This window comes from Stenella coeruleoalba, assembly GCF_951394435.1.
Source record: "Stenella coeruleoalba genome assembly, chromosome: 7".
In the NCBI taxonomy this organism is placed as follows: Eukaryota; Metazoa; Chordata; class Mammalia; order Artiodactyla; family Delphinidae; genus Stenella; species Stenella coeruleoalba.
In genome coordinates this window covers 5,886,749-7,040,181 of record NC_137153.1, presented here as the reverse complement: position 1 = coordinate 7,040,181, position 1,153,433 = coordinate 5,886,749, and the positions used below count along the sequence as shown (strand labels likewise).

Here is a 1,153,433-nt window from a genome sequence, read left to right as displayed (position 1 = left end):
TACCAGGGGAGGAAAACTGAGACATATTTGAACACGTCTCCCGATCACATGGTTGATCATACTCTAGGTTCCACATGCATGTTTTAGCTGAAGGAAGAATACCTTAAACCTGGGTAGTTGAAACCCGTGGAATGGGTACCATGCAATATGACTTCAAAGGGTCTTCATTTGCTCACCGAACCTCTCCAATCCTAGCACTGCTGCGTTTATGCCCCTGTACACATGCTTGATTCTCTTTCGGAGACATAGCAATCCATAGGTTTTAAGATACTTACTAGTCAGGTACATTCTTAGGTGTTTAATATGCAGTGTTGAGTCCATTTCGTTGAGCAAGGAGTACCTCTTGTCTATTCCATATTTGGCTTAAGGAACTTTATCTGTGCTCATTTCAATCTCTGGTTTTATGCAGCAACCCAACTCACCTTTCCCCTTAAGCAAGCATAAGTTGGTTTTCTAAATTTGAGAACCTGTTCTGTTTTGGAATTCAGTTCCTGTGTAGCCAAGTTTACATTCCGTGTATTAGTGATATCTTATGATGTTTCTTTTTCTGTGTGACTTATTTCAGTTAGAATCATCGTACCTGAATCTACTCATTATGCTGCTACGGGCCTGATGACATAGATTTCATTGCTGAGTGATACTGCATTGTACGTAAGTACCACAAGTTCTTTATCCATTTTTCACTTTCTGCGATGTTGAACTTGTACTGTAAAAGAGGTTCTTGTAAACAGAGGCGTCCCAAACTTTGGGGTGGCTGTGTCTTTTTGATTTTAATTTCCCTAAGCTATAGGACCATAAGTGGCAGTGCCCTAGGCTCTGTTGCTTTGTTTTTTAGATGTTTCAGGAAACACCATACACTTCTCCCGAGTGTCTGTTGGCAATTTACATCCCGCCCATCAGCATAACAAGGCTCCCAGTTCTCCATGGCCTGTCCTGCCTTTCTGGATTTTACACTTTTTTCAGATGGCCCTTTTGACCGGGGGGAAGTGAGACTTCATTGTAGTGCAGATTTCCTTTGCAAGCTTGCTTGGTTGGCCAAAAAGGGCGTATGCGTTTTTTCCTGAATATATTCAGGAAAAAACGCATACGCCCTTTTTGGCCAAGTGCATCATTGTGGACGTTCTGCCTCTTTTCCTATGCTTTCAATGCAATTCCAGTCTACCTCCTGAAATCGGTTTCCTGCAATTCTGCCCCGCTTTCAAGTCCTCTTGGCAGCCTTACTTCAGTATATTTTTGGACGATAGCTGTCATTTATAACTCTGCAGGTTTGTGAATTACAGTGCCCCTGAGCTCCTTTCTTCAACTCGCTTTCTTTTGAGCTGGCCGCAACACCGCAGGATGGCTTCAGGCCCTAATCTGGTTCCGGCACGGCACGCTGAGCCTTTGGTTAATTCCTCTTCCTGGTGGGAAATGAGAGTTAAATTTGCCCGTCCAGACACCTCCAGCTAGCCTCTCATTGGTTCTCGCTATTCCTGTTCATCTTCCGCAGAAATTGCAAACTGGGCCAAATAGGAGGTTAAAGACACTGACTCTCCAAGTGGGGAGAGTGTTAGTAAAGCGTCTGGAATGTTGCACCCGAGTACCAGGGGAGGAAAACTGAGACATATTTGAACACGTCTCCCGTTCACATGGTTGATCATACTTGGGTTCCACATGCATGTTTTAGCTGAAGGAAGAATACCTAAAACCTGGGTAGTTGAAACCCGTGGAATGGGTACCATGCAATATGACTTCAAAGGGTCTTCATTTGCTCACCGAACCTCCCCAATCCTATCACTGCTGCGTTTATGCCCCTGTACACATGCTTGATTCTCTTTCGGAGACATAGCAATCCATAGGTTTTAAGATACTTACTAGTCAGGTACATTCTTAGGCGTTTAATATGCGGTGTTGAGTCCATTTCGTTGAGCAAGGAGTAGCTCTTGTCTATTCCATATTTGGCTTAAGGAACTTTATCTGTGCTCATTTCAATCTCTGGTTTTATGCAGCACCCCAACTCACCTTTCCCCTTAAGCAAGCATAAGTTGGTTTTCTAAATTTGAGACCCTGTTCTGTTCTGTAATTCAGTTCCTGTGTAGCCAAGTTTACATTCCGTGTATTACTGATATCTTATGATGTTTCTTTTTCTGTGTGACTTATTTCAGTTAGAATCATCATACCTGAATCCACTCATTGTGCTGCTAAGGGCCTGATGACACAGATTTCATTGCTGAGTGATATTGCTTTGTAAGTAAATACCACAACTTCTTTATCCATTTTTCACTTTCTGCGATGTTGAACTTGTACTGTAAACGAGGTTCTTGTAAACAGAGCCGTTCCAAACTTTGGGGTGGCTGTGTCTTTTTGATTTTAATTTCCCTAAGCTATAGGACCATAAGTGGAAGTGCCCTAGGTTCTGTTGCTTTGTTTTTTAGATGTTTCAGGAAACACCATACACTTCTCCCGAGTGTCTGTTGGCAATTTACATCCCGCCCATCAGCATAACAAGGCTCCCAGTTCTCCATGGCCTGTCCTGCCTTTCTGGATTTTACACTTTTTTCAGATGGCCCTTTTGACCGGGGGGAAGTGAGACTTCATTGTAGTGCAGACTTCCTTTGCAAGCTTGCTTGGTTGGCCAAACAGGGCGTATGCGTTTTTTCCTGAATATATTCAGGAAAAAACGCATACGCCCTTTTTGGCCAAGTGCATCATTTTGTACGTTCTGCCTCTATTCCTATGCTTTCAATGCAATTCCAGTCTACCTCTTGAAATCGGTTTCCTGCAATTCTGCCCCGCTTTCAAGTCCTCTTGGCAGCCTTACTTCAGTCTATTTTTGGACGATAGCTGTCATTTATAACTCTGCAGGTTTGTGAATTACAGTGCCCCTGAACTCCTTTCTTCAACTCGCTTTCTTGTGAGCTGGCCGCAACACCGCAGGATGGCTTCAGGCCCTAATCTGGTTCCGGCACGGCACGCTGAGCCTTTGGTTAATTCCTCTTCCTGGTGGGAAATGAGAGTTAAATTTGCCCGTCCAGACACCTCCAGCTAGCCTCTCATTGGTTCTCGCTATTCCTGTTCATCTTCCGCAGAAATTGCAAACTGGGCCAAACAGGAGGTTAAAGGGACTGACTCTCCAAGTGGGGAGAGTGTTAGTAAAGCATCTGGAATGTTGCACCCGAGTACCAGGGGAGGAAAACTGAGACATATTTGAACACGTCTCCCGTTCACATGGTTGATCATACTCTGGGTTCCACATGCATGTTTTAGCTGAAGGAAGAATACCTTAAACCTGGAGAGTTGAGACCCGTGGAATGGGTACCATGCAATATGACTTCAAAGGGTCTTCATTTGCTCACCGAACCTCTCCAATCCTATCACTGCTGCGTTTATGCCCCTGTACACACGCTTGATTCTCTTTTGGAGACATAGCAATCCATAGGTTTTAAGATACTTACTAGTCAGGTACATTCTTAGGGGTTTAATATGGGGTTTTGAGTCCATTTCGTTGAGCAAGGAGTAGCTCTTGTCTATTCCATATTTGGCTTAAGGAACTTTATCTGTGCTCATTTCAATCTCTGGTTTTATGCAGCACCCCAACTCACCTTTACCCTTAAGCAAGCATAAGTTGGTTTTCTAAATTTGAGACCCTGTTCTGTTTTGGAATGCAGTTCCTGTGTAGCCAAGTTTACATTCCGTGTATTAGTGATATCTTATGATGTTTCTTTTTCTGTGTGACTTATTTCAGATAGAATCATCGTACCTGAATCCACTCATTATGCTACTACGGGCCTGATGACATAGATTTCATTGCTGAGTGATACTGCATTGTACGTAAGTACCACAAGTTCTTTATCCATTTTTCACTTTCTGCGATGTTGAACTTGTACTGTAAAAGAGGTTCTTGTAAACAGAGGCGTCCCAAACTTTGGGGTGGCTGTGTCTTTTTGATTTTAATTTCCCTAAGCTATAGGACCATAAGTGGCAGTGCCCTAGGCTCTGTTGCTTTGTTTTTTAGATGTTTCAGGAAACACCATACACTTCTCCCGAGTGTCTGTTGGCAATTTACATCCCGCCCATCAGCATAACAAGGCTCCCAGTTCTCCATGGCCTGTCCTGCCTTTCTGGATTTTACACTTTTTTCAGATGGCCCTTTTGACCGGGGGGAAGTGAGACTTCATTGTAGTGCAGATTTCCTTTGCAAGCTTGCTTGGTTGGCCAAAAAGGGCGTATGCGTTTTTTCCTGAATATATTCAGGAAAAAACGCATACGCCCTTTTTGGCCAAGTGCATCATTGTGGACGTTCTGCCTCTTTTCCTATGCTTTCAATGCAATTCCAGTCTACCTCCTGAAATCGGTTTCCTGCAATTCTGCCCCGCTTTCAAGTCCTCTTGGCAGCCTTACTTCAGTCTATTTTTGGACGATAGCTGTCATTTATAACTCTGCAGGTTTGTGAATTACAGTGCCCCTGAGCTCCTTTCTTCAACTCGCTTTCTTTTGAGCTGGCCGCAACACCGCAGGATGGCTTCAGGCCCTAATCTGGTTCCGGCACGGCACGCTGAGCCTTTGGTTAATTCCTCTTCCTGGTGGGAAATGAGAGTTAAATTTGCCCGTCCAGACACCTCCAGCTAGCCTCTCATTGGTTCTCGCTATTCCTGTTCATCTTCCGCAGAAATTGCAAACTGGGCCAAATAGGAGGTTAAAGACACTGACTCTCCAAGTGGGGAGAGTGTTAGTAAAGCGTCTGGAATGTTGCACCCGAGTACCAGGGGAGGAAAACTGAGACATATTTGAACACGTCTCCCGTTCACATGGTTGATCATACTTGGGTTCCACATGCATGTTTTAGCTGAAGGAAGAATACCTAAAACCTGGGTAGTTGAAACCCGTGGAATGGGTACCATGCAATATGACTTCAAAGGGTCTTCATTTGCTCACCGAACCTCCCCAATCCTATCACTGCTGCGTTTATGCCCCTGTACACATGCTTGATTCTCTTTCGGAGACATAGCAATCCATAGGTTTTAAGATACTTACTAGTCAGGTACATTCTTAGGCGTTTAATATGCGGTGTTGAGTCCATTTCGTTGAGCAAGGAGTAGCTCTTGTCTATTCCATATTTGGCTTAAGGAACTTTATCTGTGCTCATTTCAATCTCTGGTTTTATGCAGCACCCCAACTCACCTTTCCCCTTAAGCAAGCATAAGTTGGTTTTCTAAATTTGAGACCCTGTTCTGTTCTGTAATTCAGTTCCTGTGTAGCCAAGTTTACATTCCGTGTATTACTGATATCTTATGATGTTTCTTTTTCTGTGTGACTTATTTCAGTTAGAATCATCATACCTGAATCCACTCATTGTGCTGCTAAGGGCCTGATGACACAGATTTCATTGCTGAGTGATATTGCTTTGTAAGTAAATACCACAACTTCTTTATCCATTTTTCACTTTCTGCGATGTTGAACTTGTACTGTAAACGAGGTTCTTGTAAACAGAGCCGTTCCAAACTTTGGGGTGGCTGTGTCTTTTTGATTTTAATTTCCCTAAGCTATAGGACCATAAGTGGAAGTGCCCTAGGTTCTGTTGCTTTGTTTTTTAGATGTTTCAGGAAACACCATACACTTCTCCCGAGTGTCTGTTGGCAATTTACATCCCGCCCATCAGCATAACAAGGCTCCCAGTTCTCCATGGCCTGTCCTGCCTTTCTGGATTTTACACTTTTTTCAGATGGCCCTTTTGACCGGGGGGAAGTGAGACTTCATTGTAGTGCAGACTTCCTTTGCAAGCTTGCTTGGTTGGCCAAACAGGGCGTATGCGTTTTTTCCTGAATATATTCAGGAAAAAACGCATACGCCCTTTTTGGCCAAGTGCATCATTTTGTACGTTCTGCCTCTATTCCTATGCTTTCAATGCAATTCCAGTCTACCTCTTGAAATCGGTTTCCTGCAATTCTGCCCCGCTTTCAAGTCCTCTTGGCAGCCTTACTTCAGTCTATTTTTGGACGATAGCTGTCATTTATAACTCTGCAGGTTTGTGAATTACAGTGCCCCTGAACTCCTTTCTTCAACTCGCTTTCTTGTGAGCTGGCCGCAACACCGCAGGATGGCTTCAGGCCCTAATCTGGTTCCGGCACGGCACGCTGAGCCTTTGGTTAATTCCTCTTCCTGGTGGGAAATGAGAGTTAAATTTGCCCGTCCAGACACCTCCAGCTAGTCTCTCATTGGTTCTCGCTATTCCTGTTCATCTTCCGCAGAAATTGCAAACTGGGCCAAACAGGAGGTTAAAGACACTGACTCTCCAAGTCGGGAGAGTGTTAGTAAAGCGTCTGGAATGTTGCACCCGAGTACCAGGGTACAAAAACTGAGACATATTTGAACACGTCTCCCGATCACATGGTTGATCATACTCTGGGTTCCACATGCATGTTTTAGCTGAAGGAAGAATACCTAAAACCTGGGTAGTTGAAACCTGTGGAATGGGTACCATGCAATATGACTTCAAAGGGTCTTCATTTGCTCACCGAACCTCTCCAATCCTATCACTGCTGCGTTTATGCCCCTGTACACATGCTTGATTCTCTTTCGGAGACATAGCAATCCATAGGTTTTAAGATACTTACTAGTCAGGTACATTCTTAGGCGTTTAATATGCGGTGTTGAGTCCATTTCGTTGAGCAAGGAGTAGCTCTTGTCTATTCCATATTTGACTTAAGGAACTTTATCTGTGCTCATTTCAATCTCTGGTTTTATGCAGCACCCCAACTCATCTTTACCCTTAAGCAAGAATAAGTTGGTTTTCTAAATTTGAGACCCTGTTCTGTTCTGTAATTCAGTTCCTGTGTAGCCAAGTTTACATTCCGTGTATTACTGATATCTTATGATGTTTCTTTTTCTGTGTGACTTACTTCAGTTAGAATCATCATACCTGAATCCACTCATTGTGCTGCTAAGGGCCTGATGACACAGATTTCATTGCTGAGTGATATTGCTTTGTAAGTAAATACCACAACTTCTTTATCCATTTTTCACTTTCTGCGATGTTGAACTTGTACTGTAAAAGAGGTTCTTGTAAACAGAGGCGTCCCAAACTTTGGGGTGGCTGTGTCTTTTTGATTTTAATTTCCCTAAGCTATAGGACCATAAGTGGCAGTGCCCTAGGCTCTGTTGCTTTGTTTTTTAGATGTTTCAGGAAACACCATACACTTCTCCCGAGTGTCTGTTGGCAATTTACATCCCGCCCATCAGCATAACAAGGCTCCCAGTTCTCCATGGCCTGTCCTGCCTTTCTGGATTTTACACTTTTTTCAGATGGCCCTTTTGACTGGGGGGAAGTGAGACTTCATTGTAGTGCAGATTTCCTTTGCAAGCTTGCTTGGTTGGCCAAAAAGGGCGTATGTGTTTTTTCCTGAATATATTCAGGAAAAAACGCATACGCCCTTTTTGGCCAAGTGCATCATTGTGGACGTTCTGCCTCTTTTCCTATGCTTTCAATGCAATTCCAGTCTACCTCCTGAAATCGGTTTCCTGCAATTCTGCCCCGCTTTCAAGTCCTCTTGGCAGCCTTACTTCAGTCTATTTTTGGACGATAGCTGTCATTTATAACTCTGCAGGTTTGTGAATTACAGTGCCCCTGAGCTCCTTTCTTCAACTCGCTTTCTTTTGAGCTGGCCGCAACACCGCAGGATGGCTTCAGGCCCTAATCTGGTTCCGGCACGGCACGCTGAGCCTTTGGTTAATTCCTCTTCCTGGTGGGAAATGAGAGTTAAATTTGCCCGTCCAGACACCTCCAGCTAGCCTCTCATTGGTTCTCGCTATTCCTGTTCATCTTCCGCAGAAATTGCAAACTGGGCCAAACAGGAGGTTAAAGGCGCTGACTCTCCAAGTGGGGAGAGTGTTAGTAAAGCGTCTGGAATGTTGCACCCGAGTACCAGGGGAGGAAAACTGAGACATATTTGAACACGTCTCCTGATCACATGGTTGATCATACTCTGGGTTCCACATGCATGTTTTACCTGAAGGAAGAATACCTAAAACCTGGGTAGTTGAAACCCGTGGAATGGGTACCATGCAATATGACTTCAAAGGGTCTTCATTTGCTCACCGAACCTCTCCAATCCTATCACTGCTGCGTTTATGCCCCTGTACACATGCTTGATTCTCTTTCGGAGACATAGCAATCCATAGGTTTTACAATACTTACTAGTCAGGTACATTCTTAGGCATTTAATATGCGGTGTTGAGTCCATTTCGTTGAGCAAGGAGTAGCTCTTGTCTATTCCATATTTGACTTAAGGAACTTTATCTGTGCTCATTTCAATCTCTGGTTTTATGCAGCACCCCAACTCACCTTTACCCTTAAGCAAGCATAAGTTGGTTTTCTAAATTTGAGACCCTGTTCTGTTCTGTAATTCAGTTCCTGTGTAGCCAAGTTTACATTCCATGTATTACTGATATCTTATGATGTTTCTTTTTCTGTGTGACTTATTTCAGTTAGAATCATCATACCTGAATCCACTCATTGTGATGCTAATGGCCTGATGACATAGATTTCATTGCTGAGTGATATTGCTTTGTAAGTAAATACCACAACATCTTTATCCATTTTTCACTTTCTGCGATGTTGAACTTGTACTGTAAACGAGGTTGTTGTAAACAGAGGCGTCCCAAACTTTGGGGTGGCTGTGTCTTTTTGATTTTAATTTCCCTAAGCTATAGGACCATAAGTGGCAGTGCCCTAGGCTCTGTTGCTTTGTTTTTTAGATGTTTCAGGAAACACCATACACTTCTCCCGAGTGTCTGTTGGCAATTTACATCCCGCCCATCAGCATAACAAGGCTCCCAGTTCTCCATGGCCTGTCCTGCCTTTCTGGATTTTACACTTTTTTCAGATGGCCCTTTTGACTGGGGGGAAGTGAGACTTCATTGTAGTGCAGATTTCCTTTGCAAGCTTGCTTGGTTGGCCAAAAAGGGCGTATGCGTTTTTTCCTGAATATATTCAGGAAAAAACGCATACGCCCTTTTTGGCCAAGTGCATCATTGTGGACGTTCTGCCTCTTTTCCTATGCTTTCAATGCAATTCCAGTCTACCTCCTGAAATCGGTTTCCTGCAATTCTGCCCCGCTTTCAAGTCCTCTGGGCAGCCTTACTTCAGTCTATTTTTGGACGATAGCTGTCATTTATAACTCTGCAGGTTTGTGAATTACAGTGCCCCTGCGCTCCTTTCTTCAACTCGGTTTCTTTTGAGCTGGCCGCAACACCGCAGGATGACTTCAGGCCCTAATCTGGTTCCGGTACGGCACGCTGAGCCTTTGGTTATTTCCTCTTCCTGTTGGGAAATGAGAGTTAAATTTGCCCGTCCAGACACCTCCAGCTAGCCTCTCATTGGTTCTCGCTATTCCTGTTCATCTTCCGCAGAAATTGCAAACTGGGCCAAACAGGAGGTTAAAGGCGCTGACTCTCCAAGTGGGGAGAGTGATAGTAAAGCGTCTGGAATGTTGCACCCGAGTACCAGGGGAGGAAAACTGAGACATATTTGAACACGTCTCCCGATCACATGGTTGATCATACTCTGGGTTCCACATGCATGTTTTAGCTGAAGGAAGAATACCTAAAACGTGGGTAGTTGAAACCCGTGGAATGGGTACCATGCAATATGACTTCAAAGGGTCTTCATTTGCTCACCGAACCTCTCCAATCCTATCACTGCTGTGTTTATGCCCCTTTACACATGCTTGATTCTCTTTCGGAGACATAGCAATCCATAGGTTTTAAGATACTTACTAGTCAGGTACATTCTTAGGCGTTTAATATGCGGTGTTGAGTCCATTTCGTTGAGCAAGGAGTAGCTCTTGTCTATTCCATATTTGGCTTAAGGAACTTTATCTGTGCTCATTTCAATCTCTGGTTTTATGCAGCAACCCAACTCACCTTTCCCCTTAAGCAAGCATAAGTTGGTTTTCTAAATTTGAGAACCTGTTCTGTTTTGGAATTCAGTTCCTGTGTAGCCAAGTTTACATTCCGTGTATTAGTGATATCTTATGATGTTTCTTTCTCTGTGTGACTTATTTCAGTTAGAATCATCGTACCTGAATCTACTCATTATGCTGCTACGGGCCTGATGACATAGATTTCATTGCTGAGTGATAATGCATTGTACGTAAGTACCACAAGTTCTTTATCCATTTTTCACTTTCTGCGATGTTGAACTTGTACTGTAAACGAGGTTCTTGTAAACAGAGCCGTTCCAAACTTTGGGGTGGCTGTGTCTTTTTGATTTTACTTTCCCTAAGCTATAGGACCATAATTGGAAGTGCCCTAGGCTCTGTTGCTTTGTTTTTTAGATGTTTCAGGAAACACCATACACTTCTCCCGAGTGGTTGTTGGCAATTTACATCCCGCCCATCAGCATAACAAGGCTCCCAGTTCTCCATGGCCTGTCCTGCCTTTCTGGATTTTACACTTTTTTCAGATGGCCCTTTTGACCGGGGGGAAGTGAGACTTCATTGTAGTGCAGATTTCCTTTGCAAGCTTGCTTGGTTGGCCAAAAAGGGCGTATGCGTTTTTTCCTGAATATATTCAGGAAAAAACGCATACGCCCTTTTTGGCCAAGTGCATCATTGTGGACGTTCTGCCTCTTTTCCTATGCTTTCAATGCAATTCCAGTCTACCTCCTGAAATCGGTTTCCTGCAATTCTGCCCCGCTTTCAAGTCCTCTTGGCAGCCTTACTTCAGTCTATTTTTGGACGATAGCTGTCATTTATAACTCTGCAGGTTTGTGAATTACAGTGCCCCTGAGCTCCTTTCTTCAACTCGCTTTCTTGTGAGCTGGCCGCAACACCGCAGGATGGCTTCAGGCCCTAATCTGGTTCCGGTACGGCACGCTGAGCCTTTGGTTATTTCCTCTTCCTGGTGGGAAATGAGAGTTAAATTTGCCCGTCCAGACACCTCCAGCTAGCCTCTCATTGGTTCTCGCTATTCCTGTTCATCTTCCGCAGAAATTGCAAACTGGGCCAAACAGGAGGTTAAAGGGACTGACTCTCCAAGTGGGGAGAGTGTTAGTAAAGCGTCTGGAATGTTGCACCTGAGTACCAGGGGAGGAAAACTGAGACATATTTTAACACGTCTCCCGATCACATGGTTGATCATACTCTAGGTTCCACATGCATGTTTTAGCTGAAGGAAGAATACCTTAAACATGGGTAGTTGAAACCTGTGGAATGGGTACCATGCAATATGACTTCAAAGGGTCTTCATTTGCTCACCGAACCTCTCCAATCCTAGCACTGCTGCGTTTATGCCCCTGTACACATGCTTGATTCTCTTTTGGAGACATAGCAATCCATAGGTTTTACGATACTTACTAGTCAGGTACATTCTTAGGCGTTTAATATGCGGTGTTGAGTCCATTTCGTTGAGCAAGGAGTAGCTCTTGTCTATTCCATATTTGACTTAAGGAACTTTATCTGTGCTCATTTCAATCTCTGGTTTTATGCAGCACCCCAACTCACCTTTACCCTTAAGCAAGAATAAGTTGGTTTTCTAAATTTGAGACCCTGTTCTGTTCTGTAATTCAGTTCCTGTGTAGCCAAGTTTACATTCCGTGTATTACTGATATCTTATGATGTTTCTTTTTCTGTGTGACTTATTTCAGTTAGAATCATCATACCTGAATCCACTCATTGTGCTGCTAAGGGCCTGATGACACAGATTTCATTGCTGAGTGATATTGCTTTGTAAGTAAATACCACAACTTCTTTATCCATTTTTCACTTTCTGCGATGTTGAACTTGTACTGTAAACGAGGTTCTTGTAAACAGAGCCGTTCCAAACTTTGGGGTGGCTGTGTCTTTTTGATTTTAATTTCCCTAAGCTATAGGACCATAAGTGGAAGTGCCCTAGGCTCTGTTGCTTTGTTTTTTAGATGTTTCAGGAAACACCATACACTTCTCCTGAGTGTCTGTTGGCAATTTACATCCCGCCCATCAGCATAACAAGGCTCCCAGTTCTCCATGGCCTGTCCTGCCTTTCTGGATTTTACACTTTTTTCAGATGGCCCTTTTGACCGGGGGGAAGTGAGACTTCATTGTAGTGCAGATTTCCTTTGCAAGCTTGCTTGGTTGGCCAAAAAGGGCGTATGCGTTTTTTCCTGATTATATTCAGGAAAAAACGCATACGCCCTTTTTGGCCAAGTGCATCATTGTGGACGTTCTGCCTCTTTTCCTATGCTTTCAATGCAATTCCAGTCTACCTCCTGAAATCGGTTTCCTGCAATTCTGCCCCGCTTTCAAGTCCTCTTGGCAGCCTTACTTCAGTCTATTTTTGGACGATAGCTGTCATTTATAACTCTGCAGGTTTGTGAATTACAGTGCCCCTGAGCTCCTTTCTTCAACTCGCTTTCTTGTGACCTGGCCGCAACACCGCAGGATGGCTTCAGGCCCTAATCTGGTTCCGGCCCGGCATGCTGAGCCTTTGGTTAATTCCTCTTCCTGGTGGGAAATGAGAGTTAAATTTGCCCGTCCAGACACCTCCAGCTAGCCTCTCATTGGTTCTCGCTATTCCTGTTCATCTTCCGCAGAAATTGCAAACTGGGCCAAACAGGAGGTTAAAGGGACTGACTCTCCAAGTGGGGAGAGTGTTAGTAAAGCGTCTGGAATGTTGCACCCGAGTACCAGGGGAGGAAAACTGAGACATATTTGAACACGTCTCCCGTTCACATGGTTGATCATACTCTAGGTTCCACATGCATGTTTTAGCTGAAGGAAGAATACCTTAAACCTGGGTAGTTGAAACCTGTGGAATGGGTACCATGCAATATGACTTCAAAGGGTCTTCATTTGCTCACCGAACCTCTCCAATCCTAGCACTGCTGCGTTTATGCCCCTGTACACATGCTTGATTCTCTTTTGGAGACATAGCAATCCATAGGTTTTACGATACTTACTAGTCAGGTACATTCTTAGGCGTTTAATATGCGGTGTTGAGTCCATTTCGTTGAGCAAGGAGTAGCTCTTGTCTATTCCATATTTGACTTAAGGAACTTTATCTGTGCTCATTTCAATCTCTGGTTTTATGCAGCACCCCAACTCACCTTTACCCTTAAGCAAGAATAAGTTGGTTTTCTAAATTTGAGACCCTGTTCTGTTCTGTAATTCAGTTCCTGTGTAGCCAAGTTTACATTCCGTGTATTACTGATATCTTATGATGTTTCTTTTTCTGTGTGACTTATTTCAGTTAGAATCATCATACCTGAATCCACTCATTGTGCTGCTAAGGGCCTGATGACACAGATTTCATTGCTGAGTGATATTGCTTTGTAAGTAAATACCACAACTTCTTTATCCATTTTTCACTTTCTGCGATGTTGAACTTGTACTGTAAACGAGGTTCTTGTAAACAGAGCCGTTCCAAACTTTGGGGTGGCTGTGTCTTTTTGATTTTAATTTCCCTAAGCTATAGGACCATAAGTGGAAGTGCCCTAGGCTCTGTTGCTTTGTTTTTTAGATGTTTCAGGAAACACCATACACTTCTCTCGAGTGGTTGTTGGCAATTTACATCCCGCCCATCAGCATAACAAGGCTCCCAGTTCTCCATGGCCTGTCCTGCCTTTCTGGATTTTACACTTTTTTCAGATGGCCCTTTTGACCGGGGGGAAGTGAGACTTCATTGTAGTGCAGATTTCCTTTGCAAGCTTGCTTGGTTGGCCAAAAAGGGCGTATGCGTTTTTTCCTGAATATATTCAGGAAAAAACGCATACGCCCTTTTTGGCCAAGTGCATCATTGTGGACGTTCTGCCTCTTTTCCTATGCTTTCAATGCAATTCCAGTCTACCTCCTGAAATCGGTTTCCTGCAATTCTGCCCCGCTTTCAAGTCCTCTGGGCAGCCTTACTTCAGTCTATTTTTGGACGATAGCTGTCATTTATAACTCTGCAGGTTTGTGAATTACAGTGCCCCTGAGCTCCTTTCTTCAACTCGCTTTCTTGTGAGCTGGCCGCAACACCGCAGGATGGCTTCAGGCCCTAATCTGGTTCCGGCACGGCACGCTGAGCCTTTGGTTAATTCCTCTACCTGGTGGGAAATGAGAGTTAAATTTGCCCGTCCAGACACCTCCAGCTAGTCTCTCATTGGTTCTCGCTATTCCTGTTCATCTTCCGCAGAAATTGCAAACTGGGCCAAACAGGAGGTTAAAGACACTGACTCTCCAAGTCGGGAGAGTGTTAGTAAAGCGTCTGGAATGTTGCACCCGAGTACCAGGGGAGGAAAACTGAGACATATTTGAACACATCTCCCGATCACATGGTTGATCATACTCTGGGTTCCACATGCATGTTTTAGCTGAAGGAAGAATACCTAAAACCTGGGTAGTTGAAACCCGTGGAATGGGTACCATGCAATATGACTTCAAAGGGTCTTCATTTGCTCACCGAACCTCTCCAATCCTATCACTGCTGCGTTTATGCCCCTGTACACATGCTTGATTCTCTTTCGGAGACATAGCAATCCATAGGTTTTAAGATACTTACTAGTCAGGTACATTCTTAGGCGTTTAATATGCGGTGTTGAGTCCATTTCGTTGAACAAGGAGTAGCTCTTGTCTATTCCATATTTGGCTTAAGGAACTTTATCTGTGCTCATTTCAATCTCTGGTTTTATGCAGCAACCCAACTCACCTTTCCCCTTAAGCAAGCATAAGTTGGTTTTCTAAATTTGAGAACCTGTTCTGTTTTGGAATTCAGTTCCTGTGTAGCCAAGTTTACATTCCGTGTATTAGTGATATCTTATGATGTTTCTTTTTCTGTGTGACTTATTTCAGTTAGAATCATCGTACCTGAATCTACTCATTATGCTGCTACGGGCCTGATGACATAGATTTCATTGCTGAGTGATACTGCATTGTACGTAAGTACCACAAGTTCTTTATCCATTTTTCACTTTCTGCGATGTTGAACTTGTACTGTAAACGAGGTTCTTGTAAACAGAGCCATTCCAAACTTTGGGGTGGCTGTGTCTTTTTGATTTTAATTTCCCTAAGCTATAGGACCATAAGTGGAAGTGCCCTAGGCTCTGTTGCTTTGTTTTTTAGATGTTTCAGGAAACACCATACACTTCTCCCGAGTGTCTGTTGGCAATTTACATCCCGCCCATCAGCATAACAAGGCTCCCAGTTCTCCATGGCCTGTCCTGCCTTTCTGGATTTTACACTTTTTTCAGATGGCCGTTTTGACCGGGGGGAAGTGAGACTTCATTGTAGTGCAGATTTCCTTTGCAAGCTTGCTTGGTTGGCCAAAAAGGGCGTATGCGTTTTTTCCTGATTATATTCAGGAAAAAACGCATACGCCCTTCTTGGCCAAGTGCATCATTGTGGACGTTCTGCCTCTTTTCCTATGCTTTCAATGCAATTCCAGTCTACCTCCTGAAATCGGTTTCCTGCAATTCTGCCCCGCTTTCAAGTCCTCTTGGCAGCCTTACTTCAGTCTATTTCTGGACGATAGCTGTCATTTATAACTCTGCAGGTTTGTGAATTACAGTGCCCCTGAGCTCCTTTCTTCAACTCGCTTTCTTGTGACCTGGCCGCAACACCGCAGGATGGCTTCAGGCCCTAATCTGGTTCCGGCCCGGCATGCTGAGCCTTTGGTTAATTCCTCTTCCTGGTGGAAAATGAGAGTTAAATTTGCCCGTCCAGACACCTCCAGCTAGCCTCTCATTGGTTCTCGCTATTCCTGTTCATCTTCCGCAGAAATTGCAAACTGGGCCAAACAGGAGGTTAAAGGGACTGACTCTCCAAGTGGGGAGAGTGTTAGTAAAGCGTCTGGAATGTTGCACCCGAGTACCAGGGGAGGAAAACTGAGACATATTTGAACACGTCTCCCGATCACATGGTTGATCATACTCTAGGTTCCACATGCATGTTTTAGCTGAAGGAAGAATACCTTAAACCTGGGTAGTTGAAACCCGTGGAATGGGTACCATGCAATATGACTTCAAAGGGTCTTCATTTGCTCACCGAACCTCTCCAATCCTAGCACTGCTGCGTTTATGCCCCTGTACACATGCTTGATTCTCTTTCGGAGACATAGCAATCCATAGGTTTTAAGATACTTACTAGTCAGGTACATTCTTAGGTGTTTAATATGCAGTGTTGAGTCCATTTCGTTGAGCAAGGAGTAGCTCTTGTCTATTCCATATTTGGCTTAAGGAACTTTATCTGTGCTCATTTCAATCTCTGGTTTTATGCAGCACCCCAACTCACCTTTACCCTTAAGCAAGCATAAGTTGTTTTTCTAAATTTGAGTCCCTGTTCTGTTCTGTAATTCAGTTCCTGTGTAGCCAAGTTTACATTCCGTGTATTACTGATATCTTATGATGTTTCTTTTTCTGTGTGACTTACTTCAGTTAGAATCATCATACCTGAATCCACTCATTGTGCTGCTAAGGGCCTGATGACACAGATTTCATTGCTGAGTGATATTGCTTTGTAAGTAAATACCACAACTTCTTTCTCCATTTTTCACTTTCTGTGATGTTGAACTTGTACTGTAAACGAGGTTCTTGTAAACAGAGCCGTTCCAAACTTTGGGGTGGCTGTGTCTTTTTGATTTTAATTTCCCTAAGCTATACGACCATAAGTGGAAGTGCCCTAGGTTCTGTTGCTTTGTTTTTTAGATGTTTCAGGAAACACCATACACTTCTCCCGAGTGTCTGTTGGCAATTTACATCCCGCCCATCAGCATAACAAGGCTCCCAGTTCTCCATGGCCTGTCCTGCCTTTCTGGATTTTACACTTTTTTCAGATGGCCCTTTTGACCGGGGGGAAGTGAGACTTCATTGTAGTGCAGATTTCCTTTGCAAGCTTGCTTGGTTGGCCAAAAAGGGCGTATGCGTTTTTTCCTGAATATATTCAGGAGAAAACGCATACGCCCTTTTTGGCCAAGTGCATCATTGTGGACGTTCTGCCTCTTTTCCTATGCTTTCAATGCAATTCCAGTCTACCTCCTGAAATCGGTTTCCTGCAATTCTGCCCCACTTTCAAGTCCTCTTGGCAGCCTTACTTCAGTATATTTTTGGACGATAGCTGTCATTTATAACTCTGCAGGTTTGTGAATTACAGTGCCCCTGAGCTCCTTTCTTCAACTCGCTTTCTTTTGAGCTGGCCGCAACACCGCAGGATGGCTTCAGGCCCTAATCTGGTTCCGGTACGGCACGCTGAGCCTTTGGTTATTTCCTCTTCCTGGTGGGAAATGAGAGTTAAATTTGCCCGTCCAGACACCTCCAGCTAGCCTCTCATTGGTTCTCGCTATTCCTGTTCATCTTCCGCAGAAATTGCAAACTGGGCCAAACAGGAGGTTAAAGGCGCTGACTCTCCAAGTGGGGAGAGTGTTAGTAAAGCGTCTGGAATGTTGCACCCGAGTACCAGGGGAGGAAAACTGAGACATATTTGAACACGTCTCCCGTTCACATGGTTGATCATACTTGGGTTCCACATGCATGTTTTAGCTGAAGGAAGAATACCTTAAACCTGGAGAGTTGAGACCCGTGAAATGGGTACCATGCAATATGACTTCAAAGGGTCTTCATTTGCTCACCGAACCTCTCCAATCCTATCACTGCTGCGTTTATGCCCCTGTACACATGCTTGATTCTCTTTCGGAGACATAGCAATCCATAGGTTTTAAGATACTTACTAGTCAGGTACATTCTTAGGCGTTTAATATGCGGTGTTGAGTCCATTTCGTTGAGCAAGGAGTAGCTCTTGTCTATTCCATATTTGACTTAAGGAACTTTATCTGTGCTCATTTCAATCTCTGGTTTTATGCAGCACCCCAACTCACCTTTACCCTTAAGCAAGCATAAGTTGGTTTTCTAAATTTGAGACCCTGTTCTGTTCTGTAATTCAGTTCCTGTGTAGCCAAGTTTACATTCCGTGTATTACTGATATCTTATGATGTTTCATTTTCTGTGTGACTTATTTCAGTTAGAATCATCATACCTGCATCCACTCATTGTGATGCTAAGGGCCTGATGACACAGATTTCATTGCTGAGTGATATTGCTTTGTAAGTAAATACCACAACTTCTTTATCCATTTTTCACTTTCTGCGATTTTGAACTTGTACTGTAAACGAGGTTCTTGTAAACAGAGGCGTCCCAAACTTTGGGGTGGCTGTGTCTTTTTGATTTTAATTTCCCTAAGCTATAGGACCATAAGTGGCAGTGCCCTAGGCTCTGTTGCTTTGTTTTTTAGATGTTTCAGGAAACACCATACACTTCTCCCGAGTGGTTGTTGGCAATTTACATCCCACCCATCAGCATAACAAGGCTCCCAGTTCTCCATGGCCTGTCCTGCCTTTCTGGATTTTACACTTTTTTCAGATGGCCCTTTTGACTGGGGGGAAGTGAGACTTCATTGTAGTGCAGATTTCCTTTGCAAGCTTGCTTGGTTGGCCAAAAAGGGCGTATGCGTTTTTTCCTGAATATATTCAGGAAAAAACGCATACGCCCTTTTTGGCCAAGTGCATCATTGTGGACGTTCTGCCTCTTTTCCTATGCTTTCAATGCAATTCCAGTCTACCTCCTGAAATCGGTTTCCTGCAATTCTGCCCCGCTTTCAAGTCCTCTTGGCAGCCTTACTTCAGTATATTTTTGGACGATAGCTGTCATTTATAACTCTGCAGGTTTGTGAATTACAGTGCCCCTGAGCTCCTTTCTTCAACTCGCTTTCTTTTGAGCTGGCCGCAACACCGCAGGATGGCTTCAGGCCCTAATCTGGTTCCGGTACGGCACGCTGAGCCTTTGGTTATTTCCTCTTCCTGGTGGGAAATGAGAGTTAAATTTGCCCGTCCAGACACCTCCAGCTAGCCTCTCATTGGTTCTCGCTATTCCTGTTCATCTTCCGCAGAAATTGCAAACTGGGCCAAACAGGAGGTTAAAGGCGCTGACTCTCCAAGTGGGGAGAGTGTTAGTAAAGCGTCTGGAATGTTGCACCCGAGTACCAGGGGAGGAAAACTGAGACATATTTGAACACGTCTCCCGTTCACATGGTTGATCATACTTGGGTTCCACATGCATGTTTTAGCTGAAGGAAGAATACCTAAAACCTGGAGAGTTGAGACCCGTGGAATGGGTACCATGCAATATGACTTCAAAGGGTCTTCATTTGCTCACCGAACCTCTCCAATCCTATCACTGCTGCGTTTATGCCCCTGTACACATGCTTGATTCTCTTTCGGAGACATAGCAATCCATAGGTTTTAAGATACTTACTAGTCAGGTACATTCTTAGGCGTTTAATATGCGGTGTTGAGTCCATTTCGTTGAGCAAGGAGTAGCTCTTGTCTATTCCATATTTGACTTAAGGAACTTTATCTGTGCTCATTTTAATCTCTGGTTTTATGCAGCACCCCAACTCACCTTTACCCTTAAGCAAGCATAAGTTGGTTTTCTAAATTAGAGACCCTGTTCTGTTCTGTAATTCAGTTCCTGTGTAGCCAAGTTTACATTCCGTGTATTACTGATATCTTATGATGTTTCATTTTCTGTGTGACTTATTTCAGTTAGAATCATCATACCTGCATCCACTCATTGTGATGCTAAGGGCCTGATGACACAGATTTCATTGCTGAGTGATATTGCTTTGTAAGTAAATACCACAACTTCTTTATCCATTTTTCACTTTCTGCGATGTTGAACTTGTACTGTAAACGAGGTTGTTGTAAACAGAGGCGTCCCAAACTTTGGGGTGGCTGTGTCTTTTTGATTTTAATTTCCCTAAGCTATAGGACCATAAGTGGAAGTGCCCTAGGCTCTGTTGCTTTGTTTTTTAGATGTTTCAGGAAACACCATACACTTCTCCCGAGTGTCTGTTGGCAATTTACATCCCGCCCATCAGCATAACAAGGCTCCCAGTTCTCCATGGCCTGTCCTGCCTTTCTGGATTTTACACTTTTTTCAGATGGCCCTTTTGACTGGGGGGAAGTGAGACTTCATTGTAGTGCAGATTTCCTTTGCAAGCTTGCTTGGTTGGCCAAAAAGGGCGTATGCGTTTTTTCCTGAATATATTCAGGAAAAAACGCATACGCCCTTTTTGGCCAAGTGCATCATTGTGGACGTTCTGCCTCTTTTCCTATGCTTTCAATGCAATTCCAGTCTACCTCCTGAAATCGGTTTCCTGCAATTCTGCCCCGCTTTCAAGTCCTCTTGGCAGCCTTACTTCAGTATATTTTTGGACGATAGCTGTCATTTATAACTCTGCAGGTTTGTGAATTACAGTGCCCCTGAGCTCCTTTCTTCAACTCGCTTTCTTGTGACCTGGCCGCAACACCGCAGGATGGCTTCAGGCCCTAATCTGATTCTGGCCTGGCACGCTGAGCCTTTGGTTAATTCCTCTTCCTGGTAGGAAATGAGAGTTACATTTGCCCGTCCAGACACCTCCAGCTAGTCTCCATTGGTTCTCGCTATTCCTGTTCATCTTCCGCAGAAATTGCAAACTGGGCCAAACAGGAGGTTAAAGGGACTGACTCTCCAAGTCGGGAGAGTGTTAGTAAAGCGTCTGGAATGTTGCACCCGAGTACCAGGGTACGAAAACTGAGACATATTTGAACACGTCTCCCGATCACATGGTTGATCATACTCTAGGTTCCACATGCATGTTTTAGATGAAGGAAGAATACCTTAAACCTAGGTAGTTGAAACACGTGGAATGGGTACCATGCAATATGAGTTCAAAGGGTCTTCATTTGCTCACCCAACCTCTCCAATCCTATCAGTGCTGCGTTTATGCCCCTGTACACATGCTTGATTCTCTTTTGGAGACATAGCAATCCATAGGTTTTAAGATACTTACAAGTCAGGTACATTCTTAGGCGTTTAATATGCGTTGTTGAGTCCATTTCGTTGAGCAAGGAGTAGCTCTTGTCTATTCCATATTTGGCTTAAGGAACTTTATCTGTGCTCATTTCAATCTCTGGTTTTATGCAGCACCCCAACTCACCTTTACCCTTAAGCAAGCATAAGTTGGTTTTCTAAATTTGAGTCCCTGTTCTGTTCTGTAATTCAGTTCCTGTGTAGCCAAGTTTACATTCCGTGTATTACTGATGTCTTATGATGTTTCTTTTTCTGTGTGACTTATTTCAGTTAGAATCATCATACCTGAATCCACTCATTGTGCTGCTAAGGGCCTGATGACACAGATTTCATTGCTGAGTGATATTGCTTTGTAAGTAAATACCACAACTTCTTTATCCATTTTTCACTTTCTGCGATGTTGAACTTGTACTGTAAACGAGGTTCTTGTAAACAGAGCCATTCCAAACTTTGGGGTGGCTGTGTCTTTTTGATTTTAATTTCCCTAAGCTATAGGACCATAAGTGGAAGTGCCCTAGGTTCTGTTGCTTTGTTTTTTAGATGTTTCAGGAAACACCATACACTTCTCCCGAGTGGTTGTTGGCAATTTACATCCCGCCCATCAGCATAACAAGGCTCCCAGTTCTCCATGGCCTGTCCTGCCTTTCTGGATTTTACACTTTTTTCAGATGGCCCTTTTGACCGGGGGGAAGTGAGACTTCATTGTAGTGCAGATTTCCTTTGCAAGTGCTTGGTTGGCCAAAAAGGACGTATGCGTTTTTTCCTGAATATATTCAGGAAAAAACGCATACGCCCTTTTTGGCCAAGTGCATCATTGTGGACGTTCTGCCTCTTTTCCTATGCTTTCAATGTAATTCCAGTCTACCTCCTGAAATCGGTTTCCTGCAATTCTGCCCCGCTTTCAAGTCCTCTTGGCAGCCTTACTTCAGTATATTTTTGGACAATAGCTGTCATTTATAACTCTGCAGGTTTGTGAATTACAGTGCCCCTGAGCTCCTTTCTTCAACTCGCTTTCTTGTGAGCTGGCCGCAACACTGCAGGATGTCTTCAGGCCTTAATCTGGTTCCGGTACGGCACGCTGAGCCTTTGGTTATTTCCTCTTCCTGGTGGGAAATGAGAGTTAAATTTGCCCGTCCAGACACCTCCAGCTAGCCTCTCATTGGTTCTCGCTATTCCTGTTCATCTTCCGCAGAAATTGCAAACTGGGCCAAACAGGAGGTTAAAGGGACTGACTCTCCAAGTGGGGAGAGTGTTAGTAAAGCGTCTGGAATGTTGCACCCGAGTACCAGGGGAGGAAAACTGAGACATATTTGAACACATCTCCCGATCACATGGTTGATCATACTCTAGGTTCCACATGCATGTTTTAGCTGAAGGAAGAATACCTTAAACCTGGGTAGTTGAAACCCGTGGAATGTGTACCATGCAATATGACTTCAAAGGGTCTTCATTTGCTCACCGAACCTCTCCAATCCTATCACTGCTGCATTTATGCCCCTGTACACATGCTTGATTCTCTTTCGGAGACATAGCAATCCATAGGTTTTAAGATACTTACTAGTCAGGTACATTCTTAGGCGTTTAATATGGGGTGTTGAGTCCATTTCGTTGAGCAAGGAGTAGCTCTTGTCTATTCCATATTTGGCTTAAGGAACTTTATCTGTGCTCATTTCAATCTCTGGTTTTATGCAGCACCCCAACTCACCTTTACCCTTAAGCAAGAATAAGTTGGTTTTCTAAATTTGAGACCCTGTTCTGTTCTGTAATTCAGTTCCTGTGTAGCCAAGTTTACATTCCGTGTATTACTGATATCTTATGATGTTTCTTTTTCTGTGTGACTTATTTCAGTTAGAATCATCATACCTGAATCCACTCATTGTGCTGCTAAGGGCCTGATGACACAGATTTCATTGCTGAGTGATATTGCTTTGTAAGTAAATACCACAACTTCTTTATCCATTTTTCACTTTCTGCGATGTTGAACTTGTACTGTAAACGAGGTTCTTGTAAACAGAGCCGTTCCAAACTTTGGGGTGGCTGTGTCTTTTTGATTTTAATTTCCCTAAGCTATAGGACCATAAGTGGAAGTGCCCTAGGTTCTGTTGCTTTGTTTTTTAGATGTTTCAGGAAACACCATACACTTCTCCCGAGTGGTTGTTGGCAATTTACATCCCGCCCATCAGCATAACAAGGCTCCCAGTTCTCCATGGCCTGTCCTGCCTTTCTGGATTTTACCCTTTTTTCAGATGGCCCTTTTGACCGGGGGGAAGTGAGACTTCATTGTAGTGCAGATTTCCTTTGCAAGCTTGCTTGGTTGGCCAAAAAGGGCGTATGCGTTTTTTCCTGAATATATTCAGGAAAAAACGCATACGCCCTTTTTGGCCAAGTGCATCATTGTGGACGTTCTGCCTCTTTTCCTATGCTTTCCATACAATTCCAGTCTACCTCCTGAAATCGGTTTCCTGCAATTCTGCCCCGCTTTCAAGTCCTCTTGGCAGCCTTACTTCAGTATATTTTTGGACGATAGCTGTCATTTATAACTCTGCAGGTTTGTGAATTACAGTGACCCTGAGCTCCTTTCTTCAACTTGCTTTCTTGTGAGCTGGCCGCAACACCGCAGGATGGCTTCAGGCCCTAATCTGGTTCCGGTACGTCACGCTGAGCCTTTGGATATTTCCTCTTCCTGGTGGGAAATGAGAGTTAAATTTGCCAGTCCAGACACCTCCAGCTAGCCTCTCATTGGTTCTCGCTATTCCTGTTCATCTTCCGCAGAAATTGCAAACTGGGCCAAACAGGAGGTTAAAGGCGCTGACTCTCCAAGTGGGGAGAGTGTTAGTAAAGCGTCTGGAATGTTGCACCCGAGTACCAGGGGAGGAAAACTGAGACATATTTGAACACGTCTCCCGTTCACATGGTTGATCATACTTGGGTTCCACATGCATGTTTTAGCTGAAGGAAGAATACCTTAAACCTGGAGAGTTAAGACCCGTGTAATGGGTACCATGCAATATGACTTCAAAGTGTCTTCATTTGCTCACCGAACCTCTCCAATCCTATCACTGCTGCGTTTATGCCCCTGTACACATGCTTGATTCTCTTTCGGAGACATAGCAATCCATAGGTTTTAAGATACTTACTAGTCAGGTACATTCTTAGGCGTTTAATATGCGGTGTTGAGTCCATTTCGTTGAACAAGGAGTAGCTCTTGTCTATTCCATATTTGACTTAAGGAACTTTATCTGTGCTCATTTCAATCTCTGGTTTTATGCAGCACCCCAACTCACCTTTACCCTTAAGCAAGCATAAGTTGGTTTTCTAAATTAGAGACCCTGTTCTGTTCTGTAATTCAGTTCCTGTGTAGCCAAGTTTACATTCCGTGTATTACTGATATCTTATGATGTTTCTTTTTCTGTGTGACTTATTTCAGTTAGAATCATCATACCTGAATCCACTCATTGTGCTGCTAAGGGCCTGATGACACAGATTTCATTGCTGAGTGATATTGCTTTGTAAGTAAATACCACAACTTCTTTCTCCATTTTTCACTTTCTGCGATGTTGAACTTGTACTGTAAACGAGGTTCTTGTAAACAGAGCCTTTCCAAACTTTGGGGTGGCTGTGTCTTTTTGATTTTAAATTCCCTAAGCTATAGGACCATAAGTGGAAGTGCCCTAGGCTCTGTTGCTTTGTTTTTTAGATGTTTCAGGAAACACCATACACTTCTCCCGAGTGGTTGTTGGTAATTTACATCCCGCCCATCAGCATAACAAGGCTCCCAGTTCTCCATGGCCTGTCCTGCCTTTCTGGATTTTACACTTTTTTCAGATGGCCCTTTTGACCAGGGGGAAGTGAGACTTCATTGTAGTGCAGATTTCCTTTGCAAGCTTGCTTGGTTGGCCAAAAAGGGCGTATGCGTTTTTTCCTGAATATATTCAGGAAAAAACGCATACGCCCTTTTTGGCCAAGTGCATCATTGTGGATGTTCTGCCTCTTTTCCTATGCTTTCCATACAATTCCAGTCTACCTCCTGAAATCGGTTTCCTGCAATTCTGCCCCGCTTTCAAGTCCTCTTGGCAGCCTTACTTCAGTATATTTTTGGACGATAGCTGTCATTTATAACTCTGCAGGTTTGTGAATTACAGTGCCCCTGAGCTCCTTTCTTCAACTTGCTTTCTTGTGAGCTGGCCGCAACACCGCAGGATGGCTTCAGGCCCTAATCTGGTTCCGGTACGGCACGCTGAGCCTTTGGTTATTTCCTCTTCCTGGTGGGAAATGAGAGTTAAATTTGCCCGTCCAGACACCTCCAGCTAGCCTCTCATTGGTTCTCGCTATTCCTGTTCATCTTCCGCAGAAATTGCAAACTGGGCCAAACAGGAGGTTAAAGGCGCTGACTCTCCAAGTGGGGAGAGTGTTAGTAAAGCGTCTGGAATGTTGCACCCGAGTACCAGGGGAGGAAAACTGAGACATATTTGAACACGTCTCCCGATCACATGGTTGATCATACTCTGGGTTCCACATGCATATTTTAGCTGAAGGAAGAATACCTTAAACCTGGGTAGTTGAAACCCGTGGAATGGGTACCATGCAATATGACTTCAAAGGGTCTTCATTTGCTCACCGAACCTCTCCAATCCTATCACTGCTTCGTTTATGCCCCTGTACACATGCTTGATTCTCTTTCGGAGACATAGCAATCCATAGGTTTTAAGATACTTACTAGTCAGGTACATTCTTAGGCGTTTAATATGGGGTGTTGAGTCCATTACATTGAGCAAGGAGTAGCTCTTGTCTATTCCATATTTGGCTTAAGGAACATTATCTGTGCTCATTTCAATCTCTGGTTTTATGCAGCACCCCAACTCACCTTTACCCTTAAGCAAGCATAAGTTGGTTTTCTAAATTTGAGACCCTGTTCTGTTCTGTAATTCAGTTCCTGTGTAGCCAAGTTTACATTCCGTGTATTACTGATATCTTATGATGTTTCTTTTTCTGTGTGACTTATTTCAGTTAGAATCATCATACCTGAATCCACTCATTGTGCTGCTAAGGGCCTGATGACACAGATTTCATTGCTGAGTGATATTGCTTTGTAAGTAAATACCACAACTTCTTTATCCATTTTTCACTTTCTGCGATGTTGAACTTGTACTGTAAACGAGGTTCTTGTAAACAGAGCCGTTCCAAACTTTGGGGTGGCTGTGTCTTTTTGATTTTAATTTCCCTAAGCTATAGGACCATAAGTGGAAGTGCCCTAGGTTCTGTTGCTTTGTTTTTTAGATGTTTCAGGAAACACCATACACTTCTCCCGAGTGGTTGTTGGCAATTTACATCCCGCCCATCAGCATAACAAGGCTCCCAGTTGTCCATGGCCTGTCCTGCCTTTCTGGATTTTACACTTTTTTCAGATGGCCCTTTTGACCGGGGGGAAGTGAGACTTCATTGTAGTGCAGATTTCCTTTGCAAGCTTGCTGGGTTGGCCAAAAAGGGCGTATGCGTTTTTTCCTGAATATATTCAGGAAAAAACGCATACGCCCTTTTTGGCCAAGTGCATCATTGTGGACGTTCTGCCTCTTTTCCTATGCTTTCAATGCAATTCCAGTCTACCTCCTGAAATCGGTTTCCTGCAATTCTGCCCCGCTTTCAAGTCCTCTTGGCAGCCTTACTTCAGTCTATTTTTGGACGATAGCTGTCATTTATAACTCTGCAGGTTTGTGAATTACAGTGCCCCTGTGCTCCTTTCTTCAACTCGCTTTCTTGTGACCTGGCCGCAACACCGCAGGATGGCTTCAGGCCCTAATCTGGTTCCGGCCCGGCATGCTGAGCCTTTGGTTAATTCCTCTTCCTGGTGGGAAATGAGAGTTAAATTTGCCCGTCCAGACACCTCCAGCTAGCCTCTCATTGGTTCTCGCTATTCCTGTTTATCTTCCGCAGAAATTGCAAACTGGGCCAAACAGGAGGTTAAAGGGACTGACTCTCCAAGTCGGGAGAGTGTTAGTAAAGCGTCTGGAATGTTGCACCCGAGTACCAGGGGAGGAAAACTGAGACATATTTGAACACGTCTCCCGTTCACATGGTTGATCATACTCTGGGTTCCACATGCATGTTTTAGCTGAAGGAAGAATACCTTAAACCTGGATAGTTGAGACCCGTGTAATGGGTACCATGCAATATAACTTCAAAGGGTCTTCATTTGCTCACCGAACCTCTCCAATCCTATCACTGCTGTGTTTATTCCCCTGTACACACGCTTGATTCTCTTTTGGAGACATAGCAATCCATAGGTTTTAAGATACTTACTAGTCAGGTACATTCTTAGGGCTTTAATATGGGGTTTTGAGTCCATTTCGTTGAGCAAGGAGTAGCTCTTGTCTATTCCATATTTGGCTTAAGGAACTTTATCTGTGCTCATTTCAATCTCTGGTTTTATGCAGCACCCCAACTCACCTTTCCCCTTAAGCAAGCATAAGTTGGTTTTCTAAATTTGAGACCCTGTTCTGTTCTGTAATTCAGTTCCTGTGTAGCCAAGTTTCCATTCCGTGTATTACTGATATCTTATGATGTTTCTTTTTCTGTGTGACTTATTTCAGTTAGAATCATCATACCTGAATCCACTCATTGTGATGCTAAGGGCCTGATGACATAGAATTCATTGCTGAGTGATATTGCTTTGTAAGTAAATACCACAACTTCTTTATCCATTTTTCACTTTCTGCGATGTTGAACTTGTACTGTAAACGAGGTTCTTGTAAACAGAGGCGTCCCAAACTTTTGGGTGGCTGTGTCTTTTTGATTTTAATTTCCCTAAGCTATAGGACCATAAGTGGCAGTGCCCTAGGCTCTGTTGCTTTGTTTTTTAGATGTTTCAGGAAACACCATACACTTCTCCCGAGTGTCTGTTGGCAATTTACATCCCGCCCATCAGCATAACAAGGCTCCCAGTTCTCCATGGCCTGTCCTGCCTTTCTGGATTTTACACTTTTTTCAGATGGCCCTTTTGACCGGGGGGGAAGTGAGACTTCATTTTAGTGCAGATTTCCTTTGCAAGCTTGCTTGGTTGGCCAAAAAGGGCGTATGTGTTTTTTCCTGAATATATTCAGGAAAAAACGCATACGCCCTTTTTGGCCAAGTGCATCATTGTGGACGTTCTGCCTCTTTTCCTATGCTTTCAATGCAATTCCAGTCTACCTCCTGAAATCGGTTTCCTGCAATTCTGCCCCGCTTTCAAGTCCTCTTGGCAGCCTTACTTCAGTCTATTTTTGGACGATAGCTGTCATTTATAACTCTGCAGGTTTGTGAATTACAGTGCCCCTGAGCTCCTTTCTTCAACTCGCTTTCTTGTGACCTGGCCGCAACACCGCAGGATGGCTTCAGGCCCTAATCTGGTTCCGGCACGGCACGCTGAGCCTTTGGTTATTTCCTCTTCCTGGTGGGAAATGAGAGTTAAATTTGCCCGTCCAGACACCTCCAGCTAGTCTCTCATTGGTTCTCGCTATTCCTGTTCATCTTCCGCAGAAATTGCAAACTGGGCCAAACAGGAGGTTAAAGGGACTGACTCTCCAAGTCGGGAGAGTGTTAGTAAAGCGTCTGGAATGTTGCACCCGAGTACCGGGGTACGAAAACTGAGACATATTTGAACACGTATCCCGATCACATGGTTGATCATACTCTAGGTTCCACATGCATGTTTTAACTGAAGGAAGAATACCTTAAACCTGGGTAGTTGAAACCCGTGGAATGGGTACCATGCAATATGACTTCAAAGGGTCTTCATTTGCTCACCGAACCTCTCCAATCCTATCACTGCTGCGTTTATGCCCCTGTACACATGCTTGATTCTCTTTCGGAGACATAGCAATCCATAGGTTTTAAGATACTTACTAGTCAGGTACATTCTTAGGCGTTTAATATGCGGTGTTGAGTCCATTTCGTTGAGCAAGGAGTAGCTCTTGTCTATTCCATATTTGACTTAAGGAACTTTATCTGTGCTCATTTCAATCTCTGGTTTTATGCAACACCCCAACTCACCTTTCCCCTTAAGCAAGCATAAGTTGGTTTTCTAAATTTGAGTCCCTGTTCTGTTCTGTAATTCAGTTCCTGTGTAGCCAAGTTTACATTCCGTGTATTACTGATATCTTATGATGTTTCTTTTTCTGTGTGACTTACTTCAGTTAGAATCATCATACCTGAATCCACTCATTGTGCTGCTACGGGCCTGATGACACAGATTTCATTGCTGAGTGATATTGCTTTGTAAGTAAATACCACAACTTCTTTATCCATTTTTCACTTTCTGCGATGTTGAACTTGTTCTGTAAACGAGGTTCTTGTAAACAGAGCCGTTCCAAACTTTGGGGTGGCTGTGTCTTTTTGATTTTAATTTCCCTAAGCTATAGGACCATAAGTGGAAGTGCCCTAGGTTCTGTTGCTTTGTTTTTTAGATGTTTCAGGAAACACCATACACTTCTCCCGAGTGGTTGTTGGCAATTTACATGCCGCCCATCAGCATAACAAGGCTCCCAGTTCTCCATGGCCTGTCCTGCCTTTCTGGATTTTACACTTTTTTCAGATGGCCCTTTTGACCGGGGGGAAGTGAGACTTCATTGTAGTGCAGATTTCCTTTGCAAGCTTGCTTGGTTGGCCAAAAAGGGCGTATGCGTTTTTTCCTGAATATATTCAGGAAAAAACGCATACGCCCTTTTTGGCCAAGTGCATCATTGTGGACGTTCTGCCTCTTTTCCTATGCTTTCAATGCAATTCCAGTCTACCTCCTGAAATCGGTTTCCTGCAATTCTGCCCCGCTTTCAAGTCCTCTTGGCAGCCTTACTTCAGTCTATTTTTGGACGATAGCTGTCATTTATAACTCTGCAGGTTTGTGAATTACAGTGCCCCTGAGCTCCTTTGTTCAATTCGCTTTCTTTTGAGCTGGCCGCAACACCGCAGGATGGCTTCAGGCCCTAATCTGGTTCCGGTACGGCACGCTGAGCCTTTGGTTATTTCCTCTTCCTGGTGGGAAATGAGAGTTAAATTTGCCCGTCCAGACACCTCCAGCTAGCCTCTCATTGGTTCTCGCTATTCCTGTTCATCTTCCGCAGAAATTGCAAACTGGGCCAAACAGGAGGTTAAAGGCGCTGACTCTCCAAGTGGGGAGAGTGTTAGTAAAGCGTCTGGAATGTTGCACCCGAGTACCAGGGGAGGAAAACTGAGACATATTTGAACACGTCTCCCGTTCACATGGTTGATCATACTTGGGTTCCACATGCATGTTTTAGCTGAAGGAAGAATACCTAAAACCTGGGTAGTTGAAACCCGTGGAATGGGTACCATGCAATATGACTTCAAAGGGTCTTCATTTGCTCACCGAACCTCTCCAATCCTATCACTGCTGCGTTTATGCCCCTGTACACATGCTTGATTCTCTTTTGGAGACATAGCAATCCATAGGTTTTAAGATACTTACTAGTCAGGTACATTCTTAGGCGTTTAATATGCGGTGTTGAGTCCATTTCGTTGAGCAAGGAGTAGCTCTTGTCTATTCCATATTTGGCTTAAGGAACTTTATCTGTGCTCATTTCAATCTCTGGTTTTATGCAGCACCCCAACTCTCCTTTACCCTTAAGCAAGAATAAGTTGGTTTTCTAAATTTGAGACCCTGTTCTGTTCTGTAATTCAGTTCCTGTGTAGCCAAGTTTACATTCCGTGTATTACTGATATCTTATGATGTTTCTTTTTCTGTGTGACTTATTTCAGTTAGAATCATCATACCTGAATCCACTCATTGTGCTGCTAAGGGCCTGATGACACAGATTTCATTGCTGAGTGATATTGCTTTGTAAGTAAATACCACAACTTCTTTATCCATTTTTCACTTTCTGTGATGTTGAACTTGTACTGTAAACGAGGTTCTTGTAAACAGAGCTTTTCCAAACTTTGGGGTGGCTGTGTCTTTTTGATTTTAAATTCCCTAAGCTATAGGACCATAAGTGGAAGTGCCCTAGGCTCTGTTGCTTTGTTTTTTAGATGTTTCAGGAAACACCATACACTTCTCCCAAGTGGTTGTTGGCAATTTACATCCCGCCCATCAGCATAACAAGGCTCCCAGTTCTCCATGGCCTGTCCTGCCTTTCTGGATTTTACACTTTTTTCAGATGGCCCTTTTGACCGGGGGGAAGTGAGATTTCATTGTAGTGCAGATTTCCTTTGCAAGCTTGCTGGGTTGGCCAAAAAGGGCGTATGCGTTTTTTCCTGAATATATTCAGGAAAAAACGCATACGCCCTTTTTGGCCAAGTGCATCATTGTGGACGTTCTGCCTCTTTTCCTATGCTTTCAATGCAATTCCAGTCTACCTCCTGAAATCGGTTTCCTGCAATTCTGCCCCGCTTTCAAGTCCTCTTGGCAGCCTTACTTCAGTCTATTTTTGGACGATAGCTGTCATTTATAACTCTGCAGGTTTGTGAATTACAGTGCCCCTGTGCTCCTTTCTTCAACTCGCTTTCTTGTGACCTGGCCGCAACACCGCAGGATGGCTTCAGGCCCTAATCTGGTTCCGGCCCGGCATGCTGAGCCTTTGGTTAATTCCTCTTCCTGGTGGGAAATGAGAGTTAAATTTGCCCGTCCAGACACCTCCAGCTAGCCTCTCATTGGTTCTCGCTATTCCTGTTTATCTTCCGCAGAAATTGCAAACTGGGCCAAACAGGAGGTTAAAGGGACTGACTCTCCAAGTGGGGAGAGTGTTAGTAAAGCGTCTGGAATGTTGCACCCGAGTACCAGGGGAGGAAAACTGAGACATATTTGAACACGTCTCCCGTTCACATGGTTGATCATACTCTGGGTTCCACATGCATGTTTCAGCTGAAGGAAGAATACCTTAAACCTGGATAGTTGAGACCCGTGTAATGGGTACCATGCAATATAACTTCAAAGGGTCTTCATTTGCTCACCGAACCTCTCCAATCCTATCACTGCTGTGTGTATTCCCCTGTACACACGCTTGATTCTCTTTTGGAGACATAGCAATCCATAGGTTTTAAGATACTTACTAGTCAGGTACATTCTTAGGCGTTTAATATGCGGTGTTGAGTCCATTTCGTTGAGCAAGGAGTAGCTCTTGTCTATTCCATATTTGGCTTAAGGAACTTTATCTGTGCTCATTTCAATCTCTGGTTTTATGCAGCACCCCAACTCACCTTTCCCCTTAAGCAAGCATAAGTTGGTTTTCTAAATTTGAGACCCTGTTCTGTTCTGTAATTCAGTTCCTGTGTAGCCAAGTTTACATTCCGTGTATTACTGATATCTTATGATATTTCTTTTTCTGTGTGACTTATTTCAGTTAGAATCATCATACCTGAATCCACTCATTGTGCTGCTCTGGGCCTGATGACACAGATTTCATTGCTGAGTGATATTGCTTTGTAAGTAAATACCACAACTTCTTTATCCATTTTTCACTTTCTGCGATGTTGAACTTGTACTGTAAACGAGGTTCTTGTAAACAGAGCCGTTCCAAACTTTGGGGTGGCTGTGTCTTTTTGATTTTAATTTCCCTAAGCTATAGGACCATAAGTGGAAGTGCCCTAGGTTCTGTTGCTTTGTTTTTTAGATGTTTCAGGAAACACCATACACTTCTCCCGAGTGGTTGTTGGCAATTTACATCCCGCCCATCAGCATAACAAGGCTCCCAGTTGTCCATGGCCTGTCCTGCCTTTCTGGATTTTACACTTTTTTCAGATGGCCCTTTTGACCGGGGGGAAGTGAGACTTCATTGTAGTGCAGATTTCCTTTGCAAGCTTGCTTGGTTGGCCAAAAAGGGCGTATGCGTTTTTTCCTGAATATATTCAGGAAAAAACGCATACGCCCTTTTTGGCCAAGTGCATCATTGTGGACGTTCTGCCTGTTTTCCTATGCTTTCAATGCAATTCCAGTCTACCTCCTGAAATCGGTTTCCTGCAATTCTGCCCTGCTTTCAAGTCCTCTTGGCAGCCTTACTTCAGTCTATTTTTGGACGATAGCTGTCATTTATAACTCTGCAGGTTTGTGAATTACAGTGCCCCTGAGCTCCTTTCTTCAACTCGCTTTCTTGTGACCTGGCCGCAACACCGCAGGATGGCTTCAGGCCCTAATCTGGTTCCGGCCCGGCACGCTGAGCCTTTGGTTATTTCCTCTTCCTGGTGGGAAATGAGAGTTAAATTTGTGTCCAGACACCTCCAGCTAGCCTCTCATTGGTTCTCGCTATTCCTGTTCATCTTCCGCAGAAATTGCAAACTGGGCCAAACAGGAGGTTAAAGGCGCTGACTCTCCAAGTGGGGAGAGTGTTAGTAAAGCGTCTGGAATGTTGCACCCGAGTACCAGGGGAGGAAAACTGAGACATATTTGAACACGTCTCCCGTTCACATGGTTGATCATACTTGGGTTCCACATGCATGTTTTAGCTGAAGGAAGAATACCTTAAAGCTGGAGAGTTGAGACCCGTGTAATGGGTACCATGCAATATGACTTCAAAGGGTCTTCATTTGCTCACCGAACCTCTCCAATCCTATCACTGCTGCGTTTATGCCCCTGTACACATGCTTGATTCTCTTTTGGAGACATAGCAATCCATAGGTTTTACGATACTTACTAGTCAGGTACATTCTTAGGCGTTTAATATGCGGTGTTGAGTCCATTTCGTTGAGCAAGGAGTAGCTCTTGTCTATTCCATATTTGGCTTAAGGAACTTTATCTGTGCTCATTTCAATCTCTGGTTTTATGCAGCACCCCAACTCACCTTTACCCTTAAGCAAGCATAAGTTGGTTTTCTAAATTTGAGACCCTGTTCTGTTCTGTAATTCAGTTCCTGTGTAGCCAAGTTTACATTCCGTGTATTACTGATATCTTATGATGTTTCTTTTTCTGTGTGACTTATTTCAGTTAGAATCATCATACCTGAATCCACTCATTGTGCTGCTAAGGGCCTGATGACACAGATTTCATTGCTGAGTGATATTGCTTTGTAAGTAAATACCACAACTTCTTTATCCATTTTTCACTTTCTGCGATGTTGAACTTGTACTGTAAACGAGGTTCTTGTAAACAGAGCCGTTCCAAACTTTGGGGTGGCTGTGTCTTTTTGATTTTAATTTCCCTAAGCTATAGGACCATAAGTGGAAGTGCCCTAGGTTCTGTTGCTTTGTTTTTTAGATGTTTCAGGAAACACCATACACTTCTCCCGAGTGGTTGTTGGCAATTTACATCCCGCCCATCAGCATAACAAGGCTCCCAGTTCTCCATGGCCTGTCCTGCCTTTCTGGATTTTACACTTTTTTCAGATGGCCCTTTTGACCGGGGGGAAGTGAGACTTCATTGTAGTGCAGATTTCCTTTGCAAGCTTGCTTGGTTGGCCAAAAAGGGCGTATGCGTTTTTTCCTGAATATATTCAGGAAAAAACGCATACGCCCTTTTTGGCCAAGTGCATCATTGTGGACGTTCTGCCTCTTTTCCTATGCTTTCAATGCAATTCCAGTCTACCTCCTGAAATCGGTTTCCTGCAATTCTGCCCCGCTTTCAAGTCCTCTTGGCAGCCTTACTTCAGTCTATTTTTGGACGATAGCTGTCATTTATAACTCTGCAGGTTTGTGAATTACAGTGCCCCTGAGCTCCTTTCTTCAACTCGCTTTCTTGTGACCTGGCCGCAACACCGCAGGATGGCTTCAGGCCCTAATCTGGTTCCGGACCGGCATGCTGAGCCTTTGGTTAATTCCTCTTCCTGGTGGGAAATGAGAGTTAAATTTGCCCGTCCAGACACCTCCAGCTAGCCTCTCATTGGTTCTCGCTATTCCTGTTCATCTTCCGCAGAAATTGCAAACTGGGCCAAACAGGAGGTTAAAGGGACTGACTCTCCAAGTGGGGAGAGTGTTAGTAAAGCGTCTGGAATGTTGCACCCGAGTACCAGGGGAGGAAAACTGAGACATATTTGAACACGTCTCCCGATCACATGGTTGATCATACTTGGGTTCCACATGCATGTTTTAGCTGAAGGAAGAATACCTTAAACCTGGAGAGTTGAGACCCGTGGAATGGGTACCATGCAATATGACTTCAAAGGGTCTTCATTTGCTCACCGAACCTCTCCAATCCTATCACTGCTGCGTTTATGCCCCTGTACACATGCTTGATTCTCTTTCGGAGACATAGCAATCCATAGGTTTTAAGATACTTACTAGTCAGGTACATTCTTAGGCGTTTAATATGGGGTGTTGAGTCCATTTCGTTGAGCAAGGAGTAGCTCTTGTCTATTCCATATTTGGCTTAAGGAACTTTATCTGTGCTCATTTCAATCTCTGGTTTTATGCAGCACCCCAACTCACCTTTACCCTTAAGCAAGAATAAGTTGGTTTTCTAAATTTGAGACCCTGTTCTGTTCTGTAATTCAGTTCCTGTGTAGGCAAGTTTACATTCCGTGTATTAGTGATATCTTATGATGTTTCTTTTTCTGTGTGACTTATTTCAGTTAGAATCATCATACCTGAATCCACTCATTGTGCTGCTAAGGGCCTGATGACACAGATTTCATTGCTGAGTGATATTGCTTTGTAAGTAAATACCACAACTTCTTTATCCATTTTTCACTTTCTGCGATGTTGAACTTGTACTGTAAACGAGGTTCTTGTAAACAGAGCCGTTCCAAACTTTGGGGTGGCTGTGTCTTTTTGATTTTAATTTCCCTAAGCTATAGGACCATAAGTGGAAGTGCCCTAGGCTCTGTTGCTTTGTTTTTTAGATGTTTCAGGAAACACCATACACTTCTCCCAAGTGTCTGTTGGCAATTTACATCCCGCCCATCAGCATAACAAGGCTCCCAGTTCTCCATGGCCTGTCCTGCCTTTCTGGATTTTACACTTTTTTCAGATGGCCCTTTTGACCGGGGGGAAGTGAGACTTCATTGTAGTGCAGATTTCCTTTGCAAGCTTGCTTGGTTGGCCAAAAAGGGCGTATGCGTTTTTTCCTGAATATATTCAGGAAAAAACGCATACGCCCTTTTTGGCCAAGTGCATCATTGTGGACGTTCTGCCTCTTTTCCTATGCTTTCAATGCAATTCCAGTCTACCTCCTGAAATCGGTTTCCTGCAATTCTGCCCCGCTTTCAAGTCCTCTTGGCAGCCTTACTTCAGTCTATTTTTGGACGATAGCTGTCATTTATAACTCTGCAGGTTTGTGAATTACAGTGCCCCTGAGCTCCTTTCTTCAACTCGCTTTCTTGTGAGCTGGCCGCAACACCGCAGGATGGCTTCAGGCCCTAATCTGGTTCCGGCCCGGCACGCTGAGCCTTTGGTTAATTCCTCTTCCTGGTGGGAAATGAGGGTTAAATTTGCCTGTCCAGACACCTCCAGCTAGCCTCTCATTGGTTTTCGCTATTCCTGTTCATCTTCCGCAGAAATTGCAAACTGGGCCAAACAGGAGGTTAAAGGGACTGACTCTCCAAGTGGGGAGGGTGTTAGGAAAGCGTCTGGAATGTTGCACCCGAGTACCAGGGGAGGAAAACTGAGACATATTTGAACACGTCTCCCGATCACATGGTTGATTATACTCTAGGTTCCACATGCATGTTTTAGCTGAAGGAAGAATACCTTAAACCTGGGTAGTTGAAACCCGTGGAATGGGTACCATGCAATATGACTTCAAAGGGTCTTCATTTGCTCACCGCACCTCTCCAATCCTATCACTGCTGCGTTTATGCCCCTGTACACATGCTTGATTCTCTTTTGGAGACATAGCAATCCATAGGTTTTAAGATACTTACTAGTCAGGTACATTCTTAGGCGTTTAATATGCGGTGTTGAGTCAATTTCGTTGAGCAAGGAGTAGCTCTTGTCTATTCCATATTTGGCTTAAGGAACTTTATCTGTGCTCATTTCAATCTCTGGTTTTATGCAGCACCCCAACTCACCTTTACCCTTAAGGAAGAATAAGTTGGTTTTCTAAATTTGAGACCCTGTTCTGTTCTGTAATTCAGTTCCTGTGTAGCCAAGTTTACATTCCGTGTATTACTGATATCTTATGATGTTTCTTTTTATGTGTGACTTATTTCAGTTAGAATCATCATACCTGAATCCACTCATTGTGCTGCTAAGGGCCTGATGACACAGATTTCATTGCTGAGTGATATTGCTTTGTAAGTAAATACCACAACTTCTTTATCCATTTTTCACTTTCTGCGATGTTGAACTTGTACTGTAAACGAGGTTCTTGTAAACAGAGCCGTTCCAAACTTTGGGGTGGCTGTGTCTTTTTGATTTTAATTTCCCTAAGCTATAGGACCATAAGTGGAAGTGCCCTAGGCTCTGTTGCTTTGTTTTTTAGATGTTTCAGGAAACACCATACACTTCTCCCAAGTGTCTGTTGGCAATTTACATCCCGCCCATCAGCATAACAAGGCTCCCAGTTCTCAATGGCCTGTTGCCTTTCTGGATTTTACACTTTTTTCAGATGGCCCTTTTGACCGGGGGGAAGTGAGACTTCATTGTAGTGCAGATTTCCTTTGCAAGCTTGCTTGGTTGGCCAAAAAGGGCGTATGCGTTTTTTCCTGAATATATTCAGGAGAAAACGCATACGCCCTTTTTGGCCAAGTGCATCATTGTGGACGTTCTGCCTCTTTTCCTATGCTTTCAATGCAATTCCAGTCTACCTCTTGAAATCGGTGTCCTGCAATTCTGCCCCGCTTTCAAGTCCTCTTGGCAGCCTTACTTCAGTCTATTTTTGGACGATAGCTGTCATTTATAACTCTGCAGGTTTGTGAATTACAGTGCCCCTGAGCTCCTTTCTTCAACTCGCTTTCTTGTGACCTGGCCGCAACACCGCAGGATGGCTTCAGTCCCTAATCTGGTTCCGGCCCGGCATGCTGAGCCTTTGGTTAATTCCTCTTCCTGGTGGGAAATGAGAGTTAAATTTGCCCGTCCAGACACCTCCAGCTAGCCTCTCATTGGTTCTCGCTATTCCTGTTCATCTTCCGCAGAAATTGCAAACTGGGCCAAACAGGAGGTTAAAGGGACTGACTCTCCAAGTGGGGAGAGTGTTAGTAAAGCGTCTGGAATGTTGCACCCGAGTACCAGGGGAGGAAAACTGAGACATATTTAAACACGTCTCCCGATCACATGGTTGATCATACTCTAGGTTCCACATGCATGTTTTAGCTGAAGGAAGAATACCTTAAAACTGGGTAGTTGAAACCCGTGGAATGGGTACCATGCAATATGACTTCAAAGGGTCTTCATTTGCTCACCGCACCTCTCCAATCCTATCACTGCTGCGTTTATGCCCCTGTACACATGCTTGATTCTCTTTCGGACACATAGCAATCCATAGGTTTTAAGATACTTACTAGTCAGGTACATTCTTAGGCGTTTAATATGGGGTGTTGAGTCCATTTCGTTGAGCAAGGAGTAGCTCTTGTCTATTCCATATTTGGCTTAAGGAACTTTATCTGTGCTCATTTCAATCTCTGGTTTTATGCAGCACCCCAACTCACCTTTACCCTTAAGCAAGAATAAGTTGGTTTTCTAAGTTTGAGACCCTGTTCTGTTCTGTAATTCAGTTCCTGTGTAGCCAAGTTTACATTCCGTGTATTACTGATATCTTATGATGTTTCTTTTTCTGTGTGACTTATTTCAGTTAGAATCATCGTACCTGAATCCACTCATTGTGCTGCTAAGGGCCTGATGACACAGATTTCATTGCTGAGTGATATTGCTTTGTAAGTAAATACCACAACTTCTTTATCCATTTTTCACTTTCTGCGATGTTGAACTTGTACTGTAAACGAGGTTCCTGTAAACAGAGCCGTTCCAAACTTTGGGGTGGCTGTGTCTTTTTGATTTTAATTTCCCTAAGCTATAGGACCATAAGTGGAAGTGCCCTAGGCTCTGTTGCTTTGTTTTTTAGATGTTTCAGGAAACACCATACACTTCTCCCAAGTGTCTGTTGGCAATTTACATCCCGCCCATCAGCATAACAAGGCTCCCAGTTCTCAATGGCCTGTTGCCTTTCTGGATTTTACACTTTTTACAGATGGCCCTTTTGGCCGGGGGGAAGTGAGACTTCATTGTAGTGCAGATTTCCTTTGCAAGCTTGCTTGGTTGGCCAAAAAGGGCGTATGCGGTTTTTCCTGAATATATTCAGGAAAAAACGCATACGCCCTTTTTGGCCAAGTGCATCATTGTGGACGTTCTGCCTCTTTTCCTATGCTTTCAATGCAATTCCAGTCTACCTCCTGAAATCGGTTTCCTGCAATTCTGCCCCGCTTTCAAGTCCTCTTGGCAGCCTTACTTCAGTCTATTTTTGGACGATAGCTGTCATTTATACCTCTGCAGGTTTGTGAATTACAGTGCCCCTGAGCTCCTTTCTTCAACTCGCTTTCTTGTGACCTGGCCGCAACACCGCAGGATGGCTTCAGGCCCTAATCTGGTTCCGGACCGGCATGCTGAGCCTTTGGTTAATTCCTCTTCCTGGTGGGAAATGAGAGTTAAATTTGCCCGTCCAGACACCTCCAGCTAGCCTCTCATTGGTTCTCGCTATTCCTGTTCATCTTCCGCAGAAATTGCAAACTGGGCCAAACAGGAGGTTAAAGGGACTGACTCTCCAAGTGGGGAGAGTGTTAGTAAAGCGTCTGGAATGTTGCACCCGAGTACCAGGGGAGGAAAACTGAGACATATTTGAACACGTCTCCCGATCACATGGTTGATCATACTCTAGGTTCCACATGCATGTTTTAGCTGAAGGAAGAATACCTTAAACCTGGAGAGTTGAGACCCGTGTAATGGGTACCATGCAATATGACTTCAAAGGGTCTTCATTTGCTCACCGAACCTCTCCAATCCTATCACTGCTGCGTTTATGCCCCTGTACACATGCTTGATTCTCTTTCGGAGACATAGCAATCCATAGATTTTAAGATACTTACTAGTCAGGTACATTCTTAGGCGTTTAATATGCGGTGTTGAGTCCATTTCGTTGAGCAAGGAGTAGCTCTTGTCTCTTCCATATTTGGCTTAAGGAACTTTATCTGTGCTCATTTCAATCTCTGGTTTTATGCAGCAACCCAACTCACCTTTCCCCTTAAGCAAGCATAAGTTGGTTTTCTAAATTTGAGAACCTGTTCTGTTTTGGAATTCAGTTCCTGTGTAGCCAAGTTTACATTCCGTGTATTAGTGATATCTTATGATGTTTCTTTTTCTGTGTGACTTATTTCAGTTAGAATCATCGTACCTGAATCTACTCATTATGCTGCTACGGGCCTGATGACATAGATTTCATTGCTGAGTGACACTGCATTGTACGTAAGTACCACAAGTTCTTTATCCATTTTTCACTTTCTGGGATGTTGAACTTGTACTGTAAACGAGGTTCTTGTAAACAGAGCCGTTCCAAACTTTGGGGTGGCTGTGTCTTTTTGATTTTAATTTCCGTAAGCTATAGGACCATAAGTGGAAGTGCCCTAGGCTCTGTTGCTTTGTTTTTTAGATGTTTCAGGAAACACCATACACTTCTCCCAAGTGTCTGTTGGCAATTTACATCCCGTCCATCAGCATAACAAGGCTCCCAGTTCTCAATGGCCTGTTGCCTTTCTGGATTTTACACTTTTTTCAGATGGCCCTTTTGACCGGGGGGAAGTGAGACTTCATTGTAGTGCAGATTTCCTTTGCAAGCTTGCTTGGTTGGCCAAAAAGGGCGTATGCGTTTTTTCCTGAATATATTCAGGAAAAAACGCATACGCCCTTTTTGGCCAAGTGCATCATTGTGGACGTTCTGCCTCTTTTCCTATGCTTTCAATGCAATTCCAGTCTACCTCCTGAAATCGGTTTCCTGCAATTCTGCCCCGCTTTCAAGTCCTCTTGGCAGCCTTACTTCAGTCTATTTTTGGACGATAGCTGTCATTTATAACTCTGCAGGTTTGTGAATTACAGTGCCCCTGAGCTCCTTTCTTCAACTCGCTTTCTTGTGACCTGGCCGCAACACCGCAGGATGGCTTCAGGCCCTAATCTGGTTCCGGCCCGGCACGCTGAGCCTTTGGTTAATTCCTCTTCCTGGTGTGAAATGAGAGTTAAATTTCCCGTCCAGACACCTCCAGCTAGTCTCTCATTGGTTCTCGCTATTCCTGTTCATCTTCCGCAGAAATTGCAAACTGGGCCAAACAGGAGGTTAAAGGGACTGACTCTCCAAGTGGGGAGAGTGTTAGTAAAGCGTCTGGAATGTTGCACCCGAGTACCAGGGTACGAAAACTGAGACATATTTGAACACGTCTCCCGATCACATGGTTGATCATACTCTAGGTTCCACATGCATGTTTTAGCTGAAGGAAGAATACCTTAAACCTGGGTAGTTGAAACCCGTGGAATGGGTACCATGCAATATGACTTCAAAGGGTCTTCATTTGCTCACCGAACCTCTCCAATCCTATCACTGCTGCGTTTATGCCCCTGTACACATGCTTGATTCTCTTTCGGAGACATAGCAATCCATAGGTTTTAAGATACTTACTAGTCAGGAACATTCTTAGGCGTTTAATATGGGGTGTTGAGTCCATTTCGTTGAGCAAGGAGTAGCTCTTGTCTATTCCATATTTGGCTTAAGGAACTTTATCTGTGCTCATTGCAATCTCTGGTTTTATGCAGCACCCCAACTCACCTTTACCCTTAAGCAAGCATAAGTTGTTTTTCTAAATTTGAGACCCTGTTCTGTTCTGTAATTCAGTTCCTGTGTAGCCAAGTTTACATTCCCTGTATTACAGATATCTTATGATGTTTCTTTTTCTGTGTGACTTATTTCAGTTAGAATCATCATACCTGAATCCACTCATTGTGCTGCTAAGGGCCTGATGACACAGATTTCATTGCTGAGTGATATTGCTTTGTAAGTAAATACCACAACTTCTTTATCCATTTTTCACTTTCTGCGATGTTGAACTTGTACTGTAAACGAGGTTCTTGTAAACAGAGCCGTTCCAAACTTTGGGGTGGCTGTGTCTTTTTGATTTTAATTTCCCTAAGCTATAGGACCATAAGTGGAAGTGCCCTAGGTTCTGTTGCTTTGTTTTTTAGATGTTTCAGGAAACACCATACACTTCTCCCGAGTGGTTGTTGGCAATTTACATCCCGCCCATCAGCATAACAAGGCTCCCAGTTCTCCATGGCCTGTCCTGCCTTTCTGGATTTTACACTTTTTTCAGATGGCCCTTTTGACCGGGGGGAAGTGAGACTTCATTGTAGTGCAGATTTCCTTTGCAAGCTTGCTTGGTTGGCCAAAAAGGGCGTATGCGTTTTTTCCTGAATATATTCAGGAAAAAACGCATACGCCCTTTTTGGCCAAGTGCGTCATTGTGGACGTTCTACCTCTTTTCCTATGCTTTCAATGCAATTCCAGTCTACCTCCTGAAATCGGTTTCCTGCAATTCTGCCCCGCTTTCAAGTCCTCTTGGCAGCCTTACTTCAGTATATTTTTGGACGATAGCTGTCATTTATAACTGCAGGTTTGTGAATTACAGTGCCCCTGAGCTCCTTTCTTCAACTCGGTTTCTTTTGAGCTGGCCGCAACACCGCAGGATGGCTTCAGGCCCTAATCTGTTTCCGGTACGGAACGCTGAGCCTTTGGTTATTTCCTCTTCCTGTTGCGAAATGAGAGTTAAATTTGCCCGTCCAGACACCTCCAGCTAGCCTCTCATTGGTTCTCGCTCTTCCTGTTTATCTTCCGCAGAAATTGCAAACTGTGCCAAACAGGAGGTTAAAGGCGCTGACTCTCCAAGTGGGGAGAGTGTTAGTAAAGCGTCTGGAATGTTGCACCCGAGTACCACGGGAGGAAAACTGAGACATATTTGAACACGTCTCCCGATCACATGGTTGATCATACTCTGGGTTCCACATGCATGTTTTAGCTGAAGGAAGAATACCTAAAACCTGGGTAGTTGAAACCCGTGGAATGGGTACCATGCAATATGACTTCAAAGGGTCTTCATTTGCTCACCGAACCTCTCCAATCCTATCACTGCTGCGTTTATGCCCCTGTACACATGCTTGATTCTCTTTCGGAGACATAGCAATCCATAGGTTTTAAGATACTTACTAGTCAGGTACATTCTTAGGCGTTTAATATGCGGTGTTGAGTCCATTTCGTTGAACAAGGAGTAGCTCTTGTCTATTCCATATTTGACTTAAGGAACTTTATCTGTGCTCATTTCAATCTCTGGTTTTATGCAGCACCCCAACTCACCTTTACCCTTAAGCAAGCATAAGTTGGTTTTCTAAATTTGAGACCCTGTTCTGTTCTGTAATTCATTTCCTGTGTAGTCAAGTTTACATTCCATGTATTACTGATATCTTATGATGTTTCTTTTTCTGTGTGACTTATTTCAGTTAGAATCATCATACCTGAATCCACTCATTGTGCTGCTAAGGGCGTGATGACACAGATTTCATTGCTGAGTGATATTGCTTTGTAAGTAAATACCACAACTTCTTTATCCATTTTTCACTTTCTCCGATGTTGAACTTGTACTGTAAACGAGGTTCTTGTAAACAGAGGCGTCCCAAACTTTGGGGTGGCTGTGTCTTTTTGATTTTAATTTCCCTAAGCTATAGGACCATAAGTGGAAGTGCCCTAGGTTCTGTTGCTTTGTTTTTTAGATGTTTCAGGAAACACCATACACTTCTCCCGAGTGGTTGTTGGCAATTTACATCCCGCCCATCAGCATAACAAGGCTCCCAGTTCTCCATGGCCTGTCCTGCCTTTCTGGATTTTACACTTTTTTCAGATGGCCCTTTTGACCGGGGGGAAGTGAGACTTCATTGTAGTGCAGATTTCCTTTGCAAGCTTGCTTGGTTGGCCAAAAAGTGCGTATGCGTTTTTTCCTGAATATATTCAGGAAAAAACGCATACGCCCTTTTTGGCCAAGTTCATCATTGTGGACGTTCTGCCTCTTTTCCTATGCTTTCAATGCAATTCCAGTCTACCTCCTGAAATCGGTTTCCTGCAATTCTGCCCCGCTTTCAAGTCCTCTTGGCAGCCTTACTTCAGTCTATTTTTGGACGATAGCTGTCATTTATAACTCTGCAGGTTTGTGAATTACAGTGCCCCTGAGCTCCTTTCTTCAACTCGCTTTCTTGTGACCTGGCCGCCACACCGCAGGATGGCTTCAGGCCCTAATCTGGTTCCGGTACGGCACGCTGAGCCTTTGGTTATTTCCTCTTCCTGGTGGGAAATGAGAGTTAAATTTGCCCGTCCAGACACCTCCAGCTAGCCTCTCATTGGTTCTCGCTATTCCTGTTCATCTTCCGCAGAAATTGCAAACTGGGCCAAACAGGAGGTTAAAGGCGCTGACTCTCCAAGTGGGGAGAGTGTTAGTAAAGCGTCTGGAATGTTGCACCGGAGTACCAGGGGAGGAAAACTGAGACATATTTGAACACGTCTCCCGTTCACATGGTTGATCATACTTGGGTTCCACATGCATGTTTTAGCTGAAGGAAGAATACCTTAAACCTGGAGAGTTGAGACCCGTGGAATGGGTACCATGCAATATGACTTCAAAGGGTCTTCATTTGCTCACCGAACCTCTCCAATCCTATCACTGCTGCGTTTATGCCCCTGTACACATGCTTGATTCTCTTTCGGAGACATAGCAATCCATAGGTTTTAAGATACTTACAAGTCAGGTACATTCTTAGGCGTTTAATATGCGGTGTTGAGTCCATTTCGTTGAGCAAGGAGTAGCTCTTGTCTATTCCATATTTGACTTAAGGAACTTTATCTGTGCTCATTTCAATCTCTGGTTTTATGCAGCACCCCAACTCACCTTTACCCTTAAGCAAGCATAAGTTGGTTTTCTAAATTTGAGACCCTGTTCTGTTCTGTAATTCAGTTCCTGTGTAGCCAAGTTTACATTCCGTGTATTACTGATATCTTATGATGTTTCTTTTTCTGTGTGACTTATTTCAGTTAGAATCATCATACCTGTATCCACTCATTGTGATGCTAAGGGCCTGATGACATAGATTTCATTGCTGAGTGATATTGCTTTGTAAGTAAATACCACAACTTCTTTATCCATTGTTCACTTTCTGCGATGTTGAACTTGTACTGTAAACGAGGTTCTTGTAAACAGAGGCGTCCCAAACTTTGGGGTGGCTGTGTCTTTTTGATTTTAATTTCCCTAAGCTATAGGACCATAAGTGGCAGTGCCCTAGGCTCTGTTGCTTTGTTTTTTAGATGTTTCAGGAAACACCATACACTTCTCCCGAGTGTCTGTTGGCAATTTACATCCCGCCCATCAGCATAACAAGGCTCCCAGTTCTCCATGGCCTGTCCTACCTTTCTGGATTTTACACTTTTTTCAGATGGCCCTTTTGACTGGGGGGAAGTGAGACTTCATTGTAGTGCAGATTTCCTTTGCAAGCTTGCTTGGTTGGCCAAAAAGTGCGTATGCGTTTTTTCCTAAATATATTCAGGAATAATCTGCCCGTCCAGACACCTCCAGCTAGCCTCTCATTGGTTCTCGCTATTCCTGTTCATCTTCCGCAGAAATTGCAAACTGGGCCAAACAGGAGGTTAAAGGCGCTGACTCTCCAAGTGGGGAGAGTGTTAGTAAAGCGTCTGGAATGTTGCACCCGAGTACCAGGGGAGGAAATCTGAGACATATTTGAACACGTCTCCCGTTCACATGGTTGATCATACTTGGGTTCCACATGCATGTTTTAGCTGAAGGAAGAATACCTTAAACCTGGAGAGTTGAGACCCGTGTAATGGGTACCATGCAATATGACTTCAAAGGGTCTTCATTTGCTCACCGAACCTCTCCAATCCTATCACTGCTGCGTTTATGCCCCTGTACACATGCTTGATTCTCTTTTGGAGACATAGCAATCCATAGGTTTTACGATACTTACTAGTCAGGTACATTCTTAGGCGTTTAATATGCGGTGTTGAGTCCATTTCGTTGAGCAAGGAGTAGCTCTTGTCTATTCCATATTTGACTTAAGGAACTTTATCTGTGCTCATTTCAATCTCTGGTTTTATGCAGCACCCCAACTCACCTTTACCCTTAAGCAAGCATAAGTTGGTTTTCTAAATTTGAGACCCTGTTCTGTTCTGTAATTCAGTTCCTGTGTAGCCAAGTTTACATTCCGTGTATTACTGATATCTTATGATGTTTTTTTTCTGTGTGACTTATTTCAGTTAGAATCATCATACCTGAATCCACTCATTGTGATGCTAAGGGCCTGATGACATAGATTTCATTGCTGAGTGATATTGCTTTGTAAGTAAATACCACAACTTCTTTATCCATTTTTCACTTTCTGCGATGTTGAACTTGTACTGTAAACGAGGTTCTTGTAAACAGAGGCGTCCCAAACTTTGGGGTGGCTGTGTCTTTTTGATTTTAATTTCCCTAAGCTATAGGACCATAAGTGGCAGTGCCCTAGGCTCTGTTGCTTTGTTTTTTAGATGTTTCAGGAAACACCATACACTTCTCCCAAGTGTCTGTTGGCAATTAACATCCCGCCCATCAGCATAACAAGGCTCCCAGTTCTCCATGGCCTGTCCTGCCTTTCTGGATTTTACACTTTTTTCAGATGGCCCTTTTGACCGGGGGGAAGTGAGACTTCATTGTAGTGCAGATTTCCTTTGCAAACTTGCTTGGTTGGCCAAAAAGGGCGTATGCGTTTTTTCCTGAATATATTCAGGAAAAAACGCATACGCCCTTTTTGGCCAAGTGCATCATTGTGGACGTTCTGCCTCTTTTCCTATGCTTTCAATGCAATTCCAGTCTACCTCCTGAAATCGGTTTCCTGCAATTCTGCCCCGCTTTCAAGTCCTCTTGGCAGCCTTACTTCAGTCTATTTTTGGACGATAGCTGTCATTTATAACTCTGCAGGTTTGTGAATTACAGTGCCCCTGAGCTCCTTTCTTCAACTCGCTTTCTTGTGACCTGGCCGCAACACCGCAGGATGGCTTCAGGCCCTAATCTGGTTCCGGCCCGGCATGCTGAGCCTTTGGTTAATTCCTCTTCCTGGTGGGAAATGAGAGTTAAATTTGCCCGTCCAGACACCTCCAGCTAGCCTCTCATTGGTTCTCACTATTCCTGTTCATCTTCCGCAGAAATTGCAAACTGGGCCAAACAGGAGGTTAAAGGGACTGACTCTCCAAGTGGGGAGAGTGTTAGTAAAGCGTCTGGAATGTTGCACCCGAGTACCAGGGGAGGAAAACTGAGACATATTTGAACACGTCTCCCGATCACATGGTTGATCATACTCTAGGTTCCACATGCATGTTTTAGCTGAAGGAAGAATACCTTAAACCTGGGTAGTTGAAACCCGTGTAATGGGTACCATGCAATATGACTTCAAAGGGTCTTCATTTGCTCACCGAACCTCTCCAATCCTATCACTGCTGCGTTTATGCCCCTGTACACATGCTTGATTCTCTTTTGGAGACATAGCAATCCATAGGTTTTAAGATACTTACTAGTCAGGTACATTCTTAGGCGTTTAATATGCGGTGTTGAGTCCATTTCGTTGAGCAAGGAGTAGCTCTTGTCTATTCCATATTTGGCTTAAGGAACTTTATCTGTGCTCATTCCAATCTCTGGTTTTATGCAGCACCCCAACTCACCTTTACCCTTAAGCAAGCATAAGTTTTTTTTCTAAATTTGAGACCCTGTTCTGTTCTGTAATTCAGTTCCTGTGTAGCCAAGTTTCCATTCCGTGTATTACTGATATCTTATGATGTTTCTTTTTCTGTGTGACTTATTTCAGTTAGAATCATCATACCTGAATCCACTCATTGTGCTGCTAAGGGCCGGATGACATAGATTTCATTGCTGAGTGATATTGCTTTGTAAGTGAATACCACAACTTCTTTATCCATTTTTCACTTTCTGCGATGTTGAACTTGTACTGTAAACGAGGTTCTTGTAAACAGAGCCGTTCCAAACTTTGGGGTGGCTGTGTCTTTTTGATTTTAATTTCCCTAAGCTATAAGACCATAAGTGGAAGTGCCCTAGGCTCTGTTGCTTTGTTTTTTAGATGTTTCAGGAAACACCATACACTTCTCCCAAGTGTCTGTTGGCAATTTACATCCCGCCCATCAGCATAACAAGGTTCCCAGTTCTCAATGGCCTGTTGCCTTTCTGGATTTTACACTTTTTTCAGATGGCCCTTTTGACCGGGCTGAAGTGAGACTTCATTGTAGTGCAGATTTCCTTTGCAAGCTTGCTTGGTTGGCCAAAAAGGGCGTATGCGTTTTTTCCTGAATATATTCAGGAAAAAACGCATACGCCCTTTTTGGCCAAGTGCATCATTGTGGACGTTCTGCCTGTTTTCCTATGCTTTCAATGCAATTCCAGTCTACCTCCTGAAATCGGTTTCCTGCAATTCTGCCCCGCTTTCAAGTCCTCTTGGCAGCCTTACTTCAGTCTATTTTTGGACGATAGCTGTCATTTATAACTCTGCAGGTTTGTGAATTACAGTGCCCCTGAGCTCCTTTCTTCAACTCGCTTTCTTGTGACCTGGCCGCAACACCGCAGGATGGCTTCAGGCCCTAATCTGGTTTCGGCCTGGCATGCTGAGCCTTTGGTTAATTCCTCTTCCTGGTGGGAAATGAGAGTTAAATTTGCCCGTCCAGACACCTCCAGCTAGCCTCTCATTGGTTCTCGCTATTCCTGTTCATCTTCCGCAGAAATTGCAAACTGGGCCAAACAGGAGGTTAAAGGCGCTGACTCTCCAAGTGGGGAGAGTGTTAGTAAAGCGTCTGGAATGTTGCACCCGAGTACCAGGGGAGGAAAACTGAGACATATTTGAACACGTCTCCCGTTCACATGGTTGATCATACTTGGGTTCCACATGCATGTTTTAGCTGAAGGAAGAATACCTTAAACCTGGAGAGTTGAGACCCGTGTAATGGGTAGCATGCAATATGACTTCAAAGGGTCTTCATTTGCTCACCGAACCTCTCCAATCCTATCACTGTTGCGTTTATGCCCCTGTACACATGCTTGATTCTCTTTTGGAGACATAGCAATCCATAGGTTTTACGATACTTACTAGTCAGGTACATTCTTAGGCGTTTAATATGCGGTGTTGAGTCCATTTCGTTGAGCAAGGAGTAGCTCTTGTCTATTTCATATTTGACTTAAGGAACTTTATCTGTGCTCATTTCAATCTCTGGTTTTATGCAGCACCCCAACTCACCTTTACCCTTAAGCAAGCATAAGTTGGTTTTCTAAATTTGAGACCCTGTTCTGTTCTGTAATTCAGTTCCTGTGTAGCCAAGTTTACATTCCGTGTATTACTGATATCTTATGATGTTTCTTTTTCTGTGTGACTTATTTCAGTTAGAATCATCATACCTGAATCCACTCATTGTGATGCAAAGGGCCTGATGACATAGATTTCATTGCTGAGTGATATTGCTTTGTAAGTAAATACCACAACTTCTTTATCCATTTTTCACTTTCTGCGATGTTGAACTTGTACTGTAAACGAGGTTCTTGTAAACAGAGGCGTCCCAAACTTTGGGGTGGCTGTGTCTTTTTGATTTTAATTTCCCTAAGCTATAGGACCATAAGTGGCAGTGCCCTAGGCTCTGTTGCTTTGTTTTTTAGATGTTTCAGGAAACACCATACACTTCTCCCGAGTGTCTGTTGGCAATTTACATCCCGCCCATCAGCATAACAAGGCTCCCAGTTCTCCATGGCCTGTCCTGCCTTTCTGGATTTTACACTTTTTTCAGATGGCCCTTTTGACCGGGGGGAAGTGAGACTTCATTGTAGTGCAGATTTCCTTTGCAAGCTTGCTTGGTTGGCCAAAAAGGGCGTATGCGTTTTTTCCTGAATATATTCAGGAAAAAACGCATACGCCCTTTTTGGCCAAGTGCATCATTGTGGACGTTCTGCCTCTTTTCCTATGCTTTCAATGCAATTCCAGTCTACCTTCTGAAATCGGTTTCCTGCAATTCTGCCCCGCTTTCAAGTCCTCTTGGCAGCCTTACTTCAGTCTATTTTTGGACGATAGCTGTCATTTATAACTCTGCAGGTTTGTGAATTACAGTGCCCCGAGCTCCTTTCTTCAACTCGCTTTCTTGTGACCTGGCCGCAACACCGCAGGATGGCTTCAGGCCCTAATCTGGTTCCGGCCCGGCATGCTGAGCCTTTGGTTAATTCCTCTTCCTGGTGGGAAATGAGAGTTAAATTTGCCCGTCCAGACACCTCCAGCTAGCCTCTCATTGGTTCTCGCTATTCCTGTTCATCTTCCGCAGAAATTGCAAACTGGGCCAAACAGGAGGTTAAAGGCGCTGACTCTCCAAGTGGGGAGAGTGTTAGTAAAGCGTCTGGAATGTTGCACCCGAGTACCAGGGGAGGAAAACTGAGACATATTTGAACACGTCTCCCATTCACATGGTTGATCATACTTGGGTTCCACATGCATGTTTTAGCTGAAGGAAGAATACCTTAAACCTGGAGAGTTGAGACCCGTGTAATGGGTACCATGCAATATGACTTCAAAGGGTCTTCATTTGCTCACCGAACCTCTCCAATCCTATCACTGCTGCGTTTATGCCCCTGTACACATGCTTGATTCTCTTTCGGAGACATAGCAATCCATAGGTTTTACGATACTTACTAGTCAGGTACATTCTTAGGCGTTTAATATGCGGTGTTGAGTCCATTTCGTTGAGCAAGGAGTAGCTCTTGTCTATTCTTTATTTGACTTAAGGAACTTTATCTGTGCTCATTTCAATCTCTGGTTTTATGCAGCACCCCAACTCACCTTTACCGTTAAGCAAGCATAAGTTGGTTTTCTAAATTTGAGACCCTGTTCTGTTCTGTAATTCAGTTCCTGTGTAGCCAAGTTTACATTCCGTGTATTACTGATATATTATGATGTTTCTTTTTCTGTGTGACTTATTTCAGTTAGAGTCATCATACCTGAATCCACTCATTGTGCTGCTAAGGGCCTGATGACATAGATTTCATTGCTGAGTGATATTGCTTTGTAAGTAAATACCACAACTTCTTTATCCATTTTTCACTTTCTGCGATGTTGAACTTGTACCGTAAACGAGGTTCTTGTAAACAGAGGCGTCCCAAACTTTGGGGTGGCTGTGTCTTTTTGATTTTAATTTCCCTAAGCTATAGGACCATAAGTGGCAGTGGCCTAGGCTCTGTTGCTTTGTTTTTTAGATGTTTCAGGAAACACCATACACTTCTCCCGAGTGTCTGTTGGCAATTTACATCCCGCCCATCAGCATAACAAGGCTCCCAGTTGTCCATGGCCTGTCCTGACTTTCTGGATTTTACACTTTTTTCAGATGGCCCTTTTGACCGGGGGGAAGTGAGACTTCATTGTAGTGCAGATTTTCTTTGCAAGCTTGCTTGGTTGGCCAAAAAGGGCGTATGCGTTTTTTCCTGAATATATTCAGGAAAAAACGCATACGCCCTTTTTGGCCAAGTGCATCATTGTGGACGTTCTGCCTCTTTTCCTATGCTTTCAATGCAATTCCAGTCTACCTCCTGAAATCAGTTTCCTGCAATTCTGCCCCGCTTTCAAGTCCTCTTGGCAGCCTTACTTCAGTCTATTTTTGGACGATAGCTGTCATTTATAACTCTGCAGGTTTGTGAATTACAGTGCCCCTGAGCTCCTTTCTTCAACTCGCTTTCTTGTGACCTGGCCGCAACACCGCAGGATGGCTTCAGGCCCTAATCTGGTTCCGGCCCGGCACGCTGAGCCTTTGGTTAATTCCTCTTCCTGGTGGGAAATGAGAGTTAAATTTGCCCGTCCAGACACCTCCAGCTAGCCTCTCATTGGTTCTCGCTATTCCTGTTCATCTTCCGCAGAAATTGCAAACTGGGCCAAACAGGAGGTTAAAGGGACTGACTCTCCAAGTGGGGAGAGTGTTAGTAAAGCGTCTGGAATGTTGCACCCGAGTACCAGGGGAGGAAAACTGAGACATATTTGAACACGTCTCCCGATCACATGGTTGATCATACTCTAGGTTCCACATGCATGTTTTAGCTGAAGGAAGAATACCTTAAACCTGGGTAGTTGAAACCCGTGGAATGGGTACCATGCAATATGACTTCAAAGGGTCTTCATTTGCTCACCGAACCTCTCCAATCCTATCACTGCTGCATTTATGCCCCTGTACACATGCTTGATTCTCTTTCGGAGACATAGCAATCCATAGGTTTTAAGATACTTACTAGTCAGGTACATTCTTAGGCGTTTAATATGGGGTGTTGAGTCCATTTCGTTGAGCAAGGAGTAGCTCTTGTCTATTCCATATTTGGCTTAAGGAACTTTATCTGTGCTCATTTCAATCTCTGGTTTTATGCAGCACCCCAACTCACCTTTACCCTTAAGCAAGAATAAGTTGGTTTTCTAAATTTGAGACCCTGTTCTGTTCTGTAATTCAGTTCCTGTGTAGCCAAGTTTCCATTCCGTGTATTACTGATATCTTATGATGTTTCTTTTTCTGTGTGACTTATTTCAGTTAGAATCATCATACCTGAATCCACTCATTGTGCTGCTAAGGGCCTGATGACACAGATTTCATTGCTGAGTGATATTGCTTTGTAAGTAAATACCACAACTTCTTTATCCATTTTTCACTTTCTGCGATGTTGAACTTGTACTGTAAACGAGGTTCTTGTAAACAGAGCCGTTCCAAACTTTGGTGTGGCTGTGTCTTTTTGATTTTAATTTCCCTAAGCTATAGGACCATAAGTGGAAGTGCCCTAGGTTCTGTTGCTTTGTTTTTTAGATGTTTCAGGAAACACCATACACTTCTCCCGAGTGGTTGTTGGCAATTTACATCCCGCCCATCAGCATAACAAGGCTCCCAGTTGTCCATGGCCTGTCCTGCCTTTCTGGATTTTACACTTTTTTCAGATGGCCCTTTTGACCGGGGGGAAGTGAGACTTCATTGTAGTGCAGATTTCCTTTGCAAGCTTGCTTGGTTGGCCAAAAAGGGCGTATGCGTTTTTTCCTGAATATATTCAGGAAAAAACGCATACGCCCTTTTTGGCCAAGTGCATCATTGTGGACGTTCTGCCTCTTTTCCTATGCTTTCAATGCAATTCCAGTCTACCTCCTGAAATCGGTTTCCTGCAATTCTGCCCCGCTTTCAAGTCCTCTTGGCAGCCTTACTTCAGTCTATTTTTGGACGATAGCTGTCATTTATAACTCTGCAGGTTTGTGAATTACAGTGCCCCTGAGCTCCTTTCTTCAACTTGCTTTCTTGTGACCTGGCCGCAACACCGCAGGATGGCTTCAGGCCCTAATCTGGTTCCGGCACGGCACGCTGAGCCTTTGGTTATTTCCTCTTCCTGGTGGGAAATGAGAGTTAAATTTGCCCGTCCAGACACCTTCAGCTAGCCTCTCATTGGTTCTCGCTATTCCTGTTCATCTTCCGCAGAAATTGCAAACTGGGCCAAACAGGAGGTTAAAGGCGCTGACTCTCCAAGTGGGGAGAGTGTTAGTAAAGCGTCTGGAATGTTGCACCCGAGTACCAGGGGAGGAAAACTGAGACATATTTGAACACGTCTCCCGTTCACATGGTTGATCATACTTGGGTTCCACATGCATGTTTTAGCTGAAGGAAGAATACCTTAAACCTGGAGAGTTGAGACCCGTGTAATGGGTACCATGCAATATGACTTCAAAGGGTCTTCATTTGCTCACCGAACCTCTCCAATCCTATCACTGCTGCGTTTATGCCCCTGTACACATGCTTGATTCTCTTTCGGAGACATAGCAATCCATAGATTTTAAGATACTTACTAGTCAGGTACATTCTTAGGCGTTTAATATGCGGTGTTGAGTCCATTTCGTTGAGCAAGGAGTAGCTCTTGTCTATTCCATATTTGACTTAAGGAACTTTATCTGTGCTCATTTCAATCTCTGGTTTTATGCAGCACCCCAACTCACCTTTACCCTTAAGCAAGCATAAGTTGGTTTTCAAAATTTGAGAACCTGTTCTGTTCTGTAATTCAGTTCCTGTGTAGCCAAGTTTACATTCTGTGTATTACTGATATCTTATGATGTTTCTTTTTCTGTGTGACTTATTTCAGTTAGAATCATCATACCTGAATCCACTCATTGTGATGCTAAGGGCCTGATGACATAGATTTCATTGTTGAGTGATATTGGTTTGTAAGTAAATACCACAAATTCTTTATCCATTTTTCACTTTCTGCGATGTTGAACTTGTACTGTAAACGAGGTTCTTGTAAACACAGGCGTCCCAAACTTTGGGGTGGCTGTGTCTTTTTGATTTTAATTTCCCTAAGCTATAGGACCATAAGTGGCATTGCCCTAGGCTCTGTTGCTTTGTTTTTTAGATGTTTCAGGAAACACCATACACTACTCCCGAGTGTCTGTTGGCAATTTACATCCCGCACATCAGCATAACAAGGCTCCCAGTTGTCCATGGCCTGTCCTGCCTTTCTGGATTTTACACTTTTTTCAGATGGCCCTTTTGACCGGGGGGAAGTGAGACTTCATTGTAGTGCAGATTTCCTTTGCAAGCTTGCTTGGTTGGCCAAAAAGGGCGTATGCGTTTTTTCCTGAATATATTCAGGAAAAAACGCATACGCCCTTTTTGGCCAAGTGCATCATTGTGGACGTTCTGCCTCTTTTCCTATGCTTTCAATGCAATTCCAGTCTACCTTCTGAAATTGGTTTCCTGCAATTCTGCCCCGCATTCAAGTCCTCTTGGCAACCTTACTTCAGTCTATTTTTGGACGATAGCTGTCATTTATAACTCTGCAGGTTTGTGAATTACAGTGCCCCTGAGCTCCTTTCTTCAACTCGATTTCTTGTGACCTGGCCGCAACACCGCAGGATGGCTTCAGGCCCTAATCTGATTCCGGCCCGGCACGCTGAGCCTTTGGTTAATTCCTCTTCCTGGTGGGAAATGAGAGTTAAATTTGCCCGTCCAGACACCTCCAGCTAGCCTCTCATTGGTTCTCGCTATTCCTGTTCATCTTCCGCAGAAATTGCAAACTGGGCCGAACAGGAGGTTAAAGGGACTGACTCTCCAAGTGGGGAGAGTGTTAGTAAAGCGTCTGGAATGTTGCACCCGAGTACCAGGGGAGGAAAACAGACATATTTGAACACGTCTCCTGATCACATGGTTGATCATACTCTAGGTTCCACATGCATGTTTTAGCTGAAGGAAGAATACCTTAAACCTGGGTAGTTGAAACCCGTGGAATGGGTACCATGCAATATGACTTCAAAGGGTCTTCATTTGCTCACCGAACCTCTCCAATCCTATCACTGCTGCGTTTATGCCCCTGTACACATGCTTGATTCTCTTTCGGAGACATAGCAATCCATAGGTTTTAAGATACTTACTAGTCAGGTACATTCTTAGGCGTTTAATATGGGGTGTTGAGTCCAGTTCGTTGAGCAAGGAGTAGCTCTTGTCTATTCCATATTTGGCTTAAGGAACTTTATCTGTGCTCATTTCAATCTCTGGTTTTATGCAGCACCCCAACTCACCTTTACCCTTAAGCAAGAATAAGTTGGTTTTCTAAATTTGAGACCCTGTTCTGTTCTGTAATTCAGTTCCTGTGTAGCGAAGTTTCCATTCCGTGTATTACTGATATCCTATGATGTTTCTTTTTCTGTGTGACTTATTTCAGTTAGAATCATCATACCTGAATCCACTCATTGTGCTGCTAAGGGCCTGATGACACAGATTTCATTGCTGAGTGATATTGCTTTGTAAGTAAATACCACAACTTCTTTATACATTTTTCACTTTCTGCGATGTTGAACTTGTACTGTAAACGAGGTTCTTGTAAACAGAGCCGTTCCAAACTTTGGGGTGGCTGTGTCTTTTTGATTTTAATTTCCCTAAGCTATAGGACCGTAAGTGGAAGTGCCCTAGGTTCTGTTGCTTTGTTTTTTAGATGTTTCAGGAAACACCATACACTTCTCCCGAGTGGTTGTTGGCAATTTACATCCCGCCCATCAGCATAACAAGGCTCCCAGTTCTCCATGGCCTGTCCTGCCTTTCTGGATTTTACACTTTTTTCAGATGGCCCTTTTGACCGGGGGGAAGTGAGACTTCATTGTAGTGCAGATTTCCTTTGCAAGCTTGCTTGGTTGGCCAAAAAGGGCGTATGCGTTTTTTCCTGAATATATTCAGGAAAAAACGCATACGCCCTTTTTGGCCAAGTGCATCATTGTGGACGTTCTGCCTCTTTTCCTATGCTTTCAATGCAATTCCAGTCTACCTCCTGAAATCGGTTTCCTGCAATTCTGCCCCGCTTTCAAGTCCTCTTGGCAGCCTTACTTCAGTCTATTTTTGGACGATAGCTGTCATTTATAACTCTGCAGGTTTGTGAATTACAGTGCCCCTGAGCTCCTTTCTTCAACTCGCTTTCTTGTGACCTGGCCGCAACACCGCAGGATGGCTTCAGGCCCTAATCTGGTTCCGGCCCGGCATGCTGAGCCTTTGGTTAATTCCTCTTCCTGGTGGAAAATGAGAGTTAAATTTGCCCGTCCAGACACCTCCAGCTAGCCTCTCATTGGTTCTCGCTATTCCTGTTCATCTTCCGCAGAAATTGCAAACTGGGCCAAACAGGAGGTTAAAGGGACTGACTCTCCAAGTGGGGAGAGTGTTAGTAAAGCGTCTGGAATGTTGCACCCGAGTACCAGGGGAGGAAAACTGAGACATATTTGAACACGTCTCCCGATCACATGGTTGATCATACTCTAGGTTCCACATGCATGTTTTAGCTGAAGGAAGAATACCTTAAACCTGGGTAGTTGAAACCCGTGGAATGGGTACCATGCAATATGACTTCAAAGGGTCTTCATTTGCTCACCGAACCTCTCCAATCCTATCACTGCTGCGTTTATGCCCCTGTACACATGCTTGATTCTCTTTCGGAGACATAGCAATCCATAGGTTTTAAGATACTTACTAGTCAGGTACATTCTTAGGCGTTTAATATGGGGTGTTGAGTCCATTTCGTTGAGCAAGGAGTAGCTCTTGTCTATTCCATATTTGGCTTAAGGAACTTTATCTGTGCTCATTTCAATCTCTGGTTTTATGCAGCACCCCAACTCACCTTTACCCTTAAGCAAGAATAAGTTGGTTTTCTAAATTTGAGACCCTGTTCTGTTCTGTAATTCAGTTCCTGTGTAGCCAAGTTTCCATTCCGTGTATTACTGATATCTTATGATGTTTCTTTTTCTGTGTGACTTATTTCAGTTAGAATCATCATACCTGAATCCACTCATTGTGCTGCTAAGGGCCTGATGACACAGATTTCATTGCTGAGTGATATTGCTTTGTAAGTAAATACCACAACTTCTTTATCCATTTTTCACTTTCTGCGATGTTGAACTTGTACTGTAAACGAGGTTCTTGTAAACAGAGCCGTTCCAAACTTTGGGGTGGCTGTGTCTTTTTGATTTTAATTTCCCTAAGCTATAGGACCATAAGTGGAAGTGCCCTAGGTTCTGTTGCTTTGTTTTTTAGATGTTTCAGGAAACACCATACACTTCTCCCGAGTGGTTGTTGGCAATTTACATCCCGCCCATCAGCATAACAAGGCTCCCAGTTCTCCATGGCCTGTCCTGCCTTTCTGGATTTTACACTTTTTTCAGATGGCCCTTTTGACGGGGGGAAGTGAGACTTCATTGTAGTGCAGATTTCCTTTGCAAGCTTGCTTGGTTGGCCAAAAAGGGCGTATGCGTTTTTTCCTGAATATATTCAGGAAAAAACGCATACGCCCTTTTTGGCCAAGTGCATCATTGTGGACGTTCTGCCTCTTTTCCTATGCTTTCAATGCAATTCCAGTCTACCTCCTGAAATCGGTTTCCTGCAATTCTGCCCCGCTTTCAAGTCCTCTTGGCAGCCTTACTTCAGTCTATTTTTGGACGATAGCTGTCATTTATAACTCTGCAGGTTTGTGAATTACAGTGCCCCTGAGCTCCTTTCTTCAACTTGCTTTCTTGTGACCTGGCCGCAACACCGCAGGATGGCTTCAGGCCCTAATCTGGTTCCGGCACGGCACGCTGAGCCTTTGGTTATTTCCTCTTCCTGGTGGGAAATGAGAGTTAAATTTGCCCGTCCAGACACCTTCAGCTAGCCTCTCATTGGTTCTCGCTATTCCTGTTCATCTTCCGCAGAAATTGCAAACTGGGCCAAACAGGAGGTTAAAGGCGCTGACTCTCCAAGTGGGGAGAGTGTTAGTAAAGCGTCTGGAATGTTGCACCCGAGTACCAGGGTATGAAAACTGAGACATATTTGAACACGTCTCCCGTTCACATGGTTGATCATACTTGGGTTCCACATGCATGTTTTAGCTGAAGGAAGAATACCTTAAACCTGGAGAGTTGAGACCCGTGTAATGGGTACCATGCAATATGACTTCAAAGGGTCTTCATTTGCTCACCGAACCTCTCCAATCCTATCACTGCTGCGTTTATGCCCCTGTACACATGCTTGATTCTCTTTTGGAGACATAGCAATCCATAGGTTTTAAGATACTTACTAGTCAGGTACATTCTTAGGCGTTTAATATGCGGTGTTGAGTCCATTTCGTTGAGCTAGGAGTAGCTCTTGTCTATTCCATATTTGGCTTAAGGAACTTTATCTGTGCTCATTTCAATCTCTGGTTTTATGCAGCACCCCAACTCACCTTTCCCCTTAAGCAAGCATAAGTTGGTTTTCTAAATTTGAGACCCTGTTCTGTTCTGTAATTCAGTTCCTGTGTAGCCAAGTTTCCATTCCGTGTATTACTGATATCTTATGATGTTTCTTTTTCTGTGTGACTTATTTCAGTTAGAATCATCATACCTGAATCCACTCATTGTGATGCTACGGGCCTGATGACATAGATTTCATTGCTGAGTGATATTGCTTTGTAAGTAAATACCACAACTTCTTTATCCATTTTTCACTTTCTGCGATGTTGAACTTGTACTGTAAACGAGGTTCTTGTAAACAGAGGCGTCCCAAACTTTGGGGTGGCTGTGTCTTTTTGATTTTAATTTCCCTAAGCTATAGGACCATAAGTGGCAGTGCCCTAGGCTCTGTTGCTTTGTTTTTTAGATGTTTCAGGAAACACCATACACTTCTCCCGAGTGGCTGTTGGCAATTTACATCCCGCCCATCAGCATAACAAGGCTCCCAGTTCTCCATGGCCTGTCCTGCCTTTCTGGATTTTACACTTTTTTCAGATGGCCCTTTTGACCGGGGGGAAGTGAGACTTCATTGTAGTGCAGATTTCCTTTGCAAGCTTGCTTGGTTGGCCAAAAAGGGCGTATGCGTTTTTTCCTGAATATATTCAGGAAAAAACGCATACGCCCTTTTTGGCCAAGTGCATCATTGTGGACGTTCTGCCTCTTTTCCTATGCTTTCAATGCAATTCCAGTCTACCTCCTGAAATCGGTTTCCTGCAATTCTGCCCCGCTTTCAAGTCCTCTTGGCAGCCTTACTTCAGTCTATTTTTGGACGATAGCTGTCATTTATAACTCTGCAGGTTTGTGAATTACAGTGCCCCTGAGCTCCTTTCTTCAACTCGCTTTCTTGTGACCTGGCCGCAACACCGCAGGATGGCTTCAGGCCCTAATCTGGTTCCGGCCCGGCACGCTGAGCCTTTGGTTAATTCCTCTTCCTGGTGGGAAATGAGAGTTAAATTTGCCCGTCCAGACACCTCCAGCTAGCCTCTCATTGGTTCTCGCTATTCCTGTTCATCTTCCGCAGAAATTGCAAACTGGGCCAAACAGGAGGTTAAAGGGACTGACTCTCCAAGTGGGGAGAGTGTTAGTAAAGCGTCTGGAATGTTGCACCCGAGTACCAGGGGAGGAAAACTGAGACATATTTGAACACATCTCCCGATCACATGGTTGATAATACTCTAGGTTCCACATGCATGTTTTAGCTGAAGGAAGAATACCTTAAACCTGGGTAGTTGAAACCCGTGGAATGGGTACTATGCAATATGACTTCAAAGGGTCTTCATTTGCTCACCGAACCTCTCCAATCTTATCACTGCTGCGTTTATGCCCCTGTACACATGCTTGATTCTCTTTCAGAGACATAGCAATCCATAGGTTTTAAGATACTTACTAGTCAGGTACATTCTTAGGCGTTTAATATGGGGTGTTGAGTCCGTTTCGTTGAGCAAGGAGTAGCTCTTGTCTATACCATATTTGGCTTAAGGAACTTTATCTGTGCTCATTTCAATCTCTGGTTTTATGCAGCATCCCAACTCACCTTTACCCTTAAGCAAGAATAAGTTGGTTTTCTAAATTTGAGACCCTGTTCTGTTCTGTAATTCAGTTCCTGTGTAGCCAAGTTTCCATTCCGTGTATTACTGATATCTTATGATGTTTCTTTTTCTGTGTGACTTATTTCAGTTAGAATCATCATACCTGAATCCACTCATTGTGATGCTAAGGGCCTGATGACATAGATTTCATTGCTGAGTGATATTGGTTTGTAAGTAAATACCACAAATTCTTTATCCATTTTTCACTTTCTGCGATGTTGAACTTGTACTGTAAACGAGGTTCTTGTAAACACAGGCGTCCCAAACTTTGGGGTGGCTGTGTCTTTTTGATTTTAATTTCCCTAAGCTATAGGACCATAAGTGGCATTGCCCTAGGCTCTGTTGCTTTGTTTTTTAGATGTTTCAGGAAACACCATACACTTCTCCCGAGTGTCTGTTGGCAATTTACATCCCGCCCGTCAGCATAACAAGGCTCCCAGATCTCCATGGCCTGTCCTGCATTTCTGGATTTTACACTTTTTTCAGATGGCCCTTTTGACCGGGGGGAAGAGAGACTTCATTGTAGTGCAGATTTCCTTTGCAAGCTTGCTTGGTTGGTCAAAAAGGGCGTATGCGTTTTTTCCTGAATATATTCAGGAAAAAACGCATACGCCCTTTTTGGCCAAGTGCATCATTCTGGACGTTCTGCCTCTTTTCCTATGCTTTCAATGCAATTCCAGTCTACCTCCTGAAATCGGATTCCTGCAATTCTGCCCCGCTTTCAAGTCCTCTTGGCAGCCTTACTTCAGTCAATTTTTGGACGATAGCTGTCATTTATAACTCTGCAGGTTTGTGAATTACAGTGCCCCTGAGCTCCTTTCTTCAACTCGCTTTCTTGTGACCTGGCCGCAACACCGCAGGATGGCTTCAGGCCCTAATCTGGTTCCGGCACGGCACGCTGAGCCTTTGGTTAATTCCTCTTCCTGGTGGGAAATGAGAGTTAAATTTGCCCGTCCAGACACCTCCAGCTAGCCTCTCATTGTTTCTCGCTATTCCTGTTCATCTTCCGCAGAAATTGCAAACTGGGCCAAACAGGAGGTTAAAGGGACTGACTCTCCAAGTGGGGAGAGTGTTAGTAAAGCGTCTGGAATGTTGCACCCGAGTACCAGGGGAGGAAAACTGAGACATATTTGAACATGTCTCCCGATCACATGGTTGATCATACTCTAGGTTCCACATGCATGTTTTAGCTGAAGGAAGAATACCTTAAACCTGGGTAGTTGAAACCCGTGGAATGGGTACCATGCAATATGACTTCAAAGGGTCTTCATTTGCTCACCGAACCTCTCCAATCCTATCACTGCTGCGTTTATGCCCCTGTACACATGCTTGATTCTCTTTCGGACACATAGCAATCCATAGGTTTTAAGATACTTACTAGTCAGGTACATTCTTAGGCGTTTAATATGGGGTGTTGAGTCCATTTCGTTGAGCAAGGAGTAGCTCTTGTCTATTCCATATTTGGCTTAAGGAACTTTATCTGTGCTCATTTCAATCTCTGGCTTTATGCAGCACCCCAACTCACCTTTACCCTTAAGCAAGAATAAGTTGGTTTTCTAAATTTGAGACCCTGTTCTGTTCTGTAATTCAGTTCCTGTGTAGCCAAGTTTCCATTCCGTGTATTACTGATATCCTATGATGTTTCTTTTTCTGTGTGACTTATTTCAGTTAGAATCATCATACCTGAATCCACTCATTGTGCTGCTAAGGGCCTGATGACACAGATTTGATTGCTGAGTGATATTGCTTTGTAAGTAAATACCACAACTTCTTTATACATTTTTCACTTTCTGCGATGTTGAACTTGTACTGTAAACGAGGTTCTTGTAAACAGAGCCGTTCCAAACTTTGGGGTGGCTGTGTCTTTTTGATTTTAATTTCCCTAAGCTATAGGACCATAAGTGGAAGTGCCCTAGGTTCTGTTGCTTTGTTTTTTAGATGTTTCAGGAAACACCATACACTTCTCCCGAGTGGTTGTTGGCAATTTACATCCCGCCCATCAGCATAACAAGGCTCCCAGTTCTCCATGGCCTGTCCTGCCTTTCTGGATTTTACACTTTTTTCAGATGGCCCTTTTGACCGGGGGGAAGTGAGACTTCATTGTAGTGCAGATTTCCTTTGCAAGCTTGCTTGGTTGGCCAAAAAGGGCGTATGCGTTTTTTCCTGAATATATTCAGGAAAAAACGCATACGCCCTTTTTGGCCAAGTGCATCATTGTGGACGTTCTGCCTCTTTTCCTATGCTTTCAATGCAATTCCAGTCTACCTCCTGAAATCGGTTTCCTGCAATTCTGCCCCGCTTTCAAGTCCTCTTGGCAGCCTTACTTCAGTCTATTTTTGGACGATAGCTGTCATTTATAACTCTGCAGGTTTGTGAATTGCAGTGCCCCTGAGCTCCTTTCTTCAACTTGCTTTCTTGTGACCTGGCCGCAACACCGCAGGATGGCTTCACGCCCTAATCTGGTTCCGGCACGGCACGCTGAGCCTTTGGTTATTTCCTCTTCCTGGTGGGAAATGAGAGTTAAATTTGCCCGTCCAGACACCTCCAGCTAGTCTCTCATTGGTTCTCGCTATTCCTGTTCATCTTCCGCAGAAATTGCAAACTGGGCCAAACAGGAGGTTAAAGGCGCTGACTCCCCAAGTGGGGAGAGTGTTAGTAAAGCGTCTGGAATGTTGCACCCGAGTACCAGGGGGGGAAAACTGAGACATATTTGAACACGTCTCCCGTTCACATGGTTGATCATACTTGGGTTCCACATGCATGTTTTAGCTGAAGGAAGAATACCTTAAACCTGGAGAGTTGAGACCCGTGTAATGGGTACCATGCAATATGACTTCAAAGGGTCTTCATTTGCTCACCGAACCTCTCCAATCCTATCACTGCTGCGTTTATGCCCCTGTACACATGCTTGATTCACTTTCGGAGACATAGCAATCCGTAGGTTTTAAGATACTTACTAGTCAGGTACATTCTTAGGCGTTTAATATGCGGTGTTGAGTCCATTTCGTTGAGCAAGGAGTAGCTCTTTTCTATTCCATATTTGACTTAAGGAACTTTATCTGTGGTCATTTCAATCTCTGGTTTTATGCAGCACCCCAACTCACCTTTACCCTTAAGCAAGCATAAGTTGGTTTTCTAAATTTGAGACCCTGTTCTGTTCTGTAATTCAGTTCCTGTGTAGCCAATTTTACATTCCATGTATTACTGATATCTTATGATGTTTCTTTTTCTGTGTGAATTACTTCAGTTAGAATCATCATACCTGAATCCACTCATTGTGCTGCTAAGGGCCTGATGACACAGATTTCATTGCTGAGTGATATTGCTTTGTAAGTAAATACCACAACTTCTTTATCCATTTTTCACTTTCTGCGATGTTGAACTTGTACTGTAGACGAGGTTCTTGTAAACAGAGCCGTTCCAAACTTTGGGGTGGCTGTGTCTTTTTGATTTTAATTTCCCTAAGCTATAGGACCATAAGTGGAAGTGCCCTAGGTTCTGTTGCTTTGTTTTTTAGATGTTTCAGGAAACACCATACACTTCTCCCAAGTGTCTGTTGGCAATTTACATCCCACCCATCAGCATAACAAGGCTCCCAGTTCTCCATGGCCTGTCCTGCCTTTCTGGATTTTACACTTTTTTCAGATGGCCCTTTTGACCGGGGGGAAGTGAGACTTCATTGTAGTGCAGATTTCCTTTGCAAGCTTGCTTGGTTGGCCAAAAAGGGCGTATGCGTTTTTTCCTGAATATATTCAGGAAAAAACGCATACGCCCTTTTTGGCCAAGTGCATCATTGTGGACATTCTGCCTCTTTTCCTATGCTTTCAATGCAATTCCAGTCTACCTCCTGAAATCGGTTTCCTGCAATTCTGCCCCGCTTTCAAGTCCTCTTGGCAGCCTTACTTCAGTTTATTTTTGGACGATAGCTGTCATTTATAACTCTGCAGGTTTGTGAATTACAGTGCCCCTGAGCTCCTTTCTTCAACTCGCTTTCTTGTGACCTGGCCGCAACACCGCAGGATGGCTTCAGGCCCTAATCTGGTTCCGGTACGGCACGCTGAGCCTTTGGTTATTTCCTCTTCCTGGTGGGAAATGAGAGTTAAATTTGCCCGTCCAGACACCTCCAGCTAGCCTCTCATTGGTTCTCGCTATTCCTGTTCATCTTCCGCAGAAATTGCAAACTGGGCCAAACAGGAGGTTAAAGGCACTGACTCTCCAAGTGGGGAGAGTGTTAGTAAAGCGTCTGGAATGTTGCACCCGAGTACCAGGGGAGGAAAACTGAGACATATTTGAACACGTCTCCCGTTCACATGGTTGATCATACTTGGGTTCCACATGCATGTTTTAGCTGAAGGAAGAATACCTTAAACCTGGAGAGTTGAGACCCGTGTAATGGGTACCATGCAATATGACTTCAAAGGGTCTTCATTTGCTCACCGAACCTCTCCAATCCTATCACTGCTGCGTTTATGCCCCTGTACACATGCTTGATTCTCTTTCGGAGACATAGCAATCCATAGGTTTTTAAGATACTTACTAGTCAGGTACATTCTTAGGCATTTAATATGCAGTGTTGAGTCCATTTCGTTGAGCAAGGAGTAGCTCTTGTATATTCCATATTTGGCTTAAGGAACTTTATCTGTGCTCATTTCAATCTCTGGTTTTATGCAGCACCCCAACTCACCTTTACCCTTAAGCAAGCATAAGTTGGTTTTCTAAATTTGAGACCCTGTCCTGTTCTGTAATTCAGTTCCTGTGTAGCCAAGTTTACATTCCGTGTATTACTGATATCTTATGATGTTTCTTTTTCTGTGTTCCTTACTTCTGTTAGAATCATCATACCTGAATCCACTCATTGTGCTTCTAAGGGCCTGATGACACAGATTTCATTGCTGAGTGATATTGCTTTGTAAGTAAATACCACAACTTCTTTATCCATTTTTCACTTTCTGCGATGTTGAACTTGTACTGTAAACGAGGTTCTTGTAAACAGAGCCGTTCCAAACTTTGGGGTGGCTGTGTCTTTTTGATTTTAATTTCCCTAAGCTATAGGACCATAAGTGGAAGTGCCCTAGGTTCTGTTGCTTTGTTTTTTAGATGTTTCAGGAAACACCATACAGTTTTCCCGAGTGGTTGTTGGCAATTTACATCCCGCCCATCAGCATAACAAGGCTCCCAGTTCTCCATGGCCTGTCCTGCCTTTCTGGATTTTACACTTTTTTCAGATGGCCCTTTTGACCGGGGGGAAGTGAGACTTCATTGTAGTGCAGATTTCCTTTGCAAGCTTGCTTGGTTGGCCAAAAAGGGCGTATGCGTTTTTTCCTGAATATATTCAGGAAAAAACGCATACGCCCTTTTTGGCCAAGTGCATCATTGTGGACGTTCTGCCTCTTTTCCTATGCTTTCAATGCAATTCCAGTCTACCTCCTGAAATCGGTTTCCTGCAATTCTGCCCCGCTTTCAAGTCCTCTTGGGAGCCTTACTTCAGTCTATTTTTGGACGATAGCTGTCATTTATAACTCTGCAGGTTTGTGAATTACAGTGCCCCTGAGCTCTTTGTTCAACTCGCTTTCTTTTGAGCTGGCCGCAACACCGCAGGATGGCTTCAGGCCCTAATCTGGTTCCGGTACGGCACGCTGAGCCTTTGGTTATTTCCTCTTCCTGGTGGGAAATGAGAGTTAAATTTGCCCGTCCAGACACCTCCAGCTAGCCTCTCATTGGTTCTCGCTATTCCTGTTCATCTTCCGCAGAAATTGCAAACTGGGCCAACAGGAGGTTAAAGGCGCTGACTCTCCAAGTGGGGAGAGTGTTAGTAAAGCGTCTGGAATGTTGCACCCGAGTACCAGGGGAGGAAAACTGAGACATATTTGAACACGTCTCCCGTTCACATGGTTGATCATACTTGGGTTCCACATGCATGTTTTAGCTGAAGGAAGAATACCTAAAACCTGCGTAGTTGAAACCCGCGGAATGGGTACCATGCAATATGACTTCAAAGGGTCTTCATTTGCTCACCGAACCTCTCCAATCCTATCACTGCTGCGTTTATGCCCCTGTACACATGCTTGATTCTCCTTCGGAGACATAGCAATCCATAGGTTTTAAGATACTTACTAGTCAGGTACATTCTTAGGCGTTTAATATGGGGTGTTGAGTCCATTTCGTTGAGCAAGGAGTAGCTCTTGTCTATTCCATATTTGGCTTAAGGAACTTTATCTGTGCTCATTTCAATCTCTGGTTTTATGCAGCACCGCAACTCACCTTTCCCCTTAAGCAAGCATAAGTTGGTTTTCTAAATTTGAGTCCCTGTTCTGTTCTGTAATTCAGTTCCTGTGTAGCCAAGTTTACATTCCGTGTATTACTGATATCTTATGATGTTTCTTTTTCTGTGTGACTTATTTCAGTTAGAATCATCATACCTGAATACACTCATTGTGATGCTAAGGGCCTGATGACATAGAATTCATTGCTGAGTGATATTGCTTTGTAAGTAAATACCACAACTTCTTTATCCATTTTTCACTTTCTGCGATGTTGAACTTGTACGGTAAACGAGGTTCTTGTAAACAGAGGCGTCCCAAACTTTGGGGTGGCTGTGTCTTTTTGATTTTAATTTCCCTAAGCTATAGGACCATAAGTGGCAGTGCCCTAGGCTCTGTTGCTTTGTTTTTTAGATGTTTCAGGAAACACCATACACTTCTCCCGAGTGTCTGTTGGCAATTTACATCCCGCCCATCCGCATAACAAGGCTCCCAGTTGTCCATGGCCTGTCCTGCCTTTCTGGATTTTACACTTTTTTCAGATGGCCCTTTTGACCGGGGGGAAGTGAGACTTCATTGTAGTGCAGATTTCCTTTGCAAGCTTGCTTGGTTGGTCAAAAAGGGCGTATGCGTTTTTTCCTGAATATATTCAGGAAAAAACGCATACGCCCTTTTTGGCCAAGTGCATCATTGTGGACGTTCTGCCTCTTTTCCTATGCTTTCAATGCAATTCCAGTCTACCTCCTGAAATCGGTTTCCTGCAATTCTGCCCCACTTTCAAGTCCTCTTGGCAGCCTTACTTCAGTTTATTTTTGGACGATAGCTGTCATTTATAACTCTGCAGGTTTGTGAATTACAGTGCCCCTGAGCTCCTTTCTTCAACTCGCTTTCTTGTGACCTGGCCGCAACACCGCAGGATGGCTTCAGGCCCTAATCTGGTTCCGGCACGGCACGCTGAGCCTTTGGTTATTTCCTCTTCCTGGTGGGAAATGAGAGTTAAATTTGCCCGTCCAGACACCTCCAGCTAGTCTCTCATTGGTTCTCGCTATTCCTGTTCATCTTCCGCAGAAATTGCAAACTGGGCCAAACAGGAGGTTAAAGGGACTGACTCTCCAAGTTGGGAGAGTGTTAGTAAAGCGTCTGGAATGTTGCACCCGATTACCAGGGTACGAAAACTGAGACATATTTGAACACGTCTCCCATTCACATGGTTGATCATACTTGGGTTCCACATGCATGTTTTAGCTGAAGGAAGAATACCTTAAACCTGGAGAGTTGAGACCCGTGTAATGGGTACCATGCAATATGACTTCAAAGGGTCTTCATTTGCTCACCGAACCTCTCCAATCCTATCACTGCTGCGTTTATGCCCCTGTACACATGCTTGATTCTCTTTTGGAGACATAGCAATCCATAGGTTTTAAGATACTTACTAGTCAGGTACATTCTTAGGCGTTTAATATGCGGTGTTGAGTCCATTTCGTTGAGCAAGGAGTAGCTCTTGTCTATTCCATATTTGACTTAAGGAACTTTATCAGTGCTCATTTCAATCTCTGGTTTTATGCAGCACCCCAACTCACCTTTACCCTTAAGCAAGCATAAGTTGGTTTTCTAAATTTGAGTCCCTGTTCTGTTCTGTAATTCAGTTCCTGTGTAGCCAAGTTTACATTCCGTTGTATTACTGATATCTTATGATGTTTCTTTTTCTGTGTGACTTATTTCAGTTAGAATCATCATACCTGAATCCACTCATTGTGCTGCTAAGGGCCTGATGACACAGATTTCATTGCTGAGTGATATTGCTTTGTAAGTAAATACCACAACTTCTTTATCCATTTTTCACTTTCTGCGATGTTGAACTTGTACTGTAAACGAGGTTCTTGTAAACAGAGCCGTTCCAAACTTTGGGGTGGCTGTGTCTTTTTGATTTTAATTTCCCTAAGCTATAGGACCATAAGTGGAAGTGCCCTAGGTTCTGTTGCTTTGTTTTTTACATGTTTCAGGAAACACCATACACTTCTCCCGAGTGGTTGTTGGCAATTTACATCCCGCCCATCACCATAACAAGGCTCCCAGTTCTCCATGGCCTGTCTTGTCTTTCTGGATTTTACACTTTTTTCAGATGGCCCTTTTGACCGGGGGGAAGTGAGACTTCATTGTAGTGCAGATTTCCTTTGCAAGCTTGCTTGGTTGGCCAAAAAGGGCGTATGCGTTTTTTCCTGAATATATTCAGGAAAAAACGCATACGCTCTTTTTGGCCAAGTGCATCATTGTGGACGTTCTGCCTCTTTTCCTATGCTTTCAATGCAATTCCAGTCTACCTCCTGAAATCGGTTTCCTGCAATGCTGCCCCGCTTTCAAGTCCTCCTGGCAGCCTTACTTCAGTATATTTTTGGACGATAGCTGTCATTTATAAGTCTGCAGGTTTGTGAATTACAGTGCCTCTGAGCTCCTTTCTTCAACTCGCTTTCTTGTGACCTGGCCGCAACACCGAAGGATGGCTTCAGGCCCTAATCTGGTTCTGGCACGACACGCTGAGCCTTTGGTTAATTCCTCTTCCTGGTGGGAAATGAGAGTTAAATTTGCCCGTCCAGACACCTACAGCTAGTCTCTCATTGGTTCTCGCTATTCCTGTTCATCTTCCGCAGAAATTGCAAACTGGGCCAAACAGGAGGTTAAAGGGACTGACTCTCCAAGTCGGGAGAGTGTTAGTAAAGCGTCTGGAATGTTGCACCCGAGTACCAGGGGAGGAAAACTGAGACATATTTGAACACGTCTCCCGATCACATGGTTGATCATACTCTAGGTTCCACATGCATGTTTTAGCTGAAGGAAGAATACCTTAAACCTGGAGAGTTGAGACCCGTGTAATGGGTACCATGCAATATGACTTCAAAGGGTCTTCATTTGCTCACCGAACCTCTCCAATCCTATCACTGCTGCGTTTATGCCCCTGTACACATGCTTGATTCTCTTTTGGAGACATAGCAATCCATAGGTTTTCCGATACTTACTAGTCAGGTACATTCTTAGGCGTTTAATATGCGGTGTTGAGTCCATTTCATTGAGCAAGGAGTAGCTCTTGTCTATTCCATATTTGACTTAAGGAACTTTATCTGTGCTCATTTCAATCTCTGGTTTTATGCAGCACCCCAACTCACCTTTACCCTTAAGCAAGCATAAGTTGGTTTTCTAAATTTGAGACACTGTTCTGTTCTGTAATTCAGTTCCTGTATAGCCAAGTTTACATTCCGTGTATTACTGATATCTTATGATGTTTCTTTTCTGTGTGTCTTATTTCAGTTAGAATCATCATACCTGAATCCACTCATTGTGCTGCTACGGGCCTGATGACACAGATTTCATTGCTGAGTGATATTGCTTTGTAAGTCAATACCACAACTTCTTTATCCATTTTTCACTTTCTGCGATGTTGAACTTGTACTGTAAACGAGGTTCTTGTAAACAGAGCCGTTCCAAACTTTGGGGTGGCTGTGTCTTTTTGATTTTAATTTCCCTAAGCTATAGGACCATAAGTGGAAGTGCCCTAGGCTCTGTTGCTTTGTTTTTTAGATGTTTCAGGAAACACCATACACTTCTCCCGAGTGGTTGTTGGCAATTTACATCCCGCCCATCAGCATAACAAGGCTCCCAGTTCTCCATGGCCTGTCCTGCCTTTCTGGATTTTACACTTTTTTCAGATGGCCCTTTTGACCGGGGGGAAGTGAGACTTCATTGTAGTGCAGATTTCCTTTGCAAGCTTGCTTGGTTGGCCAAAAAGGGCGTATGCGTTTTTTCCTGAATATATTCAGGAAAAAACGCATACGCCCTTTTTGGCCAAGTGCATCATTGTGGACGTTCTGCCTCTTTTCCTATGCTTTCAATGCAATTCCAGTCTACCTCCTGAAATCGGTTTCCTGCAATTCTGCCCCGCTTTCAAGTCCTCTTGGCAGCCTTACTTCAGTCTATTTTTGGACGATAGCTGTCATTTATAACTCTGCAGGTTTGTGAATTACAGTGCCCCTGAGCTCCTTTCTTCAACTCGCTTTCTTGTGAGCTGGCCGCAACACCGCAGGATGGCTTCAGGCCCTAATCTGGTTCCGGCACGGCACGCTGAGCCTTTGGTTATTTCCTCTTCCTGGTGGGAAATGAGAGTTAAATTTGCCCGTCCAGACACCTCCAGCTAGTCTCTCATTGGTTCTCGCTATTCCTGTTCATCTTCCGCAGAAATTGCAAACTGGGCCAAACAGGAGGTTAAAGGCGCTGACTCTCCAAGTGGGGAGAGTGTTAGTAAAGCGTCTGGAATGTTGCACCCGAGTACCAGGGGAGGAAAACTGAGACATATTTGAACACGTCTCCCGTTCACATGGTTGATCATACTCTGGGTTCCACATGCATGTTTTAGCTGAAGGAAGAATACCTTAAACCTGGAGAGTTGAGACCCGTGTAATGGGTACCATGCAATATGACTTCAAAGGGTCTTCATTTGCTCACCGAACCTCTCCAATCCTATCACTGCTGCGTTTATGCCCCTGTACACATGCTTGATTCTCTTTTGGAGACATAGCAATCCATAGGTTTTACGATACTTACTAGTCAGGTACATTCTTAGGCGTTTAATATGCGGTGTTGAGTCCATTTCGTTGAGCAAGGAGTAGCTCTTGTCTATTCCATATTTGACTTAAGGAACTTTATCTGTGCTCATTTCAATCTCTGGTTTTATGCAGCACCCCAACTCACCTTTACCCTTAAGCAAGCATAAGTTGGTTTTCTAAATTTGAGACCCTGTTCTGTTCTGTAATTCAGTTCCTGTGTAGCCAAGTTTACATTCCGTGTATTACTGATATCTTATGATGTTTCTTTTTCTGTGTGACTTATTTCAGTTAGAATCATCGTACCTGAATCCACTCATTATGCTGCTAAGGGCCTGATGACATAGATTTCATTGCTGAGTGATATTGCTTTGTAAGTAAATACCACAACTTCTTTATCCATTTTTCACTTTCTGCGATGTTGAACTTGTACTGTAAACGAGGTTCTTGTAAACAGAGGCGTCCCAAACTTTGGGGTGGCTGTGTCTTTTTGATTTTAATTTCCCTAAGCTATAGGACCATAAGTGGAAGTGCCCTAGGCTCTGTTGCTTTGTTTCTTAGGCGTTTCAGGAAACACCATACACTTCTCCCGAGTGTCTGTTGGCAATTTACATCCCGCCCATCAGCATAACAAGGCTCCCAGTTCTCCATGGCCTGTCCTGCCTTTCTGGATTTTACACTTTTTTCAGATGGCCCTTTTGACCGGCGGGAAGTGAGACTTCATTGTAGTGCAGATTTCCTTTGCAAGCTTGCTTGGTTGGCCAAAAAGGGCGTATGCGTTTTTTCCTGAATATATTCAGGAAAAAACGCATACGCCCTTTTTGGCCAAGTGCATCATTGTGGACGTTCTGCCTCTTTTCCTATGCTTTCAATGCAATTCCAGTCTACCTCCTGAAATCGGTTTCCTGCAATTCTGCCCCGCTTTCACGTCCTCTTGGCAGCGTTACTTCAGTATATTTTTGGACGATAGCTGTCATTTATAACTCTGCAGGTTTGTGAATTACAGTGCCCCTGAGCCCCTGTCTTCAACTCGCTTTCTTTTGAGCTGGCCGCAACACTGCAGGATGGCTTCAGGCCCTAATCTGGTTCCGGCACGGCATGCTGAGCCTTTGGTTAATTCCTCTTCCTGGTGGGAAATGAGAGTTAAATTTGCCCGTCCAGACACCTCCAGCTAGTCTCTCATTGGTTCTCGCTATTCCTGTTCATCTTCCGCAGAAATTGCAAACTGGGCCAAACAGGAGGTTAAAGGGATTGACTCTCCAAGTCGGGAGAGTGTTAGTAAAGCGTCTGGAATGTTGCACCCGAGTACCAGGGTACGAAAACTGAGACATATTTGAACACGTCTCCCGATCACATGGTTGATCATACTCTAGGTTCCACATGCATGTTTTAGCTGAAGGAAGAATACCTTAAACCTGGGTAGTTGAAACCCGTGGAATGGGTACCATGCAATATGACTTCAAAGGGTCTTCATTTGCTCACCGAACCTCTCCAATCCTATCACTGCTGCGTTTATGCCCCTGTACACACGCTTGATTCTCTTTCGGAGACATAGCAATCCATAGGTTTTAAGATACTTACTAGTCAGGTACATTCTTAGGCGTTTAATATGGGGTGTTGAGTCCATTTCGTTGAGAAAGGAGTAGCTCTTGTGTATTCCATATTTGGCTTAAGGAACTTTATCTGTGCTCATTTCAATCTCTGGTTTTATGCAGCACCGCAACTCACCTTTACCCTTAAGCAAGCATAAGTTGGTTTTCTAAATTTGAGACCCTGTTCTGTTCTGTAATTCAGTTCCTGTGTAGCCAAGTTTACATTCCGTGTATTACTGATATCTTATGATGTTTCTTTTTCTGTGTGACTTATTTCAGTTAGAATCATCATACCTGAATCCACTGATTGTGCTGCTAAGGGCCTGATGACATAGATTTCATTGCTGAGTGATATTGCTTTGTAAGTAAATACCACAACTTCTTTATCCATTTTTCACTTTCTGCGATGTTGAACTTGTACTATAAACGAGGTTCTTGTAAACAGAGGCGTCCCAAACATTGGGGCGGCTGTGTCTTTTTGATTTTAAATTCCCTGAGCTATAGGACCATAAGTGGAAGTGCCCTAGGCTCTGTTGCTTTGTTTTTTAGATGTTTCAGGAAACACCATACACTTCTCCCCAGTGTCTGTTGGCAATTTACATCCTGCTCATCAGCATAACAAGGCTCCCAGTTCTCCATGGCCTGTCCTGCATTTCTGGATTTTACACTTTTTTCAGATGGCCCTTTTGACCGGGGGGAAGTGAGACTTCATTGTAGTGCAGATTTCCTTTGCAAGTTTGCTTGGTTGGCCAAAAAGAGCGTATGCGTTTTTTCGTGAACATGTTCAGGAAAAAACGCATACCCCCTTTTTGGCCAAGTGCATCATTGTGGACGTTCTGCCTCTTTTCCTATGCTTTCAATGCAATTCCAGTCTACCTCCTGAAATCGGTTTCCTGCAATTCTGCCCCGCGTTCAAGTCCTCTTGGCAGCCTTACTTCAGTATATTTTTGGATAAAAGCTGTCATTTATAACTCTGCAGGTTTGTGAATTACAGTGCCCCTGAGCTCCTTTCTTCAACTCGCTTTCTTTTGGGCTGGCCGCAACACCGCAGGATGGCTTCAGGCCCTAATCTGCTTTTGGCACGGCACACTGAGCCTTTGGTTATTTCCTCTTCCTGGTGGGAATTGAGAGTTAAATTTGCCCGTCCAGACACCTCCAGCTAGTCTCTCATTGGTTCTCCCTATTCCTGTTCATCTTCCGCAGAAATTGCAAACTGGGCCAAACAGGAGGTTAAAGGGACTGACTCTCCATGTCGGGAGAGTGTTAGTAAAGCGTCTGGAATGTTGCACCCGAGTACCAGGGTACGAAAACTGAGACATATTTGAACACGTCTCCCGATCACATGGTTGATCATACTCTAGGTTCCACATGCATGTTTTAGCTGAAGGAAGAATACCTTAAACCTGGGTAGTTGAAACCCGTGGAATGGGTACCATGCAATATGACTTCAAAGGGTCTTCATTTGCTCACCGAACCTCTCCAATCCTATCACTGCTGCGTTTATGCCCCTGTACACATGCTTGATTCTCTTTCGGAGACATAGCAATGCATAGGTTTTAAGATACTTACTAGTCAGGTACATTCTTAGGCATTTAATATGCGGTGTTGAGTCCATTTCGTTGAGCAAGGAGTAGCTCTTGTCTATTCCATATTTGGCTTAAGGAACTTTATCTTTGCTCATTTCAATCTCTGGTTTTATGCAGCACCCCATCTCACCTTTCCCCTTAAACAAGCATAAGTTGCTTTTCTAACTTTGAGACCCTGTTCTGTTCTGTAATTCAGTTCCTGTGTAGCCAGGTTTGCATTCCATGTATTACTGATATCTTATGATGTTTCTTTTTCTGTGTGACTTATTTCAGTTAGAATCATCATACCTGAATCCACTCATTGTGCTGCTAAGGGCCTGATGACATAGATTTCATTGCTGAGTGATATTGCTTTGTAAGTAAATACCACAATTTCTTTATCCATTTTTCACTTTCTGCGATGTTGAACTTGTACTGTAAACGAGGTTCTTGTAAACAGAGGCGTCCCAAACTTTCGGGTGACTGTGTCTTTTTGATTTTAATTTCCCTAAGCTCTAGGACCATAAGTGGAAGTGCCCTAGGCTCTGTTGCTTTGTTTTTTAGACGTTTCAGGAAACACCATACACTTCTCCCGAGTGTCTGTTGGCAATTTACATCCCGCCCATCAGCATAACAAGGCTCCCAGTTCTCCATGGCCTGTCCTGCCTGTCTGGATTTTACACTTTTTTCAGATGGCCCTTTTGACCGGGGGGAAGTGAGACTTCATTGTAGTGCAGATTTCCTTTGCAAGCTTGCTTGGTTGGCCAAAAAGTGCGTATGCGTTTTTTCCTGAATATATTCAGGAAAAAACGCATACGCCCTTTTTGGCCAAGTGCATCATTGTGGACGTTCTGCCTCTTTTCCTATGCTTTCAATGCAATTCCAGTCTACCTCCTGAAATCGGTTTCCTGCAATTCTGCCCCGCTTTCAAGTCCTCTTGGCAGCCTTACTTCAGTATATTTTTGGACGATAGCTGTCATTTATAACTCTGCAGGTTTGTGAATTACAGTGCCCCTGAGCTCCTTTCTTCAACTCACTTTATTTTGAGCTGGCCGCAACACCGCAGAATGGCTTCAGGCCCTAATGTGGTTCCGTCACGGCACGCTGAGCCTTTGGTTATTTCCTCTTCCTGGTGGGAAATGAGAGTTAAATATGCCCGTCCAGACACCTCCAGCTAGTCTCTCATTGGTTCTCCCTATTCCTGTTCATCTTCCGCAGAAATTGCAAACTGGGCCAAACAGGAGGTTAAAGGCGCTGACTCTCCAAGTGGGGAGAGTGTTACTAAAGCGTCTGGAATGTTGCACCCGAGTACCAGGGGAGGAAAAGTGAGACATATTTGAACACGTATCCCGTTCACACGGTTGATCATACTCTGGGTTCCACATGCATGTTTTAGCTGAAGGAAGAATACCTTAAACCTGGAGATTTGAGACCCGTGGAATGGGTACCATGCAATATGACTTCAAAGGGTCTTCATTTGCTCAACGAACCACTCCAATCCTATCACTGCTGCTTTTTTGCCCCTGTACACACACTTGATTCTCTTTTGGAGACATAGCAATCCATAGGTTTTAAGATACTTACTAGTCAGGTACATTCTTAGGTGTTTAATATGGGGTGTTGAGTCCATTTCGTTGAGCAAGGAGTAGCTCTTGTCTATTCCATATTTGGCTTAAGGAACTTTATCTGTGCTCATTTCAATCTCTGGTTTTATGCAGCACCCCAACTCACCTTTCCCCTTAAGCAAGCATAAGTTGGTTTTCTAAATTTGAGATCCTGTTCTGTTTTGGAATTCAGTTCCTGTGTAGCCAAGTTTACATTCCGTGTATTAGTGATATCTTATGATGTTTCTTTTTCTGTGTGACTTATTTCAGTTAGAATCATCGTACCTGAATCCACTCATTATGCTGCTACGGGCCTGATGACATAGATTTCATTGCTGAGTGATACTGCATTGTACGTAAGTACCACAAGTTCTTTATCCATTTTTCACTTTCTGTGATATTGAACATGTACGGTAAATAAGGTTCTTGTAAACAGAGGCGTCCCAAACTTTGGGGTGGCTGTGTCTTTTTGATTTTAATTTCCCTAAGCTATAGGACCATAAGTGGAAGTGCCCTAGGCTCTGTTGCTTTGTTTTTTAGATGTTTCAGGAAACACCATACACTTCTCCCGAGTGTCTGTTGGCAATTTACATCCCGCCCATCAGCATAACAAGGCTCCCAGTTCTCCATGGCCTGTCCTGCCTTTCTGGATTTTACACTTTTTTCAGATGGCCCTTTTGACAGGGGGGAAGTGAGACTTCATTGTAGTGCAGATTTCCTTTGCAAGCTTGCTTGTTTGGCCAAAAAGGGCGTATGCGTTTTTTCCTGAATATATTCAGGAAAAAACGCATACGCCCTTTTTGGCCACCTGCATCATTGTAGACGTTCTGCCTCTTTTCCTATGCTTTCAATGCAATTCCAGTCTACCTCCTGAAATCGGTTTCCTGCAATTCTGCCCCGCTTTCAAGTCCTCTTGGCAGCCTTACTTCAGTCTATTTTTGGACGATAGCTGTCATTTATAACTCTGCAGGTTTGTGAATTACAGTGCCCCTGAGCTCCTTTCTTTAACTCCCTTTATTTTGAGCTGGCCGCAACACCGCAGAATGGCTTCAGGCCCTAATCTGGTTCCGTCACGGCACGCTGAGCCTTTGGTTATTTCCTCTTCCTGGTGGGAAATGAGAGTTAAATTTGCCCGTCCAGACACCTCCAGCTAGTCTCTCATTGGTTCTCGCTATTCCTGTTCATCTTCCACAGAAATTGCAAACTGGGCCAAACAGGAGGTTAAAGGCACTGACTCTCCAAGTGGGGAGAGTGTTAGTAAAGCGTCTGGAATGTTGCACCCGAGTACCAGGGGAGGAAAACTGAGACATATTTGAACACGTCTCCCGTTCACATGGTTGATCATACTCTGGGTTCCACATGCATGTTTTAGCTGAAGGAAGAATACCTTAAAGCTGGGTATTTGAAACCCGTGGAATGGGTACCATGCAATATGATTTCAAAGGGTCTTCATTTGCTCACTGAACCTCTCCAATCCTATCACTGCTGCGTTTATGCCCCTGTACACATGCTTGATTCTCTTTTGGAGACATAGCAATCCATAGGTTTTAAGATACTTACTAGTCAGATACATTCTTAGGCGTTTAATATGGGGTGTTGAGTCCATTTCGTTGAGCAAGGAGTAGCTCTTGTCTATTCCATATTTGGCTTAAGGAACTTTATCTGTGCTCATTTCAATCTCTGGTTTTATGCAGCACCCCAACTCACCTTTCCCCTTAAGCAAGCATAAGTTGGTGTTCTAAATTTGAGACCCTGTTCTGTTTTGGAATCCAGTTCCTGTGTAGCCAAGTTTACATTCCGTGTATTAGTGATATCTTATGATGTTTCTTTTTCTGTGTGACTTATTTCAGTTAGAATCATCGTACCTGAATCCACTCATTATGCTGCTACGGGCCTGATGACATAGATTTCATTGCTGAGTGATACTGCATTGTACGTAAGTACCACAAGTTCTTTATCCATTTTTCACTTTCTGTGATATTGAACTTGTACGGTAAACGAGGTTCTTGTAAACAGAGGCGTCCCAAACTTTGGGGTGGCTGTGTCTTTTTGATTTTAATTTCCCTAAGCTATAGGACCATAAGTGGAAGTGCCCTAGGCTCTGTTGCTTTGTTTTTTAGATGTTTCAGGAAACACCATACACTTCTCCCGAGTGTCTGTTGGCAATTTACATCCCGCCCATCAGCATAACAAGGCTCCCAGTTCTCCATGGCCTGTCCTGCCTTTCTGCATTTTACACTTTTTTCAGATGGCCCTTTTGACCGGGGGGAAGTGAGACTTCATTGTAGTGCAGATTTCCTTTGCAAGCTTGCTTGTTTGGCCAAAAAGGGCGTATGCGTTTTTTCCTGAATATATTCAGGAAAAAACGCATACGCCCTTTTTGGCCAAGTGCATCATTGTGGACGTTCTGCCTCTTTTCCTATGCTTTCAATGCAATTCCAGTCTACCTCCTGAAATCGGTTTCCTGCAATTCTGCCCCGCTTTCAAGTCCTCTTGGCAGCCTTACTTCAGTCTATTTTTGGACGATAGCTGTCATTTATAACTCTGCAGGTTTGTGAATTACAGTGCCCCTGAGCTCCTTTCTTCAACTCGCTTTGTTTTGAGCTGGACGCAACACCGCAGGATGGCTTCAGGCCCTAATCTGGTTCCGGCACGGCATGCTGAGCCTTTGGTTAATTCCTCTTCCTGGTGGGAAATGAGAGTTAAATTTGCCCGTCCAGACACCTCCAGCTAGTCTCTCATTGGTTCTCGCTATTCCTGTTCATCTTCCGCAGAAATTGCAAACTGGGCCAAACAGGAGGTTAAAGGGACTGACTCTCCAAGTCGGGAGAGTGTTAGTAAAGCGTCTGGAATGTTGCACCCGAGTACCAGGGGAGGAAAACTGAGACATATTTGAACACGTCTCCCGATCACATGGTTGATCATACTCTAGGTTCCACATGCATGTTTTAGCTGAAGGAAGAATACTTTAAACCTGGGTAGTTGAAACCCGTGGAATGGGTACCATGCAATATGACTTCAAAGGGTCTTCATTTGCTCACCGAACCTCTCCAATCCTATCACTGCTGCGTTTATGCCCCTGTACACATGCTTGATTCTCTTTCGGAGACATAGCAATCCATAGGTTTTAAGATACTTACTAGTCAGGTACATTCTTAGGCGTTTAATAGGCGGTGTTGAGTCCATTTCGTTGAGGAAGGAGTAGCTCTTGTCTATTCCATATTTGGCTTAAGGAACTTTATCTGTGCTCATTTCAATCTCTGGTTTTATGCAGCACCCCAACTCACCTTTCCCCTTAAGCAAGCATAAGTTGGTTTTCTAAGTTTGAGACCCTTTTCTGTTCTGTAATTCAGTTCCTGTGTAGCCAAGTTTACATTCCGTGTATTACTGATATCTTATGATGTTTCTATTTCTGTGTGACTTATCTCAGTTAGAATCATCATACCTGAATCCACTCATTGTGCTGCTAAGGGCCTGATGACATAGATTTCAGTGCTGAGTGATATTGCTTTGTAAGTAAATACCACAACTTCTTTATCCATTTCTCACTTTCTGCGATGTTGAACTTGCACTGTAAACGAGGTTCTTGTAAACAGAGGCGTCCCAAACTTTGGGGTGGCTGTGTCTTTTTTATTTTAATTTCCCTAAGCTATAGGACCATAAGTGGAAGTGCCCTTGGCTCTGTTGCTTTGTTTTTTAGATGTTTCAGGAAACACCATACACTTCTCCCGAGTGTCTGTTGGCAATTTACATCCCGCCCATCAGCATAACATGGCTCCCAGTTCTCCATGGCCTGTCCTGCCTTTCTGGATTTTACACTTTTTTCAGATGGCCGTTTAGACCGGGGGGAAGTGAGACTTCATTGTAGTGCAGATTTCCTTTGCAAGCTTGCTTGGTTGACCAAAAAGGGCGTATGCGTTTTTTCCTGAATATATTTAGGAAAAAAGGCATACGCCCTTTTTGGCCAAGTGCATCATTGTGGACGTTCTGCCTCTTTTCCTATGCTTTCAATGCAATTCCAGTCTACCTCCTGAAATCGATTTCCTGCAATTCTGCCCGCTTTCAAGTCCTCTTGGCAGCCTTACTTCAGTCTATTTTTGGACGATAGCTGTCATTTATAACTCTGCAGGTTTGTGAATTACAGTGCCCCTGAGCTCCTTTCTTCAACTCGCTTTCTTGTCACCTGGCCGCAACACCACAGGATGGCTTCAGGCCCTAATCTGGTTCCGGCACGGCACGCTGAGCCTTTGGTTATTTCCTCTTCCTGGTGGGAAATGAGAGTTAAATTTGCCCGTCCAGACACCTCCAGCTAGTCTCTCATTGGTTCTCCCTATTCCTGTTCATCTTCCGCAGAAATTGCAAACTGGGCCAAACAGGAGGTTAAAGGCGCTGACTCTCCAAGTGGGGAGAGTGTTAGTAAAGCGTCTGGAATGTTGCACGCGAGTACCAGGGGAGGAAAACTGAGACATATTTGAACACGTCTCCCGTTCACATGGTTGATCATACTCTGGGTTCCACATGCCTGATTTAGCTGAAGGAAGAATACCTTAAACCTACAGAGTTAAGACCCGTGTAGTGGTACCATGCAATATGACTTCAAAGGGTCTTCATTTGCTCACCGAACCTCTCCAATCCTATCACTGCTGCGTTTATGCCCCTGTACACACGCTTGATTCTCTTTTGGAGACATAGCAATCCATAGGTTTTAAGATAGTTACTAGTCAGATACATTCTTAGGCGTTTAATATGGGGTGTTGAGTCCATTTCGTTGAGCAAGGAGTAGCTCTTGTCTATTCCATATTTGGCTTAAGGAACTTTATCTGTGCTCATTTCAATCTCTGGTTTTATGCAGCACCCCAACTCACCTTGCCCCTTAAGCAAGCATAAGTTGGTTTTCTAAATTTGAGACCCTGTTCTGTTTTGGAATTCACTTCCTGTGTAGCCAAGTTTACATTCCGTGTATTAGTGATATCTTATGATGTTTCTTTTTCTGTGTGACTTATTTCAGTTAGAATCATCATACCTGAATCCACTCATTGTGCTGCTAAGGGCCTGATGACATAGATTTCATTGCTGAGTGATACTGCATTGTACGTAAGTACCATAAGTACTTTATCCATTTTTCACTTTCTGTGATATTGAACTTGTATGGTAAACGAGGTTCTTGTAAACAGAGGCGTCCCTAACTTTGGGGTAGCTCTGTCTTTTTGATTTTAATTTCCCTAAGCTATAGGACCATAAGTGGAAGTGCCCTAGGCTCTGTTGCTTTGGTTTTTAGATGTTTCAGGAAACACCATACACTTCTCCCGAGTGTCTGTTGGCAATTTACATCCCGCCCATCAGCATAACAAGGCTCCCAGTTCTCCATGGCCTGTCCTGCCTTTCTGGATTTTACACTTTTTTCAGATGGCCCTTTTGACCGGGGGGAAGTGAGACTTCATTGTAGTGCAGATTTCCTTTGCAAGCTTGCTTGGTTGGCCAAAAAGTGCGTATGCGTTTTTTCCTGAATATATTCAGGGAAAAACGCATACGCCCTTTTTGGCCAAGTGCATCATTGTGGACGTTCTGCCTCTTTTCCTATGCTTTCAATTCAATTCCAGTCTACCTTCTGAAATCGGTTTCCTGCAATTCTGCCCCGCTTTCAAGTCCTCTTGGCAGCCTTACTTCAGTATATTTTTGGACGATAGCTGTCATTTATAACTCTGCAGGTTTGTGAATTACAGTGCCCCTGAGCTCCTTTCTTAAACTCTCTTTCTTGTGAGCTGGCCGCAGCACCGCAGGATGGCTTCAGGCCCTAATCTGGTTCCGGCACAGCACGCTGAGCCTTTGGTTATTTCCTCTTCCTGGTGGGAAATGAGAGTTAAATTTGCCCGTCCAGACACCTCCAGCTAGTCTCTCATTGGTTCTCCCTATTCCTGTTCATCTTCCGCAGAAATTGCAAACTGGGCCAAACAGGTGGTTAAAGGCACTGACTCTCCAAGTGTGGAGAGTGTTAGTAAAGCGTCTGGAATGTTGCACCCGAGTACCAGGGGAGGAAAACTGAGACATATTTGAACACGTCTCCCGTTCACACGGTTGATCATACTCTGGGTTCCACATGCATGTTTTAGCTTCAGGAAGAATACCTTAAACCTGGAGAGTTGAGACCCGTTGAATGGGTACCACGCAATATGACTTCAAAGGGTCTTCATTTGCTCACCGAACCTCTCCAATCCTATCACTGCTGCGTTTATGCCCCTGTACACATGCTTGATTCTCTTTCGGAGACATAGCAATCCATAGGTTTTAAGATACTTACTAGTCAGGTACATTCTTAGGCGCTTAATATGCGGTGTTGAGTCCATTTCGTTGAGCAAGGAGTAGCTCTTGTCTATTCCATATTTGGCTTAAGGAACTTTATCTGTGCTCATTTCAATCTCTGGTTTTATGCAGCACCCCAACTCACCTTTCCCCTTAAGCAAGCATAAGTTGGTTTTCTAAATTTGAGACCCTGTTCTGTTCTGTAATTCAGTTCCTGTGTAGCCAAGTTTACATTCCGTGTATTACTGATACCTTATGATGTTTCTATTTCTGTGTGACTTATCTCAGTTAGAATCATCATACCTGAATCCACTCATTGTGCTGCTAAGGGCCTGATGACATAGATTTCATTGCTGAGTGATATTGCTTTGTAAGTAAATACCACAACTTCTTTATCCATTTTTCACTTTCTGCGATGTTGAACTTGCACTGTAAACGAGGTTCTTGTAAACAGAGGCGTCCCAAACTTTGGGGTGGCTGTGTCTTTTTTATTTTAATTTCCCTAAGCTATAGGACCATAAGTGGAAGTGCCCTTGGCTCTGTTGCTTTGTTTTTTAGATGTTTCAGGAAACACCATACACTTCTCCCGAGTGTCTGTTGGCAATTTACATCCCGCCCATCAGCATAACAAGGCTCCCAGTTCTCCATGGCCTGTCCTGCCTTTCTGGATTTTACACTTTTTTCAGATGGCCCTTTAGACCGGGGGGAAGTGAGACTTCATTGTAGTGCAGATTTCCTTTGCAAGCTTGCTTGGTTGGCCAAAAAGGGCGTATGCGTTTTTTCCTGAATATATTTAGGAAAAAAGGCATACGCCCTTTTTGGCCAAGTGCATCATTGTGGACGTTCTGCCTCTTTTCTTATGCTTTCAATGCAATTGCAGTCTACCTCCTGAAATCGATTTCCTGCAATTCTGCCCGCTTTCAAGTCCTCTTGGCAGCCTTACTTCAGTCTATTTTTGGACGATAGCTGTCATTTATAACTCTGCAGGTTTGTGAATTACAGTGCCCCTGAGCTCCTTTCTTCAACTCGCTTTCTTTTGAGCTGGACGCAACACCGCAGGATGGCTTCAGGCCCTACTCTGGTTCCGGCACGGCACGCTGAGCCTTTGGTTATTTCCTCTTCCTGGTGGGAAATGAGAGTTAAATTTGCCCGTCCAGACACCTCCAGCTAGTCTCTCATTGGTTCTCCCTATTCCTGTTCATCTTCCGCAGAAATTGCAAACTGGGCCAAGCAGGAGGTTAAAGGGACTGACTCTCCAAGTCGGCAGAGTGTTAGTAAAGCGTCTGGAATGTTGCACCCGAGTACCAGGGTACGAAAACTGAGACATATTTGAACACGTCTCCCGATCACATGGTTGATCGTAATCTAGGTTCCACATGCATGTTTTGGCTGAAGGAAGAATACCTTAAACCTGGAGAGTTGAGACCCGTGGAATGGGTACCATGCAATATGACTTCAAAGGGTCTTCATTTGCTCACCGAACCTCTCCAATCCTATCACTGCTGCGTTTATGCCCCTGTACACATGCTTGATTCTCTTTCGGAGACATAGCAATCCATAGGTTTTAAGATACTTACTAGTCAGGTACATTCTTAGGCGTTTAATATGCGGTGTTGAGTCCATTTCGTTGAGCAAGGAGTAGCTCTTGTCTATTCCATAGTTGGCTTAAGGAACTTTATCTGTGCTCATTTCAATCTCTGGTTTTATGCAGCACCCCAACCCACCTTTCCCCTTAAGCAAGCATAAGTTGGTTTTCTAAATTTGAGACCCTGTTCTGTTCTGTAATTCAGTTCCTGTGTAGCCAAGTTTACATTCCGTGTATTACTGATATCTTATGATGTTTCCTTTTCTGTGTGACTTATTTCAGTTAGAATCATCATACCTGAATCCAGTCATTGTGCTGCTAAGGGCCTGATGACCTAGATTTCATTGCTGAGTGATATTGCTTTGTAAGTAAATACCACAACTTCTTTATCCATTTTTCACATTCTGCGATGTTGAACTTGTACTGTAAACGAGGTTCTTGTAAACAGAGCCGTTCCAAACTTTGGGGTGGCTGTGTCTTTTTGATTTTACTTTCCTAAGCTATAGGACCATAAGTGGAAGTGCCCTAGGCTCTGTTGCTTTGTTTTATAGATGTTTCAGGAAACACCATACACTTCTCCCGAGTGTCTGTTGGCAATTTACATCCCGCCCATCAGCATAACAAGGCTCCCAGTTCTCCATGGCCTGTCCTGCCTTTCTGGATTTTACACTTTTTTCAGATGGCCCTTTTGACCGGGTGGAAGTTAGACTTCATTGTAGTGCAGATTTCCTTTGCAAGCTTGCTTGGTTGGCCAAAAAGGGCGTATGCGTTTTTTCCTGAATATATTCAGGAAAAAACGCATACGCCCTTTTTGGCCAAGTGCATCATTGTGGACGTTCTGCCTGTTTTCCTATGCTTTCAATGCAATTCCAGTCTACCTCCTGAAATCGGTTTCCTGCAATTCTGCCCCGCTTTCAAATCCTCTTGGCAGCCTTACTTCAGTATATTTTTGGACGATAGCTGTCATTTATAACTCTGCAGGTTTGTGAATTACAGTGCCCCGAGCTCCTTTCTTCAACTCGCTCTCTTTTGAGCTGGCCGCAACACCGCATGATGGCTTCAGGCCCTAATCTGGTTCCGGCACGGCACGCTGAGCCTTTGGTTATTTCCTCTTCCTGGTGGGAAATGAGAGTTAAATATGCCCGTCCAGACACCTCCAGCTAGTCTCTCATTGGTTCTCCCTATTCCTGTTCATCTTCCGCAGAAATTGCAAACTGGGCCAAACAGGAGGTTAAAGGCGCTGACTCTCCAAGTGGGGAGAGTGTTAGTAAAGCGTCTGGAATGTTGCACCCGAGTACCAGGGGAGGAAAACTGAGACATATTTGAACACGTCTCCCGTTCACACAGTTGATCATACTCCAGGTTCCACATGCATGTTTTAGCTGAAGGAAGAATACCTTAAACCTGGGTAGTTGAAACCCGTGGAATGGGTACCATGCAATATGACTTAAAAGGGTCTTCATTTGCTCACCAAACCTCACCAATCCTATCGGTGTTGCGTTTATGCCCCTGTACACATGCTTGATTCTCTTTCGGAGACATAGCAATCCATAGGTTTTAAGATACTTACTAGTCAGGTACATTCTTAGGCGTTTAATATGTGGTGTTGAGTTTATGTCGTTGAGCAAGGAGTAGCTCTTGTCTATTTGGCTTAAGGAACTTTATCTGTGCTCATTTCAATCTCTGGTTTTATGCAGCACCCCAACTCACCTTTCCCCTTAAGCAAGCATAAGTTGGTTTTCTAAATTTGAGACCCTGTTCTGTTTTCGAATTCAGTTCCTGTGTAGCCAAGTTTACATTCCGTGTATTACTGATATCTTATGATGTTTCTTTTTCTGTGTGACTTATTTCAGTTAGAATCATCGTACCTGAATCCACTCATTATGCTGCTACGGGCCTGATGACACAGATTTCATTGCTGAGTGATACTGCATTGTACGTAAGTACCACAAGTTCTTTATCCATTTTTCACTTTCTGTGATATTGAACTTGTACGGTAAACGAGGTTCTTGTAAACAGAGGCGTCCCAAACTTTGGGGTGGCTGTGTCTTTTTGATTTTAATTTCCCTAAGCTATAGGACCATAAGTGGAAGTGCCCTAGGCTCTGTTGCTTTGTTTCTTAGATGTTTCAGGAAACACCGTACACTTCTCACGAGTGTCTGTTGGCAATTTACATCCCACCCATCAGCATAACAAGGCTCCCAGTTCTCCATGGCCTGTCCTGCCTTTCTGGATTTTACACTTTTTTCAGATTGCCCTTTTGACCGGGGGGAAGTGAGACTTCATTGTAGTGCAGATTTCCTTTGCAAGCTTGCTTGGTTGGCCAAAAAGGGCGTATGCGTTTTTTCCTGAATATATTCAGGAAAAAACGCATACGCCCTTTTTGGCCAAGTGCATCATTGTGGACGTTCTGCCTCTTTTCCTATGCTTTCAATGCAATTCCAGTCTACCTCCTGAAATCGGTTTCCTGCAATTCTGCCCCGCTTTCAAGTCCTCTTGGCAGCCTTACTTCAGTCTATTTTTGGACGATAGCTGTCATTTATAACTCTGCAGGTTTGTGAATTACAGTGCCCCTGAGCTCCTTTCTTCAACTCGCTTTCTTGTGAGCTGGCCGCAACACCGCAGGATGGCTTCAGGCCCTAATCTGGTTCCGGCACGGCATGCTGAGCCTTTGGTTAACTCCTCTTCCTGGTGGGAAATGAGAGTTAAATTTGCCCGTCCAGACACCTCCAGCTAGTCTCTCATTGGTTCTCCCTATTCCTGTTCATCTTCCGCAGGAATTGCAAACTGGGCCAAACAGGAGGTTAAAGGCGCTGACTCTCCAAGTGGGGAGGGTGTTAGTAAAGCGTCTGGAATGTTGCACCCGAGTACCAGGGGAGGAAAACTGAGACATATTTTAACACGTCTCCCGTTCACACGGTTGATCATACTCTGGGTTCCACATGCATGTTTTAGCTGAAGGAAGAATACCTTAAACCTGGAGAGTTGAGACCCGTGTAATGGGTACCGTTTAATATGACTTCAAAGGGTCTTCATTTGCTCACCGAACCTCTCCAATCGTATCACTGCTGCGTTTATACCCCTGTACACATGCTTGATTCTCTTTCGGAGACATAGCAATCCATAGGTTTTAAGATACTTACTAGTCAGGTACATTCTTAGGCGTTTAATATGCGGTGTTGAGTCCACTTCGTTGAGCAAGGAGTAGCTCTTGTCTATTCCATATTTGGCTTAAGGAACTTTATCTGTGCTCATTTCAATCTCTGGTTTTATGCAGCACCCCAACTCACCTTTACCCTTAAGCAAGCATAAGTTGGTTTTCTAAATTTGAGACCCTCTTCTGTTCTGTAATTCAGTTCCTGTGTAGCCAAGTTTACATTCCGTGTATTACTGATATCTTATGATGTTTCTTTTTCTGTGTGACTTATTTCAGTTAGAATCATCATACCTGAATCCACTCATTGTGCTGCTAAGGGCCTGATGACATAGATTTCATTGCTGAGTGATATTGCTTTGCAAGTAAATACCACAACTTCTTTACCCATTTTTCACTTTCTGCGATGTTGAACTTGTACTGTAAACGAGGTTCTTGTAAACAGAGGCGTCCCAAACTTTGGGGTGGCTGTGTCTTTTTGATTTTAATTTCCCTAAGCTATAGGACCATAAGTGGAAGTGCCCTAGGCTCTGTTGTTTTGTTTTTTAGATGTTTCAGGAAACACCATACACTTCTCCCGAGTGTCTGTTGGAAATTTACATCCCGCCCATCAGCATAACAAGGCTCCCTGATCTCCATGGCCTGTCCTTGCATTCTGGATTTTACACTTTTTTCAGATGGCCCTTTTGACCGAGGGGAATTGAGACTTCATTGTAGTGCAGATTTCCTTTGCAAGCTTGCTTGGTTGGCCAAAAAGGGCGTATGCGTTTTTTCCTGAATATATTCAGGAAAAAACGCATACGCCCTTTTTGGCCAAGCGCATCATTGTGGACGTTCTGCCTCTTTTCCTATGCTTTCAATGCAATTCCAGTCTACCTCCTGAAATCAGTTTCCTGCAATTCTGCCCCGCTTACAAGTCCTCTTGGCAGCCTTACTTCAGTATATTTTTGGACGATAGCTGTCATTTATAACTCTGCAGGTTAGTGAATTACAGTGCCCCTGAGCTCCTTTCTTCAACTCGCTTTCTTTTGAGCTGGCCGCAACACCGCAGGATGGCTTCAGGCCCTAATCTGGTTCTGGCACGGCACGCTGAGCCTTTGGTTAATTCCTCTTCCTGGTGGGAAATGTGAGTTAAATTTGCCCGTCCACACACCTCCAGCTAGTCTCTCATTGGTTCTCGCTATTCCTGTTCATCTTCCACAGAAATTGCAAACTGGGCCAAACAGGAGGTTAAAGGGACTGACTCTCCAAGTGGGTAGAGTGTTAGTAAAGCGTCTGGAATGTTGCACCCGAGTACCAGGGTATGAAAACTGAGACATATTTGAACACGTCTCCCGATCACATGGTTGATCATACTCTAGGTTCCACATGCATGTTTTAGCTGAAGGAAGAATACCTTAAACCTGGAGAGTTGAGACCCGTGTAATGGGTACCATGCAATATGACTTCAAAGGGTCTTCATTTGCTCACCGAACCTCTCCAATCCTATCACTGCTGCGTTTATGCCCTTGTACACACGCTTGATTCTCTTTTGGAGACATAGCAATCCATAGGTTTTAAGATACTTACTAGTCAGGTACATTCTTAGGCGTTTAATATGTGGTGTTGAGTCCATTTCGTTGAGCAAGGAGTAGCTCTTGTCTATTCCATATTTGGCTTAAGGAACTTTATCTGTGCTCATTTCAATCTCTGGTTTTATGCAGCACCCCAACTCACCTTTCCCCTTAAGCAAGCATAAGTTGGTTTTCTAAATTTGAGACCCTGTTCTGTTTTGGAATTCAGTTCCTGTGTAGCCAAGTTTACATTCCGTGTATTAGTGATATCTTATGATGTTTCTTTTTCTGTGTGACTTATTTCAGTTAGAATCATCGTACCTGAATCCACTCATTATGCTGCTATGGGCCTGATGACATAGATTTCATTGCTGAGTGATACTGCATTGTACGTAAGTACCACAAGTTCTTTATCCATTTTTCACTTTCTGTGATATTGAACTTGTACGGTAAACGAGGTTCTTGTAAACAGAGGCGTCCCAAACTTTGGGGTGGCTGTGTCTTTTTGATTTTAATTTCCCTAAGCTATACGACGATAAGTGGAAGTGCCCTAGGCTCTGTTGCTTTGTTTTTTAGTTGTTTCAGGAAACACCATACACTTCTCCCCAGTGTCTGTTGGCAATTTACATCCCGCCCATCAGCATAACAAGGCTCCCAGTTCTCCATGGCCTGTCCTGCCTTTCTGGATTTTACACTTTTTTCAGATGGCCCTTTTGACCGGGGGGAAGTGAGACTTCATTGTAGTGCAGATTTCCTTTGCAAGCTTGCTTGGTTGGCCAAAAAGGGCGTATGCGTTTTTTCCTGAATATATTCAGGAAAAAACGCATACGCCCTTTTTGGCCAAGTGCATCATTGTGGACGTTCTGCCTCTTTTCCTATGCTTTCAATGCAATTCCAGTCTACCTCCTGAAATCGGTTTCCTGCAATTCTGCCCCGCTTTCAAGTCCTCTTGGCAGCCTTACTTCAGTATATTTTTGGACGATAGCTGTCATTTATAACTCTGCAGGTTTGTGAATTACAGTGCCCCTGAGCTCCTTTCTTCAACTCGCTTTCTTGTGAGCTGGCCGCAACACCGCAGGATGGCATCAGGCCCTACTCTGGTTCCGGCACGGCAAGCTGAGCCTTTGGTTAATTCCTCTTCCTGGGGGGAAATGGGAGTTAAATTTGCCCGTCCAGACACCTCCAGCTAGTCTCTCATTGGTTCTCGCTATTCCTGTTCATCTTCCGCAGAAATTGCAAACTGGGCCAAACAGGAGGTTAAAGGGACTGACTCTCCAAGTTGGGAGAGTGTTAGTAAAGCGTCTGGAATGTTGCAACCGAGTACCAGGGTACGAAAACTGAGACATATTTGAACACGTCTCCCGATCACATGGTTGATCATACTCTAGGTTCCACATGCATGTTTTAGCTGAAGGAAGACTACCTTAAACCTGGGTAGTTGAAACCCGTGGAATGGGTACCATGCAATATGACTTCAAAGGGTCTTCATTTGCTCACCGAACCTCTCCAATCCTATCACTGCTGCGTTTATGCCCCTGTACACACGCTTGATTCTCTTTTGGAGACATAGCAATCCATAGGTTTTAAGATACTTACTAGTCAGGTACATTCTTAGGCGTTTAATATGCGGTGGTGAGTCCATTTCGTTGAGCAAGGAGTAGCTCTTGTCTATTCCATATTTGGCTTAAGGAACTTTATCTGTGCTCATTTCAATCTCTGGTTTTATGCACCACCCGAACTCACCTTTCCCCTTAAGCAAGCATAAGTTGGTTTTCTAAATTTGAGACCCTGTTCTGTTTTGGAATTCAGTTCCTGTGTAGCCAAGTTTACATTCCGTGTATTAGTGATATCTTATGATGTTTCTTTTTCTGTGTGACTTATTTCAGTTAGAATCATCGTACCTGAATCCACTCATTATGCTGCTACGGGCCTGATGACATAGATTTCATTGCTGAGTGATACTGCATTGTACGTAAGTACCACAAGTTCTTTATCCATTTTTCACTTTCTGTGATATTGAACTTGTACGGTAAATGAGGTTCTTGTAAACAGAGGCGTCCCAAACTTTGGGGTGGCTGTGTCTTTTTGATTTTAATTTCCCTAAGCTATAGGACCATAAGTGGAATTGCCCTAGGCTCTGTTGCTTTGTTTTTTAGATGTTTCAGGAAAGGCCATACACTTCTCCCCAGTGTCTGTTGGCAACTTACATCCCGCCCATCAGCATAACAAGGCTCCCAGTTCTCCATGGCCTGTCCTGCCTTTGTGGATTTTACACTTTTTTCAGATGGCCCTTTTGACCGGGGGGAAGTGAGACTTCATTGTAGTGCAGATTTCCTTTGCAAGCTTGCTTGGTTGGCCAAAAAGGGCGTATGCGTTTTTTCCTGAATATATTCAGGAAAAAACGCATACGCCCTTTTTGGCCAAGTGCATCATTGTGGACGTTCTGCCTCTTTTCCTATGCTTTCAATGCAATTCCAGTCTACCTCCTGAAATCTGTTTCCTGCAATTCTTCCCCGCTTTCAAGTCCCCTTGGCAGCCTTACTTCAGTATATTTTTGGACGATAGCTGTCATTTATAACTCTGCAGGTTTGTGAATTACAGTGCCCCTGAGCTCCTTTCTTCAACTCGCTTTCTTGTGAGCTGGCCGCAACACCGCAGGATGGCTTCAGGCCCTAATCTGGTTCCGGCACGGCACGCTGAGCCTTTGGTTAAGTCCTCTTCCTGGTGGGAAATGAGAGTTAAATTTGCCCGTCCAGACACCTCCAGCTAGTCTCTCATTGGTTCTCGCTATTCCTGTTCATCTTCCGCAGAAATTGCAAACTGGGCCAAACAGGAGGTTAAAGGGACTGACTCTCCAAGTCGGGAGAGTGTTAGTAAAGCGTCTGGAATGTTGCACCCGAGTACCAGGGTATGAAAACTGAGACATATTTGAACACATCTCCCGATCACATGGTTGATCATACTCTAGGTTCCACATGCATGTATTAGCTGAAGGAAGAATACCTTAAACCTGGGTAGTTGAAACCCGTGGAATGGGTACCATGCAATATGACTTAAAAGGGTCTTCATTTGCTCACCGAACCTCTCCAATCCTATCACTGCTGCGTTTTTGTCCCTGTACACACGCTTGATTCTCTTTTGGAGACATAGCAATCCATAGGTTTTAAGATACTTACTAGTCAGGTACATTCTTAGGCGTTTAATATGGGGTGTTGAGTCCATTTCATTGAGCAAGGAGTAGCTCTTGTCTATTTCATATTTGGCTTAAGGAACTTTATCTGTGCTCATTTCAATCTCTGGTTTCATGCAGCACCCCAACTCACCTTTCCCCTTAAGCAAGCATAAGTTGGTTTTCTAAATTTGAGACCCTGTTCTGTTTTCGAATTCAGTTCCTGTGTAGCCAAGTTTACATTCCGTGTATTAGTGATATCTTATGATGTTTCTTTTTCTGTGTGACTTATTTCAGTTAGAATCATCGTACCTGAATCCACTCATTATGCTGCTAAGGGCCTGATGACCTAGATTTCATTGCTGAGTGATATTGCTTTGTAAGTAAATACCACAACTTCTTTATCCATTTTTCACATTCTGCGATGTTGAACTTGTACTGTAAACGAGGTTCTTGTAAACAGAGCCGTTCCAAACTTTGGGGTGGCTGTGTCTTTTTGATTTTACTTTCCTAAGCTATAGGACCATAAGTGGAAGTGCCCTAGGCTCTGTTGCTTTGTTTTATAGATGTTTCAGGAAACACCATACACTTCTCCCGAGTGTCTGTTGGCAATTTACATCCCGCCCATCAGCATAACAAGGCTCCCAGTTCTCCATGGCCTGTCCTGCCTTTCTGGATTTTACACTTTTTTCAGATGGCCCTTTTGACCGGGTGGAAGTTAGACTTCATTGTAGTGCAGATTTCCTTTGCAAGCTTGCTTGGTTGGCCAAAAAGGGCGTATGCGTTTTTTCCTGAATATATTCAGGAAAAAACGCATACGCCCTTTTTGGCCAAGTGCATCATTGTGGACGTTCTGCCTCTTTTCCTATGCTTTCAATGCAATTCCAGTCTACCTCCTGAAATCTGTTTCCTGCAATTCTTCCCCGCTTTCAAGTCCCCTTGGCAGCCTTACTTCAGTATATTTTTGGACGATAGCTGTCATTTATAAGTCTGCAGGTTTGTGAGTTACAGTGCCCCTGAGCTCCTTTCTTCAACTCGCTTTCTTGTGACCTGGCCGCAACACCGCAGGATGGCTTCAGGCCCTAATCTGGTTCCGGCACGGCACACTGAGCCTTTGGTTATTTCCTCTTCCCGGTGGGAAATGAAAGTTAAATTTGCCCGTCCAAACACCTCCAGCTAGTTTCTCATTGGTTCTCCCTATTCCTGTTCATCTTCCGCAGAAATTGTAAACTGGGCCAAACAGGAGGTTAAATACGCTGACTCTCCAAGTGGGGAGAGTGTTACTAAAGCGTCTGGAATGTTGCACCCAAGTACCAGGGGAGGAAAACTGAGACATATTTGAACACATCTCCCGTTCACACGGTTTATCATACTCTGGGTTCCACATGCATGTTTTAGCTGAAGGGAGAATACCTTAAACCTGGAGAGTTGAGACCCGTGTAATGGGTACCATGCAATATGACTTCAAAGGGTCTTCATTTGCTCACCGAACCTCTCCAATCCTATCAGTGCTGCGTTTATGCCCCTGTACACATGCTTGATTCTCTTTCAAAGACATAGCAATCCATAGGTTTTAAGATACTTACTAGTCAGGTACATTCTTAGGCGTTTAATATGGGGTGTTGAGTCCATTTCGTTGAGAAAGGAGTAGCTCTTGTCTATTCCATATTTGGCTTAAGGAACTTTATCTGTGCTCCTTTCAATCTCTGGTTTTATGCAGCACCCCAACTCTCCTTTCCCCTTAAGCAAGCATAAGTTGGTTTTCTAAATTTGAGACCCTGTTCTGTTTTCGAATTCAGTTCCTGTGTAGCCAAGTTTACATTCCGTGTATTACTGATATCTTATGATGTTTCTTTTTCTGTTTGACTTATTTCAGTTAGAATTATCATACCTGAATGCTCTCATTATGCTGCTATGGGCCTGATGACATAGATTTCATTGCTGAGTGATACTGCATTGTACGTAAGTACCACAAGTTCTTATCCATTTTTCACTTTCTGCGATATTGAACTTGTACGGTAAACGAGGTTCTTGTAAACAGAGGCGTCCCAAACTTCGGGGTGGCTGTGTCTTTTTGATTTTAATTTCCCTAAGCTATAGGACCATAAGTGGAAGTGCCCTAGGCTCTGTTGCTTTGTTTTTTAGATGTTTCAGGAAACACCATACACTTCTCCCGAGTGTCTGTTGGCAATTTACATCCCGCCCATCAGCATAACAAGGCTCCCAGTTCTCCATGGCCTGTCCTGCCTTTCTGGATTTTACACTTTTTTCAGATGGCCCTTTTGACCGGGGGGAAGTGAGACTTCATTGTAGTGAAGATTTCCTTTGCAAGTTTGCTTGGTTGGGCAAAAAGCGCGTATGCGTTTTTTCCTGAATATATTCAGGAAAAAACGCATACGCCCTTTTTGGCCAAGTGCATCATTGTGGATGTTCTGCCTCTTTTCCTATGCTTTCAATGCAATTCCAGTCTACCTCCTGAAATCGGTTTCCTGCAATTCTGCCCCGCTTTCAAGTCCTCTTGGCAGCCTTACTTCAGTATATTTTTGGACGATAGCTGTCATTTATAACTCTGCAGGTTTGTGAATTACAGTGCCCCTGAGCTCCTTTCTTCCACTCGCTTTCTTGTGACCTGGCCGCAACACCGCAGGATGGCTTCAGGCCCTAATCTGGTTCCGGCACGGCACGCTGAGCCTTTGGTTAATTCCTCTTCCTGTTGGGAAATGAGAGTTAAATTTGCCCATCCAGACACCTCCAGCTAGTCTCTCATTGGTTCTGCCTATTCCTGTTCATCTTCCGCAGAAATTGCAAACTGGGCCAAACAGGAGGTTAAAGGGACTGACTCTCCAAGTCGGGAGAGTGTTAGTAAAGCGTCTGGAATGTTGCACCCGAGTACCAGGGTACGAAAACTGAGACATATTTGAACATGTCTCCCGATCACATGGTTGATCATACTCTGGGTTCCACATGCATGTTTTAGCTGAAGGAAGAATAACTTAAACCTGGGTAGCTGAAACCCGTGGAATGGGTACCATGCAATATGACTTCAAAGGGTCTTCATTTGCTCACCGAACCTCTCCAATCCTATCACTGCTGCGATTATGCCCCTGTACACATGCTTGATTCTCTTTCGGAGACATAGCAATCCATAGGTTTTAAGATACTTACTAGTCAGGTACATTATTAGACGTTTAATATGCGGTGTTGAGTCCATTTCGTTGAGCAAGGAGTAGCTCTTGTCTATTCCATATTTGGCTTAAGGAACTTTATGTGTGCTCATTTCAATCTCTGGTTTTATGCAGCACCCCAACTCACCTTTACCCTTAAGCAAGCATAAGTTGGTTTTCTAAATTTGAGACCCTGTTCTGTTCTGTAATTCAGTTCCTGTGTAGCCAAGTTTACATTCCGTGTATTACTGATATCTTATGATGTTTCTTTTTCTGTGTGACTTATTTCAGTTAGAATCATCATACCTGAATCCACTCATTGTGCTGTTAAGGGCCTGATGACATAGATTTCATTGCTGAGTGATATTGCTTTGTAAGTAAATACCACAACTTCTTTAACCATTTTTCACTTTCTGCGATGTTGAACTTGTACGGTAAACGAGGTTCTTGTAAACAGAGCCATTCCAAACTTTGGGGTGGCTGTGTCTTTTTGATTTTAATTTCCCTAATCTATAGGATGATAAGTGGAAGTGCCCTAGGCTATGTTGCTTAGTTTTTTAGATGTTTCAGGAAACACCATACACTTCTCCGGGGTGTCTGTTGGCAATTTACATCCCGCCCATCAGCATAACAACGCTGCCAGTTCTCCATGGCCTGTCCTGCCTTTCTGGATTTTACACTTTTTTCAGATGGCCCTTTTGACCGGGGGGAAGTGAGACTTCATTGTAGTGCAGATTTCCTTTGCAAGCTTGCTTGGTTGGCCAAAAAGGGCGTATGCGTTTTTTCCTGAATATATTCAGGAAAAAACGCATACGCCCTTTTTGGCCAAGTGCATCATTGTGGACGTTCTGCCTCTTTTCCTATGCTTTCAATACAATTCCAGTCTACCTCCTGAAATCTGTTTCCTGCAATTCTTCCCCGCTTTCAAGTCCTCTTGGCAGCCTTACTTCAGTATATTTTTGGACGATAGCTGTCATTTATAACTCTGCAGGTTTGTGAATTACAGTGCCCCTGAGCTCCTTTCTTCAACTCGCTTTCTTGTGAGCTGGCCGCAACACCGCAGGATGGCTTCAGGCCCTAATCTGGTCCCGGCACGGCACGCTGAGCCTTTGGTTAATTCCTCTTCCTGGTGGGAAATGAGAGTTAAATTTGCCCGTCCAGACACCTCCAGCTAGTCTCTCATTGGTTCTCCCTATTCCTGTTCATCTTCCGCAGAAATTGCAAACTGGGCCAAACAGGAGGTTAAAGACGCTGACTCTCCAAGTGGGGAGAGTGTTAGTAAAGCGTCTGGAATGTTGCACCCGAGTACCAGGGTACGAAAACTGAGACATATTTGAACACGTCTCCCGAACACATGGTTGATCATACTCTAGGTTCCACATGCATGTTTTAGCTGAAGGAAGAATACCTTAAACCTGGGTTGTTGAAACCCGTGGAATGAGTATCATGCAATATGAATTCAAAGGGTCTTCATTTGCTCACCGAACCTCTCCAATCCTATCACTGCTGCGTTTATGCCCCTGTACACATGCTTGATTCTCTTTCAGAGACATAGCAAACCATAGGTTTTAAGATACTTACTAGTCAGGTACATTCTTAGGCGTTTAATATGGGGTGTTGAGTCCATTTCGTTGAGAAAGGAGTAGCTCTTGTGTATTCCATATTTGGCTTAAGGAACTTTATCTGTGCTCATTTCAATCTCTGGTTTTATGCAGCACCCCAACTCACCTTTACCCTTAAGCAAGCATAAGTTGGTTTTCTAAATTTGAGACCCTGTTCTGTTCTGTAATTCAGTTCCTGTGTAGCCAAGTTTACATTCCGTGTATTACTGATATCTTATGATGTTTCTTTTTCTGTGTGACTTATTTCAGTTAGAATCATCATACCTGAATCCACTCATTGTGCTGTTAAGGGCCTGATGACATAGATTTCATTGCTGAGTGATATTGCTTTGTAAGTAAATACCACAACTTCTTTATCCATTTTTCACTTTCTGCGATGTTGAACTTGTAAGGTAAACGAGGTTCTTGTAAACAGAGCCATTCCAAACTTTGGGGTGGCTGTGTCTTTTTGATTTTAATTTCCCTAATCTATAGGATGATAAGTGGAAGTGCCCTAGGCTATGTTGCTTAGTTTTTTAGATGTTTCAGGAAACACCATACACTTCTCCCGAGTGTCTGTTGGCAATTTACATCCCGCCCATCAGCATAACAAGGCTCCCAGTTCTCCATGGCCTGTCCTGCCTTTCTGGATTTTACACTTTTTTCAGATGGCCCTTTTGACCGGGGGGAAGTGAGACTTCATTGTAGTGCAGATTTCCTTTGCAAGCTTGCTTGGTTGGCCAAAAAGGGCGTATGCGTTTTTTCCTGAATATATTCAGGAAAAAACGCATACGCCCTTTTTGGCCAAGTGCATCATTGTGGACGTTCTGCCTCTTTTCCTATGCTTTCAATACAATTCCAGTCTACCTCCTGAAATCTGTTTCCTGCAATTCTTCCCCGCTTTCAAGTCCTCTTGGCAGCCTTACTTCAGTATATTTTTGGATGATAGCTGTCATTTATAACTCTGCAGGTTTGTGAATTACAGTGCCCCTGAGCTCCTTTCTTCAACTCGCTTTCTTGTGAGCTGGCCGCAACACCGCAGGATGGCTTCAGGCCCTAATCTGGTCCCGGCACGGCACGCTGAGCCTTTGGTTAATTCCTATTCCTGGTGGGTAATAAGAGTTAAATTTGCAGGTCCAGACACCTCCAGCTGGTCTCTCATTGGTTCTCGCTATTCCTGTTCATCTTCCGCAGAAATTGCAAACTGGGCCAAACAGGAGTTTAAAGGGACTGACTCTCCAAGTCGGGAGAGTGTTAGTAAAGCGTCTGGAATGTTGCACCCGAGTACCAGGTACGAAAACTGAGACATATTTGAGCACGTCTCCCGATCTCATGGTTGATCATACTCTAGGTTCCACATGCATGTTTTAGCTGAAGGAAGAATACCTTAAACCTGGGTAGTTGAAACCCGTGGAATGGGTACCATGCAATATGACTTCAAAGGGTCTTCATTTGCTCACCGAACCTCTCCAATCCTATCACTGCTGCGTTTATGTCCCTGTACACATGCTTGATTCCCTTTCGGAGACATAGCAATCCATAGGTTTTAAGATACTTACTAGTCAGGTACATTCTTAGGCGTTTAATATGCGGTGTTGAGTCCATTTCATTGAGCAAGGAGTAGCTCTTGTCTATTCCATATTTGGCTTAAGGAACTTTATCTGTGCTCATTTCAATCTCTGGTTTTATGCAGCACCCCAACTCACCTTTCCCCTTAAGCAAGCATAAGTTGGTTTTCTAAATTTGAGACCCTGTTCTGTTTTGGAATTCAGTTCCTGTGTAGCCAAGTTTACATTCCGTGTATTAGTGATATCTTATGATGTTTCTTTTTCTCTGTGACTTATTTCAGTTAGAATCATTGTACCTGAATCCACTCATTATGCTGCTACGGGCCTGATGACATAGATTTCATTGCTGAGTGATACTGCATTGTATGTAAGTACCACAAGTTCTTTATCCATTTTTCACTTTCTGTGATATTGAACTTGTACGGTAAATGAGGTTTTTGTAAACAGAGGCGTCCCAAAATTTGGGGTGGCTGTGTCTTTTTGATTTTAATTTCCCTAAGCTATAGGACCATAAGTGGAAGTGCCCTAGGCTCTGTTGCTTTGTTTCTTAGATGTTTCAGGAAACACCATACACTTCTCCCGAGTGTCTGTTGGCAATTTACATCCCGCCCATCAGCATAACAAGGCTCCCAGTTCTCCATGGCCTGTCCTGCCTTTCTGGATTTTACACTTTTTTCAGATGGCCCTTTTGACCGGGGGGAAGTGAGACTTCATTGTAGTGCAGATTTCCTTTGCAAGCTTGCTTGGTTGGCCAAAAAGCGCGTATGCGTTTTTTCCTGAATATATTCAGGAAAAAACGCATACGCCCTTTTTGGCCAAGTGCATCATTGTGGACGTTCTGCCTCTTTTCCTATGCTTTCAATGCAATTCCAGTCTACCTCCTGAAATCGGTTTCCTGCAATTCTGCCCCGCTTTCAAGTCCTCTTGGCAGCCTTACTTCAGTGTATTTTTGGACGATAGCTGTCATTTATAACTCTGGAGGTTTGTGAATTACAGTGTCCCTGAGCTCCTTTCTTCAACTCGCTTTCTTGTGACCTGGCCGCAACACCGCAGGATGGCTTCAGGCCCTAATCTGGTTCCGGAACGGCATGCTGAGCCTTTGGTTATTTCCTCTTCCTGGTGGGAAATGAGAGTTAAATTTGCCCGTCCAGACACCTCCAGCTAGTCTCTCATTGGTCTCCCTATTCCTGTTCATCTTCCGCAGAAATTGCAAACTGGGCCAAACAGGAGGTTACAGGCGCTGACTCTCCAAGTGGGGAGAGTGTTAGTAAAGCGTCTGGAATGTTGCACCCGAGTACCAGGGGAGGAAAACTGAGACATATTTGAACACGTTTCCCGTTCACACGGTTGATCATACTCTGGGTTCCACATGCATGTTTTAGCTGAAGGAAGAATACCTTAAACCTGGAGAGTTGAGACCCGTGGAATGGGTACCATGCAATATGACTTCAAAGGGTCTTCATTTGCTCACCGAACCTCTCCAATCCTATCACTGCTGCATTTGTGCCCCTGTACACAACTTGATTCTCTTTTGGAGACATAGCAATCCATAGGTTTTAAGATAATTACTAGTCAGGTACATTCTTAGGCGTTTAATATGGGGTGTTGAGTCCATTTCGTTGAGCAAGGAGTAGCTCTTGTCTATTCCATATTTGGCTTAAGGAACTTTATCTGTGCTTATTTGAATCTCTGGATTTATGCAGCACCCCAACTCACCTTTCCCCTTAAGCAAGCATAAGTTGGTTTTCTAAATTTGAGACCCTGTTCTGTTTTGGAATTCAGTTCCTGTGTAGCCATGTTTACATTCCGTGTATTAGTGATATCTTATGATGTTTCTTTTTCTGTGTGACTTATTTCAGTTAGAATCATCGTACCTGAATCCACTCATTATGCTGCTATGGGCCTGATGACATAGATTTCATTGCTGTGTGATACTGCATTGTACGTAAGTACCACAAGTTCTTTATCCATTTTTCACTTTCTGTGATACTGAACTTGTTCGGTAAACGAGGTTCTTGTAAACGAAGGCGTCCCAAATTTTGGGGTGGCTGTGCTTTTTGATTTTAATTTCCCTAAGCTATAGGACCATAAGTGGAAGTGCCCTAGGCTCTGTTGCTTTGTTTTTTAGATGTTTCAGGAAACACCATACACTTCTCCTGAGTGTCTGTTGGCAATTTACATCCCGCCCATCAGCATAACAAGTCTCCCAGTTCTCCATGGCCTGTCCTGCCTTTCTGGATTTTACACTTTTATCAGATGGCCCTTTTGACCGGGGGGAAGTGAGACTTCATTGTAGTGCAGATTTCCTTTGCAAGCTTGCTTGGTTGGCCAAAAAGAGCGTATGCGTTTTTTCCTGAATATATTCAGGAAAAAAACGCATACGCCCTTTTTGGCCAAGTGCATCATTGTGGACGTTCTGCCTCTTTTCCTATGCTTTCAATGCAATTCCAGTCTACCTCCTGAAATCGGTTTCCTGCAATTCTGCCCCGCTTTCAAGTCCTCTTGGCAGCCTTACTTCAGTATATTTTTGGACGATAGCTGTCATTTATAACTCTGCAGGTTTGTGAATTACAGTGTCCCTGAGCTCCTTTCTTCAACTCGCTTTCTTGTGAGCTGGCCGCAACACCGCAGGATGGCTTCAGGCCCTAATCTGGTTCCGGCATGGCACGCTGAGCCTTTGGTTATTTCCTCTTCCTAGTGGGAATTGAGAGTTAAATTTGCCCGTCCAGACACCTCCAGCTAGTCTCTCATTGGTTCTCCCTATTCCTGTTCATCTTCCGCAGAAATTGCAAACTGGGCCAAACAGGAGGTTAAAGGCGCTGACACTCCAAGTGGGGAGAGTGTTAATAAAGCATCTTGAATGTTGCACCCGAGTACCAGGGGAGGAAAACTGAGACATATTTGAACACGTCTTCCGTTCACACGGTTGATCATACTCTGGGTTCCACATGCATGTTTTAGCTGAAGGAAGAATACCTTAAACCTGGGTAGTTGAAACCCGTGGAATGGGTACCATGCAATATGACTTCAAAGGGTCTTCATTTGCTCACCGAACCTCTCCAATCCTATCAGTGTTGCGTTTATGCCCCTGTGCACACGCTTGATTCACTTTTGGAGAAATAGCAATCCGTAGGTTTTAAGATACTTACTAGTCAGGTACATTCTTAGGCTTCTAATATGCGGTGTTGAGTCCATTTCGTTGAGCAAGGAGTAGCTCTTGTCTATTCCATATTTGGCTTAAGGAACTTTATCTGTGCTCATTTCAATCTTTGGTTTTATGCAGCACCCCAACTCTCTTTTACCCTTAAGGAAGCAAAAGTTGGTTTTCTAAATTTGAGACCCTGTTCTGTTCTGTAATTCAGTTCCTCTGTAGCCAAGTTTACATTCCGTGTATTACTGATATCTTATGATGTTTCTTTTTCTGTGTGACTTATTTCAGTTAGAATCATCATACCTGAATCCACTCATTGTGCGGCTAAGGTCCTGATGACATAGATTTCATTGCTGAGTGATATTGCTTTGTAAGTAAATACCACAACTTCTTTATCCATTTTTCACTTTCTGCGATGTTGAACTTGTACTGTAAACGAGGTTCCTGTAAACAGAGCCGTTCCATACTTTGGGGTGGCTGTGTCTTTTTGATTTTAATTTCCCTAAGCTATAGGACCATAAGTGGAAGTGCCCTAGGCTCTGTTGCTTATTTTTTTAGATGTTTCAGGAAACACCATACACTTCTCCCGAGTGTCTGTTGGCAATTTACATCCCGCCCATCAGCATAACAAGGCTCCCAGATCTCCATGGCCTGTCCTGCCTTTCTGGATTTTACACTTTTTTCAGATGGCCCTTTTGACCGGGGGGAAGTGAGACTTCATTGTAGTGCAGATTTCCTTTGCAAGCTTGCTTGGTTGGCCAAAAAGGGCGTATGCGTTTTTTCCTGAATATATTCAGGAAAAAACGCATACGCCCTTTTTGAACAAGTGCATCATTGTGGACGTTCTGCCTCTTTTCCTATGCTTTCAATGCAATTCCAGTCTACCTCCTGAAATCAGTTTCCTGCAACTCTGCCCCGCTTTCAAGTCCTCTTGGCAGCCTTACTTCAGTATATTTTTGGACGATAGCTGTCATTTATAACTCTGCAGGTTTGTGAATTACAGTGCCCCTGAGCTCCTTTCTTCAACTCGCTTTCTTTTGAGCTGGCCACAACACCGCAGGATGGCTTCAGGCCCTAATCTGGTTCCGGCACGGCACGCTGAGCCTTTGGTTATTTCCTCTTCCTGGTGGGAAATGAGAGTTAAATTTGCCCGTCCAGACACCTCCAGCTAGTCTCTCATTGGTTCTCCCTATTCCTGTTCATCTTCCGCAGAAATTGCAAACTGGGCCAAACAGGAGGTTAAAGGCGCTGACTCTCCAAGTGGGGAGAGTGTTAGTAAAGCGTCTGGAATGTTGCACCCGAGTACCAGGGGAGGAAAACTGAGACATATTTGAACACGTCTTCCGTTCACACGGTTGATCATACTCTGGGTTCCACATGCATGTTTTAGCTGAAGGAAGAATACCTTAAACCTGGGTAGTTGAAACCCGTGGAATGGGTACCATGCAATATGACTTCAAAGGGTCTTCATTTGCTCACCGAACCTCTCCAATCCTATCACTGCTGCGTTTATGCCCCTCTACACACGCTTGATTCACTTTTGGAGAAATAGCAATCCGTAGGTTTTAAGATACTTACTAGTCAGGTACATTCTTAGGCTTCTAATATGCGGTGTTGAGTCCATTTCGTTGAGCAAGGAGTAGCTCTTGTCTATTCCATATTTGGCTTAAGGAACTTTATCTGTGCTCATTTCAATCTTTGGTTTTATGCAGCACCCCAACTCTCTTTTACCCTTAAGGAAGCAAAAGTTGGTTTTCTAAATTTGAGACCCTGTTCTGTTCTGTAATTCAGTTCCTCTGTAGCCAAGTTTACATTCCGTGTATTACTGATATCTTATGATGTTTCTTTTTCTGTGTGACTTATTTCAGTTAGAATCATCATACCTGAATCCACTCATTGTGCGGCTAAGGTCCTGATGACATAGATTTCATTGCTGAGTGATATTGCTTTGTAAGTAAATACCACAACTTCTTTATCCATTTTTCACTTTCTGCGATGTTGAACTTGTACTGTAAACGAGGTTCCTGTAAACAGAGCCGTTCCATACTTTGGGGTGGCTGTGTCTTTTTGATTTTAATTTCCCTAAGCTATAGGACCATAAGTGGAAGTGCCCTAGGCTCTGTTGCTTATTTTTTTAGATGTTTCAGGAAACACCATACACTTCTCCCGAGTGTCTGTTGGCAATTTACATCCCGCCCATCAGCATAACAAGGCTCCCAGATCTCCATGGCCTGTCCTGCCTTTCTGGATTTTACACTTTTTTCAGATGGCCCTTTTGACCGGGGGGAAGTGAGACTTCATTGTAGTGCAGATTTCCTTTGCAAGCATGCTTGGTTGGCCAAAAAGGGCGTATGCGTTTTTTCCTGAATATATTCAGGAAAAAACGCATACGCCCTTTTTGGCCAAGTGCATCATTGTGGACGTTCTGCCTCTTTTCCTATGCTTTCAATGCAATTCCAGTCTACCTCCTGAAATCAGTTTCCTGCAACTCTGCCCCGCTTTCAAGTCCTCTTGGCAGCCTTACTTCAGTATATTTTTGGACGATAGCTGTCATTTATAACTCTGCAGGTTTGTGAATTACAGTGCCCCTGAGCTCCTTTCTTCAACTCGCTTTCTTGTGAGCTGGCCGCAACACCACAGGATGGCTTCAGGCCCTAATCTGTTTCCGGCACGGCACACTGAGCCTTTGGTTAATTCCTCTTCCTGGTGGGAAATGAGAGTTAAATTTGCCCGTCCAGACACCTCCAGCTAGTCTCTCATTGGTTCTCGCTATTGCTGTTCATCTTCCGCAGAAATTGCAAACTGGGCCAAACAGGAGGTTAAGGGGACTGACTATCCAAGTCGGGAGAGTGTTAGTAAAGCGTCTGGAATGTTGCACCCGAGTACCAGCGTACGAAAACTGAGACATATTTGAACACGTCTCCCGATCACATGGTTGATCATACTCTAGGTTCCACATGCATGTTTTAGCTGAAGGAAGAATACCTTAAACCTGGATAGTTGAAACCCTTGGAATGGGTAGCATGCAATATGACTTCAAAGGGTCTTCATTTGCTCACCGAACCTCTCCAATCCTATCACTGCTGCGTTTATGCCCCTGTACACATGCTTGATTCTCTTTCGGAGACATAGCAATCCATAGGTTTTACGATACTTATTAGTCAGGTACATTCTTAGGCGTTTAATATGCGGTGTTGCGTCCATTTCGTTGAGCAAGGAGTAGCTGTTGTCTATTCCATATTTGGCTTAAGGAACTTTATCTGTGCTCATTTCAATCTCTGGTTTTATGCAGCACCCCAACTCACCTTTCCCCTTAAGCAAGCATAAGTTGGTTTTCTAAATTTGAGACCCTGTTCTGTTCTGAAATTCAGTTCCTGTGTAGCCAAGTTTACATTCTGTGTATTACTGATATCTTATGATGTTTCTTTTTCTGTGTGACTTATTTCAGTTAGAATCATCATACTTGAATCCACTCATTGTGCTGCTAAGGGCCTGATGACATAGATTTCATTGCTGAGAGATATTGCTTTGTAAGTAAATACCACAACTTCTTTATCCATTTTTCATTTTCTGCGATGTTGAACTTGTACTGTAAACGACGTTCTTGTAAACAGAGGCGTCCCAAACTTTGGGGTGGCTGTGTCTTTTTGATTTTAATTTCCCTAAGCTATAGGACCATAAGTGGCATTGCCCTAGGCTCTGTTGCTTTGTTTTTTAGATGTTTCAGGAAACACCATACACTTCTCCCGAGTGTCTGTTGGCAATTTACATCCCGCCCATCAGCATAACAAGGCTCCCAGTTCTCCATGGCCTGTCCTGCCTTTCTGGATTTTACACTTTTCTCAGATGGCCCTTTTAACAGGGGGGAAGTGAGACTTCATTGTAGTGCAGATTTCCTTTGTAAGCTTGCTTGGTTGGCCAAAAAGGGCGTATGCGTTTTTTCCTGAATATTCAGGAAAAAACACATACGCCCTTTTTGGCCAAGTGCATCATTGTGGACGTTCTGCCTCTTTTCCTATGCTTTCAGTGCAATTCCAGTCTAACTCCTGAAATCGGTTTCCTGCAATTCTGCCCCGCTTTGAAGTCCTCTAGGCAGCCTTACTTCAGTATATTTTTGGACGATAGCTGTCATTTATAACTCTGCAGGTTTGTGAATTACAGTGCCCCTGAGCTCCTTTCTTCAACACACTTTCTTGTCAGCTGGCCTAAACACCGCAGGATGGCTTCAGGCCCTAATCTGGTTCCGGCACGGCACGCTGAGCCTTTGGTTATTTCCTCTTCCTGGTGGGAAATGAGAGTTAAATTTGCCCGTCCAGACACCTCCAGCTAGTCTCTCATTGGTTCTCCCTATTCCTGTGCATCTTCCGCAGAAATTGCAAACTGGGCCAAACAGGAGGTTAAAGGCGCTGACTCTCCAAGTGGGGAGAGTGTTAGTAAAGCGTCTGGAATGTTGCACCCGAGTACCAGGGGAGGAAAACTGAGACATATTTGAACACGTCTCCCGTTCACACGGTTGATCATACTCTGGGTTCCACATGCATGTTTTAGCTGAAGGAAGAATACATTAAACCTGGAGAGTTGAGACCCGTGGAATGGGTACCATGCAATATGACTTCAAAGGGTCTTCATTTGCTCACCAAACCTCTCCAATCCTATCACTGCTGCATTTGTGCCCCTGTACACAACTTGATTCTCTTTTGGAGACATAGCAATCCATAGGTTTTAAGATACTTACTAGTCAGGTACATTCTTAGGCATTTAATATGGGGTGTTGAGTCCATTTCGTTGAGCAAGGAGTAGCTCTTGTCTATTCCATATTTGGCTTAAGGAACTTTATCTGTGCTCATTTCAATCTCTGGTTTCATGCAGCACCCCAACTCACCTTTCCCCTTAAGGAAGCATAAGTTGGTTTTCTAAATTTGAGAGCCTGTTCTGTTCTGTAATTCAGTTCCTCTGTAGCCAAGTTTACATTCCGTATATTACTGATATCTTATGATGTTTCTTTTTCTGTGTGACTTATTTCAGTTAGAATCATCATACCTGAATCCACTCATTGTGCTGCTAAGGTGCTGATGGCATAGATTTGATTGCTGAGTGATACTGCATTGTACGTAAGTACCACATGTTCTTTATCCATTTTTCACTTTCTGTGATACTGAACTTGTACGGTAAACGAGGTTCTTGTAAACAGAGGCGTCCCAAACTTTGAGGTGGCTGTGTCTTTTTTATTTTAATTTCCCTATGCTATAGGACCATAAGTGGAAGTGCCCTCTGCTCTGTTGCTTTGTTTTTTAGATGTTTCAGGAAACACCATACACTTCTCCCGAGTGTCTGTTGGCAATTTACATCCCGCCCATCAGCATAACAAGGCTCCCAGTTCTCCATGGCCTGTCCTGCCTTTCTGGATTTTACACTTTTTTCAGATGGCCCTTTTGACCGGGGAGAAGTGAGACTTCATTGTAGTGCAGATTTCCTTTGCAAGCTTGGTTGGTTGGCCAAAAAGGGCGTATGCGTTTTTTCCTGAATATATTCAGGAAAAAACGCATACGCCCTTTTTGGCCAAGTGCATCATTGTGGACGTTCTGCCTCTTTTCCTATGCTTTCAATGCAATTCCAGTCTACCTCCTGAAATCGGTTTCCTGCAATTCTGCCCCACTTTCAAGTCCTCTTGGCAGCCTTACTTCAGTATATTTTTGGACGATAGCTGTCATTTATAACTCTGCAGGTTTGTGAATTACAGTGCCCCTGAGCTCCTTTCTTCAACTCGCTTTCTTGTGAGCTGGCCGCAACACCGCAGGAAGGCTTCAGGCCCTAATCTGGTTCCGGCAGGGCACGCTGAGCCTTTGGTTATTTCCTCTTCCTGGTGGGAAATGAGAGTTAAATTTGCCCGTCCAGACACCTCCAGCTATTCTCTCATTGGTTCTCCCTATTCCTGTGCATCTTCCGCAAAAATTGCAAACTGGGCCAAACAGGAGGTTAAAGGCGCTGACTCTCCAAGTGGGGAGAGTGTTAGTAAAGCGTCTGGAATGTTGCACCCGTGTATCAGGGGAGGAAAACTGAGACATATTTGAACACATCTCCCGTTCACACGGTTGATCATACTCTGGGTTCCACATGCATGTTTTAGCTGAAGGAAGAATACCTTAAATCTGGAGAGTTGAGACCCGTGTAATGTGTACCATGCAATATGACTTCAAAGGGTCTTCATTTGCTCACCGAACCTCTCCATTCCTATCACTGCTGCGTTTATGCCCCTGTACACATGCTTGATTCTCTTTTGGAGACATAGCAATCCATAGGTTTTAAGATACTTACTAGTCAGGTACATTCTTAGGCGTTTAATATGGGGTGTAAAGTCCATTTCGTTGAGCAAGGAGTAGCTCTTGTCTATTCCATATTTGGCTTAAGGAACTTTATCTGTGCTCATTTCAATCTCTGGTTTTATGCAGCACCCCAACTCACCTTTCCCCTTAAGCAAGCATAAGTTGCTTTTCTAAATTTGAGACCCTTTTCTGTTTTGGAATTCAGTTCCTGTGTAGCCAAGTTTACATTCCGTGTATTACTGATATCTTATGATGTTTCTTTTTCTGTGTGACTTATTTCAGTTAGAATCATCGTACCTGAATCCACTCATTATGCTGCTACAGGCCTGATGACATAGATTTCTTTGCTGAGTGATACTGCATTGTACGTATGTACCACAAGTTCTTTATCCATTTTTCACTTTCTGTGATATTGAACTTGTACGGTAAACGAGGTTCTTGTAAACAGAGCAGTTCCATACTTTGGGGTGGCTGTGTCTTTTTGATTTTAATTTCCCTAAGCTATAGGACCATAAGTGGAAGTGCCCTAGGCTCTGTTGCTTATTTTTTTAGATGTTTCAGGAAACACCATACACTTCTCCCAAGTGTCTGTTGGCAATTTACATCCCGCCCATCAGCATAACAAGGCTCCCAGATCTCCATGGCCTGTCCTGCCTTTCTGGATTTTACACTTTTTTCAGATGGTCCCTTTGACAGGGGGGAAGTGAGACTTCATTGTAGTGCAGATTTCCTTTGCAAGCTTGCTTGGTTGGCCAAAAAGGGCGTATGCGTTTTTTCCTGAATATATTCAGGAAAAAACGCATACGCCCTTTTTGGCCAAGTGCATCATTGTGGACGTTCTGCCTCTTTTCCTATGCTTTCAATGCAATTCCAGTCTACCTCCTGAAATCGGTTTCCTGCAATTCTGCCCTGCTTTCAAGTCCTCTTGGCAGCCTTACTTCAGTATATTTTTGGACGATAGCTGTCATTTATAACTCTGCAGGTTTGTGAATTACAGTGCCCCTGAGCTCCTCTCTTCAACTCGCTTTCTTGTGAGCTGGCCGCAACACCGCAGGATGGCTTCAAGCCCTAATGTGCTTCCGGCATGGCACGCTGAGCCTTTAGTTAATTCCTCTTCCTGGTGGGAAATGAGAGTTAAATTTGCCCGTCCAGACACCTCCAGCTAGTCTCTCATTGGTTCTCCCTATTCCTGTTCATCTTCCGCAGAAGTTGCAAACTGGGCCAAACAGGAGGTTAAAGGCGCTGACTCTCTTAGTGGGGAGAATGTTAGTAAAGCGTCTGGAATGTTGCACCCTAGTACCAGGGGAGGAAAACTGAGACATATTTGAACACGTCTCCCGTTCACACGGTTGATCATACTCTGGGTTCCACATGCATGTTTTAGCTGAAGGAAGAATACCTTAAACCTGGGGAGTTGAGACCCGTGGAATGGGTACCATGCAATATGACTTCAAAGGGTCTTCATTTGCTCACCGAACCGCTCCAATCCTATCACTGCTGCGTTTATGCCCCTGTACACATGCTTGATTCTCTTTCGGAGACATAGCAATCCATAGGTTTTAAGATACTTACTAGTCAGGTACATTCTTAGGCGTTTAATATGGGGTGTTGAGGCCATTTCGTTGAGCAAGGAGTAGCTCTTGTCTATTCCATATTTGGCTTAAGGAACTTTATCTGTGCTCATTTCAATCTCTGGTTTTATGCAGCACCCCAACTCACCTTTCCCCTTAAGCAAGCATAAGTTGGTTTTCTAAATTTGAGACCCTGTTCTGTTCTGTAATTCAGTTCCTGTGTAGCCAGGTTTGCATTCCATGTATTACTGATATCTTATGATGTTTCTTTTTCTGTGTGACTTATTTCAGTTAGAATCATAATACCTGAATCCACTCATTGTGCTGCTAAGGGCTGATGACATAGATTTCTTTGCTGAGTGATATTGCTTTGTAAGTAAATACCACAACTTCTTTATCCATTTTTCACTTTCTGCGATGTTGAACTTGTACGGTAAACGAGGTTCTTGTAAACAGAGGCGTCCCAAACTTTGGGGTGGCTGTGTCTTTTTGATTTTAATTTCCCTAAGCTCTAGGACCATAAGTGGAAGTGCCCTAGGCTCTGTTGCTTTGTTTTTTAGATGTTTCAGGAAACACCATACACTTCACCCGAGTGTCTGTTGGCAATTTACATCCCGCCAATCAGCATAACAAGGCTCCCAGTTCTCCATGGCCTGTCCTGCCTGTCTGGATTTTACACTTTTTTCAGATGGCTCTTTTGACCGGGGGGAAGTGAGACTTCATTGTAGTGCAGATTTCCTTTGCAAGCTTGCTTGGTTGGCCAAAAAGGGCGTATGCGTTTTTTCCTGAATATATTCAGGAAAAAACGCATACGCCCTTTTTGGCCAAGTGCATCATTGTGGACGTTCTGCCTCTTTTCCTATGCTTTCAATGCAATTCCAGTCTACCTCCTGAAATCGGTTTCCTGCAATTCTGCCCCGCTTTCAAGTCCTCTTGGCAGCCTTACTTCAGTATATTTTTGGACGATAGCTGTCATTTATAACTCTGCAGGTTTGTGAATTACAGTGCCCCTGAGCTCCTTTCTTCAACTCGTTTTCTTTTGAGCTGGCCGCAACACCGCAGGATGGCTTCAGGCCCTAATCTGGTTCCGGCACGGCACGCTGAGCGTTTGGTTATTTCCTCTTCCTGGTGGGAAATGAGAGTTAAATTTGCCCGTCCAGACACCTCCAGCCAGTCTCTCATTGGTTCTCGCTATTCTTGTTCATCTTCCGCAGAAATTGCAAACTGGACCAAACAGGAGGTTAAAGGGACTGACTCTCCAAGTCGGGAGAGTGTTAGTAAAGCGTCTGGAATGTTGCACCCGAGTACCAGGGGAGGAAAACTGAGACATATTTGAACACGTCTCCCGATCACATGGTTGATCATACTCTAGGTTCCACATGCATGTTTTAGCTGAAGGAAGAATACCTTAAACCTGGGTAGTTGAAACCCGTGGAATGGGTACCATGCAATATGACTTCAAAGGGTCTTCATTTGCTCACCGAACCTCTCCAATCCTATCACTGCTGCGTTTATGCCCCTGTACACATGCTTGATTCTCTTTCGGAGACATAGCAATCCATAGGTTTTAAGATACTTACTAGTCAGGTACATTCTTAGGCGTTTAATATGCGGTGTTGAGTCCATTTCGTTGAGCAAGGAGTAGCTCTTGTCTATTCCATATTTGGCTTAAGGAACTTTATCTGTGATCATTTCAATCTCTGGTTTTATGCAGCACCCCAACTCACCTTTCCCCTTAAACAAGCATAAGTTGCTTTTCTAACTTTGAGACACTGTTCTGTTCTGTAATTCAGTTCCTGTGGAGCCAGGTTTGCATTCCATGTATTACTGATATCTTATGATGTTTCTTTTTCTGTGTGACTTATTTCAGTTAGAATCATCATACCTGAATCCACTCATTGTGCTGCTAAGGGCCTGATGACATAGATTTCATTGCTGAGTGATATTGCTTTGTAAGTAAATACCACAACTTCTTTATCCATTTTTCACTTTCTGCGATGTTGAACTTGTACTGTAAACGAGGTTCTTGTAAACAGAGGCGTCCCAAAATTTGGGGTGACTGTGTCTTTTTGATTTTAATTTCCCTAAGCTATAGGACCATAAGTGGAAGTGCCCTAGGCTCTGTTGCTTTGTTTTTTACATGTTTCAGGAAACACCATACACTTCTCCCGAGTGTCTGTTGGCGATTTACATCCCGCCCATCAGCATAACAAGGCTCCCAGTTCTCCATGGCCTGTCCTGCCTTTCTGGATTTTACACTTTTTTCAGATGGCCCTTTTGACCGGGGGGAAGTGAGACTTCATTGTACTGCAGATTCCTTTTGCAAGCTTGCTTGGTTGGCCAAAAAGGGCGTATGCGTTTTTTCCTGTATATATTCAGGAAAAAACGCATACGCCCTTTTTGGCCAAGTGCATCATTGTGGACGTTCTGCCTCTTTTCCTATGCTTTCAATGCAATTCCAGTCTACCTCCTGAAATCGGTTTCCTGCATTTCTGCCCCACTTTCAAGTCCTCTTGGCAGCCTTACTTCAGTATATTTTTGGACGATAGCTGTCATTTATAACTCTGCAGGATTGTGAATTACAGTGCCCCTGAGCTCCTTTCTTCAACTCGCTTTCTTTTGAGCTGGACGCAACACCGCAGGATGGCTTCAGGCCCTAATCTGGTTCCGGCACGGCATGCTGAGCCTTTGGTTAATTCCTCTTCCTGGTGGGAAATGAGAGTTAAATTTGCCCGTCCAGACACATCCAGCTAGTCTCTCATTGGTTCTCGCTATTCCTGTTCATCTTCCGCAGAAATTGCAAACTGGGCCAAACAGGAGGTTAAAGGGACTGACTCTCCAATTCGGGAGAGTGTTAGTAAAGCGCCTGGAATGTTGCACCCGAGTACCAGGGGAGGAAAACTGAGACATATTTGAACACGTCTCCCGATCACATGGTTGATCATACTCTAGGTTCCACATGCATGTTTTAGCTGAAGGAAGAATACTTTAAACCTGGGTAGTTGAAACCCGTGGAATGGGTACCATGCAATATGACTTCAAAGGGTCTTCATTTGCGCACCGAACCTCTCCAATCCTATCACTGCTGCGTTTATGCCCCTGTACACATGCTTGATTCTCTTTCGGAGACATAGCAATCCATAGGTTTTAAGATACTTACTAGTCAGGTACATTCTTAGGCGTTTAATATGCGGTGTTGAGTCCATTTCGTTGAGCAAGGAGTAGCTCTTGTCTATTCCATATTTGGCTTAAGGAACTTTATCTGTGCTCATTTCAATCTCTGGTTTTATGCAGCACCCCAACTCACCTTTCCCCTTAAGCAAGCATAAGTTGCTTTTCTAACTTTGAGACACTGTTCTGTTCTGTAATTCAGTTCCTGTGTAGCCAGGTTTGCATTCCGTGTATTAGTGATATCTTATGATGTTTCTTTTTCTGTGTGACTTATTTCAGTTAGAATCATCGTACCTGAATCCACTCATTATGCTGCTACGGGCCTGATGACATAGATTTCATTGCTGAGTGATACTGCATTGTACGTAAGTACCACAAGTTCTTTATCCATTTTTCACTTTATGCGATGTTGAATTTGTACGGTAAACGAGGTTCTTGTAAACAGAAGCGTCCCAAACTTTGGGGTGGCTGTGTCTTTTTCATTTTAATTTCCCTAAGCTATAGGACCATAAGTGGAAGTACCCTATGCTCTGTTGCTTTGTTTTTTAGATGTTTCAGGAAACACCATACACTTCTCCTGAGTGTGTGTTGGCAATTTACATCCCGCCCATCAGCATAACAATGCTCCCTGTTCTCCATGGCCTGTCCTGCCTTTCTGGATTTTACACTTTTTTCAGATGGCCCTTTTGACTGGGGGGAAGTGAGACTTCATTGTAGTGCAGATTTCCTTTGCAAGCTTGCTTGGTTGGCCAAAAAGGGCGTATGCGTTTTTTCCTGAATATATTCAGGAAAAAACGCATACGCCCTTTTTTGCCAAGTACAGCATTGTGGACGTTCTGCCTCTTTTCCTATGCTTTCAATGCAATTCCAGTCTACCTCCTGAAATCGTTTTCCTGCAATTCTGCCCCACTTTCAAGTCCTCTTGGCAGCCTTACTTCAGTATATTTTTGGACGATAGCTGTCATTTATAACTCTGCAGGTTTGTGAATTACAGTGCCCCTGAGCTCCTTTCTTCAACTCGTTTTCTTTTGAGCTGGCCGCAACACCACAGGATGGCTTCAGGCCCTAATCTGGTTCTGGCACGGCACGCTGAGCGTTTGGTTATTTCCTCTTCCTGGTGGGAAATGAGAGTTAAATTTGCCCGTCCAGACACCTCCAGCTAGTCTCTCATTGGTTCTCGCTATTCTTGTTCATCTTCCGCAGAAATTGCAAACTGGGCCAAACAGGAGGTTAAAGGGACTGACTCTCCAAGTCGGGAGAGTGTTAGTAAAGCATCTGGAATGTTGCACCCGAGTACCAGGGGAGGAAAACTGAGACATATTTGAACACGTCTCCCGATCACATGGTTGATCATACTCTAGGTTCCACATGCATGTTTTAGCTGAAGGAAGAATACCTTAAACCTGGGTAGTTGAAACCCGTGGAATGGGTACCATGCAATATGACTTCAAAGGGTCTTCATTTGCTCACCGAACCTCTCCAATCCTATCACTGCTGCGTTTATGCCCCTGTACACATGCTTGATTCTCTTTCGGAGACATAGCAATCCATAGATTTTAAGATACTTACTAGTCAGATACATTCTTAGGCGTTTAATATGGGGTGTTGAGTCCATTTCGTTGAGCAAGGAGTAGCTCTTGTCTATTCCATATTTGGCTTAAGGAACTTTATCTGTGCTCATTTCAATCTCTGGTTTTATGCAGCACCCCAACTCACCTTTCCCCTTAAACAAGCATAAGTTGCTTTTCTAACTTTGAGACACTGTTCTGTTCTGTAATTCAGTTCCTGTGGAGCCAGGTTTGCATTCCATGTATTACTGATATCTTATGATGTTTCTTTTTCTGTGTGACTTATTTCAGTTAGAATCATCATACCTGAATCCACTCATTGTGCTGCTAAGGGCCTGATGACATAGATTTCATTGCTGAGTGATATTGCTTTGTAAGTAAATACCACAACTTCTTTATCCATTTTTCACTTTCTGCGATGTTGAACTTGTACTGTAAACGAGGTTCTTGTAAACAGAGGCGTCCCAAAATTTGGGGTGACTGTGTCTTTTTGATTTTAATTTCCCTAAGCTATAGGACCATAAGTGGAAGTGCCCTAGGCTCTGTTGCTTTGTTTTTTACATGTTTCAGGAAACACCATACACTTCTCCCGAGTGTCTGTTGGCGATTTACATCCCGCCCATCAGCATAACAAGGCTCCCAGTTCTCCATGGCCTGTCCTGCCTTTCTGGATTTTACACTTTTTTCAGATGGCCCTTTTGACCGGGGGGAAGTGAGACTTCATTGTACTGCAGATTCCCTTTGCAAGCTTCCTTGGTTGGCCAAAAAGGGCGTATGCGTTTTTTCCTGAATATATTCAGGAAAAAACGCATACGCCCTTTTTGGCCAAGTACAGCATTGTGGACGTTCTGCCTCCTTTCCTATGCTTTCAATGCAATTCCAGTCTACCTCCTGAAATCGGTTTCCTGCAATTCTGCCCCGCTTTCAAGTCCTCTTGGCAGCCTTACTTCAGTATATTTTTGGACGATAGCTGTCATTTATAACTCTGCAGGTTTGTGAATTACAGTGCCCCTGAGCTCCTTTCTTCAACTCGTTTTCTTTTGAGCTGGCCGCAACACCACAGGATGGCTTCAGGCCCTAATCTGGTTCTGGCACGGCACGCTGAGCGTTTGGTTATTTCCTCTTCCTGGTGGGAAATGAGAGTTAAATTTGCCCGTCCAGACACCTCCAGCTAGTCTCTCATTGGTTCTCGCTATTCTTGTTCATCTTCCGCAGAAATTGCAAACTGGGCCAAACAGGAGGTTAAAGGGACTGACTCTCCAAGTCGGGAGAGTGTTAGTAAAGCATCTGGAATGTTGCACCCGAGTACCAGGGTATGAAAACTGAGACATATTTGAACACGTCTCCCGATCACATGGTTGATCATACTCTAGGTTCCACATGCATGTTTTAGCTGAAGGAAGAATACCTTAAACCTGGGTAGTTGAAACCCGTGGAATGGGTACCATGCAATATGACTTCAAAGGGTCTTCATTTGCTCACCGAACCTCTCCAATCCTATCACTGCTGCGTTTATGCCCCTGTACACATGCTTGATTCTCTTTCGGAGACATAGCAATCCATAGATTTTAAGATACTTACTAGTCAGATACATTCTTAGGCGTTTAATATGGGGTGTTGAGTCCATTTCGTTGAGCAAGGAGTAGCTCTTGTCTATTCCATATTTGGCTTAAGGAACTTTATCTGTGCTCATTTCAATCTCTGGTTTTATGCAGCACCCCAACTCACCTTTCCCCTTAAACAAGCATAAGTTGCTTTTCTAACTTTGAGACACTGTTCTGTTCTGTAATTCAGTTCCTGTGGAGCCAGGTTTGCATTCCATGTATTACTGATATCTTATGATGTTTCTTTTTCTGTGTGACTTATTTCAGTTAGAATCATCATACCTGAATCCACTCATTGTGCTGCTAAGGGCCTGATGACATAGATTTCATTGCTGAGTGATATTGCTTTGTAAGTAAATACCACAACTTCTTTATCCATTTTTCACTTTCTGCGATGTTGAACTTGTACTGTAAACGAGGTTCTTGTAAACAGAGGCGTCCCAAAATTTGGGGTGACTGTGTCTTTTTGATTTTAATTTCCCTAAGCTATAGGACCATAAGTGGAAGTGCCCTAGGCTCTGTTGCTTTGTTTTTTACATGTTTCAGGAAACACCATACACTTCTCCCGAGTGTCTGTTGGCGATTTACATCCCGCCCATCAGCATAACAAGGCTCCCAGTTCTCCATGGCCTGTCCTGCCTTTCTGGATTTTACACTTTTTTCAGATGGCCCTTTTGACCGGGGGGAAGTGAGACTTCATTGTACTGCAGATTCCTTTTGCAAGCTTGCTTGGTTGGCCAAAAAGGGCGTATGCGTTTTTTCCTGTATATATTCAGGAAAAAACGCATACGCCCTTTTTGGCCAAGTGCATCATTGTGGACGTTCTGCCTCTTTTCCTATGCTTTCAATGCAATTCCAGTCTACCTCCTGAAATCGGTTTCCTGCATTTCTGCCCCACTTTCAAGTCCTCTTGGCAGCCTTACTTCAGTATATTTTTGGACGATAGCTGTCATTTATAACTCTGCAGGATTGTGAATTACAGTGCCCCTGAGCTCCTTTCTTCAACTCGCTTTCTTTTGAGCTGGACGCAACACCGCAGGATGGCTTCAGGCCCTAATCTGGTTCCGGCACGGCATGCTGAGCCTTTGGTTAATTCCTCTTCCTGGTGGGAAATGAGAGTTAAATTTGCCCGTCCAGACACATCCAGCTAGTCTCTCATTGGTTCTCGCTATTCCTGTTCATCTTCCGCAGAAATTGCAAACTGGGCCAAACAGGAGGTTAAAGGGACTGACTCTCCAATTCGGGAGAGTGTTAGTAAAGCGCCTGGAATGTTGCACCCGAGTACCAGGGGAGGAAAACTGAGACATATTTGAACACGTCTCCCGATCACATGGTTGATCATACTCTAGGTTCCACATGCATGTTTTAGCTGAAGGAAGAATACTTTAAACCTGGGTAGTTGAAACCCGTGGAATGGGTACCATGCAATATGACTTCAAAGGGTCTTCATTTGCGCACCGAACCTCTCCAATCCTATCACTGCTGCGTTTATGCCCCTGTACACATGCTTGATTCTCTTTCGGAGACATAGCAATCCATAGGTTTTAAGATACTTACTAGTCAGGTACATTCTTAGGCGTTTAATATGCGGTGTTGAGTCCATTTCGTTGAGCAAGGAGTAGCTCTTGTCTATTCCATATTTGGCTTAAGGAACTTTATCTGTGCTCATTTCAATCTCTGGTTTTATGCAGCACCCCAACTCACCTTTCCCCTTAAGCAAGCATAAGTTGCTTTTCTAACTTTGAGACACTGTTCTGTTCTGTAATTCAGTTCCTGTGTAGCCAGGTTTGCATTCCATGTATTACTGATATCTTATGATGTTTCTTTTTCTGTGTGACTTATTTCAGTTAGAATCATCGTACCTGAATCCACTCATTATGCTGCTACGGGCCTGATGACATAGATTTCATTGCTGAGTGATACTGCATTGTACGTAAGTACCACAAGTTCTTTATCCATTTTTCACTTTCTGCGATGTTGAATTTGTATGGTAAACGAGGTTCTTGTAAACAGAAGCGTCCCAAACTTTGGGGTGGCTGTGTCTTTTTCATTTTAATTTCCCTAAGCTATAGGACCATAAGTGGAAGTACCCTATGCTCTGTTGCTTTGTTTTTTAGATGTTTCAGGAAACACCATACACTTCTCCTGAGTGTGTGTTGGCAATTTACATCCCGCCCATCAGCATAACAAGGCTCCCAGTTCTCCATGGCCTGTCCTGCCTTTCTGGATTTTACACTTTTTTCAGATGGCCCTTTTGACTGGGGGGAAGTGAGACTTCATTGTAGTGCAGATTTCCTTTGCAAGCTTGCTTGGTTGGCCAAAAAGGGCGTATGCGTTTTTTCCTGAATATATTCAGGAAAAAACGCATACGCCCTTTTTTGCCAAGTACAGCATTGTGGACGTTCTGCCTCTTTTCCTATGCTTTCAATGCAATTCCAGTCTACCTCCTGAAATCGTTTTCCTGCAATTCTGCCCCACTTTCAAGTCCTCTTGGCAGCCTTACTTCAGTATATTTTTGGACGATAGCTGTCATTTATAACTCTGCAGGTTTGTGAATTACAGTGCCCCTGAGCTCCTTTCTTCAACTCGTTTTCTTTTGAGCTGGCCGCAACACCACAGGATGGCTTCAGGCCCTAATCTGGTTCTGGCACGGCACGCTGAGCGTTTGGTTATTTCCTCTTCCTGGTGGGAAATGAGAGTTAAATTTGCCCGTCCAGACACCTCCAGCTAGTCTCTCATTGGTTCTCGCTATTCTTGTTCATCTTCCGCAGAAATTGCAAACTGGGCCAAACAGGAGGTTAAAGGGACTGACTCTCCAAGTCGGGAGAGTGTTAGTAAAGCATCTGGAATGTTGCACCCGAGTACCAGGGTATGAAAACTGAGACATATTTGAACACGTCTCCCGATCACATGGTTGATCATACTCTAGGTTCCACATGCATGTTTTAGCTGAAGGAAGAATACCTTAAACCTGGGTAGTTGAAACCCGTGGAATGGGTACCATGCAATATGACTTCAAAGGGTCTTCATTTGCTCACCGAACCTCTCCAATCCTATCACTGCTGCGTTTATGCCCCTGTACACATGCTTGATTCTCTTTCGGAGACATAGCAATCCATAGATTTTAAGATACTTACTAGTCAGATACATTCTTAGGCGTTTAATATGGGGTGTTGAGTCCATTTCGTTGAGCAAGGAGTAGCTCTTGTCTATTCCATATTTGGCTTAAGGAACTTTATCTGTGCTCATTTCGATCTCTGGTTTTATGCAGCACCCCAACTCACCTTTCCCCTTAAACAAGCATAAGTTGCTTTTCTAACTTTGAGACACTGTTCTGTTCTGTAATTCAGTTCCTGTGGAGCCAGGTTTGCATTCCATGTATTACTGATATCTTATGATGTTTCTTTTTCTGTGTGACTTATTTCAGTTAGAATCATCATACCTGAATCCACTCATTGTGCTGCTAAGGGCCTGATGACATAGATTTCATTGCTGAGTGATATTGCTTTGTAAGTAAATACCACAACTTCTTTATCCATTTTTCACTTTCTGCGATGTTGAACTTGTACTGTAAACGAGGTTCTTGTAAACAGAGGCGTCCCAAAATTTGGGGTGACTGTGTCTTTTTGATTTTAATTTCCCTAAGCTATAGGACCATAAGTGGAAGTGCCCTAGGCTCTGTTGCTTTGTTTTTTACATGTTTCAGGAAACACCATACACTTCTCCCGAGTGTCTGTTGGCGATTTACATCCCGCCCATCAGCATAACAAGGCTCCCAGTTCTCCATGGCCTGTCCTGCCTTTCTGGATTTTACACTTTTTTCAGATGGCCCTTTTGACCGGGGGGAAGTGAGACTTCATTGTACTGCAGATTCCTTTTGCAAGCTTGCTTGGTTGGCCAAAAAGGGCGTATGCGTTTTTTCCTGTATATATTCAGGAAAAAACGCATACGCCCTTTTTGGCCAAGTGCATCATTGTGGACGTTCTGCCTCTTTTCCTATGCTTTCAATGCAATTCCAGTCTACCTCCTGAAATCGGTTTCCTGCATTTCTGCCCCACTTTCAAGTCCTCTTGGCAGCCTTACTTCAGTATATTTTTGGACGATAGCTGTCATTTATAACTCTGCAGGATTGTGAATTACAGTGCCCCTGAGCTCCTTTCTTCAACTCGCTTTCTTTTGAGCTGGACGCAACACCGCAGGATGGCTTCAGGCCCTAATCTGGTTCCGGCACGGCATGCTGAGCCTTTGGTTAATTCCTCTTCCTGGTGGGAAATGAGAGTTAAATTTGCCCGTCCAGACACATCCAGCTAGTCTCTCATTGGTTCTCGCTATTCCTGTTCATCTTCCGCAGAAATAGCAAACTGGGCCAAACAGGAGGTTAAAGGGACTGACTCTCCAATTCGGGAGAGTGTTAGTAAAGCGCCTGGAATGTTGCACCCGAGTACCAGGGGAGGAAAACTGAGACATATTTGAACACGTCTCCCGATCACATGGTTGATCATACTCTAGGTTCCACATGCATGTTTTAGCTGAAGGAAGAATACTTTAAACCTGGGTAGTTGAAACCCGTGGAATGGGTACCATGCAATATGACTTCAAAGGGTCTTCATTTGCGCACCGAACCTCTCCAATCCTATCACTGCTGCGTTTATGCCCCTGTACACATGCTTGATTCTCTTTCGGAGACATAGCAATCCATAGGTTTTAAGATACTTACTAGTCAGGTACATTCTTAGGCGTTTAATATGCGGTGTTGAGTCCATTTCGTTGAGCAAGGAGTAGCTCTTGTCTATTCCATATTTGGCTTAAGGAACTTTATCTGTGCTCATTTCAATCTCTGGTTTTATGCAGCACCCCAACTCACCTTTCCCCTTAAGCAAGCATAAGTTGCTTTTCTAACTTTGAGACACTGTTCTGTTCTGTAATTCAGTTCCTGTGTAGCCAGGTTTGCATTCCGTGTATTAGTGATATCTTATGATGTTTCTTTTTCTGTGTGACTTATTTCAGTTAGAATCATCGTACCTGAATCCACTCATTATGCTGCTACGGGCCTGATGACATAGATTTCATTGCTGAGTGATACTGCATTGTACGTAAGTACCACAAGTTCTTTATCCATTTTTCACTTTCTGCGATGTTGAATTTGTACGGTAAACGAGGTTCTTGTAAACAGAAGCGTCCCAAACTTTGGGGTGGCTGTGTCTTTTTCATTTTAATTTCCCTAAGCTATAGGACCATAAGTGGAAGTACCCTATGCTCTGTTGCTTTGTTTTTTAGATGTTTCAGGAAACACCATACACTTCTCCTGAGTGTGTGTTGGCAATTTACATCCCGCCCATCAGCATAACAATGCTCCCTGTTCTCCATGGCCTGTCCTGCCTTTCTGGATTTTACACTTTTTTCAGATGGCCCTTTTGACTGGGGGGAAGTGAGACTTCATTGTAGTGCAGATTTCCTTTGCAAGCTTGCTTGGTTGGCCAAAAAGGGCGTATGCGTTTTTTCCTGAATATATTCAGGAAAAAACGCATACGCCCTTTTTTGCCAAGTACAGCATTGTGGACGTTCTGCCTCTTTTCCTATGCTTTCAATGCAATTCCAGTCTACCTCCTGAAATCGTTTTCCTGCAATTCTGCCCCACTTTCAAGTCCTCTTGGCAGCCTTACTTCAGTATATTTTTGGACGATAGCTGTCATTTATAACTCTGCAGGTTTGTGAATTACAGAGCCCCTGAGCTCCTTTCTTCAACTCGCTTTCTTTTGAGCTGACCTCAACACCGCAGGGTGGCTTCAGGCCCTAATCTGGTTCCGGCACGGCACGCTGAGCCTTTGGTTATTTGCTCTTCCTGGTGGGAAATGTGAGTTAAATTTGCCCGTCCAGACACCTCCAGCTAGTCTCTCATTGGTTCTCCCTATTCCTGTTCATCTTCCGCAGAAATTGCAAACTGGGCCAAACTGGAGGTTAAAGGCGCTGACTCTCCATGTGGGGAGAGTGTTAGTAAAGCGTCTGGAATGTTGCACCGAAGTACCAGGGGAGGAAAACTGAGACATATTTGAACACGTCTCCCGATCACATGGTTGATCATACTCTAGGTTCCACATGCATGTTTTAGCTGAAGGAAGAATACCTTAAACCTGGGTAGTTGAAACCCGTGGAATGGGTACCATGCAATATGACTTCAATGGGTCTTCATTTGCTCAGCGAACCTCTCCAATCCTATCACTGCTGCGTTTATGCCCCTGTACACATGCTTGATTCTCTTTCGGAGACATAGCAATCCATAGGTTTTAAGATACTTACTAGTCAGGTACATTTTAGGCGTTTAATATGCGGTGTTGAGTCCATTTCGTTGAGCAAGGAGTAGCTCTTGTCTATTCCATATTTGGCTTAAGGAACTTTATCTGTGCTCATTTCAATCTCTGGTTTTATGCAGCACCCCAACTCACCTTTCCCCTTAAGCAAGCATAAGTTGGTTTTCTAAATTTGAGACCCTGTTCTGTTCTGTAATTCAGTTACTGTGTAGCCAAGTTTAATTCCGTGTATTAGTGATATCTTATGATGTTTCTTTTTCTGTGTGACTTATTTCAGTTAGAATCATCGTACCTGAATCCACTCATTATGGTACTACGGGCCTGATGACATAGATTTCATTGCTGAGTGATACTGCATTGTACGTAAGTAACACAAGTTCTTTATCCATTTTTCACTTTCTGTGATATTGAACTTGTACAGTAAACGAGGTTCTTGTAAACAGAGGCGTCCCAAACTTTGGGGTGGCTGTGTCTTTTTGATTTTAATTTCCCTAAGCTATAGGACCATAAGTGGAAGTGCCCTAGGCTCTGTTGCTTTGTTTCTTAGATGTTTCAGGAAACACCATACACTTCTCCCGAGTGTCTGTTGGCAATTTACATCCCGCCCATCAGCATAACAAGGCTCCCAGTTCTCCATGGCCTGTCCTGCCTTTCATTATTTTACACTTTTTTCAGATGGCCCTTTTGACCGGGGGGAAGTGAGACTTCATTTTAGTGCCGATTTCCTTTGCAAGCTTGCTTGGTTGGCCAAAAAGGGCGTATGCGTTTTTTCCTGAGGAAAAAACGCATACGCCCTTTTTGGCCAAGTGCATCATTGTGGACGTTCTGCCTCTTTTCCTATGCTTTCAATGCAATTCCAGTCTACCTCCTGAAATCGGTTTCCTGCAATTCTGCCCCGCTTTCAAGTCCTCTTGGCAGCCTTACTTCAGTATATTTTTGGACGATAGCTGTCATTTATAACTCTGCAGGTTTGTGAATTACAGTGCCCCTGAGCTCCTTTCTTCAACTCGCTTTCTTTTGAGCTGGCCGCAACACCGCAGGATGGCTTCAGGCCCTAATCTGGTTCCGGCACGGCACGCTGAGCCTTTGGTTAATTGCTCTTCCTGGTGGGAAATGAGAGTTAAATTTGCCCGTCCAGACACCTCCAGCTAGTCTCTCATTGGTTCTCGCTATTCCTGTTCATCTTCCGCAGAAATTGCAAACTGGGCCAAACAGGAGGTTAAAGGCGCTGACTCTCCAAGTGGGGAGAGTGTTAGTAAAGCATCTGGAATGTTGCACCCGAGTACCAGGGTACGAAAACTGAGACATATTTGAACACGTCTCCCGATCACATGGTTGATCATACTCTAGGTTCCACATGCATGTTTTAGCTGAAGGAAGAATACCTTAAACCTGGAGTGTTGAGACCCGTGGAATGGGTACCATGCAATATGACTTCAAAGGGTCTTCATTTGCTCACCGAACCTCTCCAATCCTATCACTGCTGCGTTTATGCCCCTGTACACACGCTTGATTCTCTTTTGGAGACATAGCAATCCATAGGTTTTAAGATACTTACTAGTCAGGTACATTCTTAGGCGTTTAATATGGCGTGTTGAGTCCATTTCGTTGAGCAAGGAGTAGCTCTTGTCTATTCCATATTTGGCTTAAGGAACTTTATCTGTGCTCATTTCAATCTCTGGTTTTATGCAGCACCCCAACTCATCTTTCCCCTTAAGCAAGCATAAGTTGGTTTTCTAAATTTGAGACCCTGTTCTGTTTTGGAATTCAGTTCCTGTGTAGCCAAGTTTACATTCTGTGTATTACTGATATCTTATGATGTTTCTTTTTCTGTGTGACTTATTTCAGTTAGAATCATCGTACCTGAATCCACTCATTATGCTGCTACGGGCCTGATGACATAGATTTCATTGCTGAGTGATATTGCTTTGTAAGCAAATACCACAAGTTCTTTATCCATTTTTCACTTTCTGCGATGTTGAACTTGTACTGTAAACGAGGTTCTTGTAAACAGAGGTGTCCCAAGCTTTGGGGACGCTGTTTCTTTTTGATTTTAATTTCCCTAAGCTATAGGACCATAAGTGGAAGTGCCCTAGGCTCTGTTGTTTTGTTTTTTAGATGTTTCAGGAAACACCATACACTTCTCCCGAGTGGTTGTTGGCAATTTACATCCCGCCCATCAGCATAACAAGGCTCCCAGTTCTCCATGGCCTGTCCTGCTTTTCTGGATTTTACACTTTTTTCAGATGGCCCTTTTGACCGGGGGGAAGTGAGACTTCATTGTAGTGCAGATTTCCTTTGCAAGCTTGCTTGGTTGGCCAAAAAGGGCGTATGCGTTTTTTCCTGAATATATTCAGGAAAAAACGCATACGCCCTTTTTGGCCAAGTGCATCATTGTGGACGCTCTGCCTCTTTTCCTATGCTTTCAATGCAATTCCAGTCTACCTCCTGAAATCGGTTTCCTGCAATTCTGCCCCGCTTTCAAGTCCTCTTGGCAGCCTTACTTCAGTATATTTTTGGACGATAGCTGTCATTTATAACTCTGCAGGTTTGTGAATTACAGTGCCCCTGAGCTCCTTTCTTCAACTCGCTTTCTTGTGAGCTGGCCGCAACACCGCAGGATGGCTTCAGGCCCTAATCTGGTTCCGGCACGGCACGCTGAGCCTTTGGTTATTTCCTCTTCCTGGTGGGAAATGAGAGTTAAATTTGCCCGTCCAGACACCTCCAGCTAGTCTCTCATTGGTTCTCCCTATTCCTGTTCATCTTCCGCAGAAATTGCAAACTGGGCCAAACAGGAGGTTAAAGGCGCTGACTTTCCAAGTGGGAAGAGTGTTAGTAAAGCGTCTGGAATGTTGCACCCGAGTACAAGGGGAGGAAAAGTGAGACATATTTGAACACGTCTCCCGTTCACACGGTTGATCATACTCTGGGTTCCACATGCATGTTTTAGCTGAAGGAAGAATACCTTAAACCTGGAGAGTTGAGACCCGTGTAATGGGTACCATGCAATATGACTTCAAAGGGTCTTCATTTGCTCACCGAACCTCTCCAATCCTATCACTGCTGCATTTATGCCCGTGTACACACGCTTGATTCTCTTTTGGAGACATAGCAATCCATAGGTTTTAAGATACTTACTAGTCAGGTACATTCTTAGGCGTTTAATATGGGGTGTTGAGTCCATTTCGTTGAGCAAGGAGTAGCTCTTGTCTATTCCATATTTGGCTTAAGGAACTTTATCTGTGCTCATTTCAATCTCTGGTTTTATGCAGCACCCCAACTCACCTTCCCCCTTAAGCAAGCGTAAGTTGGTTTTCTAAACTTGAGACACTGTTCTGTTTTGTAATTCAGTTCATGTGTAGCCAAGTTCACATTCTGTGTATTAGTGATACCTTATGATGTTTCTTTTCTGTGTGACTTATTTCAGTTCGAATCATCATACCTGAATCCACTCATTATGCTGCTACTGGCCTGATGACATAGATTTCATTGCTGAGTGATATTGCATTGTACGTAAGTACCACAGGTTCTTTATCCATTTTTCACTTTCTGCGATATTGAACTTGTACCGTAAACGAGGTTCTTGTAAACAGAGCCGTCCCAAACTTTGGGGTGGCTGTGTCTTTTTGATTTTAATTTCCCTAAGCTATAGGACCATAAGTGGAAGTGCCCTAGGCTCTGTTGCTTTGTTTTTTAGATGTTTCAGGAAACACCATACACTTCTCCCAAGTGTCTGTTGGCAATTTACATCCCGCCCATCAGCATAACAAGGCTCCCAGTTCTCCATGGCCTGTCGTGCCTTTATGGATTTTACACTTTATTCTGATGGCCCTTTTGACCGGGGGGAAGTGAGACTTCATTGTAGTGCAGATTTCCTTTGCAAGCTTGCTTGGTTGGCCAAAAAGGGCGTATGCGTTTTTTCCTGAATATATTCAGGAAAAAACGCATATGCCCTTTTGGCAAAGTGCATCATTGTGGACGTTCTGCCTCTTTTCCTACGCTTTCAATGCAATTCCAGTCTACCTCCTGAAATCGGTATCCTGCAATTCTGCCCCGCATTCAAGTCCTCTTGGCAGCCTTACTTCAGTCTATTTTTGGACGATAGCTGTCATTTATAACTCTGCAGGTTTGTGAATTACAGAGACCCTGAGCTCCTTCCTTCAACTCGCTTTCTTTTGAGCTGGCCGCAACACTGCAGGATGGCTTCAGGCCCTAATCTGGTTCCGGCACGGCACGCTGAGCCTTTGGTTATTTCCTCTTCCTGGTGGGAAATGAGAGTTAAATTTGCCCGTCCAGACACCTCCAGCTAGTCTCTCATTGGTTCTCCCTATTGCTGTTCATCTTTCGCAGAAATTGCAAACTGGGCCAAACAGGAGGTTAAAGGCGCTGACTCTCCAAGTTGGGAGAGTGTTAGTAAAGGGTCTGGAATGTTGCACCCGAGTACCAGGGGAGGAAAACTGAGACATATTTGAACACGTCTCCCGTTCACATGGTTGATCATACTCTGGGTTCCACATGCATGTTTTAGCTGAAGGAAGAATACCTTAAACCTGGAGAGTTGAAACCCGTGGAATGGGTACCATGCAATATGACTTCAAAGGGTCTTCATTTGCTCACCGAACCTCTCCAATCCTATCACTGCTGCGTTTATGCCCCTGTACACACGCTTGATTCTCTTTCGGAGACATAGCAATCCATAGGTTTTAAGATACTTACTAGTCAGGTACATTCTTAGGCGTTTAATATGGGGTGTTGAGTCCATTTCGTTGAGCAAGGAGTAGCTCTTGTCTATTCCATATTTGGCTTAAGGAACTTTATCTGTGCTCATTTCAATCTCTGGTTTTATGCAGCACCCCAACTCACCTTCCCCCTTAAGCAAGCGTAAGTTGGTTTTCTAAACTTGAGACACTGTTCTGTTTTGTAATTCAGTTCATGTGTAGCCAAGTTCACATTCTGTGTATTAGTGATACCTTATGATGTTTCTTTTCTGTGTGACTTATTTCAGTTCGAATCATCATACCTGAATCCACTCATTATGCTGCTACGGGCCTGATGACATAGATTTCATTGCTGAGTGATATTGCATTGTACGTAAGTACCACAAGTTCTTTATCCATTTTTCACTTTCTGCGATATTGAACTTGTACCGTAAACGAGGTTCTTGTAAACAGAGCCGTCCCAAACTTTGGGGTGGCTGTGTCTTTTTGATTTTAATTTCCCTAAGCTATAGGACCATAAGTGGAAGTGCCCTAGGCTCTGTTGCTTTGTTTTTTAGATGTTTCAGGAAACACCATACACTTCTCCAGAGTGGCTGTTGGCAATTTACATCCCGCCCATCAGCATAAGAAGGCTCCCAGTTCTCCATGGCCTGTCGTGCCTTTATGGATTTTACACTTTTTTCAGATGGCCCTTTTGACCGGGGGGAAGTGAGACTTCATTGTAGTGCAGATTTCCTTTGCAAGCTTGCTTGGTTGGCCAAAAAGTGCGTATGCGTTTTTTCCTGAATATATTCAGGAAAAAACGCATACGCCCTTTTTGGCCAAGTGCATCATTGTCGAGTTTCTGACTCTCTTCATATGCTTTCAATGCAATTCCAGTCTACCTCCTGAAATCGGTTTCCTGCAATTCTGCCTTGCTTTCAATGCCTCTTCATAGCCTTACCTCAATATATTTTTTAAAAATAGTTGGCCTTTATAACTCTGCAGGTTTTTGAATTGCAGTGGCCCTTAGCTCCATTTTTTAGCTCTTATTTTTGTGGTCTTGCCCCATAACCACAGGATTCCTTGAAGCCCTATTTTTCTTCTGGGGCACCTTGCTGTGCCTTTGGTTAATTCTTCTTACTGATGTGATATTAGAGTGACATGTGCCCATTGAAACCGCTACAGCTAGTTTCTCACTGGTTCCCCCTATTCCCATTCATCCTCTGCACTAACTGCAGACTGTGCGATACCAGAACTTAAAGGCATTGACTCCATGTGGGGATGTTGTTAGTAAAGCGGCTGGAATGTCGATCCGGAGCCCCAGGAGAGGAAAAATGAGGTGCGTTTTAGAAACCTTTCCCGATCATATGGTATACCAGTCGCTGGGTTTCCCAAGCATGGTTTAGCTGTAGGAAGATTCCCTTCAACCTGGAGTGTTGGGACCCTTGGACTGAGTAGCATGAAGTATTGCATTAAACTTTCGGCAGTTGCTCACCAAAGCTCACCAATCCTGTCAGCCCCAAGTGTCCAGCCTTATGTCTTATCCAGCTGTGGGTTTATATGTGGTCAATCCAGGTTGCATCACAGCCCCTGAGCGAATTTTGTAAGAATTTTTCTCTCTTTCATTGTTTCAGCGTTTTGTTTTTAAAATTTATTTCTACAATGGGGTTTAGCTCCTTTTCACTGCTGTGTTTGTGCCGCTCTGCACACACTTGATTCCCTTATGGAGATATATCAATACATGGGTTTTAAGATTCTTATTCCTCAGATATATTTCTCTGCGGTGTATAGGGTGTGTTGAGGCCTGTTCATTGAGCAAGGTTTAGATCTTGTCTAATACCTATTTGGTTTATTGAACGGTATCTGTGCTAATTTCAAACTCTGGTTTTATGCATCACCCCACCTCTCCTTTCCCCTTAAGCTGACATAAGTGTGTTTTCTAAATGTGAGACACTGTTCTGTTCTGTAATTCATTTCTTGTGCAGCCATATTTACCCTCCCTCTATAAGTGATATCTTATGATATGTTTCTTTTTCTGTTTGACTTATTTCAAGTAGTATTATCGGACCTAAATCCACTCTTTATCCTTCTACTAGCCTTATTACATTGATTTCATGGTGAAGAGATATTCCATTGTACATAAGTACCACATCTTCTTTATCCATTGTTCTCTTTCCTGGGATATTTAAGGTGTACTGAAGTTGAGGTTCTTGTAAACAGAGTAGCCCTAAACTGTGGTGTGCTTGTGTCTTGTTGATTTTTAGACTTCCCTAGATATACTCCCATGATTGGAAGTGTCCTATGCTCTGTAGCTCTGTTTTTTAGATGATTTAGGAACCACCATACACTTCTCCAGAGTGGCTCTCGGCAGTTCACACACTGCCCATCAGCGTATAAAGGCTCCCTGTTCTCCATGGCCTGTCCTGCATTTCTGGTTTTTACAATTTTTTAGGATGGCCCTTTTGACCGGTGGGAAGTGAGACTTCTTTGTTGTGCACATTTGCATTGCTTGCTTGCTTCATTGCCCATAAAGTGCGTATGCGTTTCTTCCTGGATATAATCAGGAAAAAACGCATACGCCCTTTTGGGCCAACTGCATCATTGTCGAAATTCTGCCGCTTTTCATGTGCGTTAAAGACGAGTCCAATCTATCTCTTGAAATCTGTTTCTTGCAATTCTGTCTTGCATTCAGATCCTCTTCTTTGCCTTACCTCAACATATTTTTGGATGTTAGTTTTCATTTATAACTCTGCAGGTTTGTGAATTGCAGTGACCCTGAGCTCCATTGTTTAAGTTGCTCTTTTGTGAGCTGGCCTCAAACCCGCAGGATTGCTTCAGGCCCTATTTTGGCTCCGGCGAGGCAGGCTGAGCCTTCCTTTAATTCTTACTCTTAATGGGAAATTAGAGTGATATGTGCCCGTCCAAACCCCTACAACTCTTCTCTCATTGGTTCCCCCTCTTCCCGTTCATCCTCCTCACAATTTGCAAAATGTGTGAAACAGAAGTTTAAATGTGCTGATTCTCCAAGTGGGGAGATTCTAAGTAGCGTGGCTGGAATGGTGAGCAGGAGCACCAGGAGAGGATAAATGAGGTGCATTATAGACACATCTCCCGATCACATGGTGTACAGTCCTCTGGGTTTTCCATGCATGTTTTAGCTGTAGGAAGATCCCTTGAACCTGCAGATTTGGGACCCATTGAATAGGTACCAGGTAGTATTACTTTAAAGGGTGTGCATTTCCTCACCCAACCTCACATTTCTCTTAGCGCAAACAGTTTCCAGCCTTATGTCTCATCCTGCTGTGGGTCTAGATGTGTTCAATCCATGTTGCATCACCGTCCCTGAGGAAAAGTTGTAAGAGGTTTTCTCTGTCTCTCTGTCGTTTATTTTTTTCAATTTATTACTATATTGGTTACAGCTGATTTTCAAAGCTCTGTTTCTTGCTGCTGTACATCCACTTGATTCACGTACAGAGAGACATCAATAAATTCTTTTTCAGATTCTTACCAGTCGTATATATTCTTTTCCGGTGACTTGAGTGTGCTGAGTGCAGTTCTTTTAGCTACCGTGTAGGCCTTGTTGATTATCAGTTTGGTATTTGGAATGGTATCTTTGCTAATTTCAACCTCCTGGATGATGCCTCACCCCTCCCCACCTTTCCCGTTTAGCAGCCTTATGCGTGTTTTCTACATATTTGACTATGTTTTTGTTTTGTAATTTATTTCATGTGTAGCCATTTTGGATTCCACCTTTAAGTGATATCTTATGATATGTGTCTTTTTCTTTTTGAATTCTGTCACTTAGAATGATCATACGTAACTCCTCCGGAGTTGTTACAACTGGCCATATTTCATTGATTTCCAGGCTGAATAATATTCCACTCTACCTAAGTACCACATCTCTATCCATTTTTTCCCTCCAGAGACATTTAAGTTATATCCTAGTCGAGGATCTTTTAAACAGAGAGGGGGTAAACATTGGGGTGCCTGTGTCCTCTCGATTTTTGTTTTTCCCAAGATATACGCCCATGAGTGCAAGTGCCCTATGCTCTGTAGCTCATTTTTTAGATGCTTTAGTAAACACAATACACTTCTCCAGAATGGCCGTTGGCAATATACATTTCCACTATAAGTCTCACAGGGCTCCCTCTTCTCGTTGCCCTGTCCTGCATTTCTGTTGTTTACGCTTTATGAGGATGGCTCTTCTGACTGATGCGAAGTGATATCTTTTGTAGTATTGACTTCCAGTGCCCACCTGTTTGGTTGGCTAAAAAAGTGTATGCCCTTTTCTTGAATATATACAGAAAAGAACGCATACACCCTTTTTAGCCAACTGCAATGTTGGCAATGTTCAGCTCCTTTTCTTGTGCTTAATGGCGAGTCCTTTCTACCTCCTCAAATCCCCTTCCTGCCATTCTCCCTTGCTTACAAGTCCTTTTCTCTGACTTTCCTCAAGACATTTTTCAGTGATGGATATTTTCAACTCTGCAGTTTTGTGAATTTTACTGCCCCTGAGTTCCATTGTTCAACTTGTGTTTATGGGAACTGGCCACAAAGCAGCGGGATTTCCTCAAGCCCTATACTGTTTCCATGGGCAACCCTAGCCTTTGGTCAATTCGTCTTCCTGATTGGAAATTAGAGTGACATGTGCCTGTCTGAACACCTAGGACTTGTCTCTCATTGTTCCTCATCCTTCCGCTTCATCCTCTGGACAAATTCCAAACTGTACACAACAGGATGTTGACAGTGCTGACATCTCCAAGTGGGGAGACTGTTAGTAAAGACGCTGGAGGGGTGAACCCGAGCACCAGGAGATGAGGAGATGAGATGCCTTTTCCAAACTCTTCCCGATCAGATGGTATACCATCCTCTGGGTGTGACAGACATGTTTTAGCAGTAGGAAGAGTCCCATTCATGTAAGGAGAACACCAGGGCTTTTTCAAAATCAGTGTCTCCCCGAAACCCAAACTGGGGAATTTTTTAAGCTACAGCTACACATATGTTCATTAAGGGCCTTGGGAAGTAGGCAGAGTCCAAACTTTAGATGATTGAAGTCTTCAGGGTCAGAAGCACTCACCACCAGCTTCCCTTAGGCTACACTTTAACTGTCATTGATAGATGATGTCAATAAAAATATCTATTCTTTTTCAGATTATTTCCCCTTATAGGTTATTGCAAAATGTTGAGTGTAGTTCCCTGTGCTATACAGTAGTTCCTTGTTGATGATCTATTTTATACATAGCAGTGTGTATGTGTTCATTCCAAACTGTTAATTTATCCCTCCTCCCACCTTTCCCCTTTGGTAATAATAAATTATAAGATTTTATACTTCTCAGAAATGGGGGAGCTGAAAGAGAGGTATCATTTTCAATGGAAAAGCATTTAAAACAAGATTGAAGGTTTAACCAAGATTATTAGCTGTACATCCTTGGAAAGAAATCACTTCGTTTCTCTAATATTGACCTGACAAATAAGACTAACCTTTTCACTGAACTTGCTTATAAAAAGTGATGGAAATATCAAATGGAAGTGTTAAAAACATCTTATTTTACCCGAGCCTTATACACTGTTCTATGATAACTACAGTTTGGCTCACACATCTGTTCATTGAGGTTACAATAGTCTCAATTTCTGTTACTGATCCTCCAGAGTGGACCCCAACAAGTGTCCCCCTGCCCAGTGTCATTGGGGCCAACAGATCGAGACTGAGTTTGGTTCACAAGCAAAGGAAACTTTATATTTTGATCAGAGAATGGAGAGGTGAGAGCATGCACTACCCCGTGGGCTGTGGGCTGGGCTGCTGTGTAGAGATCCTGTCAGAGTCAGTGGGAGGGAGGGAGGCGGCGGAGCTCTCGAGGGCCGGGTTGGCTGTAGCTCAGGCTCTATATCGTGGAGTCTGCACTGGGCCCCAGGAGCTGAGGTGTCGACCCAGCCATTCTGCACTAGGAAATCTGGTCTGAAGTGCCGGGTGTGGAACCTCTGCATGCGGGACCCTAGGAGCACGTGAAATTAGACAAAGCACAAAGGATAAAAAAGGTTAGACTTGACTTTATTGCCCAGATTCTATTTTTATCTCCCAGGGATTTTTAATGGGCTTTGCTGGGGACAAACCCCTCCTCTGCCTTTTGTCCCGTTCCTCATTCTTGGAGTGCTGAGGGTGCAGACCCTTCTTCTGTAACTGCTGAGTGCTGAGTTGGGAGCACTCATACCCTGGGGCGAGGGTCAGAGCTTCTCCCCAGCAGCCTCCCGGTGACGTTGATTGTCCCCAGGACCCCTGCCTCCCTGCTCGTCCACCTGAGCACCAGCATTGGAAGTGTTATAGATTCTAATGACCTTTAAGGGTCCAGGAAAGAGATGTGCAGAGACGCTGTGGGGGCCGGTTTCACCCCGCCCCACATTTGTTCGGCCACCTTAGGCTGACCGTCTCTGCCAGCCTAGATGCTCTGACCAGTAGTCTGCGCTTTCTTCAGTTAGGCCCCTGAATTAACGTACAAACAGCACCAGGTGTCAGAGCCCTGCCCGCTCAACTCCCAGACAGTCCAGGGTCAGTGGTGACCAAGGACCATGATGGCTACTGAGTCAACAGCCTTTTGAAGTAAACAGGAGTCCAGCCGGTCTTATTGGCCACCATCATCACGGTGTCTGTAGGCTTTTCTATGGTGACAGTGTGGTATACTGTTCCCCCGCCAAGATTATTAGCTCCCCTCTGGGTGCAGTAAGTCCTGCAAGCAGTAGTCTACTCTTTTGGGACACACTCTTGTTGTTTTATGAGAGAAACTCCAGGTCAAGTGATGTTCACACGAGTCATCATGGTGCCCTGTTGCCCCCGGTTATCTCTCTGGATGTTGGAGTTGGAGGGCCTCCTCACTCGAGGTCGGTGTGCCCACGGAGCGAACCCTGCAACTTCAGGGCATGGTTGGTGGTTAGGATCACCACGTGGGGTCCTTTTCCCTTAGGAGGGAGGTGGCCTTTTGGGCTGCTGATTTCCAGGTTTTTAGATACCGCCAGTATCTTGGCCAGATGTGGCAGTGGGCCAAGCCCCTTAGTGACTGTAGTTTATCCTACCTGGATGGCATTCTTGCATTGTTCCATTTCAAGTGGTCCCAGTTTTTGCACTAATTCTCCAATGGCGATTCACCTTTCACCGGGAATGTAAAGGTCAAAGGGTTTAGCTAAATTAGGGAGTTCCAGGGCAAGGGTCTGAATTGACTGCTCTTTCCATTCTTGAAAGGCCACTTCTGGATTCTATTCAAAAGGATCATCATCTTTTCCTTTCAGTGTTTCATATAGAGGCCCAGCTAGTAGACTGTAGTTAGGGATCCAGAAGCAGCAAACCCTGGCCTCCCCAGGAACCCCTAAGCTGTCTTCTAGTTTTAGAAAGGGGTAAGGCTGAAAATGGTTTCTTCCCTTTCCTGGGATGGGCTTCTCTGACCTTCTGTGAGAATGAAGCCCAGGCAGGTCACCGCAGTCTGTGATATTTGAGCTTTTTCTTGGACAACTTCTATCCTTTATTGGCTTGGTAGTTCAGAGGCCTCCTTAGTAGGGCTGGTGATCAGAATGTCGTCTGCATATTGAAGGAGGGTTTCCTTTTCCAGAGGTAGAACTTTTAGGTCTTTAGCTAAGCTTTCCCCAAAGATGGTGTGGGAATTTTTGCACCCTTGGGGCCAGACGGCCCGGAAGTATTGTTTTAGTTGTATGTTGAGTCCTGCCACTCACAAGCCAAAATTTCTTGTGACTCTGGGACTAATGGAATACAAAAGAAGGCATCATTGAAGACTAATACAGAATACCATGTCCTGGTGGTTGGTAGAATGACCAGCAGGGTGTAGGAATTAGGAGCAACTGGAGGTATATCCTCGGTGGCTTCACTGACTGTCCTGACATCCTTTACCAGGTCCCCAGCAGCCCATGGGGCTCTCGTGGTCAGACCAATCCCAGAATATGGAGCTCACCTGGGCAGGTACCCCACCCCCACCCCAGCCCATGGGGCTCTCGTGGTCAGGCCCCTCCCAGGATACAGAGCTACCCTTGCAGGTACCGTGGCAGGGCTGGGCACACAGGAACCGTGCACATAGCCCTCATTGCAGAGCACCCCCAGCTCACCTGTCGCTCAGAGCTGACACAGAGCACCTCAGAGCAGGACTTGAACTAACAAACAGCAGCTGCGACAGGTCTGTGACCCTGGGCATCACTCCGTGAGGCCTCCCTCCACCTGGTCTTCCAGAGACTTCCACTGCACCCGGGGCACCAGGCCTCTGTCTCCAACCACCACCCACCCCTCCTCTCCCTGACTCCTGGGTTCCTCTCATTAGGAGAGGGTTTTCTTGAAGTTGTCTCCCACTCATGGGCCAGATAAAATGATTAGAAAACAAGCCAAAGCTGCAGGCCCTTGTCTATCCTGACTCTCAGGAGCCCACACCTGTTCCTTGGACCTGGCCAGTTTAGCAAGTTCCATTTTCTGCAACTGTGAGCCCCTGAGGGGTGATGATTGGCTGACCTGGGCAGCCTTACCGTGCCGGCCAGCCCTCCCCAGGTGTGCCTGGGTTGAGATCAATATAAATACCACTCCAGGCAGCAAGAGCCCCTGCAGCCGTGCCTGACGCCATTTTCTCTGCCCTGTCAGTAGTCTCGGGGCTGGGCTGGTGGGAGGGAGTGAGAGGCCACGGCTTTGTGGGTGGCCCAGTGTGAGTGGGGCTCTGCTGGACTTTCTGCAGCAGTTGCCAGGCTGCCACCTGCTAAAGAAGAGGATGTGTCACCCATACCTGCTGCTGGAATTTCTCCCTGGGCAGAGGTGAGGAAGGAAAAAAGCAGTGGGGGCAGGGACAGGACGGGTATCTCAGGCAGGGAAATGGAAATCTTCCAGAAGAGCACCCAGGGCCAGGACCATCCTGGCTGGCCTGCAGGCACCAAGTCAGCCGGCATGCTGTCACTCGTGTGGCTCTATGGCCCTTCCTCTAGGCTTTCAAGTCCTTGTATATATTCAGGTGTTTTACCTGGGACGGGTGGGAATAGTTCAGCAGCAACTGGCCTGGGGCTCAGCTCACGTTTACTCACAGATGCCTCGGCACGGTGCCCCAGCTTTGCAATGAGGACGCTTGTTGCGTGGGGGCTGCTGGCTGAATGGGAGACGATTCCCCACCACTGACCAACTTCAGAATTGTTTACAACTGGAGCAAGTGCCCTGATACGGTTTTCCTCTGTGGAACTGGTGGGTTCTGTGTTTTTTTTCTCTTTTTCGTTTTTGGTTCAAGGTAGATTTTATTCCTCTTTTTTGTATTTACAGATATAAGCATGGAAATAATTTATTCATATAAATACATGTATGTGCAGGGAATAATTGTTTTTTCTGTTTTATTTTTTAAATTTTACTTCTTTTTAATTTTGAATTTTATTTTATATTTTTATACAGCAGGTTCTTATTGGTTATCTATTTTATACATATAAATGTATACATGCCAATCCCAGTCTCTCAACTCCTTCCACCACCACCCCCCCAACAGCTTTCCCCCCTTGTTGTCCATACGTTTGTTGTCTACATCTGTTGCTCTATTTATGCCTTGCAAAATGGTTAATCTGTACAGTTTTTCTAGGTTCCACATATATGCATGAATATACAAGATTTGTTTTTCTCCTTCTGACTTACTTCACTCTGTATGACAGTCTCTAGATCCATCGACGTCTCTACAAATGACCCAATTTCATTCCTTTTCATGGCTTAGTAATATTCCATTTTATATATGTACCACAGCTTTATGCATTCGTCTGTCTGTGGGCATTTAGGTTGCTTCCATTACCTCGATATTGTAAATAGTGATGCAATGAACATTGCGGTGAATGACTCTTTTTGATTTATGGTTTTGTCTGGGTATATGTCCAGTACTGGGATTGCTGTATCATATGGTAATTCTATTGTTAGTTTCTTAAGAAATTCCATATTGTTCTCCATAATGACTGTATCAATTTATATTCCCAACAATAGTGGAAGAGGGTTCCTTTTCTCCACACACTTTCCAGCATTTTTTGTTTGTAGATTTTCAATGATGCCTATTCTACCAGGTGTGAGGTGATACCTCATTGTTGAATCCATTTCGTTGAGCAAGGGGTAGCTCTTGTCTATTACATATTTGGCTTATGGAACGGTATCTGTGCTAATTTCAAACTCTGCTTTTATGCAGCACCCCAACTCACCTTCCCCCTTAAGCAGGCATAAGTTGGTTTTCTAAACTTGAGACCCTGTTCTGTTTTGTAATTCAGTTCATGTGTAGCCAAGTTCACATTCCGTGTATTAGTGATACCTTACGATGTTTCTTTTTCTGTGTGACTTATTTCACTTAGAATCATCGTGCCTCAATCCACTCATTATGCTGGTACGGGCCTGGTGACATAGATTTCATTGCTGAGTGGTATTCTGTTGTACAGAAGTACCGCAACTTCTTTATCCATTATTTGCTCTCTGGGATATTTAACTTGTGCCGTAGAAGAGATTCCTGTAAAAAGAGCCGTCCCAAATTTTGGGGTTGCTGTGTCTTTTTGATATTAATTTCCCTAAGCTATAGGACCATAAGTGGAAGTGCCCTAGGCTCTGTTGCTTTGTTTTTTAGATGTTTCAGGAAACACCATACACTTCTCCCAAGTGTCTGTTGGCAATTTACATCCCGCCCATCAGCATAACAAGGCTCCCAGTTCTCCATGGCCTGTCCTGCCTTTCTGGATTTTACACTTTATTCTGATGGCCCTTTTGACCGGGGGGAAGTGAGACTTCATTGTAGTGCAGATTTCCTTTGCAAGCTTGCTTGGTTGGCCAAAAAGGGCGTATGCGTTTTTTCCTGAATATATTCAGGAAAAAACGCATATGCCCTTTTGGCAAAGTGCATCATTGTGGACGTTCTGCCTCTTTTCCTACGCTTTCAATGCAATTCCAGTCTACCTCCTGAAATCGGTATCCTGCAATTCTGCCCCGCTTTCAAGTCCTCTTGGCAGCCTTACTTCAGTCTATTTTTGGACGATAGCTGTCATTTATAACTCTGCAGGTTTGTGAATTACAGAGACCCTGAGCTCATTTCTTCAACTCGCTTTCTTTTGAGCTGGCCGCAACACCGCAGGATGGCTTCAGGCCCTAATCTGGTTCCGGCACGGCACGCTGAGCCTTTGGTTATTTCCTCTTCCTGGTGGGAAATGAGAGTTAAATTTGCCCGTCCAGACACCTCCAGCTAGTCTCTCATTGGTTCTCCCTATTCCTGTTCATCTTCCGCAGAAATTGCAAACTGGGCCAAACAGGAGGTTAAAGGCGCTGACTCTCCAAGTTGGGAGAGTGTTAGTAAAGGGTCTGGAATGTTGCACCCGAGTACCAGGGGAGGAAAACTGAGACATATTTGAACACGTCTCCCGTTCACACGGTTGATCATACTCTGGGTTCCACATGCATGTTTTAGCTGAAGGAAGAATACCTTAAACCTGGAGAGTTGAGACCCGTGGAATGGGTACCATGCAATATGACTTCAAAGGGTCTTCATTTGCTCACCGAACCTCTCCAATCCTATCACTGCTGCGTTTATGCCCCTGTACACACGCTTGATTCTCTTTCGGAGACATAGCAATCCATAGGTTTTAAGATACTTACTAGTCAGGTACATTCTTAGGCGTTTAATATGGGGTGTTGAGTCCATTTCGTTGAGTAAGGAGTAGCTCTTGTCTATTCCATATTTGGCTTAAGGAACTTTATCTGTGCTCATTTCAATCTCTGGTTTTATGCAGCACCCCAACTCACCTTCCCCCTTAAGCAAGCGTAAGTTGGTTTTCTAAACTTGAGACACTGTTCTGTTTTGTAATTCAGTTCATGTGTAGCCAAGTTCACATTCTGTGTATTAGTGATACCTTATGATGTTTCTTTTCTGTGTGACTTATTTCAGTTCGAATCATCATACCTGAATCCACTCATTATGCTGCTACGGGCCTGATGACATAGATTTCATTGCTGAGTGATATTGCATTGTACGTATGTACCACAAGTTCTTTATCCATTTTTCACTTTCTGTGATATTGAACTTGTACCGTAAACGAGGTTCTTGTAAACAGAGCCGTCCCAAACTTTGGGGTGGCTGTGTCTTTTTTATTTTAATTTCCCTAAGCTATAGGACCATAAGTGGAAGTGCCCTAGGCTCTGTTGCTTTGTTTTTTAGATGTTTCAGGAAACACCATACACTTCTCCAGAGTGGCTGTTGGCAATTTACATCCCGCCCATCAGCATAAGAAGGCTCCCAGTTCTCCATGGCCTGTCGTGCCTTTATGGATTTTACACTTTTTTCAGATGGCCCTTTTGACCGGGGGGAAGTGAGACTTCATTGTAGTGCAGATTTCCTTTGCAAGCTTGCTTGGTTGGCCAAAAAGTGTGTATGCGTTTTTTCCTGAATATATTCAGGAAAAAACGCATACGCCCTTTTTGGCCAAGTGCATCATTGTCGAGTTTCTGACTCGCTTCATATGCTTTCAATGCAATTCCAGTCTACCTCCTGAAATCGGTTTCCTGCAATTCTGCCTTGCTTTCAATGCCTCTTCATAGCCTTACCTCAATATATTTTTTAAAAATAGTTGGCCTTTATAACTCTGCAGGTTTTTGAATTGCAGTGGCCCTTAGCTCCATTTTTTAGCTCTTATTTTTGTGGTCTTGCCCCATAACCACAGGATTCCTTGAAGCCCTATTTTTCTTCTGGGGCACCTTGCTGTGCCTTTGGTTAATTCTTCTTACTGATGTGATATTAGAGTGACATGTGCCCATTGAAACCGCTACAGCTAGTTTCTCACTGGTTCCCCCTATTCCCATTCATCCTCTGCACTAACTGCAGACTGTGCGATACCAGAACTTAAAGGCATTGACTCCATGTGGGGATGTTGTTAGTAAAGCGGCTGGAATGTCGATCCGGAGCCCCAGGAGAGGAAAAATGAGGTGCGTTTTAGAAACCTTTCCCGATCATATGGTATACCAGTCGCTGGGTTTCCCAAGCATGGTTTAGCTGTAGGAAGATTCCCTTCAACCTGGAGTGTTGGGACCCTTGGACTGAGTAGCATGAAGTATTGCATTAAACTTTCGGCAGTTGCTCACCAAAGCTCACCAATCCTGTCAGCCCCAAGTGTCCAGCCTTATGTCTTATCCAGCTGTGGGTTTATATGTGGTCAATCCAGGTTGCATCACAGCCCCTGAGCGAATTTTGTAAGAATTTTTCTCTCTTTCATTGTTTCAGCGTTTTGTTTTTAAAATTTATTTCTATAATGGGGTTTAGCTCCTTTTCACTGCTGTGTTTGTGCCGCTCTGCACACACTTGATTCCCTTATGGAGATATATCAATACATGGGTTTTAAGATTCTTATTCCTCAGATATATTTCTCTGCGGTGTATAGGGTGTGTTGAGGCCTGTTCATTGAGCAAGGTGTAGATCTTGTCTAATACCTATTTGGTTTATTGAACGGTATCTGTGCTAATTTCAAACTCTGGTTTTATGCATCACCCCACCTCTCCTTTCCCCTTAAGCTGACATAAGTGTGTTTTCTAAATGTGAGACACTGTTCTGTTCTGTAATTCATTTCTTGTGCAGCCATATTTACCCTCCCTCTATAAGTGATATCTTATGATATGTTTCTTTTTCTGTTTGACTTATTTCAAGTAGTATTATCGGACCTAAATCCACTCTTTATCCTTCTACTAGCCTTATTACATTGATTTCATGGTGAAGAGATATTCCATTGTACATAAGTACCACATCTTCTTTATCCATTGTTCTCTTTCCTGGGATATTTAAGGTGTACTGAAGTTGAGGTTCTTGTAAACAGAGTAGCCCTAAACTGTGGTGTGCTTGTGTCTTGTTGATTTTTAGACTTCCCTAGATATACTCCCATGATTGGAAGTGTCCTATGCTCTGTAGCTCTGTTTTTTAGATGATTTAGGAACCACCATACACTTCTCCAGAGTGGCTCTCGGCAGTTCACACACTGCCCATCAGCGTATAAAGGCTCCCTGTTCTCCATGGCCTGTCCTGCATTTCTGGTTTTTACAATTTTTTAGGATGGCCCTTTTGACCGGTGGGAAGTGAGACTTCTTTGTTGTGCACATTTGCATTGCTTGCTTGCTTCGTTGCCCATAAAGTGCGTATGCGTTTTTTCCTGGATATAATCAGGAAAAAACGCATACGTCCTTTTGGGCCAACTGCATCATTGTCGAAATTCTGCCGCTTTTCATGTGCGTTAAAGACGAGTCCAATCTATCTCTTGAAATCTGTTTCTTGCAATTCTGTCTTGCATTCAGATCCTCTTCTTTGCCTTACCTCAACATATTTTTGGACGTTAGTTTTCATTTATAACTCTGCAGGTTTGTGAATTGCAGTGACCCTGAGCTCCATTGTTTAAGTTGCTCTTTTGTGAGCTGGCCTCAAACCCGCAGGATTGCTTCAGGCCCTATTTTGGCTCCGGCGAGGCAGGCTGAGCCTTTCTTTAATTCTTATTCTTAATGGGAAATTAGAGTGATATGTGCCCGTCCAAACCCCTACAACTCTTCTCTCATTGGTTCCCCCTCTTCCCGTTCATCCTCCTCACAATTTGCAAAATGTGTGAAACAGAAGTTTAAATGTGCTGATTCTCCAAGTGGGGAGATTCTAAGTAGCGTGGCTGGAATGGTGAACAGGAGCACCAGGAGAGGATAAATGAGGTGCATTTTAGACACATCTCCCGATCACATGGTGTACAGTCCTCTGGGTTTTCCATGCATGTTTTAGCTGTAGGAAGATCCCTTGAACCTGCAGATTTGGGACCCATTGAATGGGTACCAGGTAGTATTACTTTAAAGGGTGTGCATTTCCTCACCCAACCTCACATTTCTCTTAGCGCAAACAGTTTCCAGCCTTATGTCTCATCCTGCTGTGGGTCTAGATGTGTTCAATCCATGTTGCATCACCGTCTCTGAGGAAAAGTTGTAAGAGGTTTTCTCTGTCTCTCTGTCGTTTATTTTTTTCAATTTATTACTATATTGGTTACAGCTGATTTTCAAAGCTCTGTTTCTTGCTGCTGTACATCCACTTGATTCACGTACAGAGAGACATCAATAAATTCTTTTTCAGATTCTCACCAGTCGTATATATTCTTTTCCGGTGACTTGAGTGTGCTGAGTGCAGTTCTTTTAGCTACCGTGTAGGCCTTGTTGATTATCAGTTTGGTATTTGGAATGGTATCTTTGCTAATTTCAACCTCCTGGATGATGCCTCACCCCTCCCCACCTTTCCCGTTTAGCAGCCTTATGCGTGTTTTCTACATATTTGACTATGTTTTTGTTTTGTAATTTATTTCATGTGTAGCCATTTTGGATTCCACCTTTAAGTGATATCTTATGATATGTGTCTTTTTCTTTTTGAATTCTGTCACTTAGAATGATCATACGTAACTCCTCCGGAGTTGTTACAACTGGCCATATTTCATTGATTTCCAGGCTGAATAATATTCCACTCTACCTAAGTACCACATCTCTATCCATTTTTTCCCTCCAGAGACATTTAAGTTATATCCTAGTCGAGGATCTTTTAAACAGAGAGGGGGTAAACATTGGGGTGCCTGTGTCCTCTCGATTTTTGTTTTTCCCAAGATATACGCCCATGAGTGCAAGTGCCCTATGCTCTGTAGCTCATTTTTTAGATGCTTTAGTAAACACAATACACTTCTCCAGAATGGCCGTTGGCAATATACATTTCCACTATAAGTCTCACAGGGCTCCCTCTTCTCGTTGCCCTGTCCTGCGTTTCTGTTGTTTATGCTTTATGAGGATGGCTCTTCTGACTGATGCGAAGTGATATCTTTTGTAGTATTGACTTCCAGTGCCCACCTGTTTGGTTGGCTAAAAAAGTGTATGCCCTTTTCTTGAATATATACAGAAAAGAACGCATACACCCTTTTTGGCCAACTGCAATGTTGGCAATGTTGGCAATGTTCAGCTCCTTTTCTTGTGCTTAATGGCGAGTCCTTTCTACCTCCTCAAATCCCTTTCCTGCCATTCTCCCTTGCTTACAAGTCCTTTTCTCTGACTTTCCTCAAGACATTTTTCAGTGATGGATATTTTCAACTCTGCAGTTTTGTGAATTTTACTGCCCCTGAGTTCCATTGTTCAACTCGTGTTTATGGGAACTGGCCACAAAGCAGCGGGATTTCCTCAAGCCCTATACTGTTTCCATGGGCAACCCTAGCCTTTGGTCAATTCGTCTTCCTGATTGGAAATTAGAGTGACATGTGCCTGTCTGAACACCTAGGACTTGTCTCTCATTGTTCCTCATCCTTCCGCTTCATCCTCTGGACAAATTCCAAACTGTACGCAACAGGATGTTGACAGTGCTGACATCTCCAAGTGGGGAGACTGTTAGTAAAGACGCTGGAGGGGTGAACCCGAGCACCAGGAGATGAGGAGATGAGATGCCTTTTCCAAACTCTTCCCGATCAGACGGTATACCATCCTCTGGGTGTGACAGACATGTTTTAGCAGTAGGAAGAGTCCCATTCATGTAAGGAGAACACCAGGGCTTTTTCAAAATCAGTGTCTCCCCGAAACCCAAACTGGGGAATTTTTTAAGCTACAGCTACACATATGTTCATTAAGGGCCTTGGGAAGTAGGCAGAGTCCAAACTTTAGATGATTGAAGTCTTCAGGGTCAGAAGCACTCACCACCAGCTTCCCTTAGGCTACACTTTAACTGTCATTGATAGATGATGTCAATAAAAATATCTATTCTTTTTCAGATTATTTCCCCTTATAGGTTATTGCAAAATGTTGAGTGTAGTTCCCTGTGCTATACAGTAGTTCCTTGTTGATGATCTATTTTATACATAGCAGTGTGTATGTGTTCATTCCAAACTGTTAATTTATCCCTCCTCCCACCTTTCCCCTTTGGTAATAATAAATTATAAGATTTTATACTTCTCAGAAATGGGGGAGCTGAAAGAGAGGTATCATTTTCAATGGAAAAGCATTTAAAACAAGATTGAAGGTTTAACCAAGATTATTAGCTGTACATCCTTGGAAAGAAATCACTTCGTTTCTCTAATATTGACCTGACAAATAAGACAAACCTTTTCACTGAACTTGCTTATAAAAAGTGATGGAAATATCAAATGGAAGTGTTAAAAACATCTTATTTTACCCGAGCCTTATACACTGTTCTATGTTAACTACAGTTTGGCTCACACATCTGTTCATTGAGGTTACAATAGTCTCAATTTCTGTTACTGATCCTCCAGAGTGGACCCCAACAAGTGTCCCCCTGCCCAGTGTCATTGGGGCCAACAGATCGAGACTGAGTTTGGTTCACAAGCAAAGGAAACTTTATATTTTGATCAGAGAATGGAGAGGTGAGAGCATGCACTACCCCGTGGGCTGTGGGCTGGGCTGCTGTGTAGAGATCCTGTCAGAGTCAGTGGGAGGGAGGGAGGCGGCGGAGCTCTCGAGGGCCGGGTTGGCTGTAGCTCAGGCTCTATATCGTGGAGTCTGCACTGGGCCCCAGGAGCTGAGGTGTCGACCCAGCCATTCTGCACTAGGAAATCTGGTCTGAAGTGCTGGGTGTGGAACCTCTGCATGCGGGACCCTAGGAGCACGTGAAATTAGACAAAGCACAAAGGATAAAAAAGGTTAGACTTGACTTTATTGCCCAGATTCTATTTTTATCTCCCAGGGATTTTTAATGGGCTTTGCTGGGGACAAACCCCTCCTCTGCCTTTTGTCCCGTTCCTCATTCTTGGAGTGCTGAGGGTGCAGACCCTTCTTCTGTAACTGCTGAGTGCTGAGTTGGGAGCCCTCATACCCTGGGGCGAGGGTCAGAGCTTCTCCCCAGCAGCCTCCCGGTGACGTTGATTGTCCCCAGGACCCCTGCCTCCCTGCTCGTCCACCTGAGCACCAGCATTGGAAGTGTTATAGATTCTAATGACCTTTAAGGGTCCAGGAAAGAGATGTGCAGAGACGCTGTGGGGGCCGGTTTCACCCCGCCCCACATTTGTTCGGCCACCTTAGGCTGACCGTCTCTGCCAGCCTAGATGCTCTGACCAGTAGTCTGCGCTTTCTTCAATTAGGCCCCTGAATTAACGTACAAACAGCACCAGGTGTCAGAGCCCTGCCCGCTCAACTCCCAGACAGTCCAGGGTCAGTGGTGACCAAGGACCATGATGGCTACTGAGTCAACAGCCTTTTGAAGTAAACAGGAGTCCAGCCGGTCTTATTGGCCACCATCATCACGGTGTCTGTAGGCTTTTCTATGGTGACAGTGTGGTATACTGTTCCCCCGCCAAGATTATTAGCTCCCCTCTGGGTGCAGTAAGTCCTGCAAGCAGTAGTCTACTCTTTTGGGACACACTCTTGTTGTTTTATGAGAGAAACTCCAGGTCAAGTGATGTTCACACGAGTCGTCATGGTGCCCTGTTGCCCCCGGTTATCTCTCTGGATGTTGGAGTTGGAGGGCCTCCTCACTCGAGGTCGGTGTGCCCACGGAGCGAACCCTGCAACTTCAGGGCATGGTTGGTGGTTAGGATCACCACGTGGGGTCCTTTTCCCTTAGGAGGGAGGTGGCCTTTTGGGCTGCTGATTTCCAGGTTTTTAGATACCGCCAGTATCTTGGCCAGATGTGGCAGTGGGCCAAGCCCCTTAGTGACCGTAGTTTATCCTACCTGGATGGCATTCTTGCATTGTTCCATTTCAAGTGGTCCCAGTTTTTGCACTAATTCTCCAATGGCGATTCACCTTTCACCGGGAATGTAAAGGTCAAAGGGTTTAGCTAAATTAGGGAGTTCCAGGGCAAGGGTCTGAATTGACTGCTCTTTCCATTCTTGAAAGGCCACTTCTGGATTCTATTCAAAAGGATCATCATCTTTTCCTTTCAGTGTTTCATATAGAGGCCCAGCTAGTAGACTGTAGTTAGGGATCCAGAAGCAGCAAACCCTGGCCTCCCCAGGAACCCCTAAGCTGTCTTCTAGTTTTAGAAAGGGGTAAGGCTGAAAATGGTTTCTTCCCTTTCCTGGGATGGGCTTCTCTGACCTTCTGTGAGAATGAAGCCCAGGCAGGTCACCGCAGTCTGTGATATTTGAGCTTTTTCTTGGACAACTTCTATCCTTTATTGGCTTGGTAGTTCAGAGGCCTCCTTAGTAGGGCTGGTGATCAGAATGTCGTCTGCATATTGAAGGAGGGTTTCCTTTTCCAGAGGTAGAACTTTTAGGTCTTTAGCTAAGCTTTCCCCAAAGATGGTGTGGGAATTTTTGCACCCTTGGGGCCAGACGGCCCGGAAGTATTGTTTTAGTTGTATGTTGAGTCCTGCCACTCACAAGCCAAAATTTCTTGTGACTCTGGGACTAATGGAATACAAAAGAAGGCATCATTGAAGACTAATACAGAATACCATGTCCTGGTGGTTGGTAGAATGACCAGCAGGGTGTAGGAATTAGGAGCAACTGGAGGTATATCCTCGGTGGCTTCACTGACTGTCCTGACATCCTTTACCAGGTCCCCAGCAGCCCATGGGGCTCTCGTGGTCAGACCAATCCCAGAATATGGAGCTCACCTGGGCAGGTACCCCACCCCCACCCCAGCCCATGGGGCTCTCGTGGTCAGGCCCCTCCCAGGATACAGAGCTACCCTTGCAGGTACCGTGGCAGGGCTGGGCACACAGGAACCGTGCACATAGCCCTCATTGCAGAGCACCCCCAGCTCACCTGTCGCTCAGAGCTGACACAGAGCACCTCAGAGCAGGACTTGAACTAACAAACAGCAGCTGCGACAGGTCTGTGACCCTGGGCATCACTCCGTGAGGCCTCCCTCCACCTGGTCTTCCAGAGACTTCCACTGCACCCGGGGCACCAGGCCTCTGTCTCCAACCACCACCCACCCCTCCTCTCCCTGACTCCTGGGTTCCTCTCATTAGGAGAGGGTTTTCTTGAAGTTGTCTCCCACTCATGGGCCAGATAAAATGATTAGAAAACAAGCCAAAGCTGCAGCCCCTTGTCTATCCTGACTCTCAGGAGCCCACACCTGTTCCTTGGACCTGGCCGGTTCAGCAAGTTCCATATTCTGCAACTGTGAGCCCCTGAGGGGTGATGATTGGCTGACCTGGGCAGCCTTACCGTGCCGGCCAGCCCTCCCCAGGTGTGCCTGGGTTGAGATCAATATAAATACCACTCCAGGCAGCAAGAGCCCCTGCAGCCGTGCCTGACGCCATTTTCTCTGCCCTGTCAGCAGTCTCGGGGCTGGGCTGGTGGGAGGGAGTGAGAGGCCACGGCTTTGTGGGTGGCCCAGTGTGAGTGGGGCTCTGCTGGACTTTCTGCAGCAGTTGCCAGGCTGCCACCTGCTAAAGAAGAGGATGTGTCACCCATACCTGCTGCTGGAATTTCTCCCTGGGCAGAGGTGAGGAAGGAAAAAAGCAGTGGGGGCAGGGACAGGACGGGTATCTCAGGCAGGGAAATGGAAATCTTCCAGAAGAGCACCCAGGGCCAGGACCATCCTGGCTGGCCTGCAGGCACCAAGTCGGCCGGCATGCTGTCACTCGTGTGGCTCTATGGCCCTTCCTCTAGGCTTTCAAGTCCTTGTATATATTCAGGTGTTTTACCTGGGACGGGTGGGAATAGTTCAGCAGCAACTGGCCTGGGGCTCAGCTCACGTTTACTCACAGATGCCTCGGCACGGTGCCCCAGCTTTGCAATGAGGACGCTTGTTGCGTGGGGGCTGCTGGCTGAATGGGAGACGATTCCCCACCACTGACCAACTTCAGAATTGTTTACAACTGGAGCAAGTGCCCTGATACGGTTTTCCTCTGTGGAACTGGTGGGTTCTGTGTTTTTTTTCTCTTTTTCGTTTTTGGTTCAAGGTAGATTTTATTCCTCTTTTTTGTATTTACAGATATAAGCATGGAAATAATTTATTCATATAAATACATGTATGTGCAGGGAATAATTGTTTTTTCTGTTTTATTTTTTAAATTTTACTTCTTTTTAATTTTGAATTTTATTTTATATTTTTATACAACAGGTTCTTATTGGTTATCTATTTTATACATATAAATGTATACATGCCAATCCCAGTCTCTCAACTCCTCCCACCACCACCCCCCCAACAGCTTTCCCCCCTTGTTGTCCATACGTTTGTTGTCTACATCTGTTGCTCTATTTATGCCTTGCAAAATGGTTAATCTGTACAGTTTTTCTAGGTTCCACATATATGCATGAATATACAAGATTTGTTTTTCTCCTTCTGACTTACTTCACTCTGTATGACAGTCTCTAGATCCATCGACGTCTCTACAAATGACCCAATTTCATTCCTTTTCATGGCTTAGTAATATTCCATTTTATATATGCACCACAGCTTTATGCATTCGTCTGTCTGTGGGCATTTAGGTTGCTTCCATTACCTCGATATTGTAAATAGTGATGCAATGAACATTGCGGTGAATGACTCTTTTTGATTTATGGTTTTGTCTGGGTATATGTCCAGTACTGGGATTGCTGTATCATATGGTAATTCTATTGTTAGTTTCTTAAGAAATTCCATATTGTTCTCCATAATGACTGTATCAATTTATATTCCCAACAATAGTGGAAGAGGGTTCCTTTTCTCCACACCCTTTCCAGCATTTTTTGTTTGTAGATTTTCAATGATGCCTATTCTACCAGGTGTGAGGTGATACCTCATTGTTGAATCCATTTCGTTGAGCAAGGGGTAGCTCTTGTCTATTACATATTTGGCTTATGGAACGGTATCTGTGCTAATTTCAAACTCTGCTTTTATGCAGCACCCCAACTCACCTTCCCCCTTAAGCAGGCATAAGTTGGTTTTCTAAACTTGAGACCCTGTTCTGTTTTGTAATTCAGTTCATGTGTAGCCAAGTTCACATTCCGTGTATTAGTGATACCTTATGATGTTTCTTTTTCTGTGTGACTTATTTCACTTAGAATCATCGTGCCTCAATCCACTCATTATGCTGGTACGGGCCTGGTGACATAGATTTCATTGCTGAGTGGTATTCTGTTGTACAGAAGTACCGCAACTTCTTTATCCATTATTTGCTCTCTGGGATATTTAACTTGTGCCGGAGAAGAGATTCCTGTAAAAAGAGCCGTCCCAAATTTTGGGGTTGCTGTGTCTTTTTGATATTAATTTCCCTAAGCTATAGGACCATAAGTGGAAGTGCCCTAGGCTCTGTTGCTTTGTTTTTTAGATGTTTCAGGAAACACCATACACTTCTCCCAAGTGTCTGTTGGCAATTTACATCCCGCCCATCAGCATAACAAGGCTCCCAGTTCTCCATGGCCTGTCCTGCCTTTCTGGATTTTACACTTTATTCTGATGGCCCTATTGACCGGGGGGAAGTGAGACTTCATTGTAGTGCAGATTTCCTTTGCAAGCTTGCTTGGTTGGCCAAAAAGGGCGTATGCGTTTTTTCCTGAATATATTCAGGAAAAAACGCATATGCCCTTTTGGCAAAGTGCATCATTGTGGACGTTCTGCCTCTTTTCCTACGCTTTCAATGCAATTCCAGTCTACCTCCTGAAATCGGTATCCTGCAATTCTGCCCCGCTTTCAAGTCCTCTTGGCAGCCTTACTTCAGTCTATTTTTGGACGATAGCTGTCATTTATAACTCTGCAGGATTGTGAATTACAGTGCCCCTGAGCTCCTTTCTTCAACTCGCTTTCTTTTGAGCTGGCCGCAACACCACAGGATGGCTTCAGGCCCTAATCTGGTTCCGGCACGGCACGCTGAGCCTTTGGTTATTTCCTCTTCCTGGTGGGAAATGAGAGTTAAATTTGCCCGTCCAGACACCTCCAGCTAGTCTCTCATTGGTTCTCCCTATTCCTGTTCATCTTCCGCAGAAATTGCAAACTGGGCCAAACAGGAGGTTAAAGGCACTGACTCTCCAAGTTGGGAGAGTGTTAGTAAAGGGTCTGGAATGTTGCACCCGAGTACCAGGGGAGGAAAACTGAGACATATTTGAACACGTCTCCCGTTCACACGGTTAATCATACTCTGGGTTCCACATGCATGTTTTAGCTGAAGGAAGAATACCTTAAACCTGGAGAGTTGAGACCCGTGGAATGGGTACCATGCAATATGACTTCAAAGTGTCTTCATTTGCTCACCGAACCTCTCCAATCCTATCACTGCTGCGTTTATGCCCCTGTACACATGCTTGATTCTCTTTCGGAGACATAGCAATCCATAGGTTTTAAGATACTTACTAGTCAGGTACATTCTTAGGCGTTTAATATGGGGTGTTGAGTCCATTTCGTTGAGCAAGGAGTAGCTCTTGTCTATTCCATATTTGGCTTAAGGAACTTTATCTGTGCTCATTTCAATCTCTGGTTTTATGCAGCACCCCAACTCACCTTCCCCCTTAAGCAAGCGTAAGTTGGTTTTCTAAACTTGAGACACTGTTCTGTTTTGTAATTCAGTTCATGTGTAGCCAAGTTCACATTCTGTGTATTAGTGATACCTTATGATGTTTCTTTTCTGTGTGACTTATTTCAGTTCGAATCATCATACCTGAATCCACTCATTATGCTGCTACGGGCCTGATGACATAGATTTCATTGCTGAGTGATATTGCATTGTACGTAAGTACCACAAGTTCTTTATCCATTTTTCACTTTCTGTGATATTGAACTTGTACCGTAAATGAGGTTCTTGTAAACAGAGCCGTCCCAAACTTTGGGGTGGCTGTGTCTTTTTGATTTTAATTTCCCTAAGCTATAGGACCATAAGTGGAACTGCCCTAGGCTCTGTTGCTTTGTTTTTTAGATGTTTCAGGAAACACCATACACTTCTCCAGAGTGGCTGTTGGCAATTTACATCCCGCCCATCAGCATAAGAAGGCTCCCTGTTCTCCATGGCCTGTTGTGCCTTTATGGATTTTACACTTTTTTCAGATGGCCCTTTTGACCGGGTGGAAGTGAGACTTCATTGTAGTGCAGATTTCCTTTGCAAGCTTGCTTGGTTGGCCAAAAAGTGCGTATGCGTTTTTTCCTGAATATATTCAGGAAAAAACGCATACGCCCTTTTTGGCCAAGTGCATCATTGTCGAGTTTCTGACTCTCTTCATATGCTTTCAATGCAATTCCAGTCTACCTCCTGAAATCGGTTTCCTGCAATTCTGCCTTGCTTTCAATGCCTCTTCATAGCCTTACCTCAATATATTTTTTAAAAATAGTTGGCCTTTATAACTCTGCAGGTTTTTGAATTGCAGTGGCCCTTAGCTCCATTTTTTAGCTCTTATTTTTGTGGTCTTGCCCCATAACCACAGGATTCCTTGAAGCCCTATTTTTCTTCTGGGGCACCTTGCTGTGCCTTTGGTTAATTCTTCTTACTGATGTGATATTAGAGTGACATGTGCCCATTGAAACCGCTACAGCTAGTTTCTCACTGGTTCCCCCTATTCCCATTCATCCTCTGCACTAACTGCAGACTGTGCGATACCAGAACTTAAAGGCATTGACTCCATGTGGGGATGTTGTTAGTAAAGCGGCTGGAATGTCGATCCGGAGCCCCAGGAGAGGAAAAATGAGGTGCGTTTTAGAAACCTTTCCCGATCATATGGTATACCAGTCGCTGGGTTTCCCAAGCATGGTTTAGCTGTAGGAAGATTCCCTTCAACCTGGAGTGTTGGGACCCTTGGACTGAGTAGCATGAAGTATTGCATTAAACTTTCGGCAGTTGCTCACCAAAGCTCACCAATCCTGTCAGCCCCAAGTGTCCAGCCTTATGTCTTATCCAGCTGTGGGTTTATATGTGGTCAATCCAGGTTGCATCACAGCCCCTGAGCGAATTTTGTAAGAATTTTTCTCTCTTTCATTGTTTCAGCGTTTTGTTTTTAAAATTTATTTCTATAATGGGGTTTAGCTCCTTTTCACTGCTGTGTTTGTGCCGCTCTGCACACACTTGATTCCCTTATGGAGATATATCAATACATGGGTTTTAAGATTCTTATTCCTCAGATATATTTCTCTGCGGTGTATAGGGTGTGTTGAGGCCTGTTCATTGAGCAAGGTGTAGATCTTGTCTAATACCTATTTGGTTTATTGAACGGTATCTGTGCTAATTTCAAACTCTGGTTTTATGCATCACCCCACCTCTCCTTTCCCCTTAAGCTGACATAAGTGTGTTTTCTAAATGTGAGACACTGTTCTGTTCTGTAATTCATTTCTTGTGCAGCCATATTTACCCTCCCTCTATAAGTGATATCTTATGATATGTTTCTTTTTCTGTTTGACTTATTTCAAGTAGTATTATTGGACCTAAATCCACTCTTTATCCTTCTACTAGCCTTATTACATTGATTTCATGGTGAAGAGATATTCCATTGTACATAAGTACCACATCTTCTTTATCCATTGTTCTCTTTCCTGGGATATTTAAGGTGTACTGAAGTTGAGGTTCTTGTAAACAGAGTAGCCCTAAACTGTGGTGTGCTTGTGTCTTGTTGATTTTTAGACTTCCCTAGATATACTCCCATGATTGGAAGTGTCCTATGCTCTGTAGCTCTGTTTTTTAGATGATTTAGGAACCACCATACGCTTCTCCAGAGTGGCTCTCGGCAGTTCACACACTGCCCATCAGCGTATAAAGGCTCCCTGTTCTCCATGGCCTGTCCTGCATTTCTGGTTTTTACAATTTTTTAGGATGGCCCTTTTGACCGGTGGGAAGTGAGACTTCTTTGTTGTGCACATTTGCATTGCTTGCTTGCTTCGTTGCCCATAAAGTGCGTATGCGTTTCTTCCTGGATATAATCAGGAAAAAACGCATACGCCCTTTTGGGCCAACTGCATCATTGTCGAAATTCTGCCGCTTTTCATGTGCGTTAAAGACGAGTCCAATCTATCTCTTGAAATCTGTTTCTTGCAATTCTGTCTTGCATTCAGATCCTCTTCTTTGCCTTACCTCAACATATTTTTGGACGTTAGTTTTCATTTATAACTCTGCAGGTTTGTGAATTGCAGTGACCCTGAGCTCCATTGTTTAAGTTGCTCTTTTGTGAGCTGGCCTCAAACCCGCAGGATTGCTTCAGGCCCTATTTTGGCTCCGGCGAGGCAGGCTGAGCCTTCCTTTAATTCTTACTCTTAATGGGAAATTAGAGTGATATGTGCCCGTCCAAACCCCTACAACTCTTCTCTCATTGGTTCCCCCTCTTCCCGTTCATCCTCCTCACAATTTGCAAAATGTGTGAAACAGAAGTTTAAATGTGCTGATTCTCCAAGTGGGGAGATTCTAAGTAGCGTGGCTGGAATGGTGAACAGGAGCACCAGGAGAGGATAAATGAGGTGCATTTTAGACACATCTCCCGATCACATGGTGTACAGTCCTCTGGGTTTTCCATGCATGTTTTAGCTGTAGGAAGATCCCTTGAACCTGCAGATTTGGGACCCATTGAATGGGTACCAGGTAGTATTACTTTAAAGGGTGTGTATTTCCTCACCCAACCTCACATTTCTCTTAGCGCAAACAGTTTCCAGCCTTATGTCTCATCCTGCTGTGGGTCTAGATGTGTTCAATCCATGTTGCATCACCGTCCCTGAGGAAAAGTTGTAAGAGGTTTTCTCTGTCTCTCTGTCGTTTATTTTTTTCAATTTATTACTATATTGGTTACAGCTGATTTTCAAAGCTCTGTTTCTTGCTGCTGTACATCCACTTGATTCACGTACAGAGAGACATCAATAAATTCTTTTTCAGATTCTTACCAGTCGTATATATTCTTTTCCGGTGACTTGAGTGTGCTGAGTGCAGTTCTTTTAGCTACCGTGTAGGCCTTGTTGATTATCAGTTTGGTATTTGGAATGGTATCTTTGCTAATTTCAACCTCCTGGATGATGCCTCACCCCTCCCCACCTTTCCCGTTTAGCAGCCTTATGCGTGTTTTCTACATATTTGACTATGTTTTTGTTTTGTAATTTATTTCATGTGTAGCCATTTTGGATTCCACCTTTAAGTGATATCTTATGATATGTGTCTTTTTCTTTTTGAATTCTGTCACTTAGAATGATCATACGTAACTCCTCCGGAGTTGTTACAACTGGCCATATTTCATTGATTTCCAGGCTGAATAATATTCCACTCTACATAAGTACCACATCTCTATCCATTTTTTCCCTCCAGAGACATTTAAGTTATATCCTAGTCGAGGATCTTTTAAACAGAGAGGGGGTAAACATTGGGGTGCCTGTGTCCTCTCGATTTTTGTTTTTCCCAAGATATACGCCCATGAGTGCAAGTGCCCTATGCTCTGTAGCTCATTTTTTAGATGCTTTAGTAAACACAATACACTTCTCCAGAATGGCCGTTGGCAATATACATTTCCACTATAAGTCTCACAGGGCTCCCTCTTCTCGTTGCCCTGTCCTGCATTTCTGTTGTTTACGCTTTATGAGGATGGCTCTTCTGACTGATGCGAAGTGATATCTTTTGTAGTATTGACTTCCAGTGCCCACCTGTTTGGTTGGCTAAAAAAGTGTATGCCCTTTTCTTGAATATATACAGAAAAGAACGCATACACCCTTTTTGGCCAACTGCAATGTTGGCAATGTTCAGCTCCTTTTCTTGTGCTTAATGGCGAGTCCTTTCTACCTCCTCAAATCCCTTTCCTGCCATTCTCCCTTGCTTACAAGTCCTTTTCTCTGACTTTCCTCAAGACATTTTTCAGTGATGGATATTTTCAACTCTGCAGTTTTGTGAATTTTACTGCCCCTGAGTTCCATTGTTCAACTTGTGTTTATGGGAACTGGCCACAAAGCAGCGGGATTTCCTCAAGCCCTATACTGTTTCCATGGGCAACCCTAGCCTTTGGTCAATTCGTCTTCCTGATTGGAAATTAGAGTGACATGTGCCTGTCTGAACACCTAGGACTTGTCTCTCATTGTTCCTCATCCTTCCGCTTCATCCTCTGGACAAATTCCAAACTGTACGCAACAGGATGTTGACAGTGCTGACATCTCCAAGTGGGTAGACTGTTAGTAAAGACGCTGGAGGGGTGAACCTGAGCACCAGGAGATGAGGAGATAAGATGCCTTTTCCAAACTCTTCCCGATCAGATGGTATACCATCCTCTGGGTGTGACAGACATGTTTTAGCAGTAGGAAGAGTCCCATTCATGTAAGGAGAACACCAGGGCTTTTTCAAAATCAGTGTCTCCCCGAAACCCAAACTGGGGAAGTTTTTAAGCTACGGCTACACATATGTTCATTAAGGGCCTTGGGAAGTAGGCAGAGTCCAAACTTTAGATGATTGAAGTCTTCAGGGTCAGAAGCACTCACCACCAGCTTCCCTTAGGCTACACTTTAACTGTCATTGATAGATGATGTCAATAAAAATATCTATTCTTTTTCAGATTATTTCCCCTTATAGGTTATTGCAAAATGTTGAGTGTAGTTCCCTGTGCTATACAGTAGTTCCTTGTTGATGATCTATTTTATACATAGCAGTGTGTATGTGTTCATTCCAAACTGTTAATTTATCCCTCCTCCCACCTTTCCCCTTTGGTAATAATAAATTATAAGATTTTATACTTCTCAGAAATGGGGGAGCTGAAAGAGAGGTATCATTTTCAATGGAAAAGCATTTAAAACAAGATTGAAGGTTTAACCAAGATTATTAGCTGTACATCCTTGGAAAGAAATCACTTCGTTTCTCTAATATTGACCTGACAAATAAGACAAACCTTTTCACTGAACTTGCTTATAAAAAGTGATGGAAATATCAAATGGAAGTGTTAAAAACATCTTATTTTACCCGAGCCTTATACACTGTTCTATGTTAACTACAGTTTGGCTCACACATCTGTTCATTGAGGTTACAATAGTCTCAATTTCTGTTACTGATCCTCCAGAGTGGACCCCAACAAGTGTCCCCCTGCCCAGTGTCATTGGGGCCAACAGATCGAGACTGAGTTTGGTTCACAAGCAAAGGAAACTTTATATTTTGATCAGAGAATGGAGAGGTGAGAGCATGCACTACCCCGTGGGCTGTGGGCTGGGCTGCTGTGTAGAGATCCTGTCAGAGTCAGTGGGAGGGAGGGAGGCGGCGGAGCTCTCGAGGGCCGGGTTGGCTGTAGCTCAGGCTCTATATCGTGGAGTCTGCACTGGGCCCCAGGAGCTGAGGTGTCGACCCAGCCATTCTGCACTAGGAAATCTGGTCTGAAGTGCCGGGTGTGGAACCTCTGCATGCGGGACCCTAGGAGCACGTGAAATTAGACAAAGCACAAAGGATAAAAAAGGTTAGACTTGACTTTATTGCCCAGATTCTATTTTTATCTCCCAGGGATTTTTAATGGGCTTTGCTGGGGACAAACCCCTCCTCTGCCTTTTGTCCCGTTCCTCATTCTTGGAGTGCTGAGGGTGCAGACCCTTCTTCTGTAACTGCTGAGTGCTGAGTTGGGAGCCCTCATACCCTGGGGCGAGGGTCAGAGCTTCTCCCCAGCAGCCTCCCGGTGACGTTGATTGTCCCCAGGACCCCTGCCTCCCTGCTCGTCCACCTGAGCACCAGCATTGGAAGTGTTATAGATTCTAATGACCTTTAAGGGTCCAGGAAAGAGATGTGCAGAGACGCTGTGGGGGCCGGTTTCACCCCGCCCCACATTTGTTCGGCCACCTTAGGCTGACCGTCTCTGCCAGCCTAGATGCTCTGACCAGTAGTCTGCGCTTTCTTCAATTAGGCCCCTGAATTAACGTACAAACAGCACCAGGTGTCAGAGCCCTGCCCGCTCAACTCCCAGACAGTCCAGGGTCAGTGGTGACCAAGGACCATGATGGCTACTGAGTCAACAGCCTTTTGAAGTAAACAGGAGTCCAGCCGGTCTTATTGGCCACCATCATCACGGTGTCTGTAGGCTTTTCTATGGTGACAGTGTGGTATACTGTTCCCCCGCCAAGATTATTAGCTCCCCTCTGGGTGCAGTAAGTCCTGCAAGCAGTAGTCTACTCTTTTGGGACACACTCTTGTTGTTTTATGAGAGAAACTCCAGGTCAAGTGATGTTCACACGAGTCGTCATGGTGCCCTGTTGCCCCCGGTTATCTCTCTGGATGTTGGAGTTGGAGGGCCTCCTCACTCGAGGTCGGTGTGCCCACGGAGCGAACCCTGCAACTTCAGGGCATGGTTGGTGGTTAGGATCACCACGTGGGGTCCTTTTCCCTTAGGAGGGAGGTGGCCTTTTGGGCTGCTGATTTCCAGGTTTTTAGATACCGCCAGTATCTTGGCCAGATGTGGCAGTGGGCCAAGCCCCTTAGTGACCGTAGTTTATCCTACCTGGATGGCATTCTTGCATTGTTCCATTTCAAGTGGTCCCAGTTTTTGCACTAATTCTCCAATGGCGATTCACCTTTCACCGGGATTGTAAAGATCAAAGGGTTTAGCTAAATTAGGGAGTTCCAGGGCAAGGGTCTGAATTGACTGCTCTTTCCATTCTTGAAAGGCCACTTCTGGATTCTATTCAAAAGGATCATCATCTTTTCCTTTCAGTGTTTCATATAGAGGCCCAGCTAGTAGACTGTAGTTAGGGATCCAGAAGCAGCAAACCCTGGCCTCCCCAGGAACCCCTAAGCTGTCTTCTAGTTTTAGAAAGGGGTAAGGCTGAAAATGGTTTCTTCCCTTTCCTGGGATGGGCTTCTCTGACCTTCTGTGAGAATGAAGCCCAGGCAGGTCACCGCAGTCTGTGATATTTGAGCTTTTTCTTGGACAACTTCTATCCTTTATTGGCTTGGTAGTTCAGAGGCCTCCTTAGTAGGGCTGGTGATCAGAATGTCGTCTGCATATTGAAGGAGGGTTTCCTTTTCCAGAGGTAGAACTTTTAGGTCTTTAGCTAAGCTTTCCCCAAAGATGGTGTGGGAATTTTTGCACCCTTGGGGCCAGACGGCCCGGAAGTATTGTTTTAGTTGTATGTTGAGTCCTGCCACTCACAAGCCAAAATTTCTTGTGACTCTGGGACTAATGGAATACAAAAGAAGGCATCATTGAAGACTAATACAGAATACCATGTCCTGGTGGTTGGTAGAATGACCAGCAGGGTGTAGGAATTAGGAGCAACTGGAGGTATATCCTCGGTGGCTTCACTGACTGTCCTGACATCCTTTACCAGGTCCCCAGCAGCCCATGGGGCTCTCGTGGTCAGACCAATCCCAGAATATGGAGCTCACCTGGGCAGGTACCCCACCCCCACCCCAGCCCACGGGGCTCTCGTGGTCAGGCCCCTCCCAGGATACAGAGCTACCCTTGCAGGTACTGTGGCAGGGCTGGGCACACAGGAACCGTGCACATAGCCCTCATTGCAGAGCACCCCCAGCTCACCTGTCGCTCAGAGCTGACACAGAGCACCTCAGAGCAGGACTTGAACTAACAAACAGCAGCTGCGACAGGTCTGTGACCCTGGGCATCACTCCATGAGGCCTCCCTCCACCTGGTCTTCCAGAGACTTCCACTGCACCCGGGGCACCAGGCCTCTGTCTCCAACCACCACCCACCCCTCCTCTGCCTGACTCCTGGGTTCCTCTCATTAGGAGAGGGTTTTCTTGAAGTTGTCTCCCACTCATGGGCCAGATAAAATGATTAGAAAACAAGCCAAAGCTGCAGCCCCTTGTCTATCCTGACTCTCAGGAGCCCACACCTGTTCCTTGGACCTGGCCGGTTCAGCAAGTTCCATTTTCTGCAACTGTGAGCCCCTGAGGGGTGATGATTGGCTGACCTGGGCAGCCTTACCGTGCCGGCCAGCCCTCCCCAGGTGTGCCTGGGTTGAGATCAATATAAATACCACTCCAGGCAGCAAGAGCCCCTGCAGCCGTGCCTGACGCCATTTTCTCTGCCCTGTCAGCAGTCTCGGGGCTGGGCTGGTGGGAGGGAGTGAGAGGCCACGGCTTTGTGGGTGGCCCAGTGTGAGTGGGGCTCTGCTGGACTTTCTGCAGCAGTTGCCAGGCTGCCACCTGCTAAAGAAGAGGATGTGTCACCCATACCTGCTGCTGGAATTTCTCCCTGGGCAGAGGTGAGGAAGGAAAAAAGCAGTGGGGGCAGGGACAGGACGGGTATCTCAGGCAGGGAAATGGAAATCTTCCAGAAGAGCACCCAGGGCCAGGACCATCCTGGCTGGCCTGCAGGCACCAAGTCGGCCGGCATGCTGTCACTCGTGTGGCTCTATGGCCCTTCCTCTAGGCTTTCAAGTCCTTGTATATATTCAGGTGTTTTACCTGGGACGGGTGGGAATAGTTCAGCAGCAACTGGCCTGGGGCTCAGCTCACGTTTACTCACAGATGCCTCGGCACGGTGCCCCAGCTTTGCAATGAGGACGCTTGTTGCGTGGGGGCTGCTGGCTGAATGGGAGACGATTCCCCACCACTGACCAACTTCAGAATTGTTTACAACTGGAGCAAGTGCCCTGATACGGTTTTCCTCTGTGTAACTGGTGGGTTCTGTGTTTTTTTCTCTTTTTCGTTTTTGGTTCAAGGTAGATTTTATTCCTCTTTTTTGTATTTACAGATATAAGCATGGAAATAATTTATTCATATAAATACATGTATGTGCAGGGAATAATTGTTTTTTCTGTTTTATTTTTTAAATTTTACTTCTTTTTAATTTTGAATTTTATTTTATATTTTTATACAACAGGTTCTTATTGGTTATCTATTTTATACATATAAATGTATACATGCCAATCCCAGTCTCTCAACTCCTCCCACCACCACCCCCCAACAGCTTTCCCCCCTTGTTGTCCATACGTTTGTTGTCTACATCTGTTGCTGTATTTATGCCTTGCAAAATGGTTAATCTGTACAGTTTTTCTAGGTTCCACATATATGCATGAATATACAAGATTTGTTTTTCTCTTTCTGACTTACTTCACTCTGTATGACAGTCTCTAGATCCATCGACGTCTCTACAAATGACCCAATTTCATTCCTTTTCATGGCTTAGTAATATTCCATTTTATATATGTACCACAGCTTTATGCATTCGTCTGTCTGTGGGCATTTAGGTTGCTTCCATTACCTCGATATTGTAAATAGTGATGCAATGAACATTGCGGTGAATGACTCTTTTTGATTTATGGTTTTGTCTGGGTATATGTCCAGTACTGGGATTGCTGTATCATATGGTAATTCTATTGTTAGTTTCTTAAGAAATTCCATATTGTTCTCCATAATGACTGTATCAATTTATATTCCCAACAATAGTGGAAGAGGGTTCCTTTTCTCCACACCCTTTCCAGCATTTTTTGTTTGTAGATTTTCAATGATGCCTATTCTACCAGGTGTGAGGTGATACCTCATTGTTGAATCCATTTCGTTGAGCAAGGGGTAGCTCTTGTCTATTACATATTTGGCTTATGGAATGGTATCTGTGCTAATTTCAAACTCTGCTTTTATGCAGCACCCCAACTCACCTTCCCCCTTAAGCAGGCATAAGTTGGTTTTCTAAACTTGAGACCCTGTTCTGTTTTGTAATTCAGTTCATGTGTAGCCAAGTTCACATTCCGTGTATTAGTGATACCTTATGATGTTTCTTTTTCTGTGTGACTTATTTCACTTAGAATCATCGTGCCTCAATCCACTCATTATGCTGGTACGGGCCTGGTGACATAGATTTCATTGCTGAGTGGTATTCTGTTGTACAGAAGTACCGCAACTTCTTTATCCATTATTTGCTCTCTGGGATATTTAACTTGTGCCGTAGAAGAGATTCCTGTAAAAAGAGCCGTCCCAAATTTTGGGGTTGCTGTGTCTTTTTGATATTAATTTCCCTAAGCTATAGGACCATAAGTGGAAGTGCCCTAGGCTCTGTTGCTTTGTTTTTTAGATGTTTCAGGAAACACCATACACTTCTCCCGAGTGTCTGTTGGCAATTTACATCCCGCCCATCAGCATAACAAGGCTCCCAGTTCTCCATGGCCTGTCCTGCCTTTCTGGATTTTACACTTTTTTCAGATGGCCCTTTTGACCGGGGGGAAGTGAGACTTCATTGTAGTGCAGATTTCCTTTGCAAGCTTGCTTGGTTGGCCAAAAAGGGCGTATGCGTTTTTTCCTGAATATATTCAGGAAAAAACGCATACACCCTTTTTGGCCAAGTGCATCATTGTGGACGTTCTGCCTCTTTTCCTATGCTTTCAATGCAATTCCAGTCTACCTCCTGAAATCGGTTTCCTGCAATTCTGCCCCGCTTTCAAGTCCTCTTGGCAGCCTTACTTCAGTCTATTTTTGGACGATAGCTCTCATTTATAACTCTGCAGGTTTGTGAATTACAGTGCCCCTTAGCTCCTTTCTTCAACTCGCTTTCTTGTGAGCTGGCCGCAACACCGCAGGATGGCTTCAGGCCCTAATCTGGTTCTGGCACGGCATGCTGAGCCTTTGGTTATTTCCTCTTCCTGGTGGGAAATGAGAGTTAAATTTGCCCGTCCAGACACCTCCAGCTAGCCTCTCATTGGTTCTCGCTATTCCTGTTCATCTTCCGCAGAAATTGCAAACTGGGCCAAACAGGAGGTTAAAGGCACTGACTGTCCAAGTCGGGAGAGTGTTAGTAAAGCGTCTGGAATGTTGCACCCGAGTACCAGGGTATGAAAACTGAGACATATTTGAACACGTCTCCCGATCACACGGTTGATCATACTCTGGGTTCCACATGCATGTTTTAGATGAAGGAAGAATACCTTAAACCTGGAGAGTTGAGACCCGTGGAATGGGTACCATGCAATATGACTTCAAAGGGTCTTCATTTGCTCACCGAATCTCTCCAATCCTATCACTGCTGCGTTTATGACCCTTGTACACACGCTTGATTCTCTTTTGGAGACATAGCAATCCATAGGTTTTAAGATACTTACTAGTCAGGTATATTCTTAGGCGTTTAATATGGGGTGTGGAGTCCATTTCGTTGAGCAAGGAGTAGCTCTTGTCTATTCCATATTTGGCTTAAGGAACTTTATCTGTGCTCATTTCAGTCTCTGGTTTTATGCAGCACCCCAACTCACCTTTCCACTTAAGCAAGCATAAGTTGGTTTTCTAAATTCGAGACCCTGTTCTGTTTTGTAATTCAGTTCCTCTGTAGCCAAGTTTAAATTCCATGTATTAGTGATATTTTTTGATGTTTCTTTTTCTGTTAGACTTATTTCAGTTAGAATCACCATACCCGAATCCACTCATTTTGCTGCTACGGGCCTGGTGACATAGATTTCATTGCTGAGTGATATTGCTTTGTACATGAGTACCACAACTTCTTTATCCATTTTTCACTTTCTGTGATATTGAACTTGTACGGTAAACGAGGTTCTTGTATACAGAGGCGTCCCAAACTGTGGGGTGGCTGTGTCTTTTTGATTTTAATTTCCCTAAGCTATAGGACCATAAGTGGAAGTGCACTAGGCTCTGTTGCTTTGTTTTTTAGATGTTTCAGGAAACACCATACACTTCTCCCGAGTGTCTGTTGGCAATTTACATCCCGCCCATCAGCATAACAAGGCTCCCAGTTCTCCATGGCCTGTCCTGCCTTTCTGGATTTTACACTTTTTTCAGATGACCCTTTTGACCGGGGGGAAGTGAGACTTCATTGTAGTGCAGATTTCCATTGCAAGCTTGCTTGGTTGGCCAAAAAGTGCGTATGCGTTTTTTCCTGAATATATTCAGGAAAAAACGCATACGCACTTTCTGGCCAAGTGCATCACTGTGGACGTTCTGCCTCTTTACCTATGCTTGAAATGCAATTCCTGTCTACCTCCTGAAATCGGTTTCCTGCAATTCTGCCCCGCTTTCAAGTCCTCTTGGCAGCCTTACTTCAGTATATTTTTGGACGATAGCTGTCATTTATAACTCTGCAGGTTTGTGAATTACAGTGCCCCTGAGCTCCTTTCTTCAACTCGCTTTCTTGTGAGGTGGCCGCAACACCGCAGGATGTCTTCAGGCCCTAATGTGGTTCCGGCATGGCACGCTGAGCCTTTGGTTAATTCCTCTTCCTGGTGGGAAATGAGAGTTAAATTTGCCCATCCAGACACCTCCAGCTAGTCTTTCATTGGTTCTCGCTATTCCTGTTCATCTTCCACAGAAATTGCAAACTGGGCCAAACAGGTGGTTAAAGGGACTGACTCTCCAAGTGGGGAGAGTGTTAGTAAAGCGTCTGGAATGTTGCACCCGAGTACCAGGGGAGGAAAACTGAGACATATTTGAACACGTCTCCCGTTCACATGGTTGATCATACTCTGGGTTCCACATGCATGTTTTAGCGGAAGGAAGAATACCTTAAAGCTGGAGAGTTGAGACCCGTGTAATGGGTACCATGCAATATGACTTCAAAGGGTCTTCATTTGCTCACCGAACCTCTCCAATCCTATCACTGCTGCGTTTATGCCCCTGTACACATGCTTGATTCTCCTTCGGAGACATAGCAATCCATAGGTTTTAAGATACTTACTAGTCAGGTACATTCTTAGGCGTTTAATATGCGGTGTTGAGTCCATTTCGTTGAGCAAGGAGTAGCTCTTGTCTATTCCATATTTGGCTTAAGGAACTTTATCTGTGCTCATTTCAATCTCTGGTTTTATGCAGCACCCCAACTCACCTTTACCCTTAAGCAAGCATAAGTTGGTTTTCTAAATTTGAGACCCTGTTCTGTTCTGTAATTCAGTTCCTGTGTAGCCAAGTTTACATTCCGTGTATTACTGATATCTTATGATGTTTCTTTTTCTGTGTGACTTATTTCAGTTAGAATCATCATACCTGAATCCACTCATTGTGCTGCTAAGGGCCTGATGACACAGATTTCATTGCTGAGTGATATTGCTTTGTAAGTAAATACCACAACTTCTTTATCCATTTTTCACTTTCTGCGATGTTGAACTTGTACTGTAAACGAGGTTCTTGTAAACAGAGCTGTTCCAAACTTTGGGGTGGCTGTGTCTTTTTCATTTTAATTTCCCTAAGCTATAGGACCATAAGTGGAAGTGCCCTAGGCTCTGTTGCTTTGTTTTTTAGATGTTTCAGGAAACACCATACACTTCTCCTGAGTGTCTGTTGGCAATTTACATCCCGCCCATCAGCATAACAAGGCTCCCAGTTCTCCATGGCCTGTCCTGCCTTTCTGGATTTTACACTTTTTTCAGATGGCCCTTTTGACCGGGGGGAAGTGAGACTTCATTGTAGTGCAGATTTCCTTTGCAAGCTTGCTTGGTTGGCCAAAAATGGCGTATGCGTTTTTTCCTGAATATATTCAGGAAAAAACGCATACGCCCTTTTTGGCCAAGTGCATCATTGTGGACGTTCTGCCTCTTTTCCTATGCTTTCAATGCAATTCCAGTCTACCTCCTGAAATCGGTTTCCTGCAATTCTGCCCCGCTTTCAAGTCCTCTTGGCAGCCTTACTTCAGTCTATTTTTGGACGATAGCTGTCATTTATAACTCTGCAGGTTTGTGAATTACAGTGCCCCTGAGCTCCTTTCTTCAACTCACTTTCTTTTGAGCTGGCCGCAACACCGCAGGATGGCTTCAGGCCCTAATCTGGTTCCGGTACGGCACGCTGAGCCTTTGGTTATTTCCTCTTCCTGGTGGGAAATGAGAGTTAAATTTGCCCGTCCAGACACCTCCAGCTAGCCTCTCATTGGTTCTCGCTATTCCTGTTCATCTTCCGCAGAAATTGCAAACTGGGCCAAACAGGAGGTTAAAGGCGCTGACTCTCCAAGTGGGGAGAGTGTTAGTAAGGCGTCTGGAATGTTGCACCCGAGTACCAGGGGAGGAAAACTGAGACATATTTGAACACGTCTCCCGTTCACATGGTTGATCATACTTGGGTTCCACATGCATGTTTTAGCTGAAGGAAGAATACCTTAAATCTGGAGAGTTGAGACCCATGTAGTGGGAACCATGCAATATGACTTCAAAGGGTCTTCATTTGCTCACCGAACCTCTCCAATCCTATCACTGCTGCGTTTATGCCCCTGTACACATGCTTGATTCTCTTTCGGAGACATAGCAATCCATAGGTTTTACGATACTTACTAGTCAGGTACATTCTTAGGCGTTAAATATGCGGTGTTGAGTCCATTTCGTTGAGCAAGGAGTAGCTCTTGTCTATTCCATATTTGGCTTAAGGAACTTTATCTGTGCTCATTTCAATCTCTGGTTTTATGCAGCACCCCAACTCACCTTTACCCTTAAGCAAGCATAAGTTGGTTTTCTAAATTTGAGACCCTATTCTGTTCTGTAATTCAGTTCCTGTGTAGCCAAGTTTACATTCCGTGTATTACTGATATCTTATGATGTTTCTTTTTCTGTGTGACTTATTTCAGTTAGAATCATCATACCTGAATCCACTCATTGTGCTGCTAAGGGCCTGATGACACAGATTTCATTGCTGAGTGATATTGCTTTGTAAGTAAATACCACAACTTCTTTATCCATTTTTCACTTTCTGCGATGTTGAACTTGTACTGTAAACGAGGTTCTTGTAAACAGAGCCGTTCCAAACTTTGGGGTGGCTGTGTCTTTTTGATTTTAATTTCCTTAAGCTATAGGACCATAAGTGGAAGTGCCCTAGGTTCTGTTGCTTTGTTTTTTAGATGTTTCAGGAAACACCATACACTTCTCCCGAGTGGTTGTTGGCAATTTACATCCCGCCCATCAGCATAACAAGGCTCCCAGTTCTCCATGGCCTGTCCTGCCTTTCTGGATTTTACACTTTTTTCAGATGGCCCTTTTGACCGGGGGGAAGTGAGACTTCATTGTAGTGCAGATTTCCTTTGCAAGCTTGCTTGGTTGGCCAAAAGGGGCGTATGCGTTTTTTCCTGAATATATTCAGGAAAAAACGCATACGCCCTTTTTGGCCAAGTGCATCATTGTGGACGTTCTGCCTCTTTTCCTATGCTTTCAATGCAATTCCAGTCTACCTCCTGAAATCGGTATCCTGCAATTCTGCCCCGCTTTCAAGTCCTCTTGGCAGCCTTACTTCAGTCTATTTTCGGACGATAGCTGTCATTTATAACTCTGCAGGTTTGTGAATTACAGAGACCCTGAGCTCATTTCTTCAACTCGCTTTCTTTTGAGCTGGCCTCAACACCGCAGGATGGCTTCAGGCCCTAATCTGGTTCCGGCACGGCACGCTGAGCCTTTGGTTATTTCCTCTTCCTGGTGGGAAATGAGAGTTAAATTTGCCCGTCCAGACACCTCCAGCTAGTCTCTCATTGGTTCTCCCTATTCCTGTTCATCTTCCGCAGAAATTGCAAACTGGGCCAAACAGGAGGTTAAAGGCGCTGACTCTCCAAGTTGGGAGAGTGTTAGTAAAGGGTCTGGAATGTTGCACCCGAGTACCAGGGGAGGAAAACTGAGACATATTTGAACACGTCTCCCGTTCACACGGTTGATCATACTCTGGGTTCCACATGCATGTTTTAGCTGAAGGAAGAATACCTAAAACCTGGGTAGTTGAAACCCGTGGAATGGGTACCATGCAATATGACTTCAAAGGGTCTTCATTTGCTCACCGAACCTCTCCAATCCTATCACTGCTGCGTTTATGCCCCTGTACACATGCTTGATTCTCTTTCGGAGACATAGCAATCCATAGGTTTTAAGATACTTACTAGTCAGGTACATTCTTAGGCGTTTAATATGCGGTGTTGAGTCCATTTCGTTGAGCAAGGAGTAGCTCTTGTCTATTCCATATTTGGCTTAAGGAACTTTATCTGTGCTCATTTCAATCTCTGGTTTTATGCAGCACCCCAACTCACCTTTACCCTTAAGCAAGCATAAGTTGTTTTTCTAAATTTGAGACCCTGTTCTGTTCTGTAATTCAGTTCCTGTGTAGCCAAGTTTACATTCCGTGTATTACTGATATCTTATGATGTTTCTTTTTCTGTGTGACTTATTTCAGTTAGAATCATCATACCTGAATCCACTCATTGTGCTGCTAAGGGCCTGATGACACAGATTTCATTGCTGAGTGATATTGCTTTGTAAGTGAATACCACAACTTCTTTATCCATTTTTCACTTTCTGCGATGTTGAACTTGTACTGTAAACGAGGTTCTTGTAAACAGAGCCGTTCCAAACTTTGGGGTGGCTGTGTCTTTTTGAATTTAATTTCCCTAAGCTATAGGACCATAAGTGGCAGTGCCCTAGGCTCTGTTGCTTTGTTTTTTAGATGTTTCAGGAAACACCATACACTTCTCCCAAGTGTCTGTTGGCAATTTACATCCCGCCCATCAGCATAACAAGGCTCCCAGTTCTCCATGGCCTGTTGCCTTTCTGGATTTTACACTTTTTTCAGATGGCCCTTTTGACCGGGGGGAAGTGAGACTTCATTGTAGTGCAGATTTCCTTTGCAAGCTTGCTTGGTTGGCCAAAAAGGGCGTATGCGTTTTTTCCTGAATATATTCAGGAAAAAACGCATACGCCCTTTTTGGCCAAGTGCATCATTGTGGACGTTCTGCCTCTTTTCCTATGCTTTCAATGCAATTCCAGTCTACCTCCTGAAATCGGTTTCCTGCAATTCTGCCCCGCTTTCAAGTCCTCTTGGCAGCCTTACTTCAGTCTATTTTTGGACGATAGCTGTCCTTTATAACTCTGCAGGTTTGTGAATTACAGTGCCCCTGAGCTCCTTTCTTCAACTCGCTTTCTTGTGACCTGGCCGCAACACCACAGGATGGCTTCAGGCCCTAATCTGGTTCCGGCCCGGCATGCTGAGCCTTTGGTTAATTCCTCTTCCTGGTGGGAAATGAGAGTTAAATTTGCCCGTCCAGACACCTCCAGCTAGCCTCTCATTGGTTCTCGCTATTCCTGTTCATCTTCCGCAGAAATTGCAAACTGGGCCAAACAGGAGGTTAAAGGGACTGACTCTCCAAGTGGGGAGAGTGTTAGTAAAGCGTCTGGAATGTTGCACCCGAGTACTAGGGGAGGAAAACTGAGACATATTTGAACACGTCTCCCGTTCACATGGTTGATCATATTTGGGTTCCACATGCATGTTTTAGCTGAAGGAAGAATACCTTAAACCTGGAGAGTTAAGACCCGTGTAATGGGTACCATGCAATATGACTTCAAAGGGTCTTCATTTGCTCACCGAACCTCTCCAATCCTATCACTGCTGCGTTTATGCCCCTGTACACATGCTTGATTCTCTTTTGGAGACATAGCAATCCATAGGTTTTAAGATACTTACTAGTCAGGTACATTCTTAGGCGTTTAATATGCGGTTTTGAGTCCATTTCGTTGAGCAAGGAGTAGCTCTTGTCTATTCCATATTTGGCTTAAGGAACTTTATCTGTGCTCATTTCAATCTCTGGTTTTATGCAGCACCCCACCTCACCTTTACCCTTAAGCAAGCATAAGTTGGTTTTCTAAATTTGAGACCCTGTTCTGTTCTGTAATTCAGTTCCTGTGTAGCCAAGTTTACATTCCGTGTATTACTGATAACTTATGATGTTTCTTTTTCTGTGTGACTTACTTCAGTTAGAATCATCATACCTGAATCCACTCATTGTGCTGCTAAGGGCCTGATGACACAGATTTCATTGCTGAGTGATATTGCTTTGTAAGTAAATACCACAACTTCTTTATCCATTTTTCACTTTCTGCAATGTTGAACTTGTACTGTAAACGAGGTTCTTGTAAACAGAGCCGTTCCAAACTTTGGGGTGGCTGTGTCTTTTTTATTTTAATTTCCCTAAGCTATAGGACCATAAGTGGAAGTGCCCTAGGTTCTGTTGCTTTGTTTTTTAGATGTTTCAGGAAACACCATACACTTCTCCCGAGTGGTTGTTGGCAATTTACATCCCGCCCATCAGCATAACAAGGCTCCCAGTTCTCCATGGCCTGTCCTGCCTTTCTGGATTTTACACTTTTTTCAGATGGCCCTTTTGACTGGGGGGAAGTGAGACTTCATTGTAGTGCAGATTTCCTTTGCAAGCTTGCTTGGTTGGCCAAAAAGGGCGTATGCGTTTTTTCCTGAATATATTCAGGAAAAAACGCATACGCCCTTTTTGGCCAAGTGCATCATTGTGGACGTTCTGCCTCTTTTCCTATGCTTTCAATGCAATTCCAGTCTACCTCCTGAAATCGGTTTCCTGCAATTCTGCCCCGCTTTCAAGTCCTCTTGGCAGCCTTACTTCAGTCTATTTTTGGACGATAGCTGTCATTTATAACTCTGCAGGTTTGTGAATTACAGTGCCCCTGAGCTCCTTTCTTCAACTCGCTTTCTTTTGAGCTGGCCGCAACACCGCATGATGGCTTCAGGCCCTAATCTGGTTCCGGTACGGCACGCTGAGCCTTTGGTTATTTCCTCTTCCTGGTGGGAAATGAGAGTTAAATTTGCCCGTCCAGACACCTCCAGCTAGCCTCTCATTGGTTCTCGCTATTCCTGTTCATCTTCCGCAGAAATTGCAAACTGTGCCAAACAGGAGGTTAAAGGCGCTGACTCTCCAAGTGGGGAGAGTGTTAGTAAAGCGTCTGGAATGTTACACCCGAGTACCAGGGGAGGAAAACTGAGACATATTTGAACACGTCTCCCGATCACATGGTTGATCATACTCTGGGTTCCACATGCATGTTTTAGCTGAAGGAAGAATACCTAAAACCTGGGTAGTTGAAACCCGTGGAATGGGTACCATGCAATATGACTTCAAAGGGTCTTCATTTGCTCACCGAACCTCTCCAATCCTATCACTGCTGCGTTTATGCCCCTGTACACATGCTTGATTCTCTTTCGGAGACATAGCAATCCATAGGTTTTAAGATACTTACTAGTCAGGTACATTCTTAGGCGTTTAATATGCGGTGTTGAGTCCATTTCGTTGAGCAAGGAGTAGCTCTTGTCTATACCATATTTGGCTTAAGGAACTTTATCTGTGCTCATTTCAATCTCTGGTTTCTTGCAGCAACCCAACTCACCTTTCCCCTTAAGCAAGCATAAGTTGTTTTTCTAAATTTGAGACCCTGTTCTGTTTTTGAATTCAGTTCCTGTGTAGCCAAGTTTACATTCCGTGTATAACTGATATCTTATGATGTTTCTTTTTCTGTGTGACTTATTTCAGTTAGAATCATCGTACCTGAATCTACTCATTATGCTGCTACGGGCCTGATGACATAGATTTCATTGCTGAGTGATACTGCATTGTACGTAAGTACCACAAGTTCTTTATCCATTTTTCACTTTCTGCGATGTTGAACTTGTACTGTAAACGAGGTTCTTGTAAACAGAGCCGTTCCAAACTTTGGGGTGGCTGTGTCTTTTTTATTTTAATTTCCCTAAGCTATAGGACCATAAGTGGAAATGCCCTAGGTTCTGTTGCTTTGTTTTTTAGATGTTTCAGGAAACACCATACACTTCTCCCGAGTGGTTGTTGGCAATTTACATCCCGCCCATCAGCATAACAAGGCTCCCAGTTCTCCATGGCCTGTCCTGCCTTTCTGGATTTTACACTTTTTTCAGATGGCCCTTTTGACCGGGGGGATGTGAGACTTCATTGTAGTGCAGATTTCCTTTGCAAGCTTGCTTGGTTGGCCAAAAAGGGCGTATGCGTTTTTTCCTGAATATATTCAGGAAAAAACGCATACGCCCTTTTTGGCCAAGTGCATCATTGTGGACGTTCTGCCTCTTTTCCTATGCTTTCAATGCAATTCCAGTCTACCTCCTGAAATCGGTTTCCTGCAATTCTGCCCCGCTTTCAAGTCCTCTTGGCAGCCTTACTTCAGTTTATTTTTGGACGATAGCTGTCATTTATAACTCTGCAGGTTTGTGAATTACAGTGCCCCTGAGCTCCTTTCTTCAACTCGCTTTCTTGTGACCTGGCCGCAACACCGCAGGATGGCTTCAGGCCCTAATCTGGTTCCGGCACGGCACGCTGAGCCTTTGGTTATTTCCTTTTCCTGGTGGGAAATGAGAGTTAAATTTGCCCGTCCAGACACCTCCAGCTAGTCTCTCATTGGTTCTCGCTATTCCTGTTCATCTTCCGCAGAAATTGCAAACTGGGCCAAACAGGAGGTTAAAGGCGCTGACTCTCCAAGTGGGGAGAGTGTTAGTAAAGCGTCTGGAATGTTGCACCCGAGTACCAGGGGAGGAAAACTGAGACATATTTGAACACGTCTCCCGTTCACATGGTTGATCATACTTGGGTTCCACATGCATGTTTTAGCTGAAGGAAGAATACCTTAAACCTGGAGAGTTGAGACCCGTGTAATGGGTACCATGCAATATGACTTCAAAGGGTCTTCATTTGCTCACCGAACCTCTCCAATCCTATCACTGCTGCGTTTATGCCCCTGTACACATGCTTGATTCTCTTTCGGAGACATAGCAATCCATAGGTTTTAAGATACTTACTAGTCAGGTACATTCTTAGGCGTTTAATATGCGGTGTTGAGTCCATTTCGTTGAGCAAGGAGTAGCTCTTGTCTATTCCATATTTGACTTAAGGAACTTTATCTGTGCTCATTTCAATCTCTGGTTTTATGCAGCACCCCAACTCACCTTTACCCTTAAGCAAGCATAAGTTGTTTTTCTAAATTTGAGACCCTCTTCTGTTCTGTAATTCAGTTCCTGTGTAGCCAAGTTTACATTCCGTGTATTACTGATATCTTATGATGTTTCTTTTTCTGTGTGACTTACTTCAGTTAGAATCATCATACCTGAATCCACTCATTGTGCTGCTAAGGGCCTGATGACACAGATTTCATTGCTGAGTGATATTGCTTTGTAAGTAAATACCACAACTTCTTTATCCATTTTTCACTTTCTGTGATGTTGAACTTGTACTGTAAACGAGGTTCTTGTAAACAGAGGCGTCCCAAACTTTGGGGTGGCTGTGTCTTTTTTATTTTAATTTCCCTAAGCTATAGGACCATAAGTGGAAGTGCCCTAGGTTCTGTTGCTTTGTTCTTTAGATGTTTCAGGAAACACCATACACTGCTCCCGAGTGGTTGTTGGCAATTTACATCCCGCCCATCAGCATAACAAGGCTCCCAGTTCTCCATGGCCTGTCCTGCCTTTCTGGATTTTACACTTTTTTCAGATGCCCCTTTTCACCGGGGGGAAGTGAGACTTCATTGTAGTGCAGATTTCCTTTGCAAGCTTGCTTGGTTGGCCAAAAAGTGCGTATGCGTTTTTTCCTGAATATATTCAGGAAAAACGCATACGCCCTTTTTGGCCAAGTGCATCATTGTGGACGTTCTGCCTCTTTTCCTATGCTTTCAATGCAATTCCAGTCTACCTCCTGAAATCGGTTTCCTGCAATTCTGCCCCGCTTTCAAGTCCTCTTGGCAGCCTTACTTCAGTCTATTTTGGATGATAGCTGTCATTTATAACTCTGCAGGTTTGTGAATTACAGTGCCCCTGAGCTCCTTTCTTCAACTTGCTTTCTTGTGACCTGGCCGCAACACCGCAGGATGGCTTCAGGCCCTAATCTGGTTCCGGCACGGCACGCTGAGCCTTTGGTTATTTCCTTTTCCTGGTGGGAAATGAGAGTTAAATTTGCCCGTCCAGACACCTCCAGCTAGTCTCTCATTGGTTCTCGCTATTCCTGTTCATCTTCCGCAGAAATTGCAAACTGGGCCAAACAGGAGGTTAAAGGCGCTGACTCTCCAAGTGGGGAGAGTGTTAGTAAAGCGTCTGGAATGTTGCACCCGAGTACCAGGGGAGGAAAACTGAGACATATTTGAACACGTCTCCCGTTCACATGGTTGATCATACTTGGGTTCCACATGCATGTTTTAGCTGAAGGAAGAATACCTTAAACCTGGAGAGTTGAGACCCGTGTAATGGGTACCATGCAATATGACTTCAAAGGGTCTTCATTTGCTCACCGAACCTCTCCAATCCTATCACTGCTGCGTTTATGCCCCTGTACACATGCTTGATTCTCTTTCGGAGACATAGCAATCCATAGATTTTAAGATACTTACTAGTCAGGTACATTCTTAGGCGTTTAATATGCGGTGTTGAGTCCATTTCGTTGAGCAAGGAGTAGCTCTTGTCTATTCCATATTTGACTTAAGGAACTTTATCTGTGCTCATTTCAATCTCTGGTTTTATGCAGCACCCCAACTCACCTTTACCCTTAAGCAAGCATAAGTTGTTTTTCTAAATTTGAGACCCTGTTCTGTTCTGTAATTCAGTTCCTGTGTAGCCAAGTTTCCATTCCGTGTATTACTGATATCTTATGATGTTTCTTTTTCTGTGTGACTTACTTCAGTTAGAATCATCATACCTGAATCCACTCATTGTGCTGCTAAGGGCCTGATGACATAGATTTCATTGCTGAGTGATATTGCTTTGTAAGTAAATACCACAACTTCTTTACCCATTTTTCACTTTCTGCGATGTTGAACTTGTACTGTAAACGAGGTTCTTGTAAACAGAGGCGTCCCAAACTTTGGGGTGGCTGTGTCTTTTTGATTTTAATTTCCCTAAGCTATAGGACCATAAGTGGCAGTGCCCTAGGCTCTGTTGCTTTGTTTTTTAGATGTTTCAGGAAACACCATACACTTCTCCCGAGTGTCTGTTGGCAATTTACATCCCGCCCATCAGCATAACAAGGCTCCCAGTTCTCCATGGCCTGTCCTGCCTTTCTGGATTTTACACGTTTTTCAGATGGCCCTTTTGACCGGGGGGAAGTGAGACTTCATTGTAGTGCAGATTTCCTTTGCAAGCTTGCTTGGTTGGCCAAAAAGGGCGTATGCGTTTTTTCCTGAATATATTCAGGAAAAAACGCATACGCCCTTTTTGGCCAAGTGCATCATTGTGGACGTTCTGCCTCTTTTCCTATGCTTTCAATGCAATTCCAGTCTACCTCCTGAAATCGGTTTCCTGCAATTCTGCCCCGCTTTCAAGTCCTCTTGGCAGCCTTACTTCAGTATATTTTTGGACGATAGCTGTCATTTATAACTCTGCAGGTTTGTGAATTACAGTGCCCCTGAGCTCCTTTCTTCAACTCGCTTTCTTGTGACCTGGCCGCAACACCACAGGATGGCTTCAGGCCCTAATCTGGTTCCGGTACGGCACGCTGAGCCTTTGGTTATTTCCTCTTCCTGGTGGGAAATGAGAGTTAAATTTGCCCGTCCAGACACCTCCAGCTAGCCTCTCATTGGTTCTCGCTATTCCTGTTCATCTTCCGCAGAAATTGCAAACTGTGCCAAACAGGAGGTTAAAGGCGCTGACTCTCCAAGTGGGGAGAGTGTTAGTAAAGCGTCTGGAATGTTGCACCCGAGTACCAGGGGAGGAAAACTGAGACATATTTGAACACGTCTCCCGATCACATGGTTGATCATACTTGGGTTCCACATGCATGTTTTAGCTGAAGGAAGAATACCTAAAACCTGGGTAGTTGAAACCCGTGGAATGGGTACCATGCAATATGACTTCAAAGGGTCTTCATTTGCTCACCGAACCTCTCCAATCCTATCACTGCTGCGTTTATGCCCCTGTACACATGCTTGATTCTCTTTCGGAGACATAGCAATCCATAGGTTTTAAGATACTTACTAGTCAGGTACATTCTTAGGCGTTTAATATGCGGTGTTGAGTCCATTTCGTTGAGCAAGGAGTAGCTCTTGTCTATTCCATATTTGACTTAAGGAACTTTATCTGTGCTCATTTCAATCTCTGGTTTTATGCAGCAACCCAACTCACCTTTCCCCTTAAGCAAGCATAAGTTGGTTTTCTAAATTTGAGAACCTGTTCTGTTTTGGAATTCAGTTCCTCTGTAGCCAAGTTTACATTCCGTGTATTAGTGATATCTTATGATGTTTCTTTTTCTGTGTGACTTATTTCAGTTAGAATCATCGTACCTGAAACTACTCATTATGCTGCTACGGGCCTGATGACATAGATTTCATTGCTGAGTGACACTGCATTGTACGTAAGTACCACAAGTTCTTTATCCATTTTTCACTTTCTGCGATGTTGAACTTGTACTGTAAACGAGGTTCTTGTAAACAGAGCCATTCCAAACTTTGGGGTGGCTGTGTCTTTTTGATTTTAATTTTCCTAAACTATAGGACCATAAGTGGAAGTGCCCTAGGCTCTGTTGCTTTGTTTTTTAGATGTTTCAGGAAACACCATACACTTCTCCCAAGTGTCTGTTGGCAATTTACCTCCCGTCCATCAGCATAACAAGGCTCCCAGTTCTCCATGGCCTGTTGCCTTTCTGGATTTTACACTTTTTTCAGATGGCCCTATTGACCGGGGGGAAGTGAGACTTCATTGTAGTGCAGATTTCCTTTGCAAGCTTGCTTGGTTGGCCAAAAAGGGCGTATGCATTTTTTCCTTAATATATTCAGGAAAAAACGCATACGCCCTTTTTGGCCAAGTGCATCATTGTGGACGTTCTGCCTCTTTTCCTATGCTTTCAATGCAATTCCAGTCTACCTCCTGAAATCGGTTTCCTGCAATTCTGCCCCGCTTTCAAGTCCTCTTGGCAGCCTTACTTCAGTCTATTTTTGGACGATAGCTGTCATTTATAACTCTGCAGGTTTGTGAATTACAGTGCCCCTGAGCTCCTTTCTTCAACTCGCTTTCTTGTGACCTGGCCGCAACACCGCAGGATGGCTTCAGGCCCTAATCTGGTTCCGGCACGGCACGCTGAGCCTTTGGTTATTTCCTTTTCCTGGTGGGAAATGAGAGTTAAATTTGCCCGTCCAGACACCTCCAGCTAGTCTCTCATTGGTTCTCGCTATTCCTGTTCATCTTCCGCAGAAATTGCAAACTGGGCCAAACAGGAGGTTAAAGGCGCTGACTCTCCAAGTGGGGAGAGTGTTAGTAAAGCGTCTGGAATGTTGCACCCGAGTACCAGGGGAGGAAAACTGAGACATATTTGAACACGTCTCCCGTTCACATGGTTGATCATACTTGGGTTCCACATGCATGTTTTAGCTGAAGGAAGAATACCTTAAACCTGGAGAGTTGAGACCCGTGTAATGGGTACCATGCAATATGACTTCAAAGGGTCTTCATTTGCTCACCGAACCTCTCCAATCCTATCACTGCTGCGTTTATGCCCCTGTACACATGCTTGATTCTCTTTCGGAGACATAGCAATCCATAGATTTTAAGATACTTACTAGTCAGGTACATTCTTAGGCGTTTAATATGCGGTGTTGAGTCCATTTCGTTGAGCAAGGAGTAGCTCTTGTCTATTCCATATTTGACTTAAGGAACTTTATCTGTGCTCATTTCAATCTCTGGTTTTATGCAGCACCCCAACTCACCTTTACCCTTAAGCAAGCATAAGTTGTTTTTCTAAATTTGAGACCCTGTTCTGTTCTGTAATTCAGTTCCTGTGTAGCCAAGTTTCCATTCCGTGTATTACTGATATCTTATGATGTTTCTTTTTCTGTGTGACTTACTTCAGTTAGAATCATCATACCTGAATCCACTCATTGTGCTGCTAAGGGCCTGATGACATAGATTTCATTGCTGAGTGATATTGCTTTGTAAGTAAATACCACAACTTCTTTACCCATTTTTCACTTTCTGCGATGTTGAACTTGTACTGTAAACGAGGTTCTTGTAAACAGAGGCGTCCCAAACTTTGGGGTGGCTGTGTCTTTTTGATTTTAATTTCCCTAAGCTATAGGACCATAAGTGGCAGTGCCCTAGGCTCTGTTGCTTTGTTTTTTAGATGTTTCAGGAAACACCATACACTTCTCCCGAGTGTCTGTTGGCAATTTACATCCCGCCCATCAGCATAACAAGGCTCCCAGTTCTCCATGGCCTGTCCTGCCTTTCTGGATTTTACACGTTTTTCAGATGGCCCTTTTGACCGGGGGGAAGTGAGACTTCATTGTAGTGCAGATTTCCTTTGCAAGCTTGCTTGGTTGGCCAAAAAGGGCGTATGCGTTTTTTCCTGAATATATTCAGGAAAAAACGCATACACCCTTTTTGGCCAAGTGCATCATTGTGGACGTTCTGCCTCTTTTCCTATGCTTTCAATGCAATTCCAGTCTACCTCCTGAAATCGGTTTCCTGCAATTCTGCCCCGCTTTCAAGTCCTCTTGGCAGCCTTACTTCAGTATATTTTTGGACGATAGCTGTCATTTATAACTCTGCAGGTTTGTGAATTACAGTGCCCCTGAGCTCCTTTCTTCAACTCGCTTTCTTGTGACCTGGCCGCAACACCACAGGATGGCTTCAGGCCCTAATCTGGTTCCGGTACGGCACGCTGAGCCTTTGGTTATTTCCTCTTCCTGGTGGGAAATGAGAGTTAAATTTGCCCGTCCAGACACCTCCAGCTAGCCTCTCATTGGTTCTCGCTATTCCTGTTCATCTTCCGCAGAAATTGCAAACTGTGCCAAACAGGAGGTTAAAGGCGCTGACTCTCCAAGTGGGGAGAGTGTTAGTAAAGCGTCTGGAATGTTGCACCCGAGTACCAGGGGAGGAAAACTGAGACATATTTGAACACGTCTCCCGATCACATGGTTGATCATACTTGGGTTCCACATGCATGTTTTAGCTGAAGGAAGAATACCTAAAACCTGGGTAGTTGAAACCCGTGGAATGGGTACCATGCAATATGACTTCAAAGGGTCTTCATTTGCTCACCGAACCTCTCCAATCCTATCACTGCTGCGTTTATGCCCCTGTACACATGCTTGATTCTCTTTCGGAGACATAGCAATCCATAGGTTTTAAGATACTTACTAGTCAGGTACATTCTTAGGCGTTTAATATGCGGTGTTGAGTCCATTTCGTTGAGCAAGGAGTAGCTCTTGTCTATTCCATATTTGACTTAAGGAACTTTATCTGTGCTCATTTCAATCTCTGGTTTTATGCAGCAACCCAACTCACCTTTCCCCTTAAGCAAGCATAAGTTGGTTTTCTAAATTTGAGAACCTGTTCTGTTTTGGAATTCAGTTCCTCTGTAGCCAAGTTTACATTCCGTGTATTAGTGATATCTTATGATGTTTCTTTTTCTGTGTGACTTATTTCAGTTAGAATCATCGTACCTGAAACTACTCATTATGCTGCTACGGGCCTGATGACATAGATTTCATTGCTGAGTGACACTGCATTGTACGTAAGTACCACAAGTTCTTTATCCATTTTTCACTTTCTGCGATGTTGAACTTGTACTGTAAACGAGGTTCTTGTAAACAGAGCCATTCCAAACTTTGGGGTGGCTGTGTCTTTTTGATTTTAATTTTCCTAAACTATAGGACCATAAGTGGAAGTGCCCTAGGCTCTGTTGCTTTGTTTTTTAGATGTTTCAGGAAACACCATACACTTCTCCCAAGTGTCTGTTGGCAATTTACCTCCCGTCCATCAGCATAACAAGGCTCCCAGTTCTCCATGGCCTGTTGCCTTTCTGGATTTTACACTTTTTTCAGATGGCCCTATTGACCGGGGGGAAGTGAGACTTCATTGTAGTGCAGATTTCCTTTGCAAGCTTGCTTGGTTGGCCAAAAAGGGCGTATGCATTTTTTCCTTAATATATTCAGGAAAAAACGCATACGCCCTTTTTGGCCAAGTGCATCATTGTGGACGTTCTGCCTCTTTTCCTATGCTTTCAATGCAATTCCAGTCTACCTCCTGAAATCGGTTTCCTGCAATTCTGCCCCGCTTTCAAGTCCTCTTGGCAGCCTTACTTCAGTCTATTTTTGGACGATAGCTGTCATTTATAACTCTGCAGGTTTGTGAATTACAGTGCCCCTGAGCTCCTTTCTTCAACTCGCTTTCTTGTGACCTGGCCGCAACACCGCAGGATGGCTTCAGGCCCTAATCTGGTTCCGGCCCGGCACGCTGAGCCTTTGCTTAATTCCTCTTCCTGGTGGGAAATGAGAGTTAAATTTGCCCGTCCAGACACCTCCAGCTAGTCTCTCATTGGTTCTCGCTATTCCTGTTCATCTTCCGCAGAAATTGCAAACTGGGCCAAACAGGAGGTTAAAGGGACTGACTCTCCAAGTCGGGAGAGTGTTAGTAAAGCGTCTGGAATGTTGCACCCGAGTACCAGGGTACGAAAACTGAGACATATTTGAACACGTCTCCCGATCACATGGTTGATCATACTCTAGGTTCCACATGCATGTTTTAGCTGAAGGAAGAATACCTTAAACCTGGGTAGTTGAAACCCGTCGAATGGGTACCATGCAATATGACTTCAAAGGGTCTTCATTTGCTCACCGAACCTCTCCAATCCTATCACTGCTGCGTTTATGCCCCTGTACACATGCTTGATTCTCTTTCGGAGACATAGCAATCCATAGGTTTTAAGATACTTACTAGTCAGGAACATTCTTAGGCGTTTAATATGGGGTGTTGAGTCCATTTCGTTGAGCAAGGAGTAGCTCTTGTCTATTCCATATTTGGCTTAAGGAACTTTATCTGTGCTCATTGCAATCTCTGGTTTTATGCAGCACCCCAACTCACCTTTACCCTTAAGCAAGCATAAGTTGTTTTTCTAAATTTGAGACCCTGTTCTGTTCTGTAATTCAGTTCCTGTGTAGCCAAGTTTCCATTCCCTGTATTACTGATATCTTATGATGTTTCTTTTTCTGTGTGACTTATTTCAGTTAGAATCATCATACCTGAATCCACTCATTGTGCTGCTAAGGGCCTGATGACACAGATTTCATTGCTGAGTGATATTGCTTTGTAAGTAAATACCACAACTTCTTTATCCATTTTTCACTTTCTGCGATGTTGAACTTGTACTGTAAACGAGGTTCTTGTAAACAGAGCTGTTCCAAACTTTGGGGTGGCTGTGTCTTTTTGATTTTAATTTCCCTAAGCTATAGGACCATAAGTGGAAGTGCCCTAGGTTCTGTTGCTTTGTTTTTTAGATGTTTCAGGAAACACCATACACTTCTCCCGAGTGGTTGTTTGCAATTTACATCCCGCCCATCAGCATAACAAGGCTCCCAGTTCTCCATGGCCTTTCCTGCCTTTCTGGATTTTACACTTTTTTCAGATGGCCCTTTTGACCGGGGGGAAGTGAGACTTCATTGTAGTGCAGATTTCCTTTGCAAGCTTGCTTGGTTGGCCAAAAAGGGCGTATGCGTTTTTTCCTGAATATATTCAGGAAAAAACGCATACGCCCTTTTTGGCCAAGTGCATCATTGTGGACGTTCTGCCTCTTTTCCTATGCTTTCAATGCAATTCCAGTCTACCTCCTGAAATCGGTTTCCTGCAATTCTGCCCCGCTTTCAAGTCCTCTTGGCAGCCTTACTTCAGTCTATTTTTGGACGATAGCTGTCATTTATAACTGCAGGTTTGTGAATTACAGTGCCCCTGAGCTCCTTTCTTCAACTCGGTTTCTTTTGAGCTGGCCGCAACACCGCAGGATGGCTTCAGGCCCTAATCTGGTTCCAGTACGGAACGCTGAGCCTTTGGTTATTTCCTCTTCCTGTTGCGAAATGAGAGTTAAATTTGCCCGTCCAGACACCTCCAGCTAGCCTCTCATTGGTTCTCGCTATTCCTGTTCATCTTCCGCAGAAATTGCAAACTGGGCCAAACAGGAGGTTAAAGGCGCTGACTCTCCAAGTGGGGAGAGTGTTAGTAAAGCGTCTGGAATGTTGCACCCGAGTACCACGGGAGGAAAACTGAGACATATTTGAACACGTCTCCCGTTCACATGGTTGATCATTCTTGGGTTCCACATGCATGTTTTAGCTGAAGGAAGAATACCTTAAACCTGGAGAGTTGAGACCCGTGGAATGGGTACCATGCAATATGACTTCAAAGGGTCTTCATTTGCTCACCGAACCTCTCCAATCCTATCACTGCTGCGTTTATGCCCCTGTACACATGCTTGATTCTCTTTTGGAGACATAGCAATCCATAGGTTTTACAATACTTACTAGTCAGGTACATTCTTAGGCGTTTAATATGCGGTGTTGAGTCCATTTCATTGAGCAAGGAGTAGCTCTTGTCTATTCCATATTTGACTTAAGGAACTTTATCTGTGCTGATTTCAATCTCTGGTTTTATGCAGCACCCCAACTCACCTTTACCCTTAAGCAAGCATAAGTTGGTTTTCTAAATTTGAGACCCTGTTCTGTTCTGTAATTCAGTTCCTGTGTAGCGAAGTTTACATTCCGTGTATTACTGATATCTTATGATGTTTCTTTTTCTGTGTGACTTATTTCAGTTAGAATCATCATACCTGAATCCACTCATTGTGATGCTAAGGGTCTGATGACATAGATTTCATTGCTGAGTGATATTGCTTTGTAAGTAAATACCACAACTTCTTTATCCATTTTTCACTTTCTGCGATGTTGAACTTGTACTGTAAACGAGGTTCTTGTAAACAGAGGCGTCCCAAACTTTGGGGTGGCTGTGTCTTTTTGATTTTAATTTCCCTAAGCTATAGGACCATAAGCGGCAGTGCCCTAGGCTCTGTTGCTTTGTTTTTTAGATGTTTCAGGAAACACCATACACTTCTCCCGAGTGTCTGTTGGCAATTTACATCCCGCCCATCAGCATAACAAGGCTCCCAGTTCTCCATGGCCTGTCCTGCCTTTCCGGATTTTACACTTTTTTCAGATGGCCCTTTTGACCGGGGGGAAGTGAGACTTCATTGTAGTGCAGATTTCCTTTCCAAGCTTGCTTGGTTGGCCAAAAAGGGCGTATGCGTTTTTTCCTGAATATATTCAGGAATAATTTGCCCGTCCAGACACCTCCAGCTAGCCTCTCATTGGTTCTCGCTATTCCTGTTCATCTTCCGCAGAAATTGCAAACTGGGCCAAACAGGAGGTTAAAGGCGCTGACTCTCCAAGTGGGGAGAGTGTTAGTAAAGCGTCTGGAATGTTGCACCCGAGTACCAGGGGAGGAAAACTGAGACATATTTGAACACGTCTCCCGTTCACATGGTTGATCATACTTGGGTTCCACATGCATGTTTTAGCTGAAGGAAGAATACCTTAAACCTGGAGAGTTGAGACCCGTGTAATGGGTACCATGCAATATGACTTCAAAGGGTCTTCATTTGCTCACCGAACCTCTCCAATCCTATCACTGCTGCGTTTATGCCCCTGTACACATGCTTGATTCTCTTTTGGAGACATTGCAATCCATAGGTTTTACGATACTTACTAGTCAGGTACATTCTTAGGCGTTTAATATGCGGTGTTGAGTCCATTTCGTTGAGCAAGGAGTAGCTCTTGTCTATTCCATATTTGACTTAAGGAACTTTATCTGTGCTCATTTCAATCTCTGGTTTTATGCAGCACCCCAACTCACCTTTACCCTTAAGCAAGCATAAGTTGGTTTTCTAAATTTGAGACCCTGTTCTGTTCTGTAATTCAGTTCCTGTGTAGCCAAGTTTACATTCCGTGTATTACTGATATCTTATGATGTTTCTTTTTCTGTGTGACTTATTTCAGTTAGAATCATCATACCTGAATCCACTCATTGTGATGCTAAGGGCCTGATGACATAGATTTCATTGCTGAGTGATATTGCTTTGTAAGTGAATACCACAACTTCTTTATCCATTTTTCACTTTCTGCGATGTTGAACTTGTACTGAAAACGAGGTTCTTGTAAACAGAGCCGTCCCAAACTTTGGGGTGGCTGTGTCTTTTTGATTTTAATTTCCCTAAGCTATAGGACCATAAGTGGCAGTGCCCTAGGCTCTGTTGCTTTGTTTTTTAGATGTTTCAGGAAACACCATACACTTCTCCCGAGTGTCTGTTGGCAATTTACATCCCGCCCATCAGCATAACAAGGCTCCCAGTTCTCCATGGCCTGTCCTACCTTTCTGGATTTTACACTTTTTTCAGATGGCCCTATTGACCGGGGGGAAGTGAGACTTCATTGTAGTGCAGATTTCCTTTCCAAGCTTGCTTGGTTGGCCAAAAAGGGCGTATGCGTTTTTTCCTGAATATATTCAGGAATAATTTGCCCGTCCAGACACCTCCAGCTAGCCTCTCATTGGATCTCGCTATTCCTGTTCATCTTCCGCAGAAATTGCAAACTGGGCCAAACAGGAGGTTAAAGGCGCTGACTCTCCAAGTGGGGAGAGTGTTAGTAAAGCGTCTGGAATGTTGCACCCGAGTACCAGGGGAGGAAAACTGAGACATATTTGAACACGTCTCCCGTTCACATGGTTGATCATACTTGGGTTCCACATGCATGTTTTAGCTGAAGGAAGAATACCTTAAACCTGGAGAGTTGAGACCCGTGGAATGGGTACCATGCAATATGACTTCAAAGGATCTTCATTTGCTCACCGAACCTCTCCAATCCTATCACTGCTGCGTTTATGCCCCTGTACACATGCTTGATTCTCTTTTGGAGACATAGCAATCCATAGGTTTTATGATACTTACTAGTCAGGTACATTCTTAGGCGTTTAATATGCGGTGTTGAGTCCATTTCGTTGAGCAAGGAGTAGCTCTTGTCTATTCCATATTTGACTTAAGGAACTTTATCTGTGCTCATTTCAATCTCTGGTTTTATGCAGCACCCCAACTCACCTTTCCCCTTAAGCAAGCATAAGTTGGTTTTCTAAATTTGAGACCCTGTTCTGTTCTGTAAGTCAGTTCCTGTGTAGCCAAGTTTACATTCCGTGTATTACTGATATCTTATGATGTTTTTTTTCTGTGTGACTTATTTCAGTTAGAATCATCATACCTGAATCCACTCATTGTGATGCTAAGGGCCTGATGACATAGATTCCATTGCTGAGTGATATTGCTTTGTAAGTAAATACCACAACTTCTTTATCCATTTTTCACTTTCTGCGATGTTGAACTTGTACTGTAAACGAGGTTCTTGTAAACAGAGGCGTCCCAAACTTTGGGGTGGCTGTGTCTTTTTGATTTTAATTTCCCTAAGCTATAGGACCATAAGTGGCAGTGCCCTAGGCTCTGTTGCTTTGTTTTTTAGATGTTTCAGGAAACACCATACACTTCTCCCAAGTGTCTGTTGGCAATTTACATCCCGCCCATCAGCATAACAAGGCTCCCAGTTCTCCATGGCCTGTCCTGCCTTTCTGGATTTTACACTTTTTCCAGATGGCCCTTTTGACCAGGGGGAAGTGAGACTTCATTGTAGTGCAGATTTCCTTTGCAAGCTTGCTTGGTTGGCCAAAAAGGGCGTATGCGTTTTTTCCTGAATATATTCAGGAAAAAACGCATACGCCCTTTTTGGCCAAGTGCATCATTGTGGACGTTCTGCCTCTTTTCCTATGCTTTCAATGCAATTCCAGTCTACCTCCTGAAATCGGTTTCCTGCAATTCTGCCCCGCTTTCAAGTCCTCTTGGCAGCCTTACTTCAGTCTATTTTTGGACGATAGCTGTCATTTATAACTCTGCAGGTTTGTGAATTACAGTGCCCCTGAGCTCCTTTCTTCAACTCGCTTTCTTGTGACCTGGCCGCAACACCGCAGGATGGCTTCAGGCCCTAATCTGGTTCCGGCCCGGCATGCTGAGCCTTTGGTTAATTCCTCTTCCTGGTGGGAAATGAGAGTTAAATTTGCCCGTCCAGACACCTCCAGCTAGCCTCTCATTGGTTCTCACTATTCCTGTTCATCTTCCGCAGAAATTGCAAACTGGGCCAAACAGGAGGTTAAAGGGACTGACTCTCCAAGTGGGGAGAGTGTTAGTAAAGCGTCTGGAATGTTGCACCCGAGTACCAGGGGAGGAAAACTGAGACATATTTGAACACGTCTCCCGATCACATGGTTGATCATACTCTAGGTTCCACATGCATGTTTTAGCTGAAGGAAGAATACCTTAAAACTGGGTAGTTGAAACCCGTGGAATGGGTACCATGCAATATGACTTCAAAGGGTCTTCATTTGCTCACCGAACCTCTCCAATCCTATCACTGCTGTGTTTATGCCCCTGTACACATGCTTGATTCTCTTTTGGAGACATAGCAATCCATAGGTTTTAAGATACTTACAAGTCAGGTACATTCTTAGGCGTTTAATATGCGGTGTTGAGTCCATTTCGTTGAGCAAGGAGTAGCTCTTGTCTATTCCATATTTGGCTTAAGGAACTTTATCTGTGCTCATTCCAATCTCTGGTTTTATGCAGCACCCCAACTCACCTTTACCCTTAAGCAAGCATAAGTTGTTTTTCTAAATTTGAGACCCTGTTCTGTTCTGTAATTCAGTTCCTGTGTAGCCAAGTTTCCATTCCGTGTATTACTGATATCTTATGATGTTTCTTTTTCTGTGTGACTTATTTCAGTTAGAATCATCATACCTGAATCCACTCATTGTGCTGCTAAGGGCCTGATGACATAGATTTCATTGCTGAGTGATATTGCTTTGTAAGTGAATACCACAACTTCTTTATCCATTTTTCACTTTCTGCGATGTTGAACTTGTACTGTAAACGAGGTTCTTGTAAACAGAGGCGTCCCAAACTTTGGGGTGGCTGTGTCTTTTTGATTTTAATTTCCCTAAGCTATAGGACCATAAGTGGCAGTGCCCTAGGTTCTGTTGCTTTGTTTTTTAGATGTTTCAGGAAACACCATACACTTCTCCCGAGTGTCTGTTGGCAATTTACATCCCGCCCATCAGCATAACAAGGCTCCCAGTTCTCCATGGCCTGTCCTGCCTTTCTGGATTTTACACTTTTTTCAGATGGCCCTTTTGACCGGGGGGAAGTGAGACTTCATTGTAGTGCAGATTTCCTTTGCAAGCTTGCTTGGTTGGCCAAAAAGGGCGTATGCGTTTTTTCCTGAATATATTCAGGAAAAAACGCATACGCCCTTTTTGGCCAAGTGCATCATTGTGGACGTTCTGCCTCTTTTCCTATGCTTTCAATGCAATTCCAGTCTACCTCCTGAAATCGGTTTCCTGCAATTCTGCCCCGCTTTCAAGTCCTCTTGGCAGCCTTACTTCAGTCTATTTTTGGACGATAGCTGTCATTTATAACTCTGCAGGTTTGTGAATTACAGTGCCCCTGAGCTCCTTTCTTCAACTCGCTTTCCTGTGACCTGGCCGCAACACCGCAGGATGGCTTCAGGCCCTAATCTGGTTCCGGCCCGGCATGCTGAGCCTTTGGTTAATTCCTCTTCCTGGTGGGAAATGAGAGTTAAATTTGCCCGTCCAGACACCTCCAGCTAGCCTCTCATTGGTTCTCGCTATTCCTGTTCATCTTCCGCAGAAATTGCAAACTGGGCCAAACAGGAGATTAAAGGGACTGACTCTCCAAGTGGGGAGAGTGTTAGTAAAGCGTCTGGAATGTTGCACCCGAGTACCAGGGGAGGAAAACTGAGACATATTTGAACACATCTCCCGATCACATGGTTGATCATACTCTAGGTTCCACATGCATGTTTTAGCTGAAGGAAGAATACCTTAAACCTGGGTAGTTGAAACCCGTGGAATGGGTACCATGCAATATGACTTCAAAGGATCTTCATTTGCTCACCGAACCTCTCCAATCCTATCACTGCTGCGTTTATGCCCCTGTACACATGCTTGATTCTCTTTCGGAGACATAGCAATCCATAGGTTTTAAGATACTTACAAGTCAGGTACATTCTTAGGCGTTTACTATGCGGTGTTGAGTCCATTTCGTTGAGCAAGGAGTAGCTCTTGTCTATTCCATATTTGGCTTAAGGAACTTTATCTGTGCTCATTTCAATCTCTGGTTTTATGCAGCACCCCAACTCACCTTTCCCCTTAAGCAAGCATAAGTTGTTTTTCTAAATTTGAGACCCTGTTCTGTTCTGTAATTCAGTTCCTGTGTAGCCAAGTTTCCATTCCGTGTATTACTGATATCTTATGATATTTCCTTTTCTGTGTGACTTATTTCAGTTAGAATCATCATACCTGAATCCACTCATTGTGCTGCTAAGGGCCTGATGACATAGATTTCATTGCTGAGTGATATTGCTTTGTAAGTGAATACCACAACTTCTTTATCCATTTTTCACTTTCTGCATTGTTGAACTTGTACTGTAAACGAGGTTCTTGTAAACAGAGCCGTTCCAAACTTTGGGGTGGCTGTGTCTTTTTGATTTTAATTTCCCTAAGCTATAGGACCATAAGTGGAAGTGCCCTAGGCTCTGTTGCTTTGTTTTTTAGATGTTTCAGGAAACACCATACACTTCTCCCAAGTGTCTGTTGGCAATTTACATCCCACCCATCAGCATAACAAGGCTCCCAGTTCTCCATGGCCTGTTGCCTTTCTGGATTTTACACTTTTTTCAGATGGCCCTTTTGACCGGGGGGAAGTGAGACTTCATTGTAGTGCAGATTTCCTTTGCAAGCTTGCTTGGTTGGCCAAAAAGGGCGTATGCGTTTTTTCCTGAATATATTCAGGAAAAAACGCATACGCCCTTTTTGGCCAAGTGCATCATTGTGGACGTTCTGCCTCTTTTCCTATGCTTTCAATGCAATTCCAGTCTACCTCCTGAAATCGGTTTCCTGCAATTCTGCCCCGCTTTCAAGTCCTCTTGGCAGCCTTACTTCAGTCTATTTTTGGACGATAGCTGTCATTTATAACTCTGCAGGTTTGTGAATTACAGTGCCCCTGAGCTCCTTTCTTCAACTCGCTTTCTTGTGACCTGGCCGCAACACCGCAGGATGGCTTCAGGCCCTAATCTGGTTCCGGCCCGGCATGCTGAGCCTTTGGTTAATTCCTCTTCTTGGTGGGAAATGAGAGTTAAATTTGCCCGTCCAGACACCTCCAGCTAGCCTCTCATTGGTTCTCGCTATTCCTGTTCATCTTCCGCAGAAATTGCAAACTGGGCCAAACAGGAGGTTAAAGGCGCTGACTCTCCAAGTGGGGAGAGTGTTAGTAAAGCGTCTGGAATGTTGCACCCGAGTACCAGGGGAGGAAAACTGAGACATATTTGAACACGTCTCCCGTTCACATGGTTGATCATACTTGGGTTCCACATGCATGTTTTAGCTGAAGGAAGAATACCTTAAACCTGGAGAGTTGAGACCCGTGTAATTGGTACCATGCAATATGACTTCAAAGGGTCTTCATTTGCTCACCGAACCTCTCCATTCCTATCACTGCTGCGTTTATGCCCCTGTACACATGCTTGATTCTCTTTCGGAGACATAGCAATCCATAGGTTTTACGATACTTACTAGTCAGGTACATTCTTAGGCGTTTAATATGCGGTGTTGAGTCCATTTCGTTGAGCAAGGAGTAGCTCTTGTCTATTTCATATTTGACTTAAGGAACTTTATCTGTGCTCATTTCAATCTCTGGTTTTATGCAGCACCCCAACTCACCTTTACCCTTAAGCAAGCATAAGTTGGTTTTCTAAATTTGAGACCCTCTTCTGTTCTGTAATTCAGTTCCTGTGTAGCCAAGTTTACATTCCGTGTATTACTGATATCTTATGATGTTTCTTTTTCTGTGTGACTTACTTCTGTTAGAATCATCATACCTGAATCCACTCATTGTGCCTCTAAGGGCCTGATGACACAGATTTCATTGCTGAGTGATATTGCTTTGTAAGTAAATACCACAACTTCTTTATCCATTTTTCACTTTCTGCGATGTTGAACTTGTACTGTAAACGAGGTTCTTGTAAACAGAGCCGTTCCAAACTTTGGGGTGGCTGTGTCTTTTTGATTTTAATTTCCCTAAGCTATAGGACCATAAGTGGAAGTGCCCTAGGTTCTGTTGCTTTGTTTTTTAGATGTTTCAGGAAACACCATACACTTCTCCCGAGTGGTTGTTGGCAATTTACATCCCGCCCATCAGCATAACAAGGCTCCCAGTTCTCCATGGCCTGTCCTGCCTTTCTGGATTTTACACTTTTTTCAGATGGCCCTTTTGACCGGGGGGAAGTGAGACTTCATTGTAGTGCAGATTTCCTTTGCAAGCTTGCTTGGTTGGCCAAAAAGGGCGTATGCGTTTTTTCCTGAATATATTCAGGAAAAAACGCATACGCCCTTTTTGGCCAAGTGCATCATTGTGGACGTTCTGCCTCTTTTCCTATGCTTTCAATGCAATTCCAGTCTACCTCCTGAAATCGGTTTCCTGCAATTCTGCCCCGCTTTCAAGTCCTCTTGGCAGCCTTACTTCAGTCTATTTTTGGACGATAGCTGTCATTTATAACTCTGCAGGTTTGTGAATTACAGTGCCCCTGAGCTCCTTTCTTCAACTCGCTTTCTTGTGACCTGGCCGCAACACCGCAGGATGGCTTCAGGCCCTAATCTGGTTCCGGCACGGCATGCTGAGCCTTTTGTTATTTCCTCTTCCTGGTGGGAAATGAGAGTTAAATTTGCCCGTCCAGACACCTCCAGCTAGTCTCTCATTGGTTGTCGCTATTCCTGTTCATCTTCCACAGAAATTGCAAACTGGGCCAAACAGGAGGTTAAAGGGACTTACTCTCCAAGTCGGGAGAGTGTTAGTAAAGCGTCTGGAATGTTGCACCTGAGTACCAGGGGAGGAAAACTGAGACATATTTGAACACGTCTCCCGTTCACATGGTTGATCATACTTGGGTTCCACATGCATGTTTTCGCTGAAGGAAGAATACCTTAAACCTGTGTATTTGAAAGCCGTGGAATGGGTACCATGCAATATGACTTCAAAGGGTCTTCATTTGCTCACCGAACCTCTCCAATCCTATCACTGCTGCATTTATGCCCCTGTACACATGCTTGATTCTCTTTCAGAGACATAGCAATCCATAGGTTTTAAGATACTTACTAGTCAGGTACATTCTTAGGCGTTTAATATGGGGTGTTGAGTCCATTTCGTTGAGCAAGGAGTAGCTCTTGTCTATTCCATATTTGGCTTAAGGAACTTTATCTGTGCTCATTTCAATCTCTGGTTTTATGCAGCACCCCAACTCACCTTTACCCTTAAGCAAGCATAAGTTGGTTTTCTAAATTTGAGACCCTGTTCTGTTTTGGAATTCAGTTCCTGTGTAGCCAAGTTTACATTCCGTGTATTAGTGATATCTTATGATGTTTCTTTTTCTGTGTGACTTACTTCAGTTAGAATCATCATACCTGAATCCACTCATTGTGCTGCTACGGGCCTGATGACACAGATTTCATTGCTGAGTGATATTGCTTTGTAAGTAAATACCACAACTTCTTTATCCATTTTTCACTTTCTGCGATGTTGAACTTGTACGGTAAACGAGGTTCTTGTAAACAGAGGCGTCCCAAACTTTGGGGTGGCTGTGTCTTTTTGATTTTAATTTCCCTAAGCTATAGGACCATAAGTGGCAGTGCCCTAGGCTCTGTTGCTTTGTTTTTTAGATGTTTCAGGAAACACCATACACTTCTCCCGAGTGTCTGTTGGCAATTTACATCCCGCCCATCAGCATAACAAGGCTCCCAGTTCTCCATGGCCTGTCCTGCCTTTCTGCATTTTACACTTTTTTCAGATGGCCCTTTTGACCGGGGGGAAGTGAGACTTCATTGTAGTGCAGATTTCCTTTGCAAGCTTGCTTGGTTGGTCAAAAAGGGCGTATGCGTTTTTTCCTGAATATATTCAGGAAAAAACGCATACGCCCTTTTTGGCCAAGTGCATCATTGTGGACGTTCTGCCTCTTTTCCTATGCTTTCAATGCAATTCCAGTCTACCTCCTGAAATCGGTTTCCTGCAATTCTGCCCCGCTTTCAAGTCCTCTTGGCAGCCTTACTTCAGTCTATTTTTGGACGATAGCTGTCATTTATAACTCTGCAGGTTTGTGAATTACAGTGCCCCTGAGCTCCTTTCTTCAACTCACTTTCTTTTGAGCTGGCTGCAACACCGCATGATGGCTTCAGGCCCTAATCTGGTTCCGGTACGGCACGCTGAGCCTTTGGTTATTTCCTCTTCCTGGTGGGAAATGAGAGTTAAATTTGCCCGTCCAGACACCTCCAGCTAGTCTCTCATTGGTTCTCGCTATTCCTGTTCATCTTCCGCAGAAATTGCAAACTGGGCCAAACAGGAGGTTAAAGGGACTGACTCTCCAAGTGGGGAGAGTGTTAGTAAAGCGTCTGGAATGTTGCACCCGAGTATCAGGGTACGAAAACTGAGACATATTTGAACACGTCTCCCGATCACATGGTTGATCATACTCTAGGTTCCACATGCATGTTTTAGATGAAGGAAGAATACCTTAAACCTGGGTAGTTGAAACCCGTGGAATGGGTACCATGCAATATGACTTCAAAGGGTCTTCATTTGCTCACCGAACCTCTCCAATCCTATCACTGCTGCGTTTATGCCCCTGTACACACGCTTGATTGTCTTTTGGAGACATAGCAATCCATAGGTTTTAAGATACTTACTAGTCAGGTACATTCTTAGGCGTTTAATATGGGGTGTTGAGTCCATTTCGTTGAGCAAGGAGTAGCTCTTGTCTATTCCATATTTGGCTTAAGGAACTTTATCTGTGCTCATTTCAATCTCTGGTTTTATGCAGCACCCCAACTCACCTTTCCCCTTAAGCAAGCATAAGTTGGTTTTCTAAATTTGAGACCCTGTTCTGTTCTGTAATTCAGTTCCTGTGTAGCCAAGTTTACATTCCGTGTATTAGTGATATCTTATGATGTTTCTTTTTCTGTGTGACTTATTTCAGTTAGAATCATCATACCTGAATCCACTCATTGTGCTGCTAAGGGCCTGATGACACAGATTTCATTGCTGAGTGATACTGCATTGTACGTAAGTACCACAAGTTCTTTATCCATTTTTCACTTTCTGCGATGTTGAACTTGTACTGTAAACGAGGTTCTTGTAAACGGAGGCGTCCCAAACTTTGGGGTGGATGTGTCTTTTTGATTTTAATTTCCCTAAGCTATAGGACCATAAGTGGAAGTGCCCTAGGCTCTGTTGCTTTGTTTTTTAGATGTTTCAGGAAACACCATACACTTCTCCTGAGTGTCTGTTGGCAATTTACATCCCGCCCATCAGCATAACAAGGCTCCCAGTTCTCCATGGCCTGTCCTGCCTTTCTGGATTTTACACTTTTTTCAGATGGCCCTTTTGCCCGGGGGGAAGTGAGACTTCATTGTAGTGCAGATTTCCTTTGCAAGCTTGCTTGGTTGGCCAAAAAGGGCGTATGCGTTTTTTCCTGAATATATTCAGGAAAAAACGCATACGCCCTTTTTGGCCAAGTGCATCATTGTGGACGTTCTGCCTCTTTTCCTATGCTTTCAATGCAATTCCAGTCTACCTCCTGAAATCGGTTTCCTGCAATTCTGCCCCGCTTTCAAGTCCTCTTGGCAGCCTTACTTCAGTCTATTTTTGGACGATAGCTGTCATTTATAACTCTGCAGGTTTGTGAATTACAGTGCCCCTGAGCTCCTTTCTTCAACTCGCTTTCTTGTGACCTGGCCGCAACACCGCTGGATGGCTTCAGGCCCTAATCTGGTTCTGGCACGGCACGCTGAGCCTTTGGTTATTTCCTCCTCATGGTGGGAAATGAGAGTTAAATTTGCCCGTCCAGACACCTCCAGCTAGCCTCTCATTGGTTCTCACTATTCCTGTTCATCTTCCGCAGAAATTGCAAACTGTGCCAAACAGGAGGTTAAAGGTGCTGACTCTCCAAGTGGGGAGAGTGTTAGTAAAGCGTCTGGAATGTTGCACCCGAGTACCAGGGGAGGAAAACTGAGACATATTTGAACACGTCTCCCGATCACATGGTTGATCATACTCTGGGTTCCACATGCATGTTTTAGCTGAAGGAAGAATACCTAAAACCTGGGTAGTTGAAACCCGTGGAATGGGTACCATGCAATATGACTTCAAAGGGTCTTCATTTGCTCACCGAACCTCTCCAATCCTATCACTGCTGCGTTTATGCCCCTGTACACATGCTTGATTCTCTTTCGGAGACATAGCAATCTATAGGTTTTAAGATACTTACTAGTCAGGTACATTCTTAGGCGTTTAATATGCGGTGTTGAGTCCATTTCGTTGAGCAAGGAGTAGCTCTTGTCTATTCCATATTTGGCCTAAGGAACTTTATCTGTGCTCATTTCAATCTCTGGTTTTATGCAGCACCCCAACTCACCTTTACCCTTAAGCAAGCATAAGTTGGTTTTCTAAATTTGAGACCCTGTTCTGTTCTGTAATTCAGTTCCTGTGTAGCCAAGTTTACATTCCGTGTATTACTGATATCTTATGATGTTTCTTTTTCTGTGTGACTTATTTCAGTTAGAATCATCATACCTGAATCCACTCATTGTGCTGCTAAGGGCCTGATGACACAGATTTCATTGCTGAGTGATATTGCTTTGTAAGTAAATACCACAACTTCTTTATCCATTTTTCACTTTCTGCGATGTTGAACTTGTACTGTAAACGAGGTTCTTGTAAACAGAGCCGTTCCAAACTTTGGGGTGGCTGTGTCTTTTTGATTTTAATTTCCCTAAGCTATAGGACCATAAGTGGAAGTGCCCTAGGTTCTGTTGCTTTGTTTTTTAGATGTTTCAGGAAACACCATACACTTCTCCTGAGTGGTTGTTGGCAATTTACATCCCGCCCATCAGCATAACAAGGCTCCCAGTTCTCCATGGCCTGTCCTGCCTTTCTGGATTTTACACTTTTTTCAGATGGCCCTTTTGACCTGGGGGAAGTGAGACTTCATTGTAGTGCAGATTTCCTTTGCAAGCTTGCTTGGTTGGCCAAAAAGGGCGTATGCGTTTTTACATCCCGCCCATCAGCATAACAAGACTCCCAGTTCTCCATGGCCTGTCCTGCCTTTCTGGATTTTACACTTTTTTCAGATGGCCCTTTTGACCGGGGGGAAGTGAGACTTCATTGTAGTGCAGATTTCCTTTGCAAGCTTGCTTGGTTGGCCAAAAAGGGCGTATGCGTTTTTTCCTGAATATATTCAGGAAAAAATGCATACGCCCTTTTTGGCCAAGTGCATCATTGTGGACGTTCTGCCTCTTTTCCTATGCTTTCAATGCAATTCCAGTCTACCTCCTGAAATCGGTTTCCTGCAATTCTGCCCTGCTTTCAAGTCCTCTTGGCAGCCTTACTTCAGTATATTTTTGGACGATAGCTGTCATTTATAACTCTGCAGGTTTGTGAATTACAGTGCCCCTGAGCTCCTTTCTTCAACTTGCTTTCTTGTGACCTGGCAGCAACACCGCAGGATGGCTTCAGGCCCTAATCTGGTTCCGGCACGGCACGCTGAGCCTTTGGTTATTTTCTTTTCCTGGTGGGAAATGAGAGTTAAATTTGCCCGTCCAGACACCTTCAGCTAGTCTCTCATTGGTTCTCGCTATTCCTGTTCATCTTCCGCAGAAATTGCAAACTGGGCCAAACAGGAGGTTAAAGGCGCTGACTCTCCAAGTGGGGAGAGTGTTAGTAAAGCGTCTGGAATGTTGCACCCGAGTACCAGGGGAGGAAAACTGAGACATATTTGAACACGTCTCCCGTTCACATGGTTGATCATACTTGGGTTCCACATGCATGTTTTAGTTGAAGGAAGAATACCTTAAACCTGGAGAGTTAAGACCCGTGTAATGGGTACCATGCAATATGACTTCAAAGGGTCTTCATTTGCTCACCGAACCTCTCCAATCCTATCACTGCTGCGTTTATGCCCCTGTACACATGCTTGATTCTCTTTCGGAGACATAGCAATCCATAGGTTTTTAAGATACTTACTAGTCAGGTACATTCTTAGGCATTTAATATGCGGTGTTGAGTCCATTTCGTTGAGCAAGGAGTAGCTCTTGTCTATTCCATATTTGACTTAAGGAACTTTATCTGTGCTCATTTCAATCTCTGGTTTTATGCAGCACCCCAACTCACCTTTACCCTTAAGCAAGCATAAGTTGGTTTTCTACATTTGAGACCCTGTCCTGTTCTGTAATTCAGTTCCTCTGTAGCCAAGTTTACATTCCGTGTATTACTGATATCTTATGATGTTTCTTTTTCTGTGTGACTTACTTCTGTTAGAATCATCATACCTGAATCCACTCATTGTGCTTCTAAGGGCCTGATGACACAGATTTCATTGCTGAGTGATATTGCTTTGTAAGTAAATACCACAACTTCTTTATCCATTTTTCACTTTCTGCGATGTTGAACTTGTACTGTAAACGAGGTTCTTGTAAACAGAGCCGTTCCAAACTTTGGGGTGGCTGTGTCTTTTTGATTTTAATTTCCCTAAGCTATAGGACCATAAGTGGAAGTTCCCTAGGCTCTGTTGCTTTGTTTTTTAGATGTTTCAGGAAACACCATACACTTCTCCCGAGTGGTTGTTGGCAATTTACATCCCGCCCATCAGCATAACAAGGCTCCCAGTTCTCCATGGCCTGTCTTGTCTTTCTGGATTTTACACTTTTTTCAGATGGCCCTTTTGACCGGGGGGAAGTGAGACTTCATTGTAGTGCAGATTTCCTTTGCAAGCTTGCTTGGTTGGCCAAAAAGTGCGTATGCGTTTTTTCCTTAATATATTCAGGAAAAAACGCATACGCCCTTTTTGGCCAAGTGCATCATTGTGGACGTTCTGCCTCTTTTCCTATGCTTTCAATGCAATTCCAGTCTACCTCCTGAAATCGGTTTCCTGCAATTCTGCCCCGCTTTCAAGTCCTCTTGGCAGCCTTACTTCAGTCTATTTTTGGACGATAGCTGTCATTTATAACTCTGCAGGTTTGTGAATTACAGTGCCCCTGAGCTCCTTTCTTCAACTTGCTTTCTTGTGACCTGGCCGCAACACCGCAGGATGGCTTCAGGCCCTAATCTGGTTCCGGCCCGGCACGCTGAGCCTTTGGTTAATTCCTCTTCCTGGTGGGAAATGAGAGTTAAATTTGCCCGTCCAGACACCTCCAGCTAGCCTCTCTTTGGATCTCGCTATTCCTGTTCATCTTCCGCAGAAATTGCAAACTGGGCCAAACAGGAGGTTAAAGGGACTGACTCTCCAAGTGGGGAGAGTGTTAGTAAAGCGTCTGGAATGTTGCACCCGAGTACCAGGGGAGGAAAACTGAGACATATTTGAACACGTCTCCCGATCACATGGTTGATCATACTCTAGGTTCCACATGCATGTTTTAGTTGAAGGAAGAATACCTTAAACCTGGAGAGTTAAGACCCGTGTAATGGGTACCATGCAATATGACTTCAAAGGGTCTTCATTTGCTCACCGAACCTCTCCAATCCTATCACTGCTGCGTTTATGCCCCTGTACACATGCTTGATTCTCTTTCGGAGACATAGCAATCCATAGGTTTTTAAGATACTTACTAGTCAGGTACATTCTTAGGCTTTTAATATGCGGTGTTGAGTCCATTTCGTTGAGCAAGGAGTAGCTCTTGTCTATTCCATATTTGACTTAAGGAACTTTATCTGTGCTCATTTCAATCTCTGGTTTTATGCAGCACCCCAACTCACCTTTACCCTTAAGCAAGCATAAGTTGGTTTTCTAAATTTGAGACCCTGTCCTGTTCTGTAATTCAGTTCCTCTGTAGCCAAGTTTACATTCCGTGTATTACTGATATCTTATGATGTTTCTTTTTCTGTGTGACTTACTTCTGTTAGAATCATCATACCTGAATCCACTCATTGTGCTTCTAAGGGCCTGATGACACAGATTTCATTGCTGAGTGATATTGCTTTGTAAGTAAATACCACAACTTCTTTATCCATTTTTCACTTTCTGCGATGTTGAACTTGTACTGTAAACGAGGTTCTTGTAAACAGAGCCGTTCCAAACTTTGGGGTGGCTGTGTCTTTTTGATTTTAATTTCCCTAAGCTATAGGACCATAAGTGGAAGTGCCCTAGGTTCTGTTGCTTTGTTTTTTAGATGTTTCAGGAAACACCATACACTTCTCCCGAGTGGTTGTTGGCAATTTACATCCCGCCCATCAGCATAACAAGGCTCCCAGTTCTCCATGGCCTGTCCTGCCTTTCTGGATTTTACACTTTTTTCAGATGGCCCTTTTGACCGGGGGGAAGTGAGACTTCATTGTAGTGCAGATTTCCTTTGCAAGCTTGCTTGGTTGGCCAAAAAGGGCGTATGCGTTTTTTCCTGAATATATTCAGGAAAAAACGCATACGCCCTTTTTGGCCAAGTGCATCATTGTGGACGTTCTGCCTCTTTTCCTATGCTTTCAATGCAATTCCAGTCTACCTCCTGAAATCGGTTTCCTGCAATTCTGCCCCGCTTTCAAGTCCTCTTGGCAGCCTTACTTCAGTCTATTTTTGGACGATAGCTGTCATTTATAACTCTGCAGGTTTGTGAATTACAGTGCCCCTGAGCTCCTTTGTTCAACTCGCTTTCTATTGAGCTGGCCGCAACACCGCAGGATGGCTTCAGGCCCTAATCTGGTTCCGGTACGGCACGCTGATCCTTTGGTTATTTCCTCTTCCTGGTGGGAAATGAGAGTTAAATTTGCCCGTCCAGACACCTCCAGCTAGCCTCTCATTGGTTCTCGCTATTCCTGTTCATCTTCCGCAGAAATTGCAAACTGGGCCAAACAGGAGGTTAAAGGCGCTGACTCTCCAAGTGGGGAGAGTGTTAGTAAAGCGTCTGGAATGTTGCACCCGCGTACCAGGGGAGGAAAACTGAGACATATTTGAACACGTCTCCCGTTCACATGGTTGATCATACTTGGGTTCCACATGCATGTTTTAGCTGAAGGAAGAATACCTAAAACCTGCGTAGTTGAAACCCGTGGAATGGGTACCATGCAATATGACTTCAAAGGGTCTTCATTTGCTCACCGAACCTCTCCAATCCTATCACTGCTGCGTTTATGCCCCTGTACACATGCTTGATTCTCTTTCGGAGACATAGCAATCCATAGGTTTTAAGATACTTACTAGTCAGGTACATTCTTAGGCGTTTAATATGCGGTGTTGAGTCCATTTCGTTGAGCAAGGAGTAGCTCTTGTCTATTCCATATTTGGCTTAAGGAACTTTATCTGTGCTCATTTCAATCTCTGGTTTTATGCAGCACCCCAACTCACCTTTACCCTTAAGCAAGCATAAGTTGGTTTTCTAAATTTGAGACCCTGTTCTGTTTTGGAATTCAGTTCCTGTGTAGCCAAGTTTACATTCCGTGTATTAGTGATATCTTATGATGTTTCTTTTTCTGTGTGACTTACTTCAGTTAGAATCATCATACCTGAATCCACTCATTGTGCTGCTACGGGCCTGATGACACAGATTTCATTGCTGAGTGATATTGCTTTGTAAGTAAATACCACAACTTCTTTATCCATTTTTCACTTTCTGCGATGTTGAACTTGTACGGTAAACGAGGTTCTTGTAAACAGAGGCGTCCCAAACTTTGGGGTGGCTGTGTCTTTTTGATTTTAATTTCCCTAAGCTATAGGACCATAAGTGGCAGTGCCCTAGGCTCTGTTGCTTTGTTTTTTAGATGTTTCAGGAAACACCATACACTTCTCCCGAGTGTCTGTTGGCAATTTACATCCCGCCCATCAGCATAACAAGGCTCCCAGTTGTCCATGGCCTGTCCTGCCTTTCTGGATTTTACACTTTTTTCAGATGGCCCTTTTGACCGGGGGGAAGTGAGACTTCATTGTAGTGCAGATTTCCTTTGCAAGCTTGCTTGGTTGGTCAAAAAGGGCGTATGCGTTTTTTCCTGAATATATTCAGGAAAAAACGCATACGCCCTTTTTGGCCAAGTGCATCATTGTGGACGTTCTGCCTCTTTTCCTATGCTTTCAATGCAATTCCAGTCTACCTCCTGAAATCGGTTTCCTGCAATTCTGCCCCGCTTTCAAGTCCTCTTGGCAGCCTTACTTCAGTTTATTTTTGGACGATAGCTGTCATTTATAACTCTGCAGGTTTGTGAATTACAGTGCCCCTGAGCTCCTTTCTTCAACTCGCTTTCTTGTGACCTGGCCGCAACACCGCAGGATGGCTTCAGGCCCTAATCTGGTTCCGGCACGGCACGCTGAGCCTTTGGTTATTTCATCTTCCTGGTGGGAAATGAGAGTTAAATTTGCCCGTCCAGACACCTCCAGCTAGTCTCTCATTGGTTCTCGCTATTCCTGTTCATCTTCCGCAGAAATTGCAAACTGGGCCAAACAGGAGGTTAAAGGGACTGACTCTCCAAGTCGGGAGAGTGTTAGTAAAGCGTCTGGAATGTTGCACCCGAGTACCAGGGTACGAAAACTGAGACATATTTGAACACGTCTCCCGTTCACATGGTTGATCATACTTGGGTTCCACATGCATGTTTTAGCTGAAGGAAGAATACCTTAAACCTGGAGAGTTGAGACCCGTGTAATGGGTACCATGCAATATGACTTCAAAGGGTCTTCATTTGCTCACCGAACCTCTCCAATCCTATCACTGCTGCGTTTATGCCCCTGTACACATGCTTGATTCTCTTTCGGAGACATAGCAATCCATAGGTTTTAAGATACTTACTAGTCAGGTACATTCTTAGGCGTTTAATATGCGGTGTTGAGTCCATTTCGTTGAGCAAGGAGTAGCTCTTGTCTATTCCATATTTGACTTAAGGAACTTTATCTGTGCTCATTTCAATCTCTGGTTTTATGAAGCACCCCAACTCACCTTTACCCTTAAGCAAGCATAAGTTGGTTTTCTAAATTTGAGACCCTGTTCTGTTCTGTAATTCAGTTCCTGTATAGCCAAGGTTACATTCCGTGTATTACTGATATCTTATGATGTTTCTTTTCTGTGTGTCTTATTTCAGTTAGAATCATCATACCTGAATCCACTCATTGTGCTGCTACGGGCCTGATGACACAGATTTCATTGCTGAGTGATATTGCTTTGTAAGTAAATACCACAACTTCTTTATCCATTTTTCACTTTCTGCGATGTTGAACTTGTACTGTAAACGAGGTTCTTGTAAACAGAGCCGTTCGAAAGTTTGGGGTGGCTGTGTCTTTTTGATTTTAATTTCCCTAAGCTATAGGACCATAAGTGGCAGTGCCCTAGGCTCTGTTGCTTTGTTTTTTAGATGTTTCAGGAAACACCATACACTTCTCCCGAGTGTCTGTTGGCAATTTACATCCCGCCCATCAGCATAACAAGGCTCCCAGTTCTCCATGGCCTGTCCTGCCTTTCTGGATTTTACACTTTTTTCAGATGGCCCTTTTGACCGGGGGGAAGTGAGACTTCATTGTAGTGCAGATTTCCTTTGCAAGCTTGCTTGGTTGGCCAAAAAGGGCGTATGCGTTTTTTCCTGAATATATTCAGGAAAAAACGCATACGCCCTTTTTGGCCAAGTGCATCATTGTGGACGCTCTGCCTCTTTTCCTATGCTTTCAATGCAATTCCAGTCTACCTCCTGAAATCGGTTTCCTGCAATTCTGCCCCGCTTTCAAGTCCTCTTGGCAGCCTTACTTCAGTCTATTTTCGGACGATAGCTGTCATTTATAACTCTGCAGGTTTGTGAATTACAGTGCCCCTGAGCTCCTTTCTTCAACGCGCTTTCTTGTAAGCTGGCCGCAACACCGCAGGATGGCTTCAGGCCCTAATCTGGTTCCGGCACGGCACGCTGAGCCTTTGGTTATTTCCTATTCCTGGTGGGAAATGAGAGTTAAATTTGCCCGTCCAGACACCTCCAGCTAGTCTCTCATTGGTTCTCGCTATTCCTGTTCATCTTCCGCAGAAATTGCAAAGTGGGCCAAACAGGAGGTTAAAGGCGCTGACTCTCCAAGTGGAGAGAGTGTTAGTAAAGCGTCTGGAATGTTGCACCCGAGTACCAGGGGAGGAAAACTGAGACATATTTGAACACGTCTCCCGTTCACATGGTTGATCATACTTGGGTTTCACATGCATGTTTTAGCTGAAGGAAGAATACCTTAAACCTGGAGAGTTGAGACCCGTGTAATGGGTACCATGCAATATGACTTCAAAGGGTCTTCATTTGCTCACCAAACCTCTCCAATCCTATCACTGCTGCGTTTATGCCCCTGTACACATGCTTGATTCTCTTTTGGAGACATAGCAATCCATAGGTTTTACGATACTTACTAGTCAGGTACATTCTTAGGCGTTTAATATGCGGTGTTGAGTCCATTTCGTTGAGCAAGGAGTAGCTCTTGTCTATTCCATATTTGACTTAAGGAAGTTTATCTGTGCTCATTTCAATCTCTGATTTTATGCAGCACCCCAACTCACCTTTACCCTTAAGCAAGCATAAGTTGGTTTTCTAAATTTGAGACCCTGTTCTGTTCTGTAATTCAGTTCCTGTGTAGCCAAGTTTACATTCCGTGTATTACTGATATCTTATGATGTTTCTTTTTCTGTGTGACTTATTTCAGTTAGAATCATCATACCTGAATCCACTCATTGTGATGCTAAGGGCCTGATGACATAGATTTCATTGCTGAGTGATATTGCTTTGTAAGTAAATACCACAACTTCTTTATCCATTTTTCACTTTCTGGGATGTTGAACTTGTACTGTAAACGAGGTTCTTGTAAACAGAGCCGTTCCAAACTTTGGGGTGGCTGTGTCTTTTTGATTTTAATTTCCCTAAGCTATAGGACCATAAGTGGCAGTGCCCTAGGCTCTGTTGCTTTGTTTTTTAGATGTTTCAGGAAACACCATACACTTCTCCCGAGTGTCTGTTGGCAATTTACATCCCGCCCATCAGCATAACAAGGCTCCCAGTTGTCCATGGCCTGTCCTGCCTTTCTGGATTTTACACTTTTTTCAGATGGCCCTTTTGACCGGGGGGAAGTGAGACTTCATTGTAGTGCAGATTTCCTTTGCAAGCTTGCTTGGTTCGCCAAAAAGGGCGCATGCGTTTTTTCCTGAATATATTCAGGAAAAAACGCATGCGCCCGTTTTGGCCAAGTGCATCATTGTGGACGTTCTGCCTCTTTTCCTATGCTTTCAATGCAATTCCAGTCTACCTCCTGAAATCGGTTTCCTGCAATTCTGCCCCGCTTTCAAGTCCTCTTGGCAGCCTTACTTCAGTCTATTTTTGGACGATAGCTGTCATTTATAACTCTGCAGGTTTGTGAATTACAGTGCCCCTGAGCTCCTTTCTTCAACTCGCTTTCTTGTGACCTGGCCGCAACACCGCAGGATGGCTTCAGGCCCTAATCTGGTTCCGGCACGGCACGCTGAGCCTTTGGTTAATTCCTCTTCCTGGTGGGAAATGAGAGTTAAATTTGCCCGTCCAGACACCTCCAGCTAGTCTCCCATTGGTTCTCGCTATTCCTGTTCATCTTCCGCAGAAATTGCAAACTGGGCCAAACAGGAGGTTAAAGGCGCTGACTCTCCAAGTGGGGAGAGTGTTAGTAAAGCGTCTGGAATGTTGCACCTGAGTACCAGGGGAGGAAAACTGAGACATATTTGAACACGTCTCCCGTTCACATGGTTGATCATACTTGGGTTCCACATGCATGTTTTAGCTGAAGGAAGAATACCTTAAACCTGGAGAGTTGAGACCCGTGTAATGGGTACCATGCAATATGACTTCAAAGGGTCTTCATTTGCTCACCGAACCTCTCCAATCCTATCACTGCTGCGTTTATGCCCCTGTACACATGCTTGATTCTCTTTTGGAGACATAGCAATCCATAGGTTTTACGATACTTAATAGTCAGGTACATTCTTAGGCGTTTAATATGCGGTGTTGAGTCCCTTTCGTTGAGCAAGGAGTAGCTCTTGTCTATTCCATATTTGACTTAAGGAACTTTATCTGTGCTCATTTCAATCTCTGGTTTTATGCAGCACCCCAACTCACCTTTACCCTTAAGCAAGCATAAGTTGGTTTTCTAAATTTGAGACCCTGTTCTGTTCTGTAATTCAGTTCCTGTGTAGCCAAGTTTACATTCCGTGTATTACTGATATCTTATGATGTTTCTTTTTCTGTGTGACTTATTTCAGTTAGAATCATCATACCTGAATCCACTCATTGTGATGCTAAGGGCCTGATGACATAGATTTCATTGCTGAGTGATATTGCTTTGTAAGTAAATACCACAACTTCTTTATCCATTTTTCACTTTCTGGGATGTTGAACTTGTACTGTAAACGAGGTTCTTGTAAACAGAGCCGTTCCAAACTTTGGGGTGGCTGTGTCTTTTTGATTTTAATTTCCCTAAGCTATAGGACCATAAGTGGCAGTGCCCTAGGCTCTGTTGCTTTGCTTTTTAGATGTTTCAGGAAACACCATACACTTCTCCCGAGTGTCTGTTGGCAATTTACATCCCGCCCATCAGCATAACAAGGCTCCCAGTTGTCCATGGCCTGTCCTGCCTTTCTGGATTTTACACTTTTTTCAGATGGCCCTTTTGACCGGGGGGAAGTGAGACTTCATTGTAGTGCAGATTTCCTTTGCAAGCTTGCTTGGTTGGCCAAAAAGGGCGTATGCGTTTTTTCCTGAATATATTCAGGAAAAAACGCATACGCCCTTTTTGGCCAAGTGCATCATTGTGGACGCTCTGCCTCTTTTCCTATGCTTTCAATGCAATTCCAGTCTACCTCCTGAAATCGGTTTCCTGCAATTCTGCCCCGCTTTCAAGTCCTCTTGGCAGCCTTACTTCAGTCTATTTTTGGATGATAGCTGTCATTTATAACTCTGCAGGTTTGTGAATTACAGTGCCCCTGAGCTCCTTTCTTCAACTCGCTTTCTTGTGACCTGGCCGCAACACCGCAGGATGGATTCAGTCCGTAATCTGGTTCCGGCATGGCACGCTGAGCCTTTGGTTAATTCCTCTTCCTGGTGGGAAATGAGAGTTAAATTTGCCCGTCCAGACACCTCCAGCTAGTCTCTCATTGGTTCTCACTATTCCTGTTCATCTTCCACAGAAATTGCAAACTGGGCCAAACAGGAGGTTAAAGGGACTGACTCTCCAAGTCGGAAGAGTGTTAGTAAAGCGTCTGGAATGTTGCACCCGAGTACCAGGGGAGGAAAACTGAGACATATTTGAACACGTCTCCCGTTCACATGGTTGATCATACTCTGGGTTCCACATGCATATTTTAGCTGAAGGAAGAATACCTTAAACCTGGAGAGTTGAGACCCGTGGAATGGGTACCATGCAATATGACTTCAAAGGGTCTTCATTTGCTCACCGAACCTCTCCAATCCTATCACTGCTGCGTTTATGCCCCTGTACACACGCTTGATTCTCTTTTGCAGACATAGCAATCCATAGGTTTTAAGATACTTACTAGTCAGGTACATTCTTAGGCGTTTAATATGGGGTGTTGAGTCCATTTCGTTGAGCAAGGAGTAGCTCTTGTCTATTCCATATTTGGCTTAAGGAACTTTATCTGTGCTCATTTCAATCTCTGGTTTTATGTAGCACCCCAACTCACCTTTCCCCTTAAGCAAGCATAAGTTGGTTTTCTAAATTTGAGACCCTGTTCTGTTTTGGAATGCAGTTCCTGTGTAGCCAAGTTTACATTCCGTGTATTAGTGATATCTTATGATGTTTCTTTTTCTGTGTGACTTATTTCAGTTAGAATCATCGTACCTGAATCCACTCATTATGCTGCTATGGGCCTGATGACACAGATTTCATTGCTGAGTGATACTGCATTGTACGTAAGTATGACAAGTTCTTTATCCATTTTTCACTTTCTGCGATGTTGAACTTGTACTGTAAACGAGGTTCTTGTAAACAGAGCCGTTCCAAACTTTGGGGTGGCTGTGTCTTTTTGAATTTAATTTCCCTAAGCTATAGGACCATAAGTGGAAGTTCCCTAGGCTCTGTTGCTTTGTTTTTTAGATGTTTCAGGAAACACCATACACTTCTCCCGAGTGGTTGTTGGCAATTTACATCCCGCCCATCAGCATAACAAGGCTCCCAGTTCTCCATGGCCTGTCTTGTCTTTCTGGATTTTACACTTTTTTCAGATGGCCCTTTTGACCGGGGGGAAGTGAGACTTCATTGTAGTGCAGATTTCCTTTGCAAGCTTGCTTGGTTGGCCAAAAAGTGCGTATGCGTTTTTTCCTGAATATATTCAGGAAAAAACGCATACGCCCTTTTTGGCCAAGTGCATCATTGTGGACGTTCTGCCTCTTTTCCTATGCTTTCAATGCAATTCCAGTCTACCTCCTGAAATCGGTTTCCTGCAATTCTGCCCCGCTTTCAAGTCCTCTTGGCAGCCTTACTTCAGTCTATTTTTGGACGATAGCTCTCATTTATAACTCTGCAGGTTTGTGAATTACAGTGCCCCTGAGCTCCTTTCTTCAACTCGCTTTCTTGTGACCTGGCCGCAACACCGCAGGATGGCTTCAGGCCCTAATCTGGTTCCGGCCCGGCATGCTGAGCCTTTGGTTAATTCCTCTTCCTGGTGGGAAATGAGAGTTAAATTTGCCCGTCCAGACACCTCCATCTAGTCTCTCATTGGTTCTCGCTATTCCTGTTCATCTTCCGCAGAAATTGCAAACTGGGCCAAACAGGAGGTTAAAGGGACTGACTCTCCAAGTCGGGAGAGTGTTAGTAAAGCGTCTGGAATGTTGCACCCGAGTTCCAGGGGAGGAAAACTGAGACATATTTGAACACGTCTCCCGATCACATGGTTGATCATACTCTAGGTTCCACATGCATGTTTTAGCTGAAGGAAGAATACCTTAAACCTGGAGAGTTGAGACCTGTGTAATGCGTACCATGCAATATGACTTCAAAGGGTCTTCATTTGCTCACCGAACCTCTCCAATCCTATCACTGCTGCGTTTATGCCCCTGTACACATGCTTGATTCTCTTTTGGAGACATAGCAATCCATAGGTTTTCCGATACTTACTAGTCAGGTACATTCTTAAGCGTTTAATATGCGGTGTTGAGTCCATTTCGTTGAGCAAGGAGTAGCTCTTGTCTATTCCATATTTGACTTAAGGAACTTTATCTGTGCTCATTTCAATCTCTGGTTTTATGCAGCACCCCAACTCACCTTTACCCTGAAGCAAGCATAAGTTGGTTTTCTAAATTTGAGACCCTGTTCTGTTCTGTAATTCAGTTCCTGTGTAGCCAAGTTTACATTCCGTGTATTACTGATATCTTATGATGTTTCTTTTCTGTGTGACTTATTTCAGTTAGAATCGTCATACCTGAATCCACTCATTGTGCTGCTACGGGCCTGATGACACAGATTTCATTGCTGAGTGATATTGCTTTGTAAGTAAATACCACAACTTCTTTATCCATTTTTCACTTTCTGCGATGTTGAACTTGTACTGTAAACGAGGTTCTTGTAAACAGAGCCGTTCCAAACTTTGGGGTGGCTGTGTCTTTTTGATTTTAATTTCCCTAAGCTATAGGACCATAAGTGGCAGTGCCCTAGGCTCTGTTGCTTTGTTTTTTAGATGTTTCAGGAAACACCATACACTTCTCCCGAGTGTCTGTTGGCAATTTACATCCCGCCCATCAGCATAACAAGGCTCCCAGTTCTCCATGGCCTGTCCTGCCTTTCTGGATTTTACACTTTTTTCAGATGGCCCTTTTGACCGGGGGGAAGTGAGACTTCATTGTAGTGCAGATTTCCTTTGCAAGCTTGCTTGGTTGGCCAAAAAGGGCGTATGCGTTTTTTCCTGAATATATTCAGGAAAAAACGCATACGCCCTTTTTGGCCAAGTGCATCATTGTGGACGTTCTGCCTCTTTTCCTATGCTTTCAATGCAATTCCAGTCTACCTCCTGAAATCGGTTTCCTGCAATTCTGCCCCGCTTTCAAGTCCTCTTGGCAGCCTTACTTCAGTCTATTTTTGGACGATAGCTCTCATTTATAACTCTGCAGGTTTGTGAATTACAGTGCCCCTGAGCTCCTTTCTTCAACTCGCTTTCTTGTGACCTGGCCGCAACACCGCATGATGGCTTCAGGCCCTAAGCTGGTTCCGGCCCGGCATGCTGAGCCTTTGGTTAATTCCTCTTCCTGGTGGGAAATGAGAGTTAAATTTGCCCGTCCAGACACCTCCAGCTAGTCTCTCATTGGTTCTCGCTATTCCTGTTCATCTTCCGCAGAAATTGCAAACTGGGCCAAACAGGAGGTTAAAGGGACTGACTCTCCAAGTCGGGAGAGTGTTAGTAAAGCGTCTGGAATGTTGCACCCGAGTTCCAGGGGAGGAAAACTGAGACATATTTGAACACGTCTCCCGATCACATGGTTGATCATACTCTAGGTTCCACATGCATGTTTTAGCTGAAGGAAGAATACCTTAAACCTGGAGAGTTGAGACCCGTGTAATGCGTACCATGCAATATGACTTCAAAGGGTCTTCATTTGCTCACCGAACCTCTCCAATCCTATCACTGCTGCGTTTATGCCCCTGTACACATGCTTGATTCTCTTTTGGAGACATAGCAATCCATAGGTTTTCCGATACTTACTAGTCAGGTACATTCTTAGGCGTTTAATATGCGGTGTTGAGTCCATTTCGTTGAGCAAGGAGTAGCTCTTGTCTATTCCATATTTGACTTAAGGAACTTTATCTGTGCTCATTTCAATCTCTGGTTTTATGCAGCACCCCAACTCACCTTTACCCTGAAGCAAGCATAAGTTGGTTTTCTAAATTTGAGACCCTGTTCTGTTCTGTAATTCAGTTCCTGTGTAGCCAAGTTTACATTCCGTGTATTACTGATATCTTATGGTGTTTCTTTTTCTGTGTGACTTATTTCAGTTAGAATCATCATACCTGAATCCACTCATTGTGCTGCTAAGGGCCTGATGACACAGATTTCATTGCTGAGTGATATTGCTTTGTAAGTAAATACCACAACTTCTTTATCCATTTTTCACTTTCTGCGATGTTGAACTTGTACTGTAAACGAGGTTCTTGTAAACAGAGCTGTTCCAAACTTTGGGGTGGCTGTGTCTTTTTGATTTTAATTTCCCTAAGCTATAGGACCATAAGTGGAAGTGCCCTAGGCTCTGTTGCTTTGTTTTTTAGATGTTTCAGGAAACACCATACACTTCTCCCAAGTGTCTGTTGGCAATTTACATCCCGCCCATCAGCATAACAAGGCTCCCAGTTCTCCATGGCCTGTTGCCTTTCTGGATTTTACACTTTTTTCAGATGGCCCTTTTGGCCGGGGGGAAGTGAGACTTCATTGTAGTGCAGATTTCCTTTGCAAGCTTGCTTGGTTGGCCAAAAAGGGCGCATGCGTTTTTTCCTGAATATATTCAGGAAAAAACGCATACGCCCGTTTTGGCCAAGTGCATCATTGTGGACGTTCTGCCTCTTTTCCTATGCTTTCAATGCAATTCCAGTCTACCTCCTGAAATCGGTTTCCTGCAATTCTGCCCCGCTTTCAAGTCCTCTTGGCAGCCTTACTTCAGTCTATTTTTGGACGATAGCTGTCATTTATAACTCTGCAGGTTTGTGAATTACAGTGCCCCTGAGCTCCTTTCTTCAACTCGCTTTCTTGTGACCTGGCCGCAACACCGCAGGATGGCTTCAGGCCCTAATCTGGTTCCGGCACGGCACGCTGAGCCTTTGGTTAATTCCTCTTCCTGGTGGGAAATGAGAGTTAAATTTGCCCGTCCAGACACCTCCAGCTAGTCTCTCATTGGTTCTCGCTATTCCTGTTCATCTTCCGCAGAAATTGCAAACTGGGCCAAACAGGAGGTTAAAGGCGCTGACTCTCCAAGTGGGGAGAGTGTTAGTAAAGCGTCTGGAATGTTGCACCCGAGTACCAGGGGAGGAAAACTGAGACATATTTGAACACGTCTCCCGTTCACATGGTTGATCATACTTGGGTTCCACATGCATGTTTTAGCTGAAGGAAGAATACCTTAAACCTGGAGAGTTGAGACCCGTGTAATGGGTACCATGCAATATGACTTCAAAGGGTCTTCATTTGCTCACCGAACCTCTCCAATCCTATCACTGCTGCGTTTATGCCCCTGTACACATGCTTGATTCTCTTTTGGAGACATAGCAATCCATAGGTTTTCCGATACTTACTAGTCAGGTACATTCTTAAGCGTTTAATATGCGGTGTTGAGTCCATTTCGTTGAGCAAGGAGTAGCTCTTGTCTATTCCATATTTGACTTAAGGAACTTTATCTGTGCTCATTTCAATCTCTGGTCTTATGCAGCACCCAAACTCACCTTTACCCTTAAGCAAGCATAAGTTGGTTTTCTAAGTTTGTGTCCCTGTTCTGTTCTGTAATTCAGTTCCTGTGTAGCCAAGTTTACATTCCGTGTATTACTGATATCTTATGATGTTTCTTTTTCTGTGTGACTTACTTCAGTTAGAATCATCATACCTGAATCCACTCATTGTGCTGCTAGGGGCCTGATGACACAGATTTCATTGCTGAGTGATATTGCTTTGTAAGTAAATACCACAACTTCTTTATCCATTTTTCACTTTCTGCGATGTTGAACTTGTACTGTAAACGAGGTTCTTGTAAACAGAGCCGTTCGAAAGTTTGGGGTGGCTGTGTCTTTTTGATTTTAATTTCCCTAAGCTATAGGACCATAAGTGGAAGTGCCCTAGGTTCTGTTGCTTTGTTTTTTAGATGTTTCAGGAAACACCATACACTTCTCCCGAGTGGTTGTTGGCAATTTACATCCCGCCCATCAGCATAACAAGGCTCCCAGTTCTCCATGGCCTGTCCTGCCTTTCTGGATTTTACACTTTTTTCAGATGGCCCTTTTGACCGGGGGGAAGTGAGACTTCATTGTAGTGCAGATTTCCTTTGCAAGCTTGCTTGGTTGGCCAAAAAGGGCGTATGCGTTTTTTCCTGAATATATTCAGGAAAAAACGCATACGCCCTTTTTGGCCAAGTGCATCATTGTGGACGTTCTGCCTCTTTTCCTATGCTTTCAATGCAATTCCAGTCTACCTCCTGAAATCGGTTTCCTGCAATTCTGCCCCTCTTTCAAGTCCTCTTGGCAGCCTTGCTTCAGTATATTTTTGGACGATAGCTGTCATTTATAACTCTGCAGGTTTGTGAATTACAGTGCCCCTGAGCTCCTTTCTTCAACTCGCTTTCTTTTGAGCTGGCCGCAACACCGCAGGATGGCTTCAGGCCCTAATCTGGTTCCGGTACGGCACGCTGAGCCTTTGGTTATTTCCTCTTCCTGGTGGGAAATGAGAGTTAAATTTGCCCGTCCAGACACCTCCAGCTAGCCTCTCATTGGTTCTCGCTTTTCCTGTTCATCTTCCGCAGAAATTGCAAACTGGGCCAAACAGGAGATTAAAGGCGCTGACTCTCCAAGTGGGGAGAGTGTTAGTAAAGCGTCTGGAATGTTGCACCCGAGTACCAGGGGAGGAAAACTGAGACATATTTGAACACGTCTCCCGTTCACATGGTTGATCATACTTGGGTTCCACATGCATGTTTTAGCTGAAGGAAGAATACCTTAAACCTGGAGAGTTGAGACCCGTGTAATGGGTACCATGCAATATGACTTCAAAGGGTCTTCATTTGCTCACCGAACCTCTCCAATCCTATCACTGCTGCGTTTATGCCCCTGTACACACGCTTGATTCTCTTTTGGAGACATAGCAATCCATAAGTTTTAAGATACTTACTATTCAGGTACATTATTAGGCGTTTAATATGGGGTGTTGAGTCCATTTCGTTGAGCAAGGAGTAGCTCTTGTCTATTCCATATTTGGCTTAAGGAACTTTATCTGTGCTCATTTCAATCTCTGGTTTTATGCAGCACCCCAACTCACCTTTACCCTTAAGCAAGCATAAGTTGGTTTTCTAAATTTGAAACACTGTTCCGTTTTGGAATTCAGTTCCTGTGTAGCCAAGTTTACATTCCGTGTATTAGTGATATCTTATGATGTTTCTTTTTCTGTGTGACTTATTTCAGTTAGAATCATCATACCTGAATCCACTCATTGTGATGCTAAGGGCCTGATGACACAGATTTCATTGCTGAGTGATATTGCTTTGTAAGTAAATACCACAACTTCTTTATCCATCTTTCACTTTCTGCGATGTTGAACTTGTACTGTAAACGAGGTTCTTGTAAACAGATCCGTTCCAAACTTTGGGGTGGCTGTGTCTTTTTGATTTTAATTTCCCTAAGCTATAAGACCATAAGTGGAAGTGCCCTAGGTTCTGTTGCTTTGTTTTTTAGATGTTTCAGGAAACACCATACACTTCTCCCGAGTGGTTGTTGGCAATTTACATCCCGCCCATCATCATAACAAGGCTCCCAGTTCTCCATGGCCTGTCTTGTCTTTCTGGATTTTACACTTTTTTCAGATGGCCCTTTTGACCGGGGGGAAGTGAGACTTCATTTTAGTGCAGATTTCCTTTGCAAGCTTGCTTGGTTGGCCAAAAAGGGCGTATGCGTTTTTTCCTGAATATATTCAGGAAAAAACGCATACGCCCTTTTTGGCCAAGTGCATCATTGTGGACGTTCTGCCTCTTTTCCTATGCTTTCAATGCAATTCCAGTCTACCTCCTGAAATCGGTTTCCTGCAATTCTGCCCCGCTTTCAAGTCCTCTTGGCAGCCTTACTTCAGTCTACTTTTGGACGATAGCTGTCATTTATAACTCTGCAGGTTTGTGAAATACAGTGTCCCTGAGCTCCTTTCTTCAACTCGCTTTCTTGTGACCTGGCCGCAACACCGCAGGATGGCTTCAGGCCCTAATCTGGTTCTGGCACGGCACGCTGAGCCTTTGGTTAATTCCTCTTCCTGGTGGGAAATGAGAGTTAAATTTGCCCGTCCAGACACCTCCAGCTAGTCTCTCATTGGTTCTCGCTATTCCTGTTCATCTTCCGCAGAAATTGCAAACTGGGCCAAACAGGAGGTTAAAGGGACTGACTCTCCAAGTCGGGAGAGTGTTAGTAAAGCGTCTGGAATGTTGCACCCGAGTACCAGGGGAGGAAAACTGAGACATATTTAAACACGTCTCCCGATCACATGGTTGATCATACTCTAGGTTCCACATGCATGTTTTAGCTGAAGGAAGAATACCTTAAACCTGGAGAGTTGAGACCCGTGTAATGCGTACCATGCAATATGACTTCAAAGGGTCTTCATTTGCTCACCGAACCTCTCCAATCCTATCACTGCTGCGTTTATGCCCCTGTACACATGCTTGATTATCTTTTGGAGACATAGCAATCCATAGGTTTTCCGATACTTACTAGTAAGGTACATTCTTAGGCGTTTAATATGCGGTGTTGAGTCCATTTCGTTGAGCAAGGAGTAGCTCTTGTCTATTCCATATTTGACTTAAGGAACTTTATCTGTGCTCATTTCAATCTCTGGTTTTATGCAGCACCCCAACTCACCTTTACCCTTAAGCAAGCATAAGTTGGTTTTCTAAATTTGAGACCCTGTTCTGTTCTGTAATTCAGTTCCTGTGTAGCCAAGTTTACATTCCGTGTATTACTGATATCTTATGATGTTTCTTTTCTGTGTGACTTATTTCAGTTAGAATCATCATACCTGAATCCACTCATTGTGCTGCTACGGGCCTGATGACACAGATTTCATTGCTGAGTGATATTGCTTTGTAAGTAAATACCACAACTTCTTTATCCATTTTTCACTTTCTGCGATGTTGAACTTGTACTGTAAATGAGGTTCTTGTAAACAGAGCCATTCGAAAGTTTGGGGTGGCTGTGTCTTTTTGATTTTAATTTCCCTAAACTATAGGACCATAAGTGGCAGTGCCCTAGGCTCTGTTGCTTTGTTTTTTAGATGTTTCAGGAAACACCATACACTTCTCCCGAGTGTCTGTTGGCAATTTACATCCCGCCCATCAGCATAACAAGGCTCCCAGTTCTCCATGGCCTGTCCTGCCTTTCTGGATTTTACACTTTTTTCAGATGGCCCTTTTGACTGGGGGGAAGTGAGACTTCATTGTAGTGCACATTTCCTTTGCAAGCTTGCTTGGTTGGCCAAAAAGGGCGTATGCGTTTTTTCCTGAATATATTCAGGAAAAAACGCATACGCCCTTTTTGGCCAAGTGCATCATTGTGGACGTTCTGCCTCTTTTCCTATGCTTTCAATGCAATTCCAGTCTACCTCCTGAAATCGGTTTCCTGCAATTCTACCCCGCTTTGAAGTCCTCTTGGCAGCCTTACTTCAGTCTATTTTTGGACGATAGCTGTCATTTATAACTCTGCAGGTTTGTGAATTACAGTGCCCCTGAGCTCCTTTCTTCAACTCGCTTTCTTGTGACCTGGCCGCAAAACCGCAGGATGGCTTCAGGCCCTAATCTGGTTCCGGCACGGCACGCTGAGCCTTTGGTTAATTCCTCTTCCTGGTGGGAAATGAGAGTTAAATTTGCCCGTCCAGACACCTCCAGCTAGTCTCTCATTGGTTCTCGCTATTCTTGTTCATCTTCCGCAGAAATTGCAAACTGGGCCAAACAGGAGGTTAAAGGGACTGACTCTCCAAGTCGGAAGAGTGTTAGTAAAGCGTCTGGAATTTTGCACCCGAGTATCAGGGGAGGAAAACTGAGACATATTTGAACACGTCTCCCATTCACATGGTTGATCATACTCTGGGTTCCACATGCATGTTTTAGCTGAAGGAAGAATACCTTAAACCTGGAGAGTTGAGACCCGTGTAATGGGTACCATGCAATATGACTTCAAACGGTCTTCATTTGCTCACCGAACCTCTCCAATCCTATCACTGCTGCGTTTATGCCCCTGTACACACGCTTGATTCTCTTTTGGAGACATAGCAATCCATAGGTTTTAAGATACTTACTAGTCAGGTACATTCTTAGGCGTTTAATATGAGGTGTTGAGTCCATTTCGTTGAGCAAGGAGTAGCTCTTGTCTATTCCATATTTGGCTTAAGGAACTTTATCTGTGCTCATTTCAATCTCTGGTTTTATGCAGCACCCCAACTCACCTTTCCCCTTAAGCAAGCATAAGTTGGTTTTCTAAATTTGAGACCCTGTTCTGTTTTGGAATGCAGTTCCTGTGTAGCCAAGTTTACATTCCGTGTATTACTGATAACTTATGATGTTTCTTTTTCTGTGTGACTTATTTTAGTTAGAATCATCGTACCTGAATCCACTCATTATGCTGCTACGGGCCTGATGGCATAGATTTCATTGCTGAGTGATACTGCATTGTACGTAAGTACCACAAGTTCTTTATCCATTTTTCACTTTCTGTGATATTGAACTTGTATGGTAAACGAGGTTCTTGTAAATGGAGGCGTCCCAAACTTTGGGGTGGCTGTGTCTTTTTGATTTTAATTTCCCTAAGCTATAGGACCATAAGTGGAAGTGCCCTAGGCTCTGTTGCTTTGTTTTTTAGATGTTTCAGGAAACACCATACACTTCTCCCGAGTGTCTGTTGGCAATTTACATCCCGCCCATCAGCATAACAAGGCTCCCAGTTCTCCATGGCCTGTCCTGCCTTTCTGGATTTTACACTTTTTTCAGATGGCCCTTTTGACCGGGGGGAAGTGAGACTTCATTGTAGTGCAGATTTCCTTTGCAAGCTTGCTTGGTTGGCCAAAAAGGGCGTATGCGTTTTTTCCTGAATATATTCAGGAAAAAACGCATACGCCCTTTTTGGCCAAGTGCATCATTGTGGACGTTCTGCCTCTTTTCCTATGCTTTCAATGCAATTCCAGTCTACCTCCTGAAATCGGTTTCCTGCAATTCTGCCCCGCTTTCCAGTCCTCTTGGCAGCCTTACTTCAGTCTATTTTTGGACGATAGCTGTCATTTATAACTCTGCAGGTTTGTGAATTACAGTGCCCCTGAGCTCCTTTCTTCAACTCACTTTCTTGTGACCTGGCCGCAACACCGCAGGATGGCTTCAGGCCCTAATCTGGTTCCGGCACGGCACGCTGAGCCTTTGGTTAATTCCTCTTCCTGGTGGGAAATGAGAGTTAAATTTGCCCGTCCAGACACCTCCAGCTAGTCTCTCATTGGTTCTCGCTATTCCCGTTCATCTTCCGCAGAAATTGCAAACTGGGCCAAACAGGAGGTTAAAGGGACTGACTCTCCAAGTCGGAAGAGTGTTAGTAAAGCGTCTGGAATGTTGCACCCGAGTACCAGGGGAGGAAAACTGAGACATATTTGAACACGTCTCCCGTTCACATGGTTGATCATACTCTGGGTTCCACATGCATGTTTTAGCTGAAGGAAGAATACCTTAAACCTGGAGAGTTGAGACCCGTGGAATGGGTACCATGCAATATGACTTCAAAGGGTCTTCATTTGCTCACCGAACCTCTCCAATCCTATCACTGCTGCGTTTATGCCCCTGTACACACGCTTGATTCTCTTTTGGAGACATAGCAATCCATAGGTTTTAAGATACTTACTAGTCAGGTACATTCTTAGGCGTTTAATATGGGGTGTTGAGTCCATTTCGTTGAGCAAGGAGTAGCTCTTGTCTATTCCATATTTGGCTTAAGGAACTTTATCTGTGCTCATTTCAATCTCTGGTTTTATGCAGCACCCCAACTCACCTTTACCCTTAAGCAAGCATAAGTTGGTTTTCTAAATTTGAGACCCTGTTCTGTTTTGGAATGCAGTTCCTGTGTAGCCAAGTTTACATTCCGTGTATTACTGATATCTTATGATGTTTCTTTTTCTGTGTGACTTATTTCAGTTAGAATCATCGTACCTGAATCCACTCATTATGCTGCTACGGGCCTGATGACATAGATTTCATTGCTGGGTGATACTGCATTGTACGTAAGTACCACATGTTCTTTATCCATTTTTCACTTTCTGTGATATTGAACTTGTATGGTAAACGAGGTTCTTGTAAATGGAGGTGTCCCAAACTTTGGGGTGGCTGTGTCTTTTTGATTTTAATTTCCCTAAGCTATAGGACCATAAGTGGAAGTGCCCTAGGCTCTGTTGCTTTGTTTTTTAGATGTTTCAGGAAACACCATACACTTCTCCCGAGTGTCTGTTGGCAATTTACATCCCGCCCATCAGCATAACAAGGCTCCCAGTTCTCCATGGCCTGTCCTGCCTTTCTGAATTTTACACTTTTTTCAGATGGCCCTTTTGACTGGGGGAATTGAGACTTCATTGCAGTGCAGATTTCCTTTGCAAGCTTGCTTGGTTGGCCAAAAAGGGCGTATGCGTTTTTTCCTGAATATATTCAGGAAAAAACGCATACGCCCTTTTTGGCCAAGTGCATCATTGTGGACGTTCTGCCTCTTTTCCTATGCTTTCAATGCAATTCCAGTCTACCTCCTGAAATCGGTTTCCTGCAATTCTGCCCTGCTTTCAAGTCCTCTTGGCAGCCTTACTTCAGTCTATTTTTGGACGATAGCTGTCATTTATAACTCTGCAGGTTTGTGAATTACAGTGCCCCTGAGCTCCTTTCTTCAACTCGCTTTCTTTTGAGCTGGCCGCAACACCGCAGGATGGCTTCAGGCCCTAATCTGGTTCCGGCACGGCATGCTGAGCCTTTGGTTAATTCCTCTTCCTGGTGGGAAATGAGAGTTAAATTTGCCCGTCCAGACACCTCCAGCTAGTCTCTCATTGGTTCTCGCTATTCCTGTTCATCTTCCGCAGAAATTGCAAACTGTGCTAAACAGGAGGTTAAAGGGACTGACTCTCCAAGTCGGAAGAGTGTTAGTAAAGCGTCTGGAATGTTGCACCCGACTACCAGGGGAGGAAAACTGAGACATATTTGAACACGTCTCCCGTTCACATGGTTGATCATACTCTGGGTTCCACATGCATGTTTTAGCTGAAGGAAGAATACCTTAAACCTGGAGAGTTGAGACCCGTGGAATGGGTACCATGCAATATGACTTCAAAGGGTCTTCATTTGCTCACCGAACCTCTCCAATCTTATCACTGCTGCGTTTATGCCCCTGTACACACGCTTGATTCTCTTTTGGAGACATAGGAATCCATAGGTTTTAAGATACTTACTAGTCAGGTACATTCTTAGGCGTTTAATATGGGGTGTTGAGTCCATTTCGTTGAGCAAGGAGTAGCTCTTGTCTATTCCATATTTGGCTTAAGGAACGTTATCTGTGCTCATTTCAATCTCTGGTTTTATGCAGCACCCCAACTCACCTTTCCCCTTAAGCAAGCATAAGTTGGTTTTCTAAATTTGAGACCCTGTTCTGTTCTGTAATTCAGTTCCTGTGTAGCCAAGTTTACATTCCGTGTATTACTGATATCTTATGATGTTTCTTTTTCTGTGTGACTTATTTCAGTTAGAATCATCGTACCTGAATCCACTCATTATGCTGCTATGGGCCTGATGACATAGATTTCATTGCTGAGTGATACTGCATTGTACGTAAGTACCACAAGTTCTTTATCCATTTTTCACTTTCTGTGATATTGAACTTGTATGGTAAACGAGGTTCTTGTAAACGGAGGCGTCCCAAACATTGGGGTGGCTGTGTCTTTTTGATTTTAATTTCCCTAAGCTATAGGACCATAAGTGGAAGTGCCCTAGGCTCTGTTGCTTTGTTTTTTAGATGTTTCAGGAAACACCATACACTTCTCCCGAGTGGTTGTTGGCAATTTACATCCCGCCCATCAGCATAACAAGGCTCCCAGTTCTCCATGGCCTGTCCTGCCTTTCTGGATTTTACACTTTTTTCAGATGGCCCTTTTGCCCGGGGGGAAGTGAGACTTCATTGTAGTGCAGATTTCCTTTGCAAGCTTGCTTGGTTGGCCAAAAAGGGCGTATGCGTTTTTTCCTGAATATATTCAGGAAAAAACGCATACGCCCTTTTTGGCCAAGTGCATCATTGTGGACGTTCTGCCTCTTTTCCTATGCTTTCAATGCAATTCCAGTCTACCTCCTGAAATCGGTTTCCTGCAATTCTGCCCTGCTTTCAAGTCCTCTTGGCAGCCTTACTTCAGTCTATTTTTGGACGATAGCTGTCATTTATAACTCTGCAGGTTTGTGAATTACAGTGCCCCTGAGCTCCTTTCTTCAACTCGCTTTCTTTTGAGGTGGCCGCAACACCACAGGATGGCTTCAGGCCCTAATCTGGTTCCGGCACGGCACGCTGAGCCTTTGGTTATTTCCTCTTCCTGGTGGGAAATGAGAGTTAAATTTGCCCGTCCAGACACCTCCAGCTAGCCACTCATTGGTTCTCACTATTTCTGTTCATCTTAAGCAGAAATTGCAAACTGGGCCAAACAGGAGGTTAAAGGGACTGACTCTCCAAGTCGGGAGAGTGTTAGTAAAGCATCTGGAATGTTGCACCCGAGTACCAGGGTACGAAAATGGAGACATATTTGAACATGTCTCCCGATCACATGGTTGATCATACTCTAGGTTCCACATGCATGTTTTAGCTGAAGGAAGAATACCTTAAACCTGGGTAGTTGAAACCCGTGGAATGGGTACCATGCAATATGACTTCAAAGGGTCTTCATTTGCTCACCGAACCTCTCCAATCCTATTACTGCTGCGTTTATGCCCCTGTACACATGCTTGATTCTCTTTCGGAGACATAGCAATCCATAGGTTTTAAGATACTTACTAGTCAGGTACATTCTTAGGCGTTTAATATGCGGTGTTGAGTCCATTTCGTTGAGCAAGGAGTAGCTCTTGTCTATTCCATATTTGGCTTAAGGAACTTTATCTGTGCTCATTTCAATCTCTGGTTTTATGCAGCACCCCAACTCACCTTTACCCTTAAGCAAGCATAAGTTGGTTTTCTAAATTTGAGTCCCTGTTCTGTTCTGTAATTCAGTTCCTGTGTAGCCAAGTTTACATTCCGTGTATTACTGATATCTTATGATGTTTCTTTTTCTGTGTGACTTACTTCAGTTAGAATCATCATACCTGAATCCACTCATTGTGCTGCTAAGGGCCTGATGACACAGATTTCATTGCTGAGTGATATTGCTTTGTAAGTAAATACCACAACTTCTTTATCCATTTTTCACTTTCTGCGATGTTGAACTTGTACTGTAAACGAGGTTCTTGTAAACAGAGCCGTTCCAAACTTTGGGGTGGCTGTGTCTTTTTGATTTTAATTTCCCTAAGCTATAGGACCATAAGTGGAAGTGCCCTAGGTTCTGTTGCTTTGTTTTTTAGATGTTTCAGGAAACACCATACACTTCTCCCGAGTGGTTGTTGGCAATTTACATCCCGCCCATCAGCATAACAAGGCTCCCAGTTCTCCATGGCATGTCTTGTCTTTCTGGATTTTACACTTTTTTCAGATGGCCCTTTTGACCGGGGGGAAGTGAGACTTCATTGTAGTGCAGATTTCCTTTGCAAGCTTGCTTGGTTGGCCAAAAAGGGCGTATGCGTTTTTTCCTGAATATATTCAGGAAAAAACGCATATGCCCTTTTTGGCCAAGTGCATCATTGTGGACGTTCTGCCTCTTTTCCTATGCTTTCAATGCAATTCCAGTCTACCTCCTGAAATCGGTTTCCTGCAATTCTGCCCCGTTTTCAAGTCCTCTTGGCAGCCTTACTTCAGTCTATTTTTGGACGATAGCTGTCATTTATAACTCTGCAGGTTTGTGAATTACAGTGCCCCTGAGCTCCTTTCTTCAACTCGCTTTCTTGTGACCTGGCCGCAACACCGCAGGATGGCTTCAGGCCCTAATCTGGTTCCGGTACGGCACACTGAGCCTTTGGTTATTTCCTCTTCCGGGTGGGAAATGAGAGTTAAATTTGCCCGTCCAGACACCTCCAGCTAGCCTCTCATTGGTTCTCGCTATTCCTGTTCATCTTCCGCAGAAATTGCAAACTGGGCCAAACAGGAGGTTAAAGGCGCTGACTCTCCAAGTGGGGAGAGTGTTAGTAAAGCGTCTGGAATGTTGCACCCGAGTACCAGGGGAGGAAAACTGAGACATATTTGAACACGTCTCCCGTTCACATGGTTGATCATACTTGGGTTCCACATGCATGTTTTAGCTGAAGGAAGAATACCTTAAACCTGGAGAGTTGAGACCCGTGTAATGGGTACCATGCAATATGACTTCAAAGGGTCTTCATTTGCTCACCGAACCTCTCCAATCCTATCACTGCTGCGTTTATGCCCCTGTACACATGCTTGATTCTCTTTTGGAGACATAGCAATCCATAGGTTTTACGATACTTACTAGTCAGGTACATTCTTAGGCGTTTAATATGCGGTGGTGAGTCCATTTCGTTGAGCAAGGAGTAGCTCTTGTCTATTCCATATTTGACTTAAGGAACTTTATCTGTGCTCATTTCAATCTCTGGTTTTATGCAGCACCCCAACTCACCTTTACCCTTAAGCAAGCATAAGTTGGTTTTCTAAATTTGAGACCCTGTTCTGTTCTGTAATTCAGTTCCTGTGTAGCCAAGTTTACATTCCGTGTATTACTGATATCTTATGATGTTTCTTTTTCTGTGTGACTTATTTCAGTTAGAATCATCATACCTGAATCCACTCATTGTGCTGCTAAGGGCCTGATGACACAGATTTCATTGCTGAGTGATATTGCTTTGTAAGTAAATACCACAACTTCTTTATCCATTTTTCACTTTCTGCGATGTTGAACTTGTACTGTAAACGAGGTTCTTGTAAACAGAGCCGTTCCAAATTTTGGGGTGGCTGTGTCTTTTAGATTTTAATTTCCCTAAGCTATAGGACCATAAGTGGAAGTGCCCTAGGTTCTGTTGCTTTGTTTTTTAGATGTTTCAGGAAACACCATACACTTCTCCCGAGTGGTTGTTGGCAATTTACATCCCGCCCATCAGCATAACAAGGCTCCCAGTTCTCCATGGCCTGTCCTGCCTTTCCGGATTTTACACTTTTTTCAGATGGCCCTTTTGACCGGGGGGAAGTGAGACTTCATTGTAGTGCAGATTTCCTTTGCAAGCTTGCTTGGTTGGCCAAAAAGTGCATATGCGTTTTTTCCTGAATATATTCAGGAAAAAACGCATACGCCCTTTTTGGCCAAGTGCATCATTGTGGACGTTCTGCCTCTTTTCCTATGCTTGCAATGCAATTCCAGTCTACCTCCTGAAATCGGTTTCCTGCAATTCTGCCCCGCTTTCAAGTCCTCTTGGCAGCCTTACTTCAGTCTATTTTTGGACGATAGCTGTCATTTATAACTCTGCAGGTTTGTGAATTACAGTGCCCCTGAGCTCCTTTCTTCAACTCGATTTCTTTTGAGCTGGCCGCAACACCGCAGGATGGCTTCAGGCCCTAATCTGGTTCCGGCACGGCATGCTGAGCCTTTGGTTAATTCCTCTTCCTGGTGGGAAATGAGAGTTAAATTTGCCCGTCCAGACACCTCCAGCTAGTCTCTCATTGGTTCTCGCTATTCCTGTTCATCTTCCGCAGAAATTGCAAACTGTGCTAAACAGGAGGTTAAAGGGACTGACTCTCCAAGTCGGAAGAGTGTTAGTAAAGCGTCTGGAATGTTGCACCCGACTACCAGGGGAGGAAAACTGAGACATATTTGAACACGTCTCCCGTTCACATGGTTGATCATACTCTGGGTTCCACATGCATGTTTTAGCTGAAGGAAGAATACCTTAAACCTGGAGAGTTGAGACCCGTGGAATGGGTACCATGAAATATGACTTCAAAGGGTCTTCATTTGCTCACCGAACCTCTCCAATCTTATCACTGCTGCGTTTATGCCCCTGTACACACGCTTGATTCTCTTTTGGAGACATAGGAATCCATAGGTTTTAAGATACTTACTAGTCAGGTACATTCTTAGGCGTTTAATATGGGGTGTTGAGTCCATTTCGTTGAGCAAGGAGTAGCTCTTGTCTATTCCATATTTGGCTTAAGGAACGTTATCTGTGCTCATTTCAATCTCTGGTTTTATGCAGCACCCCAACTCACCTTTCCCCTTAAGCAAGCATAAGTTGGTTTTCTAAATTTGAGACCCTGTTCTGTTCTGTAATTCAGTTCCTGTGTAGCCAAGTTTACATTCCGTGTATTACTGATATCTTATGATGTTTCTTTTTCTGTGTGACTTATTTCAGTTAGAATCATCGTACCTGAATCCACTCATTATGCTGCTATGGGCCTGATGACATAGATTTCATTGCTGAGTGATACTGCATTGTACGTAAGTACCACAAGTTCTTTATCCATTTTTCACTTTCTGTGATATTGAACTTGTATGGTAAACGAGGTTCTTGTAAACGGAGGCGTCCCAAACATTGGGGTGGCTGTGTCTTTTTTATTTTAATTTCCCTAAGCTATAGGACCATAAGTGGAAGTGCCCTAGGCTCTGTTGCTTTGTTTTTTAGATGTTTCAGGAAACACCATACACTTCTCCCGAGTGGTTGTTGGCAATTTACATCCCGCCCATCAGCATAACAAGGCTCCCAGTTCTCCATGGCCTGTCCTGCCTTTCTGGATTTTACACTTTTTTCAGATGGCCCTTTTGCCCGGGGGGAAGTGAGACTTCATTGTAGTGCAGATTTCCTTTGCAAGCTTGCTTGGTTGGCCAAAAAGGGCGTATGCGTTTTTTCCTGAATATATTCAGGAAAAAACGCATACGCCCTTTTTGGCCAAGTGCATCATTGTGGACGTTCTGCCTCTTTTCCTATGCTTTCAATGCAATTCCAGTCTACCTCCTGAAATCGGTTTCCTGCAATTCTGCCCTGCTTTCAAGTCCTCTTGGCAGCCTTACTTCAGTCTATTTTTGGACGATAGCTGTCATTTATAACTCTGCAGGTTTGTGAATTACAGTGCCCCTGAGCTCCTTTCTTCAACTCGCTTTCTTTTGAGGTGGCCGCAACACCACAGGATGGCTTCAGGCCCTAATCTGGTTCCGGCACGGCACGCTGAGCCTTTGGTTATTTCCTCTTCCTGGTGGGAAATGAGAGTTAAATTTGCCCGTCCAGACACCTCCAGCTAGCCACTCATTGGTTCTCGCTATTTCTGTTCATCTTAAGCAGAAATTGCAAACTGGGCCAAACAGGAGGTTAAAGGGACTGACTCTCCAAGTCGGGAGAGTGTTAGTAAAGCGTCTGGAATGTTGCACCCGAGTACCAGGGTACGAAAATGGAGACATATTTGAACATGTCTCCCGATCACATGGTTGATCATACTCTAGGTTCCACATGCATGTTTTAGCTGAAGGAAGAATACCTTAAACCTGGGTAGTTGAAACCCGTGGAATGGGTACCATGCAATATGACTTCAAAGGGTCTTCATTTGCTCACCGAACCTCTCCAATCCTACTACTGCTGCGTTTATGCCCCTGTACACATGCTTGATTCTCTTTCGGAGACATAGCAATCCATAGGTTTTAAGATACTTACTAGTCAGGTACATTCTTAGGCGTTTAATATGCGGTGTTGAGTCCATTTCGTTGAGCAAGGAGTAGCTCTTGTCTATTCCATATTTGGCTTAAGGAACTTTATCTGTGCTCATTTCAATCTCTGGTTTTATGCAGCACCCCAACTCACCTTTACCCTTAAGCAAGCATAAGTTGGTTTTCTAAATTTGAGTCCCTGTTCTGTTCTGTAATTCAGTTCCTGTGTAGCCAAGTTTACATTCCGTGTATTACTGATATCTTATGATGTTTCTTTTTCTGTGTGACTTACTTCAGTTAGAATCATCATACCTGAATCCACTCATTGTGCTGCTAAGGGCCTGATGACACAGATTTCATTGCTGAGTGATATTGCTTTGTAAGTAAATACCACAACTTCTTTATCCATTTTTCACTTTCTGCGATGTTGAACTTGTACTGTAAACGAGGTTCTTGTAAACAGAGCCGTTCCAAACTTTGGGGTGGCTGTGTCTTTTTGATTTTAATTTCCCTAAGCTATAGGACCATAAGTGGAAGTGCCCTAGGTTCTGTTGCTTTGTTTTTTAGATGTTTCAGGAAACACCATACACTTCTCCCGAGTGGTTGTTGGCAATTTACATCCCGCCCATCAGCATAACAAGGCTCCCAGTTCTCCATGGCATGTCTTGTCTTTCTGGATTTTACACTTTTTTCAGATGGCCCTTTTGACCGGGGGGAAGTGAGACTTCATTGTAGTGCAGATTTCCTTTGCAAGCTTGCTTGGTTGGCCAAAAAGGGCGTATGCGTTTTTTCCTGAATATATTCAGGAAAAAACGCATATGCCCTTTTTGGCCAAGTGCATCATTGTGGACGTTCTGCCTCTTTTCCTATGCTTTCAATGCAATTCCAGTCTACCTCCTGAAATCGGTTTCCTGCAATTCTGCCCCGTTTTCAAGTCCTCTTGGCAGCCTTACTTCAGTCTATTTTTGGACGATAGCTGTCATTTATAACTCTGCAGGTTTGTGAATTACAGTGCCCCTGAGCTCCTTTCTTCAACTCGCTTTCTTGTGACCTGGCCGCAACACCGCAGGATGGCTTCAGGCCCTAATCTGGTTCCGGTACGGCACACTGAGCCTTTGGTTATTTCCTCTTCCGGGTGGGAAATGAGAGTTAAATTTGCCCGTCCAGACACCTCCAGCTAGCCTCTCATTGGTTCTCGCTATTCCTGTTCATCTTCCGCAGAAATTGCAAACTGGGCCAAACAGGAGGTTAAAGGCGCTGACTCTCCAAGTGGGGAGAGTGTTAGTAAAGCGTCTGGAATGTTGCACCCGAGTACCAGGGGAGGAAAACTGAGACATATTTGAACACGTCTCCCGTTCACATGGTTGATCATACTTGGGTTCCACATGCATGTTTTAGCTGAAGGAAGAATACCTTAAACCTGGAGAGTTGAGACCCGTGTAATGGGTACCATGCAATATGACTTCAAAGGGTCTTCATTTGCTCACCGAACCTCTCCAATCCTATCACTGCTGCGTTTATGCCCCTGTACACATGCTTGATTCTCTTTTGGAGACATAGCAATCCATAGGTTTTACGATACTTACTAGTCAGGTACATTCTTAGGCGTTTAATATGCGGTGTTGAGTCCATTTCGTTGAGCAAGGAGTAGCTCTTGTCTATTCCATATTTGACTTAAGGAACTTTATCTGTGCTCATTTCAATCTCTGGTTTTATGCAGCACCCCAACTCACCTTTACCCTTAAGCAAGCATAAGTTGGTTTTCTAAATTTGAGACCCTGTTCTGTTCTGTAATTCAGTTCCTGTGTAGCCAAGTTTACATTCCGTGTATTACTGATATCTTATGATGTTTCTTTTTCTGTGTGACTTATTTCAGTTAGAATCATCATACCTGAATCCACTCATTGTGCTGCTAAGGGCCTGATGACACAGATTTCATTGCTGAGTGATATTGCTTTGTAAGTAAATACCACAACTTCTTTATCCATTTTTCACTTTCTGCGATGTTGAACTTGTACTGTAAACGAGGTTCTTGTAAACAGAGCCGTTCCAAATTTTGGGGTGGCTGTGTCTTTTAGATTTTAATTTCCCTAAGCTATAGGACCATAAGTGGAAGTGCCCTAGGTTCTGTTGCTTTGTTTTTTAGATGTTTCAGGAAACACCATACACTTCTCCCGAGTGGTTGTTGGCAATTTACATCCCGCCCATCAGCATAACAAGGCTCCCAGTTCTCCATGGCCTGTCCTGCCTTTCTGGATTTTACACTTTTTTCAGATGGCCCTTTTGACCGGGGGGAAGTGAGACTTCATTGTAGTGCAGATTTCCTTTGCAAGCTTGCTTGGTTGGCCAAAAAGTGCGTATGCGTTTTTTCCTGAATATATTCAGGAAAAAACGCATACGCCCTTTTTGGCCAAGTGCATCATTGTGGACGTTCTGCCTCTTTTCCTATGCTTGCAATGCAATTCCAGTCTACCTCCTGAAATCGGTTTCCTGCAATTCTGCCCCGCTTTCAAGTCCTCTTGGCAGCCTTACTTCAGTCTATTTGTGGACGATAGCTGTCATTTATAACTCTGCAGGTTTGTGAATTACAGTGCCCCTGAGCTCCTTTCTTCAACTCGCTTTCTTGTGACCTGGCCGCAACACCGCAGGATGGCTTCAGGCCCTAATCTGGTTCCGGCCCGGCATGCTGAGCCTTTGGTTAATTCCTCTTCCTGGTGGGAAATGAGAGTTAAATTTGCCCGTTCAGACACCTCCAGCTAGCCTCCCATTGATTCTCGCTATTCCTGTTCATCTTCCGCAGAAATTGCAAACTGGGCCAAACAGGAGGTTAAAGGGACTGACTCTCCAAGTGGGGAGAGTGTTAGTAAAGCTTCTGGAATGTTGCACCCGAGTACCAGGGGAGGAAAACTGAGACATATTTGAACACGTCTCCCGATCACATGGTTGATCATACTTGGGTTCCACATGCATGTTTTAGCTGAAGGAAGAATACCTTAAACCTGGAGAGTTGAGACCCGTGGAATGGGTACCATGCAATATGACTTCAAAGGGTCTTCATTTGCTCACCGAACCTCTCCAATCCTATCACTGCTGCGTTTATGCCCCTGTACACATGCTTGATTCTCTTTTGGAGACATAGCAATCCATAGGTTTTACGATACTTACTAGTCAGGTACATTCTTAGGCGGTTAATATGCGGTGTTGAGTCCATTTCGTTGAGCAAGGAGTAGCTCTTGTCTATTCCATATTTGGCTTAAGGAACTTTATCTGTGCTCATTTCAATCTCTGGTTTTATGCAGCACCCCAACTCACCTTTACCCTTAAGCAAGCATAAGTTGGTTTTCTAAATTTGAGACCCTGTTCTGTTCTGTAATTCAGTTCCTGTGTAGCCAAGTTTACATTCCGTGTATTACTGATATCTTATGATGTTTCTTTTTCTGTGTGACTTATTTCAGTTAGAATCATCATACCTGAATCCACTCATTGTGCTGCTAAGGGCCTGATGACACAGATTTCATTGCTGAGTGATATTGCTTTGTAAGTAAATACCACAACTTCTTTATCCATTTTTCACTTTCTGCGATGTTGAACTTGTACTGTAAACGAGGTTCTTGTAAACAGAGGCGTCCCAAACTTTGGGGTGGCTGTGTCTTTTTGATTTTAATTTCCCTAAGCTATAGGACCATAAGTGGAAGTGCCCTAGGTTCTGTTGCTTTGTTTTTTAGATGTTTCAGGAAACACCATACACTTCTCCCGAGTGGTTGTTGGCAATTTACATCCCGCCCATCAGCATAACAAGGCTCCCAGTTCTCCATGGCCTGTCCTGCCTTTCTGGATTTTACACTTTTTTCAGATGGCCCTTTTGACCGGGGGGAAGTGAGACTTCATTGTAGTGCAGATTTCCTTTGCAAGCTTGCTTGGTTGGCCAAAAAGGGCGTATGCGTTTTTTCCTGAATATATTCAGGAAAAAACGCATACGCCCTTTTTGGCCAAGTGCATCATTGTGGACGTTCTGCCTCTTTTCCTATGCTTTCAATGCAATTCCAGTCTACCTCCTGAAATTGGTTTCCTGCAATTCTGACCCGCTTTCAAGTCCTCTTGGCAGCCTTACTTCAGTCTATTTTTGGACGATAGCTGTCATTTATAACTCTGCAGGTTTGTGAATTACAGTGCCCCTGAGCTCCTTTCTTCAACTTGCTTTCTTGTGACCTGGCCGCAACACCGCAGGATGGCTTCAGGCCCTAATCTGGTTCCGGTATGGCACGCTGAGCCTTTGGTTATTTCCTCTTCCTGGTGGGAAATGAGAGTTAAATTTGCCCGTCCAGACACTTCCAGCTAGTCTCTCATTGGTTCTCGCTATTCCTGTTCATCTTCCGCAGAAATTGCAAACTGGGCCAAACAGGAGGTTAAAGGCGCTGACTCTCCAAGTGGGGAGAGTGTTAGTAAAGCGTCTGGAATGTTGCACCCGAGTACCAGGGGAGGAAAACTGAGACATATTTGAACACGTCTCCCGTTCACATGGTTGATCATACTTGGGTTCCACATGCATGTTTTAGCTGAAGGAAGAATACCTTAAACCTGGAGAGTTGAGACCCGTGTAATGGGTACCATGCAATATGACTTCAAAGGGTCTTCATTTGCTCACCGAACCTCTCCAATCCTATCACTGCTCCGTTTATGCCCCTGTACACATGCTTGATTCTCTTTTGGAGACATAGCAATCCATAGGTTTTACGATACTTACTAGTCAGGTACATTCTTAGGCGTTTAATATGCGGTGTTGAGTCCATTTCGTTGAGCAAGGAGTAGCTCTTGTCTATTCCATATTTGACTTAAGAAACTTAATCTGTGCTCATTTCAATCTCTGGTTTTATGCAGCACCCCAACTCACCTTTACCCTTAAGCAAGCATAAGTTGGTTTTCTAAATTTGAGACCCTGTTCTGTTCTGTAATTCAGTTCCTGTGTAGCCAAGTTTACATTCCGTGTATTACTGATATCTTATGATGTTTCTTTTTCTGTGTGACTTACTTCAGTTAGAATCATCATACCTGAATCCACTCATTGTGATGCTAAGGGCCTGATGACATAGATTTCATTGCTGAGTGATATTGCTTTGTAAGTAAATACCACAACTTCTTTATCCATTTTTCACTTTCTGCGATGTTGAACTTGTACTCTAAACGAGGTTCTTGTAAACAGAGGCGTCCCAAACTTTGGGGTGGCTGTGTCTTTTTGATTTTAATTTCCCTAAGCTATAGGACCATAAGCGGCAGTGCCCTAGGCTCTGTTGCTTTGTTTTTTAGATGTTTCAGGAAACACCATACACTTCTCCCTAGTGTCTGTTGGCAATTTACATCCCGCCCATCAGCATAACAAGGCTCCCAGTTCTCCATGGCCTGTCCTGCCTTTCTGGATTTTACACTTTTTTCAGATGGCCCTTTTGACCGGGGGGAAGTGAGACTTCATTGTAGTGCAGATTTCCTTTGCAAGCTTGCTTGGTTGGCCAAAAAGGGCGTATGAGTTTTTTCCTGAATATATTCAGGAAAAAACGCATACGCCCTTTTTGGCCAAGTGCATCATTGTGGACGTTCTGCCTCTTTTCCTATGCTTTCAATGCAATTCCAGTCTACCTCCTGAAATCGGTTTCCTGCAATTCTGCCCCGCTTTCAAGTCCTCTTGGCAGCCTTACTTCAGTCTATTTTTGGACGATAGCTGTCATTTATAACTCTGCAGGTTTGTGAATTACAGTGCCCCTGAGCTCCTTTCTTCAACTCGCTTTCTTGTGACCTGGCCGCAACACCGCAGGATGGCTTCAGGCCCTAATCTGGTTCCGGCACAGCACGCTGAGCCTTTGGTTATTTCCTCTTCCTGGTGGGAAATGAGAGTTAAATTTGCCCGTCCAGACACCTCCAGCTAGTCTCTCATTGGTTCTCGCTATTCCTGTTCATCTTCCGCGGAAATTGCAAACTGGGCCAAACAGGAGGTTAAAGGCGCTGACTCTCCAAGTGGGGAGAGTGTTAGTAAAGCGTCTGGAATGTTGCACCCGAGTACCAGGGGAGGAAAACTGAGACATATTTGAACACGTCTTCCGTTCACATGGTTGATCATACTTGGGTTCCACATGCATGTTTTAGCTGAAGGAAGAATACCTTAAACCTGGAGAGTTAAGACCCGTGTAATGGGTACCATGCAATATGACTTCAAAGGGTCTTCATTTGCTCACCGAACCTCTCCAATCCTATCACTGCTGCGTTTATGCCCCTGTACACATGCTTGATTCTCTTTCGGAGACATAGCAATCCATAGGTTTTAAGATACTTACTAGTCAGGTACATTCTTAGGCGTTTAATATGCGGTGTTGAGTCCATTTCGTTGAGCAAGGAGTAGCTCTTGTCTATTCCATATTTGACTTAAGGAACTTTATCTGTGCTCATTTCAATCTCTGGTTTTATGCAGCACCCCAACTCACCTTTACCCTTAAGCAAGCATATGTTGGTTTTCTAAATTTGAGACCCTGTTCTGTTCTGTAATTCAGTTCCTGTGTAGCCAAGTTTACATTCCGTGTATTACTGATATCTTATGATGTTTCTTTTTCTGTGTGACTTACTTCAGTTAGAATCATCATACCTGAATCCACTCATTGTGCTGCTAAGGGCCTGATGACACAGATTTCATTGCTGAGTGATATTGCTTTGTAAGTAAATACCACAACTTCTTTATCCATTTTTCACTTTCTGCGATGTTGAACTTGTACTGTAAACGAGGTTCTTGTAAACAGAGCCGTTCCAAACTTTGGGGTGGCTGTGTCTTTCTGATTTTAATTTCCCTAAGCTATAGGACCATAAGTGGAAGTGCCCTAGGTTCTGTTGCTTTGTTTTTTAGATGTTTCAGGAAACAGCATACACTTCTCCCGAGTGGTTGTTGGCAATTTACATCCCGCCCATCAGCATAACAAGGCTCCCAGTTCTCCATGGCCTGTCCTGCCTTTCTGGATTTTACACTTTTTTCAGATGGCCCTTTTGACCGGGGGGAAGTGAGACTTCATTGTAGTGCAGATTTCCTTTGCAAGCTTGCTTGGTTGGCCAAAAAGGGCGTATGCGTTTTTTCCTGAATATATTCAGGAAAAAACGCATATGCCCTTTTTGGCCAAGTGCATCATTGTGGACGTTCTGCCTCTTTTCCTATGCTTTCAATGCAATTCCAGTCTACCTCCTGAAATCGGTTTCCTCCAATTCTGCCCCACTTTCAAGTCCTCTTGGCAGCCTTACTTCAGTCTATTTTTGGACGATAGTTGTCATTTATAACTCTGCAGGTTTGTGAATTACAGTGCCCATGAGCTCCTTTCTTCAACTCGCTTTCTTGTGACCTGGCCGCAACACCGCAGGATGGCTTCAGGCCCTAATCTGGTTCCGGCCCGGCACGCTGAGCCTTTGGTTAATTCCTCTTCCTGGTGGGAAATGAGAGTTAAATTTGCCCGTCCAGACACCTCCAGCTAGCCTCTCATTGGTTCTCGCTATTCCTGTTCATCTTCCGCAGAAATTGCAAACTGGGCCAAACAGGAGGTTAAAGGCGCTGACTCTCCAAGTGGGGAGAGTGTTAGTAAAGCGTCTGGAATGTTGCACCCGAGTACCAGGGGAGGAAAACTGAGACATATTTGAACACGTCTCCCGTTCACATGGTTGATCATACTTGGGTTCCACATGCATGTTTTAGCTGAAGGAAAAATACCTTAAACCTGGAGAGTTGAGACCCGTGGAATGGGTACCATGCAATATGACTTCAAAGGGTCTTCATTTGCTCACCGAACCTCTCCAATCCTATCACTGCTGCGTTTATGCCCCTGTACACATGCTTGATTCTCTTTCGGAGACATAGCAATCCATAGGTTTTACGATACTTACTAGTCAGGTACATTCTTAGGCGTTTAATATGCGGTGTTGAGTCCATTTCGTTGAGCAAGGAGTAGCTCTTGTCTATTCCATATTTGACTTAAGGAACTTTATCTGTGCTCATTTCAATCTCTGGTTTTATGCAGCACCCCAACTCACCTTTACCCTTAAGCAAGCATAAGTTGGTTTTCTAAATTTGAGACCCTGTTCTGTTCTGTAATTCAGTTCCTGTGTAGCCAAGTTTACATTCCGTGTATTACTGATATCTTATGATGTTTCTTTTTCTGTGTGACTTATTTCAGTTAGAATCATCATACCTGAATCCACTCATTGTGATGCTAAGGGCCTGATGACATAGACTTCATTGCTGAGTGATATTGCTTTGTAAGTAAATACCACAACTTCTTTATCCATTTTTCACTTTCTGCGATGTTGAACTTGTACTGTAAACGAGGTTCTTGTAAACAGAGGCGTCCCAAACTTTGGGGTGGCTGTGTCTTTTTGATTTTAATTTCCCTAAGCTATAGGACCATAAGTGGCAGTGCCCTAGGCTCTGTTGCTTTGTTTTTTAGATGTTTCAGGAAACACCATACACTTCTCCCGAGTGTCTGTTGGCAATTTACATCCCGCCCATCAGCATAACAAGGCTCCCAGTTCTCCATGGCCTGTCCTGCCTTTCTGGATTTTACACTTTTTTCAGATGGCCCTTTTGACCGGGGGGAAGTGAGACTTCATTGTAGTGCAGATTTCCTTTGCAAGCTTGCTTGGTTGGCCAAAAAGGGCGTATGCGTTTTTTCCTGAATATATTCAGGAAAAACCGCATATGCCCTTTTTGGCCAAGTGCATCATTGTGGACGTTCTGCCTCTTTTCCTATGCTTTCAATGCAATTCCAGTCTACCTCCTGAAATCGGTTTCCTGCAATTCTGCCCCGCTTTCAAGTCCTCTTGGCAGCCTTACTTCAGTCTATTTTTGGACGATAGCTGTCATTTATAACTCTGCAGGTTTGTGAATTACAGTGCCCCTGAGCTCCTTTCTTCAACTCGCTTTCTTGTGACCTGGCCGCAACACCGCAAGATGGCTTCAGGCCCTAATCTGGTTCCGGTCCGGCACGCTGAGCCTTTGGTTAATTCCTCTTCCTGGTGGGAAATGAGAGTTAAATTTGCCCGTCCAGACACCTCCAGCTAGCCTCTCATTGGTTCTCGCTATTCCTGTTCATCTTCCGCAGAAATTGCAAACTGGGCCAAACAGGAGGTTAAAGGGACTGACTCTCCACTTAGGGAGAGTGTTAGTAAAGCGTCTGGAATGTTGCACCCGAGTACCAGGGGAGGAAAACTGAGACATATTTGAACACGTCTCCCGATCACATGGTTGATCACACTCTAGGTTCCACATGCATGTTTTAGCTGAAGGAAGAATACCTTAAACCTGGGTAGTTGAAACCCGTGGAATGGGTACCATGCAATATGACTTCAAAGGGTCTTCATTTGCTCACCGAACCTCTCCAATCCTATCACTGCTGCGTTTATGCCCCTGTACACATGCTTGATTCTCTTTCGGAGACATAGCAATTCTTAGGTTTTAAGATACTTACAAGTCAGGTACATTCTTAGGCGTTTAATATGCGGTGTTGAGTCCATTTCATTGAGCAAGGAGTAGCTCTTGTCTATTCCATATTTGGCTTAAGGAACTTTATCTGTGCTCATTTCAATCTCTGGTTTTATGCAGCACCCCAACTCACCTTTACCCTTAAGCAAGCATAAGTTGTTTTTCTAAATTTGAGACCCTGTTCTGTTCTGTAATTCAGTTCCTGTGTAGCCAAGTTTCCATTCCGTGTATTACTGATATCTTATGATGTTTCTTTTTCTGTGTGACTTATTTCAGTTAGAATCATCATACCTGAATCCACTCATTGTGCTGCTAAGGGCCTGATGACATAGATTTCATTGCTGAATGATATTGCTTTGTAAGTGAATACCACAACTTCTTTATCCATTTTTCACTTTCTGCGATGTTGAACTTGTACTGTAAACGAGGTTCTTGTAAACAGAGCTGTTCCAAGCTTTGGGGTGGCTGTGTCTTTTTGATTTTAATTTCCCTAAGCTATAGGACCATAAGTGGAAGTGCCCTGGCTCTGTTGCTTTGTTTTTTAGATGTTTCAGGAAACAGCATACACTTCTCCCGAGTGGTTGTTGGCAATTTACATCCCGCCCATCAGCATAACAAGGCTCCCAGTTCTCCATGGCCTGTCCTGCCTTTCTGGATTTTACACTTTTTTCAGATGGCCCTTTTGACCGGGGGGAAGTGAGACTTCATTGTAGTGCAGATTTCCTTTGCAAGCTTGCTTGGTTGGCCAAAAAGGGCGTATGCGTTTTTTCCTGAATATATTCAGGAAAAAACGCATACGCCCTTTTTGGCCAAGTGCATCATTGTGGACGTTCTGCCTCTTTTCCTATGCTTTCAATGCAATTCCAGTCTACCTCCTGAAATCGGTTTCCTCCAATTCTGCCCCACTTTCAAGTCCTCTTGGCAGCCTTACTTCAGTCTATTTTTGGACGATAGTTGTCATTTATAACTCTGCAGGTTTGTGAATTACAGTGCCCCTGAGCTCCTTTCTTCAACTCGCTTTCTTGTGACCTGGCCGCAACACCGCAGGATGGCTTCAGGCCCTAATCTGGTTCCGGCCCGGCACGCTGAGCCTTTGGTTAATTCCTCTTCCTGGTGGGAAATGAGAGTTAAATTTGCCCGTCCAGACACCTCCAGCTAGCCTCTCATTGGTTCTCGCTATTCCTGTTCATCTTCCGCAGAAATTGCAAATTGGGCCAAACAGGAGGTTAAAGGCGCTGACTCTCCAAGTGGGGAGAGTGTTAGTAAAGCGTCTGGAATGTTGCACCCGAGTACCAGGGGAGGAAAACTGAGACATATTTGAACACGTCTCCCGTTCACATGGTTGATCATACTTGGGTTCCACATGCATGTTTTAGCTGAAGGAAGAATACCTTAAACCTGTGTACTTGAAACCCGTGGAATGGGTACCATGCAATATGACTTCAAAGGGTCTTCATTTGCTCACCGAACCTCTCCAATCCGATCACTGCTGCGTTTATGCCCCTGTACACATGCTTGATTCTCTTTTGGAGACATAGCAATCCATAGGTTTTAAGATACTTACAAGTCAGGTACATTCTTAGGCGTTTAATATGCGGTGTTGAGTCCATTTCGTTGAGCAAGGAGTAGCTCTTGTCTATTCCATATTTGACTTAAGGAACTTTATCTGTGCTCATTTCAATCTCTGGTTTTATGCAGAACCCCAACTCACCTTTACCCTTAAGCAAGCATAAGTTGTTTTTCTAAATTTGAGTCTCTGTTCTGTTCTGTAATTCAGTTCCTGTGTAGCCAAGTTTACATTCCATGTATTACTGATATCTTATGATGTTTCTTTTTCTGTGTGACTTACTTCAGTTAGAATCATCATACCTGAATCCACTCATTGTGCTGCTAAGTGCCTGATGACACAGATTTCATTGCTGAGTGATATTGCTTTGTAAGTAAATACCACAACTTCTTTATCCATTTTTCACTTTCTGCGATGTTGAACTTGTACTGTAAACGAGGTTCTTGTAAACAGAGGCGTCCCAAACTTTGGGGTGGCTGTGTCTTTTTGATTTTAATTTCCCTAAGCTATAGGACCATAAGTGGAAGTGCCCTAGGTTCTGTTGCTTTGTTTTTTAGATGTTTCAGGAAACACCATACACTTCTCCCGAGTGGTTGTTGGCAATTTACATCCCGCCCATCAGCATAACAAGGCTCCCAGTTCTCCATGGCCTGTCCTGCCTTTCTGGATTTTACACTTTTTTCAGATGGCCCTTTTGACCGGGGGGAAGTGAGACTTCATTGTAGTGCAGATTTCCTTTGCAAGCTTGCTTGGTTGGCCAAAAAGGGCGTATGCGTTTTTTCCTGAATATATTCAGGAAAAAACGCATACGCCCTTTTTGGCCAAGTGCATCATTGTGGACGTTCTGCCTCTTTTCCTATGCTTTCAATGCAATTCCAGTCTACCTCCTGAAATCGGTTTCCTGCAATTCTGCCCCGCTTTCAAGTCCTCTTGGCAGCCTTACTTCAGTCTATTTTTGGACGATAGCTGTCATTTATAACTCTGCAGGTTTGTGAATTACAGTGCCCCTGAGCTCCTTTCTTCAACTCGCTTTCTTGTGACCTGGCCGCAACACCGCAGGATGGATTCAGGCCCTAATCTGGTTCCGGTACGGCACGCTGAGCCTTTGGTTATTTCCTCTTCCTGGTGGGAAATGAGAGTTAAATTTGCCCGTCCAGACACCTCCAGCTAGCCTCTCATTGGTTCTCGCTATTCCTGTTCATCTTCCGCAGAAATTGCAAACTGGGCCAAACAGGAGGTTAAAGGCGCTGACTCTCCAAGTGGGGAGAGTGTTAGTAAAGCGTCTGGAATGTTGCACCCGAGTACCAGTGGAGGAAAACTGAGACATATTTGAACACGTCTCCCGTTCACATGGTTGATCATACTCTGAGTTCCACATGCATGTTTTAGCTGAAGGAAGAATACCTTAAACCTGGAGAGTTGAGACCCGTGGAATGGGTACCATGCAATATGACTTCAAAGGGTCTTCATTTGCTCACCGAACCTCTCCAATCCTATCACTGCTGCGTTTATGCCCCTGTACACACGCTTGATTCTCTTTTGGAGACATAGCAATCCATAGGTTTTAAGATACTTACTAGTCAGGTACATTCTTAGGCGTTTAATATGGGGTGTTGAGTCCATTTCGTTGAGCAAGGAGTAGCTCTGGTCTATTCTATATTTGGCTTAAGGAACTTTATCTGTGCTCATTTCAATCTCTGGTTTTATGCAGCACCCCAACTCACCTTTCCCCTTAAGCAAGCATAAGTTGGTTTTCTAAATTTGAGACCCTGTTCTGTTTTGGAATGCAGTTCCTGTGTAGCCAAGTTTACATTCCGTGTATTAGTGATATCTTATGATGTTTCTTTTTCTGTGTGACTTATTTCAGTTAGAATCATCGTACCTGAATCCACTCATTATGCTGCTACGGGCCTGATGACATAGATTTCATTGCTGAGTGATACTGCATTGTACGTAAGTACCACAAATTCTTTATCCATTTTTCACTTTCTGTGATATTGAACTTGTACGGTAAACGAGGTTCTTGTAAACGGAGGCGTCCCAAACTTTGGGGTGGCTGTGTCTTTTTGATTTTAATTTCCCTAAGCTATAGGACCATAAGTGGAAGTGCCCTAGGCTCTGTTGCTTTGTTTTTTAGATGTTTCAGGAAACACCATACACTTCTCCCGAGTGGTTGTTGGCAATTTACATCCCGCCCATCAGCATAACAAGGCTCCCAGTTCTCCATGGCCTGTCCTGCCTTTCTGGATTTTACACTTTTTTCAGATGGCCCTTTTGACCGGGGGGAAGTGAGACTTCATTGTAGTGCAGATTTCCTTTGCAAGCTTGCTTGGTTGGCCAAAAAGGGCGTATGCGTTTTTTCCTGAATATATTCAGGAAAAAACGCATACGCCCTTTTTGGCCAAGTGCATCATTGTGGACGTTCTGCCTCTTTTCCTATGCTTTCAATGCAATTCCAGTCTACCTCCTGAAATCGGTTTCCTGCAATTCTGCCCCGCTTTCAAGTCCTCTTGGCAGCCTTACTTCAGTCTATTTTTGGACGATAGCTGTCATTTATAACTCTGCAGGTTTGTGAATTACAGTGCCCCTGAGCTCCTTTCTTCAACTCGCTTTCTTGTGACCTGGCCGCAACACCGCAGGATGGCTTCAGGCCCTAATCTGGTTCCGGCCCGGCATGCTGAGCCTTTGGTTAATTCCTCTTCCTGGTGGGAAATGAGAGTTAAATTTGCCCGTCCAGACACCTCCAGCTAGTCTCTCATTGGTTCTCGCTATTTCTGTTCATCTTCCGCAGAAATTGCAAACTGGGCCAAACAGGAGGTTAAAGGGACTGACTCTCCAAGTGGGGAGAGTGTTAGTAAAGCGTCTGGAATGTTGCACCCGAGTACCAGGGGAGGAAAACTGAGACATATTTGAACACGTCTCCCGATCACATGGTTGATCGTACTCTGGGTTCCACATGCATGTTTTAGCTGAAGGAAGAATACCTAAAACCTGGGTAGTTGAAACCCGTGGAATGGGTACCATGCAATATGACTTCAAAGGGTCTTCATTTGCTCACCGAACCTCTCCAATCCTATCACTGCTGCGTTTATGCCCCTGTACACATGCTTGATTCTCTTTCGGAGACATAGCAATCCATAGGTTTTAAGATACTTACTAGTCAGGTACATTCTTAGGCGTTTAATATGCGGTGTTGAGTCCATTTCATTGAGCAAGGAGTAGCTCTTGTCTATTCCATATTTGGCTTAAGGAACTTTATCTGTGCTCATTTCAATCTCTGGTTTTATGCAGCAACCCAACTCACCTTTCCCCTTAAGCAAGCATAAGTTGGTTTTCTATTTTTGAGAACCTGTTCTGTTTTGGAATTCAGTTCCTGTGTAGCCAAGTTTACATTCCGTGTATTACTAATATCTTATGATGTTTCTTTTTCTGTGTGACTTATTTCAGTTAGAATCATCGTACCTGAATCTACTCATTATGCTGCTACGGGCCTGATGACATAGATTTCATTGCTGAGTGATACTGCATTGTACGTAAGTACCACAATTTCTTTATCCATTTTTCACTTTCTGCGATGTTGAACTTGTACTGTAAACGGGGTTCTTGTAAACAGAGCCGTTCCAAACTTTGGGGTGGCTGTGTCTTTTTGATTTTAATTTCCCTAAGCTATAGGACCATAAGTGGAAGTGCCCTAGGTTCTGTTGCTTTGTTTTTTAGATGTTTCAGGAAACACCATACACTTCTCCCGAGTGGTTGTTGGCAATTTACATCCCGCCCATCAGCATAACAAGGCTCCCAGTTCTCAATGGCCTGTTGCCTTTCTGGATTTTACACTTTTTTCAGATGGCCCTTTTGACCGAGGGGAAGTGAGACTTCATTGTAGTGCAGATTTCCTTTGCAAGCTTGCTTGGTTGGCCAAAAAGGGCGTATGCGTTTTTTCCTGAATATATTCAGGAAAAAACGCATACGCCCTTTTTGGCCAAGTGCATCATTGTGGACGTTCTGCCTCTTTTCCTATGCTTTCAATGCAATTCCAGTCTACCTCCTGAAATCGGTTTCCTGCAATTCTGCCCCGCTTTCAAGTCCTCTTGGCAGCCTTACTTCAGTCTATTTTTGGACGATAGCTGTCATTTATAACTCTGCAGGTTTGTGAATTACAGTGCCCCTGAGCTCCTTTCTTCAACTCACTTTCTTGTGACCTGGCCGCAACACCGCAGGATGGCTTCAGGCCCTAATCTGGTTCCGGCCCGGCATGCTGAGCCTTTGGTTAATTCCTCTTCCTGGTGGGAAATGAGAGTTAAATTTGCCCGTTCAGACACCTCCAGCTAGTCTCTCATTGGTTCTCGCTATTCCTGTTCATCTTCCGCAGAAATTGCAAACTGGGCCAAACAGGAGGTTAAAGGGACTGACTCTCCACTTAGGGAGAGTGTTAGTAAAGCATCTGGAATGTTGCACCCGAGTACCAGGGGAGGAAAACTGAGACATATTTGAACACGTCTCCCGTTCACATGGTTCATCATACACTGGGTTCCACATGCATGTTTTAGCTGAAGGAAGAATACCTTAAACCTGGAGAGTTGAGACCCGTGGAATGGGTACCATGCAATATGACTTCAAAGGGTCTTCATTTGCTCACCGAACCTCTCCAATCCTATCACTGCTGCGTTTATGCCCCTGTACACACGCTTGATTGTCTTTTGGAGACATAGCAATCCATAGGTTTTAAGATACTTACTAGTCAGGTACATTCTTAGGCGTTTAATATGGGGTGTTGAGTCCATTTCGTTGAGCAAGGAGTAGCTCTTGTCTATTCCATATTTGGCTTAAGGAACTTTATCTGTGCTCATTTCAATCTCTGGTTTTATGCAGCACCCCAACTCACCTTTCCCCTGAAGCAAGCATAAGTTGGTTTTCTAAATTTGAGACCCTGTTCTGTTTTGGAATGCAGTTCCTGTGTAGCCAAGTTTACATTCCGTGTATTAGTGATATCTTATGATGTTTCTTTTTCTGTGTGACTTATTTCAGTTAGAATCATCGTACCTGAATCCACTCATTATGCTGCTACGGGCCTGATGACATAGATTTCATTGCTGAGTGATACTGCATTGTACGTAAGTACCACAAGTTCTTTATCCATTTTTCACTTTTTGTGATATTGAACTTGTACGGTAAACGAGGTTCTTGTAAACGGAGGCGTCCCAAACTTTGGGGTGGCTGTGTCTTTTTGATTTTAATTTCCCTAAGCTATAGGGCCATAAGTGGAAGTGCCCTAGGCTCTGTTGCTTTGTTTTTTAGATGTTTCAGGAAACACCATACACTTCTCCCGAGTGGTTGTTGGCAATTTACATCCCGCCCATCAGCATAACAAGGCTCCCAGTTCTCCATGGCCTGTCCTGCCTTTCTGGATTTTACACTTTTTTCAGATGGCCCTTTTGACCGGGGGGAAGTGAGACTTCATTGTAGTGCAGATTTCCTTTGCAAGCTTGCTTGGTTGGCCAAAAAGGGCGTATGCGTTTTTTCCTGAATATATTCAGGAAAAAACGCATACGCACTTTTTGGCCAAGTGCATCATTGTGGACGTTCTGCCTCTTTTCCTATGCTTTCAATGCAATTCCAGTCTACCTCCTGAAATCGGTTTCCTGCAATTCTGCCCCGCTTTCAAGTCCTCTTGGCAGCCTTACTTCAGTCTATTTTTGGACGATAGCTGTCATTTATAACTCTGCAGGTTTGTGAATTACAGTGCCCCTGAGCTCCTTTCTTCAACTCGCTTTCTTGTGACCTGGCCGCAACACCGCAGGATGGCTTCAGGCCCTAATCTGGTTCCGGCCCGGCATGCTGAGCCTTTGGTTAATTCCTCTTCCTGGTGGGAAATGAGAGTTAAATTTGCCCGTCCAGACACCTCCAGCTAGCCTCTCATTGGTTCTCGCTATTCCTGTTCATCTTCCGCAGAAATTGCAAACTGGGCCAAACAGGAGGTTAAAGGGACTGACTCTCCAAGTGGGGAGAGTGTTAGTAAAGCATCTGGAATGTTGCACCCGAGTACCAGGGGAGGAAAACTGAGACATATTTGAACACGTCTCCCGATCACATGGTTGATCATACTCTGGGTTCCACATGCATGTTTTAGCTGAAGGAAGAATACCTAAAAACTGGGTAGTTGAAACCCGTGGAATGGGTACCATGCAATATGACTTCAAAGGGTCTTCATTTGCTCACCGAACCTCTCCAATCCTATCACTGCTGCGTTTATGCCCCTGTACACATGCTTGATTCTCTTTCAGAGACATAGCAATCCATAGGTTTTAAGATACTTACTAGTCAGGTACATTCTTAGGCGTTTAATATGCGGTGTTGAGTCCATTTCGTTGAGCAAGGAGTAGCTCTTGTCTATTCCATATTTGGCTTAAGGAACTTTATCTGTGCTCATTTCAATCTCTGGTTTTATGCAGCAACCCAACTCACCTTTCCCCTTATGCAAGCATAAGTTGGTTTTCTAAATTTGAGACCCTGTTCTGTTTTGGAATTCAGTTCCTGTGTAGCCAAGTTTACATTCCGTGTATTACTGATATCTTATTATGTTTCTTTTTCTGTGTGACTTATTTCAGTTAGAATCATCGTACCTGAATCTACTCATTATGCTGCTACGGGCCTGATGACATAGATTTCATTGCTGAGTGATACTGCATTGTACGTAAGTACCACAAGTTCTTTATCCATTTTTCACTTTCTGCGATGTTGAACTTGTACTGTAAACGGGGTTCTTGTAAACAGAGCAGTTCCAAACTTTCGGGTGGCTGTGTCTTTTTGATTTTAATTTCCCTAAGCTATAGGACCATAAGTGGAAGTGCCCTAGGCTCTGTTGCTTTGTTTTTTAGATGTTTCAGGAAACACCATACACTTCTCCCGAGTGTCTGTTGGCAATTTACATCCCGCCCATCAGCATAACAAGGCTCCCAGTTCTCAATGGCCTGTTGCCTTTCTGAATTTTACACTTTTTTCAGATGGCCCTTTTGACCGGGGGGAAGTGAGACTTCATTGTAGTGCAGATTTCCTTTGCAAGCTTGCTTGGTTGGCCAAAAAGGGCGTATGCGTTTTTTCCTGAATATATTCAGGAAAAAACGCATACGCCCTTTTTGGCCAAGTGCATCATTGTGGACGTTCTGCCTCTTTTCCGATGCTTTCAATGCAATTCCAGTCTACCTCCTGAAATCGGTTTCCTGCAATTCTGCCCCGCTTTCAAGTCCTCTTGGCAGCCTTACTTCAGTCTATTTTTGGACGATAGCTGTCATTTATAACTCTGCAGGTTTGTGAATTACAGTGCCCCTGAGCTCCTTTCTTCAACTCGCTTTCTTTTGAGCTGGCCGCAACACCGCAGGATGGCTTCAGGCCCTAATCTGGTTCCGGCCCGGCATGCTGAGCCTTTGGTTAATTCCTCTTCCTTGTGGGAAATGAGAGTTAAATTTGCCCGTTCAGACACCTCCAGCTAGTCTCTCATTGGTTCTCGCTATTACTGTTCATCTTCCGCAGAAATTGCAAACTGGGCCAAACAGGAGGTTAAAGGCGCTGACTCTCCAAGTCGGGAGAGTGTTAGTAAAGCGTCTGGAATGTTGCACCCGAGTACCAGGGTACGAAAACTGAGACATATTTGAACACGTCTCCCGATCACATGGTTGATCATACTCTAGGTTCCACATGCATGTTTTAGCTGAAGGAAGAATACCTTAAACCTGGGTAGTTGAAACCCGTGGAATGGGTACCATGCAATATGACTTCAAAGGGTCTTCATTTGCTCACCGAACCTCTCCAATCTTATCACTCCTGCGTTTATGCCCCTGTACACATGCTTGATTCTCTTTTGGAGACATAGCAATCCATAGGTTTTAAGATACTTACAAGTCAGGTACATTTTAGGCGTTTAATATGCAGTGTTGAGTCCATTTCGTTGAGCAAGGAGTAGCTCTTGTCTATTCCATATTTGGCTTAAGGAACTTTATCTGTGCTCATTTCAATCTCTGGTTTTATGCAGCACCCCAACTCACCTTTACCCTTAAGCAAGCATAAGTTGTTTTTCTAAATTTGAGTCCCTGTTCTGTTCTGTAATTCAGTTCCTGTGTAGCCAAGTTTACATTCCGTGTATTACTGATATCTTATGATGTTTCTTTTTCTGTGTGACTTACTTCAGTTAGAATCATCATACCTGAATCCACTCATTGTGCTGCTAAGGGCCTGATGACACAGATTTCATTGCTGAGTGATATTGCTTTGTAAGTAAATACCACAACTTCTTTATCCATTTTTCACTTTCTGCGATGTTGAACTTGTACTGTAAACGAGGTTCTTGTAAACAGAGCCGTTCCAAACTTTGGGGTGGCTGTGTCTTTTTGATTTTAATTTCCCTAAGCTATAGGACCATAAGTGGAAGTGCCCTAGGCTCTGTTGCTTTGTTTTTTAGATGTTTCAGGAAACACCATACACTTCTCCCGAGTGTCTGTTGGCAATTTACATCCCGCCCATCAGCATAACAAGGCTCCCAGTTCTCCATGGCCTGTCCTGCCTTTCTGGATTTTACACTTTTTTCAGATGGCCCTTTTGACCGGGGGGAAGTGAGACTTCATTGTAGTGCAGATTTCCTTTGCAAGCTTGCTTGGTTGGCCAAAAAGGGCGTATGCGTTTTTTCCTGAATATATTCAGGAAAAAACGCATACGCCCTTTTTGGCCAAGTGCATCATTGTGGACGTTCTGCCTCTTTTCCTATGCTTTCAATGCAATTCCAGTCTACCTTCTGAAATCGGTTTCCTGCAATTCTGCCCCGCTTTCAAGTCCTCTTGGCAGCCTTACTTCAGTCTATTTTTGGACGATAGCTGTCATTTATAACTCTGCAGGTTTGTGAATTACAGTGCCCCTGAGCTCCTTTCTTCAACTCTCTTTCTTGTGAGCTGGCCGCAACACCGCAGGATGGCTTCAGGCCCTTATCTGGTTCCGGCACGGCACGCTGAGCCTTTGGTTATTTCCTGTTCCCGGTGGGAAATGAGAGTTAAATTTGCCCGTCCAGACACCTCCAGCTAGTCTCTCATTGGTTCTCGCTATTCCTGTTCATCTTCCGCAGAAATTGCAAACTGGGCCAAACAGGAGGTTAAAGGCGCTGACTCTCCAAGTCGGGAGAGTGTTAGTAAAGCGTCTGGAATGTTGCACCCGAGTACCAGGGTACGAAAACTGAGACATATTTGAACACGTCTCCCGATCACATGGTTGATCATACTCTGGGTTCCACATGCATGTTTTAGCTGAAGGAAGAATACCTAAAAACTGGGTAGTTGAAACCCGTGGAATGGGTACCATGCAATATGACTTCAAAGGGTCTTCATTTGCTCACCGAACCTCTCCAATCCTATCACTGCTGCGTTTATGCCCCTGTACACATGCTTGATTCTCTTTCGGAGACATAGTAATCCATAGGTTTTAAGATACTTACTAGTCAGGTACATTCTTAGGCGTTTAATATGCGGTGTTGAGTCCATTTCGTTGAGCAAGGAGTAGCTCTTGTCTATTCCATATTTGACTTAAGGAACTTTATCTGTGCTCATTTCAATCTCTGGTTTTATGCAGCACCCCAACTCACCTTTACCCTTAAGCAAGCATAAGTTGGTTTTCTAAATTTGAGACCCTGTTCTGTTTTGGAATGCAGTTCCTGTGTAGCCAAGTTTACATTCCGTGTATTACTGATATCTTATGATGTTTCTTTTTCTGTGTGACTTATTTCAGTTAGAATCATCGTACCTGAATCCACTCATTATGCTGCTACGGGCCTGATGACATAGATTTAGTTGCTGAGTGATACTGCATTGTACGTAAGTACCACAAGTTCTTTATCCATTTTTCACTTTTTGTGATATTGAACTTGTACGGTAAACGAGGTTCTTGTAAACGGAGGCGTCCCAAACTTTGGGGTGGCTGTGTCTTTTTGATTTTAATTTCCCTAAGCTATAGGGCCATAAGTGGAAGTGCCCTAGGCTCTGTTGCTTTGTTTTTTAGATGTTTCAGGAAACACCATACACTTCTCCCGAGTGGTTGTTGGCAATTTACATCCCGCCCATCAGCATAACAAGGCTCCCAGTTCTCCATGGCGTGTCCTGCCTTTCTGGATTTTACACTTTTTTCAGATGGCCCTTTTGACCGGGGGGAAGTGAGACTTCATTGTAGTGCAGATTTCCTTTGCAAGCTTGCTTGGTTGGCCAAAAAGTGCGTATGCGTTTTTTCCTGAATATATTCAGGAAAAAACGCATACGCCCTTTTTGGCCAAGTGCATCATTGTGGACGTTCTGCCTCTTTTCCTATGCTTTCAATGCAATTCCAGTCTACCTCCTGAAATCGGTTTCCTGCAATTCTGCCCCGCTTTCAAGTCCTCTTGGCAGCCTTACTTCAGTCTATTTTTGGACGATAGCTGTCATTTATAACTCTGCAGGTTTGTGAATTACAGTGCCCCTGAGCTCCTTTCTTCAACTCGCTTTCTTGTGACCTGGCCGCAACACCGCAGGATGGCTTCAGGCCCTAATCTGGTTCCGGCCCGGCACGCTGAGCCTTTGGTTAATTCCTCTTCCTGGTGGGAAATGAGAGTTAAATTTGCCCGTCCAGACACCTCCAGCTAGCCTCTCATTGGTTCTCGCTATTCCTGTTCATCTTCCGCAGAAATTGCAAACTGGGCCAAACAGGAGGTTAAAGGGACTGACTCTCCAAGTGGGGAGAGTGTTAGTAAAGCGTCTGGAATGTTGCACCCGAGTACCAGGGGAGGAAAACTGAGACATATTTGAACACGTCTCCCGATCACATGGTTGATCATACTCTGGGTTCCACATGCATGTTTTAGCTGAAGGAAGAATACCTAAAAACTGGGTAGTTGAAACCCGTGGAATGGGTACCATGCAATATGACTTCAAAGGGTCTTCATTTGCTCACCGAACCTCTCCAATCCTATCACTGCTGCGTTTATGCCCCTGTACACATGCTTGATTCTCTTTCGGAGACATAGCAATCCATAGGTTTTAAGATACTTACTAGTCAGGTACATTCTTAGGCGTTTAATATGCGGTGTTGAGTCCATTTCGTTGAGCAAGGAGTAGCTCTTGTCTATTCCATATTTGGCTTAAGGAACTTTATCTGTGCTCATTTCAATCTCTGGTTTTATGCAGCAACCCAACTCACCTTTCCCCTTAAGCAAGCATAAGTTGGTTTTCTAAATTTGAGACACTGTTCTGTTTTGGAATGCAGTTCCTGTGTAGCCAAGTTTACATTCCGTGTATTAGTGATATCTTATGATGTTTCTTTTTCTGTGTGACTTATTTCAGTTAGAATCATCGTACCTGAATCTACTCATTATGCTGCTACGGGCCTGATGACATAGATTTCATTGCTGAGTGATACTGCATTGTACGTAAGTACCACAAGTTCTTTATCCATTTTTCACTTTCTGCGATGTTGAACTTGTACTGTAAACGGGGTTCTTGTAAACAGAGCCGTTCCAAACTTTGGGGTGGCTGTGTCTTTTTGATTTTAATTTCCCTAAGCTATAGGACCATAAGTGGAAGTGCCCTAGGCTCTGTTGCTTTGTTTTTTAGATGTTTCAGGAAACACCATACACTTCTCCCGAGTGTCTGTTGGCAATTTACATCCCGTCCATCAGCATAACAAGGCTCCCAGTTCTCAATGGCCTGTTGCCTTTCTGAATTTTACACTTTTTTCAGATGGCCCTTTTGACCGGGGGGAAGTGAGACTTCATTGTAGTGCAAATTTCCTTTGCAAGCTTGCTTGGTTGGCCAAAAAGGGCGTATGCGTTTTTTCCTGAATATATTCAGGAAAAAACGCATACGCCCTTTTTGGCCAAGTGCATCATTGTGGACGTTCTGCCTCTTTTCCGATGCTTTCAATGCAATTCCAGTCTACCTCCTGAAATTGGTTTCCTGCAATTCTGCCCCGCTTACAAGTCCTCTTGGCAGCCTTACTTCAGTCTATTTTTGGACGATAGCTGTCATTTATAACTCTGCAGGTTTGTGAATTACAGTGCCCCTGAGCTCCTTTCTTCAACTCGCTTTCTTTTGAGCTGGCCGCAACACCGCAGGATGGCTTCAGGCCCTAATCTGGTTCCGGCCCGGCATGCTGAGCCTTTGGTTAATTCCTCTTCCTGGTGGGAAATGAGAGTTAAATTTGCCCGTTCAGACACCTCCAGCTAGTCTCTCATTGGTTCTCGCTATTCCTGTTCATCTTCCGCAGAAATTGCAAACTGGGCCAAACAGGAGGTTAAAGGGACTGACTCTCCAAGTCGGGAGAGTGTTAGTAAAGCGTCTGGAATGTTGCACCCGAGTACCAGGGGAGGAAAACTGAGACATATTTGAACACGTCTCCCGTTCACATGGTTGATCATACTCTGGGTTCCACATGCATGTTTTAGCTGAAGGAAGAATACCTTAAACCTGGAGAGTTGAGACCCGTGGAATGGGTACCATGAAATATGACTTCAAAGGGTCTTCATTTGCTCACCGAACCTCTCCAATCCTATCACTGCTGCGTTTATGCCCCTGTACACACGCTTGATTCTCTTTTGGAGACATAGCAATCCATAGGTTTTAAGATACTTACTAGTCAGGTACATTCTTAGGCGTTTAATATGCGGTGTTGAGTCCATTTCATTGAGCAAGGAGTAGCTCTTGTCTATTCCATATTTGGCTTAAGGAACTTTATCTGTGCTCATTTCAATCTCTGGTTTTATGCAGCAACCCAACTCACCTTTCCCCTGAAGCAAGAATAAGTTGGTTTTCTAAATTTGAGACCCTGTTCTGTTCTGTAATTCAGTTCCTGTGTAGCCAAGTTTACATTCCGTGTATTACTGATATCTTATGATGTTTCTTTTTCTGTGTGACTTATTTCAGTTAGAATCATCATACCTGAATCCACTCATTGTGCTGCTAAGGGCCTGATGACACAGATTTCATTGCTGAGTGATATTGCTTTGTAAGTAAATACCACAACTTCTTTATCCATTTTTCACTTTCTGCGATGTTGAACTTGTACTGTAAACTAGGTTCTTGTAAACAGAGCCGTTCCAAACTTTGGGGTGGCTGTGTCTTTTTGATTTTAATTTCCGTAAGCTATAGGACTATAAGTGGAAGTGCCCTAGGTTCTGTTGCTTTGTTTTTTAGATGTTTCAGGATACACCATACACTTCTCCCGAGTGGTTGTTGGCAATTTACATCCCGCACTTCAGCATAACAAGGCTCCCAGTTCTCCATGGCCTGTCCTGCCTTTCTGGATTTTACACTTTTTTCAGATGGCCCTTTTGACCGGGGAGAAGTGAGACTTCATTGTAGTGCAGATTTCCTTTGCAAGCTTGCTTGGTTGGCCAAAAAGGGCGTATGCGTTTTTTCCTGAATATATTCAGGAAAAAACGCATACGCCCTTTTTGGCCAAGTGCATCATTGTGGACGTTCTGCCTCTTTTCCTATGCTTTCAATGCAATTCCAGTCTACCTCCTGAAATCGGTTTCCTGCAATACTGCCCCGCTTTCAAGTCCTCTTGGCAGCCTTACTTCAGTCTATTTTTGGACGATAGCTGTCATTTATAACTCTGCAGGTTTGTGAATTATAGTGCCCCTGAGCTCCTTTCTTCAACTCGGTTCCTTTTGAGGTGGCCGCAACACCGCAGGATGGCTTCAGGCCCTAATCTGGTTCCGGTACGGCACACTGAGCCTTTGGTTATTTCCTCTTCCTGTTGGGAAATGAGAGTTAAATTTGCCCGTCCAGACACCTCCAGCTAGCCTCTCATTGGTTCTCGCTATTCCTGTTCATCTTCCGCAGAAATTGCAAACTGGGCCAAACAGAAGGTTAAAGGCGCTGACTCTCCAAGTGGGGAGAGTGTTAGTAAAGCGTCTGGAATGTTGCACCCGAGTACCAGGGGAGGAAAACTGAGACATATTTGAACACGTCTCCCGTTCACATGGTTGATCATACTTGGGTTCCACATGCATGTTTTAGCTGAAGGAAGAATACCTAAAACCTGGGTAGTTGAAACCCGTGGAATGGGTACCATGCAATATGACTTCAAAGGGACTTCATTTGCTCACCGAACCTCTCCAATCCTATCACTGCTGCATTTATGCCCCTGTACACATGCTTGATTCTCTTTCGGAGACATAGCAATCCATAGGTTTTAAGATACTTACTAGTCAGGTACATTCTTAGGCGTTTAATATGGGGTGTTGAGTCCATTTCGTTGAGCAAGGAGTAGCTCTTGTCTATTCCATATTTGGCTTAAGGAACTTTATCTGTGCTCATTTCAATCTCTGGTTTTATGCAGCACCCCAACTCACCTTTACCCTTAAGCAAGCATAAGTTGGTTTTCTAAATTTGAGACCCTGTTCTGTTCTGTAATTCAGTTCCTGTGTAGCCAAGTTTACATTCCGTGTATTACTGATATCTTATGATGTTTCTCTTTCTGTGTGACTTACTTCAGTTAGAATCATCATACCTGAATCCACTCATTGTGCTGCTAAGGGCCTGATGACACAGATTTCATTGCTGAGTGATATTGCTTTGTAAGTAAATACCACAACTTCTTTATCCATTTTTCACTTTCTGCGATGTTGAACTTGTACTGTAAACGAGGTTCTTGTAAACAGAGCCGTTCCAAACTTTGGGGTGGCTGTGTCTTTTTGATTTTAATTTCCCTAAGCTATAGGATCATAAGTGGCAGTGCCCTAGGTTCTGTTGCTTTGTTTTTTAGATGTTTCAGGAAACACCATACACTTCTCCCGAGTGGTTGTTGGCAATTTACATCCCGCCCATCAGCATAACAAGGCTCCCAGTTCTCCATGGCCTGTCCTGCCTTTCTGGATTTTACACTTTTTTCAGATGGCCCTTTTGACCGGGGGGAAGTGAGACTTCATTGTAGTGCAGATTTCCTTTGCAAGCTTGCTTGGTTGGCCAAAAAGGGCATATGCGTTTTTTCCTGAATATATTCAGGAAAAAACGCATACACCTTTTTTGGCCAAGTGCATCATTCTGGACGTTCTGCCTCTTTTCCTATGCTTTCAATGTAATTCCAGTCTACCTCCTGAAATCGGTTTCCTGCAATTCTGCCCCGCTTTCAAGTCCTCTTGGCAGCCTTACTTCAGTATATTTTTGGACAATAGCTGTCATTTATAACTCTGCAGGTTTGTGAATTACAGTGCCCCTGAGCTCCTTTCTTCAACTCGCTTTCTTTTGAGCTGGCCGCAACACCGCAGGATGGCTTCAGGCCCTAATCTGGTTCCGGTACGGCACGCTGAGCCTTTGGTTATTTCCTCTTCCTGTTGGGAATTGAGAGTTAAATTTGCCCGTCCAGACACCTCCAGCTAGCCTCTCATTGGTTCTCGCTATTCCTGTTCATCTACCGCAGAAATTGCAAACTGGGCCAAACAGGAGGTTAAAGGCGCTGACTCTCCAAGTGGGGAGAGTGTTAGTAAAGCGTCTGGAATGTTGCACCCGAGTACCAGGGGAGGAAAACTGAGACATATTTGAACACGTCTCCCGTTCACATGGTTGATCATACTTGGGTTCCACATGCATGTTTTAGCTGAAGGAAGAATACCTTAAACCTGGAGAGTTGAGACCCATGTAATGGGTACCATGCAATATGACTTCAAAGGGTCTTCATTTGCTCACCGAACCTCTCCAATCCTATCACTGCTGCGTTTATGCCCCTGTACACATGCTTGATTCTCTTTCGGAGACATAGCAATCCATAGGTTTTAAGATACTTACTAGTCAGGTACATTCTTAGGCGTTTAATATGCGGTGTTGAGTCCATTTCGTTGAGCAAGGAGTAGCTCTTGTCTATTCCATATTTGACTTAAGGAACTTTATCTGTGCTCATTTCAATCTCTGGTTTTATGCAGCACCCCAACTCACCTTTACCCTTAAGCAAGCATAAGTTGGTTTTCTAAATTTGAGACCCTGTTCTGTTCTGTAATTCAGTTCCTGTGTAGCCAAGTTTACATTCCGTGTATTAATGATATCTTATGATGTTTCTTTTTCTGTGTGACTTATTTCTGTTAGAATCATCATACCTGAATCCACTCATTGTGATGCTAAGGGCCTGATGACATAGATTTCATTGCTGAGTGATATTGCTTTGTAAGTAAATACCACAACTTCTTTATCCATTTTTCACTTTCTGCGATGTTGAACTTGTACTGTAAACGAGGTTCTTGTAAACAGAGGCGTCCCAAACTTTGGGGTGGCTGTGTCTTTTTGATTTTAATTTCCCTAAGCTATAGGACCATAAGTGGCAGTGCCCTAGGCTCTGTTGCTTTGTTTTTTAGATGTTTCAGGAAACACCATACACTTCTCCTGAGTGTCTGTTGGCAATTTACATCCCGCCCATCAGCATAACAAGGCTCCCAGTTCTCCATGGCCTGTCCTGCCTTTCTGGATTTTACACTTTATTCAGATGGCCCTTTTCACCGGGGGGAAGTGAGACTTCATTGTAGTGCAGATTTCCTTTGCAAGCTTGCTTGGTTGGCCAAAAAGGGCGTATGCGTTTTTTCCTGAATATATTCAGGAAAAAACGCATACGCACTTTTTGGCCAAGTGCATCATTGTGGACGTTCTGCCTCTTTTCCTATGCTTTCAATGCAATTCCAGTCTACCTCCTGAAATCGGTTTCCTGCAATTCTGCCCCGCTTTCAAGTCCTCTTGGCAGCCTTACTTCAGTCTATTTTTGGACGATAGCTGTCATTTATAACTCTGCAGGTTTGTGAATTACAGTGCCCCTGAGCTCCTTTCTTCAACTCGCTTTCTTGTGACCTGGCCGCAACACCGCAGGATGGCTTCAGGCCCTAATCTGGTTCCGGCCCGGCATGCTGAGCCTTTGGTTAATTCCTCTTCCTGGTGGGAAATGAGAGTTAAATTTGCCCGTCCAGACACCTCCAGCTAGCCTCTCATTGGTTCTCGCTATTCCTGTTCATCTTCCGCAGAAATTGCAAACTGGGCCAAACAGGAGGTTAAAGGGACTGACTCTCCAAGTCGGGAGAGTGTTAGTAAAGCGTCTGGAATGTTGCACCCGAGTACCAGGGGAGGAAAACTGAGACATATTTGAACACGTCTCCCGATCACATGGTTGATCATACTCTGGGTTCCACATGCATATTTTAGCTGAAGGAAGAATACCTAAAACCTGGGTAGTTGAAACCCGTGGAATGGGTACCATGCAATATGACTTCAAAGGGTCTTCATTTGCTCACCGAACCTCTCCAATCCTATCACTGCTGCGTTTATGCCCCTGTTCACATGCTTGATTCTCTTTCGGAGACATAGCAATCCATAGGTTTTAAGATACTTACTAGTCAGGTACATTCTTAGGCGTTTAATATGCGGTGTTGAGTCCATTTCGTTGAGCAAGGAGTAGCTCTTGTCTATTCCATATTTGGCTTAAGGAACTTTATCTGTGCTCATTTCAATCTCTGGTTTTATGCAGCACCCCAACTCACCTTTACCCTTAAGCAAGCATAAGTTGGTTTTCTAAATTTGAGACCCTGTTCTGTTCTGTAATTCAGTTCCTGTGTAGCCAAGTTTACATTCCGTGTATTACTGATATCTTATGATGTTTCTCTTTCTGTGTGACTTACTTCAGTTAGAATCATCATACCTGAATCCACTCATTGTGCTGCTAAGGGCCTGATGACACAGATTTCATTGCTGAGTGATATTGCTTTGTAAGTAAATACCACAACTTCTTTATCCATTTTTCACTTTCTGCGATGTTGAACTTGTACTGTAAACGAGGTTCTTGTAAACAGAGCCGTTCCAAATTTTGGGGTGGCTGTGTCTTTTTGATTTTAATTTCCCTAAGCTATAGGACCATAAGTTGCAGTGCCCTAGGCTCTGTTGCTTTGTTTTTTAGATGTTTCAGGAAACACCATACACTTCTCCCGAGTGTCTGTTGGCAATTTACATCCCGCCCATCAGCATAACAAGGCTCCCAGTTCTCCATGGCCTGTCCTGCCTTTCTGGATTTTACACTTTTTTCAGATGGCCCTTTTGACCGGGGGGAATTGAGACTTCATTGTAGTGCAGATTTCCTTTGCAAGCTTGCTTGGTTGGCCAAAAAGGGCGTACGCGTTTTTTCCTGAATATATTCAGGAAAAAACGCATACGCCCTTTTTGGCCAAGTGCATCATTGTGGACGTTCTGCCTCTTTTCCTATGCTTTCAATGCAATTCCAGTCTACCTCCTGAAATCGGTTTCCTGCAATTCTGCCCCGCTTTCAAGTCCTCTTGGCAGCCTTACTTCAGTCTATTTTTGGACGATAGCTGTCATTTATAACTCTGCAGGTTTGTGAATTATAGTGCCCCTGAGCTCCTTTCTTCAACTCGGTTTCTTTTGAGGTGGCCGCAACACCGCAGGATGGCTTCAGGCCCTAATCTGGTTCCGGTACGGCACGCTGAGCCTTTGGTTATTTCCTCTTCCTGTTGGGAAATGAGAGTTAAATTTGCCCGTCCAGACACCTCCAGCTAGCCTCTCATTGGTTCTCGCTATTCCTGTTCATCTTCCGCAGAAATTGCAAACTGTGCCAAACAGGAGGTTAAAGGCGCTGACTCTCCAAGTGGGGAGAGTGTTAGTAAAGCGTCTGGAATGTTGCACCCGAGTACCAGGGGAGGAAAACTGAGACATATTTGAACACGTCTCCCGTTCACATGGTTGATCATACTTGGGTTCCACATGCATGTTTTAGCTGAAGGAAGAATACCTTAAACCTGGAGAGTTAAGACCCGTGTAATGGGTACCATGCAATATGACTTCAAAGGGTCTTCATTTGCTCACCGAACCTCTCCAATCCTATCACTGCTGCGTTTATGCCCCTGTTCACATGCTTGATTCTCTTTCGGAGACATAGCAATCCATAGGTTTTAAGATACTTACTAGTCAGGTACATTCTTAGGTGTTTAATATGCGGTGTTGAGTCCATTTCGTTGAGCAAGGAGTAGCTCTTGTCTATTCCATATTTGGCTTAAGGAACTTTATCTGTGCTCATTTCAATCTCTGGTTTTATGCAGCACCCCAACTCACCTTTACCCTTAAGCAAGAATAAGTTGGTTTTCTAAATTTGAGACCCTGTTCTGTTCTGTAATTCAGTTCCTGTGTAGCGAAGTTTACATTCCGTGTATTACTGATATCTTATGATGTTTCTTTTTCTGTGTGACTTATTTCAGTTAGAATCATCATACCTGAATCCACTCATTGTGCTGCTAAGGGCCTGATGACACAGATTTCATTGCTGAGTGATATTGCTTTGTAAGTAAATACCACAACTTCTTTATCCATTTTTCACTTTCTGCGATGTTGAACTTGTACTGTAAACGAGGTTCTTGTAAACAGAGCCGTCCCAAACTTTGGGGTGGCTGTGTCTTTTTTATTTTAATTTCCCTAAGCTATAGGACCATAAGTGGCAGTGCCCTAGGCTCTGTTGCTTTGTTTTTTAGATGTTTCAGGAAACACCATACACTTCTCCCGAGTGTCTGTTGGCAATTTACATCCCACCCATCAGCATAACAAGGCTCCCAGTTCTCCATGGCCTGTCCTGCCTTTCTGGATTTTACACTTTTTTCAGATGGCCCTTTTGACCGGGGGGAAGTGAGACTTCATTGTAGTGCAGATTTCCTTTGCAAGCTTGCTTGGTTGGCCAAAAAGGGCGTATGCGTTTTTTCCTGAATATATTCAGGAAAAAACGCATACACCCTTTTTGGCCAAGTGCATCATTGTGGACGTTCTGCCTCTTTTCCTATGCTTTCAATGCAATTCCAGTCTACCTCCTGAAATAGGTTTCCTGCAATTCTGCCCCGCTTTCAAGTCCTCTTGGCAGCCTTACTTCAGTCTATTTTTGGACGATAGCTGTCATTTATAACTCTGCAGGTTTGTGAATTATAGTGCCCCTGAGCTCCTTTCTTCAACTCGGTTTCTTTTGAGGTGGCCGCAACACCGCAGGATGCCTTCAGGCCCTAATCTGGTTCCGGTACGGCACGCTGAGCCTTTGGTTATTTCCTCTTCCTGTTGGGAAATGAGAGTTAAATTTGCCCGTCCAGACACCTCCAGCTAGCCTCTCATTGGTTCTCGCTATTCCTGTTCATCTTCCGCAGAAATTGCAAACTGGGCCAAACAGAAGGTTAAAGGCGCTGACTCTCCAAGTGGGGAGAGTGTTAGTAAAGCGTCTGGAATGTTGCACCCGAGTACCAGGGGAGGAAAACTGAGACATATTTGAACACGTCTCCCGTTCACATGGTGGATCATACTTGGGTTCCACATGCATGTTTTAGCTGAAGGAAGAATACCTAAAACCTGGGTAGTTGAAACCCGTGGAATGGGTACCATGCAATATGACTTCAAAGGGACTTCATTTGCTCACCGAACCTCTCCAATCCTATCACTGCTGCGTTTATGCCCCTGTACACATGCTTGATTCTCTTTCGGAGACATAGCAATCCATAGGTTTTAAGATACTTACTAGTCAGGTACATTCTTAGGCGTTTAATATGCGGTGTTGAGTCCATTTCGTTGAGCAAGGAGTAGCTCTTGTCTATTCCATATTTGGCTTAAGGAACTTTATCTGTGCTCATTTCAATCTCTGGTTTTATGCAGCACCCCAACTCACCTTTACCCTTAAGCAAGCATAAGTTGGTTTTCTAAATTTGAGACCCTGTTCTGTTCTGTAATTCAGTTCCTGTGTAGCCAAGTTTACATTCCGTGTATTACTGATATCTTATGATGTTTCTCTTTCTGTGTGACTTACTTCAGTTAGAATCATCATACCTGAATCCACTCATTGTGCTGCTAAGGGCCTGATGACACAGATTTCATTGCTGAGTGATATTGCTTTGTAAGTAAATACCACAACTTCTTTATCCATTTTTCACTTTCTGCGATGTTGAACTTGTACTGTAAACGAGGTTCTTGTAAACAGAGCCGTTCCAAATTTTGGGGTGGCTGTGACTTTTTGATTTTAATTTCCCTAAGCTATAGGACCATAAGTTGCAGTGCCCTAGGCTCTGTTGCTTTGTTTTTTAGATGTTTCAGGAAACACCATACACTTCTCCCGAGTGTCTGTTGGCAATTTACATCCCGCCCATCAGCATAACAAGGCTCCCAGTTCTCCATGGCCTGTCCTGCCTTTCTGGATTTTACACTTTTTTCAGATGGCCCTTTTGACCGGGGGGAAGTGAGACTTCATTGTAGTGCAGATTTCCTTTGCAAGCTTGCTTGGTTGGCCAAAAAGGGCGTATGCGTTTTTTCCTGAATATATTCAGGAAAAAACGCATACGCCCTTTTTGGCCAAGTGCATCATTGTGGACGTTCTGCCTCTTTTCCTATGCTTTCAATGCAATTCCAGTCTACCTCCTGAAATCGGTTTCCTGCAATTCTGCCCCGCTTTCAAGTCCTCTTGGCAGCCTTACTTCAGTCTATTTTTGGACGATAGCTGTCATTTATAACTCTGCAGGTTTGTGAATTATAGTGCCCCTGAGCTCCTTTCTTCAACTCGGTTTCTTTTGAGGTGGCCGCAACACCGCAGGATGGCTTCAGGCCCTAATCTGGTTCCGGTACGGCACACTGAGCCTTTGGTTATTTCCTCTTCCTGTTGGGAAATGAGAGTTAAATTTGCCCGTCCAGACACCTCCAGCTAGCCTCTCATTGGTTCTCGCTATTCCTGTTCATCTTCCGCAGAAATTGCAAACTGGGCCAAACAGGAGGTTAAAGGCGCTGACTCTCCAAGTGGGGAGAGTGTTAGTAAAGCGTCTGGAATGTTGCACCCGAGTACCAGGGGAGGAAAACTGAGACATATTTGAACACGTCTCCCGTTCACATGGTTGATCATACTTGGGTTCCACATGCATGTTTTAGCTGAAGGAAGAATACCTTAAACCTGGAGAGTTAAGACCCGTGTAATGGGTACCATGCAATATGACTTCAAAGGGTCTTCATTTGCTCACCGAACCTCTCCAATCCTATCACTGCTGCGTTTATGCCCCTGTTCACATGCTTGATTCTCTTTCGGAGACATAGCAATCCATAGGTTTTAAGATACTTACTAGTCAGGTACATTCTTAGGCGTTTAATATGCAGTGTTGAGTCCATTTCGTTGAGCAAGGAGTAGCTCTTGTCTATTCCATATTTGACTTAAGGAACTTTATCTGTGCTCATTTCAATCTCTGGTTTTATGCAGCACCCCAACTCACCTTTACCCTTAAGCAAGCATAAGTTGGTTTTCTAAATTTGAGACCCTGTTCTGTTCTGTAATTCAGTTCCTGTGTAGCCAAGTTTACATTCCGTGTATTACTGATATCTTATGATGTTTCTTTTTCTGTGTGACTTACTTCAGTTAGAATCATCATACCTGAATACACTCATTGTGCTGCTAAGGGCCTGATGACACAGATTTCATTGCTGAGTGATATTGCTTTGTAAGTAAATACCACAACTTCTTTATCCATTTTTCACTTTCTGCGATGTTGAACTTGTACTGTAAACGAGGTTCTTGTAAACAGAGCCGTCCCAAACTTTGGGGTGGCTGTGTCTTTTTTATTTTAATTTCCCTAAGCTATAGGACCATAAGTGGCAGTGCCCTAGGCTCTGTTGCTTTGTTTTTTAGATGTTTCAGGAAACACCATACACTTCTCCCGAGTGTCTGTTGGCAATTTACATCCCGCCCATCAGCATAACAAGGCTCCCAGTTCTCCATGGCCTGTCCTGCCTTTCTGGATTTTACACTTTTTTCAGATGGCCCTTTTGACCGGGGGGAAGTGAGACTTCATTGTAGTGCAGATTTCCTTTGCAAGCTTGCTTGGTTGGCCAAAAAGGGCGTATGCGTTTTTTCCTGAATATATTCAGGAAAAAACGCATACACCCTTTTTGGCCAAGTGCATCATTGTGGACGTTCTGCCTCTTTTCCTATGCTTTCAATGCAATTCCAGTCTACCTCCTGAAATCGGTTTCCTGCAATTCTGCCCCGCTTTCAAGTCCTCTTGGCAGCCTTACTTCAGTCTATTTTTGGACGATAGCTGTCATTTATAACTCTGCAGGTTTGTGAATTATAGTGCCCCTGAGCTCCTTTCTTCAACTCGGTTTCTTTTGAGGTGGCCGCAACACCGCAGGATGGCTTCAGGCCCTAATCTGGTTCCGGTACGGCACGCTGAGCCTTTGGTTATTTCCTCTTCCTGTTGGGAAATGAGAGTTAAATTTGCCCGTCCAGACACCTCCAGCTAGCCTCTCATTGGTTCTCGCTATTCCTGTTCATCTTCCGCAGAAATTGCAAACTGGGCCAAACAGAAGGTTAAAGGCGCTGACTCTCCAAGTGGGGAGAGTGTTAGTAAAGCGTCTGGAATGTTGCACCCGAGTACCAGGGGAGGAAAACTGAGACATATTTGAACACGTCTCCCGTTCACATGGTTGATCATACTTGGGTTCCACATGCATGTTTTAGCTGAAGGAAGAATACCTAAAACCTGGGTAGTTGAAACCCGTGGAATGGGTACCATGCAATATGACTTCAAAGGGACTTCATTTGCTCACCGAACCTCTCCAATCCTATCACTGCTGCGTTTATGCCCCTGTACACATGCTTGATTCTCTTTCGGAGACATAGCAATCCATAGGTTTTAAGATACTTACTAGTCAGGTACATTCTTAGGCGTTTAATATGCGGTGTTGAGTCCATTTCGTTGAGCAAGGAGTAGCTCTTGTCTATTCCATATTTGGCTTAAGGAACTTTATCTGTGCTCATTTCAATCTCTGGTTTTATGCAGCACCCCAACTCACCTTTACCCTTAAGCAAGCATAAGTTGGTTTTCTAAATTTGAGACCCTGTTCTGTTCTGTAATTCAGTTCCTGTGTAGCCAAGTTTACATTCCGTGTATTACTGATATCTTATGATGTTTCTCTTTCTGTGTGACTTACTTCAGTTAGAATCATCATACCTGAATCCACTCATTGTGCTGCTAAGGGCCTGATGACACAGATTTCATTGCTGAGTGATATTGCTTTGTAAGTAAATACCACAACTTCTTTATCCATTTTTCACTTTCTGCGATGTTGAACTTGTACTGTAAACGAGGTTCTTGTAAACAGAGCCGTTCCAAATTTTGGGGTGGCTGTGACTTTTTGATTTTAATTTCCCTAAGCTATAGGACCATAAGTTGCAGTGCCCTAGGCTCTGTTGCTTTGTTTTTTAGATGTTTCAGGAAACACCATACACTTCTCCCGAGTGTCTGTTGGCAATTTACATCCCGCCCATCAGCATAACAAGGCTCCCAGTTCTCCATGGCCTGTCCTGCCTTTCTGGATTTTACACTTTTTTCAGATGGCCCTTTTGACCGGGGGGAAGTGAGACTTCATTGTAGTGCAGATTTCCTTTGCAAGCTTGCTTGGTTGGCCAAAAAGGGCGTATGCGTTTTTTCCTGAATATATTCAGGAAAAAACGCATACGCCCTTTTTGGCCAAGTGCATCATTGTGGACGTTCTGCCTCTTTTCCTATGCTTTCAATGCAATTCCAGTCTACCTCCTGAAATCGGTTTCCTGCAATTCTGCCCCGCTTTCAAGTCCTCTTGGCAGCCTTACTTCAGTCTATTTTTGGACGATAGCTGTCATTTATAACTCTGCAGGTTTGTGAATTATAGTGCCCCTGAGCTCCTTTCTTCAACTCGGTTTCTTTTGAGGTGGCCGCAACACCGCAGGATGGCTTCAGGCCCTAATCTGGTTCCGGTACGGCACACTGAGCCTTTGGTTATTTCCTCTTCCTGGTGGGAAATGAGAGTTAAATTTGCCCGTCCAGACACCTCCAGCTAGCCTCTCATTGGTTCTCGCTATTCCTGTTCATCTTCCGCAGAAATTGGAAACTGGGCCAAACAGGAGGTTAAAGGGACTGACTCTCCAAGTCGGGAGAGTGTTAGTAAAGCATCTGGAATGTTGCACCCGAGTACCAGGGTACGAAAACTGAGACATATTTGAACACGTCTCACGATCACATGGTTGATCATACTTGGGTTCCACATGCATGTTTTAGCTGAAGGAAGAATACGTAAAACCTGGGTAGTTGAAACCCGTGGAATGGGTACCATGCAATATGACTTCAAAGGGTCTTCATTTGCTCACCGAACCTTTCCAATCGTATCACTGCTGCGTTTACGCCCCTGTACACATGCTTGATTCTCTTTCGGAGACATAGCAATCCATAGGTTTTAAGATACTTACTAGTCAGGTACATTCTTAGGTGTTTAATATGCGGTGTTGAGTCCATTTCGTTGAGCAAGGAGTAGCTCTTGTCTATTCCATATTTGGCTTAAGGAACTTTATCTGTGCTCATTTCAATCTCTGGTTTTATGCAGCACCCCAACTCACCTTTACCCTTAAGCAAGAATAAGTTGGTTTTCTAAATTTGAGACCCTGTTCTGTTCTGTAATTCAGTTCCTGTGTAGCCAAGTTTACATTCCGTGTATTACTGATATCTTATGATGTTTCTTTTTCTGTGTGACTTATTTCAGTTAGAATCATCATACCTGAATCCACTCATTGTGCTGCTAAGGGCCTGATGACACAGATTTCATTGCTGAGTGATATTGCTTTGTAAGTAAATACCACAACTTCTTTATCCATTTTTCACTTTCTGCGATGTTGAACTTGTACTGCAAATGAGGTTCTTGTAAACAGAGCCGTTCCAAACTTTGGGGTGGCTGTGTCTTTTTGATTTTAAATTCCCTAAGCTATAGGACCATAAGTGGAAGTGCCCTAGGCTCTGTTGCTTTGTTTTTTAGATGTTTCAGGAAACACCATACACTTCTCCGGAGTGGTTGTTGGCAATTTACATCCCGCCCATCAGCATAACAAGGCTCCCAGTTCTCCATGGCCTGTCCTGCCTTTCTGGATTTTACACTTTTTTCAGATGGCCCTTTTGACCGGGGGGAAGTGAGACTTCATTGTAGTGCAGATTTCCTTTGCAAGCTTGCTTGGTTGGCCAAAAAGGGCGTATGCGTTTTTTTCCTGAATATATTCAGGAAAAAACGCATACACCCTTTTCGGCCAAGTGCATCATTGTGGACGTTCTGCCTCTTTTCCTATGCTTTCAATGCAATTCCAGTCTACCTCCTGAAATCGGTTTCCTGCAATTCTGCCCCGCTTTCAAGTCCTCTTGGCAGCCTTACTTCAGTCTATTTTTGGACGATAGCTGTCATTTATAACTCTGCAGGTTTGTGAATTACAGTGCCCCTGAGCTCCTTTCTTCAACTCGGTTTCTTTTGAGGTGGCCACAACACCGCAGGATGGCTTCAGGCCCTAATCTGGTTCTGGCACGGCACGCTGAGCCTTTGGTTAATTCCTCTTCCTGGTGGGAAATGAGAGTTAAATTTGCCCGTCCAGACACCTCCAGCTAGTCTCTCATTGCTTCTCGCTATTCCTGTTCATCTTCCGTAGAAATTGCAAACTGGGCCAAACAGGAGGTTAAAGGGACTGACTCTCCAAGTCGGGAGAGTGTTAGTAAAGCGTCTGGAATGTTGCACCCGAGTACCAGGGTACGAAAACTGAGACATATTTGAACACGTCTCCCGATCACATGGTTGATCATACTCTGGGTTCCACATGCATGTTTTAGCTGAAGGAAGAATACCTTAAACCTGGGTAGTTGAAACCCGTGGAATGGGTACCATGCAATATGACTTCAAAGGGTCTTCATTTGCTCACGAACCTCTCCAGTCCTATCACTGCTGCGTTTATGCCCCTGTACACATGCTTGATTCTCTTTCGGAGACATAGCAATCCATAGGTTTTAAGATACTTACTAGTCAGGTACATTCTTAGGCGTTTAATATGCGGTGTTGAGTCCATTTCGTTGAGCAAGGAGTAGCTCTTGTCTATTCCATATTTGGCTTAAGGAACTTTATCTGTGCTCATTTCAATCTCTGGTTTTATGCAGCACCCCAACTCACCTTTACCCTTAAGCAAGCATAAGTTGGTTTTCTAAATTTGAGACCCTGTTCTGTTCTGTAATTCAGTTCCTGTGTAGCCAAGTTTACATTCCGTGTATTACTGATATCTTATGATGTTTCTTTTTCTGTGTGACTTATTTCAGTTAGAATCATCATACCTGAATCCACTCATTGTGCTGCTAAGGGCCTGATGACATAGATTTCATTGCTGAGTGATATTGCTTTGTAAGTAAATACCACAACTTCTTTATCCATTTTTCACTTTCTGCGATGTTGAACTTGTACTGTAAATGAGGTTCTTGTAAACAGAGCCGTCCCAAACTTTGGGGTGGCTGTGTCTTTTTGATTTTAATTTCCCTAAGCTATAGGACCATAAGTGGCAGTGCCCTATGCTCTGTTGCTTTGTTTTTTAGATTTTTCAGGAAACATCATACACTTCTCCCGAGTGTCTGTTGGCAATTTACATCCCGCCCATCAGCATAACAAGGCTCCCAGTTCTCCATGGCCTGTCCTGCCTTTCTGGATTTTACACTTTTTTCAGATGGCCCTTTTGACTGGGGTGAAGTGAGACTTCATTGTAGTGCAGATTTCCTTTGCAAGCTTGCTTGGTTGGCCAAAAAGGGCGTATGCGTTTTTTCCTGAATATATTCAGGAAAAAACGCATACGCCCTTTTTGGCCAAGTGCATCATTGTGGACGTTCTGCCTCTTTTCCTATGCTTTCAATGCAATTCCAGTCTACCTCCTGAAATCGGTTTCCTGCAATTCTGCCCCGCTTTCAAGTCCTCTTGGCAGCCTTACTTCAGTATATTTTTGGACGATAGCTGTCATTTATAACTCTGCACGTTTGTGAATTATAGTGCCCCTGAGCTCCTTTCTTCAACTCGGTTTCTTTTGAGGTGGCCGCAACACCGCAGGATGGCTTCAGGCCCTAATCTGGTTCCGGTACGGCACACTGAGCCTTTGGTTATTTCCTCTTCCTGTTGGGAAATGAGAGTTAAATTTGCCCGTCCAGACACCTCCAGCTAGCCTCTCATTGGTTCTCGCTATTCCTGTTCATCTTCCGCAGAAATTGCAAACTGGGCCAAACAGGAGTTTAAAGGGACTGACTCTCCAAGGGGGAAGAGTGTTAGTAAAGCGTCTGGAATGTTGCACCCGAGTACCAGGGGAGGAAAACTGAGACATATTTGAACACGTCTCCTGTTCACATGGTTGATCATACTCTGGGTTCCACATGCATATTTTAGCTGAAGGAAGAATACCTAAAACCTGGGTAGTTGAAACCCGTGGAATGGGTACCATGCAATATGACTTCAAAGGGTCTTCATTTGCTCACCGAACCTCTCCAATCCTATCACTGCTGCGTTTATGCCCCTGTACACATGCTTGATTCTCTTTCGGAGACATAGCAATCCATAGGTTTTAAGATACTTACTAGTCAGGTACATTCTTAGGCGTTTAATATGGGGTGTTGAGTCCATTTCGTTGAGCAAGGAGTAGCTCTTGTCTATTCCATATTTGGCTTAAGGAACTTTATCTGTGCTCATTTCAATCTCTTGTTTTATGCAGCACCCCAACTCACCTTTAACCTTAAGCAAGCATAAGTTGGTTTTCTAAATTTGAGACCCTGTTCTGTTCTGTAATTCAGTTCCTGTGTAGCCAAGTTTACATTCCGTGTATTACTGATATCTTATGATGTTTCTCTTTCTGTGTGACTTACTTCAGTTAGAATCATCATACCTGAATCCACTCATTGTGCTGCTAAGGGCCTGATGACACAGATTTCATTGCTGAGTGATATTGCTTTGTAAGTAAATACCACAACTTCTTTATCCATTTTTCACTTTCTGTGATGTTGAACTTGTACTGTAAACGAGGTTCTTGTAAACAGAGCCGTTCCAAATTTTGGAGTGGCTGTGTCTTTTTGATTTTAATTTCCCTAAGCTATAGGACCATAAGTTGCAGTGCCCTAGGCTCTGTTGCTTTGTTTTTTAGATGTTTCAGGAAACACCATACACTTCTCCCGAGTGTCTGTTGGCAATTTACATCCCGCCCATCAGCATAACAAGGCTCCCAGTTCTCCATGGCCTGTCCTGCCTTTCTGGATTTTACACTTTTTTCAGATGGCCCTTTTGACCGGGGAGAAGTGAGACTTCATTGTAGTGCAGATTTCCTTTGCAAGCTTGCTTGGTTGGCCAAAAAGGGCGTATGCGTTTTTTTCCTGAATATATTCAGGAAAAAACGCATACGCCCTTTTTGGCCAAGTGCATCATTGTGGACGTTCTGCCTCTTTTCCTATGCTTTCAATGCAATTCCAGTCTACCTCCTGAAATCGGTTTCCTGCAATTCTGCCCCGCTTTCAAGTCCTCTTGGCAGCCTTACTTCAGTATATTTTTGGACGATAGCTGTCATTTATAACTCTGCAGGTTTGTGAATTACAGTGCCCCTGAGCTCCTTTCTTCAACTCGCTTTATTTGAGCTGGCCGCAACACCGCAGGATGGCTTCAGGCCCTAATCTGGTTCCGGCACGGCACGCTGAGCCTTTGGTTAATTCCTCTTCCTGGTGGGAAATGAGAGTTAAATTTGCCCGTCCAGACACCTCCAGCTAGTCTCTCATTGCTTCTCGCTATTCCTGTTCATCTTCCGCAGAAATTGGAAACTGGGCCAAACAGGAGGTTAAAGGGACTGACTCTCCAAGTCGGGAGAGTGTTAGTAAAGCATCTGGAATGTTGCACCCGAGTACCAGGGTACGAAAACTGAGACATATTTGAACACGTCTCCCGATCACATGGTTGATCATACTCTGGGTTCCACATGCATGTTTTAGCTGAAGGAAGAATACGTAAAACCTGGGTAGTTGAAACCCGTGGAATGGGTACCATGCAATATGACTTCAAAGGGTCTTCATTTGCTCACCAAACCTTTCCAATCTTATCACTGCTGCGTTTACGCCCCTGTACACATGCTTGATTCTCTTTTGGAGACATAGCAATCCATAGGTTTTAAGATACTTACTAGTCAGGTACATTCTTAGGTGTTTAATATGCGGTGTTGAGTCCATTTCGTTGAGCAAGGAGTAGCTCTTGTCTATTCCATATTTGGCTTAAGGAACTTTATCTGTGCTCATTTCAATCTCTGGTTTTATGCAGCACCCCAACTCACCTTTACCCTTAAGCAAGAATAAGTTGGTTTTCTAAATTTGAGACCCTGTTCTGTTCTGTAATTCAGTTCCTGTGTAGCCAAGTTTACATTCCGTGTATTACTGATATCTTATGATGTTTCTTTTTCTGTGTGACTTATTTCAGTTAGAATCATCATACCTGAATCCACTCATTGTGCTGCTAAGGGCCTGATGACACAGATTTCATTGCTGAGTGATATTGCTTTGTAAGTAAATACCACAACTTCTTTATCCATTTTTCACTTTCTGCGATGTTGAACTTGTACTGTAAATGAGGTTCTTGTAAACAGAGCCGTTCCAAACTTTGGGGTGGCTGTGTCTTTTTGATTTTAAATTCCCTAAGCTATAGGACCATAAGTGGAAGTGCCCTAGGCTCTGTTGCTTTGTTTTTTAGATGTTTCAGGAAACACCATACACTTCTCCGGAGTGGTTGTTGGCAATTTACATCCCGCCCATCAGCATAACAAGGCTCCCAGTTCTCCATGGCCTGTCCTGCCTTTCTGGATTTTACACTTTTTTCAGATGGCCCTTTTGACCGGGGGGAAGTGAGACTTCATTGTAGTGCAGATTTCCTTTGCAAGCTTGCTTGGTTGGCCAAAAAGGGCGTATGCGTTTTTTTCCTGAATATATTCAGGAAAAAACGCATACACCCTTTTCGGCCAAGTGCATCATTGTGGACGTTCTGCCTCTTTTCCTATGCTTTCAATGCAATTCCAGTCTACCTCCTGAAATCGGTTTCCTGCAATTCTGCCCCGCTTTCAAGTCCTCTTGGCAGCCTTACTTCAGTCTATTTTTGGACGATAGCTGTCATTTATAACTCTGCAGGTTTGTGAATTACAGTGCCCCTGAGCTCCTTTCTTCAACTCGGTTTCTTTTGAGGTGGCCACAACACCGCAGGATGGCTTCAGGCCCTAATCTGGTTCTGGCACGGCACGCTGAGCCTTTGGTTAATTCCTCTTCCTGGTGGGAAATGAGAGTTAAATTTGCCCGTCCAGACACCTCCAGCTAGTCTCTCATTGCTTCTCGCTATTCCTGTTCATCTTCCGTAGAAATTGCAAACTGGGCCAAACAGGAGGTTAAAGGGACTGACTCTCCAAGTCGGGAGAGTGTTAGTAAAGCGTCTGGAATGTTGCACCCGAGTACCAGGGTACGAAAACTGAGACATATTTGAACACGTCTCCCGATCACATGGTTGATCATACTCTGGGTTCCACATGCATGTTTTAGCTGAAGGAAGAATACCTTAAACCTGGGTAGTTGAAACCCGTGGAATGGGTACCATGCAATATGACTTCAAAGGGTCTTCATTTGCTCACGAACCTCTCCAGTCCTATCACTGCTGCGTTTATGCCCCTGTACACATGCTTGATTCTCTTTCGGAGACATAGCAATCCATAGGTTTTAAGATACTTACTAGTCAGGTACATTCTTAGGCGTTTAATATGCGGTGTTGAGTCCATTTCGTTGAGCAAGGAGTAGCTCTTGTCTATTCCATATTTGGCTTAAGGAACTTTATCTGTGCTCATTTCAATCTCTGGTTTTATGCAGCACCCCAACTCACCTTTACCCTTAAGCAAGCATAAGTTGGTTTTCTAAATTTGAGACCCTGTTCTGTTCTGTAATTCAGTTCCTGTGTAGCCAAGTTTACATTCCGTGTATTACTGATATCTTATGATGTTTCTTTTTCTGTGTGACTTATTTCAGTTAGAATCATCATACCTGAATCCACTCATTGTGCTGCTAAGGGCCTGATGACATAGATTTCATTGCTGAGTGATATTGCTTTGTAAGTAAATACCACAACTTCTTTATCCATTTTTCACTTTCTGCGATGTTGAACTTGTACTGTAAACGAGGTTCTTGTAAACAGAGCCGTCCCAAACTTTGGGGTGGCTGTGTCTTTTTGATTTTAATTTCCCTAAGCTATAGGACCATAAGTGGCAGTGCCCTATGCTCTGTTGCTTTGTTTTTTAGATTTTTCAGGAAACACCATACACTTCTCCCGAGTGTCTGTTGGCAATTTACATCCCGCCCATCAGCATAACAAGGCTCCCAGTTCTCCATGGCCTGTCCTGCCTTTCTGGATTTTACACTTTTTTCAGATGGCCCTTTTGACTGGGGTGAAGTGAGACTTCATTGTAGTGCAGATTTCCTTTGCAAGCTTGCTTGGTTGGCCAAAAAGGGCGTATGCGTTTTTTCCTGAATATATTCAGGAAAAAACGCATACGCCCTTTTTGGCCAAGTGCATCATTGTGGACGTTCTGCCTCTTTTCCTATGCTTTCAATGCAATTCCAGTCTACCTCCTGAAATCGGTTTCCTGCAATTCTGCCCCGCTTTCAAGTCCTCTTGGCAGCCTTACTTCAGTATATTTTTGGACGATAGCTGTCATTTATAACTCTGCACGTTTGTGAATTATAGTGCCCCTGAGCTCCTTTCTTCAACTCGGTTTCTTTTGAGGTGGCCGCAACACCGCAGGATGGCTTCAGGCCCTAATCTGGTTCCGGTACGGCACACTGAGCCTTTGGTTATTTCCTCTTCCTGTTGGGAAATGAGAGTTAAATTTGCCCGTCCAGACACCTCCAGCTAGCCTCTCATTGGTTCTCGCTATTCCTGTTCATCTTCCGCAGAAATTGCAAACTGGGCCAAACAGGAGTTTAAAGGGACTGACTCTCCAAGGGGGAAGAGTGTTAGTAAAGCGTCTGGAATGTTGCACCCGAGTACCAGGGGAGGAAAACTGAGACATATTTGAACACGTCTCCTGTTCACATGGTTGATCATACTCTGGGTTCCACATGCATATTTTAGCTGAAGGAAGAATACCTAAAACCTGGGTAGTTGAAACCCGTGGAATGGGTACCATGCAATATGACTTCAAAGGGTCTTCATTTGCTCACCGAACCTCTCCAATCCTATCACTGCTGCGTTTATGCCCCTGTACACATGCTTGATTCTCTTTCGGAGACATAGCAATCCATAGGTTTTAAGATACTTACTAGTCAGGTACATTCTTAGGCGTTTAATATGGGGTGTTGAGTCCATTTCGTTGAGCAAGGAGTAGCTCTTGTCTATTCCATATTTGGCTTAAGGAACTTTATCTGTGCTCATTTCAATCTCTGGTTTTATGCAGCACCCCAACTCACCTTTAACCTTAAGCAAGCATAAGTTGGTTTTCTAAATTTGAGACCCTGTTCTGTTCTGTAATTCAGTTCCTGTGTAGCCAAGTTTACATTCCGTGTATTACTGATATCTTATGATGTTTCTCTTTCTGTGTGACTTACTTCAGTTAGAATCATCATACCTGAATCCACTCATTGTGCTGCTAAGGGCCTGATGACACAGATTTCATTGCTGAGTGATATTGCTTTGTAAGTAAATACCACAACTTCTTTATCCATTTTTCACTTTCTGCGATGTTGAACTTGTACTGTAAACGAGGTTCTTGTAAACAGAGCCGTTCCAAATTTTGGAGTGGCTGTGTCTTTTTGATTTTAATTTCCCTAAGCTATAGGACCATAAGTTGCAGTGCCCTAGGCTCTGTTGCTTTGTTTTTTAGATGTTTCAGGAAACACCATACACTTCTCCCGAGTGTCTGTTGGCAATTTACATCCCGCCCATCAGCATAACAAGGCTCCCAGTTCTCCATGGCCTGTCCTGCCTTTCTGGATTTTACACTTTTTTCAGATGGCCCTTTTGACCGGGGAGAAGTGAGACTTCATTGTAGTGCAGATTTCCTTTGCAAGCTTGCTTGGTTGGCCAAAAAGGGCGTATGCGTTTTTTTCCTGAATATATTCAGGAAAAAACGCATACGCCCTTTTTGGCCAAGTGCATCATTGTGGACGTTCTGCCTCTTTTCCTATGCTTTCAATGCAATTCCAGTCTACCTCCTGAAATCGGTTTCCTGCAATTCTGCCCCGCTTTCAAGTCCTCTTGGCAGCCTTACTTCAGTATATTTTTGGACGATAGCTGTCATTTATAACTCTGCAGGTTTGTGAATTACAGTGCCCCTGAGCTCCTTTCTTCAACTCGCTTTATTTGAGCTGGCCGCAACACCGCAGGATGGCTTCAGGCCCTAATCTGGTTCCGGCACGGCACGCTGAGCCTTTGGTTAATTCCTCTTCCTGGTGGGAAATGAGAGTTAAATTTGCCCGTCCAGACACCTCCAGCTAGTCTCTCATTGCTTCTCGCTATTCCTGTTCATCTTCCGCAGAAATTGGAAACTGGGCCAAACAGGAGGTTAAAGGGACTGACTCTCCAAGTCGGGAGAGTGTTAGTAAAGCATCTGGAATGTTGCACCCGAGTACCAGGGTACGAAAACTGAGACATATTTGAACACGTCTCCCGATCACATGGTTGATCATACTCTGGGTTCCACATGCATGTTTTAGCTGAAGGAAGAATACGTAAAACCTGGGTAGTTGAAACCCGTGGAATGGGTACCATGCAATATGAATTCAAAGGGTCTTCATTTGCTCACCAAACATTTCCAATCTTATCAGTGCTGCGTTTACGCCCCTGTACACATGCTTGATTCTCTTTTGGAGACATAGCAATCCATAGGTTTTAATATACTTACTAGTCAGGTACATTCTTAGGTGTTTAATATGCGGTGTTGAGTCCATTTCGTTGAGCAAGGAGTAGCTCTTGTCTATTCCATATTTGGCTTAAGGAACTTTATCTGTGCTCATTTCAATCTCTGGTTTTATGCAGCACCCCAACTCACCTTTACCCTTAAGCAAGAATAAGTTGGTTTTCTAAATTTGAGACCCTGTTCTGTTCTGTAATTCAGTTCCTGTGTAGCCAAGTTTACATTCCATGTATTACTGATATCTTATGATGTTTCTTTTTCTGTGTGACTTATTTCAGTTAGAATCATCATACCTGAATCCACTCATTGTGCTGCTAAGGGCCTGATGACATAGATTTCATTGCTGAGTGATATTGCTTTGTAAGTAAATACCACAACTTCTTTATCCATTTTTCACTTTCTGCGATGTTGAACTTGTACTGTAAACGAGGTTCTTGTAAACAGAGCCGTTCCAAACTTTGGGGTGGCTGTGTCTTTTTGATTTTAAATTCCCTAAGCTATAGGACCATAAGTGGAAGTGCCCTAGGCTCTGTTGCTTTGTTTTTTAGATGTTTCAGGAAACACCATACACTTCTCCCGAGTGTCTGTTGGCAATTTACATCCCGCCCATCAGCATAACAAGGCTCCCAGTTCTCCATGGCCTGTCCTGCCTTTCTGGATTTTACACTTTTTTCAGATGGCCCTTTTGACCAGGGAGAAGTGAGACTTCATTGTAGTGCAGATTTCCTTTGCAAGCTTGCTTGGTTGGCCAAAAAGGGCGTATGCGTTTTTTCCTGAATATATTCAGGAAAAAACGCATACGCCCTTTTTGGCCAAGTGCATCATTGTGGACGTTCTGCCTCTTTTCCTATGCTTTCAATGCAATTCCAGTCTACCTCCTGAAATCGGTTTCCTGCAATTCTGCCCCGCTTTCAAGTCCTCTTGGCAGCCTTACTTCAGTCTATTTTTGGACGATAGCTGTCATTTATAACTCTGCAGGTTTGTGAATTACAGTGCCCCTGAGCTCCTTTCTTCAACTCGCTTTCTTGTGAGCTGGCCGCAACACCGCAGGATGGCTTCAGGCCCTAATCTGGTTCCGGCACGGCACGCTGAGCCTTTGGTTAATTCCTCTTCCTGGTGGGAAATGAGAGTTAAATTTGCCCGTCCAGACACCTCCAGCTAGTCTCTCATTGGTTCTCGCTATTCCTGTTCATCTTCCGCAGAAATTGGAAACTGGGCCAAACAGGAGGTTAAAGGGACTGACTCTCCAAGTCGGGAGAGTGTTAGTAAAGCATCTGGAATGTTGCACCCGAGTACCAGGGTACGAAAACTGAGACATATTTGAACACGTCTCACGATCACATGGTTGATCATACTCTGGGTTCCACATGCATGTTTTAGCTGAAGGAAGAATACGTAAAACCTGGGTAGTTGAAACCCGTGGAATGGGTACCATGCAATATGACTTCAAAGGGTCTTCATTTGCTCACCGAACCTTTCCAATCTTATCACTGCTGCGTTTACGCCCCTGTACACATGCTTGATTCTCTTTCGGAGACATAGCAATCCATAGGTTTTAAGATACTTACTAGTCAGGTACATTCTTAGGTGTTTAATATGCGGTGTTGAGTCCATTTCGTTGAGCAAGGAGTAGCTCTTGTCTATTCCATATTTGGCTTAAGGAACTTTATCTGTGCTCATTTCAATCTCTGGTTTTATGCAGCACCCCAACTCACCTTTACCCTTAAGCAAGAATAAGTTGGTTTTCTAAATTTGAGACCCTGTTCTGTTCTGTAATTCAGTTCCTGTGTAGCCAAGTTTACATTCCGTGTATTACTGATATCTTATGATGTTTCTTTTTCTGTGTGACTTATTTCAGTTAGAATCATCATACCTGAATCCATTCATTGTGCTGCTAAGGGCCTGATGACACAGATTTCATTGCTGAGTGATATTGCTTTGTAAGTAAATACCACAACTTCTTTATCCATGTTTCACTTTCTGCGATGTTGAACTTGTACTGTAAACGAGGTTCTTGTAAACAGAGCCGTTCCAAACTTTGGGGTGGCTGTGTCTTTTTGATTTTAAATTCCCTAAGCTATAGGACCATAAGTGGAAGTGCCCTAGGCTCTGTTGCTTTGTTTTTTAGATGTTTCAGGAAACACCATACACTTCTCCCGAGTGGTTGTTGGCAATTTACATCCCGCCCATCAGCATAACAAGGCTCCCAGTTCTCCATGGCCTGTCCTGCCTTTCTGGATTTTACACTTTTTTCATATGGCCCTTTTGACCGGGGGGAAGTGAGACTTCATTGTAGTGCAGATTTCCTTTGCAAGCTTGCTTGGTTGGCCAAAAAGGGCGTATGCGTTTTTACCTGAATATATTCAGGAAAAAACGCATACGCCCTTTTTGGCCAAGTGCATCATTGTGGACGTTCTGCCTCTTTTCCTATGCTTTCAATGCAATTCCAGTCTACCTCCTGAAATCGGTTTCCTGCAATTCTGCCCCGCTTTCAAGTCCTCTTGGCAGCCTTACTTCAGTCTATTTTTGGACGATAGCTGTCATTTATAACTCTGCAGGTTTGTGAATTATAGTGCCCCTGAGCTCCTTTCTTCAACTCGGTTTCTTTTGAGGTGGCCGCAACACCGCAGGATGGCTTCAGGCCCTAATCTGGTTCCGGTACGGCACGCTGAGCCTTTGGTTATTTCCTCTTCCTGTTGGGAAATGAGAGTTAAATTTGCCCGTCCAGACACCTCCAGCTAGCCTCTCATTGGTTCTCGCTATTCCTGTTCATCTTCCGCAGAAATTGCAAACTGGGCCAAACAGGAGGTTAAATGCGCTGACTCTCCAAGTGGGGAGAGTGTTAGTAAAGTGTCTGGAATGTTGCACCCGAGTACCAGGGGAGGAAAACTGAGACATATTTGAACACGTCTCCTGTTCACATGGTTGATCATACTCTGGGTTCCACATGCATATTTTAGCTGAAGGAAGAATACCTAAAACCTGGGTAGTTGAAACCCGTGGAATGGGTACCATGCAATATGACTTCAAAGGGTCTTCATTTGCTCACCGAACCTCTCCAATCCTATCACTGCTGCGTTTATGCCCCTGTACACATGCTTGATTCTCTTTCGGAGACATAGCAATCCATAGGTTTTAAGATACTTACTAGTCAGGTACATTCTTAGGCGTTTAATATGGGGTGTTGAGTCCATTTCGTTGAGCAAGGAGTAGCTCTTGTCTATTCCATATTTGGCTTAAGGAACTTTATCTGTGCTCATTTCAATCTCTGGTTTTATGCAGCACCCCAACTCACCTTTAACCTTAAGCAAGCATAAGTTGGTTTTCTAAATTTGAGACCCTGTTCTGTTCTGTAATTCAGTTCCTGTGTAGCCAAGTTTACATTCCGTGTATTACTGATATCTTATGATGTTTCTCTTTCTGTGTGACTTACTTCAGTTAGAATCATCATACCTGAATCCACTCATTGTGCTGCTAAGGGCCTGATGACACAGATTTCATTGCTGAGTGATATTGCTTTGTAAGTAAATACCACAACTTCTTTATCCATTTTTCACTTTCTGCGATGTTGAACTTGTACTGTAAACGAGGTTCTTGTAAACAGAGCCGTTCCAAATTTTGGAGTGGCTGTGTCTTTTTGATTTTAATTTCCCTAAGCTATAGGACCATAAGTTGCAGTGCCCTAGGCTCTGTTGCTTTGTTTTTTAGATGTTTCAGGAAACACCATACACTTCTCCCGAGTGTCTGTTGGCAATTTACATCCCGCCCATCAGCATAACAAGGCTCCCAGTTCTCCATGGCCTGTCCTGCCTTTCTGGATTTTACACTTTTTTCAGATGGCCCTTTTGACCGGGGAGAAGTGAGACTTCATTGTAGTGCAGATTTCCTTTGCAAGCTTGCTTGGTTGGCCAAAAAGGGCGTATGCGTTTTTTTCCTGAATATATTCAGGAAAAAACGCATACGCCCTTTTTGGCCAAGTGCATCATTGTGGACGTTCTGCCTCTTTTCCTATGCTTTCAATGCAATTCCAGTCTACCTCCTGAAATCGGTTTCCTGCAATTCTGCCCCGCTTTCAAGTCCTCTTGGCAGCCTTACTTCAGTATATTTTTGGACGATAGCTGTCATTTATAACTCTGCAGGTTTGTGAATTACAGTGCCCCTGAGCTCCTTTCTTCAACTCGCTTTATTTGAGCTGGCCGCAACACCGCAGGATGGCTTCAGGCCCTAATCTGGTTCCGGCACGGCACGCTGAGCCTTTGGTTAATTCCTCTTCCTGGTGGGAAATGAGAGTTAAATTTGCCCGTCCAGACACCTCCAGCTAGTCTCTCATTGCTTCTCGCTATTCCTGTTCATCTTCCGCAGAAATTGGAAACTGGGCCAAACAGGAGGTTAAAGGGACTGACTCTCCAAGTCGGGAGAGTGTTAGTAAAGCATCTGGAATGTTGCACCCGAGTACCAGGGTACGAAAACTGAGACATATTTGAACACGTCTCCCGATCACATGGTTGATCATACTCTGGGTTCCACATGCATGTTTTAGCTGAAGGAAGAATACGTAAAACCTGGGTAGTTGAAACCCGTGGAATGGGTACCATGCAATATGAATTCAAAGGGTCTTCATTTGCTCACCAAACATTTCCAATCTTATCAGTGCTGCGTTTACGCCCCTGTACACATGCTTGATTCTCTTTTGGAGACATAGCAATCCATAGGTTTTAATATACTTACTAGTCAGGTACATTCTTAGGTGTTTAATATGCGGTGTTGAGTCCATTTCGTTGAGCAAGGAGTAGCTCTTGTCTATTCCATATTTGGCTTAAGGAACTTTATCTGTGCTCATTTCAATCTCTGGTTTTATGCAGCACCCCAACTCACCTTTACCCTTAAGCAAGAATAAGTTGGTTTTCTAAATTTGAGACCCTGTTCTGTTCTGTAATTCAGTTCCTGTGTAGCCAAGTTTACATTCCATGTATTACTGATATCTTATGATGTTTCTTTTTCTGTGTGACTTATTTCAGTTAGAATCATCATACCTGAATCCACTCATTGTGCTGCTAAGGGCCTGATGACATAGATTTCATTGCTGAGTGATATTGCTTTGTAAGTAAATACCACAACTTCTTTATCCATTTTTCACTTTCTGCGATGTTGAACTTGTACTGTAAACGAGGTTCTTGTAAACAGAGCCGTTCCAAACTTTGGGGTGGCTGTGTCTTTTTGATTTTAAATTCCCTAAGCTATAGGACCATAAGTGGAAGTGCCCTAGGCTCTGTTGCTTTGTTTTTTAGATGTTTCAGGAAACACCATACACTTCTCCCGAGTGTCTGTTGGCAATTTACATCCCGCCCATCAGCATAACAAGGCTCCCAGTTCTCCATGGCCTGTCCTGCCTTTCTGGATTTTACACTTTTTTCAGATGGCCCTTTTGACCAGGGAGAAGTGAGACTTCATTGTAGTGCAGATTTCCTTTGCAAGCTTGCTTGGTTGGCCAAAAAGGGCGTATGCGTTTTTTCCTGAATATATTCAGGAAAAAACGCATACGCCCTTTTTGGCCAAGTGCATCATTGTGGACGTTCTGCCTCTTTTCCTATGCTTTCAATGCAATTCCAGTCTACCTCCTGAAATCGGTTTCCTGCAATTCTGCCCCGCTTTCAAGTCCTCTTGGCAGCCTTACTTCAGTCTATTTTTGGACGATAGCTGTCATTTAGAACTCTGCAGGTTTGTGAATTACAGTGCCCCTGAGCTCCTTTCTTCAACTCGCTTTCTTGTGAGCTGGCCGCAACACCGCAGGATGGCTTCAGGCCCTAATCTGGTTCCGGCACGGCACGCTGAGCCTTTGGTTAATTCCTCTTCCTGGTGGGAAATGAGAGTTAAATTTGCCCGTCCAGACACCTCCAGCTAGTCTCTCATTGGTTCTCGCTATTCCTGTTCATCTTCCGCAGAAATTGGAAACTGGGCCAAACAGGAGGTTAAAGGGACTGACTCTCCAAGTCGGGAGAGTGTTAGTAAAGCATCTGGAATGTTGCACCCGAGTACCAGGGTACGAAAACTGAGACATATTTGAACACGTCTCACGATCACATGGTTGATCATACTCTGGGTTCCACATGCATGTTTTAGCTGAAGGAAGAATACGTAAAACCTGGGTAGTTGAAACCCGTGGAATGGGTACCATGCAATATGACTTCAAAGGGTCTTCATTTGCTCACCGAACCTTTCCAATCTTATCACTGCTGCGTTTACGCCCCTGTACACATGCTTGATTCTCTTTCGGAGACATAGCAATCCATAGGTTTTAAGATACTTACTAGTCAGGTACATTCTTAGGTGTTTAATATGCGGTGTTGAGTCCATTTCGTTGAGCAAGGAGTAGCTCTTGTCTATTCCATATTTGGCTTAAGGAACTTTATCTGTGCTCATTTCAATCTCTGGTTTTATGCAGCACCCCAACTCACCTTTACCCTTAAGCAAGAATAAGTTGGTTTTCTAAATTTGAGACCCTGTTCTGTTCTGTAATTCAGTTCCTGTGTAGCCAAGTTTACATTCCGTGTATTACTGATATCTTATGATGTTTCTTTTTCTGTGTGACTTATTTCAGTTAGAATCATCATACCTGAATCCATTCATTGTGCTGCTAAGGGCCTGATGACACAGATTTCATTGCTGAGTGATATTGCTTTGTAAGTAAATACCACAACTTCTTTATCCATGTTTCACTTTCTGCGATGTTGAACTTGTACTGTAAACGAGGTTCTTGTAAACAGAGCCGTTCCAAACTTTGGGGTGGCTGTGTCTTTTTGATTTTAAATTCCCTAAGCTATAGGACCATAAGTGGAAGTGCCCTAGGCTCTGTTGCTTTGTTTTTTAGATGTTTCAGGAAACACCATACACTTCTCCCGAGTGGTTGTTGGCAATTTACATCCCGCCCATCAGCATAACAAGGCTCCCAGTTCTCCATGGCCTGTCCTGCCTTTCTGGATTTTACACTTTTTTCATATGGCCCTTTTGACCGGGGGGAAGTGAGACTTCATTGTAGTGCAGATTTCCTTTGCAAGCTTGCTTGGTTGGCCAAAAAGGGCGTATGCGTTTTTACCTGAATATATTCAGGAAAAAACGCATACGCCCTTTTTGGCCAAGTGCATCATTGTGGACGTTCTGCCTCTTTTCCTATGCTTTCAATGCAATTCCAGTCTACCTCCTGAAATCGGTTTCCTGCAATTCTGCCCCGCTTTCAAGTCCTCTTGGCAGCCTTACTTCAGTCTATTTTTGGACGATAGCTGTCATTTATAACTCTGCAGGTTTGTGAATTATAGTGCCCCTGAGCTCCTTTCTTCAACTCGGTTTCTTTTGAGGTGGCCGCAACACCGCAGGATGGCTTCAGGCCCTAATCTGGTTCCGGTACGGCACGCTGAGCCTTTGGTTATTTCCTCTTCCTGTTGGGAAATGAGAGTTAAATTTGCCCGTCCAGACACCTCCAGCTAGCCTCTCATTGGTTCTCGCTATTCCTGTTCATCTTCCGCAGAAATTGCAAACTGGGCCAAACAGGAGGTTAAATGCGCTGACTCTCCAAGTGGGGAGAGTGTTAGTAAAGTGTCTGGAATGTTGCACCCGAGTACCAGGGGAGGAAAACTGAGACATATTTGAACACGTCTCCCGTTCACATGGTTGATCATACTTGGGTTCCACATGCATGATTTAGCTGAAGGAAGAATACCTTAAACCTGGGTAGTTGAAACCCGTGGAATGGGTACCATGCAATATGACTTCAAAGGGTCTTCATTTGCTCACCGAACCTTTCCAATCTTATCACTGCTGCGTTTACGCCCCTGTACACATGCTTGATTCTCTTTCGGAGACATAGCAATCCATAGGTTTTAAGATACTTACTAGTCAGGTACATTCTTAGGTGTTTAATATGCGGTGTTGAGTCCATTTCGTTGAGCAAGGAGTAGCTCTTGTCTATTCCATATTTGGCTTAAGGAACTTTATCTGTGCTCATTTCAATCTCTGGTTTTATGCAGCACCCCAACTCACCTTTACCCTTAAGCAAGAATAAGTTGGTTTTCTAAATTTGAGACCCTGTTCTGTTCTGTAATTCAGTTCCTGTGTAGCCAAGTTTACATTCCGTGTATTACTGATATCTTATGATGTTTCTTTTTCTGTGTGACTTATTTCAGTTAGAATCATCATACCTGAATCCACTCATTGTGCTGCTAAGGGCCTGATGACACAGATTTCATTGCTGAGTGATATTGCTTTGTAAGTAAATACCACAACTTCTTTATCCATTTTTCACTTTCTGCGATGTTGAACTTGTACTGTAAACGAGGTTCTTGTAAACAGAGCTGTTCCAAACTTTGGGGTGGCTGTGTCTTTTTGATTTTAAATTCCCTAAGCTATAGGACCATAAGTGGAAGTGCCCTAGGCTCTGTTGCTTTGTTTTTTAGATGTTTCAGGAAACACCATACACTTCTCCCGAGTGTCTGTTGGCAATTTACATCCCGCCCATCAGCATAACAAGGCTCCCAGTTCTCCATGGCCTGTCCTGCCTTTCTGGATTTTACAGTTTTTTCAGATGGCCCTTTTGACCGGGGAGAAGTGAGACTTCATTTTAGTGCAGATTTCCTTTGCAAGCTTGCTTGGTTGGCCAAAAAGGGCGTATGCGTTTTTTCCTGAATATATTCAGGAAAAAACGCATACGCCCTTTTTGGCCAAGTGCATCATTGTGGACGTTCTGCCTCTTTTCCTATGCTTTCAATGCAATTCCAGTCTACCTCCTGAAATCGGTTTCCTGCAATTCTGCCCCGCTTTCAAGTCCTCTTGGCAGCCTTACTTCAGTCTATTTTTGGACGATAGCTGTCATTTAGAACTCTGCAGGTTTGTGAATTACAGTGCCCCTGAGCTCCTTTCTTCAACTCGCTTTCTTGTGAGCTGGCCGCAACACCGCAGGATGGCTTCAGGCCCTAATCTGGTTCCGGCACGGCACGCTGAGCCTTTGTTTAATTCCTCTTCCTGGTGGGAAATGAGAGTTAAATTTGCCCGTCCAGACACCTCCAGCTAGTCTCTCATTGGTTCTCGCTATTCCTGTTCATCTTCCGCAGAAATTGGAAACTGGGCCAAACAGGAGGTTAAAGGGACTGACTCTCCAAGTCGGGAGAGTGTTAGTAAAGCGTCTGGAATGTTGCACCCGAGTACCAGGGTACGAAAACTGAGACATATTTGAACACGTCTCCCGATCACATGGTTGATCATACTCTGGGTTCCACATGCATGTTTTAGCTGAAGGAAGAATACCTTAAACCTGGGTAGTTGAAACCCGTGGAATGGGTACCATGCAATATGACTTCAAAGGGTCTTCATTTGCTCACGAACCTCTCCAGTCCTATCACTGCTGCGTTTATGCCCCTGTACACATGCTTGATTCTCTTTCGGAGACATAGCAATCCATAGGTTTTAAGATACTTACTAGTCAGGTACATTCTTAGGCGTTTAATATGCGGTGTTGAGTCCATTTCGTTGAGCAAGGAGTAGCTCTTGTCTATTCCATATTTGGCTTAAGGAACTTTATCTGTGCTCATTTCAATCTCTGGTTTTATGCAGCACCCCAACTCACCTTTCCCCTTAAGCAAGCATAAGTTGGTTTTCTAAATTTGAGACCCTGTTCTGTTCTGTAATTCAGTTCCTGTGTAGCCAAGTTTACATTCCGTGTATTACTGATATCTTATGATGTTTCTTTTTCTGTGTGACTTATTTCAGTTAGAATCATCATACCTGAATCCACTCATTGTGCTGCTAAGGGCCTGATGACATAGATTTCATTGCTGAGTGATATTGCTTTGTAAGTAAATACCACAACTTCTTTATCCATTTTTCACTTTCTGCGATGTTGAACTTGTACTGTAAGTGAGGTTCTTGTAAACAGAGCCGTCCCAAACTTTGGGGTGGCTGTGTCTTTTTGATTTTAATTTCCCTAAGCTATAGGACCATAAGTGGCAGTGCCCTAGGCTCTGTTGCTTTGTTTTTTAGATGTTTCAGGAAACACCATACACTTCTCCCGAGTGTCTGTTGGCAATTTACATCCCGCCCATCAGCATAACAAGGCTCCCAGTTCTCCATGGCCTGTCCTGCCTTTCTGAATTTTACACTTTTTTCAGATGGCCCTTTTGACCGAGGGGAAGTGAGACTTCATTGTAGTGCAGATTTCCTTTGCAAGCTTGCTTGGTTGGCCAAAAAGGGCGTATGCGTTTTTTCCTGAATATATTCAGGAAAAAACGCATACGCCCTTTTTGGCCAAGTGCATCATTGTGGACGTTCTGCCTCTTTTCCTATGCTTTCAATGCAATTCCAGTCTACCTCCTGAAATCGGTTTCCTGCAATTCTGCCCCGCTTTCAAGTCCTCTTGGCAGCCTTACTTCAGTCTATTTTTGGACGATAGCTGTCATTTATAACTCTGCAGGTTTGTGAATTATAGTGCCCCTGAGCTCCTTTCTTCAACTCGGTTTCTTTTGAGGTGGCCGCAACACCGCAGGATGGCTTCAGGCCCTAATCTGGTTCCGGTACGGCACACTGAGCCTTTGGTTATTTCCTCTTCCTGTTGGGAAATGAGAGTTAAATTTGCCCGTCCAGACACCTCCAGCTAGCCTCTCATTGGTTCTCGCTATTCCTGTTCATCTTCGGCAGAAATTGCAAACTGGGCCAAACAGGAGGTTAAAGGGACTGACTCTCCAAGTGGGAAGAGTGTTAGTAAAGCGTCTGGAATGTTGCACCCGAGTACCAGGGGATGAAAACTGAGACATATTTGAACACGTCTCCTGTTCACATGGTTGATCATACTCTGGGTTCCACATGCATATTTTAGCTGAAGGAAGAATACCTAAAACCTGGGTAGTTGAAACCCGTGGAATGGGTACCATGCAATATGACTTCAAAGGGTCTTCATTTGCTCACCGAACCTCTCCAATCCTATCACTGCTGCGTTTATGCCCCTGTACACATGCTTGATTCTCTTTCGGAGACATAGCAATCCATAGGTTTTAAGATACTTACTAGTCAGGTACATTCTTAGGCGTTTAATATGGGGTGTTGAGTCCATTTCGTTGAGCAAGGAGTAGCTCTTGTCTATTCCATATTTGGCTTAAGGAACTTTATCTGTGCTCATTTCAATCTCTGGTTTTATGCAGCACCCCAACTCACCTTTACCCTTAAGCAAGAATAAGGTTGTTTTCTAAATTTGAGACCCTGTTCTGTTCTGTCATTCAGTTCCTGTATAGCCAAGTTTACATTCCGTGTATTACTGATATCTTATGATGTTTCTTTTTCTGTGTGACTTATTTCAGTTAGAATCATCATACCTGAATCCACTCATTGTGCTGCTAAGGGCCTGATGACACAGATTTCATTGCTGAGTGATATTGCTTTGTAAGTAAATACCACAACTTCTTTATCCATTTTTCACATTCTGCGATGTTGAACTTGTACTGTAAACGAGGTTCTTGTAAACAGAGCCGTTCCAAACTTTGGGGTGGCTGTGTCTTTTTGATTTTAATTTCCCTAAGCTATAGGACCATAAGTGGAAGTGCCCTAGGTTCTGTTGCTTTGTTTTTTAGATGTTTCAGGAAACACCATACACTTCTCCCGAGTGGTTGTTGGCAATTTACATCCCGCCCATCAGCATAACAAGGCTCTCAGTTCTCCATGGCCTGTCCTGCCTTTCTGGATTTTACACTTTTTTCAGATGGCCCTTTTGACCGGGGGGAAGTGAGACTTCATTGTAGTGCAGATTTCCTTTGCAAGCTTGCTTGGTTGGCCAAAAAGGGCGTATGCGTTTTTTCCTGAATATATTCAGGAAAAAACGCATACGCCCTTTTTGGCCAAGTGCATCATTGTGGACGTTCTGCCTCTTTTCCTATGCTTTCAATGCAATTCCAGTCTACCTCCTGAAATCGGTTTCCTGCAATTCTGCCCCGCTTTCAAGTCCTCTTGGCAGCCTTACTTCAGTCTATTTTTGGACGATAGCTGTCATTTATAACTCTGCAGGTTTGTGAATTATAGTGCCCCTGAGCTCCTTTCTTCAACTCGGTTTCTTTTGAGGTGGCCGCAACACCGCAGGATGGCTTCAGGCCCTAATCTGGTTCCGGTACGGCACGCTGAGCCTTTGGTTATTTCCTCTTCCTGTTGGGAAATGAGAGTTAAATTTTCCCGTCCAGACACCTCCAGCTAGCCTCTCATTGGTTCTCGCTATTCCTGTTCATCTTCCGCAGAAATTGCAAACTGGGCCAAACAGGAGGTTAAAGGCGCTGACTCTCCAAGTGGGGAGAGTGTTAGTAAAGCGTCTGGAATGTTGCACCCGAGTACCAGGGGAGGAAAACTGAGACATATTTGAACACGTCTCCCGTTCACATGGTTGATCATACTTGGGTTCCACATGCATGTTTTAGCTGAAGGAAGAATACCTAAAACCTGGGTAGTTGAAACCCGTGGAATGGGTACCATGCAATATGACTTCAAAGGGACTTCATTTGCTCACCGAACCTCTCCAATCCTATCACTGCTGCGTTTATGCCCCTGTACACATGCTTGATTCTCTTTCGGAGACATAGCAATCCATAGGTTTTAAGATACTTACTAGTCAGGTACATTCTTAGGCGTTTAATATGCGGTGTTGAGTCCATTTCGTTGAGCAAGGAGTAGCTCTTGTCTATTCCATATTTGGCTTAAGGAACTTTATCTGTGCTCATTTCAATCTCTGGTTTTATGCAGCACCCCAACTCACCTTTCCCCTTAAGCAAGCATAAGTTGGTTTTCTAAATTTGAGACCCTGTTCTGTTCTGTAATTCAGTTCCTGTGTAGCCAAGTTTACATTCCATGTATTACTGATATCTTATGATGTTTCTCTTTCTGTGTGACTTACTTCAGTTAGAATCATCATACCTGAATCCACTCATTGTGCTGCTAAGGGCCTGATGACACAGATTTCATTGCTGAGTGATATTGCTTTGTAAGTAAATACCACAACTTCTTTATCCATTTTTCACTTTCTGCGATGTTGAACTTGTACTGTAAACGAGGTTCTTGTAAACAGAGCCGTTCCAAATTTTGGGGTGGCTGTGTCTTTTTGATTTTAATTTCCCTAAGCTATAGGACCATAAGTTGCAGTGCCCTAGGCTCTGTTGCTTTGTTTTTTAGATGTTTCAGGAAACACCATACACTTCTCCCGAGTGTCTGTTGGCAATTTACATCCCGCCCATCAGCATAACAAGGCTCCCAGTTCTCCATGGCCTGTCCTGCCTTTCTGGATTTTACACTTTTTTCAGATGGCCCTTTTGACCGGGGAGAAGTGAGACTTCATTGTAGTGCAGATTTCCTTTGCAAGCTTGCTTGGTTGGCCAAAAAGGGCGTATGCGTTTTTTCCTGAATATATTCAGGAAAAAACGCATACGCCCTTTTTGGCCAAGTGCATCATTGTGGACGTTCTGCCTCTTTTCCTATGCTTTCAATGCAATTCCAGTCTACCTCCTGAAATCGGTTTCCTGCAATTCTGCCCCGCTTTCAAGTCCTCTTGGCAGCCTTACTTCAGTATATTTTTGGACGATAGCTGTCATTTATAACTCTGCAGGTTTGTGAATTACAGTGCCCCTGAGCTCCTTTCTTCAACTCGCTTTCTTTTGAGCTGGCCGCAACACCGCAGGATGGCTTCAGGCCCTAATCTGTTTCCGGCACGGCACGCTGAGCCTTTGGTTAATTCCTCTTCCTGGTGGGAAATGAGAGTTAAATTTGCCCGTCCAGACACCTCCAGCTAGCCTCTCATTGGTTCTCGCTATTCCTGTTCATCTTCCGCAGAAATTGCAAACTGGGCCAAACAGGAGGTTAAAGGCGCTGACTCTCCAAGTGGGGAGAGTGTTAGTAAAGCGTCTGGAATGTTGCACCCGAGTACCAGGGTACGAAAACTGAGACATATTTGAACACGTCTCCCGATCACATGGTTGATCATACTCTGGGTTCCACATGCATGTTTTAGCTGAAGGAAGAATACGTAAAACCTGGGTAGTTGAAACCCGTGGAATGGGTACCATGCAATATGACTTCAAAGGGTCTTCATTTGCTCACCGAACCTTTCCAATCTTATCACTGCTGCGTTTACGCCCCTGTACACATGCTTGATTCTCTTTTGCAGACATAGCAATCCATAGGTTTTAAGATACTTACTAGTCAGGTACATTCTTAGGCGTTTAATATGCGGTGTTGAGTCCATTTCGTTGAGCAAGGAGTAGCTCTTGTCTATTCCATATTTGGCTTAAGGAACTTTATCTGTGCTCATTTCAATCTCTGGTTTTATGCAGCACCCCAACTCACCTTTACCCTTAAGCAAGAATAAGTTGGTTTTCTAAATTTGAGACCCTGTTCTGTTCTGTAATTCAGTTCCTGTGTAGCCAAGTTTACATTCCGTGTATTACTGATATCTTATGATGTTTCTTTTTCTGTGTGACTTATTTCAGTTAGAATCATCATACCTGAATCCACTCATTGTGCTGCTAAGGGCCTGATGACACAGATTTCATTGCTGAGTGATATTGCTTTGTAAGTAAATACTACAACTTCTTTATCCATTTTTCACTTTCTGCGATGTTGAACTTGTACTGTAAACGAGGTTCTTGTAAACAGAGCCGTCCCAAACTTTGGGGTGGCTGTGTCTTTTTGATTTTAATTTCCCTAAGCTATAGGACCATAAGTGGCAGTGCCCTAGGCTCTGTTGCTTTGTTTTTTAGATGTTTCAGGAAACAGCATACACTTCTCCCGAGTGTCTGTTGGCAATTTACATCCCGCCCATCAGCATAACAAGGCTCCCAGTTCTCCATGGCCTGTCCTGCCTTTCTGGATTTTACACTTTTTTCAGATGGCCCTTTTGACCGGGGGGAAGTGAGACTTCATTGTAGTGCAGATTTCCTTTGCAAGCTTGCTTGGTTGGCCAAAAAGGGCGTATGCGTTTTTTCCTAAATATATTCAGGAAAAAACGCATACGCCCTTTTTGGCCAAGTGCATCATTGTGGACGTTCTGCCTCTTTTCCTATGCTTTCAATGCAATTCCAGTCTACCTCCTGAAATCGGTTTCCTGCAATTCTGCCCCGCTTTCAAGTCCTCTTGGCAGCCTTACTTCAGTCTATTTTTGGACGATAGCTGTCATTTATAACTCTGCAGGTTTGTGAATTATAGTGCCCCTGAGCTCCTTTCTTCAACTCGGTTTCTTTTAAGGTGGCCGCAACACCGCAGGATGGCTTCAGGCCCTAATCTGGTTCCGGTACGGCACACTGAGCCTTTGGTTATTTCCTCTTCCTGTTGGGAAATGAGAGTTAAATTTGCCCGTCCAGACACCTCCAGCTAGCCTCTCATTGGTTCTCGCTATTCCTGTTCATCTTCCGCAGAAATTGCAAACTGGGCCAAACAGGAGGTTAAAGGGACTGACTCTCCAAGTGGGAAGAGTGTTAGTAAAGCGTCTGGAATGTTGCACCCGAGTACCAGGGGAGGAAAACTGAGACATATTTGAACACGTCTCCCGTTCACATGGTTGATCATACTCTGGGTTCCACATGCATATTTTAGCTGAAGGAAGAATACCTAAAACCTGGGTAGTTGAAACCCGTGGAATGGGTACCATGCAATATGACTTCAAAGGGTCTTCATTTGCTCACCGAACCTCTCCAATCCTATCACTGCTGCGTTTATGCCCCTGTACACATGCTTGATTCTCTTTCGGAGACATAGCAATCCATAGGTTTTAAGATACTTACTAGTCAGGTACATTCTTAGGCGTTTAATATGGGGTGTTGAGTCCATTTCGTTGAGCAAGGAGTAGCTCTTGTCTATTCCATATTTGGCTTAAGGAACTTTATCTGTGCTCATTTCAATCTCTGGTTTTATGCAGCACCCCAACTCACCTTTACCCTTAAGCAAGAATAAGTTGGTTTTCTAAATTTGAGACCCTGTTCTGTTCTGTAATTCAGTTCCTGTGTAGCCAAGTTTACATTCCGTGTATTACTGATATCTTATGATGTTTCTTTTTCTGTGTGACTTATTTCAGTTAGAATCATCATACCTGAATCCACTCATTGTGCTGCTAAGGGCCTGATGACACAGATTTCATTGCTGAGTGATATTGCTTTGTAAGTAAATACCACAACTTCTTTATCCATTTTTCACTTTCTGCGATGTTGAACTTGTACTGTAAACGAGGTTCTTGTAAACAGAGCCGTTCCAAACTTTGGGGTGGCTGTGTCTTTTTGATTTTAATTTCCCTAAGCTATAGGACCATAAGTGGAAGTGCCCTAGGTTCTGTTGCTTTGTTTTTTAGATGTTTCAGGAAACACCATACACTTCTCCCGAGTGGTTGTTGGCAATTTACATCCCGCCCATCAGCATAACAAGGCTCCCAGTTCTCCATGGCCTGTCCTGCCTTTCTGGATTTTACACTTTTTTCAGATGGCCCTTTTGACCGGGGGGAAGTGAGACTTCATTGTAGTGCAGATTTCCTTTGCAAGCTTGCTTGGTTGGCCAAAAAGGGCGTATGCGTTTTTTCCTGAATATATTCAGGAAAAAACGCATACGCCCTTTTTGGCCAAGTGCATCATTCTGGACGTTCTGCCTCTTTTCCTATGCTTTCAATGCAATTCCAGTCTACCTCCTGAAATCGGTTTCCTGCAATTCTGCCCCGCTTTCAAGTCCTCTTGGCAGCCTTACTTCAGTCTATTTTTGGACGATAGCTGTCATTTATAACTCTGCAGGTTTGTGAATTATAGTGCCCCTGAGCTCCTTTCTTCAACTCGGTTTCTTTTGAGGTGGCCGCAACACCGCAGAATGGCTTCAGGCCCTAATCTGGTTCCGGTACGGCACGCTGAGCCTTTGGTTATTTCCTCTTCCTGTTGGGAAATGAGAGTTAAATTTGCCCGTCCAGACACCTCCAGCTAATCTCTCATTGGTTCTCGCTATTCCTGTTCATCTTCCGCAGAAATTGCAAACTGGGCCAAACAGGAGGTTAAAGGCGCTGACTCTCCAAGTGGGGAGAGTGTTAGTAAAGCGTCTGGAATGTTGCACCCGAGTACCAGGGGAGGAAAACTGAGACGTATTTGAACACGTCTCCCGTTCACATGGTTGATCATACTTGGGTTCCACATGCATGTTTTAGCTGAAGGAAGAATACCTAAAACCTGGGTAGTTGAAACCCGTGGAATGGGTACCATGCAATATGACTTCAAAGGGTCTTCATTTGCTCACCGAACCTCTCCAATCCTATCACTGCTGCGTTTATGCCCCTGTACACATGCTTGATTCTCTTTCGGAGACATAGCAATCCATAGGTTTTAAGATACTTACTAGTCAGGTACATTCTTAGGCGTTTAATATGCGGTGTTGAGTCCATTTCGTTGAGCAAGGAGTAGCTCTTGTCTATTCCATATTTGGCTTAAGGAACTTTATCTGTGCTCATTTCAATCTCTGGTTTTATGCAGCACCCCAACTCACCTTTCCCCTTAAGCAAGCATAAGTTGGTTTTCTAAATTTGAGACCCTGTTCTGTTTTGGAATGCAGTTCCTGTGTAGCCAAGTTTACATTCCGTGTATTACTGATATCTTATGATGTTTCTTTTTCTGTGTGACTTACTTCAGTTAGAATCATCATACCTGAATCCACTCATTGTGCTGCTAAGGGCCTGATGACACAGATTTCATTGCTGAGTGATATTGCTTTGTAAGTAAATACCACAACTTCTTTATCCATTTTTCACTTTCTGCGATGTTGAACTTGTACTGTAAACGAGGTTCTTGTAAACAGAGCCGTTCCAAATTTTGGGGTGGCTGTGTCTTTTTGATTTCAATTTCCCTAAGCTATAGGACCATAAGTTGCAGTGCCCTAGGCTCTGTTGCTTTGTTTTTTAGATGTTTCAGGAAACACGATACACTTCTCCCGAGTGTCTGTTGGCAATTTACATCCTGCCCATCAGCATAACAAGGCTCCCAGTTCTCCATGGCCTGTCCTGCCTTTCTGGATTTTACACTTTTTTCAGATGGCCCTTTTGACCAGAGGGAAGTGAGACTTCATTGTAGTGCAGATTTCCTTTGCAAGTTTGCTTGGTTGGCCAAAAAGGGCGTATGCGTTTTTTCCTGAATATATTCAGGAAAAAACGCATACGCCCTTTTTGGCCAAGTGCATCATTGTGGACGTTCTGCCTCTTTTCCTATGCTTTCAATGCAATTCCAGTCTACCTCCTGAAATCGGTTTCCTGCAATTCTGCCCCGCTTTCAAGTCCTCTTGGCAGGCTTACTTCAGTATATTTTTGGACGATAGCTGTCATTTATAACTCTGCAGGTTTGTGAATTACAGTGCCCCTGAGCTCCTTTCTTCAACTCGCTTTCTTGTGAGCTGGCCGCAACACCGCAGGATGGCTTCAGGCCCTTATCTGGTTCCGGCACGGCACGCTGAGCCTTTGGTTATTTCCTGTTCCTGGTGGGAAATGAGAGTTAATTTTGCCCGTCCAGACACCTCCAGCTAGTCTCTCATTGGTTCTCGCTATTCCTGTTCATCTTCCGCAGAAATTGCAAACTGGGCCAAACAGGAGGTTAAAGGCGCTGACTCTCCAAGTCGGGAGAGTGTTAGTAAAGCGTCTGGAATGTTGCACCCGAGTACCAGGGTACGAAAACTGAGACATATTTGAACACGTCTCCCGTTCACACGGATGATCATACTCTTGGTTCCACATGCATGTTTTAGCTGAAGGAAGAATACCTTAAACCTGGGTAGTTGAAACCCGTGGAATGGGTACCATGCAATATGACTTCAAAGGGTCTTCATTTGCTCACCGAAACTCTCCAATCCTATCACTGCTGCGTTTATGCCCCTGTACACATGCTTGATTCTCTTTCGGAGACATAGCAATCCATAGGTTTTAAGATACTTACTAGTCAGGTACATTCTTAGGCGTTTAATATGCGGTGTTGAGTCCATTTCGTTGAGCAAGGAGTAGCTCTTGTCTATTCCATATTTGACTTAAGGAACTTTATCTGTGCTCATTTCAATCTCTGGTTTTATGCAGCACCCCAACTCACCTTTCCCCTTAAGCAAGCATAAGTTGGTTTTCTAAATTTGAGACCCTGTTCTGTTCTGTAATTCAGTTCCTGTGTAGCCAAGTTTACATTCCGTGTATTACTGATATCTTATGATGTTTCTTTTTCTGTGTGACTTATTTCAGTTAGAATCATCATACCTGAATCCACTCATTGTGCTGCTAAGGGCCTGATGACACAGATTTCATTGCTGAGTGATATTGCTTTGTAAGTAAATACCACAACTTCTTTCTCCATTTTTCACTTTCTGCGATGTTGAACTTGTACTGTAAACGAGGTTCTTGTAAACAGAGCCGTTCCAAACTTTGGGGTGGCTGTGTCTTTTTGATTTTAATTTCCCTAAGCTATAGGACCATAAGTGGAAGTGCCCTAGGTTCTGTTGCTTTGTTTTTTAGATGTTTCAGGAAACACCATACACTTCTCCCGAGTGGTTGTTGGCAATTTACATCCCGCCCATCAGCATAACAAGGCTCCCAGTTCTCCATGGCCTGTCCTGCCTTTCTGGATTTTACACTTTTTTCAGATGGCCCTTTTGACCGGGGAGAAGTGAGACTTCATTGTAGTGCGGATTTCCTTTGCAAGCTTGCTTGGTTGGCCAAAAAGTGCGTATGCGTTTTTTCCTGAATATATTCAGGAAAAAACGCATACGCCCTTTTTGGCCAAGTGCATCATTGTGGACGTTCTGCCTCTTTTCCTATGCTTTCAATGCAATTCCAGTCTACCTCCTGAAATCGGTTTCCTGCAATTCTGCCCCGCTTTCAAGTCCTTTTGGCAGCCTTACTTCAGTCTATTTTTGGACGATAGCTGTCATTTATAACTCTGCAGGTTTGTGAATTACAGTGCCCCTGAGCTCCTTTCTTCAACTCGCTTTCTTGTGAGCTGGCCGCAACAACGCAGGATGGCTTCAGGCCCTAATCTGGTTCCGGCACGGCACGCTGAGCCTTTGGTTAATTCCTCTTCCTGGTGGGAAATGAGAGTTAAATTTGCCCGTCCAGACACCTCCAGCTAGTCTCTCATTGGTTCTCACTATTCCTGTTCATCTTCCGCAGAAATTGGAAACTGGGCCAAACAGGAGGTTAAAGGGACTGACTCTTCAAGTCGGGAGAGTGTTAGTAAAGCATCTGGAATGTTGCACCCGAGTACCAGGGGAGGAAAACTGAGACATATTTGAACACGTCTCCCGATCACATGGTTGATCATACTCTGGGTTCCACATGCATGTTTTAGCTGAAGGAAGAATACCTAAAACCTGGGTAGTTGAAACCCGTGGAATGGGTACCATGCAATATGACTTCAAAGGGTCTTCATTTGCTCACCGAACCTTTCCAATCTTATCACTGCTGCGTTTACGCCCCTGTACACATGCTTGATTCTCTTTCGGAGACATAGCAATACATAGGTTTTAAGATACTTACTAGTCAGGTACATTCTTAGGTGTTTAATATGCGGTGTTGAGTCCATTTCGTTGAGCAAGGAGTAGCTCTTGTCTATTCCATATTTGGCTTAAGGAACTTTATCTGTGCTCATTTCAATCTCTGGTTTTATGCAGCACCCCAACTCACCTTTCCCCTTAAGCAAGAATAAGTTGGTTTTCTAAATTTGAGACCCTGTTCTGTTCTGTAATTCAGTTCCTGTGTAGCCAAGTTTACATTCCGTGTATTACTGATATCTTATGATGTTTCTTTTTCTGTGTGACTTATTTCAGTTAGAATCATCATACCTGAATCCACTCATTATGCTGCTACGGGCCTGATGACATAGATTTCATTGCTGAGTGATACTGCATTGTACGTAAGTACCACAAGTTCTTTATCCATTTTTCACTTTCTGTGATATTGAACTTGTACGGTAAACAAGGTACTTGTAAACGGAGGCGTCCCAAACTTTGGGGTGGCTGTGTCTTTTTGATTTTAATTTCCCTAAGCTATAGGACCATAAGTGGAAGTGCCCTAGGTTCTGTTGCTTCGTTTTTTAGATGTTTCAGGAAACACCATACACTTCTCCAGAGTGGCTGTTGGCAATTTACATCCCGCCCATCAGCATAAGAAGGCTCCCAGTTCTCCATGTCCTGTCGTGCCTTTATGGATTTTACACTTTTTTCAGATGGCCCTTTTGACCAGGTGGAAATGAGACTTCATTGTAGTGCAGATTTCCTTTGCAAGCTTGCTTGGTTGGCCAAAAAGTGCGTATGCGTTTTTTCCTGAATATATTCAGGAAAAAACACATACGCCCTTTTTGGCCAAGTGCATCATTGTCGAGTTTCTGACTCTCTTCATATGCTTTCAATGCAATTCCAGTCTACCTCCTGAAATCGGTTTCCTGCAATTCTGCCTTGCTTTCAATGCCTCTTCATAGCCTTACCTCAATATATTTTTTAAAAATAGTTGGCCTTTATAACTCTGCAGGTTTTTGAATTGCAGTGGCCCTTAGCTCCATTTTTTAGCTCTTATTTTTGTGGTATTGCCCCATAACCACAGGATTCCTTGAATCCCTATTTTTCTTCTGGGGCACCTGCTGTGCCTTTGGTTAATTCTTCTTACTGATGTGATATTAGAGTGACATGTGCCCATTGAAACCGCTACAGCTAGTTTCTCACTGGTTCCCCCTATTCCCATTCATCCTCTGCACTAACTGCAGACTGTGCGATACCAGAACTTAAAGGCATTGACTCCATGTGGGGATGTTGTTAGTAAAGCGGCTGGAATGTCGATCCGGAGCCCCAGGAGAGGAAAAATGAGGTGCGTTTTAGAAACCTTTCCCGATCATATGGTATACCAGTTGCTGGGTTTCCCAAGCATGGTTTAGCTGTAGGAAGATTCCCTTCAACCTGGAGTGTTGGGACCCTTGGACTGAGTAGCATGAAGTATTGCATTAAACTTTCGGCAGTTGCTCACCAAAGCTCACCAATCCTGTCAGCCCCAAGTGTCCAGCCTTATGTCTTATCCAGCTGTGGGTTTATATGTGGTCAATCCAGGTTGCATCACAGCCCCTGAGCGAATTTTGTAAGAATTTTTCTCTCTTTCATTGTTTCAGCGTTTTGTTTTTAAAATTTATTTCTATAATGGGGTTTAGCTCCTTTTCACTGCTGTGTTTGTGCCGCTCTGCACACACTTGATTCCCTTATGGAGATATATCAATACATGGGTTTTAAGATTCTTATTCCTCAGATATATTTCTCTGCGGTGTATAGGGTGTGTTGAGGCCTGTTCATTGAGCAAGGTGTAGATCTTGTCTAATACCTATTTGGTTTATTGAACGGTATCTGTGCTAATTTCAAACTCTGGTTTTATGCATCACCCCACCTCTCCTTTCCCCTTAAGCTGACATAAGTGTGTTTTCTAAGTGTGAGACACTGTTCTGTTCTGTAATTCATTTCTTGTGCAGCCATATTTACCCTCCCTCTATAAGTGATATCTTATGATATGTTTCTTTTTCTGTTTGACTTATTTCAAGTAGTATTATCGGACCTAAATCCACTCTTTATCCTTCTACTAGCCTTATTACATTGATTTCATGGTGAAGAGATATTCCATTGTACATAAGTACCACATCTTCTTTATCATTGTTCTCTTTCCTGGGATATTTAAGGTGTACTGAAGTTGAGGTTCTTGTAAACAGAGTAGCCCTAAACTGTGGTGTGCTTGTGTCTTGTTGATTTTTAGACTTCCCTAGATATACTCCCATGATTGGAAGTGTCCTATGCTCTGTAGCTCTGTTTTTTAGATGATTTAGGAACCACCATACACTTCTCCAGAGTGGCTCTCGGCAGTTCACACACTGCCCATCAGCGTATAAAGGCTCCCTGTTCTCCATGGCCTGTCCTGCATTTCTGGTTTTTACAATTTTTTAGGATGGCCCTTTTGACCGGTGGGAAGTGAGACTTCTTTGTTGTGCACATTTGCATTGCTTGCTTGCTTCGTTGCCCATAAAGTGCGTATGCGTTTTTTCCTGGATATAATCAGGAAAAAACGCATACGCCCTTTTGGGCCAACTGCATCATTGTCGAAATTCTGCTGCTTTTCATGTGCGTTAAAGACGAGTCCAATCTATCTCTTGAAATCTGTTTCTTGCAATTCTGTCTTGCATTCAGATCCTCTTCTTTGCCTTACCTCAACATATTTTTGGACGTTAGTTTTCATTTATAACTCTGCAGGTTTGTGAATTGCAGTGACCCTGAGCTCCATTTTTTAAGTTGCTCTTTTGTGAGCTGGCCTCAAACCCACAGGATTGCTTCAGGCCCTATTTTGGCTCTGGCGAGGCAGGCTGAGCCTTTCTTTAATTCTTATTCTTAATGGGAAATTAGAGTGATATGTGCCCGTCCAAACCCCTACAACTCTTCTCTCATTGGTTCCCCCTCTTCCCGTTCATCCTCCTCACAATTTGCAAAATGTGTGAAACAGAAGTTTAAATGTGCTGATTCTCCAAGTGGGGAGATTCTAAGTAGCGTGGCTGGAATGGTGAACAGGAGCACCAGGAGAGGATAAATGAGGTGCATTTTAGACACATCTCCCGATCACATGGTGTACAGTCCTCTGGGTTTTCCATGCATGTTTTAGCTGTAGGAAGATCCCTTGAACCTGCAGATTTGGGACCCATTGAATGGGTACCAGGTAGTATTACTTTAAAGGGTGTGCATTTCCTCACCCAACCTCACATTTCTCTTAGCGCAAACAGTTTCCAGCCTTATGTCTCATCCTGCTGTGGGTCTAGATGTGTTCAATCCATGTTGCATCACCGTCCCTGAGGAAAAGTTGTAAGAGGTTTTCTCTGTCTCTCTGTCGTTTATTTTTTTCAATTTATTACTATATTGGTTACAGCTGATTTTCAAAGCTCTGTTTCTTGCTGCTGTACATCCACTTGATTCGCGTACAGAGAGACATCAATAAATTCTTTTTCAGATTCTTACCAGTCGTATATATTCTTTTCCGGTGACTTGAGTGTGCTGAGTGCAGTTCTTTTAGCTACCGTGTAGGCCTTGTTGATTATCAGTTTGGTATTTGGAATGGTATCTTTGCTAATTTCAACCTCCTGGATGATGCCTCACCCCTCCCCACCTTTCCCGTTTAGCAGCCTTATGCGTGTTTTCTACATATTTGACTATGTTTTTGTTTTGTAATTTATTTCATGTGTAGCCATTTTGGATTCCACCTTTAAGTGATATCTTATGATATGTGTCTTTTTCTTTTTGAATTCTGTCACTTAGAATGATCATACGTAACTCCTCCGGAGTCATTACAACTGGCCATATTTCATTGATTTCCAGGCTGAATAATATTCCACTCTACCTAAGTACCACATCTCTATCCATTTTTTCCCTCCAGAGACATTTAAGTTATATCCTAGTCGAGGATCTTTTTTTTTTTTTTTTTTTTTTTTTGCAGTATGCGGGCCTCTCACTGTTGTGGCCTCTCCCGTTGCGGAGCACAGGCTCCGGACGCGCAGGCTCAGCGGCCATGGCTCACGGGCCCAGCCGCTCCGCGGCATGTGGGATCTTCCCGGACCGGGGCACGAACCCGTGTCCCCTGCATCGGCAGGCGGACTCTCAACCACTGCGCCACCAGGGAAGCCCTCGAGGATCTTTTAAACAGAGAGGGGGTAAACATTGGGGTGCCTGTGTCCTCTCGATTTTTGTTTTTCCCAAGATATACGCCCATGAGTGCAAGTGCCCTATGCTCTGTAGCTCATTTTTTAGATGCTTTAGTAAACACAATACACTTCTCCAGAATGGCCGTTGGCAATATACATTTCCACTATAAGTCTCACAGGGCTCCCTCTTCTCGTTGCCCTGTCCTGCATTTCTGTTGTTTACGCTTTATGAGGATGGCTCTTCTGACTGATGCGAAGTGATATCTTTTGTAGTATTGACTTCCAGTGCCCACCTGTTTGGTTGGCTAAAAAAGTGTATGCCCTTTTCTTGAATATATACAGAAAAGAACGCATACACCCTTTTTGGCCAACTGCAATGTTGGCAATGTTCAGCTCCTTTTCTTGTGCTTAATGGCGAGTCCTTTCTACCTCCTCAAATCCCTTTCCTGCCATTCTCCCTTGCTTACAAGTCCTTTTCTCTGACTTTCCTCAAGACATTTTTCAGTGATGGATATTTTCAACTCTGCAGTTTTGTGAATTTTACTGCCCCTGAGTTCCATTGTTCAACTCGTGTTTATGGGAACTGGCCACAAAGCAGCGGGATTTCCTCAAGCCCTATACTGTTTCCATGGGCAACCCTAGCCTTTGGTCAATTCGTCTTCCTGATTGGAAATTAGAGTGACATGTGCCTGTCTGAACACCTAGGACTTGTCTCTCATTGTTCCTCATCCTTCCGCTTCATCCTCTGGACAAATTCCAAACTGTACGCAACAGGATGTTGACAGTGCTGACATCTCCAAGTGGGGAGACTGTTAGTAAAGACGCTGGAGGGGTGAACCCGAGCACCAGGAGATGAGGAGATGAGATGCCTTTTCCAAACTCTTCCCGATCAGACGGTATACCATCCTCTGGGTGTGACAGACATGTTTTAGCAGTAGGAAGAGTCCCATTCATGTAAGGAGAACACCAGGGCTTTTTCAAAATCAGTGTCTCCCCGAAACCCAAACTGGGGAAGTTTTTAAGCTACGGCTACACATATGTTCATTAAGGGCCTTGGGGAGTAGGCAGAGTCCAAACTTTAGATGATTGAAGTCTTCAGGGTCAGAAGCACTCACCACCAGCTTCCCTTAGGCTACACTTTAACTGTCATTGATAGATGATGTCAATAAAAATATCTATTCTTTTTCAGATTATTTCCCCTTATAGGTTATTGCAAAATGTTGAGTGTAGTTCCCTGTGCTATACAGTAGTTCCTTGTTGATGATCTATTTTATACATAGCAGTGTGTATGTGTTCATTCCAAACTGTTAATTTATCCCTCCTCCCACCTTTCCCCTTTGGTAATAATAAATTATAAGATTTTATACTTCTCAGAAATGGGGGAGCTGAAAGAGAGGTATCATTTTCAATGGAAAAGCATTTAAAACAAGATTGAAGGTTTAACCAAGATTATTAGCTGTACATCCTTGGAAAGAAATCACTTCGTTTCTCTAATATTGACCTGACAAATAAGACAAACCTTTTCACTGAACTTGCTTATAAAAAGTGATGGAAATATCAAATGGAAGTGTTAAAAACATCTTATTTTACCCGAGCCTTATACACTGTTCTATGTTAACTACAGTTTGGCTCACACATCTGTTCATTGAGGTTACAATAGTCTCAATTTCTGTTATTGATCCTCCAGAGTGGACCCCAACAAGTGTCCCCCTGCCCAATGTCATTGGGGCCAAGAGATCGAGACTGAGTTTGGTTCACAAGCAAAGGAAACTTTATATTTTGATCAGAGAATGGAGAGGTGAGAGCATGCACTACCCCGTGGGCTGTGGGCTGGGCTGCTGTGTAGAGATCCTGTCAGAGTCAGTGGGAGGGAGGGAGGCGGCGGAGCTCTCGAGGGCCGGGTTGGCTGTAGCTCAGGCTCTATATCGTGGAGTCTGCACTGGGCCCCAGGAGCTGAGGTGTCGACCCAGCCATTCTGCACTAGGAAATCTGGTCTGAAGTGCCGGGTGTAGAACCTCTGCATGCGGGACCCTAGGAGCACGTGAAATTAGACAAAGCACAAAGGATAAAAAAGGTTAGACTTGACTTTATTGCCCAGATTCTATTTTTATCTCCCAGGGATTTTTAATGGGCTTTGCTGGGGACAAACCCCTCCTCTGCCTTTTGTCCCGTTCCTCATTCTTGGAGTGCTGAGGGTGCAGACCCTTCTTCTGTAACTGCTGAGTGCTGAGTTGGGAGCCCTCATACCCTGGGGCGAGGGTCAGAGCTTCTCCCCAGCAGCCTCCCGGTGACGTTGATTGTCCCCAGGACCCCTGCCTCCCTGCTCGTCCACCTGAGCACCAGCATTGGAAGTGTTATAGATTCTAATGACCTTTAAGGGTCCAGGAAAGAGATGTGCAGAGACGCTGTGGGGGCCGGTTTCACCCTGCCCCACATTTGTTCGGCCACCTTAGGCTGACCGTCTCTGCCAGCCTAGATGCTCTGACCAGTAGTCTGCGCTTTCTTCAGTTAGGCCCCTGAATTAACGTACAAACAGCACCAGGTGTCAGAGCCCTGCCCGCTCAACTCCCAGACAGTCCAGGGTCAGTGGTGATCAAGGACCATGATGGCTACTGAGTCAACAGCCTTTTGAAGTAAACAGGAGTCCAGCCGGTCTTATTGGCCACCATCATCACGGTGTCTGTAGGCTTTTCTATGGTGACAGTGTGGTATACTGTTCCCCCGCCAAGATTATTAGCTCCCCTCTGGGTGCAGTAAGTCCTGCAAGCAGTAGTCTACTCTTTTGGGACACACTCTTGTTGTTTTATGAGAGAAACTCCAGGTCAAGTGATGTTCACACGAGTCGTCATGGTGCCCTGTTGCCCCCGGTTATCTCTCTGGATGTTGGAGTTGGAGGGCCTCCTCACTCGAGGTCGGTGTGCCCACGGAGCGAACCCTGCAACTTCAGGGCATGGTTGGTGGTTAGGATCACCACGTGGGGTCCTTTTCCCTTAGGAGGGAGGTGGCCTTTTGGGCTGCTGATTTCCAGGTTTTTAGATACCGCCAGTATCTTGGCCAGATGTGGCAGTGGGCCAAGCCCCTTAGTGACCGTAGTTTATCCTACCTGGATGGCATTCTTGCATTGTTCCATTTCAAGTGGTCCCAGTTTTTGCACTAATTCTCCAATGGCGATTCACCTTTCACCGGGAATGTAAAGGTCAAAGGGTTTAGCTAAATTAGGGAGTTCCAGGGCAAGGGTCTGAATTGACTGCTCTTTCCATTCTTGAAAGGCCACTTCTGGATTCTATTCAAAAGGATCATCATCTTTTCCTTTCAGTGTTTCATATAGAGGCCCAGCTAGTAGACTGTAGTTAGGGATCCAGAAGCAGCAAACCCTGGCCTCCCCAGGAACCCCTAAGCTGTCTTCTAGTTTTAGAAAGGGGTAAGGCTGAAAATGGTTTCTTCCCTTTCCTGGGATGGGCTTCTCTGACCTTCTGTGAGAATGAAGCCCAGGCAGGTCACCGCAGTCTGTGATATTTGAGCTTTTTCTTGGACAACTTCTATCCTTTATTGGCTTGGTAGTTCAGAGGCCTCCTTAGTAGGGCTGGTGATCAGAATGTCGTCTGCATATTGAAGGAGGGTTTCCTTTTCCAGAGGTAGAACTTTTAGGTCTTTAGCTAAGCTTTCCCCAAAGATGGTGTGGGAATTTTTGCACCCTTGGGGCCAGACGGCCCGGAAGTATTGTTTTAGTTGTATGTTGAGTCCTGCCACTCACAAGCCAAAATTTCTTGTGACTCTGGGACTAATGGAATACAAAAGAAGGCATCATTGAAGACTAATACAGAATACCATGTCCTGGTGGTTGGTAGAATGACCAGCAGGGTGTAGGAATTAGGAGCAACTGGAGGTATATCCTCAGTGGCTTCACTGACTGTCCTGACATCCTTTACCAGGTCCCCAGCAGCCCATGGGGCTCTCGTGGTCAGACCAATCCCAGAATATGGAGCTCACCTGGGCAGGTACCCCACCCCCACCCCAGCCCACGGGGCTCTCGTGGTCAGGCCCCTCCCAGGATACAGAGCTACCCTTGCAGGTACCGTGGCAGGGCTGGGCACACAGGAACCGTGCACATAGCCCTCATTGCAGAGCACCCCCAGCTCACCTGTCGCTCAGAGCTGACACAGAGCACCTCAGAGCAGGACTTGAACTAACAAACAGCAGCTGCGACAGGTCTGTGACCCTGGGCATCACTCCGTGAGGCCTCCCTCCACCTGGTCTTCCAGAGACTTCCACTGCACCCGGGGCACCAGGCCTCTGTCTCCAACCACCACCCACCCCTCCTCTGCCTGACTCCTGGGTTCCTCTCATTAGGAGAGGGTTTTCTTGAAGTTGTCTCCCACTCATGGGCCAGATAAAATGATTAGAAAACAAGCCAAAGCTGCAGCCCCTTGTCTATCCTGACTCTCAGGAGCCCACACCTGTTCCTTGGACCTGGCCGGTTCAGCAAGTTCCATTTTCTGCAACTGTGAGCCCCTGAGGGGTGATGATTGGCTGACCTGGGCAGCCTTACCGTGCCGGCCAGCCCTCCCCAGGTGTGCCTGGGTTGAGATCAATATAAATACCACTCCAGGCAGCAAGAGCCCCTGCAGCCGTGCCTGACGCCATTTTCTCTGCCCTGTCAGCAGTCTCGGGGCTGGGCTGGTGGGAAGGAGTGAGAGGCCACGGCTTTGTGGGTGGCCCAGTGTGAGTGGGGCTCTGCTGGACTTTCTGCAGCAGTTGCCAGGCTGCCACCTGCTAAAGAAGAGGATGTGTCACCCATACCTGCTGCTGGAATTTCTCCCTGGGCAGAGGTGAGGAAGGAAAAAAGCAGTGGGGGCAGGGACAGGACGGGTATCTCAGGCAGGGAAATGGAAATCTTCCAGAAGAGCACCCAGGGCCAGGACCATCCTGGCTGGCCTGCAGGCACCAAGTCGGCCGGCATGCTGTCACTCGTGTGGCTCTATGGCCCTTCCTCTAGGCTTTCAAGTCCTTGTATATATTCAGGTGTTTTACCTGGGACGGGTGGGAATAGTTCAGCAGCAACTGGCCTGGGGCTCAGCTCACGTTTACTCACAGATGCCTCGGCACGGTGCCCCAGCTTTGCAATGAGGACGCTTGTTGCGTGGGGGCTGCTGGCTGAATGGGAGACGATTCCCCACCACTGACCAACTTCAGAATTGTTTACAACTGGAGCAAGTGCCCTGATACGGTTTTCCTCTGTGGAACTGGTGGGTTCTGTGTTTTTTTTCTCTTTTTCGTTTTTGGTTCAAGGTAGATTTTATTCCTCTTTTTTGTATTTACAGATATAAGCATGGAAATAATTTATTCATATAAATACATGTATGTGCAGGGAATAATTGTTTTTTCTGTTTTATTTTTTAAATTTTACTTCTTTTTAATTTTGAATTTTATTTTATATTTTTATACAGCAGGTTCTTATTGGTTATCTATTTTATACATATAAATGTATACATGCCAATCCCAGTCTCTCAACTCCTCCCACCACCCCCCCCAACAGCTTTCCCCCCTTGTTGTCCATACGTTTGTTGTCTACATCTGTTGCTCTGTTTATGCCTTGCAAAATGGTTAATCTGTACAGTTTTTCTAGGTTCCACATATATGCAAGAATATACAAGATTTGTTTTTCTCTTTCTGACTTACTTCACTCTGTATGACAGTCTCTAGATCCATCGACGTCTCTACAAATGACCCAATTTCATTCCTTTTCATGGCTTAGTAATATTCCATTTTATATATGTACCACAGCTTTATGCATTCGTCTGTCTGTGGGCATTTAGGTTGCTTCCATTACCTCGATATTGTAAATAGTGATGCAATGAACATTGCGGTGAATGATTCTTTTTGATTTATGGTTTTGTCTGGGTATATGTCCAGTACTGGGATTGCTGTATCATATGGTAATTCTATTGTTAGTTTCTTAAGAAATTCCATATTGTTCTCCATAATGACTGTATCAATTTATATTCCCAACAATAGTGGAAGAGGGTTCCTTTTCTCCACACCCTTTCCAGCATTTTTTGTTTGTAGATTTTCAATGATGCCTATTCTACCAGGTGTGAGGTGATACCTCATTGTTGAATCCATTTCGTTGAGCAAGGGGTAGCTCTTGTCTATTACATATTTGGCTTATGGAACGGTATCTGTGCTAATTTCAAACTCTGCTTTTATGCAGCACCCCAACTCACCTTCCCCCTTAAGCAGGCATAAGTTGGTTTTCTAAACTTGAGACCCTGTTCTGTTTTGTAATTCAGTTCATGTGTAGCCAAGTTCACATTCCGTGTATTAGTGATATCTTATGATGTTTCTTTTTCTGTGTGACTTATTTCACTTAGAATCATCGTGCCTCAATCCACTCATTATGCTGGTACGGGCCTGGTGACATAGATTTCATTGCTGAGTGGTATTCTGTTGTACAGAAGTACCGCAACTTCTTTATCCATTATTTGCTCTCTGGGATATTTAACTTGTGCCGTAGAAGAGATTCCTGTAAAAAGAGCCGTCCCAAATTTTGGGGTGGCTGTGTCTTTTTGATTTTAATTTCCCTAAGCTATAGGACCATAAGTGGCAGTGCCCTAGGCTCTGTTGCTTTGTTTTTTAGATGTTTCAGGAAACACCATACACTTCTCCCGAGTGGTTGTTGGCAATTTACATCCTGCCCATCAGCATAACAAGGCTCCCAGTTCTCCATGGCCTGTCCTGCCTTTCTGGATTTTACACTTTTTTCAGATGGCCCTTTTGACCGGGGGGAAGTGAGACTTCATTGTAGTGCAGATTTCCTTTGCAAGCTTGCTTGGTTGGCCAAAAAGGGCGTATGCGTTTTTTCCTGAATATATTCAGGAAAAAACGCATACGCACTTTTTGGCCAAGTGCATCATTGTGGACGTTCTGCCTCTTTTCCTATGCTTTCAATGCAATTCCAGTCTACCTCCTGAAATCGGTTTCCTGCAATTCTGCCCCGCTTTCAAGTCCTCTTGGCAGCCTTACTTCAGTATATTTTTGGACGATAGCTGTCATTTATAACTCTGCAGGTTTGTGAATTACAGTGCCCCTGAGCTCCTTTCTTCAACTCGCTTTCTTGTGACCTGGCCGCAACACCGCAGGATGGCTTCAGGCCCTAATCTGGTTCCGGCATGGCACGCTGAGCCTTTGGTTAATTCCTCTTCCTGGTGGGAAATTAGAGTTAAATTTGCCAATCCAGACACCTCCCGCTTGTCTCTCATTGGTTCTCCCTATTCCTGTACATCTTCCGCAGAAATTGCAAACTGGGACAAACAGGAGGTTAAAGGCACTGACTCTCCAAGTGGGGAGAGTGTTAGTAAAGCGTCTGGAATGTTGCACCGAAGTACCAGGGGATGAAAACTGAGACATATTTGAACATGTCTCCCGATCACACGGTTGATCATACTCTGGGTTCCACATGCATGTTTTAGCTGAAGAAAGAATACCTTAAACCTGGAGAGTTGAGACCCGTGGAATGGGTACCATGCAATATGACTTCAAAGGGTCTTCATTTGCTCACCGAATCTCTCCAATCCTATCACTGCTGCGTTTATGACCCTTGTACACATGCTTGATTCTCTTTTGGAGACATAGCAATCCATAGGTTTTAAGATACTTACTAGTCAGGTATATTCTTAGGCGTTTAATATGGGGTGTGGAGTCCATTTCGTTGAGCAACGAGTAGCTCTTGTCTATTCCATATTTGGCTTAAGGAACATTATCTTTGCTCATTTCAGTCTCTGGTTTTATGCAGCACCCCAACTCACCTTTCCACTTAAGCAAGCATAAGTTGGTTTTCTAAATTTGAGACCCTGTTCTGTTTTGTAATTCAGTTCCTCTGTAGCCAAGTTTAAATTCCATGTATTAGTGATATTTTTTGATGTTTCTTTTTCTGTTAGACTTATTTCAGTTAGAATCACCATACCCGAATCCACTCATTATGCTGCTACGGGCCTGGTGACATAGATTTCATTGCTGAGTGATATTGCTTTGTACATGAGTACCACAAATTCTTTATCCATTTTTCACTTTCTGTGATATTGAACTTGTACGGTAAACGAGGTTCTTGTAAACAGAGGCGTCCCAAACTTTGGGGTGGCTGTGTCTTTTTGATTTTAATTTCCCTAAGCTATAGGACCATAAGTGGAAGTGCACTAGGCTCTGTTGCTTTGTTTTCTAGATGTTTCAGGAAACACCATACACTTCTCCGGAGTGGCTGTTGGCAATTTACATCCCACCCATCAGCATAACAAGGCTCCCAGTTCTCCATGGCCTGTCCTGCCTTTCTGGATTTTACACTTTTTTCAGATGGCCCTTTTGACCGGGGGGAAGTGAGACTTCATTGTAGTGCAGATTTCCTTTGCAAGCTTGCTTGGTTGGCCAAAAAGGGCGTATGCGTTTTTTCCTGAATATATTCAGGAAAAAACGCATACGCACTTTTTGGCCAAGTGCATCATTGTGGACGTTCTGCCTCTTTTCCTATGCTTTCAATGCAATTCCAGTCTACCTCCTGAAATCGGTTTCCTGCAATTCTGCCCCGCTTTCAAGTCCTCTTGGCAGCCTTACTTCAGTATATTTTTGGACGATAGCTGTCATTTATAACTCTGCAGGTTTGTGAATTACAGTGCCCCTGAGCTCCTTTCTTCAACTCGCTTTCTTGTGACCTGGCCGCAACACCGCAGGATGGCTTCAGGCCCTAATCTGGTTCCGGCATGGCACGCTGAGCCTTTGGTTAATTCCTCTTCCTGGTGGGAAATTAGAGTTAAATTTGCCAATCCAGACACCTCCCGCTTGTCTCTCATTGGTTCTCCCTATTCCTGTACATCTTCCGCAGAAATTGCAAACTGGGACAAACAGGAGGTTAAAGGCACTGACTCTCCAAGTGGGGAGAGTGTTAGTAAAGCGTCTGGAATGTTGCACCGAAGTACCAGGGGATGAAAACTGAGACATATTTGAACATGTCTCCCGATCACACGGTTGATCATACTCTGGGTTCCACATGCATGTTTTAGCTGAAGAAAGAATACCTTAAACCTGGAGAGTTGAGACCCGTGGAATGGGTACCATGCAATATGACTTCAAAGGGTCTTCATTTGCTCACCGAATCTCTCCAATCCTATCACTGCTGCGTTTATGACCCTTGTACACATGCTTGATTCTCTTTTGGAGACATAGCAATCCATAGGTTTTAAGATACTTACTAGTCAGGTATATTCTTAGGCGTTTAATATGGGGTGTGGAGTCCATTTCGTTGAGCAACGAGTAGCTCTTTTCTATTCCATATTTGGCTTAAGGAACATTATCTTTGCTCATTTCAGTCTCTGGTTTTATGCAGCACCCCAACTCACCTTTCCACTTAAGCAAGCATAAGTTGGTTTTCTAAATTTGAGACCCTGTTCTGTTTTGTAATTCAGTTCCTCTGTAGCCAAGTTTAAATTCCATGTATTAGTGATATTTTTTGATGTTTCTTTTTCTGTTAGACTTATTTCAGTTAGAATCACCATACCCGAATCCACTCATTATGCTGCTACGGGCCTGGTGACATAGATTTCATTGCTGAGTGATATTGCTTTGTACATGAGTACCACAAATTCTTTATCCATTTTTCACTTTCTGTGATATTGAACTTGTACGGTAAACGAGGTTCTTGTAAACAGAGGCGTCCCAAACTTTGGGGTGGCTGTGTCTTTTTGATTTTAATTTCCCTAAGCTATAGGACCATAAGTGGAAGTGCACTAGGCTCTGTTGCTTTGTTTTTTAGATGTTTCAGGAAACACCATACACTTCTCCGGAGTGGCTGTTGGCAATTTACATCCCACCCATCAGCATAACAAGGCTCCCAGTTCTCCATGGCCTGTTGCCTTTCTGGATTTTACACTTTTTTCAGATGGCCCTTTTGACCGGGGGGAAGTGAGACTTCATTGTAGTGCAGATTTCCTTTGCAAGCTTGCTTGGTTGGCCAAAAAGGGCGTATGCGTTTTTTCCTGAATATATTCAGGAAAAAACGCATACGCCCTTTTTGGCCAGGTGCATCATTGTGGACGTTCTGCCTCTTTTCCTATGCTTTCAATGCAATTCCAGTCTACCTCCTGAAATCGGTTTCCTGCAATTCTGCCCCACTTTCAAGTCCTCTTGGCAGCCTTACTTCAGTCTATTTTTGGACGATAGCTGTCATTTATAACTCTGCTGGTTTGTCAATTGCAGTGCCCCTGAGCTCCTTTCTTCAACTCGCTTTCTTGTGAGCTGGCCGCAAAACCGCAGGATGGCTTCAGGCCCTAATCTGGTTCCGGCATTGCATGCTGAGCCTTTGGTTAATTCCTCTTCCTGGTGGGAAATGAGAGTTAAATTTGCCCGTCCAGACACCTCCAGCTAGCCTCTCATTGGTTCTCGCTACTCCTGTTCATCTTCCGCAGAAATTGCAAACTGGGCCAAACAGGAGGTTAAAGGGACTGACTCTCCAAGTCGGGAGAGTGCTAGTAAAGCGTCTGGAATGTTGCACCCGAGTACCAGGGGAGGAAAACTGAGACATATTTGAACACGTCTCCCGTTCACATGGTTCATCATACTCTGGGTTCCACATGCATGTTTTAGCTGAAGGAAGAATACCTTAAACCTGGAGAGTTGAGACCCGTGTAATGGGTACCATGCAATATGACTTCAAAGGGTCTTCATTTGCTCACCGAACCTCTCCAATCCTATCACTGCTGCGTTTATGCCCCTGTACACATGCTTTATTCTCTTTTGGAGGCATAGCAATCCATAGGTTTTAAGATACTTACTAGTCAGGTACATTCTTAGGCGTTTAATATGCGGTGTTGAGTCCATTTCGTTGAGCAAGGAGTAGTTCTTGTCTATTCCATATTTGGCTTAAGGAACTTTATCTGTGCTCATTTCAATCTCTGGTTTTATGCAGCACCCCAACTCACCTTTCCCCTTAAGCAAGCATAAGTTGGTTTTCTAAATTTGAGACCCTGTTCTGTTCTGTAATTCAGTTCCTGTATAGCCAAGTTTACATTCCGTGTATTAGTGATATCTTATGATGTTTCTTTTTCTGTGTGACTTATTTCAGTTAGAATCATCGTACCTGAATCCACTCATTATGCTGCTACGGGCCTGATGACATAGATTTCATTGCTGAGTGATACTGCATTGTACGTAAGTACCACAAGTTCTTTATCCATTTTTCACTTTCTGCGATGTTGAACTTGTACTGTAAACGAGGTTCTTGTAAACAGAGCCGTTCCAAACTTTGGGGTGGCTGTGTCTTTTTGATTTTAATTTCCGTAAGCTATAGGACCATAAGTGGAAGTGCCCTAGGTTCTGTTGCTTTGTTTTTTAGATGTTTCAGGAAACACCATACACTTCTCCCGAGTGGTTGTTGGCAATTTACATCCCGCCCATCAGCATAACAAGGCTCCCAGTTCTCCATGGCATGTCTTGTCTTTCTGGATTTTACCCTTTTTTCAGATGGCCCTTTTGACCGCGGGGAAGTGAGACTTCATTGTAGTGCAGATTTCCTTTGCAAGCTTGCTTGGTTGGCCAAAAAGGGCGTATGCGTTTTTTCCTGAATATATTCAGGAAAAAACGCATACGCCCTTTTTGGCCAAGTGCATCATTGTGGACGTTCTGCCTCTTTTCCTATGCTTTCAATGCAATTCCAGTCTACCTCCTGAAATCGGTTTCCTGCAATTCTGCCCCGCTTTCAAGTCCTTTTGGCAGCCTTACTTCAGTATATTTTTGGACGATAGCTGTCATTTATAACTCTGCAGGTTTGTGAATTACAGTGCCCCTGAGCTCCTTTCTTCAACTCGCTTTCTTGTGACCTGGCCGCAACACTGCAGGATGGCTTCAGGCCCTAATCTGGTTCCGGCACGGCACGCTGAGCCTTTGGTTATTTCCTCTTCCTGGTGGGAAATGAGAGTTAAATTTGCCCGTCCAGACACCTCCAGCTAGCCTCTCATTGGTTCTCGCTATTCCTGTTCATCTTCCGCAGAAATTGCAAACTGGGCCAAACAGGAGGTTAAAGGCGCTGACTCTCCAAGTGGGGAGAGTGTTAGTAAAGTGTCTGGAATGTTGCACCCGAGTACCAGGGGAGGAAAACTGAGACATATTTGAACACGTCTCCCGTTCACATGGTTGATCATACTTGGGTTCCACATGCATGTTTTAGCTGAAGGAAGAATACCTTAAACCTGGAGAGTTAAGACCCGTGCAATGGGTACCATGCAATATGACTTCAAAGGGTCTTCATTTGCTCACCAAACCTCTCCAATCCTATCACTGCTGCGTTTATGCCCCTGTACACATGCTTGATTCTCTTTCGGACACATAGCAATCCATAGGTTTTAAGATACTTTCTAGTCAGGTACATTCTTAGGCGTTTAATATGCGGTTTTGAGTCCATTTCGTTGAGCAAGGAGTAGCTCTTGTCTATTCCATATTTGGCTTAAGGAACTTTATCTGTGCTCATTTCAATCTCTGCTTTTATGCAGCACCCCAACTCACCTTTCCCCTTAAGCAAGCATAAGTTGGTTTTCTAAATTTGAGACCCTGTTCTGTTCTGTAATTCAGTTCCTGTGTAGCCAAGTTTACATTCCGTGTATTACTGATATCTTATGATGTTTCTTTTTCTGTGTGACTTATTTCAGTTAGAATCATCATACCTGAATCCACTCATTGTGCTGCTAAGGGCCTGATGACACAGATTTCATTGCTGAGTGATATTGCTTTGTAAGTAAATACCACAACTTCTTTATCCATTTTTCACTTTCTGTGATATTGAACTTGTACGGCAAACGCGGTTCTTGTAAACGGAGGCGTCCCAAACATTCGGGTGGCTGTGTCCTTTTGATTTTAATTTCCCTAAGCTATAGGACCATAAGTGGAAGTGCCCTAGGCTCTGTTGCTTTGTTTTTTAGATGTTTCAGGAAACACCATACACTTCTCCTGAGTGTCTGTTGGCAATTTACATCCCGCCCATCAGCATAACAAGGCTCCCAGTTCTCCATGGCCTGTCCTGCCTTTCTGGATTTTACCCTTTTTTCAGATGGACATTTTGACCAGGGAGAAGTGAGACTTCATTGTAGTGCAGATTTCCTTTGCAAGTTTGCTTGGTTGGCCAAAAAGGGCGTATGCGTTTTTTCCTGAATATATTCAGGAAAAAACGCATACGCCCTTTTTGGCCAAGTGCATCATTGTGGACGTTCTGCCTCTTTTCCTATGCTTTCAATGCAATTCCAGTCTACCTCCTGAAATCGGTTTCCTGCAATTCTGCCCCGCTTTCAAGTCCTCTTGGCAGCCTTACTTCAGTATATTTTTGGACGATAGCTGTCATTTATAAGTCTGCAGGTTTGTGAATTACAGTGCCCCTGAGCTCCTTTCTTCAACTCGCTTTCTTGTGACCTGGCCGCAGCACCGCAGGATGTCTTCACGCTCTAATCTGGTTCTGGCACGGCACGCTGAGCGTTTGGTTATTTCCTCTTCCTGGTGGGAAATGAGAGTTAAATTTGCCCATCCAGACACCTCCAGCTAGTTTCTCATTGGTTCTCGCTATTCCTGTTCATCTTCCGCAGAAATTGCAAACTGGGCCAAACAGGAGGTTAAAGGGACTGACTCTCCAAGTGGGGAGAGTGTTAGTAAAGCGTCTGGAATGTTGCACCCGAGTACCAGGGTACGAAAACTGAGACATATTTGAACACGTCTCCCGATCACATGGTTGATCATACTCTGGGTTCCACATGCATGTTTTAGCTGAAGGAAGAATACCTTAAACCTGGGTAGTTGAAACCCGTGGAATGGGTACCATGCAATATGACTTCAAAGGGTCTTCATTTGCTCACCGAACCTCTCCAATCCTATCACTGCTGCGTTTATGCCCCTGTACACATGCTTGATTCTCTTTCGGAGACATAGCAATCCATAGGTTTTAAGATACTTACAAGTCAGGTACATTCTTAGGCGTTTAATATGCGGTGTTGAGTCCATTTCGTTGAGCAAGGAGTAGCTCTTGTCTATTCCATATTTGGCTTAAGGAACTTTATCTGTGCTCATTTCAATCTCTGGTTTTATGCAGCACCCCAACTCACCTTTACCCTTAAGCAAGCATAAGTTGTTTTTCTAAATTTGAGACCCTGTTCTGTTCTGTAATTCAGTTCCTGTGTAGCCAAGTTTCCATTCCGTGTATTACTGATATCTTATGATGTTTCTTTTTCTGTGTGACTTATTTCAGTTAGAATCATCATACCTGAATCCACTCATTGTACTGCTAAGGGCCTGATGACATAGATTTCATTGCTGAGTGATATTGCTTTGTAAGTGAATACCACAACTTCTTTATCCATTTTTCACTTTCTGCGATGTTGAACTTGTACTGTAAACGAGGTTCTTGTAAACAGAGCCGTTCCAAACTTTGGGGTGGCTGTGTCTTTTTGATTTTAATTTCCCTAAGCTATAGGACCATAAGTGGAAGTGCCCTAGGCTCTGTTGCTTTGTTTTTTAGATGTTTCAGGAAACACCATACACTTCTCCCAAGTGTCTGTTGGCAATTTACATCCCGCCCATCAGCATAACAAGGCTCCCAGTTCTCAATGGACTGTTGCCTTTCTGGATTTTACACTTTTTTCAGATGGCCCTTTTGACCGGGGGGAAGTGAGACTTCATTGTAGTGCAGATTTCCTTTGCAAGCTTGCTTGGTTGGCCAAAAAGGGCGTATACGTTTTTTCCTGAATATATTCAGGAAAAAACGCATACGCCCTTTTTGGCCAAGTGCATCATTGTGGACGTTCTGCCTCTTTTCCTATGCTTTCAATGCAATTCCAGTCTACCTCCTGAAATCGGTTTCCTGCAATTCTGCCCCGCTTTCAAGTCCTCTTGGCAGCCTTACTTCAGTATATTTTTGGACGATAGCTGTCATTTATAACTCTGCAGGTTTGTGAATTACAGTACCCCTGAGCTCCTTTCTTCAACTCGCTTTCTTTTGAGCTGGCCGCAACACCGCAGGATGGCTTCAGGCCCTAATCTGTTTCCGGTACGGCACAATGAGCCTTTGGTTATTTCCTCTTCCTGGTGGGAAATGAGAGTTAAATTTGCCCGTCCAGACACCTCCAGCTAGTCTCTCATTGGTTCTCGCTATTCCTGTTCATCTTCCGCAGAAATTGCAAACTGGGCCAAACAGGAGGTTAAAGGCGCTGACTCTCCAAGTGGGGAGAGTGTTAGTAAAGTGTCTGGAATGTTGCACCCGAGTACCAGGGGAGGAAAACTGAGACATATTTGAACACGTCTCCCGTTCACATGGTTGATCATACTTGGGTTCCACATGCATGTTTTAGCTGAAGGAAGAATACCTTAAACCTGGAGAGTTAAGACCCGTGTAATGGGTACCATGCAATATGACTTCAAAGGGTCTTCATTTGCTCACCAAACCTCTCCAATCCTATCACTGCTGCGTTTATTCCCCTGTACACATGCTTGATTCTCTTTCGGACACATAGCATTCCATAGGTTTTAAGATACTTTCTAGTCACGTACATTCTTAGGCGTTTAATATGCGGTTTTGAGTCCATTTCGTTGAGCAAGGAGTAGCTCTTGTCTATTCCATATTTGGCTTAAGGAACTTTATCTGTGCTCATTTCAATCTCTGCTTTTATGCAGCACCCCAACTCACCTTTCCCCTTAAGCAAGCATAAGTTGGTTTTCTAAATTTGAGACCCTGTTCTGTTCTGTAATTCAGTTCCTGTGTAGCCAAGTTTACATTCCGTGTATTACTGATATCTTATGATGTTTCTTTTTCTGTGTGACTTATTTCAGTTAGAATCATCATACCTGAATCCACTCATTGTGCTGCTAAGGGCCTGATGACACAGATTTCATTGCTGAGTGATATTGCTTTGTAAGTAAATACCACAACTTCTTTATCCATTTTTCACTTTCTGTGATATTGAACTTGTACGGCAAACGCGGTTCTTGTAAACGGAGGCGTCCCAAACTTTCGGGTGGCTGTGTCTTTTTGATTTTAATTTCCCTAAGCTATAGGACCATAAGTGGAAGTGCCCTAGGCTCTGTTGCTTTGTTTTTTAGATGTTTCAGGAAACACCATACACTTCTCCTGAGTGTCTGTTGGCAATTTACATCCCGCCCATCAGCATAACAAGGCTCCCAGTTCTCCATGGCCTGTCCTGCCTTTCTGGATTTTACCCTTTTTTCAGATGGACATTTTGACCAGGGAGAAGTGAGACTTCATTGTAGTGCAGATTTCCTTTGCAAGTTTGCTTGGTTGGCCAAAAAGGGCGTATGCGTTTTTTCCTGAATATATTCAGGAAAAAACGCATACGCCCTTTTTGGCCAAGTGCATCATTGTGGACGTTCTGCCTCTTTTCCTATGCTTTCAATGCAATTCCAGTCTACCTCCTGAAATCGGTTTCCTGCAATTCTGCCCCGCTTTCAAGTCCTCTTGGCAGCCTTACTTCAGTATATTTTTGGACGATAGCTGTCATTTATAAGTCTGCAGGTTTGTGAATTACAGTGCCCCTGAGCTCCTTTCTTCAACTCGCTTTCTTGTGACCTGGCCGCAGCACCGCAGGATGTCTTCACGCTCTAATCTGGTTCTGGCACGGCACGCTGAGCGTTTGGTTATTTCCTCTTCCTGGTGGGAAATGAGAGTTAAATTTGCCCATCCAGACACCTCCAGCTAGTTTCTCATTGGTTCTCGCTATTCCTGTTCATCTTCCACAGAAATTGCAAACTGGGCCAAACAGGAGGTTAAAGGGACTGACTCTCCAAGTGGGGAGAGTGTTAGTAAAGCGTCTGGAATGTTGCACCCGAGTACCAGGGTACGAAAACTGAGACATATTTGAACACGTCTCCCGATCACATGGTTGATCATACTCTGGGTTCCACATGCATGTTTTAGCTGAAGGAAGAATACCTTAAACCTGGGTAGTTGAAACCCGTGGAATGGGTACCATGCAATATGACTTCAAAGGGTCTTCATTTGCTCACCGAACCTCTCCAATCCTATCACTGCTGCGTTTATGCCCCTGTACACATGCTTGATTCTCTTTCGGAGACATAGCAATCCATAGGTTTTAAGATACTTACAAGTCAGGTACATTCTTAGGCGTTTAATATGCGGTGTTGAGTCCATTTCGTTGAGCAAGGAGTAGCTCTTGTCTATTCCATATTTGGCTTAAGGAACTTTATCTGTGCTCATTTCAATCTCTGGTTTTATGCAGCACCCCAACTCACCTTTACCCTTAAGCAAGCATAAGTTGGTTTTCTAAATTTGAGACCCTGTTCTGTTCTGTAATTCAGTTCCTGTGTAGCCAAGTTTACATTCCGTGTATTACTGATATCTTATGATGTTTCTTTTTCTGTGTGACTTATTTCAGTTAGAATCATCATACCTGAATCCACTCATTGTACTGCTAAGGGCCTGATGACATAGATTTCATTGCTGAGTGATATTGCTTTGTAAGTGAATACCACAACTTCTTTATCCATTTTTCACTTTCTGCGATGTTGAACTTGTACTGTAAACGAGGTTCTTGTAAACAGAGCCGTTCCAAACTTTGGGGTGGCTGTGTCTTTTTGATTTTAATTTCCCTAAGCTATAGGACCATAAGTGGAAGTGCCCTAGGCTCTGTTGCTTTGTTTTTTAGATGTTTCAGGAAACACCATACACTTCTCCCAAGTGTCTGTTGGCAATTTACATCCCGCCCATCAGCATAACAAGGCTCCCAGTTCTCAATGGACTGTTGCCTTTCTGGATTTTACACTTTTTTCAGATGGCCCTTTTGACCGGGGGGAAGTGAGACTTCATTGTAGTGCAGATTTCCTTTGCAAGCTTGCTTGGTTGGCCAAAAAGGGCGTATACGTTTTTTCCTGAATATATTCAGGAAAAAACGCATACGCCCTTTTTGGCCAAGTGCATCATTGTGGACGTTCTGCCTCTTTTCCTATGCTTTCAATGCAATTCCAGTCTACCTCCTGAAATCGGTTTCCTGCAATTCTGCCCCGCTTTCAAGTCCTCTTGGCAGCCTTACTTCAGTATATTTTTGGACGATAGCTGTCATTTATAACTCTGCAGGTTTGTGAATTACAGTACCCCTGAGCTCCTTTCTTCAACTCGCTTTCTTTTGAGCTGGCCGCAACACCGCAGGATGGCTTCAGGCCCTAATCTGGTTCCGGTACGGCACGCTGAGCCTTTGGTTATTTCCTCTTCCTGGTGGGAAATGAGAGTTAAATTTGCCCGTCCAGACACCTCCAGCTAGCCTCTCATTGGTTCTCGCTATTCCTGTTCATCTTCCGCTGAAATTTCAAACTGGGCCAAACAGGAGGTTAAAGGCGCTGACTCTCCAAGTGGGGAGAGTGTTAGTAAAGCATCTGGAATGTTGCACCCGAGTACCAGGGGAAGAAAATTGAGACATATTTGAACACGTCTCCCGTTCACATGGTTGATCATACTTGGGTTCCACATGCATGTTTTAGCTGAAGGAAGAATACCTTAAACCTGGAGAGTTGAGACCCGTGTAATGGGTACCATGCAATATGACTTCAAAGGGTCTTCATTTGCTCACCGAACCTCTCCAATCCTATCACTGCTGCGTTTATGCCCCTGTACACATGCTTGATTCTCTTTTGGAGACATAGCAATCCATAGGTTTTACGATACTTACTAGTCAGGTACATTCTTAGGCGTTTAATATGCGGTGTTGAGTCCATTTCGTTGAGCAAGGAGTAGCTCTTGTCTATTCCATATTTGACTTAAGGAACTTTATCTGTGCTCATTTCAATCTCTGGTTTTATGCAGCACCCCAACTCACCTTTACCCTTAAGCAAGCATAAGTTGGTTTTCTAAATTTGAGACCCTGTTCTGTTCTGTAATTCAGTTCCTGTGTAGCCAAGTTTACATTCCGTGTATTAGTGATATCTTATGATGTTTCTTTTTCTGTGTGACTTATTTCAGTTAGAATCATCATAACTGAATCCACTCATTGTGATGCTAAGGGCCTGATGACATAGATTTCATTGCTGAGTGATATTGCTTTGTAAGTAAATACCACAACTTCTTTATCCATTTTTCACTTTCTGCGATGTTGAACTTGTACTGTAAACGAGGTTCTTGTAAACAGAGGCATCCCAAACTTTGGGGTGGCTGTGTCTTTTTGATTTTAATTTCCCTAAGCTATAGGACCATAAGTGGCAGTGCCCTAGGCTCTGTTGCTTTGTTTTTTAGATGTTTCAGGAAACACCATACACTTCTCCCGAGTGTCTGTTGGCAATTTACATCCCGCCCATCAGCATAACAAGGCTCCCAGTTCTCCATGGCCTGTCCTGCCTTTCTGGATTTTACACTTTTTTCAGATGGCCCTTTTGACCGGGGGGAAGTGAGACTTCATTGTAGTGCAGATTTCCTTTGCAAGCTTGCTTGGTTGGCCAAAAAGGGCGTATGCGTTTTTTCCTGAATATATTCAGGAAAAAACGCATACGCCCTTTTTGGCCAAGTGCATCATTGTGGACGTTCTGCCTCTTTTCCTATGCTTTCAATGCAATTCCAGTCTACCTCCTGAAATCGGTTTCCTGCAATTCTACCCCGCTTTCAAGTCCTCTTGGCAGCCTTACTTCAGTCTATTTTTGGACGATAGCTGTCATTTATAAGTCTGCAGGTTTGTGAATTACAGTGCCCCTGAGCTCCTTTCTTCAACTCGCTTTCTTGTGACCTGGCCGCAACACCGCAGGATGGCTTCAGGCCCTAATCTGGTTCTGGCACGGCACGCTGAGCCTTTGGTTAATTCCTCTTCCTGGTGGGAAATGAGAGTTAATTTTGCCCGTCCAGACACCTCCAGCTAGTCTCTCATTGGTTCTCGCTATTCCTGTTCATCTTCCGCAGAAATTGCAAACTGGGCCAAACAGGAGGTTAAAGGCGCTGACTCTCCAAGTGGGGAGAGTGTTAGTAAAGCGTCTGGAATGTTGCACCCGAGTACCAGGGGAGGAAAACTGAGACATATTTGAACACGTCTCCTGTTCACATGGTTGATCATACTTGGGTTCCACATGCATGTTTTAGCTGAAGGAAGAATACCTTAAACCTGGAGAGTTGAGACCCGTGTAATGCGTACCATGCAATATGACTTCAAAGGGTCTTCATTTGCTCACCGAACCTCTCCAATCCTATCACTGCTGCGTTTATGCCCCTGTACACACGCTTGATTCTCTTTTGGAGACATAGCAATCCATAGGTTTTACGATACTTACTAGTCAGGTACATTCTTAGGCGTTTAATATGGGGTGTTGAGTCCATTTCGTTGAGCAAGGAGTAGCTCTTGTCTATTCCATATTTGGCTTAAGGAACTTTATCTGTGCTCATTTCAATCTCTGGTTTTATGCAGCACCCCAACTCACCTTTCCCCTTAAGCAAGCATAAGTTGGTTTTCTAAATTTGAGACACTGTTCTGTTTTGGAATTCAGTTCCTGTGTAGCCAAGTTTACATTCCGTGTATTAGTGATATCTTATGATGTTTCTTTTTCTGTGTGACTTATTTCACTTAGAATCATCATACCTGAATCCACTCATTGTGCTGCTAAGGGCCTGATGACACAGATTTCATTGCTGAGTGATATTGCTTTGTAAGTAAATACCACAAGTTCTTTATCCATTTTTCACTTTCTCCGATGTTGAACTTGTACTGTAAACGAGGTTCTTGTAAACAGAGCCGTTCCAAACTTTGGGGTGGCTGTGTCTTTTTGATTTTAATTTCCCTAAGCTATAGGACCATAAGTGGAAGTGCCCTAGGTTCTGTTGCTTTGTTTTTTAGATGTTTCAGGAAACACCATACACTTCTCCCGAGTGGTTGTTGGCAATTTACATCCCGCCCATCAGCAGAACAAGGCTCCCAGTTCTCCATGGCCTGTCTTGCCTTTCTGGATTTTACACTTTTTTCAGATGGCCCTTTTGACCGGGGGGAAGTGAGACTTCATTGTAGTGCAGATTTCCTTTGCAAGCTTGCTTGGTTGGCCAAAAAGGGCGTATGCGTTTTTTCCTGAATATATTCAGGAAAAAACGCATACGCCCTTTTTGGCCAAGTGCATCATTGTGGACGTTCTGCCTCTTTTCCTATGCTTTCAATGCAATTCCAGTCTACCTCCTGAAATCGGTTTCCTGCAATTCTGCCCCGCTTTCAAGTCCTCTTGGCAGCCTTACTTCAGTCTATTTTTGGACGATAGCTGTCATTTATAAGTCTGCAGGTTTGTGAATTACAGTGCCCCTGAGCTCCTTTCTTCAACTCGCTTTCTTGTGACCTGGCCGCAACACCGCAGGATGGCTTCAGGCCCTAATCTGGTTCTGGCACGGCACGCTGAGCCTTTGGTTAATTCCTCTTCCTGGTGGGAAATGAGAGTTAATTTTGCCCGTCCAGACACCTCCAGCTAGTCTCTCATTGGTTCTCGCTATTCCTGTTCATCTTCCGCAGAAATTGCAAACTGGGCCAAACAGGAGGTTAAAGGGACTGACTCTCCAAGTCGGGAGAGTGTTAGTAAAGCGTCTGGAATGTTGCACCCGAGTACCAGGGGAGGAAAACTGAGACATATTTGAACACGTCTCGCGATCACATGGTTGATCATACTCTAGGTTCCACATGCATGTTTTAGCTGAGGAAGAATACCTTAAACCTGTGTATTTGAAACCCGTGGAATGGGTACCATGCAATATGACTTCAAAGGGTCTTCATTTGCTCACCGAACCTCTCCAATCCTATCACTGCTGCGTTTATGCCCCTGTACACATGCTTGATTCTCTTTCGGAGACATAGCAATCCATAGGTTTTAAGATACTTACTAGTCAGGTACATTCTTAGGCGTTTAATATGCGGTGTTGAGTCCATTTCGTTGAGCAAGGAGTAGCTCTTGTCTATTCCATATTTGGCTTAAGGAACTTTATCTGTGCTCATTTCAATCTCTGGTTTTATGCAGCACCCCAACTCACCTTTCCCCTTAAGCAAGCATAAGTTGGTTTTCTAAATTTGAGACCCTGTTCTGTTCTGTAATTCAGTTCCTGTGTAGCCAAGTTTACATTCCGTGTATTAGTGATATCTTATGATGTTTCTTTTTCTGTGTGACTTATTTCAGTTAGAATCATCGTACCTGAATCCACTCATTATGCTGCTACGGGCCTGATGACATAGATTTCATTGCTGAGTGATACTGCATTGTACGTAAGTACCACAAGTTCTTTATCCATTTTTCACTTTCTGTGATATTGAACTTGTATGGTAAACGAGGTTCTTATAAACGGAGGCGTCCCAAACTTTGGGGTGGCTGTGTCTTTTTGATTTTAATTTCCCTAAGCTATAGGACCATAAGTGGCAGTGCCCTAGGCTCTGTTGCTTTGTTTTTTAGATGTTTCAGGAAACACCATACACTTCTCCCGAGTGTCTGTTGGCAATTTACATCCCGCCCATCAGCATAACAAGGCTCCCAGTTCTCCATGGCCTGTCCTGCCTTTCTGGATTTTACACTTTTTTCAGATGGCCCTTTTGACCGGGGGGAAGTGAGACTTCATTGTAGTGCAGATTTCCTTTGCAAGCTTGCTTGGTTGGCCAAAAAGGGCGTATGCGTTTTTTCCTGAATATATTCAGGAAAAAACGCATACGCCCTTTTTGGCCAAGTGCATCATTGTGGACGTTCTGCCTCTTTTCCTATGCTTTCAATGCAATTCCAGTCTACCTCCTGAAATCGGTTTCCTGCAATTCTACCCCGCTTTCAAGTCCTCTTGGCAGCCTTACTTCAGTCTATTTTTGGACGATAGCTGTCATTTATAAGTCTGCAGGTTTGTGAATTACAGTGCCCCTGAGCTCCTTTCTTCAACTCGCTTTCTTGTGACCTGGCCGCAACACCGCAGGATGGCTTCAGGCCCTAATCTGGTTCTGGCACGGCACGCTGAGCCTTTGGTTAATTCCTCTTCCTGGTGGGAAATGAGAGTTAATTTTGCCCGTCCAGACACCTCCAGCTAGTCTCTCATTGGTTCTCGCTATTCCTGTTCATCTTCCGCAGAAATTGCAAACTGGGCCAAACAGGAGGTTAAAGGCGCTGACTCTCCAAGTGGGGAGAGTGTTAGTAAAGCGTCTGGAATGTTGCACCCGAGTACCAGGGGAGGAAAACTGAGACATATTTGAACACGTCTCCTGTTCACATGGTTGATCATACTTGGGTTCCACATGCATGTTTTAGCTGAAGGAAGAATACCTTAAACCTGGAGAGTTGAGACCCGTGTAATGCGTACCATGCAATATGACTTCAAAGGGTCTTCATTTGCTCACCGAACCTCTCCAATCCTATCACTGCTGCGTTTATGCCCCTGTACACACGCTTGATTCTCTTTTGGAGACATAGCAATCCATAGGTTTTACGATACTTACTAGTCAGGTACATTCTTAGGCGTTTAATATGGGGTGTTGAGTCCATTTCGTTGAGCAAGGAGTAGCTCTTGTCTATTCCATATTTGGCTTAAGGAACTTTATCTGTGCTCATTTCAATCTCTGGTTTTATGCAGCACCCCAACTCACCTTTCCCCTTAAGCAAGCATAAGTTGGTTTTCTAAATTTGAGACACTGTTCTGTTTTGGAATTCAGTTCCTGTGTAGCCAAGTTTACATTCCGTGTATTAGTGATATCTTATGATGTTTCTTTTTCTGTGTGACTTATTTCACTTAGAATCATCATACCTGAATCCACTCATTGTGCTGCTAAGGGCCTGATGACACAGATTTCATTGCTGAGTGATATTGCTTTGTAAGTAAATACCACAAGTTCTTTATCCATTTTTCACTTTCTCCGATGTTGAACTTGTACTGTAAACGAGGTTCTTGTAAACAGAGCCGTTCCAAACTTTGGGGTGGCTGTGTCTTTTTGATTTTAATTTCCCTAAGCTATAGGACCATAAGTGGAAGTGCCCTAGGTTCTGTTGCTTTGTTTTTTAGATGTTTCAGGAAACACCATACACTTCTCCCGAGTGGTTGTTGGCAATTTACATCCCGCCCATCAGCAGAACAAGGCTCCCAGTTCTCCATGGCCTGTCTTGCCTTTCTGGATTTTACACTTTTTTCAGATGGCCCTTTTGACCGGGGGGAAGTGAGACTTCATTGTAGTGCAGATTTCCTTTGCAAGCTTGCTTGGTTGGCCAAAAAGGGCGTATGCGTTTTTTCCTGAATATATTCAGGAAAAAACGCATACGCCCTTTTTGGCCAAGTGCATCATTGTGGACGTTCTGCCTCTTTTCCTATGCTTTCAATGCAATTCCAGTCTACCTCCTGAAATCGGTTTCCTGCAATTCTGCCCCGCTTTCAAGTCCTCTTGGCAGCCTTACTTCAGTCTATTTTTGGACGATAGCTGTCATTTATAAGTCTGCAGGTTTGTGAATTACAGTGCCCCTGAGCTCCTTTCTTCAACTCGCTTTCTTGTGACCTGGCCGCAACACCGCAGGATGGCTTCAGGCCCTAATCTGGTTCTGGCACGGCACGCTGAGCCTTTGGTTAATTCCTCTTCCTGGTGGGAAATGAGAGTTAATTTTGCCCGTCCAGACACCTCCAGCTAGTCTCTCATTGGTTCTCGCTATTCCTGTTCATCTTCCGCAGAAATTGCAAACTGGGCCAAACAGGAGGTTAAAGGGACTGACTCTCCAAGTCGGGAGAGTGTTAGTAAAGCGTCTGGAATGTTGCACCCGAGTACCAGGGGAGGAAAACTGAGACATATTTGAACACGTCTCGCGATCACATGGTTGATCATACTCTAGGTTCCACATGCATGTTTTAGCTGAGGAAGAATACCTTAAACCTGTGTATTTGAAACCCGTGGAATGGGTACCATGCAATATGACTTCAAAGGGTCTTCATTTGCTCACCGAACCTCTCCAATCCTATCACTGCTGCGTTTATGCCCCTGTACACATGCTTGATTCTCTTTCGGAGACATAGCAATCCATAGGTTTTAAGATACTTACTAGTCAGGTACATTCTTAGGCGTTTAATATGCGGTGTTGAGTCCATTTCGTTGAGCAAGGAGTAGCTCTTGTCTATTCCATATTTGGCTTAAGGAACTTTATCTGTGCTCATTTCAATCTCTGGTTTTATGCAGCACCCCAACTCACCTTTCCCCTTAAGCAAGCATAAGTTGGTTTTCTAAATTTGAGACCCTGTTCTGTTCTGTAATTCAGTTCCTGTGTAGCCAAGTTTACATTCCGTGTATTAGTGATATCTTATGATGTTTCTTTTTCTGTGTGACTTATTTCAGTTAGAATCATCGTACCTGAATCCACTCATTATGCTGCTACGGGCCTGATGACATAGATTTCATTGCTGAGTGATACTGCATTGTACGTAAGTACCACAAGTTCTTTATCCATTTTTCACTTTCTGTGATATTGAACTTGTATGGTAAACGAGGTTCTTATAAACGGAGGCGTCCCAAACTTTGGGGTGGCTGTGTCTTTTTGATTTTAATTTCCCTAAGCTATAGGACCATAAGTGGAAGTGCCCTAGGCTCTGTTGCTTTGTTTTTTAGATGTTTCAGGAAACACCATACACTTCTCCCGAGTGGTTGTTGGCAATTTACATCCCGCCCATCAGCATAACAAGGCTCCCAGTTCTCCATGGCCTGTCCTGCCTTTCTGGATTTTACACTTTTTTCAGATGGCCCTTTTGCCCGGGGGGAAGTGAGACTTCATTGTAGTGCAGATTTCCTTTGCAAGCTTGCTTGGTTGGCCAAAAAGGGCGTATGCGTTTTTTCCTGAATATATTCAGGAAAAAACGCATACGCCCTTTTTGGCCAAGTGCATCATTGTGGACGTTCTGCCTCTTTTCCTATGCTTTCAATGCAATTCCAGTCTACCTCCTGAAATCGGTTTCCTGCAATTCTGCCCCGCTTTCAAGTCCTCTTGGCAGCCTTACTTCAGTCTATTTTTGGACGATAGCTGTCATTTATAAGTCTGCAGGTTTGTGAATTACAGTGCCCCTGAGCTCCTTTCTTCAACTTGCTTTCTTGTGACCTGGCCGCAACACCGCAGGATGGCTTCAGGCCTTAATCTGGTTCCGGCACGGCACGCTGAGCCTTTGGTTATTTCCTCTTCCTGGTGGGAAATGAGAGTTAAATTTGCCCGTCCAGACACCTCCAGCTAGCCTCTCATTGGTTCTCGCTATTCCTGTACATCTTCCGCAGAAATTGCAAACTGGGCCAAACAGGAGGTTAAAGGGACTGACTCTCCAAGTCGGGAGAGTGTTAGTAAAGCGTCTGGAATGTTGCACCCGAGTACCAGGGGAGGAAAACTGAGACATATTTGAACACGTCTCCCGTTCACATGGTTGATCATACTCTGGGTTCCACATGCATGTTTTAGCTGAAGGAAGAATACCTTAAACCTGGAGAGTTGAGACCCGTGTAATGGGTACCATGCAATATGACTTCAAAGGGTCTTCATTTGCTCACCGAACCTCTCCAATCCTATCACTGCTGCGTTTATGCCCCTGTACACACGCTTGATTCTCTTTTGGAGACATAGCAATCCATAGGTTTTAAGATACTTACTAGTCAGGTACATTCTTAGGGGTTTAATATGGGGTTTTGAGTCCATTTCGTTGAGCAAGGAGTAGCTCTTGTCTATTCCATATTTGGCTTAAGGAACTTTATCTGTGCTCATTTCAATCTCTGGTTTTATGCAGCACCCCAACTCACCTTTACCCTTAAGCAAGCATAACTTGGTTTTCTAAATTTGAGACCCTGTTCTGTTATGTAATTCAGTTCCTGTGTAGCCAAGTTTACATTCCGTGTATTAGTGATAACTTATGATGTTTCTTTTTCTGTGTGAATTATTTCAGTTAGAATCATCATACCTGAATCCACTCATTATGCTGCTACGGGCCTGATGACATAGATTTCATTGCTGAGTGATACTGCATTGTACGTAAGTACCACAAGTTCTTTATACATTTTTCACTTTCTGCGATGTTGAACTTGTACTGTAAACGAGGTTCTTGTAAACAGAGGCGTCCCAAACTTTGGGGTGGCTGTGTCTTTTTGATTTTAATTTCCCTAAGCTATAGGACCATAAGTGGCAGTGCCCTAGGCTCTGTTGCTTTGCTTTTTAGATGTTTCAGGAAACACCATACACTTCTCCCGAGTGTCTGTTGGCAATTTACATCCCGCCCATCAGCATAACAAGGCTCCCAGTTCTCCATGGCCTGTCCTGCCTTTCTGGATTTTACACTTTTTTCAGATGGCCCTTTTGACCGGGGGGAAGTGAGACTTCATTTTAGTGCAGATTTCATTTGCAAGCTTGCTTGGTTGGCCAAAAAGGGCGTATGCGTTTTTTCCTGAATATATTCAGGAAAAAACGCATACGCCCTTTTTGGCCAAGTGCATCATTGTGGACGTTCTGCCTCTTTTCCTATGCTTTCAATGCAATTCCAGTCTACCTCCTGAAATCGGTTTCCTGCAATTCTGCCCCGCTTTCAAGTCCTCTTGGCAGCCTTACTTCAGTTTATTTTTGGACGATAGCTGTCATTTATAACTCTGCAGGTTTGTGAATTACAGTGCCCCTGAGCTCCTTTCTTCAACTCGCTTTCTTGTGACCTGGCCGCAACACCGCAGGATGGCTTCAGGGCCTAATCTGGTTCCGGACCGGCATGCTGAGCCTTTGGTTAATTCCTCTTCCTGGTGGGAAATGAGAGTTAAATTTGCCCGTCCAGACACCTCCAGCTAGTCTCTCATTGGTTCTCGCTATTCCTGTTCATCTTCCGCAGAAACCGCAAACTGGGCCAAACAGGAGGTTAAAGGCGCTGACTCTCCAAGTGGGGAGAGTGTTAGTAAAGCGTCTGGAATGTTGCACCCGAGTACCAGGGGAGGAAAACTGAGACATATTTGAACACGTCTCCCGTTCACATGGTTGATCATACTTGTGTTCCACATGCATGTTTTAGCTGAAGGAAGAATACCTTAAACCTGGAGAGTTGAGACCCGTGTAATGCGTACCATGCAATATGACTTCAAAGGGTCTTCATTTGCTCACCGAACCTCTCCAATCCTATCACTGCTGCGTTTATGCCCCTGTACACATGCTTGATTCTCTTTTGGAGACATAGCAATCCATAGGTTTTACGATACTTACTAGTCAGGTACATTCTTAGGCGTTTAATATGCGGTGTTGAGTCCATTTCGTTGAGCAAGGAGTAGCTCTTGTCTATTCCATATTTGGCTTAAGGAACTTTATCTGTGCTCATTTCAATCTCTGGTTTTATGCAGCAACCCAACTCACCTTTCCCCTTAAGCAAGCATAAGTTGGTTTTCTAAATTTGAGACCCTGTTCTGTTCTGTAATTCAGTTCCTGTGTAGCCAAGTTTACATTCCGTGTATTACTGATATCTTATGATGTTTCTTTTTCTGTGTGACTTATTTCAGTTAGAATCATCATACCTGAATCCACTCATTGTGATGCTAAGGGCCTGATGACATAGATTTCATTGCTGAGTGATATTGCTTTGTAAGTAAATACCACAACTTCTTTATCCATTTTTCACTTTCTGCGATGTTGAACTTGTACTGTAAACGAGGTTCTTGTAAACAGAGCCGTTCCAAACTTTGGGGTGGCTGTGTCTTTTTGATTTTAATTTCCCTAAGCTATAGGAGCGTAAGTGGCAGTGCCCTATGCTCTGTTGCTTTGTTTTTTAGATGTTTCAGGAAACACCATACACTTCTCCCGAGTGGTTGTTGGCAATTTACATCCCGCCCATCAGCATAACAAGGCTCCCAGTTCTCCATGGCCTGTCTTGCCTTTCTGGATTTTACACTTTTTTCAGATGGCCCTTTTGACCGGGGGGAATGAGACTTCATTGTAGTGCAGATTTCCTTTGCAAGCTTGCTTGGTTGGCCAAAAAGGGCGTATGCGTTTTTTCCTGAATATATTCAGGAAAAAACGCATACGCCCTTTTTGGCCAAGTGCATCATTGTGGACGTTCTGCCTCTTTTCCTATGCTTTCAATGCAATTCCAGTCTACCTCCTGAAATCGGTTTCCTGCAATTCTGCCCTGCTTTCAAGTCCTCTTGGCAGCCTTACTTCAGTCTATTTTTGGACGATAGCTGTCATTTATAAGTCTGCAGGTTTGTGAATTACAGTGCCCCTGAGCTCCTTTCTTCAACTCGCTTTCTTGTGACCTTGCCGCAACACCGCAGGATGGCTTCAGGCCCTAATCTGGTTCTGGCACGGCACGCTGAGCCTTTGGTTAATTCCTCTTCCTGGTGGGAAATGAGAGTTAAATTTGCCCGTCCAGACACCTCCAGCTAGTCTCTCATTGGTTCTCGCTATTCCTGTTCATCTTCCGCAGAAATTGCAAACTGGGCCAAACAGGAGGTTAAAGGGACTGACTCTCCAAGTGGGGAGAGTGTTAGTAAAGCGTCTGGAATGTTGCACCCGAGTACCAGGGTACGAAAACTGAGACATATTTGAACACGTCTCGCGATCACATGGTTGATCATACTCTAGGTTCCACATGCATGTTTTAGCTGAGGAAGAATACCTTAAACCTGGGTATTTGAAACCCGTGGAATGGGTACCATGCAATATGACTTCAAAGGGTCTTCATTTGCTCACCGAACGTCTCCAATCCTATCACTGCTGCGTTTATGCCCCTGTACACATGCTTGATTCTCTTTTGGAGACATAGCAATCCATAGGTTTTAAGATACTTACTAGTCAGGTACATTCTTAGGCGTTTAATATGCGGTGTTGAGTCCATTTCGTTGAGCAAGGAGTAGCTCTTGTCTATTCCATATTTGGCTTAAGGAACTTTATCTGTGCTCATTTCAATCTCTGGTTTTATGCAGCACCCCAACTCACCTTTCCCCTTAAGCAAGCATAAGTTGGTTTTCTAAATTTGAGACCCTGTTCTGTTCTGTAATTCAGTTCCTGTGTAGCCAAGTTTACATTCCATGTATTACTGATATCTTATGATGTTTCTTTTTCTGTGTGACTTATTTCAGTTAGAATCATCATACCTGAATCCACTCATTGTGATGCTAAGGGCCTGATGACACAGATTTCATTGCTGAGTGATATTGCTTTGTAAGTAAATACCACAACTTCTTTATCCATTTTTCACTTTCTGCGATGTTGAACTTGTACTGTAAACGAGTTTCTTGTAAACAGAGCCGTTCCAAACTTTGGGGTGGCTGTGTCTTTTTGATTTTAATTTCCCTAAGCTATAGGACCATAAGTGGAAGTGCCCTAGGTTCTGTTGCTTTGTTTTTTAGATGTTTCAGGAAACACCATACACTTCTCCCGAGTGTCTGTTGGCAATTTACATCCCGCCCATCAGCATAACAAGGCTCCCAGTTCTCCATGGCCTGTCCTGCCTTTCTGGATTTTACACTTTTTTCAGATGGCCCTTTTGACCGGGGGGAAGTGAGACTTCATTGTAGTGCAGATTTCCTTTGCAAGCTTGCTTGGTTGGCCAAAAAGGGCGTATGCGTTTTTTCCTGAATATATTCAGGAAAAAACGCATACGCCCTTTTTGGCCAAGCGCATCATTGTGGACGTTCTGCCTCTTTTCCTATGCTTTCAATGCAATTCCAGTCTACCTCCTGAAATCGGTTTCCTGCAATTCTGCCCCGCTTTCAAGTCCTCTTGGCAGCCTTACTTCAGTGTATTTTTGGAGGATAGCTGTCATTTATAACTCTGCAGGTTTGTGAATTACAGTGCCCCTGAGCTCCTTTCTTCAACTCGCTTTCTTTTGAGCTGGCCGCAACACCGCAGGATGGCTTCAGGCCCTAATCTGGTTCCGGTATGGCACGCTGAGCCTTTGGTTATTTCCTCTTCCTGGTGGGAAATCAGAGTTAAATTTGCCCGTCCAGACACCTCCAGCTAGCCTCTCATTGGTTCTCGCTATTCCTGTTCATCTTCCACAGAAATTGCAAACTGTGCCAAACAGGAGGTTAAAGGCGCTGACTCTCCAAGTGGGGAGAGTGTTAGTAAAGCGTCTGGAATGTTGCACCCGAGTACCAGGGTACGAAAACTGAGACATATTTGAACACGTCTCCCGATCACATGGTTGATCATACTCTAGATTCCACATGCATGTTTTAGCTGAAGGAAGAATACCTTAAACCTGGGTAGTTGAAACCCGTGGAATGGGTACCATGCAATATGACTTCAAAGGGTCTTCATTTGCTCACCGAACCTCTCCAATCCTATCACTGCTGCGTTTATGCCCCTGTACACATGCTTGATTCTCTTTCGGAGACATAGCAATCCATAGGTTTTAAGATACTTACTAGTCAGGTACATTCTTAGGCGTTTAATATGCGGTGTTGAGTCCATTTCGTTGAGCAAGGAGTAGCTCTTGTCTATTCCATATTTGGCTTAAGGAACTTTATCTGTGCTCATTTCAATCTCTGGTTTTATGCAGCACCCCAACTCACCTTTACCCTTAAGCAAGCATAAGTTGGTTTTCTAAATTTGAGAACCTGTTCTGTTCTGTCATTCAGTTCCTGTGTAGCCAAGTTTACAATCCGTGTATTAGTGATATCTTATGATGTTTCTTTTTCTGTGTGACTTATTTCAGTTAGAATCATCATACCTGAATCCACTCATTGTGCTGCTAAGAGCCTGATGACATAGATTTCATTGCTGAGTGATATTGCTTTGTAAGTGAATACCACAACTTCTTTATCCATTTTTCACTTTCTGCGATGTTGAACTTGTACTGTAAACGAGGTTCTTGTAAACAGAGCCGTTCCAAACTTTGGGGTGGCTGTGTCTTTTAGATTTTAATTTCCCTAAGCTATAGGACCATAAGTGGAAGTGCCCTAGGTTCTGTTGCTTTGTTTTTTAGATGTTTCAGGAAACACCATACACTTCTCCCGAGTGGTTGTTGGCAATTTACATCCCGCCCATCAGCATAACAAGGCTCCCAGTTCTCCATGGCCTGTCCTGCCTTTCTGGATTTTACACTTTTTTCAGATGGCCCTTTTGACCGGGGGGAAGTGAGACTTCATTGTAGTGCAGATTTCCTTTGCAAGCTTGCTTGGTTGGCCAAAAAGGGCGTATGCGTTTTTTCCTGAATATATTCAGGAAAAAACGCATACGCCCTTTTTGGCCAAGCGCATCATTGTGGACGTTCTGCCTCTTTTCCTATGCTTTCAATGCAATTCCAGTCTACCTCCTGAAATCGGTTTCCTGCAATTCTGCCCCGCTTTCAAGTCCTCTTGGCAGCCTTACTTCAGTCTATTTTTGGACGATAGCTGTCATTTATAAGTCTGCAGGTTTGTGAATTACAGTGCCCCTGAGCTCCTTTCTTCAACTCGCTTTCTTGTGACCTGGCCGCAACACCGCAGGATGGCTTCAGGCCCTAATCTGGTTCCGGCCCGGCACGCTGAGCCTTTGGTTAATTCCTCTTCCTGGTGGGAAATGAGAGTTAAATTTGCCCGTCCAGACACCTCCAGCTAGCCTCTCATTGGTTCTCGCTATTCCTGTTCATCTTCCGCAGAAATTGCAAACTGGGCCAAACAGGAGGTTAAAGGGACTGACTCTCCAAGTGGGGAGAGTGTTAGTAAAGCGTCTGGAATGTTGCACCCGAGTACCAGGGGAGGAAAACTGAGACATATTTGAACACGTCTCCCGTTCACATGGTTGATCATACTCTGGGTTCCACATGCATGTTTTAGCTGAAGGAAGAATACCTTAAACCTGGGTAGTTGAAACCCGTGGAATGGGTACCATGCAATATGACTTCAAAGGGTCTTCATTTGCTCACCGAACCTCTCCAATCCTATCACTGCTGCGTTTATGCCCCTGTACACATGCTTGATTCTCTTTCGGAGACATAGCAATCCATAGGTTTTAAGATACTTACTAGTCAGGTACATTCTTAGGCGTTTAATATGCGGTGTTGAGTCCATTTCGTTGAGCAAGGAGTAGCTCTTGTCTATTCCATATTTGGCTTAAGGAACTTTATCTGTGCTCATTTCAATCTCTGGTTTTATGCAGCACCCCAACTCACCTTTACCCTTAAGCAAGCATAAGTTGGTTTTCTAAATTTGAGACCCTGTTCTGTTCTGTAATTCAGTTCCTGTGTAGCCAAGTTTCCATTCCGTGTATTACTGATATCTTATGATGTTTCTTTTTCTGTGTGACTTATTTCGGTTAGAATCATCATACCTGAATCCACTCATTGTGCTGCTAAGGGCCTGATGACACAGATTTCATTGCTGAGTGATATTGCTTTGTAAGTAAATACCACAACTTCTTTATCCATTTTTCACTTTCTGCGATGTTGAACTTGTACTGTAAACGAGGTTCTTGTAAACAGAGCCGTTCCAAACTTTGGGGTGGCTGTGTCTTTTTGATTTTAATTTCCCTAAGCTATAGGACCATAAGTGGAAGTGCCCTAGGTTCTGTTGCTTTGTTTTTTAGATGTTTCAGGAAACACCATACACTTCTCCCGAGGGGTTGTTGGCAATTTACATCCCGCCCATCAGCATAACAAGGCTCCCAGTTCTCCATGGCCTGTCCTGCCTTTCTGGATTTTACACTTTTTTCAGATGGCCCTTTTGACCGGGGGGAAGTGAGACTTCATTGTAGTGCAGATTTCCTTTGCAAGCTTGCTTGGTTGGCCAAAAAGGGCGTATGCGTTTTTTCCTGAATATATTCAGGAAAAAACGCATACACCCTTTTTGGCCAAGTGCATCATTGTGGACGTTCTGCCTCTTTTCCTATGCTTTCAATGCAATTCCAGTCTACCTCCTGAAATCGGTTTCCTGCAATTCTGCCCCGCTTTCAAGTCCTCTTGGCAGCCTTACTTCAGTCTATTTTTGGACGATAGCTGTCATTTATAACTCTGCAGGTTTGTGCATTACAGTGCCCCTGAGCTCCTTTCTTCAACTTGCTTTCTTGTGACCTGGCCGCAACACCGCAGGATGGCTTCAGGCCCTAATCTGGTTCCGGCACGGCACGCTGAGCCTTTGGTTATTTCCTCTTCCTGGTGGGAAATGAGAGTTAAATTTGCCCGTCCAGACACCTTCAGCTAGCCTCTCATTGGTTCTCGCTATTCCTGTTCATCTTCCGCAGAAATTGCAAACTGGGCCAAACAGGAGGTTAAAGGCGCTGACTCTCCAAGTGGGGAGAGTGTTAGTAAAGCGTCTGGAATGTTGCACCCGAGTACCAGGGGAGGAAAACTGAGACATATTTGAACACGTCTCCCGTTCACATGGTTGATCATACTTGGGTTCCACATGCATGTTTTAGCTGAAGGAAGAATACCTTAAACCTGGAGAGTTGAGACCCGTTTAATGGGTACCATGCAATATGACTTCAAAGGGTCTTCATTTGCTCACCGAACCTCTCCAATCCTATCACTGCTGCGTTTATGCCCCTGTACACATGCTTGATTCTCTTTTGGAGACATAGCAATCCATAGGTTTTACGATACTTACTAGTCAGGTACATTCTTAGGCGTTTAATATGCGGTGTTGAGTCCATTTCGTTGAGCAAGGAGTAGCTCTAGTCTATTCCATATTTGACTTAAGGAACTTTATCTGTGCTCATTTCAATCTCTGGTTTTATGCAGCACCCCAACTCACCTTTACCCTTAAGCAAGCATAAGTTGGTTTTCTAAATTTGAGACCCTGTTCTGTTCTGTAATTCAGTTCCTGTGTAGCCAAGTTTACATTCCGTGTATTAATGATATCTTATGATGGTTCATTTTCTGTGTGACTTATTTCAGTTAGAATCATCATACCTGAATCCACTCATTGTGCTGCTAAGGGCCTGATGACATAGATTTCATTGCTGAGTGATATTGCTTTGTAAGTAAATACCACAACTTCTTTATCCATTTTTCACTTTCTGCGATGTTGAACTTGTACTGTAAACGAGGTTCTTGTAAACAGAGGCGTCCCAAACTTTGGGGTGGCTGTGTCTTTTTGATTTTAATTTCCCTAAGCTATAGGACCATAAGTGGCAGTGCCCTAGGCTCTGTTGCTTTGTTTTTTAGATGTTTAAGGAAACACCATACACTTCTCCCGAGTGTCTGTTGGTAATTTACATCCCGCCCATCAGCATATCAAGGCTCCCAGTTCTCCATGGCCTGTCCTGCCTTTCTGGATTTTACACTTTTTTCAGATGGCCCTTTTGACCGGGGGGAAGTGAGACTTCATTGTAGTGCAGATTTCCTTTGCAAGCTTGCTTGGTTGGCCAAAAAGGGCGTATGCGTTTTTTCCTGAATATATTCAGGAAAAAACGCATACGCCCTTTTTGGCCAAGTGCATCATTGTGGACGTTCTGCCTCTTTTCCTATGCTTTCAATGCAATTCCAGTCTACCTCCTGAAATCGGTTTCCTGCAATTCTGCCCCGCTTTCAAGTCCTCTTGGCAGCCTTACTTCAGTCTATTTTTGGACGATAGCTGTCATTTATAACTCTGCAGGTTTGTGAATTACAGTGCCCCTGAGCTCCTTTCTTCAACTCGCTTTCTTGTGACCTGGCCGCAACACCGCAGGATGGCTTCAGGCCCTAATCTGGTTCCGGCACGGCACGCTGAGCCTTTGGTTAATTCCTCTTCCTGGTGGGAAATGAGAGTTAAATTTGCCCATCCAGACACCTCCAGCTAGTCTCTCATTGGTTCTCGCTATTCCTGTTCATCTTCCACAGAAATTGCAAACTGGGCCAAACAGGAGGTTAAAGGGACTGACTCTCCAAGTCGGGAGAGTGTTAGTAAAGCATCTGGAATGTTGCACCCGAGTACCAGGGGAGGAAAACTGAGACATATTTGAACACGTCTCCCGATCACATGGTTGATCATACTCTGGGTTCCACATGCATGTTTTAGCTGAAGGAAGAATACCTTAAACCTGGGTAGTTGAAACCCGTGGAATGGGTACCATGCAATATGACTTCAAAGGGTCTTCATTTGCTCACCGAACCTCTCCAATCCTATCACTGCTGCGTTTATGCCCCTGTACACATGCTTGATTCTCTTTCGGAGACATAGCAATCCATAGGTTTTAAGATACTTACTAGTCAGGTACATTCTTAGGCGTTTAATATGGGGTGTTGAGTCCATTTCATTGAGCAAGGAGTAGCTCTTGTCTATTCCATATTTGGCTTAAGGAACTTTATCTGTGCTCATTTCGATCTCTGGTTTTATGCAGCACCCCAACTCACCTTTCCCCTTAAGCAAGCATAAGTTGGTTTTCTAAATTTGAGACCCTGTTCTGTTCTGTAATTCAGTTCCTGTGTAGCCAAGTTTACATTCCGTGTATTACTGATATCTTATGATGTTTCTTTTTCTGTGTGACTTATTTCAGTTAGAATCATCATACCTGAATCCACTCATTGTGCTGCTAAGGCCCTGATGACATAGATTTCATTGCTGAGTGATATTGCTTTGTAAGTAAATACCACAACTTCTTTCTCCATTTTTCACTTTCTGCGATGTTGAACATGTACTGTAAACGAGGTTCTTGTAAACAGAGGCGTCCCAAAATTTGGGGTGGCTGTGTCTTTTTGATTTTAATTTCCCTAAGCTATAGGACCATAAGTGGCAGTGCCCTAGGCTCTGTTGCTTTGTTTTTTAGATGTTTAAGGAAACACCATACACTTCTCCTGAGTGTCTGTTGGCAATTTACATCCCGCCCATCAGCATAACAAGGCTCCCAGTTCTCCATGGCTTGTCCTGCCTTTCTGGATTTTACCCTTTTTTCAGATGGCCCTTTTGACCGGGGGGAAGTGAGACTTCATTGTAGTGCAGATTTCCTTTGCAAGCTTGCTTGGTTGGCCAAAAAGGGCGTATGCGTTTTTTCCTGAATATATTCAGGAAAAAACGCATACGCCCTTTTTGGCCAAGTGCATCATTGTGGACGTTCTGCCTCTTTTCCTATGCTTTCAATGCAATTCCAGTCTACCTCCTGAAATCGGTTTCTTGCAATTCTGCCCCGCTTTCAAGTCCTCTCGGCAGCCTTACTTCAGTCTATTTTTGGACGATAGCTGTCATTTATAACTCTGCATGTTTGTGAATTACAGTGCCCCTGAGCTCCTTTCTTCAACTCGCTTTCTTTTGAGCTGGCCGCAACACCGCAGGATGGCTTCAGGCCCTAATCTGGTTCCGGTACGGCACGCTGAGCCTTTGGTTATTTCCTCTTCCTCGTGGGAAATGAGAGTTAAATTTGCCCGTCCAGACACCTCCAGCTAGTCTCTCATTGGTTCTCGCTATTCCTGTTCATCTTCCGCAGAAATTGCAAACTGTGCCAAACAGGAGGTTAAAGGCGCTGACTCTCCAAGTGGGGAGAGTGTTAGTAAAGCATCTGGAATGTTGCACCCGAGTACCAGGGTACGAAAACTGAGACATATTTGAACACGTCTATCGATCACATGGTTGATCATACTCTGGGTTCCACATGCATGTTTTAGCTGAAGGAAGAATACCTAAAACCTGGGTAGTTGAAACCCGTGGAATGGGTACCATGCAATATGACTTCAAAGGGTCATCATTTGCTCACGAACCTCTCCAATCCTATCACTGCTGCGTTTATGCCCCTGTACACATGCTTGATTCTCTTTCGGAGACATAGCAATCCATAGGTTTTAAGATACTTACTAGTCAGGTACATTCTTAGGCGTTTAATATGCGGTGTTGAGTCCATTTCGTTGAGCAAGGAGTAGCTCTTGTCTATTCCATATTTGGCTTAAGGAACTTTATCTGTGCTCATTTCAATCTCTGGTTTTATGCAGCACCCCAACTCACCTTTCCCCTTAAGCAAGCATAAGTTGGTTTTCTAAATTTGAGAACCTGTCCTGTTCTGTAATTCAGTTCCTGTGTAGCCAAGTTTACATTCCGTGTATTACTGATATCTTATGATGTTTCTTTTTCTGTGTGACTTATTTCAGTTAGAATCATCATACCTGAATCCACTCATTGTGCTGCTAAGGGCCTGATGACATAGATTTCATTGCTGAGTGATATTGCTTTGTAAGTAAATACCACAACTTCTTTATCCATTTTTCACTTTCTGCGATGTTGAACTTGTACTGTAAACGAAGTTCTTGTAAACAGAGGCGTCCCAAACTTTGGGGTGGCTGTGTCTTTTTGATTTTAATTTCCCTAAGCTATAGGACCATAAGTGGCAGTGCCCTAGGCTCTGTTGCTTTGTTTTTTAGATGTTTCAGGAAACACCATACACTTCTCCTGAGTGTCTGTTGGTAATTTACATCCCGCCCATCAGCATAACAAGGCTCCCAGTTCTCCATGGCCTGTCCTGCCTTTCTGGATTTTACACTTTTTTCAGATGGCCCTTTTGACCGGGGGAAGTGAGACTTCATTGTAGTGCAGATTTCCTTTGCAAGCTTGCTTGGTTGGCCAAAAAGGGCGTATGCGTTTTTTCCTGAATATATTCAGGAAAAAACGCATACGCCCTTTTTGGCCAAGTGCATCATTGTGGACGTTCTGCCTCTTTTCCTATGCTTTCAATGCAATTCCAGTCTACCTCCTGAAATCGGTTTCCTGCAATTCTGCCCCGCTTTCAAGTCCTCTTGGCAGCCTTACTTCAGTCTATTTTTGGACGATAGCTCTCATTTATAACTCTGCAGGTTTGTGAATTACAGTGCCCCTGAGCTCCTTTCTTCAACTCGCTTTCTTGTGACCTGGCCGCAACACCGCAGGATGGCTTCAGGCCCTAATCTGGTTCCGGCCCGGCACGCTGAGCCTTTGGTTATTTCCTCTTCCTGGTGGGAAATGAGAGTTAAATTTGCCCATCCAGACACCTCCAGCTAGTCTCTCATTGGTTCTCGCTATTCCTGTTCATCTTCCACAGAAATTGCAAACTGGGCCAAACAGGAGGTTAAAGGGACTGACTCTCCAAGTCGGGAGAGTGTTAGTAAAGCATCTGGAATGTTGCACCCGAGTACCAGGGTACGAAAACTGAGACATATTTGAACACGTCTCCCGATCACATGGTTGATCATACTCTGGGTTCCACATGCATGTTTTAGCTGAAGGAAGAATACCTTAAACCTGGGTAGTTGAAACCCGTGGAATGGGTACCATGCAATATGACTTCAAAGGGTCTTCATTTGCTCACTGAACCTCTCCAATCCTATCACTGCTGCGTTTATGCCCCTGTACACATGCTTGATTCCTTTTCGGAGACATAGTAATCCATAGGTTTTAAGATACTTACTAGTCAGGTACATTCTTAGGCGTTTAATATGGGGTGTTGAGTCCATTTCATTGAGCAAGGAGTAGCTCTTGTCTATTCCATATTTGGCTTAAGGAACTTTATCTGTGCTCATTTCAATCTCTGGTTTTATGCAGCACCCCAACTCACCTTTCCCCTTAAGCAAGCATAAGTTGGTTTTCTAAATTTGAGACCCTGTTCTGTTCTGTAATTCAGTTCCTGTGTAGCCAAGTTTACATTCCGTGTATTACTGATATCTTATGATGTTTCTTTTTCTGTGTGACTTATTTCAGTTAGAATCATCATACCTGAATCCACTCATTGTGCTGCTAAGGGCCTGATGACACAGATTTCATTGCTGAGTGATATTGCTTTGTAAGTAAATACCACAACTTCTTTCTCCATTTTTCACTTTCTGCGATGTTGAACTTGTACTGTAAACGAGGTTCTTGTAAACAGAGCCGTCCCAAACTTTGGGGTGGCTGTGTCTTTTTGATTTTAATTTCCCTAAGCTATAGGACCATAAGTGGAAGTGCCCTAGGTTCTGTTGCTTTGTTTTTTAGATGTTTCAGGAAACACCATACACTTCTCCCGAGTGGTTGTTGGCAATTTACATCCCGCCCATCAGCATAACAAGGCTCCCAGTTCTCCATGGCCTGTCCTGCCTTTCTGGATTTTACACTTTTTTCAGATGGCCCTTTTGACCGGGGGGAAGTGAGACTTCATTGTAGTGCAGATTTCCTTTGCAAGCTTGCTTGGTTGGCCAAAAAGGGCGTATGCGTTTTTTCCTGAATATATTCAGGAAAAAACGCATACGCCCTTTTTGGCCAAGTGCATCATTGTGGACGTTCTGCCTCTTTTCCTATGCTTTCAATGCAATTCCAGTCTACCTCCTGAAATCGGTTTCCTGCAATTCTGCCCCGCTTTCAAGTCCTCTTGGCAGCCTAACTTCAGTCTATTTTTGGACGATAGCTGTCATTTATAACTCTGCAGGTTTGTGAATTACAGTGCCCCTGAGCTCCTTTCTTCAACTCGCTTTCTTTTGAGCTGGCCGCAACACCGCAGGATGGCTTCAGGCCCTAATCTGGTTCCGGCCCGGCACACTGAGCCTTTGGTTATTTCCTCTTCCTGGTGGGAAATGAGAGTTAAATTTGCCCGTCCAGACACCTCCAGCTAGCCTCTCATTGTTCTCGCTATTCCTGTTCATCTTCCGCAGAAATTGCAAACTGTGCCAAACAGGAGGTTAAAGGCGCTGACTCTCCAAGTGGGAAGAGTGTTAGTAAAGCGTCTGGAATGTTGCACCCGAGTACCAGGGGAGGAAAACTGAGACATATTTGAACACGTCTCCCGATCACACGGTTGATCATACTCTGGGTTCCACATGCATGTTTTAGCTGAAGGAAGAATACCTAAAACCTGGGTAGTTGAAACCCGTGGAATGGGTACCATGCAATATGACTTCAAAGGGTCTTCATTTGCTCACCGAACCTCTCCAATCCTATCACTGCTGCGTTTATGCCCCTGTACACATGCTTGATTCTCTTTCGGAGACATAGCAATCCATAGGTTTTAAGATACTTACTAGTCAGGTACATTCTTAGGCGTTTAATATGCGGTGTTGAGTCCATTTCGTTGAGCAAGGAGTAGCTCTTGTCTATTCCATATTTGGCTTAAGGAATTTTATCTGTGCTCATTTCAATCTCTGGTTTTATGCAGCACCCCAACTCACCTTTCCCCTTAAGCAAGCATAAGTTGGTTTTCTAAATTTGAGACCCTGTTCTGTTCTGTAATTCAGTTCCTGTGTAGCCAAGTTTACATTCCGTGTATTACTGATATCTTATGATGTTTCTTTTTCTGTGTGACTTATTTCAGTTAGAATCATCGTACCTGAATCTACTCATTATGCTGCTACGGGCCTGATGACATAGATTTCATTGCTGAGTGATACTGCATTGTACGTAAGTACCACAAGTTCTTTATCCATTTTTCACTTTCTGTGATATTGAACTTGTACGGTAAACGAGGTTCTTGTAAACAGAGGCGTCCCAAACTTTGGGGTGGCTGTGTCTTTTTGATTTTAATTTCCCTAAGCTATAGGACCATAAGTGGAAGTGCCCTAGGCTCTGTTGCTTTGTTTTTTAGATGTTTCAGGAAACACCATACACTTCTCCCGAGTGGTTGTTGGCAATTTACATCCCGCCCATCAGCATAACAAGGCTCCCAGTTCTCCATGGCCTGTCCTGCCTTTCTGGATTTTACACTTTTTTCAGATGGCCCTTTTGACCAGGAGGAAGTGAGACTTCATTGTAGTGCAGATTTCCTTTGCAAGCTTGCTTGGTTGGCCAAAAAGGGCGTATGCGTTTTTTCCTGAATATATTCAGGAAAAAACGCATACGCCCTTTTTGGCCAAGTGCATCATTGTGGACGTTCTGCCTCTTTTCCTATGCTTTCAATGCAATTCCAGTCTACCTCCTGAAATCGGTTTCCTGCAATTCTGCCCCGCTTTCAAGTCCTCTTGGCAGCCTTACTTCAGTCTATTTTTGGACGATAGCTGTCATTTATAACTCTGCAGGTTTGTGAATTACAGTGCCCCTGAGCTCCTTTCTTCAACTTGCTTTCTTGTGACCTGGCCGCAACACCGCAGGATGGCTTCAGGCCCTAATCTGGATCCGGCATGGCACGCTGACCCTCTGGTTATTTCCTCTTCCTGGTGGGAAATGAGAGTTAAATTTGCCCGTCCAGACACCTCCAGCTAGTCTCTCATTGGTTCTCGCTATTCCTGTTCATCTTCCGCAGAAATTGCAAACTGGGCCAAACAGGAGGTTAAAGGCGCTGACTCTCCAAGTGGGGAGAGTGTTAGTAAAGCGTCTGGAATGTTGCACCCGAGTATCAGGGGAGGAAAACTGAGACATATTTGAACACGTCTCCCGATCACATGGTTGATCATACTCTGGGTTCCACATGCATGTTTTAGCTGAAGGAAGAATACCTAAAATCTGGGTAGTTGAAACCCGTGGAATGGGTACCATGCAATATGCCTTCAAAGGGTCTTCATTTGCTCACTGAACCTCTCCAATCCTATCACTGCTGCGTTTATGCCCCTGTACACATGCTTGATTCTCTTTCGGAGACATAGCAATCTATAGGTTTTAAGATACTTACTAGTCAGGTACATTCTTAGGCGTTTAATATGCGGTGTTGAGTCCATTTCGTTGAGCAAGGAGTAGCTCTTGTCTATTCCATATTTGGCTTAAGGAACTTTATCTGTGCTCATTTCAATCTCTGGTTTTGTGCAGCACCCCAACTCACCTTTCCCCTTAAGCAAGCATAAGTTGGTTTTCTAAATTTGAGACCCTGTTCTGTTCTGTAATTCAGTTCCTGTGTAGCCAAGTTTACATTCCGTGTATTACTGATATCTTATGATGTTTCTTTTCTGTGTGACTTATTTCAGTTAGAATCATCATACCTGAATCCACTCATTGTGCTGCTATGGGCCTGATGACACAGATTTCATTGCTGAGTGATATTGCTTTGTAAGTAAATACCACAATTTCTTTATCCATTTTTCACTTTCTGCGATGTTGAACTTGTACTGTAAACGAGGTTCTTGTAAACAGAGCCATTCGAAAGTTTGGGGTGGCTGTGTCTTTTTGATTTTAATTTCCCTAAGCTATAGGACCATAAGTGGAAGTGCCCTAGGCTCTGTTGCTTTGTTTTTTAGATGTTTCAGGAAACATCATACACTTCTCCCAAGTGGTTGTTGGCAATTTACATCCTGCCCATCAGCATAACAAGGCTCCCAGTTCTCCATGGCCTGTCCTGCCTTTCTGGATTTTACACTTTTTTCAGATGGCCCTTTTGACCGGGGGGAAGTGAGACTTCATTGTAGTGCAGATTTCCTTTGCAAGCTTGCTTGGTTGGCCAAAAAGGGCGTATGCGTTTTTTCCTGAATATATTCAGGAAAAAACGCATACGCCCTTTTTGGCCAAGTGCATCATTGTGGACGTTCTGCCTCTTTTCCTATGCTTTCAATGCAATTCCAGTCTACCTCCTGAAATCGGTTTCCTGCAATTCTGCCCCGCTTTCAAGTCCTCTTGGCAGCCTTACTTCAGTCTATTTTTGGACGATAGCTGTCATTTATAACTCTGCAGGTTTGTGAATTACAGTGCCCCTGAGCTCCTTTCTTCAACTCGCTTTCTTGTGACCTGGCCGCAACACCGCAAGATGTCTTCAGGCCCTAATCTGGTTCCGGTACGGCACGCTGAGCCTTTGGTTATTTCCTCTTCCTGGTGGGAAATGAGAGTTAAATTTGCCCATCCAGACACCTCCAGCTAGCCTCTCATTGGTTCTCGCTATTCCTGTTCATCTTCCGCAGAAATTGCAAACTGGGCCAAACAGGAGGTTAAAGGCGCTGACTCTCCAAGTGGGGAGAGTGTTAGTAAAGCGTCTGGAATGTTGCACCCGAGTACCAGGGGAGGAAAACTGAGACATATTTGAACACGTCTCCCGTTCACATGGTTGATCATACTTGGGTTCCACATGCATGTTTTAGCTGAAGGAAGAATACCTTAAACCTGGAGAGTTGAGACCCGTGTAATGCGTACCATGCAATATGACTTCAAAGGGTCTTCATTTGCTCACCGAACCTCTCCAATCCTATCACTGCTGCGTTTATGCCCCTGTACACACGCTTGATTCTCTTTTGGAGACATAGCAATCCATAGGTTTTAAGATACTTACTAGTCAGGTACATTCTTAGGCGTTTAATATGGGGTGTTGAGTCTATTTCGTTGAGCAAGGAGTAGCTCTTGTCTATTCCATATTTGGCTTAAGGAACTTTATCTGTGCTCATTTCAATCTCTGGTTTTATGCAGCACCCCAACTCACCTTTCCCCTTAAGCAAGCATAAGTTGGTTTTCTAAATTTGAGACCCTGTTCTGTTCTGTAATTCAGTTCCTGTGTAGCCAAGTTTACATTCCGTGTATTAGAGATAACTTATGATGTTTCTTTTTCTGTGTGTCTTATTTCAGTTAGAATCATCATACCTGAATCCACTCATTGTGCTGCTATGGGCCTGATGACACAGATTTCATTGCTGAGTGATATTGCTTTGTAAGTAAATACCACAATTTCTTTATCCATTTTTCACTTTCTGCGATGTTGAACTTGTACTGTAAACGAGGTTCTTGTAAACAGAGCCGTTCGAAAGTTTGGGGTGGCTGTGTCTTTTTGATTTTAATTTCCCTAAGCTATAGGACCATAAGTGGCAGTGCCCTAGGCTCTGTTGCTTTGTTTTTTAGATGTTTCAGGAAACACCATACACTTCTCCCGAGTGGTTGTTGGCAATTTACATCCCGCCCATCAGCATAACAAGGCTCCCAGTTCTCCATGGCCTGTCCTGCCTTTCTGGATTTTACACTTTTTTCAGATGGCCCTTTTGACCGGGGGGAAGTGAGACTTCATTGTAGTGCAGATTTCCTTTGCAAGCTTGCTTGGTTGGCCAAAAAGGGCGTATGCGTTTTTTCCTGAATATATTCAGGAAAAAACGCATACGCCCTTTTTGGCCAAGTGCATCATTGTGGACGTTCTGCCTCTTTTCCTATGCTTTCAATGCAATTCCAGTCTACCTCCTGAAATCGGTTTCCTGCAATTCTGCCCCGCTTTCAAGTCCTCTTGGCAGCCTTACTTCAGTATATTTTTGGACGATAGCTGTCATTTATAACTCTGCAGGTTTGTGAATTACAGTGCCCCTGAGCTCCTTTCTTCAACTCGCTTTCTTGTGACCTGGCCGCAACACCGCAGGATGTCTTCAGGCCCTAATCTGGATCCGGTACGGCACGCTGAGCCTTTGGTTATTTCCTCTTCCTGGTGGGAAATGAGAGTTAAATTTGCCCATCCAGACACCTCCAGCTAGCCTCTCATTGGTTCTCGCTATTCCTGTTCATCTTCCGCAGAAATTGCAAACTGGGCCAAACAGGAGGTTAAAGGCGCTGACTCTCCAAGTGGGGAGAGTGTTAGTAAAGCGTCTGGAATGTTGCACCCGAGTACCAGGGGAGGAAAACTGAGACATATTTGAACACGTCTCCCGTTCACATGGTTGATCATACTTGGGTTCCACATGCATGTTTTAGCTGAAGGAAGAATACCTTAAACCTGGAGAGTTGAGACCCGTGTAATGCGTACCATGCAATATGACTTCAAAGGGTCTTCATTTGCTCACCGAACCTCTCCAATCCTATCACTGCTGCGTTTATGCCCCTGTACACACGCTTGATTCTCTTTTGGAGACATAGCAATCCATAGGTTTTAAGATACTTACTAGTCAGGTACATTCTTAGGCGTTTAATATGGGGTGTTGAGTCCATTTCGTTGAGCAAGGAGTAGCTCTTGTCTATTCCATATTTGGCTTAAGGAACTTTATCTGTGCTCATTTCAATCTCTGGTTTTATGCAGCACCCCAACTCACCTTTCCCCTTAAGCAAGCATAAGTTGGTTTTTTAAATTTGAGACACTGTTCTGTTTTGGAATTCAGTTCCTGTGTAGCCAAGTTTACATTCCGTGTATTAGTGATATCTTATGATGTTTCTTTTTCTGTGTGACTTATTTCAGTTAGAATCATCATACCTGAATCCACTCATTGTGCTGCTAAGGGCCTGATGACACAGATTTCATTGCTGAGTGATATTGCTTTGTAAGTAAATACCACAAGTTCTTTATCCATTTTTCACTTTCTCCGATGTTGAACTTGTACTGTAAACGAGGTTCTTGTAAACAGAGCCGTTCCAAACTTTGGGGTGGCTGTGTCTTTTTGATTTTAATTTCCCTAAGCTATAGGACCATAAGTGGAAGTGCCCTAGGTTCTGTTGCTTTGTTTTTTAGATGTTTCAGGAAACACCATACACTTCTCCCGAGTGGTTGTTGGCAATTTACATCCCGCCCATCAGCATAACAAGGCTCCCAGTTCTCCATGGCCTGTCTTGCCTTTCTGGATTTTACACTTTTTTCAGATGGCCCTTTTGACCGGGGGGAAGTGAGACTTCATTGTAGTGCAGATTTCCTTTGCAAGCTTGCTTGGTTGGCCAAAAAGGGCGTATGGGTTTTTTCCTGAATATATTCAGGAAAAAACGCATACGCCCTTTTTGGCCAAGTGCATCATTCTGGACGTTCTGCCTCTTTTCCTATGCTTTCAATGCAATTCCAGTCTACCTCCTGAAATTGGTTTCCTGCAATTCTGCCCCGCTTTCAAGTCCTCTTGGCAGCCTTACTTCAGTCTATTTTTGGACGATAGCTGTCATTTATAAGTCTGCAGGTTTGTGAATTACAGTGCCCCTGAGCTCCTTTCTTCAACTCGCTTTCTTGTGACCTGGCCGCAACACCGCAGGATGGCTTCAGGCCCTAATCTTGTTCTGGCACGGCACGCTGAGCCTTTGGTTAATTCCTCTTCCTGGTGGGAAATGAGAGTTAATTTTGCCCGTCCAGACACGTCCAGCTAGTCTCTCATTGGTTCTCGCTATTCCTGTTCATCTTCCGCAGAAATTGCAAACTGGGCCAAACAGGAGGTTAAAGGGACTGACTCTCCAAGTCGGGAGAGTGTTAGTAAAGCGTCTGGAATGTTGCACCCGAGTACCAGGGGAGGAAAACTGAGACATATTTGAACACGTCTCCCGATCACATGGTTGATCATACTCTAGGTTCCACATGCATGTTTTAGCTGAGGAAGAATACCTAAAACCTGGGTATTTGAAACCCGTGGAATGGGTACCATGCAATATGACTTCAAAGGGTCTTCATTAGCTCACCGAACATCTCCAATCCTATCACTGCTGCGTTTATGCCCCTGTACACATGCTTGATTCTCTTTCGGAGACATAGCAATCCATAGGTTTTAAGATACTTACTAGTCAGGTACATTCTTAGGCGTTTAATATGCGGTGTTGAGTCCATTTCGTTGAGCAAGGAGTAGCTCTTGTCTATTCCATATTTGGCTTAAGGAACTTTATCTGTGCTCATTTCAATCTCTGGTTTTATGCAGCACCCCAACTCACCTTTCCCCTTAAGCAAGCATAAGTTGGTTTTCTAAATTTGAGACCCTGTTCTGTTCTGTAATTCAGTTCCTGTGTAGCCAAGTTTACATTCCGTGTATTACTGATATCTTATGATGTTTCTTTTTCTGTGTGACTTATTTCAGTTAGAATCATCGTACCTGAATCCACTCATTATGCTGCTACGGGCCTGATGACATAGATTTCATTGCTGAGTGATACTGCATTGTACGTAAGTACGACAAGTTCTTTATCCATTTTTCACTTTCTGTGATATTGAACTTGTATGGTAAACGAGGTTCTTATAAACGGAGGCGTCCCAAACTTTGGGGTGGCTGTGTCTTTTTGATTTTAATTTCCCTAAGCTATAGGACCATAAGTGGCAGTGCCCTAGGCTCTGTTGCTTTGTTTTTTAGATGTTTCAGGAAACACCATACACTTCTCCCGAGTGGTTGTTGGCAATTTACATCCCGCCCATCAGCATAACAAGGCTCCCAGTTCTCCATGGCCTGTCCTGCCTTTTTGCATTTTACACTTTTTTCAGATGGCCCTTTTGACCGGGGGGAAGTGAGACTTCATTGTAGTGCAGATTTCCTTTGCAAGCTTGCTTGGTTGGCCAAAAAGGGCGTATGCGTTTTTTCCTGAATATATTCAGGAAAAAACGCATACGCCCTTTTTGGCCAAGTGCATCATTGTGGACGTTCTGCCTCTTTTCCTATGCTTTCAATGCAATTCCAGTCTACCTCCTGAAATCGGTTTCCTGCAATTCTGCCCCGCTTTCAAGTCCTCTTGGCAGCCTTACTTCAGTATATTTTTGGACGATAGCTGTCATTTATAACTCTGCAGGTTTGTGAATTACAGTGCCCCTGAGCTCCTTTCTTCAACTCGCTTTCTTGTGACCTGGCCGCAACACCGCAGGATGTCTTCAGGCCCTAATCTGGATCCGGTACGGCACGCTGAGCCTTTGGTTATTTCCTCTTCCTGGTGGGAAATGAGAGTTAAATTTGCCCATCCAGACACCTCCAGCTAGCCTCTCATTGGTTCTCGCTATTCCTGTTCATCTTCCGCAGAAATTGCAAACTGGGCCAAACAGGAGGTTAAAGGCGCTGACTCTCCAAGTGGGGAGAGTGTTAGTAAAGCGTCTGGAATGTTGCACCCGAGTACCAGGGGAGGAAAACTGAGACATATTTGAACACGTCTCCCGTTCACATGGTTGATCATACTTGGGTTCCACATGCATGTTTTAGCTGAAGGAAGAATACCTTAAACCTGGAGAGTTGAGACCCGTGTAATGCGTACCATGCAATATGACTTCAAAGGGTCTTCATTTGCTCACCGAACCTCTCCAATCCTATCACTGCTGCGTTTATGCCCCTGTACACACGCTTGATTCTCTTTTGGAGACATAGCAATCCATAGGTTTTAAGATACTTACTAGTCAGGTACATTCTTAGGCGTTTAATATGGGGTGTTGAGTCCATTTCGTTGAGCAAGGAGTAGCTCTTGTCTATTCCATATTTGGCTTAAGGAACTTTATCTGTGCTCATTTCAATCTCTGGTTTTATGCAGCACCCCAACTCACCTTTCCCCTTAAGCAAGCATAAGTTGGTTTTTTAAATTTGAGACACTGTTCTGTTTTGGAATTCAGTTCCTGTGTAGCCAAGTTTACATTCCGTGTATTAGTGATATCTTATGATGTTTCTTTTTCTGTGTGACTTATTTCAGTTAGAATCATCATACCTGAATCCACTCATTGTGCTGCTAAGGGCCTGATGACACAGATTTCATTGCTGAGTGATATTGCTTTGTAAGTAAATACCACAAGTTCTTTATCCATTTTTCACTTTCTCCGATGTTGAACTTGTACTGTAAACGAGGTTCTTGTAAACAGAGCCGTTCCAAACTTTGGGGTGGCTGTGTCTTTTTGATTTTAATTTCCCTAAGCTATAGGACCATAAGTGGAAGTGCCCTAGGTTCTGTTGCTTTGTTTTTTAGATGTTTCAGGAAACACCATACACTTCTCCCGAGTGGTTGTTGGCAATTTACATCCCGCCCATCAGCATAACAAGGCTCCCAGTTCTCCATGGCCTGTCTTGCCTTTCTGGATTTTACACTTTTTTCAGATGGCCCTTTTGACCGGGGGGAAGTGAGACTTCATTGTAGTGCAGATTTCCTTTGCAAGCTTGCTTGGTTGGCCAAAAAGGGCGTATGCGTTTTTTCCTGAATATATTCAGGAAAAAACGCATACGCCCTTTTTGGCCAAGTGCATCATTGTGTACGTTCTGCCTCTTTTCCTATACTTTCAATGCAATTCCAGTCTACCTCCTGAAATCGGTTTCCTGCAATTCTGCCCTGCTTTCAAGTCCTCTTGGCAGCCTTACTTCAGTATATTTTTGGACGATAGCTGTCATTTATAACTCTGCAGGTTTGTGAATTACAGTGCCCCTGAGCTCCTTTCTTCAACTCGCTTTCTTGTGACCTGGCCGCAACACCGCAGGATGTCTTCAGGCCCTAATCTGGTTCCGGTACGGCACGCTGAGCCTTTGGTTATTTCCTCTTCCTGGTGGGAAATGAGAGTTAAATTTGCCCGTCCAGACACCTCCAGCTAGCCTCTCATTGGTTCTCGCTATTCCTGTTCATCTTCCGCAGAAATTGCAAACTGGGCCAAACAGGAGGTTAAAGGCGCTGACTCTCCAAGTGGGGAGAGTGTTAGTAAAGCGTCTGGAATGTTGCACCCGAGTACCAGGGGAGGAAAACTGAGACATATTTGAACACGTCTCCCGTTCACATGGTTGATCATACTTGGGTTCCACATGCATGTTTTAGCTGAAGGAAGAATACCTTAAACCTGGAGAGTTGAGACCCGTGTAATGCGTACCATGCAATATGACTTCAAAGGGTCTTCATTTGCTCACCGAACCTCTCCAATCCTATCACTGCTGCGTTTATGCCCCTGTACACACGCTTGATTCTCTTTTGGAGACATAGCAATCCATAGGTTTTAAGATACTTACTAGTCAGGTACATTCTTAGGCGTTTAATATGGGGTGTTGAGTCCATTTCGTTGAGCAAGGAGTAGCTCTTGTCTATTCCATATTTGGCTTAAGGAACTTTATCTGTGCTCATTTCAATCTCTGGTTTTATGCAGCACCCCAACTCACCTTTCCCCTTAAGCAAGCATAAGTTGGTTTTCTAAATTTGAGACACTGTTCTGTTTTGGAATTCAGTTCCTGTGTAGCCAAGTTTACATTCCGTGTATTAGTGATATCTTATGATGTTTCTTTTTCTGTGTGACTTATTTCACTTAGAATCATCATACCTGAATCCACTCATTGTGCTGCTAAGGGCCTGATGACACAGATTTCATTGCTGAGTGATATTGCTTTGTAAGTAAATACCACAAGTTCTTTATCCATTTTTCACTTTCTCCGATGTTGAACTTGTACTGTAAACGAGGTTCTTGTAAACAGAGCCGTTCCAAACTTTGGGGTGGCTGTGTCTTTTTGATTTTAATTTCCGTAAGCTATAGGACCATAAGTGGAAGTGCCCTAGGTTCTGTTGCTTTGTTTTTTAGATGTTTCAGGAAACACCATACACTTCTCCCGAGTGGTTGTTGGCAATTTACATCCCGCCCATCAGCAGAACAAGGCTCCCAGTTCTCCATGGCCTGTCTTGCCTTTCTGGATTTTACACTTTTTTCAGATGGCCCTTTTGACCGGGGGGAAGTGAGACTTCATTGTAGTGCAGATTTCCTTTGCAAGCTTGCTTGGTTGGCCAAAAAGGGCGTATGCGTTTTTTCCTGAATATATTCAGGAAAAAACGCATACGCCCTTTTTGGCCAAGTGCATCATTGTGGACGTTCTGCCTCTTTTCCTATGCTTTCAATGCAATTCCAGTCTACCTCCTGAAATCGGTTTCCTGCAATTCTGCCCTGCTTTCAAGTCCTCTTGGCAGCCTTACTTCAGTATATTTTTGGACGATAGCTGTCATTTATAACTCTGCAGGTTTGTGAATTACAGTGCCCCTGAGCTCCTTTCTTCAACTCGCTTTCTTGTGACCTGGCCGCAACACCGCAGGATGTCTTCAGGCCCTAATCTGGTTCCGGTACGGCACGCTGAGCCTTTGGTTATTTCCTCTTCCTGGTGGGAAATGAGAGTTAATTTTGCCCGTCCAGACACCTCCAGCTAGCCTCTCATTGGTTCTCGCTATTCCTGTTCATCTTCCGCAGAAATTGCAAACTGGGCCAAACAGGAGGTTAAAGGCGCTGACTCTCCAAGTGGGGAGAGTGTTAGTAAAGCGTCTGGAATGTTGCACCCGAGTACCAGGGGAGGAAAACTGAGACATATTTGAACACGTCTCCCGTTCACATGGTTGATCATACTTGGGTTCCACATGCATGTTTTAGCTGAGGAAGAATACCTTAAACCTGGGTATTTGAAACCCGTGGAATGCGTACCATGCAATATGACTTCAAAGGGTCTTCATTTGCTCACCGAACCTCTCCAATCCTATCACTGCTGCGTTTATGCCCCTGTACACACGCTTGATTCTCTTTTGGAGACATAGCAATCCATAGGTTTTAAGATACTTACTAGTCAGGTACATTCTTAGGCGTTTAATATGGGGTGTTGAGTCCATTTCGTTGAGCAAGGAGTAGCTCTTGTCTATTCCATATTTGGCTTAAGGAACTTTATCTGTGCTCATTTCAATCTCTGGTTTTATGCAGCACCCCAACTCACCTTTCCCCTTAAGCAAGCATAAGTTGGTTTTCTAAATTTGAGACACTTTTCTGTTTTGGAATTCAGTTCCTGTGTAGCCAAGTTTACATTCCGTGTATTAGTGATATCTTATGATGTTTCTTTTTCTGTGTGACTTATTTCACTTAGAATCATCATACCTGAATCCACTCATTGTGCTGCTAAGGGCCTGATGACACAGATTTCATTGCTGAGTGATATTGCTTTGTAAGTAAATACCACAACTTCTTTATCCATTTTTCACTTTCTCCGATGTTGAACTTGTACTGTAAACGAGGTTCTTGTAAACAGAGCCGTTCCAAACTTTGGGGTGGCTGTGTCTTTTTGATTTTAATTTCCCTAAGCTATAGGACCATAAGTGGAAGTGCCCTAGGTTCTGTTGCTTTGTTTTTTAGATGTTTCAGGAAACACCATACACTTCTCCCGAGTGGTTGTTGGCAATTTACATCCCGCCCATCAGCAGAACAAGGCTCCCAGTTCTCCATGGCCTGTCTTGCCTTTCTGGATTTTACACTTTTTTCAGATGGCCCTTTTGACCGGGGGGAAGTGAGACTTCATTGTAGTGCAGATTTCCTTTGCAAGCTTGCTTGGTTGGCCAAAAAGGGCGTATGCGTTTTTTCCTGAATATATTCAGGAAAAAACGCATACGCCCTTTTTGGCCAAGTGCATCATTGTGGACGTTCTGCCTCTTTTCCTATGCTTTCAATGCAATTCCAGTCTACCTCCTGAAATCGGTTTCCTGCAATTCTGCCCTGCTTTCAAGTCCTCTTGGCAGCCTTACTTCAGTATATTTTTGGACGATAGCTGTCATTTATAACTCTGCAGGTTTGTGAATTACAGTGCCCCTGAGCTCCTTTCTTCAACTCGCTTTTTTGTGACCTGGCCGCAACACCGCAGGATGTCTTCAGGCCCTAATCTGGTTCCGGTACGGCACGCTGAGCCTTTGGTTATTTCCTCTTCCTGGTGGGAAATGAGAGTTAAATTTGCCCGTCCAGACACCTCCAGCTAGCCTCTCATTGGTTCTCGCTATTCCTGTTCATCTTCCGCAGAAATTGCAAACTGGGCCAAACAGGAGGTTAAAGGCGCTGACTCTCCAAGTGGGGAGAGTGTTAGTAAAGCGTCTGGAATGTTGCACCCGAGTACCAGGGGAGGAAAACTGAGACATATTTGAACACGTCTCCCGTTCACATGGTTGATCATACTTGGGTTCCACATGCATGTTTTAGCTGAAGGAAGAATACCTTAAACCTGGAGAGTTGAGACCCGTGTAATGCGTACCATGCAATATGACTTCAAAGGGTCTTCATTTGCTCACCGAACCTCTCCAATCCTATCACTGCTGCGTTTATGCCCCTGTACACACGCTTGATTCTCTTTCGGAGACATAGCAATCCATAGGTTTTAAGATACTTACTAGTCAGGTACATTCTTAGGCGTTTAATATGGGGTGTTGAGTCCATTTCGTTGAGCAAGGAGTAGCTCTTGTCTATTCCATATTTGGCTTAAGGAACTTTATCTGTGCTCATTTCAATCTCTGGTTTTATGCAGCACCCCAACTCACCTTTCCCCTTAAGCAAGCATAAGTTGGTTTTTTAAATTTGAGACACTGTTCTGTTTTGGAATTCAGTTCCTGTGTAGCCAAGTTTACATTCCGTGTATTAGTGATATCTTATGATGTTTCTTTTTCTGTGTGACTTATTTCAGTTAGAATCATCATACCTGAATCCACTCATTGTGCTGCTAAGGGCCTGATGACACAGATTTCATTGCTGAGTGATATTGCTTTGTAAGTAAATACCACAAGTTCTTTATCCATTTTTCACTTTCTCCGATGTTGAACTTGTACTGTAAACGAGGTTCTTGTAAACAGAGCCGTTCCAAACTTTGGGGTGGCTGTGTCTTTTTGATTTTAATTTCCCTAAGCTATAGGACCATAAGTGGAAGTGCCCTAGGTTCTGTTGCTTTGTTTTTTAGATGTTTCAGGAAACACCATACACTTCTCCCGAGTGGTTGTTGGCAATTTACATCCCGCCCATCAGCAGAACAAGGCTCCCAGTTCTCCATGGCCTGTCTTGCCTTTCTGGATTTTACACTTTTTTCAGATGGCCCTTTTGACCGGGGGGAAGTGAGACTTCATTGTAGTGCAGATTTCCTTTGCAAGCTTGCTTGGTTGGCCAAAAAGGGCGTATGCGTTTTTTCCTGAATATATTCAGGCAAAAACGCATACGCCCTTTTTGGCCAAGTGCATCATTGTGTACGTTCTGCCTCTTTTCCTATGCTTTCAATGCAATTCCAGTCTACCTCCTGAAATCGGTTTCCTGCAATTCTGCCCTGCTTTCAAGTCCTCTTGGCAGCCTTACTTCAGTATATTTTTGGACGATAGCTGTCATTTATAACTCTGCAGGTTTGTGAATTACAGTGCCCCTGAGCTCCTTTCTTCAACTCGCTTTCTTGTGACCTGGCCGCAACACCGCAGGATGTCTTCAGGCCCTAATCTGGTTCCGGTACGGCACGCTGAGCCTTTGGTTATTTCCTCTTCCTGGTGGGAAATGAGAGTTAAATTTGCCCGTCCAGACACCTCCAGCTAGCCTCTCATTGGTTCTCGCTATTCCTGTTCATCTTCCGCAGAAATTGCAAACTGGGCCAAACAGGAGGTTAAAGGCGCTGACTCTCCAAGTGTGGAGAGTGTTAGTAAAGCGTCTGGAATGTTGCACCCGAGTACCAGGGGAGGAAAACTGAGACATATTTGAACACGTCTCCCGTTCACATGGTTGATCATACTTGGGTTCCACATGCATGTTTTAGCTGAAGGAAGAATACCTTAAACCTGGAGAGTTGAGACCCGTGTAATGCGTACCATGCAATATGAATTCAAAGGGTCTTCATTTGCTCACCGAACCTCTCCAATCCTATCACTGCTGCGTTTATGCCCCTGTACACACGCTTGATTCTCTTTTGGAGACATAGCAATCCATAGGTTTTAAGATACTTACTAGTCAGGTACATTCTTAGGCGTTTAATATGGGGTGTTGAGTCCATTTCGTTGAGCAAGGAGTAGCTCTTGTCTATTCCATATTTGGCTTAAGGAACTTTATCTGTGCTCATTTCAATCTCTGGTTTTATGCAGCACCCCAACTCACCTTTCCCCTTAAGCAAGCATAAGTTGGTTTTCTAAATTTGAGACACTGTTCTGTTTTGGAATTCAGTTCCTGTGTAGCCAAGTTTACATTCCGTGTATTAGTGATATCTTATGATGTTTCTTTTTCTGTGTGACTTATTTCACTTAGAATCATCATACCTGAATCCACTCATTGTGCTGCTAAGGGCCTGATGACACAGATTTCATTGCTGAGTGATATTGCTTTGTAAGTAAATACCACAAGTTCTTTATCCATTTTTCACTTTCTCCGATGTTGAACTTGTACTGTAAACGAGGTTCTTGTAAACAGAGCCGTTCCAAACTTTGGGGTGGCTGTGTCTTTTTGATTTTAATTTCCCTAAGCTATAGGACCATAAGTGGAAGTGCCCTAGGTTCTGTTGCTTTGTTTTTTAGATGTTTCAGGAAACACCATACACTTCTCCCGAGTGGTTGTTGGCAATTTACATCCCGCCCATCAGCAGAACAAGGCTCCCAGTTCTCCATGGCCTGTCTTGCCTTTCTGGATTTTACACTTTTTTCAGATGGCCCTTTTGACCGGGGGGAAGTGAGACTTCATTGTAGTGCAGATTTCCTTTGCAAGCTTGCTTGGTTGGCCAAAAAGGGCGTATGCGTTTTTTCCTGAATATATTCAGGAAAAAACGCATACGCCCTTTTTGGCCAAGTGCATCATTGTGGACGTTCTGCCTCTTTTCCTATGCTTTCAATGCAATTCCAGTCTACCTCCTGAAATCGGTTTCCTGCAATTCTGCCCTGCTTTCAAGTCCTCTTGGCAGCCTTACTTCAGTCTATTTTTGGACGATAGCTGTCATTTATAACTCTGCAGGTTTGTGAATTACAGTGCCCCTGAGCTCCTTTCTTCAACTCGCTTTCTTGTGACCTGGCCGCAACACCGCAGGATGGCTTCAGGCCCTAATCTGGTTCTGGCACGGCACGCTGAGCCTTTGTTTAATTCCTCTTCCTGGTGGGAAATGAGAGTTAATTTTGCCTGTCCAGACACCTCCAGCTAGTCTCTCATTGGTTCTCGCTATTCCTGTTCATCTTCCGCAGAAATTGCAAACTGGGCCAAACAGGAGGTTAAAGGGACTGATTCTCCAATTCGGGAGAGTGTTAGTAAAGCGTCTGGAATGTTGCACCCGAGTACCAGGGGAGGAAAACTGAGACATATTTGAACACGTCTCGCGATCACATGGTTGATCATACTCTAGGTTCCACATGCATGTTTTAGCTGAGGAAGAATACCTTAAACCTTGGTATTTGAAACCCATGGAATGGGTACCATGCAATATGACTTCAAAGGGTCTTCATTTGCTCACCGAACCTCTCCAATCCTATCACTGCTGCGTTGATGCCCCTGTACACATGCTTGATTCTCTTTCGGAGACATAGCAATCCATAGGTTTTAAGATACTTACTAGTCAGGTACATTCTTAGGCGTTTAATATGCGGTGTTGAGTCCATTTCGTTGAGCAAGGAGTAGCTCTTGTCTATTCCATATTTGACTTAAGGAACTTTATCTGTGCTCATTTCAATCTCTGGTTTTATGCAGCACCCCAACTCACCTTTACCCTTAAGCAAGCATAAGTTGGTTTTCTAAATTTGAGACCCTGTTCTGTTCTGTAATTCAGTTCCTGTGTAGCCAAGTTTACATTCCGTGTATTAGTGATATCTTATGATGTTTCTTTTTCTGTGTGACTTATTTCAGTTAGAATCATCGTACCTGAATCCACTCATTATGCTGCTACGGGCCTGATGACATAGATTTCATTGCTGAGTGATACTGCATTGTACGTAAGTATCACAAGTTCTTTATCCATTTTTCACTTTCTGTGATATTGAACTTGTATGGTAAACGAGGTTCTTATAAACGGAGGCGTCCCAAACTTTGGGGTGCCTGTGTCTTTTTGATTTTAATTTCCCTAAGCTATAGGACCATAAGTGGAAGTGCCCTAGGCTCTGTTGCTTTGTTTTTTAGATGTTTCAGGAAACACCATACACTTCTCCTGAGTGGTTGTTGGCAATTTACATCCCGCCCATCAGCATAACAAGGCTCCCAGTTCTCCATGGCCTGTCCTGCCTTTCTGGATTTTACACTTTTTTCAGATGGCCCTTTTGCCCGGGGGGAAGTGAGACTTCATTGTAGTGCAGATTTCCTTTGCAAGCTTGCTTGGTTGGCCAAAAAGGGCGTATGCGTTTTTTCCTGAATATATTCAGGAAAAAACGCATACGCCCTTTTTGGCCAAGTGCATCATTGTGGACATTCTGCCTCTTTTCCTATGCTTTCAATGCAATTCCAGTCTACCTCCTGAAATCGGTTTCCTGCAATTCTACCCCGCTTTCAAGTCCTCTTGGCAGCCTTACTTCAGTCTATTTTTGGACGATAGCTGTCATTTATAAGTCTGCAGGTTTGTGAATTACAGTGCCCCTGAGCTCCTTTCTTCAACTCGCTTTCTTGTGACCTGGCCGCAAAACCGCAGGATGGCTTCAGGCCCTAATCTGGTTCTGGCACGGCACGCTGAGCCTTTGGTTAATTCCTCTTCCTGGTGGGAAATGAGAGTTAATTTTGCCCGTCCAGACACCTCCAGCTAGTCTCTCATTGGTTCTCGCTATTCCTGTTCATCTTCCGCAGAAATTGCAAACTGGGCCAAACAGGAGGTTAAAGGCGCTGACTCTCCAAGTGGGGAGAGTGTTAGTAAAGCGTCTGGAATGTTGCACCCGAGTACCAGGGGAGGAAAACTGAGACATATTTGAACACGTCTCCTGTTCACATGGTTGATCATACTTGGGTTCCACATGCATGTTTTAGCTGAAGGAAGAATACCTTAAACCTGGAGAGTTGAGACCCGTGTAATGCGTACCATGCAATATGACTTCAAAGGGTCTTCATTTGCTCACCGAACCTCTCCAATCCTATCACTGCTGCGTTTATGCCCCTGTACACACGCTTGATTCTCTTTTGGAGACATAGCAATCCATAGGTTTTAAGATACTTACTAGTCAGGTACATTCTTAGGCGTTTAATATGGGGTGTTGAGTCCATTTCGTTGAGCAAGGAGTAGCTCTTGTCTATTCCATATTTGGCTTAAGGAACTTTATCTGTGCTCATTTCAATCTCTGGTTTTATGCAGCACCCCAACTCACCTTTCCCCTTAAGCAAGCATAAGTTGGTTTTCTAAATTTGAGACACTGTTCTGTTTTGGAATTCAGTTCCTGTGTAGCCAAGTTTACATTCCGTGTATTAGTGATATCTTATGATGTTTCTTTTTCTGTGTGACTTATTTCACTTAGAATCATCATACCTGAATCCACTCATTGTGCTGCTAAGGGCCTGATGACACAGATTTCATTGCTGAGTGATATTGCTTTGTAAGTAAATACCACAACTTCTTTATCCATTTTTCACTTTCTCCGATGTTGAACTTGTACTGTAAACGAGGTTCTTGTAAACAGAGCCGTTCCAAACTTTGGGGTGGCTGTGTCTTTTTGATTTTAATTTCCCTAAGCTATAGGACCATAAGTGGAAGTGCCCTAGGTTCTGTTGCTTTGTTTTTTAGATGTTTCAGGAAACACCATACACTTCTCCCGAGTGGTTGTTGGCAATTTACATCCCGCCCATCAGCAGAACAAGGCTCCCAGTTCTCCATGGCCTGTCTTGCCTTTCTGGATTTTACACTTTTTTCAGATGGCCCTTTTGACCGGGGGGAAGTGAGACTTCATTGTAGTGCAGATTTCCTTTGCAAGCTTGCTTGGTTGGCCAAAAAGGGCGTATGCGTTTTTTCCTGAATATATTCAGGAAAAAACGCATATGCCCTTTTTGGCCAAGTGCATCATTGTGGACGTTCTGCCTCTTTTCCTATGCTTTCAATGCAATTCCAGTCTACCTCCTGAAATCGGTTTCCTGCAATTCTGCCCCGCTTTCAAGTCCTCTTGGCAGCCTTACTTCAGTCTATTTTTGGACGATAGCTGTCATTTATAAGTCTGCAGGTTTGTGAATTACAGTGCCCCTGAGCTCCTTTCTTCAACTCGCTTTCTTGTGACCTGGCCGCAACACCGCAGGATGGCTTCAGGCCCTAATCTGGTTCTGGCACGGCACGCTGAGCCTTTGGTTAATTCCTCTTCCTGGTGGGAAATGAGAGTTAATTTTGCCCGTCCAGACACCTCCAGCTAGTCTCTCATTGGTTCTCGCTATTCCTGTTCATCTTCCGCAGAAATTGCAAACTGGGCCAAACAGGAGGTTAAAGGGACTGACTCTCCAAGTCGGGAGAGTGTTAGTAAAGCGTCTGGAATGTTGCACCCGAGTACCAGGGGAGGAAAACTGAGACATATTTTAACACGTCTCCCGATCACATGGTTGATCATACTCTAGGTTCCACATGCATGTTTTAGCTGAGGAAGAATACCTTAAACCTGGGTATTTGAAACCCGTGGAATGGGTACCATGCAATATGACTTCAAAGGGTCTTCATTTGCTCACCGAACATCTCCAATCCTATCACTGCTGCGTTTATGCCCCTGTACACATGCTTGATTCTCTTTCGGAGACATAGCAATCCATAGGTTTTAAGATACTTACTAGTCAGGTACATTCTTAGGCGTTTAATATGCGGTGTTGAGTCCATTTCGTTGAGCAAGGAGTAGCTCTTGTCTATTCCATATTTGGCTTAAGGAACTTTATCTGTGCTCATTTCAATCTCTGGTTTTATGCAGCACCCCAACTCACCTTTCCCCTTAAGCAAGCATAAGTTGGTTTTCTAAATTTGAGACCCTGTTCTGTTCTGTAATTCAGTTCCTGTGTAGCCAAGTTTACATTCCGTGTATTAGTGATATCTTATGATGTTTCTTTTTCTGTGTGACTTATTTCAGTTAGAATCATCGTACCTGAATCCACTCATTATGCTGCTACGGGCCTGATGACATAGATTTCATTGCTGAGTGATACTGCATTGTACGTAAGTACCACAAGTTCTTTATCCATTTTTCACTTTCTGTGATATTGAACTTGTATGGTAAACGAGGTTCTTATAAACGGAGGCGTCCCAAACTTTGGGGTGGCTGTGTCTTTTTGATTTTAATTTCCCTAAGCTATAGGACCATAAGTGGAAGTGCCCTAGGCTCTGTTGCTTTGTTTTTTAGATGTTTCAGGAAACACCATACACTTCTCCCGAGTGGTTGTTGGCAATTTACATCCCGCCCATCAGCATAACAAGGCTCCCAGTTCTCCATGGCCTGTCCTGCCTTTCTGGATTTTACACGTTTTTCAGATGGCCCTTTTGCCCGGGGGGAAGTGAGACTTCATTGTAGTGCAGATTTCCTTTGCAAGCTTGCTTGGTTGGCCAAAAAGGGCGTATGCGTTTTTTCCTGAATATATTCAGGAAAAAACGCATACGCCCTTTTTGGCCAAGTGCATCATTGTGGACGTTCTGCCTCTTTTCCTATGCTTTCAATGCAATTCCAGTCTACCTCCTGAAATCGGTTTCCTGCAATTCTGCCCCGCTTTCAAGTCCTCTTGGCAGCCTTACTTCAGTCTATTTTTGGACGATAGCTGTCATTTATAAGTCTGCAGGTTTGTGAATTACAGTGCCCCTGAGCTCCTTTCTTCAACTCGCTTTCTTGTGACCTGGCCGCAACACCGCAGGATGGCTTCAGGCCCTAATCTGGTTCTGGCACGGCACGCGGAGCCTTTGGTTAATTCCTCTTCCTGGTGGGAAATGAGAGTTAATTTTGCCCGTCCAGACACCTCCAGCTAGTCTCTCATTGGTTCTCGCTATTCCTGTTCATCTTCCGCAGAAATTGCAAACTGGGCCAAACAGGAGGTTAAAGGCGCTGACTCTCCAAGTGGGGAGAGTGTTAGTAAAGCGTCTGGAATGTTGCACCCGAGTACCAGGGGAGGAAAACTGAGACATATTTGAACACGTCTCCCGTTCACATGGTTGATCATACTTGGGTTCCACATGCATGTTTTAGCTGAAGGAAGAATACCTTAAACCTGGAGAGTTGAGACCCGTGTAATGCGTACCATGCAATATGACTTCAAAGGGTCTTCATTTGCTCACCGAACCTCTCCAATCCTATCACTGCTGCGTTTATGCCCCTGTACACACGCTTGATTCTCTTTTGGAGACATAGCAATCCATAGGTTTTAAGATACTTACTAGTCAGGTACATTCTTAGGCGTTTAATATGGGGTGTTGAGTCCATTTCGTTGAGCAAGGAGTAGCTCTTGTCTATTCCATATTTGGCTTAAGGAACTTTATCTGTGCTCATTTCAATCTCTGGTTTTATGCAGCACCCCAACTCACCTTTCCCCTTAAGCAAGCATAAGTTGGTTTTCTAAATTTGAGACACTGTTCTGTTTTGGAATTCAGTTCCTGTGTAGCCAAGTTTACATTCCGTGTATTAGTGATATCTTATGATGTTTCTTTTTCTGTGTGACTTATTTCAGTTAGAATCATCATACCTGAATCCACTCATTGTGCTGCTAAGGGCCTGATGACACAGATTTCATTGCTGAGTGATATTGCTTTGTAAGTAAATACCACAAGTTCTTTATCCATTTTTCACTTTCTCCGATGTTGAACTTGTACTGTAAACGAGGTTCTTGTAAACAGAGCCGTTCCAAACTTTGGGGTGGCTGTGTCTTTTTGATTTTAATTTCCCTAAGCTATAGGACCATAAGTGGAAGTGCCCTAGGTTCTGTTGCTTTGTTTTTTAGATGTTTCAGGAAACACCATACACTTCTCCCGAGTGGTTGTTGGCAATTTACATCCCGCCCATCAGCAGAACAAGGCTCCCAGTTCTCCATGGCCTGTCTTGCCTTTCTGGATTTTACACTTTTTTCAGATGGCCCTTTTGACCGGGGGGAAGTGAGACTTCATTGTAGTGCAGATTTCCTTTGCAAGCTTGCTTGGTTGGCCAAAAAGGGCGTATGCGTTTTTTCCTGAATATATTCAGGAAAAAACGCATACGCCCTTTTTGGCCAAGTGCATCATTGTGGACGTTCTGCCTCTTTTCCTATGCTTTCAATGCAATTCCAGTCTACCTCCTGAAATCGGTTTCCTGCAATTCTGCCCCGCTTTAAAGTCCTCTTGGCAGCCTTACTTCAGTCTATTTTTGGACGATAGCTGTCATTTATAAGTCTGCAGGTTTGTGAATTACAGTGCCCCTGAGCTCCTTTCTTCAACTCGCTTTCTTGTGACCTGGCCGCAACACCGCAGGATGGCTTCAGGCCCTAATCTGGTTCTGGCACGGCACGCTGAGCCTTTGGTTAATTCCTCTTCCTGGTGGGAAATGAGAGTTAATTTTGCCCGTCCAGACACCTCCAGCTAGTCTCTCATTGGTTCTCGCTATTCCTGTTCATCTTCCGCAGAAATTGCAAACTGGGCCAAACAGGAGGTTAAAGGGACTGACTCTCCAAGTCGGGAGAGTGTTAGTAAAGCGTCTGGAATGTTGCACCCGAGTACCAGGGGAGGAAAACTGAGACATATTTTAACACGTCTCCCGATCACATGGTTGATCATACTCTAGGTTCCACATGCATGTTTTAGCTGAGGAAGAATACCTTAAACCTGGGTATTTGAAACCCGTGGAATGGGTACCATGCAATATGACTTCAAAGGGTCTTCATTTGCTCACCGAACATCTCCAATCCTATCACTGCTGCGTTTATGCCCCTGTACACATGCTTGATTCTCTTTCGGAGACATAGCAATCCATAGGTTTTAAGATACTTACTAGTCAGGTACATTCTTAGGCGTTTAATATGCGGTGTTGAGTCCATTTCGTTGAGCAAGGAGTAGCTCTTGTCTATTCCATATTTGGCTTAAGGAACTTTATCTGTGCTCATTTCAATCTCTGGTTTTATGCAGCACCCCAACTCACCTTTCCCCTTAAGCAAGCATAAGTTGGTTTTCTAAATTTGAGACCCTGTTCTGTTCTGTAATTCAGTTCCTGTGTAGCCAAGTTTACATTCCGTGTATTAGTGATATCTTATGATGTTTCTTTTTCTGTGTGACTTATTTCAGTTAGAATCATCGTACCTGAATCCACTCATTATGCTGCTACGGGCCTGATGACATAGATTTCATTGCTGAGTGATACTGCATTGTACGTAAGTACCACAAGTTCTTTATCCATTTTTCACTTTCTGTGATATTGAACTTGTATGGTAAACGAGGTTCTTATAAACGGAGGCGTCCCAAACTTTGGGGTGGCTGTGTCTTTTTGATTTTAATTTCCCTAAGCTATAGGACCATAAGTGGAAGTGCCCTAGGCTCTGTTGCTTTGTTTTTTAGATGTTTCAGGAAACACCATACACTTCTCCCGAGTGGTTGTTGGCAATTTACATCCCGCCCATCAGCATAACAAGGCTCCCAGTTCTCCATGGCCTGTCCTGCCTTTCTGGATTTTACACGTTTTTCAGATGGCCCTTTTGCCCGGGGGGAAGTGAGACTTCATTGTAGTGCAGATTTCCTTTGCAAGCTTGCTTGGTTGGCCAAAAAGGGCGTATGCGTTTTTTCCTGAATATATTCAGGAAAAAACGCATACGCCCTTTTTGGCCAAGTGCATCATTGTGGACGTTCTGCCTCTTTTCCTATGCTTTCAATGCAATTCCAGTCTACCTCCTGAAATCGGTTTCCTGCAATTCTGCCCCGCTTTCAAGTCCTCTTGGCAGCCTTACTTCAGTCTATTTTTGGACGATAGCTGTCATTTATAAGTCTGCAGGTTTGTGAATTACAGTGCCCCTGAGCTCCTTTCTTCAACTCGCTTTCTTGTGACCTGGCCGCAACACCGCAGGATGGCTTCAGGCCCTAATCTGGTTCTGGCACGGCACGCGGAGCCTTTGGTTAATTCCTCTTCCTGGTGGGAAATGAGAGTTAATTTTGCCCGTCCAGACACCTCCAGCTAGTCTCTCATTGGTTCTCGCTATTCCTGTTCATCTTCCGCAGAAATTGCAAACTGGGCCAAACAGGAGGTTAAAGGCGCTGACTCTCCAAGTGGGGAGAGTGTTAGTAAAGCGTCTGGAATGTTGCACCCGAGTACCAGGGGAGGAAAACTGAGACATATTTGAACACGTCTCCCGTTCACATGGTTGATCATACTTGGGTTCCACATGCATGTTTTAGCTGAAGGAAGAATACCTTAAACCTGGAGAGTTGAGACCCGTGTAATGCGTACCATGCAATATGACTTCAAAGGGTCTTCATTTGCTCACCGAACCTCTCCAATCCTATCACTGCTGCGTTTATGCCCCTGTACACACGCTTGATTCTCTTTTGGAGACATAGCAATCCATAGGTTTTAAGATACTTACTAGTCAGGTACATTCTTAGGCGTTTAATATGGGGTGTTGAGTCCATTTCGTTGAGCAAGGAGTAGCTCTTGTCTATTCCATATTTGGCTTAAGGAACTTTATCTGTGCTCATTTCAATCTCTGGTTTTATGCAGCACCCCAACTCACCTTTCCCCTTAAGCAAGCATAAGTTGGTTTTCTAAATTTGAGACACTGTTCTGTTTTGGAATTCAGTTCCTGTGTAGCCAAGTTTACATTCCGTGTATTAGTGATATCTTATGATGTTTCTTTTTCTGTGTGACTTATTTCAGTTAGAATCATCATACCTGAATCCACTCATTGTGCTGCTAAGGGCCTGATGACACAGATTTCATTGCTGAGTGATATTGCTTTGTAAGTAAATACCACAAGTTCTTTATCCATTTTTCACTTTCTCCGATGTTGAACTTGTACTGTAAACGAGGTTCTTGTAAACAGAGCCGTTCCAAACTTTGGGGTGGCTGTGTCTTTTTGATTTTAATTTCCCTAAGCTATAGGACCATAAGTGGAAGTGCCCTAGGTTCTGTTGCTTTGTTTTTTAGATGTTTCAGGAAACACCATACACTTCTCCCGAGTGGTTGTTGGCAATTTACATCCCGCCCATCAGCAGAACAAGGCTCCCAGTTCTCCATGGCCTGTCTTGCCTTTCTGGATTTTACACTTTTTTCAGATGGCCCTTTTGACCGGGGGGAAGTGAGACTTCATTGTAGTGCAGATTTCCTTTGCAAGCTTGCTTGGTTGGCCAAAAAGGGCGTATGCGTTTTTTCCTGAATATATTCAGGAAAAAACGCATACGCCCTTTTTGGCCAAGTGCATCATTGTGGACGTTCTGCCTCTTTTCCTATGCTTTCAATGCAATTCCAGTCTACCTCCTGAAATCGGTTTCCTGCAATTCTGCCCCGCTTTCAAGTCCTCTTGGCAGCCTTACTTCAGTCTATTTTTGGACGATAGCTGTCATTTATAAGTCTGCAGGTTTGTGAATTACAGTGCCCCTGAGCTCCTTTCTTCAACTCGCTTTCTTGTGACCTGGCCGCAACACCGCAGGATGGCTTCAGGCCCTAATCTGGTTCTGGCACGGCACGCTGAGCCTTTGGTTAATTCCTCTTCCTGGTGGGAAATGAGAGTTAATTTTGCCCGTCCAGACACCTCCAGCTAGTCTCTCATTGGTTCTCGCTATTCCTGTTCATCTTCCGCAGAAATTGCAAACTGGGCCAAACAGGAGGTTAAAGGGACTGACTCTCCAAGTCGGGAGAGTGTTAGTAAAGCGTCTGGAATGTTGCACCCGAGTACCAGGGGAGGAAAACTGAGACATATTTGAACACGTATCGCGATCACATGGTTGATCATACTCTAGGTTCCACATGCATGTTTTAGCTGAGGAAGAATACCTTAAACCTGTGTATTTGAAACCCGTGGAATGGGTACCATGCAATATGACTTCAAAGGGTCTTCATTTGCTCACCGAACCTCTCCAATCCTATCACTGCTGCGTTTATGCCCCTGTACACATGCTTGATTCTCTTTCGGAGACATAGCAATCCATAGGTTTTAAGATACTTACTAGTCAGGTACATTCTTAGGCGTTTAATATGCGGTGTTGAGTCCATTTCGTTGAGCAAGGAGTAGCTCTTGTCTATTCCATATTTGGCTTAAGGAACTTTATCTGTGCTCATTTCAATCTCTGGTTTTATGCAGCACCCCAACTCACCTTTCCCCTTAAGCAAGCATAAGTTGGTTTTCTAAATTTGAGACCCTGTTCTGTTCTGTAATTCAGTTCCTGTGTAGCCAAGTTTACATTCCGTGTATTAGTGATATCTTATGATGTTTCTTTTTCTGTGTGACTTATTTCAGTTAGAATCATCGTACCTGAATCCACTCATTATGCTGCTACGGGCCTGATGACATAGATTTCATTGCTGAGTGATACTGCATTGTACGTAAGTACCACAAGTTCTTTATCCATTTTTCACTTTCTGTGATATTGAACTTGTATGGTAAACGAGGTTCTTATAAACGGAGGCGTCCCAAACTTTGGGGTGGCTGTGTCTTTTTGATTTTAATTTCCCTAAGCTATAGGACCATAAGTGGAAGTGCCCTAGGCTCTGTTGCTTTGTTTTTTAGATGTTTCAGGAAACACCATACACTTCTCCCGAGTGGTTGTTGGCAATTTACATCCCGCCCATCAGCATAACAAGGCTCCCAGTTCTCCATGGCCTGTCCTGCCTTTCTGGATTTTACACTTTTTTCAGATGGCCCTTTTGCCCGGGGGGAAGTGAGACTTCATTGTAGTGCAGATTTCCTTTGCAAGCTTGCTTGGTTGGCCAAAAAGGGCGTATGCGTTTTTTCCTGAATATATTCAGGAAAAAACGCATACGCCCTTTTTGGCCAAGTGCATCATTGTGGACGTTCTGCCTCTTTTCCTATGCTTTCAATGCAATTCCAGTCTACCTCCTGAAATCGGTTTCCTGCAATTCTGCCCCGCTTTCAAGTCCTCTTGGCAGCCTTACTTCAGTCTATTTTTGGACGATAGCTGTCATTTATAAGTCTGCAGGTTTGTGAATTACAGTGCCCCTGAGCTCCTTTCTTCAACTTGCTTTCTTGTGACCTGGCCGCAACACCGCAGGATGGCTTCAGGCCTTAATCTGGTTCCGGCACGGCACGCTGAGCCTTTGGTTATTTCCTCTTCCTGGTGGGAAATGAGAGTTAAATTTGCCCGTCCAGACACCTCCAGCTAGCCTCTCATTGGTTCTCGCTATTCCTGTACATCTTCCGCAGAAATTGCAAACTGGGCCAAACAGGAGGTTAAAGGGACTGACTCTCCAAGTCGGGAGAGTGTTAGTAAAGCGTCTGGAATGTTGCACCCGAGTACCAGGGGAGGAAAACTGAGACATATTTGAACACGTCTCCCGTTCACATGGTTGATCATACTCTGGGTTCCACATGCATGTTTTAGCTGAAGGAAGAATACCTTAAACCTGGAGAGTTGAGACCCGTGTAATGGGTACCATGCAATATGACTTCAAAGGGTCTTCATTTGCTCACCGAACCTCTCCAATCCTATCACTGCTGCGTTTATGCCCCTGTACACACGCTTGATTCTCTTTTGGAGACATAGCAATCCATAGGTTTTAAGATACTTACTAGTCAGGTACATTCTTAGGGGTTTAATATGGGGTTTTGAGTCCATTTCGTTGAGCAAGGAGTAGCTCTTGTCTATTCCATATTTGGCTTAAGGAACTTTATCTGTGCTCATTTCAATCTCTGGTTTTATGCAGCACCCCAACTCACCTTTACCCTTAAGCAAGCATAACTTGGTTTTCTAAATTTGAGACCCTGTTCTGTTATGTAATTCAGTTCCTGTGTAGCCAAGTTTACATTCCGTGTATTAGTGATAACTTATGATGTTTCTTTTTCTGTGTGACTTATTTCAGTTAGAATCATCATACCTGAATCCACTCATTATGCTGCTACGGGCCTGATGACATAGATTTCATTGCTGAGTGATACTGCATTGTACGTAAGTACCACAAGATCTTTATACATTTTTCACTTTCTGCGATGTTGAACTTGTACTGTAAACGAGGTTCTTGTAAACAGAGGCGTCCCAAACTTTGGGGTGGCTGTGTCTTTTTGATTTTAATTTCCCTAAGCTATAGGACCATAAGTGGCAGTGCCCTAGGCTCTGTTGCTTTGCTTTTTAGATGTTTCAGGAAACACCATACACTTCTCCCGAGTGTCTGTTGGCAATTTACATCCCGCCCATCAGCATAACAAGGCTCCCAGTTCTCCATGGCCTGTCCTGCCTTTCTGGATTTTACACTTTTTTCAGATGGCCCTTTTGACCGGGGGGAAGTGAGACTTCATTTTAGTGCAGATTTCATTTGCAAGCTTGCTTGGTTGGCCAAAAAGGGCGTATGCGTTTTTTCCTGAATATATTCAGGAAAAAACGCATACGCCCTTTTTGGCCAAGTGCATCATTGTGGACGTTCTGCCTCTTTTCCTATGCTTTCAATGCAATTCCAGTCTACCTCCTGAAATCGGTTTCCTGCAATTCTGCCCCGCTTTCAAGTCCTCTTGGCAGCCTTACTTCAGTTTATTTTTGGACGATAGCTGTCATTTATAACTCTGCAGGTTTGTGAATTACAGTGCCCCTGAGCTCCTTTCTTCAACTCGCTTTCTTGTGACCTGGCCGCAACACCGCAGGATGGCTTCAGGCCCTAATCTGGTTCCGGACCGGCATGCTGAGCCTTTGGTTAATTCCTCTTCCTGGTGGGAAATGAGAGTTAAATTTGCCCGTCCAGACACCTCCAGCTAGTCTCTCATTGGTTCTCGCTATTCCTGTTCATCTTCCGCAGAAACCGCAAACTGGGCCAAACAGGAGGTTAAAGGCGCTGACTCTCCAAGTGGGGAGAGTGTTAGTAAAGCGTCTGGAATGTTGCACCCGAGTACCAGGGGAGGAAAACTGAGACATATTTGAACACGTCTCCCGTTCACATGGTTGATCATACTTGTGTTCCACATGCATGTTTTAGCTGAAGGAAGAATACCTTAAACCTGGAGAGTTGAGACCCGTGTAATGCGTACCATGCAATATGACTTCAAAGGGTCTTCATTTGCTCACCGAACCTCTCCAATCCTATCACTGCTGCGTTTATGCCCCTGTACACATGCTTGATTCTCTTTTGGAGACATAGCAATCCATAGGTTTTACGATACTTACTAGTCAGGTACATTCTTAGGCGTTTAATATGCGGTGTTGAGTCCATTTCGTTGAGCAAGGAGTAGCTCTTGTCTATTCCATATTTGGCTTAAGGAACTTTATCTGTGCTCATTTCAATCTCTGGTTTTATGCAGCAACCCAACTCACCTTTCCCCTTAAGCAAGCATAAGTTGGTTTTCTAAATTTGAGACCCTGTTCTGTTCTGTAATTCAGTTCCTGTGTAGCCAAGTTTACATTCCGTGTATTACTGATATCTTATGATGTTTCTTTTTCTGTGTGACTTATTTCAGTTAGAATCATCATACCTGAATCCACTCATTGTGATGCTAAGGGCCTGATGACATAGATTTCATTGCTGAGTGATATTGCTTTGTAAGTAAATACCACAACTTCTTTATCCATTTTTCACTTTCTGCGATGTTGAACTTGTACTGTAAACGAGGTTCTTGTAAACAGAGCCGTTCCAAACTTTGGGGTGGCTGTGTCTTTTTGATTTTAATTTCCCTAAGCTATAGGAGCGTAAGTGGCAGTGCCCTACGCTCTGTTGCTTTGTTTTTTAGATGTTTCAGGAAACACCATACACTTCTCCCGAGTGGTTGTTGGCAATTTACATCCCGCCCATCAGCATAACAAGGCTCCCAGTTCTCCATGGCCTGTCTTGCCTTTCTGGATTTTACACTTTTTTCAGATGGCCCTTTTGACCGGGGGGAATGAGACTTCATTGTAGTGCAGATTTCCTTTGCAAGCTTGCTTGGTTGGCCAAAAAGGGCGTATGCGTTTTTTCCTGAATATATTCAGGAAAAAACGCATACGCCCTTTTTGGCCAAGTGCATCATTGTGGACGTTCTGCCTCTTTTCCTATGCTTTCAATGCAATTCCAGTCTACCTCCTGAAATCGGTTTCCTGCAATTCTGCCCTGCTTTCAAGTCCTCTTGGCAGCCTTACTTCAGTCTATTTTTGGACGATAGCTGTCATTTATAACTCTGCAGGTTTGTGAATTACAGTGCCCCTGAGCTCCTTTCTTCAACTCGCTTTCTTGTGACCTTGCCGCAACACCGCAGGATGGCTTCAGGCCCTAATCTGGTTCTGGCACGGCACGCTGAGCCTTTGGTTAATTCCTCTTCCTGGTGGGAAATGAGAGTTAAATTTGCCCGTCCAGACACCTCCAGCTAGTCTCTCATTGGTTCTCGCTATTCCTGTTCATCTTCCGCAGAAATTGCAAACTGGGCCAAACAGGAGGTTAAAGGGACTGACTCTCCAAGTGGGGAGAGTGTTAGTAAAGCGTCTGGAATGTTGCACCCGAGTACAAGGGTACGAAAACTGAGACATATTTGAACACGTCTCGCGATCACATGGTTGATCATACTCTAGGTTCCACATGCATGTTTTAGCTGAGGAAGAATACCTTAAACCTGGGTATTTGAAACCCGTGGAATGGGTACCATGCAATATGACTTCAAAGGGTCTTCATTTGCTCACCGAACGTCTCCAATCCTATCACTGCTGCGTTTATGCCCCTGTACACATGCTTGATTTTCTTTCGGAGACATAGCAATCCATAGGTTTTAAGATACTTACTAGTCAGGTACATTCTTAGGCGTTTAATATGCGGTGTTGAGTCCATTTCGTTGAGCAAGGAGTAGCTCTTGTCTATTCCATATTTGGCTTAAGGAACTTTATCTGTGCTCATTTCAATCTCTGGTTTTATGCAGCACCCCAACTCACCTTTCCCCTTAAGCAAGCATAAGTTGGTTTTCTAAATTTGAGACCCTGTTCTGTTCTGTAATTCAGTTCCTGTGTAGCCAAGTTTACATTCCATGTATTAGTGATATCTTATGATGTTTCTTTTTCTGTGTGACTTATTTCAGTTAGAATCATCGTACCTGAATCCACTCATTATGCTGCTACGGGCCTGATGACATAGATTTCATTGCTGAGTGATACTGCATTGTACGTAAGTACCACAAGTTCTTTATCCATTTTTCACTTTCTGTGATATTGAACTTGTATGGTAAACGAAGTTCTTATAAACGGAGGCGTCCCAAACTTTGGGGTGCCTGTGTCTTTTTGATTTTAATTTCCCTAAGCTATAGGACCATAAGTGGAAGTGCCCTAGGCTCTGTTGCTTTGTTTTTTAGATGTTTCAGGAAACACCATACACTTATCCCGAGTGGTTGTTGGCAATTTACATCCCGCCCATCAGCATAACAAGGCTCCCAGTTCTCCATGGCCTGTCTTGCCTTTCTGGATTTTACACTTTTTTCAGATGGCCCTTTTGCCCGGGGGGAAGTGAGACTTCATTGTAGTGCAGATTTCCTTTGCAAGCTTGCTTGGTTGGCCAAAAAGGGCGTATGCGTTTTTTCCTGAATATATTCAGGAAAAAACGCATACGCCCTTTTTGGCCAAGTGCATCATTGTGGACGTTCTGCCTCTTTTCCTATGCTTTCAATGCAATTCCAGTCTACCTCCTGAAATCGGTTTCCTGAAATTCTGCCCCGCTTTCAAGTCCTCTTGGCAGCCTTACTTCAGTCTATTTTTGGACGATAGCTGTCATTTATAACTCTGCAGGTTTGTGAATTATAGTGCCCCTGAGCTCCTTTCTTCAACTTGCTTTCTTGTGACCTGGCCGCAACACCGCAGGATGGCTTCAGGCCCTAATCTGGTTCCGGCACGGCACGCTGAGCCTTTGGTTATTTCCTCTTCCTGGTGGGAAATGAGAGTTAAATTTGCCCGTCCAGACACCTCCAGCTAGTCTCTCATTGGTTCTCACTATTCCTGTTCATCTTCCGCAGAAATTGCAAACTGTGCCAAACAGGAGGTTAAAGGCGCTGACTCTCCAAGTGGGGAGAGTGTTAGTAAAGCGTCTGGAATGTTGCACCCGAGTACCAGGGGAGGAAAACTGAGACATATTTGAACACGTCTCCCGTTCACATGGTTGATCATACTTGGGTTCCACATGCATGTTTTAGCTGAAGGAAGAATACCTTAAACCTGGAGAGTTAAGACCCGTGGAATCGGTACCATGCAATATGACTTCAAAGGGTCTTCATTTGCTCACCGAACCTCTCCAATCCTATCACTGCTGCGTTTATTCCCCTGTACACACGCTTGATTCTCTTTTGGAGACATAGCAATCCATAGGTTTTAAGATACTTACTAGTCAGGTACATTCTTAGGGGTTTAATATGGGGTTTTGAGTCCATTTCGTTGAGCAAGGAGTAGCTCTTGTCTATTCCATATTTGGCTTAAGGAACTTTATCTGTGCTCATTTCAATCTCTGGTTTTATGCAGCACCCCAACTCACCTTTCCCCTTAAGCAAGCATAAGTTGGTTTTCTAAATGTGAGACCCTGTTGTGTTCTGTAATTCAGTTCCTGTGTAGCCAAGTTTACATTCCATGTATTACTGATATCTTATGATGTTTCTTTTTCTGTGTGACTTATTTCAGTTAGAATCATCGTACCTGAATCCACTCATTGTGATGCTAAGGGCCTGATGACACAGATTTCATTGCTGAGTGATATTGCTTTGTAAGTAAATACCACAACTTCTTTATCCATTTTTCACTTTCTGTGATGTTGAACTTGTACTGTAAACGAGTTTCTTGTAAACAGAGCCGTTCCAAACTTTGGGGTGGCTGTGTCTTTTTGATTTTAATTTCCGTAAGCTATAGGACCATAAGTGGAAGTGCCCTAGGTTCTGTTGCTTTGTTTTTTAGATGTTTCAGGAAACACCATACACTTCTCCTTAGTGTCTGTTGGTAATTTACATCCCGCCCATCAGCATAACAAGGCTCCCAGTTCTCCATGGCCTGTCCTGCCTTTCTGGATTTTACACTTTTTTCAGATAGCCCTTTTGACCGGGGGGAAGTGAGACTTCATTGTAGTGCAGATTTCCTTTGCAAGCTTGCTTGGTTGGCCAAAAAGGGCGTATGCGTTTTTTCCTGAATATATTCAGGAAAAAACGCATACGCCCTTTTTGGCCAAGTGCATCATTGTGGACGTTCTGCCTCTTTTCCTGTGCTTTCAATGCAATTCCAGTCTACCTCCTGAAATCGGTTTCCTGCAATTCTGCCCCGCTTTCAAGTCCTCTTGGCAGCCTTACTTCAGTCTATTTTTGGACGATAGCTGTCATTTATAACTCTGCAGGTTTGTGAATTACAGTGCCCCTGAGCTCCTTTCTTCAACTCGCTTTCTTTTGAGCTGGCCGCAACACCGCAGGATGGCTTCAGGCCCTAATCTGGTTCCGGTACGGCACGCTGAGCCTTTGGTTATTTCCTCTTCCTGGTGGGAAATGAGAGTTAAATTTGCCCGTCCAGACACCTCCAGCTAGCCTCTCATTGGTTCTCGCTATTCCTGTTCATCTTCCACAGAAATTGCAAACTGTGCCAAACAGGAGGTTAAAGGCGCTGACTCTCCAAGTGGGGAGAGTGTTAGTAAAGCGTCTGGAATGTTGCACCCGAGTACCAGGGTACGAAAACTGAGACATATTTGAACACGTCTCCCTATCACATGGTTGATCATACTCTAGGTTCCACATGCATGTTTTAGCTGAAGGAACAATACCTTACACCTGGGTAGTTGAAACCCGTGGAATGGGTACCATGCAATATGACTTCAAAGGGTCTTCATTTGCTCACGAAACTCTGCAATCCTATCACTGCTGCATTTATGCCCCTGTACACATGCTTGATTCTCTTTTGGAGACATAGCAATCCATAGGTTTTAAGATACTTACTAGTCAGGTACATTCTTAGGCGTTTAATATGCGGTGTTGAGTCCATTTCGTTGAGCAAGGAGTAGCTCTTGTCTATTCCATATTTGGCTTAAGGAACTTTATCTGTGCTCATTTCAATCTCTGGTTTTATGCAGCACCCCAACTCACCTTTCCCCTTAAGCAAGCATAAGTTGGTTTTCTAAATTTGAGACCCTGTTCTGTTCTGTAATTCAGTTCCTGTGTAGCCAAGTTTACATTCCATGTATTACTGATATCTTATGATGTTTCTTTTTCTGTGTGACTTATTTCAGTTAGAATCATCATACCTGAATCCACTCATTGTGATGCTAAGGGCCTGATGACACAGATTTCATTGCTGAGTGATATTGCTTTGTAAGTAAATACCACAACTTCTTTATCCATTTTTCACTTTCTGCGATGTTGAACTTGTACTGTAAACGAGTTTCTTGTAAACAGAGCCGTTCCAAACTTTGGGGTGGCTGTGTCTTTTTGATTTTAATTTCCCTAAGCTATAGGACCATAAGTGGAAGTGCCCTAGGTTCTGTTGCTTTGTTTTTTAGATGTTTCAGGAAACACCATACACTTCTCCCGAGTGTCTGTTGGCAATTTACATCCCGCCCATCAGCATAACAAGGCTCCCAGTTCTCCATGGCCTGTCCTGCCTTTCTGGATTTTACACTTTTTTCAGATGGCCCTTTTGACCGGGGGGAAGTGAGACTTCATTGTAGTGCAGATTTCCTTTGCAAGCTTGCTTGGTTGGCCAAAAAGGGCGTATGCGTTTTTTCCTGAATATATTCAGGAAAAAACGCATACGCCCTTTTTGGCCAAGCGCATCATTGTGGACGTTCTGCCTCTTTTCCTATGCTTTCAATGCAATTCCAGTCTACCTCCTGAAATCGGTTTCCTGCAATTCTGCCCCGCTTTCAAGTCCTCTTGGCAGCCTTACTTCAGTGTATTTTTGGAGGATAGCTGTCATTTATAACTCTGCAGGTTTGTGAATTACAGTGCCCCTGAGCTCCTTTCTTCAACTCGCTTTCTTTTGAGCTGGCCGCAACACCGCAGGATGGCTTCAGGCCCTAATCTGGTTCCGGTATGGCACGCTGAGCCTTTGGTTATTTCCTCTTCCTGGTGGGAAATGAGAGTTAAATTTGCCCGTCCAGACACCTCCAGCTAGCCTCTCATTGGTTCTCGCTATTCCTGTTCATCTTCCACAGAAATTGCAAACTGTGCCAAACAGGAGGTTAAAGGCGCTGACTCTCCAAGTGGGGAGAGTGTTAGTAAAGCGTCTGGAATGTTGCACCCGAGTACCAGGGTACGAAAACTGAGACATATTTGAACACGTCTCCCGATCACATGGTTGATCATACTCTAGGTTCCACATGCATGTTTTAGCTGAAGGAAGAATACCTTAAACCTGGGTAGTTGAAACCCGTGGAATGGGTACCATGCAATATGACTTCAAAGGGTCTTCATTTGCTCACCGAACCTCTCCAATCCTATCACTGCTGCGTTTATGCCCCTGTACACATGCTTGATTCTCTTTCGGAGACATAGCAATCCATAGGTTTTAAGATACTTACTAGTCAGGTACATTCTTAGGCGTTTAATATGCGGTGTTGAGTCCATTTCGTTGAGCAAGGAGTAGCTCTTGTCTATTCCATATTTGGCTTAAGGAACTTTATCTGTGCTCATTTCAATCTCTGGTTTTATGCAGCACCCCAACTCACCTTTACCCTTAAGCAAGCATAAGTTGGTTTTCTAAATTTGAGAACCTGTTCTGTTCTGTCATTCAGTTCCTGTGTAGCCAAGTTTACAATCCGTGTATTAGTGATATCTTATGATGTTTCTTTTTCTGTGTGACTTATTTCAGTTAGAATCATCATACCTGAATCCACTCATTGTGCTGCTAAGGGCCTGATGACACAGATTTCATTGCTGAGTGATATTGCTTTGTAAGTAAATACCACAACTTCTTTATCCATTTTTCACTTTCTGCGATGTTGAACTTGTACTGTAAACGAGGTTCTTGTAAACAGAGCCGTTCCAAACTTTGGGGTGGCTGTGTCTTTTTGATTTTAATTTCCCTAAGCTATAGGACCATAAGTGGCAGTGCCCTAGGCTCTGTTGCTTTGTTTTTTAGATGTTTAAGGAAACACCATACACTTCTCCCGAGTGGTTGTTGGCAATTTACATCCCGCCCATCAGTATAACAAGGCTCCCAGTTCTCCATGGCCTGTCCTGCCTTTCTGGATTTTACACTTTTTTCAGATGGCCCTTTTGACCGGGGGGAAGTGAGACTTCATTGTAGTGCAGATTTCCTTTGCAAGCTTGCTTGGTTGGCCAAAAAGGGCGTATGCGTTTTTTCCTGAATATATTCAGGAAAAAACGCATACGCCCTTTTTGGCCAAGCGCATCATTGTGGACGTTCTGCCTCTTTTCCTATGCTTTCAATGCAATTCCAGTCTACCTCCTGAAATCGGTTTCCTGCAATTCTGCCCCGCTTTCAAGTCCTCTTGGCAGCCTTACTTCAGTCTATTTTTGGACGATAGCTGTCATTTATAAGTCTGCAGGTTTGTGAATTACAGTGCCCCTGAGCTCCTTTCTTCAACTCGCTTTCTTGTGACCTGGCCGCAACACCGCAGGATGGCTTCAGGCCCTAATCTGGTTCCGGCCCGGCACGCTGAGCCTTTGGTTAATTCCTCTTCCTGGTGGGAAATGAGAGTTAAATTTGCCCGTCCAGACACCTCCAGCTAGCCTCTCATTGGTTCTCGCTATTCCTGTTCATCTTCCGCAGAAATTGCAAACTGGGCCAAACAGGAGGTTAAAGGGACTGACTCTCCAAGTGGGGAGAGTGTTAGTAAAGCGTCTGGAATGTTGCACCCGAGTACCAGGGGAGGAAAACTGAGACATATTTGAACACGTCTCCCGTTCACATGGTTGATCATACTCTGGGTTCCACATGCATGTTTTAGCTGAAGGAAGAATACCTTAAACCTGGGTAGTTGAAACCCGTGGAATGGGTACCATGCAATATGACTTCAAAGGGTCTTCATTTGCTCACCGAACCTCTCCAATCCTATCACTGCTGCGTTTATGCCCCTGTACACATGCTTGATTCTCTTTCGGAGACATAGCAATCCATAGGTTTTAAGATACTTACTAGTCAGGTACATTCTTAGGCGTTTAATATGCGGTGTTGAGTCCATTTCGTTGAGCAAGGAGTAGCTCTTGTCTATTCCATATTTGGCTTAAGGAACTTTATCTGTGCTCATTTCAATCTCTGGTTTTATGCAGCACCCCAACTCACCTTTACCCTTAAGCAAGAATAAGTTGGTTTTCTAAATTTGAGACCCTGTTCTGTTCTGTAATTCAGTTCCTGTGTAGCCAAGTTTCCATTCCGTGTATTACTGATATCTTATGATGTTTCTTTTTCTGTGTGACTTATTTCGGTTAGAATCATCATACCTGAATCCACTCATTGTGCTGCTAAGGGCCTGATGACACAGATTTCATTGCTGAGTGATATTGCTTTGTAAGTAAATACCACAACTTCTTTATCCATTTTTCACTTTCTGCAATGTTGAACTTGTACTGTAAACGAGGTTCTTGTAAACAGAGCCGTTCCAAACTTTGGGGTGGCTGTGTCTTTTTGATTTTAATTTCCCTAAGCTATAGGACCATAAGTGGAAGTGCCCTAGGTTCTGTTGCTTTGTTTTTTAGATGTTTCAGGAAACACCATACACTTCTCCCGAGGGGTTGTTGGCAATTTACATCCCGCCCATCAGCATAACAAGGCTCCCAGTTCTCCATGGCCTGTCCTGCCTTTCTGGATTTTACACTTTTTTCAGATGGCCCTTTTGACCGGGGGGAAGTGAGACTTCATTGTAGTGCAGATTTCCTTTGCAAGCTTGCTTGGTTGGCCAAAAAGGGCGTATGCGTTTTTTCCTGAATATATTCAGGAAAAAACACATACGCCCTTTTTGGCCAAGTGCATCATTGTGGACGTTCTGCCTCTTTTCCTATGCTTTCAATGCAATTCCAGTCTACCTCCTGAAATCGGTTTCCTGCAATTCTGCCCCGCTTTCAAGTCCTCTTGGCAGCCTTACTTCAGTCTATTTTTGGACGATAGCTGTCATTTATAACTCTGCAGGTTTGTGAATTACAGTGCCCCTGAGCTCCTTTCTTCAACTTGCTTTCTTGTGACCTGGCCACAACACCGCAGGATGGCTTCAGGCCCTAATCTGGTTCCGGCACGGCACGCTGAGCCTTTGGTTATTTCCTCTTCCTGGTGGGAAATGAGAGTTAAATTTGCCCGTCCAGACACCTTCAGCTAGCCTCTCATTGGTTCTCGCTATTCCTGTTCATCTTCCGCAGAAATTGCAAACTGGGCCAAACAGGAGGTTAAAGGCGCTGACTCTCCAAGTGGGGAGAGTGTTAGTAAAGCGTCTGGAATGTTGCACCCGAGTACCAGGGGAGGAAAACTGAGACATATTTGAACACGTCTCCCGTTCACATGGTTGATCATACTTGGGTTCCACATGCATGTTTTAGCTGAAGGAAGAATACCTTAAACCTGGAGAGTTGAGACCCGTGTAATGGGTACCATGCAATATGACTTCAAAGGGTCTTCATTTGCTCACCGAACCTCTCCAATCCTATCACTGCTGCGTTTATGCCCCTGTACACATGCTTGATTCTCTTTTGGAGACATAGCAATCCATAGGTTTTACGATACTTACTAGTCAGGTACATTCTTAGGCGTTTAATATGCGGTGTTGAGTCCATTTCGTTGAGCAAGGAGTAGCTCTTGTCTATTCCATATTTGACTTAAGGAACTTTATCTGTGCTCATTTCAATCTCTGGTTTTATGCAGCACCCCAACTCACCTTTACCCTTAAGCAAGCATAAGTTGGTTTTCTAAATTTGAGACCCTGTTCTGTTCTGTAATTCAGTTCCTGTGTAACCAAGTTTACATTCCGTGTATTAATGATATCTTATGATGTTTCTTTTTCTGTGTGACTTATTTCAGTTAGAATCATCATACCTGAATCCACTCATTGTGATGCTAAGAGCCTGATGACATAGATTTCATTGCTGAGTGATATTGCTTTGTAAGTAAATACCACAACTTCTTTCTCCATTTTTCACTTTCTGCGATGTTGAACTTGTACTGTAAACGAGGTTCTTGTAAACAGAGGCATCCCAAACTTTGGGGTGGCTGTGTCTTTTTGATTTTAATTTCCCTAAGCTATAGGACCATAAGTGGCAGTGCCCTAGGCTCTGTTGCTTTGTTTTTTAGATGTTTCAGGAAACACCATACACTTCTCCCGAGTGGTTGTTGGCAATTTACATCCCGCCCATCAGCATAACAAGGCTCCCAGTTCTCCATGGCCTGTCCTGCCTTTCTGGATTTTACACTTTTTTCAGATGGCCCTTTTGACCGGGGGGAAGTGAGACTTCATTGTAGTGCAGATTTCCTTTGCAAGCTTGCTTGGTTGGCCAAAAAGGGCGTATGCGTTTTTTCCTGAATATATTCAGGAAAAAACGCATACGCCCATTTTGGCCAAGTGCATCATTGTGGACGTTCTGCCTCTTTTCCTATGCTTTCAATGCAATTCCAGTCTACCTCCTGAAATCGGTTTCCTGCAATTCTGCCCCGCTTTCAAGTCCTCTTGGCAGCCTTACTTCAGTCTATTTTTGGACGATAGCTGTCATTTATAACTCTGCAGGTTTGTGAATTACAGTGCCCCTGAGCTCCTTTCTTCAACTCGCTTTCTTTTGAGCTGGCCGCAACACCGCAGGATGGCTTCAGGCCCTAATCTGGTTCTGGCACGGCACGCTGAGCCTTTGGTTATTTCCTCCTCATGGTGGGAAATGAGAGTTAAATTTGCCCGTCCAGACACCTCCAGCTAGCCTCTCATTGGTTCTCACTATTCCTGTTCATCTTCCGCAGAAATTGCAAACTGGGCCAAACAGGAGGTTAAAGACGCTGACTCTCCAAGTGGGGAGAGTGTTAGTAAAGCGTCTGGAATGTTGCACCCGAGTACCAGGGGAGGAAAACTGAGACATATTTGAACACGTCTCCCGATCACATGGTTGATCATTTTCTGGGTTCCACATGCATGTTTTAGCTGAAGGAAGAATACCTAAAACCTGGGTAGTTGAAACCCGTGGAATGGGTACCATGCAATATGACTTCAAAGGGTCTTCATTTGCTCACCGAACCTCTCCAATCCTATCACTGCTGCGTTTATGCCCCTGTACACATGCTTGATTCTCTTTCGGAGACATAGCAATCTATAGGTTTTCAGATACTTACTAGTCAGGTACATTCTTAGGCGTTTAATATGCGGTGTTGAGTCCATTTCTTTGAGCAAGGAGTAGCTCTTGTCTATTCCATATTTGGCCTATGGAACTTTATCTGTGCTCATTTCAATCTCTGGTTTTATGCAGCACCCCAACTCACCTTTCCCCTTAAGCAAGCATAAGTTGGTTTTCTAAATTTAAGACCCTGTTCTGTTCTGTAATTCAGGTCCTGTGTAGCCAAGTTTACATTCCGTGTATTACTGATATCTTATGATGTTTCTTTTTCTGTGTGACTTATTTCAGTTAGAATCATCATACCTGAATCCACTCATTGTGCTGCTAAGGGCCTGATGACAGATTTCATTGCTGAGTGATATTGCTTTGTAAGTAAATACCACAACTTCTTTATCCATTTTTCACTTTCTGCGATGTTGAACTTGTACTGTAAACGAGGTTCTTGTAAACAGAGCCGTTCCAAACTTTGGGGTGGCTGTGTCTTTTTGATTTTAATTTCCCTAAGCTATAGGACCATAAGTGGAAGTGCCCTAGTTTCTGTTGCTTTGTTTTTTAGATGTTTCAGGAAACACCATACACTTCTCCCGAGTGGTTGTTGGCAATTTACATCCTGCCCATCAGCATAACAAGGCTCCCAGTTCTTCATGGCCTGTCCTGCCTTTCTGGATTTTACACTTTTTTCAGATGGCCCTTTTGACCGGGGGGAAGTGAGACTTCATTGTAGTGCAGATTACCTTTGCAAGCTTGCTTGGTTGGTCAAAAAGGGCATATGCGTTTTTACATCCCGCCCATCAGCATAACAAGACTCCCAGTTCTCCATGGCCTGTCCTGGCTTTCTGGATTTTACACTTTTTTCAGATGGCCCTTTTGACCGGGGGGAAGTGAGACTTCATTGTAGTGCAGATTTCCTTTGCAAGCTTGCTTGGTTGGCCAAAAAGGGCGTATGCGTTTTTTCCTGAATATATTCAGGAAAAAACGCATACACCCTTTTTGGCCAAGTGCATCATTGTGGACGTTCTGCCTCTTTTCCTATGCTTTCAATGCAATTCCAGTCTACCTCCTGAAATCGGTTTCCTGCAATTCTGCCCCGCTTTCAAGTCCTCTTGGCAGCCTTACTTCAGTCTATTTTTGGACGATAGCTGTCATTTATAACTCTGCAGGTTTGTGCATTACAGTGCCCCTGAGCTCCTTTCTTCAACTTGCTTTCTTGTGACCTGGCCGCAACACCGCAGGATGGCTTCAGGCCCTAATCTGGTTCCGGCACGGCACGCTGAGCCTTTGGTTATTTCCTTTTCCTGGTGGGAAATGAGAGTTAAATTTGCCCGTCCAGACACCTCCAGCTAGTCTCTCATTGGTTCTCGCTATTCCTGTTCATCTTCCACAGAAATTGCAAACTGGGCCAAACAGGAGGTTAAAGGCGCTGACTCTCCAAGTGGGGAGAGTGTTAGTAAAGCGTCTGGAATGTTGCACCCGAGTACCAGGGGAGGAAAACTGAGACATATTTGAACACGTCTCCCGTTCACATGGTTAATCATACTTGGGTTCCACATGCATGTTTTAGTTGAAGGAAGAATACCTTAAACCTGGAGAGTTAAGACCCGTGTAATGGGTACCATGCAATATGACTTCAAAGGGTCTTCATTTGCTCACCGAACCTCTCCAATCCTATCACTGCTGCGTTTATGCCCCTGTACACATGCTTGATTCTCTTTTGGAGACATAGCAATCCATAGGTTTTTAAGATACTTACTAGTCAGGTACATTCTTAGGCATTTAATATGCGATGTTGAGTCCATTTCGTTGAGCAAGGAGTAGCTCTTGTCTATTCCATATTTGACTTAAGGAACTTTATCTGTGCTCATTTCAATCTCTGGTTTTATGCAGCACCCCAACTCACCTTTCCCCTTAAGCAAGCATAAGTTGGTTTTCTAAATTTGAGACCCTGTTCTGTTCTGTAATTCAGTTCCTGTGTAGCCAAGTTTACATTCCGTGTATTACTGATATCTTATGATGTTTCTTTTTCTGTGTGACTTACTTCTGTTAGAATCATCATACCTGAATCCACTCATTGTGCTGCTAAGGGCCTGATGACACAGATTTCATTGCTGAGTGATATTGCTTTGTAAGTAAATACCACAACTTCTTTATCCATTTTTCACTTTCTGCGATGTTGAACTTGTACTGTAAACGAGGTTCTTGTAAACAGAGCCGTTCCAAACTTTGGGGTGGCTGTGTCTTTTTGATTTTAATTTCCCTAAGCTATAGGACCATAAGTGGAAGTGCCCTAGGTTCTGTTGCTTTGTTTTTTAGATGTTTCAGGAAACACCATACACTTCTCCCGAGTGGTTGTTGGCAATTTACATCCCGCCCATCAGCATAACAAGGCTCCCAGTTCTCCATGGCCTGTCCTGCCTTTCTGGATTTTACACTTTTTTCAGATGGCCCTTTTGACCGGGGGGAAGTGAGACTTCATTGTAGTGCAGATTTCCTTTGCAAGCTTGCTTGGTTGGCCAAAAAGGGCGTATGCGTTTTTTCCTGAATATATTCAGGAAAAAACGCATACGCCCTTTTTGGCCAAGTGCATCATTGTGGACGTTCTGCCTCTTTTCCTATGCTTTCAATGCAATTCCAGTCTACCTCCTGAAATCGGTTTCCTGCAATTCTGCCCCGCTTTCAAGTCCTCTTGGCAGCCTTACTTCAGTCTATTTTTGGACGATAGCTCTCATTTATAACTCTGCAGGTTTGTGAATTACAGTGCCCCTGAGCTCCTTTCTTCAACTCTCTTTCTTTTGAGCTGGCCGCAACACCGCAGGATGGCTTCAGGCCCTAATCTGGTTCCGGTACGGCACGCTGAGCCTTTGGTTATTTCCTCTTCCTGGTGAGAAATGAGAGTTAAATTTGCCCGTCCAGACACCTCCAGCTAGTCTCTCATTGGTTCTCGCTATTCCTGTTCATCTTCCGCAGAAATTGCAAACTGGGCCAAACAGGAGGTTAAAGGCGCTGACTCTCCAAGTGGGGAGAGTGTTAGTAAAGCGTCTGGAATGTTGCACCCGAGTACCAGGGGAGGAAAACTGAGACATATTTGAACACGTCTCCCGTTCACATGGTTGATCATACTTGGGTTCCACATGCATGTTTTAGCTGAAGGAAGAATACCTAAAACCTGCGTAGTTGAAACCCGTGGAATGGGTACCATGCAATATGACTTCAAAGGGTCTTCATTTGCTCACCGAACCTCTCCAATCCTATCACTGCTGCGTTTATGCCCCTGTACACATGCTTGATTCTCTTTCGGAGACATAGCAATCCATAGGTTTTAAGATACTTACTAGTCAGGTACATTCTTAGGCGTTTAATATGCGGTGTTGAGTCCATTTCGTTGAGCAAGGAGTAGCTCTTGTCTATTCCATATTTGGCTTAAGGAACTTTATCTGTGCTCATTTCAATCTCTGGTTTTATGCAGCACCCCAACTCACCTTTCCCCTTAAGCAAGCATAAGTTGGTTTTCTAAATTTGAGACCCTGTTCTGTTCTGTAATTCAGTTCCTGTGTAGCCAAGTTTACATTCCGTGTATTAGTGATATCTTATGATGTTTCTTTTTCTGTGTGACTTACTTCAGTTAGAATCATCATACCTGAATCCACTCATTGTGCTGCTAAGGGCCTGATGACACAGATTTCATTGCTGAGTGATATTGCTTTGTAAGTAAATACCACAACTTCTTTATCCATTTTTCACTTTCTGCGATGTTGAACTTGTACTGTAAACGAGGTTCTTGTAAACAGATCCGTTCCAAACTTTGGGGTGGCTGTGTCTTGTTTATTTTAATTTCCCTAAGCTATAGGACCATAAGTGGAAGTGCCCTAGGTTCTGTTGCTTTGTTTTTTAGATGTTTCAGGAAACACCATACACTTCTCCCGAGTGGTTGTTGGCAATTTACATCCCGCCCATCAGCATAACAAGGCTCCCAGTTCTCCATGGCCTGTCCTGCCTTTCTGGATTTTACACTTTTTTCAGATGGCCCTTTTGACCGGGGGGAAGTGAGACTTCATTGTAGTGCAGATTTCCTTTGCAAGCTTGCTTGGTTGGCCAAAAAGGGCGTATGCGTTTTTTCCTGAATATATTCAGGAAAAAACGCATACGCCCTTTTTGGCCAAGTGCATCATTGTGGACGTTCTGCCTCTTTTCCTATGCTTTCAATGCAATTCCAGTCTACCTCCTGAAATCGGTTTCCTGCAATTCTGCTCAGCTTTCAAGTCCTCTTGGCAGCCTTACTTCAGTCTATTTTTGGACGATAGCTCTCATTTATAACTCTGCAGGTTTGTGAATTACAGTGCCCCTGAGCTCCTTTCTTCAACTCGCTTTCTTGTGACCTGGCCACAACACCGCAGGATGGCTTCAGGCCCTAATCTGGTTCCGGCCCAGCATGCTGAGCCTTTGGTTAATTCCTCTTCCTGGTGGGAAATGAGAGTTAAATTTGCCCGTCCAGACACCTCCAGCTAGCCTCTCATTGGTTCTCGCTATTCCTGTTCATCTTCCACAGAAATTGCAAACTGTGCCAAACAGGAGGTTAAAGGGACTGACTCTCCAAGTCGGGAGAGTGTTAGTAAAGCGTCTGGAATGTTGCACCGGAGTACCAGGGGAGGAAAACTGAGACATATTTGAATACGTCTCCCATTCACATGGTTGATCATACTCTGGGTTCCACATGCATGTTTTAGCTGAAGGAAGAATACCTTAAACCTGGAGAGTTGAGACCCGTGTAATGGGTACCATGCAATATGACTTCAAAGGGTCTTCATATGCTCACCGAACCTCTCCAATCCTATCACTGCTGCGTTTATGCCCCTGTACACATGCTTGATTCTCTTTCGGAGACATAGCAATCCATAGGTTTTAAGATACTTACAAGTCAGGTACATTCTTAGGCGTTTAATATGGGGTGTTGAGTCCATTTTGTTGAGCAAGGAGTAGCTCTTGTCTATTCCATATTTGGCTTAAGGAACTTTATCTGTGCTCATTTCAATCTCTGGTTTTATGCAGCACCCCAACTCACCTTTCCCCTTAAGCAAGCATAAGTTGGTTTTCTAAATTTGAGACCCTGTTCTGTTCTGTAATTCAGTTCCTGTGTAGCCAAGTTTACATTCCGTGTATTACTGATATCTTATGATGTTTCTGTTTCTGTGTGACTTATTTCAGTTAGAATCATCATACCTGAATCCACTCATTGTGCTGCTAAGGGCCTGATGACACAGATTTCATTGTTGAGTGATATTGCTTTGTAAGTAAATACCACAACTTCTTTATCCATTTTTCACTTTCTGCGATGTTGAACTTGTACTGTAAACGAGGTTCTTGTAAACAGAGCCGTTCGAAACTTTGGGGTGGCTGTGTCTTTTTGAATTTAAATTCCCTAAGCTATAGGACCATAAGTGGAAGTGCCCTAGGCTCTGTTGCTTTGTTTTTTAGATGTTTCAGGAAACACCATACACTTCTCCCGAGTGTTTGTTGGCAATTTACATCCCGCCCTTCAGCATAACAAGGCTCCCAGTTCTCCATGGCCTGTCCTGCCTTTCTGGATTTTACACTTTTTTCAGATGGCCCTTTTGACCGGGGGGAAGTTTGACTTCATTGTAGTGCAGATTTCCTTTGCAAGTTTGCTTGGTTGGCCAAAAAGGGCGTATGCGTTTTTTCCTGAATATATTCAGGAAAAAACGCATACGCCCTTTTTGGCCAAGTGCATCATTGTGGACGTTCTGCCTCTTTTCCTATGCTTTCAATGCAATTCCAGTCTACCTCCTGAAATCGGTTTCCTGCAATTCTGCCCCGCTTTCAAGTCCTCTTGGCAGCCTTACTTCAGTGTATTTTTGGACGATAGCTGTCATTTATAAGTCTGCAGGTTTGTGAATTACAGTGCCCCTGAACTCCTTTCTTCAACTCGCTTTCTTGTGACCTGGCCGCAACACCGCAGGATGTCTTCAGGCCCTAATCTGGTTCCGGCACGGCACGCTGAGCCTTTGGTTAATTCCTCTTCCTGGTGGGAAATGAGAGTTAAATTTGCCCATCCAGACACCTCCAGCTAGTCTCTTATTGGTTCTCGCTATTCCTGTTCATCTTCCACAGAAATTGCAAACTAGGCCAAACAGGAGGTTAAAGGGACTGACTCTCCAAGTGGGGAGAGTGTTAGTAAAGCGTCTGGAATGTTGCACCAGAGTACCAGGGTACGAAAACTGAGACATATTTGAACACGTCTCCCGATCACATGGTTGATCATACTCTAGGTTCCACATGCATGTTTTAGCTGAAGGAAGAATACCTTAAACCTGGGTAGTTGAAACCCGTGGAATGGGTACCATGCAATATGACTTCAAAGGGTCTTCATTTGCTCACGAACCTCTCCAATCCTATCACTGCTGCGTTTATGCCCCTGTACACATGCTTGATTCTCTTTCGGAGACATAGCAATCCATAGGTTTTAAGATACTTACTAGTCAGGTACATTCTTAGGCGTTTAATATGCGGTGTTGAGTCCATTTCGTTGAGCAAGGAGTAGCTCTTGTCTATTCCATATTTGGCTTAAGGAACTTTATCTGTGCTCATTTCAATCTCTGGTTTTATGCAGCACCCCAACTCACCTTTCCCCTTAAGCAAGCATAAGTTGGTTTTCTAAATTTGAGACCCTGTTCTGTTCTGTAATTCAGTTCCTGTGTAGCCAAGTTTACATTCCGTGTATTACTGATATCTTATGATGTTTCTTTTTCTGTGTGACTTATTTCAGTTAGAATCATCATACCTGAATCCACTCATTGTGCTGCTAAGGCCCTGATGACATAGATTTCATTGCTGAGTGATATTGCTTTGTAAGTAATTACCACAACTTCTTTATCCATTTTTCACTTTCTGCGATGTTGAACTTGTACTGTAAACGAGGTTCTTGTAAACAGAGGCGTCCCAAACTTTGGGGTGGCTGTGTCTTTTTGATTTTAATTTCCCTAAGCTATAGGACCATAAGTGGCAGTGCCCTAGGCTCTGTTGCTTTGTTTTTTAGATGTTTCAGGAAACACCATACACTTCTCCTGAGTGTCTGTTGGTAATTTACATCCCGCCCATCAGCATAACAAGGCTCCCAGTTCTCCATGGCCTGTCCTGCCTTTCTGGATTTTACACTTTTTTCAGATGGCCCTTTTGACCGGGGGGAAGTGAGACTTCATTGTAGTGCAGATTTCCTTTGCAAGCTTGCTTGGTTGGCCAAAAAGGGCGTATGCGTTTTTTCCTGAATATATTCAGGAAAAAACGCATACGCCCTTTTTGGCCAAGTGCATCATTGTGGACGTTCTGCCTCTTTTCCTATGCTTTCAATGCAATTCCAGTCTACCTCCTGCAATCGGTTTCCTGCAATTCTGCCCCGCTTTCAAGTCCTCTTGGCAGCCTTACTTCAGTCTATTTTTGGACGATAGCTCTCATTTATAACTCTGCAGGTTTGTGAATTACAGTGCCCCTGAGCTCCTTTCTTCAACTCGCTTTCTTGTGACCTGGCCGCAACACCGCAGGATGGCTTCAGGCCCTAATCTGGTTCTGGCCCGGCACGCTGAGCCTTTGGTTAATTCCTCTTCCTGGTGGGAAATGAGAGTTAAATTTGCCCATCCAGACACCTCCAGCTAGTCTCTCATTGGTTCTCGCTATTCCTGTTCATCTTCCACAGAAATTGCAAACTGCGCCAAACAGGAGGTTAAAGGGACTGACTCTCCAAGTCGGGAGAGTGTTAGTAAAGCATCTGGAATGTTGCACCCGAGTACCAGGGGAGGAAAACTGAGACATATTTGAACACGTCTCCCGATCACATGGTTGATCATACTCTGGGTTCCACATGCATGTTTTAGCTGAAGGAAGAATACCTTAAACCTGGGTAGTTGAAACCCGTGGAATGGGTACCATGCAATATGACTTCAAAGGGTCTTCATTTGCTCACCGAACCTCTCCAATCCTATCACTGCTGCGTTTATGCCCCTGTACACATGCTTGATTCTCTTTCGGAGACATAGCAATCCATAGGTTTTAAGATACTTACTAGTCAGGTACATTCTTAGGCGTTTAATATGGGGTGTTGAGTCCATTTCATTGAGCAAGGAGTAGCTCTTGTCTATTCCATATTTGGCTTAAGGAACTTTATCTGTGCTCATTTCAATCTCTGGTTTTATGCAGCACCCCAACTCACCTTTCCCCTTAAGCAAGCATAAGTTGGTTTTCTAAATTTGAGACCCTGTTCTGTTCTGTAATTCAGTTCCTGTGTAGCCAAGTTTACATTCCGTGTATTACTGATATCTTATGATGTTTCTTTTTCTGTGTGACTTATTTCAGTTAGAATCATCATACCTGAATCCACTCATTGTTCTGCTAAGGCCCTGATGACATAGATTTCATTGCTGAGTGATATTGCTTTGTAAGTAAATACCACAACTTCTTTATCCATTTTTTACTTTCTGCGATGTTGAACTTGTACTGTAAACGAGGTTCTTGTAAACAGAGGCGTCCCAAACTTTGGGGTGGCTGTGTCTTTTTGATTTTAATTTCCCTAAGCTATAGGACCATAAGTGGCAGTGCCCTAGGCTCTGTTGCTTTGTTTTTTAGATGTTTAAGGAAACACCATACACTTCTCCCGAGTGTCTGTTGGCAATTTACATCCCGCCCATCAGCATAACAAGGCTCCCAGTTCTCCATGGCTTGTCCTGCCTTTCTGGATTTTACCCTTTTTTCAGATGGCCCTTTTGACCGGGGGGAAGTGAGACTTCATTGTAGTGCAGATTTCCTTTGCAAGCTTGCTTGGTTGGCCAAAAAGGGCGTATGCGTTTTTTCCTGAATATATTCAGGAAAAAACGCATACGCCCTTTTTGGCCAAGTGCATCATTGTGGACGTTCTGCCTCTTTTCCTATGCTTTCAATGCAATTCCAGTCTACCTCCTGAAATCGGTTTCCTGCAATTCTGCCCCGCTTTCAAGTCCTCTCGGCAGCCTTACTTCAGTCTATTTTTGGACGATAGCTGTCATTTATAACTCTGCAGGTTTGTGAATTACAGTGCCCCTGAGCTCCTTTCTTCAACTCGCTTTCTTTTGAGCTGGCCGCAACACCGCAGGATGGCTTCAGGCCCTAATCTGGTTCTGGTACGGCACGCTGAGCCTTTGGTTATTTCCTCTTCCTCGTGGGAAATGAGAGTTAAATTTGCCCGTCCAGACACCTCCAGCTAGTCTCTCATTGGTTCTCGCTATTCCTGTTCATCTTCCGCAGAAATTGCAAACTGTGCCAAACAGGAGGTTAAAGGCGCTGACTCTCCAAGTGGGGAGAGTGTTAGTAAAGCATCTGGAATGTTGCACCCGAGTACCAGGGTACGAAAACTGAGACATATTTGAACACGTCTCCCGGTCACATGGTTGATCATACTCTGGGTTCCACATGCATGTTTTAGCTGAAGGAAGAATACCTTAAACCTGGGTAGTTGAAACCCGTGGAATGGGTACCATGCAATATGACTTCAAAGGGTCTTCATTTGCTCACCGAACCTCTCCAATCCTATCACTGCTGCGTTTATGCCCCTGTACACATGCTTGATTCTCTTTCGGAGACATAGCAATCCATAGGTTTTAAGATACTTACTAGTCAGGTACATTCTTAGGCGTTTAATATGGGGTGTTGAGTCCATTTCATTGAGCAAGGAGTAGCTCTTGTCTATTCCATATTTGGCTTAAGGAACTTTATCTGTGCTCATTTCAATCTCTGGGTTTATGCAGCACCCCAACTCACCTTTCCCCTTAAGCAAGCATAAGTTGGTTTTCTAAATTTGAGACCCTGTTCTGTTCTGTAATTCAGTTCCTGTGTAGCCAAGTTTACATTCCGTGTATTACTGATATCTTATGATGTTTCTTTTTCTGTGTGACTTATTTCAGTTAGAATCATCATACCTGAATCCACTCATTGTGCTGCTAAGGGGCTGATGACACAGATTTCATTGCTGAGTGATATTGCTTTGTAAGTAAATACCACAACTTCTTTCTCCATTTTTCACTTTCTGCGATGTTGAACTTGTACTGTAAACGAGGTTCTTGTAAACAGAGCCGTCCCAAACTTTGGGGTGGCTGTGTCTTTTTGATTTTAATTTCCCTAAGCTATAGGACCATAAGTGGCAGTGCCCTAGGTTCTGTTGCTTTGTTTTTTAGATGTTTCAGGAAACACCATACACTTCTCCCGAGTGGTTGTTGGCAATTTACATCCCGCCCATCAGCATAACAAGGCTCCCAGTTCTCCATGGCCTGTCCTGCCTTTCTGGATTTTACACTTTTTTCAGATGGCCCTTTTGACCGGGGGGAAGTGAGACTTCATTGTAGTGCAGATTTCCTTTGCAAGCTTGCTTGGTTGGCCAAAAAGGGCGTATGCGTTTTTTCCTGAATATATTCAGGAAAAAACGCATACGCCCTTTTTGGCCAAGTGCATCATTGTGGACGTTCTGCCTCTTTTCCTAAGCTTTCAATGCAATTCCAGTCTACCTCCTGAAATCGGTTTCCTGCAATTCTGCCCCGCTTTCAAGTCCTCTTGGCAGCCTAACTTCAGTCTATTTTTGGACGATAGCTGTCATTTATAACTCTGCAGGTTTGTGAATTACAGTGCCCCTGAGCTCCTTTCTTCAACTCGCTTTCTTTTGAGCTGGCCGCAACACCGCAGGATGGCTTCAGGCCGTAATCTGGTTCCGGCCCGGCACACTGAGCCTTTGGTTATTTCCTCTTCCTGGTGGGAAATGAGAGTTAAATTTGCCCGTCCAGACACCTCCAGCTAGCCTCTCATTGGTTCTCGCTATTCCTGTTCATCTTCCGCAGAAATTGCAAACTGTGCCAAACAGGAGGTTAAAGGCGCTGACTCTCCAAGTGGGGAGAGTGTTAGTAAAGCGTCTGGAATGTTGCACCCGAGTACCAGGGGAGGAAAACTGAGACATATTTGAACACGTCTCCCGATCACACGGTTGATCATACTCTGGGTTCCACATGCATGTTTTAGCTGAAGGAAGAATACCTAAAACCTGGGTAGTTGAAACCCGTGGAATGGGTACCATGCAATATGACTTCAAAGGGTCTTCATTTGCTCACCGAACCTCTCCAATCCTATCACTGCTGCGTTTATGCCCCTGTACACATGCTTGATTCTCTTTCGGAGACATAGCAATCCATAGGTTTTAAGATACTTACTAGTCAGGTACATTCTTAGGCGTTTAATATGCGGTGTTGAGTCCATTTCGTTGAGCAAGGAGTAGCTCTTGTCTATTCCATATTTGGCTTAAGGAATTTTATCTGTGCTCATTTCAATCTCTGGTTTTATGCAGCACCCCAACTCACCTTTACCCTTAAGCAAGCATAAGTTGGTTTTCTAAATTTGAGACCCTGTTCTGTTCTGTAATTCAGTTCCTGTGTAGCCAAGTTTACATTCCGTGTATTACTGATATCTTATGATGTTTCTTTTTCTGTGTGACTTATTTCAGTTAGAATCATCGTACCTGAATCTACTCATTATGCTGCTACGGGCCTGATGACATAGATTTCATTGCTGAGTGATACTGCATTGTACGTAAGTACCACAAGTTCTTTATCCATTTTTCACTTTCTGTGATATTGAACTTGTACGGTAAACGAGGTTCTTGTAAACAGAGGCGTCCCAAACTTTGGGTGGCTGTGTCTTTTTGATTTTAATTTCCCTAAGCTATAGGACCATAAGTGGAAGTGCCCTAGGCTCTGTTGCTTTGTTTTTTAGATGTTTCAGGAAACACCATACACTTCTCCCGAGTGGTTGTTGGCAATTTACATCCCGCCCATCAGCATAACAAGGCTCCCAGTTCTCCATGGCCTGTCCTGCCTTTCTGGATTTTACACTTTTTTCAGATGGCCCTTTTGACCAGGAGGAAGTGAGACTTCATTGTAGTGCAGATTTCCTTTGCAAGCTTGCTTGGTTGGCCAAAAAGGGCGTATGCGTTTTTTCCTGAATATATTCAGGAAAAAACGCATACGCCCTTTTTGGCCAAGTGCATCATTGTGGACGTTCTGCCTCTTTTCCTATGCTTTCAATGCAATTCCAGTCTACCTCCTGAAATCGGTTTCCTGCAATTCTGCCCCGCTTTCAAGTCCTCTTGGCAGCCTTACTTCAGTCTATTTTTGGACGATAGCTGTCATTTATAACTCTGCAGGTTTGTGAATTACAGTGCCCCTGAGCTCCTTTCTTCAACTTGCTTTCTTGTGACCTGGCCGCAACACCGCAGGATGGCTTCAGGCCCTAATCTGGTTCCGGCATGGCACGCTGACCCTCTGGTTATTTCCTCTTCCTGGTGGGAAATGAGAGTTAAATTTGCCCGTCCAGACACCTCCAGCTAGTCTCTCATTGGTTCTCGCTATTCCTGTTCATCTTCCGCAGAAATTGCAAACTGGGCCAAACAGGAGGTTAAAGGCGCTGACTCTCCAAGTGGGGAGAGTGTTAGTAAAGCGTCTGGAATGTTGCACCCGAGTATCAGGGGAGGAAAACTGAGACATATTTGAACACGTCTCCCGATCACATGGTTGATCATACTCTGGGTTCCACATGCATGTTTTAGCTGAAGGAAGAATACCTTAAACCTGGGTAGTTGAAACCCGTGGAATGGGTACCATGCAATATGACTTCAAAGGGTCTTCATTTGCTCACCGAACCTCTCCAATCCTATCACTGCTGCGTTTATGCCCCTGTACACATGCTTGATTCTCTTTCGGAGACATAGCAATCCATAGGTTTTAAGATACTTACTAGTCAGGTACATTCTTAGGCGTTTAATATGCGGTGTTGAGTCCATTTCGTTGAGCAAGGAGTAGCTCTTGTCTATTCCATATTTGGCTTAAGGAACTTTATCTGTGCTCATTTCAATCTCTGGTTTTATGCAGCACCCCAACTCACCTTTACCCTTAAGCAAGCATAAGTTGGTTTTCTAAATTTGAGACCCTGTTCTGTTCTGTAATTCAGTTCCTGTGTAGCCAAGTTTACATTCCGTGTATTACTGATATCTTATGATGTTTCTTTTCTGTGTGACTTATTTCAGTTAGAATCATCATACCTGAATCCACTCATTGTGCTGCTATGGGCCTGATGACACAGATTTCATTGCTGAGTGATATTGCTTTGTAAGTAAATACCACAATTTCTTTATCCATTTTTCACTTTCTGCGATGTTGAACTTGTACTGTAAACGAGGTTCTTGTAAACAGAGCCATTCGAAAGTTTGAGGTGGCTGTGTCTTTTTGATTTTAATTTCCCTAAGCTATAGGACCATAAGTGGCAGTGCCCTAGGCTCTGTTGCTTTGTTTTTTAGATGTTTCAGGAAACATCATACACTTCTCCCGAGTGGTTGTTGGCAATTTACATCCCGCCCATCAGCATAACAAGGCTCCCAGTTCTCCATGGCCTGTCCTGCCTTTCTGGATTTTACACTTTTTTCAGATGGCCCTTTTGACCGGGGGGAAGTGAGACTTCATTGTAGTGCAGATTTCCTTTGCAAGCTTGCTTGGTTGGCCAAAAAGGGCGTATGCGTTTTTTCCTGAATATATTCAGGAAAAAACGCATACGCCCTTTTTGGCCAAGTGCATCATTGTGGACGTTCTGCCTCTTTTCCTATGCTTTCAATGCAATTCCAGTCTACCTCCTGAAATCGGTTTCCTGCAATTCTGCCCCGCTTTCAAGTCCTCTTGGCAGCCTTACTTCAGTCTATTTTTGGACGATAGCTGTCATTTATAACTCTGCAGGTTTGTGAATTACAGTGCCCCTGAGCTCCTTTCTTCAACTCGCTTTCTTGTGACCTGGCCGCAACACCGCAAGATGTCTTCAGGCCCTAATCTGGTTCCGGTACGGCACGCTGAGCCTTTGGTCATTTCCTCTTCCTGGTGGGAAATGAGAGTTAAATTTGCCCATCCAGACACCTCCAGCTAGCCTCTCATTGGTTCTCGCTATTCCTGTTCATCTTCCGCAGAAATTGCAAACTGCGCCAAACAGGAGGTTAAAGGCGCTGACTCTCCAAGTGGGGAGAGTGTTAGTAAAGCGTCTGGAATGTTGCACCCGAGTACCAGGGGAGGAAAACTGAGACATATTTGAACACGTCTCCCGTTCACATGGTTGATCATACTTGGGTTCCACATGCATGTTTTAGCTGAAGGAAGAATACCTTAAACCTGGAGAGTTGAGACCCGTGTAATGCGTACCATGCAATATGACTTCAAAGGGTTTTCATTTGCTCACCGAACCTCTCCAATCCTATCACTGCTGCGTTTATGCCCCTGTACACACGCTTGATTCTCTTTTGGAGACATAGCAATCCATAGGTTTTAAGATACTTACTAGTCAGGTACATTCTTAGGCGTTTAATATGGGGTGTTGAGTCTATTTCGTTGAGCAAGGAGTAGCTCTTGTCTATTCCATATTTGGCTTAAGGAACTTTATCTGTGCTCATTTCAATCTCTGGTTTTATGCAGCACCCCAACTCACCTTTCCCCTTAAGCAAGCATAAGTTGGTTTTCTAAATTTGAGACCCTGTTCTGTTCTGTAATTCAGTTCCTGTGTAGCCAAGTTTACAATCCGTGTATTAGAGATAACTTATGATGTTTCTTTTTCTGTGTGACTTATTTCAGTTAGAATCATCATACCTGAATCCACTCATTGTGCTGCTATGGGCCTGATGACACAGATTTCATTGCTGAGTGATATTGCTTTGTAAGTAAATACCACAATTTCTTTATCCATTTTTCACTTTCTGCGATGTTGAACTTGTACTGTAAACGAGGTTCTTGTAAACAGAGCCGTTCGAAAGTTTGGGGTGGCTGTGTCTTTTTGATTTTAATTTCCCTAAGCTATAGGACCATAAGTGGCAGTGCCCTAGGCTCTGTTGCTTTGTTTTTTAGATGTTTCAGGAAACACCATACACTTCTCCCGAGTGGTTGTTGGCAATTTACATCCCGCCCATCAGCATAACAAGGCTCCCAGTTCTCCATGGCCTGTCCTGCCTTTCTGGATTTTACACTTTTTTCAGATGGCCCTTTTGACCGGGGGGAAGTGAGACTTCATTGTAGTGCAGATTTCCTTTGCAAGCTTGCTTGGTTGGCCAAAAAGGGCGTATGCGTTTTTTCCTGAATATATTCAGGAAAAAACGCATACGCCCTTTTTGGCCAAGTGCATCATTGTGGACGTTCTGCCTCTTTTCCTATGCTTTCAATGCAATTCCAGTCTACCTCCTGAAATCGGTTTCCTGCAATTCTGCCCCGCTTTCAAGTCCTCTTGGCAGCCTTACTTCAGTCTATTTTTGGACGATAGCTGTCATTTATAACTCTGCAGGTTTGTGAATTACAGTGCCCCTGAGCTCCTTTCTTCAACTCGCTTTCTTGTGACCTGGCCGCAACACCGCAGGATGTCTTCAGGCCCTAATCTGGTTCCGGTACGGCACGCTGAGCCTTTGGTTATTTCCTCTTCCTGGTGGGAAATGAGAGTTAAATTTGCCCATCCAGACACCTCCAGCTAGCCTCTCATTGGTTCTCGCTATTCCTGTTCATCTTCCGCAGAAATTGCAAACTGGGCCAAACAGGAGGTTAAAGGCGCTGACTCTCCAAGTGGGGAGAGTGTTAGTAAAGCGTCTGGAATGTTGCACCCGAGTACCAGGGGAGGAAAACTGAGACATATTTGAACACGTCTCCCGTTCACATGGTTGATCATACTTGGGTTCCACATGCATGTTTTAGCTGAAGGAAGAATACCTTAAACCTGGAGAGTTGAGACCCGTGTAATGCGTACCATGCAATATGACTTCAAAGGGTCTTCATTTGCTCACCGAACCTCTCCAATCCTATCACTGCTGCGTTTATGCCCCTGTACACACGCTTGATTCTCTTTTGGAGACATAGCAATCCATAGGTTTTAAGATACTTACTAGTCAGGTACATTCTTAGGCGTTTAATATGGGGTGTTGAGTCCATTTCGTTGAGCAAGGAGTAGCTCTTGTCTATTCCATATTTGGCTTAAGGAACTTTATCTGTGCTCATTTCAATCTCTGGTTTTATGCAGCACCCCAACTCACCTTTCCCCTTAAGCAAGCATAAGTTGGTTTTTTAAATTTGAGACACTGTTCTGTTTTGGAATTCAGTTCCTGTGTAGCCAAGTTTACATTCCGTGTATTAGTGATATCTTATGATGTTTCTTTTTCTGTGTGACTTATTTCAGTTAGAATCATCATACCTGAATCCACTCATTGTGCTGCTAAGGGCCTGATGACACAGATTTCATTGCTGAGTGATATTGCTTTGTAAGTAAATACCACAAGTTCTTTATCCATTTTTCACTTTCTCCGATGTTGAACTTGTACTGTAAACGAGGTTCTTGTAAACAGAGCCGTTCCAAACTTTGGGGTGGCTGTGTCTTTTTGATTTTAATTTCCCTAAGCTATAGGACCATAAGTGGAAGTGCCCTAGGTTCTGTTGCTTTGTTTTTTAGATGTTTCAGGAAACACCATACACTTCTCCCGAGTGGTTGTTGGCAATTTACATCCCGCCCATCAGCATAACAAGGCTCCCAGTTCTCCATGGCCTGTCTTGCCTTTCTGGATTTTACACTTTTTTCAGATGGCCCTTTTGACCGGGGGGAAGTGAGACTTCATTGTAGTGCAGATTTCCTTTGCAAGCTTGCTTGGTTGGCCAAAAAGGGCGTATGCGTTTTTTCCTGAATATATTCAGGCAAAAACGCATACGCCCTTTTTGGCCAAGTGCATCATTGTGTACTTTCTGCCTCTTTTCCTATGCTTTCAATGCAATTCCAGTCTACCTCCTGAAATCGGTTTCCTGCAATTCTGCCCTGCTTTCAAGTCCTCTTGGCAGCCTTACTTCAGTATATTTTTGGACGATAGCTGTCATTTATAACTCTGCAGGTTTGTGAATTACAGTGCCCCTGAGCTCCTTTCTTCAACTCGCTTTCTTGTGACCTGGCCGCAACACCGCAGGATGTCTTCAGGCCCTAATCTGGTTCCGGTACGGCACGCTGAGCCTTTGGTTATTTCCTCTTCCTGGTGGGAAATGAGAGTTAAATTTGCCCGTCCAGACACCTCCAGCTAGCCTCTCATTGGTTCTCGCTATTCCTGTTCATCTTCCGCAGAAATTGCAAACTGGGCCAAACAGGAGGTTAAAGGCGCTGACTCTCCAAGTGGGGAGAGTGTTAGTAAAGCGTCTGGAATGTTGCACCCGAGTACCAGGGGAGGAAAACTGAGACATATTTGAACACGTCTCCCGTTCACATGGTTGATCATACTTGGGTTCCACATGCATGTTTTAGCTGAAGGAAGAATACCTTAAACCTGGAGAGTTGAGACCCGTGTAATGCGTACCATGCAATATGACTTCAAAGGGTCTTCATTTGCTCACCGATCCTCTCCAATCCTATCACTGCTGCGTTTATGCCCCTGTACACACGCTTGATTCTCTTTTGGAGACATAGCAATCCATAGGTTTTAAGATACTTACTAGTCAGGTACATTCTTAGGCGTTTAATATGGGGTGTTGAGTCCATTTCGTTGAGCAAGGAGTAGCTCTTGTCTATTCCATATTTGGCTTAAGGAACTTTATCTGTGCTCATTTCAATCTCTGGTTTTATGCAGCACCCCAACTCACCTTTCCCCTTAAGCAAGCATAAGTTGGTTTTCTAAATTTGAGACACTGTTCTGTTTTGGAATTCAGTTCCTGTGTAGCCAAGTTTACATTCCGTGTATTAGTGATATCTTATGATGTTTCTTTTTCTGTGTGACTTATTTCACTTAGAATCATCATACCTGAATCCACTCATTGTGCTGCTAAGGGCCTGATGACACAGATTTCATTGCTGAGTGATATTGCTTTGTAAGTAAATACCACAAGTTCTTTATCCATTTTTCACTTTCTCCGATGTTGAACTTGTACTGTAAACGAGGTTCTTGTAAACAGAGCCGTTCCAAACTTTGGGGTGGCTGTGTCTTTTTGATTTTAATTTCCCTAAGCTATAGGACCATAAGTGGAAGTGCCCTAGGTTCTGTTGCTTTGTTTTTTAGATGTTTCAGGAAACACCATACACTTCTCCCGAGTGGTTGTTGGCAATTTACATCCCGCCCATCAGCAGAACAAGGCTCCCAGTTCTCCATGGCCTGTCTTGCCTTTCTGGATTTTACACTTTTTTCAGATGGCCCTTTTGACCGGGGGGAAGTGAGACTTCATTGTAGTGCAGATTTCCTTTGCAAGCTTGCTTGGTTGGCCAAAAAGGGCGTATGCGTTTTTTCCTGAATATATTCAGGAAAAAACGCATACGCCCTTTTTGGCCAAGTGCATCATTGTGTACTTTCTGCCTCTTTTCCTATGCTTTCAATGCAATTCCAGTCTACCTCCTGAAATCGGTTTCCTGCAATTCTGCCCTGCTTTCAAGTCCTCTTGGCAGCCTTACTTCAGTATATTTTTGGACGATAGCTGTCATTTATAACTCTGCAGGTTTGTGAATTACAGTGCCCCTGAGCTCCTTTCTTCAACTCGCTTTCTTGTGACCTGGCCGCAACACCGCAGGATGTCTTCAGGCCCTAATCTGGTTCCGGTACGGCACGCTGAGCCTTTGGTTATTTCCTCTTCCTGGTGGGAAATGAGAGTTAAATTTGCCCGTCCAGACACCTCCAGCTAGCCTCTCATTGGTTCTCGCTATTCCTGTTCATCTTCCGCAGAAATTGCAAACTGGGCCAAACAGGAGGTTAAAGGCGCTGACTCTCCAAGTGGGGAGAGTGTTAGTAAAGCGTCTGGAATGTTGCACCCGAGTACCAGGGGAGGAAAACTGAGACATATTTGAACACGTCTCCCGTTCACATGGTTGATCATACTTGGGTTCCACATGCATGTTTTAGCTGAAGGAAGAATACCTTAAACCTGGAGAGTTGAGACCCGTGTAATGCGTACCATGCAATATGACTTCAAAGGGTCTTCATTTGCTCACCGAACCTCTCCAATCCTATCACTGCTGCGTTTATGCCCCTGTACACACGCTTGATTCTCTTTTGGAGACATAGCAATCCATAGGTTTTAAGATACTTACTAGTCAGGTACATTCTTAGGCGTTTAATATGGGGTGTTGAGTCCATTTCGTTGAGCAAGGAGTAGCTCTTGTCTATTCCATATTTGGCTTAAGGAACTTTATCTGTGCTCATTTCAATCTCTGGTTTTATGCAGCACCCCAACTCACCTTTCCCCTTAAGCAAGCATAAGTTGGTTTTCTAAATTTGAGACACTGTTCTGTTTTGGAATTCAGTTCCTGTGTAGCCAAGTTTACATTCCGTGTATTAGTGATATCTTATGATGTTTCTTTTTCTGTGTGACTTATTTCACTTAGAATCATCATACCTGAATCCACTCATTGTGCTGCTAAGGGCCTGATGACACAGATTTCATTGCTGAGTGATATTGCTTTGTAAGTAAATACCACAAGTTCTTTATCCATTTTTCACTTTCTCCGATGTTGAACTTGTACTGTAAACGAGGTTCTTGTAAACAGAGCCGTTCCAAACTTTGGGGTGGCTGTGTCTTTTTGATTTTAATTTCCCTAAGCTATAGGACCATAAGTGGAAGTGCCCTAGGTTCTGTTGCTTTGTTTTTTAGATGTTTCAGGAAACACCATACACTTCTCCCGAGTGGTTGTTGGCAATTTACATCCCGCCCATCAGCAGAACAAGGCTCCCAGTTCTCCATGGCCTGTCTTGCCTTTCTGGATTTTACACTTTTTTCAGATGGCCCTTTTGACCGGGGGGAAGTGAGACTTCATTGTAGTGCAGATTTCCTTTGCAAGCTTGCTTGGTTGGCCAAAAAGGGCGTATGCGTTTTTTCCTGAATATATTCAGGAAAAAACGCATACGCCCTTTTTGGCCAAGTGCATCATTGTGGACGTTCTGCCTCTTTTCCTATGCTTTCAATGCAATTCCAGTCTACCTCCTGAAATCGGTTTCCTGCAATTCTGCCCTGCTTTCAAGTCCTCTTGGCAGCCTTACTTCAGTCTATTTTTGGACGATAGCTGTCATTTATAAGTCTGCAGGTTTGTGAATTACAGTGCCCCTGAGCTCCTTTCTTCAACTCGCTTTCTTGTGACCTGGCCGCAACACCGCAGGATGGCTTCAGGCCCTAATCTGGTTCTGGCACGGCACGCTGAGCCTTTGGTTAATTCCTCTTCCTGGTGGGAAATGAGAGTTAATTTTGCCCGTCCAGACACCTCCAGCTAGTCTCTCATTGGTTCTCGCTATTCCTGTTCATCTTCCGCAGAAATTGCAAACTGGGCCAAACAGGAGGTTAAAGGGACTGACTCTCCAAGTCGGGAGAGTGTTAGTAAAGCGTCTGGAATGTTGCACCCGAGTACCAGGGGAGGAAAACTGAGACATATTTTAACACGTCTCCCGATCACATGGTTGATCATACTCTAGGTTCCACATGCATGTTTGAGCTGAGGAAGAATACCTTAAACCTGGGTATTTGAAACCCGTGGAATGGGTACCATGCAATATGACTTCAAAGGGTCTTCATTTGCTCACCGAACATCTCCAATCCTATCACTGCTGCGTTTATGCCCCTGTACACATGCTTGATTCTCTTTCGGAGACATAGCAATCCATAGGTTTTAAGATACTTACTAGTCAGGTACATTCTTAGGCGTTTAATATGGGGTGTTGAGTCCATTTCGTTGAGCAAGGAGTAGCTCTTGTCTATTCCATATTTGGCTTAAGGAACTTTATCTGTGCTCATTTCAATCTCTGGTTTTATGCAGCACCCCAACTCACCTTTCCCCTTAAGCAAGCATAAGTTGGTTTTCTAAATTTGAGACACTGTTCTGTTTTGGAATTCAGTTCCTGTGTAGCCAAGTTTACATTCCGTGTATTAGTGATATCTTATGATGTTTCTTTTTCTGTGTGACTTATTTCACTTAGAATCATCATACCTGAATCCACTCATTGTGCTGCTAAGGGCCTGATGACACAGATTTCATTGCTGAGTGATATTGCTTTGTAAGTAAATACCACAAGTTCTTTATCCATTTTTCACTTTCTCCGATGTTGAACTTGTACTGTAAACGAGGTTCTTGTAAACAGAGCCGTTCCAAACTTTGGGGTGGCTGTGTCTTTTTGATTTTAATTTCCCTAAGCTATAGGACCATAAGTGGAAGTGCCCTAGGTTCTGTTGCTTTGTTTTTTAGATGTTTCAGGAAACACCATACACTTCTCCCGAGTGGTTGTTGGCAATTTACATCCCGCCCATCAGCAGAACAAGGCTCCCAGTTCTCCATGGCCTGTCTTGCCTTTCTGGATTTTACACTTTTTTCAGATGGCCCTTTTGACCGGGGGGAAGTGAGACTTCATTGTAGTGCAGATTTCCTTTGCAAGCTTGCTTGGTTGGCCAAAAAGGGCGTATGCGTTTTTTCCTGAATATATTCAGGAAAAAACACATACGCACTTTTTGGCCAAGTGCATCATTGTGGACGTTCTGCCTCTTTTCCTATGCTTTCAATGCAATTCCAGTCTACCTCCTGAAATCGGTTTCCTGCAATTCTGCCCTGCTTTCAAGTCCTCTTGGCAGCCTTACTTCAGTCTATTTTTGGACGATAGCTGTCATTTATAAGTCTGCAGGTTTGTGAATTACAGTGCCCCTGAGCTCCTTTCTTCAACTCGCTTTCTTGTGACCTGGCCGCAACACCGCAGGATGGCTTCAGGCCCTAATCTGGTTCTGGCACGGCACGCTGAGCCTTTGGTTAATTCCTCTTCCTGGTGGGAAATGAGAGTTAATTTTGCCCGTCCAGACACCTCCAGCTAGTCTCTCATTGGTTCTCGCTATTCCTGTTCATCTTCCGCAGAAATTGCAAACTGGGCCAAACAGGAGGTTAAAGGGACTGACTCTCCAAGTCGGGAGAGTGTTAGTAAAGCGTCTGGAATGTTGCACCCGAGTACCAGGGGAGGAAAACTGAGACATATTTTAACACGTCTCCCGATCACATGGTTGATCATACTCTAGGTTCCACATGCATGTTTTAGCTGAGGAAGAATACCTTAAACCTGGGTATTTGAAACCCGTGGAATGGGTACCATGCAATATGACTTCAAAGGGTCTTCATTTGCTCACCGAACATCTCCAGTCCTATCACTGCTGCGTTTATGCCCCTGTACACATGCTTGATTCTCTTTCGGAGACATAGCAATCCATAGGTTTTAAGATACTTACTAGTCAGGTACATTCTTAGGCGTTTAATATGCGGTGTTGAGTCCATTTCGTTGAGCAAGGAGTAGCTCTTGTCTATTCCATATTTGGCTTAAGGAACTTTATCTGTGCTCATTTCAATCTCTGGTTTTATGCAGCACCCCAACTCACCTTTCCCCTTAAGCAAGCATAAGTTGGTTTTCTAAATTTGAGACCCTGTTCTGTTCTGTAATTCAGTTCCTGTGTAGCCAAGTTTACATTCCGTGTATTAGTGATATCTTATGATGTTTCTTTTTCTGTGTGACTTATTTCAGTTAGAATCATCGTACCTGAATCCACTCATTATGCTGCTACGGGCCTGATGACATAGATTTCATTGCTGAGTGATACTGCATTGTACGTAAGTACCACAAGTTCTTTATCCATTTTTCACTTTCTGTGATATTGAACTTGTATGGTAAACGAGGTTCTTATAAACGGAGGCGTCCCAAACTTTGGGGTGGCTGTGTCTTTTTGATTTTAATTTCCCTAAGCTATAGGACCATAAGTGACAGTGCCCTAGGCTCTGTTGCTTTGTTTTTTAGATGTTTCAGGAAACACCATACACTTCTCCCGAGTGGTTGTTGGCAATTTACATCCCGCCCATCAGCATAACAAGGCTCCCAGTTCTCCATGGCCTGTCCTGCCTTTCTGGATTTTACACTTTTTTCAGATGGCCCTTTTGACCGGGGGGAAGTGAGACTTCATTGTAGTGCAGATTTCCTTTGCAAGCTTGCTTGGTTGGCCAAAAAGGGCGTATGCGTTTTTTCCTGAATATATTCAGGAAAAAACGCATACGCCCTTTTTGGCCAAGTGCATCATTGTGTACGTTCCTCCTCTTTTCCTATGCTTTCAATGCAATTCCAGTCTACCTCCTGAAATCGGTTTCCTGCAATTCTGCCCCGCTTTCAAGTCCTCTTGGCAGCCTTACTTCAGTATATTTTTGGACGATAGCTGTCATTTATAACTCTGCAGGTTTGTGAATTACAGTGCCCCTGAGCTCCTTTCTTCAACTCGCTTTCTTGTGACCTGGCCGCAACACCGCAGGATGTCTTCAGGCCCTAATCTGGTTCCGGTACGGCACGCTGAGCCTTTGGTTATTTCCTCTTCCTGGTGGGAAATGGGAGTTAAATTTGCCCATCCAGACACCTCCAGCTAGCCTCTCATTGGTTCTCGCTATTCCTGTTCATCTTCCGCAGAAATTGCAAACTGGGCCAAACAGGAGGTTAAAGGCGCTGACTCTCCAAGTGGGGAGAGTGTTAGTAAAGCGTCTGGAATGTTGCACCCGAGTACCAGGGGAGGAAAACTGAGACATATTTGAACACGTCTCCCGTTCACATGGTTGATCATACTTGGGTTCCACATGCATGTTTTAGCTGAAGGAAGAATACCTTAAACCTGGAGAGTTGAGACCCGTGTAATGCGTACCATGCAATATGACTTCAAAGGGTCTTCATTTGCTCACCGAACCTCTCCAATCCTATCACTGCTGCGTTTATGCCCCTGTACACACGCTTGATTCTCTTTTGGAGACATAGCAATCCATAGGTTTTAAGATACTTACTAGTCAGGTACATTCTTAGGCGTTTAATATGGGGTGTTGAGTCCATTTCGTTGAGCAAGGAGTAGCTCTTGTCTATTCCATATTTGGCTTAAGGAACTTTATCTGTGCTCATTTCAATCTCTGGTTTTATGCAGCACCCCAACTCACCTTTCCCCTTAAGCAAGCATAAGTTGGTTTTCTAAATTTGAGACACTGTTCTGTTTTGGAATTCAGTTCCTGTGTAGCCAAGTTTACATTCCGTGTATTAGTGATATCTTATGATGTTTCTTTTTCTGTGTGACTTATTTCAGTTAGAATCATCATACCTGAATCCACTCATTGTGCTGCTAAGGGCCTGATGACACAGATTTCATTGCTGAGTGATATTGCTTTGTAAGTAAATACCACAAGTTCTTTATCCATTTTTCACTTTCTCCGATGTTGAACTTGTACTGTAAACAAGGTTCTTGTAAACAGAGCCGTTCCAAACTTTGGGGTGGCTGTGTCTTTTTGATTTTAATTTCCCTAAGCTATAGGACCATAAGTGGAAGTGCCCTAGGTTCTGTTGCTTTGTTTTTTAGATGTTTCAGGAAACACCATACACTTCTCCCGAGTGGTTGTTGGCAATTTACATCCCGCCCATCAGCAGAACAAGGCTCCCAGTTCTCCATGGCCTGTCTTGCCTTTCTGGATTTTACACTTTTTTCAGATGGCCCTTTTGACCGGGGGGAAGTGAGACTTCATTGTAGTGCAGATTTCCTTTGCAAGCTTGCTTGGTTGGCCAAAAAGGGCGTATGCGTTTTTTCCTGAATATATTCAGGAAAAAACGCATACGCCCTTTTTGGCCAAGTGCATCATTGTGTACGTTCTGCCTCTTTTCCTATGCTTTCAATGCAATTCCAGTCTACCTCCTGAAATCGGTTTCCTGCAATTCTGCCCCGCTTTCAAGTCCTCTTGGCAGCCTTACTTCAGTCTATTTTTGGACGATAGCTGTCATTTATAAGTCTGCAGGTTTGTGAATTACAGTGCCCCTGAGCTCCTTTCTTCAACTCGCTTTCTTGTGACCTGGCCGCAACACCGCAGGATGGCTTCAGGCCCTAATCTGGTTCTGGCACGGCACGCTGAGCCTTTGGTTAATTCCTCTTCCTGGTGGGAAATGAGAGTTAATTTTGCCCGTCCAGACACCTCCAGCTAGTCTCTCATTGGTTCTCGCTATTCCTGTTCATCTTCCGCAGAAATTGCAAACTGGGCCAAACAGGAGGTTAAAGGGACTGACTCTCCAAGTCGGGAGAGTGTTAGTAAAGCGTCTGGAATGTTGCACCCGAGTACCAGGGGAGGAAAACTGAGACATATTTGAACACGTCTCGCGATCACATGGTTGATCATACTCTAGGATCCACATACATGTTTTAGCTGAGGAAGAATACCTTAAACCTGGGTATTTGAAACCCGTGGAATGGGTACCATGCAATATGACTTCAAAGGGTCTTCATTTGCTCACCGAACCTCTCCAATCCTATCACTGCTGCGTTTATGCCCCTGTACACACGCTTGATTCTCTTTTGGAGACATAGCAATCCATAGGTTTTAAGATACTTACTAGTCAGGTACATTCTTAGGGGTTTAATATGGGGTTTTGAGTCCATTTCGTTGAGCAAGGAGTAGCTCTTGTCTATTCCATATTTGGCTTAAGGAACTTTATCTGTGCTCATTTCAATATCTGGTTTTATGCAGCACCCCAACTCACCTTTCCCCTTAAGCAAGCATAAGTTGGTTTTCTAAATTTGAGACCCTGTTCTGTTCTGTAATTCAGTTCCTGTGTAGCCAAGTTTACATTCCGTGTATTAGTGATAACTTATGATGTTTCTTTTTCTGTGTGACTTATTTCAGTTAGAATCATCATACCTGAATCCACTCATTATGCTGCTACGGGCCTGATGACATAGATTTCATTGCTGAGTGATACTGCATTGTACGTAAGTACCACAAGTTCTTTATACATTTTTCACTTTCTGCGATGTTGAACTTGTACTGTAAACGAGGTTCTTGTAAACAGAGGCGTCCCAAACTTTGGGGTGGCTGTGTCTTTTTGATTTTAATTTCCCTAAGCTATAGGACCATAAGTGGCAGTGCCCTAGGCTCTGTTGCTTTGTTTTTTAGATGTTTCAGGAAACACCATACACTTCTCCCGAGTGGTTGTTGGCAATTTACATCCCGCCCATCAGCATAACAAGGCTCCCAGTTCTCCATGGCCTGTCCTGCCTTTCTGGATTTTACACTTTTTTCAGATGGCCCTTTTGACCGGGGGGAAGTGAGACTTCATTGTAGTGCAGATTTCCTTTGCAAGCTTGCTTGGTTGGCCAAAAAGGGCGTATGCGTTTTTTCCTGAATATATTCAGGAAAAAACGCATACGCCCTTTTTGGCCAAGTGCATCATTGTGGACGTTCTGCCTCTTTTCCTATGCTTTCAATGCAATTCCAGTCTACCTCCTGAAATCGGTTTCCTGCAATTCTGCCCCGCTTTCAAGTCCTCTTGGCAGCCTTACTTCAGTATATTTTTGGACGATAGCTGTCATTTATAACTCTGCAGGTTTGTGAATTACAGTGCCCCTGAGCTCCTTTCTTCAACTCGCTTTCTTGTGACCTGGCCGCAACACCGCAGGATGTCTTCAGGCCCTAATCTGGTTCCGGTACGGCACGCTGAGCCTTTGGTTATTTCCTCTTCCTGGTGGGAAATGAGAGTTAAATTTGCCCATCCAGACACCTCCAGCTAGCCTCTCATTGGTTCTCGCTATTCCTGTTCATCTTCCGCAGAAATTGCAAACTGGGCCAAACAGGAGGTTAAAGGCGCTGACTCTCCAAGTGGGGAGAGTGTTAGTAAAGCGTCTGGAATGTTGCACCCGAGTACCAGGGGAGGAAAACTGAGACATATTTGAACACGTCTCCCGTTCACATGGTTGATCATACTTGGGTTCCACATGCATGTTTTAGCTGAAGGAAGAATACCTTAAACCTGGAGAGTTGAGACCCGTGTAATGTGTACCATGCAATATGACTTCAAAGGGTCTTCATTTGCTCACCGAACCTCTCCAATCCTATCACTGCTGCGTTTATGCCCCTGTACACACGCTTGATTCTCTTTTGGAGACATAGCAATCCATAGGTTTTAAGATACTTACTAGTCAGGTACATTCTTAGGCGTTTAATATGGGGTGTTGAGTCCATTTCGTTGAGCAAGGAGTAGCTCTTGTCTATTCCATATTTGGCTTAAGGAACTTTATCTGTGCTCATTTCAATCTCTGGTTTTATGCAGCACCCCAACTCACCTTTCCCCTTAAGCAAGCATAAGTTGGTTTTCTAAATTTGAGACACTGTTCTGTTTTGGAATTCAGTTCCTGTGTAGCCAAGTTTACATTCCGTGTATTAGTGATATCTTATGATGTTTCTTTTTCTGTGTGACTTATTTCAGTTAGAATCATCATACCTGAATCCACTCATTGTGCTGCTAAGGGCCTGATGACACAGATTTCATTGCTGAGTGATATTGCTTTGTAAGTAAATACCACAAGTTCTTTATCCATTTTTCACTTTCTCCGATGTTGAACTTGTACTGTAAACGAGGTTCTTGTAAACAGAGCCGTTCCAAACTTTGGGGTGGCTGTGTCTTTTTGATTTTAATTTCCCTAAGCTATAGGACCATAAGTGGAAGTGCCCTAGGTTCTGTTGCTTTGTTTTTTAGATGTTTCAGGAAACACCATACACTTCTCCCGAGTGGTTGTTGGCAATTTACATCCCGCCCATCAGCATAACAAGGCTCCCAGTTCTCCATGGCCTGTCTTGCCTTTCTGGATTTTACACTTTTTTCAGATGGCCCTTTTGACCGGGGGGAAGTGAGACTTCATTGTAGTGCAGATTTCCTTTGCAAGCTTGCTTGGTTGGCCAAAAAGTGCGTATGCGTTTTTTCCTGAATATATTCAGGAAAAAACGCATACGCCCTTTTTGGCCAAGTGCATCATTGTGTACGTTCTGCCTCTTTTCCTATGCTTTCAATGCAATTCCAGTCTACCTCCTGAAATCGGTTTCCTGCAATTCTGCCCTGCTTTCAAGTCCTCTTGGCAGCCTTACTTCAGTATATTTTTGGACGATAGCTGTCATTTATAACTCTGCAGGTTTGTGAATTACAGTGCCCCTGAGCTCCTTTCTTCAACTCGCTTTCTTGTGACCTGGCCGCAACACCGCAGGATGTCTTCAGGCCCTAATCTGGTTCCGGTACGGCACGCTGAGCCTTTGGTTATTTCCTCTTCTTGGTGGGAAATGAGAGTTAAATTTGCCCGTCCAGACACCTCCAGCTAGCCTCTCATTGGTTCTCGCTATTCCTGTTCATCTTCCGCAGAAATTGCAAACTGGGCCAAACAGGAGGTTAAAGGCGCTGACTCTCCAAGTGGGGAGAGTGTTAGTAAAGCGTCTGGAATGTTGCACCCGAGTACCAGGGGAGGAAAACTGAGACATATTTGAACACGTCTCCCGTTCACATGGTTGATCATACTTGGGTTCCACATGCATGTTTTAGCTGAAGGAAGAATACCTTAAACCTGGAGAGTTGAGACCCGTGTAATGCGTACCATGCAATATGACTTCAAAGGGTCTTCATTTGCTCACCGAACCTCTCCAATCCTATCACTGCTGCGTTTATGCCCCTGTACACACGCTTGATTCTCTTTTGGAGACATAGCAATCCATAGGTTTTAAGATACTTACTAGTCAGGTACATTCTTAGGCGTTTAATATGGGGTGTTGAGTCCATTTCGTTGAGCAAGGAGTAGCTCTTGTCTATTCCATATTTGGCTTAAGGAACTTTATCTGTGCTCATTTCAATCTCTGGTTTTATGCAGCACCCCAACTCACCTTTCCCCTTAAGAAGCATAAGTTGGTTTTCTAAATTTGAGACACTGTTCTGTTTTGGAATTCAGTTCCTGTGTAGCCAAGTTTACATTCCGTGTATTAGTGATATCTTATGATGTTTCTTTTTCTGTGTGACTTATTTCACTTAGAATCATAATACCTGAATCCACTCATTGTGCTGCTAAGGGCCTGATGACACAGATTTCATTGCTGAGTGATATTGCTTTGTAAGTAAATACCACAAGTTCTTTATCCATTTTTCACTTTCTCCGATGTTGAACTTGTACTGTAAACGAGGTTGTTGTAAACAGAGCCGTTCCAAACTTTGGGGTGGCTGTGTCTTTTTGATTTTAATTTCCCTAAGCTATAGGACCATAAGTGGAAGTGCCCTAGGTTCTGTTGCTTTGTTTTTTAGATGTTTCAGGAAACACCATACACTTCTCCCGAGTGGTTGTTGGCAATTTACATCCCGCCCATCAGCAGAACAAGGCTCCCAGTTCTCCATGGCCTGTCTTGCCTTTCTGGATTTTACACTTTTTTCAGATGGCCCTTTTGACCGGGGGGAAGTGAGACTTCATTGTAGTGCAGATTTCCTTTGCAAGCTTGCTTGGTTGGCCAAAAAGGGCGTATGCGTTTTTTCCTGAATATATTCAGGAAAAAACGCATACGCCCTTTTTGGCCAAGTGCATCATTGTGGACGTTCTGCCTCTTTTCCTATGCTTTCAATGCAATTCCAGTCTACCTCCTGAAATCGGTTTTCTGCAATTCTGCCCTGCTTTCAAGTCCTCTTGGCAGCCTTACTTCAGTCTATTTTTGGACGATAGCTGTCATTTATAAGTCTGCAGGTTTGTGAATTACAGTGCCCCTGAGCTCCTTTCTTCAACTCGCTTTCTTGTGACCTGGCCGCAACACCACAGGATGGCTTCAGGCCCTAATCTGGTTCTGGCACGGCACGCTGAGCCTTTGGTTAATTCCTCTTCCTGGTGGGAAATGAGAGTTAATTTTGCCCGTCCAGACACCTCCAGCTAGTCTCTCATTGGTTCTCGCTATTCCTGTCATCTTCCGCAGAAATTGCAAACTGGGCCAAACAGGAGGTTAAAGGGACTGACTCTCCAAGTCGGGAGAGTGTTAGTAAAGCGTCTGGAATGTTGCACCCGAGTACCAGGGGAGGAAAACTGAGACATATTTTAACACGTCTCGCGATCACATGGTTGATCATACTCTAGGTTCCACATGCATGTTTTAGCTGAGGAAGAATACCTTAAACCTGGGTATTTGAAACCCGTGGAATGGGTACCATGCAATATGACTTCAAAGGGTCTTCATTTGCTCACCGAACATCTCCAATCCTATCACTGCTGCGTTTATGCCCCTGTACACATGCTTGATTCTCTTTCGGAGACATAGCAATCCATAGGTTTTAAGATACTTACTAGTCAGGTACATTCTTAGGCGTTTAATATGCGGTGTTGAGTCCATTTCGTTGAGCAAGGAGTAGCTCTTGTCTATTCCATATTTGGCTTAAGGAACTTTATCTGTGCTCATTTCAATCTCTGGTTTTATGCAGCACCCCAACTCACCTTTCCCCTTAAGCAAGCATAAGTTGGTTTTCTAAATTTGAGACCCTGTTCTGTTCTGTAATTCAGTTCCTGTGTAGCCAAGTTTACATTCCGTGTATTAGTGATATCTTATGATGTTTCTTTTTCTGTGTGACTTATTTCAGTTAGAATCATCGTACCTGAATCCACTCATTATGCTGCTACGGGCCTGATGACATAGATTTCATTGCTGAGTGATACTGCATTGTACGTAAGTACCACAAGTTCTTTATCCATTTTTCACTTTCTGTGATATTGAACTTGTATGGTAAACGAGGTTCTTATAAACGGAGGCGTCCCAAACTTTGGGGTGGCTGTGTCTTTTTGATTTTAATTTCCCTAAGCTATAGGACCATAAGTGGCAGTGCCCTAGGCTCTGTTGCTTTGTTTTTTAGATGTTTCAGGAAACACCATACACTTCTCCCGAGTGGTTGTTGGCAATTTACATCCCGCCCATCAGCATAACAAGGCTCCCAGTTCTCCATGGCCTGTCCTGCCTTTCTGGATTTTACACTTTTTTCAGATGGCCCTTTTGACCGGGGGGAAGTGAGACTTCATTGTAGTGCAGATTTCCTTTGCAAGCTTGCTTGGTTGGCCAAAAAGGGCGTATGCGTTTTTTCCTGAATATATTCAGGAAAAAACGCATACGCCCTTTTTGGCCAAGTGCATCATTGTGGACGTTCTGCCTCTTTTCCTATGCTTTCAATGCAATTCCAGTCTACCTCCTGAAATCGGTTTCCTGCAATTCTGCCCCGCTTTCAAGTCCTCTTGGCAGCCTTACTTCAGTCTATTTTTGGACGATAGCTGTCATTTATAAGTCTGCAGGTTTGTGAATTACAGTGCCCCTGAGCTCCTTTCTTCAACTCGCTTTCTTGTGACCTGGCCGCAACACCGCAGGATGGCTTCAGGCCCTAATCTGGTTCTGGCACGGCACGCTGAGCCTTTGGTTAATTCCTCTTCCTGGTGGGAAATGAGAGTTAATTTTGCCCGTCCAGACACCTCCAGCTAGTCTCTCATTGGTTCTCGCTATTCCTGTTCATCTTCCGCAGAAATTGCAAACTGGGCCAAACAGGAGGTTAAAGGCGCTGACTCTCCAAGTGGGGAGAGTGTTAGTAAAGCGTCTGGAATGTTGCACCCGAGTACCAGGGGAGGAAAACTGAGACATATTTGAACACGTCTCCCGTTCACATGGTTGATCATACTTGGGTTCCACATGCATGTTTTAGCTGAAGGAAGAATACCTTAAACCTGGAGAGTTGAGACCCGTGTAATGCGTACCATGCAATATGACTTCAAAGGGTCTTCATTTGCTGACCGAACCTCTCCAATCCTATCACTGCTGCGTTTATGCCCCTGTACACACGCTTGATTCTCTTTTGGAGACATAGCAATCCATAGGTTTTAAGATACTTACTAGTCAGGTACATTCTTAGGCGTTTAATATGGGGTGTTGAGTCCATTTCGTTGAGCAAGGAGTAGCTCTTGTCTATTCCATATTTGGCTTAAGGAACTTTATCTGTGCTCATTTCAATCTCTGGTTTTATGCAGCACCCCAACTCACCTTTCCCCTTAAGCAAGCATAAGTTGGTTTTCTAAATTTGAGACCCTGTTCTGTTTTGGAATTCAGTTCCTGTGTAGCCAAGTTTACATTCCGTGTATTAGTGATATCTTATGATGTTTCTTTTTCTGTGTGACTTATTTCAGTTAGAATCATCATACCTGAATCCACTCATTGTGCTGCTAAGGGCCTGATGACACAGATTTCATTGCTGAGTGATATTGCTTTGTAAGTAAATACCACAAGTTCTTTATCCATTTTTCACTTTCTCCGATGTTGAACTTGTACTGTAAACGAGGTTCTTGTAAACAGAGCCGTTCCAAACTTTGGGGTGGCTGTGTCTTTTTGATTTTAATTTCCCTAAGCTATAGGACCATAAGTGGAAGTGCCCTAGGTTCTGTTGCTTTGTTTTTTAGATGTTTCAGGAAACACCATACACTTCTCCCGAGTGGTTGTTGGCAATTTACATCCCGCCCATCAGCAGAACAAGGCTCCCAGTTCTCCATGGCCTGTCCTGCCTTTCTGGATTTTACACTTTTTTCAGATGGCCCTTTTGACCGGGGGGAAGTGAGACTTCATTGTAGTGCAGATTTCCTTTGCAAGCTTGCTTGGTTGGCCAAAAAGGGCGTATGCGTTTTTTCCTGAATATATTCAGGAAAAAACGCATACGCCCTTTTTGGCCAAGTGCATCATTGTGGACGTTCTGCCTCTTTTCCTATGCTTTCAATGCAATTCCAGTCTACCTCCTGAAATCGGTTTCCTGCAATTCTGCCCCGCTTTCAAGTCCTCTTGGCAGCCTTACTTCAGTCTATTTTTGGACGATAGCTGTCATTTATAAGTCTGCAGGTTTGTGAATTACAGTGCCCCTGAGCTCCTTTCTTCAACTCGCTTTCTTGTGACCTGGCCGCAACACCGCAGGATGGCTTCAGGCCCTAATCTGGTTCTGGCACGGCACGCTGAGCCTTTGGTTAATTCCTCTTCCTGGTGGGAAATGAGAGTTAATTTTGCCCGTCCAGACACCTCCAGCTAGTCTCTCATTGGTTCTCGCTATTCCTGTTCATCTTCCGCAGAAATTGCAAACTGGGCCAAACAGGAGGTTAAAGGCGCTGACTCTCCAAGTGGGGAGAGTGTTAGTAAAGCGTCTGGAATGTTGCACCCGAGTACCAGGAGAGGAAAACTGAGACATATTTGAACACGTCTCCCGTTCACATGGTTGATCATACTTGGGTTCCACATGCATGTTTTAGCTGAAGGAAGAATACCTTAAACCTGGAGAGTTGAGACCCGTGTAATGCGTACCATGCAATATGACTTCAAAGGGTCTTCATTTGCTGACCGAACCTCTCCAATCCTATCACTGCTGCGTTTATGCCCCTGTACACACGCTTGATTCTCTTTTGGAGACATAGCAATCCATAGGTTTTAAGATACTTACTAGTCAGGTACATTCTTAGGCGTTTAATATGCGGTGTTGAGTCCATTTCGTTGAGCAAGGAGTAGCTCTTGTCTATTCCATATTTGGCTTAAGGAACTTTATCTGTGCTCATTTCAATCTCTGGTTTTATGCAGCAACCCAACTCACCTTTCCCCTTAAGCAAGCATAAGTTGGTTTTCTAAATTTGAGACCCTGTTCTGTTCTGTAATTCAGTTTCTGTGTAGCCAAGTTTACATTCCGTGTATTACTGATATCTTATGATGTTTCTTTTTCTGTGTGACTTATTTCAGTTAGAATCATCATACCTGAATCCACTCATTGTGATGCTAAGGGCCTGATGACATAGATTTCATTGCTGAGTGATATTGCTTTGTAAGTAAATACCACAACTTCTTTATCAATTTTTCACTTTCTGCGATGTTGAACTTGTACTGTAAACGAGGTTCTTGTAAACAGAGCCGTTCCAAACTTTGGGGTGGCTGTGTCTTTTTGATTTTAATTTCCCTAAGCTATAGGAGCGTAAGTGGCAGTGCCCTACGCTCTGTTGCTTTGTTTTTTAGATGTTTCAGGAAACACCATACACTTCTCCCGAGTGGTTGTTGGCAATTTACATCCCGCCCATCAGCATAACAAGGCTCCCAGTTCTCCATGGCCTGTCCTGCCTTTCTGGATTTTACACTTTTTTCAGATGGCCCTTTTGACCGGGGGGAAGTGAGACTTCATTGTAGTGCAGATTTCCTTTGCAAGCTTGCTTGGTTGGCCAAAAAGGGCGTATGCGTTTTTTCCTGAATATATTCAGGAAAAAACGCATACGCCCTTTTTGGCCAAGTGCATCATTGTGGACGTTCTGCCTCTTTTCCTATGCTTTCAATGCAATTCCAGTCTACCTCCTGAAATCGGTTTCCTGCAATTCTGCCCCGCTTTCAAGTCCTCTTGGCAGCCTTACTTCAGTATATTTTTGGACGATAGCTGTCATTTATAACTCTGCAGGTTTGTGAATTACAGTGCCCCTGAGCTCCTTTCTTCAACTCGCTTTCTTGTGAGCTGGCCGCAACACCGCAGGATGTCTTCAGGCCCTAATCTGGTTCCGGTACGGCACGCTGAGCCTTTGGTTATTTCCTCTTCCTGGTGGGAAATGAGAGTTAAATTTGCCCATCCAGACACCTCCAGCTAGCCTCTCATTGGTTCTCGCTATTCCTGTTCATCTTCCGCAGAAATTGCAAACTGGGCCAAACAGGAGGTTAAAGGCGCTGACTCTCCAAGTGGGGAGAGTGTTAGTAAAGCATCTGTAATGTTGCACCCGAGTACCAGGGGAGGAAAACTGAGACATATTTGAACACGTCTCCCGTTCACATGGTTGATCATACTTGGGTTCCACATGCATGTTTTAGCTGAAGGAAGAATACCTTAAACCTGGAGAGTTGAGACCCGTGTAATGGGTACCATGCAATATGACTTCAAAGGGTCTTCATTTGCTCACCGAACCTCTCCAATCCTATCACTGCTGCGTTTATGCCCCTGTACACACGCTTGATTCTCTTTTGGAGACATAGCAATCCATAGGTTTTAAGATACTTACTAGTCAGGTACATTCTTAGGCGTTTAATATGGGGTGTTGAGTCCATGTCGTTGAGCAAGGAGTAGCTCTTGTCTATTCCATATTTGGCTTAAGGAATTTTATCTGTGCTCATTTCAATCTCTGGTTTTATGCAGCACCCCAACTCACCTTTCCCCTTAAGCAAGCATAAGTTGGTTTTTTAAATTTGAGACACTGTTCTGTTTTGGAATTCAGTTCCTGTGTAGCCAAGTTTACATTCCGTGTATTAGTGATATCTTATGATGTTTCTTTTTCTGTGTGACTTATTTCAGTTAGAATCATCATACCTGAATCCACTCATTGTGCTGCTAAGGGCCTGATGACACAGATTTCATTGCTGAGTGATATTGCTTTGTAAGTAAATACCACAACTTCTTTATCCATTTTTCACTTTCTGCGATGTTGAACTTGTACTGTAAACGAGGTTCTTGTAAACAGAGCCGTTCCAAACTTTGGGGTGGCTGTGTCTTTTTGATTTTAATTTCCCTAAGCTATAGGAGCGTAAGTGGCAGTGCCCTACGCTCTGTTGCTTTTTTTTTTAGATGTTTCAGGAAACACCATACACTTCTCCTGAGTGGTTGTTGACAATTTACATCCCGCCCATCAGTATAACAAGGCTCCCAGTTTTCCATGGCCTGTCCTGCCTTTCTGGATTTTACACTTTTTTCAGATGGCCCTTTTGACCGGGGGGAAGTGAGACTTCATTGTAGTGCAGATTTCCTTTGCAAGCTTGCTTGGTTGGCCAAAAAGGGCGTATGCGTTTTTTCCTGAATATATTCAGGAAAAAACGCATACGCCCTTTTTGGCCAAGTGCATCATTGTGGACGTTCTGCCTCTTTTCCTATGCTTTCAATGCAATTCCAGTCTACCTCCTGAAATCGGTTTCCTGCAATTCTGCCCCGCTTTCAAGTCCTCTTGGCAGCCTTACTTCAGTATATTTTTGGACGATAGCTGTCATTTATAAGTCTGCAGGTTTGTGAATTACAGTGCCCCTGAGCTCCTTTCTTCAACTCGCTTTCTTGTGAGCTGGCCGCAACACCGCAGGATGTCTTCAGGCCCTAATCTGGTTCCGGTACGGCACGCTGAGCCTTTGGTTATTTCCTCTTCCTGGTGGGAAATGAGAGTTAAATTTGCCCATCCAGACACCTCCAGCTAGCCTCTCATTGGTTCTCGCTATTCCTGTTCATCTTCCGCAGAAATTGCAAACTGGGCCAAACAGGAGGTTAAAGGCGCTGACTCTCCAAGTGGGGAGAGTGTTAGTAAAGCATCTGGAATGTTGCACCCGAGTACCAGGGGAGGAAAACTGAGACATATTTGAACACGTCTCCCGTTCACATGGTTGATCATACTTGGGTTCCACATGCATGTTTTAGCTGAAGGAAGAATACCTTAAACCTGGAGAGTTGAAACCCGTGGAATGGGTACCATGCAATATGACTTCAAAGGGTCTTCATTTGCTCACCGAACCTCTCCAATCCTATCACTGCTGCGTTTATGCCCCTGTACACACGCTTGATTCTCTTTTGGAGACATAGCAATCCATAGGTTTTAAGATACTTACTAGTCAGGTACATTCTTAGGCGTTTAATATGGGGTGTTGAGTCCATGTCGTTGAGCAAGGAGTAGCTCTTGTCTATTCCATATTTGGCTTAAGGAACTTTATCTGTGCTCATTTCAATCTCTGGTTTTATGCAGCACCCCAACTCACCTTTCCCCTTAAGCAAGCATAAGTTGGTTTTTTAAATTTGAGACACTGTTCTGTTTTGGAATTCAGTTCCTGTGTAGCCAAGTTTACATTCCGTGTATTAGTGATATCTTATGATGTTTCTTTTTCTGTGTGACTTATTTCAGTTAGAATCATCATACCTGAATCCACTCATTGTGCTGCTAAGGGCCTGATGACACAGATTTCATTGCTGAGTGATATTGCTTTGTAAGTAAATACCACAAGTTCTTTATCCATTTTTCACTTTCTCCGATGTTGAACTTGTACTGTAAACGAGGTTCTTGTAAACAGAGCCGTTCCAAACTTTGGGGTGGCTGTGTCTTTTTGATTTTAATTTCCCTAAGCTATAGGACCATAAGTGGAAGTGCCCTAGGTTCTGTTGCTTTGTTTTTTAGATGTTTCAGGAAACACCATACACTTCTCCCGAGTGGTTGTTGGCAATTTACATCCCGCCCATCAGCAGAACAAGGCTCCCAGTTCTCCATGGCCTGTCTTGCCTTTCTGGATTTTACACTTTTTTCAGATGGCCCTTTTGACCGGGGGGAAGTGAGACTTCATTGTAGTGCAGATTTCCTTTGCAAGCTTGCTTGGTTGGCCAAAAAGGGCGTATGCGTTTTTTCCTGAATATATTCAGGAAAAAACGCATACGCCCTTTTTGGCCAAGTGCATCATTGTGTACGTTCTGCCTCTTTTCCTATGCTTTCAATGCAATTCCAGTCTACCTCCTGAAATCGGTTTCCTGCAATTCTGCCCCGCTTTCAAGTCCTCTTGGCAGCCTTACTTCAGTCTATTTTTGGACGATAGCTGTCATTTATAAGTCTGCAGGTTTGTGAATTACAGTGCCCCTGAGCTCCTTTCTTCAACTCGCTTTCTTGTGACCTTGCCGCAACACCGCAGGATGGCTTCAGGCCCTAATCTGGTTCTGGCACGGCACGCTGAGCCTTTGGTTAATTCCTCTTCCTGGTGGGAAATGAGAGTTAAATTTGCCCGTCCAGACACCTCCAGCTAGTCTCTCATTGGTTCTCGCTATTCCTGTTCATCTTCCGCAGAAATTGCAAACTGGGCCAAACAGGAGGGTAAAGGGACTGACTCTCCAAGTTGGGAGAGTGTTAGTAAAGCGTCTGGAATGTTGCACCCGAGTACCAGGGGAGGAAAACTGAGACATATTTTAACACGTCTCACGATCACATGGTTGATCATACTCTAGGTTCCACATGCATGTTTTAGCTGAGGAAGAATACCTTAAACCTGGGTATTTGAAACCCGTGGAATGGGTACCATGCAATATGACTTCAAAGGGTCTTCATTTGCTCACCGAACGTCTCCAATCCTATCACTGCTGCGTTTATGCCCCTGTACACATGCTTGATTTTCTTTCGGAGACATAGCAATCCATAGGTTTTAAGATACTTACTAGTCAGGTACATTCTTAGGCGTTTAATATGCGGTGTTGAGTCCATTTCGTTGAGCAAGGAGTAGCTCTTGTCTATTCCATATTTGGCTTAAGGAACTTTATCTGTGCTCATTTCAATCTCTGGTTTTATGCAGCACCCCAACTCACCTTTCCCCTTAAGCAAGCATAAGTTGGTTTTCTAAATTTGAGACCCTGTTCTGTTCTGTAATTCAGTTCCTGTGTAGCCAAGTTTACATTCCATGTATTAGTGATATCTTATGATGTTTCTTTTTCTGTGTGACTTATTTCAGTTAGAATCATCGTACCTGAATCCACTCATTATGCTGCTACGGGCCTGATGACATAGATTTCATTGCTGAGTGATACTGCATTGTACGTAAGTACCACAAGTTCTTTATCCATTTTTCACTTTCTGTGATATTGAACTTGTATGGTAAACGAAGTTCTTATAAACGGAGGCGTCCCAAACTTTGGGGTGGCTGTGTCTTTTTGATTTTAATTTCCCTAAGCTATAGGACCATAAGTGGAAGTGCCCTAGGCTCTGTTGCTTTGTTTTTTAGATGTTTCAGGAAACACCATACACTTCTCCTGAGTGGTTGTTGGCAATTTACATCCCGCCCATCAGCATAACAAGGCTCCCAGTTCTCCATGGCCTGTCCTGCCTTTCTGGATTTTACACTTTTTTCAGATGGCCCTTTTGCCCGGGGGGAAGTGAGACTTCATTGTAGTGCAGATTTCCTTTGCAAGCTTGCTTGGTTGGCCAAAAAGGGCGTATGCGTTTTTTCCTGAATATATTCAGGAAAAAACGCATACGCCCTTTTTGGCCAAGTGCATCATTGTGGACGTTCTGCCTCTTTTCCTATGCTTTCAATGCAATTCCAGTCTACCTCCTGAAATCGGTTTCCTGAAATTCTGCCCCGCTTTCAAGTCCTCTTGGCAGCCTTACTTCAGTCTATTTTTGGACGATAGCTGTCATTTATAACTCTGCAGGTTTGTGAATTATAGTGCCCCTGAGCTCCTTTCTTCAACTTGCTTTCTTGTGACCTGGCCGCAACACCGCAGGATGGCTTCAGGCCCTAATCTGGTTCCGGCACGGCACGCTGAGCCTTTGGTTATTTCCTCTTCCTGGTGGGAAATGAGAGTTAAATTTGCCCGTCCAGACACCTCCAGCTAGTCTCTCATTGGTTCTCACTATTCCTGTTCATCTTCCGCAGAAATTGCAAACTGGGCCAAACAGGAGGTTAAAGGCGCTGACTCTCCAAGTGGGGAGAGTGTTAGTAAAGCGTCTGGAATGTTGCACCCGAGTACCAGGGGAGGAAAACTGAGACATATTTGAACACGTCTCCCGTTCACATGGTTGATCATACTTGGGTTCCACATGCATGTTTTAGCTGAAGGAAGAATACCTTAAACCTGGAGAGTTGAGACCCGTGTAATGGGTACCATGCAATATGACTTCAAAGGGTCTTCATTTGCTCACCGAACCTCTCCAATCCTATCACTGCTGCGTTTATTCCCCTGTACACACGCTTGATTCTCTTTTGGAGACATAGCAATCCATAGGTTTTAAGGTACTTACTAGTCAGGTACATTCTTAGGGGTTTAATATGGGGTTTTGAGTCCATTTCGTTGAGCAAGGAGTAGCTCTTGTCTATTCCATATTTGGCTTAAGGAACTTTATCTGTGCTCATTTCAATCTCTGGTTTTATGCAGCACCCCAACTCACCTTTCCCCTTAAGCAAGCATAAGTTGGTTTTCTAAATGTGAGACCCTGTTGTGTTCTGTAATTCAGTTCCTGTGTAGCCAAGTTTACATTCCATGTATTACTGATATCTTATGATGTTTCTTTTTCTGTGTGACTTATTTCAGTTAGAATCATCGTACCTGAATCCACTCATTGTGATGCTAAGGGCCTGATGACACAGATTTCATTGCTGAGTGATATTGCTTTGTAAGTAAATACCACAACTTCTTTATCCATTTTTCACTTTCTGCGATGTTGAACTTGTACTGTAAACGAGGTTCTTGTAAACAGAGCCGTTCCAAACTTTGGAGTGGCTGTGTCTTTTTGATTTTAAATTCCCTAACCTATAGGACCATAAGTGGAAGTGCCCTAGGTTCTGTTGCTTTGTTTTTTAGATGTTTCAGGAAACACCATACACTTCTCCCCAGTGTCTGTTGGCAATTTACATCCCGCCCATCAGCATAACAAGGCTCCCAGTTCTCCATGGCCTGTCCTGCCTTTCTGGATTTTACACTTTTTTCAGATGGCCCTTTTGACCGGGGGGAAGTGAGACTTCATTGTAGTGCAGATTTCCTTTGCAAGCTTGCTTGGTTGGCCAAAAAGGGCGTATGCGTTTTTTCCTGAATATATTCAGGAAAAAACGCATACGCCCTTTTTGGCCAAGTGCATCATTGTGGACGTTCTGCCTCTTTTCCTATGCTTTCAATGCAATTCCAGTCTACCTCCTGAAATCGGTTTCCTGCAATTCTGCCCCGCTTTCAAGTCCTCTTGGCAGCCTTACTTCAGTCTATTTTTGGACGATAGCTGTCATTTATAAGTCTGCAGGTTTGTGAATTACAGTGCCCCTGAGCTCCTTTCTTCAACTCGCTTTCTTGTGACCTGGCCGCAACACCGCAGGATGGCTTCAGGCCCTAATCTGGTTCCGGCCCGGCACGCTGAGCCTTTGGTTAATTCCTCTTCCTGCTGGGAAATGAGAGTTAAATTTGCCCGTCCAGACACCTCCAGCTAGCCTCTCATTGGTTCTCGCTATTCCTGTTCATCTTCCGCAGAAATTGCAAACTGGGACAAACAGGAGGTTAAAGGGACTGACTCTCCAAGTGGGGAGAGTGTTAGTAAAGCGTCTGGAATGTTGCACCCGAGTACCAGGGGAGGAAAACTGAGACATATTTGAACACGTCTCCCGATCACATGGTTGATCATACTCTAGGTTCCACATACATGTTTTAGATGAAGGAAGAATACCTTAAACCTGGGTAGTTGAAACCCGTGGAATGGGTACCATGCAATATGACTTCAAAGGGTCTTCATTTGCTCACCGAACCTCTCCAATCCTATCACTGCTGCGTTTATGCCCCTGTACACATGCTTGATTCTCTTTCGGAGACATAGCAATCCATAGGTTTTAAGATACTTACTAGTCAGGTACATTCTTAGGCGTTTAATATGGGGTGTTGAGTCCATTTCGTTGAGCAAGGAGTAGCTCTTGTCTATTCCATATTTGGCTTAAGGAACTTTATCTGTGCTCATTTCAATCTCTGGTTTTATGCAGCACCCCAACTCACCTTTACCCTTAAGCAAGAATAAGTTGGTTTTCTAAATTTGAGACCCTGTTCTGTTCTGTAATTCAGTTCCTGTGTAGCCAAGTTTCCATTCCGTGTATTACTGATATCTTATGATGTTTCTTTTTCTGTGTGACTTATTTCGGTTAGAATCATCATACCTGAATCCACTCATTGTGCTGCTAAGGGCCTGATGACACAGGTTTCATTGCTGAGTGATATTGCTTTGTAAGTAAATACCACAACTTCTTTATCCATTTTTCACTTTCTGCGATGTTGAACTTGTACTGTAAACGAGGTTCTTGTAAACAGAGCCGTTCCAAACTTTGGGGTGGCTGTGTCTTTTTGATTTTAATTTCCCTAAGCTATAGGACCATAAGTGGAAGTGCCCTAGGTTCTGTTGCTTTGTTTTTTAGATGTTTCAGGAAACACCATACACTTCTCCCGAGGGGTTGTTGGCAATTTACATCCCGCCCATCAGCAGAACAAGGCTCCCAGTTCTCCATGGCCTGTCCTGCCTTTCTGGATTTTACACTTTTTTCAGATGGCCCTTTTGACCGGGGGGAAGTGAGACTTCATTGTAGTGCAGATTTCCTTTGCAAGCTTGCTTGGTTGGCCAAAAAGGGCGTATGCGTTTTTTCCTGAATATATTCAGGAAAAAACGCATACGCCCTTTTTGGCCAAGTGCATCATTGTGGACGTTCTGCCTCTTTTCCTATGCTTTCAATGCAATTCCAGTCTACCTCCTGAAATCGGTTTCCTGCAATTCTGCCCCGCTTTCAAGTCCTCTTGGCAGCCTTACTTCAGTCTATTTTTGGACGATAGCTGTCATTTATAACTCTGCAGGTTTGTGAATTACAGTGCCCCTGAGCTCCTTTCTTCAACTTGCTTTCTTGTGACCTGGCCACAACACCGCAGGATGGCTTCAGGCCCTAATCTGGTTCCGGCACGGCACGCTGAGCCTTTGGTTATTTCCTCTTCCTGGTGGGAAATGAGAGTTAAATTTGCCCGTCCAGACACCTTCAGCTAGCCTCTCATTGGTTCTCGCTATTCCTGTTCATCTTCCGCAGAAATTGCAAACTGGGCCAAACAGGAGGTTAAAGGCGCTGACTCTCCAAGTGGGGAGAGTGTTAGTAAAGCGTCTGGAATGTTGCACCCGAGTACCAGGGGAGGAAAACTGAGACATATTTGAACACGTCTCCCGTTCACATGGTTGATCATACTTGGTTTCCACATGCATGTTTTAGCTGAAGGAAGAATACCTTAAACCTGGAGAGTTGAGACCCGTGTAATGGGTACCATGCAATATGACTTCAAAGGGTCTTCATTTGCTCACCGAACCTCTTCAATCCTATCACTGCTGCGTTTATTCCCCTGTACACACGATTGATTCTCTTTTGGAGACATAGCAATCCATAGGTTTTAAGATACTTACTAGTCAGGTACATTCTTAGGGGTTTAATATGGGGTTTTGAGTCCATTTCGTTGAGCAAGGAGTAGCTCTTGTCTATTCCATATTTGGCTTAAGGAAATTTATCTGTGCTCATTTCAATCTCTGGTTTTATGCAGCACCCCAACTCACCTTTCCCCTTAAGCAAGCATAAGTTGGTTTTCTAAATGTGAGACCCTGTTGTGTTCTGTAATTCAGTTCCTGTGTAGCCAAGTTTACATTCCATGTATTACTGATATCTTATGATGTTTCTTTTTCTGTGTGACTTATTTCAGTTAGAATCATCCTACCTGAATCCACTCATTGTGATGCTAAGGGCCTGATGACACAGATTTCATTGCTGAGTGATATTGCTTTGTAAGTAAATACCACAACTTCTTTATCCATTTTTCACTTTCTGCGATGTTGAACTTGTACTGTAAACGAGGTTCTTGTAAACAGAGCCGTTCCAAACTTTGGAGTGGCTGTGTCTTTTTGATTTTAAATTCCCTAAGCTATAGGACCATAAGTGGAAGTGCCCTAGGTTCTGTTGCTTTGTTTTTTAGATGTTTCAGGAAACACCATACACTTCTCCCCAGTGTCTGTTGGCAATTTACATCCCGCCCATCAGCATAACAAGGCTCCCAGTTCTCCATGGCCTGTCCTGCCTTTCTGGATTTTACACTTTTTTCAGATGGCCCTTTTGACCGGGGGGAAGTGAGACTTCATTGTAGTGCAGATTTCCTTTGCAAGCTTGCTTGGTTGGCCAAAAAGGGCGTATGCGTTTTTTCCTGAATATATTCAGGAAAAAACGCATACGCCCTTTTTGGCCAAGTGCATCATTGTGGACGTTCTGCCTCTTTTCCTATGCTTTCAATGCAATTCCAGTCTACCTCCTGAAATCGGTTTCCTGCAATTCTGCCCCGCTTTCAAGTCCTCTTGGCAGCCTTACTTCAGTCTATTTTTGGACGATAGCTGTCATTTATAACTCTGCAGGTTTGTGAATTACAGTGCCCCTGAGCTCCTTTCTTCAACTCGCTTTCTTGTGACCTGGCCGCAACACCGCAGGATGGCTTCAGGCCCTAATCTGGTTCCGGCACGGCACGCTGAGCCTTTGGTTATTTCCTCTTCCTGGTGGGAAATGAGAGTTAAATTTGCCCGTCCAGACACCTTCAGCTAGCCTCTCATTTGTTCTCGCTATTCCTGTTCATCTTCCGCAGAAATTGCAAACTGGGCCAAACAGGAGGTTAAAGGCGCTGACTCTCCAAGTGGGGAGAGTGTTAGTAAAGCGTCTGGAATGTTGCACCCGAGTACCAGGGGAGGAAAACTGAGACATATTTGAACACGTCTCCCGTTCACATGGTTGATCATACTTGGGTTCCACATGCATGTTTTAGCTGAAGGAAGAATACCTTAAACCTGGAGAGTTGAGACCCGTGTAATGGGTACCATGCAATATGACTTCAAAGGGTCTTCATTTGCTCACCGAACCTCTCCAATCCTATCACTGCTGCGTTTATGCCCCTGTACACATGCTTGATTCTCTTTTGGAGACATAGCAATCCATAGGTTTTACGATACTTACTAGTCAGGTACATTCTTAGGCGTTTAATATGCGGTGTTGAGTCCATTTCGTTGAGCAAGGAGTAGCTCTTGTCTATTCCATATTTGACTTAAGGAACTTTATCTGTGCTCATTTCAATCTCTGGTTTTATGCAGCACCCCAACTCACCTTTACCCTTAAGCAAGCATAAGTTGGTTTTCTAAATTTGAGACCCTGTTCTGTTCTGTAATTCAGTTCCTGTGTAGCCAAGTTTACATTCCGTGTATTAATGATATCTTATGATGTTTCTTTTTCTGTGTGACTTATTTCAGTTAGAATCATCATACCTGAATCCACTCATTGTGATGCTAAGGGCCTGATGACATAGATTTCATTGCTGAGTGATATTGTTTGTAAGTAAATACCACAACTTCTTTATCCATTTTTCACTTTCTGCGATGTTGAACTTGTACTGTAAACGAGGTTCTTGTAAACTGAGGCATCCCAAACTTTGGGGTGGCTGTGTCTTTTTGATTTTAATTTCCCTAAGCTATAGGACCATAAGTGGCAGTGCCCTAGGCTCTGTTGCTTTGTTTTTTAGATGTTTCAGGAAACACCATACACTTCTCCGGAGTGTCTGTTGGCAATTTACATCCCGCCCATCAGCATAACAAGGCTCCCAGTTCTCCATGGCCTGTCCTGCCTTTCTGGATTTTACACTTTTTTCAGATGGCCCTTTTGCCCGGGGGGAAGTGAGACTTCATTGTAGTGCAGATTTCCTTTGCAAGCTTGCTTGGTTGGCCAAAAAGGGCGTATGCGTTTTTTCCTGAATATATTCAGGAAAAAACGCATACGCCCTTTTTGGCCAAGTGCATCATTGTGGACGTTCTGCCTCTTTTCCTATGCTTTCAATGCAATTCCAGTCTACCTCCTGAAATCGGTTTCCTGCAATTCTGCCCCGCTTTCAAGTCCTCTTGGCAGCCTTACTTCAGTCTATTTTTGGACGATAGCTGTCATTTATAACTCTGCAGGTTTGTGAATTACAGTGCCCCTGAGCTCCTTTCTTCAACTCGCTTTCTTGTGACCTGGCCGCAACACCGCAGGATGGCTTCAGGCCCTAATCTGGTTCCGGTACGGCACGCTGAGCCTTTGGTTATTTCCTCTTCCTGGTGGGAAATGAGAGTTAAATTTGCCCGTCCAGACACCTCCAGCTAGCCTCTCATTGGTTCTCGCTATTCCTGTTCATCTTCCGCAGAAATTGCAAACTGGGCCAAACAGGAGGTTAAAGGCGCTGACTCTCCAAGTGGGGAGAGTGTTAGTAAAGCGTCTGGAATGTTGCACCCGAGTACCAGGGGAGGAAAACTGAGACATATTTGAACACGTCTCCCGTTCACATGGTTGATCATACTTGGGTTCCACATGCATGTTTTAGCTGAAGGAAGAATACCTTAAACCTGGAGAGTTGAGACCCGTGTAATGCGTACCATGCAATATGACTTCAAAGGGTCTTCATTTGCTCACCGAACCTCTCCAATCCTATCACTGCTGCGTTTATGCCCCTGTACACACGCTTGATTCTCTTTTGGAGACATAGCAATCCATAGGTTTTAAGATACTTACTAGTCAGGTACATTCTTAGGCGTTTAATATTAGGTGTTGAGTCCATTTCGTTGAGCAAGGAGTAGCTCTTGTCTATTCCATATTTGGCTTAAGGAACTTTATCTGTGCTCATTTCAATCTCTGGTTTTATGCAGCACCCCAACTCACCTTTCCCCTTAAGCAAGCATAAGTTGGTTTTCTAAATTTGAGACACTGTTCTGTTTTGGAATTCAGTTCCTGTGTAGCCAAGTTTACATTCCGTGTATTAGTGATATCTTATGATGTTTCTTTTTCTGTGTGACTTATTTCACTTAGAATCATCATACCTGAATCCACTCATTGTGCTGCTAAGGGCCTGATGACACAGATTTCATTGCTGAGTGATATTGCTTTGTAAGTAAATACCACAAGTTCTTTATCCATTTTTCACTTTCTCCGATGTTGAACTTGTACTGTAAACGAGGTTCTTGTAAACAGAGCCGTTCCAAACTTTGGGGTGGCTGTGTCTTTTTGATTTTAATTTCCCTAAGCTATAGGACCATAAGTGGAAGTGCCCTAGGTTCTGTTGCTTTGTTTTTTAGATGTTTCAGGAAACACCATACACTTCTCCCGAGTGGTTGTTGGCAATTTACATCCCGCCCATCAGCAGAACAAGGCTCCCAGTTCTCCATGGCCTGTCTTGCCTTTCTGGATTTTACACTTTTTTCAGATGGCCCTTTTGACCGGGGGGAAGTGAGACTTCATTGTAGTGCAGATTTCCTTTGCAAGCTTGCTTGGTTGGCCAAAAAGGGCGTATGCGTTTTTTCCTGAATATATTCAGGAAAAAACGCATACGCCCTTTTTGGCCAAGTGCATCATTGTGGACGTTCTGCCTCTTTTCCTATGCTTTCAATGCAATTCCAGTCTACCTCCTGAAATCGGTTTCCTGCAATTCTGCCCTGCTTTCAAGTCCTCTTGGCAGCCTTACTTCAGTCTATTTTTGGACGATAGCTGTCATTTATAAGTCTGCAGGTTTGTGAATTACAGTGCCCCTGAGCTCCTTTCTTCAACTCGCTTTCTTGTGACCTGGCCGCAACACCGCAGGATGGCTTCAGGCCCTAATCTGGTTCTGGCATGGCACGCTGAGCCTTTGGTTAATTCCTCTTCCTGGTGGGAAATGAGAGTTAATTTTGCCCGTCCAGACACCTCCAGCTAGTCTCTCATTGGTTCTCGCTATTCCTGTTCATCTTCCGCAGAAATTGCAAACTGGGCCAAACAGGAGGTTAAAGGGACTGACTCTCCAAGTCGGGAGAGTGTTAGTAAAGCGTCTGGAATGTTGCACCCGAGTACCAGGGGAGGAAAACTGAGACATATTTTAACACGTCTCCCGATCACATGGTTGATCATACTCTAGGTTCCACATGCATGTTTTAGCTGAGGAAGAATACCTTAAACCTGGGTATTTGAAACCCGTGGAATGGGTACCATGCAATATGACTTCAAAGGGTCTTCATTTGCTCATCGAACATCTCCAATCCTATCACTGCTGCGTTTATGCCCCTGTACACATGCTTGATTCTCTTTCGGAGACATAGCAATCCATAGGTTTTAAGATACTTACTAGTCAGGTACATTCTTAGGCGTTTAATATGCGGTGTTGAGTCCATTTCGTTGAGCAAGGAGTAGCTCTTGTCTATTCCATATTTGGCTTAAGGAACTTTATCTGTGCTCATTTCAATCTCTGGTTTTATGCAGCACCCCAACTCACCTTTCCCCTTAAGCAAGCATAGGTTGGTTTTCTAAATTTGAGACCCTGTTCTGTTCTGTAATTCAGTTCCTGTGTAGCCAAGTTTACATTCCGTGTATTAGTGATATCTTATGATGTTTCTTTTTCTGTGTGACTTATTTCAGTTAGAATCATCGTACCTGAATCCACTCATTATGCTGCTACGGGCCTGATGACATAGATTTCATTGCTGAGTGATACTGCATTGTACGTAAGTACCACAAGTTCTTTATCCATTTTTCACTTTCTGTGATATTGAACTTGTATGGTAAACGAGGTTCTTATAAACGGAGGCGTCCCAAACTTTGGGGTGGCTGTGTCTTTTTGATTTTAATTTCCCTAAGCTATAGGACCATAAGTGGCAGTGCCCTAGGCTCTGTTGCTTTGTTTTTTAGATGTTTCAGGAAACACCATACACTTCTCCCGAGTGGTTGTTGGCAATTTACATCCCGCCCATCAGCATAACAAGGCTCCCAGTTCTCCATGGCCTGTCCTGCCTTTCTGGATTTTACACTTTTTTCAGATGGCCCTTTTGCCCGGGGGGAAGTGAGACTTCATTGTAGTGCAGATTTCCTTTGCAAGCTTGCTTGGTTGGCCAAAAAGGGCGTATGTGTTTTTTCCTGAATATATTCAGGAAAAAACGCATACGCCCTTTTTGGCCAAGTGCATCATTGTGTACGTTCTGCCTCTTTTCCTATGCTTTCAATGCAATTCCAGTCTACCTCCTGAAATCGGTTTCCTGCAATTCTGCCCCGCTTTCAAGTCCTCTTGGCAGCCTTACTTCAATATATTTTTGGACGATAGCTGTCATTTATAACTCTGCAGGTTTGTGAATTACAGTGCCCCTGAGCTCCTTTCTTCAACTCGCTTTCTTGTGACCTGGCCGCAACACCGCAGGATGTCTTCAGGCCCTAATCTGGTTCCGGTACGGCACGCTGAGCCTTTGGTTATTTCCTCTTCCTGGTGGGAAATGAGAGTTAAATTTGCCCGTCCAGACACCTCCAGCTAGCCTCTCATTGGTTCTCGCTATTCCTGTTCATCTTCCGCAGAAATTGCAAACTGGGCCAAACAGGAGGTTAAAGGCGCTGACTCTCCAAGTGGGGAGAGTGTTAGTAAAGCGTCTGGAATGTTGCACCCGAGTACCAGGGGAGGAAAACTGAGACATATTTGAACACGTCTCCCGTTCACATGGTTGATCATACTTGGGTTCCACATGCATGTTTTAGCTGAAGGAAGAATACCTTAAACCTGGAGAGTTGAGACCCGTGTAATGCGTACCATGCAATATGACTTCAAAGGGTCTTCATTTGCTCACCGAACCTCTCCAATCCTATCACTGCTGCGTTTATGCCCCTGTACACACGCTTGATTCTCTTTTGGAGACATAGCAATCCATAGGTTTTAAGATACTTACTAGTCAGGTACATTCTTAGGCGTTTAATATGGGGTGTTGAGTCCATTTCGTTGAGCAAGGAGTAGCTCTTGTCTATTCCATATTTGGCTTAAGGAACTTTATCTGTGCTCATTTCAATCTCTGGTTTTATGCAGCACCCCAACTCACCTTTCCCCTTAAGCAAGCATAAGTTGGTTTTCTAAATTTGAGACACTGTTCTGTTTTGGAATTCAGTTCCTGTGTAGCCAAGTTTACATTCCGTGTATTAGTGATATCTTATGATGTTTCTTTTTCTGTGTGACTTATTTCGGTTAGAATCATCATACCTGAATCCACTCATTGTGCTGCTAAGGGCCTGATGACACAGATTTCATTGCTGAGTGATATTGCTTTGTAAGTAAATACCACAAGTTCTTTATCCATTTTTCACTTTCTCCGATGTTGAACTTGTACTGTAAACGAGGTTCTTGTAAACAGAGCCGTTCCAAACTTTGGGGTGGCTGTGTCTTTTTGATTTTAATTTCCCTAAGCTATAGGACCATAAGTGGAAGTGCCCTAGGTTCTGTTGCTTTGTTTTTTAGATGTTTCAGGAAACATCATACACTTCTCCCGAGTGGTTGTTGGCAATTTACATCCCGCCCATCAGCAGAACAAGGCTCCCAGTTCTCCATGGCCTGTCTTGCCTTTCTGGATTTTACACTTTTTACAGATGGCCCTTTTGACCGGGGGGAAGTGAGACTTCATTGTAGTGCAGATTTCCTTTGCAAGCTTGCTTGGTTGGCCAAAAAGGGCGTATGCGTTTTTTCCTGAATATATTCAGGAAAAAATGCATACGCCCTTTTTGGCCAAGTGCATCATTGTGTACGTTCTGCCTCTTTTCCTATGCTTTCAATGCAATTCCAGTCTACCTCCTGAAATCGGTTTCCTGCAATTCTGCCCTGCTTTCAAGTCCTCTTGGCAGCCTTACTTCAGTATATTTTTGGACGATAGCTGTCATTTATAACTCTGCAGGTTTGTGAATTACAGTGCCCCTGAGCTCCTTTCTTCAACTCGCTTTCTTGTGACCTGGCCGCAACACCGCAGGATGTCTTCAGGCCCTAATCTGGTTCCGGTACGGCACGCTGAGCCTTTGGTTATTTCCTCTTCCTGGTGGGAAATGAGAGTTAAATTTGCCCGTCCAGACACCTCCAGCTAGCCTCTCATTGGTTCTCGCTATTCCTGTTCATCTTCCGCAGAAATTGCAAACTGGGCCAAACAGGAGGTTAAAGGCGCTGACTCTCCAAGTGGGGAGAGTGTTAGTAAAGCGTCTGGAATGTTGCACCCGAGTACCAGGGGAGGAAAACTGAGACATATTTGAACACGTCTCCCGTTCACATGGTTGATCATACTTGGGTTCCACATGCATGTTTTAGCTGAAGGAAGAATACCTTAAACCTGGAGAGTTGAGACCCGTGTAATGCGTACCATGCAATATGACTTCAAAGGGTCTTCATTTGCTCACTGAACCTCTCCAATCCTATCACTGCTGCGTTTATGCCCCTGTACACACGCTTGATTCTCTTTTGGAGACATAGCAATCCATAGGTTTTAAGATACTTACTAGTCAGGTACATTCTTAGGCGTTTAATATGGGGTGTTGAGTCCATTTCGTTGAGCAAGGAGTAGCTCTTGTCTATTCCATATTTGGCTTAAGGAACTTTATCTGTGCTCATTTCAATCTCTGGTTTTATGCAGCACCCCAACTCACCTTTCCCCTTAAGCAAGCATAAGTTGGTTTTCTAAATTTGAGACACTGTTCTGTTTTGGAATTCAGTTCCTGTGTAGCCAAGTTTACATTCCGTGTATTAGTGATATCTTATGATGTTTCTTTTTCTGTGTGACTTATTTCACTTAGAATCATCATACCTGAATCCACTCATTGTGCTGCTAAGGGCCTGATGACACAGATTTCATTGCTGAGTGATATTGCTTTGTAAGTAAATACCACAAGTTCTTTATCCATTTTTCACTTTCTCCGATGTTGAACTTGTACTGTAAACGAGGTTCTTGTAAACAGAGCCGTTCCAAACTTTGGGGTGGCTGTGTCTTTTTGATTTTAATTTCCCTAAGCTATAGGACCATAAGTGGAAGTGCCCTAGGTTCTGTTGCTTTGTTTTTTAGATGTTTCAGGAAACACCATACACTTCTCCCGAGTGGTTGTTGGCAATTTACATCCCGCCCATCAGCAGAACAAGGCTCCCAGTTCTCCATGGCCTGTCTTGCCTTTCTGGATTTTACACTTTTTTCAGATGGCCCTTTTGACCGGGGGGAAGTGAGACTTCATTGTAGTGCAGATTTCCTTTGCAAGCTTGCTTGGTTGGCCAAAAAGGGCGTATGCGTTTTTTCCTGAATATATTCAGGAAAAAACGCATACGCCCTTTTTGGCCAAGTGCATCATTGTGGACGTTCTGCCTCTTTTCCTATGCTTTCAATGCAATTCCAGTCTACCTCCTGAAATCGGTTTCCTGCAATTCTGCCCTGCTTTCAAGTCCTCTTGGCAGCCTTACTTCAGTCTATTTTTGGACGATAGCTGTCATTTATAAGTCTGCAGGTTTGTGAATTACAGTGCCCCTGAGCTCCTTTCTTCAACTCGCTTTCTTGTGACCTGGCCGCAACACCGCAGGATGGCTTCAGGCCCTAATCTGGTTCTGGCACCGCACGCTGAGCCTTTGGTTAATTCCTCTTCCTGGTGGGAAATGAGAGTTAATTTTGCCCGTCCAGACACCTCCAGCTAGTCTCTCATTGGTTCTCGCTATTCCTGTTCATCTTCCGCAGAAATTGCAAACTGGGCCAAACAGGAGGTTAAAGGGACTGACTCTCCAAGTCGGGAGAGTGTTAGTAAAGCGTCTGGAATGTTGCACCCGAGTACCAGGGGAGGAAAACTGAGACATATTTGAACACGTCTCCCGATCACATGGTTGATCATACTCTAGGTTCCACATGCATGTTTTAGCTGAGGAAGAATACCTTAAACCTGGGTATTTGAAACCCGTGGAATGGATACCATGCAATATGACTTCAAAGGGTCTTCATTTGCTCACCGAACATCTCCAATCCTATCACTGCTGCGTTTATGCCCCTGTACACATGCTTGATTCTCTTTCGGAGACATAGCAATCCATAGGTTTTAAGATACTTACTAGTCAGGTACATTCTTAGGCGTTTAATATGCGGTGTTGAGTCCATTTCGTTGAGCAAGGAGTAGCTCTTGTCTATTCCATATTTGGCTTAAGGAACTTTATCTGTGCTCATTTCAATCTCTGGTTTTATGCAGCACCCCAACTCACCTTTCCCCTTAAGCAAGCATAAGTTGGTTTTCTAAATTTGAGACCCTGTTCTGTTCTGTAATTCAGTTCCTGTGTAGCCAAGTTTACATTCCGTGTATTAGTGATATCTTATGATGTTTCTTTTTCTGTGTGACTTATTTCAGTTAGAATCATCGTACCTGAATCCACTCATTATGCTGCTACGGGCCTGATGACATAGATTTCATTGCTGAGTGATACTGCATTGTACGTAAGTACCACAAGTTCTTTATCCATTTTTCACTTTCTGTGATATTGAACTTGTATGGTAAACGAGGTTCTTATAAACGGAGGCGTCCCAAACTTTGGGGTGGCTGTGTCTTTTTGATTTTAATTTCCCTAAGCTATAGGACCATAAGTGGCAGTGCCCTAGGCTCTGTTGCTTTGTTTTTTAGATGTTTCAGGAAACACCATACACTTCTCCTGAGTGGTTGTTGGCAATTTACATCCCGCCCATCAGCATAACAAGGCTCCCAGTTCTCCATGGCCTGTTCTGCCTTTCTGGATTTTACACTTTTTTCAGATGGCCCTTTTGACCGGGGGGAAGTGAGACTTCATTGTAGTGCAGATTTCCTTTGCAAGCTTGCTTGGTTGGCCAAAAAGGGCGTATGTGTTTTTTCCTGAATATATTCAGGAAAAAACGCATACGCCCTTTTTGGCCAAGTGCATCATTGTGTACGTTCTGCCTCTTTTCCTATGCTTTCAATGCAATTCCAGTCTACCTCCTGAAATCGGTTTCCTGCAATTCTGCCCCGCTTTCAAGTCCTCTTGGCAGCCTTACTTCAGTCTATTTTTGGACGATAGCTGTCATTTATAACTCTGCAGGTTTGTGAATTACAGTGCCCCTGAGCTCCTTTCTTCAACTCGCTTTCTTGTGACCTGGCCGCAACACCGCAGGATGTCTTCAGGCCCTAATCTGGTTCCGGTACGGCACGCTGAGCCTTTGGTTATTTCCTCTTCCTGGTGGGAAATGAGAGTTAAATTTGCCCGTCCAGACACCTCCAGCTAGCCTCTCATTGGTTCTCGCTATTCCTGTTCATCTTCCGCAGAAATTGCAAACTGGGCCAAACAGGAGGTTAAAGGCGCTGACTCTCCAAGTGGGGAGAGTGTTAGTAAAGCGTCTGGAATGTTGCACCCGAGTACCAGGGGAGGAAAACTGAGACATATTTGAACACGTCTCCCGTTCACATGGTTGATCATACTTGGGTTCCACATGCATGTTTTAGCTGAAGGAAGAATACCTTAAACCTGGAGAGTTGAGACCCGTGTAATGCGTACCATGCAATATGACTTCAAAGGGTCTTCATTTGCTCACCGAACCTCTCCAATCCTATCACTGCTGCGTTTATGCCCCTGTACACACGCTTGATTCTCTTTTGGAGACATAGCAATCCATAGGTTTTAAGATACTTACTAGTCAGGTACATTCTTAGGCGTTTAATATGGGGTGTTGAGTCCATTTCGTTGAGCAAGGAGTAGCTCTTGTCTATTCCATATTTGGCTTAAGGAACTTTATCTGTGCTCATTTCAATCTCTGGTTTTATGCAGCACCCCAACTCACCTTTCCTCTTAAGCAAGCATAAGTTGGTTTTCTAAATTTGAGACACTGTTCTGTTTTGGAATTCAGTTCCTGTGTAGCCAAGTTTACATTCCGTGTATTAGTGATATCTTATGATGTTTCTTTTTCTGTGTGACTTATTTCACTTAGAATCATCATACCTGAATCCACTCATTGTGCTGCTAAGGGCCCGATGACACAGATTTCATTGCTGAGTGATATTGCTTTGTAAGTAAATACCACAAGTTCTTTATCCATTTTTCACTTTCTCCGATGTTGAACTTGTACTGTAAACGAGGTTCTTGTAAACAGAGCCGTTCCAAACTTTGGGGTGGCTGTGTCTTTTTGATTTTAATTTCCCTAAGCTATAGGACCATAAGTGGAAGTGCCCTAGGTTCTGTTGCTTTGTTTTTTAGATGTTTCAGGAAACATCATACACTTCTCCCGAGTGGTTGTTGGCAATTTACATCCCGCCCATCAGCAGAACAAGGCTCCCAGTTCTCCATGGCCTGTCTTGCCTTTCTGGATTTTACACTTTTTTCAGATGGCCGTTTTGACCGGGGGGAAGTGAGACTTCATTGTAGTGCAGATTTCCTTTGCAAGCTTGCTTGGTTGGCCAAAAAGGGCGTATGCGTTTTTTCCTGAATATATTCAGGAAAAAACGCATACGCCCTTTTTGGCCAAGTGCATCATTGTGTACGTTCTGCCTCTTTTCCTATGCTTTCAATGCAATTCCAGTCTACCTCCTGAAATCGGTTTCCTGCAATTCTGCCCCGCTTTCAAGTCCTCTTGGCAGCCTTACTTCAGTCTATTTTTGGACGATAGCTGTCATTTATAAGTCTGCAGGTTTGTGAATTACAGTGCCCCTGAGCTCCTTTCTTCAACTCGCTTTCTTGTGACCTGGCCGCAACACCGCAGGATGGCTTCAGGCCCTAATCTGGTTCTGGCACGGCACGCTGAGCCTTTGGTTAATTCCTCTTCCTGGTGGGAAATGAGAGTTAATTTTGCCCGTCCAGACACCTCCAGCTAGTCTCTCATTGGTTCTCGCTATTCCTGTTCATCTTCCGCAGAAATTGCAAACTGGGCCAAACAGGAGGTTAAAGGGACTGACTCTCCAAGTCGGGAGAGTGTTAGTAAAGCGTCTGGAATGTTGCACCCGAGTACCAGGGGAGGAAAACTGAGACATATTTGAACACGTCTCCCGATCACATGGTTGATCATACTCTAGGTTCCACATGCATGTTTTAGCTGAGGAAGAATACCTTAAACCTGGGTATTTGAAACCCTTGGAATGGGTACCATGCAATATGACTTCAAAGGGTCTTCATTTGCTCACCGAACCTCTCCAATCCTATCACTGCTGCGTTTATGCCCCTGTACACATGCTTGATTCTCTTTCGGAGACATAGCAATCCATAGGTTTTAAGATACTTACTAGTCAGGTACATTCTTAGGCGTTTAATATGCGGTGTTGAGTCCATTTCGTTGAGCAAGGAGTAGCTCTTGTCTATTCCATATTTGGCTTAAGGAACTTTATCTGTGCTCATTTCAATCTCTGGTTTTATGCAGCACCCCAACTCACCTTTACCCTTAAGCAAGCATAAGTTGGTTTTCTAAATTTGAGACCCTGTTCTGTTCTGTAATTCAGTTCCTGTGTAGCCAAGTTTACATTCCGTGTATTAGTGATATCTTATGATGTTTCTTTTTCTGTGTGACTTATTTCAGTTAGAATCATCGTACCTGAATCCACTCATTATGCTGCTACGGGCCTGATGACATAGATTTCATTGCTGAGTGATACTGCATTGTACGTAAGTACCACAAGTTCTTTATCCATTTTTCACTTTCTGTGATATTGAACTTGTATGGTAAACGAGGTTCTTATAAACGGAGGCGTCCCAAACTTTGGGGTGGCTGTGTCTTTTTGATTTTAATTTCCCTAAGCTATAGGACCATAAGTGGAAGTGCCCTAGGCTCTGTTGCTTTGTTTTTTAGATGTTTCAGGAAACACCATACACTTCTCCCGAGTGGTTGTTGGCAATTTACATCCCGCCCATCAGCATAACAAGGCTCCCAGTTCTCCATGGCCTGTCCTGCCTTTCTGGATTTTACACTTTTTTCAGATGGCCCTTTTGCCCGGGGGGAAGTGAGACTTCATTGTAGTGCAGATTTCCTTTGCAAGCTTGCTTGGTTGGCCAAAAAGGGCGTATGCGTTTTTTCCTGAATATATTCAGGAAAAAACGCATACGCCCTTTTTGGCCAAGTGCATCATTGTGGACGTTCTGCCTCTTTTCCTATGCTTTCAATGCAATTCCAGTCTACCTCCTGAAATCGGTTTCCTGCAATTCTGCCCCGCTTTCAAGTCCTCTTGGCAGCCTTACTTCAGTCTATTTTTGGACGATAGCTGTCATTTATAAGTCTGCAGGTTTGTGAATTACAGTGCCCCTGAGCTCCTTTCTTCAACTCGCTTTCTTGTGACCTGGCCGCAACACCGCAGGATGGCTTCAGGCCCTAATCTGGTTCTGGCACGGCACGCTGAGCCTTTGGTTAATTCCTCTTCCTGGTGGGAAATGAGAGTTAATTTTGCCCGTCCAGACACCTCCAGCTAGTCTCTCATTGGTTCTCGCTATTCCTGTTCATCTTCCGCAGAAAATGCAAACTGGGCCAAACAGGAGGTTAAAGGCGCTGACTCTCCAAGTGGGGAGAGTGTTAGTAAAGCGTCTGGAATGTTGCACCCGAGTACCAGGGGAGGAAAACTGAGACATATTTGAACACGTCTCCCGTTCACATGGTTGATCATACTTGGGTTCCACATGCATGTTTTAGCTGAAGGAAGAATACCTTAAACCTGGAGAGTTGAGACCCGTGTAATGCGTACCATGCAATATGACTTCAAAGGGTCTTCATTTGCTCACCGAACCTCTCCAATCCTATCACTGCTGCGTTTATGCCCCTGTACACACGCTTGATTCTCTTTTGGAGACATAGCAATCCATAGGTTTTAAGATACTTACTAGTCAGGTACATTCTTAGGCGTTTAATATGGGGTGTTGAGTCCATTTCGTTGAGCAAGGAGTAGCTCTTGTCTATTCCATATTTGGCTTAAGGAACTTTATCTGTGCTCATTTCAATCTCTGGTTTTATGCAGCACCCCAACTCACCTTTCCCCTTAAGCAAGCATAAGTTGGTTTTCTAAATTTGAGACACTGTTCTGTTTTGGAATTCAGTTCCTGTGTAGCCAAGTTTACATTCCGTGTATTAGTGATATCTTATGATGTTTCTTTTTCTGTGTGACTTATTTCAGTTAGAATCATCATACCTGAATCCACTCATTGTGCTGCTAAGGGCCTGATGACACAGATTTCATTGCTGAGTGATATTGCTTTGTAAGTAAATACCACAAGTTCTTTATCCATTTTTCACTTTCTCCGATGTTGAACTTGTACTGTAAACGAGGTTCTTGTAAACAGAGCCGTTCCAAACTTTGGGGTGGCTGTGTCTTTTTGATTTTAATTTACCTAAGCTATAGGACCATAAGTGGAAGTGCCCTAGGTTCTGTTGCTTTGTTTTTTAGATGTTTCAGGAAACACCATACACTTCTCCCGAGTGGTTGTTGGCAATTTACATCCCGCCCATCAGCAGAACAAGGCTCCCAGTTCTCCATGGCCTGTCTTGCCTTTCTGGATTTTACACTTTTTTCAGATGGCCCTTTTGACCGGGGGGAAGTGAGACTTCATTGTAGTGCAGATTTCCTTTGCAAGCTTGCTTGGTTGGCCAAAAAGGGCGTATGCGTTTTTTCCTGAATATATTCAGGAAAAAACGCATATGCCCTTTTTGGCCAAGTGCATCATTGTGTACGTTCTGCCTCTTTTCCTATGCTTTCAATGCAATTCCAGTCTACCTCCTGAAATCGGTTTCCTGCAATTCTGCCCCGCTTTCAAGTCCTCTTGGCAGCCTTACTTCAGTCTATTTTTGGACGATAGCTGTCATTTATAAGTCTGCAGGTTTGTGAATTACAGTGCCCCTGAGCTCCTTTCTTCAACTCGCTTTCTTGTGACCTGGCCGCAACACCGCAGGATGGCTTCAGGCCCTAATCTGGTTCTGGCACGGCACGCTGAGCCTTTGGTTAATTCCTCTTCCTGGTGGGAAATGAGAGTTAATTTTGCCCGTCCAGACACCTCCAGCTAGTCTCTCATTGGTTCTCGCTATTCCTGTTCATCTTCCGCAGAAATTGCAAACTGGGCCAAACAGGAGGTTAAAGGGACTGACTCTCCAAGTCGGGAGAGTGTTAGTAAAGCGTCTGGAATGTTGCACCCAAGTACCAGGGGAGGAAAACTGAGACATATTTGAACACGTCTCGCGATCACATGGTTGATCATACTCTAGGTTCCACATACATGTTTTAGCTGAGGAAGAATACCTTAAACCTGGGTATTTGAAACCCGTGGAATGGGTACCATGCAATATGACTTCAAAGGGTCTTCATTTGCTCACCGAACCTCTCCAATCCTATCACTGCTGCGTTTATGCCCCTGTACACATGCTTGATTCTCTTTCGGAGACATAGCAATCCATAGGTTTTAAGATACTTACTAGTCAGGTACATTCTTAGGCGTTTAATATGCGGTGTTGAGTCCATTTCGTTGAGCAAGGAGTAGCTCTTGTCTATTCCATATTTGGCTTAAGGAACTTTATCTGTGCTCATTTCAATCTCTGGTTTTATGCAGCACCCCAACTCACCTTTCCCCTTAAGCAAGCATAAGTTGGTTTTCTAAATTTGAGACCCTGTTCTGTTCTGTAATTCAGTTCCTGTGTAGCCAAGTTTACATTCCGTGTATTAGTGATATCTTATGATGTTTCTTTTTCTGTGTGACTTATTTCAGTTAGAATCATCGTACCCGAATCCACTCATTATGCTGCTACGGGCCTGATGACATAGATTTCATTGCTGAGTGATACTGCATTGTACGTAAGTACCACAAGTTCTTTATCCATTTTTCACTTTCTGTGATATTGAACTTGTACAGTAAACGAGGTTCTTATAAACGGAGGCGTCCCAAACTTTGGGGTGGCTGTGTCTTTTTGATTTTAATTTCCCTAAGCTATAGGACCATAAGTGGAAGTGCCCTAGGCTCTGTTGCTTTGTTTTTTAGATGTTTCAGGAAACACCATACACTTCTCCCGAGTGGTTGTTGGCAATTTACATCCCGCCCATCAGCATAACAAGGCTCCCAGTTCTCCATGGCCTGTCCTGCCTTTCTGGATTTTACACTTTTTTCAGATGGCCCTTTTGCCCGGGGGGAAGTGAGACTTCATTGTAGTGCAGATTTCCTTTGCAAGCTTGCTTGGTTGGCCAAAAAGGGCGTATGCGTTTTTTCCTGAATATATTCAGGAAAAAACGCATACGCCCTTTTTGGCCAAGTGCATCATTGTGGACGTTCTGCCTCTTTTCCTATGCTTTCAATGCAATTCCAGTCTACCTCCTGAAATCGGTTTCCTGCAATTCTGCCCCGCTTTCAAGTCCTCTTGGCAGCCTTACTTCAGTCTATTTTTGGACGATAGCTGTCATTTATAACTCTGCAGGTTTGTGAATTACAGTGCCCCTGAGCTCCTTTCTTCAACTCGCTTTCTTGTGACCTGGCCGCAACACCGCAGGATGGCTTCAGGCCTTAATCTGGTTCCGGCACGGCACGCTGAGCCTTTGGTTATTTCCTCTTCCTGGTGGGAAATGAGAGTTAAATTTGCCCGTCCAGACACCTCCAGCTAGCCTCTCATTGGTTCTCGCTATTCCTGTACATCTTCCGCAGAAATTGCAAACTGGGCCAAACAGGAGGTTAAAGGGACTGACTCTCCAAGTCGGGAGAGTGTTAGTAAAGCGTCTGGAATGTTGCACCCGAGTACCAGGGGAGGAAAACTGAGACATATTTGAACACGTCTCCCGTTCACATGGTTGATCATACTCTGGGTTCCACATGCATGTTTTAGCTGAAGGAAGAATACCTTAAACCTGGAGAGTTGAGACCCGTGTAATGGGTACCATGCAATATGACTTCAAAGGGTCTTCATTTGCTCACCGAACCTCTCCAATCCTATCACTGCTGCGTTTATGCCCCTGTACACACGCTTGATTCTCTTTTGGAGACATAGCAATCCATAGGTTTTAAGATACTTACTAGTCAGGTACATTCTTAGGCGTTTAATATGGGGTGTTGAGTCCATTTCGTTGAGCAACGAGTAGCTCTTGTCTATTCCATATTTGGCTTAAGGAACTTTATCTGTGCTCATTTCAATCTCTGGTTTTATGCAGCACCCCAACTCACCTTTCCCCTTAAGCAAGCATAAGTTGGTTTTCTAAATTTGAGACCCTGTTCTGTTCTGTAATTCAGTTCCTGTGTAGCCAAGTTTACATTCCGTGTATTACTGATATCTTATGATGTTTCTTTTTCTGTGTCACTTATTTCAGTTAGAATCATCATACCTGAATCCACTCATTGTGCTGCTAAGGGCCTGATGACACAGATTTCATTGCTGAGTGATATTGCTTTGTAAGTAAATACCACAAGTTCTTTATCCATTTTTCACTTTCTCCGATGTTGAACTTGTACTGTAAACGAGGTTCTTGTAAACAGAGCCGTTCCAAACTTTGGGGTGGCTGTGTCTTTTTGATTTTAATTTCCCTAAGCTATAGGACCATAAGTGGAAGTGCCCTAGGTTCTGTTGCTTTGTTTTTTAGATGTTTCAGGAAACACCATACACTTCTCCCGAGTGGTTGTTGGCAATTTACATCCCGCCCATCAGCAGAACAAGGCTCCCAGTTCTCCATGGCCTGTCTTGCCTTTCTGGATTTTACACTTTTTTCAGATGGCCCTTTTGACCGGGGGGAAGTGAGACTTCATTGTAGTGCAGATTTCCTTTGCAAGCTTGCTTGGTTGGCCAAAAAGGGCGTATGCGTTTTTTCCTGAATATATTCAGGAAAAAACGCATACACCCTTTTTGGCCAAGTGCATCATTGTGGACGTTCTGCCTCTTTTCCTATGCTTTCAATGCAATTCCAGTCTACCTCCTGAAATCGGTTTCCTGCAATTCTGCCCCGCTTTCAAGTCCTCTTGGCAGCCTTACTTCAGTCTATTTTTGGACGATAGCTGTCATTTATAAGTCTGCAGGTTTGTGAATTACAGTGCCCCTGAGCTCCTTTCTTCAACTCGCTTTCTTGTGACCTGGCCGCAACACCGCAGGATGGCTTCAGGCCCTAATCTGGTTCTGGCACGGCACGCTGAGCCTTTGGTTAATTCCTCTTCCTGGTGGGAAATGAGAGTTAATTTTGCCCGTCCAGACACCTCCAGCTAGTCTCTCATTGGTTCTCGCTATTCCTGTTCATCTTCCGCAGAAATTGCAAACTGGGCCAAACAGGAGGTTAAAGGGACTGACTCTCCAAGTGGGGAGAGTGTTAGTAAAGCGTCTGGAATGTTGCACCCGAGTACCAGGGGAGGAAAACTGAGACATATTTGAACACGTCTCCCGTTCACATGGTTGATCATACTTGGGTTCCACATGCATGTTTTAGCTGAGGAAGAATACCTTAAACCTGGGTATTTGAAACCCGTGGAATGGGTACCATGCAATATGACTTCAAAGGGTCTTCATTTGCTCACCGAACCTCTCCAATCCTATCACTGCTGCGTTTATGCCCCTGTACACATGCTTGATTCTCTTTCGGAGACATAGCAATCCATAGGTTTTAAGATACTTACTAGTCAGGTACATTCTTAGGCGTTTAATATGCGGTGTTGAGTCCATTTCGTTGAGCAAGGAGTAGCTCTTGTCTATTCCATATTTGGCTTAAGGAACTTTATCTGTGCTCATTTCAATCTCTGGTTTTATGCAGCACCCCAACTCACCTTTCCCCTTAAGCAAGCATAAGTTGGTTTTCTAAATTTGAGACCCTGTTCTGTTCTGTAATTCAGTTCCTGTGTAGCCAAGTTTACATTCCGTGTATTAGTGATATCTTATGATGTTTCTTTTTCTGTGTGACTTATTTCAGTTAGAATCATCGTACCTGAATCAACTCATTATGCTGCTACGGGCCTGATGACATAGATTTCATTGCTGAGTGATACTGCATTGTATGTAAGTACCACAAGTTCTTTATCCATTTTTCACTTTCTGTGATATTGAACTTGTATGGTAAACGAGGTTCTTATAAACGGAGGCGTCCCAAACTTTGGGGTGGCTGTGTCTTTTTGATTTTAATTTCCCTAAGCTATAGGACCATAAGTGGAAGTGCCCTAGGCTCTGCTGCTTTGTTTTTTAGATGTTTCAGGAAACACCATACACTTCTCCCGAGTGGTTGTTGGCAATTTACATCCCGCCCATCAGCATAACAAGGCTCCCAGTTCTCCATGGCCTGTCCTGCCTTTCTGGATTTTACACTTTTTTCAGATGGCCCTTTTGACCGGGGGGAAGTGAGACTTCATTGTAGTGCAGATTTCCTTTGCAAGCTTGCTTGATTGGCCAAAAAGGGCGTATGCGTTTTTTCCTGAATATATTCAGGAAAAAACGCATACGCCCTTTTTGGCCAAGTGCATCATTGTGGACGTTCTGCCTCTTTTCCTATGCTTTCAATGCAATTCCAGTCTACCTCCTGAAATCGGTTTCCTGCAATTCTGCCCCGCTTTCAAGTCCTCTTGGCAGCCTTACTTCAGTCTATTTTTGGACGATAGCTGTCATTTATAAGTCTGCAGGTTTGTGAATTACAGTGCCCCTGAGCTCCTTTCTTCAACTCGCTTTCTTGTGACCTGGCCGCAACACCGCAGGATGGCTTCAGGCCCTAATCTGGTTCTGGCACGGCACGCTGAGCCTTTGGTTAATTCCTCTTCCTGGTGGGAAATGAGAGTTAATTTTGCCCGTCCAGACACCTCCAGCTAGTCTCTCATTGGTTCTCGCTATTCCTGTTCATCTTCCGCAGAAATTGCAAACTGGGCCAAACAGGAGGTTAAAGGCGCTGACTCTCCAAGTGGGGAGAGTGTTAGTAAAGCGTCTGGAATGTTGCACCCGAGTACCAGGGGAGGAAAACTGAGACATATTTGAACACGTCTCCCGTTCACATGGTTGATCATACTTGGGTTCCACATGCATGTTTTAGCTGAGGAAGAATACCTTAAACCTGGGTATTTGAAACCCGTGGAATGGGTACCATGCAATATGACTTCAAAGGGTCTTCATTTGCTCACCGAACCTCTCCAATCCTATCACTGCTGCGTTTATGCCCCTGTACACATGCTTGATTCTCTTTCGGAGACATAGCAATCCATAGGTTTTAAGATACTTACTAGTCAGGTACATTCTTAGGCGTTTAATATGCGGTGTTGAGTCCATTTCGTTGAGCAAGGAGTAGCTCTTGTCTATTCCATATTTGGCTTAAGGAACTTTATCTGTGCTCATTTCAATCTCTGGTTTTATGCAGCACCCCAACTCACCTTTCCCCTTAAGCAAGCATAAGTTGGTTTTCTAAATTTGAGACCCTGTTCTGTTCTGTAATTCAGTTCCTGTGTAGCCAAGTTTACATTCCGTGTATTAGTGATATCTTATGATGTTTCTTTTTCTGTGTGACTTATTTCAGTTAGAATCATCGTACCTGAATCAACTCATTATGCTGCTACGGGCCTGATGACATAGATTTCATTGCTGAGTGATACTGCATTGTACGTAAGTACCACAAGTTCTTTATCCATTTTTCACTTTCTGTGATATTGAACTTGTATGGTAAACGAGGTTCTTATAAACGGAGGCGTCCCAAACTTTGGGGTGGCTGTGTCTTTTTGATTTTAATTTCCCTAAGCTATAGGACCATAAGTGGAAGTGCCCTAGGCTCTGTTGCTTTGTTTTTTAGATGTTTCAGGAAACACCATACACTTCTCCCGAGTGGTTGTTGGCAATTTACATCCCGCCCATCAGCATAACAAGGCTCCCAGTTCTCCATGGCCTGTCCTGCTTTTCTGGATTTTACACTTTTTTCAGATGGCCCATTTGACCGGGGGGAAGTGAGACTTCATTGTAGTGCAGATTTCCTTTGCAAGCTTGCTTGATTGGCCAAAAAGGGCGTATGCGTTTTTTCCTGAATATATTCAGGAAAAAACGCATACGCCCTTTTTGGCCAAGTGCATCATTGTGGACGTTCTGCCTCTTTTCCTATGCTTTCAATGCAATTCCAGTCTACCTCCTGAAATCGGTTTCCTGCAATTCTGCCCCGCTTTCAAGTCCTCTTGGCAGCCTTACTTCAGTCTATTTTTGGACGATAGCTGTCATTTATAAGTCTGCAGGTTTGTGAATTACAGTGCCCCTGAGCTCCTTTCTTCAACTCGCTTTCTTGTGACCTGGCCGCAACACCGCAGGATGGCTTCAGGCCCTAATCTGGTTCTGGCACGGCACGCTGAGCCTTTGGTTAATTCCTCTTCCTGGTGGGAAATGAGAGTTAAATTTGCCCGTCCAGACACCTCCAGCTAGCCTCTCATTGGTTCTCGCTATTCCTGTTCATCTTCCGCAGAAATTGCAAACTGGGCCAAACAGGAGGTTAAAGGCGCTGACTCTCCAAGTGGGGAGAGTGTTAGTAAAGCGTCTGGAATGTTGCACCCGAGTACCAGGGGAGGAAAACTGAGACATATTTGAACACGTCTCCCGTTCACATGGTTGATCATACTTGGGTTCCACATGCATGTTTTAGCTGAAGAAAGAATACCTTAAACCTGGAGAGTTGAGACCCGTGTAATGCGTACCATGCAATATGACTTCAAAGGGTCTTCATTTGCTCACCGAACCTCTCCAATCCTATCACTGCTGCGTTTATGCCCCTGTACACACGCTTGATTCTCTTTTGGAGACATAGCAATCCATAGGTTTTAAGATACTTACTAGTCAGGTACATTCTTAGGCGTTTAATATGGGGTGTTGAGTCCATTTCGTTGAGCAAGGAGTAGCTCTTGTCTATTCCATATTTGGCTTAAGGAACTTTATCTGTGCTCATTTCAATCTCTGGTTTTATGCAGCACCCCAACTCACCTTTCCCCTTAAGCAAGCATAAGTTGGTTTTCTAAATTTGAGACCCTGTCCTGTTTTGGAATTCAGTTCCTGTGTAGCCAAGTTTACATTCCGTGTATTAGTGATATCTTATGATGTTTCTTTTTCTGTGTGACTTATTTCAGTTAGAATCATCATACCTGAATCCACTCATTATGCTGCTACGGGCCTGATGACATAGATTTCATTGCTGAGTGATACTGCATTGTACGTAAGTACCACAAGTTCTTTATACATTTTTCACTTTCTGCGATGTTGAACTTGTACTGTAAACGAGGTTCTTGTAAACAGAGGCGTCCCAAACTTTGGGGTGGCTGTGTCTTTTTGATTTTAATTTCCCTAAGCTATAGGACCATAAGTGGCAGTGCCCTAGGCTCTGTTGCTTTGTTTTTTAGATGTTTCAGGAAACACCATACACTTCTCCCGAGTGTCTGTTTGCAATTTACATCCCGCCCATCAGCATAACAAGGCTCCCAGTTCTCCATGGCCTGTCCTGCCTTTCTGGATTTTACACTTTTTTCAGATGGCCCTTTTGACCGGGGGGAAGTGAGACTTCATTGTAGTGCAGATTTCATTTGCAAGCTTGCTTGGTTGGCCAAAAAGGGCGTATGCGTTTTTTCCTGAATATATTCAGGAAAAAACGCATACGCCCTTTTTGGCCAAGTGCATCATTGTGGACGTTCTGCCTCTTTTCCTATGCTTTCAATGCAATTCCAGTCTACCTCCTGAAATCGGTTTCCTGCAATTCTGCCCCGCTTTCAAGTCCTCTTGGCAGCCTTACTTCAGTTTATTTTTGGACGATAGCTGTCATTTATAACTCTGCAGGTTTGTGAATTACAGTGCCCCTGAGCTCCTTTCTTCAACTCGCTTTCTTTTGAGCTGGCCGCAACACCGCAGGATGGCTTCAGGCCCTAATCTGGTTCCGGTACGGCACGCTGAGCCTTTGGTAATTTCCTCTTCCTGGTGGGAAATGAGAGTTAAATTTGCCCGTCCAGACACCTCCAGCTAGCCTCTCATTGGTTCTTGCTATTCCTGTTCATCTTCCGCAGAAATTGCAAACTGGGCCAAACAGGAGGTTAAAGGGACTGACTCTCCAAGTCGGGAGAGTGTTAGTAAAGCGTCTTGAATGTTGCACCCGAGTACCAGGGTACTAAAACTGACATATTTGAACACGTCTCCCGATCACATGGTTGATCATACTCTAGGTTCCACATGCATGTTTTAGCTGAAGGAAGAATACCTTAACCCTGGGTAGTTGAAACTCGTGGAATGGGTACCATGCAATATGACTTCAAAGGGTCTTCATTTGCTCACCGAACCTCTCCAATCCTATCACTGCTGCGTTTATGCCCCTGTACACATGCTTGATTCTCTTTCGGAGACATAGCAATCCATAGGTTTTAAGATACTTACTAGTCAGGTACATTCTTAGGCGTTTAATATGCGGTGTTGAGTCCATTTCGTTGAGCAAGGAGTAGCTCTTGTCTATTCCATATTTGGCTTAAGGAACTTTATCTGTGCTCATTTCAATCTCTGGTTTTATGCAGCACCCCAACTCACCTTTCCCCTTAAGCAAGCATAAGTTGGTTTTCTAAATTTGAGACCCTGTTCTGTTCTGTAATTCAGTTCCTGTGTAGCCAAGTTTACATTCCGTGTATTAGTGATATCTTATGATGTTTCTTTTTCTGTGTGACTTATTTCAGTTAGAATCATCGTACCTGAATCAACTCATTATGCTGCTACGGGCCTGATGACATAGATTTCATTGCTGAGTGATACTGCATTGTACGTAAGTACCACAAGTTCTTTATCCATTTTTCACTTTCTGTGATATTGAACTTGTATGGTAAACGAGGTTCTTATAAACGGAGGCGTCCCAAACTTTGGGGTGGCTGTGTCTTTTTCATTTTAATTTCCCTAAGCTATAGGACCATAAGTGGAAGTGCCCTAGGCTCTGTTGCTTTGTTTTTTAGATGTTTCAGGAAACACCATACACTTCTCCCGAGTGGTTGTTGGCAATTTACATCCCGCCCATCAGCATAACAAGGCTCCCAGTTCTCCATGGCCTGTCCTGCCTTTCTGGATTTTACACTTTTTTCAGATGGCCCTTTTGACCGGGGGGAAGTGAGACTTCATTGTAGTGCAGATTTCCTTTGCAAGCTTGCTTGATTGGCCAAAAAGGGCGTATGCGTTTTTTCCTGAATATATTCAGGAAAAAACGCATACGCCCTTTTTGGCCAAGTGCATCATTGTGGACGTTCTGCCTCTTTTCCTATGCTTTCAATGCAATTCCAGTCTACCTCCTGAAATCGGTTTCCTGCAATTCTGCCCCGCTTTCAAGTCCTCTTGGCAGCCTTACTTCAGTCTATTTTTGGACGATAGCTGTCATTTATAAGTCTGCAGGTTTGTGAATTACAGTGCCCCTGAGCTCCTTTCTTCAACTCGCTTTCTGGTGACCTGGCCGCAACACCGCAGGATGGCTTCAGGCCCTAATCTGGTTCTGGCATGGCACGCTGAGCCTTTGGTTAATTCCTCTTCCTGGTGGGAAATGAGAGTTAAATTTGCCCGTCCAGACACCTCCAGCTAGCCTCTCATTGGTTCTCGCTATTCCTGTTCATCTTCCGCAGAAATTGCAAACTGGGCCAAACAGGAGGTTAAAGGCGCTGACTCTCCAAGTGGGGAGAGTGTTAGTAAAGCGTCTGGAATGTTGCACCCGAGTACCAGGGGAGGAAAACTGAGACATATTTGAACACGTCTCCCGTTCACATGGTTGATCATACTTGGGTTCCACATGCATGTTTTAGCTGAAGGAAGAATACCTTAAACCTGGAGAGTTGAGACCCGTGTAATGCGTACCATGCAATATGACTTCAAAGGGTCTTCATTTGCTCACCGAACCTCTCCAATCCTATCACTGCTGCGTTTATGCCCCTGTACACACGCTTGATTCTCTTTTGGAGACATAGCAATCCATAGGTTTTAAGATACTTACTAGTCAGGTACATTCTTAGGCGTTTAATATGGGGTGTTGAGTCCATTTCGTTGAGCAAGGAGTAGCTCTTGTCTATTCCATATTTGGCTTAAGGAACTTTATCTGTGCTCATTTCAATCTCTGGTTTTATGCAGCACCCCAACTCACCTTTCCCCTTAAGCAAGCATAAGTTGGTTTTCTAAATTTGAGACACTGTTCTGTTTTGGAATTCAGTTCCTGTGTAGCCAAGTTTACATTCCGTGTATTAGTGATATCTTATGATGTTTCTTTTTCTGTGTGACTTATTTCACTTAGAATCATCATACCTGAATCCACTCATTGTGCTGCTAAGGGCCTGATGACACAGATTTCATTGCTGAGTGATATTGCTTTGTAAGTAAATACCACAAGTTCTTTATCCATTTTTCACTTTCTCCGATGTTGAACTTGTACTGTAAACGAGGTTCTTGTAAACAGAGCCGTTCCAAACTTTGGGGTGGCTGTGTCTTTTTGATTTTAATTTCCCTAAGCTATAGGACCATAAGTGGAAGTGCCCTAGGTTCTGTTGCTTTGTTTTTTAGATGTTTCAGGAAACACCATACACTTCTCCCGAGTGGTTGTTGGCAATTTACATCCCGCCCATCAGCAGAACAAGGCTCCCAGTTCTCCATGGCCTGTCTTGCCTTTCTGGATTTTACACTTTTTTCAGATGGCCCTTTTGCCCGGGGGGAAGTGAGACTTCATTGTAGTGCAGATTTCCTTTGCAAGCTTGCTTGGTTGGCCAAAAAGGGCGTATGCGTTTTTTCCTGAATATATTCAGGAAAAAACGCATACGCCCTTTTTGGCCAAGTGCATCATTGTGGACGTTCTGCCTCTTTTCCTATGCTTTCAATGCAATTCCAGTCTACCTCCTGAAATCGGTTTCCTGCAATTCTGCCCCGCTTTCAAGTCCTCTTGGCAGCCTTACTTCAGTCTATTTTTGGACGATAGCTGTCATTTATAAGTCTGCAGGTTTGTGAATTACAGTGCCCCTGAGCTCCTTTCTTCAACTCGCTTTCTTGTGACCTGGCCGCAACACCGCAGGATGGCTTCAGGCCCTAATCTGGTTCTGGCACGGCACGCTGAGCCTTTGGTTAATTCCTCTTCCTGGTGGGAAATGAGAGTTAAATTTGCCCGTCCAGACACCTCCAGCTAGTCTCTCATTGGTTCTCGCTATTCCTGTTCATCTTCCGCAGAAATTGCAAACTGGGCCAAACAGGAGGTTAAAGGCGCTGACTCTCCAAGTGGGGAGAGTGTTAGTAAAGCGTCTGGAATGTTGCACCCGAGTACCAGGGGAGGAAAACTGAGACATATTTGAACACGTCTCCCGTTCACATGGTTGATCATACTTGGGTTCCACATGCATGTTTTAGCTGAGGAAGAATACCTTAAACCTGGGTATTTGAAACCCGTGGAATGGGTACCATGCAATATGACTTCAAAGGGTCTTCATTTGCTCACCGAACCTCTCCAATCCTATCACTGCTGCGTTTATGCCCCTGTACACATGCTTGATTCTCTTTCAGAGACATAGCAATCCATAGGTTTTAAGATACTTACTAGTCAGGTACATTCTTAGGCGTTTAATATGCGGTGTTGAGTCCATTTCGTTGAGCAAGGAGTAGCTCTTGTCTATTCCATATTTGGCTTAAGGAACTTTATCTGTGCTCATTTCAATCTCTGGTTTTATGCAGCACCCCAACTCACCTTTCCCCTTAAGCAAGCATAAGTTGGTTTTCTAAATTTGAGACCCTGTTCTGTTCTGTAATTCAGTTCCTGTGTAGCCAAGTTTACATTCCGTGTATTAGTGATATCTTATGATGTTTCTTTTTCTGTGTGACTTATTTCAGTTAGAATCATCGTACCTGAATCAACTCATTATGCTGCTACGGGCCTGATGACATAGATTTCATTGCTGAGTGATACTGCATTGTACGTAAGTACCACAAGTTCTTTATCCATTTTTCACTTTCTGTGATATTGAACTTGTATGGTAAACGAGGTTCTTATAAACGGAGGCGTCCCAAACTTTGGGGTGGCTGTGTCTTTTTGATTTTAATTTCCCTAAGCTATAGGACCATAAGTGGAAGTGCCCTAGGCTCTGTTGCTTTGTTTTTTAGATGTTTCAGGAAACACCATACACTTCTCCCGAGTGTCTGTTGGCAATTTACATCCCGCCCATCAGCATAACAAGGCTCCCAGTTCTCCATGGCCTGTCCTGCCTTTCTGGATTTTACACTTTTTTCAGATGGCCCTTTTGACCGGGGGGAAGTGAGACTTCATTGTAGTGCAGATTTCATTTGCAAGCTTGCTTGGTTGGCCAAAAAGGGCGTATGCGTTTTTTCCTGAATATATTCAGGAAAAAACGCATACGCCCTTTTTGGCCAAGTGCATCATTGTGGACGTTCTGCCTCTTTTCCTATGCTTTCAATGCAATTCCAGTCTACCTCCTGAAATCGGTTTCCTGCAATTCTGCCCCGCTTTCAAGTCCTCTTGGCAGCCTTACTTCAGTTTATTTTTGGACGATAGCTGTCATTTATAACTCTGCAGGTTTGTGAATTACAGTGCCCCTGAGCTCCTTTCTTCAACTCGCTTTCTTTTGAGCTGGCCGCAACACCGCAGGATGGCTTCAGGCCCTAATCTGGTTCCGGTACGGCACGCTGAGCCTTTGGTTATTTCCTCTTCCTGGTGGTAAATGAGAGTTAAATTTGCCCGTCCAGACACCTCCAGCTAGCCTCTCATTGGTTCTTGCTATTCCTGTTCATCTTCCGCAGAAATTGCAAACTGGGCCAAACAGGAGGTTAAAGGGACTGACTCTCCAAGTCGGGAGAGTGTTAGTAAAGCGTCTTGAATGTTGCACCCGAGTACCAGGGTACTAAAACTGACATATTTGAACACGTCTCCCGATCACATGGTTGATCATACTCTAGGTTCCACATGCATGTTTTAGCTGAAGGAAGAATACCTTAACCCTGGGTAGTTGAAACTCGTGGAATGGGTACCATGCAATATGACTTCAAAGGGTCTTCATTTGCTCACCGAACCTCTCCAATCCTATCACTGCTGCGTTTATGCCCCTGTACACATGCTTGATTCTCTTTCGGAGACATAGCAATCCATAGGTTTTAAGATACTTACTAGTCAGGTACATTCTTAGGCGTTTAATATGCGGTGTTGAGTCCATTTCGTTGAGCAAGGAGTAGCTCTTGTCTATTCCATATTTGGCTTAAGGAACTTTATCTGTGCTCATTTCAATCTCTGGTTTTATGCAGCACCCCAACTCACCTTTCCCCTTAAGCAAGCATAAGTTGGTTTTCTAAATTTGAGACCCTGTTCTGTTCTGTAATTCAGTTCCTGTGTAGCCAAGTTTACATTCCGTGTATTAGTGATATCTTATGATGTTTCTTTTTCTGTGTGACTTATTTCAGTTAGAATCATCGTACCTGAATCAACTCATTATGCTGCTACGGGCCTGATGACATAGATTTCATTGCTGAGTGATACTGCATTGTACGTAAGTACCACAAGTTCTTTATCCATTTTTCACTTTCTGTGATATTGGATTTGTATGGTAAACGAGGTTCTTATAAACGGAGGCGTCCCAAACTTTGGGGTGGCTGTGTCTTTTTCATTTTAATTTCCCTAAGCTATAGGACCATAAGTGGAAGTGCCCTAGGCTCTGTTGCTTTGTTTTTTAGATGTTTCAGGAAACACCATACACTTCTCCCGAGTGGTTGTTGGCAATTTACATCCCGCCCATCAGCATAACAAGGCTCCCAGTTCTCCATGGCCTGTCCTGCCTTTCTGGATTTTACACTTTTTTCAGATGGCCCTTTTGACCGAGAGGAAGTGAGACTTCATTGTAGTGCAGATTTCCTTTGCAAGCTTGCTTGATTGGCCAAAAAGGGAGTATGCGTTTTTTCCTGAATATATTCAGGAAAAAACGCATACGCCCTTTTTGGCCAAGTGCATCATTGTGGACGTTCTGCCTCTTTTCCTATGCTTTCAATGCAATTCCAGTCTACCTCCTGAAATCGGTTTCCTGCAATTCTGCCCCGCTTTCAAGTCCTCTTGGCAGCCTTACTTCAGTCTATTTTTGGACGATAGCTGTCATTTATAAGTCTGCAGGTTTGTGAATTACAGTGCCCCTGAGCTCCTTTCTTCAACTCGCTTTCTGGTGACCTGGCCGCAACACCGCAGGATGGCTTCAGGCCCTAATCTGGTTCTGGCACGGCACGCTGAGCCTTTGGTTAATTCCTCTTCCTGGTGGGAAATGAGAGTTAAATTTGCCCGTCCAGACACCTCCAGCTAGCCTCTCATTGGTTCTCGCTATTCCTGTTCATCTTCCGCAGAAATTGCAAACTGGGCCAAACAGGAGGTTAAAGGCGCTGACTCTCCAAGTGGGGAGAGTGTTAGTAAAGCGTCTGGAATGTTGCACCCGAGTACCAGGGGAGGAAAACTGAGACATATTTGAACACGTCTCCCGTTCACATGGTTGATCATACTTGGGTTCCACATGCATGTTTTAGCTGAAGGAAGAATACCTTAAACCTGGAGAGTTGAGACCCGTGTAATGCGTACCATGCAATATGACTTCAAAGGGTCTTCATTTGCTCACCGAACCTCTCCAATCCTATCACTGCTGCGTTTATGCCCCTGTACACACGCTTGATTCTCTTTTGGAGACATAGCAATCCATAGGTTTTAAGATACTTACTAGTCAGGTACATTCTTAGGCGTTTAATATGGGGTGTTGAGTCCATTTCGTTGAGCAAGGAGTAGCTCTTGTCTATTCCATATTTGGCTTAAGGAACTTTATCTGTGCTCATTTCAATCTCTGGTTTTATGCAGCACCCCAACTCACCTTTCCCCTTAAGCAAGCATAAGTTGGTTTTCTAAATTTGAGACCCTGTTCTGTTTTGGAATTCAGTTCCTGTGTAGCCAAGTTTACATTCCGTGTATTAGTGATATCTTATGATGTTTCTTTTTCTGTGTGACTTATTTCAGTTAGAATCATCATACCTGAATCCACTCATTATGCTGCTACGGGCCTGATGACATAGATTTCATTGCTGAGTGATACTGCATTGTACGTAAGTACCACAAGTTCTTTATACATTTTTCACTTTCTGCGATGTTGAACTTGTACTGTAAACGAGGTTCTTGTAAACAGAGGCGTCCCAAACTTTGGGGTGGCTGTGTCTTTTTGATTTTAATTTCCCTAAGCTATAGGACCATAAGTGGCAGTGCCCTAGGCTCTGTTGCTTTGTTTTTTAGATGTTTCAGGAAACACCATACACTTCTCCCGAGTGTCTGTTGGCAATTTACATCCCGCCCATCAGCAGAACAAGGCTCCCAGTTCTCCATGGCCTGTCTTGCCTTTCTGGATTTTACACTTTTTTCAGATGGCCCTTTTGACCGGGGGGAAGTGAGACTTCATTGTAGTGCAGATTTCCTTTGCAAGCTTGCTTGGTTGGCCAAAAAGGGCGTATGCGTTTTTTCCTGAATATATTCAGGAAAAAACGCATACGCCCTTTTTGGCCAAGTGCATCATTGTGTACGTTCTGCCTCTTTTCCTATGCTTTCAATGCAATTCCAGTCTACCTCCTGAAATCGGTTTCCTGCAATTCTGCCCCGCTTTCAAGTCCTCTTGGCAGCCTTACTTCAGTCTATTTTTGGACGATAGCTGTCATTTATAAGTCTGCAGGTTTGTGAATTACAGTGCCCCTGAGCTCCTTTCTTCAACTCGCTTTCTTGTGACCTGGCCGCAACACCGCAGGATGGCTTCAGGCCCTAATCTGGTTCTGGCACGGCATGCTGAGCCTTTGGTTAATTCCTCTTCCTGGTGGGAAATGAGAATTAATTTTGCCCGTCCAGACACCTCCAGCTAGTCTCTCATTGGTTCTCGCTATTCCTGTTCATCTTCCGCAGAAATTGCAAACTGGGCCAAACAGGAGGTTAAAGGGACTGACTCTCCAAGTCGGGAGAGTGTTAGTAAAGCGTCTGGAATGTTGCACCCGAGTACCAGGGGAGGAAAACTGAGACTTATTTGAACACGTCTCGCGATCACATGGTTGATCATACTCTAGGTTCCACATGCATGTTTTAGCTGAGGAAGAATACCTTAAACCTGGGTATTTGAAACCCGTGGAATGGGTACCATGCAATATGACTTCAAAGGGTCTTCATTTGCTCACCGAACCTCTCCAATCCTATCACTGCTGCGTTTATGCCCCTGTACACATGCTTGATTCTCTTTCGGAGACATAGCAATCCATAGGTTTTAAGATACTTACTAGTCAGGTACATTCTTAGGCGTTTAATATGCGGTGTTGAGTCCATTTCGTTGAGCAAGGAGTAGCTCTTGTCTATTCCATATTTGGCTTAAGGAACTTTATCTGTGCTCATTTCAATCTCTGGTTTTATGCAGCACCCCAACTCACCTTTCCCCTTAAGCAAGCATAAGTTGGTTTTCTAAATTTGAGACCCTGTTCTGTTCTGTAATTCAGTTCCTGTGTAGCCAAGTTTACATTCCGTGTATTAGTGATATCTTATGATGTTTCTTTTTCTGTGTGACTTATTTCAGTTAGAATCATCGTACCTGAATCCACTCATTATGCTGCTACGGGCCTGATGACATAGATTTCATTGCTGAGTGATACTGCATTGTACGTAAGTACCACAAGTTCTTTATCCATTTTTCACTTTCTGTGATATTGAACTTGTATGGTAAACGAGGTTCTTATAAACGGAGGCGACCCAAACTTTGGGGTGGCTGTGTCTTTTTGATTTTAATTTCCCTAAGCTATAGGACCATAAGTGGAAGTGCCCTAGGCTCTGTTGCTTTGTTTTTTAGATGTTTCAGGAAACACCATACACTTCTCCCGAGTGGTTGTTGGCAATTTACATCCCGCCCATCAGCATAACAAGGCTCCCAGTTCTCCATGGCCTGTCCTGCCTTTCTGGATTTTACACTTTTTTCAGATGGCCCTTTTGCCCGGGGGGAAGTGAGACTTCATTGTAGTGCAGATTTCCTTTGCAAGCTTGCTTGGTTGGCCAAAAAGGGCGTATGCGTTTTTTCCTGAATATATTCAGGAAAAAACGCATACGCCCTTTTTGGCCAAGTGCATCATTGTGGACGTTCTGCCTCTTTTCCTATGCTTTCAATGCAATTCCAGTCTACCTCCTGAAATCGGTTTCCTGCAATTCTGCCCCGCTTTCAAGTCCTCTTGGCAGCCTTACTTCAGTCTATTTTTGGACGATAGCTGTCATTTATAAGTCTGCAGGTTTGTGAATTACAGTGCCCCTGAGCTCCTTTCTTCAACTCGCTTTCTTGTGACCTGGCCGCAACACCGCAGGATGGCTTCAGGCCCTAATCTGGTTCTGGCACGGCACGCTGAGCCTTTGGTTAATTCCTCTTCCTGGTGGGAAATGAGAGTTAATTTTGCCCGTCCAGACACCTCCAGCTAGTCTCTCATTGGTTCTCGCTATTCCTGTTCATCTTCCGCAGAAATTGCAAACTGGGCCAAACAGGAGGTTAAAGGCGCTGACTCTCCAAGTGGGGAGAGTGTTAGTAAAGCGTCTGGAATGTTGCACCCGAGTACCAGGGGAGGAAAACTGAGACATATTTGAACACGTCTCCCGTTCACATGGTTGATCATACTTGGGTTCCACATGCATGTTTTAGCTGAAGGAAGAATACCTTAAACCTGGAGAGTTGAGACCCGTGTAATGCGTACCATGCAATATGACTTCAAAGGGTCTTCATTTGCTCACCGAACCTCTCCAATCCTATCACTGCTGCGTTTATGCCCCTGTACACACGCTTGATTCTCTTTTGGAGACATAGCAATCCATAGGTTTTAAGATACTTACTAGTCAGGTACATTCTTAGGCGTTTAATATGGGGTGTTGAGTCCATTTCGTTGAGCAAGGAGTAGCTCTTGTCTATTCCATATTTGGCTTAAGGAACTTTATCTGTGCTCATTTCAATCTCTGGTTTTATGCAGCACCCCAACTCACCTTTCCCCTTAAGCAAGCATATGTTGGTTTTCTAAATTTGAGACCTTGTTCTGTTTTGGAATTCAGTTCCTGTGTAGCCAAGTTTACATTCCGTGTATTAGTGATATCTTATGATGTTTCTTTTTCTGTGTGACTTATTTCAGTTAGAATCATCATACCTGAATCCACTCATTATGCTGCTACGGGCCTGATGACATAGATTTCATTGCTGAGTGATACTGCATTGTACGTAAGTACCACAAGTTCTTTATACATTTTTCACTTTCTGCGATGTTGAACTTGTACTGTAAACGAGGTTCTTGTAAACAGAGGCGTCCCAAACTTTGGGGTGGCTGTGTCTTTTTGATTTTAATTTCCCTAAGCTATAGGACCATAAGTGGCAGTGCCCTAGGCTCTGTTGCTTTGTTTTTTAGATGTTTCAGGAAACACCATACACTTCTCCCGAGTGTCTGTTGGCAATTTACATCCTGCCCATCAGCATAACAAGGCTCCCAGTTCTCCATGGCCTGTCCTGCCTTTCTGGATTTTACACTTTTTTCAGATGGCCCTTTTGACCGGGGGGAAGTGAGACTTCATTGTAGTGCAGATTTCATTTGCAAGCTTGCTTGGTTGGCCAAAAAGGGCGTATGCGTTTTTTCCTGAATATATTCAGGAAAAAACGCATACGCCCTTTTTGGCCAAGTGCATCATTGTGGACGTTCTGCCTCTTTTCCTATGCTTTCAATGCAATTCCAGTCTACCTCCTGAAATCGGTTTCCTGCAATTCTGCCCCGCTTTCAAGTCCTCTTGGCAGCCTTACTTCAGTCTATTTTTGGATGATAGCTGTCATTTATAACTCTGCAGGTTTGTGAATTACAGTGCCCCTGAGCTCCTTTCTTCAACTCGCTTTCTTTTGAGCTGGCCGCAACACCGCAGGATGGCTTCAGGCCCTAATCTGGTTCCGGTACGGCACGCTGAGCCTTTGGTAATTTCCTCTTCCTGGTGGGAAATGAGAGTTAAATTTGCCCGTCCAGACACCTCCAGCTAGCCTCTCATTGGTTCTCGCTATTCCTGTTCATCTTCCGCAGAAATTGCAAACTGGGCCAAACAGGAGGTTAAAGGGACTGACTCTCCAAGTCGGGAGAGTGTTAGTAAAGCGTCTTGAATGTTGCACCCGAGTACCAGGGTACTAAAACTGACATATTTGAACACGTCTCCCGATCACATGGTTGATCATACTCTAGGTTCCACATGCATGTTTTAGCTGAAGGAAGAATACCTTAACCCTGGGTAGTTGAAACTCGTGGAATGGGTACCATGCAATATGACTTCAAAGGGTCTTCATTTGCTCACCGAACCTCTCCAATCCTATCACTGCTGCGTTTATGCCCCTGTACACATGCTTGATTCTCTTTCGGAGACATAGCAATCCATAGGTTTTAAGATACTTACTAGTCAGGTACATTGTTAGGCGTTTAATATGCGGTGTTGAGTCCATTTCGTTGAGCAAGGAGTAGCTCTTGTCTATTCCATATTTGGCTTAAGGAACTTTATCTGTGCTCATTTCAATCTCTGGTTTTATGCAGCACCCCAACTCACCTTTCCCCTTAAGCAAGCATAAGTTGGTTTTCTAAATTTGAGACCCTGTTCTGTTCTGTAATTCAGTTCCTGTGTAGCCAAGTTTACATTCCGTGTATTAGTGATATCTTATGATGTTTCTTTTTCTGTGTGACTTATTTCAGTTAGAATCATAGTACCTGAATCAACTCATTATGCTGCTACGGGCCTGATGACATAGATTTCATTGCTGAGTGATACTGCATTGTACGTAAGTACCACAAGTTCTTTATCCATTTTTCACTTTCTGTGATATTGAACTTGTATGGTAAACGAGGTTCTTATAAACGGAGGCGTCCCAAACTTTGGGGTGGCTGTGTCTTTTTGATTTTAATTTCCCTAAGCTATAGGACCATAAGTGGCAGTGCCCTAGGCTCTGTTGCTTTGTTTTTTAGATGTTTCAGGAAACACCATACACTTCTCCCGAGTGGTTGTTGGCAATTTACATCCCGCCCATCAGCATAACAAGGCTCCCAGTTCTCCATGGCCTGTCCTGCCTTTCTGGATTTTACACTTTTTTCAGATGGCCCTTTTGCCCGGGGGGAAGTGAGACTTCATTGTAGTGCAGATTTCCTTTGCAAGCTTGCTTGATTGGCCAAAAAGGGCGTATGCGTTTTTTCCTGAATATATTCAGGAAAAAACGCATACGCCCTTTTTGGCCAAGTGCATCATTGTGGACGTTCTGCCTCTTTTCCTATGCTTTCAATGCAATTCCAGTCTACCTCCTGAAATCGGTTTCCTGCAATTCTGCCCCGCTTTCAAGTCCTCTTGGCAGCCTTACTTCAGTCTATTTTTGGACGATAGCTGTCATTTATAAGTCTGCAGGTTTGTGAATTACAGTGCCCCTGAGCTCCTTTCTTCAACTCGCTTTCTTGTGACCTGGCCGCAACACCGCAGGATGGCTTCAGGCCCTAATCTGGTTCTGGCACGGCACGCTGAGCCTTTGGTTAATTCCTCTTCCTGGTGGGAAATGAGAGTTAATTTTGCCCGTCCAGACACCTCCAGCTAGTCTCTCATTGGTTCTCGCTATTCCTGTTCATCTTCCGCAGAAATTGCAAACTGGGCCAAACAGGAGGTTAAAGGCGCTGACTCTCCAAGTGGGGAGAGTGTTAGTAAAGCGTCTGGAATGTTGCACCCGAGTACCAGGGGAGGAAAACTGAGACATATTTGAACACGTCTCCCGTTCACATGGTTGATCATACTTGGGTTCCACATGCATGTTTTAGCTGAGGAAGAATCCCTTAAACCTGGGTATTTGAAACCCATGGAATGGGTACCATGCAATATGACTTCAAAGGGTCTTCATTTGCTCACGGAACCTCTCCAATCCTATCACTGCTGCGTTTATGCCACTGTACACATGCTTGATTCTCTTTCGGAGACATAGCAATCCATAGGTTTTAAGATACTTACTAGTCAGGTACATTCTTAGGCGTTTAATATGCGGTGTTGAGTCCATTTCGTTGAGCAAGGAGTAGCTCTTGTCTATTCCATATTTGGCTTAAGGAACTTTATCTGTGCTCATTTCAATCTCTGGTTTTATGCAGCACCCCAACTCACCTTTCCCCTTAAGCAAGCATAAGTTGGTTTTCTAAATTTGAGACCCTGTTCTGTTCTGTAATTCAGTTCCTGTGTAGCCAAGTTTACATTCCGTGTATTAGTGATATCTTATGATGTTTCTTTTTCTGTGTGACTTATTTCAGTTAGAATCATCGTACCTGAATCTACTCATTATGCTGCTACGGGCCTGATGACATAGATTTCATTGCTGAGTGATACTGCATTGTACGTAAGTACCACAAGTTCTTTATCCATTTTTCACTTTCTGTGATATTGAACTTGTATGGTAAACGAGGTTCTTATAAACGGAGGCGTCCCAAACTTTGGGGTGGCTGTGTCTTTTTGATTTTAATTTCCCTAAGCTATAGGACCATAAGTGGAAGTGCCCTAGGCTCTGTTGCTTTGTTTTTTAGATGTTTCAGGAAACACCATACACTTCTCCCGAGTGGTTGTTGGCAATTTACATCCCGCCCATCAGCATAACAAGGCTCCCAGTTCTCCATGGCCTGTCCTGCCTTTCTGGATTTTACACTTTTTTCAGATGGCCCTTTTGACCGGGGGGAAGTGAGACTTCATTGTAGTGCAGATTTCCTTTGCAAGCTTGCTTGATTGGCCAAAAAGGGCGTATGCGTTTTTTCCTGAATATATTCAGGAAAAAACGCATACGCCCTTTTTGGCCAAGTGCATCATTGTGGACGTTCTGCCTCTTTTCCTATGCTTTCAATGCAATTCCAGTCTACCTCCTGAAATCGGTTTCCTGCAATTCTGCCCCGCTTTCAAGTCCTCTTGGCAGCCTTACTTCAGTCTATTTTTGGACGATAGCTGTCATTTATAAGTCTGCAGGTTTGTGAATTACAGTGCCCCTGAGCTCCTTTCTTCAACTCGCTTTCTGGTGACCTGGCCGCAACACCGCAGGATGGCTTCAGGCCCTAATCTGGTTCTGGCACGGCACGCTGAGCCTTTGGTTAATTCCTCTTCCTTGTGGGAAATGAGAGTTAAATTTGCCCGTCCAGACACCTCCAGCTAGCCTCTCATTGGTTCTCGCTATTCCTGTTCATCTTCCGCAGAAATTGCAAACTGGGCCAAACAGGAGGTTAAAGGCGCTGACTCTCCAAGTGGGGAGAGTGTTAGTAAAGTGTCTGGAATGTTGCACCCGAGTACCAGGGGAGGAAAACTGAGACATATTTGAACACGTCTCCCGTTCACATGGTTGATCATACTTGGGTTCCACATGCATGTTTTAGCTGAAGGAAGAATACCTTAAACCTGGAGAGTTGAGACCCGTGTAATGCGTACCATGCAATATGACTTCAAAAGGTCTTCATTTGCTCACCGAACCTCTCCAATCCTATCACTGCTGCGTTTATGCCCCTGTACACACGCTTGATTCTCTTTTGGAGACATAGCAATCCATAGGTTTTAAGATACTTACTAGTCAGGTACATTCTTAGGCGTTTAATATGGGGTGTTGAGTCCATTTCGTTGAGCAAGGAGTAGCTCTTGTCTATTCCATATTTGGCTTAAGGAACTTTATCTGTGCTCATTTCAATCTCTGGTTTTATGCAGCACCCCAACTCACCTTTCCCCTTAAGCAAGCATATGTTGGTTTTCTAAATTTGAGACCCTGTTCTGTTTTGGAATTCAGTTCCTGTGTAGCCAAGTTTACATTCCGTGTATTAGTGATATCTTATGATGTTTCTTTTTCTGTGTGACTTATTTCAGTTAGAATCATCATACCTGAATCCACTCATTATGCTGCTACGGGCCTGATGACATAGATTTCATTGATGAGTGATAATGCATTGTACGTAAGTACCACAAGTTCTTTATACATTTTTCACTTTCTGCGATGTTGAACTTGTACTGTAAACGAGGTTCTTGTAAACAGAGGCGACCCAAACTTTGGGGTGGCTGTGTCTTTTTGATTTTAATTTCCCTAAGCTATAGGACCATAAGTGGCAGTGCCCTAGGCTCTGTTGCTTTGTTTTTTAGATGTTTCAGGAAACACCATACACTTCTCCCGAGTGTCTGTTGGCAATTTACATCCCGCCCATCAGCATAACAAGGCTCCCAGTTCTCCATGGCCTGTCCTGCCTTTCTGGATTTTACACTTTTTTCAGATGGCCCTTTTGACCGGGGGGAAGTGAGACTTCATTGTAGTGCAGATTTCATTTGCAAGCTTGCTTGGTTGGCCAAAAAGGGCGTATGCGTTTTTTCCTGAATATATTCAGGAAAAAACGCATACGCCCTTTTTGGCCAAGTGCATCATTGTGGACGTTCTGCCTCTTTTCCTATGCTTTCAATGCAATTCCAGTCTACCTCCTGAAATCGGTTTCCTGCAATTCTGCCCCGCTTTCAAGTCCTCTTGGCAGCCTTACTTCAGTCTATTTTTGGACGATAGCTGTCATTTATAACTCTGCAGGTTTGTGAATTACAGTGCCCCTGAGCTCCTTTCTTCAACTCGCTTTCTTGTGACCTGGCCGCAACACCGCAGGATGGCTTCAGGCCCTAATCTGGTTCCGGCCCGGCATGCTGAGCCTTTGGTTAATTCCTCTTCCTGGTGGGAAATGAGAGTTAAATTTGCCCGTCCAGACACCTCCAGCTAGTCTCTCATTGGTTCTCGCTATTCCTGTTCATCTTCCGCAGAAACTGCAAACTGGGCCAAACAGGAGGTTAAAGGCGCTGACTCTCCAAGTGGGGAGAGTGTTAGTAAAGCGTCTGGAATGTTGCACCCGAGTACCAGGGTACTAAAACTGACATATTTGAACACGTCTCCCGATCACATGGTTGATCATACTCTAGGTTCCACATGCATGTTTTAGCTGAAGGAAGAATACCTTAACCCTGGGTAGTTGAAACTCGTGGAATGGGTACCATGCAATATGACTTCAAAGGGTCTTCATTTGCTCACCGAACCTCTCCAATCCTATCACTGCTGCGTTTATGCCCCTGTACACATGCTTGATTCTCTTTCGGAGACATAGCAATCCATAGGTTTTAAGATACTTACTAGTCAGGTACATTCTTAGGCGTTTAATATGCGGTGTTGAGTCCATTTCGTTGAGCAAGGAGTAGCTCTTGTCTATTCCATATTTGGCTTAAGGAACTTTATCTGTGCTCATTTCAATCTCTGGTTTTATGCAGCACCCCAACTCACCTTTCCCCTTAAGCAAGCATAAGTTGGTTTTCTAAATTTGAGACCCTGTTCTGTTCTGTAATTCAGTTCCTGTGTAGCCAAGTTTACATTCCGTGTATTAGTGATATCTTATGATGTTTCTTTTTCTGTGTGACTTATTTCAGTTAGAATCATAGTACCTGAATCAACTCATTATGCTGCTACGGGCCTGATGACATAGATTTCATTGCTGAGTGATACTGCATTGTACGTAAGTACCACAAGTTCTTTATCCATTTTTCACTTTCTGTGATATTGAACTTGTATGGTAAACGAGGTTCTTATAAACGGAGGCGTCCCAAACTTTGGGGTGGCTGTGTCTTTTTGATTTTAATTTCCCTAAGCTATAGGACCATAAGTGGAAGTGCCCTAGGCTCTGTTGCTTTGTTTTTTAGATGTTTCAGGAAACACCATACACTTCTCCCGAGTGGTTGTTGGCAATTTACATCCCGCCCATCAGCATAACAAGGCTCCCAGTTCTCCATGGCCTGTCCTGCCTTTCTGGATTTTACACTTTTTTCAGATGGCCCTTTTGCCCGGGGGGAAGTGAGACTTCATTGTAGTGCAGATTTCCTTTGCAAGCTTGCTTGATTGGCCAAAAAGGGCGTATGCGTTTTTTCCTGAATATATTCAGGAAAAAACGCATACGCCCTTTTTGGCCAAGTGCATCATTGTGGACGTTCTGCCTCTTTTCCTATGCTTTCAATGCAATTCCAGTCTACCTCCTGAAATCGGTTTCCTGCAATTCTGCCCCGCTTTCAAGTCCTCTTGGCAGCCTTACTTCAGTCTATTTTTGGACGATAGCTGTCATTTATAAGTCTGCAGGTTTGTGAATTACAGTGCCCCTGAGCTCCTTTCTTCAACTCGCTTTCTTGTGACCTGGCCGCAACACCGCAGGATGGCTTCAGGCCCTAATCTGGTTCTGGCACGGCACGCTGAGCCTTTGGTTAATTCCTCTTCCTGGTGGGAAATGAGAGTTAATTTTGCCCGTCCAGACACCTCCAGCTAGTCTCTCATTGGTTCTCGCTATTCCTGTTCATCTTCCGCAGAAATTGCAAACTGGGCCAAACAGGAGGTTAAAGGCGCTGACTCTCCAAGTGGGGAGAGTGTTAGTAAAGCGTCTGGAATGTTGCACCCGAGTACCAGGGGAGGAAAACTGAGACATATTTGAACACGTCTCCCGTTCACATGGTTGATCATACTTGGGTTCCACATGCATGTTTTAGCTGAAGGAAGAATACCTTAAACCTGGAGAGTTAAGACCCGTGTAATGGGTACCATGCAATATGACTTCAAAGGGTCTTCATTTGCTCACCGAACCTCTCCAATCCTATCACTGCTGCGTTTATGCCCCTGTACACATGCTTGATTCTCTTTTGGAGACATAGCATCCATAGGTTTTCCGATACTTACTACTCAGGTACATTCTTAGGCGTTTAATATGCGGTGTTGAGTCCATTTCGTTGAGCAAGGAGTAGCTCTTTTCTATTCCATATTTGGCTTAAGTATCTTTATCTGTGCTCATTTCAATCTCTGGTTTTATGCAGCACCCCAACTCACCTTTACCCTTAAGCAAGCATAAGTTGGTTTTCTAAATTTGAGACACTGTTCTGTTCTGTAATTCAGTTCCTGTGTAGCCAAGTTTACATTCCGTGTATTACTGATATCTTATGATGTTTCTTTTTCTGTGTGACTTATTTCAGTTAGAATCATCATACCTGAATCCACTCATTGTGCTACTAAGGGCCTGATGACACAGATTTCATTGCTGAGTGATATTGCTTTGTAAGTAAATACCACAACTTCTTTATCCATTTTTCACTTTCTGCGATGTTGAACTTGTACTGTAAACGAGGTTCTTGTAAACAGAGCCGTTCCAAACTTTGGGGTGGCTGTGTCTTTTTGATTTTAATTTCCCTAAGCTATAGGAGCATAAGTGGCAGTGCCCTACGCTCTGTTGCTTTGTTTTTTAGATGTTTCAGGAAACACCATACACTTCTCCCGAGTGGTTGTTGGCAATTTACATCCCGCCCATCAGCAGAACAAGGCTCCCAGTTCTCCATGGCCTGTCTTGCCTTTCTGGATTTTACACTTTTTTCAGATGGCCCTTTTGACCGGGGGGAAGTGAGACTTCATTGTAGTGCAGATTTCCTTTGCAAGCTTGCTTGGTTGGCCAAAAAGGGCGTATGCGTTTTTTCCTGAATATATTCAGGAAAAAACGCATACGCCCTTTTTGGCCAAGTGCATCATTGTGTACGTTCTGCCTCTTTTCCTATGCTTTCAATGCAATTCCAGTCTACCTCCTGAAATCGGTTTCCTGCAATTCTGCCCCGCTTTCAAGTCCTCTTGGCAGCCTTACTTCAGTCTATTTTTGCACGATAGCTGTCAGTTATAAGTCTGCAGGTTTGTGAATTACAGTGCCCCTGAGCTCCTTTCTTCAACTCGTTTTCTTGTGACCTTGCCGCAACACCGCAGGATGGCTTCAGGCCCTAATCTGGTTCTGGCACGGCAGGCTGAGCCTTTGGTTAATTCCTCTTCCTGGTGGGAAATGAGAGTTAAATTTGCCCGTCCAGACACCTCCAGCTAGTCTCTCATTGGTTCTCGCTATTCCTGTTCATCTTCCGCAGAAATTGCAAACTGGGCCAAACAGGAGGTTAAAGGGACTGACTCTCCAAGTCGGGAGAGTGTTAGTAAAGCGTCTGGAATGTTGCACCCGAGTACCAGGGGAGGAAAACTGAGACATATTTGAACACGTCTCGCGATCACATGGTTGATCATACTCTAGGTTCCACATGCATGTTTTAGCTGAGAAAGAATACCTTAAACCTGGGTATTTGAAACCCGTGGAATGGGTACCATGCAATATGACTTCAAAGGGTCTTCATTTGCTCACCGAACGTCTCCAATCCTATCACTGCTGCGTTTATGCCCCTGTACACATGCTTGATTTTCTTTCGGAGATATAGCAATCCATAGGTTTTAAGATACTTACTAGTCAGGTACATTCTTAGGCGTTTAATATGCGGTGTTGAGTCCATTTCGTTGAGCAAGGAGTAGCTCTTGTCTATTCCATATTTGGCTTAAGGAACTTTATCTGTGCTCATTTCAATCTCTGGTTTTATGCAGCACCCCAACTCACCTTTCCCCTTAAGCAAGCATAAGTTGGTTTTCTAAATTTGAGACCCTGTTCTGTTCTGTAATTCAGTTCCTGTGTAGCCAAGTTTACATTCCATGTATTAGTGATATCTTATGATGTTTCTTTTTCTGTGTGACTTATTTCAGTTAGAATCATCGTACCTGAATCCACTCATTATGCTGCTACGGGCCTGATGACATAGATTTCATTGCTGAGTGATACTGCATTGTACGTAAGTACCACAAGTTCTTTATCCATTTTTCACTTTCTGTGATATTGAACTTGTATGGTAAACGAAGTTCTTATAAACGGAGGCGTCCCAAACTTTGGGGTGGCTGTGTCTTTTTGATTTTAATTTCCCTAAGCTATAGGACCATAAGTGGAAGTGCCCTAGGCTCTGTTGCTTTGTTTTTTAGATGTTTCAGGAAACACCATACACTTCTCCCGAGTGGTTGTTGGCAATTTACATCCCGCCCATCAGCATAACAAGGCTCCCAGTTCTCCATGGCCTGTCCTGCCTTTCTGGATTTTACACTTTTTTCAGATGGCCCTTTTGCCCGGGGGGAAGTGAGACTTCATTGTAGTGCAGATTTCCTTTGCAAGCTTGCTTGGTTGGCCAAAAAGGGCGTATGCGTTTTTTCCTGAATATATTCAGGAAAAAACGCATACGCCCTTTTTGGCCAAGTGCATCATTGTGGACGTTCGGCCTCTTTTCCTATGCTTTCAATGCAATTCCAGTCTACCTCCTGAAATCGGTTTCCTGAAATTCTGCCCCGCTTTCAAGTCCTCTTGGCAGCCTTACTTCAGTCTATTTTTGGACGATAGCTGTCATTTATAACTCTGCAGGTTTGTGAATTATAGTGCCCCTGAGCTCCTTTCTTCAACTTGCTTTCTTGTGACCTGGCCGCAACACCGCAGGATGGCTTCAGGCCCTAATCTGGTTCCGGCACGGCACGCTGAGCCTTTGGTTATTTCCTCTTCCTGGTGGGAAATGAGAGTTAAATTTGCCCGTCCAGACACCTCCAGCTAGTCTCTCATTGGTTCTCACTATTCCTGTTCATCTTCCGCAGAAATTGCAAACTGTGCCAAACAGGAGGTTAAAGGCGCTGACTCTCCAAGTGGGGAGAGTGTTAGTAAAGCGTCTGGAATGTTGCACCCGAGTACCAGGGGAGGAAAACTGAGACATATTTGAACACGTCTCCCGTTCACATGGTTGATCATACTTGGGTTCCACATGCATGTTTTAGCTGAAGGAAGAATACCTTAAACCTGGAGAGTTGAGACCCGTGTAATGGGTACCATGCAATATGACTTCAAAGGGTCTTCATTTGCTCACCGAACCTCTCCAATCCTATCACTGCTGCGTTTATTCCCCTGTACACACGCTTGATTCTCTTTTGGAGACATAGCAATCCATAGGTTTTAAGATACTTACTAGTCAGGTACATTCTTAGGGGTTTAATATGGGGTTTTGAGTCCATTTCGTTGAGCAAGGAGTAGCTCTTGTCTATTCCATATTTGGCTTAAGGAACTTTATCTGTGCTCATTTCAATCTCTGGTTTTATGCAGCACCCCAACTCACCTTTCCCCTTAAGCAAGCATAAGTTGGTTTTCTAAATGTGAGACACTGTTGTGTTCTGTAATTCAGTTCCTGTGTAGCCAAGTTTACATTCCATGTATTACTGATATCTTATGATGTTTCTTTTTCTGTGTGACTTATTTCAGTTAGAATCATCGTACCTGAATCCACTCATTGTGATGCTAAGGGCCTGATGACACAGATTTCATTGCTGAGTGATATTGCTTTGTAAGTAAATACCACAACTTCTTTATCCATTTTTCACTTTCTGTGATGTTGAACTTGTACTGTAAACGAGTTTCTTGTAAACAGAGCCGTTCCAAACTTTGGGGTGGCTGTGTCTTTTTGATTTTAATTTCCGTAAGCTATAGGACCATAAGTGGAAGTGCCCTAGGTTCTGTTGTTTTGTTTTTTAGATGTTTCAGGAAACACCATACACTTCTCCTTAGTGTCTGTTGGTAATTTACATCCCGCCCATCAGCATAACAAGGCTCCCAGTTCTCCATGGCCTGTCCTGCCTTTCTGGATTTTACACTTTTTTCAGATAGCCCTTTTGACCGGGGGGAAGTGAGACTTCATTGTAGTGCAGATTTCCTTTGCAAGCTTGCTTGGTTGGCCAAAAAGGGCGTATGCGTTTTTTCCTGAATATATTCAGGAAAAAACGCATACGCCCTTTTTGGCCAAGTGCATCATTGTGGACGTTCTGCCTCTTTTCCTGTGCTTTCAATGCAATTCCAGTCTACCTCCTGAAATCGGTTTCCTGCAATTCTGCCCCGCTTTCAAGTCCTCTTGGCAGCCTTACTTCAGTCTATTTTTGGACGATAGCTGTCATTTATAACTCTGCAGGTTTGTGAATTACAGTGCCCCTGAGCTCCTTTCTTCAACTCGCTTTCTTTTGAGCTGGCCGCAACACCGCAGGATGGCTTCAGGCCCTAATCTGGTTCCGGTACGGCACGCTGAGCCTTTGGTTATTTCCTCTTCCTGGTGGGAAATGAGAGTTAAATTTGCCCGTCCAGACACCTCCAGCTAGCCTCTCATTGGTTCTCGCTATTCCTGTTCATCTTCCGCAGAAATTGCAAACTGGGCCAAACAGGAGGTTAAAGGCGCTGACTCTCCAAGTGGGGAGAGTGTTAGTAAAGCGTCTGGAATGTTGCACCCGAGTACCAGGGTACGAAAACTGAGACATATTTGAACACGTCTCCCTATCACATGGTTGATCATACTCTAGGTTCCACATGCATGCTTTAGCTGAAGGAACAATACCTTACACCTGGGTAGTTGAAACCCGTGGAATGGGTACCATGCAATATGACTTCAAAGGGTCTTCATTTGCTCACGAAACTCTGCAATCCTATCACTGCTGCATTTATGCCCCTGTACACATGCTTGATTCTCTTTCGGAGACATAGCAATCCATAGGTTTTAAGATACTTACTAGTCAGGTACATTCTTAGGCGTTTAATATGCGGTGTTGAGTCCATTTCGTTGAGCAAGGAGTAGCTCTTGTCTATTCCATATTTGGCTTAAGGAACTTTATCTGTGCTCATTTCAATCTCTGGTTTTATGCAGCACCCCAACTCACCTTTCCCCTTAAGCAAGCATAAGTTGGTTTTCTAAATTTGAGACCCTGTTCTGTTCTGTAATTCAGTTCCTGTGTAGCCAAGTTTACATTCCATGTATTAGTGATATCTTATGATGTTTCTTTTTCTGTGTGACTTATTTCAGTTAGAATCATCGTACCTGAATCCACTCATTATGCTGCTACGGGCCTGATGACACAGATTTCATTGCTGAGTGATATTGCTTTGTAAGTAAATACCACAACTTCTTTATCCATTTTTCACTTTCTGCGATGTTGAACTTGTACTGTAAACGAGGTTCTTGTAAACAGAGCCGTTCCAAACTTTGGGGTGGCTGTGTCTTTTTGATTTTAATTTCCCTAAGCTATAGGACCATAAGTGGCAGTGCCCTAGGCTCTGTTGCTTTGTTTTTTAGATGTTTAAGGAAACACCATACACTTCTCCCGAGTGTCTGTTGGCAATTTACATCCCGCCCATCAGTATAACAAGGCTCCCAGTTCTCCATGGCCTGTCCTGCCTTTCTGGATTTTACACTTTTTTCAGATGGCCCTTTTGACCGGGGGGAAGTGAGACTTCATTGTAGTGCAGATTTCCTTTGCAAGCTTGCTTGGTTGGCCAAAAAGGGCGTATGCGTTTTTTCCTGAATATATTCAGGAAAAAACGCATACGCCCTTTTTGGCCAAGTGCATCATTGTGGACGTTCTGCCTCTTTTCCTATGCTTTCAATGCAATTCCAGTCTACCTCCTGAAATCGGTTTCCTGCAATTCTGCCCCGCTTTCAAGTCCTCTTGGCAGCCTTACTTCAGTCTATTTTTGGACGATAGCTGTCATTTATAACTCTGCAGGTTTGTGAATTACAGTGCCCCTGAGCTCCTTTCTTCAACTCGCTTTCTTTTGAGCTGGCCGCAACACCGCAGGATGGCTTCAGGCCCTAATCTGGTTCCAGGACGGCATGATGAGCCTTTGGTTAATTCCTCTTCCTGGTGGGAAATGAGAGTTAAATTTGCCCGTCCAGACACCTCCAGCTAGTCTCTCATTGGTTCTCGCTATTCCTGTTCATCTTCCACAGAAATTGCAAACTGGGCCAAACAGGAGGTTAAAGGGACTGACTCTCCAAGTGGGGAGAGTGTTAGTAAAGCGTCTGGAATGTTGCACCCGAGTACCAGGGGAGGAAAACTGAGACATATTTGAACACGTCTCCCGTTCACATGGTTGATCATACTTGGGTTCCACATGCATGTTTTAGCTGAAGGAAGAATACCTTAAACCTGTGTATTTGAAACCCGTGGAATGGGTACCATGCAATATGACTTCAAAGGGTCTTCATTTGCTCACCGAACCTCTCCAATCCTATCACTGCTGCGTTTATGCCCCTGTACACATGCTTGATTCTCTTTTGGAGACATAGCAATCCATAGGTTTTAAGATAGTTACTAGTCAGGTACATTCTTAGGCGTTTAATATGGGGTGTTGAGTCCATTTCGTTGAGCAAGGAGTAGCTCTTGTCTATTCCATATTTGGCTTAAGGAACTTTATCTGTGCTCATTTCAATCTCTGGGTTTATGCAGCACCCCAACTCACCTTTCCCCTTAAGCAAGCATAAGTTGGTTTTCTAAATTTGAGACCCTGTTCTGTTCTGTAATTCAGTTCCTGTGTAGCCAAGTTTACATTCCGTGTATTACTGATATCTTATGATGTTTCTTTTTCTGTGTGACTTATTTCAGTTAGAATCATCATACCTGAATCCACTCATTGTGCTGCTAAGGGCCTGATGACATAGATTTCATTGCTGAGTGATATTGCTTTATAAGTAAATACCACAACTTCTTTATCCATTTTTCACTTTCTGCGATGTTGAACTTGTACTGTAAACGAGGTTCTTGTAAACAGAGGCGTCCCAAACTTTGGGGTGGCTGTGTCTTTTTGATTTTAATTTCCCTAAGCTATAGGACCATAAGTGGAAGTGCCCTAGGCTCTGTTGCTTTGTTTTTTAGATGTTTCAGGAAACACCATACACTTCTCCCGAGTGTCTGTTGGCAATTTACATCCCGCCCATCAGCATAACAAGGCTCCCAGTTCTCCATGGCCTGTCCTGCCTTTCTGGATTTTACACTTTTTTCAGATGGCCCTTTTGACCGGGGGGAAGTGAGACTTCATTGTAGTGCAGATTTCCTTTGCAAGCTTGCTTGGTTGGCCAAAAAGGGCGTATGCGTTTTTTCCTGAATATATTCAGGAAAAAACGCATACGCCCTTTTTGGCCAAGCGCATCATTGTGGACGTTCTGCCTCTTTTCCTATGCTTTCAATGCAATTCCAGTCTACCTCCTGAAATCGGTTTCCTGCAATTCTGCCCCGCTTTCAAGTCCTCTTGGCAGCCTTACTTCAGTGTATTTTTGGAGGATAGCTGTCATTTATAACTCTGCAGGTTTGTGAATTACAGTGCCCCTGAGCTCCTTTCTTCAACTCGCTTTCTTTTGAGCTGGCCGCAACACCGCAGGATGGCTTCAGGCCCTAATCTGGTTCCGGTACGGCACGCTGAGCCTTTGGTTATTTCCTCTTCCTGGTGGGAAATGAGAGTTAAATTTGCCCGTCCAGACACCTCCAGCTAGCCTCTCATTGGTTCTCGCTATTCCTGTTCATCTTCCACAGAAATTGCAAACTGTGCCAAACAGGAGGTTAAAGGCGCTGACTCTCCAAGTGGGGAGAGTGTTAGTAAAGCGTCTGGAATGTTGCACCCGAGTACCAGGGTACGAAAACTGAGACATATTTGAACACGTTTCCCGATCACATGGTTGATCATACTCTAGGTTCCACATGCATGTTTTAGCTGAAGGAAGAATACCTTAAACCTGGGTAGTTGAAACCTGTGGAATGGGTACCATGCAATATGACTTCAAAGGGTCTTCATTTGCTCACCGAACCTCTCCAATCCTATCACTGCTGCGTTTATGCCCCTGTACACATGCTTGATTCTCTTTCGGAGACATAGCAATCCATAGGTTTTAAGATACTTACTAGTCAGGTACATTCTTAGGCGTTTAATATGCGGTGTTGAGTCCATTTCGTTGAGCAAGGAGTAGCTCTTGTCTATTCCATATTTGGCTTAAGGAACTTTATCTGTGCTCATTTCAATCTCTGGTTTTATGCAGCACCCCAACTCACCTTTACCCTTAAGCAAGCATAAGTTGGTTTTCTAAATTTGAGAACCTGTTCTGTTCTGTCATTCAGTTCCTGTGTAGCTAAGTTTACAATCCGTGTATTAGTGATATCTTATGATGTTTCTTTTTCTGTGTGACTTATTTCAGTTAGAATCATCATACCTGAATCCACTCATTGTGCTGCTAAGGGCCTGATGACACAGATTTCATTGCTGAGTGATATTGCATTGTAAGTAAATACCACAACTTCTTTATCCATTTTTCACTTTCTGCGATGTTGAACTTGTACTGTAAAGGAGGTTCTTGTAAACAGAGCCGTTCCAAACTTTGGGGTGGCTGTGTCTTTTTGATTTTAATTTCCCTAAGCTATAGGACCATAAGTGGCAGTGCCCTAGGCTCTGTTGCTTTGTTTTTTAGATGTTTAAGGAAACACCATACACTTCTCCCGAGTGTCTGTTGGCAATTTACATCCCGCCCATCAGTATAACAAGGCTCCCAGTTCTCCATGGCCTGTCCTGCCTTTCTGGATTTTACACTTTTTTCAGATGGCCCTTTTGACCGGGGGGAAGTTAGACTTCATTGTAGTGCAGATTTCCTTTGCAAGCTTGCTTGGTTGGCCAAAAAGGGCGTATGCGTTTTTTCCTGAATATATTCAGGAAAAAACGCATACGCCCTTTTTGGCCAAGTGCATCATTGTGGACGTTGTGCCTCTTTTCCTATGCTTTCAATGCAATTCCAGTCTACCTCCTGAAATCGGTTTCCTGCAATTCTGCCCCGCTTTCAAGTCCTCTTGGCAGCCTTACTTCAGTCTATTTTTGGACGATAGCTGTCATTTATAACTCTGCAGGTTTGTGAATTACAGTGCCCCTGAGCTCCTTTCTTCAACTTGCTTTCTTTTGAGCTGGCCACAACACCGCAGGATGGCTTCAGGCCCTAATCTGGTTCCAGTACGGCACGCTGAGCCTTTGGTTAATTCCTCTTCCTGGTGGGAAATGAGAGTTAAATTTGCCCGTCCAGACACCTCCAGCTAGTCTCTCATTGGTTCTCGCTATTCCTGTTCATCTTCCACAGAAATTGCAAACTGGGCCAAACAGGAAGTTAAAGGGACTGACTCTCCAAGTGGGGAGAGTGTTAGTAAAGCGTCTGGAATGTTGCACCCGAGTACCAGGGGAGGAAAACTGAGACATATTTGAACACGTCTCCCGTTCACATGGTTGATCATACTTGGGTTCCACATGCATGTTTTAGCTGAAGGAAGAATACCTTAAACCTGTGTATTTGAAACCCGTGGAATGGGTACCATGCAATATGACTTCAAAGGGTCTTCATTTGCTCACCGAACCTCTCCAATCCTATCACTGCTGCGTTTATGCCCCTGTACACATGCTTGATTCTCTTTTGGAGACATAGCAATCCATAGGTTTTAAGATAGTTACTAGTCAGGTACATTCTTAGGCGTTTAATATGGGGTGTTGAGTCCATTTCGTTGAGCAAGGAGTAGCTCTTGTCTATTCCATATTTGGCTTAAGGAACTTTATCTGTGCTCATTTCAATCTCTGGGTTTATGCAGCACCCCAACTCACCTTTCCCCTTAAGCAAGCATAAGTTGGTTTTCTAAATTTGAGACCCTGTTCTGTTCTGTAATTCAGTTTCTGTGTAGCCAAGTTTACATTCCGTGTATTACTGATATCTTATGATGTTTCTTTTTCTGTGTGACTTATTTCAGTTAGAATCATCATAACTGAATCCACTCATTGTGCTGCTAAGGGCCTGATGACATAGATTTCATTGCTGAGTGATATTGCTTTATAAGTAAATACCACAACTTCTTTATCCATTTTTCACTTTCTGCGATGTTGAACTTGTACTGTAAACGAGGTTCTTGTAAACAGAGGCGTCCCAAACTTTGGGGTGGCTGTGTCTTTTTGATTTTAATTTCCCTAAGCTATAGGACCATAAGTGGAAGTGCCCTAGGCTCTGTTGCTTTGTTTTTTAGATGTTTCAGGAAACACCATACACTTCTCCCCAGTGTCTGTTGGCAATTTACATCCCGCCCATCAGCATAACAAGGCTCCCAGTTCTCCATGGCCTGTCCTGCCTTTCTGGATTTTACACTTTTTTCAGATGGCCCTTTTGACCGGGGGGAAGTGAGACTTCATTGTAGTGCAGATTTCCTTTGCAAGCTTGCTTGGTTGGCCAAAAAGGGCGTATGCGTTTTTTCCTGAATATATTCAGGAAAAAACGCATACGCCCTTTTTGGCCAAGTGCATCATTGTGGACGTTCTGCCTCTTTTCCTATGCTTTCAATGCAATTCCAGTCTACCTCCTGAAATCGGTTTCCTGCAATTCTGCCCCGCTTTCAAGTCCTCTTGGCAGCCTTACTTCAGTCTATTTTTGGACGATAGCTGTCATTTATAACTCTGCAGGTTTGTGAATTACAGTGCCCCTGAGCTCCTTTCTTCAACTCGCTTTCTTGTGACCTGGCCGCAACACCGCAGGATGGCTTCAGGCCCTAATCTGGTTCCGGCACGGCACGCTGAGCCTTTGGTTAATTCCTCTTCCTGGTCGGAAATGAGAGTTAAATTTGCCCGTCCAGACACCTTCAGCTAGCCTCTCATTGATTCTCGCTATTCCTGTTCATCTTCCGCAGAAATTGCAAACTGGGCCAAACAGGAGGTCAAAGGGACTGACTCTCCAAGTCGGGAGAGTGTTAGTAAAGCGTCTGGAATGTTGCACCCGAGTACCAGGGTACGAAAACTGGGACATATTTGAACACGTCTCCCGGTCACATGGTTGATCATACTCTAGGTTCCACATGCATGTTTTAGCTGAAGGAAGAATACCTTAAACCTGGGTAGTTGAAACCCGTGGAATGGGTACCATGCAATATGACTTCAAAGGGTCTTCATTTGCTCACCGAACCTCTCCAATCCTATCACTGCTGCGTTTATGCCCCTGTACACATGCTTGATTCTCTTTCGGAGACATAGCAATCCATAGGTTTTAAGATACTTACTAGTCAGGTACATTCTTAGGCGTTTAATATGCGGTGTTGAGTCCATTTCATTGAGCAAGGAGTAGCTCTTGTCTATTCCATATTTGGCTTAAGGAACTTTATCTGTGCTCATTTCAATCTCTGGTTTTATGCAGCACCCCAGCTCACCTTTCCCCTTAAGCAAGCATAAGTTGGTTTTTTAAATTTGAGACACTGTTCTGTTTTGGAATTCAGTTCCTGTGTAGCCAACTTTACATTCCGTGTATTACTGATATCTTATGATGTTTCTTTTTCTGTGTGACTTATTTCAGTTAGAATCATCATACCTGAATCCACTCATTGTGCTGCTAAGGGCCTGATGACATAGATTTCATTGCTGAGTGATATTGCTTTGTAAGTAAATACCACAACTTCTTTATCCATTTTTCACTTTCTGCGATGTTGAACTTGTACTGTAAACGAGGTTCTTGTAAACAGAGCCGATCCAAACTTTGGGGTGGCTGTGTCTTTTTGATTTTAATTTCCCTAAGCTATAGGACCATAAGTGGCAGTGCCCTAGGCTCTGTTGCTTTGTTTTTTAGATGTTTCAGGAAACACCATACACTTCTCCTGAGTGTCTGTTGGTAATTTACATCCCGCCCATCAGCATAACAAGGCTCCCAGTTCTCCATGGCCTGTCCTGCCTTTCTGGATTTTACACTTTTTTCAGATGGCCCTTTTGACCGGGGGGAATTGAGACTTCATTGTAGTGCAGATTTCCTTTGCAAGCTTGCTTGGTTGGCCAAAAAGGGCGTATGCGTTTTTTCCTGAATATATTCAGGAGAAAATGCATACGCCCTTTTTGGCCAAGTGCATCATTGTGGACGTTCTGCCTCTTTTCCTATGCTTTCAATGCAGTTCCAGTCTACCTTCTGAAATCGGTTTCCTGCAATTCTGACCCGCTTTCAAGTCCTCTTGGCAGCCTTACTTCAGTCTATTTTTGGACGATAGCTGTCATTTATAACTCTGCAGGTTTGTGAATTACAGTGCCCCTGAGTTCCTTTCTTCAACTCGCTTTCTTTTGAGCTGGCCGCAACACCGCAGGATGGCTTCAGGCCCTAATCTGGTTCCGGCACGGCACGCTGAGCCTTTGGTTAATTCCTCTTCCTGGTGGAAAATGCGAGTTAAATTTGCCCGTCCAGACACCTCCGGCTAGCCTCTCATTGGTTCTCGCTATTCCTGTTCATCTTCCGCAGAAATTGCAAACTGGGCCAAACAGGAGGTTAAAGGGACTGACTCTCCAAGTCGGGAGAGTGTTAGTAAAGCGTCTGGAATGTTGCACCCGAGTACCAGGGTACGAAAACTGGGACATATTTGAACACGTCTCCCGATCACATGGTTGATCATACTCTAGGTTCCACATGCATGTTTTAGCTGAAGGAAGAATACCTTAAACCTGGGTAGTTGAAACCCGTGGAATGGGTACCATGCAATATGACTTCAAAGGGTCTTCATTTGCTCACCGAACCTCTCCAATCCTATCACTGCTGCGTTTATGCCCCTGTACACATGCTTGATTCTCTTTCGGAGACATAGCAATCCATAGGTTTTAAGATACTTACTAGTCAGGTACATTCTTAGGCGTTTAATATGGGGTGTTGAGTCCATTTCGTTGAGCAAGGAGTAGCTCTTGTCTATTCCATATTTGGCTTAAGGAACTTTATCTGTGCTTATTTCAATCTCTGGTTTTATGCAGCACCCCAACTCATCTTTACCCTTAAGCAAGCATAAGTTGGTTTTCTAAATTTGAGAACCTGTTCTGTTCTGTCATTCAGTTCCTGTGTAGCCAACTTTACATTCCGTGTATTACTGATATCTTATGATGTTTCTTTTTCTGTGTGACTTATTTCAGTTAGAATCATCATACCTGAATCCACTCATTGTGCTGCTAAGGGCCTGATGACACAGATTTCATTGCTGAGTGATATTGCTTTGTAAGTAAATACCACAACTTCTTTATCCATTTTTCACTTTCTGCGATGTTGAACTTGTACTGTAAACGAGGTTCTTGTAAACAGAGCCGATCCAAACTTTGGGGTGGCTGTGTCTTTTTGATTTTAATTTCCCTAAGCTATAGGACCATAAGTGGAAGTGCCCTAGGTTCTGTTGCTTTGTTTTTTAGATGTTTCAGGAAACACCATACACTTCTCCCGAGTGGTTGTTGGCAATTTACATCCCGCCCATCAGCATAACAAGGCTCCCAGTTCTCCATGGCCTGTCCTGCTTTTCTGGATTTTACACTTTTTTCAGATGGCCCTTTTGACCGGGGGGAAGTGAGACTTCATTGTAGTGCAGATTTCCTTTGCAAGCTTGCTTGGTTGGCCAAAAAGGGCGTATGCGTTTTTTCCTGAATATATTCAGGAAAAAACGCATACGCCCTTTTTGGCCAAGTGCATCATTGTGGACGTTCTGCCTCTTTTCCTATGCTTTCAATGCAATTCCAGTCTACCTCCTGAAATCGGTTTCCTGCAATTCTGCCCTGCTTTCAAGTCCTCTTGGCAGCCTTACTTCAGTATATTTTTGGACGATAGCTGTCATTTATAACTCTGCAGGTTTGTGAATTACAGTGCCCCTGAGCTCCTTTCTTCAATTCGCTTTCTTTTGAGCTGGCCGCAACACCGCAGGATGGCTTCAGGCCCTAATCTGATTCTGGTACGGAACGCTGAGCCTTTGGTTATTTCCTCTTCCTGGTGGGAAATGAGAGTTAAATTTGCCCGTCCAGACACCTCCAGCTAGTCTCTCATTGGTTCTCACTATTCCTGTTCATCTTCCGCAGAAATTGCAAACTGGGCCAAACAGGAGGTCAAAGGGACTGACTCTCCAAGTCGGGAGAGTGTTAGTAAAGCGTCTGGAATATTGCACCCAAGTACCAGGGTACGAAAACTGAGACATATTTGAACACGTCTCCCGATCACATGGTTGATCATACTCTAGGTTCCACATGCATGTTTTAGCTGAAGGAAGAATACCTTAAACCTGGGTAGTTGAAACCCGTGGAATGGGTACCATGCAATATGACTTCAAAGGGTCTTCATTTGCTCACCGAACCTCTCCAATCCTATCACTGCTGCGTTTATGCCCCTGTACACATGCTTGATTCTCTTTCGGAGACATAGCAATCCATAGGTTTTAAGATACTTACTAGTCAGGTACATTCTTAGGCGTTTAATATGCGGTGTTGAGTCCATTTCGTTGAGCAAGGAGTAGCTCTTGTCTATTCCATATTTGGCTTAAGGAACTTTATCTGTGCTCATTTCAATCTCTGGTTTTATGCAGCACCCCAGCTCACCTTTACCCTTAAGCAAGCATAAGTTGGTTTTCTAAATTTGAGAACCTGTTCTGTTCTGTCATTCAGTTCCTGTGTAGCCAAGTTTACAGTCCGTGTATTACTGATATCTTATGATGTTTCTTTTTCTGTGTGACTTATTTCAGTTAGAATCATCATACCTGAATCCACTCATTGTGCTGCTAAGGGCCTGATGACACAGATTTCATTGCTGAGTGATATTGCTTTGTAAGTAAATACCACAACTTCTTTATCCATTTTTCACTTTCTGCGATGTTGAACTTGTACTGTAAACGAGGTTCCTGTAAACAGAGCCGTTCCAAACTTTGGGGTGGCTGTGTCTTTTTGATTTTAAATTCCCTAAGCTATAGGACCATAAGTGGAAGTGCCCTAGGCTCTGTTGCTTTGTTTTTTAGATGTTTCAGGAAACACCATACACTTCTCCCGAGTGTTTGTTGGCAATTTACATCCCGCCCTTCAGCATAACAAGGCTCCCAGTTCTCCATGGCCTGTCCTGCCTTTCTGGATTTTACACTTTTTTCAGATGGCCCTTTTGACTGGGAGAAGTGAGACTTCATTGTAGTGCAGATTTCCTTTGCAAGCTTGCTTGGTTGGCCAAAAAGGGCGTATGCGTTTTTTCCTGAATATATTCAGGAAAAAACGCATACGCCCTTTTTGGCCAAGTGCATCATTGTGGACGTTCTGCCTCTTTTCCTATGCTTTCAATGCAATTCCAGTCTACCTCCTGAAATCGGTTTCCTGCAATTCTGCCCCGCTTTCAAGTCCTCTTGGCAGCCTTACTTCAGTCTATTTTTGGACGATAGCTGTCATTTATAACTCTGCAGGTTTGTGAATTACAGTGCCCCTGAGCTCCTTTCTTCAACTCGCTTTCTTTTGAGCTGGCCGCAACACCGCAGGATGGCTTCAGGCCCTAATCTGGTTCCAGTACGGCACGCTGAGCCTTTGGTTAATTCCTCTTCCTGGTGGGAAATGAGAGTTAAATTTGCCCGTCCAGACACCTCCAGCTAGTCTCTCATTGGTTCTCGCTATTCCTGTTCATCTTCCACAGAAATTGCAAACTGGGCCAAACAGGAAGTTAAAGGGACTGACTCTCCAAATGGGGAGAGTGTTAGTAAAGCGTCTGGAATGTTGCACCCGAGTACCAGGGGAGGAAAACTGAGACATATTTGAACACGTCTCCCGTTCACATGGTTGATCATACTTGGGTTCCACATGCATGTTTTAGCTGAAGGAAGAATACCTTAAACCTGTGTATTTGAAACCCGTGGAATGGGTACCATGCAATATGACTTCAAAGGGTCTTCATTTGCTCACCGAACCTCTCCAATCCTATCACTGCTGCGTTTATGCTCCTGTACACATGCTTGATTCTCTTTTGGAGACATAGCAATCCATAGGTTTTAAGATAGTTACTAGTCAGGTACATTCTTAGGCGTTTAATATGGGGTGTTGAGTCCATTTCGTTGAGCAAGGAGTAGCTCTTGTCTATTCCATATTTGGCTTAAGGAACTTTATCTGTGCTCATTTCAATCTCTGGGTTTATGCAGCACCCCAACTCACCTTTCCCCTTAAGCAAGCATAAGTTGGTTTTCTAAATTTGAGACCCTGTTCTGTTCTGTAATTCAGTTCCTGTGTAGCCAAGTTTACATTCCGTGTATTACTGATATCTTATGATGTTTCTTTTTCTGTGTGACTTATTTCAGTTAGAATCATCATACCTGAATCCACTCATTGTGCTGCTAAGGGCCTAATGACATAGATTTCATTGCTGAGTGATATTGCTTTATAAGTAAATACCACAACTTCTTTATCCATTTTTCACTTTCTGCGATGTTGAACTTGTACTGTAAACGAGGTTCTTGTAAACAGAGGCGTCCCAAACTTTGGGGTGGCTGTGTCTTTTTGATTTTAATTTCCCTAAGCTATAGGACCATAAGTGGAAGTGCCCTAGGCTCTGTTGCTTTGTTTTTTAGATGTTTCAGGAAACACCATACACTTCTCCCGAGTGTCTGTTGGCAATTTACATCCCGCCCATCAGCATAACAAGGCTCCCAGTTCTCCATGGCCTGTCCTGCCTTTCTGGATTTTACACTTTTTTCAGATGGCCCTTTTGACCGGGGGAAGTGAGACTTCATTGTAGTGCAGATTTCCTTTGCAAGCTTGCTTGGTTGGCCAAAAAGGGCGTATGCGTTTTTTCCTGAATATATTCAGGAAAAAACGCATATGCCCTTTTTGGCCAAGTGCATCATTGTGGACGTTCTGCCTCTTTTCCTATGCTTTCAATGCAATTCCAGTCTACCTCCTGAAATCGGTTTCCTGCAATTCTGCCCCGCTTTCAAGTCCTCTTGGCAGCCTTACTTCAGTCTATTTTTGGACGATAGCTGTCATTTATAACTCTGCAGGTTTGTGAATTACAGTGCCCCTGAGCTCCTTTCTTCAACTCGCTTTCTTGTGACCTGGCCGCAACACCGCAGGATGGCTTCAGGCCCTAATCTGGTTCCGGCACGGCACGCTGAGCCTTTGGTTAATTCCTCTTCCTGGTCGGAAATGAGAGTTAAATTTGCCCGTCCAGACACCTTCAGCTAGCCTCTCATTGATTCTCGCTATTCCTGTTCATCTTCCGCAGAAATTGCAAACTGGGCCAAACAGGAGGTTAAAGGGACTGACTCTCCAAGTCGGGAGAGTGTTAGTAAAGCGTCTGGAATGTTGCACCCGAGTACCAGGGTACGAAAACTGGGACATATTTGAACACGTCTCCCGATCACATGGTTGATCATACTCTAGGTTCCACATGCATGTTTTAGCTGAAGGAAGAATACCTTAAACCTGGGTAGTTGAAACCCGTGGAATGGGTACCATGCAATATGACTTCAAAGGGTCTTCATTTGCTCACCGAACCTCTCCAATCCTATCACTGCTGCGTTTATGCCCTGTACACATGCTTGATTCTCTTTCGGAGACATAGCAATCCATAGGTTTTAAGATACTTACTAGTCAGGTACATTCTTAGGCGTTTAATATGCGGTGTTGAGTCCATTTCATTGAGCAAGGAGTAGCTCTTGTCTATTCCATATTTGGCTTAAGGAACTTTATCTGTGCTCATTTCAATCTCTGGTTTTATGCAGCACCCCAGCTCACCTTTCCCCTTAAGCAAGCATAAGTTGGTTTTTTAAATTTGAGACACTGTTCTGTTTTGGAATTCAGTTCCTGTGTAGCCAACTTTACATTCCGTGTATTACTGATATCTTATGATGTTTCTTTTTCTGTGTGACTTATTTCAGTTAGAATCATCATACCTGAATCCACTCATTGTGCTCCTAAGGGCCTGATGACATAGATTTCATTGCTGAGTGATATTGCTTTGTAAGTAAATACCACAACTTCTTTATCCATTTTTCACTTTCTGCGATGTTGAACTTGTACTGTAAAGGAGGTTCTTGTAAACAGAGCCGATCCAAACTTTGGGGTGGCTGTGTCTTTTTGATTTTAATTTCCCTAAGCTATAGGACCATAAGTGGAAGTGCCCTAGGTTCTGTTGCTTTGTTTTTTAGATGTTTCAGGAAACACCATACACTTCTCCCGAGTGGTTGTTGGCAATTTACATCCCGCCCATCAGCATAACAAGGCTCCCAGTTCTCCATGGCCTGTCCTGCCTTTCTGGATTTTACACTTTTTTCAGATGGCCCTTTTGACCGGGGGGAAGTGAGACTTCATTGTAGTGCAGATTTCCTTTGCAAGCTTGCTTGGTTGGCCAAAAAGGGCGTATGCGTTTTTTCCTGAATATATTCAGGAAAAAACGCATACGCCCTTTTTGGCCAAGTGCATCATTGTGGACGTTCTGCCTCTTTTCCTATGCTTTCAATGCAATTCCAGTCTACCTCCTGAAATCGGTTTCCTGCAATTCTGCCCTGCTTTCAAGTCCTCTTGGCAGCCTTACTTCAGTATATTTTTGGACGATAGCTGTCATTTATAACTCTGCAGGTTTGTGAATTACAGTGCCCCTGAGCTCCTTTCTTCAATTCGCTTTCTTTTGAGCTGGCCGCAACACCGCAGGATGGCTTCAGGCCCTAATCTGATTCTGGTACGGAACGCTGAGCCTTTGGTTATTTCCTCTTCCTGGTGGGAAATGAGAGTTAAATTTGCCCGTCCAGACACCTCCAGCTAGTCTCTCATTGGTTCTCACTATTCCTGTTCATCTTCCGCAGAAATTGCAAACTGGGCCAAACAGGAGGTCAAAGGGACTGACTCTCCAAGTCGGGAGAGTGTTAGTAAAGCGTCTGGAATGTTGCACCCAAGTACCAGGGTACGAAAACTGAGACATATTTGAAAACGTCTCCCGATCACATGGTTGATCATACTCTAGGTTCCACATGCATGTTTTAGCTGAAGGAAGAATACCTTAAACCTGGGTAGTTGAAACCCGTGGAATGGGTACCATGCAATATGACTTCAAAGGGTCTTCATTTGCTCACCGAACCTCTCCAATCCTATCACTGCTGCGTTTATGCCCCTGTACACATGCTTGATTCTCTTTCGGAGACATAGCAATCCATAGGTTTTAAGATACTTACTAGTCAGGTACATTCTTAGGCGTTTAATATGCGGTGTTGAGTCCATTTCGTTGAGCAAGGAGTAGCTCTTGTCTATTCCATATTTGGCTTAAGGAACTTTATCTGTGCTCATTTCAATCTCTGGTTTTATGCAGCACCCCAACTCACCTTTACCCTTAAGCAAGCATAAGTTGGTTTTCTAAATTTGAGAACCTGTTCTGTTCTGTCATTCAGTTCCTGTGTAGCCAAGTTTACAGTCCGTGTATTACTGATATCTTATGATGTTTCTTTTTCTGTGTGACTTATTTCAGTTAGAATCATCATACCTGAATCCACTCATTGTGCTGCTAAGGGCCTGATGACACAGATTTCATTGCTGAGTGATATTGCTTTGTAAGTAAATACCACAACTTCTTTATCCATTTTTCACTTTCTGCGATGTTGAACTTGTACTGTAAACGAGGTTCCTGTAAACAGAGCCGTTCCAAACTTTGGGGTGGCTGTGTCTTTTTGATTTTAATTTCCCTAAGCTATAGGACCATAAGTGGCAGTGCCCTAGGCTCTGTTGCTTTGTTTTTTAGATGTTTAAGGAAACACCATACACTTCTCCCGAGTGTCTGTTGGCAATTTACATCCCGCCCATCAGCATAACAAGGCTCCCAGTTCTCCATGGCCTGTCCTGCCTTTCTGGATTTTACACTTTTTTCAGATGGCCCTTTTGACCGGGGGGAAGTGAGACTTCATTGTAGTGCAGATTTCCTTTGCAAGCTTGCTTGGTTGGCCAAAAAGGGCGTATGCGTTTTTTCCTGAATATATTCAGGAAAAAACGCATACGCCCTTTTTGGCCAAGTGCATCATTGTGGACGTTCTGCCTCTTTTCCTATGCTTTCAATGCAATTCCAGTCTACCTCCTGAAATCGGTTTCCTGCAATTCTGCCCCGCTTTCAAGTCCTCTTGGCAGCCTTACTTCAGTCTATTTTTGGACGATAGCTGTCATTTATAACTCTGCAGGTTTGTGAATTACAGTGCCCCTGAGCTCCTTTCTTCAACTCGCTTTCTTGTGAGCTGGCCGCAACACCGCAGGATGGCTTCAGGCCCTAATCTGGTTCCAGTACGGCACGCTGAGCCTTTGGTTAATTCCACTTCCTGGTGGGAAATGAGAGTTAAATTTGCCCGTCCAGACACCTCCAGCTAGTCTCTCATTGGTTCTCGCTATTCCTGTTCATCTTCCACAGAAATTGCAAACTGGGCCAAACAGGAAGTTAAAGGGACTGACTCTCCAAGTGGGGAGAGTGTTAGTAAAGCGTCTGGAATGTTGCACCCGAGTACCAGGGGAGGAAAACTGAGACATATTTGAACACGTCTCCCGTTCACATGGTTGATCATACTTGGGTTCCACATGCATGTTTTAGCTGAAGGAAGAATACCTTAAACCTGTGTATTTGAAACCCGTGGAATGGGTACCATGCAATATGACTTCAAAGGGTCTTCATTTGCTCACCGAACCTCTCCAATCCTATCACTGCTGCGTTTATGCCCCTGTACACATGCTTGATTCTCTTTCGGAGACATAGCAATCCATAGGTTTTAAGATACTTACTAGTCAGGTACATTCTTAGGCGTTTAATATGGGGTGTTGAGTCCATTTCGTTGAGCAAGGAGTAGCTCTTGTCTATTCCATATTTGGCTTAAGGAACTTTATCTGTGCTCATTTCAATCTCTGGGTTTATGCAGCACCCCAACTCACCTTTACCCTTAAGCAAGCATAAGTTGGTTTTCTAAATTTGAGACCCTGTTCTGTTCTGTAATTCAGTTCCTGTGTAGCCAAGTTTACATTCCGTGTATTACTGATATCTTATGATGTTTCTTTTTCTGTGTGACTTATTTCAGTTAGAATCATCATACCTGAATCCACTCATTGTGCTGCTAAGGGCCTGATGACATAGATTTCATTGCTGAGTGATATTGCTTTATAAGTAAATACCACAACATCTTTATCCATTTTTCACTTTCTGCGATGTTGAACTTGTACTGTAAACGAGGTTCTTGTAAACAGAGGCGTCCCAAACTTTGGGGTGGCTGTGTCTTTTTGATTTTAATTTCCCTAAGCTATAGGACCATAAGTGGAAGTGCCCTAGGCTCTGTTGCTTTGTTTTTTAGATGTTTCAGGAAACACCATACACTTCTCCCCAGTGTCTGTTGGCAATTTACATCCCGCCCATCAGCATAACAAGGCTCCCAGTTCTCCATGGCCTGTCCTGCCTTTCTGGATTTTACACTTTTTTCAGATGGCCCTTTTGACCGGGGGGAAGTGAGACTTCATTGTAGTGCAGATTTCCTTTGCAAGCTTGCTTGGTTGGCCAAAAAGGGCGTATGCGTTTTTTCCTGAATATATTCAGGAAAAAACGCATACACACTTTTTGGCCAAGCGCATCATTGTGGACGTTCTGCCTATTTTCCTATGCTTTCAATGCAATTCCAGTCTACCTCCTGAAATCGGTTTCCTGCAATTCTGCCCCGCTTTCAAGTCCTCTTGGCAGCCTTACTTCAGTCTATTTTTGGACGATAGCTGTCATTTATAACTCTGCAGGTTTGTGAATTACAGTGCCCCTGAGCTCCTTTCTTCAACTCGCTTTCTTTTGAGCTGGCCGCAACACCGCAGGATGGCTTCAGGCCCTAATCTGGTTCCGGTACGGCACGCTGAGCCTTTGGTTATTTCCTCTTCCTGGTGGGAAATGAGAGTTAAATTTGCCCGTCCAGACACCTCCAGCTAGTCTCTCATTGGTTCTCGCTATTCCTGTTCATCTTCCACAGAAATTGCAAACTGGGCCAAACAGGAAGTTAAAGGGACTGACTCTCCAAGTGGGGAGAGTGTTAGTAAAGCGTCTGGAATGTTGCACCCGAGTACCAGGGGAGGAAAACTGAGACATATTTGAACACGTCTCCCGTTCACATGGTTGATCATACTTGGGTTCCACATGCATGTTTTAGCTGAAGGAAGAATACCTTAAACCTGTGTATTTGAAACCCGTGGAATGGGTACCATGCAATATGACTTCAAAGGGTCTTCATTTGCTCACCGAACCTCTCCAATCCTATCACTGCTGCGTTTATGCCCCTGTACACATGCTTGATTCTCTTTCGGAGACATAGCAATCCATAGGTTTTAAGATACTTACTAGTCAGGTACATTCTTAGGCGTTTAATATGGGGTGTTGAGTCCATTTCGTTGAGCAAGGAGTAGCTCTTGTCTATTCCATATTTGGCTTAAGGAACTTTATCTGTGCTCATTTCAATCTCTGGGTTTATGCAGCACCCCAACTCACCTTTACCCTTAAGCAAGCATAAGTTGGTTTTCTAAATTTGAGACCCTGTTCTGTTCTGTAATTCAGTTCCTGTGTAGCCAAGTTTACATTCCGTGTATTACTGATATCTTATGATGTTTCTTTTTCTGTGTGACTTATTTCAGTTAGAATCATCATACCTGAATCCACTCATTGTGCTGCTAAGGGCCTGATGACATAGATTTCATTGCTGAGTGATATTGCTTTATAAGTAAATACCACAACTTCTTTATCCATTTTTCACTTTCTGCGATGTTGAACTTGTACTGTAAACGAGGTTCTTGTAAACAGAGGCGTCCCAAACTTTGGGGTGGCTGTGTCTTTTTGATTTTAATTTCCCTAAGCTATAGGACCATAAGTGGAAGTGCCCTTGGCTCTGTTGCTTTGTTTTTTAGATGTTTCAGGAAACACCATACACTTCTCCCGAGTGTGTGTTGGCAATTTACATCCCGCCCATCAGCATAACAAGGCTCCCAGTTCTCCATGGCCTGTCCTGCCTTTCTGGATTTTACACTTTTTTCAGATGGCCCTTTTGACCGGGGGGAAGTGAGACTTCATTGTAGTGCAGATTTCCTTTGCAAGCTTGCTTGGTTGGCCAAAAAGGGCGTATGCGTTTTTTCCTGAATATATTCAGGAAAAAACGCATACGCCCTTTTTGGCCAAGTGCATCATTGTGGACGTTCTGCCTCTTTTCCTATGCTTTCAATGCAATTCCAGTCTACCTCCTGAAATCGGTTTCCTGCAATTCTGCCCCGCTTTCAAGTCCTCTTGGCAGCCTTACTTCAGTCTATTTTTGGACGATAGCTGTCATTTATAACTCTGCAGGTTTGTGAATTACAGTGCCCCTGAGCTCCTTTCTTCAACTCGCTTTCTTGTGACCTGGCCGCAACACCGCAGGATGGCTTCAGGCCCTAATCTGGTTCCGGCACGGCATGCTGAGCCTTTGGTTAATTCCTCTTCCTGGTGGGAAATGAGAGTTAAATTTGCCCGTCCAGACACCTTCAGCTAGCCTCTCATTGATTCTCGCTATTCCTGTTCATCTTCCGCAGAAATTGCAAACTGGGCCAAACAGGAGGTTAAAGGGACTGACTCTCCAAGTCGGGAGAGTGTTAGTAAAGCGTCTGGAATGTTGCACCCGAGTACCAGGGTACGAAAACTGGGACATATTTGAACACGTCTCCCGATCACATGGTTGATCATACTCTAGGTTCCACATGCATGTTTTAGCTGAAGGAAGAATACCTTAAACCTGGGTAGTTGAAACCCGTGGAATGGGTACCATGCAATATGACTTCAAAGGGTCTTCATTTGCTCACCGAACCTCTCCAATCCTATTACTGCTGCGTTTATGCCCCTGTACACATGCTTGATTCTCTTTTGGAGACATAGCAATCCATAGGTTTTAAGATACTTACTAGTCAGGTACATTCTTAGGCGTTTAATATGCGGTGTTGAGTCCATTTCATTGAGCAAGGAGTAGCTCTTGTCTATTCCATATTTGGCTTAAGGAACTTTATCTGTGCTCATTTCAATCTCTGGGTTTATGCAGCACCCCAACTCACCTTTACCCTTAAGCAAGCATAAGTTGGTTTTCTAAATTTGAGACCCTGTTCTGTTCTGTCATTCAGTTCCTGTGTAGCCAAGTTTACAATCCGTGTATTACTGATATCTTATGATGTTTCTTTTTCTGTGTGACTTATTTCAGTTAGAATCATCATACCTGAATCCACTCATTGTGCTGCTAAGGGCCTGATGACACAGATTTCATTGCGAGTGATATTGCTTTGTAAGTAAATACCACAACTTCTTTATCCATTTTTCACTTTCTGCGATGTTGAACTTGTACTGTAAACGAGGTTCCTGTAAACAGAGCCGTTCCAAACTTTGGGGTTGCTGTGTCTTTTTGATTTTAATTTCCCTAAGCTATAGGACCATAAGTGGCAGTGCCCTAGGCTCTGTTGCTTTGTTTTTTAGATGTTTCAGGAAACACCATACACTTCTCCCAAGTGTCTGTTGGCAATTTACATCCCGCCCATCAGCATAACAAGGCTCCCAGTTCTCCATGGCCTGTCCTGCCTTTCTGGATTTTACACTTTTTTCAGATGGCCCTTTTGACCGGGGGGAAGTGAGACTTCATTGTAGTGCAGATTTCCTTTGCAAGCTTGCTTGTTTGCCCAAAAAGTGCGTATGCGTTTTTTCCTGAATATATTCAGGAAAAAACGCATACGCCCTTTTTGGCCAAGTGCATCATTGTGGACGTTCTGCCTCTTTTCCTATGCTTTCAATGCAATTCCAGTCTACCTCCTGAAATCGGTTTCCTGCAATTCTGCCCCGCTTTCAAGTCCTCTTGGCAGCCTTACTTCAGTCTATTTTTGGACGATAGCTGTCATTTATAACTCTGCAGGTTTGTGAATTACAGTGCCCCTGAGCTCCTTTCTTCAACTCGCTTTCTTGTGACCTGGCCGCAACACCGCAGGATGGCTTCAGGCCCTAATCTGGTTCCGGCACGGCATGCTGAGCCTTTGGTTAATTCCTCTTCCTGGTGGGAAATGAGAGTTAAATTTGCCCGTCCAGACACCTCCAGCTAGCCTCTCATTGATTCTCGCTATTCCTGTTCATCTTCCGCAGAAATTGCAAACTGGGCCAAACAGGAGGTTAAAGGGACTGACTCTCCAAGTCGGGAGAGTGTTAGTAAAGCGTCTGGAATGTTGCACCCGAGTACCAGGGTACGAAAACTGGGACATATTTGAACACGTCTCCCGATCACATGGTTGATCATACTCTAGGTTCCACATGCATGTTTTAGCTGAAGGAAGAATACCTTAAACCTGGGTAGTTGAAACCCGTGGAATGGGTACCATGCAATATGACTTCAAAGGGTCTTCATTTGCTCACCGAACCTCTCCAATCCTATTACTGCTGCGTTTATGCCCCTGTACACATGCTTGATTCTCTTTTGGAGACATAGCAATCCATAGGTTTTAAGATACTTACTAGTCAGGTACATTCTTAGGCGTTTAATATGCGGTGTTGAGTCCATTTCATTGAGCAAGGAGTAGCTCTTGTCTATTCCATATTTGGCTTAAGGAACTTTATCTGTGCTCATTTCAATCTCTGGGTTTATGCAGCACCCCAACTCACCTTTACCCTTAAGCAAGCATAAGTTGGTTTTCTAAATTTGAGACCCTGTTCTGTTCTGTCATTCAGTTCCTGTGTAGCCAAGTTTACAATCCGTGTATTACTGATATCTTATGATGTTTCTTTTTCTGTGTGACTTATTTCAGTTAGAATCATCATACCTGAATCCACTCATTGTGCTGCTAAGGGCCTGATGACACAGATTTCATTGCGAGTGATATTGCTTTGTAAGTAAATACCACAACTTCTTTATCCATTTTTCACTTTCTGCGATGTTGAACTTGTACTGTAAACGAGGTTCCTGTAAACAGAGCCGTTCCAAACTTTGGGGTTGCTGTGTCTTTTTGATTTTAATTTCCCTAAGCTATAGGACCATAAGTGGCAGTGCCCTAGGCTCTGTTGCTTTGTTTTTTAGATGTTTCAGGAAACACCATACACTTCTCCCAAGTGTCTGTTGGCAATTTACATCCCGCCCATCAGCATAACAAGGCTCCCAGTTCTCCATGGCCTGTCCTGCCTTTCTGGATTTTACACTTTTTTCAGATGGCCCTTTTGACCGGGGGGAAGTGAGACTTCATTGTAGTGCAGATTTCCTTTGCAAGCTTGCTTGTTTGCCCAAAAAGTGCGTATGCGTTTTTTCCTGAATATATTCAGGAAAAAACGCATACGCCCTTTTTGGCCAAGTGCATCATTGTGGACGTTCTGCCTCTTTTCCTATGCTTTCAATGCAATTCCAGTCTACCTCCTGAAATCGGTTTCCTGCAATTCTGCCCCGCTTTCAAGTCCTCTTGGCAGCCTTACTTCAGTCTATTTTTGGACGATAGCTGTCATTTATAACTCTGCAGGTTTGTGAATTACAGTGCCCCTGAGCTCTTTTCTTCAACTCGCTTTCTTTTGAGCTGGCCGCAACACCGCAGGATGGCTTCAGGCCCTAATCTTGTTCCGGTTCGGCACGCTGAGCCTTTGGTTAATTCCTCTTCCTGGTGGGAAATGAGAGTTAAATTTGCCTGTCCAGACACCTCCAGCTAGTCTCTCATTGGTTCTCGCTATTCCTGTTCATCTTCCGCAGAAATTGCAAACTGGGCCAAACAGGAGGTTAAAGGGACTGACTCTCCAAGTGGGGAGAGTGTTAGTAAAGCGTCTGGAATGTTGCACCCGAGTACCAGGGTACGAAAACTGGGACATATTTGAACACGTCTCCCGATCACATGGTTGATCATACTCTAGGTTCCACATGCATGTTTTAGCTGAAGGAAGAATACCTAAAACCTGGGTAGTTGAAACCCGTGGAATGGGTACCATGCAATATGACTTCAAAGGGTCTTCATTTGCTCACCGAACCTCTCCAATCCTATCACTGCTGCGTTTATGCCCCTGTACACATGCTTGATTCTCTTTCGGAGACATAGCAATCCATAGGTTTTAAGATACTTACTAGTCAGGTACATTCTTAGGCGTTTAATATGCGGTGTTGAGTCCATTTCGTTGAGCAAGGAGTAGCTCTTGTCTATTCCATATTTGACTTAAGGAACTTTATCTGTGCTCATTTCAATCTCTGGTTTTATGCAGCACCCCAACTCACCTTTCCCCTTAAGCAAGCATAAGTTGGTTTTCTAAATTTGAGACCCTGTTCTGTTCTGTAATTCAGTTCCTGTGTAGCCAAGTTTACATTCCGTGTATTACTGATATCTTATGATGTGTCTTTTTCTGTGTGACTTATTTCAGTTAGAATCATCATACCTGAATCCACTCATTGTGCTCCTAAGGGCCTGATGACATAGATTTCATTGCTGAGTGATATTGCTTTGTAAGTAAATACCACAACTTCTTTATCCATTTTTCACTTTCTGCGATGTTGAACTTGTACTGTAAACGAGGTTCTTGTAAACAGAGGCGTCCCAAACTTTGGGGTGGCTGTGTCTTTTAGATTTTAATTTCCCTAAGCTATAGGACCATAAGTGGCAGTGCCCTAGGCTCTGTTGCTTTGTTTTTTAGATGTTTCAGGAAACACCATACACTTCTCCTGAGTGTCTGTTGGTAATTTATATCCCGCCCATCAGCATAACAAGGCTCCCAGTTCTCCATGGCCTGTCCTGCCTTTCTGGATTTTACACTTTTTTCAGATGGCCCTTTTGACCGGGGGGAAGTGAGACTTCATTGTAGTGCAGATTTCCTTTGCAAGCTTGCTTGGTTGGCCAAAAAGTGCGTATGCGTTTTTTCCTGAATATATTCAGGAAAAAACGCATACGCCCTTTTTGGCCAAGTGCATCATTGTGGACGTTCTGCCTCTTTTCCTATGCTTTCAATGCAATTCCAGTCTACCTTCTGAAATCGGTTTCCTGCAATTCTGCCCCGCTTTCAAGTCCTCTTGGCAGCTTTACTTCAGTCTATTTTTGGACGATAGCTGTCATTTATAACTCTGCAGGTTTGTGAATTACAGTGCCCCTGAGCTCCTTTCTTCAACTCGCTTTCTTTTGAGCTGGCCGCAACACCGCAGGATGGCTTCAGGCCCTAATCTGGTTCCGGAACGGCACGCTGAGCCTTTGGTTAATTCCTCTTCCTGGTGGGAAATGAGAGTTAAATTTGCCCGTCCAGACACCTGCAGCTAGCCTCTCATTGGTTCTCGCTATTCCTGTTCATCTTCCGCAGAAATTGCAAACTGGGCCAAACAGGAGGTTAAAGGGACTGACTCTCCAAGTCGGGAGAGTGTTAGTAAAGCGTCTGGAATGTTGCACCCGAGTACCAGGGTACGAAAACTGGGACATATTTGAACACGTCTCCCGATCACATGGTTGATCATACTCTAGGTTCCACATGCATGTTTTAGCTGAAGGAAGAATACCTTAAACCTGGGTAGTTGAAACCCGTGGAATGGGTACCATGCAATATGACTTCAAAGGGTCTTCATTTGCTCACCGAACCTCTCCAATCCTATCACTGCTGCGTTTATGCCCCTGTACACATGCTTGATTCTCTTTCGGAGACATAGCAATCCATAGGTTTTAAGATACTTACTAGTCAGGTACATTCTTAGGCGTTTAATATGGGGTGTTGAGTCCATTTCGTTGAGCAAGGAGTAGCTCTTGTCTATTCCATATTTGGCTTAAGGAACTTTATCTGTGCTCATTTCAATCTCTGGTTTTATGCAGCACCCCAACTCACCTTTCCCCTTAAGCAAGCATAAGTTGGTTTTCTAAATTTGAGACCCTGTTCTGTTCTGTAATTCAGTTCCTGTGTAGCCAAGTTTACATTCCGTGTATTACTGATATCTTATGATGTTTCTTTTTCTGTGTGACTTATTTCAGTTAGAATCATCATACCTGAATCCACTCATTGTGCTGCTAAGGGCCTGATGACACAGATTTCATTGCTGAGTGATATTGCTTTGTAAGTAAATACCACAACTTCTTTATCCATTTTTCACTTTCTGCGATGTTGAACTTGTACTGTAAACGAGGTTCTTGTAAACAGAGCCGATCCAAACTTTGGGGTGGCTGTGTCTTTTTGATTTTAATTTCCCTAAGCTATAGGACCATAAGTGGAAGTGCCCTAGGTTCTGTTGCTTTGTTTTTTAGATGTTTCAGGAAACACTATACACTTCTCCCGAGTGGTTGTTGGCAATTTATATCCCGCGCATCAGCATAACAAGGCTCCCAGTTCTCCATGGCCTGTCCTGCCTTTCTGGATTTTACACTTTTTTCAGATGGCCCTTTTGACCGGGGGGAAGTGAGACTTCATTGTAGTGCAGATTTCCTTTGCAAGCTTGCTTGGTTGGCCAAAAAGGGCGTATGCGTTTTTTCCTGAATATATTCAGGAAAAAACGCATACGCCCTTTTTGGCCAAGTGCATCATTGTGGACGTTCTGCCTCTTTTCCTATGCTTTCAATGCAATTCCAGTCTACCTCCTGAAATCGGTTTCCTGCAATTCTGCCCTGCTTTCAAGTCCTCTTGGCAGCCTTACTTCAGTATATTTTTGGACGATAGCTGTCATTTATAACTCTGCAGGTTTGTGAATTACAGTGCCCCTGAGCTCCTTTCTTCAACTCGCTTTCTTTTGAGCTGGCCGCAACACCGCAGGATGGCTTCAGGCCCTAATCTGATTCTGGTACGGCACGCTGAGCCTTTGGTAATTTCCTCTTCCTGGTGGGAAATGAGAGTTAAATTTGCCCGTCCAGACACCTCCAGCTAGTCTCTCATTGGTTCTCGCTATTCCTGTTCATCTTCCGCAGAAATTGCAAACTGGGCCAAACAGGAGGTTAAAGGGACTGACTCTCCAAGTCGGGAGAGTGTTAGTAAAGCGTCTGGAATGTTGCACCCAAGTACCAGGGTACGAAAACTGAGACATATTTGAACACGTCTCCCGATCACATGGTTGATCATACTCTAGGTTCCACATGCATGTTTTAGCTGAAGGAAGAATACCTTAAACCTGGGTATTTGAAACCCGTGGAATGGGTACCATGCAATATGACTTCAAAGGGTCTTCATTTGCTCACCGAAAATCTCCAATCCTATCACTGCTGCGTTTATGCCCCTGTACACATGCTTGATTCTCTTTCGGAGACATAGCAATCCATAGGTTTTAAGATACTTACTAGTCAGGTACATTCTTAGGCGTTTAATATGCGGTGTTGAGTCCATTTCGTTGAGCAAGGAGTAGCTCTTGTCTATTCCATATTTGGCTTAAGGAACTTTATCTGTGCTCATTTCAATCTCTGGTTTTATGCAGCAATCCAACTCACCTTTCCCATTAAACAAGCATAAGTTGGTTTTCTAAATTTGAGAACCTGTTCTGTTTTGGAATTCAGTTCCTCTGTAGCCAAGTTTACATTCCGTGTATTAGTGATATCTTATGATGTTTCTTTTTCTGTGTGACTTATTTCAGTTAGAATCATCGTACCTGAATCCACTCATGATGCTGCTACGGGCCTGATGACATAGATTTCATTGCTGAGTGATACTGCATTGTACGTAAGTACCACAAGTTCTTTATCCATTTTTCACTTTCTGTGATATTGAACTTGTACGGTAAACGAGGTTCTTGTAAACAGAGGCGTCCCAAACTTTGGGGTGGCTGTGTCTTTTTGATTTTAATTTCCCTAAGCTATAGGACCATAAGTGGAAGTGCCCTAGGCTCTGTTGCTTTGTTTTTTAGATGTTTCAGGAAACATCATACACTTCTCCCGAGTGGTTGTTGGCAATTTACATCCCGCTCATCAGCATAACAAGGCTCCCAGTTCTCCATGGCCTGTCCTGCCTTTCTGGATTTTACACTTTTTTCAGATGGCCCTTTTGACTGGGGGGAAGTGAGACTTCATTGTAGTGCAGATTTCCTTTGCAAGTTTGCTTGGTTGGCCAAAAAGGGCGTATGCGTTTTTTCCTGAATATATTCAGGAAAAAACGCATACGCCCTTTTTGGCCAAGTGCATCATTGTGGACGTTCTGCCTCTTTTCCTATGCTTTCAATGCAATTCCAGTCTACCTCCTGAAATCGGTTTCCTGCAATTCTGCCCCGCTTTCAAGTCCTCTTGGCAGCCTTACTTCAGTCTATTTTTGGACGATAGCTGTCATTTATAAGTCTGCAGGTTTGTGAATTACAGTGCCCCTGAGCTCCTTTCTTCAACTCGCTTTCTTTTGAGCTGGCCGCAACACCGCAGGATGGCTTCAGGCCCTAATCTGTTTCCGGCACGGCACGCTGAGCCTTTGGTTAATTCCTCTTCCTGGTGGGAAATGAGAGTTAAATTTGCCCATCCAGACACCTCCAGCTAGCCTCTCATTGGTTCTCGCTATTCCTGTTCATCTTCCGCAGAAATTGCAAACTGGGCCAAACAGGAGGTTAAAGGGACTGACTCTCCAAGTCGGGAGAGTGTTAGTAAAGCGTCTGGAATGTTGCACCCGAGTACCAGGGTACGAAAACTGAGACATATTTGAACACGTCTCCCGATCACATGGTTGATCATACTCTAGGTTCCACATGCATGTTTTAGCTGAAGGAAGAATACCTTAAACCTGGGTAGTTGAAACCCGTGGAATGGGTACCATGCAATATGACTTCAAAGGGTCTTCATTTGCTCACCGAACCTCTCCAATCCTATCACTGCTGCGTTTATGCCCCTGTACACATGCTTGATTCTCTTTCGGAGACATAGCAATCCCTAGGATTTAAGATACTTACTAGTCAGGTACATTCTTAGGCGTTTAATATGCGGTGTTGAGTCCATTTCGTTGAGCAAGGAGTAGCTCTTGTCTATTCCATATTTGGCTTAAGGAACTTTATCTGTGCTCATTTCAATCTCTGGTTTTATGCAGCACCCCAACTCACCTTTACCCTTAAGCAAGCATAAGTTGGTTTTCTAAATTTGAGACCCTGTTCTGTTCTGTAATTCAGTTCCTGTGTAGCCAAGTTTACATTCCGTGTATTACTGATATCTTATGATGTTTCTTTTTCTGTGTCACTTATTTCAATTAGAATCATCATACCTGAATCCACTCATTGTGCTGCTAAGGGCCTGATGACACAGATTTCATTGCTGAGTGATATTGCTTTGTAAGTAAATACCACAACTTTTTTATCCATTTTTCACTTTCTTCAATGTTGAACTTGTACTGTAAACGAGGTTCTTGTAAACAGAGCCGTTCCAAACTTTGGGGTGGCTGTGTCTTTTTGATTTTAAATTCCCTAAGCTATAGGACCATAAGTGGAAGTGCCCTAGGCTCTGTTGCTTTGTTTTTTAGATGTTTCAGGAAACACCATATACTTCTCCCGAGTGTTTGTTGGCAATTTACATCCCGCCCTTCAGCATAACAAGGCTCCCAGTTCTCCATGGCCTGTCCTGCCTTTCTGGATTTTACACTTTTTTCAGATGGCCCTTTTGACCGGGGGAAGTGAGACTTCATTGTAGTGCAGATTTCCTTTGCAAGCTTGCTTGGTTGGCCAAAAAGTGCGTATGCGTTTTTTCCTGAATATATTCAGGAAAAAACGCATACGCCCTTTTTGGCCAAGTGCATCATTGTGGACGTTCTGCCTCTTTTCCTATGCTTTCAATGCAATTCCAGTCTACCTCCTGAAATCGGTTTCCTGCAATTCTGCCCCGCTTTCAAGTCCTCTTGGCAGCCTTACTTCAGTGTATTTTTGGAGGATAGCTGTCATTTATAACTCTGCAGGTTTGTGAATTACAGTGCCCCTGAGCTCCTTTCTTCAACTCGCTTTCTTTTGAGCTGGCCGCAACACCGCAGGATGGCTTCAGGCCCTAATCTGTTTCCGGCACGGCACGCTGAGCCTTTGGTTAATTCCTCTTCCTGGTGGGAAATGAGAGTTAAATTTGCCCATCCAGACACCTCCAGCTAGCCTCTCATTGGTTCTCGCTATTCCTGTTCATCTTCCGCAGAAATTGCAAACTGGGCCAAACAGGAGGTTAAAGGGACTGACTCTCCAAGTCGGGAGAGTGTTAGTAAAGCGTCTGGAATGTTGCACCCGAGTACCAGGGTACGAAAACTGAGACATATTTGAACACGTCTCCCGATCACATGGTTGATCATACTCTAGGTTCCACATGCATGTTTTAGCTGAAGGAAGAATACCTTAAACCTGGGTATTTGAAACCCGTGGAATGGGTACCATGCAATATGACTTCAAAGGGTCTTCATTTGCTCACCGAACCTCTCCAATCCTATCACTGCTGCGTTTATGCCCCTGTACACATGCTTGATTCTCTTTCGGAGACATAGCAATCCATAGGTTTTAAGATACTTACTAGTCAGGTACATTCTTAGGCGTTTAATATGCGGTGTTGAGTCCATTTCGTTGAGCAAGGAGTAGCTCTTGTCTATTCCATATTTGGCTTAAGGAACTTTATCTGTGCTCATTTCAATCTCTGGTTTTATGCAGCACCCCAACTCACCTTTACCCTTAAGCAAGCATAAGTTGGTTTTCTAAATTTGAGACCCTGTTCTGTTCTGTAATTCAGTTCCTGTGTAGCCAAGTTTACAATCCGTGTATTAGTGATATCTTATGATGTTTCTTTTTCTGTGTGACTTATTTCAGTTAGAATCATCGTACCTGAATCCACTCATTATGCTGCTACGGGCCTGATGACATAGATTTCATTGCTGAGTGATACTGCATTGTACGTAAGTACCAAAATTTCTTTATCCATTTTTCACTTTCTGTGATATTGAACTTGTACGGTAAACGAGGTTCTTGTAAACAGAGGCGTCCCAAACTTTGGGGTGGCTGTGTCTTTTTGATTTTAATTTCCCTAAGCTATAGGACCATAAGTGGCAGTGCCCTAGGCTCTGTTGCTTTGTTTTTTAGATGTTTCAGGAAACACCATACACTTCTCCCGAGTGGTTGTTGGCAATTTACATCCCGCCCATCAGCATAACAAGGCTCCCAGTTCTCCATGGCCTGTCCTGCCTTTCTGGATTTTACACTTTTTTCAGATGGCCCTTTTCACTGGGGGGAAGTGAGACTTCATTGTAGTGCAGATTTCCTTTGCAAGTTTGCTTGGTTGGCCAAAAAGGACGTATGCGTTTTTTCCTGAATATATTCAGGAAAAAACGCATACGCCCTTTTTGGCCAAGTGCATCATTGTGGACGTTCTGCCTCTTTTCCTATGCTTTCAATGCAATTCCAGTCTACCTCCTGAAATCGGTTTCCTGCAATTCTGCCCCGCTTTCAAGTCCTCTTGGCAGCCTTACTTCAGTGTATTTTTGGACGATAGCTGTCATTTGTAACTCTGCAGGTTTGTGAATTACAGTGCCCCTGAGCTCCTTTCTTCAACTCGCTTTCTTTTGAGCTGGCCGCAACACCGCAGGATGGCTTCAGGCCCTAATCTGGTTCCGGCACGGCACACTGAGCCTTTGGTTAATTCCTCTTCCTGGTGGGAAATGAGAGTTAAATTTGCCCGTCCAGACACCTCCAGCTAGCCTCTCATTGGTTCTCGCTATTCCTGTTCATCTTCCGCAGAAATTGCAAACTGGGCCAAACAGGAGGTTAAAGGCGCTGACTCTCCAAGTCGGGAGAGTGTTAGTAAAGCGTCTGGAATGTTGCACCCGAGTACCAGGGTACGAAAACTGGGACATATTTGAACACGTCTCCCGATCACATGGTTGATCATACTCTAGGTTCCACATGCATGTTTTAGCTGAAGGAAGAATACCTTAAACCTGGGTAGTTGAAACCCGTGGAATGGGTACCATGCAATATGACTTCAAAGGGTCTTCATTTGCTCACCGAACCTCTCCAATCCTATCACTGCTGCGTTTATGCCCCTGTACACATGCTTGATTCTCTTTCGGAGACATAGCAATCCCTAGGTTTTAAGATACTTACTAGTCAGGTACGTTCTTAGGCGTTTAATATGCGGTGTTGAGTCCATTTCGTTGAGCAAGGAGTAGCTCTTGTCTATTCCATATTTGGCTTAAGGAACTTTATCTGTGCTCATTTCAATCTCTGGTTTTATGCAGCACCCCAACTCACCTTTACCCTTAAGCAAGCATAAGTTGGTTTTCTAAATTTGAGACCCTGTTCTGTTCTGTAATTCAGTTCCTGTGTAGCCAAGTTTACATTCCGTGTATTACTGATATCTTATGATGTTTCTTTTTCTGTGTGACTTATTTCAGTTAGAATCATCGTACCTGAATCCACTCATTGTGCTGCTAAGGGCCTGATGACACAGATTTCATTGCTGAGTGATATTGCTTTGTAAGTAAATACCACAACTTTTTTATCCATTTTTCACTTTCTTCAATGTTGAACTTGTACTGTAAACGAGGTTCTTGTAAACAGAGCCGTTCCAAACTTTGGGGTGGCTGTGTCTTTTTGATTTTAAATTCCCTAAGCTATAGGACCATAAGTGGAAGTGCCCTAGGCTCTGTTGCTTTGTTTTTTAGATGTTTCAGGAAACACCATACACTTCTCCCGAGTGTTTGTTGGCAATTTACATCCCGCCCTTCAGCATAACAAGGCTCCCAGTTCTCCATGGCCTGTCCTGCCTTTCTGGATTTTACACTTTTTTCAGATGGCCCTTTTGACCGGGGGAAGTGAGACTTCATTGTAGTGCAGATTTCCTTTGCAAGCTTGCTTGGTTGGCCAAAAAGGGCGTATGCGTTTTTTCCTGAATATATTCAGGAAAAAACGCATACGCCCTTTTTGGCCAAGTGCATCATTGTGGACGTTCTGCCTCTTTTCCTATGCTTTCAATGCAATTCCAGTCTACCTCCTGAAATCGGTTTCCTGCAATTCTGCCCCGCTTTCAAGTCCTCTTGGCAGCCTTACTTCAGTCTATTTTTGGACGATAGCTGTCATTTATAACTCTGCAGGTTTGTGAATTACAGTGCCCCTGAGCTCCTTTCTTCAACTCGCTTTCTTGTGACCTGGCCGCAACACCGCAGGATGGCTTCAGGCCCTAATCTGGTTCCGGCACGGCACGCTGAGCCTTTGGTTATTTCCTCTTCCTGGTGGGAAATGAGAGTTAAATTTGCCCGTTCAGAAACCTCCAGGTAGTCTCTCATTGGTTCTCGCTATTCCTGTTCATCTTCCGCAGAAATTGCAAACTGGGCCAAACAGGAGGTTAAAGGGACTGACTCTCCAAGTCGGGAGAGTGTTAGTAAAGCATGTGGAATGTTGCACCCGAGTACCAGGGTACAAAAACTGGGACATATTTGAACACGTCTCCCGATCACATGGTTGATCATACTCTAGGTTCCACATGCATGTTTTAGCTGAAGGAAGAATACCTTAAACCTGGGTAGTTGAAACCCGTGGAATGGGTACCATGCAATATGACTTCAAAGGGTCTTCATTTGCTCACCGAACCTCTCCAATCCTATCACTGCTGCGTTTATGCCCCTGTACACATGCTTGATTCTCTTTCGGAGACATAGCAATCCATAGGTTTTAAGATACTTACTAGTCAGGTACATTCTTAGGCGTTTAATATGCGGTGTTGAGACCATTTCGTTGAGCAAGGCGTAGCTCTTGTCTATTCCATATTTGGCTTAAGGAACTTTATCTGTGCTCATTTCAATCTCTGGTTTTATGCAGCACCCCAACTCACCTTTACCCTTAAGCAAGCATAAGTTGGTTTTCTAAATTTGAGACCCTGTTCTGTTCTGTAATTCAGTTCCTGTGTAGCCAAGTTTACAATCCGTGTATTAGTGATATCTTATGATGTTTCTTTTTCTGTGTGACTTATTTCAGTTAGAATCATCGTACCTGAATCCACTCATTATGCTGCTACGGGCCTGATGACATAGATTTCATTGCTGAGTGATACTGCATTGTACGTAAGTACCAAAAGTTCTTTATCCATTTTTCACTTTCTGTGATATTGAACTTGTACGGTAAACGAGGTTCTTGTAAACAGAGGCGTCCCAAACTTTGGGGTGGCTGTGTCTTTTTGATTTTAATTTCCCTAAGCTATAGGACCATAAGTGGAAGTGCCCTAGGCTCTGTTGCTTTGTTTTTTAGATGTTTCAGGAAACACCATACACTTCTCCCGAGTGGTTGTTGGCAATTTACATCCCGCCCATCAGCATAACAAGGCTCCCAGTTCTCCATGGCCTGTCCTGCCTTTCTGGATTTTACACTTTTTTCAGATGGCCCTTTTCACTGGGGGGAAGTGAGACTTCATTGTAGTGCAGATTTCCTTTGCAAGTTTGCTTGGTTGGCCAAAAAGGACGTATGCGTTTTTTCCTGAATATATTCAGGAAAAAACGCATACGCCCTTTTTGTCCAAGTGCATCATTGTGGACGTTCTGCCTCTTTTCCTATGCTTTCAATGCAATTCCAGTCTACCTCCTGAAATCGGTTTCCTGCAATTCTGCCCCGCTTTCAAGTCCTCTTGGCAGCCTTACTTCAGTCTATTTTTGGACGATAGCTGTCATTTGTAACTCTGCAGGTTTGTGAATTACAGTGCCCCTGAGCTCCTTTCTTCAACTCGCTTTCTTTTGAGCTGGGCGCAACACCGCAGGATGGCTTCAGGCCCTAATCTGTTTCCGGCACGGCACGCTGAGCCTTTGGTTAATTCCTCTTCCTGGTGGGAAATGAGAGTTAAATTTGCCCGTCCAGACACCTCCAGCTAGCCTCTCATTGGTTCTCGCTATTCCTGTTCATCTTCCGCAGAAATTGCAAACTGGGCCAAACAGGAGGTTAAAGGCGCTGACTCTCCAAGTCGGGAGAGTGTTAGTAAAGCGTCTGGAATGTTGCACCCGAGTACCAGGGTACGAAAACTGGGACATATTTGAACACGTCTCCCGATCACATGGTTGATCATACTCTAGGTTCCACATGCATGTTTTAGCTGAAGGAAGAATACCTTAAACCTGGGTAGTTGAAACCCGTGGAATGGGTACCATGTAATATGACTTCAAAGGGTCTTCATTTGCTCACCGAACCTCTCCAATCCTATCACTGCTGCGTTTATGCCCCTGTACACATGCTTGATTCTCTTTCGGAGACATAGCAATCCCTAGGTTTTAAGATACTTACTAGTCAGGTACATTCTTAGGCGTTTAATATGCGGTGTTGAGTCCATTTCGTTGAGCAAGGAGTAGCTCTTGTCTATTCCATATTTGGCTTAAGGAACTTTATCTGTGCTCATTTCAATCTCTGGTTTTATGCAGCACCCCAACTCACCTTTACCCTTAAGCAAGCATAAGTTGGTTTTCTAAATTTGAGACCCTGTTCTGTTCTGTAATTCAGTTCCTGTGTAGCCAAGTTTACATTCCGTGTATTACTGATATCTTATGATGTTTCTTTTTCTGTGTCACTTATTTCAATTAGAATCATCATACCTGAATCCACTCATTGTGCTGCTAAGGGCCTGATGACACAGATTTCATTGCTGAGTGATATTGCTTTGTAAGTAAATACCACAACTTTTTTATCCATTTTTCACTTTCTTCGATGTTGAACTTGTACTGTAAACGAGGTTCTTGTAAACAGAGCCGTTCCAAACTTTGGGGTGGCTGTGTCTTTTTGATTTTAAATTCCCTAAGCTATAGGACCATAAGTGGAAGTGCCCTAGGCTCTGTTGCTTTGTTTTTTAGATGTTTCAGGAAACACCATACACTTCTCCCGAGTGTTTGTTGGCAATTTACATCCCGCCCTTCAGCATAACAAGGCTCCCAGTTCTCCATGGCCTGTCCTGCCTTTCTGGATTTTACACTTTTTTCAGATGGCCCTTTTGACCGGGGGAAGTGAGACTTCATTGTAGTGCAGATTTCCTTTGCAAGCTTGCTTGGTTGGCCAAAAAGGGCGTATGCGTTTTTTCCTGAATATATTCAGGAAAAAACGCATACGCCCTTTTTGGCCAAGTGCATCATTGTGGACGTTCTGCCTCTTTTCCTATGCTTTCAATGCAATTCCAGTCTACCTCCTGAAATCGGTTTCCTGCAATTCTGCCCCGCTTTCAAGTCCTCTTGGCAGCCTTACTTCAGTCTATTTTTGGACGATAGCTGTCATTTATAACTCTGCAGGTTTGTGAATTACAGTGCCCCTGAGCTCCTTTCTTCAACTCGCTTTCTTGTGACCTGGCCGCAACACCGCAGGATGGCTTCAGGCCCTAATCTGGTTCCGGCACGGCACGCTGAGCCTTTGGTTATTTCCTCTTCCTGGTGGGAAATGAGAGTTAAATTTGCCCGTTCAGAAACCTCCAGGTAGTCTCTCATTGGTTCTCGCTATTCCTGTTCATCTTCCGCAGAAATTGCAAACTGGGCCAAACAGGAGGTTAAAGGGACTGACTCTCCAAGTCGGGAGAGTGTTAGTAAAGCATGTGGAATGTTGCACCCGAGTACCAGGGTACAAAAACTGGGACATATTTGAACACGTCTCCCGATCACATGGTTGATCATACTCTAGGTTCCACATGCATGTTTTAGCTGAAGGAAGAATACCTTAAACCTGGGTAGTTGAAACCCGTGGAATGGGTACCATGCAATATGACTTCAAAGGGTCTTCATTTGCTCACCGAACCTCTCCAATCCTATCACTGCTGCGTTTATGCCCCTGTACACATGCTTGATTCTCTTTCGGAGACATAGCAATCCATAGGTTTTAAGATACTTACTAGTCAGGTACATTCTTAGGCGTTTAATATGCGGTGTTGAGACCATTTCGTTGAGCAAGGCGTAGCTCTTGTCTATTCCATATTTGGCTTAAGGAACTTTATCTGTGCTCATTTCAATCTCTGGTTTTATGCAGCACCCCAACTCACCTTTACCCTTAAGCAAGCATAAGTTGGTTTTCTAAATTTGAGACCCTGTTCTGTTCTGTAATTCAGTTCCTGTGTAGCCAAGTTTACAATCCGTGTATTAGTGATATCTTATGATGTTTCTTTTTCTGTGTGACTTATTTCAGTTAGAATCATCGTACCTGAATCCACTCATTATGCTGCTACGGGCCTGATGACATAGATTTCATTGCTGAGTGATACTGCATTGTACGTAAGTACCAAAAGTTCTTTATCCATTTTTCACTTTCTGTGATATTGAACTTGTACGGTAAACGAGGTTCTTGTAAACAGAGGCGTCCCAAACATTGGGGTGGCTGTGTCTTTTTGATTTTAATTTCCCTAAGCTATAGGACCATAAGTGGAAGTGCCCTAGGCTCTGTTGCTTTGTTTTTTAGATGTTTCAGGAAACACCATACACTTCTCCCGAGTGGTTGTTGGCAATTTACATCCCGCCCATCAGCATAACAAGGCTCCCAGTTCTCCATGGCCTGTCCTGCCTTTCTGGATTTTACACTTTTTTCAGATGGCCCTTTTCACTGGGGGGAAGTGAGACTTCATTGTAGTGCAGATTTCCTTTGCAAGTTTGCTTGGTTGGCCAAAAAGGACGTATGCGTTTTTTCCTGAATATATTCAGGAAAAAACGCATACGCCCTTTTTGTCCAAGTGCATCATTGTGGACGTTCTGCCTCTTTTCCTATGCTTTCAATGCAATTCCAGTCTACCTCCTGAAATCGGTTTCCTGCAATTCTGCCCCGCTTTCAAGTCCTCTTGGCAGCCTTACTTCAGTCTATTTTTGGACGATAGCTGTCATTTGTAACTCTGCAGGTTTGTGAATTACAGTGCCCCTGAGCTCCTTTCTTCAACTCGCTTTCTTTTGAGCTGGGCGCAACACCGCAGGATGGCTTCAGGCCCTAATCTGTTTCCGGCACGGCACGCTGAGCCTTTGGTTAATTCCTCTTCCTGGTGGGAAATGAGAGTTAAATTTGCCCGTCCAGACACCTCCAGCTAGCCTCTCATTGGTTCTCGCTATTCCTGTTCATCTTCCGCAGAAATTGCAAACTGGGCCAAACAGGAGGTTAAAGGCGCTGACTCTCCAAGTCGGGAGAGTGTTAGTAAAGCGTCTGGAATGTTGCACCCGAGTACCAGGGTACGAAAACTGGGACATATTTGAACACGTCTCCCGATCACATGGTTGATCATACTCTAGGTTCCACATGCATGTTTTAGCTGAAGGAAGAATACCTTAAACCTGGGTAGTTGAAACCCGTGGAATGGGTACCATGTAATATGACTTCAAAGGGTCTTCATTTGCTCACCGAACCTCTCCAATCCTATCACTGCTGCGTTTATGCCCCTGTACACATGCTTGATTCTCTTTCGGAGACATAGCAATCCCTAGGTTTTAAGATACTTACTAGTCAGGTACATTCTTAGGCGTTTAATATGCGGTGTTGAGTCCATTTCGTTGAGCAAGGAGTAGCTCTTGTCTATTCCATATTTGGCTTAAGGAACTTTATCTGTGCTCATTTCAATCTCTGGTTTTATGCAGCACCCCAACTCACCTTTACCCTTAAGCAAGCATAAGTTGGTTTTCTAAATTTGAGACCCTGTTCTGTTCTGTAATTCAGTTCCTGTGTAGCCAAGTTTACATTCCGTGTATTACTGATATCTTATGATGTTTCTTTTTCTGTGTCACTTATTTCAATTAGAATCATCATACCTGAATCCACTCATTGTGCTGCTAAGGGCCTGATGACACAGATTTCATTGCTGAGTGATATTGCTTTGTAAGTAAATACCACAACTTTTTTATCCATTTTTCACTTTCTTCGATGTTGAACTTGTACTGTAAACGAGGTTCTTGTAAACAGAGCCGTTCCAAACTTTGGGGTGGCTGTGTCTTTTTGATTTTAAATTCCCTAAGCTATAGGACCATAAGTGGAAGTGCCCTAGGCTCTGTTGCTTTGTTTTTTAGATGTTTCAGGAAACACCATACACTTCTCCCGAGTGTTTGTTGGCAATTTACATCCCGCCCTTCAGCATAACAAGGCTCCCAGTTCTCCATGGCCTGTCCTGCCTTTCTGGATTTTACACTTTTTTCAGATGGCCCTTTTGACCGGGGGAAGTGAGACTTCATTGTAGTGCAGATTTCCTTTGCAAGCTTGCTTGGTTGGCCAAAAAGGGCGTATGCGTTTTTTCCTGAATATATTCAGGAAAAAACGCATACGCCCTTTTTGGCCAAGTGCATCATTGTGGACGTTCTGCCTCTTTTCCTATGCTTTCAATGCAATTCCAGTCTACCTCCTGAAATCGGTTTCCTGCAATTCTGCCCCGCTTTCAAGTCCTCTTGGCAGCCTTACTTCAGTCTATTTTTGGACGATAGCTGTCATTTATAACTCTGCAGGTTTGTGAATTACAGTGCCCCTGAGCTCCTTTCTTCAACTCGCTTTCTTGTGACCTGGCCGCAACACCGCAGGATGGCTTCAGGCCCTAATCTGGTTCCAGCCCGGCATGCTGAGCCTTTGGTTAATTCCTCTTCCTGGTGGGAAATGAGAGTTAAATTTGCCCGTCCAGACACCTGCAGCTAGCCTCTCATTGGTTCTCGCTATTCCTGTTCAGCTTCCGCAGAAATTGCAAACTGGGCCAAACAGGAGGTTAAAGGGACTGACTCTCCAAGTCGGGAGAGTGTTAGTAAAGCGTCTGGAATTTTGCACCCGAGTACCAGCGGAGGAAAACTGAGACATATTTGAACACGTCTCCCGATCACATGGTTGATCATACTCTAGGTTCCACATGCATGGTTTAGCTGAAGGAAGAATACCTTAAACCTGGGTATTTGAAACCCGTGGAAAGGGTACCATGCAATATGACTTCAAAGGGTCTTCATTTGCTCACCGAACCTCTCCAATCCTATCACTGCTGCGTTTATGCCCCTGTACACATGCTTGATTCTCTTTCGGAGACATAGCAATCCCTAGGTTTTAAGATACTTACTAGTCAGGTACATTCTTAGGAGTTTAATATGGGGTGTTGAGTCCATTTCGTTGAGCAAGGAGTAGCTCTTGTCTATTCCATATTTGAATTAAGGAACTTTATCTGTGCTCATTTCAATCTCTGGTTTTATGCAGCACCCCAACTCACCTTTCCCCTTAAGCAAGCATAAGTTGGTTTTCTAAATTTGAGACCCTGTTCTGTTCTGTAATTCAGTTCCTGTGTAGCCAAGTTTACATTCCGTGTATTACTGATATCTTATGATGTTTCTTTTTCTGTGTCACTTATTTCAGTTAGAATCATCATACCTGAATCCACTCATTGTGCTGCTAAGGGCCTGATGACACAGATTTCATTGCTGAGTGATATTGCTTTGTAAGTAAATACCACAACTTCTTTATCCATTTTTCACTTTCTGCGATGTTGAACTTGTACTGTAAACGAGGTTCTTGTAAACAGAGCCGTTCCAAACTTTGGGGTGGCTGTGTCTTTTTGATTTTAATTTCCCTAAGCTATAGGACCATAAGTGGAAGTGCCCTAGGTGCTGTTGCTTTGTTTTTTAGATGTTTCAGGAAACACCATACACTTCTCCTGAGTGGTTGTTGACAATTTATATCCCGCCCATCAGCATAACAAGGCTCCCAGTTTTCCATGGCCTGTCCTGCCTTTCTGGATTTTACACTTTTTTCAGATGGCCCTTTTGACCGGGGGGAAGTGAGACTTCATTGTAGTGCAGATTTCCTTTGCAAGCTTGCTTGGTTGGCCAAAAAGGGCGTATGCGTTTTTTCCTGAATATATTCAGGAAAAAACGCATACGCCCTTTTTGGCCAAGTGCATCATTGTGGACGTTCTGCCTCTTTTCCTATGCTTTCAATGCAATTCCAGTCTACCTCCTGAAATCGGTTACCTGCAATTCTGCCCCGCTTTCAAGTCCTCTTGGCAGCCTTACTTCAATCTATTTTTGGACGATAGCTGTCATTTGTAACTCTGCAGGTTTGTGAATTACAGTGCCCCTGAGCTCCTTTCTTCAACTCGCTTTCTTGTGACCTGGCCGCAACACCACAGGATGGCTTCAGGCCCTAATCTGGTTCCGGCACGGCACGCTGAGCCTTTGGTTATTTCCTCTTCCTGGTGGGAAATGAGAGTTAAATTTGCCCGTCCAGACACCTCCAGCTAGTCTCTCATTGGTTCTCGCTATTCCTGTTCATCTTCCGCAGAAATTGCAAACTGTGCCAAACAGGAGGTTAAAGGCGCTGACTCTCCAAGTGGGGAGAGTGTTAGTAAAGCGTCTGGAATGTTGCACGCGAGTACCAGTGGAGGAAAGCTGAGCCATATTTGAACACGTCTCCCATTCACATGGTTGATCATACTTGGGTTCCACATGCATGTTTTAGCTGAAGGAAGAATACCTTAAACCTGGAGAGTTAAGACCCGTGGAATGGGTACCATGCAATATGACTTCAAAGGGTCTTCATTTGCTCACCGAACCTCTCCAATCCTATCACTGCTGCGTTTATGCCCCTGTACACATGCTTGATTCTCTTTCGGAGACATAGCAATCCATAGGTTTTAAGATACTTACTAGTCAGGTACATTATTAGGCGTTTAATATGCGGTGTTGAGTCCATTTCGTTGAGCAAGGAGTAGCTCTTGTCTATTCCATATTTGACTTAAGGAACTTTATCTGTGCTCATTTCAATCTCTGGTTTTATGCAGCACCCCAACTCACCTTTACCCTTAAGCAAGCATAAGTTGGTTTTCTAAATTTGAGACCCTGTTCTGTTCTGTAATTCAGTTCCTGTGTAGCCAAGTTTACATTCCATGTATTACTGATATCTTATGATGTTTCTTTTTCTGTGTGACTTATTTCAGTTAGAATCATCATACCTGAATCCACTCATTGTGCTGCTAAGGGCCTGATGACACAGATTTCATTGCTGAGTGATATTGCTTTGTAAGTAAATACCACAACTTCTTTATCCATTTTTCACTTTCTGCGATGTTGAACTTGTACTGTAAACGAGGTTCTTGTAAACAGAGCCGTTCCAAACTTTGGGGTGGCTGTGTCTTTTTGATTTTAAATTCCCTAAGCTATAGGACCATAAGTGGAAGTGCCCTAGGTTCTGTTGCTTTGTTTTTTAGATGTTTCAGGAAACACCATACACTTCTCCCCAGTGTCTGTTGGCAATTTACATCCCGCCCATCAGCATAACAAGGCTCCCATTTCTCCATGGCCTGTCCTGCCTTTCTGGATTTTACACTTTTTTCAGATGGCCCTTTTGACCGGGGGGAAGTGAGACTTCATTGTAGTGCAGATTTCCTTTGCAAGCTTGCTTGGTTGGCCAAAAAGGGCGTATGCGTTTTTTCCTGAATATATTCAGGAAAAAACGCATACGCCCTTTTTGGCCAAATGCATCATTGTGGACGTTCTGCCTCTTTTCCTATGCTTTCAATGCAATTCCAGTCTACCTCCTGAAATCGGTTTCCTGCAATTGTGCCCCGCTTTCAAGTCCTCTTGGCAGCCTTACTTCAGTCTATTTTTGGACGATAGCTGTCATTTATAACTCTGCAGGTTTGTGAATTACAGTGCCCCTGAGCTCCTTTCTTCAACTCGCTTTCTTGTGACCTGGCCGCAACACCGCAGGATGGCTTCAGGCCCTAATCTGGTTCCAGCCCGGCATGCTGAGCCTTTGGTTAATTCCTCTTCCTGGTGGGAAATGAGAGTTAAATTTGCCCGTCCAGACACCTGCAGCTAGCCTCTCATTGGTTCTCGCTATTCCTGTTCAGCTTCCGCAGAAATTGCAAACTGGGCCAAACAGGAGGTTAAAGGGACTGACTCTCCAAGTCGGGAGAGTGTTAGTAAAGCGTCTGGAATGTTGCACGCGAGTACCAGTGGAGGAAAGCTGAGCCATATTTGAACACGTCTCCCATTCACATGGTTGATCATACTTGGGTTCCACATGCATGTTTTAGCTGAAGGAAGAATACCTTAAACCTGGAGAGTTAAGACCCGTGGAATGGGTACCATGCAATATGACTTCAAAGGGTCTTCATTTGCTCACCGAACCTCTCCAATCCTATCACTGCTGCGTTTATGCCCCTGTACACATGCTTGATTCTCTTTCGGAGACATAGCAATCCCTAGGTTTTAAGATACTTACTAGTCAGGTACATTCTTAGGAGTTTAATATGGGGTGTTGAGTCCATTTCGCTGAGCAAGGAGTAGCTCTTGTCTATTCCATATTTGAATTAAGGAACTTTATCTGTGCTCATTTCAATCTCTGGTTTTATGCAGCACCCCAACTCACCTTTCCCCTTAAGCAAGCATAAGTTGGTTTTCTAAATTTGAGACCCTGTTCTGTTCTGTAATTCAGTTCCTGTGTAGCCAAGTTTACATTCCGTGTATTACTGATATCTTATGATGTTTCTTTTTCTGTGTCACTTATTTCAATTAGAATCATCATACCTGAATCCACTCATTGTGCTGCTAAGGGCCTGATGACACAGATTTCATTGCTGAGTGATATTGCTTTGTAAGTAAATACCACAACTTTTTTATCCATTTTTCACTTTCTTCGATGTTGAACTTGTACTGTAAACGAGGTTCTTGTAAACAGAGCCGTTCCAAACTTTGGGGTGGCTGTGTCTTTTTGATTTTAAATTCCCTAAGCTATAGGACCATAAGTGGAAGTGCCCTAGGCTCTGTTGCTTTGTTTTTTAGATGTTTCAGGAAACACCATACACTTCTCCCGAGTGTTTGTTGGCAATTTACATCCCGCCCTTCAGCATAACAAGGCTCCCAGTTCTCCATGGCCTGTCCTGCCTTTCTGGATTTTACACTTTTTTCAGATGGCCCTTTTGACCGGGGGAAGTGAGACTTCATTGTAGTGCAGATTTCCTTTGCAAGCTTGCTTGGTTGGCCAAAAAGGGCGTATGCGTTTTTTCCTGAATATATTCAGGAAAAAACGCATACGCCCTTTTTGGCCAAGTGCATCATTGTGGACGTTCTGCCTCTTTTCCTATGCTTTCAATGCAATTCCAGTCTACCTCCTGAAATCGGTTTCCTGCAATTCTGCCCCGCTTTCAAGTCCTCTTGGCAGCCTTACTTCAGTCTATTTTTGGACGATAGCTGTCATTTATAACTCTGCAGGTTTGTGAATTACAGTGCCCCTGAGCTCCTTTCTTCAACTCGCTTTCTTGTGACCTGGCCGCAACACCGCAGGATGGCTTCAGGCCCTAATCTGGTTCCGGCACGGCACGCTGAGCCTTTGGTTATTTCCTCTTCCTGGTGGGAAATGAGAGTTAAATTTGCCCGTTCAGAAACCTCCAGGTAGTCTCTCATTGGTTCTCGCTATTCCTGTTCATCTTCCGCAGAAATTGCAAACTGGGCCAAACAGGAGGTTAAAGGGACTGACTCTCCAAGTCGGGAGAGTGTTAGTAAAGCATGTGGAATGTTGCACCCGAGTACCAGGGTACAAAAACTGGGACATATTTGAACACGTCTCCCGATCACATGGTTGATCATACTCTAGGTTCCACATGCATGTTTTAGCTGAAGGAAGAATACCTTAAACCTGGGTAGTTGAAACCCGTGGAATGGGTACCATGCAATATGACTTCAAAGGGTCTTCATTTGCTCACCGAACCTCTCCAATCCTATCACTGCTGCGTTTATGCCCCTGTACACATGCTTGATTCTCTTTCGGAGACATAGCAATCCATAGGTTTTAAGATACTTACTAGTCAGGTACATTCTTAGGCGTTTAATATGCGGTGTTGAGACCATTTCGTTGAGCAAGGCGTAGCTCTTGTCTATTCCATATTTGGCTTAAGGAACTTTATCTGTGCTCATTTCAATCTCTGGTTTTATGCAGCACCCCAACTCACCTTTACCCTTAAGCAAGCATAAGTTGGTTTTCTAAATTTGAGACCCTGTTCTGTTCTGTAATTCAGTTCCTGTGTAGCCAAGTTTACAATCCGTGTATTAGTGATATCTTATGATGTTTCTTTTTCTGTGTGACTTATTTCAGTTAGAATCATCGTACCTGAATCCACTCATTATGCTGCTACGGGCCTGATGACATAGATTTCATTGCTGAGTGATACTGCATTGTACGTAAGTACCAAAAGTTCTTTATCCATTTTTCACTTTCTGTGATATTGAACTTGTACGGTAAACGAGGTTCTTGTAAACAGAGGCGTCCCAAACATTGGGGTGGCTGTGTCTTTTTGATTTTAATTTCCCTAAGCTATAGGACCATAAGTGGAAGTGCCCTAGGCTCTGTTGCTTTGTTTTTTAGATGTTTCAGGAAACACCATACACTTCTCCCGAGTGGTTGTTGGCAATTTACATCCCGCCCATCAGCATAACAAGGCTCCCAGTTCTCCATGGCCTGTCCTGCCTTTCTGGATTTTACACTTTTTTCAGATGGCCCTTTTCACTGGGGGGAAGTGAGACTTCATTGTAGTGCAGATTTCCTTTGCAAGTTTGCTTGGTTGGCCAAAAAGGACGTATGCGTTTTTTCCTGAATATATTCAGGAAAAAACGCATACGCCCTTTTTGTCCAAGTGCATCATTGTGGACGTTCTGCCTCTTTTCCTATGCTTTCAATGCAATTCCAGTCTACCTCCTGAAATCGGTTTCCTGCAATTCTGCCCCGCTTTCAAGTCCTCTTGGCAGCCTTACTTCAGTCTATTTTTGGACGATAGCTGTCATTTGTAACTCTGCAGGTTTGTGAATTACAGTGCCCCTGAGCTCCTTTCTTCAACTCGCTTTCTTTTGAGCTGGGCGCAACACCGCAGGATGGCTTCAGGCCCTAATCTGTTTCCGGCACGGCACGCTGAGCCTTTGGTTAATTCCTCTTCCTGGTGGGAAATGAGAGTTAAATTTGCCCGTCCAGACACCTCCAGCTAGCCTCTCATTGGTTCTCGCTATTCCTGTTCATCTTCCGCAGAAATTGCAAACTGGGCCAAACAGGAGGTTAAAGGCGCTGACTCTCCAAGTCGGGAGAGTGTTAGTAAAGCGTCTGGAATGTTGCACCCGAGTACCAGGGTACGAAAACTGGGACATATTTGAACACGTCTCCCGATCACATGGTTGATCATACTCTAGGTTCCACATGCATGTTTTAGCTGAAGGAAGAATACCTTAAACCTGGGTAGTTGAAACCCGTGGAATGGGTACCATGTAATATGACTTCAAAGGGTCTTCATTTGCTCACCGAACCTCTCCAATCCTATCACTGCTGCGTTTATGCCCCTGTACACATGCTTGATTCTCTTTCGGAGACATAGCAATCCCTAGGTTTTAAGATACTTACTAGTCAGGTACATTCTTAGGCGTTTAATATGCGGTGTTGAGTCCATTTCGTTGAGCAAGGAGTAGCTCTTGTCTATTCCATATTTGGCTTAAGGAACTTTATCTGTGCTCATTTCAATCTCTGGTTTTATGCAGCACCCCAACTCACCTTTACCCTTAAGCAAGCATAAGTTGGTTTTCTAAATTTGAGACCCTGTTCTGTTCTGTAATTCAGTTCCTGTGTAGCCAAGTTTACATTCCGTGTATTACTGATATCTTATGATGTTTCTTTTTCTGTGTCACTTATTTCAATTAGAATCATCATACCTGAATCCACTCATTGTGCTGCTAAGGGCCTGATGACACAGATTTCATTGCTGAGTGATATTGCTTTGTAAGTAAATACCACAACTTTTTTATCCATTTTTCACTTTCTTCGATGTTGAACTTGTACTGTAAACGAGGTTCTTGTAAACAGAGCCGTTCCAAACTTTGGGGTGGCTGTGTCTTTTTGATTTTAAATTCCCTAAGCTATAGGACCATAAGTGGAAGTGCCCTAGGCTCTGTTGCTTTGTTTTTTAGATGTTTCAGGAAACACCATACACTTCTCCCGAGTGTTTGTTGGCAATTTACATCCCGCCCTTCAGCATAACAAGGCTCCCAGTTCTCCATGGCCTGTCCTGCCTTTCTGGATTTTACACTTTTTTCAGATGGCCCTTTTGACCGGGGGAAGTGAGACTTCATTGTAGTGCAGATTTCCTTTGCAAGCTTGCTTGGTTGGCCAAAAAGGGCGTATGCGTTTTTTCCTGAATATATTCAGGAAAAAACGCATACGCCCTTTTTGGCCAAGTGCATCATTGTGGACGTTCTGCCTCTTTTCCTATGCTTTCAATGCAATTCCAGTCTACCTCCTGAAATCGGTTTCCTGCAATTCTGCCCCGCTTTCAAGTCCTCTTGGCAGCCTTACTTCAGTCTATTTTTGGACGATAGCTGTCATTTATAACTCTGCAGGTTTGTGAATTACAGTGCCCCTGAGCTCCTTTCTTCAACTCGCTTTCTTGTGACCTGGCCGCAACACCGCAGGATGGCTTCAGGCCCTAATCTGGTTCCAGCCCGGCATGCTGAGCCTTTGGTTAATTCCTCTTCCTGGTGGGAAATGAGAGTTAAATTTGCCCGTCCAGACACCTGCAGCTAGCCTCTCATTGGTTCTCGCTATTCCTGTTCAGCTTCCGCAGAAATTGCAAACTGGGCCAAACAGGAGGTTAAAGGGACTGACTCTCCAAGTCGGGAGAGTGTTAGTAAAGCGTCTGGAATTTTGCACCCGAGTACCAGCGGAGGAAAACTGAGACATATTTGAACACGTCTCCCGATCACATGGTTGATCATACTCTAGGTTCCACATGCATGGTTTAGCTGAAGGAAGAATACCTTAAACCTGGGTATTTGAAACCCGTGGAAAGGGTACCATGCAATATGACTTCAAAGGGTCTTCATTTGCTCACCGAACCTCTCCAATCCTATCACTGCTGCGTTTATGCCCCTGTACACATGCTTGATTCTCTTTCGGAGACATAGCAATCCCTAGGTTTTAAGATACTTACTAGTCAGGTACATTCTTAGGAGTTTAATATGGGGTGTTGAGTCCATTTCGTTGAGCAAGGAGTAGCTCTTGTCTATTCCATATTTGAATTAAGGAACTTTATCTGTGCTCATTTCAATCTCTGGTTTTATGCAGCACCCCAACTCACCTTTCCCCTTAAGCAAGCATAAGTTGGTTTTCTAAATTTGAGACCCTGTTCTGTTCTGTAATTCAGTTCCTGTGTAGCCAAGTTTACATTCCGTGTATTACTGATATCTTATGATGTTTCTTTTTCTGTGTCACTTATTTCAGTTAGAATCATCATACCTGAATCCACTCATTGTGCTGCTAAGGGCCTGATGACACAGATTTCATTGCTGAGTGATATTGCTTTGTAAGTAAATACCACAACTTCTTTATCCATTTTTCACTTTCTGCGATGTTGAACTTGTACTGTAAACGAGGTTCTTGTAAACAGAGCCGTTCCAAACTTTGGGGTGGCTGTGTCTTTTTGATTTTAATTTCCCTAAGCTATAGGACCATAAGTGGAAGTGCCCTAGGTGCTGTTGCTTTGTTTTTTAGATGTTTCAGGAAACACCATACACTTCTCCTGAGTGGTTGTTGACAATTTATATCCCGCCCATCAGCATAACAAGGCTCCCAGTTTTCCATGGCCTGTCCTGCCTTTCTGGATTTTACACTTTTTTCAGATGGCCCTTTTGACCGGGGGGAAGTGAGACTTCATTGTAGTGCAGATTTCCTTTGCAAGCTTGCTTGGTTGGCCAAAAAGGGCGTATGCGTTTTTTCCTGAATATATTCAGGAAAAAACGCATACGCCCTTTTTGGCCAAGTGCATCATTGTGGACGTTCTGCCTCTTTTCCTATGCTTTCAATGCAATTCCAGTCTACCTCCTGAAATCGGTTACCTGCAATTCTGCCCCGCTTTCAAGTCCTCTTGGCAGCCTTACTTCAATCTATTTTTGGACGATAGCTGTCATTTGTAACTCTGCAGGTTTGTGAATTACAGTGCCCCTGAGCTCCTTTCTTCAACTCGCTTTCTTGTGACCTGGCCGCAACACCACAGGATGGCTTCAGGCCCTAATCTGGTTCCGGCACGGCACGCTGAGCCTTTGGTTATTTCCTCTTCCTGGTGGGAAATGAGAGTTAAATTTGCCCGTCCAGACACCTCCAGCTAGTCTCTCATTGGTTCTCGCTATTCCTGTTCATCTTCCGCAGAAATTGCAAACTGTGCCAAACAGGAGGTTAAAGGCGCTGACTCTCCAAGTGGGGAGAGTGTTAGTAAAGCGTCTGGAATGTTGCACGCGAGTACCAGTGGAGGAAAGCTGAGCCATATTTGAACACGTCTCCCATTCACATGGTTGATCATACTTGGGTTCCACATGCATGTTTTAGCTGAAGGAAGAATACCTTAAACCTGGAGAGTTAAGACCCGTGGAATGGGTACCATGCAATATGACTTCAAAGGGTCTTCATTTGCTCACCGAACCTCTCCAATCCTATCACTGCTGCGTTTATGCCCCTGTACACATGCTTGATTCTCTTTCGGAGACATAGCAATCCATAGGTTTTAAGATACTTACTAGTCAGGTACATTATTAGGCGTTTAATATGCGGTGTTGAGTCCATTTCGTTGAGCAAGGAGTAGCTCTTGTCTATTCCATATTTGACTTAAGGAACTTTATCTGTGCTCATTTCAATCTCTGGTTTTATGCAGCACCCCAACTCACCTTTACCCTTAAGCAAGCATAAGTTGGTTTTCTAAATTTGAGACCCTGTTCTGTTCTGTAATTCAGTTCCTGTGTAGCCAAGTTTACATTCCATGTATTACTGATATCTTATGATGTTTCTTTTTCTGTGTGACTTATTTCAGTTAGAATCATCATACCTGAATCCACTCATTGTGCTGCTAAGGGCCTGATGACACAGATTTCATTGCTGAGTGATATTGCTTTGTAAGTAAATACCACAACTTCTTTATCCATTTTTCACTTTCTGCGATGTTGAACTTGTACTGTAAACGAGGTTCTTGTAAACAGAGCCGTTCCAAACTTTGGGGTGGCTGTGTCTTTTTGATTTTAAATTCCCTAAGCTATAGGACCATAAGTGGAAGTGCCCTAGGTTCTGTTGCTTTGTTTTTTAGATGTTTCAGGAAACACCATACACTTCTCCCCAGTGTCTGTTGGCAATTTACATCCCGCCCATCAGCATAACAAGGCTCCCATTTCTCCATGGCCTGTCCTGCCTTTCTGGATTTTACACTTTTTTCAGATGGCCCTTTTGACCGGGGGGAAGTGAGACTTCATTGTAGTGCAGATTTCCTTTGCAAGCTTGCTTGGTTGGCCAAAAAGGGCGTATGCGTTTTTTCCTGAATATATTCAGGAAAAAACGCATACGCCCTTTTTGGCCAAATGCATCATTGTGGACGTTCTGCCTCTTTTCCTATGCTTTCAATGCAATTCCAGTCTACCTCCTGAAATCGGTTTCCTGCAATTGTGCCCCGCTTTCAAGTCCTCTTGGCAGCCTTACTTCAGTCTATTTTTGGACGATAGCTGTCATTTATAACTCTGCAGGTTTGTGAATTACAGTGCCCCTGAGCTCCTTTCTTCAACTCGCTTTCTTGTGACCTGGCCGCAACACCGCAGGATGGCTTCAGGCCCTAATCTGGTTCCAGCCCGGCATGCTGAGCCTTTGGTTAATTCCTCTTCCTGGTGGGAAATGAGAGTTAAATTTGCCCGTCCAGACACCTGCAGCTAGCCTCTCATTGGTTCTCGCTATTCCTGTTCAGCTTCCGCAGAAATTGCAAACTGGGCCAAACAGGAGGTTAAAGGGACTGACTCTCCAAGTCGGGAGAGTGTTAGTAAAGCGTCTGGAATGTTGCACGCGAGTACCAGTGGAGGAAAGCTGAGCCATATTTGAACACGTCTCCCATTCACATGGTTGATCATACTTGGGTTCCACATGCATGTTTTAGCTGAAGGAAGAATACCTTAAACCTGGAGAGTTAAGACCCGTGGAATGGGTACCATGCAATATGACTTCAAAGGGTCTTCATTTGCTCACCGAACCTCTCCAATCCTATCACTGCTGCGTTTATGCCCCTGTACACATGCTTGATTCTCTTTCGGAGACATAGCAATCCCTAGGTTTTAAGATACTTACTAGTCAGGTACATTCTTAGGAGTTTAATATGGGGTGTTGAGTCCATTTCGCTGAGCAAGGAGTAGCTCTTGTCTATTCCATATTTGAATTAAGGAACTTTATCTGTGCTCATTTCAATCTCTGGTTTTATGCAGCACCCCAACTCACCTTTCCCCTTAAGCAAGCATAAGTTGGTTTTCTAAATTTGAGACCCTGTTCTGTTCTGTAATTCAGTTCCTGTGTAGCCAAGTTTACATTCCGTGTATTACTGATATCTTATGATGTTTCTTTTTCTGTGTCACTTATTTCAGTTAGAATCATCATACCTGAATCCACTCATTGTGCTGCTAAGGGCCTGATGACACAGATTTCATTGCTGAGTGATATTGCTTTGTAAGTAAATACCACAACTTTTTTATCCATTTTTCACTTTCTTCGATGTTGAACTTGTACTGTAAACGAGGTTCTTGTAAACAGAGCCGTTCGAAACTTTGGGGTGGCTGTGTCTTTTTGATTTTAAATTCCCTAAGCTATAGGACCATAAGTGGAAGTGTCCTAGGCTCTGTTGCATTGTTTTTTAGATGTTTCAGGAAACACCATACACTTCTCCCGAGTGTTTATTGGCAATTTACATCCCGCCCTTCAGCATAACAAGGCTCCCAGTTCTCCATGGCCTGTCCTGCCTTTCTGGATTTTACACTTTTTTCAGATGGCCCTTTTGACCGGGGGGAAGTGAGACTTCATTGTAGTGCAGATTTCCTTTGCAAGCTTGCTTGGTTGGCCAAAAAGGGCGTATGCGTTTTTTCCTGAATATATTCAGGAAAAAACGCATACGCCCTTTTTGGCCAAGTGCATCATTGTGGACGTTCTGCCTCTTTTCCTATGCTTTCAATGCAATTCCAGTCTACCTCCTGAAATCGGTTTCCTGCAATTGTGCCCCGCTTTCAAGTCCTCTTGGCAGCCTTACTTCAGTCTATTTTTGGACGATAGCTGTCATTTATAAGTCTGCAGGTTTGTGAATTACAGTGCCCCTGAGCTCCTTTCTTCAACTCGCTTTCTTGTGACCTGGCCGCAACACCGCAGGATGGCTTCAGGCCCTAATCTGGTTCCGGCCCGGCCTGCTGAGCCTTTGGTTAATTCCTCTTCCTGGTGGGAAATGAGAGTTAAATTTGCCCGTCCAGACACCTGCAGCTAGCCTCTCATTGGTTCTCGCTATTCCTGTTCATCTTCCGCAGAAATTGCAAACTGGGCCAAACAGGAGGTTAAAGGGACTGACTCTCCAAGTCGGGAGAGTGTTAGTAAAGCGTCTGGAATGTTGCACCCGAGTACCAGGGGAGGAAAACTGAGACATATTTGAACACGTCTCCCGATCACATGGTTGATCATACTCTAGGTTCCACATGCATGTTTTAGCTGAAGGAAGAATACCTTAAACCTGGGTAGTTGAAACCCGTGGAATGGGTACCATGCAATATGACTTCAAAGGGTCTTCATTTGCTCACCGAACCTCTCCAATCCTATCACTGCTGCGTTTATGCCCCTGTACACATGCTTGATTCTCTTTCGGAGACATAGCAATCCATAGGTTTTAAGATACTTACTAGTCAGGTACATTCTTAGGCGTTTAATATGCGGTGTTGAGTCCATTTCGTTGAGCAAGGAGTAGCTCTTGTCTATTCCATATTTGGCTTAAGGAACTTTATCTGTGCTCATTTCAATCTCTGGTTTTATGCAGCACCCCAACTCACCTTTACCCTTAGGCAAGCATAAGTTGGTTTTCTAAATTTGAGACCCTGTTCTGTTCTGTAATTCAGTTCCTGTGTAGCCAAGTTTACATTCCGTGTATTACTGATATCTTATGATGTTTCTTTTTCTGTGTGACTTATTTCAGTTAGAATCATCATACCTGAATCCACTCATTGTGCTGCTAAGGGCCTGATGACACAGATTTCATTGCTGAGTGATATTGCTTTGTAAGTAAATACCACAACATCTTTATCCATTTTTCACTTTCTGCGATGTTGAACTTGTACTGTAAACGAGGTTCTTGTAAACAGAGCCGTTCCAAACTTTGGGGTGGCTGTGTCTTTTTGATTTTAATTTCCCTAAGCTATAGGACCATAAGTGGAAGTGCCCTAGGTTCTGTTGCTTTGTTTTTTAGATGTTTCAGGAAACACCATACACTTCTCCTGAGTGGTTGTTGACAATTTACATCCCGCCCATCAGTATAACAAGGCTCCCAGTTTTCCATGGCCTGTCCTGCCTATCTGGATTTTACACTTTTTTCAGATGGCCCTTTTGACCAGGGGGAAGTGAGACTTCATTGTAGTGCAGATTTCCTTTGCAAGCTTGCTTGGTTGGCCAAAAAGGGCGTATGCGTTTTTTCCTGAATATATTCAGGAAAAAACGCATACGCCCTTTTTGGCCAAGTGCATCATTGTGGACGTTCTGCCTCTTTTCCTATGCTTTCAATGCAATTCCAGTCTACCTCCTGAAATCGGTTTCCTGCAATTCTGCCCCACTTTCAAGTCCTCTTGGCAGCCTTACTTCAGTCTATTTTTGGACGATAGCTGTCATTTGTAACTCTGCAGGTTTGTGAATTACAGTGCCCCTGAGCTCCTTTCTTCAACTCGCTTTCTTGTGACCTGGCCGCAACACCACAGGATGGCTTCAGGCCCTAATCTGGTTCCGGACCGGCACGCTGAGCCTTTGGTTATTTCCTCTTCCTGGTGGGAAATGAGAGTTAAATTTGCCCGTCTAGACACCTCCAGCTAGTCTCTCATTGGTTCTCGCTATTCCTGTTCATCTTCCGCAGAAATTGCAAACTGTGCCAAACAGGAGGTTAAAGGCGCTGACTCTCCAAGTGGGGAGAGTGTTAGTAAAGCATCTGGAATGTTGCACGCGAGTACCAGTGGAGGAAAGCTGAGCCATATTTGAACACGTCTCCCGTTCACATGGTTGATCATACTTGGGTTCCACATGCATGTTTTAGCTGAAGGAAGAATACCTTAAACCTGGAGAGTTAAGACCCGTGGAATGGGTACCATGCAATATGACTTCAAAGGGTCTTCATTTGCTCACCGAACCTCTCCAATCCTATCACTGCTGCGTTTATGCCCCTGTACACATGCTTGATTCTCTTTCAGAGACATAGCAATCCATAGGTTTTAAGATACTTACTAGTCAGGTACATTCTTAGGCGTTTAATATGCGGTGTTGAGTCCATTTCGTTGAGCAAGGAGTAGCTCTTGTCTATTCCATATTTGACTTAAGGAACTTTATCTGTGCTCATTTCAATCTCTGGTTTTATGCAGCACCCCAACTCACCTTTACCCTTAAGCAAGCATAAGTTGGTTTTCTAAATTTGAGACCCTGTTCTGTTCTGTAATTCAGTTCCTGTGTAGCCAAGTTTACATTCCATGTATTACTGATATCTTATGATGTTTCTTTTTCTGTGTGACTTATTTCAGTTAGAATCATCATACCTGAATCCACTCATTGTGCTGCTAAGGGCCTGATGACACAGATTTCATTGCTGAGTGATATTGCTTTGTAAGTAAATACCACAACTTCTTTATCCATTTTTCACTTTCTGCGATGTTGAACTTGTACTGTAAACGAGGTTCTTGTAAACAGAGCCGTTCCAAACTTTGGGGTGGCTGTGTCTTTTTGATTTTAAATTCCCTAAGCTATAGGACCATAAGTGGAAGTGCCCTAGGTTCTGTTGCTTTGTTTTTTAGATGTTTCAGGAAACACCATACACTTCTCCCCAGTGTCTGTTGGCAATTTACATCCCGCCCATCAGCATAACAAGGCTCCCATTTCTCCATGGCCTGTCCTGCCTTTCTGGATTTTACACTTTTTTCAGATGGCCCTTTTGACCGGGGGGAAGTGAGACTTCATTGTAGTGCAGATTTCCTTTGCAAGCTTGCTTGGTTGGCCAAAAAGGGCGTATGCGTTTTTTCCTGAATATATTCAGGAAAAAACGCATACGCCCTTTTTGGCCAAATGCATCATTGTGGACGTTCTGCCTCTTTTCCTATGCTTTCAATGCAATTCCAGTCTACCTCCTGAAATCGGTTTCCTGCAATTCTGCCCCGCTTTCAAGTCCTCTTGGCAGCCTTACTTCAGTCTATTTTTGGACGATAGCTGTCATTTATAAGTCTGCAGGTTTGTGAATTACAGTGCCCCTGAGCTCCTTTCTTCAACTCGCTTTCTTGTGACCTGGCCGCAACACCACAGGATGGCTTCAGGCCCTAATCTGGTTCTGGCACGGCACGCTGAGCCTTTGGTTAATTCCTCTTCCTGGTGGGAAATGAGAGTTAATTTTGCCCGTCCAGACACCTCCAGCTAGTCTCTCATTGGTTCTCGCTATTCCTGTCATCTTCCGCAGAAATTGCAAACTGTGCCAAACAGGAGGTTAAAGGCGCTGACTCTCCAAGTGGGGAGAGTGTTAGTAAAGCGTCTGGAATGTTGCACACGAGTTCCAGTGGAGGAAAGCTGAGCCATATTTGAACACGTCTCCCGTTCACATGGTTGATCATACTTGGGTTCCACATGCATGTTTTAGCTGAAGGAAGAATACCTTAAACCTGTGTATTTGAAACCCGTGGAATGGGTACCATGCAATATGACTTCAAAGGGTCTTCATTTGCTCACCGAACCTCTCCAATCCTATCACTGCTGCGTTTATGCCCCTGTACACATGCTTGATTCTCTTTCGGAGACATAGCAATCCATAGGTTTTAAGATACTTACTAGTCAGGTACATTCTTAGGCGTTTAATATGCGGTGTTGAGTCCATTTCGTTGAGCAAGGAGTAGCTCTTGTCTATTCCATATTTGACTTAAGGAACTTTATCTGTGTTCATTTCAATCTCTGGTTTTATGCAGCACCCCAACTCACCTTTACCCTTAAGCAAGCATAAGTTGGTTTTCTAAATTTGAGACCCTGTTCTGTTCTGTAATTCAGTTCCTGTGTAGCCAAGTTTACATTCCATGTATTACTGATATCTTATGATGTTTCTTTTTCTGTGTGACTTATTTCAGTTAGAATCATCATACCTGAATCCACTCATTGTGCTGCTAAGGGCCTGATGACACAGATTTCATTGCTGAGTGATATTGCTTTGTAAGTAAATACCACAACTTCTTTATCCATTTTTCACTTTCTGCGATGTTGAACTTGTACTGTAAACGAGGTTCTTGTAAACAGAGCCGTTCCAAACTTTGGGGTGGCTGTGTCTTTTTGATTTTAATTTCCCTAAGCTATAGGACCATAAGTGGAAGTGCCCTAGGCTCTGTTGCTTTGTTTTTTAGATGTTTCAGGAAACACCATACACTTCTCCTGAGTGTCTGTTGGCAATTTACATCCCGCCCATCAGCATAACAAGGCTCCCAGTTCTCCATGGCCTGTCCTGCCTTTCTGGATTTTACACTTTTTTCAGATGGCCCTTTTGACCGGGGGGAAGTTAGACTTCATTGTAGTGCAGATTTCCTTTGCAAGTTTGCTTGGTTGGCCAAAAAGGGCGTATGCGTTTTTTCCTGAATATATTCAGGAAAAAACGCATACGCCCTTTTTGGCCAAGTGCATCATTGTGGACGTTCTGCCTCTTTTCCTATGCTTTCAATGCAATTCCAGTCTACCTCCTGAAATCGGTTTCCTGCAATTCTGCCCCGCTTTCAAGTCCTCTTGGCAGCCTTACTTCAGTCTATTTTTGGACGATAGCTGTCATTTATAAGTCTGCAGGTTTGTGAATTACAGTGCCCCTGAGCTCATTTCTTCAACTCGCTTTCTTGTGACCTGGCCGCAACACCGCAGGATGGCTTCAGGCCCTAATCTGGTTCCGGCCCGGCATGCTGAGCCTTTGGTTAATTCCTCTTCCTGGTGGGAAATGAGAGTTAAATTTGCCCGTCCAGACACCTGCAGCTAGCCTCTCATTGGTTCTCGCTATTCCTGTTCATCTTCCGCAGAAATTGCAAACTGGGCCAAACAGGAGGTTAAAGGGACTGACTCTCCAAGTCGGGAGAGTGTTAGTAAAGCGTCTGGAATGTTGCACCCGAGTACCAGGGGAGGAAAACTGAGACATATTTGAACACGTCTCCCGATCACATGGTTGATCATACTCTAGGTTCCACATGCATGTTTTAGCTGAAGGAAGAATACCTTAAACCTGGGTAGTTGAAACCCGTGGAATGGGTACCATGCAATATGACTTCAAAGGGTCTTCATTTGCTCACCGAACCTCTCCAATCCTATCACTGCTGCGTTTATGCCCCTGTACACATGCTTGATTCTCTTTCGGAGACATAGCAATCCATAGGTTTTAAGATACTTACTAGTCAGGTACATTCTTAGGCGTTTAATATGCGGTGTTGAGTCCATTTCGTTGAGCAAGGAGTAGCTCTTGTCTATTCCATATTTGGCTTAAGGAACTTTATCTGTGCTCATTTCAATCTATGGTTTTATGCAGCACCCCAACTCACCTTTACCCTTAGGCAAGCATAAGTTGGTTTTCTAAATTTGAGACCCTGTTCTGTTCTGTAATTCAGTTCCTGTGTAGCCAAGTTTACATTCCGTGTATTACTGATATCTTATGATGTTTCTTTTTCTGTGTGACTTATTTCAGTTAGAATCATCATACCTGAATCCACTCATTGTGCTGCTAAGGGCCTGATGACACAGATTTCATTGCTGAGTGATATTGCTTTGTAAGTAAATACCACAACATCTTTATCCATTTTTCACTTTCTGCGATGTTGAACTTGTACTGTAAACGAGGTTCTTGTAAACAGAGCCGTTCCAAACTTTGGGGTGGCTGTGTCTTTTTGATTTTAATTTCCCTAAGCTATAGGACCATAAGTGGAAGTGCCCTAGGCTCTGTTGCTTTGTTTTTTAGATGTTTCAGGAAACACCATACACTTCTCCTGAGTGGTTGTTGACAATTTACATCCCGCCCATCAGTATAACAAGGCTCCCAGTTTTCCATGGCCTGTCCTGCCTTTCTGGATTTTACACTTTTTTCAGATGGCCCTTTTGACCAGGGGGAAGTGAGACTTCATTGTAGTGCAGATTTCCTTTGCAAGCTTGCTTGGTTGGCCAAAAAGGGCGTATGCGTTTTTTCCTGAATATATTCAGGAAAAAACGCATACGCCCTTTTTGGCCAAGTGCATCATTGTGGACGTTCTGCCTCTTTTCCTATGCTTTCAATGCAATTCCAGTCTACCTCCTGAAATCGGTTTCCTGCAATTCTGCCCCGCTTTCAAGTCCTCTTGGCTGCCTTACTTCAGTCTATTTTTGGACGATAGCTGTCATTTGTAACTCTGCAGGTTTGTGAATTACAGTGCCCCTGAGCTCCTTTCTTCAACTCGCTTTCTTGTGACCTGGCCGCAACACCACAGGATGGCTTCAGGCCATAATCTGGTTCCGGACCGGCACGCTGAGCCTTTGGTTATTTCCTCTTCCTGGTGGGAAATGAGAGTTAAATTTGCCCGTCTAGACACCTCCAGCTAGTCTCTCATTGGTTCTCGCTATTCCTGTTCATCTTCCGCAGAAATTGCAAACTGTGCCAAACAGGAGGTTAAAGGCGCTGACTCTCCAAGTGGGGAGAGTGTTAGTAAAGCGTCTGGAATGTTGCACGCGAGTACCAGTGGAGGAAAGCTGAGCCATATTTGAACACGTCTCCCGTTCACATGGTTGATCATACTTGGGTTCCACATGCATGTTTAGCTGAAGGAAGAATACCTTAAACCTGGAGAGTTAAGACCCGTGGAATGGGTACCATGCAATATGACTTCAAAGGGTCTTCATTTGCTCACCGAACCTCTCCAATCCTATCACTGCTGCGTTTATGCCCCTGTACACATGCTTGATTCTCTTTCGGAGACATAGCAATCCATAGGTTTTAAGATACTTACTAGTCAGGTACATTCTTAGGCGTTTAATATGCGGTGTTGAGTCCATTTCGTTGAGCAAGGAGTAGCTCTTGTCTATTCCATATTTGACTTAAGGAACTTTATCTGTGCTCATTTCAATCTCTGGTTTTATGCAGCACCCCAACTCACCTTTACCCTTAAGCAAGCATAAGTTGGTTTTCTAAATTTGAGACCCTGTTCTGTTCTGTAATTCAGTTCCTGTGTAGCCAAGTTTACATTCCATGTATTACTGATATCTTATGATGTTTCTTTTTCTGTGTGACTTCTTTCAGTTAGAATCATCATACCTGAATCCACTCATTGTGCTGCTAAGGGCCTGATGACACAGATTTCATTGCTGAGTGATATTGCTTTGTAAATAAATACCACAACTTCTTTATCCATTTTTCACTTTCTGCGATGTTGAACTTGTACTGTAAACGAGGTTCTTGTAAACAGAGCCGTTCCAAACTTTGGGGTGGCTGTGTCTTTTTGATTTTAATTTCCCTAAGCTATAGGACCATAAGTGGAAGTGCCCTAGGTTCTGTTGCTTTGTTTTTTAGATGTTTCAGGAAACACCATACACTTCTCCTGAGTGTCTGTTGGCAATTTACATCCCGCCCATCAGCATAACAAGGCTCCCAGTTCTCCATGGCCTGTCCTGCCTTTCTGGATTTTACACTTTTTTCAGATGGCCCTTTTGACCGGGGGGAAGTTAGACTTCATTGTAGTGCAGATTTCCTTTGCAAGTTTGCTTGGTTGGCCAAAAAGGGCGTATGCGTTTTTTCCTGAATATATTCAGGAAAAAACGCATACGCCCTTTTTGGCCAAGTGCATCATTGTGGACGTTCTGCCTCTTTTCCTATGCTTTCAATGCAATTCCAGTCTACCTCCTGAAATCGGTTTCCTGCAATTCTGCCCCGCTTTCAAGTCCTCTTGGCAGCCTTACTTCAGTCTATTTTTGGACGATAGCTGTCATTTATAACTCTGCAGGTTTGTGAATTACAGTGCCCCTGAGCTCCTTTCCTCAACTCGCTTTCTTTTGAGCTGGCCGCAACACCGCAGGATGGCTTCAGGCCCTAATCTGGTTCCGGCACGGCACGCTGAGGCTTTGGTTATTTCCTCTTCCTGGTGGGAAATGAGAGTTAAATTTGCCTGTCCAGACACCTCCAGCTAGCCTCTCATTGGTTCTCGCTATTCCTGTTCATCTTCCGCAGAAATTGCAAACTGGGCCAAACAGGAGGTTAAAGGGACTGACTCTCCAAGTGGGGAGAGTGTTAGTAAAGCGTCTGGAATGTTGCACCCGAGTACCAGGGGAGGAAAACTGAGACATATTTGAACACGTCTCTCGTTCACATGGTTGATCATACTCTGGGTTCCACATGCATGTTTTAGCTGAAGGAAGAATACCTTAAACGTGGAGAGTTGAGACCCGTGTAATGGGTACCATGCAATATGACTTCAAAGGGTCTTCATTTGCTCACCGAACATCTCCAATCCTATCACTGCTGCGTTTATGCCCCTGTACACACGCTTGATTCTCTTTCGGAGACATAGCAATCCATAGGTTTTAAGATACTTACTAGTCAGGTACATTCTTAGGTGTTTAATATGCGGTGTTGAGTCCATTTCGTTGAGCAAGGAGTAGCTCTTGTCTATTCCATATTTGGCTTAAGGAACTTTATCTGTGCTCATTTCAATCTCTGGTTTTATGCAGCACCCCAACTCACCTTTACCCTTAAGCAAGCATAAGTTGGTTTTCTAAATTTGAGACCCTGTTCTGTTCTGTAATTCAGTTCCTGTGTAGCCAAGTTTACATTCCGTGTATTACTGATATCTTATGATGTTTATTTTTCTGTGTGACTTATTTCAGTTAGAATCATCATACCTGAATCCACTCATTGTGCTGCTAAGGGACTGATGACATAGATTTCATTGCTGAGTGTTATTGCTTTGTAAGTAAATACCACAACTTCTTTATCCATTTTTCACTTTCTGCGATGTTGAACTTGTACTGTAAACGAGGTTCTTGTAAACAGAGCCGTTCCAAACTTTGGGGTGGCTGTGTCTTTTTGATTTTAATTTCCCTAAGCTATAGGACCATAAGTGGAAGTGCCCTAGGCTCTGTTGCTTTGTTTTTTAGATGTTTCAGGAAACACCATGCACTTCTCCGGAGTGTCTGTTGGCAATTTACATCCCGCCCATCAGCATAACAAGGCTCCCATTTCTCCATGGCCTGTCCTGCCTTTCTGGATTTTACACTTTTTTCAGATGGCCCTTTTGACCGGGGGGAAGTGAGACTTCATTGTAGTGCAGATTTCCTTTGCAAGCTTGCTTGGTTGGCCAAAAAGGGCGTATGCGTTTTTTCCTGAATATATTCAGGAAAAAACGCATACGCCCTTTTTGGCCAAGTGCATCATTGTGGACGTTCTGCCTCTTTTCCTATGCTTTCAATGCAATTCCAGTCTACCTCCTGAAATCGGTTTCCTGCAATTCTGCCCCGCTTTCAAGTCCTCTTGGCAGCCTTACTTCAGTCTATTTTTGGACGATAGCTGTCATTTATAACTCTGCAGGTTTGTGAATTACAGTGCCCCTGAGCTCCTTTCTTCAACTCGCTTTCTTGTGACCTGGCCGCAACACCGCAGGATGGCTTCAGGCCCTAATCTGGTTCCGGCCCGGCATGCTGAGCCTTTGGTTAATTCCTCTTCCTGGTGGGAAATGAGAGTTAAATTTGCCCGTCCAGACACCTGCAGCTAGCCTCTCATTGGTTCTCGCTATTCCTGTTCATCTTCCGCAGAAATTGCAAACTGGGCCAAACAGGAGGTTAAAGGGACTGACTCTCCAAGTCGGGAGAGTGTTAGTAAAGCGTCTGGAGTGTTGCACCCGAGTACCAGGGTAGGAAAACTGAGACATATTTGAACACGTCTCCCGTTCACATGGTTGATCATACTCTGGGTTCCACATGCATGTTTTAGCTGAAGCAAGAATACCTTAAACCTGGAGAGTTGAGACCCGTGGAATGGGTACCGTGCAATATGACTTCAAAGGGTCTTCATTTGCTCCCCGAACCTCTCCAATCCTATCACTGCTGCATTTATGCCCCTGTACACACGCTTGATTCTCTTTTGGAGACATAGCAATCCATAGGTTTTAAGATACTTACTAGTCAGGTACATTCTTAGGCGTTTAATATGGGGTTTTGAGTCCATTTCGTTGAGCAAGGAGTAGCTCTTGTCTATTCCATATTTGGCTTAAGGAACTTTATCTGTGCTCATTTCAATCTCTGGTTTTATGCAGCACCTCAACTCAACTTTCCCCTTAAGCAAGCATAAGTTGGTTTTCTAAATTTGAGACCCTGTTCTGTTTTGGAATGCAGTTCCTGTGTAGCCAAGTTTACATTCCGTGTATTAGTGATATCTTATGATGTTTCTTTTTCTGTGTGACTTATTTCAGTTAGAATCATCGTACCTGAATCCACTCATTATGCTGCTACGGGCCTGATGACATAGATTTCATTGCTGAGTGATACTGCATTGTACGTAAGTACCACAAGTTCTTTATCCATTTTCCACTTTCTGTGATATTGAACTTGTACGGTAAACGAGGTTCTTTTAAACGGAGGCGTCCCAAACTTTGGGGTGGCTGTGTCTTTTTGATTTTAATTTCCCTAAGCTATAGGACCATAAGTGGAAGTGCCCTAGGCTCTGTTGCTTTGTTTTTTAGATGTTTCAGGAAACACCATACACTTATCCTGAGTGTCTGTTGGCAATTTACATCCCGCCCATCAGCATAACAAGGCTCCCAGTTCTCCATGGCCTGTCCTGCCTTTCTGGATTTTACACTTTTTTCAGATGGCCCTTTTGACCGGGGGGAAGTGAGACTTCATTGTAGTGCAGATTTCCTTTGCAAGTTTGCTTGGTTGGCCAAAAAGGGCGTATGCGTTTTTTCCTGAATATATTCAGGAAAAAACTCATACACCCTTTTTGGCCAAGTGCATCATTGTGGACGTTCTGCCTCTTTTCCTATGCTTTCAATGCAATTCCAGTCTACCTCCTGAAATCGGTTTCCTGCAATTCTGCCCCGCTTTCAAGTCCTCCTGGCAGCCTTACTTCAGTCTATTTTTGGACGATAGCTGTCATTTATAACTCTGCAGGTTTGTGAATTACAGTGCCCCTGAGCTCCTTTCTTCAACTTGCTTTCTTGTGACCTGGCCGCAACACCGCAGGATGGCTTCAGGCCCTAATCTGGTTCCGGCACGGCACGCTGAGTCTCTGGTTATTTCCTCTTCCTGGTGGGAAATGAGACTTAAATTTGCCCGTCCAGACACCTCCAGCTAGTCTCTCATTGGTTCTCGCTATTCCTGTTCATCTTCCGCAGAAATTGCAAACTGGGCCAAACAGGAGGTTAAAGGCGCTGACTCTCCAAGTGGGGAGAGTGTTAGAAAAGCGTCTGGAATTTTGCACCCGAGTACCAGGGGAGGAAAACTGAGACATATTTGAACACGTCTCTCGTTCACATGGTTGACCTTACTTGGGTTCCACATGCATGTTTTAGCTGAAGGAAGAATACCTTAAACCTGGAGAGTTGAGACCCGTGTAATGGGTACCATGCAATATGACTTCAAACGGTCTTCATTTGCTCACCGAACCTCTCCAATCCTATCACTGCTGCGTTTATGCCCCTGTACACACGCTTGATTCTCTTTCGGAGACATAGCAATCCATAGGTTTTAAGATACTTACTAGTCAGGTACATTCTTAGGCGTTTAATATGCGGTGTTGGGTCCATTTCGTTGAGCAAGGAGTAGCTCTTGTCTATTCCATATTTGGCTTAAGGAACTTTATCTGTGCTCATTTCAATCTCTGGTTTTATGCAGCACCCCAACTCACCTTTACCCTTAAGCAAGCATAAGTTGGTTTTCTAAATTTGAGACACTGTTGTGTTCTGTAATTCAGTTCCTGTGTAGCCAAGTTTACATTCCGTGTATTACTGATATCTTATGATGTTTCTTTTTCTGTGTGACTTATTTCAGTTAGAATCATCATACCTGAATCCACTCATTGTGCTGCTAAGTTCCTGATGACATAGATTTCATTGCTGAGTGATATTGCTTTGTAAGTAAATACCACAACTTCTTTATCCATTTTTCACTTTCTGCGATGTTGAACTTGTACTGTAAACGAGGTTCTTGTAAACAGAGGCGTCCCAAACTTTGGGGTGGCTGTGTCTTTTTGATTTTAATTTCCCTAAGCTATAGGACCATAAGTGGCAGTGCCCTAGGCTCTGTTGCTTTGTTTTTTAGATGTTTCAGGAAACACCATACACTTCTCCCGAGTGTCTGTTGGCAATTTACATCCCGCCCTTCAGCATAACAAGGCTCCCAGTTCTCCATGGCCTGTCCTGCCTTTCTGGATTTTACACTTTTTTCAGATGGCCCTTTTGACCGGGGTGAATGAGACTTCATTGTAGTGCAGATTTCCTTTGCAAGCTTGCTTGGTTGGCCAAACAGGGCGTATGCGTTTTTTCCTGAATATATTCAGGAAAAAACGCATACGCCCTTTTTGGCCAAGTGCATCATTGTGGACGTTCTGCCTCTTTTCCTATGCTTTCAATGCAATTCCAGTCTACCTCCTGAAATCGGTTTCCTGCAATTCTGCCCCGCTTTCAAGTCCTCTTGGCAGCCTTACTTCAGTCTATTTTTGGACGATAGCTGTCATTTATAACTCTGCAGGTTTGTGAATTACAGTGCCCCTGAGCTCCTTTCTTCAACTCGCTTTCTTGTGAGCTGGCCGCAACACCGCAGGATGGCTTTAGGCCCTAATCTGGTTCCGGCCCGGCATGCTGAGCCTTTGGTTAATTCCTCTTCCTGGTGGGAAATGAGAGTTAAATTTGCCCGTCCAGACACCTGCAGCTAGCCTCTCATTGGTTCTCGCTATTCCTGTTCATCTTCCGCAGAAATTGCAAACTGGGCCAAACAGGAGGTTAAAGGGACTGACTCTCCAAGTCGGGAGAGTGTTAGTAAAGCGTCTGGAGTGTTGCACCCGAGTACCAGGGTAGGAAAACTGAGACATATTTGAACACGTCTCCCGATCACATGGTTGATCATACTCTGGGTTCCACATGCATGTTTTAGCTGAAGGAAGAATACCTTAAACCTGGAGATTTGAGACCCGTGGAATGGATACCGTACAATATGACTTCAAAGGGTCTTCATTTGCTCACCGAACCTCTCCAATCCTATCACTGCTGCATTTATGCCCCTGTACACACGCTTGATTCTCTTTTGGAGACATAGCAATCCATAGGTTTTAAGATACTTACTAGTCAGGTACATTCTTAGGCGTTTAATATGGGGTTTTGAGTCCATTTCGTTGAGCAAGGAGTAGCTCTTGTCTATTCCATATTTGGCTTAAGGAACTTTATCTGTGCTCATTTCAATCTCTGGTTTTATGCAGCACCCCAACTCACCTTTCCCCTTAAGCAAGCATAAGTTGGTTTTCTAAATTTGAGACCCTGTTCTGTTTTGGAATGCAGTTCCTGTGTAGCCAAGTTTACATTCCGTGTATTAGTGATATCTTATGATGTTTCTTTTTCTGTGTGACTTATTTCAGTTAGAATCATCGTACCTGAATCCACTCATTATGCTGCTACGGGCCTGATGACATAGATTTCATTGCTGAGTGATACTGCATTGTACGTAAGTACCACAAGTTCTTTATCCATTTTTCACTTTCTGTGATATTGAACTTGTACGGTAAACGTGGTTCTTGTAAACGGAGGCGTCCCAAACTTTGGGGTGGCTGTGTCTTTTTGATTTTAATTTCCCTAAGCTATAGGACCATAAGTGGAAGTGCCCTAGGCTCTTTTGCTTTGTTTTTTAGATGTTTCAGGAAACACCATACACTTCTCCTGAGTGTCTGTTGGCAATTTACATCCCGCCCATCAGCATAACAAGGCTCCCAGTTCTCCATGGCCTGTCCTGCCTTTCTGGATTTTACACTTTTTTCAGATGGCCCTTTTGACCGGGGGGAAGTGAGACTTCATTGTAGTGCACATTTCCTTTGCAAGTTTGCTTGGTTGGCCAAAAAGGGCGTATGCGTTTTTTCCTGAATATATTCAGGAAAAAACGCATATGCCCTTTTTGGCCAAGTGCATCATTGTGGACGTTCTGCCTCTTTTCCTATGCTTTCAATGCAATTCCAGTCTACCTCCTGAAATCGGTTTCCTGCAATTCTGCCCCGCTTTCAAGTCCTCTTGGCAGCCTTACTTCAGTCTATTATTGGACGATAGCTGTTATTTATAACTCTGCAGGTTTGTGAATTACAGTGCCCCTGAGCTCCTTTCTTCAACTCGCTTTCTTTTGAGCTGGCCGCAACACCGCAGGAGGGCTTCAGGCCCTAATCTGGTTCCGGCACGGCACGCTGAGCCTCTGGTTATTTCCTCTTCCTGGTGGGAAATGAGAGTTAAATTTGCCCGTCCAGACACCTCCAGCTAGTCTCTCATTGGTTCTCGCTATTCCTGTTCATCTTCCGCAGAAATTGCAAACTGGGCCAAACAGGAGGTTAAAGGCGCTGACTCTCCAAGTGGGGAGAGTGTTAGTAAAGCGTCTGGAATGTTGCACCCGAGTACCAGGGGAGGAAAACTGAGACATATTTGAACACGTCTCCCGATCACATGGTTGATCATACTCTGGGTTCCACATGCATGTTTTAGCTGAAGGAAGAATACCTAAAACCTGGGTAGTTGAAACCCGTGGAATGGGTACCATGCAATATGACTTCAAAGGGTCTTCATTTGCTCACCGAACCTCTCCAATCCTATCACTGCTGCGTTTATGCCCCTGTACACATTCTTGATTCTCTTTCGGAGACATAGCAATCCCTAGATTTTAAGATACTTACTAGTCAGGTACATTCTTAGGCGTTTAATATGCGGTGTTGAGTCCATTTCTTTGAGCAAGGAGTAGCTCTTGTCTATTCCATATTTGGCTTAAGGAACTTTATCTGTGCTCATTTCAATCTCTGGTTTTATGCAGCACCCCAACTCACCTTTACCCTTAAGCAAGCATAGGTTGGTTTTCTAAATCTGAGACCCTGTTCTGTTCTGTAATTCAGTTCCTGTGTAGCCAAGTTTACATTCCGTGTATTACTGATATCTTATGATGTTTCTTTTTCTGTGTGACTTATTTCAGTTAGAATCATCATACCTGAATCCACTCATTGTGCTACTAAGGGCCTGATGACACAGATTTCATTGCTGAGTGATATTGCTTTGTAAGTAAATACCACAACTTTTTTATCCATTTTTCACTTTCTGCGATGTTGAACTTGTACTGTAAACGAGGTTCTTGTAAACAGAGCCGTTCCAAACTTTGGGGTGGCTGTGTCTTTTTGATTTTAAATTCCCTAAGCTATAGGACCATAAGTGGAAGTGCCCTAGGCTCTGTTGCTTTGTTTTTTAGATGTTTCAGGAAACACCATACACTTCTCCCAAGTGTCTGTTGGCAATTTACATCCCGCCCATCAGCATAACAAGGCTCCCAGTTCTCCATGGCCTGTCCTGCCTTTCTGGATTTTACACTTTTTTCAGATGGCCCTTTTGACCGCGGGGAAGTGAGACTTCATTGTAGTGCAGATTTCCTTTGCAAGCTTGCTTGGTTGGCCAAAAAGGGCGTATGCGTTTTTTCCTGAATATATTCAGGAAAAAACGCATACGCCCTTTTTGGCCAAGTGCATCATTGTGGACGTTCTGCCTCTTTTCCTATGCTTTCAATGCAATTCCAGTCTACCTCCTGAAATCAGTTTCCTGCAATTCTGCCCCGCTTTGAAGTCCTCTTGGCAGCCTTACTTCAGTCTATTTTTGGACGATAGCTGTCATTTATAACTCTGCAGGTTTGTGAATTACAGTGCCCCTGAGCTCCTTTCTTCAACTCGCTTTCTTGTGAGCTGGCCGCAACACCGCAGGATGGCTTCAGGCCCTAATCTGGTTCCGGCCCGGCACGCTGAGCCTTTGGTTAATACCTCTTCCTGGTGGGAAATGAGAGTTAAATTTGCCCGTCCAGACACCTGCAGCTAGCCTCTCATTGGTTCTCGCTATTCCTGTTCATCTTCCGCAGAAATTGCAAACTGGGCCAAACAGGAGGTTAAAGGGACTGACTCTCCAAGACGGGAGACTGTTAGTAAAGCGTCTGGAGTGTTGCACCCGAGTACCAGGGTAGGAAAACTGAGACATATTTGAACACGTCTCCCGTTCACATGGTTGATCATACTCTGGGTTCCACATGCATGTTTTAGCTGAAGGAAGAATACCTTAAACCTGGAGAGTTGAGACCCGTGGAATGGGTACCGTGCAATATGACTTCAAAGGGTCTTCATTTGCTCACCGAACCTCTCCAATCCTATCACTGCTGCATTTATGCCCCTGTACACACGCTTGATTTTCTTTTGGAGACATAGCAATCCATAGGTTTTAAGATACTTACTAGTCAGGTACATTCTAAGGCGTTTAATATGGGGTTTTGAGTCCATTTCGTTGAGCAAGGAGTAGCTCTTGTCTATTCCATATTTGGCTTAAGGAACTTTATCTGTGCTCATTTCAATCTCTGGTTTTATGCAGCACCCCAACTCACCTTTCCCCTTAAGCAAGCATAAGTTGGTTTTCTAAATTTGAGACCCTGTTCTGTTTTGGAATGCAGTTCCTGTGTAGCCAAGTTTACATTCCGTGTATTAGTGATATCTTATGATGTTTCTTTTTCTGTGTGACTTATTTCAGTTAGAATCATCGTACCTGAATCCACTCATTATGCTGCTACGGGCCTGATGACATAGATTTCATTGCTGAGTGATACTGCATTGTACGTAAGTACCACAAGTTCTTTATCTATTTTTCACTTTCTGTGATATTGAACTTGTACGGTAAACGAGGTTCTTGTAAGCGGAGGCGTCCCAAACTTTGGGGTGGCTGTGTCTTTTTGATTTTAATTTCCCTAAGCTATAGGACCATAAGTGGCAGTGCCCTAGGCTCTGTTGCTTTGTTTTTTAGATGTTTCAGGAAACACCATACACTTCTCCTGAGTGTCTGTTGGCAATTTACATCCCGCCCATCAGCATAACAAGGCTCCCAGTTCTCCATGGCCTGTCCTGCCTTTCTGGATTTTACACTTTTTTCAGATGGCCCTTTTGACCGGGGGGAAGTGAGACTTCATTGTAGTGCAGATTTCCTTTGCAAGTTTGCTTGGTTGGCCAAAAAGGGCGTATGCGTTTTTTCCTGAATATATTCAGGAAAAAACGCATACGCCCTTTTTGGCCAAGTGCATCATTGTGGACGTTCTGCCTCTTTTCCTATGCTTTCAATGCAATTCCAGTCTACCTCCTGAAATCAGTTTCCCGTAATTCTGCCCCGCTTTCAAGTCCTCTTGGCAGCCTTACTTCAGTATATTTTTGGACGATAGCTGTCATTTATAACTCTGCAGGTTTGTGAATTACAGTGCCCCTGAGCTCCTTTCTTCAACTCGCTTTCTTGTGACCTGGCCGCAACACCGCAGGATGTCTTCAGGCCCTAATCTGGTTCTGGCACGGCACGCTGAGCCTTTGGTTAATTCCTCTTCCTGGTGGGAAATGAGAGTTAAATTTGCCCATCCAGACACCTCCAGCTAGTCTCTCATTGGTTGTCGCTATTCCTGTTCATCTTCCACAGAAATTGCAAACTGGGCCAAACAGGAGGTTAAAGGGACTGACTCTCCAAGTCGGGAGAGTGTTAGTAAAGCATCTGGAATGTTGCACCCGAGTACCAGGGTACGAAAACTGAGACATATTTGAACACGTCTCCCGATCACATTGTTGATCATACTCTGGGTTCCACATGCATGTTTTAGCTGAAGGAAGAATACCTTAAACCTGGAGAGTTGAGACCCGTGGAATGGGTACCATGCAATATGACTTCAAAGGGTCTTCATTTGCTCACCGAATATCTCCAATCCTATCACTGCTGCGCTTATGCCCCTGTACACATGCTTGATTCTCTTTCGGAGACATAGCAATCCATAGGTTTTAAGATACTTACTAGTCAGGTACATTCTTAGGCGTTTAATATGCGGTGTTGAGTCCATTTCTTTGAGCAAGGAGTAGCTCTTGTCTATTCCATATTTGGCTTAAGGAACTTTATCTGTGCTCATTTCAATCTCTGGTTTTATGCAGCACCCCAACTCACCTTTCCCCTTAAGCAAGCATAAGTTGGTTTTCTAAATTTGAGACCCTGTTCTGTTTTGGAATGCAGTTCCTGTGTAGCCAAGTTTACATTCCGTGTATTACTGATATCTTATGATGTTTCTTTTTCTGTGTGACTTATTTCAGTTAGAATCATCGTACCTGAATCCACTCATTATGCTGCTACGGGCCTGATGACATAGATTTCATTGCTGAGTGATACTGCATTGTACGTAAGTACCACAAGTTCTTTATCTATTTTTCACTTTCTGTGATATTGAACTTGTACGGTAAACGAGGTTCTTGTAAGCGGAGGCGTCCCAAACTTTGGGGTGGCTGTGTCTTTTTGATTTTAATTTCCCTAAGCTATAGGACCATAAGTGGCAGTGCCCTAGGCTCTGTTGCTTTGTTTTTTAGATGTTTCAGGAAACACCATACACTTCTCCTGAGTGTCTGTTGGCAATTTACATCCCGCCCATCAGCATAACAAGGCTCCCAGTTCTCCATGGCCTGTCCTGCCTTTCTGGATTTTACACTTTTTTCAGATGGCCCTTTTGACCGGGGGGAAGTGAGACTTCATTGTAGTGCAGATTTCCTTTGCAAGTTTGCTTGGTTGGCCAAAAAGGGCGTATGCGTTTTTTCCTGAATATATTCAGGAAAAAACGCATACGCCCTTTTTGGCCAAGTGCATCATTGTGGACGTTCTGCCTCTTTTCCTATGCTTTCAATGCAATTCCAGTCTACCTCCTGAAATCAGTTTCCCGTAATTCTGCCCCGCTTTCAAGTCCTCTTGGCAGCCTTACTTCAGTCTATTTTTGGACGATAGCTGTCATTTATAACTCTGCAGGTTTGTGAATTACACTGCCCCTGAGCTCCTTTCTTCAACTCGCTTTGTTGTGACCTGGCCGCAACACCGCAGGATGTCTTCAGGCCCTAATCTGGTTCTGGCACGGCACGCTGAGCCTTTGGTTAATTCCTCTTCCTGGTGGGAAATGAGAGTTAAATTTGCCCATCCAGACACCTCCAGCTAGTCTCTCATTGGTTGTCGCTATTCCTGTTCATCTTCCACAGAAATTGCAAACTGGGCCAAACAGGAGGTTAAAGGGACTGACTCTCCAAGTCGGGAGAGTGTTAGTAAAGCATCTGGAATGTTGCACCCGAGTACCAGGGTACGAAAACTGAGACATATTTGAACACGTCTCCCGATCACATTGTTGATCATACTCTGGGTTCCACATGCATGTTTTAGCTGAAGGAAGAATACCTTAAACCTGGAGAGTTGAGACCCGTGGAATGGGTACCATGCAATATGACTTCAAAGGGTCTTCATTTGCTCACCGAACATCTCCAATCCTATCACTGCTGCGCTTATGCCCCTGTACACATGCTTGATTCTCTTTCGGAGACATAGCAATCCATAGGTTTTAAGATACTTACTAGTCAGGTACATTCTTAGGCGTTTAATATGCGGTGTTGAGTCCATTTCTTTGAGCAAGGAGTAGCTCTTGTCTATTCCATATTTGGCTTAAGGAACTTTATCTGTGCTCATTTCAATCTCTGGTTTTATGCAGCACCCCAACTCACCTTTCCCCTTAAGCAAGCATAAGTTGATTTTCTAAATTTGAGACCCTGTTCTGTTCTGTAATTCAGTTCCTGTGTAGCCAAGTATACATTCCGTGTATTACTGATATCTTATGATGTTTCTTTTTCTGTGTGACTTATTTCAGTTAGAATCATCATACCTGAATCCACTCATTGTGCTGCTAAGGGCCTGATGACATAGATTTCATTGCTGAGTGATATTGCTTTGTAAGTAAATACCACAACTTCTTTATCCATTTTTCACTTTCTGCGATGTTGAACTTGTACTGTAAACGAGGTTCTTGTAAACAGAGGCGTCCCAAACTTTGGGGTGGCTGTGTCTTTTTGATTTTAATTTCCCTAAGCTATAGGACCATAAGTGACAGTGCCCTAGGCTCTGTTGCTTTGTTTTTTAGATGTTTCAGGAAACACCATACACTTCTCCCGAGTGTCTGTTGGCAATTTACATCCCGCCCATCAGCATAACAAGGCTCCCAGTTCTCCATGGCCTGTCCTGCCTTTCTGGATTTTACACTTTTTTCAGATGGCCCTTTTGCCCGGGGGGAAGTGAGACTTCATTGTAGTGCAGATTTCCTTTGCAAGCTTGCTTGGTTGGCCAAAAAGGGCGTATGCGTTTTTTCCTGAATATATTCAGGAAAAAACGCATACGCCCTTTTTGGCCAAGTGCATCATTGTGGACGTTCTGCCTCTTTTCCTATGCTTTCAATGCAATTCCAGTCTACCTCCTGAAATCGGTTTCCTGCAATTCTGCCCCGCTTTCAAGTCCTCTTGGCAGCCTTACTTCAGTCTATTTTTGGACGATAGCTGTCATTTATAACTCTGCAGGTTTGTGAATTACAGTGCCCCTGAGCTCCTTTCTTCAACTCGCTTTCTTGTGAGCTGGCCGCAACACCGCAGGATGGCTTCAGGCCCTAATCTGGTTCCGGCCCGGCATGCTGAGCCTTTGGTTAATTCCTCTTCCTGGTGGGAAATGAGAGTTAAATTTGCCCGTCCAGACACCTGCAGCTAGCCTCTCATTGGTTCTCGCTATTCCTGTTCATCTTCCGCAGAAAGTGCAAACTGGGCCAAACAGGAGGTTAAAGGGACTGACTCTCCAAGTCGGGAGAGTGTTAGTAAAGCGTCTGGAGTGTTGCACCCGAGTACCAGGGTAGGAAAACTGAGACATATTTGAACACGTCTCCCGTTCACATGGTTGATCATACTCTGGGTTCCACATGCATGTTTTAGCTGAAGGAAGAATACCTTAAACCTGGAGAGTTGAGACCCGTGGAATGGGTACCGTGCAATATGACTTCAAAGGGTCTTCATTTGCTCACCGAAACTCTCCAATCCTATCACTGCTGCATTTATGCCCCTGTACACACGCTTGATTCTCTTTTGGAGACATAGCAATCCATAGGTTTTAAGATACTTACTAGTCAGGTACATTCTTAGGCGTTTAATATGGGGTTTTGAGTCCATTTCGTTGAGCAAGGAGTAGCTCTTGTCTATTCCATATTTGGCTTAAGGAACTTTATCTGTGCTCATTTCAATCTCTGGTTTTATGCAGCACCCCAACTCACCTTTCCCCTTAAGCAAGCATAAGTTGGTTTTCTAAATTTGAGACCCTGTTCTGTTTTGGAATGCAGTTCCTGTGTAGCCAAGTTTACATTCCGTGTATTACTGATATCTTATGATGTTTCTTTTTCTGTGTGACTTATTTCAGTTAGAATCATCGTACCTGAATCCACTCATTATGCTGCTACGGGCCTGATGACATAGATTTCATTGCTGAGTGATACTGCATTGTACGTAATTACCACAAGTTCTTTATCTATTTTTCACTTTCTGTGATATTGAACTTGTACGGTAAACGAGGTTCTTGTAAGCGGAGGCGTCCCAAACTTTGGGGTGGCTGTGTCTTTTTGATTTTAATTTCCCTAAGCTATAGGACCATAAGTGGCAGTGCCCTAGGCTCTGTTGCTTTGTTTTTTAGATGTTTCAGGAAACACCATACACTTCTCCTGAGTGTCTGTTGGCAATTTACATCCCGCCCATCAGCATAACAAGGCTCCCAGTTCTCCATGGCCTGTCCTGCCTTTCTGGATTTTACACTTTTTTCAGATGGCCCTTTTGACCGGGGGGAAGTGAGACTTCATTGTAGTGCAGATTTCCTTTGCAAGTTTGCTTGGTTGGCCAAAAAGGGCGTATGCGTTTTTTCCTGAATATATTCAGGAAAAAACGCATACGCCCTTTTTGGCCAAGTGCATCATTGTGGACGTTCTGCCTCTTTTCCTATGCTTTCAATGCAATTCCAGTCTACCTCCTGAAATCAGTTTCCCGTAATTCTGCCCCGCTTTCAAGTCCTCTTGGCAGCCTTACTTCAGTCTATTTTTGGACGATAGCTGTCATTTATAACTCTGCAGGTTTGTGAATTACAGTGCCCCTGAGCTCCTTTCTTCAACTCGCTTTCTTGTGACCTGGCCGCAACACCGCAGGATGTCTTCAGGCCCTAATCTGGTTCTGGCACGGCACGCTGAGCCTTTGGTTAATTCCTCTTCCTGGTGGGAAATGAGAGTTAAATTTGCCCATCCAGACACCTCCAGCTAGTCTCTCATTGGTTGTCGCTATTCCTGTTCATCTTCCACAGAAATTGCAAACTGGGCCAAACAGGAGGTTAAAGGGACTGACTCTCCAAGTCGGGAGAGTGTTAGTAAAGCATCTGGAATGTTGCACCCGAGTACCAGGGTACGAAAACTGAGACATATTTGAACACGTCTCCCGATCACATGGTTGATCATACTCTGGGTTCCACATGCATGTTTTATCTGAAGGAAGAATACCTTAAACCTGGAGAGTTGAGACCCGTGGAATGGGTACCATGCAATATGACTTCAAAGGGTCTTCATTTGCTCACCGAACATCTCCAATCCTATCACTGCTGCGTTTATGCCCCTGTACACATGCTTGATTCTCTTTCGGAGACATAGCAATCCATAGGTTTTAAGATACTTACTAGTCAGGTACATTCTTAGGCGTTTAATGTGGGGTTTTGAGTCCATTTCGTTGAGCAAGGAGTAGCTCTTGTCTATTCCATATTTGGCTTAAGGAACTTTATCTGTGCTCATTTCAATCTCTGGTTTTATGCAGCACCCCAACTCACCTTTCCCCTTAAGCAAGCATAAGTTGGTTTTCTAAATTTGAGACCCTGTTCTGTTTTGGAATGCAGTTCCTGTGTAGCCAAGTTTACATTCCGTGTATTAGTGATATCTTATGATGTTTCTTTTTCTGTGTGACTTATTTCAGTTAGAATCATCGTACCTGAATCCACTCATTATGCTGCTACGGGCCTGATGACATAGATTTCATTGCTGAGTGATACTGCATTGTACGTAAGTACCACAAGTTCTTTATCCATTTTTCACTTTCTGTGATATTGAACTTGTACGGTAAACGAGGTTCTTGTAAACGGAGGCGTCCCAAACATTGGGGTGGCTGTGTCTTTTTGATTTTAATTTCCCTAAGCTATAGGACCATAAGTGGAAGTGCCCTAGGCTCTGTTGCTTTGTTTTTTAGATGTTTCAGGAAACACCATACACTTCTCCCGAGTGGTTGTTGGCAATTTACATCCCGCCCATCAGCATAACAAGGCTCCCAGTTCTCCATGGCCTGTCCTGCCTTTCTGGATTTTACACTTTTTTCAGATGGCCCTTTTGACCGGGGGGAAGTGAGACTTCATTGTAGTGCAGATTTCCTTTGCAAGCTTGCTTGATTGGCCAAAAAGGGCGTATGCGTTTTTTCCTGAATATATTCAGGAAAAAACGCATACGCCCTTTTTGGCCAAGTGCATCATTGTGGATGTTCTGCCTCTTTTCCTATGCTTTCAATGCAATTCCAGTCTACCTCCTGAAATCGGTTTCCTGCAATTCTGCCCCGCTTTCAAGTCCTCTTGGCAGCCTTACTTCAGTCTATTTTTGGACGATAGCTGTCATTTATAACTCTGCAGGTTTGTGAATTACAGTGCCCCTGAGCTCCTTTCTTCAACTCGCTTTCTTGTGACCTGGCCGCAACACCGCAGGATGGCTTCAGGCCCTAATCTGGTTCCGGCCTGGCATGCAGAGCCTTTGGTTAATTCCTCTTCCTGGTGGGAAATGAGAGTTAAATTTGCCCGTCCAGACACCTGCAGCTAGCCTCTCATTGGTTCTCGCTATTCCTGTTCATCTTCCGCAGAAATTGCAAACTGGGCCAAACAGGAGGTTAAAGGGACTGACTCTCCAAGTCGGGAGAGTGTTAGTAAAGCGTCTGGAATGTTGCACCCGAGTACCAGGGTACGAAAACTGAGACATATTTGAACACTTCTCCCGATCACATGGTTGATCATACTCTAGGTTCCACATGCATGTTTTAGCTGAGGAAGAATACCTTAAACCTGGGTATTTGAAACCCGTGGAATGGGTACCATGCAATATGACTTCAAAGGGTCTTCATTTGCTCACCGAACATCTCCAATCCTATCACTGCTGCGTTTATGCCCCTGTACACATGCTTGATTCTCTTTCGGAGACATAGCAATACATAGGTTTTAAGATACTTACTAGTCAGGTACATTCTTAGGCGTTTAATATGCGGTGTTGAGTCCATTTCGTTGAGCAAGGAGTAGCTCTTGTCTATTCCATATTTGACTTAAGGAACTTTATCTGTGCTCATTTGAATCTCTGGTTTTATGCAGCACCCCAACTCACCTTTCCCCTTAAGCAAGCATAAGTTGGTTTTCTAAATTTGAGACCCTGTTCTGTTCTGTAATTCAGTTCCTGTGTAGCCAAGTTTACATTCCATGTATTACTGATATCTTATGATGTTTCTTTTTCTGTGTGACTTATTTCAGTTAGAATCATCATACCTGAATCCACTCATTGTGCTGCTAAGGGCCTGATGACACAGATTTCATTGCTGAGTGATATTGCTTTGTAAGTAAATACCACAACTTCTTTATCCATTTTTCACTTTCTGCGATGTTGAACTTGTACTGTAAACGAGGTTCTTGTAAACAGAGCCGTTCCAAACTTTGGGGTGGCTGTGTCTTTTTGATTTTAATTTCCCTAAGCTATAGGACCATAAGTGGAAGTGCCCTAGGTTCTGTTGCTTTGTTTTTTAGATGTTTCAGGAAACACCATACACTTCTCCCAAGTGGTTGTTGGCAATTTACATCCCGCCCATCAGCATAACAAGGCTCCCAGTTCTCCATGGCCTGTCCTGCCTTTCTGGATTTTACACTTTTTTCAGATGGCCCTTTTGACCGGGGTGAATGAGACTTCATTGTAGTGCAGATTTCCTTTGCAAGCTTGCTTGGTTGGCCAAAAAGGGCGTATGCGTTTTTTCCTGAATATATTCAGGAAAAAACGCATACGCCCTTTTTGGCCAAGTGCATCATTGTGGACGTTCTGCCTCTTTTCCTATGCTTTCAATGCAATTCCAGTCTACCTCCTGAAATCGGTTTCCTGCAATTCTGCCCCGCTTTCAAGTCCTCTTGGCAGCCTTACTTCAGTCTATTTTTGGACGATAGCTGTCATTTATAACTCTGCAGGTTTGTGAATTACAGTGCCCCTGAGCTCCTTTCTTCAACTCGCTTTCTTTTGAGCTGGCCGCAACACCGCAGGATGGCTTCAGGCCCTAATCTGGTTCCGGCACGGCACGCTGAGCCTTTGGTTATTTCCTCTTCCTGGTGGGAAATGAGAGTTAAATTTGCCCGTCCAGACACCTCCAGCTAGTCTCTCATTGGTTCTCGCTATTCCTGTTCATCTTCCGCAGAAATTGCAAACTGGGCCAAACAGGAGGTTAAAGGGACTGACTCTCCAAGTCGGGAGCGTGTTAGTAAAGTGTCTGGAATGTTGCACCCGAGTACCAGGGTACGAAAACTGAGACATATTTGAACACTTCTCCCGATCACATGGTTGATCATACTCTAGGTTCCACATGCATGTTTTAGCTGAAGGAAGAATACCTTAAACCTGGGTAGTTGAAACCCGTGGAATGGGTATCATGCAATATGACTTAAAAGGGTCTTCATTTGCTCACCGAACATCTCCAATCCTATCACTGCTGCGTTTATGCCCCTGTACACATGCTTGATTCTCTTTCGGAGACATAGCAATCCATAGGTTTTAAGATACTTACTAGTCAGGTACATTCTTAGGCGTTTAATATGCGGTGTTGAGTCCATTTCGTTGAGCAAGGAGTAGCTCTTGTCTATTCCATATTTGACTTAAGGAACTTTATCTGTGCTCATTTCAATCTCTGGTTTTATGCAGCACCCCAACTCACCTTTACCCTTAAGCAAGCATAAGTTGGTTTTCTAAATTTGAGACCCTGTTCTGTTCTGTAATTCAGTTCCTGTGTAGCCAAGTTTACATTCCGTGTATTACTGATATCTTATGATGTTTCTTTTTCTGTGTGACTTATTTCAGTTAGAATCATCATACCTGAATCCACTCATTGTGCTGCTAAGGGCCTGATGACACAGATTTCATTGCTGAGTGATATTGCTTTGTAAGTAAATACCACAACTTCTTTATCCATTTTTCACTTTCTGCGATGTTGAACTTGTACTGTAAACGAGGTTCTTGTAAACAGAGGCATCCCAAACTTTGGGGTGGCTGTGTCTTTTTGATTTTAATTTCCCTAAGCTATAGGACCATAAGTGGCAGTGCCCTAGGCTCTGTTGCTTTGTTTTTTAGATGTTTCAGGAAACACCGTACACTTCTCCCGAGTGTTTATTGGCAATTTACATCCCGCCCTTCAGCATAACAAGGCTCCCAGTTCTCCATGGCCTGTCCTGCCTTTCTGGATTTTACACTTTTTTCAGATGGCCCTTTTGACCGGGGGGAAGTGAGACTTCATTGTAGTGCAGATTTCCTTTGCAAGCTTGCTTGGTTGGCCAAAAAGGGCGTATGCGTTTTTTCCTGAATATATTCAGGAAAAAACGCATACGCCCTTTTTGGCCAAGTGCATCATTGTGGATGTTCTGCCTCTTTTCCTATGCTTTCAATGCAATTCCAGTCTACCTCCTGAAATCGGTTTCCTGCAATTCTGTCCCGCTTTCAAGTCCTCTTGGCAGCCTTACTTCAGTCTATTTTTGGACGATAGCTGTTATTTATAAGTCTGCAGTTTTGTGAATTACAGTGCCCCTGAGCTCCTTTCTTCAACTCGCTTTCTTGTGACCTGGCCGCAACACCGCAGGATGGCTTCAGGCCCTAATCTGGTTCCGGCCCGGCATGCTGAGCCTTTGGTTAATTCCTCTTCCTGGTGGGAAATGAGAGTTAAATTTGCCCGTCCAGACACCTGCAGCTAGCCTCTCATTGGTTCTCGCTATTCCTGTTCAGCTTCCGCAGAAATTGCAAACTGGGCCAAACAGGAGGTTAAAGGGACTGACTCTCCAAGTCGGGAGAGTGTTAGTAAAGCGTCTGGAATGTTGCACCCGAGTACCAGGGGAGGAAAACTGAGACATATTTGAACACGTCTCCCGATCACATGGTTGATCATACTCTAGGTTCCACATGCATGTTTTAGCTGAAGGAAGAATACCTTAAACCTGGGTAGTTGAAACCCGTGGAATGGGTACCATGCAATATGACTTCAAAGGGTCTTCATTTGCTCACCGAACCTCTCCAATCCTATCACTGCTGCGTTTATGCCCCTGTACACATGCTTGATTCTCTTTCGGAGACATAGCAATCCATAGGTTTTAAGATACTTACTAGTCAGGTACATTCTTAGGCGTTTAATATGCGGTGTTGAGTCCATTTCGTTGAGCAAGGAGTAGCTCTTGTCTATTCCATATTTGACTTAAGGAACTTTATCTGTGCTCATTTCAATCTCTGGTTTTATGCAGCACCCCAACTCACCTTTACCCTTAAGCAAGCATAAGTTGGTTTTCTAAATTTGAGACCCTGTTCTGTTCTGTAATTCAGTTCCTGTGTAGCCAAGTTTACATTCCGTGTATTACTGATATCTTATGATGTTTCTTTTTCTGTGTCACTTATTTCAGTTAGAATCATCATACCTGAATCCACTCATTGTGCTGCTAAGGGCCTGATGACACAGATTTCATTGCTGAGTGATATTGCTTTGTAAGTAAATACCACAACTTTTTTATCCATTTTTCACTTTCTGCGATGTTGAACTTGTACTGTAAACGAGGTTCTTGTAAACAGAGCCGTTCGAAACTTTGGGGTGGCTGTGTCTTTTTGATTTTAAATTCCCTAAGCTATAGGACCATAAGTGGAAGTGCCCTAGGCTCTGTTGCTTTGTTTTTTAGATGTTTCAGGAAACACCATACACTTCTCCCGAGTGTTTATTGGCAATTTACATCCCGCCCTTCAGCATAACAAGGCTCCCAGTTCTCCATGGCCTGTCCTGCCTTTCTGGATTTTACACTTTTTTCAGATGGCCCTTTTGACCGGGGGGAAGTGAGACTTCATTGTAGTGCAGATTTCCTTTGCAAGCTTGCTTGGTTGGCCAAAAAGGGCGTATGTGTTTTTTCCTGAATATATTCAGGAAAAAACGCATACACCCTTTTTGGCCAAGTGCATCATTGTGGACGTTCTGCCTCTTTTCCTATGCTTTCAATGCAATTCCAGTCTACCTCCTGAAATCGGTTTCCTGCAATTCTGCCCCGCTTTCAAGTCCTCTTGGCAGCCTTACTTCAGTCTATTTTTGGACGATAGCTGTCATTTATAACTCTGCAGGTTTGTGAATTACAGTGCCCCTGAGCTCCTTTCTTCAACTCGCTTTCTTGTGACCTGGCCGCAACACCGCAGGATGGCTTCAGGCCCTAATCTGGTTCCAGCCCGGCATGCTGAGCCTTTGGTTAATTCCTCTTCCTGGTGGGAAATGAGAGTTAAATTTGCCCGTCCAGACACCTGCAGCTAGCCTCTCATTGGTTCTCGCTATTCCTGTTCAGCTTCCGCAGAAATTGCAAACTGGGCCAAACAGGAGGTTAAAGGGACTGACTCTCCAAGTCGGGAGAGTGTTAGTAAAGCGTCTGGAATGTTGCACCCGAGTACCAGGGGAGGAAAACTGAGACATATTTGAACACGTCTCCCGATCACATGGTTGATCATACTCTAGGTTCCACATGCATGTTTTAGCTGAAGGAAGAATACCTTAAACCTGGAGAGTTGAGACCCGTGGAATGGGTACCGTGCAATATGACTTCAAAGGGTCTTCATTTGCTCACCGAACCTCTCCAATCCTATCACTGCTGCATTTATGCCCCTGTACACACGCTTGATTCTCTTTTGGAGACATAGCAATCCATAGGTTTTAAGATACTTACTAGTCAGGTACATTCTTAGGCGTTTAATATGGGGTTTTGAGTCCATTTCGTTGAGCAGGGAGTAGCTCTTGTCTATTCCATATTTGGCTTAAGGAACTTTATCTGTGCTCATTTCAATCTCTGGTTTTATGCAGCACCCCAACTCACCTTTACCCTTAAGCAAGCATAAGTTGGTTTTCTAAATTTGAGACCCTGTTCTGTTTTGGAATGCAGTTCCTGTGTAGCCAAGTTTACATTCCGTGTATTAGTGATATCTTATGATGTTTCTTTTTCTGTGTGACTTATTTCAGTTAGAATCATCGTACCTGAATCCACTCATTATGCTGCTACGGGCCTGATGACATAGATTTCATTGCTGAGTGATACTGCATTGTACGTAAGTACCACAAGTTCTTTATCTATTTTTCACTTTCTGTGATATTGAACTTGTACGGTAAACGAGGTTCTTGTAAGCGGAGGCGTCCCAAACTTTGGGGTGGCTGTGTCTTTTTGATTTTAATTTCCCTAAGCTATAGGACCATAAGTGGAAGTGCCCTAGGCTCTGTTGCTTTGTTTTTTAGATGTTTCAGGAAACACCATACACTTCTCCCGAGTGGTTGTTGGCAATTTACATCCCGCCCATCAGCATAACAAGGCTCCCAGTTCTCCATGGCCTGTCCTGCCTTTCTGGATTTTACACTTTTTTCAGATGGCCCTTTTGACCGGGGGGAAGTGAGACTTCATTGTAGTGCAGATTTCCTTTGCAAGCTTGCTTGATTGGCCAAAAAGGGCATATGCGTTTTTTCCTGAATATATTCAGGAAAAAACGCATACGCCCTTTTTGGCCAAGTGCATCATTGTGGATGTTCTGCCTCTTTTCCTATGCTTTCAATGCAATTCCAGTCTACCTCCTGAAATCGGTTTCCTGCAATTCTGCCCCGCTTTCAAGTCCTCTTGGCAGCCTTACTTCAGTCTATTTTTGGACGATAGCTGTCATTTATAACTCTGCAGGTTTGTGAATTACAGTGCCCCTGAGCTCCTTTCTTCAACTCGCTTTCTTGTGACCTGGCCGCAACTCCGCAGGATGTCTTCAGGCCCTAATCTGGTTCTGGCACGGCACGCTGAGCCTTTGGTTAATTCCTCTTCCTGGTGGGAAATGAGAGTTAAATTTGCCCATCCAGACACCTCCAGCTAGTCTCTCATTGGTTGTCGCTATTCCTGTTCATCTTCCACAGAAATTGCAAACTGGGCCAAACAGGAGGTTAAAGGGACTGACTCTCCAAGTCGGGAGAGTGTTAGTAAAGCATCTGGAATGTTGCACCCGAGTACCAGGGTACGAAAACTGAGACATATTTGAACACGTCTCCCGATCACATGGTTGATCATACTCTGGGTTCCACATGCATGTTTTAGCTGAAGGAAGAATACCTTAAACCTGGAGAGTTGAGACCCATGGAATGGGTACCATGCAATATGACTTCAAAGGGTCTTCATTTGCTCACCGAACATCTCCAATCCTATCACTGCTGCGTTTATGCCCCTGTACACATGCTTGATTCTCTTTCGGAGACATAGCAATCCATAGGTTTTAAGATAATTACTAGTCAGGTACATTCTTAGGCGTTTAATATGCGGTGTTGAGTCCATTTCTTTGAGCAAGGAGTAGCTCTTGTCTATTCCATATTTGGCTTAAGGAACTTTATCTGTGCTCATTTCAATCTCTGGTTTTATGCAGCACCCCAACTCACCTTTCCCCTTAAGCAAGCATAAGTTGATTTTCTAAATTTGAGACCCTGTTCTGTTCTGTAATTCAGTTCCTGTGTAGCCAAGTATACATTCCGTGTATTACTGTTATCTTATGATGTTTCTTTTTCTGTGTGACTTATTTCAGTTAGAATCATCATACCTGAATCCACTCATTGTGCTGCTAAGGGCCTGATGACATAGATTTCATTGCTGAGTGATATTGCTTTGTAAGTAAATACCACAACTTCTTTATCCATTTTTCACTTTCTGCGATGTTGAACTTGTACTGTAAACGAGGTTCTTGTAAACAGAGGCGTCCCAAACTTTGGGGTGGCTGTGTCTTTTTGATTTTAATTTCCCTAAGCTATAGGACCATAAGTGGCAGTGCCCTAGGCTCTGTTGCTTTGTTTTTTAGATGTTTCAGGAAACACCATACACTTCTCCCGAGTGTCTGTTGGCAATTTACATCACGCCCATCAGCATAACAAGGCTCCCAGTTCTCCATGGCCTGTCCTGCCTTTCTGGATTTTACACTTTTTTCAGATGGCCCTTTTGACCGGGGGGAAGTGAGACTTCATTGTAGTGCAGATTTCCTTTGCAAGCTTGCTTGGTTGGCCAAAAAGGGCGTATGCGTTTTTTCCTGAATATATTCAGGAAAAAACGCATACGCCCTTTTTGGCCAAGTGCATCATTGTGGACGTTCTGCCTCTTTTCCTATGCTTTCAATGCAATTCCAGTCTACCTCCTGAAATCGGTTTCCTGCAATTCTGCCCCGCTTTCAAGTCCTCTTGGCAGCCTTACTTCAGTATATTTTGGACGATAGCTGTCATTTATAACTCTGCAGGTTTGTGAATTACAGTGCCCCTGAGCTCCTTTCTTCAACTCGCTTTCTTGTGAGCTGGCCGCAACACCGCAGGATGGCTTCAGGCCCTAATCTGCTTCCAGCCCGGCATGCTGAGCCTTTGGTTAATTCCTCTTCCTGGTGGGAAATGAGAGTTAAATTTGCCCGTCCAGACACCTGCAGCTAGCCTCTCATTGGTTCTCGCTATTCCTGTTCATCTTCCGCAGAAATTGCAAACTGGGCCAAACAGGAGGTTAAAGGGACTGACTCTCCAAGTCGGGAGAGTGTTAGTAAAGAGTCTGGAGTGTTGCACCCGAGTACCAGGGTAGGAAAACTGAGACATATTTGAACACGTCTCCCGTTCACATGGTTGATCATACTCTGGGTTCCACATGCATGTTTTAGCTGAAGGAAGAATACCTTAAACCTGGAGAGTTGAGACCCGTGGAATGGGTACCGTGCAATATGACTTCAAAGGGTCTTCATTTGCTCCCCGAACCTCTCCAATCCTATCACTGCTGCATTTATGCCCCTGTACACACGCTTGATTCTCTTTTGGAGACATAGCAATCCATAGGTTTTAAGATACTTACTAGTCAGGTACATTCTTAGGCGTTTAATATGGGGTTTTGAGTCCATTTCGTTGAGCAAGGAGTAGCTCTTTTCTATTCCATATTTGGCTTAAGGAACTTTATCTGTGCTCATTTCAATCTCTGGTTTTATGCAGCACCCCAACTCACCTTTACCCTTAAGCAAGCATAAGTTGGTTTTCTAAATTTGAGACCCTGTTCTGTTTTGGAATGCAGTTCCTGTGTAGCCAAGTTTACATTCCGTGTATTAGTGATATCTTATGATGTTTCTTTTTCTGTGTGACTTATTTCAGTTAGAATCATCGTACCTGAATCCACTCATTATGCTGCTACGGGCCTGATGACATAGATTTCATTGCTGAGTGATACTGCATTGTACGTAAGTACCACAAGTTCTTTATCCATTTTTCACTTTCTGTGATATTGAACTTGTACGGTAAACGAGGTTCTTGTAAACGGAGGCGTCCCAAACTTTGGGGTGGCTGTGTCTTTTTGATTTTAATTTCCCTAAGCTATAGGACCATAAGTGGAAGTGCCCTAGGCTCTGTTGCTTTGTTTTTTAGATGTTTCAGGAAACACCATACACTTCTCCCGAGTGGTTGTTGGCAATTTACATCCCGCCCATCAGCATAACAAGGCTCCCAGTTCTCCATGGCCTGTCCTGCCTTTCTGGATTTTACACTTTTTTCAGATGGCCCTTTTGACCGGGGGGAAGTGAGACTTCATTGTAGTGCAGATTTCCTTTGCAAGCTTGCTTGATTGGCCAAAAAGGGCGTATGCGTTTTTTCCTGAATATATTCAGGAAAAAACGCATACGCCCTTTTTGGCCAAGTGCATCATTGTGGATGTTCTGCCTCTTTTCCTATGCTTTCAATGCAATTCCAGTCTACCTCCTGAAATCAGTTTCCTGCAATTCTGCCCCGCTTTCAAGTCCTCTTGGCAGCCTTACTTCAGTCTATTTTTGGACGATAGCTGTCATTTATAACTCTGCAGGTTTGTGAATTACAGTGCCCCTGAGCTCCTTTCTTCAACTCGCTTTCTTGTGACCTGGCCGCAACACCGCAGGATGGCTTCAGGCCCTAATCTGGTTCCGGCCTGGCATGCAGAGCCTTTGGTTAATTCCTCTTCCTGGTGGGAAATGAGAGTTAAATTTGCCCGTCCAGACACCTGCAGCTAGCCTCTCATTGGTTCTCGCTATTCCTGTTCATCTTCCGCAGAAATTGCAAACTGGGCCAAACAGGAGGTTAAAGGGACTGACTCTCCAAGTCGGCAGAGTGTTAGTAAAGTGTCTGGAATGTTGCACCCGAGTACCAGGGTACGAAAACTGAGACATATTTGAACACTTCTCCCGATCACATGGTTGATCATACTCTAGGTTCCACATGCATGTTTTAGCTGAAGGAAGAATACCTTAAACCTGGGTAGTTGAAACCCGTGGAATGGGTACCATGCAATATGACTTCAAAGGGTCTTCATTTGCTCACCGAACATCTCCAATCCTATCACTGCTGCGTTTATGCCCCTGTACACATGCTTGATTCTCTTTCGGAGACATAGCAATACATAGGTTTTAAGATACTTACTAGTCAGGTACATTCTTAGGCGTTTAATATGCGGTGTTGAGTCCATTTCGTTGAGCAAGGAGTAGCTCTTGTCTATTCCATATTTGACTTAAGGAACTTTATCTGTGCTCATTTGAATCTCTGGTTTTATGCAGCACCCCAACTCACCTTTACCCTTAAGCAAGCATAAGTTGGTTTTCTAAATTTGAGACCCTGTTCTGTTCTGTAATTCAGTTCCTGTGTAGCCAAGTTTACATTCCATGTATTACTGATATCTTATGATGTTTCTTTTTCTGTGTGACTTATTTCAGTTAGAATCATCATACCTGAATCCACTCATTGTGCTGCTAAGGGCCTGATGACACAGATTTCATTGCTGAGTGATATTGCTTTGTAAGTAAATACCACAACTTCTTTATCCATTTTTCACTTTCTGCGATGTTGAACTTGTACTGTAAACGAGGTTCTTGTAAACAGAGCCGTTCCAAACTTTGGGGTGGCTGTGTCTTTTTGATTTTAATTTCCCTAAGCTATAGGACCATAAGTGGAAGTGCCCTAGGTTCTGTTGCTTTGTTTTTTAGATGTTTCAGGAAACACCATACACTTCTCCCAAGTGGTTGTTGGCAATTTACATCCCGCCCATCAGCATAACAAGGCTCCCAGTTCTCCATGGCCTGTCCTGCCTTTCTGGATTTTACACTTTTTTCAGATGGCCCTTTTGACCGGGGGGAATGAGACTTCATTGTAGTGCAGATTTCCTTTGCAAGCTTGCTTGGTTGGCCAAAAAGGGCGTATGCGTTTTTTCCTGAATATATTCAGGAAAAAACGCATACGCCCTTTTTGGCCAAGTGCATCATTGTGGACGTTCTGCCTCTTTTCCTATGCTTTCAATGCAATTCCAGTCTACCTCCTGAAATCGGTTTCCTGCAATTCTGCCCCGCTTTCAAGTCCTCTTGGCAGCCTTACTTCAGTCTATTTTTGGACGATAGCTGTCATTTATAACTCTGCAGGTTTGTGAATTACAGTGCCCCTGAGCTCCTTTCTTCAACTCGCTTTCTTGTGAGCTGGCCGCAACACCGCAGGATGGCTTCAGGCCCTAATCTGGTTCCGGCACGGCACGCTGAGCCTTTGGTTATTTCCTCTTCCTGGTGGGAAATGAGAGTTAAATTTGCCCGTCCAGACACCTCCAGCTAGTCTCTCATTGGTTCTCGCTATTCCTGTTCATCTTCCGCAGAAATTGCAAACTGGGCCAAACAGGAGGTTAAAGGGACTGACTCTCCAAGTCGGGAGCGTGTTAGTAAAGTGTCTGGAATGTTGCACCCGAGTACCAGGGTACGAAAACTGAGACATATTTGAACACTTCTCCCGATCACATGGTTGATCATACTCTAGGTTCCACATGCATGTTTTAGCTGAAGGAAGAATACCTTAAACCTGGGTAGTTGAAACCCGTGGAATGGGTATCATGCAATATGACTTAAAAGGGTCTTCATTTGCTCACCGAACATCTCCAATCCTATCACTGCTGCGTTTATGCCCCTGTACACATGCTTGATTCTCTTTCGGAGACATAGCAATCCATAGGTTTTAAGATACTTACTAGTCAGGTACATTCTTAGGCGTTTAATATGCGGTGTTGAGTCCATTTCGTTGAGCAAGGAGTAGCTCTTGTCTATTCCATATTTGACTTAAGGAACTTTATCTGTGCTCATTTCAATCTCTGGTTTTATGCAGCACCCCAACTCACCTTTACCCTTAAGCAAGCATAAGTTGGTTTTCTAAATTTGAGACCCTGTTCTGTTCTGTAATTCAGTTCCTGTGTAGCCAAGTTTACATTCCGTGTATTACTGATATCTTATGATGTTTCTTTTTCTGTGTGACTTATTTCAGTTAGAATCATCATACCTGAATCCACTCATTGTGCTGCTAAGGGCCTGATGACACAGATTTCATTGCTGAGTGATATTGCTTTGTAAGTAAATACCACAACTTCTTTATCCATTTTTCACTTTCTGCGATGTTGAACTTGTACTGTAAACGAGGTTCTTGTAAACAGAGGCATCCCAAACTTTGGGGTGGCTGTGTCTTTTTGATTTTAATTTCCCTAAGCTATAGGACCATAAGTGGCAGTGCCCTAGGCTCTGTTGCTTTGTTTTTTAGATGTTTCAGGAAACACCGTACACTTCTCCCGAGTGTTTATTGGCAATTTACATCCCGCCCTTCAGCATAACAAGGCTCCCAGTTCTCCATGGCCTGTCCTGCCTTTCTGGATTTTACACTTTTTTCAGATGGCCCTTTTGACCGGGGGGAAGTGAGACTTCATTGTAGTGCAGATTTCCTTTGCAAGCTTGCTTGGTTGGCCAAAAAGGGCGTATGCGTTTTTTCCTGAATATATTCAGGAAAAAACGCATACGCCCTTTTTGGCCAAGTGCATCATTGTGGATGTTCTGCCTCTTTTCCTATGTTTTCAATGCAATTCCAGTCTACCTCCTGAAATCGGTTTCCTGCAATTCTGTCCCGCTTTCAAGTCCTCTTGGCAGCCTTACTTCAGTCTATTTTTGGACGATAGCTGTTATTTATAAGTCTGCAGTTTTGTGAATTACAGTGCCCCTGAGCTCCTTTCTTCAACTCGCTTTCTTGTGACCTGGCCGCAACACCGCAGGATGGCTTCAGGCCCTAATCTGGTTCCGGCCCGGCATGCTGAGCCTTTGGTTAATTCCTCTTCCTGGTGGGAAATGAGAGTTAAATTTGCCCGTCCAGACACCTGCAGCTAGCCTCTCATTGGTTCTCGCTATTCCTGTTCATCTTCCGCAGAAATTGCAAACTGGGCCAAACAGGAGGTTAAAGGGACTGACTCTCCAAGTCGGGAGAGTGTTAGTAAAGCGTCTGGAATGTTGCACCCGAGTACCAGGGGAGGAAAACTGAGACATATTTGAACACGTCTCCCGATCACATGGTTGATCATACTCTAGGTTCCACATGCATGTTTTAGCTGAAGGAAGAATACCTTAAACCTGGGTAGTTGAAACCCGTGGAATGGGTACCATGCAATATGACTTCAAAGGGTCTTCATTTGCTCACCGAACCTCTCCAATCCTATCACTGCTGCGTTTATGCCCCTGTACACATGCTTGATTCTCTTTCGGAGACATAGCAATCCATAGGTTTTAAGATACTTACTAGTCAGGTACATTCTTAGGCGTTTAATATGCGGTGTTGAGTCCATTTCGTTGAGCAAGGAGTAGCTCTTGTCTATTCCATATTTGACTTAAGGAACTTTATCTGTGCTCATTTCAATCTCTGGTTTTATGCAGCACCCCAACTCACCTTTACCCTTAAGCAAGCATAAGTTGGTTTTCTAAATTTGAGACCCTGTTCTGTTCTGTAATTCAGTTCCTGTGTAGCCAAGTTTACATTCCGTGTATTACTGATATCTTATGATGTTTCTTTTTCTGTGTGACTTATTTCAGTTAGAATCATCATACCTGAATCCACTCATTGTGCTGCTAAGGGCCTGATGACACAGATTTCATTGCTGAGTGATATTGCTTTGTAAGTAAATACCACAACTTTTTTATCCATTTTTCACTTTCTGCGATGTTGAACTTGTACTGTAAACGAGGTTCTTGTAAACAGAGCCGTTCGAAACTTTGGGGTGGCTGTGTCTTTTTGATTTTAAATTCCCTAAGCTATAGGACCATAAGTGGAAGTGCCCTAGGCTCTGTTGCTTTGTTTTTTAGATGTTTCAGGAAACACCATACACTTCTCCCGAGTGTTTATTGGCAATTTACATCCCGCCCTTCAGCATAACAATGCTCCCAGTTCTCCATGGCCTGTCCTGCCTTTCTGGATTTTACACTTTTTTCAGATGGCCCTTTTGACCGGGGGGAAGTGAGACTTCATTGTAGTGCAGATTTCCTTTGCAAGCTTGCTTGGTTGGCCAAAAAGGGCGTATGCGTTTTTTCCTGAATATATTCAGGAAAAAACGCATACACCCTTTTTGGCCAAGTGCATCATTGTGGACGTTCTGCCTCTTTTCCTATGCTTTCAATGCAATTCCAGTCTACCTCCTGAAATCGGTTTCCTGCAATTCTGCCCCGCTTTCAAGTCCTCTTGGCAGCCTTACTTCAGTCTATTTTTGGACGATAGCTGTCATTTATAACTCTGCAGGTTTGTGAATTACAGTGCCCCTGAGCTCCTTTCTTCAACTCGCTTTCTTGTGACCTGGCCGCAACACCGCAGGATGGCTTCAGGCCCTAATCTGGTTCCAGCCCGGCATGCTGAGCCTTTGGTTAATTCCTCTTCCTGGTGGGAAATGAGAGTTAAATTTGCCCGTCCAGACACCTGCAGCTAGCCTCTCATTGGTTCTCGCTATTCCTGTTCAGCTTCCGCAGAAATTGCAAACTGGGCCAAACAGGAGGTTAAAGGGACTGACTCTCCAAGTCGGGAGAGTGTTAGTAAAGCGTCTGGAATGTTGCACCCGAGTACCAGGGGAGGAAAACTGAGACATATTTGAACACGTCTCCCGATCACATGGTTGATCATACTCTAGGTACCACATGCATGTTTTAGCTGAAGGAAGAATACCTTAAACCTGGGTAGTTGAAACCCGTGGAATGGGTACCATGCAATATGATTTCAAAGGGTCTTCATTTGCTCACCGAACCTCTCCAATCCTATCACTGCTGCGTTTATGCCCCTGTACACATGCTTGATTCTCTTTCGGAGACATAGCAATCCCTAGGTTTTAAGATACTTACTAGTCAGGTACATTCTTAGGAGTTTAATATGGGGTGTTGAGTCCATTTCGTTGAGCAAGGAGTAGCTCTTGTCTATTCCATATTTGGCTTAAGGAACTTTATCTGTGCTCATTTCAATCTCTGGTTTTATGCAGCACCCCAACTCACCTTTACCCTTAAGCAAGCATAAGTTGGTTTTCTAAATTTGAGAACCTGTTCTGTTCTGTAATTCAGTTCCTGTGTAGCCAAGTTTACATTCCGTGTATTACTGATATCTTATGATGTTTCTTTTTCTGTGTGACTTATTTCAGTTAGAATCATCATACCTGAATCCACTCATTGTGCTGCTAAGGGCCTGATGACACAGATTTCATTGCTGAGTGATATTGCTTTGTAAGTAAATACCACAACTTTTTTATCCATTTTTCACTTTCTGCGATGTTGAACTTGTACTGTAAACGAGGTTCTTGTAAACAGAGCCGTTCGAAACTTTGGGGTGGCTGTGTCTTTTTGATTTTAAATTCCCTAAGCTATAGGACCATAAGTGGAAGTGCCCTAGGCTCTGTTGCTTTGTTTTTTAGATGTTTCAGGAAACACCATACACTTCTCCCGAGTGGTTGTTGGCAATTTACATCCCGCCCTTCAGCATAACAAGGCTCCCAGTTCTCCATGGCCTGTCCTGCCTTTCTGGATTTTACACTTTTTTCAGATGGCCATTTTGACCGGGGGGAAGTGAGACTTCATTGTAGTGCAGATTTCCTTTGCAAGCTTGCTTGGTTGGCCAAAAAGGGCGTATGCGTTTTTTCCTGAATATATTCAGGAAAAAACGCATACGCCCTTTTTGGCCAAGTGCATCATTGTGGACGTTCTGCCTCTTTTCCTATGCTTTCAATGCAATTCCAGTCTACCTCCTGAAATCGGTTTCCTGCAATTCTGCCCCGCTTTCAAGTCCTCTTGGCAGCCTTACTTCAGTCTATTTTTGGACGATAGCTGTCATTTATAACTCTGCAGGTTTGTGAATTACAGTGCCCCTGAGCTCCTTTCTTCAACTCGCTTTCTTGTGACCTGGCCGCAACACCGCAGGATGGCTTCAGGCCCTAATTTGGTTCCGACCCGGCATGCTGAGCCTTTGGTTAATTCCTTTTCCTGGTGGGAAATGAGAGTTAAATTTGCCCGTCCAGACACCTGCAGCTAGCCTCTCATTGGTTCTCGCTATTCCTGTTCAGCTTCCGCAGAAATTGCAAACTGGGCCAAACAGGAGGTTAAAGGGACTGACTCTCCAAGTCGGGAGAGTGTTAGTAAAGCGTCTGGAATGTTGCACCCGAGTACCAGGGGAGGAAAACTGAGACATATTTGAACACGTCTCCCGATCACATGGTTGATCATACTCTAGGTTCCACATGCATGTTTTAGCTGAAGGAAGAATACCTTAAACCTGGGTAGTTGAAACCCGTGGAATGGGTACCATGCAATATGACTTCAAAGGGTCTTCATTTGCTCACCGAACCTCTCCAATCCTATCACTGCTGCGTTTATGCCCCTGTACACATGCTTGATTCTCTTTCGGAGACATAGCAATCCATAGGTTTTAAGATACTTACTAGTCAGGTACATTCTTAGGCGTTTAATATGCGGTGTTGAGTCCATTTCGTTGAGCAAGGAGTAGCTCTTGTCTATTCCATATTTGGCTTAAGGAACTTTATCTGTGCTCATTTCAATCTCTGGTTTTATGCAGCACCCCAACTCACCTTTCCCCTTAAGCAAGCATAAGTTGGTTTTTTAAATTTGAGACACTGTTCTGTTTTGGAATTCAGTTCCTGTGTAGCCAACTTTACATTCCGTGTATTACTGATATCTTATGATGTTTCTTTTTCTGTGTGACTTATTTCAGTTAGAATCATCATACCTGAATCCACTCATTGTGCTGCTAAGTGCCTGATGACACAGATTTCATTGATTGGTGATATTGCTTTGTAAGTAAATACCACAACTTCTTTATCCATTTTTCACTTTCTGCGATGTTGAACTTGTACTGTAAACGAGGTTCTTGTAAACAGAGCCGTTCCAAACTTTCGGGTGGCTGTGTCTTTTTGATTTTAATTTCCCTAAGCTATAGGACCATAAGTGGAAGTGCCCTAGGTTCTGTTGCTTTGTTTTTTAGATGTTTCAGGAAACACCATACACTTCTCCTGAGTGGTTGTTGACAATTTACATCCCGCCCATCAGCATAACAAGGCTCCCAGTTCTCCATGGCCTGTCCTGCCTTTCTGGATTTTACCCTTTTTTCAGATGGCCCTTTTGACCGGGGGGAGGTGAGACTTCATTGTAGTGCAGATTTCCTTTGCAAGCTTGCTTGGTTGGCCAAAAAGGGCGTATGCGTTTTTTCCTGAATATATTCAGGAAAAAACGCATACGCCCTTTTTGGCCAAGTGCATCATTGTGGACGTTCTGCCTCTTTTCCTATGCTTTCAATGCAATTCCAGTCTACCTCCTGAAATCGGTTTCCTGCAATTCTGCCCCGCTTTCAAGTCCTCTTGGCAGCCTTACTTCAGTCTATTTTTGGACGATAGCTGTCATTTGTAACTCTGCAGGTTTGTGAATTACAGTGCCCCTGAGCTCCTTGCTTCAACTCGCTTTCTTGTGACCTGGCCGCAACACCACAGGATGGCTTCAGGCCCTAATCTGGTTCCGGCACGGCACGCTGAGCCTTTGGTTATTTCCTCTTCCTGGTGGGAAATGAGAGTTAAATTTGCCCGTCCAGACACCTCCAGCTAGTCTCTCATTGGTTCTCGCTATTCCTGTTCATCTTCCGCAGAAATTGCAAACTGTGCCAAACAGGAGGTTAAAGGCGCTGACTCTCCAAGTGGGGAGAGTGTTAGTAAAGCGTCTGGAATGTTGCACGCGAGTACCAGTGGAGGAAAGCTGAGCCATATTTGAACACGTCTCCCGTTCACATGGTTGATCATACTTGGGTTCCACATGCATGTTTTAGCTGAAGGAAGAATACCTTAAACCTGGAGAGTTAAGACCCGTGGAATCGGTACCATGCAATATGACTTCAAAGGGTCTTCATTTGCTCACCGAACCTCTCCAATCCTATCACTGCTGCGTTTATGCCCCTGTACACATGCTTGATTCTCTTTCGGAGACATAGCAATCCATAGGTTTTAAGATACTTACTAGTCAGGTACATTCTTAGGCGTTTAATATGCGGTGTTGAGTCCATTTCGTTGAGCAAGGAGTAGCTCTTGTCTATTCCATATTTGACTTAAGGAACTTTATCTGTGCTCATTTCAATCTCTGGTTTTATGCAGTACCCCAACTCACCTTTACCCTTAAGCAAGCATAAGTTGGTTTTCTAAATTTGAGACCCTGTTCTGTTCTGTAATTCAGTTCCTGTGTAGCCAAGTTTACATTCCGTGTATTAGTGATATCTTATGATGTTTCTTTTTCTGTGTCACTTATTTCAGTTAGAATCATCATACCTGAATCCACTCATTGTGCTGCTAAGGGCCTGATGACACAGATTTCATTGCTGAGTGATATTGCTTTGTAAGTAAATACCACAACTTTTTTATCCATTTTTCACTTTCTTCGATGTTGAACTTGTACTGTAAACGAGGTTCTTGTAAACAGAGCCGTTCGAAACTTTGGGGTGGCTGTGTCTGTTTGATTTTAAATTCCCTAAGCTATAGGACCATAAGTGGAAGTGCCCTAGGCTCTGTTGCTTTGTTTTTTAGATGTTTCAGGAAACACCATACACTTCTCCCGAGTGTTTATTGGCAATTTACATCCCGCCCTTCAGCATAACAAGGCTCCCATTTCTCCATGGCCTGTCCTGCCTTTCTGGATTTTACACTTTTTTCAGATGGCCCTTTTGACCGGGGGAAGTGAGACTTCATTGTAGTGCAGATTTCCTTTGCAAGCTTGCTTGGTTGGCCAAAAAGGGCGTATGCGTTTTTTCCTGAATATATTCAGGAAAAAACGCATACGCCCTTTTTGGGCAAATGCATCATTGTGGACGTTCTGCCTCTTTTCCTATGCTTTCAATGCAATTCCAGTCTACCTCCTGAAATCGGTTTCCTGCAATTCTGCCCCGCTTTCAAGTCCTCTTGGCAGCCTTACTTCAGTCTATTTTTGGACGATAGCTGTCATTTATAACTCTGCAGGTTTGTGAATTACAGTGCCCCTGAGCTCCTTTCTTCAACTCGCTTTCTTGTGACCTGGCCGCAACACCGCAGGATGGCTTCAGGCCCTAATCTGGTTCCAGCCCGGCATGCTGAGCCTTTGGTTAATTCCTCTTCCTGGTGGGAAATGAGAGTTAAATTTGCCCGTCCAGACACCTGCAGCTAGCCTCTCATTGGTTCTCGCTATTCCTGTTCAGCTTCCGCAGAAATTGCAAACTGGGCCAAACAGGAGGTTAAAGGGACTGACTCTCCAAGTCGGGAGAGTGTTAGTAAAGCGTCTGGAATGTTGCACCCGAGTACCAGGGGAGGAAAACTGAGACATATTTGAACACGTCTCCCGATCACATGGTTGATCATACTCTAGGTTCCACATGCATGTTTTAGCTGAATGAAGAATACCTTAAACCTGGGTAGTTGAAACCCGTGGAATGGGTACCATGCAATATGACTTCAAAGGGTCTTCATTTGCTCACCGAACCTCTCCAATCCTATCACTGCTGCATTTATGCCCCTGTACACATGCTTGATTCTCTTTCGGAGACATAGCAATCCCTAGGTTTTAAGATACTTACTAGTCAGGTACATTCTTAGGAGTTTAATATGGGGTGTTGAGTCCATTTCGTTGAGCAAGGAGTAGCTCTTGTCTATTCCATATTTGGCTTAAGGAACTTTATCTGTGCTCATTTCAATCTCTGGTTTTATGCAGCACCCCAACTCACCTTTACCCTTAAGCAAGCATAAGTTGGTTTTCTAAATTTGAGACCCTGTTCTGTTCTGTAATTCAGTTCCTGTGTAGCCAAGTTTACATTCCGTGTATTACTGATATCTTATGATGTTTCTTTTTCTGTGTGACTTATTTCAGTTAGAATCATCATACCTGAATCCACTCATTGTGCTGCTAAGGGCCTGATGACACAGATTTCATTGCTGAGTGATATTGCTTTGTAAGTAAATACCACAACTTTTTTTCCATTTTTCACTTTCTGCGATGTTGAACTTGTACTGTAAACGAGGTTCTTGTAAACAGAGCCGTTCGAAACTTTGGGGTGGCTGTGTCTTTTTGATTTTAAATTCCCTAAGCTATAGGACCATAAGTGGAAGTGCCCTAGGCTCTGTTGCTTTGTTTTTTAGATGTTTCAGGAAACACCATACACTTCTCCGGAGTGTTTATTGGCAATTTACATCCCGCCCTTCAGCATAACAAGGCTCCCAGTTCTCCATGGCCTGTCCTGCCTTTCTGGATTTTACACTTTTTTCAGATGGCCCTTTTGACCGGGGGGAAGTGAGACTTCATTGTAGTGCAGATTTCCTTTGCAAGCTTGCTTGGTTGGCCAAAAAGGGCGTATGCGTTTTTTCCTGAATATATTCAGGAAAAAACGCATACGCCCTTTTTGGCCAAGTGCATCATTGTGGACGTTCTGCCTCTTTTCCTATGCTTTCAATGCAATTCCAGTCTACCTCCTGAAATCGGTTTCCTGCAATTCTGCCCCGCTTTCAAGTCCTCTTGGCAGCCTTACTTCAGTCTATTTTTGGACGATAGCTGTCATTTATAACTCTGCAGGTTTGTGAATTACAGTGCCCCTGAGCTCCTTTCTTCAACTCGCTTTCTTGTGACCTGGCCGCAACACCGCAGGATGGCTTCAGGCCCTAATCTGGTTCCAGCCCGGCATGCTTATCCTTTGGTTAATTCCTCTTCCTGGTGGGAAATGAGAGTTAAATTTGCCCGTCCAGACACCTCCAGCTAGCCTCTCATTGGTTCTCGCTATTCCTGTTCAGCTTCCGCAGAAATTGCAAACTGGGCCAAACAGGAGGTTAAAGGGACTGACTCTCCAAGTCGGGAGAGTGTTAGTAAAGCGTCTGGAATGTTGCACCCGAGTACCAGGGGAGGAAAACTGAGACATATTTGAACACGTCTCCCGATCACATGGTTGATCATACTCTAGGTTCCACATGCATGTTTTAGCTGAAGGAAGAATACCTTAAACCTGGGTAGTTGAAACCCGTGGAATGGGTACCATGCAATATGACTTCAAAGGGTCTTCATTTGCTCACCGAACCTCTCCAATCCTATCACTGCTGCGTTTATGCCCCTGTACACATGCTTGATTCTCTTTCGGAGACATAGCAATCCCTAGGTTTTAAGATACTTACTAGTCAGGTACATTCTTAGGAGTTTAATATGGGGTGTTGAGTCCATTTCGTTGAGCAAGGAGTAGCTCTTGTCTATTCCATATTTGGCTTAAGGAACTTTATCTGTGCTCATTTCAATCTCTGGTTTTATGCAGCACCCCAATTCACCTTTACCCTTAAGCAAGCATAAGTTGGTTTTCTAAATTTGAGACCCTGTTCTGTTCTGTAATTCAGTTCCTGTGTAGCCAAGTTTACATTCCGTGTATTAGTGATATCTTATGATGTTTCTTTTTCTGTGTGACTTATTTCAGTTAGAATCATCATACCTGAATCCACTCATTGTGCTGCTAAGGGCCTGATGACACAGATTTCATTGCTGAGTGATATTGCTTTGTAAGTAAATACCACAACTTTTTTATCCATTTTTCACTTTCTGCGATGTTGAACTTGTACTGTAAACGAGGTTCTTGTAAACAGAGCCGTTCCAAACTTTGGGGTGGCTGTGTCTTTTTGATTTTAAATTCGCTAAGCTATAGGACCATAAGTGGAAGTGCCCTAGGCTCTGTTGCTTTGTTTTTTAGATGTTTCAGGAAACACCATACACTTCTCCCGAGAGTTTATTGGCAATTTACATCCCGCCCTTCAGCATAACAAGGCTCCCAGTTCTCCATGGCCTGTCCTGCCTTTCTGGATTTTACACTTTTTTCAGATGGCCCTTTTGACCGGGGGGAAGTGAGACTTCATTGTAGTGCAGATTTCCTTTGCAAGCTTGCTTGGTTGGCCAAAAAGGGCGTATGCGTTTTTCCCTGAATATATTCAGGAAAAAACGCATACGCCCTTTTTGGCCAAGTGCATCATTGTGGACGTTCTGCCTCTTTTCGTATGCTTTCAATGCAATTCCAGTCTACCTCCTGAAATCGGTTTCCTGCAATTCTGCCCCGCTTTCAAGTCCTCTTGGCAGCCTTACTTCAGTCTATTTTTGGACGATAGCTGTCATTTATAACTCTGCAGGTTTGTGAATTACAGTGCCCCTGAGCTCCTTTCTTCAACTCGCTTTCTTGTGACCTGGCCGCAACACCGCAGGATGGCTTCAGGCCCTAATTTGGTTCCGGCACGGCATGCTGAGCCTTTGGTTAATTCCTTTTCCTGGTGGGAAATGAGAGTTAAATTTGCCCGTCCAGACACCTGCAGCTAGCCTCTCATTGGTTCTCGCTATTCCTGTTCAGCTTCCGCAGAAATTGCAAACTGGGCCAAACAGGAGGTTAAAGCGACTGACTCTCCAAGTCGGGAGAGTGTTAGTAAAGCGTCTGGAATGTTGCCCCCGAGTACCAGGGGAGGAAAACTGAGACATATTTGAACACGTCTCCCGATCACATGGTTGATCATACTCTAGGTTCCACATGCATGTTTTAGCTGAAGGAAGAATACCTTAAACCTGGGTAGTTGAAACCCGTGGAATGGGTACCATGCAATATGACTTCAAAGGGTCTTCATTTGCTCACCGAACCTCTCCAATCCTATCACTGCTGCGTTTATGCCCCTGTACACATGCTTGATTCTCTTTCGGAGACATAGCAATCCATAGGTTTTAAGATACTTACTAGTCAGGTACATTCTTAGGCGTTTAATATGCGGTGTTGAGTCCATTTCGTTGAGCAAGGAGTAGCTCTTGTCTATTCCATATTTGGCTTAAGGAACTTTATCTGTGCTCATTTCAATCTCTGGTTTTATGCAGCACCCCAACTCACCTTTCCCCTTAAGCAAGCATAAGTTGGTTTTTTAAATTTGAGACACTGTTCTGTTTTGGAATTCAGTTCCTGTGTAGCCAACTTTACATTCCGTGTATTACTGATATCTTATGATGTTTCTTTTTCTGTGTGACTTATTTCAGTTAGAATCATCATACCTGAATCCACTCATTGTGCTGCTAAGGGCCTGATGACACAGATTTCATTGATTGGTGATATTGCTTTGTAAGTAAATACCACAACTTCTTTATCCATTTTTCACTTTCTGCGATGTTGAACTTGTACTGTAAACGAGGTTCTTGTAAACAGAGCCGTTCCAAACTTTCGGGTGGCTGTGTCTTTTTGATTTTAATTTCCCTAAGCTATAGGACCATAAGTGGAAGTGCCCTAGGTTCTGTTGCTTTGTTTTTTAGATGTTTCAGGAAACACCATACACTTCTCCTGAGTGGTTGTTGACAATTTACATCCCGCCCATCAGCATAACAAGGCTCCCAGTTCTCCATGGCCTGTCCTGCCTTTCTGGATTTTACCCTTTTTTCAGATGGCCCTTTTGACCGGGGGGAAGTGAGACTTCATTGTAGTGCAGATTTCCTTTGCAAGCTTGCTTGGTTGGCCAAAAAGGGCGTATGCGTTTTTTCCTGAATATATTCAGGAAAAAACGCATACGCCCTTTTTGGCCAAGTGCATCATTGTGGACGTTCTGCCTCTTTTCCTATGCTTTCAATGCAATTCCAGTCTACCTCCTGAAATCGGTTTCCTGCAATTCTGCCCCGCTTTCAAGTCCTCTTGGCAGCCTTACTTCAGTCTATTTTTGGACGATAGCTGTCATTTGTAACTCTGCAGGTTTGTGAATTACAGTGCCCCTGAGCTCCTTTCTTCAACTCGCTTTCTTGTGACCTGGCCGCAACACCACAGGATGGCTTCAGGCCCTAATCTGGTTCCGGCACGGCACGCTGAGCCTTTGGTTATTTCCTCTTCCTGGTGGGAAATGAGAGTTAAATTTGCCCGTCCAGACACCTCCAGCTAGCCTCTCATTGGTTCTCGCTATTCCTGTTCAGCTTCCGCAGAAATTGCAAACTGGGCCAAACAGGAGGTTAAAGGGACTGACTCTCCAAGTCGGGAGAGTGTTAGTAAAGCGTCTGGAATGTTGCACCCGAGTACCAGGGGAGGAAAACTGAGACATATTTGAACACGTCTCCCGATCACATGGTTGATCATACTCTAGGTTCCACATGCATGTTTTAGCTGAAGGAAGAATACCTTAAACCTGGGTAGTTGAAACCCGTGGAATGGGTACCATGCAATATGACTTCAAAGGGTCTTCATTTGCTCACCGAACCTCTCCAATCCTATCACTGCTGCGTTTATGCCCCTGTACACATGCTTGATTCTCTTTCGGAGACATAGCAATCCCTAGGTTTTAAGATACTTACTAGTCAGGTACATTCTTAGGAGTTTAATATGGGGTGTTGAGTCCATTTCGTTGAGCAAGGAGTAGCTCTTGTCTATTCCATATTTGGCTTAAGGAACTTTATCTGTGCTCATTTCAATCTCTGGTTTTATGCAGCACCCCAATTCACCTTTACCCTTAAGCAAGCATAAGTTGGTTTTCTAAATTTGAGACCCTGTTCTGTTCTGTAATTCAGTTCCTGTGTAGCCAAGTTTACATTCCGTGTATTAGTGATATCTTATGATGTTTCTTTTTCTGTGTGACTTATTTCAGTTAGAATCATCATACCTGAATCCACTCATTGTGCTGCTAAGGGCCTGATGACACAGATTTCATTGCTGAGTGATATTGCTTTGTAAGTAAATACCACAACTTTTTTATCCATTTTTCACTTTCTGCGATGTTGAACTTGTACTGTAAACGAGGTTCTTGTAAACAGAGCCGTTCCAAACTTTGGGGTGGCTGTGTCTTTTTGATTTTAAATTCGCTAAGCTATAGGACCATAAGTGGAAGTGCCCTAGGCTCTGTTGCTTTGTTTTTTAGATGTTTCAGGAAACACCATACACTTCTCCCGAGAGTTTATTGGCAATTTACATCCCGCCCTTCAGCATAACAAGGCTCCCAGTTCTCCATGGCCTGTCCTGCCTTTCTGGATTTTACACTTTTTTCAGATGGCCCTTTTGACCGGGGGGAAGTGAGACTTCATTGTAGTGCAGATTTCCTTTGCAAGCTTGCTTGGTTGGCCAAAAAGGGCGTATGCGTTTTTCCCTGAATATATTCAGGAAAAAACGCATACGCCCTTTTTGGCCAAGTGCATCATTGTGGACGTTCTGCCTCTTTTCGTATGCTTTCAATGCAATTCCAGTCTACCTCCTGAAATCGGTTTCCTGCAATTCTGCCCCGCTTTCAAGTCCTCTTGGCAGCCTTACTTCAGTCTATTTTTGGACGATAGCTGTCATTTATAACTCTGCAGGTTTGTGAATTACAGTGCCCCTGAGCTCCTTTCTTCAACTCGCTTTCTTGTGACCTGGCCGCAACACCGCAGGATGGCTTCAGGCCCTAATTTGGTTCCGGCACGGCATGCTGAGCCTTTGGTTAATTCCTTTTCCTGGTGGGAAATGAGAGTTAAATTTGCCCGTCCAGACACCTGCAGCTAGCCTCTCATTGGTTCTCGCTATTCCTGTTCAGCTTCCGCAGAAATTGCAAACTGGGCCAAACAGGAGGTTAAAGCGACTGACTCTCCAAGTCGGGAGAGTGTTAGTAAAGCGTCTGGAATGTTGCCCCCGAGTACCAGGGGAGGAAAACTGAGACATATTTGAACACGTCTCCCGATCACATGGTTGATCATACTCTAGGTTCCACATGCATGTTTTAGCTGAAGGAAGAATACCTTAAACCTGGGTAGTTGAAACCCGTGGAATGGGTACCATGCAATATGACTTCAAAGGGTCTTCATTTGCTCACCGAACCTCTCCAATCCTATCACTGCTGCGTTTATGCCCCTGTACACATGCTTGATTCTCTTTCGGAGACATAGCAATCCATAGGTTTTAAGATACTTACTAGTCAGGTACATTCTTAGGCGTTTAATATGCGGTGTTGAGTCCATTTCGTTGAGCAAGGAGTAGCTCTTGTCTATTCCATATTTGGCTTAAGGAACTTTATCTGTGCTCATTTCAATCTCTGGTTTTATGCAGCACCCCAACTCACCTTTCCCCTTAAGCAAGCATAAGTTGGTTTTTTAAATTTGAGACACTGTTCTGTTTTGGAATTCAGTTCCTGTGTAGCCAACTTTACATTCCGTGTATTACTGATATCTTATGATGTTTCTTTTTCTGTGTGACTTATTTCAGTTAGAATCATCATACCTGAATCCACTCATTGTGCTGCTAAGGGCCTGATGACACAGATTTCATTGATTGGTGATATTGCTTTGTAAGTAAATACCACAACTTCTTTATCCATTTTTCACTTTCTGCGATGTTGAACTTGTACTGTAAACGAGGTTCTTGTAAACAGAGCCGTTCCAAACTTTCGGGTGGCTGTGTCTTTTTGATTTTAATTTCCCTAAGCTATAGGACCATAAGTGGAAGTGCCCTAGGTTCTGTTGCTTTGTTTTTTAGATGTTTCAGGAAACACCATACACTTCTCCTGAGTGGTTGTTGACAATTTACATCCCGCCCATCAGCATAACAAGGCTCCCAGTTCTCCATGGCCTGTCCTGCCTTTCTGGATTTTACCCTTTTTTCAGATGGCCCTTTTGACCGGGGGGAAGTGAGACTTCATTGTAGTGCAGATTTCCTTTGCAAGCTTGCTTGGTTGGCCAAAAAGGGCGTATGCGTTTTTTCCTGAATATATTCAGGAAAAAACGCATACGCCCTTTTTGGCCAAGTGCATCATTGTGGACGTTCTGCCTCTTTTCCTATGCTTTCAATGCAATTCCAGTCTACCTCCTGAAATCGGTTTCCTGCAATTCTGCCCCGCTTTCAAGTCCTCTTGGCAGCCTTACTTCAGTCTATTTTTGGACGATAGCTGTCATTTGTAACTCTGCAGGTTTGTGAATTACAGTGCCCCTGAGCTCCTTTCTTCAACTCGCTTTCTTGTGACCTGGCCGCAACACCACAGGATGGCTTCAGGCCCTAATCTGGTTCCGGCACGGCACGCTGAGCCTTTGGTTATTTCCTCTTCCTGGTGGGAAATGAGAGTTAAATTTGCCCGTCCAGACACCTCCAGCTAGCCTCTCATTGGTTCTCGCTATTCCTGTTCATCTTCCGCAGAAATTGCAAACTGGGCCAAACAGGAGGTTAAAGGGACTGACTCTCCAAGTCGGGAGAGTGTTAGTAAAGCGTCTGGAATGTTGCACCCGAGTACCAGGGGAGGAAAACTGAGACATATTTGAACACGTCTCTCGTTCACATGGTTGATCATACTTGGGTTCCACGTGCATGTTTTAGCTGAAGGAAGAATACCTTAAACCTGTAGAGTTCAGACCCGTGTAATGGGTATCATGCAATATGACTTTCAAGGGTCTTCATTTGCTCACCGAACATCTCCAATCCTATCACTGCTGCGTTTATGCCCCTGTACACACGCTTGATTCTCTTTCGGAGACATAGCAATACATAGGTTTTAAGATACTTACTAGTCAGGTACATTCTTAGGCGTTTAATATGCGGTGTTGAGTCCATTTCGTTGAGCAAGGAGTAGCTCTTGTCTATTCCATATTTGGCTTAAGGAACTTTATCTGTGCTCATTTCAATCTCTGGTTTTATGCAGCACCCCAACTCACCTTTCCCCTTAAGCAAGCATACGTTGGTTTTCTAAATTTGAGACCCTGTTCTGTTCTGTAATTCAGTTCCTGTGTAGCCAAGTTTACATTCCGTGTATTACTGATATCTTATGATGTTTCTTTTTCTGTGTGACTTATTTCAGTTAGAATCATCATACCTGAATCCACTCATTGTGCTGCTAAGGGCCTGATGACATAGATTTCATTGCTGAGTGATATTGCTTTGTAAGTAAATACCACAACTTCTTTATCCATTTTTCACTTTCTGCTATGTTGAACTTGTACTCTAAACGAGGTTCTTGTAAACAGAGGCGTCCCAAACTTTGGGGTGGCTGTGTCTTTTTGATTTTAATTTCCCTAAGCTATAGGACCATAAGTGGCAGTGCCCTAGGCTCTGTTGCTTTGTTTTTTAGATGTTTCAGGAAACACCATACACTTCTCCCAAGTGTCTGTTGGCAATTTACATCCCGCCCATCAGCATAACAAGGCTCCCAGTTCTCCATGGCCTGTCCTGCCTTTCTGGATTTTACACTTTTTTCAGATGGCCCTTTTGACCGGGGGGAAGTGAGACTTCATTGTAGTGCAGATTTCGTTTGCAAGCTTGCTTGGTTGGCCAAAAAGGGCGTATGCGTTTTTTCCTGAATATATTCAGGGAAAAACGCATACGCCCTTTTTGGCCAAGTGCATCATTGTGGACGTTCTGCCTCTTTTCCTATGCTTTCAATGCAATTCCAGTCTACCTCCTGAAATCGGTTTCCTGCAATTCTGCCCCGCTTTCAAGTCCTCTTGGCAGCCTTACTTCAGTCTATTTTTGGACGATAGCTGTCATTTATAACTCTGCAGGTTTGTGAATTACAGTGCCCCTGAGCTCCTTTCTTCAACTCGCTTTCTTGTGAGCTGGCCGCAACACCTCAGGATGGCTTCAGGCCCTAATCTGGTTCCGGCCCGGCATGCTGAGCCTTTGGTTAATTCCTCTTCCTGGTGGGAAATGAGAGTTAAATTTGCCCGTCCAGACACCTCCAGCTAGCCTCTCATTGGTTCTCGCTATTCCTGTTCATCTTCCGCAGAAATTGCAAACTGGGCCAAACAGGAGGTTAAAGGGACTGACTCTCCAAGTCGGGAGAGTGTTAGTAAAGCGTCTGGAGTGTTGCACCCGAGTACCAGGGTAGGAAAACTGAGACATATTTGAACACGTCTCCCGTTCACATGGTTGATCATACTCTGGGTTCCACATGCATGTTTTAGCAGAAGGAAGAATACCTTAAACCTGGAGAGTTGAGACCCGTGGAATGGGTACCGTGCAATATGACTTCAAAGGGTCTTCATTTGCTCACCGAACCTCTCCAATCCTATCACTGCTGCATTTATGCCCCTGTACACACGCTTGATTCTCTTTTGGAGACATAGCAATCCATAGGTTTTAAGATACTTACTAGTCAGGTACATTCTTAGGCGTTTAATATGTGGTTTTGAGTCCATTTCGTTGAGCAAGGAGTAGCTCTTGTCTATTCCATATTTGGCTTAAGGAACTTTATCTGTGCTCATTTCAATCGCTGGTTTTATGCAGCACCCCAACTCACCTTTCCCCTTAAGCAAGCATAAGTTGGTTTTCTAAATTTGAGACCCTGTTCTGTTTTGGAATGCAGTTCCTGTGTAGCCAAGTTTACATTCCGTGTATTAGTGATATCTTATGATGTTTCTTTTTCTGTGTGACTTATTTCAGTTAGAATCATCGTACCTGAATCCACTCATTATGCTGCTACGGGCCTGATGACATAGATTTCATTGCTGAGTGATACTGCATTGTACGTAAGTACCACAAGTTCTTTATCCATTTTTCACTTTCTGTGATATTGAACTTGTACGGTAAACGAGGTTCTTGTAAACAGAGGCGTCCCAAACTTTGGGGTGGCTGTGTCTTTTTGATTTTAATTTCCCTAAGCTATAGGACCATAAGTGGAAGTGCCCTAGGCTCTGTTGCTTTGTTTTTTAGATGTTTCAGGAAACACCATACACTTCTCCCGAGTGGTTGTTGGCAATTTACATCCCGCCCATCAGCATAACAAGGCTCCCAGTTCTCCATGGCCTGTCCTGCCTTTCTGGATTTTACACTTTTTTCAGATGGCCCTTTTGACCGGGGGGAAGTGAGACTTCATTGTAGTGCAGATTTCCTTTGCAAGTTTGCTTGCTTGGCCAAAAAGGGCGTATGCGTTTTTTCCTGAATATATTCAGGAAAAAACGCATACGCCCTTTTTGGCCAAGTGCATCATTGTGGACGTTCTGCCTCTTTTCCTATGCTTTCAATGCAATTCCAGTCTACCTCCTGAAATCGGTTTCCTGCAATTCTGCCCCGCTTTCAAGTCCTCTTGGCAGCCTTACTTCAGTCTATTTTTGGACGATAGCTGTCATTTATAACTCTGCAGGTTTGTGAATTACAGTGCCCCTGAGCTCCTTTCTTCAACTCGCTTTCTTTTGAGCTGGCCGCAACACCGCAGGATGGCTTCAGGCCCTAATCTGGTTCCGGTACGGCACACTGAGCCTTTGGTTATTTCCTCTTCCTGGTGGGAAATGAGAGTTAAATTTGCCCGTCCAGACACCTCCAGCTAGTCTCTCATTGTTTCTCGCTATTCCTGTTCATCTTCCGCAGAAATTGCAAACTGTGCCAAACAGGAGGTTAAAGGCGCTGACTCTCCAAGTGGGGAGAGTGTTAGTAAAGCGTCTGGAATGTTGCACCCGAGTACCAGGGGAGGAAAACTGAGACATATTTGAACACGTCTCCCGATCACATGGTTGATCATACTCTGGGTTCCACATGCATGTTTTAGCTGAAGGAAGAATACCTAAAACCTGGGTAGTTGAAACCCGTGGAATGGGTACCATGCAATATGACTTCAAAGGGTCTTCATTTGCTCACCGAACCTCTCCAATCCTATCACTGCTGCGTTTATGCCCCTGTACACATGCTTGATTCTCTTTCGGAGACATAGCAATCCCTAGATTTTAAGATACTTACTAGTCAGGTACATTCTTAGGTGTTTAATATGCGGTGTTGTGTCCATTTCTTTGAGCAAGGAGTAGCTCTTGTCTATTCCATATTTGGCTTAAGGAACTTTATCTGTGCTCATTTCAATCTCTGGTTTTATGCAGTACCCCAACTCACCTTTACCCTTAAGCAAGCATAAGTTGGTTTTCTAAATTTGAGACCCTGTTCTGTTCTGTAATTCAGTTCCTGTGTAGCCAAGTTTACATTCCGTGTATTACTGATATCTTATGATGTTTCTTTTTCTGTGTGACTTATTTCAGTTAGAATCATCATACCTGAATCCACTCATTGTGCTACTAAGGGCCTGATGACACAGATTTCATTGCTGAGTGATATTGCTTTGTAAGTAAATACCACAACTTTTTTATCCATTTTTCACTTTCTGCGATGTTGAACTTGTACTGTAAACGAGGTTCTTGTAAACAGAGCCGTTCCAAACTTTGGGGTGGCTGTGTCTTTTTGATTTTAAATTCCCTAAGCTATAGGACCATAAGTGGAAGTGCCCTAGGCTCTTTTGCTTTGTTTTTTAGATGTTTCAGGAAACACCATACACTTCTCCCGAGTGGTTGTTGGCAATTTACATCCCGCCCTTCAGCATAACAAGGCTCCCAGTTCTCCATGGCCTGTCCTGCCTTTCTGGATTTTACACTTTTTTCAGATGGCCCTTTTGACCGGGGGGAAGTGAGACTTCATTGTAGTGCAGATTTCCTTTGCAAGCTTGCTTGGTTGGCCAAAAAGGGCGTATGCGTTTTTTCCTGAATATATTCAGGAAAAAACGCATACGCCCTTTTTGGCCAAGTGCATCATTGTGGACATTCTGCCTCTTTTCCTATGCTTTCAATGCAATTCCAGTCTACCTCCTGAAATCGGTTTCCTGCAATTCTGCCCCGCTTTCAAGTCCTCTTGGCAGCCTTACTTCAGTCTATTTTTGGACGATAGCTGTCATTTGTAACTCTGCAGGTTTGTGAATTACAGTGCCCCTGAGCTCCTTTCTTCAACTCGCTTTCTTTTGAGCTGGCCGCAACACCACAGGATGGCTTCAGGCCCTAATCTGGTTCCGGCAGGGCACGCTGAGCCTTTGGTTATTTCCTCTTCCTGGTGGGAAATGAGAGTTAAATTTGCCCGTCCAGACACCTCCAGCTAGTCTCTCATTGGTTCTCGCTATTCCTGTTCATCTTCCGCAGAAATTGCAAACTGTGCCAAACAGGAGGTTAAAGGCGCTGACTCTCCAAGTGGGGAGAGTGTTAGTAAAGCGTCTGGAATGTTGCACCCGAGTACCAGGGGAGGAAAACTGAGACATATTTGAACACGTCTCCCGATCACATGGTTGATCATACTCTGGGTTCCACATGCATGTTTTAGCTGAAGGAAGAATACCTAAAACCTGGGTAGTTGAAACCCGTGGAATGGGTACCATGCAATATGACTTCAAAGGGTCTTCATTTGCTCACCGAACCTCTCCAATCCTATCACTGCTGCGTTTATGCCCCTGTACACATGCTTGATTCTCTTTCGGAGACATAGCAATCCCTAGATTTTAAGATACTTACTATTCAGGTACATTCTTAGGCGTTTAATATGCGGTGTTGAGTCAATTTCTTTGAGCAAGGAGTAGCTCTTGTCTATTCCATATTTGGCTTAAGGAACTTTATCTGTGCTCATTTCAATCTCTGGTTTTATGCAGTACCCCAACTCACCTCTACCCTTAAGCAAGCATAAGTTGGTTTTCTAAATTTGAGACCCTGTTCTGTTCTGTAATTCAGTTCCTGTGTAGCCAAGTTTACATTCCGTGTATTACTGATATCTTATGATGTTTCTTTTTCTGTGTGACTTATTTCAGTTAGAATCATCATACCTGAATCCACTCATTGTGCTACTAAGGGCCTGATGACACAGATTTCATTGCTGAGTGATATTGCTTTGTAAGTAAATACCACAACTTTTTTATCCATTTTTCACTTTCTGCGATGTTGAACTTGTACTGTAAACGAGGTTCTTGTAAACAGAGCCGTTCCAAATTTTGGGGTGGCTGTGTCTTTTTGATTTTAAATTCCCTAAGCTATAGGACCATAAGTGGAAGTGCCCTAGGCTCTGTTGCTTTGTTTTTTAGATGTTTCAGGAAACACCATACACTTCTCCCAAGTGGTTGTTGGCAATTTACATCCCGCCCTTCAGCATAACAAGGCTCCCAGTTCTCCATGGCCTGTCCTGCCTTTCTGGATTTTACACTTTTTTCAGATGGCCCTTTTGACCGGGGGGAAGTGAGACTTCATTGTAGTGCAGATTTCCTTTGCAAGCTTGCTTGGTTGGCCAAAAAGGGCGTATGCGTTTTTTCCTGAATATATTCAGGAAAAAACGCATACGCCCTTTTTGGCCAAGTGCATCATTGTGGACGTTCTGCCTCTTTTCCTATGCTTTCAATGCAATTCCAGTCTACCTCCTGAAATCGGTTTCCTGCAATTCTGCCCCGCTTTCAAGTCCTCTTGGCAGCCTTACTTCAGTCTATTTTTGGACGATAGCTGTCATTTATAACTCTGCAGGTTTGTGAATTACAGTGCCCCTGAGCTCCTTTCTTCAACTCGCTTTCTTTTGAGCTGGCCGCAACACCGCAGGATGGCTTCAGGCCCTAATCTGGTTCCGGCACGGCACGCTGAGCCTTTGGTTATTTCCTCTTCCTGGTGGGAAATGAGAGTTAAATTTGCCCGTCCAGACACCTCCAGCTAGCCTCTCATTGTTTCTCGCTATTCCTGTTCATCTTCCGCAGAAATTGCAAACTGGGCCAAACAGGAGGTTAAAGGCGCTGACTCTCCAAGTGGGGAGAGTGTTAGTAAAGCATCTGGAATGTTGCACCCGAGTACCAGGGGAGGAAAACTGAGACATATTTGAACACGTCTCTCGTTCACATGGTTGATCATACTTGGGTTCCACGTGCATGTTTTAGCTGAAGGAAGAATACCTTAAACCTGGAGAGTTGAGACCCGTGTAATGGGTATCATGCAATATGACTTCAAAGGGTCTTCATTTGCTCACCGAACCTCTCCAATCCTATCACTGCTGCGTTTATGCCCCTGTACACACGCTTGATTCTCTTTCGGAGACATAGCAATCCCTAGATTTTAAGATACTTACTAGTCAGGTACATTCTTAGGAGTTTAATATGCGGTGTTGAGTCCATTTCTTTGAGCAAGGAGTAGCTCTTGTCTATTCCATATTTGGCTTAAGGAACTTTATCTGTGCTCATTTCAATCTCTGGTTTTATGCAGTACCCCAACTCACCTTTACCCTTAAGCAAGCATAAGTTGGTTTTCTAAATTTGAGACCCTGTTCTGTTCTGTAATTCAGTTCCTGTGTAGCCAAGTTTACATTCCGTGTATTACTGATATCTTATGATGTTTCTTTTTCTGTGTGACTTATTTCAGTTAGAATCATCATACCTGAATCCACTCATTGTGCTACTAAGGGCCTGATGACACAGATTTCATTGCTGAGTGATATTGCTTTGTAAGTAAATACCACAACTTTTTTATCCATTTTTCACTTTCTGCGATGTTGAACTTGTACTGTAAACGAGGTTCTTGTAAACAGAGCCGTTCCAAACTTTGGGGTGGCTGTGTCTTTTTGATTTTAAATTCCCTAAGCTATAGGACCATAAGTGGAAGTGCACTAGGCTCTGTTGCTTTGTTTTTTAGATGTTTCAGGAAACACCATACACTTCTCCCGAGTGGTTGTTGGCAATTTACATCCCGCCCTTCAGCATAACAAGGCTCCCAGTTCTCCATGGCCTGTCCTGCCTTTCTGGATTTTACACTTTTTTCAGATGGCCCTTTTGACCGGGGGGAAGTGAGACTTCATTGTAGTGCAGATTTCCTTTGCAAGCTTGCTTGGTTGGCCAAAAAGGGCGTATGCGTTTTTTCCTGAATATATTCAGGAAAAAACGCATACGCCCTTTTTGGCCAAGTGCATCATTGTGGACGTTCTGCCTCTTTTCCTATGCTTTCAATGCAATTCCAGTCTACCTCCTGAAATTGGTTTCCTGCAATTCTGCCCCGCTTTCAAGTCCTCTTGGCAGCCTTACTTCAGTCTATTTTTGGACGATAGCTGTCATTTATAACTCTGCAGGTTTGTGAATTACAGTGCCCCTGAGCTCCTTTCTTCAACTCGCTTTCTTTTGAGCTGGCCGCAACACAGCAGGATGGCTTCAGGCCCTAATCTGGTTCCGGCACGGCACGCTGAGCCTTTGGTTATTTCCTCTTCCTGGTGGGAAATGAGAGTTAAATTTGCCCGTCCAGACACCTCCAGCTAGTCTCTTATTGGTTCTCGCTATTCCTGTTCATCCTCCGCAGAAATTGGAAACTGTGCCAAACAGGAGGTTAAAGGCGCTGACTCTCCAAGTGGGGAGAGTGTTAGTAAAGCGTCTGGAATGTTGCACCCGAGTACCAGGGGAGGAAAACTGAGACATATTTGAACACGTCTCCCGATCACATGGTTGATCATACTCTGGGTTCCACATGCATGTTTTAGCTGAAGGAAGAATACCTAAAACCTGGGTAGTTGAAACCCGTGGAATGGGTACCATGCAATATGACTTCAAAGGGTCTTCATTTGCTCACCGAACCTCTCCAATCCTATCACTGCTGCGTTTATGCCCCTGTACACATGCTTGATTCTCTTTCGGAGACATAGCAATCCCTAGATTTTAAGATACTTACTAGTCAGGTACATTCTTAGGCGTTTAATATGCGGTGTTGAGTCAATTTCTTTGAGCAAGGAGTAGCTCTTGTCTATTCCATATTTGGCTTAAGGAACTTTATCTGTGCTCATTTCAATCTCTGGTTTTATGCAGTACCCCAACTCACCTCTACCCTTAAGCAAGCATAAGTTGGTTTTCTAAATTTGAGACCCTGTTCTGTTCTGTAATTCAGTTCCTGTGTAGCCAAGTTTACATTCCGTGTATTACTGATATCTTATGATGTTTCTTTTTCTGTGTGACTTATTTCAGTTAGAATCATCATACCTGAATCCACTCATTGTGCTACTAAGGGCCTGATGACACAGATTTCATTGCTGAGTGATATTGCTTTGTAAGTAAATACCACAACTTTTTTATCCATTTTTCACTTTCTGCGATGTTGAACTTGTACTGTAAACGAGGTTCTTGTAAACAGAGCCGTTCCAAACTTTGGGGTGGCTGTGTCTTTTTGATTTTAAATTCCCTAAGCTATAGGACCATAAGTGGAAGTGCCCTAGGCTCTGTTGCTTTGTTTTTTAGATGTTTCAGGAAACACCATACACTTCTCCCGAGTGGTTGTTGGCAATTTACATCCCGCCCTTCAGCATAACAAGGCTCCCAGTTCTCCATGGCCTGTCCTGCCTTTCTGGATTTTACACTTTTTTCAGATGGCCCTTTTGACCGGGGGGAAGTGAGACTTCATTGTAGTGCAGATTTCCTTTGCAAGCTTGCTTGGTTGGCCAAAAAGGGCGTATGCGTTTTTTCCTGAATATATTCAGGAAAAAACGCATACGCCCTTTTTGGCCAAGTGCATCATTGTGGACGTTCTGCCTCTTTTCCTATGCTTTCAATGCAATTCCAGTCTACCTCCTGAAATCGGTTTCCTGCAATTCTGCCCCGCTTTCAAGTCCTCTTGGCAGCCTTACTTCAGTCTATTTTTGGACGATAGCTGTCATTTATAACTCTGCAGGTTTGTGAATTACACTGCCCCTGAGCTCCTTTCTTCAACTCGCTTTCTTGTGACCTGGCCGCAACACCGCAGGATGTCTTCCGGCCCTAATCTGGTTCTGGCACGGCACGCTGAGCCTTTGGTTAATTCCTCTTCCTGGTGGGAAATGAGAGTTAAATTTGCCCATCCAGACACCTCCAGCTAGTCTCTCATTGGTTGTCGCTATTCCTGTTCATCTTCCACAGAAATTGCAAACTGGGCCAAACAGGAGGTTAAAGGGACTGACTCTCCAAGTCGGGAGAGTGTTAGTAAAGCATCTGGAATGTTGCACCCGAGTACCAGGGTACGAAAACTGAGACATATTTGAACACGTCTCCCGATCACATGGTTGATCATACTCTGGGTTCCACATGCATGTTTTAGCTGAAGGAAGAATACCTTAAACATGGAGAGTTGAGACCCGTGGAATGGGTACCATGCAATATGACTTCAAAGGGTCTTCATTTGCTCACCGAACATCTCCAATCCTATCACTGCTGCGTTTATGCCCCTGTACACATGCTTGATTCTCTTTCGGAGACATAGCAATCCATAGGTTTTAAGATAATTACTAGTCAGGTACATTCTTAGGCGTTTAATATGCGGTGTTGAGTCCATTTCTTTGAGGAAGGGGTAGCTCTTGTCTATTCCATATTTGGCTTAAGGAACTTTATCTGTGCTCATTTCAATCTCTGGTTTTATGCAGCACCCCAACTCACCTTTCCCCGTAAGCAAGCATAAGTTGATTTTCTAAATTTGAGACCCTGTTCTGTTCTGTAATTCAGTTCCTGTGTAGCCAAGTATACATTCCGTGTATTACTGATATCTTATGATGTTTCTTTTTCTGTGTGACTTATTTCAGTTAGAATCATCATACCTGAATCCACTCATTGTGCTGCTAAGGGCCTGATGACATAGATTTCATTGCTGAGTGATATTGCTTTGTAAGTAAATACCACAACTTCTTTATCCATTTTTCACTTTCTGCGATGTTGAACTTGTACTGTAAACGAGGTTCTTGTAAACAGAGGCGTCCCAAACTTTGGGGTGACTGTGTCTTTTTGATTTTAATTTCCCTAAGCTATAGGACCATAAGTGGCAGTGCCCTAGGCTCTGTTGCTTTGTTTTTTAGATGTTTCAGGAAACACCATACACTTCTCCCCAGTGTCTGTTGGCAATTTACATCCCGCCCATCAGCATAACAAGGCTCCCAGTTCTCCATGGCCTGTCCTGCCTTTCTGGATTTTACACTTTTTTCAGATGGCCCTTTTGACCGGGGGGAAGTGAGACTTCATTGTAGTGCAGATTTCCTTTGCAAGCTTGCTTGGTTGGCCAAAAAGGGCGTATGCGTTTTTTCCTGAATATATTCAGGAAAAAACGCATACGCCCTTTTTGGCCAAGTGCATCATTGTGGACGTTCTGCCTCTTTTCCTATGCTTTCAATGCAATTCCAGTCTACCTCCTGAAATCGGTTTCCTGCAATTCTGCCCCGCTTTCAAGTCCTCTTGGCAGCCTTACTTCAGTATATTTTGGACGATAGCTGTCATTTATAACTCTGCAGGTTTGTGAATTACAGTGCCCCTGAGCTCCTTTCTTCAACTCGCTTTCTTGTGAGCTGGCCGCAACACCGCAGGATGGCTTCAGGCCCTAATCTGGTTCCGGCCCGGCATGCTGAGCCTTTGGTTAATTCCTCTTCCTGGTGGGAAATGAGAGTTAAATTTGCCCGTCCAGACACCTGCAGCTAGCCTCTCATTGGTTCTCGCTATTCCTGTTCATCTTCCGCAGAAATTGCAAACTGGGCCAAACAGGAGGTTAAAGGGACTGACTCTCCAAGTCGGGAGAGTGTTAGTAAAGAGTCTAGAGTGTTGCACCCGAGTACCAAGGTAGGAAAACTGAGACATATTTGAACACGTCTCCCGATCACATGGTTGATCATACTCTGGGTTCCACATGCATGTTTTAGCTGAAGGAAGAATACCTTAAACCTGGAGAGTTGAGACCCGTGGAATGGGTACCGTGCAATATGACTTCAAAGGGTCTTCATTTGCTCACCGAACCTCTCCAATCCTATCACTGCTGCATTTATGCCCCTGTACACACGCTTGATTCTCTTTTGGAGACATAGCAATCCATAGGTTTTAAGATACTTACTAGTCAGGTACATTCTTAGGCGTTTAATATGGGGTTTTGAGTCCATTTCATTGAGCAAGGAGTAGCTCTTGTCTATTCCATATTTGGCTTAAGGAACTTTATCTGTGCTCATTTCAATCTCTGGTTTTATGCAGCACCCCAACTCACCTTTCCCCTTAAGCAAGCATAAGTTGGTTTTCTAAATTTGAGACCCTGTTCTGTTTTGGAATGCAGTTCCTGTGTAGCCAAGTTTACATTCCGTGTATTAGTGATATCTTATGATGTTTCTTTTTCTGTGTGACTTATTTCAGTTAGAATCATCGTACCTGAATCCACTCATTATGCTGCTACGGGCCTGATGACATAGATTTCATTGCTGAGTGATACTGCATTGTACGTAAGTACCACAAGTTCTTTATCCATTTTTCACTTTCTGTGATATTGAACTTGTACGGTAAACGAGGTTCTTGTAAACGGAGGCGTCCCAAACTTTGGGGTGGCTGTGTCTTTTTGATTTTAATTTCCCTAAGCTATAGGACCATAAGTGGAAGTGCCCTAGGCTCTGTTGCTTTGTTTTTTAGATGTTTCAGGAAACACCATACACTTCTCCCGAGTGGTTGTTGGCAATTTACATCCCGCCCATCAGCATAACAAGGCTCCCAGTTCTCCATGGCCTGTCCTGCCTTTCTGGATTTTACACTTTTTTCAGATGGCCCTTTTGACCGGGGGGAAGTGAGACTTCATTGTAGTGCAGATTTCCTTTGCAAGCTTGCTTGATTGGCCAAAAAGGGCGTATGCGTTTTTTCCTGAATATATTCAGGAAAAAACGCATACGCCCTTTTTGGCCAAGTGCATCATTGTGGACGTTCTGCCTCTTTTCCTATGCTTTCAATGCAATTCCAGTCTACCTCCTGAAATCGGTTTCCTGCAATTCTGCCCCGCTTTCAAGTCCTCTTGGCAGCCTTACTTCAGTCTATTTTTGGACGATAGCTGTCATTTATAACTCTGCAGGTTTGTGAATTACAGTGCCCCTGAGCTCCTTTCTTCAACTCGCTTTCTTGTGACCTGGCCGCAACACCGCAGGATGGCTTCAGGCCCTAATCTGGTTCTGGCACGGCACGCTGAGCCTTTGGTTAATTCCTCTTCCTGGTGGGAAATGAGAGTTAAATTTGCCCATCCAGACACCTCCAGCTAGTCTCTCATTGGTTCTCGCTATTCCTGTTCATCTTCCACAGAAATTGCAAACTGGGCCAAACAGGAGGTTAAAGGGACTGACTCTCCAAGTCGGGAGAGTGTTAGTGAAGCGTCTGGAATGTTGCACCCGAGTACCAGGGGAGGAAAACTGAGACATATTTGAACACGTCTCCCGATCACATGGTTGATCATACTCTGGGTTCCACATGCATCTTTTAGCTGAAGGAAGAATACCTTAAACCTGGAGAGTTGAGACCCGTGGAATGGGTACCGTGCAATATGACTTCAAAGGGTCTTCATTTGCTCACCGAACCTCTCCAATCCTATCACTGCTGCATTTATGCCCCTGTACACACGCTTGATTCTCTTTTGGAGACATAGCAATCCATAGGTTTTAAGATACTTACTAGTCAGGTACATTCTTAGGCGTTTAATATGGGGTGTTGAGTCCATTTCGTTGAGCAAGGAGTAGCTCTTGTCTATTCCATATTTGGCTTAAGGAACTTTATCTGTGCTCATTTCAATCTCTGGTTTTATGCAGCACCCCAACTCACCTTTACCCTTAAGCAAGCATAAGTTGGTTTTCTAAATTTGAGACCCTGTTTTGTTTTGGAATGCAGTTCCTGTGTAGCCAAGTTTACATTCCGTGTATTAGTGATATCTTATGATGTTTCTTTTTCTGTGTGACTTATTTCAGTTAGAATCATCGTACCTGAATCCACTCATTATGCTGCTACGGGCCTGATGACATAGATTTCATTGCTGAGTGATACTGCATTGTACGTAAGTACCACAAGTTCTTTATCCATTTTTCACTTTCTGTGATATTGAACTTGTACGGTAAACGAGGTTCTTGTAAACGGAGGCGTCCCGAACTTTGGGGTGGCTGTGTCTTTTTGATTTTAATTTCCCTAAGCTATAGGACCATAAGTGGAAGTGCCCTAGGCTCTGTTGCTTTGTTTTTTAGATGTTTCAGGAAACACCATACACTTCTCCTGAGTGTCTGTTGGCAATTTACATCCCGCCCATCAGCATAACAAGGCTCCCAGTTCTCCATGGCCTGTCCTGCCTTTCTGGATTTTACACTTTTTTCAGATGGCCCTTTTCACTGGGGGGAAGTGAGACTTCATTGTAGTGCAGATTTCCTTTGCAAGCTTGCTTGATTGGCCAAAAAGGGCGTATGCGTTTTTTCCTGAATATATTCAGGAAAAAACGCATACGCCCTTTTTGGCCAAGTGCATCACTGTGGACGTTCTGCCTCTTTTCCTATGCTTTCAATGCAATTCCAGTCTACCTCCTGAAATCGGTTTCCTGTAATTCTGCCCCGCTTTCAAGTCCTCTTGGCAGCCTTACTTCAGTATATTTTTGGACGATAGCTGTCATTTATAACTCTGCAGGTTTGTGAATTACAGTGCCCCTGAGCTCCTTTCTTCAACTCGCTTTCTTGTGACCTGGCCGCAACACCGCAGGATGTCTTCAGGCCCTAATCTGGTTCTGGCACGGCACGCTGAGCCTTTGGTTAATTCCTCTTCCTGGTGGGAAATGAGAGTTAAATTTGCCCATCCAGACACCTCCAGCTAGTCTCTCATTGGTTCTCGCTATTCCTGTTCATCTTCCACAGAAATTGCAAACTGGGCCAAACAGGAGGTTAAAGGGACTGACTCTCCAAGTCGGGAGAGTGTTAGTAAAGCATCTGGAATGTTGCACCCGAGTACCAGGGTACGAAAACTGAGACATATTTGAACACGTCTCCCGATCACATGGTTGATCATACTCTGGGTTCCACATGCATGTTTTAGCTGAAGGAAGAATACCTTAAACCTGGAGAGTTGAGACCCGTGGAATGGGTACCATGCAATATGACTTCAAAGGGTCTTCATTTGCTCACCGAACATCTCCAATCCTATCACTGCTGCTTTTATGCCCCTGTACACATGCTTGATTCTCGTTCGGAGACATAGCAATCCATAGGTTTTAAGATAATTACTAGTCAGGTACATTCTTAGGCGTTTAATATGCGGTGTTGAGTCCATTTCTTTGAGCAAGGAGTAGCTCTTGTCTATTCCATATTTGGCTTAAGGAACTTTATCTGTGCTCATTTCAATCTCTGGTTTTATGCAGCACCCCAACTCACCTTTCCCCTTAAGCAAGCATAAGTTGATTTTCTAAATTTGAGACCCTGTTCTGTTCTGTAATTCAGTTCCTGTGTAGCCAAGTATACATTCCGTGTATTACTGATATCTTATGATGTTTCTTTTTCTGTGTGACTTATTTCAGTTAGAATCATCATACCTGAATCCACTCATTGTGCTGCTAAGGGCCTGATGACATAGATTTCATTGCTGAGTGATATTGCTTTGTAAGTAAATACCACAACTTCTTTATCCATTTTTCACTTTCTGCGATGTTGAACTTGTACTGTAACGAGGTTCTTGTAAACAGAGGCGTCCCAAACTTTGGGGTGGCTGTGTCTTTTTGATTTTAATTTCCCTAAGCTATAGGACCATAAGTGGCAGTGCCCTAGGCTCTGTTGCTTTGTTTTTTAGATGTTTCAGGAAACACCATACACTTCTCCCGAGTGTCTGTTGGCAATTTACATCCCGCCCATCAGCATAACAAGGCTCCCAGTTCTCCATGGCCTGTCCTGCCTTTCTGGATTTTACACTTTTTTCAGATGGCCCTTTTGACCGGGGGGAAGTGAGACTTCATTGTAGTGCAGATTTCCTTTGCAAGCTTGCTTGATTGGCCAAAAAGTGCGTATGCGTTTTTTCCTGAATATATTCAGGAAAAAACGCATACGCCCTTTTTGGCCAAGTGCATCATTGTGGACGTTCTGCCGCTTTTCCTATGCTTTCAATGCAATTCCAGTCTACCTCCTGAAATCGGTTTCCTGCAATTCTGCCCCGCTTTCAAGTCCTCTTGGCAGCCTTACTTCAGTCTATTTTTGGACGATAGCTGTCATTTATAACTCTGCAGGTTTGTGAATTACAGTGCCCCTGAGCTCCTTTCTTCAACTCGCTTTCTTGTGACCTGGCCGCAACACCGCAGGATGGCTTCAGGCCCTAATCTGGTTCTGGCATGGCACGCTGAGCCTTTGGTTAATTCCTCTTCCTGGTGGGAAATGAGAGTTAAATTTGCCCATCCAGACACCTCCAGCTAGTCTCTCATTGGTTCTCGCTATTCCTGTTCATCTTCCACAGAAATTGCAAACTGGGCCAAACAGGAGGTTAAAGAGACTGACTCTCCAAGTCGGGAGAGTGTTAGTAAAGCATCTGGAATGTTGCACCCGAGTACCAGGGTACGAAAACTGAGACATATTTGAACACGTCTCCCGATCACATGGTTGATCATACTCTGGGTTCCACATGCATGTTTTAGCTGAAGGAAGAATACCTTAAACCTGGAGAGTTGAGACCCGTGGAATGGGTACCATGCAATATGACTTCAAAGGGTCTTCATTTGCTCACCGAACATCTCCAATCCTATCACTGCTGCTTTTATGCCCCTGTACACATGCTTGATTCTCTTTCGGAGACATAGCAATCCATAGGTTTTAAGATAATTACTAGTCAGGTACATTCTTAGGCGTTTAATATGCGGTGTTGAGTCCATTTCTTTGAGCAAGGAGTAGCTCTTGTCTATTCCATATTTGGCTTAAGGAACTTTATCTGTGCTCATTTCAATCTCTGGTTTTATGCAGCACCCCAACTCACCTTTCCCCTTAAGCAAGCATAAGTTGATTTTCTAAATTTGAGACCCTGTTCTGTTCTGTAATTCAGTTCCTGTGTAGCCAAGTATACATTCCGTGTATTACTGATATCTTATGATGTTTCTTTTTCTGTGTGACTTATTTCAGTTAGAATCATCATACCTGAATCCACTCATTGTGCTGCTAAGGGCCTGATGACATAGATTTCATTGCTGAGTGATATTGCTTTGTAAGTAAATACCACAACTTCTTTATCCATTTTTCACTTTCTGCGATGTTGAACTTGTACTGTAACGAGGTTCTTGTAAACAGAGGCGTCCCAAACTTTGGGGTGGCTGTGTCTTTTTGATTTTAATTTCCCTAAGCTATAGGACCATAAGTGGCAGTGCCCTAGGCTCTGTTGCTTTGTTTTTTAGATGTTTCAGGAAACACCATACACTTCTCCCGAGTGTCTGTTGGCAATTTACATCCCGCCCATCAGCATAACAAGGCTCCCAGTTCTCCATGGCCTGTCCTGCCTTTCTGGATTTTACACTTTTTTCAGATGGCCCTTTTGACCGGGGGGAAGTGAGACTTCATTGTAGTGCAGATTTCCTTTGCAAGCTTGCTTGATTGGCCAAAAAGGGCGTATGCGTTTTTTCCTGAATATATTCAGGAAAAAACGCATACGCCCTTTTTGGCCAAGTGCATCATTGTGGACGTTCTGCCTCTTTTCCTATGCTTTCAATGCAATTCCAGTCTACCTCCTGAAATCGGTTTCCTGCAATTCTGCCCCGCTTTCAAGTCCTCTTGGCAGCCTTACTTCAGTCTATTTTTGGACGATAGCTGTCATTTATAACTCTGCAGGTTTGTGAATTACAGTGCCCCTGAGCTCCTTTCTTCAACTCGCTTTCTTGTGACCTGGCCGCAACACCGCAGGATGGCTTCAGGCCCTAATCTGGTTCTGGCACGGCACGCTGAGCCTTTGGTTAATTCCTCTTCCTGGTGGGAAATGAGAGTTAAATTTGCCCATCCAGACACCTCCAGCTAGTCTCTCATTGGTTCTCGCTATTCCTGTTCATCTTCCACAGAAATTGCAAACTGGGCCAAACAGGAGGTTAAAGAGACTGACTCTCCAAGTCGGGAGAGTGTTAGTAAAGCATCTGGAATGTTGCACCCGAGTACCAGGGTACGAAAACTGAGACATATTTGAACACGTCTCCCGATCACATGGTTGATCATACTCTGGGTTCCACATGCATGTTTTAGCTGAAGGAAGAATACCTTAAACCTGGAGAGTTGAGACCCGTGGAATGGGTACCGTGCAATATGACTTCAAAGGGTCTTCATTTGCTCACCGAACCTCTCCAATCCTATCACTGCTGCATTTATGCCCCTGTACACACGCTTGATTCTCTTTTGGAGACATAGCAATCCATAGGTTTTAAGATACTTACAAGTCAGGTACATTCTTAGGCGTTTAATATGGGGTTTTGAGTCCATTTCGTTGAGCAAGGAGTAGCTCTTGTCTATTCCATATTTGGCTTAAGGAACTTTATCTGTGCTCATTTCAATCTCTGGTTTTATGCAGCACCCCAACTCACCTTTACCCTTAAGCAAGCATAAGTTGGTTTTCTAAATTTGAGACCCTGTTCTGTTTTGGAATGCAGTTCCTGTGTAGCCAGTTTACATTCCGTGTATTAGTGATATCTTATGATGTTTCTTTTTCTGTGTGACTTATTTCAGTTAGAATCATCGTACCTGAATCCACTCATTATGCTGCTACGGGCCTGATGACATAGATTTCATTGCTGAGTGATACTGCATTGTACGTAAGTACCACAAGTTCTTTATCCATTTTTCACTTTCTGTGATATTGAACTTGTACGGTAAACGAGGTTCTTGTAAACGGAGGCGTCCCAAACTTTGGGGTGGCTGTGTCTTTTTGATTTTAATTTCCCTAAGCTATAGGACCATAAGTGGAAGTGCCCTAGGCTCTGTTGTTTTGTTTTTTAGATGTTTTAGGAAACACCATACACTTCTCCCGAGTGGTTGTTGGCAATTTACATCCCGCCCATCAGCATAACAAGGCTCCCAGTTCTCCATGGCCTGTCCTGCCTTTCTGGATTTTACACTTTTTTCAGATGGCCCTTTTGACCGGGGGGAAGTGAGACTTCATTGTAGTGCAGATTTCCTTTGCAAGCTTGCTTGGTTGGCCAAAAAGGGCGTATGCGTTTTTTCCTGAATATATTCAGGAAAAAACGCATACGCCCTTTTTGGCCAAGTGCATCATTGTGGACGTTCTGCCTCTTTTCCTATGCTTTCAATGCAATTCCAGTCTACCTCCTGAAATCGGTTTCCTGCAATTCTGCCCCGCTTTCAAGTCCTCTTGGCAGCCTTACTTCAGTCTATTTTTGGACGATAGCTGTCATTTATAACTCTGCAGGTTTGTGAATTACAGTGCCCCTGAGCTCCTTTCTTCAACTCGCTTTCTTGTGACCTGGCCGCAACACCGCAGGATGGCTTCAGGCCCTAATCTGGTTCTGGCATGTCACGCTGAGCCTTTGGTTAATTCCTCTTCCTGGTGGGAAATGAGAGTTAAATTTGCCCATCCAGACACCTCCAGCTAGTCTCTCATTGGTTCTCGCTATTCCTGTTCATCTTCCACAGAAATTGCAAACTGGGCCAAACAGGAGGTTAAAGGGACTGACTCTCCAAGTCGGGAGAGTGTTAGTAAAGCATCTGGAATGTTGCACCCGAGTACCAGGGTACGAAAACTGAGACATATTTGAACACGTCTCCCGATCACATGGTTGATCATACTCTGGGTTCCACATGCATCTTTTAGCTGAAGGAAGAATACCTTAAACCTGGAGAGTTGAGACCCGTGGAATGGGTACCATGCAATATGACTTCAAAGGGTCTTCATTTGCTCACCGAACCTCTCCAATCCTATCACTGCTGCATTTATGCCCCTGTACACACGCTTGATTCTCTTTTGCAGACATAGCAATCCATAGGTTTTAAGATACTTACTAGTCAGGTACATTCTTAGGCGTTTAATATGGGGTTTTGAGTCCATTTCGATGAGCAAGGAGTAGCTCTTGTCTATTCCATATTTGGCTTAAGGAACTTTATCTGTGCTCATTTCAATCTCTGGTTTTATGCAGCACCCCAACTCACCTTTCCCCTTAAGCAAGCATAAGTTGGTTTTCTAAATTTGAGACCCTGTTCTGTTTTGGAATGCAGTTCCTGTGTAGCCAAGTTTACATTCCGTGTATTAGTGATATCTTATGATGTTTCTTTTTCTGTGTGACTTATTTCAGTTAGAATCATCGTACCTGAATCCACTCATTATGCTGCTACGGGCCTGATGACATAGATTTCATTGCTGAGTGATACTGCATTGTACGTAAGTACCACAAGTTCTTTATCCATTTTTCACTTTCTGTGATATTGAACTTGTACGGTAAACGAGGTTCTTGTAAATGGAGGCGTCCCGAACTTTGGGGTGGCTGTGTCTTTTTGATTTTAATTTCCCTAAGCTATAGGACCATAAGTGGAAGTGCCCTAGGCTCTGTTGCTTTGTTTTTTAGATGTTTCAGGAAACACCATACACTTCTCCTGAGTGTCTGTTGGCAATTTACATCCCGCCCATCAGCATAACAAGGCTCCCAGTTCTCCATGGCCTGTCCTGCCTTTCTGGATTTTACACTTTTTTCAGATGGCCCTTTTGACCGGGGGGAAGTGAGACTTCATTGTAGTGCAGATTTCCTTTGCAAGTTTGCTTGGTTGGCCAAAAAGGGCGTATGCGTTTTTTCCTGAATATATTCAGGAAAAAACGCATACGCCCTTTTTGGCCAAGTGCATCATTGTGGACGTTCTGCCTCTTTTCCTATGCTTTCAATGCAATTCCAGTCTACCTCCTGAAATCGGTTTCCTGTAATTCTGCCCCGCTTTCAAGTCCTCTTGGCAGCCTTACTTCAGTATATTTTTGGACGATAGCTGTCATTTATAACTCTGCAGGTTTGTGAATTACAGTGCCCCTGAGCTCCTTTCTTCAACTCGCTTTCTTGTGACCTGGCCGCAACACCGCAGGATGTCTTCAGGCCCTAATCTGGTTCTGGCACGGCACGCTGAGCCTTTGGTTAATTCCTCTTCCTGGTGGGAAATGAGAGTTAAATTTGCCCATCCAGACACCTCCAGCTAGTCTCTCATTGGTTCTCGCTATTCCTGTTCATCTTAAACAGAAATTGCAAACTGGGCCAAACAGGAGGTTAAAGGGACTGACTCTCCAAGTCGGGAGAGTGTTAGTTAAGCATCTGGAATGTTGCACCCGAGTACCAGGGGAGGAAAACTGAGACATATTTGAACACGTCTCCCGATCACATGGTTGATCATACTCTGGGTTCCACATGCATGTTTTAGCTGAAGGAAGAATACCTTAAACCCGGAGAGTTGAGACCCGTGGAAGGGGTACCGTGCAATATGACTTCAAAGGGTCTTCATTTGCTCACCGAACCTCTCCAATCCTATCACTGCTGCGTTTATGCCCCTGTACACACGCTTGATTCTCTTTTGGAGACATAGCAATCCATAGGTTTTAAGATACTTACTAGTCAGGTACATTCTTAGGCGTTTAATATGGGGTGTTGAGTCCATTTCGTTGAGCAAGGAGTAGCTCTTGTCTATTCCATATTTGGCTTAAGGAACTTTATCTGTGCTCATTTCAATCTCTGGTTTTATGCAGCACCCCAACTCACCTTTCCCCTTAAGCAAGCATAAGTTGGTTTTCTAAATTTGAGACCCTGTTCTGTTCTGTAATTCAGTTCCTGTGTAGCCAAGTTTACATTCCGTGTATTACTGATATCTTATGATGTTTCTTTTTCTGTGTGACTTATTTCAGTTAGAATCATCATACCTGAATCCACTCATTGTGCTGCTAAGGGCCTGATGACACAGATTTCATTGCTTGGTGATATTGCTTTGTAAGTAAATACCACAACTTCTTTATCCATTTTTCACTTTCTGCGATGTTGAACTTGTACTGTAAACGAGGTTCTTGTAAACAGAGCCGTTCCAAACTTTGGGGTGGCTGTGTCTTTTTGATTTTAATTTCCCTAAGCTATAGGACCATAAGTGGAAGTGCCCTAGGCTCTGTTGCTTTGTTTTTTAGATGTTTCAGGAAACACCATACACTTCTCCTGAGTGTCTCTTGGCAATTTACATCCCGCCCATCAGCATAACAAGGCTCCCAGTTCTCCATGGCCTGTCCTGCCTTTCTGGATTTTACACTTTTTTCAGATGGCCCTTTTGACCGGGGGGAAGTGAGACTTCATTGTAGTGCAGATTTCCTTTGCAAGTTTGCTTGGTTGGCCAAAAAGGGCGTATGCGTTTTTTCCTGAATATATTCAGGAAAAAACGCATACGCCCTTTTTGGCCAAGTGCATCATTGTGGACGTTCTGCCTCTTTTCCTATGCTTTCAATGCAATTCCAGTCTACCTCCTGAAATCGGTTTCCTGCAATTCTGCCCCGCTTTCAAGTCCTCTTGGCAGCCTTACTTCAGTATATTTTGGACGATAGCTGTCATTTATAACTCTGCAGGTTTGTGAATTACAGTGCCCCTGAGCTCCTTTCTTCAACTCGCTTTCTTGTGACCTGGCCGCAACACCGCAGGATGTCTTCAGGCCCTAATCTGGTTCTGGCACGGCACGCTGAGCCTTTGGTTAATTCCTCTTCCTGGTGGGAAATGAGAGTTAAATTTGCCCATCCAGACACCTCCAGCTAGTCTCTCATTGGTTCTCGCTATTCCTGTTCATCTTCCACAGAAATTGCAAACTGGGTCAAACAGGAGGTTAAAGGGACTGACTCTCCAAGTCGGGAGAGTGTTAGTAAAGCATCTGGAATGTTGCACCCGAGTACCAGGGTACGAAAACTGAGACATATTTGAACACGTCTCCCGATCACATGGTTGATCATACTCTGGGTTCCACATGCATGTTTTAGCTGAAGGAAGAATACCTTAAACCTGGAGAGTTGAGACACGTGGAATGGGTACCGTGCAATATGACTTCAAAGGGTCTTCATTTGCTCACCGAACCTCTCCAATCCTATCACTGCTGCATTTATGCCCCTGTACACACGCTTGATTCTCTTTTGGAGACATAGCAATCCATAGGTTTTAAGATACTTACTAGTCAGGTACATTCTTAGGCGTTTAATATGGGGTTTTGAGTCCATTTCGTTGAGCAAGGAGTAGCTCTTGTCTATTCCATATTTGGCTTAAGGAACTTTATCTGTGCTCATTTCAATCTCTGGTTTTATGCAGCACCCCAACTCACCTTTCCCCTTAAGCAAGCATAAGTTGGTTTTCTAAATTTGAGACCCTGTTCTGTTTTGGAATGCAGTTCCTGTATAGCCAAGTTTACATTCCGTGTATTAGTGAAATCTTATGATGTTTCTTTTTCTGTGTGACTTATTTCAGTTAGAATCATCGTACCTGAATCCACTCATTGTGCTGCTAAGGGCCTGATGACATAGATTTCATTGCTGAGTGATATTGCTTTGTAGGTAAATACCACAACTTCTTTATCCATTTTTCACTTTCTGCGATGTTGAACTTGTACGGTAAACGAGGTTCTTGTAAACAGAGGCGTCCCAAACTTTGGGGTGGCTGTGTCTTTTTGATTTTAATTTCCCTAAGCTATAGGACCATAAGTGGAAGTGCCCTAGGCTCTGTTGCTTTGTTTTTTAGATGTTTCAGGAAACACCATACACTTCTCCTGAGTGGTTGTTGGCAATTTACATCCCGCCCATCAGCATAACAAGGCTCCCAGTTCTCCATGGCCTGTCCTGCCTTTCTGGATTTTACACTTTTTTCAGATGGCCCTTTTGACCGGGGGGAAGTGAGACTTCATTGTAGTGCAGATTTCCTTTGCAAGCTTGCTTGATTGGCCAAAAAGGGCGTATGCGTTTTTTCCTGAATATATTCAGGAAAAAACGCATACGCCCTTTTTGGCCAAGTGCATCATTGTGGACGTTCTGCCTCTTTTCCTATGCTTTCAATGCAATTCCCGTCTACCTCCTGAAATCGGTTTCCTGCAATTCTGCCCCGCTTTCAAGTCCTCTTGGCAGCCTTACTTCAGTCTATTTTTGGACGATAGCTGTCATTTATAAGTCTGCAGGTTTGTGAATTACAGTGCCCCTGAGCTCCTTTCTTCAACTCGCTTTCTTGTGAGCTGGCCGCAACACCGCAGGATGGCTTCAGGCCCTAATCTGGTTCCGGCCCGGCATGCAGAGCCTTTGGTTAATTCCTCTTCCTGGTGGGAAATGAGAGTTAAATTTGCCCGTCCAGACACCTGCAGCTAGCCTCTCATTGGTTCTCGCTATTCCTGTTCATCTTCCGCAGAAATTGCAAACTGGGCCAAACAGGAGGTTAAAGGGACTGACTCTCCAAGTCGGGAGAGTGTTAGTAAAGCGTCTGGAATGTTGCACCCGAGTACCAGGGGAGGAAAACTGAGACATATTTGAACACGTCTCCTGATCACATGGTTGATCATACTCTAGGTTCCACATGCATGTTTTAGCTGAAGGAAGAATACCTTAAACCTGGGTAGTTGAAACCCGTGGAATGGGTACCATGCAATATGACTTCAAAGGGTCTTCATTTGCTCACCGAACCTCTCCAATCCTATCACTGCTGCGTTTATGCCCCTGTACACATGCTTGATTCTCTTTCGGAGACATAGCAATCCATAGGTTTTAAGATACTTACTAGTCAGGTACATTCTTAGGCGTTTAATATGCGGTGTTGAGTCCATTTCGTTGAGCAAGGAGTAGCTCTTGTCTATTCCATATTTGGCTTAAGGAACTTTATCTGTGCTCATTTCAATCTCTGGTTTTATGCAGCATCCCAACTCGCCTTTACCCTTAAGCAAGCATAAGTTGGTTTTCTAAATTTGAGACCCTGTTCTGTTCTGTAATTCAGTTCCTGTGTAGCCAAGTTTACATTCCATGTATTACTGATATCTTATGATGTTTCTTTTTCTGTGTGACTTATTTCAGTTAGAATCATCATACCTGAATCCACTCATTGTGCTGCTAAGGGCCTGATGACACAGATTTCATTGCTGAGTGATATTGCTTTGTAAGTAAATACCACAACTTCTTTATCCATTTTTCACTTTCTGCGATGTTGAACTTGTACTGTAAACGAGGTTCTTGTAAACAGAGCCGTTCCAAACTTTGGGGTGGCTGTGTCTTTTTGATTTTAATTTCCCTAAGCTATAGGACCATAAGTGGAAGTGCCCTAGGTTCTGTTGCTTTGTTTTTTAGATGTTTCAGGAAACACCATACACTTCTCCGGAGTGGTTGTTGGCAATTTACATCCCGCCCATCAGCATAACAAGGCTCCCAGTTCTCCATGGCCTGTCCTGCCTTTCTGGATTTTACACTTTTTTCAGATGCCCCTTTTGACCGGGGGGAATGAGACTTCATTGTAGTGCAGATTTCCTTTGCAAGCTTGCTTGGTTGGCCAAAAAGGGCGTATGCGTTTTTTCCTGAATATATTCAGGAAAAAACGCATACGCCCTTTTTGGCCAAGTGCATCATTGTGGACGTTCTGCCTCTTTTCCTATGCTTTCAATGCAATTCCAGTCTACCTCCTGAAATCGGTTTCCTGCAATTCTGCCCCGCTTTCAAGTCCTCTTGGCAGCCTTACTTCAGTATATTTTTGGACGATAGCTGTCATTTATAACTCTGCAGGTTTGTGAATTACAGTGCCCCTGAGCTCCTTTCTTCAACTCGCTTTCTTGTGAGCTGGCCGCAACACCGCAGGATGGCTTCAGGCCCTAATCTGGTTCCGGCACGGCACGCTGAGCCTTTGGTTATTTCCTCTTCCTGGTGGGAAATGAGAGTTAAATTTGCCCATCCAGACACCTCCAGCTAGTCTCTCATTGGTTCTCGCTATTCCTGTTCATCTTCCGCAGAAATTGCAAACTGGGCCAAACAGGAGGTTAAAGGGACTGACTCTCCAAGTCGGGAGAGTGTTAGTAAAGCGTCTGGAATGTTGCACCCGAGTACCAGGGTACGAAAACTGAGACATATTTGAACACTTCTCCCGATCACATGGTTGATCATACTCTAGGTTCCACATGCATGTTTTAGCTGAAGGAAGAATACCTTAAACCTGGGTAGTTGAAACCCGTGGAATGGGTACCATGCAATATGACTTCAAAGGGTCTTCATTTGCTCACCGAACCTCTCCAATCCTATCACTGCTGCGTTTATGCCCCTGTACACATGCTTGATTCTCTTTCGGAGACATAGCAATCCATAGGTTTTAAGATACTTACTAGTCAGGTACATTCTTAGGCGATTAATATGCGGTGTTGAGTCCATTTCGTTGAGCAAGGAGTAGCTCTTGTCTATTCCATATTTGGCTTAAGGAACTTTATCTGTGCTCATTTCAATCTCTGGTTTTATGCAGCATCCCAACTCGCCTTTACCCTTAAGCAAGCATAAGTTGGTTTTCTAAATTTGAGACCCTGTTCTGTTCTGTAATTCAGTTCCTGTGTAGCCAAGTTTACATTCCATGTATTACTGATATCTTATGATGTTTCTTTTTCTGTGTGACTTATTTCAGTTAGAATCATCATACCTGAATCCACTCATTGTGCTGCTAAGGGCCTGATGACACAGATTTCATTGCTGAGTGATATTGCTTTGTAAGTAAATACCACAACTTCTTTATCCATTTTTCACTTTCTGCGATGTTGAACTTGTACTGTAAACGAGGTTCTTGTAAACAGAGCCGTTCCAAACTTTGGGGTGGCTGTGTCTTTTTGATTTTAATTTCCCTAAGCTATAGGACCATAAGTGGAAGTGCCCTAGGTTCTGTTGCTTTGTTTTTTAGATGTTTCAGGAAACACCATACACTTCTCCGGAGTGGTTGTTGGCAATTTACATCCCGCCCATCAGCATAACAAGGCTCCCAGTTCTCCATGGCCTGTCCTGCCTTTCTGGATTTTACACTTTTTTCAGATGGCCCTTTTGACCGGGGGGAATGAGACTTCATTGTAGTGCAGATTTCCTTTGCAAGCTTGCTTGGTTGGCCAAAAAGGGCGTATGCGTTTTTTCCTGAATATATTCAGGAAAAAACGCATACGCCCTTTTTGGCCAAGTGCATCATTGTGGACGTTCTGCCTCTTTTCCTATGCTTTCAATGCAATTCCAGTCTACCTCCTGAAATCGGTTTCCTGCAATTCTGCCCCGCTTTCAAGTCCTCTTGGCAGCCTTACTTCAGTATATTTTTGGACGATAGCTGTCATTTATAACTCTGCAGGTTTGTGAATTACAGTGCCCCTGAGCTCCTTTCTTCAACTCGCTTTCTTGTGAGCTGGCCGCAACACCGCAGGATGGCTTCAGGCCCTAATCTGGTTCCGGCACGGCACGCTGAGCCTTTGGTTATTTCCTCTTCCTGGTGGGAAATGAGAGTTAAATTTGCCCATCCAGACACCTCCAGCTAGTCTCTCATTGGTTCTCGCTATTCCTGTTCATCTTCCGCAGAAATTGCAAACTGGGCCAAACAGGAGGTTAAAGGGACTGACTCTCCAAGTCGGGAGAGTGTTAGTAAAGCGTCTGGAATGTTGCACCCGAGTACCAGGGTACGAAAACTGAGACATATTTGAACACTTCTCCCGATCACATGGTTGATCATACTCTAGGTTCCACATGCATGTTTTAGCTGAAGGAAGAATACCTTAAACCTGGGTAGTTGAAACCCGTGGAATGGGTACCATGCAATATGACTTCAAAGGGTCTTCATTTGCTCACCGAACCTCTCCAATCCTATCACTGCTGCGTTTATGCCCCTGTACACATGCTTGATTCTCTTTCGGAGACATAGCAATCCATAGGTTTTAAGATACTTACTAGTCAGGTACATTCTTAGGCGTTTAATATGCGGTGTTGAGTCCATTTCGTTGAGCAAGGAGTAGCTCTTGTCTATTCCATATTTGACTTAAGGAACTTTATCTGTGCTCATTTCAATCTCTGGTTTTATGCAGCACCCCAACTCACCTTTCCCCTTAAGCAAGCATAAGTTGGTTTTCTAAATTTGAGACCCTGTTCTGTTCTGTAATTCAGTTCCTGTGTAGCCAAGTTTACATTCCGTGTATTACTGATATCTTATGATGTTTCTTTTTCTGTGTGACTTATTTCAGTTAGAATCATCATACCTGAATCCACTCATTGTGCTGCTAAGGGCCTGATGACACAGATTTCATTGCTGAGTGATATTGCTTTGTAAGTAAATACCACAACTTCTTTATCCATTTTTCACTTTCTGCGATGTTGAACTTGTACTGTAAACGAGGTTCTTGTAAACAGAGGCGTCCCAAACTTTGGGGTGGCTGTGTCTTTTTGATTTTAATTTCCCTAAGCTATAGGACCATAAGTGGCAGTGCCCTAGGCTCTGTTGCTTTGTTTTTTAGATGTTTCAGGAAACACCATACACTTCTCCCGAGTGTCGGTTGGCAATTTACATCCCGCCCATCAGCATAACAAGGCTCCCAGTTCTCCATGGCCTGTCCTGCCTTTCTGGATTTTACACTTTTTTCAGATGGCCCTTTTGACCGGGGGGAAGTGAGACTTCATTGTAGTGCAGATTTCCTTTGCAAGCTTGCTTGGTTGGCCAAAATGTGCGTATGCGTTTTTTCCTGAATATATTCAGGAAAAAACACATACGCCCTTTTTGGCCAAGTGCATCATTGTGGACGTTCTGCCTCTTTTCCTATGCTTTCAATGCAATTCCAGTCTACCTCCTGAAATCGGTTTCCTGCAATTCTGCCCCGCTTTCAAGTCCTCTTGGCAGCCTTACTTCAGTCTATTTTTGGACGATAGCTGTCATTTATAACTCTGCAGGTTTGTGAATTACAGTGCCCCTGAGCTCCTTTCTTCAACTCGCTTTCTTTTGAGCTGGCCGCAACACCGCAGGATGGCTTCAGGCCCTAATCTGGTTCCGGTACGGCCCGCTGAGCCTTTGGTTATTTCCTCTTCCTGGTGGGAAATGAGAGTTAAATTTGCCCATCCAGACACCTCCAGCTAGCCTCTCATTGGTTCTCGCTATTCCTGTTCATCTTCCGCAGAAATTGCAAACTGGGCCAAACAGGAGGTTAAAGGCGCTGACTCTCCAAGTGGGGAGAGTGTTAGTAAAGCATCTGGAATGTTGCACCCGAGTACCAGGGGAGGAAAACTGAGACATATTTGAACACGTCTCCCGTTCACATGGTTGATCATACTTGGGTTCCACATGCATGTTTTAGCTGAAGGAAGAATACCTAAAACCTGGGTAGTTGAAACCCGTGGAATGGGTACCATGCAATATGACTTCAAAGGGTCTTCATTTGCTCACCGAACCTCTCCAATCCTATCACTGCTGCGTTTATGCCCCTGTACACATGCTTGATTCTCTTTCGGAGACATAGCAATCTATAGGTTTTAAGATACTTACTAGTCAGGTACATTCTTAGGCGTTTAATATGCGGTGTTGAGTCCATTTCATTGAGCAAGGAGTAGCTCTTGTCTATTCCATATTTGGCTTAAGGAACTTTATCTGTGCTCATTTCAATCTCTGGTTTTATGCAGCACCCCAACTCACCGTTCCCCTTAAGCAAGCATAAGTTGGTTGTCTAAATTTGAGACCCTGTTCTGTTCTGTAATTCAGTTCCTGTGTAGCCAAGTTTCCATTCCGTGTATTACTGATATCTTATGATGTTTCTTTTTCTGTGTGACTTACTTCAGTTAGAATCATCATACCTGAATCCACTCATTGTGCTGCTACGGGCCTGATGACACAGATTTCATTGCTGAGTGATATTGCTTTGTAAGTAAATACCACAACTTCTTTATCCATTTTTCACTTTCTGCGATATTGAACTTGTACCGTAAACGAGGTTCTTGTAAACAGAGCCGTCCCAAACTTTGGGGTGGCTGTGTCTTTTTTATTTTAATTTCCCTAAGCTATAGGACCATAAGTGGAAGTGCCCTAGGCTCTGTTGCTTTGTTTTTTAGATGTTTCAGGAAACACCATACACTTCTCCCAAGTGTCTCTTGGCAATTTACATCCCGCCCATCAGCATAACAAGGCTGCCAGTTCTCCATGGCCTGTCCTGCCTTTCTGGATTTTACACTTTTTTCAGATGGCCCTTTTGACCGGGGGGAAGTGAGACTTCATTGTAGTGCAGATTTCCTTTGCAAGCTTGCTTGGTTGGCCAAAAAGGGCGTATGCGTTTTTTCCTGAATATATTCAGGAAAAAACGCATACGCACTTTTTGGCCAAGTGCATCATTGTGGACGTTCTGCCTCTTTTCCTATGCTTTCAATGCAATTCCAGTCTACCTCCTGAAATCGGTTTCCTGCAATTCTGCCCCGCTTTCAAGTCCTCTTGGCAGCCTTACTTCAGTATATTTTTGGACAATAGCTGTCATTTATAACTCTGCAGGTTTGTGAATTAAAGTGCCCCTGAGCTCCTTTCTTCAACTCGCTTTCTTGTGAGGTGGCCGCAACACCGCAGGATGGCTTCAGGCCCTAATCTGTTTCTGGCACAGCACGTTGAGCCTTTGGTTAATTCCTCTTCCTGGTGGGAAATGAGAGTTAAATTTGCCCGTCCAGACACCTCCAGCTAGTCTCTCATTGGTTCTCGCTATTCCTGTTCATCTTCCGCAGAAATTGCAAACTGGGCCAAACAGGAGGTTAAAGGGACTGACTCTCCAAGTCGGGAGAGTGTTAGTAAAGCATCTGGAATGTTGCACCCGAGTACCAGCGTACGAAAACTGAGACATATTTGAAAACGTCTCCTGATCACATGGTTGATCATACTCTAGGTTCCACATGCATGTTTTAGCTGAAGGAAGAATACCTTAAACCTGGGTAGTTGAAACCCGTGGAATGGGTACCATGCAATATGACTTCAAAGGGTCTTCATTTGCTCACCGAACATCTCCAATCCTATCACTGCTGCGTTTATGCCCCTGTACACATGCTTGATTCTCTTTCGGAGACATAGCAATACATAGGTTTTAAGATACTTACTAGTCAGGTACATTCTTAGGCGTTTAATATGCGGTGTTGAGTCCATTTCGTTGAGCAAGGAGTAGCTCTTGTCTATTCCATATTTGGCTTAAGGAACTTTATCTGTGCTCATTTCAATCTCTGGTTTTATGCAGCACCCCAACTCACCTTTCCCCTTAAGCAAGCATAAGTTGGTTTTCTAAATTTGAGACCCTGTTCTGTTGTGTAATGCAGTTCCTCTGTAGCCAAGTTTAAATTCCGGGTATTACTGATATCTTATGATGTTTCTTTTTCTGTGTGACTTATTTCAGTTAGAATCATCATACCTGAATCCACTCATTGTGCTGCTAAGGACCTGATGACATAGATTTCATTGCTGAGTGATATTGCTTTGTAAGTGAATACCACAACTTCTTTATCCATTTTTCACTTTCTGCGATGTTGAACTTGTACTGTAAACGAGGTTCTTGTAAACAGAGCCGTTCCAAACTTTGGGGTGGCTGTGTCTTTTTGATTTTAATTTCCCTAAGCTATAGGACCATAAGTGGAAGTGCCCTAGGCTCTGTTGCTTTGTTTTTTAGATGTTTCAGAAAACACCATACACTTCTCCCAAGTGTCTGTTGGCAATTTACATCCCGCCCATCAGCATAACAAGGCTCCCAGTTCTCCATGGCCTGTCCTGCCTTTCTGGATTTTACACTTTTTTCAGATGGCCCTTTTGACCGGGGGGAAGTGAGACTTCATTGTAGTGCAGATTTCCTTTGCAAGCTTGCTTGGTTGGCCAAAAAGGGCGTATGCGTTTTTTCCTGAATATATTCAGGAAAAAACGCATACGCCCTTTTTGGCCAAGTGCATCATTGTGGACGTTCTGCCTCTTTTCCTATGCTTTCAATGCAATTCCAGTCTACCTCCTGAAATCGGTTTCCTGCAATTCTGCCCCGCTTTCAAGTCCTCTTGGCAGCCTTACTTCAGTATATTTTTGGACGATAGCTGTCATTTATAACTCTGCAGGTTTGTGAATTAAAGTGCCCCTGAGCTCCTTTCTTCAACTCGCTTTCTTGTGAGGTGGCCGCAACACCGCTGGATGGCTTCAGGCCCTAATCTGGTTCCGGCCCGGCATGCTGAGCCTTTGGTTAATTCCTCTTCCTGGTGGGAAATGAGAGTTAAATTTGCCCGTTCAGACACCTCCAGCTAGCCTCCCATTGATTCTCGCTATTCCTGTTCATCTTCCGCAGAAATTGCAAACTGGGCCAAACAGGAGGTTAAAGGCACTGACTCTCCAAGTCGGGAGTGTTAGTAAAGCGTCTGGAATGTTGCACCCGAGTACCAGGGGAGGAAAACTGAGACATATTTGAACACGTCTCCCGTTCACATGGTTGATCATACTCTGGGTTCCACATGCATGTTTTAGCTGAAGGATGAATACCTTAAACCTGGAGAGTTGAGACCCGTGGAATGGGTACCATGCAATATGACTTCAAAGGGTCTTCATTTGCTCACCGAACCTCTCCAATCCTATCACTGCTGCGTTTATGCCCCTGTACACACGCTTGATTTTCTTTTGGAGACATAGCAATCCATAGGTTTTAAGATACTTACTAGTCAGGTACATTCTTAGGCGTTTAATATGGGGTGTTGAGTCCATTTCGTTGAGCAAGGAGTAGCTCTTGTCTATTCCATATTTGGCTTAAGGAACTTTATCTGTGCTCATTTCAATCTCTGGTTTTATGCAGCACCCCAACTCACCTTCCCCCTTAAGCAAGCGTAAGTTGGTTTTCTAAACTTGAGACACTGTTCTGTTTTGTAATTCAGTTCATGTGTAGCCAAGTTCACATTCTGTGTATTAGTGATACCTTATGATGTTTCTTTTCTGTGTGACTTATTTCAGTTCGAATCATCATACCTGAATCCACTCATTATGCTGCTACGGGCCTGATGACATAGATTTCATTGCTGAGTGATATTGCATTGTACGTAAGTACCACAAGTTCCTTATCCATTTTTCACTTTCTGTGATATTGAACTTGTACCGTAAACGAGGTTCTTGTAAACAGAGCCGTCCCAAACTTTGGGGTGGCTGTGTCTTTTTGATTTTAATTTCCCTAAGCTATAGGACCATAAGTGGAAGTGCCCTAGGCTCTGTTGCTTTGTTTTTTAGATGTTTCAGGAAACACCATACACTTCTCCCGAGTGTCTGTTGGCAATTTACATCCCGCCCATCAGCATAAGAAGGCTCCCAGTTCTCCATGGCCTGTTGTGCCTTTCTGGATTTTACACTTTTTTCAGATGGCCCTTTTGACCGGGTGGAAGTGAGACTTCATTGTAGTGCAGATTTCCTTTGCAAGCTTGCTTGGTTGGCCAAAAAGTGCGTATGCGTTTTTTCCTGAATATATTCAGAAAAAAACGCATACGCCCTTTTTGGCCAAGTGCATCATTGTCGAGTTTCTGACTCTCTTCATATGCTTTCAATGCAATTCCAGTCTACCTCCTGAAATCGGTTTCCTGCAATTCTGCCTTGCTTTCAATGCCTCTTCATAGCCTTACCTCAATATATTTTTTAAAAATAGTTGGCCTTTATAACTCTGCAGGTTTTTGAATTGCAGTGGCCCTTAGCTCCATTTTTTAGCTCTTATTTTTGTGGTCTTGCCCCATAACCACAGGATTCCTTGAAGCCCTATTTTTCTTCTGGGGCACCTTGCTGTGCCTTTGGTTAATTCTTCTTACTGATGTGATATTAGAGTGACATGTGCCCATTGAAACCGCTACAGCTAGTTTCTCACTGGTTCCCCCTATTCCCATTCATCCTCTGCACTAACTGCAGACTGTGCGATACCAGAACTTAAAGGCATTGACTCCATGTGGGGATGTTGTTAGTAAAGCGGCTGGAATGTCGATCCGGAGCCCCAGGAGAGGAAAAATGAGGTGCGTTTTAGAAACCTTTCCCGATCATATGGTATACCAGTCGCTGGGTTTCCCAAGCATGGTTTAGCTGTAGGAAGATTCCCTTCAACCTGGAGTGTTGGGACCCTTGGACTGAGTAGCATGAAGTATTGCATTAAACTTTCGGCAGTTGCTCACCAAAGCTCACCAATCCTGTCAGCCCCAAGTGTCCAGCCTTATGTCTTATCCAGCTGTGGGTTTATATGTGGTCAATCCAGGTTGCATCACAGCCCCTGAGCGAATTTTGTAAGAATTTTTCTCTCTTTCATTGTTTCAGCGTTTTGTTTTTAAAATTTATTTCTATAATGGGGTTTAGCTCCTTTTCACTGCTGTGTTTGTGCCGCTCTGCACACACTTGATTCCCTTATGGAGATATATCAATACATGGGTTTTAAGATTCTTATTCCTCAGATATATTTCTCTGCGGTGTATAGGGTGTGTTGAGGCCTGTTCATTGAGCAAGGTGTAGATCTTGTCTAATACCTATTTGGTTTATTGAACGGTATCTGTGCTAATTTCAAACTCTGGTTTTATGCATCACCCCACCTCTCCTTTCCCCTTAAGCTGACATAAGTGTGTTTTCTAAATGTGAGACACTGTTCTGTTCTGTAATTCATTTCTTGTGCAGCCATATTTACCCTCCCTCTATAAGTGATATCTTATGATATGTTTCTTTTTCTGTTTGACTTATTTCAAGTAGTATTATCGGACCTAAATCCACTCTTTATCCTTCTACTAGCCTTATTACATTGATTTCATGGTGAAGAGATATTCCATTGTACATAAGTACCACATCTTCTTTATCCATTGTTCTCTTTCCTGGGATATTTAAGGTGTACTGAAGTTGAGGTTCTTGTAAACAGAGTAGCCCTAAACTGTGGTGTGCTTGTGTCTTGTTGATTTTTAGACTTCCCTAGATATACTCCCATGATTGGAAGTGTCCTATGCTCTGTAGCTCTGTTTTTTAGATGATTTAGGAACCACCATACACTTCTCCAGAGTGGCTCTCGGCAGTTCACACACTGTCCATCAGCGTATAAAGGCTCCCTGTTCTCCATGGCCTGTCCTGCATTTCTGGTTTTTACAATTTTTTAGGATGGCCCTTTTGACCGGTGGGAAGTGAGACTTCTTTGTTGTGCACATTTGCATTGCTTGCTTGCTTCGTTGCCCATAAAGTGCGTATGCGTTTTTTCCTGGATATAATCAGGAAAAAACGCATACGCCCTTTTGGGCCAACTGCATCATTGTCGAAATTCTGCCGCTTTTCATGTGCGTTAAAGACGAGTCCAATCTATCTCTTGAAATCTGTTTCTTGCAATTCTGTCTTGCATTCAGATCCTCTTCTTTGCCTTACCTCAACATATTTTTGGACGTTAGTTTTCATTTATAACTCTGCAGGTTTGTGAATTGCAGTGACCCTGAGCTCCATTTTTTAAGTTGCTCTTTTGTGAGCTGGCCTCAAACCCGCAGGATTGCTTCAGGCCCTATTTTGGCTCCGGCGAGGCAGGCTGAGCCTTTCTTTAATTCTTATTCTTAATGGGAAATTAGAGTGATATGTGCCCGTCCAAACCCCTACAACTCTTCTCTCATTGGTTCCCCCTCTTCCCGTTCATCCTCCTCACAATTTGCAAAATGTGTGAAACAGAAGTTTAAATGTGCTGATTCTCCAAGTGGGGAGATTCTAAGTAGCGTGGCTGGAATGGTGAACAGGAGCACCAGGAGAGGATAAATGAGGTGCATTTTAGACACATCTCCCGATCACATGGTGTACAGTCCTCTGGGTTTTCCATGCATGTTTTAGCTGTAGGAAGATCCCTTGAACCTGCAGATTTGGGACCCATTGAATGGGTACCAGGTAGTATTACTTTAAAGGGTGTGCATTTCCTCACCCAACCTCACATTTCTCTTAGCGCAAACAGTTTCCAGCCTTATGTCTCATCCTGCTGTGGGTCTAGATGTGTTCAATCCATGTTGCATCACCATCCCTGAGGAAAAGTTGTAAGAGGTTTTCTCTGTCTCTCTGTCGTTTATTTTTTTCAATTTATTACTATATTGGTTACAGCTGATTTTCAAAGCTCTGTTTCTTGCTGCTGTACATCCACTTGATTCACGTACAGAGAGACATCAATAAATTCTTTTTCAGATTCTTACCAGTCGTATATATTCTTTTCCGGTGACTTGAGTGTGCTGAGTGCAGTTCTTTTAGCTACCGTGTAGGCCTTGTTGATTATCAGTTTGGTATTTGGAATGGTATCTTTGCTAATTTCAACCTCCTGGATGATGCCTCACCCCTCCCCACCTTTCCCGTTTAGCAGCCTTATGCGTGTTTTCTACATATTTGACTATGTTTTTGTTTTGTAATTTATTTCATGTGTAGCCATTTTGGATTCCACCTTTAAGTGATATCTTATGATATGTGTCTTTTTCTTTTTGAATTCTGTCACTTAGAATGATCATACGTAACTCCTCCGGAGTCGTTACAACTGGCCATATTTCATTGATTTCCAGGCTGAATAATACTCCACTCTACCTAAGTACCACATCTCTATCCATTTTTTCCCTCCAGAGACATTTAAGTTATATCCTAGTCGAGGATCTTTTAAACAGAGAGGGGGTAAACATTGGGGTGCCTGTGTCCTCTCGATTTTTGTTTTTCCCAAGATATACGCCCATGAGTGCAAGTGCCCTATGCTCTGTAGCTCATTTTTTAGATGCTTTAGTAAACACAATACACTTCTCCAGAATGGCCGTTGGCAATATACATTTCCACTATAAGTCTCACAGGGCTCCCTCTTCTCGTTGCCCTGTCCTGCGTTTCTGTTGTTTACGCTTTATGAGGATGGCTCTTCTGACTGATGCGAAGTGATATCTTTTGTAGTATTGACTTCCAGTGCCCACCTGTTTGGTTGGCTAAAAAAGTGTATGCTCTTTTCTTGAATATATACAGAAAAGAACGCATACACCCTTTTTGGCCAACTGCAATGTTGGCAATGTTGGCAATGTTCAGCTCCTTTTCTTGTGCTTAATGGCGAGTCCTTTCTACCTCCTCAAATCCCTTTCCTGCCATTCTCCCTTGCTTACAAGTCCTTTTCTCTGACTTTCCTCAAGACATTTTTCAGTGATGGATATTTTCAACTCTGCAGTTTTGTGAATTTTACTGCCCCTGAGTTCCATTGTTCAACTCGTGTTTATGGGAACTGGCCACAAAGCAGCGGGATTTCCTCAAGCCCTATACTGTTTCCATGGGCAACCCTAGCCTTTGGTCAATTCGTCTTCCTGATTGGAAATTAGAGTGACATGTGCCTGTCTGAACACCTAGGACTTGTCTCTCATTGTTCCTCATCCTTCCACTTCATCCTCTGGACAAATTCCAAACTGTACGCAACAGGATGTTGACAGTGCTGACATCTCCAAGTGGGGAGACTGTTAGTAAAGACGCTGGAGGGGTGAACCCGAGCACCAGGAGATGAGGAGATGAGATGCCTTTTCCAAACTCTTCCCGATCAGACGGTATACCATCCTCTGGGTGTGACAGACATGTTTTAGCAGTAGGAAGAGTCCCATTCATGTAAGGAGAACACCAGGGCTTTTTCAAAATCAGTGTCTCCCCGAAACCCAAACTGGGGAATTTTTTAAGCTACAGCTACACATATGTTCATTAAGGGCCTTGGGAAGTAGGCAGAGTCCAAACTTTAGATGATTGAAGTCTTCAGGGTCAGAAGCACTCACCACCAGCTTCCCTTAGGCTACACTTTAACTGTCATTGATAGATGATGTCAATAAAAATATCTATTCTTTTTCAGATTATTTCCCCTTATAGGTTATTGCAAAATGTTGAGTGTAGTTCCCTGTGCTATACAGTAGTTCCTTGTTGATGATCTATTTTATACATAGCAGTGTGTATGTGTTCATTCCAAACTGTTAATTTATCCCTCCTCCCACCTTTCCCCTTTGGTAATAATAAATTATAAGATTTTATACTTCTCAGAAATGGGGGAGCTGAAAGAGAGGTATCATTTTCAATGGAAAAGCATTTAAAACAAGATTGAAGGTTTAACCAAGATTATTAGCTGTACATCCTTGGAAAGAAATCACTTCGTTTCTCTAATATTGACCTGACAAATAAGACAAACCTTTTCACTGAACTTGCTTATAAAAAGTGATGGAAATATCAAATGGAAGTGTTAAAAACATCTTATTTTACCCGAGCCTTATACACTGTTCTATGTTAACTACAGTTTGGCTCACACATCTGTTCATTGAGGTTACAATAGTCTCAATTTCTGTTACTGATCCTCCAGAGTGGACCCCAACAAGTGTCCCCCTGCCCAGTGTCATTGGGGCCAACAGATCGAGACTGAGTTTGGTTCACAAGCAAAGGAAACTTTATATTTTGATCAGAGAATGGAGAGGTGAGAGCATGCACTACCCCGTGGGCTGTGGGCTGGGCTGCTGTGTAGAGATCCTGTCAGAGTCAGTGGGAGGGAGGGAGGCGGCGGAGCTCTCGAGGGCCGGGTTGGCTGTAGCTCAGGCTCTATATCGTGGAGTCTGCACTGGGCCCCAGGAGCTGAGGTGTCGACCCAGCCATTCTGCACTAGGAAATCTGGTCTGAAGTGCCGGGTGTGGAACCTCTGCATGCGGGACCCTAGGAGCACGTGAAATTAGACAAAGCACAAAGGATAAAAAAGGTTAGACTTGACTTTATTGCCCAGATTCTATTTTTATCTCCCAGGGATTTTTAATGGGCTTTGCTGGGGACAAACCCCTCCTCTGCCTTTTGTCCCGTTCCTCATTCTTGGAGTGCTGAGGGTGCAGACCCTTCTTCTGTAACTGCTGAGTGCTGAGTTGGGAGCCCTCATACCCTGGGGCGAGGGTCAGAGCTTCTCCCCAGCAGCCTCCCGGTGACGTTGATTGTCCCCAGGACCCCTGCCTCCCTGCTCGTCCACCTGAGCACCAGCATTGGAAGTGTTATAGATTCTAATGACCTTTAAGGGTCCAGGAAAGAGATGTGCAGAGACGCTGTGGGGGCCGGTTTCACCCCGCCCCACATTTGTTCGGCCACCTTAGGCTGACCGTCTCTGCCAGCCTAGATGCTCTGACCAGTAGTCTGCGCTTTCTTCAATTAGGCCCCTGAATTAACGTACAAACAGCACCAGGTGTCAGAGCCCTGCCTGCTCAACTCCCAGACAGTCCAGGGTCAGTGGTGACCAAGGACCATGATGGCTACTGAGTCAACAGCCTTTTGAAGTAAACAGGAGTCCAGCCGGTCTTATTGGCCACCATCATCACGGTGTCTGTAGGCTTTTCTATGGTGACAGTGTGGTATACTGTTCCCCCGCCAAGATTATTAGCTCCCCTCTGGGTGCAGTAAGTCCTGCAAGCAGTAGTCTACTCTTTTGGGACACACTCTTGTTGTTTTATGAGAGAAACTCCAGGTCAAGTGATGTTCACACGAGTCGTCATGGTGCCCTGTTGCCCCCGGTTATCTCTCTGGATGTTGGAGTTGGAGGGCCTCCTCACTCGAGGTCGGTGTGCCCACGGAGCGAACCCTGCAACTTCAGGGCATGGTTGGTGGTTAGGATCACCACGTGGGGTCCTTTTCCCTTAGGAGGGAGGTGGCCTTTTGGGCTGCTGATTTCCAGGTTTTTAGATACCGCCAGTATCTTGGCCAGATGTGGCAGTGGGCCAAGCCCCTTAGTGACCGTAGTTTATCCTACCTGGATGGCATTCTTGCATTGTTCCATTTCAAGTGGTCCCAGTTTTTGCACTAATTCTCCAATGGCGATTCACCTTTCACCGGGATTGTAAAGATCAAAGGGTTTAGCTAAATTAGGGAGTTCCAGGGCAAGGGTCTGAATTGACTGCTCTTTCCATTCTTGAAAGGCCACTTCTGGATTCTATTCAAAAGGATCATCATCTTTTCCTTTCAGTGTTTCATATAGAGGCCCAGCTAGTAGACTGTAGTTAGGGATCCAGAAGCAGCAAACCCTGGCCTCCCCAGGAACCCCTAAGCTGTCTTCTAGTTTTAGAAAGGGGTAAGGCTGAAAATGGTTTCTTCCCTTTCCTGGGATGGGCTTCTCTGACCTTCTGTGAGAATGAAGCCCAGGCAGGTCACCACAGTCTGTGATATTTGAGCTTTTTCTTGGACAACTTCTATCCTTTATTGGCTTGGTAGTTCAGAGGCCTCCTTAGTAGGGCTTGTGATCAGAATGTCGTCTGCATATTGAAGGAGGGTTTCCTTTTCCAGAGGTAGAACTTTTAGGTCTTTAGCTAAGCTTTCCCCAAAGATGGTGTGGGAATTTTTGCACCCTTGGGGCCAGACGGCCCGGAAGTATTGTTTTAGTTGTATGTTGAGTCCTGCCACTCACAAGCCAAAATTTCTTGTGACTCTGGGACTAATGGAATACAAAAGAAGGCATCATTGAAGACTAATACAGAATACCATGTCCTGGTGGTTGGTAGAATGACCAGCAGGGTGTAGGAATTAGGAGCAACTGGAGGTATATCCTCGGTGGCTTCACTGACTGTCCTGACATCCTTTACCAGGTCCCCAGCAGCCCATGGGGCTCTCGTGGTCAGACCAATCCCAGAATATGGAGCTCACCTGGGCAGGTACCCCACCCCCACCCCAGCCCACGGGGCTCTCGTGGTCAGGCCCCTCCCAGGATACAGAGCTACCCTTGCAGGTACCGTGGCAGGGCTGGGCACACAGGAACCGTGCACATAGCCCTCATTGCAGAGCACCCCCAGCTCACCTGTCGCTCAGAGCTGACACAGAGCACCTCAGAGCAGGACTTGAACTAACAAACAGCAGCTGCGACAGGTCTGTGACCCTGGGCATCACTCCGTGAGGCCTCCCTCCACCTGGTCTTCCAGAGACTTCCACTGCACCCGGGGCACCAGGCCTCTGTCTCCAACCACCACCCACCCCTCCTCTCCCTGACTCCTGGGTTCCTCTCATTAGGAGAGGGTTTTCTTGAAGTTGTCTCCCACTCATGGGCCAGATAAAATGATTAGAAAACAAGCCAAAGCTGCAGCCCCTTGTCTATCCTGACTCTCAGGAGCCCACACCTGTTCCTTGGACCTGGCCGGTTCAGCAAGTTCCATTTTCTGCAACTGTGAGCCCCTGAGGGGTGATGATTGGCTGACCTGGGCAGCCTTACCGTGCCGGCCAGCCCTCCCCAGGTGTGCCTGGGTTGAGATCAATATAAATACCACTCCAGGCAGCAAGAGCCCCTGCAGCCGTGCCTGACGCCATTTTCTCTGCCCTGTCAGCAGTCTCGGGGCTGGGCTGGTGGGAGGGAGTGAGAGGCCACGGCTTTGTGGGTGGCCCAGTGTGAGTGGGGCTCTGCTGGACTTTCTGCAGCAGTTGCCAGGCTGCCACCTGCTAAAGAAGAGGATGTGTCACCCATACCTGCTGCTGGAATTTCTCCCTGGGCAGAGGTGAGGAAGGAAAAAAGCAGTGGGGGCAGGGACAGGACGGGTATCTCAGGCAGGGAAATGGAAATCTTCCAGAAGAACACCCAGGGCCAGGACCATCCTGGCTGGCCTGCAGGCACCAAGTCGGCTGGCATGCTGTCACTCGTGTGGCTCTATGGCCCTTCCTCTAGGCTTTCAAGTCCTTGTATATATTCAGGTGTTTTACCTGGGACGGGTGGGAATAGTTCAGCAGCAACTGGCCTGGGGCTCAGCTCACGTTTACTCACAGATGCCTCGGCACGGTGCCCCAGCTTTGCAATGAGGACGCTTGTTGCGTGGGGGCTGCTGGCTGAATGGGAGACGATTCCCCACCACTGACCAACTTCAGAATTGTTTACAACTGGAGCAAGTGCCCTGATACGGTTTTCCTCTGTGGAACTGGTGGGTTCTGTGTTTTTTTTCTCTTTTTCGTTTTTGGTTCAAGGTAGATTTTATTCCTCTTTTTTGTATTTACAGATATAAGCATGGAAATAATTTATTCATATAAATACATGTATGTGCAGGGAATAATTGTTTTTTCTGTTTTATTTTTTAAATTTTACTTCTTTTTAATTTTGAATTTTATTTTATATTTTTATACAGCAGGTTCTTATTGGTTATCTATTTTATACATATAAATGTATACATGCCAATCCCAGTCTCTCAACTCCTCCCACCACCACCCCCCCAACAGCTTTCCCCCCTTGTTGTCCATACGTTTGTTGTCTACATCTGTTGCTCTATTTATGCCTTGCAAAATGGTTAATCTGTACAGTTTTTCTAGGTTCCACATATATGCATGAATATACAAGATTTGTTTTTCTCCTTCTGACTTACTTCACTCTGTATGACAGTCTCTAGATCCATCGACGTCTCTACAAATGACCCAATTTCATTCCTTTTCATGGCTTAGTAATATTCCATTTTATATATGTACCACAGCTTTATGCATTCGTCTGTCTGTGGGCATTTAGGTTGCTTCCATTACCTCGATATTGTAAATAGTGATGCAATGAACATTGCGGTGAATGACTCTTTTTGATTTATGGTTTTGTCTGGGTATATGTCCAGTACTGGGATTGCTGTATCATATGGTAATTCTATTGTTAGTTTCTTAAGAAATTCCATATTGTTCTCCATAATGACTGTATCAATTTATATTCCCAACAATAGTGGAAGAGGGTTCCTTTTCTCCACACCCTTTCCAGCATTTTTTGTCTGTAGATTTTCAATGATGCCTATTCTACCAGGTGTGAGGTGATACCTCATTGTTGAATCCATTTCATTGAGCAAGGGGTAGCTCTTGTCTATTACATATTTGGCTTATGGAACGGTATCTGTGCTAATTTCAAACTCTGCTTTTATGCAGCACCCCAACTCACCTTCCCCCTTAAGCAGGCATAAGTTGGTTTTCTAAACTTGAGACCCTGTTCTGTTTTATAATTCAGTTCATGTGTAGCCAAGTTCACATTCCGTGTATTAGTGATACCTTATGATGTTTCTTTTTCTGTGTGACTTATTTCACTTAGAATCATCGTGCCTCAATCCACTCATTATGCTGGTACGGGCCTGGTGACATAGATTTCATTGCTGAGTGGTATTCTGTTGTACAGAAGTACCGCAACTTCTTTATCCATTATTTGCTCTCTGGGATATTTAACTTGTGCCGTAGAAGAGATTCCTGTAAAAAGAGCCGTCCCAAATTTTGGGGTTGCTGTGTCTTTTTGATATTAATTTCCCTAAGCTATAGGACCATAAGTGGAAGTGCCCTAGGCTCTGTTGCTTTGTTTTTTAGATGTTTCAGGAAACACCATACACTTCTCCCGAGTGTCTGTTGGCAATTTACATCCCGCCCATCAGCATAACAAGGCTCCCAGTTCTCCATGGCCTGTCCTGCCTTTCTGGATTTTACACTTTTTTCAGATGGCCCTTTTGAGCGGGGGGAAGTGAGACTTCATTGTAGTGCAGATTTCCTTTGCAAGCTTGCTTGGTTGGCCAAAAAGGGCGTATGCGTTTTTTTGTGAATATATTCAGGAAAAAACGCATACGCCCTTTTTGGCCAAGTGCATCATTGTGGACGTTCTGCCTCTTTTCCTATGCTTTCAATGCAATTCCAGTCTACCTCCTGAAATCGGTTTCCTGTAATTCTGCCCCGCTTTCAAGTCCTCTTGGCAGCCTTACTTCAGTCTATTTTTGGATGATAGCTGTCATTTATAACTCTGCAGGTTTGTGAATTACAGTGCCCCTGAGCTCCTTTCTTCAACTCGCTTTCTTTTGAGCTGGCCGCAACACCGCAGGATGGCTTCAGGCCCTAATCTGGTTCCGGCACGGCACACTGAGCCTTTGGATATTTCCACTACCTGGTGGGAAATGAGAGTTAAATTTGCCCGTCCAGACACCTCCAGCTAGCCTCTCATTGGTTCTCGCTATTCCTGTTCATCTTCCGCAGAAATTGCAAACTGGGCCAAACAGGAGGTTAAAGGCGCTGACTCTCCAAGTGGGGAGAGTGTTAGTAAAGCATCTGGAATGTTGCACCCGAGTACCAGGGGAGGAAAACTGAGACATATTTGAACACGTCTCCCGTTCACATGGTTGATCATACTTGGGTTCCACATGCATGTTTTAGCTGAAGGAAGAATACCTTAAACCTGGAGAGTTGAGACCCGTGTAATGGGTACCATGCAATATGACTTCAAAGGGTCTTCATTTGCTCACCGAACATCTCCAATCCTATCACTGCTGCGTTTATGCCCCTGTACACATGCTTGATTCTCTTTTGGAGACATAGCAATCCATAGGTTTTACGATACTTACTAGTCAGGTACATTCTTACGCGTTTAATATGCGGTGTTGAGTCCATTTCGTTGAGCAAGGAGTAGCTCTTGTCTATTCCATATTTGGCTTAAGGAACTTTATCTGTGCTCATTTCAATCTCTGGTTTTATGCAGCACCCCAACTCACCTTTCCCCTTAAGCAAGCATAAGTTGGTTTTCTAAATTTGAGACCCTGTTCTGTTCTGTAATTCAGTTCCTGTGTAGCCAAGTTTACATTCCGTGTATTACTGATATCTTATGATGTTTCTTTTTCTGTGTGACTTATTTCAGTTAGAATCATCATAACTGAATCCACTCATTGTGATGCTAAGGGCCTGATGACACAGATTTCATTGCTGAGTGATATTGCTTTGTAAGTAAATACCACAACTTCTTTATCCATTTTTCACTTTCTGCGATGTTGAACTTGTACTGTAAACGAGGTTCTTGTAAACAGAGCCGTTCCAAACTTTGGGGTGGCTGTGTCTTTTTGATTTTAATTTCCCTAAGCGATAGGACCATAAGTGGAAGTGCCCTAGGTTCTGTTGCTTTGTTTTTTAGATGTTTCAGGAAACACCATACACTTCTCCCGAGTGTCTGTTGGCAATTTTCATCCCGCCGATCAGCATAACAAGTCTCCCAGTTCTCCATGGCCTGTCCTGCCTTTCTGGATTTTACACTTTTTTCAGATGGCCCTTTTGACCAGGGGGAAGTGAGACTTCATTGTAGTGCAGATTTCCTTTGCAAGCTTGCTTGGTTGGCCAAAAAGGGCGTATGCGTTTTTTCCTGAATATATTCAGGAAAAAACGCATACGCCCTTTTTGGCCAAGTGCATCATTGTGGACGTTCTGCCTCTTTTCCTATGCTTTCAATGCAATTCCAGTCTACCTCCTGAAATCGGTTTCCTGCAATTCTGCCCCGCTTTCAAGTCCTCTTGGCAGCCTTACTTCAGTCTATTTTTGGACGATAGCTGTCATTTATAACTCTGCAGGTTTGTGAATTACAGTGCCCCTGAGCTCCTTTCTTCAACTCGCTTTCTTTTGAGCTGGCCGCAACACCGCAGGATGGCTTCAGGCCCTAATCTGGTTCCGGCCCGGCATGCTGAGCCTTTGGTTAATTCCTCTTCCTGGTGGGAAATTAGAGTTAAATTTGCCCGTCCAGACACCTGCAGCTAGCCTCTCATTGGTTCTCCCTATTCCTGTACATCTTCCGCTGAAATTGCAAACTGGGCCAAACAGGAGGTTAAAGGGACTGACTCTCCAAGTCGGGAGAGTGTTAGTAAAGCGTCTGGAATGTTGCACCCGAGTACCAGGGGAGGAAAACTGAGACATATTTGAACACGTCTCCCGTTCACATGGTTGATCATACTCTGGGTTCCACATGCATGTTTTAGCTGAAGGATGAATACCTTAAACCTGGAGAGTTGAGACCCGTGGAATGGGTACCATGCAATATGACTTCAAAGGGTCTTCATTTGCTCACCGAACCTCTCCAATCCTATCACTGCTGCGTTTATGCCCCTGTACACACGCTTGATTTTCTTTTGGAGACATAGCAATCCATAGGTTTTAAGATACTTACTAGTCAGGTACATTCTTAGGCGTTTAATATGGGGTGTTGAGTCCATTTCGTTGAGCAAGGAGTAGCTCTTGTCTATTCCATATTTGGCTTAAGGAACTTTATCTGTGCTCATTTCAATCTCTGGTTTTATGCAGCACCCCAACTCACCTTCCCCCTTAAGCAAGCGTAAGTTGGTTTTCTAAACTTGAGACACTGTTCTGTTTTGTAATTCAGTTCATGTGTAGCCAAGTTCACATTCTGTGTATTAGTGATACCTTATGATGTTTCTTTTCTGTGTGACTTATTTCAGTTCGAATCATCATACCTGAATCCACTCATTATGCTGCTACGGGCCTGATGACATAGATTTCATTGCTGAGTGATATTGCATTGTACGTAAGTACCACAAGTTCTTTATCCATTTTTCACTTTCTGTGATATTGAACTTGTACCGTAAATGAGGTTCTTGTAAACAGAGCCGTCCCAAACTTTGGGGTGGCTGTGTCTTTTTGATTTTAATTTCCCTAAGCTATAGGACCATAAGTGGAAGTGCCCTAGGCTCTGTTGCTTTGTTTTTTAGATGTTTCAGGAAACACCATACACTTCTCCAGAGTGGCTGTTGGCAATTTACATCCCGCCCATCAGCATAAGAAGGCTCCCAGTTCTCCATGGCCTGTTGTGCCTTTCTGGATTTTACACTTTTTTCAGATGGCCCTTTTGACCGGGTGGAAGTGAGACTTCATTGTAGTGCAGATTTCCTTTGCAAGCTTGCTTGGTTGGCCAAAAAGTGCGTATGCGTTTTTTCCTGAATATATTCAGGAAAAAACGCATACGCTCTTTTTGGCCAAGTGCATCATTGTCGAGTTTCTGACTCTCTTCATATGCTTTCAATGCAATTCCAGTCTACCTCCTGAAATCGGTTTCCTGCAATTCTGCCTTGCTTTCAATGCCTCTTCATAGCCTTACCTCAATATATTTTTTAAAAATAGTTGGCCTTTATAACTCTGCAGGTTTTTGAATTGCAGTGGCCCTTAGCTCCATTTTTTAGCTCTTATTTTTGTGGTCTTGCCCCATAACCACAGGATTCCTTGAAGCCCTATTTTTCTTCTGGGGCACCTTGCTGTGCCTTTGGTTAATTCTTCTTACTGATGAGATATTAGAGTGACATGTGCCCATTGAAACCGCTACAGCTAGTTTCTCACTGGTTCCCCCTATTCCCATTCATCCTCTGCACTAACTGCAGACTGTGCGATACCAGAACTTAAAGGCATTGACTCCATGTGGGGATGTTGTTAGTAAAGCGGCTGGAATGTCGATCCGGAGCCCCAGGAGAGGAAAAATGAGGTGCGTTTTAGAAACCTTTCCCGATCATATGGTATACCAGTCGCTGGGTTTCCCAAGCATGGTTTAGCTGTAGGAAGATTCCCTTCAACCTGGAGTGTTGGGACCCTTGGACTGAGTAGCATGAAGTATTGCATTAAACTTTCGGCAGTTGCTCACCAAAGCTCACCAATCCTGTCAGCCCCAAGTGTCCAGCCTTATGTCTTATCCAGCTGTGGGTTTATATGTGGTCAATCCAGGTTGCATCACAGCCCCTGAGCGAATTTTGTAAGAATTTTTCTCTCTTTCATTGTTTCAGCGTTTTGTTTTTAAAATTTATTTCTATAATGGGGTTTAGCTCCTTTTCACTGCTGTGTTTGTGCCGCTCTGCACACACTTGATTCCCTTATGGAGATATATCAATACATGGGTTTTAAGATTCTTATTCCTCAGATATATTTCTCTGCGGTGTATAGGGTGTGTTGAGGCCTGTTCATTGAGCAAGGTGTAGATCTTGTCTAATACCTATTTGGTTTATTGAACGGTATCTGTGCTAATTTCAAACTCTGGTTTTATGCATCACCCCACCTCTCCTTTCCCCTTAAGCTGACATAAGTGTGTTTTCTAAATGTGAGACACTGTTCTGTTCTGTAATTCATTTCTTGTGCAGCCATATTTACCCTCCCTCTATAAGTGATATCTTATGATATGTTTCTTTTTCTGTTTGACTTATTTCAAGTAGTATTATCGGACCTAAATCCACTCTTTATCCTTCTACTAGCCTTATTACATTGATTTCATGGTGAAGAGATATTCCATTGTACATAAGTACCACATCTTCTTTATCCATTGTTCTCTTTCCTGGGATATTTAAGGTGTACTGAAGTTGAGGTTCTTGTAAACAGAGTAGCCCTAAACTGTGGTGTGCTTGTGTCTTGTTGATTTTTAGACTTCCCTAGATATACTCCCATGATTGGAAGTGTCCTATGCTCTGTAGCTCTGTTTTTTAGATGATTTAGGAACCACCATACACTTCTCCAGAGTGGCTCTCGGCAGTTCACACACTGCCCATCAGCGTATAAAGGCTCCCTGTTCTCCATGGCCTGTCCTGCATTTCTGGTTTTTACAATTTTTTAGGATGGCCCTTTTGACCGGTGGGAAGTGAGACTTCTTTGTTGTGCACATTTGCATTGCTTGCTTGCTTCGTTGCCCATAAAGTGCGTATGCGTTTTTTCCTGGATATAATCAGGAAAAAACGCATACGCCCTTTTGGGCCAACTGCATCATTGTCGAAATTCTGCCGCTTTTCATGTGCGTTAAAGACGAGTCCAATCTATCTCTTGAAATCTGTTTCTTGCAATTCTGTCTTGCATTCAGATCCTCTTCTTTGCCTTACCTCAACATATTTTTGGACGTTAGTTTTCATTTATAACTCTGCAGGTTTGTGAATTGCAGTGACCCTGAGCTCCATTGTTTAAGTTGCTCTTTTGTGAGCTGGCCTCAAACCCGCAGGATTGCTTCAGGCCCTATTTTGGCTCCGGCGAGGCAGGCTGAGCCTTTCTTTAATTCTTATTCTTAATGGGAAATTAGAGTGATATGTGCCCGTCCAAACCCCTACAACTCTTCTCTCATTGGTTCCCCCTCTTCCCGTTCATCCTCCTCACAATTTGCAAAATGTGTGAAACAGAAGTTTAAATGTGCTGATTCTCCAAGTGGGGAGATTCTAAGTAGCGTGGCTGGAATGGTGAACAGGAGCACCAGGAGAGGATAAATGAGGTGCATTTTAGACACATCTCCCGATCACATGGTGTACAGTCCTCTGGGATTTCCATGCATGTTTTAGCTGTAGGAAGATCCCTTGAACCTGCAGATTTGGGACCCATTGAATGGGTACCAGGTAGTATTACTTTAAAGGGTGTGCATTTCCTCACCCAACCTCACATTTCTCTTAGCGCAAACAGTTTCCAGCCTTATGTCTCATCCTGCTGTGGGTCTAGATGTGTTCAATCCATGTTGCATCACCGTCCCTGAGGAAAAGTTGTAAGAGGTTTTCTCTGTCTCTCTGTCGTTTATTTTTTTCAATTTATTACTATATTGGTTACAGCTGATTTTCAAAGCTCTGTTTCTTGCTGCTGTACATCCACTTGATTCACGTACAGAGAGACATCAATAAATTCTTTTTCAGATTCTTACCAGTCGTATATATTCTTTTCTGGTGACTTGAGTGTGCTGAGTGCAGTTCTTTTAGCTACCGTGTAGGCCTTGTTGATTATCAGTTTGGTATTTGGAATGGTATCTTTGCTAATTTCAACCTCCTGGATGATGCCTCACCCCTCCCCACCTTTCCCGTTTAGCAGCCTTATGCGTGTTTTCTACATATTTGACTATGTTTTTGTTTTGTAATTTATTTCATGTGTAGCCATTTTGGATTCCACCTTTAAGTGATATCTTATGATATGTGTCTTTTTCTTTTTGAATTCTGTCACTTAGAATGATCATACGTAACTCCTCCGGAGTCGTTACAACTGGCCATATTTCATTGATTTCCAGGCTGAATAATATTCCACTCTACCTAAGTACCACATCTCTATCCATTTTTTCCCTCCAGAGACATTTAAGTTATATCCTAGTCGAGGATCTTTTAAACAGAGAGGGGGTAAACATTGGGGTGCCTGTGTCCTCTCGATTTTTGTTTTTCCCAAGATATACGCCCATGAGTGCAAGTGCCCTATGCTCTGTAGCTCATTTTTTAGATGCTTTAGTAAACACAATACACTTCTCCAGAATGGCCGTTGGCAATATACATTTCCACTATAAGTCTCACAGGGCTCCCTCTTCTCGTTGCCCTGTCCTGCATTTCTGTTGTTTACGCTTTATGAGGATGGCTCTTCTGACTGATGCGAAGTGATATCTTTTGTAGTATTGACTTCCAGTGCCCACCTGTTTGGTTGGCTAAAAAAGTGTATGCCCTTTTCTTGAATATATACAGAAAAGAACGCATACACCCTTTTTGGCCAACTGCAATGTTGGCAATGTTCAGCTCCTTTTCTTGTGCTTAATGGCGAGTCCTTTCTACCTCCTCAAATCCCTTTCCTGCCATTCTCCCTTGCTTACAAGTCCTTTTCTCTGACTTTCCTCAAGACATTTTTCAGTGATGGATATTTTCAACTCTGCAGTTTTGTGAATTTTACTGCCCCTGAGTTCCATTGTTCAACTTGTGTTTATGGGAACTGGCCACAAAGCAGCGGGATTTCCTCAAGCCCTATACTGTTTCCATGGGCAACCCTAGCCTTTGGTCAATTCGTCTTCCTGATTGGAAATTAGAGTGACATGTGCCTGTCTGAACACCTAGGACTTGTCTCTCATTGTTCCTCATTCTTCCGCTTCATCCTCTGGACAAATTCCAAACTGTACGCAACAGGATGTTGACAGTGCTGACATCTCCAAGTGGGGAGACTGTTAGTAAAGACGCTGGAGGTGTGAACCCGAGCACCAGGAGATGAGGAGATGAGATGCCTTTTCCAAACTCTTCCCGATCAGATGGTATACCATCCTCTGGGTGTGACAGACATGTTTTAGCAGTAGGAAGAGTCCCATTCATGTAAGGAGAACACCAGGGCTTTTTCAAAATCAGTGTCTCCCCGAAACCCAAACTGGGGAAGTTTTTAAGCTACAGCTACACATATGTTCATTAAGGGCCTTGGGAAGTAGGCAGAGTCCAAACTTTAGATGATTGAAGTCTTCAGGGTCAGAAGCACTCACCACCAGCTTCCCTTAGGCTACACTTTAACTGTCATTGATAGATGATGTCAATAAAAATATCTATTCTTTTTCAGATTATTTCCCCTTATAGGTTATTGCAAAATGTTGAGTGTAGTTCCCTGTGCTATACAGTAGTTCCTTGTTGATGATCTATTTTATACATAGCAGTGTGTATGTGTTCATTCCAAACTGTTAATTTATCCCTCCTCCCACCTTTCCCCTTTGGTAATAATAAATTATAAGATTTTATACTTCTCAGAAATGGGGGAGCTGAAAGAGAGGTATCATTTTCAATGGAAAAGCATTTAAAACAAGATTGAAGGTTTAACCAAGATTATTAGCTGTACATCCTTGGAAAGAAATCACTTCGTTTCTCTAATATTGACCTGACAAATAAGACAAACCTTTTCACTGAACTTGCTTATAAAAAGTGATGGAAATATCAAATGGAAGTGTTAAAAACATCTTATTTTACCCGAGCCTTATACACTGTTCTATGATAACTACAGTTTGGCTCACACATCTGTTCATTGAGGTTACAATAGTCTCAATTTCTGTTACTGATCCTCCAGAGTGGACCCCAACAAGTGTCCCCCTGCCCAGTGTCATTGGGGCCAACAGATCGAGACTGAGTTTGGTTCACAAGCAAAGGAAACTTTATATTTTGATCAGAGAATGGAGAGGTGAGAGCATGCACTACCCCGTGGGCTGTGGGCTGGGCTGCTGTGTAGAGATCCTGTCAGAGTCAGTGGGAGGGAGGGAGGCGGCGGAGCTCTCGAGGGCCGGGTTGGCTGTAGCTCAGGCTCTATATCGTGGAGTCTGCACTGGGCCCCAGGAGCTGAGGTGTCGACCCAGCCATTCTGCACTAGGAAATCTGGTCTGAAGTGCCGGGTGTGGAACCTCTGCATGTGGGACCCTAGGAGCACGTGAAATTAGACAAAGCACAAAGGATAAAAAAGGTTAGACATGACTTTATTGCCCAGATTCTATTTTTATCTCCCAGGGATTTTTAATGGGCTTTGCTGGGGACAAACCCCTCCTCTGCCTTTTGTCCCGTTCCTCATTCTTGGAGTGCTGAGGGTGCAGACCCTTCTTCTGTAACTGCTGAGTGCTGAGTTGGGAGCCCTCATACCCTGGGGCGAGGGTCAGAGCTTCTCCCCAGCAGCCTCCCGGTGACGTTGATTGTCCCCAGGACCCCTGCCTCCCTGCTCGTCCACCTGAGCACCAGCATTGGAAGTGTTATAGATTCTAATGACCTTTAAGGGTCCAGGAAAGAGATGTGCAGAGACGCTGTGGGGGCCGGTTTCACCCCGCCCCACATTTGTTCGGCCACCTTAGGCTGACCGTCTCTGCCAGCCTAGATGCTCTGACCAGTAGTCTGCGCTTTCTTCAATTAGGCCCCTGAATTAACGTACAAACAGCACCAGGTGTCAGAGCCCTGCCTGCTCAACTCCCAGACAGTCCAGGGTCAGTGGTGACCAAGGACCATGATGGCTACTGAGTCAACAGCCTTTTGAAGTAAACAGGAGTCCAGCCGGTCTTATTGGCCACCATCATCACGGTGTCTGTAGGCTTTTCTATGGTGACAGTGTGGTATACTGTTCCCCCGCCAAGATTATTAGCTCCCCTCTGGGTGCAGTAAGTCCTGCAAGCAGTAGTCTACTCTTTTGGGACACACTCTTGTTGTTTTATGAGAGAAACTCCAGGTCAAGTGATGTTCACACGAGTCGTCATGGTGCCCTGTTGCCCCCGGTTATCTCTCTGGATGTTGGAGTTGGAGGGCCTCCTCACTCGAGGTCGGTGTGCCCACGGAGCGAACCCTGCAACTTCAGGGCATGGTTGGTGGTTAGGATCACCACGTGGGGTCCTTTTCCCTTAGGAGGGAGGTGGCCTTTTGGGCTGCTGATTTCCAGGTTTTTAGATACCGCCAGTATCTTGGCCAGATGTGGCAGTGGGCCAAGCCCCTTAGTGACTGTAGTTTATCCTACCTGGATGGCATTCTTGCATTGTTCCATTTCAAGTGGTCCCAGTTTTTGCACTAATTCTCCAATGGCAATTCACCTTTCACCAGGAATGTAAAGGTCAAAGGGTTTAGCTAAATTAGGGAGTTCCAGGGCAAGGGTCTGAATTGACTGCTCTTTCCATTCTTGAAAGGCCACTTCTGGATTCTATTCAAAAGGATCATCATCTTTTCCTTTCAGTGTTTCATATAGAGGCCCAGCTAGTAGACTGTAGTTAGGGATCCAGAAGCAGCAAACCCTGGCCTCCCCAGGAACCCCTAAGCTGTCTTCTAGTTTTAGAAAGGGGTAAGGCTGAAAATGGTTTCTTCCCTTTCCTGGGATGGGCTTCTCTGACCTTCTGTGAGAATGAAGCCCAGGCAGGTCACCGCAGTCTGTGATATTTGAGCTTTTTCTTGGACAACTTCTATCCTTTATTGGCTTGGTAGTTCAGAGGCCTCCTTAGTAGGGCTGGTGATCAGAATGTCGTCTGCATATTGAAGGAGGGTTTCCTTTTCCAGAGGTAGAACTTTTAGGTCTTTAGCTAAGCTTTCCCCAAAGATGGTGTGGGAATTTTTGCACCCTTGGGGCCAGACGGCCCGGAAGTATTGTTTTAGTTGTATGTAGAGTCCTGCCACTCACAAGCCAAAATTTCTTGTGACTCTGGGACTAATGGAATACAAAAGAAGGCATCATTGAAGACTAATACAGAATACCATGTCCTGGTGGTTGGTAGAATGACCAGCAGGGTGTAGGAATTAGGAGCAACTGGAGGTATATCCTCGGTGGCTTCACTGACTGTCCTGACATCCTTTACCAGGTCCCCAGCAGCCCATGGGGCTCTCGTGGTCAGACCAATCCCAGAATATGGAGCTCACCTGGGCAGGTACCCCACCCCCACCCCAGCCCACGGGGCTCTCGTGGTCAGGCCCCTCCCAGGATACAGAGCTACCCTTGCAGGTACCGTGGCAGGGCTGGGCACACAGGAACCGTGCACATAGCCCTCATTGCAGAGCACCCCCAGCTCACCTGTCGCTCAGAGCTGACACAGAGCACCTCAGAGCAGGACTTGAACTAACAAACAGCAGCTGCGACAGGTCTGTGACCCTGGGCATCACTCCGTGAGGCCTCCCTCCACCTGGTCTTCCAGAGACTTCCACCGCACCCGGGGCACCAGGCCTCTGTCTCCAACCACGACCCACCCCTCCTCTCCCTGACTCCTGGGTTCCTCTCATTAGGAGAGGGTTTTCTTGAAGTTGTCTCCCACTCATGGGCCAGATAAAATGATTAGAAAACAAGCCAAAGCTGCAGCCCCTTGTCTATCCTGACTCTCAGGAGCCCACACCTGTTCCTTGGACCTGGCCGGTTCAGCAAGTTCCATTTTCTGCAACTGTGAGCCCCTGAGGGGTGATGATTGGCTGACCTGGGCAGCCTTACCGTGCCGGCCAGCCCTCCCCAGGTGTGCCTGGGTTGAGATCAATATAAATACCACTCCAGGCAGCAAGAGCCCCTGCAGCCGTGCCTGACGCCATTTTCTCTGCCCTGTCAGCAGTCTCGGGGCTGGGCTGGTGGGAGGGAGTGAGAGGCCACGGCTTTGTGGGTGGCCCAGTGTGAGTGGGGCTCTGCTGGACTTTCTGCAGCAGTTGCCAGGCTGCCACCTGCTAAAGAAGAGGATGTGTCACCCATACCTGCTGCTGGAATTTCTCCCTGGGCAGAGGTGAGGAAGGAAAAAAGCAGTGGGGGCAGGGACAGGACGGGTATCTCAGGCAGGGAAATGGAAATCTTCCAGAAGAACACCCAGGGCCAGGACCATCCTGGCTGGCCTGCAGGCACCAAGTCGGCTGGCATGCTGTCACTCGTGTGGCTCTATGGCCCTTCCTCTAGGCTTTCAAGTCCTTGTATATATTCAGGTGTTTTACCTGGGACGGGTGGGAATAGTTCAGCAGCAACTGGCCTGGGGCTCAGCTCACGTTTACTCACAGATGCCTCGGCACGGTGCCCCAGCTTTGCAATGAGGACGCTTGTTGCGTGGGGGCTGCTGGCTGAATGGGAGACGATTCCCCACCACTGACCAACTTCAGAATTGTTTACAACTGGAGCAAGTGCCCTGATACGGTTTTCCTCTGTGGAACTGGTGGGTTCTGTGTTTTTTTTCTCTTTTTCGTTTTTGGTTCAAGGTAGATTTTATTCCTCTTTTTTGTATTTACAGATATAAGCATGGAAATAATTTATTCATATAAATACATGTATGTGCAGGGAATAATTGTTTTTTCTGTTTTATTTTTTAAATTTTACTTCTTTTTAATTTTGAATTTTATTTTATATTTTTATACAGCAGGTTCTTATTGGTTATCTATTTTATACATATAAATGTATACATGCCAATCCCAGTCTCTCAACTCCTCCCACCACCACCCCCCCAACAGCTTTCCCCCCTTGTTGTCCATACGTTTGTTGTCTACATCTGTTGCTCTATTTATGCCTTGCAAAATGGTTAATCTGTACAGTTTTTCTAGGTTCCACATATATGCATGAATATACAAGATTTGTTTTTCTCCTTCTGACTTACTTCACTCTGTATGACAGTCTCTAGATCCATCGACGTCTCTACAAATGACCCAATTTCATTCCTTTTCATGGCTTAGTAATATTCCATTTTATATATGCACCACAGCTTTATGCATTCGTCTGTCTGTGGGCATTTAGGTTGCTTCCATTACCTCGATATTGTAAATAGTGATGCAATGAACATTGCGGTGAATGACTCTTTTTGATTTATGGTTTTGTCTGGGTATATGTCCAGTACTGGGATTGCTGTATCATATGGTAATTCTATTGTTAGTTTCTTAAGAAATTCCATATTGTTCTCCATAATGACTGTATCAATTTATATTCCCAACAATAGTGGAAGAGGGTTCCTTTTCTCCACACCCTTTCCAGCATTTTTTGTTTGTAGATTTTCAATGATGCCTATTCTACCAGGTGTGAGGTGATACCTCATTGTTGAATCCATTTCGTTGAGCAAGGGGTAGCTCTTGTCTATTACATATTTGGCTTATGGAACGGTATCTGTGCTAATTTCAAACTCTGCTTTTATGCAGCACCCCAACTCACCTTCCCCCTTAAGCAGGCATAAGTTGGTTTTCTAAACTTGAGACCCTGTTCTGTTTTGTAATTCAGTTCATGTGTAGCCAAGTTCACATTCCGTGTATTAGTGATACCTTATGATGTTTCTTTTTCTGTGTGACTTATTTCACTTAGAATCATCGTGCCTCAATCCACTCATTATGCTGGTACGGGCCTGGTGACATAGATTTCATTGCTGAGTGGTATTCTGTTGTACAGAAGTACCGCAACTTCTTTATCCATTATTTGCTCTCTGGGATATAACTTGTGCCGGAGAAGAGATTCCTGTAAAAAGAGCCGTCCCAAATTTTGGGGTTGCTGTGTCTTTTTGATATTAATTTCCCTAAGCTATAGGACCATAAGTGGAAGTGCCCTAGGCTCTGTTGCTTTGTTTTTTAGATGTTTCAGGAAACACCATACACTTCTCCCAAGTGTCTGTTGGCAATTTACATCCCGCCCATCAGCATAACAAGGCTCCCAGTTCTCCATGGCCTGTCCTGCCTTTCTGGATTTTACACTTTATTCTGATGGCCCTTTTGACCGGGGGGAAGTGAGACTTCATTGTAGTGCAGATTTCCTTTGCAAGCTTGCTTGGTTGGCCAAAAAGGGCGTATGCGTTTTTTCCTGAATATATTCAGGAAAAAACGCATATTCCCTTTTGGCAAAGTGCATCATTGTGGACGTTCTGCCTCTTTTCCTACGCTTTCAATGCAATTCCAGTCTACCTCCTGAAATCGGTATCCTGCAATTCTGCCCCGCTTTCAAGTCCTCTTGGCAGCCTTACTTCAGTCTATTTTTGGACGATAGCTGTCATTTATAACTCTGCAGGTTTGTGAATTACAGAGACCCTGAGCTCATTTCTTCAACTCGCTTTCTTTTGAGCTGGCCGCAACACCGCAGGATGGCTTCAGGCCCTAATCTGGTTCCGGCACGGCACGCTGAGCCTTTGGTTATTTCCTCTTCCTGGTGGGAAATGAGAGTTAAATTTGCCCTTCCAGACACCTCCAGCTAGTCTCTCATTGGTTCTCCCTATTCCTGTTCATCTTCCGCAGAAATTGCAAACTGGGCCAAACAGGAGGTTAAAGGCGCTGACTCTCCAAGTGGGGAGAGTGTTAGTAAAGGGTCTGGAATGTTGCACCCGAGTACCAGGGGAGGAAAACTGAGACATATTTGAACACGTCTCCCGTTCACACGGTTGATCATACTCTGGGTTCCACATGCATGTTTTAGCTGAAGGAAGAATACCTTAAACCTGGAGAGTTGAGACCCGTGGAATGGGTACCATGCAATATGACTTCAAAGGGTCTTCATTTGCTCACCGAACCTCTCCAATCCTATCACTGCTGCGTTTATGCCCCTGTACACACGCTTGATTCTCTTTCGGAGACATAGCAATCCATAGGTTTTAAGATACTTACTAGTCAGGTACATTCTTAGGCGTTTAATATGGGGTGTTGAGTCCATTTCGTTGAGCAAGGAGTAGCTCTTGTCTATTCCATATTTGGCTTAAGGAACTTTATCTGTGCTCATTTCAATCTCTGGTTTTATGCAGCACCCCAACTCACCTTCCCCCTTAAGCAAGCGTAAGTTGGTTTTCTAAACTTGAGACACTGTTCTGTTTTGTAATTCAGTTCATGTGTAGCCAAGTTCACATTCTGTGTATTAGTGATACCTTATGATGTTTCTTTTCTGTGTGACTTATTTCAGTTCGAATCATCATACCTGAATCCACTCATTATGCTGCTACGGGCCTGATGACATAGATTTCATTGCTGAGTGATATTGCATTGTACGTAAGTACCACAAGTTCTTTATCCATTTTTCACTTTCTGTGATATTGAACTTGTACCGTAAACGAGGTTCTTGTAAACAGAGCCGTCCCAAACTTTGGGGTGGCTGTGTCTTTTTGATTTTAATTTCCCTAAGCTATAGGACCATAAGTGGAAGTGCCCTAGGCTCTGTTGCTTTGTTTTTTAGATGTTTCAGGAAACACCATACACTTCTCCAGAGTGGCTGTTGGCAATTTACATCCCGCCCATCAGCATAAGAAGGCTCCCAGTTCTCCATGGCCTGTTGTGCCTTTCTGGATTTTACACTTTTTTCAGATGGCCCTTTTGACCGGGTGGAAGTGAGACTTCATTGTAGTGCAGATTTCCTTTGCAAGCTTGCTTGGTTGGCCAAAAAGTGCGTATGCGTTTTTTCCTGAATATATTCAGGAAAAAACGCATACGCCCTTTTTGGCCAAGTGCATCATTGTCGAGTTTCTGACTCTCTTCATATGCTTTCAATGCAATTCCAGTCTACCTCCTGAAATCGGTTTCCTGCAATTCTGCCTTGCTTTCAATGCCTCTTCATAGCCTTACCTCAATATATTTTTTAAAAATAGTTGGCCTTTATAACTCTGCAGGTTTTTGAATTGCAGTGGCCCTTAGCTCCATTTTTTAGCTCTTATTTTTGTGGTCTTGCCCCATAACCACAGGATTCCTTGAAGCCCTATTTTTCTTCTGGGGCACCTTGCTGTGCCTTTGGTTAATTCTTCTTACTGATGTGATATTAGAGTGACATGTGCCCATTGAAACCGCTACAGCTAGTTTCTCACTGGTTCCCCCTATTCCCATTCATCCTCTGCACTAACTGCAGACTGTGCGATACCAGAACTTAAAGGCATTGACTCCATGTGGGGATGTTGTTAGTAAAGCGGCTGGAATGTCGATCCGGAGCCCCAGGAGAGGAAAAATGAGGTGCGTTTTAGAAACCTTTCCCGATCATATGGTATACCAGTCGCTGGGTTTCCCAAGCATGGTTTAGCTGTAGGAAGATTCCCTTCAACCTGGAGTGTTGGGACCCTTGGACTGAGTAGCATGAAGTATTGCATTAAACTTTCGGCAGTTGCTCACCAAAGCTCACCAATCCTGTCAGCCCCAAGTGTCCAGCCTTATGTCTTATCCAGCTGTGGGTTTATATGTGGTCAATCCAGGTTGCATCACAGCCCCTGAGCGAATTTTGTAAGAATTTTTCTCTCTTTCATTGTTTCAGCGTTTTGTTTTTAAAATTTATTTCTATAATGGGGTTTAGCTCCTTTTCACTGCTGTGTTTGTGCCGCTCTGCACACACTTGATTCCCTTATGGAGATATATCAATACATGGGTTTTAAGATTCTTATTCCTCAGATATATTTCTCTGCGGTGTATAGGGTGTGTTGAGGCCTGTTCATTGAGCAAGGTGTAGATCTTGTCTAATACCTATTTGGTTTATTGAACGGTATCTGTGCTAATTTCAAACTCTGGTTTTATGCATCACCCCACCTCTCCTTTCCCCTTAAGCTGACATAAGTGTGTTTTCTAAATGTGAGACACTGTTCTGTTCTGTAATTCATTTCTTGTGCAGCCATATTTACCCTCCCTCTATAAGTGATATCTTATGATATGTTTCTTTTTCTGTTTGACTTATTTCAAGTAGTATTATCGGACCTAAATCCACTCTTTATCCTTCTACTAGCCTTATTACATTGATTTCATGGTGAAGAGATATTCCATTGTACATAAGTACCACATCTTCTTTATCCATTGTTCTCTTTCCTGGGATATTTAAGGTGTACTGAAGTTGAGGTTCTTGTAAACAGAGTAGCCCTAAACTGTGGTGTGCTTGTGTCTTGTTGATTTTTAGACTTCCCTAGATATACTCCCATGATTGGAAGTGTCCTATGCTCTGTAGCTCTGTTTTTTAGATGATTTAGGAACCACCATACACTTCTCCAGAGTGGCTCTCGGCAGTTCACACACTGCCCATCGGCGTATAAAGGCTCCCTGTTCTCCATGGCCTGTCCTGCATTTCTGGTTTTTACAATTTTTTAGGATGGCCCTTTTGACCGGTGGGAAGTGAGACTTCTTTGTTGTGCACATTTGCACTGCTTGCTTGCTTCGTTGCCCATAAAGTGCGTATGCGTTTTTTCCTGGATATAATCAGGAAAAAACGCATACGCCCTTTTGGGCCAACTGCATCATTGTCGAAATTCTGCCGCTTTTCATGTGCGTTAAAGACGAGTCCAATCTATCTCTTGAAATCTGTTTCTTGCAATTCTGTCTTGCATTCAGATCCTCTTCTTTGCCTTACCTCAACATATTTTTGGACGTTAGTTTTCATTTATAACTCTGCAGGTTTGTGAATTGCAGTGACCCTGAGCTCCATTGTTTAAGTTGCTCTTTTGTGAGCTGGCCTCAAACCCGCAGGATTGCTTCAGGCCCTATTTTGGCTCCGGCGAGGCAGGCTGAGCCTTTCTTTAATTCTTATTCTTAATGGGAAATTAGAGTGATATGTGCCCGTCCAAACCCCTACAACTCTTCTCTCATTGGTTCCCCCTCTTCCCGTTCATCCTCCTCACAATTTGCAAAATGTGTGAAACAGAAGTTTAAATGTGCTGATTCTCCAAGTGGGGAGATTCTAAGTAGCGTGGCTGGAATGGTGAACAGGAGCACCAGGAGAGGATAAATGAGGTGCATTTTAGACACATCTCCCGATCACATGGTGTACAGTCCTCTGGGTTTTCCATGCATGTTTTAGCTGTAGGAAGATCCCTTGAACCTGCAGATTTGGGACCCATTGAATGGGTACCAGGTAGTATTACTTTAAAGGGTGTGCATTTCCTCACCCAACCTCACATTTCTCTTAGCGCAAACAGTTTCCAGCCTTATGTCTCATCCTGCTGTGGGTCTAGATGTGTTCAATCCATGTTGCATCACCGTCCCTGAGGAAAAGTTGTAAGAGGTTTTCTCTGTCTCTCTGTCGTTTATTTTTTTCAATTTATTACTATATTGGTTACAGCTGATTTTCAAAGCTCTGTTTCTTGCTGCTGTACATCCACTTGATTCACGTACAGAGAGACATCAATAAATTCTTTTTCAGATTCTTACCAGTCGTATATATTCTTTTCCAGTGACTTGAGTGTGCTGAGTGCAGTTCTTTTAGCTACCGTGTAGGCCTTGTTGATTATCAGTTTGGTATTTGGAATGGTATCTTTGCTAATTTCAACCTCCTGGATGATGCCTCACCCCTCCCCACCTTTCCCGTTTAGCAGCCTTATGCGTGTTTTCTACATATTTGACTATGTTTTTGTTTTGTAATTTATTTCATGTGTAGCCATTTTGGATTCCACCTTTAAGTGATATCTTATGATATGTGTCTTTTTCTTTTTGAATTCTGTCACTTAGAATGATCATACGTAACTCCTCCGGAGTTGTTACAACTGGCCATATTTCATTGATTTCCAGGCTGAATAATATTCCACTCTACCTAAGTACCACATCTCTATCCATTTTTTCCCTCCAGAGACATTTAAGTTATATCCTAGTCGAGGATCTTTTAAACAGAGAGGGGGTAAACATTGGGGTGCCTGTGTCCTCTCGATTTTTGTTTTTCCCAAGATATACGCCCATGAGTGCAAGTGCCCTATGCTCTGTAGCTCATTTTTTAGATGCTTTAGTAAACACAATACACTTCTCCAGAATGGCCGTTGGCAATATACATTTCCACTATAAGTCTCACAGGGCTCCCTCTTCTCGTTGCCCTGTCCTGCGTTTCTGTTGTTTATGCTTTATGAGGATGGCTCTTCTGACTGATGCGAAGTGATATCTTTTGTAGTATTGACTTCCAGTGCCCACCTGTTTGGTTGGCTAAAAAAGTGTATGCCCTTTTCTTGAATATATACAGAAAAGAACGCATACACCCTTTTTGGCCAACTGCAATGTTGGCAATGTTGGCAATGTTCAGCTCCTTTTCTTGTGCTTAATGGCGAGTCCTTTCTACCTCCTCAAATCCCTTTCCTGCCATTCTCCCTTGCTTACAAGTCCTTTTCTCTGACTTTCCTCAAGACATTTTTCAGTGATGGATATTTTCAACTCTGCAGTTTTGTGAATTTTACTGCCCCTGAGTTCCATTGTTCAACTCGTGTTTATGGGAACTGGCCACAAAGCAGCGGGATTTCCTCAAGCCCTATACTGTTTCCATGGGCAACCCTAGCCTTTGGTCAATTCGTCTTCCTGATTGGAAATTAGAGTGACATGTGCCTGTCTGAACACCTAGGACTTGTCTCTCATTGTTCCTCATTCTTCCGCTTCATCCTCTGGACAAATTCCAAACTGTACGCAACAGGATGTTGACAGTGCTGACATCTCCAAGTGGGGAGACTGTTAGTAAAGACGCTGGAGGGGTGAACCCGAGCACCAGGAGATGAGGAGATGAGATGCCTTTTCCAAACTCTTCCCGATCAGATGGTATACCATCCTCTGGGTGTGACAGACATGTTTTAGCAGTAGGAAGAGTCCCATTCATGTAAGGAGAACACCAGGGCTTTTTCAAAATCAGTGTCTCCCCGAAACCCAAACTGGGGAAGTTTTTAAGCTACGGCTACACATATGTTCATTAAGGGCCTTGGGAAGTAGGCAGAGTCCAAACTTTAGATGATTGAAGTCTTCAGGGTCAGAAGCACTCACCACCAGCTTCCCTTAGGCTACACTTTAACTGTCATTGATAGATGATGTCAATAAAAATATCTATTCTTTTTCAGATTATTTCCCCTTATAGGTTATTGCAAAATGTTGAGTGTAGTTCCCTGTGCTATACAGTAGTTCCTTGTTGATGATCTATTTTATACATAGCAGTGTGTATGTGTTCATTCCAAACTGTTAATTTATCCCTCCTCCCACCTTTCCCCTTTGGTAATAATAAATTATAAGATTTTATACTTCTCAGAAATGGGGGAGCTGAAAGAGAGGTATCATTTTCAATGGAAAAGCATTTAAAACAAGATTGAAGGTTTAACCAAGATTATTAGCTGTACATCCTTGGAAAGAAATCACTTCGTTTCTCTAATATTGACCTGACAAATAAGACAAACCTTTTCACTGAACTTGCTTATAAAAAGTGATGGAAATATCAAATGGAAGTGTTAAAAACATCTTATTTTACCCGAGCCTTATACACTGTTCTATGTTAACTACAGTTTGGCTCACACATCTGTTCATTGAGGTTACAATAGTCTCAATTTCTGTTACTGATCCTCCAGAGTGGACCCCAACAAGTGTCCCCCTGCCCAGTGTCATTGGGGCCAACAGATCGAGACTGAGTTTGGTTCACAAGCAAAGGAAACTTTATATTTTGATCAGAGAATGGAGAGGTGAGAGCATGCACTACCCCGTGGGCTGTGGGCTGGGCTGCTGTGTAGAGATCCTGTCAGAGTCAGTGGGAGGGAGGGAGGCGGCGGAGCTCTCGAGGGCCGGGTTGGCTGTAGCTCAGGCTCTATATCGTGGAGTCTGCACTGGTCCCCAGGAGCTGAGGTGTCGACCCAGCCATTCTGCACTAGGAAATCTGGTCTGAAGTGCCGGGTGTGGAACCTCTGCATGTGGGACCCTAGGAGCACGTGAAATTAGACAAAGCACAAAGGATAAAAAAGGTTAGACTTGACTTTATTGCCCAGATTCTATTTTTATCTCCCAGGGATTTTTAATGGGCTTTGCTGGGGACAAACCCCTCCTCTGCCTTTTGTCCCGTTCCTCATTCTTGGAGTGCTGAGGGTGCAGACCCTTCTTCTGTAACTGCTGAGTGCTGAGTTGGGAGCCCTCATACCCTGGGGCGAGGGTCAGAGCTTCTCCCCAGCAGCCTCCCGGTGACGTTGATTGTCCCCAGGACCCCTGCCTCCCTGCTCGTCCACCTGAGCACCAGCATTGGAAGTGTTATAGATTCTAATGACCTTTAAGGGTCCAGGAAAGAGATGTGCAGAGACGCTGTGGGGGCCGGTTTCACCCCGCCCCACATTTGTTCGGCCACCTTAGGCTGACCGTCTCTGCCAGCCTAGATGCTCTGACCAGTAGTCTGCGCTTTCTTCAATTAGGCCCCTGAATTAATGTACAAACAGCACCAGGTGTCAGAGCCCTGCCCGCTCAACTCCCAGACAGTCCAGGGTCAGTGGTGACCAAGGACCATGATGGCTACTGAGTCAACAGCCTTTTGAAGTAAACAGGAGTCCAGCCGGTCTTATTGGCCACCATCATCACGGTGTCTGTAGGCTTTTCTATGGTGACAGTGTGGTATACTGTTCCCCCGCCAAGATTATTAGCTCCCCTCTGGGTGCAGTAAGTCCTGCAAGCAGTAGTCTACTCTTTTGGGACACACTCTTGTTGTTTTATGAGAGAAACTCCAGGTCAAGTGATGTTCACACGAGTCGTCATGGTGCCCTGTTGCCCCCGGTTATCTCTCTGGATGTTGGAGTTGGAGGGCCTCCTCACTCGAGGTCGGTGTGCCCACGGAGCGAACCCTGCAACTTCAGGGCATGGTTGGTGGTTAGGATCACCACGTGGGGTCCTTTTCCCTTAGGAGGGAGGTGGCCTTTTGGGCTGCTGATTTCCAGGTTTTTAGATACCGCCAGTATCTTGGCCAGATGTGGCAGTGGGCCAAGCCCCTTAGTGACCGTAGTTTATCCTACCTGGATGGCATTCTTGCATTGTTCCATTTCAAGTGGTCCCAGTTTTTGCACTAATTCTCCAATGGCGATTCACCTTTCACCGGGATTGTAAAGATCAAAGGGTTTAGCTAAATTAGGGAGTTCCAGGGCAAGGGTCTGAATTGACTGCTCTTTCCATTCTTGAAAGGCCACTTCTGGATTCTATTCAAAAGGATCATCATCTTTTCCTTTCAGTGTTTCATATAGAGGCCCAGCTAGTAGACTGTAGTTAGGGATCCAGAAGCAGCAAACCCTGGCCTCCCCAGGAACCCCTAAGCTGTCTTCTAGTTTTAGAAAGGGGTAAGGCTGAAAATAGTTTCTTCCCTTTCCTGGGATGGGCTTCTCTGACCTTCTGTGAGAATGAAGCCCAGGCAGGTCACCGCAGTCTGTGATATTTGAGCTTTTTCTTGGACAACTTCTATCCTTTATTGGTTTGGTAGTTCAGAGGCCTCCTTAGTAGGGCTGGTGATCAGAATGTCGTCTGCATATTGAAGGAGGGTTTCCTTTTCCAGAGGTAGAACTTTTAGGTCTTTAGCTAAGCTTTCCCCAAAGATGGTGTGGGAATTTTTGCACCCTTGGGGCCAGACGGCCCGGAAGTATTGTTTTAGTTGTATGTTGAGTCCTGCCACTCACAAGCCAAAATTTCTTGTGACTCTGGGACTAATGGAATACAAAAGAAGGCATCATTGAAGACTAATACAGAATACCATGTCCTGGTGGTTGGTAGAATGACCAGCAGGGTGTAGGAATTAGGAGCAACTGGAGGTATATCCTCGGTGGCTTCACTGACTGTCCTGACATCCTTTACCAGGTCCCCAGCAGCCCATGGGGCTCTCGTGGTCAGACCAATCCCAGAATATGGAGCTCACCTGGGCAGGTACCCCACCCCCACCCCAGCCCACGGGGCTCTCGTGGTCAGGCCCCTCCCAGGATACAGAGCTACCCTTGCAGGTACCGTGGCAGGGCTGGGCACACAGGAACCGTGCACATAGCCCTCATTGCAGAGCACCCCCAGCTCACCTGTCGCTCAGAGCTGACACAGAGCACCTCAGAGCAGGACTTGAACTAACAAACAGCAGCTGCGACAGGTCTGTGACCCTGGGCATCACTCCGTGAGGCCTCCCTCCACCTGGTCTTCCAGAGACTTCCACTGCACCCGGGGCACCAGGCCTCTGTCTCCAACCACCACCCACCCCTCCTCTGCCTGACTCCTGGGTTCCTCTCATTAGGAGAGGGTTTTCTTGAAGTTGTCTCCCACTCATGGGCCAGATAAAATGATTAGAAAACAAGCCAAAGCTGCAGCCCCTTGTCTATCCTGACTCTCAGGAGCCCACACCTGTTCCTTGGACCTGGCCGGTTCAGCAAGTTCCATTTTCTGCAACTGTGAGCCCCTGAGGGGTGATGATTGGCTGACCTGGGCAGCCTTACCGTGCCGGCCAGCCCTCCCCAGGTGTGCCTGGGTTGAGATCAATATAAATACCACTCCAGGCAGCAAGAGCCCCTGCAGCCGTGCCTGACGCCATTTTCTCTGCCCTGTCAGCAGTCTCGGGGCTGGGCTGGTGGGAGGGAGTGAGAGGCCACGGCTTTGTGGGTGGCCCAGTGTGAGTGGGGCTCTGCTGGACTTTCTGCAGCAGTTGCCAGGCTGCCACCTGCTAAAGAAGAGGATGTGTCACCCATACCTGCTGCTGGAATTTCTCCCTGGGCAGAGGTGAGGAAGGAAAAAAGCAGTGGGGGCAGGGACAGGACGGGTATCTCAGGCAGGGAAATGGAAATCTTCCAGAAGAACACCCAGGGCCAGGACCATCCTGGCTGGCCTGCAGGCACCAAGTCGGCTGGCATGCTGTCACTCGTGTGGCTCTATGGCCCTTCCTCTAGGCTTTCAAGTCCTTGTATATATTCAGGTGTTTTACCTGGGACGGGTGGGAATAGTTCAGCAGCAACTGGCCTGGGGCTCAGCTCACGTTTACTCACAGATGCCTCGGCACGGTGCCCCAGCTTTGCAATGAGGACGCTTGTTGCGTGGGGGCTGCTGGCTGAATGGGAGACGATTCCCCACCACTGACCAACTTCAGAATTGTTTACAACTGGAGCAAGTGCCCTGATACGGTTTTCCTCTGTGGAACTGGTGGGTTCTGTGTTTTTTTTCTCTTTTTCGTTTTTGGTTCAAGGTAGATTTTATTCCTCTTTTTTGTATTTACAGATATAAGCATGGAAATAATTTATTCATATAAATACATGTATGTGCAGGGAATAATTGTTTTTTCTGTTTTATTTTTTAAATTTTACTTCTTTTTAATTTTGAATTTTATTTTATATTTTTATACAGCAGGTTCTTATTGGTTATCTATTTTATACATATAAATGTATACATGCCAATCCCAGTCTCTCAACTCCTCCCACCACCACCCCCCCAACAGCTTTCCCCCCTTGTTGTCCATACGTTTGTTGTCTACATCTGTTGCTCTATTTATGCCTTGCAAAATGGTTAATCTGTACAGTTTTTCTAGGTTCCACATATATGCATGAATATACAAGATTTGTTTTTCTCCTTCTGACTTACTTCACTCTGTATGACAGTCTCTAGATCCATCGACGTCTCTACAAATGACCCAATTTCATTCCTTTTCATGGCTTAGTAATATTCCATTTTATATATGCACCACAGCTTTATGCATTCGTCTGTCTGTGGGCATTTAGGTTGCTTCCATTACCTCGATATTGTAAATAGTGATGCAATGAACATTGCGGTGAATGACTCTTTTTGATTTATGGTTTTGTCTGGGTATATGTCCAGTACTGGGATTGCTGTATCATATGGTAATTCTATTGTTAGTTTCTTAAGAAATTCCATATTGTTCTCCATAATGACTGTATCAATTTATATTCCCAACAATAGTGGAAGAGGGTTCCTTTTCTCCACACCCTTTCCAGCATTTTTTGTCTGTAGATTTTCAATGATGCCTATTCTACCAGGTGTGAGGTGATACCTCATTGTTGAATCCATTTCGTTGAGCAAGGGGTAGCTCTTGTCTATTACATATTTGGCTTATGGAACGGTATCTGTGCTAATTTCAAACTCTGCTTTTATGCAGCACCCCAACTCACCTTCCCCCTTAAGCAGGCATAAGTTGGTTTTCTAAACTTGAGACCCTGTTCTGTTTTGTAATTCAGTTCATGTGTAGCCAAGTTCACATTCCGTGTATTAGTGATACCTTATGATGTTTCTTTTTCTGTGTGACTTATTTCACTTAGAATCATCGTGCCTCAATCCACTCATTATGCTGGTACGGGCCTGGTGACATAGATTTCATTGCTGAGTGGTATTCTGTTGTACAGAAGTACCGCAACTTCTTTATCCATTATTTGCTCTCTGGGATATTTAACTTGTGCCGTAGAAGAGATTCCTGTAAAAAGAGCCGTCCCAAATTTTGGGGTTGCTGTGTCTTTTTGATATTAATTTCCCTAAGCTATAGGACCATAAGTGGAAGTGCCCTAGGCTCTGTTGCTTTGTTTTTTAGATGTTTCAGGAAACACCATACACTTCTCCCGAGTGTCTGTTGGCAATTTACATCCCGCCCATCAGCATAACAAGGCTCCCAGTTCTCCATGGCCTGTCCTGCCTTTCTGGATTTTACACTTTTTTCAGATGGCCCTTTTGAGCGGGGGGAAGTGAGACTTCATTGTAGTGCAGATTTCCTTTGCAAGCTTGCTTGGTTGGCCAAAAAGGGCGTATGCGTTTTTTTGTGAATATATTCAGGAAAAAACGCATACGCCCTTTTTGGCCAAGTGCATCATTGTGGACGTTCTGCCTCTTTTCCTATGCTTTCAATGCAATTCCAGTCTACCTCCTGAAATCGGTTTCCTGTAATTCTGCCCCGCTTTCAAGTCCTCTTGGCAGCCTTACTTCAGTCTATTTTTGGATGATAGCTGTCATTTATAACTCTGCAGGTTTGTGAATTACAGTGCCCCTGAGCTCCTTTCTTCAACTCGCTTTCTTTTGAGCTGGCCGCAACACCGCAGGATGGCTTCAGGCCCTAATCTGGTTCCGGCACGGCACACTGAGCCTTTGGATATTTCCACTACCTGGTGGGAAATGAGAGTTAAATTTGCCCGTCCAGACACCTCCAGCTAGCCTCTCATTGGTTCTCGCTATTCCTGTTCATCTTCCGCAGAAATTGCAAACTGGGCCAAACAGGAGGTTAAAGGCGCTGACTCTCCAAGTGGGGAGAGTGTTAGTAAAGCATCTGGAATGTTGCACCCGAGTACCAGGGGAGGAAAACTGAGACATATTTGAACACGTCTCCCGTTCACATGGTTGATCATACTTGGGTTCCACATGCATGTTTTAGCTGAAGGAAGAATACCTTAAACCTGGAGAGTTGAGACCCGTGTAATGGGTACCATGCAATATGACTTCAAAGGGTCTTCATTTGCTCACCGAACATCTCCAATCCTATCACTGCTGCGTTTATGCCCCTGTACACATGCTTGATTCTCTTTTGGAGACATAGCAATCCATAGGTTTTACGATACTTACTAGTCAGGTACATTCTTACGCGTTTAATATGCGGTGTTGAGTCCATTTCGTTGAGCAAGGAGTAGCTCTTGTCTATTCCATATTTGGCTTAAGGAACTTTATCTGTGCTCATTTCAATCTCTGGTTTTATGCAGCACCCCAACTCACCTTTCCCCTTAAGCAAGCATAAGTTGGTTTTCTAAATTTGAGACCCTGTTCTGTTCTGTAATTCAGTTCCTGTGTAGCCAAGTTTACATTCCGTGTATTACTGATATCTTATGATGTTTCTTTTTCTGTGTGACTTATTTCAGTTAGAATCATCATAACTGAATCCACTCATTGTGATGCTAAGGGCCTGATGACACAGATTTCATTGCTGAGTGATATTGCTTTGTAAGTAAATACCACAACTTCTTTATCCATTTTTCACTTTCTGCGATGTTGAACTTGTACTGTAAACGAGGTTCTTGTAAACAGAGCCGTTCCAAACTTTGGGGTGGCTGTGTCTTTTTGATTTTAATTTCCCTAAGCTATAGGACCATAAGTGGAAGTGCCCTAGGTTCTGTTGCTTTGTTTTTTAGATGTTTCAGGAAACACCATACACTTCTCCCGAGTGTCTGTTGGCAATTTTCATCCCGCCGATCAGCATAACAAGTCTCCCAGTTCTCCATGGCCTGTCCTGCCTTTCTGGATTTTACGCTTTTTTCAGATGGCCCTTTTGACCGGGGGGAAGTGAGACTTCATTGTAGTGCAGATTTCCTTTGCAAGCTTGCTTGGTTGGCCAAAAAGGGCGTATGCGTTTTTTCCTGAATATATTCAGGAAAAAACGCATACGTCCTTTTTGGCCAAGTGCATCATTGTGGACGTTCTGCCTCTTTTCCTATGCTTTCAATGCAATTCCAGTCTACCTCCTGAAATCGGTTTCCTGCAATTCTGCCCCGCTTTCAAGTCCTCTTGGCAGCCTTACTTCAGTCTATTTTTGGACGATAGCTGTCATTTATAACTCTGCAGGTTTGTGAATTACAGTGCCCCTGAGCTCCTTTCTTCAACTCGCTTTCTTTTGAGCTGGCCGCAACACCGCAGGATGGCTTCAGGCCCTAATCTGGTTCCGGCCCGGCATGCTGAGCCTTTGGTTAATTCCTCTTCCTGGTGGGAAATTAGAGTTAAATTTGCCCGTCCAGACACCTGCAGCTAGCCTCTCATTGGTTCTCCCTATTCCTGTACATCTTCCGCTGAAATTGCAAACTGGGCCAAACAGGAGGTTAAAGGGACTGACTCTCCAAGTCGGGAGAGTGTTAGTAAAGCGTCTGGAATGTTGCACCCGAGTACCAGGGGAGGAAAACTGAGACATATTTGAACACGTCTCCCGTTCACATGGTTGATCATACTCTGGGTTCCACATGCATGTTTTAGCTGAAGGATGAATACCTTAAACCTGGAGAGTTGAGACCCGTGGAATGGGTACCATGCAATATGACTTCAAAGGGTCTTCATTTGCTCACCGAACCTCTCCAATCCTATCACTGCTGCGTTTATGCCCCTGTACACACGCTTGATTTTCTTTTGGAGACATAGCAATCCATAGGTTTTAAGATACTTACTAGTCAGGTACATTCTTAGGCGTTTAATATGGGGTGTTGAGTCCATTTCGTTGAGCAAGGAGTAGCTCTTGTCTATTCCATATTTGGCTTAAGGAACTTTATCTGTGCTCATTTCAATCTCTGGTTTTATGCAGCACCCCAACTCACCTTCCCCCTTAAGCATGCGTAAGTTGGTTTTCTAAACTTGAGACACTGTTCTGTTTTGTAATTCAGTTCATGTGTAGCCAAGTTCACATTCTGTGTATTAGTGATACCTTATGATGTTTCTTTTCTGTGTGACTTATTTCAGTTCGAATCATCATACCTGAATCCACTCATTATGCTGCTACGGGCCTGATGACATAGATTTCATTGCTGAGTGATATTGCATTGTACGTAAGTACCACAAGTTCTTTATCCATTTTTCACTTTCTGTGATATTGAACTTGTACCGTAAACGAGGTTCTTGTAAACAGAGCCGTCCCAAACTTTGGGGTGGCTGTGTCTTTTTGATTTTAATTTCCCTAAGCTATAGGACCATAAGTGGAAGTGCCCTAGGCTCTGTTGCTTTGTTTTTTAGATGTTTCAGGAAACACCATACACTTCTCCAGAGTGGCTGTTGGCAATTTACATCCCGCCCATCAGCATAAGAAGGCTCCCAGTTCTCCATGGCCTGTTGTGCCTTTCTGGATTTTACACTTTTTTCAGATGGCCCTTTTGACCGGGTGGAAGTGAGACTTCATTGTAGTGCAGATTTCCTTTGCAAGCTTGCTTGGTTGGCCAAAAAGTGCGTATGCGTTTTTTCCTGAATATATTCAGGAAAAAACGCATACGCTCTTTTTGGCCAAGTGCATCATTGTCGAGTTTCTGACTCTCTTCATATGCTTTCAATGCAATTCCAGTCTACCTCCTGAAATCGGTTTCCTGCAATTCTGCCTTGCTTTCAATGCCTCTTCATAGCCTTACCTCAATATATTTTTTAAAAATAGTTGGCCTTTATAACTCTGCAGGTTTTTGAATTGCAGTGGCCCTTAGCTCCATTTTTTAGCTCTTATTTTTGTGGTCTTGCCCCATAACCACAGGATTCCTTGAAGCCCTATTTTTCTTCTGGGGCACCTTGCTGTGCCTTTGGTTAATTCTTCTTACTGATGAGATATTAGAGTGACATGTGCCCATTGAAACCGCTACAGCTAGTTTCTCACTGGTTCCCCCTATTCCCATTCATCCTCTGCACTAACTGCAGACTGTGCAATACCAGAACTTAAAGGCATTGACTCCATGTGGGGATGTTGTTAGTAAAGCGGCTGGAATGTCGATCCGGAGCCCCAGGAGAGGAAAAATGAGGTGCGTTTTAGAAACCTTTCCCGATCATATGGTATACCAGTCGCTGGGTTTCCCAAGCATGGTTTAGCTGTAGGAAGATTCCCTTCAACCTGGAGTGTTGGGACCCTTGGACTGAGTAGCATGAAGTATTGCATTAAACTTTCGGCAGTTGCTCACCAAAGCTCACCAATCCTGTCAGCCCCAAGTGTCCAGCCTTATGTCTTATCCAGCTGTGGGTTTATATGTGGTCAATCCAGGTTGCATCACAGCCCCTGAGCGAATTTTGTAAGAATTTTTCTCTCTTTCATTGTTTCAGCGTTTTGTTTTTAAAATTTATTTCTATAATGGGGTTTAGCTCCTTTTCACTGCTGTGTTTGTGCCGCTCTGCACACACTTGATTCCCTTATGGAGATATATCAATACATGGGTTTTAAGATTCTTATTCCTCAGATATATTTCTCTGCGGTGTATAGGGTGTGTTGAGGCCTGTTCATTGAGCAAGGTGTAGATCTTGTCTAATACCTATTTGGTTTATTGAACGGTATCTGTGCTAATTTCAAACTCTGGTTTTATGCATCACCCCACCTCTCCTTTCCCCTTAAGCTGACATAAGTGTGTTTTCTAAATGTGAGACACTGTTCTGTTCTGTAATTCATTTCTTGTGCAGCCATATTTACCCTCCCTCTATAAGTGATATCTTATGATATGTTTCTTTTTCTGTTTGACTTATTTCAAGTAGTATTATCGGACCTAAATCCACTCTTTATCCTTCTACTAGCCTTATTACATTGATTTCATGGTGAAGAGATATTCCATTGTACATAAGTACCACATCTTCTTTATCCATTGTTCTCTTTCCTGGGATATTTAAGGTGTACTGAAGTTGAGGTTCTTGTAAACAGAGTAGCCCTAAACTGTGGTGTGCTTGTGTCTTGTTGATTTTTAGACTTCCCTAGATATACTCCCATGATTGGAAGTGTCCTATGCTCTGTAGCTCTGTTTTTTAGATGATTTAGGAACCACCATACACTTCTCCAGAGTGGCTCTCGGCAGTTCACACACTGCCCATCAGCGTATAAAGGCTCCCTGTTCTCCATGGCCTGTCCTGCATTTCTGGTTTTTACAATTTTTTAGGATGGCCCTTTTGACCGGTGGGAAGTGAGACTTCTTTGTTGTGCACATTTGCATTGCTTGCTTGCTTCGTTGCCCATAAAGTGCGTATGCGTTTTTTCCTGGATATAATCAGGAAAAAACGCATACGCCCTTTTGGGCCAACTGCATCATTGTCGAAATTCTGCCGCTTTTCATGTGCGTTAAAGACGAGTCCAATCTATCTCTTGAAATCTGTTTCTTGCAATTCTGTCTTGCATTCAGATCCTCTTCTTTGCCTTACCTCAACATATTTTTGGACGTTAGTTTTCATTTATAACTCTGCAGGTTTGTGAATTGCAGTGACCCTGAGCTCCATTGTTTAAGTTGCTCTTTTGTGAGCTGGCCTCAAACCCGCAGGATTGCTTCAGGCCCTATTTTGGCTCCGGCGAGGCAGGCTGAGCCTTTCTTTAATTCTTATTCTTAATGGGAAATTAGAGTGATATGTGCCCGTCCAAACCCCTACAACTCTTCTCTCATTGGTTCCCCCTCTTCCCGTTCATCCTCCTCACAATTTGCAAAATGTGTGAAACAGAAGTTTAAATGTGCTGATTCTCCAAGTGGGGAGATTCTAAGTAGCGTGGCTGGAATGGTGAACAGGAGCACCAGGAGAGGATAAATGAGGTGCATTTTAGACACATCTCCCGATCACATGGTGTACAGTCCTCTGGGATTTCCATGCATGTTTTAGCTGTAGGAAGATCCCTTGAACCTGCAGATTTGGGACCCATTGAATGGGTACCAGGTAGTATTACTTTAAAGGGTGTGCATTTCCTCACCCAACCTCACATTTCTCTTAGCGCAAACAGTTTCCAGCCTTATGTCTCATCCTGCTGTGGGTCTAGATGTGTTCAATCCATGTTGCATCACCGTCCCTGAGGAAAAGTTGTAAGAGGTTTTCTCTGTCTCTCTGTCGTTTATTTTTTTCAATTTATTACTATATTGGTTACAGCTGATTTTCAAAGCTCTGTTTCTTGCTGCTGTACATCCACTTGATTCACGTACAGAGAGACATCAATAAATTCTTTTTCAGATTCTTACCAGTCGTATATATTCTTTTCTGGTGACTTGAGTGTGCTGAGTGCAGTTCTTTTAGCTACCGTGTAGGCCTTGTTGATTATCAGTTTGGTATTTGGAATGGTATCTTTGCTAATTTCAACCTCCTGGATGATGCCTCACCCCTCCCCACCTTTCCCGTTTAGCAGCCTTATGCGTGTTTTCTACATATTTGACTATGTTTTTGTTTTGTAATTTATTTCATGTGTAGCCATTTTGGATTCCACCTTTAAGTGATATCTTATGATATGTGTCTTTTTCTTTTTGAATTCTGTCACTTAGAATGATCATACGTAACTCCTCCGGAGTCGTTACAACTGGCCATATTTCATTGATTTCCAGGCTGAATAATATTCCACTCTACCTAAGTACCACATCTCTATCCATTTTTTCCCTCCAGAGACATTTAAGTTATATCCTAGTCGAGGATCTTTTAAACAGAGAGGGGGTAAACATTGGGGTGCCTGTGTCCTCTCGATTTTTGTTTTTCCCAAGATATACGCCCATGAGTGCAAGTGCCCTATGCTCTGTAGCTCATTTTTTAGATGCTTTAGTAAACACAATACACTTCTCCAGAATGGCCGTTGGCAATATACATTTCCACTATAAGTCTCACAGGGCTCCCTCTTCTCGTTGCCCTGTCCTGCGTTTCTGTTGTTTACGCTTTATGAGGATGGCTCTTCTGACTGATGCGAAGTGATATCTTTTGTAGTATTGACTTCCAGTGCCCACCTGTTTGGTTGGCTAAAAAAGTGTATGCCCTTTTCTTGAATATATACAGAAAAGAACGCATACACCCTTTTTGGCCAACTGCAATGTTGGCAATGTTCAGCTCCTTTTCTTGTGCTTAATGGCGAGTCCTTTCTACCTCCTCAAATCCCTTTCCTGCCATTCTCCCTTGCTTACAAGTCCTTTTCTCTGACTTTCCTCAAGACATTTTTCAGTGATGGATATTTTCAACTCTGCAGTTTTGTGAATTTTACTGCCCCTGAGTTCCATTGTTCAACTCGTGTTTATGGGAACTGGCCACAAAGCAGCGGGATTTCCTCAAGCCCTATACTGTTTCCATGGGCAACCCTAGCCTTTGGTCAATTCGTCTTCCTGATTGGAAATTAGAGTGACATGTGCCTGTCTGAACACCTAGGACTTGTCTCTCATTGTTCCTCATTCTTCCGCTTCATCCTCTGGACAAATTCCAAACTGTACGCAACAGGATGTTGACAGTGCTGACATCTCCAAGTGGGGAGACTGTTAGTAAAGACGCTGGAGGTGTGAACCCGAGCACCAGGAGATGAGGAGATGAGATGCCTTTTCCAAACTCTTCCCGATCAGATGGTATACCATCCTCTGGGTGTGACAGACATGTTTTAGCAGTAGGAAGAGTCCCATTCATGTAAGGAGAACACCAGGGCTTTTTCAAAATCAGTGTCTCCCCGAAACCCAAACTGGGGAAGTTTTTAAGCTACAGCTACACATATGTTCATTAAGGGCCTTGGGAAGTAGGCAGAGTCCAAACTTTAGATGATTGAAGTCTTCAGGGTCAGAAGCACTCACCACCAGCTTCCCTTAGGCTACACTTTAACTGTCATTGATAGATGATGTCAATAAAAATATCTATTCTTTTTCAGATTATTTCCCCTTATAGGTTATTGCAAAATGTTGAGTGTAGTTCCCTGTGCTATACAGTAGTTCCTTGTTGATGATCTATTTTATACATAGCAGTGTGTATGTGTTCATTCCAAACTGTTAATTTATCCCTCCTCCCACCTTTCCCCTTTGGTAATAATAAATTATAAGATTTTATACTTCTCAGAAATGGGGGAGCTGAAAGAGAGGTATCATTTTCAATGGAAAAGCATTTAAAACAAGATTGAAGGTTTAACCAAGATTATTAGCTGTACATCCTTGGAAAGAAATCACTTCGTTTCTCTAATATTGACCTGACAAATAAGACAAACCTTTTCACTGAACTTGCTTATAAAAAGTGATGGAAATATCAAATGGAAGTGTTAAAAACATCTTATTTTACCCGAGCCTTATACACTGTTCTATGATAACTACAGTTTGGCTCACACATCTGTTCATTGAGGTTACAATAGTCTCAATTTCTGTTACTGATCCTCCAGAGTGGACCCCAACAAGTGTCCCCCTGCCCAGTGTCATTGGGGCCAACAGATCGAGACTGAGTTTGGTTCACAAGCAAAGGAAACTTTATATTTTGATCAGAGAATGGAGAGGTGAGAGCATGCACTACCCCGTGGGCTGTGGGCTGGGCTGCTGTGTAGAGATCCTGTCAGAGTCAGTGGGAGGGAGGGAGGCGGCGGAGCTCTCGAGGGCCGGGTTGGCTGTAGCTCAGGCTCTATATCGTGGAGTCTGCACTGGGCCCCAGGAGCTGAGGTGTCGACCCAGCCATTCTGCACTAGGAAATCTGGTCTGAAGTGCCGGGTGTGGAACCTCTGCATGTGGGACCCTAGGAGCACGTGAAATTAGACAAAGCACAAAGGATAAAAAAGGTTAGACTTGACTTTATTGCCCAGATTCTATTTTTATCTCCCAGGGATTTTTAATGGGCTTTGCTGGGGACAAACCCCTCCTCTGCCTTTTGTCCCGTTCCTCATTCTTGGAGTGCTGAGGGTGCAGACCCTTCTTCTGTAACTGCTGAGTGCTGAGTTGGGAGCCCTCATACCCTGGGGCGAGGGTCAGAGCTTCTCCCCAGCAGCCTCCCGGTGACGTTGATTGTCCCCAGGACCCCTGCCTCCCTGCTCGTCCACCTGAGCACCAGCATTGGAAGTGTTATAGATTCTAATGACCTTTAAGGGTCCAGGAAAGAGATGTGCAGAGACGCTGTGGGGGCCGGTTTCACCCCGCCCCACATTTGTTCGGCCACCTTAGGCTGACCGTCTCTGCCAGCCTAGATGCTCTGACCAGTAGTCTGCGCTTTCTTCAATTAGGCCCCTGAATTAACGTACAAACAGCACCAGGTGTCAGAGCCCTGCCTGCTCAACTCCCAGACAGTCCAGGGTCAGTGGTGACCAAGGACCATGATGGCTACTGAGTCAACAGCCTTTTGAAGTAAACAGGAGTCCAGCCGGTCTTATTGGCCACCATCATCACGGTGTCTGTAGGCTTTTCTATGGTGACAGTGTGGTATACTGTTCCCCCGCCAAGATTATTAGCTCCCCTCTGGGTGCAGTAAGTCCTGCAAGCAGTAGTCTACTCTTTTGGGACACACTCTTGTTGTTTTATGAGAGAAACTCCAGGTCAAGTGATGTTCACACGAGTCGTCATGGTGCCCTGTTGCCCCCGGTTATCTCTCTGGATGTTGGAGTTGGAGGGCCTCCTCACTCGAGGTCGGTGTGCCCATGGAGCGAACCCTGCAACTTCAGGGCATGGTTGGTGGTTAGGATCACCACGTGGGGTCCTTTTCCCTTAGGAGGGAGGTGGCCTTTTGGGCTGCTGATTTCCAGGTTTTTAGATACCGCCAGTATCTTGGCCAGATGTGGCAGTGGGCCAAGCCCCTTAGTGACTGTAGTTTATCCTACCTGGATGGCATTCTTGCATTGTTCCATTTCAAGTGGTCCCAGTTTTTGCACTAATTCTCCAATGGCAATTCACCTTTCACCAGGAATGTAAAGGTCAAAGGGTTTAGCTAAATTAGGGAGTTCCAGGGCAAGGGTCTGAATTGACTGCTCTTTCCATTCTTGAAAGGCCACTTCTGGATTCTATTCAAAAGGATCATCATCTTTTCCTTTCAGTGTTTCATATAGAGGCCCAGCTAGTAGACTGTAGTTAGGGATCCAGAAGCAGCAAACCCTGGCCTCCCCAGGAACCCCTAAGCTGTCTTCTAGTTTTAGAAAGGGGTAAGGCTGAAAATGGTTTCTTCCCTTTCCTGGGATGGGCTTCTCTGACCTTCTGTGAGAATGAAGCCCAGGCAGGTCACCGCAGTCTGTGATATTTGAGCTTTTTCTTGGACAACTTCTATCCTTTATTGGCTTGGTAGTTCAGAGGCCTCCTTAGTAGGGCTGGTGATCAGAATGTCGTCTGCATATTGAAGGAGGGTTTCCTTTTCCAGAGGTAGAACTTTTAGGTCTTTAGCTAAGCTTTCCCCAAAGATGGTGTGGGAATTTTTGCACCCTTGGGGCCAGACGGCCCGGAAGTATTGTTTTAGTTGTATGTAGAGTCCTGCCACTCACAAGCCAAAATTTCTTGTGACTCTGGGACTAATGGAATACAAAAGAAGGCATCATTGAAGACTAATACAGAATACCATGTCCTGGTGGTTGGTAGAATGACCAGCAGGGTGTAGGAATTAGGAGCAACTGGAGGTATATCCTCGGTGGCTTCACTGACTGTCCTGACATCCTTTACCAGGTCCCCAGCAGCCCATGGGGCTCTCGTGGTCAGACCAATCCCAGAATATGGAGCTCACCTGGGCAGGTACCCCACCCCCACCCCAGCCCATGGGGCTCTCGTGGTCAGGCCCCTCCCAGGATACAGAGCTACCCTTGCAGGTACCGTGGCAGGGCTGGGCACACAGGAACCGTGCACATAGCCCTCATTGCAGAGCACCCCCAGCTCACCTGTCGCTCAGAGCTGACACAGAGCACCTCAGAGCAGGACTTGAACTAACAAACAGCAGCTGCGACAGGTCTGTGACCCTGGGCATCACTCCGTGAGGCCTCCCTCCACCTGGTCTTCCAGAGACTTCCACTGCACCCGGGGCACCAGGCCTCTGTCTCCAACCACCACCCACCCCTCCTCTGCCTGACTCCTGGGTTCCTCTCATTAGGAGAGGGTTTTCTTGAAGTTGTCTCCCACTCATGGGCCAGATAAAATGATTAGAAAACAAGCCAAAGCTGCAGCCCCTTGTCTATCCTGACTCTCAGGAGCCCACACCTGTTCCTTGGACCTGGCCGGTTCAGCAAGTTCCATTTTCTGCAACTGTGAGCCCCTGAGGGGTGATGATTGGCTGACCTGGGCAGCCTTACCGTGCCGGCCAGCCCTCCCCAGGTGTGCCTGGGTTGAGATCAATATAAATACCACTCCAGGCAGCAAGAGCCCCTGCAGCCGTGCCTGACGCCATTTTCTCTGCCCTGTCAGCAGTCTCGGGGCTGGGCTGGTGGGAGGGAGTGAGAGGCCACGGCTTTGTGGGTGGCCCAGTGTGAGTGGGGCTCTGCTGGACTTTCTGCAGCAGTTGCCAGGCTGCCACCTGCTAAAGAAGAGGATGTGTCACCCATACCTGCTGCTGGAATTTCTCCCTGGGCAGAGGTGAGGAAGGAAAAAAGCAGTGGGGGCAGGGACAGGACGGGTATCTCAGGCAGGGAAATGGAAATCTTCCAGAAGAACACCCAGGGCCAGGACCATCCTGGCTGGCCTGCAGGCACCAAGTCGGCTGGCATGCTGTCACTCGTGTGGCTCTATGGCCCTTCCTCTAGGCTTTCAAGTCCTTGTATATATTCAGGTGTTTTACCTGGGACGGGTGGGAATAGTTCAGCAGCAACTGGCCTGGGGCTCAGCTCACGTTTACTCACAGATGCCTCGGCACGGTGCCCCAGCTTTGCAATGAGGACGCTTGTTGCGTGGGGGCTGCTGGCTGAATGGGAGACGATTCCCCACCACTGACCAACTTCAGAATTGTTTACAACTGGAGCAAGTGCCCTGATACGGTTTTCCTCTGTGGAACTGGTGGGTTCTGTGTTTTTTTTCTCTTTTTCGTTTTTGGTTCAAGGTAGATTTTATTCCTCTTTTTTGTATTTACAGATATAAGCATGGAAATAATTTATTCATATAAATACATGTATGTGCAGGGAATAATTGTTTTTTCTGTTTTATTTTTTAAATTTTACTTCTTTTTAATTTTGAATTTTATTTTATATTTTTATACAGCAGGTTCTTATTGGTTATCTATTTTATACATATAAATGTATACATGCCAATCCCAGTCTCTCAACTCCTCCCACCACCACCCCCCCAACAGCTTTCCCCCCTTGTTGTCCATACGTTTGTTGTCTACATCTGTTGCTCTATTTATGCCTTGCAAAATGGTTAATCTGTACAGTTTTTCTAGGTTCCACATATATGCATGAATATACAAGATTTGTTTTTCTCCTTCTGACTTACTTCACTCTGTATGACAGTCTCTAGATCCATCGACGTCTCTACAAATGACCCAATTTCATTCCTTTTCATGGCTTAGTAATATTCCATTTTATATATGCACCACAGCTTTATGCATTCGTCTGTCTGTGGGCATTTAGGTTGCTTCCATTACCTCGATATTGTAAATAGTGATGCAATGAACATTGCGGTGAATGACTCTTTTTGATTTATGGTTTTGTCTGGGTATATGTCCAGTACTGGGATTGCTGTATCATATGGTAATTCTATTGTTAGTTTCTTAAGAAATTCCATATTGTTCTCCATAATGACTGTATCAATTTATATTCCCAACAATAGTGGAAGAGGGTTCCTTTTCTCCACACCCTTTCCAGCATTTTTTGTTTGTAGATTTTCAATGATGCCTATTCTACCAGGTGTGAGGTGATACCTCATTGTTGAATCCATTTCGTTGAGCAAGGGGTAGCTCTTGTCTATTACATATTTGGCTTATGGAACGGTATCTGTGCTAATTTCAAACTCTGCTTTTATGCAGCACCCCAACTCACCTTCCCCCTTAAGCAGGCATAAGTTGGTTTTCTAAACTTGAGACCCTGTTCTGTTTTGTAATTCAGTTCATGTGTAGCCAAGTTCACATTCCGTGTATTAGTGATACCTTATGATGTTTCTTTTTCTGTGTGACTTATTTCACTTAGAATCATCGTGCCTCAATCCACTCATTATGCTGGTACGGGCCTGGTGACATAGATTTCATTGCTGAGTGGTATTCTGTTGTACAGAAGTACCGCAACTTCTTTATCCATTATTTGCTCTCTGGGATATTTAACTTGTGCCGGAGAAGAGATTCCTGTAAAAAGAGCCGTCCCAAATTTTGGGGTTGCTGTGTCTTTTTGATATTAATTTCCCTAAGCTATAGGACCATAAGTGGAAGTGCCCTAGGCTCTGTTGCTTTGTTTTTTAGATGTTTCAGGAAACACCATACACTTCTCCCAAGTGTCTGTTGGCAATTTACATCCCGCCCATCAGCATAACAAGGCTCCCAGTTCTCCATGGCCTGTCCTGCCTTTCTGGATTTTACACTTTATTCTGATGGCCCTTTTGACCGGGGGGAAGTGAGACTTCATTGTAGTGCAGATTTCCTTTGCAAGCTTGCTTGGTTGGCCAAAAAGGGCGTATGCGTTTTTTCCTGAATATATTCAGGAAAAAACGCATATTCCCTTTTGGCAAAGTGCATCATTGTGGACGTTCTGCCTCTTTTCCTACGCTTTCAATGCAATTCCAGTCTACCTCCTGAAATCGGTATCCTGCAATTCTGCCCCGCTTTCAAGTCCTCTTGGCAGCCTTACTTCAGTCTATTTTTGGACGATAGCTGTCATTTATAACTCTGCAGGTTTGTGAATTACAGAGACCCTGAGCTCATTTCTTCAACTCGCTTTCTTTTGAGCTGGCCGCAACACCGCAGGATGGCTTCAGGCCCTAATCTGGTTCCGGCACGGCACGCTGAGCCTTTGGTTATTTCCTCTTCCTGGTGGGAAATGAGAGTTAAATTTGCCCTTCCAGACACCTCCAGCTAGTCTCTCATTGGTTCTCCCTATTCCTGTTCATCTTCCGCAGAAATTGCAAACTGGGCCAAACAGGAGGTTAAAGGCGCTGACTCTCCAAGTGGGGAGAGTGTTAGTAAAGGGTCTGGAATGTTGCACCCGAGTACCAGGGGAGGAAAACTGAGACATATTTGAACACGTCTCCCGTTCACACGGTTGATCATACTCTGGGTTCCACATGCATGTTTTAGCTGAAGGAAGAATACCTTAAACCTGGAGAGTTGAGACCCGTGGAATGGGTACCATGCAATATGACTTCAAAGGGTCTTCATTTGCTCACCGAACCTCTCCAATCCTATCACTGCTGCGTTTATGCCCCTGTACACACGCTTGATTCTCTTTTGGAGACATAGCAATCCATAGGTTTTAAGATACTTACTAGTCAGGTACATTCTTAGGCGTTTAATATGGGGTGTTGAGTCCATTTCGTTGAGCAAGGAGTAGCTCTTGTCTATTCCATATTTGGCTTAAGGAACTTTATCTGTGCTCATTTCAATCTCTGGTTTTATGCAGCACCCCAACTCACCTTCCGCCTTAAGCAAGCGTAAGTTGGTTTTCTAAACTTGAGACACTGTTCTGTTTTGTAATTCAGTTCATGTGTAGCCAAGTTCACATTCTGTGTATTAGTGATACCTTATGATGTTTCTTTTCTGTGTGACTTATTTCAGTTCGAATCATCATACCTGAATCCACTCATTATGCTGCTACGGGCCTGATGACATAGATTTCATTGCTGAGTGATATTGCATTGTACGTAAGTACCACAAGTTCTTTATCCATTTTTCACTTTCTGTGATATTGAACTTGTACCGTAAACGAGGTTCTTGTAAACAGAGCCGTCCCAAACTTTGGGGTGGCTGTGTCTTTTTGATTTTAATTTCCCTAAGCTATAGGACCATAAGTGGAAGTGCCCTAGGCTCTGTTGCTTTGTTTTTTAGATGTTTCAGGAAACACCATACACTTCTCCAGAGTGGCTGTTGGCAATTTACATCCCGCCCATCAGCATAAGAAGGCTCCCAGTTCTCCATGGCCTGTTGTGCCTTTCTGGATTTTACACTTTTTTCAGATGGCCCTTTTGACCGGGTGGAAGTGAGACTTCATTGTAGTGCAGATTTCCTTTGCAAGCTTGCTTGGTTGGCCAAAAAGTGCGTATGCGTTTTTTCCTGAATATATTCAGGAAAAAACGCATACGCCCTTTTTGGCCAAGTGCATCATTGTCGAGTTTCTGACTCTCTTCATATGCTTTCAATGCAATTCCAGTCTACCTCCTGAAATCGGTTTCCTGCAATTCTGCCTTGCTTTCAATGCCTCTTCATAGCCTTACCTCAATATATTTTTTAAAAATAGTTGGCCTTTATAACTCTGCAGGTTTTTGAATTGCAGTGGCCCTTAGCTCCATTTTTTAGCTCTTATTTTTGTGGTCTTGCCCCATAACCACAGGATTCCTTGAAGCCCTATTTTTCTTCTGGGGCACCTTGCTGTGCCTTTGGTTAATTCTTCTTACTGATGTGATATTAGAGTGACATGTGCCCATTGAAACCGCTACAGCTAGTTTCTCACTGGTTCCCCCTATTCCCATTCATCCTCTGCACTAACTGCAGACTGTGCGATACCAGAACTTAAAGGCATTGACTCCATGTGGGGATGTTGTTAGTAAAGCGGCTGGAATGTCGATCCGGAGCCCCAGGAGAGGAAAAATGAGGTGCGTTTTAGAAACCTTTCCCGATCATATGGTATACCAGTCGCTGGGTTTCCCAAGCATGGTTTAGCTGTAGGAAGATTCCCTTCAACCTGGAGTGTTGGGACCCTTGGACTGAGTAGCATGAAGTATTGCATTAAACTTTCGGCAGTTGCTCACCAAAGCTCACCAATCCTGTCAGCCCCAAGTGTCCAGCCTTATGTCTTATCCAGCTGTGGGTTTATATGTGGTCAATCCAGGTTGCATCACAGCCCCTGAGCGAATTTTGTAAGAATTTTTCTCTCTTTCATTGTTTCAGCGTTTTGTTTTTAAAATTTATTTCTATAATGGGGTTTAGCTCCTTTTCACTGCTGTGTTTGTGCCGCTCTGCACACACTTGATTCCCTTATGGAGATATATCAATACATGGGTTTTAAGATTCTTATTCCTCAGATATATTTCTCTGCGGTGTATAGGGTGTGTTGAGGCCTGTTCATTGAGCAAGGTGTAGATCTTGTCTAATACCTATTTGGTTTATTGAACGGTATCTGTGCTAATTTCAAACTCTGGTTTTATGCATCACCCCACCTCTCCTTTCCCCTTAAGCTGACATAAGTGTGTTTTCTAAATGTGAGACACTGTTCTGTTCTGTAATTCATTTCTTGTGCAGCCATATTTACCCTCCCTCTATAAGTGATATCTTATGATATGTTTCTTTTTCTGTTTGACTTATTTCAAGTAGTATTATCGGACCTAAATCCACTCTTTATCCTTCTACTAGCCTTATTACATTGATTTCATGGTGAAGAGATATTCCATTGTACATAAGTACCACATCTTCTTTATCCATTGTTCTCTTTCCTGGGATATTTAAGGTGTACTGAAGTTGAGGTTCTTGTAAACAGAGTAGCCCTAAACTGTGGTGTGCTTGTGTCTTGTTGATTTTTAGACTTCCCTAGATATACTCCCATGATTGGAAGTGTCCTATGCTCTGTAGCTCTGTTTTTTAGATGATTTAGGAACCACCATACACTTCTCCAGAGTGGCTCTCGGCAGTTCACACACTGTCCATCAGCGTATAAAGGCTCCCTGTTCTCCATGGCCTGTCCTGCATTTCTGGTTTTTACAATTTTTTAGGATGGCCCTTTTGACCGGTGGGAAGTGAGACTTCTTTGTTGTGCACATTTGCATTGCTTGCTTGCTTCGTTGCCCATAAAGTGCGTATGCGTTTTTTCCTGGATATAATCAGGAAAAAACGCATACGCCCTTTTGGGCCAACTGCATCATTGTCGAAATTCTGCCGCTTTTCATGTGCGTTAAAGACGAGTCCAATCTATCTCTTGAAATCTGTTTCTTGCAATTCTGTCTTGCATTCAGATCCTCTTCTTTGCCTTACCTCAACATATTTTTGGACGTTAGTTTTCATTTATAACTCTGCAGGTTTGTGAATTGCAGTGACCCTGAGCTCCATTGTTTAAGTTGCTCTTTTGTGAGCTGGCCTCAAACCCGCAGGATTGCTTCAGGCCTTATTTTGGCTCCGGCGAGGCAGGCTGAGCCTTTCTTTAATTCTTATTCTTAATGGGAAATTAGAGTGATATGTGCCCGTCCAAACCCCTACAACTCTTCTCTCATTGGTTCCCCCTCTTCCCGTTCATCCTCCTCACAATTTGCAAAATGTGTGAAACAGAAGTTTAAATGTGCTGATTCTCCAAGTGGGGAGATTCTAAGTAGCGTGGCTGGAATGGTGAACAGGAGCACCAGGAGAGGATAAATGAGGTGCATTTTAGACACATCTCCCGATCACATGGTGTACAGTCCTCTGGGTTTTCCATGCATGTTTTAGCTGTAGGAAGATCCCTTGAACCTGCAGATTTGGGACCCATTGAATGGGTACCAGGTAGTATTACTTTAAAGGGTGTGCATTTCCTCACCCAACCTCACATTTCTCTTAGCGCAAACAGTTTCCAGCCTTATGTCTCATCCTGCTGTGGGTCTAGATGTGTTCAATCCATGTTGCATCACCGTCCCTGAGGAAAAGTTGTAAGAGGTTTTCTCTGTCTCTCTGTCGTTTATTTTTTTCAATTTATTACTATATTGGTTACAGCTGATTTTCAAAGCTCTGTTTCTTGCTGCTGTACATCCACTTGATTCACGTACAGAGAGACATCAATAAATTCTTTTTCAGATTCTTACCAGTCGTATATATTCTTTTCCGGTGACTTGAGTGTGCTGAGTGCAGTTCTTTTAGCTACCGTGTAGGCCTTGTTGATTATCAGTTTGGTATTTGGAATGGTATCTTTGCTAATTTCAACCTCCTGGATGATGCCTCACCCCTCCCCACCTTTCCCGTTTAGCAGCCTTATGCGTGTTTTCTACATATTTGACTATGTTTTTGTTTTGTAATTTATTTCATGTGTAGCCATTTTGGATTCCACCTTTAAGTGATATCTTATGATATGTGTCTTTTTCTTTTTGAATTCTGTCACTTAGAATGATCATACGTAACTCCTCCGGAGTTGTTACAACTGGCCATATTTCATTGATTTCCAGGCTGAATAATATTCCACTCTACCTAAGTACCACATCTCTATCCATTTTTTCCCTCCAGAGACATTTAAGTTATATCCTAGTCGAGGATCTTTTAAACAGAGAGGGGGTAAACATTGGGGTGCCTGTGTCCTCTCGATTTTTGTTTTTCCCAAGATATACGCCCATGAGTGCAAGTGCCCTATGCTCTGTAGCTCATTTTTTAGATGCTTTAGTAAACACAATACACTTCTCCAGAATGGCCGTTGGCAATATACATTTCCACTATAAGTCTCACAGGGCTCCCTCTTCTCGTTGCCCTGTCCTGCGTTTCTGTTGTTTATGCTTTATGAGGATGGCTCTTCTGACTGATGCGAAGTGATATCTTTTGTAGTATTGACTTCCAGTGCCCACCTGTTTGGTTGGCTAAAAAAGTGTATGCCCTTTTCTTGAATATATACAGAAAAGAACGCATACACCCTTTTTGGCCAACTGCAATGTTGGCAATGTTGGCAATGTTCAGCTCCTTTTCTTGTGCTTAATGGCGAGTCCTTTCTACCTCCTCAAATCCCTTTCCTGCCATTCTCCCTTGCTTACAAGTCCTTTTCTCTGACTTTCCTCAAGACATTTTTCAGTGATGGATATTTTCAACTCTGCAGTTTTGTGAATTTTACTGCCCCTGAGTTCCATTGTTCAACTCGTGTTTATGGGAACTGGCCACAAAGCAGCGGGATTTCCTCAAGCCCTATACTGTTTCCATGGGCAACCCTAGCCTTTGGTCAATTCGTCTTCCTGATTGGAAATTAGAGTGACATGTGCCTGTCTGAACACCTAGGACTTGTCTCTCATTGTTCCTCATCCTTCCGCTTCATCCTCTGGACAAATTCCAAACTGTACGCAACAGGATGTTGACAGTGCTGACATCTCCAAGTGGGGAGACTGTTAGTAAAGACGCTGGAGGGGTGAACCCGAGCACCAGGAGATGAGGAGATGAGATGCCTTTTCCAAACTCTTCCCGATCAGATGGTATACCATCCTCTGGGTGTGACAGACATGTTTTAGCAGTAGGAAGAGTCCCATTCATGTAAGGAGAACACCAGGGCTTTTTCAAAATCAGTGTCTCCCCGAAACCCAAACTGGGGAAGTTTTTAAGCTACGGCTACACATATGTTCATTAAGGGCCTTGGGAAGTAGGCAGAGTCCAAACTTTAGATGATTGAAGTCTTCAGGGTCAGAAGCACTCACCACCAGCTTCCCTTAGGCTACACTTTAACTGTCATTGATAGATGATGTCAATAAAAATATCTATTCTTTTTCAGATTATTTCCCCTTATAGGTTATTGCAAAATGTTGAGTGTAGTTCCCTGTGCTATACAGTAGTTCCTTGTTGATGATCTATTTTATACATAGCAGTGTGTATGTGTTCATTCCAAACTGTTAATTTATCCCTCCTCCCACCTTTCCCCTTTGGTAATAATAAATTATAAGATTTTATACTTCTCAGAAATGGGGGAGCTGAAAGAGAGGTATCATTTTCAATGGAAAAGCATTTAAAACAAGATTGAAGGTTTAACCAAGATTATTAGCTGTACATCCTTGGAAAGAAATCACTTCGTTTCTCTAATATTGACCTGACAAATAAGACAAACCTTTTCACTGAACTTGCTTATAAAAAGTGATGGAAATATCAAATGGAAGTGTTAAAAACATCTTATTTTACCCGAGCCTTATACACTGTTCTATGTTAACTACAGTTTGGCTCACACATCTGTTCATTGAGGTTACAATAGTCTCAATTTCTGTTACTGATCCTCCAGAGTGGACCCCAACAAGTGTCCCCCTGCCCAGTGTCATTGGGGCCAACAGATCGAGACTGAGTTTGGTTCACAAGCAAAGGAAACTTTATATTTTGATCAGAGAATGGAGAGGTGAGAGCATGCACTACCCCGTGGGCTGTGGGCTGGGCTGCTGTGTAGAGATCCTGTCAGAGTCAGTGGGAGGGAGGGAGGCGGCGGAGCTCTCGAGGGCCGGGTTGGCTGTAGCTCAGGCTCTATATCGTGGAGTCTGCACTGGTCCCCAGGAGCTGAGGTGTCGACCCAGCCATTCTGCACTAGGAAATCTGGTCTGAAGTGCCGGGTGTGGAACCTCTGCATGCGGGACCCTAGGAGCACGTGAAATTAGACAAAGCACAAAGGATAAAAAAGGTTAGACTTGACTTTATTGCCCAGATTCTATTTTTATCTCCCAGGGATTTTTAATGGGCTTTGCTGGGGACAAACCCCTCCTCTGCCTTTTGTCCCGTTCCTCATTCTTGGAGTGCTGAGGGTGCAGACCCTTCTTCTGTAACTGCTGAGTGCTGAGTTGGGAGCCCTCATACCCTGGGGCGAGGGTCAGAGCTTCTCCCCAGCAGCCTCCCGGTGACGTTGATTGTCCCCAGGACCCCTGCCTCCCTGCTCGTCCACCTGAGCACCAGCATTGGAAGTGTTATAGATTCTAATGACCTTTAAGGGTCCAGGAAAGAGATGTGCAGAGACGCTGTGGGGGCCGGTTTCACCCCGCCCCACATTTGTTCGGCCACCTTAGGCTGACCGTCTCTGCCAGCCTAGATGCTCTGACCAGTAGTCTGCGCTTTCTTCAATTAGGCCCCTGAATTAACGTACAAACAGCACCAGGTGTCAGAGCCCTGCCCGCTCAACTCCCAGACAGTCCAGGGTCAGTGGTGACCAAGGACCATGATGGCTACTGAGTCAACAGCCTTTTGAAGTAAACAGGAGTCCAGCCGGTCTTATTGGCCACCATCATCACGGTGTCTGTAGGCTTTTCTATGGTGACAGTGTGGTATACTGTTCCCCCGCCAAGATTATTAGCTCCCCTCTGGGTGCAGTAAGTCCTGCAAGCAGTAGTCTACTCTTTTGGGACACACTCTTGTTGTTTTATGAGAGAAACTCCAGGTCAAGTGATGTTCACACGAGTCGTCATGGTGCCCTGTTGCCCCCGGTTATCTCTCTGGATGTTGGAGTTGGAGGGCCTCCTCACTCGAGGTCGGTGTGCCCACGGAGCGAACCCTGCAACTTCAGGGCATGGTTGGTGGTTAGGATCACCACGTGGGGTCCTTTTCCCTTAGGAGGGAGGTGGCCTTTTGGGCTGCTGATTTCCAGGTTTTTAGATACCGCCAGTATCTTGGCCAGATGTGGCAGTGGGCCAAGCCCCTTAGTGACCGTAGTTTATCCTACCTGGATGGCATTCTTGCATTGTTCCATTTCAAGTGGTCCCAGTTTTTGCACTAATTCTCCAATGGCGATTCACCTTTCACCGGGATTGTAAAGATCAAAGGGTTTAGCTAAATTAGGGAGTTCCAGGGCAAGGGTCTGAATTGACTGCTCTTTCCATTCTTGAAAGGCCACTTCTGGATTCTATTCAAAAGGATCATCATCTTTTCCTTTCAGTGTTTCATATAGAGGCCCAGCTAGTAGACTGTAGTTAGGGATCCAGAAGCAGCAAACCCTGGCCTCCCCAGGAACCCCTAAGCTGTCTTCTAGTTTTAGAAAGGGGTAAGGCTGAAAATGGTTTCTTCCCTTTCCTGGGATGGGCTTCTCTGACCTTCTGTGAGAATGAAGCCCAGGCAGGTCACCGCAGTCTGTGATATTTGAGCTTTTTCTTGGACAACTTCTATCCTTTATTGGCTTGGTAGTTCAGAGGCCTCCTTAGTAGGGCTGGTGATCAGAATGTCGTCTGCATATTGAAGGAGGGTTTCCTTTTCCAGAGGTAGAACTTTTAGGTCTTTAGCTAAGCTTTCCCCAAAGATGGTGTGGGAATTTTTGCACCCTTGGGGCCAGACGGCCCGGAAGTATTGTTTTAGTTGTATGTTGAGTCCTGCCACTCACAAGCCAAAATTTCTTGTGACTCTGGGACTAATGGAATACAAAAGAAGGCATCATTGAAGACTAATACAGAATACCATGTCCTGGTGGTTGGTAGAATGACCAGCAGGGTGTAGGAATTAGGAGCAACTGGAGGTATATCCTCGGTGGCTTCACTGACTGTCCTGACATCCTTTACCAGGTCCCCAGCAGCCCATGGGGCTCTCGTGGTCAGACCAATCCCAGAATATGGAGCTCACCTGGGCAGGTACCCCACCCCCACCCCAGCCCACGGGGCTCTCGTGGTCAGGCCCCTCCCAGGATACAGAGCTACCCTTGCAGGTACCGTGGCAGGGCTGGGCACACAGGAACCGTGCACATAGCCCTCATTGCAGAGCACCCCCAGCTCACCTGTCGCTCAGAGCTGACACAGAGCACCTCAGAGCAGGACTTGAACTAACAAACAGCAGCTGCGACAGGTCTGTGACCCTGGGCATCACTCCGTGAGGCCTCCCTCCACCTGGTCTTCCAGAGACTTCCACTGCACCCGGGGCACCAGGCCTCTGTCTCCAACCACCACCCACCCCTCCTCTGCCTGACTCCTGGGTTCCTCTCATTAGGAGAGGGTTTTCTTGAAGTTGTCTCCCACTCATGGGCCAGATAAAATGATTAGAAAACAAGCCAAAGCTGCAGCCCCTTGTCTATCCTGACTCTCAGGAGCCCACACCTGTTCCTTGGACCTGGCCGGTTCAGCAAGTTCCATTTTCTGCAACTGTGAGCCCCTGAGGGGTGATGATTGGCTGACCTGGGCAGCCTTACCGTGCCGGCCAGCCCTCCCCAGGTGTGCCTGGGTTGAGATCAATATAAATACCACTCCAGGCAGCAAGAGCCCCTGCAGCCGTGCCTGACGCCATTTTCTCTGCCCTGTCAGCAGTCTCGGGGCTGGGCTGGTGGGAGGGAGTGAGAGGCCACGGCTTTGTGGGTGGCCCAGTGTGAGTGGGGCTCTGCTGGACTTTCTGCAGCAGTTGCCAGGCTGCCACCTGCTAAAGAAGAGGATGTGTCACCCATACCTGCTGCTGGAATTTCTCCCTGGGCAGAGGTGAGGAAGGAAAAAAGCAGTGGGGGCAGGGACAGGACGGGTATCTCAGGCAGGGAAATGGAAATCTTCCAGAAGAACACCCAGGGCCAGGACCATCCTGGCTGGCCTGCAGGCACCAAGTCGGCTGGCATGCTGTCACTCGTGTGGCTCTATGGCCCTTCCTCTAGGCTTTCAAGTCCTTGTATATATTCAGGTGTTTTACCTGGGACGGGTGGGAATAGTTCAGCAGCAACTGGCCTGGGGCTCAGCTCACGTTTACTCACAGATGCCTCGGCACGGTGCCCCAGCTTTGCAATGAGGACGCTTGTTGCGTGGGGGCTGCTGGCTGAATGGGAGACGATTCCCCACCACTGACCAACTTCAGAATTGTTTACAACTGGAGCAAGTGCCCTGATACGGTTTTCCTCTGTGGAACTGGTGGGTTCTGTGTTTTTTTTCTCTTTTTCGTTTTTGGTTCAAGGTAGATTTTATTCCTCTTTTTTGTATTTACAGATATAAGCATGGAAATAATTTATTCATATAAATACATGTATGTGCAGGGAATAATTGTTTTTTCTGTTTTATTTTTTAAATTTTACTTCTTTTTAATTTTGAATTTTATTTTATATTTTTATACAGCAGGTTCTTATTGGTTATCTATTTTATACATATAAATGTATACATGCCAATCCCAGTCTCTCAACTCCTCCCACCACCACCCCCCCAACAGCTTTCCCCCCTTGTTGTCCATACGTTTGTTGTCTACATCTGTTGCTCTATTTATGCCTTGCAAAATGGTTAATCTGTACAGTTTTTCTAGGTTCCACATATATGCATGAATATACAAGATTTGTTTTTCTCCTTCTGACTTACTTCACTCTGTATGACAGTCTCTAGATCCATCGACGTCTCTACAAATGACCCAATTTCATTCCTTTTCATGGCTTAGTAATATTCCATTTTATATATGTACCACAGCTTTATGCATTCGTCTGTCTGTGGGCATTTAGGTTGCTTCCATTACCTCGATATTGTAAATAGTGATGCAATGAACATTGCGGTGAATGACTCTTTTTGATTTATGGTTTTGTCTGGGTATATGTCCAGTACTGGGATTGCTGTATCATATGGTAATTCTATTGTTAGTTTCTTAAGAAATTCCATATTGTTCTCCATAATGACTGTATCAATTTATATTCCCAACAATAGTGGAAGAGGGTTCCTTTTCTCCACACCCTTTCCAGCATTTTTTGTCTGTAGATTTTCAATGATGCCTATTCTACCAGGTGTGAGGTGATACCTCATTGTTGAATCCATTTCGTTGAGCAAGGGGTAGCTCTTGTCTATTACATATTTGGCTTATGGAACGGTATCTGTGCTAATTTCAAACTCTGCTTTTATGCAGCACCCCAACTCACCTTCCCCCTTAAGCAGGCATAAGTTGGTTTTCTAAACTTGAGACCCTGTTCTGTTTTGTAATTCAGTTCATGTGTAGCCAAGTTCACATTCCGTGTATTAGTGATACCTTATGATGTTTCTTTTTCTGTGTGACTTATTTCACTTAGAATCATCGTGCCTCAATCCACTCATTATGCTGGTACGGGCCTGGTGACATAGATTTCATTGCTGAGTGATACTGCATTGTACGTAAGTACCACAAGTTCTTTATCCATTTTTCACTTTCTGTGATATTGAACTTGTATGGTAAACGAGGTTCTTATAAAGGGAGGCGTCCCAAACTTTGGGGTGCCTGTGTCTTTTTGATTTTAATTTCCCTAAGCTATAGGACCATAAGTGGAAGTGCCCTAGGCTCTGTTGCTTTGTTTTTTAGATGTTTCAGGAAACACCATACACTTCTCCCGAGTGGTTGTTGGCAATTTACATCCCGCCCATCAGCATAACAAGGCTCCCAATTCTCCATGGCCTGTCCTGCCTTTCTGGATTTTACACTTTTTTCAGATGGCCCTTTTGACCGGGGGGAAGTGAGACTTCATTGTAGTGCAGATTTCCTTTGCAAGCTTGCTTGGTTGGCCAAAAAGGGCGTATGCGTTTTTTCCTGAATATATTCAGGAAAAAACGCATACGCCCTTTTTGGCCAAGTGCATCATTGTGGACGTTCTGCCTCTTTTCCTATGCTTTCAATGCAATTCCAGTCTACCTCCTGAAATCGGTTTCCTGCAATTCTGCCCCGCTTTCAAGTCCTCTTGGCAGCCTTACTTCAGTCTATTTTTGGACGATAGCTGTCATTTATAACTCTGCAGGTTTGTGAATTACAGTGCCCCTGAGCTCCTTTCTTCAACTCGCTTTTTTGTGACCTGGCCGCAACACCGCAGGATGTCTTCAGGCCCTAATCTGGTTCCGGTACGGCACGCTGAGCCTTTGGTTATTTCCTCTTCCTGGTGGGAAATGAGAGTTAAATTTGCCCGTCCAGACACCTCCAGCTAGCCTCTCATTGGTTCTCGCTATTCCTGTTCATCTTCCGCAGAAATTGCAAACTGGGCCAAACAGGAGGTTAAAGGCGCTGACTCTCCAAGTGGGGAGAGTGTTAGTAAAGCGTCTGGAATGTTGCACCCGAGTACCAGGGGAGGAAAACTGAGACATATTTGAACACGTCTCCCGTTCACATGGTTGATCATACTTGGGTTCCACATGCATGTTTTAGCTGAAGGAAGAATACCTTAAACCTGGAGAGTTGAGACCCGTGTAATGCGTACCATGCAATATGACTTCAAAGGGTCTTCATTTGCTCACCGAACCTCTCCAATCCTATCACTGCTGCGTTTATGCCCCTGTACACACGCTTGATTCTCTTTTGGAGACATAGCAATCCATAGGTTTTAAGATACTTACTAGTCAGGTACATTCTTAGGCGTTTAATATGCGGTGTTGAGTCCATTTCGTTGAGCAAGGAGTAGCTCTTGTCTATTCCATATTTGGCTTAAGGAACTTTATCTGTGCTCATTTCAATCTCTGGTTTTATGCAGCACCCCAACTCACCTTTCCCCTTAAGCAAGCATAAGTTGGTTTTCTAAATTTGAGACACTGTTCTGTTTTGGAATTCAGTTCCTGTGTAGCCAAGTTTACATTCCGTGTATTAGTGATATCTTATGATGTTTCTTTTTCTGTGTGACTTATTTCACTTAGAATCATCATACCTGAATCCACTCATTGTGCTGCTAAGGGCCTGATGACACAGATTTCATTGCTGAGTGATATTGCTTTGTAAGTAAATAACACAAGTTCTTTATCCATTTTTCACTTTCTCCGATGTTGAACTTGTACTGTAAACGAGGTTCTTGTAAACAGAGCCGTTCCAAACTTTGGGGTGGCTGTGTCTTTTTGATTTTAATTTCCCTAAGCTATAGGACCATAAGTGGAAGTGCCCTAGGTTCTGTTGCTTTGTTTTTTAGATGTTTCAGGAAACACCATACACTTCTCCCGAGTGGTTGTTGGCAATTTACATCCCGCCCATCAGCAGAACAAGGCTCCCAGTTCTCCATGGCCTGTCCTGCCTTTCTGGATTTTACACTTTTTTCAGATGGCCCTTTTGACCGGGGGGAAGTGAGACTTCATTGTAGTGCAGATTTCCTTTGCAAGCTTGCTTGGTTGGCCAAAAAGGGCGTATGCGTTTTTTCCTGAATATATTCAGGAAAAAACGCATACGCCCTTTTTGGCCAAGTGCATCATTGTGGACGTTCTGCCTCTTTTCCTATGCTTTCAATGCAATTCCAGTCTACCTTCTGAAATCGGTTTCCTGCAATTCTGCCCCGCTTTCAAGTCCTCTTGGCAGCCTTACTTCAGTCTATTTTTGGACGATAGCTGTCATTTATAAGTCTGCAGGTTTGTGAATTACAGTGCCCCTGAGCTCCTTTCTTCAACTCGCTTTATTGTGACCTGGCCGCAACACCGCAGGATGGCTTCAGGCCCTAATCTGGTTCTGGCACGGCACGCTGAGCCTTTGGTTAATTCCTCTTCCTGGTGGGAAATGAGAGTTAATTTTGCCCGTCCAGACACCTCCAGCTAGTCTCTCATTGGTTCTCGCTATTCCTGTTCATCTTCCGCAGAAATTGCAAACTGGGCCAAACAGGAGGTTAAAGGGACTGACTCTCCAAGTCGGGAGAGTGTTAGTAAAGCGTCTGGAATGTTGCACCCGAGTACCAGGGGAGGAAAACTGAGACATATTTTAACACGTCTCCCGATCACATGGTTGATCATACTCTAGGTTCCACATGCATGTTTTAGCTGAGGAAGAATACCTTAAACCTGGGTATTTGAAACCCGTGGAATGGGTACCATGCAATATGACTTCAAAGGGTCTTCATTTGCTCACCGAACATCTCCAATCCTATCACTGCTGCGTTTATGCCCCTGTACACATGCTTGATTCTCTTTCGGAGACATAGCAATCCATAGGTTTTAAGATACTTACTAGTCAGGTACATTCTTAGGCGTTTAATATGCGGTGTTGAGTCCATTTCGTTGAGCAAGGAGTAGCTCTTGTCTATTCCATATTTGGCTTAAGGAACTTTATCTGTGCTCATTTCAATCTCTGGTTTTATGCAGCACCCCAACTCACCTTTCCCCTTAAGCAAGCATAAGTTGGTTTTCTAAATTTGAGACCCTGTTCTGTTCTGTAATTCAGTTCCTGTGTAGCCAAGTTTACATTCCGTGTATTAGTGATATCTTATGATGTTTCTTTTTCTGTGTGACTTATTTCAGTTAGAATCATCGTACCTGAATCCACTCATTATGCTGCTACGGGCCTGATGACATAGATTTCATTGCTGAGTGATACTGCATTGTACGTAAGTACCACAAGTTCTTTATCCATTTTTCACTTTCTGTGATATTGAACTTGTATGGTAAACGAGGTTCTTATAAACGGAGGCGTCCCAAACTTTGGGGTGGCTGTGTCTTTTTGATTTTAATTTCCCTAAGCTATAGGACCATAAGTGGCAGTGCCCTAGGCTCTGTTGCTTTGTTTTTTAGATGTTTCAGGAAACACCATACACTTCTCCCGAGTGGTTGTTGGCAATTTACATCCCGCCCATCAGCATAACAAGGCTCCCAGTTCTCCATGGCCTGTCCTGCCTTTCTGGATTTTACACTTTTTTCAGATGGCCCTTTTGACCGGGGGGAAGTGAGACTTCATTGTAGTGCAGATTTCCTTTGCAAGCTTGCTTGGTTGGCCAAAAAGGGCGTATGCGTTTTTTCCTGAATATATTCAGGAAAAAACGCATACGCCCTTTTTGGCCAAGTGCATCATTGTGTACGTTCTGCCTCTTTTCCTATGCTTTCAATGCAATTCCAGTCTACCTCCTGAAATCGGTTTCCTGCAATTCTGCCCCGCTTTCAAGTCCTCTTGGCAGCCTTACTTCAGTCTATTTTTGGACGATAGCTGTCATTTATAACTCTGCAGGTTTGTGAATTACAGTGCCCCTGAGCTCCTTTCTTCAACTCGCTTTCTTGTGACCTGGCCGCAACACCGCAGGATGTCTTCAGGCCCTAATCTGGTTCCGGTACGGCACGCTGAGCCTTTGGTTATTTCCTCTTCCTGGTGGGAAATGAGAGTTAAATTTGCCCGTCCAGACACCTCCAGCTAGCCTCTCATTGGTTCTCGCTATTCCTGTTCATCTTCCGCAGAAATTGCAAACTGGGCCAAACAGGAGGTTAAAGGCGCTGACTCTCCAAGTGGGGAGAGTGTTAGTAAAACATCTGGAATGTTGCACCCGAGTACCAGGGGAGGAAACCTGAGACATATTTGAACACGTCTCCCGTTCACATGGTTGATCATACTTGGGTTCCACATGCATGTTTTAGCTGAAGGAAGAATACCTTAAACCTGGAGAGTTGAGACCCGTGTAATGCGTACCATGCAATATGACTTCAAAGGGTCTTCATTTGCTCACCGAACCTCTCCAATCCTATCACTGCTGCATTTATGCCCCTGTACACACGCTTGATTCTCTTTTGGAGACATAGCAATCCATAGGTTTTAAGATACTTACTAGTCAGGTACATTCTTAGGCGTTTAATATGGGGTGTTGAGTCCATTTCGTTGAGCAAGGAGTAGCTCTTGTCTATTCCATATTTGGCTTAAGGAACTTTATCTGTGCTCATTTCAATCTCTGGTTTTATGCAGCACCCCAACTCACCTTTCCCCTTAAGCAAGCATAAGTTGGTTTTCTAAATTTGAGACACTGTTCTGTTTTGGAATTCAGTTCCTGTGTAGCCAAGTTTACATTCCGTGTATTAGTGATATCTTATGATGTTTCTTTTTCTGTGTGACTTATTTCACTTAGAATCATCATACCTGAATCCACTCATTGTGCTGCTAAGGGCCTGATGACACAGATTTCATTGCTGAGTGATATTGCTTTGTAAGTAAATACCACAAGTTCTTTATCCATTTTTCACTTTCTGCGATGTTGAACTTGTACTGTAAACGAGGTTCTTGTAAACAGAGCCGTTCCAAACTTTGGGGTGGCTGTGTCTTTTTGATTTTAATTTCCCTAAGCTATAGGACCATAAGTGGAAGTGCCCTAGGTTCTGTTGCTTTGTTTTTTAGATGTTTCAGGAAACACCATACACTTCTCCCGAGTGGTTGTTGGCAATTTACATCCCGCCCATCAGCATAACAAGGCTCCCAGTTCTCCATGGCCTGTCCTGCCTTTCTGGATTTTACACTTTTTTCAAATGGCCCTTTTGACCGGGGGGAAGTGAGACTTCATTGTAGTGCAGATTTCCTTTGCAAGCTTGCTTGGTTGGCCAAAAAGGGCGTATGCGTTTTTTCCTGAATATATTCAGGAAAAAACGCATATGCCCTTTTTGGCCAAGTGCATCATTGTCGAGTTTCTGACTCTCTTCATATGCTTTCAATGCAATTCCAGTCTACCTCCTGAAATCGGTTTCCTGCAATTCTGCCTTGCTTTCAATGTCTCTTCATAGCCTTACCTCAATATATTTTTTAAAAATAGTTGGCCTTTATAACTCTGCAGGTTTTTGAATTGCAGTGGCCCTTAGCTCCATTTTTTAGCTCTTATTTTTGTGGTCTTGCCCCATAACCACAGGATTCCTTGAAGCCCTATTTTTCTTCTGGGGCACCTTGCTGTGCCTTTGGTTAATTCTTCTTACTGATGTGATATTAGAGTGACATGTGCCCATTGAAACCGCTACAGCTAGTTTCTCACTGGTTCCCCCTATTCCCATTCATCCTCTGCACTAACTGCAGACTGTGCGATACCAGAACTTAAAGGCATTGACTCCATGTGGGGATGTTGTTAGTAAAGCGGCTGGAATGTCGATCCGGAGCCCCAGGAGAGGAAAAATGAGGTGCGTTTTAGAAACCTTTCCCGATCATATGGTATACCAGTCGCTGGGTTTCCCAAGCATGGTTTAGCTGTAGGAAGATTCCCTTCAACCTGGAGTGTTGGGACCCTTGGACTGAGTAGCATGAAGTATTGCATTAAACTTTCGGCAGTTGCTCACCAAAGCTCACCAATCCTGTCAGCCCCAAGTGTCCAGCCTTATGTCTTATCCAGCTGTGGGTTTATATGTGGTCAATCCAGGTTGCATCACAGCCCCTGAGCGAATTTTGTAAGAATTTTTCTCTCTTTCATTGTTTCAGCGTTTTGTTTTTAAAATTTATTTCTATAATGGGGTTTAGCTCCTTTTCACTGCTGTGTTTGTGCCGCTCTGCACACACTTGATTCCCTTATGGAGATATATCAATACATGGGTTTTAAGATTCTTATTCCTCAGATATATTTCTCTGCGGTGTATAGGGTGTGTTGAGGCCTGTTCATTGAGCAAGGTGTAGATCTTGTCTAATACCTATTTGGTTTATTGAACGGTATCTGTGCTAATTTCAAACTCTGGTTTTATGCATCACCCCACCTCTCCTTTCCCCTTAAGCTGACATAAGTGTGTTTTCTAAATGTGAGACACTGTTCTGTTCTGTAATTCATTTCTTGTGCAGCCATATTTACCCTCCCTCTATAAGTGATATCTTATGATATGTTTCTTTTTCTGTTTGACTTATTTCAAGTAGTATTATCGGACCTAAATCCACTCTTTATCCTTCTACTAGCCTTATTACATTGATTTCATGGTGAAGAGATATTCCATTGTACATAAGTACCACATCTTCTTTATCCATTGTTCTCTTTCCTGGGATATTTAAGGTGTACTGAAGTTGAGGTTCTTGTAAACAGAGTAGCCCTAAACTGTGGTGTGCTTGTGTCTTGTTGATTTTTAGACTTCCCTAGATATACTCCCATGATTGGAAGTGTCCTATGCTCTGTAGCTCTGTTTTTTAGATGATTTAGGAACCACCATACACTTCTCCAGAGTGGCTCTCGGCAGTTCACACACTGTCCATCAGCGTATAAAGGCTCCCTGTTCTCCATGGCCTGTCCTGCATTTCTGGTTTTTACAATTTTTTAGGATGGCCCTTTTGACCGGTGGGAAGTGAGACTTCTTTGTTGTGCACATTTGCATTGCTTGCTTGCTTCGTTGCCCATAAAGTGCGTATGCGTTTTTTCCTGGATATAATCAGGAAAAAACGCATACGCCCTTTTGGGCCAACTGCATCATTGTCGAAATTCTGCCGCTTTTCATGTGCGTTAAAGACGAGTCCAATCTATCTCTTGAAATCTGTTTCTTGCAATTCTGTCTTGCATTCAGATCCTCTTCTTTGCCTTACCTCAACATATTTTTGGACGTTAGTTTTCATTTATAACTCTGCAGGTTTGTGAATTGCAGTGACCCTGAGCTCCATTGTTTAAGTTGCTCTTTTGTGAGCTGGCCTCAAACCCGCAGGATTGCTTCAGGCCTTATTTTGGCTCCGGCGAGGCAGGCTGAGCCTTTCTTTAATTCTTATTCTTAATGGGAAATTAGAGTGATATGTGCCCGTCCAAACCCCTACAACTCTTCTCTCATTGGTTCCCCCTCTTCCCGTTCATCCTCCTCACAATTTGCAAAATGTGTGAAACAGAAGTTTAAATGTGCTGATTCTCCAAGTGGGGAGATTCTAAGTAGCGTGGCTGGAATGGTGAACAGGAGCACCAGGAGAGGATAAATGAGGTGCATTTTAGACACATCTCCCGATCACATGGTGTACAGTCCTCTGGGTTTTCCATGCATGTTTTAGCTGTAGGAAGATCCCTTGAACCTGCAGATTTGGGACCCATTGAATGGGTACCAGGTAGTATTACTTTAAAGGGTGTGCATTTCCTCACCCAACCTCACATTTCTCTTAGCGCAAACAGTTTCCAGCCTTATGTCTCATCCTGCTGTGGGTCTAGATGTGTTCAATCCATGTTGCATCACCGTCCCTGAGGAAAAGTTGTAAGAGGTTTTCTCTGTCTCTCTGTCGTTTATTTTTTTCAATTTATTACTATATTGGTTACAGCTGATTTTCAAAGCTCTGTTTCTTGCTGCTGTACATCCACTTGATTCACGTACAGAGAGACATCAATAAATTCTTTTTCAGATTCTTACCAGTCGTATATATTCTTTTCCGGTGACTTGAGTGTGCTGAGTGCAGTTCTTTTAGCTACCGTGTAGGCCTTGTTGATTATCAGTTTGGTATTTGGAATGGTATCTTTGCTAATTTCAACCTCCTGGATGATGCCTCACCCCTCCCCACCTTTCCCGTTTAGCAGCCTTATGCGTGTTTTCTACATATTTGACTATGTTTTTGTTTTGTAATTTATTTCATGTGTAGCCATTTTGGATTCCACCTTTAAGTGATATCTTATGATATGTGTCTTTTTCTTTTTGAATTCTGTCACTTAGAATGATCATACGTAACTCCTCCGGAGTTGTTACAACTGGCCATATTTCATTGATTTCCAGGCTGAATAATATTCCACTCTACCTAAGTACCACATCTCTATCCATTTTTTCCCTCCAGAGACATTTAAGTTATATCCTAGTCGAGGATCTTTTAAACAGAGAGGGGGTAAACATTGGGGTGCCTGTGTCCTCTCGATTTTTGTTTTTCCCAAGATATACGCCCATGAGTGCAAGTGCCCTATGCTCTGTAGCTCATTTTTTAGATGCTTTAGTAAACACAATACACTTCTCCAGAATGGCCGTTGGCAATATACATTTCCACTATAAGTCTCACAGGGCTCCCTCTTCTCGTTGCCCTGTCCTGCGTTTCTGTTGTTTATGCTTTATGAGGATGGCTCTTCTGACTGATGCGAAGTGATATCTTTTGTAGTATTGACTTCCAGTGCCCACCTGTTTGGTTGGCTAAAAAAGTGTATGCCCTTTTCTTGAATATATACAGAAAAGAACGCATACACCCTTTTTGGCCAACTGCAATGTTGGCAATGTTGGCAATGTTCAGCTCCTTTTCTTGTGCTTAATGGCGAGTCCTTTCTACCTCCTCAAATCCCTTTCCTGCCATTCTCCCTTGCTTACAAGTCCTTTTCTCTGACTTTCCTCAAGACATTTTTCAGTGATGGATATTTTCAACTCTGCAGTTTTGTGAATTTTACTGCCCCTGAGTTCCATTGTTCAACTCGTGTTTATGGGAACTGGCCACAAAGCAGCGGGATTTCCTCAAGCCCTATACTGTTTCCATGGGCAACCCTAGCCTTTGGTCAATTCGTCTTCCTGATTGGAAATTAGAGTGACATGTGCCTGTCTGAACACCTAGGACTTGTCTCTCATTGTTCCTCATCCTTCCGCTTCATCCTCTGGACAAATTCCAAACTGTACGCAACAGGATGTTGACAGTGCTGACATCTCCAAGTGGGGAGACTGTTAGTAAAGACGCTGGAGGGGTGAACCCGAGCACCAGGAGATGAGGAGATGAGATGCCTTTTCCAAACTCTTCCCGATCAGATGGTATACCATCCTCTGGGTGTGACAGACATGTTTTAGCAGTAGGAAGAGTCCCATTCATGTAAGGAGAACACCAGGGCTTTTTCAAAATCAGTGTCTCCCCGAAACCCAAACTGGGGAAGTTTTTAAGCTACGGCTACACATATGTTCATTAAGGGCCTTGGGAAGTAGGCAGAGTCCAAACTTTAGATGATTGAAGTCTTCAGGGTCAGAAGCACTCACCACCAGCTTCCCTTAGGCTACACTTTAACTGTCATTGATAGATGATGTCAATAAAAATATCTATTCTTTTTCAGATTATTTCCCCTTATAGGTTATTGCAAAATGTTGAGTGTAGTTCCCTGTGCTATACAGTAGTTCCTTGTTGATGATCTATTTTATACATAGCAGTGTGTATGTGTTCATTCCAAACTGTTAATTTATCCCTCCTCCCACCTTTCCCCTTTGGTAATAATAAATTATAAGATTTTATACTTCTCAGAAATGGGGGAGCTGAAAGAGAGGTATCATTTTCAATGGAAAAGCATTTAAAACAAGATTGAAGGTTTAACCAAGATTATTAGCTGTACATCCTTGGAAAGAAATCACTTCGTTTCTCTAATATTGACCTGACAAATAAGACAAACCTTTTCACTGAACTTGCTTATAAAAAGTGATGGAAATATCAAATGGAAGTGTTAAAAACATCTTATTTTACCCGAGCCTTATACACTGTTCTATGTTAACTACAGTTTGGCTCACACATCTGTTCATTGAGGTTACAATAGTCTCAATTTCTGTTACTGATCCTCCAGAGTGGACCCCAACAAGTGTCCCCCTGCCCAGTGTCATTGGGGCCAACAGATCGAGACTGAGTTTGGTTCACAAGCAAAGGAAACTTTATATTTTGATCAGAGAATGGAGAGGTGAGAGCATGCACTACCCCGTGGGCTGTGGGCTGGGCTGCTGTGTAGAGATCCTGTCAGAGTCAGTGGGAGGGAGGGAGGCGGCGGAGCTCTCGAGGGCCGGGTTGGCTGTAGCTCAGGCTCTATATCGTGGAGTCTGCACTGGTCCCCAGGAGCTGAGGTGTCGACCCAGCCATTCTGCACTAGGAAATCTGGTCTGAAGTGCCGGGTGTGGAACCTCTGCATGCGGGACCCTAGGAGCACGTGAAATTAGACAAAGCACAAAGGATAAAAAAGGTTAGACTTGACTTTATTGCCCAGATTCTATTTTTATCTCCCAGGGATTTTTAATGGGCTTTGCTGGGGACAAACCCCTCCTCTGCCTTTTGTCCCGTTCCTCATTCTTGGAGTGCTGAGGGTGCAGACCCTTCTTCTGTAACTGCTGAGTGCTGAGTTGGGAGCCCTCATACCCTGGGGCGAGGGTCAGAGCTTCTCCCCAGCAGCCTCCCGGTGACGTTGATTGTCCCCAGGACCCCTGCCTCCCTGCTCGTCCACCTGAGCACCAGCATTGGAAGTGTTATAGATTCTAATGACCTTTAAGGGTCCAGGAAAGAGATGTGCAGAGACGCTGTGGGGGCCGGTTTCACCCCGCCCCACATTTGTTCGGCCACCTTAGGCTGACCGTCTCTGCCAGCCTAGATGCTCTGACCAGTAGTCTGCGCTTTCTTCAATTAGGCCCCTGAATTAACGTACAAACAGCACCAGGTGTCAGAGCCCTGCCCGCTCAACTCCCAGACAGTCCAGGGTCAGTGGTGACCAAGGACCATGATGGCTACTGAGTCAACAGCCTTTTGAAGTAAACAGGAGTCCAGCCGGTCTTATTGGCCACCATCATCACGGTGTCTGTAGGCTTTTCTATGGTGACAGTGTGGTATACTGTTCCCCCGCCAAGATTATTAGCTCCCCTCTGGGTGCAGTAAGTCCTGCAAGCAGTAGTCTACTCTTTTGGGACACACTCTTGTTGTTTTATGAGAGAAACTCCAGGTCAAGTGATGTTCACACGAGTCGTCATGGTGCCCTGTTGCCCCCGGTTATCTCTCTGGATGTTGGAGTTGGAGGGCCTCCTCACTCGAGGTCGGTGTGCCCACGGAGCGAACCCTGCAACTTCAGGGCATGGTTGGTGGTTAGGATCACCACGTGGGGTCCTTTTCCCTTAGGAGGGAGGTGGCCTTTTGGGCTGCTGATTTCCAGGTTTTTAGATACCGCCAGTATCTTGGCCAGATGTGGCAGTGGGCCAAGCCCCTTAGTGACCGTAGTTTATCCTACCTGGATGGCATTCTTGCATTGTTCCATTTCAAGTGGTCCCAGTTTTTGCACTAATTCTCCAATGGCGATTCACCTTTCACCGGGATTGTAAAGATCAAAGGGTTTAGCTAAATTAGGGAGTTCCAGGGCAAGGGTCTGAATTGACTGCTCTTTCCATTCTTGAAAGGCCACTTCTGGATTCTATTCAAAAGGATCATCATCTTTTCCTTTCAGTGTTTCATATAGAGGCCCAGCTAGTAGACTGTAGTTAGGGATCCAGAAGCAGCAAACCCTGGCCTCCCCAGGAACCCCTAAGCTGTCTTCTAGTTTTAGAAAGGGGTAAGGCTGAAAATGGTTTCTTCCCTTTCCTGGGATGGGCTTCTCTGACCTTCTGTGAGAATGAAGCCCAGGCAGGTCACCGCAGTCTGTGATATTTGAGCTTTTTCTTGGACAACTTCTATCCTTTATTGGCTTGGTAGTTCAGAGGCCTCCTTAGTAGGGCTGGTGATCAGAATGTCGTCTGCATATTGAAGGAGGGTTTCCTTTTCCAGAGGTAGAACTTTTAGGTCTTTAGCTAAGCTTTCCCCAAAGATGGTGTGGGAATTTTTGCACCCTTGGGGCCAGACGGCCCGGAAGTATTGTTTTAGTTGTATGTTGAGTCCTGCCACTCACAAGCCAAAATTTCTTGTGACTCTGGGACTAATGGAATACAAAAGAAGGCATCATTGAAGACTAATACAGAATACCATGTCCTGGTGGTTGGTAGAATGACCAGCAGGGTGTAGGAATTAGGAGCAACTGGAGGTATATCCTCGGTGGCTTCACTGACTGTCCTGACATCCTTTACCAGGTCCCCAGCAGCCCATGGGGCTCTCGTGGTCAGACCAATCCCAGAATATGGAGCTCACCTGGGCAGGTACCCCACCCCCACCCCAGCCCACGGGGCTCTCGTGGTCAGGCCCCTCCCAGGATACAGAGCTACCCTTGCAGGTACCGTGGCAGGGCTGGGCACACAGGAACCGTGCACATAGCCCTCATTGCAGAGCACCCCCAGCTCACCTGTCGCTCAGAGCTGACACAGAGCACCTCAGAGCAGGACTTGAACTAACAAACAGCAGCTGCGACAGGTCTGTGACCCTGGGCATCACTCCGTGAGGCCTCCCTCCACCTGGTCTTCCAGAGACTTCCACTGCACCCGGGGCACCAGGCCTCTGTCTCCAACCACCACCCACCCCTCCTCTGCCTGACTCCTGGGTTCCTCTCATTAGGAGAGGGTTTTCTTGAAGTTGTCTCCCACTCATGGGCCAGATAAAATGATTAGAAAACAAGCCAAAGCTGCAGCCCCTTGTCTATCCTGACTCTCAGGAGCCCACACCTGTTCCTTGGACCTGGCCGGTTCAGCAAGTTCCATTTTCTGCAACTGTGAGCCCCTGAGGGGTGATGATTGGCTGACCTGGGCAGCCTTACCGTGCCGGCCAGCCCTCCCCAGGTGTGCCTGGGTTGAGATCAATATAAATACCACTCCAGGCAGCAAGAGCCCCTGCAGCCGTGCCTGACGCCATTTTCTCTGCCCTGTCAGCAGTCTCGGGGCTGGGCTGGTGGGAGGGAGTGAGAGGCCACGGCTTTGTGGGTGGCCCAGTGTGAGTGGGGCTCTGCTGGACTTTCTGCAGCAGTTGCCAGGCTGCCACCTGCTAAAGAAGAGGATGTGTCACCCATACCTGCTGCTGGAATTTCTCCCTGGGCAGAGGTGAGGAAGGAAAAAAGCAGTGGGGGCAGGGACAGGACGGGTATCTCAGGCAGGGAAATGGAAATCTTCCAGAAGAACACCCAGGGCCAGGACCATCCTGGCTGGCCTGCAGGCACCAAGTCGGCTGGCATGCTGTCACTCGTGTGGCTCTATGGCCCTTCCTCTAGGCTTTCAAGTCCTTGTATATATTCAGGTGTTTTACCTGGGACGGGTGGGAATAGTTCAGCAGCAACTGGCCTGGGGCTCAGCTCACGTTTACTCACAGATGCCTCGGCACGGTGCCCCAGCTTTGCAATGAGGACGCTTGTTGCGTGGGGGCTGCTGGCTGAATGGGAGACGATTCCCCACCACTGACCAACTTCAGAATTGTTTACAACTGGAGCAAGTGCCCTGATACGGTTTTCCTCTGTGGAACTGGTGGGTTCTGTGTTTTTTTTCTCTTTTTCGTTTTTGGTTCAAGGTAGATTTTATTCCTCTTTTTTGTATTTACAGATATAAGCATGGAAATAATTTATTCATATAAATACATGTATGTGCAGGGAATAATTGTTTTTTCTGTTTTATTTTTTAAATTTTACTTCTTTTTAATTTTGAATTTTATTTTATATTTTTATACAGCAGGTTCTTATTGGTTATCTATTTTATACATATAAATGTATACATGCCAATCCCAGTCTCTCAACTCCTCCCACCACCACCCCCCCAACAGCTTTCCCCCCTTGTTGTCCATACGTTTGTTGTCTACATCTGTTGCTCTATTTATGCCTTGCAAAATGGTTAATCTGTACAGTTTTTCTAGGTTCCACATATATGCATGAATATACAAGATTTGTTTTTCTCCTTCTGACTTACTTCACTCTGTATGACAGTCTCTAGATCCATCGACGTCTCTACAAATGACCCAATTTCATTCCTTTTCATGGCTTAGTAATATTCCATTTTATATATGTACCACAGCTTTATGCATTCGTCTGTCTGTGGGCATTTAGGTTGCTTCCATTACCTCGATATTGTAAATAGTGATGCAATGAACATTGCGGTGAATGACTCTTTTTGATTTATGGTTTTGTCTGGGTATATGTCCAGTACTGGGATTGCTGTATCATATGGTAATTCTATTGTTAGTTTCTTAAGAAATTCCATATTGTTCTCCATAATGACTGTATCAATTTATATTCCCAACAATAGTGGAAGAGGGTTCCTTTTCTCCACACCCTTTCCAGCATTTTTTGTCTGTAGATTTTCAATGATGCCTATTCTACCAGGTGTGAGGTGATACCTCATTGTTGAATCCATTTCATTGAGCAAGGGGTAGCTCTTGTCTATTACATATTTGGCTTATGGAACGGTATCTGTGCTAATTTCAAACTCTGCTTTTATGCAGCACCCCAACTCACCTTCCCCCTTAAGCAGGCATAAGTTGGTTTTCTAAACTTGAGACCCTGTTCTGTTTTATAATTCAGTTCATGTGTAGCCAAGTTCACATTCCGTGTATTAGTGATACCTTATGATGTTTCTTTTTCTGTGTGACTTATTTCACTTAGAATCATCGTGCCTCAATCCACTCATTATGCTGGTACGGGCCTGGTGACATAGATTTCATTGCTGAGTGGTATTCTGTTGTACAGAAGTACCGCAACTTCTTTATCCATTATTTGCTCTCTGGGATATTTAACTTGTGCCGGAGAAGAGATTCCTGTAAAAAGAGCCGTCCCAAATTTTGGGGTTGCTGTGTCTTTTTGATATTAATTTCCCTAAGCTATAGGACCACAAGTGGAAGTGCCCTAGGCTCTGTTGCTTTGTTTTTTAGATGTTTCAGGAAACACCATACACTTCTCCCGAGTGTCTGTTGGCAATTTACATCCCGCCCATCAGCATAACAAGGCTCCCAGTTCTCCATGGCCTGTCCTGCCTTTCTGGATTTTACACTTTTTTCAGATGGCCCTTTTGACCGGGGGGAAGTGAGACTTCATTGTAGTGCAGATTTCCTTTGCAAGCTTGCTTGGTTGGCCAAAAAGGGCGTATGCGTTTTTTCCTGAATATATTCAGGAAAAAACGCATACGCCCTTTTTGGCCAAGTGCATCATTGTGGACGTTCTGCCTCTTTTCCTATGCTTTCAATGCAATTCCAGTCTACCTCCTGAAATCGGTTTCCTGTAATTCTGCCCCGCTTTCAAGTCCTCTTGGCAGCCTTACTTCAGTCTATTTTTGGACGATAGCTGTCATTTATAACTCTGCAGGTTTGTGAATTACAGTGCCCCTGAGCTCCTTTCTTCAACTCGCTTTCTTTTGAGCTGGCCGCAACACCGCAGGATGGCTTCAGGCCCTAATCTGGTTCCGGTACGGCACACTGAGCCTTTGGATATTTCCACTTCCTGGTGGGAAATGAGAGTTAAATTTGCCCGTCCAGACACCTCCAGCTAGCCTCTCATTGGTTCTCGCTATTCCTGTTCATCTTCCGCAGAAATTGCAAACTGGGCCAAACAGGAGGTTAAAGGCGCTGACTCTCCAAGTGGGGAGAGTGTTAGTAAAGCATCTGGAATGTTGCACCCGAGTACCAGGGGAGGAAAACTGAGACATATTTGAACACGTCTCCCGTTCACATGGTTGATCATACTTGGGTTCCACATGCATGTTTTAGCTGAAGGAAGAATACCTTAAACCTGGAGAGTTGAGACCCGTGTAATGGGTACCATGCAATATGACTTCAAAGGGTCTTCATTTGCTCACCGAACCTCTCCAATCCTATCACTGCTGCGTTTATGCCCCTGTACACATGCTTGATTCTCTTTTGGAGACATAGCAATCCATAGGTTTTACGATACTTACTAGTCAGGTACATTCTTACGCGTTTAATATGCGGTGTTGAGTCCATTTCGTTGAGCAAGGAGTAGCTCTTGTCTATTCCATATTTGACTTAAGGAACTTTATCTGTGCTCATTTCAATCTCTGGTTTTATGCAGCACCCCAACTCACCTTTCCCCTTAAGCAAGCATAAGTTGGTTTTCTAAATTTGAGACCCTGTTCTGTTCTGTAATTCAGTTCCTGTGTAGCCAAGTTTACATTCCGTGTATTACTGATATCTTATGATGTTTCTTTTTCTGTGTGACTTATTTCAGTTAGAATCATCATAACTGAATCCACTCATTGTGATGCTAAGGGCCTGATGACACAGATTTCATTGCTGAGTGATATTGCTTTGTAAGTAAATACCACAACTTCTTTATCCATTTTTCACTTTCTGCGATGTTGAACTTGTACTGTAAACGAGGTTCTTGTAAACAGAGCCGTTCCAAACTTTGGGGTGGCTGTGTCTTTTTGATTTTAATTTCCCTAAGCTATAGGACCATAAGTGGAAGTGCCCTAGGTTCTGTTGCTTTGTTTTTTAGATGTTTCAGGAAACACCATACACTTCTCCCGAGTGTCTGTTGGCAATTTTCATCCCGCCGATCAGCATAACAAGTCTCCCAGTTCTCCATGGCCTGTCCTGCCTTTCTGGATTTTACGCTTTTTTCAGATGGCCCTTTTGACCAGGGGGAAGTGAGACTTCATTGTAGTGCAGATTTCCTTTGCAAGCTTGCTTGGTTGGCCAAAAAGGGCGTATGCGTTTTTTCCTGAATATATTCAGGAAAAAACGCATACGCCCTTTTTGGCCAAGTGCATCATTGTGGACGTTCTGCCTCTTTTCCTGTGCTTTCAATGCAATTCCAGTCTACCTCCTGAAATCGGTTTCCTGCAATTCTGCCCCGCTTTCAAGTCCTCTTGGCAGCCTTACTTCAGTCTATTTTTGGACGATAGCTGTCATTTATAACTCTGCAGGTTTGTGAATTACAGTGCCCCTGAGCTCCTTTCTTCAACTCGCTTTTTTGTGACCTGGCCGCAACACCGCAGGATGTCTTCAGGCCCTAATCTGGTTCCGGCCCGGCATGCTGAGCCTTTGGTTAATTCTTCTTCCTGGTGGGAAATTAGAGTTAAATTTGCCCGTCCAGACACCTGCAGCTAGCCTCTCATTGGTTCTCCCTATTCCTGTACATCTTCCGCTGAAATTGCAAACTGGGCCAAACAGGAGGTTAAAGGGACTGACTCTCCAAGTCGGGAGAGTGTTAGTAAAGCGTCTGGAATGTTGCACCCGAGTACCAGGGGAGGAAAACTGAGACATATTTGAACACGTCTCCCGTTCACATGGTTGATCATACTCTGGGTTCCACATGCATGTTTTAGCTGAAGGATGAATACCTTAAACCTGGAGAGTTGAGACCCGTGGAATGGGTACCATGCAATATGACTTCAAAGGGTCTTCATTTGCTCACCGAACCTCTCCAATCCTATCACTGCTGCGTTTATGCCCCTGTACACATGCTTGATTCTCTTTCGGAGACATAGCAATCCATAGGTTTTAAGATACTTACTAGTCAGGTACATTCTTAGGCGTTTAATATGGGGTGTTGAGTCCATTTCGTTGAGCAAGGAGTAGCTCTTGTCTATTCCATATTTGGCTTAAGGAACTTTATCTGTGCTCATTTCAATCTCTGGTTTTATGCAGCACCCCAACTCACCTTTCCCCTTAAGCAAGCATAAGTTGGTTTTCTAAATTTGAGACCCTGTTCTGTTCTGTAATTCAGTTCCTGTGTAGCCAAGTTTACATTCCGTGTATTAGTGATATCTTATGATGTTTCTTTTTCTGTGTGACTTATTTCAGTTAGAATCATCGTACCTGAATCCACTCATTATGCTACTACGGGCCTGATGACATAGATTTCATTGCTGAGTGATACTGCATTGTACGTAAGTACCACAAGTTCTTTATCCATTTTTCACTTTCTGTGATATTGAACTTGTATGGTAAACGAGGTTCTTATAAAGGGAGGCGTCCCAAACTTTGGGGTGCCTGTGTCTTTTTGATTTTAATTTCCCTAAGCTATAGGACCATAAGTGGAAGTGCCCTAGGCTCTGTTGCTTTGTTTTTTAGATGTTTCAGGAAACACCATACACTTCTCCCGAGTGGTTGTTGGCAATTTACATCCCGCCCATCAGCATAACAAGGCTCCCAGTTCTCCATGGCCTGTCCTGCCTTTCTGGATTTTACACTTTTTTCAGATGGCCCTTTTGACCGGGGGGAAGTGAGACTTCATTGTAGTGCAGATTTCCTTTGCAAGCTTGCTTGGTTGGCCAAAAAGGGCGTATGCGTTTTTTCCTGAATATATTCAGGAAAAAACGCATACGCCCTTTTTGGCCAAGTGCATCATTGTGGACGTTCTGCCTCTTTTCCTATGCTTTCAATGCAATTCCAGTCTACCTCCTGAAATCGGTTTCCTGCAATTCTGCCCCGCTTTCAAGTCCTCTTGGCAGCCTTACTTCAGTCTATTTTTGGACGATAGCTGTCATTTATAACTCTGCAGGTTTGTGAATTACAGTGCCCCTGAGCTCCTTTCTTCAACTCGCTTTTTTGTGACCTGGCCGCAACACCGCAGGATGTCTTCAGGCCCTAATCTGGTTCCGGTACGGCACGCTGAGCCTTTGGTTATTTCCTCTTCCTGGTGGGAAATGAGAGTTAAATTTGCCCGTCCAGACACCTCCAGCTAGCCTCTCATTGGTTCTCGCTATTCCTGTTCATCTTCCGCAGAAATTGCAAACTGGGCCAAACAGGAGGTTAAAGGCGCTGACTCTCCAAGTGGGGAGAGTGTTAGTAAAGCGTCTGGAATGTTGCACCCGAGTACCAGGGGAGGAAAACTGAGACATATTTGAACACGTCTCCCGTTCACATGGTTGATCATACTTGGGTTCCACATGCATGTTTTAGCTGAAGGAAGAATACCTTAAACCTGGAGAGTTGAGACCCGTGTAATGCGTACCATGCAATATGACTTCAAAGGGTCTTCATTTGCTCACCGAACCTCTCCAATCCTATCACTGCTGCGTTTATGCCCCTGTACACACGCTTGATTCTCTTTTGGAGACATAGCAATCCATAGGTTTTAAGATACTTACTAGTCAGGTACATTCTTAGGCGTTTAATATGCGGTGTTGAGTCCATTTCGTTGAGCAAGGAGTAGCTCTTGTCTATTCCATATTTGGCTTAAGGAACTTTATCTGTGCTCATTTCAATCTCTGGTTTTATGCAGCACCCCAACTCACCTTTCCCCTTAAGCAAGCATAAGTTGGTTTTCTAAATTTGAGACACTGTTCTGTTTTGGAATTCAGTTCCTGTGTAGCCAAGTTTACATTCCGTGTATTAGTGATATCTTATGATGTTTCTTTTTCTGTGTGACTTATTTCACTTAGAATCATCATACCTGAATCCACTCATTGTGCTGCTAAGGGCCTGATGACACAGATTTCATTGCTGAGTGATATTGCTTTGTAAGTAAATACCACAAGTTCTTTATCCATTTTTCACTTTCTGCGATGTTGAACTTGTACTGTAAACGAGGTTCTTGTAAACAGAGCCGTTCCAAACTTTGGGGTGGCTGTGTCTTTTTGATTTTAATTTCCCTAAGCTATAGGACCATAAGTGGAAGTGCCCTAGGTTCTGTTGCTTTGTTTTTTAGATGTTTCAGGAAACACCATACACTTCTCCCGAGTGGTTGTTGGCAATTTACATCCCGCCCATCAGCAGAACAAGGCTCCCAGTTCTCCATGGCCTGTCCTGCCTTTCTGGATTTTACACTTTTTTCAGATGGCCCTTTTGACCGGGGGGAAGTGAGACTTCATTGTAGTGCAGATTTCCTTTGCAAGCTTGCTTGGTTGGCCAAAAAGGGCGTATGCGTTTTTTCCTGAATATATTCAGGAAAAAACGCATACGCCCTTTTTGGCCAAGTGCATCATTGTGGACGTTCTGCCTCTTTTCCTATGCTTTCAATGCAATTCCAGTCTACCTCCTGAAATCGGTTTCCTGCAATTCTGCCCCGCTTTCAAGTCCTCTTGGCAGCCTTACTTCAGTCTATTTTTGGACGATAGCTGTCATTTATAAGTCTGCAGGTTTGTGAATTACAGTGCCCCTGAGCTCCTTTCTTCAACTCGCTTTCTTGTGACCTGGCCGCAACACCGCAGGATGGCTTCAGGCCCTAATCTGGTTCTGGCACGGCACGCTGAGCCTTTGGTTAATTCCTCTTCCTGGTGGGAAATGAGAGTTAATTTTGCCCGTCCAGACACCTCCAGCTAGTCTCTCATTGGTTCTCGCTATTCTTGTTCATCTTCCGCAGAAATTGCAAACTGGGCCAAACAGGAGGTTAAAGGGACTGACTCTCCAAGTCGGGAGAGTGTTAGTAAAGCGTCTGGAATGTTGCACCCGAGTACCAGGGGAGGAAAACTGAGACATATTTGAACACGTCTCACGATCACATGGTTGATCATACTCTAGGTTCCACATGCATGTTTTAGCTGAGGAAGAATACCTTAAACCTGGGTATTTGAAACCCGTGGAATGGGTACCATGCAATATGACTTCAAAGGGTCTTCATTTGCTCACCGAACCTCTCCAATCCTATCACTGCTGCGTTTATGCCCCTGTACACATGCTTGATTCTCTTTCGGAGACATAGCAATCCATAGGTTTTAAGATACTTACTAGTCAGGTACATTCTTAGGCGTTTAATATGCGGTGTTGAGTCCATTTCGTTGAGCAAGGAGTAGCTCTTGTCTATTCCATATTTGGCTTAAGGAACTTTATCTGTGCTCATTTCAATCTCTGGTTTTATGCAGCACCCCAACTCACCTTTCCCCTTAAGCAAGCATAAGTTGGTTTTCTAAATTTGAGACCCTGTTCTGTTCTGTAATTCAGTTCCTGTGTAGCCAAGTTTACATTCCGTGTATTAGTGATATCTTATGATGTTTCTTTTTCTGTGTGACTTATTTCAGTTAGAATCATCGTACCTGAATCCACTCATTATGCTGCTACGGGCCTGATGACATAGATTTCATTGCTGAGTGATACTGCATTGTACGTAAGTACCACAAGTTCTTTATACATTTTTCACTTTCTGCGATGTTGAACTTGTACTGTAAACGAGGTTCTTGTAAACAGAGGCGTCCCAAACTTTGGGGTGGCTGTGTCTTTTTGATTTTAATTTCCCTAAGCTATAGGACCATAAGTGGCAGTGCCCTAGGCTCTGTTGCTTTGTTTTTTAGATATTTCAGGAAACACCATACACTTCTCCCGAGTGTCTGTTGGCAATTTACATCCCGCCCATCAGCATAACAAGGCTCCCAGTTCTCCATGGCCTGTCCTGCCTTTCTGGATTTTACACTTTTTTCAGATGGCCCTTTTGACCGGGGGGAAGTGAGACTTCATTGTAGTGCAGATTTCATTTGCAAGCTTGCTTGGTTGGCCAAAAAGGGCGTATGCGTTTTTTCCTGAATATATTCAGGAAAAAACGCATACGCCCTTTTTGGCCAAGTGCATCATTGTGGACGTTCTGCCTCTTTTCCTATGCTTTCAATGCAATTCCAGTCTACCTCCTGAAATCGGTTTCCTGCAATTCTGCCCCGCTTTCAAGTCCTCTTGGCAGCCTTACTTCAGTTTATTTTTGGACGATAGCTGTCATTTATAACTCTGCAGGTTTGTGAATTACAGTGCCCCTGAGCTCCTTTCTTCAACTCGCTTTCTTTTGAGCTGGCCGCAACACCGCAGGATGGCTTCAGGCCCTAATCTGGTTCCGGTACGGCACGCTGAGCCTTTGGTAATTTCCTCTTCCTGGTGGGAAATGAGAGTTAAATTTGCCCGTCCAGACACCTCCAGCTAGCCTCTCATTGGTTCTTGCTATTCCTGTTCATCTTCCGCAGAAATTGCAAACTGGGCCAAACAGGTGGTTAAAGGGACTGACTCTCCAAGTCGGGAGAGTGTTAGTAAAGCGTCTGGAATGTTGCACCCGAGTACCAGGGGAGGAAAACTGAGACATATTTGAACACGTCTCCCGTTTACATGGTTGATCATACTCTGGGTTCCACATGCATGTTTTAGCTGAAGGATGAATACCTTAAACCTGGAGAGTTGAGACTCGTGGAATGGGTACCATGCAATATGACTTCAAAGGGTCTTCATTTGCTCACCGAACCTCTCCAATCCTATCACTGCTGCGTTTATGCCCCTGTACACATGCTTGATTCTCTTTCGGAGACATAGCAATCCATAGGTTTTAAGATACTTACTAGTCAGGTACATTCTTAGGCGTTTAATATGGGGTGTTGAGTCCATTTCGTTGAGCAAGGAGTAGCTCTTGTCTATTCCATATTTGGCTTAAGGAACTTTATCTGTGCTCATTTCAATCTCTGGTTTTATGCAGCACCCCAACTCACCTTTCCCCTTAAGCAAGCATAAGTTGGTTTTCTAAATTTGAGACCCTGTTCTGTTCTGTAATTCAGTTCCTGTGTAGCCAAGTTTACATTCCGTGTATTAGTGATATCTTATGATGTTTCTTTTTCTGTGTGACTTATTTCAGTTAGAATCATCGTACCTGAATCCACTCATTATGCTACTACGGGCCTGATGACATAAATTTCATTGCTGAGTGATACTGCATTGTACGTAAGTACCACAAGTTCTTTATCCATTTTTCACTTTCTGTGATATTGAACTTGTATGGTAAACGAGGTTCTTATAAAGGGAGGCGTCCCAAACTTTGGGGTGCCTGTGTCTTTTTGATTTTAATTTCCCTAAGCTATAGGACCATAAGTGGAAGTGCCCTAGGCTCTGTTGCTTTGTTTTTTAGATGTTTCAGGAAACACCATACACTTCTCCCGAGTGGTTGTTGGCAATTTACATCCCGCCCATCAGCATAACAAGGCTCCCAGTTCTCCATGGCCTGTCTTGCCTTTCTGGATTTTACACTTTTTTCAGATGGCCCTTTTGACCGGGGGGAAGTGAGACTTCATTGTAGTGCAGATTTCCTTTGCAAGCTTGCTTGGTTGGCCAAAAAGGGCGTATGCGTTTTTTCCTGAATATATTCAGGAAAAAACGCATACGCCCTTTTTGGCCAAGTGCATCATTGTGGACGTTCTGCCTCTTTTCCTATGCTTTCAATGCAATTCCAGTCTACCTCCTGAAATCGGTTTCCTGCAATTCTGCCCCGCTTTCAAGTCCTCTTGGCAGCCTTACTTCAGTCTATTTTTGGACGATAGCTGTCATTTATAACTCTGCAGGTTTGTGAATTACAGTGCCCCTGAGCTCCTTTCTTCAACTCGCTTTCTTGTGACCTGGCCGCAACACCGCAGGATGTCTTCAGGCCCTAATCTGGTTCCGGTACGGCACGCTGAGCCTTTGGTTATTTCCTCTTCCTGGTGGGAAATGAGAGTTAAATTTGCCCGTCCAGACACCTCCAGCTAGCCTCTCATTGGTTCTCGCTATTCCTGTTCATCTTCCGCAGAAATTGCAAACTGGGCCAAACAGGAGGTTAAAGGCGCTGACTCTCCAAGTGGGGAGAGTGTTAGTAAAGCGTCTGGAATGTTGCACCCGAGTACCAGGGGAGGAAAACTGAGACATATTTGAACACGTCTCCCGTTCACATGGTTGATCATACTTGGGTTCCACATGCATGTTTTAGCTGAAGGAAGAATACCTTAAACCTGGAGAGTTGAGACCCGTGTAATGCGTACCATGCAATATGACTTCAAAGGGTCTTCATTTGCTCACCGAACCTCTCCAATCCTATCACTGCTGCGTTTATGCCCCTGTACACACGCTTGATTCTCTTTTGGAGACATAGCAATCCATAGGTTTTAAGATACTTACTAGTCAGGTACATTCTTAGGCGTTTAATATGCGGTGTTGAGTCCATTTCGTTGAGCAAGGAGTAGCTCTTGTCTATTCCATATTTGGCTTAAGGAACTTTATCTGTGCTCATTTCAATCTCTGGTTTTATGCAGCACCCCAACTCACCTTTCCCCTTAAGCAAGCATAAGTTGGTTTTCTAAATTTGAGACACTGTTCTGTTTTGGAATTCAGTTCCTGTGTAGCCAAGTTTACATTCCGTGTATTAGTGATATCTTATGATGTTTCTTTTTCTGTGTGACTTATTTCACTTAGAATCATCATACCTGAATCCACTCATTGTGCTGCTAAGGGCCTGATGACACAGATTTCATTGCTGAGTGATATTGCTTTGTAAGTAAATACCACAAGTTCTTTATCCATTTTTCACTTTCTCCGATGTTGAACTTGTACTGTAAACGAGGTTCTTGTAAACAGAGCCGTTCCAAACTTTGGGGTGGCTGTGTCTTTTTGATTTTAATTTCCCTAAGCTATAGGACCATAAGTGGAAGTGCCCTAGGTTCTGTTGCTTTGTTTTTTAGATGTTTCAGGAAACACCATACACTTCTCCCGAGTGGTTGTTGGCAATTTACATCCCGCTCATCAGCAGAACAAGGCTCCCAGTTCTCCATGGCCTGTCCTGCCTTTCTGGATTTTACACTTTTTTCAGATGGCCCTTTTGACCGGGGGGAAGTGAGACTTCATTGTAGTGCAGATTTCCTTTGCAAGCTTGCTTGGTTGGCCAAAAAGGGCGTATGCGTTTTTTCCTGAATATATTCAGGAAAAAACGCATACGCCCTTTTTGGCCAAGTGCATCATTGTGGACGTTCTGCCTCTTTTCCTATGCTTTCAATGCAATTCCAGTCTACCTCCTGAAATCGGTTTCCTGCAATTCTGCCCCGCTTTCAAGTCCTCTTGGCAGCCTTACTTCAGTCTATTTTTGGACGATAGCTGTCATTTATAAGTCTGCAGGTTTGTGAATTACAGTGCCCCTGAGCTCCTTTCTTCAACTCGCTTTCTTGTGACCTGGCCGCAACACCGCAGGATGGCTTCAGGCCCTAATCTGGTTCTGGCATGGCACGCTGAGCCTTTGGTTAATTCCTCTTCCTGGTGGGAAATGAGAGTTAATTTTGCCCGTCCAGACACCTCCAGCTAGTCTCTCATTGGTTCTCGCTATTCCTGTTCATCTTCCGCAGAAATTGCAAACTGGGCCAAACAGGAGGTTAAAGGGACTGACTCTCCAAGTCGGGAGAGTGTTAGTAAAGCGTCTGGAATGTTGCACCCGAGTACCAGGGGAGGAAAACTGAGACATATTTGAACACGTCTCCCGATCACATGGTTGATCATACTCTAGGTTCCACATGCATGTTTTAGCTGAGGAAGAATACCTTAAACCTGGGTATTTGAAACCCGTGGAATGGGTACCATGCAATATGACTTCAAAGGGTCTTCATTTGCTCACCGAACATCTCCAATCCTATCACTGCTGCGTTTATGCCCCTGTACACATTCTTGATTCTCTTTCGGAGACATAGCAATCCATAGGTTTTAAGATACTTACTAGTCAGGTACATTCTTAGGCGTTTAATATGCGGTGTTGAGTCCATTTCGTTGAGCAAGGAGTAGCTCTTGTCTATTCCATATTTGGCTTAAGGAACTTTATCTGTGCTCATTTCAATCTCTGGTTTTATGCAGCACCCCAACTCACCTTTCCCCTTAAGCAAGCATAAGTTGGTTTTCTAAATTTGAGACCCTGTTCTGTTCTGTAATTCAGTTCCTGTGTAGCCAAGTTTACATTCCGTGTATTAGTGATATCTTATGATGTTTCTTTTTCTGTGTGACTTATTTCAGTTAGAATCATCGTACCTGAATCCACTCATTATGCTGCTACGGGCCTGATGACATAGATTTCATTGCTGAGTGATACTGCATTGTACGTAAGTACCACAAGTTCTTTATCCATTTTTCACTTTCTGTGATATTGAACTTGTATGGTAAACGAGGTTCTTATAAACGGAGGCGTCCCAAACTTTGGGGTGGCTGTGTCTTTTTGATTTTAATTTCCCTAAGCTATAGGACCATAAGTGGCAGTGCCCTAGGCTCTGTTGCTTTGTTTTTTAGATGTTTCAGGAAACACCATACACTTCTCCCGAGTGGTTGTTGGCAATTTACATCCCGCCCATCAGCATAACAAGGCTCCCAGTTCTCCATGGCCTGTCCTGCCTTTCTGGATTTTACACTTTTTTCAGATGGCCCTTTTGACCGGGGGGAAGTGAGACTTCATTGTAGTGCAGATTTCCTTTGCAAGCTTGCTTGGTTGGCCAAAAAGGGCGTATGCGTTTTTTCCTGAATATATTCAGGAAAAAACGCATACGCCCTTTTTGGCCAAGTGCATCATTGTGTACGTTCTGCCTCTTTTCCTATGCTTTCAATGCAATTCCAGTCTACCTCCTGAAATCGGTTTCCTGCAATTCTGCCCCGCTTTCAAGTCCTCTTGGCAGCCTTACTTCAGTCTATTTTTGGACGATAGCTGTCATTTATAACTCTGCAGGTTTGTGAATTACAGTGCCCCTGAGCTCCTTTCTTCAACTCGCTTTCTTGTGACCTGGCCGCAACACCGCAGGATGTCTTCAGGCCCTAATCTGGTTCCGGTACGGCACGCTGAGCCTTTGGTTATTTCCTCTTCCTGGTGGGAAATGAGAGTTAAATTTGCCCGTCCAGACACCTCCAGCTAGCCTCTCATTGGTTCTCGCTATTCCTGTTCATCTTCCGCAGAAATTGCAAACTGGGCCAAACAGGAGGTTAAAGGCGCTGACTCTCCAAGTGGGGAGAGTGTTAGTAAAACATCTGGAATGTTGCACCCGAGTACCAGGGGAGGAAAACTGAGACATATTTGAACACGTCTCCCGTTCACATGGTTGATCATACTTGGGTTCCACATGCATGTTTTAGCTGAAGGAAGAATACCTTAAACCTGGAGAGTTGAGACCCGTGTAATGCGTACCATGCAATATGACTTCAAAGGGTCTTCATTTGCTCACCGAACCTCTCCAATCCTATCACTGCTGCATTTATGCCCCTGTACACACGCTTGATTCTCTTTTGGAGACATAGCAATCCATAGGTTTTAAGATACTTACTAGTCAGGTACATTCTTAGGCGTTTAATATGGGGTGTTGAGTCCATTTCGTTGAGCAAGGAGTAGCTCTTGTCTATTCCATATTTGGCTTAAGGAACTTTATCTGTGCTCATTTCAATCTCTGGTTTTATGCAGCACCCCAACTCACCTTTCCCCTTAAGCAAGCATAAGTTGGTTTTCTAAATTTGAGACACTGTTCTGTTTTGGAATTCAGTTCCTGTGTAGCCAAGTTTACATTCCGTGTATTAGTGATATCTTATGATGTTTCTTTTTCTGTGTGACTTATTTCACTTAGAATCATCATACCTGAATCCACTCATTGTGCTGCTAAGGGCCTGATGACACAGATTTCATTGCTGAGTGATATTGCTTTGTAAGTAAATACCACAAGTTCTTTATCCATTTTTCACTTTCTGCGATGTTGAACTTGTACTGTAAACGAGGTTCTTGTAAACAGAGCCGTTCCAAACTTTGGGGTGGCTGTGTCTTTTTGATTTTAATTTCCCTAAGCTATAGGACCATAAGTGGAAGTGCCCTAGGTTCTGTTGCTTTGTTTTTTAGATGTTTCAGGAAACACCATACACTTCTCCCGAGTGGTTGTTGGCAATTTACATCCCGCCCATCAGCAGAACAAGGCTCCCAGTTCTCCATGGCCTGTCTTGCCTTTCTGGATTTTACACTTTTTTCAGATGGCCCTTTTGACCAGGGGGAAGTGAGACTTCATTGTAGTGCAGATTTCCTTTGCAAGCTTGCTTGGTTGGCCAAAAAGGGCGTATGCGTTTTTTCCTGAATATATTCAGGAAAAAACGCATACGCCCTTTTTGGCCAAGTGCATCATTGTGTACGTTCTGCCTCTTTTCCTATGCTTTCAATGCAATTCCAGTCTACCTCCTGAAATCGGTTTCCTGCAATTCTGCCCCGCTTTCAAGTCCTCTTGGCAGCCTTACTTCAGTCTATTTTTGGACGATAGCTGTCATTTATAAGTCTGCAGGTTTGTGAATTACAGTGCCCCTGAGCTCCTTTCTTCAACTCGCTTTCTTGTGACCTGGCCGCAACACCGCAGGATGGCTTCAGGCCCTAATCTGGTTCTGGCACGGCACGCTGAGCCTTTGGTTAATTCCTCTTCCTGGTGGGAAATGAGAGTTAATTTTGCCCGTCCAGACACCTCCAGCTAGTCTCTCATTGGTTCTCGCTATTCCTGTTCATCTTCCGCAGAAATTGCAAACTGGGCCAAACAGGAGGTTAAAGGGACTGACTCTCCAAGTGGGGAGAGTGTTAGTAAAGCGTCTGGAATGTTGCACCCGAGTACCAGGGGAGGAAAACTGAGACATATTTGAACACGTCTCACGATCACATGGTTGATCATACTCTAGGTTCCACATGCATGTTTTAGCTGAGGAAGAATACCTTAAACCTGGGTATTTGAAACCCGTGGAATGGGTACCATGCAATATGACTTCAAAGGGTCTTCATTTGCTCACCGAACATCTCCAATCCTATCACTGCTGCGTTTATGCCCCTGTACACATGCTTGATTCTCTTTCGGAGACATAGCAATCCATAGGTTTTAAGATACTTACTAGTCAGGTACATTCTTAGGCGTTTAATATGCGGTGTTGAGTCCATTTCGTTGAGCAAGGAGTAGCTCTTGTCTATTCCATATTTGGCTTAAGGAACTTTATCTGTGCTCATTTCAATCTCTGGTTTTATGCAGCACCCCAACTCACCTTTCCCCTTAAGCAAGCATAAGTTGGTTTTCTAAATTTGAGACCCTGTTCTGTTCTGTAATTCAGTTCCTGTGTAGCCAAGTTTACATTCCGTGTATTAGTGATATCTTATGATGTTTCTTTTTCTGTGTGACTTATTTCAGTTAGAATCATCGTACCTGAATCCACTCATTATGCTGCTACGGGCCTGATGACATAGATTTCATTGCTGAGTGATACTGCATTGTACGTAAGTACCACAAGTTCTTTATACATTTTTCACTTTCTGCGATGTTGAACTTGTACTGTAAACGAGGTTCTTGTAAACAGAGGCGTCCCAAACTTTGGGGTGGCTGTGTCTTTTTGATTTTAATTTCCCTAAGCTATAGGACCATAAGTGGCAGTGCCCTAGGCTCTGTTGCTTTGTTTTTTAGATATTTCAGGAAACACCATACACTTCTCCCGAGTGTCTGTTGGCAATTTACATCCCGCCCATCAGCATAACAAGGCTCCCAGTTCTCCATGGCCTGTCCTGCCTTTCTGGATTTTACACTTTTTTCAGATGGCCCTTTTGACCGGGGGGAAGTGAGACTTCATTGTAGTGCAGATTTCCTTTGCAAGCTTGCTTGGTTGGCCAAAAAGGGCGTATGCGTTTTTTCCTGAATATATTCAGGAAAAAACGCATACGCCCTTTTTGGCCAAGTGCATCATTGTGGACGTTCTGCCTCTTTTCCTATGCTTTCAATGCAATTCCAGTCTACCTCCTGAAATCGGTTTCCTGCAATTCTGCCCCGCTTTCAAGTCCTCTTGGCAGCCTTACTTCAGTCTATTTTTGGACGATAGCTGTCATTTATAAGTCTGCAGGTTTGTGAATTACAGTGCCCCTGAGCTCCTTTCTTCAACTCGCTTTCTTGTGACCTGGCCGCAACACCGCAGGATGGCTTCAGGCCCTAATCTGGTTCTGGCATGGCACGCTGAGCCTTTGGTTAATTCCTCTTCCTGGTGGGAAATGAGAGTTAATTTTGCCCGTCCAGACACCTCCAGCTAGTCTCTCATTGGTTCTCGCTATTCCTGTTCATCTTCCGCAGAAATTGCAAACTGGGCCAAACAGGAGGTTAAAGGGACTGACTCTCCAAGTCGGGAGAGTGTTAGTAAAGCGTCTGGAATGTTGCACCCGAGTACCAGGGGAGGAAAACTGAGACATATTTGAACACGTCTCCCGATCACATGGTTGATCATACTCTAGGTTCCACATGCATGTTTTAGCTGAGGAAGAATACCTTAAACCTGGGTATTTGAAACCCGTGGAATGGGTACCATGCAATATGACTTCAAAGGGTCTTCATTTGCTCACCGAACATCTCCAATCCTATCACTGCTGCGTTTATGCCCCTGTACACATGCTTGATTCTCTTTCGGAGACATAGCAATCCATAGGTTTTAAGATACTTACTAGTCAGGTACATTCTTAGGCGTTTAATATGCGGTGTTGAGTCCATTTCGTTGAGCAAGGAGTAGCTCTTGTCTATTCCATATTTGGCTTAAGGAACTTTATCTGTGCTCATTTCAATCTCTGGTTTTATGCAGCACCCCAACTCACCTTTCCCCTTAAGCAAGCATAAGTTGGTTTTCTAAATTTGAGACCCTGTTCTGTTCTGTAATTCAGTTCCTGTGTAGCCAAGTTTACATTCCGTGTATTAGTGATATCTTATGATGTTTCTTTTTCTGTGTGACTTATTTCAGTTAGAATCATCGTACCTGAATCCACTCATTATGCTGCTACGGGCCTGATGACATAGATTTCATTGCTGAGTGATACTGCATTGTACGTAAGTACCACAAGTTCTTTATCCATTTTTCACTTTCTGTGATATTGAACTTGTATGGTAAACGAGGTTCTTATAAACGGAGGCGTCCCAAACTTTGGGGTGGCTGTGTCTTTTTGATTTTAATTTCCCTAAGCTATAGGACCATAAGTGGCAGTGCCCTAGGCTCTGTTGCTTTGTTTTTTAGATGTTTCAGGAAACACCATACACTTCTCCCGAGTGGTTGTTGGCAATTTACATCCCGCCCATCAGCATAACAAGGCTCCCAGTTCTCCATGGCCTGTCCTGCCTTTCTGGATTTTACACTTTTTTCAGATGGCCCTTTTGACCGGGGGGAAGTGAGACTTCATTGTAGTGCAGATTTCCTTTGCAAGCTTGCTTGGTTGGCCAAAAAGGGCGTATGCGTTTTTTCCTGAATATATTCAGGAAAAAACGCATACGCCCTTTTTGGCCAAGTGCATCATTGTGTACGTTCTGCCTCTTTTCCTATGCTTTCAATGCAATTCCAGTCTACCTCCTGAAATCGGTTTCCTGCAATTCTGCCCCGCTTTCAAGTCCTCTTGGCAGCCTTACTTCAGTCTATTTTTGGACGATAGCTGTCATTTATAACTCTGCAGGTTTGTGAATTACAGTGCCCCTGAGCTCCTTTCTTCAACTCGCTTTCTTGTGACCTGGCCGCAACACCGCAGGATGTCTTCAGGCCCTAATCTGGTTCCGGTACGGCACGCTGAGCCTTTGGTTATTTCCTCTTCCTGGTGGGAAATGAGAGTTAAATTTGCCCGTCCAGACACCTCCAGCTAGCCTCTCATTGGTTCTCGCTATTCCTGTTCATCTTCCGCAGAAATTGCAAACTGGGCCAAACAGGAGGTTAAAGGCGCTGACTCTCCAAGTGGGGAGAGTGTTAGTAAAACATCTGGAATGTTGCACCCGAGTACCAGGGGAGGAAAACTGAGACATATTTGAACACGTCTCCCGTTCACATGGTTGATCATACTTGGGTTCCACATGCATGTTTTAGCTGAAGGAAGAATACCTTAAACCTGGAGAGTTGAGACCCGTGTAATGCGTACCATGCAATATGACTTCAAAGGGTCTTCATTTGCTCACCGAACCTCTCCAATCCTATCACTGCTGCATTTATGCCCCTGTACACACGCTTGATTCTCTTTTGGAGACATAGCAATCCATAGGTTTTAAGATACTTACTAGTCAGGTACATTCTTAGGCGTTTAATATGGGGTGTTGAGTCCATTTCGTTGAGCAAGGAGTAGCTCTTGTCTATTCCATATTTGGCTTAAGGAACTTTATCTGTGCTCATTTCAATCTCTGGTTTTATGCAGCACCCCAACTCACCTTTCCCCTTAAGCAAGCATAAGTTGGTTTTCTAAATTTGAGACACTGTTCTGTTTTGGAATTCAGTTCCTGTGTAGCCAAGTTTACATTCCGTGTATTAGTGATATCTTATGATGTTTCTTTTTCTGTGTGACTTATTTCACTTAGAATCATCATACCTGAATCCACTCATTGTGCTGCTAAGGGCCTGATGACACGGATTTCATTGCTGAGTGATATTGCTTTGTAAGTAAATACCACAAGTTCTTTATCCATTTTTCACTTTCTGCGATGTTGAACTTGTACTGTAAACGAGGTTCTTGTAAACAGAGCCGTTCCAAACTTTGGGGTGGCTGTGTCTTTTTGATTTTAATTTCCCTAAGCTATAGGACCATAAGTGGAAGTGCCCTAGGTTCTGTTGCTTTGTTTTTTAGATGTTTCAGGAAACACCATACACTTCTCCCGAGTGGTTGTTGGCAATTTACATCCCGCCCATCAGCAGAACAAGGCTCCCAGTTCTCCATGGCCTGTCTTGCCTTTCTGGATTTTACACTTTTTTCAGATGGCCCTTTTGACCAGGGGGAAGTGAGACTTCATTGTAGTGCAGATTTCCTTTGCAAGCTTGCTTGGTTGGCCAAAAAGGGCGTATGCGTTTTTTCCTGAATATATTCAGGAAAAAACGCATACGCCCTTTTTGGCCAAGTGCATCATTGTGTACGTTCTGCCTCTTTTCCTATGCTTTCAATGCAATTCCAGTCTACCTCCTGAAATCGGTTTCCTGCAATTCTGCCCCGCTTTCAAGTCCTCTTGGCAGCCTTACTTCAGTCTATTTTTGGACGATAGCTGTCATTTATAAGTCTGCAGGTTTGTGAATTACAGTGCCCCTGAGCTCCTTTCTTCAACTCGCTTTCTTGTGACCTGGCCGCAACACCGCAGGATGGCTTCAGGCCCTAATCTGGTTCTGGCACGGCACGCTGAGCCTTTGGTTAATTCCTCTTCCTGGTGGGAAATGAGAGTTAATTTTGCCCGTCCAGACACCTCCAGCTAGTCTCTCATTGGTTCTCGCTATTCCTGTTCATCTTCCGCAGAAATTGCAAACTGGGCCAAACAGGAGGTTAAAGGGACTGACTCTCCAAGTGGGGAGAGTGTTAGTAAAGCGTCTGGAATGTTGCACCCGAGTACCAGGGGAGGAAAACTGAGACATATTTGAACACGTCTCACGATCACATGGTTGATCATACTCTAGGTTCCACATGCATGTTTTAGCTGAGGAAGAATACCTTAAACCTGGGTATTTGAAACCCGTGGAATGGGTACCATGCAATATGACTTCAAAGGGTCTTCATTTGCTCACCGAACATCTCCAATCCTATCACTGCTGCGTTTATGCCCCTGTACACATGCTTGATTCTCTTTCGGAGACATAGCAATCCATAGGTTTTAAGATACTTACTAGTCAGGTACATTCTTAGGCGTTTAATATGCGGTGTTGAGTCCATTTCGTTGAGCAAGGAGTAGCTCTTGTCTATTCCATATTTGGCTTAAGGAACTTTATCTGTGCTCATTTCAATCTCTGGTTTTATGCAGCACCCCAACTCACCTTTCCCCTTAAGCAAGCATAAGTTGGTTTTCTAAATTTGAGACCCTGTTCTGTTCTGTAATTCAGTTCCTGTGTAGCCAAGTTTACATTCCGTGTATTAGTGATATCTTATGATGTTTCTTTTTCTGTGTGACTTATTTCAGTTAGAATCATCGTACCTGAATCCACTCATTATGCTGCTACGGGCCTGATGACATAGATTTCATTGCTGAGTGATACTGCATTGTACGTAAGTACCACAAGTTCTTTATACATTTTTCACTTTCTGCGATGTTGAACTTGTACTGTAAACGAGGTTCTTGTAAACAGAGGCGTCCCAAACTTTGGGGTGGCTGTGTCTTTTTGATTTTAATTTCCCTAAGCTATAGGACCATAAGTGGCAGTGCCCTAGGCTCTGTTGCTTTGTTTTTTAGATATTTCAGGAAACACCATACACTTCTCCCAAGTGTCTGTTGGCAATTTACATCCCGCCCATCAGCATAACAAGGCTCCCAGTTCTCCATGGCCTGTCCTGCCTTTCTGGATTTTACACTTTTTTCAGATGGCCCTTTTGACCGGGGGGAAGTGAGACTTCATTGTAGTGCAGATTTCATTTGCAAGCTTGCTTGGTTGGCCAAAAAGGGCGTATGCGTTTTTTCCTGAATATATTCAGGAAAAAACGCATACGCCCTTTTTGGCCAAGTGCATCATTGTGGACGTTCTGCCTCTTTTCCTATGCTTTCAATGCAATTCCAGTCTACCTCCTGAAATCGGTTTCCTGCAATTCTGCCCCGCTTTCAAGTCCTCTTGGCAGCCTTACTTCAGTTTATTTTTGGACGATAGCTGTCATTTATAACTCTGCAGGTTTGTGAATTACAGTGCCCCTGAGCTCCTTTCTTCAACTCGCTTTCTTGTGACCTGGCCGCAACACCGCAGGATGGCTTCAGGCCCTAATCTGGTTCCGGTACGGCACGCTGAGCCTTTGGTAATTTCCTCTTCCTGGTGGGAAATGAGAGTTAAATTTGCCCGTCCAGACACCTCCAGCTAGCCTCTCATTGGTTCTTGCTATTCCTGTTCATCTTCCGCAGAAATTGCAAACTGGGCCAAACAGGAGGTTAAAGGGACTGACTCTCCAAGTCGGGAGAGTGTTAGTAAACCGTCTGGAATGTTGCACCCGAGTACCAGGGTACTAAAACTGACATATTTGAACACGTCTCCCGATCACATGGTTGATCATACTCTAGGTTCCACATGCATGTTTTAGCTGAAGGAAGAATACCTTAACCCTGGGTAGTTGAAACTCGTGGAATGGGTACCATGCAATATGACTTCAAAGGGTCTTCATTTGCTCACCGAACCTCTCCAATCCTATCACTGCTGCATTTATGCCCCTGTACACATGGTTGATTCTCTTTCGGAGACATAGCAATCCATAGGTTTTAAGATACTTACTAGTCAGGTACATTCTTAGGCTTTTAATATGCGGTGTTGAGTCCATTTCGTTGAGCAAGGAGTAGCTCTTGTCTATTCCATATTTGACTTAAGGGACTTTATCTGTGCTCATTTCAATCTCTGGTTTTATGCAGCACCCCAACTCACCTTTACCCTTAAGCAAGCATAAGTTGGTTTTCTAAATTTGAGACCCTGTTCTGGTTTGGAATGCAGTTCCTGTGTAGCCAAGTTTACATTCCGTGTATTAGTGATATCTTATGATGTTTCTTTTTCTGTGTGACTTATTTCAGTTAGAATCATCGTACCTGAATCCACTCATTGTGATGCTAAGGGCCTGATGACACAGATTTCATTGCTGAGTGATATTGCTTTGTAAGTAAATACCACAACTTCTTTATCCATTTTTCACTTTCTGCGATGTTGAACTTGTACTGTAAACGAGGTTCTTGTAAACAGAGCCGTTCCAAACTTTGGGGTGGCTGTGTCTTTTTGATTTTAATTTCCCTAAGCTATAGGACCATAAGTGGAAGTGCCCTAGGCTCTGTTGCTTTGTTTTTTAGATGTTTCAGGAAACACCATGCACTTCTCCGGAGTGTCTGTTGGCAATTTACATCCCGCCCATCAGCATAACAAGGCTCCCATTTCTCCATGGCCTGTCCTGCCTTTCTGGATTTTACACTTTTTTCAGATGGCCCTTTTGACCGGGGGGAAGTGAGACTTCATTGTAGTGCAGATTTCCTTTGCAAGCTTGCTTGGTTGGCCAAAAAGGGCGTATGCGTTTTTTCCTGAATATATTCAGGAAAAAACGCATACGCCCTTTTTGGCCAAGTGCATCATTGTGGACGTTCTGCCTCTTTTCCTATGCTTTCAATGCAATTCCAGTCTACCTCCTGAAATCGGTTTCCTGCAATTCTGCCCCGCTTTCAAGTCCTCTTGGCAGCCTTACTTCAGTGTATTTTTGGACGATAGCTGTCATTTATAACTCTGCAGGTTTGTGAATTACAGTGCCCCTGAGCTCCTTTCTTCAACTCGCTTTCTTTTGAGCTGGCCGCAACACCGCAGGATGGCTTCAGGCCCTAATCTGGTTCCGGTACGGCACGCTGAGCCTTTGGTTATTTCCTCTTCCTGGTGGGAAATGAGAGTTAAATTTGCCCGTCCAGACACCTCCAGCTAGCCTCTCATTGGTTCTCGCTATTCCAGTTCATCTTCCACAGAAATTGCAAACTGTGCCAAACAGGAGGTTAAAGGCGCTGACTCTCCAAGTGGGGAGAGTGTTAGTAAAGCGTCTGGAATGTTGCACCCGAGTACCAGGGTACGAAAACTGAGACATATTTGAACACGTCTCCCGTTCACATGGTTGATCATACTCTAGGTTCCACATGCATGTTTTAGCTGAAGGAAGAATACCTTAAACCTGGGTAGTTGAAACCCGTGGAATGGGTACCATGCAATATGACTTCAAAGGGTCTTCATTTGCTCACCGAACGTCTCCAATCCTATCACTGCTGCGTTTATGCCCCTGTACACATGCTTGATTTTCTTTCGGAGACATAGCAATCCATAGGTTTTAAGATACTTACTAGTCAGGTACATTCTTAGGCGTTTAATATGCGGTGTTGAGTCCATTTCGTTGAGCAAGGAGTAGCTCTTGTCTATTCCATATTTGGCTTAAGGAACTTTATCTGTGCTCATTTCAATCTCTGGTTTTATGCAGCACCCCAACTCACCTTTCCCCTTAAGCAAGCATAAGTTGGTTTTCTAAATTTGAGACCCTGTTCTGTTCTGTAATTCAGTTCCTGTGTAGCCAAGTTTACATTCCATGTATTAGTGATATCTTATGATGTTTCTTTTTCTGTGTGACTTATTTCAGTTAGAATCATCGTACCTGAATCCACTCATTATGCTGCTACGGGCCTGATGACATAGATTTCATTGCTGAGTGATACTGCATTGTACGTAAGTACCACAAGTTCTTTATCCATTTTTCACTTTCTGTGATATTGAACTTGTATGGTAAACGAAGTTCTTATAAACGGAGGCGTCCCAAACTTTGGGGTGGCTGTGTCTTTTTGATTTTAATTTCCCTAAGCTATAGGACCATAAGTGGAAGTGCCCTAGGCTCTGTTGCTTTGTTTTTTAGATGTTTCAGGAAACACCATACACTTATCCCGAGTGGTTGTTGGCAATTTACATCCCGCCCATCAGCATAACAAGGCTCCCAGTTCTCCATGGCCTGTCCTGCCTTTCTGGATTTTACACTTTTTTCAGATGGCCCTTTTGCCCGGGGGGAAGTGAGACTTCATTGTAGTGCAGATTTCCTTTGCAAGCTTGCTTGGTTGGCCAAAAAGGGCGTATGCGTTTTTTCCTGAATATATTCAGGAAAAAACGCATACGCCCTTTTTGGCCAAGTGCATCATTGTGGACGTTCGGCCTCTTTTCCTATGCTTTCAATGCAATTCCAGTCTACCTCCTGAAATCGGTTTCCTGAAATTCTGCCCCGCTTTCAAGTCCTCTTGGCAGCCTTACTTCAGTCTATTTTTGGACGATAGCTGTCATTTATAACTCTGCAGGTTTGTGAATTATAGTGCCCCTGAGCTCCTTTCTTCAACTTGCTTTCTTGTGACCTGGCCGCAACACCGCAGGATGGCTTCAGGCCCTAATCTTGTTCCGGCACGGCACGCTGAGCCTTTGGTTATTTCCTCTTCCTGGTGGGAAATGAGAGTTAAATTTGCCCGTCCAGACACCTCCAGCTAGTCTCTCATTGGTTCTCAATATTCCTGTTCATCTTCCGCAGAAATTGCAAACTGTGCCAAACAGGAGGTTAAAGGCGCTGACTCTCCAAGTGGGGAGAGTGTTAGTAAAGCGTCTGGAATGTTGCACCCGAGTACCAGGGGAGGAAAACTGAGACATATTTGAACACGTCTCCCGTTCACATGGTTGATCATACTTGGGTTCCACATGCATGTTTTAGCTGAAGGAAGAATACCTTAAACCTGGAGAGTTGAGACCCGTGTAATGGGTACCATGCAATATGACTTCAAAGGGTCTTCATTTGCTCACCGAACCTCTCCAATCCTATCACTGCTGCGTTTATTCCCCTGTACACACGCTTGATTCTCTTTTGGAGACATAGCAATCCATAGGTTTTAAGATACTTACTAGTCAGGTACATTCTTAGGGGTTTAATATGGGGTTTTGAGTCCATTTCGTTGAGCAAGGAGTAGCTCTTGTCTATTCCATATTTGGCTTAAGGAACTTTATCTGTGCTCATTTCAATCTCTGGTTTTATGCAGCACCCCAACTCACCTTTCCCCTTAAGCAAGCATAAGTTGATTTTCTAAATGTGAGACCCTGTTGTGTTCTGTAATTCAGTTCCTGTGTAGCCAAGTTTACATTCCATGTATTACTGATATCTTATGATGTTTCTTTTTCTGTGTGACTTATTTCAGTTAGAATCATCGTACCTGAATCCACTCATTGTGATGCTACGGGCCTGATGACACAGATTTCATTGCTGAGTGATATTGCTTTGTAAGTAAATACCACAACTTCTTTATCCATTTTTCACTTTCTGTGATGTTGAACTTGTACTGTAAACGAGTTTCTTGTAAACAGAGCCGTTCCAAACTTTGGGGTGGCTGTGTCTTTTTGATTTTAATTTCCGTAAGCTATAGGACCATAAGTGGAAGTGCCCTAGGTTCTGTTGCTTTGTTTTTTAGATGTTTCAGGAAACACCATACACTTCTCCTTAGTGTCTGTTGGTAATTTACATCACGCCCATCAGCATAACAAGGCTCCCAGTTCTCCATGGCCTGTCCTGCCTTTCTGGATTTTACACTTTTTTCAGATAGCCCTTTTGACCGGGGGGAAGTGAGACTTCATTGTAGTGCAGATTTCCTTTGCAAGCTTGCTTGGTTGGCCAAAAAGGGCGTATGCGTTTTTTCCTGAATATATTCAGGAAAAAACGCATATGCCCTTTTTGGCCAAGTGCATCATTGTGGACGTTCTGCCTCTTTTCCTGTGCTTTCAATGCAATTCCAGTCTACCTCCTGAAATCGGTTTCCTGCAATTCTGCCCCGCTTTCAAGTCCTCTTGGCAGCCTTACTTCAGTCTATTTTTGGACGATAGCTGTCATTTATAACTCTGCAGGTTTGTGAATTACAGTGCCCCTGAGCTCCTTTCTTCAACTCGCTTTCTTTTGAGCTGGCCGCAACACCGCAGGATGGCTTCAGGCCCTAATCTGGTTCCGGTACGGCACGCTGAGCCTTTGGTTATTTCCTCTTCCTGGTGGGAAATGAGAGTTAAATTTGCCCGTCCAGACACCTCCAGCTAGCCTCTCATTGGTTCTCGCTATTCCTGTTCATCTTCCACAGAAATTGCAAACTGTGCCAAACAGGAGGTTAAAGGCGCTGACTCTCCAAGTGGGGAGAGTGTTAGTAAAGCGTCTGGAATGTTGCACCCGAGTACCAGGGTACGAAAACTGAGACATATTTTAACACGTCTCCCGATCACATGGTTGATCATACTCTAGGTTCCACATGCATGTTTTAGCTGAAGGAACAATACCTTACACCTGGGTAGTTGAAACCCGTGGAATGGGTACCATGCAATATGACTTCAAAGGGTCTTCATTTGCTCACGAAACTCTCCAATCCTATCACTGCTGCATTTATGCCCCTGTACACATGCTTGATTCTCTTTCGGAGACATAGCAATCCATAGGTTTTAAGATACTTACTAGTCAGGTACATTCTTAGGCGTTTAATATGCGGTGTTGAGTCCATTTCGTTGAGCAAGGAGTAGCTCTTGTCTATTCCATATTTGGCTTAAGGAACTTTATCTGTGCTCATTTCAATCTCTGGTTTTATGCAGCACCCCAACTCACCTTTCCCCTTAAGCAAGCATAAGTTGGTTTTCTAAATTTGAGACCCTGTTCTGTTCTGTAATTCAGTTCCTGTGTAGCCAAGTTTACATTCCATGTATTCCTAATATCTTATGATGTTTCTTTTTCTGTGTGACTTATTTCAGTTAGAATCATCATACCTGAATCCACTCATTGTGATGCTAAGGGCCTGATGACACAGATTTCATTGCTGAGTGATATTGCTTTGTAAGTAAATACCACAACTTCTTTATCCATTTTTCACTTTCTGCGATGTTGAACTTGTACTGTAAACGAGTTTCTTGTAAACAGAGCCGTTCCAAACTTTGGGGTGGCTGTGTCTTTTTGATTTTAATTTCCCTAAGCTATAGGACCATAAGTGGAAGTGCCCTAGGTTCTGTTGCTTTGTTTTTTAGATGTTTCAGGAAACACCATACACTTCTCCCGAGTGTCTGTTGGCAATTTACATCCCGCCCATCAGCATAACAAGGCTCCCAGTTCTCCATGGCCTGTCCTGCCTTTCTGGATTTTACACTTTTTTCAGATGGCCCTTTTGACCGGGGGGAAGTGAGACTTCATTGTAGTGCAGATTTCCTTTGCAAGCTTGCTTGGTTGGCCAAATAGGGCGTATGCGTTTTTTCCTGAATATATTCAGGAAAAAACGCATACGCCCTTTTTGGCCAAGCGCATCATTGTGGACGTTCTGCCTCTTTTCCTATGCTTTCAATGCAATTCCAGTCTACCTCCTGAAATCGGTTTCCTGCAATTCTGCCCCGCTTTCAAGTCCTCTTGGCAGCCTTACTTCAGTGTATTTTTGGAGGATAGCTGTCATTTATAAGTCTGCAGGTTTGTGAATTACAGTGCCCCTGAGCTCCTTTCTTCAACTCGCTTTCTTTTGAGCTGGCCGCAACACTGCAGGATGGCTTCAGGCCCTAATCTGGTTCCGGTACGGCACCCTGAGCCTTTGGTTATTTCCTCTTCCTGGTGGGAAATGAGAGTTAAATTTGCCCGTCCAGACACCTCCAGCTAGCCTCTCATTCGTTCTCGCTATTCCAGTTCATCTTCCACAGAAATTGCAAACTGTGCCAAACAGGAGGTTAAAGGCGCTGACTCTCCAAGTGGGGAGAGTGTTAGTAAAGCGTCTGGAATGTTGCACCCGAGTACCAGGGTACGAAAACTGAGACATATTTGAACACGTCTCCCGTTCACATGGTTGATCATACTCTAGGTTCCACATGCATGTTTTAGCTGAAGGAAGAATACCTTAAACCTGGGTAGTTGAAACCCGTGGAATGGGTACCATGCAATATGACTTCAAAGTGTCTTCATTTGCTCACCGAACCTCTCCAATCCTATCACTGCTGCGTTTATGCCCCTGTACACATGCTTGATTCTCTTTCGGAGACATAGCAATCCATAGGTTTTAAGATACTTACTAGTCAGGTACATTCTTAGGCGTTTAATATGCGGTGTTGAGTCCATTTCGTTGAGCAAGGAGTAGCTCTTGTCTATTCCATATTTGGCTTAAGGAACTTTATCTGTGCTCATTTCAATCTCTGGTTTTATGCAGCACCCCAACTCACCTTTACCCTTAAACAAGCATAAGTTGGTTTTCTAAATTTGAGAACCTGTTCTGTTCTGTCATTCAGTTCCTGTGTAGCCAAGTTTACAATCCGTGTATTAGTGATATCTTATGATGTTTCTTTTTCTGTGTGACTTATTTCAGTTAGAATCATCATACCTGAATCCACTCATTGTGCTGCTAAGGGCCTGATGACACAGATTTCATTGCTGAGTGATATTGCTTTGTAAGTAAATACCACAACTTCTTTATCCATTTTTCACTTTCTGCGATGTTGAACTTGTACTGTAAACGAGGTTCTTGTAAACAGAGCCGTTCCAAACTTTGGGGTGGCTGTGTCTTTTTGATTTTAATTTCCCTAAGCTATAGGACCATAAGTGGCAGTGCCCTAGGCTCTGTTGCTTTGTTTTTTAGATGTTTAAGGAAACACCATACACTTCTCCCGAGTGTCTGTTGGCAATTTACATCCCGCCCATCAGTATAACAAGGCTCCCAGTTCTCCATGGCCTGTCCTGCCTTTCTGGATTTTACACTTTTTTCAGATGGCCCTTTTGACCGGGGGGAAGTGAGACTTCATTGTAGTGCAGATTTCCTTTGCAAGCTTGCTTGGTTGGCCAAAAAGGGCGTATGCGTTTTTTCCTGAATATATTCAGGAAAAAACGCATACGCCCTTTTTGGCCAAGTGCATCATTGTGGACGTTCTGCCTCTTTTCCTATGCTTTCAATGCAATTCCAGTCTACCTCCTGAAATCGGTTTCCTGCAATTCTGCCCCGCTTTCAAGTCCTCTTGGCAGCCTTACTTCAGTCTATTTTTGGACGATAGCTGTCATTTATAACTCTGCAGGTTTGTGAATTACAGTGCCCCTGAGCTCCTTTCTTCAACTCGCTTTCTTTTGAGCTGGCCACAACACCGCAGGATGGCTTCAGGCCCTAATCTGGTTCCAGTACGGCACGCTGAGCCTTTGGTTAATTCCTCTTCCTGGTGGGAAATGAGAGTTAAATTTGCCCGTCCAGACACCTCCAGCTAGTCTCTCATTGGTTCTCGCTATTCCTGTTCATCTTCCACAGAAATTGCAAACTGGGCCAAACAGGAAGTTAAAGGGAGTGACTCTCCAAGTGGGGAGGGTGTTAGTAAAGCGTCTGGAATGTTGCACCCGAGTACCAGGGGAGGAAAACTGAGACATATTTGAACACGTCTCCCGTTCACATGGTTGATCATACTTGGGTTCCACATGCATGTTTTAGCTGAAGGAAGAATACCTTAAACGTGGAGAGTTGAGACCCGTGTAATGGGTACCATGCAATATGACTTCAAAGGGTCTTCATTTGCTCACCGAACCTCTCCAATCCTATCACTGCTGCGTTTATGCCCCTGTACACATGCTTGATTCTCTTTTGGAGACATAGCAATCCATAGGTTTTACGATACTTACTAGTCAGGTACATTCTTAGGCGTTTAATATGCGGTGTTGAGTCCATTTCGTTGAGCAAGGAGTAGCTCTTGTCTATTCCATATTTGACTTAAGGAACTTTATCTGTGCTCATTTCAATCTCTGGTTTTATGCAGCACCCCAACTCACCTTTACCCTTAAGCAAGCATAAGTTGGTTTTCTAAATTTGAGAACCTGTTCTGTTCTGTAATTCAGTTCCTGTGTAGCCAAGTTTACATTCCGTGTATTACTGATATCTTATGATGTTTCTTTTTCTGTGTGACTTATTTCAGTTAGAATCATCATAACTGAATCCACTCATTGTGATGCTAAGGGCCTGATGACATAGATTTCATTGCTGAGTGATATTGCTTTGTAAGTAAATACCACAACTTCTTTATCCATTTTTCACTTTCTGCGATGTTGAACTTGTACTGTAAACGAGGTTCTTGTAAACAGTGGCATCCCAAACTTTGGGGTGGCTGTGTCTTTTTGATTTTAATTTCCCTAAGCTATAGGACCATAAGTGGCAGTGCCCTAGGCTCTGTTGCTTTGTTTTTTAGATGTTTCAGGAAACACCATACACTTCTCCCGAGTGTCTGTTGGCAATTTACATCCCGCCCATCAGCATAACAAGGCTCCCAGTTCTCCATGGCCTGTCCTGCCTTTCTGGATTTTACACTTTTTTCAGATGGCCCTTTTGACCGGGGGGAAGTGAGACTTCATTGTAGTGCAGATTTCCTTTGCAAGCTTGCTTGGTTGGCCAAAAAGGGCGTATGCGTTTTTTCCTGAATATATTCAGGAAAAAACGCATACGCCCTTTTTGGCCAAGTGCATCATTGTGGACGTTCTGCCTCTTTTCCTATGCTTTCAATGCAATTCCAGTCTACCTCCTGAAATCGGTTTCCTGCAATTCTGCCCCGCTTTCAAGTCCTCTTGGCAGCCTTACTTCAGTCTATTTTTGGACGATAGCTGTCATTTATAACTCTGCAGGTTTGTGAATTACAGTGCCCCTGAGCTCCTTTCTTCAACTCGCTTTCTTGTGACCTGGCCGCAACACCGCAGGATGGCTTCAGGCCCTAATCTGGTTCCGGTACGGCACGCTGAGCCTTTGGTTATTTCCTCTTCCTGGTGGGAAATGAGAGTTAAATTTGCCCGTCCAGACACCTCCAGCTAGCCTCTCATTGGTTCTCGCTATTCCTGTTCATCTTCCGCAGAAATTGCAAACTGGGCCAAACAGGAGGTTAAAGGGACTGACTCTCCAAGTGGGGAGAGTGTTAGTAAAGCGTCTGGAATGTTGCACCCGAGTACCAGGGGAGGAAAACTGAGACATATTTGAACACGTCTCCCGATCACATGGTTGATCATACTCTAGGTTCCACATACATGTTTTAGCTGAAGGAAGAATACCTTAAACCTGGGTAGTTGAAACCCGTGGAATGGGTACCATGCAATATGACTTCAAAGGGTCTTCATTTGCTCACCGAACCTCTCCAATCCTATCACTGCTGCGTTTATGCCCCTGTACACATGCTTGATTCTCTTTCGGAGACATAGCAATCCATAGGTTTTAAGATACTTACTAGTCAGGTACATTCTTAGGCGTTTAATATGCGGTGTTGAGTCCATTTCGTTGAGCAAGGAGTAGCTCTTGTCTATTCCATATTTGACTTAAGGAACTTTATCTGTGCTCATTTCAATCTCTGGTTTTATGCAGCACCCCAACTCACCTTTACCCTTAAGCAAGCATAAGTTGGTTTTCTAAATTTGAGACCCTGTTCTGTTCTGTAATTCAGTTCCTGTGTAACCAAGTTTCCATTCCGTGTATTACTGATATCTTATGATGTTTCTTTTTCTGTGTGACTTATTTCAGTTAGAATCATCATACCTGAATCCACTCATTGTGATGCTAAGGGCCTGATGACATAGATTTCATTGCTGAGTGATATTTCTTTGTAAGTAAATACCACAACTTCTTTATCCATTTTTCACTTTCTGCGATGTTGAACTTGTACTGTAAACGAGGTTCTTGTAAACAGAGGCATCCCAAACTTTGGGGTGGCTGTGTCTTTTTGATTTTAATTTCCCTAAGCTATAGGACCATAAGTGGCAGTGCCCTAGGCTCTGTTGCTTTGTTTTTTAGATGTTTCAGGAAACACCATACTCTTCTCCCGAGTGTCTGTTGGCAATTTACATCCCGCCCATCAGCATAACAAGGCTCCCAGTTCTCCATGGCCTGTCCTGCCTTTCTGGATTTTACACTTTTTTCAGATGGCCCTTTTGACCGGGGGGAAGTGAGACTTCATTGTAGTGCAGATTTCCTTTGCAAGCTTGCTTGGTTGGCCAAAAAGGGCGTATGCGTTTTTTCCTGAATATATTCAGGAAAAAACGCATACGCCCTTTTTGGCCAAGTGCATCATTGTGGACGTTCTGCCTCTTTTCCTATGCTTTCAATGCAATTCCAGTCTACCTCCTGAAATCGGTTTCCTGCAATTCTGCCCCGCTTTCAAGTCCTCTTGGCAGCCTTACTTCAGTCTATTTTTGGACGATAGCTGTCATTTATAACTCTGCAGGTTTGTGAATTACAGTGCCCCTGAGCTCCTTTCTTCAACTCGCTTTCTTGTGACCTGGTCGCAACACCGCAGGATGGCTTCAGGCCCTAATCTGGTTCCGGCACGGCACGCTGAGCCTTTGGTTATTTCCTCTTCCTGGTGGGAAATGAGAGTTAAATTTGCCCGTCCAGACACCTTCAGCTAGCCTCTCATTGGTTCTCGCTATTCCTGTTCATCTTCCGCAGAAATTGCAAACTGGGCCAAACAGGAGGTTAAAGGCGCTGACTCTCCAAGTGGGGAGAGTGTTAGTAAAGCGTCTGGAATGTTGCACCCGAGTACCAGGGGAGGAAAACTGAGACATATTTGAACACGTCTCCCGTTCACATGGTTGATCATACTTGGGTTCCACATGCATGTTTTAGCTGAAGGAAGAATACCTTAAACCTGGAGAGTTGAGACCCGTGTAATGGGTACCATGCAATATGACTTCAAAGGGTCTTCATTTGCTCACCGAACCTCTCCAATCCTATCACTGCTGCGTTTATGCCCCTGTACACATGCTTGATTCTCTTTTGGAGACATAGCAATACATAGGTTTTACGATACTTACTAGTCAGGTACATTCTTAGGCGTTTAATATGCGGTGTTGAGTCCATTTCGTTGAGCAAGGAGTAGCTCTTGTCTATTCCATATTTGACTTAAGGAACTTTATCTGTGCTCATTTCAATCTCTGGTTTTATGCAGCACCCCAACTCACCTTTACCCTTAAGCAAGCATAAGTTGGTTTTCTAAATTTGAGACCCTGTTCTGTTCTGTAATTCAGTTCCTGTGTAGCCAAGTTTACATTCCGTGTATTAATGATATCTTATGATGTTTCTTTTTCTGTGTGACTTATTTCAGTTAGAATCATCATACCTGAATCCACTCATTGTGATGCTAAGGGCCTGATGACATAGATTTCATTGCTGAGTGATATTGCTTTGTAAGTAAATACCACAACTTCTTTATCCATTTTTCACTTTCTGCGATGTTGAACTTGTACTGTAAACGAGGTTCTTGTAAACAGAGGCATCCCAAACTTTGGGGTGGCTGTGTCTTTTTGATTTTAATTTCCCTAAGCTATAGGACCATAAGTGGCAGTGCCCTAGGCTCTGTTGCTTTGTTTTTTAGATGTTTCAGGAAACACCATACACTTCTCCCGAGTGTCTGTTGGCAATTTACATCCCGCCCATCAGCATAACAAGGCTCCCAGTTCTCCATGGCCTGTCCTGCCTTTCTGGATTTTACACTTTTTTCAGATGGCCCTTTTGACCGGGGGGAAGTGAGACTTCATTGTAGTGCAGATTTCCTTTGCAAGCTTGCTTGGTTGGCCAAAAAGGGCGTATGCGTTTTTTCCTGAATATATTCAGGAAAAAACACATACGCCCTTTTTGGCCAAGTGCATCATTGTGGACGTTCTGCCTCTTTTCCTATGCTTTCAATGCAATTCCAGTCTACCTCCTGAAATCGGTTTCCTGCAATTCTGCCCCGCTTTCAAGTCCTCTTGGCAGCCTTACTTCAGTGTATTTTTGGACGATAGCTGTCATTTATAAGTCTGCAGGTTTGTGAATTACAGTGCCCCTGAGCTCCTTTCTTCAACTCGCTTTCTTGTGACCTGGCCGCAACACCGCAGGATGGCTTCAGGCCCTAATCTGGTTCCGGCCCGGCACGCTGAGCCTTTGGTTAATTCCTCTTCCTGGTGGGAAATGAGAGTTAAATTTGCCCGTCCAGACACCTCCAGCTAGCCTCTCATTGGTTCTCGCTATTCCTGTTCATCTTCCGCAGAAATTGCAAACTGGGCCAAACAGGAGGTTAAAGGGACTGACTCTCCAAGTGGGGAGAGTGTTAGTAAAGCGTCTGGAATGTTGCACCCGAGTACCAGGGGAGGAAAACTGAGACATATTTGAACACGTCTCCCAATCACATGGTTGATCATACTCTAGGTTCCACATGCATGTTTTAGCTGAAGGAAGAATACCTTAAACCTGGGTAGTTGAAACCCGTGGAATGGGTACCATGCAATATGACTTCAAAGGGTCTTCATTTGCTCACCGAACCTCTCCAATCCTATCACTGCTGCGTTTATGCCCCTGTACACATGCTTGATTCTCTTTCGGAGACATAGCAATCCATAGGTTTTAAGATACTTACAAGTCAGGTACATTCTTAGGCGTTTAATATGCGGTGTTGAGTCCATTTCGTTGAGCAAGGAGTAGCTCTTGTCTATTCCATATTTGGCTTAAGGAACTTTATCTGTGCTCATTTCAATCTCTGGTTTTATGCAGCACCCCAACTCACCTTTACCCTTAAGCAAGCATAAGTTGTTTTTCTAAATTTGAGACCCTGTTCTGTTCTGTTATTCAGTTCCTGAGTAGCCAAGTTTCCATTCCGTGTATTACTGATATCTTATGATGTTTCTTTTTCTGTGTGACTTATTTCAGTTAGAATCATCATACTTGAATCCACTCATTGTGCTGCTAAGGGCCTGATGACATAGATTTCATTGCTGAGTGATATTGCTTTGTAAGTGAATACCACAACTTCTTTATCCATTTTTCACTTTCTGCGATGTTGAACTTGTACTGTAAACGAGGTTCTTGTAAACAGAGCCGTTCCAAACTTTGGGGTGGCTGTGTCTTTTAGATTTTAATTTCCCTAAGCTATAGGACCATAAGTGGAAGTGCCCTAGGTTCTGTTGCTTTGTTTTTTAGATGTTTCAGGAAACACCATACACTTCTCCCGAGTGGTTGTTGGCAATTTACATCCCGCCCATCAGCATAGCAAGGCTCCCAGTTCTCCATGGCCTGTCCTGCCTTTCTGGATTTTACACTTTTTTCAGATGGCCCTTTTGACCGGGTGGAAGTGAGACTTCATTGTAGTGCAGATTTCCTTTGCAAGCTTGCTTGGTTGGCCAAAAAGGGCGTATGCGTTTTTTCCTGAATATATTCAGGAAAAAACGCATACGCTCTTTTTGGCCAAGTGCATCATTGTGGACGTTCTGCCTCTTTTCCTATGCTTTCAATGCAATTCCAGTCTACCTCCTGAAATCGGTTTCCTGCAATTCTGCCCCGCTTTCAAGTCCTCTTGGCAGCCTTACTTCAGTCTATTTTTGGACGATAGCTGTCATTTATAAGTCTGCAGGTTTGTGAATTACAGTGCCCCTGAGCTCCTTTCTTCAACTCGCTTTCTTTTGAGCTGGCCGCAACACCGCAGGATGGCTTCAGGCCCTAATCTGGTTCTGGCACGGCACGCTGAGCCTTTGGTTATTTCCTCCTCATGGTGGGAAATGAGAGTTAAATTTGCCCGTCCAGACACCTCCAGCTAGCCTCTCATTGGTTCTCACTATTCCTGTTCATCTTCCGCAGAAATTGCAAACTGGGCCAAACAGGAGGTTAAAGACGCTGACTCTCCAAGTGGGGAGAGTGTTAGTAAAGCGTCTGGAATGTTGCACCCGAGTACCAGGGGAGGAAAACTGAGACATATTTGAACACGTCTCCCGATCACATGGTTGATCATTTTCTGGGTTCCACATGCATGTTTTAGCTGAAGGAAGAATACCTAAAACCTGGGTAGTTGAAACCCGTGGAATGGGTACCATGCAATATGACTTCAAAGGGTCTTCATTTGCTCACCGAACCTCTCCAATCCTATCACTGCTGCGTTTATGCCCCTGTACACTTGCTTGATTCTCTTTCGGAGACATAGCAATCTATAGGTTTTAAGATACTTACTAGTCAGGTACATTCTTAGGCGTTTAATATGCGGTGTTGAGTCCACTTCTTTGAGCAAGGAGTAGCTCTTGTCTATTCCATATTTGGCCTAAGGAACTTTATCTGTGCTCATTTCAATCTCTGGTTTTATGCAGCACCCCAACTCACCTTTCCCCTTAAGCAAGCATAAGTTGGTTTTCTAAATTTAAGACCCTGTTCTGTTCTGTAATTCAGTTCCTGTGTAGCCAAGTTTACATTCCGTGTATTACTGATATCTTATGATGTTTCTTTTTCTGTGTGACTTATTTCAGTTAGAATCATCATACCTGAATCCACTCATTGTGCTGCTAAGGGCCTGATGACACAGATTTCATTGCTGAGTGATATTGCTTTGTAAGTAAATACCACAACTTCTTTATCCATTTTTCACTTTCTGCGATGTTGAACTTGTACTGTAAACGAGGTTCTTGTAAACAGAGCCGTTCCAAACTTTGGGGTGGCTGTGTCTTTTTGATTTTAATTTCCCTATGCTATAGGACCATAAGTGGAAGTGCCCTAGTTTCTGTTGCTTTGTTTTTTAGATGTTTCAGGAAACACCATACACTTTTCCCGAGTGGTTGTTGGCAATTTACATCCTGCCCATCAGCATAACAAGGCTCCCAGTTCTTCATGGCCTGTCCTGCCTTTCTGGATTTTACACTTTTTTCAGATGGCCCTTTTGACCGGGGGGAAGTGAGACTTCATTGTAGTGCAGATTACCTTTGCAAGCTTGCTTGGTTGGTCAACAAGGGCATATGCGTTTTTACATCCTGCCCATCAGCATAACAAGACTCCCAGTTCTCCATGGCCTGTCCTGGCTTTCTGGATTTTACACTTTTTTCAGATGGCCCTTTTGACCGGGGGGAAGTGAGACTTCATTGTAGTGCAGATTTCCTTTGCAAGCTTGCTTGGTTGGCCAAAAAGTGCGTATGCGTTTTTTCCTGAATATATTCAGGAAAAAACGCATACACCCTTTTTGGCCAAGTGCATCATTGTGGACGTTCTGCCTCTTTTCCTATGCTTTCAATGCAATTCCAGTCTACCTCCTGAAATCGGTTTCCTGCAATTCTGCCCCGCTTTCAAGTCCTCTTGGCAGCCTTACTTCAGTCTATTTTTGGACGATAGCTGTCATTTATAACTCTGCAGGTTTGTGAATTACAGTGCCCCTGAGCTCCTTTCTTCAACTTGCTTTCTTGTGACCTGGCAGCAACACCGCAGGATGGCTTCAGGCCCTAATCTGGTTTCGGCACGGCACGCTGAGCCTTTGGTTATTTCCTTTTCCTGGTGGGAAATGAGAGTTAAATTTGCCCGTCCAGACACCTCCAGCTAGTCTCTCATTGGTTCTCGCTATTCCTGTTCATCTTCCGCAGAAATTGCAAACTGGGCCAAACAGGAGGTTAAAGGCGCTGACTCTCCAAGTGGGGAGAGTGTTAGTAAAGCGTCTGGAATGTTGCACCCGAGTACCAGGGGAGGAAAACTGAGACATATTTGAACACGTCTCCCGTTCACATGGTTGATCATACTTGGGTTCCACATGCATGTTTTAGTTGAAGGAAGAATACCTTAAACCTGGAGAGTTAAGACCCGTGTAATGGGTACCATGCAATATGACTTCAAAGGGTCTTCATTTGCTCACCGAACCTCTCCAATCCTATCACTGCTGCGTTTATGCCCCTGTACACTTGCTTGATTCTCTTTCGGAGACATAGCAATCTATAGGTTTTAAGATACTTACTAGTCAGGTACATTCTTAGGCGTTTAATATGCGGTGTTGAGTCCACTTCTTTGAGCAAGGAGTAGCTCTTGTCTATTCCATATTTGGCCTAAGGAACTTTATCTGTGCTCATTTCAATCTCTGGTTTTATGCAGCACCCCAACTCACCTTTCCCCTTAAGCAAGCATAAGTTGGTTTTCTAAATTTAAGACCCTGTTCTGTTCTGTAATTCAGTTCCTGTGTAGCCAAGTTTACATTCCGTGTATTACTGATATCTTATGATGTTTCTTTTTCTGTGTGACTTATTTCAGTTAGAATCATCATACCTGAATCCACTCATTGTGCTGCTAAGGGCCTGATGACACAGATTTCATTGCTGAGTGATATTGCTTTGTAAGTAAATACCACAACTTCTTTATCCATTTTTCACTTTCTGCGATGTTGAACTTGTACTGTAAACGAGGTTCTTGTAAACAGAGCCGTTCCAAACTTTGGGGTGGCTGTGTCTTTTTGATTTTAATTTCCCTATGCTATAGGACCATAAGTGGAAGTGCCCTAGTTTCTGTTGCTTTGTTTTTTAGATGTTTCAGGAAACACCATACACTTCTCCCGAGTGGTTGTTGGCAATTTACATCCTGCCCATCAGCATAACAAGGCTCCCAGTTCTTCATGGCCTGTCCTGCCTTTCTGGATTTTACACTTTTTTCAGATGGCCCTTTTGACCGGGGGGAAGTGAGACTTCATTGTAGTGCAGATTACCTTTGCAAGCTTGCTTGGTTGGTCAAAAAGGGCATATGCATTTTTACATCCCGCCCATCAGCATAACAAGACTCCCAGTTCTCCATGGCCTGTCCTGGCTTTCTGGATTTTACACTTTTTTCAGATGGCCCTTTTGACCGGGGGGAAGTGAGACTTCATTGTAGTGCAGATTTCCTTTGCAAGCTTGCTTGGTTGGCCAAAAAGGGCGTATGCGTTTTTTCCTGAATATATTCAGGAAAAAACGCATACACCCTTTTTGGCCAAGTGCATCATTGTGGACGTTCTGCCTCTTTTCCTATGCTTTCAATGCAATTCCAGTCTACCTCCTGAAATCGGTTTCCTGCAATTCTGCCCCGCTTTCAAGTCCTCTTGGCAGCCTTACTTCAGTCTATTTTTGGACGATAGCTGTCATTTATAACTCTGCAGGTTTGTGAATTACAGTGCCCCTGAGCTCCTTTCTTCAACTTGCTTTCTTGTGACCTGGCAGCAACACCGCAGGATGGCTTCAGGCCCTAATCTGGTTGCGGCACGGCACGCTGAGCCTTTGGTTATTTCCTTTTCCTGGTGGGAAATGAGAGTTAAATTTGCCCGTCCAGACACCTCCAGCTAGTCTCTCATTGGTTCTCGCTATTCCTGTTCATCTTCCGCAGAAATTGCAAACTGGGCCAAACAGGAGATTAAAGGCGCTGACTCTCCAAGTGGGGAGAGTGTTAGTAAAGCGTCTGGAATGTTGCACCCGAGTACCAGGGGAGGAAAACTGAGACATATTTGAACACGTCTCCCGTTCACATGGTTGATCATACTTGGGTTCCACATGCATGTTTTAGTTGAAGGAAGAATACCTTAAACCTGGAGAGTTAAGACCCGTGTAATGGGTACCATGCAATATGACTTCAAAGGGTCTTCATTTGCTCACCGAACCTCTCCAATCCTATCACTGCTGCGTTTATGCCCCTGTACACATGCTTGATTCTCTTTTGGAGACATAGCAATCCATAGGTTTTTAAGATACTTACTAGTCAGGTACATTCTTAGGCATTTAATATGCGATGTTGAGTCCATTTCGTTGAGCAAGGAGTAGCTCTTGTCTATTCCATATTTGACTTAAGGAACTTTATCTGTGCTCATTTCAATCTCTGGTTTTATGCAGCACCCCAACTCACCTTTCCCCTTAAGCAAGCATAAGTTGGTTTTCTAAATTTGAGACCCTGTTCTGTTCTGTAATTCAGTTCCTGTGTAGCCAAGTTTACATTCCGTGTATTACTGATATCTTATGATGTTTCTTTTTCTGTGTGACTTACTTCTGTTAGAATCATCATACCTGAATCCACTCATTGTGCTGCTAAGGGCCTGATGACACAGATTTCATTGCTGAGTGATATTGCTTTGTAAGTAAATACCACAACTTCTTTATCCATTTTTCACTTTCTGCGATGTTGAACTTGTACTGTAAACGAGGTTCTTGTAAACAGAGCCGTTCCAAACTTTGGGGTGGCTGTGTCTTTTTGATTTTAATTTCCCTAAGCTATAGGACCATAAGTGGAAGTGCCCTAGGTTCTGTTGCTTTGTTTTTTAGATGTTTCAGGAAACACCATACACTTCTCCCGAGTGGTTGTTGGCAATTTACATCCCGCCCATCAGCATAACAAGGCTCCCAGTTCTCCATGGCCTGTCCTGCCTTTCTGGATTTTACACTTTTTTCAGATGGCCCTTTTGACCGGGGGGAAGTGAGACTTCATTGTAGTGCAGATTTCCTTTGCAAGCTTGCTTGGTTGGCCAAAAAGGGCGTATGCGTTTTTTCCTGAATATATTCAGGAAAAAACGCATACGCCCTTTTTGGCCAAGTGCATCATTGTGGACGTTCTGCCTCTTTTCCTATGCTTTCAATGCAATTCCAGTCTACCTCCTGAAATCGGTTTCCTGCAATTCTGCCCCGCTTTCAAGTCCTCTTGGAAGCCTTACTTCAGTCTATTTTTGGACGATAGCTGTCATTTATAACTCTGCAGGTTTGTGAATTACAGTGCCCCTGAGCTCCTTTCTTCAACTCGCTTTCTTTTGAGCTGGCCGCAACACCGCAGGATGGCTTCAGGCCCTAATCTGGTTCCGGTACGGCACGCTGAGCCTTTGGTTATTTCCTCTTCCTGGTGAGAAATGAGAGTTAAATTTGCCCGTCCAGACACCTCCAGCTAGTCTCTCATTGGTTCTCGCTATTCCTGTTCATCTTCCGCAGAAATTACAAACTGGGCCAAACAGGAGGTTAAAGGCGCTGACTCTCCAAGTGGGGAGAGTGTTAGTAAAGCGTCTGGAATGTTGCACCCGAGTACCAGGGGAGGAAAACTGAGACATATTTGAACACGTCTCCCGTTCACATGGTTGATCATACTTGGGTTCCACATGCATGTTTTAGCTGAAGGAAGAATACCTAAAACCTGCGTAGTTGAAACCCGTGGAATGGGTACCATGCAATATGACTTCAAAGGGTCTTCATTTGCTCACCGAACCTCTCCAATCCTATCACTGCTGCGTTTATGCCCCTGTACACATGCTTGATTCTCTTTCGGAGACATAGCAATCCATAGGTTTTAAGATACTTACTAGTCAGGTACATTCTTAGGCGTTTAATATGCGGTGTTGAGTCCATTTCGTTGAGCAAGGAGTAGCTCTTGTCTATTCCATATTTGGCTTAAGGAACTTTATCTGTGCTCATTTCAATCTCTGGTTTTATGCAGCACCCCAACTCACCTTTCCCCTTAAGCAAGCATAAGTTGGTTTTCTAAATTTGAGACCCTGTTCTGTTCTGTAATTCAGTTCCTGTGTAGCCAAGTTTACATTCCGTGTATTACTGATATCTTATGATGTTTCTTTTTCTGTGTGACTTACTTCAGTTAGAATCATCATACCTGAATCCACTCATTGTGCTGCTAAGGGCCTGATGACACAGATTTCATTGCTGAGTGATATTGCTTTGTAAGTAAATACCACAACTTCTTTATCCATTTTTCACTTTCTGCGATGTTGAACTTGTACTGTAAATGAGGTTCTTGTAAACAGATCCGTTCCAAACTTTGGGGTGGCTGTGTCTTGTTTATTTTAATTTCCCTAAGCTATAAGACCATAAGTGGAAGTGCCCTAGGTTCTGTTGCTTTGTTTTTTAGATGTTTCAGGAAACACCATACACTTCTCCCGAGTGTTTGTTTGCAATTTACATCCCGCCTTCAGCATAACAAGGCTCCCAGTTCTCCATGGCCTGTCCTGCCTTTCTGGATTTTACACTTTTTTCAGATGGCCCTTTTGACCGGGGGGAAGTGAGACTTCATTGTAGTGCAGATTTCCTTTGCAAGTTTGCTTGGTTGGCCAAAAAGGGCGTATGCGTTTTTTCCTGAATATATTCAGGAAAAAACGCATACGCCCTTTTTGGCCAAGTGCATCATTGTGGACGTTCTGCCTCTTTTCCTATGCTTTCAATGCAATTCCAGTCTACCTCCTGAAATCGGTTTCCTGCAATTCTGCCCCGCTTTCAAGTCCTCTTGGCAGCCTTACTTCAGTGTATTTTTGGACGATAGCTGTCATTTATAAGTCTGCAGGTTTGTGAATTACAGTGCCCCTGAGCTCCTTTCTTCAACTCGCTTTCTTGTGACCTGGCCGCAACACCGCAGGATGTCTTCAGGCCCTAATCTGGTTCCGGCACGGCACGCTGAGCCTTTGGTTAATTCCTCTTCCTGGTGGGAAATGAGAGTTAAATTTGCCCATCCAGACACCTCCAGCTAGTCTCTCATTGGTTCTCGCTATTCCTGTTCATCTTCCACAGAAATTGCAAACTAGGCCAAACAGGAGGTTAAAGGGACTGACTCTCCAAGTGGGGAGAGTGTTAGTAAAGCGTCTGGAATGTTGCACCAGAGTACCAGGGTACGAAAACTGAGACATATTTGAACACGTCTCCCGATCACATGGTTGATCATACTCTGGGTTCCACATGCATGTTTTAGCTGAAGGAAGAATACCTAAAACCTGGGTAGTTGAAACCCGTGGAATGGGTACCATGCAATATGACTTCAAAGGGTCTTCATTTGCTCACGAACCTCTCCAATCCTATCACTGCTGCGTTTATGCCCCTGTACACATGCTTGATTCTCTTTCGGAGATATAGCAATCCATAGGTTTTAAGATACTTACTAGTCAGGTACATTCTTAGGCGTTTAATATGCGGTGTTGAGTCCATTTCGTTGAGCAAGGAGTAGCTCTTGTCTATTCCATATTTGGCTTAAGGAACTTTATCTGTGCTCATTTCAATCTCTGGTTTTATGAAGCACCCCAACTCACCTTTCCCCTTAAGCAAGCATAAGTTGGTTTTCTAAATTTGAGACCCTGTTCTGTTCTGTAATTCAGTTCCTGTGTAGCCAAGTTTACATTCCGTGTATTACTGATATCTTATGATGTTTCTTTTTCTGTGTGACTTATTTCAGTTAGAATCATCATACCTGAATCCACTCATTGTGCTGCTAAGGGCCTGATGACATAGATTTCATTGCTGAGTGATATTGCTTTGTAAGTAAATACCACAACTTCTTTATCCATTTTTCACTTTCTGCGATGTTGAACTTGTACTGTAAACGAAGTTCTTGTAAACAGAGGCGTCCCAAACTTTGGGGTGGCTGTGTCTTTTTGATTTTAATTTCCCTAAGCTATAGGACCATAAGTGGCAGTGCCCTAGGCTCTGTTGCTTTGTTTTTTAGATGTTTCAGGAAACACCATACACTTCTCCTGAGTGTCTGTTGGTAATTTACATCCCGCCCATCAGCATAACAAGGCTCCCAGTTCTCCATGGCCTGTCCTGCCTTTCTGGATTTTACACTTTTTTCAGATGGCCCTTTTGACCGGGGGGAAGTGAGACTTCATTGTAGTGCAGATTTCCTTTGCAAGCTTGCTTGGTTGGCCAAAAAGGACGTATGCGTTTTTTCCTGAATATATTCAGGAAAAAACGCATACGCCCTTTTTGGCCAAGTGCATCATTGTGGACGTTCTGCCTCTTTTCCTATGCTTTCAATGCAATTCCAGTCTACCTCCTGAAATCGGTTTCCTGCAATTCTGCCCCGCTTTCAAGTCCTCTTGGCAGCCTTACTTCAGTCTATTTTTGGACGATAGCTCTCATTTATAACTCTGCAGGTTTGTGAATTACAGTGCCCCTGAGCTCCTTTCTTCAACTCGCTTTCTTGTGACCTGGCCGCAACACCGCAGGATGGCTTCAGGCCCTAATCTGGTTCTGGCCCGGCACGCTGAGCCTTTGGTTAATTCCTCTTCCTGGTGGGAAATGAGAGTTAAATTTGCCCATCCAGACACCTCCAGCTAGTCTCTCATTGGTTCTCGCTATTCCTGTTCATCTTCCACAGAAATTGCAAACTGGGCCAAACAGGAGGTTAAAGGGACTGACTCTCCAAGTCGGGAGAGTGTTAGTAAAGCATCTGGAATGTTGCACCCGAGTACCAGGGGAGGAAAACTGAGACATATTTGAACACGTCTCCCGATCACATGGTTGATCATACTCTGGGTTCCACATGCATGTTTTAGCTGAAGGAAGAATACCTAAAACCTGGGTAGTTGAAACCCGTGGAATGGGTACCATGCAATATGACTTCAAAGGGTCATCATTTGCTCACGAACCTCTCCAATCCTATCACTGCTGCGTTTATGCCCCTGTACACATGCTTGATTCTCTTTCGGAGACATAGCAATCCATAGGTTTTAAGATACTTACTAGTCAGGTACATTCTTAGGCGTTTAATATGCGGTGTTGAGTCCATTTCGTTGAGCAAGGAGTAGCTCTTGTCTATTCCATATTTGGCTTAAGGAACTTTATCTGTGCTCATTTCAATCTCTGGTTTTATGCAGCACCCCAACTCACCTTTCCCCTTAAGCAAGCATAAGTTGGTTTTCTAAATTTGAGACCCTGTTCTGTTCTGTAATTCAGTTCCTGTGTAGCCAAGTTTACATTCCGTGTATTACTGATATCTTATGATGTTTCTTTTTCTGTGTGACTTATTTCAGTTAGAATCATCATACCTGAATCCACTCATTGTGCTGCTAAGGGCCTGATGACATAGATTTCATTGCTGAGTGATATTGCTTTGTAAGTAAATACCACAACTTCTTTATCCATTTTTCACTTTCTGCGATGTTGAACTTGTACTGTAAACGAAGTTCTTGTAAACAGAGGCGTCCCAAACTTTGGGGTGGCTGTGTCTTTTTGATTTTAATTTCCCTAAGCTATAGGACCATAAGTGGCAGTGCCCTAGGCTCTGTTGCTTAGTTTTTTAGATGTTTCAGGAAACACCATACACTTCTCCTGAGTGTCTGTTGGTAATTTACATCCCGCCCATCAGCATAACGAGGCTCCCAGTTCTCCATGGCCTGTCCTGCCTTTCTGGATTTTACACTTTTTTCAGATGGCCCTTTTGACCGGGGGAAGTGAGACTTCATTGTAGTGCAGATTTCCTTTGCAAGCTTGCTTGGTTGGACAAAAAGGGCGTATGCGTTTTTTCCTGAATATATTCAGGAAAAAACGCATACGCCCATTTTGGCCAAGTGCATCATTGTGGACGTTCTGCCTCTTTTCCTATGCTTTCAATGCAATTCCCGTCTACCTCCTGAAATCGGTTTCCTGCAATTCTGCCCCGCTTTCAAGTCCTCTTGGCAGCCTTACTTCAGTCTATTTTTGGACGATAGCTGTCATTTATAAGTCTGCAGGTTTGTGAATTACAGTGCCCCTGAGCTCCTTTCTTCAACTCGCTTTCTTGTGACCTGGCCGCAACACCGCAGGATGGCTTCAGGCCCTAATCTGGTTCCGGCCCGGCACGCTGAGCCTTTGGTTAATTCCTCTTCCTGGTGGGAAATGAGAGTTAAATTTGCCCATCCAGACACCTCCAGCTAGTCTCTCATTGGTTCTCGCTATTCCTGTTCATCTTCCACAGAAATTGCAAACTGGGCCAAACAGGAGGTTAAAGGGACTGACTCTCCAAGTCGGGAGAGTGTTAGTAAAGCATCTGGAATGTTGCACCCGAGTACCAGGGTACGAAAACTGAGACATATTTGAACACGTCTCCCGATCACATGGTTGATCATACTCTGGGTTCCACATGCATGTTTTAGCTGAAGGAAGAATACCTTAAACCTGGGTAGTTGAAACCCGTGGAATGGGTACCATGCAATATGACTTCAAAGGGTCTTCATTTGCTCACCGAACCTCTCCAATCCTATCACTGCTGCGTTTATGCCCCTGTACACATGCTTGATTCTCTTTCGGAGACATAGCAATCCATAGGTTTTAAGATACTTACTAGTCAGGTACATTCTTAGGCGTTTAATATGGGGTGTTGAGTCCATTTCATTGAGCAAGGAGTAGCTCTTGTCTATTCCATATTTGGCTTAAGGAACTTTATCTGTGCTCATTTCAATCTCTGGTTTTATGCAGCACCCCAACTCACCTTTCCCCTTAAGCAAGCATAAGTTGGTTTTCTAAATTTGAGACCCTGTTCTGTTCTGTAATTCAGTTCCTGTGTAGCCAAGTTTACATTCCGTGTATTCCTGATATCTTATGATGTTTCTTTTTCTGTGTGACTTATTTCGGTTAGAATCATCATACCTGAATCCACTCATTGTGCTGCTAAGGGCCTGATGACACAGATTTCATTGCTGAGTGATATTGCTTTGTAAGTAAATACCACAACTTCTTTATCCATTTTTCACTTTCTGCGATGTTGAACTTGTACTGTAAACGAGGTTCTTGTAAACAGAGCCGTCCCAAACATTGGGGTGGCTGTGTCTTTTTGATTTTAATTTCCCTAAGCTATAGGACCATAAGTGGAAGTGCCCTAGGTTCTGTTGCTTTGTTTTTTAGATGTTTCAGGAAACACCATACACTTCTCCCGAGTGGTTGTTGGCAATTTACATCCCGCCCATCAGCATAACAAGGCTCCCAGTTCTCCATGGCCTGTCCTGCCTTTCTGGATTTTACACTTTTTTCAGATGGCCCTTTTGACCGGGGGGAAGTGAGACTTCATTGTAGTGCAGATTTCCTTTGCAAGCTTGCTTGGTTGGCCAAAAAGGGCGTATGCGTTTTTTCCTGAATATATTCAGGAAAAAACGCATACGCCCTTTTTGGCCAAGTGCATCATTGTGGACGTTCTGCCTCTTTTCCTATGCTTTCAATGCAATTCCAGTCTACCTCCTGAAATCGGTTTCCTGCAATTCTGCCCCGCTTTCAAGTCCTCTTGGCAGCCTAACTTCAGTCTATTTTTGGACGATAGCTGTCATTTATAACTCTGCAGGTTTGTGAATTACAGTGCCCCTGAGCTCCTTTCTTCAACTCGCTTTCTTTTGAGCTGGCCGCAACACCGCAGGATGGCTTCAGGCCCTAATCTGGTTCCGGCCCTGCACAGTGAGCCTTTGGTTATTTCCTCTTCCTGGTGGGAAATGAGAGTTAAATTTGCCCGTCCAGACACCTCCAGCTAGCCTCTCATTGGTTCTCGCTATTCCTGTTCATCTTCCGCAGAAATTGCAAACTGTGCCAAACAGGAGGTTAAAGGCGCTGACTCTCCAAGTGGGGAGAGTGTTAGTAAAGCGTCTGGAATGTTGCACCCGAGTACCAGGGGAGGAAAACTGAGACATATTTGAACAAGTCTCCCGATCACACGGTTGATCATACTCTGGGTTCCACATGCATGTTTTAGCTGAAGGAAGAATACCTAAAACCTGGGTAGTTGAAACCCGTGGAATGGGTACCATGCAATATGACTTCAAAGGGTCTTCATTTGCTCACCGAACCTCTCCAATCCTATCACTGCTGCGTTTATGCCCCTGTACACATGCTTGATTCTCTTTCGGAGACATAGCAATCCATAGGTTTTAAGATACTTACTAGTCAGGTACATTCTTAGGCGTTTAATATGCGGTGTTGAGTCCATTTCGTTGAGCAAGGAGTAGCTCTTGTCTATTCCATATTTGGCTTAAGGAATTTTATCTGTGCTCATTTCAATCTCTGGTTTTATGCAGCACCCCAACTCACCTTTCCCCTTAAGCAAGCATAAGTTGGTTTTCTAAATTTGAGACCCTGTTCTGTTCTGTAATTCAGTTCCTGTGTAGCCAAGTTTACATTCCGTGTATTACTGATATCTTATGATGTTTCTTTTTCTGTGTGACTTATTTCAGTTAGAATAATCGTACCTGAATCTACTCATTATGCTGCTACGGGCCTGATGACATAGATTTCATTGCTGAGTGATACTGCATTGTACGTAAGTACCACAAGTTCTTTATCCATTTTTCACTTTCTGTGATATTGAACTTGTACGGTAAACGAGGTTCTTGTAAACAGAGGCGTCCCAAACTTTGGGGTGGCTGTGTCTTTTTGATTTTAATTTCCCTAAGCTATAGGACCATAAGTGGAAGTGCCCTAGGCTCTGTTGCTTTGTTTTTTAGATGTTTCAGGAAACACCATACACTTCTCCCGAGTGGTTGTTGGCAATTTACATCCCGCCCATCAGCATAACAAGGCTCCCAGTTCTCCATGGCCTGTCCTGCCTTTCTGGATTTTACACTTTTTTCAGATGGCCCTTTTGACCGGGGGGAAGTGAGACTTCATTGTAGTGCAGATTTCCTTTGCAAGCTTGCTTGGTTGGCCAAAAAGGGCGTATGCGTTTTTTCCTGAATATATTCAGGAAAAAACGCATATGCCCTTTTTGGCCAAGTGCATCATTGTGGACGTTCTGCCTCTTTTCCTATGCTTTCAATGCAATTCCAGTCTACCTCCTGAAATCGGTTTCCTGCAATTCTGCCCCGCTTTCAAGTCCTCTTGGCAGCCTAACTTCAGTCTATTTTTGGACGATAGCTGTCATTTATAACTCTGCAGGTTTGTGAATTACAGTGCCCCTGAGCTCCTTTCTTCAACTCGCTTTCTTTTGAGCTGGCCGCAACACCGCAGGATGGCTTCAGGCCCTAATCTGGTTCCGGCCCGGCACAGTGAGCCTTTGGTTATTTCCTCTTCCTGGTGGGAAATGAGAGTTAAATTTGCCCGTCCAGACACCTCCAGCTAGCCTCTCTTTGGTTCTCGCTATTCCTGTTCATCTTCCGCAGAAATTGCAAACTGTGCCAAACAGGAGGTTAAAGGCGCTGACTCTCCAAGTGGGGAGAGTGTTAGTAAAGCGTCTGGAATGTTGCACCCGAGTACCAGGGGAGGAAAACTGAGACATATTTGAACAAGTCTCCCGATCACACGGTTGATCATACTCTGGGTTCCACATGCATGTTTTAGCTGAAGGAAGAATACCTAAAACCTGGGTAGTTGAAACCCGTGGAATGGGTACCATGCAATATGACTTCAAAGGGTCTTCATTTGCTCACCGAACCTCTCCAATCCTATCACTGCTGCGTTTATGCCCCTGTACACATGCTTGATTCTCTTTCGGAGACATAGCAATCCATAGGTTTTAAGATACTTACTAGTCAGGTACATTCTTAGGCGTTTAATATGCGGTGTTGAGTCCATTTCGTTGAGCAAGGAGTAGCTCTTGTCTATTCCATATTTGGCTTAAGGAATTTTATCTGTGCTCATTTCAATCTCTGGTTTTATGCAGCACCCCAACTCACCTTTCCCCTTAAGCAAGCATAAGTTGGTTTTCTAAATTTGAGACCCTGTTCTGTTCTGTAATTCAGTTCCTGTGTAGCCAAGTTTACATTCCGTGTATTACTGATATCTTATGATGTTTCTTTTTCTGTGTGACTTATTTCAGTTAGAATCATCGTACCTGAATCTACTCATTATGCTGCTACGGGCCTGATGACATAGATTTCATTGCTGAGTGATACTGCATTGTACGTAAGTACCACAAGTTCTTTATCCATTTTTCACTTTCTGTGATATTGAACTTGTACGGTAAACGAGGTTCTTGTAAACAGAGGCGTCCCAAACTTTGGGGTGGCTGTGTCTTTTTGATTTTAATTTCCCTAAGCTATAGGACCATAAGTGGAAGTGCCCTAGGCTCTGTTGCTTTGTTTTTTAGATGTTTCAGGAAACACCATACACTTCTCCCGAGTGGTTGTTGGCAATTTACATCCCGCCCATCAGCATAACAAGGCTCCCAGTTCTCCATGGCCTGTCCTGCCTTTCTGGATTTTACACTTTTTTCAGATGGCCCTTTTGACCGGGGGGAAGTGAGACTTCATTGTAGTGCAGATTTCCTTTGCAAGCTTGCTTGGTTGGCCAAAAAGGGCGTATGCGTTTTTTCCTGAATATATTCAGGAAAAAACGCATACGCCCTTTTTGGCCAAGTGCATCATTGTGAACGTTCTGCCTCTTTTCCTATGCTTTCAATGCAATTCCAGTCTACCTCCTGAAATCGGTTTCCTGCAATTCTGCCCCGCTTTCAAGTCCTCTTGGCAGCCTTACTTCAGTCTATTTTTGGACGATAGCTGTCATTTATAACTCTGCAGGTTTGTGAATTACAGTGCCCCTGAGCTCCTTTCTTCAACTTGCTTTCTTGTGACCTGGCCGCAACACCGCAGGATGGCTTCAGGCCCTAATCTGGTTCCGGCATGGCACGCTGACCCTCTGGTTATTTCCTCTTCCTGGTGGGAAATGAGAGTTAAATTTGCCCGTCCAGACACCTCCAGCTAGTCTCTCATTGGTTCTCACTATTCCTGTTCATCTTCCGCAGAAATTGCAAACTGGGCCAAACAGGAGGTTAAAGGCGCTGACTCTCCAAGTGGGGAGAGTGTTAGTAAAGCGTCTGGAATGTTGCACCCGAGTATCAGGGGAGGAAAACTGAGACATATTTGAACACGTCTCCCGATCACAGGGTTGATCATACTCTGGGTTCCACATGCATGTTTTAGCTGAAGGAAGAATACCTAAAATCTGGGTAGTTGAAACCCGTGGAATGGGTACCATGCAATATGACTTCAAAGGGTCTTCATTTGCTCACTGAACCTCTCCAATCCTATCACTGCTGCGTTTATGCCCCTGTACACATGCTTGATTCTCTTTCGGAGACATAGCAATCTATAGGTTTTAAGATACTTACTAGTCAGGTACATTCTTAGGCGTTTAATATGCGGTGTTGAGTCCATTTCGTTGAGCAAGGAGTAGCTCTTGTCTATTCCATATTTGGCTTAAGGAACTTTATCTGTGCTCATTTCAATCTCTGGTTTTATGCAGCACCCCAACTCACCTTTCCCCTTAAGCAAGCATAAGTTGGTTTTCTAAATTTGAGACCCTGTTCTGTTCTGTAATTCAGTTCCTGTGTAGCCAAGTTTACATTCCGTGTATTACTGATATCTTATGATGTTTCTTTTCTGTGTGACTTATTTCAGTTAGAATCATCATACCTGAATCCACTCATTGTGCTGCTATGGGCCTGATGACACAGATTTCATTGCTGAGTGATATTGCTTTGTAAGTAAATACCACAATTTCTTTATCCATTTTTCACTTTCTGCGATGTTGAACTTGTACTGTAAACGAGGTTCTTGTAAACAGAGCCATTCGAAAGTTTGGGGTGGGTGTGTCTTTTTGATTTTAATTTCCCTAAGCTATAGGACCATAAGTGGCAGTGCCCTAGGCTCTGTTGCTTTGTTTTTTAGATGTTTCAGGAAACATCATACACTTCTCCCGAGTGGTTGTTGGCAATTTACATCCCGCCCATCAGCATAACAAGGCTCCCAGTTCTCCATGGCCTGTCCTGCCTTTCTGGATTTTACACTTTTTTCAGATGGCCCTTTTGACCGGGGGGAAGTGAGACTTCATTGTAGTGCAGATTTCCTTTGCAAGCTTGCTTGGTTGGCCAAAAAGGGCGTATGCGTTTTTTCCTGAATATATTCAGGAAAAAACGCATACGCCCTTTTTGGCCAAGTGCATCATTGTGGACGTTCTGCCTCTTTTCCTATGCTTTCAATGCAATTCCAGTCTACCTCCTGAAATCGGTTTCCTGCAATTCTGCCCCGCTTTCAAGTCCTCTTGGCAGCCTTACTTCAGTCTATTTTTGGACGATAGCTGTCATTTATAACTCTGCAGGTTTGTGAATTACAGTGCCCCTGAGCTCCTTTCTTCAACTCGCTTTCTTGTGACCTGGCCGCAACACCGCAAGATGTCTTCAGGCCCTAATCTGGTTCCGGTACGGCACGCTGAGCCTTTGGTTATTTCCTCTTCCTGGTGGGAAATGAGAGTTAAATTTGCCCATCCAGACACCTCCAGCTAGCCTCTCATTGGTTCTCGCTATTCCTGTTCATCTTCCGCAGAAATTGCAAACTGGGCCAAACAGGAGGTTAAAGGCGCTAACTCTCCAAGTGGGGAGAGTGTTAGTAAAGCGTCTGGAATGTTGCACCCGAGTACCAGGGGAGGAAAACTGAGACATATTTGAACACGTCTCCCGTTCACATGGTTGATCATACTTGGGTTCCACATGCATGTTTTAGCTGAAGGAAGAATACCTTAAACCTGGAGAGTTGAGACCCGTGTAATGCGTACCATGCAATATGACTTCAAAGGGTCTTCATTTGCTCACCGAACCTCTCCAATCCTATCACTGCTGCGTTTATGCCCCTGTACACACGCTTGATTCTCTTTTGGAGACATAGCAATCCATAGGTTTTAAGATACTTACTAGTCAGGTACATTCTTAGGCGTTTAATATGGGGTGTTGAGTCCATTTCGTTGAGCAAGGAGTAGCTCTTGTCTATTCCATATTTGGCTTAAGGAACTTTATCTGTGCTCATTTCAATCTCTGGTTTTATGCAGCACCCCAACTCACCTTTCCCCTTAAGCAAGCATAAGTTGGTTTTTTAAATTTGAGACACTGTTCTGTTTTGGAATTCAGTTCCTGTGTAGCCAAGTTTACATTCCGTGTATTAGTGATATCTTATGATGTTTCTTTTTCTGTGTGACTTATTTCAGTTAGAATCATCATACCTGAATCCACTCATTGTGCTGCTAAGGGCCTGATGACACAGATTTCATTGCTGAGTGATATTGCTTTGTAAGTAAATACCACAAGTTCTTTATCCATTTTTCACTTTCTGCGATGTTGAACTTGTACTGTAAACGAGGTTCTTGTAAACAGAGCCGTTCCAAACTTTGGGGTGGCTGTGTCTTTTTGATTTTAATTTCCCTAAGCTATAGGACCATAATTGGAAGTGCCCTAGGTTCTGTTGCTTTGTTTTTTAGATGTTTCAGGAAACACCATACACTTCTCCCGAGGGGTTGTTGGCAATTTACATCCCGCCCATCAGCATAACAAGGCTCCCAGTTCTCCATGGCCTGTCTTGCCTTTCTGGATTTTACACTTTTTTCAGATGGCCCTTTTGACCGGGGGGAAGTGAGACTTCATTGTAGTGCAGATTTCCTTTGCAAGCTTGCTTGGTTGGCCAAAAAGGGCGTATGCGTTTTTTCCTGAATATATTCAGGAAAAAACGCATACGCCCTTTTTGGCCAAGTGCATCATTCTGGACGTTCTGCCTCTTTTCCTATGCTTTCAATGCAATTCCAGTCTACCTCCTGAAATCGGTTTCCTGCAATTCTGCCCCGCTTTCAAGTCCTCTTGGCAGCCTTACTTCAGTCTATTTTTGGACGATAGCTGTCATTTATAAGTCTGCAGGTTTGTGAATTACAGTGCCCCTGAGCTCCTTTCTTCAACTCGCTTTCTTGTGACCTGGCCGCAACACCGCAGGATGGCTTCAGGCCCTAATCTGGTTCTGGCACGGCACGCTGAGCCTTTGGTTAATTCCTCTTCCTGGTGGGAAATGAGAGTTAATTTTGCCCATCCAGACACCTCCAGCTAGTCTCTCATTGGTTCTCGCTATTCCTGTTCATCTTCCGCAGAAATTGCAAACTGTTCCAAACAGGAGGTTAAAGGTACTGATTCTCCAAGTCGGGAGAGTGTTAGTAAAGCGTCTGGAATGTTGCACCCGAGTACCAGGGGAGGAAAACTGAGACATATTTGAACACGTCTCCCGATCACATGGTTGATCATACTCTAGGTTCCACATGCATGTTTTAGCTGAGGAAGAATACCTTAAACCTGGGTATTTGAAACCCGTGTAATGGGTACCATGCAATATGGCTTCAAAGGGTCTTCATTTGCTCACCGAACATCTCCAATCCTATCACTGCTGCGTTTATGCCCCTGTACACATGCTTGATTCTCTTTCGGAGACATAGCAATCCATAGGTTTTAAGATACTTACTAGTCAGGTACATTCTTAGGCGTTTAATATGCGGTGTTGAGTCCATTTCGTTGAGCAAGGAGTAGCTCTTGTCTATTCCATATTTGGCTTAAGGAACTTTATCTGTGCTCATTTCAATCTCTGGTTTTATGCAGCACCCCAACTCACCTTTCCCCTTAAGCAAGCATAAGTTGGTTTTCTAAATTTGAGACCCTGTTCTGTTCTGTAATTCAGTTCCTGTGTAGCCAAGTTTACATTCCGTGTATTAGTGATATCTTATGATGTTTCTTTTTCTGTGTGACTTATTTCAGTTAGAATCATCGTACCTGAATCCACTCATTATGTTGCTACGGGCCTGATGACATAGATTTCATTGCTGAGTGATACTGCATTGTACGTAAGTACCACAAGTTCTTTATCCATTTTTCACTTTCTGTGATATTGAACATGTATGGTAAACGAGGTTCTTATAAACGGAGGCGTCCCAAACTTTGGGGTGGGTGTGTCTTTTTGATTTTAATTTCCCTAAGCTATAGGACCATAAGTGGCAGTGCCCTAGGTTCTGTTGCTTTGTTTTTTAGATGTTTCAGGAAACACCATACACTTCTCCCGAGTGGTTGTTGGCAATTTACATCCCGCCCATCAGCATAACAAGGCTCCCAGTTCTCCATGGCCTGTCTTGCCTTTCTGGATTTTACACTTTTTTCAGATGGCCCTTTTGACCGGGGGGAAGTGAGACTTCATTGTAGTGCAGATTTCCTTTGCAAGCTTGCTTGGTTGGCCAAAAAGGGCGTATGCGTTTTTTCCTGAATATATTCAGGCAAAAACGCATACGCCCTTTTTGGCCAAGTGCATCATTGTGTACTTTCTGCCTCTTTTCCTATGCTTTCAATGCAATTCCAGTCTACCTCCTGAAATCGGTTTCCTGCAATTCTGCCCTGCTTTCAAGTCCTCTTGGCAGCCTTACTTCAGTATATTTTTGGACGATAGCTGTCATTTATAACTCTGCAGGTTTGTGAATTACAGTGCCCCTGAGCTCCTTTCTTCAACTCGCTTTCTTGTGACCTGGCCGCAACACCGCAGGATGTCTTCAGGCCCTAATCTGGTTCCGGTACGGCACGCTGAGCCTTTGGTTATTTCCTCTTCCTGGTGGGAAATGAGAGTTAAATTTGCCCGTCCAGACACCTCCAGCTAGCCTCTCATTGGTTCTCGCTATTCCTGTTCATCTTCCGCAGAAATTGCAAACTGGGCCAAACAGGAGGTTAAAGGCGCTGACTCTCCAAGTGGGGAGAGTGTTAGTAAAGCGTCTGGAATGTTGCACCCGAGTACCAGGGGAGGAAAACTGAGACATATTTGAACACGTCTCCCGTTCACATGGTTGATCATACTTGGGTTCCACATGCATGTTTTAGCTGAAGGAAGAATACCTTAAACCTGGAGAGTTGAGACCCGTGTAATGCGTACCATGCAATATGACTTCAAAGGGTCTTCATTTGCTCACCGAACCTCTCCAATCCTATCACTGCTGCGTTTATGCCCCTGTACACACGCTTGATTCTCTTTTGGAGACATAGCAATCCATAGGTTTTAAGATACTTACTAGTCAGGTACATTCTTAGGCGTTTAATATGGGGTGTTGAGTCCATTTCGTTGAGCAAGGAGTAGCTCTTGTCTATTCCATATTTGGCTTAAGGAACTTTATCTGTGCTCATTTCAATCTCTGGTTTTATGCAGCACCCCAACTCACCTTTCCCCTTAAGCAAGCATAAGTTGGTTTTCTAAATTTGAGACACTGTTCTGTTTTGGAATTCAGTTCCTGTGTAGCCAAGTTTACATTCCGTGTATTAGTGATATCTTATGATGTTTCTTTTTCTGTGTGACTTATTTCACTTAGAATCATCATACCTGAATCCACTCATTGTGCTGCTAAGGGCCTGATGACACAGATTTCATTGCTGAGTGATATTGCTTTGTAAGTAAATACCACAAGTTCTTTATCCATTTTTCACTTTCTCCGATGTTGAACTTGTACTGTAAACGAGGTTCTTGTAAACAGAGCCGTTCCAAACTTTGGGGTGGCTGTGTCTTTTTGATTTTAATTTCCCTAAGCTATAGGACCATAAGTGGAAGTGCCCTAGGTTCTGTTGCTTGGTTTTTTAGATGTTTCAGGAAACACCATACACTTCTCCTGAGTGGTTGTTGGCAATTTACATCCCGCCCATCAGCAGAACAAGGCTCCCAGTTCTCCATGGCCTGTCTTGCCTTTCTGGATTTTACACTTTTTTCAGATGGCCCTTTTGACCGGGGGGAAGTGAGACTTCATTGTAGTGCAGATTTCCTTTGCAAGCTTGCTTGGTTGGCCAAAAAGGGCGTATGCGTTTTTTCCTGAATATATTCAGGAAAAAACGCATACGCCCTTTTTGGCCAAGTGCATCATTGTGGACGTTCTGCCTCTTTTCCTATGCTTTCAATGCAATTCCAGTCTACCTCCTGAAATCGGTTTCCTGCAATTCTGCCCTGCTTTCAAGTCCTCTTGGCAGCCTTACTTCAGTCTATTTTTGGACGATAGCTGTCATTTATAAGTCTGCAGGTTTGTGAATTACAGTGCCCCTGAGCTCCTTTCTTCAACTCGCTTTCTTGTGACCTGGCCGCAACACCGCAGGATGGCTTCAGGCCCTAATCTGGTTCTGGCACGGCACGCTGAGCCTTTGGTTAATTCCTCTTCCTGGTGGGAAATGAGAGTTAATTTTGCCCGTCCAGACACCTCCAGCTAGTCTCTCATTGGTTCTCGCTATTCCTGTTCATCTTCCGCAGAAATTGCAAACTGGGCCAAACAGGAGGTTAAAGGGACTGACTCTCCAAGTCGGGAGAGTGTTAGTAAAGCGTCTGGAATGTTGCACCCGAGTACCAGGGGAGGAAAACTGAGACATATTTTAACACGTCTCCCGATCACATGGTTGATCATACTCTAGGTTCCACATGCATGTTTTAGCTGAGGAAGAATACCTTAAACCTGGGTATTTGAAACCCGTGGAATGGGTACCATGCAATATGACTTCAAAGGGTCTTCATTTGTTCACCGAACATCTCCAATCCTATCACTGCTGCGTTTATGCCCCTGTACACATGCTTGATTCTCTTTCGGAGACATAGCAATCCATAGGTTTTAAGATACTTACTAGTCAGGTACATTCTTAGGCGTTTAATATGCGGTGTTGAGTCCATTTCGTTGAGCAAGGAGTAGCTCTTGTCTATTCCATATTTGGCTTAAGGAACTTTATCTGTGCTCATTTCAATCTCTGGTTTTATGCAGCACCCCAACTCACCTTTCCCCTTAAGCAAGCATAAGTTGGTTTTCTAAATTTGAGACCCTGTTCTGTTCTGTAATTCAGTTCCTGTGTAGCCAAGTTTACATTCCGTGTATTAGTGATATCTTATGATGTTTCTTTTTCTGTGTGACTTATTTCAGTTAGAATCATCGTACCTGAATCCACTCATTATGCTGCTACGGGCCTGATGACATAGATTTCATTGCTGAGTGATACTGCATTGTACGTAAGTACCACAAGTTCTTTATCCATTTTTCACTTTCTGTGATATTGAACTTGTATGGTAAACGAGGTTCTTATAAACGGAGGCGTCCCAAACTTTGGGGTGGCTGTGTCTTTTTGATTTTAATTTCCCTAAGCTATAGGACCATAAGTGGCAGTGCCCTAGGCTCTGTTGCTTTGTTTTTTAGATGTTTCAGGAAACACCATACACTTCTCCCGAGTGGTTGTTGGCAATTTACATCCCGCCCATCAGCATAACAAGGCTCCCAGTTCTCCATGGCCTGTCCTGCCTTTCTGGATTTTACACTTTTTTCAGATGGCCCTTTTGACCGGGGGGAAGTGAGACTTCATTGTAGTGCAGATTTCCTTTGCAAGCTTGCTTGGTTGGCCAAAAAGGGCGTATGCGTTTTTTCCTGAATATATTCAGGAAAAAACGCATACGCCCTTTTTGGCCAAGTGCATCATTGTGGACGTTCTGCCTCTTTTCCTATGCTTTCAATGCAATTCCAGTCTACCTCCTGAAATCGGTTTCCTGCAATTCTGCCCCGCTTTCAAGTCCTCTTGGCAGCCTTACTTCAGTATATTTTTGGACGATAGCTGTCATTTATAACTCTGCAGGTTTGTGAATTACAGTGCCCCTGAGCTCCTTTCTTCAACTCGCTTTCTTGTGACCTGGCCGCAACACCGCAGGATGTCTTCAGGCCCTAATCTGGTTCCGGTACGGCACGCTGAGCCTTTGGTTATTTCCTCTTCCTGGTGGGAAATGAGAGTTAAATTTGCCCATCCAGACACCTCCAGCTAGCCTCTCATTGGTTCTCGCTATTCCTGTTCATCTTCCGCAGAAATTGCAAACTGGGCCAAACAGGAGGTTAAAGGCGCTGACTCTCCAAGTGGGGAGAGTGTTAGTAAAGCGTCTGGAATGTTGCACCCGAGTACCAGGGGAGGAAAACTGAGACATATTTGAACACGTCTCCCGTTCACATGGTTGATCATACTTGGGTTCCACATGCATGTTTTAGCTGAAGGAAGAATACCTTAAACCTGGAGAGTTGAGACCCGTGTAATGCGTACCATGCAATATGACTTCAAAGGGTCTTCATTTGCTCACCGAACCTCTCCAATCCTATCACTGCTGCGTTTATGCCCCTGTACACACGCTTGATTCTCTTTTGGAGACATAGCAATCCATAGGTTTTAAGATACTTACTAGTCAGGTACATTCTTAGGCGTTTAATATGGGGTGTTGAGTCCATTTCGTTGAGCAAGGAGTAGCTCTTGTCTATTCCATATTTGGCTTAAGGAACTTTATCTGTGCTCATTTCAATCTCTGGTTTTATGCAGCACCCCAACTCACCTTTCCCCTTAAGCAAGCATAAGTTGGTTTTTTAAATTTGAGACACTGTTCTGTTTTGGAATTCAGTTCCTGTGTAGCCAAGTTTACATTCCGTGTATTAGTGATATCTTATGATGTTTCTTTTTCTGTGTGACTTATTTCACTTAGAATCATCATACCTGAATCCACTCATTGTGCTGCTAAGGGCCTGATGACACAGATTTCATTGCTGAGTGATATTGCTTTGTAAGTAAATACCACAAGTTCTTTATCCATTTTTCACTTTCTCCGATGTTGAACTTGTACTGTAAACGAGGTTCTTGTAAACAGAGCCGTTCCAAACTTTGGGGTGGCTGTGTCTTTTTGATTTTAATTTCCCTAAGCTATAGGACCATAAGTGGAAGTGCCCTAGGTTCTGTTGCTTTGTTTTTTAGATGTTTCAGGAAACACCATACACTTCTCCCGAGTGGTTGTTGGCAATTTACATCCCGCCCATCAGCAGAACAAGGCTCCCAGTTCTCCATGGCCTGTCTTGCCTTTCTGGATTTTACACTTTTTTCAGATGGCCCTTTTGACCGGGGGGAAGTGAGACTTCATTGTAGTGCAGATTTCCTTTGCAAGCTTGCTTGGTTGGCCAAAAAGGGCGTATGCGTTTTTTCCTGAATATATTCAGGCAAAAACGCATACGCCCTTTTTGGCCAAGTGCATCATTGTGTACTTTCTGCCTCTTTTCCTATGCTTTCAATGCAATTCCAGTCTACCTCCTGAAATCGGTTTCCTGCAATTCTGCCCTGCTTTCAAGTCCTCTTGGCAGCCTTACTTCAGTCTATTTTTGGACGATAGCTGTCATTTATAACTCTGCAGGTTTGTGAATTACAGTGCCCCTGAGCTCCTTTCTTCAACTCGCTTTCTTGTGACCTGGCCGCAACACCGCAGGATGTCTTCAGGCCCTAATCTGGTTCCGGTACGGCACGCTGAGCCTTTGGTTATTTCCTCTTCCTGGTGGGAAATGAGAGTTAAATTTGCCCGTCCAGACACCTCCAGCTAGCCTCTCATTGGTTCTCGCTATTTCTGTTCATCTTCCGCAGAAATTGCAAACTGGGCCAAACAGGAGGTTAAAGGCGCTGACTCTCCAAGTCGGGAGAGTGTTAGTAAAGCGTCTGGAATGTTGCACCCGAGTACCAGGGGAGGAAAACTGAGACATATTTGAACACGTCTCCCGTTCACATGGTTGATCATACTTGGGTTCCACATGCATGTTTTAGCTGAAGGAAGAATACCTTAAACCTGGAGAGTTGAGACCCGTGTAATGCGTACCATGCAATATGACTTCAAAGGGTCTTCATTTGCTCACCGAACCTCTCCAATCCTATCACTGCTGCGTTTATGCCCCTGTACACACGCTTGATTCTCTTTTGGAGACATAGCAATCCATAGGTTTTAAGATACTTACTAGTCAGGTACATTCTTAGGCGTTTAATATGGGGTGTTTTGTCCATTTCGTTGAGCAAGGAGTAGCTCTTGTCTATTCCATATTTGGCTTAAGGAACTTTATCTGTGCTCATTTCAATCTCTGGTTTTATGCAGCACCCCAACTCACCTTTCCCCTTAAGCAAGCATAAGTTGGTTTTCTAAATTTGAGACCCTGTTCTGTTTTGGAATTCAGTTCCTGTGTAGCCAAGTTTACATTCCGTGTATTAGTGATATCTTATGATGTTTCTTTTTCTGTGTGACTTATTTCACTTAGAATCATCATACCTGAATCCACTCATTGTGCTGCTAAGGGCCTGATGACACAGATTTCATTGCTGAGTGATATTGCTTTGTAAGTAAATACCACAAGTTCTTTATCCATTTTTCACTTTCTCCGATGTTGAACTTGTACTGTAAACGAGGTTCTTGTAAACAGAGCCGTTCCAAACTTTGGGGTGGCTGTGTCTTTTTGATTTTAATTTCCCTAAGCTATAGGACCATAAGTGGAAGTGCCCTAGGTTCTGTTGCTTTGTTTTTTAGATGTTTCAGGAAACACCATACACTTCTCCCGAGTGGTTGTTGGCAATTTACATCCCGCCCATCAGCAGAACAAGGCTCCCAGTTCTCCATGGCCTGTCTTGCCTTTCTGGATTTTACACTTTTTTCAGATGGCCCTTTTGACCGGGGGGAAGTGAGACTTCATTGTAGTGCAGATTTCCTTTGCAAGCTTGCTTGGTTGGCCAAAAAGGGCGTATGCGTTTTTTCCTGAATATATTCAGGAAAAAACGCATACGCCCTTTTTGGCCAAGTGCATCATTGTGGACGTTCTGCCTCTTTTCCTATGCTTTCAATGCAATTCCAGTCTACCTCCTGAAATCGGTTTCCTGCAATTATGCCCTGCTTTCAAGTCCTCTTGGCAGCCTTACTTCAGTCTATTTTTGGACGATAGCTGTCATTTATAAGTCTGCAGGTTTGTGAATTACAGTGCCCCTGAGCTCCTTTCTTCAACTCGCTTTCTTGTGACCTGGCCGCAACACCGCAGGATGGCTTCAGGCCCTAATCTGGTTCTGGCACGGCACGCTGAGCCTTTGGTTAATTCCTCTTCCTGGTGGGAAATGAGAGTTAATTTTGCCCGTCCAGACACCTCCAGCTAGTCTCTCATTGGTTCTCGCTATTCCTGTTCATCTTCCGCAGAAATTGCAAACTGGGCCAAACAGGAGGTTAAAGGGACTGACTCTCCAAGTCGGGAGAGTGTTAGTAAAGCGTCTGGAATGTTGCACCCGAGTACCAGGGGAGGAAAACTGAGACATATTTTAACACGTCTCCCGATCACATGGTTGATCATACTCTAGGTTCCACATGCATGTTTTAGCTGAGGAAGAATACCTTAAAACTGGGTATTTGAAACCCGTGGAATGGGTACCATGCAATATGACTTCAAAGGGTCTTCATTTGCTCACCGAACATCTCCAATCCTATCACTGCTGCGTTTATGCCCCTGTACACATGCTTGATTCTCTTTCGGAGACATAGCAATCCATAGGTTTTAAGATACTTACTAGTCAGGTACATTCTTAGGCGTTTAATATGCGGTGTTGAGTCCATTTCGTTGAGCAAGGAGTAGCTCTTGTCTATTCCATATTTGGCTTAAGGAACTTTATCTGTGCTCATTTCAATCTCTGGTTTTATGCAGCACCCCAACTCACCTTTCCCCTTAAGCAAGCATAAGTTGGTTTTCTAAATTTGAGACCCTGTTCTGTTCTGTAATTCAGTTCCTGTGTAGCCAAGTTTACATTCCGTGTATTAGTGATATCTTATGATGTTTCTTTTTCTGTGTGACTTATTTCAGTTAGAATCATCGTACCTGAATCCACTCATTATGCTGCTACGGGCCTGATGACATAGATTTCATTGCTGAGTGATACTGCATTGTACGTAAGTACCACAAGTTCTTTATCCATTTTTCACTTTCTGTGATATTGAACTTGTATGGTAAACGAGGTTCTTATAAACGGAGGCGTCCCAAACTTTGGGGTGGCTGTGTCTTTTTGATTTTAATTTCCCTAAGCTATAGGACCATAAGTGGCAGTGCCCTAGGCTCTGTTGCTTTGTTTTTTAGATGTTTCAGGAAACACCATACACTTCTCCCGAGTGGTTGTTGGCAATTTACATCCCGCCCATCAGCATAACAAGGCTCCCAGTTCTCCATGGCCTGTCCTGCCTTTCTGGATTTTACACTTTTTTCAGATGGCCCTTTTGACCGGGGGGAAGTGAGACTTCATTGTAGTGCAGATTTCCTTTGCAAGCTTGCTTGGTTGGCCAAAAAGGGCGTATGCGTTTTTTCCTGAATATATTCAGGAAAAAACGCATACGCCCTTTTTGGCCAAGTGCATCATTGTGGACGTTCTGCCTCTTTTCCTATGCTTTCAATGCAATTCCAGTCTACCTCCTGAAATCGGTTTCCTGCAATTCTGCCCCGCTTTCAAGTCCTCTTGGCAGCCTTACTTCAGTCTATTTTTGGACGATAGCTGTCATTTATAACTCTGCAGGTTTGTGAATTACAGTGCCCCTGAGCTCCTTTCTTCAACTCGCTTTCTTGTGACCTGGCCGCAACACCGCAAGATGTCTTCAGGCCCTAATCTGGTTCCGGTACGGCACGCTGAGCCTTTGGTTATTTCCTCTTCCTGGTGGGAAATGAGAGTTAAATTTGCCCATCCAGACACCTCCAGCTAGCCTCTCATTGGTTCTCGCTATTCCTGTTCATCTTCCGCAGAAATTGCAAACTGGGCCAAACAGGAGGTTAAAGGCGCTGACTCTCCAAGTGGGGAGAGTGTTAGTAAAGCGTCTGGAATGTTGCACCCGAGTACCAGGGGAGGAAAACTGAGACATATTTGAACACGTCTCCCGTTCACATGGTTGATCATACTTGGGTTCCACATGCATGTTTTAGCTGAAGGAAGAATACCTTAAACCTGGAGAGTTGAGACCCGTGTAATGCGTACCATGCAATATGACTTCAAAGGGTCTTCATTTGCTCACCGAACCTCTCCAATCCTATCACTGCTGCATTTATGCCCCTGTACACACGCTTGATTCTCTTTTGGAGACATAGCAATCCATAGGTTTTAAGATACTTACTAGTCAGGTACATTCTTAGGCGTTTAATATGGGGTGTTGAGTCCATTTCGTTGAGCAAGGAGTAGCTCTTGTCTATTCCATATTTGGCTTAAGGAACTTTATCTGTGCTCATTTCAATCTCTGGTTTTATGCAGCACCCCAACTCACCTTTCCCCTTAAGCAAGCATAAGTTGGTTTTTTAAATTTGAGACACTGTTCTGTTTTGGAATTCAGTTCCTGTGTAGCCAAGTTTACATTCCGTGTATTAGTGATATCTTATGATGTTTCTTTTTCTGTGTGACTTATTTCAGTTAGAATCATCATACCTGAATCCACTCATTGTGCTGCTAAGGGCCTGATGACACAGATTTCATTGCTGAGTGATATTGCTTTGTAAGTAAATACCACAAGTTCTTTATCCATTTTTCACTTTCTCCGATGTTGAACTTGTACTGTAAATGAGGTTCTTGTAAACAGAGCCGTTCCAAACTTTGGGGTGGCTGTGTCTTTTTGATTTTAATTTCCCTAAGCTATAGGACCATAAGTGGCAGTGCCCTAGGCTCTGTTGCTTTGTTTTTTAGATGTTTAAGGAAACACCATACACTTCTCCCGAGTGTCTGTTGGCAATTTACATTCCGCCCATCAGCATAACAAGGCTCCCAGTTCTCCATGGCTTGTCCTGCCTTTCTGGATTTTACCCTTTTTTCAGATGGCCCTTTTGACCGCGGGGAAGTGAGACTTCATTGTAGTGCAGATTTCCTTTGCAAGCTTGCTTGGTTGGCCAAAAAGGGCGTATGCGTTTTTTCCTGAATATATTCAGGAAAAAACGCATACGCCCTTTTTGGCCAAGTGCATCATTGTGGACGTTCTGCCTCTTTTCCTATGCTTTCAATGCAATTCCAGTCTACCTCCTGAAATCGGTTTCCTGCAATTCTGCCCCGCTTTCAAGTCCTCTCGGCAGCCTTACTTCAGTCTATTTTTGGACGATAGCTGTCATTTATAACTCTGCAGGTTTGTGAATTACAGTGCCCCTGAGCTCCTTTCTTCAACTCGCTTTCTTTTGAGCTGGCCGCAACACCGCTGGATGGCTTCAGGCCCTAATCTGGTTCCGGTACGGCACGCTGAGCCTTTGGTTATTTCCTCTTCCTGGTGGGAAATGAGAGTTAAATTTACCCGTCCAGACACCTCCAGCTAGTCTCTCATTGGTTCTCGCTATTCCTGTTCATCTTCCGCAGAAATTGCAAACTGGGCCAAACAGGAGGTTAAAGGCGCTGACTCTCCAAGTGGGGAGAGTGTTAGTAAAGCATCTGGAATGTTGCACCCGAGTACCAGGGTACGAAAACTGAGACATATTTGAACACGTCTCCCGATCACATGGTTGATCATACTCTGGGTTCCACATGCATGTTTTAGCTGAAGGAAGAATACCTAAAACCTGGGTAGTTGAAACCCGTGGAATGGGTACCATGCAATATGACTTCAAAGGGTCTTCATTTGCTCACGAACCTCTCCAATCCTATCACTGCTGCGTTTATGCCCCTGTACACATGCTTGATTCTCTTTCGGAGACATAGCAATCCATAAGTTTTAAGATACTTACTAGTCAGGTACATTCTTAGGCGTTTAATATGCGGTGTTGAGTCCATTTCGTTGAGCAAGGAGTAGCTCTTGTCTATTCCATATTTGGCTTAAGGAACTTTATCTGTGCTCATTTCAATCTCTGGTTTTATGCAGCACCCCAACTCACCTTTCCCCTTAAGCAAGCATAAGTTGGTTTTCTAAATTTGAGACCCTGTTCTGTTCTGTAATTCAGTTCCTGTGTAGCCAAGTTTACATTCCGTGTATTACTGATATCTTATGATGTTTCTTTTTCTGTGTGACTTATTTCAGTTAGAATCATCATACCTGAATCCACTCATTGTGCTGCTAAGGGCCTGATGACATAGATTTCATTGCTGAGTGATATTGCTTTGTAAGTAAATACCACAACTTCTTTATCCATTTTTCACTTTCTGCGATGTTGAACTTGTACTGTAAACGAGGTTCTTGTAAACAGAGGCGTCCCAAACTTTGGGGTGGCTGTGTCTTTTTGATTTTAATTTCCCTAAGCTATAGGACCATAAGTGGCAGTGCCCTAGGCTCTGTTGCTTTGTTTTTTAGATGTTTCAGGAAACACCATACACTTCTCCCGAGTGTCTGTTGGCAATTTACATCCCGCCCATCAGCATAACAAGGCTCCCAGTTCTCCATGGCCTGTCCTGCCTTTCTGGATTTTACACTTTTTTCAGATGGCCCTTTTGACCGGGGGAAGTGAGACTTCATTGTAGTGCAGATTTCCTTTGCAAGCTTGCTTGGTTGGCCAAAAAGGGCGTATGCGTTTTTTCCTGAATATATTCAGGAAAAAACGCATACGCCCATTTTGGCCAAGTGCATCATTGTGGACGTTCTGCCTCTTTTCCTATGCTTTCAATGCAATTCCCGTCTACCTCCTGAAATCGGTTTCCTGCAATTCTGCCCCGCTTTCAAGTCCTCTTGGCAGCCTTACTTCAGTCTATTTTTGGACGATAGCTGTCATTTATAACTCTGCAGGTTTGTGAATTACAGTGCCCCTGAGCTCCTTTCTTCAACTCGCTTTCTTGTGACCTGGCCGCAACACCGCAGGATGGCTTCAGGCCCTAATCTGGTTCCGGCCCGGCACGCTGAGCCTTTGGTTAATTCCTCTTCCTGGTGGGAAATGAGAGTTAAATTTGCCCATCCAGACACCTCCAGCTAGTCTCTCATTGGTTCTCGCTATTCCTGTTCATCTTCCACAGAAATTGCAAACTGGGCCAAACAGGAGGTTAAAGGGACTGACTCTCCAAGTCGGGAGAGTGTTAGTAAAGCATCTGGAATGTTGCACCCGAGTACCAGGGTACAAAAACTGAGACATATTTGAACACGTCTCCCGATCACATGGTTGATCATACTCTGGGTTCCACATGCATGTTTTAGCTGAAGGAAGAATACCTTAAACCTGGGTAGTTGAAACCCGTGGAATGGGTACCATGCAATATGACTTCAAAGGGTCTTCATTTGCTCACCGAACCTCTCCAATCCTATCACTGCTGCGTTTATGCCCCTGTACACATGCTTGATTCTCTTTCGGAGACATAGCAATCCATAGGTTTTAAGATACTTACTAGTCAGGTACATTCTTAGGCGTTTAATATGGGGTGTTGAGTCCATTTCGTTGAGCAAGGAGTAGCTCTTGTCTATTCCATATTTGGCTTAAGGAACTTTATCTGTGCTCATTTCAATCTCTGGTTTTATGCAGCACCCCAAGTCACCTTTCCCCTTAAGCAAGCATAAGTTGGTTTTCTAAATTTGAGACCCTGTTCTGTTCTGTAATTCAGTTCCTGTGTAGCCAAGTTTACATTCCGTGTATTACTGATATCTTATGATGTTTCTTTTTCTGTGTGACTTATTTCAGTTAGAATCATCATACCTGAATCCACTCATTGTGCTGCTAAGGGCCTGATGACACAGATTTCATTGCTGAGTGATATTGCTTTGTAAGTAAATACCACAACTTCTTTATCCATTTTTCACTTTCTGCGATGTTGAACTTGTACTGTAAACGAGGTTCTTGTAAACAGAGCCGTCCCAAACTTTGGGGTGGCTGTGTCTTTTTGATTTTAATTTCCCTAAGCTATAGGACCATAAGTTGAAGTGCCCTAGGTTCTGTTGCTTTGTTTTTTAGATGTTTCAGGAAACACCATACACTTCTCCCGAGTGGTTGTTGGCAATTTACATCCCGCCCATCAGCATAACAAGGCTCCCAGTTCTCCATGGCCTGTCCTGCCTTTCTGGATTTTACACTTTTTTCAGATGGCCCTTTTGACCGGGGGGAAGTGAGACTTCATTGTAGTGCAGATTTCCTTTGCAAGCTTGCTTGGTTGGCCAAAAAGGGCGTATGCGTTTTTTCCTGAATATATTCAGGAAAAAACGCATACGCCCTTTTTGGCCAAGTGCATCATTGTGGACGTTCTGCCTCTTTTCCTATGCTTTCAATGCAATTCCAGTCTACCTCCTGAAATCGGTTTCCTGCAATTCTGCCCCGCTTTCAAGTCCTCTTGGCAGCCTAACTTCAGTCTATTTTTGGACGATAGCTGTCATTTATAACTCTGCAGGTTTGTGAATTACAGTGCCCCTGAGCTCCTTTCTTCAACTCGCTTTCTTTTGAGCTGGCCGCAACACCGCAGGATGGCTTCAGGCCCTAATCTGGTTCCGGCCCGGCACACTGAGCCTTTGGTTATTTCCTCTTCCTGGTGGGAAATGAGACATAATTTGCCCGTCCAGACACCTCCAGCTAGCCTCTCATTGGTTCTCGCTATTCCTGTTCATCTTCCGCAGAAATTGCAAACTGTGCCAAACAGGAGGTTAAAGGCGCTGACTCTCCAAGTGGGGAGAGTGTTAGTAAAGCGTCTGGAATGTTGCACCCGAGTACCAGGGGAGGAAAACTGAGACATATTTGAACACGTCTCCCGATCACACGGTTGATCATACTCTGGGTTCCACATGCATGTTTTAGCTGAAGGAAGAATACCTAATACCTGGGTAGTTGAAACCCGTGGAATGGGTACCATGCAATATGACTTCAAAGGGTCTTCATTTGCTCACCGAACCTCTCCAATCCTATCACTGCTGCGTTTATGCCCCTGTACACATGCTTGATTCTCTTTCGGAGACATAGCAATCCATAGGTTTTAAGATACTTACTAGTCAGGTACATTCTTAGGCGTTTAATATGCGGTGTTGAGTCCATTTCGTTGAGCAAGGAGTAGCTCTTGTCTATTCCATATTTGGCTTAAGGAATTTTATCTGTGCTCATTTCAATCTCTGGTTTTATGCAGCACCCCAACTCACCTTTCCCCTTAAGCAAGCATAAGTTGGTTTTCTAAATTTGAGAACCTGTTCTGTTCTGTAATTCAGTTCCTGTGTAGCCAAGTTTACATTCCGTGTATTACTGATATCTTATGATGTTTCTTTTTCTGTGTGACTTATTTCAGTTAGAATCATCATACCTGAATCTACTCATTATGCTGCTACGGGCCTGATGACATAGATTTCATTGCTGAGTGATACTGCATTGTATGTAAGTACCACAAGTTCTTTATCCATTTTTCACTTTCTTTGATATTGAACTTGTACGGTAAACGAGGTTCTTGTAAACAGAGGCGTCCCAAACTTTGGGGTGGCTGTGTCTTTTTGATTTTAATTTCCCTAAGCTATAGGACCATAAGTGGAAGTGCCCTAGGCTCTGTTGCTTTGTTTTTTAGATGTTTCAGGAAACACCATACACTTCTCCCGAGTGGTTGTTGACAATTTACATCCCGCCCATCAGCATAACAAGGCTCCCAGTTCTCCATGGCCTGTCCTGCCTTTCTGGATTTTACACTTTTTTCAGATGGCCCTTTTGACCAGGGGGAAGTGAGACTTCATTGTAGTGCAGATTTCCTTTGCAAGCTTGCTTGGTTGGCCAAAAAGTGCGTATGCGTTTTTTCTGAATATATTCAGGAAAAAACGCATACGCCCTTTTTGGCCAAGTGCATCATTGTGGACGTTCTGCCTCTTTTCCTATGCTTTCAATGCAATTCCAGTCTACCTCCTGAAATCGGTTTCCTGCAATTCTGCCCCGCTTTCAAGTCCTCTTGGCAGCCTTACTTCAGTCTATTTTTGGACGATAGCTGTCATTTATAACTCTGCAGGTTTGTGAATTACAGTGCCCCTGAGCTCCTTTCTTCAACTTGCTTTCTTGTGACCTGGCCGCAACACCGCAGGATGGCTTCAGGCCCTAATCTGGTTCCGGCATGGCACGCTGACCCTCTGGTTATTTCCTCTTCCTGGTGGGAAATGAGAGTTAAATTTGCCCGTCCAGACACCTCCAGCTAGTCTCTCATTGGTTCTCGCTATTCCTGTTCATCTTCCGCAGAAATTGCAAACTGGGCCAAACAGGAGGTTAAAGGCGCTGACTCTCCAAGTGGGGAGAGTGTTAGTAAAGCGTCTGGAATGTTGCACCCGAGTATCAGGGGAGGAAAACTGAGACATATTTGAACACGTCTCCCGATCACATGGTTGATCATACTCTGGGTTCCACATGCATGTTTTAGCTGAAGGAAGAATACCTAAAATCTGGGTAGTTGAAACCCGTGGAATGGGTACCATGCAATATGACTTCAAAGGGTCTTCATTTGCTCACTGAACCTCTCCAATCCTATCACTGCTGCGTTTATGCCCCTGTACACATGCTTGATTCTCTTTCGGAGACATAGCAATCTATAGGTTTTAAGATACTTACTAGTCAGGTACATTCTTAGGCGTTTAATATGCGGTGTTGAGTCCATTTCGTTGAGCAAGGAGTAGCTCTTGTCTATTCCATATTTGGCTTAAGGAACTTTATCTGTGCTCATTTCAATCTCTGGTTTTATGCAGCACCCCAACTCACCTTTCCCCTTAAGCAAGCATAAGTTGGTTTTTTAAATTTGAGACACTGTTCTGTTTTGGAATTCAGTTCCTGTGTAGCCAAGTTTACATTCCGTGTATTAGTGATATCTTATGATGTTTCTTTTTCTGTGTGACTTATTTCAGTTAGAATCATCATACCTGAATCCACTCATTGTGCTGCTAAGGGCCTGATGACACAGATTTCATTGCTGAGTGATATTGCTTTGTAAGTAAATACCACAAGTTCTTTATCCATTTTTCACTTTCTCCGATGTTGAACTTGTACTGTAAATGAGGTTCTTGTAAACAGAGCCGTTCCAAACTTTGGGGTGGCTGTGTCTTTTTGATTTTAATTTCCCTAAGCTATAGGACCATAAGTGGCAGTGCCCTAGGCTCTGTTGCTTTGTTTTTTAGATGTTTAAGGAAACACCATACACTTCTCCCGAGTGTCTGTTGGCAATTTACATTCCGCCCATCAGCATAACAAGGCTCCCAGTTCTCCATGGCTTGTCCTGCCTTTCTGGATTTTACCCTTTTTTCAGATGGCCCTTTTGACCGCGGGGAAGTGAGACTTCATTGTAGTGCAGATTTCCTTTGCAAGCTTGCTTGGTTGGCCAAAAAGGGCGTATGCGTTTTTTCCTGAATATATTCAGGAAAAAACGCATACGCCCTTTTTGGCCAAGTGCATCATTGTGGACGTTCTGCCTCTTTTCCTATGCTTTCAATGCAATTCCAGTCTACCTCCTGAAATCGGTTTCCTGCAATTCTGCCCCGCTTTCAAGTCCTCTCGGCAGCCTTACTTCAGTCTATTTTTGGACGATAGCTGTCATTTATAACTCTGCAGGTTTGTGAATTACAGTGCCCCTGAGCTCCTTTCTTCAACTCGCTTTCTTTTGAGCTGGCCGCAACACCGCTGGATGGCTTCAGGCCCTAATCTGGTTCCGGTACGGCACGCTGAGCCTTTGGTTATTTCCTCTTCCTGGTGGGAAATGAGAGTTAAATTTACCCGTCCAGACACCTCCAGCTAGTCTCTCATTGGTTCTCGCTATTCCTGTTCATCTTCCGCAGAAATTGCAAACTGGGCCAAACAGGAGGTTAAAGGCGCTGACTCTCCAAGTGGGGAGAGTGTTAGTAAAGCATCTGGAATGTTGCACCCGAGTACCAGGGTACGAAAACTGAGACATATTTGAACACGTCTCCCGATCACATGGTTGATCATACTCTGGGTTCCACATGCATGTTTTAGCTGAAGGAAGAATACCTAAAACCTGGGTAGTTGAAACCCGTGGAATGGGTACCATGCAATATGACTTCAAAGGGTCTTCATTTGCTCACGAACCTCTCCAATCCTATCACTGCTGCGTTTATGCCCCTGTACACATGCTTGATTCTCTTTCGGAGACATAGCAATCCATAAGTTTTAAGATACTTACTAGTCAGGTACATTCTTAGGCGTTTAATATGCGGTGTTGAGTCCATTTCGTTGAGCAAGGAGTAGCTCTTGTCTATTCCATATTTGGCTTAAGGAACTTTATCTGTGCTCATTTCAATCTCTGGTTTTATGCAGCACCCCAACTCACCTTTCCCCTTAAGCAAGCATAAGTTGGTTTTCTAAATTTGAGACCCTGTTCTGTTCTGTAATTCAGTTCCTGTGTAGCCAAGTTTACATTCCGTGTATTACTGATATCTTATGATGTTTCTTTTTCTGTGTGACTTATTTCAGTTAGAATCATCATACCTGAATCCACTCATTGTGCTGCTAAGGGCCTGATGACATAGATTTCATTGCTGAGTGATATTGCTTTGTAAGTAAATACCACAACTTCTTTATCCATTTTTCACTTTCTGCGATGTTGAACTTGTACTGTAAACGAGGTTCTTGTAAACAGAGGCGTCCCAAACTTTGGGGTGGCTGTGTCTTTTTGATTTTAATTTCCCTAAGCTATAGGACCATAAGTGGCAGTGCCCTAGGCTCTGTTGCTTTGTTTTTTAGATGTTTCAGGAAACACCATACACTTCTCCCGAGTGTCTGTTGGCAATTTACATCCCGCCCATCAGCATAACAAGGCTCCCAGTTCTCCATGGCCTGTCCTGCCTTTCTGGATTTTACACTTTTTTCAGATGGCCCTTTTGACCGGGGGAAGTGAGACTTCATTGTAGTGCAGATTTCCTTTGCAAGCTTGCTTGGTTGGCCAAAAAGGGCGTATGCGTTTTTTCCTGAATATATTCAGGAAAAAACGCATACGCCCATTTTGGCCAAGTGCATCATTGTGGACGTTCTGCCTCTTTTCCTATGCTTTCAATGCAATTCCCGTCTACCTCCTGAAATCGGTTTCCTGCAATTCTGCCCCGCTTTCAAGTCCTCTTGGCAGCCTTACTTCAGTCTATTTTTGGACGATAGCTGTCATTTATAACTCTGCAGGTTTGTGAATTACAGTGCCCCTGAGCTCCTTTCTTCAACTCGCTTTCTTGTGACCTGGCCGCAACACCGCAGGATGGCTTCAGGCCCTAATCTGGTTCCGGCCCGGCACGCTGAGCCTTTGGTTAATTCCTCTTCCTGGTGGGAAATGAGAGTTAAATTTGCCCATCCAGACACCTCCAGCTAGTCTCTCATTGGTTCTCGCTATTCCTGTTCATCTTCCACAGAAATTGCAAACTGGGCCAAACAGGAGGTTAAAGGGACTGACTCTCCAAGTCGGGAGAGTGTTAGTAAAGCATCTGGAATGTTGCACCCGAGTACCAGGGTACAAAAACTGAGACATATTTGAACACGTCTCCCGATCACATGGTTGATCATACTCTGGGTTCCACATGCATGTTTTAGCTGAAGGAAGAATACCTTAAACCTGGGTAGTTGAAACCCGTGGAATGGGTACCATGCAATATGACTTCAAAGGGTCTTCATTTGCTCACCGAACCTCTCCAATCCTATCACTGCTGCGTTTATGCCCCTGTACACATGCTTGATTCTCTTTCGGAGACATAGCAATCCATAGGTTTTAAGATACTTACTAGTCAGGTACATTCTTAGGCGTTTAATATGGGGTGTTGAGTCCATTTCGTTGAGCAAGGAGTAGCTCTTGTCTATTCCATATTTGGCTTAAGGAACTTTATCTGTGCTCATTTCAATCTCTGGTTTTATGCAGCACCCCAAGTCACCTTTCCCCTTAAGCAAGCATAAGTTGGTTTTCTAAATTTGAGACCCTGTTCTGTTCTGTAATTCAGTTCCTGTGTAGCCAAGTTTACATTCCGTGTATTACTGATATCTTATGATGTTTCTTTTTCTGTGTGACTTATTTCAGTTAGAATCATCATACCTGAATCCACTCATTGTGCTGCTAAGGGCCTGATGACACAGATTTCATTGCTGAGTGATATTGCTTTGTAAGTAAATACCACAACTTCTTTATCCATTTTTCACTTTCTGCGATGTTGAACTTGTACTGTAAACGAGGTTCTTGTAAACAGAGCCGTCCCAAACTTTGGGGTGGCTGTGTCTTTTTGATTTTAATTTCCCTAAGCTATAGGACCATAAGTTGAAGTGCCCTAGGTTCTGTTGCTTTGTTTTTTAGATGTTTCAGGAAACACCATACACTTCTCCCGAGTGGTTGTTGGCAATTTACATCCCGCCCATCAGCATAACAAGGCTCCCAGTTCTCCATGGCCTGTCCTGCCTTTCTGGATTTTACACTTTTTTCAGATGGCCCTTTTGACCGGGGGGAAGTGAGACTTCATTGTAGTGCAGATTTCCTTTGCAAGCTTGCTTGGTTGGCCAAAAAGGGCGTATGCGTTTTTTCCTGAATATATTCAGGAAAAAACGCATACGCCCTTTTTGGCCAAGTGCATCATTGTGGACGTTCTGCCTCTTTTCCTATGCTTTCAATGCAATTCCAGTCTACCTCCTGAAATCGGTTTCCTGCAATTCTGCCCCGCTTTCAAGTCCTCTTGGCAGCCTAACTTCAGTCTATTTTTGGACGATAGCTGTCATTTATAACTCTGCAGGTTTGTGAATTACAGTGCCCCTGAGCTCCTTTCTTCAACTCGCTTTCTTTTGAGCTGGCCGCAACACCGCAGGATGGCTTCAGGCCCTAATCTGGTTCCGGCCCGGCACACTGAGCCTTTGGTTATTTCCTCTTCCTGGTGGGAAATGAGACATAATTTGCCCGTCCAGACACCTCCAGCTAGCCTCTCATTGGTTCTCGCTATTCCTGTTCATCTTCCGCAGAAATTGCAAACTGTGCCAAACAGGAGGTTAAAGGCGCTGACTCTCCAAGTGGGGAGAGTGTTAGTAAAGCGTCTGGAATGTTGCACCCGAGTACCAGGGGAGGAAAACTGAGACATATTTGAACACGTCTCCCGATCACACGGTTGATCATACTCTGGGTTCCACATGCATGTTTTAGCTGAAGGAAGAATACCTAATACCTGGGTAGTTGAAACCCGTGGAATGGGTACCATGCAATATGACTTCAAAGGGTCTTCATTTGCTCACCGAACCTCTCCAATCCTATCACTGCTGCGTTTATGCCCCTGTACACATGCTTGATTCTCTTTCGGAGACATAGCAATCCATAGGTTTTAAGATACTTACTAGTCAGGTACATTCTTAGGCGTTTAATATGCGGTGTTGAGTCCATTTCGTTGAGCAAGGAGTAGCTCTTGTCTATTCCATATTTGGCTTAAGGAATTTTATCTGTGCTCATTTCAATCTCTGGTTTTATGCAGCACCCCAACTCACCTTTCCCCTTAAGCAAGCATAAGTTGGTTTTCTAAATTTGAGAACCTGTTCTGTTCTGTAATTCAGTTCCTGTGTAGCCAAGTTTACATTCCGTGTATTACTGATATCTTATGATGTTTCTTTTTCTGTGTGACTTATTTCAGTTAGAATCATCATACCTGAATCTACTCATTATGCTGCTACGGGCCTGATGACATAGATTTCATTGCTGAGTGATACTGCATTGTATGTAAGTACCACAAGTTCTTTATCCATTTTTCACTTTCTTTGATATTGAACTTGTACGGTAAACGAGGTTCTTGTAAACAGAGGCGTCCCAAACTTTGGGGTGGCTGTGTCTTTTTGATTTTAATTTCCCTAAGCTATAGGACCATAAGTGGAAGTGCCCTAGGCTCTGTTGCTTTGTTTTTTAGATGTTTCAGGAAACACCATACACTTCTCCCGAGTGGTTGTTGACAATTTACATCCCGCCCATCAGCATAACAAGGCTCCCAGTTCTCCATGGCCTGTCCTGCCTTTCTGGATTTTACACTTTTTTCAGATGGCCCTTTTGACCAGGGGGAAGTGAGACTTCATTGTAGTGCAGATTTCCTTTGCAAGCTTGCTTGGTTGGCCAAAAAGTGCGTATGCGTTTTTTCTGAATATATTCAGGAAAAAACGCATACGCCCTTTTTGGCCAAGTGCATCATTGTGGACGTTCTGCCTCTTTTCCTATGCTTTCAATGCAATTCCAGTCTACCTCCTGAAATCGGTTTCCTGCAATTCTGCCCCGCTTTCAAGTCCTCTTGGCAGCCTTACTTCAGTCTATTTTTGGACGATAGCTGTCATTTATAACTCTGCAGGTTTGTGAATTACAGTGCCCCTGAGCTCCTTTCTTCAACTTGCTTTCTTGTGACCTGGCCGCAACACCGCAGGATGGCTTCAGGCCCTAATCTGGTTCCGGCATGGCACGCTGACCCTCTGGTTATTTCCTCTTCCTGGTGGGAAATGAGAGTTAAATTTGCCCGTCCAGACACCTCCAGCTAGTCTCTCATTGGTTCTCGCTATTCCTGTTCATCTTCCGCAGAAATTGCAAACTGGGCCAAACAGGAGGTTAAAGGCGCTGACTCTCCAAGTGGGGAGAGTGTTAGTAAAGCGTCTGGAATGTTGCACCCGAGTATCAGGGGAGGAAAACTGAGACATATTTGAACACGTCTCCCGATCACATGGTTGATCATACTCTGGGTTCCACATGCATGTTTTAGCTGAAGGAAGAATACCTAAAATCTGGGTAGTTGAAACCCGTGGAATGGGTACCATGCAATATGACTTCAAAGGGTCTTCATTTGCTCACTGAACCTCTCCAATCCTATCACTGCTGCGTTTATGCCCCTGTACACATGCTTGATTCTCTTTCGGAGACATAGCAATCTATAGGTTTTAAGATACTTACTAGTCAGGTACATTCTTAGGCGTTTAATATGCGGTGTTGAGTCCATTTCGTTGAGCAAGGAGTAGCTCTTGTCTATTCCATATTTGGCTTAAGGAACTTTATCTGTGCTCATTTCAATCTCTGGTTTTATGCAGCACCCCAACTCACCTTTACCCTTAAGCAAGCATAAGTTGGTTTTCTAAATTTGAGACCCTGTTCTGTTCTGTAATTCAGTTCCTGTGTAGCCAAGTTTATATTCCGTGTATTACTGATATCTTATGATGTTTCTTTTCTGTGTGACTTATTTCAGTTAGAATCATCATACCTGAATCCACTCATTGTGCTGCTATGGGCCTGATGACACAGATTTCATTGCTGAGTGATATTGCTTTGTAAGTAAATACCACAATTTCTTTATCCATTTTTCACTTTTTGCGATGTTGAACTTGTACTGTAAACGAGGTTCTTGTAAACAGAGGCGTCCCAAACTTTGGGGTGGCTGTGTCTTTTTGATTTTAATTTCCCTAAGCTATAGGACCATAAGTGGCAGTGCCCTAGGCTCTGTTGCTTTGTTTTTTAGATGTTTCAGGAAACATCATACACTTCTCCCGAGTGGTTGTTGGCAATTTACATCCCGCCCATCAGCATAACAAGGCTCCCAGTTCTCCATGGCCTGTCCTGCCTTTCTGGATTTTACACTTTTTTCAGATGGCCCTTTTGACCGGGGGGAAGTGAGACTTCATTGTAGTGCAGATTTCCTTTGCAAGCTTGCTTGGTTGGCCAAAAAGGGCGTATGCGTTTTTTCCTGAATATATTCAGGAAAAAACGCATACGCCCTTTTTGGCCAAGTGCATCATTGTGGACGTTCTGCCTCTTTTCCTATGCTTTCAATGCAATTCCAGTCTACCTCCTGAAATCGGTTTCCTGCAATTCTGCCCCGCTTTCAAGTCCTCTTGGCAGCCTTACTTCAGTCTATTTTTGGACGATAGCTGTCATTTATAACTCTGCAGGTTTGTGAATTACAGTGCCCCTGAGCTCCTTTCTTCAACTCGCTTTCTTGTGACCTGGCCGCAACACCGCAAGATGTCTTCAGGCCCTAATCTGGTTCCGGTACGGCACGCTGAGCCTTTGGTTATTTCCTCTTCCTGGTGGGAAATGAGAGTTAAATTTGCCCATCCAGACACCTCCAGCTAGCCTCTCATTGGTTCTCGCTATTCCTGTTCATCTTCCGCAGAAATTGCAAACTGGGCCAAACAGGAGGTTAAAGGCGCTGACTCTCCAAGTGGGGAGAGTGTTAGTAAAGCGTCTGGAATGTTGCACCCGAGTACCAGGGGAGGAAAACTGAGACATATTTGAACACGTCTCCCGTTCACATGGTTGATCATACTTGGGTTCCACATGCATGTTTTAGCTGAAGGAAGAATACCTTAAACCTGGAGAGTTGAGACCCGTGTAATGCGTACCATGCAATATGACTTCAAAGGGTCTTCATTTGCTCACCGAACCTCTCCAATCCTATCACTGCTGCATTTATGCCCCTGTACACACGCTTGATTCTCTTTTGGAGACATAGCAATCCATAGGTTTTAAGATACTTACTAGTCAGGTACATTCTTAGGCGTTTAATATGGGGTGTTGAGTCCATTTCGTTGAGCAAGGAGTAGCTCTTGTCTATTCCATATTTGGCTTAAGGAACTTTATCTGTGCTCATTTCAATCTCTGGTTTTATGCAGCACCCCAACTCACCTTTCCCCTTAAGCAAGCATAAGTTGGTTTTTTAAATTTGAGACACTGTTCTGTTTTGGAATTCAGTTCCTGTGTAGCCAAGTTTACATTCCGTGTATTAGTGATATCTTATGATGTTTCTTTTTCTGTGTGACTTATTTCAGTTAGAATCATCATACCTGAATCCACTCATTGTGCTGCTAAGGGCCTGATGACACAGATTTCATTGCTGAGTGATATTGCTTTGTAAGTAAATACCACAAGTTCTTTATCCATTTTTCACTTTCTCCGATGTTGAACTTGTACTGTAAATGAGGTTCTTGTAAACAGAGCCGTTCCAAACTTTGGGGTGGCTGTGTCTTTTTGATTTTAATTTCCCTAAGCTATAGGACCATAAGTGGAAGTGCCCTAGGTTCTGTTGCTTTGTTTTTTAGATGTTTCAGGAAACACCATACACTTCTCCCGAGTGGTTGTTGGCAATTTACATCCCGCCCATCAGCATAACAAGGCTCCCAGTTCTCCATGGCCTGTCTTGCCTTTCTGGATTTTACACTTTTTTCAGATGGCCCTTTTGACCGGGGGGAAGTGAGACTTCATTGTAGTGCAGATTTCCTTTGCAAGCTTGCTTGGTTGGCCAAAAAGGGCGTATGCGATTTTTCCTGAATATATTCAGGAAAAAACGCATACGCCCTTTTTGGCCAAGTGCATCATTCTGGACGTTCTGCCTCTTTTCCTATGCTTTCAATGCAATTCCAGTCTACCTCCTGAAATCGGTTTCCTGCAATTCTGCCCCGCTTTCAAGTCCTCTTGGCAGCCTTACTTCAGTCTATTTTTGGACGATAGCTGTCATTTATAAGTCTGCAGGTTTGTGAATTACAGTGCCCCTGAGCTCCTTTCTTCAACTCGCTTTCTTGTGACCTGGCCGCAACACCACAAGATGTCTTCAGGCCCTAATCTGGTTCTGGCACGGCACGCTGAGCCTTTGGTTAATTCCTCTTCCTGGTGGGAAATGAGAGTTAATTTTGCCCGTCCAGACACCTCCAGCTAGTCTCTCATTGGTTCTCGCTATTCCTGTTCATCTTCCGCAGAAATTGCAAACTGTGCCAAACAGGAGGTTAAAGGGACTGACTCTCCAAGTCGGGAGAGTGTTAGTAAAGCGTCTGGAATGTTGCACCCAAGTACCAGGGGAGGAAAACTGAGACATATTTGAACACGTCTCGCGATCACATGGTTGATCATACTCTAGGTTCCACATGCATGTTTTAGCTGAGGAAGAATACCTTAAACCTGGGTATTTGAAACCCGTGGAATGGGTACCATGCAATATGACTTCAAAGGGTCTTCATTTGCTCACCGAGCATCTCCAATCCTATCACTGCTGCGTTTATGCCCCTGTACACATGCTTGATTCTCTTTCGGAGACATAGCAATCCATAGGTTTTAAGATACTTACTAGTCAGGTACATTCTTAGGCGTTTAATATGCGGTGTTGAGTCCATTTCGTTGAGCAAGGAGTAGCTCTTGTCTATTCCATATTTGGCTTAAGGAACTTTATCTGTGCTCATTTCAATCTCTGGTTTTATGCAGCACCCCAACTCACCTTTCCCCTTAAGCAAGCATAAGTTGGTTTTCTAAATTTGAGACCCTGTTCTGTTCTGTAATTCAGTTCCTGTGTAGCCAAGTTTACATTCCGTGTATTAGTGATATCTTATGATGTTTCTTTTTCTGTGTGACTTATTTCAGTTAGAATCATCGTACCTGAATCCACTCATTATGCTGCTACGGGCCTGATGACATAGATTTCATTGCTGAGTGATACTGCATTGTACGTAAGTACCACAAGTTCTTTATCCATTTTTCACTTTCTGTGATATTGAACTTGTATGGTAAACGAGGTTCTTATAAACGGAGGCGTCCCAAACTTTGGGGTGGCTGTGTCTTTTTGATTTTAATTTCCCTAAGCTATAGGACCATAAGTGGCAGTGCCCTAGGCTCTGTTGCTTTGTTTTTTAGATGTTTCAGGAAACACCATACACTTCTCCCGAGTGTCTGTTGGCAATTTACATCCCGCCCATCAGCATAACAAGGCTCCCAGTTCTCCATGGCCTGTCCTGCCTTTCTGGATTTTACACTTTTTTCAGATGGCCCTTTTGACCGGGGGGAAGTGAGACTTCATTGTAGTGCAGATTTCCTTTGCAAGCTTGCTTGGTTGGCCAAAAAGGGCGTATGCGATTTTTCCTGAATATATTCAGGAAAAAACGCATACGCCCTTTTTGGCCAAGTGCATCATTGTGGACGTTCTGCCTCTTTTCCTATGCTTTCAATGCAATTCCAGTCTACCTCCTGAAATCGGTTTCCTGCAATTCTGCCCCGCTTTCAAGTCCTCTTGGCAGCCTTACTTCAGTCTATTTTTGGACGATAGCTGTCATTTATAAGTCTGCAGGTTTGTGAATTACAGTGCCCCTGAGCTCCTTTCTTCAACTCGCTTTCTTGTGACCTGGCCGCAACACCACAAGATGTCTTCAGGCCCTAATCTGGTTCTGGCACGGCACGCTGAGCCTTTGGTTAATTCCTCTTCCTGGTGGGAAATGAGAGTTAATTTTGCCCGTCCAGACACCTCCAGCTAGTCTCTCATTGGTTCTCGCTATTCCTGTTCATCTTCCGCAGAAATTGCAAACTGTGCCAAACAGGAGGTTAAAGGGACTGACTCTCCAAGTCGGGAGAGTGTTAGTAAAGCGTCTGGAATGTTGCACCCAAGTACCAGGGGAGGAAAACTGAGACATATTTGAACACGTCTCGCGATCACATGGTTGATCATACTCTAGGTTCCACATGCATGTTTTAGCTGAGGAAGAATACCTTAAACCTGGGTATTTGAAACCCGTGGAATGGGTACCATGCAATATGACTTCAAAGGGTCTTCATTTGCTCACCGAACATCTCCAATCCTATCACTGCTGCGTTTATGCCCCTGTACACATGCTTGATTCTCTTTCGGAGACATAGCAATCCATAGGTTTTAAGATACTTACTAGTCAGGTACATTCTTAGGCGTTTAATATGCGGTGTTGAGTCCATTTCGTTGAGCAAGGAGTAGCTCTTGTCTATTCCATATTTGGCTTAAGGAACTTTATCTGTGCTCATTTCAATCTCTGGTTTTATGCAGCACCCCAACTCACCTTTCCCCTTAAGCAAGCATAAGTTGGTTTTCTAAATTTGAGACCCTGTTCTGTTCTGTAATTCAGTTCCTGTGTAGCCAAGTTTACATTCCGTGTATTAGTGATATCTTATGATGTTTCTTTTTCTGTGTGACTTATTTCAGTTAGAATCATCGTACCTGAATCCACTCATTATGCTGCTACGGGCCTGATGACATAGATTTCATTGCTGAGTGATACTGCATTGTACGTAAGTACCACAAGTTCTTTATCCATTTTTCACTTTCTGTGATATTGAACTTGTATGGTAAACGAGGTTCTTATAAACGGAGGCGTCCCAAACTTTGGGGTGGCTGTGTCTTTTTGATTTTAATTTCCCTAAGCTATAGGACCATAAGTGGCAGTGCCCTAGGCTCTGTTGCTTTGTTTTTTAGATGTTTCAGGAAACACCATACACTTCTCCCGAGTGGTTGTTGGCAATTTACATCCCGCCCATCAGCATAACAAGGCTCCCAGTTCTCCATGGCCTGTCCTGCCTTTCTGGATTTTACACTTTTTTCAGATGGCCCTTTTGACCGGGGGGAAGTGAGACTTCATTGTAGTGCAGATTTCCTTTGCAAGCTTGCTTGGTTGGCCAAAAAGGGCGTATGCGTTTTTTCCTGAATATATTCAGGAAAAAACGCATACGCCCTTTTTAGCCAAGTGCATCATTGTGGACGTTCTGCCTCTTTTCCTATGCTTTCAATGCAATTCCAGTCTACCTCCTGAAATCGGTTTCCTGCAATTCTGCCCCGCTTTCAAGTCCTCTTGGCAGCCTTACTTCAGTCTATTTTTGGACGATAGCTGTCATTTATAACTCTGCAGGTTTGTGAATTACAGTGCCCCTGAGCTCCTTTCTTCAACTCGCTTTCTTGTGACCTGGCCGCAACACCGCAAGATGTCTTCAGGCCCTAATCTGGTTCCGGTACGGCACGCTGAGCCTCTGGTTATTTCCTCTTCCTGGTGGGAAATGAGAGTTAAATTTGCCCGTCCAGACACCTCCAGCTAGCCTCTCATTGGTTCTCGCTATTCCTGTTCATCTTCCGCAGAAATTGCAAACTGGGCCAAACAGGAGGTTAAAGGCGCTGACTCTCCAAGTGGGGAGAGTGTTAGTAAAGCGTCTGGAATGTTGCACCCGAGTACCAGGGGAGGAAAACTGAGACATATTTGAACACGTCTCCCGTTCACATGGTTGATCATACTTGGGTTCCACATGCATGTTTTAGCTGAAGGAAGAATACCTTAAACCTGGAGAGTTGAGACCCGTGTAATGCGTACCATGCAATATGACTTCAAAGGGTCTTCATTTGCTCACCGAACCTCTCCAATCCTATCACTGCTGCGTTTATGCCCCTGTACACACGCTTGATTCTCTTTTGGAGACATAGCAATCCATAGGTTTTAAGATACTTACTAGTCAGGTACATTCTTAGGCGTTTAATATGGGGTGTTGAGTCCATTTCGTTGAGCAAGGAGTAGCTCTTGTCTATTCCATATTTGGCTTAAGGAACTTTATCTGTGCTCATTTCAATCTCTGGTTTTATGCAGCACCCCAACTCACCTTTCCCCTTAAGCAAGCATAAGTTGGTTTTTTAAATTTGAGACACTGTTCTGTTTTGGAATTCAGTTCCTGTGTAGCCAAGTTTACATTCCGTGTATTAGTGATATCTTATGATGTTTCTTTTTCTGTGTGACTTATTTCAGTTAGAATCATCATACCTGAATCCACTCATTGTGCTGCTAAGGGCCTGATGACACAGATTTCATTGCTGAGTGATATTGCTTTGTAAGTAAATACCACAAGTTCTTTATCCATTTTTCACTTTCTCCGATGTTGAACTTGTACTGTAAACGAGGTTCTTGTAAACAGAGCCGTTCCAAACTTTGGGGTGGCTGTGTCTTTTTGATTTTAATTTCCCTAAGCTATAGGACCATAAGTGGAAGTGCCCTAGGTTCTGTTGCTTTGTTTTTTAGATGTTTCAGGAAACACCATACACTTCTCCCGAGTGGTTGTTGGCAATTTACATCCCGCCCATCAGCAGAACAAGGCTCCCAGTTCTCCATGGCCTGTCTTGCCTTTCTGGATTTTACACTTTTTTCAGATGGCCCTTTTGACCGGGGGGAAGTGAGACTTCATTGTAGTGCAGATTTCCTTTGCAAGCTTGCTTGGTTGGCCAAAAAGGGCGTATGCGTTTTTTCCTGAATATATTCAGGAAAAAACGCATACGCCCTTTTTGGCCAAGTGCATCATTGTGGACGTTCTGCCTCTTTTCCTATGCTTTCAATGCAATTCCAGTCTACCTCCTGAAATCGGTTTCCTGCAATTCTGCCCTGCTTTCAAGTCCTCTTGGCAGCCTTACTTCAGTCTATTTTTGGACGATAGCTGTCATTTATAAGTCTGCAGGTTTGTGAATTACAGTGCCCCTGAGCTCCTTTCTTCAACTCGCTTTCTTGTGACCTGGACGCAACACCGCAGGATGGCTTCAGGCCCTAATCTGGTTCTGGCACGGCACGCTGAGCCTTTGGTTAATTCCTCTTCCTGGTGGGAAATGAGAGTTAATTTTGCCCGTCCAGACACCTCCAGCTAGTCTCTCATTGGTTCTCGCTATTCCTGTTCATCTTCCGCAGAAATTGCAAACTGGGCCAAACAGGAGGTTAAAGGGACTGACTCTCCAAGTCGGGAGAGTGTTAGTAAAGCGTCTGGAATGTTGCACCCGAGTACCAGGGGAGGAAAACTGAGACATATTTTAACACGTCTCCCGATCACATGGTTGATCATACTCTAGGTTCCACATGCATGTTTTAGCTGAGGAAGAATACCTTAAACCTGGGTATTTGAAACCCGTGGAATGGGTACCATGCAATATGACTTCAAAGGGTCTTCATTTGCTCACCGAACATCTCCAATCCTATCACTGCTGCGTTTATGCCCCTGTACACATGCTTGATTCTCTTTCGGAGACATAGCAATCCATAGGTTTTAAGATACTTACTAGTCAGGTACATTCTTAGGCGTTTAATATGCGGTGTTGAGTCCATTTCGTTGAGCAAGGAGTAGCTCTTGTCTATTCCATATTTGGCTTAAGGAACTTTATCTGTGCTCATTTCAATCTCTGGTTTTATGCAGCACCCCAACTCACCTTTCCCCTTAAGCAAGCATAAGTTGGTTTTCTAAATTTGAGACACTGTTCTGTTTTGGAATTCAGTTCCTGTGTAGCCAAGTTTACATTCCGTGTATTAGTGATATCTTATGATGTTTCTTTTTCTGTGTGACTTATTTCAGTTAGAATCATCATACCTGAATCCACTCATTGTGCTGCTAAGGGCCTGATGACACAGATTTCATTGCTGAGTGATATTGCTTTGTAAGTAAATACCACAAGTTCTTTATCCATTTTTCACTTTCTGCGATGTTGAACTTGTACTGTAAACGAGGTTCTTGTAAACAGAGCCGTTCCAAACTTTGGGGTGGCTGTGTCTTTTTGATTTTAATTTCCCTAAGCTATAGGACCATAAGTGGAAGTGCCCTAGGTTCTGTTGCTTTGTTTTTTAGATGTTTCAGGAAACACCATACACTTCTCCCGAGTGGTTGTTGGCAATTTACATCCCGCCCATCAGCAGAACAAGGCTCCCAGTTCTCCATGGCCTGTCTTGCCTTTCTGGATTTTACACTTTTTTCAGATGGCCCTTTTGACCGGGGGGAAGTGAGACTTCATTGTAGTGCAGATTTCCTTTGCAAGCTTGCTTGGTTGGCCAAAAAGGGCGTATGCGTTTTTTCCTGAATATATTCAGGAAAAAACGCATACGCCCTTTTTGGCCAAGTGCATCATTGTGTACGTTCTGCCTCTTTTCCTATGCTTTCAATGCAATTCCAGTCTACCTCCTGAAATCGGTTTCCTGCAATTCTGCCCCGCTTTCAAGTCCTCTTGGCAGCCTTACTTCACTCTATTTTTGGACGATAGCTGTCATTTATAAGTCTGCAGGTTTGTGAATTACAGTGCCCCTGAGCTCCTTTCTTCAACTCGCTTTCTTGTGACCTGGCCGCAACACCGCAGGATGGCTTCAGGCCCTAATCTGGTTCTGGCACGGCACGCTGAGCCTTTGGTTAATTCCTCTTCCTGGTGGGAAATGAGAGTTAATTTTGCCCGTCCAGACACCTCCAGCTAGTCTCTCATTGGTTCTCGCTATTCCTGTTCATCTTCCGCAGAAATTGCAAACTGGGCCAAACAGGAGGTTAAAGGGACTGACTCTCCAAGTCGGGAGAGTGTTAGTAAAGCGTCTGGAATGTTGCACCCGAGTACCAGGGGAGGAAAACTGAGACATATTTGAACACGTCTCGCGATCACATGGTTGATCATACTCTAGGTTCCACATACATGTTTTAGCTGAGGAAGAATACCTTAAACCTGGGTATTTGAAACCCGTGGAATGGGTACCATGCAATATGACTTCAAAGGGTCTTCATTTGCTCACCGAACCTCTCCAATCCTATCACTGCTGCGTTTATGCCCCTGTACACATGCTTGATTCTCTTTCGGAGATATAGCAATCCATAGGTTTTAAGATACTTACTAGTCAGGTACATTCTTAGGCGTTTAATATGCGGTGTTGAGTCCATTTCGTTGAGCAAGGAGTAGCTCTTGTCTATTCCATATTTGGCTTAAGGAACTTTATCTGTGCTCATTTCAATCTCTGGTTTTATGCAGCACCCCAACTCACCTTTCCCCTTAAGCAAGCATAAGTTGGTTTTCTAAATTTGAGACCCTGTTCTGTTCTGTAATTCAGTTCCTGTGTAGCCAAGTTTACATTCCGTGTATTAGTGATATCTTATGATGTTTCTTTTTCTGTGTGACTTATTTCAGTTAGAATCATCGTACCTGAATCCACTCATTATGCTGCTACGGGCCTGATGACATAGATTTCATTGCTGAGTGATACTGCATTGTACGTAAGTACCACAAGTTCTTTACCCATTTTTCACTTTCTGTGATATTGAACTTCTACGGTAAACGAGGTTCTTATAAACGGAGGCGTCCCAAACTTTGGGGTGGCTGTGTCTTTTTGATTTTAATTTCCCTAAGCTATAGGACCATAAGTGGAAGTGCCCTAGGCTCTGTTGCTTTGTTTTTTAGATGTTTCAGGAAACACCATACACTTCTCCCGAGTGGTTGTTGGCAATTTACATCCCGCCCATCAGCATAACAAGGCTCCCAGTTCTCCATGGCCTGTCCTGCCTTTCTGGATTTTACACTTTTTTCAGATGGCCCTTTTGACCGGGGGGAAGTGAGACTTCATTGTAGTGCAGATTTCCTTTGCAAGCTTGCTTGGTTGGCCAAAAAGGGCGTATGCGTTTTTTCCTGAATATATTCAGGAAAAAACGCATACGCCCTTTTTGGCCAAGTGCATCATTGTGGACGTTCTGCCTCTTTTCCTATGCTTTCAATGCAATTCCAGTCTACCTCCTGAAATCGGTTTCCTGCAATTCTGCCCCGCTTTCAAGTCCTCTTGGCAGCCTTACTTCAGTCTATTTTTGGACGATAGCTGTCATTTATAACTCTGCAGGTTTGTGAATTACAGTGCCCCTGAGCTCCTTTCTTCAACTCGCTTTCTTGTGACCTGGCCGCAACACCGCAGGATGGCTTCAGGCCCTAATCTGGTTCTGGCACGGCATGCTGATCCTTTGGTTAATTCCTCTTCCTGGTGGGAAATGAGAGTTAATTTTGCCCGTCCAGACACCTCCAGCTAGCCTCTCATTGGTTCTCGCTATTCCTGTTCATCTTCCGCAGAAATTGCAAACTGGGCCAAACAGGAGGTTAAAGGCGCTGACTCTCCAAGTGGGGAGAGTGTTAGTAAAGCGTCTGGAATGTTGCACCCGAGTACCAGGGGAGGAAAACTGAGACATATTTGAACACGTCTCCCGTTCACATGGTTGATCATACTTGGGTTCCACATGCATGTTTTAGCTGAAGGAAGAATACCTTAAACCTGGAGAGTTGAGACCCGTGTAATGCGTACCATGCAATATGACTTCAAAGGGTCTTCATTTGCTCACCGAACCTCTCCAATCCTATCACTGCTGCGTTTATGCCCCTGTACACACGCTTGATTCTCTTTTGGAGACATAGCAATCCATAGGTTTTAAGATACTTACTAGTCAGGTACATTCTTAGGCGTTTAATATGGGGTGTTGAGTCCATTTCGTTGAGCAAGGAGTAGCTCTTGTCTATTCCATATTTGGCTTAAGGAACTTTATCTGTGCTCATTTCAATCTCTGGTTTTATGCAGCACCCCAACTCACCTTTCCCCTTAAGCAAGCATAAGTTGGTTTTCTAAATTTGAGACACTGTTCTGTTTTGGAATTCAGTTCCTGTGTAGCCAAGTTTACATTCCGTGTATTAGTGATATCTTATGATGTTTCTTTTTCTGTGTGACTTATTTCAGTTAGAATCATCATACCTGAATCCACTCATTGTGCTGCTAAGGGCCTGATGACACAGATTTCATTGCTGAGTGATATTGCTTTGTAAGTAAATACCACAAGTTCTTTATCCATTTTTCACTTTCTCCGATGTTGAACTTGTACTGTAAACGAGGTTCTTGTAAACAGAGCCGTTCCAAACTTTGGGGTGGCTGTGTCTTTTTGATTTTAATTTCCCTAAGCTATAGGACCATAAGTGGAAGTGCCCTAGGTTCTGTTGCTTTGTTTTTTAGATGTTTCAGGAAACACCATACACTTCTCCCGAGTGGCTGTTGGCAATTTACATCCCGCCCATCAGCAGAACAAGGCTCCCAGTTCTCCATGGCCTGTCCTGCCTTTCTGGATTTTACACTTTTTTCAGATGGCCCTTTTGACCGGGGGGAAGTGAGACTTCATTGTAGTGCAGATTTCCTTTGCAAGCTTGCTTGGTTGGCCAAAATGGGCGTATGCGTTTTTTCCTGAATATATTCAGGAAAAAACGCATACGCCCTTTTTGGCCAAGTGCATCATTGTGTACGTTCTGCCTCTTTTCCTATGCTTTCAATGCAATTCCAGTCTACCTCCTGAAATCGGTTTCCTGCAATTCTGCCCCGCTTTCAAGTCCTCTTGGCAGCCTTACTTCAGTCTATTTTTGGACGATAGCTGTCATTTATAAGTCTGCAGGTTTGTGAATTACAGTGCCCCTGAGCTCCTTTCTTCAACTCGCTTTCTTGTGACCTGGCCGCAACACCGCAGGATGGCTTCAGGCCCTAATCTGGTTCTGGCACGGCACGCTGAGCCTTTGGTTAATTCCTCTTCCTGGTGGGAAATGAGAGTTAAATTTGCCCGTCCAGACACCTCCAGCTAGTCTCTCATTGGTTCTCGCTATTCCTGTTCATCTTCCGCAGAAATTGCAAACTGGGCCAAACAGGAGGTTAAAGGGACTGACTCTCCAAGTCGGGAGAGTGTTAGTAAAGCGTCTGGAATGTTGCACCCGAGTACCAGGGGAGGAAAACTGAGACATATTTGAACACGTCTCGCGATCACATGGTTGATCATACTCTAGGTTCCACATACATGTTTTAGCTGAGGAAGAATACCTTAAACCTGGGTATTTGAAACCCGTGGAATGGGTACCATGCAATATGACTTCAAAGGGTCTTCATTTGCTCACCGAACCTCTCCAATCCTATCACTGCTGCGTTTATGCCCCTGTACACATGCTTGATTCTCTTTCGGAGACATAGCAATCCATAGGTTTTAAGATACTTACTAGTCAGGTACATTCTTAGGCGTTTAATATGCGGTGTTGAGTCCATTTCGTTGAGCAAGGAGTAGCTCTTGTCTATTCCATATTTGGCTTAAGGAACTTTATCTGTGCTCATTTCAATCTCTGGTTTTATGCAGCACCCCAACTCACCTTTCCCCTTAAGCAAGCATAAGTTGGTTTTCTAAATTTGAGACCCTGTTCTGTTCTGTAATTCAGTTCCTGTGTAGCCAAGTTTACATTCCGTGTATTAGTGATATCTTATGATGTTTCTTTTTCTGTGTGACTTATTTCAGTTAGAATCATCGTACCTGAATCCACTCATTATGCTGCTACGGGCCTGATGACATAGATTTCATTGCTGAGTGATACTGCATTGTACGTAAGTACCACAAGTTCTTTATCCATTTTTCACTTTCTGTGATATTGAACTTGTACGGTAAACGAGGTTCTTATAAACGGAGGCGTCCCAAACTTTGGGGTGGCTGTGTCTTTTTGATTTTAATTTCCCTAAGCTATAGGACCATAAGTGGAAGTGCCCTAGGCTCTGTTGCTTTGTTTTTTAGATGTTTCAGGAAACACCATACACTTCTCCCGAGTGGTTTTTGGCAATTTACATCCCGCCCATCAGCATAACAAGGCTCCCAGTTCTCCATGGCCTGTCCTGCCTTTCTGGATTTTACACTTTTTTCAGATGGCCCTTTTGCCCGGGGGGAAGTGAGACTTCATTGTAGTGCAGATTTCCTTTGCAAGCTTGCTTGGTTGGCCAAAAAGGGCGTATGCGTTTTTTCCTGAATATATTCAGGAAAAAACGCATACGCCCTTTTTGGCCAAGTGCATCATTGTGGACGTTCTGCCTCTTTTCCTATGCTTTCAATGCAATTCCAGTCTACCTCCTGAAATCGGTTTCCTGCAATTCTGCCCCGCTTTCAAGTCCTCTTGGCAGCCTTACTTCAGTCTATTTTTGGACGATAGCTGTCATTTATAACTCTGCAGGTTTGTGAATTACAGTGCCCCTGAGCTCCTTTCTTCAACTTGCTTTCTTGTGACCTGGCCGCAACACCGCAGGATGGCTTCAGGCCTTAATCTGGTTCCGGCACGGCACGCTGAGCCTTTGGTTATTTCCTCTTCCTGGTGGGAAATGAGAGTTAAATTTGCCCGTCCAGACACCTCCAGCTAGCCTCTCATTGGTTCTCGCTATTCCTGTACATCTTCCGCAGAAATTGCAAACTGGGCCAAACAGGAGGTTAAAGGGACTGACTCTCCAAGTCGGGAGAGTGTTAGTAAAGCGTCTGGAATGTTGCACCCGAGTACCAGGGGAGGAAAACTGAGACATATTTGAACACGTCTCCCGTTCACATGGTTGATCATACTCTGGGTTCCACATGCATGTTTTAGCTGAAGGAAGAATACCTTAAACCTGGAGAGTTGAGACCCGTGTAATGGGTACCATGCAATATGACTTCAAAGGGTCTTCATTTGCTCACCGAACCTCTCCAATCCTATCACTGCTGCGTTTATGCCCCTGTACACACGCTTGATTCTCTTTTGGAGACATAGCAATCCATAGGTTTTAAGATACTTACTAGTCAGGTACATTCTTAGGGGTTTAATATGGGGTTTTGAGTCCATTTCGTTGAGCAAGGAGTAGCTCTTGTCTATTCCATATTTGGCTTAAGGAACTTTATCTGTGCTCATTTCAATCTCTGGTTTTATGCAGCACCCCAACTCACCTTTCCCCTTAAGCAAGCATAAGTTGGTTTTCTAAATTTGAGACCCTGTTCTGTTCTGTAATTCAGTTCCTGTGTAGCCAAGTTTACATTCCGTGTATTAGTGATATCTTATGATGTTTCTTTTTCTGTGTGACTTATTTCAGTTAGAATCATCGTACCTGAATCCACTCATTATGCTGCTACGGGCCTGATGACATAGATTTCATTGCTGAGTGATACTGCATTGTACGTAAGTACCACAAGTTCTTTATCCATTTTTCACTTTCTGTGATATTGAACTTGTATGGTAAACGAGGTTCTTATAAACGGAGGCGTCCCAAACTTTGGGGTGGCTGTGTCTTTTTGATTTTAATTTCCCTAAGCTATAGGACCATAAGTGGCAGTGCCCTAGGCTCTGTTGCTTTGTTTTTTAGATGTTTCAGGAAACACCATACACTTCTCCCGAGTGTCTGTTGGCAATTTACATCCCGCCCATCAGCATAACAAGGCTCCCAGTTCTCCATGGCCTGTCCTGCCTTTCTGGATTTTACACTTTTTTCAGATGGCCCTTTTGACCGGGGGGAAGTGAGACTTCATTGTAGTGCAGATTTCCTTTGCAAGCTTGCTTGGTTGGCCAAAAAGGGCATATGTGTTTTTTCCTGAATATATTCACGAAAAAACGCATACGCCCTTTTTGGCCAAGTGCATCATTGTGTACGTTCTGCCTCTTTTCCTATGCTTTCAATGCAATTCCAGTCTACGTCCTGAAATCGGTTTCCTGCAATTCTGCCCCGCTTTCAAGTCCTCTTGGCAGCCTTACTTCAGTATATTTTTGGACGATAGCTGTCATTTATAACTCTGCAGGTTTGTGAATTACAGTGCCCCTGAGCTCCTTTCTTCAACTCGCTTTCTTGTGACCTGGCCGCAACACCGCAGGATGTCTTCAGGCCCTAATCTGGTTCCGGTACGGCACGCTGAGCCTTTGGTTATTTCCTCTTCCTGGTGGGAAATGAGAGTTAAATTTGCCCGTCCAGACACCTCCAGCTAGCCTCTCATTGGTTCTCGCTATTCCTGTTCATCTTCCGCAGAAATTGCAAACTGGGCCAAACAGGAGGTTAAAGGCGCTGACTCTCCAAGTGGGGAGAGTGTTAGTAAAGCGTCTGGAATGTTGCACCCGAGTACCAGGGGAGGAAAACTGAGACATATTTGAACACGTCTCCCGTTCACATGGTTGATCATACTTGGGTTCCACATGCATGTTTTAGCTGAAGGAAGAATACCTTAAACCTGGAGAGTTGAGACCCGTGTAATGCGTACCATGCAATATGACTTCAAAGGGTCTTCATTTGCTCACCGAACCTCTCCAATCCTATCACTGCTGCGTTTATGCCCCTGTACACACGCTTGATTCTCTTTTGGAGACATAGCAATCCATAGGTTTTAAGATACTTACTAGTCAGGTACATTCTTAGGCGTTTAATATGGGGTGTTGAGTCCATTTCGTTGAGCAAGGAGTAGCTCTTGTCTATTCCATATTTGGCTTAAGGAACTTTATCTGTGCTCATTTCAATCTCTGGTTTTATGCAGCACCCCAACTCACCTTTCCCCTTAAGCAAGCATAAGTTGGTTTTCTAAATTTGAGACACTGTTCTGTTTTGGAATTCAGTTCCTGTGTAGCCAAGTTTACATTCCGTGTATTAGTGATATCTTATGATGTTTCTTTTTCTGTGTGACTTATTTCAGTTAGAATCATCATACCTGAATCCACTCATTGTGCTGCTAAGGGCCTGATGACACAGATTTCATTGCTGAGTGATATTGCTTTGTAAGTAAATACCACAAGTTCTTTATCCATTTTTCACTTTCTCCGATGTTGAACTTGTACTGTAAACGAGGTTCTTGTAAACAGAGCCGTTCCAAACTTTGGGGTGGCTGTGTCTTTTTGATTTTAATTTCCCTAAGCTATAGGACCATAAGTGGCAGTGCCCTAGGCTCTGTTGCTTTGTTTTTTAGATGTTTCAGGAAACACCATACACTTCTCCCGAGTGGTTGTTGGCAATTTACATCCCGCCCATCAGCATAACAAGGCTCCCAGTTCTCCATGGCCTGTCCTGCCTTTCTGGATTTTACACTTTTTTCAGATGGCCCTTTTGCCCGGGGGGAATTGAGACTTCATTGTAGTGCAGATTTCCTTTGCAAGCTTGCTTGGTTGGCCAAAAAGGGCGTATGCGTTTTTTCCTGAATATATTCAGGAAAAAACGCATACGCCCTTTTTGGCCAAGTGCATCATTGTGGACGTTCTGCCTCTTTTCCTATGCTTTCAATGCAATTCCAGTCTACCTCCTGAAATCGGTTTCCTGCAATTCTGCCCCGCTTTCAAGTCCTCTTGGCAGCCTTACTTCAGTCTATTTTTGGACGATAGCTGTCATTTATAAGTCTGCAGGTTTGTGAATTACAGTGCCCCTGAGCTCCTTTCTTCAACTCGCTTTCTTGTGACCTGGCCGCAACACCGCAGGATGGCTTCAGGCCCTAATCTGGTTCTGGCACGGCACGCTGAGCCTTTGGTTAATTCCTCTTCCTGGTGGGAAATGAGAGTTAATTTTGCCCGTCCAGACACCTCCAGCTAGTCTCTCATTGGTTCTCGCTATTCCTGTTCATCTTCCGCAGAAATTGCAAACTGGGCCAAACAGGAGGTTAAAGGGACTGACTCTCCAAGTCGGGAGAGTGTTAGTAAAGCGTCTGGAATGTTGCACCCGAGTACCAGGGGAGGAAAACTGAGACATATTTGAACACGTCTCGCGATCACATGGTTGATCATACTCTAGGTTCCACATACATGTTTTAGCTGAGGAAGAATACCTTAAACCTGGGTATTTGAAACCCGTGGAATGGGTACCATGCAATATGACTTCAAAGGGTCTTCATTTGCTCACCGAACCTCTCCAATCCTATCACTGCTGCGTTTATGCCCCTGTACACATGCTTGATTCTCTTTCGGAGACATAGCAATCCATAGGTTTTAAGATACTTACTAGTCAGGTACATTCTTAGGCGTTTAATATGCGGTGTTGAGTCCATTTCGTTGAGCAAGGAGTAGCTCTTGTCTATTCCATATTTGGCTTAAGGAACTTTATCTGTGCTCATTTCAATCTCTGGTTTTATGCAGCACCCCAACTCACCTTTCCCCTTAAGCAAGCATAAGTTGGTTTTCTAAATTTGAGACCCTGTTCTGTTCTGTAATTCAGTTCCTGTGTAGCCAAGTTTACATTCCGTGTATTAGTGATATCTTATGATGTTTCTTTTTCTGTGTGACTTATTTCAGTTAGAATCATCGTACCTGAATCCACTCATTATGCTGCTACGGGCCTGATGACATAGATTTCATTGCTGAGTGATACTGCATTGTACGTAAGTACCACAAGTTCTTTATCCATTTTTCACTTTCTGTGATATTGAACTTGTACGGTAAACGAGGTTCTTATAAACGGAGGCGTCCCAAACTTTGGGGTGGCTGTGTCTTTTTGATTTTAATTTCCCTAAGCTATAGGACCATAAGTGGAAGTGCCCTAGGCTCTGTTGCTTTGTTTTTTAGATGTTTCAGGAAACACCATACACTTCTCCCGAGTGGTTTTTGGCAATTTACATCCCGCCCATCAGCATAACAAGGCTCCCAGTTCTCCATGGCCTGTCCTGCCTTTCTGGATTTTACACTTTTTTCAGATGGCCCTTTTGCCCGGGGGGAAGTGAGACTTCATTGTAGTGCAGATTTCCTTTGCAAGCTTGCTTAGTTGGCCAAAAAGGGCGTATGCGTTTTTTCCTGAATATATTCAGGAAAAAACGCATACGCCCTTTTTGGCCAAGTGCATCATTGTGGACGTTCTGCCTCTTTTCCTATGCTTTCAATGCAATTCCAGTCTACCTCCTGAAATCGGTTTCCTGCAATTCTGCCCCGCTTTCAAGTCCTCTTGGCAGACTTACTTCAGTATATTTTTGGACGATAGCTGTCATTTATAACTCTGCAGGTTTGTGAATTACAGTGTCCCTGAGCTCCTTTCTTCAACTCGCTTTCTTGTGAGCTGGCCGCAACACCGCAGGATGTCTTCAGGCCCTAATCTGGTTCCGGTACGGCACGCTGAGCCTTTGGTTATTTCCTCTTCCTGGTGGGAAATGAGAGTTAAATTTGCCCATCCAGACACCTCCAGCTAGCCTCTCATTGGTTCTCGCTATTCCTGTTCATCTTCCGCAGAAATTGCAAACTGGGCCAAACAGGAGGTTAAAGGCGCTGACTCTCCAAGTGGGGAGAGTGTTAGTAAAGCGTCTGGAATGTTGCACCCGAGTACCAGGGGAGGAAAACTGAGACATATTTGAACACGTCTCCCGTTCACATGGTTGATCATACTTGGGTTCCACATGCATGTTTTAGCTGAAGGAAGAATACCTTAAACCTGGAGAGTTGAGACCCGTGTAATGCGTACCATGCAATATGACTTCAAAGGGTCTTCATTTGCTCACCGAACCTCTCCAATCCTATCACTGCTGCGTTTATGCCCCTGTACACACGCTTGATTCTCTTTTGGAGACATAGCAATCCATAGGTTTTAAGATACTTACTAGTCAGGTACATTCTTAGGCGTTTAATATGGGGTGTTGAGTCCATTTCGTTGAGCAAGGAGTAGCTCTTGTCTATTCCATATTTGGCTTAAGGAACTTTATCTGTGCTCATTTCAATCTCTGGTTTTATGCGGCACCCCAACTCACCTTTCCCCTTAAGCAAGCATAAGTTGGTTTTTTAAATTTGAGACACTGTTCTGTTTTGGAATTCAGTTCCTGTGTAGCCAAGTTTACATTCCGTGTATTAGTGATATCTTATGATGTTTCTTTTTCTGTGTGACTTATTTCACTTAGAATCATCATACCTGAATCCACTCATTGTGCTGCTAAGGGCCTGATGACACAGATTTCATTGCTGAGAGATATTGCTTTGTAAGTAAATACCACAAGTTCTTTATCCATTTTTCACTTTCTGCGATGTTGAACTTGTACTGTAAACGAGGTTCTTGTAAACAGAGCCGTTCCAAACTTTGGGGTGGCTGTGTCTTTTTGATTTTAATTTCCCTAAGCTATAGGACCATAAGTGGAAGTGCCCTAGGTTCTGTTGCTTTGTTTTTTAGATGTTTCAGGAAACACCATACACTTCTCCCGAGTGGTTGTTGGCAATTTACATCCCGCCCATCAGCATAACAAGGCTCCCAGTTCTCCATGGCCTGTCCTGCCTTTCTGGATTTTACACTTTTTTCAGATGGCCCTTTTGACCGGGGGGAAGTGAGACTTCATTGTAGTGCAGATTTCCTTTGCAAGCTTGCTTGGTTGGCCAAAAAGGGCGTATGCGTTTTTTCCTGAATATATTCAGGAAAAAACGCATACGCCCTTTTTGGCCAAGTGCATCATTGTGTACGTTCTGCCTCTTTTCCTATGCTTTCAATGCAATTCCAGTCTACCTCCTGAAATCGGTTTCCTGCAATTCTGCCCTGCTTTCAAGTCCTCTTGGCAGCCTTACTTCAGTCTATTTTTGGACGATAGCTGTCATTTATAAGTCTGCAGGTTTGTGAATTACAGTGCCCCTGAGCTCCTTTCTTCAACTCGCTTTCTTGTGACCTGGCCGCAACACCGCAGGATGGCTTCAGGCCCTAATCTGGTTCCGGCACGGCACGCTGAGCCTTTGGTTATTTCCTCTTCCTGGTGGGAAATGAGAGTTAAATTTGCCCGTCCAGACACCTCCAGCTAGCCTCTCATTTGTTCTCGCTATTCCTGTTCATCTTCCGCAGAAATTGCAAACTGGGCCAAACAGGAGGTTAAAGGCGCTGACTCTCCAAGTGGGGAGAGTGTTAGTAAAGCGTCTGGAATGTTGCACCCGAGTACCAGGGGAGGAAAACTGAGACATATTTGAACACGTCTCCCGTTCACATGGTTGATCATACTTGGGTTCCACATGCATGTTTTAGCTGAAGGAAGAATACCTTAAACCTGGAGAGTTGAGACCCGTGTAATGCGTACCATGCAATATGACTTCAAAGGGTCTTCATTTGCTCACCGAACCTCTCCAATCCTATCACTGCTGCGTTTATGCCCCTGTACACACGCTTGATTCTCTTTTGGAGACATAGCAATCCATAGGTTTTAAGATACTTACTAGTCAGGTACATTCTTAGGCGTTTAATATGGGGTGTTGAGTCCATTTCGTTGAGCAAGGAGTAGCTCTTGTCTATTCCATATTTGGCTTAAGGAACTTTATCTGTGCTCATTTCAATCTCTGGTTTTATGCAGCACCCCAACTCACCTTTCCCCTTAAGCAAGCATAAGTTGGTTTTCTAAATTTGAGACACTGTTCTGTTTTGGAATTCAGTTCCTGTGTAGCCAAGTTTACATTCCGTGTATTAGTGATATCTTATGATGTTTCTTTTTCTGTGTGACTTATTTCACTTAGAATCATCATACCTGAATCCACTCATTGTGCTGCTAAGGGCCTGATGACACAGATTTCATTGCTGAGTGATATTGCTTTGTAAGTAAATACCACAAGTTCTTTATCCATTTTTCACTTTCTGCGATGTTGAACTTGTACTGTAAACGAGGTTCTTGTAAACAGAGCCGTTCCAAACTTTGGGGTGGCTGTGTCTTTTTGATTTTAATTTCCCTAAGCTATAGGACCATAAGTGGAAGTGCCCTAGGTTCTGTTGCTTTGTTTTTTAGATGTTTCAGGAAACACCATACACTTCTCCCGAGTGGTTGTTGGCAATTTACATCCCGCCCATCAGCAGAACAAGGCTCCCAGTTCTCCATGGCCTGTCCTGCCTTTCTGGATTTTACACTTTTTTCAGATGGCCCTTTTGACCGGGGGGAAGTGAGACTTCATTGTAGTGCAGATTTCCTTTGCAAGCTTGCTTGGTTGGCCAAAAAGGGCGTATGCGTTTTTTCCTGAATATATTCAGGAAAAAACGCATACGCCCTTTTTGGCCAAGTGCATCATTGTGGACGTTCTGCCTCTTTTCCTATGCTTTCAATGCAATTCCAGTCTACCTCCTGAAATCGGTTTCCTGCAATTCTGCCCCGCTTTCAAGTCCTCTTGGCAGCCTTACTTCAGTCTATTTTTGGACGATAGCTGTCATTTATAAGTCTGCAGGTTTGTGAATTACAGTGCCCCTGAGCTCCTTTCTTCAACTCGCTTTCTTGTGACCTGGCCGCAACACCGCAGGATGTCTTCAGGCCCTAATCTGGTTCTGGCACGGCACGCTGAGCCTTTGGTTAATTCCTCTTCCTGGTGGGAAATGAGAGTTAATTTTGCCCGTCCAGACACCTCCAGCTAGTCTCTCATTGGTTCTCGCTATTCCTGTTCATCTTCCGCAGAAATTGCAAACTGGGCCAAACAGGAGGTTAAAGGGACTGACTCTCCAAGTCGGGAGAGTGTTAGTAAAGCGTCTGGAATGTTGCACCCGAGTACCAGGGGAGGAAAACTGAGACATATTTTAACACGTCTCCCGATCACATGGTTGATCATACTCTAGGTTCCACATGCATGTTTTAGCTGAGGAAGAATACCTTAAACCTGGGTATTTGAAACCCGTGGAATGGGTACCATGCAATATGACTTCAAAGGGTCTTCATTTGCTCACCGAACCTCTCCAATCCTATCACTGCTGCGTTTATGCCCCTGTACACATGCTTGATTCTCTTTCGGAGACATAGCAATCCATAGGTTTTAAGATACTTACTAGTCAGGTACATTCTTAGGCGTTTAATATGGGGTGTTGAGTCCATTTCGTTGAGCAAGGAGTAGCTCTTGTCTATTCCATATTTGGCTTAAGGAACTTTATCTGTGCTCATTTCAATCTCTGGTTTTATGCAGCACCCCAACTCACCTTTCCCCTTAAGCAAGCATAAGTTGGTTTTCTAAATTTGAGACCCTGTTCTGTTCTGTAATTCAGTTCCTGTGCAGCCAAGTTTACATTCCGTGTATTAGTGATATCTTATGATGTTTCTTTTTCTGTGTGACTTATTTCAGTTAGAATCATCGTACCTGAATCCACTCATTATGCTGCTACGGGCCTGATGACATAGATTTCATTGCTGAGTGATACTGCATTGTACGTAAGTACCACAAGTTCTTTATCCATTTTTCACTTTCTGTGATATTGAACTTGTATGGTAAACGAGGTTCTTATAAACGGAGGCGTCCCAAACTTTGGGGTGGCTGTGTCTTTTTGATTTTAATTTCCCTAAGCTATAGGACCATAAGTGGCAGTGCCCTAGTCTCTGTTGCTTTGTTTTTTAGATGTTTCAGGAAACACCATACACTTCTCCCGAGTGGTTGTTGGCAATTTACATCCCGCCCATCAGCATAACAAGGCTCCCAGTTCTCCATGGCCTGTCCTGCCTTTCTGGATTTTACACTTTTTTCAGATGGCCCTTTTGACCGGGGGGAAGTGAGACTTCATTGTAGTGCAGATTTCCTTTGCAAGCTTGCTTGGTTGGCCAAAAAGGGCGTATGCGTTTTTTCCTGAATATATTTAGGAAAAAACGCATACGCCCTTTTTGGCCAAGTGCATCATTGTGGACGTTCTGCCTCTTTTCCTATGCTTTCAATGCAATTCCAGTCTACCTCCTGAAATCGGTTTCCTGCAATTCTGCCCCGCTTTCAAGTCCTCTTGGCAGCCTTACTTCAGTCTATTTTTGGACGATAGCTGTCATTTATAACTCTGCAGGTTTGTGAATTACAGTGCCCCTGAGCTCCTTTCTTCAACTCGCTTTCTTGTGACCTGGCCGCAACACCGCAGGATGTCTTCAGGCCCTAATCTGGTTCCGGTACGGCACGCTGAGCCTTTGGTTATTTCCTCTTCCTGGTGGGAAATGAGAGTTAAATTTGCCCGTCCAGACACCTCCAGCTAGCCTCTCATTGGTTCTCGCTATTCCTGTTCATCTTCCGCAGAAATTGCAAACTGGGCCAAACAGGAGGTTAAAGGCGCTGACTCTCCAAGTGGGGAGAGTGTTAGTAAAGCGTCTGGAATGTTGCACCCGAGTACCAGGGGAGGAAAACTGAGACATATTTGAACACGTCTCCCGTTCACATGGTTGATCATACTTGGGTTCCACATGCATGTTTTAGCTGAAGGAAGAATACCTTAAACCTGGAGAGTTGAGACCCGTGTAATGCGTACCATGCAATATGACTTCAAAGGGTCTTCATTTGCTCACCGAACCTCTCCAATCCTATCACTGCTGCGTTTATGCCCCTGTACACACGCTTGATTCTCTTTTGGAGACATAGCAATCCATAGGTTTTAAGATACTTACTAGTCAGGTACATTCTTAGGCGTTTAATATGGGGTGTTGAGTCCATTTCGTTGAGCAAGGAGTAGCTCTTGTCTATTCCATATTTGGCTTAAGGAACTTTATCTGTGCTCATTTCAATCTCTGGTTTTATGCAGCACCCCAACTCACCTTTCCCCTTAAGCAAGCATAAGTTGGTTTTCTAAATTTGAGACACTGTTCTGTTTTGGAATTCAGTTCCTGTGTAGCCAAGTTTACATTCCGTGTATTAGTGATATCTTATGATGTTTCTTTTTCTGTGTGACTTATTTCAGTTAGAATCATCATACCTGAATCCACTCATTGTGCTGCTAAGGGCCTGATGACACAGATTTCATTGCTGAGTGATATTGCTTTGTAAGTAAGTACCACAAGTTCTTTATCCATTTTTCACTTTCTGCGATGTTGAACTTGTACTGTAAACGAGGTTCTTGTAAACAGAGGCGTCCCAAACTTTGGGGTGGCTGTGTCTTTTTGATTTTAATTTCCCTAAGCTATAGGACCATAAGTGGAAGTGCCCTAGGTTCTGTTGCTTTGTTTTTTAGATGTTTCAGGAAACATCATACACTTCTCCCGAGTGGTTGTTGGCAATTTACATCCCGCCCATCAGCATAACAAGGCTCCCAGTTCTCCATGGCCTGTCTTGCCTTTCTGGATTTTACACTTTTTTCAGATGGCCCTTTTGACCGGGGGGAAGTGAGACTTCATTGTAGTGCAGATTTCCTTTGCAAGCTTGCTTGGTTGGCCAAAAAGGGCGTATGCGTTTTTTCCTGAATATATTCAGGAAAAAACGCATACGCCCTTTTTGGCCAAGTGCATCATTGTGTACGTTCTGCCTCTTTTCCTATGCTTTCAATGCAATTCCAGTCTACCTCCTGAAATCGGTTTCCTGCAATTCTGCCCCGCTTTCAAGTCTTCTTGGCAGCCTTACTTCACTCTATTTTTGGACGATAGCTGTCATTTATAAGTCTGCAGGTTTGTGAATTACAGTGCCCCTGAGCTCCTTTCTTCAACTCGCTTTCTTGTGACCTGGCCGCAACACCGCAGGATGGCTTCAGGCCCTAATCTGGTTCTGGCACGGCACGCTGAGCCTTTGGTTAATTCCTCTTCCTGGTGGGAAATGAGAGTTAATTTTGCCCGTCCAGACACCTCCAGCTAGTCTCTCATTGGTTCTCGCTATTCCTGTTCATCTTCCGCAGAAATTGCAAACTGGGCCAAACAGGAGGTTAAAGGGACTGACTCTCCAAGTCGGGAGAGTGTTAGTAAAGCGTCTGGAATGTTGCACCCGAGTACCAGGGGAGGAAAACTGAGACATATTTGAACACGTCTCGCGATCACATGGTTGATCATACTCTAGGTTCCACATGCATGTTTTAGCTGAGGAAGAATACCTTAAACCTGGGTATTTGAAACCCGTGGAATGGGTACCATGCAATATGACTTCAAAGGGTCTTCATTTGCTCACCGAACCTCTCCAATCCTATCACTGCTGCGTTTATGCCCCTGTACACATGCTTGATTCTCTTTCGGAGACATAGCAATCCATAGGTTTTAAGATACTTACTAGTCAGGTACATTCTTAGGCGTTTAATATGCGGTGTTGAGTCCATTTCGTTGAGCAAGGAGTAGCTCTTGTCTATTCCATATTTGGCTTAAGGAACTTTATCTGTGCTCATTTCAATCTCTGGTTTTATGCAGCACCCCAACTCACCTTTCCCCTTAAGCAAGCATAAGTTGGTTTTCTAAATTTGAGACCCTGTTCTGTTCTGTAATTCAGTTCCTGTGCAGCCAAGTTTACATTCCGTGTATTAGTGATATCTTATGATGTTTCTTTTTCTGTGTGACTTATTTCAGTTAGAATCATCGTACCTGAATCCACTCATTATGCTGCTACGGGCCTGATGACATAGATTTCATTGCTGAGTGATACTGCATTGTACGTAAGTACCACAAGTTCTTTATCCATTTTTCACTTTCTGTGATATTGAACTTGTATGGTAAACGAGGTTCTTATAAACGGAGGCGTCCCAAACTTTGGGGTGGCTGTGTCTTTTTGATTTTAATTTCCCTAAGCTATAGGACCATAAGTGGCAGTGCCCTAGGCTCTGTTGCTTTGTTTTTTAGATGTTTCAGGAAACACCATACACTTCTCCCGAGTGGTTGTTGGCAATCTACATCCCGCCCATCAGCATAACAAGGCTCCCAGTTCTCCATGGCCTGTCCTGCCTTTCTGGATTTTACACTTTTTTCAGATGGCCCTTTTGACCGGGGGGAAGTGAGACTTCATTGTAGTGCAGATTTCCTTTGCAAGCTTGCTTGGTTGGCCAAAAAGGGCGTATGCGTTTTTTCCTGAATATATTCAGGAAAAAACGCATACGCCCTTTTTGGCCAAGTGCATCATTGTGGACGTTCTGCCTCTTTTCCTATGCTTTCAATGCAATTCCAGTCTACCTCCTGAAATCGGTTTCCTGCAATTCTGCCCCGCTTTCAAGTCCTCTTGGCAGCCTTACTTCAGTCTATTTTTGGACGATAGCTGTCATTTATAACTCTGCAGGTTTGTGAATTACAGTGCCCCTGAGCTCCTTTCTTCAACTCGCTTTCTTGTGACCTGGCCGCAACACCGCAGGATGTCTTCAGGCCCTAATCTGGTTCCGGTACGGCACGCTGAGCCTTTGGTTATTTCCTCTTCCTGGTGGGAAATGAGAGTTAAATTTGCCCGTCCAGACACCTCCAGCTAGCCTCTCATTGGTTCTCGCTATTCCTGTTCATCTTCCGCAGAAATTGCAAACTGGGCCAAACAGGAGGTTAAAGGCGCTGACTCTCCAAGTGGGGAGAGTGTTAGTAAAGCGTCTGGAATGTTGCACCCGAGTACCAGGGGAGGAAAACTGAGACATATTTGAACACGTCTCCCGTTCACATGGTTGATCATACTTGGGTTCCACATGCATGTTTTAGCTGAAGGAAGAATACCTTAAACCTGGAGAGTTGAGACCCGTGTAATGCGTACCATGCAATATGACTTCAAAGGGTCTTCATTTGCTCACCGAACCTCTCCAATCCTATCACTGCTGCGTTTATGCCCCTGTACACACGCTTGATTCTCTTTTGGAGACATAGCAATCCATAGGTTTTAAGATACTTACTAGTCAGGTACATTCTTAGGCGTTTAATATGGGGTGTTGAGTCCATTTCGTTGAGCAAGGAGTAGCTCTTATCTATTCCATATTTGGCTTAAGGAACTTTATCTGTGCTCATTTCAATCTCTGGTTTTATGCAGCACCCCAACTCACCTTTCCCCTTAAGCAAGCATAAGTTGGTTTTCTAAATTTGAGACACTGTTCTGTTTTGGAATTCAGTTCCTGTGTAGCCAAGTTTACATTCCGTGTATTAGTGATATCTTATGATGTTTCTTTTTCTGTGTGACTTATTTCAGTTAGAATCATCATACCTGAATCCACTCATTGTGCTGCTAAGGGCCTGATGACACAGATTTCATTGCTGAGTGATATTGCTTTGTAAGTAAATACCACAAGTTCTTTATCCATTTTTCACTTTCTGCGATGTTGAACTTGTACTGTAAACGAGGTTCTTGTAAACAGAGCCGTTCCAAACTTTGGGGTGGCTGTGTTTTTTTGATTTTAATTTCCCTAAGCTATAGGACCATAAGTGGAAGTGCCCTAGGTTCTGTTGCTTTGTTTTTTAGATGTTTCAGGAAACATCATACACTTCTCCCGAGTGGTTGTTGGCAATTTACATCCCGCCCATCAGCAGAACAAGGCTCCCAGTTCTCCATGGCCTGTCTTGCCTTTCTGGATTTTACACTTTTTTCAGATGGCCCTTTTGACCGGGGGGAAGTGAGACTTCATTGTAGTGCAGATTTCCTTTGCAAGCTTGCTTGGTTGGCCAAAAAGGGCGTATGCGTTTTTTCCTGAATATATTCAGGAAAAAACGCATACGCCCTTTTTGGTCAAGTGCATCATTGTGGACGTTCTGCCTCTTTTCCTATGCTTTCAATGCAATTCCAGTCTACCTCCTGAAATCGGTTTCCTGCAATTCTGCCCCGCTTTCAAGTCCTCTTGGCAGCCTTACTTCACTCTATTTTTGGACGATAGCTGTCATTTATAAGTCTGCAGGTTTGTGAATTACAGTGCTCCTGAGCTCCTTTCTTCAACTCGCTTTCTTGTGACCTGGCCGCAACACCGCAGGATGGCTTCAGGCCCTAATCTGGTTCTGGCACGGCACGCTGAGCCTTTGGTTAATTCCTCTTCCTGGTGGGAAATGAGAGTTAATTTTGCCCGTCCAGACACCTCCAGCTAGTCTCTCATTGGTTCTCGCTATTCCTGTTCATCTTCCGCAGAAATTGCAAACTGGGCCAAACAGGAGGTTAAAGGGACTGACTCTCCAAGTCGGGAGAGTGTTAGTAAAGCGTCTGGAATGTTGCACCCGAGTACCAGGGGAGGAAAACTGAGACATATTTGAACACGTCTCGCGATCACATGGTTGATCATACTCTAGGTTCCACATGCATGTTTTAGCTGAGGAAGAATACCTTAAACCTGGGTATTTGAAACCCGTGGAATGGGTACCATGCAATATGACTTCAAAGGGTCTTCATTTGCTCACCGAACCTCTCCAATCCTATCACTGCTGCGTTTATGCCCCTGTACACATGCTTGATTCTCTTTCGGAGACATAGCAATCCATAGGTTTTAAGATACTTACTAGTCAGGTACATTCTTAGGCGTTTAATATGCGGTGTTGAGTCCATTTCGTTGAGCAAGGAGTAGCTCTTGTCTATTCCATATTTGGCTTAAGGAACTTTATCTGTGCTCATTTCAATCTCTGGTTTTATGCAGCACCCCAACTCACCTTTCCCCTTAAGCAAGCATAAGTTGGTTTTCTAAATTTGAGACCCTGTTCTGTTCTGTAATTCAGTTCCTGTGTAGCCAAGTTTACATTCCGTGTATTAGTGATATCTTATGATGTTTCTTTTTCTGTGTGACTTATTTCAGTTAGAATCATCGTACCTGAATCAACTCATTATGCTGCTACGGGCCTGATGACATAGATTTCATTGCTGAGTGATACTGCATTGTACGTAAGTACCACAAGTTCTTTATACATTTTTCACTTTCTGCGATGTTGAACTTGTACTGTAAACGAGGTTCTTGTAAACAGAGGCGTTCCAAACATTGGGGTGGCTGTGTCTTTTTGATTTTAATTTCCCTAAGCTATAGGACCATAAGTGGCAGTGCCCTAGGCTCTGTTGCTTTGTTTTTTAGATGTTTCAGGAAACACCATACACTTCTCCCGAGTGTCTGTTGGCAATTTACATCCCGCCCATCAGCATAACAAGGCTCCCAGTTCTCCATGGCCTGTCCTGCCTTTCTGGATTTTACACTTTTTTCAGATGGCCCTTTTGACCGGGGGGAAGTGAGACTTCATTGTAGTGCAGATTTCCTTTGCAAGCTTGCTTGGTTGGCCAAAAAGGGCGTATGCGTTTTTTCCTGAATATATTCAGGAAAAAACGCATACGCCCTTTTTGGCCAAGTGCATCATTGTGGACGTTCTGCCTCTTTTCCTATGCTTTCAATGTAATTCCAGTCTACCTCCTGAAATCGGTTTCCTGCAATTCTGCCCCGCTTTCAAGTCCTCTTGGCAGCCTTACTTCAGTTTATTTTTGGACGATAGCTGTCATTTATAACTCTGCAGGTTTGTGAATTACAGTGCCCCTGAGCTCCTTTCTTCAACTCGCTTTCTTTTGAGCTGGCCGCAACACCGCAGGATGGCTTCAGGCCCTAATCTGGTTCCGGTACGGCACGCTGAGCCTTTGGTAATTTCCTCTTCCTGGTGGGAAATGAGAGTTAAATTTGCCCGTCCAGACACCTCCAGCTAGCCTCTCATTGGTTCTTGCTATTCCTGTTCATCTTCCGCAGAAATTGCAAACTGGGCCAAACAGGAGGTTAAAGGGACTGACTCTCCAAGTCGGGAGAGTGTTAGTAAAGCGTCTTGAACGTTGCACCCGAGTACCAGGGTACTAAAACTGACATATTTGAACACGTCTCCTGATCACATGGTTGATCATACTCTAGGTTCCACATGCATGTTTTAGCTGAAGGAAGAATACTTTAACCCTGGGTAGTTGAAACTCGTGGAATGGGTACCATGCAATATGACTTCAAAGGGTCTTCATTTGCTCACCGAACCTCTCCAATCCTATCACTGCTGCGTTTATGCCCCTGTACACATGCTTGATTCTCTTTCGGAGACATAGCAATCCATAGGTTTTAAGATACTTACTAGTCAGGTACATTCTTAGGCTTTTAATATGCGGTGTTGAGTCCATTTCGTTGAGCAAGGAGTAGCTCTTGTCTATTCCATATTTGACTTAAGGGACTTTATCTGTGCTCATTTCAATCTCTGGTTTTATGCAGCACCCCAACTCACCTTTACCCTTAAGCAAGCATAAGTTGGTTTTCTAAATTTGAGACCCTGTTCTGGTTTGGAATGCAGTTCCTGTGTAGCCAAGTTTACATTCCGTGTATTAGTGATATCTTATGATGTTTCTTTTTCTGTGTGACTTATTTCAGTTAGAATCATCGTACCTGAATCCACTCATTATGCTGCTACGGGCCTGATGACATAGATTTCATTGCTGAGTGATACTGCATTGTACGTAAGTACCACAAGTTCTTTATCCATTTTTCACTTTCTGTGATATTGAACTTGTATGGTAAACGAGGTTCTTATAAACGGAGGCGTCCCAAACTTTGGGGTGGCTGTGTCTTTTTGATTTTAATTTCCCTAAGCTATAGGACCATAAGTGGAAGTGCCCTAGGTTCTGTTGCTTTGTTTTTTAGATGTTTCAGGAAACACCATACACTTCTCCCGAGTGGTTGTTGGCAATTTACATGCCGCCCATCAGCATAACAAGGCTCCCAGTTCTCCATGGCCTGTCCTGCCTTTCTGGATGTTACACTTTTTTCAGATGGCCCTTTTGCCTGGGGGGAAGTGAGACTTCATTGTAGTGCAGATTTCCTTTGCAAGCTTGCTTGGTTGGCCAAAAAGGGCGTATGCGTTTTTTCCTGAATATATTCAGGAAAAAACGCATACGCCCTTTTTGGCCAAGTGCATCATTGTGGACGTTCTGCCTCTTTTCCTATGCTTTCAATGCAATTCCAGTCTACCTCCTGAAATCGGTTTCCTGCAATTCTGCCCCGCTTTCAAGTCCTCTTGGCAGCCTTACTTCAGTCTATTTTTGGACGATAGCTGTCATTTATAACTCTGCAGGTTTGTGAATTACAGTGCCCCTGAGCTCCTTTCTTCAACTCGCTTTCTTGTGAGCTGGCCGCAACACCGCAGGATGGCTTCAGGCCCTAATCTGGTTCTGGCACGGCACGCTGAGCCTTTGGTTAATTCCTCTTCCTGGTGGGAAATGAAAGTTAAATTTGCCCGTCCAGACACCTCCAGCTAGTCTCTCATTGGTTCTCGCTATTCCTGTTCATCTTCCGCAGAAACTGCAAACTGTGCCAAACAGGAGGTTAAAGGCGCTGACTCTCCAAGTCGGGAGAGTGTTAGTAAAGCGTCTGGAATGTTGCACCCGAGTACCAGGGGAGGAAAACTGAGACATATTTGAACACGTCTCCCGTTCACATGGTTGATCATACTTGTGTTCCACATGCATGTTTTAGCTGAAGGAAGAATACCTTAAACCTGGAGAGTTGAGACCCGTGTAATGCGTACCATGCAATATGACTTCAAAGGGTCTTCATTTGCTCACCGAACCTCTCCAATCCTATCACTGCTGCGTTTATGCCCCTGTACACATGCTTGATTCTCTTTTGGAGACATAGCAATCCATAGGTTTTACGATACTTACTAGTCAGGTACATTCTTAGGCGTTTAATATGCGGTGTTGAGTCCATTTCGTTGAGCAAGGAGTAGCTCTTGTCTATTCCATATTTGGCTTAAGGAACTTTATCTGTGCTCATTTCAATCTCTGGTTTTATGCAGCAACCCAACTCACCTTTCCCCTTAAGCAAGCATAAGTTGGTTTTCTAAATTTGGGACCCTGTTCTGTTCTGTAATTCAGTTCCTGTGTAGCCAAGTTTACATTCCGTGTATTACTGATATCTTATGATGTTTCTTTTTCTGTGTGACTTATTTCAGTTAGAATCATCATACCTGAATCCACTCATTGTGATGCTAAGGGCCTGATGACATAGATTTCATTGCTGAGTGATATTGCTTTGTAAGTAAATACCACAACTTCTTTATCCATTTTTCACTTTCTGCGATGTTGAACTTGTACTGTAAACGAGGTTCTTGTAAACAGAGCCGTTCCAAACTTTGGGGTGGCTGTGTCTTTTTGATTTTAATTTCCCTAAGCTATAGGACCATAAGTGGCAGTGCCCTAGGCTCTGTTGCTTTGTTTTTTAGATGTTTCAGGAAACACCATACACTTCTCCCGAGTGTCTGTTGGCAATTTACATCCCGCCCATCAGCATAACAAGGCTCCCAGTTCTCCATGGCCTGTCCTGCCTTTCTGGATTTTACACTTTTTTCAGATGGCCCTTTTGACCGGGGGGAAGTGAGACTTCATTGTAGTGCAGATTTCCTTTGCAAGCTTGCTTGGTTGGCCAAAAAGGGCGTATGCGTTTTTTCCTGAATATATTCAGGAAAAAACGCATACGCCCTTTTTGGCCAAGTGCATCATTGTGGACGTTCTGCCTCTTTTCCTATGCTTTCAATGCAATTCCAGTCTACCTCCTGAAATCGGTTTCCTGCAATTCTGCCCCGCTTTCAAGTCCTCTTGGCAGCCTTACTTCAGTCTATATTTGGACGATAGCTGTCATTTATAACTCTGCAGGTTTGTGAATTACAGTGCCCCTGAGCTCCTTTCTTCAACTCGCTTTCTTGTGACCTGGCCGCAACACCGCAGGATGGCTTCAGGCCCTAATCTGGTTCCGGACCGGCATGCTGAGCCTTTGGTTAATTCCTCTTCCTGGTGGGAAATGAGAGTTAAATTTGCCCGTCCAGACACCTCCAGCTAGCCTCTCATTGGTTCTCGCTATTCCTGTTCATCTTCCGCAGAAATTGCAAACTGGGCCAAACAGGAGGTTAAAGGGACTGACTCTCCAAGTCGGGAGAGTGTTAGTAAAGCGTCTGGAGTGTTGCACCCGAGTACCAGGGGAGGAAAACTGAGACATATTTGAACACGTCTCCCGTTCACATGGTTGATCATACTTGGGTTCCACATGCATGTTTTAGCTGAAGGAAGAATACCTTAAACCTGGAGAGTTAAGACCCGTGTAATGGGTACCATGCAATATGACTTCAAAGGGTCTTCATTTGCTCACCGAACCTCTCCAATCCTATCACTGCTGCGTTTATGCCCCTGTACACATGCTTGATTCTCTTTTGGAGACATAGCATCCATAGGTTTTCCGATACTTACTAGTCAGGTACATTCTTAGGCGTTTAATATGCGGTGTTGAGTCCATTTCGTTGAGCAAGGAGTAGCTCTTGTCTATTCCATATTTGGCTTAAGGAACTTTATCTGTGCTCATTTCAATCTCTGGTTTTATGCAGCACCCCAACTCACCTTTCCCCTTAAGCAAGCATAAGTTGGTTTTTTAAATTTGAGACACTGTTCTGTTTTGGAATTCAGTTCCTGTGTAGCCAAGTTTACATTCCGTGTATTAGTGATATCTTATGATGTTTCTTTTTCTGTGTGACTTATTTCAGTTAGAATCATCATACCTGAATCCACTCATTGTGCTGCTAAGGGCCTGATGACACAGATTTCATTGCTGAGTGATATTGCTTTGTAAGTAAATACCACAAGTTCTTTATCCATTTTTCACTTTCTCCGATGTTGAACTTGTACTGTAAACGAGGTTCTTGTAAACAGAGCCGTTCCAAACTTTGGGGTGGCTGTGTCTTTTTGATTTTAATTTCCCTAAGCTATAGGACCATAAGTGGAAGTGCCCTAGGTTCTGTTGCTTTGTTTTTTAGATGTTTCAGGAAACACCATACACTTCTCCCGAGTGGTTGTTGGCAATTTACATCCCGCCCATCAGCATAACAAGGCTCCCAGTTCTCCATGGCCTGTCTTGCCTTTCTGGATTTTACACTTTTTTCAGATGGCCCTTTTGCCCGGGGGGAAGTGAGACTTCATTGTAGTGCAGATTTCCTTTGCAAGCTTGCTTGGTTGGCCAAAAAGGGCGTATGCGTTTTTTCCTGAATATATTCAGGAAAAAACGCATACGCCCTTTTTGGCCAAGTGCATCATTGTGTACGTTCTGCCTCTTTTCCTATGCTTTCAATGCAATTCCAGTCTACCTCCTGAAATCGGTTTCCTGCAATTCTGCCCCGCTTTCAAGTCCTCTTGGCAGCCTTACTTCAGTCTATTTTTGGACTATAGCTGTCAGTTATAAGTCTGCAGGTTTGTGAATTACAGTGCCCCTGAGCTCCTTTCTTCAACTCGCTTTCTTGTGACCTTGCCGCAACACCGCAGGATGGCTTCAGGCCCTAATCTGGTTCCGGCACGGCACGCTGAGCCTTTGGTTAATTCCTCTTCCTGGTGGGAAATGAGAGTTAAATTTGCCCGTCCAGACACCTCCAGCTAGTCTCTCATTGGTTCTCGCTATTCCTGTTCATCTTCCGCAGAAATTGCAAACTGGGCCAAACAGGAGGTTAAAGGGACTGACTCTCCAAGTCGGGAGAGTGTTAGTAAAGCGTCTGGAATGTTGCACCCGAGTACCAGGGGAGGAAAACTGAGACATATTTGAACACGTCTCGCGATCACATGGTTGATCATACTCTAGGTTCCACATGCATGTTTTAGCTGAGGATGAATACCTTAAACCTGGGTATTTGAAACCCGTGGAATGGGTACCATGCAATATGACTTCAAAGGGTCTTCATTTGCTCACCGAACGTCTCCAATCCTATCACTGCTGCGTTTATGCCCCTGTACACATGCTTGATTTTCTTTCGGAGACATAGCAATCCATAGGTTTTAAGATACTTACTAGTCATGTACATTCTTAGGCGTTTAATATGCGGTGTTGAGTCCATTTCGTTGAGCAAGGAGTAGCTCTTGTCTATTCCATATTTGGCTTAAGGAACTTTATCTGTGCTCATTTCAATCTCTGGTTTTATGCAGCACCCCAACTCACCTTTCCCCTTAAGCAAGCATAAGTTGGTTTTCTAAATTTGAGACCCTGTTCTGTTCTGTAATTCAGTTCCTGTGTAGCCAAGTTTACATTCCGTGTATTAGTGATATCTTATGATGTTTCTTTTTCTGTGTGACTTATTTCAGTTAGAATCATCGTACCTGAATCCACTCATTATGCTGCTACGGGCCTGATGACATAGATTTCATTGCTGAGTGATACTGCATTGTACGTAAGTACCACAAGTTCTTTATCCATTTTTCACTTTCTGTGATATTGAACTTGTATGGTAAACGAAGTTCTTATAAACGGAGGCATCCCAAACTTTGGGGTGGCTGTGTCTTTTTGATTTTAATTTCCCTAAGCTATAGGACCATAAGTGGAAGTGCCCTAGGCTCTGTTGCTTTGTTTTTTAGATGTTTCAGGAAACACCATACACTTCTCCCGAGTGGTTGTTGGCAATTTACATCCCGCCCATCAGCATAACAAGGCTCCCAGTTCTCCATGGCCTGTCCTGCCTTTCTGGATTTTACACTTTTTTCAGATGGCCCTTTTGCCCGGGGGGAAGTGAGACTTCATTGTAGTGCAGATTTCCTTTGCAAGCTTGCTTGGTTGGCCAAAAAGGGCGTATGCGTTTTTTCCTGAATATATTCAGGAAAAAACGCATACGCCCTTTTTGGCCAAGTGCATCATTGTGGACGTTCGGCCTCTTTTCCTATGCTTTCAATGCAATTCCAGTCTACCTCCTGAAATCGGTTTCCTGCAATTCTGCCCCGCTTTCAAGTCCTCTTGGCAGCCTTACTTCAGTCTATTTTTGGACGATAGCTGTCATTTATAACTCTGCAGGTTTGTGAATTACAGTGCCCCTGAGCTCCTTTCTTCAACTTGCTGTCTTGTGACCTGGCCGCAACACCGCAGGATGGCTTCAGGCCCTAATCTGGTTCCGGCACGGCACGCTGAGCCTTTGGTTATTTCCTCTTCCTGGTGGGAAATGAGAGTTAAATTTGCCCGTCCAGACACCTCCAGCTAGTCTCTCATTGGTTCTCACTATTCCTGTTCATCTTCCGCAGAAATTGCAAACTGTGCCAAACAGGAGGTTAAAGGCGCTGACTCTCCAAGTGGGGAGAGTGTTAGTAAAGCGTCTGGAATGTTGCACCCGAGTACGAGGGGAGGAAAACTGAGACATATTTGAACACGTCTCCCGTTCACATGGTTGATCATACTTGGGTTCCACATGCATGTTTTAGCTGAAGGAAGAATACCTTAAACCTGGAGAGTTGAGACCCGTGTAATGGGTACCATGCAATATGACTTCAAAGGGTCTTCATTTGCTCACCGAACCTCTCCAATCCTATCACTGCTGCGTTTATTCCCCTGTACACACGCTTGATTCTCTTTTGGAGACATAGCAATCCATAGGTTTTAAGATACTTACTAGTCAGGTACATTCTTAGGGGTTTAATATGGGGTTTTGAGTCCATTTCGTTGAGCAAGGAGTAGCTCTTGTCTATTCCATATTTGGCTTAAGGAACTTTATCTGTGCTCATTTCAATCTCTGGTTTTATGCAGCACCCCAACTCACCTTTCCCCTTAAGCAAGCATAAGTTGGTTTTCTAAATGTGAGACCCTGTTGTGTTCTGTAATTCAGTTCCTGTGTAGCCAAGTTTACATTCCATGTATTACTGATATCTTATGATGTTTCTTTTTCTGTGTGACTTATTTCAGTTAGAATCATCGTACCTGAATCCACTCATTGTGATGCTAAGGGCCTGATGACACAGATTTCATTGCTGAGTGATATTGCTTTGTAAGTAAATACCACAACTTCTTTATCCATTTTTCACTTTCTGTGATGTTGAACTTGTACTGTAAACGAGTTTCTTGTAAACAGAGCCGTTCCAAACTTTGGGGTGGCTGTGTCTTTTTGATTTTAATTTCCGTAAGCTATAGGACCATAAGTGGAAGTGCCCTAGGTTCTGTTGCTTTGTTTTTTAGATGTTTCAGGAAACACCATACACTTCTCCTTAGTGTCTGTTGGTAATTTACATCCCGCCCATCAGCATAACAAGGCTCCCAGTTCTCCATGGCCTGTCCTGCCTTTCTGGATTTTACACTTTTTTCAGATGGCCCTTTTGACCGGGGGGAAGTGAGACTTCATTGTAGTGCAGATTTCCTTTGCAAGCTTGCTTGGTTGGCCAAAAAGGGCGTATGCGTTTTTTCCTGAATATATTCAGGAAAAAACGCATACGCCCTTTTTGGCCAAGTGCATCATTGTGGACGTTCTGCCTCTTTTCCTGTGCTTTCAATGCAATTCCAGTCTACCTCCTGAAATCGGTTTCCTGCAATTCTGACCCGCTTTCAAGTCCTCTTGGCAGCCTTACTTCAGTCTATTTTTGGACGATAGCTGTCATTTATAACTCTGCAGGTTTGTGAATTACAGTGCCCCTGAGCTCCTTTCTTCAACTCGCTTTCTTTTGAGCTGGCCGCAACACCGCAGGATGGCTTCAGGCCCTAATCTGGTTCCGGTACGGCACGCTGAGCCTTTGGTTATTTCCTCTTCCTGGTGGGAAATGAGAGTTAAATTTGCCCGTCCAGACACCTCCAGCTAGCCTCTCATTGGTTCTCGCTATTCCTGTTCATCTTCCGCAGAAATTGCAAACTGTGCCAAACAGGAGGTTAAAGGCGCTGACTCTCCAAGTGGGGAGAGTGTTAGTAAAGCGTCTGGAATGTTGCACCCGAGTACGAGGGGAGGAAAACTGAGACATATTTGAACACGTCTCCCTATCACATGGTTGATCATACTCTAGGTTCCACATGCATGCTTTAGCTGAAGGAACAATACCTTACACCTGGGTAGTTGAAACCCGTGGAATGGGTCCCATGCAATATGACTTCAAAGGGTCTTCATTTGCTCACGAAACTCTGCAATCCTATCACTGCTGCATTTATGCCCCTGTACACATGCTTGATTCTCTTTCGGAGACATAGCAATCCATAGGTTTTAAGATACTTACTAGTCAGGTACATTCTTAGGCGTTTAATATGCGGTGTTGAGTCCATTTCGTTGAGCAAGGAGTAGCTCTTGTCTATTCCATATTTGGCTTAAGGAACTTTATCTGTGCTCATTTCAATCTCTGGTTTTATGCAGCACCCCAACTCACCTTTCCCCTTAAGCAAGCATAAGTTGGTTTTCTAAATTTGAGACCCTGTTCTGTTCTGTAATTCAGTTCCTGTGTAGCCAAGTTTACATTCCATGTATTAGTGATATCTTATGATGTTTCTTTTTCTGTGTGACTTATTTCAGTTAGAATCATCGTACCTGAATCCACTCATTATGCTGCTACGGGCCTGATGACATAGATTTCATTGCTGAGTGATACTGCATTGTATGTAAGTACCACAAGTTCTTTATCCATTTTTCACTTTCTGTGATATTGAACTTGTATGGTAAACGAAGTTCTTATAAACGGAGGCGTCCCAAAATTTGGGGTGGCTGTGTCTTTTTGATTTTAATTTCCCTAAGCTATAGGACCATAAGTGGAAGTGCCCTAGGCTCTGTTGCTTTGTTTTTTAGATGTTTCAGGAAACACCATACACTTATCCTGAGTGGTTGTTGGCAATTTACATCCCGCCCATCAGCATAACAAGGCTCCCAGTTCTCCATGGCCTGTCCTGCCTTTCTGGATTTTACACTTTTTTCAGATGGCCCTTTTGCCCGGGGGGAAGTGAGACTTCATTGTAGTGCAGATTTCCTTTGCAAGCTTGCTTGGTTGGCCAAAAAGGGCGTATGCGTTTTTTCCTGAATATATTCAGGAAAAAACGCATACGCCCTTTTTGGCCAAGCGCATCATTGTGGACGTTCTGCCTCTTTTCCTATGCTTTCAATGCAATTCCAGTCTACCTCCTGAAATCGGTTTCCTGCAATTCTGCCCCGCTTTCAAGTCCTCTTGGCAGCCTTACTTCAGTCTATTTTTGGAGGATAGCTGTCATTTATAACTCTGCAGGTTTGTGAATTACAGTGCCCCTGAGCTCCTTTCTTCAACTCGCTTTCTTTTGAGCTGGCCGCAACACCGCAGGATGGCTTCAGGCCCTAATCTGGTTCCGGTACGGCACGCTGAGCCTTTGGTTATTTCCTCTTCCTGGTGGGAAATGAGAGTTAAATTTGCCCGTCCAGACACCTCCAGCTAGCCTCTCATTGGTTCTCGCTATTCCTGTTCATCTTCCACAGAAATTGCAAACTGTGCCAAACAGGAGGTTGAAGGCGCTGACTCTCCAAGTGGGGAGAGTGTTAGTAAAGCATCTGGAATGTTGCACCCGAGTACCAGGGTACGAAAACTGAGACATATTTCAACACGTCTCCCGATCACATGTTTGATCATACTCTAGGTTCCACATGCATGTTTTAGCTGAAGGAAGAATACCTTAAACCTGGGTAGTTGAAACCCGTGGAATGGGTACCATGCAATATGACTTCAAAGGGTCTTCATTTGCTCACCGAACCTCTCCAATCCTATCACTGCTGCGTTTATGCCCCTGTACACATGCTTGATTCTCTTTCGGAGACATAGCAATCCATAGGTTTTAAGATACTTACTAGTCAGGTACATTCTTAGGCGTTTAATATGCGGTGTTGAGTCCGTTTCGTTGAGCAAGGAGTAGCTCTTGTCTATTCCATATTTGGCTTAAGGAACTTTATCTGTGCTCATTTCAATCTCTGGTTTTATGCAACACCCCAACTCACCTTTCCCCTTAAGCAAGCATAAGTTGGTTTTCTAAATTTTAGAACCTGTTCTGTTCTGTCATTCAGTTCCTGTGTAGCCAAGTTTACAATCCGTGTATTAGTGATATCTTATGATGTTTCTTTTTCTGTGTGACTTATTTCAGTTAGAATCATCATACCTGAATCCACTCATTGTGCTGCTAAGGGCCTGATGACACAGATTTCATTGCTGAGTGATATTGCTTTGTAAGTAAATACCACAACTTGTTTATCCATTTTTCACTTTCTGCGATGTTGAACTTGTACTGTAAACGAGGTTCTTGTAAACAGAGCCGTTCCAAACTTTGGGGTGGCTGTGTCTTTTTGATTTTAATTTCCCTAAGCTATAGGACCATAAGTGGCAGTGCCCTAGGCTCTGTTGCTTTGTTTTTTAGATGTTTAAGGAAACACCATACACTTCTCCCGAGTGTCTGTTGGCAATTTACATCCCGCCCATCAGTATAACAAGGCTCCCAGTTCTCCATGGCCTGTCCTGCCTTTCTGGATTTTACACTTTTTTCAGATGGCCCTTTTGACCGGGGGGAAGTGAGACTTCATTGTAGTGCAGATTTCCTTTGCAAGCTTGCTTGGTTGGCCAAAAAGGGCGTATGCGTTTTTTCCTGAATATATTCAGGAAAAAACGCATACGCCCTTTTTGGCCAAGTGCATCATTGTGGACGTTCTGCCTCTTTTCCTATGCTTTCAATGCAATTCCAGTCTACCTCCTGAAATTGGTTTCCTGCAATTCTGCCCCGCTTTCAAGTCCTCTTGGCAGCCTTACTTCAGTCTATTTTTGGACGATAGCTGTCATTTATAACTCTGCAGGTTTGTGAATTACAGTGCCCCTGAGCTCCTTTCTTCAACTCGCTTTCTTTTGAGCTGGCCGCAACACCGCAGGATGGCTTCAGGCCCTAATCTGGTTCCAGTACGGCACGCTGAGCCTTTGGTTAATTCCTCTTCCTGGTGGGAAATGAGAGTTAAATTTGCCCGTCCAGACACCTCCAGCTAGTCTCTCATTGGTTCTCGCTATTCCTGTTCATCTTCCGCAGAAATTGCAAACTGGGCCAAACAGGAAGTTAAAGGGACTGACTCTCCAAGTGGGGAGAGTGTTAGTAAAGCGTCTGGAATGTTGCACCCGAGTACCAGGGGAGGAAAATTGAGACATATTTGAACACGTCTCCCGTTCACATGGTTGATCATACTTGGGTTCCACATGCATGTTTTAGCTGAAGGAAGAATACCTTAAACCTGTGTATTTGAAACCCGTGGAATGGGTACCATGCAATATGACTTCAAAGGGTCTTCATTTGCTCACCGAACCTCTCCAATCCTATCACTGCTGCGTTTATGCCCCTGTACACATGCTTGATTCTCTTTTGGAGACATAGCAATCCATAGGTTTTAAGATACTTACTAGTCAGGTACATTCTTAGGCGTTTAATATGGGGTGTTGAGTCCATTTCGTTGAGCAAGGAGTAGCTCTTGTCTATTCCATATTTGGCTTAAGGAACTTTATCTGTGCTCATTTCAATCTCTGGGTTTATGCAGCACCCCAACTCACCTTTCCCCTTAAGCAAGCATAAGTTGGTTTTCTAAATTTGAGACCCTGTTCTGTTCTGTAATTCAGTTCCTGTGTAGCCAAGTTTACATTCCGTGTATTACTGATATCTTATGATGTTTCTTTTTCTGTGTGACTTATTTCAGTTAGAATCATCATACCTGAATCCACTCATTGTGCTGCTAAGGGCCTGATGACATAGATTTCATTGCTGAGTGATATTGCTTTATAAGTAAATACCACAACTTCTTTATCCATTTTTCACTTTCTGCGATGTTGAACTTGTACTGTAAACGAGGTTCTTGTAAACAGAGGCGTCCCAAACTTTGGGGTGGCTGTGTCTTTTTGATTTTAATTTCCCTAAGCTATAGGACCATAAGTGGAAGTGCCCTAGGCTCTGTTGCTTTGTTTTTTAGATGTTTCAGGAAACACCATACACTTCTCCCGAGTGTTTATTGGCAATTTACATCCCGCCCTTCAGCATAACAAGGCTCCCAGTTCTCCATGGCCTGTCCTGCCTTTCTGGATTTTACACTTTTTTCAGATGGCCCTTTTGACCGGGGGGAAGTGAGACTTCATTGTAGTGCAGATTTCCTTTGCAAGCTTGCTTGGTTGGCCAAAAAGGGCGTATGCGTTTTTTCCTGAATATATTCAGGAAAAAACGCATACGCCCTTTTTGGCCAAGCGCATCATTGTGGACGTTCTGCCTCTTTTCCTATGCTTTCAATGCAATTCCAGTCTACCTCCTGAAATCGGTTTCCTGCAATTCTGCCCCGCTTTCAAGTCCTCTTGGCAGCCTTACTTCAGTGTATTTTTGGAGGATAGCTGTCATTTATAAGTCTGCAGGTTTGTGAATTACAGTGCCCCTGAGCTCCTTTCTTCAACTCGCTTTCTTTTGAGCTGGCCGCAACACCGCAGGATGGCTTCAGGCCCTAATCTGGTTCCGGTACGGCACGCTGAGCCTTTGGTTAATTCCTCTTCCTGGTGGGAAATGAGAGTTAAATTTGCCCGTCCAGACACCTCCAGCTAGTCTCTCATTGGTTCTCGCTATTCCTGTTCATCTTCCACAGAAATTGCAAACTGGGCCAAACAGGAAGTTAAAGGGACTGACTCTCCAAGTGGGGAGAGTGTTAGTAAAGCGTCTGGAATGTTGCACCCGAGTACCAGGGGAGGAAAACTGAGACATATTTGAACACGTCTCCCGTTCACATGGTTGATCATACTTGGGTTCCACATGCATGTTTTAGCTGAAGGAAGAATACCTTAAACCTGTGTATTTGAAACCCGTGGAATGGGTACCATGCAATATGACTTCAAAGGGTCTTCATTTGCTCACCGAACCTCTCCAATCCTATCACTGCTGCGTTTATGCCCCTGTACACATGCTTGATTTTCTTTTGGAGACATAGCAATCCATAGGTTTTAAGATACTTACTAGTCAGGTACATTCTTAGGCGTTTAATATGGGGTGTTGAGTCCATTTCGTTGAGCAAGGAGTAGCTCTTGTCTATTCCATATTTGGCTTAAGGAACTTTATCTGTGCTCATTTCAATCTCTGGGTTTATGCAGCACCCCAACTCACCTTTCCCCTTAAGCAAGCATAAGTTGGTTTTCTAAATTTGAGACCCTGTTCTGTTCTGTAATTCAGTTCCTGTGTAGCCAAGTTTACATTCCGTGTATTACTGATATCTTATGATGTTTCTTTTTCTGTGTGACTTATTTCAGTTAGAATCATCATACCTGAATCCACTCATTGTGCTGCTAAGGGCCTGATGACATAGATTTCATTGCTGAGTGATATTGCTTTATAAGTAAATACCACAACTTCTTTATCCATTTTTCACTTTCTGCGATGTTGAACTTGTACTGTAAACGAGGTTCTTGTAAACAGAGGCGTCCCAAACTTTGGGGTGGCTGTGTCTTTTTGATTTTAATTTCCCTAAGCTATAGGACCATAAGTGGAAGTGCCCTAGGCTCTGTTGCTTTGTTTTTTAGATGTTTCAGGAAACACCATACACTTCTCCCGAGTGTCTGTTGGCAATTTACATCCCGCCCATCAGCATAACAAGGCTCCCAGTTCTCCATGGCCTGTCCTGCCTTTCTGGATTTTACACTTTTTTCAGATGGCCCTTTTGACCGGGGGGAAGTGAGACTTCATTGTAGTGCAGATTTCCTTTGCAAGCTTGCTTGGTTGGCCAAAAAGGGCGTATGCGTTTTTTCCTGAATATATTCAGGAAAAAACGCATATGCCCTTTTTGGCCAAGTGCATCATTGTGGACGTTCTGCCTCTTTTCCTATGCTTTCAATGCAATTCCAGTCTACCTCCTGAAATCGGTTTCCTGCAATTCTGCCCCACTTTCAAGTCCTCTTGGCAGCCTTACTTCAGTCTATTTTTGGACGATAGCTGTCATTTATAACTCTGCAGGTTTGTGAATTACAGTGCCCCTGAGCTCCTTTCTTCAACTCGCTTTCTTGTGACCTGGCCGCAACACCGCAGGATGGCTTCAGGCCCTAATCTGGTTCCGGCACGGCACGCTGAGCCTTTGGTTAATTCCTCTTCCTGGTCGGAAATGAGAGTTAAATTTGCCCGTCCAGACACCTTCAGCTAGCCTCTCATTGATTCTCGCTATTCCTGTTCATCTTCCGCAGAAATTGCAAACTGGGCCAAACAGGAGGTTAAAGGGACTGACTCTCCAAGTCGGGAGAGTGTTAGTAAAGCGTCTGGAATGTTGCACCCGAGTACCAGGGTACGAAAACTGGGACATATTTGAACACGTCTCCCGATCACATGGTTGATCATACTCTAGGTTCCACATGCATGTTTTAGCTGAAGGAAGAATACCTTAAACCTGGGTAGTTGAAACCCGTGGAATGGGTACCATGCAATATGACTTCAAAGGGTCTTCATTTGCTCACCGAACCTCTCCAATCCTATCACTGCTGCGTTTATGCCCCTGTACACACGCTTGATTCTCTTTCGGAGACATAGCAATCCATAGGTTTTAAGATACTTACTAGTCAGGTACATTCTTAGGCGTTTAATATGCGGTGTTGAGTCCATTTCATTGAGCAAGGAGTAGCTCTTGTCTATTCCATATTTGGCTTAAGGAACTTTATCTGTGCTCATTTCAATCTCTGGTTTTATGCAGCACCCCAACTCACCTTTACCCTTAAGCAAGCATAAGTTGGTTTTTTAAATTTGAGACACTGTTCTGTTTTGGAATTCAGTTCCTGTGTAGCCAACTTTACATTCCGTGTATTACTGATATCTTATGATGTTTCTTTTTCTGTGTGACTTATTTCAGTTAGAATCATCATACCTGAATCCACTCATTGTGCTCCTAAGGTCCTGATGACATAGATTTCATTGCTGAGTGATATTGCTTTGTAAGTAAATACCACAACTTCTTTATCCATTTTTCACTTTCTGCGATGTTGAACTTGTACTGTAAACGAGGTTCTTGTAAACAGAGGCGTCCCAAACTTTGGGGTGGCTGTGTCTTTTTGATTTTAATTTCCCTAAGCTATAGGACCATAAGTGGCAGTGCCCTAGGCTCTGTTGCTTTGTTTTTTAGATGTTTCAGGAAACACCATACACTTCTCCTGAGTGTCTGTTGGTAATTTACATCCCGCCCATCAGCATAACAAGGCTCCCAGTTCTCCATGGCCTGTCCTGCCTTTCTGGATTTTACACTTTTTTCAGATGGCCCTTTTGACCGGGGGGAATTGAGACTTCATTGTAGTGCAGATTTCCTTTGCAAGCTTGCTTGGTTGGCCAAAAAGGGCGTATGCGTTTTTTCCTGAATATATTCAGGAAAAAACGCATACGCCCTTTTTGGCCAAGTGCATCATTGTGGACGTTCTGCCTCTTTTCCTATGCTTTCAATGCAGTTCCAGTCTACCTCCTGAAATCGGTTTCCTGCAATTCTGACCCGCTTTCAAGTCCTCTTGGCAGCCTTACTTCAGTCTATTTTTGGACGATAGCTGTCATTTATAACTCTGCAGGTTTGTGAATTACAGTGCCCCTGAGCTCCTTTCTTCAATTCGCTTTCTTTTGAGCTGGCCGCAACACCGCAGGATGGCTTCAGGCCCTAATCTGATTCTGGTACGGAACGCTGAGCCTTTGGTTATTTCCTCTTCCTGGTGGGAAATGAGAGTTAAATTTGCCCGTCCAGACACCTCCAGCTAGTCTCTCATTGGTTCTCACTATTCCTGTTCATCTTCCGCAGAAATTGCAAACTGGGCCAAACAGGAGGTCAAAGGGACTGACTCTCCAAGTCGCGAGAGTGTTAGTAAAGCGTCTGGAGTGTTGCACCCAAGTACCAGGGTACGAAAACTGAGACATATTTGAACACGTCTCCCGATCACATGGTTGATCATACTCTAGGTTCCACATGCATGTTTTAGCTGAAGGAAGAATACCTTAAACCTGGGTAGTTGAAACCCGTGGAATGGGTACCATGCAATATGACTTCAAAGGGTCTTCATTTGCTCACCGAACCTCTCCAATCCTATCACTGCTGCGTTTATGCCCCTGTACACATGCTTGATTCTCTTTCGGAGACATAGCAATCCATAGGTTTTAAGATACTTACTAGTCAGGTACATTCTTAGGCGTTTAATATGCGGTGTTGAGTCCATTTCGTTGAGCAAGGAGTAGCTCTTGTCTATTCCATATTTGGCTTAAGGAACTTTATCTGTGCTCATTTCAATCTCTGGTTTTATGCAGCACCCCAACTCACCTTTACCCTTAAGCAAGCATAAGTTGGTTTTCTAAATTTGAGAACCTGTTCTGTTCTGTCATTCAGTTCCTGTGTAGCCAAGTTTACAGTCCGTGTATTACTGATATCTTATGATGTTTCTTTTTCTGTGTGACTTATTTCAGTTAGAATCATCATACCTGAATCCACTCATTGTGCTGCTAAGGGCCTGATGACACAGATTTCATTGCTGAGTGATATTGCTTTGTAAGTAAATACCACAACTTCTTTATCCATTTTTCACTTTCTGCGATGTTGAACTAGTACTGTAAACGAGGTTCCTGTAAACAGAGCCGTTCCAAACATTGGGGTGGCTGTGTCTTTTTGATTTTAATTTCCCTAAGCTATAGGACCATAAGTGGCAGTGCCCTAGGCTCTGTTGCTTTGTTTTTTAGATGTTTAAGGAAACACCATACACTTCTCCCGAGTGTCTGTTGGCAATTTACATCCCGCCCATCAGCATAACCAGCCTCCCAGTTCTCCATGGCCTGTCCTGCCTTTCTGGATTTTACACTTTTTTCAGATGGCCCTTTTGACCGGGGGGAAGTGAGACTTCATTGTAGTGCAGATTTCCTTTGCAAGCTTGCTTGGTTGGCCAAAAAGGGCGTATGCGTTTTTTCCTGAATATATTCAGGAAAAAACGCATACGCCCTTTTTGGCCAAGTGCATCATTGTGGACGTTCTGCCTCTTTTCCTATGCTTTCAATGCAATTCCAGTCTACCTCCTGAAATCGGTTTCCTGCAATTCTGCCCCGCTTTCAAGTCCTCTTGGCAGCCTTACTTCAGTCTATATTTGGACGATAGCTGTCATTTATAACTCTGCAGGTTTGTGAATTACAGTGCCCCTGAGCTCCTTTCTTCAACTCGCTTTCTTGTGACCTGGCCGCAACACCGCAGGATGGCTTCAGGCCCTAATCTGGTTCCGGACCGGCATGCTGAGCCTTTGGTTAATTCCTCTTCCTGGTGGGAAATGAGAGTTAAATTTGCCCGTCCAGACACCTCCAGCTAGCCTCTCATTGGTTCTCGCTATTCCTGTTCATCTTCCGCAGAAATTGCAAACTGGGCCAAACAGGAGGTTAAAGGGACTGACTCTCCAAGTCGGGAGAGTGTTAGTAAAGCGTCTGGAGTGTTGCACCCGAGTACCAGGGGAGGAAAACTGAGACATATTTGAACACGTCTCCCGTTCACATGGTTGATCATACTTGGGTTCCACATGCATGTTTTAGCTGAAGGAAGAATACCTTAAACCTGGAGAGTTAAGACCCGTGTAATGGGTACCATGCAATATGACTTCAAAGGGTCTTCATTTGCTCACCGAACCTCTCCAATCCTATCACTGCTGCGTTTATGCCCCTGTACACATGCTTGATTCTCTTTTGGAGACATAGCATCCATAGGTTTTCCGATACTTACTAGTCAGGTACATTCTTAGGCGTTTAATATGCGGTGTTGAGTCCATTTCGTTGAGCAAGGAGTAGCTCTTGTCTATTCCATATTTGGCTTAAGGAACTTTATCTGTGCTCATTTCAATCTCTGGTTTTATGCAGCACCCCAACTCACCTTTCCCCTTAAGCAAGCATAAGTTGGTTTTTTAAATTTGAGACACTGTTCTGTTTTGGAATTCAGTTCCTGTGTAGCCAAGTTTACATTCCGTGTATTAGTGATATCTTATGATGTTTCTTTTTCTGTGTGACTTATTTCAGTTAGAATCATCATACCTGAATCCACTCATTGTGCTGCTAAGGGCCTGATGACACAGATTTCATTGCTGAGTGATATTGCTTTGTAAGTAAATACCACAAGTTCTTTATCCATTTTTCACTTTCTCCGATGTTGAACTTGTACTGTAAACGAGGTTCTTGTAAACAGAGCCGTTCCAAACTTTGGGGTGGCTGTGTCTTTTTGATTTTAATTTCCCTAAGCTATAGGACCATAAGTGGAAGTGCCCTAGGTTCTGTTGCTTTGTTTTTTAGATGTTTCAGGAAACACCATACACTTCTCCCGAGTGGTTGTTGGCAATTTACATCCCGCCCATCAGCATAACAAGGCTCCCAGTTCTCCATGGCCTGTCTTGCCTTTCTGGATTTTACACTTTTTTCAGATGGCCCTTTTGCCCGGGGGGAAGTGAGACTTCATTGTAGTGCAGATTTCCTTTGCAAGCTTGCTTGGTTGGCCAAAAAGGGCGTATGCGTTTTTTCCTGAATATATTCAGGAAAAAACGCATACGCCCTTTTTGGCCAAGTGCATCATTGTGTACGTTCTGCCTCTTTTCCTATGCTTTCAATGCAATTCCAGTCTACCTCCTGAAATCGGTTTCCTGCAATTCTGCCCCGCTTTCAAGTCCTCTTGGCAGCCTTACTTCAGTCTATTTTTGGACTATAGCTGTCAGTTATAAGTCTGCAGGTTTGTGAATTACAGTGCCCCTGAGCTCCTTTCTTCAACTCGCTTTCTTGTGACCTTGCCGCAACACCGCAGGATGGCTTCAGGCCCTAATCTGGTTCCGGCACGGCACGCTGAGCCTTTGGTTAATTCCTCTTCCTGGTGGGAAATGAGAGTTAAATTTGCCCGTCCAGACACCTCCAGCTAGTCTCTCATTGGTTCTCGCTATTCCTGTTCATCTTCCGCAGAAATTGCAAACTGGGCCAAACAGGAGGTTAAAGGGACTGACTCTCCAAGTCGGGAGAGTGTTAGTAAAGCGTCTGGAATGTTGCACCCGAGTACCAGGGGAGGAAAACTGAGACATATTTGAACACGTCTCGCGATCACATGGTTGATCATACTCTAGGTTCCACATGCATGTTTTAGCTGAGGATGAATACCTTAAACCTGGGTATTTGAAACCCGTGGAATGGGTACCATGCAATATGACTTCAAAGGGTCTTCATTTGCTCACCGAACGTCTCCAATCCTATCACTGCTGCGTTTATGCCCCTGTACACATGCTTGATTTTCTTTCGGAGACATAGCAATCCATAGGTTTTAAGATACTTACTAGTCATGTACATTCTTAGGCGTTTAATATGCGGTGTTGAGTCCATTTCGTTGAGCAAGGAGTAGCTCTTGTCTATTCCATATTTGGCTTAAGGAACTTTATCTGTGCTCATTTCAATCTCTGGTTTTATGCAGCACCCCAACTCACCTTTCCCCTTAAGCAAGCATAAGTTGGTTTTCTAAATTTGAGACCCTGTTCTGTTCTGTAATTCAGTTCCTGTGTAGCCAAGTTTACATTCCGTGTATTAGTGATATCTTATGATGTTTCTTTTTCTGTGTGACTTATTTCAGTTAGAATCATCGTACCTGAATCCACTCATTATGCTGCTACGGGCCTGATGACATAGATTTCATTGCTGAGTGATACTGCATTGTACGTAAGTACCACAAGTTCTTTATCCATTTTTCACTTTCTGTGATATTGAACTTGTATGGTAAACGAAGTTCTTATAAACGGAGGCATCCCAAACTTTGGGGTGGCTGTGTCTTTTTGATTTTAATTTCCCTAAGCTATAGGACCATAAGTGGAAGTGCCCTAGGCTCTGTTGCTTTGTTTTTTAGATGTTTCAGGAAACACCATACACTTCTCCCGAGTGGTTGTTGGCAATTTACATCCCGCCCATCAGCATAACAAGGCTCCCAGTTCTCCATGGCCTGTCCTGCCTTTCTGGATTTTACACTTTTTTCAGATGGCCCTTTTGCCCGGGGGGAAGTGAGACTTCATTGTAGTGCAGATTTCCTTTGCAAGCTTGCTTGGTTGGCCAAAAAGGGCGTATGCGTTTTTTCCTGAATATATTCAGGAAAAAACGCATACGCCCTTTTTGGCCAAGTGCATCATTGTGGACGTTCGGCCTCTTTTCCTATGCTTTCAATGCAATTCCAGTCTACCTCCTGAAATCGGTTTCCTGCAATTCTGCCCCGCTTTCAAGTCCTCTTGGCAGCCTTACTTCAGTCTATTTTTGGACGATAGCTGTCATTTATAACTCTGCAGGTTTGTGAATTACAGTGCCCCTGAGCTCCTTTCTTCAACTTGCTGTCTTGTGACCTGGCCGCAACACCGCAGGATGGCTTCAGGCCCTAATCTGGTTCCGGCACGGCACGCTGAGCCTTTGGTTATTTCCTCTTCCTGGTGGGAAATGAGAGTTAAATTTGCCCGTCCAGACACCTCCAGCTAGTCTCTCATTGGTTCTCACTATTCCTGTTCATCTTCCGCAGAAATTGCAAACTGTGCCAAACAGGAGGTTAAAGGCGCTGACTCTCCAAGTGGGGAGAGTGTTAGTAAAGCGTCTGGAATGTTGCACCCGAGTACGAGGGGAGGAAAACTGAGACATATTTGAACACGTCTCCCGTTCACATGGTTGATCATACTTGGGTTCCACATGCATGTTTTAGCTGAAGGAAGAATACCTTAAACCTGGAGAGTTGAGACCCGTGTAATGGGTACCATGCAATATGACTTCAAAGGGTCTTCATTTGCTCACCGAACCTCTCCAATCCTATCACTGCTGCGTTTATTCCCCTGTACACACGCTTGATTCTCTTTTGGAGACATAGCAATCCATAGGTTTTAAGATACTTACTAGTCAGGTACATTCTTAGGGGTTTAATATGGGGTTTTGAGTCCATTTCGTTGAGCAAGGAGTAGCTCTTGTCTATTCCATATTTGGCTTAAGGAACTTTATCTGTGCTCATTTCAATCTCTGGTTTTATGCAGCACCCCAACTCACCTTTCCCCTTAAGCAAGCATAAGTTGGTTTTCTAAATGTGAGACCCTGTTGTGTTCTGTAATTCAGTTCCTGTGTAGCCAAGTTTACATTCCATGTATTACTGATATCTTATGATGTTTCTTTTTCTGTGTGACTTATTTCAGTTAGAATCATCGTACCTGAATCCACTCATTGTGATGCTAAGGGCCTGATGACACAGATTTCATTGCTGAGTGATATTGCTTTGTAAGTAAATACCACAACTTCTTTATCCATTTTTCACTTTCTGTGATGTTGAACTTGTACTGTAAACGAGTTTCTTGTAAACAGAGCCGTTCCAAACTTTGGGGTGGCTGTGTCTTTTTGATTTTAATTTCCGTAAGCTATAGGACCATAAGTGGAAGTGCCCTAGGTTCTGTTGCTTTGTTTTTTAGATGTTTCAGGAAACACCATACACTTCTCCTTAGTGTCTGTTGGTAATTTACATCCCGCCCATCAGCATAACAAGGCTCCCAGTTCTCCATGGCCTGTCCTGCCTTTCTGGATTTTACACTTTTTTCAGATGGCCCTTTTGACCGGGGGGAAGTGAGACTTCATTGTAGTGCAGATTTCCTTTGCAAGCTTGCTTGGTTGGCCAAAAAGGGCGTATGCGTTTTTTCCTGAATATATTCAGGAAAAAACGCATACGCCCTTTTTGGCCAAGTGCATCATTGTGGACGTTCTGCCTCTTTTCCTGTGCTTTCAATGCAATTCCAGTCTACCTCCTGAAATCGGTTTCCTGCAATTCTGACCCGCTTTCAAGTCCTCTTGGCAGCCTTACTTCAGTCTATTTTTGGACGATAGCTGTCATTTATAACTCTGCAGGTTTGTGAATTACAGTGCCCCTGAGCTCCTTTCTTCAACTCGCTTTCTTTTGAGCTGGCCGCAACACCGCAGGATGGCTTCAGGCCCTAATCTGGTTCCGGTACGGCACGCTGAGCCTTTGGTTATTTCCTCTTCCTGGTGGGAAATGAGAGTTAAATTTGCCCGTCCAGACACCTCCAGCTAGCCTCTCATTGGTTCTCGCTATTCCTGTTCATCTTCCGCAGAAATTGCAAACTGTGCCAAACAGGAGGTTAAAGGCGCTGACTCTCCAAGTGGGGAGAGTGTTAGTAAAGCGTCTGGAATGTTGCACCCGAGTACGAGGGGAGGAAAACTGAGACATATTTGAACACGTCTCCCTATCACATGGTTGATCATACTCTAGGTTCCACATGCATGCTTTAGCTGAAGGAACAATACCTTACACCTGGGTAGTTGAAACCCGTGGAATGGGTCCCATGCAATATGACTTCAAAGGGTCTTCATTTGCTCACGAAACTCTGCAATCCTATCACTGCTGCATTTATGCCCCTGTACACATGCTTGATTCTCTTTCGGAGACATAGCAATCCATAGGTTTTAAGATACTTACTAGTCAGGTACATTCTTAGGCGTTTAATATGCGGTGTTGAGTCCATTTCGTTGAGCAAGGAGTAGCTCTTGTCTATTCCATATTTGGCTTAAGGAACTTTATCTGTGCTCATTTCAATCTCTGGTTTTATGCAGCACCCCAACTCACCTTTCCCCTTAAGCAAGCATAAGTTGGTTTTCTAAATTTGAGACCCTGTTCTGTTCTGTAATTCAGTTCCTGTGTAGCCAAGTTTACATTCCATGTATTAGTGATATCTTATGATGTTTCTTTTTCTGTGTGACTTATTTCAGTTAGAATCATCGTACCTGAATCCACTCATTATGCTGCTACGGGCCTGATGACATAGATTTCATTGCTGAGTGATACTGCATTGTATGTAAGTACCACAAGTTCTTTATCCATTTTTCACTTTCTGTGATATTGAACTTGTATGGTAAACGAAGTTCTTATAAACGGAGGCGTCCCAAAATTTGGGGTGGCTGTGTCTTTTTGATTTTAATTTCCCTAAGCTATAGGACCATAAGTGGAAGTGCCCTAGGCTCTGTTGCTTTGTTTTTTAGATGTTTCAGGAAACACCATACACTTATCCTGAGTGGTTGTTGGCAATTTACATCCCGCCCATCAGCATAACAAGGCTCCCAGTTCTCCATGGCCTGTCCTGCCTTTCTGGATTTTACACTTTTTTCAGATGGCCCTTTTGCCCGGGGGGAAGTGAGACTTCATTGTAGTGCAGATTTCCTTTGCAAGCTTGCTTGGTTGGCCAAAAAGGGCGTATGCGTTTTTTCCTGAATATATTCAGGAAAAAACGCATACGCCCTTTTTGGCCAAGCGCATCATTGTGGACGTTCTGCCTCTTTTCCTATGCTTTCAATGCAATTCCAGTCTACCTCCTGAAATCGGTTTCCTGCAATTCTGCCCCGCTTTCAAGTCCTCTTGGCAGCCTTACTTCAGTCTATTTTTGGAGGATAGCTGTCATTTATAACTCTGCAGGTTTGTGAATTACAGTGCCCCTGAGCTCCTTTCTTCAACTCGCTTTCTTTTGAGCTGGCCGCAACACCGCAGGATGGCTTCAGGCCCTAATCTGGTTCCGGTACGGCACGCTGAGCCTTTGGTTATTTCCTCTTCCTGGTGGGAAATGAGAGTTAAATTTGCCCGTCCAGACACCTCCAGCTAGCCTCTCATTGGTTCTCGCTATTCCTGTTCATCTTCCACAGAAATTGCAAACTGTGCCAAACAGGAGGTTGAAGGCGCTGACTCTCCAAGTGGGGAGAGTGTTAGTAAAGCATCTGGAATGTTGCACCCGAGTACCAGGGTACGAAAACTGAGACATATTTCAACACGTCTCCCGATCACATGTTTGATCATACTCTAGGTTCCACATGCATGTTTTAGCTGAAGGAAGAATACCTTAAACCTGGGTAGTTGAAACCCGTGGAATGGGTACCATGCAATATGACTTCAAAGGGTCTTCATTTGCTCACCGAACCTCTCCAATCCTATCACTGCTGCGTTTATGCCCCTGTACACATGCTTGATTCTCTTTCGGAGACATAGCAATCCATAGGTTTTAAGATACTTACTAGTCAGGTACATTCTTAGGCGTTTAATATGCGGTGTTGAGTCCGTTTCGTTGAGCAAGGAGTAGCTCTTGTCTATTCCATATTTGGCTTAAGGAACTTTATCTGTGCTCATTTCAATCTCTGGTTTTATGCAACACCCCAACTCACCTTTCCCCTTAAGCAAGCATAAGTTGGTTTTCTAAATTTTAGAACCTGTTCTGTTCTGTCATTCAGTTCCTGTGTAGCCAAGTTTACAATCCGTGTATTAGTGATATCTTATGATGTTTCTTTTTCTGTGTGACTTATTTCAGTTAGAATCATCATACCTGAATCCACTCATTGTGCTGCTAAGGGCCTGATGACACAGATTTCATTGCTGAGTGATATTGCTTTGTAAGTAAATACCACAACTTGTTTATCCATTTTTCACTTTCTGCGATGTTGAACTTGTACTGTAAACGAGGTTCTTGTAAACAGAGCCGTTCCAAACTTTGGGGTGGCTGTGTCTTTTTGATTTTAATTTCCCTAAGCTATAGGACCATAAGTGGCAGTGCCCTAGGCTCTGTTGCTTTGTTTTTTAGATGTTTAAGGAAACACCATACACTTCTCCCGAGTGTCTGTTGGCAATTTACATCCCGCCCATCAGTATAACAAGGCTCCCAGTTCTCCATGGCCTGTCCTGCCTTTCTGGATTTTACACTTTTTTCAGATGGCCCTTTTGACCGGGGGGAAGTGAGACTTCATTGTAGTGCAGATTTCCTTTGCAAGCTTGCTTGGTTGGCCAAAAAGGGCGTATGCGTTTTTTCCTGAATATATTCAGGAAAAAACGCATACGCCCTTTTTGGCCAAGTGCATCATTGTGGACGTTCTGCCTCTTTTCCTATGCTTTCAATGCAATTCCAGTCTACCTCCTGAAATTGGTTTCCTGCAATTCTGCCCCGCTTTCAAGTCCTCTTGGCAGCCTTACTTCAGTCTATTTTTGGACGATAGCTGTCATTTATAACTCTGCAGGTTTGTGAATTACAGTGCCCCTGAGCTCCTTTCTTCAACTCGCTTTCTTTTGAGCTGGCCGCAACACCGCAGGATGGCTTCAGGCCCTAATCTGGTTCCAGTACGGCACGCTGAGCCTTTGGTTAATTCCTCTTCCTGGTGGGAAATGAGAGTTAAATTTGCCCGTCCAGACACCTCCAGCTAGTCTCTCATTGGTTCTCGCTATTCCTGTTCATCTTCCGCAGAAATTGCAAACTGGGCCAAACAGGAAGTTAAAGGGACTGACTCTCCAAGTGGGGAGAGTGTTAGTAAAGCGTCTGGAATGTTGCACCCGAGTACCAGGGGAGGAAAATTGAGACATATTTGAACACGTCTCCCGTTCACATGGTTGATCATACTTGGGTTCCACATGCATGTTTTAGCTGAAGGAAGAATACCTTAAACCTGTGTATTTGAAACCCGTGGAATGGGTACCATGCAATATGACTTCAAAGGGTCTTCATTTGCTCACCGAACCTCTCCAATCCTATCACTGCTGCGTTTATGCCCCTGTACACATGCTTGATTCTCTTTTGGAGACATAGCAATCCATAGGTTTTAAGATACTTACTAGTCAGGTACATTCTTAGGCGTTTAATATGGGGTGTTGAGTCCATTTCGTTGAGCAAGGAGTAGCTCTTGTCTATTCCATATTTGGCTTAAGGAACTTTATCTGTGCTCATTTCAATCTCTGGGTTTATGCAGCACCCCAACTCACCTTTCCCCTTAAGCAAGCATAAGTTGGTTTTCTAAATTTGAGACCCTGTTCTGTTCTGTAATTCAGTTCCTGTGTAGCCAAGTTTACATTCCGTGTATTACTGATATCTTATGATGTTTCTTTTTCTGTGTGACTTATTTCAGTTAGAATCATCATACCTGAATCCACTCATTGTGCTGCTAAGGGCCTGATGACATAGATTTCATTGCTGAGTGATATTGCTTTATAAGTAAATACCACAACTTCTTTATCCATTTTTCACTTTCTGCGATGTTGAACTTGTACTGTAAACGAGGTTCTTGTAAACAGAGGCGTCCCAAACTTTGGGGTGGCTGTGTCTTTTTGATTTTAATTTCCCTAAGCTATAGGACCATAAGTGGAAGTGCCCTAGGCTCTGTTGCTTTGTTTTTTAGATGTTTCAGGAAACACCATACACTTCTCCCGAGTGTTTATTGGCAATTTACATCCCGCCCTTCAGCATAACAAGGCTCCCAGTTCTCCATGGCCTGTCCTGCCTTTCTGGATTTTACACTTTTTTCAGATGGCCCTTTTGACCGGGGGGAAGTGAGACTTCATTGTAGTGCAGATTTCCTTTGCAAGCTTGCTTGGTTGGCCAAAAAGGGCGTATGCGTTTTTTCCTGAATATATTCAGGAAAAAACGCATACGCCCTTTTTGGCCAAGCGCATCATTGTGGACGTTCTGCCTCTTTTCCTATGCTTTCAATGCAATTCCAGTCTACCTCCTGAAATCGGTTTCCTGCAATTCTGCCCCGCTTTCAAGTCCTCTTGGCAGCCTTACTTCAGTGTATTTTTGGAGGATAGCTGTCATTTATAAGTCTGCAGGTTTGTGAATTACAGTGCCCCTGAGCTCCTTTCTTCAACTCGCTTTCTTTTGAGCTGGCCGCAACACCGCAGGATGGCTTCAGGCCCTAATCTGGTTCCGGTACGGCACGCTGAGCCTTTGGTTAATTCCTCTTCCTGGTGGGAAATGAGAGTTAAATTTGCCCGTCCAGACACCTCCAGCTAGTCTCTCATTGGTTCTCGCTATTCCTGTTCATCTTCCACAGAAATTGCAAACTGGGCCAAACAGGAAGTTAAAGGGACTGACTCTCCAAGTGGGGAGAGTGTTAGTAAAGCGTCTGGAATGTTGCACCCGAGTACCAGGGGAGGAAAACTGAGACATATTTGAACACGTCTCCCGTTCACATGGTTGATCATACTTGGGTTCCACATGCATGTTTTAGCTGAAGGAAGAATACCTTAAACCTGTGTATTTGAAACCCGTGGAATGGGTACCATGCAATATGACTTCAAAGGGTCTTCATTTGCTCACCGAACCTCTCCAATCCTATCACTGCTGCGTTTATGCCCCTGTACACATGCTTGATTTTCTTTTGGAGACATAGCAATCCATAGGTTTTAAGATACTTACTAGTCAGGTACATTCTTAGGCGTTTAATATGGGGTGTTGAGTCCATTTCGTTGAGCAAGGAGTAGCTCTTGTCTATTCCATATTTGGCTTAAGGAACTTTATCTGTGCTCATTTCAATCTCTGGGTTTATGCAGCACCCCAACTCACCTTTCCCCTTAAGCAAGCATAAGTTGGTTTTCTAAATTTGAGACCCTGTTCTGTTCTGTAATTCAGTTCCTGTGTAGCCAAGTTTACATTCCGTGTATTACTGATATCTTATGATGTTTCTTTTTCTGTGTGACTTATTTCAGTTAGAATCATCATACCTGAATCCACTCATTGTGCTGCTAAGGGCCTGATGACATAGATTTCATTGCTGAGTGATATTGCTTTATAAGTAAATACCACAACTTCTTTATCCATTTTTCACTTTCTGCGATGTTGAACTTGTACTGTAAACGAGGTTCTTGTAAACAGAGGCGTCCCAAACTTTGGGGTGGCTGTGTCTTTTTGATTTTAATTTCCCTAAGCTATAGGACCATAAGTGGAAGTGCCCTAGGCTCTGTTGCTTTGTTTTTTAGATGTTTCAGGAAACACCATACACTTCTCCCGAGTGTCTGTTGGCAATTTACATCCCGCCCATCAGCATAACAAGGCTCCCAGTTCTCCATGGCCTGTCCTGCCTTTCTGGATTTTACACTTTTTTCAGATGGCCCTTTTGACCGGGGGGAAGTGAGACTTCATTGTAGTGCAGATTTCCTTTGCAAGCTTGCTTGGTTGGCCAAAAAGGGCGTATGCGTTTTTTCCTGAATATATTCAGGAAAAAACGCATATGCCCTTTTTGGCCAAGTGCATCATTGTGGACGTTCTGCCTCTTTTCCTATGCTTTCAATGCAATTCCAGTCTACCTCCTGAAATCGGTTTCCTGCAATTCTGCCCCACTTTCAAGTCCTCTTGGCAGCCTTACTTCAGTCTATTTTTGGACGATAGCTGTCATTTATAACTCTGCAGGTTTGTGAATTACAGTGCCCCTGAGCTCCTTTCTTCAACTCGCTTTCTTGTGACCTGGCCGCAACACCGCAGGATGGCTTCAGGCCCTAATCTGGTTCCGGCACGGCACGCTGAGCCTTTGGTTAATTCCTCTTCCTGGTCGGAAATGAGAGTTAAATTTGCCCGTCCAGACACCTTCAGCTAGCCTCTCATTGATTCTCGCTATTCCTGTTCATCTTCCGCAGAAATTGCAAACTGGGCCAAACAGGAGGTTAAAGGGACTGACTCTCCAAGTCGGGAGAGTGTTAGTAAAGCGTCTGGAATGTTGCACCCGAGTACCAGGGTACGAAAACTGGGACATATTTGAACACGTCTCCCGATCACATGGTTGATCATACTCTAGGTTCCACATGCATGTTTTAGCTGAAGGAAGAATACCTTAAACCTGGGTAGTTGAAACCCGTGGAATGGGTACCATGCAATATGACTTCAAAGGGTCTTCATTTGCTCACCGAACCTCTCCAATCCTATCACTGCTGCGTTTATGCCCCTGTACACACGCTTGATTCTCTTTCGGAGACATAGCAATCCATAGGTTTTAAGATACTTACTAGTCAGGTACATTCTTAGGCGTTTAATATGCGGTGTTGAGTCCATTTCATTGAGCAAGGAGTAGCTCTTGTCTATTCCATATTTGGCTTAAGGAACTTTATCTGTGCTCATTTCAATCTCTGGTTTTATGCAGCACCCCAACTCACCTTTACCCTTAAGCAAGCATAAGTTGGTTTTTTAAATTTGAGACACTGTTCTGTTTTGGAATTCAGTTCCTGTGTAGCCAACTTTACATTCCGTGTATTACTGATATCTTATGATGTTTCTTTTTCTGTGTGACTTATTTCAGTTAGAATCATCATACCTGAATCCACTCATTGTGCTCCTAAGGTCCTGATGACATAGATTTCATTGCTGAGTGATATTGCTTTGTAAGTAAATACCACAACTTCTTTATCCATTTTTCACTTTCTGCGATGTTGAACTTGTACTGTAAACGAGGTTCTTGTAAACAGAGGCGTCCCAAACTTTGGGGTGGCTGTGTCTTTTTGATTTTAATTTCCCTAAGCTATAGGACCATAAGTGGCAGTGCCCTAGGCTCTGTTGCTTTGTTTTTTAGATGTTTCAGGAAACACCATACACTTCTCCTGAGTGTCTGTTGGTAATTTACATCCCGCCCATCAGCATAACAAGGCTCCCAGTTCTCCATGGCCTGTCCTGCCTTTCTGGATTTTACACTTTTTTCAGATGGCCCTTTTGACCGGGGGGAATTGAGACTTCATTGTAGTGCAGATTTCCTTTGCAAGCTTGCTTGGTTGGCCAAAAAGGGCGTATGCGTTTTTTCCTGAATATATTCAGGAAAAAACGCATACGCCCTTTTTGGCCAAGTGCATCATTGTGGACGTTCTGCCTCTTTTCCTATGCTTTCAATGCAGTTCCAGTCTACCTCCTGAAATCGGTTTCCTGCAATTCTGACCCGCTTTCAAGTCCTCTTGGCAGCCTTACTTCAGTCTATTTTTGGACGATAGCTGTCATTTATAACTCTGCAGGTTTGTGAATTACAGTGCCCCTGAGCTCCTTTCTTCAATTCGCTTTCTTTTGAGCTGGCCGCAACACCGCAGGATGGCTTCAGGCCCTAATCTGATTCTGGTACGGAACGCTGAGCCTTTGGTTATTTCCTCTTCCTGGTGGGAAATGAGAGTTAAATTTGCCCGTCCAGACACCTCCAGCTAGTCTCTCATTGGTTCTCACTATTCCTGTTCATCTTCCGCAGAAATTGCAAACTGGGCCAAACAGGAGGTCAAAGGGACTGACTCTCCAAGTCGCGAGAGTGTTAGTAAAGCGTCTGGAGTGTTGCACCCAAGTACCAGGGTACGAAAACTGAGACATATTTGAACACGTCTCCCGATCACATGGTTGATCATACTCTAGGTTCCACATGCATGTTTTAGCTGAAGGAAGAATACCTTAAACCTGGGTAGTTGAAACCCGTGGAATGGGTACCATGCAATATGACTTCAAAGGGTCTTCATTTGCTCACCGAACCTCTCCAATCCTATCACTGCTGCGTTTATGCCCCTGTACACATGCTTGATTCTCTTTCGGAGACATAGCAATCCATAGGTTTTAAGATACTTACTAGTCAGGTACATTCTTAGGCGTTTAATATGCGGTGTTGAGTCCATTTCGTTGAGCAAGGAGTAGCTCTTGTCTATTCCATATTTGGCTTAAGGAACTTTATCTGTGCTCATTTCAATCTCTGGTTTTATGCAGCACCCCAACTCACCTTTACCCTTAAGCAAGCATAAGTTGGTTTTCTAAATTTGAGAACCTGTTCTGTTCTGTCATTCAGTTCCTGTGTAGCCAAGTTTACAGTCCGTGTATTACTGATATCTTATGATGTTTCTTTTTCTGTGTGACTTATTTCAGTTAGAATCATCATACCTGAATCCACTCATTGTGCTGCTAAGGGCCTGATGACACAGATTTCATTGCTGAGTGATATTGCTTTGTAAGTAAATACCACAACTTCTTTATCCATTTTTCACTTTCTGCGATGTTGAACTAGTACTGTAAACGAGGTTCCTGTAAACAGAGCCGTTCCAAACATTGGGGTGGCTGTGTCTTTTTGATTTTAATTTCCCTAAGCTATAGGACCATAAGTGGCAGTGCCCTAGGCTCTGTTGCTTTGTTTTTTAGATGTTTAAGGAAACACCATACACTTCTCCCGAGTGTCTGTTGGCAATTTACATCCCGCCCATCAGCATAACCAGCCTCCCAGTTCTCCATGGCCTGTCCTGCCTTTCTGGATTTTACACTTTTTTCAGATGGCCCTTTTGACCGGGGGGAAGTGAGACTTCATTGTAGTGCAGATTTCCTTTGCAAGCTTGCTTGGTTGGCCCAAAAGGGCGTATGCTTTTTTTCCTGAATATATTCAGTAAAAAACGCATACGCCCTTTTTGGCCAAGTGCATCATTGTGGACGTTCTGCCTCTTTTCCTATGCTTTCAATGCAATTCCAGTCTACCTCCTGAAATCGGTTTCCTGCAATTCTGCCCCGCTTTCAAGTCCTCTTGGCAGCCTTACTTCAGTCTATTTTTGGACGATAGCTGTCATTTATAACTCTGCAGGTTTGTGAATTACAGTGCCCCTGAGCTCCTTTCTTCAACTCGCTTTCTTGTGACCTGGCCGCAACACCGCAGGATGGCTTCAGGCCCTAATCTGGTTCCAGTACGGCACGCTGAGCCTTTGGTTAATTCCACTTCCTGGTGGGAAATGAGAGTTAAATTTGCCCGTCCAGACACCTCCAGCTAGTCTCTCATTGGTTCTCGCTATTCCTGTTCATCTTCCACAGAAATTGCAAACTGGGCCAAACAGGAAGTTAAAGGGACTGACTCTCCAAGTGGGGAGAGTGTTAGTAAAGCGTCTGGAATGTTGCACCCGAGTACCAGGGGAGGAAAACTGAGACATATTTGAACACGTCTCCCGTTCACATGGTTGATCATACTTGGGTTCCACATGCATGTTTTAGCTGAAGGAAGAATACCTTAAACCTGTGTATTTGAAACCCGTGGAATGGGTACCATGCAATATGACTTCAAAGGGTCTTCATTTGCTCACCGAACCTCTCCAATCCTATCACTGCTGCGTTTATGCCCCTGTACACATGCTTGATTCTCTTTCGGAGACATAGCAATCCATAGGTTTTAAGATACTTACTAGTCAGGTACATTCTTAGGCGTTTAATATGGGGTGTTGAGTCCATTTCGTTGAGCAAGGAGTAGCTCTTGTCTATTCCATATTTGGCTTAAGGAACTTTATCTGTGCTCATTTCAATCTCTGGGTTTATGCAGCACCCCAACTCACCTTTACCCTTAAGCAAGCATAAGTTGGTTTTCTAAATTTGAGACCCTGTTCTGTTCTGTAAATCAGTTCCTGTGTAGCCAAGTTTACATTCCGTGTATTACTGATATCTTATGATGTTTCTTTTTCTGTGTGACTTATTTCAGTTAGAATCATCATACCTGAATCCACTCATTGTGCTGCTAAGGGCCTGATGACATAGATTTCATTGCTGAGTGATATTGCTTTATAAGTAAATACCACAACTTCTTTATCCATTTTTCACTTTCTGCGATGTTGAACTTGTACTGTAAACGAGGTTCTTGTAAACAGAGGCGTCCCAAACTTTGGGGTGGCTGTGTCTTTTTGATTTTAATTTCCCTAAACTATAGGACCATAAGTGGAAGTGCCCTAGGCTCTGTTGCTTTGTTTTTTAGATGTTTCAGGAAACACCATACACTTCTCCCGAGTGTCTGTTGGCAATTTACATCCCGCCCATCAGCATAACAAGGCTCCCAGTTCTCCATGGCCTGTCCTGCCTTTCTGGATTTTACACTTTTTTCAGATGGCCCTTTTGACCGGGGGGAAGTGAGACTTCATTGTAGTGCAGATTTCCTTTGCAAGCTTGCTTGGTTGGCCAAAAAGGGCGTATGCGTTTTTTCCTGAATATATTCAGGAAAAAACGCATACGCCCTTTTTGGCCAAGTGCATCATTGTGGACGTTCTGCCTCTTTTCCTATGCTTTCAATGCAATTCCAGTCTACCTCCTGAAATCGGTTTCCTGCAATTCTGCCCTGCTTTCAAGTCCTCTTGGCAGCCTTACTTCAGTCTATTTTTGGACGATAGCTGTCATTTATAACTCTGCAGGTTTGTGAATTACAGTGCCCCTGAGCTCCTTTCTTCAACTCGCTTTCTTTTGAGCTGGCCGCAACACCGCAGGATGGCTTCAGGCCCTAATCTGATTCTGGTACGGCACGCTGAGCCTTTGGTTATTTCCTCTTCCTGGTGGGAAATGAGAGTTAAATTTGCCCGTCCAGACACCTCCAGCTAGTCTCTCATTGGTTCTCGCTATTCCTGTTCATCTTCTGCAGAAATTGCAAACTGGGCCAAACAGGAGGTTAAAGGGACTGACTCTCCAAGTCGGGAGAGTGTTAGTAAAGCATCTGGAATGTTGCACCCAAGTACCAGGGTACGAAAACTGAGACATATTTGAACACGTCTCCCGATCACATGGTTGATCATACTCTAGGTTCCACATGCATGTTTTAGCTGAAGGAAGAATACCTTAAACCTGGGTATTTGAAACCCGTGGAATGGGTACCATGCAATATGACTTCAAAGGGTCTTCATTTGCTCACCGAACCTCTCCAATCCTATCACTGCTGCGTTTATGCCCCTGTACACATGCTTGATTCTCTTTCGGAGACATAGCAATCCATAGGTTTTAAGATACTTACTAGTCAGGTACATTCTTAGGCGTTTAATATGCGGTGTTGAGTCCATTTCGTTGAGCAAGGAGTAGCTCTTGTCTATTCCATATTTGGCTTAAGGAACTTTATCTGTGCTCATTTCAATCTCTGGTTTTATGCAGCAATGCAACTCACCTTTCCCCTTAAGCAAGCATAAGTTGGTTTTCTAAATTTGAGAACCTGTTCTGTTTTGGAATTCAGTTCCTCTGTAGCCAAGTTTACATTCCGTGTATTAGTGATATCTTATGATGTTTCTTTTTCTGTGTGACTTATTTCAGTTAGAATCATCATACCTGAATCCACTCATGATGCTGCTACGGGTCTGATGACATAGATTTCATTGCTGAGTGATACTGCATTGTACGTAAGTACCACAAGTTCTTTATCCATTTTTCACTTTCTGTGATATTGAACTTGTACGGTAAACGAGGTTCTTGTAAACAGAGGCGTCCCAAACTTTGGGGTGGCTGTGTCTTTTTGATTTTAATTTCCCTAAGCTATAGGACCATAAGTGGAAGTGCCCTAGGCTCTGTTGCTTTGTTTTTTAGATGTTTCAGGAAACATCATACACTTCTCCCGAGTGGTTGTTGGCAATTTACATCCCGCCCATCAGCATAACAAGGCTCCCAGTTCTCCATGGCCTGTCCTGCCTTTCTGGATTTTACACTTTTTTCAGATGGCCCTTTTGACTGGGGGGAAGTGAGACTTCATTGTAGTGCAGATTTCCTTTGCAAGTTTGCTTGGTTGGCCAAAAAGGGTGTATGCGTTTTTTCCTGAATATATTCAGGAAAAAACGCATACGCCCTTTTTGGCCAAGTGCATCATTGTGGACGTTCTGCCTCTTTTCCTATGCTTTCAATGCAATTCCAGTCTACCTCCTGAAATCGGTTTCCTGCAATTCTGCCCCGCTTTCAAGTCCTCTTGGCAGCCTTACTTCAGTGTATTTTTGGAGGATAGCTGTCATTTATAACTCTGCAGGTTTGTGAATTACAGTGCCCCTGAGCTCCTTTCTTCAACTCGCTTTCTTTTGAGCTGGCCGCAACACCGCAGGATGGCTTCAGGCCCTAATCTGGTTCCGGCACGGCACGCTGAGCCTTTGGTTAATTCCTCTTCCTGGTGGGAAATGAGAGTTAAATTTGCCCGTCCAGACACCTCCAGCTAGCCTCTCATTGGTTCTCGCTATTCCTGTTCATCTTCCGCAGAAATTGCAAACTGGGCCAAACAGGAGGTTAAAGGGACTGACTCTCCAAGTCGGGAGAGTGTTAGTAAAGCGTCTGGAATGTTGCACCCGAGTACCAGGGTACGAAAACTGAGACATATTTGAACACGTCTCCCGATCACATGGTTGATCATACTCTAGGTTCCACATGCATGTTTTAGCTGAAGGAAGAATACCTTAAACCTGGGTAGTTGAAACCCGTGGAATGGGTACCATGCAATATGACTTCAAAGGGTCTTCATTTGCTCACCGAACCTCTCCAATCCTATCACTGCTGCGTTTATGCCCCTGTACACATGCTTGATTCTCTTTCGGAGACATAGCAATCCATAGGTTTTAAGATACTTACTAGTCAGGTACGTTCTTAGGCGTTTAATATGCGGTGTTGAGTCCATTTGTTGAGCAAGGAGTAGCTCTTGTCTATTCCATATTTGGCTTAAGGAACTTTATCTGTGCTCATTTCAATCTCTGGTTTTATGCAGCACCCCAACTCACCTTTACCCTTAAGCAAGCATAAGTTGGTTTTCTAAATTTGAGACCCTGTTCTGTTCTGTAATTCAGTTCCTGTGTAGTCAAGTTTACATTCCGTGTATTACTGATATCTTATGATGTTTCTTTTTCTGTGTCACTTATTTCAATTAGAATCATCATACCTGAATCCACTCATTGTGCTGCTAAGGGCCTGATGACACAGATTTCATTGCTGAGTGATATTGCTTTGTAAGAAAATACCACAACTGTTTATCCATTTTTCACTTTCTTCGATGTTGAACTTGTACTGTAAACGAGGTTCTTGTAAACAGAGCCGTTCGAAACTTTGGGGTGGCTGTGTCTTTTTGATTTTAAATTCCCTAAGCTATAGGACCATAAGTGGAAGTGCCCTAGGCTCTGTTGCTTTGTTTTTTAGATGTTTCAGGAAACACCATACACTTCTCCCGAGTGGTTGTTGGCAATTTACATCCCGCCCTTCAGCATAACAAGGCTCCCAGTTCTCCATGGCCTGTCCTGCCTTTCTGGATTTTACACTTTTTTCAGATGGCCCTTTTGACTGGGGGAAGTGAGACTTCATTGTAGTGCAGATTTCCTTTGCAAGCTTGCTTGGTTGGCCAAAAAGGGCGTATGCGTTTTTTCCTGAATATATTCAGGAAAAAACGCATACGCCCTTTTTGGCCAAGTGCATCATTGTGGACGTTCTGCCTCTTTTCCTATGCTTTCAATGCAATTCCAGTCTACCTCCTGAAATCGGTTTCCTGCAATTCTGCCCTGCTTTCAAGTCCTCTTGGCAGCCTTACTTCAGTCTATTTTTGGACGATAGCTGTCATTTATAACTCTGCAGGTTTGTGAATTACAGTGCCCCTGAGCTCCTTTCTTCAACTCGCTTTCTTGTGACCTGGCCGCAACACCGCAGGATGGCTTCAGGCCCTAATCTGGTTCCGGCACGGCACGCTGAGCCTTTGGTTATTTCCTCTTCCTGGTGGGAAATGAGAGTTAAATTTGCCCGTTCAGAAACCTCCAGGTAGTCTCTCATTGGTTCTCGCTATTCCTGTTCATCTTCCGCAGAAATTGCAAACTGGGCCAAACAGGAGGTTAAAGGGACTGACTCTCCAAGTCGGGAGAGTGTTAGTAAAGCGTCTGGAATGTTGCACCCGAGTACCAGGGGAGGAAAACTGAGACATATTTGAACACGTCTCCCGATCACATGGTTGATCATACTCTAGGTTCCACATGCATGTTTTAGCTGAAGGAAGAATACCTTAAACCTGGGTATTTGAAACCCGTGGAATGGGTACCATGCAATATGACTTCAAAGGGTCTTCATTTGCTCACCGAACATCTCCAATCCTTTCACTGCTGCGTTTATGCCCCTGTACACATGCTTGATTCTCTTTCGGAGACATAGCAATCCCTAGGTTTTAAGATACTTACTAGTCAGGTACATTCTTAGGCGTTTAATATGCGGTGTTGAGTCCATTTCGTTGAGCAAGGAGTAGCTCTTGTCTATTCCATATTTGGCTTAAGGAACTTTATCTGTGCTCATTTCAATCTCTGGTTTTATGCAGCAATCCAACTCACCTTTCCCCTTAAGCAAGCATAAGTTGGTTTTCTAAATTTGAGAACCTGTTCTGTTTTGGAATTCAGTTCCTGTGTAGCCAAGTTTACATTCCGTGTATTAGTGATATCTTATGATGTTTCTTTTTCTGTGTGACTTATTTCAGTTAGAATCATCGTACCTGAATCCACTCATGATGCTGCTACGGGCCTGATGACATAGATTTCATTGCTGAGTGATACTGCATTGTACGTAAGTACCACAAGTTCTTTATCCATTTTTCACTTTCTGTGATATTGAACTTGTACGGTAAACGAGGTTCTTGTAAACAGAGGCGTCCCAAACTTTGGGGTGGCTGTGTCTTTTTGATTTTAATTTCCCTAAGCTATAGGACCATAAGTGGAAGTGCCCTAGGCTCTGTTGCTTTGTTTTTTAGATGTTTCAGGAAACACCATACACTTCTCCCGAGTGTCTGTTGGCAATTTACATCCCGCCCATCAGCATAACAAGGCTCCCAGTTCTCCATGGCCTGTCCTGCCTTTCTGGATTTTATACATTTTTCAGATGGCCCTTTTGACCGGGGGGAAGTGAGACTTCATTGTAGTGCAGATTTCCTTTGCAAGTTTGCTTGGTTGGCCAAAAAGGGCGTATGCGTTTTTTCCTGAATATATTCACGAAAAAACGCATACGCCCTTTTTGGCCAAGTGCATCATTGTGGACGTTCTGCCTCTTTTCCTATGCTTTCAATGCAATTCCAGTCTACCTCCTGAAATCGGTTTCCTGCAATTCTGCCCCGCTTTCAAGTCCTCTTGGCAGCCTTACTTCAGTCTATTTTTGGACGATAGCTGTCATTTATAACTCTGCAGGTTTGTGAATTACAGTGCCCCTGAGCTCCTTTCTTCAACTCGCTTTCTTGTGACCTGGCCGCAACACCGCAGGATGGCTTCAGGCCCTAATCTGGTTCCGGCACGGCACGCTGAGCCTTTGGTTATTTCCTCTTCCTGGTGGGAAATGAGAGTTAAATTTGCCCGTTCAGAAACCTCCAGGTAGTCTCTCATTGGTTCTCGCTATTCCTGTTCATCTTCCGCAGAAATTGCAAACTGGGCCAAACAGGAGGTTAAAGGGACTGACTCTCCAAGTCGGGAGAGTGTTAGTAAAGCATGTGGAATGTTGCACCCGAGTACCAGGGTACGAAAACTGGGACATATTTGAACACGTCTCCCGATCACATGGTTGATCATACTCTAGGTTCCACATGCATGTTTTAGCTGAAGGAAGAATACCTTAAACCTGGGTAGTTGAAACCCGTGGAATGGGTACCATGCAATATGACTTCAAAGGGTCTTCATTTGCTCACCGAACCTCTCCAATCCTATCACTGCTGCGTTTATGCCCCTGTACACATGCTTGATTCTCTTTCGGAGACATAGCAATCCATAGGTTTTAAGATACTTACTAGTCAGGTACATTCTTAGGCGTTTAATATGCGGTGTTGAGTCCATTTCGTTGAGCAAGGAGTAGCTCTTGTCTATTCCATATTTGGCTTAAGGAACTTTATCTGTGCTCATTTCAATCTCTGGTTTTATGCAGCACCCCAACTCACCTTTACCCTTAAGCAAGCATAAGTTGGTTATCTAAATTTGAGGCCCTGTTCTGTTCTGTAATTCAGTTCCTGTGTAGCCAAGTTTACAATCCGTGTATTAGTGATATCTTATGATGTTTCTTTTTCTGTGTGACTTATTTCAGTTAGAATCATCGTACCTGAATCCACTCATTATGCTGCTACGGGACTGATGACATAGATTTCATTGCTGAGTGATACTGCATTGTACGTAAGTACCAAAAGTTCTTTATCCATTTTTCACTTTCTGTGATATTGAACTTGTACGGTAAACGAGGTTCTTGTAAACAGAGGCGTCCCAAACTTTGGGGTGGCTGTGTCTTTTTGATTTTAATTTCCCTAAGCTATAGGACCATAAGTGGAAGTGCCCTAGGCTCTGTTGCTTTGTGTTTTAGATGTTTCAGGAAACACCATACACTTCTCCCGAGTGGTTGTTGGCAATTTACATCCCGCCCATCAGCATAACAAGGCTCCCAGTTCTCCATGGCCTGTCCTGCCTTTCTGGATTTTACACTTTTTTCAGATGGCCCTTTTCACTGGGGGGAAGTGAGACTTCATTGTAGTGCAGATTTCCTTTGCAAGTTTGCTTGGTTGGCCAAAAAGGGCGTATGCGTTTTTTCCTGAATATATTCAGGAAAAAACGCATACGCCCTTTTTGGCCAAGTGCATCATTGTGGACGTTCTGCCTCTTTTCCTATGCTTTCAATGCAATTCCAGTCTACCTCCTGAAATCGGTTTCCTGCAATTCTGCCCCGCTTTCAAGTCCTCTTGGCAGCCTTACTTCAGTCTATTTTTGGACGATAGCTGTCATTTATAACTCTGCAGGTTTGTGAATTACAGTGCCCCTGAGCTCCTTTCTTCAACTCGCTTTCTTGTGAGCTGGCCGCAACACCGCAGGATGGCTTCAGGCCCTAATCTGGTTCCGGCCCGGCATGCTGAGCCTTTGGTTAATTCCTCTTCCTGGTGGGAAATGAGAGTTAAATTTGCCCGTCCAGACACCTCCAGCTAGCCTCTCATTGGTTCTCGCTATTCCTGTTCATCTTCCGCAGAAATTGCAAACTGGGCCAAACAGGAGGTTAAAGGGACTGACTCTCCAAGTCGGGAGAGTGTTAGTAAAGCGTCTGGAGTGTTGCACCCGAGTACCAGGGTAGGAAAACTGAGACATATTTGAACACGTCTCCCGTTCACATGGTTGATCATACTCTGGGTTCCACATGCATGTTTTAGCTGAAGCAAGAATACCTTAAACCTGGAGAGTTGAGACCCGTGGAATGGGTACCGTGCAATATGACTTCAAAGGGTCTTCATTTGCTCCCCGAACCTCTCCAATCCTATCACTGCTGCATTTATGCCCCTGTACACACGCTTGATTCTCTTTTGGAGACATAGCAATCCATAGGTTTTAAGATACTTACTAGTCAGGTACATTCTTAGGCGTTTAATATGGGGTTTTGAGTCCATTTCGTTGAGCAAGGAGTAGCTCTTGTCTATTCCATATTTGGCTTAAGGAACTTTATCTGTGCTCATTTCAATCTCTGGTTTTATGCAGCACCTCAACTCACCTTTCCCCTTAAGCAAGCATAAGTTGGTTTTCTAAATTTGAGACCCTGTTCTGTTTTGGAATGCAGTTCCTGTGTAGCCAAGTTTACATTCCGTGTATTAGTGATATCTTATGATGTTTCTTTTTCTGTGTGACTTATTTCAGTTAGAATCATCGTACCTGAATCCACTCATTATGCTGCTACGGGCCTGATGACATAGATTTCATTGCTGAGTGATACTGCATTGTACGTAAGTACCACAAGTTCTTTATCCATTTTTCACTTTCTGTGATATTGAACTTGTACGGTAAACGAGGTTCTTTTAAACGGAGGCGTCCCAAACTTTGGGGTGGCTGTGTCTTTTTGATTTTAATTTCCCTAAGCTATAGGACCATAAGTGGAAGTGCCCTAGGCTCTGTTGCTTTGTTTTTTAGATGTTTCAGGAAACACCATACACTTATCCTGAGTGTCTGTTGGCAATTTACTCCCGCCCATCAGCATAACAAGGCTCCCAGTTCTCCATGGCCTGTCCTGCCTTTCTGGATTTTACACTTTTTTCAGATGGCCCTTTTGACCGGGGGGAAGTGAGACTTCATTGTAGTGCAGATTTCCTTTGCAAGTTTGCTTGGTTGGCCAAAAAGGGCGTATGCGTTTTTTCCTGAATATATTCAGGAAAAAACGCATACGCCCTTTTTGGCCAGGTTCATCATTGTGGACGTTCTGCCTCTTTTCCTATGCTTTCAATGCAATTCCAGTCTACCTCCTGAAATCGGTTTCCTGCAATTCTGCCCCGCTTTCAAGTCCTCCTGGCAGCCTTACTTCAGTCTATTTTTGGATGATAGCTGTCATTTATAACTCTGCAGGTTTGTGAATTACAGTGCCCCTGAGCTCCTTTCTTCAACTTGCTTTCTTGTGACCTGGCCGCAACACCGCAGGATGGCTTCAGGCCCTAATCTGGTTCCGGCACGGCACGCTGAGCCTCTGGTTATTTCCTCTTCCTGGTGGGAAATGAGACTTAAATTTGCCCGTCCAGACACCTCCAGCTAGTCTCTCATTGGTTCTCGCTATTCCTGTTCATCTTCCGCAGAAATTGCAAACTGGGCCAAACAGGAGGTTAAAGGCGCTGACTCTCCAAGTGGGGAGAGTGTTAGAAAAGCGTCTGGAATTTTGCACCCGAGTACCAGGGGAGGAAAACTGAGACATATTTGAACACGTCTCCCGATCACATGGTTGATCATACTCTGGGTTCCACATGCATGTTTTAGCTGAAGGAAGAATACCTAAAACCTGGGTAGTTGAAACCCGTGGAATGGGTACCATGCAATATGACTTCAAAGGGTCTTCATTTGCTCACCGAACCTCTCCAATCCTATCACTGCTGCGTTTATGCCCCTGTACACATGCTTGATTCTCTTTCGGAGACATAGCAATCCATAGGTTTTAAGATACTTACTAGTCAGGTACATTCTTAGGCGTTTAATATGCGGTGTTGAGTCCATTTCTTTGAGCAAGGAGTAGCTCTTGTCTATTCCATATTTGACTTAAGGAACTTTATCTGTGCTCATTTCAATCTCTGGTTTTATGCAGCACCCCAACTCACCTTTACCCTTAAGCAAGCATAGGTTGGTTTTCTAAATTTGAGACCCTGTTCTGTTCTGTAATTCAGTTCCTGTGTAGCCAAGTTAACATTCCGTGTATTACTGATATCTTATGATGTTTCTTTTTCTGTGTGACTTATTTCAGTTAGAATCATCATACCTGAATCCACTCATTGTGCTACTAAGGGCCTGATGACACAGATTTCATTGCTGAGTGATATTGCTTTGTAAGTAAATACCACAACTTTTTATCCATTTTTCACTTTCTGCGATGTTGAACTTGTACTGTAAACGAGGTTCTTGTAAACAGAGCCGTTCCAAACTTTGGGGTGGCTGTGTCTTTTTGATTTTAAATTCCCTAAGCTATAGGACCATAAGTGGAAGTGCCCTAGGCTCTGTTGCTTTGTTTTTTAGATGTTTAAGGAAACACCATACACTTCTCCCGAGTGGTTGTTCGCAATTTACATCCCGCCCTTCAGCATAACAAGGCTCCCAGTTCTCCATGGCCTGTCCTGCCTTTCTGGATTTTACACTTTTTTCAGATGGCCCTTTTGACCAGGGGGAAGTGAGACTTCATTGTAGTGCAGATTTCCTTTGCAAGCTTGCTTGGTTGGCCAAAAAGTGTGTATGCGTTTTTTCCTGAATATATTCAGGAAAAAACGCATACGCCCTTTTTGGCCAAGTGCATCATTGTGGACGTTCTGCCTCTTTTCCTATGCTTTCAATGCAATTCCAGTCTACCTCCTGAAATCGGTTTCCTGCAATTCTGCCCCGCTTTCAAGTCCTCTTGGCAGCCTTACTTCAGTCTATTTTTGGACGATAGCTGTCATTTATAACTCTGCAGGTTTGTGAATTACAGTGCCCCTGAGCTCCTTTCTTCAACTCGCTTTCTTTTGAGCTGGCCGCAACACCGCAGGATGGCTTCAGGCCCTAATCTGGTTCTGGCACGGCACGCTGAGCCTTTGGTTAATTCCTCTTCCTGGTGGGAAATGAGAGTTAAATTTGCCCATCCAGACACCTCCAGCTAGTCTCTCATTGGTTGTCGCTATTCCTGTTCATCTTCCACAGAAATTGCAAACTGGGCCAAACAGGAGGTTAAAGGGACTGACTCTCCAAGTCGGGAGAGTGTTAGTAAAGCATCTGGAATGTTGCACCCGAGTACCAGGGTACGAAAACTGAGACATATTTGAACACGTCTCCCGATCACATGGTTGATCATACTCTGGGTTCCACATGCATGTTTTAGCTGAAGGAAGAATACCTTAAACCTGGAGAGTTGAGACCCGTGGAATGGGTACCATGCAATATGACTTCAAAGGGTCTTCATTTGCTCACCGAACATCTCCAATCCTATCACTGCTGCGTTTATGCCCCTGTACACATGCTTGATTCTCTTTCGGAGACATAGCAATCCATAGGTTTTAAGATACTTACTAGTCAGGTACATTCTTAGGCGTTTAATATGCGGTGTTGAGTCCATTTCTTTGAGCAAGGAGTAGCTCTTGTCTATTCCATATTTGGCTTAAGGAACTTTATCTGTGCTCATTTCAATCTCTGGTTTTATGCAGCACCCCAACTCACCTTTCCCCTTAAGCAAGCATAAGTTGATTTTCTAAATTTGAGACCCTGTTCTGTTCTGTAATTCAGTTCCTGTGTAGCCAAGTATACATTCCGTGTATTACTGATATCTTATGATGTTTCTTTTTCTGTGTGACTTATTTCAGTTAGAATCATCATACCTGAATCCACTCATTGTGCTGCTAAGGGCCTGATGACATAGATTTCATTGCTGAGTGATATTGCTTTGTAAGTAAATACCACAACTTCTTTATCCATTTTTCACTTTCTGCGATGTTGAACTTGTACTGTAAACGAGGTTCTTGTAAACAGAGGCGTCCCAAACTTTGGGGTGGCTGTGTCTTTTTGATTTTAATTTCCCTAAGCTATAGGACCATAAGTGGCAGTGCCCTAGGCTCTGTTGCTTTGTTTTTTAGATGTTTCAGGAAACACCATACACTTCTCCCGAGTGTCTGTTGGCAATTTACATCCCGCCCATCAGCATAACAAGGCTCCCAGTTCTCCATGGCCTGTCCTGCCTTTCTGGATTTTACACTTTTTTCAGATGGCCCTTTTGACCGGGGGGAAGTGAGACTTCATTGTAGTGCAGATTTCCTTTGCAAGCTTGCTTGGTTGGCCAAAAAGGGCGTATGCGTTTTTTCCTGAATATATTCAGGAAAAAACGCATACGCCCTTTTTGGCCAAGTGCATCATTGTGGACGTTCTGCCTCTTTTCCTATGCTTTCAATGCAATTCCAGTCTACCTCCTGAAATCGGTTTCCTGCAATTCTGCCCCGCTTTCAAGTCCTCTTGGCAGCCTTACTTCAGTCTATTTTTGGACGATAGCTGTCATTTATAACTCTGCAGGTTTGTGAATTACAGTGCCCCTGAGCTCCTTTCTTCAACTCGCTTTATTGTGAGCTGGCCGCAACACCGCAGGATGGCTTCAGGCCCTAATCTGGTTCCGGCCCGGCATGCTGAGCCTTTGGTTAATTCCTCTTCCTGGTGGGAAATGAGAGTTAAATTTGCCCGTCCAGACACCTGCAGCTAGCCTCTCATTGGTTCTCGCTATTCCTGTTCATCTTCCGCAGAAATTGCAAACTGGGCCAAACAGGAGGTTAAAGGGACTGACGCTCCAAGTCGGGAGAGTGTTAGTAAAGCGTCTGGAGTGTTGCACCCGAGTACCAGGGTAGGAAAACTGAGACATATTTGAACACGTCTCCCGTTCACATGGTTGATCATACTCTGGGTTCCACATGCATGTTTTAGCTGAAGGAAGAATACCTTAAACCTGGAGAGTTGAGACCCGTGGAATGGGTACCGTGCAATATGACTTCAAAGGGTCTTCATTTGCTCACCGAACCTCTCCAATCCTATCACTGCTGCATTTATGCCCCTGTACACACGCTTGATTCTCTTTTGGAGACATAGCAATCCATAGGTTTTAAGATACTTACTAGTCAGGTACATTCTTAGGCGTTTAATATGGGGTTTTGAGTCCATTTCGTTGAGCAAGGAGTAGCTCTTGTCTATTCCATATTTGGCTTAAGGAACTTTATCTGTGCTCATTTCAATCTCTGGTTTTATGCAGCACCCCAACTCACCTTTCCCCTTAAGCAAGCATAATTTGATTTTCTAAATTTGAGACCCTGTTCTGTTCTGTAATTCAGTTCCTGTGTAGCCAAGTATACATTCCGTGTATTACTGATATCTTATGATGTTTCTTTTTCTGTGTGACTTATTTCAGTTAGAATCATCATACCTGAATCCACTCATTGTGCTGCTAAGGGCCTGATGACATAGATTTCATTGCTGAGTGATATTGCTTTGTAAGTAAATACCACAACTTCTTTATCCATTTTTCACTTTCTGCGATGTTGAACTTGTACTGTAAACGAGGTTCTTGTAAACAGAGGCGTCCCAAACTTTGGGGTGGCTGTGTCTTTTTGATTTTAATTTCCCTAAGCTATAGGACCATAAGTGGCAGTGCCCTAGGCTCTGTTGCTTTGTTTTTTAGATGTTTCAGGAAACACCATACACTTCTCCCGAGTGTCTGTTGGCAATTTACATCCCGCCCATCAGCATAACAAGGCTCCCAGTTCTCCATGGCCTGTCCTGCCTTTCTGGATTTTACACTTTTTTCAGATGGCCCTTTTGACCGGGGGGAAGTGAGACTTCATTGTAGTGCAGATTTCCTTTGCAAGCTTGCTTGGTTGGCCAAAAAGGGCGTATGCGTTTTTTCCTGAATATATTCAGGAAAAAACGCATACGCCCTTTTTGGCCAAGTGCATCATTGTGGACGTTCTGCCTCTTTTCCTATGCTTTCAATGCAATTCCAGTCTACCTCCTGAAATCGGTTTCCTGCAATTCTGCCCCGCTTTCAAGTCCTCTTGGCAGCCTTACTTCAGTCTATTTTTGGACGATAGCTGTCATTTATAACTCTGCAGGTTTGTGAATTACAGTGCCCCTGAGCTCCTTTCTTCAACTCGCTTTCTTGTGAGCTGGCCGCAACACCGCAGGATGGCTTCAGGCCCTAATCTGGTTCCGGCCCGGCATGCTGAGCCTTTGGTTAATTCCTCTTCCTGGTGGGAAATGAGAGTTAAATTTGCCCGTCCAGACACCTGCAGCTAGCCTCTCATTGGTTCTCGCTATTCCTGTTCATCTTCCGCAGAAATTGCAAACTGGGCCAAACAGGAGGTTAAAGGGACTGACTCTCCAAGTCGGGAGAGTGTTAGTAAAGCGTCTGGAGTGTTGCACCCGAGTACCAGGGTAGGAAAACTGAGACATATTTGAACACGTCTCCCGTTCACATGGTTGATCATACTCTGGGTTCCACATGCATGTTTTAGCTGAAGGAAGAATACCTTAAACCTGGAGAGTTGAGACCCGTGGAATGGGTACCGTGCAATATGACTTCAAAGGGTCTTCATTTGCTCACCGAACCTCTCCAATCCTATCACTGCTGCATTTATGCCCCTGTACACACGCTTGATTCTCTTTTGGAGACATAGCAATCCATAGGTTTTAAGATACTTACTAGTCAGGTACATTCTTAGGCGTTTAATATGGGGTTTTGAGTCCATTTCGTTGAGCAAGGAGTAGCTCTTGTCTATTCCATATTTGGCTTAAGGAACTTTATCTGTGCTCATTTCAATCTCTGGTTTTATGCAGCACCCCAACTCACCTTTCCCCTTAAGCAAGCATAAGTTGGTTTTCTAAATTTGAGACCCTGTTCTGTTTTGGAATGCAGTTCCTGTGTAGCCAAGTTTACATTCCGTGTATTAGTGATATCTTATGATGTTTCTTTTTCTGTGTGACTTATTTCAGTTAGAATCATCGTACCTGAATCCACTCATTATGCTGCTACGGGCCTGATGACATAGATTTCATTGCTGAGTGATACTGCATTGTACGTAAGTACCACAAGTTCTTTATCTATTTTTCACTTTCTGTGATATTGAACTTGTACGGTAAACGAGGTTCTTGTAAGCGGAGGCGTCCCAAACTTTGGGGTGGCTGTGTCTTTTTGATTTTAATTTCCCTAAGCTATAGGACCATAAGTGGCAGTGCCCTAGGCTCTGTTGCTTTGTTTTTTAGATGTTTCAGGAAACACCATACACTTCTCCTGAGTGTCTGTTGGCAATTTACATCCCGCCCATCAGCATAACAAGGCTCCCAGTTCTCCATGGCCTGTCCTGCCTTTCTGGATTTTACACTTTTTTCAGATGGCCCTTTTGACCGGGGGGAAGTGAGACTTCATTGTAGTGCAGATTTCCTTTGCAAGTTTGCTTGGTTGGCCAAAAAGGGCGTATGCGTTTTTTCCTGAATATATTCAGGAAAAAACGCATACGCCCTTTTTGGCCAAGTGCATCATTGTGGACGTTCTGCCTCTTTTCCTATGCTTTCAATGCAATTCCAGTCTACCTCCTGAAATCAGTTTCCCGTAATTCTGCCCCGCTTTCAAGTCCTCTTGGCAGCCTTACTTCAGTCTATTTTTGGACGATAGCTGTCATTTATAACTCTGCAGGTTTGTGAATTACAGTGCCCCTGAGCTCCTTTCTTCAACTCGCTTTCTTGTGACCTGGCCGCAACACCGCAGGATGTCTTCAGGCCCTAATCTGGTTCTGGCACGGCACGCTGAGCCTTTGGTTAATTCCTCTTCCTGGTGGGAAATGAGAGTTAAATTTGCCCATCCAGACACCTCCAGCTAGTCTCTCATTGGTTGTCGCTATTCCTGTTCATCTTCCACAGAAATTGCAAACTGGGCCAAACAGGAGGTTAAAGGGACTGACTCTCCAAGTCGGGAGAGTGTTAGTAAAGCATCTGGAATGTTGCACCCGAGTACCAGGGTACGAAAACTGAGACATATTTGAACACGTCTCCCGATCACATGGTTGATCATACTCTGGGTTCCACATGCATGTTTTAGCTGAAGGAAGAATACCTTAAACCTGGAGAGTTGAGACCCGTGGAATGGGTACCATGCAATATGACTTCAAAGGGTCTTCATTTGCTCACCGAACATCTCCAATCCTATCACTGCTGCGTTTATGCCCCTGTACACATGCTTGATTCTCTTTCGGAGACATAGCAATCCATAGGTTTTAAGATACTTACTAGTCAGGTACATTCTTAGGCGTTTAATATGCGGTGTTGAGTCCATTTCTTTGAGCAAGGAGTAGCTCTTGTCTATTCCATATTTGGCTTAAGGAACTTTATCTGTGCTCATTTCAATCTCTGGTTTTATGCAGCACCCCAACTCACCTTTCCCCTTAAGCAAGCATAAGTTGATTTTCTAAATTTGAGACCCTGTTCTGTTCTGTAATTCAGTTCCTGTGTAGCCAAGTATACATTCCGTGTATTACTGATATCTTATGATGTTTCTTTTTCTGTGTGACTTATTTCAGTTAGAATCATCATACCTGAATCCACTCATTGTGCTGCTAAGGGCCTGATGACATAGATTTCATTGCTGAGTGATATTGCTTTGTAAGTAAATACCACAACTTCTTTATCCATTTTTCACTTTCTGCGATGTTGAACTTGTACTGTAAACGAGGTTCTTGTAAACAGAGGCGTCCCAAACTTTGGGGTGGCTGTGTCTTTTTGATTTTAATTTCCCTAAGCTATAGGACCATAAGTGGCAGTGCCCTAGGCTCTGTTGCTTTGTTTTTTAGATGTTTCAGGAAACACCATACACTTCTCCCGAGTGTCTGTTGGCAATTTACATCCCGCCCATCAGCATAACAAGGCTCCCAGTTCTCCATGGCCTGTCCTGCCTTTCTGGATTTTACACTTTTTTCAGATGGCCCTTTTGACCGGGGGGAAGTGAGACTTCATTGTAGTGCAGATTTCCTTTGCAAGCTTGCTTGGTTGGCCAAAAAGGGCGTATGCGTTTTTTCCTGAATATATTCAGGAAAAAACGCATACACCCTTTTTGGCCAAGTGCATCATTGTGGACGTTCTGCCTCTTTTCCTATGCTTTCAATGCAATTCCAGTCTACCTCCTGAAATCGGTTTCCTGCAATTCTGCCCCGCTTTCAAGTCCTCTTGGCAGCCTTACTTCAGTCTATTTTTGGACGATAGCTGTCATTTATAACTCTGCAGGTTTGTGAATTACAGTGCCCCTGAGCTCCTTTCTTCAACTCGCTTTCTTGTGAGCTGGCCGCAACACCGCAGGATGGCTTCAGGCCCTAATCTGGTTCCGGCCCGGCATGCTGAGCCTTTGGTTAATTCCTCTTCCTGGTGGGAAATGAGAGTTAAATTTGCCCGTCCAGACACCTGCAGCTAGCCTCTCATTGGTTCTCGCTATTCCTGTTCATCTTCCGCAGAAATTGCAAACTGGGCCAAACAGGAGGTTAAAGGGACTGACTCTCCAAGTCGGGAGAGTGTTAGTAAAGCGTCTGGAGTGTTGCACCCGAGTACCAGGGTAGGAAAACTGAGACATATTTGAACACGTCTCCCGTTCACATGGTTGATCATACTCTGGGTTCCACATGCATGTTTTAGCTGAAGGAAGAATACCTTAAACCTGGAGAGTTGAGACCCGTGGAATGGGTACCGTGCAATATGACTTCAAAGGGTCTTCATTTGCTCACCGAACCTCTCCAATCCTATCACTGCTGCATTTATGCCCCTGTACACACGCTTGATTCTCTTTTGGAGACATAGCAATCCATAGGTTTTAAGATACTTACTAGTCAGGTACATTCTTAGGCGTTTAATATGGGGTTTTGAGTCCATTTCGTTGAGCAAGGAGTAGCTCTTGTCTATTCCATATTTGGCTTAAGGAACTTTATCTGTGCTCATTTCAATCTCTGGTTTTATGCAGCACCCCAACTCACCTTTCCCCTTAAGCAAGCATAAGTTGGTTTTCTAAATTTGAGACCCTGTTCTGTTTTGGAATGCAGTTCCTGTGTAGCCAAGTTTACATTCCGTGTATTAGTGATATCTTATGATGTTTCTTTTTCTGTGTGACTTATTTCAGTTAGAATCATCGTACCTGAATCCACTCATTATGCTGCTACGGGCCTGATGACATAGATTTCATTGCTGAGTGATACTGCATTGTACGTAAGTACCACAAGTTCTTTATCTATTTTTCACTTTCTGTGATATTGAACTTGTACGGTAAACGAGGTTCTTGTAAGCGGAGGCGTCCCAAACTTTGGGGTGGCTGTGTCTTTTTGATTTTAATTTCCCTAAGCTATAGGACCATAAGTGGCAGTGCCCTAGGCTCTGTTGCTTTGTTTTTTAGATGTTTCAGGAAACACCATACACTTCTCCCGAGTGGTTGTTGGCAATTTACATCCCGCCCATCAGCATAACAAGGCTCCCAGTTCTCCATGGCCTGTCCTGCCTTTCTGGATTTTACACTTTTTTCAGATGGCCCTTTTGACCGGGGGGAAGTGAGACTTCATTGTAGTGCAGATTTCCTTTGCAAGCTTGCTTGGTTGGCCAAAAAGGGCGTATGCGTTTTTTCCTGAATATATTCAGGAAAAAACGCATACGCCCTTTTTGGCCAAGTGCATCATTGTGGACGTTCTGCCTCTTTTCCTATGCTTTCAATGCAATTCCAGTCTACCTCCTGAAATCGGTTTCCTGCAATTCTGCCCCGCTTTCAAGTCCTCTTGGCAGCCTTACTTCAGTCTATTTTTGGACGATAGCTGTCATTTATAACTCTGCAGGTTTGTGAATTACAGTGCCCCTGAGCTCCTTTCTTCAACTCGCTTTCTTTTGAGCTGGCCGCAACACCGCAGGATGGCTTCAGGCCCTAATCTGGTTCTGGCACGGCACGCTGAGCCTTTGGTTAATTCCTCTTCCTGGTGGGAAATGAGAGTTAAATTTGCCCATCCAGACACCTCCAGCTAGTCTCTCATTGGTTGTCGCTATTCCTGTTCATCTTCCACAGAAATTGCAAACTGGGCCAAACAGGAGGTTAAAGGGACTGACTCTCCAAGTCGGGAGAGTGTTAGTAAAGCATCTGGAATGTTGCACCCGAGTACCAGGGTACGAAAACTGAGACATATTTGAACACGTCTCCCGATCACATGGTTGATCATACTCTGGGTTCCACATGCATGTTTTAGCTGAAGGAAGAATACCTTAAACCTGGAGAGTTGAGACCCGTGGAATGGGTACCATGCAATATGACTTCAAAGGGTCTTCATTTGCTCACCGAACATCTCCAATCCTATCACTGCTGCGTTTATGCCCCTGTACACATGCTTGATTCTCTTTCGGAGACATAGCAATCCATAGGTTTTAAGATACTTACTAGTCAGGTACATTCTTAGGCGTTTAATATGCGGTGTTGAGTCCATTTCTTTGAGCAAGGAGTAGCTCTTGTCTATTCCATATTTGGCTTAAGGAACTTTATCTGTGCTCATTTCAATCTCTGGTTTTATGCAGCACCCCAACTCACCTTTCCCCTTAAGCAAGCATAAGTTGATTTTCTAAATTTGAGACCCTGTTCTGTTCTGTAATTCAGTTCCTGTGTAGCCAAGTATACATTCCGTGTATTACTGATATCTTATGATGTTTCTTTTTCTGTGTGACTTATTTCAGTTAGAATCATCATACCTGAATCCACTCATTGTGCTGCTAAGGGCCTGATGACACAGATTTCATTGCTTGGTGATATTGCTTTGTAAGTAAATACCACAACTTCTTTATCCATTTTTCACTTTCTGCGATGTTGAACTTGTACTGTAAACGAGGTTCTTGTAAACAGAGGCGTCCCAAACTTTGGGGTGGCTGTGTCTTTTTGATTTTAATTTCCCTAAGCTATAGGACCATAAGTGGCAGTGCCCTAGGCTCTGTTGCTTTGTTTTTTAGATGTTTCAGGAAACACCATACACTTCTCCCGAGTGTCTGTTGGCAATTTACATCCCGCCCATCAGCATAACAAGGCTCCCAGTTCTCCATGGCCTGTCCTGCCTTTCTGGATTTTACACTTTTTTCAGATGGCCCTTTTGACCGGGGGGAAGTGAGACTTCATTGTAGTGCAGATTTCCTTTGCAAGCTTGCTTGGTTGGCCAAAAAGGGCGTATGCGTTTTTTCCTGAATATATTCAGGAAAAAACGCATACGCCCTTTTTGGCCAAGTGCATCATTGTGGACGTTCTGCCTCTTTTCCTATGCTTTCAATGCAATTCCAGTCTACCTCCTGAAATCGGTTTCCTGCAATTCTGCCCCGCTTTCAAGTCCTCTTGGCAGCCTTACTTCAGTCTATTTTTGGACGATAGCTGTCATTTATAACTCTGCAGGTTTGTGAATTACAGTGCCCCTGAGCTCCTTTCTTCAACTCGCTTTCTTGTGAGCTGGCCGCAACACCGCAGGATGGCTTCAGGCCCTAATCTGGTTCCGGCCCGGCATGCTGAGCCTTTGGTTAATTCCTCTTCCTGGTGGGAAATGAGAGTTAAATTTGCCCGTCCAGACACCTGCAGCTAGCCTCTCATTGGTTCTCGCTATTCCTGTTCATCTTCCGCAGAAATTGCAAACTGGGCCAAACAGGAGGTTAAAGGGACTGACTCTCCAAGTCGGGAGAGTGTTAGTAAAGCGTCTGGAGTGTTGCACCCGAGTACCAGGGTAGGAAAACTGAGACATATTTGAACACGTCTCCCGTTCACATGGTTGATCATACTCTGGGTTCCACATGCATGTTTTAGCTGAAGGAAGAATACCTTAAACCTGGAGAGTTGAGACCCGTGGAATGGGTACCGTGCAATATGACTTCAAAGGGTCTTCATTTGCTCACCGAACCTCTCCAATCCTATCACTGCTGCATTTATGCCCCTGTACACACGCTTGATTCTCTTTTGGAGACATAGCAATCCATAGGTTTTAAGATACTTACTAGTCAGGTACATTCTTAGGCGTTTAATATGGGGTTTTGAGTCCATTTCGTTGAGCAAGGAGTAGCTCTTGTCTATTCCATATTTGGCTTAAGGAACTTTATCTGTGCTCATTTCAATCTCTGGTTTTATGCAGCACCCCAACTCACCTTTCCCCTTAAGCAAGCATAAGTTGGTTTTCTAAATTTGAGACCCTGTTCTGTTTTGGAATGCAGTTCCTGTGTAGCCAAGTTTACATTCCGTGTATTAGTGATATCTTATGATGTTTCTTTTTCTGTGTGACTTATTTCAGTTAGAATCATCGTACCTGAATCCACTCATTATGCTGCTACGGGCCTGATGACATAGATTTCATTGCTGAGTGATACTGCATTGTACGTAAGTACCACAAGTTCTTTATCTATTTTTCACTTTCTGTGATATTGAACTTGTACGGTAAACGAGGTTCTTGTAAACAGAGGCGTCCCAAACTTTGGGGTGGCTGTGTCTTTTTGATTTTAATTTCCCTAAGCTATAGGACCATAAGTGGCAGTGCCCTAGGCTCTGTTGCTTTGTTTTTTAGATGTTTCAGGAAACACCATACACTTCTCCCGAGTGGTTGTTGGCAATTTACATCCCGCCCATCAGCATAACAAGGCTCCCAGTTCTCCATGGCCTGTCCTGCCTTTCTGGATTTTACACTTTTTTCAGATGGCCCTTTTGACCGGGGGGAAGTGAGACTTCATTGTAGTGCAGATTTCCTTTGCAAGTTTGCTTGGTTGGCCAAAAAGGGCGTATGCGTTTTTTCCTGAATATATTCAGGAAAAAACGCATACGCCCTTTTTGGCCAAGTGCATCATTGTGGACGTTCTGCCTCTTTTCCTATGCTTTCAATGCAATTCCAGTCTACCTCCTGAAATCAGTTTCCCGTAATTCTGCCCCGCTTTCAAGTCCTCTTGGCAGCCTTACTTCAGTCTATTTTTGGACGATAGCTGTCATTTATAACTCTGCAGGTTTGTGAATTACAGTGCCCCTGAGCTCCTTTCTTCAACTCGCTTTCTTGTGACCTGGCCGCAACACTGCAGGATGTCTTCAGGCCCTAATCTGGTTCTGGCACGGCACGCTGAGCCTTTGGTTAATTCCTCTTCCTGGTGGGAAATGAGAGTTAAATTTGCCCATCCAGACACCTCCAGCTAGTCTCTCATTGGTTGTCGCTATTCCTGTTCATCTTCCACAGAAATTGCAAACTGGGCCAAACAGGAGGTTAAAGGGACTGACTCTCCAAGTCGGGAGAGTGTTAGTAAAGCATCTGGAATGTTGCACCCGAGTACCAGGGTACGAAAACTGAGACATATTTGAACACGTCTCCCGATCACATGGTTGATCATACTCTGGGTTCCACATGCATGTTTTAGCTGAAGGAAGAATACCTTAAACCTGGAGAGTTGAGACCCGTGGAATGGGTACCATGCAATATGACTTCAAAGGGTCTTCATTTGCTCACCGAACATCTCCAATCCTATCACTGCTGCGTTTATGCCCCTGTACACATGCTTGATTCTCTTTCGGAGACATAGCAATCCATAGGTTTTAAGATACTTACTAGTCAGGTACATTCTTAGGCGTTTAATATGCGGTGTTGAGTCCATTTCTTTGAGCAAGGAGTAGCTCTTGTCTATTCCATATTTGGCTTAAGGAACTTTATCTGTGCTCATTTCAATCTCTGGTTTTATGCAGCACCCCAACTCACCTTTCCCCTTAAGCAAGCATAAGTTGATTTTCTAAATTTGAGACCCTGTTCTGTTCTGTAATTCAGTTCCTGTGTAGCCAAGTATACATTCCGTGTATTACTGATATCTTATGATGTTTCTTTTTCTGTGTGACTTATTTCAGTTAGAATCATCATACCTGAATCCACTCATTGTGCTGCTAAGGGCCTGATGACATAGATTTCATTGCTGAGTGATATTGCTTTGTAAGTAAATACCACAACTTCTTTATCCATTTTTCACTTTCTGCGATGTTGAACTTGTACTTTAAACGAGGTTCTTGTAAACAGAGGCGTCCCAAACTTTGGGGTGGCTGTGTCTTTTTGATTTTAATTTCCCTAAGCTATAGGACCATAAGTGGAAGTGCCCTAGGCTCTGTTGCTTTGTTTTTTAGATGTATCAGGAAACACCATACACTTCTCCCGAGTGTCTGTTGGCAATTTACATCCCGCCCATCAGCATAACAAGGCTCCCAGTTCTCCATGGCCTGTCCTGCCTTTCTGGATTTTACACTTTTTTCAGATGGCCCTTTTGACCGGGGGGAAGTGAGACTTCATTGTAGTGCAGATTTCCTTTGCAAGCTTGCTTGGTTGGCCAAAAAGGGCGTATGCGTTTTTTCCTGAATATATTCAGGAAAAAACGCATACGCCCTTTTTGGCCAAGTGCATCATTGTGGACGTTCTGCCTCTTTTCCTATGCTTTCAATGCAATTCCAGTCTACCTCCTGAAATCGGTTTCCTGCAATTCTGCCCCGCTTTCAAGTCCTCTTGGCAGCCTTACTTCAGTCTATTTTTGGACGATAGCTGTCATTTATAACTCTGCAGGTTTGTGAATTACAGTGCCCCTGAGCTCCTTTCTTCAACTTGCTTTCTTGTGAGCTGGCCGCAACACCGCAGGATGGCTTCAGGCCCTAATCTGGTTCCGGCACGGCACCCTGAGCCTTTGGTTAATTCCTCTTCCTGGTGGGAAATGAGAGTTAAATTTGCCCGTCCAGACACCTGCAGCTAGCCTCTCATTGGTTCTCGCTATTCCTGTTCATCTTCCGCAGAAATTGCAAACTGGGCCAAACAGGAGGTTAAAGGGACTGACTCTCCAAGTCGGGAGAGTGTTAGTAAAGCGTCTGGAGTGTTGCACCCGAGTACCAGGGTAGGAAAACTGAGACATATTTGAACACGTCTCCCGTTCACATGGTTGATCATACTCTGGGTTCCACATGCATGTTTTAGCTGAAGGAAGAATACCTTAAACCTGGAGAGTTGAGACCCGTGGAATGGGTACCGTGCAATATGACTTCAAAGGGTCTTCATTTGCTCACCGAACCTCTCCAATCCTATCACTGCTGCATTTATGCCCCTGTACACACGCTTGATTCTCTTTTGGAGACATAGCAATCCATAGGTTTTAAGATACTTACTAGTCAGGTACATTCTTAGGCGTTTAATATGGGGTTTTGAGTCCATTTCGTTGAGCAAGGAGTAGCTCTTGTCTATTCCATATTTGGCTTAAGGAACTTTATCTGTGCTCATTTCAATCTCTGGTTTTATGCAGCACCCCAACTCACCTTTCCCCTTAAGCAAGCATAAGTTGGTTTTCTAAATTTGAGACCCTGTTCTGTTTTGGAATGCAGTTCCTGTGTAGCCAAGTTTACATTCCGTGTATTAGTGATATCTTATGATGTTTCTTTTTCTGTGTGACTTATTTCAGTTAGAATCATCGTACCTGAATCCACTCATTATGCTGCTACGGGCCTGATGACATAGATTTCATTGCTGAGTGATACTGCATTGTACGTAAGTACCACAAGTTCTTTATCTATTTTTCACTTTCTGTGATATTGAACTTGTACGGTAAACGAGGTTCTTGTAAGCGGAGGCGTCCCAAACTTTGGGGTGGCTGTGTCTTTTTGATTTTAATTTCCCTAAGCTATAGGACCATAAGTGGCAGTGCCCTAGGCTCTGTTGCTTTGTTTTTTAGATGTTTCAGGAAACACCATACACTTCTCCTGAGTGTTTGTTGGCAATTTACATCCCGCCCATCAGCATAACAAGGCTCCCAGTTCTCCATGGCCTGTCCTGCCTTTCTGGATTTTACACTTTTTTCAGATGGCCCTTTTGACCGGGGGGAAGTGAGACTTCATTGTAGTGCAGATTTCCTTTGCAAGTTTGCTTGGTTGGCCAAAAAGGGCGTATGCGTTTTTTCCTGAATATATTCAGGAAAAAACGCATACGCCCTTTTTGGCCAAGTGCATCATTGTGGACGTTCTGCCTCTTTTCCTATGCTTTCAATGCAATTCCAGTCTACCTCCTGAAATCGGTTTCCTGCAATTCTGCCCCGCTTTCAAGTCCTCTTGGCAGCCTTACTTCAGTCTATTTTTGGACGATAGCTGTCATTTATAACTCTGCAGGTTTGTGAATTACAGTGCCCCTGAGCTCCTTTCTTCAACTCGCTTTCTTGTGACCTGGCCGCAACACCGCAGGATGTCTTCAGGCCCTAATCTGGTTCTGGCACGGCACGCTGAGCCTTTGGTTAATTCCTCTTCCTGGTGGGAAATGAGAGTTAAATTTGCCCATCCAGACACCTCCAGCTAGTCTCTCATTGGTTGTCGCTATTCCTGTTCATCTTCCACAGAAATTGCAAACTGGGCCAAACAGGAGGTTAAAGGGACTGACTCTCCAAGTCGGGAGAGTGTTAGTAAAGCATCTGGAATGTTGCACCCGAGTACCAGGGTACGAAAACTGAGACATATTTGAACACGTCTCCCGATCACATTGTTGATCATACTCTGGGTTCCACATGCATGTTTTAGCTGAAGGAAGAATACCTTAAACCTGGAGAGTTGAGACCCGTGGAATGGGTACCATGCAATATGACTTCAAAGGGTCTTCATTTGCTCACCGAACATCTCCAATCCTATCACTGCTGCGTTTATGCCCCTGTACACATGCTTGATTCTCTTTCGGAGACATAGCAATCCATAGGTTTTAAGATACTTACTAGTCAGGTACATTCTTAGGCGTTTAATATGCGGTGTTGAGTCCATTTCTTTGAGCAAGGAGTAGCTCTTGTCTATTCCATATTTGGCTTAAGGAACTTTATCTGTGCTCATTTCAATCTCTGGTTTTATGCAGCACCCCAACTCACCTTTCCCCTTAAGCAAGCATAAGTTGATTTTCTAAATTTGAGACCCTGTTCTGTTCTGTAATTCAGTTCCTGTGTAGCCAAGTATACATTCCGTGTATTACTGATATCTTATGATGTTTCTTTTTCTGTGTGACTTATTTCAGTTAGAATCATCATACCTGAATCCACTCATTGTGCTGCTAAGGGCCTGATGACACAGATTTCATTGATTGGTGATATTGCTTTGTAAGTAAATACCACAACTTGTTTATCCATTTTTCACTTTCTGTGATATTGAACTTGTACGGTAAACGAGGTTCTTGTAAACAGAGGCGTCCCAAACTTTGGGGTGGCTGTGTCTTTTTGATTTTAATTTCCCTAAGCTATAGGACCATAAGTGGAAGTGCCCTAGGCTCTGTTGCTTTGTCTTTTAGATGTTTCAGGAAACACCATACACTTCTCCTGAGTGTTTGTTGGCAATTTACATCCCGCCCATCAGCATAACAAGCCTCCCAGTTCTCCATGGCCTGTCCTGCCTTTCTGGATTTTACACTTTTTTCAGATGGCCCTTTTGACCGGGGGGAAGTGAGACTTCATTGTAGTGCAGATTTCCTTTGCAAGTTTGCTTGGTTGGCCAAAAAGGGCGTATGCGTTTTTTCCTGAATATATTCAGGAAAAAACGCATACGCCCTTTTTGGCCAAGTGCATCATTGTGGACGTTCTGCCTCTTTTCCTATGCTTTCAATGCAATTCCAGTCTACCTCCTGAAATCGGTTTCCTGCAATTCTGCCCCGCTTTCAAGTCCTCTTGGCAGCCTTACTTCAGTCTATTTTTGGACGATAGCTGTCATTTATAACTCTGCAGGTTTGTGAATTACAGTGCCCCTGAGCTCCTTTCTTCAACTCGCTTTTTTGTGACCTGGCCGCAACACCGCAGGATGGCTTCAGGCCCTAATTTGGTTCCGGCCCGGCATGCTGAGCCTTTGGTTAATTCCTTTTCCTGGTGGGAAATGAGAGTTAAGTTTGCCCGTCCAGACACCTGCAGCTAGCCTCTCATTGGTTCTCGCTATTCCTGTTCAGCTTCCGCAGAAATTGCAAACTGGGCCAAACAGGAGGTTAAAGCGACTGACTCTCCAAGTCGGGAGAGTGTTAGTAAAGCGTCTGGAATGTTGCACCCGAGTACCAGGGGAGGAAAACTGAGACATATTTGAACACGTCTCCCGATCACATGGTTGATCATACTCTAGGTTCCACATGCATGTTTTAGCTGAAGGAAGAATACCTTAAACCTGGGTAGTTGAAACCCGTGGAATGGGTACCATGCAATATGACTTCAAAGGGTCTTCATTTGCTCACCGAACCTCTCCAATCCTATCACTGCTGCGTTTATGCCCCTGTACACATGCTTGATTCTCTTTCGGAGACATAGCAATCCATAGGTTTTAAGATACTTACTAGTCAGGTACATTCTTAGGCGTTTAATATGCGGTGTTGAGTCCATTTCGTTGAGCAAGGAGTAGCTCTTGTCTATTCCATATTTGGCTTAAGGAACTTTATCTGTGCTCATTTCAATCTCTGGTTTTATGCAGCACCCCAACTCACCTTTCCCCTTAAGCAAGCATAAGTTGGTTTTTTAAATTTGAGACACTGTTCTGTTTTGGAATTCAGTTCCTGTGTAGCCAACTTTACATTCCGTGTATTACTGATATCTTATGATGTTTCTTTTTCTGTGTGACTTATTTCAGTTAGAATCATCATACCTGAATCCACTCATTGTGCTGCTAAGGGCCTGATGACACAGATTTCATTGATTGGTGATATTGCTTTGTAAGTAAATACCACAACTTCTTTATCCATTTTTCACTTTCTGTGATATTGAACTTGTACGGTAAACGAGGTTCTTGTAAACAGAGGCGTCCCAAACTTTGGGGTGGCTGTGTCTTTTTGATTTTAATTTCCCTAAGCTATAGGACCATAAGTGGAAGTGCCCTAGGCTCTGTTGCTTTGTTTTTTAGATGTTTCAGGAAACACCATACACTTCTCCCGAGTGGTTGTTGGCAATTTACATCCCGCCCTTCAGCATAACAAGGCTCCCAGTTCTCCATGGCCTGTCCTGCCTTTCTGGATTTTACACTTTTTTCAGATGGCCCTTTTGACTGGGGGGAAGTGAGACTTCATTGTAGTGCAGATTTCCTTTGCAAGCTTGCTTGGTTGGCCAAAAAGGGCGTATGCGTTTTTTCCTGAATATATTCAGGAAAAAACGCATACGCCCTTTTTGGCCAAGTGCATCATTGTGGACGTTCTGCCTCTTTTCCTATGCTTTCAATGCAATTCCAGTCTACCTCCTGAAATCGGTTTCCTGCAATTCTGCCCCGCTTTCAAGTCCTCTTGGCAGCCTTACTTCAGTCTATTTTTGGACGATAGCTGTCATTTATAACTCTGCAGGTTTGTGAATTACAGTGCCCCTGAGCTCCTTTCTTCAACTCGCTTTCTTTTGAGCTGGCCGCAACACCGCAGGATGGCTTCAGGCCCTAATCTGGTTCCGGCACGGCACGCTGAGCCTTTGGTTATTTCCTCTTCCTGGTGGGAAATGAGAGTTAAATTTGCCCGTCCAGACACATCCAGCTAGTCTCTTATTGGTTCTCGCTATTCCTGTTCATCCTCCGCAGAAATTGCAAACTGTGCCAAACAGGAGGTTAAAGGCGCTGACTCTCCAAGTGGGGAGAGTGTTAGTAAAGCGTCTGGAATGTTGCACCCGAGTACCAGGGGAGGAAAACTGAGACATATTTGAACACGTCTCCCGATCACATGGTTGATCATACTCTGGGTTCCACATGCATGTTTTAGCTGAAGGAAGAATACCTAAAACCTGGGTAGTTGAAACCCGTGGAATGGGTACCATGCAATATGACTTCAAAGGGTCTTCATTTGCTCACCGAACCTCTCCAATCCTATCACTGCTGCGTTTATGCCCCTGTACACATGCTTGATTCTCTTTCGGAGACATAGCAATCCCTAGATTTTAAGATACTTACTAGTCAGGTACATTCTTAGGCGTTTAATATGCGGTGTTGAGTCCATTTCTTTGAGCAAGGAGTAGCTCTTGTCTATTCCATATTTGGCTTAAGGAACTTTATCTGTGCTCATTTCAATCTCTGGTTTTATGCAGTACCCCAACTCACCTCTACCCTTAAGCAAGCATAAGTTGGTTTTCTAAATTTGAGACCCTGTTCTGTTCTGTAATTCAGTTCCTGTGTAGCCAAGTTTACATTCCGTGTATTACTGATATCTTATGATGTTTCTTTTTCTGTGTGACTTATTTCAGTTAGAATCATCATACCTGAATCCACTCATTGTGCTACTAAGGGTCTGATGACACAGATTTCATTGCTGAGTGATATTGCTTTGTAAGTAAATACCACAACTTTTTTATCCATTTTTCACTTTCTGCGATGTTGAACTTGTACTGTAAACGAGGTTCTTGTAAACAGAGCCGTTCCAAATTTTGGGGTGGCTGTGTCTTTTTGATTTTAAATTCACTAAGCTATAGGACCATAAGTGGAAGTGCCTTAGGCTCTGTTGCTTTGTTTTTTAGATGTTTCAGGAAACACCATACACTTCTCCCAAGTGGTTGTTGGCAATTTACATCCCGCCCTTCAGCATAACAAGGCTCCCAGTTCTCCATGGCCTGTCCTGCCTTTCTGGATTTTACACTTTTTTCAGATGGCCCTTTTGACCGGGGGGAAGTGAGACTTCATTGTAGTGCAGATTTCCTTTGCAAGCTTGCTTGGTTGGCCAAAAAGGGCGTATGCGTTTTTTCCTGAATATATTCAGGAAAAAACGCATACGCCCTTTTTGGCCAAGTGCATCATTGTGGACGTTCTGCCTCTTTTCCTATGCTTTCAATGCAATTCCAGTCTACCTCCTGAAATCGGTTTCCTGCAATTCTGCCCCGCTTTCAAGTCCTCTTGGCAGCCTTACTTCAGTCTATTTTTGGACGATAGCTGTCATTTATAACTCTGCAGGTTTGTGAATTACAGTGCCCCTGAGCTCCTTTCTTCAACTCGCTTTATTTTGAGCTGGCCGCAACACCGCAGGATGGCTTCAGGCCCTAATCTGGTTCCGGCACGGCACGCTGAGCCTTTGGTTATTTCCTCTTCCTGGTGGGAAATGAGAGTTAAATTTGCCCGTCCAGACACCTCCAGCTAGCCTCTCATTGGTTCTCGCTATTCCTGTTCATCTTCCGCAGAAATTGCAAACTGGGCCAAACAGGAGGTTAAAGGCGCTGACTCTCCAAGTGGGGAGAGTGTTAGTAAAGCATCTGGAATGTTGCACCCGAGTACCAGGGGAGGAAAACTGAGACATATTTGAACACGTCTCTCGTTCACATGGTTGATCATACTTGGGTTCCACGTGCATGTTTTAGCTGAAGGAAGAATACCTTAAACCTGGAGAGTTGAGACCCGTGTAATGCGTATCATGCAATATGACTTCAAAGGGTCTTCATTTGCTCACCGAACCTCTCCAATCCTATCACTGCTGCGTTTATGCCCCTGTACACACGCTTGATTCTCTTTCGGAGACATAGCAATCCCTAGATTTTAAGATACTTACTAGTCAGGTACATTCTTAGGAGTTTTATATGCAGTGTTGAGTCCATTTCTTTGAGCAAGGAGTAGCTCTTGTCTATTCCATATTTGGCTTAAGGAACTTTATCTGTGCTCATTTCAATCTCTGGTTTTATGCAGTACCCCAACTCACCTTTACCCTTAAGCAAGCATAAGTTGGTTTTCTAAATTTGAGACCCTGTTCTGTTCTGTAATTCAGTTCCTGTGTAGCCAAGTTTACATTCCGTGTATTACTGATATCTTATGATGTTTCTTTTTCTGTGTGACTTATTTCAGTTAGAATCATCATACCTGAATCCACTCATTGTGCTACTAAGGGCCTGATGACACAGATTTCATTGCTGAGTGATATTGCTTTGTAAGTAAATACCACAACTTTTTTATCCATTTTTCACTTTCTGCGATGTTGAACTTGTACTGTAAACGAGGTTCTTGTAAACAGAGCCGTTCCAAACTTTCGGGTGGCTGTGTCTTTTTGATTTTAATTTCCCTAAGCTATAGGACCATAAGTGGAAGTGCCCTAGGCTCTGTTGCTTTGTTTTTTAGATGTTTCAGGAAACACCATACACTTCTCCCGAGTGGTTGTTGGCAATTTACATCCCGCCCTTCAGCATAACAAGGCTCCCAGTTCTCCATGGCCTGTCCTGCCTTTCTGGATTTTACACTTTTTTCAGATGGCCCTTTTGACCGGGGGGAAGTGAGACTTCATTGTAGTGCAGATTTCCTTTGCAAGCTTGCTTGGTTGGCCAAAAAGGGCGTATGCGTTTTTTCCTGAATATATTCAGGAAAAAACGCATACGCCCTTTTTGGCCAAGTGCATCATTGTGGACGTTCTGCCTCTTTTCCTATGCTTTCAATGCAATTCCAGTCTACCTCCTGAAATCGGTTTCCTGCAATTCTGCCCCGCTTTCAAGTCCTCTTGGCAGCCTTACTTCAGTCTATTTTTGGACGATAGCTGTCATTTATAACTCTGCAGGTTTGTGAATTACAGTGCCCCTGAGCTCCTTTCTTCAACTCGCTTTCTTTTGAGCTGGCCGCAACACCGCAGGATGGCTTCAGGCCCTAATCTGGTTCCGGCACGGCACGCTGAGCCTTTGGTTATTTCCTCTTCCTGGTGGGAAATGAGAGTTAAATTTGCCCGTCCAGACACCTCCAGCTAGTCTCTTATTGGTTCTCGCTATTCCTGTTCATCCTCCGCAGAAATTGCACACTGTGCCAAACAGGAGGTTAAAGGCGCTGACTCTCCAAGTGGGGAGAGTGTTAGTAAAGCGTCTGGAATGTTGCACCCGAGTACCGGGGGAGGAAAACTGAGACATATTTGAACACGTCTCCCGATCACATGGTTGATCATACTCTGGGTTCCACATGCATGTTTTAGCTGAAGGAAGAATACCTAAAACCTGGGTAGTTGAAACCCGTGGAATGGGTACCATGCAATATGACTTCAAAGGGTCTTCATTTGCTCACCGAACCTCTCCAATCCTATCACTGCTGCGTTTATGCCCCTGTACACATGCTTGATTCTCTTTCGGAGACATAGCAATCCCTAGATTTTAAGATACTTACTAGTCAGGTACATTCTTAGGCGTTTAATATGCGGTGTTGAGTCAATTTCTTTGAGCAAGGAATAGCTCTTGTCTATTCCATATTTGGCTTAAGGAACTTTATCTGTGCTCATTTCAATCTCTGGTTTTATGCAGTACCCCAACTCACCTTTACCCTTAAGCAAGCATAAGTTGGTTTTCTAAATTTGAGACCCTGTTCTGTTCTGTAATTCAGTTCCTGTGTAGCCAAGTTTACATTCCGTGTATTACTGATATCTTATGATGTTTCTTTTTCTGTGTGACTTATTTCAGTTAGAATCATCATACCTGAATCCACTCATTGTGCTACTAAGGGCCTGATGACACAGATTTCATTGCTGAGTGATATTGCTTTGTAAGTAAATACCACAACTTTTTTATCCATTTTTCACTTTCTGCGATGTTGAACTTGTACTGTAAACGAGGTTCTTGTAAACAGAGCCGTTCCAAACTTTGGGGTGGCTGTGTCTTTTTGATTTTAAATTCCCTAAGCTATAGGACCATAAGTGGAAGTGCCCTAGGCTCTGTTGCTTTGTTTTTTAGATGTTTCAGGAAACACCATACACTTCTCCCAAGTGGTTGTTGGCAATTTACATCCCGCCCTTCAGCATAACAAGGCTCCCAGTTCTCCATGGCCTGTCCTGCCTTTCTGGATTTTACACTTTTTTCAGATGGCCCTTTTGACCGGGGGGAAGTGAGACTTCATTGTAGTGCAGATTTCCTTTGCAAGCTTGCTTGGTTGGCCAAAAAGGGCGTATGCGTTTTTTCCTGAATATATTCAGGAAAAAACGCATACGCCCTTTTTGGCCAAGTGCATCATTGTGGACGTTCTGCCTCTTTTCCTATGCTTTCAATGCAATTCCAGTCTACCTCCTGAAATCGGTTTCCTGCAATTCTGCCCCGCTTTCAAGTCCTCTTGGCAGCCTTACTTCAGTCTATTTTTGGACGATAGCTGTCATTTATAACTCTGCAGGTTTGTGAATTACAGTGCCCCTGAGCTCCTTTCTTCAACTCGCTTTATTTTGAGCTGGCCGCAACACCGCAGGATGTCTTCAGGCCCTAATCTGGTTCCGGCACGGCACGCTGAGCCTTTGGTTATTTCCTCTTCCTGGTGGGAAATGAGAGTTAAATTTGCCCGTCCAGACACCTCCAGCTAGCCTCTCATTGGTTCTCGCTATTCCTGTTCATCTTCCGCAGAAATTGCAAACTGGGCCAAACAGGAGGTTAAAGGCGCTGACTCTCCAAGTGGGGAGAGTGTTAGTAAAGCATCTGGAATGTTGCACCCGAGTACCAGGGGAGGAAAACTGAGACATATTTGAACACGTCTCTCGTTCACATGGTTGATCATACTTGGGTTCCACGTGCATGTTTTAGCTGAAGGAAGAATACCTTAAACCTGGAGAGTTGAGACCCGTGTAATGCGTATCATGCAATATGACTTCAAAGGGTCTTCATTTGCTCACCGAACCTCTCCAATCCTATCACTGCTGTGTTTATGCCCCTGTACACATGCTTGATTCTCTTTCGGAGACATAGCAATCCCTAGATTTTAAGATACTTACTAGTCAGGTACATTCTTAGGAGTTTAATATGCAGTGTTGAGTCCATTTCTTTGAGCAAGGAGTAGCTCTTGTCTATTCCATATTTGGCTTAAGGAACTTTATCTGTGCTCATTTCAATCTCTGGTATTATGCAGTACCCCAACTCACCTTTACCCTTAAGCAAGCATAAGTTGGTTTTCTAAATTTGAGACCCTGTTCTGTTCTGTAATTCAGTTCCTGTGTAGCCAAGTTTACATTCCGTGTATTACTGATATCTTATGATGTTTCTTTTTCTGTGTGACTTATTTCAGTTAGAATCATCATACCTGAATCCACTCATTGTGCTACTAAGGGCCTGATGACACAGATTTCATTGCTGAGTGATATTGCTTTGTAAGTAAATACCACAACTTTTTTATCCATTTTTCACTTTCTGCGATGTTGAACTTGTACTGTAAACGAGGTTCTTGTAAACAGAGCCGTTCCAAACTTTGGGGTGGCTGTGTCTTTTTGATTTTAATTTCCCTAAGCTATAGGACCATAAGTGGAAGTGCCCTAGGCTCTGTTGCTTTGTTTTTTAGATGTTTCAGGAAACACCATACATTTCTCCCGAGTGGTTGTTGGCAATTTACATCCCGCCCTTCAGCATAACAAGGCTCCCAGTTCTCCATGGCCTGTCCTGCCTTTCTGGATTTTACACTTTTTTCAGATGGCCCTTTTGACCGGGGGGAAGTGAGACTTCATTGTAGTGCAGATTTCCTTTGCAAGCTTGCTTGGTTGGCCAAAAAGGGCGTATGCGTTTTTTCCTGAATATATTCAGGAAAAAACGCATACGCCCTTTTTGGCCAAGTGCATCATTGTGGACGTTCTGCCTCTTTTCCTATGCTTTCAATGCAATTCCAGTCTACCTCCTGAAATCGGTTTCCTGCAATTCTGCCCCGCTTTCAAGTCCTCTTGGCAGCCTTACTTCAGTCTATTTTTGGACGATAGCTGTCATTTATAACTCTGCAGGTTTGTGAATTACAGTGCCCCTGAGCTCCTTTCTTCAACTCGCTTTCTTTTGAGCTGGCCGCAACACCGCAGGATGGCTTCAGGCCCTAATCTGGTTCCGGCACGGCACGCTGAGCCTTTGGTTATTTCCTCTTCCTGGTGGGAAATGAGAGTTAAATTTGCCCGTCCAGACACCTCCAGCTAGTCTCTTATTGGTTCTCGCTATTCCTGTTCATCCTCCGCAGAAATTGCAAACTGTGCCAAACAGGAGGTTAAAGGCGCTGACTCTCCAAGTGGGGAGAGTGTTAGTAAAGCGTCTGGAATGTTGCACCCGAGTACCAGGGGAGGAAAACTGAGACATATTTGAACACGTCTCCCGATCACATGGTTGATCATACTCTGGGTTCCACATGCATGTTTTAGCTGAAGGAAGAATACCTAAAACCTGGGTAGTTGAAACCCGTGGAATGGGTACCATGCAATATGACTTCAAAGGGTTTTCATTTGCTCACCGAACCTCTCCAATCCTATCACTGCTGCGTTTATGCCCCTGTACACATGCTTGATTCTCTTTCGGAGACATAGCAATCCCTAGATTTTAAGATACTTACTAGTCAGGTACATTCTTAGGCGTTTAATATGGGGTTTTGAGTCCATTTCGTTGAGCAAGGAGTAGCTCTTGTCTATTCCATATTTGGCTTAAGGAACTTTATCTGTGCTCATTTCAATCTCTGGTTTTATGCAGCACCCCAACTCACCTTTCCCCTTAAGCAAGCATAAGTTGGTTTTCTAAATTTGAGACCCTGTTCTGTTTTGGAATGCAGTTCCTGTGTAGCCAAGTTTACATTCCGTGTATTAGTGATATCTTATGATGTTTCTTTTTCTGTGTGACTTATTTCAGTTAGAATCATCGTACCTGAATCCACTCATTATGCTGCTACGGGCCTGATGACATAGATTTCATTGCTGAGTGATACTGCATTGTACGTAAGTACCACAAGTTCTTTATCCATTTTTCACTTTCTGTGATATTGAACTTGTACGGTAAACGAGGTTATTGTAAGCGGAGGAGTCCCAAACTTTGGGGTGGCTGTGTCTTTTTGATTTTAATTTCCCTAAGCTATAGGACCATAAGTGGAAGTGCCCTAGGCTCTGTTGCTTTGTTTTTTAGATGTTTCAGGAAACACCATACACTTCTCCTGAGTGTCTGTTGGCAATTTACATCCCGCCCATCAGCATAACAAGGCTCCCAGTTCTCCATGGCCTGTCCTGCCTTTCTGGATTTTACACTTTTTTCAGATGGCCCTTTTGACTGGGGGGAAGTGAGACTTCATTGTAGTGCAGATTTCCTTTGCAAGCTTGCTTGGTTGGCCAAAAAGGGCGTATGCGTTTTTTCCTGAATATATTCAGGAAAAAACGCATACGCCCTTTTTGGCCAAGTGCATCATTGTGGACGTTCTGCCTCTTTTCCTATGCTTTCAATGCAATTCCAGTCTACCTCCTGAAATCGGTTTCCTGCAATTCTGCCCCGCTTTCAAGTCCTCTTGGCAGCCTTACTTCAGTATATTTTTGGACGATAGCTGTCATTTATAACTCTGCAGGTTTGTGAATTACACTGCCCCTGAGCTCCTTTCTTCAACTCGCTTTCTTGTGACCTGGCCGCAACACCGCAGGATGTCTTCAGGCCCTAATCTGGTTCTGGCACGGCACGCTGAGCCTTTGGTTAATTCCTCTTCCTGGTGGGAAATGAGAGTTAAATTTGCCCATCCAGACACCTCCAGCTAGTCTCTCATTGGTTGTCGCTATTCCTGTTCATCTTCCACAGAAATTGCAAACTGGGCCAAACAGGAGGTTAAAGGGACTGACTCTCCAAGTCGGGAGAGTGTTAGTAAAGCATCTGGAATGTTGCACCCGAGTACCAGGGTACGAAAACTGAGACATATTTGAACACGTCTCCCGATCACATGGTTGATCATACTCTGGGTTCCACATGCATGTTTTAGCTGAAGGAAGAATACCCTAAACCTGGAGAGTTGAGACCCGTGGAATGGGTACCATGCAATATGACTTCAAAGGGTCTTCATTTGCTCACCGAACATCTCCAATCCTATCACTGCTGCGTTTATGCCCCTGTACACATGCTTGATTCTCTTTCGGAGACATAGCAATCCATAGGTTTTAAGATAATTACTAGTCAGGTACATTCTTAGGCGTTTAATATGCGGTGTTGAGTCCATTTCTTTGAGGAAGGGGTAGCTCTTGTCTATTCCATATTTGGCTTAAGGAACTTTATCTGTGCTCATTTCAATCTCTGGTTTTATGCAGCACCCCAACTCACCTTTCCCCTTAAGCAAGCATAAGTTGATTTTCTAAATTTGAGACCCTGTTCTGTTCTGTAATTCAGTTCCTGTGTAGCCAAGTATACATTCCGTGTATTACTGATATCTTATGATGTTTCTTTTTCTGTGTGACTTATTTCAGTTAGAATCATCATACCTGAATCCACTCATTGTGCTGCTAAGGGCCTGATGACATAGATTTCATTGCTGAGTGATATTGCTTTGTAAGTAAATACCACAACTTCTTTATCCATTTTTCACTTTCTGCGATGTTGAACTTGTATTGTAAACGAGGTTCTTGTAAACAGAGGCGTCCCAAACTTTGGGGTGGCTGTGTCTTTTTGATTTTAATTTCCCTAAGCTATAGGACCATAAGTGGCAGTGCCCTAGGCTCTGTTGCTTTGTTTTTTAGATGTTTCAGGAAACACCATACACTTCTCCCGAGTGTCTGTTGGAAATTTACATCCCGCCCATCAGCATAACAAGGCTCCCAGTTCTCCATGGCCTGTCCTGCCTTTCTGGATTTTACACTTTTTTCAGATGGCCCTTTTGACCGGGGGGAAGTGAGACTTCATTGTAGTGCAGATTTCCTTTGCAAGCTTGCTTGGTTGGCCAAAAAGGGCGTATGCGTTTTTTCCTGAATATATTCAGGAAAAAACGCATACGCCCTTTTTGGCCAAGTGCATCATTGTGGACGTTCTGCCTCTTTTCCTATGCTTTCAATGCAATTCCAGTCTACCTCCTGAAATCGGTTTCCTGCAATTCTGCCCCGCTTTCAAGTCCTCTTGGCAGCCTTACTTCAGTATATTTTGGACGATAGCTGTCATTTATAACTCTGCAGGTTTGTGATTTACAGTGCCCCTGAGCTCCTTTCTTCAACTCGCTTTCTTGTGAGCTGGCCGCAACACCGCAGGATGGCTTCAGGCCCTAATCTGGTTCCGGCCCGGCATGCTGAGCCTTTGGTTAATTCCTCTTCCTGGTGGGAAATGAGAGTTAAATTTGCCCGTCCAGACACCTGCAGCTAGCCTCTCATTGGTTCTCGCTATTCCTGTTCATCTTCCGCAGAAATTGCAAACTGGGCCAAACAGGAGGTTAAAGGGACTGACTCTCCAAGTCGGGAGAGTGTTAGTAAAGAGTCTGGAGTGTTGCACCCGAGTACCAAGGTAGGAAAACTGAGACATATTTGAACACGTCTCCCGTTCACATGGTTGATCATACTCTGGGTTCCACATGCATGTTTTAGCTGAAGGAAGAATACCTTAAACCTGGAGAGTTGAGACCCGTGGAATGGGTACCGTGCAATATGACTTCAAAGGGTCTTCATTTGCTCACCGAACCTCTCCAATCCTATCACTGCTGCATTTATGCCCCTGTACACACGCTTGATTCTCTTTTGGAGACATAGCAATCCATAGGTTTTAAGATACTTACTAGTCAGGTACATTCTTAGGTGTTTAATATGGGGTTTTGAGTCCATTTCATTGAGCAAGGAGTAGCTCTTGTCTATTCCATATTTGGCTTAAGGAACTTTATCTGTGCTCATTTCAATCTCTGGTTTTATGCAGCACCCCAACTCACCTTTCCCCTTAAGCAAGCATAAGTTGGTTTTCTAAATTTGAGACCCTGTTCTGTTTTGGAATGCAGTTCCTGTGTAGCCAAGGTTACATTCCGTGTATTAGTGATATCTTATGATGTTTCTTTTTCTGTGTGACTTATTTCAGTTAGAATCATCGTACCTGAATCCACTCATTATGCTGCTACGGGCCTGATGACATAGATTTCATTGCTGAGTGATACTGCATTGTACGTAAGTACCACAAGTTCTTTATCCATTTTTCACTTTCTGTGATATTGAACTTGTACGGTAAACGAGGTTCTTGTAAACGGAGGCGTCCCAAACTTTGGGGTGGCTGTGTCTTTTTGATTTTAATTTCCCTAAGCTATAGGACCATAAGTGGAAGTGCCCTAGGCTCTGTTGCTTTGTTTTTTAGATGTTTCAGGAAACACCATACACTTCTCCCGAGTGGTTGTTGGCAATTTACATCCCGCCCATCAGCATAACAAGGCTCCCAGTTCTCCATGGCCTGTCCTGCCTTTCTGGATTTTACACTTTTTTCAGATGGCCCTTTTGACCGGGGGGAAGTGAGACTTCATTGTAGTGCAGATTTCCTTTGCAAGCTTGCTTGATTGGCCAAAAAGGGCGTATGCGTTTTTTCCTGAATATATTCAGGAAAAAACGCATACGCCCTTTTTGGCCAAGTGCATCATTGTGGACGTTCTGCCTCTTTTCCTATGCTTTCAATGCAATTCCAGTCTACCTCCTGAAATCGGTTTCCTGTAATTCTGCCCTGCTTTCAAGTCCTCTTGGCAGCCTTACTTCAGTCTATTTTTGGACGATAGCTGTCATTTATAACTCTGCAGGTTTGTGAATTACAGTGCCCCTGAGCTCCTTTCTTCAACTCGCTTTCTTGTGACCTGGCCGCAACACCGCAGGATGGCTTCAGGCCCTAATCTGGTTCTGGCACGGCACGCTGAGCCTTTGGTTAATTCCTCTTCCTGGTGGGAAATGAGAGTTAAATTTGCCCATCCAGACACCTCCAGCTAGTCTCTCATTGGTTGTCGCTATTCCTGTTCATCTTCCACAGAAATTGCAAACTGGGCCAAACAGGAGGTTAAAGGGACTGACTCTCCAAGTCGGGAGAGTGTTAGTAAAGCATCTGGAATGTTGCACCCGAGTACCAGGGTACGAAAACTGAGACATATTTGAACACGTCTCCCGATCACATGGTTGATCATACTCTGGGTTCCACATGCATGTTTTAGCTGAAGGAAGAATACCTTAAACCTGGAGAGTTGAGACCCGTGGAATGGGTACCATGCAATATGACTTCAAAGGGTCTTCATTTGCTCACCGAACATCTCCAATCCTATCACTGCTGCTTTTATGCCCCTGTACACATGCTTGATTCTCTTTCGGAGACATAGCAATCCATAGGTTTTAAGATAATTACTAGTCAGGTACATTCTTAGGCGTTTAATATGCGGTGTTGAGTCCATTATTTGAGCAAGGAGTAGCTCTTGTCTATTCCATATTTGGCTTAAGGAACTTTATCTGTGCTCATTTCAATCTCTGGTTTTATGCAGCACCCCAACTCACCTTTACCCTTAAGCAAGCATAAGTTGATTTTCTAAATTTGAGACCCTGTTCTGTTCTGTAATTCAGTTCCTGTGTAGCCAAGTATACATTCCGTGTATTACTGATATCTTATGATGTTTCTTTTTCTGTGTGACTTATTTCAGTTAGAATCATCATACCTGAATCCACTCATTGTGCTTCTAAGGGCCTGATGACATAGATTTCATTGCTGAGTGATATTGCTTTGTAAGTAAATACCACAACTTCTTTATCCATTTTTCACTTTCTGCGATGTTGAACTTGTATTGTAAACGAGGTTCTTGTAAACAGAGGCGTCCCAAACTTTGGGGTGGCTGTGTCTTTTTGATTTTAATTTCCCTAAGCTATAGGACCATAAGTGGCAGTGCCCTAGGCTCTGTTGCTTTGTTTTTTAGATGTTTCAGGAAACACCATACACTTCTCCCGAGTGTCTGTTGGCAATTTACATCCCGCCCATCAGCATAACAAGGCTCCCAGTTCTCCATGGCCTGTCCTGCCTTTCTGGATTTTACACTTTTTTCAGATGGCCCTTTTGACCGGGGGTAAGTGAGACTTCATTGTAGTGCAGATTTCCTTTGCAAGCTTGCTTGGTTGGCCAAAAAGGGCGTATGCGTTTTTTCCTGAATATATTCAGGAAAAAACGCATACGCCCTTTTTGGCCAAGTGCATCATTGTGGACGTTCTGCCTCTTTTCCTATGCTTTCAATGCAATTCCAGTCTACCTCCTGAAATCGGTTTCCTGCAATTCTGCCCCGCTTTCAAGTCCTCTTGGCAGCCTTACTTCAGTATATTTTGGACGATAGCTGTCATTTATAACTCTGCAGGTTTGTGAATTACAGTGCCCCTGAGCTCCTTTCTTCACCTCGCTTTCTTGTGAGCTGGCCGCAACACCGCAGGATGGCTTCAGGCCCTAATCTGGTTCCGGCCCGGCATGCTGAGCCTTTGGTTAATTCCTCTTCCTGGTGGGAAATGAGAGTTAAATTTGCCCGTCCAGACACCTGCAGCTAGCCTCTCATTGGTTCTCGCTATTCCTGTTCATCTTCCGCAGAAATTGCAAACTGGGCCAAACAGGAGGTTAAAGGGACTGACTCTCCAAGTCGGGAGAGTGTTAGTAAAGAGTCTGGAGTGTTGCACCCGAGTACCAAGGTAGGAAAACTGAGACATATTTGAACACGTCTCCCGTTCACATGGTTGATCATACTCTGGGTTCCACATGCATGTTTTAGCTGAAGGAAGAATACCTTAAACCTGGAGAGTTGAGACCCGTGGAATGGGTACCGTGCAATATGACTTCAAAGGGTCTTCATTTGCTCACCGAACCTCTCCAATCCTATCACTGCTGCATTTATGCCCCTGTACACACGCTTGATTCTCTTTTGGAGACATAGCAATCCATAGGTTTTAAGATACTTACTAGTCAGGTACATTCTTAGGTGTTTAATATGGGGTTTTGAGTCCATTTCATTGAGCAAGGAGTAGCTCTTGTCTATTCCATATTTGGCTTAAGGAACTTTATCTGTGCTCATTTCAATCTCTGGTTTTATGCAGCACCCCAACTCACCTTTCCCCTTAAGCAAGCATAAGTTGGTTTTCTAAATTTGAGACCCTGTTCTGTTTTGGAATGCAGTTCCTGTGTAGCCAAGGTTACATTCCGTGTATTAGTGATATCTTATGATGTTTCTTTTTCTGTGTGACTTATTTCAGTTAGAATCATCGTACCTGAATCCACTCATTATGCTGCTACGGGCCTGATGACATAGATTTCATTGCTGAGTGATACTGCATTGTACGTAAGTACCACAAGTTCTTTATCCATTTTTCACTTTCTGTGATATTGAACTTGTACGGTAAACGAGGTTCTTGTAAACGGAGGCGTCCCAAACTTTGGGGTGGCTGTGTCTTTTTGATTTTAATTTCCCTAAGCTATAGGACCATAAGTGGAAGTGCCCTAGGCTCTGTTGCTTTGTCTTTTAGATGTTTCAGGAAACACCATACACTTCTCCCGAGTGGTTGTTGGCAATTTACATCCCGCCCATCAGCATAACAAGGCTCCCAGTTCTCCATGGCCTGTCCTGCCTTTCTGGATTTTACACTTTTTTCAGATGGCCCTTTTGACCGGGGGGAAGTGAGACTTCATTGTAGTGCAGATTTCCTTTGCAAGCTTGCTTGATTGGCCAAAAAGGGCGTATGCGTTTTTTCCTGAATATATTCAGGAAAAAACGCATACGCCCTTTTTGGCCAAGTGCATCATTGTGGACGTTCTGCCTCTTTTCCTATGCTTTCAATGCAATTCCAGTCTACCTCCTGAAATCGGTTTCCTGTAATTCTGCCCTGCTTTCAAGTCCTCTTGGCAGCCTTACTTCAGTCTATTTTTGGACGATAGCTGTCATTTATAACTCTGCAGGTTTGTGAATTACAGTGCCCCTGAGCTCCTTTCTTCAACTCGCTTTCTTGTGACCTGGCCGCAACACCGCAGGATGGCTTCAGGCCCTAATCTGGTTCTGGCACGGCACGCTGAGCCTTTGGTTAATTCCTCTTCCTGGTGGGAAATGAGAGTTAAATTTGCCCATCCAGACACCTCCAGCTAGTCTCTCATTGGTTGTCGCTATTCCTGTTCATCTTCCACAGAAATTGCAAACTGGGCCAAACAGGAGGTTAAAGGGACTGACTCTCCAAGTCGGGAGAGTGTTAGTAAAGCATCTGGAATGTTGCACCCGAGTACCAGGGTACGAAAACTGAGACATATTTGAACACGTCTCCCGATCACATGGTTGATCATACTCTGGGTTCCACATGCATGTTTTAGCTGAAGGAAGAATACCTTAAACCTGGAGAGTTGAGACCCGTGGAATGGGTACCATGCAATATGACTTCAAAAGGTCTTCATTTGCTCACCGAACATCTCCAATCCTATCACTGCTGCTTTTATGCCCCTGTACACATGCTTGATTCTCTTTCGGAGACATAGCAATCCATAGGTTTTAAGATAATTACTAGTCAGGTACATTCTTAGGCGTTTAATATGCGGTGTTGAGTCCATTATTTGAGCAAGGAGTAGCTCTTGTCTATTCCATATTTGGCTTAAGGAACTTTATCTGTGCTCATTTCAATCTCTGGTTTTATGCAGCACCCCAACTCACCTTTCCCCTTAAGCAAGCATAAGTTGGTTTTCTAAATTTGAGACCCTGTTCTGTTCTGTAATTCAGTTCCTGTGTAGCCAAGTATACATTCCGTGTATTACTGATATCTTATGATGTTTCTTTTTCTGTGTGACTTATTTCAGTTAGAATCATCATACCTGAATCCACTCATTGTGCTTCTAAGGGCCTGATGACATAGATTTCATTGCTGAGTGATATTGCTTTGTAAGTAAATACCACAACTTCTTTATCCATTTTTCACTTTCTGCGATGTTGAACTTGTATTGTAAACGAGGTTCTTGTAAACAGAGGCGTCCCAAACTTTGGGGTGGCTGTGTCTTTTTGATTTTAATTTCCCTAAGCTATAGGACCATAAGTGGCAGTGCCCTAGGCTCTGTTGCTTTGTTTTTTAGATGTTTCAGGAAACACCATACACTTCTCCCGAGTGTCTGTTGGCAATTTACATCCCGCCCATCAGCATAACAAGGCTCCCAGTTCTCCATGGCCTGTCCTGCCTTTCTGGATTTTACACTTTTTTCAGATGGCCCTTTTGACCGGGGGTAAGTGAGACTTCATTGTAGTGCAGATTTCCTTTGCAAGCTTGCTTGGTTGGCCAAAAAGGGCGTATGCGTTTTTTCCTGAATATATTCAGGAAAAAACGCATACGCCCTTTTTGGCCAAGTGCATCATTGTGGACGTTCTGCCTCTTTTCCTATGCTTTCAATGCAATTCCAGTCTACCTCCTGAAATCGGTTTCCTGCAATTCTGCCCCGCTTTCAAGTCCTCTTGGCAGCCTTACTTCAGTATATTTTGGACGATAGCTGTCATTTATAACTCTGCAGGTTTGTGAATTACAGTGCCCCTGAGCTCCTTTCTTCACCTCGCTTTCTTGTGAGCTGGCCGCAACACCGCAGGATGGCTTCAGGCCCTAATCTGGTTCCGGCCCGGCATGCTGAGCCTTTGGTTAATTCCTCTTCCTGGTGGGAAATGAGAGTTAAATTTGCCCGTCCAGACACCTGCAGCTAGCCTCTCATTGGTTCTCGCTATTCCTGTTCATCTTCCGCAGAAATTGCAAACTGGGCCAAACAGGAGGTTAAAGGGACTGACTCTCCAAGTCGGGAGAGTGTTAGTAAAGAGTCTGGAGTGTTGCACCCGAGTACCAGGGTAGGAAAACTGAGACATATTTGAACACGTCTCCCGTTCACATGGTTGATCATACTCTGGGTTCCACATGCATGTTTTAGCTGAAGGAAGAATACCTTAAACCTGGAGAGTTGAGACCCGTGGAATGGGTACCGTGCAATATGACTTCAAAGGGTCTTCATTTGCTCACCGAACCTCTCCAATCCTATCACTGCTGCATTTATGCCCCTGTACACACGCTTGATTCTCTTTTGGAGACATAGCAATCCATAGGTTTTAAGATACTTACTAGTCAGGTACATTCTTAGGCGTTTAATATGGGGTTTTGAGTCCATTTCGTTGAGCAAGGAGTAGCTCTTGTCTATTCCATATTTGGCTTAAGGAACTTTATCTGTGCTCATTTCAATCTCTGGTTTTATGCAGCACCCCAACTCACCTTTCCCCTTAAGCAAGCATAAGTTGGTTTTCTAAATTTGAGACCCTGTTCTGTTTTGGAATGCAGTTCCTGTGTAGCCAAGTTTACATTCCGTGTATTAGTGATATCTTATGATGTTTCTTTTTCTGTGTGACTTATTTCAGTTAGAATCATCGTACCTGAATCCACTCATTATGCTGCTACGGGCCTGATGACATAGATTTCATTGCTGAGTGATACTGCATTGTACGTAAGTACCACAAGTTCTTTATCCATTTTTCACTTTCTGTGATATTGAACTTGTACGGTAAACGAGGTTCTTGTAAACGGAGGCGTCCCAAACTTTGGGGTGGCTGTGTCTTTTTGATTTTAATTTCCCTAAGCTATAGGACCATAAGTGGAAGTGCCCTAGGCTCTGTTGCTTTGTTTTTTAGATGTTTCAGGAAACACCATACACTTCTCCCGAGTGGTTGTTGGCAATTTACATCCCGCCCATCAGCATAACAAGGCTCCCAGTTCTCCATGGCCTGTCCTGCCTTTCTGGATTTTACGCTTTTTTCAGATGGCCCTTTTGACCGGGGGGAAGTGAGACTTCATTGTAGTGCAGATTTCCTTTGCAAGCTTGCTTGGTTGGCCAAAAAGGGCGTATGCGTTTTTTCCTGAATATATTCAGGAAAAAACGCATACGCCCTTTTTGGCCAAGTGCATCATTGTGGACGTTCTGCCTCTTTTCCTATGCTTTCAATGCAATTCCAGTCTACCTCCTGAAATCGGTTTCCTGCAATTCTGCCCCGCTTTCAAGTCCTCTTGTTAGCCTTACTTCAGTCTATTTTTGGACGATAGCTGTCATTTATAACTCTGCAGGTTTGTGAATTACAGTGCCCCTGAGCTCCTTTCTTCAACTCGCTTTCTTGTGACCTGGCCGCAACACCGCAGGATGGCTTCAGGTCCTAATCTGGTTCTGGCACGGCACGCTGAGCCTTTGGTTAATTCCTCTTCCTGGTGGGAAATGAGAGTTAAATTTGCCCATCCAGACACCTCCAGCTAGTCTCTCATTGGTTGTCGCTATTCCTGTTCATCTTCCACAGAAATTGCAAACTGGGCCAAACAGGAGGTTAAAGAGACTGACTCTCCAAGTCGGGAGAGTGTTAGTAAAGCATCTGGAATGTTGCACCCGAGTACCAGGGTACGAAAACTGAGACATATTTGAACACGTCTCCCGATCACATGGTTGATCATACTCTGGGTTCCACATGCATGTTTTAGCTGAAGGAAGAATACCTTAAACCTGGAGAGTTGAGACCCGTGGAATGGGTACCGTGCAATATGACTTCAAAGGGTCTTCATTTGCTCACCGAACCTCTCCAATCCTATCACTGCTGCATTTATGCCCCTGTACACACGCTTGATTCTCTTTTGGAGACATAGCAATCCATAGGTTTTAAGATACTTACTAGTCAGGTACATTCTTAGGCGTTTAATATGGGGTTTTGAGTCCATTTCGTTGAGCAAGGAGTAGCTCTTGTCTATTCCATATTTGGCTTAAGGAACTTTATCTGTGCTCATTTCAATCTCTGGTTTTATGCAGCACCCCAACTCACCTTTACCCTTAAGCAAGCATAAGTTGGTTTTCTAAATTTGAGACCCTGTTCTGTTTTGGAATGCAGTTCCTGTGTAGCCAAGTTTACATTCCGCGTATTAGTGATATCTTATGATGTTTCTTTTTCTGTGTGACTTATTTCAGTTAGAATCATCGTACCTGAATCCACTCATTATGCTGCTACGGGCCTGATGACATAGATTTCATTGCTGAGTGATACTGCATTGTACGTAAGTACCACAAGTTCTTTATCCATTTTTCACTTTCTGTGATATTGAACTTGTACGGTAAACGAGGTTCTTGTAAACGGAGGCGTCCCGAACTTTGGGGTGGCTGTGTCTTTTTGATTTTAATTTCCCTAAGCTATAGGACCATAAGTGGAAGTGCCCTAGGCTCTGTTGCTTTGTTTTTTAGATGTTTCAGGAAACACCATACACTTCTCCTGAGTGTCTGTTGGCAATTTACATCCCGCCCATCAGCATAACAAGGCTCCCAGTTCTCCATGGCCTGTCCTGCCTTTCTGGATTTTACACTTTTTTCAGATGGCCCTTTTGACCGGGGGGAAGTGAGACTTCATTGTAGTGCAGATTTCCTTTGCAAGTTTGCTTGGTTGGCCAAAAAGGACGTATGCGTTTTTTCCTGAATATATTCAGGAAAAAACGCATACGCCCTTTTTGGCCAAGTGCATCATTGTGGACGTTCTGCCTCTTTTCCTATGCTTCCAATGCAATTCCAGTCTACCTCCTGAAATCGGTTTCCTGCAATTCTGCCCCGCTTTCAAGTCCTCTTGGCAGCCTTACTTCAGTATATTTTTGGACGATAGCTGTCATTTATAACTCTGCAGGTTTGTGAATTACAGTGCCCCTGAGCTCCTTTCTTCAACTCGCTTTCTTGTGAGCTGGCCGCAACACCGCAGGATGTCTTCAGGCCCTAATCTGGTTCTGGCACGGCACGCTGAGCCTTTGGTTAATTCCTCTTCCTGGTGGGAAATGAGAGTTAAATTTGCCCATCCAGACACCTCCAGCTAGTCTCTCATTGGTTCTCGCTATTCCTGTTCATCTTCCACAGAAATTGCAAACTGGGCCAAACAGGAGGTTAAAGGGACTGACTCTCCAAGTCGGGAGAGTGTTAGTTAAGCATCTGGAATGTTGCACCCGAGTACCAGGGGAGGAAAACTGAGACATATTTGAACACGTCTCCCGATCACATGGTTGATCATACTCTGGGTTCCACATGCATGTTTTAGCTGAAGGAAGAATACCTTAAACCTGGAGAGTTGAGACCCGTGGAATGGGTACCATGCAATATGACTTCAAAGGGTCTTCATTTGCTCACCGAACCTCTCCAATCCTATCACTGCTGCGTTTATGCCCCTGTACACACGCTTGATTCTCTTTTGGAGACATAGCAATCCATAGGTTTTAAGATACTTACTAGTCAGGTACATTCTTAGGCGTTTAATATGCGGTGTTGAGTCCATTTCGTTGAGCAAGGAGTAGCTCTTGTCTATTCCATATTTGGCTTAAGGAACTTTATCTGTGCTCATTTCAATCTCTGGTTTTATGCAGCACCCCAACTCACCTTTACCCTTAAGCAAGCATAAGTTGGTTTTCTAAATTTGAGACCCTGTTCTGTTCTGTAATTCAGTTCCTGTGTAGCCAAGTTTACATTCCGTGTATTACTGATATCTTATGATGTTTCTTTTTCTGTGTGACTTATTTCAGTTAGAATCATCATACCTGAATCCACTCATTGTGCTGCTAAGGGCCTGATGACACAGATTTCATTGCTTGGTGATATTGCTTTGTAAGTAAATACCACAACTTCTTTATCCATTTTTCACTTTCTGCGATGTTGAACTTGTACTGTAAACGAGGTTCTTGTAAACAGAGCCGTTCCAAACTTTGGGGTGGCTGTGTCTTTTTGATTTTAATTTCCCTTAGCTATAGGACCATAAGTGGAAGTGCCCTAGGCTCTGTTGCTTTGTTTTTTAGATGTTTCAGGAAACACCATACACTTCTCCTGAGTGTCTGTTGGCAATTTACATCCCGCCCATCAGCATAACAAGGCTCCCAGTTCTCCATGGCCTGTCCTGCCTTTCTGGATTTTACACTTTTTTCAGATGGCCCTTTTGACCGGGGGGAAGTGAGACTTCATTGTAGTGCAGATTTCCTTTGCAAGTTTGCTTGGTTGGCCAAAAAGGGCGTATGCGTTTTTTCCTGAAATATTCAGGAAAAAACGCATACGCCCTTTTTGGCCAAGTGCATCATTGTGGACGTTCTGCCTCTTTTCCTATGCTTTCAATGCAATTCCAGTCTACCTCCTGAAATCAGTTTCCTGTAATTCTGCCCCGCTTTCAAGTCCTCTTGGCAGCCTTACTTCAGTATATTTTTGGACGATAGCTGTCATTTATAACTCTGCAGGTTTGTGAATTACAGTGCCCCTGAGCTCCTTTCTTCAACTCGCTTTCTTGTGACCTGGCCGCAACACCGCAGGATGTCTTCAGGCCCTAATCTGGTTCTGGCATGGCACGCTGAGCCTTTGGTTAATTCCTCTTCCTGGTGGGAAATGAGAGTTAAATTTGCCCATCCAGACACCTCCAGCTAGTCTCTCATTGGTTCTCGCTATTCCTGTTCATCTTCCACAGAAATTGCAAACTGGGCCAAACAGGAGGTTAAAGGGACTGACTCTCCAAGTCGGGAGAGTGTTAGTAAAGCATCTGGAATGTTGCACCCGAGTACCAGGGTACGGAAACTGAGACATATTTGAACACGTCTCCCGATCACATGGTTGATCATACTCTGGGATCCACATGCATGTTTTAGCTGAAGGAAGAATACCTTAAACCTGGAGAGTTGAGACCCGTGGAATGGGTACCATGCAATATGACTTCAAAGGGTCTTCATTTGCTCACCGAACATCTCCAATCCTATCACTGCTGCGTTTATGCCCCTGTACACATGCTTGATTCTCTTTCGGAGACATAGCAATCCATAGGTTTTAAGATACTTACTAGTCAGGTACATTCTTAGGCGTTTAATATGCGGTGTTGAGTCCATTTCTTTGAGCAAGGAGTAGCTCTTGTCTATTCCATATTTGGCTTAAGGAACTTTATCTGTGCTCATTTCAATCTCTGGTTTTATGCAGCACCCCAACTCACCTTTCCCCTTAAGCAAGCATAAGTTGGTTTTCTAAACTTGAGACCCTGTTCTGTTCTGTAATTCAGTTCCTGTGTAGCCAAGTATACATTCCGTGTATTACTGATATCTTATGATGTTTCTTTTTCTGTGTGACTTATTTCAGTTAGAATCATCATACCTGAATCCACTCATTGTGCTGCTAAGGGCCTGATGACATAGATTTCATTGCTGAGTGATATTGCTTTGTAAGTAAATACCACAACTTCTTTATCCATTTTTCACTTTCTGCGATGTTGAACTTGTACTGTAAACGAGGTTCTTGTAAACAGAGGCGTCCCAAACTTTGGGGTGGCTGTGTCTTTTTGATTTTAATTTCCCTAAGCTATAGGACCATAAGTGGAAGTGCCCTAGGCTCTGTTGCTTTGTTTTTTAGATGTTTCAGGAAACACCATACACTTCTCCCGAGTGTCTGTTGGCAATTTACATCCCGTCCATCAGCATAACAAGGCTCCCAGTTCTCCATGGCCTGTCCTGCCTTTCTGGATTTTACACTTTTTTCAGATGGCCCTTTTGACCGGGGGGAAGTGAGACTTCATTGTAGTGCAGATTTCCTTTGCAAGCTTGCTTGGTTGGCCAAAAAGTGCGTATGCGTTTTTTCCTGATTATATTCAGGAAAAAACGCATACGCCCTTTTTGGCCAAGTGCATCATTGTGGACGTTCTGCCTCTTTTCCTATGCTTTCAATGCAATTCCAGTCTACCTCCTGAAATCGGTTTCCTGCAATTCTGCCCCACTTTCAAGTCCTCTTGGCAGCCTTACTTCAGTATATTTTGGACGATGCTGTCATTTATAACTCTGCAGGTTTGTGAATTACAGTGCCCCTGAGCTCCTTTCTTCAACTCGCTTTATTGTGAGCTGGCCGCAACACCGCAGGATGGCTTCAGGCCCTAATCTGGTTCCGGCCCGGCATGCTGAGCCTTTGGTTAATTCCTCTTCCTGGTGGGAAATGAGAGTTAAATTTGCCCGTCCAGACACCTGCAGCTAGCCTCTCATTGGTTCTCGCTATTCCTGTTCATCTTCCGCAGAAATTGCAAACTGGGCCAAACAGGAGGTTAAAGGGACTGACTCTCCAAGTCGGGAGAGTGTTAGTAAAGAGTCTGGAGTGTTGCACCCGAGTACCAGGGTAGGAAAACTGAGACATATTTGAACACGTCTCCCGTTCACATGGTTGATCATACTCTGGGTTCCACATGCATGTTTTAGCTGAAGGAAGAATACCTTAAACCTGGAGAGTTGAGACCCGTGGAATGGGTACCGTGCAATATGACTTCAAAGGGTCTTCATTTGCTCACCGAACCTCTCCAATCCTATCACTGCTGCATTTATGCCCCTGTACACACGCTTGATTCTCTTTTGGAGACATAGCAATCCATAGGTTTTAAGATACTTACTAGTCAGGTACATTCTTAGGCGTTTAATATGGGGTTTTGAGTCCATTTTGTTGAGCAAGGAGTAGCTCTTGTCTATTCCATATTTGGCTTAAGGAACTTTATCTGTGCTCATTTCAATCTCTGGTTTTATGCAGCACCCCAACTCACCTTTCCCCTTAAGCAAGCATAAGTTGGTTTTCTAAATTAGAGACCCTGTTCTGTTTTGGAATGCAGTTCCTGTGTAGCCAAGTTTACATTCCGTGTATTAGTGATATCTTATGATGTTTCTTTTTCTGTGTGACTTATTTCAGTTAGAATCATCGTACATGAATCCACTCATTATGCTGCTACGGGCCTGATGACATAGATTTCATTGCTGAGTGATACTGCATTGTACGTAAGTACCACAAGTTCTTTATCCATTTTTCACTTTCTGTGATATTGAACTTGTATGGTAAACGAGGTTCTTGTAAACAGAGGCGTCCCAAACTTTGGGGTGGCTGTGTCTTTTTGATTTTAATTTCCCTAAGCTATAGGACCATATTTGGAAGTGCCCTAGGCTCTGTTGCTTTGTTTTTTAGATGTTTCAGGAAACACCATACACTTCTCCAGAGTGGTTGTTGGCAATTTACATCCCGCCCATCAGCATAACAAGGCTCCCAGTTCTCCATGGCCTGTCCTGCCTTTCTGGATTTTACACTTTTTTCAGATGGCCCTTTTGACCGGGGGGAAGTGAGACTTCATTGTAGTGCAGATTTCCTTTGCAAGCTTGCTTGATTGGCCAAAAAGGGCGTATGCGTTTTTTCCTGAATATATTCAGGAAAAAACGCATACGCCCTTTTTGGCCAAGTGCATCATTGTGGACGTTCTGCCTCTTTTCCTATGCTTTCAATGCAATTCCAGTCTACCTCCTGAAATCGGTTTCCTGCAATTCTGCCCCACTTTCAAGTCCTCTTGGCAGCCTTACTTCAGTATATTTTGGACGATGCTGTCATTTATAACTCTGCAGGTTTGTGAATTACAGTGCCCCTGAGCTCCTTTCTTCAACTCGCTTTATTGTGAGCTGGCCGCAACACCGCAGGATGGCTTCAGGCCCTAATCTGGTTCCGGCCCGGCATGCTGAGCCTTTGGTTAATTCCTCTTCCTGGTGGGAAATGAGAGTTAAATTTGCCCGTCCAGACACCTGCAGCTAGCCTCTCATTGGTTCTCGCTATTCCTGTTCATCTTCCGCAGAAATTGCAAACTGGGCCAAACAGGAGGTTAAAGGGACTGACTCTCCAAGTCGGGAGAGTGTTAGTAAAGCGTCTGGAATGTTGCACCCGAGTACCAGGGGAGGAAAACTGAGACATATTTGAACACGTCTCCCGATCACATGGTTGATCATACTCTAGGTTCCACATGCATGTTTTAGCTGAAGGAAGAATACCTTAAACCTGGGTAGTTGAAACCCGTGGAATGGGTACCATGCAATATGACTTCAAAGGGTCTTCATTTGCTCACCGAACCTCTCCAATCCTATCACTGCTGCGTTTATGCCCCTGTACACATGCTTGATTCTCTTTCGGAGACATAGCAATCCATAGGTTTTAAGATACTTACTAGTCAGGTACATTCTTAGGCGTTTAATATGGGGTGTTGAGTCCATTTGGTTGAGCAAGGAGTAGCTCTTGTCTATTCCATATTTGGCTTAAGGAACTTTATCTGTGCTCATTTCAATCTCTGGTTTTATGCAGCACTCCAACTCGACTTTACCCTTAAGCAAGCATAAGTTGGTTTTCTAAATTTGAGACCCTGTTCTGTTCTGTAATTCAGTTCCTGTGTAGCCAAGTTTACATTCCATGTATTACTGATATCTTATGATGTTTCTTTTTCTGTGTGACTTATTTCAGTTAGAATCATCATACCTGAATCCACTCATTGTGCTGCTAAGGGCCTGATGACACAGATTTCATTGCTGAGTGATATTGCTTTGTAAGTAAATACCACAACTTCTTTATCCATTTTTCACTTTCTGCGATGTTGAACTTGTACTGTAAACGAGGTTCTTGTAAACAGAGGCGTCCCAAACTTTGGGGTGGCTGTGTCTTTTTGATTTTAATTTCCCTAAGCTATAGGACCATAAGTGGAAGTGCCCTAGGTTCTGTTGCTTTGTTTTTTAGATGTTTCAGGAAACACCATACACTTCTCCGGAGTGGTTGTTGGCAATTTACATCCCGCCCATCAGCATAACAAGGCTCCCAGTTCTCCATGGCCTGTCCTGCCTTTCTGGATTTTACACTTTTTTCAGATGGCCCTTTTGACCGGGGGGAATGAGACTTCATTGTAGTGCAGATTTCCTTTGCAAGCTTGCTTGGTTGGCCAAAAAGGGCGTATGCGTTTTTTCCTGAATATATTCAGGAAAAAACGCATACGCCCTTTTTGGCCAAGTGCATCATTGTGGACGTTCTGCCTCTTTTCCTATGCTTTCAATGCAATTCCAGTCTACCTCCTGAAATCGGTTTCCTGCAATTCTGCCCCGCTTTCAAGTCCTCTTGGCAGCCTTACTTCAGTCTATTTTTGGACGATAGCTGTCATTTATAACTCTGCAGGTTTGTGAATTACAGTGCCCCTGAGCTCCTTTCTTCAACTCGCTTTCTTTTGAGCTGGCTGCAACACCGCAGGATGGCTTCAGGCCCTAATCTGGTTCCTGTACGGCCCGCTGAGCCTTTGGTTATTTCCTCTTCCTGGTGGGAAATGAGAGTTAAATTTGCCCATCCAGACACCTCCAGCTAGCCTCTCATTGGTTCTCGCTATTCCTGTTCATCTTCCGCAGAAATTGCAAACTGGGCCAAACAGGAGGTTAAAGGCGCTGACTCTCCAAGTGGGGAGAGTGTTAGTAAAGCATCTGGAATGTTGCACCCGAGTACCAGGGGAGGAAAACTGAGACATATTTGAACACGTCTCCCGTTCACATGGTTGATCATACTTGGGTTCCACATGCATGTTTTAGCTGAAGGAAGAATACCTAAAACCTGGGTAGTTGAAACCCGTGGAATGGGTACCATGCAATATGACTTCAAAGGGTCTTCATTTGCTCACCGAACCTCTCCAATCCTATCACTGCTGCGTTTATGCCCCTGTACACATGCTTGATTCTCTTTCGGAGACATAGCAATCTATAGGTTTTAAGATACTTACTAGTCAGGTACATTCTTAGGCGTTTAATATGCGGTGTTGAGTCCATTTCATTGAGCAAGGAGTAGCTCTTGTCTTTTCCATATTTGGCTTAAGGAACTTTATCTGTGCTCATTTCAATCTCTGGTTTTATGCAGCACCCCAACTCACCTTTCCCCTTAAGCAAGCATAAGTTGGTTTTCTAAATTTGAGACCCTGTTCTGTTCTGTAATTCAGTTCCTGTGTAGCCAAGTTTCCATTCCGTGTATTACTGATATCTTATGATGTTTCTTTTTCTGTGTGACTTACTTCAGTTAGAATCATCATACCTGAATCCACTCATTGTGCTGCTACGGGCCTGATGACACAGATTTCATTGCTGAGTGATATTGCTTTGTAAGTAAATACCACAACTTCTTTATCCATTTTTCACTTTCTGCGATGTTGAACTTGTACTGTAAACGAGGTTCTTGTAAACAGAGCCGTTCCAAACTTTGGGGTGGCTGTGTCTTTTTGATTTTAATTTCCCTAAGCTATAGGACCATAAGTGGAAGTGCCCTAGGTTCTGTTGCTTTGTTTTTTAGATGTTTCAGGAAACACCATACACTTCTCCCGAGTGTCTGTTGGCAATTTACATCCCACCCATCAGCATAACAAGGCTCCCAGTTCTCCATGGCCTGTCCTGCCTTTCTGGATTTTACACTTTTTTCAGATGGACCTTTTGACCGGGGAGAAGTGAGACTTCATTGTAGTGCAGATTTCCTTTGCAAGTTTGCTTGGTTGGCCAAAAAGGGCGTATGCGTTTTTTCCTGAATATATTCAGGAAAAAACGCATACGCCCTTTTTGGCCAAGTGCATCATTGTGGACGTTCTGCCTCTTTTCCTATGCTTTCAATGCAATTCCAGTCTACCTCCTGAAATCGGTTTCCTGCAATTCTGCCCCGCTTTCAAGTCCTCTTGGCAGCCTTACTTCAGTCTATTTTTGGACGATAGCTGTCACTTATAACTCTGCAGGTTTGTGAATTACAGTGCCCCTGAGCTCCTTTCTTCAACTCGCTTTCTTGTGACCTGGCCGCAACACTGCAGGATGTCTTCAGGCCCTAATCTGGTTCTGGCACGGCATGCTGAGCCTTTGGTTAATTCCTCTTCCTGGTGGGAAATGAGAGTTAAATTTGCCCATCCAGACACCTCCAGCTAGTCTCTCATTGATTCTCGCTGTTCCTGTTCATCTTCCGCAGAAATTGCAAACTGGGCCAAACAGGAGGTTAAAGGGACTGACTCTCCAAGGGGAGAGAGTGTTAGTAAGCGTCTGGAATGTTGCACCCGAGTACCAGGGTATGAAAACTGAGACATATTTGAACACGTCTCCCGTTCACATGGTTGATCATACTCTGGGTTCCACATGCATGTTTTAGCTGAAGGAAGAATACCTTAAACCTGGAGAGTTGAGACCCGTGTAATGGGTACCATGCAATATGACTTCAAAGGGTCTTCATTTGCTCACCGAACCTCTCCAATCCTATCACTGCTGCGTTTATGCCCCTGTACACACGCTTTATTCTCTTTTGGAGGCATAGCAATCCATAGGTTTTAAGATACTTACTAGTCAGGTACATTCTTAGGCGTTTAATATGGGGTGTTGAGTCCATTTCGTTGAGCAAGGAGTAGCTCTTGTCTATTCCATATTTGGCTTAAGGAACTTTATCTGTGCTCATTTCAATCTCTGGTTTTATGCAGCACCCCAACTCACCTTCCCCCTTAAGCAAGCATAAGTTGGTTTTCTAAACTTGAGACACTGTTCTCTTTTGTAATTCAGTTCATGTGTAGCCAAGTTCACATTCTGTGTATTAGTGATACCTTATGATGTTTCTTTTCTGTGTGACTTATTTCAGTTCGAATCATCATACCTGAATCCACTCATTATGCTGCTACGGGCCTGATGACATAGATTTCATTGCTGAGTGATATTGCATTGTACGTAAGTACCACAAGTTCTTTATCCATTTTTCACTTTCTGCGATATTGAACTTGTACTATAAACGAGGTTCTTGTAAACAGAGCCGTCCCAAACTTTGGGGTGGCTGTGTCTTTTTGATTTTAATTTCCCTAAGCTATAGGACCATAAGTGGAAGTGCCCTAGGTTCTGTTGCTTCGTTTTTTAGATGTTTCAGGAAACACCATACACTTCTCCAGAGTGGCTGTTGGCAATTTACATCCCGCCCATCAGCATAAGAAGGCTCCCAGTTCTCCATGTCCTGTCGTGCCTTTATGGATTTTACACTTTTTTCAGATGGCCCTTTTGACCGGGTGGAAATGAGACTTCATTGTAGTGCAGATTTCCTTTGCAAGCTTGCTTGGTTGGCCAAAAAGTGCGTATGCGTTTTTTCCTGAATATATTCAGGAAAAAACACATACGCCCTTTTTGGCCAAGTGCATCATTGTCGAGTTTCTGACTCTCTTCATATGCTTTCAATGCAATTCCAGTCTACCTCCTGAAATCGGTTTCCTGCAATTCTGCCTTGCTTTCAATGCCTCTTCATAGCCTTACCTCAATATATTTTTTAAAAATAGTTGGCCTTTATAACTCTGCAGGTTTTTGAATTGCAGTGGCCCTTAGCTCCATTTTTTAGCTCTTATTTTTGTGGTATTGCCCCATAACCACAGGATTCCTTGAAGCCCTATTTTTCTTCTGGGGCACCTGCTGTGCCTTTGGTTAATTCTTCTTACTGATGTGATATTAGAGTGACATGTGCCCATTGAAACCGCTACAGCTAGTTTCTCACTGGTTCCCCCTATTCCCATTCATCCTCTGCACTAACTGCAGACTGTGCGATACCAGAACTTAAAGGCATTGACTCCATGTGGGGATGTTGTTAGTAAAGCGGCTGGAATGTCGATCCGGAGCCCCAGGAGAGGAAAAATGAGGTGCGTTTTAGAAACCTTTCCCGATCATATGGTATACCAGTCGCTGGGTTTCCCAAGCATGGTTTAGCTGTAGGAAGATTCCCTTCAACCTGGAGTGTTGGGACCCTTGGACTGAGTAGCATGAAGTATTGCATTAAACTTTCGGCAGTTGCTCACCAAAGCTCACCAATCCTGTCAGCCCCAAGTGTCCAGCCTTATGTCTTATCCAGCTGTGGGTTTATATGTGGTCAATCCAGGTTGCATCACAGCCCCTGAGCGAATTTTGTAAGAATTTTTCTCTCTTTCATTGTTTCAGCGTTTTGTTTTTAAAATTTATTTCTATAATGGGGTTTAGCTCCTTTTCACTGCTGTGTTTGTGCCGCTCTGCACACACTTGATTCCCTTATGGAGATATATCAATACATGGGTTTTAAGATTCTTATTCCTCAGATATATTTCTCTGCGGTGTATAGGGTGTGTTGAGGCCTGTTCATTGAGCAAGGTGTAGATCTTGTCTAATACCTATTTGGTTTATTGAACGGTATCTGTGCTAATTTCAAACTCTGGTTTTATGCATCACCCCACCTCTCCTTTCCCCTTAAGCTGACATAAGTGTGTTTTCTAAGTGTGAGACACTGTTCTGTTCTGTAATTCATTTCTTGTGCAGCCATATTTACCCTCCCTCTATAAGTGATATCTTATGATATGTTTCTTTTTCTGTTTGACTTATTTCAAGTAGTATTATCGGACCTAAATCCACTCTTTATCCTTCTACTAGCCTTATTACATTGATTTCATGGTGAAGAGATATTCCATTGTACATAAGTACCACATCTTCTTTATCATTGTTCTCTTTCCTGGGATATTTAAGGTGTACTGAAGTTGAGGTTCTTGTAAACAGAGTAGCCCTAAACTGTGGTGTGCTTGTGTCTTGTTGATTTTTAGACTTCCCTAGATATACTCCCATGATTGGAAGTGTCCTATGCTCTGTAGCTCTGTTTTTTAGATGATTTAGGAACCACCATACACTTCTCCAGAGTGGCTCTCGGCAGTTCACACACTGCCCATCAGCGTATAAAGGCTCCCTGTTCTCCATGGCCTGTCCTGCATTTCTGGTTTTTACAATTTTTTAGGATGGCCCTTTTGACCGGTGGGAAGTGAGACTTCTTTGTTGTGCACATTTGCATTGCTTGCTTGCTTCGTTGCCCATAAAGTGCGTATGCGTTTTTTCCTGGATATAATCAGGAAAAAACGCATACGCCCTTTTGGGCCAACTGCATCATTGTCGAAATTCTGCCGCTTTTCATGTGCGTTAAAGACGAGTCCAATCTATCTCTTGAAATCTGTTTCTTGCAATTCTGTCTTGCATTCAGATCCTCTTCTTTGCCTTACCTCAACATATTTTTGGACGTTAGTTTTCATTTATAACTCTGCAGGTTTGTGAATTGCAGTGACCCTGAGCTCCATTGTTTAAGTTGCTCTTTTGTGAGCTGGCCTCAAACCCGCAGGATTGCTTCAGGCCCTATTTTGGCTCCGGCGAGGCAGGCTGAGCCTTTCTTTAATTCTTATTCTTAATGGGAAATTAGAGTGATATGTGCCCGTCCAAACCCCTACAACTCTTCTCTCATTGGTTCCCCCTCTTCCCGTTCATCCTCCTCACAATTTGCAAAATGTGTGAAACAGAAGTTTAAATGTGCTGATTCTCCAAGTGGGGAGATTCTAAGTAGCGTGGCTGGAATGGTGAACAGGAGCACCAGGAGAGGATAAATGAGGTGCATTTTAGACACATCTCCCGATCACATGGTGTACAGTCCTCTGGGATTTCCATGCATGTTTTAGCTGTAGGAAGATCCCTTGAACCTGCAGATTTGGGACCCATTGAATGGGTACCAGGTAGTATTACTTTAAAGGGTGTGCATTTCCTCACCCAACCTCACATTTCTCTTAGCGCAAACAGTTTCCAGCCTTATGTCTCATCCTGCTGTGGGTCTAGATGTGTTCAATCCATGTTGCATCACCGTCCCTGAGGAAAAGTTGTAAGAGGTTTTCTCTGTCTCTCTGTCGTTTATTTTTTTCAATTTATTACTATATTGGTTACAGCTGATTTTCAAAGCTCTGTTTCTTGCTGCTGTACATCCACTTGATTCACGTACAGAGAGACATCAATAAATTCTTTTTCAGATTCTTACCAGTCGTATATATTCTTTTCCGGTGACTTGAGTGTGCTGAGTGCAGTTCTTTTAGCTACCGTGTAGGCCTTGTTGATTATCAGTTTGGTATTTGGAATGGTATCTTTGCTAATTTCAACCTCCTGGATGATGCCTCACCCCTCCCCACCTTTCCCGTTTAGCAGCCTTATGCGTGTTTTCTACATATTTGACTATGTTTTTGTTTTGTAATTTATTTCATGTGTAGCCATTTTGGATTCCACCTTTAAGTGATATCTTATGATATGTGTCTTTTTCTTTTTGAATTCTGTCACTTAGAATGATCATACGTAACTCCTCCGGAGTCGTTACAACTGGCCATATTTCATTGATTTCCAGGCTGAATAATATTCCACTCTACCTAAGTACCACATCTCTATCCATTTTTTCCCTCCAGAGACATTTAAGTTATATCCTAGTCGAGGATCTTTTAAACAGAGAGGGGGTAAACATTGGGGTGCCTGTGTCCTCTCGATTTTTGTTTTTCCCAAGATATACGCCCATGAGTGCAAGTGCCCTATGCTCTGTAGCTCATTTTTTAGATGCTTTAGTAAACACAATACTCTTCTCCAGAATGGCCGTTGGCAATATACATTTCCACTATAAGTCTCACAGGGCTCCCTCTTCTCGTTGCCCTGTCCTGCATTTCTGTTGTTTACGCTTTATGAGGATGGCTCTTCTGACTGATGCGAAGTGATATCTTTTGTAGTATTGACTTCCAGTGCCCACCTGTTTGGTTGGCTAAAAAAGTGTATGCCCTTTTCTTGAATATATACAGAAAAGAACGCATACACCCTTTTTGGCCAACTGCAATGTTGGCAATGTTCAGCTCCTTTTCTTGTGCTTAATGGCGAGTCCTTTCTACCTCCTCAAATCCCTTTCCTGCCATTCTCCCTTGCTTACAAGTCCTTTTCTCTGACTTTCCTCAAGACATTTTTCAGTGATGGATATTTTCAACTCTGCAGTTTTGTGAATTTTACTGCCCCTGAGTTCCATTGTTCAACTCGTGTTTATGGGAACTGGCCACAAAGCAGCGGGATTTCCTCAAGCCCTATACTGTTTCCATGGGCAACCCTAGCCTTTGGTCAATTCGTCTTCCTGATTGGAAATTAGAGTGACATGTGCCTGTCTGAACACCTAGGACTTGTCTCTCATTGTTCCTCATTCTTCCGCTTCATCCTCTGGACAAATTCCAAACTGTACGCAACAGGATGTTGACAGTGCTGACATCTCCAAGTGGGGAGACTGTTAGTAAAGACGCTGGAGGTGTGAACCCGAGCACCAGGAGATGAGGAGATGAGATGCCTTTTCCAAACTCTTCCCGATCAGATGGTATACCATCCTCTGGGTGTGACAGACATGTTTTAGCAGTAGGAAGAGTCCCATTCATGTAAGGAGAACACCAGGGCTTTTTCAAAATCAGTGTCTCCCCGAAACCCAAACTGGGGAAGTTTTTAAGCTACAGCTACACATATGTTCATTAAGGGCCTTGGGAAGTAGGCAGAGTCCAAACTTTAGATGATTGAAGTCTTCAGGGTCAGAAGCACTCACCACCAGCTTCCCTTAGGCTACACTTTAACTGTCATTGATAGATGATGTCAATAAAAATATCTATTCTTTTTCAGATTATTTCCCCTTATAGGTTATTGCAAAATGTTGAGTGTAGTTCCCTGTGCTATACAGTAGTTCCTTGTTGATGATCTATTTTATACATAGCAGTGTGTATGTGTTCATTCCAAACTGTTAATTTATCCCTCCTCCCACCTTTCCCCTTTGGTAATAATAAATTATAAGATTTTATACTTCTCAGAAATGGGGGAGCTGAAAGAGAGGTATCATTTTCAATGGAAAAGCATTTAAAACAAGATTGAAGGTTTAACCAAGATTATTAGCTGTACATCCTTGGAAAGAAATCACTTCGTTTCTCTAATATTGACCTGACAAATAAGACAAACCTTTTCACTGAACTTGCTTATAAAAAGTGATGGAAATATCAAATGGAAGTGTTAAAAACATCTTATTTTACCCGAGCCTTATACACTGTTCTATGATAACTACAGTTTGGCTCACACATCTGTTCATTGAGGTTACAATAGTCTCAATTTCTGTTACTGATCCTCCAGAGTGGACCCCAACAAGTGTCCCCCTGCCCAGTGTCATTGGGGCCAACAGATCGAGACTGAGTTTGGTTCACAAGCAAAGGAAACTTTATATTTTGATCAGAGAATGGAGAGGTGAGAGCATGCACTACCCCGTGGGCTGTGGGCTGGGCTGCTGTGTAGAGATCCTGTCAGAGTCAGTGGGAGGGAGGGAGGCGGCGGAGCTCTCGAGGGCCGGGTTGGCTGTAGCTCAGGCTCTATATCGTGGAGTCTGCACTGGGCCCCAGGAGCTGAGGTGTCGACCCAGCCATTCTGCACTAGGAAATCTGGTCTGAAGTGCCGGGTGTGGAACCTCTGCATGTGGGACCCTAGGAGCACGTGAAATTAGACAAAGCACAAAGGATAAAAAAGGTTAGACTTGACTTTATTGCCCAGATTCTATTTTTATCTCCCAGGGATTTTTAATGGGCTTTGCTGGGGACAAACCCCTCCTCTGCCTTTTGTCCCGTTCCTCATTCTTGGAGTGCTGAGGGTGCAGACCCTTCTTCTGTAACTGCTGAGTGCTGAGTTGGGAGCCCTCATACCCTGGGGCGAGGGTCAGAGCTTCTCCCCAGCAGCCTCCCGGTGACGTTGATTGTCCCCAGGACCCCTGCCTCCCTGCTCGTCCACCTGAGCACCAGCATTGGAAGTGTTATAGATTCTAATGACCTTTAAGGGTCCAGGAAAGAGATGTGCAGAGACGCTGTGGGGGCCGGTTTCACTCCACCCCACATTTGTTCGGCCACCTTAGGCTGACCGTCTCTGCCAGCCTAGATGCTCTGACCAGTAGTCTGCGCTTTCTTCAATTAGGCCCCTGAATTAACGTACAAACAGCACCAGGTGTCAGAGCCCTGCCCGCTCAACTCCCAGACAGTCCAGGGTCAGTGGTGACCAAGGACCATGATGGCTACTGAGTCAACAGCCTTTTGAAGTAAACAGGAGTCCAGCCGGTCTTATTGGCCACCATCATCATGGTGTCTGTAGGCTTTTCTATGGTGACAGTGTGGTATACTGTTCCCCCGCCAAGATTATTAGCTCCCCTCTGGGTGCAGTAAGTCCTGCAAGCAGTAGTCTACTCTTTTGGGACACACTCTTGTTGTTTTATGAGAGAAACTCCAGGTCAAGTGATGTTCACACGAGTCGTCATGGTGCCCTGTTGCCCCCGGTTATCTCTCTGGATGTTGGAGTTGGAGGGCCTCCTCACTCGAGGTCGGTGTGCCCACGGAGCGAACCCTGCAACTTCAGGGCATGGTTGGTGGTTAGGATCACCACGTGGGGTCCTTTTCCCTTAGGAGGGAGGTGGCCTTTTGGGCTGCTGATTTCCAGGTTTTTAGATACCGCCAGTATCTTGGCCAGATGTGGCAGTGGGCCAAGCCCCTTAGTGACCGTAGTTTATCCTACCTGGATGGCATTCTTGCATTGTTCCATTTCAAGTGGTCCCAGTTTTTGCACTAATTCTCCAATGGCGATTCACCTTTCACCGGGATTGTAAAGATCAAAGGGTTTAGCTAAATTAGGGAGTTCCAGGGCAAGGGTCTGAATTGACTGCTCTTTCCATTCTTGAAAGGTCACTTCTGGATTCTATTCAAAAGGATCATCATCTTTTCCTTTCAGTGTTTCATATAGAGGCCCAGCTAGTAGACTGTAGTTAGGGATCCAGAAGCAGCAAACCCTGGCCTCCCCAGGAACCCCTAAGCTGTCTTCTAGTTTTAGAAAGGGGTAAGGCTGAAAATGGTTTCTTCCCTTTCCTGGGATGGGCTTCTCTGACCTTCTGTGAGAATGAAGCCCAGGCAGGTCACCGCAGTCTGTGATATTTGAGCTTTTTCTTGGACAACTTCTATCCTTTATTGGCTTGGTAGTTCAGAGGCCTCCTTAGTAGGGCTGGTGATCAGAATGTCGTCTGCATATTGAAGGAGGGTTTCCTTTTCCAGAGGTAGAACTTTTAGGTCTTTAGCTAAGCTTTCCCCAAAGATGGTGTGGGAATTTTTGCACCCTTGGGGCCAGACGGCCCGGAAGTATTGTTTTAGTTGTATGTTGAGTCCTGCCACTCACAAGCCAAAATTTCTTGTGACTCTGGGACTAATGGAATACAAAAGAAGGCATCATTGAAGACTAATACAGAATACCATGTCCTGGTGGTTGGTAGAATGACCAGCAGGGTGTAGGAATTAGGAGCAACTGGAGGTATATCCTCGGTGGCTTCACTGACTGTCCTGACATCCTTTACCAGGTCCCCAGCAGCCCATGGGGCTCTCGTGGTCAGACCAATCCCAGAATATGGAGCTCACCTGGGCAGGTACCCCACCCCCACCCCAGCCCATGGGGCTCTCGTGGTCAGGCCCCTCCCAGGATACAGAGCTACCCTTGCAGCTACCGTGGCAGGGCTGGGCACACAGGAACCGTGCACATAGCCCTCATTGCAGAGCACCCCCAGCTCACCTGTCGCTCAGAGCTGACACAGAGCACCTCAGAGCAGGACTTGAACTAACAAACAGCAGCTGCAACAGGTCTGTGACCCTGGGCATCACTCCGTGAGGCCTCCCTCCACCTGGTCTTCCAGAGACTTCCACCGCACCCGGGGCACCAGGCCTCTGTCTCCAACCACGACCCACCCCTCCTCTCCCTGACTCCTGGGTTCCTCTCATTAGGAGAGGGTTTTCTTGAAGTTGTCTCCCACTCATGGGCCAGATAAAATGATTAGAAAACAAGCCAAAGCTGCAGCCCCTTGTCTATCCTGACTCTCAGGAGCCCACACCTGTTCCTTGGACCTGGCCGGTTCAGCAAGTTCCATTTTCTGCAACTGTGAGCCCCTGAGGGGTGATGATTGGCTGAGCTGGGCAGCCTTACCGTGCCGGCCAGCCCTCCCCAGGTGTGCCTGGGTTGAGATCAATATAAATACCACTCCAGGCAGCAAGAGCCCCTGCAGCCGTGCCTGACGCCATTTTCTCTGCCCTGTCAGCAGTCTCGGGGCTGGGCTGGTGGGAGGGAGTGAGAGGCCACGGCTTTGTGGGTGGCCCAGTGTGAGTGGGGCTCTGCTGGACTTTCTGCAGCAGTTGCCAGGCTGCCACCTGCTAAAGAAGAGGATGTGTCACCCATACCTGCTGCTGGAATTTCTCCCTGGGCAGAGGTGAGGAAGGAAAAAAGCAGTGGGGGCAGGGACAGGACGGGTATCTCAGGCAGGGAAATGGAAATCTTCCAGAAGAGCACCCAGGGCCAGGACCATCCTGGCTGGCCTGCAGGCACCAAGTCGGCCGGCATGCTGTCACTCGTGTGGCTCTATGGCCCTTCCTCTAGGCTTTCAAGTCCTTGTATATATTCAGGTGTTTTACCTGGGACGGGTGGGAATAGTTCAGCAGCAACTGGCCTGGGGCTCAGCTCACGTTTACTCACAGATGCCTCGGCACGGTGCCCCAGCTTTGCAATGAGGACGCTTGTTGCGTGGGGGCTGCTGGCTGAATGGGAGACGATTCCCCACCACTGACCAACTTCAGAATTGTTTACAACTGGAGCAAGTGCCCTGATACGGTTTTCCTCTGTGGAACTGGTGGGTTCTGTGTTTTTTTTCTCTTTTTCGTTTTTGGTTCAAGGTAGATTTTATTCCTCTTTTTTGTATTTACAGATATAAGCATGGAAATAATTTATTCATATAAATACATGTATGTGCAGGGAATAATTGTTTTTTCTGTTTTATTTTTTAAATTTTACTTCTTTTTAATTTTGAATTTTATTTTATATTTTTATACAGCAGGTTCTTATTGGTTATCTATTTTATACATATAAATGTATACATGCCAATCCCAGTCTCTCAACTCCTCCCACCACCACCCCCCCAACAGCTTTCCCCCCTTGTTGTCCATACGTTTGTTGTCTACATCTGTTGCTCTATTTATGCCTTGCAAAATGGTTAATCTGTACAGTTTTTCTAGGTTCCACATATATGCATGAATATACAAGATTTGTTTTTCTCCTTCTGACTTACTTCACTCTGTATGACAGTCTCTAGATCCATCGACGTCTCTACAAATGACCCAATTTCATTCCTTTTCATGGCTTAGTAATATTCCATTTTATATATGTACCACAGCTTTATGCATTCGTCTGTCTGTGGGCATTTAGGTTGCTTCCATTACCTCGATATTGTAAATAGTGATGCAATGAACATTGCGGTGAATGACTCTTTTTGATTTATGGTTTTGTCTGGGTATATGTCCAGTACTGGGATTGCTGTATCATATGGTAATTCTATTGTTAGTTTCTTAAGAAATTCCATATTGTTCTCCATAATGACTGTATCAATTTATATTCCCAACAATAGTGGAAGAGGGTTCCTTTTCTCCACACCCTTTCCAGCATTTTTTGTTTGTAGATTTTCAATGATGCCTATTCTACCAGGTGTGAGGTGATACCTCATTGTTGAATCCATTTCGTTGAGCAAGGGGTAGCTCTTGTCTATTACATATTTGGCTTATGGAACGGTATCTGTGCTAATTTCAAACTCTGCTTTTATGCAGCACCCCAACTCACCTTCCCCCTTAAGCAGGCATAAGTTGGTTTTCTAAACTTGAGACCCTGTTCTGTTTTGTAATTCAGTTCATGTGTAGCCAAGTTCACATTCCGTGTATTAGTGATACCTTATGATGTTTCTTTTTCTGTGTGACTTATTTCACTTAGAATCATCGTGCCTCAATCCACTCATTATGCTGGTACGGGCCTGGTGACATAGATTTCATTGCTGAGTGGTATTCTGTTGTACAGAAGTACCGCAACTTCTTTATCCATTATTTGCTCTCTGGGATATTTAACTTGTGCCGTAGAAGAGATTCCTGTAAAAAGAGCCGTCCCAAATTTTGGGGTTGCTGTGTCTTTTTGATTTTAATTTCCCTAAGCTATAGGACCATAAGTGGAAGTGCCCTAGGTTCTGTTGCTTTGTTTTTTAGATGTTTCAGGAAACACCATACACTTCTCCCGAGTGGTTGTTGGCAATTTACATCCCGCCCATCAGCATAACAAGGCTCCCAGTTCTCCATGGCCTGTCCTGCCTTTCTGGATTTTACACTTTTTTCAGATGGCCCTTTTGACCGGGGGGAAGTGAGACTTCATTGTAGTGCAGATTTCCTTTGCAAGCTTGCTTGGTTGGCCAAAAAGGGCGTATGCGTTTTTTCCTGAATATATTCAGGAAAAAACGCATACGCACTTTTTGGCCAAGTGCATCATTGTGGACGTTCTGCCTCTTTTCCTATGCTTTCAATGCAATTCCAGTCTACCTCCTGAAATCGGTTTCCTGCAATTCTGCCCCGCTTTCAAGTCCTCTTGGCAGCCTTACTTCAGTATATTTTTGGACGATAGCTGTCATTTATAACTCTGCAGGTTTGTGAATTACAGTGCCCCTGAGCTCCTTTCTTCAACTCGCTTTCTTGTGACCTGGCCGCAACACCGCAGGATGGCTTCAGGCCCTAATCTGGTTCCGGCATGGCACGCTGAGCCTTTGGTTAATTCCTCTTCCTGGTGGGAAATTAGAGTTAAATTTGCCAATCCAGACACCTCCCGCTTGTCTCTCATTGGTTCTCCCTATTCCTGTACATCTTCCGCAGAAATTGCAAACTGGGCCAAACAGGAGGTTAAAGGCACTGACTCTCCAAGTGGGGAGAGTGTTAGTAAAGTGTCTGGAATGTTGCACCGAAGTACCAGGGGATGAAAACTGAGACATATTTGAACATGTCTCCCGATCACACGGTTGATCATACTCTGGGTTCCACATGCATGTTTTAGCTGAAGAAAGAATACCTTAAACCTGGAGAGTTGAGACCCATGGAATGGGTACCATGCAATATGACTTCAAAGGGTCTTCATTTGCTCACCGAATCTCTCCAATCCTATCACTGCTGCGTTTATGACCCTTGTACACATGCTTGATTCTCTTTTGGAGACATAGCAATCCATAGGTTTTAAGATACTTACTAGTCAGGTATATTCTTAGGCGTTTAATATGGGGTGTGGAGTCCATTTCGTTGAGCAACGAGTAGCTCTTGTCTATTCCATATTTGGCTTAAGGAACTTTATCTTTGCTCATTTCAGTCTCTGGTTTTATGCAGCACCCCAACTCACCTTTCCACTTAAGCAAGCATAAGTTGGTTTTCTAAATTTGAGACCCTGTTCTGTTTTGTAATTCAGTTCCTCTGTAGCCAAGTTTAAATTCCATGTATTAGTGATATTTTTTGATGTTTCTTTTTCTGTTAGACTTATTTCAGTTAGAATCACCATACCCGAATCCACTCATTATGCTGCTATGGGCCTGGTGACATAGATTTCATTGCTGAGTGATATTGCTTTGTACATGAGTACCACAAATTCTTTATCCATTTTTCACTTTCTGTGATATTGAACTTGTACGGTAAATGAGGTTCTTGTAAACAGAGGCGTCCCAAACTTTGGGGTGGCTATGTCTTTTTGATTTTAATTTCCCTAAGCTATAGGACCATAAGTGGAAGTGCACTAGGCTCTGTTGCTTTGTTTTTTAGATGTTTCAGGAAACACCATACACTTCTCCGGAGTGGCTGTTGGCAATTTACATCCCACCCATCAGCATAACAAGGCTCCCAGTTCTCCATGGCCTGTTGCCTTTCTGGATTTTACACTTTTTTCAGATGGCCCTTTTGACCGGGGGGAAGTGAGACTTCATTGTAGTGCAGATTTCCTTTGCAAGCTTGCTTGGTTGGCCAAAAAGGGCGTATGCGTTTTTTCCTGAATATATTCAGGAAAAAACGCATACGCCCTTTTTGGCCAGGTGCATCATTGTGGACGTTCTGCCTCTTTTCCTATGCTTTCAATGCAATTCCAGTCTACCTCCTGAAATCGGTTTCCTGCAATTCTGCCCCACTTTCAAGTCCTCTTGGCAGCCTTACTTCAGTCTATTTTTGGACTATAGCTGTCATTTATAACTCTGCTGGTTTGTCAATTGCAGTGCCCCTAAGCTCCTTTCTTCATCTCGCTTTCTTGTGAGCTGGCCGCAAAACCGCAGGATGGCTTCAGGCCCTAATCTGGTTCCGGCCCGGCATGCTGAGCCTTTGGTTAATTCCTCTTCCTGGTGGGAAATGAGAGTTAAATTTGCCCGTCCAGACACCTCCAGCTAGCCTCTCATTGGTTCTCACTATTCCTGTTCATCTTCCGCAGAAATTGCAAACTGGGCCAAACAGGAGGTTAAAGGGACTGACTCTCCAAGTCGGGAGAGTGCTAGTAAAGCGTCTGGAATGTTGCACCCGAGTACCAGGGGAGGAAAACTGAGACATATTTGAACACGTCTCCCGTTCACATGGTTGATCATACTCTGGGTTCCACATGCATGTTTTAGCTGAAGGAAGAATACCTTAAACCTGGAGAGTTGAGACCCGTGTAATGGGTACCATGCAATATGACTTCAAAGGGTCTTCATTTGCTCACCGAACCTCTCCAATCCTATCACTGCTGCGTTTATGCCCCTGTACACATGCTTTATTCTCTTTTGGAGGCATAGCAATCCATAGGTTTTAAGATACTTACTAGTCAGGTACATTCTTAGGCATTTAATATGGGGTTTTGAGTCCATTTCGTTGAGCAAGGAGTAGCTCTTGTCTATTCCATATTTGGCTTAAGGAACTTTATCTGTGCTCATTTCAATCTCTGGTTTTATGCAGCACCCCAACTCACCTTTCCCCTTAAGCAAGCATAAGTTGGTTTTCTAAATTTGAGACCCTGTTCTGTTCTGTAATTCAGTTCCTGTATAGCCAAGTTTACATTCCGTGTATTACTGATATCTTATGATGTTTCTTTTTCTGTGTGACTTATTTCAGTTAGAATCATCGTACCTGAATCCACTCATTATGCTGCTACGGGCCTGATGACATAGATTTCATTGCTGAGTGAAACTGCATTGTACGTAAGTACCACAAGTTCTTTATCCATTTTTCACTTTCTGCGATGTTGAACTTGTACTGTAAACGAGGTTCTTGTAAACAGAGCCGTTCCAAACTTTGGGGTGGCTGTGTCTTTTTGATTTTAATTTCCCTAAGCTATAGGACCATAAGTGGAAGTGCCCTAGGTTCTGTTGCTTTGTTTTTTAGATGTTTCAGGAAACACCATACACTTCTCCAGAGTGGTTGTTGGCAATTTACATCCCGCCCATCAGCATAACAAGGCTCCCAGTTCTCCATGGCCTGTCCTGCCTTTCTGGATTTTACCCTTTTTTCAGATGGCCCTTTTGACCGGGGGGAAGTGAGACTTCATTGTAGTGCAGATTTCCTTTGCAAGCTTGCTTGGTTGGCCAAAAAGGGCGTATGCGTTTTTTCCTGAATATATTCAGGAAAAAACGCATACGCCCTTTTTGGCCAAGTGCATCATTGTGGACGTTCTGCCTCTTTTCCTATGCTTTCAATGCAATTCCAGTCTACCTCCTGAAATCGGTTTCCTGCAATTCTGCCCCGCTTTCAAGTCCTTTTGGCAGCCTTACTTCAGTATATTTTTGGACGATAGCTGTCATTTATAACTCTGCATGTTTGTGAATTACAGTGCCCCTGAGCTCCTTTCTTCAACTCGCTTTCTTGTGACCTGGCCGCAACACCGCAGGATGGCTTCAGGCCCTAATCTGGTTCCAGCACGGCACGCTGAGCCTTTGGTTATTTCCTCTTCCTGGTGGGAAATGAGAGTTAAATTTGCCCGTCCAGACACCTCCAGCTAGTCTCTCATTGGTTCTCGCTATTCCTGTTCATCTTCCGCAGAAATTGCAAACTGGGCCAAACAGGAGGTTAAAGGCGCTGACTCTCCAAGTGGGGAGAGTGTTAGTAAAGTGTCTGGAATGTTGCACCCGAGTACCAGGGGAGGAAAACTGAGACATATTTGAACACGTCTCCCGTTCACATGGTTGATCATACTTGGGTTCCACATGCATGTTTTAGCTGAAGGAAGAATACCTTAAACCTGGAGAGTTAAGACCCGTGTAATGGGTACCATGCAATATGACCTCAAAGGGTCTTCATTTGCTCACCAAACCTCTCCAATCCTATCACTGCTGCGTTTATGCCCCTGTACACATGCTTGATTCTCTTTCGGACACATAGCAATCCATAGGTTTTAAGATACTTTCTAGTCAGGTACATTCTTAGGCGTTTAATATGCGGTTTTGAGTCCATTTCGTTGAGCAAGGAGTAGCTCTTGTCTATTCCATATTTGGCTTAAGGAACTTTATCTGTGCTCATTTCAATCTCTACTTTTATGCAGCACCCCAACTCACCTTTCCCCTTAAGCAAGCATAAGTTGGTTTTCTAAATTTGAGACCCTGTTCTGTTCTGTAATTCAGTTCCTGTGTAGCCAAGTTTACATTCCGTGTATTAGTGATATCTTATGATGTTTCTTTTTCTGTGTGACTTATTTCAGTTAGAATCATCATACCTGAATCCACTCATTGTGCTGCTAAGGGCCTGATGACACAGATTTCATTGCTGAGTGATATTGCTTTGTAAGTAAATACCACAACTTCTTTATCCATTTTTCACTTTCTGTGATATTGAACTTGTACGGTAAACGCGGTTCTTGTAAACGGAAGCGTCCCAAACTTTGGGGTGGCTGTGTCTTTTTGATTTTAATTTCCCTAAACTATAGGACCATAAGTGGAAGTGCCCTAGGCTCTGTTGCTTTGTTTTTTAGATGTTTCAGGAAACACCATACACTTCTCCTGAGTGTCTGTTGGCAATTTACATCCCGCCCATCAGCATAACAAGGCTCCCAGTTCTCCATGGCCTGTCCTGCCTTTCTGGATTTTACCCTTTTTTCAGATGGACATTTTGACCGGGGAGAAGTGAGACTTCATTGTAGTGCAGATTTCCTTTGCAAGTTTGCTTGGTTGGCCAAAAAGGGCGTATGCGTTTTTTCCTGAATATATTCAGGAAAAAACGCATACGCCCTTTTTGGCCAAGTGCATCATTGTGGACGTTCTGCCTCTTTTCCTATGCTTTCAATGCAATTCCAGTCTACCTCCTGAAATCGGTTTCCTGCAATTCTGCCCCGCTTTCAAGTCCTCTTGGCAGCCTTACTTCAGTCTATTTTTGGACAATAGCTCTCATTTATAACTCTGCAGGTTTGTGAATTACAGTGCCCCTGAGCTCCTTTCTTCAACTCGCTTTCTTGTGACCTGGCCACAACACCGCAGGATGGCTTCAGGCCCTAATCTGGTTCCGGCCCGGCATGCTGAGCCTTTGGTTAATTCCTCTTCCTGGTGGGAAATGAGAGTTAAATTTGCCCGTCCAGACACCTCCAGCTAGCCTCTCATTGGTTCTCGCTATTCCTGTTCATCTTCCACAGAAATTGCAAACTGGGCCAAACAGGAGGTTAAAGGGACTGACTCTCCAAGTGGGGAGAGTGTTAGTAAAGCGTCTGGAATGTTGCACCAGAGTACCAGGGTACGAAAACTGAGACATATTTGAACACGTCTCCCGATCACATGGTTGATCATACTCTAGGTTCCACATGCATGTTTTAGCTGAAGGAAGAATACCTTAAACCTGGGTAGTTGAAACCCGTGGAATGGGTACCATGCAATATGACTTCAAAGGGTCTTCATTTGCTCACGAACCTCTCCAATCCTATCACTGCTGCGTTTATGCCCCTGTACACATGCTTGATTCTCTTTCGGCGACATAGCAATCCATAGGTTTTAAGATACTTACTAGTCAGGTACATTCTTAGGCGTTTAATATGCGGTGTTGAGTCCATTTCGTTGAGCAAGGAGTAGCTCTTGTCTATTCCATATTTGGCTTAAGGAACTTTATCTGTGCTCATTTCAATCTCTGGTTTTATGCAGCACCCCAACTCACCTTTCCCCTTAAGCAAGCATAAGTTGGTTTTCTAAATTTGAGACCCTGTTCTGTTCTGTAATTCAGTTCCTGTGTAGCCAAGTTTACATTCCGTGTATTACTGATATCTTATGATGTTTCTTTTTCTGTGTGACTTATTTCAGTTAGAATCATCATACCTGAATCCACTCATTGTGCTGCTAAGGCCCTGATGACATAGATTTCATTGCTGAGTGATATTGCTTTGTAAGTAAATACCACAACTTCTTTATCCATTTTTCACTTTCTGCGATGTTGAACTTGTACTGTAAACGAGGTTCTTGTAAACAGAGGCGTCCCAAACTTTGGGGTGGCTGTGTCTTTTTGATTTTAATTTCCCTAAGCTATAGGACCATAAGTGGCAGTGCCCTAGGCTCTGTTGCTTTGTTTTTTAGATGTTTAAGGAAACACCATACACTTCTCCCGAGTGTCTGTTGGCAATTTACATCCCGCCCATCAGCATAACAAGGCTCCCAGTTCTCCATGGCTTGTCCTGCCTTTCTGGATTTTACCCTTTTTTCAGATGGCCCTTTTGACCGCGGGGAAGTGAGACTTCATTGTAGTGCAGATTTCCTTTGCAAGCTTGCTTGGTTGGCCAAAAAGGGCGTATGCGTTTTTTCCTGAATATATTCAGGAAAAAACGCATACGCCCTTTTTGGCCAAGTGCATCATTGTGGACGTTCTGCCTCTTTTCCTATGCTTTCAATGCAATTCCAGTCTACCTCCTGAAATCGGTTTCCTGCAATTCTGCCCCGCTTTCAAGTCCTCTCGGCAGCCTTACTTCAGTCTATTTTTGGACGATAGCTGTCATTTATAACTCTGCAGGTTTGTGAATTACAGTGCCCCTGAGCTCCTTTCTTCAACTCGCTTTCTTTTGAGCTGGCCGCAACACCGCAGGATGGCTTCAGGCCCTAATCTGGTTCCGGTACGGCACGCTGAGCCTTTGGTTATTTCCTCTTCCTCGTGGGAAATGAGAGTTAAATTTGCCCGTCCAGACACCTCCAGCTAGTCTCTCATTGGTTCTCGCTATTCCTGTTCATCTTCCGCAGAAATTGCAAACTGTGCCAAACAGGAGGTTAAAGGCGCTGACTCTCCAAGTGGGGAGAGTGTTAGTAAAGCATCTGGAATGTTGCACCCGAGTACCAGGGTACGAAAACTGAGACATATTTGAACACGTCTCCCGATCACATGGTTGATCATACTCTGGGTTCCACATGCATGTTTTAGCTGAAGGAAGAATACCTAAAACCTGGGTAGTTGAAACCCGTGGAATGGGTACCATGCAATATGACTTCAAAGGGTCATCATTTGCTCACGAACCTCTCCAATCCTATCACTGCTGCGTTTATGCCCCTGTACACATGCTTGATTCTCTTTCGGAGACATAGCAATCCATAGGTTTTAAGATACTTACTAGTCAGGTACATTCTTAGGCGTTTAATATGCGGTGTTGAGTCCATTTCGTTGAGCAAGGAGTAGCTCTTGTCTATTCCATATTTGGCTTAAGGAACTTTATCTGTGCTCATTTCAATCTCTGGTTTTATGCAGCACCCCAACTCACCTTTCCCCTTAAGCAAGCATAAGTTGGTTTTCTAAATTTGAGACCCTGTTCTGTTCTGTAATTCAGTTCCTGTGTAGCCAAGTTTACATTCCGTGTATTACTGATATCTTATGATGTTTCTTTTTCTGTGTGACTTATTTCAGTTAGAATCATCATACCTGAATCCACTCATTGTGCTGCTAAGGGCCTGATGACATAGATTTCATTGCTGAGTGATATTGCTTTGTAAGTAAATACCACAACTTCTTTATCCATTTTTCACTTTCTGCGATGTTGAACTTGTACTGTAAACGAAGTTCTTGAAAACAGAGGCGTCCCAAACTTTGGGGTGGCTGTGTCTTTTTGATTTTAATTTCCCTATGCTATAGGACCATAAGTGGCAGTGCCCTAGGCTCTGTTGCTTTGTTTTTTAGATGTTTCAGGAAACACCATACACTTCTCCTGAGTGTCTGTTGGTAATTTACATCCCGCCCATCAGCATAACAAGGCTCCCAGTTCTCCATGGCCTGTCCTGCCTTTCTGGATTTTACACTTTTTTCAGATGGCCCTTTTGACCGGGGGAAGTGAGACTTCATTGTAGTGCAGATTTCCTTTGCAAGCTTGCTTGGTTGGCCAAAAAGGGCGTATGCGTTTTTTCCTGAATATATTCAGGAAAAAACGCATACGCCCTTTTTGGCCAAGTGCATCATTGTGGACGTTCTGCCTCTTTTCCTATGCTTTCAATGCAATTCCCGTCTACCTCCTGAAATCGGTTTCCTGCAATTCTGCCCCGCTTTCAAGTCCTCTTGGCAGCCTTACTTCAGTCTATTTTTGGACGATAGCTCTCATTTATAACTCTGCAGGTTTGTGAATTACAGTGCCCCTGAGCTCCTTTCTTCAACTTGCTTTCTTGTGACCTGGCCGCAACACCGCAGGATGGCTTCAGGCCCTAATCTGGTTCCGGCCCGGCACGCTGAGCCTTTGGTTAATTCCTCTTCCTTGTGGGAAATGAGAGTTAAATTTGCCCATCCAGACACCTCCAGCTAGTCTCTCATTGGTTCTCGCTATTCCTGTTCATCTTCCACAGAAATTGCAAACTGGGCCAAACAGGAGGTTAAAGGGACTGACTCTCCAAGTCGGGAGAGTGTTAGTAAAGCATCTGGAATGTTGCACCCGAGTACCAGGGTACGAAAACTGAGACATATTTGAACACGTCTCCCGATCACATGGTTGATCATACTCTGGGTTCCACATGCATGTTTTAGCTGAAGGAAGAATACCTTAAACCTGGGTAGTTGAAACCCGTGGAATGGGTACCATGCAATATGACTTCAAAGGGTCTTCATTTGCTCACCGAACCTCTCCAATCCTATCACGGCTGCGTTTATGCCCCTGTACACATGCTTGATTCTCTTTCGGAGACATAGCAATCCATAGGTTTTAAGATACTTACTAGTCAGGTACATTCTTAGGCGTTTAATATGGGGTGTTGAGTCCATTTCATTGAGCAAGGAGTAGCTCTTGTCTATTCCATATTTGGCTTAAGGAACTTTATCTGTGCTCATTTCAATCTCTGGTTTTATGCAGCACCCCAACTCACCTTTCTCCTTAAGCAAGCATAAGTTGGTTTTCTAAATTTGAGACCCTGTTCTGTTCTGTAATTCAGTTCCTGTGTAGCCAAGTTTACATTCCGTGTATTACTGATATCTTATGATGTTTCTTTTTCTGTGTGACTTATTTCAGTTAGAATCATCATACCTGAATCCACTCATTGTGCTGCTAAGGGCCTGATGACACAGATTTCATTGCTGAGTGATATTGCTTTGTAAGTAAATACCACAACTTCTTTCTCCATTTTTCACTTTCTGCGATGTTGAACTTGTACTGTAAACGAGGTTCTTGTAAACAGAGCCGTCCCAAACTTTGGGGTGGCTGTGTCTTTTTGATTTTAATTTCCCTAAGCTATAGGACCATAAGTGGAAGTGCCCTAGGTTCTGTTGCTTTGTTTTTTAGATGTTTCAGGAAACACCATACACTTCTCCCGAGTGGTTGTTGGCAATTTACATCCCGCCCATCAGCATAACAAGGCTCCCAGTTCTCCATGGCCTGTCCTGCCTTTCCGGATTTTACACTTTTTTCAGATGGCCCTTTTGACCAGGGGGAAGTGAGACTTCATTGTAGTGCAGATTTCCTTTGCAAGCTTGCTTGGTTGGCCAAAAAGGGCGTATGCGTTTTTTCCTGAATATATTCAGGAAAAAACGCATACGCCCTTTTTGGCCAAGTGCATCATTGTGGACGTTCTGCCTCTTTTCCTATGCTTTCAATGCAATTCCAGTCTACCTCCTGAAATCGGTTTCCTGCAATTCTGCCCCGCTTTCAAGTCCTCTTGGCAGCCTAACTTCAGTCTATTTTTGGACGATAGCTGTCATTTATAACTCTGCAGGTTTGTGAATTACAGTGCCCCTGAGCTCCTTTCTTCAACTCGCTTTCTTTTGAGCTGGCCGCAACACCGCAGGATGGCTTCAGGCCCTAATCTGGTTCCGGCCCGGCACACTGAGCCTTTGGTTATTTCCTCTTCCTGGTGGGAAATGAGAGTTAAATTTGCCCGTCCAGACACCTCCAGCTAGCCTCTCATTGGTTCTCGCTATTCCTGTTCATCTTCCGCAGAAATTGCAAACTGTGCCAAACAGGAGGTTAAAGGCGCTGACTCTCCAAGTGCGGAGAGTGTTAGTAAAGCGTCTGGAATGTTGCACCCGAGTACCAGGGGAGGAAAACTGAGACATATTTGAACACGTCTCCCGATCACACGGTTGATCATACTCTGGGTTCCACATGCATGTTTTAGCTGAAGGAAGAATACCTAAAACCTGGGTAGTTGAAACCCGTGGAATGGGTACCATGCAATATGACTTCAAAGGGTCTTCATTTGCTCACCGAACCTCTCCAATCCTATCACGGCTGCGTTTATGCCCCTGTACACATGCTTGATTCTGTTTCGGAGACATAGCAATCCATAGGTTTTAAGATACTTACTAGTCAGGTACATTCTTAGGCGTTTAATATGCGGTGTTGAGTCCATTTCGTTGAGCAAGGAGTAGCTCTTGTCTATTCCATATTTGGCTTAAGGAATTTTATCTGTGCTCATTTCAATCTCTGGTTTTATGCAGCACCCCAACTCACCTTTCCCCTTAAGCAAGCATAAGTTGGTTTTCTAAATTTGAGAACCTGTTCTGTTCTGTAATTCAGTTCCGGTGTAGCCAAGTTTACATTCCGTGTATTACTGATATCTTATGATGTTTCTTTTTCTGTGTTACTTATTTCAGTTAGAATCATCGTACCTGAATCTACTCATTATGCTGCTACGGCCCTGATGACATAGATTTCATTGCTGAGTGATACTGCATTGTACGTAAGTACCACAAGTTCTTTATCCATTTTTCACTTTCTGTGATATTGAACTTGTACGGTAAACGAGGTTCTTGTAAACAGAGGCGTCCCAAACTTTGGGGTGGCTGTGTCTTTTTGATTTTAATTTCCCTAAGCTATAGGACCATAAGTGGCAGTGCCCTAGGCTCTGTTGCTTTGTTTTTTAGATGTTTAAGGAAACACCATACACTTCTCCCGAGTGTCTGTTGGCAATTTACATCCCGCCCATCAGCATAACAAGGCTCCCAGTTCTCTATGGCTTGTCCTGCCTTTCTGGATTTTACCCTTTTTTCAGATGGCCCTTTTGACCGGGGGGAAGTGAGACTTCATTGTAGTGCAGATTTCCTTTGCAAGCTTGCTTGGTTGGCCAAAAAGGGCGTATGCGTTTTTTCCTGAATATATTCAGGAAAAAACGCATACGCCGTTTTTGGCGAAGTGCATCATTGTGGACGTTCTGCCTCTTTTCCTATGCTTTCAATGCAATTCCAGTCTACCTCCTGAAATCGGTTTCCTGCAATTCTGCCCCGCTTTCAAGTCCTCTCGGCAGCCTTACTTCAGTCTATTTTTGGACGATAGCTGTCATTTATAACTCTGCAGGTTTGTGAATTACAGTGCCCCTGAGCTCCTTTCTTCAACTCGCTTTCTTTTGAGCTGGTCGCAACACCGCAGGATGGCTTCAGGCCCTAATCTGGTTCCGGTACGGCACGCTGAGCCTTTGGTTATTTCCTCTTCCTCGTGGGAAATGAGAGTTAAATTTGCCCGTCCAGACACCTCCAGCTAGTCTCTCATTGGTTCTCGCTATTCCTGTTCATCTTCCGCAGAAATTGCAAACTGTGCCAAACAGGAGGTTAAAGGCGCTGACTCTCCAAGTGGGGAGAGTGTTAGTAAAGCATCTGGAATGTTGCACCCGAGTACCAGGGTACGAAAACTGAGACATATTTGAACACGTCTCCCGATCACATGGTTGATCATACTCTGGGTTCCACATGCATGTTTTAGCTGAAGGAAGAATACCTAAAACCTGGGTAGTTGAAACCCGTGGAATGGGTACCATGCAATATGACTTCAAAGGGTCATCATTTGCTCACGAACCTCTCCAATCCTATCACTGCTGCGTTTATGCCCCTGTACACATGCTTGATTCTCTTTCGGAGACATAGCAATCCATAGGTTTTAAGATACTTACTAGTCAGGTACATTCTTAGGCGTTTAATATGCGGTGTTGAGTCCATTTCGTTGAGCAAGGAGTAGCTCTTGTCTATTCCATATTTGGCTTAAGGAACTTTATCTGTGCTCATTTCAATCTCTGGTTTTATGCAGCACCCCAACTCACCTTTCCCCTTAAGCAAGCATAAGTTGGTTTTCTAAATTTGAGACCCTGTTCTGTTCTGTAATTCAGTTCCTGTGTAGCCAAGTTTACATTCCGTGTATTACTGATATCTTATGATGTTTCTTTTTCTGTGTGACTTATTTCAGTTAGAATCATCATACCTGAATCCACTCATTGTGCTCCTAAGGGCCTGATGACATAGATTTCATTGCTGAGTGATATTGCTTTGTAAGTAAATACCACAACTTCTTTCTCCATTTTTCACTTTCTGCGATGTTGAACTTGTACTGTAAACGAAGTTCTTGTAAACAGAGGCGTCCCAAACTTTGGGGTGGCTGTGTCTTTTTGATTTTAATTTCCCTATGCTATAGGACCATAAGTGGCAGTGCCCTAGGCTCTGTTGCTTTGTTTTTTAGATGTTTCAGGAAACACCATACACTTCTCCTGAGTGTCTGTTGGTAATTTACATCCCGCCCATCAGCATAACAAGGCTCCCAGTTCTCCATGGCCTGTCCTGCCTTTCTGGATTTTACACTTTTTTCAGATGGCCCTTTTGACCGGGGGGAAGTGAGACTTCATTGTAGTGCAGATTTCCTTTGCAAGCTTGCTTGGTTGGCCAAAAAGGGCGTATGCGTTTTTTCCTGAATATATTCAGGAAAAAACGCATACACCCTTTTTGGCCAAGTGCATCATTGTGGACGTTCTGCCTCTTTTCCTATGCTTTCAATGCAATTCCCGTCTACCTCCTGAAATCGGTTTCCTGCAATTCTGCCCCGCTTTCAAGTCCTCTTGGCAGCCTTACTTCAGTCTATTTTTGGACGATAGCTCTCATTTATAACTCTGCAGGTTTGTGAATTACAGTGCCCCTGAGCTCCTTTCTTCAACTCGCTTTCTTGTGACCTGGCCGCAACACCGCAGGATGGCTTCAGGCCCTAATCTGGTTCCGGCCCGGCACGCTGAGCCTTTGGTTAATTCCTCTTCCTGGTGGGAAATGAGAGTTAAATTTGCCCATCCAGACACCTCCAGCTAGTCTCTCATTGGTTCTCGCTATTCCTGTTCATCTTCCACAGAAATTGCAAACTGGGCCAAACAGGAGGTTAAAGGGACTGACTCTCCAAGTCGGGAGAGTGTTAGTAAAGCATCTGGAATGTTGCACCCGAGTACCAGGGTACGAAAACTGAGACATATTTGAACACGTCTCCCGATCACATGGTTGATCATACTCTGGGTTCCACATGCATGTTTTAGCTGAAGGAAGAATACCTAAAATCTGGGTAGTTGAAACCCGTGGAAAGGGTACCATGCAATATGACTTCAAAGGGTCTTCATTTGCTCACTGAACCTCTCCAATCCTATCACGGCTGCGTTTATGCCCCTGTACACATGCTTGATTCTCTTTCGGAGACATAGCAATCTATAGGTTTTAAGATACTTACTAGTCAGGTACATTCTTAGGCGTTTAATATGCGGTGTTGAGTCCATTTCGTTGAGCAAGGAGTAGCTCTTGTCTATTCCATATTTGGCTTAAGGAACTTTATCTGTGCTCATTTCAATCTCTGGTTTTATGCAGCACCCCAACTCACCTTTACCCTTAAGCAAGCATAAGTTGGTTTTCTAAATTTGAGACCCTGTTCTGTTCTGTAATTCAGTTCCTGTGTAGCCAAGTTTACATTCCGTGTATTACTGATATCTTATGATGTTTCTTTTTCTGTGTGACTTATTTCAGTTAGAATCATCATACCTGAATCCACTCATTGTGCTGCTAAGGGCCTGATGACACAGATTTCATTGCTGCGTGATATTGCTTTGTAAGTAAATACCACAACTTCTTTCTCCATTTTTCACTTTCTGCGATGTTGAACTTGTACTGTAAACGAGGTTCTTGTAAACAGAGCCATTCGAAAGTTTGGGCTGGCTGTGTCTTTTTGATTTTAATTTCCCTAAGCTATAGGACCATAAGTGGCAGTGCCCTAGGCTCTGTTGCTTTGTTTTTTAGATGTTTCAGGAAACATCATACACTTCTCCCGAGTGGTTGTTGGCAATTTACATCCCGCCCATCAGCATAACAAGGCTCCCAGTTCTCCATGGCCTGTCCTGCCTTTCTGGATTTTACACTTATTTCAAATGGCCCTTTTGACCGGGGGGAAGTGAGACTTCATTGTAGTGCAGATTTCCTTTGCAAGCTTGCTTGGTTGGCCAAAAAGGGCGTATGTGTTTTTTCCTGAATATATTCAGGAAAAAACGCATACGCCCTTTTTGGCCAAGTGCATCATTGTGGACGTTCTGCCTCTTTTCCTATGCTTTCAATGCAATTCCAGTCTACCTCCTGAAATCGGTTTCCTGCAATTCTGCCCCGCTTTCAAGTCCTCTTGGCAGCCTTACTTCAGTCTATTTTTGGACGATAGCTGTCATTTATAACTCTGCAGGTTTGTGAATTACAGTGCCCCTGAGCTCCTTTCTTCAACTCGCTTTCTTGTGACCTGGCCGCAACACCGCAAGATGTCTTCAGGCCCTAATCTGGTTCCGGTACGGCACGCTGAGCCTTTGGTTATTTCCTCTTCCTGGTGGGAAATGAGAGTTAAATTTGCCCATCCAGACACCTCCAGCTAGCCTCTCATTGGTTCTCGCTATTCCTGTTCATCTTCCGCAGAAATTGCAAACTGGGCCAAACAGGAGGTTAAAGGCGCTGACTCTCCAAGTGGGGAGAGTGTTAGTAAAGCGTCTGGAATGTTGCACCCGAGTACCAGGGGAGGAAAACTGAGACATATTTGAACACGTCTCCCGTTCACATGGTTGATCATACTTGGGTTCCACATGCATGTTTTAGCTGAAGGAAGAATACCTTAAACCTGGAGAGTTGAGACCCGTGTAATGCGTACCATGCAATATGACTTCAAAGGGTCTTCATTTGCTCACCGAACCTCTCCAATCCTATCACTGCTGCGTTTATGCCCCTGTACACACGCTTGATTCTCTTTTGGAGACATAGCAATCCATAGGTTTTAAGATACTTACTAGTCAGGTACATTCTTAGGCGTTTAATATGGGGTGTTGTGTCTATTTCGTTGAGCAAGGAGTAGCTCTTGTCTATTCCATATTTGGCTTAAGGAACTTTATCTGTGCTCATTTCAATCTCTGGTTTTATGCAGCACCCCAACTCACCTTTCCCCTTAAGCAAGCATAAGTTGGTTTTCTAAATTTGAGACCCTGTTCTGTTCTGTAATTCAGTTCCTGTGTAGCCAAGTTTACATTCCGTGTATTAGAGATAACTTATGATGTTTCTTTTTCTGTGTGACTTATTTCAGTTAGAATCATCATACCTGAATCCACTCATTGTGCTGCTATGGGCCTGATGACACAGATTTCATTGATGAGTGATATTGCTTTGTAAGTAAATACCACAATTTCTTTATCCATTTTTCACTTTCTGCGATGTTGAACTTGTACTGTAAACGAGGTTCTTGTAAACAGAGCCGTTCGAAAGTTTGGGGTGGCTGTGTCTTTTTGATTTTAATTTCCCTAAGCTATAGGACCATAAGTGGCAGTGCCCTAGGCTCTGTTGCTTTGTTTTTTAGATGTTTCAGGAAACACCATACACTTCTCCCGAGTGGTTGTTGGCAATTTACATCCCGCCCATCAGCATAACAAGGCTCCCAGTTCTCCATGGCCTGTCCTGCCTTTCTGGATTTTACACTTTTTTCAGATGGCCCTTTTGACCGGGGGGAAGTGAGACTTCATTGTAGTGCAGATTTCCTTTGCAAGCTTGCTTGGTTGGCCAAAAAGGGCGTATGCGTTTTTTCCTGAATATATTCAGGAAAAAACGCATACGCCCTTTTTGGCCAAGTGCATCATTGTGGACGTTCTGCCTCTTTTCCTATGCTTTCAATGCAATTCCAGTCTACCTCCTGAAATCGGTTTCCTGCAATTCTGCCCCGCTTTCAAGTCCTCTTGGCAGCCTTACTTCAGTATATTTTTGGACGATAGCTGTCATTTATAACTCTGCAGGTTTGTGAATTACAGTGCCCCTGAGCTCCTTTCTTCAACTCGGTTTCTTTTGAGGTGGCCGCAACACCGCAGGATGTCTTCAGGCCCTAATCTGGTTCCGGTACGGCACGCTGAGCCTTTGGTTATTTCCTCTTCCTGGTGGGAAATGAGAGTTAAATTTGCCCATCCAGACACCTCCAGCTAGCCTCTCATTGGTTCTTGCTATTCCTGTTCATCTTCCGCAGAAATTGCAAACTGGGCCAAACAGGAGGTTAAAGGCGCTGACTCTCCAAGTGGGGAGAGTGTTAGTAAAGCGTCTGGAATGTTGCACCCGAGTACCAGGGGAGGAAAACTGAGACATATTTGAACACGTCTCCCGTTCACATGGTTGATCATACTTGGGTTCCACATGCATGTTTTAGCTGAAGGAAGAATACCTTAAACCTGGAGAGTTGAGACCCGTGGAATGCGTACCATGCAATATGACTTCAAAGGGTCTTCATTTGCTCACCGAACCTCTCCAATCCTATCACTGCTGCGTTTATGCCCCTGTACACACGCTTGATTCTCTTTTGGAGACATAGCAATCCATAGGTTTTAAGATACTTACTAGTCAGGTACATTCTTAGGCGTTTAATATGGGGTGTTGAGTCCATTTCGTTGAGCAAGGAGTAGCTCTTGTCTATTCCATATTTGGCTTAAGGAACTTTATCTGTGCTCATTTCAATCTCTGGTTTTATGCAGCACCCCAACTCACCTTTCCCCTTAAGCAAGCATAAGTTGGTTTTGTAAATTTGAGACACTGTTCTGTTTTGGAATTCAGTTCCTGTGTAGCCAAGTTTACATTCCGTGTATTAGTGATATCTTATGATGTTTCTTTTTCTGTGTGACTTATTTCAGTTAGAATCATCATACCTGAATCCACTCATTGTGCTGCTAAGGGCCTGATGACACAGATTTCATTGCTGAGTGATATTGCTTTGTAAGTAAATACCACAAGTTCTTTATCCATTTTTCACTTTCTCCGATGTTGAACTTGTACTGTAAACGAGGTTCTTGTAAACAGAGCCGTTCCAAACTTTGGGGTGGCTGTGTCTTTTTGATTTTAATTTCCCTAAGCTATAGGACCATAAGTGGAAGTGCCCTAGGTTCTGTTGCTTTGTTTTTTAGATGTTTCAGGAAACACCATACACTTCTCCCGAGTGGTTGTTGGCAATTTACATCCCGCCCATCAGCATAACAAGGCTCCCAGTTCTCCATGGCCTGTCTTGCCGTTCTGGATTTTACACTTTTTTCAGATGGCCCTTTTGACCGGGGGGAAGTGAGACTTCATTGTAGTGCAGATTTCCTTTGCAAGCTTGCTTGGTTGGCCAAAAGGGCGTATGCGTTTTTTCCTGAATATATTCAGGAAAAAACGCATACACCCTTTTTGGCCAAGTGCATCATTGTGGACGTTCTGCCTCTTTTCCTATGCTTTCAATGCAATTCCAGTCTACCTCCTGAAATCGGTTTCCTGCAATTCTGCCCCGCTTTCAAGTCCTCTTGGCAGCCTTACTTCAGTATATTTTTGGACGATAGCTGTCATTTATAACTCTGCAGGTTTGTGAATTACAGTGCCCCTGAGCTCCTTTCTTCAACTCGCTTTCTTGTGACCTGGCCGCAACACCGCAGGATGTCTTCAGGCCCTAATCTGGTTCCGGTACGGCACGCTGAGCCTTTGGTTATTTCCTCTTCCTCGTGGGAAATGAGAGTTAAATTTGCCCGTCCAGACACCTCCAGCTAGCCTCTCATTGGTTCTCGCAATTCCTGTTCATCTTCCGCAGAAATTGCAAACTGGGCCAAACAGGAGGTTAAAGGCGCTGACTCTCCAAGTGGGGAGAGTGTTAGTAAAGCGTCTGGAATGTTGCACCCGAGTACCAGGGGAGGAAAACTGAGACATATTTGAACACGTCTCCCGTTCACATGGTTGATCATACTTGGGTTCCACATGCATGTTTTAGCTGAAGGAAGAATACCTTAAACCTGGAGAGTTGAGACCCGTGTAATGCGTACCATGCAATATGACTTCAAAGGGTCTTCATTTGCTCACCGAACCTCTCCAATCCTATCACTGCTGCGTTTATGCCCCTGTACACACGCTTGATTCTCTTTTGGAGACATAGCAATCCATAGGTTTTAAGATACTTACTAGTCAGGTACATTCTTAGGCGTTTAATATGGGGTGTTGAGTCCATTTCGTTGAGCAAGGAGTAGCTCTTGTCTATTCCATATTTGGCTTAAGGAACTTTATCTGTGCTCATTTCAATCTCTGGTTTTATGCAACACCCCAACTCACCTTTCCCCTTAAGCAAGCATAAGTTGGTTTTCTAAATTTGAGACACTGTTCTGTTTTGGAATTCAGTTCCTGTGTAGCCAAGTTTACATTCCGTGTATTAGTGATATCTTATGATGTTTCTTTTTCTGTGTGACTTATTTCAGTTAGAATCATCATACCTGAATCCACTCATTGTGCTGCTAAGGGCCTGATGACACAGATTTCATTGCTGAGTGATATTGCTTTGTAAGTAAATACCACAAGTTCTTTATCCATTTTTCACTTTCTCCGATGTTGAACTTGTACTGTAAACGAGGTTCTTGTAAACAGAGCCGTTCCAAACTTTGGGGTGGCTGTGTCTTTTTGATTTTAATTTCCCTAAGCTATAGGACCATAAGTGGAAGTGCCCTAGGTTCTGTTGCTTTGTTTTTTAGATGTTTCAGGAAACATCATACACTTCTCCCGAGTGGTTGTTGGCAATTTACATCCCGCCCATCAGCAGAACAAGGCTCCCAGTTCTCCATGGCCTGTCTTGCCTTTCTGGATTTTACACTTTTTTCAGATGGCCCTTTTGACCGGGGGGAAGTGAGACTTCATTGTAGTGCAGATTTCCTTTGCAAGCTTGCTTGGTTGGCCAAAAAGGGCGTATGCGTTTTTTCCTGAATATATTCAGGAAAAAACGCATACGCCCTTTTTGGCCAAGTGCATCATTGTGTACGTTCTGCCTCTTTTCCTATGCTTTCAATGCAATTCCAGTCTACCTCCTGAAATCGGTTTCCTGCAATTCTGCCCCGCTTTCAAGTCCTCTTGGCAGCCTTACTTCAGTCTATTTTTGGACGATAGCTGTCATTTATAAGTCTGCAGGTTTGTGAATTACAGTGCCCCTGAGCTCCTTTCTTCAACTCGCTTTCTTGTGACCTGGCCACAACACCGCAGGATGGCTTCAGGCCCTAATCTGGTTCTGGCACGGCACGCTGAGCCTTTGGTTAATTCCTCTTCCTGGTGGGAAATGAGAGTTAATTTTGCCCGTCCAGACACCTCCAGCTAGTCTCTCATTGGTTCTCGCTATTCCTGTTCATCTTCCGCAGAAATTGCAAACTGGGCCAAACAGGAGGTTAAAGGGACTGACTCTCCAAGTCGGGAGAGTGTTAGTAAAGCGTCTGGAATGTTGCACCCGAGTACCAGGGGAGGAAAACTGAGACATATTTGAACACGTCTCGCGATCACATGGTTGATCATACTCTAGGTTCCACATGCATGTTTTAGCTGAGGAAGAATACCTTAAACCTGGGTATTTGAAACCCGTGTAATGGGTACCATGCAATATGACTTCAAAGGTTCTTCATTTGCTCACCGAACCTCTCCAATCCTATCACTGCTGCGTTTATGCCCCTGTACACATGCTTGATTCTCTTTCGGAGACATAGCAATCCATAGGTTTTAAGATACTTACTAGTCAGGTACATTCTTAGGCGTTTAATATGGGGTGTTGAGTCCATTTCGTTGAGCAAGGAGTAGCTCTTGTCTATTCCATATTTGGCTTAAGGAACTTTATCTGTGCTCATTTCAATCTCTGGTTTTATGCAGCACCCCAACTCACCTTTCCCCTTAAGCAAGCATAAGTTGGTTTTCTAAATTTGAGACCCTGTTCTGTTCTGTAATTCAGTTCCTGTGTAGCCAAGTTTACATTCCGTGTATTAGTGATATCTTATGATGTTTCTTTTTCTGTGTGACTTATTTCAGTTAGAATCATCGTACCTGAATCCACTCATTATGCTGCTACGGGCCTGATGACATAGATTTCATTGCTGAGTGATACTGCATTGTACGTAAGTACCACAAGTTCTTTATCCATTTTTCACTTTCTGTGATATTGAACTTGTATGGTAAACGAGGTTCTTATAAACAGAGGCGTCCCAAACTTTGGGGTGGCTGTGTCTTTTTGATTTTAATTTCCCTAAGCTATAGGACCATAAGTGGAAGTGCCCTAGGCTCTGTTGCTTTGTTTTTTAGATGTTTCAGGAAACACCATACACTTCTCCCGAGTGGTTGTTGGCAATTTACATCCCACCCATCAGCATAACAAGGCTCCCAGTTCTCCATGGCCTGTCCTGCCTTTCTGGATTTTACACTTTTTTCAGATGGCCCTTTTGCCCAGGGGGAAGTGAGACTTCATTGTAGTGCAGATTTCCTTTGCAAGCTTGCTTGGTTGGCCAAAAAGGGCGTATGCGTTTTTTCCTGAATATATTCAGGAAAAAACGCATACGCCCTTTTTGGCCAAGTGCATCATTGTGGACGTTCTGCCTCTTTTCCTATGCTTTCAATGCAATTCCAGTCTACCTCCTGAAATCGGTTTCCTGCAATTCTGCCCCGCTTTCAAGTCCTCTTGGCAGCCTTACTTCAGTCTATTTTTGGACGATAGCTGTCATTTATAAGTCTGCAGGTTTGTGAATTACAGTGCCCCTGAGCTCCTTTCTTCAACTCGCTTTCTTGTGACCTGGCCGCAACACCGCAGGATGGCTTCAGGCCCTAATCTGGTTCTGGCACGGCACGCTGAGCCTTTGGTTAATTCCTCTTCCTGGTGGGAAATGAGAGTTAATTTTGCCCGTCCAGACACCTCCAGCTAGTCTCTCATTGGTTCTCGCTATTCCTGTTCATCTTCCGCAGAAATTGCAAACTGGGCCAAACAGGAGGTTAAAGGCGCTGACTCTCCAAGTGGGGAGAGTGTTAGTAAAGCGTCTGGAATGTTGCACCCGAGTACCAGGGGAGGAAAACTGAGACATATTTGAACACGTCTCCCGTTCACATGGTTGATCATACTTGGGTTCCACATGCATGTTTTAGCTGAAGGAAGAATACCTTAAACCTGGAGAGTTGAGACCCGTGTAATGCGTACCATGCAATATGACTTCAAAGGGTCTTCATTTGCTCACCGAACCTCTCCAATCCTATCACTGCTGCGTTTATGCCCCTGTACACATGCTTGATTCTCTTTCGGAGACATAGCAATCCATAGGTTTTAAGATACTTACTAGTCAGGTACATTCTTAGGCGTTTAATATGCGGTGTTGAGTCCATTTCGTTGAGCAAGGAGTAGCTCTTGTCTATTCCATATTTGGCTTAAGGAACTTTATCTGTGCTCATTTCAATCTCTGGTTTTATGCAGCACCCCAACTCACCTTTCCCCTTAAGCAAGCATAAGTTGGTTTTGTAAATTTGAGACACTGTTCTGTTTTGGAATTCAGTTCCTGTGTAGCCAAGTTTACATTCCGTGTATTAGTGATATCTTATGATGTTTCTTTTTCTGTGTGACTTATTTCACTTAGAATCATCATACCTGAATCCACTCATTGTGCTGCTAAGGGCCTGATGACACAGATTTCATTGCTGAGTGATATTGCTTTGTAAGTAAATACCACAAGTTCTTTATCCATTTTTCACTTTCTCCGATGTTGAACTTGTACTGTAAACGAGGTTCTTGTAAACAGAGCCGTTCCAAACTTTGGGGTGGTTGTGTCTTTTTAATTTTAATTTCCCTAAGCTATAGGACCATAAGTGGAAGTGCCCTAGGTTCTGTTGCTTTGTTTTTTAGATGTTTCAGGAAACACCATACACTTCTCCCGAGTGGTTGTTGGCAATTTACATCCCGCCCATCAGCAGAACAAGGCTCCCAGTTCTCCATGGCCTGTCTTGCCTTTCTGGATTTTACACTTTTTTCAGATGGCCCTTTTGACCGGGGGGAAGTGAGACTTCATTGTAGTGCAGATTTCCTTTGCAAGCTTGCTTGGTTGGCCAAAAAGGGCGTATGCGTTTTTTCCTGAATATATTCAGGAAAAAACGCATACGCCCTTTTTGGCCAAGTGCATCATTGTGGACGTTCTGCCTCTTTTCCTATGCTTTCAATGCAATTCCAGTCTACCTCCTGAAATCGGTTTCCTGCAATTCTGCCCCGCTTTCAAGTCCTCTTGGCAGCCTTACTTCAGTCTATTTTTGGACGATAGCTGTCATTTATAAGTCTGCAGGTTTGTGAATTACAGTGCCCCTGAGCTCCTTTCTTCAACTCGCTTTCTTGTGACCTGGCCGCAACACCGCAGGATGGCTTCAGGCCCTAATCTGGTTCTGGCACGGCACGCTGAGCCTTTGGTTAATTCCTCTTCCTGGTGGGAAATGAGAGTTAATTTTGCCCGTCCAGACACCTCCAGCTAGTCTCTCATTGGTTCTCGCTATTCCTGTTCATCTTCCGCAGAAATTGCAAACTGGGCCAAACAGGAGGTTAAAGGGACTGACTCTCCAAGTCGGGAGAGTGTTAGTAAAGCGTCTGGAATGTTGCACCCGAGTACCAGGGGAGGAAAACTGAGACATATTTGAACACGTCTCGCGATCACATGGTTGATCATACTCTAGGTTCCACATGCATGTTTTAGCTGAGGAAGAATACCTTAAACCTGGGTATTTGAAACCCGTGGAATGGGTACCATGCAATATGACTTCAAAGGGTCTTCATTTGCTCACCGAACCTCTCCAATCCTATCACTGCTGCATTTATGCCCCTGTACACATGCTTGATTCTCTTTCGGAGACATAGCAATCCATAGGTTTTAAGATACTTACTATTCAGGTACATTCTTAGGCGTTTAATATGCGGTGTTGAGTCCATTTCGTTGAGCAAGGAGTAGCTCTTGTCTATTCCATATTTGGCTTAAGGAACTTTATCTGTGCTCATTTCAATCTCTGGTTTTATGCAGCACCCCAACTCACCTTTCCCCTTAAGCAAGCATAAGTTGGTTTTCTAAATTTGAGACCCTGTTCTGTTCTGTAATTCAGTTCCTGTGTAGCCAAGTTTACATTCCGTGTATTAGTGATATCTTATGATGTTTCTTTTTCTGTGTGACTTATTTCAGTTAGAATCATCGTACCTGAATCCACTCATTATGCTGCTACGGGCCTGATGACATAGATTTCATTGCTGAGTGATACTGCATTGTACGTAAGTACCACAAGTTCTTTATCCATTTTTCACTTTCTGTGATATTGAACTTGTATGGTAAACGAGGTTCTTATAAACGGAGGCGTCCCAAACTTTGGGGTGGCTGTGTCTTTTTGATTTTAATTTCCCTAAGCTATAGGACCATAAGTGGCAGTGCCCTAGGCTCTGTTGCTTTGTTTTTTAGATGTTTCAGGAAACACCATACACTTCTCCCGAGTGGTTGTTGGCAATTTACATCCCGCCCATCAGCATAACAAGGCTCCCAGTTCTCCATGGCCTGTCCTGCCTTTCTGGATTTTACACTTTTTTCAGATGGCCCTTTTGACCAGGGGGAAGTGAGACTTCATTGTAGTGCAGATTTCCTTTGCAAGCTTGCTTGGTTGGCCAAAAAGGGCGTATGCGTTTTTTCCTGAATATATTCAGGAAAAAACGCATACGCCCTTTTTGGCCAAGTGCATCATTGTGTACGTTCTGCCTCTTTTCCTATGCTTTCAATGCAATTCCAGTCTACCTCCTGAAATCGGTTTCCTGCAATTCTGCCCCGCTTTCAAGTCCTCTTGGCAGCCTTACTTCAGTCTATTTTTGGACGATAGCTGTCATTTATAACTCTGCAGGTTTGTGAATTACAGTGCCCCTGAGCTCCTTTCTTCAACTCGCTTTCTTGTGACCTGGCCGCAACACCGCAGGATGTCTTCAGGCCCTAATCTGGTTCCGGTACGGCACGCTGAGCCTTTGGTTATTTCCTCTTCCTCGTGGGAAATGAGAGTTAAATTTGCCCGTCCAGACACCTCCAGCTAGCCTCTCATTGGTTCTCGCAATTCCTGTTCATCTTCCGCAGAAATTGCAAACTGGGCCAAACAGGAGGTTAAAGGCGCTGACTCTCCAAGTGGGGAGAGTGTTAGTAAAGCGTCTGGAATGTTGCACCCGAGTACCAGGGGAGGAAAACTGAGACATATTTGAACACGTCTCCCGTTCACATGGTTGATCATACTTGGGTTCCACATGCATGTTTTAGCTGAAGGAAGAATACCTTAAACCTGGAGAGTTGAGACCCGTGTAATGCGTACCATGCAATATGACTTCAAAGGGTCTTCATTTGCTCACCGAACCTCTCCAATCCTATCACTGCTGCGTTTATGCTACTGTACACACGCTTGATTCTCTTTTGGAGACATAGCAATCCATAGGTTTTAAGATACTTACTAGTCAGGTACATTCTTAGGCGTTTAATATGGGGTGTTGAGTCCATTTCGTTGAGCAAGGAGTAGCTCTTGTCTATTCCATATTTGGCTTAAGGAACTTTATCTGTGCTCATTTCAATCTCTGGTTTTATGCAGCACCCCAACTCACCTTTCCCCTTAAGCAAGCATAAGTTGGTTTTCTAAATTTGAGACACTGTTCTGTTTTGGAATTCAGTTCCTGTGTAGCCAAGTTTACATTCCGTGTATTAGTGATATCTTATGATGTTTCTTTTTCTGTGTGACTTATTTCAGTTAGAATCATCATACCTGAATCCACTCATTGTGCTGCTAAGGGCCTGATGACACAGATTTCATTGCTGAGTGATATTGCTTTGTAAGTAAATACCACAAGTTCTTTATCCATTTTTCACTTTCTCCAATGTTGAACTTGTACTGTAAACGAGGTTCTTGTAAACAGAGCCATTCCAAACTTTGGGGTGGCTGTGTCTTTTTGATTTTAATTTCCCTAAGCTATAGGACCATAAGTGGAAGTGCCCTAGGTTCTGTTGCTTTGTTTTTTAGATGTTTCAGGAAACATCATACACTTCTCCCGAGTGGTTGTTGGCAATTTACATCCCGCCCATCAGCAGAACAAGGCTCCCAGTTCTCCATGGCCTGTCTTGCCTTTCTGGATTTTACACTTTTTTCAGATGGCCCTTTTGACCGGGGGGAAGTGAGACTTCATTGTAGTGCAGATTTCCTTTGCAAGCTTGCTTGGTTGGCCAAAAAGGGCGTATGCGTTTTTTCCTGAATATATTCAGGAAAAAACGCATACGCCCTTTTTGGCCAAGTGCATCATTGTGTACGTTCTGCCTCTTTTCCTATGCTTTCAATGCAATTCCAGTCTACCTCCTGAAATCGGTTTCCTGCAATTCTGCCCCGCTTTCAAGTCCTCTTGGCAGCCTTACTTCAGTCTATTTTTGGACGATAGCTGTCATTTATAAGTCTGCAGGTTTGTGAATTACAGTGCCCCTGAGCTCCTTTCTTCAACTCGCTTTCTTGTGACCTGGCCACAACACCGCAGGATGGCTTCAGGCCCTAATCTGGTTCTGGCACGGCACGCTGAGCCTTTGGTTAATTCCTCTTCCTGGTGGGAAATGAGAGTTAATTTTGCCCGTCCAGACACCTCCAGCTAGTCTCTCATTGGTTCTCGCTATTCCTGTTCATCTTCCGCAGAAATTGCAAACTGGGCCAAACAGGAGGTTAAAGGGACTGACTCTCCAAGTCGGGAGAGTGTTAGTAAAGCGTCTGGAATGTTGCACCCGAGTACCAGGGGAGGAAAACTGAGACATATTTGAACACGTCTCGCGATCACATGGTTGATCATACTCTAGGTTCCACATGCATGTTTTAGCTGAGGAAGAATACCTTAAACCTGGGTATTTGAAACCCGTGTAATGGGTACCATGCAATATGACTTCAAAGGGTCTTCATTTGCTCACCGAACCTCTCCAATCCTATCACTGCTCCGTTTATGCCCCTGTACACATGCTTGATTCTCTTTCGGAGACATAGCAATCCATAGGTTTTAAGATACTTACTAGTCAGGTACATTCTTAGGCGTTTAATATGCGGTGTTGAGTCCATTTCGTTGAGCAAGGAGTAGCTCTTGTCTATTCCATATTTGGCTTAAGGAACTTTATCTGTGCTCATTTCAATCTCTGGTTTTATGCAGCACCCCAACTCACCTTTCCCCTTAAGCAAGCATAAGTTGGTTTTCTAAATTTGAGACCCTGTTCTGTTCTGTAATTCAGTTCCTGTGTAGCCAAGTTTACATTCCGTGTATTAGTGATATCTTATGATGTTTCTTTTTCTGTGTGACTTATTTCACTTAGAATCATCATACCTGAATCCACTCATTGTGCTGCTAAGGGCCTGATGACACAGATTTCATTGCTGAGTGATACTGCATTGTACTTAAGTACCACAAGTTCTTTATCCATTTTTCACTTTCTGTGATATTGAACTTGTATGGTAAACGAGGTTCTTATAAACGGAGGCGTCCCAAACTTTGGGGTGGCTGTGTCTTTTTGATTTTAATTTCCCTAAGCTATAGGACCATAAGTGGAAGTGCCCTAGGCTCTGTTGCTTTGTTTTTTAGATGTTTCAGGAAACACCATACACTTCTCCCGAGTGGTTGTTGGCAATTTACATCCCGCCCATCAGCATAACAAGGCTCCCAGTTCTCCATGGCCTGTCCTGCCTTTCTGGATTTTACACTTTTTTCAGATGGCCCTTTTGCCCGGGGGGAAGTGAGACTTCATTGTAGTGCAGATTTCCTTTGCAAGCTTGCTTGGTTGGCCAAAAAGGGCGTATGCGTTTTTTTCCTGAATATATTCAGGAAAAAACGCATACGCTCTTTTTGGCCAAGTGCATCATTGTGGACGTTCTGCCTCTTTTCCTATGCTTTCAATGCAATTCCAGTCTACCTCCTGAAATCGGTTTCCTGCAATTCTGCCCCGCTTTCAAGTCCTCTTGGCAGCCTTACTTCAGTATATTTTTGGACGATAGCTGTCATTTATAACTCTGCAGGTTTGTGAATTACAGTGCCCCTGAGCTCCTTTCTTCAACTCGCTTTCTTGTGACCTGGCCGCAACACCGCAGGATGTCTTCAGGCCCTAATCTGGTTCCGGTACGGCACGCTGAGCCTTTGGTTATTTCCTCTTCCTGGTGGGAAATGAGAGTTAAATTTGCCCATCCAGACACCTCCAGCTAGCCTCTCATTGGTTCTCGCTATTCCTGTTCATCTTCCGCAGAAATTGCAAACTGGGCCAAACAGGAGGTTAAAGGCGCTGACTCTCCAAGTGGGGAGAGTGTTAGTAAAGCGTCTGGAATGTTGCACCCGAGTACCAGGGGAGGAAAACTGAGACATATTTGAACACGTCTCCCGTTCACATGGTTGATCATACTTGGGTTCCACATGCATGTTTTAGCTGAAGGAAGAATACCTTAAACCTGGAGAGTTGAGACCCGTGTAATGCGTACCATGCAATATGACTTCAAAGGGTCTTCATTTGCTCACCGAACCTCTCCAATCCTATCACTGCTGCGTTTATGCCCCTGTACACACGCTTGATTCTCTTTTGGAGACATAGCAATCCATAGGTTTTAAGATACTTACTAGTCAGGTACATTCTTAGGCGTTTAATATGGGGTGTTGAGTCCATTTCGTTGAGCAAGGAGTAGCTCTTGTCTATTCCATATTTGGCTTAAGGAACTTTATCTGTGCTCATTTCAATCTCTGGTTTTATGCAGCACCCCAACTCACCTTTCCCCTTAAGCAAGCATAAGTTGGTTTTTTAAATTTGAGACACTGTTCTGTTTTGGAATTCAGTTCCTGTGTAGCCAAGTTTACATTCCGTGTATTAGTGATATCTTATGATGTTTCTTTTTCTGTGTGACTTATTTCAGTTAGAATCATCATACCTGAATCCACTCATTGTGCTGCTAAGGGCCTGATGACACAGATTTCATTGCTGAGTGATATTGCTTTGTAAGTAAATACCACAAGTTCTTTATCCATTTTTCACTTTCTCCGATGTTGAACTTGTACTGTAAACGAGGTTCTTGTAAACAGAGCCGTTCCAAACTTTGGGGTGGCTGTGTCTTTTTGATTTTAATTTCCCTAAGCTATAGGACCATAAGTGGAAGTGCCCTAGGTTCTGTTGCTTTGTGTTTTAGATGTTTCAGGAAACACCATACACTTCTCCCGAGTGGTTGTTGGCAATTTACATCCCGCCCATCAGCAGAACAAGGCTCCCAGTTCTCCATGGCCTGTCTTGCCTTTCTGGATTTTACACTTTTTTCAGATGGCCCTTTTGACCGGGGGGAAGTGAGACTTCATTGTAGTGCAGATTTCCTTTGCAAGCTTGCTTGGTTGGCCAAAAAGGGCGTATGCGTTTTTTCCTGAATATATTCAGGAAAAAACGCATACGCCCTTTTTGGCCAAGTGCATCATTGTGGACGTTCTGCCTCTTTTCCTATGCTTTCAATGCAATTCCAGTCTACCTCCTGAAATCGGTTTCCTGCAATTCTGCCCCGCTTTCAAGTCCTCTTGGCAGCCTTACTTCAGTCTATTTTTGGACGATAGCTGTCATTTATAAGTCTGCAGGTTTGTGAATTACAGTGCCCCTGAGCTCCTTTCTTCAACTCGCTTTCTTGTGACCTGGCCGCAACACCGCAGGATGGCTTCAGGCCCTAATCTGGTTCTGGCACGGCACGCTGAGCCTTTGGTTAATTCCTCTTCCTGGTGGGAAATGAGAGTTAATTTTGCCCGTCCAGACACCTCCAGCTAGTCTCTCATTGGTTCTCGCTATTCCTGTTCATCTTCCGCAGAAATTGCAAACTGGGCCAAACAGGAGGTTAAAGGGACTGACTCTCCAAGTCGGGAGAGTGTTAGTAAAGCGTCTGGAATGTTGCACCCGAGTACCAGGGGAGGAAAACTGAGACATATTTGAACACGTCTCGCGATCACATGGTTGATCATACTCTAGGTTCCACATGCATGTTTTAGCTGAGGAAGAATACCTTAAACCTGGGTATTTGAAACCCGTGGAATGGGTACCATGCAATATGACTTCAAAGGGTCTTCATTTGCTCACCGAACCTCTCCAATCCTATCACTGCTGCGTTTATGCCCCTGTACACATGCTTGATTCTCTTTCGGAGACATAGCAATCCATAGGTTTTAAGATACTTACTAGTCAGGTACATTCTTAGGCGTTTAATATGCGGTGTTGAGTCCATTTCGTTGAGCAAGGAGTAGCTCTTGTCTATTCCATATTTGGCTTAAGGAACTTTATCTGTGCTCATTTCAATCTCTGGTTTTATGCAGCACCCCAACTCACCTTTCCCCTTAAGCAAGCATAAGTTGGTTTTCTAAATTTGAGACCCTGTTCTGTTCTGTAATTCAGTTCCTGTGTAGCCAAGTTTACATTCCGTGTATTAGTGATATCTTATGATGTTTCTTTTTCTGTGTGACTTATTTCAGTTAGAATCATCGTACCTGAATCCACTCATTATGCTGCTACGGGCCTGATGACATAGATTTCATTGCTGAGTGATACTGCATTGTACGTAAGTACCACAAGTTCTTTATCCATTTTTCACTTTCTGTGATATTGAACTTGTATGGTAAACGAGGTTCTTATAAACGGAGGCGTCCCAAACTTTGGGGTGGCTGTGTCTTTTTGATTTTAATTTCCCTAAGCTATAGGACCATAAGTGGAAGTGCCCTAGGCTCTGTTGCTTTGTTTTTTAGATGTTTCAGGAAACACCATACACTTCTCCCGAGTGGTTGTTGGCAATTTACATCCCGCCCATCAGCATAACAAGGCTCCCAGTTCTCCATGGCCTGTCCTGCCTTTCTGGATTTTACACTTTTTTCAGATGGCCCTTTTGCCCGGGGGGAAGTGAGACTTCATTGTAGTGCAGATTTCCTTTGCAAGCTTGCTTGGTTGGCCAAAAAGGGCGTATGCGTTTTTTCCTGAATATATTCAGGAAAAAACGCATACGCACTTTTTGGCCAAGTGCATCATTGTGGACGTTCTGCCTCTTTTCCTATGCTTTCAATGCAATTCCAGTCTACCTCCTGAAATCGGTTTCCTGCAATTCTGCCCCGCTTTCAAGTCCTCTTGGCAGCCTTACTTCAGTCTATTTTTGGACGATAGCTGTCATTTATAAGTCTGCAGGTTTGTGAATTACAGTGTCCCTGAGCTCCTTTCTTCAACTCGCTTTCTTGTGACCTGGCCGCAACACCGCAGGATGGCTTCAGGCCCTAATCTGGTTCTGGCACGGCACGCTGAGCCTTTGGTTAATTCCTCTTCCTGGTGGGAAATGAGAGTTAATTTTGCCCGTCCAGACACCTCCAGCTAGTCTCTCATTGGTTCTCGCTATTCCTGTTCATCTTCCGCAGAAATTGCAAACTGGGCCAAACAGGAGGTTAAAGGCGCTGACTCTCCAAGTGGGGAGAGTGTTAGTAAAGCGTCTGGAATGTTGCACCCGAGTACCAGGGGAGGAAAACTGAGACATATTTGAACACGTCTCCCGTTCACATGGTTGATCATACTTGGGTTCCACATGCATGTTTTAGCTGAAGGAAGAATACCTTAAACCTGGAGAGTTGAGACCCGTGTAATGTGTACCATGCAATATGACTTCAAAGGGTCTTCATTTGCTCACCGAACCTCTCCAATCCTATCACTGCTGCGTTTATGCCCCTGTACACACGCTTGATTCTCTTTTGGAGACATAGCAATCCATAGGTTTTAAGATACTTACTAGTCAGGTACATTCTTAGGCGTTTAATATGGGGTGTTGAGTCCATTTCGTTGAGCAAGGAGTAGCTCTTGTCTATTCCATATTTGGCTTAAGGAACTTTATCTGTGCTCATTTCAATCTCTGGTTTTATGCAGCACCCCAACTCACCTTTCCCCTTAAGCAAGCATAAGTTGGTTTTGTAAATTTGAGACACTGTTCTGTTTTGGAATTCAGTTCCTGTGTAGCCAAGTTTACATTCCGTGTATTAGTGATATCTTATGATGTTTCTTTTTCTGTGTGACTTATTTCAGTTAGAATCATCATACCTGAATCCACTCATTGTGCTGCTAAGGGCCTGATGACACAGATTTCATTGCTGAGTGATATTGCTTTGTAAGTAAATACCACAAGTTCTTTATCCATTTTTCACTTTCTCCGATGTTGAACTTGTACTGTAAACGAGGTTCTTGTAAACAGAGCCGTTCCAAACTTTGGGGTGGCTGTGTCTTTTTGATTTTAATTTCCCTAAGCTATAGGACCATAAGTGGAAGTGCCCTAGGTTCTGTTGCTTTGTTTTTTAGATGTTTCAGGAAACACCATACACTTCTCCCGAGTGGTTGTTGGCAATTTACATCCCGCCCATCAGCAGAACAAGGCTCCCAGTTCTCCATGGCCTGTCTTGCCTTTCTGGATTTTACACTTTTTTCAGATGGCCCTTTTGACCGGGGGGAAGTGAGACTTCATTGTAGTGCAGATTTCCTTTGCAAGCTTGCTTGGTTGGCCAAAAAGGGCGTATGCGTTTTTTCCTGAATATATTCAGGAAAAAACGCATACGCCCTTTTTGGCCAAGTGCATCATTGTGTACGTTCTGCCTCTTTTCCTATGCTTTCAATGCAATTCCAGTCTACCTCCTGAAATCGGTTTCCTGCAATTCTGCCCCGCTTTCAAGTCCTCTTGGCAGCCTTACTTCAGTCTATTTTTGGACGATAGCTGTCATTTATAAGTCTGCAGGTTTGTGAATTACAGTGCCCCTGAGCTCCTTTCTTCAACTCGCTTTCTTGTGACCTGGCCGCAACACCGCAGGATGGCTTCAGGCCCTAATCTGGTTCTGGCACGGCACGCTGAGCCTTTGGTTAATTCCTCTTCCTGGTGGGAAATGAGAGTTAATTTTGCCCGTCCAGACACCTCCAGCTAGTCTCTCATTGGTTCTCGCTATTCCTGTACATCTTCCGCAGAAATTGCAAACTGGGCCAAACAGGAGGTTAAAGGGACTGACTCTCCAAGTCGGGAGAGTGTTAGTAAAGCATCTGGAATGTTGCACCCGAGTACCAGGGGAGGAAAACTGAGACATATTTGAACACGTCTCCCGTTCACATGGTTGATCATACTCTAGGTTCCACATGCATGTTTTAGCTGAAGGAAGAATACCTTAAACCTGGGTAGTTGAAACCCGTGGAATGGGTACCATGCAATATGACTTCAAAGGGTCTTCATTTGCTCACCGAACCTCTCCAATCCTATCACTGCTGCGTTTATGCCCCTGTACACATGCTTGATTCTCTTTCGGAGACATAGCAATCCATAGGTTTTAAGATACTTACTAGTCAGGTACATTCTTAGGCGTTTAATATGCGGTGTTGAGTCCATTTCGTTGAGCAAGGAGTAGCTCTTGTCTATTCCATATTTGGCTTAAGGAACTTTATCTGTGCTCATTTCAATCTCTGGTTTTATGCAGCACCCCAACTCACCTTTACCCTTAAGCAAGCATAAGTTGGTTTTCTAAATTTGAGAACCTGTTCTGTTCTGTCATTCAGTTCCTGTGTAGCCAAGTTTACAATCCGTGTATTAGTGATATCTTATGATGTTTCTTTTTCTGTGTGACTTATTTCAGTTAGAATCATCATACCTGAATCCACTCATTGTGCTGCTAAGGGCCTGATGACACAGATTTCATTGCTGAGTGATATTGCTTTGTAAGTAAATACCACAATTTCTTTATCCATTTTTCACTTTCTGCGATGTTGAACTTGTACTCTAAACGAGGTTCTTGTAAACAGAGCCGTTCCAAACTTTGGGGTGGCTGTGTCTTTTTGATTTTAATTTCCCTAAGCTATAGGACCATAAGTGGCAGTGCCCTAGGCTCTGTTGCTTTGTTTTTTAGATGTTTAAGGAAACACCATACACTTCTCCCGAGTGTCTGTTGGCAATTTACATCCCGCCCATCAGTATAACAAGGCTCCCAGTTCTCCATGGCCTGTCCTGCCTTTCTGGATTTTACACTTTTTTCAGATGGCCCTTTTGACCGGGGGGAAGTGAGACTTCATTGTAGTGCAGATTTCCTTTGCAAGCTTGCTTGGTTGGCCAAAAAGGGCGTATGCGTTTTTTCCTGAATATATTCAGGAAAAAACGCATACGCCCTTTTTGGCCAAGTGCATCATTGTGGACGTTCTGCCTCTTTTCCTATGCTTTCAATGCAATTCCAGTCTACCTCCTGAAATCGGTTTCCTGCAATTCTGCCCCGCTTTCAAGTCCTCTTGGCAGCCTTACTTCAGTCTATTTTTGGACGATAGCTGTCATTTATAACTCTGCATGTTTGTGAATTACAGTGCCCCTGAGCTCCTTTCTTCAACTCGCTTTCTTGTGAGCTGGCCGCAACACCGCAGGATGGCTTCAGGCCCTAATCTGGTTCCGGTACGGCACGCTGAGCCTTTGGTTAATTCCTCTTCCTGGTGGGAAATGAGAGTTAAATTTGCCCGTCCAGACACCTCCAGCTAGTCTCTCATTGGTTCTCGCTATTCCTGTTCATCTTCCACAGAAATTGCAAACTGGGCCAAACAGGAAGTTAAAGGGACTGACTCTCCAAGTGGGGAGAGTGTTAGTAAAGCGTCTGGAATGTTGCACCCGAGTACCAGGGGAGGAAAACTGAGACATATTTGAACACGTCTCCCGTTCACATGGTTGATCATACTTGGGTTCCACATGCATGTTTTAGCTGAAGGAAGAATACCTTAAACCTGTGTATTTGAAACCCGTGGAATGGGTACCATGCAATATGACTTCAAAGGGTCTTCATTTGCTCACCGAACCTCTCCAATCCTATCACTGCTGCGTTTATGCCCCTGTACACATGCTTGATTCTCTTTTGGAGACATAGCAATCCATAGGTTTTAAGATACTTACTAGTCAGGTACATTCTTAGGCGTTTAATATGGGGTGTTGAGTCCATTTCGTTGAGCAAGGAGTAGCTCTTGTCTATTCCATATTTGGCTTAAGGAACTTTATCTGTGCTCATTTCAATCTCTGGGTTTATGCAGCACCCCAACTCACCTTTACCCTTAAGCAAGCATAAGTTGGTTTTCTAAATTTGAGACCCTGTTCTGTTCTGTAATTCAGTTCCTGTGTAGCCAAGTTTACATTCCGTGTATTACTGATATCTTATGATGTTTCTTTTTCTGTGTGACTTATTTCAGTTAGAATCATCATACCTGAATCCACTCATTGTGCTGCTAAGGGCCTGATGACATAGATTTCATTGCTGAGTGATATTGCTTTATAAGTAAATACCACAACTTCTTTATCCATTTTTCACTTTCTGCGATGTTGAACTTGTACTGTAAACGAGGTTCTTGTAAACAGAGGCGTCCCAAACTTTGGGGTGGCTGTGTCTTTTTGATTTTAATTTCCCTAAGCTATAGGACCATAAGTGGCAGTGCCCTAGGCTCTGTTGCTTTGTTTTTTAGATGTTTCAGGAAACACCATACACTTCTCCTGAGTGTCTGTTGGCAATTTACATCCCGCCCATCAGCATAACAAGGCTCCCAGTTCTCCATGGCCTGTCCTGCCTTTCTGGATTTTACACTTTTTTCAGATGGCCCTTTTGACCGGGGGGAAGTGAGACTTCATTGTAGTGCAGATTTCCTTTGCAAGCTTGCTTGGTTGGCCAAAAAGGGCGTATGCGTTTTTTCCTGAATATATTCAGGAAAAAACGCATATGCCCTTTTTGGCCAAGTGCATCATTGTGGACGTTCTGCCTCTTTTCCTATGCTTTCAATGCAATTCCAGTCTACCTCCTGAAATCGGTTTCCTGCAATTCTGCCCCGCTTTCAAGTCCTCTTGGCAGCCTTACTTCAGTCTATTTTTGGACGATAGCTGTCATTTATAACTCTGCAGGTTTGTGAATTACAGTGCCCCTGAGCTCCTTTCTTCAACTCGCTTTCTTGTGACCTGGCCGCAACACCGCAGGATGGCTTCAGGCCCTAATCTGGTTCCGGCACGGCACGCTGAGCCTTTGGTTAATTCCTCTTCCTGGTGGGAAATGAGAGTTAAATTTGCCCGTCCAGACACCTTCAGCTAGCCTCTCATTGATTCTCGCTATTCCTGTTCATCTTCCGCAGAAATTGCAAACTGGGCCAAACAGGAGGTTAAAGGGACTGACTCTCCAAGTCGGGAGAGTGTTAGTAAAGCGTCTGGAATGTTGCACCCGAGTACCAGGGTACGAAAACTGGGACATATTTGAACACGTCTCCCGATCACATGGTTGATCATACTCTAGGTTCCACATGCATGTTTTAGCTGAAGGAAGAATACCTTAAACCTGGGTAGTTGAAACCCGTGGAATGGGTACCATGCAATATGACTTCAAAGGGTCTTCATTTGCTCACCGAACCTCTCCAATCCTATCACTGCTGCGTTTATGCCCCTGTACACATGCTTGATTCTCTTTCGGAGACATAGCAATCCATAGGTTTTAAGATACTTACTAGTCAGGTACATTCTTAGGCGTTTAATATGCGGTGTTGAGTCCATTTCATTGAGCAAGGAGTAGCTCTTGTCTATTCCATATTTGGCTTAAGGAACTTTATCTGTGCTCATTTCAATCTCTGGTTTTATGCAGCACCCCAACTCACCTTTCCCCTTAAGCAAGCATAAGTTGGTTTTTTAAATTTGAGACACTGTTCTGTTTTGGAATTCAGTTCCTGTGTAGCCAACTTTACATTCCGTGTATTACTGATATCTTATGATGTTTCTTTTTCTGTGTGACTTATTTCAGTTAGAATCATCATACCTGAATCCACTCATTGTGCTCCTAAGGGCCTGATGACATAGATTTCATTGCTGAGTGATATTGCTTTGTAAGTAAATACCACAACTTCTTTATCCATTTTTCACTTTCTGCGATGTTGAACTTGTACTGTAAACGAGGTTCTTGTAAACAGAGGCGTCCCAAACTTTGGGGTGGCTGTGTCTTTTTGATTTTAATTTCCCTAAGCTATAGGACCATAAGTGGCAGTGCCCTAGGCTCTGTTGCTTTGTTTTTTAGATGTTTCAGGAAACACCATACACTTCTCCTGAGTGTCTGTTGGTAATTTACATCCCGCCCATCAGCATAACAAGGCTCCCAGTTCTCCATGGCCTGTCCTGCCTTTCTGGATTTTACACTTTTTTCAGATGGCCCTTTTGACCGGGGGGAATTGAGACTTCATTGTAGTGCAGATTTCCTTTGCAAGCTTGCTTGGTTGGCCAAAAAGGGCGTATGCGTTTTTTCCTGAATATATTCAGGAAAAAACGCATACGCCCTTTTTGGCCAAGTGCATCATTGTGGACGTTCTGCCTCTTTTCCTATGCTTTCAATGCAGTTCCAGTCTACCTCCTGAAATCGGTTTCCTGCAATTCTGCCCCGCTTTCAAGTCCTCTTGGCAGCCTTACTTCAGTCTATTTTTGGACGATAGCTGTCATTTATAAGTCTGCAGGTTTGTGAATTACAGTGCCCCTGAGCTCCTTTCTTCAACTTGCTTTCTTGTGACCTGGCCGCAACACCGCAGGATGGCTTCAGGCCCTAATCTGGTTCTGGCACGGCACGCTGAGCCTTTGGTTAATTCCTCTTCCTGGTGGGAAATGAGAGTTAATTTTGCCCGTCCAGACACCTCCAGCTAGTCTCTCATTGGTTCTCGCTATTCCTGTTCATCTTCCGCAGAAATTGCAAACTGGGCCAAACAGGAGGTTAAAGGCGCTGACTCTCCAAGTGGGGAGAGTGTTAGTAAAGCGTCTGGAATGTTGCACCCGAGTACCAGGGGAGGAAAACTGAGACATATTTGAACACGTCTCCCGTTCACATGGTTGATCATACTTGGGTTCCACATGCATGTTTTAGCTGAAGGAAGAATACCTTAAACCTGGAGAGTTGAGACCCGTGTAATGTGTACCATGCAATATGACTTCAAAGGGTCTTCATTTGCTCACCGAACCTCTCCAATCCTATCACTGCTGCGTTTATGCCCCTGTACACACGCTTGATTCTCTTTTGGAGACATAGCAATCCATAGGTTTTAAGATACTTACTAGTCAGGTACATTCTTAGGCGTTTAATATGGGGTGTTGAGTCCATTTCGTTGAGCAAGGAGTAGCTCTTGTCTATTCCATATTTGGCTTAAGGAACTTTATCTGTGCTCATTTCAATCTCTGGTTTTATGCAGCACCCCAACTCACCTTTCCCCTTAAGCAAGCATAAGTTGGTTTTCTAAATTTGAGACACTGTTCTGTTTTGGAATTCAGTTCCTGTGTAGCCAAGTTTACATTCCGTGTATTAGTGATATCTTATGATGTTTCTTTTTCTGTGTGACTTATTTCAGTTAGAATCATCATACCTGAATCCACTCATTGTGCTGCTAAGGGCCTGATGACACAGATTTCATTGCTGAGTGATATTGCTTTGTAAGTAAATACCACAAGTTCTTTATCCATTTTTCACTTTCTCCGATGTTGAACTTGTACTGTAAACGAGGTTCTTGTAAACAGAGCCGTTCCAAACTTTGGGGTGGCTGTGTCTTTTTGATTTTAATTTCCCTAAGCTATAGGACCATAAGTGGAAGTGCCCTAGGTTCTGTTGCTTTGTTTTTTAGATGTTTCAGGAAACACCATACACTTCTCCCGAGTGGTTGTTGGCAATTTACATCCCGCCCATCAGCAGAACAAGGCTCCCAGTTCTCCATGGCCTGTCTTGCCTTTCTGGATTTTACACTTTTTTCAGATGGCCCTTTTGACCGGGGGGAAGTGAGACTTCATTGTAGTGCAGATTTCCTTTGCAAGCTTGCTTGGTTGGCCAAAAAGGGCGTATGCGTTTTTTCCTGAATATATTCAGGAAAAAACGCATACGCCCTTTTTGGCCAAGTGCATCATTGTGTACGTTCTGCCTCTTTTCCTATGCTTTCAATGCAATTCCAGTCTACCTCCTGAAATCGGTTTCCTGCAATTCTGCCCCGCTTTCAAGTCCTCTTGGCAGCCTTACTTCAGTCTATTTTTGGACGATAGCTGTCATTTATAAGTCTGCAGGTTTGTGAATTACAGTGCCCCTGAGCTCCTTTCTTCAACTCGCTTTCTTGTCACCTGGCCGCAACACCGCAGGATGGCTTCAGGCCCTAATCTGGTTCTGGCACGGCACGCTGAGCCTTTGGTTAATTCCTCTTCCTGGTGGGAAATGAGAGTTAATTTTGCCCGTCCAGACACCTCCAGCTAGTCTCTCATTGGTTCTCGCTATTCCTGTACATCTTCCGCAGAAATTGCAAACTGGGCCAAACAGGAGGTTAAAGGGACTGACTCTCCAAGTCGGGAGAGTGTTAGTAAAGCGTCTGGAATGTTGCACCCGAGTACCAGGGGAGGAAAACTGAGACATATTTGAACACGTCTCCCGTTCACATGGTTGATCATACTCTAGGTTCCACATGCATGTTTTAGCTGAAGGAAGAATACCTTAAACCTGGGTAGTTGAAACCCGTGGAATGGGTACCATGCAATATGACTTCAAAGGGTCTTCATTTGCTCACCGAACCTCTCCAATCCTATCACTGCTGCGTTTATGCCCCTGTACACATGCTTGATTCTCTTTCGGAGACATAGCAATCCATAGGTTTTAAGATACTTACTAGTCAGGTACATTCTTAGGCGTTTAATATGCGGTGTTGAGTCCATTTCGTTGAGCAAGGAGTAGCTCTTGTCTATTCCATATTTGGCTTAAGGAACTTTATCTGTGCTCATTTCAATCTCTGGTTTTATGCAGCACCCCAACTCACCTTTACCCTTAAGCAAGCATAAGTTGGTTTTCTAAATTTGAGAACCTGTTCTGTTCTGTCATTCACTTCCTGTGTAGCCAAGTTTACAATCCGTGTATTAGTGATATCTTATGATGTTTCTTTTTCTGTGTGACTTATTTCAGTTAGAATCATCATACCTGAATCCACTCATTGTGCTGCTAAGGGCCTGATGACACAGATTTCATTGCTGAGTGATATTGCTTTGTAAGTAAATACCACAACTTCTTTATCCATTTTTCACTTTCTGCGATGTTGAACTTGTACTGTAAACGAGGTTCTTGTAAACAGAGCCGTTCCAAACTTTGGGGTGGCTGTGTCTTTTTGATTTTAATTTCCCTAAGCTATAGGACCATAAGTGGCAGTGCCCTAGGCTCTGTTGCTTTGTTTTTTAGATGTTTAAGAAAACACCATACACTTCTCCCGAGTGTCTGTTGGCAATTTACATCCCGCCCATCAGTATAACAAGGCTCCCAGTTCTCCATGGCCTGTCCTGCCTTTCTGGATTTTACACTTTTTTCAGATGGCCCTTTTGACCGGGGGGAAGTGAGACTTCATTGTAGTGCAGATTTCCTTTGCAAGCTTGCTTGGTTGGCCAAAAAGGGCGTATGCGTTTTTTCCTGAATATATTCAGGAAAAAACGCATACGCCCTTTTTGGCCAAGTGCATCATTGTGGACGTTCGGCCTCTTTTCCTATGCTTTCAATGCAATTCCAGTCTACCTCCTGAAATCGGTTTCCTGCAATTCTGCCCCGCTTTCAAGTCCTCTTGGCAGCCTTACTTCAGTCTATTTTTGGACGATAGCTGTCATTTATAACTCTGCATGTTTGTGAATTACAGTGCCCCTGAGCTCCTTTCTTCAACTCGCTTTCTTTTGAGCTGGCCGCAACACCGCAGGATGGCTTCAGGCCCTAATCTGGTTCCGGTACGGCACGCTGAGCCTTTGGTTAATTCCTCTTCCTGGTGGGAAATGAGAGTTAAATTTGCCCGTCCAGACACCTCCAGCTAGTCTCTCATTGGTTCTCGCTATTCCTGTTCATCTTCCACAGAAATTGCAAACTGGGCCAAACAGGAAGTTAAAGGGACTGACTCTCCAAGTGGGGAGAGTGTTAGTAAAGCGTCTGGAATGTTGCACCCGAGTACCAGGGGAGGAAAACTGAGACATATTTGAACACGTCTCCCGTTCACATGGTTGATCATACTTGGGTTCCACATGCATGTTTTAGCTGAAGGAAGAATACCTTAAACCTGTGTATTTGAAACCCGTGGAATGGGTACCATGCAATATGACTTCAAAGGGTCTTCATTTGCTCACCGAACCTCTCCAATCCTATCACTGCTGCGTTTATGCCCCTGTACACATGCTTGATTCTCTTTTGGAGACATAGCAATCCATAGGTTTTAAGATACTTACTAGTCAGGTACATTCTTAGGCGTTTAATATGGGGTGTTGAGTCCATTTCGTTGAGCAAGGAGTAGCTCTTGTCTATTCCATATTTGGCTTAAGGAACTTTATCTGTGCTCATTTCAATCTCTGGGTTTATGCAGCACCCCAACTCACCTTTACCCTTAAGCAAGCATAAGTTGGTTTTCTAAATTTGAGACCCTGTTCTGTTCTGTAATTCAGTTCCTGTGTAGCCAAGTTTACATTCCGTGTATTACTGATATCTTATGATGTTTCTTTTTCTGTGTGACTTATTTCAGTTAGAATCATCATACCTGAATCCACTCATTGTGCTGCTAAGGGCCTGATGACATAGATTTCATTGCTGAGTGATATTGCTTTATAAGTAAATACCACAACTTCTTTATCCATTTTTCACTTTCTGCGATGTTGAACTTGTACTGTAAACGAGGTTCTTGTAAACAGAGGCGTCCCAAACTTTGGGGTGGCTGTGTCTTTTTGATTTTAATTTCCCTAAGCTATAGGACCATAAGTGGCAGTGCCCTAGGCTCTGTTGCTTTGTTTTTTAGATGTTTCAGGAAACTCCATACACTTCTCCCGAGTGTCTGTTGGCAATTTACATCCCGCCCATCAGCATAACAAGGCTCCCAGTTCTCCATGGCCTGTCCTGCCTTTCTGGATTTTACACTTTTTTCAGATGGCCCTTTTGACCGGGGGGAAGTGAGACTTCATTGTAGTGCAGATTTCCTTTGCAAGCTTGCTTGGTTGGCCAAAAAGGGCGTATGCGTTTTTTCCTGAATATATTCAGGAAAAAACGCATATGCCCTTTTTGGCCAAGTGCATCATTGTGGACGTTCTGCCTCTTTTCCTATGCTTTCAATGCAATTCCAGTCTACCTCCTGAAATCGGTTTCCTGCAATTCTGCCCCGCTTTCAAGTCCTCTTGGCAGCCTTACTTCAGTCTATTTTTGGACGATAGCTGTCATTTATAACTCTGCAGGTTTGTGAATTACAGTGCCCCTGAGCTCCTTTCTTCAACTCGCTTTCTTGTGACCTGGCCGCAACACCGCAGGATGGCTTCAGGCCCTAATCTGGTTCCGGCACGGCACGCTGAGCCTTTGGTTAATTCCTCTTCCTGGTGGGAAATGAGAGTTAAATTTGCCCGTCCAGACACCTTCAGCTAGCCTCTCATTGATTCTCGCTATTCCTGTTCATCTTCCGCAGAAATTGCAAACTGGGCCAAACAGGAGGTTAAAGGGACTGACTCTCCAAGTCGGGAGAGTGTTAGTAAAGCGTCTGGAATGTTGCACCCGAGTACCAGGGTACGAAAACTGGGACATATTTGAACACGTCTCCCGATCACATGGTTGATCATACTCTAGGTTCCACATGCATGTTTTAGCTGAAGGAAGAATACCTTAAACCTGGGTAGTTGAAACCCGTGGAATGGGTACCATGCAATATGACTTCAAAGGGTCTTCATTTGCTCACCGAACCTCTCCAATCCTATCACTGCTGCGTTTATGCCCCTGTACACATGCTTGATTCTCTTTCGGAGACATAGCAATCCATAGGTTTTAAGATACTTACTAGTCAGGTACATTCTTAGGCGTTTAATATGCGGTGTTGAGTCCATTTCATTGAGCAAGGAGTAGCTCTTGTCTATTCCATATTTGGCTTAAGGAACTTTATCTGTGCTCATTTCAATCTCTGGTTTTATGCAGCACCCCAACTCACCTTTCCCCTTAAGCAAGCATAAGTTGGTTTTTTAAATTTGAGACACTGTTCTGTTTTGGAATTCAGTTCCTGTGTAGCCAACTTTACATTCCGTGTATTACTGATATCTTATGATGTTTCTTTTTCTGTGTGACTTATTTCAGTTAGAATCATCATACCTGAATCCACTCATTGTGCTCCTAAGGGCCTGATGACATAGATTTCATTGCTGAGTGATATTGCTTTGTAAGTAAATACCACAACTTCTTTATCCATTTTTCACTTTCTGCGATGTTGAACTTGTACTGTAAACGAGGTTCTTGTAAACAGAGGCGTCCCAAACTTTGGGGTGGCTGTGTCTTTTTGATTTTAATTTCCCTAAGCTATAGGACCATAAGTGGCAGTGCCCTAGGCTCTGTTGCTTTGTTTTTTAGATGTTTCAGGAAACACCATACACTTCTCCTGAGTGTCTGTTGGCAATTTACATCCCGCCCATCAGCATAACAAGGCTCCCAGTTCTCCATGGCCTGTCCTGCCTTTCTGGATTTTACACTTTTTTCAGATGGCCCTTTTGACCGGGGGGAAGTGAGACTTCATTGTAGTGCAGATTTCCTTTGCAAGCTTGCTTGGTTGGCCAAAAAGGGCGTATGCGTTTTTTCCTGAATATATTCAGGAAAAAACGCATACGCCCTTTTTGGCCAAGTGCATCATTGTGGACGTTCTGCCTCTTTTCCTATGCTTTCAATGCAATTCCAGTCTACCTCCTGAAATCGGTTTCCTGCAATTCTGCCCCGCTTTCAAGTCCTCTTGGCAGCCTTACTTCAGTCTATTTTTGGACGATAGCTGTCATTTATAACTCTGCAGGTTTGTGAATTACAGTGCCCCTGAGCTCCTTTCTTCAACTCGCTTTCTTGTGACCTGGCCGCAACACCGCAGGATGGCTTCAGGCCCTAATCTGGTTCCGGCACGGCACGCTGAGCCTTTGGTTAATTCCTCTTCCTGGTGGGAAATGAGAGTTAAATTTGCCCGTCCAGACACCTTCAGCTAGCCTCTCATTGATTCTCGCTATTCCTGTTCATCTTCCGCAGAAATTGCAAACTGGGCCAAACAGGAGGTTAAAGGGACTGACTCTCCAAGTCGGGAGAGTGTTAGTAAAGCGTCTGGAATGTTGCACCCGAGTACCAGGGTACGAAAACTGGGACATATTTGAACACGTCTCCCGATCACATGGTTGATCATACTCTAGGTTCCACATGCATGTTTTAGCTGAAGGAAGAATACCTTAAACCTGGGTAGTTGAAACCCGTGGAATGGGTACCATGCAATATGACTTCAAAGGGTCTTCATTTGCTCACCGAACCTCTCCAATCCTATCACTGCTGCGTTTATGCCCCTGTACACATGCTTGATTCTCTTTCGGAGACATAGCAATCCATAGGTTTTAAGATACTTACTAGTCAGGTACATTCTTAGGCGTTTAATATGCGGTGTTGAGTCCATTTCATTGAGCAAGGAGTAGCTCTTGTCTATTCCATATTTGGCTTAAGGAACTTTATCTGTGCTCATTTCAATCTCTGGTTTTATGCAGCACCCCAACTCACCTTTCCCCTTAAGCAAGCATAAGTTGGTTTTTTAAATTTGAGACACTGTTCTGTTTTGGAATTCAGTTCCTGTGTAGCCAACTTTACATTCCGTGTATTACTGATATCTTATGATGTTTCTTTTTCTGTGTGACTTATTTCAGTTAGAATCATCATACCTGAATCCACTCATTGTGCTCCTAAGGGCCTGATGACATAGATTTCATTGCTGAGTGATATTGCTTTGTAAGTAAATACCACAACTTCTTTCTCCATTTTTCACTTTCTGCGATGTTGAACTTGTACTGTAAACGAGGTTCTTGTAAACAGAGGCGTCCCAAACTTTGGGGTGGCTGTGTCTTTTTGATTTTAATTTCCCTAAGCTATAGGACCATAAGTGGCAGTGCCCTAGGCTCTGTTGCTTTGTTTTTTAGATGTTTCAGGAAACTCCATACACTTCTCCCGAGTGTCTGTTGGCAATTTACATCCCGCCCATCAGCATAACAAGGCTCCCAGTTCTCCATGGCCTGTCCTGCCTTTCTGGATTTTACACTTTTTTCAGATGGCCCTTTTGACCGGGGGGAAGTGAGACTTCATTGTAGTGCAGATTTCCTTTGCAAGCTTGCTTGGTTGGCCAAAAAGGGCGTATGCGTTTTTTCCTGAATATATTCAGGAAAAAACGCATATGCCCTTTTTGGCCAAGTGCATCATTGTGGACGTTCTGCCTCTTTTCCTATGCTTTCAATGCAATTCCAGTCTACCTCCTGAAATCGGTTTCCTGCAATTCTGCCCCGCTTTCAAGTCCTCTTGGCAGCCTTACTTCAGTCTATTTTTGGACGATAGCTGTCATTTATAACTCTGCAGGTTTGTGAATTACAGTGCCCCTGAGCTCCTTTCTTCAACTCGCTTTCTTGTGACCTGGCCGCAACACCGCAGGATGGCTTCAGGCCCTAATCTGGTTCCGGCACGGCACGCTGAGCCTTTGGTTAATTCCTCTTCCTGGTGGGAAATGAGAGTTAAATTTGCCCGTCCAGACACCTTCAGCTAGCCTCTCATTGATTCTCGCTATTCCTGTTCATCTTCCGCAGAAATTGCAAACTGGGCCAAACAGGAGGTTAAAGGGACTGACTCTCCAAGTCGGGAGAGTGTTAATAAAGCGTCTGGAATGTTGCACCCGAGTACCAGGGTACGAAAACTGGGACATATTTGAACACGTCTCCCGATCACATGGTTGATCATACTCTAGGTTCCACATGCATGTTTTAGCTGAAGGAAGAATACCTTAAACCTGGGTAGTTGAAACCCGTGGAATGGGTACCATGCAATATGACTTCAAAGGGTCTTCATTTGCTCACCGAACCTCTCCAATCCTATCACTGCTGCGTTTATGCCCCTGTACACATGCTTGATTCTCTTTCGGAGACATAGCAATCCATAGGTTTTAAGATACTTACTAGTCAGGTACATTCTTAGGCGTTTAATATGCGGTGTTGAGTCCATTTCATTGAGCAAGGAGTAGCTCTTGTCTATTCCATATTTGGCTTAAGGAACTTTATCTGTGCTCATTTCAATCTCTGGTTTTATGCAGCACCCCAACTCACCTTTCCCCTTAAGCAAGCATAAGTTGGTTTTTTAAATTTGAGACACTGTTCTGTTTTGGAATTCAGTTCCTGTGTAGCCAACTTTACATTCCGTGTATTACTGATATCTTATGATGTTTCTTTTTCTGTGTGACTTATTTCAGTTAGAATCATCATACCTGAATCCACTCATTGTGCTCCTAAGGGCCTGATGACATAGATTTCATTGCTGAGTGATATTGCTTTGTAAGTAAATACCACAACTTCTTTATCCATTTTTCACTTTCTGCGATGTTGAACTTGTACTGTAAACGAGGTTCTTGTAAACAGAGGCGTCCCAAACTTTGGGGTGGCTGTGTCTTTTTGATTTTAATTTCCCTAAGCTATAGGACCATAAGTGGCAGTGCCCTAGGCTCTGTTGCTTTGTTTTTTAGATGTTTCAGGAAACACCATACACTTCTCCTGAGTGTCTGTTGGTAATTTACATCCCGCCCATCAGCATAACAAGGCTCCCAGTTCTCCATGGCCTGTCCTGCCTTTCTGGATTTTACACTTTTTTCAGATGGCCCTTTTGACCGGGGGGAATTGAGACTTCATTGTAGTGCAGATTTCCTTTGCAAGCTTGCTTGGTTGGCCAAAAAGGGCGTATGCGTTTTTTCCTGAATATATTCAGGAAAAAACGCATACGCCCTTTTTGGCCAAGTGCATCATTGTGGACGTTCTGCCTCTTTTCCTATGCTTTCAATGCAGTTCCAGTCTACCTTCTGAAATCGGTTTCCTGCAATTCTGACCCGCTTTCAAGTCCTCTTGGCAGCCTTACTTCAGTCTATTTTTGGACGATAGCTGTCATTTATAACTCTGCATGTTTGTGAATTACAGTGCCCCTGAGCTCCTTTCTTCAACTCGCTTTCTTTTGAGCTGGCCGCAACACCGCAGGATGGCTTCAGGCCCTAATCTGGTTCCGGTACGGCACGCTGAGCCTTTGGTTAATTCCTCTTCCTGGTGGGAAATGAGAGTTAAATTTGCCCGTCCAGACACCTCCAGCTAGTCTCTCATTGGTTCTCGCTATTCCTGTTCATCTTCCACAGAAATTGCAAACTGGGCCAAACAGGAAGTTAAAGGGACTGACTCTCCAAGTGGGGAGAGTGTTAGTAAAGCGTGTGGAATGTTGCACCCGAGTACCAGGGGAGGAAAACTGAGACATATTTGAACACGTCTCCCGTTCACATGGTTGATCATACTTGGGTTCCACATGCATGTTTTAGCTGAAGGAAGAATACCTTAAACCTGTGTATTTGAAACCCGTGGAATGGGTACCATGCAATATGACTTCAAAGGGTCTTCATTTGCTCACCGAACCTCTCCAATCCTATCACTGCTGCGTTTATGCCCCTGTACACATGCTTGATTCTCTTTTGGAGACATAGCAATCCATAGGTTTTAAGATACTTACTAGTCAGGTACATTCTTAGGCGTTTAATATGGGGTGTTGAGTCCATTTCGTTGAGCAAGGAGTAGCTCTTGTCTATTCCATATTTGGCTTAAGGAACTTTATCTGTGCTCATTTCAATCTCTGGGTTTATGCAGCACCCCAACTCACCTTTACCCTTAAGCAAGCATAAGTTGGTTTTCTAAATTTGAGACCCTGTTCTGTTCTGTAATTCAGTTCCTGTGTAGCCAAGTTTACATTCCGTGTATTACTGATATCTTATGATGTTTCTTTTTCTGTGTGACTTATTTCAGTTAGAATCATCATACCTGAATCCACTCATTGTGCTGCTAAGGGCCTGATGACATAGATTTCATTGCTGAGTGATATTGCTTTATAAGTAAATACCACAACTTCTTTATCCATTTTTCATTTTCTGCGATGTTGAACTTGTACTGTAAACGAGGTTCTTGTAAACAGAGGCGTCCCAAACTTTGGGGTGGCTGTGTCTTTTTGATTTTAATTTCCCTAAGCTATAGGACCATAAGTGGCAGTGCCCTAGGCTCTGTTGCTTTGTTTTTTAGATGTTTCAGGAAACTCCATACACTTCTCCCGAGTGTCTGTTGGCAATTTACATCCCGCCCATCAGCATAACAAGGCTCCCAGTTCTCCATGGCCTGTCCTGCCTTTCTGGATTTTACACTTTTTTCAGATGGCCCTTTTGACCGGGGGGAAGTGAGACTTCATTGTAGTGCAGATTTCCTTTGCAAGCTTGCTTGGTTGGCCAAAAAGGGCGTATGCGTTTTTTCCTGAATATATTCAGGAAAAAACGCATATGCCCTTTTTGGCCAAGTGCATCATTGTGGACGTTCTGCCTCTTTTCCTATGCTTTCAATGCAATTCCAGTCTACCTCCTGAAATCGGTTTCCTGCAATTCTGCCCCGCTTTCAAGTCCTCTTGGCAGCCTTACTTCAGTCTATTTTTGGACGATAGCTGTCATTTATAACTCTGCAGGTTTGTGAATTACAGTGCCCCTGAGCTCCTTTCTTCAACTCGCTTTCTTGTGACCTGGCCGCAACACCGCAGGATGGCTTCAGGCCCTAATCTGGTTCCGGCACGGCACGCTGAGCCTTTGGTTAATTCCTCTTCCTGGTGGGAAATGAGAGTTAAATTTGCCCGTCCAGACACCTTCAGCTAGCCTCTCATTGATTCTCGCTATTCCTGTTCATCTTCCGCAGAAATTGCAAACTGGGCCAAACAGGAGGTTAAAGGGACTGACTCTCCAAGTCGGGAGAGTGTTAGTAAAGCGTCTGGAATGTTGCACCCGAGTACCAGGGTACGAAAACTGGGACATATTTGAACACGTCTCCCGATCACATGGTTGATCATACTCTAGGTTCCACATGCATGTTTTAGCTGAAGGAAGAATACCTTAAACCTGGGTAGTTGAAACCCGTGGAATGGGTACCATGCAATATGACTTCAAAGGGTCTTCATTTGCTCACCGAACCTCTCCAATCCTATCACTGCTGCGTTTATGCCCCTGTACACATGCTTGATTCTCTTTCGGAGACATAGCAATCCATAGGTTTTAAGATACTTACTAGTCAGGTACATTCTTAGGCGTTTAATATGCGGTGTTGAGTCCATTTCATTGAGCAAGGAGTAGCTCTTGTCTATTCCATATTTGGCTTAAGGAACTTTATCTGTGCTCATTTCAATCTCTGGTTTTATGCAGCACCCCAACTCACCTTTCCCCTTAAGCAAGCATAAGTTGGTTTTTTAAATTTGAGACACTGTTCTGTTTTGGAATTCAGTTCCTGTGTAGCCAACTTTACATTCCGTGTATTACTGATATCTTATGATGTTTCTTTTTCTGTGTGACTTATTTCAGTTAGAATCATCATACCTGAATCCACTCATTGTGCTCCTAAGGGCCTGATGACATAGATTTCATTGCTGAGTGATATTGCTTTGTAAGTAAATACCACAACTTCTTTCTCCATTTTTCACTTTCTGCGATGTTGAACTTGTACTGTAAACGAGGTTCTTGTAAACAGAGGCGTCCCAAACTTTGGGGTGGCTGTGTCTTTTTGATTTTAATTTCCCTAAGCTATAGGACCATAAGTGGCAGTGCCCTAGGCTCTGTTGCTTTGTTTTTTAGATGTTTCAGGAAACACCATACACTTCTCCTGAGTGTCTGTTGGTAATTTACATCCCGCCCATCAGCATAACAAGGCTCCCAGTTCTCCATGGCCTGTCCTGCCTTTCTGGATTTTACACTTTTTTCAGATGGCCCTTTTGACCGGGGGGAATTGAGACTTCATTGTAGTGCAGATTTCCTTTGCAAGCTTGCTTGGTTGGCCAAAAAGGGCGTATGCGTTTTTTCCTGAATATATTCAGGAAAAAACGCATACGCCCTTTTTGGCCAAGTGCATCATTGTGGACGTTCTGCCTCTTTTCCTATGCTTTCAATGCAGTTCCAGTCTACCTTCTGAAATCGGTTTCCTGCAATTCTGACCCGCTTTCAAGTCCTCTTGGCAGCCTTACTTCAGTCTATTGTTGGACGATAGCTGTCATTTATAACTCTGCAGGTTTGTGAATTACAGTGCCCCTGAGCTCCTTTCTTCAACTCGCTTTCTTTTGAGCTGGCCGCAACACCGCAGGATGGCTTCAGGCCCTAATCTGGTTCTGGCACGGCACGCTGAGCCTTTGGTTAAATCCTCTTCCTGGTGGAAAATGAGAGTTAAATTTGCCCGTCCAGACACCTCCAGCTAGCCTCTCATTGGTTCTCGCTATTCCTGTTCATCTTCCGCAGAAATTGCAAACTGGGCCAAACAGGAGGTTAAAGGGACTGACTCTCCAAGTCGGGAGAGTGTTAGTAAAGCTTCTGGAATGTTGCACCCGAGTACCAGGGTAGGAAAACTGAGACATATTTGAACACGTCTCGCGATCACATGGTTGATCATACTCTAGGTTCCACATGCATGTTTTAGCTGAGGAAGAATACCTTAAACCTGGGTATTTGAAACCCGTGGAATGGGTACCATGCAATATGACTTCAAAGGGTCTTCATTTGCTCACCGAACGTCTCCAATCCTATCACTGCTGCGTTTATGCCCCTGTACACATGCTTGATTTTCTTTCGGAGACATAGCAATCCATAGGTTTTAAGATACTTACTAGTCAGGTACATTCTTAGGCGTTTAATATGCGGTGTTGAGTCCATTTCGTTGAGCAAGGAGTAGCTCTTGTCTATTCCATATTTGGCTTAAGGAACTTTATCTGTGCTCATTTCAATCTCTGGTTTTATGCAGCACCCCAACTCACCTTTCCCCTTAAGCAAGCATAAGTTGGTTTTCTAAATTTGAGACCCTGTTCTGTTCTGTAATTCAGTTCCTGTGTAGCCAAGTTTACATTCCATGTATTAGTGATATCTTATGATGTTTCTTTTTCTGTGTGACTTATTTCAGTTAGAATCATCGTACCTGAATCCACTCATTGTGATGCTAAGGGCCTGATGACACAGATTTCATTGCTGAGTGATATTGCTTTGTAAGTAAATACCACAACTTCTTTATCCATTTTTCACTTTCTGTGATGTTGAACTTGTACTGTAAACGAGTTTCTTGTAAACAGAGCCGTTCCAAACTTTGGGGTGGCTGTGTCTTTTTGATTTTAATTTCCGTAAGCTATAGGACCATAAGTGGAAGTGCCCTAGGTTCTGTTGCTTTGTTTTTTAGATGTTTCAGGAAACACCATACACTTCTCCTTAGTGTCTGTTGGTAATTTACATCCCGCCCATCAGCATAACAAGGCTCCCAGTTCTCCATGGCCTGTCCTGCCTTTCTGGATTTTACACTTTTTTCAGATAGCCCTTTTGACCGGGGGGAAGTGAGACTTCATTGTAGTGCAGATTTCCTTTGCAAGCTTGCTTGGTTGGCCAAAAAGGGCGTATGCGTTTTTTCCTGAATATATTCAGGAAAAAACGCATACGCCCTTTTTGGCCAAGTGCATCATTGTGGACGTTCTGCCTCTTTTCCTGTGCTTTCAATGCAATTCCAGTCTACCTCCTGAAATCGGTTTCCTGCAATTCTGCCCCGCTTTCAAGTCCTCTTGGCAGCCTTACTTCAGTCTATTTTTGGACGATAGCTGTCATTTATAACTCTGCAGGTTTGTGAATTACAGTGCCCCTGAGCTCCTTTCTTCAACTCGCTTTCTTTTGAGCTGGCCGCAACACCGCAGGATGGCTTCAGGCCCTAATCTGGTTCCGGTACGGCACGCTGAGCCTTTGGTTATTTCCTCTTCCTGGTGGGAAATGAGAGTTAAATTTGCCCGTCCAGACACCTCCAGCTAGCCTCTCATTGGTTCTCGCTATTCCTGTTCATCTTCCGCAGAAATTGCAAACTGTGCCAAACAGGAGGTTAAAGGCGCTGACTCTCCAAGTGGGGAGAGTGTTAGTAAAGCGTCTGGAATGTTGCACCCGAGTACCAGGGCACGAAAACTGAGACATATTTGAACACGTCTCCCTATCACATGGTTGATCATACTCTACGTTCCACATGCATGTTTTAGCTGAAGGAACAATACCTTACACCTGGGTAGTTGAAACCCGTGGAATGGGTACCATGCAATATGACTTCAAAGGGTCTTCATTTGCTCACGAAACTCTGCAATCCTATCACTGCTGCATTTATGCCCCTGTACACATGCTTGATTCTCTTTCGGAGACATAGCAATCCCTAGATTTTAAGATACTTACTAGTCAGGTACATTCTTAGGCGTTTAATATGCGGTGTTGAGTCCATTTCGTTGAGCAAGGAGTAGCTCTTGTCTATTCCATATTTGGCTTAAGGAACTTTATCTGTGCTCATTTCAATCTCTGGTTTTATGCAGCACCCCAACTCACCTTTCCCCTTAAGCAAGCATAAGTTGGTTTTCTAAATTTGAGACCCTGTTCTGTTCTGTAATTCAGTTCCTGTGTAGCCAAGTTTACATTCCATGTATTACTGATATCTTATGATGTTTCTTTTTCTGTGTGACTTATTTCAGTTAGAATCATCATACCTGAATCCACTCATTGTGATGCTAAGGGCCTGATGACACAGATTTCATTGCTGAGTGATATTGCTTTGTAAGTAAATACCACAACTTCTTTATCCATTTTTCACTTTCTGCGATGTTGAACTTGTACTGTAAACGAGGTTCTTGTAAACAGAGCCGTTCCAAACTTTGGGGTGGCTGTGTCTTTTTGATTTTAATTTCCCTAAGCTATAGGACCATAAGTGGCAGTGCCCTAGGCTCTGTTGCTTTGTTTTTTAGATGTTTAAGGAAACACCATACACTTCTCCCGAGTGTCTGTTGGCAATTTACATCCCGCCCATCAGTATAACAAGGCTCCCAGTTCTCCATGGCCTGTCCTGCCTTTCTGGATTTTACACTTTTTTCAGATGGCCCTTTTGACCGGGGGGAAGTGAGACTTCACTGTAGTGCAGATTTCCTTTGCAAGCTTGCTTGGTTGGCCAAAAAGGGCGTATGCGTTTTTTCCTGAATATATTCAGGAAAAAACGCATACGCCCTTTTTGGCCAAGTGCATCATTGTGGACGTTCTGCCTCTTTTCCTATGCTTTCAATGCAGTTCCAGTCTACCTCCTGAAATCGGTTTCCTGCAATTCTGCCCCGCTTTCAAGTCCTCTTGGCAGCCTTACTTCAGTCTATTTTTGGACGATAGCTGTCATTTATAACTCTGCAGGTTTGTGAATTACAGTGCCCCTGAGCTCCTTTCTTCAACTCGCTTTCTTGTGACCTGGCCGCAACACCGCAGGATGGCTTCAGGCCCTAATCTGGTTCCGGCACGGCACGCTGAGCCTTTGGTTAATTCCTCTTCCTGGTGGGAAATGAGAGTTAAATTTGCCCGTCCAGACACCTGCAGCTAGTCTCTCATTGGTTCTCGCTATTCCTGTTCATCTTCCACAGAAATTGCAAACTGGGCCAAACAGGAAGTTAAAGGGACTGACTCTCCAAGTGGGGAGAATGTTAGTAAAGCGTCTGGAATGTTGCACCCGAGTACCAGGGGAGGAAAACTGAGACATATTTGAACACGTCTCCCGTTCACATGGTTGATCATACTTGGGTTCCACATGCATGTTTTAGCTGAAGGAAGAATACCTTAAACCTGTGTATTTGAAACCCGTGGAATGGGTACCATGCAATATGACTTCAAAGGGTCTTCATTTGCTCACCGAACCTCTCCAATCCTATCACTGCTGCGTTTATGCCCCTGTACACATGCTTGATTCTCTTTTGGAGACATAGCAATCCATAGGTTTTAAGATACTTACTAGTCAGGTACATTCTTAGGCGTTTAATATGGGGTGTTGAGTCCATTTCGTTGAGCAAGGAGTAGCTCTTGTCTATTCCATATTTGGCTTAAGGAACTTTATCTGTGCTCATTTCAATCTCTGGGTTTATGCAGCACCCCAACTCACCTTTACCCTTAAGCAAGCATAAGTTGGTTTTCTAAATTTGAGACCCTCTTCTGTTCTGTAATTCAGTTCCTGTGTAGCCAAGTTTACATTCCGTGTATTACTGATATCTTATGATGTTTCTTTTTCTGTGTGACTTATTTCAGTTAGAATCATCATACCTGAATCCACTCATTGTGCTGCTAAGGGCCTGATGACATAGATTTCATTGCTGAGTGATATTGCTTTATAAGTAAATACCACAACTTCTTTATCCATTTTTCACTTTCTGCGATGTTGAACTTGTACTGTAAACGAGGTTCTTGTAAACAGAGGCGTCCCAAACTTTGGGGTGGCTGTGTCTTTTTGATTTTAATTTCCCTAAGCTATAGGACCATAAGTGGAAGTGCCCTAGGCTCTGTTGCTTTGTTTTTTAGATGTTTCAGGAAACACCATACACTTCTCCCGAGTGTCTGTTGGCAATTTACATCCCGCCCATCAGCATAACAAGGCTCCCAGTTCTCCATGGCCTGTCCTGCCTTTCTGGATTTTACACTTTTTTCAGATGGCCCTTTTGCCCGGGGGGAAGTGAGACTTCATTGTAGTGCAGATTTCCTTTGCAAGCTTGCTTGGTTGGCCAAAAAGGGCGTATGCGTTTTTTCCTGAATATATTCAGGAAAAAACGCATATGCCCTTTTTGGCCAAGTGCATCATTGTGGACGTTCTGCCTCTTTTCCTATGCTTTCAATGCAATTCCAGTCTACCTCCTGAAATCGGTTTCCTGCAATTCTGCCCCGCTTTCAAGTCCTCTTGGCAGCCTTACTTCAGTCTATTTTTGGACGATAGCTGTCATTTATAACTCTGCAGGTTTGTGAATTACAGTGCCCCTGAGCTCCTTTCTTCAACTCGCTTTCTTTTGAGCTGGCCGCAACACCGCAGGATGGCTTCAGGCCCTAATCTGGTTCCGGCCCGGCATGCTGAGCCTTTGGTTAATTCCTCTTCCTGGTGGGAAATGAGAGTTAAATTTGCCCGTCCAGACACCTTCAGCTAGCCTCTCATTGATTCTCGCTATTCCTGTTCATCTTCCGCAGAAATTGCAAACTGGGCCAAACAGGAGGTTAAAGGGACTGACTCTCCAAGTCGGGAGAGTGTTAGTAAAGCGTCTGGAATGTTGCACCCGAGTACCAGGGTACGAAAACTGGGACATATTTGAACACGTCTCCCGATCACATGGTTGATCATACTCTAGGTTCCACATGCATGTTTTAGCTGAAGGAAGAATACCTTAAACCTGGGTAGTTGAAACCCGTGGAATGGGTACCATGCAATATGACTTCAAAGGGTCTTCATTTGCTCACCGAACCTCTCCAATCCTATCACTGCTGCGTTTATGCCCCTGTACACATGCTTGATTCTCTTTCGGAGACATAGCAATCCATAGGTTTTAAGATACTTACTAGTCAGGTACATTCTTAGGCGTTTAATATGCGGTGTTGAGTCCATTTCATTGAGCAAGGAGTAGCTCTTGTCTATTCCATATTTGGCTTAAGGAACTTTATCTGTGCTCATTTCAATCTCTGGTTTTATGCAGCACCCCAACTCACCTTTCCCCTTAAGCAAGCATAAGTTGGTTTTTTAAATTTGAGACACTGTTCTGTTTTGGAATTCAGTTCCTGTGTAGCCAACTTTACATTCCGGGTATTACTGATATCTTATGATGTTTCTTTTTCTGTGTGACTTATTTCAGTTAGAATCATCATACCTGAATCCACTCATTGTGCTCCTAAGGGCCTGATGACATAGATTTCATTGCTGAGTGATATTGCTTTGTAAGTAAATACCACAACTTCTTTATCCATTTTTCACTTTCTGCGATGTTGAACTTGTACTGTAAACGAGGTTCTTGTAAACAGAGGCGTCCCAAACTTTGGGGTGGCTGTGTCTTTTTGATTTTAATTTCCCTAAGCTATAGGACCATAAGTGGCAGTGCCCTAGGCTCTGTTGCTTTGTTTTTTAGATGTTTCAGGAAAAACCATACACTTCTCCTGAGTGTCTGTTGGTAATTTACATCCCGCCCATCAGCATAACAAGGCTCCCAGTTCTCCATGGCCTGTCCTGCCTTTCTGGATTTTACACTTTTTTCAGATGGCCCTTTTGACCGGGGGGAATTGAGACTTCATTGTAGTGCAGATTTCCTTTGCAAGCTTGCTTGGTTGGCCAAAAAGGGCGTATGCGTTTTTTCCTGAATATATTCAGGAAAAAACGCATACGCCCTTTTTGGCCAAGTGCATCATTGTGGACGTTCTGCCTCTTTTCCTATGCTTTCAATGCAGTTCCAGTCTACCTTCTGAAATCGGTTTCCTGCAATTCTGCCCCGCTTTCAAGTCCTCTTGGCAGCCTTACTTCAGTCTATTTTTGGACGATAGCTGTCATTTATAACTCTGCAGGTTTGTGAATTACAGTGCCCCTGAGCTCCTTTCTTCAACTCGCTTTCTTTTGAGCTGGCCGCAACACCGCAGGATGGCTTCAGGCCCTAATCTGGTTCCGGTACGGCACGCTGAGCCTTTGGTTAATTCCTCTTCCTGGTGCAAAATGAGAGTTAAATTTGCCCGTCCAGACACCTCCAGCTAGCCTCTCATTGGTTCTCGCTATTCCTGTTCATCTTCCGCAGAAATTGCAAACTGGGCCAAACAGGAGGTTAAAGGGACTGACTCTCCAAGTCGGGAGAGTGTTAGTAAAGCGTCTGGAATGTTGCACCCGAGTACCAGGGTACGAAAACTGAGACATATTTGAACACGTCTCCCGATCACATGGTTGATCATACTCTAGGTTCCACATGCATGTTTTAGCTGAAGGAAGAATACCTTAAACCTGGGTAGTTGAAACCCGTGGAATGGGTACCATGCAATATGACTTCAAAGGGTCTTCATTTGCTCACCGAACCTCTCCAATCCTATCACTGCTGCGTTTATGCCCCTGTACACATGCTTGATTCTCTTTCGGAGACATAGCAATCCATAGGTTTTAAGATACTTACTAGTCAGGTACATTCTTAGGCGTTTAATATGGGGTGTTGAGTCCATTTCGTTGAGCAAGGAGTAGCTCTTGTCTATTCCATATTTGGCTTAAGGAACTTTATCTGTGCTTATTTCAATCTCTGGTTTTATGCAGCACCCCAACTCATCTTTACCCTTAAGCAAGCATAAGTTGGTTTTCTAAATTTGAGAACCTGTTCTGTTCTGTAATTCAGTTCCTGTGTAGCCAAGTTTACATTCCGTGTATTACTGATATCTTATGATGTTTCTTTTTCTGTGTGACTTATTTCAGTTAGAATCATCATACCTGAATCCACTCATTGTGCTGCTAAGGGCCTGATGACACAGATTTCATTGCTGAGTGATATTGCTTTGTAAGTAAATACCACAACTTCTTTATCCATTTTTCACTTTCTGCGATGTTGAACTTGTACTGTAAACGAGGTTCTTGTAAACAGAGCCGATCCAAACTTTGGGGTGGCTGTGTCTTTTTGATTTTAATTTCCCTAAGCTATAGGACCATAAGTGGAAGTGCCCTAGGTTCTGTTGCTTTGTTTTTTAGATGTTTCAGGAAACACCATACACTTCTCCCGAGTGGTTGTTGGCAATTTACATCCCGCCCATCAGCATAACAAGGCTCCCAGTTCTCCATGGCCTGTCCTGCCTTTCTGGATTTTACACTTTTTTCAGATGGCCCTTTTGACCGGGGGGAAGTGAGACTTCATTGTAGTGCAGATTTCCTTTGCAAGCTTGCTTGGTTGGCCAAAAAGGGCGTATGCGTTTTTTCCTGAATATATTCAGGAAAAAACGCATACGCCCTTTTTGGCCAAGTGCATCATTGTGGACGTTCTGCCTCTTTTCCTATGCTTTCAATGCAATTCCAGTCTACCTCCTGAAATCGGTTTCCTGCAATTCTGCCCTGCTTTCAAGTCCTCTTGGCAGCCTTACTTCAGTATATTTTTGGACGATAGCTGTCATTTATAACTCTGCAGGTTTGTGAATTACAGTGCCCCTGAGCTCCTTTCTTCAACTCGCTTTCTTGTGAGCTGGCCGCAACACCGCAGGATGGCTTCAGGCCCTAATCTGATTCTGGTACGGAACGCTGAGCCTTTGGTTATTTCCTCTTCCTGGTGGGAAATGAGAGTTAAATTTGCCCGTCCAGACACCTCCAGCTAGTCTCTCATTGGTTCTCACTATTCCTGTTCATCTTCCGCAGAAATTGCAAACTGGGCCAAACAGGAGGTCAAAGGGACTGACTCTCCAAGTGGGGAGAGTGTTAGTAAAGCGTCTGGAATGTTGCACCCGAGTACCAGGGTACGAAAACTGGGACATATTTGAACACGTCTCCCGATCACATGGTTGATCATACTCTAGGTTCCACATGCATGTTTTAGCTGAAGGAAGAATACCTTAAACCTGGGTAGTTGAAACCCGTGGAATGGGTACCATGCAATATGACTTCAAAGGGTCTTCATTTGCTCACCGAACCTCTCCAATCCTATCACTGCTGCGTTTATGCCCCTGTACACATGCTTGATTCTCTTTCGGAGACATAGCAATCCATAGGTTTTAAGATACTTACTAGTCAGGTACATTCTTAGGCGTTTAATATGGGGTGTTGAGTCCATTTCGTTGAGCAAGGAGTAGCTCTTGTCTATTCCATATTTGGCTTAAGGAACTTTATCTGTGCTCATTTCAATCTCTGGGTTTATGCAGCACCCCAACTCACCTTTACCCTTAAGCAAGCATATTTGGTTTTCTAAATTTGAGACCCTGTTCTGTTCTGTAATTCAGTTCCTGTGTAGCCAAGTTTACATTCCGTGTATTACGGATATCTTATGATGTTTCTTTTTCTGTGTGACTTATTTCAGTTAGAATCATCATACCTGAATCCACTCATTGTGCTGCTAAGGGCCTGATGACATAGATTTCATTGCTGAGTGATATTGCTTTATAAGTAAATACCACAACTTCTTTATCCATTTTTCACTTTCTGCGATGTTGAACTTGTACTGTAAACGAGGTTCTTGTAAAGAGAGGCGTCCCAAACTTTGGGGTGGCTGTGTCTTTTTGATTTTAATTTCCCTAAGCTATAGGACCATAAGTGGAAGTGCCCTAGGCTCTGTTGCTTTGTTTTTTAGATGTTTCAGGAAACACCATACACTTCTCCCGAGTGTCTGTTGGCAATTTACATCCCGCCCATCAGCATAACAAGGCTCCCAGTTCTCCATGGCCTGTCCTGCCTTTCTGGATTTTACACTTTTTTCAGATGGCCCTTTTGACCGGGGGGAAGTGAGACTTCATTGTAGTGCAGATTTCCTTTGCAAGCTTGCTTGGTTGGCCAAAAAGTGCGTATGCGTTTTTTCCTGAATATATTCAGGAAAAAACGCATATGCCCTTTTTGGCCAAGTGCATCATTGTGGACGTTCTGCCTCTTTTCCTATGCTTTCAATGCAATTCCAGTCTACCTCCTGAAATCGGTTTCCTGCAATTCTGCCCCGCTTTCAAGTCCTCTTGGCAGCCTTACTTCAGTCTATTTTTGGACGATAGCTGTCATTTATAACTCTGCAGGTTTGTGAATTACAGTGCCCCTGAGCTCCTTTCTTCAACTCGCTTTCTTGTGACCTGGCCGCAACACCGCAGGATGGCTTCAGGCCCTAATCTGGTTCCGGCACGGCATGCTGAGCCTTTGGTTAATTCCTCTTCCTGGTGGGAAATGAGAGTTAAATTTGCCCGTTCAGACACCTTCAGCTACCCTCTCATTGATTCTCGCTATTCCTGTTCATCTTCCGCAGAAATTGCAAACTGGGCCAAACAGGAGGTTAAAGGGACTGACTCTCCAAGTCGGGAGAGTGTTAGTAAAGCGTCTGGAATGTTGCACCCGAGTACCAGGGTACGAAAACTGGGACATATTTGAACACGTCTCCCGATCACATGGTTGATCATACTCTAGGTTCCACATGCATGTTTTAGCTGAAGGAAGAATACCTTAAACCTGGGTAGTTGAAACCCGTGGAATGGGTACCATGCAATATGACTTCAAAGGGTCTTCATTTGCTCACCGAACCTCTCCAATCCTATCACTGCTGCGTTTATGCCCCTGTACACATGCTTGATTCTCTTTCGGAGACATAGCAATCCATAGGTTTTAAGATACTTACTAGTCAGGTACATTCTTAGGCGTTTAATATGCGGTGTTGAGTCCATTTCATTGAGCAAGGAGTAGCTCTTGTCTATTCCATATTTGGCTTAAGGAACTTTATCTGTGCTCATTTCAATCTCTGGTTTTATGCAGCACCCCAACTCACCTTTCCCCTTAAGCAAGCATAAGTTGGTTTTTTAAATTTGAGACACTGTTCTGTTTTGGAATTCAGTTCCTGTGTAGCCAACTTTACATTCCGTGTATTACTGATATCTTATGATGTTTCTTTTTCTGTGTGACTTATTTCAGTTAGAATCATCATACCTGAATCCACTCATTGTGCTCCTAAGGGCCTGATGACATAGATTTCATTGCTGAGTGATATTGCTTTGTAAGTAAATACCACAACTTCTTTATCCATTTTTCACTTTCTGCGATGTTGAACTTGTACTGTAAACGAGGTTCTTGTAAACAGAGGCGTCCCAAACTTTGGGGTGGCTGTGTCTTTTTGATTTTAATTTCCCTAAGCTATAGGACCATAAGTGGCAGTGCCCTAGGCTCTGTTGCTTTGTTTTTTAGATGTTTCAGGAAACACCATACACTTCTCCCGAGTGTCTGTTGGTAATTTACATCCCGCCCATCAGCATAACAAGGCTCCCAGTTCTCCATGGCCTGTCCTGCCTTTCTGGATTTTACACTTTTTTCAGATGGCCCTTTTGACGGGGGGAATTGAGACTTCATTGTAGTGCAGATTTCCTTTGCAAGCTTGCTTGGTTGGCCAAAAAGGGCGTATGCGTTTTTTCCTGAATATATTCAGGAAAAAACGCATACGCCCTTTTTGGCCAAGTGCATCATTGTGGACGTTCTGCCTCTTTTCCTATGCTTTCAATGCAGTTCCAGTCTACCTTCTGAAATCGGTTTCCTGCAATTCTAACCCGCTTTCAAGTCCTCTTGGCAGCCTTACTTCAGTCTATTTTTGGACGATAGCTGTCATTTATAACTCTGCAGGTTTGTGAATTACAGTGCCCCTGAGCTCCTTTCTTCAACTCGCTTTCTTTTGAGCTGGCCGCAACACCGCAGGATGGCTTCAGGCCCTAATCTGGTTCCGGCACGGCACGCTGAGCCTTTGGTTATTTCCTCTTCCTGGTGGGAAATGAGAGTTAAATTTGCCCGTCCAGACACCTCCAGCTAGTCTCTCATTGGTTCTCACTATTCCTGTTCATCTTCCGCAGAAATTGCAAACTGGGCCAAACAGGAGGTCAAAGGGACTGACTCTCCAAGTCGGGAGAGTGTTAGTAAAGCGTCTGGAATCTTGCACCCAAGTACCAGGGTACGAAAACTGAGACATATTTGAACACGTCTCCCGATCACATGGTTGATCATACTCTAGGTTCCACATGCATGTTTTAGCTGAAGGAAGAATACCTTAAACCTGGGTAGTTGAAACCCGTGGAATGGGTACCATGCAATATGACTTCAAAGGGTCTTCATTTGCTCACCGAACCTCTCCAATCCTATCACTGCTGCGTTTATGCCCCTGTACACATGCTTGATTCTCTTTCGGAGACATAGCAATCCATAGGTTTTAAGATACTTACTAGTCAGGTACATTCTTAGGCGTTTAATATGCGGTGTTGAGTCCATTTCATTGAGCAAGGAGTAGCTCTTGTCTATTCCATATTTGGCTTAAGGAACTTTATCTGTGCTCATTTCAATCTCTGGTTTTATGCAGCACCCCAACTCACCTTTCCCCTTAAGCAAGCATAAGTTGGTTTTTTAAATTTGAGACACTGTTCTGTTTTGGAATTCAGTTCCTGTGTAGCCAACTTTACATTCCGTGTATTACTGATATCTTATGATGTTTCTTTTTCTGTGTGACTTATTTCAGTTAGAATCATCATACCTGAATCCACTCATTGTGCTCCTAAGGGCCTGATGACATAGATTTCATTGCTGAGTGATATTGCTTTGTAAGTAAATACCACAACTTCTTTATCCATTTTTCACTTTCTGCGATGTTGAACTTGTACTGTAAACGAGGTTCTTGTAAACAGAGGCGTCCCAAACTTTGGGGTGGCTGTGTCTTTTTGATTTTAATTTCCCTAAGCTATAGGACCATAAGTGGCAGTGCCCTAGGCTCTGTTGCTTTGTTTTTTAGATGTTTAAGGAAATACCATACACTTCTCCCGAGTGTCTGTTGGCAATTTACATCCCGCCCATCAGCATAACAAGGCTCCCAGTTCTCCATGGCCTGTCCTGCCTTTCTGGATTTTACACTTTTTTCAGATGGCCCTTTTGACCGGGGGGAAGTGAGACTTCATTGTAATGCAGATTTCCTTTGCAAGCTTGCTTGGTTGGCCAAAAAGGGCGTATGCGTTTTTTCCTGAATATATTCAGGAAAAAACGCATACGCCCTTTTTGGCCAAGTGCATCATTGTGGACGTTCTGCCTCTTTTCCTATGCTTTCAATGCAATTCCAGTCTACCTCCTGAAATCGGTTTCCTGCAATTCTGCCCCGCTTTCAAGTCCTCTTGGCAGCCTTACTTCAGTCTATTTTTGGACGATAGCTGTCATTTATAACTCTGCAGGTTTGTGAATTACAGTGCCCCTGAGCTCCTTTCTTCAACTCGCTTTCTTTTGAGCTGGCCGCAACACCGCAGGATGGCTTCAGGCCCTAATCTGGTTCCGGTACGGCACGCTGAGCCTTTGGTTAATTCCTCTTCCTGGTGGGAAATGAGAGTTAAATTTGCCCGTCCAGACACCTCCAGCTAGTCTCTCATTGGTTCTCGCTATTCCTGTTCATCTTCCACAGAAATTGCAAACTGGGCCAAACAGGAGGTCAAAGGGACTGACTCTCCAAGTCGGGAGAGTGTTAGTAAAGCGTCTGGAATGTTGCACCCAAGTACCAGGGTACGAAAACTGAGACATATTTGAACACGTCTCCCGATCACATGGTTGATCATACTCTAGGTTCCACATGCATGTTTTAGCTGAAGGAAGAATACCTTAAACCTGGGTAGTTGAAACCCGTGGAATGGGTACCATGCAATATGACTTCAAAGGGTCTTCATTTGCTCACCGAACCTCTCCAATCCTATCACTGCTGCGTTTATGCCCCTGTACACATGCTTGATTCTCTTTCGGAGACATAGCAATCCATAGGTTTTAAGATACTTACTAGTCAGGTACATTCTTAGGCGTTTAATATGGGGTGTTGAGTCCATTTCGTTGAGCAAGGAGTAGCTCTTGTCTATTCCATATTTGGCTTAAGGAACTTTATCTGTGCTCATTTCAATCTCTGGTTTTATGCAGCACCCCAACTCACCTTTACCCTTAAGCAAGCATAAGTTGGTTTTCTAAATTTGAGACCCTGTTCTGTTCTGTAATTCAGTTCCTGTGTAGCCAAGTTTACATTCCGGGTATTACTGATATCTTATGATGTTTCTTTTTCTGTGTGACTTATTTCAGTTAGAATCATCATACCTGAATCCACTCATTGTGCTGCTAAGGGCCTGATGACACAGATTTCATTGCTGAGTGATATTGCTTTGTAAGTAAATACCACAACTTCTTTATCCATTTTTCACTTTCTGTGATGTTGAACTTGTACTGTAAACGAGGTTCTTGTAAACAGAGCCATTCCAAACTTTGGGGTGGCTGTGTCTTTTTGATTTTAATTTCCCTAAGCTATAGGACCATAAGTGGCAGTGCCCTAGGCTCTGTTGCTTTGTTTTTTAGATGTTTCAGGAAACACCATACACTTCTCCCAAGTGTCTGTTGACAATTTACATCCCGCCCATCAGCATAACAAGGCTCCCAGTTCTCCATGGCCTGTCCTGCCTTTCTGGATTTTACACTTTTTTCAGATGGCCCTTTTGACCGGGGGGAAGTGAGACTTCATTGTAGTGCAGATTTCCTTTGCAAGCTTGCTTGGTTGGCCAAAAAGGGCGTATGCGTTTTTTCCTGAATATATTCAGGAAAAAACGCATACGCCCTTTTTGGCCAAGTGCATCATTGTGGACGTTCTGCCTCTTTTCCTATGCTTTCAATGCAATTCCAGTCTACCTCCTGAAATTGGTTTCCTGCAATTCTGCCCCGCTTTCAAGTCCTCTTGGCAGCCTTACTTCAGTCTATTTTTGGACGATAGCTGTCATTTATAACTCTGCAGGTTTGTGAATTACAGTGCCCCTGAGCTCCTTTCTTCAACTCGCTTTCTTTTGAGCTGGCCGCAACACCGCAGGATGGCTTCAGGCCCTAATCTGGTTCCGGTACGGCACGCTGAGCCTTTGGTTAATTCCTCTTCCTGGTGGGAAATGAGAGTTAAATTTGCCCGTCCAGACACCTCCAGCTAGTCTCTCATTGGTTCTCGCTATTCCTGTTCATCTTCCGCAGAAATTGCAAACTGGGCCAAACAGGAGGTTAAAGGGACTGACTCTCCAAGTCGGGAGAGTGTTAGTAAAGCGTCTGGAATGTTGCACCCGAGTACCAGGGTACGAAAACTGGGACATATTTGAACACGTCTCCCGATCACATGGTTGATCATACTCTAGGTTCCACATGCATGTTTTAGCTGAAGGAAGAATACCTTAAACCTGGGTAGTTGAAACCCGTGGAATGGGTACCATGCAATATGACTTCAAAGGGTCTTCATTTGCTCACCGAACCTCTCCAATCCTATCACTGCTGCGTTTATGCCCCTGTACACATGCTTGATTCTCTTTCGGAGACATAGCAATCCATAGGTTTTAAGATACTTACTAGTCAGGTACATTCTTAGGCGTTTAATATGGGGTGTTGAGTCCATTTCGTTGAGCAAGGAGTAGCTCTTGTCTATTCCATATTTGGCTTAAGGAACTTTATCTGTGCTCATTTCAATCTCTGGTTTTATGCAGCACCCCAACTCACCTTTACCCTTAAGCAAGCATAAGTTGGTTTTCTAAATTTGAGACCCTGTTCTGTTCTGTAATTCAGTTCCTGTGTAGCCAAGTTTACATTCCGTGTATTACTGATATCTTATGATGTTTCTTTTTCTGTGTGACTTATTTCAGTTAGAATCATCATACCTGAATCCACTCATTGTGCTGCTAAGGGCCTGATGACACAGATTTCATTGCTGAGTGATATTGCTTTGTAAGTAAATACCACAACTTCTTTATCCATTTTTCACTTTCTGTGATGTTGAACTTGTACTGTAAACGAGGTTCTTGTAAACAGAGCCGATCCAAACTTTGGGGTGGCTGTGTCTTTTTGATTTTAATTTCCCTAAGCTATAGGACCATAAGTGGAAGTGCCCTAGGTTCTGTTGCTTTGTTTTTTAGATGTTTCAGGAAACACCATACACTTCTCCCGAGTGGTTGTTGGCAATTTACATCCCGCCCATCAGCATAACAAGGCTCCCAGTTCTCCATGGCCTGTCCTGCCTTTCTGGATTTTACACTTTTTTCAGATGGCCCTTTTGACCGGGGGGAAGTGAGACTTCATTGTAGTGCAGATTTCCTTTGCAAGCTTGCTTGGTTGGCCAAAAAGGGCGTATGCGTTTTTTCCTGAATATATTCAGGAAAAAACGCATACGCCCTTTTTGGCCAAGTGCATCATTGTGGACGTTCTGCCTCTTTTCCTATGCTTTCAATGCAATTCCAGTCTACCTCCTGAAATCGGTTTCCTGCAATTCTGCCCTGCTTTCAAGTCCTCTTGGCAGCCTTACTTCAGTCTATTTTTGGACGATAGCTGTCATTTATAACTCTGCAGGTTTGTGAATTACAGTGCCCCTGAGCTCCTTTCTTCAACTCGCTTTCTTTTGAGCTGGCCGCAACACCGCAGGATGGCTTCAGGCCCTAATCTGGTTCCGGTACGGCACGCTGAGCCTTTGGTTAATTCCTCTTCCTGGTGGGAAATGAGAGTTAAATTTGCCCGTCCAGACACCTCCAGCTAGTCTCTCATTGGTTCTCGCTATTCCTGTTCATCTTCCGCAGAAATTGCAAACTGGGCCAAACAGGAGGTTAAAGGGACTGACTCTCCAAGTCGGGAGAGTGTTAGTAAAGCGTCTGGAATGTTGCACCCGAGTACCAGGGTACGAAAACTGGGACATATTTGAACACGTCTCCCGATCACATGGTTGATCATACTCTAGGTTCCACATGCATGTTTTAGCTGAAGGAAGAATACCTTAAACCTGGGTAGTTGAAACCCGTGGAATGGGTACCATGCAATATGACTTCAAAGGGTCTTCATTTGCTCACCGAACCTCTCCAATCCTATCACTGCTGCGTTTATGCCCCTGTACACATGCTTGATTCTCTTTCGGAGACATAGCAATCCATAGGTTTTAAGATACTTACTAGTCAGGTACATTCTTAGGCGTTTAATATGGGGTGTTGAGTCCATTTCGTTGAGCAAGGAGTAGCTCTTGTCTATTCCATATTTGGCTTAAGGAACTTTATCTGTGCTCATTTCAATCTCTGGTTTTATGCAGCACCCCAACTCACCTTTACCCTTAAGCAAGCATAAGTTGGTTTTCTAAATTTGAGACCCTGTTCTGTTCTGTAATTCAGTTCCTGTGTAGCCAAGTTTACATTCCGTGTATTACTGATATCTTATGATGTTTCTTTTTCTGTGTGACTTATTTCAGTTAGAATCATCATACCTGAATCCACTCATTGTGCTGCTAAGGGCCTGATGACACAGATTTCATTGCTGAGTGATATTGCTTTGTAAGTAAATACCACAACTTCTTTATCCATTTTTCACTTTCTGTGATGTTGAACTTGTACTGTAAACGAGGTTCTTGTAAACAGAGCCGATCCAAACTTTGGGGTGGCTGTGTCTTTTTGATTTTAATTTCCCTAAGCTATAGGACCATAAGTGGAAGTGCCCTAGGTTCTGTTGCTTTGTTTTTTAGATGTTTCAGGAAACACCATACACTTCTCCCGAGTGGTTGTTGGCAATTTACATCCCGCCCATCAGCATAACAAGGCTCCCAGTTCTCCATGGCCTGTCCTGCCTTTCTGGATTTTACACTTTTTTCAGATGGCCCTTTTGACCGGGGGGAAGTGAGACTTCATTGTAGTGCAGATTTCCTTTGCAAGCTTGCTTGGTTGGCCAAAAAGGGCGTATGCGTTTTTTCCTGAATATATTCAGGAAAAAACGCATACGCCCTTTTTGGCCAAGTGCATCATTGTGGACGTTCTGCCTCTTTTCCTATGCTTTCAATGCAATTCCAGTCTACCTCCTGAAATCGGTTTCCTGCAATTCTGCCCTGCTTTCAAGTCCTCTTGGCAGCCTTACTTCAGTCTATTTTTGGACGATAGCTGTCATTTATAACTCTGCAGGTTTGTGAATTACAGTGCCCCTGAGCTCCTTTCTTCAACTCGCTTTCTTTTGAGCTGGCCGCAACACCGCAGGATGGCTTCAGGCCCTAATCTGATTCTGGTACGGCACGCTGAGCCTTTGGTTATTTCCTCTTCCTGGTGGGAAATGAGAGTTAAATTTGCCCGTCCAGACACCTCCAGCTAGTCTCTCATTGGTTCTCGCTATTCCTGTTCATCTTCCGCAGAAATTGCAAACTGGGCCAAACAGGAGGTTAAAGGGACTGACTCTCCAAGTCGGGAGAGTGTTAGTAAAGCGTCTGGAATGTTGCACCCGAGTACCAGGGGAGGAAAACTGAGACATATTTGAACACGTCTCCCGTTCACATGGTTGATCATACTCTGGGGTCCACATGCATGTTTTAGCTGAAGCAAGAATACCTTAAACCTGGAGAGTTGAGACCCGTGGAATGGGTACCGTGCAATATGACTTCAAAGGGTCTTCATTTGCTCACCGAACCTCTCCAATCCTATCACTGCTGCGTTTATGCCCCTGTACACATGCTTGATTCTCTTTCGGAGACATAGCAATCCCTAGGTTTTAAGATACTTACTAGTCAGGTACATTCTTAGGCGTTTAATATGCGGTGTTGAGTCCATTTCGTTGAGCAAGGAGTAGCTCTTGTCTATTCCATATTTGGCTTAAGGAACTTTATCTGTGCTCATTTCAATCTCTGGTTTTATGCAGCAATCCAACTCACCTTTCCCCTTAAGCAAGCATAAGTTGGTTTTCTAAATTTGAGAACCTGTTCTGTTTTGGAATTCAGTTCCTGTGTAGCCAAGTTTACATTCCGTGTATTAGTGATATCTTATGATGTTTCTTTTTCTGTGTGACTTATTTCAGTTAGAATCATCGTACCTGAATCCACTCATGATGCTTCTACGGGCCTGATGACATAGATTTCATTGCTGAGTGATACTGCATTGTACGTAAGTACCACAAGTTCTTTATCCATTTTTCACTTTCTGTGATATTGAACTTGTACGGTAAACGAGGTTCTTGTAAACAGAGGCGTCCCAAACTTTGGGGTGGCTGTGTCTTTTTGATTTTAATTTCCCTAAGCTATAGGACCATAAGTGGAAGTGCCCTAGGCTCTGTTGCTTTGTTTTTTAGATGTTTCAGGAAACACCATACACTTCTCCCGAGTGTCTGTTGGCAATTTACATCCCGCCCTTCAGCATAACAAGGCTCCCAGTTCTCCATGGCCTGTCCTGCCTTTCTGGATTTTACACTTTTTTCAGATGGCCCTTTTGACCGGGGGAAGTGAGACTTCATTGTAGTGCAGATTTCCTTTGCAAGCTTGCTTGGTTGGCCAAAAAGGGCGTATGCGTTTTTTCCTGAATATATTCAGGAAAAAACGCATACGCCCTTTTTGGCCAAGTGCATCATTGTGGACGTTCTGCCTCTTTTCCTATGCTTTCAATGCAATTCCAGTCTACCTCCTGAAATCGGTTTCCTGCAATTCTGCCCCGCTTTCAAGTCCTCTTGGCAGCCTTACTTCAGTCTATTTTTGGACGATAGCTGTCATTTATAACTCTGCAGGTTTGTGAATTACAGTGCCCCTGAGCTCCTTTCTTCAACTCGCTTTCTTTTGAGCTGGCCGCAACACCGCAGGATGGCTTCAGGCCCTAATCTGGTTCCGGTACGGCACGTTGAGCCTTTGGTTAATTCCTCTTCCTGGTGCAAAATGAGAGTTAAATTTGCCCGTCCAGACACCTCCAGCTAGTCTCTCATTGGTTCTCGCTATTCCTGTTCATCTTCCACAGAAATTGCAAACTGGGCCAAACAGGAGGTCAAAGGGACTGACTCTCCAAGTCGGGAGAGTGTTAGTAAAGCGTCTGGAATGTTGCACCCAAGTACCAGGGTACGAAAACTGAGACATATTTGAACACGTCTCCCGATCACATGGTTGATCATACTCTAGGTTCCACATGCATGTTTTAGCTGAAGGAAGAATACCTTAAACCTGGGTAGTTGAAACCCGTGGAATGGGTACCATGCAATATGACTTCAAAGGGTCTTCATTTGCTCACCGAACCTCTCCAATCCTATCAGTGCTGCGTTTATGCCCCTGTACACATGCTTGATTCTCTTTCGGAGACATAGCAATCCATAGGTTTTAAGATACTTACTAGTCAGGTACATTCTTAGGCGTTTAATATGGGGTGTTGAGTCCATTTCGTTGAGCAAGGAGTAGCTCTTGTCTATTCCATATTTGGCTTAAGGAACTTTATCTGTGCTCATTTCAATCTCTGGTTTTATGCAGCACCCCAACTCACCTTTACCCTTAAGCAAGCATAAGTTGGTTTTCTAAATTTGAGACCCTGTTCTGTTCTGTAATTCAGTTCCTGTGTAGCCAAGTTTACATTCCGTGTATTACTGATATCTTATGATGTTTCTTTTTCTGTGTGACTTATTTCAGTTAGAATCATCATACCTGAATCCACTCATTGTGCTGCTAAGGGCCTGATGACACAGATTTCATTGCTGAGTGATATTGCTTTGTAAGTAAATACCACAACTTCTTTATCCATTTTTCACTTTCTGTGATGTTGAACTTGTACTGTAAACGAGGTTCTTGTAAACAGAGCCATTCCAAACTTTGGGGTGGCTGTGTCTTTTTGATTTTAATTTCCCTAAGCTATAGGACCATAAGTGGCAGTGCCCTAGGCTCTGTTGCTTTGTTTTTTAGATGTTTCAGGAAACACCATACACTTCTCCCAAGTGTCTGTTGGCAATTTACATCCCGCCCATCAGCATAACAAGGCTCCCAGTTCTCCATGGCCTGTCCTGCCTTTCTGGATTTTACACTTTTTTCAGATGGCCCTTTTGACCGGGGGGAAGTGAGACTTCATTGTAGTGCAGATTTCCTTTGCAAGCTTGCTTGGTTGGCCAAAAAGGGCGTATGCGTTTTTTCCTGAAAATATTCAGGAAAAACCGCATACGCCCTTTTTGGCCAAGTGCATCATTGTGGACGTTCTGCCTCTTTTCCTATGCTTTCAATGCAATTCCAGTCTACCTCCTGAAATCGGTTTCCTGCAATTCTGCCCCGCTTTCAAGTCCTCTTGGCAGCCTTACTTCAGTCTATTTTTGGACGATAGCTGTCATTTATAACTCTGCAGGTTTGTGAATTACAGTGCCCCTGAGCTCCTTTCTTCAACTCGCTTTCTTTTGAGCTGGCCGCAACACCGCAGGATGGCTTCAGGCCCTAATCTGGTTCCGGTACGGCACGCTGAGCCTTTGGTTAATTCCTCTTCCTGGTGGGAAATGAGAGTTAAATTTGCCCGTCCAGACACCTCCAGCTAGTCTCTCATTGGTTCTCGCTATTCCTGTTCATCTTCCGCAGAAATTGCAAACTGGGCCAAACAGGAGGTTAAAGGGACTGACTCTCCAAGTCGGGAGAGTGTTAGTAAAGCGTCTGGAATGTTGCACCCGAGTACCAGGGTACGAAAACTGGGACATATTTGAACACGTCTCCCGATCACATGGTTGATCATACTCTAGGTTCCACATGCATGTTTTAGCTGAAGGAAGAATACCTTAAACCTGGGTAGTTGAAACCCGTGGAATGGGTACCATGCAATATGACTTCAAAGGGTCTTCATTTGCTCACCGAACCTCTCCAATCCTATCACTGCTGCGTTTATGCCCCTGTACACATGCTTGATTCTCTTTCGGAGACATAGCAATCCATAGGTTTTAAGATACTTACTAGTCAGGTACATTCTTAGGCGTTTAATATGCGGTGTTGAGTCCATTTCGTTGAGCAAGGAGTAGCTCTTGTCTATTCCATATTTGACTTAAGGAACTTTATCTGTGCTCATTTCAGTCTCTGGTTTTATGCAGCACCTCAACTCACCTTTCCCCTTAAGCAAGCATAAGTTGGTTTTCTAAATTTGAGACCCTGTTCTGTTCTGTAATTCAGTTCCTGTGTAGCCAAGTTTACATTCCGTGTATTACTGATATCTTATGATGTGTCTTTTTCTGTGTGACTTATTTCAGTTAGAATCATCATACCTGAATCCACTCATTGTGCTCCTAAGGGCCTGATGACATAGATTTCATTGCTGAGTGATATTGCTTTGTAAGTAAATACCACAACTTCTTTATCCATTTTTCACTTTCTGCGATGTTGAACTTGTACTGTAAACGAGGTTCTTGTAAACAGAGGCGTCCCAAACTTTGGGGTGGCTGTGTCTTTTTGATTTTAATTTCCCTAAGCTATAGGACCATAAGTGGCAGTGCCCTAGGCTCTGTTGCTTTGTTTTTTAGATGTTTCAGGAAACACCATACACTTCTCCTGAGTGTCTGTTGGTAATTTACATCCCGCCCATCAGCATAACAAGGCTCCCAGTTCTCCATGGCCTGTCCTGCCTTTCTGGATTTTACACTTTTTTCAGATGGCCCTTTTGACCGGGGGGAAGTGAGACTTCATTGTAGTGCAGATTTCCTTTGCAAGCTTGCTTGGTTGGCCAAAAAGTGCGTATGCGTTTTCTCCTGAATATATTCAGGAAAAAACGCATACGCCCTTTTTGGCCAAGTGCATCATTGTGGACGTTCTGCCTCTTTTCCTATGCTTTCAATGCAATTCCAGTCTACCTTCTGAAATCGGTTTCCTGCAATTCTGCCCCGCATTCAAGTCCTCTTGGCAGCCTTACTTCAGTCTATTTTTGGACGATAGCTGTCATTTATAACTCTGCAGGTTTGTGAATTACAGTGCCCCTGAGCTCCTTTCTTCAACTCGCTTTCTTTTGAGCTGGCCGCAACACCGCAGGATGGCTTCAGGCCCTAATCTGGTTCCGGAACGGCACGCTGAGCCTTTGGTTAATTCCTCTTCCTGGTGGGAAATGAGAGTTAAATTTGCCCGTCCAGACACCTCCAGCTAGCCTCTCATTGGTTCTCGCTATTCCTGTTCATCTTCCGCAGAAATTGCAAACTGGGCCAAACAGGAGGTTAAAGGGACTGACTCTCCAAGTCGGGAGAGTGTTAGTAAAGCGTCTGGAATGTTGCACCCGAGTACCAGGGTACGAAAACTGGGACATATTTGAACACGTCTCCCGATCACATGGTTGATCATACTCTAGGTTCCACATGCATGTTTTAGCTGAAGGAAGAATACCTTAAACCTGGGTAGTTGAAACCCGTGGAATGGGTACCATGCAATATGACTTCAAAGGGTCTTCATTTGCTCACCGAACCTCTCCAATCCTATCACTGCTGCGTTTATGCCCCTGTACACATGCTTGATTCTCTTTCGGAGACATAGCAATCCATAGGTTTTAAGATACTTACTAGTCAGGTACATTCTTAGGCGTTTAATATGGGGTGTTGAGTCCATTTCGTTGAGCAAGGAGTAGCTCTTGTCTATTCCATATTTGGCTTAAGGAACTTTATCTGTGCTCATTTCAATCTCTGGTTTTATGCAGCACCCCAACTCACCTTTACCCTTAAGCAAGCATAAGTTGGTTTTCTAAATTTGAGACCCTGTTCTGTTCTGTAATTCAGTTCCTGTGTAGCCAAGTTTACATTCCGTGTATTACTGATATCTTATGATGTTTCTTTTTCTGTGTGACTTATTTCAGTTAGAATCATCATACCTGAATCCACTCATTGTGCTGCTAAGGGCCTGATGACACAGATTTCATTGCTGAGTGATATTGCTTTGTAAGTAAATACCACAACTTCTTTATCCATTTTTCACTTTCTGTGATGTTGAACTTGTACTGTAAACGAGGTTCTTGTAAACAGAGCCGATCCAAACTTTGGGGTGGCTGTGTCTTTTTGATTTTAATTTCCCTAAGCTATAGGACCATAAGTGGAAGTGCCCTAGGTTCTGTTGCTTTGTTTTTTAGATGTTTCAGGAAACACCATACACTTCTCCCGAGTGGTTGTTGGCAATTTACATCCCGCCCATCAGCATAACAAGGCTCCCAGTTCTCCATGGCCTGTCCTGCCTTTCTGGATTTTACACTTTTTTCAGATGGCCCTTTTGACCGGGGGGAAGTGAGACTTCATTGTAGTGCAGATTTCCTTTGCAAGCTTGCTTGGTTGGCCAAAAAGGGCGTATGCGTTTTTTCCTGAATATATTCAGGAAAAAACGCATACGCCCTTTTTGGCCAAGTGCATCATTGTGGACGTTCTGCCTCTTTTCCTATGCTTTCAATGCAATTCCAGTCTACCTCCTGAAATCGGTTTCCTGCAATTCTGCCCTGCTTTCAAGTCCTCTTGGCAGCCTTACTTCAGTCTATTTTTGGACGATAGCTGTCATTTATAACTCTGCAGGTTTGTGAATTACAGTGCCCCTGAGCTCCTTTCTTCAACTCGCTTTCTTTTGAGCTGGCCGCAACACCGCAGGATGGCTTCAGGCCCTAATCTGATTCTGGTACGGCACGCTGAGCCTTTGGTTATTTCCTCTTCCTGGTGGGAAATGAGAGTTAAATTTGCCCGTCCAGACACCTCCAGCTAGTCTCTCATTGGTTCTCGCTATTCCTGTTCATCTTCCGCAGAAATTGCAAACTGGGCCAAACAGGAGGTTAAAGGGACTGACTCTCCAAGTCGGGAGAGTGTTAGTAAAGCGTCTGGAATGTTGCACCCGAGTACCAGGGGAGGAAAACTGGGACATATTTGAACACGTCTCCCGATCACATGGTTGATCATACTCTAGGTTCCACATGCATGTTTTAGCTGAAGGAAGAATACCTTAAACCTGGGTATTTGAAACCCGTGGAATGGGTACCATGCAATATGACTTCAAAGGGTCTTCATTTGCTCACCGAACCTCTCCAATCCTATCACTGCTGCGTTTATGCCCCTGTACACATGCTTGATTCTCTTTCGGAGACATAGCAATCCCTAGGTTTTAAGATACTTACTAGTCAGGTACATTCTTAGGCGTTTAATATGCGGTGTTGAGTCCATTTCGTTGAGCAAGGAGTAGCTCTTGTCTATTCCATATTTGGCTTAAGGAACTTTATCTGTGCTCATTTCAATCTCTGGTTTTATGCAGCAATCCAACTCACCTTTCCCCTTAAGCAAGCATAAGTTGGTTTTCTAAATTTGAGAACCTGTTCTGTTTTGGAATTCAGTTCCTGTGTAGCCAAGTTTACATTCCGTGTATTAGTGATATCTTATGATGTTTCTTTTTCTGTGTGACTTATTTCAGTTAGAATCATCGTACCTGAATCCACTCATGATGCTGCTACGGGCCTGATGACATAGATTTCATTGCTGAGTGATACTGCATTGTACGTAAGTACCACAAGTTCTTTATCCATTTTTCACTTTCTGTGATATTGAACTTGTACGGTAAACGAGGTTCTTGTAAACAGAGGCGTCCCAAACTTTGGGGTGGCTGTGTCTTTTTGATTTTAATTTCCCTAAGCTATAGGACCATAAGTGGAAGTGCCCTAGGCTCTGTTGCTTTGTTTTTTAGATGTTTCAGGAAACACCATACACTTCTCCCGAGTGTCTGTTGGCAATTTACATCCCGCCCTTCAGCATAACAAGGCTCCCAGTTCTCCATGGCCTGTCCTGCCTTTCTGGATTTTACACTTTTTTCAGATGGCCCTTTTGACCGGGGGAAGTGAGACTTCATTGTAGTGCAGATTTCCTTTGCAAGCTTGCTTGGTTGGCCAAAAAGGGCGTATGCGTTTTTTCCTGAATATATTCAGGAAAAAACGCATACGCCCTTTTTGGCCAAGTGCATCATTGTGGACGTTCTGCCTCTTTTCCTATGCTTTCAATGCAATTCCAGTCTACCTCCTGAAATCGGTTTCCTGCAATTCTGCCCCGCTTTCAAGTCCTCTTGGCAGCCTTACTTCAGTCTATTTTTGGACGATAGCTGTCATTTATAACTCTGCAGGTTTGTGAATTACAGTGCCCCTGAGCTCCTTTCTTCAACTCGCTTTCTTTTGAGCTGGCCGCAACACCGCAGGATGGCTTCAGGCCCTAATCTGGTTCCGGTACGGCACGTTGAGCCTTTGGTTAATTCCTCTTCCTGGTGCAAAATGAGAGTTAAATTTGCCCGTCCAGACACCTCCAGCTAGTCTCTCATTGGTTCTCGCTATTCCTGTTCATCTTCCACAGAAATTGCAAACTGGGCCAAACAGGAGGTCAAAGGGACTGACTCTCCAAGTCGGGAGAGTGTTAGTAAAGCGTCTGGAATGTTGCACCCAAGTACCAGGGTACGAAAACTGAGACATATTTGAACACGTCTCCCGATCACATGGTTGATCATACTCTAGGTTCCACATGCATGTTTTAGCTGAAGGAAGAATACCTTAAACCTGGGTAGTTGAAACCCGTGGAATGGGTACCATGCAATATGACTTCAAAGGGTCTTCATTTGCTCACCGAACCTCTCCAATCCTATCACTGCTGCGTTTATGCCCCTGTACACATGCTTGATTCTCTTTCGGAGACATAGCAATCCATAGGTTTTAAGATACTTACTAGTCAGGTACATTCTTAGGCGTTTAATATGGGGTGTTGAGTCCATTTCGTTGAGCAAGGAGTAGCTCTTGTCTATTCCATATTTGGCTTAAGGAACTTTATCTGTGCTCATTTCAATCTCTGGTTTTATGCAGCACCCCAACTCACCTTTACCCTTAAGCAAGCATAAGTTGGTTTTCTAAATTTGAGACCCTGTTCTGTTCTGTAATTCAGTTCCTGTGTAGCCAAGTTTACATTCCGTGTATTACTGATATCTTATGATGTTTCTTTTTCTGTGTGACTTATTTCAGTTAGAATCATCATACCTGAATCCACTCATTGTGCTGCTAAGGGCCTGATGACACAGATTTCATTGCTGAGTGATATTGCTTTGTAAGTAAATACCACAACTTCTTTATCCATTTTTCACTTTCTGTGATGTTGAACTTGTACTGTAAACGAGGTTCTTGTAAACAGAGGCGTCCCAAACTTTGGGGTGGCTGTGTCTTTTTGATTTTAATTTCCCTAAGCTATAGGACCATAAGTGGCAGTGCCCTAGGCTCTGTTGCTTTGTTTTTTAGATGTTTCAGGAAACACCATACACTTCTCCCAAGTGTCTGTTGGCAATTTACATCCCGCCCATCAGCATAACAAGGCTCCCAGTTCTCCATGGCCTGTCCTGCCTTTCTGGATTTTACACTTTTTTCAGATGGCCCTTTTGACCGGGGGGAAGTGAGACTTCATTGTAGTGCAGATTTCCTTTGCAAGCTTGCTTGGTTGGCCAGAAAGGGCGTATGCGTTTTTTCCTGAAAATATTCAGGAAAAACCGCATACGCCCTTTTTGGCCAAGTGCATCATTGTGGACGTTCTGCCTCTTTTCCTATGCTTTCAATGCAATTCCAGTCTACCTCCTGAAATCGGTTTCCTGCAATTCTGCCCCGCTTTCAAGTCCTCTTGGCAGCCTTACTTCAGTCTATTTTTGGACGATAGCTGTCATTTATAACTCTGCAGGTTTGTGAATTACAGTGCCCCTGAGCTCCTTTCTTCAACTCGCTTTCTTTTGAGCTGGCCGCAACACCGCAGGATGGCTTCAGGCCCTAATCTGGTTCCGGTACGGCACGCTGAGCCTTTGGTTAATTCCTCTTCCTGGTGGGAAATGAGAGTTAAATTTGCCCGTCCAGACACCTCCAGCTAGTCTCTCATTGGTTCTCGCTATTCCTGTTCATCTTCCGCAGAAATTGCAAACTGGGCCAAACAGGAGGTTAAAGGGACTGACTCTCCAAGTCGGGAGAGTGTTAGTAAAGCGTCTGGAATGTTGCACCCGAGTACCAGGGTACGAAAACTGGGACATATTTGAACACGTCTCCCGATCACATGGTTGATCATACTCTAGGTTCCACATGCATGTTTTAGCTGAAGGAAGAATACCTTAAACCTGGGTAGTTGAAACCCGTGGAATGGGTACCATGCAATATGACTTCAAAGGGTCTTCATTTGCTCACCGAACCTCTCCAATCCTATCACTGCTGCGTTTATGCCCCTGTACACATGCTTGATTCTCTTTCGGAGACATAGCAATCCATAGGTTTTAAGATACTTACTAGTCAGGTACATTCTTAGGCGTTTAATATGCGGTGTTGAGTCCATTTCGTTGAGCAAGGAGTAGCTCTTGTCTATTCCATATTTGACTTAAGGAACTTTATCTGTGCTCATTTCAGTCTCTGGTTTTATGCAGCACCTCAACTCACCTTTCCCCTTAAGCAAGCATAAGTTGGTTTTCTAAATTTGAGACCCTGTTCTGTTCTGTAATTCAGTTCCTGTGTAGCCAAGTTTACATTCCGTGTATTACTGATATCTTATGATGTGTCTTTTTCTGTGTGACTTATTTCAGTTAGAATCATCATACCTGAATCCACTCATTGTGCTCCTAAGGGCCTGATGACATAGATTTCATTGCTGAGTGATATTGCTTTGTAAGTAAATACCACAACTTCTTTATCCATTTTTCACTTTCTGCGATGTTGAACTTGTACTGTAAACGAGGTTCTTGTAAACAGAGGCGTCCCAAACTTTGGGGTGGCTGTGTCTTTTTGATTTTAATTTCCCTAAGCTATAGGACCATAAGTGGCAGTGCCCTAGGCTCTGTTGCTTTGTTTTTTAGATGTTTCAGGAAACACCATATACTTCTCCTGAGTGTCTGTTGGTAATTTACATCCCGCCCATCAGCATAACAAGGCTCCCAGTTCTCCATGGCCTGTCCTGCCTTTCTGGATTTTACACTTTTTTCAGATGGCCCTTTTGACCGGGGGGAAGTGAGACTTCATTGTAGTGCAGATTTCCTTTGCAAGCTTGCTTGGTTGGCCAAAAAGTGCGTATGCGTTTTCTCCTGAATATATTCAGGAAAAAACGCATACGCCCTTTTTGGCCAAGTGCATCATTGTGGACGTTCTGCCTCTTTTCCTATGCTTTCAATGCAATTCCAGTCTACCTTCTGAAATCGGTTTCCTGCAATTCTGCCCCGCATTCAAGTCCTCTTGGCAGCCTTACTTCAGTCTATTTTTGGACGATAGCTGTCATTTATAACTCTGCAGGTTTGTGAATTACAGTGCCCCTGAGCTCCTTTCTTCAACTCGCTTTCTTTTGAGCTGGCCGCAACACCGCAGGATGGCTTCAGGCCCTAATCTGGTTCCGGAACGGCACGCTGAGCCTTTGGTTAATTCCTCTTCCTGGTGGGAAATGAGAGTTAAATTTGCCCGTCCAGACACCTCCAGCTAGCCTCTCATTGGTTCTCGCTATTCCTGTTCATCTTCCGCAGAAATTGCAAACTGGGCCAAACAGGAGGTTAAAGGGACTGACTCTCCAAGTCGGGAGAGTGTTAGTAAAGCGTCTGGAATGTTGCACCCGAGTACCAGGGTACGAAAACTGGGACATATTTGAACACGTCTCCCGATCACATGGTTGATCATACTCTAGGTTCCACATGCATGTTTTAGCTGAAGGAAGAATACCTTAAACCTGGGTAGTTGAAACCCGTGGAATGGGTACCATGCAATATGACTTCAAAGGGTCTTCATTTGCTCACCGAACCTCTCCAATCCTATCACTGCTGCGTTTATGCCCCTGTACACATGCTTGATTCTCTTTCGGAGACATAGCAATCCATAGGTTTTAAGATACTTACTAGTCAGGTACATTCTTAGGCGTTTAATATGGGGTGTTGAGTCCATTTCGTTGAGCAAGGAGTAGCTCTTGTCTATTCCATATTTGGCTTAAGGAACTTTATCTGTGCTCATTTCAATCTCTGGTTTTATGCAGCACCCCAACTCACCTTTACCCTTAAGCAAGCATAAGTTGGTTTTCTAAATTTGAGACCCTGTTCTGTTCTGTAATTCAGTTCCTGTGTAGCCAAGTTTACATTCCGTGTATTACTGATATCTTATGATGTTTCTTTTTCTGTGTGACTTATTTCAGTTAGAATCATCATACCTGAATCCACTCATTGTGCTGCTAAGGGCCTGATGACACAGATTTCATTGCTGAGTGATATTGCTTTGTAAGTAAATACCACAACTTCTTTATCCATTTTTCACTTTCTGTGATGTTGAACTTGTACTGTAAACGAGGTTCTTGTAAACAGAGCCGATCCAAACTTTGGGGTGGCTGTGTCTTTTTGATTTTAATTTCCCTAAGCTATAGGACCATAAGTGGAAGTGCCCTAGGTTCTGTTGCTTTGTTTTTTAGATGTTTCAGGAAACACCATACACTTCTCCCGAGTGGTTGTTGGCAATTTACATCCCGCCCATCAGCATAACAAGGCTCCCAGTTCTCCATGGCCTGTCCTGCCTTTCTGGATTTTACACTTTTTTCAGATGGCCCTTTTGACCGGGGGGAAGTGAGACTTCATTGTAGTGCAGATTTCCTTTGCAAGCTTGCTTGGTTGGCCAAAAAGGGCGTATGCGTTTTTTCCTGAATATATTCAGGAAAAAACGCATACGCCCTTTTTGGCCAAGTGCATCATTGTGGACGTTCTGCCTCTTTTCCTATGCTTTCAATGCAGTTCCAGTCTACCTCCTGAAATCGGTTTCCTGCAATTCTGCCCTGCTTTCAAGTCCTCTTGGCAGCCTTACTTCAGTCTATTTTTGGACGATAGCTGTCATTTATAACTCTGCAGGTTTGTGAATTACAGTGCCCCTGAGCTCCTTTCTTCAACTCGCTTTCTTTTGAGCTGGCCGCAACACCGCAGGATGGCTTCAGGCCCTAATCTGATTCTGGTACGGCACGCTGAGCCTTTGGTTATTTCCTCTTCCTGGTGGGAAATGAGAGTTAAATTTGCCCGTCCAGACACCTCCAGCTAGTCTCTCATTGGTTCTCGCTATTCCTGTTCATCTTCCGCAGAAATTGCAAACTGGGCCAAACAGGAGGTTAAAGGGACTGACTCTCCAAGTCGGGAGAGTGTTAGTAAAGCGTCTGGAATGTTGCACCCGAGTACCAGGGGAGGAAAACTGGGACATATTTGAACACGTCTCCCGATCACATGGTTGATCATACTCTAGGTTCCACATGCATGTTTTAGCTGAAGGAAGAATACCTTAAACCTGGGTATTTGAAACCCGTGGAATGGGTACCATGCAATATGACTTCAAAGGGTCTTCATTTGCTCACCGAACCTCTCCAATCCTATCACTGCTGCGTTTATGCCCCTGTACACATGCTTGATTCTCTTTCGGAGACATAGCAATCCCTAGGTTTTAAGATACTTACTAGTCAGGTACATTCTTAGGCGTTTAATATGCGGTGTTGAGTCCATTTCGTTGAGCAAGGAGTAGCTCTTGTCTATTCCATATTTGGCTTAAGGAACTTTATCTGTGCTCATTTCAATCTCTGGTTTTATGCAGCAATCCAACTCACCTTTCCCCTTAAGCAAGCATAAGTTGGTTTTCTAAATTTGAGAACCTGTTCTGTTTTGGAATTCAGTTCCTGTGTAGCCAAGTTTACATTCCGTGTATTAGTGATATCTTATGATGTTTCTTTTTCTGTGTGACTTATTTCAGTTAGAATCATCGTACCTGAATCCACTCATGATGCTGCTACGGGCCTGATGACATAGATTTCATTGCTGAGTGATACTGCATTGTACGTAAGTACCACAAGTTCTTTATCCATTTTTCACTTTCTGTGATATTGAACTTGTACGGTAAACGAGGTTCTTGTAAACAGAGGCGTCCCAAACTTTGGGGTGGCTGTGTCTTTTTGATTTTAATTTCCCTAAGCTATAGGACCATAAGTGGAAGTGCCCTAGGCTCTGTTGCTTTGTTTTTTAGATGTTTCAGGAAACACCATACACTTCTCCCGAGTGTCTGTTGGCAATTTACATCCCGCCCTTCAGCATAACAAGGCTCCCAGTTCTCCATGGCCTGTCCTGCCTTTCTGGATTTTACACTTTTTTCAGATGGCCCTTTTGACCGGGGGAAGTGAGACTTCATTGTAGTGCAGATTTCCTTTGCAAGCTTGCTTGGTTGGCCAAAAAGGGCGTAGGCGTTTTTTCCTGAATATATTCAGGAAAAAACGCATACGCCCTTTTTGGCCAAGTGCATCATTGTGGACGTTCTGCCTCTTTTCCTATGCTTTCAATGCAATTCCAGTCTACCTCCTGAAATCGGTTTCCTGCAATTCTGCCCCGCTTTCAAGTCCTCTTGGCAGCCTTACTTCAGTCTATTTTTGGACGATAGCTGTCATTTATAACTCTGCAGGTTTGTGAATTACAGTGCCCCTGAGCTCCTTTCTTCAACTCGCTTTCTTTTGAGCTGGCCGCAACACCGCAGGATGGCTTCAGGCCCTAATCTGGTTCCGGTACGGCACGTTGAGCCTTTGGTTAATTCCTCTTCCTGGTGCAAAATGAGAGTTAAATTTGCCCGTCCAGACACCTCCAGCTAGTCTCTCATTGGTTCTCGCTATTCCTGTTCATCTTCCACAGAAATTGCAAACTGGGCCAAACAGGAGGTCAAAGGGACTGACTCTCCAAGTCGGGAGAGTGTTAGTAAAGCGTCTGGAATGTTGCACCCAAGTACCAGGGTACGAAAACTGAGACATATTTGAACACGTCTCCCGATCACATGGTTGATCATACTCTAGGTTCCACATGCATGTTTTAGCTGAAGGAAGAATACCTTAAACCTGGGTAGTTGAAACCCGTGGAATGGGTACCATGCAATATGACTTCAAAGGGTCTTCATTTGCTCACCGAACCTCTCCAATCCTATCACTGCTGCGTTTATGCCCCTGTACACATGCTTGATTCTCTTTCGGAGACATAGCAATCCATAGGTTTTAAGATACTTACTAGTCAGGTACATTCTTAGGCGTTTAATATGGGGTGTTGAGTCCATTTCGTTGAGCAAGGAGTAGCTCTTGTCTATTCCATATTTGGCTTAAGGAACTTTATCTGTGCTCATTTCAATCTCTGGTTTTATGCAGCACCCCAACTCACCTTTACCCTTAAGCAAGCATAAGTTGGTTTTCTAAATTTGAGACCCTGTTCTGTTCTGTAATTCAGTTCCTGTGTAGCCAAGTTTACATTCCGTGTATTACTGATATCTTATGATGTTTCTTTTTCTGTGTGACTTATTTCAGTTAGAATCATCATACCTGAATCCACTCATTGTGCTGCTAAGGGCCTGATGACACAGATTTCATTGCTGAGTGATATTGCTTTGTAAGTAAATACCACAACTTCTTTATCCATTTTTCACTTTCTGTGATGTTGAACTTGTACTGTAAACGAGGTTCTTGTAAACAGAGGCGTCCCAAACTTTGGGGTGGCTGTGTCTTTTTGATTTTAATTTCCCTAAGCTATAGGACCATAAGTGGCAGTGCCCTAGGCTCTGTTGCTTTGTTTTTTAGATGTTTCAGGAAACACCATACACTTCTCCCAAGTGTCTGTTGGCAATTTACATCCCGCCCATCAGCATAACAAGGCTCCCAGTTCTCCATGGCCTGTCCTGCCTTTCTGGATTTTACACTTTTTTCAGATGGCCCTTTTGACCGGGGGGAAGTGAGACTTCATTGTAGTGCAGATTTCCTTTGCAAGCTTGCTTGGTTGGCCAAAAAGGGCGTATGCGTTTTTTCCTGAAAATATTCAGGAAAAACCGCATACGCCCTTTTTGGCCAAGTGCATCATTGTGGACGTTCTGCCTCTTTTCCTATGCTTTCAATGCAATTCCAGTCTACCTCCTGAAATCGGTTTCCTGCAATTCTGCCCCGCTTTCAAGTCCTCTTGGCAGCCTTACTTCAGTCTATTTTTGGACGATAGCTGTCATTTATAACTCTGCAGGTTTGTGAATTACAGTGCCCCTGAGCTCCTTTCTTCAACTCGCTTTCTTTTGAGCTGGCCGCAACACCGCAGGATGGCTTCAGGCCCTAATCTGGTTCCGGTACGGCACGCTGAGCCTTTGGTTAATTCCTCTTCCTGGTGGGAAATGAGAGTTAAATTTGCCCGTCCAGACACCTCCAGCTAGTCTCTCATTGGTTCTCGCTATTCCTGTTCATCTTCCGCAGAAATTGCAAACTGGGCCAAACAGGAGGTTAAAGGGACTGACTCTCCAAGTCGGGAGAGTGTTAGTAAAGCGTCTGGAATGTTGCACCCGAGTACCAGGGTACGAAAACTGGGACATATTTGAACACGTCTCCCGATCACATGGTTGATCATACTCTAGGTTCCACATGCATGTTTTAGCTGAAGGAAGAATACCTTAAACCTGGGTAGTTGAAACCCGTGGAATGGGTACCATGCAATATGACTTCAAAGGGTCTTCATTTGCTCACCGAACCTCTCCAATCCTATCACTGCTGCGTTTATGCCCCTGTACACATGCTTGATTCTCTTTCGGAGACATAGCAATCCATAGGTTTTAAGATACTTACTAGTCAGGTACATTCTTAGGCGTTTAATATGCGGTGTTGAGTCCATTTCGTTGAGCAAGGAGTAGCTCTTGTCTATTCCATATTTGACTTAAGGAACTTTATCTGTGCTCATTTCAGTCTCTGGTTTTATGCAGCACCTCAACTCACCTTTCCCCTTAAGCAAGCATAAGTTGGTTTTCTAAATTTGAGACCCTGTTCTGTTCTGTAATTCAGTTCCTGTGTAGCCAAGTTTACATTCCGTGTATTACTGATATCTTATGATGTGTCTTTTTCTGTGTGACTTATTTCAGTTAGAATCATCATACCTGAATCCACTCATTGTGCTCCTAAGGGCCTGATGACATAGATTTCATTGCTGAGTGATATTGCTTTGTAAGTAAATACCACAACTTCTTTATCCATTTTTCACTTTCTGCGATGTTGAACTTGTACTGTAAACGAGGTTCTTGTAAACAGAGGCGTCCCAAACTTTGGGGTGGCTGTGTCTTTTTGATTTTAATTTCCCTAAGCTATAGGACCATAAGTGGCAGTGCCCTAGGCTCTGTTGCTTTGTTTTTTAGATGTTTCAGGAAACACCATACACTTCTCCTGAGTGTCTGTTGGTAATTTACATCCCGCCCATCAGCATAACAAGGCTCCCAGTTCTCCATGGCCTGTCCTGCCTTTCTGGATTTTACACTTTTTTCAGATGGCCCTTTTGACCGGGGGGAAGTGAGACTTCATTGTAGTGCAGATTTCCTTTGCAAGCTTGCTTGGTTGGCCAAAAAGTGCGTATGCGTTTTCTCCTGAATATATTCAGGAAAAAACGCATACGCCCTTTTTGGCCAAGTGCATCATTGTGGACGTTCTGCCTCTTTTCCTATGCTTTCAATGCAATTCCAGTCTACCTTCTGAAATCGGTTTCCTGCAATTCTGCCCCGCATTCAAGTCCTCTTGGCAGCCTTACTTCAGTCTATTTTTGGACGATAGCTGTCATTTATAACTCTGCAGGTTTGTGAATTACAGTGCCCCTGAGCTCCTTTCTTCAACTCGCTTTCTTTTGAGCTGGCCGCAACACCGCAGGATGGCTTCAGGCCCTAATCTGGTTCCGGAACGGCACGCTGAGCCTTTGGTTAATTCCTCTTCCTGGTGGGAAATGAGAGTTAAATTTGCCCGTCCAGACACCTCCAGCTAGCCTCTCATTGGTTCTCGCTATTCCTGTTCATCTTCCGCAGAAATTGCAAACTGGGCCAAACAGGAGGTTAAAGGGACTGACTCTCCAAGTCGGGAGAGTGTTAGTAAAGCGTCTGGAATGTTGCACCCGAGTACCAGGGTACGAAAACTGGGACATATTTGAACACGTCTCCCGATCACATGGTTGATCATACTCTAGGTTCCACATGCATGTTTTAGCTGAAGGAAGAATACCTTAAACCTGGGTAGTTGAAACCCGTGGAATGGGTACCATGCAATATGACTTCAAAGGGTCTTCATTTGCTCACCGAACCTCTCCAATCCTATCACTGCTGCGTTTATGCCCCTGTACACATGCTTGATTCTCTTTCGGAGACATAGCAATCCATAGGTTTTAAGATACTTACTAGTCAGGTACATTCTTAGGCGTTTAATATGGGGTGTTGAGTCCATTTCGTTGAGCAAGGAGTAGCTCTTGTCTATTCCATATTTGGCTTAAGGAACTTTATCTGTGCTCATTTCAATCTCTGGTTTTATGCAGCACCCCAACTCACCTTTACCCTTAAGCAAGCATAAGTTGGTTTTCTAAATTTGAGACCCTGTTCTGTTCTGTAATTCAGTTCCTGTGTAGCCAAGTTTACATTCCGTGTATTACTGATATCTTATGATGTTTCTTTTTCTGTGTGACTTATTTCAGTTAGAATCATCATACCTGAATCCACTCATTGTGCTGCTAAGGGCCTGATGACACAGATTTCATTGCTGAGTTATATTGCTTTGTAAGTAAATACCACAACTTCTTTATCCATTTTTCACTTTCTGCGATGTTGAACTTGTACTGTAAACGAGGTTCTTGTAAACAGAGGCATCCCAAACTTTGGGGTGGCTGTGTCTTTTTGATTTTAATTTCCCTAAGCTATAGGACCATAAGTGGCAGTGACCTAGGCTCTGTTGCTTTGTTTTTTAGATGTTTAAGGAAACACCATACACTTCTCCGGAGTGTCTGTTGGCAATTTACATCCCGCCCATCAGCATAACAAGGCTCCCAGTTCTCCATGGCCTGTCCTGCCTTTCTGGATTTTACACTTTTTTCAGATGGCCCTTTTGACCGGGGGGAAGTGAGACTTCATTGTAGTGCAGATTTCCTTTGCAAGCTTGCTTGGTTGGCCAAAAAGGGCGTATGCGTTTTTTCCTGAAAATATTCAGGAAAAGCCGCATACGCCCTTTTTGGCCAAGTGCATCATTGTGGACGTTCTGCCTCTTTTCCTATGCTTTCAATGCAATTCCAGTCTACCTCCTGAAATCGGTTTCCTGCAATTCTGCCCCGCTTTCAAGTCCTCTTGGCAGCCTTACTTCAGTCTATTTTTGGACGATAGCTGTCATTTATAACTCTGCAGGTTTGTGAATTACAGTGCCCCTGAGCTCCTTTCTTCAACTCGCTTTCTTTTGAGCTGGCCGCAACACCGCAGGATGGCTTCAGGCCCTAATCTGGTTCCGGTACGGCACGCTGAGCCTTTGGTTAATTCCTCTTCCTGGTGGGAAATGAGAGTTAAATTTGCCCGTCCAGACACCTCCAGCTAGTCTCTCATTGGTTCTCGCTATTCCTGTTCATCTTCCGCAGAAATTGCAAACTGGGCCAAACAGGAGGTTAAAGGGACTGACTCTCCAAGTCGGGAGAGTGTTAGTAAAGCGTCTGGAATGTTGCACCCGAGTACCAGGGTACGAAAACTGGGACATATTTGAACACGTCTCCCGATCACATGGTTGATCATACTCTAGGTTCCACATGCATGTTTTAGCTGAAGGAAGAATACCTTAAACCTGGGTAGTTGAAACCCGTGGAATGGGTACCATGCAATATGACTTCAAAGGGTCTTCATTTGCTCACCGAACCTCTCCAATCCTATCACTGCTGCGTTTATGCCCCTGTACACATGCTTGATTCTCTTTCGGAGACATAGCAATCCATAGGTTTTAAGATACTTACTAGTCAGGTACATTCTTAGGCGTTTAATATGCGGTGTTGAGTCCATTTCGTTGAGCAAGGAGTAGCTCTTGTCTATTCCATATTTGACTTAAGGAACTTTATCTGTGCTCATTTCAGTCTCTGGTTTTATGCAGCACCTCAACTCACCTTTCCCCTTAAGCAAGCATAAGTTGGTTTTCTAAATTTGAGACCCTGTTCTGTTCTGTAATTCAGTTCCTGTGTAGCCAAGTTTACATTCCGTGTATTACTGATATCTTATGATGTGTCTTTTTCTGTGTGACTTATTTCAGTTAGAATCATCATACCTGAATCCACTCATTGTGCTCCTAAGGGCCTGATGACATAGATTTCATTGCTGAGTGATATTGCTTTGTAAGTAAATACCACAACTTCTTTATCCATTTTTCACTTTCTGCGATGTTGAACTTGTACTGTAAACGAGGTTCTTGTAAACAGAGGCGTCCCAAACTTTGGGGTGGCTGTGTCTTTTTGATTTTAATTTCCCTAAGCTATAGGACCATAAGTGGCAGTGCCCTAGGCTCTGTTGCTTTGTTTTTTAGATGTTTCAGGAAACACCATACACTTCTCCTGAGTGTCTGTTGGTAATTTACATCCCGCCCATCAGCATAACAAGGCTCCCAGTTCTCCATGGCCTGTCCTGCCTTTCTGGATTTTACACTTTTTTCAGATGGCCCTTTTGACCGGGGGGAAGTGAGACTTCATTGTAGTGCAGATTTCCTTTGCAAGCTTGCTTGGTTGGCCAAAAAGTGCGTATGCGTTTTCTCCTGAATATATTCAGGAAAAAACGCATACGCCCTTTTTGGCCAAGTGCATCATTGTGGACGTTCTGCCTCTTTTCCTATGCTTTCAATGCAATTCCAGTCTACCTTCTGAAATCGGTTTCCTGCAATTCTGCCCCGCATTCAAGTCCTCTTGGCAGCCTTACTTCAGTCTATTTTTGGACGATAGCTGTCATTTATAACTCTGCAGGTTTGTGAATTACAGTGCCCCTGAGCTCCTTTCTTCAACTCGCTTTCTTTTGAGCTGGCCGCAACACCGCAGGATGGCTTCAGGCCCTAATCTGGTTCCGGAACGGCACGCTGAGCCTTTGGTTAATTCCTCTTCCTGGTGGGAAATGAGAGTTAAATTTGCCCGTCCAGACACCTCCAGCTAGTCTCTCATTGGTTCTCGCTATTCCTGTTCATCTTCCGCAGAAATTGCAAACTGGGCCAAACAGGAGGTTAAAGGGACTGACTCTCCAAGTCGGGAGAGTGTTAGTAAAGCGTCTGGAATGTTGCACCCGAGTACCAGGGTACGAAAACTGGGACATATTTGAACACGTCTCCCGATCACATGGTTGATCATACTCTAGGTTCCACATGCATGTTTTAGCTGAAGGAAGAATACCTTAAACCTGGGTAGTTGAAACCCGTGGAATGGGTACCATGCAATATGACTTCAAAGGGTCTTCATTTGCTCACCGAACCTCTCCAATCCTATCACTGCTGCGTTTATGCCCCTGTACACATGCTTGATTCTCTTTCGGAGACATAGCAATCCATAGGTTTTAAGATACTTACTAGTCAGGTACATTCTTAGGCGTTTAATATGGGGTGTTGAGTCCATTTCGTTGAGCAAGGAGTAGCTCTTGTCTATTCCATATTTGGCTTAAGGAACTTTATCTGTGCTCATTTCAATCTCTGGTTTTATGCAGCACCCCAACTCACCTTTACCCTTAAGCAAGCATAAGTTGGTTTTCTAAATTTGAGACCCTGTTCTGTTCTGTAATTCAGTTCCTGTGTAGCCAAGTTTACATTCCGTGTATTACTGATATCTTATGATGTTTCTTTTTCTGTGTGACTTATTTCAGTTAGAATCATCATACCTGAATCCACTCATTGTGCTGCTAAGGGCCTGATGACACAGATTTCATTGCTGAGTGATATTGCTTTGTAAGTAAATACCACAACTTCTTTATCCATTTTTCACTTTCTGCGATGTTGAACTTGTACTGTAAACGAGGTTCTTGTAAACAGAGGCATCCCAAACTTTGGGGTGGCTGTGTCTTTTTGATTTTAATTTCCCTAAGCTATAGGACCATAAGTGGCAGTGCCCTAGGCTCTGTTGCTTTGTTTTTTAGATGTTTAAGGAAACACCATACACTTCTCCGGAGTGTCTGTTGGCAATTTACATCCCGCCCATCAGCATAACAAGGCTCCCAGTTCTCCATGGCCTGTCCTGCCTTTCTGGATTTTACACTTTTTTCAGATGGCCCTTTTGACCGGGGGGAAGTGAGACTTCATTGTAGTGCAGATTTCCTTTGCAAGCTTGCTTGGTTGGCCAAAAAGGGCGTATGCGTTTTTTCCTGAAAATATTCAGGAAAAACCGCATACGCCCTTTTTGGCCAAGTGCATCATTGTGGACGTTCTGCCTCTTTTCCTATGCTTTCAATGCAATTCCAGTCTACCTCCTGAAATCGGTTTCCTGCAATTCTGCCCTGCTTTCAAGTCCTCTTGGCAGCCTTACTTCAGTCTATTTTTGGACGATAGCTGTCATTTATAACTCTGCAGGTTTGTGAATTACAGTGCCCCTGAGCTCCTTACTTCAACTCGCTTTCTTTTGAGCTGGCCGCAACACCGCAGGATGGCTTCAGGCCCTAATCTGGTTCCGGTACGGCACGCTGAGCCTTTGGTTAATTCCTCTTCCTGGTGGGAAATGAGAGTTAAATTTGCCCGTCCAGACACCTCCAGCTAGTCTCTCATTGGTTCTCACTATTCCTGTTCATCTTCCGCAGAAATTGCAAACTGGGCCAAACAGGAGGTTAAAGGGACTGACTCTCCAAGTCGGGAGAGTGTTAGTAAAGCGTCTGGAATGTTGCACCCGAGTACCAGGGTACGAAAACTGGGACATATTTGAACACGTCTCCCGATCACATGGTTGATCATACTCTAGGTTCCACATGCATGTTTTAGCTGAAGGAAGAATACCTTAAACCTGGGTAGTTGAAACCCGTGGAATGGGTACCATGCAATATGACTTCAAAGGGTCTTCATTTGCTCACCGAACCTCTCCAATCCTATCACTGCTGCGTTTATGCCCCTGTACACATGCTTGATTCTCTTTCGGAGACATAGCAATCCATAGGTTTTAAGATACTTACTAGTCAGGTACATTCTTAGGCGTTTAATATGCGGTGTTGTGTCCATTTCGTTGAGCAAGGAGTAGCTCTTGTCTATTCCATATTTGACTTAAGGAACTTTATCTGTGCTCATTTCAGTCTCTGGTTTTATGCAGCACCTCAACTCACCTTTCCCCTTAAGCAAGCATAAGTTGGTTTTCTAAATTTGAGACCCTGTTCTGTTCTGTAATTCAGTTCCTGTGTAGCCAAGTTTACATTCCGTGTATTACTGATATCTTATGATGTGTCTTTTTCTGTGTGACTTATTTCAGTTAGAATCATCATACCTGAATTCACTCATTGTGCTCCTAAGGGCCTGATGACATAGATTTCATTGCTGAGTGATATTGCTTTGTAAGTAAATACCACAACTTCTTTATCCATTTTTCACTTTCTGCGATGTTGAACTTGTACTGTAAACGAGGTTCTTGTAAACAGAGGCGTCCCAAACTTTGGGGTGGCTGTGTCTTTTTGATTTTAATTTCCCTAAGCTATAGGACCATAAGTGGCAGTGCCCTAGGCTCTGTTGCTTTGTTTTTTAGATGTTTCAGGAAACACCATACACTTCTCCTGAGTGTCTGTTGGTAATTTACATCCCGCCCATCAGCATAACAAGGCTCCCAGTTCTCCATGGCCTGTCCTGCCTTTCTGGATTTTACACTTTTTTCAGATGGCCCTTTTGACCGGGGGGAAGTGAGACTTCATTGTAGTGCAGATTTCCTTTGCAAGCTTGCTTGGTTGGCCAAAAAGTGCGTATGCGTTTTCTCCTGAATATATTCAGGAAAAAACGCATACGCCCTTTTTGGCCAAGTGCATCATTGTGGACGTTCTGCCTCTTTTCCTATGCTTTCAATGCAATTCCAGTCTACCTTCTGAAATCGGTTTCCTGCAATTCTGCCCCGCATTCAAGTCCTCTTGGCAGCCTTACTTCAGTCTATTTTTGGACGATAGCTGTCATTTATAACTCTGCAGGTTTGTGAATTACAGTGCCCCTGAGCTCCTTTCTTCAACTCGCTTTCTTTTGAGCTGGCCGCAACACCGCAGGATGGCTTCAGGCCCTAATCTGGTTCCGGAACGGCACGCTGAGCCTTTGGTTAATTCCTCTTCCTGGTGGGAAATGAGAGTTAAATTTGCCCGTCCAGACACCTGCAGCTAGCCTCTCATTGGTTCTCGCTATTCCTATTCAGCTTCCGCAGAAATTGCAAACTGGGCCAAACAGGAGGTTAAAGGGACTGACTCTCCAAGTGGGGAGAGTGTTAGTAAAGCGTCTGGAATGTTGCACCCGAGTACCAGGGGAGGAAAACTGAGACATATTTGAACACGTCTCCCGATCACATGGTTGATCATACTCTAGGTTCCACATGCATGTTTTAGCTGAAGGAAGAATACCTTAAACCTGGGTATTTGAAACCCGTGGAATGGGTACCATGCAATATGACTTCAAAGGGTCTTCATTTGCTCACCGAACATCTCCAATCCTATCACTGCTGCGTTTATGCCCCTGTACACATGCTTGATTCTCTTTCGGAGACATAGCAATCCATAGGTTTTAAGATACTTACTAGTCAGGTACATTCTTAGGCGTTTAATATGCGGTGTTGAGTCCATTTCGTTGAGCAAGGAGTAGCTCTTGTCTATTCCATATTTGGCTTAAGGAACTTTATCTGTGCTCATTTCAATCTCTGGTTTTATGCAGCACCCCAACTCACCTTTACCCTTAAGCAAGCATAAGTTGGTTTTCTAAATTTGAGACCCTGTTCTGTTCTGTAATTCAGTTCCTGTGTAGCCAAGTTTACAATCCGTGTATTAGTGATATCTTATGATGTTTCTTTTTCTGTGTGACTTATTTCAGTTAGAATCATCGTACCTGAATCCACTCATTATGCTGCTACGGGCCTGATGACATAGATTTCATTGCTGAGTGATACTGCATTGTACGTAAGTACCAAAACTTCTTTATCCATTTTTCACTTTCTGTGATATTGAACTTGTACGGTAAACGAGGTTCTTGTAAACAGAGGCGTCCCAAACTTTGGGGTGGCTGTGTCTTTTTGATTTTAATTTCCCTAAGCTATAGGACCATAAGTGGAAGTGCCCTAGGCTCTGTTGCTTTGTTTTTTAGATGTTTCAGGAAACACCATACACTTCTCCCGAGTGGTTGTTGGCAATTTACATCCCGCCCATCAGCATAACAAGGCTCCCAGTTCTCCATGGCCTGTCCTGCCTTTCTGGATTTTACACTCTTTTCAGATGGCCCTTTTGACCGGGGGGAAGTGAGACTTCATTGTAGTGCAGATTTCCTTTGCAAGTTTGCTTGGTTGGCCAAAAAGGACGTATGCGTTTTTTCCTGAATATATTCAGGAAAAAACGCATACGCCCTTTTTGTCCAAGTGCATCATTGTGGACGTTCTGCCTCTTTTCCTATGCTTTCAATGCAATTCCAGTCTACCTCCTGAAATCGGTTTCCTGCAATTCTGCCCCGCTTTCAAGTCCTCTTGGCAGCCTTACTTCAGTGTATTTTTGGACGATAGCTGTCATTTGTAACTCTGCAGGTTTGTGAATTACAGTGCCCCTGAGCTCCTTTCTTCAACTCGCTTTCTTTTGAGCTGGCAGCAACACCGCAGGATGGCTTCAGGCCCTAATCTGTTTCCGGCACGGCACGCTGAGCCTTTGGTTAATTCCTCTTCCTGGTGGGAAATGAGAGTTAAATTTGCCCGTCCAGACACCTCCAGCTAGCCTCTCATTGGTTCTCGCTATTCCTGTTCATCTTCCGCAGAAATTGCAAACTGGGCCAAACAGGAGGTTAAAGGCGCTGACTCTCCAAGTCGGGAGAGTGTTAGTAAAGCGTCTGGAATGTTGCACCCGAGTACCAGGGTACGAAAACTGGGACATATTTGAACACGTCTCCCGATCACATGGTTGATCATACTCTAGGTTCCACATGCATGTTTTAGCTGAAGGAAGAATACCTTAAACCTGGGTAGTTGAAACCCGTGGAATGGGTACCATGCAATATGACTTCAAAGGGTCTTCATTTGCTCACCGAACCTCTCCAATCCTATCACTGCTGCGTTTATGCCCCTGTACACATGCTTGATTCTCTTTCGGAGACATAGCAATCCCTAGGTTTTAAGATACTTACTAGTCAGGTACATTCTTAGGCGTTTAATATGCGGTGTTGAGTCCATTTCGTTGAGCAAGGAGTAGCTCTTGTCTATTCCATATTTGGCTTAAGGAACTTTATCTGTGCTCATTTCAATCTCTGGTTTTATGCAGCACCCCAACTCACCTTTACCCTTAAGCAAGCATAAGTTGGTTTTCTAAATTTGAGACCCTGTTCTGTTCTGTAATTCAGTTCCTGTGTAGCCAAGTTTACATTCCGTGTATTACTGATATCTTATGATGTTTCTTTTTCTGTGTCACTTATTTCAATTAGAATCATCATACCTGAATCCACTCATTGTGCTGCTAAGGGCCTGATGACACAGATTTCATTGCTGAGTGATATTGCTTTGTAAGTAAATACCACAACTTTTTTATCCATTTTTCACTTTCTTCGATGTTGAACTTGTACTGTAAACGAGGTTCTTGTAAACAGAGCCGTTCCAAACTTTGGGGTGGCTGTGTCTTTTTGATTTTAAATTCCCTAAGCTATAGGACCATAAGTGGAAGTGCCCTAGGCTCTGTTGCTTTGTTTTTTAGATGTTTCAGGAAACACCATACACTTCTCCCGAGTGTTTGTTGGCAATTTACATCCCGCCCTTCAGCATAACAAGGCTCCCAGTTCTCCATGGCCTGTCCTGCCTTTCTGGATTTTACACTTTTTTCAGATGGCCCTTTTGACCGGGGGAAGTGAGACTTCATTGTAGTGCAGATTTCCTTTGCAAGCTTGCTTGGTTGGCCAAAAAGGGCGTATGCGTTTTTTCCTGAATATATTCAGGAAAAAACGCATACGCCCTTTTTGGCCAAGTGCATCATTGTGGACGTTCTGCCTCTTTTCCTATGCTTTCAATGCAATTCCAGTCTACCTCCTGAAATCGGTTTCCTGCAATTCTGCCCCGCTTTCAAGTCCTCTTGGCAGCCTTACTTCAGTCTATTTTTGGACGATAGCTGTCATTTATAACTCTGCAGGTTTGTGAATTACAGTGCCCCTGAGCTCCTTTCTTCAACTCGCTTTCTTGTGACCTGGCCGCAACACCGCAGGATGGCTTCAGGCCCTAATCTGGTTCCGGCACGGCACGCTGAGCCTTTGGTTATTTCCTCTTCCTGGTGGGAAATGAGAGTTAAATTTGCCCGTTCAGAAACCTCCAGCTAGCCTCTCATTGGTTCTCGCTATTCCTGTTCATCTTCCGCAGAAATTGCAAACTGGGCCAAACAGGAGGTTAAAGGCGCTGACTCTCCAAGTCGGGAGAGTGTTAGTAAAGCGTCTGGAATGTTGCACCCGAGTACCAGGGTACGAAAACTGGGACATATTTGAACACGTCTCCCGATCACATGGTTGATCATACTCTAGGTTCCACATGCATGTTTTAGCTGAAGGAAGAATACCTTAAACCTGGGTAGTTGAAACCCGTGGAATGGGTACCATGCAATATGACTTCAAAGGGTCTTCATTTGCTCACCGAACCTCTCCAATCCTATCACTGCTGCGTTTATGCCCCTGTACACATGCTTGATTCTCTTTCGGAGACATAGCAATCCCTAGGTTTTAAGATACTTACTAGTCAGGTACATTCTTAGGCGTTTAATATGCGGTGTTGAGTCCATTTCGTTGAGCAAGGAGTAGCTCTTGTCTATTCCATATTTGGCTTAAGGAACTTTATCTGTGCTCATTTCAATCTCTGGTTTTATGCAGCACCCCAACTCACCTTTACCCTTAAGCAAGCATAAGTTGGTTTTCTAAATTTGAGACCCTGTTCTGTTCTGTAATTCAGTTCCTGTGTAGCCAAGTTTACATTCCGTGTATTACTGATATCTTATGATGTTTCTTTTTCTGTGTCACTTATTTCAATTAGAATCATCATACCTGAATCCACTCATTGTGCTGCTAAGGGCCTGATGACACAGATTTCATTGCTGAGTGATATTGCTTTGTAAGTAAATACCACAACTTTTTTATCCATTTTTCACTTTCTTCGATGTTGAACTTGTACTGTAAACGAGGTTCTTGTAAACAGAGCCGTTCCAAACTTTGGGGTGGCTGTGTCTTTTTGATTTTAAATTCCCTAAGCTATAGGACCATAAGTGGAAGTGCCCTAGGCTCTGTTGCTTTGTTTTTTAGATGTTTCAGGAAACACCATACACTTCTCCCCAGTGTTTGTTGGCAATTTACATCCCGCCCTTCAGCATAACAAGGCTCCCAGTTCTCCATGGCCTGTCCTGCCTTTCTGGATTTTACACTTTTTTCAGATGGCCCTTTTGACCGGGGGGAAGTGAGACTTCATTGTAGTGCAGATTTCCTTTGCAAGCTTGCTTGGTTGGCCAAAAAGGGCGTATGCGTTTTTTCCTGAATATATTCAGGAAAAAACGCATACGCCCTTTTTGGCCAAGTGCATCATTGTGGACGTTCTGCCTCTTTTCCTATGCTTTCAATGCAATTCCAGTCTACCTCCTGAAATCGGTTTCCTGCAATTCTGCCCCGCTTTCAAGTCCTCTTGGCAGCCTTACTTCAGTCTATTTTTGGACGATAGCTGTCATTTATAACTCTGCAGGTTTGTGAATTACAGTGCCCCTGAGCTCCTTTCTTCAACTCGCTTTCTTGTGACCTGGCCGCAACACCGCAGGATGGCTTCAGGCCCTAATCTGGTTCCAGCCCGGCATGCTGAGCCTTTGGTTAATTCCTCTTCCTGGTGGGAAATGAGAGTTAAATTTGCCCGTCCAGACACCTGCAGCTAGCCTCTCATTGGTTCTCGCTATTCCTGTTCAGCTTCCGCAGAAATTGCAAACTGGGCCAAACAGGAGGTTAAAGGGACTGACTCTCCAAGTCGGGAGAGTGTTAGTAAAGCGTCTGGAATGTTGCACCCGAGTACCAGGGGAGGAAAACTGAGACATATTTGAACACGTCTCCCGATCACATGGTTGATCATACTCTAGGTTCCACATGCATGTTTTAGCTGAAGGAAGAATACCTTAAACCTGGGTAGTTGAAACCCGTGGAATGGGTACCATGCAATATGACTTCAAAGGGTCTTCATTTGCTCACCGAACCTCTCCAATCCTATCACTGCTGCGTTTATGCCCCTGTACACATGCTTGATTCTCTTTCGGAGACATAGAAATCCATAGGTTTTAAGATACTTACTAGTCAGGTACATTCTTAGGCGTTTAATATGCGGTGTTGAGTCCATTTCGTTGAACAAGGAGTAGCTCTTGTCTATTCCATATTTGGCTTAAGGAACTTTATCTGTGCTCATTTCAATCTCTGGTTTTATGCAGCACCCCAACTCACCTTTACCCTTAAGCAAGCATAAGTTGGTTTTCTAAATTTGAGACCCTGTTCTGTTCTGTAATTCAGTTCCTGTGTAGCCAAGTTTACATTCCGTGTATTACTGATATCTTATGATGTTTCTTTTTCTGTGTGACTTATTTCAGTTAGAATCATCATACCTGAATCCACTCATTGTGCTGCTAAGGGCCTGATGACACAGATTTCATTGCTGAGTGATATTGCTTTGTAAGTAAATACCACAACTTCTTTATCCATTTTTCACTTTCTGCGATGTTGAACTTGTACTGTAAACGAGGTTCTTGTAAACAGAGCCGTTCCAAACTTTGGGGTGGCTGTGTCTTTTTGATTTTAATTTCCCTAAGCTATAGGACCATAAGTGGAAGTGCCCTAGGTTCTGTTGGTTTGTTTTTTAGATGTTTCAGGAAACACCATACACTTCTCCCCAGTGTCTGTTGGCAATTTACATCCCGCCCATCAGCATAACAAGGCTCCCAGTTCTCCATGGCCTGTCCTGCCTTTCTGGATTTTACACTTTTTTCAGATGGCCCTTTTGACCGGGGGGAAGGGAGACTTCATTGTAGTGCAGATTTCCTTTGCAAGCTTGCTTGGTTGGCCAAAAAGGGCGTATGCGTTTTTTCCTGAATATATTCAGGAAAAAACGCATACGCCCTTTTTGGCCAAGTGCATCATTGTGGACGTTCTGCCTCTTTTCCTATGCTTTCAATGCAATTCCAGTCTACCTCCTGAAATCGGTTTCCTGCAATTCTGCCCCGCTTTCAAGTCCTCTTGGCAGCCTTACTTCAGTCTATTTTTGGACGATAGCTGTCATTTATAACTCTGCAGGTTTGTGAATTACAGTGCCCCTGAGCTCCTTTCTTCAACTCGCTTTCTTTTGAGCTGGCCGCAACACCGCAGGATGGCTTCAGGCCCTAATCTGGTTCCAGCCCGGCATGCTGAGCCTTTGGTTAATTCCTCTTCCTGGTGGGAAATGAGAGTTAAATTTGCCCGTCCAGACACCTGCAGCTAGCCTCTCATTGGTTCTCGCTATTCCTGTTCAGCTTCCGCAGAAATTGCAAACTGGGCCAAACAGGAGGTTAAAGGGACTGACTCTCCAAGTCGGGAGAGTGTTAGTAAAGCGTCTGGAATGTTGCACCCGAGTACCAGGGGAGGAAAACTGAGACATATTTGAACACGTCTCCCGATCACATGGTTGATCATACTCTAGGTTCCACATGCATGTTTTAGCTGAAGGAAGAATACCTTAAACCTGGGTAGTTGAAACCCGTGGAATGGGTACCATGCAATATGACTTCAAAGGGTCTTCATTTGCTCACCGAACCTCTCCAATCCTATCACTGCTGCGTTTATGCCCCTGTACACATGCTTGATTCTCTTTCGGAGACATAGCAATCCCTAGGTTTTAAGATACTTACTAGTCAGGTACATTCTTAGGAGTTTAATATGGGGTGTTGAGTCCATTTCGTTGAGCAAGGAGTAGCTCTTGTCTATTCTATATTTGAATTAAGGAACTTTATCTGTGCTCATTTCAATCTCTGGTTTTATGCAGCACCCCAACTCACCTTTCCCCTTAAGCAAGCATAAGTTGGTTTTCTAAATTTGAGACCCTGTTCTGTTCTGTAATTCAGTTCCTGTGTAGCCAAGTTTACATTCCGTGTATTACTGATATCTTATGATGTTTCTTTTTCTGTGTCACTTATTTCAGTTAGAATCATCATACCTGAATCCACTCATTGTGCTGCTAAGGGCCTGATGACACAGATTTCATTGCTGAGTGATATTGCTTTGTAAGTAAATACCACAACTTCTTTATCCATTTTTCACTTTCTTCGATGTTGAACTTGTACTGTAAACGAGGTTCTTGTAAACAGAGCCGTTCGAAACTTTGGGGTGGCTGTGTCTTTTTGATTTTAAATTCCCTAAGCTATAGGACCATAAGTGGAAGTGCCCTAGGTTCTGTTGCTTTGTTTTTTAGATGTTTCAGGAAACACCATACACTTCTCCCGAGTGTTTATTGGCAATTTACATCCCGCCCTTCAGCATAACAAGGCTCCCAGTTCTCCATGGCCTGTCCTGCCTTTCTGGATTTTACACTTTTTTCAGATGGCCCTTTTGACCAGGGGGAAGTGAGACTTCATTGTAGTGCAGATTTCCTTTGCAAGCTTGCTTGGTTGGCCAAAAAGTGCGTATGCGTTTTTTCCTGAATATATTCAGGAAAAAACGCATACGCCCTTTTTGGCCAAGTGCATCATTGTGGACGTTCTGCCTCTTTTCCTATGCTTTCAATGCAATTCCAGTCTACCTCCTGAAATCGGTTTCCTGCAATTCTGCCCCGCTTTCAAGTCCTCTTGGCAGCCTTACTTCAGTCTATTTTTGGACGATAGCTGTCATTTATAAGTCTGCAGGTTTGTGAATTACAGTGCCCCTGAGCTCCTTTCTTCAACTCCCTTTCTTGTGACCTGGCCGCAACACCGCAGGATGGCTTCAGGCCCTAATCTGGTTCCGGCCCGGCATGCTGAGCCTTTGGTTAATTCCTCTTCCTGGTGGGAAATGAGAGTTAAATTTGCCCGTCCAGACACCTGCAGCTAGCCTCTCATTGGTTCTCGCTATTCCTGTTCATCTTCCGCAGAAATTGCAAACTGGGCCAAACAGGAGGTTAAAGGGACTGACTCTCCAAGTCGGGAGAGTGTTAGTAAAGCGTCTGGAATGTTGCACCCGAGTACCAGGGGAGGAAAACTGAGACATATTTGAACACGTCTCCCAATCACATGGTTGATCATACTCTAGGTTCCACATGCATGTTTTAGCTGAAGGAAGAATACCTTAAACCTGGGTAGTTGAAACCCGTGGAATGGGTACCATGCAATATGACTTCAAAGGGTCTTCATTTGCTCACCGAACCTCTCCAATCCTATCACTGCTGCGTTTATGCCCCTGTACACATGCTTGATTCTCTTTCAGAGACATAGCAATCCATAGGTTTTAAGATACTTACTAGTCAGGTACATTCTTAGGCGTTTAATATGCGGTGTTGAGTCCATTTCGTTGAGCAAGGAGTAGCTCTTGTCTATTCCATATTTGACTTAAGGAACTTTATCTGTGCTCATTTCAATCTCTGGTTTTATGCAGCACCCCAACTCACCTTTACCCTTAAGCAAGAATAAGTTGGTTTTCTAAATTTGAGACCCTGTTCTGTTCTGTAATTCAGTTCCTGTGTAGCCAAGTTTACATTCCGTGTATTACTGATATCTTATGATGTTTCTTTTTCTGTGTGACTTATTTCAGTTAGAATCATCATACCTGAATCCACTCATTGTGCTGCTAAGGGCCTGATGACACAGATTTCATTGCTGAGTGATATTGCTTTGTAAGTAAATACCACAACTTCTTTATCCATTTTTCACTTTCTGCGATGTTGAACTTGTACTGTAAACGAGGTTCTTGTAAACAGAGCCGTTCCAAACTTTGGGGTGGCTGTGTCTTTTTGATTTTAATTTCCCTAAGCTGTAGGACAATAAGTGGAAGTGCCCTAGGTTCTGTTGCTTTGTTTTTTAGATGTTTCAGGAAACACCATACACTTCTCCTGAGTGGTTGTTGACAATTTACATCCCGCCCATCAGCATAACAAGGCTCCCAGTTTTCCATGGCCTGTCCTGCCTTTCTGGATTTTACACTTTTTTCAGATGGCCCTTTTGACCGGGGGGAAGTGAGACTTCATTGTAGTGCAGATTTCCTTTGCAAGCTTGCTTGGTTGGCCAAAAAGGGCGTATGCGTTTTTTCCTGAATATATTCAGGAAAAAACGCATACGCCCTTTTTGGCCAAGTGCATCATTGTGGACGTTCTGCCTCTTTTCCTATGCTTTCAATGCAATTCCAGTCTACCTCCTGAAATCGGTTTCCTGCAATTCTGCCCCGCTTTCAAGTCCTCTTGGCAGCCTTACTTCAGTCTATTTTTGGACGATAGCTGTCATTTGTAACTCTGCAGGTTTGTGAATTACAGTGCCCCTGAGCTCCTTTCTTCAACTCGCTTTCTTGTGACCTGGCCGCAACACCACAGGATGGCTTCAGGCCCTAATCTGGTTCCGGCACGGCACGCTGAGCCTTTGGTTATTTCCTCTTCCTGGTGGGAAATGAGAGTTAAATTTGCCCGTCCAGACACCTCCAGCTAGTCTCTCATTGGTTCTCGCTATTCCTGTTCATCTTCCGCAGAAATTGCAAACTGTGCCAAACAGGAGGTTAAAGGCGCTGACTCTCCAAGTGGGGAGAGTGTTAGTAAAGCGTCTGGAATGTTGCACCCGAGTACCAGTGGAGGAAAGCTGAGCCATATTTGAACACGTCTCCCGTTCACATGGTTGATCATACTTGGGTTCCACATGCATGTTTTAGCTGAAGGAAGAATACCTTAAACCTGGAGAGTTAAGACCCGTGGAATGGGTACCATGCAATATGATTTCAAAGGGTCTTCATTTGCTCACCGAACCTCTCCAATCCTATCACTGCTGCGTTTATGCCCCTGTACACATGCTTGATTCTCTTTCGGAGACATAGAAATCCATAGGTTTTAAGACACTTACTAGTCAGGTACATTCTTAGGCGTTTAATATGCGGTGTTGAGTCCATTTCGTTGAGCAAGGAGTAGCTCTTGTCTATTCCATATTTGACTTAAGGAACATTATCTGTGCTCATTTCAATCTCTGGTTTTATGCAGCACCCCAACTCACCTTTACCCTTAAGCAAGCATAAGTTGGTTTTCTAAATTTGAGACCCTGTTCTGTTCTGTAATTCAGTTCCTGTGTAGCCAAGTTTACATTCCGTGTATTACTGATATCTTATGATGTTTCTTTTTCTGTGTGACTTATTTCAGTTAGAATCATCATACCTGAATCCACTCATTGTGCTGCTAAGGGCCTGATGACACAGATTTCATTGCTGAGTGATATTGCTTTGTAAGTAAATACCACAACTTCTTTATCCATTTTTCACTTTCTGCGATGTTGAACTTGTACTGTAAACGAGGTTCTTGTAAACAGAGCCGTTCCAAACTTTGGGGTGGCTGTGTCTTTTTGATTTTAAATTCCCTAAGCTATAGGACCATAAGTGGAAGTGCCCTAGGTTCTGTTGCTTTGTTTTTTAGATGTTTCAGGAAACACCATACACTTCTCCCCAGTGTCTGTTGGCAATTTAAATCCCACCCATCAGCATAACAAGGCTCCCATTTCTCCATGGCCTGTCCTGCCTTTCTGGATTTTACACTTTTTTCAGATGGCCCTTTTGACCGGGGGGAAGTGAGACTTCATTGTAGTGCAGATTTCCTTTGCAAGCTTGCTTGGTTGGCCAAAAAGGGCGTATGCGTTTTTTCCTGAATATATTCAGGAAAAAACGCATACGCCCTTTTTGGCCAAATGCATCATTGTGGACGTTCTGCCTCTTTTCCTATGCTTTCAATGCAATTCCAGTCTACCTCCTGAAATCGGTTTCCTGCAATTCTGCCCCGCTTTCAAGTCCTCTTGGCAGCCTTACTTCAGTCTATTTTTGGACGATAGCTGTCATTTATAACTCTGCAGGTTTGTGAATTACAGTGCCCCTGAGCTCCTTTCTTCAACTCGCTTTCTTGTGACCTGGCCGCAACACCGCAGGATGGCTTCAGGCCCTAATCTGGTTCCAGCCCGGCATGCTGAGCCTTTGGTTAATTCCTCTTCCTGGTGGGAAATGAGAGTTAAATTTGCCCGTCCAGACACCTGCAGCTAGCCTCTCATTGGTTCTCGCTATTCCTGTTCAGCTTCCGCAGAAATTGCAAACTGGGCCAAACAGGAGGTTAAAGGGACTGACTCTCCAAGTCGGGAGAGTGTTAGTAAAGCGTCTGGAATGTTGCACCCGAGTACCAGGGGAGGAAAACTGAGACATATTTGAACACGTCTCCCGATCACATGGTTGATCATACTCTAGGTTCCACATGCATGTTTTAGCTGAAGGAAGAATACCTTAAACCTGGGTAGTTGAAACCCGTGGAATGGGTACCATGCAATATGACTACAAAGGGTCTTCATTTGCTCACCGAACCTCTCCAATCCTATCACTGCTGCGTTTATGCCCCTGTACACATGCTTGATTCTCTTTCGGAGACATAGCAATCCATAGGTTTTAAGATACTTACTAGTCAGGTACATTCTTAGGCGTTTAATATGCGGTGTTGAGTCCATTTCGTTGAGCAAGGAGTAGCTCTTGTCTATTCCATATTTGGCTTAAGGAACTTTATCTGTGCTCATTTCAATCTCTGGTTTTATGCAGCACCCCAACTCACCTTTCCCCTTAAGCAAGCATAAGTTGGTTTTCTAAATTTGAGACCCTGTTCTGTTCTGTAATTCAGTTCCTGTGTAGCCAAGTTTACATTCCGTGTATTACACATATCTTAGGATGTTTCTTTTTCTGTGTGACTTATTTCAGTTAGAATCATCATACCTGAATCCACTCATTGTGGTGCTAAGGGCCTGATGACACAGATTTCATTGATTGGTGATATTGCTTTGTAAGTAAATACCACAACTTCTTTATCCATTTTTCACTTTCTGCGATGTTGAACTTGTACTGTAAACGAGGTTCTTGTAAACAGAGCCGTTCCAAACTTTGGGGTGGCTGTGTCTTTTTGATTTTAATTTCCCTAAGCTATAGGACCATAAGTGGAAGTGCCCTAGGTTCTGTTGCTTTGTTTTTTAGATGTTTCAGGAAACACCATACACTTCTCCTGAGTGGTTGTTGACAATTTACATCCCGCCCATCAGCATAACAAGGCTCCCAGTTCTCCATGGCCTGTCCTGCCTTTCTGGATTTTACCCTTTTTTCAGATGGCCCTTTTGACCGGGGGGAAGTGAGACTTCATTGTAGTGCAGATTTCCTTTGCAAGCTTGCTTGGTTGGCCAAAAAGGGCGTATGCGTTTTTTCCTGAATATATTCAGGAAAAAACGCATACGCCCTTTTTGGCCAAGTGCATCATTGTGGACGTTCTGCCTCTTTTCCTATGCTTTCAATGCAATTCCAGTCTACCTCCTGAAATCGGTTTCCTGGAATTCTGCCCCGCTTTCAAGTCCTCTTGGCAGCCTTACTTCAGTCTATTTTTGGACGATAGCTGTCATTTGTAACTCTGCAGGTTTGTGAATTACAGTGCCCCTGAGCTCCTTTCTTCAACTCGCTTTCTTGTGACCTGGCCGCAACACCACAGGATGGCTTCAGGCCCTAATCTGGTTCCGGCACGGCACGCTGAGCCTTTGGTTATTTCCTCTTCCTGGTGGGAAATGAGAGTTAAATTTGCCCGTCCAGACACCTCCAGCTAGTCTCTCATTGGTTCTCGCTATTCCTGTTCAGCTTCCGCAGAAATTGCAAACTGGGCCAAACAGGAGGTTAAAGGGACTGACTCTCCAAGTCGGGAGAGTGTTAGTAAAGCGTCTGGAATGTTGCACCCGAGTACCAGGGGAGGAAAACTGAGACATATTTGAACACGTCTCCCGATCACATGGTTGATCATACTCTAGGTTCCACATGCATGTTTTAGCTGAAGGAAGAATACCTTAAACCTGGGTAGTTGAAACCCGTGGAATGGGTACCATGCAATATGACTTCAAAGGGTCTTCATTTGCTCACCGAACCTCTCCAATCCTATCACTGCTGCGTTTATGCCCCTGTACACATGCTTGATTCTCTTTCGGAGACATAGCAATCCATAGGTTTTAAGATACTTACTAGTCAGGTACATTCTTAGGCGTTTAATATGCGGTGTTGAGTCCATTTCGTTGAGCAAGGAGTAGCTCTTGTCTATTCCATATTTGGCTTAAGGAACTTTATCTGTGCTCATTTCAATCTCTGGTTTTATGCAGCACCCCAACTCACCTTTACCCTTAAGCAAGCATAAGTTGGTTTTCTAAATTTGAGACCCTGTTCTGTTCTGTAATTCAGTTCCTGTGTAGCCAAGTTTACATTCCGTGTATTACTGATATCTTATGATGTTTCTTTTTCTGTGTGACTTATTTCAGTTAGAATCATCATACCTGAATCCACTCATTGTGCTGCTAAGGGCCTGATGACACAGATTTCATTGCTGAGTGATATTGCTTTGTAAGTAAATACCACAACTTCTTTATCCATTTTTCACTTTCTGCGATGTTGAACTTGTACTGTAAACGAGGTTCTTGTAAACAGAGCCGTTCCAAACTTTGGGGTGGCTGTGTCTTTTTGATTTTAATTTCCCTAAGCTATAGGACCATAAGTGGAAGTGCCCTAGGTTCTGTTGGTTTGTTTTTTAGATGTTTCAGGAAACACCATACACTTCTCCCCAGTGTCTGTTGGCAATTTACATCCCGCCCATCAGCATAACAAGGCTCCCAGTTCTCCATGGCCTGTCCTGCCTTTCTGGATTTTACACTTTTTTCAGATGGCCCTTTTGACCGGGGGGAAGTGAGACTTCATTGTAGTGCAGATTTCCTTTGCAAGCTTGCTTGGTTGGCCAAAAAGGGCGTATGCGTTTTTTCCTGAATATATTCAGGAAAAAACGCATACGCCCTTTTTGGCCAAGTGCATCATTGTGGACGTTCTGCCTCTTTTCCTATGCTTTCAATGCAATTCCAGTCTACCTCCTGAAATCGGTTTCCTGCAATTCTGCCCCGCTTTCAAGTCCTCTTGGCAGCCTTACTTCAGTCTATTTTTGGACGATAGCTGTCATTTATAACTCTGCAGGTTTGTGAATTACAGTGCCCCTGAGCTCCTTTCTTCAACTCGCTTTCTTTTGAGCTGGCCGCAACACCGCAGGATGGCTTCAGGCCCTAATCTGGTTCCAGCCCGGCATGCTGAGCCTTTGGTTAATTCCTCTTCCTGGTGGGAAATGAGAGTTAAATTTGCCCGTCCAGACACCTGCAGCTAGCCTCTCATTGGTTCTCGCTATTCCTGTTCAGCTTCCGCAGAAATTGCAAACTGGGCCAAACAGGAGGTTAAAGGGACTGACTCTCCAAGTCGGGAGAGTGTTAGTAAAGCGTCTGGAATGTTGCACCCGAGTACCAGGGGAGGAAAACTGAGACATATTTGAACACGTCTCCCGATCACATGGTTGATCATACTCTAGGTTCCACATGCATGTTTTAGCTGAAGGAAGAATACCTTAAACCTGGGTAGTTGAAACCCGTGGAATGGGTACCATGCAATATGACTTCAAAGGGTCTTCATTTGCTCACCGAACCTCTCCAAACCTATCACTGCTGCGTTTATGCCCCTGTACACATGCTTGATTCTCTTTCGGAGACATAGCAATCCCTAGGTTTTAAGATACTTACTAGTCAGGTACATTCTTAGGAGTTTAATATGGGGTGTTGAGTCCATTTCGTTGAGCAAGGAGTAGCTCTTGTCTATTCTATATTTGAATTAAGGAACTTTATCTGTGCTCATTTCAATCTCTGGTTTTATGCAGCACCCCAACTCACCTTTCCCCTTAAGCAAGCATAAGTTGGTTTTCTAAATTTGAGACCCTGTTCTGTTCTGTAATTCAGTTCCTGTGTAGCCAAGTTTACATTCCGTGTATTACTGATATCTTATGATGTTTCTTCTTCTGTGTCACTTATTTCAGTTAGAATCATCATACCTGAATCCACTCATTGTGCTGCTAAGGGCCTGATGACACAGATTTCATTGCTGAGTGATATTGCTTTGTAAGTAAATACCACAACTTCTTTATCCATTTTTCACTTTCTTCGATGTTGAACTTGTACTGTAAACGAGGTTCTTGTAAACAGAGCCGTTCGAAACTTTGGGGTGGCTGTGTCTTTTTGATTTTAAATTCCCTAATCTATAGGACCATAAGTGGAAGTGCCCTAGGTTCTGTTGCTTTGTTTTTTAGATGTTTCAGGAAACACCATACACTTCTCCCGAGTGTTTATTGGCAATTTACATCCCGCCCTTCAGCATAACAAGGCTCCCAGTTCTCCATGGCCTGTCTTGCCTTTCTGGATTTTACACTTTTTTCAGATGGCCCTTTTGACCAGGGGGAAGTGAGACTTCATTGTAGTGCAGATTTCCTTTGCAAGCTTGCTTGGTTGGCCAAAAAGTGCGTATGCGTTTTTTCCTGAATATATTCAGGAAAAAACGCATACGCCCTTTTTGGCCAAGTGCATCATTGTGGACGTTCTGCCTCTTTTCCTATGCTTTCAATGCAATTCCAGTCTACCTCCTGAAATCGGTTTCCTGCAATTCTGCCCCGCTTTCAAGTCCTCTTGGCAGCCTTACTTCAGTCTATTTTTGGACGATAGCTGTCATTTATAAGTCTGCAGGTTTGTGAATTACAGTGCCCCTGAGCTCCTTTCTTCAACTCCCTTTCTTGTGACCTGGCCGCAACACCGCAGGATGGCTTCAGGCCCTAATCTGGTTCCGGCCCGGCATGCTGAGCCTTTGGTTAATTCCTCTTCCTGGTGGGAAATGAGAGTTAAATTTGCCCGTCCAGACACCTGCAGCTAGCCTCTCATTGGTTCTCGCTATTCCTGTTCATCTTCCGCAGAAATTGCAAACTGGGCCAAACAGGAGGTTAAAGGGACTGACTCTCCAAGTCGGGAGAGTGTTAGTAAAGCGTCTGGAATGTTGCACCCGAGTACCAGGGGAGGAAAACTGAGACATATTTGAACACGTCTCCCGATCACATGGTTGATCATACTCTAGGTTCCACATGCATGTTTTAGCTGAAGGAAGAATACCTTAAACCTGGGTAGTTGAAACCCGTGGAATGGGTACCATGCAATATGACTTCAAAGGGTCTTCATTTGCTCACCGAACCTCTCCAATCCTATCACTGCTGCGTTTATGCCCCTGTACACATGCTTGATTCTCTTTCAGAGACATAGCAATCCATAGGTTTTAAGATACTTACTAGTCAGGTACATTCTTAGGCGTTTAATATGCGGTGTTGAGTCCATTTCGTTGAGCAAGGAGTAGCTCTTGTCTATTCCATATTTGACTTAAGGAACTTTATCTGTGCTCATTTCAATCTCTGGTTTTATGCAGCACCCCAACTCACCTTTACCCTTAAGCAAGAATAAGTTGGTTTTCTAAATTTGAGACCCTGTTCTGTTCTGTAATTCAGTTCCTGTGTAGCCAAGTTTACATTCCGTGTATTACTGATATCTTATGATGTTTCTTTTTCTGTGTGACTTATTTCAGTTAGAATCATCATACCTGAATCCACTCATTGTGCTGCTAAGGGCCTGATGACACAGATTTCATTGCTGAGTGATATTGCTTTGTAAGTAAATACCACAACTTCTTTATCCATTTTTCACTTTCTGCGATGTTGAACTTGTACTGTAAACGAGGTTCTTGTAAACAGAGCCGTTCCAAACTTTGGGGTGGCTGTGTCTTTTTGATTTTAATTTCCCTAAGCTATAGGACCATAAGTGGAAGTGCCCTAGGTTCTGTTGGTTTGTTTTTTAGATGTTTCAGGAAACACCATACACTTCTCCCCAGTGTCTGTTGGCAATTTACATCCCGCCCATCAGCATAACAAGGCTCCCAGTTCTCCATGGCCTGTCCTGCCTTTCTGGATTTTACACTTTTTTCAGATGGCCCTTTTGACCGGGGGGAAGTGAGACTTCATTGTAGTGCAGATTTCCTTTGCAAGCTTGCTTGGTTGGCCAAAAAGGGCGTATGCGTTTTTTCCTGAATATATTCAGGAAAAAACGCATACGCCCTTTTTGGCCAAGTGCATCATTGTGGACGTTCTGCCTCTTTTCCTATGCTTTCAATGCAATTCCAGTCTACCTCCTGAAATCGGTTTCCTGCAATTCTGCCCCGCTTTCAAGTCCTCTTGGCAGCCTTACTTCAGTCTATTTTTGGACGATAGCTGTCATTTATAACTCTGCAGGTTTGTGAATTACAGTGCCCCTGAGCTCCTTTCTTCAACTCGCTTTCTTTTGAGCTGGCCGCAACACCGCAGGATGGCTTCAGGCCCTAATCTGGTTCCAGCCCGGCATGCTGAGCCTTTGGTTAATTCCTCTTCCTGGTGGGAAATGAGAGTTAAATTTGCCCGTCCAGACACCTGCAGCTAGCCTCTCATTGGTTCTCGCTATTCCTGTTCAGCTTCCGCAGAAATTGCAAACTGGGCCAAACAGGAGGTTAAAGGGACTGACTCTCCAAGTCGGGAGAGTGTTAGTAAAGCGTCTGGAATGTTGCACCCGAGTACCAGGGGAGGAAAACTGAGACATATTTGAACACGTCTCCCGATCACATGGTTGATCATACTCTAGGTTCCACATGCATGTTTTAGCTGAAGGAAGAATACCTTAAACCTGGGTAGTTGAAACCCGTGGAATGGGTACCATGCAATATGACTTCAAAGGGTCTTCATTTGCTCACCGAACCTCTCCAATCCTATCACTGCTGCGTTTATGCCCCTGTACACATGCTTGATTCTCTTTCGGAGACATAGCAATCCCTAGGTTTTAAGATACTTACTAGTCAGGTACATTCTTAGGAGTTTAATATGGGGTGTTGAGTCCATTTCGTTGAGCAAGGAGTAGCTCTTGTCTATTCTATATTTGAATTAAGGAACTTTATCTGTGCTCATTTCAATCTCTGGTTTTATGCAGCACCCCAACTCACCTTTCCCCTTAAGCAAGCATAAGTTGGTTTTCTAAATTTGAGACCCTGTTCTGTTCTGTAATTCAGTTCCTGTGTAGCCAAGTTTACATTCCGTGTATTACTGATATCTTATGATGTTTCTTTTTCTGTGTCACTTATTTCAGTTAGAATCATCATACCTGAATCCACTCATTGTGCTGCTAAGGGCCTGATGACACAGATTTCATTGCTGAGTGATATTGCTTTGTAAGTAAATACCACAACTTCTTTATCCATTTTTCACTTTCTTCGATGTTGAACTTGTACTGTAAACGAGGTTCTTGTAAACAGAGCCGTTCGAAACTTTGGGGTGGCTGTGTCTTTTTGATTTTAAATTCCCTAAGCTATAGGACCATAAGTGGAAGTGCCCTAGGTTCTGTTGCTTTGTTTTTTAGATGTTTCAGGAAACACCATACACTTCTCCCGAGTGTTTATTGGCAATTTACATCCCGCCCTTCAGCATAACAAGGCTCCCAGTTCTCCATGGCCTGTCCTGCCTTTCTGGATTTTACACTTTTTTCAGATGGCCCTTTTGACCAGGGGGAAGTGAGACTTCATTGTAGTGCAGATTTCCTTTGCAAGCTTGCTTGGTTGGCCAAAAAGTGCGTATGCGTTTTTTCCTGAATATATTCAGGAAAAAACGCATACGCCCTTTTTGGCCAAGTGCATCATTGTGGACGTTCTGCCTCTTTTCCTATGCTTTCAATGCAATTCCAGTCTACCTCCTGAAATCGGTTTCCTGCAATTCTGCCCCGCTTTCAAGTCCTCTTGGCAGCCTTACTTCAGTCTATTTTTGGACGATAGCTGTCATTTATAAGTCTGCAGGTTTGTGAATTACAGTGCCCCTGAGCTCCTTTCTTCAACTCCCTTTCTTGTGACCTGGCCGCAACACCGCAGGATGGCTTCAGGCCCTAATCTGGTTCCGGCCCGGCATGCTGAGCCTTTGGTTAATTCCTCTTCCTGGTGGGAAATGAGAGTTAAATTTGCCCGTCCAGACACCTGCAGCTAGCCTCTCATTGGTTCTCGCTATTCCTGTTCATCTTCCGCAGAAATTGCAAACTGGGCCAAACAGGAGGTTAAAGGGACTGACTCTCCAAGTCGGGAGAGTGTTAGTAAAGCGTCTGGAATGTTGCACCCGAGTACCAGGGGAGGAAAACTGAGACATATTTGAACACGTCTCCCGATCACATGGTTGATCATACTCTAGGTTCCACATGCATGTTTTAGCTGAAGGAAGAATACCTTAAACCTGGGTAGTTGAAACCCGTGGAATGGGTACCATGCAATATGACTTCAAAGGGTCTTCATTTGCTCACCGAACCTCTCCAATCCTATCACTGCTGCGTTTATGCCCCTGTACACATGCTTGATTCTCTTTCAGAGACATAGCAATCCATAGGTTTTAAGATACTTACTAGTCAGGTACATTCTTAGGCGTTTAATATGCGGTGTTGAGTCCATTTCGTTGAGCAAGGAGTAGCTCTTGTCTATTCCATATTTGACTTAAGGAACTTTATCTGTGCTCATTTCAATCTCTGGTTTTATGCAGCACCCCAACTCACCTTTACCCTTAAGCAAGAATAAGTTGGTTTTCTAAATTTGAGACCCTGTTCTGTTCTGTAATTCAGTTCCTGTGTAGCCAAGTTTACATTCCGTGTATTACTGATATCTTATGATGTTTCTTTTTCTGTGTGACTTATTTCAGTTAGAATCATCATACCTGAATCCACTCATTGTGCTGCTAAGGGCCTGATGACACAGATTTCATTGCTGAGTGATATTGCTTTGTAAGTAAATACCACAACTTCTTTATCCATTTTTCACTTTCTGCGATGTTGAACTTGTACTGTAAACGAGGTTCTTGTAAACAGAGCCGTTCCAAACTTTGGGGTGGCTGTGTCTTTTTGATTTTAATTTCCCTAAGCTGTAGGACAATAAGTGGAAGTGCCCTAGGTTCTGTTGCTTTGTTTTTTAGATGTTTCAGGAAACACCATACACTTCTCCTGAGTGGTTGTTGACAATTTACATCCCGCCCATCAGCATAACAAGGCTCCCAGTTTTCCATGGCCTGTCCTGCCTTTCTGGATTTTACACTTTTTTCAGATGGCCCTTTTGACCGGGGGGAAGTGAGACTTCATTGTAGTGCAGATTTCCTTTGCAAGCTTGCTTGGTTGGCCAAAAAGGGCGTATGCGTTTTTTCCTGAATATATTCAGGAAAAAACGCATACGCCCTTTTTGGCCAAGTGCATCATTGTGGACGTTCTGCCTCTTTTCCTATGCTTTCAATGCAATTCCAGTCTACCTCCTGAAATCGGTTTCCTGCAATTCTGCCCCGCTTTCAAGTCCTCTTGGCAGCCTTACTTCAGTCTATTTTTGGACGATAGCTGTCATTTGTAACTCTGCAGGTTTGTGAATTACAGTGCCCCTGAGCTCCTTTCTTCAACTCGCTTTCTTGTGACCTGGCCGCAACACCACAGGATGGCTTCAGGCCCTAATCTGGTTCCGGCACGGCACGCTGAGCCTTTGGTTATTTCCTCTTCCTGGTGGGAAATGAGAGTTAAATTTGCCCGTCCAGACACCTCCAGCTAGTCTCTCATTGGTTCTCGCTATTCCTGTTCATCTTCCGCAGAAATTGCAAACTGTGCCAAACAGGAGGTTAAAGGCGCTGACTCTCCAAGTGGGGAGAGTGTTAGTAAAGCGTCTGGAATGTTGCACCCGAGTACCTGTGGAGGAAAGCTGAGCCATATTTGAACACGTCTCCCGTTCACATGGTTGATCATACTTGGGTTCCACATGCATGTTTTAGCTGAAGGAAGAATACCTTAAACCTGGAGAGTTAAGACCCGTGGAATGGGTACCATGCAATATGATTTCAAAGGGTCTTCATTTGCTCACCGAACCTCTCCAATCCTATCACTGCTGCGTTTATGCCCCTGTACACATGCTTGATTCTCTTTCGGAGACATAGCAATCCATAGGTTTTAAGATACTTACTAGTCAGGTACATTCTTAGGCGTTTAATATGCGGTGTTGAGTCCATTTCGTTGAGCAAGGAGTAGCTCTTGTCTATTCCATATTTGACTTAAGGAACTTTATCTGTGCTCATTTCAATCTCTGGTTTTATGCAGCACCCCAACTCACCTTTACCCTTAAGCAAGCATAAGTTGGTTTTCTAAATTTGAGACCCTGTTCTGTTCTGTAATTCAGTTCCTGTGTAGCCAAGTTTACATTCCGTGTATTACTGATATCTTATGATGTTTCTTTTTCTGTGTGACTTATTTCAGTTAGAATCATCATACCTGAATCCACTCATTGTGCTGCTAAGGGCCTGATGACACAGATTTCATTGCTGAGTGATATTGCTTTGTAAGTAAATACCACAACTTCTTTATCCATTTTTCACTTTCTGCGATGTTGAACTTGTACTGTAAACGAGGTTCTTGTAAACAGAGCCGTTCCAAACTTTGGGGTGGCTGTGTCTTTTTGATTTTAAATTCCCTAAGCTATAGGACCATAAGTGGAAGTGCCCTAGGTTCTGTTGCTTTGTTTTTTAGATGTTTCAGGAAACACCATACACTTCTCCCCAGTGTCTGTTGGCAATTTAAATCCCACCCATCAGCATAACAAGGCTCCCATTTCTCCATGGCCTGTCCTGCCTTTCTGGATTTTACACTTTTTTCAGATGGCCCTTTTGACCGGGGGGAAGTGAGACTTCATTGTAGTGCAGATTTCCTTTGCAAGCTTGCTTGGTTGGCCAAAAAGGGCGTATGCGTTTTTTCCTGAATATATTCAGGAAAAAACGCATACGCCCTTTTTGGCCAAATGCATCATTGTGGACGTTCTGCCTCTTTTCCTATGCTTTCAATGCAATTCCAGTCTACCTCCTGAAATCGGTTTCCTGCAATTCTGCCCCGCTTTCAAGTCCTCTTGGCAGCCTTACTTCAGTCTATTTTTGGACGATAGCTGTCATTTATAACTCTGCAGGTTTGTGAATTACAGTGCCCCTGAGCTCCTTTCTTCAACTCGCTTTCTTGTGACCTGGCCGCAACACCGCAGGATGGCTTCAGGCCCTAATCTGGTTCCAGCCCGGCATGCTGAGCCTTTGGTTAATTCCTCTTCCTGGTGGGAAATGAGAGTTAAATTTGCCCGTCCAGACACCTGCAGCTAGCCTCTCATTGGTTCTCGCTATTCCTGTTCAGCTTCCGCAGAAATTGCAAACTGGGCCAAACAGGAGGTTAAAGGGACTGACTCTCCAAGTCGGGAGAGTGTTAGTAAAGCGTCTGGAATGTTGCACCCGAGTACCAGGGGAGGAAAACTGAGACATATTTGAACACGTCTCCCGATCACATGGTTGATCATACTCTAGGTTCCACATGCATGTTTTAGCTGAAGGAAGAATACCTTAAACCTGGGTAGTTGAAACCCGTGGAATGGGTACCATGCAATATGACTTCAAAGGGTCTTCATTTGCTCACCGAACCTCTCCAATCCTATCACTGCTGCGTTTATGCCCCTGTACACATGCTTGATTCTCTTTCGGAGACATAGCAATCCATAGGTTTTAAGATACTTACTAGTCAGGTACATTCTTAGGCGTTTAATATGCGGTGTTGAGTCCATTTCGTTGAGCAAGGAGTAGCTCTTGTCTATTCCATATTTGGCTTAAGGAACTTTATCTGTGCTCATTTCAATCTCTGGTTTTATGCAGCACCCCAACTCACCTTTCCCCTTAAGCAAGCATAAGTTGGTTTTCTAAATTTGAGACCCTGTTCTGTTCTGTAATTCAGTTCCTGTGTAGCCAAGTTTACATTCCGTGTATTACACATATCTTAGGATGTTTCTTTTTCTGTGTGACTTATTTCAGTTAGAATCATCATACCTGAATCCACTCATTGTGGTGCTAAGGGCCTGATGACACAGATTTCATTGATTGGTGATATTGCTTTGTAAGTAAATACCACAACTTCTTTATCCATTTTTCACTTTCTGCGATGTTGAACTTGTACTGTAAACGAGGTTCTTGTAAACAGAGCCGTTCCAAACTTTGGGGTGGCTGTGTCTTTTTGATTTTAATTTCCCTAAGCTATAGGACCATAAGTGGAAGTGCCCTAGGTTCTGTTGCTTTGTTTTTTAGATGTTTCAGGAAACACCATACACTTCTCCTGAGTGGTTGTTGACAATTTACATCCCGCCCATCAGCATAACAAGGCTCCCAGTTCTCCATGGCCTGTCCTGCCTTTCTGGATTTTACCCTTTTTTCAGATGGCCCTTTTGACCGGGGGGAAGTGAGACTTCATTGTAGTGCAGATTTCCTTTGCAAGCTTGCTTGGTTGGCCAAAAAGGGCGTATGCGTTTTTTCCTGAATATATTCAGGAAAAAACGCATACGCCCTTTTTGGCCAAGTGCATCATTGTGGACGTTCTGCCTCTTTTCCTATGCTTTCAATGCAATTCCAGTCTACCTCCTGAAATCGGTTTCCTGGAATTCTGCCCCGCTTTCAAGTCCTCTTGGCAGCCTTACTTCAGTCTATTTTTGGACGATAGCTGTCATTTGTAACTCTGCAGGTTTGTGAATTACAGTGCCCCTGAGCTCCTTTCTTCAACTCGCTTTCTTGTGACCTGGCCGCAACACCACAGGATGGCTTCAGGCCCTAATCTGGTTCCGGCACGGCACGCTGAGCCTTTGGTTATTTCCTCTTCCTGGTGGGAAATGAGAGTTAAATTTGCCCGTCCAGACACCTCCAGCTAGTCTCTCATTGGTTCTCGCTATTCCTGTTCATCTTCCGCAGAAATTGCAAACTGTGCCAAACAGGAGGTTAAAGGCGCTGACTCTCCAAGTGGGGAGAGTGTTAGTAAAGCGTCTGGAATGTTGCACACGAGTACCAGTGGAGGAAAGCTGAGCCATATTTGAACACGTCTCCCGTTCACATGGTTCATCATACTTGGGTTCCACATGCATGTTTTAGCTGAAGGAAGAATACCTTAAACCTGTGTATTTGAAACCCGTGGAATGGGTACCATGCAATATGACTTCAAAGGGTCTTCATTTGCTCACCGAACATCTCCAATCCTATCACTGCTGCGTTTATGCCCCTGTACACACGCTTGATTCTCTTTCGGAGACATAGCAATCCATAGGTTTTAAGATACTTACTAGTCAGGTACATTCTTAGGCGTTTAATATGCGGTGTTGAGTCCATTTCGTTGAGCAAGGAGTAGCTCTTGTCTATTCCATATTTGGCTTAAGGAACTTTATCTGTGCTCATTTCAATCTCTGGTTTTATGCAGCACCCCAACTCACCTTTACCCTTAAGCAAGCATAAGTTGGTTTTCTAAATTTGAGACCCTGTTCTGTTCTGTAATTCAGTTCCTGTGTAGCCAAGTTTACATTCCGTGTATTACTGATATCTTATGATGTTTCTTTTTCTGTGTGACTTATTTCAGTTAGAATCATCATACTTGAATCCACTCATTGTGCTGCTAAGGGACTGATGACATAGATTTCATTGCTGAGTGTTATTGCTTTGTAAGTAAATACCACAACTTCTTTATCCATTTTTCACTTTCTGCGATGTTGAACTTGTACTGTAAACGAGGTTCTTGTAAACAGAGCCGTTCCAAACTTTGGGGTGGCTGTGTCTTTTTGATTTTAATTTCCCTAAGCTATAGGACCATAAGTGGAAGTGCCCTAGGCTCTGTTGCTTTGTTTTTTAGATGTTTCAGGAAACAACATGCACTTCTCCGGAGTGTCTGTTGGCAATTTACATCCCGCCCATCAGCATAACAAGGCTCCCAGTTCTCCATGGCCTGTCCTGCCTTTCTGGATTTTACACTTTTTTCAGATGGCCCTTTTGACCGGGGGGAAGTGAGACTTCATTGTAGTGCAGATTTCCTTTGCAAGCTTGCTTGGTTGGCCAAAAAGGGCGTATGCGTTTTTTCCTGAATATATTCAGGAAAAAACGCATACGCCCTTTTTGGCCAAGTGCATCATTGTGGACGTTCTGCCTCTTTTCCTATGCTTTCAATGCAATTCCAGTCTACCTCCTGAAATCGGTTTCCTGCAATTCTGCCCCGCTTTCAAGTCCTCTTGGCAGCCTTACTTCAGTCTATTTTTGGACGATAGCTGTCATTTATAACTCTGCAGGTTTGTGAATTACAGTGCCCCTGAGCTCCTTTCTTCAACTCGCTTTCTTGTGACCTGGCCGCAACACCGCAGGATGGCTTCAGGCCCTAATCTGGTTCCGGCCCGGCATGCTGAGCCTTTGGTTAATTCCTCTTCCTGGTGGGAAATGAGAGTTAAATTTGCCCGTCCAGACACCTGCAGCTAGCCTCTCATTGGTTCTCGCTATTCCTGTTCATCTTCCGCAGAAATTGCAAACTGGGCCAAACAGGAGGTTAAAGGGACTGACTCTCCAAGTCGGGAGAGTGTTAGTAAAGCGTCTGGAGTGTTGCACCCGAGTACCAGGGTAGGAAAACTGAGACATATTTGAACACGTCTCCCGTTCACATGGTTGATCATACTCTGGGTTCCACATGCATGTTTTAGCTGAAGCAAGAATACCTTAAACCTGGAGAGTTGAGACCCGTGGAATGGGTACCGTGCAATATGACTTCAAAGGGTCTTCATTTGCTCACCGAACCTCTCCAATCCTATCACTGCTGCGTTTATGCCCCTGTACACATGCTTGATTCTCTTTCGGAGACATAGCAATCCCTAGGTTTTAAGATACTTACTAGTCAGGTACATTCTTAGGCGTTTAATATGCGGTGTTGAGTCCATTTCGTTGAGCAAGGAGTAGCTCTTGTCTATTCCATATTTGGCTTAAGGAACTTTATCTGTGCTCATTTCAATCTCTGGTTTTATGCAGCACCCCAACTCACCTTTCCCCTTAAGCAAGCATAAGTTGGTTTTCTAAATTTGAGACCCTGTTCTGTTCTGTAATTCAGTTCCTGTGTAGCCAAGTTTACATTCCGTGTATTACTGATATCTTATGATGTTTCTTTTTCTGTGTGACTTATTTCAGTTAGAATCATCATACTTGAATCCACTCATTGTGCTGCTAAGGGACTGATGACATAGATTTCATTGCTGAGTGTTATTGCTTTGTAAGTAAATACCACAACTTCTTTATCCATTTTTCACTTTCTGCGATGTTGAACTTGTACTGTAAACGAGGTTCTTGTAAACAGAGCCGTTCCAAACTTTGGGGTGGCTGTGTCTTTTTGATTTTAATTTCCCTAAGCTATAGGACCATAAGTGGAAGTGCCCTAGGCTCTGTTGCTTTGTTTTTTAGATGTTTCAGGAAACAACATGCACTTCTCCGGAGTGTCTGTTGGCAATTTACATCCCGCCCATCAGCATAACAAGGCTCCCAGTTCTCCATGGCCTGTCCTGCCTTTCTGGATTTTACACTTTTTTCAGATGGCCCTTTTGACCGGGGGGAAGTGAGACTTCATTGTAGTGCAGATTTCCTTTGCAAGCTTGCTTGGTTGGCCAAAAAGGGCGTATGCGTTTTTTCCTGAATATATTCAGGAAAAAACGCATACGCCCTTTTTGGCCAAGTGCATCATTGTGGACGTTCTGCCTCTTTTCCTATGCTTTCAATGCAATTCCAGTCTACCTCCTGAAATCGGTTTCCTGCAATTCTGCCCCGCTTTCAATTCCTCTTGGCAGCCTTACTTCAGTCTATTTTTGGACGATAGCTGTCATTTATAACTCTGCAGGTTTGTGAATTACAGTGCCCCTGAGCTCCTTTCTTCAACTCGCTTTCTTGTGACCTGGCCGCAACACCGCAGGATGGCTTCAGGCCCTAATCTGGTTCCGGCCCGGCATGCTGAGCCTTTGGTTAATTCCTCTTCCTGGTGGGAAATGAGAGTTAAATTTGCCCGTCCAGACACCTGCAGCTAGCCTCTCATTGGTTCTCGCTATTCCTGTTCAGCTTCCACAGAAATTGCAAACTGGGCCAAACAGGAGGTTAAAGGGACTGACTCTCCAAGTTGGGAGAGTGTTAGTAAAGCGTCTGGAGTGTTGCACCCGAGTACCAGGGTAGGAAAACTGAGACATATTTGAACACGTCTCCCGTTCACATGGTTGATCATACTCTGGGGTCCACATGCATGTTTTAGCTGAAGCAAGAATACCTTAAACCTGGAGAGTTGAGACCCGTGGAATGGGTACCGTGCAATATGACTTCAAAGGGTCTTCATTTGCTCACCGAACCTCTCCAATCCTATCACTGCTGCGTTTATGCCCCTGTACACATGCTTGATTCTCTTTCGGAGACATAGCAATCCCTAGGTTTTAAGATACTTACTAGTCAGGTACATTCTTAGGCGTTTAATATGCGGTGTTGAGTCCATTTCGTTGAGCAAGGAGTAGCTCTTGTCTATTCCATATTTGGCTTAAGGAACTTTATCTGTGCTCATTTCAATCTCTGGTTTTATGCAGCACCCCAACTCACCTTTACCCTTAAGCAAGCATAAGTTGGTTTTCTAAATTTGAGACCCTGTTCTGTTCTGTAATTCAGTTCCTGTGTAGCCAAGTTTACATTCCGTGTATTACTGATATCTTATGATGTTTCTTTTTCTGTGTCACTTATTTCAATTAGAATCATCATACCTGAATCCACTCATTGTGCTGCTAAGGGCCTGATGACACAGATTTCATTGCTGAGTGATATTGCTTTGTAAGTAAATACCACAACTTTTTTATCCATTTTTCACTTTCTTCGATGTTGAACTTGTACTGTAAACGAGGTTCTTGTAAACAGAGCCGTTCCAAACTTTGGGGTGGCTGTGTCTTTTTGATTTTAAATTCCCTAAGCTATAGGACCATAAGTGGAAGTGCCCTAGGCTCTGTTGCTTTGTTTTTTAGATGTTTCAGGAAACACCATACACTTCTCCCGAGTGTTTGTTGGCAATTTACATCCCGCCCTTCAGCATAACAAGGCTCCCAGTTCTCCATGGCCTGTCCTGCCTTTCTGGATTTTACACTTTTTTCAGATGGCCCTTTTGACCGGGGGGAAGTGAGACTTCATTGTAGTGCAGATTTCCTTTGCAAGCTTGCTTGGTTGGCCAAAAAGGGCGTATGCGTTTTTTCCTGAATATATTCAGGAAAAAACGCATACGCCCTTTTTGGCCAAGTGCATCATTGTGGACGTTCTGCCTCTTTTCCTATGCTTTCAATGCAATTCCAGTCTACCTCCTGAAATCGGTTTCCTGCAATTCTGCCCCGCTTTCAAGTCCTCTTGGCAGCCTTACTTCAGTCTATTTTTGGACGATAGCTGTCATTTATAACTCTGCAGGTTTGTGAATTACAGTGCCCCTGAGCTCCTTTCTTCAACTCGCTTTCTTTTGAGCTGGCCGCAACACCGCAGGATGGCTTCAGGCCCTAATCTGGTTCCAGCCCGGCATGCTGAGCCTTTGGTTAATTCCTCTTCCTGGTGGGAAATGAGAGTTAAATTTGCCCGTCCAGACACCTGCAGCTAGCCTCTCATTGGTTCTCGCTATTCCTGTTCAGCTTCCGCAGAAATTGCAAACTGGGCCAAACAGGAGGTTAAAGGGACTGACTCTCCAAGTCGGGAGAGTGTTAGTAAAGCGTCTGGAATGTTGCACCCGAGTACCAGGGGAGGAAAACTGAGACATATTTGAACACGTCTCCCGATCACATGGTTGATCATACTCTAGGTTCCACATGCATGTTTTAGCTGAAGGAAGAATACCTTAAACCTGGGTAGTTGAAACCCGTGGAATGGGTACCATGCAATATGACTTCAAAGGGTCTTCATTTGCTCACCGAACCTCTCCAATCCTATCACTGCTGCGTTTATGCCCCTGTACACATGCTTGATTCTCTTTCGGAGACATAGCAATCCATAGGTTTTAAGATACTTACTAGTCAGGTACATTCTTAGGCGTTTAATATGCGGTGTTGAGTCCATTTCGTTGAGCAAGGAGTAGCTCTTGTCTATTCCATATTTGGCTTAAGGAACTTTATCTGTGCTCATTTCAATCTCTGGTTTTATGCAGCACCCCAACTCACCTTTCCCCTTAAGCAAGCATAAGTTGGTTTTCTAAATTTGAGACCCTGTTCTGTTCTGTAATTCAGTTCCTGTGTAGCCAAGTTTACATTCCGTGTATTACTGATATCTTATGATGTTTCTTTTTCTGTGTGACTTATTTCAGTTAGAATCATCATACCTGAATCCACTCATTGTGCTGCTAAGGGCCTGATGACACAGATTTCATTGCTGAGTGATATTGCTTTGTAAGTAAATACCACAACTTCTTTATCCATTTTTCACTTTCTGCGATGTTGAACTTGTACTGTAAACGAGGTTCTTGTAAACAGAGCCGTTCCAAACTTTGGGGTGGCTGTGTCTTTTTGATTTTAAATTCCCTAAGCTATAGGACCATAAGTGGAAGTGCCCTAGGTTCTGTTGGTTTGTTTTTTAGATGTTTCAGGAAACACCATACACTTCTCCCCAGTGTCTGTTGGCAATTTACATCCCGCCCATCAGCATAACAAGGCTCCCAGTTCTCCATGGCCTGTCCTGCCTTTCTGGATTTTACACTTTTTTCAGATGGCCCTTTTGACCGGGGGGAAGTGAGACTTCATTGTAGTGCAGATTTCCTTTGCAAGCTTGCTTGGTTGGCCAAAAAGGGCGTATGCGTTTTTTCCTGAATATATTCAGGAAAAAACGCATACGCCCTTTTTGGCCAAGTGCATCATTGTGGACGTTCTGCCTCTTTTCCTATGCTTTCAATGCAATTCCAGTCTACCTCCTGAAATCGGTTTCCTGCAATTCTGCCCCGCTTTCAAGTCCTCTTGGCAGCCTTACTTCAGTCTATTTTTGGACGATAGCTGTCATTTATAACTCTGCAGGTTTGTGAATTACAGTGCCCCTGAGCTCCTTTCTTCAACTCGCTTTCTTGTGACCTGGCCGCAACACTGCAGGATGGCTTCAGGCCCTAATCTGGTTCCAGCCCGGCATGCTGAGCCTTTGGTTAATTCCTCTTCCTGGTGGGAAATGAGAGTTAAATTTGCCCGTCCAGACACCTGCAGCTAGCCTCTCATTGGTTCTCGCTATTCCTGTTCAGCTTCCGCAGAAATTGCAAACTGGGCCAAACAGGAGGTTAAAGGGACTGACTCTCCAAGTCGGGAGAGTGTTAGTAAAGCGTCTGGAATGTTGCACCCGAGTACCAGGGGAGGAAAACTGAGACATATTTGAACACGTCTCCCGATCACATGGTTGATCATACTCTAGGTTCCACATGCATGTTTTAGCTGAAGGAAGAATACCTTAAACCTGGGTAGTTGAAACCCGTGGAATGGGTACCATGCAATATGACTTCAAAGGGTCTTCATTTGCTCACCGAACCTCTCCAATCCTATCACTGCTGCGTTTATGCCCCTGTACACATGCTTGATTCTCTTTCGGAGACATAGCAATCCCTAGGTTTTAAGATACTTACTAGTCAGGTACATTCTTAGGAGTTTAATATGGGGTGTTGAGTCCATTTCGTTGAGCAAGGAGTAGCTCTTGTCTATTCCATATTTGAATTAAGGAATTTTATCTGTGCTCATTTCAATCTCTGGTTTTATGCAGCACCCCAACTCACCTTTCCCCTTAAGCAAGCATAAGTTGGTTTTCTAAATTTGAGACCCTGTTCTGTTCTGTAATTCAGTTCCTGTGTAGCCAAGTTTACATTCCGTGTATTACTGATATCTTATGATGTTTCTTTTTCTGTGTCACTTATTTCAGTTAGAATCATCATACCTGAATCCACTCATTGTGCTGCTAAGGGCCTGATGACACAGATTTCATTGCTGAGTGATATTGCTTTGTAAGTAAATACCACAACTTCTTTATCCATTTTTCACTTTCTGCGATGTTGAACTTGTACTGTAAACGAGGTTCTTGTAAACAGAGCCGTTCCAAACTTTGGGGTGGCTGTGTCTTTTTGATTTTAATTTCCCTAAGCTGTAGGACAATAAGCGGAAGTGCCCTAGGTTCTGTTGCTTTGTTTTTTAGATGTTTCAGGAAACACCATACACTTCTCCTGAGTGGTTGTTGACAATTTACATCCCGCCCATCAGCATAACAAGGCTCCCAGTTTTCCATGGCCTGTCCTGCCTTTCTGGATTTTACACTTTTTTCAGATGGCCCTTTTGACCGGGGGGAAGTGAGACTTCATTGTAGTGCAGATTTCCTTTGCAAGCTTGCTTGGTTGGCCAAAAAGGGCGTATGCGTTTTTTCCTGAATATATTCAGGAAAAAACGCATACGCCCTTTTTGGCCAAGTGCATCATTGTGGACGTTCTGCCTCTTTTCCTATGCTTTCAATGCAATTCCAGTCTACCTCCTGAAATCGGTTTCCTGCAATTCTGCCCCGCTTTCAAGTCCTCTTGGCAGCCTTACTTCAGTCTATTTTTGGACGATAGCTGTCATTTGTAACTCTGCATGTTTGTGAATTACAGTGCCCCTGAGCTCCTTTCTTCAACTCGCTTTCTTGTGACCTGGCCGCAACACCACAGGATGGCTTCAGGCCCTAATCTGGTTCCGGCACGGCACGCTGAGCCTTTGGTTATTTCCTCTTCCTGGTGGGAAATGAGAGTTAAATTTGCCCGTCCAGACACCTCCAGCTAGTCTCTCATTGGTTCTCGCTATTCCTGTTCATCTTCCGCAGAAATTGCAAACTGTGCCAAACAGGAGGTTAAAGGCGCTGACTCTCCAAGTGGGGAGAGTGTTAGTAAAGCGTCTGGAATGTTGCACCCGAGTACCAGTGGAGGAAAGCTGAGCCATATTTGAACACGTCTCCCGTTCACATGGTTGATCATACTTGGGTTCCACATGCATGTTTTAGCTGAAGGAAGAATACCTTAAACCTGGAGAGTTAAGACCCGTGGAATGGGTACCATGCAATATGATTTCAAAGGGTCTTCATTTGCTCACCGAACCTCTCCAATCCTATCACTGCTGCGTTTATGCCCCTGTACACATGCTTGATTCTCTTTCGGAGACATAGCAATCCATAGGTTTTAAGATACTTACTAGTCAGGTACATTCTTAGGCGTTTAATATGCGGTGTTGAGTCCATTTCGTTGAGCAAGGAGTAGCTCTTGTCTATTCCATATTTGGCTTAAGGAACTTTATCTGTGCTCATTTCAATCTCTGGTTTTATGCAGCACCCCAACTCACCTTTACCCTTAAGCAAGCATAAGTTGGTTTTCTAAATTTGAGACCCTGTTCTGTTCTGTAATTCAGTTCCTGTGTAGCCAAGTTTACATTCCATGTATTACTGATATCTTATGATGTTTCTTTTTCTGTGTGACTTATTTCAGTTAGAATCATCATACCTGAATCCACTCATTGTGCTGCTAAGGGCCTGATGACACAGATTTCATTGCTGAGTGATATTGCTTTGTAAGTAAATACCACAACTTCTTTATCCATTTTTCACTTTCTGCGATGTTGAACTTGTACTGTAAACGAGGTTCTTGTAAACAGAGCCGTTCCAAACTTTGGGGTGGCTGTGTCTTTTTGATTTTAAATTCCCTAAGCTATAGGACCATAAGTGGAAGTGCCCTAGGTTCTGTTGCTTTGTTTTTTAGATGTTTCAGGAAACACCATACACTTCTCCCCAGTGTCTGTTGGCAATTTACATCCCACCCATCAGCATAACAAGGCTCCCATTTCTCCATGGCCTGTCCTGCCTTTCTGGATTTTACACTTTTTTCAGATGGCCCTTTTGACCGGGGGGAAGTGAGACTTCATTGTAGTGCAGATTTCCTTTGCAAGCTTGCTTGGTTGGCCAAAAAGGGCGTATGCGTTTTTTCCTGAATATATTCAGGAAAAAACGCATACGCCCTTTTTGGCCAAATGCATCATTGTGGACGTTCTGCCTCTTTTCCTATGCTTTCAATGCAATTCCAGTCTACCTCCTGAAATCGGTTTCCTGCAATTCTGCCCCGCTTTCAAGTCCTCTTGGCAGCCTTACTTCAGTCTATTTTTGGACGATAGCTGTCATTTATAACTCTGCAGGTTTGTGAATTACAGTGCCCCTGAGCTCCTTTCTTCAACTCGCTTTCTTGTGACCTGGCCGCAACACCGCAGGATGGCTTCAGGCCCTAATCTGGTTCCAGCCCGGCATGCTGAGCCTTTGGTTAATTCCTCTTCCTGGTGGGAAATGAGAGTTAAATTTGCCCGTCCAGACACCTCCAGCTAGCCTCTCATTGGTTCTCACTATTCCTGTTCAGCTTCCGCAGAAATTGCAAACTGGGCCAAACAGGAGGTTAAAGGGACTGACTCTCCAAGTCGGGAGAGTGTTAGTAAAGCGTCTGGAATGTTGCACCCGAGTACCAGGGGAGGAAAACTGAGACATATTTGAACACGTCTCCCGATCACATGGTTGATCATACTCTAGGTTCCACATGCATGTTTTAGCTGAAGGAAGAATACCTTAAACCTGGGTAGTTGAAACCCGTGGAATGGGTACCATGCAATATGACTTCAAAGGGTCTTCATTTGCTCACTGAACCTCTCCAATCCTATCACTGCTGCGTTTATGCCCCTGTACACATGCTTGATTCTCTTTCGGAGACATAGCAATCCATAGGTTTTAAGATACTTACTAGTCAGGTACATTCTTAGGCGTTTAATATGCGGTGTTGAGTCCATTTCGTTGAGCAAGGAGTAGCTCTTGTCTATTCCATATTTGGCTTAAGGAACTTTATCTGTGCTCATTTCAATCTCTGGTTTTATGCAGCACCCCAACTCACCTTTCCCCTTAAGCAAGCATAAGTTGGTTTTCTAAATTTGAGACCCTGTTCTGTTCTGTAATTCAGTTCCTGTGTAGCCAAGTTTACATTCCGTGTATTACACATATCTTAGGATGTTTCTTTTTCTGTGTGACTTATTTCAGTTAGGATCATCATACCTGAATCCACTCATTGTGCTGCTAAGGGCCTGATGACACAGATTTCATTGATTGGTGATATTGCTTTGTAAGTAAATACCACAACTTCTTTATCCATTTTTCACTTTCTGCGATGTTGAACTTGTACTGTAAACGAGGTTCTTGTAAACAGAGCCGTTCCAAACTTTGGGGTGGCTGTGTCTTTTTGATTTTAATTTCCCTAAGCTATAGGACCATAAGTGGAAGTGCCCTAGGTTCTGTTGCTTTGTTTTTTAGATGTTTCAGGAAACACCATACACTTCTCCTGAGTGGTTGTTGACAATTTACATCCCGCCCATCAGCATAACAAGGCTCCCAGTTCTCCATGGCCTGTCCTGCCTTTCTGGATTTTACCCTTTTTTCAGATGGCCCTTTTGACCGGGGGGAAGTGAGACTTCATTGTAGTGCAGATTTCCTTTGCAAGCTTGCTTGGTTGGCCAAAAAGGGCGTATGCGTTTTTTCCTGAATATATTCAGGAAAAAACGCATACGCCCTTTTTGGCCAAGTGCATCATTGTGGACGTTCTGCCTCTTTTCCTATGCTTTCAATGCAATTCCAGTCTACCTCCTGAAATCGGTTTCCTGGAATTCTGCCCCGCTTTCAAGTCCTCTTGGCAGCCTTACTTCAGTCTATTTTTGGACGATAGCTGTCATTTGTAACTCTGCAGGTTTGTGAATTACAGTGCCCCTGAGCTCCTTTCTTCAACTCGCTTTCTTGTGACCTGGCCGCAACACCACAGGATGGCTTCAGGCCCTAATCTGGTTCCGGCACGGCACGCTGAGCCTTTGGTTATTTCCTCTTCCTGGTGGGAAATGAGAGTTAAATTTGCCCGTCCAGACACCTCCAGCTAGTCTCTCATTGGTTCTCGCTATTCCTGTTCATCTTCCGCAGAAATTGCAAACTGTGCCAAACAGGAGGTTAAAGGCGCTGACTCTCCAAGTGGGGAGAGTGTTAGTAAAGCGTCTGGAATGTTGCACACAAGTACCAGTGGAGGAAAGCTGAGCCATATTTGAACACGTCTCCCGTTCACATGGTTGATCATACTTGGGTTCCACATGCATGTTTTAGCTGAAGGAAGAATACCTTAAACCTGTGTATTTGAAACCCGTGGAATGGGTACCATGCAATATGACTTCAAAGGGTCTTCATTTGCTCACCGAACATCTCCAATCCTATCACTGCTGCGTTTATGCCCCTGTACACACGCTTGATTCTCTTTCGGAGACATAGCAATCCATAGGTTTTAAGATACTTACTAGTCAGGTACATTCTTAGGCGTTTAATATGCGGTGTTGAGTCCATTTCGTTGAGCAAGGAGTAGCTCTTGTCTATTCCATATTTGGCTTAAGGAACTTTATCTGTGCTCATTTCAATCTCTGGTTTTATGCAGCACCCCAACTCACCTTTACCCTTAAGCAAGCATAAGTTGGTTTTCTAAATTTGAGACCCTGTTCTGTTCTGTAATTCAGTTCCTGTGTAGCCAAGTTTACATTCCGTGTATTACTGATATCTTATGATGTTTCTTTTTCTGTGTCACTTATTTCAATTAGAATCATCATACCTGAATCCACTCATTGTGCTGCTAAGGGCCTGATGACACAGATTTCATTGCTGAGTGATATTGCTTTGTAAGTAAATACCACAACTTTTTTATCCATTTTTCACTTTCTTCGATGTTGAACTTGTACTGTAAACGAGGTTCTTGTAAACAGAGCCGTTCCAAACTTTGGGGTGGCTGTGTCTTTTTGATTTTAATTTCCCTAAGCTATAGGACCATAAGTGGAAGTGCCCTAGGCTCTGTTGCTTTGTTTTTTAGATGTTTCAGGAAACACCATGCACTTCTCCGGAGTGTCTGTTGGCAATTTACATCCCGCCCATCAGCATAACAAGGCTCCCAGTTCTCCATGGCCTGTCCTGCCTTTCTGGATTTTACACTTTTTTCAGATGGCCCTTTTGACCGGGGGGAAGTGAGACTTCATTGTAGTGCAGATTTCCTTTGCAAGCTTGCTTGGTTGGCCAAAAAGGGCGTATGCGTTTTTTCCTGAATATATTCAGGAAAAAACGCATACGCCCTTTTTGGCCAAGTGCATCATTGTGGACGTTCTGCCTCTTTTCCTATGCTTTCAATGCAATTCCAGTCTACCTCCTGAAATCGGTTTCCTGCAATTCTGCCCCGCTTTCAAGTCCTCTTGGCAGCCTTACTTCAGTCTATTTTTGGACGATAGCTGTCATTTATAACTCTGCAGGTTTGTGAATTACAGTGCCCCTGAGCTCCTTTCTTCAACTCGCTTTCTTGTGACCTGGCCGCAACACCGCAGGATGGCTTCAGGCCCTAATCTGGTTCCGGCCCGGCATGCTGAACCTTTGGTTAATTCCTCTTCCTGGTGGGAAATGAGAGTTAAATTTGCCCGTCCAGACACCTGCAGCTAGCCTCTCATTGGTTCTCGCTATTCCTGTTCATCTTCCGCAGAAATTGCAAACTGGGCCAAACAGGAGGTTAAAGGGACTGACTCTCCAAGTCGGGAGAGTGTTAGTAAAGCATCTGGAATGTTGCACCCGAGTACCAGGGGAGGAAAACTGAGACATATTTGAACACGTCTCTCGTTCACATGGTTGACCTTACTTGGGTTCCACATGCATGTTTTAGCTGAAGGAAGAATACCTTAAACCTGGAGAGTTGAGACCCGTGTAATGGGTACCATGCAATATGACTTCAAACGGTCTTCATTTGCTCACCGAACCTCTCCAATCCTATCACTGCTGCGTTTATGCCCCTGTACACACGCTTGATTCTCTTTCGGAGACATAGCAATCCATAGGTTTTAAGATACTTACTAGTCAGGTACATTCTTAGGCGTTTAATATGCGGTGTTGGGTCCATTTCGTTGAGCAAGGAGTAGCTCTTGTCTATTCCATATTTGGCTTAAGGAACTTTATCTGTGCTCATTTCAATCTCTGGTTTTATGCAGCACCCCAACTCACCTTTACCCTTAAGCAAGCATAAGTTGCTTTTCTAAATTTGAGACCCTGTTCTGTTCTGTAATTCAGTTCCTGTGTAGCCAAGTTTACATTCCGTGTATTACTGATATCTTATGATGTTTCTTTTTCTGTGTGACTTATTTCAGTTAGAATCATCATACCTGAATCCACTCATTGTGCTGCTAAGGGCCTGATGACATAGATTTCATTGCTGAGTGATATTGCTTTGTAAGTAAATACCACAACTTCTTTATCCATTTTTCACTTTCTGCGATGTTGAACTTGTACTGTAAACGAGGTTCTTTTTAACAGAGCCGTTCCAAACTTTGGGGTGGCTGTGTCTTTTTGATTTTAATTTCCCTAAGCTATAGGACCATAAGTGGAAGTGCCCTAGGCTCTGTTGCTTTGTTTTTTAGATGTTTCAGGAAACACCATGCACTTCTCCGGAGTGTCTGTTGGCAATTTACATCCCGCCCATCAGCATAACAAGGCTCCCAGTTCTCCATGGCCTGTCCTGCCTTTCTGGATTTTACACTTTTTTCAGATGGCCCTTTTGACCGGGGGGAAGTGAGACTTCATTGTAGTGCAGATTTCCTTTGCAAGCTTGCTTGGTTGGCCAAAAAGGGCGTATGCGTTTTTTCCTGAATATATTCAGGAAAAAACGCATACGCCCTTTTTGGCCAAGTGCATCATTGTGGACGTTCTGCCTCTTTTCCTATGCTTTCAATGCAATTCCAGTCTACCTCCTGAAATCGGTTTCCTGCAATTCTGCCCCGCTTTCAAGTCCTCTTGGCAGCCTTACTTCAGTCTATTTTTGGACGATAGCTGTCATTTATAACTCTGCAGGTTTGTGAATTACAGTGCCCCTGAGCTCCTTTCTTCAACTCGCTTTCTTGTGACCTGGCCGCAACACCGCAGGATGGCTTCAGGCCCTAATCTGGTTCCGGCCCGGCATGCTGAGCCCATGGTTAATTCCTCTTCCTGGTGGGAAATGAGAGTTAAATTTGCCCGTCCAGACACCTGCAGCTAGCCTCTCATTGGTTCTCGCTATTCCTGTTCATCTTCCGCAGAAATTGCAAACTGGGCCAAACAGGAGGTTAAAGGGACTGACTCTCCAAGTCGGGAGAGTGTTAGTAAAGCGTCTGGAGTGTTGCACCCGAGTACCAGGGTAGGAAAACTGAGACATATTTGAACACGTCTCCCGTTCACATGGTTGATCATACTCTGGGTTCCACATGCATGTTTTAGCTGAAGCAAGAATACCTTAAACCTGGAGAGTTGAGACCCGTGGAATGGGTACCGTGCAATATGACTTCAAAGGGTCTTCATTTGCTCCCCGAACCTCTCCAATCCTATCACTGCTGCATTTATGCCCCTGTACACACGCTTGATTCTCTTTTGGAGACATAGCAATCCATAGGTTTTAAGATACTTACTAGTCAGGTACATTCTTAGGCGTTTAATATGGGGTTTTGAGTCCATTTCGTTGAGCAAGGAGTAGCTCTTGTCTATTCCATATTTGGCTTAAGGAACTTTATCTGTGCTCATTTCAATCTCTGGTTTTATGCAGCACCTCAACTCACCTTTCCCCTTAAGCAAGCATAAGTTGGTTTTCTAAATTTGAGACCCTGTTCTGTTTTGGAATGCAGTTCCTGTGTAGCCAAGTTTACATTCCGTGTATTAGTGATATCTTATGATGTTTCTTTTTCTGTGTGACTTATTTCAGTTAGAATCATCGTACCTGAATCCACTCATTATGCTGCTACGGGCCTGATGACATAGATTTCATTGCTGAGTGATACTGCATTGTACGTAAGTACCACAAGTTCTTTATCCATTTTTCACTTTCTGTGATATTGAACTTGTACGGTAAACGAGGTTCTTTTAAACGGAGGCGTCCCAAACTTTGGGGTGGCTGTGTCTTTTTGATTTTAATTTCCGTAAGCTATAGGACCATAAGTGGAAGTGCCCTAGGCTCTGTTGCTTTGTTTTTTAGATGTTTCAGGAAACACCATACACTTATCCTGAGTGTCTGTTGGCAATTTACATCCCGCCCATCAGCATAACAAGGCTCCCAGTTCTCCATGGCCTGTCCTGCCTTTCTGGATTTTACACTTTTTTCAGATGGCCCTTTTGACCGGGGGGAAGTGAGACTTCATTGTAGTGCAGATTTCCTTTGCAAGTTTGCTTGGTTGGCCAAAAAGGGCGTATGCGTTTTTTCCTGAATATATTCAGGAAAAAACGCATACGCCCTTTTTGGCCAAGTGCATCATTGTGGACGTTCTGCCTCTTTTCCTATGCTTTCAATGCAATTCCAGTCTACCTCCTGAAATCGGTTTCCTGCAATTCTGCCCCGCTTTCAAGTCCTCTTGGCAGCCTTACTTCAGTCTATTATTGGACGATACCTGTCATTTATAACTCTGCAGGTTTGTGAATTACAGTGCCCCTGAGCTCCTTTCTTCAACTCGCTTTCTTTTGAGCTGGCCGCAACACCGCAGGAGGGCTTCAGGCCCTAATCTGGTTCCGGCACGGCACGCTGAGCCTCTGGTTATTTCCTCTTCCTGGTGGGAAATGAGAGTTAAATTTGCCCGTCCAGACACCTCCAGCTAGTCTCTAATTGGTTCTCGCTATTCCTGTTCATCTTCCGCAGAAATTGCAAACTGGGCCAAACAGGAGGTTAAAGGCGCTGACTCTCCAAGTGGGGAGAGTGTTAGTAAAGCGTCTGGAATGTTGCACCCGAGTACCAGGGGAGGAAAACTGAGACATATTTGAACACGTCTCCCGATCACATGGATGATCATACTCTGGGTTCCACATGCATGTTTTAGCTGAAGGAAGAATACCTAAAACCTGGGTAGTTGAAACCCGTGGAATGGGTACCATGCAATATGACTTCAAAGGGTCTTCATTTGCTCACCGAACCTCTCCAATCCTATCACTGCTGTGTTTATGCCCCTGTACACATGCTTGATTCTCTTTCGGAGACATAGCAATCCCTAGATTTTAAGATACTTACTAGTCAGGTACATTCTTAGGCGTTTAATATGCGGTGTTGAGTCCATTTCTTTGAGCAAGGAGTAGCTCTTGTCTATTCCATATTTGGCTTAAGGAACTTTATCTGTGCTCATTTCAATCTCTGGTTTTATGCAGCACCCCAACTCACCTTTACCCTTAAGCAAGCATAAGTTGGTTTTCTAAATTTGAGACCCTGTTCTGTTCTGTAATTCAGTTCCTGTGTAGCCAAGTTTACATTCCGTGTATTACTGATATCTTATGATGTTTCTTTTTCTGTGTGATTTATTTCAGTTAGAATCATCATACCTGAATCCACTCATTGTGCTACTAAGGGCCTGATGACACAGATTTCATTGCTGAGTGATATTGCTTTGTAAGTAAATACCACAACTTTTTTATCCATTTTTCACTTTCTGCGATGTTGAACTTGTACTGTAAACGAGGTTCTTGTAAACAGAGCCGTTCCAAACTTTGGGGTGGCTGTGTCTTTTTGATTTTAAATTCCCTAAGCTATAGGACCATAAGTGGAAGTGCCCTAGGCTCTGTTGCTTTGTTTTTTAGATGTTTCAGGAAACACCATACACTTCTCCCGAGTGGTTGTTGGCAATTTACATCCCGCCCTTCAGCATAACAAGGCTCCCAGTTCTCCATGGCCTGTCCTGCCTTTCTGGATTTTACACTTTTTTCAGATGGCCCTTTTGACCAGGGGGAAGTGAGACTTCATTGTAGTGCAGATTTCCTTTGCAAGCTTGCTTGGTTGGCCAAAAAGGGCGTATGCGTTTTTTCCTGAATATATTCAGGAAAAAACGCATACGCCCTTTTTGGCCAAGTGCATCATTGTGGACGTTCTGCCTCTTTTCCTATGCTTTCAATGCAATTCCAGTCTACCTCCTGAAATCGGTTTCCTGCAATTCTGCCCCGCTTTCAAGTCCTCTTGGCAGCCTTACTTCAGTCTATTTTTGGACGATAGCTGTCATTTATAACTCTGCAGGTTTGTGAATTACAGTGCCCCTGAGCTCCTTTCTTCAACTCGCTTTCTTGTGACCTGGCCGCAACACCGCAGGATGGCTTCAGGCCCTAATCTGGTTCCGGCCCGGCATGCTGAGCCTTTGGTTAATTCCTCTTCCTGGTGGGAAATGAGAGTTAAATTTGCCCGTCCAGACACCTCCAGCTAGTCTCTCATTGGTTCTCGCTATTCCTGTTCATCTTCCGCAGAAATTGCAAACTGTGCCAAACAGGAGGTTAAAGGCGCTGACTCTCCAAGTGGGGAGAGTGTTAGTAAAGCGTCTGGAATGTTGCACCCGAGTACCAGTGGAGGAAAGCTGAGCCATATTTGAACACGTCTCCCGTTCACATGGTTGATCATACTTGGGTTCCACATGCATGTTTTAGCTGAAGGAAGAATACCTTAAACCTGGAGAGTTAAGACCCGTGGAATGGGTACCATGCAATATGATTTCAAAGGGTCTTCATTTGCCCACCGAACCTCTCCAATCCTATCACTGCTGCGTTTATGCCCCTGTACACATGCTTGATTCTCTTTCGGAGACATAGCAATCCATAGGTTTTAAGATACTTACTAGTCAGGTACATTCTTAGGCGTTTAATATGCGGTGTTGAGTCCATTTCGTTGAGCAAGGAGTAGCTCTTGTCTATTCCATATTTGACTTAAGGAACTTTATCTGTGCTCATTTCAATCTCTGGTTTTATGCAGCACCCCAACTCACCTTTACCCTTAAGCAAGCATAAGTTGGTTTTCTAAATTTGAGACCCTGTTCTGTTCTGTAATTCAGTTCCTGTGTAGCCAAGTTTACATTCCGTGTATTACTGATATCTTATGATGTTTCTTTTTCTGTGTGACTTATTTCAGTTAGAATCATCATACCTGAATCCACTCATTGTGCTGCTAAGGGCCTGATGACACAGATTTCATTGCTGAGTGATATTGCTTTGTAAGTAAATACCACAACTTCTTTATCCATTTTTCACTTTCTGCGATGTTGAACTTGTACTGTAAACGAGGTTCTTGTAAACAGAGCCGTTCCAAACTTTGGGGTGGCTGTGTCTTTTTGATTTTAAATTCCCTAAGCTATAGGACCATAAGTGGAAGTGCCCTAGGTTCTGTTGCTTTGTTTTTTAGATGTTTCAGGAAACACCATACACTTCTCCCCAGTGTCTGTTGGCAATTTACATCCCACCCATCAGCATAACAAGGCTCCCATTTCTCCATGGCCTGTCCTGCCTTTCTGGATTTTACACTTTTTTCAGATGGCCCTTTTGACCGGGGGGAAGTGAGACTTCATTGTAGTGCAGATTTCCTTTGCAAGCTTGCTTGGTTGGCCAAAAAGGGCGTATGCGTTTTTTCCTGAATATATTCAGGAAAAAACGCATACGCCCTTTTTGGCCAAATGCATCATTGTGGACGTTCTGCCTCTTTTCCTATGCTTTCAATGCAATTCCAGTCTACCTCCTGAAATCGGTTTCCTGCAATTCTGCCCCGCTTTCAAGTCCTCTTGGCAGCCTTACTTCAGTCTATTTTTGGACGATAGCTGTCATTTATAACTCTGCAGGTTTGTGAATTACAGTGCCCCTGAGCTCCTTTCTTCAACTCGCTTTCTTGTGACCTGGCCGCAACACCGCAGGATGGCTTCAGGCCCTAATCTGGTTCCGGCCCGGCATGCTGAGCCTTTGGTTAATTCCTCTTCCTGGTGGGAAATGAGAGTTAAATTTGCCCGTCCAGACACCTGCAGCTAGCCTCTCATTGGTTCTCGCTATTCCTGTTCAGCTTCCGCAGAAATTGCAAACTGGGCCAAACAGGAGGTTAAAGGGACTGACTCTCCAAGTCGGGAGAGTGTTAGTAAAGCGTCTGGAATGTTGCACCCGAGTACCAGGGGAGGAAAACTGAGACATATTTGAACACGTCTCCCGATCACATGGTTGATCATACTCTAGGTTCCACATGCATGTTTTAGCTGAAGGAAGAATACCTTAAACCTGGGTAGTTGAAACCCGTGGAATGGGTACCATGCAATATGACTTCAAAGGGTCTTCATTTGCTCACCGAAACTCTCCAATCCTATCACTGCTGCGTTTATGCCCCTGTACACATGCTTGATTCTCTTTCGGAGACATAGCAATCCATAGGTTTTAAGATACTTACTAGTCAGGTACATTCTTAGGCGTTTAATATGCGGTGTTGAGTCCATTTCGTTGAGCAAGGAGTAGCTCTTGTCTATTCCATATTTGGCTTAAGGAACTTTATCTGTGCTCATTTCAATCTCTGGTTTTATGCAGCACCCCAACTCACCTTTCCCCTTAAGCAAGCATAAGTTGGTTTTCTAAATTTGAGACCCTGTTCTGTTCTGTAATTCAGTTCCTGTGTAGCCAAGTTTACATTCCGTGTATTACACATATCTTAGGATGTTTCTTTTTCTGTGTGACTTATTTCAGTTAGGATCATCATACCTGAATCCACTCATTGTGCTGCTAAGGGCCTGATGACACAGATTTCATTGATTGGTGATATTGCTTTGTAAGTAAATACCACAACTTCTTTATCCATTTTTCACTTTCTGCGATGTTGAACTTGTACTGTAAACGAGGTTCTTGTAAACAGAGCCGTTCCAAACTTTGGGGTGGCTGTGTCTTTTTGATTTTAATTTCCCTAAGCTATAGGACCATAAGTGGAAGTGCCCTAGGTTCTGTTGCTTTGTTTTTTAGATGTTTCAGGAAACACCATACACTTCTCCTGAGTGGTTGTTGACAATTTACATCCCGCCCATCAGCATAACAAGGCTCCCAGTTCTCCATGGCCTGTCCTGCCTTTCTGGATTTTACCCTTTTTTCAGATGGCCCTTTTGACCGGGGGGAAGTGAGACTTCATTGTAGTGCAGATTTCCTTTGCAAGCTTGCTTGGTTGGCCAAAAAGGGCGTATGCGTTTTTTCCTGAATATATTCAGGAAAAAACGCATACGCCCTTTTTGGCCAAGTGCATCATTGTGGACGTTCTGCCTCTTTTCCTATGCTTTCAATGCAATTCCAGTCTACCTCCTGAAATCGGTTTCCTGGAATTCTGCCCCGCTTTCAAGTCCTCTTGGCAGCCTTACTTCAGTCTATTTTTGGACGATAGCTGTCATTTGTAACTCTGCAGGTTTGTGAATTACAGTGCCCCTGAGCTCCTTTCTTCAACTCGCTTTCTTGTGACCTGGCCGCAACACCACAGGATGGCTTCAGGCCCTAATCTGGTTCCGGCACGGCACGCTGAGCCTTTGGTTATTTCCTCTTCCTGGTGGGAAATGAGAGTTAAATTTGCCCGTCCAGACACCTCCAGCTAGTCTCTCATTGGTTCTCGCTATTCCTGTTCATCTTCCGCAGAAATTGCAAACTGTGCCAAACAGGAGGTTAAAGGCGCTGACTCTCCAAGTGGGGAGAGTGTTAGTAAAGCGTCTGGAATGTTGCACACGAGTACCAGTGGAGGAAAGCTGAGCCATATTTGAACACGTCTCCCATTCACATGGTTGATCATACTTGGGTTCCACATGCATGTTTTAGCTGAAGGAAGAATACCTTAAACCTGTGTATTTGAAACCCGTGGAATGGGTACCATGCAATATGACTTCAAAGGGTCTTCATTTGCTCAGCGAACATCTCCAATCCTATCACTGCTGCGTTTATGCCCCTGTACACACGCTTGATTCTCTTTCGGAGACATAGCAATCCATAGGTTTTAAGATACTTACTAGTCAGGTACATTCTTAGGCGTTTAATATGCGGTGTTGAGTCCATTTCGTTGAGCAAGGAGTAGCTCTTGTCTATTCCATATTTGGCTTAAGGAACTTTATCTGTGCTCATTTCAATCTCTGGTTTTATGCAGCACCCCAACTCACCTTTACCCTTAAGCAAGCATAAGTTGGTTTTCTAAATTTGAGACCCTGTTGTGTTCTGTAATTCAGTTCCTGTGTAGCCAAGTTTACATTCCGTGTATTACTGATATCTTATGATGTTTCTTTTTCTGTGTCACTTATTTCAATTAGAATCATCATACCTGAATCCACTCATTGTGCTGCTAAGGGCCTGATGACACAGATTTCATTGCTGAGTGATATTGCTTTGTAAGTAAATACCACAACTTTTTTATCCATTTTTCACTTTCTTCGATGTTGAACTTGTACTGTAAACGAGGTTCTTGTAAACAGAGCCGTTCCAAACTTTGGGGTGGCTGTGTCTTTTTGATTTTAATTTCCCTAAGCTATAGGACCATAAGTGGAAGTGCCCTAGGCTCTGTTGCTTTGTTTTTTAGATGTTTCAGGAAACACCATGCACTTCTCCGGAGTGTCTGTTGGCAATTTACATCCCGCCCATCAGCATAACAAGGCTCCCAGTTCTCCATGGCCTGTCCTGCCTTTCTGGATTTTACACTTTTTTCAGATGGCCCTTTTGACCGGGGGGAAGTGAGACTTCATTGTAGTGCAGATTTCCTTTGCAAGCTTGCTTGGTTGGCCAAAAAGGGCGTATGCGTTTTTTCCTGAATATATTCAGGAAAAAACGCATACGCCCTTTTTGGCCAAGTGCATCATTGTGGACGTTCTGCCTCTTTTCCTATGCTTTCAATGCAATTCCAGTCTACCTCCTGAAATCGGTTTCCTGCAATTCTGCCCCGCTTTCAAGTCCTCTTGGCAGCCTTACTTCAGTCTATTTTTGGACGATAGCTGTCATTTATAACTCTGCAGGTTTGTGAATTACAGTGCCCCTGAGCTCCTTTCTTCAACTCGCTTTCTTGTGAGCTGGCCGCAACACCGCAGGATGGCTTCAGGCCCTAATCTGGTTCCGGCCCGGCATGCTGAGCCTTTGGTTAATTCCTCTTCCTGGTGGGAAATGAGAGTTAAATTTGCCCGTCCAGACACCTGCAGCTAGCCTCTCATTGGTTCTCGCTATTCCTGTTCATCTTCCGCAGAAATTGCAAACTGGGCCAAACAGGAGGTTAAAGGGACTGACTCTCCAAGTCGGGAGAGTGTTAGTAAAGCATCTGGAATGTTGCACCCGAGTACCAGGGGAGGAAAACTGAGACATATTTGAACACGTCTCTCGTTCACATGGTTGACCTTACTTGGGTTCCACATGCATGTTTTAGCTGAAGGAAGAATACCTTAAACCTGGAGAGTTGAGACCCGTGTAATGGGTACCATGCAATATGACTTCAAACGGTCTTCATTTGCTCACCGAACCTCTCCAATCCTATCACTGCTGCGTTTATGCCCCTGTACACACGCTTGATTCTCTTTCGGAGACATAGCAATCCATAGGTTTTAAGATACTTACTAGTCAGGTACATTCTTAGGCGTTTAATATGCGGTGTTGGGTCCATTTCGTTGAGCAAGGAGTAGCTCTTGTCTATTCCATATTTGGCTTAAGGAACTTTATCTGTGCTCATTTCAATCTCTGGTTTTATGCAGCACCCCAACTCACCTTTACCCTTAAGCAAGCATAAGTTGGTTTTCTAAATTTGAGACCCTGTTGTGTTCTGTAATTCAGTTCCTGTGTAGCCAAGTTTACATTCCGTGTATTACTGATATCTTATGATGTTTCTTTTTCTGTGTGACTTATTTCAGTTAGAATCATCATACCTGAATCCACTCATTGTGCTGCTAAGGGCCTGATGACATAGATTTCATTGCTGAGTGATATTGCTTTGTAAGTAAATACCACAACTTCTTTATCCATTTTTCACTTTCTGCGATGTTGAACTTGTACTGTAAACGAGGTTCTTGTAAACAGAGCCGTTCCAAACTTTGGGGTGGCTGTGTCTTTTTGATTTTAATTTCCCTAAGCTATAGGACCATAAGTGGAAGTGCCCTAGGCTCTGTTGCTTTGTTTTTTAGATGTTTCAGTAAACACCATACACTTCTCCCAAGTGTCTGTTGGCAATTTACATCCCGCCCATCAGCATAACAAGGCTCCCAGTTCTCCATGGCCTGTCCTGCCTTTCTGGATTTTACACTTTTTTCAGATGGCCCTTTTGACCGGGGGGAAGTGAGACTTCATTGTAGTGCAGATTTCCTTTGCAAGCTTGCTTGGTTGGCCAAAAAGGGCGTATGCGTTTTTTCCTGAATATATTCAGGAAAAAACGCATACGCCCTTTTTGGCCAAGTGCATCATTGTGGACGTTCTGCCTCTTTTCCTATGCTTTCAATGCAATTCCAGTCTACCTCCTGAAATCGGTTTCCTGCAATTCTGCCCCGCTTTCAAGTCCTCTTGGCAGCCTTACTTCAGTCTATTTTTGGACGATAGCTGTCATTTATAACTCTGCAGGTTTGTGAATTACAGTGCCCCTGAGCTCCTTTCTTCAACTCGCTTTCTTGTGACCTGGCCGCAACACCGCAGGATGGCTTCAGGCCCTAATCTGGTTCCGGCCCGGCATGCTGAGCCTTTGATTAATTCCTCTTCCTGGTGGGAAATGAGAGTTAAATTTGCCCGTCCAGACACCTGCAGCTAGCCTCTCATTGGTTCTCGCTATTCCTGTTCATCTTCCGCAGAAATTGCAAACTGGGCCAAACAGGAGGTTAAAGGGACTGACTCTCCAAGTCGGGAGAGTGTTAGTAAAGCGTCTGGAGTGTTGCACCCGAGTACCAGGGTAGGAAAACTGAGACATATTTGAACACGTCTCCCGTTCACATGGTTGATCATACTCTGGGTTCCACATGCATGTTTTAGCTGAAGCAAGAATACCTTAAACCTGGAGAGTTGAGACCCGTGGAATGGGTACCGTGCAATATGACTTCAAAGGGTCTTCATTTGCTCCCCGAACCTCTCCAATCCTATCACTGCTGCATTTATGCCCCTGTACACACGCTTGATTCTCTTTTGGAGACATAGCAATCCATAGGTTTTAAGATACTTACTAGTCAGGTACATTCTTAGGCGTTTAATATGGGGTTTTGAGTCCATTTCGTTGAGCAAGGAGTAGCTCTTGTCTATTCCATATTTGGCTTAAGGAACTTTATCTGTGCTCATTTCAATCTCTGGTTTTATGCAGCACCTCAACTCACCTTTCCCCTTAAGCAAGCATAAGTTGGTTTTCTAAATTTGAGACCCTGTTCTGTTTTGGAATGCAGTTCCTGTGTAGCCAAGTTTACATTCCGTGTATTAGTGATATCTTATGATGTTTCTTTTTCTGTGTGACTTATTTCAGTTAGAATCATCGTACCTGAATCCACTCATTATGCTGCTACGGGCCTGATGACATAGATTTCATTGCTGAGTGATACTGCATTGTACGTAAGTACCACAAGTTCTTTATCCATTTTTCACTTTCTGTGATATTGAACTTGTACGGTAAACGAGGTTCTTTTAAACGGAGGCGTCCCAAACTTTGGGGTGGCTGTGTCTTTTTGATTTTAATTTCCGTAAGCTATAGGACCATAAGTGGAAGTGCCCTAGGCTCTGTTGCTTTGTTTTTTAGATGTTTCAGGAAACACCATACACTTATCCTGAGTGTCTGTTGGCAATTTACATCCCGCCCATCAGCATAACAAGGCTCCCAGTTCTCCATGGCCTGTCCTGCCTTTCTGGATTTTACACTTTTTTCAGATGGCCCTTTTGACCGGGGGGAAGTGAGACTTCATTGTAGTGCAGATTTCCTTTGCAAGTTTGCTTGGTTGGCCAAAAAGGGCGTATGCGTTTTTTCCTGAATATATTCAGGAAAAAACGCATACGCCCTTTTTGGCCAAGTGCATCATTGTGGACGTTCTGCCTCTTTTCCTATGCTTTCAATGCAATTCCAGTCTACCTCCTGAAATCGGTTTCCTGCAATTCTGCCCCGCTTTCAAGTCCTCTTGGCAGCCTTACTTCAGTCTATTATTGGACGATACCTGTCATTTATAACTCTGCAGGTTTGTGAATTACAGTGCCCCTGAGCTCCTTTCTTCAACTCGCTTTCTTTTGAGCTGGCCGCAACACCGCAGGAGGGCTTCAGGCCCTAATCTGGTTCCGGCACGGCACGCTGAGCCTCTGGTTATTTCCTCTTCCTGGTGGGAAATGAGAGTTAAATTTGCCCGTCCAGACACCTCCAGCTAGTCTCTCATTGGTTCTCGCTATTCCTGTTCATCTTCCGCAGAAATTGCAAACTGGGCCAAACAGGAGGTTAAAGGCGCTGACTCTCCAAGTGGGGAGAGTGTTAGTAAAGCGTCTGGAATGTTGCACCCGAGTACCAGGGGAGGAAAACTGAGACATATTTGAACACGTCTCCCGATCACATGGTTGATCATACTCTGGGTTCCACATGCATGTTTTAGCTGAAGGAAGAATACCTAAAACCTGGGTAGTTGAAACCCGTGGAATGGGTACCATGCAATATGACTTCAAAGGGTCTTCATTTGCTCACCGAACCTCTCCAATCCTATCACTGCTGCGTTTATGCCCCTGTACACATGCTTGATTCTCTTTCGGAGACATAGCAATCCCTAGATTTTAAGATACTTACTAGTCAGGTACATTCTTAGGCGTTTAATATGCGGTGTTGAGTCCATTTCTTTGAGCAAGGAGTAGCTCTTGTCTATTCCATATTTGGCTTAAGGAACTTTATCTGTGCTCATTTCAATCTCTGGTTTTATGCAGCACCCCAACTCACCTTTACCCTTAAGCAAGCATAAGTTGGTTTTCTAAATTTGAGACCCTGTTCTGTTCTGTAATTCAGTTCCTGTGTAGCCAAGTTTACATTCCGTGTATTACTGATATCTTATGATGTTTCTTTTTCTGTGTGATTTATTTCAGTTAGAATCATCATACCTGAATCCACTCATTGTGCTACTAAGGGCCTGATGACACAGATTTCATTGCTGAGTGATATTGCTTTGTAAGTAAATACCACAACTTTTTTATCCATTTTTCACTTTCTGCGATGTTGAACTTGTACTGTAAACGAGGTTCTTGTAAACAGAGCCGTTCCAAACTTTGGGGTGGCTGTGTCTTTTTGATTTTAAATTCCCTAAGCTATAGGACCATAAGTGGAAGTGCCCTAGGCTCTGTTGCTTTGTTTTTTAGATGTTTCAGGAAACACCATACACTTCTCCCGAGTGGTTGTTGGCAATTTACATCCCGCCCTTCAGCATAACAAGGCTCCCAGTTCTCCATGGCCTGTCCTGCCTTTCTGGATTTTACACTTTTTTCAGATGGCCCTTTTGACCAGGGGGAAGTGAGACTTCATTGTAGTGCAGATTTCCTTTGCAAGCTTGCTTGGTTGGCCAAAAAGGGCGTATGCGTTTTTTCCTGAATATATTCAGGAAAAAACGCATACGCCCTTTTTGGCCAAGTGCATCATTGTGGACGTTCTGCCTCTTTTCCTATGCTTTCAATGCAATTCCAGTCTACCTCCTGAAATCGGTTTCCTGCAATTCTGCCCCGCTTTCAAGTCCTCTTGGCAGCCTTACTTCAGTCTATTTTTGGACGATAGCTGTCATTTATAACTCTGCAGGTTTGTGAATTACAGTGCCCCTGAGCTCCTTTCTTCAACTCGCTTTCTTTTGAGCTGGCCGCAACACCGCAGGATGGCTTCAGGCCCTAATCTGATTCCGGCACGGCACGCTCAGCCTTTGGTTATTTCCTCTTCCTGGTCGGAAATGAGAGTTAAATTTGCCCGTCCAGACACCTCCAGCTAGCCTCTCATTGGTTCTCGCTATTCCTGTTCATCTTCCGCAGAAATTGCAAACTGGGCCAAACAGGAGGTTAAAGGCGCTGACTCTCCAAGTGGGGAGAGTGTTAGTAAAGCATCTGGAATGTTGCACCCGAGTACCAGGGGAGGAAAACTGAGACATATTTGAACACGTCTCTCGTTCACATGGTTGACCTTACTTGGGTTCCACATGCATGTTTTAGCTGAAGGAAGAATACCTTAAACCTGGAGAGTTGAGACCCGTGTAATGGGTACCATGCAATATGACTTCAAACGGTCTTCATTTGCTCACCGAACCTCTCCAATCCTATCACTGCTGCGTTTATGCCCCTGTACACACGCTTGATTCTCTTTCGGAGACATAGCAATCCATAGGTTTTAAGATACTTACTAGTCAGGTACATTCTTAGGCGTTTAATATGCGGTGTTGGGTCCATTTCGTTGAGCAAGGAGTAGCTCTTGTCTATTCCATATTTGGCTTAAGGAACTTTATCTGTGCTCATTTCAATCTCTGGTTTTATGCAGCACCCCAACTCACCTTTACCCTTAAGCAAGCATAAGTTGGTTTTCTAAATTTGAGACCCTGTTGTGTTCTGTAATTCAGTTCCTGTGTAGCCAAGTTTACATTCCGTGTATTACTGATATCTTATGATATTTCTTTTTCTGTGTGACTTATTTCAGTTAGAATCATCATACCTGAATCCACTCATTGTGCTGCTAAGGTCCTGATGACATAGATTTCATTGCTGAGTGATATTGCTTTGTAAGTAAATACCACAACTTCTTTATCCATTTTTCACTTTCTGCGATGTTGAACTTGTACTGTAAACGAGGTTCTTGTAAACAGAGCCGTTCCAAACTTTGGGGTGGCTGTGTCTTTTTGATTTTAATTTCCCTAAGCTATAGGACCATAAGTGGCAGTGCCCTAGGCTCTGTTGCTTTGTTTTTTAGATGTTTCAGGAAACACCATACACTTCTCCCAAGTGTCTGTTGGCAATTTACATCCCGCCCATCAGCATAACAAGGCTCCCAGTTCTCCATGGCCTGTCCTGCCTTTCTGGATTTTACACTTTTTTCAGATGGCCCTTTTGACCGCGGGGAAGTGAGACTTCATTGTAGTGCAGATTTCCTTTGCAAGCTTGCTTGGTTGGCCAAAAAGGGCGTATGCGTTTTTTCCTGAATATATTCAGGAAAAAACGCATACGCCCTTTTTGGCCAAGTGCATCATTGTGGACGTTCTGCCTCTTTTCCTATGCTTTCAATGCAATTCCAGTCTACCTCCTGAAATCGGTTTCCTGCAATTCTGCCCCGCTTTCAAGTCCTCTTGGCAGCCTTACTTCAGTCTATTTTTGGACGATAGCTGTCATTTATAACTCTGCAGGTTTGTGAATTACAGTGCCCCTGAGCTCCTTTCTTCAACTCGCTTTCTTGTGAGCTGGCCGCAACACCGCAGGATGGCTTCAGTCCCTAATCTGGTTTCGGCCCGGCATGCTGAGCCTTTGGTTAATTCCTCTTCCTGGTGGGAAATGAGAGTTAAATTTGCCCGTCCAGACACCTGCAGCTAGCCTCTCATTGGTTCTCGCTATTCCTGTTCATCTTCCGCAGAAATTGCAAACTGGGCCAAACAGGAGGTTAAAGGGACTGACTCTCCAAGTCGGGAGAGTGTTAGTAAAGCGTCTGGAGTGTTGCACCCGAGTACCAGGGTAGGAAAACTGAGACATATTTGAACACGTCTCCCGTTCACATGGTTGATCATACTCTGGGTTCCACATGCATGTTTTAGCTGAAGGAAGAATACCTTAAACCTGGAGAGTTGAGACCCGTGAAATGGGTACCGTGCAATATGACTTCAAAGGGTCTTCATTTGCTCACCGAACCTCTCCAATCCTATCACTGCTGCATTTATGCCCCTGTACACACGCTTGATTCTCTTTTGGAGACATAGCAATCCATAGGTTTTAAGATACTTACTAGTCAGGTACATTCTTAGGCGTTTAATATGGGGTTTTGAGTCCATTTCGTTGAGCAAGGAGTAGCTCTTGTCTATTCCATATTTGGCTTAAGGAACTTTATCTGTGCTCATTTCAATCTCTGTTTTTATGCAGCACCCCAACTCACCTTTCCCCTTAAGCAAGCATAAGTTGGTTTTCTAAATTTGAGACCCTGTTCTGTTTTGGAATGCAGTTCCTGTGTAGCCAAGTTTACATTCCGTGTATTAGTGATATCTTATGATGTTTCTTTTTCTGTGTGACTTATTTCAGTTAGAATCATCGTACCTGAATCCACTCATTATGCTGCTACGGGCCTGATGACATAGATTTCATTGCTGAGTGATACTGCATTGTACGTAAGTACCACAAGTTCTTTATCTATTTTTCACTTTCTGTGATATTGAACTTGTACGGTAAACGAGGTTCTTGTAAGCGGAGGCGTCCCAAACTTTGGGGTGGCTGTGTCTTTTTGATTTTAATTTCCCTAAGCTATAGGACCATAAGTGGAAGTGCCCTAGGCTCTGTTGCTTTGTTTTTTAGATGTTTCAGGAAACACCATACACTTCTCCTGAGTGTCTGTTGGCAATTTACATCCCGCCCATCAGCATAACAAGGCTCCCAGTTCTCCATGGCCTGTCCTGCCTTTCTGGATTTTACACTTTTTTCAGATGGCCCTTTTGACCGGGGGGAAGTGAGACTTCATTTTAGTGCAGATTTCCTTTGCAAGTTTGCTTGGTTGGCCAAAAAGGGCGTATGCGTTTTTTCCTGAATATATTCAGGAAAAAACGCATACACCCTTTTTGGCCAAGTGCATCATTGTGGACGTTCTGCCTCTTTTCCTATGCTTTCAATGCAATTCCAGTCTACCTCCTGAAATCAGTTTCCCGTAATTCTGCCCCGCTTTCAAGTCCTCTTGGCAGCCTTACTTCAGTATATTTTTGGACGATAGCTGTCATTTGTAACTCTGCAGGTTTGTGAATTACAGTGCCCCTGAGCTCCTTTCTTCAACTCGCTTTCTTGTGACCTGGCCGCAACACCGCAGGATGTCTTCAGGCCCTAATCTGGTTCTGGCACGGCACGCTGAGCCTTTGGTTAATTCCTCTTCCTGGTGGGAAATGAGAGTTAAATTTGCCCATCCAGACACCTCCAGCTAGTCTCTCATTGGTTGTCGCTATTCCTGTTCATCTTCCGCAGAAATTGCAAACTGGGCCAAACAGGAGGTTAAAGGGACTGACTCTCCAAGTCGGGAGAGTGTTAGTAAAGCATCTGGAATGTTGCACCCGAGTACCAGGGTACGAAAACTGAGACATATTTGAACACGTCTCCCGATCACATGGTTGATCATACTCTGGGTTCCACATGCATGTTTTAGCTGAAGGAAGAATACCTTAAACCTGGAGAGTTGAGACCCGTGGAATGGGTACCATGCAATATGACTTCAAAGGGTCTTCATTTGCTCACCGAACATCTCCAATCCTGTCACTGCTGCGTTTATGCCCCTGTACACATGCTTGATTCTCTTTCGGAGACATAGCAATCCATAGGTTTTAAGATACTTACTAGTCAGGTACATTCTTAGGCGTTTAATATGCGGTGTTGAGTCCATTTCTTTGAGCAAGGAGTAGCTCTTGTCTATTCCATATTTGGCTTAAGGAACTTTATCTGTGCTCATTTCAATCTCTGGTTTTATGCAGCACCCCAACTCACCTTTCCCCTTAAGCAAGCATAAGTTGATTTTCTAAATTTGAGACCCTGTTCTGTTCTGTAATTCAGTTCCTGTGTAGCCAAGTATACATTCCGTGTATTACTGATATCTTATGATGTTTCTTTTTCTGTGTGACTTATTTCAGTTAGAATCATCATACCTGAATCCACTCATTGTGCTGCTAAGGGCCTGATGACATAGATTTCATTGCTGAGTGATATTGCTTTGTAAGTAAATACCACAACTTCTTTATCCATTTTTCACTTTCTGCGATGTTGAACTTGTACTGTAAACGAGGTTCTTGTAAAGAGAGGCGTCCCAAACTTTGGGGTGGCTGTGTCTTTTTGATTTTAATTTCCCTAAGCTATAGGACCATAAGTGGCAGTGCCCTAGGCTCTGTTGCTTTGTTTTTTAGATGTTTCAGGAAACACCATACACTTCTCCCGAGTGTCTGTTGGCAATTTACATCCCGCCCATCAGCATAACAAGGCTCCCAGTTCTCCATGGCCTGTCCTGCCTTTCTGGATTTTACACTTTTTTCAGATGGCCCTTTTGACCGGGGGGAAGTGAGACTTCATTGTAGTGCAGATTTCCTTTGCAAGCTTGCTTGGTTGGCCAAAAAGGGCGTATGCGTTTTTTCCTGAATATATTCAGGAAAAAACGCATACGCCCTTTTTGGCCAAGTGCATCATTGTGGACGTTCTGCCTCTTTTCCTATGCTTTCAATGCAATTCCAGTCTACCTCCTGAAATCGGTTTCCTGCAATTCTGCCCCGCTTTCAAGTCCTCTTGGCAGCCTTACTTCAGTCTATTTTTGGACGATAGCTGTCATTTATAACTCTGCAGGTTTGTGAATTACAGTGCCCCTGAGCTCCTTTCTTCAACTCGCTTTCTTGTGAGCTGGCCGCAACACCGCAGGATGGCTTCAGGCCCTAATCTGGTTCCGGCCCGGCATGCTGAGCCTTTGGTTAATTCCTCTTCCTGGTGGGAAATGAGAGTTAAATTTGCCCGTCCAGACACCTGCAGCTAGCCTCTCATTGGTTCTCGCTATTCCTGTTCATCTTCCGCAGAAATTGCAAACTGGGCCAAACAGGAGGTTAAAGGGACTGACTCTCCAAGTCGGGAGAGTGTTAGTAAAGCGTCTGGAGTGTTGCACCCGATTACCAGGGGAGGAAACTGAGACATATTTGAACACGTCTCCCGTTCACATGGTTGATCATACTCTGGGTTCCACATGCATGTGTTAGCTGAAGGAAGAATACCTTAAACCTGGAGAGTTGAGACCCGTGGAATGGGTACCGTGCAATATGACTTCAAAGGGTCTTCATTTGCTCACCAAACCTCTCCAATCCTATCACTGCTGCATTTATGCCCCTGTACACACGCTTGATTCTCTTTTGGAGACATAGCAATCCATAGGTTTTAAGATACTTACTAGTCAGGTACATTCTTAGGCGTTTAATATGGGGTTTTGAGTCCATTTCGTTGATCAAGGAGTAGCTCTTGTCTATTCCATATTTGGCTTAAGGAACTTTATCTGTGCTCATTTCAATCTCTGTTTTTATGCAGCACCCCAACTCACCTTTCCCCTTAAGCAAGCATAAGTTGGTTTTCTAAATTTGAGACCCTGTTCTGTTTTGGAATGCAGTTCCTGTGTAGCCAAGTTTACATTCCGTGTATTAGTGATATCTTATGATGTTTCTTTTTCTGTGTGACTTATTTCAGTTAGAATCATCGTACCTGAATCCACTCATTATGCTGCTACGGGCCTGATGACATAGATTTCATTGCTGAGTGATACTGCATTGTACGTAAGTACCACAAGTTCTTTATCTATTTTTCACTTTCTGTGATATTGAACTTGTACGGTAAACGAGGTTCTTGTAAGCGGAGGCGTCCCAAACTTTGGGGTGGCTGTGTCTTTTTGATTTTAATTTCCCTAAGCTATAGGACCATAAGTGGAAGTGCCCTAGGCTCTGTTGCTTTGTTTTTTAGATGTTTCAGGAAACACCATACACTTCTCCTGAGTGTCTGTTGGCAATTTACATCCCGCCCATCAGCATAACAAGGCTCCCAGTTCTCCATGGCCTGTCCTGCCTTTCTGGATTTTACACTTTTTTCAGATGGCCCTTTTGACCTGGGGGAAGTGAGACTTCATTGTAGTGCAGATTTCCTTTGCAAGTTTGCTTGGTTGGCCAAAAAGCGCGTATGCGTTTTTTCCTGAATATATTCAGGAAAAAACGCATACACCCTTTTTGGCCAAGTGCATCATTGTGGACGTTCTGCCTCTTTTCCTATGCTTTCAATGCAATTCCAGTCTACCTCCTGAAATCAGTTTCCCGTAATTCTGCCCCGCTTTCAAGTCCTCTTGGCAGCCTTACTTCAGTCTACTGTCATTTATAACTCTGCAGGTTTGTGAATTACAGTGCCCCTGAGCTCCTTTCTTCAACTCGCTTTCTTGTGACCTGGCCGCAACACCGCAGGATGGCTTCAGGCCCTAATCTGGTTCCGGCCCGGCATGCTGAGCCTTTGGTTAATTCCTCTTCCTGGTGGGAAATGAGAGTTAAATTTGCCCGTCCAGACACCTGCAGCTAGCCTCTCATTGGTTCTCGCTATTCCTGTTCATCTTCCGCAGAAATTGCAAACTGGGCCAAACAGGAGGTTAAAGGGACTGACTCTCCAAGTCGGGAGAGTGTTAGTAAAGCGTCTGGAGTGTTGCACCCGAGTACCAGGGTAGGAAAACTGAGACATATTTGAACACGTCTCCCGTTCACATGGTTGATCATACTCTGGGTTCCACATGCATGTTTTAGCTGAAGGAAGAATACCTTAAACCTGGAGAGTTGAGACCCGTGGAATGGGTACCGTGCAATATGACTTCAAAGGGTCTTCATTTGCTCACCGAACCTCTCCAATCCTATCACTGCTGCATTTATGCCCCTGTACACACGCTTGATTCTCTTTTGGAGACATAGCAATCCATAGGTTTTAAGATACTTACTAGTCAGGTACATTCTTAGGCGTTTAATATGGGGTTTTGAGTCCATTTCGTTGATCAAGGAGTAGCTCTTGTCTATTCCATATTTGGCTTAAGGAACTTTATCTGTGCTCATTTCAATCTCTGTTTTTATGCAGCACCCCAACTCACCTTTCCCCTTAAGCAAGCATAAGTTGGTTTTCTAAATTTGAGACCCTGTTCTGTTTTGGAATGCAGTTCCTGTGTAGCCAAGTTTACATTCCGTGTATTAGTGATATCTTATGATGTTTCTTTTTCTGTGTGACTTATTTCAGTTAGAATCATCGTACCTGAATCCACTCATTATGCTGCTACGGGCCTGATGACATAGATTTCATTGCTGAGTGATACTGCATTGTACGTAAGTACCACAAGTTCTTTATCTATTTTTCACTTTCTGTGATATTGAACTTGTACGGTAAACGAGGTTCTTGTAAGCGGAGGCGTCCCAAACTTTGGGGTGGCTGTGTCTTTTTGATTTTAATTTCCCTAAGCTATAGGACCATAAGTGGAAGTGCCCTAGGCTCTGTTGCTTTGTTTTTTAGATGTTTCAGGAAACACCATACACTTCTCCTGAGTGTCTGTTGGCAATTTACATCCCGCCCATCAGCATAACAAGGCTCCCAGTTCTCCATGGCCTGTCCTGCCTTTCTGGATTTTACACTTTTTTCAGATGGCCCTTTTGACCGGGGGGAAGTGAGACTTCATTGTAGTGCAGATTTCCTTTGCAAGTTTGCTTGGTTGGCCAAAAAGGGCGTATGCGTTTTTTCCTGAATATATTCAGGAAAAAACGCATACACCCTTTTTGGCCAAGTGCATCATTGTGGACGTTCTGCCTCTTTTCCTATGCTTTCAATGCAATTCCAGTCTACCTCCTGAAATCAGTTTCCCGTAATTCTGCCCCGCTTTCAAGTCCTCTTGGCAGCCTTACTTCAGTCTATTTTTGGACGACAGCTGTCATTTATAACTCTGCAGGTTTGTGAATTACAGTGCCCCTGAGCTCCTTTCTTCAACTCGCTTTCTTGTGACCTGGCCGCAACACCGCAGGATGGCTTCAGGCCCTAATCTGGTTCCGGCACGGCACGCTGAGCCTTTGGTTATTTCCTCTTCCTGGTGGGAAATGAGAGTTAAATTTGCCCGTCCAGACACCTCCAGCTAGTCTCTCATTGGTTCTCGCTATTCCTGTTCATCTTCCGCAGAAATTGCAAACTGGGCCAAACAGGAGGTTAAAGGGACTGACTCTCCAAGTCGGGAGAGTGTTAGTAAAGTGTCTGGAATGTTGCACCCGAGTACCAGGGTACGAAAACTGAGACATATTTGAACACTTCTCCCGATCACATGGTTGATCATACTCTAGGTTCCATATGCATGTTTTAGCTGAAGGAAGAATACCTTAATCCTGGGTAGTTGAAACCCGTGGAATGGGTACCATGCAATATGACTTCAAAGGGTCTTCATTTGCTCACCAAACCTCTCCAATCCTATCACTGCTGCGTTTATGCCCCTGTACACATGCTTGATTCTCTTTCGGAGACATAGCAATACATAGGTTTTAAGATACTTACTAGTCAGGTACATTCTTAGGCGTTTAATATGCGGTGTTGAGTCCATTTCGTTGAGCAAGGAGTAGCTCTTGTCTATTCCATATTTGACTTAAGGAACTTTATCTGTGCTCATTTCAATCTCTGGTTTTATGCAGCACCCCATCTCACCTTTACCCTTAAGCAAGCATAAGTTGGTTTTCTAAATTTGAGACCCTGTTCTGTTCTGTAATTCAGTTCCTGTGTAGCCAAGTTTACATTCCATGTATTACTGATATCTTATGATGTTTCTTTTTCGGTGTGTCTTATTTCAGTTAGAATCATCATACCTGAATCCACTCATTGTGCTGCTAAGGGCCTGATGACACAGATTTCATTGCTGAGTGATATTGCTTTGTAAGTAAATACCACAACTTCTTTATCCATTTTTCACTTTCTGCGATGTTGAACTTGTACTGTAAACGAGGTTCTTGTAAACAGAGCCGTTCCAAACTTTGGGGTGGCTGTGTCTTTTTGATTTTAATTTCCCTAAGCTATAGGACCATAAGTGGAAGTGCCCTAGGTTCTGTTGCTTTGTTTTTTAGATGTTTCAGGAAACACCATACACTTCTCCCAAGTGGTTGTTGGCAATTTACATCCCGCCCCTCAGCATAACAAGGCTCCCAGTTCTCCATGGCCTGTCCTGCCTTTCTGGATTTTACACTTTTTTCAGATGGCCCTTTTGACCGGGGGGAATGAGACTTCATTGTAGTGCAGATTTCCTTTGCAAGCTTGCTTGGTTGGCCAAAAAGGGCGTATGCGTTTTTTCCTGAATATATTCAGGAAAAAACGCATACGCCCTTTTTGGCCAAGTGCATCATTGTGGACGTTCTGCCTCTTTTCCTATGCTTTCAATGCAATTCCAGTCTACCTCCTGAAATCGGTTTCCTGCAATTCTGCCCCGCTTTCAAGTCCTCTTGGCAGCCTTACTTCAGTCTATTTTTGGACGATAGCTGTCATTTATAACTCTGCAGGTTTGTGAATTACAGTGCCCCTGAGCTCCTTTCTTCAACTCGCTTTCTTGTGAGCTGGCCGCAACACCGCAGGATGGCTTCAGGCCCTAATCTGGTTCCGGCACGGCACGCTGAGCCTTTGGTTATTTCCTCTTCCTGGTGGGAAATGAGAGTTAAATTTGCCCGTCCAGACACCTGCAGCTAGCCTCTCATTGGTTCTCGCTATTCCTGTTCAGCTTCCGCAGAAATTGCAAACTGGGCCAAACAGGAGGTTAAAGGGACTGACTCTCCAAGTCGGGAGAGTGTTAGTAAAGCGTCTGGAATGTTGCACCCGAGTACCAGGGGAGGAAAACTGAGACATATTTGAACACGTCTCCCGATCACATGGTTGATCATACTCTAGGTTCCACATGCATGTTTTAGCTGAAGGAAGAATACCTTAAACCTGGGTAGTTGAAACCCGTGGAATGGGTACCATGCAATATGACTTCAAAGGGTCTTCATTTGCTCACCGAACCTCTCCAATCCTATCACTGCTGCGTTTATGCCCCTGTACACATGCTTGATTCTCTTTCGGAGACATAGCAATCCATAGGTTTTAAGATACTTACTAGTCAGGTACATTCTTAGGCGTTTAATATGCGGTGTTGAGTCCATTTCGTTGAGCAAGGAGTAGCTCTTGTCTATTCCATATTTGACTTAAGGAACTTTATCTGTGCTCATTTCAATCTCTGGTTTTATGCAGCACCCCAACTCACCTTTACCCTTAAGCAAGCATAAGTTGGTTTTCTAAATTTGAGACCCTGTTCTGTTCTGTAATTCAGTTCCTGTGTAGCCAAGTTTACAATCCATGTATTACTGATATCTTATGATGTTTCTTTTTCTGTGTGACTTATTTCAGTTAGAATCATCATACCTGAATCCACTCATTGTGCTGCTAAGGGCCTGATGACACAGATTTCATTGCTGAGTGATATTGCTTTGTAAGTAAATACCACAACTTCTTTATCCATTTTTCACTTTCTGCGATGTTGAACTTGTACTGTAAACGAGGTTCTTGTAAACAGAGCCGTTCCAAACTTTGGGGTGGCTGTGTCTTTTTGATTTTAAATTCCCTAAGCTATAGGACCATAAGTGGAAGTGCCCTAGGTTCTGTTGCTTTGTTTTTTAGATGTTTCAGGAAACACCATACACTTCTCCCAGTGTCTGTTGGCAATTTACATCCCGCCCATCAGCATAACAAGGCTCCCAGTTCTCCATGGCCTGTCCTGCCTTTCTGGATTTTACACTTTTTTCAGATGGCCCTTTTGACCGGGGGGAAGTGAGACTTCATTGTAGTGCAGATTTCCTTTGCAAGCTTGCTTGGTTGGCCAAAAAGGGCGTATGCGTTTTTTCCTGAATATATTCAGGAAAAAACGCATACACCCTTTTTGGCCAAATGCATCATTGTGGACGTTCTGCCTCTTTTCCTATGCTTTCAATGCAATTCCAGTCTACCTCCTGAAATCGGTTTCCTGCAATTCTGCCCCGCTTTCAAGTCCTCTTGGCAGCCTTACTTCAGTCTATTTTTGGACGATAGCTGTCATTTATAACTCTGCAGTTTTGTGAATTACAGTGCCCCTGAGCTCCTTTCTTCAACTCGCTTTCTTGTGACCTGGCCGCAACACCGCAGGATGGCTTCAGGCCCTAATCTGGTTCCAGCCCGGCATGCTGAGCCTTTGGTTAATTCCTCTTCCTGGTGGGAAATGAGAGTTAAATTTGCCCGTCCAGACACCTGCAGCTAGCCTCTCATTGGTTCTCGCTATTCCTGTTCAGCTTCCGCAGAAATTGCAAACTGGGCCAAACAGGAGGTTAAAGGGACTGACTCTCCAAGTCGGGAGAGTGTTAGTAAAGCGTCTGGAATGTTGCACCCGAGTACCAGGGGAGGAAAACTGAGACATATTTGAACACGTCTCCCGATCACATGGTTGATCATACTCTAGGTTCCACATGCATGTTTTAGCTGAAGGAAGAATACCTTAAACCTGGGTAGTTGAAACCCGTGGAATGGGTACCATGCAATATGACTTCAAAGGGTCTTCATTTGCTCACCGAACCTCTCCAATCCTATCACTGCTGCGTTTATGCCCCTGTACACATGCTTGATTCTCTTTCGGAGACATAGCAATCCCTAGGTTTTAAGATACTTGCTAGTCAGGTACATTCTTAGGAGTTTAATATGGGGTGTTGAGTCCATTTCGTTGAGCAAGGAGTAGCTCTTGTCTATTCCATATTTGGCTTAAGGAATTTTATCTGTGCTCATTTCAATCTCTGGTTTTATGCAGCACCCCAACTCACCTTTCCCCTTAAGCAAGCATAAGTTGGTTTTCTAAATTTGAGACCCTGTTCTGTTCTGTAATTCAGTTCCTGTGTAGCCAAGTTTACATTCCGTGTATTACTGATATCTTATGATGTTTCTTTTTCTGTGTCACTTATTTCAGTTAGAATCATCATACCTGAATCCACTCATTGTGCTGCTAAGGGCCTGATGACACAGATTTCATTGCTGAGTGATATTGCTTTGTAAGTAAATACCACAACTTTTTTATCCATTTTTCACTTTCTGCGATGTTGAACTTGTACTGTAAACGAGGTTCTTGTAAACAGAGCCGTTCGAAACTTTGGGGTGGCTGTGTCTTTTTGATTTTAAATTCCCTAAGCTATAGGACCATAAGTGGAAGTGCCCTAGGCTCTGTTGCTTTGTTTTTTAGATGTTTCAGGAAACACCATACACTTCTCCCAAGTGTCTGTTGGCAATTTACATCCCGCCCATCAGCATAACAAGGCTCCCAGTTCTCCATGGCCTGTCCTGCCTTTCTGGATTTTACACTTTTTTCAGATGGCCCTTTTGACCAGGGGGAAGTGAGACTTCATTGTAGTGCAGATTTCCTTTGCAAGCTTGCTTGGTTGGCCAAAAAGGGCGTATGCGTTTTTTCCTGAATATATTCAGGAAAAAACGCATACACCCTTTTTGGCCAAGTGCATCATTGTGGACGTTCTGCCTCTTTTCCTATGCTTTCAATGCAATTCCAGTCTACCTCCTGAAATCGGTTTCCTGCAATTCTGCCCCGCTTTCAAGTCCTCTTGGCAGCCTTACTTCAGTCTATTTTTGGACGATAGCTGTCATTTATAACTCTGCAGGTTTGTGAATTACAGTGCCCCTGAGCTCCTTTCTTCAACTCGCTTTCTTGTGACCTGGCCGCAACACCGCAGGATGGCTTCAGGCCCTAATCTGGTTCCAGCCCGGCATGCTGAGCCTTTGGTTAATTCCTCTTCCTGGTGGGAAATGAGAGTTAAATTTGCCCGTCCAGACACCTGCAGCTAGCCTCGCATTGGTTCTCGCTATTCCTGTTCATCTTCCGCAGAAATTGCAAACTGGGCCAAACAGGAGGTTAAAGGGACTGACTCTCCAAGTCGGGAGAGTGTTAGTAAAGCGTCTGGAATGTTGCACCCGAGTACCAGGGGAGGAAAACTGAGACATATTTGAACACGTCTCCCGATCACATGGTTGATCATACTCTAGGTTCCACATGCATGTTTTAGCTGAAGGAAGAATACCTTAAACCTGGGTAGTTGAAACCCGTGGAATGGGTACCATGCAATATGACTTCAAAGGGTCTTCATTTGCTCACCGAACCTCTCCAATCCTATCACTGCTGCGTTTATGCCCCTGTACACATGCTTGATTCTCTTTCGGAGACATAGCAATCCCTAGGTTTTAAGATACTTACTAGTCAGGTACATTCTTAGGAGTTTAATATGGGGTGTTGAGTCCATTTCGTTGAGCAAGGAGTAGCTCTTGTCTATTCCATATTTGGCTTAAGGAACTTTATCTGTGCTCATTTCAATCTCTGGTTTTATGCAGCACCCCAACTCACCTTTCCCCTTAAGCAAGCATAAGTTGGTTTTCTAAATTTGAGACCCTGTTCTGTTCTGTAATTCAGTTCCTGTGTAGCCAAGTTTACATTCCGTGTATTACTGATATCTTATGATGTTTCTTTTTCTGTGTGACTTATTTCAGTTAGAATCATCATACCTGAATCCACTCATTGTGCTGCTAAGGGCCTGATGACACAGATTTCATTGCTGAGTGATATTGCTTTGTAAGTAAATACCACAACTTTTTTATCCATTTTTCACTTTCTGCGATGTTGAACTTGTACTGTAAACGAGGTTCTTGTAAACAGAGCCGTTCGAAACTTTGGGGTGGCTGTGTCTTTTTGATTTTAAATTCCCTAAGCTATAGGACCATAAGTGGAAGTGCCCTAGGCTCTGTTGCTTTGTTTTTTAGATGTTTCAGGAAACACCATACACTTCTCCCGAGTGTTTATTGGCAATTTACATCCCGCCCTTCAGCATAACAAGGCTCCCAGTTCTCCATGGCCTGTCCTGCCTTTCTGGATTTTACACTTTTTTCAGATGGCCATTTTGACCGGGGGGAAGTGAGACTTCATTGTAGTGCAGATTTCCTTTGCAAGCTTGCTTGGTTGGCCAAAAAGGGCGTATGCGTTTTTTCCTGAATATATTCAGGAAAAAACGCATACGCCCTTTTTGGCCAAGTGCATCATTGTGGACGTTCTGCCTCTTTTCCTATGCTTTCAATGCAATTCCAGTCTACCTCCTGAAATCGGTTTCCTGCAATTCTGCCCCGCTTTCAAGTCCTCTTGGCAGCCTTACTTCAGTCTATTTTTGGACGATAGCTGTCATTTATAACTCTGCAGGTTTGTGAATTACAGTGCCCCTGAGCTCCTTTCTTCAACTCGCTTTCTTGTGACCTGGCCGCAACACCGCAGGATGGCTTCAGGCCCTAATTTGGTTCCGGCCCGGCATGCTGAGCCTTTGGTTAATTCCTTTTCCTGGTGGGAAATGAGAGTTAAATTTGCCCGTCCAGACACCTGCAGCTAGTCTCTCATTGGTTCTCGCTATTCCTGTTCAGCTTCCGCAGAAATTGCAAACTGGGCCAAACAGGAGGTTAAAGGGACTGACTCTCCAAGTCGGGAGAGTGTTAGTAAAGCGTCTGGAATGTTGCACCCGAGTACCAGGGGAGGAAAACTGAGACATATTTGAACACGTCTCCCGATCACATGGTTGATCATACTCTAGGTTCCACATGCATGTTTTAGCTGAAGGAAGAATACCTTAAACCTGGGTAGTTGAAACCCGTGGAATGGGTACCATGCAATATGACTTCAAAGGGTCTTCATTTGCTCACCGAACCTCTCCAATCCTATCACTGCTGCGTTTATGCCCCTGTACACATGCTTGATTCTCTTTCGGAGACATAGCAATCCATAGGTTTTAAGATACTTACTAGTCAGGTACATTCTTAGGCGTTTAATATGCGGTGTTGAGTCCATTTCGTTGAGCAAGGAGTAGCTCTTGTCTATTCCATATTTGGCTTAAGGAACTTTATCTGTGCTCATTTCAATCTCTGGTTTTATGCAGCACCCCAACTCACCTTTCCCCTTAAGCAAGCATAAGTTGGTTTTCTAAATTTGAGACCCTGTTCTGTTCTGTAATTCAGTTCCTGTGTAGCCAAGTTTACATTCCGTGTATTACTGATATCTTATGATGTTTCTTTTTCTGTGTGACTTATTTCAGTTAGAATCATCATACCTGAATCCACTCATTGTGCTGCTAAGGGCCTGATGACACAGATTTCATTGATTGGTGATATTGCTTTGTAAGTAAATACCACAACTTCTTTATCCATTTTTCACTTTCTGCGATGTTGAACTTGTACTGTAAACGAGGTTCTTGTAAACAGAGCCGTTCCAAACTTTGGGGTGGCTGTGTCTTTTTGATTTTAATTTCCCTAAGCTATAGGACCATAAGTGGAAGTGCCCTAGGTTCTCTTGCTTTGTTTTTTAGATGTTTCAGGAAACACCATACACTTCTCCTGAGTGGTTGTTGACAATTTACATCCCGCCCATCAGCATAACAAGGCTCCCAGTTCTCCATGGCCTGTCCTGCCTTTCTGGATTTTACCCTTTTTTCAGATGGCCCTTTTGACCGGGGGGAAGTGAGACTTCATTGTAGTGCAGATTTCCTTTGCAAGCTTGCTTGGTTGGCCAAAAAGGGCGTATGCGTTTTTTCCTGAATATATTCAGGAAAAAACGCATACGCCCTTTTTGGCCAAGTGCATCATTGTGGACGTTCTGCCTCTTTTCCTATGCTTTCAATGCAATTCCAGTCTACCTCCTGAAATCGGTTTCCTGGAATTCTGCCCCGCTTTCAAGTCCTCTTGGCAGCCTTACTTCAGTCTATTTTTGGACGATAGCTGTCATTTGTAACTCTGCAGGTTTGTGAATTACAGTGCCCCTGAGCTCCTTTCTTCAACTCGCTTTCTTGTGACCTGGCCGCAACACCACAGGATGGCTTCAGGCCCTAATCTGGTTCCGGCACGGCACGCTGAGCCTTTGGTTATTTCCTCTTCCTGGTGGGAAATGAGAGTTAAATTTGCCCGTCCAGACACCTCCAGCTAGTCTCTCATTGGTTCTCGCTATTCCTGTTCATCTTCCGCAGAAATTGCAAACTGTGCCAAACAGGAGGTTAAAGGCGCTGACTCTCCAAGTGGGGAGAGTGTTAGTAAAGCGTCTGGAATGTTGCACGCGAGTACCAGTGGAGGAAAGCTGAGCCATATTTGAACACGTCTCCCGTTCACATGGTTGATCATACTTGGGTTCCACATGCATGTTTTAGCTGAAGGAAGAATACCTTAAACCTGGAGAGTTAAGACCCGTGGAATGGGTACCATGCAATATGACTTCAAAGGGTCTTCATTTGCTCACCGAACCTCTCCAATCCTATCACTGCTGCGTTTATGCCCCTGTACACATGCTTGATTCTCTTTCGGAGACATAGCAATCCATAGGTTTTAAGATACTTACTAGTCAGGTACATTCTTAGGCGTTTAATATGCGGTGTTTAGTCCATTTCGTTGAGCAAGGAGTAGCTCTTGTCTATTCCATATTTGACTTAAGGAACTTTATCTGTGCTCATTTCAATCTCTGGTTTTATGCAGTACCCCAACTCACCTTTACCCTTAAGCAAGCATAAGTTGGTTTTCTAAATTTGAGACCCTGTTCTGTTCTGTAATTCAGTTCCTGTGTAGCCAAGTTTACATTCCGTGTATTACTGATATCTTATGATGTTTCTTTTCCTGTGTCACTTATTTCAGTTAGAATCATCATACCTGAATCCACTCATTGTGCTGCTAAGGGCCTGATGACACAGATTTCATTGCTGAGTGATATTGCTTTGTAAGTAAATACCACAACTTTTTTATCCATTTTTCACTTTCTTCGATGTTGAACTTGTACTGTAAACGAGGTTCTTGTAAACAGAGCCGTTCGAAACTTTGGGGTGGCTGTGTCTTTTTGATTTTAAATGCCCTAAGCTATAGGACCATAAGTGGAAGTGCCCTAGGCTCTGTTGCTTTGTTTTTTAGATGTTTCAGGAAACACCATACACTTCTCCCGAGTGTTTATTGGCAATTTACATCCCGCCCTTCAGCATAACAAGGCTCCCAATTCTCCATGGCCTGTCCTGCCTTTCTGGATTTTACACTTTTTTCAGATGGCCCTTTTGACCGGGGGGAAGTGAGACTTCATTGTAGTGCAGATTTCCTTTGCAAGCTTGCTTGGTTGGCCAAAAAGGGCGTATGCGTTTTTTCCTGAATATATTCAGGAAAAAACGCATACGCCCTTTTTGGCCAAGTGCATCATTGTGGACGTTCTGCCTCTTTTCGTATGCTTTCAATGCAATTCCAGTCTACCTCCTGAAATCGGTTTCCTGCAATTCTGCCCCGCTTTCAAGTCCTCTTGGCAGCCTTACTTCAGTCTATTTTTGGACGATAGTTGTCATTTATAACTCTGCAGGTTTGTGAATTACAGTGCCACTGAGCTCCTTTCTTCAACTCGCTTTCTTTTGAGCTGGCTGCAACACCGCAGGATGGCTTCAGGCCCTAATCTGGTTCCGGCACGGCACGCTGAGCCTTTGGTTATTTCCTCTTCCTGGTGGGAAATGAGAGTTAAATTTGCCCGTCCAGACACCTCCAGCTAGTCTCTCATTGGTTCTCGCTATTCCTGTTCATCTTCCGCAGAAATTGCAAACTGGGCCAAACAGGAGGTTAAAGGCGCTGACTCTCCAAGTGGGGAGAGTTTTAGTAAAGCGTCTGGAATGTTGCACCCGAGTACCAGGGGAGGAAAACTGAGACATATTTGAACACGTCTCCTGTTCACATGGTTGATCATACTTGGGTTCCACATGCATGTTTTAGCTGAAGGAAGAATACCTTAAACCTGGAGAGTTAAGACCCGTGTAATGGGTACCATGCAATATGACTTCAAAGGGTCTTCATTTGCTCACCGAACCTCTCCAATCCTATCACTGCTGCGTTTATGCCCCTGTACACATGCTTGATTCTCTTTCGGAGACATAGCAATCCATAGGTTTTAAGATACTTACTAGTCAGGTACATTCTTTGGCGTTTAATATGGGGTGTTGAGTCCATTTCGTTGAGCAAGGAGTAGCTCTTGTCTATTCCATATTTGGCTTAAGGAACTTTATCTGTGCTCATTTCAATCTCTGGTTTTATGCAGCACCCCAACTCACCTTTACCCTTAAGCAAGCATAAGTTGGTTTTCTAAATTTGAGACCCTGTTCTGTTCTGTAATTCAGTTCCTGTGTAGCCAAGTTTACATTCCATGTATTACTGATATCTTATGATGTTTCTTTTTCTGTGTGACTTATTTCAGTTAGAATCATCATACCTGAATCCACTCATTGTGCTGCTAAGGGCCAGATGACACAGATTTCATTGCTGAGTGATATTGCTTTGTAAGTAAATACCACAAGTTCTTTATCCATTTTTCACTTTCTGCGATGTTGAACTTGTACTGTAAACGAGGTTCTTGTAAACAGAGCCGTTCCAAACTTTAGGGTGGCTGTGTCTTTTTGATTTTAATTTCCCTAAGCTATAGGACCATAAGTGGAAGTGCCCTAGGTTCTGTTGCTTTGTTTTTTAGATGTTTCAGGAAACACCATACACTTCTCCCGAGTGGTTGTTGGCAATTTACATCCCGCCCATCAGCATAACAAGGCTCCCAGTTCTCCATGGCCTGTCCTGCCTTTCTGGATTTTACACTTTTTTCAGATGGCCCTTTTGACCGGGGGGAAGTGAGACTTCATTGTAGTGCAGATTTCCTTTGCAAGCTTGCTTGGTTGGCCAAAAAGGGCGTATGCGTTTTTTCCTGAATATATTCAGGAAAAAACGCATACGCCCTTTTTGGCCAAGTGCATCATTGTGGACGTTCTGCCTCTTTTCCTATGCTTTCAATGCAATTCCAGTCTACCTCCTGAAATCGGTTTCCTGCAATTCTGCCCCGCTTTCAAGTCCTCTTGGCAGCCTTACTTCAGTCTATTTTTGGACGATAGCTGTCATTTATAACTCTGCAGGTTTGTGAATTACAGTGCCCCTGAGCTCCTTTCTTCAACTCGCTTTCTTTTGAGCTGGCCGCAACACCGCAAGATGGCTTCAGGCCCTAATCTGGTTCCGGCACGGCACGCTGAGCCTTTGGTTATTTCCTCTTCCTGGTGGGAAATGAGAGTTAAATTTGCCCGTCCAGACACCTCCAGCTAGCCTCTCATTGGTTCTCGCTATTCCTGTTCATCTTCCGCAGAAATTGCAAACTGGGCCAAACAGGAGGTTAAAGGGACTGACTCTCCAAGTCGGGAGAGTGTTAGTAAAGCGTCTGGAGTGTTGCACCCGAGTACCAGGGGAGGAAAACTGAGACATATTTGAACACGTCTCCCGTTCACATGGTTGATCATACTCTGGGTTCCACATGCATGTTTTAGCAGAAGGAAGAATACCTTAAACCTGGAGAGTTGAGACCCGTGGAATGGGTACCGTGCAATATGACTTCAAAGGGTCTTCATTTGCTCACCGAACCTCTCCAATCCTATCACTGCTGCATTTATGCCCCTGTACACACGCTTGATTCTCTTTTGGAGACATAGCAATCCATAGGTTTTAAGATACTTACTAGTCAGGTACATTCTTAGGCGTTTAATATGGGGTTTTGAGTCCATTTCGTTGAGCAAGGAGTAGCTCTTGTCTATTCCATATTTGGCTTAAGGAACTTTATCTGTGCTCATTTCAATCTCTGGTTTTATGCAGCACCCCAACTCACCTTTCCCCTTAAGCAAGCATAAGTTGGTTTTCTAAATTTGAGACCCTGTTCTGTTTTGGAATGCAGTTCCTGTGTAGCCAAGTTTACATTCCGTGTATTAGTGATATCTTATGATGTTTCTTTTTCTGTGTGACTTATTTCAGTTAGAATCATCGTACCTGAATCCACTCATTATGCTGCTACGGGCCTGATGACATAGATTTCATTGCTGAGTGATACTGCATTGTACGTAAGTACCACAAGTTCTTTATCCATTTTTCACTTTCTGTGATATTGAACTTGTACGGTAAACGAGGTTCTTGTAAACAGAGGCGTCCCAAACTTTGGGGTGGCTGTGTCTTTTTGATTTTAATTTCCCTAAGCTATAGGACCATAAGTGGCAGTGCCCTAGGCTCTGTTGCTTTGTTTTTTAGATGTTTCAGGAAACACCATACACTTCTCCTGAGTGTTTGTTGGCAATTTTCATCCCGCCCATCAGCATAACAAGGCTCACAGTTCTCCATGGCCTGTCCTGCCTTTCTGGATTTTACACTTTTTTCAGATGGCCCTTTTGACCGGGGGGAAGTGAGACTTCATTGTAGTGCAGATTTCCTTTGCAAGCTTGCTTGGTTGGCCAAAAAGGGCGTATGCGTTTTTTCCTGAATATATTCAGGAAAAAACGCATACGCCCTTTTTGGCCAAGTGCATCATTGTGGACGTTCTGCCTCTTTTCCTATGCTTTCAATGCAATTCCAGTCTACCTCCTGAAATCGGTTTCCTGCAATTCTGCCCCGCTTTCAAGTCCTCTTGGCAGCCTTACTTCAGTCTATTTTTGGACGATAGCTGTCATTTATAACTCTGCAGGTTTGTGAATTACAGTGCCCCTGAGCTCCTTTCTTCAACTCGCTTTCTTTTGAGCTGGCCGCAACACCGCAGGATGGCTTCAGGCCCTAATCTGGTTCCGGTACGGCACACTGAGCCTTTGGTTATTTCCTCTTCCTGGTGGGAAATGAGAGTTAAATTTGCCCGTCCAGACACCTCCAGCTAGTCTCTCATTGGTTCTCGCTATTCCTGTTCATCTTCCGCAGAAATTGCAAACTGTGCCAAACAGGAGGTTAAAGGCGCTGACTCTCCAAGTGGGGAGAGTGTTAGTAAAGCGTCTGGAATGTTGCACCCGAGTACCAGGGGAGGAAAACTGAGACATATTTGAACACGTCTCCCGATCACATGGTTGATCATACTCTGGGTTCCACATGCATGTTTTAGCTGAAGGAAGAATACCTAAAACCTGGGTAGTTGAAACCCGTGGAATGGGTACCATGCAATATGACTTCAAAGGGTCTTCATTTGCTCACCGAACCTCTCCAATCCTATCACTGCTGCGTTTATGCCCCTGTACACATGCTTGATTCTCTTTCGGAGACATAGCAATCCCTAGATTTTAAGATACTTACTAGTCAGGTACATTCTTAGGTGTTTAATATGCGGTGTTGAGTCCATTTCTTTGAGCAAGGAGTAGCTCTTGTCTATTCCATATTTGGCTTAAGGAACTTTATCTGTGCTCATTTCAATCTCTGGTTTTATGCAGTACCCCAACTCACCTTTACCCTTAAGCAAGCATAAGTTGGTTTTCTAAATTTGAGACCCTGTTCTGTTCTGTAATTCAGTTCCTGTGTAGCCAAGTTTACATTCCGTGTATTACTGATATCTTATGATGTTTCTTTTTCTGTGTGACTTATTTCAGTTAGAATCATCATACCTGAATCCACTCATTGTGCTACTAAGGGCCTGATGACACAGATTTCATTGCTGAGTGATATTGCTTTGTAAGTAAATACCACAACTTTTTTATCCATTTTTCACTTTCTGCGATGTTGAACTTGTACTGTAAACGAGGTTCTTGTAAACAGAGCCGTTCCAAACTTTGGGGTGGCTGTGTCTTTTTGATTTTAAATTCCCTAAGCTATAGGACCATAAGTGGAAGTGCCCTAGGCTCTTTTGCTTTGTTTTTTAGATGTTTCAGGAAACACCATACACTTTTCCCGAGTGGTTGTTGGCAATTTACATCCCGCCCTTCAGCATAACAAGGCTCCCAGTTCTCCATGGCCTGTCCTGCCTTTCTGGATTTTACACTTTTTTCAGATGGCCCTTTTGACCGGGGGGAAGTGAGACTTCATTGTAGTGCAGATTTCCTTTGCAAGCTTGCTTGGTTGGCCAAAAAGGGCGTATGCGTTTTTTCCTGAATATATTCAGGAAAAAACGCATACGCCCTTTTTGGCCAAGTGCATCATTGTGGACGTTCTGCCTCTTTTCCTATGCTTTCAATGCAATTCCAGTCTACCTCCTGAAATCGGTTTCCTGCAATTCTGCCCCGCTTTCAAGTCCTCTTGGCAGCCTTACTTCAGTCTATTTTTGGACGATAGCTGTCATTTGTAACTCTGCAGGTTTGTGAATTACAGTGCCCCTGAGCTCCTTTCTTCAACTCGCTTTCTTTTGAGCTGGCCGCAACACCACAGGATGACTTCAGGCCCTAATCTGGTTCCGGCATGGCACGCTGAGCCTTTGGTTATTTCCTCTTCCTGGTGGGAAATGAGAGTTAAATTTGCCCGTCCAGACACCTCCAGCTAGTCTCTCATTGGTTCTCGCTATTCCTGTTCATCTTCCGCAGAAATTGCAAACTGGGCCAAACAGGAGGTTAAAGGCGCTGACTCTCCAAGTGGGGAGAGTGTTAGTAAAGCGTCTGGAATGTTGCACCCGAGTACCAGGGGAGGAAAATTGAGACATATTTGAACACGTCTCCCGATCACATGGTTGATCATACTCTGGGTTCCACATGCATGTTTTAGCTGAAGGAAGAATACCTAAAACCTGGGTAGTTGAAACCCGTGGAATGGGTACCATGCAATATGACTTCAAAGGGTCTTCATTTGCTCACCGAACCTCTCCAATCCTATCACTGCTGCGTTTATGCCCCTGTACACATGCTTGATTCTCTTTCGGAGACATAGCAATCCCTAGATTTTAAGATACTTACTAGTCAGGTACATTCTTAGGAGTTTAATATGCGGTGTTGAGTCCATTTCTTTGAGCAAGGAGTAGCTCTTGTCTATTCCATATTTGGCTTAAGGAACTTTATCTGTGCTCATTTCAATCTCTGGTTTTATGCAGTACCCCAACTCACCTTTACCCTTAAGCAAGCATAAGTTGGTTTTCTAAATTTGAGACCCTGTTCTGTTCTGTAATTCAGTTCCTGTGTAGCCAAGTTTACATTCCGTGTATTACTGATATCTTATGATGTTTCTTTTTCTGTGTGACTTATTTCAGTTAGAATCATCATACCTGAATCCACTCATTGTGCTACTAAGGGCCTGATGACACAGATTTCATTGCTGAGTGATATTGCTTTGTAAGTACATACCACAACTTTTTTATCCATTTTTCACTTTCTGCGATGTTGAACTTGTACTGTAAACGAGGTTCTTGTAAACAGAGCCGTTCCAAACTTTGGGGTGGCTGTGTCTTTTTGATTTTAAATTCCCTAAGCTATAGGACCATAAGTGGAAGTGCCCTAGGCTCTGTTGCTTTGTTTTTTAGATGTTTCAGGAAACACCATACACTTCTCCCGAGTGGTTGTTGGCAATTTACAACCCGCCCTTCAGCATAACAAGGCTCCCAGTTCTCCATGGCCTGTCCTGCCTTTCTGGATTTTACACTTTTTTCAGATGGCCCTTTTGACCGGGGGGAAGTGAGACTTCATTGTAGTGCAGATTTCCTTTGCAAGCTTGCTTGGTTGGCCAAAAAGGGCGTATGCGTTTTTTCCTGAATATATTCAGGAAAAAACGCATACGCCCTTTTTGGCCAAGTGCATCATTGTGGACGTTCTGCCTCTTTTCCTATGCTTTCAATGCAATTCCAGTCTACCTCCTGAAATCGGTTTCCTGCAATTCTGCCCCGCTTTCAAGTCCTCTTGGCAGCCTTACTTCAGTCTATTTTTGGACGGTAGCTGTCATTTATAACTCTGCAGGTTTGTGAATTACAGTGCCCCTGAGCTCCTTTCTTCAACTCGCTTTCTTTTGAGCTGGCCGCAACACCGCAGGATGGCTTCTGGCCCTAATCTGGTTCCGGCACAGCACGCTGAGCCTTTGGTTATTTCCTCTTCCTGGTGGGAAATGAGAGTTAAATTTGCCCGTCCAGACACCTCCAGCTAGTCTCTTATTGGTTCTCGCTATTCCTGTTCATCCTCCGCAGAAATTGCAAACTGTGCCAAACAGGAGGTTAAAGGCGCTGACTCTCCAAGTGGGGAGAGTGTTAGTAAATCGTCTGGAATGTTGCACCCGAGTACCAGGGGAGGAAAACTGAGACATATTTGAACACGTCTCCCGATCACATGGTTGATCATACTCTGGGTTCCACATGCATGTTTTAGCTGAAGGAAGAATACCTAAAACCTGGGTAGTTGAAACCCGTGGAATGGGTACCATGCAATATGACTTCAAAGGGTCTTCATTTGCTCACCGAACCTCTCCAATCCTATCACTGCTGCGTTTATGCCCCTGTACACATGCTTGATTCTCTTTCGGAGACATAGCAATCCCTAGATTTTAAGATACTTACTAGTCAGGTACATTCTTAGGCGTTTAATATGCGGTGTTGAGTCAATTTCTTTGAGCAAGGAGTAGCTCTTGTCTATTCCATATTTGGCTTAAGGAACTTTATCTGTGCTCATTTCAATCTCTGGTTTTATGCAGTACCCCAACTCACCTCTACCCTTAAGCAAGCATAAGTTGGTTTTCTAAATTTGAGACCCTGTTCTGTTCTGTAATTCAGTTCCTGTGTAGCCAAGTTTACATTCCATGTATTACTGATATCTTATGATGTTTCTTTTTCTGTGTGACTTATTTCAGTTAGAATCATCATACCTGAATCCACTCATTGTGCTACTAAGGGCCTGATGACACAGATTTCATTGCTGAGTGATATTGCTTTGTAAGTAAATACCACAACTTTTTTATCCATTTTTCACTTTCTGCGATGTTGAACTTGTACTGTAAACGAGGTTCTTGTAAACAGAGCCGTTCCAAATTTTGGGGTGGCTGTGTCTTTTTGATTTTAAATTCCCTAAGCTATAGGACCATAAGTGGAAGTGCCCTAGGTTCTGTTGCTTTGTTTTTTAGATGTTTCAGGAAACACCATACACTTCTCCCAAGTGGTTGTTGGCAATTTACATCCCGCCCTTCAGCATAACAAGGCTCCCAGTTCTCCATGGCCTGTCCTGCCTTTCTGGATTTTACACTTTTTTCAGATGGCCCTTTTGACCGGGGGGAAGTGAGACTTCATTGTAGTGCAGATTTCCTTTGCAAGCTTGCTTGGTTGGCCAAAAAGGGCGTATGCGTTTTTTCCTGAATATATTCAGGAAGAAACGCATACGCCCTTTTTGGCCAAGTGCATCATTGTGGACGTTCTGCCTCTTTTCCTATGCTTTCAATGCAATTCCAGTCTACCTCCTGAAATCGGTTTCCTGCAATTCTGCCCCGCTTTCAAGTCCTCTTGGCAGCCTTACTTCAGTCTATTTTTGGACGATAGCTGTCATTTATAACTCTGCAGGTTTGTGAATTACAGTGCCCCTGAGCTCCTTTCTTCAACTCGCTTTCTTTTGAGCTGGCCGCAACACCGCAGGATGGCTTCAGGCCCTAATCTGGTTCCGGCACGGCACGCTGAGCCTTTGGTTATTTCCTCTTCCTGGTGGGAAATGAGAGTTAAATTTGCCCGTCCAGACACCTCCAGCTAGTCTCTCATTGGTTCTCGCTATTCCTGTTCATCTTCCGCAGAAATTGCAAACTGGGCCAAACAGGAGGTTAAAGGCGCTGACTCTCCAAGTGGGGAGAGTGTTAGTAAAGCATCTGGAATGTTGCACCCGAGTACCAGGGGAGGAAAACTGAGACATATTTGAACACGTCTCTCGTTCACATGGTTGATCATACTTGGGTTCCACGTGCATGTTTTAGCTGAAGGAAGAATACCTTAAACCTGGAGAGTTGAGACCCGTGTAATGGGTATCATGCAATATGACTTCAAAGGGTCTTCATTTGCTCACCGAACCTCTCCAGTCCTATCACTGCTGCGTTTATGCCCCTGTACACACGCTTGATTCTCTTTCGGAGACATAGCAATCCATAGGTTTTAAGATACTTACTAGTCAGGTACATTCTTAGGCGTTTAATATGCGGTGTTGAGTCCATTTCGTTGAGCAAGGAGTAGCTCTTGTCTATTCCATATTTGGCTTAAGGAACTTTATCTGTGCTCATTTCAATCTCTGGTTTTATGCAGCACCCCAACTCACCTTTACCCTTAAGCAAGCATAAGTTGGTTTTCTAAATTTGAGACCCTGTTCTGTTCTGTAATTCAGTTCCTGTGTAGCCAAGTTTACATTCCGTGTATTACTGATATCTTATGATGTTTCTTTTTCTGTGTGACTTATTTCAGTTAGAATCATCATACCTGAATCCACTCATTGTGCTGCTAAGGGCCTGATGACATAGATTTCATTGCTGAGTGATATTGCTTTGTAAGTAAATACCACAACTTCTTTATCCATTTTTCACTTTCTGCGATGTTGAACTTGTACTCTAAACGAGGTTCTTGTAATCAGAGGCGTCCCAAACTTTGGGGTGGCTGTGTCTTTTTGATTTTAATTTCCCTAAGCTATAGGACCATAAGTGGCAGTGCCCTAGGCTCTGTTGCTTTGTTTTTTAGATGTTTCAGTAAACACCATACACTTCTCCCAAGTGTCTGTTGGCAATTTACATCCCACCCATCAGTATAACAAGGCTCCCAGTTCTCCATGGCCTGTCCTGCCTTTCTGGATTTTACACTTTTTTCAGATGGCCCTTTTGACCGGGGGGAAGTGAGACTTCATTGTAGTGCAGATTTCCTTTGCAAGCTTGCTTGGTTGGCCAAAAAGGGCGTATGCGTTTTTTCCTGAATATATTCAGGAAAAAACGCATACGCCCTTTTTGGCCAAGTGCATCATTGTGGACGTTCTGCCTCTTTTCCTATGCTTTCAATGCAATTCCAGTCTACCTCCTGAAATCGGTTTCCTGCAATTCTGTCCCGCTTTCAAGTCCTCTTGGCAGCCTTACTTCAGTCTATTTTTGGACGATAGCTGTCATTTATAACTCTGCAGGTTTGTGAATTACAGTGCCCCTGAGCTCCTTTCTTCAACTCGCTTTCTTGTGAGCTGGCCGCAACACCGCAGGATGGCTTCAGGCCCTAATCTGGTTCCGGCCCGGCATGCTGAGCCTTTGGTTAATTCCTCTTCCTGGTGGGAAATGAGAGTTAAATTTGCCCGTCCAGACACCTGCAGCTAGCCTCTCATTGGTTCTCGCTATTCCTGTTCATCTTCCGCAGAAATTGCAAACTGGGCCAAACAGGAGGTTAAAGGGACTGACTCTCCAAGTCGGGAGAGTGTTAGTAAAGCGTCTGGAGTGTTGCACCCGAGTACCAGGGTAGGAAAACTGAGACATATTTGAACACGTCTCCCGTTCACATGGTTGATCATACTCTGGGTTCCACATGCATGTTTTAGCTGAAGGAAGAATACCTTAAACCTGGAGAGTTGAGACCCGTGGAATGGGTACCGTGCAATATGACTTCAAAGGGTCTTCATTTGCTCACCGAACCTCTCCAATCCTATCACTGCTGCATTTATGCCCCTGTACACACGCTTGATTCTCTTTTGGAGACATAGCAATCCATAGGTTTTAAGATACTTACTAGTCAGGTACATTCTTAGGCGTTTAATATGGGGTTTTGAGTCCATTTCGTTGAGCAAGGAGTAGCTCTTGTCTATTCCATATTTGGCTTAAGGAACTTTATCTGTGCTCATTTCAATCTCTGGTTTTATGCAGTACCCCAACTCACCTTTACCCTTAAGCAAGCATAAGTTGGTTTTCTAAATTTGAGACCCTGTTCTGTTCTGTAATTCAGTTCCTGTGTAGCCAAGTTTACATTCCGTGTATTACTGATATCTTATGATGTTTCTTTTTCTGTGTGACTTATTTCAGTTAGAATCATCATACCTGAATCCACTCATTGTGCTACTAAGGGCCTGATGACACAGATTTCATTGCTGAGTGATATTGCTGTGTAAGTAAATACCACAACTTTTTTATCCATTTTTCACTTTCTGCGATGTTGAACTTGTACTGTAAACGAGGTTCTTGTAAACAGAGCCGTTCCAAACTTTGGGGTGGCTGTGTCTTTTTGATTTTAAATTCCCTAAGCTATAGGACCATAAGTGGAAGTGCCCTAGGCTCTGTTGCTTTGTTTTTTAGATGTTTCAGGAAACACCATACACTTCTCCCGAGTGGTTGTTGGCAATTTACATCCCGCCCTTCAGCATAACAAGGCTCCCAGTTCTCCATGGCCTGTCCTGCCTTTCTGGATTTTACACTTTTTTCAGATGGCCCTTTTGACCGGGGGGAAGTGAGACTTCATTGTAGTGCAGATTTCCTTTGCAAGCTTGCTTGGTTGGCCAAAAAGGGCGTATGCGTTTTTTCCTGAATATATTCAGGAAAAAACGCATACGCCCTTTTTGGCCAAGTGCATCATTGTGGACGTTCTGCCTTTTTTCCTATGCTTTCAATGCAATTCCAGTCTACCTCCTGAAATCGGTTTCCTGCAATTCTGCCCCGCTTTCAAGTCCTCTTGGCAGCCTTACTTCAGTCTATTTTTGGACGATAGCTGTCATTTATAACTCTGCAGGTTTGTGAATTACAGTGCCCCTGAGCTCCTTTCTTCAACTCGCTTTCTTTTGAGCTGGCCGCAACACCGCAGGATGGCTTCAGGCCCTAATCTGGTTCCGGCACGGCACGCTGAGCCTTTGGTTATTTCCTCTTCCTGGTGGGAAATGAGAGTTAAATTTGCCCGTCCAGACACCTCCAGCTAATCTCTTATTGGTTCTCGCTATTCCTGTTCATCCTCCGCAGAAATTGCAAACTGTGCCAAACAGGAGGTTAAAGGCGCTGACTCTCCAAGTGGGGAGAGTGTTAGTAAAGCGTCTGGAATGTTGCACCCGAGTACCAGGGGAGGAAAACTGAGACATATTTGAACACGTCTCCCGATCACATGGTTGATCATACTCTGGGTTCCACATGCATGTTTTAGCTGAAGGAAGAATACCTAAAACCTGGGTAGTTGAAACCCGTGGAATGGGTACCATGCAATATGACTTCAAAGGGTCTTCATTTGCTCACCGAACCTCTCCAATCCTATCACTGCTGCGTTTATGCCCCTGTACACATGCTTGATTCTCTTTCGGAGACATAGCAATCCCTAGATTTTAAGATACTTACTAGTCAGGTACATTCTTAGGCGTTTAATATGCGGTGTTGAGTCAATTTCTTTGAGCAAGGAGTAGCTCTTGTCTATTCCATATTTGGCTTAAGGAACTTTATCTGTGCTCATTTCAATCTCTGGTTTTATGCAGTACCCCAACTCACCTCTACCCTTAAGCAAGCATAAGTTGGTTTTCTAAATTTGAGACCCTGTTCTGTTCTGTAATTCAGTTCCTGTGTAGCCAAGTTTACATTCCGTGTATTACTGATATCTTATGATGTTTCTTTTTCTGTGTGACTTATTTCAGTTAGAATCATCATACCTGAATCCACTCATTGTGCTACTAAGGGCCTGATGACACAGATTTCATTGCTGAGTGATATTGCTTTGTAAGTAAATACCACAACTTTTTTATCCATTTTTCACTTTCTGCGATGTTGAACTTGTACTGTAAACGAGGTTCTTGTAAACAGAGCCGTTCCAAACTTTGGGGTGGCTGTGTCTTTTTGATTTTAAATTCCCTAAGCTATAGGACCATAAGTGGAAGTGCCCTAGGCTCTGTTGCTTTGTTTTTTAGATGTTTCAGGAAACACCATACACTTCTCCCGAGTGGTTGTTGGCAATTTACATCCCGCCCTTCAGCATAACAAGGCTCCCAGTTCTCCATGGCCTGTCCTGCCTTTCTGGATTTTACACTTTTTTCAGATGGCCCTTTTGACCGGGGGGAAGTGAGACTTCATTGTAGTGCAGATTTCCTTTGCAAGCTTGCTTGGTTGGCCAAAAAGGGCGTATGCGTTTTTTCCTGAATATATTCAGGAAAAAACGCATACGCCCTTTTTGGCCAAGTGCATCATTGTGGACGTTCTGCCTCTTTTCCTATGCTTTCAATGCAATTCCAGTCTACCTCCTGAAATTGGTTTCCTGCAATTCTGCCCCGCTTTCAAGTCCTCTTGGCAGCCTTACTTCAGTCTATTTTTGGACGATAGCTGTCATTTATAACTCTGCAGGTTTGTGAATTACAGTGCCCCTGAGCTCCTTTCTTCAACTCGCTTTCTTTTGAGCTGGCCGCAACACCGCAGGATGGCTTCAGGCCCTAATCTGGTTCCGGCACGGCACGCTGAGCCTTTGGTTATTTCCTCTTCCTGGTGGGAAATGAGAGTTAAATTTGCCCGTCCAGACACCTCCAGCTAGCCTCTCATTGGTTCTCGCTATTCCTGTTCATCTTCCGCAGAAATTGCAAACTGGGCCAAACAGGAGGTTAAACGCGCTGACTCTCCAAGTGGGGAGAGTGTTAGTAAAGCATCTGGAATGTTGCACCCGAGTACCAGGGGAGGAAAACTGAGACATATTTGAACACGTCTCTCGTTCACATGGTTGATCATACTTGGGTTCCACGTGCATGTTTTAGCTGAAGGAAGAATACCTTAAACCTGGAGAGTTGAGACCCGTGTAATGGGTATCATGCAATATGACTTCAAAGGGTCTTCATTTGCTCACCGAACCTCTCCAATCCTATCACTGCTGCGTTTATGTCCCTGTACACACGCTTGATTCTCTTTCGGAGACATAGCAATCCATAGGTTTTAAGATACTTACTAGTCAGGTACATTCTTAGGCGTTTAATATGCGGTGTTGAGTCCATTTCGTTGAGCAAGGAGTAGCTCTTGTCTATTCCATATTTGGCTTAAGGAACTTTATCTGTGCTCATTTCAATCTCTGGTTTTATGCAGCACCCCAACTCACCTTTACCCTTAAGCAAGCATAAGTTGGTTTTCTAAATTTGAGACCCTGTTCTGTTCTGTAATTCAGTTCCTGTGTAGCCAAGTTTACATTCCGTGTATTACTGATATCTTATGATGTTTCTTTTTCTGTGTGACTTATTTCAGTTAGAATCATCGTACCTGAATCCACTCATTGTGCTGCTAAGGGCCTGATGACATAGATTTCATTGCTGAGTGATATTGCTTTGTAAGTAAATACCACAACTTCTTTATCCATTTTTCACTTTCTGCGATGTTGAACTTGTACTCTAAACGAGGTTCTTGTAATCAGAGGCGTCCCAAACTTTGGGGTGGCTGTGTCTTTTTGATTTTAATTTCCCTAAGCTATAGGACCATAAGTGGCAGTGCCCTAGGCTCTGTTGCTTTGTTTTTTAGATGTTTCAGTAAACACCATACACTTCTCCCAAGTGTCTGTTGGCAATTTACATCCCACCCATCAGCATAACAAGGCTCCCAGTTCTCCATGGCCTGTCCTGCCTTTCTGGATTTTACACTTTTTTCAGATGTCCCTTTTGACCGGGGGGAAGTGAGACTTCATTGTAGTGCAGATTTCCTTTGCAAGCTTGCTTGGTTGGCCAAAAAGGGCGTATGCGTTTTTTCCTGAATATATTCAGGAAAAAACGCATACGCCCTTTTTGGCCAAGTGCATCATTGTGGACGTTCTGCCTCTTTTCCTATGCTTTCAATGCAATTCCAGTCTACCTCCTGAAATCGGTTTCCTGCAATTCTGCCCCGCTTTCAAGTCCTCTTGGCAGCCTTACTTCAGTCTATTTTTGGACGATAGCTGTCATTTATAACTCTGCAGGTTTGTGAATTACAGTGCCCCTGAGCTCCTTTCTTCAACTCGCTTTCTTGTGAGCTGGCCACAACACCGCAGGATGGCTTCAGGCCCTAATCTGGTTCCGGCCCGGCATGCTGAGCCTTTGGTTAATTCCTCTTCCTGGTGGGAAATGAGAGTTAAATTTGCCCGTCCAGACACCTGCAGCTAGCCTCTCATTGGTTCTCGCTATTCCTGTTCATCTTCCGCAGAAATTGCAAACTGGGCCAAACAGGAGGTTAAAGGGACTGACTCTCCAAGTCGGGAGAGTGTTAGTAAAGCGTCTGGAGTGTTGCACCCGAGTACCAGGGTAGGAAAACTGAGACATATTTGAACACGTCTCCCGTTCACATGGTTTATCGTACTCTGGGTTCCACATGCATGTTTTAGCTGAAGGAAGAATACCTTAAACCTGGAGAGTTGAGACCCGTGGAATGGGTACCGTGCAATATGACTTCAAAGGGTCTTCATTTGCTCACCGAACCTCTCCAATCCTATCACTGCTGCATTTATGCCCCTATACACACGCTTGATTCTCTTTTGGAGACATAGCAATCCATAGGTTTTAAGATACTTACTAGTCAGGTACATTCTTAGGCGTTTAATATGGGGTTTTGAGTCCATTTCGTTGAGCAAGGAGTAGCTCTTGTCTATTCCATATTTGGCTTAAGGAACTTTATCTGTGCTCATTTCAATCTCTGGTTTTATGCAGCACCCCAACTCACCTTTCCCCTTAAGCAAGCATAAGTTGGTTTTCTAAATTTGAGACCCTGTTCTGTTCTGTAATTCAGTTCCTGTGTAGCCAAGTTTACATTCCGTGTATTACTGATATCTTATGATGTTTCTTTTTCTGTGTGACTTATTTCAGTTAGAATCATCGTACCTGAATCCACTCATTGTGCTGCTAAGGGCCTGATGACATAGATTTCATTGCTGAGTGATATTGCTTTGTAAGTAAATACCACAACTTCTTTATCCATTTTTCACTTTCTGCGATGTTGAACTTGTACTCTAAACGAGGTTCTTGTAATCAGAGGCGTCCCAAACTTTGGGGTGGCTGTGTCTTTTTGATTTTAATTTCCCTAAGCTATAGGACCATAAGTGGCAGTGCCCTAGGCTCTGTTGCTTTGTTTTTTAGATGTTTCAGTAAACACCATACACTTCTCCCAAGTGTCTGTTGGCAATTTACATCCCACCCATCAGCATAACAAGGCTCCCAGTTCTCCATGGCCTGTCCTGCCTTTCTGGATTTTACACTTTTTTCAGATGGCCCTTTTGACCGGGGGGAAGTGAGACTTCATTGTAGTGCAGATTTCCTTTGCAAGCTTGCTTGGTTGGCCAAAAAGGGCGTATGCGTTTTTTCCTGAATATATTCAGGAAAAAACGCATACGCCCTTTTTGGCCAAGTGCATCATTGTGGACGTTCTGCCTCTTTTCCTATGCTTTCAATGCAATTCCAGTCTACCTCCTGAAATCGGTTTCCTGCAATTCTGCCCCGCTTTCAAGTCCTCTTGGCAGCCTTACTTCAGTCTATTTTTGGACGATAGCTGTCATTTATAACTCTGCAGGTTTGTGAATTACAGTGCCCCTGAGCTCCTTTCTTCAACTCGCTTTCTTGTGAGCTGGCCGCAACACCGCAGGATGGCTTCAGGCCCTAATCTGGTTCCGGCCCGGCATGCTGAGCCTTTGGTTAATTCCTCTTCCTGGTGGGAAATGAGAGTTAAATTTGCCCGTCCAGACACCTGCAGCTAGCCTCTCATTGGTTCTCGCTATTCCTGTTCATCTTCCGCAGAAATTGCAAACTGGGCCAAACAGGAGGTTAAAGGGACTGACTCTCCAAGTCGGGAGAGTGTTAGTAAAGCGTCTGGAATGTTGCACCCGAGTACCAGGGTAGGAAAACTGAGACATATTTGAACACGTCTCCCGTTCACATGGTTGATCATACTCTGGGTTCCACATGCATGTTTTAGCTGAAGGAAGAATACCTTAAACCTGGAGAGTTGAGACCCGTGGAATGGGTACCGTGCAATATGACTTCAAAGGGTCTTCATTTGCTCACCGAACCTCTCCAATCCTATCACTGCTGCATTTATGCCCCTGTACACACGCTTGATTCTCTTTTGGAGACATAGCAATCCATAGGTTTTAAGATACTTACTAGTCAGGTACATTCTTAGGCGTTTAATATGGGGTTTTGAGTCCATTTCGTTGAGCAAGGAGTAGCTCTTGTCTATTCCATATTTGGCTTAAGGAACTTTATCTGTGCTCATTTCAATCTCTGGTTTTATGCAGCACCCCAACTCACCTTTCCCCTTAAGCAAGCATAAGTTGGTTTTCTAAATTTGAGACCCTGTTCTGTTTTGGAATGCAGTTCCTGTGTAGCCAAGTTTACATTCCGTGTATTAGTGATATCTTATGATGTTTCTTTTTCTGTGTGACTTATTTCAGTTAGAATCATCGTACCTGAATCCACTCATTATGCTGCTACGGGCCTGATGACATAGATTTCATTGCTGAGTGATACTGCATTGTACGTAAGTACCACAAGTTCTTTATCCATTTTTCACTTTCTGTGATATTGAACTTGTACGGTAAACGAGGTTCTTGTAAACGGAGGCGTCCCAAAATTTGGGGTGGCTGTGTCTTTTTGATTTTAATTTCCCTAAGCTATAGGACCATAAGTGGAAGTGCCCTAGGCTCTGTTGCTTTGTTTTTTAGATGTTTCAGGAAACACCATACACTTCTCCCGAGTGGTTGTTGGCAATTTACATCCCGCCCATCAGCATAACAAGGCTCCCAGTTCTCCATGGCCTGTCCTGCCTTTCTGGATTTTACACTTTTTTCAGATGTCCCTTTTGACCGGGGGGAAGTGAGACTTCATTGTAGTGCAGATTTCCTTTGCAAGCTTGCTTGATTGGCCAAAAAGGGCGTATGCGTTTTTTCCTGAATATATTCAGGAAAAAACGCATACGCCCTTTTTGGCCAAGTGCATCATTGTGGACGTTCTGCCTCTTTTCCTATGCTTTCAATGCAATTCCAGTCTACCTCCTGAAATCGGTTTCCTGCAATTCTGCCCCGCTTTCAAGTCCTCTTGGCAGCCTTACTTCAGTCTATTTTTGGACGATAGCTGTCATTTATAACTCTGCAGGTTTGTGAATTACAGTGCCCCTGAGCTCCTTTCTTCAACTCGCTTTCTTGTGAGCTGGCCGCAACACCGCAGGATGGCTTCAGGCCCTAATCTGGTTCCGGCCCGGCATGCTGAGCCTTTGGTTAATTCCTCTTCCTGGTGGGAAATGAGAGTTAAATTTGCCCGTCCAGACACCTGCAGCTAGCCTCTCATTGGTTCTCGCTATTCCTGTTCATCTTCCGCAGAAATTGCAAACTGGGCCAAACAGGAGGTTAAAGGGACTGACTCTCCAAGTCGGGAGAGTGTTAGTAAAGCGTCTGGAGTGTTGCACCCGAGTACCAGGGTAGGAAAACTGAGACATATTTGAACACGTCTCCCGTTCACATGGTTGATCATACTCTGGGTTCCACATGCATGTTTTAGCTGAAGGAAGAATACCTTAAACCTGGAGAGTTGAGACCCGTGGAATGGGTACCGTGCAATATGACTTCAAAGGGTCTTCATTTGCTCACCGAACCTCTCCAATCCTATCACTGCTGCATTTATGCCCCTGTACACACGCTTGATTCTCTTTTGGAGACATAGCAATCCATAGGTTTTAAGATACTTACTAGTCAGGTACATTCTTAGGCGTTTAATATGGGGTTTTGAGTCCATTTCGTTGAGCAAGGAGTAGCTCTTGTCTATTCCATATTTGGCTTAAGGAACTTTATCTGTGCTCATTTCAATCTCTGGTTTTATGCAGTACCCCAACTCACCTTTACCCTTAAGCAAGCATAAGTTGGTTTTCTAAATTTGAGACCCTGTTCTGTTCTGTAATTCAGTTCCTGTGTAGCCAAGTTTACATTCCGTGTATTACTGATATCTTATGATGTTTCTTTTTCTGTGTGACTTATTTCAGTTAGAATCATCATACCTGAATCCACTCATTGTGCTACTAAGGGCCTGATGACACAGATTTCATTGCTGAGTGATATTGCTGTGTAAGTAAATACCACAACTTTTTTATCCATTTTTCACTTTCTGCGATGTTGAACTTGTACTGTAAACGAGGTTCTTGTAAACAGAGCCGTTCCAAACTTTGGGGTGGCTGTGTCTTTTTGATTTTAAATTCCCTAAGCTATAGGACCATAAGTGGAAGTGCCCTAGGCTCTGTTGCTTTGTTTTTTAGATGTTTCAGGAAACACCATACACTTCTCCCGAGTGGTTGTTGGCAATTTACATCCCGCCCTTCAGCATAACAAGGCTCCCAGTTCTCCATGGCCTGTCCTGCCTTTCTGGATTTTACACTTTTTTCAGATGGCCCTTTTGACCGGGGGGAAGTGAGACTTCATTGTAGTGCAGATTTCCTTTGCAAGCTTGCTTGGTTGGCCAAAAAGGGCGTATGTGTTTTTTCCTGAATATATTCAGGAAAAAACGCATACGCCCTTTTTGGCCAAGTGCATCATTGTGGACGTTCTGCCTCTTTTCCTATGCTTTCAATGCAATTCCAGTCTACCTCCTGAAATCGGTTTCCTGCAATTCTGCCCCGCTTTCAAGTCCTCTTGGCAGCCTTACTTCAGTCTATTTTTGGACGATAGCTGTCATTTATAACTCTGCAGGTTTGTGAATTACAGTGCCCCTGAGCTCCTTTCCTCAACTCGCTTTCTTTTGAGCTGGCCGCAACACCGCAGGATGGCTTCAGGCCCTAATCTGGTTCCGGCACGGCACGCTGAGCCTTTGGTTATTTCCTCTTCCTGGTGGGAAATGAGAGTTAAATTTGCCCGTCCAGACACCTCCAGCTAATCTCTTATTGGTTCTCGCTATTCCTGTTCATCCTCCGCAGAAATTGCAAACTGTGCCAAACAGGAGGTTAAAGGCGCTGACTCTCCAAGTGGGGAGAGTGTTAGTAAAGCGTCTGGAATGTTGCACCCGAGTACCAGGGGAGGAAAACTGAGACATATTTGAACACGTCTCCCGATCACATGGTTGATCATACTCTGGGTTCCACATGCATGTTTTAGCTGAAGGAAGAATACCTAAAACCTGGGTAGTTGAAACCCGTGGAATGGGTACCATGCAATATGACTTCAAAGGGTCTTCATTTGCTCACCGAACCTCTCCAATCCTATCACTGCTGCGTTTATGCCCCTGTACACATGCTTGATTCTCTTTCGGAGACATAGCAATCCCTAGATTTTAAGATACTTACTAGTCAGGTACATTCTTAGGCGTTTAATATGCGGTGTTGAGTCAATTTCTTTGAGCAAGGAGTAGCTCTTGTCTATTCCATATTTGGCTTAAGGAACTTTATCTGTGCTCATTTCAATCTCTGGTTTTATGCAGTACCCCAACTCACCTCTACCCTTAAGCAAGCATAAGTTGGTTTTCTAAATTTGAGACCCTGTTCTGTTCTGTAATTCAGTTCCTGTGTAGCCAAGTTTACATTCCGTGTATTACTGATATCTTATGATGTTTCTTTTTCTGTGTGACTTATTTCAGTTAGAATCATCATACCTGAATCCACTCATTGTGCTACTAAGGGCCTGATGACACAGATTTCATTGCTGAGTGATATTGCTTTGTAAGTAAATACCACAACTTTTTTATCCATTTTTCACTTTCTGCGATGTTGAACTTGTACTGTAAACGAGGTTCTTGTAAACAGAGCCGTTCCAAACTTTGGGGTGGCTGTGTCTTTTTGATTTTAAATTCCCTAAGCTATAGGACCATAAGTGGAAGTGCCCTAGGCTCTGTTGCTTTGTTTTTTAGATGTTTCAGGAAACACCATACACTTCTCCCGAGTGGTTGTTGGCAATTTACATCCCGCCCTTCAGCATAACAAGGCTCCCAGTTCTCCATGGCCTGTCCTGCCTTTCTGGATTTTACACTTTTTTCAGATGGCCCTTTTGACCGGGGGGAAGTGAGACTTCATTGTAGTGCAGATTTCCTTTGCAAGCTTGCTTGGTTGGCCAAAAAGGGCGTATGCGTTTTTTCCTGAATATATTCAGGAAAAAACGCATACGCCCTTTTTGGCCAAGTGCATCATTGTGGACGTTCTGCCTCTTTTCCTATGCTTTCAATGCAATTCCAGTCTACCTCCTGAAATCGGTTTCCTGCAATTCTGCCCCGCTTTCAAGTCCTCTTGGCAGCCTTACTTCAGTCTATTTTTGGACGATAGCTGTCATTTATAACTCTGCAGGTTTGTGAATTACAGTGCCCCTGAGCTCCTTTCTTCAACTCGCTTTCTTTTGAGCTGGCCGCAACACCGCAGGATGGCTTCAGGCCCTAATCTGGTTCCGGCACGGCACGCTGAGCCTTTGGTTATTTCCTCTTCCTGGTGGGAAATGAGAGTTAAATTTGCCCGTCCAGACACCTCCAGCTAATCTCTTATTGGTTCTCGCTATTCCTGTTCATCCTCCGCAGAAATTGCAAACTGTGCCAAACAGGAGGTTAAAGGCGCTGACTCTCCAAGTGGGGAGAGTGTTAGTAAAGCGTCTGGAATGTTGCACCCGAGTACCAGGGGAGGAAAACTGAGACATATTTGAACACGTCTCCCGATCACATGGTTGATCATACTCTGGGTTCCACATGCATGTTTTAGCTGAAGGAAGAATACCTAAAACCTGGGTAGTTGAAACCCGTGGAATGGGTACCATGCAATATGACTTCAAAGGGTCTTCATTTGCTCACCGAACCTCTCCAATCCTATCACTGCTGCGTTTATGCCCCTGTACACATGCTTGATTCTCTTTCGGAGACATAGCAATCCCTAGATTTTAAGATACTTACTAGTCAGGTACATTCTTAGGCGTTTAATATGCGGTGTTGAGTCAATTTCTTTGAGCAAGGAGTAGCTCTTGTCTATTCCATATTTGGCTTAAGGAACTTTATCTGTGCTCATTTCAATCTCTGGTTTTATGCAGTACCCCAACTCACCTCTACCCTTAAGCAAGCATAAGTTGGTTTTCTAAATTTGAGACCCTGTTCTGTTCTGTAATTCAGTTCCTGTGTAGCCAAGTTTACATTCCGTGTATTACTGATATCTTATGATGTTTCTTTTTCTGTGTGACTTATTTCAGTTAGAATCATCATACCTGAATCCACTCATTGTGCTACTAAGGGCCTGATGACACAGATTTCATTGCTGAGTGATATTGCTTTGTAAGTAAATACCACAACTTTTTTATCCATTTTTCACTTTCTGCGATGTTGAACTTGTACTGTAAACGAGGTTCTTGTAAACAGAGCCGTTCCAAACTTTGGGGTGGCTGTGTCTTTTTGATTTTAAATTCCCTAAGCTATAGGACCATAAGTGGAAGTGCCCTAGGCTCTGTTGCTTTGTTTTTTAGATGTTTCAGGAAACACCATACACTTCTCCCGAGTGGTTGTTGGCAATTTACATCCCGCCCTTCAGCATAACAAGGCTCCCAGTTCTCCATGGCCTGTCCTGCCTTTCTGGATTTTACACTTTTTTCAGATGGCCCTTTTGACCGGGGGGAAGTGAGACTTCATTGTAGTGCAGATTTCCTTTGCAAGCTTGCTTGGTTGGCCAAAAAGGGCGTATGCGTTTTTTCCTGAATATATTCAGGAAAAAACGCATACGCCCTTTTTGGCCAAGTGCATCATTGTGGACGTTCTGCCTCTTTTCCTATGCTTTCAATGCAATTCCAGTCTACCTCCTGAAATCGGTTTCCTGCAATTCTGCCCCGCTTTCAAGTCCTCTTGGCAGCCTTACTTCAGTCTATTTTTGGACGATAGCTGTCATTTATAACTCTGCAGTTTTGTGAATTACAGTGCCCCTGAGCTCCTTTCTTCAACTCGCTTTCTTTTGAGCTGGCCGCAACACCGCAGGATGGCTTCAGGCCCTAATCTGGTTCCGGCACGGCACGCTGAGCCTTTGGTTATTTCCTCTTCCTGGTGGGAAATGAGAGTTAAATTTGCCCGTCCAGACACCTCCAGCTAGCCTCTCATTGGTTCTCGCTATTCCTGTTCATCTTCCGCAGAAATTGCAAACTGGGCCAAACAGGAGGTTAAACGCGCTGACTCTCCAAGTGGGGAGAGTGTTAGTAAAGCATCTGGAATGTTGCACCCGAGTACCAGGGGAGGAAAACTGAGACATATTTGAACACGTCTCTCGTTCACATGGTTGATCATACTTGGGTTCCACGTGCATGTTTTAGCTGAAGGAAGAATACCTTAAACCTGGAGAGTTGAGACCCGTGTAATGGGTATCATGCAATATGACTTCAAAGGGTCTTCATTTGCTCACCGAACCTCTCCAATCCTATCACTGCTGCGTTTATGCCCCTGTACACACGCTTGATTCTCTTTCGGAGACATAGCAATCCATAGGTTTTAAGATACTTACTAGTCAGGTACATTCTTAGGCGTTTAATATGCGGTGTTGAGTCCATTTCGTTGAGCAAGGAGTAGCTCTTGTCTATTCCATATTTGGCTTAAGGAACTTTATCTGTGCTCATTTCAATCTCTGGTTTTATGCAGCACCCCAACTCACCTTTACCCTTAAGCAAGCATAAGTTGGTTTTCTAAATTTGAGACCCTGTTCTGTTCTGTAATTCAGTTCCTGTGTAGCCAAGTTTACATTCCGTGTATTACTGATATCTTATGATGTTTCTTTTTCTGTGTGACTTATTTCAGTTAGAATCATCGTACCTGAATCCACTCATTGTGCTGCTAAGGGCCTGATGACATAGATTTCATTGCTGAGTGATATTGCTTTGTAAGTAAATACCACAACTTCTTTATCCATTTTTCACTTTCTGCGATGTTGAACTTGTACTCTAAACGAGGTTCTTGTAATCAGAGGCGTCCCAAACTTTGGGGTGGCTGTGTCTTTTTGATTTTAATTTCCCTAAGCTATAGGACCATAAGTGGCAGTGCCCTAGGCTCTGTTGCTTTGTTTTTTAGATGTTTCAGTAAACACCATACACTTCTCCCAAGTGTCTGTTGGCAATTTACATCCCACCCATCAGCATAACAAGGCTCCCAGTTCTCCATGGCCTGTCCTGCCTTTCTGGATTTTACACTTTTTTCAGATGTCCCTTTTGACCGGGGGGAAGTGAGACTTCATTGTAGTGCAGATTTCCTTTGCAAGCTTGCTTGGTTGGCCAAAAAGGGCGTATGCGTTTTTTCCTGAATATATTCAGGAAAAAACGCATACGCCCTTTTTGGCCAAGTGCATCATTGTGGACGTTCTGCCTCTTTTCCTATGCTTTCAATGCAATTCCAGTCTACCTCCTGAAATCGGTTTCCTGCAATTCTGCCCCGCTTTCAAGTCCTCTTGGCAGCCTTACTTCAGTCTATTTTTGGACGATAGCTGTCATTTATAACTCTGCAGGTTTGTGAATTACAGTGCCCCTGAGCTCCTTTCTTCAACTCGCTTTCTTGTGAGCTGGCCGCAACACCGCAGGATGGCTTCAGGCCCTAATCTGGTTCCGGCCCGGCATGCTGAGCCTTTGGTTAATTCCTCTTCCTGGTGGGAAATGAGAGTTAAATTTGCCCGTCCAGACACCTGCAGCTAGCCTCTCATTGGTTCTCGCTATTCCTGTTCATCTTCCGCAGAAATTGCAAACTGGGCCAAACAGGAGGTTAAAGGGACTGACTCTCCAAGTCGGGAGAGTGTTAGTAAAGCGTCTGGAGTGTTGCACCCGAGTACCAGGGTAGGAAAACTGAGACATATTTGAACACGTCTCCCGTTCACATGGTTTATCGTACTCTGGGTTCCACATGCATGTTTTAGCTGAAGGAAGAATACCTTAAACCTGGAGAGTTGAGACCCGTGGAATGGGTACCGTGCAATATGACTTCAAAGGGTCTTCATTTGCTCACCGAACCTCTCCAATCCTATCACTGCTGCATTTATGCCCCTATACACACGCTTGATTCTCTTTTGGAGACATAGCAATCCATAGGTTTTAAGATACTTACTAGTCAGGTACATTCTTAGGCGTTTAATATGGGGTTTTGAGTCCATTTCGTTGAGCAAGGAGTAGCTCTTGTCTATTCCATATTTGGCTTAAGGAACTTTATCTGTGCTCATTTCAATCTCTGGTTTTATGCAGCACCCCAACTCACCTTTCCCCTTAAGCAAGCATAAGTTGGTTTTCTAAATTTGAGACCCTGTTCTGTTCTGTAATTCAGTTCCTGTGTAGCCAAGTTTACATTCCGTGTATTACTGATATCTTATGATGTTTCTTTTTCTGTGTGACTTATTTCAGTTAGAATCATCGTACCTGAATCCACTCATTGTGCTGCTAAGGGCCTGATGACATAGATTTCATTGCTGAGTGATATTGCTTTGTAAGTAAATACCACAACTTCTTTCTCCATTTTTCACTTTCTGCGATGTTGAACTTGTACTCTAAACGAGGTTCTTGTAATCAGAGGCGTCCCAAACTTTGGGGTGGCTGTGTCTTTTTGATTTTAATTTCCCTAAGCTATAGGACCATAAGTGGCAGTGCCCTAGGCTCTGTTGCTTTGTTTTTTAGATGTTTCAGTAAACACCATACACTTCTCCCAAGTGTCTGTTGGCAATTTACATCCCACCCATCAGCATAACAAGGCTCCCAGTTCTCCATGGCCTGTCCTGCCTTTCTGGATTTTACACTTTTTTCAGATGGCCCTTTTGACCGGGGGGAAGTGAGACTTCATTGTAGTGCAGATTTCCTTTGCAAGCTTGCTTGGTTGGCCAAAAAGGGCGTATGCGTTTTTTCCTGAATATATTCAGGAAAAAACGCATACGCCCTTTTTGGCCAAGTGCATCATTGTGGACGTTCTGCCTCTTTTCCTATGCTTTCAATGCAATTCCAGTCTACCTCCTGAAATCGGTTTCCTGCAATTCTGCCCCGCTTTCAAGTCCTCTTGGCAGCCTTACTTCAGTCTATTTTTGGACGATAGCTGTCATTTATAACTCTGCAGGTTTGTGAATTACAGTGCCCCTGAGCTCCTTTCTTCAACTCGCTTTCTTGTGAGCTGGCCGCAACACCGCAGGATGGCTTCAGGCCCTAATCTGGTTCCGGCCCGGCATGCTGAGCCTTTGGTTAATTCCTCTTCCTGGTGGGAAATGAGAGTTAAATTTGCCCGTCCAGACACCTGCAGCTAGCCTCTCATTGGTTCTCGCTATTCCTGTTCATCTTCCGCAGAAATTGCAAACTGGGCCAAACAGGAGGTTAAAGGGACTGACTCTCCAAGTCGGGAGAGTGTTAGTAAAGCGTCTGGAATGTTGCACCCGAGTACCAGGGTAGGAAAACTGAGACATATTTGAACACGTCTCCCGTTCACATGGTTGATCATACTCTGGGTTCCACATGCATGTTTTAGCTGAAGGAAGAATACCTTAAACCTGGAGAGTTGAGACCCGTGGAATGGGTACCGTGCAATATGACTTCAAAGGGTCTTCATTTGCTCACCGAACCTCTCCAATCCTATCACTGCTGCATTTATGCCCCTGTACACACGCTTGATTCTCTTTTGGAGACATAGCAATCCATAGGTTTTAAGATACTTACTAGTCAGGTACATTCTTAGGCGTTTAATATGGGGTTTTGAGTCCATTTCGTTGAGCAAGGAGTAGCTCTTGTCTATTCCATATTTGGCTTAAGGAACTTTATCTGTGCTCATTTCAATCTCTGGTTTTATGCAGCACCCCAACTCACCTTTCCCCTTAAGCAAGCATAAGTTGGTTTTCTAAATTTGAGACCCTGTTCTGTTTTGGAATGCAGTTCCTGTGTAGCCAAGTTTACATTCCGTGTATTAGTGATATCTTATGATGTTTCTTTTTCTGTGTGACTTATTTCAGTTAGAATCATCGTACCTGAATCCACTCATTATGCTGCTACGGGCCTGATGACATAGATTTCATTGCTGAGTGATACTGCATTGTACGTAAGTACCACAAGTTCTTTATCCATTTTTCACTTTCTGTGATATTGAACTTGTACGGTAAACGAGGTTCTTGTAAACGGAGGCGTCCCAAACTTTGGGGTGGCTGTGTCTTTTTGATTTTAATTTCCCTAAGCTATAGGACCATAAGTGGAAGTGCCCTAGGCTCTGTTGCTTTGTTTTTTTTGATGTTTCAGGAAACACCATACACTTCTCCCGAGTGGTTGTTGGCAATTTACATCCCGCCCATCAGCATAACAAGGCTCCCAGTTCTCCATGGCCTGTCCTGCCTTTCTGGATTTTACACTTTTTTCAGATGGCCCTTTTGACGGGGGGAAGTGAGACTTCATTGTAGTGCAGATTTCCTTTGCAAGCTTGCTTGATTGGCCAAAAAGGGCGTATGCGTTTTTTCCTGAATATATTCAGGAAAAAACGCATACGCCCTTTTTGGCCAAGTGCATCATTGTGGACGTTCTGCCTCTTTTCCTATGCTTTCAATGCAATTCCAGTCTACCTCCTGAAATCGGTTTCCTGCAATTCTGCCCCGCTTTCAAGTCCTCTTGGCAGCCTTACTTCAGTCTATTTTTGGACGATAGCTGTCATTTATAACTCTGCAGGTTTGTGAATTACAGTGCCCCTGAGCTCCTTTCTTCAACTCGCTTTCTTGTGACCTGGCCGCAACACCGCAGGATGTCTTCAGGCCCTAATCTGGTTCTGGCACGGCACGCTGAGCCTTTGGTTAATTCCTCTTCCTGGTGGGAAATGAGAGTTAAATTTGCCCATCCAGACACCTCCAGCTAGTCTCTCATTGGTTCTCGCTATTCCTGTTCATCTTCCACAGAAATTGCAAACTGGGCCAAACAGGAGGTTAAAGGGACTGACTCTCCAAGTCGGGAGAGTGTTAGTAAAGCATCTGGAATGTTGCACCCGAGTACCAGGGTACGAAAACTGAGACATATTTGAACACGTCTCCCGATCACATGGTTGATCATACTCTGGGTTCCACATGCATGTTTTAGCTGAAGGAAGAATACCTTAAACCTGGAGAGTTGAGACCCGTGGAATGGGTACCATGCAATATGACTTCAAAGGGTCTTCATTTGCTCACCGAACATCTCCAATCCTATCACTGCTGCTTTTATGCCCCTGTACACATGCTTGATTCTCTTTCGGAGACATAGCAATCCATAGGTTTTAAGATAATTACTAGTCAGGTACATTCTTAGGCGTTTAATATGCGGTGTTGAGTCCATTTCTTTGAGCAAGGAGTAGCTCTTGTCTATTCCATATTTGGCTTAAGGAACTTTATCTGTGCTCATTTCAATCTCTGCTTTTATGCAGCACCCCAACTCACCTTTCCCCTTAAGCAAGCATAAGTTGATTTTCTAAATTTGAGACCCTGTTCTGTTCTGTAATTCAGTTCCTGTGTAGCCAAGTATACATTCCGTGTATTACTGATATCTTATGATGTTTCTTTTTCTGTGTGACTTATTTCAGTTAGAATCATCATACCTGAATCCACTCATTGTGCTGCTAAGGGCCTGATGACATAGATTTCATTGCTGAGTGATATTGCTTTGTAAGTAAATACCACAACTTCTTTATCCATTTTTCACTTTCTGCGATGTTGAACTTGTACTGTAAACGAGGTTCTTGTAAACAGAGGCGTCCCAAACTTTGGGGTGGCTGTGTCTTTTTGATTTTAATTTCCCTAAGCTATAGGACCATAAGTGGCAGTGCCCTAGGCTCTGTTGCTTTGTTTTTTAGATGTTTCAGGAAACACCATACACTTCTCCCGAGTGTCTGTTGGCAATTTACATCCCGCCCATCAGCATAACAAGGCTCCCAGTTCTCCATGGCCTGTCCTGCCTTTCTGGATTTTACACTTTTTTCAGATGGCCCTTTTGACCGGGGGGGAAGTGAGACTTCATTGTAGTGCAGATTTCCTTTGCAAGCTTGCTTGGTTGGCCAAAAAGGGCGTATGCGTTTTTTCCTGAATATATTCAGGAAAAAACGCATACGCCCTTTTTGGCCAAGTGCATCATTGTGGACGTTCTGCCTCTTTTCCTATGCTTTCAATGCAATTCCAGTCTACCTCCTGAAATCAGTTTCCTGCAATTCTGCCCCGCTTTCAAGTCCTCTTGGCAGCCTTACTTCAGTATATTTTGGACGATAGCTGTCATTTATAACTCTGCAGGTTTGTGAATTACAGTGCCCCTGAGCTCCTTTCTTCAACTCGCTTTCTTGTGACCTGGCCGCAACACCGCAGGATGGCTTCAGGCCCTAATCTGGTTCCGGCCCGGCATGCTGAGCCTTTGGTTAATTCCTCTTCCTGGTGGGAAATGAGAGTTAAATTTGCCCGTCCAGACACCTGCAGCTAGCCTCTCATTTGTTCTCGCTATTCCTGTTCATCTTCCGCAGAAATTGCAAACTGGGCCAAACAGGAGGTTAAAGGGACTGACTCTCCAAGTCGGGAGAGTGTTAGTAAAGAGTCTGGAGTGTTGCACCCGAGTACCAGGGTAGGAAAACTGAGACATATTTGAACACGTCTCCCGTTCACATGGTTGATCATACTCTGGGTTCCACATGCATGTTTTAGCTGAAGGAAGAATACCTTAAACCTGGAGAGTTGAGACCCGTGGAATGGGTACCGTGCAATATGACTTCAAAGGGTCTTCATTTGCTCACCGAACCTCTCCAATCCTATCACTGCTGCATTTATGCCCCTGTACACACGCTTGATTCTCTTTTGCAGACATAGCAATCCATAGGTTTTAAGATACTTACTAGTCAGGTACATTCTTAGGCGTTTAATATGGGGTTTTGAGTCCATTTCGTTGAGCAAGGAGTAGCTCTTGTCTATTCCATATTTGGCTTAAGGAACTTTATCTGTGCTCATTTCAATCTCTGGTTTTATGCAGCACCCCAACTCACCTTTCCCCTTAAGCAAGCATAAGTTGGTTTTCTAAATTTGAGACCCTGTTCTGTTTTGGAATGCAGTTCCTGTGTAGCCAAGTTTACATTCCGTGTATTAGTGATATCTTATGATGTTTCTTTTCCTGTGTGACTTATTTCAGTTAGAATCATCGTACCTGAATCCACTCATTATGCTGCTACGGGCCTGATGACATAGATTTCATTGCTGAGTGATACTGCATTGTACGTAAGTACCACAAGTTCTTTACCCATTTTTCACTTTCTGTGATATTGAACTTGTACGGTAAACGAGGTTCTTGTAAACGGAGGCGTCCCGAACTTTGGGGTGGCTGTGTCTTTTTGATTTTAATTTCCCTAAGCTATAGGACCATAAGTGGAAGTGCCCTAGGCTCTGTTGCTTTGTTTTTTAGATGTTTCAGGAAACACCATACACTTCTCCTGAGTGTCTGTTGGCAATTTACATCCCGCCCATCAGCATAACAAGGCTCCCAGTTCTCCATGGCCTGTCCTGCCTTTCTAGATTTTACACTTTTTTCAGATGGCCCTTTTGCCCGGGGGGAAGTGAGACTTCATTGTAGTGCAGATTTCCTTTGCAAGCTTGCTTGATTGGCCAAAAAGTGCGTATGCGTTTTTTCCTGAATATATTCAGGAAAAAACGCATACGCCCTTTTTGGCCAAGTGCATCATTGTGGACGTTCTGCCTCTTTTCCTATGCTTTCAATGCAATTCCAGTCTACCTCCTGAAATCGGTTTCCTGCAATTCTGCCCCGCTTTCAAGTCCTCTTGGCAGCCTTACTTCAGTCTATTTTTGGACGATAGCTGTCATTTATAACTCTGCAGGTTTGTGAATTACAGTGCCCCTGAGCTCCTTTCTTCAACTCGCTTTCTTGTGACCTGGCCACAACACCGCAGGATGGCTTCAGGCCCTAATCTGGTTCTGGCACGGCACGCTGAGCCTTTGGTTAATTCCTCTTCCTGGTGGGAAATGAGAGTTAAATTTGCCCATCCAGACACCTCCAGCTAGTCTCTCATTGGTTCTCGCTATTCCTATTCATCTTCCACAGAAATTGCAAACTGGGCCAAACAGGAGGTTAAAGAGACTGACTCTCCAAGTCGGGAGAGTGTTAGTAAAGCATCTGGAATGTTGCACCCGAGTACCAGGGTACGAAAACTGAGACATATTTGAACACGTCTCCCGATCACATGGTTGATCATACTCTGGGTTCCACATGCATCTTTTAGCTGAAGGAAGAATACCTTAAACCTGGAGAGTTGAGACCCGTGGAATGGGTACCGTGCAATATGACTTCAAAGGGTCTTCATTTGCTCACCGAACCTCTCCAATCCTATCACTGCTGCATTTATGCCCCTGTACACACGCTTGATTCTCTTTTGGAGACATAGCAATCCATAGGTTTTAAGATACTTACTAGTCAGGTACATTCTTAGGCGTTTAATATGGGGTTTTGAGTCCATTTCGTTGAGCAAGGAGTAGCTCTTGTCTATTCCATATTTGGCTTAAGGAACTTTATCTGTGCTCATTTCAATCTCTGGTTTTATGCAGCACCCCAACTCACCTTTACCCTTAAGCAAGCATAAGTTGGTTTTCTAAATTTGAGACCCTGTTCTGTTTTGGAATGCAGTTCCTGTGTAGCCAAGTTTACATTCCGTGTATTAGTGATATCTTATGATGTTTCTTTTTCTGTGTGACTTATTTCAGTTAGAATCATCGTACCTGAATCCACTCATTATGCTGCTACGGGCCTGATGACACAGATTTCATTGCTGAGTGATACTGCATTGTACGTAAGTACCACAAGTTCTTTATCCATTTTTCACTTTCTGTGATATTGAACTTGTACGGTAAACGAGGTTCTTGTAAACGGAGGCGTCCCAAACTTTGGGGTGGCTGTGTCTTTTTGATTTTAATTTCCCTAAGCTATAGGACCATAAGTGGAAGTGCCCTAGGTTCTGTTGCTTTGTTTTTTAGATGTTTCAGGAAACACCATACACTTCTCCCGAGTGGTTGTTGGCAATTTACATCCCGCCCATCAGCATAACAAGGCTCCCAGTTCTCCATGGCCTGTCCTGCCTTTCTGGATTTTACACTTTTTTCAGATGGCCCTTTTGACCGGGGGGAAGTGAGACTTCATTGTAGTGCAGATTTCCTTTGCAAACTTGCTTGATTGGCCAAAAAGTGCGTATGCGTTTTTTCCTGAATATATTCAGGAAAAAACGCATACGCCCTTTTTGGCCAAGTGCATCATTGTGGACGTTCTGCCTCTTTTCCTATGCTTTCAATGCAATTCCAGTCTACCTCCTGAAATCGGTTTCCTGCAATTCTGCCCCGCTTTCAAGTCCTCTTGGCAGCCTTACTTCAGTCTATTTTTGGACGATAGCTGTCATTTATAACTCTGCAGGTTTGTGAATTACAGTGCCCCTGAGCTCCTTTCTTCAACTCGCTTTCTTGTGACCTGGCTGCAACACCGCATGATGGCTTCAGGCCCTAATCAGGTTCTGGCATGGCACGCTGAGCCTTTGGTTAATTCCTCTTCCTGGTGGGAAATGAGAGTTAAATTTGCCCATCCAGACACCTCCAGCTAGTCTCTCATTGGTTCTCGCTATTCCTGTTCATCTTCCACAGAAATTGCAAACTGGGCCAAACAGGAGGTTAAAGGGACTGACTCTCCAAGTCGGGAGAGTGTTAGTAAAGCATCTGGAATGTTGCACCCGAGTACCAGGGTACGAAAACTGAGACATATTTGAACACGTCTCCCGATCACATGGTTGATCATACTCTGGGTTCCACATGCATGTTTTAGCTGAAGGAAGAATACCTTAAACGTTGAGAGTTGAGACCCGTGGAATGGGTACCATGCAATATGACTTCAAAGGGTCTTCATTTGCTCACCGAACCTCTCCAATCCTATCACTGCTGCATTTATGCCCCTGTACACACGCTTGATTCTCTTTTGCAGACATAGCAATCCATAGGTTTTAAGATACTTACTAGTCAGGTACATTCTTAGGCGTTTAATATGGGGTTTTGAGTCCATTTCGTTGAGCAAGGAGTAGCTCTTGTCTATTCCATATTTGGCTTAAGGAACTTTATCTGTGCTCATTTCAATCTCTGGTTTTATGCAGCACCCCAACTCACCTTTCCCCTTAAGCAAGCATAAGTTGGTTTTCTAAATTTGAGACCCTGTTCTGTTCTGTAATTCAGTTCCTGTGTAGCCAAGTTTACATTCCGTGTATTACTGATATCTTATGATGTTTCTTTTTCTGTGTGACTTATTTCAGTTAGAATCATCATACCTGAATCCACTCATTGTGCTGCTAAGGGCCTGATGACACAGATTTCATTGCTTGGTGATATTGCTTTGTAAGTAAATACCACAACTTCTTTATCCATTTTTCACTTTCTGCGATGTTGAACTTGTACTGTAAACGAGGTTCTTGTAAACAGAGCCGTTCCAAACTTTGGGGTGGCTGTGTCTTTTTGATTTTAATTTCCCTAAGCTATAAGACCATAAGTGGAAGTGCCCTAGGCTCTGTTGCTTTGTTTTTTAGATGTTTCAGGAAACACCATACACTTCTCCCGAGTGTCGGTTGGCAATTTACATCCCGCCCATCAGCATAACAAGGCTCCCAGTTCTCCATGGCCTGTCCTGCCTTTCTGGATTTTACACTTTTTTCAGATGGCCCTTTTGACTGGGGGGAAGTGAGACTTCATTGTAGTGCAGATTTCCTTTGCAAGCTTGCTTGGTTGGCCAAAAAGGGCGTATGCGTTTTTTCCTGAATATATTCAGGAAAAAACGCATACGACATTTTTGGCCAAGTGCATCATTGTGGACGTTCTGCCTCTTTTCCTATGCTTTCAATGCAATTCCCGTCTACCTCCTGAAATCGGTTTCCTGCAATTCTGCCCCGCTTTCAAGTCCTCTTGGCAGCCTTACTTCAGTCTATTTTTGGACGATAGCTGTCATTTATAACTCTGCAGGTTTGTGAATTACAGTGCCCCTGAGCTCCTTTCTTCAACTCGCTTTCTTGTGACCTGGCCGCAACACCGCAGGATGGCTTCAGGCCCTAATCTGGTTCCGGCACGGCATGCAGAGCCTTTGGTTAATTCCTCTTCCTGGTGGGAAATGAGAGTTAAATTTGCCCGTCCAGACACCTGCAGCTAGCCTCTCATTGGTTCTCGCTATTCCTGTTCATCTTCCGCAGAAATTGCAAACTGGGCCAAACAGGAGGTTAAAGGGACTGACTCTCCAAGTCGGGAGAGTGTTAGTAAAGCGTCTGGAATGTTGCACCCGAGTACCAGGGGAGGAAAACTGAGACATATTTGAACACGTCTCCCGATCACATGGTTGATCATACTCTAGGTTCCACATGCATGTTTTAGCTGAAGGAAGAATACCTTAAACCTGGGTAGTTGAAACCCGTGGAATGGGTACCATGCTATATGACTTCAAAGGGTCTTCATTTGCTCACCGAACCTCTCCAATCCTATCACTGCTGCGTTTATGCCCCTGTACACATGCTTGATTCTCTTTCGGAGACATAGCAATCCATAGGTTTTAAGATACTTACTAGTCAGGTACATTCTTAGGCGTTTAATATGGGGTGTTGAGTCCATTTGGTTGAGCAAGGAGTAGCTCTTGTCTATTCCATATTTGGCTTAAGGAACTTTATCTGTGCTCATTTCAATCTCTGGTTTTATGCAGCACCCCAACTCACCTTTACCCTTAAGCAAGCATAAGTTGGTTTTCTAAATTTGAGACCCTGTTCTGTTCTGTAATTCAGTTCCTGTGTAGCCAAGTTTACATTCCATGTATTACTGATATCTTATGATGTTTCTTTTTCTGTGTGACTTATTTCAGTTAGAATCATCATACCTGAATCCACTCATTGTGCTGCTAAGGGCCTGATGACACAGATTTCATTGCTGAGTGATATTGCTTTGTAAGTAAATACCACAACTTCTTTATCCATTTTTCACTTTCTGCGATGTTGAACTTGTACTGTAAACGAGGTTCTTGTAAACAGAGCCGTTCCAAACTTTGGGGTGGCTGTGTCTTTTTGATTTTAATTTCCCTAAGCTATAGGACCATAAGTGGAAGTGCCCTAGGCTCTGTTGCTTTGTTTTTTAGATGTTTAAGGAAACACCATACACTTCTCCCGAGTGTTTGTTGGCAATTTACATCCCGCCCATCAGTATAACAAGGCTCCCAGTTCTCCATGGCCTGTCCTGCCTTTCTGGATTTTACACTTTTTTCAGATGGCCCTTTTGACCGGGGGGAAGTGAGACTTCATTGTAGTGCAGATTTCCTTTGCAAGCTTGCTTGGTTGGCCAAAAAGGGCGTATGCGTTTTTTCATGAATATATTCAGGAAAAAACGCATACGCCCTTTTTGGCCAAGTGCATCATTGTGGACGTTCTGCCTCTTTTCCTATGCTTTCAATGCAATTCCAGTCTACCTCCTGAAATCGGTTTCCTGCAATTCTGCCCCGCTTTCAAGTCCTCTTGGCAGCCTTACTTCAGTCTATTTTTGGACGATAGCTGTCATTTATAACTCTGCAGGTTTGTGAATTACAGTGCCCCTGAGCTCCTTTCTTCAACTCGCTTTCTTTTGAGCTGGCCGCAACACCGCAGGATGGCTTCAGGCCCTAATCTGGTTCCAGGACGGCACGATGAGCCTTTGGTTAATTCCTCTTCCTGGTGGGAAATGAGAGTTAAATTTGCCCGTCCAGACACCTCCAGCTAGTCTCTCATTGGTTCTCGCTATTCCTGTTCATCTTCCACAGAAATTGCAAACTGGGCCAAACAGGAAGTTAAAGGGACTGACTCTCCAAGTGGGGAGAGTGTTAGTAAAGCGTCTGGAATGTTGCACCCGAGTACCAGGGGAGGAAAACTGAGACATATTTAAACACGTCTCCCGTTCACATGGTTGATCATACTTGGGTTCCACATGCATGTTTTAGCTGAAGGAAGAATACCTTAAACCTGTGTATTTGAAACCCGTGGAATGGGTACCATGCAATATGACTTCAAAGGGTCTTCATTTGCTCACCGAACCTCTCCAATCCTATCACTGCTGCATTTATGCCCCTGTACACACGCTTGATTCTCTTTTGCAGACATAGCAATCCATAGGTTTTAAGATACTTACTAGTCAGGTACATTCTTAGGCGTTTAATATGGGGTTTTGAGTCCATTTCGTTGAGCAAGGAGTAGCTCTTGTCTATTCCATATTTGGCTTAAGGAACTTTATCTGTGCTCATTTCAATCTCTGGTTTTATGCAGCACCCCAACTCACCTTTCCCCTTAAGCAAGCATAAGTTGGTTTTCTAAATTTGAGACCCTGTTCTGTTCTGTAATTCAGTTCCTGTGTAGCCAAGTTTACATTCCGTGTATTACTGATATCTTATGATGTTTCTTTTTCTGTGTGACTTATTTCAGTTAGAATCATCATACCTGAATCCACTCATTGTGCTGCTAAGGGCCTGATGACACAGATTTCATTGCTTGGTGATATTGCTTTGTAAGTAAATACCACAACTTCTTTATCCATTTTTCACTTTCTGCGATGTTGAACTTGTACTGTAAACGAGGTTCTTGTAAACAGAGCCGTTCCAAACTTTGGGGTGGCTGTGTCTTTTTGATTTTAATTTCCCTAAGCTATAAGACCATAAGTGGAAGTGCCCTAGGCTCTGTTGCTTTGTTTTTTAGATGTTTCAGGAAACACCATACACTTCTCCCGAGTGTCGGTTGGCAATTTACATCCCGCCCATCAGCATAACAAGGCTCCCAGTTCTCCATGGCCTGTCCTGCCTTTCTGGATTTTACACTTTTTTCAGATGGCCCTTTTGACTGGGGGGAAGTGAGACTTCATTGTAGTGCAGATTTCCTTTGCAAGCTTGCTTGGTTGGCCAAAAAGGGCGTATGCGTTTTTTCCTGAATATATTCAGGAAAAAACGCATACGACATTTTTGGCCAAGTGCATCATTGTGGACGTTCTGCCTCTTTTCCTATGCTTTCAATGCAATTCCCGTCTACCTCCTGAAATCGGTTTCCTGCAATTCTGCCCCGCTTTCAAGTCCTCTTGGCAGCCTTACTTCAGTCTATTTTTGGACGATAGCTGTCATTTATAACTCTGCAGGTTTGTGAATTACAGTGCCCCTGAGCTCCTTTCTTCAACTCGCTTTCTTGTGACCTGGCCGCAACACCGCAGGATGGCTTCAGGCCCTAATCTGGTTCCGGCACGGCATGCAGAGCCTTTGGTTAATTCCTCTTCCTGGTGGGAAATGAGAGTTAAATTTGCCCGTCCAGACACCTCCAGCTAGCCTCTCATTGGTTCTCGCTATTCCTGTTCATCTTCCGCAGAAATTGCAAACTGGGCCAAACAGGAGGTTAAAGGGACTGACTCTCCAAGTCGGGAGAGTGTTAGTAAAGCGTCTGGAATGTTGCACCCGAGTACCAGGGGAGGAAAACTGAGACATATTTGAACACGTCTCCCGATCACATGGTTGATCATACTCTAGGTTCCACATGCATGTTTTAGCTGAAGGAAGAATACCTTAAACCTGGGTAGTTGAAACCCGTGGAATGGGTACCATGCTATATGACTTCAAAGGGTCTTCATTTGCTCACCGAACCTCTCCAATCCTATCACTGCTGCGTTTATGCCCCTGTACACATGCTTGATTCTCTTTCGGAGACATAGCAATCCATAGGTTTTAAGATACTTACTAGTCAGGTACATTCTTAGGCGTTTAATATGGGGTGTTGAGTCCATTTGGTTGAGCAAGGAGTAGCTCTTGTCTATTCCATATTTGGCTTAAGGAACTTTATCTGTGCTCATTTCAATCTCTGGTTTTATGCAGCACCCCAACTCACCTTTACCCTTAAGCAAGCATAAGTTGGTTTTCTAAATTTGAGACCCTGTTCTGTTCTGTAATTCAGTTCCTGTGTAGCCAAGTTTACATTCCATGTATTACTGATATCTTATGATGTTTCTTTTTCTGTGTGACTTATTTCAGTTAGAATCATCATACCTGAATCCACTCATTGTGCTGCTAAGGGCCTGATGACACAGATTTCATTGCTGAGTGATATTGCTTTGTAAGTAAATACCACAACTTCTTTATCCATTTTTCACTTTCTGCGATGTTGAACTTGTACTGTAAACGAGGTTCTTGTAAACAGAGCCGTTCCAAACTTTGGGGTGGCTGTGTCTTTTTGATTTTAATTTCCCTAAGCTATAGGACCATAAGTGGAAGTGCCCTAGGCTCTGTTGCTTTGTTTTTTAGATGTTTAAGGAAACACCATACACTTCTCCCGAGTGTTTGTTGGCAATTTACATCCCGCCCATCAGTATAACAAGGCTCCCAGTTCTCCATGGCCTGTCCTGCCTTTCTGGATTTTACACTTTTTTCAGATGGCCCTTTTGACCGGGGGGAAGTGAGACTTCATTGTAGTGCAGATTTCCTTTGCAAGCTTGCTTGGTTGGCCAAAAAGGGCGTATGCGTTTTTTCATGAATATATTCAGGAAAAAACGCATACGCCCTTTTTGGCCAAGTGCATCATTGTGGACGTTCTGCCTCTTTTCCTATGCTTTCAATGCAATTCCAGTCTACCTCCTGAAATCGGTTTCCTGCAATTCTGCCCCGCTTTCAAGTCCTCTTGGCAGCCTTACTTCAGTCTATTTTTGGACGATAGCTGTCATTTATAACTCTGCAGGTTTGTGAATTACAGTGCCCCTGAGCTCCTTTCTTCAACTCGCTTTCTTTTGAGCTGGCCGCAACACCGCAGGATGGCTTCAGGCCCTAATCTGGTTCCAGGACGGCACGATGAGCCTTTGGTTAATTCCTCTTCCTGGTGGGAAATGAGAGTTAAATTTGCCCGTCCAGACACCTCCAGCTAGTCTCTCATTGGTTCTCGCTATTCCTGTTCATCTTCCACAGAAATTGCAAACTGGGCCAAACAGGAAGTTAAAGGGACTGACTCTCCAAGTGGGGAGAGTGTTAGTAAAGCGTCTGGAATGTTGCACCCGAGTACCAGGGGAGGAAAACTGAGACATATTTAAACACGTCTCCCGTTCACATGGTTGATCATACTTGGGTTCCACATGCATGTTTTAGCTGAAGGAAGAATACCTTAAACCTGTGTATTTGAAACCCGTGGAATGGGTACCATGCAATATGACTTCAAAGGGTCTTCATTTGCTCACCGAACCTCTCCAATCCTATCACTGCTGCATTTATGCCCCTGTACACACGCTTGATTCTCTTTTGGAGACATAGCAATCCATAGGTTTTAAGATACTTACTAGTCAGGTACATTCTTAGGCGTTTAATATGGGGTGTTGAGTCCATTTCGTTGAGCAAGGAGTAGCTCTTGTCTATTCCATATTTGGCTTAAGGAACTTTATCTGTGCTCATTTCAATCTCTGGGTTTATGCAGCACCCCAACTCACCTTTCCCCTTAAGCAAGCATAAGTTGGTTTTCTAAATTTGAGACCCTGTTCTGTTCTGTAATTCAGTTCCTGTGTAGCCAAGTTTACATTCCGTGTATTACTGATATCTTATGATGTTTCTTTTTCTGTGTGACTTATTTCAGTTAGAATCATCATACCTGAATCCACTCATTGTGCTGCTAAGGGCCTGATGACATAGATTTCATTGCTGAGTGATATTGCTTTGTAAGTAAATACCACAACTTCTTTATCCATTTTTCACTTTCTGCGATGTTGAACTTGTACTGTAAACGAGGTTCTTGTAAACAGAGCCGTTCCAAACTTTGGGGTGGCTGTGTCTTTTTGATTTTAATTTCCCTAAGCTATAGGACCATAAGTGGAAGTGCCCTAGGCTCTGTTGCTTTGTTTTTTAGATGTTTAAGGAAACACCATACACTTCTCCCGAGTGTTTGTTGGCAATTTACATCCCGCCCATCAGTATAACAAGGCTCCCAGTTCTCCATGGCCTGTCCTGCCTTTCTGGATTTTACACTTTTTTCAGATGGCCCTTTTGACCGGGGGGAAGTGAGACTTCATTGTAGTGCAGATTTCCTTTGCAAGCTTGCTTGGTTGGCCAAAAAGGGCGTATGCGTTTTTTCATGAATATATTCAGGAAAAAACGCATACGCCCTTTTTGGCCAAGTGCATCATTGTGGACGTTCTGCCTCTTTTCCTATGCTTTCAATGCAATTCCAGTCTACCTCCTGAAATCGGTTTCCTGCAATTCTGCCCCGCTTTCAAGTCCTCTTGGCAGCCTTACTTCAGTCTATTTTTGGACGATAGCTGTCATTTATAACTCTGCAGGTTTGTGAATTACAGTGCCCCTGAGCTCCTTTCTTCAACTCGCTTTCTTTTGAGCTGGCCGCAACACCGCAGGATGGCTTCAGGCCCTAATCTGGTTCCAGGACGGCACGATGAGCCTTTGGTTAATTCCTCTTCCTGGTGGGAAATGAGAGTTAAATTTGCCCGTCCAGACACCTCCAGCTAGTCTCTCATTGGTTCTCGCTATTCCTGTTCATCTTCCACAGAAATTGCAAACTGGGCCAAACAGGAAGTTAAAGGGACTGACTCTCCAAGTGGGGAGAGTGTTAGTAAAGCGTCTGGAATGTTGCACCCGAGTACCAGGGGAGGAAAACTGAGACATATTTAAACACGTCTCCCGTTCACATGGTTGATCATACTTGGGTTCCACATGCATGTTTTAGCTGAAGGAAGAATACCTTAAACCTGTGTATTTGAAACCCGTGGAATGGGTACCATGCAATATGACTTCAAAGGGTCTTCATTTGCTCACCGAACCTCTCCAATCCTATCACTGCTGCGTTTATGCCCCTGTACACATGCTTGATTCTCTTTTGGAGACATAGCAATCCATAGGTTTTAAGATACTTACTAGTCAGGTACATTCTTAGGCGTTTAATATGGGGTGTTGAGTCCATTTCGTTGAGCAAGGAGTAGCTCTTGTCTATTCCATATTTGGCTTAAGGAACTTTATCTGTGCTCATTTCAATCTCTGGGTTTATGCAGCACCCCAACTCACCTTTCCCCTTAAGCAAGCATAAGTTGGTTTTCTAAATTTGAGACCCTGTTCTGTTCTGTAATTCAGTTCCTGTGTAGCCAAGTTTACATTCCGTGTATTACTGATATCTTATGATGTTTCTTTTTCTGTGTGACTTATTTCAGTTAGAATCATCATACCTGAATCCACTCATTGTGCTGCTAAGGGCCTGATGACATAGATTTCATTGCTGAGTGATATTGCTTTATAAGTAAATACCACAACTTCTTTATCCATTTTTCACTTTCTGCGATGTTGAACTTGTACTGTAAACGAGGTTCTTGTAAACAGAGGCGTCCCAAACTTTGGGGTGGCTGTGTCTTTTTGATTTTAATTTCCCTAAGCTATAGGACCATAAGTGGAAGTGCCCTAGGCTCTGTTGCTTTGTTTTTTAGATGTTTCAGGAAACACCATACACTTCTCCCGAGTGTCTGTTGGCAATTTACATCCCGCCCATCAGCATAACAAGGCTCCCAGTTCTCCATGGCCTGTCCTGCCTTTCTGGATTTTACACTTTTTTCAGATGGCCCTTTTGACCGGGGGGAAGTGAGACTTCATTGTAGTGCAGATTTCCTTTGCAAGCTTGCTTGGTTGGCCAAAAGGGCGTATGCGTTTTTTCCTGAATATATTCAGGAAAAAACGCATACGCCCTTTTTGGCCAAGTGCATCATTGTGGACGTTCTGCCTCTTTTCCTATGCTTTCAATGCAATTCCAGTCTACCTCCTGAAATCGGTTTCCTGCAATTCTGCCCCGCTTTCAAGTCCTCTTGGCAGCCTTACTTCAGTCTATTTTTGGACGATAGCTGTCATTTATAACTCTGCAGGTTTGTGAATTACAGTGCCCCTGAGCTCCTTTCTTCAACTCGCTTTCTTGTGACCTGGCCGCAACACCGCAGGATGGCTTCAGGCCCTAATCTGGTTCCGGCACGGCACGCTGAGCCTTTGGTTAATTCCTCTTCCTGGTCGGAAATGAGAGTTAAATTTGCCCGTCCAGACACCTTCAGCTAGCCTCTCATTGATTCTCGCTATTCCTGTTCATCTTCCGCAGAAATTGCAAACTGGGCCAAACAGGAGGTTAAAGGGACTGACTCTCCAAGTCGGGAGAGTGTTAGTAAAGCGTCTGGAATGTTCCACCCGAGTACCAGGGTACGAAAACTGGGACATATTTGAACACGTCTCCCGATCACATGGTTGATCATACTCTAGGTTCCACATGCATGTTTTAGCTGAAGGAAGAATACCTTAAACCTGGGTAGTTGAAACCCGTGGAATGGGTACCATGCAATATGACTTCAAAGGGTCTTCATTTGCTCACCGAACCTCTCCAATCCTATCACTGCTGCGTTTATGCCCCTGTACACATGCTTGATTCTCTTTCGGAGACATAGCAATCCATAGGTTTTAAGATACTTACTAGTCAGGTACATTCTTAGGCGTTTAATATGCGGTGTTGAGTCCATTTCATTGAGCAAGGAGTAGCTCTTGTCTATTCCATATTTGGCTTAAGGAACTTTATCTGTGCTCATTTCAATCTCTGGTTTTATGCAGCACCCCAGCTCACCTTTCCCCTTAAGCAAGCATAAGTTGGTTTTTTAAATTTGAGACACTGTTCTGTTTTGGAATTCAGTTCCTGTGTAGCCAAGTTTACATTCCGTGTATTACTGATATCTTATGATGTTTCTTTTTCTGTGTGACTTATTTCAGTTAGAATCATCATACCTGAATCCACTCATTGTGCTCCTAAGGGCCTGATGACATAGATTTCATTGCTGAGTGATATTGCTTTGTAAGTAAATACCACAACTTCTTTATCCATTTTTCACTTTCTGCGATGTTGAACTTGTACTGTAAACGAGGTTCTTGTAAACAGAGGCGTCCCAAACTTTGGGGTGGCTGTGTCTTTTTGATTTTAATTTCCCTAAGCTATAGGACCATAAGTGGCAGTGCCCTAGGCTCTGTTGCTTTGTTTTTTAGATGTTTCAGGAAACACCATACACTTCTCCTGAGTGTCTGTTGGTAATTTACATCCCGCCCATCAGCATAACAAGGCTCCCAGTTCTCCATGGCCTGTCCTGCCTTTCTGGATTTTACACTTTTTTCAGATGGCCCTTTTGACCGGGGGGAATTGAGACTTCATTGTAGTGCAGATTTCCTTTGCAAGTTTGCTTGGTTGGCCAAAAAGGGCGTATGCGTTTTTTCCTGAATATATTCAGGAAAAAACGCATACGCCCTTTTTGGCCAAGTGCATCATTGTGGACGTTCTGCCTCTTTTCCTATGCTTTCAATGCAGTTCCAGTCTACCTTCTGAAATCGGTTTCCTGCAATTCTGACCCGCTTTCAAGTCCTCTTGGCAGCCTTACTTCAGTCTATTTTTGGACGATAGCTGTCATTTATAACTCTGCAGGTTTGTGAATTACAGTGCCCCTGAGCTCCTTTCTTCAACTCGCTTTCTTTTGAGCTGGCCGCAACACCGCAGGATGGCTTCAGGCCCTAATCTGGTTCCGGCACGGCACGCTGAGCCTTTGGTTAATTCCTCTTCCTGGTGGAAAATTCGAGTTAAATTTGCCCGTCCAGACACCTCCAGCTAGCCTCTCATTGGTTCTCGCTATTCCTGTTCATCTTCCGCAGAAATTGCAAACTGGGCCAAACAGGAGGTTAAAGGGACTGACTCTCCAAGTCGGGAGAGTGTTAGTAAAGCGTCTGGAATGTTGCACCCGAGTACCAGGGTACGAAAACTGGGACATATTTGAACACGTCTCCCGATCACATGGTTGATCATACTCTAGGTTCCACATGCATGTTTTAGCTGAAGGAAGAATACCTTAAACCTGGGTAGTTGAAACCCGTGGAATGGGTACCATGCAATATGACTTCAAAGGGTCTTCATTTGCTCACCGAACCTCTCCAATCCTATCACTGCTGCGTTTATGCCCCTGTACACATGCTTGATTCTCTTTCGGAGACATAGCAATCCATAGGTTTTAAGATACTTACTAGTCAGGTACATTCTTAGGCGTTTAATATGCGGTGTTGAGTCCATTTCGTTGAGCAAGGAGTAGCTCTTGTCTATTCCATATTTGGCTTAAGGAACTTTATCTGTGCTTATTTCAATCTCTGGTTTTATGCAGCACCCCAACTCATCTTTACCCTTAAGCAAGCATAAGTTGGTTTTCTAAATTTGAGAACCTGTTCTGTTCTGTCATTCAGTTCCTGTGTACCCAACTTTACATTCCGTGTATTACTGATATCTTATGATGTTTCTTTTTCTGTGTGACTTATTTCAGTTAGAATCATCATACCTGAATCCACTCATTGTGCTGCTAAGGGCCTGATGACACAGATTTCATTGCTGAGTGATATTGCTTTGTAAGTAAATACCACAACTTCTTTATCCATTTTTCACTTTCTGCGATGTTGAACTTGTGCTGTAAACGAGGTTCTTGTAAACAGAGCCGATCCAAACTTTGGGGTGGCTGTGTCTTTTTGATTTTAATTTCCCTAAGCTATAGGACCATAAGTGGAAGTGCCCTAGGTTCTGTTGCTTTGTTTTTTAGATGTTTCAGGAAACACCATACACTTCTCCCGAGTGGTTGTTGGCAATTTACATCCCGCCCATCAGCATAACAAGGCTCCCAGTTCTCCATGGCCTGTCCTGCCTTTCTGGATTTTACACTTTTTTCAGATGGCCCTTTTGACCGGGGGGAAGTGAGACTTCATTGTAGTGCAGATTTCCTTTGCAAGCTTGCTTGGTTGGCCAAAAAGGGCGTATGCGTTTTTTCCTGAATATATTCAGGAAAAAACGCATACGCCCTTTTTGGCCAAGTGCATCATTGTGGACGTTCTGCCTCTTTTCCTATGCTTTCAATGCAATTCCAGTCTACCTCCTGAAATCGGTTTCCTGCAATTCTGCCCCGCTTTCAAGTCCTCTTGGCAGCCTTACTTCAGTCTATTTTTGGACGATAGCTGTCATTTGTAACTCTGCAGGTTTGTGAATTACAGTGCCCCTGAGCTCCTTTCTTCAACTCGCTTTCTTGTGACCTGGCCGCAACACCACAGGATGGCTTCAGGCCCTAATCTGGTTCCGGCACGGCACGCTGAGCCTTTGGTTATTTCCTCTTCCTGGTGGGAAATGAGAGTTAAATTTGCCCGTCCAGACACCTCCAGCTAGTCTCTCATTGGTTCTCGCTATTCCTGTTCATCTTCCGCAGAAATTGCAAACTGTGCCAAACAGGAGGTTAAAGGCGCTGACTCTCCAAGTGGGGAGAGTGTTAGTAAAGCGTCTGGAATGTTGCACGCGAGTACCAGTGGAGGAAAGCTGAGCCATATTTGAACACGTCTCCCGTTCACATGGTTGATCATACTTGGGTTCCACATGCATGTTTTAGCTGAAGGAAGAATACCTTAAACCTGGAGAGTTAAGACCCGTGGAATGGGTACCATGCAATATGACTTCAAAGGGTCTTCATTTGCTCACCGAACCTCTCCAATCCTATCACTGCTGCGTTTATGCCCCTGTACACATGCTTGATTCTCTTTCGGAGACATAGCAATCCATAGGTTTTAAGATACTTACTAGTCAGGTACATTCTTAGGCGTTTAATATGCGGTGTTGAGTCCATTTCGTTGAGCAAGGAGTAGCTCTTGTCTATTCCATATTTGACTTAAGGAACTTTATCTGTGCTCATTTCAATCTCTGGTTTTATGCAGTACCCCAACTCACCTTTACCCTTAAGCAAGCATAAGTTGGTTTTCTAAATTTGAGACCCTGTTCTGTTCTGTAATTCAGTTCCTGTGTAGCCAAGTTTACATTCCGTGTATTACTGATATCTTATGATGTTTCTTTTCCTGTGTCACTTATTTCAGTTAGAATCATCATACCTGAATCCACTCATTGTGCTGCTAAGGGCCTGATGACACAGATTTCATTGCTGAGTGATATTGCTTTGTAAGTAAATACCACAACTTTTTTATCCATTTTTCACTTTCTTCGATGTTGAACTTGTACTGTAAACGAGGTTCTTGTAAACAGAGCCGTTCGAAACTTTGGGGTGGCTGTGTCTTTTTGATTTTAAATGCCCTAAGCTATAGGACCATAAGTGGAATTGCCCTAGGCTCTGTTGCTTTGTTTTTTAGATGTTTCAGGAAACACCATACACTTCTCCCGAGTGTTTATTGGCAATTTACATCCCGCCCTTCAGCATAACAAGGCTCCCAATTCTCCATGGCCTGTCCTGCCTTTCTGGATTTTACACTATTTTCAGATGGCACTTTTGACCGGGGGGAAGTGAGACTTCATTGTAGTGCAGATTTCCTTTGCAAGCTTGCTTGGTTGGCCAAAAAGGGCGTATGCGTTTTTTCCTGAATATATTCAGGAAAAAACGCATACGCCCTTTTTGGCCAAGTGCATCATTGTGGACGTTCTGCCTCTTTTCGTATGCTTTCAATGCAATTCCAGTCTACCTCCTGAAATCGGTTTCCTGCAATTCTGCCCCGCTTTCAAGTCCTCTTGGCAGCCTTACTTCAGTCTATTTTTGGACGATAGTTGTCATTTATAACTCTGCAGGTTTGTGAATTACAGTGCCACTGAGCTCCTTTCTTCAACTCGCTTTCTTTTGAGCTGGCCGCAACACCGCAGGATGGCTTCAGGCCCTAATCTGGTTCCGGCACGGCACGCTGAGCCTTTGGTTATTTCCTCTTCCTGGTGGGAAATGAGAGTTAAATTTGCCCGTCCAGACACCTCCAGCTAGTCTCTCATTGGTTCTCGCTATTCCTGTTCATCTTCCGCAGAAATTGCAAACTGGGCCAAACAGGAGGTTAAAGGCGCTGACTCTCCAAGTGGGGAGAGTTTTAGTAAAGCGTCTGGAATGTTGCACCCGAGTACCAGGGGAGGAAAACTGAGACATATTTGAACACGTCTCCTGTTCACATGGTTGATCATACTTGGGTTCCACATGCATGTTTTAGCTGAAGGAAGAATACCTTAAACCTGGAGAGTTAAGACCCGTGTAATGGGTACCATGCAATATGACTTCAAAGGGTCTTCATTTGCTCACCGAACCTCTCCAATCCTATCACTGCTGCGTTTATGCCCCTGTACACATGCTTGATTCTCTTTCGGAGACATAGCAATCCATAGGTTTTAAGATACTTACTAGTCAGGTACATTCTTTGGCGTTTAATATGGGGTGTTGAGTCAATTTCTTTGAGCAAGGAGTAGCTCTTGTCTATTCCATATTTGGCTTAAGGAACTTTATCTGTGCTCATTTCAATCTCTGGTTTTATGCAGCACCCCAACTCACCTTTCCCCTTAAGCAAGCATAAGTTGGTTTTCTAAATTTGAGACCCTGTTCTGTTCTGTAATTCAGTTCCTGTGTAGCCAAGTTTACATTCCATGTATTACTGATATCTTATGATGTTTCTTTTTCTGTGTGACTTATTTCAGTTAGAATCATCATACCTGAATCCACTCATTGTGCTGCTAAGGGCCAGATGACACAGATTTCATTGCTGAGTGATATTGCTTTGTAAGTAAATACCACAAGTTCTTTATCCATTTTTCACTTTCTGCGATGTTGAACTTGTACTGTAAACGAGGTTCTTGTAAACAGAGCCGTTCCAAACTTTAGGGTGGCTGTGTCTTTTTGATTTTAATTTCCCTAAGCTATAGGACCATAAGTGGAAGTGCCCTAGGTTCTGTTGCTTTGTTTTTTAGATGTTTCAGGAAACACCATACACTTCTCCCGAGTGGTTGTTGGCAATTTACATCCCGCCCATCAGCATAACAAGGCTCCCAGTTCTCCATGGCCTGTTCTGCCTTTCTGGATTTTACACTTTTTTCAGATGGCCCTTTTGACCGGGGGGAAGTGAGACTTCATTGTAGTGCAGATTTCCTTTGCAAGCTTGCTTGGTTGGCCAAAAAGGGCGTATGCGTTTTTTCCTGAATATATTCAGGAAAAAACGCATACGCCCTTTTTGGCCAAGTGCATCATTGTGGACGTTCTGCCTCTTTTCCTATGCTTTCAATGCAATTCCAGTCTACCTCCTGAAATCGGTTTCCTGCAATTCTGCCCCGCTTTCAAGTCCTCTTGGCAGCCTTACTTCAGTCTATTTTTGGACGATAGCTGTCATTTATAACTCTGCAGGTTTGTGAATTACAGTGCCCCTGAGCTCCTTTCTTCAACTCGCTTTCTTTTGAGCTGGCCGCAACACCGCAAGATGGCTTCAGGCCCTAATCTGGTTCCGGCACGGCACGCTGAGCCTTTGGTTATTTCCTCTTCCTGGTGGGAAATGAGAGTTAAATTTGCCCGTCCAGACACCTCCAGCTAGCCTCTCATTGGTTCTCGCTATTCCTGTTCATCTTCCGCAGAAATTGCAAACTGGGCCAAACAGGAGGTTAAAGGCGCTGACTCTCCAAGTGGGGAGAGTGTTAGTAAAGCATCTGGAATGTTGCACCCGAGTACCAGGGGAGGAAAACTGAGACATATTTGAACACGTCTCTCGTTCACATGGTTGATCATACTTGGGTTCCACGTGCATGTTTTAGCTGAAGGAAGAATACCTTAAACCTGTAGAGTTCAGACCCGTGTAATGGGTATCATGCAATATGACTTCAAAGGGTCTTCATTTGCTCACCGAACATCTCCAATCCTATCACTGCTGCGTTTATGCCCCTGTACACACGCTTGATTCTCTTTCGGAGACATAGCAATCCATAGGTTTTAAGATACTTACTAGTCAGGTACATTGTTAGGCGTTTAATATGCGGTGTTGAGTCCATTTCGTTGAGCAAGGAGTAGCTCTTGTCTATTCCATATTTGGCTTAAGGAACTTTATCTGTGCTCATTTCAATCTCTGGTTTTATGCAGCACCCCAACTCACCTTTCCCCTTAAGCAAGCATAAGTTGGTTTTCTAAATTTGAGACCCTGTTCTGTTCTGTAATTCAGTTCCTGTGTAGCCAAGTTTACATTCCGTGTATTACTGATATCTTATGATGTTTCTTTTTCTGTGTGACTTATTTCAGTTAGAATCATCATACCTGAATCCACTCATTGTGCTGCTAAGGGCCTGATGACATAGATTTCATTGCTGAGTGATATTGCTTTGTAAGTAAATACCACAACTTCTTTATCCATTTTTCACTTTCTGCGATGTTGAACTTGTACTCTAAACGAGGTTCTTGTAATCAGAGGCGTCCCAAACTTTGGGGTGGCTGTGTCTTTTTGATTTTAATTTCCCTAAGCTATAGGACCATAAGTGGCAGTGCCCTAGGCTCTGTTGCTTTGTTTTTTAGATGTTTCAGGAAACACCATACACTTCTCCCAAGTGTCTGTTGGCAATTTACATCCCGCCCATCAGCATAACAAGGCTCCCAGTTCTCCATGGCCTGTCCTGCCTTTCTGGATTTTACACTTTTTTCAGATGGCCCTTTTGACTGGGGGGAAGTGAGACTTCATTGTAGTGCAGATTTCGTTTGCAAGCTTGCTTGGTTGGCCAAAAAGGGCGTATGCGTTTTTTCTTGAATATATTCAGGAAAAAACGCATACGCCCTTTTTGGCCAAGTGCATCATTGTGGACGTTCTGCCTCTTTTCGTATGCTTTCAATGCAATTCCAGTCTACCTCCTGAAATCGGTTTCCTGCAATTCTGCCCCGCTTTCAAGTCCTCTTGGCAGCCTTACTTCAGTCTATTTTTGGACGATAGCTGTCATTTATAACTCTGCAGGTTTGTGAATTACAGTGCCCCTGAGCTCCTTTCTTCAACTCGCTTTCTTGTGACCTGGCCGCAACACCGCAGGATGGCTTCAGGCCCTAATCTGGTTCCGGCCCGGCATGCTGAGCCTTTGGTTAATTCCTCTTCCTGGTGGGAAATGAGAGTTAAATTTGCCCGTCCAGACACCTGCAGCTAGCCTCTCATTGGTTCTCGCTATTCCTGTTCATCTTCCGCAGAAATTGCAAACTGGGCCAAACAGGAGGTTAAAGGGACTGACTCTCCAAGTCGGGAGAGTGTTAGTAAAGCGTCTGGAGTGTTGCACCCGAGTACCAGGGGAGGAAAACTGAGACATATTTGAACACGTCTCCCGTTCACATGGTTGATCATACTCTGGGTTCCACATGCATGTTTTAGCAGAAGGAAGAATACCTTAAACCTGGAGAGTTGAGACCCGTGGAATGGGTACCGTGCAATATGACTTCAAAGGGTCTTCATTTGCTCACCGAACCTCTCCAATCCTATCACTGCTGCATTTATGCCCCTGTACACACGCTTGATTCTCTTTTGGAGACATAGCAATCCATAGGTTTTAAGATACTTACTAGTCAGGTACATTCTTAGGCGTTTAATATGGGGTTTTGAGTCCATTTCGTTGAGCAAGGAGTAGCTCTTGTCTATTCCATATTTGGCTTAAGGAACTTTATCTGTGCTCATTTCAATCTCTGGTTTTATGCAGCACCCCAACTCACCTTTCCCCTTAAGCAAGCATAAGTTGGTTTTCTAAATTTGAGACCCTGTTCTGTTTTGGAATGCAGTTCCTGTGTAGCCAAGTTTACATTCCGTGTATTAGTGATATCTTATGATGTTTCTTTTTCTGTGTGACTTATTTCAGTTAGAATCATCGTACCTGAATCCACTCATTATGCTGCTACGGGCCTGATGACATAGATTTCATTGCTGAGTGATACTGCATTGTACGTAAGTACCACAAGTTCTTTATCCATTTTTCACTTTCTGTGATATTGAACTTGTACGGTAAACGAGGTTCTTGTAAACAGAGGCGTCCCAAACTTTGGGGTGGCTGTGTCTTTTTGATTTTAATTTCCCTAAGCTATAGGACCATAAGTGGAAGTGCCCTAGGCTCTGTTGCTTTGTTTTTTAGATGTTTCAGGAAACACCATACACTTCTCCTGAGTGTTTGTTGGCAATTTTCATCCCGCCCATCAGCATAACAAGGCTCACAGTTCTCCATGGCCTGTCCTGCCTTTCTGGATTTTACACTTTTTTCAGATGGCCCTTTTGACCGGGGGGAAGTGAGACTTCATTGTAGTGCAGATTTCCTTTGCAAGTTTGCTTGGTTGGCCAAAAAGGGCGTATGCGTTTTTTCCTGAATATATTCAGGAAAAAACGCATACGCCCTTTTTGGCCAAGTGCATCATTGTGGACGTTCTGCCTCTTTTCCTATGCTTTCAATGCAATTCCAGTCTACCTCCTGAAATCGGTTTCCTGCAATTCTGCCCCGCTTTCAAGTCCTCTTGGCAGCCTTACTTCAGTCTATTTTTGGACGATAGCTGTCATTTATAACTCTGCAGGTTTGTGAATTACAGTGCCCCTGAGCTCCTTTCTTCAACTCGCTTTCTTTTGAGCTGGCCGCAACACCGCAGGATGGCTTCAGGCCCTAATCTGGTTCCGGTACGGCACACTGAGCCTTTGGTTATTTCCTCTTCCTGGTGGGAAATGAGAGTTAAATTTGCCCGTCCAGACACCTCCAGCTAGTCTCTCATTGGTTCTCGCTATTCCTGTTCATCTTCCGCAGAAATTGCAAACTGTGCCAAACAGGAGGTTAAAGGCGCTGACTCTCCAAGTGGGGAGAGTGTTAGTAAAGCGTCTGGAATGTTGCACCCGAGTACCAGGGGAGGAAAACTGAGACATATTTGAACACGTCTCCCGATCACATGGTTGATCATACTCTGGGTTCCACATGCATGTTTTAGCTGAAGGAAGAATACCTAAAACCTGGGTAGTTGAAACCCGTGGAATGGGTACCATGCAATATGACTTCAAAGGGTCTTCATTTGCTCACCGAACCTCTCCAATCCTATCACTGCTGCGTTTATGCCCCTGTACACATGCTTGATTCTCTTTCGGAGACATAGCAATCCCTAGATTTTAAGATACTTACTAGTCAGGTACATTCTTAGGTGTTTAATATGCGGTGTTGAGTCCATTTCTTTGAGCAAGGAGTAGCTCTTGTCTATTCCATATTTGGCTTAAGGAACTTTATCTGTGCTCATTTCAATCTCTGGTTTTATGCAGTACCCCAACTCACCTTTACCCTTAAGCAAGCATAAGTTGGTTTTCTAAATTTGAGACCCTGTTCTGTTCTGTAATTCAGTTCCTGTGTAGCCAAGTTTACATTCCGTGTATTACTGATATCTTATGATGTTTCTTTTTCTGTGTGACTTATTTCAGTTAGAATCATCATACCTGAATCCACTCATTGTGCTACTAAGGGCCTGATGACACAGATTTCATTGCTGAGTGATATTGCTTTGTAAGTAAATACCACAACTTTTTTATCCATTTTTCACTTTCTGCGATGTTGAACTTGTACTGTAAACGAGGTTCTTGTAAACAGAGCCGTTCCAAACTTTGGGGTGGCTGTGTCTTTTTGATTTTAAATTCCCTAAGCTAAAGGACCATAAGTGGAAGTGCCCTAGGCTCTTTTGCTTTGTTTTTTAGATGTTTCAGGAAACACCATACACTTTTCCCGAGTGGTTGTTGGCAATTTACATCCCGCCCTTCAGCATAACAAGGCTCCCAGTTCTCCATGGCCTGTCCTGCCTTTCTGGATTTTACACTTTTTTCAGATGGCCCTTTTGACCGGGGGGAAGTGAGACTTCATTGTAGTGCAGATTTCCTTTGCAAGCTTGCTTGGTTGGCCAAAAAGGGCGTATGCGTTTTTTCCTGAATATATTCAGGAAAAAACGCATACGCCCTTTTTGGCCAAGTGCATCATTGTGGACGTTCTGCCTCTTTTCCTATGCTTTCAATGCAATTCCAGTCTACCTCCTGAAATCGGTTTCCTGCAATTCTGCCCCGCTTTCAAGTCCTCTTGGCAGCCTTACTTCAGTCTATTTTTGGACGATAGCTGTCATTTGTAACTCTGCAGGTTTGTGAATTACAGTGCCCCTGAGCTCCTTTCTTCAACTCGCTTTCTTTTGAGCTGGCCGCAACACCACAGGATGACTTCAGGCCCTAATCTGGTTCCGGCATGGCACGCTGAGCCTTTGGTTATTTCCTCTTCCTGGTGGGAAATGAGAGTTAAATTTGCCCGTCCAGACACCTCCAGCTAGTCTCTCATTGGTTCTCGCTATTCCTGTTCATCTTCCGCAGAAATTGCAAACTGTGCCAAACAGGAGGTTAAAGGCGCTGACTCTCCAAGTGGGGAGAGTGTTAGTAAAGCGTCTGGAATGTTGCACCCGAGTACCAGGGGAGGAAAATTGAGACATATTTGAACACGTCTCCCGATCACATGGTTGATCATACTCTGGGTTCCACATGCATGTTTTAGCTGAAGGAAGAATACCTAAAACCTGGGTAGTTGAAACCCGTGGAATGGGTACCATGCAATATGACTTCAAAGGGTCTTCATTTGCTCACCGAACCTCTCCAATCCTATCACTGCTGCGTTTATGCCCCTGTACACATGCTTGATTCTCTTTCGGAGACATAGCAATCCCTAGATTTTAAGATACTTACTAGTCAGGTACATTCTTAGGAGTTTAATATGCGGTGTTGAGTCCATTTCTTTGAGCAAGGAGTAGCTCTTGTCTATTCCATATTTGGCTTAAGGAACTTTATCTGTGCTCATTTCAATCTCTGGTTTTATGCAGTACCCCAACTCACCTTTACCCTTAAGCAAGCATAAGTTGGTTTTCTAAATTTGAGACCCTGTTCTGTTCTGTAATTCAGTTCCTGTGTAGCCAAGTTTACATTCCGTGTATTACTGATATCTTATGATGTTTCTTTTTCTGTGTGACTTATTTCAGTTAGAATCATCATACCTGAATCCACTCATTGTGCTACTAAGGGCCTGATGACACAGATTTCATTGCTGAGTGATATTGCTTTGTAAGTAAATACCACAACTTTTTTATCCATTTTTCACTTTCTGCGATGTTGAACTTGTACTGTAAACGAGGTTCTTGTAAACAGAGCCGTTCCAAACTTTGGGGTGGCTGTGTCTTTTTGATTTTAAATTCCCTAAGCTATAGGACCATAAGTGGAAGTGCCCTAGGCTCTGTTGCTTTGTTTTTTAGATGTTTCAGGAAACACCATACACTTCTCCCGAGTGGTTGTTGGCAATTTACAACCCGCCCTTCAGCATAACAAGGCTCCCAGTTCTCCATGGCCTGTCCTGCCTTTCTGGATTTTACACTTTTTTCAGATGGCCCTTTTGACCGGGGGGAAGTGAGACTTCATTGTAGTGCAGATTTCCTTTGCAAGCTTGCTTGGTTGGCCAAAAAGGGCGTATGCGTTTTTTCCTGAATATATTCAGGAAAAAACGCATACGCCCTTTTTGGCCAAGTGCATCATTGTGGACGTTCTGCCTCTTTTCCTATGCTTTCAATGCAATTCCAGTCTACCTCCTGAAATCGGTTTCCTGCAATTCTGCCCCGCTTTCAAGTCCTCTTGGCAGCCTTACTTCAGTCTATTTTTGGACGATAGCTGTCATTTATAACTCTGCAGGTTTGTGAATTACAGTGCCCCTGAGCTCCTTTCTTCAACTCGCTTTCTTTTGAGCTGGCCGCAACACCGCAGGATGGCTTCAGGCCCTAATCTGGTTCCGGCACAGCACGCTGAGCCTTTGGTTATTTCCTCTTCCTGGTGGGAAATGAGAGTTAAATTTGCCCGTCCAGACACCTCCAGCTAGTCTCTTATTGGTTCTCGCTATTCCTGTTCATCCTCCGCAGAAATTGCAAACTGTGCCAAACAGGAGGTTAAAGGCGCTGACTCTCCAAGTGGGGAGAGTGTTAGTAAATCGTCTGGAATGTTGCACCCGAGTACCAGGGGAGGAAAACTGAGACATATTTGAACACGTCTCCCGATCACATGGTTGATCATACTCTGGGTTCCACATGCATGTTTTAGCTGAAGGAAGAATACCTAAAACCTGGGTAGTTGAAACCCGTGGAATGGGTACCATGCAATATGACTTCAAAGGGTCTTCATTTGCTCACCGAACCTCTCCAATCCTATCACTGCTGCGTTTATGCCCCTGTACACATGCTTGATTCTCTTTCGGAGACATAGCAATCCCTAGATTTTAAGATACTTACTAGTCAGGTACATTCTTAGGCGTTTAATATGCGGTGTTGAGTCAATTTCTTTGAGCAAGGAGTAGCTCTTGTCTATTCAATATTTGGCTTAAGGAACTTTATCTGTGCTCATTTCAATCTCTGGTTTTATGCAGTACCCCAACTCCCCTCTACCCTTAAGCAAGCATAAGTTGGTTTTCTAAATTTGAGACCATGTTCTGTTCTGTAATTCAGTTCCTGTGTAGCCAAGTTTACATTCCGTGTATTACTGATATCTTATGATGTTTCTTTTTCTGTGTGACTTATTTCAGTTAGAATCATCATACCTGAATCCACTCATTGTGCTACTAAGGGCCTGATGACACAGATTTCATTGCTGAGTGATATTGCTTTGTAAGTAAATACCACAACTTTTTTATCCATTTTTCACTTTCTGCGATGTTGAACTTGTACTGTAAACGAGGTTCTTGTAAACAGAGCCGTTCCAAATTTTGGGGTGGCTGTGTCTTTTTGATTTTAAATTCCCTAAGCTATAGGACCATAAGTGGAAGTGCCCTAGGTTCTGTTGCTTTGTTTTTTAGATGTTTCAGGAAACACCATACACTTCTCCCAAGTGGTTGTTGGCAATTTACATCCCGCCCTTCAGCATAACAAGGCTCCCAGTTCTCCATGGCCTGTCCTGCCTTTCTGGATTTTACACTTTTTTCAGATGGCCCTTTTGACCGGGGGGAAGTGAGACTTCATTGTAGTGCAGATTTCCTTTGCAAGCTTGCTTGGTTGGCCAAAAAGGGCGTATGCGTTTTTTCATGAATATATTCAGGAAAAAACGCATACGCCCTTTTTGGCCAAGTGCATCATTGTGGACGTTCTGCCTCTTTTCCTATGCTTTCAATGCAATTCCAGTCTACCTCCTGAAATCGGTTTCCTGCAATTCTGCCCCGCTTTCAAGTCCTCTTGGCAGCCTTACTTCAGTCTATTTTTGGACGATAGCTGTCATTTATAACTCTGCAGGTTTGTGAATTACAGTGCCCCTGAGCTCCTTTCTTCAACTCGCTTTCTTTTGAGCTGGCCGCAACACCGCAGGATGGCTTCAGGCCCTAATCTGGTTCCGGCATGGCACGCTGAGCCTTTGGTTATTTCCTCTTCCTGGTGGGAAATGAGAGTTAAATTTGCCCGTCCAGACACCTCCAGCTAGCCTCTCATTGGTTCTCGCTATTCCTGTTCATCTTCCGCAGAAATTGCAAACTGGGCCAAACAGGAGGTTAAAGGCGCTGACTCTCCAAGTGGGGAGAGTGTTAGTAAAGCATCTGGAATGTTGCACCCGAGTACCAGGGGAGGAAAACTGAGACATATTTGAACACGTCTCTCGTTCACATGGTTGATCATACTTGGGTTCCACGTGCATGTTTTAGCTGAAGGAAGAATACCTTAAACCTGGAGAGTTGAGACCCGTGTAATGGGTATCATGCAATATGACTTCAAAGGGTCTTCATTTGCTCACCGAACCTCTCCAGTCCTATCACTGCTGCGTTTATGCCCCTGTACACACGCTTGATTCTCTTTCGGAGACATAGCAATCCATAGGTTTTAAGATACTTACTAGTCAGGTACATTCTTAGGCGTTTAATATGCGGTGTTGAGTCCATTTCGTTGAGCAAGGAGTAGCTCTTGTCTATTCCATATTTGGCTTAAGGAACTTTATCTGTGCTCATTTCAATCTCTGGTTTTATGCAGCACCCCAACTCACCTTTACCCTTAAGCAAGCATAAGTTGGTTTTCTAAATTTGAGACCCTGTTCTGTTCTGTAATTCAGTTCCTGTGTAGCCAAGTTTACATTCCGTGTATTACTGATATCTTATGATGTTTCTTTTTCTGTGTGACTTATTTCAGTTAGAATCATCATACCTGAATCCACTCATTGTGCTGCTAAGGGCCTGATGACATAGATTTCATTGCTGAGTGATATTGCTTTGTAAGTAAATACCACAACTTCTTTATCCATTTTTCACTTTCTGCGATGTTGAACTTGTACTCTAAACGAGGTTCTTGTAATCAGAGGCGTCCCAAACTTTGGGGTGGCTGTGTCTTTTTGATTTTAATTTCCCTAAGCTATAGGACCATAAGTGGCAGTGCCCTAGGCTCTGTTGCTTTGTTTTTTAGATGTTTCAGTAAACACCATACACTTCTCCCAAGTGTCTGTTGGCAATTTACATCCCACCCATCAGCATAACAAGGCTCCCAGTTCTCCATGGCCTGTCCTGCCTTTCTGGATTTTACACTTTTTTCAGATGGCCGTTTTGACCGGGGGGAAGTGAGACTTCATTGTAGTGCAGATTTCCTTTGCAAGCTTGCTTGGTTGGCCAAAAAGGGCGTATGCGTTTTTTCCTGAATATATTCAGGAAAAAACGCATACGCCCTTTTTGGCCAAGTGCATCATTGTGGACGTTCTGCCTCTTTTCCTATGCTTTCAATGCAATTCCAGTCTACCTCCTGAAATCGGTTTCCTGCAATTCTGTCCCGCTTTCAAGTCCTCTTGGCAGCCTTACTTCAGTCTATTTTTGGACGATAGCTGTCATTTATAACTCTGCAGGTTTGTGAATTACAGTGCCCCTGAGCTCCTTTCTTCAACTCGCTTTCTTGTGAGCTGGCCGCAACACCGCAGGATGGCTTCAGGCCCTAATCTGGTTCCGGCCCGGCATGCTGAGCCTTTGGTTAATTCCTCTTCCTGGTGGGAAATGAGAGTTAAATTTGCCCGTCCAGACACCTGCAGCTAGCCTCTCATTGGTTCTCGCTATTCCTGTTCATCTTCCGCAGAAATTGCAAACTGGGCCAAACAGGAGGTTAAAGGGACTGACTCTCCAAGTCGGGAGAGTGTTAGTAAAGCGTCTGGAGTGTTGCACCCGAGTACCAGGGTAGGAAAACTGAGACATATTTGAACACGTCTCCCGTTCACATGGTTGATCATACTCTGGGTTCCACATGCATGTTTTAGCTGAAGGAAGAATACCTTAAACCTGGAGAGTTGAGACACGTGGAATGGGTACCGTGCAATATGACTTCAAAGGGTCTTCATTTGCTCACCGAACCTCTCCAATCCTATCACTGCTGCATTTATGCCCCTGTACACACGCTTGATTCTCTTTTGGAGACATAGCAATCCATAGGTTTTAAGATACTTACTAGTCAGGTACATTCTTAGGCGTTTAATATGGGGTTTTGAGTCCATTTCGTTGAGCAAGGAGTAGCTCTTGTCTATTCCATATTTGGCTTAAGGAACTTTATCTGTGCTCATTTCAATCTCTGGTTTTATGCAGTACCCCAACTCACCTTTACCCTTAAGCAAGCATAAGTTGGTTTTCTAAATTTGAGACCCTGTTCTGTTCTGTAATTCAGTTCCTGTGTAGCCAAGTTTACATTCCGTGTATTACTGATATCTTATGATGTTTCTTTTTCTGTGTGACTTATTTCAGTTAGAATCATCATACCTGAATCCACTCATTGTGCTACTAAGGGCCTGATGACACAGATTTCATTGCTGAGTGATATTGCTTTGTAAGTAAATACCACAACTTTTTTATCCATTTTTCACTTTCTGCGATGTTGAACTTGTACTGTAAACGAGGTTCTTGTAAACAGAGCCGTTCCAAACTTTGGGGTGGCTGTGTCTTTTTGATTTTAAATTCCCTAAGCTATAGGACCATAAGTGGAAGTGCCCTAGGCTCTGTTGCTTTGTTTTTTAGATGTTTCAGGAAACACCATACACTTCTCCCGAGTGGTTGTTGGCAATTTACAACCCGCCCTTCAGCATAACAAGGCTCCCAGTTCTCCATGGCCTGTCCTGCCTTTCTGGATTTTACACTTTTTTCAGATGGCCCTTTTGACCGGGGGGAAGTGAGACTTCATTGTAGTGCAGATTTCCTTTGCAAGCTTGCTTGGTTGGCCAAAAAGGGCGTATGCGTTTTTTCCTGAATATATTCAGGAAAAAACGCATACGCCCTTTTTGGCCAAGTGCATCATTGTGGACGTTCTGCCTCTTTTCCTATGCTTTCAATGCAATTCCAGTCTACCTCCTGAAATCGGTTTCCTGCAATTCTGCCCCGCTTTCAAGTCCTCTTGGCAGCCTTACTTCAGTCTATTTTTGGACGATAGCTGTCATTTATAACTCTGCAGGTTTGTGAATTACAGTGCCCCTGAGCTCCTTTCTTCAACTCGCTTTCTTTTGAGCTGGCCGCAACACCGCAGGATGGCTTCAGGCCCTAATCTGGTTCCGGCACAGCACGCTGAGCCTTTGGTTATTTCCTCTTCCTGGTGGGAAATGAGAGTTAAATTTGCCCGTCCAGACACCTCCAGCTAGTCTCTTATTGGTTCTCGCTATTCCTGTTCATCCTCCGCAAAAATTGCAAACTGTGCCAAACAGGAGGTTAAAGGCGCTGACTCTCCAAGTGGGGAGAGTGTTAGTAAATCGTCTGGAATGTTGCACCCGAGTACCAGGGGAGGAAAACTGAGACATATTTGAACACGTCTCCCGATCACATGGTTGATCATACTCTGGGTTCCACATGCATGTTTTAGCTGAAGGAAGAATACCTAAAACCTGGGTAGTTGAAACCCGTGGAATGGGTACCATGCAATATGACTTCAAAGGGTCTTCATTTGCTCACCGAACCTCTCCAATCCTATCACTGCTGCGTTTATGCCCCTGTACACATGCTTGATTCTCTTTCGGAGACATAGCAATCCCTAGATTTTAAGATACTTACTAGTCAGGTACATTCTTAGGCGTTTAATATGCGGTGTTGAGTCAATTTCTTTGAGCAAGGAGTAGCTCTTGTCTATTCCATATTTGGCTTAAGGAACTTTATCTGTGCTCATTTCAATCTCTGGTTTTATGCAGTACCCCAACTCCCCTCTACCCTTAAGCAAGCATAAGTTGGTTTTCTAAATTTGAGACCCTGTTCTGTTCTGTAATTCAGTTCCTGTGTAGCCAAGTTTACATTCCGTGTATTACTGATATCTTATGATGTTTCTTTTTCTGTGTGACTTATTTCAGTTAGAATCATCATACCTGAATCCACTCATTGTGCTACTAAGGGCCTGATGACACAGATTTCATTGCTGAGTGATATTGCTTTGTAAGTAAATACCACAACTTTTTTATCCATTTTTCACTTTCTGCGATGTTGAACTTGTACTGTAAACGAGGTTCTTGTAAACAGAGCCGTTCCAAATTTTGGGGTGGCTGTGTCTTTTTGATTTTAAATTCCCTAAGCTATAGGACCATAAGTGGAAGTGCCCTAGGTTCTGTTGCTTTGTTTTTTAGATGTTTCAGGAAACACCATACACTTCTCCCAAGTGGTTGTTGGCAATTTACATCCCGCCCTTCAGCATAACAAGGCTCCCAGTTCTCCATGGCCTGTCCTGCCTTTCTGGATTTTACACTTTTTTCAGATGGCCCTTTTGACCGGGGGGAAGTGAGACTTCATTGTAGTGCAGATTTCCTTTGCAAGCTTGCTTGGTTGGCCAAAAAGGGCGTATGCGTTTTTTCCTGAATATATTCAGGAAAAAACGCATACGCCCTTTTTGGCCAAGTGCATCATTGTGGACGTTCTGCCTCTTTTCCTATGCTTTCAATGCAATTCCAGTCTACCTCCTGATATCGGTTTCCTGCAATTCTGCCCCGCTTTCAAGTCCTCTTGGCAGCCTTACTTCAGTCTATTTTTGGACGATAGCTGTCATTTATAACTCTGCAGGTTTGTGAATTACAGTGCCCCTGAGCTCCTTTCTTCAACTCGCTTTCTTTTGAGCTGGCCGCAACACCGCAGGATGGCTTCAGGCCCTAATCTGGTTCCGGCATGGCACGCTGAGCCTTTGGTTATTTCCTCTTCCTGGTGGGAAATGAGAGTTAAATTTGCCCGTCCAGACACCTCCAGCTAGCCTCTCATTGGTTCTCGCTATTCCTGTTCATCTTCCGCAGAAATTGCAAACTGGGCCAAACAGGAGGTTAAAGGCGCTGACTCTCCAAGTGGGGAGAGTGTTAGTAAAGCATCTGGAATGTTGCACCCGAGTACCAGGGGAGGAAAACTGAGACATATTTGAACACGTCTCTCGTTCACATGGTTGATCATACTTGGGTTCCACGTGCATGTTTTAGCTGAAGGAAGAATACCTTAAACCTGGAGAGTTGAGACCCGTGTAATGGGTATCATGCAATATGACTTCAAAGGGTCTTCATTTGCTCACCGAACCTCTCCAGTCCTATCACTGCTGCGTTTATGCCCCTGTACACACGCTTGATTCTCTTTCGGAGACATAGCAATCCATAGGTTTTAAGATACTTACTAGTCAGGTACATTCTTAGGCGTTTAATATGCGGTGTTGAGTCCATTTCGTTGAGCAAGGAGTAGCTCTTGTCTATTCCATATTTGGCTTAAGGAACTTTATCTGTGCTCATTTCAATCTCTGGTTTTATGCAGCACCCCAACTCACCTTTACCCTTAAGCAAGCATAAGTTGGTTTTCTAAATTTGAGACCCTGTTCTGTTCTTTAATTCAGTTCCTGTGTAGCCAAGTTTACATTCCGTGTATTACTGATATCTTATGATGTTTCTTTTTCTGTGTGACTTATTTCAGTTAGAATCATCATACCTGAATCCACTCATTGTGCTGCTAAGGGCCTGATGACATAGATTTCATTGCTGAGTGATATTGCTTTGTAAGTAAATACCACAACTTCTTTATCCATTTTTCACTTTCTGCGATGTTGAACTTGTACTCTAAACGAGGTTCTTGTAATCAGAGGCGTCCCAAACTTTGGGGTGGCTGTGTCTTTTTGATTTTAATTTCCCTAAGCTATAGGACCATAAGTGGCAGTGCCCTAGGCTCTGTTGCTTTGTTTTTTAGATGTTTCAGTAAACACCATACACTTCTCCCAAGTGTCTGTTGGCAATTTACATCCCACCCATCAGCATAACAAGGCTCCCAGTTCTCCATGGCCTGTCCTGCCTTTCTGGATTTTACACTTTTTTCAGATGGCCGTTTTGACCGGGGGGAAGTGAGACTTCATTGTAGTGCAGATTTCCTTTGCAAGCTTGCTTGGTTGGCCAAAAAGGGCGTATGCGTTTTTTCCTGAATATATTCAGGAAAAAACGCATACGCCCTTTTTGGCCAAGTGCATCATTGTGGACGTTCTGCCTCTTTTCCTATGCTTTCAATGCAATTCCAGTCTACCTCCTGAAATCGGTTTCCTGCAATTCTGTCCCGCTTTCAAGTCCTCTTGGCAGCCTTACTTCAGTCTATTTTTGGACGATAGCTGTCATTTATAACTCTGCAGGTTTGTGAATTACAGTGCCCCTGAGCTCCTTTCTTCAACTCGCTTTCTTGTGAGCTGGCCGCAACACCGCAGGATGGCTTCAGGCCCTAATCTGGTTCCGGCCCGGCATGCTGAGCCTTTGGTTAATTCCTCTTCCTGGTGGGAAATGAGAGTTAAATTTGCCCGTCCAGACACCTGCAGCTAGCCTCTCATTGGTTCTCGCTATTCCTGTTCATCTTCCGCAGAAATTGCAAACTGGGCCAAACAGGAGGTTAAAGGGACTGACTCTCCAAGTCGGGAGAGTGTTAGTAAAGCGTCTGGAGTGTTGCACCCGAGTACCAGGGTAGGAAAACTGAGACATATTTGAACACGTCTCCCGTTCACATGGTTGATCATACTCTGGGTTCCACATGCATGTTTTAGCTGAAGGAAGAATACCTTAAACCTGGAGAGTTGAGACACGTGGAATGGGTACCGTGCAATATGACTTCAAAGGGTCTTCATTTGCTCACCGAACCTCTCCAATCCTATCACTGCTGCATTTATGCCCCTGTACACACGCTTGATTCTCTTTTGGAGACATAGCAATCCATAGGTTTTAAGATACTTACTAGTCAGGTACATTCTTAGGCGTTTAATATGGGGTTTTGAGTCCATTTCGTTGAGCAAGGAGTAGCTCTTGTCTATTCCATATTTGGCTTAAGGAACTTTATCTGTGCTCATTTCAATCTCTGGTTTTATGCAGTACCCCAACTCACCTTTACCCTTAAGCAAGCATAAGTTGGTTTTCTAAATTTGAGACCCTGTTCTGTTCTGTAATTCAGTTCCTGTGTAGCCAAGTTTACATTCCGTGTATTACTGATATCTTATGATGTTTCTTTTTCTGTGTGACTTATTTCAGTTAGAATCATCATACCTGAATCCACTCATTGTGCTACTAAGGGCCTGATGACACAGATTTCATTGCTGAGTGATATTGCTTTGTAAGTAAATACCACAACTTTTTTATCCATTTTTCACTTTCTGCGATGTTGAACTTGTACTGTAAACGAGGTTCTTGTAAACAGAGCCGTTCCAAACTTTGGGGTGGCTGTGTCTTTTTGATTTTAAATTCCCTAAGCTATAGGACCATAAGTGGAAGTGCCCTAGGCTCTGTTGCTTTGTTTTTTAGATGTTTCAGGAAACACCATACACTTCTCCCGAGTGGTTGTTGGCAATTTACAACCCGCCCTTCAGCATAACAAGGCTCCCAGTTCTCCATGGCCTGTCCTGCCTTTCTGGATTTTACACTTTTTTCAGATGGCCCTTTTGACCGGGGGGAAGTGAGACTTCATTGTAGTGCAGATTTCCTTTGCAAGCTTGCTTGGTTGGCCAAAAAGGGCGTATGCGTTTTTTCCTGAATATATTCAGGAAAAAACGCATACGCCCTTTTTGGCCAAGTGCATCATTGTGGACGTTCTGCCTCTTTTCCTATGCTTTCAATGCAATTCCAGTCTACCTCCTGAAATCGGTTTCCTGCAATTCTGCCCCGCTTTCAAGTCCTCTTGGCAGCCTTACTTCAGTCTATTTTTGGACGATAGCTGTCATTTATAACTCTGCAGGTTTGTGAATTACAGTGCCCCTGAGCTCCTTTCTTCAACTCGCTTTCTTTTGAGCTGGCCGCAACACCGCAGGATGGCTTCAGGCCCTAATCTGGTTCCGGCACAGCACGCTGAGCCTTTGGTTATTTCCTCTTCCTGGTGGGAAATGAGAGTTAAATTTGCCCGTCCAGACACCTCCAGCTAGCCTCTCATTGGTTCTCGCTATTCCTGTTCATCTTCCGCAGAAATTGCAAACTGGGCCAAACAGGAGGTTAAAGGGACTGACTCTCCAAGTCGGGAGAGTGTTAGTAAAGCATCTGGAGTGTTGCACCCGAGTACCAGGGTAGGAAAACTGAGACATATTTGAACACGTCTCCCGTTCACATGGTTGATCATACTCTGGGTTCCACATGCATGTTTTAGCTGAAGGAAGAATACCTTAAACCTGGAGAGTTGAGACCCGTGGAATGGGTACCGTGCAATATGACTTCAAAGGGTCTTCATTTGCTCACCGAACCTCTCCAATCCTATCACTGCTGCATTTATGCCCCTGTACACACGCTTGATTCTCTTTCGGAGACATAGCAATCCATAGGTTTTAAGATACTTACTAGTCAGGTACATTCTTAGGCGTTTAATATGGGGTTTTGAGTCCATTTCGTTGAGCAAGGAGTAGCTCTTGTCTATTCCATATTTGGCTTAAGGAACTTTATCTGTGCTCATTTCAATCTCTGGTTTTATGCAGCACCCCAACTCACCTTTCCCCTTAAGCAAGCATAAGTTGGTTTTCTAAATTTGAGACCCTGTTCTGTTTTGGAATGCAGTTCCTGTGTAGCCAAGTTTACATTCCGTGTATTAGTGATATCTTATGATGTTTCTTTTTCTGTGTGACTTATTTCAGTTAGAATCATCGTACCTGAATCCACTCATTATGCTGCTACGGGCCTGATGACATAGATTTCATTGCTGAGTGATACTGCATTGTACGTAAGTACCACAAGTTCTTTATCCATTTTTCACTTTCTGTGATATTGAACTTGTACGGTAAACGAGGTTCTTGTAAACGGAGGCGTCCCAAACTTTGGGGTGGCTGTGTCTTTTTGATTTTAATTTCCCTAAGCTATAGGACCATAAGTGGAAGTGCCCTAGGCTCTGTTGCTTTGTTTTTTAGATGTTTCAGGAAACACCATACACTTCTCCCGAGTGGTTGTTGGCAATTTACATCCCGCCCATCAGCATAACAAGGCTCCCAGTTCTCCATGGCCTGTCCTGCCTTTCTGGATTTTACACTTTTTTCAGATGGCCCTTTTGACCGGGGGGAAGTGAGACTTCATTGTAGTGCAGATTTCCTTTGCAAGCTTGCTTGATTGGCCAAAAAGGGCGTATGCGTTTTTTCCTGAATATATTCAGGAAAAAACGCATACGCCCTTTTTGGCCAAGTGCATCATTGTGGACGTTCTGCCTCTTTTCCTATGCTTTCAATGCAATTCCAGTCTACCTCCTGAAATCGGTTTCCTGCAATTCTGCCCCGCTTTCAAGTCCTCTTGGCAGCCTTACTTCAGTCTATTTTTGGACGATAGCTGTCATTTATAACTCTGCAGGTTTGTGAATTACAGTGCCCCTGAGCTCCTTTCTTCAACTCGCTTTCTTGTGACCTGGCCGCAACACCGCAGGATGTCTTCAGGCCCTAATCTGGTTCTGGCACGGCACGCTGAGCCTTTGGTTAATTCCTCTTCCTGGTGGGAAATGAGAGTTAAATTTGCCCATCCAGACACCTCCAGCTAGTCTCTCATTGGTTCTCGCTATTCCTGTTCATCTTCCACAGAAATTGCAAACTGGGCCAAACAGGAGGTTAAAGGGACTGACTCTCCAAGTCGGGAGAGTGTTAGTAAAGCATCTGGAATGTTGCACCCGAGTACCAGGGTACGAAAACTGAGACATATTTGAACACGTCTCCCGATCACATGGTTGATCATACTCTGGGTTCCACATGCATGTTTTAGCTGAAGGAAGAATACCTTAAACCTGGAGAGTTGAGACCCGTGGAATGGGTACCATGCAATATGACTTCAAAGGGTCTTCATTTGCTCACCGAACATCTCCAATCCTATCACTGCTGCTTTTATGCCCCTGTACACATGCTTGATTCTCTTTCGGAGACATAGCAATCCATAGGTTTTAAGATAATTACTAGTCAGGTACATTCTTAGGCGTTTAATATGCGGTGTTGAGTCCATTTCTTTGAGCAAGGAGTAGCTCTTGTCTATTCCATATTTGGCTTAAGGAACTTTATCTGTGCTCATTTCAATCTCTGCTTTTATGCAGCACCCCAACTCACCTTTCCCCTTAAGCAAGCATAAGTTGATTTTCTAAATTTGAGACCCTGTTCTGTTCTGTAATTCAGTTCCTGTGTAGCCAAGTATACATTCCGTGTATTACTGATATCTTATGATGTTTCTTTTTCTGTGTGACTTATTTCAGTTAGAATCATCATACCTGAATCCACTCATTGTGCTGCTAAGGGCCTGATGACATAGATTTCATTGCTGAGTGATATTGCTTTGTAAGTAAATACCACAACTTCTTTATCCATTTTTCACTTTCTGCGATGTTGAACTTGTACTGTAAACGAGGTTCTTGTAAACAGAGGCGTCCCAAACTTTGGGGTGGCTGTGTCTTTTTGATTTTAATTTCCCTAAGCTATAGGACCATAAGTGGCAGTGCCCTAGGCTCTGTTGCTTTGTTTTTTAGATGTTTCAGGAAACACCATACACTTCTCCCGAGTGTCTGTTGGCAATTTACATCCCGCCCATCAGCATAACAAGGCTCCCAGTTCTCCATGGCCTGTCCTGCCTTTCTGGATTTTACACTTTTTTCAGATGGCCCTTTTGACCGGGGGGGAAGTGAGACTTCATTGTAGTGCAGATTTCCTTTGCAAGCTTGCTTGGTTGGCCAAAAAGGGCGTATGCGTTTTTTCCTGAATATATTCAGGAAAAAACGCATATGCCCTTTTTGGCCAAGTGCATCATTGTGGACGTTCTGCCTCTTTTCCTATGCTTTCAATGCAATTCCAGTCTACCTCCTGAAATCGGTTTCCTGCAATTCTGCCCCGCTTTCAAGTCCTCTTGGCAGCCTTACTTCAGTATATTTTGGACGATAGCTGTCATTTATAACTCTGCAGGTTTGTGAATTACAGTGCCCCTGAGCTCCTTTCTTCAACTCGCTTTCTTGTGAGCTGGCCGCAACACTGCAGGATGGCTTCAGGCCCTAATCTGGTTCCGGCCCGGCATGCTGAGCCTTTGGTTAATTCCTCTTCCTGGTGGGAAATGAGAGTTAAATTTGCCCGTCCAGACACCTCCAGCTAGCCTCTCATTGGTTCTCGCTATTCCTGTTCATCTTCCGCAGAAATTGCAAACTGGGCCAAACAGGAGGTTAAAGGGACTGACTCTCCAAGTCGGGAGAGTGTTAGTAAAGAGTCTGGAGTGTTGCACCCGAGTACCAGGGTAGGAAAACTGAGACATATTTGAACACGTCTCCCGTTCACATGGTTGATCATACTCTGGGTTCCACATGCATGTTTTAGCTGAAGGAAGAATACCTTAAACCTGGAGAGTTGAGACCCGTGGAATGGGTACCGTGCAATATGACTTCAAAGGGTCTTCATTTGCTCACCGAACCTCTCCAATCCTATCACTGCTGCATTTATGCCCCTGTACACACGCTTGATTCTCTTTTGCAGACATAGCAATCCATAGGTTTTAAGATACTTACTAGTCAGGTACATTCTTAGGCGTTTAATATGGGGTTTTGAGTCCATTTCGTTGAGCAAGGAGTAGCTCTTGTCTATTCCATATTTGGCTTAAGGAACTTTATCTGTGCTCATTTCAATCTCTGGTTTTATGCAGCACCCCAACTCACCTTTCCCCTTAAGCAAGCATAAGTTGGTTTTCTAAATTTGAGACCCTGTTCTGTTTTGGAATGCAGTTCCTGTGTAGCCAAGTTTACATTCCGTGTATTAGTGATATCTTATGATGTTTCTTTTTCTGTGTGACTTATTTCAGTTAGAATCATCGTACCTGAATCCACTCATTATGCTGCTACGGGCCTGATGACATAGATTTCATTGCTGAGTGATACTGCATTGTACGTAAGTACCACAAGTTCTTTACCCATTTTTCACTTTCTGTGATATTGAACTTGTACGGTAAACGAGGTTCTTGTAAACGGAGGCGTCCCGAACTTTGGGGTGGCTGTGTCTTTTTGATTTTAATTTCCCTAAGCTATAGGACCATAAGTGGAAGTGCCCTAGGCTCTGTTGCTTTGTTTTTTAGATGTTTCAGGAAACACCATACACTTCTCCTGAGTGTCTGTTGGCAATTTACATCCCGCCCATCAGCATAACAAGGCTCCCAGTTCTCCATGGTCTGTCCTGCCTTTCTAGCTTTTACACTTTTTTCAGATGGCCCTTTTGACCGGGGGGAAGTGAGACTTCATTGTAGTGCAGATTTCCTTTGCAAGCTTGCTTGATTGGCCAAAAAGTGCGTATGCGTTTTTTCCTGAATATATTCAGGAAAAAACGCATACGCCCTTTTTGGCCAAGTGCATCATTGTGGACGTTCTGCCTCTTTTCCTATGCTTTCAATGCAATTCCAGTCTACCTCCTGAAATCGGTTTCCTGCAATTCTGCCCCGCTTTCAAGTCCTCTTGGCAGCCTTACTTCAGTCTATTTTTGGACGATAGCTGTCATTTATAACTCTGCAGGTTTGTGAATTACAGTGCCCCTGAGCTCCTTTCTTCAACTCGCTTTCTTGTGACCTGGCCGCAACACCGCAGGATGGCTTCAGGCCCTAATCTGGTTCTGGCACGGCACGCTGAGCCTTTGGTTAATTCCTCTTCCTGGTGGGAAATGAGAGTTAAATTTGCCCATCCAGACACCTCCAGCTAGTCTCTCATTGGTTCTCGCTATTCCTATTCATCTTCCACAGAAATTGCAAACTGGGCCAAACAGGAGGTTAAAGAGACTGACTCTCCAAGTCGGGAGAGTGTTAGTAAAGCATCTGGAATGTTGCACCCGAGTACCAGGGTACGAAAACTGAGACATATTTGAACATGTCTCCCGATCACATGGTTGATCATACTCTGGGTTCCACATGCATCTTTTAGCTGAAGGAAGAATACCTTAAACCTGGAGAGTTGAGACCCGTGGAATGGGTACCGTGCAATATGACTTCAAAGGGTCTTCATTTGCTCACCGAACCTCTCCAATCCTATCACTGCTGCATTTATGCCCCTGTACACACGCTTGATTCTCTTTTGGAGACATAGCAATCCATAGGTTTTAAGATACTTACTAGTCAGGTACATTCTTAGGCGTTTAATATGGGGTTTTGAGTCCATTTCGTTGAGCAAGGAGTAGCTCTTGTCTATTCCATATTTGGCTTAAGGAACTTTATCTGTGCTCATTTCAATCTCTGGTTTTATGCAGCACCCCAACTCACCTTTACCCTTAAGCAAGCATAAGTTGGTTTTCTAAATTTGAGACCCTGTTCTGTTTTGGAATGCAGTTCCTGTGTAGCCAAGTTTACATTCCGTGTATTAGTGATATCTTATGATGTTTCTTTTTCTGTGTGACTTATTTCAGTTAGAATCATCGTACCTGAATCCACTCATTATGCTGCTACGGGCCTGATGACACAGATTTCATTGCTGAGTGATACTGCATTGTACGTAAGTACCACAAGTTCTTTATCCATTTTTCACTTTCTGTGATATTGAACTTGTACGGTAAACGAGGTTCTTGTAAACGGAGGCGTCCCAAACTTTGGGGTGGCTGTGTCTTTTTGATTTTAATTTCCCTAAGCTATAGGACCATAAGTGGAAGTGCCCTAGGTTCTGTTGCTTTGTTTTTTAGATGTTTCAGGAAACACCATACACTTCTCCCGAGTGGTTGTTGGCAATTTACATCCCGCCCATCAGCATAACAAGGCTCCCAGTGCTCCATGGCCTGTCCTGCCTTTCTGGATTTTACACTTTTTTCAGATGGCCCTTTTGACCGGGGGGAAGTGAGACTTCATTGTAGTGCAGATTTCCTTTGCAAGCTTGCTTGATTGGCCAAAAAGTGCGTATGCGTTTTTTCCTGAATATATTCAGGAAAAAACGCATACGCCCTTTTTGGCCAAGTGCATCATTGTGGACGTTCTGCCTCTTTTCCTATGCTTTCAATGCAATTCCAGTCTACCTCCTGAAATCGGTTTCCTGCAATTCTGCCCCGCTTTCAAGTCCTCTTGGCAGCCTTACTTCAGTCTATTTTTGGACGATAGCTGTCATTTATAACTCTGCAGGTTTGTGAATTACAGTGCCCCTGAGCTCCTTTCTTCAACTCGCTTTCTTGTGACCTGGCCGCAACACCGCAGGATGGCTTCAGGCCCTAATCTGGTTCTGGCATGGCACGCTGAGCCTTTGGTTAATTCCTCTTCCTGGTGGGAAATTAGAGTTAAATTTGCCCATCCAGACACCTCCAGCTAGTCTCTCATTGGTTCTCGCTATTCCTGTTCATCTTCCACAGAAATTGCAAACTGGGCCAAACAGGAGGTTAAAGGGACTGACTCTCCAAGTCGGGAGAGTGTTAGTAAAGCATCTGGAATGTTGCACCCGAGTACCAGGGTACGAAAACTGAGACATATTTGAACACGTCTCCCGATCACATGGTTGATCATACTCTGGGTTCCACATGCATGTTTTAGCTGAAGGAAGAATACCTTAAACGTGGAGAGTTGAGACCCGTGGAATGGGTACCATGCAATATGACTTCAAAGGGTCTTCATTTGCTCACCGAACCTCTCCAATCCTATCACTGCTGCATTTATGCCCCTGTACACACGCTTGATTCTCTTTCGGAGACATAGCAATCCATAGGTTTTAAGATACTTACTAGTCAGGTACATTCTTAGGCGTTTAATATGGGGTGTTGAGTCCATTTCGTTGAGCAAGGAGTAGCTCTTGTCTATTCCATATTTGGCTTAAGGAACTTTATCTGTGCTCATTTCAATCTCTGGTTTTATGCAGCACCCCAACTCACCTTTCCCCTTAAGCAAGCATAAGTTGGTTTTCTAAATTTGAGACCCTGTTCTGTTCTGTAATTCAGTTCCTGTGTAGCCAAGTTTACATTCCGTGTATTACTGATATCTTATGATGTTTCTTTTTCTGTGTGACTTATTTCAGTTAGAATCATCATACCTGAATCCACTCATTGTGCTGCTAAGGGCCTGATGACACAGATTTCATTGCTTGGTGATATTGCTTTGTAAGTAAATACCACAACTTCTTTATCCATTTTTCACTTTCTGCGATGTTGAACTTGTACTGTAAACGAGGTTCTTGTAAACAGAGCCGTTCCAAACTTTGGGGTGGCTGTGTCTTTTTGATTTTAATTTCCCTAAGCTATAGGACCATAAGTGGAAGTGCCCTAGGCTCTGTTGCTTTGTTTTTTAGATGTTTCAGGAAACACCATACACTTCTCCCGAGTGTCGGTTGGCAATTTACATCCCGCCCATCAGCATAACAAGGCTCCCAGTTCTCCATGGCCTGTCCTGCCTTTCTGGATTTTACACTTTTTTCAGATGGCCCTTTTGACCGGGGGGAAGTGAGACTTCATTGTAGTGCAGATTTCCTTTGCAAGCTTGCTTGGTTGGCCAAAAAGGGCGTATGCGTTTTTTCCTGAATATATTCAGGAAAAAACGCATACGCCCTTTTTGGCCAAGTGCATCATTGTGGACGTTCTGCCTCTTTTCCTATGCTTTCAATGCAATTCCAGTCTACCTCCTGAAATCGGTTTCCTGCAATTCTGCCCCGCTTTCAAGTCCTCTTGGCAGCCTTACTTCAGTCTATTTTTGGACGATAGCTGTCATTTATAACTCTGCAGGTTTGTGAATTACAGTGCCCCTGAGCTCCTTTCTTCAACTCGCTTTCTTTTGAGCTGGCCGCAACACCGCAGGATGGCTTCAGGCCCTAATCTGGTTCCAGTACGGCACGCTGAGCCTTTGGTTAATTCCTCTTCCTGGTGGGAAATGAGAGTTAAATTTGCCCGTCCAGACACCTCCAGCTAGTCTCTCATTGGTTCTCGCTATTCCTGTTCATCTTCCACAGAAATTGCAAACTGGGCCAAACAGGAAGTTAAAGGGACTGACTCTCCAAGTGGGGAGAGTGTTAGTAAAGCGTCTGGAATGTTGCACCCGAGTACCAGGGGAGGAAAACTGAGACATATTTGAACACGTCTCCCGTTCACATGGTTGATCATACTTGGGTTCCACATGCATGTTTTAGCTGAAGGAAGAATACCTTAAACCTGTGTATTTGAAACCCGTGGAATGGGTACCATGCAATATGACTTCAAAGGGTCTTCATTTGCTCACCGAACCTCTCCAATCCTATCACTGCTGCGTTTATGCCCCTGTACACATGCTTGATTCTCTTTTGGAGACATAGCAATCCATAGGTTTTAAGATAGTTACTAGTCAGGTACATTCTTAGGCGTTTAATATGGGGTGTTGAGTCCATTTCGTTGAGCAAGGAGTAGCTCTTGTCTATTCCATATTTGGCTTAAGGAACTTTATCTGTGCTCATTTCAATCTCTGGGTTTATGCAGCACCCCAACTCACCTTTCCCCTTAAGCAAGCATAAGTTGGTTTTCTAAATTTGAGACCCTGTTCTGTTCTGTAATTCAGTTCCTGTGTAGCCAAGTTTACATTCCGTGTATTACTGATATCTTATGATGTTTCTTTTTCTGTGTGACTTATTTCAGTTAGAATCATCATACCTGAATCCACTCATTGTGCTGCTAAGGGCCTGATGACATAGATTTCATTGCTGAGTGATATTGCTTTATAAGTAAATACCACAACTTCTTTATCCATTTTTCACTTTCTGCGATGTTGAACTTGTACTGTAAACGAGGTTCTTGTAAACAGAGGCGTCCCAAACTTTGGGGTGGCTGTGTCTTTTTGATTTTAATTTCCCTAAGCTATAGGACCATAAGTGGAAGTGCCCTAGGCTCTGTTGCTTTGTTTTTTAGATGTTTCAGGAAACACCATACACTTCTCCCGAGTGTCTGTTGGCAATTTACATCCCGCCCATCAGCATAACAAGGCTCCCAGTTCTCCATGGCCTGTCCTGCCTTTCTGGATTTTACACTTTTTTCAGATGGCCCTTTTGACCGGGGGGAAGTGAGACTTCATTGTAGTGCAGATTTCCTTTGCAAGCTTGCTTGGTTGGCCAAAAAGGGCGTATGCGTTTTTTCCTGAATATATTCAGGAAAAAACGCATACGCCCTTTTTGGCCAAGTGCATCATTGTGGACGTTCTGCCTCTTTTCCTATGCTTTCAATGCATTTCCAGTCTACCTCCTGAAATCGGTTTCCTGCAATTCTGTCCCGCTTTCAAGTCCTCTTGGCAGCCTTACTTCAGTCTATTTTTGGACGATAGCTGTCATTTATAACTCTGCAGGTTTGTGAATTACAGTGCCCCTGAGCTCCTTTCTTCAACTCGCTTTCTTGTGACCTGGCCGCAACACCGCAGGATGGCTTCAGGCCCTAATCTGGTTCCAGCACGGCACGCTGAGCCTTTGGTTAATTCCTCTTCCTGGTCGGAAATGAGAGTTAAATTTGCCCGTCCAGACACCTTCAGCTAGCCTCTCATTGATTCTCGCTATTCCTGTTCATCTTCCGCAGAAATTGCAAACTGGGCCAAACAGGAGGTTAAAGGGACTGACTCTCCAAGTCGGGAGAGTGTTAGTAAAGCGTCTGGAATGTTCCACCCGAGTACCAGGGTACGAAAACTGGGACATATTTGAACACGTCTCCCGATCACATGGTTGATCATACTCTAGGTTCCACATGCATGTTTTAGCTGAAGGAAGAATACCTTAAACCTGGGTAGTTGAAACCCGTGGAATGGGTACCATGCAATATGACTTCAAAGGGTCTTCATTTGCTCACCGAACCTCTCCAATCCTATCACTGCTGCGTTTATGCCCCTGTACACATGCTTGATTCTCTTTCGGAGACATAGCAATCCATAGGTTTTAAGATACTTACTAGTCAGGTACATTCTTAGGCGTTTAATATGCGGTGTTGAGTCCATTTCATTGAGCAAGGAGTAGCTCTTGTCTATTCCATATTTGGCTTAAGGAACTTTATCTGTGCTCATTTCAATCTCTGGTTTTATGCAGCACCCCAGCTCACCTTTCCCCTTAAGCAAGCATAAGTTGGTTTTTTAAATTTGAGACACTGTTCTGTTTTGGAATTCAGTTCCTGTGTAGCCAACTTTACATTCCGTGTATTACTGATATCTTATGATGTTTCTTTTTCTGTGTGACTTATTTCAGTTAGAATCATCATACCTGAATCCACTCATTGTGCTCCTAAGGGCCTGATGACATAGATTTCATTGCTGAGTGATATTGCTTTGTAAGTAAATACCACAACTTCTTTATCCATTTTTCACTTTCTGCGATGTTGAACTTGTACTGTAAACGAGGTTCTTGTAAACAGAGGCGTCCCAAACTTTGGGGTGGCTGTGTCTTTTTGATTTTAATTTCCCTAAGCTATAGGACCATAAGTGGCAGTGCCCTAGGCTCTGTTGCTTTGTTTTTTAGATGTTTCAGGAAACACCATACACTTCTCCTGAGTGTCTGTTGGTAATTTACATCCCGCCCATCAGCATAACAAGGCTCCCAGTTCTCCATGGCCTGTCCTGCCTTTCTGGATTTTACACTTTTTTCAGATGGCCCTTTTGACCGGGGGGAATTGAGACTTCATTGTAGTGCAGATTTCCTTTGCAAGCTTGCTTGGTTGGCCAAAAAGGGCGTATGCGTTTTTTCCTGAATATATTCAGGAAAAAACGCATACGCCCTTTTTGGCCAAGTGCATCATTGTGGACGTTCTGCCTCTTTTCCTATGCTTTCAATGCAGTTCCAGTCTACCTTCTGAAATCGGTTTCCTGCAATTCTGACCCGCTTTCAAGTCCTCTTGGCAGCCTTACTTCAGTCTATTTTTGGACGATAGCTGTCATTTATAACTCTGCAGGTTTGTGAATTACAGTGCCCCTGAGCTCCTTTCTTCAACTCGCTTTCTTTTGAGCTGGCCGCAACACCGCAGGATGGCTTCAGGCCCTAATCTGGTTCCGGCACGGCACGCTGAGCCTTTGGTTAATTCCTCTTCCTGGTGGAAAATTCGAGTTAAATTTGCCCGTCCAGACACCTCCAGCTAGCCTCTCATTGGTTCTCGCTATTCCTGTTCATCTTCCGCAGAAATTGCAAACTGGGCCAAACAGGAGGTTAAAGGGACTGACTCTCCAAGTCGGGAGAGTGTTAGTAAAGCGTCTGGAATGTTGCACCCGAGTACCAGGGTACGAAAACTGGGACATATTTGAACACGTCTCCCGATCACATGGTTGATCATACTCTAGGTTCCACATGCATGTTTTAGCTGAAGGAAGAATACCTTAAACCTGGGTAGTTGAAACCCGTGGAATGGGTACCATGCAATATGACTTCAAAGGGTCTTCATTTGCTCACCGAACCTCTCCAATCCTATCACTGCTGCGTTTATGCCCCTGTACACATGCTTGATTCTCTTTCGGAGACATAGCAATCCATAGGTTTTAAGATACTTACTAGTCAGGTACATTCTTAGGCGTTTAATATGGGGTGTTGAGTCCATTTCGTTGAGCAAGGAGTAGCTCTTGTCTATTCCATATTTGGCTTAAGGAACTTTATCTGTGCTTATTTCAATCTCTGGTTTTATGCAGCACCCCAACTCATCTTTACCCTTAAGCAAGCATAAGTTGGTTTTCTAAATTTGAGAACCTGTTCTGTTCTGTCATTCAGTTCCTGTGTACCCAACTTTACATTCCGTGTATTACTGATATCTTATGATGTTTCTTTTTCTGTGTGACTTATTTCAGTTAGAATCATCATACCTGAATCCACTCATTGTGCTGCTAAGGGCCTGATGACACAGATTTCATTGCTGAGTGATATTGCTTTGTAAGTAAATACCACAACTTCTTTATCCATTTTTCACTTTCTGCGATGTTGAACTTGTACTGTAAACGAGGTTCTTGTAAACAGAGCCGATCCAAACTTTGGGGTGGCTGTGACTTTTTGATTTTAATTTCCCTAAGCTATAGGACCATAAGTGGAAGTGCCCTAGGTTCTGTTGCTTTGTTTTTTACATGTTTCAGGAAACACCATACACTTCTCCCGAGTGGTTGTTGGCAATTTACATCCCGCCCATCAGCATAACAAGGCTCCCAGTTCTCCATGGCCTGTCCTGCCTTTCTGGATTTTACACTTTTTTCAGATGGCCCTTTTGACCGGGGGGAAGTGAGACTTCATTGTAGTGCAGATTTCCTTTGCAAGCTTGCTTGGTTGGCCAAAAAGGGCGTATGCGTTTTTTCCTGAATATATTCAGGAAAAAACGCATACGCCCTTTTTGGCCAAGTGCATCATTGTGGACGTTCTGCCTCTTTTCCTATGCTTTCAATGCAATTCCAGTCTACCTCCTGAAATCGGTTTCCTGCAATTCCGCCCTGCTTTCAAGTCCTCTTGGCAGCCTTACTTCAGTATATTTTTGGACGATAGCTGTCATTTATAACTCTGCAGGTTTGTGAATTACAGTGCCCCTGAGCTCCTTTCTTCAATTTGCTTTCTTTTGAGCTGGCCGCAACACCGCAGGATGGCTTCAGGCCCTAATCTGATTCTGGTACGGAACGCTGAGCCTTTGGTTATTTCCTCTTCCTGGTGGGAAATGAGAGTTAAATTTGCCCGTCCAGACACCTCCAGCTAGTCTCTCATTGGTTCTCACTATTCCTGTTCATCTTCCGCAGAAATTGCAAACTGGGCCAAACAGGAGGTCAAAGGGACTGACTCTCCAAGTCGGGAGAGTGTTAGTAAAGCGTCTGGAATGTTGCACCCAAGTACCAGGGTACGAAAACTGAGACATATTTGAACACGTCTCCCGATCACATGGTTGATCATACTCTAGGTTCCACATGCATGTTTTAGCTGAAGGAAGAATACCTTAAACCTGGGTAGTTGAAACCCGTGGAATGGGTACCATGCAATATGACTTCAAAGGGTCTTCATTTGCTCACCGAACCTCTCCAATCCTATCACTGCTGCGTTTATGCCCCTGTACACATGCTTGATTCTCTTTCGGAGACATAGCAATCCATAGGTTTTAAGATACTTACTAGTCAGGTACATTCTTAGGCGTTTAATATGCGGTGTTGAGTCCATTTCGTTGAGCAAGGAGTAGCTCTTGTCTATTCCATATTTGGCTTAAGGAACTTTATCTGTGCTCATTTCAATCTCTGGTTTTATGCAGCACCCCAACTCACCTTTACCCTTAAGCAAGCATAAGTTGGTTTTCTAAATTTGAGAACCTGTTCTGTTCTGTCATTCAGTTCCTGTGTAGCCAAGTTTACATTCCGTGTATTACTGATATCTTATGATGTTTCTTTTTCTGTGTGACTTATTTCAGTTAGAATCATCATACCTGAATCCACTCATTGTGCTGCTAAGGGCCTGATGACACAGATTTCATTGCTGAGTGATATTGCTTTGTAAGTAAATACCACAACTTCTTTATCCATTTTTCGCTTTCTGCGATGTTGAACTTGTACTGTAAACGAGGTTCCTGTAAACAGAGCCGTTCCAAACTTTGGCGTGGCTGTGTCTTTTTGATTTTAAATTCCCTAAGCTATAGGACCATAAGTGGAAGTGCCCTAGGCTCTGTTGCTTTGTTTTTTAGATGTTTCAGGAAACACCATACACTTCTCCCGAGTGTTTGTTGGCAATTTACATCCCGCCCTTCAGCATAACAAGGCTCCCAGTTCTCCATGGCCTGTCCTGCCTTTCTGGATTTTACACTTTTTTCAGATGGCCCTTTTGACTGGGAGAAGTGAGACTTCATTGTAGTGCAGATTTCCTTTGCAAGCTTGCTTGGTTGGCCAAAAAGGGCGTATGCGTTTTTTCCTGAATATATTCAGGAAAAAACGCATACGCCCTTTTTGGCCAAGTGCATCATTGTGGACGTTCTGCCTCTTTTCCTATGCTTTCAATGCAATTCCAGTCTACCTCCTGAAATCGGTTTCCTGCAATTCTGCCCCGCTTTCAAGTCCTCTTGGCAGCCTTACTTCAGTCTATTTTTGGACGATAGCTGTCATTTATAACTCTGCAGGTTTGTGAATTACAGTGCCCCTGAGCTCCTTTCTTCAACTCGCTTTCTTTTGAGCTGGCCGCAACACCGCAGGATGGCTTCAGGCCCTAATCTGGTTCCGGCACGGCACGCTGAGCCTTTGGTTAATTCCTCTTCCTGGTGGGAAATGAGAGTTAAATTTGCCCGTCCAGACACCTCCAGCTAGTCTCTCATTGGTTCTCGCTATTCCTGTTCATCTTCCACAGAAATTGCAAACTGGGCCAAACAGGAAGTTAAAGGGACTGACTCTCCAAGTGGGGAGAGTGTTAGTAAAGCGTCTGGAATGTTGCACCCGAGTACCAGGGGAGGAAAACTGAGACATATTTGAACACGTCTCCCGTTCACATGGTTGATCATACTTGGGTTCCACATGCATGTTTTAGCTGAAGGAAGAATACCTTAAACCTGTGTATTTGAAACCCGTGGAATGGGTACCATGCAATATGACTTCAAAGGGTCTTCATTTGCTCACCGAACCTCTCCAATCCTATCACTGCTGCGTTTATGCCCCTGTACACATGCTTGATTCTCTTTTGGAGACATAGCAATCCATAGGTTTTAAGATAGTTACTAGTCAGGTACATTCTTAGGCGTTTAATATGGGGTGTTGAGTCCATTTCGTTGAGCAAGGAGTAGCTCTTGTCTATTCCATATTTGGCTTAAGGAACTTTATCTGTGCTCATTTCAATCTCTGGGTTTATGCAGCACCCCAACTCACCTTTCCCCTTAAGCAAGCATAAGTTGGTTTTCTAAATTTGAGACCCTGTTCTGTTCTGTAATTCAGTTCCTGTGTAGCCAAGTTTACATTCCGTGTATTACTGATATCTTATGATGTTTCTTTTTCTGTGTGACTTATTTCAGTTAGAATCATCATACCTGAATCCACTCATTGTGCTGCTAAGGGCCTGATGACATAGATTTCATTGCTGAGTGATATTGCTTTATAAGTAAATACCACAACTTCTTTATCCATTTTTCACTTTCTGCGATGTTGAACTTGTACTGTAAACGAGGTTCTTGTAAACAGAGGCGTCCCAAACTTTGGGGTGGCTGTGTCTTTTTGATTTTAATTTCCCTAAGCTATAGGACCATAAGTGGAAGTGCCCTAGGCTCTGTTGCTTTGTTTTTTAGATGTTTCAGGAAACACCATACACTTCTCCTGAGTGTCTGTTGGCAATTTACATCCCGCCCATCAGCATAACAAGGCTCCCAGTTCTCCATGGCCTGTCCTGCCTTTCTGGATTTTACACTTTTTTCAGATGGCCCTTTTGACCGGGGGGAAGTGAGACTTCATTGTAGTGCAGATTTCCTTTGCAAGCTTGCTTGGTTGGCCAAAAAGGGCGTATGCGTTTTTTCCTGAATATATTCAGGAAAAAACGCATACGCCCTTTTTGGCCAAGTGCATCATTGTGGACGTTCTGCCTCTTTTCCTATGCTTTCAATGCAATTCCAGTCTACCTCCTGAAATCGGTTTCCTGCAATTCTGCCCCGCTTTCAAGTCCTCTTGGCAGCCTTACTTCAGTCTATTTTTGGACGATAGCTGTCATTTATAACTCTGCAGGTTTGTGAATTACAGTGCCCCTGAGCTCCTTTCTTCAACTCGCTTTCTTGTGACCTGGCCGCAACACCGCAGGATGGCTTCAGGCCCTAATCTGGTTCCGGCACGGCACGCTGAGCCTTTGGTTAATTCCTCTTCCTGGTCGGAAATGAGAGTTAAATTTGCCCGTCCAGACACCTTCAGCTAGCCTCTCATTGATTCTCGCTATTCCTGTTCATCTTCCGCAGAAATTGCAAACTGGGCCAAACAGGAGGTTAAAGGGACTGACTCTCCAAGTCGGGAGAGTGTTAGTAAAGCGTCTGGAATGTTGCACCCGAGTACCAGGGTACGAAAACTGGGACATATTTGAACACGTCTCCCGATCACATGGTTGATCATACTCTAGGTTCCACATGCATGTTTTAGCTGAAGGAAGAATACCTTAAACCTGGGTAGTTGAAACCCGTGGAATGGGTACCATGCAATATGACTTCAAAGGGTCTTCATTTGCTCACCGAACCTCTCCAATCCTATCACTGCTGCGTTTATGCCCTGTACACATGCTTGATTCTCTTTCGGAGACATAGCAATCCATAGGTTTTAAGATACTTACTAGTCAGGTACATTCTTAGGCGTTTAATATGCGGTGTTGAGTCCATTTCATTGAGCAAGGAGTAGCTCTTGTCTATTCCATATTTGGCTTAAGGAACTTTATCTGTGCTCATTTCAATCTCTGGTTTTATGCAGCACCCCAGCTCACCTTTCCCCTTAAGCAAGCATAAGTTGGTTTTTTAAATTTGAGACACTGTTCTGTTTTGGAATTCAGTTCCTGTGTAGCCAACTTTACATTCCGTGTATTACTGATATCTTATGATGTTTCTTTTTCTGTGTGACTTATTTCAGTTAGAATCATCATACCTGAATCCACTCATTGTGCTCCTAAGGGCCTGATGACATAGATTTCATTGCTGAGTGATATTGCTTTGTAAGTAAATACCACAACTTCTTTATCCATTTTTCACTTTCTGCGATGTTGAACTTGTACTGTAAACGAGGTTCTTGTAAACAGAGGCGTCCCAAACTTTGGGGTGGCTGTGTCTTTTTGATTTTAATTTCCCTAAGCTATAGGACCATAAGTGGCAGTGCCCTAGGCTCTGTTGCTTTGTTTTTTAGATGTTTCAGGAAACACCATACACTTCTCCTGAGTGTCTGTTGGTAATTTACATCCCGCCCATCAGCATAACAAGGCTCCCAGTTCTCCATGGCCTGTCCTGCCTTTCTGGATTTTACACTTTTTTCAGATGGCCCTTTTGACCGGGGGGAATTGAGACTTCATTGTAGTGCAGATTTCCTTTGGAAGCTTGCTTGGTTGGCCAAAAAGGGCGTATGCGTTTTTTCCTGAATATATTCAGGAAAAAACGCATACGCCCTTTTTGGCCAAGTGCATCATTGTGGACGTTCTGCCTCTTTTCCTATGCTTTCAATGCAGTTCCTGTCTACCTTCTGAAATCGGTTACCTGCAATTCTGACCCGCTTTCAAGTCCTCTTGGCAGCCTTACTTCAGTCTATTTTTGGACGATAGCTGTCATTTATAACTCTGCAGGTTTGTGAATTACAGTGCCCCTGAGCTCCTTTCTTCAACTCGCTTTCTTTTGAGCTGGCCGCAACACCGCAGGATGGCTTCAGGCCCTAATCTGGTTCCGGTACGGCATGCTGAGCCTTTGGTTATTTCCTCTTCCTGGTGGGAAATGAGAGTTAAATTTGCCCGTCCAGACACCTCCAGCTAGCCTCTCATTGGTTCTCGCTATTCCTGTTCATCTTCCACAGAAATTGCAAACTGGGCCAAACAGGAAGTTAAAGGGACTGACTCTCCAAGTGGGGAGAGTGTTAGTAAAGCGTCTGGAATGTTGCACCCGAGTACCAGGGGAGGAAAACTGAGACATATTTGAACACGTCTCCCGATCACATGGTTGATCATACTCTAGGTTCCACATGCATGTTTTAGCTGAAGGAAGAATACCTAAAACCTGGGTAGTTGAAACCCGTGGAATGGGTACCATGCAATATGACTTCAAAGGGTCTTCATTTGCTCACCGAACCTCTCCAATCCTATCACTGCTGCGTTTATGCCCCTGTACACATGCTTGATTCTCTTTCGGAGACATAGCAATCCATAGGTTTTAAGATACTTACTAGTCAGGTACATTCTTAGGCGTTTAATATGCGGTGTTGAGTCCATTTCGTTGAGCAAGGAGTAGCTCTTGTCTATTCCATATTTGACTTAAGGAACTTTATCTGTGCTCATTTCAATCTCTGGTTTTATGCAGCACCCCAACTCACCTTTCCCCTTAAGCAAGCATAAGTTGGTTTTCTAAATTTGAGACCCTGTTCTGTTCTGTAATTCAGTTCCTGTGTAGCCAAGTTTACATTCCGTTTATTACTGATAACTTATGATGTGTCTTTTTCTGTGTGACTTATTTCAGTTAGAATCATCATACCTGAATCCACTCATTGTGCTGCTAAGGGCCTGATGACACAGATTTCATTGCTGAGTGATATTGCTTTGTAAGAAAATACCACAACTGTTTATCCATTTTTCACTTTCTTCAATGTTGAACTTGTACTGTAAACGAGGTTCTTGTAAACAGAGCCGTTCGAAACTTTGGGGTGGCTGTGTCTTTTTGATTTTAAATTCCCTAAGCTATAGGACCATAAGTGGAAGTGCCCTAGGCTCTGTTGCTTTGTTTTTTAGATGTTTCAGGAAACACCATACACTTCTCCCGAGTGTTTGTTGGCAATTTACATCCCGCCCTTCAGCATAACAAGGCTCCCAGTTCTCCATGGCCTGTCCTGCCTTTCTGGATTTTACACTTTTTTCAGATGGCCCTTTTGACTGGGGGAAGTGAGACTTCATTGTAGTGCAGATTTCCTTTGCAAGCTTGCTTGGTTGGCCAAAAAGGGCGTATGCGTTTTTTCCTGAATATATTCAGGAAAAAACGCATACGCCCTTTTTGGCCAAGTGCATCATTGTGGACGTTCTGCCTCTTTTCCTATGCTTTCAATGCAATTCCAGTCTACCTCCTGAAATCGGTTTCCTGCAATTCTGCCCCGCTTTCAAGTCCTCTTGGCAGCCTTACTTCAGTCTATTTTTGGACGATAGCTGTCATTTATAACTCTGCAGGTTTGTGAATTACAGTGCCCCTGAGCTCCTTTCTTCAACTCGCTTTCTTGTGACCTGGCCGCAACACCGCAGGATGGCTTCAGGCCCTAATCTGGTTCCGGCACGGCACGCTGAGCCTTTGGTTATTTCCTCTTCCTGGTGGGAAATGAGAGTTAAATTTGCCCGTTCAGAAACCTCCAGGTAGTCTCTCATTGGTTCTCGCTATTCCTGTTCATCTTCCGCAGAAATTGCAAACTGGGCCAAACAGGAGGTTAAAGGGACTGACTCTCCAAGTCGGGAGAGTGTTAGTAAAGCGTCTGGAATGTTGCACCCGAGTACCAGGGGAGGAAAACTGAGACATATTTGAACACGTCTCCCGATCACATGGTTGATCATACTCTAGGTTCCACATGCATGTTTTAGCTGAAGGAAGAATACCTTAAACCTGGGTATTTGAAACCCGTGGAATGGGTACCATGCAATATGACTTCAAAGGGTCTTCATTTGCTCACCGAAAATCTCCAATCCTATCACTGCTGCGTTTATGCCCCTGTACACATGCTTGATTCTCTTTCGGAGACATAGCAATCCCTAGGTTTTAAGATACTTACTAGTCAGGTACATTCTTAGGCGTTTAATATGCGGTGTTGAGTCCATTTCGTTGAGCAAGGAGTAGCTCTTGTCTATTCCATATTTGGCTTAAGGAACTTTATCTGTGCTCATTTCAATCTCTGGTTTTATGCAGCACCCCAACTCACCTTTCCCCTTAAGCAAGCATAAGTTGGTTTTCTAAATTTGAGAACCTGTTCTGTTTTGGAATTCAGTTCCTGTGTAGCCAAGTTTACATTCCGTGTATTAGTGATATCTTATGATGTTTCTTTTTCTGTGTGACTTATTTCAGTTAGAATCATCGTACCTGAATCCACTCATGATGCTGCTACGGGCCTGATGACATAGATTTCATTGCTGAGTGATACTGCATTGTACGTAAGTACCACAAGTTCTTTATCCATTTTTCACTTTCTGTGATATTGAACTTGTACGGTAAACGAGGTTCTTGTAAACAGAGGCGTCCCAAACTTTGGGGTGGCTGTGTCATTTTGATTTTAATTTCCCTAAGCTATAGGACCATAAGTGGAAGTGCCCTAGGCTCTGTTGCTTTGTTTTTTAGATGTTTCAGGAAACACCATACACTTCTCCCGAGTGTCTGTTGGCAATTTACATCCCGCCCATCAGCATAACAAGGCTCCCAGTTCTCCATGGCCTGTCCTGCCTTTCTGGATTTTATACATTTTTCAGATGGCCCTTTTGACCGGGGGGAAGTGAGACTTCATTGTAGTGCAGATTTCCTTTGCAAGTTTGCTTGGTTGGCCAAAAAGGGCGTATGCGTTTTTTCCTGAATATATTCAGGAAAAAACGCATACGCCCTTTTTGGCCAAGTGCATCATTGTGGACGTTCTGCCTCTTTTCCTATGCTTTCAATGCAATTCCAGTCTACCTCCTGAAATCGGTTTCCTGCAATTCTGCCCCGCTTTCAAGTCCTCTTGGCAGCCTTACTTCAGTCTATTTTTGGACGATAGCTGTCATTTATAACTCTGCAGGTTTGTGAATTACAGTGCCCCTGAGCTCCTTTCTTCAACTCGCTTTCTTGTGACCTGGCCGCAACACCGCAGGATGGCTTCAGGCCCTAATCTGGTTCCGGCCCGGCATGCTGAGCCTTTGGTTAATTCCTCTTCCTGGTGGGAAATGAGAGTTAAATTTGCCCGTCCAGACACCTGCAGCTAGCCTCTCATTGGTTCTCGCTATTCCTGTTCATCTTCCGCAGAAATTGCAAACTGGGCCAAACAGGAGGTTAAAGGGACTGACTCTCCAAGTCGGGAGAGTGTTAGTAAAGCGTCTGGAGTGTTGCACCCGAGTACCAGGGTAGGAAAACTGAGACATATTTGAACACGTCTCCCGTTCACATGGTTGATCATACTCTGGGTTCCACATGCATGTTTTAGCTGAAGGAAGAATACCTTAAACCTGGAGAGTTGAGACACGTGGAATGGGTACCGTGCAATATGACTTCAAAGGGTCTTCATTTGCTCACCGAACCTCTCCAATCCTATCACTGCTGCATTTATGCCCCTGTACACACGCTTGATTCTCTTTTGGAGACATAGCAATCCATAGGTTTTAAGATACTTACTAGTCAGGTACATTCTTAGGCGTTTAATATGGGGTTTTGAGTCCATTTCGTTGAGCAAGGAGTAGCTCTTGTCTATTCCATATTTGGCTTAAGGAACTTTATCTGTGCTCATTTCAATCTCTGGTTTTATGCAGTACCCCAACTCACCTTTACCCTTAAGCAAGCATAAGTTGGTTTTCTAAATTTGAGACCCTGTTCTGTTCTGTAATTCAGTTCCTGTGTAGCCAAGTTTACATTCCGTGTATTACTGATATCTTATGATGTTTCTTTTTCTGTGTGACTTATTTCAGTTAGAATCATCATACCTGAATCCACTCATTGTGCTACTAAGGGCCTGATGACACAGATTTCATTGCTGAGTGATATTGCTTTGTAAGTAAATACCACAACTTTTTTATCCATTTTTCACTTTCTGCGATGTTGAACTTGTACTGTAAACGAGGTTCTTGTAAACAGAGCCGTTCCAAACTTTGGGGTGGCTGTGTCTTTTTGATTTTAAATTCCCTAAGCTATAGGACCATAAGTGGAAGTGCCCTAGGCTCTGTTGCTTTGTTTTTTAGATGTTTCAGGAAACACCATACACTTCTCCCGAGTGGTTGTTGGCAATTTACAACCCGCCCTTCAGCATAACAAGGCTCCCAGTTCTCCATGGCCTGTCCTGCCTTTCTGGATTTTACACTTTTTTCAGATGGCCCTTTTGACCGGGGGGAAGTGAGACTTCATTGTAGTGCAGATTTCCTTTGCAAGCTTGCTTGGTTGGCCAAAAAGGGCGTATGCGTTTTTTCCTGAATATATTCAGGAAAAAACGCATACGCCCTTTTTGGCCAAGTGCATCATTGTGGACGTTCTGCCTCTTTTCCTATGCTTTCAATGCAATTCCAGTCTACCTCCTGAAATCGGTTTCCTGCAATTCTGCCCCGCTTTCAAGTCCTCTTGGCAGCCTTACTTCAGTCTATTTTTGGACGATAGCTGTCATTTATAACTCTGCAGGTTTGTGAATTACAGTGCCCCTGAGCTCCTTTCTTCAACTCGCTTTCTTTTGAGCTGGCCGCAACACCGCAGGATGGCTTCAGGCCCTAATCTGGTTCCGGCACAGCACGCTGAGCCTTTGGTTATTTCCTCTTCCTGGTGGGAAATGAGAGTTAAATTTGCCCGTCCAGACACCTCCAGCTAGCCTCTCATTGGTTCTCGCTATTCCTGTTCATCTTCCGCAGAAATTGCAAACTGGGCCAAACAGGAGGTTAAAGGGACTGACTCTCCAAGTCGGGAGAGTGTTAGTAAAGCATCTGGAGTGTTGCACCCGAGTACCAGGGTAGGAAAACTGAGACATATTTGAACACGTCTCCCGTTCACATGGTTGATCATACTCTGGGTTCCACATGCATGTTTTAGCTGAAGGAAGAATACCTTAAACCTGGAGAGTTGAGACCCGTGGAATGGGTACCGTGCAATATGACTTCAAAGGGTCTTCATTTGCTCACCGAACCTCTCCAATCCTATCACTGCTGCATTTATGCCCCTGTACACACGCTTGATTCTCTTTCGGAGACATAGCAATCCATAGGTTTTAAGATACTTACTAGTCAGGTACATTCTTAGGCGTTTAATATGGGGTTTTGAGTCCATTTCGTTGAGCAAGGAGTAGCTCTTGTCTATTCCATATTTGGCTTAAGGAACTTTATCTGTGCTCATTTCAATCTCTGGTTTTATGCAGCACCCCAACTCACCTTTCCCCTTAAGCAAGCATAAGTTGGTTTTCTAAATTTGAGACCCTGTTCTGTTTTGGAATGCAGTTCCTGTGTAGCCAAGTTTACATTCCGTGTATTAGTGATATCTTATGATGTTTCTTTTTCTGTGTGACTTATTTCAGTTAGAATCATCGTACCTGAATCCACTCATTATGCTGCTACGGGCCTGATGACATAGATTTCATTGCTGAGTGATACTGCATTGTACGTAAGTACCACAAGTTCTTTATCCATTTTTCACTTTCTGTGATATTGAACTTGTACGGTAAACGAGGTTCTTGTAAACGGAGGCGTCCCAAACTTTGGGGTGGCTGTGTCTTTTTGATTTTAATTTCCCTAAGCTATAGGACCATAAGTGGAAGTGCCCTAGGCTCTGTTGCTTTGTTTTTTAGATGTTTCAGGAAACACCATACACTTCTCCCGAGTGGTTGTTGGCAATTTACATCCCGCCCATCAGCATAACAAGGCTCCCAGTTCTCCATGGCCTGTCCTGCCTTTCTGGATTTTACACTTTTTTCAGATGGCCCTTTTGACCGGGGGGAAGTGAGACTTCATTGTAGTGCAGATTTCCTTTGCAAGCTTGCTTGATTGGCCAAAAAGGGCGTATGCGTTTTTTCCTGAATATATTCAGGAAAAAACGCATACGCCCTTTTTGGCCAAGTGCATCATTGTGGACGTTCTGCCTCTTTTCCTATGCTTTCAATGCAATTCCAGTCTACCTCCTGAAATCGGTTTCCTGCAATTCTGCCCCGCTTTCAAGTCCTCTTGGCAGCCTTACTTCAGTCTATTTTTGGACGATAGCTGTCATTTATAACTCTGCAGGTTTGTGAATTACAGTGCCCCTGAGCTCCTTTCTTCAACTCGCTTTCTTGTGACCTGGCCGCAACACCGCAGGATGTCTTCAGGCCCTAATCTGGTTCTGGCACGGCACGCTGAGCCTTTGGTTAATTCCTCTTCCTGGTGGGAAATGAGAGTTAAATTTGCCCATCCAGACACCTCCAGCTAGTCTCTCATTGGTTCTCGCTATTCCTGTTCATCTTCCACAGAAATTGCAAACTGGGCCAAACAGGAGGTTAAAGGGACTGACTCTCCAAGTCGGGAGAGTGTTAGTAAAGCATCTGGAATGTTGCACCCGAGTACCAGGGTACGAAAACTGAGACATATTTGAACACGTCTCCCGATCACATGGTTGATCATACTCTGGGTTCCACATGCATGTTTTAGCTGAAGGAAGAATACCTTAAACCTGGAGAGTTGAGACCCGTGGAATGGGTACCATGCAATATGACTTCAAAGGGTCTTCATTTGCTCACCGAACATCTCCAATCCTATCACTGCTGCTTTTATGCCCCTGTACACATGCTTGATTCTCTTTCGGAGACATAGCAATCCATAGGTTTTAAGATAATTACTAGTCAGGTACATTCTTAGGCGTTTAATATGCGGTGTTGAGTCCATTTCTTTGAGCAAGGAGTAGCTCTTGTCTATTCCATATTTGGCTTAAGGAACTTTATCTGTGCTCATTTCAATCTCTGCTTTTATGCAGCACCCCAACTCACCTTTCCCCTTAAGCAAGCATAAGTTGATTTTCTAAATTTGAGACCCTGTTCTGTTCTGTAATTCAGTTCCTGTGTAGCCAAGTATACATTCCGTGTATTACTGATATCTTATGATGTTTCTTTTTCTGTGTGACTTATTTCAGTTAGAATCATCATACCTGAATCCACTCATTGTGCTGCTAAGGGCCTGATGACATAGATTTCATTGCTGAGTGATATTGCTTTGTAAGTAAATACCACAACTTCTTTATCCATTTTTCACTTTCTGCGATGTTGAACTTGTACTGTAAACGAGGTTCTTGTAAACAGAGGCGTCCCAAACTTTGGGGTGGCTGTGTCTTTTTGATTTTAATTTCCCTAAGCTATAGGACCATAAGTGGCAGTGCCCTAGGCTCTGTTGCTTTGTTTTTTAGATGTTTCAGGAAACACCATACACTTCTCCCGAGTGTCTGTTGGCAATTTACATCCCGCCCATCAGCATAACAAGGCTCCCAGTTCTCCATGGCCTGTCCTGCCTTTCTGGATTTTACACTTTTTTCAGATGGCCCTTTTGACCGGGGGGGAAGTGAGACTTCATTGTAGTGCAGATTTCCTTTGCAAGCTTGCTTGGTTGGCCAAAAAGGGCGTATGCGTTTTTTCCTGAATATATTCAGGAAAAAACGCATATGCCCTTTTTGGCCAAGTGCATCATTGTGGACGTTCTGCCTCTTTTCCTATGCTTTCAATGCAATTCCAGTCTACCTCCTGAAATCGGTTTCCTGCAATTCTGCCCCGCTTTCAAGTCCTCTTGGCAGGCTTACTTCAGTATATTTTGGACGATAGCTGTCATTTATAACTCTGCAGGTTTGTGAATTACAGTGCCCCTGAGCTCCTTTCTTCAACTCGCTTTCTTGTGAGCTGGCCGCAACACTGCAGGATGGCTTCAGGCCCTAATCTGGTTCCGGCCCGGCATGCTGAGCCTTTGGTTAATTCCTCTTCCTGGTGGGAAATGAGAGTTAAATTTGCCCGTCCAGACACCTCCAGCTAGCCTCTCATTGGTTCTCGCTATTCCTGTTCATCTTCCGCAGAAATTGCAAACTGGGCCAAACAGGAGGTTAAAGGGACTGACTCTCCAAGTCGGGAGAGTGTTAGTAAAGAGTCTGGAGTGTTGCACCCGAGTACCAGGGTAGGAAAACTGAGACATATTTGAACACGTCTCCCGTTCACATGGTTGATCATACTCTGGGTTCCACATGCATGTTTTAGCTGAAGGAAGAATACCTTAAACCTGGAGAGTTGAGACCCGTGGAATGGGTACCGTGCAATATGACTTCAAAGGGTCTTCATTTGCTCACCGAACCTCTCCAATCCTATCACTGCTGCATTTATGCCCCTGTACACACGCTTGATTCTCTTTTGCAGACATAGCAATCCATAGGTTTTAAGATACTTACTAGTCAGGTACATTCTTAGGCGTTTAATATGGGGTTTTGAGTCCATTTCGTTGAGCAAGGAGTAGCTCTTGTCTATTCCATATTTGGCTTAAGGAACTTTATCTGTGCTCATTTCAATCTCTGGTTTTATGCAGCACCCCAACTCACCTTTCCCCTTAAGCAAGCATAAGTTGGTTTTCTAAATTTGAGACCCTGTTCTGTTTTGGAATGCAGTTCCTGTGTAGCCAAGTTTACATTCCGTGTATTAGTGATATCTTATGATGTTTCTTTTTCTGTGTGACTTATTTCAGTTAGAATCATCGTACCTGAATCCACTCATTATGCTGCTACGGGCCTGATGACATAGATTTCATTGCTGAGTGATACTGCATTGTACGTAAGTACCACAAGTTCTTTACCCATTTTTCACTTTCTGTGATATTGAACTTGTACGGTAAACGAGGTTCTTGTAAACGGAGGCGTCCCGAACTTTGGGGTGGCTGTGTCTTTTTGATTTTAATTTCCCTAAGCTATAGGACCATAAGTGGAAGTGCCCTAGGCTCTGTTGCTTTGTTTTTTAGATGTTTCAGGAAACACCATACACTTCTCCTGAGTGTCTGTTGGCAATTTACATCCCGCCCATCAGCATAACAAGGCTCCCAGTTCTCCATGGTCTGTCCTGCCTTTCTAGCTTTTACACTTTTTTCAGATGGCCCTTTTGACCGGGGGGAAGTGAGACTTCATTGTAGTGCAGATTTCCTTTGCAAGCTTGCTTGATTGGCCAAAAAGTGCGTATGCGTTTTTTCCTGAATATATTCAGGAAAAAACGCATACGCCCTTTTTGGCCAAGTGCATCATTGTGGACGTTCTGCCTCTTTTCCTATGCTTTCAATGCAATTCCAGTCTACCTCCTGAAATCGGTTTCCTGCAATTCTGCCCCGCTTTCAAGTCCTCTTGGCAGCCTTACTTCAGTCTATTTTTGGACGATAGCTGTCATTTATAACTCTGCAGGTTTGTGAATTACAGTGCCCCTGAGCTCCTTTCTTCAACTCGCTTTCTTGTGACCTGGCCGCAACACCGCAGGATGGCTTCAGGCCCTAATCTGGTTCTGGCACGGCACGCTGAGCCTTTGGTTAATTCCTCTTCCTGGTGGGAAATGAGAGTTAAATTTGCCCATCCAGACACCTCCAGCTAGTCTCTCATTGGTTCTCGCTATTCCTATTCATCTTCCACAGAAATTGCAAACTGGGCCAAACAGGAGGTTAAAGAGACTGACTCTCCAAGTCGGGAGAGTGTTAGTAAAGCATCTGGAATGTTGCACCCGAGTACCAGGGTACGAAAACTGAGACATATTTGAACATGTCTCCCGATCACATGGTTGATCATACTCTGGGTTCCACATGCATCTTTTAGCTGAAGGAAGAATACCTTAAACCTGGAGAGTTGAGACCCGTGGAATGGGTACCGTGCAATATGACTTCAAAGGGTCTTCATTTGCTCACCGAACCTCTCCAATCCTATCACTGCTGCATTTATGCCCCTGTACACACGCTTGATTCTCTTTTGGAGACATAGCAATCCATAGGTTTTAAGATACTTACTAGTCAGGTACATTCTTAGGCGTTTAATATGGGGTTTTGAGTCCATTTCGTTGAGCAAGGAGTAGCTCTTGTCTATTCCATATTTGGCTTAAGGAACTTTATCTGTGCTCATTTCAATCTCTGGTTTTATGCAGCACCCCAACTCACCTTTACCCTTAAGCAAGCATAAGTTAGTTTTCTAAATTTGAGACCCTGTTCTGTTTTGGAATGCAGTTCCTGTGTAGCCAAGTTTACATTCCGTGTATTAGTGATATCTTATGATGTTTCTTTTTCTGTGTGACTTATTTCAGTTAGAATCATCGTACCTGAATCCACTCATTATGCTGCTACGGGCCTGATGACACAGATTTCATTGCTGAGTGATACTGCATTGTACGTAAGTACCACAAGTTCTTTATCCATTTTTCACTTTCTGTGATATTGAACTTGTACGGTAAACGAGGTTCTTGTAAACGGAGGCGTCCCAAACTTTGGGGTGGCTGTGTCTTTTTGATTTTAATTTCCCTAAGCTATAGGACCATAAGTGGAAGTGCCCTAGGTTCTGTTGCTTTGTTTTTTAGATGTTTCAGGAAACACCATACACTTCTCCCGAGTGGTTGTTGGCAATTTACATCCCGCCCATCAGCATAACAAGGCTCCCAGTGCTCCATGGCCTGTCCTGCCTTTCTGGATTTTACACTTTTTTCAGATGGCCCTTTTGACCGGGGGGAAGTGAGACTTCATTGTAGTGCAGATTTCCTTTGCAAGCTTGCTTGATTGGCCAAAAAGTGCGTATGCGTTTTTTCCTGAATATATTCAGGAAAAAACGCATACGCCCTTTTTGGCCAAGTGCATCATTGTGGACGTTCTGCCTCTTTTCCTATGCTTTCAATGCAATTCCAGTCTACCTCCTGAAATCGGTTTCCTGCAATTCTGCCCCGCTTTCAAGTCCTCTTGGCAGCCTTACTTCAGTCTATTTTTGGACGATAGCTGTCATTTATAACTCTGCAGGTTTGTGAATTACAGTGCCCCTGAGCTCCTTTCTTCAACTCGCTTTCTTGTGACCTGGCCGCAACACCGCAGGATGGCTTCAGGCCCTAATCTGGTTCTGGCATGGCACGCTGAGCCTTTGGTTAATTCCTCTTCCTGGTGGGAAATTAGAGTTAAATTTGCCCATCCAGACACCTCCAGCTAGTCTCTCATTGGTTCTCGCTATTCCTGTTCATCTTCCACAGAAATTGCAAACTGGGCCAAACAGGAGGTTAAAGGGACTGACTCTCCAAGTCGGGAGAGTGTTAGTAAAGCATCTGGAATGTTGCACCCGAGTACCAGGGTACGAAAACTGAGACATATTTGAACACGTCTCCCGATCACATGGTTGATCATACTCTGGGTTCCACATGCATGTTTTAGCTGAAGGAAGAATACCTTAAACGTGGAGAGTTGAGACCCGTGGAATGGGTACCATGCAATATGACTTCAAAGGGTCTTCATTTGCTCACCGAACCTCTCCAATCCTATCACTGCTGCATTTATGCCCCTGTACACACGCTTGATTCTCTTTCGGAGACATAGCAATCCATAGGTTTTAAGATACTTACTAGTCAGGTACATTCTTAGGCGTTTAATATGGGGTGTTGAGTCCATTTCGTTGAGCAAGGAGTAGCTCTTGTCTATTCCATATTTGGCTTAAGGAACTTTATCTGTGCTCATTTCAATCTCTGGTTTTATGCAGCACCCCAACTCACCTTTCCCCTTAAGCAAGCATAAGTTGGTTTTCTAAATTTGAGACCCTGTTCTGTTCTGTAATTCAGTTCCTGTGTAGCCAAGTTTACATTCCGTGTATTACTGATATCTTATGATGTTTCTTTTTCTGTGTGACTTATTTCAGTTAGAATCATCATACCTGAATCCACTCATTGTGCTGCTAAGGGCCTGATGACACAGATTTCATTGCTTGGTGATATTGCTTTGTAAGTAAATACCACAACTTCTTTATCCATTTTTCACTTTCTGCGATGTTGAACTTGTACTGTAAACGAGGTTCTTGTAAACAGAGCCGTTCCAAACTTTGGGGTGGCTGTGTCTTTTTGATTTTAATTTCCCTAAGCTATAGGACCATAAGTGGAAGTGCCCTAGGCTCTGTTGCTTTGTTTTTTAGATGTTTCAGGAAACACCATACACTTCTCCCGAGTGTCGGTTGGCAATTTACATCCCGCCCATCAGCATAACAAGGCTCCCAGTTCTCCATGGCCTGTCCTGCCTTTCTGGATTTTACACTTTTTTCAGATGGCCCTTTTGACCGGGGGGAAGTGAGACTTCATTGTAGTGCAGATTTCCTTTGCAAGCTTGCTTGGTTGGCCAAAAAGGGCGTATGCGTTTTTTCCTGAATATATTCAGGAAAAAACGCATACGCCCTTTTTGGCCAAGTGCATCATTGTGGACGTTCTGCCTCTTTTCCTATGCTTTCAATGCAATTCCAGTCTACCTCCTGAAATCGGTTTCCTGCAATTCTGCCCCGCTTTCAAGTCCTCTTGGCAGCCTTACTTCAGTCTATTTTTGGACGATAGCTGTCATTTATAACTCTGCAGGTTTGTGAATTACAGTGCCCCTGAGCTCCTTTCTTCAACTCGCTTTCTTTTGAGCTGGCCGCAACACCGCAGGATGGCTTCAGGCCCTAATCTGGTTCCAGTACGGCACGCTGAGCCTTTGGTTAATTCCTCTTCCTGGTGGGAAATGAGAGTTAAATTTGCCCGTCCAGACACCTCCAGCTAGTCTCTCATTGGTTCTCGCTATTCCTGTTCATCTTCCACAGAAATTGCAAACTGGGCCAAACAGGAAGTTAAAGGGACTGACTCTCCAAGTGGGGAGAGTGTTAGTAAAGCGTCTGGAATGTTGCACCCGAGTACCAGGGGAGGAAAACTGAGACATATTTGAACACGTCTCCCGTTCACATGGTTGATCATACTTGGGTTCCACATGCATGTTTTAGCTGAAGGAAGAATACCTTAAACCTGTGTATTTGAAACCCGTGGAATGGGTACCATGCAATATGACTTCAAAGGGTCTTCATTTGCTCACCGAACCTCTCCAATCCTATCACTGCTGCGTTTATGCCCCTGTACACATGCTTGATTCTCTTTTGGAGACATAGCAATCCATAGGTTTTAAGATAGTTACTAGTCAGGTACATTCTTAGGCGTTTAATATGGGGTGTTGAGTCCATTTCGTTGAGCAAGGAGTAGCTCTTGTCTATTCCATATTTGGCTTAAGGAACTTTATCTGTGCTCATTTCAATCTCTGGGTTTATGCAGCACCCCAACTCACCTTTCCCCTTAAGCAAGCATAAGTTGGTTTTCTAAATTTGAGACCCTGTTCTGTTCTGTAATTCAGTTCCTGTGTAGCCAAGTTTACATTCCGTGTATTACTGATATCTTATGATGTTTCTTTTTCTGTGTGACTTATTTCAGTTAGAATCATCATACCTGAATCCACTCATTGTGCTGCTAAGGGCCTGATGACATAGATTTCATTGCTGAGTGATATTGCTTTATAAGTAAATACCACAACTTCTTTATCCATTTTTCACTTTCTGCGATGTTGAACTTGTACTGTAAACGAGGTTCTTGTAAACAGAGGCGTCCCAAACTTTGGGGTGGCTGTGTCTTTTTGATTTTAATTTCCCTAAGCTATAGGACCATAAGTGGAAGTGCCCTAGGCTCTGTTGCTTTGTTTTTTAGATGTTTCAGGAAACACCATACACTTCTCCCGAGTGTCTGTTGGCAATTTACATCCCGCCCATCAGCATAACAAGGCTCCCAGTTCTCCATGGCCTGTCCTGCCTTTCTGGATTTTACACTTTTTTCAGATGGCCCTTTTGACCGGGGGGAAGTGAGACTTCATTGTAGTGCAGATTTCCTTTGCAAGCTTGCTTGGTTGGCCAAAAAGGGCGTATGCGTTTTTTCCTGAATATATTCAGGAAAAAACGCATACGCCCTTTTTGGCCAAGTGCATCATTGTGGACGTTCTGCCTCTTTTCCTATGCTTTCAATGCATTTCCAGTCTACCTCCTGAAATCGGTTTCCTGCAATTCTGTCCCGCTTTCAAGTCCTCTTGGCAGCCTTACTTCAGTCTATTTTTGGACGATAGCTGTCATTTATAACTCTGCAGGTTTGTGAATTACAGTGCCCCTGAGCTCCTTTCTTCAACTCGCTTTCTTGTGACCTGGCCGCAACACCGCAGGATGGCTTCAGGCCCTAATCTGGTTCCAGCACGGCACGCTGAGCCTTTGGTTAATTCCTCTTCCTGGTCGGAAATGAGAGTTAAATTTGCCCGTCCAGACACCTTCAGCTAGCCTCTCATTGATTCTCGCTATTCCTGTTCATCTTCCGCAGAAATTGCAAACTGGGCCAAACAGGAGGTTAAAGGGACTGACTCTCCAAGTCGGGAGAGTGTTAGTAAAGCGTCTGGAATGTTCCACCCGAGTACCAGGGTACGAAAACTGGGACATATTTGAACACGTCTCCCGATCACATGGTTGATCATACTCTAGGTTCCACATGCATGTTTTAGCTGAAGGAAGAATACCTTAAACCTGGGTAGTTGAAACCCGTGGAATGGGTACCATGCAATATGACTTCAAAGGGTCTTCATTTGCTCACCGAACCTCTCCAATCCTATCACTGCTGCGTTTATGCCCCTGTACACATGCTTGATTCTCTTTCGGAGACATAGCAATCCATAGGTTTTAAGATACTTACTAGTCAGGTACATTCTTAGGCGTTTAATATGCGGTGTTGAGTCCATTTCATTGAGCAAGGAGTAGCTCTTGTCTATTCCATATTTGGCTTAAGGAACTTTATCTGTGCTCATTTCAATCTCTGGTTTTATGCAGCACCCCAGCTCACCTTTCCCCTTAAGCAAGCATAAGTTGGTTTTTTAAATTTGAGACACTGTTCTGTTTTGGAATTCAGTTCCTGTGTAGCCAACTTTACATTCCGTGTATTACTGATATCTTATGATGTTTCTTTTTCTGTGTGACTTATTTCAGTTAGAATCATCATACCTGAATCCACTCATTGTGCTCCTAAGGGCCTGATGACATAGATTTCATTGCTGAGTGATATTGCTTTGTAAGTAAATACCACAACTTCTTTATCCATTTTTCACTTTCTGCGATGTTGAACTTGTACTGTAAACGAGGTTCTTGTAAACAGAGGCGTCCCAAACTTTGGGGTGGCTGTGTCTTTTTGATTTTAATTTCCCTAAGCTATAGGACCATAAGTGGCAGTGCCCTAGGCTCTGTTGCTTTGTTTTTTAGATGTTTCAGGAAACACCATACACTTCTCCTGAGTGTCTGTTGGTAATTTACATCCCGCCCATCAGCATAACAAGGCTCCCAGTTCTCCATGGCCTGTCCTGCCTTTCTGGATTTTACACTTTTTTCAGATGGCCCTTTTGACCGGGGGGAATTGAGACTTCATTGTAGTGCAGATTTCCTTTGCAAGCTTGCTTGGTTGGCCAAAAAGGGCGTATGCGTTTTTTCCTGAATATATTCAGGAAAAAACGCATACGCCCTTTTTGGCCAAGTGCATCATTGTGGACGTTCTGCCTCTTTTCCTATGCTTTCAATGCAGTTCCAGTCTACCTTCTGAAATCGGTTTCCTGCAATTCTGACCCGCTTTCAAGTCCTCTTGGCAGCCTTACTTCAGTCTATTTTTGGACGATAGCTGTCATTTATAACTCTGCAGGTTTGTGAATTACAGTGCCCCTGAGCTCCTTTCTTCAACTCGCTTTCTTTTGAGCTGGCCGCAACACCGCAGGATGGCTTCAGGCCCTAATCTGGTTCCGGCACGGCACGCTGAGCCTTTGGTTAATTCCTCTTCCTGGTGGAAAATTCGAGTTAAATTTGCCCGTCCAGACACCTCCAGCTAGCCTCTCATTGGTTCTCGCTATTCCTGTTCATCTTCCGCAGAAATTGCAAACTGGGCCAAACAGGAGGTTAAAGGGACTGACTCTCCAAGTCGGGAGAGTGTTAGTAAAGCGTCTGGAATGTTGCACCCGAGTACCAGGGTACGAAAACTGGGACATATTTGAACACGTCTCCCGATCACATGGTTGATCATACTCTAGGTTCCACATGCATGTTTTAGCTGAAGGAAGAATACCTTAAACCTGGGTAGTTGAAACCCGTGGAATGGGTACCATGCAATATGACTTCAAAGGGTCTTCATTTGCTCACCGAACCTCTCCAATCCTATCACTGCTGCGTTTATGCCCCTGTACACATGCTTGATTCTCTTTCGGAGACATAGCAATCCATAGGTTTTAAGATACTTACTAGTCAGGTACATTCTTAGGCGTTTAATATGGGGTGTTGAGTCCATTTCGTTGAGCAAGGAGTAGCTCTTGTCTATTCCATATTTGGCTTAAGGAACTTTATCTGTGCTTATTTCAATCTCTGGTTTTATGCAGCACCCCAACTCATCTTTACCCTTAAGCAAGCATAAGTTGGTTTTCTAAATTTGAGAACCTGTTCTGTTCTGTCATTCAGTTCCTGTGTACCCAACTTTACATTCCGTGTATTACTGATATCTTATGATGTTTCTTTTTCTGTGTGACTTATTTCAGTTAGAATCATCATACCTGAATCCACTCATTGTGCTGCTAAGGGCCTGATGACACAGATTTCATTGCTGAGTGATATTGCTTTGTAAGTAAATACCACAACTTCTTTATCCATTTTTCACTTTCTGCGATGTTGAACTTGTACTGTAAACGAGGTTCTTGTAAACAGAGCCGATCCAAACTTTGGGGTGGCTGTGACTTTTTGATTTTAATTTCCCTAAGCTATAGGACCATAAGTGGAAGTGCCCTAGGTTCTGTTGCTTTGTTTTTTACATGTTTCAGGAAACACCATACACTTCTCCCGAGTGGTTGTTGGCAATTTACATCCCGCCCATCAGCATAACAAGGCTCCCAGTTCTCCATGGCCTGTCCTGCCTTTCTGGATTTTACACTTTTTTCAGATGGCCCTTTTGACCGGGGGGAAGTGAGACTTCATTGTAGTGCAGATTTCCTTTGCAAGCTTGCTTGGTTGGCCAAAAAGGGCGTATGCGTTTTTTCCTGAATATATTCAGGAAAAAACGCATACGCCCTTTTTGGCCAAGTGCATCATTGTGGACGTTCTGCCTCTTTTCCTATGCTTTCAATGCAATTCCAGTCTACCTCCTGAAATCGGTTTCCTGCAATTCCGCCCTGCTTTCAAGTCCTCTTGGCAGCCTTACTTCAGTATATTTTTGGACGATAGCTGTCATTTATAACTCTGCAGGTTTGTGAATTACAGTGCCCCTGAGCTCCTTTCTTCAATTTGCTTTCTTTTGAGCTGGCCGCAACACCGCAGGATGGCTTCAGGCCCTAATCTGATTCTGGTACGGAACGCTGAGCCTTTGGTTATTTCCTCTTCCTGGTGGGAAATGAGAGTTAAATTTGCCCGTCCAGACACCTCCAGCTAGTCTCTCATTGGTTCTCACTATTCCTGTTCATCTTCCGCAGAAATTGCAAACTGGGCCAAACAGGAGGTCAAAGGGACTGACTCTCCAAGTCGGGAGAGTGTTAGTAAAGCGTCTGGAATGTTGCACCCAAGTACCAGGGTACGAAAACTGAGACATATTTGAACACGTCTCCCGATCACATGGTTGATCATACTCTAGGTTCCACATGCATGTTTTAGCTGAAGGAAGAATACCTTAAACCTGGGTAGTTGAAACCCGTGGAATGGGTACCATGCAATATGACTTCAAAGGGTCTTCATTTGCTCACCGAACCTCTCCAATCCTATCACTGCTGCGTTTATGCCCCTGTACACATGCTTGATTCTCTTTCGGAGACATAGCAATCCATAGGTTTTAAGATACTTACTAGTCAGGTACATTCTTAGGCGTTTAATATGCGGTGTTGAGTCCATTTCGTTGAGCAAGGAGTAGCTCTTGTCTATTCCATATTTGGCTTAAGGAACTTTATCTGTGCTCATTTCAATCTCTGGTTTTATGCAGCACCCCAACTCACCTTTACCCTTAAGCAAGCATAAGTTGGTTTTCTAAATTTGAGAACCTGTTCTGTTCTGTCATTCAGTTCCTGTGTAGCCAAGTTTACATTCCGTGTATTACTGATATCTTATGATGTTTCTTTTTCTGTGTGACTTATTTCAGTTAGAATCATCATACCTGAATCCACTCATTGTGCTGCTAAGGGCCTGATGACACAGATTTCATTGCTGAGTGATATTGCTTTGTAAGTAAATACCACAACTTCTTTATCCATTTTTCGCTTTCTGCGATGTTGAACTTGTACTGTAAACGAGGTTCCTGTAAACAGAGCCGTTCCAAACTTTGGCGTGGCTGTGTCTTTTTGATTTTAAATTCCCTAAGCTATAGGACCATAAGTGGAAGTGCCCTAGGCTCTGTTGCTTTGTTTTTTAGATGTTTCAGGAAACACCATACACTTCTCCCGAGTGTTTGTTGGCAATTTACATCCCGCCCTTCAGCATAACAAGGCTCCCAGTTCTCCATGGCCTGTCCTGCCTTTCTGGATTTTACACTTTTTTCAGATGGCCCTTTTGACTGGGAGAAGTGAGACTTCATTGTAGTGCAGATTTCCTTTGCAAGCTTGCTTGGTTGGCCAAAAAGGGCGTATGCGTTTTTTCCTGAATATATTCAGGAAAAAACGCATACGCCCTTTTTGGCCAAGTGCATCATTGTGGACGTTCTGCCTCTTTTCCTATGCTTTCAATGCAATTCCAGTCTACCTCCTGAAATCGGTTTCCTGCAATTCTGCCCCGCTTTCAAGTCCTCTTGGCAGCCTTACTTCAGTCTATTTTTGGACGATAGCTGTCATTTATAACTCTGCAGGTTTGTGAATTACAGTGCCCCTGAGCTCCTTTCTTCAACTCGCTTTCTTTTGAGCTGGCCGCAACACCGCAGGATGGCTTCAGGCCCTAATCTGGTTCCGGCACGGCACGCTGAGCCTTTGGTTAATTCCTCTTCCTGGTGGGAAATGAGAGTTAAATTTGCCCGTCCAGACACCTCCAGCTAGTCTCTCATTGGTTCTCGCTATTCCTGTTCATCTTCCACAGAAATTGCAAACTGGGCCAAACAGGAAGTTAAAGGGACTGACTCTCCAAGTGGGGAGAGTGTTAGTAAAGCGTCTGGAATGTTGCACCCGAGTACCAGGGGAGGAAAACTGAGACATATTTGAACACGTCTCCCGTTCACATGGTTGATCATACTTGGGTTCCACATGCATGTTTTAGCTGAAGGAAGAATACCTTAAACCTGTGTATTTGAAACCCGTGGAATGGGTACCATGCAATATGACTTCAAAGGGTCTTCATTTGCTCACCGAACCTCTCCAATCCTATCACTGCTGCGTTTATGCCCCTGTACACATGCTTGATTCTCTTTTGGAGACATAGCAATCCATAGGTTTTAAGATAGTTACTAGTCAGGTACATTCTTAGGCGTTTAATATGGGGTGTTGAGTCCATTTCGTTGAGCAAGGAGTAGCTCTTGTCTATTCCATATTTGGCTTAAGGAACTTTATCTGTGCTCATTTCAATCTCTGGGTTTATGCAGCACCCCAACTCACCTTTCCCCTTAAGCAAGCATAAGTTGGTTTTCTAAATTTGAGACCCTGTTCTGTTCTGTAATTCAGTTCCTGTGTAGCCAAGTTTACATTCCGTGTATTACTGATATCTTATGATGTTTCTTTTTCTGTGTGACTTATTTCAGTTAGAATCATCATACCTGAATCCACTCATTGTGCTGCTAAGGGCCTGATGACATAGATTTCATTGCTGAGTGATATTGCTTTATAAGTAAATACCACAACTTCTTTATCCATTTTTCACTTTCTGCGATGTTGAACTTGTACTGTAAACGAGGTTCTTGTAAACAGAGGCGTCCCAAACTTTGGGGTGGCTGTGTCTTTTTGATTTTAATTTCCCTAAGCTATAGGACCATAAGTGGAAGTGCCCTAGGCTCTGTTGCTTTGTTTTTTAGATGTTTCAGGAAACACCATACACTTCTCCTGAGTGTCTGTTGGCAATTTACATCCCGCCCATCAGCATAACAAGGCTCCCAGTTCTCCATGGCCTGTCCTGCCTTTCTGGATTTTACACTTTTTTCAGATGGCCCTTTTGACCGGGGGGAAGTGAGACTTCATTGTAGTGCAGATTTCCTTTGCAAGCTTGCTTGGTTGGCCAAAAAGGGCGTATGCGTTTTTTCCTGAATATATTCAGGAAAAAACGCATACGCCCTTTTTGGCCAAGTGCATCATTGTGGACGTTCTGCCTCTTTTCCTATGCTTTCAATGCAATTCCAGTCTACCTCCTGAAATCGGTTTCCTGCAATTCTGCCCCGCTTTCAAGTCCTCTTGGCAGCCTTACTTCAGTCTATTTTTGGACGATAGCTGTCATTTATAACTCTGCAGGTTTGTGAATTACAGTGCCCCTGAGCTCCTTTCTTCAACTCGCTTTCTTGTGACCTGGCCGCAACACCGCAGGATGGCTTCAGGCCCTAATCTGGTTCCGGCACGGCACGCTGAGCCTTTGGTTAATTCCTCTTCCTGGTCGGAAATGAGAGTTAAATTTGCCCGTCCAGACACCTTCAGCTAGCCTCTCATTGATTCTCGCTATTCCTGTTCATCTTCCGCAGAAATTGCAAACTGGGCCAAACAGGAGGTTAAAGGGACTGACTCTCCAAGTCGGGAGAGTGTTAGTAAAGCGTCTGGAATGTTGCACCCGAGTACCAGGGTACGAAAACTGGGACATATTTGAACACGTCTCCCGATCACATGGTTGATCATACTCTAGGTTCCACATGCATGTTTTAGCTGAAGGAAGAATACCTTAAACCTGGGTAGTTGAAACCCGTGGAATGGGTACCATGCAATATGACTTCAAAGGGTCTTCATTTGCTCACCGAACCTCTCCAATCCTATCACTGCTGCGTTTATGCCCTGTACACATGCTTGATTCTCTTTCGGAGACATAGCAATCCATAGGTTTTAAGATACTTACTAGTCAGGTACATTCTTAGGCGTTTAATATGCGGTGTTGAGTCCATTTCATTGAGCAAGGAGTAGCTCTTGTCTATTCCATATTTGGCTTAAGGAACTTTATCTGTGCTCATTTCAATCTCTGGTTTTATGCAGCACCCCAGCTCACCTTTCCCCTTAAGCAAGCATAAGTTGGTTTTTTAAATTTGAGACACTGTTCTGTTTTGGAATTCAGTTCCTGTGTAGCCAACTTTACATTCCGTGTATTACTGATATCTTATGATGTTTCTTTTTCTGTGTGACTTATTTCAGTTAGAATCATCATACCTGAATCCACTCATTGTGCTCCTAAGGGCCTGATGACATAGATTTCATTGCTGAGTGATATTGCTTTGTAAGTAAATACCACAACTTCTTTATCCATTTTTCACTTTCTGCGATGTTGAACTTGTACTGTAAACGAGGTTCTTGTAAACAGAGGCGTCCCAAACTTTGGGGTGGCTGTGTCTTTTTGATTTTAATTTCCCTAAGCTATAGGACCATAAGTGGCAGTGCCCTAGGCTCTGTTGCTTTGTTTTTTAGATGTTTCAGGAAACACCATACACTTCTCCTGAGTGTCTGTTGGTAATTTACATCCCGCCCATCAGCATAACAAGGCTCCCAGTTCTCCATGGCCTGTCCTGCCTTTCTGGATTTTACACTTTTTTCAGATGGCCCTTTTGACCGGGGGGAATTGAGACTTCATTGTAGTGCAGATTTCCTTTGGAAGCTTGCTTGGTTGGCCAAAAAGGGCGTATGCGTTTTTTCCTGAATATATTCAGGAAAAAACGCATACGCCCTTTTTGGCCAAGTGCATCATTGTGGACGTTCTGCCTCTTTTCCTATGCTTTCAATGCAGTTCCTGTCTACCTTCTGAAATCGGTTACCTGCAATTCTGACCCGCTTTCAAGTCCTCTTGGCAGCCTTACTTCAGTCTATTTTTGGACGATAGCTGTCATTTATAACTCTGCAGGTTTGTGAATTACAGTGCCCCTGAGCTCCTTTCTTCAACTCGCTTTCTTTTGAGCTGGCCGCAACACCGCAGGATGGCTTCAGGCCCTAATCTGGTTCCGGTACGGCATGCTGAGCCTTTGGTTATTTCCTCTTCCTGGTGGGAAATGAGAGTTAAATTTGCCCGTCCAGACACCTCCAGCTAGCCTCTCATTGGTTCTCGCTATTCCTGTTCATCTTCCACAGAAATTGCAAACTGGGCCAAACAGGAAGTTAAAGGGACTGACTCTCCAAGTGGGGAGAGTGTTAGTAAAGCGTCTGGAATGTTGCACCCGAGTACCAGGGGAGGAAAACTGAGACATATTTGAACACGTCTCCCGATCACATGGTTGATCATACTCTAGGTTCCACATGCATGTTTTAGCTGAAGGAAGAATACCTAAAACCTGGGTAGTTGAAACCCGTGGAATGGGTACCATGCAATATGACTTCAAAGGGTCTTCATTTGCTCACCGAACCTCTCCAATCCTATCACTGCTGCGTTTATGCCCCTGTACACATGCTTGATTCTCTTTCGGAGACATAGCAATCCATAGGTTTTAAGATACTTACTAGTCAGGTACATTCTTAGGCGTTTAATATGCGGTGTTGAGTCCATTTCGTTGAGCAAGGAGTAGCTCTTGTCTATTCCATATTTGACTTAAGGAACTTTATCTGTGCTCATTTCAATCTCTGGTTTTATGCAGCACCCCAACTCACCTTTCCCCTTAAGCAAGCATAAGTTGGTTTTCTAAATTTGAGACCCTGTTCTGTTCTGTAATTCAGTTCCTGTGTAGCCAAGTTTACATTCCGTTTATTACTGATAACTTATGATGTGTCTTTTTCTGTGTGACTTATTTCAGTTAGAATCATCATACCTGAATCCACTCATTGTGCTCCTAAGGGCCTGATGACATAGATTTCATTGCTGAGTGATATTGCTTTGTAAGTAAATACCACAACTTCTTTATCCATTTTTCACTTTCTGCGATGTTGAACTTGTACTGTAAACGAGGTTCTTGTAAACAGAGGCGTCCCAAACTTTGGGGTGGCTGTGTCTTTTTGATTTTAATTTCCCTAAGCTATAGGACCATAAGTGGCAGTGCCCTAGGCTCTGTTGCTTTGTTTTTTAGATGTTTCAGGAAACACCATACACTTCTCCTGAGTGTCTGTTGGTAATTTACATCCCGCCCATCAGCATAACAAGGCTCCCAGTTCTCCATGGCCTGTCCTGCCTTTCTGGATTTTACACTTTTTTCAGATGGCCCTTTTGACCGGGGGGAAGTGAGACTTCATTGTAGTGCAGATTTCCTTTGCAAGCTTGCTTGGTTGGCCAAAAAGTGCGTATGCGTTTTTTCCTGAATATATTCAGGAAAAAACGCATACGCCCTTTTTGGCCAAGTGCATCATTGTGGACGTTCTGCCTCTTTTCCTATGCTTTCAATGCAATTCCAGTCTACCTTCTGAAATCAGATTCCTGCAATTCTGCCCCGCTTTCAAGTCCTCTTGGCAGCTTTACTTCAGTCTATTTTTGGACGATAGCTGTCATTTATAACTCTGCAGGTTTGTGAATTACAGTGCCCCTGAGCTCCTTTCTTCAACTCCCTTTCTTTTGAGCTGGCCGCAACACCGCAGGATGGCTTCAGGCCCTAATCTGGTTCCGGAACGGCACGCTGAGCCTTTGGTTAATTCCTCTTCCTGGTGGGAAATGAGAGTTAAATTTGCCCGTCCAGACACCTCCAGCTAGCCTCTCATTGGTTCTCGCTATTCCTGTTCATCTTCCGCAGAAATTGCAAACTGGGCCAAACAGGAGGTTAAAGGGACTGACTCTCCAAGTCGGGAGAGTGTTAGTAAAGCGTCTGGAATGTTGCACCCGAGTACCAGGGTACGAAAACTGGGACATATTTGAACACGTCTCCCGATCACATGGTTGATCATACTCTAGGTTCCACATGCATGTTTTAGCTGAAGGAAGAATACCTTAAACCTGGGTAGTTGAAACCCGTGGAATGGGTACCATGCAATATGACTTCAAAGGGTCTTCATTTGCTCACCGAACCTCTCCAATCCTATCACTGCTGCGTTTATGCCCCTGTACACATGCTTGATTCTCTTTCGGAGACATAGCAATCCATAGGTTTTAAGATACTTACTAGTCAGGTACATTCTTAGGCGTTTAATATGGGGTGTTGAGTCCATTTCGTTGAGCAAGGAGTAGCTCTTGTCTATTCCATATTTGGCTTAAGGAACTTTATCTGTGCTCATTTCAATCTCTGGTTTTATGCAGCACCCCAACTCACCTTTCCCCTTAAGCAAGCATAAGTGGGTTTTCTAAATTTGAGACCCTGTTCTGTTCTGTAATTCAGTTCCTGTGTAGCCAAGTTTACATTCCGTGTATTACTGATATCTTATGATGTTTCTTTTTCTGTGTGACTTATTTCAGTTAGAATCATCATACCTGAATCCACTCATTGTGCTGCTAAGGGCCTGATGACACAGATTTCATTGCTGAGTGATATTGCTTTGTAAGAAAATACCACAACTGTTTATCCATTTTTCACTTTCTTCAATGTTGAACTTGTACTGTAAACGAGGTTCTTGTAAACAGAGCCGTTCGAAACTTTGGGGTGGCTGTGTCTTTTTGATTTTAAATTCCCTAAGCTATAGGACCATAAGTGGAAGTGCCCTAGGCTCTGTTGCTTTGTTTTTTAGATGTTTCAGGAAACACCATACACTTCTCCCGAGTGTTTGTTGGCAATTTACATCCCGCCCTTCAGCATAACAAGGCTCCCAGTTCTCCATGGCCTGTCCTGCCTTTCTGGATTTTACACTTTTTTCAGATGGCCCTTTTGACTGGGGGAAGTGAGACTTCATTGTAGTGCAGATTTCCTTTGCAAGCTTGCTTGGTTGGCCAAAAAGGGCGTATGCGTTTTTTCCTGAATATATTCAGGAAAAAACGCATACGCCCTTTTTGGCCAAGTGCATCATTGTGGACGTTCTGCCTCTTTTCCTATGCTTTCAATGCAATTCCAGTCTACCTCCTGAAATCGGTTTCCTGCAATTCTGCCCCGCTTTCAAGTCCTCTTGGCAGCCTTACTTCAGTCTATTTTTGGACGATAGCTGTCATTTATAACTCTGCAGGTTTGTGAATTACAGTGCCCCTGAGCTCCTTTCTTCAACTCGCTTTCTTGTGACCTGGCCGCAACACCGCAGGATGGCTTCAGGCCCTAATCTGGTTCCGGCACGGCACGCTGAGCCTTTGGTTATTTCCTCTTCCTGGTGGGAAATGAGAGTTAAATTTGCCCGTTCAGAAACCTCCAGGTAGTCTCTCATTGGTTCTCGCTATTCCTGTTCATCTTCCGCAGAAATTGCAAACTGGGCCAAACAGGAGGTTAAAGGGACTGACTCTCCAAGTCGGGAGAGTGTTAGTAAAGCGTCTGGAATGTTGCACCCGAGTACCAGGGGAGGAAAACTGAGACATATTTGAACACGTCTCCCGATCACATGGTTGATCATACTCTAGGTTCCACATGCATGTTTTAGCTGAAGGAAGAATACCTTAAACCTGGGTATTTGAAACCCGTGGAATGGGTACCATGCAATATGACTTCAAAGGGTCTTCATTTGCTCACCGAAAATCTCCAATCCTATCACTGCTGCGTTTATGCCCCTGTACACATGCTTGATTCTCTTTCGGAGACATAGCAATCCCTAGGTTTTAAGATACTTACTAGTCAGGTACATTCTTAGGCGTTTAATATGCGGTGTTGAGTCCATTTCGTTGAGCAAGGAGTAGCTCTTGTCTATTCCATATTTGGCTTAAGGAACTTTATCTGTGCTCATTTCAATCTCTGGTTTTATGCAGCACCCCAACTCACCTTTCCCCTTAAGCAAGCATAAGTTGGTTTTCTAAATTTGAGAACCTGTTCTGTTTTGGAATTCAGTTCCTGTGTAGCCAAGTTTACATTCCGTGTATTAGTGATATCTTATGATGTTTCTTTTTCTGTGTGACTTATTTCAGTTAGAATCATCGTACCTGAATCCACTCATGATGCTGCTACGGGCCTGATGACATAGATTTCATTGCTGAGTGATACTGCATTGTACGTAAGTACCACAAGTTCTTTATCCATTTTTCACTTTCTGTGATATTGAACTTGTACGGTAAACGAGGTTCTTGTAAACAGAGGCGTCCCAAACTTTGGGGTGGCTGTGTCATTTTGATTTTAATTTCCCTAAGCTATAGGACCATAAGTGGAAGTGCCCTAGGCTCTGTTGCTTTGTTTTTTAGATGTTTCAGGAAACACCATACACTTCTCCCGAGTGTCTGTTGGCAATTTACATCCCGCCCATCAGCATAACAAGGCTCCCAGTTCTCCATGGCCTGTCCTGCCTTTCTGGATTTTATACATTTTTCAGATGGCCCTTTTGACCGGGGGGAAGTGAGACTTCATTGTAGTGCAGATTTCCTTTGCAAGTTTGCTTGGTTGGCCAAAAAGGGCGTATGCGTTTTTTCCTGAATATATTCAGGAAAAAACGCATACGCCCTTTTTGGCCAAGTGCATCATTGTGGACGTTCTGCCTCTTTTCCTATGCTTTCAATGCAATTCCAGTCTACCTCCTGAAATCGGTTTCCTGCAATTCTGCCCCGCTTTCAAGTCCTCTTGGCAGCCTTACTTCAGTCTATTTTTGGACGATAGCTGTCATTTATAACTCTGCAGGTTTGTGAATTACAGTGCCCCTGAGCTCCTTTCTTCAACTCGCTTTCTTGTGACCTGGCCGCAACACCGCAGGATGGCTTCAGGCCCTAATCTGGTTCCGGCACGGCACGCTGAGCCTTTGGTTATTTCCTCTTCCTGGTGGGAAATGAGAGTTAAATTTGCCCGTTCAGAAACCTCCAGGTAGTCTCTCATTGGTTCTCGCTATTCCTGTTCATCTTCCGCAGAAATTGCAAACTGGGCCAAACAGGAGGTTAAAGGGACTGACTCTCCAAGTCGGGAGAGTGTTAGTAAAGCATGTGGAATGTTGCACCCGAGTACCAGGGTACGAAAACTGGGACATATTTGAACACGTCTCCCGATCACATGGTTGATCATACTCTAGGTTCCACATGCATGTTTTAGCTGAAGGAAGAATACCTTAAACCTGGGTAGTTGAAACCCGTGGAATGGGTACCATGCAATATGACTTCAAAGGGTCTTCATTTGCTCACCGAACCTCTCCAATCCTATCACTGCTGCGTTTATGCCCCTGTACACATGCTTGATTCTCTTTCGGAGACATAGCAATCCATAGGTTTTAAGATACTTACTAGTCAGGTACATTCTTAGGCGTTTAATATGCGGTGTTGAGTCCATTTCGTTGAGCAAGGAGTAGCTCTTGTCTATTCCATATTTGGCTTAAGGAACTTTATCTGTGCTCATTTCAATCTCTGGTTTTATGCAGCACCCCAACTCACCTTTACCCTTAAGCAAGCATAAGTTGGTTTTCTAAATTTGAGACCCTGTTCTGTTCTGTAATTCAGTTCCTGTGTAGCCAAGTTTACAATCCGTGTATTAGTGATATCTTATGATGTTTCTTTTTCTGTGTGACTTATTTCAGTTAGAATCATCGTACCTGAATCCACTCATTATGCTGCTACGGGCCTGATGACATAGATTTCATTGCTGAGTGATACTGCATTGTACGTAAGTACCAAAATTTCTTTATCCATTTTTCACTTTCTGTGATATTGAACTTGTACGGTAAACGAGGTTCTTGTAAACAGAGGCGTCCCAAACTTTGGGGTGGCTGTGTCTTTTTGATTTTAATTTCCCTAAGCTATAGGACCATAAGTGGAAGTGCCCTAGGCTCTGTTGCTTTGTTTTTTAGATGTTTCAGGAAACACCATACACTTCTCCCGAGTGGTTGTTGGCAATTTACATCCCGCCCATCAGCATAACAAGGCTCCCAGTTCTCCATGGCCTGTCCTGCCTTTCTGGATTTTACACTTTTTTCAGATGGCCCTTTTCACTGGGGGGAAGTGAGACTTCATTGTAGTGCAGATTTCCTTTGCAAGTTTGCTTGGTTGGCCAAAAAGGACGTATGCGTTTTTTCCTGAATATATTCAGGAAAAACGCATACGCCCTTTTTGGCCAAGTGCATCATTGTGGACGTTCTGCCTCTTTTCCTATGCTTTCAATGCAATTCCAGTCTACCTCCTGAAATCGGTTTCCTGCAATTCTGCCCCGCTTTCAAGTCCTCTTGGCAGCCTTACTTCAGTGTATTTTTGGACGATAGCTGTCATTTGTAACTCTGCAGGTTTGTGAATTACAGTGCCCCTGAGCTCCTTTCTTCAACTCGCTTTCTTTTGAGCTGGCCGCAACACCGCAGGATGGCTTCAGGCCCTAATCTGTTTCCGGCACGGCACACTGAGCCTTTGGTTAATTCCTCTTCCTGGTGGGAAATGAGAGTTAAATTTGCCCGTCCAGACACCTCCAGCTAGCCTCTCATTGGTTCTCGCTATTCCTGTTCATCTTCCGCAGAAATTGCAAACTGGGCCAAACAGGAGGTTAAAGGCGCTGACTCTCCAAGTCGGGAGAGTGTTAGTAAAGCGTCTGGAATGTTGCACCCGAGTACCAGGGTACGAAAACTGGGACATATTTGAACACGTCTCCCGATCACATGGTTGATCATACTCTAGGTTCCACATGCATGTTTTAGCTGAAGGAAGAATACCTTAAACCTGGGTAGTTGAAACCCGTGGAATGGGTACCATGCAATATGACTTCAAAGGGTCTTCATTTGCTCACCGAACCTCTCCAATCCTATCACTGCTGCGTTTATGCCCCTGTACACATGCTTGATTCTCTTTCGGAGACATAGCAATCCCTAGGTTTTAAGATACTTACTAGTCAGGTACATTCTTAGGCGTTTAATATGCGGTGTTGAGTCCATTTCGTTGAGCAAGGAGTAGCTCTTGTCTATTCCATATTTGGCTTAAGGAACTTTATCTGTGTTCATTTCAATCTCTGGTTTTATGCAGCACCCCAACTCACCTTTACCCTTAAGCAAGCATAAGTTGGTTTTCTAAATTTGAGACCCTGTTCTGTTCTGTAATTCAGTTCCTGTGTAGTCAAGTTTACATTCCGTGTATTACTGATATCTTATGATGTTTCTTTTTCTGTGTCACTTATTTCAATTAGAATCATCATAACTGAATCCACTCATTGTGCTGCTAAGGGCCTGATGACACAGATTTCATTGCTGAGTGATATTGCTTTGTAAGAAAATACCACAACTGTTTATCCATTTTTCACTTTCTTCAATGTTGAACTTGTACTGTAAACGAGGTTCTTGTAAACAGAGCCGTTCGAAACTTTGGGGTGGCTGTGTCTTTTTGATTTTAAATTCCCTAAGCTATAGGACCATAAGTGGAAGTGCCCTAGGCTCTGTTGCTTTGTTTTTTAGATGTTTCAGGAAACACCATACACTTCTCCCGAGTGTTTGTTGGCAATTTACATCCCGCCCTTCAGCATAACAAGGCTCCCAGTTCTCCATGGCCTGTCCTGCCTTTCTGGATTTTACACTTTTTTCAGATGGCCCTTTTGACTGGGGGAAGTGAGACTTCATTGTAGTGCAGATTTCCTTTGCAAGCTTGCTTGGTTGGCCAAAAAGGGCGTATGCGTTTTTTCCTGAATATATTCAGGAAAAAACGCATACGCCCTTTTTGGCCAAGTGCATCATTGTGGACGTTCTGCCTCTTTTCCTATGCTTTCAATGCAATTCCAGTCTACCTCCTGAAATCGGTTTCCTGCAATTCTGCCCCGCTTTCAAGTCCTCTTGGCAGCCTTACTTCAGTCTATTTTTGGACGATAGCTGTCATTTATAACTCTGCAGGTTTGTGAATTACAGTGCCCCTGAGCTCCTTTCTTCAACTCGCTTTCTTGTGACCTGGCCGCAACACCGCAGGATGGCTTCAGGCCCTAATCTGGTTCCGGCACGGCACGCTGAGCCTTTGGTTATTTCCTCTTCCTGGTGGGAAATGAGAGTTAAATTTGCCCGTTCAGAAACCTCCAGGTAGTCTCTCATTGGTTCTCGCTATTCCTGTTCATCTTCCGCAGAAATTGCAAACTGGGCCAAACAGGAGGTTAAAGGGACTGACTCTCCAAGTCGGGAGAGTGTTAGTAAAGCGTCTGGAATGTTGCACCCGAGTACCAGGGGAGGAAAACTGAGACATATTTGAACACGTCTCCCGATCACATGGTTGATCATACTCTAGGTTCCACATGCATGTTTTAGCTGAAGGAAGAATACCTTAAACCTGGGTATTTGAAACCCGTGGAATGGGTACCATGCAATATGACTTCAAAGGGTCTTTATTTGCTCACCGAACCTCTCCAATCCTATCACTGCTGCGTTTATGCCCCTGTACACATGCTTGATTCTCTTTCGGAGACATAGCAATCCCTAGGTTTTAAGATACTTACTAGTCAGGTACATTCTTAGGCGTTTAATATGCGGTGTTGAGTCCATTTCGTTGAGCAAGGAGTAGCTCTTGTCTATTCCATATTTGGCTTAAGGAACTTTATCTGTGCTCATTTCAATCTCTGGTTTTATGCAGCAATCCAACTCACCTTTCCCCTTAAGCAAGCATAAGTTGGTTTTCTAAATTTGAGAACCTGTTCTGTTTTGGAATTCAGTTCCTGTGTAGCCAAGTTTACATTCCGTGTATTAGTGATATCTTATGATGTTTCTTTTTCTGTGTGACTTATTTCAGTTAGAATCATCGTACCTGAATCCACTCATGATGCTGCTACGGGCCTGATGACATAGATTTCATTGCTGAGTGATACTGCATTGTACGTAAGTACCACAGGTTCTTTATCCATTTTTCACTTTCTGTGATATTGAACTTGTACGGTAAACGAGGTTCTTGTAAACAGAGGCGTCCCAAACTTTGGGGTGGCTGTGTCTTTTTGATTTTAATTTCCCTAAACTATAGGACCATAAGTGGAAGTGCCCTAGGCTCTGTTGCTTTGTTTTTTAGATGTTTCAGGAAACACCATACACTTCTCCTGAGTGTCTGTTGGCAATTTACATCCCGCCCATCAGCATAACAAGGCTCCCAGTTCTCCATGGCCTGTCCTGCCTTTCTGGATTTTATACATTTTTCAGATGGCCCTTTTGACCGGGGGGAAGTGAGACTTCATTGTAGTGCAGATTTCCCTTGCAAGTTTGCTTGGTTGGCCAAAAAGGGCGTATGCGTTTTTTCCTGAATATATTCAGGAAAAAACGCATACGCCCTTTTTGGCCAAGTGCATCATTGTGGACGTTCTGCCTCTTTTCCTATGCTTTCAATGCAATTCCAGTCTACCTCCTGAAATCGGTTTCCTGCAATTCTGCCCCGCTTTCAAGTCCTCTTGGCAGCCTTACTTCAGTCTATTTTTGGACGATAGCTGTCATTTATAACTCTGCAGGTTTGTGAATTACAGTGCCCCTGAGCTCCTTTCTTCAACTCGCTTTCTTGTGACCTGGCCGCAACACCGCAGGATGGCTTCAGGCCCTAATCTGGTTCCGGCACGGCACGCTGAGCCTTTGGTTATTTCCTCTTCCTGGTGGGAAATGAGAGTTAAATTTGCCCGTTCAGAAACCTCCAGGTAGTCTCTCATTGGTTCTCGCTATTCCTGTTCATCTTCCGCAGAAATTGCAAACTGGGCCAAACAGGAGGTTAAAGGGACTGACTCTCCAAGTCGGGAGAGTGTTAGTAAAGCATGTGGAATGTTGCACCCGAGTACCAGGGTACGAAAACTGGGACATATTTGAACACGTCTCCCGATCACATGGTTGATCATACTCTAGGTTCCACATGCATGTTTTAGCTGAAGGAAGAATACCTTAAACCTGGGTAGTTGAAACCCGTGGAATGGGTACCATGCAATATGACTTCAAAGGGTCTTCATTTGCTCACCGAACCTCTCCAATCCTATCACTGCTGCGTTTATGCCCCTGTACACATGCTTGATTCTCTTTCGGAGACATAGCAATCCATAGGTTTTAAGATACTTACTAGTCAGGTACATTCTTAGGCGTTTAATATGCGGTGTTGAGTCCATTTCGTTGAGCAAGGAGTAGCTCTTGTCTATTCCATATTTGGCTTAAGGAACTTTATCTGTGCTCATTTCAATCTCTGGTTTTATGCAGCACCCCAACTCACCTTTACCCTTAAGCAAGCATAAGTTGGTTTTCTAAATTTGAGACCCTGTTCTGTTCTGTAATTCAGTTCCTGTGTAGCCAAGTTTACAATCCGTGTATTAGTGATATCTTATGATGTTTCTTTTTCTGTGTGACTTATTTCAGTTAGAATCATCGTACCTGAATCCACTCATTATGCTGCTACGGGCCTGATGACATAGATTTCATTGCTGAGTGATACTGCATTGTACGTAAGTACCAAAATTTCTTTATCCATTTTTCACTTTCTGTGATATTGAACTTGTACGGTAAACGAGGTTCTTGTAAACAGAGGCGTCCCAAACTTTGGGGTGGCTGTGTCTTTTTGATTTTAATTTCCCTAAGCTATAGGACCATAAGTGGAAGTGCCCTAGGCTCTGTTGCTTTGTTTTTTAGATGTTTCAGGAAACACCATACACTTCTCCCGAGTGGTTGTTGGCAATTTACATCCCGCCCATCAGCATAACAAGGCTCCCAGTTCTCCATGGCCTGTCCTGCCTTTCTGGATTTTACACTTTTTTCAGATGGCCCTTTTCACTGGGGGGAAGTGAGACTTCATTGTAGTGCAGATTTCCTTTGCAAGTTTGCTTGGTTGGCCAAAAAGGACGTATGCGTTTTTTCCTGAATATATTCAGGAAAAAACGCATACGCCCTTTTTGGCCAAGTGCATCATTGTGGACGTTCTGCCTCTTTTCCTATGCTTTCAATGCAATTCCAGTCTACCTCCTGAAATCGGTTTCCTGCAATTCTGCCCCGCTTTCAAGTCCTCTTGGCAGCCTTACTTCAGTGTATTTTTGGACGATAGCTGTCATTTGTAACTCTGCAGGTTTGTGAATTACAGTGCCCCTGAGCTCCTTTCTTCAACTCGCTTTCTTTTGAGCTGGCCGCAACACCGCAGGATGGCTTCAGGCCCTGATCTGTTTCCGGCACGGCACACTGAGCCTTTGGTTAATTCCTCTTCCTGGTGGGAAATGAGAGTTAAATTTGCCCGTCCAGACACCTCCAGCTAGCCTCTCATTGGTTCTCGCTATTCCTGTTCATCTTCCGCAGAAATTGCAAACTGGGCCAAACAGGAGGTTAAAGGCGCTGACTCTCCAAGTCGGGAGAGTGTTAGTAAAGCGTCTGGAATGTTGCACCCGAGTACCAGGGTACGAAAACTGGGACATATTTGAACACGTCTCCCGATCACATGGTTGATCATACTCTAGGTTCCACATGCATGTTTTAGCTGAAGGAAGAATACCTTAAACCTGGGTAGTTGAAACCCGTGGAATGGGTACCATGCAATATGACTTCAAAGGGTCTTCATTTGCTCACCGAACCTCTCCAATCCTATCACTGCTGCGTTTATGCCCCTGTACACATGCTTGATTCTCTTTCGGAGACATAGCAATCCCTAGGTTTTAAGATACTTACTAGTCAGGTACATTCTTAGGCGTTTAATATGCGGTGTTGAGTCCATTTCGTTGAGCAAGGAGTAGCTCTTGTCTATTCCATATTTGGCTTAAGGAACTTTATCTGTGCTCATTTCAATCTCTGGTTTTATGCAGCACCCCAACTCACCTTTACCCTTAAGCAAGCATAAGTTGGTTTTCTAAATTTGAGACCCTGTTCTGTTCTGTAATTCAGTTCCTGTGTAGCCAAGTTTACATTCCGTGTATTACTGATATCTTATGATGTTTCTTTTTCTGTGTCACTTATTTCAATTAGAATCATCATACCTGAATCCACTCATTGTGCTGCTAAGGGCCTGATGACACAGATTTCATTGCTGAGTGATATTGCTTTGTAAGTAAATACCACAACTTTTTTATCCATTTTTCACTTTCTTCAATGTTGAACTTGTACTGTAAACGAGGTTCTTGTAAACAGAGCCGTTCCAAACTTTGGGGTGGCTGTGTCTTTTTGATTTTAAATTCCCTAAGCTATAGGACCATAAGTGGAAGTGCCCTAGGCTCTGTTGCTTTGTTTTTTAGATGTTTCAGGAAACACCATACACTTCTCCCGAGTGTTTGTTGGCAATTTACATCCCGCCCTTCAGCATAACAAGGCTCCCAGTTCTCCATGGCCTGTCCTGCCTTTCTGGATTTTACACTTTTTTCAGATGGCCCTTTTGACCGGGGGAAGTGAGACTTCATTGTAGTGCAGATTTCCTTTGCAAGCTTGCTTGGTTGGCCAAAAAGGGCGTATGCGTTTTTTCCTGAATATATTCAGGAAAAAACGCATACGCCCTTTTTGGCCAAGTGCATCATTGTGGACGTTCTGCCTCTTTTCCTATGCTTTCAATGCAATTCCAGTCTACCTCCTGAAATCGGTTTCCTGCAATTCTGCCCCGCTTTCAAGTCCTCTTGGCAGCCTTACTTCAGTGTATTTTTGGAGGATAGCTGTCATTTATAACTCTGCAGGTTTGTGAATTACAGTGCCCCTGAGCTCCTTTCTTCAACTCGCTTTCTTGTGAGCTGGCCGCAACACCGCAGGATGGCTTCAGGCCCTAATCTGGTTCCGGCACGGCACGCTGAGCCTTTGGTTAATTCCTCTTCCTGGTGGGAAATGAGAGTTAAATTTGCCCATCCAGACACCTCCAGCTAGCCTCTCATTTGTTCTCGCTATTCCTGTTCATCTTCCGCAGAAATTGCAAACTGGGCCAAACAGGAGGTTAAAGGGACTGACTCTCCAAGTCGGGAGAGTGTTAGTAAAGCGTCTGGAATGTTGCACCCGAGTACCAGGGTACGAAAACTGAGACATATTTGAACACGTCTCCCGATCACATGGTTGATCATACTCTAGGTTCCACATGCATGTTTTAGCTGAAGGAAGAATACCTTAAACCTGGGTAGTTGAAACCCGTGGAATGGGTACCATGCAATATGACTTCAAAGGGTCTTCATTTGCTCACCGAACCTCTCCAATCCTATCACTGCTGCGTTTATGCCCCTGTACACATGCTTGATTCTCTTTCGGAGACATAGCAATCCCTAGGTTTTAAGATACTTACTAGTCAGGTACGTTCTTAGGCGTTTAATATGCGGTGTTGAGTCCATTTCATTGAGCAAGGAGTAGCTCTTGTCTATTCCATATTTGGCTTAAGGAGCTTTATCTGTGCTCATTTCAATCTCTGGTTTTATGCAGCAATCCAACTCACCTTTCCCCTTAAGCAAGCATAAGTTGGTTTTCTAAATTTGAGACCCTGTTCTGTTCTGTAATTCAGTTCCTGTGTTGTCAAGTTTACATTCCGTGTATTACTGATATCTTATGATGTTTCTTTTTCTGTGTCACTTATTTCAATTAGAATCATCATACCTGAATCCACTCATTGTGCTGCTAAGGGCCTGATGACACAGATTTCATTGCTGAGTGATATTGCTTTGTAAGAAAATACCACAACTGTTTATCCATTTTTCACTTTCTTCAATGTTGAACTTGTACTGTAAACGAGGTTCTTGTAAACAGAGCCGTTCGAAACTTTGGGGTGGCTGTGTCTTTTTGATTTTAAATTCCCTAAGCTATAGGACCATAAGTGGAAGTGCCCTAGGCTCTGTTGCTTTGTTTTTTAGATGTTTCAGGAAACACCATACACTTCTCCCGAGTGTTTGTTGGCAATTTACATCCCGCCCTTCAGCATAACAAGGCTCCCAGTTCTCCATGGCCTGTCCTGCCTTTCTGGATTTTACACTTTTTTCAGATGGCCCTTTTGACTGGGGGAAGTGAGACTTCATTGTAGTGCAGATTTCCTTTGCAAGCTTGCTTGGTTGGCCAAAAAGGGCGTATGCGTTTTTTCCTGAATATATTCAGGAAAAAACGCATACGCCCTTTTTGGCCAAGTGCATCATTGTGGACGTTCTGCCTCTTTTCCTATGCTTTCAATGCAATTCCAGTCTACCTCCTGAAATCGGTTTCCTGCAATTCTGCCCCGCTTTCAAGTCCTCTTGGCAGCCTTACTTCAGTCTATTTTTGGACGATAGCTGTCATTTATAACTCTGCAGGTTTGTGAATTACAGTGCCCCTGAGCTCCTTTCTTCAACTCGCTTTCTTGTGACCTGGCCGCAAGACCGCAGGATGGCTTCAGGCCCTAATCTGGTTCCGGCACGGCACGCTGAGCCTTTGGTTATTTCCTCTTCCTGGTGGGAAATGAGAGTTAAATTTGCCCGTTCAGAAACCTCCAGGTAGTCTCTCATTGGTTCTCGCTATTCCTGTTCATCTTCCGCAGAAATTGCAAACTGGGCCAAACAGGAGGTTAAAGGGACTGACTCTCCAAGTCGGGAGAGTGTTAGTAAAGCGTCTGGAATGTTGCACCCGAGTACCAGGGGAGGAAAACTGAGACATATTTGAACACGTCTCCCGATCACATGGTTGATCATACTCTAGGTTCCACATGCATGTTTTAGCTGAAGGAAGAATACCTTAAACCTGGGTATTTGAAACCCGTGGAATGGGTACCATGCAATATGACTTCAAAGGGTCTTCATTTGCTCACCGAAAATCTCCAATCCTATCACTGCTGCGTTTATGCTCCTGTACACATGCTTGATTCTCTTTCGGAGACATAGCAATCCCTAGGTTTTAAGATACTTACTAGTCAGGTACATTCTTAGGCGTTTAATATGCGGTGTTGAGTCCATTTCGTTGAGCAAGGAGTAGCTCTTGTCTATTCCATATTTGGCTTAAGGAACTTTATCTGTGCTCATTTCAATCTCTGGTTTTATGCAGCAATCCAACTCACCTTTCCCCTTAAGCAAGCATAAGTTGGTTTTCTAAATTTGAGAACCTGTTCTGTTTTGGAATTCAGTTCCTGTGTAGCCAAGTTTACATTCCGTGTATTAGTGATATCTTATGATGTTTCTTTTTCTGTGTGACTTATTTCAGTTAGAATCATCGTACCTGAATCCACTCATGATGCTGCTACGGGCCTGATGACATAGATTTCATTGCTGAGTGATACTGCATTGTACGTAAGTACCACAAGTTCTTTATCCATTTTTCACTTTCTGTGATATTGAACTTGTACGGTAAACGAGGTTCTTGTAAACAGAGGCGTCCCAAACTTTGGGGTGGCTGTGTCTTTTTGATTTTAATTTCCCTAAGCTATAGGACCATAAGTGGAAGTGCCCTAGGCTCTGTTGCTTTGTTTTTTAGATGTTTCAGGAAACACCATACACTTCTCCCGAGTGGTTGTTGGCAATTTACATCCCGCCCATCAGCATAACAAGGCTCCCAGTTCTCCATGGCCTGTCCTGCCTTTCTGGATTTTACACTTTTTTCAGATGGCCCTTTTCACTGGGGGGAAGTGAGACTTCATTGTAGTGCAGATTTCCTTTGCAAGTTTGCTTGGTTGGCCAAAAAGGGCGTATGCGTTTTTTCCTGAATATATTCAGGAAAAAACGCATACGCCCTTTTTGGCCAAGTGCATCATTGTGGACGTTCTGCCTCTTTTCCTATGCTTTCAATGCAATTCCAGTCTACCTCCTGAAATCGGTTTCCTGCAATTCTGCCCCGCTTTCAAGTCCTCTTGGCAGCCTTACTTCACTGTATTTTTGGACGATAGCTGTCATTTGTAACTCTGCAGGTTTGTGAATTACAGTGCCCCTGAGCTCCTTTCTTCAACTCGCTTTCTTTTGAGCTGGCCGCAACACCGCAGGATGGCTTCAGGCCCTAATCTGTTTCCGGCACGGCACACTGAGCCTTTGGTTAATTCCTCTTCCTGGTGGGAAATGAGAGTTAAATTTGCCAGTCCAGACACCTCCAGCTAGCCTCTCATTGGTTCTCGCTATTCCTGTTCATCTTCCGCAGAAATTGCAAACTGGGCCAAACAGGAGGTTAAAGGCGCTGACTCTCCAAGTCGGGAGAGTGTTAGTAAAGCGTCTGGAATGTTGCACCCGAGTACCAGGGTACGAAAACTGGGACATATTTGAACACGTCTCCCGATCACATGGTTGATCATACTCTAGGTTCCACATGCATGTTTTAGCTGAAGGAAGAATACCTTAAACCTGGGTAGTTGAAACCCGTGGAATGGGTACCATGCAATATGACTTCAAAGGGTCTTCATTTGCTCACCGAACCTCTCCAATCCTATCACTGCTGCGTTTATGCCCCTGTACACATGCTTGATTCTCTTTCGGAGACATAGCAATCCCTAGGTGTTAAGATACTTACTAGTCAGGTACATTCTTAGGCGTTTAATATGCGGTGTTGAGTCCATTTCGTTGAGCAAGGAGTAGCTCTTGTCTATTCCATATTTGGCTTAAGGAACTTTATCTGTGCTCATTTCAATCTCTGGTTTTATGCAGCACCCCAACTCACCTTTACCCTTAAGCAAGCATAAGTTGGTTTTCTAAATTTGAGACCCTGTTCTGTTCTGTAATTCAGTTCCTGTGTAGCCAAGTTTACATTCCGTGTATTACTGATATCTTATGATGTTTCTTTTTCTGTGTCACTTATTTCAATTAGAATCATCATACCTGAATCCACTCACTGTGCTGCTACGGGCCTGATGACACAGATTTCATTGCTGAGTGATATTGCTTTGTAAGTAAATACCACAACTTTTTTATCCATTTTTCACTTTCTTCAATGTTGAACTTGTACTGTAAACGAGGTTCTTGTAAACAGAGCCGTTCCAAACTTTGGGGTGGCTGTGTCTTTTTGATTTTAAATTCCCTAAGCTATAGGACCATAAGTGGAAGTGCCCTAGGCTCTGTTGCTTTGTTTTTTAGATGTTTCAGGAAACACCATACACTTCTCCCGAGTGTTTGTTGGCAATTTACATCCCGCCCTTCAGCATAACAAGGCTCCCAGTTCTCCATGGCCTGTCCTGCCTTTCTGGATTTTACACTTTTTTCAGATGGCCCTTTTGACTGGGGGAAGTGAGACTTCATTGTAGTGCAGATTTCCTTTGCAAGCTTGCTTGGTTGGCCAAAAAGGGCGTATGCGTTTTTTCCTGAATATATTCAGGAAAAAACGCATACGCCCTTTTTGGCCAAGTGCATCATTGTGGACGTTCTGCCTCTTTTCCTATGCTTTCAATGCAATTCCAGTCTACCTCCTGAAATCGGTTTCCTGCAATTCTGCCCCGCTTTCAAGTCCTCTTGGCAGCCTTACTTCAGTGTATTTTGGAGGATAGCTGTCATTTATAACTCTGCAGGTTTGTGAATTACAGTGCCCCTGAGCTCCTTTCTTCAACTCGCTTTCTTTTGAGCTGGCCGCAACACCGCAGGATGGCTTCAGGCCCTAATCTGTTTCCGGCACGGCACGCTGAGCCTTTGGTTAATTCCTCTTCCTGGTGGGAAATGAGAGTTAAATTTGCCCGTTCAGAAACCTCCAGGTAGTCTCTCATTGGTTCTCGCTATTCCTGTTCATCTTCCGCAGAAATTGCAAACTGGGCCAAACAGGAGGTTAAAGGGACTGACTCTCCAAGTCGGGAGAGTGTTAGTAAAGCGTCTGGAATGTTGCACCCGAGTACCAGGGGAGGAAAACTGAGACATATTTGAACACGTCTCCCGATCACATGGTTGATCATACTCTAGGTTCCACATGCATGTTTTAGCTGAAGGAAGAATACCTTAAACCTGGGTATTTGAAACCCGTGGAATGGGTACCATGCAATATGACTTCAAAGGGTCTTCATTTGCTCACCGAAAATCTCCAATCCTATCACTGCTGCGTTTATGCCCCTGTACACATGCTTGATTCTCTTTCGGAGACATAGCAATCCCTAGGTTTTAAGATACTTACTAGTCAGGTACATTCTTAGGCGTTTAATATGCGGTGTTGAGTCCATTTCGTTGAGCAAGGAGTAGCTCTTGTCTATTCCATATTTGGCTTAAGGAACTTTATCTGTGCTCATTTCAATCTCTGGTTTTATGCAGCAATCCAACTCACCTTTCCCCTTAAGCAAGCATAAGTTGGTTTTCTAAATTTGAGAACCTGTTCTGTTTTGGAATTCAGTTCCTGTGTAGCCAAGTTTACATTCCGTGTATTAGTGATATCTTATGATGTTTCTTTTTCTGTGTGACTTATTTCAGTTAGAATCATCGTACCTGAATCCACTCATGATGCTGCTACGGGCCTGATGACATAGATTTCATTGCTGAGTGATACTGCATTGTACGTAAGTACCACAAGTTCTTTATCCATTTTTCACTTTCTGTGATATTGAACTTGTACGGTAAACGAGGTTCTTGTAAACAGAGGCGTCCCAAACTTTGGGGTGGCTGTGTCTTTTTGATTTTAATTTCCCTAAGCTATAGGACCATAAGTGGAAGTGCCCTAGGCTCTGTTGCTTTGTTTTTTAGATGTTTCAGGAAACACCATACACTTCTCCCGAGTGGTTGTTGGCAATTTACATCCCGCCCATCAGCATAACAAGGCTCCCAGTTCTCCATGGCCTGTCCTGCCTTTCTGGATTTTACACTTTTTTCAGATGGCCCTTTTCACTGGGGGGAAGTGAGACTTCATTGTAGTGCAGATTTCCTTTGCAAGTTTGCTTGGTTGGCCAAAAAGGGCGTATGCGTTTTTTCCTGAATATATTCAGGAAAAAACGCATACGCCCTTTTTGGCCAAGTGCATCATTGTGGACGTTCTGCCTCTTTTCCTATGCTTTCAATGCAATTCCAGTCTACCTCCTGAAATCGGTTTCCTGCAATTCTGCCCCGCTTTCAAGTCCTCTTGGCAGCCTTACTTCACTGTATTTTTGGACGATAGCTGTCATTTGTAACTCTGCAGGTTTGTGAATTACAGTGCCCCTGAGCTCCTTTCTTCAACTCGCTTTCTTTTGAGCTGGCCGCAACACCGCAGGATGGCTTCAGGCCCTAATCTGTTTCCGGCACGGCACACTGAGCCTTTGGTTAATTCCTCTTCCTGGTGGGAAATGAGAGTTAAATTTGCCAGTCCAGACACCTCCAGCTAGCCTCTCATTGGTTCTCGCTATTCCTGTTCATCTTCCGCAGAAATTGCAAACTGGGCCAAACAGGAGGTTAAAGGCGCTGACTCTCCAAGTCGGGAGAGTGTTAGTAAAGCGTCTGGAATGTTGCACCCGAGTACCAGGGTACGAAAACTGGGACATATTTGAACACGTCTCCCGATCACATGGTTGATCATACTCTAGGTTCCACATGCATGTTTTAGCTGAAGGAAGAATACCTTAAACCTGGGTAGTTGAAACCCGTGGAATGGGTACCATGCAATATGACTTCAAAGGGTCTTCATTTGCTCACCGAACCTCTCCAATCCTATCACTGCTGCGTTTATGCCCCTGTACACATGCTTGATTCTCTTTCGGAGACATAGCAATCCCTAGGTGTTAAGATACTTACTAGTCAGGTACATTCTTAGGCGTTTAATATGCGGTGTTGAGTCCATTTCGTTGAGCAAGGAGTAGCTCTTGTCTATTCCATATTTGGCTTAAGGAACTTTATCTGTGCTCATTTCAATCTCTGGTTTTATGCAGCACCCCAACTCACCTTTACCCTTAAGCAAGCATAAGTTGGTTTTCTAAATTTGAGACCCTGTTCTGTTCTGTAATTCAGTTCCTGTGTAGCCAAGTTTACATTCCGTGTATTACTGATATCTTATGATGTTTCTTTTTCTGTGTCACTTATTTCAATTAGAATCATCATACCTGAATCCACTCACTGTGCTGCTACGGGCCTGATGACACAGATTTCATTGCTGAGTGATATTGCTTTGTAAGTAAATACCACAACTTTTTTATCCATTTTTCACTTTCTTCAATGTTGAACTTGTACTGTAAACGAGGTTCTTGTAAACAGAGCCGTTCCAAACTTTGGGGTGGCTGTGTCTTTTTGATTTTAAATTCCCTAAGCTATAGGACCATAAGTGGAAGTGCCCTAGGCTCTGTTGCTTTGTTTTTTAGATGTTTCAGGAAACACCATACACTTCTCCCGAGTGTTTGTTGGCAATTTACATCCCGCCCTTCAGCATAACAAGGCTCCCAGTTCTCCATGGCCTGTCCTGCCTTTCTGGATTTTACACTTTTTTCAGATGGCCCTTTTGACTGGGGGAAGTGAGACTTCATTGTAGTGCAGATTTCCTTTGCAAGCTTGCTTGGTTGGCCAAAAAGGGCGTATGCGTTTTTTCCTGAATATATTCAGGAAAAAACGCATACGCCCTTTTTGGCCAAGTGCATCATTGTGGACGTTCTGCCTCTTTTCCTATGCTTTCAATGCAATTCCAGTCTACCTCCTGAAATCGGTTTCCTGCAATTCTGCCCCGCTTTCAAGTCCTCTTGGCAGCCTTACTTCAGTGTATTTTGGAGGATAGCTGTCATTTATAACTCTGCAGGTTTGTGAATTACAGTGCCCCTGAGCTCCTTTCTTCAACTCGCTTTCTTTTGAGCTGGCCGCAACACCGCAGGATGGCTTCAGGCCCTAATCTGTTTCCGGCACGGCACGCTGAGCCTTTGGTTAATTCCTCTTCCTGGTGGGAAATGAGAGTTAAATTTGCCCGTTCAGAAACCTCCAGGTAGTCTCTCATTGGTTCTCGCTATTCCTGTTCATCTTCCGCAGAAATTGCAAACTGGGCCAAACAGGAGGTTAAAGGGACTGACTCTCCAAGTCGGGAGAGTGTTAGTAAAGCGTCTGGAATGTTGCACCCGAGTACCAGGGGAGGAAAACTGAGACATATTTGAACACGTCTCCCGATCACATGGTTGATCATACTCTAGGTTCCACATGCATGTTTTAGCTGAAGGAAGAATACCTTAAACCTGGGTATTTGAAACCCGTGGAATGGGTACCATGCAATATGACTTCAAAGGGTCTTCATTTGCTCACCGAAAATCTCCAATCCTATCACTGCTGCGTTTATGCCCCTGTACACATGCTTGATTCTCTTTCGGAGACATAGCAATCCCTAGGTTTTAAGATACTTACTAGTCAGGTACATTCTTAGGCGTTTAATATGCGGTGTTGAGTCCATTTCGTTGAGCAAGGAGTAGCTCTTGTCTATTCCATATTTGGCTTAAGGAACTTTATCTGTGCTCATTTCAATCTCTGGTTTTATGCAGCAATCCAACTCACCTTTCCCCTTAAGCAAGCATAAGTTGGTTTTCTAAATTTGAGAACCTGTTCTGTTTTGGAATTCAGTTCCTGTGTAGCCAAGTTTACATTCCGTGTATTAGTGATATCTTATGATGTTTCTTTTTCTGTGTGACTTATTTCAGTTAGAATCATCGTACCTGAATCCACTCATGATGCTGCTACGGGCCTGATGACATAGATTTCATTGCTGAGTGATACTGCATTGTACGTAAGTACCACAAGTTCTTTATCCATTTTTCACTTTCTGTGATATTGAACTTGTACGGTAAACGAGGTTCTTGTAAACAGAGGCGTCCCAAACTTTGGGGTGGCTGTGTCTTTTTGATTTTAATTTCCCTAAGCTATAGGACCATAAGTGGAAGTGCCCTAGGCTCTGTTGCTTTGTTTTTTAGATGTTTCAGGAAACACCATACACTTCTCCTGAGTGTCTGTTGGCAATTTACATCCCGCCCATCAGCATAACA

At 43.9% G+C, this 1,153,433-nt stretch overlaps 1 long non-coding RNA gene across 1 annotated transcript; it reads left to right on the top strand.

Moving 5' to 3' along the window:
• Positions 1-379,738: 379,738 nt before the first annotated feature.
• On the top strand, positions 379,739-876,844 carry LOC307189343. The gene is made up of 3 exons (XR_013829159.1): positions 379,739-379,818; positions 453,944-454,029; positions 876,682-876,844. It is a non-coding gene; the product is annotated as an uncharacterized lncRNA (long non-coding RNA).
• Positions 876,845-1,153,433: the final 276,589 nt, after the last annotated feature.